The sequence below is a fragment of the Pleurodeles waltl genome, chromosome 2_2 (genome assembly GCF_031143425.1).
Source record: "Pleurodeles waltl isolate 20211129_DDA chromosome 2_2, aPleWal1.hap1.20221129, whole genome shotgun sequence".
In the NCBI taxonomy this organism is placed as follows: domain Eukaryota; kingdom Metazoa; phylum Chordata; class Amphibia; order Caudata; family Salamandridae; genus Pleurodeles; species Pleurodeles waltl.
The window spans coordinates 884187015-885199012 of record NC_090439.1 but is presented as its reverse complement, the minus strand read 5'-3'; the positions used below and the strand labels follow the sequence as shown (position 1 = coordinate 885199012).

Here is a 1011998-nt window from a genome sequence, read left to right as displayed (position 1 = left end):
GCATTAGGCATTGCCTAGAGAGGCAAACAGATCTAGCCAAGGAACCCCGAACCGCTGGCACACTGAGAAACAGGAGCTGAGCCAAGTGATACATCACAGAGGATGGTAAGTTCCTGCTGAGGCTGTCTGCCCAGAAATTCATCCCTCCCAGATCTACACCGCCCTCTGATCCAGAACATCCGGACAACAACATTCTGATCTTTTAGGTGCTCCTGAAAAATCTCCAAAGCCTTCAATACTGCCATGAGTTCCCACCAATTTGAGGACTGTCGACTCCCCCATGGAGACCAAGGAGCCCCCCTCTCCAGGTGATTCAAAACAGCCCCCCCCAGCCACTCTTGCTGGCATCCGTCATCAGGAGCTGGGTGAGGGAGCTGAAACAGGACCCCTTTCAAAATCCTGATCTGAGCGAGGACTCATGACACCGTAGTCCCTGAAGCTGAGATCCCAGTGCCTTAGGCTGTGATTCATAATGGTATTTAAATGAAACCTTGCCCAAGTGACTACAGCAGTGGAAGCTGCCAAAAGTCCTCTCACTCTCAACCAGCATTTCGCTGAACTGTGTAAAGGAGTCCACAAGTCTGTCACCACCATCTGGAGAGAAAGGACCCTATCGTCCAGAAGAAAAGCGGTCCCCAGTTGAGTATCCAGATGAGCCTCAGTAAATGTCCCAATCTGGGAAGGAGTAAGGTGAGAATTCGTAAGGTTCACCAGAAGACCAAAAGTGCTTAAGGCCTTGAGCACCAACTTCACATCTTCTTATTGGGCCTTCAAAAGAGATGGAGTAGTCAATTACTAATCATGTAACTAAGGATTAAGAACAAAACCTTTCAAATGCAAGATAGCAACAAAAGTGGACAATACCTTTGTGAAGTCCCAGGCAGAAATAGCCAAGCCGAATGGGAGGACTTGAAACTGAAGGTGCACCAGCATGTGAATGTAGGCGTCTTGGGGGATCCATAATGGCCATAAAGTCTCCCTTCATGAGGAGAGGATTGACTGATTGCAGAAACACCATCCAGAAAGGTTCCACCAGCAGATATCTGTTCAGAAACTGGAAGCTGAGGATGGGCAGAAAGGACCCATCTGGCTTTGGAACTAAAAACAGAGTTGAGTAGAGCTCCAAACCCTGCTGACTCTCCAGCACAGGGACAGTTTCTTGTTTTTTCAAGAGCAGATTGATGCCCATCCTAAGACTCTGTAACTGCTCTGGATCCTTTGGAGAAGGAGTAGCTCTGAAGCGTGGAAGTGGAATGTGCTTTCTGAATCATATCTGACAATATGTTCCACTGCTGAGCGGGGTTGCAGACATAGCTGGGTACAAGGAGCTGAGGTATGGGAACCCCATTCATCTAAATATTACCATTGATGAGGTTCTCCTGGCACTCTGTGCTACCGCTGGGGGCACGGCCCCCGGTCCTGACACGGTATCTGTGGATGTTTTTAAATCAACTATTAACCTCTGGTGTCCAATCCTTACCAGGCAGTTCAATACCGTTGTGGCCGGAGAGATTCCATTATCATGGACCTCCTCCATCATTGCACGACTATATAAAAAGGGAGACAAATCAGACCCTAAGAATTACTGGCCAATATTGCTAATGGACTCGTGTATAAAAATATTAAGCAGGGTTCTATTGGCAAGGCTTGACGAGTGGGTACTGGACAATAACGTTCTATCACCTGTCCACTTTGGCTTCAGAAAAGGATTAGGAACCATTGAGCAATATGTAACCTTAGACTTGCTTATTGGTAAATATACGAGGGCTAAATCAGGGGCTTTATACCTCTGTTTTGTGGATCTCAGCTCTGCCGTCGACCTAGTAGAGCATGCCATTTTGTGGCCTACAGTGCTGGAATTGGGTGCCTCAAGGGGAATTATTGGCTTTCTGGCCTGCCTGTATAACAATCCAACATGAAAAGTCTGTTTTGGTCTAAGGGGAGCATGTACTCCTCCTTTTAAGGTTGGGAAAGGTCACCAAGGTTGTGTCCTCACCCCATTGCTATTCTCTCAATGGGGTGGATAACTCCTTGCAGACCATTAATTTAGGCAGATCCACCATGGGGGTGCCCTATATCTGTTTTATTATATGCAGATGATGCTATCCTGATTTCTAGGACTCCAGAAACTAATGAATGGCTTTGAGGAATTCATTACTTTAAAGGGTATGATGATTAATAAATCTAAAACTTTTATGATGGTTTGCGGCCAAAAGGCCCAGAAATGTAGAGGCTTTCTTTTTTTATTCAGAACACGCCAATTAGCACCGTTAATTCCTTTAGTTATCTGGGGGTCCTATTTTCAAGTAAAGGGGCCTGGGAACAGCACACTTCCACAGGCAGAAATAAAATGTGTAGGAGCTTGTGTGGCCTCTTTAGATTTGCTAGCAAACTGGGCAGTCGTCCAATAAGAGTAATGGTGGACATCTATAGGGCCAGAGTCTTACCTATGAATGTCTGTGGGGCTGGGGTATGGGGATACAGTAAGAGCACTCCTCTGCAAACAGAGGGAAACAGTTTTTTAAAATGGTTGCTATGTTTACCTACCTCAGCATCTAACTGGAATACACATCAGGAGGTGGGTCTACAGTATTTGCAGGATGTGCTGCGGATGAGATCCCTGCTACCATGGTACAGCATCTGGGCCAAAGATGAAACTGTTTTTACTAAACAACTTATTTTAGATTGTTTAGGGTTGGAAAATGCCACTTGTATCCCCTGGCTTGCTTACATTGATTCTTCCTTCAATACCATGCTCAACATATCTATGAAATCAGACCAGGTATGAGTTTTGACACTCAAGAAAATTAATGAAAGGTACGTTCCTGCAATATAGGTTGAACAGCAGGAGAGCCAACAAAATGATAACATCTACAGTTAGTGTGTATATATATATATACATATATATATGTATGTATGTATGTATGTATGTATGTCTCTTTCCCTCAAGGAAAGCTGTAAAGGTTATTTATCTAGCGTCTGATCAGCACTGATTTGCCTTGATAATATTTAGACTGGGAATGGTGCACCACCTAGTAGCGTTCCCTAAACTGAGGTCTTGTCCTACTGAAACAGTTTGTTGCCTTTGTGATGGGTCAAGGAAGCAGAGCACCTTGCACGTTATGCTGTCCTGTAAATGTTTTGTACAATTTAGGATCTTTTAATCTTAAACCTTTTTTTATTGCCCAGAATATAAGAACTCATCAGGCTGCACTGGAATTTGTATCTGATTTAAATAATCCTCACCTGTGTTATAGTGGGGCGCTGTATATTTTAAATGCTATTTATGTAAGTAAAAGTTTTTTTTTTTTTTTTTAGATATATACAGAGCCTATATGAATAATTTCATGTGATGCGCTCTGTTTTTATTTGCTTTAATTATTTATGAATGTTGATATTGCAACTGGGCTTGTGTATAATGATTTATTTATGGCTATTCTGTATTTACTGAATAAAGTTTACACACCAAAACCAAAGCTACACAGGTGACTGCCACTGCTTGCTTCCATAGTGAAAGAAAATCTTTGAAACGGTCTCCCACTGCCATATAGTCACTTTGGATGCCAGACAGAAGCAGCGCTGTAGGAGGAGGGTGACCCCCCTAACCACTGACCATCCTCAAAAGGGGTGGAGATAATCAGACTCAAAAACTCCTCTTCAGTACCCCTACTGTTTCTAATCCATCTCCTGTTTAAAAAGGTGCAGAATCTTCTGCTCCTCTGCAGCCTTCTCAACCATGACATTAAGTTCTGGACCAAAATGTTTTGGGCCCAAAAAAGGCAGTTTACAAATCAAGGAGCGTTGGCTTGCCTCGAGCTTCCAAGATTTCAACTATAAGGACCGCCTGCCGGAGATGGAGGTAGAAGCCCAGAGACCCACAAAGACTGTGACAACAGTTCCATGTTGCACAACAGGTTTGTTGGATTCCCCTGAGCCTGGAGGCAATCAAACAATGCATGAAAATACTTTAGGAAGACCTGAGTGGCTTATGCTGCAAAAGTATTTGCTTGAATCCCATAGTTAGAAGCAGCATAAACACGCTTCTAAGCAGATTCCATCTTTTTTTATCTGCCGGTCAGAGAGGACCGCATCCTCAGAAGCCAAAGAGGAGGACATGGATGCCAGAATGGTATTAACCTTAAGGAGCTGAGGGAATTGGTCTTGAAACTCCTTCAACAAATACCACTTGTGGAGAAATCAAGGAATAGCTGCTTTATCAATATTGCTTCACTCCTTATGCAGCATATTCTGAATGAAATCTTGGAAGGGCAAGCAGACAGAAGGAGAAGTATTATATTGCGCAAAAAAAATAATCTTCAGCCAGTGTTGGAGTGGGAAACTCCAACTGGTCCCTGATAGGGGACAAGTCCTCTTTAAACTGTTCAGACTGTATATTTCTGCCCCTATAGTCTTCCTGGTCCTCTGGTCATCCAACCACTAATGTGAGGCAGGGAAGTCGTTTTCCTTCAATGCATTATAACAGCCTCTTTAAATAAGGATTGTAAATCACCCCTTTAAATATGCAAGAAGGTCTCAGAATCCTCCTGCTCAGGGGCCTGGGAAAGCTTCCTCTTTTCCAGCTGTTTGGCCATATTGCCAATAAACAGCCACCAGGAAGCACAAGGGTGTGCTACTGCAACACCCATGCTTCCTGTTTATGAAGGCTGCACTAGGCAACCAGATCTCTTCTTGTGAGAACTGGTTGCCCAATAAACAAACAGACTCTAGCAAAGCCCACCAACAGAGACATGCACCAGGACTCTGGAAGCCGTCATGTTGCCCCCTTCACCATCAATACCCAAGACACGACTGCAGTTTCCTGCACCAGCTCAGCATGTGAGCGGTGAGTGAATGCAAAGCTGGAGACCAAAAACACTGCTGCATGCACAAGCAGCATGGAGTCAGCGCCGACATGAACAACATGGCATGTTGGAAGGGAACACGTGAAAAGTACAGAAAAGCAACTTGTAAAACACACTGATAAACATAAATTAGAACACAAAGAACGATGAGTGTACTAACCTGCGTGGACAGAAAATCAAACAGGAGGAAGTGGGGTGGGGGGGGTGGGTAGTTAAATAAAAAATAATAGTGACAATAGAAGAAGAACTTCAGTGCTACTCTTGTCGTGTGGAGGGTCAAACCTCATTGGTTAGGACAGGGATGAGGAGGACCCCAGGAGGGGGGGTAATGGAATGGCCTGAAGCTGAAATGGATAAAATGTGGCAATGCATAGAAAAGGCAGTGATGAAATGAACCCTTTGGAGTGTTGTTTGGTTATGGAAGGCATTAGGGCACCCTAATACTTAATTTAGCACACCGGTCCACGTGACCTTAGCAATCTGGGATAGGTTAGCAGTGAAACAAAGGCTTTCCTCTTTCCCATCCCATTATGCATCACTACATTGCAACCCGAATTTCTCTCTAGCACTTCACGATAACCCATTTGATGGGTGGAGAAAACACGGATGTAGATATATTACTGATCTGTTTAGACAAGCCATCATTAGAAATTGTCCACAATGTATGTTGGAGTAGAGACTCAATGAATCTGAGTGCCTTCACTACACTCAACTATGCAATTGTATGAGCAATCCACAATGATGGAGCCAGCAAAACAGAGTGGGCCAGCTTTGAAACTCTCTACTCATCACTAACATACACTAAAGAGGTCATCTGTAAACAACATAGGGTTTTATTGGAATCTATGTCCTCTTCCCAAAGGTAATCGAAGTATAAATTAATGCACTTTTCTGCTTGTGCTGGTGTGCTATTTATGTAGCACTTCATAGCTGTGGCAAGATGGAGAAGCGCTCCAATACTCACGAGGCTCTTGGGCATCCTTTTGAGTGCAAGATGGAGTGGTTGTAGTTTGTATTTAAGCCTATAAATGAGATGTTGGGTGCAGTGCATGCGGTTTGTTGAGAGTGAAGAGCATCTATGCATGATGGAGAGGGTTGGAAAAGATGCTATTAATACTGCAGGATTCAGTTTTATATGTCAGCCTATAACCACTAAGACAAGAGTCCATCCAGCAGGATCAAAGGAACCAACTTAAATGGTGCACTTGAGTCACTGCAAGAGAACTGTGTAGACTCCATTTGGGAGCAAAAGATGACCAGCCATTGAAGTCCCTGTTCAAATCACCAAGAGTACTATACGGAGTAGACCAGTGTTTCTTTTCCTGAAGGTTGGTCGCTATAAGACTCTACCATTTATATGTGATTTAGTTTGACATGACTAACCCAAATAATGTACACCAACTCCAACTTCTACCCCAAAATATGTAGGCATGAGTCAACAAAACTGCTGGAGTGGGAGCAGCAGTGATCTAAGCAAGTCAATTCAGAATCTGCCCTCCCAAATATTTTTTAATCAAAGGTGCATGGCACAGTTGAAGGTATATGACGTGATTAACCCATGTTTGAATTAGTTTCTTTATAAATCAAAAAATAATGTTTACCAGACTAAACAACTACCAAGGAGCGCCAGTTGTCCTCCAGTATAGTTTCTAATTCCTCACTTGATGACTTAGGGGTCTAGCATAATGACACCTACCAATGATATAATTATTTTAAAATATGCAGCTACGCAAAGGTCTGATACAAGAATAAACAATGAAGGAGAACTATATTTTTTATAACATTAGCATTGTTAAATATTGATAAGGGATATGGCATCTGCCCAAGTCGGAATAGGAATAAATGACTGTAAACCTTTATTGATAAAAAATGTATAAAAGAACACATGCTTTTCAATAGAGGGGTACTAATTGTGGCAAACGTGCTTTATGTTGAATTTACCCCCTAAGAAATCTCCTGTTGGCAAACATTGGTTTCCACTGGAGCCTTTGCAAGTATAAGTATGCTGGTCTGCAGCTCCTAACCCAACATTGCTGCAATATTGGAAGGATAAACCATTTCTTCATGCTGAGTAAGAAGTTCGTGGGTGTCTGCTGACGGATATTATCATAGGTGGAAAAGAGGTGTTTCTCTGAGTGACTGTAGAATATCAGCAGAGTAAGAAGTGGATAGTCCCAAACCAGACTCTGGTCATGAAGTTTCTTTCATATACACTTCTAACCAAAGTTAAGAAGTCCTATGAGCCCACAGAGGTTTTCGCTTTAAGATGTGGTCTACCTGAGCTCTGTCCGTACTCCTGACCTTTTGCACAAAAATACCCTAGTTCTAGTCTCCGTGCCCTTTACTTTGTTTCATAGCAGAGTGAATTCATTTGAGTATCCAAATTATTTACTTATGTCTCTGTTTTGCTTTCACTAATGACCGAGCTGACAAAAATCTCTGAAATGCTCAGTTCAAAGAAGACATTTATTATTATTTCACCACGAGGTTCCGAAAAGGAGATTAGCCTGTTGAAAGCACACGTTAAAAAACAGTCACAGCAATGAAAGGAAAACACACCAAAAGGATTCTCCACTGCAATATACATAGCCAATATATGTATTTATATTATAATGCAACACAAATAATGGAGTAAAAATGCATCTCCATAGGGCTTGCCAAGCTCTTCATCTTTCTCGTGCCAGCAATATGATGACCCCATTCAACTGCGAGAAAAAGATCTCCACCCTCACGGGACAGATATCAGGCATTCGACGTCAATAATCCTGATTGAGGTCACTCACACTCTCACTGTCGCACTAGGTCTTTTTATATCTTTAAAAAAACAAAAGGAGCTTTCTGGAAAAAAAACGAATTTTGCAATTCAAACATGCTGGCTAGTTTAGGTCAGGGTTGAAAGAAACAGGTTGGAACTGGCCAGTTTCCCAAGGTGTCGCTCCCAAGCCTAAGCCGTTCCCTGCTGTCCTTATCATGCTGACTGACTAACTCCTCCATATTATGTACTAGCTCTTCGGTGAGAAAGAGCACGAAAACAAGCACAGTTTACAATGTGGAAAAGTACAGGCAGCTTTAACATGGCAGTGTCTAATGCTATGATAAAGTCAATAGGCAGCTAAACTGAACACAAAATGTAGTCTGCAACTGGTGAACACTAGACAGCTAATCCAGGTGCAAAGTGGTGCAACACAAAGTCAGTGGTCAAAACACATATTTCACTACAGTCTCCTATGTCCAAGCAAGGTACATGATACAATTCACGGATGTCTCTGGACTGGTCGGAAAGCCAACCTCAATTAGAGAGGCGACACATTAGTCTGATCGCCTTGATGCCTAAGTGAGACTTCTTCATTCTCTTCTCTGGGGATGGGAAATACATGAGAGTATTCTCCAGCTCATCTCCCAAAAGTGGCCATAACTGAGCATTTTGGTTAGTAAATGTGCTGCCTCAGGTCAGGGTTTAGACCTGTATCTGGAAGCGAGATTGAGGCTTGGTCATGGGCTGGTGAAAAGTGCATTCTCCTTTCAGTTATCCAGTCTTCAGTGAGGATTGGTGTGAAAGGTTATACCTAGGTATGGGAATGTTGTTACAACCTATAAGGGGATTGCATTGATGGAGAGTACATTTTTCACTAGTGTTGTGTACATGAAACTTATATTGGTAGAAAGCTCCACGTTATCCATAAAGGTCACTTGGTAATTAATTAACCTTTTCAGGCAATTTGTGGCTGTGACGATTAGGACTACTTCTTCTATACATAGCAATAAAGAGATGCATTTCGTTCTTTATCTAGTAGTGCCCTATCATATATTTGTATATATGTTTTCTGAGGAAGAACATAGAGTAAGTAGACCTTTGGCTTTGCCTTCATTGAGTCGGAGTTTATTTATGAGCATACACTGATATTATATTGGTTTTTGAGAATTTAAACCTTCTATTGAGATATTGTAAAATATTCTTAGATCAATATGAATAGCTTCTAAATCCATAGCTCATAAGGTGGTAAATAAAAGGCAACTTGTCCACATGTAAGTGAATTTGAAAACTCGAATGGGATTTTAGGGCTGTTCGCTACCCGTAGATGTGCCATACTACCCTTCTCCAATGCCTCTTTCATTAGTTCCCTTCCCATATATTAGCTTAAACCCACTTATTAATTCAGCAATTGTCAGGAAGCAGCCTTATCCCAATAAACAACTTGAATCAACCTGGTGAACTAGGATAGAAAGCTAATTTCCTTCATTCTCAGTTCACCAGATTAAATGCTTTATTATTATGAAGAAATGTTACTACTAGAACGGTGGTGGTAATCTCCAAGTCTGACATTCTGAAATTTACCAGAGGAAAAATGTGAGGGTGTGGTGCTTAGATAGGTGCAGTAACAGAAATTACTGCACATTCCACAATTAAGCTGGCCAATCGTAATCAGTGACTGACTGTTTCCTGCAAAAAATCTGAGCCTCTATAAGACTAGCCTTTAGAATGCCATTTTTCTTACGATCTTATTCAAAAATAAAGAGAGATATATGTATATAAGGAACAGTTCAGTCTAAGTCAACTGGAGTAGATTATCCCACTCTTATCTTCCATTACCGAAATATAGAGCCACATGTTTTTGTTATTCTATTGTTGATACATTTTACTATCAATTTACCACTTCATTCATGTCAACTTTACGTCATACTGTTGTAATACAAATGTCTTGCCTGTGTTGAGATCCCACTATTGTCTAGAAATAGTTTGTACATTAAACCATAGAAATCATTGCTTTTCTTAATATATATATATAGATGTGATGAGGAATACAGGGTTAACCTCTTGTTTGGTGTACGTGAATTTCAGATGCCTTTGAAGAGACATGGACTTTTAGGTCCAAATGTATTGCGTTTCAAAGCAAGTCATGGAATGCAGGCAGCCTTGTTAGACATTGTGGATTTCACTAGGCTCATTGCTGACCAAGATCATTATTTCGTCCTGGTACATTTGGGTCTCTCCATTTGTTATTGTTAGTCACTCTATTCCCCTTTCTCTTCCCTCTGAAATTACAGGGATTACTGATCTTGAACTTTTTTAGTTCCATTTGTTTTTATTAGAGAGGAAATCAGGGGCGGCTCCTTCGCAATGGCAAAGGAGTGCCACCCACCCTAAGCCAGCAGCTGAAAAATAAAATGATAGTTCACTATTGCTTTACTTTTTCAGCTCCTGGCTCAGCCAGCAGCATGTGCAGGGAGGGGTAGGTTGGGCCACTGAAGGAGGGAGAGGGGAAGTGGAGTGCACTAAGTGCGCATGTGTGTTTGACTGGACGTTTTAGGCCAGCCAAACACACATGCACACTTAGGTTTCTCCAACCTGGCTGTGTACATAGCCAGGTTGGAGAAACTGCAGAGACTCCCATGCAGTATCTGAGCATTAGACCAAGCCACTCAGTCCAATCCTTGCACTGCTCTCATGGTAAGCATAGCATGAGAACAGCACCAGGATTGCATGTGAGCCTGTGCTCGTGTCCCAGTGACTGCTGGGACACCATTCGAAGAGGAGCGTGAAGCGGCGTCGAGACAGGTATGTTTCCTTTAGATTTGCAGCGGACGCTGCTGGAGGAGATGTATAGTCAACTTTGAGCCTTATCACTAGCCCCAACTGAGAGTGCCACAGTACCTTTTGATGTGTACATCAGTCCCCTCAACTCTAATTAAATTCTGGGACCTGCATTGGCAATCATGTGCTGGTGAGACTCAGCTTCTAATTGGGCAAACCAATCTGCAGGATTGTGTTGTCTAATGGAAATCTGTACCTGGATGAACTTCAGCTGGCTTCAACTGAAGTGTTTCCGAACTTAAATCATGTGTTTTTTGGGAAAAAGCAGGGCTCGAAGATCAGACTTAAATAGACACCATCCCAAACCAGCTGTCATGAGGTCTTATGCTCATATATAGAGAGAAGCATTTGTGTGTATATCTGGAAGAAGATCTTTTCATGAAGGGGCGTGGCAGGATCGGGATCGAAGATGCCCGCTTAACCCCGGAGCTCCGCGTCTGGTCGGACACGAGGGGGCGGCGGGGGCCGAGCGGTGGCAGCTGAGAATTCCCATTGCCCTCCGGAGGCTTCCTGAGACACTGGAGCCTCGAATGTCTCCGTGATAAGACCCAGAGAGTCGGAGGGAGAGACCGCAGCGCGACCGGTGCACCGAGGCCTGCGCCGGGGATGGAGCCGCGTCCTTGAGACCAGCGAGTATCGGCCCAGCGGGAGGACTCCCTGCTTCACCGAGACCACACCAGGGCTCCGGACTGAGAGTTACATGGTGGGGAGGCGGCGGGGAGGCCCGCCGCGTGTCTCTGCGGGTGGGGCCTGCCCTGCCCCAGGAAAACAGACGTGACTCCCGGGGAGCACGGCCCGGCGGGGTGAGGAGGGCGGCTCCCCCCCACCTACTTACAACTGGATGGCCTTTGCGACGTTACGCTACACGACCCCCCTGGACATCGTGCTTTCCCCCCCTTTCTTCTCTCTTCTGCGGCTCGTCCTCTCCTCCCAGCTCTGCCCCCAGGAGCTTGTCGGCCAGCACCGGTCGGAGAGCAGAAGATGGACACGAAGCAGTCCACATAAACGACATGGCAGCACCCCTGGAGCTCCCCTCACACACATAAGTCAATAAATGGAAAATCCTGCAGGAAGGGGGGAAAACAAAACGAACAAGGATAACTAAAAACACTTTTAAAAAAAAGGGGGGGGGGAGAAGAAAGACTCCTACTACCCACACCCTAGGAAGTCCTGACCTCAAGTGAGGAGACACAGAACCTAGCCAGAAGGAGCCACAGCGCCTTGGGAAGATGGGCTGGGACAGAGGAAAATGCCACAACCCAGAGGCTGGAACAAACTTGCTCTCCAAGAATGAGGACCATTGCCCTCTCCCAGCACCAGTAAACAGCCCAGCAGCACTGCACATTCTAGCACAATAACCTGAGACCCCTCCTCCCCCTCATCAGTGAATTGTAACAGGCGAATAGGGGGGAAAGGATGCCCACCCTCACAGAGACCCAAAGGAGTAACGGAGCCGCCCAGTTGGACCAACGCTGATCTTCCCTCACAGCACCTCAACCTACCGTGCAATTATAAGGGCACAAATACCAACCCCACAACCGGAGCCCCCCCTCCTTGTTGTTACTGTCACGGCTCTGACGAGGTGAACAAAGCACCACCCCTATGGTTAATTAAGGGCAAGACAAGATGTGGACCTCGCCGAATAGTCCTGTGTAGCTGCACAAATTAAGTAGAAAAAAGCAACCCAATATTAAGCACAGCCCCAATATGGAGAATATGATTCTGTAACACCAACAGGGGGACTGAACACGGGTCAGATCACGCTTTCTCACCTCCACCAGTCATTCAGAGAGACAGGACAGAGGGGACAAGGGCCTCAGAATCCATAAGGCCTACCCCACAGACTAACATTGAGATGCCCATGCCCAGAGGCAAATCAGGTCAAAAATCCGCAGGTAAACCGGCACGTCAACTGCTATTCTCAGAAGCGCTCCAACACAAACATATCGTGTCCCCAACGGCAGGACCGGCTACGGCCCCAAAGCCAAATCCACCTTCAGCGAGGGCAAACGGAGACCAACCTTCAACTATGGAACGGATACTGCAGGAAATTACTGCTGTCAGCCGCAGGATCGAGGGGATGGAAGCATCCATCTCCTCTCTGACACTGGAAACCAAATCCATACGGGCCGACATCGCAGGCTTTCAATCATGGGTGATGGGGTTGGAACACCGTGTGGGGACTTTGGAAACTCATATGTCCACAGCCCAGGATAGAGACCAAGATCTTGCTTATCTACGAAGCAAAGTGACGGACCTGGAAGACCGAAGCAGGAGGGACAATATTCGCCTTCTCGGAATCCCAGAAAATGAAGAGGGCACAGACGTACAGGCCTTCCTCAGCTCAGCTATACCCAAACTAACATCATTGGCCTTTGAACCACTGCTGGAATTTCAACGAGCACACAGAGTGGGCCCGAAGTGCCAGGAAGGGGCCTTGAGACCCCGACCGATCATGGCCTGCTTGCTACGTCACTCCCAGACCCGCCAGATCCTTCAAGTAGCACAAACTCACGGGCCCTTCGAAATGGACAAATTCGAGGGCCGCATAACGGCTGACTACTCCAAAGATACCACCGAACGCAGGAAGGCCTTCTTATCCTTAAGACCTCGACTCCGTCAACTGGAGATAAAATACGGTCTTTTCGACCCCTCGAGAATGTGGATCACCAAAAATGGGGTTTCCAGAGAGTTCTACAACCCAGAGGACCTAAGACTCTTTCTGGACTCCTTTCAAACTCAGACCAAACAACCAGATGCCCCGAACTGGTCACAGGACACTATGGAAGAAGACGGACACACACCCTCCCCTGGGCCTGAGAAGGGAAACACGGACCGGCACGATCCAGACACTTGTCCCAGAGGCAGAGACTTGGAAAGACTAACTAGGGCTCATGATGACAGAGGACAAGTCCTGCATGCCGTGGTGGCACACACCCAGCTCTCAGAAAGAGACAAATCCCGCTCACCATTGAAACCGACTCTTGCACCCCCGTGAATGAACTATCGCCTTACCCCAGGGGCAACAGAGGGGTCTCATCGAGACAATGAGAAGGGCCATGAAGTAAGATGGCCACCTACTCAGCGGACAGATGAGTATTTGTTCGGACCCTATATCGATATTCAGCATATTCTTTACCAGGAGGCCTTGCAGGGCAATGTTAGAATGTTAGTATGTTATAATGTATCCACCCACGGTCTGACCTAGTAAAATCACCATCAGTAGACAGACTAAGCTCTGCTGCTACCTGTTATTCAAACATAGACTGAGCATTTGTCAGGCACTGAAACGCTGAACGCACAATCAATTTGTTTACGTATACCCCCTCCTGATAAGAAATAAGAAATAGGATGCAGCGTCAGTATAGTAGAAACCCCCATGACCCTAAGCTTGATCCCTACTGTCTATATTAAACTCACAAAATAGGGATCCTCAAAGCCTGTATGTAGATTAGAGACTATCATTAAAATACACATTAAAAGGTTTTTTAGATATTTCTACAGGGCTAACCCAGAGAGACACTACAAGTACAGGATGAGGCACAGGTGCACGATCAGGCCTCAAAAGAAAGCACATTTCTCCAATACCCAAGTCAGATCGTAGAGGTAACCACTACCCACATACAGCACAGGCTTACGGATTATACTCAGTGCAGATTCACAGATACTTTTGCTTGTTAGCCTCAATTTTTTCTTTTCAATATAGTATGAGGTAATACTGTATTAGAACTTATTTATGTCCCATGGTGGAGTTAACGTTGTTTACATTGTTTATGTTGTCTATATCAAGACCTAGAATTGACGTGCCCTCCACTGTTCATTTATCTACTTATGGACCTCGGATAGACTCCGAAACCCAACCCAATATTATGCACAGAAAGCTATGAAAATAAGAAACGAAGGTCAATGTTACTGGTATGGGATGTACTGTAATGTGTATATATATGACAGTTTGAATATCCTATAACCCCTCCCTTGTCCCACTGCTGGTCTGATTTGCTCTCCCCACCTGACCCTCCCCCCCTTTTTTCCCCTACTCCCTCCCCCATCTGCCATACTGCCCGCACAACATAGAACTTTATATAATAACAATATACGGATAAGAAGAAGATCCTCCATTACACTATCAGGTCAAGGTACATGTACTTACATAGAAAATATTTCCCCTCGTCATTAGAATGGCTCTCCTATCTCATCTTTGACCACACCCAGCTGTTTCCCCCCCCTTCGCAATTTATATCGAGAGGCTCTAATTAGATAGCGTCCAGAAACACACATACCCCCTTCACTGATCCCTCTCCCCCTTCTTTCTTCCCCTCCATCTCCCATCACCCCTATCAAAAAACAAAAAAAACAGCGACTCCAGTGTGGCCATCCCTCCACATGATCCATTCGCACTTTATTTATCACATTCCATTCTCCTCCCCCACGTGCCAGATAGAAAGCCTCCCAATAAAAGACAATAGCGCCGCGCCTTGGCCCCCCTGCCCCCACCCTGGCATTTGCCCGACCGACAGCATCAGGAGCCCCTGTAGGAAAAGGACCCGTAGCATATAGATCAATCTCCCTAGGGGAATTCTTCTATCTTTTCCCCAAACCTCCTCTTCTTTAGTTCTTCATTTAGATCTTTGATCTTATTTCTTCCTATCCCTTTCCCCCACCTTTTTCCCCCCCTCCCTCTTTCCTTGCCCCTCCTTTCCTGGGATATCTTTCCCCCTCAGCCCTCTCCCCCTCTATCTCCCCCCCAACATATTTCTACACCCACAGTCCCCTTAACCTTTTCCATCCCTCCCTTTCCCTTCCCCTCCCGAGAGATTTTCCGGCGTCCACCGGCTGTTCCCTTCCTCCCCCCACCCCCCAAAATATCAATACCACGGCCATCCCCACCCCGCCCCAGCACGACCTAAACGTCCCCCAGCACTTTGTGCTGCATTGGTGAGCCTTAGTAGCCATATCTAATATGGTGGGAGCTGCTTCCGGTGCGACCCCCCCACTGCGAGTCATCTCATGGAATGTGCATGGTATGACGAATTACATAAAGAGGAAAAACGTACTGTCCTTTCTTCAATAAAAAAAAATGGACATAGCCCTGATACAGGAGACCCGTTTGGACAACGAGGAAGCCAGTAAGCTCTGCCGAGATTGGGTGGGAAGGGTCTCCTACAGTTGCTGCTCAGCAGAACGAGAGCCCGGAGGCGGCACCCCCGTAAATGCGGAGTAGCGATTTTGATACGCAAAGCCCTCCCGATTACAATTATTAAAACATGGAATGATCCAGAGGGAAGGTATGTATTTGCAAAACTGAAGGTAGGAGACACATCCCTATGTGTAGGCTCAGTCTATGCCCCGACTGGTTCAAAACGATCCTTTTTTCTACGGCTCAACCGCCTCCTGACGGAAATAGGGACCACCCGTTACATTATAGGAGGGGACTGGAACTTAGCCCAGGATGCCATTTTGGATAGAACGGGACCTATTGACACGGCAATAATCATGACAGAGCACTGCTGACAGACCTCATTGCAGATGCAGGCTTGACGGACTACTGGAGACTGTTGCACCCAAAAGACAAAGAATATACATACCTGTCCTCAGTCCACGGCACCCAATCCCCACTGGACTATTTTTTGGTGTCACAAAATATAGTCCCCCAACTTCACGATTCTAGAACACTTGAAAGCAGACTCTCCGATCATTCTCTTGTCCTCCTTCAGATTCAGACGGGTCTCATCTTCCCTGGTCTGAACCATGGCGCTTTGCGGTACATAGGTACCACTCCCCACAAGGAAAAGAACACCTGAGGACCCACATATCCACCTACATGGCTGACAATGCCGGCACTGTGTCCTCTAAACGGGTCCTATGGGCCGCGGGAAAAGCAACCCTAAGAGGTAACATGATGCGCAATGGAGCATTAGCTAATAAAGAGAAGCAATTGCGCCAACGAACCCTCGAAGAGGGCATCCGGAGACTCACCAGACAGTACACCGCACAACCATCCCTAGCATTTCGCCGTTCTCTTGAACAAGCCCGCATGAACCACAATGAGCTATATACCTCGCAGGTGGAGTATGCACAGCAAAGATTGCGCGGCCGTCATTATGAACAGGGTGAGAAAGCGGGCCGACTCCTGGCAGCACAACTTCGACAGCGAGAAGCTGCCTCCAGCATCCCGGCGATTACGTCCCCATTAGGAACAGTGATAACTCGACCACAAGACATAGCAAACAAATTCGCGGCCTTTTACCGTCATCTCTATACCTCTGAAACAGCAACCTCCACAGAGCAAACAGAGGCCTTCCTCGCTGCGGCTAATCTACCTTACCTTTCAGAGGCAAGCCGGGCTCTCTTGGAGGGTGATATAAGCAAGGAAGAAATAGCACAACTTATCAAAACCCTCCCTTACCACAAATCCCCAGGCGAAGATGGTTTCCCGGCTGAATTCTACAGATGGGCGGGAGAGGAGGCGACCACCGTAGTGCATGAAGCTCTCACGGAAACATGTAAGGAGAGCTCTCTTGGCGCCCTCCCCAATAAGGCCACCATTTTTGTCCTGCCTAAACCAGGCAAGGACCCCTTACTATGTGGTAGCTACCATCCTAGCTCTCTCCTAAACGGGGACGTCAAACTCCTGGCCAGTGTGCTGGCAGCCCGTCTACGGAAAGTAATACCATCCCTGATCCACAACACACAAGTGGGATTCGTACCAGGCCGCACCTCCAGAAACCATATGCGCACCCTCTGCCACACTCTCCACGAATCTCTCAACATCCCGGTTGAAGCCCTGGCCCTGTCCCTTGATGCAGAGAAGGCGTTCGACCGTATCGAATGGCCTTATCTCTTTGCTACCATGAAGCACTTCCGCCTCGGAGAACAGTTAATTTCCAAAGTCTGCCTATTATACGACCACCCCACAGCACAAGTTAATTGCGGGGGGTTAGTAGAGGCACGAGGCAGGGCTGTCCCCTATCACCGCTATTGTTCTTGCTAGCAATGGAACCCCTAGCGGCCACCATATGAAACTATCAACAGATACAAGGCATCCCCCTAACAGGAGGAACCTCCAAAATCTACCTCTATGCGGATGATATCTTGCTCACCCCATCTGATTTGGACAGCTCTCTCCCAGTGCCACTTTCCATCATAGGGGATTTCGCATCCCTGTCAGGATACTGAGGGAACTGGGACAAGAGCGAATCACTACCCCTCTCCCGAATGACAACGAGGGCCACAATCCATGGGCTACCATTTAAATGGACACCGTCACACCTCAAGTACTTGGGGACACTTGTCAACTGAGGTTTGGAGCATATGATCAAGGACAACCTAGACCCCCTTACATACAGAATGAAACAGGACTTTGCTAAGTAGTCGCAGCTAGGACTCTCCATGTGGGGAAGGACACAGGCGGTCAGTATGGTCACCCTTCCATGCTTCACGTACATACTAGGTATGCTCCCTCTACATGTACCTCTGAACCTGCTCCGGGGAATAGACGCCTCAATAAGAACCTTTGTATGGGGCTCTATACGCCTGAGGTTGACACCAGCAAAAATACTGGTAAGGAGATCCCACGGAGGTTTGGGCCTCCCCTCTGTGGAGAACTATTCGTTGGCCCTACAGCTGTCGCAATTGGCGTACTTACTCCCCGGAACTACCGACCCCCCACAATGGGTGACCATAGAGAACCTCCTACGAGGAAATCGCGAGGGACTAGGAGGAGTGTATGCAGATCGCCCCAGATGGCCAAATCCAGTCCTCACGGTAACAAATGCGGCATGGCGCAGGGCTCACCGGCTTTTGGGAATAAACCCCTTTTTACACTCACAAACCCCTACAGAAGGGAACAAAACCATTAAAATTGGGGGTAACACCCTAAAATGGCCCCAATGGAGTAATGCCGGCATTTACAATATAGCCCAAATCGTAGATCGTGATCAACTCCGACCCTTCGCCACTTTAAGAACCGAGTTTGACATACATAAGAGTCAGGAATGGCGATACCTACAGCTTAAACATTGTCTACACAAAATACTGGGAACCCCCTCATGGGAAGTCAAAACCTCACCAATTATCGCCTACCTGCAGAAGTGGGGCCGTCATAGAGGCATAATGGCAGGCTTGTACGGAGTACTAGTCAATCATCTGTATTCGCAACCGCTTCTTGACGGCCTGCGCCGCAGGTGGCAAGACCGGCTGGGAATGACATACACCGAGGAAGACTGGTCAGATATCCTGGAATCACTCGACAGAGGTGCACGGGAAGCTCGGCTGAAGTTCTGCCTATTCAAAATCCTCCAGGATTGGTATTGGACCCCTATGAGGCTATTCAGGGCAGGTCTAATGCCACATACAAACTGCTGGAGATGTACGGACCTCCACTGCGACCTAGTGCACATCTTATGTCTCTGCCCCTCGATACAACCCCTGTGGGATACTGTGCGTCGTGCTCTAAAGGATGCCCTCCAGATGCCATACCCGTTTCCATCGTCGCTCATCCTCCTCCACGACATGCGCCCGTATCTCCCCATATCGTGCCCACGACAAAGATTACTGCACACTGCGCTGGCCACAGCCAAGATCTGTATACTTCGAAATTGGAGATCAAGCGTTGCCCCCACACCGGCAGAATGGATGACGGCTATAATAAAAACTGCCGTGCATGAACGAGTAATCTACAATCTGCAAGATCAAGCGGCTCTATTCATGGAAGTCTGGAACCCCTTCCTGTCAGGACCGTAGGGGTCCCCACTGCCTGCACTACCTCCTCCCTCTCCCCCATCCCATCCAGGAACACCGAGGAGCGGTGGACAGCTGATGGAGGCCAACATATCCTAATCCCCTCCCCCCTCTCCCGCTCCCTTCTCCCCCTCTATATATATATATATATATATATATATATATAATACAGCATACAGCTCGACCTGTTCCTCTAACTTTCCTTCTCTCTCTTTCTCTAAGATATTTTTCCCATCCCCCCTTCTTTTTTCAGATATCCGACTCTCACATACTGGGCGATTTTCCCTCGTTTCGGAGACACTTCAAGTTGTAACCAATGACCTCACTACCCCCTATTCTCCCTTTGAATCGCAGAGTCCCTGCTCCCTCCCTTTCCCCCCTTCCCTAATCCCCTCCCTCTTCCATACTTAATTCATTTACAGATACATTAATACTGACCCATAGGGCTAGCCCACAAGAAAATCTGAACCTCGCACGATTTGAAGACACACATGTAGGCTTCACCCGACTACTCCTCCTATTATTACTTTATTCCTCTACTTCGAATTCTATTTTTTCTTTTTTACACCATAGGCAACTAAGTTTACATCTACAGAATAATCACCATGACAGCCTGCATCACAACAGAAATCAACAGAAATCAGTATCACATTCTCTATGCCATTCTGACGTGCAAACCCTTCTTCGTTCACTGAACCCTCCCCCTTCTCTATTTCCCTCCCCCTATCTTCCCCCCTCCCTTCCTCCTGCGCCTTATTACCCCCCCTTATTCTACCATCACGCTTCCCCCACATCCAACTCTATTCCACCCCTTTCTTTTTCTCAATCAAGTGGTTTAGAAATTCATTTTTCATTTCTTGCAGCTGGGACTATTCACATATTCTGTCTCCTAGCAGTCTAGGTTGACCCAAACCGAAAGGTGCAAGACTGGTTCTCTAAGAAGAATTTGCATGGCTTTACTGCAAGACTGGACAACAGTGCCAAGTTCCTAGCATTCCACACAGACATCAACCTCAGCTTCAGGACCCAGTTTGCACCCAAGACAAAAACTCACAATTCCCTGCCCTCTGGATGTATACTTTTCCTATCAGAAAAAGATTTCAGATTAAGCACACAGGCATTAGTATGTCATCTTGATCAAGCTAATCGTCTGCTTACTGGTATATCTGGAGCTCATTTAAAAAGGCTGAAAGGTATCCTACTTAGAGCAAGCCGTCTTATCAAAGCATAGTATGATAGAATCACACCACCAAACAGATAACGCCACTTGTGCCTGCCGCTAACCATATTAAATTCAAGACCTCTTGTACTGTCGGCAAGCCAGTCCTTTCCTACACCCTATAATTCCTGGAACCAAGAATAGGACCACTAGTGATCACACAAGATAGAACAGCAGCATTGCCAGTTTGGAAGTCAGAAAGGAGAGGACTATGCACCAAGCCTTCTTTTACTATAATCTAAAGAAGTAGAAGTTGTTAGAAATGGGGTCTCTAGGTGCCAGTCAGTTTGCACCCTGTCCAAGTAGGGACCCTCACTCTAGTCAGGATAAGGGAGATACCCGCTCGGATAACTCCTGCTCACCCCCTTGGTAGCTTGGCACGAGCAGTCAGACTTATCTCAGACGCAATGTGTAAAACATTTGCACATAACACACAGTAATACAGTGAAAACACTACAAAAGGACACCACCAGTTTTAGAAAAATAGCCACTATTTATCTGTGTAAAACAAGGCCAAAGCGAGAAAACACCAACATTCAATGCTAAAGATATGAATTTTGTAAGATTTATCTTAAAAATCAGTTCTTTGAAGTCGATAGCTCCACCTGGGGCTATCATGGTGTTGTGATCAACAAAACCAACAGTTCAGGCCGGCCGCCCGCGGCATCGTGGTCCAGCTATGGTGTCAGGAAGAACAGTACCTTGGATTTGTAGGGCATCGTGATCATCGCGGTGAGCTCTGGAGAGAGTCGGTTCAGGAGTCATCGGGTCCTTGAAGTCACATGTGTTGCAGATCGATCTCCAGGCTGATGAAGTCAGGAGTGCTGGCGTGGATGACGTCGGGGCTGCGGTGTGAAGCAAGACGATGCGACATGCGGTGCCCACAGGTCACGGTGCGGGCAGCGGCTCGGTGACGGCTTCCAGCGGCGTCGGTGAGACCAGGGCTGTGGTGTGAAGTGGGGCAGTGCAACGTGCGGTGTCCACATGTCACGGTGCAGGCAGCGGTGTCATCATTGCGGAAGCGCTGTCGTCGGTAGGCCCAAGCCAGCAGGACAGGACGGTGCTTCGTGAACCTCGCGAGCGGTGTCCACAGGCCATGGTGCAGGCAGGGATGCCTGGTGACGACACTGGAGTCGATGGTGCTGGCGTCGGTAGAACGGGGCTGCGGTGCGGGATGGGACAGTGCTCTTCACGAGCGGTGTCCACAGGCCAAAGTGCAGGAAGCGGCACCGGTGTCAGCAGGAGCGGTGTTGTTGGGGAGGCCCAGGCTGCGGTGTAAGCAGGCGATGCAGGAGTGCGGGCCCACAGGTCACGGTGCGAGCAGCGGCTCGGTGAAGTCGTCTGATGATGGCATAGGTGGGATCAGGGTTGCGGTGCGAAGCAGGGCAATGCAACTCCGTGCGCCTTCGGCAGGTCACGGTGCAGGCCAGCAGCATCGTTGGGGGCGTTGTGGTGGTTTCTCCTCTTGAACAGCACAAAACACAGTTCTCAGTGCTGCAGGTCAAGGTAACTGGAGTCTTTGATGTTCCTGAGACTTCCAACAGGAGGCAAGCTCTACTCGAAGCCCCTGGAGAACTTTCTCAAGCAGGATACACTACAAAGTTCACCCTTTGCACTCTTTTCAGGCAGAAGCAGCAACTGCAGGCCAGTCCAGCAAAGCAGCACATCAAAGGGACAGTACTCCTCCTCCAGCTCTTCTCCTTGGCAGAGGTTCCTCTTGATTCCAGAAAGATTCTAAAAGTCTGGGGTTTTGGGCTTCCTCTTATACCCTGTTCTGCCTTTGAAATTGGCAAACTTCAAAGCAAAGTCTCAAGTGTTTGCAAGATCCTTCCTTGTCCAGGCCTGGCCCCAGATGCACACCAGGGTGTCAGGGACTGCATTGTGTGAGGGCAGGTACAGTCCTTTCAGGTATGAACAACCACTCCTCCCTCCCCTCTAGCTCAGATGGTTCATCAGGATATGAAGGCTACACCCCCACCCCCTTTTGTGTCACTGTCTAGAGAGGTGCAAAACAGCCCAACTGTCAAACTGACCCAGACAGATAATCCACAAACAGGCAGTCACATAATGGTTTAAGCAAGAAAATGCCTACTTTCTAAAAGTGGCATTTTCAAACAGACAACTTAAAAACCAACTCCACTAAAAGATGTATTTTTAAATTGTGAGTTCAGAGACCCTAAACTCCACATTTTTATCTGCTCTCAAATTTGCGCTTTAAGGATAGCTAAAGACAGCCCCCATGTTAATCTATGAGAGGGATAGGCCTTGCACAGTGAAAACCGAATTTGGCAGTATTTCACTGTTATGACATATAAGACACGCTAGTATACGTCCTACCTTAAACATACACTGTACCCTGCCCACTTGCCAAGTCGAATTGGAAGTTTAAAACTACACACACAGACACTGCAGTGGCAGGTCTGAGACAAGATCACAGGGCTACTAATATAGGTGGCACAACCAGTGCTGCAGGCCCACTAGTAGCATTTGATTTACAGGCCAGGCCAATCAACAGTACAATTTACACAGAGAGCATATGCACTTTAGCACTGTTTTAGCAGTGGTAAAGCGCCCAGAGCCCTAATGCCAACAAACACTGGTCAGAAGAATTAGGAAGAAGGAGACAGAAAGACTGGGGATAACCCTGCAAAGAGGACCAGGTGAAACAGGAGTCCACCACATTCCAGATTTGCCAATCCTATTCCTTTTCAACTTTCAGAAAGAGCTGAAAATTCACATCTTCAAACAATACATAGCCACAGTATAGCCATGCAGCAGCTGAAACCACTAAAGAGGAACCATTTGCCCATCCCCTCCCATACCTTTCAATTCATGAGAGAGTCATGGGACTCTATGCTCCACCTGTACTAACACTTCACACCCTCTGCAGGGCATCCCCCATGCTTCCTTTCCCTCCCAGTTCCGCAAACCCCTATCCTCCATCTAAAGAGTCTGCATGCACTTCATTGAGTTCACCACACCGCAAAATCATGTAAGACACACTGAACTGTAGATAGTGTTTTCTTGAACTGAGGCTTCTCTGATCTGGCACAACTAGATCCTTGTTACATTTCGCTGGGAACTATTGATCCGCTTTGCTGCACTTGTTCCCACAAGGCCCCTGCAATCTGCAAAATAATTGCAGTGCCTCCTGAGAGCAGTTGGCCTAAACTATGGAATGTCTAAGAGCCCCGAGTTAGAGCTGGACCTATTTACCTGCGATTCCGAAAACGTCTTGAAACGCCTTGAAGAAAGAATTTTCCTAAATATATTTCTTCTGCATATTTCTATAAATAAAACAGGACAGGTTGTTGACTTTCACCTCACCTAATTGGACTTGAACTACTTATTTGGACTTGTTTGTTTACTTGTGCCATGTGTTGTCTACTGTTCAATTCAATGTTTTGATGTTACTGTACGATGACTACAAGCACTTTTCAAAAATCCTAAAATGATAAATTGCATCCACCCTACCCTTCCTTTCCCATGCCCAGTTGAAGCATCCTCCTCCCTATTGCACCTCTCTCTTCTGTGCCTCATTCACCATTATAGCTCCCTGCTTCTACTTCAGTGAGCGCAAGTCATGAGTCCACCCTTTCCCTCTCACATCCTCATTGTAAATCACCTTCTGAATACCACTCTTCTGCTTTGTAGCTAATTTGCACTGTTATAAATTACATACATACATACATACATACATACATACCTCAATGGACTAAGTGCTAAGTAGGTAATAAGGCCCAGATACACTAAGAACATTTTTTTACTTAAGACTGACATCTGTAAGTAGATGTAACTTGCTCTTGCCTACATTACACCATATTCACAAACTGATTTAAATCAGTACATTGAGTGATTGACATATGTAAGCCTCCTTAAGTTGGAATTGTGGGTGTCCCCAGGGATGTGTGGGGGAGTGGCTAAAGTAGCCCAATACAAATGTGGTCCACCCCATGTGATATTCAGCAACCTTAGTAAGTGCATTTTGCAAACTTTGGTTATAATTGGAAGAGCCAGATGTAACTTTGTAAAACGTGTCAAAAGAAGGACCAATCACCCCAGTTTTGACATGGGCAATGAAGGAAGAAAGGATGCATTAGGAAAAGCTGTTTATAAGTGAAAGAAGGGAGGATTTCTAAATTAAACAAACGTGTTCATTTCCTACCCCACATGTTATACATTTTCACAAAAAGCACAAACTTATGGGTATGAAAACCGTTCTACATGATGTTTTAGTGCACTCCACACACCAAGGAATGTTCTTTAAGAAAGGCTATGTTATGCCATTTTTAGTTTGGAAGGTTTGGGAATACTCCCCAAAGCGCATAACTTAAGAAATGACAGTCAGAATTTAAGAGAGTTATGAATTAAAACTTGTTTTTGGTATTCAGACCTAAAGTCTTTCTAATCCACACCTATTCTGAAGGTGGTTCACTGATCAGCGGTAGGACAAGTAGGTAGTAGTGGTATACAATCGCACCTCTATATTCTTACAGTATACATGGGTATGGTGAAATTATAAACTTTATGAAAACATATTTTGGATTGGTGCTCTATAGCTATCCAGCACCCTACCAGCAGGGGTGCAAATTCATCCAAGGATCCCCGTGTACCAAAAGCAAACAATGATATCACAAAACTCAAATGGAAGTACAGAAAAACGTTAAAAGTCCCAGAGTCAGGATTCGTATTGGTGTTTCAATAGTATGGTTTATTGAAGATATTTCGTTTTTTCGTAGTAGAACAACAGCCGACATGTATTTTGCCACATAGTGACTTTTTCAAGGCTGTGAAATCGTGTATAAATAACAGTCAGAGTATATAAAAATGCAGAGCCAAACTTCGTAAAATAAAATGTAGATGACCATAGAAATTATATTAGACCCGTGATGGAAAACAAAGATTATGTTAACAGTACACCTGAAAGAATGAAGAACTACTGCTGTGATCATTCACAGTCAGAGATCTTAAGTGATGATTCAAATAGATCCAAGTAGCTCCACACAATACATAAGGTTACACAATAGGCAAGAACAGAAGTAGATAGGAAATTGTGAGGAGGAAACCACTCAGAAAAAGGTCTGATTATTTCACATTCAAATATGTGTTTCTAAACAACTTTTTTGAGAGGTACAGTTTTGTGATAATTATAAGTAATCAAAAATGTAAAGTGACCCAAAAATGAGTAGAATAGGGTTGTAAATAGAGGGCTCCAATGTAGGCAATGGTATGGAAATGTCCCGTATTCAAGATGAACCACGTATGGAAATGCCACTGTTATGTGTTATGCGTTAGGATGTGCCAAAATAGTTACAACTGAAATACAACCAATATATAGGTAAGATAAGAATAGGTTCTTAAGTAAAATGTTTTAATATATTTCTATGCAGGTGCTAGAACTTACACATAGTAAAGAAGGAAGTTGTCACTTAACGTGGGGTATCAATGCTCCCAGTAAGAACCTGTGTCTGAAATAACTGAAGCCAAAAGTAATCCTTCAACTGCATACAAATAAAGTTGTTGTTATATAGTAATAGCGTAGAGTCATGTGGCGAACAAGAAAAAGAAAGAAGAAGGACAAAAACCTACTCCACGTGTCCTCAAGTTGTCAAGACACCTTTGTTATGTGAAGAAGCGCTGAACTGAACAGTGTTACTTCTGGACGAGCCATATCTTTGGAGAAATGTATAAATAAACTTGTTATAAATTTGGAGAGACATTACTGGACGCATTAAGAAGACATGTCATATTAGCGGGACCCACCGAAAGTGTAAGACTGTACAGTGGCACAATTTAAAAATGTATGCATATCCATACATGGATTTTCAGTTACCTTTAATTGTCCAGTGTTCTGTTCAAGTATAATCCATTTTCCTTCTGCCCAATACAGCAGGGAGCATGGGGCTTTGTCAGCCACCTTGGCCATTGGCTCTCACTATGAGTGATGCCACTTTTCTTGTGCACATTCATGTAAAAAGTAGTCTAGTTCTGTACCAGGGCTGCTGGAGCCACCTATTCTTTCATTTCTTCTTTCTTTTTACATTTATTTTTTCGATTGGTCAATTTACACTTATTTGTGTTTTCGTAAAGCTATGTGTGCCACAGTTAGAAAGCTGTATTTGTACTTTTCTTTAACTTTGAAGCTTTTACTGTATATTGCATATATTTGTAAAAAATAAAGTAAAAAAATGTAGGTTTACTAAAACCAGAGATTATGTCAACAGCATGTATGTTGTATTTATTAACTAAACCCATAGAAGTACAGTGTTTAAGTACTGTTTCAATGTCGCCTTAGCTTTCAAAACACAAACAGCATTGATAAATGTTTTTCTTAGCCAGAACCTAGTAAAACCTAGTGTGAAGAATGACACTTTTACATTCACCATCACCATATAAAACTTTAAGAACGTTTACATTTACATTTTGAAAATTTATTAGCCTTAAAAATGTACAAAAAATAAAATAAGGTAACTGTGTTTATAGCCTTATAGAACCCATCTCCCATTTACAAAATAATCATGTTATACAAAATAGGTAACTTTCCAGTAGGCAAGTACATTCTGTATACGTTTGTACATTTGAGGGTCCAAGCCTTAGAAAATGATTTGGCACTAATTCTATTTTTGTTTTACTTTACAATTTCATATAAAGGGCACAATATATACATTTGGTTTGCCTGAGAGTGCGCTGCTAAGAGTATTTCCATTGTTGAACCAGTTTGCTGTATCGTGGCAGTGTTAGGTCAATGTGTACTTGAATAAAGCTTTGTCAGGCAACATAGCAGTGTGCACTTCTCATTACTACCTCAGTGAATTAAACATGAAAGTACATAAAGTAGGGGACCAAGAAAAGACACAGTGGGGCATTTGTAATGTATTCTTGCACAGGACGAACACAAATATGCTCCAATGGATGCATCATAAAAGGTGGTGCTTCACAAAGTCAGTGGGCTTTCTTGGCTGTGATAGAGGAGATGGTCTTCAAACTCTGAAGTTATCCATTGTTTTTCTTAACAATTTTTTTTTGTCTCCTTAGAATGCTGTGGTATCATGTAAAAATAAGAAGATCCCTGCACTATTCAAAACAAAGAATGTAATATGTTTATTGTAAGCAGATTCTTAATATTTTGTACCAACAAATAACATCTTTATTTGCAGGGTTTTTTATGGACTAATTACACTCACTGGTCAAATTTTTCATTGTTGTAAATGACTGTCACAGGTATAAGTGGATGAAAGTGTCACAGGTTTGACCATCACAAATTTTGCAAACACTTCTGAAGTTGTAACTTTTTGGGTACTCTCAAATGTTTGCAATGCTTTCCCCATCTTAATCACACTTTCTACAGTTTCACCTAAAATACATATATATAAGTGATGCAGTTAGTGTGGGGAATAGAACTGCATACATCCTGCCCATTTTTGTGGGGTTACTAAAGAAGGATTCTTGATAAACAAACTGAAAAGATGTGTTTGCACATTTCCTTCTATGCCCTCAAATTGGATTTATTCACAATGTAGTACAGATAACATGAAGTCAGTGGTATTAGGTAAAACAGGCATGGGTCTGCAAACCACAAAACTGATTCTTTCCTCAGATTGTGGGTTTTGTTAGTTGTAAAAGTGTGTAATACTTTGTAAACCGTAAGCATACTCTTACAAGGTTGTGCTTATTTTTTTATTTTTTTTTAATTTGTCACCTCATGGTCTGAGGGCATGTGCATCACAGAGTGAGCACCACACAAGGGCCCAAAAGAGCAGCGGACCAAAATGCCAAGTGAACTTTGGGTTCGACTTAAAATCAGGCAGTTAACCAGCACTATCAACCATGAGTTTCTTAGACTTCTAAAGCACAGCTGCAAACTCAATTCTAGGTCAAATCTTTGAGCACAGTTTCACACTCGCAATCCGGCCCCATCTATGCACATCTGGGAAACCTTGGACTCTTTTATAAATAACCTAGTGTAACAGCCCCTTGATCTTCCCCTGCGCCCAACCCTAGTTGCCCTGGTCAAACAATGGCATACACATGGCCCTAGCAACCTGCTCCTTGGCTCGCTTTCCCCTTTTCTCAGGACCTTTCCCATTTTCCTCTTTCTTCTATTTTATCTTATTCTCTCTTTTTGTCTTAACCCATCTGGGATTTGGGTGTATTCTTGTTTTCTCTCCAAGTACTTCTCTCCAAGAACACTGACCAGAATCTAGTCCACTAATGATATTACAGTATATGTATATATTTCTGTATTGCCAGTTGACCATGCCAGATAGAGTGAACTTATAATCTATTGTATGATATGCATACCAATATCTCATTACCTCAATGCCTTTTGATGTCAATGTGCCCTCGTATTTATGCTCTTGAACACTGGTCAACAATCTGGCTGGAAAAAAATCTCTTTATGTATTGCACTAAAAATCAATAAAAGTGTTGAACCAAAAAAAACATCCTTGAGCACGATTCGAAAAACATTCCTGAAAACAATGCAAAATCTGCCGTACACAAGATGCACTTTTGCACGAACTGTGATTTTGCACTAATTCAAACATAGTTTTGTGAAAAAATTGTTTTTTGCGCAGAAACGTAGGTGCATCTTGCTCAAGAGCAACATTTGTTAGGGCACAACTTCCAGAAAGCTTGTTTATGCCATTTGAATGGAAGAATATTTTACATTTCATGAAGATAGCCATTAATATGTTCCCTTTTCTTTGTTAGTCTTATTGATAGGAAGTGGCTCTTGAACAGTGGAGTCACAGAAAGGTTGAGCGCTAAGATATAAACACTAGAACTTGTGCGATTCCTTCGGACCAACACTGTTCTAAGGTGGTGATTGTGTTTGATTTGTACCTGCATGGTGGAGGCACAGTTTGTGCTTAAAGAACATTTGCTCTTTTTTGTTAATCACAAACTCTTTAAAGGGTCTTTCTTTTGCTTGCATTGCCATTCTTTAGACAATTGTTGGGCAATACGGTTTTTGTTATGCAAATGCTCTAATTTAAAAGTTCTGTTGCCTCACTTTGTACTTTTATTTTTTTGCCCAGTTGAACTTAGGAATGCACACATTATACATACACAAAGTATGCATGTGCATCTTTCTCTTTTCTTCTCTTTTTTTTGCTACCAAGATTTCCTATTGCCAATAAGGTCATTCTTGTCTTGCTATTTTCTTTCGTTTTTGTTGTTTTTTGGAAGTACATGGTTTGTCTTGTTAAAAAATAACAATAAACTCTATTGTGTCCTTGTTACTTTTTCAAAGTGCATAAAAAATAAATTAAATCTTTTGGATAGTAAATTGCTTTGTGACTGGTCAGGTTCTAATCTGAACAAAATTGGAGCAAAAAGGCTTTGCAGCTTTTAGAATATTGAAACATAATTTTGTGGACGTGAAAGGTATTTTAAAATGGGAAGATGGCCATATGGTGCGTCATCATTATTGCAAGAACATTGGACAAAACATTAATCAGACGATGAAGCAAATCTTTGCGACCGTGCAGTAAGAGAGTCAATGCCAGCACTTAACACCTAGGTAAAGCATTTCTTTACTAATTCCAGGGTTCTTTTAGAATGTGGCATCCACACTAGTGTGGCTTCACAGACCCTTGAGAGAAGGGAAGTACTAGATAGGTAAGAAAATAATTGTGCAGTTTACTACCCAGGTTTTTATGTCAAGCAGTGGGTGCAGACAATGTGTAACATTTAAATCATCAACTCTCTTTCTTCAAGTGATCATTAAGATGAAGAAGCCTTGGGTCTGGGAGTCCAAAATTATAAATGATGATTGCAGGTGTTTGACCAAAAGTAGCACAAAGGGACTGGCCTGATTCCAGGACATGATTGAGGCTTCTTTGCCTAGTTCTTGTGGTCAGACAGTAGAGAGAACGTAAGAATCCTAGTGTTATCCTGGAGTTCCTTTAGCCTCAGTGGCACCTCTAATGACTCACGCTGCCAGTAGAATTTCCAGTGCCTGATGAGAGCAGCAGTTGGTATACACTCCCATGTTTGTATAATGGTATAGGGTACAGTGAGGAGTTCAGTGCAGTTCCTAGTTTTAGGGGACTGTGTTAAAAATGATGTCCTTTTTGAGGGGGGCTACTGTAATAGCGGAATAGTCCTCTTATCCTCAGTTGGCCTGAAGTAACTATTGTGAAGATCTTTATAATGCTTTCATCCTCACATTGAATTCTTTTCTATAGCAGATGTTGCAGCATTTGCTGTACATAACACCTGATCAGCCATGTATGATCTACATGGGCTTAATGGGCTTTAGTAAGAAAGGTAAGATCTAATTTGAATTTGTACTTTCAGATTTAGGGGAAAGAAATTATGTAAACGTTATGTGTCTGAATCTTTTTTCTTTTTAATCTTTGTTATACTACAGTGTGCAATAAGTCATATATTGGTAAAATGCAGAGATTACAAACAAGGAATATGAGGGAGCATATGTGCAGGCCTTGAATCATGGAATAAGGATATAGATATTTATTCCCGCAGATGAAACTTGATATAGTGGATAAAGATCAGTATTACAGATAGTCTGTGGTGGTAAGGTTAGGTTGAAGGGAAGAAAATAGAAAATATATGGGTGTTGTAGGTTGCTTTTTCCATCTTGGAAACATACATAAAGTAATTTCTGCAAAAGGAAAGAGTGTGTTTCTAGGATGAAAAATATCAGGCAACAGAGAAAAATATTTCCCCCTCTGGAGAAAACAAAACCTTTTTGTACAATATCACAAAATGTACTCCTGCAGAGTGTCTACTTTGAGGACAGTAAACAGGAGTAAGTTAGTGGAAGAGGAGTACCCAAAGAAGTCCATAAAATGCTGAGATTTTCACAAGTATTCCTTGAGACTTTTTAAAATCCCCAAAGACAGAAATTATCACAAACTGCAGGTAGAAATTAGCAGTGTAGAGCTTTTTGCCTTTTACCTAACCAACAAACTGAATTTTAGTAGCAATTTCAAAGTTTGTATAGTTTAAATATCAATGAACACTTAAAACACAACCTAATTATTTCACGAGTTGCTATCAAACAGAAAATGCATCATACATTTCTGACCTTGCTTGACTGACAGAAAATGCAAAACCATGCTCCAATACTTTTGCGTTTTGGGTCCAGTGTTTTAGATCACGTGGAGACTTGTTTCTTCAATGGAAAAGGGAAAATAAATAAAAATGTGAACCGAACACAAATTTCAAGAGTTTTCTTTGAGAGGAATAGCTTCACATTTGTGAAATTTAAGAAACTGAAGCGAAAAATTCAAAATAAACGTACTTTTAAAATGCAAACTTGGTGTCCCCTCAGCGTGTTGAAAATCTGTCATTCCCAAAGAATTTTATGACAGCTGTGAATAGCACATTTCTAATGGATGTTCTGAGTAGCAACATATTTAGTCTTTGTCGGAACCACACTTAAATCATAACAGCGTTCTTTCTATGTTACCCCAATTTACGACAGCAACACAAACAAACTCAAGCAACCCCATACAACATGGGGAATCTGCACTAAGCAATGATCAGAACATTTTTCCTATAGCTAGGAATTTAACAATTCATAGCTGCATTCTGTAGGGTAAACATCAGAGCTCACTTCAGCATTTGTATGAAATCGCATGATATTATTGGGTAATAAAGCATCCAAAACGTTCCAAAACAGCTTAACAAGAAGTATGATCCTTTAGAGAATTTGATTCTGACAGCATCTTTCTAGATATGTTTTGGTCAAAACACCCCTCCATTAATGTGGGGCTTGGAAGAGCAATATATGTGCAACAAACTCAACTCTCTTATGGATGTTTTATTGTTCTACAACGTTACAGTAATATTACAATTAGTGCTGCTGTCTGCCTCTGATTTTTCATAAAGTTAGGTGACTTTGCTGAGGAAATGCAGTGGGGAGTTTTTATTTAAATTTAATTGAAGCGTTTTTAAAGTTTTGGGGGATGAGGCCGAGCCCGAGGACCCATTCTGGACCTAGACCTTTCATAGTTAAAACCTATGTCTTTGGCTGCTTAATACCAATCAGTTTTTTTTTTTTATCTCGAAGGAGGTGATGTGAAGCAATTTGACTGAAACAGCTGACCCTTGATGCCATAAAGATCATTTTTTAAATCTACAGGACACACAATCCTAATAGGTTAACAAATTTGCCATACCTGCTAACAGACAGAGGGTTCAAAGTGATGAATGCCACTGTCAAATTGAGCAGCATAAGGACAGCAAAATACCCATGATCCTGGGGATGTCAGTTGTATTTCTTTGATACATTATTACCAACCGAGTACCATGTTAAGGCTGGACTTGTGCTCTAGTCAGAAGTTAGAGATTTTTATTCAGTTTCCGGCTCGTACAAGGTTACGCTTCAAATTCTTAAGATCTTGCCCTGGCACGAGAAATTTGAAACCGGAGTGTAATTGCCACATTCACCTGCTTAAGGATTGCAGTGGTTTTTGGCACTGACACGTCTTTGTGTACAGTGATGATAATGATTGGATTCAGGAGTACTGTCTATACTTACGCATCAGGTATGTATGTATTATGCAGGGATCTGGCCATGCCATCATGCTAGATCTATTTTATAGTTTTTGTTTTAAATATTTGTTGAAAAGTATCAAGTGATGGAACAGACATCACAGGACTAGGCCTAAATTGAGATGGCTCTTATTGCTGTGTTGCAATATCAGAGCACATCAAAGAAATGTTATATGAGACAAATATTGAACAGCTTGACAAAGCTCCTGTATGGGTGCCAAATTCCTAACTAACCAAGGTGCTGCTGCAGTGCTCTAAACAATGTAAAACATTTTTTGACCAAGTAACATCTTAGATTTCAGTTGTAGACAATTGTGCCAGCAGCTCAGATTACAAATATTGAAGAATGTATATTTTGAACTCAGTTGGGCAAAGTTTGTAACTAAATTTGCTTCAAAACTTTATGTATTTTTGATAATTTGCTTAAGACAGTTTTATGCTGTATTTCATAAAGAAGATTAAAGGATGGCACTTTTCTGGGGAACCCGGGGTATCTCAGAAACCAATAAAATGTCAAGGGGTCTGAACTTCTCCAAAGTCAAAGATTTTAGGTTAAAGAACAAATGTGGAACATAATCCCCAAACACTCTATTGAAACCAAACATAATTAGTTTGGATTTACTCAAAATGAGTTGGAGGTGATTATGATTTCAGTAGCAGTAAACCACTGTCACAGACGATGTAAGTACTCCTGGCTTCTGTGGTCTTTACAAATAATTGTATATTGTCTGTGCATGTTTGCGTGCTGTGGCAAATACTGAGCATGGTAAGGGAAACATTTGAACCTTGTTGGAGTTTGCAAGGAATGGAGGCATGTGAGCAAATTATACAATTCCCTCTTTAAGGTATACATAATAGGAAGTCTTTCAATTAGGCAATGGTTTTCAAAGTTGCATTTGTAACATTTTTAAAAGCATAGGACGGTCTACTGTGTTACAGGCAATGCTAGGGGTCCAGTGATGCTATCAACACTCTAATGTCAAAAACGCACACAAAACTCTTGACACGCCAACAATTGAAAACCATAAAACATTGTTAAAAACAATCTAAAGCATGTACATAAAGCTCTTATATAAGGATTAAAGCAGTGAAAAACCCTTGGAGGAAGTAAAGCTTAAAAGGAGAACAAACAAGAGAAGAGTTGTGCTGTTATTACTTATATTTTAGCAGCTTTATCTGAGTAATCATGTTACCAGTTACTATTTTCTATTACCTCAGTTATGGCCCTGCATGCCAAGTGTTTCACTAATGTTTATTGGTTAACATTTTCAAATATAGGAAGGGTTACATTTTTAATTCTGAACATATTTTTATTCACCACCTGTAGAACTTTTTGGAAATCTGTATTTTTAAGACAATTGACATAAAGTGTAATCTGTTTGGTTTTATTTCATGGTTATGCCAAGCACTTCATTTGCCTAGTGTGCGTTTTCTTTTTCTGTGGGTCCATATACACTGTTGGACCTGGCCCTTTTTGCGGGCTCATCCCCAAACTTTTTTCCTCCTTCATACTATTTTTCCTGACCTCTGGCTGTTGGCTCTAGGACTCTGAGCGCTTTATCACTGCTTATCAGTGCTAAAGTGCAGTTGCTGTCCCTACTAAAGTTGGTGTAATTGGCTTACACCTAATTGGCACATTTAATTTTCCTGTAAGTCCCTTGTACAGTGGTATCCCTATACCCAAGGGCTGTAAATTAAATGTTACTAGTGGGCCTGCAATGCTGGTTCTCCCCCTCTTTGTGAGTGCTCTGCAAAACTGAGTATAAGTACAGGGGATTTTCCCCATATAAAGTGCACAAGAATTATCTTGAGGATAAGGACACAGAATGCTGTTGGAGGGACTCCCCAGGAATCACCTTGAACTGCTGCTGCTGTGCTGACCTGTGACCTGCTGGGTCACTAGGAGGAGCTGCCACTGACTGCATCCCCCTTGTGCTGGCCTGTTGCTGGGCCCTGCCGCCATGTGCTTCCCTTGTGATCCCAGAGGCTGGGTGCTGTGGCCCCTGCCCTCTGCAACGAGTCATTTACCAGTGTGAGGACAGCAGTGGATTTTGCAGCTCCTTGGGCTGGAGCCCTACCGCATTGAGAGTGACTAGTGTTATTTTCTTCCTTCACTAAAGTGCCTGGATAGCGCCTCATTCTGAAATTACTAAAAGCCTGAGAGCGCTCCTCTGGTTTTTCTTGTGGCGCTTGAAGAGCGCGCTGTCTTCTGTGGTTATAGCGCCTTGCCAGCGCCTGATCGTGGCTGCCAGGGAGAATCACGGGCCTGCTGGATCAAAGGAGAGCAGCGCGAATGAAAGGCGCCCCCAGGGCCCCGGAGCATATGAATAGTGCTCCCAGGGCACTAGCAGGAACCGCTGGCTCAAGAAAGATCACTGCTGCAGTTCGGATCACCAAGTGAGCGCGTCTCTCCCTGTGTGGGGGGAACCGCTGATGGAGGGCTTCCTCTGGTCAAGCACGTGGTCATACCCCTTTAGAGCCTCAGAAGACTCATCAAAACGCTCCAGGAGGAGCGCCCTGCTGAAGCAAGGAGATCAGTGAGTCCTCGATGGGAAAGAAGGGGGCACATAGCAGCCGTGTCGTGTGTACGCGGACGGTTGCCTGGTGGGTACTGAGCGGTGCGCCGGTCAGTGCACTCCCGCCATGCCGGTGGGTAGGAGAGGCTTTGCCCGTCCGAGACACAACGAAGATGAGGTGGCCCCCGAGTGAGGAGTGGGGTCACCTGTCCCTGCACTGTTTTACGTACTGGGGGCACAGGACCCCCTGTGTTCCTTGTATGAATCTGATATTACCGGCCCACCATGTATGACGTAAGCGCAGGTGCCGTTAGGATCATGTCATCGCTATTATGATAAAATGCTCATTATTGGTGGATGTTTCCCCTTGTGTGCCATAGTGTTGCCTAGGCATTTATGGTAGTACGGTCAGCGTGACCTGTGCAGTTATGACCACTGTATTTGCTGATGTTCCTTTTTTACGGCATTTATGATGGTGTGTTTACCATGATAAGTGCACTCTTAGTGGCATGTTTACTATGACCCATGCATTTATGCTGATATGGTTTTCATGACTTGCCATGTGTTTTCTGATGTTCCTTTTATAGGCATGTATGATGATTTTATGACCTGCATTATTTTAGTAATGTTTTCCTGACTACTGCTTATGTTTCAAAATAATCAGTAACCTATGTGTTTTCTGTGACTAGTGCTTGCTTTCGCAGAGTAATAGTACTGTGTAATGTTCTGACAACTGCTTGGGTAGCAGAGTATTACTGACATGTTGTGTTTGGTCTAATGATGTTGTTTACAATACAGTTTATTTTTATATAACTTGGTGTTGTGTTTTGTTTGTGGTGAGGATAGTGTATCACGTGTGTTGTGTGTGTTGTGCAAACGCTTTACACATTGCCTCTGGGATAAGCCTAACTGCTCGTGCCAAGCTACCAATGGGGTGAGCAGGGGTTATCTTGGGTGTGCAACTCCCTTGCCCTGACTATAGTGGGTGGGTTCTGCCTGGCTTAGGTGCATACCCTAGCCAACCAGAAACCCCATTTCTAACATACACGCTGTGTTAAACTTGTACCTAAAATACTACTTCAAGATCATTCACTTCAAGCAAAACATGTCTTCCTGTCAGTGACTTAAATGGTTCACTTACTAATGCCACCCTAACAAAACCTCCAGCATTATGGATGCAAGTGATAAAGCTACACTTGCAAACTGCAGAAAGAACAAGATTTTCAGTGAGTGAATGAGTGCCAGATTGCAAATCGATTAATGAATGAGGCACATCGTATTTAATAACATCCGCTTGTGAGAAAGATCAAGTATCACCAGGAAGTGTTAAATATCGTAGGTCGATAGGTTATACAATCTACCGAAACTCAAGGAAAAGACAGGACATGTTTGAACAGCTTGCTACTTTATATTAAACTAGACAACTCTACAGAGCTGCGTGTGACATTCTGCACTTCAGTGGAACCGGAGAGTGTGCTACTTGCTGAGGTTCCCTGACCGTGGACGGTTTCTGGCAATGAAATGCAGAGTCAAGGCCTGTACCAAGCAGCCCGCAGGACATGACAATAAACCAGCAGTATGTTGTCTGATGAGAAGGACTCCTGAGTGGATAGACTGGGGCAGCCCTCAAGCACTCTCAGAGGCGTCATGGTTTCCTCTACAGTCAGACTGGCTAGAAGTGATTTTGCTGCGAGGGTGCTATGCTAACCAGCATTTCAAATGCTAGACAACTAATGTGTACATAATTTGTTGGGTACCCACGTGTCATCAGAAGAACTATCTAAAATGTTTAGGTATAGCATTAGCCTTTTGATGTTACCAAAATGATAATACACATACTCCTAGGGGCTTTTAGCCAACCCTCTGCATCCATTGGTCTGTTGTTTCATTCACATTTCTCTCGCGACCACTACAGCATACAGCATGGACACTCGGTGAGCCCATTTCAGCCAGTAGCTAATTTTACTGCGAGTGATTGCATTTATATACTGATGAGGGCCTTTCATCTCTCCTAAAAAAGAGTATTGCAATACTGTGCCAAAACAAAACACGACTGACAAAGCCCAAATGTCTGAAAGAATTTGTCAGATCTATTGATGTTGCCAATGCTTGCTTTCTGTTCTGGTTGTGTAGAAAGAGCATCATTCACATTAACCGAAGGACATGCGCTAAAGTGAGGCGGTGCAAATAACCCCAAACTAACGACTAATTTGAAGAATCCTGTTGGCTATTGCTTTGCTAGTAAATAAATAAACATTTTACACAGTAATATTTTGAAAGTCAGCATACTTAGTTTAATTAAATTTACTGCCCTCAATGTTATATAAGGTTTCGGTCATTGGATAAAGTATTTATCTTACATAAAACACTGGCAAAATAAACAGAACATCTGTACCTTAATAGGATATTTTACACTAATGTTTGAATTAATGCATGGGTGTTCCTGAGTTGGATTTTTTTTCCATTACAATTGTGCTTATGATGTATAGTTCTTTATAAGTTCCTGTACAAAGTTACATTTTATTATTTTATATACAACAAATACATTCCACAAAGACAAACAATGAAATCTACTGCATCTCCACAGAATATCATCAGGCTCTTGCATGATGTCACATTCTGTTCTCTTTATTCAGAAAATAACAGTTTGAGACATCACTCAAACACTCAAGCAGACATCAATGTTTTCTCAGTGTAAGTCTATGGGGAATATACACAACATCGTGATAGCAAACTAAAAACAAAAAGTTTGTTAAAAATAATAAAAAATCAATAAAACATTATTTAAACTACAATAAGAAAGACTGGGCATTTAAATGGGATTACGTTAGATAGGCGGTAATGCTAAGGTTGATTTTCCAAGATACCAACCTTGGTAGATGGTGTGCCTCATAGCAAATGGCACTGCTGTGTCCCTGTTACCAATGGAAAACACCTGATAACTATGTCAGGAATGTATTAGTTGGGCTTCCCACTAGCTTGTATACTGCTAATCAAAGATGATCCTCTTTTGTAGGACCCTTTTCGTTTCCTCTACAAAGCAGAGAAGAGGCTCCATTTTGTAGATCTTCCTCTACGACTAAGAAATGTCAGTGGATTGTGGGGGGGTTCGGTGCAGCCAGACTCATTGCAGTCTGCAGCTCCCAACTTTCCAGGTTAGCCATCCCAGGGTCGAACTGTTGCCTAAGAAAAACAATTTCTTAGTTTGTGTGTAGAGTTTCATCTACCTAAAATCGAGTAGAAATTACATGAAAAAGTGTAATGAAGTCACAAGATGTTTTTTGGAATGCGATACGAAACTTTCTCTACCTTTACAGGTATCTTCCTGAAGGACACTAATGGCTATGCCACTAATCATTAAGCTCAGGTGAAATTTAAATTAGGATTGCAATTTTTTTTTAATTTCATGTTTCACTTGTTACGGGAAAGTCAAACAATTATGCTGTTACGCCACGTCATAAAATTATGCCACAGTTTGTGGCCAAATTGTAATGCGGGGGCAGTGTGAACAACCAGAACGTGAGCAGTATTTGTTTTACATGAAATGTCTTCTCATACCAAAAATTGATGCAAGCACGTATTTGGGGCTAAAATATAGCTCTGAATAATGGATTTGCATTTTGTGTAATTACGTGTATTTTAAAGTAATCTTGCCGGAATTTCGCATAATTACGCGCTGGTAAATTATACGAATTTTGTACACCACTGCTAATCGTATCGGAAACCCTCCCAGAAGAGCTTGAAATGTACCGTTTATCTGAGCATACCCCATCATTCACCTTAGAGTCCATCACTGACCGCATCATATACGGAGCGAGATTCATTAGTTGTTTAGTATACCACTGTGGTACCCAGTGAGATGATTTCTGAGAGTAATAGTGATTAATGTATATATGTCAGTATGTCTTATTTGATATTAAGTGCAATGTTATCAATATAAGCGAGCAGGGTTGCTTTAATAAAGGTCATGTGACTTCTTAACTAGCAAATTTGGAGGGTATTGCAGTTGTAAATCAATGCAAGTTTTCCCTTCAGTTCCTTTTTGATTTCAAATACATTTTTTCATAAATTTCATACAAGTAGAGGATGTACACGCTGTTGAAAAATGAGTTGTAAATTGCTGTCGCATCTCAGTTTTTCAAGGGTTGCTGCCCTTTTCAATAGGACACGACACTGAACCATCAGACATTCCATGTTTTCTGCATCAAGTTCACCCTGAAAATCAGCATTCCTTAAATAAGTTATAGTGGTAAAAATAATAACTAATATTCATCTATTAGTTGAGTGCTCCACGAGCTTCCTTGTAATTACAAGACAGCCTGCCAAAAAGAACACTTTCTTAAGTGGCAGCTAGAATTTAAAGCAAGTACCTAAATAAATCGAACCCTCTAAAGAGCAAAGTGGCAGAGGTCAAATATATTATTGCACACTGTACACATTTTATACATTCCTAGAACTGTACTTTGGTTATTTACAAGTGGCATTTTAACTGAGTGTCTTGAGTGTCCTCACTGCCATGTGGTAAATGTGAAAAAAACACATCCGCCATATATAATGTAGTACAGAGAACTGTACGATTGCATTGCCTGTAGTTATTGCTAAGAGATGAATACATTCTGAAGTGTTTACTTAATACGCTGATAAAAAAGTTCCACCTTAAATTGTGAGGTCTAGGGTGGAAATCCTGTCCCAAGGTATTTACACAGCGAAGAATGATGTGCATTAAATATGGCCTTAAACACGAAGGATTCCCAGTGTCCGGTTCTAGACACATGATGTTGATGCAGTCAAGTCAATATATCCGGATTGGCAAATAAGTATTAAACAAAAAAGGAAGTAGTTTCCCCAGGGTAGGCACATCTTTCTAGTTGGCTTCGCGCAGGTCAACACTAGGTGTTTGATTGACGCCGCCAAGAATTTGTGCGCTCCGGAGCATTCTTCCTCTTGTTGCCTCAGACATGAAATGCAGTGACTCTTCGAATGCTGCGAAGGATGTACCTCAGGCTAGATTTCCGTAAGTGTGATCTTAAGGCCATCCAATAGACTCTCGACGCTGAGTATGAAAGTATCTTCATTGGAGTAGTGCTCAATAATGTTGTCATCCATGTTTACCAAGATACTGGTGAAAATGTGAAAATACTGAAATTAGTATGGTGATATCCCAAATTAAATATTCAAACAAAATGCTGAACAATACAACATACCATAACCGTTCATTCATAGCAGGCCATACAGTACGCCAAACAAGCCCAAGCTGCAGATCTCCTTCCTGATCAAGGATCTAGATTTCCATGTGGACTAATGGCCCCTAACCCCAATCTATACCACTCATAGAACCATACAACCAATATTAACTAGATACTGCACACAACAGTCAAATGAAGAAAAGTATATCAAAGAGCTTTTCTGAAATTGTGATGGAAGGTAGAACACAAGAGCAGGAGTCAACAATTTCCGTAGATATCATAATTCCATCTCGATATTTTTCTAGTAGGGGGTGGTGTGGTTCCTGGACTACACACGTCTCTATTACTATTATACTATTGGCTATTATTATAGATATTATTACTATTACACTATTATATCATTTACATTAATGTATGATTGTCATAGACCACATGCAGAATAGATTTATCCAATTATCAAGCCATTCCATCCAGTCATGGCTCGCTTCGCTCATAGGGAGCGGGGCGGGTGCGGCACATGGAGGGGTGGGGTCAAAATTTTATTTAAAAAAATAAAGAAATGAACACTTACCTTTTTGCCGCCGCGCTCCGTTCCTCTCCTCTGCTGGCTGCAGGCAGGCACAGGCTCCAAGCCTGCCTTGCAGCCAATCCTGACGCTGCTCAAAGCAGCATCACAATTGGCTGGGAGCGCCCAGCCAGGGCACTCCCAGGCAGACTGGGACCCTGTGCAGGTTCTCTCCAGCCCGGCAACTGTGTTGTGGGCTGGAGAAAGCCAACACTCATGTGTGTCTGGCCGGCCCGAGACGGCTGGCCAAACATGCATGCACAGTGAGGGGGAGTGCTGTGCACTCCCCCTCACTGCTCCTCATCCCAGATGCCCTGACCCTTTCACTACGAGGGGATAATAAACTATGTTTATTATCCCCTTGTAAAGTTTTGCAGCTTCTGGTGCTGGCCTAACGGAGGAGCCGCCCCTTATTCCGTCAATAGATTACAAAGCACCACAAACCACTCAGCTCATTCTTGTTGTATTCATCTCTCTATTTGAGTAATCTGGGGTGCAATATAATATAACAAAAACAATAAATCTGAGTTACAAGCAGTGCTTAAGGTGTGCTTGCTGTTTCCGGTGCTGAGCACCAGCACTTATTTTTGCGGGCCGGGGCTTACTCTTCTGCCTAAAGCATTCACTGCAAGCTCTTGTAGCAAAATACACATATGTGAAAGACGGGGGGAAAAGAAAAGCGAAAAAACGTCCCAAAGTTAGAAAGCAGAAAGCTGCGAGAGTGAGCTGGAGGGGCAGGGTGTGTCTGTAAATAGATTAAAGAGGCCCGAGATATCTTCAAGGTTACTCTGCCTCGGTATTCCGTGTTCGCACATTTAATTGCAGCAACAGCGTGTTTCAGAGGAGAGCTGTGAGCACCGGCACCTTTTTATTTACAAATGAAGCACTGATTACAAGTATGGTGTTGTAAACATTGCCATGTATGTGGACCCCTTATCATTGTTACCTTGAGAATGTCAAATTCACCTGACAGCCCCATGTCACAGTCGATGCCTGGGTCTTTGGGGGTTTCCCTCCTCTTCGTCACCAGTATGGTTCTCACAGGATAAGGGAGCACCATCGGAATTGGTAACTCGAGCTAGCACTTATCCATATGGCCTTTACGCAGGGGAGCAGACAGGATGACCAGCCTTGTCACTGATATGATGCAGGGCATGTGTGTTTTAGACTTCCGAGCTGTGAGTGGAAGGTAGTGGAAATGCAGAAGGTCATGTGACGGATAGCAACAAGGTCCCCTGCTGGCACGCATGGACACAAACCAGTACAAAAGGGCCTACCACTTTTCACTCCTGCTGCTATATCTGAAAGAGAAGGGTATACCACACATTCAAAGGTTTCTCTCTAGAACTCTTCCCCCTTTTGACGAATGGGCATTCAAATCTTCTTTCGCCTTACGATGGGAACAGGCAGGCTGAACAATGACAATCATTAACAGGAATGGTGGTGAAGTGTACCCAGTCTCCTGGAATGGCTTCCCCATTAATAGAGAGAGACAGGGCTGGTGCAGCCAATGCATATTTGCATCAGACCTTTCTTCACCTGCACACCACTTCTGCCCCACCAACTCAAGGGAATACCTAAGATCTATTGTGGACACTGCCAGACAAAGATAGCTCTAGTTTTGTCACATCACAGCTGCTGGGGTGATTAGGGCAAGGGGGCAGGTGATGCACCTCAGTATTATACAAGCTCTGTACACCACTACATATTTTATTTACTTAGCAACTTGTCCCAAGACACAATATGGAAGAACATAACCCTCTCAGTTCAGGCAAGGAAGAGGGTTTTATTTGTTGTCCAGCCGACCCCGTCTGCATTGGTTTCTTCAGACACCATTTCTTCATATGGCAGCACCACCACATTTCAGGTCACACTGAGCAGACACAGGATGAGCTTGACCAAACCTGGTGTAATGTGGAAGGGAGGACCCCATAGCCTACCAGCTGAGTTGCCTGGGTAGGTGTGAGTGAGGGGTAGGCCATGTTCGTAAAAGGTGAGCTATAATGACTAGGGAGGTAGGGCAGGCACTAGATCCCTTTTGCTTTCCTAGATCAGGTGGAGGAGTTTGGGTGTGGGATGTATGTGGGTTGTGGGCTGTGACCACACTGTTGATCCCACATGGTCACAGGTGTTCCATGAGAACATCATATCGACTGGAACTTCCTTTACCTCTCAGAGATTGGCTAGGCAGAAGTGACAGTCTCTCTGATGTGATACAGGTAACCTTTGAAAGCTCTCTGCTGCTATCTGTAAGGAGCTCTGATGAAGAGGCACTTACAGCTGGGGATCGTCTGTTCAGTTCTGGATGCTCTTAATCTATTGGCACAATGTCTGATGAGGAATGGACACTTCTCAGCCTGGAAAGGAACACCTGCCGTTATACAGCTCTTTAACTCAGAGACCACTGGATGTATGATTTCCAGTTGATCCTGTACTACCAGTGTCTGTTGACACATAACTTTAGGCCAGAATCTACCTATATAAACTGTATGCTGCTTCAATACTTTTCAAAGTTTGTTGGGAGTCTCAGTGCATTATGTAGCCTTTTTCCTGGGGAGGAAAGAGGTTTCTCATCTGACCTTGGATCAGGAGAAGGATTTCAAAACAGCTGGGCTGTTTGACTATTTATTATGCAATTTATATCATGAATCATCACTGCCAAATGGTAATTTACCCTTTTTAGGCTGCAGACTATTTTTGCTTTTTTTCTGAGCAGAGCACTGAGCTATAATTGCTGGATTTGAGACCAAGTTTTAAACTTGAACAAACGTTCAGCCCAATAACTGAACACTGTTACAAGTCCAATAATTCCAAGACCTTGGGTGGATGTAGGTAGAACTGAGGTAGTCAGTTTACCTGGTTTTACCTAGTTTTAAACCACCCAGCTTTGGTATACCACCCATTCTGACTCAAACGGCAACCTCGGCAATGAACAGGGCATTGGATCTCTTGCACAGAGCTGCTTCTTTGCCACTTTAGATTCCAGAATTCCAGAATGCATGTATTGGTATTTATACAGCGCAAACTTACCCATGAAGAAACGGAGTGTTGTAGCTTACATGAGGGTTTAGGAAATGATCATGTACTAAAGCGGGGATTCCACAAATACATCGTACACACATTTAGGTATAGGGAGATTTTGTGATTTGCTCAGAATCACATGATGTAGAGTCTCGCATCCAGACTGGGATTTAATCCTGAGACTCCAGGCTCCAAAGGCAGCAGCTTCAGCCACTAGACTACATCTCCTTCCAGTAGTCCTTGCTGTCCTTTGCATTCTACCCACTCACAGACCTGGGGAGCTGCATACTTCTCTGTGGTGTAACAGAGGTCATCCTTTCATATGACTGTGATGCTTCACCACCTCCTACAGTTCCTGTGTTCAGCAAATTGCTGTGAGTACATGCATACAACCAATGGCAACTGTGACAAGTCTCAACCTTTACAAGCCTGTTGTTTTAGAATACACACTTTGGTTGGGCTTAAGGACTATTTTACAGCAACAGGTAATCGCTTTACTGGGCCCCAAATGTATATGTTTGTCTAACCTAGTTTTTACTTTAGTAGGTATATCCCAGTTTCATCTTGGCACAGTAAAAGTAAAAGAAAAGGGCTAGGGAAGGTCAGTTAACAGAAGAGGTAGGTTTTTTCACCTTGTCTGAAACAGAGAAAGATAAGGGATTTGCTGAAGCTCAATGGGATGGTTGTTCCACAGTATAGGGCCTAAGGGACACAGAAGGACCACCTACCAGTATCAGTATTATGAAGCCAGCGGACCAGCAAGGATAACATACCACTTAACCTAACCCATCTGTTCGAGGATCTAGTGGGGAAGCCTCGAAGAAAACGTTTTGGATAATTATTAAAGGTTTAGTGGGCAATACAGAGAGCCCTAAATTGAATTATGCTCTTGGCCAGGTGATAGTGCAGGTGTGACACAGAAAGATGGTGAAGCTTCCTAAAGCGAGCCATAAAACAAACTGCTTTGTTTTGTATTCTCTGAAGTTTGGCAATTTGTTAGTCTATGAGACTGAGGTATAGGTTGTTGCCACAGCCAAGGCTTGAGACTTGGGCTCATAATTATACTTTTTGATGCAAATCAGTGCTTGGGCAGATCTGCGTCAAAAAGTTTACTGCCGGCTAACGCCATTCCAACGCACCAGCTGGGTGCCTTATTTATGGAATGACTTTAGCCGGCGCTGCGGCCTGGTTAGCGTCAAAATAAATGACTCAAACTGGGCAGCGGAGGTGGAGGGAAGACAGGGGGTTGTGCGTCAAAGAATGGTGCAAGTCAGGTTAGAGTCAAAAATACTGGCTCTAACCTGACTTGCGCCATTTTTTTATGCACAACCCCCATGTAAAAGACTCCTGTCTTATCAAAGACAGGAGTCATGCCCCCCTGCCCAATGGCCATGCCCAGGGGACTGCTTTCTCCTGGGCATGGCCATTGGGCACAGTGGCATGTAGGGGAGCCCAAGTTAGGCCCCCCATGACACTTAAAAAAATATATATATACTTACCTGCACTTACCTGCACTCCCCATGGATGGGTCCCCCCATCCATGGGTGTCCTCCAGAGGTGGGCGAAGGTGGCAGGGGGTGACCCTGGGTGCAGGGAAGGGCACCTGTGGACTGCTTCCATGGTCTCCCACCATGGAAATGAGCCCACAGGTCTCTTAATGCCTGCCCTCACCCAGGCGTAAAAAAAACGGCGCAAATGAGGCTGGGCGCCATTTTTTAAGGCCTGCCTCCTCCTGTGCGTCATTTTGACGCCGGAGGATAAATAAGGCGCACATGGGGTATGAAACTGAGTTGTGAAATTGGTTGTGATCAATATATGACACTGGTTGATAAGGAAAACTCTGGACCAACTCCCCAAAGGCATGGACATGGATATTAAAAAACATGGCAAAAATTGTGGACTTCGGGCACCCCGCAGGTATTATGATACTATTTAGACAGAAAAGCAAGGCAGACCGAGGGCCTGATTCAGATATTGACAGACCAGTGACTTCGTCACAAGTGTGATGGATATCCCATTCTCCAAAATCTAAATCCCATACTATATAATAGGATTTACATTTTGGTGGACGGGATATCCGTCACCATTGTGACGGAGTAACTGGTCCACCAATATCTAAATCAGGCTCTAGGTCTGGTATAAGAGAAAGAATGTAACGGAGTGCAGTGCTGACCCCATGAAGCCAATCACTTTAAGTCAGTTGATGAGAACAGAGAAGCCCACTGTGTTGAAAGCCACATAGAGGGCAAGCCTCATGACGCCTGCTGGGGCACCTGAATCCCAGGTAAAAGGGAGTCAAGAGCTATCACTAAGGCAGTCTCAGTACTGCCAAATTGTGTTTCAACAAGGAGTTCAAGCTTTTGTAGCCTAGTCCATGATCTTAGTATGGGTGGAAGAAGGGTGACGTTTCTGAAAGTTTTCATCTCCTATGGATCATGGCCAGTTTTTTTCAGCAGCAGGTTAACAATTCTTTTCTTGGAGAATTGGGAAGCAGTACCATCGAGAAAACGCTATCAGTGTTAAGGGTGGCACTGGTGTTACTGACTGTTCTGTTAGGGAACTCCTTACACCAAGGTTTACGTGGCTACAGCAATGATCCTAAAGAAAGGGAGATAACAATGCATGAGTGCTGATGCTGGATTTCTTCTTGTTGATAAAAATCAATGGGGCTGTTTCGATCAAGAGCCATGACTTTGTGCAAATGGGCCAAGATGCCTCAATGTCACCATTGCCTTCTGCAGGACTTATCTCGTGAAGAAGGCTGTAACCAGTTTGTACTTCATGTAAGATCTACATTTAGCTTGTCCGCTTTTATGGAGACAGTAAGGTTATAGTTCTACGTATGGTCTCAAGCTGAAATATTCAAGTAAAACAACGAAGTAGAGTGACCACTGATCATGCCTGTTTGCATGCTCAAAACACACCACCTCAAACCAAAGACTACTGTTGTTTTACCTATTAAATCTGAAACATGAACCAATAAATACAAACACCTGTAACCTTAAATTAATGCTTAAGTTAGTGTGATAGCAAAAGGACATAATGGAAGCAAAATGAAAACAAGCATTGGCAAATCCAATAGGTCTTGCCAATGCAAGAGTTATTGACTTTGCTAATCTGTTTTAGCTGTGTTGTACAACAGTGTGTCTGCTGTTCAACATGGCTAAAAGTTAGTGGTATGTAGGAGAATGACCCAGATTGGAGTGGCAAAAGTGGAGTGGTGAAGAGTGGAGTATAGTCTTGTAGAGTATTGTGGAGTGTCATGGAGTAAAGTGGAGGGGCATAGAGTAGAATAAAGTGATGTAGAGTGTTGTAGAGTGAAGTTTCATAGAGGGGCATAGAGCAGGGTATCATGGAGTGGCTCAAATCTTTCCTCAGGAATAGGAGGGGTCTCTAATTGGCAGATTTATACACCCTTGTCTAAATAGGGACTACAATCCTAGTCATGGTAATTCACACACAATCCAAATTATCCTGTGTCCATCCTCTGGTAGCTTGGCACTGAGCAGTCAGGCTTAACTTAGAAGGCAATGTGTAAAGTATTTGTGCAATAAATCACACAGTAACACAGTGAAAACACCACCAAAATACACCACACAGGTTTAAAAAAATATATGTAATTTATCTGGTTAAATTAAAGTGAAAACGATAAAGACTCAATATGGACAAGTTGAGATATCACTTTTGCAATATTAAAAAAGAGTCTTAAATCTTAGAAATGAACAGTTGTCTCTTGTTTGCATAAAGTACCTGGTTTGCGTCAAAAATAACACGCACAGAGACCGCAGAGAAGGAGATGTGTGGAAAAATAGGGTGCATGTTGGATTTTCTGGCACGGCACAGACTATGCGTTATTTATTTCCACACTGCAAGGTGCTTTGCATTGATTTCCGGCACGCAGTCTTGGTTCCTCACTGCGATGCGGGGATCTTTGTGATGCCCAGGGATGATGGGGTAAATCCTGGGTGTAAAGGAAGAAGTCACAGGCATTGCATCGATCCGGTAGGCAATGTGTCAAATTTTCTATTGCACGGTAGGTGCTGCATCGATTCTTCACTTGGGAAGTCGGGCTGCGTTGTTCCGGTTTGGCAGTGCGTCAATCCGGTAGGCTGTGCGTCGAATTTCCGGCTGCAAGATGGGCGCTGTGTCGATCCTTCACTAGGGAAGTCAGGGTGCATCATTCCAGCTCAGCTGTGCGGCGATTTCTCAGTCGCAAAACAGCTGTGCATCATTTCCGGCAGGCTGTGCATCGATTTTCAGCGCACAAGGAGTTTCCTAAAGATATGAAGTCTCTTTGGCTCTGAAACTTCAGAAAACAGGAGGCAAGCTCAATCCAACCCCTTGGAGAGCACTTCCCAACAAAGTCAGAGGGCAGCAGTGAAACAGCAGGGCAGCAGTCCTTATCAGCAAAGCAGTCCAGATGAGTCCTTTGGGCAGCCAGGCAGTTCCTCTTGACGTGTTGCAGATTCAGGTCCAGAAGTGGCTGAGTTTGTGGGGTCAGAGACCCAATTTATACACCCAAAGAAGTGGGGGAGACTTCAAAGAGTGGTTTTGAAGTGCACAAGTTCCCCTTTCAGTAGAGGTCTGTCTTCCACGGTCCCATTAGTGGGTTTGGCAGTCCACTGTGTGAGGGCAGGCTACTAGCCTTTGAAATGTGTCAGGCCCCTCCACCCTTCCAGCCGAGGAAGACTCACTCAGTATGCAGATGAGTTAAGGTGTGACTGAGTCTCCTGTGTTTGTGGTTGTCTGGGTGAAAAGCACAGATCAGGGTATCATGGAGTGGCTCCAATCATTCCTCAGGAATAGGACATTTCAGGTTTTTGCAGGTCTTTTATCGGGAGGTTGTAGTTCCAGCACCTTTCCACCGAATTGTTGTTCCACCTTATTCAATTTATATATGTGTTCATTGTCTGATATCATCCTTGCCTTTGGGATATCTATTATATCCTATACGGATGATACCCAACTGGTATTCGCTCTCTCCCACAGTCAGGATACCAGTTCCCCGAATCGTGGCCCTTGTCTATAGGTGGTTGCCAACTGGATGAATAGTTTGTCCTTGAAATTAAATGGGGACTAAACTGAACTAATTATTCTTGGCATTTCCCCAAATTCATATATGAGTTTGGGATGGCCAAGCTGCCTGGGCAGCCCACCCACCCCCAGGATGGTTATAAAAAAGTTTGGGGATTTGGCTAGACAAATCCTTGACTATGGAGACTCAAGTTACAAAGTTAGCTGCAACTTGTCATGGGATCCTCAGGATGCTTAGGAAAATCTTACATCTGCTTCCCTCTCCGTCTAAAAGAATTGTGTTCCAGACACCTATTCTATCAATCCTGGACTCCGGAAACTCACTATACCTAGGAGCTCCAAAATCAGTAGTAAGAAAATTACAGTTAGTACAGAATGCTGCCGCAAGAATTCCCTACAACACGAGGCACGAGTCAGCCCAGAAAGCTGTATCTTCTCTTCATTGGTTCTCAGTGGCTCAGAGGATTACATTTAAAGACATCTGTAGATCCCAAAAAGCTTTCCTCTACAAAGGTCCTGAGATCACCCAACATTTGATAGTTCCTTATACACCTTAAAGAATTCTGCGATCCACCACTGCCTGCCGGCCTGTGATTCTGGCTATTAAAAAAGCCAGAATTGTGGGTCAGTATTTCAGATTTAATTCTACAAAACTCTTCCTTTCCACAAACGTCTAAAAACTTGGCTTTTCTAATGTCTCCCCTAATCCTCGTTGGCCATTTGCGTTGCACTAATTAGCACCAGGATGCATCCGAGCATCTGTACACTCTATAGGGGCTACATGGATGGATAGATAGGTAGAGTGGAGTAGAGAGGTAGAGTGGAGTGGCGTGGAGTGGAGAGGTGTAGAGTGGAGTGGCATAACCTACACTGAAGTGGCATAGAGTGGAGTTGAGTGGTGAATAGTGACACAGAATAGAGCACAGTGTTGTAGAGTGGGTTGCAGTAGAGTGGGGTAAAGTGTCATAGAGTGGAGTGGAGTATAGTGTTACAGAGTAGAGTAGAGTGAAGGGGGTATTGTTGAGGGGTGTAGAGCTGAGGGACATAGTGTAGAGTAAAGTGTAGAATAGAGTCAGTTACATAGAGTGGAGTGCCATATAGTGGATTAAAGTGTCAGAGTGGAGTAGAGTGGAGTAAAGTGGCATGGAGTGCCGTAGACAGGATGGTCAGAGAGTGGAGTGGCATGGAGTGTCAGAGTGGAGTAGAGTAGAGTGGCCTAGTGTGGCATAGATTGACGTGGAGTGTCATGTCGTAGAGTGGAGTGGCTTACAGTGGAGAGGCCTAGAGTGAAGCAGAGTGTTGTACAGTAGAGTGGAGTGGTGTAGAGTGGAACAGTGTGGAGTATGCATTCTGTGGTAGTGCACTGCCATTGCAGACAACACATTTGCAATTGAAATGACAATTACATTTGTAAATACACTTTTACTGATAAAACTATACAACACACAAACGATAATGTGTAGAAATGGCATTACCTACATACTGATTTGTTTTGATTGTATTAAAATATTTGTTTCCACCATACTTCCAAATTACAAAAAAGTGCTTCATTTGTGCTTTCAAAATTCCGATATATTCTGAAATATTTGCACAGTTCATTTACAGGCATTTAAATGTTATTGTGTGTTAGAAAAAAAAACTTTTCTTTTCCAGTACCTGACAAGATTGTCTCATAAATCCTTTCACTTTGAAGTCAGAGAAATGAAAGTACAGACAAGCTCCCTCAGAAGCAGAGCCTGGCATTTCACTTATGTCTTTGAACACACAGCAAATCTGACTAGATAAGAACAAAATGTAAAACCCTGTTTACCTAAAGCAAAGGCTCATGGAAGACTATAAGGAGTGATGCTGAAGAAAGGTTGCTCCACTGGAGCATCGAAGACATACTGGACAGCCTAAAACAAATTAAGCCAGCAAAGGTGAATTACAAACCACAAAGCCAATGGTAAGCAATGGGCGGAAGTTTCAGAATGCCACAAGATGTTTTTTTCACAACCTTTAACCTAAAAAGACCCATTGTGACTTAATAAAAAGAAAGCATAAAGTAAGAAAGAATTATAAAATGGCAAATGCTGCAGTGATACTGAGAGAAGGTATCTGACTAGGGAGTCTATACTAATGCCCTGATATTAAGCTAAAAATACAATGTGAAATACACAACTTACAAAACGTACCCATGTGAGTCTATGTGTTACACACGTTTCTGCATATATACATGCCTGTTGTCCCTAAATCTAACTGAGTGGAGTCTGAACATTGCAGGGATTCTGTAATGGTGGAGTAACGAAATTAGGGCCAGATGTAGCAAAGGGTTTTACCCATTCTGTGTGTATGGGAAAATGTGTTCGTACATATGGCCCTTAGTGAAATATTAAAAATATTTTTCTGTTTTCCATGTCATTAAATATATTTTGTCACGAAAAGTATTTTCTTCTTATAGTACATATCTTCGATGAGAATGAGGAAAAGTGATGTAAGTTCCCAAATTTCATGCACACATTAGCCTTGATCATTTAGGTGTAAGTTTAGAAGCGCAGATAAACGCTTTACAAATAAATGTTTATGAATACCGAAACATATAATCATATGGATGGGTGCCACATTTGCAATAAATTAGTCGGGCTGTTCCCTAATCACGCCCTTGGGAACAGACACTTCTACTCCTCAGTAGAGCACAGCCTCAGCAGCACACCAGTAGGTGGAACTGCTGCATTATACACGCAGATGTTTCTGGTGTCTGCATCACCACTCCATATGGTATGCGTAAGCTGATATTTTCTCATGCCTAAGTCTCACTTGTATAGGCAAAAGCTTTGCAAATCAGATTCTGACACCCTGTGATAAGCTCCATTTCCCTTTTTTGAAACCATTATTTTAATTTCACTTTATTGCAACGATGAACTGATTGTATCTTCCTGCGGGCCATGCCCCTGTTCAGCACTTTCTTGCTCTCAACCTAAGTTTGTGCTCTACAAATACCAACCCATACACATACATAAGGACATTGTTATTATGAAATATTTATTAATAACTTGTATATATGCTCTTCTTACCCCTTTTTACTTTTCTTGTAAAGCTTTACACTTTTTTCCACTGGAATACCGTATTTATCGGATATCTGAAATCACAGAATAAAACATTGCATTGTTAGTGGTGCAACAGCAAAAGCAAGGAATCTCAACAGCACCAGATGCCTATTTTCGTTTGTTACTAAAATATGTATTGGCTACGAGATTTTGCATTGATATTGTCATGCATGACAGTTGGGAAAGATGGAACACAGCATGAAAGTCCAACCAGAAGTAAATTGCAACTGGTTCAAAACAGACCAGCCAGGTCTATACACATTAACAGAAAAATAAGCGTTAGATGCTTGATAAAAGTACCTGTTTGCCACGTAGGTAGGAGCTAGGCGAGCATACAGCCTTGCACACTCTATGGTATAGGGTCGGTTTATTTGTAACCCACCCAACCAGGATCTTAAACAGATTAGACAATAAGGATGATTCACGTTCTGTTTCGAAACGTAAACGTGCAGGTCACTGCTTCATTGGTTGAATTCTTTATATTTATGTTTTATGTTTAAGCTGTTCAAATAATTCGTAATTTTTCTTGGTCTCTCCACGGTTTTTTGGTAACTTTTAAAAACAGATCTTAGGCTGTGGTTAGAATGACAGAAGAAACAGATAGGAATAAGAATAAACTAAACATGAAATCAACTAATGGCACATATTGAATACACTCTTACTTATACAAAAATGAATTGAATAAGAACTGCTACAGAGTGAATAGAACAGGTGCGTCTTTTGGATTTCAAAGTATCCAGTAGTGGGATGCTAGTGGAAAACAGTGGAAAAATAACTTAACTGCATCTTTGGATTCCTCCGCTCCTCAAGGATGCCCTCGCAAAGCCAGCAGTACACAGTGCCTCTAAGGTGTTGTCAACACTTGTGCTACAATCTGAATTTTAACCCATACATGATCTCCACGTCCTCTACAACATTTTTAATTTGCGTACGACATAGCGGTCCGTTGTGGACCCGGCACTGAGAATCCTTTTGGTGCAGGGTTTTTCCTTTTCAGACCACCACCTTGGGCTACTGGTGAAGAGGGCCCCTGCTGCAGTGTGAGGTTTTTATTTTGTGAATGGTGAACATTTCGCATGCCAAACTGACGTCACGTCTGAAAGTAAAAACTGAAAGTGCTCCAACTATTTGCACTTTGTGCTAATTTTAGGGGCACAGCTCAGCCTTTCAAGCACCAATTACAATGGAAGAGCCGCTGTAGGAAATGGGAGACTCTCGTCTTCCCAGTGGTACTTCTCGCTACTGGATCCCTGACATGGTGATCCTCAAGCAGCTATGCACCCACTCCACAACTAGATAATTTCTCTTGGGGACAGGGGCATATTTCTGCCACATGATCTGGGACTATATCAGTCGTTCTGCCTCCTGGGGCAGATTCACTGATTTATCACCAATCTGCTTTCCCTAGGGATGTAGATAGCCCACTAGTTATACATAATTATACAACAGCACTGTGGGAAAGCATCAGGGTGGTGCCCCCCACACCCCTGAATCCCTGATAGTCTTTCTCTCCCTTGGCTGGGCAGTCTGAGGGCTCCAGCAATTTGCAGAATCAGGATGGCATAAAGCCTCCTAGATCACAAGGGAAAAATAAGAAAAATACAGGAATGGGCCGGCCCGTCCTAGCATCAGTCTTCCTCCATATTCCTGGCCCCAACACAATTTTTCTGCCCCTGAGATTGAGCATTCTGAGGGAGAAAAGTGTTGGCATCCATGTAAGCCTCATCCCCTTGGGCTCTCACTATAGTTTTGAGAAGTATATGAGGTTTGATAGGTTTATTTAGGTGCAGCCATAGCTTGGGCCAGCAGGCAACTACTACCACAAACACATACCGAATCCAAACATCATTTTCTCTCATCACATGGTGAGATTTTTAGCCCTTTCCTGCCCCTTATGATAGGCCCATACACACATGAGGGTACAGTTTTGTTTGGGTTAACTTTCAGAATATACAGTCGTAGGACATTTGTTATTAAAGATGGTATATGTTCATTTTTTCTATATTTTTGACTTCCAATTGTAAGTCAGTGAGCATAAAAACACATTTGTTTTAAAAAATGCCTTCCACATATCCTGGCATTATGGATAACCAAATATCTCACAATCCTAAACTCAGATTCTTGAGTACATTTACAAAAAATGCATAGCTTTCCTTCATACCCACAGTAGATTCCTTATGGATTTATGCATAGTTAGCACACACTGGAAAAGTATTTTAAGCTGCAGCTTGGTTGATGGCCCCAGTATGGTACGTTTAGGATAACTGAAAAAACAATATATTTCTGCAGCCAGAGAAGTCTACCAGAAGTAATGGTGTATTACTTTACTAGATTGAACTTTAATACAAAAAATACTAATTAAAATATTGCCACCAGCTTCTTGTTTTTCCAGCTGACATTTATTCTATTCTATTATTTTAATGATTCTTTATTTTAAAAAACAACCTTAAAGTATTTACATAAATGACCTTATTCAGAATTTTAACTAGTTTCATAAAATGGTATAGGTTTCTGGGTTCACCCAGAGAGTTCAAATCTCGTTTCGCTATTAATTGAAAGTAGGTATGAATAGCAAAAATAGGAAATATTGTCCACCGCTTAGAAAAGTGCAAAAGATTACAGTGAACAAAAAATGTTTTGCCCTATTTCTGAAAATGTACGGCAGTAAACCATCTGTTGATCTAATTTTTAGAAAAACAAGCTAAATATTGCCACATTTTTGCTATTTACTCATGGTTAATTTCTCAGCCACCTCCAGGGTAAATCGAGGATACATCACAGTGACACATTGAAAAAACATGTCACATTTTCTGTATTCCAAGCTTCACTCACACTCAAGCCTCTTCGCCCCATTTTAACTGCCCTTTGTGGCCGAGAACTCAAAGTTCACTATGCCACTGACTTCCTTCTTTCTCCCATCCAATGCAGAAACTACAGTTTCTCAGCTGGAAACCAAACTTAGTTCCTCTTGCACAAAGTGTCCTGGGATACGTATCACATCTCTTACCCTAGAACCTCTTCCACATTCAATGTTATGCCACGTGTTTTTGTATAGTGTTTCCTTGGTCTCTTGGCACATTTAGGTTCTTGGTGGTAGTCTGACATCTCAATGATGAGGAGGTTGGGTTAGGAATCCAACTTTCCACTGCTGGAGTAATTTATTTATTAACTTCTAAAGCACATGCATACTCAGAGGCTTCATGGTATAGTGAGTTTGAAAGAGTGGGCGCAAACTGTGCAACAAATATTTTTGGCACATTCTATTTATGAATGAGTATTGTCACAAATGTCCATTCAGAGAGGGTAAAAAAGACGACCTGCCTAATGAATACTAATTAGGCATGATGCAATTTGAATCCACTTGTGAATAGCAGTGATTCAGGGAATCTAGCCTGTACAGAACAGCAATCCACTATTCTTGCATCTGTTTTTTTAAACTACACAATGTCCATTAATGTTTCCCATTTGGAACCTACTAAGGGGACAGGCAGTGGTCTAATCTGAGGTGGCGTGTAGGGAAAAAGAACAATGGGTTGGACTATTAGACCAAGTGATTGCCAGTAGACAAACTTATTTCAAGCATTTTTCTCATCACCTTTTGTGTGTTTGATGTAATACCCTAAGTAGCCAAGGGTGTGCCCAGATGCGTATCCCTTGCTCACTGTGCCAGTGGAACCAAGCTACAGCGACTGAAGAGGCCCAATCAAACTAAAAAAAAGTCTGTGATTGCTTGTGTTCCGGTTCAGGGCTGACCCAGCTTGGCAGTTTGGGCTGGACTGTTCCTGTTACAGCAGGACTAGGACTGACTTACATGTGACTGGGTCTAATCTGAGGTGGCATGGTGGGCAAAATAACATTAGGTTGAAATTCTAGTCCAAGGAAATGGCAGTGGTTCGACTTATTGCAAGCACTCCTCACATCACCTTATGTGTGTTTATTGGACCATTGTCTGGTGCCCACTGAGACTCCTCAACATAATTCCCAAAGGGAAAGATGTTCCATTTGTGAATACAGCCCCACTTCTTTTGAAGAATTTGTTTCTGATTAATAATTTTCCACCATAATAGAGATTGAAAAGTGCTGAACCATTGTATTGTGACTCTTTGATAGGAGGGGCACCCCTTTCAGGGCCTCTCCTATTCACAAATCAGAATGGGACACAAACTCCTTTTAAGAGACAGAAAGATTTTTCAGTTGGAAAAAGGGCTTTCGTACATTGTGAAAAGGTATTTTGGAGTCGCAAACCCAGGTTTTGAGACTGAAAACACCTGTGTATATAAGCCCCTTAATTATTTATATTGACATAATGGGATGTTAGGGCTGGTAGAAGTTAATTCATTCCATTGTGTGATGTGGATGCATGGTTTGAACCGGCTGATATTTGATTACTTCAGCAGGTCAAATGCGTAAAACAGAAGTGGCTGCATACTAGATATTTTGTTCTGCAAGGAGGGCCGGGTGAAAACTGGGAGCAAACTGTCTTCCTCCCTGCTGATCGTCTATAGTGTGAACATTGACTTGAAGGACAAAAAATATTGATTTAGATTTTGAGACACATCTGACCATTCTTAAATATGTGACCATGTTTCTATGAATTGGGGACCATGGGCCAGACGTATCAAAGATCCGTTTTGCATTTCTTAAATAGCGAATTTTAAGAAATCGCTATTTAAGAAATGCAAAATGGGATGTATGAAATTTACGATTGGGTAATAGGGATTTCTTAAAATTCGCAATCGCTATTACCGAATCACAATTAGAGAATGCAACTCCATTCATTCCTATGGGCCTGTTGGCCCATAGGTGCAAATGGTTTTGCATTTCCCAATTTGCGAATTCCAGTTAGGAATTCGCAAATTAGGTAATGCAAACCTCAGGGTGCTGGGCGTCTAAGGCCCCCTCTGATGCACCCCAAAAAAATATTTATGGACATGGGAAGCACACACATGCCCTAGGGGCATGTGTGCGCTACATGTTATTTTTAAAAATGCATTTATAATGCATTTTTAAAAATTGCACATGCTTACCACCAAATTGCATTTGGTGGTAATTGCATTTCCTAAATGCCCAATTCGCATTTAGGAAATGCTTGATACATGTGCTTTGGAAAATCGCAAATAGGAATTCCCTATTTGCTATTTCCTATTTAGAAAATCACAATTTGCGATTCTCTAAATGGGGTCGCAATTTTAAGGAATCGCTATTTTAGCGATTCCTTAAAATTGCACAGCGAACGCCTTTCATACATCTTGAAAGGCATTTTTGCATTCACAAAACGGCCGAACTTTTGCCATTCGCACCGTTTGCTAATGCAAAATTGCTTGATACATCTGGCCCCATGTCTCTAGGAACACACAAAGCAAGGCTGAGAGGGAAGCAGAGGGCAAGGACTTACACACATTGCTTTGGTGCACGATATCAAACCAGACTTCCCTAACGGAGCACCCTCACTGGCACCACCATAGCGCATTCATAAAGACCACAGCACTAAGAAACTGTACAAATAGCACATGTTGCTCTTGCCATGTGAGGGCAACAAGTATGAAATGCATCTTAGCAGGAATGAGTGTGAAGAATATATTACTCCATGAGCCAGAACGTTTTCTGTTGTACTATCACATTATGTTGAGATTATTATATCCACAAAAAACTTGTGGCCAAAACATTTATTACCAAAATGTCAAGAAGGTAAGTCAATTTAGTATAGCGTCATTATACTTTCCATGTTTTACCATGAAGAAAAATATGTATTCAAGGTATGCAGACGTGGAGCTAAGAATAGTAAATCTATACATATCTCTCTACACTTACCTTCAAAATATTTTGGTTCTCAATATTTAGGCCACACTATTCTGAATGACGATATTTCTGTCCTGGGCACACATTATATTTTATCTACACCTCGTTAATATAGCAGTATTTTGGGGGGATATCCGACAATAAAAAAGCTAATCCTAAAACCTTGAGCCCCTTTACTCCCTCTGGAGATATTTTACCAATAAAAGAAGGAATATTGATGTTTTTCTACAATGCACACAAAATCTGAATGAGAAAGCCACTGATTTGCGTTATCAAAGCTCAAAGTAAAGAGGGTTCCTGCTATGCTGCACTCCCGCTGAGCACAGACACTGCACCTGGCAGCATGAGAGCCCTGACCTGACCTGCCATTACACAAATTAAAGCCTGATTAAGGTGCACTGCTGTGTTAAATTTGTCCCTTGTGACTGCCAACATAATTCCTGCAGAAGAAGCAGTATCAAAGCAGATAAAGCATTGTTGACACAAAGGGAACTCTTCCCTCCCCCACTGGACAGCAATAAAATGCAACATTGTCCGCACAACCAATTAAGTGCGTTTTTTCCAACAAATAACGCACCGATCAGTTTACTTTCTTTATTATTTGTGGCTGAACAGTAAAGACAGTAAAGACAGTAATTTACTGGAGGCATTTATTTGCAGTTTTGCGGAACCCAATTATCAAAAGGGTCGAATTACTTTTCCTGGTATAACACCGACTGACAAGTTATTAAAGTCTGAACAGATACCTACAGGTAGTCAGTCTGTAATACAAAAAATACTTCTAGGCCAAGAAAGACGACTCTCAATATTCACATGTTCAGGGTTGTACAGAAGCTCTGTAGCATGCACTGACTGGTGGTCATATGAGGTAAGAGCAGGCTCTTCAGATGGAGCATACGTTTGTGAGCAAACAGCATAGGGAGGGGGCTCACGTTTCTGTATGCTTTCAGAACATGTGCAGGCGCTACGCCGCCACTATTTCAGGTTGAGCCATTAGGAATGAATACTACCACATTGCGTGATAGAAATCGAGATGCTGCTTCGAACGTGATAAACCAGACTACAAACAAGCCTCATAGACACGAATGGCTCAAGCAACTGTAATGTGTATGAGATTGTGCAAACATGGCTTTTGACAATCATTGAGAAAGCTGGGAGTCAAGCACAGATGGAGAGCGAAACACGTGTCATCTCATTTAGGAGCTCATCACCTGTTTAATTAGTAGCTACCGGAGCCAATATTTTTGTTAGTCAAAAGCTAAAATAATGAAGAATGTATCTTCATTTCCAGAGAACACGTGGAAATAATGAAATAAGAGAAACACTAAATAAATATATCTGACTTTTCTCAAACACGAAATGTTCAAAGGAATGGAACAGCATTCAAACAGACAGCTGTATTGGAAGGCCAGTCCTAAAGGAGTTTAGCCAGCACCCACAAATGAACTTTGTATAACAAAATATTCTTTGTTGTTCCGGTCTAATATGTCAGTTAAGGGTCCTTCTTTCATCGATGTATAAGACTTCTAGGTTTATACTAGGGCCACCCAGGCATCAAGGGTGCTGACAGTGTGCCATAGAAAACACCCACTTGGTAACAGGACACAGGGAGTGCGTGTTCATAAACAAATGTAATTTTTTTATGTGTAGAAAAAAGTTAACTGTGAAATGCCACGTTCCTGAACATCCTGCCTGTATATTTGTTTAGGACTCCGATTATCGGCCGATGTAGAATTAAGGGCAAGTGTAGCCCAGGAAAGTTACAATATTCGTGTTGCATGTCCCCTCGCATAGCCCTGGCAATTTCAGGAATCCGTCTGCCAGTTGGAGATCTCCGAAGTAAGGAAACGTACAACTCTGCAAACTTGGTTTCCCTACTTTTTTGTTAATTAGACCCATAATTAACTTACAGGCAAGAAGAGGACCAGCCTGAAAGTAATATAAACCAGTCCTGCCGTGGTCCACCTGAAAGTGACAGACTCAAGTAGTATAAATGTCAATCAACCAAAAGGGTGTGTAATAGTCAGCCAATGGTAGCCTGCATTGGGTGAATGTTCTCATGGTCTAGTCTCTACTGTCTGACCAAGTTGGATGTGTGCAGCTGAGCACCTAGGTGATCTAGGCTCCAGCTTGCCAGGAACCCGCCTGGCTTTCTTAAATCCTTGAATAAATGTTGACAGTGTATGCACCATGCTAGGCCAAGAAGGAGGACAAGGCAAAGGGGCCACATCAACAGATGAGGTCTAAATCTCCTTACTGCTGTCCAAGTCACAGAAACACTCTCGGCCTCTGGAATGAGGGATGCTCCTTGGGGTGAAGGTAGACTGGAGCAAGCACCTGGAGCAACTCAGGGGTACCCATCTTTGTGCAAAATCAAGTTATGATAAGTATGGCAGAGTAAATCACCCACTGTCCAGCCACAAAACACTATGGCCCAGATTTATTTAAAAGTGGTGCAGCGCAGTGGTGCACCAAAAATAGCAGTCCACACTGTGCCACTTTTGAAACAAAGGGATGTGCCATATTTAGAGGAATATGGCGCACCCCTGCATTTCCCCCTGCTCCCGCGCTGAATTAAACTGCCTGCGCTAACGCCGGCATCCTTGTACCATAGTGCAAGGGTGTCTGCGGAGAGGGGATAGATTGTTTATGTGCAGGAAGGTGTGCCTGCACATAAACAATCACCCATGGCATTTTGTTCTTTCTATGTGTGCTGCAGAATGCAGCACACATGAAAAAAGCAAAAAACAAGCATTCATCATCATGTTGCCATGCTAATGCCAACCCTGGGGTGGCGTTAGTTTTTGTAGCTGTCACAGGTTTATGATTACTCATAAATCTGGGGCAGCGTCAAAAGCAATAGGTGTTTCGGTGGAGCACCACTGCAACACTCATTGCACGCCCTTCTGACGCAGAAATCTGCTTTGGAGGGCCCCATATTTACAAGGAGGCGTAATGCCACAAAAAAGTGGCGTTACACCTCCTTGTAAATATGGAGCAGTGGTTAACGCCACTGGATGCAAAGTGATGCCCCGGTGGCTCTAGGGCAGAGGTCTCCAAACTTTTTGATTCCAGGCCCCCCTCTCAAAAGTTTTTTAGGCGTAAGGACCCCTCCTGACATAAAAGTCTAGAACCTGGTAATCATCATCACTGACAATCATAAGCATCCCCAATTCCCACTGCAAATCATTTTTACGATGAGGAAATAATATGAAGCAGTGTGGGGTGTGGTCAAGGGTCTGGCTAAAAACAAAGCTCATTTATGAGGAATTGGCGTGGGGCAGCACCACAAGTCTTCTTGCTACACTGCCCTACCTCAATATAAAAGGGCAGGAATGCACCATATTTATGAAATACAGTGCATTCCTGTCCTTTTCCCCTGTGCTGGCGCACAAATTGCTGCCTAGCGCCAACATAGGCAGGATTGCTTTTGTGCAGGAAGGGGCACCTTCCGGAACAAATACAATCCTGAGAGGTATTTTCCTCTTTCCATGTATGCAGCAGAATACAACACACATGGAAAGAGGAAAAATGAGGAGAAATGAAAATATTTCTCCTCTTTATGCCTGCGTAAGGTTTTGGCACTGCTCCAGTTTACGTGATTTTGTAAATCTGGGGCAGCGTCAAAATCCAAGGGTGTTGTGTGGGAACGCCCACCACAACGCCCATGGAACGCCTCCTTGACGCAAAGTAAGGCAACACAGCGGCTTGCGCTGCTTTGCCTTTCTCCATATCTATGAGGCCATGCAAAGTTTCGTAGGGTGGCTGTGCGTCGCCTCATAGGTATGACTGAGAGGCTTGTTCGGCCGGAGCATCAATAAAAGTGATGCTCTGGTGTCGCAAGCCTCTCATAAATATGCCCCAAAATATTCTGTACGTTTTATTTTAGGTCTTTCATCGTCAGGCAGCTACATATAAAACAACAGGCAGCTTAAAAGAAAAATACATTTAAAAAGTGGTTACTCATTGGGAAATGCACTGTAGTGCATTGTGAAACCTCTAATAGTTAATGCACTGCAGAGGTCTGTGTGTATCCAGATAGCCACAGAATTAAATCTTGGTTGGTGCAGTGGAGAATAGTGACATATGTATTTTTAGTGCCACGAGGTAACAGCCTGTGACAGAAAGCACTTTGAAAATGTAAGTCATTATTTTATATTTGCATTACACACAGTATAAGATAGGCCACTGCAAAATTCAGAGAAAGGTTTAAGATAAAATGGTGATTTCAAAATGTAGATTTAAGTACTACCAGACCATATATAATAAATTTTTTAATAGCTGTCCCTTCAACACCTCCTCAGGGGTAGTAAGCGCTATGTAAATACAATTGCAATTAAAAGCACACACTTCACAGCCCAGTTGTTAACTCTTTGCACTGCCACTCAAAAAGAACAAATCTTTGTCATCACAAAGCTGTGAGTGATTCCATCAACTAAAGCCAGAACCGGCTCCAAAGCATCCTCTACGTTTGTATATTTTACCATTTGCATTTGCAGATCAACTGGTAGCTCACATTTTCATTTCATTCAGGAAGCAGGCCCCTGGCACAATGGCTTCTTTAGCTGCATGTGCAGCTGCCTTTCACAGCACAGGAGACTCATCAATTAAAGTTCAATTGAAGCATTTTAATGCTCAGCTGGGGAAATGCACAACCCCCTTTCTAGGACTCCACGGCCCCCATGGGGGTCGCGACCCACAGATTAAAGACCTCTGCTCCAGGGGCTCTTAAATCTGCCCCTATATATGTAAGTTTAGTTTCCGATCAATCACTTGTTAAGCGCCCTACTCACCTGTTAGGGTCTCAAGGTGCTAGGGGAGGGGTTGCTACTGCTCGAATAGCCAGGTCTTGAGACATTTCCTGAAGGTCAGGAGGTCCTAGGTCATATGTAGGTTGATGGGGAGGGAGTTCCAGGTTTTGGCAGCGAGGTGGGAGAAGGATCTGCCGCAGGTTGTGGTACGGTGGATGCGGGGGATGGTGGTGATGGCGAGGTTGGCGGAGCGGAGCTGGCGGGTGGGAACGTGGAAGCTGAGACGCTCGTTGAGGTAGGCAGGGACTGCGTCGTGGAGAGCCTTGTGAGCATGGATCAGGAGTTTGAAGATGATCCTCTTGTTGATGGGGAGCCAGTGAAGGTCTCTGAGGTGGGCTGAGATGTGTTCGTGGTGTGGGAGGTTGAGGATGAAGCGTGAGGAGGTGTTCTGAATGCCCTGAAGTTTCCTCTGGAGCTTGGCCATTGTTCCCGCGTAGAGTGCGTTGCCGCAGTCCAGTCTGCTGCTGACAAGGGCGTGGGTGACCGTTCTTCTGGTTTCGATGGGGATCCATCTGAAGGTCTTGCGAAGCATGCGGAGGGTATTGAAACATGAGGATGAGATGGCGTTGACTTGCTGGGTCATGGTGAGCGATGAGTCCAGTATGAAGCCGAGGTTGCGTGTGTGGGTGGTGGGAGTTGGAGCGGCTCCTAGTGTGGCCGGCCACCAGGAGTTGTCCCATGCTGATTGGTTGGAGCCGAGGATGAGGATCTCAGTCTTATCCAAGTTCAGTTTGAGGCAGCTTATCTCCATCCAGTTGGCGATGGCATGAAGTCCGTTGTGGAGATTGGTCTTGGCGGTGGAGGGGGCCTTAGTGAGTGAGAGGATCAGTTGGGTGTCGTCTGCGTAGGAGACAATGTTGAGGCCGTGGGATCAGACGATGTTGGCGAGCGGCGCCATGTAGACGTTAAAAAGGGTTGGGCTGAGAGAGGACCCTTGGGGGACTCCGCAGATGGTCTTGGTGGCTTTTGACTGGAACGGAGGAAGGCGGACTCTCTGAGTTCTGCCGGACAGGAAGGATGTGATCCAGTCAAGGGCCTTGTGGTGGATTCGTCGTGGAGGAGTGTGCGGAGTGTGTGGTGACAGACAGTATCGAAGGCTGCCGAGAGGTCAAGGAGGATGAGGACCACAGTTTCACCTTTGTCAAGCATGATCCTGATGTCGTCGGTTGCGGCAATGAGAGCGGTCTCGGTGCTGTGGTTCTTGTGGAAGCCGGATTGGGAGATGTCGAGCAAGCTGTTGTCCTCCAGGAAGCGGGATAGTTGGGTGTTGACTATCTTCTCGATGACCTTCGCTGAGAAGGGGAGGAGGGAGATGGGCCGGTAATTCTTGAGGTCTTCGGGGTCTGCCTTGGGTTTTTTGAGCAGGGCGTTGACTTTGGGATGTTTCCAGCTCTCTGGGAAGGTGGCGGTCTCTAAGGAGCTGTTGATGATAGTACGGAGTTGGGGGAGATGATTTGGCTGGCTTTGTTGAAGACATGGTGAGTGCAGGGGTCGGCGGGTGATCCAGAGTGGATGGTGCTCATGGTCTTGGTGGTGTCCTCATTGTTGGTGTGGGGAGGTTGGTGTGGTTGGGTGCGTTGGGGTTAGTGTTGGCCGCGGTGGTCGTAGGGATCGGGGAGGCAAAGCTGCTGTGGATGTCTGTGATTTTGTGGTGAAAGAAGGTGGCAAGGGAGTCGCAGAGGTCTTGCAAGCGGGGGTTGAGGGTTGGCGAGTTCTTTGATGATGCTGAAGAGCTCTTTGCTATTGTGCGCGTTGTTGTTGATTCGGTCTTTGTAAAATGATCTTTTGGTAGTCCGGATGAGCTGGTGATGCTTGTGGATGGCTGTCTTGAGGGCTGCGTGGTTGTTCTCTGTTTGTTCATGGCGCCATATCTTCTCAATTTTCCGGCACTCCCGCTTGGAGGCTTGAAGGTTGGCATTGAACCAGGGTGGCTTTGTGCTGGTGCGGGTATTGGGTGGTTTCCTAAGTGGAGCGAGGGTGTTGGCGCAGTCGTCTAGCCATTGTTTGAGATTGAGGGTGGCGGTGTTGGGGTCACAGGTGTTGGGTGGTGGGGCATGGGCAAGGATGGAGATCAGCTGGTCCTTCAAGATCTTGTTCCAGCTACGGCGAGGGATCTGTTGCAGGTGGTGGTGAACGGTGGGTTTCTGGAAGGTGAAGTGAACACAGCGGTGGTCGGTCCAGTGGAGTTCAGTGGTATGGGTGAAGGTGATGTGGCTGCTGGCAGAGAAGATGGGGTCGAGTGTGTGGCCGGCTGAGTGGGTGGGCATTGTGACGAGTTGTTTGAGACCGAGGTTGGCGATTAAGGCTGAGGAGTTGCTTTCGTTGGTGTTCTCTAGGTGAAAATTCAGGTCGCCGAGGAGCATGTGGTCCATAGAGACGAGTGCGTGGGCGCTGATTGTGTCGCCGATGGCATCACAGAACTGTGGTCGGGGCCTGGGAGTCTGTAGAGAAGGGTTCTTCTGAGGGTGGTGTTGGCGTTGACGTGAATCGAGAAGTGCAAGTGTTCGGCGGCGTCGATGTTGTCATGGGTGTTGGTTGAGATCCTGATGGTGCTCCTGTGGACTATGGCGATTCCTCCTCCCGGTTTGTTGGTGCGGTCTCTGCGGGTAATCTTATAGCCTTCCAGGATGGCTATGGCGATGTTGGGTTCCAAGGAGGGGTTAATCCAGGTTTCGGTGAGGAAGGCGATGTCTGGGGAGGTCGAAGTGAGAAGGTCCCAGAGTTCAACGGCATGCCTGTGGACGGAGCGGGTGTTGAGGATGCAGCTGAGGTGGTTGTGGGTGGTGCTTGGTGGCTTGGGTGCAGGTGAAGTTGCACATCCGGCAGGAGAAGGGTCTAAGGGTGTGCCTTGAGGAGGCCTGGATGCAGGGGGTGGGGCAGCCAGGGTTGAGAGCGTGGAGTTCTTCAGCGTTGTAACGGTGTCTGGCGGCGCGGGGAGCGCGTGGGCCAGGGGGTCTGGCACTGGGCGCGGTCCAGGCGCAATGGGCACAGACGGGCCTGCCTCTGGCACACCTCCGGTGCGCCAGCGGCGTGCCGCACAGCAGCCGCCATTAAGAAGGGGAGGTGGGAGGGAGGAGCAGCTGGGAGGCGGGGAGCAGTGGGCAAATGGGGGCGCGAGGGGGCAGGGCTGCAGGGGACGCAGCGGCGGGAAAGCGCAAAAAGCCAAAAACAAGAGAAATAGGTGAAAAAAGGCAATAAACCAAGAAAAGGCACAAAAACAGGGGAGAGAGGCAGAGAGCAAATAAAGGCACAAAAAAGGAAAAACGGTACGAAAAAACAAAAGACAGATTACAGGACAGGTGGAGAGCCTGGAACTCGCAGCAGCAGCGAGGGCGGGGTCGGGGGCATGGAGGCAGACAGGAGGAGCTGCGCGGTGTGAAGAGTGAAACCCGGCGTAAAATCAGGTCAGGGGTCACTCTGTGCACCGCGCAGAGGGCGCCATTATGAAGGGGAGGGAGGAGCAGCTGGGAGGCGGGAAGCGGGGAGCGGTGGGCGATGTAATATAGATGATGCTCTGTCAGCATTACATTGTATATGTGCCTAAACTTAAACACCTAGGGGGTTCATTACAACCTGGGCAGTCTTAAGACCACCAGGGCCGTGGTGGTGGTTGGACCACTGGCAATGTCGCAGTCCGACCGCCACCTTACGTCCGTGGCGGTAGTGCCATGGTCGGACCGCCAACACCACCAGATTACAAGTTTTTGTCAGTCTGGCAGTGCTGGTGGTTGTGGCGGTGCTGGCAGTCCTGATTTGGCAGCGGTCGTTGAAGTAAGCTGGTCCGATGTGGAGGGCTTTGTAGGCATGGATGTGCAGTTTGAACTGGCAATGATTCTGGATGGGTAGCCAGTGTAGTTCAGTGAGGAAGGGAGTGAAATGAGCACTCCTGGGGATGTCTAGGATGAGTCTGAAATTTGTGGTTTGGACGGTCTGGAGTCTTTATGTGAGCTGGTTGGAGATGCTGACATAGAGCGCGTAAAGTCTGCTGGTTATGAGGGCCAGGGTGACTGTATGTTTTGTGTGTTTGGAGAGCCCTGGGAAAAGCTTGGGAAGCATTCTGAGAATCAGCCAGCATGATGTGATGACAGCGTTAACCTGTTTATTCATTGTGGGTTTGTCATCTAGGATGATACAGAGGTTTCTGGCGAGGTCTGTGGGTGTGGGTCCTAGTTTGGTTAGTCACCAGGAGGAGCTCCCATGGGGAGTTCTTGCTTCTGACGATCAGGATCTCTGTTTTTGTCCCTGTTGAGTTTTAAACAATACTCCTTCATAAGTTGGCCACTTTGGTCATGCAGGACGGGAAGTTAGTCCTGGAGGTGTTCTTGTGGGTGAGGACGAATATATGGACAAAACACCTAATTCCCTTACATTATAACTGTTCAGCTCACAATAGCCATCAAAGCGTGCTAAACATGAGGTAAAATTGTATAAACCTGTGGTATTCCTAAATTAATAACTCTGTTACCCATCTTACACTAATTCTAGTTTTAAATTTGCTGGCCACGTTTCAATTTCATTTCCGCAGTACGAAGTCTTTCTGTACATTTTTTTTTACCTTGATAAACAGAACTCAAATAACCAGCGGCTCGACCCATTTTCGAATTAATCAGGATCTGGTGGTCTGGGCCTCTGAGAGAAGCGCGCGCCGCTATAACGGATCCGGGCTTAGAGGCCGCGTGAAGAGAAGCACGCGGCCTAGCTCAATGATTATTGCACACGATGCAATACAGCTGCGTGTGCATTTATCACGTCACCTCTGTCACCTGCAACCACCTTCCCTTGGTGCCCAACAGAAATTAGAGCGCCGCTCTAGCCAGGGAAAGCAATTTCCAAGCAGCACGAGGTCAGAGAGGACCGAGAAAATACGGCACTGTATCCTTTCCTCTGAAGCGCGAGTCCTTCAACGAAATGTAAATCGTTATGGAAGACCGGCACTCCTATCAACTGCCAAGGTGATTCGTTCCGTTTGTCCAATCTGCCCTTTCTCGTTGCACTGGAATTCCGTGTCAACCGGCGATTCTTGTAACGCATTGCCATGTTAGATTATAATACTCAGTAAATGTTTTACGCCTTTTGCCTTAAACGGTCTTCAGGATTCATTTCTCCAGTCAAACCGGTTTATTGCCTTTGTTTACTTCGTTGTTGTCTGTTTTTCTTCCATGCTTCTTACTCCCAAATTACTTAATATACTACCACCACTATTGCTATTCATGTATTCTTTATTGGGTCAATCAAATCGACCATCAAAGATAAAACACGTACAAAAGACAGCAATAACGAAAGCACCTCCTATAAAAATACAAACTGGCTCCGGTAAAACTCATCAAACGTCATAGATACCAAGATAAGATAAGATAAAGCCATTACAAAAATTCCACATTTCGAATTAAGAATTCATCAGACTAAAGATAAGGCAATTAAGCTGATAAAAACACATTTCAAATCTTTTCAAGATAAAATGGTTGCCCAATGTCGAATGGCACCTTGCAAATAACTTGTTACCACAACACAGAGGTAAGGTGAGGAAAGGGGTTGTATAAGGACCACTGCCATGGCACATTGCCTAAAATTGTTTTGTCTTAAAACAAGCATTAGGTAGTGCTTCCTCAGTGCGGTATAATATTTGCAAAACAGTACAAAGTGCACAGTGCTTTCAACAGCAATGGAGTCACCAAGCTACATGGGTAAGTTATGTAAAGAAAAGGACCGGGTTCTGGGAAGGCAACCAGGAAATGTGCAGTGCTGAACCTCATTCTAGTCAATAGAAATCTATGTTTCAAATTTGAGACCCAGGTGAGATATGGTTCAATGCCTGGTGAAGTACATACCATCTACATACCATAGGACCACTGCCTGCTCTGAAATTTTTTTTTTGTGTCCATTCACAAAGGGGAAGGGGTCCCATGGGGACACCTTCCCATTTCCAACTGGGTTACCATCCACTTCAAGTGGATGGTAACTGCGATTCCATTAAGCGGTCGCAAATGGAATTGAATCGCATTGCGAGTCGCAAATAGGAAGGGAACACCCCTTCCTATTTGCGAGTCGGAAATGCATTTTGCGAGTCGGATCCGACTCGCAAAATGCATTTCTGCATAGCAAAGAGGCTTTTGCGCCTGTTTGCGAGGCGCAAACCCTTTGTTACATCTGGCCCTTAGAGGAGACCAATAAGGCTAGGGAGGAATTTAATAGACTCTCTCTATTGGGCCAGTGGCACTGTCTGTTGAAAATTATTTCTCTGACAATCTAGAGAATCTGGTTGAGCAAATTTCTTGGAGACTGGGATAGAAAATGTTGTGGGAAGCGGCAAGTTCCAGCCTAGACTTAATTTGGTAAATAAGGTTGATGGATGACCTTTTGGCCTATAGAAATACCCTAAAGGTAAAGCCTCAATCCTACTGTTGGCAATGGGTAGATGTTTAAGCCAAGAGAGTATGTTAAAAATAACAAATTCCTTTTTAAACCTTATCAAAATATAATCACTGTTAGCAGGTTAAGGCCAGTTTTCCACCCATGGAATTCTCTGTATCATATTTATGACAAGGTGAAGGTGATGGTGTACCACCAACATTCCATTGAGCCAGTCAGCCACCAAATTAACAAATTGATCATGTTTCTCATTTTGGCACAGCCTAAGAGGAGTAACCCTCTTTACAACTATAGTATAGTGCGTGGAATCTGTTGGTAAATGCAAAATTGATAGGTGCTCTCCTAGAGCTGCTGGGCGATTAATGGTAGAAGCCTCAACAAAGTTTAAGTTGCCATCCATTCTAGAAGGCACAATTGGTTTGGAGAGAGACATTGAAGAGCGAGACATGCTTGGGGCTGCAGCTCCTAGAGACACAGGGGCTTATTTACAAGCCCCGTGTGCCGACAGAGCATCACTTTTTTGACGCTCCTGTGGCACACAATGCAGACGCATATCCACAAGGCCACACAAAGCCAGCCTGCGTGGCTTTATATGGCCTTATAGATATGGTTTAAGGCAATGCAGCACAAGTCGCTGCACTGACTCACACAGCGTGGAGGAGGCTTGCTATGGGCATTGCTGTGGGTATTCCCACTCAACACCCATGGTGTTTGACACTGCCTCAGATTCACAACATAGTGGTAACCTGGGAAGCACCAAAAACGTACGCCTCCCCAGAGCAGGCATAACGAGGAGAAATATAAACATTTCTCCTCATTCTTTCCTCTTTCCAAGTATGCGTCATTCTGCAGCACACATAGAATGAGGACAAAGCCTCTCGTGATTGTGTTTGGGCAGGAAGGTGCCACTTCCTGCACAAAACAATCATGCCAACAACACAGATACCCTTGCAACATGGTGCAAGGGTACCAGCGTTGGTGCTCGTCTGCAATTTGTGTGCCAGGGCTCACTTAAAGGACAGGAATACATCGTATCTTTTAGTTTATTCCTGCCCTTTCTAATTGGCGTAGGGCAGCTCAGCAAAATGACTTACTGTGCTGCCCTATGCCAATTCTTTGCAGATAAGGCCCACAGTTATTAGTCAGAGTGGGCTCCCATTCCCCTGGAGGTAAAGTATCTTTTTTGAGAGGGCTTTTGTGTTTAGTGTGTTCTGAGAAAGATGGTTTTAGGCCCTCCATTCGAATATCCAGAGAACCCAGGGGCACATGTAGCAAGCTTTTTGCATGTCGCAAACAGCAAAGTTCGCTGTCTGCGATGTGCAAAAAGCACATCGCAATGCACAAACCCTGTTTTGCGATTCGGTAACTTGGTTACCGAATCGCAAAACGGGTTTGCGACTCGCAAATAGGAAGGGGTGTTCCCTTCCTAATTGCGAGTCGCAGTGCAATGTAGGATTGGTTTGTGACCGCAAACGCGGTCGCAAACCAATCGCATTTTGCACCCATTTCAAATGGGTGATAACCCATTCGCAAAAGGGAAGGGGGCTGCATTACAAAAAAAAAAAAAACTGCTTTATTGAAAAGCAGTCACAGACATGGTGGTCTGCCGTCCGCAGCAGGCTACCATCCCTGTAAGGTACGCAATTCGCAAGGGGGTCGCAAATTGCAACCCACCTCATGATTATTCATGAGGTGGGCATTTGCAACCCCCTTGCGAATCGCAGATGGTGTCATGGACACCATCCAACATTCGGATTTGCGACTCGTAAATTGCAAGTTGCTCTGACTTGCAATTTGCGGGTCGCAAATCTGAAGGTTGCTACATATGGCCCCCAGCCCTTTAAGAATTGAGGGACCTATTTCTGAGGATTGTCACACAGCACAGTGCAGCACATGCAAGTCACCTCGCTGCACTGCACTGCTTGACAGGAAAAAGGCAGAATGTGCTGTATTTAAAAGAATACAATGCATTCTTGCCTTTTCCCCTGCACTGGTGCCTTTTTGGTTGCCTAGCACCAATGCAGACACCCTTGCACCATGGTGCATGAATACCTGTGTTGCATGCAGTATGGTTTATATGCAGGAATGGACACCTTCATGCACAAAAACAATCCTGAGAGGAATATTCCTCTACCTATGTGTGCTGCAGAATGCAGCGCACATAGAAAGACGAAGTAACAAGGAGAAATAAAGATATTCCTCCTTGTTCTGCCTCCCCTGAGAAGGCGTATCTTTTTGGCACATTCCCAGGTCTACCTGTTCTAGCAAATCTGGTAATGCGTCAAAAAGCAAGAGAGTTGTGTGGGAACACAGATGCAATGCCCATGGGATGCCTTTCCAGTGCAAAGTACGGCAATGTAGCGATTTGTGCTGCGTTGCTTTACTCCAGATTTATGGAGCCACTTTTCAACAGATCTAGCCTGGTGCATAGATCATTACTAAGTTTGACCTCCTGCTTAACAGCTCAGTCTGAAGTTACGCTTATTCACAAATTTGAGGTAGAATTTCCTTTGCTACGATAGGGGTGTTGCAGCTCATTTTTCTTTCTTTGCCAGGGGTGGGCTGCGGGGGGGGTCATAAAGAATCGGACATGGCTTTATTGTAAGTTCCTCTTCGGAGCCCAGGGTTACTGGTAAGTCATAAACACAGGGATTAGACCCTTTCTTTTCTCTTGAGGGGCACAGTGAGACAGAGTCTGTTCCCACCCGCATTGACTGATTCTTTAACTGACATCAAATGTTCTTCCACAGAGCCAATTTTCTCATCGATAGCCCCCTTAGCATTCGTAAGATAACTTACTTTAGAGTTGGCAAGGGGATGATCTTTGCTATTGGACACTGATTTCGTCTTTACCATCACAAGGCATTAGTGAGGTGGTCCAGCCCGCCTCTTTTGAGCTCTGAAGGGAGCAGATGGGCCTGCTCTTGGCCTGGGCGTGTTCCACATATGTCCTGCACCGTGGGCTCCCCCTTGCGCTATGACAGCGTTCGAAGTTGTAGCCCCTCCTCCTGGGCTCTTGCAGTGGGCTGTGGGAGATGAAGACCAGCTGTGGCAACAGCTATTACTACTACTACTACTACTATTGTTATAATAATAATACTTACTATTATTGTTATTATTTGTAATAATAATGATAATATTAGTAATAATTAAGTGGTACCTTATTTACTAACTCTGGAGGAATATCAGAATGACAATAAAGCAGCTAATTAACTGAGCCATCTTCTTGGCTCTAACCTAAGGTGTTCATGTATATCAATATGCACAGGCATATTTTACATCGTCCTATACTGACGGCACTCAGGGCCAGATGCAGGAAACTATTTGCGAGTCGCAAACTGCAAAAAATGCCGTTTGCGAGTCGCAAATTCCAGTTTCCAATGCAGAAATGCATTTTGCGAGTCGGGACCGACTTGCAAAATGCATTTCAGAATCGCAAATAGGAAGGGGTGTTCCCTTCCTATTTGCGATTCGGAGTGGTATGCAATACCATGTGCGACCGCATATGCGGTCGCAAATGGTGTCGCAGTTACCATCCACTTGAAGTGGATGGTAACCCACTAGCAAATTGGAAGGGATCCCCATGGGACCCCTTCCCCTTTGTGAATGGACCACAAATTATTTTTTCAGGGTAGGTAGTGGTCCAAGGGACCACTACCTGCCCTGAAAAAATACAGAAACTAAAGGTTTCGTTTTTTTTTTTTAAGTGCAGCTCGTTTTCCTTTTAAGAAAATGGAATACACTTAAAAAAAAAAAAACTGCTTTATTTAAAAGCAGTCACGAACATGGAGGTCTGCTGAATACAGCAGGCCTCCATGTTTGCGAGTGCCCATAGTCGGTATGGGGCCACAATTTGCGACCCACCTCATTAATATTAATGAGGTGGGTCTTTGCGACCCCATACCGACTCGCAGACGGTGTCTGAGACACCGTTCTGCATTGGAAATTGCGACTTGCAATTTGCGAGTCGCTCCGACTCGCAAATTGCAAGTCGCAATTTCCAAGTTTGATACATCTGGCCCTCAGTGAGGCGGTGTCCCTCTTCTGCACCACACTTCGCTTTCCTATAATATTCCTTTTGTCCTACTTTTATAATTGCAAATGCCCATCTCTTCTCTGTATCTGATCACCTGGTGAAGACATTAGTGACACTGTGTTTCAAATGATGAAAGCTGAACTGCGTTTCACATTATTGCATTATGGATGACATCAGTGGAGCGGTGATGGTGTTCAGAAGTCCCAGTTAGTGCTACTTTGGCCATATCCTCAGAAATTGAGTGCACAGAAAGGATCAATTGTTGCTGTTTGTTGATTGTTGCTTGGTCTTAGTAAGCTGGTACCCCAGTTTCTCCTTCTTTAAAGGGTCCTTCTTATGAGAATACGATTCATCCTGCAGCAACATTGTCTGGAGAAGAGTAAGATGATGATGGGCAGACTGGAGGGCAGCTCACTGACTGCAAAAGATCTAGCATATTGGCATCCACCGACATGTATGATAATGATGTATGCCATGCCATATGACACCATTTACAGTATCTCCGAAATACATTGGTGAAAATTAGAAGTATTGTTAAAGATTGGATTTGTAGAAGACCATTGGGGCACAGTCTTGTGGAGTAATAATGAATAAACTAGGGAGTTAGGGATATGATTTGGTAAGTTTGTATTTTAGCGTACTTGCTTGTTTGAATTAATGTCTGCAAATTATCCAGAATGCCGTGGTTTGACTAATTTTTGCCCTTCCAACCCGATCCACCATCTTGCAGTACTTGAACAATTTGCACTGTCTCCCTGTGGAATAGTGCTCAATATTCAATGCATTGTGTGTATGTTGTTGGGCTATCTAGAATTGTGGCCTTCGTTATCTACAATGTCTGTTCAACCAGTTTGTATCTTCCAACAAGTTATTTTTAGCCTCTTCAAATCTCTTCCAGGCATCCAGGATCAGACAATGCAGAGAGGTTGCTCTTTTGCCTACCACACCAACAAATGCCGCTATTACCTTCCTCAGAACATGCCTGATCAATTAAATCATTTGTTTGCAAGCATCTCAAAACATGTTTTTTTCCACCATTCATTATAAAAACATACCCAGCTCTCTGACACAGCAATGCTCCACAATATCTCGGAACTTCGGAAGCTTAGCAAACACAAAAATAAATGGGTTGTTTTGGCTCTGGGGTTCTCAAGATGGGAAAGATGCTGATACAGAAATTACCGGTTACCTTGACTCACGAAATATGCCTAAAAAGATGACTAATACAGTATAGAAGAGGCTCATTTCTAAAGTGCACAACTTTGAAAACCAGTATCCAAGAGTACAGGTCGAGTTCCTTGAATCTTTAAGGGACATGGGGCCAGATGTATCTGTGCCAATGGGAAAATGCGTTCGTACATCTGGCCCATTGTGAGGAGTGGCATGGAGTCCTGAAAACGAGCACCCAGTTGGATAATGTTCCACTAAACTGAGGGGATATTTTCAGGACTGAGCGCAGGATGAGGCAGAAGAACAGATCAGAAGATTCAATCTAACACTTTAGCTCACATTAATATGAGCTCCTGACTTATAATCAATGCCACTGGAATTATAATGCAGGGAAAGCCCAAACTATACGGCAAGGTTGAGTGAATTATGCAGCAAGAAAAGGCAAATTATGCTGCATAATGCAGCACAATTTATGATAGTATTTCTTCATTATTTTGGCATTTTTACACGTTAACACGTCTTGGCATTGGTTTCACTTTATTAGTACCAGTTTAATACTCTAAATATAGTAATAAGCAACAGAATACTGTCCAGTCAACATTTGCAAAGGGCATTCCACTGCACGGCAACACATAACTGTGCTTATAGTAGCTTTTGAAATGTTTGAGCTAGAAGCTATTTTTTTTTAGATCTGCTGATTATGCGGCAGATGATGGATTGTGTGGCAATGCAGGAAATCTACAAATCTGTGAAAAATGCAGCGGGTGCACAATAGCATATTTCCAGTTGCCCTCCATATCGTACACTCAGTAAACAACCTCCTTGGCAGGTAGAGATTATACCCAAAATGCTATGACTTACACTCCTCCCCTCATTTCCACCTGCTGAATGTTGGTAAACAATGGCAACCACATGGAATGTGGAGAGGTAGCTAAAAAATCAGTGAACCACACAAGTAAAAAGAAAGTATGGACACCGGAGGACAGGAAAAGTCATCTAAGCAGTAAAGGTATAATTGTAAAGGGACACTATTCTGTTTGACTATTAATTCAATATTTTTAGTGTTTCAATTTATTGGCAATTACCAAAGGATTATTGACTTTGACTCACATAAATGATCATGCATAGTAAAAGTGAAACTAACCAGACAATGGGCAGGGGAATGGAATGAGTATTTGGTGATAAAAGGAAGGATAAATCTACAGATATACAGCAAACGTTTGTTATGCTAATATTGTTGGGCAACATGTGACAAAGCAACATTGGTGTAGTCTATTACAGCCTTCTCATAAAGTACATTTTAAACAAAGAGTGAATATTCCTTGTTTGCAGATCATTTGGGTAATGTACTTTTAATGCTTTGAAAGGTAAATTAAGCAATCTATTTCTTTCTGCAAGTAATAGGTGTCGTATAACCAAAACAATTTTGCCTTCTTACTTTATGTAACATGTAATACTAGGTCTATAGTGTCAGGTAGAATTTGATAAAGCACACACCACTATAGATCCTTTTAAGATCTGGAGAAAGATAAACTTCAATCTTTTAGATAAGGTACAGAAGAAAGAATAAGTCTTCTGGCAAAAACTTTCCTGCACAGAATTTTTAAGGTGTATTCGGAAACTATTTATTCAAGGTGAGTGTAATGGGAAACAGTTTCATTCATCTTTCAGAAAGCAAGCTGAAAAAAATTCAGAACAACTACTATATTTGAATTTCCATTTAGCAATCATGTAGTCAGACATTTCATATAATCACTATAAACAAAAGTGGGGACTGGGAGATTACTGGTCCAGTGCACAGTCTCCCTTCATATAATCAGACACCAGGTGTCCAATACTCTACAGATGAAAATAGAGTTTCACAAATCCAAATCCGTCTATGGGATAACCTATTACTTTTACACCCCGTTGATTATGCAGAAGTGACTATTCCTATTTCCAATACATTTCCCCACACTTACATACATGTTTTGAATTTGAATGATTCAGGGTTAAGTGGTGCATATACTGTAAAAATATACCCGTGTTTATTTGTCCCCCTTGATGAGGTCTTAAACTTCACAACTAGAATCTTTTACAATTTTCCTCTGTAAACTCGTACTTTGTCGTATTACCAAAAGGCTGGTTGACTCATGGCTAATAACCGACTCTAATACAAGGTACTGACATGCGTGTGTATGTATGTATGCATGCTTGTACGTATGTATATGGTACTACTATGCTGCAAACCTAACCAGACAGCAGCAGAGCACTGCACAATGTTAAATGCCAGCTTAAAGTCCAATGAGTAATAGGAGCGGAAGCTCAGTTGTGGATGGTTAACGCAGTGACTGAGGGGCTGATTAGGAGTTTGGCAGACGGAAGCACCTGTCTGCCAAACTCCCTATGTGGAGGTTGCTACCATGCGGTTGACCTCCCCGCTGGCCCCATTATGACTTTCCCACTGGGCTGACTGGTGGAAACCAAGGTTGGTCAACCCAGTGTGAAAGGGGCAGCAGCATTGTTGCCGGCTCATAATAGATCTGGCGGCAAGGCTGACACATGCAGGGGACACCAGCACCCTCAAAATGCGCATGGTGCACAGCAGACACTTCGTTTAATGAGGGTGCAGGGCAAGGTGACCCCTGCACTGCCCATGCTATGGGCAGTTTAGGGGCACCCTTGTCACCCCCTCCACCAGCCTTTTCATGTTGGTGGTACTGCCATGAAAAGGCTGGCAGAGGACAAGGTTGTAATCAGCAGGGCGGCGGCTGTTTGCAACCTGCACCCCGTCAGCCCATCGGGATCACTGATCTTGGCGGGGATGGCGGTAGGTTGGCGAGTCTGCCCACCAACCTCGTAATGTGGCAGTGGGATCGTCAGCCCTTAGTGTTCTTTAAAGAGATGAGTCTTCAACACTTTTCTAAACTGGGGCAGCACTGGGGTGGTGCTAGTGGATACAGGGATTTTGTCCCACATCCTGGCTGCATAGATAGAAAAGGCCTATTGTTTTGTTTTTGCTTTTTTACACTTCTTATTCTTTAGTCTGATGGTGTCCCGGCTACATTTGGGCCAAGAACCATCAGAGACTGTGAACTTCTCAGCAAGGTAAGCAAAGGTTCTTTTTGTAATGGCTTTGTAAATTAACTGATGCTTCTATTCAAACTAAATGACAGTCTGTTCCTCCAGCTACCTCTCTGATTTTCTATCCCGCTACAGTCCAACCCAGAACCTAAATTTGCCAGCCATAATCTCCTAGTTGCTGCCTCCAATTTCCAGTCCTTTTACCTTCTTGGCCCACTTCCCTTGAGCTCCTCCCCACTCACCAGTAGTTCAAAAACACTTAAATGTCACATTGTACAACTAGAAAAACACAGGTGATTACTACCAAAGCCACTGCATGTATATTTCACTCTTGTTATGCCACTGTAGACAAAGACATGTGTTTGTGTATATTCACCAATGACACTGCTAAAAACTGGCACATTTAGCGCATACTGCAAATGATCTATTTGTGTAATGTTCATAACCATACCCCGTGCTGGCTATGTACTGCTATTGTTTCTCTTCTAAAATATAGAGGTTGGCGTAACTGGTGTAATTCTCTCTAGCACAATAACTAATTATTGTACAATTATTCAGAATTATGTGAGAAGCGTAATCCAACATTTAGCGCTATTTTATTAGTGCAGAATGCATCCTTGTGTTCAAAGTGTGCCTGAGGAATCACTGTGCACTACAAAAATAGCAGAAGACTTTCTACTGATGAAGAATGAACCCAGAAACATATTTCTAGAGTTACACAGCACTGGCTGCACCCACAGGGTTGAAAAGCTAAAGATTACCACTGAGGTAAGGGTTAACTGCATTTACCATGATGCATTAAGGCAAACGGAGTGCTGAGATGCGAGGCAGTGTGCTCACAACCTCCTTCTGTTTGAAAAGTCTCCCTCGAGCTACTGAGCAGACGAGCTTGTGTTCACGCACCTGCGTCAAGTGAGTGTTAAGTAGGGGTGGGCGGAACTCACAGAGTTCTACTCTGCAGAATTCTGCGGAGTTGGCTAGAAACTGAGGAATTTTGTGGAGTTCCACATGTGGTGGAGTGCCGCCTGCTCTCCCACTCTGCCCTGATTGCGCCTGATCTCGGAAGTGCTAGGCAGGGTCAGGCAGCCCCACCCTGCTGAGCGCTTCTGAGATTGGTTGCATTCAGGCAATGGTGGTGTGCAGAAGGCAGCGAAAGCTGCTGTTTCAAGCCTTTTATGCTGACACAGCCCACTGGTCTGGAGCCCCCTGCTCTCCACACCTGCACACTTCCCTTCACCAACCACCCTCCTTCACAAACTTGCTACAGAGGTCTAAGCACACCCCCTGTCTTGCACCAGACTTGCAATTGCTTCCCCTGCACTTACACACAGCCTCAGACCACCCTTTCTTTAGGGCCCACAACTAGCAGCAGGAAATCAGCTCACCAGCAGCAGCCTGGTATTTACACAAAGTGCCTAGCCTAGCTTGCCACTTGGCTCTAAGGCACTCTCTCGGGCCACACACATCTCTAAGTGGTCAGGGCTGCCGTTCTACTACTAAGCAGCTGATGCTCACCCAGTCTCCGATATTTCCTTGCTGGCCTCAGCACGGCACCCCATAACACCACTTTTCTTTTCCAAGGGATCTGGGGAGACAGGTTCTTTTCAATTGGAGCTGTGACTGCACAGTTCCTTTTTTCCAAGCACAGATCCCCCTCATATGCAAATACTGTCCATGCCCAGTGCCGGCCCCATGTGCACATAGAAGAGAAAGTGAAACAAGAGTCTTACCTGGGTACAGGAGGGTCCCTATTGCCAGCAGCCTGGCTCTCTGCCTCCCTCTGTCCCCTGCTCCCAGACTGCTGAGGACAGTGAAAGGAGGAAGGCCTCGATGCAGAGCTAGTGCCGGTGCAGCTCCTCGGCAGTGGCTTGCAGCAGGTCTGACTGTAAAGTTCAGCCCACCTATGGGCCACACAGCGCAAGCAAAGACTGTCTGCGCTTGCGCTGTGTGGCCCATAACTGGGCTGCAGTGCATGCCGGTGAGCTCCGTTCCGCTGCTGGGGCCAGCGGAGTTTTTGCTCAAACTCCACACTCCAAGCAGAGTGCCAAAAACTCTGTTAATTCCACCAGCGGAGCAGAGCTCACCGCCCACCCCTAGTGTTAAGCAACATTTCCAGCACCCCTAAAATGGCTTGTTGCTCTTTACTATGGAAGGAATTAATCCAGAAGCACATATCTAGAATTACACAGCATAGGCTGCACCAGCACATTAAGTAACATTAAGCATTATTACTAAAGTAAGTGTTATCATGCACTATATTTACCAGGATGCATTGGGGCAAATTGAGTGCTGGGATGAGAGGCAATGTGCTCAGAGCCTCCTTCTGTTTGAAAAGGCTTCCTTGAACTACTGAGCTGGCAATGTTGTGTTGATTCACCTGTGCCTAGTGAGTGTCACAGAGACCTGAGAAGACTTTGGGCAGATTTTATAGCACCCCCAAAATGGCTTGCTGCTCTCTGCTAATGAAGGAATGAATCCAGAAACATGTGTATAGAGTTACACAGCACAGGCTGCACTAACAAGGGTGAAAAATTAAGGACTACTCCTGAAGTGTTATCATGCACTGCATTTACCATGATGCATTGGGGCAAATTGAGTTCTGGGATGTCAGGCAGTGTGCTTGCAGACCCCTTCTGATAGACATATAATATGTCTGTGTATATTCACCAATGACATTCTGAAAAATTGGTACATTCAGTGCATCCTGCAAATTATCTATTTGTTTAATGTTCATCACCCCACCCTGTATTGCATTATGCACTGCTATTGTTTCTCTTGTAAAATGTAGGGTTGGGTGTAACAAGGGTAATTCTCTCTAGTGCACTAACTAATTACTGCAGAATTACTTATAATTACGTGAGAAGAGCAATCCAGTGCTATTTTCTTTTTGTGTCCAAAATGTGCCAGAGGATGCATTTTGCGATACAGAAAAAGCACTAAATGCTACAAGTCACGAACAGCAGTAGCCACCAGCTGCTCGCTCTCTCTAAATTTGTTGTTCCTGTGCTCCTGATGTAGGATTTATTGCCCCAAATTACTCTTAATTACTCAAGATGGCGTAATTCTGTTATTTCAGTAATTACACATGACATAAGTAATGCGTAATCACTGAAATTACTCTGATTTTTCTGCCATATTTAAAATTTCACTCAGGCCTTGTAAAATGTTTATTGTGAAATGCTAGGGTTATTAAATGAGCTCCAATAGTCCTTAATTAAAAAGGGGGTTGTTATTTTCAATGGGGTAAACAAAAATCAACAACTAAATATCACATTTCATTAATGTTATTCCTGCAGAATCTATGCCCTGCAGGGAGTCCAATTTCTTTTTTAATTAAAGATGCAGGGATACTGTCGAAATGTTTGTGAATAACCATCCTTTAAGAGTATACGTTACACCATTTGTTAAGTTATGCAAGGCTAGATCAAGTATTGTGGATCACCATAGACTTGCAAATTGTGAGCGTTTGTATAACTACATGAAGGACATGTCAGAGATTATTGTGTGTCAGCCATGCTGATAGAAATCATGAGAATTTGCATCTGTTTATACGAATTGGCTCCATAATACTTATAAACTGCACAATCATTTTAAAATAACAGAGGGAAATGATAATGCTTGCATTTACAATTAATGAGTAGTGATAGATGCAACCTTCTCCAAACATCTTGGAACCACATTTGGAGTTTCACCCTTCAACTTGGAAGAATTTGACGAACAGTCTTCAGAAAAGAATTATAGTGAAATGGAATTACTTCATACCACACATGAAACCATGCGCTTTCAATTTATGAATACTTGGATCACCTTGAGGGGTTCTGATGGGCAGACTGTGAACGATGGATCAACAGTAGGTTAAGGGTACATACCGCTTCCATTAGACCCTTCACTGTTGGTGACTTCAGCATCAGCGCATCAAACACCTCGTCTGTCTCTTTCCTGACATACAAAAGCACTGGAAGAACCAAGAATGAATAGTAAGAGGGCAGAGACAAGCCAATAAATAAGGAAAACAATCACGTTAGTTTAATCATAAAACAAAAGGTCACATAGATAGCATGCCTTTCATTCACTCTCTTCCTCATACCAACTCTAATTACCTTCTACTTGCCAGGTCTCTAAAGCAGAGACCATGAAACTCTATACAGTTACTTTTAGTGAGTGTATTATAAATAAGAATATTTATAGTGCACCCATTACAAATGACTACTTCAGTAGGTTTCCTACAACAATTAGCTTAGATTTCAGATTTTCCGGCAGCTCTGGCTATCCAGGAAAACTCCAACTTTGTGAAATTCTCTCATGCACATTTTCTAATGAGTGAAAATTTGCATGAGTATATGGTGCAGGAATGTGCAGTTTCAGTATAGGAGAAAAGTGAGTTATAAAAGATCAGCAGAATTTTCGCATTTCTCATTTGTCCTGAGGGATATTGTCCATAAAGAGTCAACCTTTGGGTACTGGATCGCAAAGATTTCTCATTCATGTTTAGGGGTAGAGTAGTGTGGCCGTGACATTACATATGAACACTGCTCAATATAGGCTGGCGTTCTTGTGGAAAATCTGGGTACAAGTACTTAGAAACAAGTGAGAATCATTTAATCGGGCTTGTATGCCTCTAATTGATGTCTTTTGCTAACAATAACTAACTAAAACCACATTTGTACACACAACATTGAAATTAAAACTGATAGCAGAGCCCAGGATTTATAATAATAATATTATAATATTCAACTCCATGAACTGTGGTGACCTCATTCGTATGGTCTTTGTCACTGCTCTGGTACAGATCAATTCTTTGGCTACATGGAAGAAGCACTCTCTTAACTTTGAAGTCACTACCTTGGATTGTCCTAGCACAATATAAAGGACATTTTAATCCTGGACCCTGCACACTATGGTGTATACATAAGTGCATATATTGCCAACCCTGCAGAATAAATATCTGGTTCATTTCTTAAAGTATTCATATTAGTCGCAGAAAAGTGGATGCATATTGAAATACATTAGTCCAGATGATGAACTGTCACAGTCATTTATTGAAGTGTAGAAATTTCAACTATTTGGTTTATTTGATTTCTCAAATCGCTTCCTGTGACCCTAAGGTAATTTTGGTGACATTTAGGTTTTCATGAGGCTTCAACAACTTAGTTATATTGTCAATCATTTTCTATTTAAATCTTTTTACTTATCAGCACCAGCATGTCAGCATGTTAGTTAGCTAGGTTATAGTGTGCGTTAGAAATTCAATAGCATAACATAACAAAATATTTAAAATAATTGTACATACTAAGCAAAAGATGTTTTCAAGTCAGTGAAGGACTTTTTTTTTTGCCTCCATTACCTAAAATGTTGGGTTCAACGGGGATCTTCTCCGAGTCCCACTTTTTAAAATCTCTATGTCTGCCCACTTGCAGACACTAAGGCCCCCATTATGACTTCGGCGGCCTTTTCAGAAGACCGCCAAAGCCGTGGGCGCCAGAAGACCGCCAGTGCTGGTGGTCTTCTGATCTTCATATTATGAGCACTGAAGGATTTCCACCACAATTTGGGCGGAAATCCTCCAGAAGCTGTGCTGGCTGTCGGAGGAGCAGGGGTGGTTCCACAACCAGCCCCGCCCCACCAAAAGGACTCCACCAGCCATATTTTGACCTGAAATATGGCCTGGCGGTGTCCTGATGGCAGGGCGCTGCTGGAGGTCAGAAGCGTCTGTTCTCGTTCCCTGCCGGATGACCTCCTCGACAGACAAAGTAAGTCGATCGTCCGACAGAGGAGGGTGGGGGTGTTGTGTGTGCGTGTGTGAGTGGGTGTTGTCTGTGTGTGAATGTAAGTGTGTATGCGTGCGTATGTGTATGAGTGTTTGAATGCCTGTTTTAATGCGTGTGTGTATGGGTATATGCGTGGGTAACGCAGAGAATAAAGGGAGCCATTGTTAACGCAAGTGTGGTTCCGCTTGTGTTAACAACGTAGTCGCTGATCCGGAGTCATTGTTCCGGACGTTTCCCGACTCGTGATACCGCCGGCGGTCTTCAGTGGACCGCCTGGTCGGAGATGCTAATCTCCGACCCGGCTGTCCAACCGCCCTGGCGGTACAGGCGGGATGTGGCGGGTTGGCAGAGGCAACTCACAATGTGGCCATCTTCACCGCCGGCCCGTGGTCGGTGAGACCGCCACTGTGGCCCTGGCGATGAGGGCCTAAATGCTCTCATGTTTCCCCAATTGTGTCATATGTGGGCAACACACAGAGTATTGTTTCCCTCTCTCCCAATAGAAGGGCAGTATCAAAGCAACTGAATTCCTTTCTAACTAAAGTTGCGGATTGGATGGCAGCCAGCTGCCTAACACTTAATGGCAACAAGACTGATGTACTAATAGTTGGTAATAATCCCTCTGTGTGGGATCATTTAAGTTGGCCCAAGCCACTAGGAGACCTCCTGTCTTCCAATTTGGAAGAAAAGGTCTGGGTATCATCATTAACAGCAAACATACCATGGAAGCCCAGGCTAGAAAGCTGTCATCAACCTGCTTTGGTCGTCTGAGAGCCCTCAGGAAGTTGCTGCGGTGGTTGCCAAGTTCCATATGAAGAGTGGTTATTCATGGCTTAGTACTATCACGTTTCGACTAAGAAACCTCCTTATAGTTAGGCTGTCTGAAATCCATGATTAGAAAACTCCAAGTGATCCAAAATGCTGCTGCTTGGATTTTTTTGGGAATCCTTAAGGATCAGACATCTTTGCTTGTATTAGTCTTGCGACATTGGTTGCTGATACAAAAAATGATTCAGTTTAAAGTTTTGTGCCTGGCCCATTGTGCTCTATATAGGAAGGGGGCACAAATTCTACATCATTTGATTCACCCCCACTGTCCCACAAGAGATCTAAGATCCGGGAACCTAAATTCGCTTGTCGTGCCAATGGTGAAGGAGGGCAGGTTTGCATCAAAAAGTATACCGCCGGCTAACGCCATTCCTGGATGCCAGCCGGGCGTCATATTTAAGCTATGACGCTAGCCGGTGGTAAGGCCCAGTTAGCGTCAAAATTATTGACGTTAACCGGATGGGGGAGGCGTAGGGGAAACTGGAGGTTGTGCGTGAAAGAATGGAGCTAGTCAGGTTAGAGTAAAAAAATGACTTTAACCTGATTAACGTCATTATTTACACGCACAACCCCCATGGACGTGACTGCTGTCTAAGTAAAGACAGAAGTCATGCCCCCCAGCCCAATGGCCATGCCCAGGGGACTTAAGTCCCCTGGGCATGGCCATTGGGCACAATGCCAAGCAGGGGGGCCCAAGTTAAGCCCTATGGCACTTTTCAAAAAAAAATTAAATACTTACCTGGACTTACCTGGGATGGGCCCCCCCATCCTTAGGTGTCCTCCAGGTGTGGGTGCGGGTGGGTGGGGGTGTCCCTGGGGACAGGGAAGGGCACCTGTGGGCTGTTTCCATGGTCTCTGACCATGGAAATAGGCCCACAGTTCCCCTAACGCCTGCCCTGACCCAGGCGTAACATAATGGTGCTAAGCAAGCTTAGCACCATTATTTAAGGCCCTCCTCCTCCCGTGCATGATTTTTGCACTGGAGGATAAATAAGACGCTAGGACTTCTGAGTAATTTTTTGCCCGGGAATGCCTACCTTGCATTTCATTGACGCAAGGTAGTTTTCTGCAGGCAAAAAATGACTTTAACTCCAATATAAATATGAAGTTAAGTTTGAGACAGATTTGCGTAAAACAAAATGATGCAAATCCGGCTCAAACAGAGTATAAATATGCCCCCAAGTTCCCAAATTATGGCTTCCTCTAGTGCTCAGCCAGAATGGCAATTTAGTCAGTTTCAGGAAACAGCTTAAAACGTACTTGTTTGTGTAATCACGATGTCCTAGAAGTTTGGCACACCATTCAGCGCTGGGAAGCCTGTCGGGTAGCCATGCGCTTAAGAAATGATTTGAATTGAAATTAATTACTACGTTTTGTCTGAAGATGACAAGTATACTTGAAGAATTTCCTTTATATGACACATCTATATACATCGCTTACCTTCAAATTAATGCATAATAAAAGAAACATTTACCTAAACATAACACCTGATCTTGACTTTATTTCTAGACTTTAAAAAATAATGGTTGGGTGATGTATAGGATTGTTCTAACAAATGCACATGATAACTGTTTGTTTGTCGATTTACATACGTAAAAAAAGTGGCACAGGAGTGACAATAACCACAAAAACAAAAAGGGTTTAGAGGTGACCAAATTCTGTGTGAGTGGATGTTTTTTTCTGTAACTGAGGGCACACTTCATAGCAAAATGGTATATTTTGATCTTGCTAATCATTTCCGTGCAGACTGAATCGCATTGACACTGTCAATAATCTCTGAAATGTTTACTTTTACTGAGAAATCAGATCTCAAGATATTCATTAACACCACAGGTACGTGGCATTAGGATGGGATAGCCATTCTAGGAATGTACTGATCTATTTTTCAGGAGAGTAACAAACAGTAAATACACTGCATTGTGTGGTTACAGTGTTTCTGAGAAAGGAGTTATTGTATTGCAGTGCCATGTTTTATACAAGCGTTTATGGTGACAGCCTTGACAACATAAGTGAATGAGATGCAGGAAACTTTCCCCGTGTTTGTTTTCTGTGCGCTGTATTGCGGCTCGAACTCCTGAAAAAAATGAGGGGGGGGGGGTTTGCTGTCCTGCAGCCTGGGCTCTCAGATTACTCTATTGTTTTGAATATTTAGCTGGCTTATTTTCTACAGGGCTCTGGGTCACTGGCGGAGGTGTAGTTTCCTGTACAGGTTCAAGCAATGGCGGACGCACAGCCATGTTGACAGATATGCTGACTAGTCTGCTGCAGTGTGACTTGGGCATTTGAGAGCTGTCCCGAGGGCGCAGCAGTCAGGTTTCTTTAAAGGCTTGGCAGAAAAGGATAACCTCAGATGTCTCCAAAATGTTTTAGTGATAGCTTCTAGCAATTGCTTCGGGTGGAAGAATCTGAAAGGAAGGATTTAAAACATGACCATTTGCCTTTTAGCCCTGTCCCGCCTTTCTTCAAAAAATGTTTACATTTGGTTTCTACTATATGCTTTGTGATGTGGACTCAGTAGCTAAAAGGTGACCCAGTGCAAAAAGGCCTGGGGAGGGGACGCTTTGAGCCCACATATAAAACGGACACTCGGTGTATCAGCTCTCAGCTCTATGTGTAGGCCTGCACGAGTGCTGTTGCAAGTTTAGAACTATCTTAGAATCCCATGGGTACTTTTAGTGATTTTTTATTTGCAGTTTTATAAAGCACGAACTTGGACGAAGGACATTAGAGTGCTTTACTACGCACCAGATTACATTGTACATGTTCTTGGTATGGAGTGATTAAAGTTATGTATTCAGAATCATAGGATTCTGAGACAAGGCCAGGACTCAAACCCGGTTCCCCAGTTGCAAGGTCGGCAGCCTTGGCTGTTAAACCACATCTCCTCTCTAAAAATCGCCCAAATTTGTGTAGGACTACTCAAATAGTAGGGTAGGACCTACGACAAGTACATGTCTGACTTTTAAGAGCAGGTTGGTGAATTGTCCCTTCCGAACAGTTTGGTGACAGCAATATATACATTTCTCGTGCTGTGACATCCCTTTACTGTACCTCTTTTATGATTTTCTTCTTTCATGTGTTTGGGCACAGGAGGGCCGTAGTCTTCTTCCACTGACCGAAACATCCTCTTCACCAGGACACTGCTCCTGTCGACACATAATGAATCCATTTAAAAAACGCAAAACAATGGAAACGTAAAGCTATAATTAAACCGTGTGTGTACAGTTCAAAAGTGTAGTCAAAAGCCTGCCTCACAGAGATATTTCTCCAAAGACCTTCTTCACAGCTATTAAAGTTTTATAAAACTTTGAAAGTAGGGAATCAATTTCTCTCCTGGGAACCAGATGGTGAAAGCTCAAGTCCCCTTTTTTTCTTTTTAATAAGGCGTGTGTCAGAGAACAGGGAAGTGCCGTGTAAATAAAGGACAGAAATAGTCCTCCGTGTACTTCTTTTATGTGTGCCATAGGAAATTGGGTGGGCCGCTTTGCTTACAAACCGCTGACGTTTCCTAGGAAACTCTTTTTTTCTGGACTGATGACCCTTCAGAGAATGTTTGCTGGGTTACCAGACTTCCTGTCTCTGTGAGATATGAAATATATGCAGCCAAGTAGGGAAATTGAGCCAGGCCAAGAGGTCTGTGGCACACTCACTTTATTTTGTGCTGCTTCATAGCTTGGAAATGTTCTCTTACCCCCCATGTACTAAACTGCAAAGATGGATGTAAAGCGTGTGAATTTAGTGATGAAATCGAATGAGAAGATTGGGCTGCAAATCTTGTATACATTTCTAAGACCCAGTGACCAAAGATTGTCTCATTGCCTGATTGATGGCATCAAAGCACAGTGTCCGAAGGTGGACACACAAGTACATAAGTGATAGCCGAGATATATATACTTACATATACATATCTATAATATAATAATATAAATAATTTATTTTTTGGGCAAATTATAGAGCTGGAACTTGGCCCTAAGGTACTGGAGTGCTTCACATGAGCACCAGTTACACTATACAAGGTCACTATGATTTTTTTTTGTTAGGCAGGGGGAGATTAAGTGATTTGCCCAGAATGACAGAATAGCAAGCCGGCGCAGACACTCGAACCTGGTTTTCCAGTTAATAAAGTTGTACTATGCATGTAAGGTTCCCTGTAATTACGTGTTCCCCAGAAGGATATGTATTCCAAAAATATCCCTCGAAGGTGGAAGCAAGGGTAGGAATTATGCCCAAATATCCCAAAACAGGTATATTTGTATTCTAACTACAGACATTGAATGGTTCAGAAAATGTTACTTTCAGGTGTCTGTATCATGTGAAGCACCCAATGTATATAAACAAGCTTGATGGAATGCATGCAATGCGACTGGATGCTGGATAGAGGTGGTAGGACATTAAAAGTCAGGCAGCGTTCACATATGGAACACAATCTCGAACAAAAGGGAATGGGTGCATTTATTCTTTGTACTTTTATATAGTTATATAGGGCCAGATGTATCAAAGGATTTTGCATTCGCAAACGGTGAGAATCAGTAAATTCCACCGTTTGCGAATACAAAATCGCCTTTCCCGATGTATCAAAGCCAGTGCAATTTTAGGGAATCAACATTTTTAGCGATTCCCTAAAATTGAGACTTTGAATAGGGAATCGCAAATTGCGATTCCCTAAATAGGAAATCGCAAATAGGGAATTCCTATTTGCGATTTCCAAAGCACATGTTTCATACATTTCCTAAATGCGAACTGGGCATTTAGGAAATGCAATTACCACAAATTCAAATTTGGTGGTAACCATGTACACTTTAAAAAATGCATTGAAAATGCATTTTTAAAAGGGGCATGTAGAGCACATGTGCCCTTAGGGCATATGTGTGCTTTACAGGTGCACAGTTTCTTTGGCGGGGATGCATCAAAGGGAGCCTTAGGCCCCCAGCACCCTTGGATTTGCATTACCTAATTTGCAAATTCATTTGTGAATTCCTAACAGAAATTCGCAAATTGGGAAATGCAAAACCATTCGCACCTATGGGCCTTCAGGCCCATTGGGATGAATGGAGTCCCATTCCCTAATACCGATTGCTAATTTTAAGAAATCGCTATTAGGAATTCGCTATTTTCTTACAGCCCATTGTGCATTTCTCAAATAGCGTTTTCTTAAAATTTGCTATTTAAGAAATACAAACCGGGACTTTGATACATCTGGCCCTTAGTGCCTTATACTGTGTGGGCAGCCTGAGAAAAGCAGGTACTTGTGTTTGAATGAGGGAAGGGGTGGTGTTAGGTTGCTGCAGAGTCAGCTTAGAGTGTGGAAGGAGATGAGGTAAAGCGGGCAGGGTGAATGAAGTGTGGCTAGCTGGAGTCCATATATAGGTGCAGTGGGTTTTTTAGAAGGCCAGTGTGAACCAGTCAATATGTTAAGTTGAAAGAGAATGGGTGATCTGGTTGGGTGGTAAGGATGACTGGGTGCCATTAAAGCCTTTCTGAACAAGTGGAGTTTTGGTTGCTTGCTGAATGAGAACAGGCTTGGAGTGGGCTTAACATGGGTTGTTATTGAATTCTAGAGATGGCTGAAGCCACTCAGGAGGAATTCAGCAGCCTCTCCACCCACGCATTCTCTGCTGTCCTCTCTTCTGGGATTGTGGCAGCATGCGTTTTGTAGGTGTACTGTCATGCCTGCTGCAGGACTTTCACATCTACTAAATGCATGCGTAATCTCAGGGCTGCAGTCACGGCAGTGGTAGTGGTTCCATAAGAAAGCAAAGACTGAAAAGACAGACTGAAAATATCTTAAGTAAAAATGTAGACTGCCAGTCACAAACCTGCGTAAAAATCTACATAGGTACATTTTGAACTGTTTCAAATTTCTAAATGCAGCCAAACACACCCACAATAGGGCAGGTGTACTGCTGTAACAACAGTCCTAGCCCATGTACGAGCACAACCTTGATGTTGATACTTGTTGAATTATTGGTAGGGAGCCATCTGAGATTGCTATTTCTTCTCTCTTTAATGACTATGGAGTCCCTGTTTTCACATGTACATGCTATGGTGGTGATTAGGGCGTTAGCTTGCTTTCTCAATAAATACCACTAACAATTCACAACACTGCTGCAAACACATCCCTGATGGCTACTCTGTCCTTCCTTTCCCGCTCTTCTCAGCTAAGCTTGTGACGTCCTTGGATGTCAGTGCGTGTCTGTGTGGATGGACGAGTGGACAGAGAAACTGGGTTTAGAGGAGAAAATGCTGCTCCTAATGGGACATTCTACTCAGTAACCCGTAAGCTGTCTTGTTTGATAGCCCTACATGAACTGTGTACCTGACTCCTGGTTACCAAGGGAGTACCATTAAATGTAAGAGTACTCCTAGGACAAATCCACTTTAATGACAAGTAAAATAATAGGACGAAACCAGACCCATTATGAAGTTTGTCTCTGACCGTAAACATCTGACAGGCGTCTATTTCAGCCTTATAAAGTCACAGTTAAAATCTCACTCCCTCACTTCCAGTCAACGGCACTCTGCTTCCCAAAGTAAGATGATCTTGGTTTTACCCGATTTGAAATGATCCCTCATTTTGTCCATTGTTTCGGCTATTGTTTTGTTCCTGTACATTTTGTCACGTGTAGCCTGCAAGCACATTAATATGTCACCCAGTCTCCTTCTCAGCCCCCTCGTTTGTGGCCTGCACATACTTAGAAAGAGGAAAGATACATGTCTTACCCTTCTCTCTCGTCATCCGTGTTGTAGTAGGCCTGTGCAGCAAGACACAAGAGTCAGAAATACTTAGTTGAGAATGAATTCAGACAAGTAGTTCAACCCCATTAAATCTTGACTTCTTTTAAAAGTCTTGCATAATGCTCCCCATCCCCCCTGTCTTATCAGAAACCTGTGTTTCGGTGGACAATTCCTGCGCATCACCAGGGCTGCCTTAAATGTACGCGCGCCACTAATAAAGACACACTGCACGATTGTTAAAAATGAGTCTTCTTGAGCCGCTGATCATTATACAGCTCTAACAATACAAACAACCCTGTTACTATCGATCAGATATAAAGATAACACAATTATGTATTGATTCAAGCTGCCACTGTCGGAATAATCTGTCTTGCCTTTCTCTTGGAAGACAGCTGCTCTGTAAAGGAAAAGGTTGTTAGATTTAAAAATAGAGGGGGCTGTAGAAATCGGTTTCCTCCTCCATTTTGCATTGGTTTCGAACATTGGTTTCCAACTTTTAAAGGACTGATAAAAATTAAATCTTTGCATATTGTAAATTTCCAGAAATACTTCTCCTTCCCTTTACGCACTTCAGGGGATACTCCTGCAGAGTCCACAATTCACAGGAGTATGTATTGTTTAGGACATGGGTACTCACAAACTTTTTCTCGGGGGCCAAAATTGCAGTATGGTTTGCGGCGGAGGGCCGCACTGAAGTGACAGCGGGGGTGGGGGGGGGGGGGGGGTTATAGGGGGCACAACCACCCCGCCCCCTTTTTCAAAACATTGCTAAACAATGCTGCATTTTGAATCCAGGTATAACTACACACACAGCGCACACACACAGCGCCATCTGCTCTCACCCCTACCCCAGTATCACACATAGCGCCATCTGCTCTCACCCCTACCCCAGTAACACACAAAGCGCCATCTACTCTCACCCCTACCCCAGTAACACACACAGCGCCATCTGCACACAGCGCCATCTGCTCTCACCCCTACCCCAGTAACACACACACACAGCGCACACACACAGCGCCATCTGCTCTCACCCCTACCCCAGTAACACACACAGCGCCATCTGCTCTCACCCCTACCCCAGTATCACACACAGCGCCATCTGCTCTCTGCCCTACCCCAGTAACACACACAGCGCCATCTGCTCTCACCCCTACCCCAGTAACACACACACACAGCGCACACAAACAGCGCCATCTGCTCTCACCCCTACCCCAGTAACACACACAGTGCCATCTGCTCTCACCCCTACCCCAGTATTACACACAGTGCCATCTGCTCTCACCCCTACCCCAGTATCACACACAGCGCCATTTGCTCTCACCCCTACCCCAGTAACACACACAGCGCAATCTGCTCTCACCCCTACCCCAGTAACACACACACAGCGCACACACACAGCGCCATCTGCTCTCACCCCTACCCCAGTAACACACACACACAGCGCACACACACAGCGCAATCTGCTCTCACCCCTACCCCAGTAACACACACACTACATTAAAAACAAATAAATAAATAACCAAAGAGCCTTACCTGCCTCAATAAAGCACTGTAAAGATGCCACAAATGTAGAACAGCAGGCAGGCAGGCGGGCGGCAGACGTGGAGCCGGTGACAGGAAGCAGACGAAAAAGCCCCGTAAAAGTTAGCTGCAAGCGCTGACTTTTAAGGGCCTTTGGCTTCCAGGATCGTCATGGAAACGCCATAAATAATGGCCGCCGTACGTAAACATAGAGGAGGGCCGCGGGAGCATGCGCAAAGAAGCCACTATTGCGCATACTCCCGCGGCCCTCTTCTATGTTTATATACTGTGGCCATTATTATATGGCGTTTCTTGTACGTGTCCGCGGGCTGCCAAGGTAGGTCCGTGGGGCCGCTGGCGGCCCACGGGCCGTACTTTGAGTAACGTCGGTTTAGGACATGGATTAATTTTCTTCTTAACTTGGAAACACTGGAAAAGCCCTGGGGTGTGTTTTTTGCTGTGGGTAAAATGTGAGACTCCGGGGCCCCTAAAACAACTTCACACAAGGTCTACTTAAAGCTTTAAGAACTGTGCTCTAAGACATCACATATATGTTTGCTAAAGTTTACTGATCCAGGTTCCAATAGATCAACTTCACCCAACTTCACCCAAATGGACATAGACACCATACCTAGATCTGTATTTTTCATAGGAGTACAATACATAGGCCCACAGTACGAGTTTGGTGGTCAGCGGACTGCTGCGCTGGAGTTGGCGGTCGCACCGCCACAGGCCCGGCGGTGAAGACCACCATATCACAAGTACTGGGAAGGCACCTGCAGAACACAGTCAAGTTATCGTTCGGCCTGCCACAGCAGAGGGGCCGGCATGGCTGGCATCATTCATCTCCAGGCCGGCGGTCAGGCAGTATCCCACGACCACATTGCGACGTTGCACAACTCCAGGATTTCCGGGGCAGATCGACCGCCACCAAAAGCCTGGCGGAAATGAAAAATATAAAAGGGTACACACACCTTCAGGAACACAGGCATGTCCGTAGGCACCATTGCATGCAAATTGCAACTCCTTCCAATGTTCTACCTGGCCATGCCACTCCTGGACCAGCGACAGCAACCAAGATACCAACCATAAGTACATCAGCCTAGCACACACTGGAGGGAACGACGTTAGTACACACACACACAAAACACACACACGACACGGGAAACCACTCCCACACACACATGCAAACACACATACCAACACACACACACACACACACACACACACATACACACACACACGCATACAGGTGAATACCCACAACCACCTCACATACATGTGGAAGGAAAGCTAGGACTAGGTAGGTACCATCGACACCATTGGTGTTGTGGCACAGATATATTATAAATATTAAAATCAGGAATACAACTATGTACACACAGGCCCAAGCGCCAGTCCAAAAGTCCCACAGTGCCCTAAGCACACTGGGCACAAGATGATGCCCCAATTTGACTCCTGGCTGCTAAGTGTAGGCCTCCACAGGGCAGGGGCATCAATGGGGTATGCAGGCACCTCAGGGGTGGGGCAGGGGGAGCCTTGGGCTTAGATGGGGGGGGGGCTTTGGTCTGGGCTTGGAGGGGGGATTCTTGGGATTGCCCTTGGAAGGGGTGCCTACCTGGGGGAGATTTGGGCTCTGCCTTGAAACTGGGGTGGTGTGGGCCTGGCCTTGGAAGTGGAGGGAGTGGGCTTGGCCTTGGAAGTGGAGGGAGCAGGCATGGACTTGGGTTTGGCAGGAGGAGCAGTGGATGTGACAGGGCGGAAGTGGCAGGTGGTGGAGGGACAGTGGTGGACTGGAAGGTGGAAGGCAGGGGCCTTGGAAGGGTAACAGGGTGCTGGGGGGGGGCAGGAACTGGGGCAGTGGTGGGGAACATGGAAAACTCTCAGAGGAAATGTTTATTGGGGACACAAGGGTGGTCAAGGTAAGGACGTTTGGGAGCGGAGGGAGTGGTTACGGTTGTGAGGAGTGTACAGTGAGGTGTCTTGGGTGCAGCTGCGTGGGTGGATGAAATGTATGTGCTGGGGGACTGTTGGCTGGGTGAGTGTGGATGTTTATAAGTATTGGGAGGAGGTGTGGAGGAGATGCAGGGAGATGGCAGGGGGGAGGGTGAGTGTATGTTGGGGTAGTGTCTGCAGGTATGGTGGATGTGCTGCATGTGGGCGTGTTGACAGTCATGGTATTTGCGCCAGTGGTGTATGGGTGCATGAATGGGGGTCAGATAATATGGTGATGGTGGCAGTGAGGGTACATGTGGCAGGATCAGTGACTGATGAGGTGCTGACTGCAGGTGTGAGTAGTGTACTGACTGTGAGGGGGGAGGTCTTGGGAGAGTCTGTGCAGGGTGTGTACGTTGCCATGTCTGCATGTGTCTGTTGTTTGTGCATGGCGGTGGTGGTGTTTGTGGTGCTTATGTCTGTCCTTGCGTACCGTGTCTGTTGATCTGTATGCATGTGGGTCAGTAGGTGTGCCTTGAATGGGTGAGGGGAGAGGGATGTGGGTATGGGAACAGGTAGCTGGAGGGGAGCGGAAGAAGAAGGGACACTGGCTGCTGTCAAGGAGAAGGCCAGAGCCTGAGACGATCTCTGTAGGCCAGACAAGACACTGTGAATGCCTTCCAGGAATGCACTGGTCTGCTGCATCTGGGATGCTAGTCCCTGGATGGCATTTACAATAGTGTCTGCCCCACAGAGATGGACCTCAGGAGGTCAATATCCTCCTCATTGAGGGCAGCAGGGCTGACTGGGGCAAAGGCAGAGGTGCCTGCGGCAAAGGAGATGCCCACCCTCTTGGGTGAGCGGGCACGGGCAACTGGGTGGTGGACAAGGATGGTGCTGGGGTGGTCCCAGATGGGTCCGCCACCGACGGGGAGCCCACCATCGAAAGGGGGATCAGAAGATGTAGTGGTTGATCCAGTCTCCCCCATGGCACTCCCCTCGCCCTCCGTCCCACTGGTCCCCTTGGCTCCAGTGGTGTCAGCCTCCTGGGTTCAGTGGGCTGCAGCGTCCCCACTCACCGGTTCCCCTTCTCCTTTGCCAGATGCTGATGCACACAAAGATAGAGGAGGACAGGGAGGGTGGAAGAGAGAGAGATACAGGATGCAATCGGTCAAAGCCAGCACAACAGTAACACAGGGTAGAACATCAGCATTTGATACCATGCCATTATACGCTATGCCCACCCCTGAACATCCTACAACTTGGGAACACCATGGGGGAAACCACAACAATGCATATGTCACCCGCTGATCGTCTGACTGATGCAAACATGTACATGAGGAGTGGCATACCAGCCACACCTGTCCAGTACCTGTCCACTACCCATGGCTGTTGAGACAGGCACGTAATGGGCTGCATACGCAACAGAATCCTACATGGCTAGGTGGCAGGACTACTGGGCTATTGTCCATTAGCACTGTGACCACTTGGTGCACCTTACCCTACTACACATGCAGTGCCTGCCAACTGATTGAGGTCCTGGGATCCACCCCTGGCACAGTGGTTGGCAAGGACTAATCACAATGGCCTGACACCCCAGGTCCAATCACCCTGTTGCCATGAGCTGGCAAGCACATCTAGCTGGTAGGTGGCCAAACAGTTACAACACTGGAGGAAGCTGCCCAGCTACCACTGACTGCATGGCATTACCCACACCTGTGATGCCAATACTGCCCAGATGGACACTACTTATAGTGGACATCACTGTACCAAGCACCCACACACAGCTACCCAATGGTGCCCACCCAGAGTCTCTATGGCAAAACATGTAGCAAGTGAGAGTGGGTACTTACCCCCATGGGGCTGCTGTGCTGCCCTAAAGCGCCCATCCACCTCAGGGTAGTCCACCACCAATATGCAGGCCATTAGGGGGGGTCAGGGTCCGACAGGCACCCCTCTATCATTGGGAGGACATCCCCAGCTGGGCCTCCACGGTCTTCCGGGCCCAGCGTCTCAAGTCCTCCCACCGCTTACTCAGTGGGTGCTCCGCCGGGCATGGACCCCCATGGTCTGCACTTGCTTGGCGATGGCACACCAAATCCCTTTCTTCTGATGAGCGGTGACCTGCATGGGAGACACAGACAGAAGCACATAGTCATGGAGAGTGGTATCCCTGGGACAGCAGTGGACTGCACACATCACACTTCCACACACACACGTTATCTCCCAATGTAGGCTTAGGCCCCTCACACATGTCCATGCTCCAGACACACTGCCAACCACCAAAGCCCACATCCCCATGCGCACAACTCACATAGAGGACAATGACAATGGGTTCACCTGCTGCTCTGGTGCCCCATACAACTGTCCATACAAGGGCAGGACGCCGACCACGAGCTGCTCCAACTCTTCCTGGGTGAAGGCTGGAGCTCTATCTCCTGCAGACGTGGCATCTTGGCTACTGGAGTCAGAACACAGCAGCGCATGCAGTGGAGGTCTTCAGTGAAAGAGGCTCAGGAGTCAAGTGAGCATGAGCACATGAGATAGTGGTCATGGCTACCGCAGATATCACCGTCACCGCCGGCAGCGATCACCATTAGCTCCTGCCTCCCAAGGGCAACAGTGTTAACGAGTGGTGAGTTGCATGGCGTCCTTGACCGCCCACTGCCATGATGTGTTATGCCGGTGGGATGAGTTCACTTCCACCTGTCCATTGCATGCAGGACAGGCAGCTGCCATTTTACATGTCCAATGTGTGTTGTGGGTGAAATGTTAGTGCATCATGGGTGACTTTTGGTGACCTGTGTCCACATCAACACCGTCTACACAGTCTATGGTGCATGACATAATACCCACACTCTCTCGTTCCCAGGTAAGATGTAAGGTTGAGGATGAGAAATGCACCGGTGTACAGGCCCCTAGTCGACCTTGCCACCATGGAGGAGCGTCCCGTCATCCAGACCTATCGCCTGAACCGTGAGTCCATCATGGAACTGGTGGCCAAGTTGGAGCTGAAACTGTTAGCTGCCATTCTCTGTCCCAATGCCATCCCTCCCACAGTGCAGGTGTTGTCAGTCCCCCACTACCTTGCCTTACAGTCCTTCCAGATCACAGTGGGGCTGACAACAGGGATGTCACAGCCCATGTTTAGCAATATCCTGATGGATGTACTGTGAACCCTGCTCAAACATCTGGGCAGCTACATCCGGTTCCCCCAACATGCAGAATTGCCCACTGTCAATGCTGCGCTCTATGGAGCGGCACACGTCCCTCATGTCATTGGGGCCATTGATGGCACCCACATTGCCCTTGTGCCAGCCAGGAGGAGTGAACAGGTCTATAGGAACCACAAAAAGTTTAATTTGGTTAACATGCAGGTGGTGTGCCTTGCAGACCAATACATCTCCCAGGTGACGGCCAGGTTCCCAGGCTCTGTGCATAATTTCTACATCCTGCAGAACAGCAGTGTCCCACACATGATGGCACCACTTACGAGGGGCCGGGCTTGGCTCATTGGTATGTACCCCTGCATATATGTGTCCCTCAGTTCTCTGCACTGTGTCCCTGCCCTGTCGCCCTCCCGTTCTTGACATGCTTCTTACCTCTGTGCACACAGGTGACTCTGACTATCCCAACCTGCCCTGGCTCCTGACACCCGTGATGCACCAACCTCAGATGCAGACGACCATTACAATGAGGCCCACGGTCGTACCAGATGGGTCATTGAGAGGTGCTTTGGCCTGCTGAAGGTCAGATTCCGGTGTCCGCATATCTCCGGGGGTGCCCTGCTCTACATCCCACAGAAGGTGTGCCAGATCATTGTGGCCTGCTGCATGCTGCACAATCTGGCCCTGAGGCATCACATCTCATTGCTGGATGCAGAGGAGAGGGTAGCTGTACTAGTGGCCGATGAAGGGGACATGGGGAGTGATGAAGGAGAGGATGATAAGGATGTAGCTGACTCCAGGGCAGAGCTGGTTCGACAGTACTTCGACTGAGATGCAAGTATGTGTCAACTGTCTGGTATGTGTCCCCTACGACTGTCTGCCTGTCCCTGCTACTACCTGTTGTCTGTGACCACTGACAGTATTGGTTTCAACTATGCCATTGGGTGGGTTGAGGGGGGTGTCACATGCGCCCATGACTTAGGTAATCACACTGTACAGGTCAGGCCTATAGTCAGGCAGCTGTTGTGCTGGTACACTAGTGCCATCAACATGTATGTACAATGTTCCCTGTGATGCCAGTTCAAGTGCTATGTGTGTGCCACACAGGGTTGTTGCATCTATGCAGAATCTATCCTGGGAGTCAACATTGGGTGGCCGTGCTACATTGTTGTTGGTGGCAGTGGTTATGGGGTCAGGTCTGGCACTGGGTGCTGTGTGGGTGGTACCATTGGGTTGGTATGTGTTGGTTTTGTTTGTTGGGACTGGCCATATGGTTGTGGACTTTGACTGCCATATCTGCCTTGGATACCTGTTCCTACAGTGCATTTGTGTTGAGATGGCATCTGTGACTCCTACACTGATTGTTGTCCCTGTCTTGCTTTACTTTCAGGACATTGTAGTGGTGTACTCTGGTCCCTGCCTCACCTGTTGCCTCTCTTGACACATATCTCCAGGCACTGGCTGCTCCACGATTGACATCCCTGCATTTTGCTTACCCCTCTGTCACCCTCTCATGCATGTGCTTGGCAATGGGTTGCCAGTTGCACATGTATTGGCAGTTCCATTCTTACTGATGACAAATAAAGAAGTAGGCAGTAACTGTGTTCAATGGTGTTTATTTGGGAGGGTCAAGTGCAAGGGGTGATGAGTGGGTTTATGGTGGCTGAGATCATCAGAGTGGTGAGGCCAGCTGTGGTAAGTCCAGGTCCAGTCTGCTGGCCATGGGAAAATGGAGACATGAGAGTGGACAGTGGACAGGGTGTCTCAGTCACACACAAGGGTGAATGTTCAGGAGAGGGTCACTTCCTGGCGGTGGTCGTGGTCTTGGCATCATGTCTGGCTGGATGTCTAGTTGGATGTCCTTGCTTGTGTGGGGGGTTCCTCAGCTACAGGGGTAGGTGTGCTAGAGTCCTACAGGTCCGGTGGCGGGGCATCCATACCACTGGGTGCTGCTAATGTAAATGGCTCTGATGGGATGTGGCCAGTGGATGGGGCCTGCTGATGGGTGGTGGACTCATGCAAGATGGTGGTCAGGTCCTTGAACACCACTGCTATGGAGGCCATGGAGGCATTGTGGGCCTGTCACTGTTGCATGGCCTCCTGATGGTATTCCCCCTACAGCCCATGGGTCTCCTGCAAGGTAGTGAAGATCTGGGCCATTGTATCCTGGGTCTGCTAGCATACACCGAGGACTTGGTTAAGGGCCTCCTGGGCAGTCAGTTGGTGTAGCTGCGCCGAGCCCTGGACCATGGTTCCCCTCCCACTACCCCTAGCCCATTGTGCCTGTGCCCCTGGCACAGTATGCCCACTCCCAGTAGCAGCAGGGCCCTCACTGTCTGGGGTGTGTGCCCTTGACTCTGGCCCCAGTACTAAGGGGCACACCTCTGATTGTGAGGACTCTGGTGCACAGGTTTGGGGTTCAGTGGATGGTTGTGGTGTAGTTGCCACATGGGTGGGCGTGTCCGGTGTGTCCAGGGTGAGTCTGCTGTTGGTGGACTGTCCAGTGGCCCCAGATTGCCAAGGCAAGTCATCCAGACATCCAGTGAGACCTTTATCCTCAGGAGGGATGTCTGAGCCTGGCATCCTCTGCAGGGTGGCAGTGGCAGTGGTACCGGTGGATGGAGACGGTAGAGATTAGTTGTGTAACTGTAGTTGTTATGTCCCTGTTGTGATGCATGCAGTGGCCCGACTTGCTTCCCAGTGATGGCAATGACAGCTGCTGCACTGCAGACATTGATTTGGTGAAGGGGTTTGTGACATGGCTTCCATGTGGCATGGAGGGTTGTGGATGGTGGTTGGCATTGCTGTCATTACCATGTGTTGGGACGAGGTCGTGGCAGCAAGTTTGTGTGGGCTGTTCCATTGTGCAGTGGGTCCGTGGAGTGTTGCAATGTGAGTTGTGCAGGATTGTGGGAACTGTGGTTCTCCACATTGTGGTTGTCATCCTTGCATTAGGACTGAGTGAGTAGGGAATGTGGGAGTGGGGTGGTGTGGCATGCAGAGGAGGGGGGTTGGGTGTTTGGGAAGGGTGCAGTGGGGTGGGTTGTAGTAGGTTGTAGGGTGGAGGATGGTGGGGAGGGTGTTGTTGACTTATCAGAGTCGAGCCCTCCGCTGATGCCAGTCAGGCCCTCGGGTTGCATGATGTCCAGGACCTTCTCCTCCCAGGATGTCAACTCAAGGGGAGGAGGTGTGGTGCCACCGCCAGTCTTGTTGATGGCTATCTGATGCCTGTACGCCATGGAGCGTCCTTCCCCCTGGGGTCGTTCCACCTCTTCCTGATGTCCTCCCTTGTGCGTGGGTAGGTACTGACTGCATTGACCCTATTGTCAATCCTTTGTCATAAATCCATTTTCCTGCATATTGAAGTTTGCTGTACCTGGACTCCCCTGAGCTGTGGCTCTCCTCTGATGATCTCGCCCTCCATGACCCGCAACTCATTGTCGGTGAACCGTGGGTGCTTCTGGCATGACATCTTGTGGAGTGGGTATGTGGAGTGCATGTCGGGTGCAGTGCCGGGTGTGTGGTGATGTGGGGGTGTTTGGCTGTGGGTGCTGGTGGGCTGTGGTGTTGATTTGTTCAAAGTGCGCAGTGTGATTGTCTTTGTTGTGTTTGCTGTGTGCTTCGTGTGGGTGTGTCTGCTCGTAGATGTTGCTAGGGATTGTGAGCGGGTGTGTTGTGGTGTTATATGGTGGAGTGTGCAGGTGTGCATGGTGTGTGTATGAGATTCAGGTGTGAGATATTCAAACTAGCCAATGTGGTGTTGGCTACTTTCGGCGGTGCCTTTTTGTACTGCTGCGGTGGGAACCGCCAACAGTTTACCACCATGCATGTACCGCTGTGCTGGAGGTTGCCTCTAAATATGATGGTTGGAATGGTGTTGGCGTGGCGGGGACAGTGGTTGATCATTCACTCTTTCGCCATGGGTTGGCCTAGCGGTGTTGGTTTTGTGTCTGTCTTTTGGGTGGTTTGTGTTTTGTGACTCGTAATCCGAGGGCGCTATACGCCACCACTGGCGGTATGGTGGCACCATTTTGCCTGGCGGTCTTGCCCGAAAACCACCAAACTCGTAATGAGGGCAATGGGATTTAAGACTTAAGTAAATATAAGTTCAGCATGCGTTGCTAAGTGTATATGTGTATTGAAATACCTATGCAATTCCTATGTACCTTACACCATTGTAGAGTTTGGCTAGATTTGTGAACATGAGCTGGAGTCAGGAAAATGCATGTGAAAGAGCAAATATGAAGAAATTATGAAAACAGCCCTTCCTATGTATTCAGATGCACCACAAGAGGAGAGTTGACAAGTTCTGATACATTTAAAAGGTATTTGATAGGGAATTTCAACTTCCCATTGGAGAATCTGGTAGTTGAAGAGGATATGTCAATTGAAGCTGTTACTACAGTGTGAGAAACATCCTGGACCAGCTGTTCTGTATGCATAGTGGATTTACCAGGAAAAGGTTTCTGTAGGAACCAAATACATTACACCATCCAATATAGTTAAAGAAAAATAAGGAAAAATGAAGGTGACATGGGGAATTCCTGTATAGCAAAGTGCTGGCTGCATGTGAGGAAACTGCTAATGGAAGGTACTATTTTGAATTAACGTGCCAGCAAGAGGAACAGTGCTGCTGTGACAATATGGCTGTAAAGATAAATCCAACAACTTCAAGGTATTTATCCCAGTACATTTAATCCATTTCAGAGAGGCATCAAAAGCTCAGCACAGCAACACCCAGGCCCTCTGCAACTGCCTCCAAAAGGATCTAAACCTCAAGGAACAATTCCAGAACCCTGAACGCTGAGTTAAGTCCATGTGCAGCCAATGGAAACATAACAAGAACAATATAGCATAACTAAGCACATAAACAACACATCTTCCCTCTTTTACAAAAATGTAAAAAAAGAAAATACACTCTAGTACTCCCTTTTACAAAATTAATAGATTCAAATACACTCCAGTACTACTGATATTCTAATAATAAACTACATAAATATCCAATAAATACAACTGATCCTAAACAACATAAGTACCTGACCGTGTGGTGTGAGAGTCACAGTTACAAACAACTATACTATGAACCCCCCCTTTCCTAAAACACGTAGGGGCATATTTACAAGCCCTGAGCACCACCAGAGCATCCACAGCAACACCAATTGCATTTTGATGCTTCCCCAGGTTGACAAGATATCATAAATCTGTGGCAGTGCCAAAATGTAACGTCACCCCAGGGGTGGTGTTAGCATGGCGCAACAAGTAGAAATGCTTTTATTTCTCCTCGTTTGTTGCTCTTTCTATGTGTGCTGCATTTTGCAGCACACATAGAAAGAGCAAATCACCATTTAAGATTGTTTTTGTGCAGGAAGGTCTACCTTCCTGCACAAAAACAATCTCCCCCACAAAGCAGCCATCCTTGCACCATGGAGCAAGGGAGGCTGCATTGGTGCTCGGAAGCTAGTTTAGCACCAGTGTCAGGGGAAAACACAGGGATGAACCGGATTTTGGGAAATACAGCGTGTCCCTGCATTTCAGAACTGATGCAGTGCGGTGCTGCCAATTTTGGCTTAGCGCCGCGCTGGGCCAGTTCTTTGTAAATATGCCTAATAGTCCTTTAATCATCCTGGTTTCTTCATCAATCTTTTGTTCAAAAGATGCTTTTCTTCCAAGTTCTGGGATTCTTCAACTTCCACATCACTCCCTATATCATTCATAGCATCTTGTTCCTATAAGATCTGTTCCTTCAGTTCTTGAGGACTTTCTACATCCTCAACACCTCCTTCCAAACTTCCCATTAAACCATTCTCCCTTCCTACTCTCTGCAGTTCTGGAACACTGGACTCCACCAAATCATCCCAAGCAGGATGTTTTTAACTCATGCTTTCATACGCTTTTTTGTGCACACTGCTTTCCCCCCCTTGAAATTGCTATTATGCTGAAGTTCATACTTTTCCATCATCCAGTTGTACTGCATTGCGGAATACCTTGATTATCCTTATAGGCTGCAAATACTGACGATCCCCCTTCTGTACCTTCCAAGGCTTCTTAACCTTGCTATTCATACCAATTTCCACTTTAAGGACCCAAGACCCTCTTCTGCGATTATACTGTTCTTTATACTTAAAGTGAGCATTCACAATTCTTTTCCTTAATTCATCAACTGGCATAATGTCACTGATAGATGTCACCAACCGATCAGGATTCTTCCTGGTTCTCGCATTCCTTCCACGCACAAGCTCAAATGAAATCACACCAAGCACAGAGGTCCTATACTTTCAAACTTTTTTCTGGACACCTAGCTCCCAATCCTCATTGTTGTTCCATGCTAATTGAATGTTACCCTTGAGTTCCCTGTTAATGCTCTCAATCATTCATTTCCACTAGGAATATACAAAGATGCAGTGTGGTGTTTAATTCCTACTCTATCAAAGTAATCTTTAGCTTTACAAGAAGTAAACTGTACCCCTCTGTCACTTATTATTTGAGCAAGTAACCCTTCACCCTTCATCCTTATGGATAACATTTAACAGAGATTCTGTGTTGGCTTTGTTTACCACATTTACCAAATGCCATCTTGAATACACTCAGTAAGTATAGTGAACTATTTAGCTTGAGTACCTACAGGACCCCTGATATCAATTGCTATCACTTGCCAAGGCCCTTTAGGAACCCACGACTCAAACATGTTAGATTTCAGTGTAGTCAATGTCTTTATGGCATAAGCACACGAAACACAATTCCTCACTAACCTCTCCATACAAATGTCCATTCCTGGCCACCAACACAATTTCTTATCATTCTGTTTAATTTTAACAATGCCATAATGACCTCATGACACAACTTGATGACCCTCATTGTCACTGTTTCAGGTAGAATAATTTTATCTCCTCTTTTTAACCATTCACAATCTAATGTTAATTAATTGCTGACTTCTCACATATGTCTCACAGAAGTGACAAGATCACACTTGATAGATCAACTATTCACCAAATACATTTCAACCGCTTGTAAAACAGAATCTTTCATACACTCCCCCTTCCATTCATTTTCATTGACAGCAGATAATCCTTGATCATGCAGTAAAGCAATCTGGAAATCCTTCAAGTCATTACTTGTGTTTTTATTAATCTCCAGTGGGAATTTGGACAATACATCAGCAATGACATTCTTTTTTCCTGAGACATATTCAACTACATAGAGAACGTCTGCCAATCTCATAGACATCCTCACTTTTCTTTTTGAAGCTTTAGTCATGCCTTCAGTAGTTAATAACTTGATCAAAGGCTTATGATCTGTGCACACCACACAATGATTACCCCAAATAAATGACCTAAAATGTCCCAATGCCCACACACACAAACTAAGGTCTCTTTTCTCAATAACTGAGAATCAAAGCAAATGGTATGGTGACTTCGTTACCATCCCTCATCTTCTTTGTTAAAACACCTACAATACCCTTGTTTCTGGCATCCGTTGTCACGATGCTCAGCAAATCAGTGTCAAAGCACTTTAATGCAGGTGAAATAGCAATGGCACTTTTGTATATCAGAAAAATAATTCTACCACTCCCTACTTGTTAGAAGTGGCCCTCTCTATAGAGTCACCCGCAAACTATTTCCTTCCTCCTCCTACCTTTTGCTGGATTTTTGCTTGTTGGCCCTAGAACTCTGTGCACCTTACCACTGCTAACCAGTGATAAAGTGCTTATGCTCTTGTCCCAAAGCATGGTAGTTGGCATATACTCAACTGGCATATTTGATGTACCTGTAATTCCCTTGTAGAGTGGTATACCATATACCCAAGGCCTGTAAATTAGATGCTACCAGTGGGCCTGCAGCACTTATTGTGCCACCCACTTGAGTATCCCTTCAATACATGTCCCAAGCCTCCCATTGCAGCCTGAAAGCAGTGTCACACTGCCATGTCGACTTGGCATTTAAATCCCCGTGCCAAGCCTTAAACTCCCCTTCTATTACAAATAAGTCACCCCTAAGGCAGGCCCTAGGTGGGCCACAGGGCAGGGTGCTGTGTAAATAAAAGGTTGGACATGTACTTTTAAGTTGTACATGTCCTGGCAGTGAAAAACTCCCAAATTTGTTTTTCACTACTGTGAGGCTTACCACTCCAATAAGATAACATTGGGGATTCCTTATTACATTTAATACACTGTGATTCCTACATGAAAGGAAGGCCATATATCATGCTTGGTACGAACAGAATAGTAATGACAAATCCTCTTTAATGGTAAAGTCAGGTTTATCATTACAATTCTGAAAATGCCACCTTTAGAAAGCTGGCATTTACCTACTGTTAGCCCTTTGTGCCTGCAGCCTGTCTCAGGTCACATGACTGAGTGTAACTGGGTGTAGGACTTTGTGAATTTACACAATAGTGGGATTAGATGAGCCTCCATAGGCATTAACTGGCTTGGGGGCAGACCTAAGCACAGCCCCACTTACACCTGAATAGGCAGTGCCCTGTCTCCTCACAATAGACCTAACAACCCTGTATTGTCACTGCAGCCAGCTTGGAGCCAGGGTAAGGGGGGCAGGAAACTCCCAGAACTTCAAAGAACCTTTCCAGAAACATCCCCCACCTTCTAGGAGCAGGGCATCAGGGTATAAAAGTAGGGCTCTCAGACCCACACTTCAGTTCACTACTGGACCTGTGGAAGGACTCTCACAGGACTTCCTGCTGCTGTTGCCTGCTGTGCACTCTGCCAGACTGCTGCTGTACCTGGAAGGGCTGCTTTGCTGCCTTGAGCCTGCCTTGAACCCTAAGAGGACTGCCCTACAGTTGAGCCCTGCTTCTACATCTGCACCCAGGACTACCAGAAGTGACTCAAATGGCTAGTTTGCTGGCCTCCTCTTCAGAGCTACAGGGACATAGCAGTCTCCCACTATCTTAAACATGCACCTGGACCCAGCCTGATTAAGTCCTGAACCTCCAATAGGTCTCCATGCACTCCTGGAGAGCTGGTTGTGGTGCTAAAGGTGACCAGATATCCGCTGTTGGTTCTTGGATCTTTTAGTCGCTATTCTGAACCTTAAACTTTAAACATTCATAACTCCACTTCTACCAATTGGATTTTTTGTTGTTTTGTTGTCAAATACTTTATTAAAATGTACCCTATTTTTCTAAATTGGTGTGGTATTTTTCTTGTGTTGTGTTTTCACTTTATTACTGTTTATGTGCTGCTTAAATACTTCACACATTGCCCCTACATTAAGCCTGACTGATTTTTGTGCCAAGTTACCCAGGGTTAAGCACAGGTTAATTTAGTGTTTCACCCTACAAGACATTGTGGCCATTGCTTGACCAGGGCTCACACCCCCATCAACCAACAACCTAACTTCTCACACTACCTCAGACAAATCTGCATTTGTTCTTTAACAATTGTCTAACATAAAGTGTTTTGTGTGCAAAATTCTACACATACCTGACATAATATTCAGATAACCCTAGGAAGGATTTCACCTCATCCTTATGGTGCATGTGCATCAACTATGGCCCCCACCAAAGATGGTTTAGGATTAATTCCAATCTCACATAACTCTGGTACATTACAGACTGTACACCAAAATTGTTTTCTTAATATTCTACAGATAAGCCTTTACTCTCTAGGATACACAATACATTCTGCAAGACTTTATCATGATCTTCCTTATACTTTCAGTAAATTAAAATGCCACTTTGAAAACACTTCACGTTTTTGACTTAGCCAACTATTTGGTACATCAACCTTCTGACGACTGCTGTCGCTGAAGCCAAACCAAATGGCATCCTTTTATACTGGTGGAACCCAAAAGGTATAATAAAAGCTGTTTACTGATTTCATGTAAAGAAAGCTGGTAGTAAGCTACTGATAAATCCAGAATCAATAGCAATTTAGACCTATCTACTAAGGCCAACATTTCTGATGTTTTGGGAAGAGGAAACTCATCAATTACAATGTTGTTGCTTTATTAACGTAAATCTACACGTAGCCTAATCTTACCATTGCTACGCTGTGCTACAACCACAGGTGAAACCCATTCAGAAAATTCCACAGCCTCTATGGTATCTGCCTTAACCAATTTTTCCAATTAATTTTCAATGTTCTTCCTTAAGAGAATGGGAATATTTCTAGGCTTGTGAACTTTTGGAATGGCTCCATCCTCCAATATAATTTTGTGTTGAAAATCCTGCACGGAACCAATCTTCCCATTAAACATGTTAGGAAATTTCTTAAGCATAAAATTGCCCGCACATTTACCTTCATCCACAATCATAACAGGATCTGGACTATTGGAGGTCAAAATCATGTGTTAATTCCCTTGATCATGCCATCCAAAAACCAAACAACCCTTTTTGCAATTTATAATTTTCCTATGGTTTCATAATTTTTTAACATGAACATTAATGCCTTCTACCTCAGCATTTCCATTCTTTCCCAAGAAAATCCTTTGGGACTAATATCAGGTTTAATCAGTTCTTCTGCACAAATTATGCCGTGACTCTTCATTGACAAGAGGAACACAAATCGGCATAAATACTCAATTCAATCCCACCACTTTTCATAGCACACAAGGGTTTTTCTTCTTCATATCATGCTCATTTATTTCACACAAATGACTCCTTGCTTTCCTTGGTATGTAATTGAGAAAATATGACTTCCATTCAGCCCATTTCATGCTCGGTTGACCCCAGCTAAACAAAAAGGTTGTGGAGGTGCCAAAGAGTAATTCTGTGATGACACTGTGAAAAGAAAAAAATAAATAACAATAATAATAAACAATTAGATTGACAACTGTGGTCTAGTTCAGTGTCTTATCTTCAACCACCCAAGGAGGAACAGTTCACCATCCAAACTTCCCCAATGTTTACCTCAAAAGCTCACTGCGGGATATATCCATCCACAAGATTCCGACATGAGTTCCCATCAGCAAGGTGGGAATATTACTGAAAGTCCACACTTCGAGGCAAATACCTTTAAATTTTAGTAATTTTGAATTTTGCAGACAGAAGGCGCACGAAGAAAATCCTAGTTAATTTCTGATTTATGTATAACGGTCTGCTATACAATGGTCTAATTTCTCTCCAATTAAAGATGGGGTCATGTATGTGTAGATGTGAACATGTCACATAGTTATGTCCCAACATGGTGAAGAGGACACAGCAGAAAGAGTCACACGCACAAGCGGAGCGCAATGCTCGCTATGACGCTCACCTGTAGAATCCTCTCACTGCTCTTGGCCTAGAACACTGACAGATGCACAAAAATGCATAGCTCAATGTCAAGACGTGGCGCTCGTCCACATAATTATGTTACTCCCTGGAATACTGACAACAGTGATGGTAAATCGACCTGTTCAAACATTGCCAGTATCAGAAACTGGATCCAAATCAATGATTCGCACCCAAAACACAGGCCCTTAAAGTACCTTTGATGTTGCAGATAATCTTGTTTGAAGAAAAAAAGGTGAAATTCACACCAATAGTAGCCTGAGAATATTCCAGTAATAAAGATGGACAAAAATGTTCAAGTTGCTGCCTCATATGATTGTCACCACTTTTGTAAAGATAAATCTGACAACTTCATGTGATTTATCCAAGTTTATTCCATTTCAGAAAGGCGCCAACAGCGCAACACGGCAACATCCACTCATCCTCCAGGCTCTTCTGCAGCTGCCTCCAAAAGGTTCTTTAGCTTGGGAAACAATTCCAGAACCCTGAATGCTTGGTAAGGCCCATGTGCAGCCAATTGAAATATAACTAGAAAAATATAACATAACTTAGCACATATAGACTAGCTCATACAGTCTCACAGATACTAACAAGCTGTTATTTTTCCATCTGTTTCAGTGTGTCACCCTCACTCACCCTAGGACATCCTAGCAAGTCCCCATGCCTCTTTACTCACAGAAACATCCAGGACATGGGTTCAGATCCACCATCAGCTTCAAAGTCAGATTTAGATCACTGAAAAAGGTACATAGTTACATTTACAGATTAAAAAGCCTAACTGTTAGTAAAAATGTGTTTCAGAAAACATGCAATGAGCTAAGAGTTTTATTTATAGAAACAAAGATGTTAGGAGATCAACTTGATAAGATGGCTATGAAAGCATTTTAAGAGAGAAATATGCTTTCCCACATAAAGTGTAGGTGTTCTTTTTTCTCCACAGAATACCTGTAAACAGTAAAAGAGGTGAGACTAGGTCAACCTTGATGATATTCCAATAAGCCCTCTTCATCCCAGCTGCCTTTAGGTGATAAGGATTAACATACCTGACTATTTGACTGTAATTGAAGTAGAAGGCAATGTGAAAGGAAATTTAATAGACTTGCCTCACAATGTGGACGACACATGTCTCAGATCGGTGGATGTTGCATATTGTAAGGCATGTTTTGCTATCAAATTAACTCCTAGATTTCCAAATCCAGAGTGCTTCTCTTTCCCTTTCCCAAAGAACAGTGGAAAGCAGAAGCATTATAGAAAGTCTTAAGATAATTACTACAGAAAAAACATTATAAGAGAAAGAGATAGAGAAGGTCTCATGGGAATACTGTTGAGCACTAGATCTAAAAACAATCATTCAAATGGTTGACAATACATTTAATAGATGGTTGGCTAGAAATGTTCTCTATGCAATAACTAGAGAAGTTCATGGTTAGCTTGTCATCTGGGAAGATTACCATGGTTCCTGTGCAAAGATTGCACACAATTTCATTAAGCATTTCCATGAATGCTTAGATGGATGTAACAAGCTTGAGAGTGCATCATAAGTATTCAATATAAGTGATCATAAAAGTGAGCTTCACTGTCCTTGCTTTCTCACAACAAAATGATTTTCCCTTTTTCACATACCTGGTCAACATGCTAATCTACATTTTATTGTAATCTATGGCACCTTCTGATCTTGCTCATGTGGTAACTCTCATTCTGAAATATGGCTCCCTGATACATTGGGGAAAGTTGATTCTTCTCCAGTTCTAGCTCTCCTAATTATTGTAGTATGGTTCCAGGCAGAGTATGGTATAATATGGCTACCTGGAAAAGAATGTTGTAAGTACTCTGAAACTGAAGGTCCGGATAAATGTCCAAGAGGTGGGACAGCAGCAAATGCAATTTTTCCTTGGGCGATGTTTCTTCTGGGATTATGAGTATACTTCCTTACGTCTACAGGAGGAGTATTCCAACTAGGTGCCATTGTCATTGGATGGGTCTGAGTCCTCTAGTTACAGCAAGTTTCATCCATAGAGCTTGAAAGAGCTGGAATCAGAAAGATCATCTACTAAACTTCTTCTATGAAAATCTAAAACTCATCAGTGGTAGTAAGAACAGGCAATCCAACAACCATTTGCTACTTATACTTACAGGGAGTTCTGTTCTCATTCTGTGGTGACACCAGCTGTGTGGATATTCCAGATATTCCAGTGGGCAGAACAAGAACCATATTCTTTGACAGAAACTCATTTCAAGTGAAGGGACATTATGTTGATGGACAATATTAACCAATTTTTCTATCATCTCAGGAAATTTATGTCCACTAGTTTCAAGTTGATTTTTTCTGAAAATGGGTTTGGAGATTGCATCTTTTAGACAATGGAAAACAATTGTGCCCCAGTTTTCATTTCAAAGTGCACAGCAATAGATGTCTTGGTATGTCAATGGCCCAGGAAACTTCTTTTTGTTTCCTATTTTACCTATTTTGGTAAATTCTCATGTGATAAAGAAGGAAAAGGCGAGGGTAATCATTGTTCTTTCATGGCTTTGCTAATCTTAGTTTTATGTTCTGCTTCAGATGAGCGGGAAGCACCAGGAGGTGCTTCTTGTGATTGACTTTCTTTTCAATCCCCAAACTTGAGCCACAAGGTTCTATCTCATCTTCATTTCATGAGTTTTAAATTGAGACACTAGATTTTAAGAATAAAGGACTATCTACAGGTTTAAGTAGCAGTGGCCCGAGCATCTAAAAGACTAGCCAATCTGAAACCTTGTGCACATCATTAGTCAGCTTTGGTTTGTAGAAATGATGGTGACCCAGAAATTAAAGCATTTTGGAAACCTTAGAATGGTGTAGGTGATTTGGAAACTTATATTTCTGTATGCTGAAACGGTTCTTTACAGTGAAATCAACTGTAAAGAATATAGCTCCATATTGAATTATGCTATTTGAAAGTGTTACAGAAACTTCACATTGAACCAATAGAGATTGATCTTCATGTTAGCTACATTTGTGGTTCCTGGAGTTGAGATACATTTCTTTTGGCAACTGTAAGTCATTTTGCCTGCATTTTTACCAAAATCTACTTCTGAGAGAGAAGTGACTCATCCTACTTGGTATGTAAAAAGGGCTATTTTAATTCATTTGGAAGGAGTGTCTTTTTCATTTTTTTTATTTAACAGGAGGATGTGTACCCATAATCAACCAAACTGTATTTGTACACAGGAATGTACAGAATAGCAAATACCATCACTATATACATCTGTCATTGAAGGATGTATAGAGGAAACAATTCAAAATAATCTTAAAAACTGGTTGTAATCAGTGCCCGCCCATTTTCTAACAAAGAATATTCTTCCTTTCCCCCGAATGGCAGATTGTAACGCTGATTCAATTGTGCATGTGTGATACATCAAGGCCCAGATTTACAGTGTTTTAGTGCTGCCGTAGCGCCACAATTTATGGTGCAACGGTGGGTAAAAATGAGTGCCCTATTTACAAAGTGGCTCTAGATCTTTCTAGCTCCACTTTCCCGGACCTTGTGCCATTTTTTAGTAGTGCCACCAAACCCTGTTCCATTTAATGAAAATCATATGCAGGGAAGGCGTTACCTACTAAAAAATGGTGCTAGCCACCGAAGGCCATATTTACAAGCCTGTCAAAAAAATCGCATTCGGATTGGAAAAACTGTGCAATTACCCATTAGCATCGAAAATATAGGCGGTCATTACAACATTGGCGGTAAAAGCCGCTTACCGTCGTGCAGAAGACCGCCAACACACCGCCACAGCTGCGGAATTCCGCCACAGCTATTATGACCCACATCTCGGAACTCGCCAAAATTCAGACACTCACACAAGTCCGCCACACCAAAGGTCAGTGATAAACTGGCGAAAACAAAACCTCCACCGTCACGCCAACAGAAATACGCCCACACTATCATGACACACGAATCCACGCGGCGGTCTTTCAACCGCGGTATTCCATTGGCGGTACACACCGCAGCGCTCAAAATACACACACTCTTACAAAACACAGCCACATTGGACAATTCAAAATACACACATCTGATACACATACACACACCACTCCCACACACCCAATACAATATAAAACACACACCCACATCACCCACAAACCCCTATGACAAAAATTGAGAACGAAGCACAGAGAGAGACACCACCAGAAAGTACAACAGCATCCACAGGCACACAACACCATCACCGACACAACTTCCATGCACCTCACACAACACACCACTACATATCACCACACTTATCACCACACACACCACCCCACACATCACCTACACCACCTCATGGCAAGGCGAAGACACCCCAGGTTCTCGGAGGAGGAGCTCAGGGTCATGGTGGAGGAAATCGTCCGGGTAGAGCCACGGCTATTTGGAGCACAGGTGCAACACACCACAATTGCAAGGAAGATGGAGCTATGGGCAAGAATAGTGGACAGGGTCAACGCAGTGGGACAACACCCAAGAAATCGGGAGGACATCAGGAAAAGGTGAAACGACCTACGGGGGAAGGTGCGTTCCGTGGTCTCAAGACACCACCTAGCGGTTCAGCGGACTGGCGGCGGACCCCCACCTCTTCACCCACAACTAACAACATGGGAGGAGCAAGTCTTGGTGATTCTGCATCCTGAGGGCCTCGCAGGAGTAGGTGGAGGAATGGACTCTGGTAAGTCAAATCTTAACTATTACATCCCCCACTCTACCTGCATGCTATCATATACCCCCACCCTCGCCCCCACCCCTATCACTCCAACTCCTCACAAATGTACCAATATCACAAACGACATATCCCAACACCAAGCCCTGCATGCAACAACAAAGCATGGACACCCATCACCAAAGCATGCACACTGTACATAGCCATACACCCCCCTAAACCATCATCACACAAGCTCCCACACAGGAATGCCAGCACTGGGGTACACGGTCACCCACCCATTGCACACCATGCCACACACAGATGCAATAATCATGCCTTTCCACCCCTGCAGGACCCCTACCCAACGTCACCAGACAGGAGGGTCCAGACATGTCCACTCCACCCACAGAAGAGGCCCACAGTGATGACAGCACCTCTGTCCAACTGGATCTAGATGACCAGCCCGGACCATCGGGGGCCTCGGGACAGTCAGTTCCCCTCACACAGGCACAGGCCACCACAGACCTTCCCCCCTCTGGAAACACCAGCACAGCACCCACCCAGCGGGCCCTTCCCTCCGTCCCCAGGACAGGTCAAGCAGCTGTGTGTCCACCACTACGGGGAACCCAGGATAACCTACCACCCCAACAACAACAGGGACCTAGGGGCAGTGGCAGTGGGCACACGGTCCAGGGGACGGAGGCCCAGGAACACAGGGGAACTGGGAGGGCTGCCGTGTGACAGGGGGCGGACAGGCCAAGGGAACCCACTCTCCACAAGGCCCTCTCCTCCATCATGGGAGCATACCACCACTCCCAGGAGACGATGGCAACGGTACTGGCCAAGTTTCAGGAAACCCAGCGCATGCAGGAGGAACAGTATATGGGCTTCAGGGAGGAACTCAGAACCATCAGCTCCACCCTGGGCACCATCATAGGGGTGCTGAAGGAACTACTCAACACCAGGAGGGACACTGTGGCACTCCAGGGGGCCCCTGACACTAGCATGGACGATGAACTGCCCACCACCTCCGCCGGCGCTAGTGGACAGGATGCCCCGTCACAGGACCACCACACCAGCACCCCACCCCCTGCAGAGGGAGAACCACCCCGCAAACGGTCCCTGAGATCCAGGAACAAGACAGAGCATGAAGCCAAGACCCCTGCCAAGAAATGAGACCACCCTGATTGTCATCCCACTGTCCCACTTTGTCACCCTGTCCATAATTAAACTGTCCAGCTCCACTTCCTATGCCCATATGGGCAATGCACCTGTGAGACTAATAGACTGGACTCTGCCATGGACACTCCTCCACCATCACCTCTCACCATTTAACTTCCCCCTCCAATATTTTGCATTTAAATAAACACACCTAAACCACAAAATGATCTGCAGGCTGTCTGTGATTTCGAAATAGTGTATTTGCAATTACAGTGACCAAATGTTCTTGAAATAGTAATGTCAACATACCTATGTCACACAGCTCTAGTCCATGAGGAATCTAAGCAGATGACACACGTTGGGACCCACATCTGTGAAACCGTAAGGGAAAGTGACAACTCAGTGACCATACACTGGGTGAAAACGACAGAGAGTAGAGAGGTAGTATTGTAAAAGTACATGTAGTAGGCAGGAATGTATTCTCACCTGTGTTTCACTGGAAATATTGCTGGATCACTGAGTCCCTGTTCTGCAGGTCTTCTTCCTCTGCTTCATCCTCATCACTGTCCACAGGCTCCACAGCTGCCACAACACTGCCATCTGGACCATCCTCCTGCAGAAAAGGCACCTGTCGTCGCAAAGCCAAGTTGTGAAGCACACAGCAGGCCACGATGATCTGCCACAAATTCTTTGGTGAGTAGAATAGGGATCCACCTGTCATGTGGAGGCACCTGAACCTGGCCTTCAAGAGGCCGAAGGTCCGCTCGATCACCCTCCTAGTTCGCCCATGGGCCTCATTGTAGTGTTCCTCTGCCCTGGGATTCCTCACTGGGGTCAGTAGCCATGACAGGTTGGGGTACCCAGAGTCACCTGCAAATGGCGAAGGACAACTGTTAGACACACACTAACCTGGAGGGATAACCCCAGACAACCATTCCCACTGTCTTGCTTACAGGGGCTCACCTAATAGCCACACACGGTGCCTCTGGAGTTGACCCATCACATAAGGGATGCTGCTATTCCGCAGGATGTAGGCGTCATGCACAGAGCCAGGGAACATGGCATTCACGTGGGAGATGTACTGGTCTGCCAAACATACCATCTGTACATTCATGGAATGATAACTCTTCCGGTTTCTGTACATCTGTTCACTCCTGTGGGGGGGACCAAAGCCACATGGGTCCCATCAATGGCACCTATGATGTTGGGGATATGTCCAAGGGCATAGAAGTCACCTTTCACTGTAGGCAAATCCTCCACCTGAGGGAAAACAATGTAGCTCCGCATGTGTTTCAGCAGGGCAGACAACACACTGGACAATACGTTGGAAAACATAGGCTGGGACATCCCTGATGCCATGGCCACAGTTGTTTGAAATGACCCACTTGCAAGGAAATGGAGCACTGATAGCACCTGCACTTGAGGGGGGATTCCTGTGGGATGGCGGATTGCTGACATCAGGTCTGGCTCCAACTGGATTGTGGCACGGTCAAACCTGTAGGTGATTATCAAATGTCTTTCCTCCTTGTCGACAGGTCCACCAACGGTCGGTACACCGGAGGATGCCGCCATCTCCTCACATGTCCCAGCGGACGGTGCCTATGAAGGACCACAGCGACCACAGAGTCAAACAACTCAGAGGTAATTGCCCACAGTTTACACAGAACACCAATCATACACAAAAGGTGGCCTATATGTGTGTTGAGACTAGGCCTAGGTATGTGTGACACAGTTGGAAATTAGGCCATGTGGGCCCCTGAAATGGCCACTGCCTGACCTCTAAAGTGGGACAATGGGATGTGAGGTAACTGCGCTGGCATTGTACACCGTCGCGGTAGGCGTTCGGAGACCGCGGCGCAATGCTGCATTGGTTAACATTGGACCCTATGGGTCCCAGGAGCCAATGATGATGTACACCGGCGGTGATGGTACGCACCGCCACGGACGTGACCGCCACGGACGTGACCGCCATTTTCTATCTGTTGAATCACTCGATACCTGATCTTCGACAGGAGAGGACCTACACTGCAAGTGCTGCTGTGACCTCAGTCTCGAAGAGACAATGGCCCGTGCGTCTGGGGAAAGGGCCCCTGCCTTCACATCGGAGGAGTTGGAGAAGCTCGTTGATGGGGTCCTCCCCCAGTACACGCTACTCTACGGTCCTCCAGACAAACAGGTAAGTACACAGGGAGCATGTTGTATGGGCTATGCCTGTGTGGAGAGGGCTGGATGTAAGAAGGAAGGGGGCAGAGTTCTGCGTGCATGAAAGACGGTGGGTGCATGTGCCACATGGCAAGGGTAGGGATGGGGGCCACTCACTTTGACAGTGCAGTTGGTAATGACTTCTCTTCTTCCCCTGTACATTTCATGTAGGTCAGCACCCACCAGAAGAAAGATATTTGGCGTGCCATCGCCAAGGACGTCCAGACCCTGGGGGTCTACCACAGACGGAGCACCCACTGCCGGAAAAGATGGGAGGACATTCGCCGCTGGAGCAAGAAGACGGCGGAGGCTCAGCTGGGGATGGCCTCCCAACGTGGGAGGGGTGCCCGTCGAACCATGACCCTCCCTGATGTTCAGGATCCTGGCGGTCGCCTACCCGGAGTTGGATGGGCGCTTGAGGGCAACATACACAAGGGGGTGAGTACACTCTCATTCAGCTGACTTTGCGTGCAGTGGAGTTGTCTGGGTGGGGGAGGAGGGCTGTGGCTGTGGGTTTCCCTAGGCCAGGGCGAGTTCCGTAGGCTAGGCCCCTCCGTAAGGCATGGCCCTTTGGCCTCCCACCCCACCTCTGTAGAGTGCCAAGTACAGCTATTCATGCCCCTGTGTCATCTATGTGTGCAGATGTCGTCCATAGCCTTGTAGGCCATTTCCCAGGAATTGCACTGTAGAGCCCACGAGTGCGGCGTAGTGCAGGGGGCTTCTGTGTCTGACTTGTCCGCCAACAGTAGCGGTAATCCATGCACTCAACATGTCTTAATTCTGTCCCCCCCCTTTTTGTGGTCTCCCTGTTCTTGTGTGCATTAGCATCATCAGGCGGAGGAGCAGTGGCACCGGAGCACAAGGGAGCTGCATCCCACATGGCCATGGAGGGCCACACTACAGACTCTGAATTCACCAGTGGGACGGAGGGCGAGGCGGGGACAGGAGCTGAGACCAGCAACACGGACTCGTCCTCTGATGGGAGCTCCCTTGTGGTGGCGGCAATATTTGTGCCCCCCGCATCTACAGGTACAGCCGCCACACCCCCTACCAGCACCGCCCTTCCAGCAGCCCCTCAGCCTTCGCCCGTGCCCGCTCACCCAGGAGGGTGGGCATCACCTTCGCCCCAGGCACCTCAGGCCCTGCCCAAGTCACCCCTGCTGCCCTCAGTGAGGAGGCCATTGACCTCCTCAGGTCCCTCACTGTTGGGCAGTCTACCATTTTGAATGCCAGCCAGGGTGTAGAAAGGCAGTTGCAACAAACTAATGCATTACTGGAGGGCATTCATTCTGGTCGGGCGGCCCCTCACCAAGCCTTTCAAACTCTAGCCTCAGCACTGATGGCAGCCATTGTCCCGGTGTCTAGCCTCCCCCCTCCAACTTCCTCCACCCAGACCCAATCCCCTGTACCTCTGCCTATCCCAAGCACACCATCAGACCAGGCTGCACACACCTCACCACACAAGGGAAGCTCAGGCAAACATAAGCACCACACATCCCACAGGCACTCACGCAAGCATCAGACACATGCAGGCACACCAACATCCACTGCCTCCACTGTGTCCCCCTCCTCGTCGTCTCCCTCCTCCCTCCCAGTCTCGTCTACACACACACCTGCATGCACTACCTCTACAGCCACTACGTCCCTCACCAGCACACCCACCAGCACACCCCGCTCACGTGCAGTCACCACCCCCACTACCATTCACACGTCCCCTGTGTCCTCTCCCAGTGTGTCTGTGACGCCCCCTCCCAAGATACACAAACGCAGGCACACACCCACCCAACAGCCATCCACCTCACGACAGCCTCCAGCGCATGCACCTGCACCCAAAGTCACCAAACGTACACCTCCTACCACCACCTCTTCCTCCACTCCCAAACCCACTCCAGCTACCCGTCCCAGTGTGTCCCAAAAACTTTTCCTGTCCAGCCTTGACCTTTTTCCCACACCTCCCCCACCCCGTCCATCTCATAGGTCCCGAACTAGCACCTCAGCCACAACATCTCCGGGACCAGTGGTGCCTGTAGTCACAGGTATATGGAGTGCACCGGCCACCAGGACAGCCAGTGTGGCACGGAGCCACAGCACAGCCAGTCCCCCCCCTGTGAAGCATCAGAAGTTGGCCAGTGCCCGGAGGGAGAGGGGGAAGACTCCAGCCACCAAAGCCGCTCCCAGGGGTCCCGGTGGGAGTGTGGACTCAGCTGTGACACCTCCCAAGGTGGGGAAGGGCCACAAGAAACCCGGCAAGTCTGGGAAGAGCAGCACGGCGGAGAAGACCGCCATCATCCCTGCTGCCCAGGAGGCCACCGCCAGCCCCAGCCCAGCTGCCCAGGAGGCCACCGCCAGCCCCAGCCCAGCTGCCGAGGAGGGCCCCGCCAGCCCCAGCCCAGCTGGCCAGGAGGCCACCGCCAGCCCCAGCCCAGCTGCCCAGGAGGGCACCGCCAGCACAAGCCCCGCTGGGCCATGAAGGACCACCAGCACAAGCCCGGCTGGGCCATGAAGGACCGCCAGCACAAGCCCCGCTGGGCTATGAAAGACCGCCAGCACAAGCCCCGCTGGGCCATGAAGGACCGCCAACTCAAGCACCGCTGAACAGGGCACCGCCAAATCAAGCACCGCTGGACAGGGCACCGCCAACTCAAGCACTTCTGAACAGGGCACCGCCAAATCAAGCACCGCTGAACAGGGCACCGCCAACTCAAGCACCGCTGAACAGGGCACCGCCAAATCAAGCACCGCTAGCCCATAAGCGGCAGGGGCACTGACGCAACTGGGACCGTCACGGGGTGAGTGATGCACTCTGGGCACGAGTCCCCCTCCCGAACCAGTGGAGAGATCCATCCACTACCTCTGTCCTTCACAGGATGAAGCACTCTGGGCACCAGTCCCCCTCCAGAACCAGTGGAGACATCCATCCACTACCTCTGTCCTTCACAGGATGAAGCACTCTGGGCACCAGTCCCCCTCCAGAACCAGTGGAGACTGTTATCAACTTAAGAGACTGTGGCTTTGCACTCCCCAGGATTGAACAGTGGACAAACCACCCACTGTCATCCATTTGAGAGTCTGTGGCTTTGCACTCTCCAGGATTGAACAGTGGGCAACCCACCCACTGTAGAGACTTGAGAGACTGTGGCTTTGCACTCCCCAGGATTGAACAGTGGGCAAACCACCCACTGTAGAGACTTGAGAGACTGTGGCTTTGCACTCCCCAGGATTGAACAGTGGGCAAACCACCCACTTGGGAGACTTGAGAGACTGTGGCTTTGCACTCCCCAGGATTGAACAGTGGGCAAACCACCCACTGTAGAGACTTGAGAGACTGTGGCTTTGCACTCCCAGGATTGAACAGTGGGCAAACCACCCACTGTAGAGACTTGAGAGACTGTGGCTTTGCACTCCCCAGGATTGAACAGTGGGTAAACCACCCACTGTAGAGACTTGAGAGACTGTGGCTTTGCACTCCCCAGGATTGAACAGTGGGCAAACCACCCACTGTAGAGACTTGAGAGACTGTGGCTTTGCACTCCCCAGGATTGAACAGTGGGCAACCCACCCACTGTAGAGACTTGAGAGACTGTGGCTTTGCACTCCCCAGGATTGAACAGTGGGCATTGAGCCCCCTCGTGGATATGGCGTTGTGCACTCATCCGGCTGAGGTGCCCCCCCTTCCCTTCCCCCTGAGGTGCCTGTTGTATTTCTATCTGATGCCCCTGTAGTGTTCTCTCTGTTTTGATCTGGTATCGAGTGTGGGCCTCGCCCATGCATTTTGGGCCCAGTGGTCCACGGACTATAAATGGTGCAATACCTGGACTTGTATTATTGGTGTATATATTTGTTTATAGTGTATATATATTTATAGTACTGTATTTTAATAGATTACAATGGTTACAATCATTTCCTTTGGTCTTTGCATTCTTCCGGGGGGTTTGGGGGTGTAACTATAATATATAGATATGTATTAGTGTGTGTGTTGTAGTGGGTGAGGGTGGAGGTGGGGGTGGGGGTGTTGCGTTTGTGTGTCCCTGTATTTTGCCTCCCCCTCCCCTGTGTCGTAGGTGCAGTACTCACCGTGGTCTTCGCCGCCGGCGTTCGTGCTCCTGGTAGAGGAGCAGGAAGACTATCGCAGGTAGAATTTGGAGTTCCGGTTCCATGGTGTCCTCGTTCCTCGTGGAGTGTGTAGAGGTGAGCGTTTTCCCTTCGAAATTCCTGTTTCCGCCGTGTTTTTATCCGTGGTGAATCCGCCCCGGAAAAGGTGGAGGATTGGCCTGTCATAATAGTGTGGGCGGTACAGTGTCTTCCGCCTGTCTGTTGGCGGTGACCGCCGCGCTGTTTGTTTGTACCGCCGTGGCGGTCGGAGTGTTAAAGTGGCTGTCTTTGTTGGCGGTTTCCGCCACAGTCGTAATTGCAATTTTTTTACCGCCGGCCTGTTGGCGGTCTTACCGCCGCTTTAACACCGTCCGCCAGGGTTGTAATGAGGGCCATAATGTCTGCTCAGACCAGGTGTTAAAATGGTGCAAAGGCACAGGTATAAAAGGAAAACACACTTTAAGCACTCTGGCAACCACCAGAGAAACATGGACCTGTTACTGCTTCAGCTAAGCATGAGGAGAAGAACACACAGATGAGGCCAAGCACTGCCAGCCTCATGGCAGGGGTCTCCACCACCACTACACCAACCACAAAGGCAGCGCAGGAGGTCATAGCAAATTTATCCACAACCGATATCCATTCTTGGCCAAAGAGAGGAAACTGTCATCAGCTACTACCAGCTGAAGCCACAGCCCAATGTGCAGCTGCGTCATGACATAGCACCAGCAATCACACCAAGGATGCATAGGTCAACCCACATACCAGCCATGTCCAAGCTCCTGGCTGTACTGCACATGCTGGCCTTTGGCACTTTCCAGTCAACTGTGGCAGAAATGAATGGATTATCTCAGCCCTCCCTCTCAGCCCTACTGCCAAGTGTGTTGAATGCCATCATCTACCTCACTCCTCGCCATATCCTGTTTCCCAACACCCAGCAACTGCAGCAGGATACCAAACAGGGATTTTATGCAGTTTCCGCATTCCCACATGTGCTGGGTGCCAGGGACTGCACGCATGTGCTACTTCCTGCCAAAAACCGAATACCTGCACAGGAACAGGAAGCACACTTTTTCAATCAATGTGCAGGCCTTTGTGGCCTACAATGGACTAATCACCAATGTGGTGGCAAAGTATCCTGGGAGTGTGCATGATGCCTACATCTTCCGGCATTCCACCATCAACCGACATTTCCAGGATGGACAATATGGCAATGGCCGACTAGTAGTTAAGCAAACAGCTATCCCCTAAAATCTCCAACACACAACATGCATCGTGCAAACTATACACACACAACACTCCCCACACATGAATAGGGACACATGGATGAAAAATCAGCAACACACATGCAAAATGCATCACAGCAAACTTACAAAACACATCTCCAACATATAAGGCCCACTTTACAAGCCTGATGTGCCACTTAAGTGACATTTGCAATGATGTTCCTGTATAACTGTGCCTGCTCTGCATTCACAAGGTGGTGTTCAGCAACTTATTTGGCTCTTTAAGCAGCTGTGTCAACATAGCCATATCACGTGCATCCCTGAGTGCGAAAGGTCCTTACATTATGTAATTATGTGGGTCAGCCACCACATAATATATTGCATATTGGCATTCGCACACTTGTACAGCAATATGTACACCTGAGGCAGCACCACAAATTAAGCCCACAATAGAGGTGCAAATAGTAGTGTGCAAAAAGGAGAAACACTCCACACTTCAATTGTTATGTATCTCCCAATGTGTACAGCAGTCTACAGCACACATAGAATCAGCAACTTTACTACATTGATATGTCATGTGCAGAAAAAGAAACAGTCATACACATTAGCAATCACCACTGCAATGTAGGCATCAGAGTATCAAGGTGCCAGGGTGCCCATCCTGCAACTTGGCAGTAGAACAAGTGTCAGCACAGTGGCTGAGGACAGCAGTGCTCCATATCTAGTAGTCATGGAACAATGCTTGCTGATATGTCCCTGTGGTGTAGGGTGGGACTGCAAGACAATTCCTGTACATCATTTGCCACAAGGGCCACCCAAAAATCCACATACATGGCACAGAACACACACAAAGGGATCAAACTCACACAACATGGATCTTTGGTAGGTCACTTGTTACAATTAAATTCATCTACATACATCTATATCACACACATCCATCATGGGTGAACTGTAATGCCATCCAGATGACACAATACCCATGACCATGAGGCTGCACACTCAACTGGAAGGAGTGCCACTGCACACCAATATAATCATTTATGAAAACAGGAACTGACACAAAGTGTGAAGTAGGTCTGAACCCCTAAATCATGCTCCAAAACTGTGCCAAGCCAGTCAAAATGATACACAAGAGCAAGTCTAGCACTGCCTCTCCTCTCGCATTGCTGCAGATCAGGGATATGGCATCCAACCGCGGGTGATGACCCCATTTGACAACCCACAAGCAGACTCTGAGAAGGCACACAAAAAGACCAGGAATGTGGTGGAGTGGACATTTGGCATACTAAATGGCTGCTTCAGATGCCTGATTTATCTGGAGGCAAACCGTTGTACTCATCATTGTTGTGTGAGCCATATTGCACCGTTGTACTCATCATTGTTGTGTGTGCCATATTGCACAATTTATGTGTGAGGACCAATGTACCCTTGGAAGAACAGGTGGAGGGCCCCAGGGAGGTGGATGAGGACAATAATGCCCCATCACATGAAAGAGGACTACTTATTACTGCTGCTGGGTCATGCAGAAGGGCACTATTACTGCAAAACAATTCTTGAATACTGACAACATATAGCCACTTTGCACCATTGCTGTAAATAAATCACTTTTCCTCACGACTGTCTTGGAGTCATATTGCAACAGCAAAGCATCCACAAATCTTAAACCGTGAGTAGTCCACAAAAGTTGGTAGACAAGGACTCACACACTCTAGAAGTCCCAAGAAACACACAAACTGCACTGAGGAAGGAATGTGCAAGTGAAATATATGCACTGCCATTTGAACATAGTTATCACATAGCAACACTCATATCACACAAGTCTGTCAGTATAAAACATGACATCAGAAAAAATTAAGATCCAAGTGATACATGCCATCCATAGGTTAGGCAAAGGTAAGACAGCAGTAGGCAGTGTCAGCATGAGTGGGTCACTGTGAGCTATGTGAAAAATCAATCCCTGACTGGCACTATCACAGGTTACAACTACCAACACACCCCACAGTGGCAACCACACGTGTGACAAATAGCGACTGAAATACGAGGACACAGCACCTCAATGTCGAGCCTTTTCATACTCAAGTCAGTTGTCATCTTCTATGTATGTAAAAGTATGAGATTTCATGTTCCAATTCCAAGTAAAAATGCATGTGTAACACATGACACAGACATATTACCACAGGCATGTTGCATCTGTCAGAACTGGTCATATATGCAGTCCACACACATTCTGCATCTGACAAAGGATGTTGGCTGCAGCTGTGTGGGAGCACACATGTGAAACCCACACATTTTGAAGGATATATGAAACACTCCTCCACTCAACTGTCCCAGCCACTTTGATAGGCCATTCACAGACTGCACAAGTGTTGTGGCTGAAGTACGTAAATGTGTGGGGGTCAGCCACCAAGCATGTGTACAATGGAAATGCCACAGCAAATAGTAATAGTCCTGGATGTGAATCAAATTGTATGAGCAAGTTTTGTGCCAAGCAAATATTGTAATGTGTATGAAGGACTGGATAGTGTGGATGAGGAGCCAATATAAAATCTGCAAACAGTGACAGCCAAGTGACAGCAGACACCTATACTACACAAGGTAACTGCAATGCCTGGGAAGCATAACAAAATGTCATATTGAGTCTACAAATCACCACTATAGCCATGATGCCCCCCACACAAGCTTACACAATTTGTATGCGAGTTTACATCACACTGTCACTGTTAGGAAATTCCCCAGTGTGATAGCCCAGCGCTACAAGTATGAGTGAGGCATGTTGGCACAGACACTCTTTGTACCCCAGGTTGCAACACATATCCCTATCCCAATGTCTACTAATGAAGTATAAGAGCACATATGGAAGACATAAAAAAACACCATATCATAGTGTCCTGTAAGTCCCTAGTAGATAATAGGGCATGGCTAACACCAATTGACCGCTGCGTCCCAGGAGATAATGGGTGTGGCTGACACCCATTGACCTGTAAGTCCCTAATAGATAATAGGGCATGGCTAACACCAATTGACCACTGAGTCCCAGGAGATAATGGGTATGGCTGACAACACCTATTGACCTGTAAGTCCCTAGTAGATAATAGGGCATGGCTGACAGCAATTAAACACTGAGTCCCAGGAGATAATGGGTTTGGCTGAGACCCATTGACCTGTAAGTCCCAAGTAAATAATATGGCAAGGAAGTGTAGGCAATGGTTTCATGTCATTGCGTATCATTGTGCACTGATGTGTACTATGCACTCATTGCCTGACAACAGCCTTGCTATACAGAGTGTGTGTCAAAACTAAGTCAGTTAAATGACACATGAAGAGCAAGGCCACCGTCAAAGTGTATTTGTAAGGAACCTTTACACAAATTACTACCTAATTACTACTTTGTTGCCCCCTGCATTGTGTGTATCACTAATTTGAACATGCTCAAATGTAAAGATGCAGCAACAGACCTGGTGTATGACCAAACCACCTCTGCACACCTAGGTATAGGAGAGCTGTCCCAATATTGGACAACATGTATTATACCATTATGAGCAAAGATACTGCACAGAAGGACTGCATTAACCCATCATTCAGTGAATGGATTGTAACATTTTACACCCAGAACACACAACTGTAGTTTTCAGAAGTTGAAGATACATGGAGAACAATTGTCATTCACATGCATGTCATGTCATTAAACAAACGACCACTGACATTTTCCATCCATCACATCCTAAAACATGTCTGCAGCACTAAACAAACCTACCCACCCATCTACAACTATGCAGGATGGCATGCACTCAGCACTTTAGGATGTTGGACATAATATGTGATATGTGCACAAGTCTACATGTTGATATAACAATCACGTACCATGTCAAGTACATACCATCCATGGGTGTGACATGGGCAGTGCAATTTGATGACAACACAATGTCGGCACATGAATCGAATATCTGTAGTTCACACATACAATACTATCACAAAATGTGGCCTTAACATGCACATATCCTTGTAAGGCGTGCATCATCACCCCTGTAAACAGTTGACACAGACATTGTTCATGTGTACAGAGCAGTATGTGCCATACGAACATACATATGCAGGCAATCAATCCAAAAGGTATGGAAAATGTGAACCTGTGTACTACTTGACATCATACATCTGCAAACACACATTACACACATTTCTACCCAATAAATGACGCATTGGTCGTATCCGTCTTTTTTACATACGTTGTGTGAGAAAAATATGATGGATACCATGCAAACGCATATGTACTACATTTTGTTTTGATATTGTTACTTCATGGGAAAATGACGCATTTGAGGGTTGTGTAAAAAAAAAACACATTCTCAAAAACATGCCGCATGTGCATAGAAAGAGATGTAGTAGATCTGGCATGATGCTTAATAGGACTTGCTAACTTGGTTTTGCTTTCATTTTCTAATCACAGTCTTTTTGTCTGTCTTGGAGGGAGGTTGTGATTGTTTTGTAGAGAGATCTGAAGTGCATTTGGAGTGGTGTGTTGTGCTGTGTTCTTTCCCTGTATTGTTCCTTGTGTCCATTTGGTGTATAGTAATTTTTTTGTCTACTGTGTGGTCATTGTATTGTGGGGTGTTTGTGTTAGGGGTAGTTTAGTAGTTGGGTCTACTGGGGTTAGAGTAGTTTTTGCATAGTTTGGGTGAATATAAAGTCCTGTGGGAGGGTAGAATGTCAGGGAAGGGTATGTCCCATCATTTTGGGGGAGATGAGGTGGGGAGATTCATATGGTTGGTCCTGCAATACCTCCCCCACATGGTGGCCCAAGGTGGAAGGGTGATCCAGGGCTAGTGCACCCAGGCCAGAAAACTGCATTGGGGCAAGGTTCTGGCCCATATGAACCAGATCTTTCAGGTGGAGAGGACAGTCTGGAAGCAGAAACATCGATGAGCAGACCTGATAGCACGTGAGGGTGACCTACTGAACTTCCTTGGAGTTGAGGTCGGCGGAACAGTGGGTGAGTTTGAGGACTTTGTGGGTTATTTCAGTTGTGCGAATGCTACTGCATGTCAGTTCGACATATGCCCAAATTTTTTCAAGTGAAGCATCAGGACCGCTTAGTGGGTGTGGTCGATTTTACACATATGCAACCATGAAAAAGCCAGAGAAGCAACGTGCTGTTGGAAAATAGTTCATCACTCACCATATCCCCAGTATAGTATGTTAGATCTCTTTGATACTGAGATGATGTGCAGAAATGTTGGCACAACTGTGTCATGGATGTATAGAACATGTTCACTGGAAGCTATATCCTTGACCATTAAGGGATTGACAGATGTTGTATGTTGCATAGTCATGTACATGTCATGATGGAAGTGATACAGGAGTTAATAAACATACCTGAGTGTGTCCCTTGAGACACGTATGTGCTGGGTGACATGACGATTGTCCATGTTTACTAAATGATGCACTGATGAGACCTTTGCAAAACTGTGTACAATGTGGCTGAGAAATGCATGTATCATCCCTACACAAGTTAACATCTCAAACTGGCCCATGCAATTTATGTCACAATGACATCTCATTTAGCTTTTTGTGGGTTATCTTTATCCAAGGTCCCTTGTGTACTTTAAGTAAATCTTTGTGATGTGCAATATGGAACCATGCTGTTAAGTGATCAACATCCACAATGCAAAGTCTCATGCTTACTCTTGCAGGTGGTCCTCTTCACTATACCATCGATGAAGTCTCCACGTTTGCTGATTCTGATTCTTTCAGTAAGTCTCAAAATAGTTAACATCTCCTGTGGTGAGAGTACGGTGTGAAATGTGGCATGGTCATCTGTGATGGTCTTGAACAATTGCATGTATGCCATTATAGTCCTCAGATGCAAACAATGAATGTGGACTGGTTTGTTGCACATGTGTTTGAGATGTGAATCCCTAGTACACAATGCACTGGTGTCAACATGTACCAGTAGACTTGTAAATATTTGTCATGGTACAAGAGTCCCAAAAACAGTGCTGACTGTTGGTAAATATGCATGTTTTTGAGGATCAGACATATATTTTGACAATGTTCATAAGCTGTTTGCTAAATATGTGACTGCACTGTGTGCCCCATGTGACACACGTCGACTCTGTACACGATTAGTTATTTTTATTCTTTGATTACTACCCAGATGATTGTGTATACAGGGCAGGGTCCAACAAATCATTACTACACACATCTCACCTAGCATGACTGTGTCATACCCCATACTTACGTTAGTCACTGCATTGGCAACACGTGTGATTGAGGGTTGTCAATATAACCTTGTCAGACCAGATTCCATCTTGTCCATCTTGTCATACATTCTCTGTCAGTGATGGACATATAAGTGTCCATGATGTGAATCAAACAGCTTCACACCATGTACAGTATTAGCCAGTGCTGACCCAAATTCTCAGTGCAGAATAGGTCTTTGACATGTGTACACCCACATATGAGATGGTGGCGCTGAGTGCTGTAGTGCTACATGCAATTAAGATTTTTTGATCAGTATACTAAGTATGCTAAACATAGTGCTAGATATGAAGGTACTCTTGGATTCTCCCCTCAGTTATAGCACAAGGAACCAGGTACAGAGCAGTGTTGATATTTGGAATGTGTCACCCTTCTCTGTGTGACATGTGTGACTGGTGTTCCCATCAATCTCCCATAATATATGTGTCACAGCCCTTTTCCATGTAGCAAGTGGTCAGACACTATCCCTGCCATAGCAGGCACTAACTGTTGTAAGCCAACCTGTAGGTAGCGCTCTTTGCTCAGATGGAATTTGTAGAACCAAAAAGAGCATGTGTCTATGTTGCATGAATGAGAGTCAAAGAAGAGCTACCCCACATGATGAGTATGACATACCATGATAACATGAATGCTGTGTATGATAATAGTTGTCAATGGTGTCATGGTCCTTAGGAGATGATAAAGGACGATGATTTTCTATTGATCCACAGTTGTAAGCTGAGAAACCCTATACAAGTTCCATTTCTAGGAAGGTTGAAGATGGGTGAAATTGTCAATATCTTGCCAATTAGAGCCTATTATTTCAATGTGGCCATGAATGTCAGATCTTTGCAGTTGCTGTTTTCACTGCATGTCTGCTTGTCTTTTGCCTGACAGGCAGTAGCCTAACATGTCCTATTTTTCATGCAGCTGCCACCATGACCCCAGCAGCAAAAATAAATCTTTTATGGAGGACTGAATGTTATCGCCATATCAGGCTGGTCCGCAGCGGGTACAGGAAAAGGAGGCCCTCTATGACAGCGAAAAGTGTTCAGGGAGGTGGAAGGCATTCTCATTAGAGGGACAAGGAAGCAACAATGTCAGTTCTGCCACCCAAGCAGCAGGCAGGTCATCAACAACAGATGTAGGAGGACCATCAGGAGCAGGACCATTCTCAGCACCTACTCCATTTACTGTACTGCCACCACCTGCAGGATCACAGCCAGGGCAGCACCATGTGGAGCCACCATACATACAGGACCTGCATACAGAACTGGCAGATCAAAAGTACAGGATTGCTCGGTTGGAACATAAAGTGGAACAAATCTTGACTATAGTGAAGGACATTCATGCCAACCAGAGGAGAAAATGATCTGGAAGATCAGTGATTGTGACAGTTTTCCCTTTCCCTTGTTCAAACTGTTATTTTTTTATTATTTGGGGTTTCATTAGATAGTTAGTATAGGTAAGTTAGTTTAGTGTAGGTATTTTAGGCCATAGATGTACATTATTAGGGGGGTTGGGGTGGTGTGCATTAGGGTGATAGTGGGGGTGGGGGGTGATGTTTTAGGTCGATGGTCCATGTATAAAATAAAAAATAAAAAAACAATTTCCCAATATATATATATATATATATATGTATATATATATGTATATATACAGTATATATATCACAAAAGAACAGTCCTGTGTTTCTTCCAGCGCTTGCCTATCGAGGTTGGTGCTCAGTAATTGGGCACAGGACCCATTTCATATATGCTCCATAAGAAATTCAAACTCTGGCACTCCATGCAAATTACTGGCCTTTGTTTATTCCAAAAATTCCATTGAACAAAACATAGGGCGACGCGTTTCAACCATCACGGTCTTCTTCCTTGGCCCTTCTTACAAACATACAACAAAAGGTGTGGCCCCTCCTACTTTCTATTTATCCGCTAGTCCATAGACATAGAAAAAATCTTTTTTTTTTTTTTCCTTTATATTCAACTACAGCATAATTCATGATTATAATATTCTATTTTTAGATATCCATCACACCCATTTGAGTAATACCAATATGTAATAGACAGTATTACAAATAATTGGATGAGCCACTCTGTAAACCAATAGAATCATCAGGTTGAAATTAAATTAGAAAATAAAATTAGAAAATAAAAATTAACCTAATCTGAGACTGTTACAATTTTTACATGCCTTTATACCATCTAACTAACCAATATGAATAAAAAGTTCTTCATCCTTGTTCAATCCCTAAGGATGACGGCTGTTCAGCTGAATAATGTATTCTGACTCCAATCTCCTTAATTGTTTTTCTCTGTCCCCTCCCCTCGGAGTACTCAGAACCCTGTCAATACCAAAGAATTTCATCTTCTCTACTTTGCCATCGTGTTTCAGATTGCAGTGTCGTGCTACTGGATAAGCAGCATCCTTATTCAATATTGCTCTCCAGTGCTCAAGGATACGTTTTTTCAGAGGAAAAATTGTGCTTCCAACATATTGTAATCCACATGGACATTCAATTACATAAATAGCGTAGTCTGAGTTGCAATTTATATATTTCTTTATATTTACTTGCCTGCCCGTAGGTAGCTCATATTGCTTGCGATTTGGACTATATCTGCACGCTTTGCACTTGGCACATTTGTAAAAACCTTGATGTTTATCTAAAAAGGTTCCTTTTATCTTCCTTATGTAACTATGTACGAGAATATCTCTCAGAGAGCTGCTTCTTTTGTAAGTTATCATTGGAGTAGGACTAACCAACTGACCAATTATTCTGTCAGCCTTAATGAGGTGCCAATATTTCATAAGGATCTTTTTAACTTCTGAAGAATATGCATTAAATATTGTCACAAATCTCGGGGTATTGCTGCCTTTTTCTCTCTTTCTAGGAACCAATAATTCAGCCCTTTGAACTTCTTCTGTCTTACGGCATGCGTTCTTCATTACTTTATGTGGGTATCCCCTGGATCTAAATCTATGTATCATTGTCAATTGTTCTCTTTTAAAGCTTTGTGGGGTACTACAATTTCTCTTGGCTCTCAACAATTCCCCATTTAACATTGGGTGGGTGGTGACTTGAGGCGTGTAGGATACTGTTCCCAGATGTGCTTTTTCTGAACAGTTTAGTGTGAAGCGTGCCTTTTTCTACACTAACCTCTACATCTAAGAATTCCATAACCTGTTTATGTGTTTTGTACGAAAAATGCAAATTCAAATCCTTGTTTGGTAACGAATTCAGAAAATCACATAATGTTGATTCAGGACCATCCCATATCATAAATATATCATCAATATATTGTGTCCAAAAAATAATATGTTGGAACCATTTCACATTCTCATCTGACTTCACCAATTGTGTCTCCCACCACCCCATAAACAGACAGGCATAACTGGGAGCAAAGCAGCTTCCCATCGCAGTCCCGGTTATTTGTCTATACCATTGATCCTCATATATAAAGAAATTGTTTTCCAGACAAAACCTTAACATGTTCAGAAGCAATTCAGAATGTTCTAAAAATTCAATCGGTTTATCCCTAAAAAAGTGTTGACATGCCTGAATTCCCTTCTCATGTGGGATACAGGTATATAGCGATACTACATCTATAATATAATTAGTTTGCCAAGGAATATCCTGTATTTCTGTCAGAAAGTCTGTGGTATCTCTGCAATATACATTTAAATTAAATACATATGGACTCAAAAAGTAATCTAAATAAATGGAAGCGTTCTCCAATAAGCTGCCTTTCGCTGACACAATAGGTCGACCTGGAGGGTTCACAATATCCTTGTGAATCTTAGGTAACAAATAGAAGCAAGGTGCTACTGGTTTCCGTACCAGTAAAAACTTGTACTCATCATCTGAAAGCAGACCTCTGCTGACACCTTCAAAGAGTAAATCATGGAACCTACTTATAGAATGTCGGTAAGCTGACATTGTTGATACCTCATAACAGCCTGGATTGAGCAGTTGTCTCTTAACTTCCTGTTGATATTTAGTAGCATCCCATAGCACTACATTACCCCCCTTATCCGCTGGTTTTATGACAAATGAGGTTGCTTTCTGAAGGGATGCTAATGCAGTTCGTTGACTTGCTGTTAGATTTTGTGCAAAAACATCCTTTGTCCTCTTCCACAATTTAAACAACTCAAAAGTCACTGCTTCATGAAAAGCGTCAATGTTGTCATGTGGTAAAACTGGATTACATCTCGATTTAGCTTTAAAACTGCTACCACTGGCACAGTCTGTTTGTAGGTCTAGATCATCCAATAATTCAATATCTGTTGCCCATGTCCTTTCTCCTATTTCCAATTCTCGTAGGGCAGCTAAACCTTCTATATCACTGATCGTTAATACCGGAGCAACCTCTGGAATGTCAGCTTTTGTTGTGTGTGTTGCGGTTCCATCCTTCTGTTGTGCAAAGATTTTCATTAACTTCAATTTTCTTATTAGATGAAAAATATCAATTCGTGTTTTTGTGTAATTTAAGTTGGCTGTCGGGCAGAATGATAACCCTAATTCCAATACCGATTGTTCATCCTGTGATAAAGTATGGGATGAAATGTTGACTACTGTCAACTCTCTATCCTTCATTATTTCTTCCTCCTGTTCTGTCGTGCACTTTTGCCAGCCAACTTCTTGCTTTCTTGTTGACCTACCCCCTCTCCTGGTCTTTTTATTTCTCCGCTTTCGCCCTATGTTTTGTTCAATGGAATTTTGGGAATAACAAAGGCCAGTAATTTGCATGGAGTGCCAGAGTTTGAATTTCTTATGGAGCATATATATATATATATACATATATATTTATATATACGTGGAAAATGTCACTTACCCAGTGTACATCTGTTTGTGGCATGTTCCGCTGCAGATTCACATGCTGTGCACTGTTCCTGCCACCTAGTGTTGGGCTCGGAGTGTTTCAAGTCTTTTTTCTTCGAAGAAGTCTTTTCGAGTCACGGGACCGAGTGACTACTCCCTTTCGGCTCTATTGCGCATGGGCATCGACTCCATCTTAGATTGTTTTTCCGCATAGGGTGAGGTAGGAGTGGTAGAATGAGTATACTAAAGATGTCCATGCAATAGAATAGATATGTATGTACATAGTTTGTGCTAAAGGAATGTTTATTTACATATATACAATTTTTAATTGCAACTTAAACGGCTACAGGCTCCCGGGGAGGTGGGAGGGCGCATGTGAATCTGCAGCGGAACATGCCACGAACAGATGTACACTGGGTAAGTGCCTTTTTCCGTTTGATGGCATGTGTAGCTGCAGATACACATGCTGTGCATAGACTACAAAGCAGTAATCCTCCCCAAAGCAGTGGTCAGCCTGTAGGAGTTGAAGTTGTTTGAAATAATGTTCTTAGTACAGCCTGTCCTACTGTGGCTTGTTGTGTCGCTAACACATCTACACAGTCATGTTTGGTAAACGTATGAGGTGTAGACCAAGTGGCTGCCTTACAAATCTCTGTCATTGGTATGTTACCAAGAAAGGCCATTGTTGCTCCTTTCTTTCTAGTGGAGTGTGCCTTTGGTGTAATGGGTAACTCTCTTTTAGCTCTGAGGTAACAGGTCTGTATGCATTTGACTATCCATCTGGCTATGCCCTGTTTGGATATAGGGTTACCAGCAGTGGGTTTTTGGAAAGCAACGAACAATTGCTTAGTTTTACGAAATTATTTTGTTCTGTCTATGTAATACATTAGCGCTCTCTTTATGTGTAATGTATGCAGTGCTCTTTCTGCTACTGAGTCTGGCTGTGGGAAGAAGACTGGGAGTTCTACAGTTTGGTTTAGATGAAACGGTGAAATGGCTTTTGGCAGAAATTTTGGATTTTGTGCAGAGAACCACTTTATGTTTGTTTACTTGTATAAATGGTTCTTCAGTAGTGAACGCCTGTATTTCGCTAACTCTTCGTAGTGAAGTGATGGCTATTAGAAATGCTACCTTCCAAGTCAAGAATTGGATTTGGCAAGAATGCATGGGTTCAAAAGGTAGGCCCATGAGTCGTGTAAGTACAATATTGAGATTCTACAAGGGTACTGGTGGGGTTCTTGGAGGTATGATCCTTTTTAGTACCTCCATAAAGGCTTTAATAACTGGGATTCTAAAAAGTGAATTTGTATGTTTAATCTGCAGGTAAGCAGAGATTGCAGTGAGATTAATTTTGATGGAAGAAAAAGCGAGATTTGCTTTTTGTAGGTGTAGTAAGTAACTCACAATGTTTTGTATGGAGGCATCTAACTGTGTGATTTGGTTTGCTTGGCAGTAGAAAACAAACCTTTTCCATTTATTAGCATAACAATTCCTTGTTGTCGGTTTTCTTGCCTGTTTAATGACTTCCATACACTCATTTGAAAGGTTTAGATAGCCAAATTCTAAGACTTCAGGAGCCAGATTGCTAGGTTGAGCGATGCTGGATTGGGGTGTTTGATCTGTTGTTTGTGTTGTGTTAACAGATCTCGTCTGTTTGGGAGTTTGATGTGAGGTACTACTGAGAAGTCCAACAGTGTGGTGTACCACGGCTGGCGAGCCTACATTGGTGATATGAGTATTAGTTTGAGTTTGTTTTGACTCAGTTTGTTGACTAGGAAAGGAATGAGTGGGAGAGGGGGAAAAGTGTAAGCAAATATCCCTGACCAATTGATCCATAGAGCATTGCCCTTGGACTGAGGGTGTGGGTACCTGGATGCAAAGTTTTGGCATTTTGCATTTTGTTTTGTTGCAAACAGATCTATGTCTGGTGTTCCCCAGCGGTAGAAGTAATCTTGTAGAATCTGGGGATGTATTTCCCACTCGTGAGTTTGCTGGTGATCTCGACTGAGATTGTCGGCTAACTGATTGTGAATGCCTGGTATATATTGCGTTATCAGGCGAATGTTGTTGTGAATTGCCCAATGCCAAATTTTTTGTGCTAGGAGGCATAGTTGTGATGAGTGTGTCCCCCCCTGTTTGTTTAGATAGTACATTGTTGTCATATTGTCTGTCTTGACAAGAATGTGTTTTTGGACTAGAAGGGGTTGAAAAGCTTTTAGTGCTAGGGAGACCGCTAGTAGTTCTAAGTGATTTATGTGTAGTTGTTTTTGTTGATTGTCCCATTGTCCTTGTATATTGTGATTGTTGAGGTGTGCTCCCCACCCAATCATCGAAGCATCTGTTGTGATAATGGCGTGAGGCACCGGGACTTGAAATGGCCGCCCTATGTTTAAATTTACAGGGTTCCACCATTGAAGCGAAAAGTGTGTTTGGCGGTCTATCAACACTAGATCCTGAAGTTGACCCTGTGCCTGCGTCCATTGTTTTGCTATGCACTGCTGCAAGGGCTGCATGTGTAGCTGTGCGTTTGGGACAATAGCGATGCATGAGGCCATCATGCCTAGTAGTTTCATGACAAATCTGACTGTGTACTGGTGATTTGGTTGTATGTTTGACATCATAGTTTGAAAAGATTGAACTCTCTGTGGGCTTGGAGTGGCAATTGCTCTTTGTGTGTTGAGTGTTGCTCCCAAGTATTGTTGTAGTTGGGATGGTTGCAAGTGAGATTTTTGGTAATTTATAGAAAAGCCTAGTTTGTGTAGGGTATCTATTACATACTGCGTGTGATTTTGACAGCGGTGTTGAGTGTTGGCTTTTATTAGCCAAATCGTCGAGATATGGGAATACGTGCATGTGATGTCTCCTTATATGAGCTGCTACTACAGCGAGGCATTTTGTAAATACTCTGGGCGCTGTTGTTATCCCGAAGGGCAGTACCTTGAATTGGTAATGTTTGGCCTGTATGACAAATCTGAGGTATTTCCTGTGAGATGGATGGATGGGTATATGGAAATACACATCTTTTAGACCCAGTGTTGCCATGTATTCTCCATGTTTTAGTAAGTGAACTACATCTTGTAGTGTGACCATGTGGAAATGTTCTGATTTGATGAAGAGGTTTAATGTCCTCAGATCTAAAATTGGTCTTAGTGTTTTGTCTTTTTTGGGAATAAGGAAATATAGGGAGTAAACCCCTGTTCCTTTTTGGTGGTGTGGTACTAGTTCTATGGCTTGTTTTGTTAATAGTGCTTGTACCTCTATTTGTAACAGGTCTAGATGTTGTGCCGACAGTTTGTGCGCTCTTGGGGGAATATCTGGAGGGAAATGTGTGAACTCTATGCAATAACCATGTTGGATAATTGATAGAACCCATGTGTCCGTGGTTATGTCTGACCAATGTTTGTGGTAGTGTGTTAATCTTCCCCCTACTGGTGATGTGTGTTGGGGAAGTGTGACATTGGAGTCACTGTTTGTTACTGGGGGTCTGCTTGGTAGGCTGAAACGTTCTCCTTGATCTTGGGAATTGTCCCCTGAATGATCCACAAAACCCCCCTCTCTGGTATTGGGACTGGTAGGTGGGTTTTGCCTGAGAGGTGGATGCCTCTGAAGGTTGCTGTCTAAAACCTCCCCTAAATTGTGGTTTTCTAAATGTCCCTCTATACTGGGAAGAGTAGAGCGCGCACATGGCTTTGGCCGTGTCACTGTCCTTCTTCATTTTGTCTATGGCTGTGTCCACTTCCGGCCCAAACAGTTGCTGCTGATTAAACGGCATGTTAAACACTGCCTGCTGTATCTCAGGTTAGAATCCTGAGCTTCGTAACCAAGCATGTCTCATGATTGTGACAGCCGTGTTTACAGTTCTTGCGGCGGTGTCAGCGGAGTCCAGTGCCGAACGAATCTGGTTGTTAGAGATAGCTTGCCCTTCCTCTACCACTTGTTGAGCCCGTTTCTGAAACTCTTTTGGTAGATGCTGAATGATGTCACTCATTTCATCCCAGTGGGCTCAGTCGTAACGAGCAAGGAGGGCCTGTGAATTTTGCAATACGCCACTGGTTGGCCGCTTGCGACGCCACTTTTTTCCCTGTGACGTCAAACTTGCAACTTTCTTTATCAGGGGGTGGTGCATCTCCTGATGATTGCGAGTTTGCACGTTTCCTTGCGGCACCAACCACTACAGAGTCCGGTGGAAGCTGCTGCGTAACGAACACTGGGTCCGACAGGGGTGGTTTGTACTTTTTTTCCACCCTCGGAGTGATGGCTCTTCCCTTAACCGGCTCTTGAAACACTTGCTGTACATGCTTAAGCATGCCTGGTAGCATAGGCAGGCTTTGGTATGACGCATGCGTGGAAGCCAAGGTATTGAAAAGGAAGTCATCCTCCAATGGCTCCGAATGCATACTGACATTATGAAATGTCGCAGCCCTGGCCAGGACTTGGGTATAAGAGGTGCTATCCTCTGGTGGCGATGGTTTTGAGGGGTAGCACTGAGGGCTATTGTCTGATACAGGGAGATCGTAGAGGTCCCAGGGATCTACATCATCCTGTGTTTGCACAGTATGTGTGGGTGACTGTGCAGTTGGCATGCCAATTGGTGACCTTGTCGTTTGTGGTGAATGTGGTGGAGATATTTTTGGAGAGAAATGGCGAGTTGATGATTTCTCTCTAGCCACTTTAGCTCTTGGCTGATCAGTTTCAGTCTCTGTCTGTGGTTGAAAAGCCAACTTTCTCTTAAATTTGAGAGGAGGGGCAGTTTGAATCCTTCCAGTATCCTTATGGATCTGTATTCTTCCTTGATTTTGATCAAACTCTTCAATATCCAACTCCCCTTCAAACCTGTGCCTCTCCTTCAGTTGCTTGGAGAGCCCATGTTCCTCTGTATAAGAGGTCTTTTTCGGCTCCGAAGCCAGTTTTCTCGGCAACGAAATGCCCATGGTGACAGTTGGCCTCGGCTCCGAAAGGCTCTTTTGAGGCTTAGTGGCTTCGACCAGGCGATGTCTACTTTTTTCGATGCTGGTTTCTCGACTTGAGTCGGAAGACTTTGCCACGATCTTGGCCTTCTTCGACGTCCCCGAGGCCTTTTGCTTTTTCGGCTGACTTTGCGGTTGGGTCGGGGCAGGCGTACTCACTTTTTGGCCCGCTGTCGGCGGTCGGTCTCCGTCAGAGTCGTCCGACTCCGATCCCTGGATGGGGATAGCCATCTCCTCCTCTTCGACGTCGAGGTGTTGCGACGATTTTGACACCATCTGCAAGCGTCTCGCCCTCCGATCTCTTAAGGTCTTTTTCGACCGAAAGGCCTTGCAGGGCTCGCAAGTATCCTCTCTGTGTTCCGGTGACAGACACCGATTACAGACCCAATCCTGGTCTGTGTATGGATACTTCATGTGGCACGTCGGACAGAAATGGAAGGGGGTCCGGTCCATGAGGCTTCGACGACAGGTGTGGTCGGGCCGGCCAGGCCTCGGCTGGGCGCGGAAGCCCCGAAGAGCCACCGAAGCGGTTGTCTCATCGTTGCCGATGTATCGATAGAAGATCTTTCCCGAACGCAACAATACCGACGGTTTTGCGATGATTTTATTACTTTCCCGATTCAAATCACGGAGCGAAGAGGAACACGTCCGAACCTGATAGCGGAAAGAAAAGAATCTAAGAGGGAGTCGATGCCCATGCGCAATGGAGCCGAAAGGGAGGAGTCACACGGTCCCGTGACTCGATAAGACTTCTTCGAAGAAAAACAACTTGCAACACTCCGAGCCCCACACTAGATGGCAGGAACAGTGCACAGCATGTGTATCTGCAGCTACACATGCCATCGAACATATATATATGTATATATATATTCAACACGTAACGTCACCTCGGTGCGAACAATAAAACGCCTTGTAGACAACAAAACGCGGCTCAAATCACACAACGTATTTCTTTTGATAAAGGCAGCATGACGGCAACAGCAAAATTAACACGGGTTCGGGTGAGCAAGGAGCGAGGGCTCCCAAACGCGTTGGGTTAATTTTGCTGTAGGTATTTGCACTATCAATGGAATAATTGTCAATGGATTCCCCCTACATCAAAGTTTTGGGACAGGGTCACTCATGCCTGGCCCTCACAATCTTACACATGCATTATGTCATTGTAATATAGATGGTGTGATGTAACTAACAGACTTGCATCGCCCACCCACATGTATTGTTTTTGAGGTCAGGTTACACGATACATGCATGTTACAGGGCACATGTCATGCTTGGATGGCTCATTTATTATTTGGTCCTCCTCATAGTTCTCAGTGACCATAATCATGTTGCAGTTAGTATATGTGGCATTGTTCCAGACACATTGACACACATATCCCTTTGGTAGGTACTCCGTGGCATATGTGCAATGCAGTGACACCACCATGACATCAATTATTGACAATGAAGTGGTGAGGATTTATTACTCATATGTATAAATGGGCACTGTGGCACTGTGGGTGCCATAAGGCAAATTTACAGGTGTAGCTCCTCTGCAGCAGGGTGATGCATTAGAGGGGTATTCAATGGGTGTTGATTAGGCCATACCCAAGCAAAACTCATGAGGTTTAACACAACATCATCCATACCATGATATGCGTACCTGAGGCACTGACTAATTTACTGACACCAGCCCAGGAGTGTGGTTTGCATGGCACATTTGTGAGTAATACGATTATTGCTTCACAGATTGGCTTCCACTATGTGCGCCCAATTTTCCTACACACACATGAAGAGTACAAAGATACATTTGGGGCTGTTATCAATCTGAAAGAAACTATTTCCTGCACGCCTGCCACACATTGCAGCATTGTGCTAGGATGCGTGCATTGGTGCTGGGATGCAGATCATACACATTAGCTACTGTAGGCACACACTTTAAATTTGTTCTTCTTCATATGTCACCGCCCTGTAATTTGTGAAAGACACACCTCGGTTTATTTGCTTCGCTTGTAGTAATGCACTGCTCCATTTCTATGCACATAGGCCCTGCATTGTTTAATCATCACATGATGTTCAAATACTTTTAACTTCAGACACAGATTGACACAGATCATGTGTATTGTGCATTTATTTACAGTTCAGTGCACAGGAGATAGACCCCATGGCAGAACCTAATTCATTGGATGACCAATGAGATACAAGAGTTAGGGGAACATGTAACCAGACGTGTGTGGAAGAAGAGTGCTTTAGTCAGGAGGTGGTCACCTTGCTGTTAGGTAGGATGGGGCACATTGACAGTCCATAGGTCTGATTGGTCAACAGTGGGTAAGAGAAGTGGGGACACAGATTGTCGTAGCAACACTGGCATGATCGTAAACACAGAGCTAGAGATAAATTGTCCATGGGCCACAGGCTGTAGCTACCGGGATGTTTTACAGGTGAGATTTGTTTCTTTCACATCTTCATCCTTTGCTGTGTGCAGTGCCTCCTGTGCCACTAAATGTGCTGAAGTTGGAGCAAAAGGAGGAACACACACATCAGGGGCAGAAGAAGTGACTCATAGGTCCCTGAAGCTGTCATCTGTGCAAAGATGTGAGGCATCATTGCAGCAAGGAGAAACTGCTTGTTTATCAACACAACAGCAAAGTCACTGTGGTAGGCAGCCAAGTACTCCTTAATGGATACTAGCTCCTGCTGCATGGACTGCATGCCAATGAGCATTCCCCCAGCCTGTTGGCAACCTTGCTGGTGCCACTTTGGCAGGACATTTGTTTGTGCCTCTGCCTAAGGACACCAGCGATTTCGGCCAGGAACTGCTTCAGTCCATGCAGCGGGAGTGGGTGCCTCTGATGGCAGCTGAGTTGTCCCTATGGGGACTGAGGCACCTCTGTACTTCAGCTAAGCTACCCACCATGGTCTCCATCCCCACCCGCACATTTTATACTAGCTCCCACTGGACTCCTACCTCTTGATTTTGGAAAACTATGTCTTGGTCCTGGGAGACCTGAGCTGTGTGTGAGCTGGCAAGTGGTGTGTGTGCTCTATTGGGTGAGTCATCTGGAGACCTAGCAATGCTGTGTGTCCTCCCTGCAACCGGAGATGGTGACCAGATGGAACCCGGGATCTGCTGGATGGTTTCTGGATTGATGGTTGCTAGCTGGTCATCAAGATTGTCTTGGAAGTCCAGGACAGGCAGCGGGTCAGGAGGGATTTCTTCAGTGTCTGCAATGAGATAGAGTGATGTCACTGTTGTCCTGTACTTGCTAATCCATTTAATCCTAAATATTATTTTTTCCTAATTTTAATGGCACAGAGCCACACACCAAGTCCCCCATTCATGGGCCCCTGGCTACACACAGTGCCACCAGGACATGAATTTGGATAACTCTCTGTTGCTACATTATGCAAATCCACATGTCCAAGTCATGTCACCTCACAGTCACGCAGCTTTTCATTTGCTGCTGCATGTGGCCCATTTCTTGGTCTACATTGAATGGCATATGAACGCCATGGGAGATGTTTATGATGTACCCATGCAGATCACATGGAATCAGGGAGAATCTGATGCATTGCCAAATCTGCATTTTAGGGACTGTGTCAGGTCTGTATGGCACCCCACATGTTTTGTAGAAGTGATGCAAGGGGGGTAACAGTCAACGTGCATCCTCCATGTGATCTATTGTTTTGTGCGCATTATCCTGCACTATCCACAGTAAGATGCATCCACCTTTTGTGTATGTGTCCATACAAGGAAGTGTCCCTTCGTGCCAAAGGGGATCATCTCCTCAACACAGGCCCCCGTGTGGTACAATGCAGATTTGTCTGCTTAGGCACATGGCAGAAAAATGTGCAGGAGCCCAAGTAGTGGGGACAGTGGATCCCCATCTGTTGTGTGGAAGTTACATTAGTGCCCTTTCTCAGTGGTACAGGCAGGCATTTCCCAGCCCTTGGTGCCCCCTAATGCACAAAATGGCTGGTCCGTGTTGATCGTTCTGAGTCAGAAATGGCTAGATGGTATAGTTGACACAGTGAACGTAGTGGAGTGAAGATAGTGAAATGGTCTGTGCATATGGGGGGGGGAGGGGTCAGTGGACATTACATGCATTAGATGTTTAGTCATTAGTGTGCCCCCATGCAACCCATTAGCATGCACACAGTGCCTCCAAAGTGCCTCCCCCTTATGTAATGTGTGGGTCACAACATTGCCCCCCCCCACTGCCCCTTACCCTGTGTTTGGTGTAGCTTCTCAGTTGCTGCAGTGTCCTGTCCCTGGACTTCTTCCACCACCTCATCCGAGATGACCACTGCCACCATCTCTTCCAGCTCATCCAGCTGCTCCTGTGTGGGGCTTCCATCTCTGGTCTGCAGTGCTGCCTTTCTGTTGCTGGCCAGTTTCTCTTTCGTTCTGTGCTCGCAAAGGTGCCAGCGCTTCTTACAATCCACCAATGTTCTTCTGACCTCTGCCACACTGATGACTTTATCTACTATGATCTGCCATAGGGCCTCCTCCCTACCTATGGGCAATTTAGAGGTGACAAAGTGCTGGTGTTGGTGCCCTTTCACCTCTGTGATCAGTATTTTATTTTCCGCCTGACTGAACCTGCACTTCCTCTTCCTTTTCCCCTTTTCCTGTGACTCTGCATAGGCATCCTGGATGGTACCTGGCTTGTTAGGATCTCTCTGGGGTCTCTCCTGTCCAGATTTCTCCATTGTTCGATTTGTAGGCTTCTGTTTGGCATTTTTGTGGGCTTTTTCTGTACCCTTTCTGATGAAAAGTGAAACTATTACGATTATAGTCACGTGACATGCTGCAAAACAGGTTAGCTCCACTTTTCTGGCAATAGCGCCATTTACTTTTACGACACGTTGCTTACATTAGCACCATTTTTTGTGGCGCTAAACTTTCCTTACTGCAAGGTTGTGCCATATTGTAAATATGGCGCTTACATGGTGCAAGGAAATGTCATAGTGCAGCATTATTCTTTTACGAAAAACTGAAGTAGTGCAGTTTTGTGTCATTTCTTGTAAATATGGGCCTAAGTTCCACCATTTGTCAATGCTCAGGGGGACAAGAATTAATCCATTCTAGAGCAATACATAATCTAGCCTCTACCAAAGCAATGAAAACAAAATTCATGTATAATTGTGTTGATTCGTAATGCCTCGTTGTAGTAAGTCTAAAACAGCACATGCTGCTTTAGTCCAAATTTCAGTCAGACACCTGTATTATACAAACATATGTTGCGTGTTAGTTTCTTCTGCGTTACATGTAAAGCATTTAAAATCTTCGCAACAGTTAAATGTATACAGTTTCTGTGCGGTGTAATACATCATATCAGAATCCTAAATTGCTGTAAGACTGCCTGACCTAAATGTATCAAACCCCATCTTTAGTGCTTTTGTGATGTTAAAAGTACTGATTTCCTGACCAAGCTTAGACGACCATTTTGAGAGGGATTTTCTAAGTCTTCATCAGTGTAATCCATGAAGGTACTGTAAAAGTCTCAAATTCCAGTTATTCATTTCAGTCCAAGCAGATATTAGAACATTGGAATGTTGGCAGCTCCATTGAAAACAATGGAGTGCTCCAGGTTTTTACTGGCCGGTAAAAGCCCGCAGTGCCAACATTCCAATCTTCTTTGTTCACAGCAGCAGCTGTGAACAAAGCCTCACTGAGCCTGAGGGGATTTTAATCCCCTCCGGTTCGTGAAGCCTTTATTTTATTTAGGAGAACATTCTGCCCTCTAATGGCAGAATGTTCTAATAGCCTTAGAACCCGCCGTAGCGGGCTCTACCGGCTATTAAAGGCCCTCTCCCTTGTTAAAGGCCCTCTCCTTCGGCTCAGGCCTTTAACATGGGAGCGGGCCTTTAATAGCCGATAGAGCCCGCTACGGTGGGTTCTAAGGCTATATTAGGACACTTGAATGTTGGAGCTCCATTGATGACAACGGAGTGTTCTGAGCTTCTAATGGCTTGTAAAAGCCCGGGGATCCAACATTCCAATGTTGGTCACACCGCAATAGCTGTGAACAAAGGCCTCACAGAAGACAAGGAGATTTCAGTTCCCTCTGGCTCCATGAGGCCTTTGTTTTATTTATTAGAACATTCTGCCTTTTAGTGGCCGAATGTTCCTATAGCCTTCTGGCCCTTTGTAGCTGGGCGATAATGGCCATTAAAGTCCAGCTCCCTTGTTAAATGCCAGAGCACCCTTTAATGGTCAGTACAGCCAGCTGTGATGGGCTATAAGGCTATATTAGTCAGTCATATTTTCAAGAAAGTGATAACTTATCTATACACACTTATTTCATTAATATTTTGGTAAACAGAGTTTGTTTTGTAAATGAAAAAAGAGCTTAGAGTCCCGTTACAGAATAATTTCTCTAAGAAGGGGGGATCCCCCTTAAAATACACTTCTAGAGACACCACTGCACGGCAAAAAGCAAAAAGAACGTGAACGTCCTTTGGCTGCCTACTTGACAAATCCCTTCGGAAATAGGCTCTAATCTGATTTCTGCAAGGTGAAGGTGAATGCGTTCAGGATGTTTCCTGGTATGTCAATTATAGTTTGGTCTTCACATTGCAAGCTGAGACCTCAATGGAAATTGTTCCAGTGAATCCACTTTCATTCTTCTATTAAAAGTCCCTAAATACAAGCCTTTGCACAAATGAAGCAATTTCTTCACATATTTGCGTGTTTAAGTATTTGGGCGGTTGGCGGTTAGGTTGGGATTGTCGCTCCCCACTAAATTGTTACCTCAAATAAATCTATTTCCCTCCGGTTTACCACTTAGGCATTTCTTATACCCGCCACCTGGTGGCACTATTCCCATATACTTTTAAGAGAAGATTTTTGAGCGTCCTTTTCACATTTAGGTAATCCAGGGTATTTCACTAAGAGCATGTACATAATATACATTTACACACAAAAAAGTGATTGAAGTGGTGTTATTTTATTTAATCGCTTCTAACTTAAGTTGCCGGCCGGAAAGTGAGAAGGGGCTTTGGTAATTCGAATGAAGATACATCTACAGACATTGTTTTAATTGAGCTGGATAGAGAACACTAGTTGGGAATCTGTTGATATTATAGGACAGCAGTTTTGTACCAATATTCTAAAGAGAGATGCGGAGCTCAGACACCCCTACCTCGTTTCTTGACGAGTCCTGTCTCTCGTGTACTTTGGCGCATGTCCTATTTGATATGCATGATGCAATGCGTTTAGGAGATTAGACGCCAGGCAGGGGCCTGATTTATCTCACAAGTTAGATTGTTTCTCATTCGATAAGTGAGGAAATTGTTTTTTGATTTATCGCGCTGGCTCGAAATGGATGTACATTTCAGCATCGTGAGTGAGCAAAGCTTTCCACAGTTGGGAAGTTTAGCAGCAGCCGGAGTTAGGTACCCCGGCTGTACACGCGCCACAGGTAAAGAGGGTTGTGTCATGAGGTGAAGCTCACTTATGGGAGCCGTGCTCACAAGAAGCAGTGTTTCTGGCTAGCAGGGTGTTCACGGGGGCGGGTCAACTTTATTAGACCACTTCTCGGAGGCCCCCAGGGTGCGCTCCACGAGGCAGCCAGCCAGCCCTTCTTTGATCTCGGCCCAAAACCGTGCTCGCTCCCTGGATAGATGATGCTTAAAGAGATTACAAGTTTCACTTGTTCACTCAACTGGTAATTATGTGGGTTCGCAGTGGGTACGCCGTAGGGGTCATTCTGGAAGCGCTGGGAGAGCTCGGGGCAGCCGGGCAGGAAGGCTTCCTGAACAGAGACCACAGTCGCCTCTGTCTCGCTCCCCCTTCGCCAGTGTGCTTCTGTGTTCTTTGGTATATGATTTTGTTTTCAATAACATTGTTTTATTTAAAATGGTTTACTTAAATGTAGTGTGAAAAATATTGTTTTTGATAAATTTATTGTATATTAATAAATATATTATTTTAAGTATTAGTATTATTAGTATAAATGTTATTTTTTTAGTATAATTTTGCTTAGACAGGAGTGAGAATAGTACGTCTAACCTCTCCAGAATCCAAAATTTTCCCTACTGTTGCTTAGACTTGAAAAGGAATAGTGTATCTAACCCCTCCTGCAGTCCAATACTTTCCAACAAATGCGAGAATGGAGTGAGAATAGTTAGTTAATCTAACCCCTCTGGAGTACAACTCTATCAACTGTTTCATAGGATGGAGTATGATTAGTAAAGTAACCATGTACGTTAAAGACTACATGTAATGATTAAACTGCATTTAGTTATTTTTTTGGATGTAATGTAATATTGTATGTCTTTATTTTTTTAAACAATTTGTATATTTCAGTGTTTATATTATGTTTAGAAATAATGTATCATGTTATGTATTTTTTTAGAATCGTTGCTTTTAATATTTTTTAAAATCATATATGTATATACATATAACAGTTTAATTTTTATTTTATATGTTTATTCTAAGGTGTTCACTAAAACAATTTTTTACGTTTAATTAATTGAACTTAGTTATATATTTTTGTTTGTTGCATATATTTTTTAAATGTTAAATTTACTTTACAGTTACTATGTTAAATGTATTTGAAAAATTGTTTACTTTTGTTTTACTTTTCAATAAATGTATATAATAGCTAAAGGCAGTCTCCAGTAGGTAGTTATAGTTGCGTCTGCTTTTCAATTGAAAGAGCGTTTTTTGGTTTGCTACTTTGACCCTTACCAAAACTTTCCAAAAAAACAGTTCATCCACCTCATCTCTTTCCTGGAAAGTTTCGGGGTGATCAGTTGGGGGTGGGGCAGAGAAAAAAGGGGGGTCTCAAAACCCAAAATCCTCATGCATTTTCCATAGACTTCTTTAGACAAGGCTATATTAAAACCTGCTGAATGGAATTACACCAAATTCGTCAGGAAGCTAGATGTTGGTCCACAGATTGTGATTTTTGTAAATCCGTTCAGTAGTTTTTAAGAAATTAAGGGTAAAAAATATCTGTATATCTTGGTGGTTGGGTCTGTGGGAGTCTTGAGAGACTCTCAAAGTAACAGCACTTTAAAAATAGAACCATTTAATTGGCCGAGGGAACTTTATTTCCCTTGGGCCATATCGTTCCAGTGGGAATCAGGCTCTCTCTCGAGTGAGCGCTCTGACTGGCTGTGTGCATCATGAGAACTTGGTCCCTTGTCTTGAAGTCCTCCACCCCCCTGGGGCTGTTAAGAAAAGAAATGGCAACAAATGCCTCGATCCTGCAAGACTCTTGTGGGATCAAAAAAACAAAATGGTGGCCAGGCCGTATTTATTATGTGTAGGCCCCGGGAAGCCCACCCCAGGGCCTGTATTCATGAAAGGAATAGGGGCTTTGTGGCCGTTATTAGTCCCAGGGATGGGGCCCTGGGGCAAATAACAGCTCATTGAGGGGGGCTATGAGGCCCAGCCTCCCCATTATTTTTACAAATGACCTTGGGGGATGGGATCTCCAGGGAACTAAAAAGGCAGGGAGAGGGGGGCTGTGTGCCCTTCCCCTCCTTTAAAGAAAAACAGATGGCCCTGGGGGATGGGGTTCCCAGGGCCTTACAAGATTCAGAGAGGGGGGCTGTGTGCCTCCCTCCCCTTTTAACATATGTACGATCCTTGGAGATGGATTCCCCAGGACCTAAAGAAGCTCGGGGAGGGGGAAGTTGCGTGGCCCCCTCCCCTTTTAACTTATATGTATGTTCCTGAGGGATGGGGTCAGCAGGGATTAAAGAGGCTTGGTGAGGGGGGCAGCATGGCCCCCATCGCTTTAATAAAAACAAAAGACCTTGGGGGATGGATGTCCACAAGGCCAGGCCCTATGGCCAACCCCGCCACTGCGTATGCCTAAAGGCCATGCTCAGCATGGTGTTGGCTATATGGAGGGGTTGGCAGCCAAGCCCAGCAGCTAACCCTCCCCCCGCTCCCTCCCACCCCCCACACGGCTGAAGGCCATGTGCATCAGGGGGTTGCATTTACATATGGTAATTAAGTATTACTTTACAGTAAAACAAAATACTAGAAATTCACAATACAGCAAAGGTTAAAGTAATGCTATAGTTAGGTATGATAAAATGATCTTTTTTTAAGAAAGAAAACTTCGAAATTCACTGAACAGAGGTCATAGTAACATTATAGTTAGGTGAATTTGTCAACATTAACATTTTGAAGTAATAAAAACGGAGAAATAGTTATATTTAGCAGCTCTAACTATAACTTGCACCCCACAATGGTGTCTTCTTATGACCTCACATATTACAACACCCACAACATGTTCTATGACATCACTGATGACATCTCAAATTACATCACTGATGGCATCCATACAGTTATCCATAGGGAAGCTCACTGCTTGTCCAAGGAAACTTCCAAAGTTACCATCAGAACAGAGCCACTCATTCCACACTACCACTTCACATGACCATCTCCTTTGCAAGAAAAAACACATCCGTTTAGCCTCAGTATTCATATAAGCATCAAGTATGTGTAATTCTATCCTGGCAAATGCAAGAACTATCAGTGATAATTTGGAATTGAGGAAGGATGTAAAGAATAGGGGTGTGAAAAGTTGGATGACCGCACAGCATGCAACTCCATGTAATTTGTTTAACTACAAGAGCTACACATATATAACTATTTGAAGTTTACATACATTTGTTTGGGCCCATTAAGGGCATCTTGCCCCATTTCAAACTTCAGGGCCTCCAGAGAGAAACGGTGAACACTGCTGTTCCCTGTCCAAAGCATGAACAATTGCCAAAGGGCCAGTTTCTCCCTGACTGCCCATTCCTTAATGCCTACATTGTCCAGGAGGCCTTAGGCCCCTACACTGCCTCCCACAGCACTGCAGTGGCTACCAGCTCCTCACCCCAAACTTATCCAGGGCCCTGCCACACCCAGCTGACCCTCCCCCAAAACCAGCATGGCCCAGAAACCCCCGCCCTCCAGATACCATTTCATCCACCTTGCCCCAACACTGCTGTGACTGCCACCCACTGCACTTACCACTGTTTACAGGAAGGCACTATTTACAGGAAGGCATGCTGCAGGAGGCATGCTGCATTTTTGTATTTCTTGCTTCAGGATGTCCAACCCAAGAACATCCTTGAGTACAAAATGGAAAGGATTTTGTGCAGCATATGCAGGGGGAAAACTATACATAACCAACATTTGTTATTCTGCCATCCTGCCTGTCATAAAAAGTTGTACACTCCTTGTTAACGCTTAGCTTTTCACAAAGAAATGATTAAATGATTCAGAATCTCTCCAACATATAAACGAATCCAACTTTCCACACTAGAACAGTTTGAACAATGTTGGATCCTTGACTTTCCCTATTCAAAATTAAGAATATATGTCCTCCAGAAGTACAGCAGGCATGATGACATGCACAGCTATCTTTCACTCTACCTCATTCCATTCCATGCATAAGTCCAGCTACATGATTGCAATGACATGAGAAGTGCAATCCAACACTCACCAGACACTGTGCCACAGCACCTTTTTTGTAGTCCCCACTCACAAACAACACCCTTACAACCAGACTCAACATTAATATGAAGCTCAAGAAGTCCATTGCTCAATTGTCATTGCTGGATGATGCATGAAAGCACACTGACAGATGATAGGTAAACAGCAACATCCAGGTCAGCATGTACATCACCAAAAAGCTCCTCACACTTCAATTCAATATCATGTCAGCCAAAAAGACCACCACTGTGTATTTGGCTACCTGTTCGCTAATGCGCTAAAGAATCCCAGAAAGCCAGTCCGAATCAACTTGATTTTGCATTTCAGGATTATGTGGCCCTTTGGGGTTATAATTCACAAAATGTCATCATCCCTATAATTTTTACAGCACACCCCTCTGATCCTTGCTTTAAAGAAATTGAATGGAGGATGAAGTTTCTATTCTTCCAAAAGGGGATTGGAAGAATATCATGACCATACATTTACATGTCTTTTGTTCAAAACACTACACAAATCATCTCTAACTCTCCATAATACACATGGTGGAGATGCAGGCCTTCGTGTACTCTCAGCTGAGCAATCAGGACAACAACTAACACTCTTAAGTGATCCTCACCATTAATTCCTTTCAAACACTCTCCTTTCTGCTGTGTTACTTTGACAGTTGTTTATCCATCAATTTTGAATGAATGAATTAATGAACGAATTAACTTGATTTCTAATGCGCAACAGCTGCTCCAACAGGTGCATTGTGGCGCTGAGTTGTCGCAAGAAGCAAGATGAAAAAACTCACAGGTGCTATACTGAGCAGGGCTGATCATATCTCTTTAAAAGATGTGTCTTCACGAGGGTATTAAAGGTGGCCTCTGATGTTGTACTCCTAATATGTGCAATACTTTTTCCTACCTCCTGGTTTTTGCCTCAGATTTGATTCTCTCTGACACAAAACATCCTCTATCTGCTCCCTCTATAGAGCCAGACCCTAGATTTGGTTCCTGAGAGGTACTCTTCTACACTTTTAGATTTCTTATACCCTTGCCCATTTTTGAGTTTACCTCTAAACTTCCCCTTATCAAAGAAGTGCAACATTCAAATTTCAATCAACCTATGTACTCTAATTACCTTGAAGAAAGTGAAACCATTAAAAAGCATAGAATTTGTTATTTTTTAATATTTATTATCTAGCACACAAGTCCAGTAAATAATACATTATTCAGCTGCAATGAGCCATACAAGTGCATAAAACAATGAATACATCAATATATAAAATGTGCCACAGTCTAACAGTGAATGAAAAAGTTGCTTGGATAAAAACTGTAATCATTATAACATACAAATAAATAAATACAATACAAAACTCTCAATACCTCATCCATGTTCGCAGGACACTTATTATAAAATTCATCATGGCATAATACAACTCTAGGGTCTCTAGACTCTGTCAATTTATGAGAACCATCTTGTAAGATCTAAGGGCCTCATTATGACGCTGGCAGGCAGACCATCAGCCCGCCAGCCCCGGGGAGAGGAGACTGCAGCGGAGCTGGCAGTCTCCCCACTAGGCCGATTACAAGGTTTCTACTAGGCTAATGGGTGGAAACCTCTGAAATCATAGGTTTCTGCCAGTCAGCCGAGTGGAAACCATGCATACTGGTACCAAGCAACAACCAATCTTGGGCAAATCTTTGCCTCTACAGCATAGGTAATCTTCAAGGCCTTTGATGTAAAACAAAAAGAGGAAAGGAGTTAGGACACAGCCTTTGCAGAACCCCCACTACAGAGTTGATTTTGAAGGAGAGAGCACCCTCCTTGCTGAAGTGGATCCTAGCAACCTATGAAGTAAATCAACAATAGCTCTATCTATCCATTTTTTCCATGATACCCAGGGCCATTTGAATTATGCAATTATAGATTTGCCGCATTTGCCACATAATCCATCATCTGTCATTTAATATGCAGATTTGAACCAAAAAATGTTGTTTCTAGCTGAAACGGTTCAAACGTTACTAAAAGGCAGCAACATGTATTGCCACGCGTGGAAAGTCCCTTTGCTAGCTGGACTGGTCATTTTTTGTTGCTTATTGCTATATTTGGGTATTAAAACAGTACTGAGGTGCAACAAATGCCCAGACATTATTACCAAGTTTTAAAAAGTAATACTATAACAAAATGTGCTGCATTATGCTGTATAATTTGCCTTTCCTTGACACATAATTAACTCAACCCTGGCACATAATTTGGCTCTCTCCTGCCGCATAATTCCAGTGGCCCTGATGATACCCCAGAGTTCAGGTCTTTGGACTATGTCAAACACACATGTTAGGTCCATTGAGGGCAGAAATCTGCTGCTTTTTTGACCTTAACATTTTTTGGTGTGATGACATATAAGTTAAGGCTCTGCTCCACTGTGCCCAGCCCACGGTGAAACCTGAACTGTGCATCAAAAAGCCCCCTGTTTACAGCTACAGGTGTTTCCAGCTTATACAGTATAACCCTGCCCAACATGTTGACAGTGCTGTCTAATAGCGAGATGGGATGGTAGAATTGGGGTTGTTTTATGTCCCCTTCTTTAAATATGGGGACAAATATTGCATCCTGGCAAGTTGGGACTAGTGGGCCTATAATCGCAGCTCTTATGACATTGGTAATTAATGGGCCCTAAAATTGGGGGAGCACACAAGACCGCAAGAACAACAGTTGTAAACTTTGACTGAAGCCCCTCGTCCCTGAGGGCTCTGTTGCTTTCTAGTTAGGTTCATGCGATACAAATCCCTCTACACACACACATACATACTAAACAAAATCCGGATCTCATTGGTTGCCTCCCAGCCACTGGATCCAGGCCAGACATTTCAAACACAATGTCATCATAAGATGTCAGATGGGCGAACTGATCCTTACCTGCCCTGTCCTTTGTAAGTTTCCAAAGTGAACATCAGGAATGAAGAGCACTGGCTGGGAGTCCAGATCAGTCATGGTTTTAAAGAAGGTGATGTCACTTTTCTTCTGCAAAGGGATTGCTGTGGCAGAAAGCTTCCCATTGTTTGCTGTCCAACACAAGAGACTGGCATTAAGAACAGAAGGATCATGGTTCCAGTCATGATAAACCATTAGAAAGCTGCAGGTGAAGTCAAGGCATCCCACGGCTACTTACAGTTACTACACTGTGTCTGAGCCATCTGGGCTTTCCCTCGTTTTCGGTTCTGTTTCCTTTCCTCGTCTCGGATTTTCCTTTCTGCACCCTGACATACAAAAAGAATATCCAAACATATCAGTACAGCTTGTAAACCTTCTCTGGTTGAACATCCAAGTGTTTCCACTTCTATCTGACAAGGTAGAGAGAAACTGAATTGATGCCGAATGCAGATTTCAAGTGGTATACGATTGTAAATATGTCCTAAGGTACAACACCACTATCTGCTTAAGCTGCTCTTTTTGTAAATCATCAGCGGAACACATTTGACTTTTGATGTCTTTTTAATGGTTTATAGTAAAATATCAAGCAGCAAATATACAATAATTCCAAGATTGACTCAAAATGCTCACAACTTTCTGTTCTAGGTAGATGCTGATGTCAACTAGCAACCTAGAATCCATGAACATTATGTAGAGTGACATCCTACTATGATGCACAGTTTACTCCATGACTTTACTTTACTACACAAATGGATGCCCACTGTTAGCATTCACAGAATAACTCCTCCAATTTGGTTCCAGCTTCAGTGGAGATCAGTGGCTTGACATCCCCACACGAAAGAGCACTAGCGGGGATAATGCACTCATCCTGTAGAGTACCTTTGTTTTTTACTAATCATCGGTGTGACCTATTTTACTGAGCTTCATTAGATCAAGTTCTGTCTAGAGAAAGTGGAATAGAAATTTCCCAAACATATTCTTGACCTATTTGAAAGAGGGACATCACCACCTTTAGGACAGGGGATGGTTCATCGGGGCTTCACTTAATTTGGCAGACAGAAATATAATGTAAAAGAGCATTTAAAAACACAGCACCACCAAACCCAGTAATTTTATGTGGACACCATGAGAAGATAAGGTTTACAAACAAAGACAGAGGAAAACAGACTCCGAAAAAACAAGCATTTACAAAGCCAACACATCTCACTTTGTGCCTTTCCCAATGCTTTCTGCTGATGCTAGTCAGCATTCTCAAAAATGGCTATTGCTGATACTAAACTGAATTATAAAAAAAAATCAATACAATGATGTATATGCTTGAATGCTTTATCACGCATGTGCACGTATGTGCCATGGTGCTAAATCAGCCCCAACCTGAAGACATACATGGGTGCATGCATCACCATGCAGCATGAAACAGTGGCAGTCATTTTTTTTCATTTTGATTTACTGCTCCAAAATAGAGGATGCCATCTTGTAGGGTTATATTAAAAAACATAAAAAGTATGTGAAATCACATTATTTAGCAACGAGTGGATTGGTAGCAAACAGGAGATCGCGGCTCCTCCACACAAGAAATAAAAACTATAACATGAACAAAAATAAATATATTTTTTTTAAAAGAAAGAGCTAGAAATCGGTGGTGAAACAACAGAAGAGTTGCTGAGGAGTGGGGTCTGAAAGTAAGTGCTACAGTGTGGTGGAAGCAACAGGAAGCAACGAGGGGTGGAGGCCTTACAGAGGAACTGGTGGGTGGGAGTCGAGAAAAAGCCACAAAGCCATACAAAAGTTGATACAACTGGGAAGGATGGGGAAAGCAACAGACAACATAATTCTTTGACTATGAAACCAGGGAATGATTATTGGCAAATCCAGTAGATCTAGCATTAGCTGTCAGCCATTTTGTTGTGTTAAAACTTGTTTTGTCAACCCTGGTTTTGTCATAATGTTTGCAAACTTTTATGGTTGGGGAAGCTGTCGGACCCTTATCACTTTTAATAAAGAAATCAGTTAAAAGCAAAAAAAATTTTTAGTCTCAAAAAGCACATACTGCCATTGCAGTCCCTGGAAGTGAAGGGTACTTTGTGTATGGATGTGCTCCCCGTGAAAGGAGAGATTACTGCCACAGTGAAGATAGCCAATTACTGAAGTAGACTGACCCACTGCCCCATTCTGTATGCTTTAGTAGGTGGAAGAAAAATGTGAATGACACAATCACAGACCAAAGGATGAACAGGGGTGGCTGATGATCCCTATAAGTATATTATTATACATATATATGTGGTAAAATTAAAAGGTCTGAACTAATGCCAGACCTAAAAAGGAAATGGACATTAGTGGAATCTTCTTTGACTTCAGCAAGGCCTTTAATGCATCTGTAGCCTTTCACATCATTGGTCACGAGTTCTAATCCCAGCATGACAGCTTAGTTAGATCCAACCTGCTGCAGACGTGTGTTTCACTGAGCAATGCATATATTGCAATACCATTCAGATGTTTCAGTGGGTTAATGCAGCTGCAGAAGAGATCTGTGTGTAATCCGCAGGGAGTAGGTTTTAATACCGGCATTAATGATTTAGCCGTTTTACCTTCTAAGGTCAAAACAGTTAATTCCACTGAAATGTGCACTGCTAACAGATATTAAAAGTGCTAAGAAAGGCACAATCCACTTGACAACAAAGATTCAAGTCTGTCTTCTGCAGAGATGTTTGGAGAGGAAGCTCATGTGTTAGATCTAGCTTGTCTTCTCTCCCTCATATCCCTAAGATTCTCTGCTTTCTGTCAATAACTCCAGGCAGGATCTGATGTGGCCTTACAAGTTTCTGGCACTTTCTAAATTTCGTGACACCTTCCTTTCCCGAACTTCTCAAAATCTGAATATTTGAAAAGCTGTAAAAAGCTGTAATACCAAAAAGATGTAGGTGGTATGAAGTGCACCCAAATTGATTCGATAAAGGGTAGGTGCAATAGTAGAACAATCTTTGGTACTAAGGTGACGATGATGTCACTTCCAATTTCAGAGCTCTACCAAAAGCATGGGTCCCATTAACGACATTTTTCACTGTTGCAAGAAACAAGGCAAATCCAATTTTGCCTCATCAATATGATGTAATGTGTTGTTGTAACAGAATGGGATTATCAGGAATGCATTTACAAGGAAAATTAGTACTATACACTGAGTGCTTAAGCATGTTTCCGCACAAACATGTTGGTACAGTCAGAGGAGACTAATTATGAATGACTGTCAAAATGAGGTAGAACCCATTCGGCAAAGGATTAACCGAAACTATTGAGCGTGACTGACAAACATGTTTCGGTCAACACTAAGCTTACAAGGAATAGCTTTCATGTCTGATAAAATGCCAATTATTTCATCCAACAAAAGAAGATACAGACATAAATGTGATCATATGGGAAAGTTCTCCAAAGAGGATCTCTGAAAAGATTGAATATTTGCACTTCCACTGAATATCTTAAAATTGACAGCCACCCAACGTGACTCTTCTAGAGAAAGGGGAAAATGTTTGGGCAAATGTTGCAGTCCATAAAACTCCATAAACAAATAAAATAGAAATGATTGAGTCAACATGCACCGGGAGTCCAGGTCAAACAAGGTCATGGATAAAATAGTATGAACTAGGTTGCTCACGTTATGGACAGTTTCATTGGACTGGGATACACAAAATACAAATAGAAGAAAGGAGGAGGCAGAATATGATTAGTGGCATATCTATTGAAGATGAATGTACTACTGAATATTCAACACAGAAGTATTGTGATATGAGTATATGGTGGACAAAATATCAACAGGTAGGTGAATATAGAGGAAGTACAGATTTTCTATTCCTAACTCCATATATATGCATCTTGAAGATATATATTTGACCAAGGTACATCGATGTGGAGTTAGATATACAGGGAGTGCAGAATTATTAGGCAAATGAGTATTTTGACCACATCATCCTCTTTATGCATGTTGTCTTACTCCAAGCTGTATAGGCTCGAAAGCCTACTACCAATTAAGCATATTAGGTGATGTGCATCTCTGTAATGAGAAGGGGTGTGGTCTAATGACATCAACACCCTATATCAGGTGTGCATAATTATTAGGCAACTTCCTTTCCTTTGGCAAAATGGGTCAAAAGAAGGACTTGACAGGCTCAGAAAAGTCAAAAATAGTGAGATATCTTGCAGAGGGATGCAGCACTCTTAAAATTGCAAAGCTTCTGAAGCGTGATCATCGAACAATCAAGCGTTTCATTCAAAATAGTCAACAGGGTCGCAAGAAGCGTGTGGAAAAACCAAGGCGCAAAATAACTGCCCATGAACTGAGAAAAGTCAAGCGTGCAGCTGCCACGATGCCACTTGCCACCAGTTTGGCCATATTTCAGAGCTGCAACATCACTGGAGTGCCCAAAAGCACAAGGTGTGCAATACTCAGAGACATGGCCAAGGTAAGAAAGGCTGAAAGACGACCACCACTGAACAAGACACACAAGCTGAAACGTCAAGACTGGGCCAAGAAATATCTCAAGACTGATTTTTCTAAGGTTTTATGGACTGATGAAATGAGAGTGAGTCTTGATGGGCCAGATGGATGGGCCCGTGGCTGGATTGGTAAAGGGCAGAGAGCTCCAGTCCCACTCAGACGCCAGCAAGGTGGAGGTGGAGTACTGGTTTGGGCTGGTATCATCAAAGATGAGCTTGTGGGGCCTTTTCGGGTTGAGGATGGAGTCAAGCTCAACTCCCAGTCCTACTGCCAGTTCCTGGAAGACACCTTCTTCAAGCAGTGGTACAGGAAGAAGTCTGCATCCTTCAAGAAAAACATGATTTTCATGCAGGACAATGCTCCATCACACGCGTCCAAGTACTCCACAGCGTGGCTGGCAAGAAAGGGTATAAAAGAAGGAATTCTAATGACATGGCCTCCTTGTTCACCTGATCTGAACCCCATTGAGAACCTGTGGTCCATCATCAAATGTGAGATTTACAAGGAGGGAAAACAGTAAACCTCTCTGAACAGTGTCTGGGAGGCTGTGGTTGCTGCTGCACGCAATGTTGATGGTGAACAGGTCAAAACACTGACAGAATCCATGGATGGCAGGCTTTTGAGTGTCCTTGCAAAGAAAGGTGGCCATATTGGTCACTGATTTGTTTTTGTTTTGTTTTTGAATGTCAGAAATGTATATTTGTGAATGTTGAGATGTTATATTGGTTTCACTGGTAATGATAAATAATTGAAATGGGTATATATTTTTTTTTGTTAAGTTGCCTAATAATTATGCACAGTGATAGTCACTTGCACACACAGATATCCCCCTAACATAGCTAAAACTAAAAACAAACTAAAAACTACTTCCAAAAATATTCAGCTTTGATATTAATGAGTTTTTTGGGTTCATTGAGAACATGGTTGTTGTTCAATAATAAAATTAATCCTCAAAAATACAACTTGCCTAATAATTCTGCACTCCCTGTAGAAAGTCTATACTCAGTTCCTTTTTAATATCTCTGGTTTTATATTTTGTCCTCGATATTTCCATACCATGATCTTCTGTCTTTCGTGTTCAGGGGGCACACCATTGTAGACGGATATTATACCTTTGAGTATATCTCTTAATAAAACTTTTCTTAAACTCTCAGACTTTAATAGTATTCTTAAATTGTGTAGTAGATGTGAGTGAATGGTGGATATGTGACACTGTTTCATCTACAACCCGAACAGCAATCTCCAGATTTAAGAGCGAGCATTTCACAAATGTTAAGGGAATACCCCGCCTTATACTGTTAAACTGTTTCTTCAAATCAGAAAAAAATGTGAAAACATCAGGTTGTGCCCAAGGCAGAGACTAAAGCCATCCCTCCAACCCCAATCCTGTCCTTGCACCCGCCCCCCATCTCCAGTCCTTGTACTCCCCAAAGCCCCCCGGGTACAGTTCCAAAGAGAATATATTTGGGACAACATTATTTTCAGTTCTAAATATGTATTTCATCGACTGCACAGAAAATGATATATGCAATGCAAAGGTTGCATGGGGGTATTTAGCTCAAAGACATGGTGGCAGATCAGGTGCTCTAGATCCACCATCATTTATAGCAGTCATCCAACTTGGTGGATCGAGCCGTGGACCTAAATTAGAATCCACTGACAGAATGCCCCTTATTTTCAAAACTCTTGACCGCGGTTCTCTCACCAGCATGGAGCAAAGGTAAATCTGCAATTTCTGGTAGCTAGCCCATGACCACGATGCTCTGAAATAGCCCCTAAAACAGGTATTTGAAAATGCAACAGAGAGAAATTTAAATCATTTGCATAGTCTGTTCTTGCCAGTCTGTTTCACATGTGCAATCCACTATGGCTACCTGACAAGCATTAGGTGCATACTGACGCCCTCCTTTAGAAATCAAACTCAAAGGTTGCTGTGAGTTCTTTAACGGACAGATTTTACTAGTTTCTAGTTCAGTGGTTCCCAACCTGAGATCCAAGGATCCCTGGGTGTCCACGGAGCTTCCTCAGGGGGTCCGTGACTGCTTAGAAAATTATCTAATATTAACAGATTTATAAAGTGTACAAAAATAAAGTGTCTAAATGTACAATTGAAAAATGTAAAAACGTACTGTCAATGTCAAGGAATTTGAAACTGGAAGCTAAAAACTAAGTTAGTATCCAAAGATTGATAAGTGGGAGCAATGCAGGTGCATTAAATGGAATACAGTATGGATGATGTGTGTTTTCAATTGAATTTAGAAAAGCTCCAACCTTCCTATTAATTTTTTTTTTATGTATTTATTTGCTTTCAACTTAAAATGTGTTATCATTTGTGTATGTATTTGATGGAATGCTTGTTTCTCTATTTTTTGTGTATTGTTTTGCATGTGCAAATCCTCAACAATGTTTAGGCCTGGGTTCCCGACTTTCAGTAATGACTCAATGGGGGATCCCCAGATTCCAATTATGATTCAGTGGGGGTCCCCGGGTTCCAGTAATGATAAAGTGGGGGGTACGCAAAAGTCAAAAGGTTGGGAACCACTGTTCTAGTTCACAACTGTAACCCTAGGCAACGCAATAAACTTCCCGGCCTCGGTGTGTTACTTTGATATACATTTGGTTGTTACCAAAGAAAACCGACTGTCCAAGTTTCCACTTGATGGACAGACAGTAGAAGTGACAAGCTGAACTTCAGAAGATGGAGCCAATGGGCTTTCTCCAGGCTACTTTATGAAGTACAATAAATTCCAAGTCAAACAGAACATCTGTGATTGTTAGACGTTCTGGTTTTAGCTCTGCACAATATATGTTATGTCATGTTATGTTGTATGTCATGCCATGCTACACTGTTATTTTGTGGTATACTGTGGTATGGTGCTGGCTTTTAAATATGCTCGTTCACCCAAAAGAAACACAAACGCAAGCTCTGACCTGACAAACAACAGGATTCTTTTACTGGAGTAGCCATTGTTGTTGAGACTTGTAAAGTGTCAGAGTCCAGTATTCTTTCTCAACTTGGTTTTGAGGTAAAGAGGCCATAAGTCATGGACAGCTCTATGAACTATACAGAGGGATTGAGGGCAAAGAGCTGTAGCACCTCGTCATTTTAGATGAGATACAGTTATATTCTTTCAGCCTGAGTAGCAGTCCAGCTACAGTACTAAGGATCTTCTGCAGCCACAAAATGCATGTTTTGAGAAGGCCTCAATACAAACCATTTCAAAGTTGAGTCTAGAAGAGTGGTAGAAGAGAAGTAGGGACAAAGCAGAGTCGTGCGGGACACCCTTCTTAGATGATGTAGGTACTATTGAAAAGGTGAATAAACAAAACTATATTCATGATTTTCAAGTAATGAGGGCTTCCTTTGCGGGCAAGTCTCTTTACGCCTGTGTCACCGAGGAATTATAGTAAGAGCGGGTGATCATCTGCATCAAATGCAACTGAGGGATCCAAAAATATCAGTGACACTGGCACATATGCCATCCCCCTCCATTGTAATATTATTAACTACAGAGAGGGGTGTAAAGAAATGGCTCCCTGTTGCAGTTACCCCCCACTTTTTGCCTGATACTGATGCTGACTTGACTGAGAAGAGTGCTGGGACCCTGCTAACCAGGCCCCAGCACCAGTGTTCCTTCACCTAAAATGTACCATTGTATCCACAATTGGCACACCCTGGCATTCAGATAAGTCCCTTGTAACTGGTACTTCTAGTACCAAGGGCCCTGATGCCAAGGAAGGTCTCTAAGGGCTGCAGCATGTCTTATGCCACCCTAGAGACCCCTCACTCAGCACAGACACACTGCTTACAAGCCTGTGTGTGCTAGTGAGAACAAAATGAGTAAGTCGACATGGCACTCCCCTCAGGGTGCCATGCCAGCCTCTCACTGCCTATGCAGTATAGGTAAGACCCCCCTCTAGCAGGCCTTACAGCCCTAAGGCAGGGTGCACTATACCATAGGTGAGGGTACCAGTGCATGAGCATGGTACCCCTACAGTGTCTAAACAAAACCTTAGACATTGTAAGTGCAGGGTAGCCATAAGAGTATATGGTCTGGGAGTCTGTCAAACACGAACTCCACAGCACCATAATGGCTACACTGAAAACTGGGAAGTTTGGTATCAAACTTCTCAGCACAATAAATGCACACTGATGCCAGTGTACATTTTATTGTAAAATACACCACAGAGGGCACCTTAGAGGTGCCCCCTGAAACTTAACCGACTGTCTGTGTAGGCTGACTAGTTCCAGCAGCCTGCCACACCAGAGACATGTTGCTGGCCCCATGGGGAGAGTGACTTTGTCACTCTGAGGCCAGTAACAAAGCCTGCACTGGGTGGAGATGCTAACACCTCCCCCAGGCAGGAGCTGTGACACCTGGCGGTGAGCCTCAAAGGCTCACCCCTTTGTCACAGCCCAGCAGGGCACTCCAGCTTAGTGGAGTTGCCCGCCCCCTCCGGCCACGGCCCCCACTTTTGGCGGCAAGGCTGGAGGGAACAAAGAAAGCAACAAGGAGGAGTCACTGGCCAGTCAGGACAGCCCCTAAGGTGTCCTGAGCTGAAGTGACTCTAACTTTTAGAAATCCTCCATCTTGCAGATGGAGGATTCCCCCAATAGGGTTAGGATTGTGACCCCCTCCCCTTGGGAGGAGGCACAAAGAGGGTGTACCCACCCTCAGGGCTAGTAGCCATTGGCTACTAACCCCCCAGACCTAAACACGCCCTTAAATTTAGTATTTAAGGGCTACCCTGAACCCTAGAAAATTAGATTCCTGCAACTACAAGAAGAAGGACTGCCTAGCTGAAAACCCCCGCAGAGGAAGACCAGCAGACGACAACTGCCTTGGCTCCAGAAACTCACCGGCCTGTCTCCTGCCTTCCAAAGATCCTGCTCCAGCGACGCCTTCCAAAGGGACCAGCGACCTCGACATCCTCTGAGGACTGCCCCTGCTTCGAAAAGACAAGAAACTCCCGAGGACAGCGGACCTGCTCCAAGAAAGGCTGCAACTTTGTTTCCAGCAGCTTTGAAAGAACCCTGCAAGCTCCCCGCAAGAAGCGTGAGACTTGCAACACTGCACCCGGCGACCCCGACTCGGCTGGTGGAGATCCAACACCTCAGGAGGGACCCCAGGACTACTCTGATACTGTGAGTACCAAAACCTGTCCCCCCGAGCCCCCACAGCGCCGCCTGCAGAGGGAATCCCGAGGCTTCCCCTGACCGCGACTCTTTGAATCCAAAGTCCCGACGCCTGGGAGAGACCCTGCACCCGCAGCCCCCAGGACCTGAAGGACCGGACTTCCACTGGAGAAGTGACCCCCAGGAGTCCCTCTCCCTTGCCCAAGTGGAGGTTTCCCCGAGGAATCCCCCCCTTGCCTGCCTGCAGCGCTGAAGAGATCCCGAGATCTCTCATAGACTAACATTGCGAACCCGACGCCTGTTTCTACACTGCACCCGGCCGCCCCCGCGCTGCTGAGGGTGAAATTTCTGTGTGGGCTTGTGTCCCCCCCGGTGTCCTACAAAACCCCCCTGGTCTGCCCTCCGAAGACGTGGGTACTTACCTGCAAGCAGACCGGAACCAGGGCACCCCCTTCTCTCCATTCTAGCCTATGTGTTTTGGGCACCACTTTGAACTCTGCACCTGACCGGCCCTGAGCTGCTGGTGTGGTAACTTTGGGGTTGCTCTGAACCCCCAACGGTGGGCTACCTTGGACCAAGAACTGAACCCTGTAAGTGTCTTACTTACCTGGTAAAACTAACAAAAACTTACCTCCCCCAGGAACTGTGAAAATTGCACTAAGTGTCCACTTTTAAAACAGCTATTTGTCAATAACTTGAAAAGTATACATGCAATTTTTATGATTTAAAGTTCCTAAAGTACTTACCTGCAATACCTTTCGAATGAGATATTACATGTAGAATTTGAACCTGTGGTTCTTAAAATAAACTAAGAAAAGATATTTTTCTATACAAAAACCTATTGGCTGGATTTGTCTCTGAGTGTGTGTACCTCATTTATTGTCTATGTGTATGTACAACAAATGCTTAACACTACTCCTTGGATAAGCCTACTGCTCGACCACACTACCACAAAATAGAGCATTAGTATTATCTATTTTTACCACTATTTTACCTCTAAGGGGAACCCTTGGACTCTGTGCATGCTATTCCTTACTTTGAAATAGCACATACAGAGCCAACTTCCTACAAGGGGGCTCCTTTCATACCCTGTAGAGCCTAACCCCACTCAGCCCTGACAGAGTTCCAGAAACTAGCTGTTTGTCTGTAATGCTACAGTTTGCAGTAATGCCATACTCTCTGAAGAGTTTCTTGGAAATGCCTAAATCGAGATGGGGAGAAAATGTCGTTATTCCAGTGGATGCAGGGTGCCTTTCTTGAACAGAGATTTCACTTTTGGAGACTTAACTTTTTGGGAATCTCACAAGTTCCTCCAAATGTTTATAGATTTTAGCTAAGTGAAGTTCATGTGACAATTCAAAGATGCTGCATTTATAGGTGTCACATTAAAAAGTAAATGCTTTGGTGAGTGCTGCGACTACATCACACAAGCAAGTGGTGTTATTGAGAAGTGGAGGAACCTTTGAGCATGCGCTTGTTATCCAACTTAATGGGCACTGCTACACATGGCGTACTGGGGAGAGGGACTAACCATTCACAGGAGGCTGGTTCGGTGGGCTAGGATGGCCCAATGTGAAAACAACATGATGGACTTAGGCCGTGTATCTTATGTCCTGAATATATGTAGAGGGCACCAGGGAAGGCGCAGATGTTTGTTCTCACACATGGACATTTGGATTGTGCATCTTTAGGTTGGTTCGAGAAGGTCAGGGTGAGCCTTATCCTTCAGGAGGAATCCCCTGTTGCTCTTTTGGAGTGCAGCATGCATCCTCTTGTGAAATCCCCACACATACATGAGTTGGTGCATAATATTTGTGTCTGTGGTTACCGGAAGTGGTGTAGACCCTTCAGCAACCAAGGCACATGAGCCTCCCCAATTCCAGTTGGATATTAAAAGACTGCCATAACTGGGGTTCAGTAGGGCCCTCACCCCTGGTGCACCATTGGTAGCCAAGCCCCTGTTTACTTAGGGTAATTTGTATGCAGTCTGGGCTCAGCTGAATATACTCAATATGATTCTGATGTTTGGAACACCGCATATGAGGCACCGCACACTGCCACGTGCACCTCAACATTGGAAACCCACTCTTGTTTGCCGACACTTGTGATCCACCCTAAGGGGATAGGAAACTATGCTCTGCCCTGTAGCCAGGGCGAGCTCTATATATGTTTTTAACATACGATTCCTATTGGTTCTGCAAAACCCAGTGACACAGGTGTCCACTTAGATCCAGTGTGGATAACATGGCGCCGCTGTCGCGAGCCTCAACTCTAAGCGCGGCCTGAGGGCTGCTATTACCTCATTGTCATGAATATATTGTATTCACTCTGGTAATTACAGTGAACCTCTCCAGGGGGGAGCGGCTGCTAATGTGTCTTCCTTTTTAATTAAACCCTCCCTCACTTGGCGTTAATGGCGGGGTCTCCGCTGTGATAAAACGGGAAGAATAATAGCCTTTTTTCTATTCTTTAAACCGTGCAGATGTGAACCAGCAGACCGGCTGGCAAGGCCCAGTGCAAACAAATCACAAAGAGCAGCTCCCCAGCCCCCAGTCTGTCTGTTCAGTACAAGCACGCATCCACGGAACCTGAGCTGCCAGAAAGGAGATTTCGATCAAGAGCCGCAGTTTTGGTCTGGACAGCTATTGTTTTAAAGAATCAGAGAGCACAGACACTGTGCAGTGTATTACAAAGCCACTATCAGGATAAACAAGCATTTGCAATGGAATAGGTCTTGCATTTGCGAGAGTAAGAGCTATTGGCGTTGTAAATGACAATGTCTCTTACTTATGTGAATTGGTTTGGAGTGAAATGGGTGTATGAACAGAGACGCAGCTGCAGCACTGTCTAGAGGACAAAGAATGGGGAATTACCGCTGGGAACAGACACAGCTGCAGCACTGCCTAGAGGACTTAGAATGGAAGAGTTACCGACAGGACCAGCGAAGCAGCTGCAGCACTGTCTAGGGGACAAAGAATGAAAAATTACCACTGGGACAGAGACACAGCTGCAGCGCTGCCTAGAGGACTTAAAATGGGGCAGTTACTGACAGAACAGAAAAGCAGTTGCAGCATTGTTTAGAGGAATTAGAATGAGAATTTTCCTCTGTGTGTGACCAGAGACACAGCTGCAGCACTGCTTAGAGGACTTATAATGGTAGAGTTACTGACGGGACCAGAGAAGCAGCTAGCAGCACTCCCTAGAGGACTAAGAATGAGGAATTACCACTGTGACCAGAGACACAGCTGCAAAACTGCCTAGAGTACTTACAATGGGAGAGTTACTGACAGGACCAGAGAAGCAGCAATGTCTGAAGGACTTAGAATGAGGCATTACCACTGGGACAAAAGAAGCAGCTAGCAGCACTTCCCAGAGGAATAAGAATGATGAATGAATGAGGAATTACCAATGGGACTAGAGAAGCAGCTTGCAGCATTGTCTACATGACTTAGAATGAGGAATTACCAACGGGACCAAAGAAGCAGCTAGCAGCACTTCCTAGAAGAGTAAGAATGAGGAATTACCACTGAGACCAGAGAAGCAACTGCATCACTGTCTAGAAGACTTAGAATGAGAAATTATCACTAGAACCAGAGAAGTAGGCGCAGCATTGTCTACAGGACTAAGAATGAGGAATTAACACTGGGACCCGAGAAGCAGCTAGCAGCACTCTTTAGAGGACTTAGAATGCTGAATTACCACTGGGACCAGAGAAGCAGCTAGCAGCACTGCCTAGAGGACTTAAACTGAGGAATTTCCAACAGGACCTGAAAAGCAGCTTGCAGCATTGTCTAGAGGACTTAGAATGAGTACTTACCCCTGGGACCACAGAAGCAGCTAGCAGCACTGTCTAGCGGACTACGAATGAGGAATTATCACTGGGATCAGAGAAGCAGCTAGCAGCACTGCTTGGAGGACTGGGGCCGGAGAAGCAACTGCAGCATTGTCTAGATTGAGGAATTACCGACAGGACCAGAAAAGCAGCTTGCAGCATTGTCTAGAGGACTTTGAATGAGGAATTATTGACGGGACCAGAGAAGCAGCTAGAAACAGTTCCTAGAGGACTAAGAATGAGGAATTACCACTGGGACCAGTGAAGCAGCTTCAGCAATGCCTAGAGGACTTAGAATTAGGAATTACCACTGGGACCAGAAAAACAGCTAGCAGCACTGCCTAGAGGACTTAGAATGAGGAATTACCGACGGAACCAGAGAAGCAGCTTACAGCATTCTCTAGAAGACTTAGATTGAGTAATTACTGATGGGACCAGAGAAGCAGCTAGCAGCACTGCCTAGAGGACTTAGAATGAGGAATTACCGACGGAACCAGAGAAGCAGCTTACAGCATTCTCTAGAAGACTTAGATTGAGTAATTACTGATGGGACCAGAGAAGCAGCTAGCAGCACTTTCTAGAGGACTAAGAATGAGGAATTACCACTGGGGCCAGAGAAGCAGCTAGCAGCACTGTCTAGCGGACTAAGAATGAGGAATTATCACTGGGATCAGAGAAGCAGCTAGCAGCACTGCCTGGAGGACTGGGGCCAGAGAAGCAGCTGCAGCATTGTCTAGACTGAGGAATTACCGACAGGACCAGAAAAGCAGCTTGCAGCATTGTCAAGAGGACTTTGAATGAGGAATTACTGACGGAACCATAGAATTTACCACAGGGACCACAGAAGCAGCTGCAGCATGGTCTACAGGACTCAGAATGATGAATTACTACTGGGACCAGAGAGGCAGTTTACAGCACTGTCTAGAGGACTTAGAATGAGAAATCACCACTAGGACCATAGAAGCAGCTAGCAACACTGCCTAGAGGACTTAGAATGAGAAATTACCGGCGGGACCAGAGAAGCAGCTTGCGGCATTGTCTAGAGGACTAAGAATGAGGAATTACCACTGGGACCAGAGAAGCAGCAGCAGAACTGTCTAGAGGACTTAGAACGAGGAACGAGGAATTACCACTGGGACCAGAGAAGCAGCTGCAGCATTGTCTACAGGAGTAAGAATAAGGAATTACCACTGGGACCCGAGAAGCAGCTAGCTGCACTGTTTAGAGGACTTAGAATGAGGAATTACCACTGAGACAAGAGAAGCAGATAGCAGCACTGCCTACAGGACTTAGAATGAGGAATTACAGACGGGACCAGAGAAGCAGCTTGCAGCATTGTCTTGAGGACTTAGAATGAGGAATTACCAACGGGCCCAGTGAAGCAGCTGCAGCATTATCTTCAGGACTAAGAATGAGGAATTTCCACTGGGACCAGAGGAGCAGCCTCAGCACTGTCTAAGGGGACTTAGAAAGAGGAATTACCACTGGGACCAGAGAAGCAGCTAGCAACACTGCCTATAGGATTAAGAATGAGGATTTACCACTGGAAACAGAGAAGCAGCTGCAGCACTAGTTAGAGGAATTTGGAATGAGGAAGACTGAAAGTGGATGAGTGTGTGTCTGCCAGAGGGTGCAAAACATGCACACAGAGCCAATTATTTCTAAAGTAGAAGTAGAGGGAAAAGTGGCTTGGAAAATTTCAATTATGTATACCTGAGCAGAGACACAAGAACAAATGAAATCTTAAACCTTTCGTGCCTTTCTAGACACAGGGGGTTATTACAATTTTGGAGGAGGTGTTAATCCGTCCCAAAAGTGACGGTAAAGTGACGGATATACCACCAGCCGTATTACGACTCCATTATATCCTATGGAACTCGTAATACGGCTGGTGGTATATCCGTCACTTTACTGTCACTTTTGGGATGGATTAACACCTCCTCCAAAGTTGTAATAACCCCCACAGTGTTTTGACTGGTGTGGCGTGAACACATTGCGATGGACAACCAAAAAAACACTAAGGCTGCAATACCCAGATAGGAGGAGGGAGGACGGGACATCACACGCTGTAACAGGAGGAAGCGTGGCCAACAAAAATGCTCTCTTAGTGAAATCGTCTGGGAGGGAACCAAGCACACAAAGGAGGAACATTTAGAAACAACGCACCAATAAAAAGAAAGCATTTAAGACGAGCACACCAAAGAACGAATGGCAGTATTGGGCTTGGTTAAAGCCCATAGACTGATTATGGCATGTCTTGCAGACAGCGCATGCTCACTGCCTATGCTTGACTTAAAAAGCAGGTATTGCCGTTGCAGCTGCCATGTCACTGAGAACATGCCACTTCATGAAACATATGAAATGACAAGCATGAAACTGGACCCCGGGGGCTATAAGCAAAATTCAAGGGCAGATGTCAGTAGTTCCACAGACATTTACCTTAGGACGATTTAGCCAGGTGGGGTAGCACAGTATTAAATATGAATTAATGAATGAATGAATCAATGAAGGAATGAATGAGAACGCTTGTATTACTCAAACTACCTGCAATAGGCGTCCTGGAGTAGTGAAGCACTGACACCTACTGTGAGATGACACAACCAATTGGGAAGTACAACGCCCAGACCTAGCCATTTCAGAAAAGCAAGACAATCTGCTTAGCAAGACAAAAACAATTGCAAGACACAATAACTAAGGCTACGTACATAGTTATTTTCTAGAATATACCCTGATAAATATTCCACAAAATTAAACTATAAATAAATAGGATCCTGTCTTGTGGTATGACACCTAGCAATAAAAAAATATCAAGTGTAACAAGTGATATGTCTCACTTCTGTATCAACACAATACAGCAAATTAGAAGCTGGCTGACAGAAATGACTGAATTTAAATACCTTACAAATTAAGCTGATAGTGAGGAATATTAACAGGTACTCTTGAAAAGACGGCATGAGTAAGTAGTGCATGTATGTAAACTGAGAATGGCAGATCCTGAAAGGATCTCCGACGACCTGTACTCGGCGATAGGCACCAGAGCCTTTCCCTCAGAAGGTTTCCTTTTAGGGTTTGCAGATCCTGTACCACATGCAGAGGTCTCCAAAGCCTAGGACCTCGGAAGCAGAAGTTTTATTAAGTGAAATAAATAGTTTTCCTCATTGTAGTCTACAAAGCACCGTTCATAAGTAGCGAAATCCGGTACACTCGATAATTGTGCAGGAACTGATCCAATGCAATTATGCCTATCATCTGCAAATCATTTGATAATTACACCTTCTGAAGTAAGAGCTGCCTACATTTGGTTACAGATCATGTAGTGACATTAATTCAAAAACCAAGCCCAAGTCCTCCTGACTCTGACTTTCGTTTCGAGCCTCTGGACCAAAACCCTCTGCTGAGTAACACAGGGATTGTATTAAACGCTATTTTCCGACACACATTTCAGCCATAAAATGAGAGATTTAATTTACTTCTTTTGAGGAGGTCGGATTGGGTCCACTGCTAATGTAGTTCTTGGCTGTCTTCTAAATCTTAAGTCCTGCATATTGACACGTGCTAGAGGGAGCTCTTCGCATGTAATTCATTGCTGCTTAACAGAGTAATGGGATTTATTAATAGATGCATAACATTCTCTGCATAGAGCATCACGTCTACTGGCACGGAGTGTAACCTTTTAACTTGTATATTGGATTTTAATGCAATGAAGGGAGGCTCCAATGCTAATAAGAACTAGAGTGGTTACTAGAACCCCTTCTACCCACGAAAGGCCCAAAACACCAACTGATACTCCGACAGATTATTTTAGCAGTGGGAGTGGTCTTCATGCAGCTATACATTCATGAAGAAAATGCCAATTTCCCTTAATAGGTAGCTCCAACCTACCATGTCAAAAGCTTTTTCTGTGTAAAGCGAAACAACACGGTCACAATCCCTAGCCAAGGTGCACAATCATAGGAAAAACCTTTGCATAGTTAATTGGCCAGTAATTGGCCAATATTTTGATGTCTGAGCTTATTAATGCCATATGCCTATACTGTTCACAGTTATTGGAGCTCCCAATTGGTTTGAGATGGCAGTAATTATTACAAATGATTGAATTTTGGCCTGACCTCCTCCTTCTGTGGTATAATTTTTGACAAGTCGGTGGCTCGAACTGAAAGGTTCATCCATCTGAGTGGCCTCTTAAGAAGAAGATGCAGTGTTAGTCTTATTTGGAAGGTAGACCTGAATGTCACTTTGCTTTATGTAGGCAAATAGGTAATAGCAATATCTTGGCAGTTAATTCAACAACAGGCTCAAATATATTCAACTTATCCTTATTTGTCACCCTCCTGTTTCATCAACATCTTCTACTGAGATACTCAATTTTATTTCCCAACAATATTTGACTTGTAACCAATTAACATCCCGAGTTATCTTTATCCCTCAAGAAAAGGACTGAGTGGTCCGCATGGATATTCTTTCTGAGGGGTCTACAAGGCTTTAATCTGATCCAACAAATTAAACCTTTCACTCATGCTGTTGGACATAATGTAGACCCTATTTTCTACATCAGTCTTGGTGTTCTTCGAGACACCCATTGTACTTACGTGGACAGACCACTATTTAACTTTAATTTATATTCACATTAGGCTCTCTGTTCACACAAGTATGCATATTGTACAATCTCTAAAGTGACTTTTTCTTATACTTTCAAACAAATCTTCAAAGCTGAAACATAATATCTTCTTAGGTAACAATGCAACTTGTTGGCCAGCCCAAGTGTCCATGCTGGAGGAATTGCTTGACCTCATTGCATTGGGGCTGGGTCTCTGAACCACCCCTTTTGTAAATGATGCACCCCTAAATTTGTAAACAGAAAAGGCAAAGACCAGGGTCTTCAAATGAGTTTAGAACCATATGTAAAGCAGCAGCAATAAACTGGCAATACATCAATAACTGAATGGCTTGGTTCAGGTCATCACACACCTATATTGACTATATCAATCAGATTGGATCCTTTCAGCTCAAAGCTTTCCAAAGACATTTTTTGCTATAATCGATTAACTAGATAGCCGAGCATATCTATTGTGTAAACTACTGCTGCACTTGAACAGTGCACTAATGAATTCCACCCCTTTCAAGATGACGCCAATATCATAAATAAGGGGTTAGTTTTTGAACATGCTTTCACTTCAGCTCCTTTGTCCATCTTTGTCCCGCCTGAGATTGCTCACCAGGGTTTGTCAACATCTTCTCCTCTTACTAGAAATGATTTCAGTAAGACAGCCATTGTTACACCGTGACTTAAAAACTCAAATGGAATCCTATGGGTTCGACCAGTGATCTGCTGCCATTTCCTGTACAATTCTCGGAAAGACTTCATTCTTTATTCCTGACAGTTGCAAAAAACTAACTGATATCTCCAGCACCATGGACATATGTCAAAACGTGTTTCAAGCTACGATGAGACCTAAGTCTGAGGTCTTAATGGTGCTTGATACAATGAAAGTAGAGAGGGTGAAGGCAATTCAATTACACTCACCTGTCACATTCATTACGTTTGGCCACCAGAAGCTCTTGGATCAATTGTCCAGCATGAGGATTATGAATAGGATGTTCAACTGGGTCTCTACTTCCTACACAATCACTATCAAAGCATGGTCATGTTCCCCTTCTAAGACCTTCTTGAAACAAGTAACCAAGGGAGTTCCATAAGGCTCTGTAATATCACTACTACTTCTTACCTTCAACTTTTAGCTAGCATATTGACTCTCATGGCAGACTTTTTTTTAGGTTGAGCATGCAAGCACTCTGACCTGTTGCGAGTCTTGTGTGCCTTTAACCACGCCCACCACACGCCCATCACTATGACACGTGGGCTTGCCTTTCAAAAATCCTTTGTCATGATTGGTAAATGCTTTACGTTTGTTCCTCCTTGGGGCAGTTTGGTTACCACTTTGGGACACCAACCCTTTTACATGGATATTGCACTTTTGCTGATAGCTTCGACTGTGAGCAAACTTCTTTTTCTTTTTGTGTCTCTCCTTCACGATCATGCTCAGGATGGCCGTGGTGCTTTGAGTTGGCTCGCTTATGTCAACTGTTTTACTTTTCATTTTCAATTTAAGAGGCAAGAAAAGTCCAGCTAGGAATTTACAATGTTAACAGCTCTAACTCGAGCAAACGCAAGACCCCTTGCATTGCAAATGCATGTTCATGTATGCAAATGATATAGAATGATGGTGATGTGTGGCAGACAAACTCGGTAGAGATATTCTGAGCAGCAAAATTGTGGATGCTTTTAAAACTAAGCCCCTCGAAATAGTAAACCATCCTACTGTTGGAGGTAACACCTCTTTGAGACTCCAAAATAAAACCGAAGAGCCTTGATTTATACCTGGAATTAAAAGTCTCCATGGCTGTCCAACTATCCTCTGTGGTCAATGTGTATTACTTTCAGCTTACACAGCTAAAGATGATACTACTGTATTCGACTTTTTCACTAGGAATCATGGCAGTCATTTTCTCTAGGCTTGATTTTGGAAATGTAGTGTATTTGGGCTTGACAAGTGCCTCTATAACTCGACTACGGAGTGCAAAATGCAGCATCTATGCTACTTTTAACCATTATCTTGACTTGTTAAACCCCTGTTGTTACTCTTACATTTTCAGAACTAGAACTGGTAATGCAACATATAGAGGTGCAGTGTACCCCCCTCATCAACTCCGTCATAGTATAGGTAGTTTTGTTGCAAGTCTTCTGAGCACCACAATAGTCTTATCCCTAATGCACAATAGCTAGGTAATTTCTCTAAGTTCTCTGATACCCAAGTACCATTCCTAGGGCAGTTGTGCCACGTACAGAATACAAAGTACCATAGCCGGGACAGTAACCTCAATGGGACATTTCATAAAGCACCTAGCTATGGCTGTTTTCACTACAGTGTTACCCAGGTATAGTAGGGTATTAGGCTAGACCCCCTTAGTTTTTCGCTGCCTCACAACAGTGTACAGCAGTAGTACAACTAGGCCAGCATGTACATGTGCAAATAGAGACTAAAACCAGTTGTGCTGAATATTTCTGATTTAAGTGTAATTTGAGCACACAAATTTGACAAACACCAAACAGGAATTAGCTTTTCTGCCCAAATTTACTACTACCTTCTAAATTGGTGCCATAGTGAGCACAGACATAATATATCCAGTTGTCCCTGTGGACAAAGGACTTCCTTTTCAGGCTTCGGTACAACAGGAATAGTTGAACTACTTATGGCAGACTGAATTTTATGACCTGGAGGCTTCATATTATGCTTATCTTCCCTGCTTTATTTTTGTTCAACAGCCAATGAAAGAATCAATGCATTCAAAGAGCAAACAGAAAACATCTAGAAAAAAAAACTGGCTGACCTTGTCAACAAGAGCTACTTTAAGTGCAGGGCAAGACAGTTAGTGCTAACAGAAATTCATCTCAATGATGCTGCCACCCCTTCATGGCATATTGCGCTTACCAAGTTAGATTGCCTTACAGAAGGATCCTGAGACTAACATCCTACTAATGCAAAGGGCTCACCTTTTCTGACATATCGCTGCTTGGACTGTTTTAGGTACTGCCCCAAGGAAACCAGGAGGAGCAACATTGCTAGTGCCTGACCCACACCAAACAATTATATTCACTGTGTGCTCCACGCACACTGACAGTCACTGAGTTTTATCAGCTCCCTAACGTGCTGCGTCATCACTGTGCATGCTGGGACAGCACCCTGGTTTTCATTCCACAGAGTAGGGGATTTCCATATTGTTGGGGTGATGATGATTTTCTTTACTGATTTCCTGTCTGTGGCTGTTCAACTGTCTAGGGTTTGGGCCTCTCTAAAATGAGAATTTGCATGCATTTGCACCAAATTCCACATATATGAGAATATACTACGCATTTTTCTCAGCAGACCTTGCCAAGTTTGATCTTGTGGAATTTACCAATGGAAAATTGTGGGAGTGCAGCATTTACCTGAATATTGGGATTTCAAAACCCCGCATAACTATGGGTCCTTTTCCAGGGATTGGAATTTACCAGTCCACCTGCAATCGCGGGTAAGTGGGAGAAATGAATGGACCGTCATATGCATACAAATAACTCTGACATATGAACTTTGCCAAGGAGCTATGATATGGGTGGGGTCTCTCCTCAGGAAAGCAGGCTTGCGAATGTGAGTCATAATGCATAAAACACAATATCAGCTGGAGCTTGTTAACTTTGATGAGTTTGACAAGGATAAGAATGATAATCTCAAAGCAGTCGTGAGCAAAAGGTATCAATTTTGACTCCAACAAGTAAGCAAGAATATGTCTTCAAGAATTCTGCATTCAATTTAGGTGAACAAATTTGTCCGGCAGGATCAGCAACCACTGCAACCCCTTACCTTATCACAGAACACCTTTATCTGGCAGTAAGCTCTGTGGATTGGTTTATTGCTGCGATTATTGTAGCTGTAGGTGTCAATCTGTATCATCAAAGGCAGTCCCTTCACCCCTTTCTGAGAGGAAAAATCCGTGCTCAGGCAGTTTACTGTGATGAAAATCTGCAAAAGAAGGGAAATGGCTACTTAAATATACATTAATGATGTAGCTATTCTAAATAATGTAGTAGCTGAAAATATACATGTTTGCAATTGCATGACACCAAAACAGATGACAGTGCTGCTATATTTTAATGGTGTGGTCCTGTTACAATTAAGTAAACAAAAGATATGTGTAATAAAGTGAAAACATAGTAGAAACCCTTTACTCAGATGTTATAGGAGACCTATTGAAGTACAACTGTTCCACTGCTGCCAGCGTCCTGCCCAATGTAAGCACCTGAGGATATCTTGGGCGGGTGGAATGCATGGTTCCCCCAAAGCTGGGAGGTCTGAAATTGCCAGTGGGCAGCCACGTTCTTAATCTAAACTTATCTTCAGGAGACTGGCCCATCAATGATGTTATTCCCTACGCTACTTTCCTTCTCATGTGGGGTCTCTATCAGGAGACGATATTGGTGCCACCATGCTTCCAGTCCTTTCTCTTCCCCAGAAAACCCTTTGAGGATTTCTGAGGAATAATATCTTACTCAATTCAAGATGGTCATCACTGTATTGAAGTCCATAACCTTTTTCCCAATCCAATATGACATCCTAGGTATTTCCTGTTCCATCTGCCTGTAAAAGGAGAGAAATTGATTCATATCTTCTGTCACACTGCTTCGTGCAGACCTGTTGTCTTGTTCCAGCACCTCTGATTGATTGGCAGTTCTCTTCTGTGGTTTTGCCATTTATCATCCTCTCCATCTTCCTTCTGGATTATCCTGCTGTTCTAACCCTCTCCTGGTTCCTCCTTGGAATTCTTCTAGAAGGATCTCTTCTTCTCCAGAGGTGTCTCTGGCCTCAAGTCCTAGTCAGGATAGATTAGCATTCTAGTCCAGGACTTCTGTGTCCTCTCTGTGGTTTTCTGCCTTCAGGTATTTGATAGGCAAAGCTAGAAAACAGACAATGCTCCTGGTACCAGCCTAACTTCAGAAGGGATTCAAATATCTGTCCCCCTTTAATGCACAGAAATTAGGTGAACACGTGACACGACTTCACACTGTCAAAGCAGGTATGTACTAAGGGAGAGAGAGGATCTGGCACAGATAAGAAAGAAAGAAAAATCAGAGCCATGTTAAACTCCCAAGTGTGAAGCAGAGTATAGTGACCTAAGAGCCAAAATGCAAATAGTAGGATCTACTCTTCTAAGAGGTGGCTAATGCATTAAAAATTCTAGCTAAGACCGCCTGCGAGGGAGGCTGAGTTTTTCAGAAGATGTTCAAGGCGTGTAGCCAATGTCTATAGGATGGTGATGGTGCATCCTTCCATTTGCTTATTTCAGGTGGATTGCTAACATGATGTTTGAGAGTTTTGCTGGCTGTAAGATAGAGCATTAAGTGGAAGGAGAGCTAACCAGATTACTTGCTTGATGCTTTGGTGGTGTTACTGAACAAAGGAATGTTGACCACAGTGTTAATTTTAAACATAAGGATGGACACGAGAAAATCATTAGTCCAGGTGGGGCATCACTGCTTGAAATACCTCAAGCTGCTGTCATTAGACAGCAGGCAAAATAATGATCTGTTTCCAGATGTCAAAATACACAGTGTGATAGAAAGAAAAGAGTTAAGGTTACCGAGGTTGGTTTGGTGCAATAAAATATATTTTTCTCTATTAAATAGCCTGCCCCCGGGTTGGGTATGAGATTAATGTGTTCCAAGAGGAAGACGTTTCGCACCCCCACATAAACTGAGATCAGTTTATCACAGAGTTGCTTCTTTGCACATTCATTCCACAGCTGATAACTTCTTTTCTCAGACCCATGTATGATCTCCAGGGGCACACACAGTCTCATTTTTGAAACCATTAGTAACTGCCGACACGATAATCATTGCCTACATATGCCATGCTGAAATATATAACTCTGAATTCACACTCGCCGCCCAATGAGATAGTTGTTAATGCTCCACTACTCTATCAACCCCCTCCTGCCTCTCTGCCCTTCCCCCTCTTATGCAACCATAAAATGTAAATTATTTACATTTATTCCTTGCAACAACGGGCAGTTACCTTAGACTGGACTTTTATTAATATCACAATATGCGAAATATCTATATATATTAATACTCTGTTTAATACTCTGTTACTTATCCTTGGGTGCAGGCACTCATAAATACATCCCAGGGTGGAGCTGATTTCAGAAGCCAAAAACCTTCTCTGTGTAAACGTAAACACATTTAGAATTTGGACGAGTGTGTCTGGACACTGTCAGCAGCCTGGCCAAAAAGGGCAAGATATGGCTGAAATTGGATCATAAATTCAAAGCTGTTCCGAACAGGGGATCCCAAATACGTTTGCCCCAGGGCCCCCAGAATCCTTCAGATGTCCCTGCAGGCGTGCCATTTTGCTGTTGACCATATTCTCCATCCTCGATGTAGGTAATTTATTTTTAGGAAAACTCTCAGCAGGGAGGGTGGCAATGTTGTGACGATTGACACTGATGCCTGCCAGCTGTCAGTACAAGTTTGTCTTAATATCAATGTCAGGCTATGAAGGAAGCGTCATAGGGAGAACGCTTAACCATCCTGGTTTGCAGGAAGATATGTGCTTCAAATATTGTGTTCGCAAACATGAACAGAGTCAACAAATCAAAGTCAGCGCTGTCTTGCATTTCATTATGCAATACAGCGCTTCCACAAAGGCAACATGGAAGAAGGACTACAAATGCACTGACACACACCAGAAGTCTGTGGACAGCAAACTTGTTATTTAGGAAAACACTAATTTAAGTGTATAGTGCATACGATGCCGCTGTCCCACCAGAAGTGCTCTCTTACCCTGAGACCCGGTTATTTGCCCAAGTCCTACTGTCCCACCCCCAGCCTTAGCGGAAAGAACTGAAAAACACACACCTCTGGGCGTCATATGACGACCAAAGGGAGTCACTAGGCATGCCCTTGCAAGTCATTGGTTAGCAGATGTGTCGGACACCATACCCATAATTTCCTATTCAATGTCCATTCAGCCCTTGTAGGGTGAAAGATACACAAAATACCCCCATTGCAGTCAGTGGCAATCGATTTGTTGGGGCAGGGAAATTTGCTATGGGGCATGTAGGCAAAGAAAAAAGGCCAATGAGCTGCTAGGAAGCAAATGACAAGGGGGAGTGATAAGCAAATAGGACCAATGGATGACATGGTGAGGCAAAAATGAGGAGGCAAGAACAAATGATGTATAAAATGACAGTGGGAACGAGAAGGCAAGGATGGATGGGGAAATTAACTGTGGTCTAAGAGGCGGGAATGATGGGGCAGCAGAATAGAAGGCAAGCATCAAAGATGATGGGGTGAGGGTAATGAGAGCGGATGTGAGGGAAACGGGTAAGTAAGGATGACAGGGTGAGGGGAAGCAAGTGAGCAAGGTGAGAGAGACAGGGAAAGAGCATTGATTGTAGCTCTAGCACCATATCCTAACAGAGCAGTGTAACCTTTCACAAAATGCCAAGATACTGATGCACAGCCCATTCAACCAACAGCAATTCTTGAAAATTATGTAAGAGCCAATGGCTAAAGGAGGCTGACCCAAAGCCCACTATATCTGTACTGCATCTTGTAAATATTTTTTAAATTATTAGTAACACGAGGACAATTTGATAGCTAAAGCTGTCTGTTGGAGAGACTTTAAGAAGATTTAAATTCTAAAGGACACAAGTAGTTTCTCCAAGTCAACTATGAATACGTTCATTCTGTCAGGAAGGCCATTGTGCAGTAACACGCTCAAGAAATGGTTAACACAATGTACTTAGGTCTACAAATGAAAGACCCCTGCTGAGAAAATATCAAACACAATCACTAGGAACAATGCAATCAAAGATCTCATGACCACCTAGGTAGAATGTGTTACATTTTCGTTCTGACCAAAGGAGTGAGCATGGGGGCGTTTTGTGCTCCAAGTATAGTTAATATATATTTATGGGACATTTCCAAGACTGATTCATCCACAATGAATTAGTTCCATTGTATGAATCCGCCCTTCATTGGTCTTGGTTCATGGACAATATTTTCTTTGGGAAGGAGAGGAAAATACCCTGAAGGAATTCCTAGAATGGATTAATTTATGTGATCATAATCTCAAATTTACAGCAAATATGAGTTGCTAGAAAGTAGAATTCCTGGACTTTTAGATCCATTATAACACAGGGCTACTAGAGGTGACCTATATGTGAAACCTTTGGCGCGGAATACCCTGCTTCACTTTAATAGTTACCACCCATTTAGGAAATCAAAAGCAGGGATCCCATTTGGACAGTTTCTTAGAATGAGGCGTAACTGTAGCAACCTCGACTTTGACGAGAAGGTTACCATGATGCGTGAGAAATTCTGCAGGAGGGGGTACCCTAAAAGAATTATTAGAGAATCTTACAAAAGAGCACGGTATTATGATAGACATCACCTGCTGTGCAATGAGAAGAGGGAAAGTGAGCCTCAATTTGTCTGTGTCACTAAGCATTCAGTAATGAATGAAAAGTACAGCAGGTGATAACTTCGAACTGTGTATTTTGAACACGGACCCAGAGAGTACAGAGAAACTCCAGAGACCTGTATTTGCAAACCGGCAAAATAACAATCTCAAGAACAAATTAGTAAGATCATGGCTCAATAGGAATGTGGGTTTTGTGCAGAGGACCATAGATGGGAGTAACCCTGTAAGTGGTAATTTTAGGTGTGGACGATGTGCGATACAAACAAGTATTCTCACACACAATGGTTATACCATTCATCAAAAGACTATGACCAACTGTAAATCGCAGATTGTTGTGTATTTGTTAATTTATCCCTGTGATCAGGGATAGGTAGGTGAAACAGGCTGGAGTTTCCATATAGGTTTGAATCAACATAGATTGGCCATAAGAACAAAAAAAGTTTGAGGCGCCATTAGTTAAACATTTATGGGAAAGAGGCCACTTCTCGGATAGCACAAACTGGTTTATTTCGGAAAAAATATCAGCACCAGCAGGGAAAGATATTGCCAATTATAGAAAGCTGCAAGAGGTATATTGGATTTTTACTTTCCAAACTCATAGGAATGGATTGAACAGCGAGATCCCTGGGAGAATGCTAATAGATAGTAGATAGTACGTGGTAATTACCTAGTTTCAGTATTGGCTAAGGAGCAGGACCTTAAAGATTATATGGAATGCATATTTATATACCTAAGTGGTGTTTTTAGTCAAGATAAGTATGGAGGTCAGCTTTTGTAATTATTAGCTTGGGGTATGTGCTGAGTGTAAATAAAGAAACAGACATGCATGAAATGATACAATTCTAAGGGGGAGGTATAATTGTAACATTCCCAATAGATTGTAATAGTTTTAGAAAGCTCTTTGAGCAGAGGGGTCGCCTAGCATGCGTTCATTTTTGAGCTAGCCCAATCATTCATAATTTTTTAAGCCCCTAGGTCTAGGTAATAATATAAGGATTGTGTGGGCTATCGCATCATATGGTTGGTATATTCTCAATATACCTTATAAGCTATTTGAAGTCCTTTGGTTTAGATATATCGGTGTTCCATCTTTCGATGGCCACCACCGCAGTGCAACTTTGTGAAGCTTCATTATGCTTAGACGCCATGACTCGGGCTTCTGCGCATTTAAGGTTCAGGCAGAATGCAATGACTTTTTTTTACAGGCGCCGAGCAAGTTTGTCTCACGGTGGGAGGTACGACTAGAGTGGCCTCAAGTGAAGTGTATTTTAAGGTGAGGTGACGTTGGGTACATATGGAGAGTGTAGCTACAGTATAGCTATTGTTTTGTGTATAGCTTTGGTGAGAGGAAGTAAAATGGGCACGAATATTATCCACAGTAGTTAACGAATCCTTTTTGCTAAAAAAAAGACCTTTTCCATTGGTTCATCTTTAGCTGTATCGTGCTGGGCATTACATCCTTGAAGTATTTTACAACACTAGCAATTTAATGTGGGAGACCTACTACATAAGTTAGAACTCTGTGTTATTTGATTCCGGTATTGTCAAGTTATTAGCCAGGATGGTTGAATATACCTGCGGTTTTCATTCGTTTCGCAGCAGAGAATTCATGGAAACAAATATGCCTTTTAGCTTTCCTGGAGGCATTCTATCCCGTGTATGAGTACAATATCTTCATTGGTCATTCCAGTGTTCGGGAAGATCTTGACATCAGGTAAGGAGTTTATGGATTCTCCGTTGCGCAACTGTAGATGACTGCAACAGGCAGTATCTTTGATATCTGGTAAAGAGTTTATGGACCCCTCAAAGGGTGGGCATAGATTAATGCACTGGGCAGGGACTACGTATATTTTAGTCGTCTCTGGATACTAGTGTAAGGCAGTGCGAGACAGATTTTCAGAGTGGGGTGGTGATTTTTCTTCCGTATTGCACTTGGAAGACGGGGGTGAATTACATTTTTTGTGTAACAAGGGCGTGGATCAGTTGGTTATTATATTTTATGAAGGTTTTGGTTTGACCTAAAGGGATGTTGAATGTGACAACCCTGTAGAAGGTGGTCTAGCCGAAACATGCATAGATATATACTCAAAAAGCTATATTAGACTGAGTTATGTATTGGAGAACTGTATAAATCACAATGGAGAACATCTAATAAGCTAATGGCCATTTTGAATATTTTCTAAGGATATATATCAAAGTTAAGATTGAGTTATATTGTTCAATGAATGACAGCCTTGATTCATTAAGCCACATTAGATAAATAACCAACATGGAGGATTTTGAATAAAAGTTGATATGAAAATGATGTTTCATATCATTGATGTGAATAAGGTTGATATTTATATGCGCTTTTTCACATATGGTGATTATTATAGGATTTTAGCCTCTTTTCTTTTATTTTTGTTGATGTTTGAGTATGGGTAGTATTTGTTCCATGCCCAGTGGCCTGATTGTGTACAGGGAGTACATTTATTCATGTTGAGTTGATGTATTACAACAATATTCATATCTGAGCAGAGAGAAGGCAATGGATGTGTTGGCACACCAGAAGCATCTATGATCGAGACACACACTTGGGCATCAATGACTTGTGATTCATTAACCATGCATGTGCACTGACAGACATTAGTATATCAGAATGTAACTGACAAATTCTTAGAAAAGGGGTTATGATTGCAAGTTTCTTCTCATCAAAGATGTGTGTGCATGTGTTCTACTAACTCACAAGGTTTATGAGATGAAGCCACGTGCCATCACAAAGGCCTATGGTAAACAGCTCTTTAAAAAACAGCCACATTATTATAAAATATAGGGCAAGATGTACAAAAATGAAATTTTGCATTTCTTAAGTAGCAAATTCATAGAAATTGCTGTTTAAGAAATGGAAAATGCTATGTACAGAGATACTGATTTCCTCATAGCGATTCCGACAAAGTAGTAATCGGTATTAGGAAATCGGTATTAAGAAATCTCATTGCATTTTAGTCAATGGGCCGGTTTTGCTTTTCCTAAATGGAGATTTCTTATTTAAAAAATCGCTATTTAGGAAATGCAAAGCCAGGGATGGCAAAGGGCAAAAGGCCCTCCTTGATGCATCCGAAAAATAGGGGTGCACCTGTAGAGCACACAAATGCCTAAGGGGCATGTGTGTGCTCTATTGCAATTTAAAAAAGCACCTAAGGGTGCTTTTTAGGGCGAGCGTGCAAGTGGTCTGACGTGTTGTAATCTATCTGTGGGCTTTTAACCACGCCCACTGCACGCCTATCCCTATCACTCGTTCATGGGATTACCTTTCAAAAATCCTTTGTTATCATTGTAAATGCTTTATGTTTGACCTTCCTTGGGACAGTTTTGTTACCGCCTTGGCTATCGACTCTGTTAAATGGGTAGTTGCACAGCTGCTGATACGTTTGACTGTGAGCAAACTTGTTTTTCCTTTAGTGTCTCTCCTTCGCGCTCATGCTCATGAAAGCCATGACATCTTGAATTGACTTGCTTATGTCAACTGTTTTACTTCTCATTTTCAATTTATGTTGCAAGAAAAGTCCAGTTAGGAATTTACAATGCTAATAGCTCTAACTGAAGCAAACACGAGACCCATTGTATTGCAAAATGCTTGTTTTAAATTGCACCTGGTTATCAATTCACATTTAGGAAATGCTTTGTACATCAGAATCGGAATCGCAAATAGGAAATCCCTATTTGCGATGTCCTAGTCTGGGAATCACAGTGTAGAAATTGCATTTCGCAATTTCTTAAAGGCCTTTGTACATAAGAAAAGGCTGCTTTGCTTTGTTAATGGCCCGAAATACCAACCGTTAAGAAATGCAAAAGGGCTTTGTACACCTGGCCCATAGTTTTTCTCAATAAAAAGATCCACTCGTGAGATGTGTATGACAATAACTGGGGTTATATATTGCTTGCAGACCTTCACAAAGCTGGTGAATTGGCCAGGACTAGAACCAAAATCTGAACGATTTCTTCCTAAGGATGGTTAAAAAGAAAATGAAGAATGCAAAGCAGTGAAGATGGGAACAGACTGCACCCTTCATTTTAGAAAACAGAATACAAACATAGACTATTGTTTGAATGAATTTGCCTCAGGCACTTATTTTCTACAATTGTTGCACAAATATTTTGGAACCATTGCAGTGAGATATTGACAAATCTTGAACCATAATTAGTCAAAGAAATCAACTCTCCAGAATCCAATTTTTTAATCCATATCATTTTATAGTGGAGTGCCACCTGGATTCTATCATAGCAGTTGAATTCAAATGATGTCATGCTGCCCTCTTTATGTTTAGATCAATGAAGTCACCTTAATGTTGGTCAATCCGGAAAGGGTTTATGGAAGGCGTTAATTTAGCGAGAGAAGGGGGAAACTGGAGAAGAGGAAGGTGTGGGTAGGTACCTTTTCCTAATTTCAACAAACCATTGGATAGCGCATATACACAGGCTGAACAGCTGAGGACCAAACTAGGTGAGTTATCTCTACTGTAGCAAGCAAAGAAGTGCATAAACATTTGGCTACAAGCATTAACTTTATTTAGTTCTGTTTCTAGTAGATAAGTGTAGCTGAATGAGGACCCACCAGAATTTCTGGCTGGAGTATACAAATGCTAGTTAGCTATTGGTTTATATGCAGTAACACCGATAAAGCTATGTTAAACATGTAGGCTATAATCTCACATGGCCGCACTATATACAACATACAGGACAGCTACCTAGACATGTGAGTCATAAGTCTAATTCATGCATCCAAGAGTGAAAAACAATGTAAACTGATTTGTGTGGCAAAACCCCACCTAAAGTAAAATATATATACATTTTTTATCATTATTAAATGATATTAAAAGTGATACATGGAATTAGTAAAAAGTAATTTATTTATATTTTAGTAACAATTAATGGCACATTATTCTTACATCATTAAATATTAATAAATATGTTAAAATAAAATATATGCTTAGTTTTAATGATTTTCAACATGAAATTACATTTATTTATATTTTTAACTATAAATTAATTTGATTTAATATAATTTTCTACCAGGTTTTATGTTAAGCCCCCTACCTACACTATTTTCTATTGGAGAGAGTTGCAGTACCAATGTTTGGCCACATGTGGTGTTTCACTTATTACTTTTCCTTCTTGGCAATAGTAACTTTACACTCCACTCCTCTAAATTTGGCTCCACCCCCGTTTCAGGGAGTGGAAACTTGTAAATGTACATTTTAAGTAACTGTACATTTGATTTTGTAAATAACCCACAGTAATAGCTACTCAAAAGATGAAAAAACGTGCTTGTAGTAAATCAACACATGTAGATTTCCTTTTGTGAATAGGCAGCTTTGTGTCCAGTGTTCTTGCAAAAATATATATGAGAAACTAACCTATTCATCCTTGATGGTCCTGATCAGAACTTCAATTTGCCATTCCCCACTTCAGAAAATCCCGAGTTGGATGGAAACAGATTTTCAGCAAAAGTTAACAAATTATGGAAGGTACTCCTAATGTGTATTTGCACCATCAATGACAACACTTCATTCAGCTAAATGCTCAAAGTCTAGCCCTTCCTAAAGCACAAGTCTGATACCGACTTGCGAAAAAGAAACTTCATAGACTAACCTTAACCTCCAGGAAAAAACATTGCACTATCTGACAAACACGTCTATCATCAAGCAGTCATCAGAGGGCATCTTCAACCAAGAAGCATCACAAAACAATCTAGAAAACAAACTAATTACCAGTACCAATATTAATGAGCTTCGAACAAACAACTGTAGAACGGATAAGAATCAAGATGAATCAAACAAGGCAGATGAATGAATATACATAAAAGCAGCATCTTAGCAAAGGTGGGCCCAGCATCTTACTAACTGCTTAATTACTTGACCCAGCAAAGGCAGAGTTACCAAAGTTCTTGGTTTAACTTTCTTTAAAAGATATTTTATAGAAATATTGGCAGATGACCCATGCTCCCTTTTTATAGTATATACAAGGATCAAAAAACTATAAACATGACAAAATAAATATAACCACCATATTATACTATACCACCCTTCCACCTGTGCTGCTTTGCTTCTAGTCAGTCCCACATGAGCATCAGTTCCACATCTTTAAACCAACAGCATTATTTACTGGATTTACTACAATGAATTTCCATTGTGCAAATGCATGCATGTTGACTCTTAGCAAATGCACAATTAAAATTGTTGAACTGTTACAACAGACATTTGCACCATCACCCGTCTGTAAAGTAGCAGTTACACTGACATTGCTACTTTAGATCTCTTCGCAAGATTAAAGTTCTACTTTCAATTTATGTTAGTGGTAACTTTAATTGGAAAATCAAGGTTAAGCTACTTTCAGAAATTTCTGAAGAAAAAGAAGACAGATAAAGTCCCTAATCAGATTTCATGCTTATTTATTTTTGAGCTTTCTTGCAAGGAACATGCAGAGACTGTAGTGCCACCATTCTTCCTCACATCTCCAAAGGAGGTTCTCCTTCAATGGGCAAAAGGGATGAAAATATTTGTGCACAATGCAAAAGTGTGTGGTTAAAGTCTAACTGCTAAAATAAAAACTTCATAATTTATGTAAAATTTGAGAATTGAGGGTCACGAGGTGTTTGAAAACGTATTAGACTTGAAGGATGAAGTAGACGATAATTTGAATGAATTTGACATTTGCAATAAAAATAGATTTACAATATCTTATCAATATTAACACTGTATTAGGAAGGTTTAATTTCTGTACAAGGGAACAGAGATATGGTGAGAGTGTAGACGTGTGCATTACTACAGTAAGGAAGTCACTTTACCAATAAATATCTACAGGACAAGTTCAAACAAGAAGTTTGCTTGAAAGATTATCCAACATTAAATGAAGGAAAACAATTGCCAAGGGAATTTAACATTCAGTAGCATGTGCAAGAGATTATACAAAAATAGCAAGCCTTTTGTCATGAACATTACAATGAAAGATGATGACTGAAGGGGAGAAATCAACAACCTACAGTTTCTAAGTTTATATAAGAACTGTTCTGTCCTTAACGTTGTGTGCAAGCTAAGTAAGAAGGGAGGCTACTGACCAATGTGTTTTATTTTGGCTAAAAGTAATGTTAAAGTTAATGTAGTAGTGTCAGAAATGGCTGATGGCTGATTGTATTTTGATGGTTTTTGAAGGAAGTGCCAAGAACATCATTAAGATGTGATTATAATTGATGGAATTCAAGTTAAGATTTTGGTTGATTCTGAGGTATGGCTGACATTGATATTGAAAAAAGTCTTTGATCAGAGATACCTGAGGAGGTTTCGGTTAAAAGACCTTAATGTATTTCCCAGAGGGTATGGAAAGCATACAATTGAATTGAGGGGATTTTTTTGAAGCTGAACTTGAATTTCCTTTGTAAGGTTTATTTTCCAGTGAAAGGTGGTAGTTATTGTGTTGGCAAGATCAAATGGGCTTTGGGAATTTTATTGGATCCCAATGCTGAGTCCCCTGCCAAACATAGAGAATATTACATCAAGGACACCAAGGAGACTACTGTACAGAATCTGAATGCAGTTGAAGTGAATGAGGGTGGACAATTTGTGTCTGAATTTCATGATGTGTTTGCTGGCAATTTGCAGAGTCTCAAGAGATATCTGCACCACATAAAGTTAAAAGAAGGTTCAGTTCCTGTAGCTGAATGTAATCCTGAAAAGACAGAGATCTTATTTTTGGCCCTGTGTCACAAGATTCATGGAGGACCTTCTGGCCGAAGGACACCCCCACCCTGGCCCACAACAGGGCTCTGTGAAAAATTTAGGAATTACTTTTGATAGCACCCTTCCTTCCAACTACAATTAATGCACTGGTCAGCTCCTGCTTTGGGTTGCTTCAAAATCTGAAAAAGTGTCTTCCCCTACTTTCTGTCAAAGCAGAGAAAATGGAGATTCAACCCTTGATAACATCCAGACTGAATTATGGAAATGCTCTATATTTAGGTTCCCAGAAAATCTGCTTAACAGACTTCAAGTGTTACAGAATTCAGCGGCCCAAATTCTTCTCAACCTCCCTCCGCTAACTCATATGACTACTCACTTGAAGGCATTCAATTGGATTCTATTAAAAAAAGGATCCTCTTCAAAACTTTAGTCCTTATCCACAAAGCACTGCATGCTAACGGAGCCGGGTATCTTAGGGAGCGGATTAAAGGCTATGTCCCCTCCAGACATTTACAGCCCACCTACGGTCAGCTGGCCAGAATTCCTAAAATCCATAGTGCAAGAACCGGTGGAAAGTCCTTCTCTTCTCTAGGGTGGGTTACCTGGAATAAAATTCCTTTGGATCATGCACTACAACTGAGCTATCTATTTTTAAGAAAAAATTAAAAACATGGCTCTTCCAACAAGAGTAATATAATGTCTGGAGTATCTGTGCTCTCTATATCTATAAATCACATATCATCACCATTATAATTATCATCAGAGTGAGTGGCCCGAGAGTCGTGGCCCGCAAGCAGCCTAGTGGTATTAGTTTATGTGTAGAACTCAAGGCATTCAATAAAGTTGTGGTAGTGGATCATTTTCTGTTTTTAGATATAAAAGAGATGCTACCTATGCTTCACTGGGCCGGATTCTCTCTACCACTGATCTCATTACAGCGTACTAGCAAGTTAGGCTACAACAAGAGTCAAGAGAGCTTATGATTTTCATTGTAGCTTTTGCAACCTTCCAGTTTGTTAGAATGTAGTTTGGATTGGTGCCAGCTCCGCCTGTCATCCAAACAATTATGTACAACATTTTTAGGAAAATGGAAGGTATAATGTTTTTTTAGGGTGACATCCTAATATTTGTTGAGTCTTCTCAAATACCATAAGAGTTAGACAGGTTTTAGTGAAATGTTTGACTCTCAAGCTGAGCAAATGTAAGTTTGCAAAGGAAGAGAATAATTATTTGGAGCACCACATCATGAAAGATGGAGTTAGTCCAAAGAAGGATATCATTTCTGCTATATTAAATGCATGAAGTCCATCAAAAAAAGGAACAACTGATGTATTTTTTGGGCATTTTGGAATTCAATGATAAGTTTATTCCCATTCTGGCTTCTAAGACTGTCAATATGAGAGTACTGCTCAAAAAGGAGAAGAAATCTGTTTAGTTGGATAAGTGTGAAAGAGAGATAGTTCGTATGAAGGATCATATGGAAAGTGTGGCTGATCTACAGTGCTTAGACCCTACCCAAGAGTGTTGGACCATAACAGATGCCAACACTTTGGGGTTCAGAGCTCTTTTGTTGGAAAAATGAGATGAAGGTTTTAGACCTACAGCCCATATTTCTAGGTCTTTGTGCAAAGGGGAATCTAATAATTTGCCTCTTGAGACCAGGGGGTTACAAAGACATCAAATAATTTTGTTTTGTGAGGAAATGTTCAGTTTGGACTGACTTTAAGCTTTTGACAGAAGTGCTAACAAGAAAGGACTGGATGATGTGTCTAAGAACTTAAACAAATGGACTGTAAGATTGCAAGACTATAATTATGATGTCCATTATATACCTGGGCTGGATAACATTGTAGCTGACTGTCTGTCCAAGGCAGGTTCAGGAAAGGTGGATGAGTTTGATCTGGGCAACAATAAGCAAGTAAAAGCATGAAGTGTCACTAAAAGAGTTTTGTTCCAAAGTGATGAGGTGCTGCACAAGGCATACAAAGTGGATGGACACACGAGGAGAGGTTGCAGGAGCATTGAGCATTTTGGAAACTGAAACATGTTATCTATAGACAGTGGTGTTGTGTTGAGTGAATGAGGTTGGTTGTTCCAGGTTTTCAAAAAGAAGAAAGTATGGCAATGGGACAAAAGAGTCATCAAGTGATGTGTAAAACCAAGGCAAGAACCAATTAAGCTACAGGTGGCCAAGCATATTTATCCAAGTTGAGAGACTAGTAGGAGTGTGTCATGGTTTCATGAAATGCTATAAAATGTAAAAATTAAGAACTCTGCAAAGAAGTGCTGATCAAGGCACGGGGAGATGCTTTCTTGGATATTGTATGTCTTTTGCAGGAGGAAAAATCATGCACCTATCTCTTAGTGTTAGTTGTCAGTTTTCTTGTTGGTCAGAGATTGACACTGTAGACAGGAGTGAGACTAAAAGAATTGCAGCCTTTTTAAGCAAAATCTTCTTTAGACAAGGATTTTCAAATTGAATTCTTACTGACAATGGTTTTCAGTTTGTTTCAAGAGAGATGGAAGAATATTTGAGATTTAGGGTAATAAGGCTTAGGATGTGTGTTTTGTAAGATCCAGAAGACAACAGCATTGTGGGGAGGTTTGACAGAGCAATAAAAGAATGTATACATTTGGAGAGGAGTGTGTGTAGGATTTGAAAGGATGGTTTGATTAACTTTTTGGAATGTCTACAGATTTACTCCATGTACCACGAATGGAAAGGTACCTTTTGAACTACTCAGGGGAAGCAAAGGCAATATAGATGTTTCCTCAGGTTGGATGGGATGGAAAAAAGACAGCACATTCATTGGAAGATTGCCAGGGGAAATATCAAGGAAGAAAAGTATGTTTTGATCATAAAAAAGAACTTTGATCTCTGTAAACCTATTTTCCATCAAGAATTAAAATTTGGAGATGTAATTGTGGTCACGTCATCTATTACAACAAAAGGTGCCTCTCAAGTTTCTTGTCCTTGCAAAGTTCTTAAGCTGTTTTGCAATGCTGTGAAAGTTGATGAGGGGGGCTATGGAATCCTAACTATGTGATGTCATTCAAGGGGAACTTGGACTGAGTTTCCATTTGTTTCTTGATTTAATTTATTATTTGCTTCGCTGTTCATCGATATGTTCAAATAAATGTTCTTTTAGTTTTCTATGACTTTTCTAAGTTTGGGTGGAATGAGTGTGGTATTTGCACCTATGGTCTCTTCTCCTCCGAGAAAGGTCTGTCAACTAGTGGACTGTTCTCTGTACTGTGTTCTATGCTGATCTGTCTGGAGATTCAATCTAGGTTAGTTGGAATTGAGCGGAAATACTTTACAGGCTGCGGCTAAGTTGCACTTAATAAATACTTCTGTCTTTTAGTCTGGGATCCAAATTTCATCATTTCCACTACTGTAAATAAGTGTCACCTTAGGTTTGTTTACTTAAACTATTAAACATGCATTGGCAATGCTAAAGATCTGATTAGTAACTGAACATGCTTCTTCAGTCACTTGTGATTTTAGACATACAATAACTTATCATGTGTGCAGTGTTACTCACCTGTGTACCCATGCATCCTTTCATTTACCCCCTGACTCTTTCAAGCATTCACTCCTCAGTCATCCATAATAAAATATACATACAAACTCAACAAGCATATGCAACATTACATGAATAAAAGTAGAAAAAAATTAAAAATAATGCCATCTCAACATAGCAAGCATATACCTGCAATACAAATAAGTAAACATTTAAACATAGCATTAGACAGCCATCCTAGAATATTATTGTTCATAGCAAATCATTGCTTTTACGTTCCAGCTTGCCACCATAATTTGAAGCAATGAGTTGGCCATCTTGGATCAGTAAAAAAAAAAAACCCTTTTCACAATAACATTCCAAGATGGCCGCTCACTAAACATCACTGTGGGTGGGCATCGTGGAATGATATGGTGCATAATGCATCATTGTTGCGCTGTTCCATGATGGCAACATTTTGCTTCTAAACATGGTGGACTTATGAGAATGGTAAAACATTGATAATCAAAGGACAATAACATTCTAAGATGTCCTTCAAGTTTAAACGTAGTGGCCTACAAAACAAGGGTAGTCTGCCAAACCAATTTGCTTGGTACTGGTCAAATACCCGAGCCTGCAAGCACACAGCAGCGTTATGGCAAAGGGGTGATGCTATGTTATGCTACCAGCACTTCTAGAGCTCAACAAATAACCAGAGGGGTGTCCTGGCGTTAAAAAAAAGCAAGAGAAAAGGTGGCAAAATAGAACACCAGACTGGCAAAAACTATAACTGTTTTTGCACTGGGATCAACTGAAAATGCCCTAGACCTAAGGTTGAAAAGCCATGTCTTCCGAGCCTTCCTAAAACTGAGTAAGGAAGAGGCAAACCATAAAGAACATGGAAGCTTATTCCAGAGGTTAGGCACTATGAAAGAAAAGGCTTTGCTGCCTGTGCACAACAGTTTAATCCGAAGCACAACCATCACATTGGCACCCAAGGATCAAAGGCAACATGAGGGAATATAATTACAAAACTTCGGAGCCAAGTAATACAGCCCTCTACGGTGGACTGCTTTAAACACGATCCAAAGGTAGTTAAAGAAAGCCCACTTTATCACAGGAAGCCAGTGCAAAGTTTTGAGGATGTTGGAGAGAAGAAAAGCTTGGAAGTTCTAATGCAAGTCTAGCCACAGCATTTTGAGTCCTCTGCAGCTTTTTTTGGAGACCATTCCAACCCAAGAAAAAGCGAGTTACAGTAGTCCAGGCAACTAACTATAATCGCATGGACCACCACTCGATGAACAAACTTTAGTAGATAAGGTAAGATCTTCGTGAGCAACTTTAAGAAGAAAAAGCAAGTGGCGGTAATATACTTTAGCTGGACTACTAATGAAAGTGTTAGCAAGCCTTTTTCTCTGACCTACAATTTAAATTAGTTAATAAGACCACTGTGCTATCTTAACTCGATTACATCAACTCAAAGCTCACAGGTATGCCCAATTTGCATCTAGATCCACTCCAAAGAAACTCTTCATGACTAAATGAATGAATTATGTATTTATTATTGCATAGACACTCAGAGGCATCTTGGCGCAAGGACAACATCAACTGAAAAAAGAAGTAATGAGTTACAAAATAAGCCTTCAACACTCTTTACTACCATCTATGTGGATTTCTTTCTATGGGGATCCTTATGAATACCCCTCACCCCCACCTGATATATTTTCTGTTTCTATTTTATAAAGTGCTAAGACCACATCATGGCCCACAAGCACTAACCTCAGCATGCTACTCAAACATTATGATTCAAAAAACCTTTTCACAAATAACACGATTTAAGATGGTCTTGCTTCAGTTACTACCTTGCATGTTACTGTTCACAAAGGCACAGGATTGTTGAGGTTCACCAAAGGTTGTGATCTGCCACTCGACAGGATACACTTAAGGTCCCACCCAAGCAGGACTTGTAAATAGTGCAGGAGATCTGCCAGGCTCAAGTTTAATTTGCCTCACTGACTGCGTGCACAGTGAATTCATTCACAGCTGAAACCATTTCAGTAGGAATTTGATGAAGCAGAGTTCAGTACAATTCTAAGGAGAACTCAGTTACCCATATTTTGTACAAAATCCAGCAAAATCAATGCATCTGCTGAGTAAGTGGGCATCTTCTCTTTCTTGTTAATTTCCATGGAAAGGTTCTTCTTTGTGTACTGTCTGAATAGGTGAATACCCAGTCTTACCATCCCCTAGCCCCTGATTACAAGCAGGGTAGAATAAAGCGCACCCCCCCCCTCTCTTTACCACAACACACAGCTTGAAAACAGCTCCTCTAGACACCACCAGGGCCATACTTTACTAAAGCTTCCCATGGTTGCTCACGGAAAGCAACAAGCCACGAAGATGGTGTCCATTAACTCACCATATTACTATCTTGCATGTGCACTGCTAAATTGTATTGTGTGATGTAACTACATTGCAAAGTCCAAGTCAAGGAAATGTTCAGTTTTACACGCATTACTCACCAAGACGTGTCCTGGACTCTCCTCTGTGTGTCCATTTCCTGCTCCAATGGAGAGGAGATGTGACCTATCTGCTGACTTTGCAACTAGAGATCCAGGGTCAAATCCTGGCCTAGGTTCAACAGCCTGTGCTTCTGGGCAATTCACTTAATCTTCATGTGACTAAAAGAATTTAACTTCTGATTCAGTTGTAAAGTGCTCGGGACAGTTTGTGTCATAAAAACTGCGAAGATGGTATAAAGGTGGCCTTTTTACTAGTAACCTTTGTTGCACTAAGTTCAACGCCTTCTTGTCACACTCCTTACTGAGGCCGAGTGCACCACATGGAAGCCAGGCATTACCCTTGCAGTTTACACACCCACTATATAAAACCCTTTAAGCCCCTGGCCCCCCTCAGGAATCCTGTTAACAACAAGCTCTACAAGCGCGCTAGAGGAGCACAGTGTGGGCAGGAGGGAATGCAAGGACTGTATGAAAACAGAGAGCCGGGCGGTTATTTTCTGATTGCACATCTTTAGGCCCCAGTGAGTCCAACTCTTCCATGTCACAGTCCTTGCCAGAGCAACAGAATTTCAGGTAGCAATAGATCTCCGACTGGTCTGTGCTGCTGATTGATCAAAAATCAGACGACAGTTGGATTATGTGCCACCCACAATGTGCTCTTTACAGAAAAGTCACTATGCCACTTCAGGCAGACACGATATAATAGACATTTCTGAATGTGCTTCTCACATGCTCATTCTGTACAGCTGAATGAGTGTGTTGGGAGAAGACATAGTGGTGGCATTTCAAATGTAGCTCTGCAAAACACCCTGTCTTGCCACCTACAGCACTGCGGTTGCCCAGGTGGGGTGGATCTGAATTGCTTCTCGGGCCTCCACAATCCACTGGCTTAAAAAGAATGCGTCAGTTTACGTCTCAAGTCTGTTTGACCAGACTGACTGGATCAATGAAAATCTTCTGTGTACTGGAGATTTATTCCAAGGAATATCTAACCAGGGTTGGTTGTCTTGCACTGGAATGGAAGACCCTGAAATGAAGGAAAGTGAACAAATATCCTGTTACGTAGGAAATTCAGAAAAAAACCTTGGAAGGAAAATGCAGACCTTGTATAAAGTCACCTTATTTCAATTTTGCTAAGTGCTCGCCCCCAAACATATATCCCAAAGTCCCGAATCGTGGAATCAAAGGCATTATCATGAGGTTAATCCCTTTTGAAGACATATATTTAAGCACAGATTCAGGTAAAAGTCAGAGGGGGAGACTGGTCACTATGAAGATGCAACAATGCATCCCAAGAGGAGTAGGATGGCTCGACGGCTGACAAACCTCAAACCGACCAAAAGGCTTTCAAGATTAAATCAATGACTGCAGAGATGTCAAAAAGGACTCGTGTAAATTAGCTTGCTGTGACCCATGGTTCTTACAATCCATTGAAACTGATTCTGCTGTTACCACTGATATTGTAGGGTGTTTATCCATTTTGAGATGATAAGGGTTTAGATACCATGCCACTGTTGCTGCAATATCTGTACTTCGTAACACTGTAAATAACAGATGTTTGTAGTGCCCAAAGGTATTACCTCAGCGCTGTGGTGGCCCTGCCCACCTATGAATATTTGTCCGGCAGGTCACTAATATATGATAAGAATGCACACTTAATTCATTGAGCCATCATTACATATTGTAGGGAATATTGCAGCTTTCATACAGCTCTAGCATAGAGGTTAACTGACCTGGAAATTGATTAAGATTTCCCCCAACAATCCCTACGGTCACCCTTCTGGCATGGAGGGATTTTTGTTGGGAAAATGTTTTTTTCTACCGGTGTGGCGATGCATCTGCAGCACATGCCACTGCATGCACCAGCACTGATGCCACTGTGCCTGTTGGCTTGGAATAACGCATGCTTACACTTCACTTAAATCGAGATCTGGCACACCACTCACCCATTCTATTCCAGGAGATCAATGAAGAATGAGTGAGCCAAGTCATAACCTAGAAGTTTAAGTATATCAGCTAGGTCAAGAGGTAGGTGTCTTTGGAAACCTCTCCCCCATTCTAACTCCTTAGTTTTCATCAACTTCTGATTGGGTGCAAACAATTGAATTACAATGTCGTTTTCCCCACCCATGCAGCTTGCTTTTTATTCTTCATTGTGGCCGATTTTAAATGAAAGCTAAATTTACATGCCAAAATGGCTCTCGGGGCTAATGCTAGCTTCTGACATAAGAAGTTATCTGAAGGTCATAAGTTCAAATCCAGAGAAGACCAACTCAGCCACAATCCTTTAAAGCTCTTACTCGTTGGGAGTGAAATACACATTTGGAGGTGATTTTGAGCTATCATTCACAGGAGACTAAATGTCACACGCGGGCAGTTGGTATGGAATTTTAACTAAAAATGTGACACTGTGCAGAACTCTACTTTATGAGAAACAACTTTTGAGAACTAGGAGGCTTCTCATCTCACATACATGCCAACATTTTAGAAGAGGAAAATAGGAAATGTAAAGAATAAAGAATCAGGAGAATATATTTCCTCAATCGATTACTATGAAAGCCGAGGCAGTTTTAGGCGGGAGACAGCCACAATAAAGCTATGTTTTGCTTCAGAAATCGGGAGTCCCTCGCCGGAATTGGGTCTGTTGGCATGTATGATCTCACCACATTGGGAAAAATCCTACAGACCCCTTCAATTGAAGGGGAAGACACTTTTGGCACAAGAAGGAAGAGTCTCAACAACTGAGTACTGTTCTACTATGTTTGTACGGCTATTTTATAGTGTTACTTAATTTTTTTATTATTATTATACCAATGACATCACTTCTGGTGTTGTCACTGACGTCAAAGGTTGTATGACATCCCTTCTTGTGATGTCATCCAGTATGCTAATTACTTCTCAGTCTTAGGGATTCTAAAAACTTGAGAGCTTTGGCTTGCCTTCGCATTCTTGCTACAAGAGGCCCCCTTTCCAGAGCTTCTTGCTGTGTGTGGTGGTCAGACCACACCTGACGGCTTTGATGTCAAGTGAATGAGTCACCATCACTTCAAAAGAAAGCAGTTTGCGATGGCAATCTGGAAGCCCGCCTGCATTCAAATGGCTCAGGAAGCACGAGCTGGGCTGCAGACTGCTGTTGTGTGCACATGCCTGGGTGTGGCGCGAGTTAATGACGCTTCAACGGAGAAATGTAAACATTTACCGGAGGTTTTACTATTGAGGGGAAACAAAGGTCCTGGTCCTGTGTGCTTTTATAAGCTAATGGAAAGCAGGCCAGTTCATAAACCTGCACTTACTGCACATAAAGGGGGAGACGTTGGGAGACGTTTAACCATTTAGCAGCACCAAACTCTGCACCTTGCTGAAGGCTGCACGGTGAGGCGGCAGTAGACAAAAGTCTTAACCCTGCATACTTCATGGAATAAGGTGCTCAGGAAACCAGTAAACCTGTGCTTTGAAAGATACGACACAGAAGGCTGCTTTTTACATGATGGCGGAGGGATTCTGCATGCCAATAGTGTCACTTTGAAGGCGATATAAATTTAAATAACTTGAATAGATTTTAGTTCTGCGGTGCATATTACATTACCATTTTCACCCTAGTGTTTAATACTATTGTAAGCAGCCCTCTTGCAAATACCATCTCTTTAAGAGTCCATTGGTATGTTCTATGATTTGACTCTTAATATGAACACAGCTCCCTTCCTGTACTCTCTTGGGGGCAGATTTAAGAAAAGTGGAGCTGCCCCCTACCGCCACCATGTGTGCACCGTATTTAAACTGGCGCAGGGTAGAGAGCAATAGCATCAAAGGTTTTAATGCTATTGATGTACTGTTCAGGGTTAGAGCCAAAATGTTGGTTCTAACCCTAAACAGTATATAAGGGCCCATTATCAATAATCGTGTGTCCCCTCTTAATGTCTGCTCTGAGCAGCCTTTACAAATGTCACAAAAGATGCAGCAAAGAAATCTTTTAAATTTACGTGCTGCATTTTTTCAGCTCTGCCAAACAGGGGAATGCCCCCCTTGCATATATTATGCCTGGTGCATCCATAATGTGTCCCAAGGGGTGACAAAGTGGCGCAATGCATGCATTGTGTCACTTTGTAAATCTGGCGCAGCGAATTTGGCCTGATTGGCCCACATTAACGTAAAAAACAAAATAACACTAATGTGGCGCAAGGAGGCACTAGTCCCTCTTAAATCTGGACCTTATTGTTTCTTCCATGCAGTGGGATTTGAGTGTCCCTTATTGACTGTTGCGTTCATGCCATGGATAATGTTATATTTGCCTGTGTTTCTTGTCTCTTTATATACATTCTCTGCATTTGCATGCTGGTGCATGTTGGTGCTCTTGGACTTGTACGTGCTCCACAAAAGGGCTTAATAAATAAAGAAAAAAATATACTCACGTTGGTGAACTTTGATGTACTCAAAATATAGATCACCTATATAGTTGTGTATAGACAAGAAACAGTGATTCAGTCGGTCTTGAAATAGGTAATACTCTAGGCTTTAGACTGAACTAAACAACTAAAAACTTTTTAAACAAGCTGGATTTCTTCAGTGAAAATAGGTTGATAGCATTTGATTGTATGCTTGGGAAGCATGGGAGATTTGCCTGCCATGAATGGAACTGAAAGAAAGAACTTTCCACAATTTGTCAGTGCTTGCACACCTTCCTTAACACACCTAGAGGATTTATTACTCTTATGTTCTGGGGTTGATCCTCTTAAGTAGTTATAATTGAGGCCTCACTCGTCCTCTTGACACACAGGCACCCTGCATACAACAGAACACTTAAATCAGGCTTTGAGCACTGGACCACGACTCGTGCGTAGCAGATCTCTTTTATTTATCTCACCAGCTGCACAAGGTGGGTTGCCCTTGCTACCTGCTGACATGAGGCATCATATTTCAGATATATATGTTGGTTCATTAAGCATGAATATGACAAATAAAAACTCTGCACGAGTGGACCCTTTTCCTGTCTGGTGAGCTTTGGTGGCTTGAACCGTTGGCATATGCCATACCCTTGTTAAGAGTCCACTGGGCCTTTGTTAGTAATAGTACCTTGATTCCTGCTTCTTCGGTTTACTTCTGGGATATCATTAATTTAAGATATTAACCTCTCTGTGAATGATCAAACACATGTATTGAAATTTATAAACATACTTGTGTGAGTGATCTGCTTCTTGATTGTTAGACTAAAGCTCTTTCGATCAGTCCATGTGCAACGGAGCAGTTGACCACCCACAGGGGATGGTGCAGGGCCGCCCGGGGCATTGGCCTTTGGGTGCCGAAGAGGGTTGAGCATATGCCCAACATTCAATATGATTAAAACCCCCAAAAATTCTCTAAAAATTCAAATGTTAAAGGGACATTATAGTTGGATATGGTAATAAGATCTTAGATCTTCACTGACGAAAGCAAAGGTTAAAGTGATGTTGTAGTTAGGTGTTGCAATGATATAAGAACTAATGTTAAAAAAACGAAAAGTACTGAAATTTACCTCTTATATTTTAGTGATCTAACAATATGTGGTCCCCTGACATCATTTTGGATGCAGGGTTTTGTGAATCTGAACAAAATTACAGGTTATTGAATAGATTTACAGCAAACCAACAAAAGCACAATTTCTGAGTAAGTTCTATTTTCATGACATGTCTGGTGTAAATCCGTTCAGTGGTTCGGCCTATAGGCACAACCAAGATCCCATGGGTGCTAAATTGTAAGAACACTGTATTTTACTCCTACTTTAACTTTTAAACCCTGCACAAAGCTCCACAAAACTTGGCATGACTATGTCAAGCGACTGCAGAGCTCACTGCAAATCTGTCCATGGGGTCAACAATGATAGGCAAATTAAAAAAAGTGCCTTTCATACTAAATGTGCAACTGAGCCTTAGTCCATTGTGTAATATATGCTGATACATATTATACATTCAAAATAAATGTACAGCAATTAAAGATTAAGAGTTATCAGAATTATCGAACACCTTTATATTACAATGTAACAAGACAAAGCAGCCCATAAATGTAGTGGTCAGAAATATATTCATAAGCTATTTCATAATTTTAATAAGACCTCTAACAATATATGGAATCTGCATTAATTTGCATGGATATTTTCACCTGTGGTAGCACATCACCCCCAAAGACGACTTATGCCAAACACTAACAGGGACATTTAGACCCTGGAAGATAGTGCTAAAATTAGAGAAATCACTCTCTTAAACTGTTTGAACACTAGTGTCTACTCAAAGCTGCACAAAACGTACGTTACTAAACGTAAATTACTATGGTAACGTACTACCCGAGCACACATAGACTTGCTTCTAACATTTGAAACAGCAGTTTCTTTGTTTCAATTTAAAATATTTATCTGTTACCTACTGCATCTACAGGGGATGTTCTCGCATATTATAGTCAATAAAATATTATTTGTATATATTTTGAATAGCAGAAAAATGAGGTATAAGTACATGTGGATCGGGCGTAGCTTAATCAGTAGGATTGGGGGAGTGTGAGCTTAAGATTTTCCAACAATCAGGCTGACACATGATGTTAAAATACATTATATGACAAGCAGGGTGCGTGATAGGGACATAAAGAGCAGGGGAAAAGGAGAGGAATGCGATTTGGTAGGAGTACTAAGACAGAAAACACAATAGCCCAGATTTAAGGGGGCCTGATGCCTCCTTGCACTACATTAGTGTAATTTTCCTGATGCTAATGTGGCCCACTGAGGCCGAAACCATCACACCAGATTTACAAAGTGGCGCAATGCATGCATTGTGCCACTTTGTAACCCCTTGCGCCACAATATGCTCACGCCAAGCGTAATGTATGCAAGGGGACATCCCCCATTTGGGGGGGGGGGATGGTTAGATTTCTTTGCACCATTTTTTTTTAGTGTGGCTTTTTTAACGCTTGCTCAGAGCAGGTGTTAAAAGGAGGCACACTATTATTTATAATGGGCCTCAATGTGCTTTGCAGGATTAGCATCAACATTTTGGATGCTAATCCTGCAAAGCATCAATCTAGCGTCAAACATTTTGACGCTAGTTCCCTAACTACCACCATGGTGCGCCGTATCTTAAATAGCCCACACACATGGTGGCGTTAGAGGTGCGCTAAGGGGCACAAGAAATGTGGTGCTGCATTGGATGCAGCACTACTTTTCTTAAATGTGCCCTAATATTTTGTAAAATAGCCAACATTTTCGAGGATTTTCAAAACAATGAGGGAGATGAGTGTGTGTGCCTTTTGTCTCTGTGCATGTAAAACTTTCTGATGATATCGACAGACATATCATCATACTTGGCTGAAAGCACCCGTACCCAGCTATTTATCAGAAAATACATTTATTATGGGTTGTAACACCCCAAACAGCACCCTTCCCCCGAAACTATGCCCCTGATATGGATTTTCAGTATCTTTCGTATAGTAAAAATGCTAGTTTCTTCCCATCCCTGCCATTGAATGAGTTAAATATCTACGTTTGCACATGTACTAGAACACTATAAAAGTGTTGTGGTGCTGTTTCACGGTCAAAGGACGTGCAATCAAGCACACAGGAACAGGTTGTGGGCCATTAGGCAACAGCAGCTATAAAATGTCAGGGCTACTGCAGATTCAAATACGTAGGTGCAGGGAGGAACAGTCAGGCTTTTCTTCATCACAGACACCACAAAATGTGTAGTGTGGTAGCCCCACCCAATGATTGGAGTAGGTGGTCGTAAATGACATCGAAGGGCCACATGCTTGAAAACCTCTCGGAAAATATTTTGGTAGCCAATAACAGGCGAAATTGTCAAACTGTTGAAAGCATGTTTAGATCAAATGTCCGGGAGAAGCCTATTAAAGAGCAATTTCATACATGTTCATGAGCGGACATGAAAATATGCCCCTGATTTAAGAAAAGTGCATTCCTTAGCATCCCCCTAACACCACCACCTTGTGTGTACCAAATCTAAGATACAGGGCACCATGGCGGTAGTGAGGGGAACTAGCATCAAATTTTTTGATGCTAGTTTGGAGCTTTGCAAGATTAGTGTAACAAATTTTTTATCTACTCCTGCAAAGCCTTTCAGGTCAAATGAAAACAAAGGCATGCCCCCTTTTAACGCCTGCTCTGAGCAGGCGTTAAAAGTGCTGACATAAATGATGCAAATAAATCTTTTATTTTTCTTTGCAGCATTTTTTCAGCCCCCATAATGGGGGAATGCCCCCTTTGCATACATTATGCCTGCACAGGCATAACATAGCACAAAGGGTTACAACGTGACGCAATGCATGCATTGTGCCACTTTGTAAATTTGTAGTGGCAATTCCGGCCTCATTGGGCCACATTAGCGTAAAAAAAAATGACGCTAATGTGGCGCAAGGAGGTGCTAGGGGCCCTTAAATCAGCTGACTCTTATGTCACACACATGGTCTAAAGTCTGGTAGCAAGTTGAAAAGGCTATGGCCTTTGAGCCTCACCAGCGAGGATCATAACGCCATTTCTACGACCATTTGGTAACTCAGTTAGTTGCTCAGCGATGGCTGACTCGGTAACTCCTTTTAGCCTTGCCTCATATAAAGCAAGCATGAGAAGAGCTATTGAAAGGCATGGTCCACTTTTAGGCTGACTGGAATGATGTAAAGATGTACTGGAAACTAGCAACATTTAGTGAAATGTGTAAAGTAAGCCACAATGTATAACAATAACAGCACACAATATAATAATAAAATGAAAGAACAAACCACATCACATGATAACATAACACAATAAAAACTTAACAGAAGCTAACAAAACAGGCACAACAGAAGAAACAACACATTGACAACACAACCACAAAGCAACAGAATTACACACCACTATAACACCAAAATGAACTACAAGATAACACAAAACAATACATTACAAACTACAAAAATGTAGTAACAAACTAAACAACCCACCACAACAACATAACAAAATAAAACCATAAAACAATAGAACTACAACACAAAAGAACCAAGAACAACCACTACTAAATCTCAACTGTAACAGAATAAAATTACAAAACAGAGCAGAGCACAATAACACAAAACAGCACTGTAGCAAAATTCAAGAACTTGCCATTTTCATATTGTTATGCTGTTGTATTGTTAATGTAGTCTTTTGTTGTTACACTCTAGTGTTGCACTGATATGGTGCAGTGTAGTTCTGTCACTGGGCTGGTATGTTGTCATATTTTATTGTTCGTTTTGCCCTGTTGATATTTTGTTTCTGCATAATTTTGTTGTGCAGTGGTTTTGCTTTTATTGCTGTTTTGTTGATTTAATGCGGTGGTCTTATTATGGTCCTATGGTGATGGTGTGTTTTTGCCATGACCATATGTAGTGTTCTTTTGTCTTTTTTGTGTTGTTGTTTTTTTTGGTTGTGATTTTGTTTTTGAGCTGATTTTTCCACTAGCGTGTGGCTTTCATTTTTTCTGTTTGATCTGTTGCATCTTGATGTGTTTGTAATGATGCGGTGTGTTTTATTTTGTTATGTTGTGTTATTGTTATATTGTGCTGGTTTTGGGTGTTGTTGTGTTGTAAAGTGTGTTTTGTTGCTGCAATTAAGGTGCAGTCCATCAGCTTATAAATACACATAAACTCATATCACACAGTAATGCCTCCACAAACCCGCTTTAATCATACAGTGTGGTACGTTGTTTTCACTAAATGCTGCACTCTTTTCCTCTAAGGACATGTGGTAGTGCCGACCAAAAGCGTCTCTTGATCTGGCATTTTAGCCTTTAAGTGCTTCTTCGTTCAGTCCTTCGTTCAGTCAGTCAGTCGCTGTCTCAGTCCCTGCACACATTTGAAGCTTTTCCATTACCATCTAATTAACACTGCAACCTGCTACCAGCATCTGCATCTCCCTCATATCTGACTGGTGGGAAACCAGAGTCATTACAGCAGCAAACATAAATGCAGGGAGAGATGTAAAGAACACAAGAAAGGTATATTCATTCGTAAACTATGATCCGTGAGCAGGGCCGGCTTTACCACTGGTGGCGCCCTGTGCGACAGTTATTGTGGGCCCCCCCACCCCATGTCCTCCTCCTCGGTTTCACTCACAACCACCCAGCAAATGTGCCTCTCATCTCTCCATCGATCCCATTTCACATGCATTCATGTGTTTTAAAGCACTTATAAAGGCTGGCTTTACTAATGCACTCAGCTAGCCACACAAAATATAAGGGCATATTTAGGAGCCCCTGGCGCCATTCTAACGCCACATTAGTGTCATTTTTATATGCTAATGTGCACTAGAATGCCAAAAACGCTGTGCCATCTTCACAAAGTGGCGTAATGCATCTCTCTGTGCTACATTATGCCTGTGCCAGGCATAATGTATGCAAAGGTGGCATTCCCCCATTAGGGGGAAGCAAAAAAATGGTGCAAAGAAATATGACAGATTTCTTTGCATCATTTTTTTGGGGCACTTATAACGCCTGCCCAGAGCAGGCGTTAAAAAAAGGAGACTTCTGTTGGTTACAATGGGCCTCTGGGTGCTTTGCAGGATTAGCATCAACATTTTTTATGCTAATCCTGTAAAGCGCCGGACTAGCGTCAAAAATTCTGACACTAGTCATATTTTAAATACAGCGCTCACATGGTGGCTTTAGGGGAGCACTAAGAGGTGCAAGAAAAGTGGTGCAGCACTGTGTGCAGTGCCACTTTTCGCAAATATGCCCCCTAGGGCGACATTTAAGAGCCCTGTTTTGCCATTTTAACACCATATTAGCATCATTTTTTGATGCTAATGTGCGTTAGAAGGCCAAAATCGCTGCTCCATATTTACAAAGTGGTGCAATGCATGCATTGTGCCACTTTGTAACCCTTTGCGCTACATTATTCCTGCGCCAGGCATAATGTATGCAGGGGGCTAACCCCCACTAGGGGGGCCGCCAAAAAAATTGCGCAAACAAATCTGACAGATTTCTTTGCGTCATTTATTTCTGGCCCTTTTAACGCCTGTTCAGAGCAGGCATTAAAAGAAGGCTTCAATTGGTTACAATGGGCCTCTGGGTGCTTTACAGGTTTAGCATAAACATTTTTGATGCTAATCCTACAAAGCACCGGACTAGCATAAAAAATTCTGACGCTATTCCCCTAACTACCGTCATGGTGTGATGTATTTTAAATATAACGCCCACATGGTGGCGTTGGGGGGGTGCTAAGGGGCGCAAGAAAAGTGGCACAGCACTGTGTGCAGCAGCACTTTTTTCAAAAATGCCCCATAGGACAGTGCTTGATTTGAAAATAAAAAGGTGCCGGGCCCAAAGCCCTCCTGTTAAGCACCAGGCTGCTCCAATTAAATGTGTGAACACGGAATACAGAGGCAGCGTAATACTGAATCCATCTCAGGCCTCTTCAATCCATTTACAGGCACTCCTTGATCCTTCAGCTCACTCTTGCGGATTTCTGCTTGTTCCCATTGTCACGCTTTTTCGTTTTTCTCTTCCTCCGTCTTTTCCATATGTGTCTTTTTCTCGCAGTAAATCAAATAAGCGCCAGCCCTCAAAAATAAGTCCTGGTGCTCTGCACCGGAAACAACAAGCACAAATTAAGCACTGCCATAGGGGCATATTTAAGAGCCCCCAGTGCCATTCTAACACCACATTAGTCTCATTTTTTTTTTTTACACTAATGTGACGTTAGAAGGCTAAAACCGCCACGCATAATGTATGCAAAGGGATCACCCACCTGTTGGAGGGGGCCCCAAAAAATGATGCAAAGAAAATTGATGCAAAGTGCCGGACTAGCGTAAAAACTACTGCCATGGTGCAACGTATTTCAAATATGATGCACACAGGGGGACACTAAGGGGTGCAAGAAAAGTGGCAATGCACTGTGTGCAGCGTCACTTTTCTTAAATATGCCCCATAGTTCTGTTTTTGCAGCAGGCATATTAACCCTCTATGTTACACTTTGTTGATTCAAAGCTGCCACTAGGCAAAACTTATATCTCTCTCTCATGCAGGAACATTAGTCACGAGAGGTATCTTGACATTTTAATTGTTTTTGGAAACCTAAATGCACAAGGAACTTTTCAGCAGATGCTTTCAAATTGCAAGTTTCGGAAGTTATTGCGAAACACAGCGCCCCCCCTGAGGTCAGCGCCGGGTGCGATCGCACCTCTTGCAAAGCCCAAAAGCCGGCCAGGAATAGGGTAAATTAATTACTTACAGTATTAAGGTAGATTTGTAACTTTATAAGTTTGACATTAATGCTATGAATATCTACTGCAAATTCTAAGGGTGAGGAACTGTTGTGTATTTAATGAGTTTAGATTAGGTAAAAATGGAGTTTAGAAACTGAATATGTGGGACTGTGTTATGCAAAGTGCACTGGGTGCAAAGGGCCTGTGCATCCGTTTTTACACTCTTGGGCACTGTGTTATTATAGAAGGGGCAAAAGATGGGTTTGCAGACCCTTTTGTAATATGAATTATACCAGCACACATTTCGCACTGGTGCCATCCAAAGAGAGGCAACGCCCACTTGTAAGTGAGAGGATATTTTGCATTTGTGTCTGTACCATATTACAAATGTGGGTGCAGATGTAGAGAGGGTGTAAGGAGGTGTGCTGACTGTGTGCCACATAGAAGAGACAATCAAACCCCCTGCCCCAGCCAAAGGGTTCTCTTTTGGAGGAAGGCACAATGGGCCCAGAGACCCTTCAGACACCCCCCACACAGTCAGGTGCAATGACTCATTTAACCTGCCTTCAGGAAGATGTTTTCCCCCTTTAAATGAGAGGCCGAGTCTGTGAAAAGTGGACGGGCTACTTCAAACAGGCGATCCATCTTTCGCTACTGTGCTGTTCCCAGTGCAGGCATGAGTTAGCCCATGCCCTAGGAATAGCACATTGATGCTCCAGCCTTTAACCAGAACACCTGGTTAAAGGTGCGCCATAGTGCAGACATTCAGTGTGCCCTAAATGAAACACATGCCCTGATGGACATTGATGGAATATAGAAATGCTGGAAAAACATAGAATGAATATTAGAAGTATTTTCATTAAACGAAGAACTGTTGTAAATTGAGAACTACAAATGTATCATAAACTTAAGAAGCTCAGATTTGCATTAATTTCGGAACGTGCACATTTCGGAAAAAGTGTCAAGAACTATTGTTGGATGATGGAATGTGGCACTAAGACACATTCATTAATTGTAGAGAAGCCCCACAGAGGCACGGATTACAGAGCTGTGATAAAGTACTGTAGAGCGAAAGAGATCGAATCGGCTACTGTAAAAGAGACACCGGAAGTGGACAATGAAAGAGATAAAAGCGGTGAGAGTGATTTTGAGGGATTCTAGAGTTTTTATTAATTTTCTGGCCTAAAGTTAATTTAGAAAGACACATTTTTTACGTTATTTGTCTAGCTATCAGATTACTATATAATAAAATATAAATAGTATATTGTATTCACTACTATTGTACAAAGAAACAAGCATCTTCAATGCAACGGGTCTCGAGTTAGAGCTATTAGCGTTGTAAAGAAAATAAACGCAGCACAATCGCGCTAGGTAAAAAGCAGCATGCTCGCGCTGCGTGTAAAATAAACAGATAAAGTAGTCCGGACACATGCTGAAAACATTGGGCCTCGTATAGTTTTAGTGGTTTACCGGTGCTTCAGAGGGTGTGTTGTTCACCTTATATGCCAAATAAGCTAGGGTAGCCAGGGGACTCCAAAAACACAACATATGTGTAATGGAAGCCAGTTCATAGATGCTTCTCTCGTCTCTATGGTGTCATTTCAAAGAGATCAGAATAGCTACGATGTGGATTTGTTTTCACTCCCATGGCCAGCTTAACAGCAGCATGATCGTGCTGATGAGACTGATGTACCAATCTGTGGAATGACAGTCTCTGGAATTCCAGATTCTCACCTAGCCGGCTAGGCCTCCTTGCCCCGTGTAGGCAGGAATCTCGGTTTCTGGTTTGACAAGAAACTCGAGCTGGACTACCAAGTCAGCTTTGTGGTTACTGCTTGCCTTCTCTTGCTATGTCTTGTGAGGACAATTCTTCCAGTCAATCCTGAAAAGGTTAGCTATCTTCTGGTCAGCTTAATTGCTTGTTTCCAGAATTGACTATGTCAACGCCTGATATTTAGCTCCCCCATCCAAAACTTTGTCTAAGTTACAGTTTATTCAGAATTTTAAGCAGTACAAGCATTCCAGCTGTTCAGGCTTAATCATTCAGTACTTTCCTTCACACACTCTTTGCTCTGCCTCTCACGTTACGGCCTCAGTCCTGTAGTTTAGGCAAGTTTCCCTACTGGGTAGATCTTTTTTTGGTGATGGCACACATTGAGGAATCAATTACTGTTACCTCTCCACAGCATTACAAGGCATTGATAACTGTTCTCAATTCATCTACAATCTTGTGACTCTACATCACAGAGCACTGCATACCTCATCCTTGCAGGTGGGTAGAATTTCCTCCATAGTCCAGGGATTCAACTACACTGTTCTTCATGAGATCTGCAGCTATTTGCATCATATTTAAAGTGAAATAGAGACAGAAAATGTTCTAATTTAATTTTAGAAAAGCAGACTATGTTAGGATGTCGGTCTGCCTAATTACAAAAATTAAATGCAATAAACTGTGAGAGTTAATTATAACATGAGTATGTTACTGCAATGTATGCACAGGGCCAATGTAAGGATTTATGCTGGCCTAGGTAAAATATTAATTTACTGTTGCTCTCCTCACTTTGGAGCACAGTGCCTGTTTTTAGGAGCAGTATGGCAAACTCCGCTGGAGGAGATCTATGCAGCAGGCAAGCATTGGTTGGGATACAACTAACCATATATGCACAGACAGTAAGTAGGTGTTGTATTCCACATGTCTAAATAGGATCACAAATACACTAATAATGCTTTGGACCTTTTATAGCACCACAGAGCTTGGGTTAAAAAGCCCACTGCTGTCACTTGGTCAAACAGTGTTCCAGAATGTGATCAAGGTCCTATGTTTACACACTTGCAACCTGCGCCCGCCCATTATAAACCACTCCCAAGTATTCTGTTTATTCAATGATCAACAGAAAGACAAATCACATTTGCTGTCTATCAAATGAACACTCCGTATGATGTTTGAAAAACATTAGACTGTTTAAGGGAAATCGAGTTGCGCAGGCAACGAATGAGGTTTAGGAAATTGTTTAACTAATCTTGCTAGATGGTGAAGGTAGCTGTGAGGTTGTTGCTATATAAAATAGCAATAACTAGGCATTTTGGGAACTACCAGAGGCTTGTGTTTCTCAAATGTGCTGGCCAGCTGGCATCTAGTGAGGGCCTACTGTGTAAATAATATGTAAACAATTGTCTTTCTGTGCTGTGCGTGCCCAATAGTGCTACTTTCATATATGTTTTGAAGTACATACAATTAAGGATTTAGCTTAGTGGAACACATATGCAGCTTTCCTCAAAAGCCAAAGGGCCTGATTTAGAGTTCTGTTTTAAGGGAAGATCCTTTAAATGCGGAAGGTAATGCTGAATATTGCCCGCTGAGTGAAAAACCCTCCTGCACAACTCTATGCTTAGGTTGGAGGAATCTCCTCCAGTGTGAGCTTCAGGACTGAGTTTAGCCTAACCATAGAGATATTCTTGATCATACAGAAGTTACCTTACAAAATCCAAGATTTTCAGTGGCTTCAGATGAACAATATTTTTGAAACTTAACATGCAGTTCAGAAACTTGCCAAGGTGTTCAGTCTTCTCTATAAACAGGAACTGTTTTTTCAAAGCTGTTTCTGGGTACAATGTCGCCATTGTTCTAAAGACATTGGGGTGGGCACAGAATGGACCATTACCAGAGGCAGTAAACACATAAACACATTCACCAGTACTAACCTTAGCTTCTTCATTGACATCCCAAGTAAATGACACCGCATTGTATGCAATTTCTTCAATATTTCCAATTGTATTGAAACTTTCTTTGTAGTCCGCTGTCAGGTAGAAGAAAACAATGGAAAAGACAATGATAAATATTGTTCAGATCGTCTATTAGCATTATTTCACTACCAATGCACTAATATGTTAAAATACAAATATACTGTGTAGAGCGTTGCTTACTGTGCATACCTGGTTATCACATAAACGTGTTAACAATTTTCCCTTTTAAAGTCTCTTATCTGTATTGAAATTGTTGCATGACCTGTATTTGTCACATCCAATTATGTTATAAAATAAAAATCGCAATCAAGACGATGTGAGAGGGTAGAACAGATACTTGGTGTAAATCAGACATCCATGATAGTGTGATGATTCAAATCCTCTATTTTCTGTGCGATACGATTCTGCCCCAGCAACATGTGCTCAGCAAAGGCATCTGCAATACCCTTAGTGTTAGTACAACAGTGAGTACCTCAACATTGGGAAGCAAAGTATGTTGGAAGGCAACATTCACTTTATGGAGATGATGAGCCACTAAACTCCCAAATAGATCTGACTGAAGTCAATTGTTTCTGATTCATTCTTCACTACCATTGTAGAATGATTAAAAAGAAGACAGGTATTGTGGATGACGACCCCAAAGAGGGAATACCAGACAGGAAGAGTATTTATCACGATCACACAGGGAAACGGCATCGGTTTGTCCTGTCTAATGACATCTGAGGCACTGGCGGCTGGTGGGATTTAAAAATGGCGGGGCAATAAATGAATGATTGCCACCGAGCGAAACGAGTGAGACGGATGTTCAGGAAAGGGGTTCGGGGTTAGAGTGCCATTAGTGAACTAAGAGGCAAGACAGGAGCCACGTGAATCCTATAAGTGTCCCTGTGTCTGATAGAGCAATATTATTGTCTAGAAAATAAAACACAACAGGTTTATGTACAGCTAGCAGTCTGAACTAACATATTTGAAGCTGCTTTCAGATGCAATAGTGAAGAAAAATGAAGGTCGGTAAAATAAACTATTTTCCTAAGATCACACAGTTTGGTTAAGTGGGGAAGCCACGATTAATCCAGATTTATGGTTCCACTTTCTACGAATCAGCCACTAATTTGAAATCTGTTTGTCTCTCATTGGTACCGTAATTGTTAATGTTTTCTCCTCTGTCCATTATGAGGGTAGTGCGAGGGTGCGGGTGACAGGCAGAAGCAGCTACATGAAAGTTTGGTTGGTTATTTATGGGCTTCCTCAGAGCCAGGCTTCAGAGGAGAGAAACACCACAAGAGAGGCAAAGAGATAATGCTTTGCAAGTAACAGGCTTAAGCTGTTTAAAAAAAAAAAAAAACTTCCTTTCCCAAGTCGTTATTGGATTGGGTGGTGTCAGACATGCTCAATGACCCCAGCCACTGACAACTAGGGAAAGGACAAGGTGTTTGTAACAGTGATCAAAGCAAGGAGCCCCCGGAAGTGCAGGGCTTATACTGTACCCGCCCAGGGCAGTTTGAAAGCATTACACTGCCTCATGTCATTACTGGACGTTCTACGAGGACCCCCAAACATTGTATGAGAGGGCTGACACCGTGTCAGCCCGTATTACCTGGCAATCACTTCTATGCATGCAGCAAACCATTCTATTTGACACATGCGCAGTAGCACGTGTGTCACAGGAAACCCGCCCGACTGTCTGCCTGACACCCGTTTCTGAGCATCATCATCCATAAGGCAGGCACTAGCAGTCCGACTGGAAGCTCAGTAAAGGCACTGGCTCAAGGCATCCACATTTCATTTAGAATGCTAAGTATCATCACTGGCGTTACCTAGCATTCTAAAAGAAATGTCTGTATGAAATTAACATCTACACCCATACAAATAGGATGAGTGGCACTCCAGCGCCCTTGAAAAGAAACTGCAATAACAATGAGAGACAAACAGATTTCAGTTTAGCGGCTGATTTGTAGAAAGTGGAACCATAAATCTGGATTAATCGTGGCTTCCCCACTTAACCAAATTGTGTGATCTTAGGCAAATAGTTTATTTGATTTTTCTTCACTATTGTATATGAAAGCAGCTTCAAACATGCGAGTTTAGATTGCTAGCTGTACATAAACCTATTGTGTTGTATTTACTAGACTATAATGTTGCTCTATCAGAATCAGGGACACATACAGGGCTCACATGGCTCCTGTCTTGCCTCTTAGTTCACTAATGGCACTCTCACCTCTGGCCCCTTTCCTAAATGTCCGGCCCACTTGTTTCACTTGGTTGCAATCATTCATTTATTGCCCAGCCATTTTCAAATTACACCAGCCGCCAGTACTAAAAGCCACAAGGTTCTATATATCCCAAATATGAAATGTAATTGGTGATTAATCAACTGCTCCTCATCCAAAAATGGTACCCGTTTGATACTGAGTATGAGTAACAATGGAGCAAATATACAGTGGGCAGTAGCTTTAATTTTGGGAATTTTTTTGGGTTAATCAAATGGATAATCCTTAAATTGTGTTACTTGATGGCTGTACTAATGTTACCTATTATAGATATGTTATACTTTGAGACTTATTTACTTATCAGTGTGCTCTCTGTAATTTGTGTTCTGAATTAGTGGAAATGTATGGAGATCGAATGTATTGTGCTATCCAATGACGTCTGGAGGTCTAAACTGAGCGGCATATGGTGTATAGAGGCAGGGGGATTTTTCACTGCATGGGAATATGGTTCTCCAGTAGAAGAAATATAGTGGGCCACTACTGTCACCTCATTTGAGTTGTATCCAATGGCCCATTGTATCTAAGTCTGGACACATAATAATGGTCTTCCAACAAGTCTCATTAGTATATGTCTCTACCTTAAAGCAGGAAAGGTCAACCCACAGTCAATAACCAAACTTCAAAGCGCAGGCAATCCACAAATGGATGTAATCATCTTGTAAGAATACAGTCAAACTATTAAGGGTCTATACTGCTGTGCCAGATGATGGATACTTCAAGGGTCATTGGATTTTACCTGCAGAAAAACCCATCTATGAATCTAAATTAAAAAAAGTAAAATGGAGCTAAACTATTTAATAGTCTAGAGCACCTGGAAAGAGATAGAGTTGACGTGCTGACGTGATACAAAGGATTGTGGCCATAACTATAATTAACGAAGCAGGGGTAGTGGCACCAGGGCCCAGAGGTGTGAGGGCTCTAATTGTAGCTGTCCTTTGATACCCAATAGGAGATCATGTGGGACAGTTAAACCTGCTTGCCTTAGGACCATTGGCACCCTAGCTTCGACGTTGCCATCGTCCATTGTTTTGACCGAATTTGCATGAAATACAAACACTTCCTTTACACATAATTTCCAGCTCCAGCAAATCTCTTGGGGTGCTGTGCACCATCACTTGATCACATTAATAAACCCCCTGGCAAGCCAAGGCTACAAGGTCATATACACCAGGTTATGGCCAGTCACCACCCTCATCATATACCCCAATTTCATACTATCACTTTCAGAGGAATTAGCTTGATCTTGATTATAAGACACATTTTCACAAATACTGGCTAGTAACTGATATGAAATTCTGCAAAACCTTCCATTTATATTGGACGGCTGATATCACTTTCAAACCTAGTGCTTTTTTAAGCAAGTCTTCTGATGATTATGTATCAGAAGTTCATGTAAGCATGAAGCCGATAGGTTGAAATAATATTTGTGTAAGACAGGCGGGATGTATGTCGGTATGTGGTTGGCTAAATATTGTCCACAGAACTACTGTATCCCAACTATCACTTACAAAAATATTGTCCCGTTGGATGTAGAATTTATATTATCTACTGCTAATTTGATGACTTTTTTGTAAACTATATTTAGGACACAATATTGTGCCAGACAATATTTTGATTATTATATAAAGGTAGCAAAGCACCTTGGGACATAGGTCCCATTCTGTGTTGTTCAGTCTACCACAGTGGTGAAACATTTACATCCAGAGTCCGCATTAAGAGGCAATTATCCACAAGTGAAGGGATTGAATCTGTGGAAATGTAATATCATATCTGAATCCAATGCCAAAATATATTGGAAAACTGCACACTAGAGATGGGAAAACCTTGATGGAAATATAAGGTGACAAACCTCTGCTGGCTTTGTCAGTCAGATATTATGTAAATCCTTCTTTTCACCTAAACTATGACTTCATAAACAACTGGTCCAGCCAAGCCTAGGTTTATGTTGGTGTATGAGAAGGTAGTACATTTCAATATATCATTATCCATGTACGTGGTGTCGTTTTTGGACCACTGAATTGGCTGGTAGAAACTATGGGATTTAAGGAATTTCAGAACAGGAGAAGGACTGACAGTGCTGCAGGGCAGGTGGCAGATCAAATTACTTACCCTGTGCTTCTTGCACCCATGCTCTGGGCGGGGTGAAGCTCAAGAGGACACAAGATCAAAGGGATGAATGAGCGGCCTGTCTGCTAAAGAGGTGCAATAGGTTGGTAGTTTTTGTATTTTGGATTGCTATAAATGTATCAAATCAAATCAAATCATTAACATTTATAAAGCGCGCTACTCACCCGTGCGGGTCTCAAGGCGCTAGAGGTATGTCTTTTGCAATCGAATGCTTCATTCTATCAAGAGCCAGTGGCGGGCTCTGAGGGTTGCATAGTGAGATCATGTGACTAACAGAGAACATAAAGAATTCTGGGAGTAGAATAGTGGGCCCATGTTGGACCATGCTGAAGCAATCCCACCCTGCAAGCAGCCTGTCAAACAGACCCCATATTGCAACTCCTTACTAGTTGGGCTATGCATGTTGAAGGTGATTGCTCCAGCAGCCAACAGTAAATAATTGCACAATATTACATGCATTTTTGCAACCTGCAGGCTGCCAAGATTTTTTCTAATGCAAGAGTGGCAAAAGCGGGAAAGATGCTACTAGATGTAACTCTCAAACACCCTAAATGATGATTTAAGTTGTTTTGGGATCAAGTAGGCAATTATTTAGATGTGTGCCCACTAGATTATTATGTGAAAATATACTAGATCCCACAATCCAATGCAATATTAGATCACACCACCCCACCCTTGATGGTCCCTAACCTTTCCAATGAGCCCATGGATGCCATTTAGTGGTCGCTAGGAGTCGCAGCTGCGACCCCTGGCTTGCCCCTGTGACCCTGGCACTGCCTTTGCAACTCTTGGCCACAGAGGTGACAAAATAGAGGCAGGAACGAATAGGCAGGTGGTCTTTATGGGTGTCTGTTGGGGCTCCACTCTCCTTGTTTTTGTTAATGTTGTATTACAGTATTAGTGAATAATGTTACATTATTTACTCAAATTAGCTGGAATATGACGCCCCCTGGCTGCTAAGTAAAAGATGCTTTTCAATGTATGTTGTGTGCGCAATTCTGTGTGGTTATGTGTGAAAGAGCGAGTGTGCGAATGTGTGTGTAGAGGTAAGTGTGAAAGCAAAGGTCAAAAGGCGCGTGATGTCACTTCTGCTGCCCCTGGCATTTTGATGAATTAAAGTTCATCGATTAACCTGCAAATAATACACTCAAAATAAGACGACGTTAACATGTTCTTAAACCTATATACCTGCCGACATTCCAGTGCGGGGCAGAAATGATACCACAAAAGAGCAATGAAGTTGCCACTTAGGGAGGAGGAGCTTGAAAATAAACCTCCTGTAAAGGTCTGGGGTGTGACATATCAAGCCATTGTTAACCACTGGCAAGTACAGCCCCATACTACTAGTTAATCGCAACAATTAATGCCTGCTGAAATTCAGGGTACCCGACGAATTAGAGTCTGGGCGTTGAACTGCTGCCCTCGGTTGGTTTCCCAGGGCGCGCAACGGCAGGACGCGGCGATCACATTTCACGCAGTGAGGTTAAAATCTATCTAGACTAACCCACCATCAGCTATTCCGCTGCTCCTTGATGCCGGTAGAGGAAATGGCAGCTCGTTAATAATCACTCAACCAAACTGAATCTTACAAGAACAGCCAAGCGTGACCGCTGGGAAAGTTCTAAAATGACAGAAAATACCTTGGCAGAAAGCCCTACAAAATCTCTGTCATACCGAAAACCCAAAATCCGTGCTTCCCTGGGCAATATACAACTAATAATATACCTGCCTCCAACGGGAAGGGGGTAAGTGTGTCCAAAACATATTACTGGTGGTCTGAGTAAGGCCCTGCACAAAAGGACGTTCTTCTTTAAAGGTATGGCTCAGCTCATCATAGAAAGGCCATTGGCATATAATAAACAGTTCACTCCCTCATAACAGTACCAGCAGCACGTACTGGCAGTGTCGTGCCTACGTAAGCTGTGGGAAATGAACGTTTTCACTTCGAAGGGATGCACCCTTCATATAACTTCACATGTTACCCAATAGGGAATCTATAAAGTTAAGGATCACCCCACACATCAACATCTCCTTTGAGGTTTAATGTTGTCAATTTCACTACATGAGCAAAACTCGAATAAAATGACATCAAATGTGTATGATGAAACTCAGAAAATTGAAGGACAACCACATACATGAAATTCTGGGTTTAAAATCCAAAGGTCATACCGTGTTAATTCACTCCAATGTATTTGTAATGTATTGTATTCATGTAGTTTGATGTGTGTAATTACACTAATATTTTCTATCTATAATTCTAGAAGAGGGGTCTCCAGCGAGTAGCTCCGGAGCTCGTGGAAACCCACCAGCTCCCTCCCAGTAGGTTTCAGAGGTAGAGGCAAGCCCAGTACCTCATTTACAGGGGTTGAGCATGTTTAAGAAGGCAGCACTGCTCATCTATTTGTATTGCACCATCCATCCTAAACTTGAATGTTCGCAACACAAGAGCACTGTGCCATCACCACACCACACTTCAATAGTACTTTTTTAAGATTAATATTCTCATGTATTAATAGATTCCTACCTGTATATACATAAGCATAATAGTTATTAGCCTCCATTTATATCTGTCCAGAGGTTTTTCCTAGCATAACAATTGCCCAAAATAACAACCGGCCAAACCAATGGCAGTGTTTCATGACACTCAAACACACACTGTGTCTGCCTGTAGGGTCTGCCACCTGACCATCTCGCTCCACTCTCAATCGAGTTGAGCCACAAGACGACTGGCCATGTTGTCGGCTCTGCATTAGCAGTAGTCCCTACTTTATCAGTCAACCCATATGTGTGAACAGTGGGCTATGAAAGGAGAGTGCCAGCCGTAGCCTGAATAGTGACCAATGCTGACCCACTGATGTGAGTAAAAATGTGTTAGATGCATGATCAGCCCAAAAACCCAGGGGAACAGGGTATGGATCCAGAGCTGAGAGAATTAAGAGCCTTGTGGGCATTCATGTATGTGTGTATGCATGTGTGCACATTTGTGTTGTTTGTGTGGGTGTGAAACATTGTGTCCCTCCATATTCCATCACTATATGGAAGCTATGCTAGGTGTCAAGGATCACTAAATGTTTATGCTAGCCACCCATCATAAAGGGTCAATCTCTCACACAATTCTGTTTGTTCATGGTATAATAGTGCCATTGGCATAATAATGGTGATTCTTGACTATTTTGGGTATTTTAGCATACCAATGGTCATTCTTGACTATTTTGGGCAATCTTCATCTGGTTGTGCCATACTGGCAGCTATCACTCACACATTAGGAGAGTGGCTGGCCTACGTTCAGCATCCCTGACATGATGGTGTTTTCCCCTCGCATGATAATGACAATGACTGATATATAGTGGGCATTCGGGCCTTTATAGTATCCAGTCTTGGTAATATTGGCATATGACGAGCATCCTTAGTGCTACAGTGAGCACCCATGCCAATGACTGTAGTACCCTGGCATCTAAAGCAGAATCATTCTATGCGAAGCATTGTATATGTAAGTACTCAATAAAAATGATAAGCTGATGTTTGGGTACTGTGTATTTCTTGAAAATAAAAAGATACTTGAAGGCAAAAATTATGTTTTTACAGAAAATATTTTACTTTAGGACAATTCAGTTTGTTTCTCCAAATTGGAAAGCGGTATTTGAGAAACATGTGGGTATTTTCAAAAATTGATATGCTGAAGGAAACATAATTTTGCAACAGATCTAAAGTCGATAGATAATTTAAACTGAGTTGGGGAACTCTACAGCCGAGGTAATGCCCTTCGTGCCACAGGACATGTGATGCTTTGCTGTTATTTCATTAGTCAGGTAGAGGCATTTAATATTGATAAGCTTTTTCCTGGCTTTCCTGCTGCTAATCTCTCCTGGAATGCTTGGGTGGTCACAACTGATAATCCTGTTTAGGGTGTTCATAGTGTAATGTTAGCATGTGTGGTCACTATTTTACAGTGACAAATGTGCTAGTAGCGCGGGAGATCTTTCTTTGAGTCGAAATAGCCCTCTTTTCAGAAAAGATTGAAGAACCTGTCTGACAGAATACTGCCTTAGGAATTAACTCAACAGGTGATATAAAATCAGTTTGCTATGTCTTGTGACTCCACTCATGTCAAAATAGTGGCAGTCTCTGACTGACAACCATCTACACTTCAATTAACAGTTACCACTCAAGTACTACAGCATGAGTACTAAGCCATCTTCTACTATACATGTGTAAAGCATTTTTTCTTACCATGGCTCTTTAACACACAGTTTTCAAGACTAAAAAAAGTAATACATTTGCTGATGACATTTTGGGAATTTACAGAAACCAGCAGTACTCCGAAGAATCATTGACAGTTCTGAGGAGTGGTCTGGAAATTCTTTAGTAAATTAAATTTTTCTCATGTCTGAAGGCCTTCTCACAAGTATACATGCAGCATATGCACATTTACAAGTATGTTAATAATCTGCAGAAGTGCTCTTACTCTTCAATTTTGTGTCACAAAAGTATTCCCTGTGATGAATCCCTTTCCCTGGTACCTCCACCAATTTTGAGGGTATTCCTCCTCCCATTTCCTCCCTGGGTACGGATTTACTCTTGCCACATGATATTTCAGTTAAAAAAAAAATATTGATGAGATTTAAACAGAGATACGGGTGTATATGTTAGTTACCAGAGTGCAATCAAGTAGCAAGTGAGTGCTAAGGCGTTGCATGCTGATAACATCAGACTGTGGTATGTTCCAGCCTTGGAAATGTCCTGCATCACAATTGTCCAGCATTTGATGTAGACTGCTGACAGTTATCCATATTCACATCATGTACCAGTAGCAGTGTGTGACCTCATATCTCTTCCCACCAAGAATGGCGCAGACCTAACAACAAAACTCAGAACAAACAAATGGGAATCCTGCCCAGTTGTACCTGTTGTAGCGGTGATTAACAACTCGGAAGATGTTCCTATCAGCAGTGGGAAGAAGGCGAATGGGGTCATAAGGCAAGTGGGAGAGGGGGTTAGGCACATATTCTCCAGGGATGCTGTGGCTAATCAGTTCTCATGACCATGTCCCCGGCAGCCAGATGTCAAGATGGCCCTCAGCTCGGACGGTCTATAACGATTGATGCAGGGGGTATCCCTGACTTGTGCCTTCTAGGCCTTCTTGCCAGTCACCACCACTATCCACAGGTCTGTAATGGGCCTTTGACGTACCCCAATGTATTCCTCAGCGAGCAGCGCCCCACCCTCAGCTGCGGCCCACTAACTGTGTGGGGTGGGGCTGCAGAGATTTCCAATTTCGGGCAATGTCTCTGCAGACTATCCCCAAAGCCACGTGCAAATATATTTTACCAACTTGTTTCTCGTATTTCTGGGCGTATAGCCCAAGATCATGGGTATTTCAGTTGAACTTCAATGTGCAAAATGTGAGAATGAGATTCAATTATTTGTCTCCAATGGTACACTACAGAGGTTTTTAAAACAGTAATAAACACTCTAATTGTTTTATTCTGGATCTAAATAATGATGTTCACAAAAAACACAGGTTGATTCATAAATGAAATAACTACTTTTTAAGAAGCAGAATAATAACTTAGCAATCTATTTCTTGCAGATAGATCACAGTTATTTCAAGTGTGTAACCCAAGTGTTTAACCTACAGTGAATGCAATCTCCAACATAGCTACCAAGGGGCACCTTGTAATGCCTGACACCCCTTTACCCCTTGTCAGCCCCCTTCTTAAGCCAACTACACAGGTGGGTCATGGGAAATCATATTTATAAAGGAGAAATCGAAACTACAAGTGCCAGAATTGTTAATGTGCCAAACACTGGAAATGGCCACTTGGGAGATTTGCAACTTTCCACTGTCATAAATGTTGAAAACATGGCATTCAGCTCTTTGGGCCTCACAAGTGGTCACACATACTAAATCAAAAACCCATACAATACATTGCAACACAACACAATATAATACAGTGCATTACAGATAAATGAAAAGTGGATATACATTCAGCACAACTGAGGCTGAAGGGAATTTCTCTTACACCAAAGAAAGTCTGCCCTATGCTCTGATTTCTGCCTCCAGAACTCAACTTATGTTTGGTAAACAACTTGATAACTTTGTTTGAATGTATCAAATAGGTTTCTGCAATCTGCATCAATTTTACCACTTAAAATGGATAAATCTCATAATTTGGTATTATACATATATGCGTGCAGGTATATAGTTTATTTATAGAACACATGGTTACCTAAAACGCTTCTTGTTGCTGATCGAGGAGGTCTGAAATCCACTGAAATATTGAAGTCAGTCATGAACTTTGCCAAATTCATAATATGTAGACAATTTCGAATGTATTGCACCAGATAAAAAGGAAAAGTATCTAGGTGCTAACTACAAAACGCATCATGGATGTTTTTACCGCACTTCCGTTACTGTTTTTTGAGGAATTTAATTTACGGATATAGCTCACCCTCTCCAAGGCTTAGAGCTGCCATGAGAACCCGTATCCAGATGAAAAGCCTCTCAATGTTGTCAACTGGGGTCAAAACAATACATCTGCTTGTTTTCAGTCTTAAAGTAAACTATGCCTTTCGGATGTATTAACATGGAGCAACAAACGATGGACTGCAATCCGACTTTTCATTATTATCAATGTTCACAGCTTAAAAATATATTTGTATTGCACCATCCATCTTAAACTTGCATGTTTGCAACGCAAGAGCACTGTGCCATCACCACACCCCACATTATTAGCACTTTTTAAGACTTATATTCTGATGCATTAATAGGCCTCTACCGGTATATACATAAACATAATAGCTATTTGCTTCCCCTTTTAGCTGTCCAGAGGTTTTCCTAGCATAAAAATTGCAATAACAAATTGACCTTTTTGTTGAAAGGTTGAATGCAAGGTCTAGATCACAAAGATCTCTTTCCAACTTTGTGCAGTGTAGGTTCACAAATAGCAGCATTTACAAGGGCAAACCCCTAAATGGTGGGATCAAGCCCCTGTAAATGAATTTAGCCACCAGTCGCGGCTCACTTCGCTAACAAGGAAGGGTGCAGAAGTGGGTCTAAAAATTAATTAAAAAATAATAAAATATAATAACAACTTACCTCGCTCTTCGCTGCACCGCTCCTCTCCCCCGTCTCGCTGCAGGCAGGCACAGGCTCCCAGCCTGCCCTGCGGCCAATCCTGACACTGCTCAGAGTAGAGTCAGGATTGGCTGGGGGAGCGCCCAGCCAGGGCAGACTAGTTGCTGGTCTGGAGAGAGCGTACAGCTCATGTGTGTTTGGCTGGTCCGAGATGGCCAGCCAAACATACATGCGCTCTGAGGGGAGTGCACAGTGCACTCCCCTCGGTGCTCATCGCCCCATGGCCCTCTGAGGGGAGTGTACAGTGCACTCCCCTCGGTGCTCATCGCCCCATGGCCCGCCCCTTTCACCACAAAGGGCTAACATAGTTTATTAGCCCTTCGTGGTGAAAGGTTTGCAGCTTCTGCTGCTAGCAGGGGTGGGACACTCCTCCGCCCTAATGGAGGAGCCGCCCCTGTTACCCACATTCCGAATTCTTAATTATGAGATTATCTACTCACAGGAGAGATTGGGGCATTCCATGATCGAACATCTGCAAAAAGGAAGGCAAACATTCACAGTCCCATAATTTATGGGTAGTCACTAAACAGCACAGTACCCTGTCCTGAGAGCTCCTGAATGAGTTCAGAGGGGGCCCCTCCATGTACTCTGCAGGGGGCCCCTTCAAGTTTCGTTATGCCACTGCTGAAAATACCATATTAAAATTAATACTGAAGCAGGCACCGAGCTGCAAGCTCTAGGTCAATTGAATCAAATCAACTTTACCACTGAGACATTATTGTTACCCAAACCAGAACATCTCTAAATAGACCCTTAAAAAAAATAAAAAAAATCAATCAGTACAGTTTATTTCGGTGATTACCCCATACAATAAAAACAGCAATATATTTATTTCATATGTAAGTATACTTTATTTGCATCGATTAATTAAAATTCTTGCAAGAGGAGAGAAACAGTACTCCTAGTTTCTAAACCAAGCCAAAGGGAGAGGCCAAGCAATTGTGCCATTGAATGAGAAAAGTACCCAGGTAAGTTAAAAAGTGTTTTAAAATGCAAATGTGCATGTTAAAAACAGAGTGAACATGGCATACAACTTTGTCAGGTGATCTCACAGATTCATGAAAGTCACAAAGCTGTTTTAAAGTGCAGGTATACAAGGTTTAAGCAGCATCAAAGTGGGTACATGACTTTGTCACATGAGCTCCTTAAGTGATAGAATCACAGAGTCAGCTCAGGCGTGTTGAAAAGATGTGTTAAAATGCGGATGTTCAAATTAAAAACAACATGAACATAGCCCGTAAATTTCAGGCAGTCCTATGAAATCATGAAGTCATGCGGCTGTTTCAACATGCAGATATGCAAAACTCAAAAGAGCATATACATGGCACGCAATGTTATCATAAATTACCATGGTTGCAGGAAAGTCCAGGGGTTTGATGTAAGTGTCCATTCTCCTGCTAGCAGCCTGGTGCTTGAATAGGGGTTTTCCTCTTGTTGTCACTCTGCCTCCCTGTGCTCATTTCCTTATTTTTTAATTTTGTGTTGAAATATATTTAGAAATTTTGCCAAGAGGCAGTTCAGTATCGAGTCATCAGGCTCTAGACAGTATATGACAGCCTGCCTGCATGTGCAGATTCTTTTGCTTTTTAATAAGTGTTTGAGAAGGTGCCTCCTGTCCATTACTAATTCTGGGCAAATACAGATATGGTGCAGAAGATATTCTGTATTTGAGCCACGTAAACGACAACCTCTGTCACCAGTATGCGGCCATGCTGGTTTTTCCGCTAGAGTGGGAGGACAGCCCAAACTACACTGCAGCAGCTTTAGTTTCAAGTGAAGGGGTATGTCCAAGCCAGGGACCATGCTCGCTTTAACTGCAAAAACCTGTTAGTAACCATCCAGGCGTGTGCTCTTTTTTCAAGCTTCCCTTTATCCTTTATGGAAGAGAGTTTGGCCATCGGAAAGTTAAGTGATTTTAAAAAAAGCATTATATGTAATTGGTAGAGCCCGTAGATTTCCAAGTTGCAGGTTTACTAAAGATTGAGTCAAATATTCTTTGAAACTGCTGCAGTTGCCACTGCCTGTGCTGTCGATTGCTGACCACAGAATACTGTTTAGTGTGTTAGGTTCAGCGTGCAGAAAACAACACTTGCCTACTGCTCCCTGCCTCCCAATTGATTGCATTGCAAGACCAAGCTCCACCCATATTTGGCTGGGGGGGAGGGGTTTGTCTAATTATTCTAAGTTATGGCCACAAAGTGCCTCACTGGGGTAGGGTAAGGTTGGCAGAACCTTTGTAGCCATTACCCTTAAAAGACGGTCAAATGTTGGACCTTTCAGCCTCTTGTGCAAGGTGTTAAAAGCAACAATGAAGGCGCTGCTCTTGTTTGTGATGGCCCGAAGCTGTTGTTTGATCCTTCCCTTGTCATCTAGCAGTACACATATGTACTTATATTCTCTTACTGTTTCCAAAGCGTATGCTCCGATGTGCTATGATGCATTCTTAAATGCCTTGCTGACCATCGTCACCTTTGTTTTATTTCAGTTGATGGCTTGGTAATTTTGCAAAGTGTGCCTTTGTAGTGGGTTTATCAATCTCTGCAGGCCTACTTTTGTTTGACTGCACAAAACACATTGTCCCCATATAGTAGGTGGTTCAATGGTAGTGTGCCAAGGCAGGGGGCATGGCTATTGGTTGTGTCGAGTGCAGGAGAAAGGTTGACCATGAAGAGATTAGAGAGACTTGGACCCAGCACACACCACTGTTTTAAGCTTTGATGTGTGTAGATCTTTCTTGACAAAAGGGCATCATCTCCAATTTTAACCTGCACCGAGGTGCGACTGTAGAGTGACTAAATGATACTGAGCAGGTATGAAGGGATATTCCAGGCCCTAAGCTTCCTCCAAAGCGTCACTCAGTTTACGGAATCAAAAGCCGTCTTGAAGTTGACACAGCAGAGTAGGGCATGCAATGCTGTTTTCCCATTTTGTCAAGTGAGATGGACAAGGCCAGGATATTTGTGATTATATCAGAAACTCTCCTCAAACCAGTGTGGGTTACTGGGATTATTCGGTATTATTCAACCCAAACAATAAAATTGTGTAAAACGAGAAATGCGAAATATTTTGCTACATTATCTAGTAGAGTAACAAGGTGATAATTCTTTGGTAGGGTTTTGTCTCCTCCTTTATGAATTGGGGGATAACTGCGCCTCTCCATGAGTCGGGTACATCTCCTGTGCAGATTGTAAAAGTGTAAAGAGGGGCTCGCTTTCCTGCCTAGCACTGTGGGTCTAGTTTATAAAGGGCCTGAGGTATTCCATTGGGCCCAGCGGCACCATCTCTCCTACCTTTAGCAATGACCTTTGCAATTTCTTGTTCAGACAACTGCACTTCTTCTAGTTTCAAGGAGGTGTGAAAAGTTGTATCTGAGGAGGGTTGATCTTGTGGCCAGTGGGCTCCATGCTGGGGCTCAGGGCAATGTTCACCCATACTGTCAAAATGATCTTTGGCAGAAGTGACTGCATGGAGAGTTGTCTAGATAATATAGCCTCCTTACAAGGAGGGACTAGGTTCTCTAGCAGCAGCAGAATAGGATGTGCCTCATGGGGTGTTGTAGTTGATGAGTAGTTTGCTGTTGAAAAGTGTTTTGGGACGAAGGTCACACAGCACTCTTTCCTAATTGGGATGTTACTTAAGGCCTGCTGTTGTCAGTTTAAATTATTCACAGTTGACCAAATGTTTCTGGTGTTGTATTGCTTGCTCTCATGGTACAATTTTGTCTAGAAATTGTCCATTTCTTTTTTATTGTAGGCCCACATGGACTTTGTGTATTCTAATGTTTTGCCCTCCCCCCCAGAAGATGTTTCTTGTCTTGGCATGAACCCTTTGAAAAAACTTCAATGCCTGGTTTAGTTTATTCTTGGCCAGGCGACAGGCTAATGATCTTGTTTAAAGGTTTAAAGCTTTTGTCAATTTCTTAGGGGTAATATGGAGTTTGTCCTAGAAGGACTGTCTGTATTGCATTTGCTGATCCCGAGTAGTTTAGTAATGAATTTATACCATGTTGTTATCTGATTTAAATTTTGCCTTTCGCTCCCTTCTATAATGGACTTGGCACTGCCAGTGATCTTCGTAATGGACATTTCAATGTCTTGTATTTTATAGGAAATTGATTACCAATCGTGGCGGCCTGCTCTCAACAACCTCTCTTCCCAAATCTAAGACAAATATTTGTGGAAGGGTAGTCACTCTTGCAACGTACCGCAATTTGAAAAAAGGAAATGGTAGGGAAGAGAGAAAGCAATACAAAAGTGTAATTGATAATGGACTCAGACCGTGGGCCTAAGCAAGCGGGATTTGCTGGACAATCGTCAGGTGATCTACTGTTAAGTTCTCATCCCGAGATGTTCGATGTCTAGCACAAAGTTTTCTCCACGCTTGTCCTTTCGCTTCCCTAAGTTCATTACCTGAGGGTGTATCTTTCAATAGGTGTTCTGTTGACCATGAAAGTCACCATTGACTCCAGCACTGATAAGATTCATTTTGAAAATCCCCTGTGATGATAAATTTGGGTGCCACAGCATGGTTCATTAGGTTTAAAATCACTATTTCTAGGAAACATTATTTTTGAACTTGGGGTAGGTTGAAAGTAGACTTTTATTATAATTAGGACCCACTTACGTGCTAGGTTGGTGATTGATGTGATCAGGATTCCTGGGTTAAATTTGGCTAGCATCTAAATTTGGTCTGCCAGGGTTAGCGCAATCTAAGTGGACACTCATTCAGCAGGGTGAACAAGTGTTTTTCAGGTTGTAATAGGCTGAGTAGCCTGGGATGCTAGGTGGTAAAACTGCCCATGTCTCCTGGAGAACAATAATGTCAAATTGGTTCCAGAAACGAAGAATTTCGTCTCTTTCTATTTTACTTTCCAAGTCCACTATGTTCCAGGAGCAGAGTTTGAGGCTTGTGTGGCATGTCCCTTTCCCAGAATTGCCGTGTCATTTTCTGCTCCTTGCATTTAAGGCTCCAGAGTGTCACCCCCAGTCTAAATTACTAATGTGGTTTGTTTTATGTGTTTATAGACTTGCTGAGGCTTTGTCACATGCTGTTGAGTTGCTAGGTGTTTCTCTCAGCACTGAGAAGGTAGATAAACTGACTTCATTTTTCTTGGATGGAGGGGATGATGCTAACAGAGTGGGGTAATGGGTAGAGACGTAGGGCATGATTTTTATGCCCCATTCCTGGAAGGCTACTTTTTTAGGGTCGAGCCTGCGTTGTATGCGCTCGAGCATACGTATCGCAGCGAGACGCTTTAGTGTTTAGAAAAGGGCTCGGAGGCCTGTCGACGTCACGTCAGTGTTTTTCATTGGTTCGTGGGCTTGCCTAATAAAATCTGCTTGCTTTCATTAGTCGGTGGCTAGCCCTCTTTGAGCGCATCAACCAAGTACAAAAAACATGCGAGGCTTGCTGTTTTCTGTCCTGCTCGTGGACTACTTTTTCTCTAATTTACTAGCGTGATTTCGCTTGGCAGAAGTCGAGCGCTTTACATAGTTAATTGCACTTTTTTGGGTTACGTACATAAATGCACTTTTGCCGATAGGTGAAAAGTCGGGTTAGGAGTTTACAACGCTATCAGCTCAAACATGAGCAAACGCGAGACCCGTTGCACTGCAAATGCTTGTCATTATCATGTTAACACCTCTCCAAGAGGAGGGAGTACACCCATCCTCAGTTACTTCCATAAAAATAGGAGATAAAACAGATAGAACAGAAGCCCATCATATGGCTGAGTCCACAGGGCTATATTTCACCAGCAATACATTTCAAACTTTACATTCCACAATACACATCTTGGTTGCAAATTTCCAGTGTTGTGACTGAATGAGGGTTATTGGATAAGGAGCATCATTTATGACAATCCATGATTTTTGTCTAAAGAATTGTGTTCTCTCACATGAATGTGGCCAGTTTAATCTTCTTGATAGTCAACCAGGGCCGCCTGTCCAGTAGGGCATTGGGGTTCCACAACTCCCAAAAATCTAATTTGCAGCCCACAATAAATAAACGTTTCCAGCCTATCATAATGATCAAATATGCTGTTTTTGAAAACATGGTCATTTCCTAGTTTGACTCTCAGTCTGAGCAGGCAGTTCAGGCAGCACAATCATGAGTACATATGTATGGCATGATTCCATACCACAGGGTCTACCTCTAAGCAGCCTGTGGTGCAAAAACAAAGTGAAGATGGAAGTCCATAAATTATATTACACTGATCTAGGCCCAGATGTACGAAATTGTGTGTTTGCGATTTCCTAATAGCAAATTTAGCAATTTGCTATTAGGTAATTGCAATCTGCGATGTACAACAGTGTGTTTGATACTGTTAGCGACTAGCAATGGTCGAAAATGGACCTGCATCATCAATATTCATGAGGCAGGTCACAATTTGCAACCCATTGTGAATAGCAACAGTCACAGGGATGGTGGCCTGCTGTGGTCAGCAGACCACCATGTCTGTGATTGCTTTTTCAATAAAGCACATTTTTTTTGTAATGCAGTGCTTGAAAAATGTTTGTACACTCATTCGCAAAGGGGAAGGCATCCTTGGGGACCCCTTCCCCTTTGCCAATGACTTACCACCAACTTGAATTTGGTGGTAACTGCAAATGTTTTGCGACTGCACTCCCAATCGCAAGCATTCCTACATATCAGTGTGACCCACTATTAGTGAGGGAAGGCCTTGGCGCGCCCCTTCCTAATACCGAAACGCTACCCCTTTTGCCATTCGGTAACAGATTACCAGATCGCAAAATAGGAGTTTGTGCATTCAAAAATGCTTTTTTCTGGTCTCAAACAGCCCGACTCTGCGTATCTGGTCATTTGAGATTAGAAAAAAGCATTGTACATCTGGCCCATAGTGGGGTCCTTTCTCAGATAGGCCAGTCTAAGGCAAGGCTCCATGCCTTTCTTTATAGACAGATTCGACCTTACGCAGAGGACATGAACGCAAGCGGGTCTGCTGTGACACTGCTGCTCCGGCCCAAGAACCTCTGCAGGCCTGAGGTAATTGTCAGGGGTGTAGCTTGGTCTGAAAGACTGGGGGGGGGTGACCTTCAGATTTTCGGGCAATCAGCCTGGCATATAGGGGGTCATTCTGACCCTGGCGGTCTTGGACCGCCAGGGCCACGAATGACGGAAGCACCGCCAACAGGCTGGCGGTGCTTCAATCCCCATTCCGACCGTGGCGGTAAAGCCGCGGTCGGATTGCCGGGGCCGGCGGTCAACCGCTGTTTTTGCCCCGGCTGGGAGAATCCGCCAGGGCAGCGCTGCAAGCAGCACTGCCCTGGGGATTCTGACCCCCGTACCGCCAGCCTGTTTCTGGCGGTTTTCACCTGGCTGGCGGTAACGGATGTCCTGGGGCCACTGGCATGGGCAGTGCAGGGGCCCCCTAACAGGGCCCCGGCCTGCTTTTCACTGTCTGCATGGCAGACAGTGAAAAGCGCGACGGGTGCAACTGCACCCGTCGCACCGCCACAACACCGCTTGGTTAGCGCCCGCCGGCCCAGCGGGAATGTCAGAATGGGGGCCGCGGAATTTTGGCCGCGTGGCGGTCAAATGGCGGTTTCCGCCTGGCGGGCGGCAGTAGCCGCCCGCCAGAGTTGGAATCACCCCCATAATGTTTAAATATATTATACAACAAGCAAGCTGCATAGCAGGGGTCTAAGGGGCAGCGGAAAAAGAGAGGAATGCGGATTGAGGGAAAACACAATATTTTGTAAAATTATCAATATGTTTGACGACTTTAAAAACTGAGAGGAAGACAGTATGTGTGCTTTTTTGTCTGAATGTATGTAACAGTTCCTGCTGAAATCCGGCAGACATCTCACCATTCCCGACTGATTCCATCTGCACCCAACTATTTAGCAGAAAATTAATTTGTTTAGGGGGTGTAGCGCCCCTGGACCCCATAATCCCCAAGCTACGCCCCTGCTAATCGTGCTGGTTTGCCTTCCGCTGTGCGCTCTACAGTTCGGGTGCTGCAACTGCAGCATGGACACAGAGTTGTCGCAATAGATGTGCAGCCGCCAGTTAGCCAATCCTGCAGCAGGCATAATCGGTATTAGATTGCTTTCGAGTTATGTCCACATTGAAGGGCGCTCTGCCAAACACTTGAATGGTAAAACCCTGTGCATTCAGCTAGGGAACTGCTCAATGGCACGCTTGCATTGCCTGGGAAAATGCATGCTTTTTTCCTAGTTTCTCTTATTCAGTGCATAACACATATACATTTTGACTAGAGGGAGGTGCATATTCGTTTAGTGCTGCATAAGATAATAAAAAATGCAAGCACCAGTATCAAATTCTACGTACATGTAAAGCCTCAGATTCTCTCACAGCAACATATTTCGCTATTTGTTTTTGGACACTTGCTACAAAAAGCAGCTTGCGCCGAAATACCTAGCAGACTGAGAAAGTAGAAATAAATGTGATCCCTAAAAAGCCTCTGTGTGGTTGGCAGATTGTGATGAACTGTAACTGGTTTATTTGGGAAGTCGTCTCATCTCCCCCCGTCGTTATCTCTCTCTCTTTCCTTCTCAATACCACATATACCTTGTCTTTCTTGCCTTTCTCCCCTCTTCCCTTATTTCATTTGTTGCCATCCATTCTGCGCTTCTTCCCTTTCTCATTCCAGTTTATTTGCACATCCCCATGTATCTCCTCTCCAAATGGTGCACTCTCTACCCTCTCTTTACTGTTTGCACTTTTTCTTCCTCGGCACCAACTCTCCACCCTCCATTTCTTGCCACTTTTCTGTCACTATTTGCTCTCCTACCTACCTCGACCTTCTCTGATATCAACATGTCTGCTTCTGCTACCTCTTCTGTATGTCAACCCTTAATTGCTGTTCCCTGTCTTCCACATCTATTTCCTTGCTTTGTCATTCTTTGAAGGTCTCTGTTCTCTTTTATCCTTTTGCCAATGTCTCGGCTCTCCTCACTGTCTCTCTCTTCTTATACGGATGCCTCATTCCTTGCTATTTGTTCCTGTCTTTCCTTCCTCCTTTTTCAGTATCACTATATCACCTCTATTTGCAGTGTATACTTCACATTACTATCTGCACTGTTTGCCATGTCTCATTGCCCATAGACTACACCGCTGGGGAAATTCAACCTTGCTTGCCAAAACAAGAAGTTGTTCAGTGTAACTAAATAGTACGTTGGAAAATGCAGTGTTTCACCCATTCATTAAAACAGGGTTTCCTCATCTCTCCAGGTTAAGGGGGAGGGGAGGGTTAGAGGTCTTGCCTGCTAGATATACTCACTCTCGTCCTATAGTTTGAGGTATACATATGCCCCCACCACTTTCAAAGTTCACCAGCTGCCACCATCTTCACCCTAGTGTTCTAATTTGTGGTCAGCACCGCAGAGCTCCACTGAGGCAAGATAATGTTCAAAATCGAATGTTGTCATCATAGGAGGGCAACCATACAATATGGCTCATAGTTCGGGCCTGCTGGTGGAGCTCATGCATTCTTGTATACATCGGATCATTGTTTGGTTCAGCAGGAAATACTTTCATTATTTTTTTCAAAGTAGCTATCTCTGCTTGGCGTAAGCCATAAGCCATGGCTCGAATACACTCAGTATGGGTGATAATAAATAATGTCCTTAATAGTAAGAATCCACAATTGGTCAATTAAGTGTAAAATCAGCAAAATCCTTTTTCGTCAAGGGACGTATCTCTACTATGCAATAGTGCTTCTGGGTACATCATAATGAGAAGATTGTCTCCTGCATTACTTTCTGCTAGTTCACAGTTCTGTCCCATCAAGTTGGATTATACTTTTGGACCTGAGAGGCACTGCAATATCTATCCTTATGTGCCTTCCATCTCCTAGAGCATTTTCTGGTTGCACAGGACTGGGCAGCCCTTTCCTGTGTTCACACAGTTCAATTGTGTGATCAAAGATAACAGAACACTAGGATGAATCATTAATGTCACTAGGAAAGAAGGATTCTCTCATGAATCATATTGAATTAAATTACAATTTGATTCATCAATAGAAACTTTACAAGAACTTCTCATTAGTTTTATTTAATAAGACACATTTCTTTTCTGAGTATATTTCAGTACTCCCTGATCTGAAGATTTCTATTAAATGACCAGTGGTTCGGAATCATTAGATATTGGGATATTATATCATACCCACTTTAACATCTATCAATGTAAATTAGTGACTTCATTTTCTTTATCGCTTTCAAATTCAGAAATGAAATCAAGTGTTAGCAATTATAATGGATATCAGAATCCCCCTGTATCTGATGTGTAGTAGAAACCATCCTGAATACATTGACCAGTAAAACTAAAACATGTTTACACATCTTCGAAAAATAAGTGAAGCCACAAATGGGAGACATGTTATAAAAAAGTACCTTTGAAAGTTCTAAAACCTAGACTACCTGCAGAGAAGAGCTGTAAATTGTCACTTAGAAGTAGGCAGGACCAAAAAGCTTAGAGAACAGCAAAATTCAGTGTCACATTCTGTTGACTTCCAAACTGAAATAAACACTACTTAAACAAGGTTCCAAAGTATCCTCTTTCTACAAAATGTTGAACTATATACACATCCAAATATTCCCCCACTCCTACAATAAACCACTGACAAGAGCCTTGCTCATTGTATTGCTAGGCTACTGAGGTGCAATCTACACCGGCCTCTCAAAAAATCACTTGCTAGAGCGAGTGCACATCCAGCTAACTAGACTGAAATTGCATTCACAGAAACATAAACATATCTTTAAAAGTCCACCATGGGCTTACTGGGATACTGAGTTTTCCTTGAGAACTAACTTAATCAGCGGGAAACTTATCAAGTTCATTCCAACAAAGAACAAACTCACTGAGTAACTGATCCACTGACTCAGTACAGACACAAAAGAAGGCATTAGAAAGAGCAACCTTGAGTAGAGCTAGACATCAATGACATTTCAAGTTAAAATCTATTTCTAAAGGAAATTTCCCTTGCGCTGGAGACATGGGTGGTGGGAAATAATTGAAGCGGGGAGTAAAAGCACACAAGGAGAAACACAAATCAAAAAACGAGAAGGAGAGAAGAAGAACAGGATTGAGAGGTAATACAGACAGGGCATGCACAGGTAGAGAGACACACATAAATGGGGAGCTAACCGGGGTGATAGGAGAAGTACATGGGCTGGGGAATTAAATAAGTTCGAAGGGGCTATGGAGGTTTCCATTCATAATCAAATAATAGTCAATGAGTCATCAATTACATATTTGATGAACGAAAACTAAATTACAGAGAAATATGCAACTAAACACCGCAAAAAGATGAGAATGCGAACGAGGAAACTGGTTGGATAAGTAAACAACTTTTTAAGTCAGTAGTCTTTAATACTGCCTAGATACCTTGCAGGAGAAGTATATGATTACATTCATAGTGCTCTGTATCACATCAAAGGATTTCTAGAGAAGGGTTAAGGACTTTCCCTTAACTATGCATGTCTAGTTGGCCAACAAAACAACAATAAGCCATCAAAGTTCACAAGAAAAGAAAAGATCAGATCACTTGTAAAACTGGCTCACAGGCTCACTCTACAAAGCCTAAGCAAAGCCATCTATTTTTTAGAAGATGGGAAAAATCTAATTGTTCCAACATGCCTTTCGGTAAGCACTTTTAGAAATGAAGCTGAATCAATTGTATATGGTGACAAAAACACATTTTGCCAGGACTCCAAATGTCTTTGAGGTATAAACTGCTTTCCCCTGCTGATGTAACTTTGCAACCAGCAACCATTACTCAAGATCTATGCTACTAGTAACTTCCCAACGCACCATCTGCACTATTGCCCACCTTTCCCGTATACATACACTAAATCATTGTATTTGAGCAAAGAGCATAATAATTACAAAATGGTGACTTGAAGACACTAAAGAAGGTTCTTTATGGAAATTAATAATTCAAGTGTGGTGAGCATGGGATCAATGTTTAGAATCTACCCACCTTTTACCAACTGGTTATTTTTGTAAACGCTAGAGGAGTCTTCAATGCTGAAACTATTGTTTTTAGACTTTCTTTCTTGTTATTTGATCCCAAGAAGCAGTAAATGCAAAGGACAGACAATGCAGATATTATTTCACAGAAGACTCATAAACTCCCCAATTAAAGAAAATGGCCTTTACCAACACTTTCAGCTGTGATTGGATGAACTGTGCAACATTAGACTAGTGTACCAAACCTCTGACGTGGCTACTCTGATAGAAGTGAGAGACACTGGCTTAACAGAAATATGTGAAACCAGTCATTCGTCTCATCTATGACTCACCTGGTGCCACCACCAATGTACCCCTTAACACTGGTGGCAAACTGGTATTATTGTTGGCTCTCCACATACATGAACCAGCTGGAAACGAAAAGGTAAAATGTTAATAAGCCAGTGAAAAACTAGAATTTCCAGATTCAGTTAAGATAAATAAAGTTTCATATAATCTTCAGTTTTAGAATGGATGAGGGAGCTGGGTAATTCCATGGGTTGAGTGATGACAATTTCTTTCCAATAGTGTTTTTCACAGTAGCCCATCCAGTCCAGAGCAGTATAAGCTTATACATGCAGTGCTGGGGACCAGAAAATGTGAGGAGTTATAATCCAGCTCCTGGTGGTTCAGGGGTAAGGTATGTCAGAAATAGAAATGGTACATTTTTAAAGGAATTTAACATAGAGATGAGTTAACACAGGTAGGAGATGCAAAGGTCTAAAGCATTTAAAATGATTGGGCTGCTTAAATTAATCTGTATGGTCAATTATGGAAATAGAGGTTCTCAGAGATATTCAAAACTAAAATCTTGATAACCCTCAGAGATGTTTCACTTCATATTAGCTCACCTGTCAACAGAAGGCAAGAGTGTCTTTACTTTTTGACTTTTCAAACCCAGATGTTTCAGATTGGAAAGTCAGTCCCAATTTCAGTGTATTTATGACTCTGTTATACTCCTGTATTCTAGGGTTTTGCTAATATTATTTGCTCCTCTGTTTTGAAGTAGTTCCCACCTCTCTCATATGAGATGGGCCAGTCTGAATCCTGATGATTTGTTTCATCAGGATGCCTAGACAATCCTGTTTCTTACAGGTAGTTTGGATGTTCAAGGGTCCAGAGATTAAATTGATGTGTAATGCTTATGGCATTTATTTCAGCTTATTACCGACCTGCACGCCATCCACACTAGACCTATTATCCTTTAGTAGGTTATCATCAGCAACATCCAACAGGCTGGATTCCATGAGAGTGTATTTCTTAATAAGTGAGGTGTAGTAGTCTACTATCCTCCCTTTAAATCCCTTACAACAATGGGCACTATAAGCCACAAACTTTCACTAAATCCAGATAATAATTAAAGACAATGTTGTTCTGCCCTCTTAGTGAGTGGCTTCTCTCCAATCCAATCTAGACTGAAAGCATGACAGAGATATATGCACTATTTGAAATTGTGAAACAATCTTTTATTTGTGGTCAACTGAAATTTTGACAAGCCTATCATATAGAATATCAAGCTGAATTAGGGCTAAGAAAAGGATTAGTGGTTTGATATTCTATTTGTAGCCCCCTGGACTTTCAGAGGGCCAATTTACCAAATTGAGGCTTGACAAAGTTCACATTCCTTGAATAGCAGCACTTTATTGATTGGTTTATGAAACTCTGCAAGTGAATATTCCATCTGCTGGTGGTTTAAACTAACAGGGGTATATTTAACTACTTATCCTCTTGGATAATCAAATATTTCATTGCAATCAGCCTTCCTCCCTAAAAAAAAAAGTACCCAAAAGGACTATGTTGAACTGATGTATTTTAAACTTTCTTATTTCTCCACAAGGGTGACAAAACATTCATTATTGATGGGAAGGTAAAGACAGCACAATTGAATACAGAAGCTTGGTCATGATCATTCAAACATGATCACTGTAAGCTCTTCTCACTAATGTCCTTTGACATGCAGACTTCATCTTTGTAAAAGCACAAATTAATGCAATCTTATTCTACTAGGTTTAAAATATTTAAATGTCACGTATTGCACCTGGCCCTTTTGCAGGATCATCGCCCAATCTTTTTGCCTCCTTCCTCCTAAATTTTCTGACCAGTTTTTGTTGGCTTTAGGACTCTGGGCACTTTACCACTGCTAAACAGTGCTAAAGCGCATATACTCTCTGTGTAAATTGTACTGTTGTTTGGTTTATCCATGATTGGCATATTTGATTTACTGGTACGTCCCTAGTAAAGTGCACTAGAGGAGCTCAGGGCCTGTAAATCAAATGCTACTAGTGGGCCTGCAGCCATGGTTGTGCCACCCACATTAGTAGCCCTGTAAACATGGCCCAGACCTGCCACTTCAATGTCTGTGTGTGCAGTTTTAAACTGTCAATTCGACTTGGCAAGTGTACCCACTTACCAGGCCTAAACCTTCCCTTTTACTACATGTAAGGCACCCCTAAGGTAGACCCTAGTTAGCCCCATGGGCAGTGTGCAGTGTATGTTTAAGGTAGGACATATACTAGTGTGTTTTATATGTCCTAACAGTGAAATACTGCGAAATTCGGGTTTCACTGTGCAAGGCCTATCTCTCTCATAGGTTACCATGGGGGCTGCCTTTAAATATCCTTAAAGCACAAATTCCCTTTAAGAGCAGATACAAATGTGGAGTTTAGGGTCTCTGAACTCACAATTTAAAAATACACCTTTTAGTGAAGTTGTTTTTTAAAGTGTCTGTTTGAAAATGCCACTTTTAGAAAGTAGGCATTTTCTTGCTTAAACTACTCTGTGACTTTGCCTGTTTGTGGATTGTCTGTCTGGGTCAGTTTGACAGCTGGGCTGTTTTGCACCTTTCTCTAGACAGTGACACAAAGGGGGCGGTGTGTAGCCTGCATATCCTGCTGAGCCATTTGAGCTAGAGGGGAGGGAGGAGTGGTCATTCACACCTGAAAAGACTGTGCCTGACCACACACAATGCAGTATCCAACACCCTGGTGTGTGTTTGGGGCCTGGCCTGGACAAGGAAGGATCTCACAAACACTTGAGACTTTGCTTTGAAGTTTGCCATCTTCAAAGGCAGAAAGGGGTATAAGAAGAAGACACAAAACCCCAGACTTTCAGAATCTTTCCGGAATCAAGAGGAACCTCTGCCAATGAGAAGAGCTGAAGAGCTGAAGAGCTGGAGGATGAGTACTGTCACTTTGCTGTGTTGCTTTGCTGGACTGGCTTACAGTTGCAGCAAAGAGAGCAAAGGGTGAACTTTGCTGTGTATCCTGCTTGAGAATATTCTCTAAGGGCATAGAGTAGAGCTTGCCTCCTGTTGGAAGTCTGAGGGATATCAAAGAGTTCAGTTTCATCTCCCTACAGCACTGGGAACTGTGTGTTTTGTAATGCAACAGAAATAAAACCACAGCAATGCCACCAACAATGCCTCTGGCCTGCACTTTGACCTGGAGACGCCTCATGGAGTCCCATTGCTCCGCTTCGCACCGCGACCCCAGTCTCACCGACGCCGTCATCGGACGACTTCAGCGAGCCAATGCTCGCACCGCGACCTGTGGGCCCCGCACTCCGGCATCACCTGCTCACACTGCAGCCTGGGCATCCCCGACGCCGCCGCTCCTGTTGACAACGATGACACTGCCTGCACCATGGCCTTCGGACACCGCTCGTGAGGAGCACGAAGCACCATCCCGTCCGGCACAGCGGCTCCAGTCCACTGACGCCATCACCATTGACTCCAGTGTCGTCACTAGGCATCCCTGCCTGCACTGTGGCCTGTGGACACCGCTTGTGAGGGTCACAAAGCACCGTCCCGCACTGCTGGCTTGGGCCTACCGACGACAACGCTTCAGCAACATTGACGCCGCTGCCTGCACCGTGACCTGTGGACACTGCACGTCACACCGCCCCGCTTCACTCCGCAGCCCTGGTCTCTCCAACGCCGCTGGATGCCATCACCGAGCCGCTGCCTGCACCGTGACCTGTGGGCACTGCACACTGCATCGTCCTGCTTTGCACTGCACCCCGACGCCATCCACGCCAATGCTCCTGATTTCATCAGCACGGAGGTCGATCCGCAATGAGTGCGACTTCAAGGGCCCGATGACTCCCACTGCGACTCTGGAACCGACACCACGGCGCCAGTGACACCGCTTTCCGAGCTCACCGCGAGGATCACGACGCCTTGCAAATCCAAGGTACTGTTTGTGGGTCTTCCCGACACCGAAGCTGGCCTGCAACGCCGCAGGCGGCCTGAAGTGTTGGTTTTGTTGATCACAATGCTGTGATAGTCCCAGGTGGAGCTATCGACTTCAAGGAACTCGATTTTTAAGCTAAATCTTACAAAATACATATCTTTAGCACTGTATGTTTTTCGTTTTGGTCTTGTTTTACACAGATACATATGGGCTATTTTTCTCAAACTGATGTGGTGTCCTTTTGTAGTGTTTGCACAGTATTACTGTTTATTATGTGCAAATGCTTTACACATTGCTTCTGAGACAAGCCTGACTGCTCGTGCTCCGTTATTGGAGCGGGTATGTCTCTTATCCTGACTAGACTGAGGGTTCCTACTTGGACAGGGTTCAAACCGACTGCCAACTAGAGACCCCATTTCTAACAGCAATGTTGTTTAAAAGGCATAGTTTGTCACCATGAAAGCGTTCTGCAGAAACAAACAGTCCAAAAGGTGCTCTCTAGCAGTGCCAAAAACTTATATCAAAGTTTCAGGGTAGTCATGTAGATGTTAAAAGTACATAGGTAAAGGTCTTTTAAACAATCCATTAATAAACCTAAGTGCTCGACAACAATAATCAGTTTATTGTGTCACAGCTCCATACCAGCAATAAACTAACAGTCTGCACTCACAATCAATGTCATAACTCCATACCAGCATGCCATTTTTCAAGGGAGCTGCTTCCCTAATCGTCAGAGTTTCACTGGAGCATTCTATACTCATTTCCCGGTTGCTTGACATCAGCAACTTTGGATGATGATGTAACATTTAGGGTGCCTGTAATTTACAATTCACACACAAAGTCGAAAAGATCCCAACTTCTGTTGATGTACATGTTAACTTCATTTGGTTCAGCACTTCTATTATCCTTCAGTAGAATCAGGGAAATTCTACAACACCCAAGCATCATTCATTCCCTCGACATTCCCCGATCTAATTCCTTATGAACTGGATCCTATCTCTACTAAGACAGGAAAAATAACATAGGAACAATGCTTTATTTAGTCTCACCCAACCCCTTCCAGTGGCCACCAGAAGGGGGCTCAACTCTCAGTATCCTCCTAAATAACTTTTTCCGCCTCTCAAGTAAAACTGGTAAGAGCGTATAGGAAGATAGAGGTTGTGAAGTCATTGCTGGACCTTGGCTTAATGAACATTTAATAAAGCTCTAAGGGTTTTCCCTACTGGACACGGGAAGTCAGAGCACAAAAAGAAGCATGGACACTGGGGAAGAGTCACAGTGGTGTACTTTGAAAGAAGAAAATAAGGCCACCGTATAAGCCAAACTTGTAGAAAGAAGTGACTTATTAATTTGTCTATGGATTTTGAACCTGCTGAATTTGGTCGATAAGGTTACTGGAGAAAACAACTGTTTTCCATGAGTTTTGGAGATCTAACTCTGTGTGCAACCATGAGGAAATCTTTAGGCTTTCGTGGATGCATGATAAGATTCGGTATTACCATGCATGCATGTTTAACCTGAATGACAATTGGTGGGAAATAATAATCTATCTAATATAGGGAGAAGAGAAGCTAAGTGTGGGAGTTTAGAGTTTATGGAGTATTGAGGAGGCTGATGATTCTGAGCAATTTTGATGAAGGGAATGGTGTTCGTGAACTGGGGAAACATAAACCAAACAGGAATTATGTGGAGACCTCATCTAGTTCTAAGTCTTTTTCCCCAATAAAAAGAGACAGGCATGATTCCAGTGAAGAAGAAAGGCCAAGATAACTGTGAATTAATTTTGTCTTATCTTCCTAAGAATAAGTCAAAGTGATGCCACAGTCCTAAAGAAGGAAATAGAGACTGCGCCTCTGACCCTACAAGCAATAGTGGGGAAGAAGGTGAGTTTTCCTCTGAAGGCCGTTTGCTGCCAAAAGAATTCTTGTACAAGCCGTAGTTCTTTCTCGCCTGGACTATGGGAACTCTCTACATCTTAGTTCCCCAGATTATGTAATAAAGAGGCTGCAGGTTACGCAGAACGCTGCAGCTAGACTTCTCATGAATACCCCAAGGCATCTTTCCGCTAAACCAGCATTTGCAGCTCTTCACTGGCTCCCGATTAAGCAGCGCATTCAGTTTAAATCTTTGTGTCTTGTTCATAGAGCCATACACAATAAGGGCCCCCTTTCCCTAAGAAAACGGATCTTTCTTTATCCCCCCCTAGATCTCTTAGATCTCGATCTTCTCGACAGGTTTACATCCCTTCTGTCAAGAGATCATGGGGCGGCAATTCGTTCTCCATCAGGGCTGCTCGGCTCTGGAATACCCTGCCCTTTGAATGCCGTCATGAATCCTCTGAACTTCTCTTCAGGAGGAAGTTGAAAACCATCCTTTTCTGCAGTTAAATCTGCTTTCTTTGGCTCTTCCGGCATTCATTGTGTACTATAGCGCTGGGAGGCCCCCGGGTAGCCATGCGCTTTACAAATTAAAAAAAAAAAAAAGGTCAGAAGAAAAAGTACTTTTGGAAATAATTCATTCCAGAAGTTCTTTCTCATAATGAATATGGAGCTTATGTTCCCAAAGACCCTTGTACGACTAACCCCACAGTATGAACTGCCTTTTCATGAGCATAGTTTTGTTGTGGTTCACAGAGAATGGAAAGACCAAATGGAAAATATCCATCTATAGGTTCTTGGCCCATTAGGGAAAACGGGTGAAATAGTGCCTAATGTGGTTTATGTAAAGTCAATAGCTGGATGGTTATTGGGTAGAACATTGATGGTGGATATTTTAAAAGATCAAACAGAAAAGAAAATTAATTCCTCCCTAAGAAAGGCATATGGGGGCATAAAACCGGCAATGACAGCTGGCATTTATGTTGCTTTTGCAGTACCACCATTGTTCTCAAGTTTTGGAGAATTATTTTAATCCTGTAGAAATCTTTTCTAGAGATGATGGAAAAGCATATGGAGTTGATTTCAGATATTTCATTCAATGTTGTAAGTGTTTCAGTGCTGGCAAGTGGGGCTACAATACCTTCTAAAATAAATCTGCTGCTAAAGGAGAGGAATATGGGCTCTATCTAGGTGCCCATAGTTTTCAAGCTGCGTTTTAGGAATAGACATTTTGGAAAAACGATTGAGGAGAAGTTGCATAGGAAAATAAATATTCATCTTCCTTCAGGCAGCAACAATTTTCTTTGTTTGGGAAAACATTATTTTAATAGCCCTCAATGACACAGAAGCCTGTTTCAAGAACTAAAATATCAAAAGGCAGAAATTATCCAGATAAGAGAACCCAACAGTAAAGACGAGGAGCATATGGGAAAAAAGATCCTGACAGTACAGTGTAAAAAATGAGATTTACCAGTAAGACACTGAATTCAACATTTTGTGAGAAAATGGGTGGAACCTACTTTGGATACATGGGTCCTGCAGATCACAGTGGGAGTATTTAATAGAATTTAGGCAGTCGCAGCTTGCAAAGGTCAAAAGGGGAGGGGTGGCGTGTGGTGGGGGGAGGGGGAACGGCAAACAATAAATAAAGACATTTTTAAAAAACGTACCTAATGCGCCGTCGTCACCTCCGCCACACTGCTCCTCGACCCTCATCACAGCAAGCACAGGCTCCCAGTCTGCCCTGCTGCCAATCCTAACACTGCTTTCATGCTGCCGGCATGGCAGGAGCACCCTGGCTTTGTGCTCCGAGGTAGAGTGGGAGACTCTGCCTGCTGTGTCCAACCTGGCAACACAGTGACGGGTTGGAGAGAGCCCAGTGCGTATGTTTGTTTGGCCGTTCTGAGACGGCCAGCCAGACATACATGCACACTGAGGTCAGTGCTGTGCAGTCCCCCTCTGTTCCTGCCATCATCCGTGTCCCACCCCCTGAAAAATAAAAATGATAAACATAGTTTATTATCATTTTTATTTTTTCGATTTGCAGCTGCTGCTGCTTGATGGGGTGGGCGGTGACGCTCCATCATAGAGGAGGTGCCGATGCTGAATTAAAGTACCGGTTCTCACCCACCCACCTTGTTAGACATCAGTGTCAAAACCAACAAAATGCCCAAATGCCTAAAAGAAGAGAACAGCATTGCTGGAGGCTATCCAGATGATGGTTCAGAATGAGGTGATAAACCCAGTACCAGAGAAGTAAAAAGATCAGGGATTCCATCCAATTGTCCCTCTTGTTAAAAAAAACATCAGGAGACTTAAGAGTAGTTATAGAACTGGAGATTCCAAATTAGCAGAATGTCTTGCAGAAATTCAAGATATTGTAAAGAGTAATTCAGCTGATAAAGACTGGAGATTGCATACCAATAGATGTTTAAGACTTTTACTGCCATATCGCAATAGTGAAAGAACATCAATGCTTCTTCTGATTCTATATCAAAAACAATCATTATCAATCTCAAGTTCTGCCATTTGAATTGAAAACAGAGGGTTTATGAAAATGGTGACGACACCACTTACATCTACAAGGTCTAGCAGTTTACCCATATTTGGATGACTGCGTGCTACATGGTGCATGATTGAGCAAGCAAAGAAGGGATTCGAAATAATAAAACAATGTTTAAAGAATGTTAGGTTTCTTCTAAATCTTAAGAAATCCCAGATGACTCCCTCTCAAAACCAACATTTCTTGGGGCCAGGTTCAGATCGATATTCACAAAGTGTTACTTCTTTAGGAACAATCAATGAGGCTGAGGACTTTATTGCAGGATCTTTGTGGGACAAAAGAAGCACCAGCCAGATTTTTTGTTGAAAATTCAAAGACAATGGTGGCATGATTTTCACCCATCTGTACCCAGTGTCAGAACTTTGATAGTCTACTTCCAGTGACAGAAGAGTTTTAGGAATCCTTGGAATGGCAGATGCACCCTACTCCTCTAGAGAAAGGGATTTATTTTCACACTGTGACCCCAAAAATCATCACAGCTGATGCCAGTGCAATTAAATGGGAAGCATGGTGAGACACACAAGCCCAGTGATCTGTGAAATACAGTCAGAAATCCTTCAACTGGAGATAATGGTAAGCAATTATCTATGTTCAATCATTCTTCTCCAACAGATTAAAGTTGATGATGTTCAAGTCAGGTCGGACAGTAGGATAGCTGCCACATATGTATGTGTGTAAACCACCAGAGAAGGATGAAGCCTCATTCATTGAGATCCTAGGCAGCACAAGTTGGAATGTGGCCAGAGAATCATTCATTGAGAGTATCTTATGTGAGAGGGAGTGAGAATGTTTAGGAAACTCTCTGAGCAAAATATTTCCATCTTCACGGTCTCTGTGTCTGAATCAAGAGATTTTTCAGGAAATATGTCAGAATTCTAGGCTTCCTACCTTCACCTCTTTGCAGGTCAAATCAGGTATCAACTGCCCAACATTTGTTAAAGGATATTAGTACTGGGAGCATAAGGGGTGGATGCAGTGACAATTGAATGCCTCAGAAGTTGATGTATATCTTCCCCCCATTTCATTGATCCTGAAGCTTTTGTCCCATGTAAAGCAGTCCAACAAAACTATAATTTTAATGTTATCCTTTTGGTCCAGGAGCTTTTGGTTTTACCTGCTTCAGAAGTTGTCAATTTGCCAGCAGTGGTGAATGTGTATGAGTCCATACCCTCTACATCAGCCAGACAAGGCTTTAAAGATGTTGCCTCCCAGTTTGGAAGTTGAGAGGAGAGGGTTAGAGAGAAAAGATATTTCTTCCCATATTGAAGAAGCAAAATACAATTCAATGATGCATCAACACTATCAAAGAACATTGAGGGGGTCATTGTAAATAAAATTCTTCGTTTCCACTAAATTAGCAGCTTTAAACAATTCTTGAATGTTTGTGGCATGGGTTTCACAAAAAATGTATTTGTATCAACTCTAAGTGAGTAGTGGTCGGCAATCAAAGCTTTAGACACCTCTGTAAAATTCTGAAAGAGGGTGATGAGATGGTAAACAGATCATTAAACAGTTTTCCACTTTCACATCCTTTTGCCTCCCCTATGGCTCACGCTCGGTATTTAAATCCTATTTCTTACGGCTGTATACACCCATACTTTTGTGTTATGAGAATTGGTTGATTTTAAATTTCTTAAAATTAAAGTTACTTTCTTGTTCCATATACATCAGCTAGAAGGAGTAGGGAGCTGGAGACACTGACATGTAGACCACCTTTTTTTATCCTTGGTTGATGATAGGATTGTTTTAAGAACAGATCATACACTGATTCCTAAAATTGCTTTAGTGGGAAATACAAGATAGGAAATGAACTTTTCTGTTTTCTTTCCAGATCCTTCAACAATGTAGGAGAAACTGTGGTATTTGTTGGATGTTAAGAGAGATGTTTTGATCTATTTACGAATAACTAAAGATTTCTGTTCAGCAGATGATTTACTGATAATGTTTGATCAAACGAAGGACAAAATCTTCAAATGCCACCTTGAGTAGGTCGATAAACCCTATAATTGGTTTGGCTTACTCTTTGTCAGGATCTTCTCTCCACAAGGGGGTTAGCTGCATCACTGGCTAAGGTCAAGGCGTGTCTATCACAGAGATTTGTACAGCCGCAACATGGTCCTCTATGAACAATTTATTTTTACATTTTTGTTGGATATTACAAACTGGACAAATTGGACATAGATAAAACACTTTTGATGTCTGAGTGTTGAGTTCTGCCCTATCATAGTCATTATTTTACTATTTTTCTCTTCCTCCATCTTTCTCCCTTTTCTGTCTGTCTCTCTATTGTTCTGCACCAAAGTCTGACGACAAAAATATAAATCCCAGTCCCAAAAATGGCTGCTGGTACCCAACACCTGCAACCATCTGCAAACACAAGGTAATACTCCTCCGTTTACAAGACATGAGGATGTTGTGTTCAATAGATGCTTGTGCTTTAAGTGTAAATCAGTTCATTTTGTTGCTTTCTTTTAAGGTGGAAGCTAATGAAATCTGGCAATGTAATTGTACTTTGGTCACCCCTCTCAGACAGGCATCTGGTACAACTACGCTCACTCACCAGTGCGACAGCACTGTGTTTGCTCAGGCAGACTTAGTTGACTTCAGAATCTCGCAATGAAGCCACACCTACATTTATGGCACTTTAGCTCGCTAGGGATCCTGTGAAACCCACTCTCTCCATCCTTTCAGCGCTCGAGTTGTCCTTTCTTTGCCTTTATGGAGAACAGAGTGGGATAACATGCTTCTTATAGGACAGCATGGCAGGTATCCGGGTACTCACGCACAAGCCTTCACTCAAGCGTAACGTGCAAAGACCCTTGCGTCTGTCTCTGTAATAGACTCCGACAGCTCAGTTCTGATCGTGAAGTGCTGACTCACCCTGTCAAGAGCACTTGCAGTTCTTACATTTTATAGCAATCGTCACGTGGTGAGGATTCTATTTACTGTGTTTGTTCAAGTGGACTTATAGGGCACTAACAGGAAGAGGAGTGCCGTACTCATGCTCGTTCTCACCGGGAGTTAAGTGAAAGGTTTCTCAGACTAAGGTTACCTTTGCAAAAAATGGCTAGGAGCCAGACGCCGCACTGCCTCGGAGCGGTCTAAACCACCCCGAAAAGCCAGCCCTGGATCCCAAAAATCAAAGCAGCCATGTCAGCTTTCCAGGAGAAGCCTTGTGTCACGCCCTACACACGCACTGCAGAAGATTCTACAGGAAATGAACTATATGACCACAGACATCCTTTTCTACTTTATATCAGAAAATCCACCTCTTCCTAAAGATCTTTAAAACCTTTAATAGTTTCACTTCTCGCATAGCGATCAGACTTTCCACCTATTCAAAAACGTCTTTTTGTATTTGTTTTGTTTAAACGTTTTATAAAGCTTTACTTATTGCATTTGGGTTACTTAAAAGCATGGATTAGGATGGCGTCAAAGTCCAAACGAAGGGACACCATTCAGTTACATACATGGTCTGTTGAAAGCAGGTCTAAAAATCTTTACGGAGTTTCCTGAAGTGCCTAACATGCTGTTGACCTTTCACGTTTGGGGTTAGGGTTTTCTACAATCTGGGTTTTTTTATTCCCAGGGATTTGCCTTCCTCGGTGTTTCAGTCTCTTCAAAGAGCGTTGGTTAGTCAGATTAGCAGTCACTGAGTGAAAGGTTTTACTTGTGGCATGGTGGGCTTCCAGGTTCTACACTATCCTGCTCATTTTTCCAGTTGGTTTCATTAACAATGCTACATGAACAGTGCATATAACTTTGACCTTTAAACTTGTGTACACTGGATGGCAGTGGAGAGCTTTAAGTGCATGTGTAACATCATCATGTTTATGGATGCCTACCCACAACTGGGCTTCCTGACTCTTAACATCTGTAACCTGTCAATGAGATCTGTGCCCAGAGTAGACGATTTTGCAGTAGTTAAAATTTCCCATCATAAGGCCTCTCATCAGCTTCTCCCGATAGTCTGTTAGGAGTAGTAGGAGCAGGATTTGTCAGTTTACAGAGAGTAGCCGATTGATGCCCTTCACTGTCGTCTTGATTAGGGGAGATAAAAGTGCAGAATCAAAAAGTATGTCCAGATTGCTTATTTTCAAGAATTTGATGGAACACTGCCACACCTGTGGGTCATTTGAAGGGTGTTGGGGTGAGTATTTCCAATTCTCAGACTCACTGTTTTGGTATAATCTATCTTTCCTCCAGTGGATCTCATGGTGGAAAGGTTGATGTTGGTTGAGTTACCTAGTTTATTGTCCATCCAGAAGTGGATATGGATTCACCTTCTGTTGCTTAAACTGTTCCGGGATACACATGTAGATGACGAGTAGTAGACAAGAGAGGGATGATCCCTGAAGAACGACACATAACGCTGGGTATCCATACAACTTAAATGACCCGCTGCAAATCATTTGATTGTGGTTGGTGACAATTGACTTGAACAATAGCACAGCAGGTCTGGATTTGTCCACTCAATATTTCAGCCTTTCAAATATAGGCATATACTACACTTATCATGTCTAGGACATATAACTATGATCTGTCTATCCCTCTATCCATCAGCCCATCCAACTGTCCTTTTGTCTGTCCCTACATCCATCTGTAGCTGCCTCAATACCTGCAAATGTGTAACTCTCTGCTTACCTGTCTGTTCATCCGATCCTCTGTTAGTCTCTTTGCTTCTCAACATATTTATGGACTGACTTGAACAGCGCCTCTCTACTTGTGGTATGGAGGATAGGAATAATTGTCACCTACTATTTAACTTACCCATCCCCGTTAACCTGTTAGAAAGCTGTATCATATTGCAGTTCAAAAATGTGCAGTAGATGAGAAACTCCTAGATTAATGTCATTCTGTTTGTTGGGAAAGCTGTTGACTATGATGCACTTTGCATACTTGAGAAAGGTGACTCTTATCTTCAAATCTTGCTTGACTTTTTTGCTTTGTTTAATTATTAACCACTATATTCTCCTGGAGATTCTCAGAAAGAGGAAAGAGATTAAGGGAGTGACCCATAACAGCATCGCCTCTTACATTGAAAACAGTGGCCAATGCATACAAATGGCAAACTCTCTTTCAAACTCCTCTAATTTCCAACCAGAAGTTCTGCAGGGTTCCATCCTGTCTCCCTCGCTTTTCAACCTGTAAATGCATCTTCTTGGCATCCGTCAGAATTAATCCAATATTTCATACCTTACTATTTCTCTGGTGATGATACTCAGCTTTGCATGACAATTACCTCCTCAAGTGACATTTTAATCTTTGGTCAGATGCTCAGTGTGTAAAGTCAGTGGGTATCATACTAAATAGGATCTTGAATTTCCAAGCTCAAATTAATGCAATAGCTACACGGATACAGTACCGTGCCATATGAGACTGGTTGATGTAACAAACCTTTCAGACGTAACGCAGAATCCATTCAAATTTCAAACCATGATGTAATGAAGATAAGACTATGGCCACCCCCCTCTTGAGAAGAAATATCCAAATGCCAACTTTCTGTGCTGAAGGCAACTATACCTGCTATGGCCAAGCTGACCAGTGGATTGAGAAATATTATCTTAGCACCCCTATTCTGATCCTATTCGGAAGTAAAGCCTTTGCTTGGGACTCCATCGGGAGACCCATTGACCTTGGCACCTCACCCATCCCCACTACCCATGAGAGAATTCTTGGAATCATCATGCATGACAGCTCAAATTAATGCAGTAACCTCCACTTGCTTCCACATCCTTAGAATGCTGTGAAAGATTGTCAAATGGCTACCAGAGAACACCAACAAAACAGTTACATAGGCCCTGATCATCAGAAGACTCAACTATGGCAACACACTGAAAGCAGGTATCACTAAGAAGCTCCTAAACAGACATCAGACCATTCAAAATGCTGCAGCAAGACTCACCCTCAACCAACCTCATCGCAATCACATCACCCCACATCTGAGAGAACTGCATTGGCTTTTTTCACAAGCACACACAGGTCAAGTGACTTACATACACATACAAGGCGCTACACAGCACTGGCCCTGCCTACCATAACAGCTGCATACACTGCCACACACCTTCAAGGCACCTCTGCTCAGCTGGACTCTCATTGGCACACATTCCCCACATCTGCAAATCCACAACCGGAGGCCACACATTCTTCCATATATCCTCCAAAGCATGGAACGGCCTCCCTCACCACACCCGAGCCTTGACATTGCTTCTTGAGTTCTGCAAGAAGCTGAAGACCTGGCTCTTGGAATAACTTGACCTAGGGGACATCTGCCTAACCCACCTTCAATGCGCCTGGATACCCTCACAGGTGATTAGCTCACTATACGAACACACATAACATAACATACCATCTTTCAACATTTCTTGACAGAAGCAAGAATACATCTGAAACTTACAAAGTGTCCCATGCTAGAACATTACTTTATGTTGCCTTCTATGCATTCATCTCTGGTGTGCAAGCTTTCCCAACTTTCTAAAGCAACCTCCAGCTGTTAAGAAGGAAAAATCCTTAAACAACCTTACTCTTGAACTCTGTACTTAGTGCGTTCAGAAGAATTAAATACTATTAGATCCTTAAGAAAGAACTAAAGAGCTGGATACTCCAGTGGCATTTCCAGTGGTATAATCTGGCACAAATCTAAAACAGCCTCTGGTCTTGTGACAGAGTCCTCAGGATTTGGTACCCAAACCTGAGAGTGCTTCAAAGCAAAACTATAGGCAATACAGAGCTATATAAATCTCTATGCCTCAGGTGTCTATCTTCAAGGCCTTTTCTCTGTCTGACTACCTAGCTCTCGCTATCTATCCATTTGGTTATCTAAACACACACACTGCTTGCTCCCTCCACTGAGGCACTCCTACTTAGCTTGGCTGCTTCCTCCACCCTCCCTGAAGCATTCCTTCTTGCACGCTTCCCAGAAGCACTTCCTGTTGCCCCATTTCCCCTTTTGCCACAAAGCACCCAAGCTTGGCTCGCCCTCTCCCATACTGGAGTCCATCTCTTCAACCACTCTCCTTAATATCTTATGTTTGCAGCTCTCTTCATGAGAACACTGGTCAGGGAAGGCATCTCAGCACCCCAAGGAAAGATTGAAAAATTGTTGATGCTCTATGTGTGCTTTTGTGTGTGCATGCACTTGTCTATGTACACACAAGTTTGAGGTTGAGTGTGCATTCAGACATTTGTGTCAGAGTGTGAAGGTCCATGTGCGTGTATAAGTGAGGAGTGTTGCGCACAGTGTCCACCCCAGTGAAATGCTGGCTTTTGGACAACAGTAGTAGTACTTGGCAATTCTAAAGCACTGGTGGGTGGTGGTGACATGGTAATGGTGGATATTCTTGTCATATTATCAGCATGCACTGCCTAATGATAATTACTTATTAATATGTGTGACATCAGCATCACTTACACTTTTCACTCTCTATGAAGTGCAACAAGTTATATGTCGCCATCCTTGTTCTGCACCCCACTTTATTTTTACCTGTGTTAAAAACTGAAAAGATGTACTACAGTGGCCCTTAAATTATATGGGAGTGGGAGGAAGTTGTGGGTTCAAGAAGAGTGGGGTTATGAAGACCAGAGTCATTGGTTCCAAGATAGATTTGGTTGTACGAAACCTGCATTAGACATCAGTGTATATCCGGCAAACCTCAGGAAATAATGCTGCTAAGGTATATCACGCGGTTAGTGAACTAGTTACAAAGATATGTGTGCGATCACTGGTCACACATCTGAACCAAAAGTATCTTAAAAGATTAAAGTGCTTCCCAGGTAATTGGATAAAAAGGTGTATTAAACGTAAACTGAATGTGTTAATAAGGCAGTGATCTGGAAACTTTAAAGCTGTGAACTTATCATTGTATAATCTTAGTAAACAGTATACCAATTCTATTTAAGAGTATTACGAAGAGTAGACAGTAACAATCCCTTCTCCATAGCTCTATCATTTTTACTTGCTCCATTTTTCAGAGAGATGTCTCTCTTTCCTTCTTTGCCCCATTATTTGCACAGGTCAAATAAGCAGACTGCAATTTCTTGTATAGTTGACCTTTTTCTGAAATCCTTCTCCACTTTTTAACAGTTCCATTTCATTCATGACCTTCAGCGAAGTTTTCATGACAACCCAGGGGTGTTTTTCAATCCATGCTTATCCAGCCTCATTCTTTAACAGACTCTTCTTTGAGGTTATTCACATTTTTTGGGCCAAGTGCACAAGCCCTCTGCCCTGTTGTAATCTATCTGTGGGCTTTTAACCATGCCCACCTCACGCCCATCACTATCATTCGTTCATGGGCTTGCCTTTCAAAAGTCCTTTGTTATCATTGGGAAATACTTTACGTTTGTCCCTTCTTGGGGCAGTTTTGTTACCATCTTGGCCATTGAACATGTTACATGGATAATCCGACGTTTGCCGATACGTGTGACTGCGAGCAAACTTCTTTTACATTTTGTGTCTCTCCTTCGCGCTCACATTCATGGCGGCCTTGGCGCTTTGAATTGGCTCGCTTACGTATACTGTTTTACTTTTAATTTTAAATTTATGCGGCAAGAAAAGTCCATTCAGGGATCTACAACGCCAGTACAAATGCTTGTTTAAAGTTGAAATGTATTTAAACCCTGTGTAGTATTTCGAAAGAGTGAGGTAAAAAATGCCACGTGTCTCCCTCTGGAGCGAGAGGTCGCTTGTGGACCAAATGCCTGCTCTGAGCTTTGAATAAGAGGTAGAACTGAAGCGCACAACATGTGCGCTGTGATGTCTGCTGCGTGTTTTTTAAATGCACTACAGATATATAGTCATATAACATTCGGACTCTAAACACATATCGCGGTGGTAACTAAATGTCTATTAACAATGTACAATGTAAAGCATTAACTCCAGTTTCAGCGTTTTTGGTCACAGCGAGATGTAAAAATTGTTGAGGAAAGTTATGTTTTTGGAAGGGATTTTATTGTATACATTTTTGCTGCTTGCAGGTTGCACATTCTCTTAGGAGGGATTACACCTTTGTCTCCTTCTGGCAGGTTGGGCATTAGAACTTTTAGACTGGAATTGGAAATAGTCGTTCTATTTATATAAATTTCAGATTGTCAGTGTTTCTTACCGCAGTCACGTTTGTATTTATTTTTTTAGTGTGTTACCTACTATGCTACGCAAAGGAAGGTATGGGTTCATGCCGTTCTGATTTAGGAACTCTTTCATTTAAACCAAGTGAGAGTCAGACTATCCAGACATGAAAGCCATGATCTCATTAATATTATGTTGTGGTATATCTACAGGTGTACATTTGAGGGCTCCTTGAAGGTTACATACTTGTTATATTCGTTAATATTGTTAATTAGTTCTTATTTTTAATTCGTTATTGAGTAGAAATAGTTACCGTGTAGAAATAGTTGGGTGGCCCCTGCACAACATATCCTACATAATATGGGTATGTAAGACTGTATACTCTCCAATGTAAACAACCATGTGCTTGTCCTAGGATGCTTCAGGGGTGGAATCAGATCGGCGCAAGGTACCCTGGGCATTGTAGTCTTACAGCCCGCTGCAATAGATACACAGCTAGTAGTAAAAGCAATCCCAGAATGAAACAGGAGGTCGTTGTCAGAACTGACATTTGTATATGTCCTAGATTAGTGAACTAGTTCTGTGTGGCAGGAAATGTAGTCCTGAAATTATAACAAGGGGACGGGGTAAAACTACAAATCAGGACTGGACAGAATACAATCAGGACTGCATGAACTCCCCTTATACCTGCAACAACTCTAAATGAGAATGCAAGGAAAGGGCCCTAATTTTCAGAACTACTTTCTGCACATATGTAGCGAACACGTTTTGAAAGCTCGCCCAATATTAAAGTATCAGCGTTTCTGACACCATACCTCACTTCCGTCTACGACAGCAGCGCCAAGAAGATACTTCCAGGGAGAAAGGTGAAAGTGGCTAATGCTTTTAGGCTAACCAATTGGTTGAGAGTGTATAATGTCGTCATTACGGAATGTCGGGTTGTAACATTAAAAGTGCTTAAAGACTATACATCTAATTTAAAAGAGAAGGTGTGATTTCAAAAGTAGATTCCCATGGCTTAAAGCACGGCCTTAACACATGTGGAACTGTTATAGACTAAGGTAAAAAAGGACTTCATCTGGGAGCTCAGAGCATCATGATGACTGTGAAGCTGTCTCACTGTTTGTTTTCACTAGAAGCATGTGCATCCTGTACTAGATGTGCATTGCTGATTCACAAAGGCGCTGTACACTTCATATAATTTTTAGGTCAAAGCCGTTTGCTAACAACATCTTGTGGACATTCTGAAAGCTTCACTGGGAATGTATTTGGCTCATTGCTTACCAAAGACTTTGGGCCTCATTACAACATTGGCGGGCGGCTACTGCCGCCCAAGCTGTAACCGCTGTGCGGCCGCCAATGCGGCCGCACTCCTGCGGTGCCCATTTGGACATCCCCGCTGGGCCGGCCGAAACCAAGTTTCCGCCCGCCGGCCCAGCGGGGATGTGGGCCGCAACATGGGAGCCGGCTCCAAATGGAGCCGGTGGTGTTGCGGTCCGTCGCGCTTTTCACTGTCTGCACAGCAGACAGTAAAAAGCAGCATGGGGCCCTGTCAGGGGGCCCCTGCACTGCCCATGCCAGTGGCATGGGCAGTGCAGGGGCCCCCAGGGGCCCCACGACTCTGCGTACCGCCAGCCTTTTCCTGGCGGTTCAGACCGCCAGAAAAAGGCTGGCGGTCGGGGAGTCGTAATCCCCTGGGCAGCGCTGCAAGCAGCCCTGCCCTGGCAGATTACATCCGCCGGGGTCATTGTGGCGGTAAACCGCCGGCCCCGGCGGTGCGACCGCGGCGCTACCGCCGCGGTCATAATATGCCGGGAGGCACCGCCAGCCTGTTGGCGGTGCTCCCGTCGTTTTGGCCCTGCGGTTGTAATACCGCCAGGGTCATAATGACCACCTTTGTGTTTTGTAACTCACATTTGTTTGCTTTCCATTTCCTGGCTTTATTTGTTTTAGGCTTTCCATCTTGAGCTCATCCCTCCCATGAAGTATAGCCTATTTACGTTATTCTTCTACATGCGCTCACTTTCTGTAAACAGGCTTTCAAATCTTGTTTCGATCGTGTCACATTTGATGTGTATTCAAAGACAGAGGTCAAATGTCAGGCTCTGTCTTCTGAGGGAGCATGGTGTTGAAGCACAATTCTGAAGTGGGGTGGAAACAAATATTTTAATACGATCAAAACAAATCAATACAGTAGGTGATGACATTACCACACATTATCGTTTGTGCGGTGTATACTCTTATCAGTAAAACTCGATGTCTCTGCAAATGTAATGGCCATTTGAATTGATAATGTGTTGTTTGTAAACTCCACACTATGCCACTCCACTCTGCAACACTCCTTTTTACAACACTCTATTCATTTCTATGCCACTCTACGCTACTCACCATTCCATGACACTCCATTCCACTTTACAAAACACAACTGTACTTCACTCTATGACACTCCACTCCCCAACACTCCACCCTACTCCACTTTATACCACTTCATGCTCTCTATGACACATCACTCCACTCTACAACACTCAAATCTATGACAAGCCACTTTACTTCACTCTACGCCAAACCACTCCACTCTACTTTATGACATGCCATTCCACTCTACGGCCCTCCCCTCTATGCCACTGTAAGACATCCCCTCCAATTTATGCCACTCCACTCTACTCCCCTCCACTCTAAGACACAACAATCTACGCCACTCCACTCTACGAAATGACATTCTAAGACACTCTACAACACTCCACTCTATGACACTCCGCTCTGTGACACTTTTCTCCACTCTACACTACACCACTCCACTACACCACTACACCACTCTATGCCCGTCCACTTTACAACAATCTACTGCACTCTATGCCACTCCACTTCTACAACACTCTACCCCACTCTATGCTACTCTACAGCACTTTACTCCACTATACTTATGACACACTAATCCACTATGCTCCAATATGCCACTGTAAACCACTCTATGCCACTACACTCTATGACACTCTATGCCACTCCACTCCACTCTGCTCTCTGACACTTCACTCTACAACTATGCCACTCCAATGTACAACACTCTACTCCACTTTTTGCCACTCCTCTCTATGACAGGCTACTCCACTCTACTCTAGAACACTGTACTGTATGCAACTCCCTCTATGCCATGCCACACCACTTTACTCCACCCTATGCCACTTCGTTCTACTCCACTGTACTTTACAACACTCTCTTCCACTCTAAGGCACTCCACTCTACAACACTCTATGCTACTCCACAACACCCTACTCCCCTCCACTCTCTGCCTCTCCACTTTACTCCACTCTACAACGCTCTATTCCCCCACGACATTCCAGGATACCATATGCCACTCCATTCCACTCTATGACACTCCACTCTACAAGACTTTACGAGACTCTACTCCATGCTATGACACTTCACTCTATACCCCTCTACTCTACACTCATTCACTCTGGTCTACTCTACTCCCTCCATGACACTTCATGACACTCTACGCCACCCCACAGCAATCCACCCCACGTTTACCCACTCCACAACATTCTAAACCACTCCACAACAGTGTATGCCACTGAAAGACACCTCACTCCACTTCCCTGTGCTCTATGCTACTATAGAGTACTCTGCATCATTCCACGACATTCTATAAGGCCCCATTCTATAACAATCTTCTCCACTTTATGCCACTCCACTTTATAATCATTTAATACATTCTTCACCACAAACATTCTATGCCACCCCACTCTACACCCTTCCTCTCTACTCCACTGTAGTCCCGCCACGACACTCCACAACACTCTTTACCATTCCACTCTAAAGCACTTCACTCCACTCTGCGATTCTCTAGGCCAATCCACTTACTCCAAAACACTCCACTCTACTCCACTTCACTCTACTCTACTTCACTCTACACTACTTCACTCTATGCCACTCCATAACACTCCACGCCACTCCATGACACTGCACAACACTCCATCCTACGACACTCAACTCCACGCCACTCTCACCTACGCCACTAACCTTTAACCATGCTGAGCAGGAGCTTTGCTGGTTTACAACATGGCTAAAACACACTGGCAAAACCAATAGCTCTTGCATAGTTGAGACCTATTGGCTTTGCTTGCTGTTGCTTCTATGTCTGTATGACTGTCTACGTCTTCCAAAAGGAATTGTTAAACTGTTATAATGGAGAAAGGTATAAAAATAACACATTTCTTTGTATTCACAGAATAGAGAACTGCATAAGGTAAGGAATGACTGGGGGTCACCGGGCACATTTCCAGTCCAGGGATTTCCTTCTACAAATCATTCTTTTCAGGTGTGTCAGTGTACATAGTTAGTGTGTTAGTGTACATAGTTGTCACAAGACTATGGCCCTCATTCCGACTTCGGCGGGCGGCGGGCGCCGCCCGCCGGTCGGAAACCGCCGAAAGACCGCACCGCGGTCATAAGACCGCGGGGGTCATTTTGACTTTCCCGCTGGGCCGGCGGGCGATCGCCAGAAGATCGCCCGCCGGCCCAGCGGGAAAGCCCCTGCAACGAGGAAGCTGGCTCCGAATGGAGCCGGCGGAGTTGAAGGGGTGCGACCTGTGCAGTGGCACCCGTCGCGATTTTCACTGTCTGCAAAGCAGACAGTGAAAATCTGTATGGGGCCCTGTTAGGGGGCCCCTGCACTGCCCATGCCAGTGGCATGGGCAGTGCAGGGGCTCCCAGGGGCCCCACGACACCCGTTCCCGCCATCCTGGTTCTGGCGGTGAAAACCGCCAGAAACAGGCTGGCGGGAAGGGGGTCGGAATCCCCATGGCGGCGCTGCTGGATTCCCTGGGCCAGGGGAAAACCGGCGGTTGGTTCCCCTTTTCTGACCGCGGCGGTAAGAATAGCCCTGGAAGCACCGCCAGCCTGTTGGCGGTGCTTCCGCTGCCCTCCGCCCTGGCGTTCAGAGACCGCCAGGGTTGGAATGAGGGCCTATATCTGCTCGAAAGCACTAATGTGTCAAATGAAATCACAGACATGGAACTAAGGTGTCCCAGCTACAGGGAGTCCTCTGGTAACCTATGGTAACCAAAATATAGTTTGCTTTTTAGGGTCGAGCCTGCGTCGCATGCGTTTGCGCATGCTTTTCGCTTGCAAGACGCTTTAGTAGATAGAAAAGGGCTCGGAGCCCTGTCCATGTTACGTCAGTGTCTTTCATTGGTTCGTGGGCTTGCTTTTCAAAATCTGCTTGCTTTCATTACTGGAAGGCACGCATACGTCATGCCTTTTCTGGTGGTTAGCCCTCCTCGAACACAGCGCCAAGTACTGAAAACATGTGAGGCTCGCTGTTTCCCGTCAGGTTTGTGGACTACTTTTTATCTTTTTTTTTCGCAGCGCGATCTCGCTTGGCAGAAGTCTAGTGCTTTGCATGACATCGACCCTGTTACATAGTTAATTGCACTTTTGCCGGTTATGTATATAATTGCACTTTTGCCGATAGGTGTCCCTACGAGTGAACTGTAGCAGCGCGATTGCGATCCTTTTTTGCATTTTTTTTTCCTCTACCTGCATTCCGTCTTCAACTGCCTGTACAAATGAACTGTAGCAGCGCGATCGCGCTGTTCTTTTCCATTTAATGTGGCAAGAAAAGTCTGGTTGGAAGTTTACAACTGCTAATAGCTGTAACTCGGAAAAATGCGAGACCCTATTGCATTGCAAATGCTTGTTTCATACTGTTATTTTATTTCTCATTTGTATTGATCATTTTTAAACTAAGATGTTATTCCTTAATTTTCAATATTTCCTTTTTTGTTTTTAAGATTTTTTTTTTTCTTTCTTGCGCAGCTTCTCTTGGCCTACGTTACTGACCTCTATCGCAGGACTCTATATATAGTGAACAAAATCACATTGGGGCTTTTCCAGCTGATTGGGAAGTCTTGCTTTATTAGTATATGCCCTCCTGTCATTGTTGGGTACATTGAGGTTATCTTAATTAGCTGGCTTATCTTGTTAAACAAATACATGCTCTTCCACTGTAAAACAATTTGTCTCGATAAAAATCCTTGGTGAAACCAGGTTCTACCGGTTCTGGCCGTCTGTGTTGACATTCCTCAAAATGAGCCTGCGATATTCTCAAGGGATCTCTCGGATACTACATAACTCTAAAAGTCGGGTAGTCTATGTTCCATTGGATGGATCAGTATATTAATTAAGTAGGACATCATGTGTATCAATGCCTCTCTTACTGATGCAAAGTATTTGTCATTTGATGTCTGTAAAACTCAGAGGTCTAAAACTAGTCGGACTAGTTTACAGAAGGCAGACAATTAAGGTTACCAGATGACTCATATCACCAAGGGCCATACGCTCCTGGGCTTCTATTTTACAAATCATTATTTTCAGGTGTGTTAGTTCAATTAGATTCATTTTAGTGATCTAAGTCTACAACCCCCAGAATACCATCAGTGATTAAAGGAAGGCTCAGGACTAGATCATTGTGTCAAATGTGACATAAAGTCAGATGGCTACCTTGACGGCATGACGCGTGATGACAAGCAGGTGACTACCAGATAGCGTTCACCGAGTTCTCAAGTTGTCCCATACTGACAGTTCGCATGTGTAGTTCATCCAGTACATTATTTTTCTATGTATCATGGGTCTTGCGAAACGCAAACATACAAGCAGCAGAATGCAAGAGAGTTCTCTCCCCCCTCAGCATCTACTCAATACCGGAACATTTGTATTTGGAAAAAGTAATTAAAAACTGGTACTATGCACCACTGACCTCATAAACTCTGGGCCTGAGTTAGGTCTTGTAGGAGGGGAATACTTGGTCACAAACCTGATGGATTTCTTGCCCGCTTTATTACGATACCATGATAACCTATGGAAATCGTAATAAGGCGGACAGGATATCCGTCACGTTTGTGATGGAGTATTCCCTCTGCCAAGTTCTAAATTAGGCGCTCAGTCCCCGCTCATGACTGTAGAACAGCAGACAGAGCAAGATTAAAACTTTCCTTACACTTCTAAACAAAGGAAATCGAGTCCAACATTAACACCATAGCTCTCAAAAAGCAGGAAAAATTATATTGACCAAAAAAGTATAATACTCTCATATAGATTGGAGGACAGTGGATTGCACATATAATAAACCCTTCAGATCACACAAAAACACATACATACAGGTAAGTCAATTGACAACATCTATTGAAACACAGCCATATGATTCACTAATCGAAGATTTAAGTTCAGAGGCAAATAGCAAGCACCATTCCTTCCTGGAAACTTCTCTATCAGGGCCACCAACATTACAGGCTCAATGACCCCTCACACAAAGGTGCACATACATATACAGGTTAGGCAGTAGTATACCTATGGGGCACCAGCAACTCATGCCATACCACCCAGGCACATAGGTGCAGTGCAGGATGCAAGAACTCCCCTTCAAATCACCCTCCATTGGGATACCTCTAACATACATAATTACATACAATTCAACACACGGAGCCCTATTCACAAAAGTATTTTCTGCCATACAAAATACATTTAGGGCTGAAAATACCTCTATTTACACATGGCAGGAAATCAAAAAGGTGTAAATGAATTTACTACTTTGGATTTCTCCTCCACAAGTAGCATATCCCATTAATTGGAGGGAACGGGGAATTTTAAGGTAAGGTGTATATGCATGTGGGCATTCTCAAGCTTCAGCCCACCTTTTTTCCAACGTGGAAATGGCTCCAAGATGGAATAACTTTCACTCCAGGATGGGAAGGATCACCACTATATTTGGTGGTGGTATACGGAAAGGACTCTCTCTACTGGGAAAAACTATTTTCCTTTGTAGATAAAAGAAACAATTGTGCATCTACAAAGGGAGCACTATTTCCCCTATAAGATTACTCTGCTACGTAGAATTCTGCATAGGGAAAAAGTACTCACTGGATATCTCCTATGACAGTCCTAAAAGTATGTGTTAGAAGTTTGGGCTCTAGTTGGCAGTCAGTTTACACCCTGTCGAAGTAAGCCCCCTCACTCTAGTCAGGGGAAGGGAGTCACTCATCTAAGATAACCCCTGTTCACCACCTTGGTAGCTTGGCTCAAGCAGTCAGGCTTATCTCAGACGCAATGTGTAAACTATTTGTACCCACACACATAGTAACACAGTGCAAACACTACAAATGGACACCACACCAGTTTAGAAAACTAGCCAATATTTACCTGAATAAAACAAGACCAGACCAAAATGACAAAAATCCAACATACACAAGAAAAGATATACATTTTTAAAGTTAAAAGAGTCTTAATCCATAGGGATCAATGGATGCATTGTTTTAGCACAAAATACCTGGTATGCATCGAAAATGAAGCTGCAGGAGAGGTGATGCATCAGAAAAGCAAGTGATGCGTCAGTTCCTTACTCGCAAGTGAGGCCGTGTGTCGATTCTTTCCCTGCAGGGTAGATGCTGCACCGATTCTTTTCCCTACAGGAGAACGATGTGTCAATTTCCAGGCATGCAACATCAGGTCCTTGCTGCGACGTTGAAGATTTGATGCCCAGGGTCGATGCGTGGAAAATTCCAATGCACTGTGTGAAGTGTCTGCTTTGAGAACAGGCACTGCGTCGAATGACACGCACACAGTGGTGCATGAATTTTTGCACACAGGTTACCAGCTTCCACTTCTAAGGGCCCAGGGACTGGATTTGGCACCACTTAGCAAGTCAGGACACTCAGCAGAAGAACCGAGGCACTGGCACATGAAGTCTCTCATGTCCCTGAGACTTCACAACAGGAGGCAAGCTCAGTTCAAGCCCTTGGAGAACCTTGGAAAGCAGGATGTGGAAAGCAAAGTCCAGTCCTTTCACTCCCAGGGCAGATGTAGCAGCAGCAGGCCAGCACAGCAAAGGAACAGGCAGAGTGGCAGGCCCTCCTCAATCATCCAGCTCTTCTCCCTGGCAGAATGTCGTCAGTCAAGAAGTCTTATACAGTTGTGGGGTCAGCAGTCCAATACTTATACTCATTACTGCCTTTGAAGCAGGAAAACTTCAAAGGAAAGTCTTTGTTGTGCACAAGACCCTGCCCCAGACACACAGGCCCCAGACACAATGTAGGGGGTTGGAGCCTCTATTGTGTGAGGACAGGCACAGCCCTATTCAGGTGCAGGTGTCAGCTCCTCCCACCACTCTAGCCCAGGAAGACCCATCAGGATATGCAGGACACACCTCAGCTCCCTTTGTGTGACTGTCTAGAGCAGAGGTCTCCAAACTTTTTAATACCCCTCCCCCCCCAGCTGAAAAAATAAAATCATTGGGCCCCCTCCTCAGAATTTTGCACAATTATTGTATAAATATGGTAATATTTAAATATGTCTAGACCTATTTAAACATTGCAGTTAAGTACTGTTATCTTTTTAAAGATGCAATAACATGCTTCTGCTTATAACAAAGGCCTGTTATGTGTGTAATGCTTCTTTTGGCCAGAGTCTGGCACCCCCGTGACACTTGAGGCCCCCCTAGGGGGTCCTGCCCCCCAGTTTGAAGACCTCTGGTCTCGAGTGAATTCATAAACACTCCAACTGCCAGTCTGACCCAAACGTGTATTCCACAGCCAGGCAGAGGCACAGAATGGTAACGCAAGAAAATGTCCACTTTCTAAAAGTGGCATTTTCAAACTTACGAATTAGAAACCAATTTCACCAAAAGATGTAATTTTACATCGTGAATACAGAGACCCCAAACTCAACATCTCTATCGTAGACCAATGGGAAATTACACTTAAAAGACATTTCAAGGCAATGCCCATCTTACCCTAAGGGAGAGCAGGGCCTTGCAATAGTGAAAAACAAATTTAGCTTTATTTCACTATCAGGACATGTAAAACTCACTCATACATTTCCTACCTTTAAAATACATAGCACCCTGCCCATTGGGCTGCATTGTGCCTACCTTAGGGGTGACTTATATGTAGAAAAAGGGAAGGTTTGGACCTGGCAAGTGGGTGTACTTGCCAGGTCGAACTGGCAGGTTACAACTGCACACACAGACACTGCAGTGGCAGGTCTGAGACATGTTTACGGGGCTACTCGTGGGTGGCTTAATCAGTGCTGCAGGCCCACTAGTAGCATTTGATTTACAGGCCTAGGGCACACACATTGCACTTTACTAGGGGCTTACTAGTAAATCAAATGTGCCAGTCATGGAAAAACCAATCACCAATCCAATTTAGACAGAAAGCACTTACACTTTAGCACTGGTCAGCAGTGGTAAAGTGCCTAGAGTCCTAAAGCCAGCAAAAATGAAGTTCAGCACAGGATCATAGCAGGAGGTCAGAAGCCAAGAAGACAGGGGAAACCATGCCAATAGCTGACAGGTCTAATATGTGACCCTCCCTAGCTGCAAGTAGGGAGAACTACCCAACCTCATGTGAGTTCGCATCACTAAGGTGGAAGAACCTGGACAGACCATCAGCATTGGCATGTTTTGTGCCAGGGATGTGTTCCACCATAAAGCCCATTCCCTGTAGGGAGCTGGACCACCTCAACAGTTTAGGATTCTTACCCCAGTCTGCATCAGCCATCTGAGGGGCCTGTGGATCCCCATCAGTGCTGTTCAGACATCGGATGACAGCGGACTGTGGTCATTCTGGCTCCTGTGTCTCTTAGAGCCTCCATCGACCACCAATTGATGGTCACATACTGTCTGTACTTCTTTGTATTATCAGGCATGAGAGTTCTCTGGACCACCTCACCACTTCACCCTCAATCAGGGAGACTAGGGTTAACTCAGCTGACTCCCCATCACTAACTGGGGCCAACTCCTCCCGAAGCGCTTCACTGACCACCCCAAGTGACTGCCCGGTGGCCAGAGACTGTGCCCGCATAGGACACTTGAGACTCCCTGTAATGTGCCCTTCCTGACTACAGGCAAAGGGTCCTTTCCCTGCAGGCAAATGGTCCCTTCCCTGCAGGTTTTCCTAAAGGGAACTCATTTTCTCAACAGCGGGCTGGAAATCCTTACCCTGGAAACTAGTTTGGGGCCCTTTAGAGAAGATCTTATTTTTATCCTGTCCCCCCCCCTCCTTCTTCTGCTGGGGACCCTGCCCACCGTTGGTGGAGTCCAACATATACAACTTATTTTGAACACTGGTGCTGAGCCAGTGGTGCACCTCCCTGGCAAGCTTCCTGAGGTCAGTAAGCTTGCTGTCAATCAAGTGCTGGCGCAGCTCTGGAAAACAACGAAAAGACAAGTGCCACCATGCAATCAAATTGTACAGCCCCTGATAGTCTGTTACCTTGCTGCCCTTTATCCAACCATCCAGTGTTCTGCGGAAAGAATCCATATACTTCACCCAAGTTTGGAACTTTCCCTAGACTTGACCATGTAACTCTGGGGCGAGACCATTCCTCCAAGTCAGGGCATCCTTCATGGCAGGGTACCTCATCTGATCCTCTATTTCTAAGGCCAACAAGGTGTCCCTCCCCTCTACTGAAAAATACTTCAACATGCCTGCCCCTAAATCTCTTACAGGGATCCTGTGCATCCTTAGTGCCACCTCATAACCCTTGTACCACTTCTCTATGGCACCGCCCACAACAAAATCCTTCACCACATCCTTTGGTATATGTACCCTCCCCTAAGGCTGCACTGGAGAACTGCTGCCACCATTTGTGCTGGGCTTGCTTTTTACATTCAGTTGCTTCAAGCTCAGCTCGTGAGCTAACATCATTTTCCTTTCCTCCATGGCAATTGCCATTGTCCTTGCTTCTGTCTACAGCCTGAGATTTTCAAGCTCCAAATGATGCATCCACTCTGCTTGTCTGTCTCTCAGTTTGTCTGGGGTCAGACCCTTGGAAGAAACACTGCTGCCTACCCTGGAGGATGCCCTCCCCCAGGCAGGTCCTGGTTATCCATCATGTCACCACGTATGCTTTGCTCCTCTTCATCCACAACAACATTCTTCTCCTCTGTGGGCCCATCAGCCTCCTTTGCTGCCAACCAGACCCTTGGTGCCTTTTGTAGCTCCTCCTTTTTAGTGAGGATTTTAATAGGACATTTTAACTCTTTGCAGAACTTTTTGAGCTAAGACACCATATAGGTCTCCAACCTCTCCTGCTCAAACACTACTTCTGCAGCTCCAACTGATGGCTCACCAGCCTGAGACATGATTGTGGATAACTCACATGTTGCAAAGTTTCAGGAAGGCAAAGAGAAAAAAATCCAAGCAGAGAAAAACACCATGTGGTTACATAATGGTCTGCACTATGCAGTAGTGTACACCAATCACTGTATGTCAAGTACAAATACAAGTCCTATCCTCACTGCTGATCACCACTGTTAGAAATGGGGCCTCTAGCTGGCAGTCAGTTTACACCCTGTCCAAGTAGCGACGCTCACTCTAGTCAGGGAAAGGGAGACACACACCTAAGAAAACCCCTGCTTACCCCCTTGGTAGCTTGGCATAAGCAGGCAGGCTTATCTCAATGGCAATGTGTTCATTATTCGTACCCACACACAGTAACACAGTGAAAACACTACAAAGGAACTCTACACCAGTTTAGAAAATATCCAATATGTATCTGAATAAAACAAGACCAAAATGACAAATATCCAACATGCACAAGAAAATATATCAATTTTTAAAGTTAAAAGAGTCTTAATACATAGAAATCAATGGATGCCTTGTTTTAGCACAAAGTACCCGGTATGCATCAAAAATAAAGCTGCAGGAGAGGTTATGCATCAGAAAAGAAAGTGATTCATTGATTCCTTACTCACAAGTGAGGTTGTGTATTGATTCTTTCTTTGCCAGGTAGGCGATGCATCGATTCTTTCTCCTGCAGGAGAATGATGCATCGATTTCCAGACACGCAGCACTGGGTCCTTACTGTGATGTTGAAGATTTGATGCCCAGGGTCAATGCGTGGAAAAGTCTGATTCTATGTGTGAAGGGTCCGGGTTAAGAACAGGCGCTGCATAAACTTTGAAGCAAAGGGACAGGTGCTGCATTGATTTTTCTGAAGCACACATAGTGGTGCATGGTTTTCCCCCACAGGTTACCAGCTTCCACTACTAAGGGCCCTGGAACTAGATTTGGCACCACTTAGCAAGTCAGGACTCTCATAAGAAGATCCCAGGCATTTGCAAATAAAGTCTTTCATGTCCCTGATACTTCACACCAGGAGGCAAACTCAGTTCAAGCACTTGGAGAACCTTGAAAAGAAGGATGTAGAAAGCAAAGTCCGTCCTTTCACTTCCAGGGCAGAATTAGCAGCAGTAGACCACCACAGCATAGCAACAGGCAGAGTGGCAGTTCCTCTTCAAGCATCCTCAGTCCAGAAGTGTTCTAAAGTTGTGGGGCCAGCAATCTAATACTTATACTCATTTCTGCCTTTGAAGTAGGCAGACTTCAAAGAAAAGTCTTTGTAGTGCACAAGACCCTGCTTCCTCCTGTCCTGGACCCAGAAACACTCTAGGGGGTTGGAGGCTGTATTGTGTGAGGACAAGCACAACTTTATTCAGGTGCAGGTGTCAGCTCCTCCCACCACACTAGCCCAGGAAGACCCATTGGGATATTCAGAACACACCTCAGCTCCTTTCGTGTGAGTGTCTAGAGTTAATTCACAAACAGCCCAACTGTCAGTCTGACCCAGATGTGTATTGAACAGCCAGGCAGAGGCACAGAATGGTTAAGCAAGAAAGTACCCACTTTCTAAAAGTGGCATTTTCAAACTTACTATTTGAAAACCAACTTCACCAAAATATGTTTTTTTTAATTGTGAGTTCAGAGACCCCAAACTCCACATCTCAATCTTCTCCCAATGGGAAATTACACTTACAAGATATTCCAAGGTAATCCCCATGATACCCTATGGAAGAGATAAACCTTGCAATAGTGAAAAACGAAGTTAGCAATATTTCACTATCAGGACATGTAAATGTACATGTCCTACCTTTTAAATACACTACAGCCTGTCCACTGGGCTGCCTCGGGCTGTCATGCCATTAATTGTGTTTGACCAATGACTTTGTGTTTCACCACTGCGCATATTAGTTGTTCAATATTCACCAGTAGCACATTACATGTTGTATTCAGTTTAGCTCCCTATTGGCTTTAACATGGTATTAGACATTACATTCTGTATTCAGTTTAGCTGCCGATTGGCTTTAACGTGGCATTAGACATTACATTCTGTATTCAGTTTAGCTGCCTATGGGCTTTATCATGGAGTTCGACATTGCAGTTGAGACATTGCAGATGAGCTGTGTTTTTCCACATGGTAGACCAAGCTGTTTTTTTGTATTGTGTTCACACCAAACCCTAGCGTGGTAAGAGAGCGTATATTTTGTGTTTTCCTCTCTATCCAGCCCTGGGAACAAGCGAGGTTTGGAGACTTGGCCACTCTCCAGCTCTTGTTCTGTTCCCACTCTGAGCCAACATGTTTTGACTAAGGGGCCTGTTTGCAGGCTTTTTACGGTGTCCCTGGCCAGCAGCAAGGGGGAATTTTCCAGGACTTCAGTCAGGAGTGGACGTCAGCTGACTGACCTCCCGTTTGGGTGGAAAATCTCTTTCTCACAGTTGAACATGAGTCATCAACTTGCAGGCATGAGAAGGATGACGAGCAGTGATACGCCCTACAGTGATGAATTTCAACTTTTATTCTTTGCTTTGAAGTTACATGTATTTGCTGTGTACATTGCAATTGAGAAGTACTTTGATATATTTTGCTTTCATTGCTGTGACTACTTTTAAACGTGTGCGTCCAACCTACCAATCTCGTCTTTCAGGAACCTCGTGGTGAAGTAATAACAATAAAGGTCTTCTTTAAACTAAGAAGTGCATTCCAGAGAAGTTTTGTCAGCTCGGTCATAAGACAAGGAAAGCACAACACAGGCTTACCTTAGGGGTGGCTTACATGTGCTAAAAGAGAAGGTTTGGGCTTGGCAAGTGGGTGCACTTTCCAGGTCGAACTGGTAGTTTACAAAAGCACACACAGACACTGCAGTAGCAGCTCTGAGACTTGTTTATAGGGCTACTCATGTGAAGGCACAATCAGTGCTAGAGGCTCACTAGTAGGTTTTGATTTACAGGCCCTGGGCACAAACAGTGCACTTCACTAGGGGCTTACTAGTAAATCAAATGTGCCAATCATGGAAAAAACAATCCAGTTCAGACAGAGAGCACTTGCACTTTAGCAATGGTCAGTAATGGTAAAGTGCCCAGAGTCCTAAACCTAGCAAAAACGAAGTTCAGCACAGCACAGTGGTAATAGATTAAAGACTACCAGCATTGGTATTCAACACGCCGAAATTCAATTGCATCAATTGCCAGCTTCTGAGCAGGGTTTGTGGCACCATCACTCTTTTGTTCACAAATTAAGCACTGATACCCTCCCCTCGCCACACACACACTTTTGAGATTACCAGGTACTGTGCTGTACACACAAGGCTGTTTCCTTGGTTAGATCCAATGCTTAATTTCACTTGGGGGTTTCCGGTGCTCAGCACCAGCACTTAATTGTTAACACCCGCATTTGCCAGAAAGTGGCCCTGTCTGGCTAATTTAGAGATGACCACAACAACAGTAAATTATTAATTCAACATAATTAAAAATGGCTATTATCTGCCACCCAAGCCATTCTTGTAGCTTTGGGAGCCTGGAATAGTCAGAACTGTTACACTTGCACAAATGTGCTATTGTATTTGTATTGCTACTATCATTGACAGTATGACAGGGGCAACGTGTGGTGCAAGCTTAGTGGCCTCCTCTAGAGAGCCCTGACACATTTTTTTAACGAAATTAAACACTGGTTAGATCATAGAATCAGTGGCGTAACAAAGGCCCCCACAGCCCCTGTGGTTTTGGGGGAGGGGCTGAGCTCCAAGGGTTCCCCATCAGGGCACCACCCTGGCCTAAGAGCCTATGATTGAGTCCAGAGGGGGGGGGGGGCTTAACGTTCTTTGCAGGGGTGGACCCCTCCAGTATCGTAATGCCGCTGCATATGATGCACACAGATCACTCACAGTTCATTGGAAGATTGAAAGACCCATATTTTCCTCTTCCTGACTATACAAAATACACAAACTGTTATAATTCACTAACAATAGGCAGACGGACGTGCAGAGATCGCGCCATTTTTTCAGACCCAATACTGAATGATGACAGCTGCACCTCCTACCGACAGAAGAGTCAAACTGTAGTAGTTAGCAAATGCTGCACCACCCAAACACATGATAGTAAAGGTCTGCACACACATACACGCACACACAACCACAGCCGTTTTCACTTATTGAAAGTTACATGCATCTCTTTCACATGGATATTTCAGCTTAGAACCTTAGTCAGCACATAATAAAATGTGCTACTTGCATTTTTTTCAAAGGTAAGAGTAACGGAAGATACTACACACCCTAGTTCAGACCACCAAGGGCTTATGTTTATCCTAGTTGTGTTCTGAGACATGCGGTGCTGAGTGCTGGCTATCAACGGCACCGTCTACAACGGGGACAGTGATCCTTGGGGACCACACAATGTGGTGTTTATCCAAATATTTGTATATATGTTTATGACTGCAGAACTACTGCCCCCTACAGGGAGTGTGAAAACATACTTGTGATTATACGTTGTGGCTAGGAAGCTTGGCGCGTTTACCTGTATACACACACACACGTGTTCCGCCCTCACCCAAAGCATCGGGCCCTGGTGGGGACGCATCTCAAGTGACCTCAGCCTACATGGGACCCTGACTCTCCCCTGAGACAGCAGCAAAGCACGATTCTCCTTATAGCACTCGTAAAACCTGCAAAACCTCTCGCTGAAGAGATTATGACAAACGAGAAAGGTATGATCCGCACAGCAACACGCAGACGGGCAGGAACAGCACTGTCTGAACTAGTTAAACAATGTGTCTGGAATTCCAATAAGGGCTGAAATCGCCGACATCCATCATGCATATTTTAAGCCGCAGCCTGGAGAGCAAATTCCTTTTCTCGGTAATGACAAGCTATGAAAATGTAAAACAATGGATCCACTTCTGCTTGTCCATTAATTGAGAACATTTTCGGAGAATTCCTAGAAGAATGAATAAAATGCCTGCCTGGCGGCTAACAGCTAGACACATGCTATGTGTGTTTTCACTGAATATTTCTACTCGACAGTCCTGTTGCACGAAGCTGGGAGTGCACGATTGTGAAAGACTTACCCACACATGTGGTTAGGTTACGCCGCATGGGCATGTCTGCAGAAGAATGCAATGCACCAGCATCAAAGCATGTGCAGGCTTGAAGTTGTGAAGAAATATTAGCTTCTCTCAATTATACATGACACTCCCTTGCCATGGGTGTGGGACACTTAACACAAAGCCCATATTCATAGCATTTTCCTGTGCTTCTATAAACTGAAGTTTTGAGAATGAGGTAACGATTCAATCTACAAGCCACAGAATGCAGTAGATTTCATAAACATGTGTTGGCAATGCCAATAGGTTGGGCTTATGTATCAAAATGCCTTTTGTGCCATTTGGTTTAGAAACTCAAGAAGTCATCACATATGCACTCTGTCACTAATGTTTGCACATACGCATCCATTCATCCACCACTTACTCATTCTTGCATTCACCCTCTGATACAAACACAATAAAATATATTAAAACTCAACAACATATGCAAGATAAATTAAAGCATTCAAGTAGAAATAAGAAAACATGTTGTTGTCTAAACATTGAGAATATGCTTGTAATAACAAAACTAAACATAGCAGCAGCTGTCCGTGGTGCAGTGGTATTGTGCGTAGTCAGTTTAACATGACTGCCATGTTTAGAATCAACGTGTTGGCCATCTTAGAATGGTAAAACATACATTATAGACACAGCGTTTCATAATGGTTGTCGGATTTGGAGGAAGTGGTGACACAAGATGCAGCGCACTGCAGATATGGTGAGCAGTAAGCAAGTAGCACGCTAGCACTGCCTGCGCAGCAACCAAGTACTGAAAACATACGAGGCTCCACATTTTCCGTCCAATTTCTGGACTACTTTTTCTCTTTTTTCGCAGCGCAATCTTGCTGGGCAGAAGTCGAGCGCTTTGCATGACATCGACCCTGTTGCATAGTTAATTACACTTTTGCCGGTTACTTAGATAATTGCACTTTTGACGGTTACATGGATAATTGCACTTTTGCCGATAGGTTTCACTATGAGTGAACTTTTATTTCCCTTTGTGTGTCTGCTTTGTACTGATGGCGGCCGTCAGCTCGCTTATGTAAAACTTTTAATTTTCAGTTTATATGGCAAGAAAAGTCCAGTTAGTTATGTGAAACTGTTTCATTTTCATTTTCAATTTATGCGGTAAGAAAAGTCTGGTTAGGAGTTTACAATGCTAATTGCTCCAGCTCAAGCAAACTCGAGACCGGTTGCATTGCAAATGCTTGTTAAGTTGATGTGAACACCTGATCAGAAAGTGCCATCATTCACAAGGCAAGAGAGTCAACGACTGTTATGTACTGAAGAGCCCTCTGCCATCTACAGAATCAGAATGTAAATAACACTCAGACAAATCACTAGCAGAAGAGGGCTGATCCAAAGGCCCTATATGTGTTTATGGATATATTCATAGAGATGGATGTATATACATGGCAGACAAAATTATTATAGTGCAAATTCACTCCTGGAGTTTATCAAAGGGGGAAATTAAAACCAAAATTCTTCTCTACAAAGGTAATCTGTGAGCTTTAATCTAACAAAATAGCTGACTGCAGCATATAATACTATGCAACAACAATCCACCCTTAGAGACCTATTGGCTTTAACATATGCATTACATAATAAATAAATGAAGCCTACTGCCTTTGTCATAACATTTCATAATAAACATATTAGACCTTAGACATCTGAAATACCTGAACCAATCAGTCCTACAGGAAATATCATTGGTTTGTCATCATAACCAACGCAGACCTGTTGTACTAAGTTTGAGCGTTCCCACAAGACCAAAACCAGGCATATGGTCATAAATTACAAAAGTATACACTATTACAGTTCGGCCAGCAAAATATTATCTCTCCTTGCAAGGATTCCTGCAGGGGAAATCTTCTATACCAGCGGTTCTTAACCTTTTAACTACTGAGGACCCCCACTAAATCATTAATGGGAGATGGGGACCCCAAGAAATTTGTATAATTTGAAACTTAAGACAGTAGTACACAACAAAAATCACAAACATACTCAAAATATGTTATTATTTCACAGCTGAAAGAATACACCAGCTGGGTTAATTGAAAACACCATTGCTCCTGCTCCTTAATACCTGCTGCTCCTTGCACCTGATAGCCTGCATTGCATTAATTCCAGAGGCTCACTGTGGAGTGCACATCCTACATTGTGCTGCCACTTATATTATCATATAAATCTAAAAGCAGTCCAGTGCTTACACTTAACCCATTTATTGATAAACCGTCTTACCTGTAATGTGAATATGATTAGTGGATAGTTCAGTATGAAACATGAAAGTAGGAGAAAGAAATACACGCTCCTATTTGTTCACTGGGCGCCATTACTGGCATGAAAGATGGAGACACTTTACACATAGTCTGCATGATTGCGAGTGGGATGCATCAGATCTTGGTCTAGAGTAGACTAAATACTTTCACAAAGTCAAACTGAAGGGGGAACAGTGAGGACCTAACTGTGGTTGACTGCCTGCTCATTGGCCGGAAATATTTCTCGAGTTCTTGGTCTATCTTTTGTCTAGTGATGCAAAAGGCACAATAATCAGTAGGGGCTACTACCGTCCTGCGGAAAAATGGTGAGTGTCACAGTTGCAGAAAGGCTTTCTAATGTTTGGAGAAATTACGATTAAGAGAGAAAAAATAAAAGTGTGGTTACACTCTAGTGTGCCACAGTCCACATATTCCAAATAGTTAAGTGTTTGCATTCTGCAGCACAACAAGTTCTTTGGTGCTATATATTTTAGCAACTAAAATATATAGCATCACAAAACTGATTTAATTAAAAGTATGCTGATTTATTGGCTGAACGTTTTCATCATTTTTAGGTTGCAGCCTACCAGACAGCACAGCTGTCTGGTTTGCTAAAGACATCTTGGGGATTTTCAGAAAGTTTACTTAGGAATGCATTCCGCTCATGGATTGCTATTGGTTTTGTGGTTTGTCACTCACACTTTCTGGTTTTTCATTTGCTGGCTTTATTTGCTTTAGGCTCTCCACGTTCGGTTCATCTCACCAGTTGCCTAGACTATGTTTTCTGTATTCTTCCATAAACTCGCTTTCTGGTAATAGGCCTTCAAATCATGTTCGTATCTTGTCACATTTGCTGAGCATTCAAAGACCGAGGTCAAATGTCATGCGCTGTTTTCCAAGGACGCCTATTTACTTTTCTTTTCTTGACTTCCAAGTGAGAGGATTTATGTGACAATCTTGCTGGATACTGGGGGGTAGGAAAGAGCTCTTTTCTAGCACACAACAACGTTTAAATGAACTGTGTAAGTATTTCAGAATATATCAGAATTATGAACGCACAAATGAAGTACATATTTTGCAATTTTTGAAGCATGTTGGAAACAAATACTTTAATAAGATCAAAACGAGTAATTAAACTAGGTGATGCAATTTCCACACATTAGTCTGTACTCTGTATAGTTTTATTAGTAAAACTGTATGTCTTTGCAAATGTAAGTGTCATTTCGATCGTAAATGTGTTGTCCGTATTGGTAGTGAACTTGAACACAAGCTTTATTCGGTCATATTAACCATCAAAGCAAAATAAAATCACAACAAGTAAAATACTAGTGTACGTAATGAATACACAGATAAAAAATTTAAGAAGAAGAACCAACAGTAAAAAAAATTAAAAGGACATAATACATGTATTCCTTGACATGCTGCCACTAGGGACTGTCTAACCGCCTTAGTAAAAGAGAGAAACTGTCTCTCATCAACATCCTGGATACAGCTTACAATATCTCATATTGCTTTTTACCATCAGCCGGGGAAAGGTCATGACAGTCATAAAACTTGTATGTATAGTAAATAGATAAATGAGTTAAGAACAATAATCGATTGGGGGCAAATCATTTTGTTTTTTTAAAAAACAAGTACATGTGTGCCATGCGGCCGCGAGGAACTTGCTGACCGCACATATTAAAAGAGGAGAGCTGTCTCTCATCAGCATCCTTAGAGCAACTTTTCAGTCTCTCAGGCCCATGTTCCTGCAAACTGGACAAATCCACTTCCGCCGTGCAATCCCATAAGCTGGGCAAATAAACATAAAATGTACCATAGTTGCCGGAGTACGATGGCAGCTGGGGCATAGATCTGTTGTCAGAGCAGGTCGCCAGGTACTAGTAAAGGACTTCAGTGGTAAACACCCGTACCTAAAACGGGCGTACACACTTTTGCATAATAGGTCAGGAATTAGATCCAAGAAGGGTTCAAAGTGAGGATACCACTTGAAGTCAAGAAATTGTGATGTCAATCGACCATGTGACGTGCATAACAAATAGTTTTTCCTAAAATAGGACCAATAGACTGATTTCAGATGTTGCTTCTGGGCCCTCCCTAGGTTATGTGGGTGTCTCCAAAAATCCCCAAGTCCCAGAATATGGAACCACCTTGTGACATGCTTCAGCCAGAGAATAGAAAGTGCATTTGGTCTACCTAAGATATCTTGTAAAGATTCCTTATATACAGCTAACTCAGGGGTAGTCCAGATGCAAACCCAAAAGAGTAAAGGTCTTAAGGCTATTACATCAGAAATGCGGGAGAACCCGAGATCCAGAAAAACTGGGATCAAAGAAGTATTATGAGGGCATGCAAGGAGAGTTCTTGCAAAGTTGTTTTCCCCTACAGATAATTTGCTAGCATTGGAGAAACCCCAAACCTCGGCACCATAAGACGCCGCACCCTGGGCCTTTGCTGAAAAAAATCTTGATAGCTGGAGAAACAGCTTTCATGGTAGTAGATTTGTAAAAATGCAGGATAGCCCCAGATCTGTGCTGAAGAAGTGCGGTACTCTTATCAATCTGGGCCTCCCATTGCATAGTGTTAGTGATGCTTACCCCCAAGTAATCAATGGAACATACCTTACTTAAGGGAACCTCATTAAGTGAGATAGTGCAACTTCTGGTGGGGCCCCTACTAAAGACCATAAATTTGGTTTTGCTGGAATTGAGCTCCAATCCATAGTCTGCACAAAAAGCACTAAACCTATCACCAGAACCTGGAGACCCATAGGGGTTTTGGAGATCAAAAGTGAATCATCAGCAAATAATAGGATCCAAATTTTTTGATCATTCAAAGAAGGGGCATCATTTTGGCAGGCAGACACAACTAGCACCACTTCATTAATGAACAAAGAAAAGAGAGTAGGAGCAAGGACACAACCCTGGCGCACCCCCTCCTAATATCTATTTGATCGGTAGGTTCACCCCGATTGCCCCATCTCACTCGTGCATAGGTGTTCTCGTGCATCCTTTGTATTAGATGTACTAAGTTCTCCGGGGTACCAATTTTATACAAAACTTCCCATAACTTCCCTCTAGGGACCAGGTCAAAAGCAGATCTCGAATCCACAAAGGCAACATACAAGTTTTGTTTTGCTAGAATGACATATTTCCAGAATAAAAGGGAGAGCCTGAAGACCTGGTCATTGTAATAATCCTGGAACGAAAACCAGCCTGAAGTGGGGATAATACCTGGTTGTCCTGAACCCATTCCATAAGCCTGTCTAGGACTTGCTTAGCAAACTTTTTTTGCAGATTGTCGATGAGACTGATTGGTCTGTAGTTAACGGGTAAACCCACATCACCCTTTTTATACATGGGAATTATTTCCGCCCGTGCCACGTTTCCGGGATAGGACCACCTACTGCTATAGCATTTGATAATGTATTTATATACCACGTTCAAATGACGGGTTCAGATTTAAACAAGTCCCCCGGTATCTTGTCGGGACCTGGTGCCTTAGCCGGTCTTAAGGAGTTGATGACGGCTGTGGTTTCAGCCATTGAAAAAACAATGTCCTCTGCTCAACCATCAACAGATATTCTACAGTCATCTACCCCATAGCGCAATTCATCCTGGGATGAAGTCGTAAGGCCCTGCTGTACAGGTAAGGCATAAAGCTCGGAGAAGTGGGCTACCCATCTTTTGGGCTGGATATGCATACCAATAGTATTGTTGCCCCCTCTATGTCTACTAGCCAACAACCTCCAAAAAGACCGGTTATCTTGGTTCTTAGTTGCATCCAGCATCCTCTGCCAAGAAACATGCTCCCAATCTTTCTTGGCTAGTTCCACGGCCTTATTGTACCTGAGTCTAGCATTTCTGATCACCCCCCGAGAATGCGTTTCAAGGGCAGATTTTAGATTAAGCTTCGTATAAATACAGTCCTTATTAAACCATTCCCTTGATTGGGTATTATCGGGGGAGTTCCTGGAAGTGATTTTCTTTTAGAAAATGCCCTGTAGGGTACTTGCCATTTCTGCATGAATACTCAAGATTGGAATGTTACCGGTCTCTTGCTTATCAAAACTGGAGAAAAGTTTTAAAAAGGATGAGTAGATTTCCTTGACCAAGTATGGATTTGACATTACTTTTGGCCAGCTAACACGAGTTTGTCTATGATTCAAAAGGGGACTCGGAACATCAGTGGTCTCAGAGTTCTGAATGCTCCTAAACACATGACTAGTTAAAATAAGGCATAGAGGGTTGTGATCACTGTCATGACGGGGTTCTACCTTCATATCTAGGGTGCTGGTCCAAAGCCTAATATCCATCAGGAAGTAGTCAATGGTGCTGGAAGATAGCCCTCGCTTGAAGGTGGAGGCAAGATTTGAATCAGATCTGGTGCGGCTATTGCATGCTCTTAGTCCAAATCTAAGGCAGAGGGAACTCATCTGTGAAGCAGCACATGAACCAATACAATTAGCAATCTCTTTCAGTTGAGGAATACCCCAAAGTTCATCCTCCTCAATTGTCAGATTGCTATTACGGTTATTAGGTTAAAAAGTGCAGTTCATGTCTCCTGCAACCACCAAAAAAACTGATGGATGCAGGTGCTCCATATATTCAGCTAACTGGGCAAGTACTTTGGACTCTACACCTCAAGAAACAGACTTTGCATACACATTGATCATGATCAATTTGAAACCAGGTTGGAATGTAAGGTGGACACCCAATAGGTCATACGAATTAATACATATTGCTGAATGATCACATTTTAGTTTATTGTTCAACAAAATCATAAGAGCCCCTCCTGATCTGCCAAAACCCCCAGATGCAGGTTGGGCCGCAGAGAAATATGTTGTGAACCCATCTAAATAGATCAACTCTTCAGCCCAGGTTTCCTGAAGTAAGCATATATCCTGCTTATTGATGAAACTAACCCACTCCGGGTCTCCCAACTTTTTCCCAATCCCTGCCGTATTCCATGACATAATGGTGAGTTCTGGACACAGGGTCTCAATCCTGGCTCTAGAATGTGAGACATTCTCTAAATTACCGATCCACTCTTCCCGAATGACCCCAGTGACTGCAATGGGAATCCCTGCAAGAACAGCAGTATTTAGTCAATCCAGGTCAGATAAAGAAGGGAAGGAATTCCCTGTCGTGGTTGGAAGACAGCTCCTATATGGATCTTGGGCCCCTCCAATATAGCCATCATATGAAGTAGAACAACTACTAACATTACCACACGGTGGATACGTGTGGAGACTAATACCAGTTCCACTACCATCCCTCAAAGAGCTAGTTCGTATATCAAAGGCAGTAAGATTGTCCACCAAGAGGTTATCCGCGAGGAGAACTGAGATGAAATTAAACTCCGATCCTGGCTGACCATGTCTGCACACCTCCAGGATGTCGGACCGGATGACAGAGCATCCGTAACCAATAGATGACCTTATTGGTGAGGGAATCCTGTGTCTCTTTGCAACCAGACGACAACCTGGGAATGTAACCACCTTTCCTCCTCCAACCATGTCCTCCCCCCTTCATATCATACACCTGAGTTAATCTTGGGGGGCCAGGGAGGGGGGGGGTCTAGATGGTCTGACGGGCACCTGCACACCTGTAACTCCCCGTGAACCCTTAATGATGTCAAAGTGACGGGGTATAATCTGCTTCCCTAGTCCATATATACTTCCATTTGTATGTGGAACTAAATTGGGCATTCGCCCAGTTGGAACTGGCTCAGATGGGCAGCTCGCTTTGCTGTTTTACCACCGTGCTTCCAGGCCTTACATTGGGCACTGGGTGTGCGGGAGGGCTGCCCACTTCAACACAGGTATCTAACACAACTGGCGTAATAAACACCCCATCAGGAACAGGATTAGGTCACCCTCATTAGACAGTTTGCAGTTGCACACTGCCCTCTGTTCAAGAAGTCCAGTAAATTTGTTCAAGATTAATAGTACCAAGGACTTTAAATCATTCAGCTTCTGGGAGAAGGTAGCCAGATCGAGACTCCATTTGGTTGCGCTTTCCTGTCCTGGGACAAAGGTGAATGAAGGATGGAATTCCCCCTTCCTGGCTCATCAGGGGATATGTGCAAGTTGCGTTCTGGGGATTCACTAAGTGCGGAGAGGGCTGAGAATCTGTTAGAACAAGGAATATCAACAGGGACTAGGACCTCTGGGCTTGGAGGGGTTAAATCCCCAACTTGAAGACATTGAATGAACTCCATACACAGGGTAAATCTCTTCATAGGAAAAGGTGTTAATATCTGGACTGCAGGAGGAGGGTGAAAATCCACCTCTACAGCCAATGGAGGCATCTGTGGTCTTTTCTTAAAGAGGTCGGGAATCTTCTTATGGGAGATGGTGTCAAGGCTTGAGGGGGGAGGGATGGAGGGGCTCCTCAGCATGGCCTCCACCTCCTCAAACAACGTGTTGATAGCTTTGAATCGATTGCTGATGGTTTTGGAATGGCCATCTATTTTCCCACTTAGCAGTTTCTTATGCTTCTTTATACCAGAATGGGGCACAGGAATATCACCTGCCTTCCGTTTCCCCAGGGCTTAGACAAAATAAAAGGAGGTATTGAAAAGAAAGAGGGAGGAGTAAAACAAATGCCACAGAAAGTGCTGCTGATCACCTTACCTAGGACGCTAGCACTCTGGAACTTGAAAGGTGGCCCAGCGCAGGCTCGAGCAGGCGATGACAGCCGAAGACGGGCTCGTCTTGGCCCGGTCTTCACCCAGGCATGCGCCTGGGCGCGTCCCGCATGCGTCCCGCGCAGTGAGGTTCAAGGCCCTTGAAGTAGGGTCAGAGATGCAGAGAATGCTGGGGGGTGTGGTCCCTTCTTTCCCCCAGCAACAGTATCAGGTGTCCGTAGAGTGCTACCACACCATGGATACTCCACTCTCTGCCACTCCAGTCTACTCTGCACCACTCCACACCACTGCACTCTACTTTGCACCACTCCAAGTTACACCACGCCATGGCACTGCACTCTGCACCACTCCACTCTACACCACTGTACAACTCCACTCTACACCACTGTACTCTACACCACTTCATACCACACCTCTTTACTCTACTCTGTACCATTCTACTCTATGCAAATGCACTCTTCGCCACTCTACTCTACACCACTAAAGTCTTCGTCATTGCACTCTAGGCCACACCATTCTACTCTGCACAACTCCACTCTACGCCACTATACTCTACACCACTCTGCAACACCTCACCCTGCGCCTCAGCACTCTATACCAATACATTATACGCCAATGCTTTTTACTCTGTAAAACTCAAACTCTATGCCCCTGCACTCTACACCAATACACTGAATGCCACTCTAATCTACTTTGCACCACCTCACTCTATGCCATTGCACTCTACACCACTTTACTCTACACCATTACACTTTATGCTACTCTTTGCAACCACACTCCACCCTGTACCACTCCACTCTATGGCACTTCATTCTACTCTGAAATAATCTACTCTACGCCACTGCACTCTATGCCACTCTACTCAACTCTGTGCAACTTCACTCTATGCCACTGCACTCTAAGACACTCTACTCTTAACCACTGCAGTCAACGCCAATGCACCCTACACAACTGCACCCTATGTTACTGCACTTTATGCCACAGCACTCTACTCTGCAAAATTGCATGCTCCGCCACTGAACTCTACACCACTCTACTCTGCACGACTCCACTCTATGCCACTGCACTCTATGGCACTATACTCAACTCTGCACCACTCTATGCTACTCTACTCTGTACAATTCTACCCCACTGTACTCTATGCCACCCAACTGTGCTCTGCGCCACTGCCCTCTGCATCACTCCACTCTATGCTACTCCTCTCTGCATCACTCTACTGCACTCTACTCTACATCACTGTACTCTAAGCCACTCTACTCCTTGCTGCTGCAATCTATGCCACAGCACTCTGTTCTGCAGCACTCCATTCTGCGCCCCTCCGCTCTGCGCCCCTCCACTCTACTATGCACCACTCTTATCTATTCTACTCTATTCTAAGACACTGCATTGTATGTCATTGAATAATTCAATACCACTGCACTCAATGCCACTATACTCTGCAACACTCTACACCAATGTACTCTACACAAGCCCACTCTCATCTATGCCACTGTACGCAACTCCACACTGTCACTCCAATACACAACACTCTCTGCCGCTCCACTGTACAACACTCTTCTTCAGTCTTTGCCACTCCACTCTACAACACTCCACGCCACTCTCCTCTATGCCACTAACTTTTAGTGATCCTAAGCAGCAGCCACACTGGTAAACAACATGGCTAAAACACATTGGCAAATCCATTAGTTCTTGCATATGTGAGACCTATTAGCTTTGCTGATGCTTGTTATATTGTATTGCTGGCCTTCCCCACCCCTCCAGGTTTACACAGATATCACAATATTTACTTGTTCGTGATGAGATGCTGCCAGAGAAGGAAGAGGGTCACTGCAACACACAGGTGAATCAGAAAAGTGCTTTCCTGCCAGAAAAGGCTCTAAGCTGCTCATGCATGTACTCTTTAGTCTCAAACCAACATTAAAGAAGCACAGCTCCTCTGCATGTAGGCAAGGCATGGTGGTACTGTCATTCAGAGATCTTGTTCTGATGTGAGTCCGCAGGGCTGTTTTTGTGGCCAGCTGATCAAAATACCTTCAGTTTTTTGGGAGACAGACCTGCAGACCCCTTGAGAATGCTTTTCGGACCCCCGGTGATCCGCGCACCACGGGTTAAGGACCAATATTTTATACAATACAACACTTCTAGTGACCTGTCATCATAACAAACTCAGGCCTACAGTACTGTGCATACGTTATCCCACAAGACAAAAATCAGGCACACAGTCACACAAATACAAACATATACAAAGGAACAGTTGGGAAAGTGAAAAAAAACACCTCTCCTTAGAGGGCCTAACAAGGATTCTCACACAACAAAACATCTATCCCCAGGTTTGTCAGAGGGTGTACCTAACACCAAAGCCCATGCTACTACTGTACAAAGTGAGACTAGATGTATCGAAATACCTGCTACTGCACAAAGTGATAACAATCAATCCATACAAACCTATTGCTTTTTACACATGCTTTTCACAACATATGTCAGACCTACTGGCTATCATCATAGCATTTTATAATAAACAATCAAACCCATGGATTCTAGCATAGCCTTTCCATGTGAGGCAACAATGCAGATAGCCTTTATGTAAGGAAATGCCTCCTTGGCATGGTTGCCCCCTGACTTTTTGCCTTTGCTGATGCTATGTTTACAATTGAAAGTGTGCTGAGGCCTGCTAACCAGGCCCCAGCACCAGTGTTCTTTCCCTAACCTGTACTTTTGTATCCACAATTGGCAGACCCTGGCATCCAGATAAGTCCCTTGTAACTGGTACTTCTAGTACCAAGGGCCCTGATGCCAAGGAAGGTCTCTAAGGGCTGCAGCATGTCTTATGCCACCCTGGAGACCTCTCACTCAGCACAGACACACTGCTTGCCAGCTTGTGTGTGCTAGTGAGAACAAAACGAGTAAGTCGACATGGCACTCCCCTCAGGGTGCCATGCCAGCCTCTCACTGCCTATGCAAGTATAGGTCAGTCACCCCTCTAGCAGGCCTTACAGCCCTAAGGCAGGGTGCACTATACCATAGGTGAGGGTACCAGTGCATGAGCATGGTACCCCTACAGTGTCTAAACAAAACCTTAGACATTGTAAGTGCAGGGTAGCCATAAGAGTATATGGTCTGGGAGTCTGTCAAACACGAACTCCACAGCACCATAATGGCTACACTGAAAACTGGGAAGTTTGGTATCAAACTTCTCAGCACAATAAATGCACACTGATGCCAGTGTACATTTTGTTGCAAAATACACCCCAGAGGGCACCTTAGAGGTGCCCCCTGAAACTTAACCGACTGTCTGTGTAGGCTGACTAGTTCCAGCAGCCTGCCACACTAGAGACATGTTGCTGGCCCCATGGGGAGAGTGCCTTTGTCACTCTGAGGCCAGTAACAAAGCCTGCACTGGGTGGAGATGCTAACACCTCCCCCAGGCAGGAGCTGTAACACCTGGCGGTGAGCCTCAAAGGCTCACCCCTTTGTCACAGCCCAGCAGGGCACTCCAGCTTAGTGGAGTTGCCCGCCCCCTCCGGCCACGGCTCCCACTTTTGGCGGCAAGGCTGGAGGGAACAAAGAAAGCAACAAGGAGGAGTCACTGGCCAGTCAGGACAGCCCCTAAGGTGTCCTGAGCTGAGGTGACTCTAACTTTTAGAAATCCTCCATCTTGCAGATGGAGGATCCCCCCAATAGGGTTAGGATTGTGACCCCCTCCCCTTGGGAAGAGGCACAAAGAGGGTGTACCCACCCTCAGGGCTAGTAGCCATTGGCTACTAACCCCCCAGACCTAAACACGCCCTTAAATTTAGTATTTAAGGGCTACCCTGAACCCTAGAAAATTAGATTCCTGCAACAACAAGAAGAAGGACTGCCTAGCTGAAACCCCTGCAGAGGAAGACCAGAAGACAACAACTGCTTTGGCTCCAGAAACTCACCGGCCTGTCTCCTGCCTTCCAAAGAACTCTGCTCCAGCGACGCCTTCCAAAGGGACCAGCGACCTCTGAATCCTCTGAGGACTGCCCTGCTTCGACGACGACAAGAAACTCCCGAGGACAGCGGACCTGCTCCAAAAAGACTGCAGCTTTATCCAAAGGAGCAGCTTTAAAGAACCCTGCAATCTCCCCGCAAGAAGCGTGAGACTTGCAACACTGCACCCGGCGACCCCGACTCGGCTGGTGGAGAACCAACACCTCAGGGAGGACCCCCGGACTACTCTACGACTGTGAGTACCAAAACCTGTCCCCCCTGAGCCCCCACAGCGCCGCCTGTAGAGGGAATCCCGAGGCTTCCCCTGACCGCGACTCTCTGAAACCTAAGTCCCGACGCCTGGAAAAGACCCTGCACCCGCAGCCCCCAGGACCTGAAGGACCGGACTTTCACTGCAGAAGTGACCCCCAGGAGTCCCTCTCCCTTGCCCAAGTGGAGGTTTCCCCGAGGAAGCCCCCCCTTGCCTGCCTGCAGCGCTGAAGAGATCCCTTGATCTCTCATTGACTTCCATTGCGAACCCGACGCTTGTTCTAACACTGCACCCGGCCGCCCCCGCGCCGCTGAGGGTGAAATTTCTGTGTGGGCTTGTGTCCCCCCCGGTGCCCTACAAAACCCCCCTGGTCTGCCCTCCGAAGACGCGGGTACTTACCTGCAAGCAGACCGGAACCGGGGCACCCCCTTCTCTCCATTGAAGCCTATGCGTTTTGGGCACCACTTTGAACTCTGCACCTGACCGGCCCTGAGCTGCTGGTGTGGTAACTTTGGGGTTGCTCTGAACCCCCAACGGTGGGCTACCTTGGACCAAGAACTGAACCCTGTAAGTGTCTTACTTACCTGGTAAAACTAACAAAAACTTACCTCCCCCAGGAACTGTAAAAATTGCACTGTGTCCACTTTTGAAATAGCTATTTGTGAATAACTTGAAAAGTATACATGCAATTGAAATGATTCAAAGTTCCTAATGTACTTACCTGCAATACCTTTCAAACAAGATATTACATGTTAAATTTGAACCTGTGGTTCTTAAAATAAACTAAGAAAAGATATTTTTCTATAACAAAACCTATTGGCTGGATTTGTCTCTGAGTGTGTGTACCTCATTTATTGTCTATGTGTATGTACAACAAATGCTTAACACTACTCCTTGGATAAGCCTACTGCTCGACCACACTACCACAAAATAGAGCATTAGTATTATCTATTTTTACCACTATTTTACCTCTAAGGGGAACCCTTGGACTCTGTGCATGCTATTCCTTACTTTGAAATAGCGCATACAGAGCCAACTTCCTACATTGGTGGATCAGCGGTGGGGTACAAGACTTTGCATTTGCTGGACTACTCAGCCAATACCTGATCACACGACAAATTCCAAAATTGTCATTAGAAATTGATTTTTGCAATTTGAAAAGTTTTCTAAATTCTTAAAAGACCTGCTAGGGCCTTGTGTTAGATCCTGTTTAGCATTTCTTTTAGAGTTTAAAAGTTTGTAAAAGTTTGAATTAGATTCTAGAACCAGTTTTAGATTCTTAAAAAGTATTCCAACTTTTAGAAGCAAAATGTCTAGCACAGATGTGGCTGTGGTGGAACTCGACACCACACCTTACCTCCATCTACAGATGAGAGAGCTAAGGTCACTCTGTAAACTAAAGAAAATAGCAATGGGCCCCAAACCTACCAAAGTACAGCTCCAGGAGCTTTTGGCAGAGTTTGAAAAGGCCAACCCCTCTGAGGGTGGCAACTCAGAGGAAGAGGATAGTGAATTGGAGGAAGATTCCCCCCTACCAGTCCTATCTAGGGAGGACAGGGCCTCTCAAGCCCTGACTCCAAAAATACTAGTCAGAGATACTGGCTCCCTCACAGGAGGGACCAGCAACTCTGAAATCACCGAGGATAACCCCAGTGAAGAGGACATCCAGTTAGCCAGGATGGCCAAAAGATTGGCTTTGGAAAGACAGATCCTAGCCATAGAGAGGGAAAGACAAGAGATGGGCCTAGGACCCATCAATGGTGGCAGCAACATAAATAGGGTCAGAGATTCTCCTGACATGTTGAAAATCCCTAAAGGGATTGTAACTAAATATGAAGATGGTGATGACATCACCAAATGGTTCACAGCTTTTGAGAGGGCTTGTGTAACCAGAAAAGTGAACAGATCTCACTGGGGTGCTCTCCTTTGGGAAATGTTCACAGGAAAGTGTAGGGATAGACTCCTCACACTCTCTGGAAACGATGCAGAATCTTATGACCTCATGAAGGGTACCCTGATTGAGGGCTTTGGATTCTCCACTGAGGAGTATAGGATTAGATTCAGGGGGGCTCAAAAATCCTCGAGCCAGACCTGGGTTGACTTTGTAGACTACTCAGTAAAAACACTAGATGGTTGGATTCAAGGCAGTGGTGTAAGTAATTATGATGGGCTGTACAATTTATTTGTGAAAGAACACCTGTTAAGTAATTGTTTCAATGATAAACTGCATCAGCATCTGGTAGACCTAGGACCAATTTCTCCCCAAGAATTGGGAAAGAAGGCGGACCATTGGGTCAAGACTAGGGTGTCCAAAACTTCCACAGGGGGTGACCAAAAGAAAGGGGTCACAAAACCTCCCCAGGGGAAAGGTGGTGAGACAGCCAAAAATAAAAATAGTAAAGAGTCTTCTACAGGCCCCCAAAAACCTGCACAGGAGGGTGGGCCCAGAGCCTCTTCACAAAACAATCCTGGGTACAAGGGTAAAAACTTTGATCCCAAAAAGGCCTGGTGTCGAAACTGTAGTCAGTCTGGACACCAAACTGGAGACAAAGCCTGTCCCAAGAAAAGTTCCACTCCAAACTCCAATCCAGGTAACACTGGAATGGCTAGTCTCCAAGTGGGATCAACAGTGTGCCCAGAGCAAATCAGTCTCCAAGTGGGATCAACAGTGTGCCCAGAGCAAATCAGGGTCCACACTGAAGCTACTCTAGTCTCTGAGGGTGGGGTGGATTTAGCCACACTAGCTGCCTGGCCGCCTAACATGCAAAAATACAGGCAGCAGCTCTTTATTAATGGGACAAGTGTAGAGGGCCTGAGGGATACAGGTGCCAGTGTCACCATGGTGACAGAGAAACTGGTTTCCCCTGGCCAATACCTGACTGGAAAAACTTATACAGTCACCAATGCTGACAATCAAACTAAAGCACATCCCATGGCAATGGTAACTTTAGAATGGGGAGGGGTCAATGGCCTGAAACAGGTGGTGGTCTCCTCAAACATCCCAGTAGACTGTCTGCTTGGAAATGACCTGGAGTCCTCAGCATGGGCTGAGGTAGAACTAAAAACCCATGCAGCCATGCTGGGTATCCCTGAACTGGTGTGTGTAAAAACAAGAGCACAATGCAAGGCACAGGGTGAAAAAGTAGAGCTGGAGTCTGGAAAAATGGCCCAGCCTACCAAGAGAAAAGGAAAGTCAGTTGGGAAACCAACTGCAACACAGTCAGAAAAAGGGAACCTCTCTTCTCAGGAAGAAGTTCTGCCCTCTGAGGGAACTGAGCCTTTGGAGCTTGAACCTTATCAGGTTGAGCTCTTAGGCCCAGGGGGACCCTCAAGGGAGGAGCTGTGTAAGGGACAAGAAACCTGTCCCTCTCTTGAAGGCCTTAGGCAGCAAGCTGCTGAAGAGTCCAAGGGCAAGAAAAATGGAACACATAGGGTCTATTGGGAAGATGGACTCCTGTACACTGAGGCCAGAGACCCCAAACTTGGTGCCACTAGGAGAGTGGTAGTGCCTCTGTCGTTCAGAGAGTTTATTCTGACCTTAGCCCATGATATTCGCCTTGCTGGGCATTTGGGACAAACCAAGACGTGGGAGAGGTTAGTCAACCACTTCTACTGGCCCAATATGTCCCAGAAGGTTAAGGAGTTTTGCCTCTCCTGCCCCACCTGTCAATCCAGTGGTAAGACAGGTGGGCACCCAAAGGCCCCCCTCATTCCACTTCCAGTGGTGGGGGTCCCCTTTGAAAGAGTGGGTGTGGACATAGTTGGTCCACTGGAACCTCCCACAGCCTCAGGAAATATGTACATCCTAGTAGTAGTGGATCATGCTACTAGGTATCCTGAAGCTATTCCCCTTAGGTCGACTACTGCCCCTGCAGTAGCCAAGGCCCTCATTGGTATCTTTACCAGAGTGGGTTTCCCTAAGGAGGTGGTGTCTGACAGAGGTACCAACTTCATGTCAGCATACCTAAAACACATGTGGAATGAGTGTGGAGTGACTTACAAATTCACTACACCATACCATCCACAAACTAATGGCTTGGTTGAGAGATTCAACAAGACATTAAAAGGCATGATCATGGGGCTCCCGGAAAAACTCAAAAGGAGATGGGATGTCCTCTTGCCATGTCTGCTTTTTGCTTACAGAGAGGTGCCACAGAAGGGAGTAGGATTCTCACCCTTTGAACTTCTGTTTGGTCACCCTGTAAGGGGACCACTTGCTCTTGTTAAAGAAGGCTGGGAGAGACCTCTTCATGAGCCTAAACAAGACATAGTGGACTATGTACTTGGCCTTCGCTCTAGAATGGCAGAGTACATGGAAAAGGCAACCAAAAACCTTGAGGCCAGCCAACAGCTCCAAAAGTTTTGGTATGACCAAAAGGCTGCAATGGTTGAGTTCCAACCAGGGCAGAAAGTCTGGGTTCTGGAGCCTGTGGCTCCCAGGGCACTCCAGGACAAATGGAGTGGCCCTTACCCAGTGCTAGAAAGGAAGAGTCAGGTCACCTACCTGGTGGACCTGGGCACAAGCAGGAGCCCCAAGAGGGTGATCCATGTGAACCGCCTTAAGCTCTTCCATGACAGGGCTGATGTGAATCTGTTGATGGTAACAGATGAGGATCAGGAGGCAGAGAGTGAACCTCTCCCTGATCTTCTGTCATCAGACCCAAAAGATGGCTCTGTAGATGGAGTGATCTACTCAGACACCCTCTCTGGCCAACAGCAAGCTGATTGTAGGAGAGTCCTACAACAGTTTCCTGAACTCTTCTCCCTAACCCCTGGTCAGACACACCTGTGTACCCATGATGTGGACACAGGAGACAGCATGCCTGTCAAAAACAAAATCTTTAGACAGTCTGACCATGTTAAGGAAAGCATTAAGGTGGAAGTCCACAAGATGCTGGAATTGGGAGTAATTGAGCGCTCTGACAGCCCCTGGGCTAGCCCAGTGGTCTTAGTCCCCAAACCTCACACCAAAGATGGAAAGAAAGAGATGAGGTTTTGTGTGGACTACAGAGGGCTCAATTCTGTCACCAAGACAGATGCTCATCCAATTCCTAGAGCTGATGAGCTCATAGATAAATTAGGTGCTGCCAAATTCTTAAGTACCTTTGACTTGACAGCAGGGTACTGGCAAATAAAAATGGCACCTGGAGCAAAAGAGAAAACAGCATTCTCCACACCTGATGGGCATTATCAGTTTACTGTTATGCCCTTTGGTTTAAAGAATGCCCCTGCCACCTTCCAAAGGTTGGTGAATCAAGTCCTTACTGGCTTGGAGTCCTTTAGCACAGCTTATCTTGATGATATTGCTGTCTTTAGCTCCACCTGGCAGGATCACCTGGTCCACCTGAAGAAGGTTTTGAAGGCTCTGCAATCTGCAGGCCTCTCTATCAAGGCATCCAAATGCCAGATAGGGCAGGGAACTGTGGTTTACTTGGGCCACCTTGTAGGTGGAGGCCAAGTTCAGCCACTCCAACCCAAGATCCAGACTATTCTGGACTGGGTAGCTCCAAAAACCCAGACTCAAGTCAGGGCTTTCCTTGGCTTGACTGGGTATTACAGGAGGTTTGTGAAGGGATATGGATCCATTGTGACAGCCCTCACTGAACTCACCTCCAAGAAAATGCCCAAGAAAGTGAACTGGACTGTGGAATGCCAACAGGCCTTTGACACCCTGAAACAAGCAATGTGCTCAGCACCAGTTCTAAAAGCTCCAGATTATTCTAAGCAGTTCATTGTGCAGACAGATGCCTCTGAACATGGGATAGGGGCAGTTTTGTCCCAAACAAATGATGATGGCCTTGACCAGCCTGTTGCTTTCATTAGCAGGAGGTTACTCCCCAGGGAGCAGCGTTGGAGTGCCATTGAGAGGGAGGCCTTTGATGTGGTTTGGTCCCTGAAGAAGCTGAGACCATACCTCTTTGGGACTCACTTCCTAGTTCAAACTGACCACAGACCTCTCAAATGGCTGATGCAAATGAAAGGTGAAAATCCTAAACTGTTGAGGTGGTCCATCTCCCTACAGGGAATGGACTTTATAGTGGAACACAGACCTGGGACTGCCCATGCCAATGCAGATGGCCTTTCCAGGTTCTTCCACTTAGAAAATGAAGACTCTCTTGGGAAAGGTTAGTCTCATCCTCTTTCGTTTGGGGGGGGGTTGTGTAAGGAAATGCCTCCTTGGCATGGTTGCCCCCTGACTTTTTGCCTTTGCTGATGCTATGTTTACAATTGAAAGTGTGCTGAGGCCTGCTAACCAGGCCCCAGCACCAGTGTTCTTTCCCTAACCTGTACTTTTGTATCCACAATTGGCAGACCCTGGCATCCAGATAAGTCCCTTGTAATTGGTACTTCTAGTACCAAGGGCCCTGATGCCAAGGAAGGTCTCTAAGGGCTGCAGCATGTCTTATGCCACCCTGGAGACCTCTCACTCAGCACAGACACACTGCTTGCCAGCTTGTGTGTGCTAGTGAGAACAAAACGAGTAAGTCGACATGGCACTCCCCTCAGGGTGCCATGCCAGCCTCTCACTGCCTATGCAAGTATAGGTCAGTCACCCCTCTAGCAGGCCTTACAGCCCTAAGGCAGGGTGCACTATACCATAGGTGAGGGTACCAGTGCATGAGCATGGTACCCCTACAGTGTCTAAACAAAACCTTAGACATTGTAAGTGCAGGGTAGCCATAAGAGTATATGGTCTGGGAGTCTGTCAAACACGAACTCCACAGCACCATAATGGCTACACTGAAAACTGGGAAGTTTGGTATCAAACTTCTCAGCACAATAAATGCACACTGATGCCAGTGTACATTTTATTGCAAAATACACCCCAGAGGGCACCTTAGAGGTGCCCCCTGAAACTTAACCGACTGTCTGTGTAGGCTGACTAGTTCCAGCAGCCTGCCACACTAGAGACATGTTGCTGGCCCCATGGGGAGAGTGCCTTTGTCACTCTGAGGCCAGTAACAAAGCCTGCACTGGGTGGAGATGCTAACACCTCCCCCAGGCAGGAGCTGTAACACCTGGCGGTGAGCCTCAAAGGCTCACCCCTTTGTCACAGCCCAGCAGGGCACTCCAGCTTAGTGGAGTTGCCCGCCCCCTCCGGCCACGGCCCCCACTTTTGGCGGCAAGGCTGGAGGGAAAAAAGAAAGCAACAAGGAGGAGTCACTGGCCAGTCAGGACAGCCCCTAAGGTGTCCTGAGCTGAGGTGACTCTAACTTTTAGAAATCCTCCATCTTGCAGATGGAGGATCCCCCCAATAGGGTTAGGATTGTGACCCCCTCCCCTTGGGAGGAGGCACAAAGAGGGTGTACCCACCCTCAGGGCTAGTAGCCATTGGCTACTAACCCCCCAGACCTAAACACGCCCTTAAATTTAGCATTTAAGGGCTACCCTGAACCCTAGAAAATTAGATTCCTGCAACAACAAGAAGAAGGACTGCCTAGCTGAAACCCCTGCAGAGGAAGACCAGAAGACAACAACTGCTTTGGCTCCAGAAACTCACCGGCCTGTCTCCTGCCTTCCAAAGAACTCTGCTCCAGCGACGCCTTCCAAAGGGACCAGCGACCTCTGAATCCTCTGAGGACTGCCCTGCTTCGACGACGACAAGAAACTCCCGAGGACAGCGGACCTGCTCCAAAAAGACTGCAACTTTATCCAAAGGAGCAGCTTTAAAGAACCCTGCAATCTCCCCGCAAGAAGCGTGAGACTTGCAACACTGCACCCGGCGACCCCGACTCGGCTGGTGGAGAACCAACACCTCAGGGAGGACCCCCGGACTACTCTACGACTGTGAGTACCAAAACCTGTCCCCCCTGAGCCCCCACAGCGCCGCCTGTAGAGGGAATCCCGAGGCTTCCCCTGACCGCGACTCTCTGAAACCTAAGTCCCGACGCCTGGAAAAGACCCTGCACCCGCAGCCCCCAGGACCTGAAGGACCGGACTTTCACTGCAGAAGTGACCCCCAGGAGTCCCTCTCCCTTGCCCAAGTGGAGGTTTCCCCGAGGAAGCCCCCCCTTGCCTGCCTGCAGCGCTGAAGAGATCCCTTGATCTCTCATTGACTTCCATTGCGAACCCGACGCTTGTTCTAACACTGCACCCGGCCGCCCCCGCACCGCTGAGGGTGAAATTTCTGTGTGGGCTTGTGTCCCCCCCGGTGCCCTACAAAACCCCCCTGGTCTGCCCTCCGAAGACGCGGGTACTTACCTGCAAGCAGACCGGAACCGGGGCACCCCCTTCTCTCCATTGAAGCCTATGCGTTTTGGGCACCACTTTGAACTCTGCACCTGACCGGCCCTGAGCTGCTGGTGTGGTAACTTTGGGGTTGCTCTGAACCCCCAACGGTGGGCTACCTTGGACCAAGAACTGAACCCTGTAAGTGTCTTACTTACCTGGTAAAACTAACAAAAACTTACCTCCCCCAGGAACTGTAAAAATTGCACAGTGTCCACTTTTGAAATAGCTATTTGTGAATAACTTGAAAAGTATACATGCAATTGAAATGATTCAAAGTTCCTAATGTACTTACCTGCAATACCTTTCAAACAAGATATTACATGTTAAATTTGAACCTGTGGTTCTTAAAATAAACTAAGAAAAGATATTTTTCTATAACAAAACCTATTGGCTGGATTTGTCTCTGAGTGTGTGTACCTCATTTATTGTCTATGTGTATGTACAACAAATGCTTAACACTACTCCTTGGATAAGCCTACTGCTCGACCACACTACCACAAAATAGAGCATTAGTATTATCTATTTTTACCACTATTTTACCTCTAAGGGGAACCCTTGGACCCTGTGCATGCTATTCCTTACTTTGAAATAGCACATACAGAGCCAACTTCCTACACTTTACCTTTGTCCTAATACCATAACTAGTGACGGACTATTGAACTGCACATAAATTGCCAACCAACATGCACACTGTTAAAAAATTACAAATAGATAGAAAAAAACATTTTGAAAAGCATAATATAGGGCCTAACAAAAACCATCACAGTGAAAACCTCGAGGGTTTGTCAGAGTGGGTGGCCAACACCAAAACCAATGTCTATTGCAGTAATCTGTGAGATTATATGACATCACATGTCACCAAATACCTTTCTATGTTCTGTAACACAATGTGATAATGACCCATTATTAAAAGGCTATTGGCATTAACAAATTATTTTCACAATAACTAAGCTGTACCTACAGACTTTTTTTCATAATACGCATATCAGACCTATGACATCACAAATAACTTTTCCCACTGCACCAATCAAGCCTATAGTTTCTCACCATAATCAACTCAGGCCTACTGTTGTGAATGTTAACTTTTCTACATGGCAACCATCAGACACACAGACGTAAAATTACAAAAGTATATAAAATTACAGCAACAATTCAGCAACACAAAATACTATCTCTCTTAAAAGGGTTTACCAAGGATTTCCACATGTTCTGAGAGAGTGAGGCATAAGCTCCAACCACCTGATGGTTCCGCTTAAATACAGGACTTGAAGGGCTGATTTTGTGTGCTTCCACTGAAAAGATTACTTGTATTGTATTTTTGGGCTTGTGGCAAATCTTACACTCAGTACCGCAGGACTGAGCTGGATATGGTCGAAGGTCATGATCATGGCTAAAAGCCTCATCTGCTTATTACCAAACGTTAAAATAAAGACAGTAGGCTATATGTTTTTATTGTGAAAAGCATAGATTAACATCAATCCATCAATCCTTTTGAGGTCAGATACTCTGTATGAAAGCCTATACAGAACAATTTCCTTATAAGGAATGTCACAGATTACTGCAGTAGGCAAGGGCTTTGGTGTTACCCCAGAGAGTCCCAAAGGTGAGACATATTGGTTTTGTCAATGCCTGTTCTGTGTCTACCTGCCTGGAAGCGTGTAAAATATGCATAAGCAATAAGTGATGTGTTTCCCTGCAACAGCTCTCAATCATCAAATAATACATCCTCAACTCATTGACTAAGGCATGGCCAACCCAACCTAGGGCTCATCAGACCACAACACTAAATGAAATACTCAACGGACGACTCAGATTCCTGATTATGGGGAAACCTCAGAAACACATCGGAGGCAGCCCTGGAGGCCATCAGTGCTGCGAGGCAGAAAGTGCACTACACAAATGCCGCTGATAACATGTCTAGCCAATTGAACCAGAGTGATCCTCAGATTTGACTAGTCTAATGCTCTCTTTAACAGACTCGCTACAAGTTCTTTACACAGTATTTATTAAATCTACAGTACTATGTCGATATTAACTGTCTTAAAAGAACCTGACTGGCCTCTGCTTAGATTAGAACAGATTGCTAGTATTGTGCCCTGCACATGTAATTATCAGAGGCAAAATCCATAAACACATATGTATTACAACATAAGCACTTAAACTCAGAACATTGTTGAGATCCAGATCCACGAATAACTAGGCTCTGTGTAGACTCAATAAAGCAGCTTCTGAGAGATACAGGCCGTCCTCTCTAGAACTGCCAGAGGCTGAGAGCAGAAAAACAGGAAGGTAATTTAAAGATTAAAACATTTTTAATACTCAAATGTGTTGCAGACTTGCTCTGAATAATTAGGGTGAAAAACCTCCCTCAGTATAGTTTGGTCATTCATTTCTGCCGCATACTTAAAAATTATTGGTGTGTGAAATTTGGCTTTGTGAAATTACACATAATTACACAAAATCCATCATCCAGAACTATAATTTAGAGCAAATTGTATTCTCGTGTCAATTTTTGACATGAGGAAGCATTTGTGCAACTTTTCTCTGAACAGCAGCAGTATTACTCAAAGTGGCTTAATGGCATAATTTCAGAAACTTCATGTAACAAGTAAAATGCAAAATTCCTGAAATAGCACAAATGACTGGCATCACTTAACTTTTGACTGGGCCTAATAGAAATCCTGAGTATTTATTTACTTGTTTACTTATTTTTATGTATGAAGTTTTGTATACAGCATAAAAGAACCAAAGGTGAAGAGGGACAGATTTATAATCTAGTGGACGGCTTGTTTCTCTGCCAAGGCAATAGAGTAAATTACTCCATTGCCAAGGTGGAGGTATTATTTGCCAGATTTAGAAATGACCGCAAAGAAGGCGGTCATTAACATTGCCAGGAGCTACCATCATGGCAGTTCCTCTCAATGCTTTTTGAGTTTGGTGCAGGGCTCCATCAACATGATGGAGCCCTGCTCCAAATTGTTTTCTTTTTTCTTTTCCAAAAGAAAATCTCAAAGCAGGATTTTGTTTTTGAAAATAAAAATAAAATGTTCCCCTCACAATTGGAATCCTTTCCCATGGCAAGGGGAGTATTTAGCAATTTTCACTCACCCTTGGTGCCAGAGTTTTCCTGGCAGTGACGGCAGTGAAAACTGATCTCTAATTCCACTCATCACCATAAAATGGGTGGAACTGGGGGTCTGCCTCCGATGGCCCTTACTCTGCAGGGCTGTCAGAGGGGTTTAATCATGGCAGAGCTGGAGCAGTCTCCGCTGCAATTAAACCAAAGGTCTGCCCACGTCCAAATTTGGCAGGCGGACCTATATGTTGACGTATGCAGAGTCTGTCATTGCTGCGATGGAGTATGCTTGCCACCAGCTTATAAATCAGGCCCGAGTGTTCTACATAAAAACTTTGTAATGAAAGACGCAAAATACAAGTACAAAAGTAATATGATAAAACATCAAGAAGTCAAATGTTGACAATGAGGTTCACATAATATGTAGAGTGACCATAAAGCCAAGAGGTCTGGCTCTAATGTGCCAATGCATGTAAACACAGGCATTCGAAAATGCTGTTTAATACTTACCATCCTTTGTGAGCACAAATGCTGCTTAACACATTAAATCCTGCCCTAGTGGCTCTACCATAGCTTTTAAAAAGAAGCAACAAAGTATTGCTTTCAGTATAGAATACAAGGAGGAGATAATTCAATGTGACAGTGTGATGACTGAGTGTATTCTTCAAATGTAAAAAAACAACTCCCTCGTGCATTCTAATGGAAGAACTTCTATAAAAGTGGGAAAATACATCAAACAGCCAACATTGTGAGGTGACACACTAATACTCCTGTGGGGGGAACTAAAACCTCTCTATGTTATGCTAAAGAATTCGTAACAATAGGTCCGATAACCCGCCGGTCTGTCAAACCAGACCTAAAATAGACAACTGAAATCTACTGTAAAGTAATCGAAGACATCAAGGGCAGTACTTTAAACGGGCCGGTACTGTCCGGTACTGAGTACTGGCACTTTTTTATTTTGAGAGGGAGAGTACCAGCACTTCTCAGAAACAAGCAGGTACTCTGGCACAAAGTACCGGCACTTTAATTTTTCCATTTCGAGCACTGATCAAGGGAGTAGTCAGGTAGGGCTGGTGCGGGTGGCAGAAGCAGTGGCATTCCAGATTTTAGGACACAGGCAGAAAAAAGATATATGAAAAAGACCATGCTTTTGGAAAGTAGACCGTACATGGAAGAAAGCTACCCGTTATTTTCTAAAGGTCAAACACGTATGTGTTTTTTTGTGAACCACGCTGTCAGCTCACTCCATCACATAAATTATGTTTTTCCTCAACCCTGTCACTGCCGATAACTTCCGCCTTTTGGTCCCGGGTTCCGGGTCCCAGGCTAACCGAGAGCCCAAGTCGCCTTCCAAGCTTGTCTCCTGTCACGTCCTGCTGACCGCGCCTTCCCTCGCAGGGGCAATACCGCCGCGGGGTCCATTACAGGAAGAAGTCTTCAAACGCACAGCCCCAATTAACTCCAAGCACCTTCAAAAGTTTATCAAGCCCTTCAATCTTCTGAATTACCCGAAGCCCTTTGGCTGCCGGTCCGTACCTGTTAAAGTGTTACTGAGCTAATATCAGGCCCACTTTTAGGCAATTCAGCTCTTTCAGTGTGTAGCAGGAGAGGGTGTGCATAACCAAAAGAAGAAAACGAAAGAAAAGTTACAGAAAAAACACTACAGCATTTACGCGTCATGTAGCAACCAGGATAAATATATAAAATGGCGGCCATCGGTGCTAGAGGCCCTATAAGTAGCACAGAGCGAAAGCCTTTTTTTATATAGAAAGCTTGTCAAACACTGCAAGAGTGTGTACACAAAACGCTCCTGTTAAATCCAGCAGAATGACAGGAAGACAGGGCCAGCCCAAGCGAGCAAAGAAAACAACGTTCAGACAGTTTAAAACCGAGCACACACCTTCCAGGCGTGCCTCTCGGGGTGCTCAGCTCACGTGGCCGCAAGCTTTCAAGATTCAAGGCAGCTCTTTCGAATCTTGTTGACTGTCGAACTAAATCTGAGCTAATTGAAACTACATTCCCCAGCTATAGCATTCTTTCTGATGCACTGGCCCAAAACATAATGGGAAAAGATGCTGCTTATATACGGGTTTTCAAGTGACCAGCTGAACTGAGTGCAACTAGAAAATAATTTAACTCATATACAACACTGCAAGTTTTTCAGAGCCATTCTTGACCTATAGTTTTAATATGCAGGCAAAATAAGGTCTTAATACACAATATCTAGTTGTATCAAGCTAAAGAAGGCCCGTGACCTCAAAGAAGCCCTCTTGTGTGCACTCATGTAGGTGCAAGGCTACAGATAACACACTAAATGACCACACATTTACCTGTAGAGGCATCCTGGCACCATATAACAAGTGTTTATTGGTACCCAACTCATCCTCAGAAGGGTGAAAGGCTGAGTGGAGCTGCGCGGTTCTAACCTGTGGCCTTGCACTGAAACACTGGTTGCTATAGAAGATGCATGAACAATCAGTCCCAGGATAGCAATTTGGCTTAGTTTATCCTGTATAATAACACAATCACACACTAGCACAATACAGACTTTTGTTCCGACAATCACTGTCTGCCTGGTCGCAGCTACCAATAAAGCAACAGCAGGACTCAGGGGTGTAAAAGTACACACAATTAAAAACTATTAATTAAAAACAGTAGTACAACACAATAAACCAACTTATTTTAGCAATTCATACAAAGAATGATAAATGATCATGAAACATTTTAAAAGACGTTAAAAATATTATAGAGATGGTCTAAATATTTAGCGTCTTAATTTAAACAGTACATGTACAGCTACTTAACAATATGTGCACGTTGGTTTAGAAATCCTGGTCTAATATGTTTCCATTCTTAATAACAAGCAACCAAATAATATGTAAATTGTAAATTGAATCGAGGATAGGTCAAGCACATCCATGCAGAGGTGAACACATTTCTCTTAGCCACAGAATTAATTCCAATTGGTGGACCCCCTTTTTTTAGATTAAGGTAAAAATGTCCAATAACTGGGTTCTAGTGAGGTCGTCTTTACGTGAAGTTGCATCCCATGTTGTTTTGTAGTTGTCACATGTTGTTCCACTCACTTAGTTTACATACAGTGTGTAACAGTGTGTATAGCCTCAGGCCAGGATTTAGGAAGCCAATGCATTGCCAATGCATTGCCATTGTGTTAAGTAAGGCAGTGGAGTAACATAGGGCAGCCCAAGTCACTGCCTTGTGTCACTCTGCCCTGGGAAGGCATTATATGGGTAAAAGCGTGGGTGTTCCCATGCATCCACTCATGGCTTTTGGCACATTCACAGATTTACTAACACTAGTAAACCTGGAAATGCATTAAAATGCTACGCCTTCCCAGGGGAGGTGCAATGAGGAGAAATATTTTTTTTCCCCTAACTTTTTCCGTCTTTCTACATATACTAAATTCTACAGTACACATAGAAAGAGGGGAAAAGCTTCAGAGGACTGTTTTTATGAAGGAAGATACCCCTTCCTGCACAAAAACAATCTTGCCTGTGATGAAGGTGCATTTCTGCTCTCTCCCGGTTATGAAACGCCCCGCAGAAAGTTGTCTTGCTGCGGTGCGTGACTCGTTACTAAATTTAACGCTACGTCTCTTCAGTTTGTACAATTAAGCATCTCATTTCTTCCCTAAATACACATTTAATTACATATTTCCTGCAAAATCCCTATGTAATTCAATCTATAATAAATACCTTAGGGTATCAGTGGTAAGCTTGTAGATGTTATACCAACATAATTTTATAATTTAAAGTTAAATACAATCATAATCAGTTATCAACTGAAAGGCATTATTCCATTGTCTCATGGTTAACACTGTCTTCCAGTATATTCTCTCAAGTACACTGATTGCATTAATCATATTAAAAATACGGATTTTTCTCTGAAAGCCCATGACTAGCCTGGTCAGCAAAATTACATTTATATTTTAGGCACGCTAAGTATAGATCACTTGAGGCATGAGAAAAAGAACTAGTAGGCACTAAGTTCCAGGAAGATCAGCAAACTACAAGGAGGGAAGAAGAGGGACCTGTACATAGCCATAAGTCATTGTGAACCAGAATTTGCTCAGTGGCAATATCGTAGATGTACGCGCACCCTTGCTGCCTGGTGTAATTTAATCAGCAGTATTATTAAAGGATCAAGATTCGCCATTTTGTGGGCCTATCCAGCTTGTCAAAAGCATTGCTTAAATCAACAAAAGCTGTGTAACTCTGCCATTTAAATGAAATATGTATACCTAGAATTCAGTGAAAAACGGAGCTATAGTTGGATGTCGACGATTCTTTTCAAAACTGGATTGTTAGAGCGGCAAGAATCTTTTTGTGTAGACCGAACTTGTAATAGATCCCCCTTATATCAGCCATGACTTCTCAACCGTAACTAACAGTACCAAGAAACCATTAATTATTTGACCGACAATGGTCAAGGTACAATAGTGAAGAACATGTTGAAAAGATTAAATTAAAGCCTTATTAGGAACACAGAATGTTAGGCAATGAAGACATCTGGTATGAGTCCGATTATCACGGAAAAATAAGATTTAAGGAAATTATTACACTCTACATAGGGCCCGGTTAAGAGTGGGGCACAGCTGAATTCCAGTGTGACATTCCACTATACCCAATCACGAATGGCCTGGTGTTCCTGCGCCTGTTTTTTCCCCCAAGTGCAAGAACACCAGACCCGACTTAACTGGCCTAGAAGACCAGACCCGACTTTACCGGCCAAGAACACCAGGCCCGACTCTACCGACCAAGAACACCGGTCCCAACTTTACCGGCCTAGAAGACCAGACCCGACTTTACCGGCCAAGAACACCAGGCCCGACTCTACCGACCAAGAACACCGGACCCAACTTTACCAGCCAGAAATTCTGGCTGCTAAATACTCTTGAAGCCTTGCTGCTCCAGCAGCTAAGCCTTGTCCCTGGGTCCCATTCAACCTTTTTCTCTGGCAAGAGGGGAGTATGTGATGCTCCCCACTCGCAAGATTCTTCTCCTCTTTCCCTTCCATACCTTCCTGACCCCTTCCCTTCTCCTGCCTCAAATCATGGCCCCCACACATATTGACTACTTGCTCAAAACAAATGGTAAATATTCACCGTAAACTCCTTTCGGCAAGGAATACCATGCAGAATTCCACATGGTTATTCTGTGTGCTGCTATTCCGTATTCCAAGGGGTTCAACTCATAATTACATGGTATTGGGTGGGGGGGGGTGATGTTACTGCACGGGTGAAGATTGAACCCCGCCAGTACTAGGCAACTTTCAAACTGGGCCTTAATTTGTGCTTCAAAGAGATATTTATTTGCTTGTAAAATGAATTCATCTGTCATATTGGCTCTTCTACCTTTTTGAAACTTGTCTTCTTTAATTGATTCCTACTATGTCTGTGAAACAAGTGTTTAAAGGCCACCCTTTCGATACGCGCTTTACAACTTCCAGAGCTATGTTATGTACAAAAACAACACTCAAACAACACATAAAATGTTAGAGTAGAACTAAAGTCATAAAGTGACTCAAAATCCAAATTTTGTACCTATACACATGGTCCTTTTAAACCAACCACTCCGTAAAGTACGGACCCTACCATGCTCTTGTGAGGTATTCAGCTCCATTCATCATGAATCAAGATCTCAAACCAAAGCTTTCAACGACTCTCAGGTCTCTGAGTAGCAGTCCTTCTGCCTTCAAATAGCATGACCTTGTACCATTACAACAACATTACACATGCACATTCATCTTTCTGTTGCTGATGAGGAGTCCAAATCCTCTCAGCTTCCCAGCCATCCTTGCAATCTGTGTTGCATCAACGTGACTTTGAGCTGCGACTTACCTATGTCGAGGACTCTCTGTTTCGCTGTGTGCTGCCGTGAGTGCCAATATTTCCAGTATTTGAGTTGTTCATCGCGGTTTTTATCTTCACTGAAGACAACCATTATTACACTCTGCAGAAAAAGCATTAGAGAGGCCATTACCGAGGAGGCCAGAGAGCTGTGCAGTTCACCCCCAGCTGCCCTGGGAGCTTCCAGGCAGACATGAACGTGAGTCCTGCACATGGATATCACTATCCTCCAATAAGCAACAATAAATTGAGAATACAAGCACGTGAATGAACAGCCCTGAGTATGATTTATACAGAGATCTATACTAGAGTATTAAACAAGTATAAACATATTAGCTTGAAGGACTGTTTCCACTTACCTACTGCTCTTATCCTTTAAATCCTGAATATCAGTGTAAAACCTGCTGAATAAAAATCTCCCTTAAAGTTCCCAGCCAAACTAAATCAAACGAAAACAGTAAAGAGCCATTTGACCCTCCTTCCCTCAGTCTTCCCTGAGCATGTGAATCATCGTTTGATGTGCTCATAGATGAACAAATTGGCAAGATTATTTCCCAGCACACAATGCCTGGTGCAAAGATACTTTTCAATTTGGACACTTCCTTTCCCCTAGTAACATGGCCACTTTTAAGGCCATTTGTTGCAATGTAGCACTACAATAAGGCCAGACCAGTACACTGCACAAAGATGTTCACTGGCCTCTCTAGTGCACTTGATGCAGCATTTTTAATGTAACCTTTAAATAAATTGGTATTAAGTGTCCTGCTTGTGTCCTTCATTATGCCCTTAGTGGTCCTTCATGCTGTAGCTGTCGAATGTGCAGTGCTTAGTGTAGCCTTATAGCGAGCTGCCAAGGGCATTACCGGTTGTTAAAAGCTGTGAACCTGAGTTCAACGAAGGCCTTTAACAAGGGTGAGGGCCATGAACAACCAGCATAGCCAGACAGAAAAAGGCTATAAGGCTATTAGAGCATTCCAGCCGCTAAGGGTAGAATGTTCTAATTTAAAAAAGAAAAGCAGAAAGACAAACATTGATATTTTAAAACAGAAGGCTTGTCTCAGCCATTGTAAGCCCAGAGCCACTCGCTTATTTCTAACAGAGCTCTCAACATTCCAGTGTTCTAATAATGCCTTATAACCCGCTGCCAAAGGTTATATTGGTTGTTACATGCCCTTAACCTGACTTATAGACCTGAGCCTCGGGCAAGAGCCTATAACCAGGGTTAGGGCCTTTAACAACCCGTATAGCCAGAGCCAAAAGGGCTATAAAACTATTAGAACATTCCATCCACTAAGGGGAGAATGTTCTAAATTAAAAAGGGAGAAACATAAACACAAAAATTGGAATGTTGGCACTCCAGGCTTATACTAGCCATTGTAAGCTCAGAGCCACTACATTGTCATCAATGGAGCTCTGAAAATTCCAATGTTATAATACAGCCTAATACCTCACTGCCAAGGGCTATCCCGGCTGTTGGGGGCCCTTAACCCGAGTTATAGGCCTGAGCCCCAGATAAGGGCCTATAATGAGGGAGAGGGCTTTTAAACTCAGTATAATGAGAGCCAGAAGGGCTACAGGGCTATTAGAGCATTCCACCCACTAAGGGTAGAATGTTCTAAATTTAAAAGAGAGAAACATGAAGACAAACATTGGAATGTTGAAACAGAAGGCTTATACCAGCAATTGTAAACCCAGAGCCACTCTATTGTCTTCAATGGAGCTCTCGGCATTCCAATGTTCTAACTTGTAAAATGATGAGTGTTGGTGGTCGAAGCTCTCCTCAGAATACTGCAGACGCTGCTTTTAAATGTTGGCACGCCGAATAACAAGGCTGCATAACCTTGAATCGACATCATGGCTCTTCCATCCACTACAAGACACTCCCTGCCCCCTTATCTCACTTGTGCATGTTCCTGCTTTCTCCCTTTGTGACGATTGACCATATTTCTCTTCTTCTGTCTTTCCTCTTTATGTGTTTTCCTTCTCTAGTTCTCAGTAAATGTCCAATGAGGAAAAGTAAGGCCCTAAACATGCCCCTACTGGCAACCAACAGCTCAAATTAAGCACTGAGAGCATGGCAGCTAGTTTTTTGAATCAATCAATCAGGAATTTGTTAAGCGCACTATTCACCTGTGAGGGTCTCAAGGCGCTGAGGAGGGGGGTGGAGGAAAGAAGTGGAGTACTGCTACTGCTCGAACAGCCAGATCTTGAGAAGTTTCCTGAAGGTAAGGAGGTCTTTGGCCTGGCGCAGGTGGGTGAGAAGAGTGTTCCACGTTTTTGGCGGTGAGGTGGGAGAATGATCTACCGCCGGTTGTAGTTCTGCAGGCGCGTGGGACGGTTGCAAGGGCGAGGTCGGCGAAGCGGAGATACCGGGTTGGGGTGTAGAAGGAGAGCCATCTGTTGAGGTATTCTGGACCGGTGTTTTGCAGTGCTTTGTGAGCGTGGGTGAGGAGTTTGAAGGTGTTTCTCTAGTTGACTGGGAGCCAGTGCAGGTTTCTCAGGTGGTCTGTGATGTGGCAGTGGCAGGGGAATGTCCAGTATGAGGCGTGCGGAGGCATTCTGGATGCGTTGCAGCCTCTTCTGAAGTTTGGCCGTGGTTCCTGCGTAGAGGGCATTGCCATAGTCCAGTTTGCTGCTTACGAGGGCTTGGGTGACTTTTCTTCTGGTTTCGGTGGGTATCCATTTGTGGATCTTTCGGAGCATGTGGAGGGTGTTGAAGCAGGAGGAGGAGATAGCGTTGACTTGCTGGGTCATGGATAATGAGGAGCCCAAGATGAATCCTAGGTTGAGTGCGTGGTCGGTGGGAGTCGGAGCGACTCCAAGAGTGGCAGGCCACCAGGAGTCATCCCATGTGGAGGGGGTGGAGCCAAAAATGAGGACTTCCGTCTTGTCAGAATTGAGTTTGAGGTGGCTGCTCTTCATCCATTCGGCGATGGCCTTCATTCCTTCGAGGAGGTAGGTCTTGGAAGAGTCTTTGGTGAGGGAGAGGGTCAGCTGGGTGTCGTCGGCGTATGAGATGTTGAGGTTGTGGGATCGGACGATGTTAGCAAGCCGGTCCATGTAGACGTTAAAGAGGGTCGGGCTAAGTGACGAACCCTGGGGGATGATTTCGGTGGCCTCCGATTGGAATGGGGAGGCGAACTCTCTGGGTTCTGTCGGTGAGAAAGGAGGTGACCCAGTCCAGGGCTCTATCGCGGATTCCGGCATTGCTGAGGCGTGAGCATAGGGTGTGGTGGTAGACAGTGTCAAACGCGGCCGAAAGGTCCAGGAGGACGAAGGCCGCGGTTTCGTCATTGTCCAGTATGGTTCTGATGTTGTCAGTGGCGGCAATGAGGGCGGTTTCGGTACTGTGGTTGCTGCGGAATCCGGATTGGAAAGGGTCCAGGGTGCAGTTCTCCTCGAGGAAGCGGGTTAGTTGTCTGTTGACAGCCTCTCGATGACCTTTGCTGGGAAGGGGAGCAGGGAGATAGGCTGGAAGTTCTTGAGGTCCTTTGGGTCCGCCTTGGGTTTTTTGAGGAGGGCGTTGATCTCTGCATGTTTCCAGCTCTCTGGGAAGGTGGCGGACTCAAAGGAGCTGTTGATGATCTTCGGTAGTTAGGGTGTGATGACGGAGCTTGATTTGTTGAGGATGTGGTAAGGGCAGGGGTCAGGTGGAGAGCCGGAGCATCCTTCTTGCCCCTCAGGCTGCATCCATTCAAGGTAGTTGTTTGGTTGGCCATTGGAAGAGGCAGAGCTGGAGATACCGCCACCTGAATGACAGTACCACTGCCTCGCCTGCCTTGTAATCAGAAGGGGGACACAGGAGGCTGGACCTGGGCAGAGAGCAGCTCCTTTGGCAAACTTTTGACAGACCCCACCTGTTATTTACCAGTGCGGATGTGTTGATGATTTAACCATTTCTTTGCCTTCCTGAAGTTCCAAGAGACCGTTTAGGGTGTGAGCTAGAGACATGTAACACTATTTTCTTGATACTCATATTCGTGCCTTCTCCAAAATTTGACCCCTCGCTCACGCTCTGCCTTTACTCGCAACATGTCCGTTCTTTAGGCGCAGGGCGCCCGCTGAAGGCGCATTATCTGAGCTTTCATTAGGACTTCATAGTAGATGCACGTTTTGCAAAATAGAGGTGAGACCATTTAACGTGCCCGACAATAGCTCGAGTTCTATTTCAAACAACAAACCATTCTTGAGGCGGAAATGCTGTGAGTTCATTGAGAGCTGTTAACCTGATACCCGAGTTCAAATCTCATAATAATGGAAGCATTGTCTTGGCTTTCTGCAGAGCTGAAAAATAATCTTGTACATAGTTAGATAAAAAATACCATCTAGTCGCCGGAACAGTTTAGAAATCTTTACCAAGTTGCCAGAATTCGCTTCAAGATTTTCCGTGCATTAGGCTGAAAAAACAGGTGTTATTTTGCCATAAGAATTACTCGGCCTATAGCGTGTCAGTGGTCCAAATTATGCAATACCAGAGAGCTTCTAAAAAATGTAAGTAACACAGAAAGTGCAGATGTAGTGAAGTGCCGAGAAACTTTTTAGTTACGAGGACAAATGCATGAGCAGAAGTCTGGTGAGAGGTGAATATGTTTATTCATGTAACTGAAACACGGTCGCATCTCTCTTGTTACCACTGACATCTCACAACAATCATATTTTTGCATTTTAAATTGCATTGTCCCCTGGAGTGACTTTCATCAAACCTGCGGGAACAGTGTTGAATAGGTAGGCCTTGGACATGCTAAATTTGGTACGGATTATTCAAATGGATCACAACTTCTAAGGGGGTCCCAAAACTTGTCACTTCGACATTAATACAGGCTTTTTCCGTAGGCAAGTTTCTCGTTTCTCTGTTTGTGACTCCAGTACCACTGAATGAAATTCTCAACATTTTTAAGGCTTTGTGGCTTTGGTAATTCTAGGGCTTCTCTTGGTTTAGTGAATTTTCGTTGAGTCGTTTCGGAGATATAAGCAAAACTGTGACTACCTAGTAGGCATGCCCCAGTTATGTGCATATTTGTAAATATTTCTCGCCCTGCTGGAACCAAGGAGGGGCAAAAAATACAACCCAGCCGTATGAGGGTGGCGCCTAAATTTTTCACCCCTCTGGCCATGGTGCATTAAAACCTACCTGCCTTACTTAAGAGTGGGTGTTTTTATTCTTCCCATCCCAGAAATGCAATAGGGCTGGTGAAGGTCCATATGCCCTTTCACTACCCGCTCTTTGCCCAAGGGAATAGGAGGACAAGGTTTGATTTTCATCATGGTAGCTAGCCGTCCCAGAGCTATCCGGCCCTCCATGCCTTGCCGAAGGGCAGAGAAGGAAATGTACCAGATCATCGTAACCAAAATATTGTTGGACTTATCACATCCTCAGTATCGTTTACAAAAATATTTCCCCGTTGGACAGTATTTTTAAACAATATTTAAAGCACAATATTTCTGTTAGACACTATTATTGCTAACAATATTCTGACATACTACCCAGGGAAAGAGTCCACACTAGAACCCTGGCACTTAAAAGTGCAGGAATATTGGGTGGTACTCTATACCTTGTGCAAAAGTGGTGTTCTGACTTTGAACGTCATACTCTTCCCTTGACCAAGGGCGAGGTTGGTTGTATTTTGGCTCCGTCTTCCAACTCACCTTGTCCAAGGGCGTTGGTGGCTAAACTCAAGGCACCGTTAGTGCTGCTTTGTGCATCTTTGTGAACAGGGCAGCATCACAGCTGCGAGCTCTCTCAGCCCTACTGCATGTAAAAAAAAAAGACTATGAAGGCGGGCTGGTACACCTGCTGTCTTGTAGCCTAATACACATCTAAATATGTTACTAAATTAAGTTTGCTTTACAAATGGATCCATGAGTAACCATTTGCAACAAGTCAACTGGTATTTAAAAAAGGAAGTTAAATTGAGGAACATTTTTTAGATGGTAAAGATGTGCTCATACCCGGACTTTGCTGATTGGATGCCGGAAACACTTGTTCGCTCCCGTCTCGCTCAGAGTAATGGCATAGAACTGTCCTTTGTTTAAATACGTCATAGGTCCCTCCCCTTGTTTGTGTCGCAGGGACTTGGTAGCTTCCAGCGTGTACTGGAACGTGCTGTTGACAAAACAAAAAGAACTAAACAGTACTCCAACTTTACAGTTTCAATCCTGAACCATCACAAGTAATTTCTTAATAATATTCTCAAAGATAAATATATTACAGGCCACGGAGTGGTTCACCGACTTAAAATCTTTCCACTGAAATATTGGCTCATTCATTCAATGCAGTACTTGGTATGCAATAGGACTGCGGATGAACATCTACAATGTGTCTGAAGTTACGCGTGCACTCCTGAGCATTTTTGTGATTTCATTGCAATGTGGAAATCTGTGCAAGTTGCAGGGAGAAGTCTATGATTCTCTACGAACAATGCCAAACAATAGACTTTTAATTGTAATCATAGATCGTAATTAAAATTAAATTACAATAAACAGGTTGTGTGTAAGAACACTGCTATTTATGTTCTCTGGGTAAGACATAACCTTGGAGTAATAAAATCCTCAGAAAAGTGCCATACTGAAATATACATTTTAGAAAGGTCCACTCTAATTCTAAAAATGAGTCTTCTTTTAAAAACTTGTAATCTGCCCAAGTAACTATCCCCCATGTTTATGTGTTTTGTTTCCATTTGTTTATTAAGTCATGGAAGAAGATACCTTTCAGTGACACACTTTCCATCTTGTGCTTTGTTAGATGCTGTCAGTCCATTGGCCACGTCATGATATTGTGCGCAAGTGAGCATGCATGCAGAAATCTGCTGCTTCTCACTGAATTAGAGTGTTAGCGCTTGCACTGCCAACGGAATGGTTTCTTGGAAAAACCTATGCCATTTGTGCACAACATCATGATAGCACATTTTATCCCAGCCACAGTGCTTCATTGCCGTGATACAGTGGGTATGAGCCTGGAACTTCCCAATGTGTATCAGCCAGCATACAAATATTGAGAGTAGATTTCAATTATTTTTATTGTGAAAGGGGCAAACCTGTTTTACTATGGAAAGTAACTCTAAAGTAATATAAAATAGCACCATGCAATAGTTTGCGCTATTTTGCATCAACATTGGATGGCACATGGGCATTCCTATGAAACATCGCATGGTTTTTTATACGAAGCCATATCTATGAAGCAAGTCAGACAGAACTTTGCACCAAAAATGTATGCCTGCCCAGGGCAGGCCTAACGTTGTAAAAATCTTTTCTTTTCTCAAAATATTTCCAGCTGTACATGTGTACTTTACTGTACAGCACACATACAAACCTGGAAATGTTTTATACTGTGACTAAGCATAGTATTCTGTACTATTGTGCAAGAGTGTGTGCATGGAGCAAGGCAGCCCAAAGTGCACCATCACTGGGGGAGAGAGATACAGTGCAGACACATTTCTATATTTTAATATTAGGGCTCGTTTCTCTTCTTTCACGCACCGCAAAGTAGCAAATTTGGTTGCTGTCTTCCATTGCACGAAAAATTAGTAAATTTGCAGCAAAGAATTCATGTTCTCCTGGGAAGCTGTAAAAGCTGCAAGTATTTCCCAATGCATAATTATGCAAGCCTTTATATATGTGATTGGACATGTTGAGCAGTTGCGAATGCAGAGAGAGGCGTCTTTATATGGTAACCTTTCTTTGCTCGAACTTCAGATTTGCACTTGTAAGCCATGCCATGTGTGGCCTAGAATGAGCTTGGGTGTGCAGATGGATTTGATGGCCGTATGAATCCCATCTGATAGCATCTTTTTACAACATTGTATTGGAAGTCTCTCGGTCATGTACACAACTTTATAACACTTTTACTTGTATGTATCCCCTCAAGATAGCTCTCACAGCTTACCTCCCAGTGTCGTCATAGATGAAATCTTCTGCTCCAACAGACGCGCTGCCGTATTTCTGAAGTTTTAGAAATAAAGACAACGATCAATCAGGAAACAATATGCGACATTAATGTATACACCCGAAAAAGTTAGCAAATTCAGAATTAGGAAATTCAGAAATCACTAATAACACAGTTATTATTCAATATAAACAATATGTTTTTATTTGAAAGCTTTATATATCATCCACTGTCATTCCTTTCGAAGCCTGCAATGTTAATTGAATTCAATCAGATCTGAAGTGTAGGGGTGGGGGCAACTTCAGTGGGGTGAGCTTTAAGTAAACTGTAGGTCCAAGGATACAAATCAGAATAGACTGACTCAGATGTTTATCCTTCTGGACTGGATAATAATGGCACTGATTAAGACACACAAAAGGTATTTCAGTTTTAAGTGTGTGCCATTGTCAAGATGGACTCTCAATATACAAAAAAGGACTACATTCCTCCCAAAAGTGCAACAGTGGACGAAATACGAAAAAATATTACTAAACCCCAGAATGTAAAGACTCTCTGCACCACTCCACTTTACACCAATCCATGCCTTTGCACTCTAATCCACTCTGCATTACTCCACTCTACACCACTTCACTCTATGCCTCTCTACTACAATGCATTCTATGCCACTCTACTCTAAACCTATGGACGTTATGCCACTGCACTCTATGGCACTGCACTCTACTCTGCACCACTGTACTCTATGCGAATGCACTCTACATCACTCTACAAAACTGCACTCTTCAACACTCTACTCTGCAACACTGCACTCTATGCCACTCTACTCTGCATCACCTCATTCTACGCCACTGCAATCTGCATCAATCCACACTATACCACTGCACTCTATGCCACCCCACCCAGCATCACTGTACACCACAGCACTTTGCCACTCTATTCTATGCCACTCTACTCTACACCACTGACCTATATGCCACTGCATTCTAAATCACTCTACGTTGCACCACTACACTCTGCACCACTGCACTCTACTATCTACCACTCTAATCTATGCTACCACATTTTACAACACTGAATTATTTGCCTCTGCACTCTATATCACTATACTCTGCAACACTCTACGCCAATGAATACTACGCCAGTCCACTGTACTCTATGCCACTCCACTCTACTCTACTTCACTCTACGCCACTGCACTCTAGTCTGCACCGCTGTACTCTATGGCACTGCATTCTATACCACTCTACTGTACACCTCTCCTCCCTATGTCACTGCACTCTACACAACTGTGCTTCTACACCACTCAGTACCACTGCACTCCATGACACTCTACTCTGCATCACTGTGCTCTACACCACTCTACTCTGCACTACTGCATGCTATGAAAATGCACTCTAAGCCACTGCACAATACGCTAGTCTACTCTGTCAGTCCACTCTAGGCCACTGCAGTCTGCAGCACTCCATTGCACTCTATAGCAATATATTCTACTCTGCACCATTCTGTACAACTCCACTCTGCACCATTCTGTACAACTCCACTCTGCACCACTCTATGCCACTGCACTCTGTACCACTCTACTCTACACCACTCCACTCTGCATCAATGCACTCTATTCTACTGCCCTCCATTCCACTGAACTCTACGGCACTGCATTCTATGCCACTATACTCTGCAACACCCTATGCCAATCCACTCTACACCAGTCCACTCTACTCTACACCACTCTATGCGACTCCACTCTGTACCACTCCAGTAAATGATACTCTATGTCACTACATTCTACAACATTCTACTCCACTGTTTGCCATTCCACTCTTCGACACACCACTCCATGCTTCTCTACATATCTAACTTTTAGCCATGCTAAACAAAAGCCACACTGGTGTACAACATGGCTAAATACATTGGCAAAGCCAATAGGTCTTGCATAGGCAATGCCTATTGGCTTTGCCAATGCTTGTTTGATATGCTGCTGTACATTCTATTATGACAGATTATCTTTGTGCCAGTGAACATCTGGCAACACAATTCAAGCATCTGGAAAAAGAACTGTGATTTCCAAGACCACAGCAGTTATGAGAGGCTGGACAGACAGCAGCATAACATGTGTATCTGGCCTTCCAATGTGAGTAAGGGCAATATTGCCAAACACGCATAGACATTGAGCTCATCAATAGCCCCACGAGTGCAAAGTAACCTGATAGTTGTGAAGGCTGCAGTAATAGTGTGGTGTTAAATTCTTGCCAATTGCTTTTCACCTTCACCCGGCTGCTAAATTGTCTGACATGGGCTTCCACGTGGTACCATGCCCACTCTCTGCTCACTTTGGCTAACTGACCTATTGTTTTGCTTGTTTGTGTGCCTGAAGCCTACTTTGGTGGACTGACTAATGTCTTTGTCTGTTCGTGTTCTGCTCTTCCCTGGTTACCAATTAAAGCCCCTGCATGAGACCGCCCATTGTGAGCCTCTGGCATTGTCTTGTCCAATATTTCAGGATCGAGAAGAATTGGTTGCATTTTTGAAGCTAAGGCAGAATGACCGCTATTTACATAAACCCAAACATGTGCAGACATACAAGCCCACCCTGCTGTCATCCATTGCGTAGAGGCTGGCCCCCTCCCCGCACGACCTGAGGACTGGCGCTTGCAGTCGGAAGTGCTGGGGGACTTGACAGGGAAATGATTTTACCAGCACTGAGATTGTACAACCGGTGATATCTCTATTCAGTAATAAAATGTTCATTTATGTTCATTTTTAACAAGGTATTACTATGGTAAAGGGGTGAATCTGTGTGATTTTTTCTAGAGAGCAGCAGATTAAAACGCACGCGTTCAGGGGGTTTAACAAGCAGTCACCGCATTTTTCCAAAAGCACAGCAGTAAAAGAAGTGATAACCAACCCTTTAACAAAGGAGGTAATGTCACGTGATCTTGGCCCTTATGATGCAAAATCTGAAGTATTTTAAACAATGTGGTATTGGACGCTTCAGCCTCTTAAACAGGCATTGGCAATGCCAATAGTTCTGGTTCTAATGTGCTGCCCCGGTGCTTTCAGGGGCACACCTTTCACCTGCTCTCACTTGGGCAGATAGTTTTACTTCAGGTGTCCTAGGAATAGGATTTAGAACCAAGGAATATCTTCTGCCTGCTCTTGGCACTAACAAGAGTGCATGAAAAGAGGGATGAGGCGTGTGAGGCAGAGGGCCGAAATACTCAAGACAGGTGCCAGCAAGTACTTTGTACGGTATGCAGTGCCTTAAGCAGGATCTATTTATTCAGTAGTAGTAACTTGTGGAGAAAGTACAACTTTAATGAGATACATTAAGTAACAGACGTGGTAGCTTCATTTTGCTCAATCTGAAGATGACACATAAGATATTTGGGAAGCCAAGTATGAATGCATTCCTATCATCCATGAGATGAGATAGCTGCATGGCTGACTAACCTTCACCCTTGTATCTGTAGGCAAGGAAGAATTTTCTTTAAGCTACTCAAAAGGAAGCAACGTTTATCAGAGACATGCAGGCAGAAGATAAGATTGTTACTAATACAAACTTTTTTGTCATAGTAGCAGGGGCTGGGCCAAAATCTAGTTACTACTAAATCGAGGGCCAGGTCTAAGGATGATTCCCTAGAACCAACACCTCAATTTTATTTGCATTTGTAGGAGGCTGGACTGGCTTGTAGTGAGTACCAAGGGGTACTTGCACCTTGCACCAGGCCCAGTTATCCCTTATTAGTGTATAGGGTGTCTAGCAGCTTAGGCTGATAGATAATGGTAGCTTAGCAAAGCAGCTCAGGCTGAACTAGGAGACGTGTGAAGCTACTACAGTACCACTTAGTGTCATATGCACAATATCATAAGAAAACACAATACACAGTTATACTAAAAATAAAGGTACTTTATTTTTATGACAATATGCCAAAGTATCTTAGAGTGTACCCTCAGTGAGAGGATAGGAAATATACACAAGATATATATACACAATAGCAAAAATATGCAGTATAGTCTTAGAAAACAGTGCAAACAATGTATAATTACAATAGGATGCAATGGGGAAACATAGGGATAGGGGCAACACAAACCATATACTCCAAAAGTGGAATGTGAACCACGAATGGACCCCAAACCTATGTGACCTTGTAGAGGGTCGCTGGGACTATTAGAAAATAGTGAGAGTTAGAAAAACAACCCTCCCCAAGACCCTGAAAAGTGAGTGCAAAGTGCACCAAAGTTCCCCTAAGGACAAAATAGTCGTGTTAGAGGGAGAATGCAAGGAAAACACAAATCAGCAATGCAACAACGATGGATCCCTGTCTGAAGGTACCTGTGGAACAAGGGGACCAAGTCCAAAAGTCACAAGCAGCTCGGAGATGGGCAGATGCCCAAGAAATGCCAGCGGTTGGTGCAAAGAAGCTCTTACTAGGCTGAAGAACTGTGAATACTGCAGGAACGACAAGGGCTAGAGACTTCCCCTTTGGAGGATGGATCCCCCACGCCTTGGAGAGTCGTGCAGAAGTGTTTTCCCGCCGGATGGACGCCAACAAGCCTTGCTACACGCAAATCGTGCGTTTGGCGTTTTTGGACGCTGCTGGGGCCCAGGAGGGACCAGGAGGTCGCAAATTGGACCTGCAGAGAGAGGGGACGTCGAGCAAGACAAGGAGCCCTCACTGAAGCAGGTAGCACCCGGAGAAGTGCCAGAAACAGGCACTACGAGGATGCGTGAAACGGTGCTCGCCGAAGTTGCACAAAGGAGTCCCACGTCGCCGGAGACCAACTTAGAAAGTCGTGCAATGCAGGTTAGAGTGCCGTGGACCCAGGCTTGGCTGTGCACGAAGGATTTCCGCCGGAAGTGCACAGGGGCCGGAGTAGCTTGCAAAGTCGCGGTTCCCAGCAATGCAGCCCAGCGAGGTGAGGCAAGGACTTACCTCCACCAAACTTGGGCTGAAGAGTCACTGGACTGTGGGGGTCACTTGGACGGTGTCGCTGGATTCGAGGGACCTCGCTCGTCGTGCTGAGAGGAGACCCAAGGGACCGGAGATGCAGCTTTTTGGTGCCTGCGGTTGCAGGGGGAAGATTCCGTCGACCCACGGGAGATTTCTTCGGAGCTTCTGGTGCAGAGAGGAGGCAGGCTACCCCCACAGCATGCACAAGCAGGAAAACAGTCGAGAAGGCGGCAGGATCAGCGTTACAGAGTTGCAGTAGTCGTCTTTGCTACTATGTTGCAGGTTTGCAGGCTTCCAGCGCGGTCAGCGGTCGATTCCTTATCAGAAGGTGAAGAGGGAAATGCAGAGGAACTCGGCTGAGCTCATGCATTCGTTATCTAAAGTTTCCCCAGAGACAGAGACCCTAAATAGCCAGAAAAGAGGGTTTGGCTACCTAGGAGAGAGGAAAGGCTACTAACACCTGAAGGAGCCTATCAGCAGGAGTCTCTGACGTCACCTGGTGGCACTGGCCACTCAGAGCAGTCCAGTGTGCCAGCAGCACCTCTGTTTCCAAGATGGCAGAGGTCTGGAGCACACTGGAGGAGCTCTGGACACCTCCCAGGGGAGGTGCAGGTCAGGGGAGTGGTCACTCCCCTTTCCTTTGTCCAGTTTCGCGCCAGAGCAGGGGCTAAGGGGTCCCTGAACCGGTGTAGACTGGCTTATGCAGAATTGGGCACATCTGTGCCCAACAAAGCATTTCCAGAGGCTGGGGGAGGCTACTCCTCCCCTGCCTTCACACCATTTTCCGAAGGGAGAGGGTGTCACACCCTCTCTCAGAGGAAGTTCTTTGTTCTGCCATCCTGGGCCAGGCCTGGCTGGACCCCAGGAGGGCAGCTGCCTGTCTGAGGGGTTGGCAGCAGCAGCAGCTGCAGTGAAACCCCAGGAAGGGCAGTCTGGCAGTACCAGGGTCTGTGCTACAGACCACTGGGATCATGGAATTGTACCAACAATGCCAGGATGGCATAGAGGGGGCAATTCCATGATCATAGACATGTTACATGGCCATATTCGGAGTTACCATGGTGAAGCTACATATAGGTAGTGACCTATATGTAGTGCACGCGTGTAATGGTGTCCCCGCACTCACAAAGTTCAGTGAATTGGCTCTGAACAATGTGGGGGCACCTTGGCTAGTGCCAGGGTGCCCTCACACTAAGTAACTTTGCACCTAACCTTTACCAGGTAAAGGTTAGACATATAGGTGACTTATAAGTTACTTAAGTGCAGTGTAAAATGGCTGTGAAATAACGTGGACGTTATTTCACTCAGGCTGCAGTGGCAGGCCTGTGTAAGAATTGTCAGAGCTCCCTATGGGTGGCAAAAGAAATGCTGCAGCCCATAGGGATCTCCTGGAACCCCAATACCCTGGGTACCTCAGTACCATATACTAGGGAATTATAAGGGTGTTCCAGTAAGCCAATGTAAATTGGTAAAAATGGTCACTAGCCTGTTAGTGACAATTTGAAAGTAATGAGAGAGCATAACCACTGAGGTTCTGGTTAGCAGAGCCTCAGTGAGACAGTTAGGCACCACACAGGGAACATATACATGCACACCTATGAGCACTGGGGCCCTGTGTGACAGGGTCCCAGTGACACATACATATAGGCCACAAACCTATGAGCACTGGGGTCCTGACTAGCAGGATCCCAGTGACACATAACAACCATACTGAAAACATGGTGTTTTCACTATGAGCACTGAGGCCTGGCTATCAGGATCCCAGTGAGACAGTGAAAACAGTGACAAACACCCTGACATACACTCACAAACAGGCCAAAAGTGGGGGTAACAAGGCTAGAAAGAGGCTACCTTCTCACACAACCCCCCCCCAAACGAAGGACAATAAGGCTAACCTTGGCCAGTTGAGACTTTATTGTCTAAGTGGTGATAAGTAGAGAGTAGCTCTGCAATAGACTGGTTACTCCCTTTATCATCCACTATATGGTTACTTCCCTGTGGGGATGTAAACCACCCTGTTTGAAGTTTTTTAGCTAAGCAACAATGTGAAGATGTATTTTCAGAGTTTCTATCAGTAAGTTTTAGTTTAGAGCAGTGGGAATTGTCCACTGAACCTATTTGTAGTGATGGAAATGCCAGACAGGGATGCTGTCTCAGAAAAGCCATAGCTGGGCAAAAACTTTGTCCATCTGGCTGGAAGAGAGAACAGGGATGCTGTTTCTCTTGAGTTGGAGCAGGGCAGGGATGCTGTCCTATGAGCTCCACACTAGGGCAGGGATGCTGTCCTAAGTGTTGTGAGGTAGTGCAGGGTTTCTGCACTAAAGTTTCTCTGGGAGGGTTGGAGGGATGCTCCATGTTAACTAAAATGGTGCTGTTTTTCTCACCAATGTTAGTTATCCCACAGAGAGGTACTTCCACCTCAGGGAGTCTAGCTTTGCCAGCTGATGATTCCCTTGGAACAGGTGCCACCCCAGGAGAGGTTTCTCCCACCACAGGAATAGTATCCTGAATGGTAGGGTGGTTAGGGGATACTGTGATACCCTTTTTACCTGTTGATGGAGAGGGATCCTGAGTTTTCAGGCCTTCTCTCCTTTGCTTTTTCATTTCACTTGAAATGAGAGGGAACAATTCCTCAGGGATGCCCAGCATGGCTGCATGGGCATAAAACTCTACATCAGCCCAACCTGAGGCCTCTAGGTCATTACCTAAGAGACAGTCTACAGGTAAGCTAGGTGATACCACCACCTGCTTAGGGCCAGTAACTCCACCCCAACTAAACTGAATTATAGCTAAGGGAAGAAACTTAGTGGAGTTATGGACATCAATAATCTTATATTGTTGTCCAATGATGTGTTGTTCAGGAGGCACTAGGTTTTCAGTCACCAAAGTGAAACTGGCACCTGTGTCCCTGTAGGCCAAGGCCTCAACACCATTTATTGAAACTGTCTGCCTGTACTTATCCATTGTAAGGGGACAAGCAGCCAGTGTGGCAAGGCCAATGCCACTAGGTGTGACAGAAACTGTCTTGGGACTGATTACATCAGTTTCCACTATGGACCCATAAGTGAACCCAACTACACCCTTTGCTTGACTGTTGCCAGCAGTCCCACCACTAGTACCACTACTGCTAGGGGCACTAGAGCTTGATGTATTAGTGGTGGTAGGCTCAGGGGGTTTACCTGGACAGGACTTATCCCCTGGCCTATGGCCTCTGTTTTTACACACAAAGCACCAAGGCTTTTTAATGTGTGCAGGTTGGGAAGAAGAGGAAGAATTTGTTTTATCCCCACCCTCTGAAGAGTGTTTAAGATTTGAAGTGGGATCTTTGGTTTTACCCTTATCCCCATGCTTATCTTGAGATTTTTCACCATCTTTCTTCTTATTGCCATCTTTGTCACCCCCTGTATGAACTTTTCTGTTCACCCTTGTTCTGACCCATTTGTCTGCCTTCTTTCCCAATTCTTGGGGAGAGGTCAGATCAGAGTCTACCAGGTACTGGTGCAACAAATCAGACACACAATTATTAAGTATATGCTCTCTCAGGATTGTGTTATACAGGCTTTCATAATCAGTAACTTTACTGCCATGTAACCACCCCTCCAAGGCCTTCACTGAATGGTCAATGAAATCAACCCAGTCTTGTGAAGACTCCTTTTTGGTATCTCTGAACTTTATCCTGTACTGTTCAGTGGTTAAGCCATAACCATCCAGGAGTGCATTCTTAAGAACTTGGAAATTGTTAGCATCATTTTCTTTTACAGCAAGGAGCCTATCCCTACCTTTTCCAGTAAATGATAGCCATAGGATAGCAGCCCACTGCTTTTGAGGGACATCCTGTACAGCACAGGCCCTCTCAAGTGCAGCAAACCACTTGTTAATGTCATCCCCCTCCTTGTAAGGGGGAACTATCTTATGCAGATTCCTGGAATCATGCTCTTTTGCAGGATGACTATGGGGAATACTGCTGCTGCCACCATGGGTTTCTAAACCCAACTTCTGTCTTTCCCTCTCTACTTCTAAAGACTGTCTATCCAAATCCAGCTGTTGCTTCTTGAGCTTCAGTCTGGTTTGCTCCACTCTCAATCTATTGAGCTCCCTTTCTAACAATCTGTCATCAGGGTGGGTGGGAGGGACATTTCTAGATACAGAGGTATGATGGGAATGAACAGAAGGAGACCTGTCCCTTACCAAGGGCACCCTAACAGCTTGGCTACCAGCATAATGTGAGAGCACATCATCAGTATGATGTGATTCAACCTCTGTACCAACTATGCTAGACTGTCTAGTAATGGGCAGGCTGAGAAGTTTCTTTCCTGAACCTTTTCCTGGGGGAGTCCCTGGATCAGATTGAGAACCATTAGCTACTTTTTCTACAGATTGGGCACTTATGGCCTTATCCTGTACTCTAAGCATATTAATTAACAGTTCTAAGGAAGGATTCTTCCCTACACTCAAACCTCTCTCTATGCAGAGACTCCTTGCTCCTTTCCAGCTAAGGTGATCATATGCAAGTTTGGACAGTTCAACTTTTTGGCCTGTGCCAGACATTTTTTAGAGAGAGTTAAAGTGATAGACAAAGAGAAAAAAGTTTTCAGAACTTTTTGGAAAGACAGAAAAAACTTTTTAAACTTTTAAGAACTTTTTGAAAGTTTAGAAGTACTTTTCAGCACTTAGAAAAGAGTGAAAAGAGGAAATGCAAAACTTTTTGGCTATGTGTATATACACTGACCTTGTTTTGTATATTTTTCTCTTATGAAAAGTACAATGACAAGAGTGGTAAGTAGTCTCAAAGCACTTATCCCACCACTGCACAACCAATGTAGGAGGCTGGACTGGCTTGTAGTGAGTACCAAGGGGTACTTGCACCTTGCACCAGGCCCAGTTATCCCTTATTAGTGTATAGGGTGTCTAGCAGCTTAGGCTGATAGATAATGGTAGCTTAGCAAAGCAGCTCAGGCTGAACTAGGAGACGTGTGAAGCTACTACAGTACCACTTAGTGTCATATGCACAATATCATAAGAAAACACAATACACAGTTATACTAAAAATAAAGGTACTTTATTTTTATGACAATATGCCAAAGTATCTTAGAGTGTACCCTCAGTGAGAGGATAGGAAATATACACAAGATATATATACACAATAGCAAAAATATGCAGTATAGTCTTAGAAAACAGTGCAAACAATGTATAATTACAATAGGATGCAATGGGGAAACATAGGGATAGGGGCAACACAAACCATATACTCCAAAAGTGGAATGTGAACCACGAATGGACCCCAAACCTATGTGACCTTGTAGAGGGTCGCTGGGACTATTAGAAAATAGTGAGAGTTAGAAAAACAACCCTCCCCAAGACCCTGAAAAGTGAGTGCAAAGTGCACCAAAGTTCCCCTAAGGACAAAATAGTCGTGTTAGAGGGAGAATGCAAGGAAAACACAAATCAGCAATGCAACAACGATGGATCCCTGTCTGAAGGTACCTGTGGAACAAGGGGACCAAGTCCAAAAGTCACAAGCAGCTCGGAGATGGGCAGATGCCCAAGAAATGCCAGCGGTTGGTGCAAAGAAGCTCTTACTAGGCTGAAGAACTGTGAATACTGCAGGAACGACAAGGGCTAGAGACTTCCCCTTTGGAGGATGGATCCCCCACGCCTTGGAGAGTCGTGCAGAAGTGTTTTCCCGCCGGATGGACGCCAACAAGCCTTGCTACACGCAAATCGTGCGTTTGGCGTTTTTGGACGCTGCTGGGGCCCAGGAGGGACCAGGAGGTCGCAAATTGGACCTGCAGAGAGAGGGGACGTCGAGCAAGACAAGGAGCCCTCACTGAAGCAGGTAGCACCCGGAGAAGTGCCAGAAACAGGCACTACGAGGATGCGTGAAACGGTGCTCGCCGAAGTTGCACAAAGGAGTCCCACGTCGCCGGAGACCAACTTAGAAAGTCGTGCAATGCAGGTTAGAGTGCCGTGGACCCAGGCTTGGCTGTGCACGAAGGATTTCCGCCGGAAGTGCACAGGGGCCGGAGTAGCTTGCAAAGTCGCGGTTCCCAGCAATGCAGCCCAGCGAGGTGAGGCAAGGACTTACCTCCACCAAACTTGGGCTGAAGAGTCACTGGACTGTGGGGGTCACTTGGACGGTGTCACTGGATTCGAGGGACCTCGCTCGTCGTGCTGAGAGGAGACCCAAGGGACCGGAGATGCAGCTTTTTGGTGCCTGCGGTTGCAGGGGGAAGATTCCGTCGACCCACGGGAGATTTCTTCGGAGCTTCTGGTGCAGAGAGGAGGCAGGCTACCCCCACAGCATGCACAAGCAGGAAAACAGTCGAGAAGGCGGCAGGATCAGCGTTACAGAGTTGCAGTAGTCGTCTTTGCTACTATGTTGCAGGTTTGCAGGCTTCCAGCGCGGTCAGCGGTCGATTCCTTATCAGAAGGTGAAGAGGGAAATGCAGAGGAACTCGGCTGAGCTCATGCATTCGTTATCTAAAGTTTCCCCAGAGACAGAGACCCTAAATAGCCAGAAAAGAGGGTTTGGCTACCTAGGAGAGAGGAAAGGCTACTAACACCTGAAGGAGCCTATCAGCAGGAGTCTCTGACGTCACCTGGTGGCACTGGCCACTCAGAGCAGTCCAGTGTGCCAGCAGCACCTCTGTTTCCAAGATGGCAGAGGTCTGGAGCACACTGGAGGAGCTCTGGACACCTCCCAGGGGAGGTGCAGGTCAGGGGAGTGGTCACTCCCCTTTCCTTTGTCCAGTTTCGCGCCAGAGCAGGGGCTAAGGGGTCCCTGAACCGGTGTAGACTGGCTTATGCAGAATTGGGCACATCTGTGCCCAACAAAGCATTTCCAGAGGCTGGGGGAGGCTACTCCTCCCCTGCCTTCACACCATTTTCCGAAGGGAGAGGGTGTCACACCCTCTCTCAGAGGAAGTTCTTTGTTCTGCCATCCTGGGCCAGGCCTGGCTGGACCCCAGGAGGGCAGCTGCCTGTCTGAGGGGTTGGCAGCAGCAGCAGCTGCAGTGAAACCCCAGGAAGGGCAGTCTGGCAGTACCAGGGTCTGTGCTACAGACCACTGGGATCATGGAATTGTACCAACAATGCCAGGATGGCATAGAGGGGGCAATTCCATGATCATAGACATGTTACATGGCCATATTCGGAGTTACCATGGTGAAGCTACATATAGGTAGTGACCTATATGTAGTGCACGCGTGTAATGGTGTCCCCGCACTCACAAAGTTCAGTGAATTGGCTCTGAACAATGTGGGGGCACCTTGGCTAGTGCCAGGGTGCCCTCACACTAAGTAACTTTGCACCTAACCTTTACCAGGTAAAGGTTAGACATATAGGTGACTTATAAGTTACTTAAGTGCAGTGTAAAATGGCTGTGAAATAACGTGGACGTTATTTCACTCAGGCTGCAGTGGCAGGCCTGTGTAAGAATTGTCAGAGCTCCCTATGGGTGGCAAAAGAAATGCTGCAGCCCATAGGGATCTCCTGGAACCCCAATACCCTGGGTACCTCAGTACCATATACTAGGGAATTATAAGGGTGTTCCAGTAAGCCAATGTAAATTGGTAAAAATGGTCACTAGCCTGTTAGTGACAATTTGAAAGTAATGAGAGAGCATAACCACTGAGGTTCTGGTTAGCAGAGCCTCAGTGAGACAGTTAGGCACCACACAGGGAACATATACATGCACACCTATGAGCACTGGGGCCCTGTGTGACAGGGTCCCAGTGACACATACATATAGGCCACAAACCTATGAGCACTGGGGTCCTGACTAGCAGGATCCCAGTGACACATAACAACCATACTGAAAACATGGTGTTTTCACTATGAGCACTGAGGCCTGGCTATCAGGATCCCAGTGAGACAGTGAAAACAGTGACAAACACCCTGACATACACTCACAAACAGGCCAAAAGTGGGGGTAACAAGGCTAGAAAGAGGCTACCTTCTCACAGCATTCAACTTCAAAGGTTATTGGTAATAAACCATGTGACTGAAGCAAGAAATTCTTGAAATTTAAGGGGACATTCAGAGTTATTGCCAATGTTCTGTAACAGGAATTAAGTAACCACACCGTAGATAAAATAGTGAAGCAAAATAAACATATTAAAGCAAATATAAGGGTCAAATAAACATAAAATAACTCCACAAAGTACACAATAATTCTTAATAAATCAATGTCCAATGTTTTTACCTTTCAAAAGAAAATGTACTTTAATACATCTACAACTGAATACTAAACATAAAATTACAAATGTACACAATGAAAATGAGACCTCTATAGCATTGTCTGAACTAGAGGTCTGTGTCAGAATGTCCCTTGGTGTAAAACATTGTATAGCGCCTTCCTGTGGTCTTTATCAAGGAATTCACAACAGTACGTTCTTCCTATTGTAGCTGACACAGAGTTCTCAACATACAACCATTTTCACTTGCACTTGTGAGAGAATTCACAATACAAACCTATTTCTCTTGCATTTGTCAAATAGTTCACACTGTAAAACCTGACTCTCCGACTCGCAATTGAAGGCTGACTCCGGCGGGTGTTGTGTGCTAGAAGCTCAGAACTAAGACACACACAATTAATCAATTTGCAACCAATGTTTATTTTTATAGAGGAAAAGTACTTTAATGAACACATAACTGAATAATATGCCCAAAATTATATGTATTTCCACAATTTCAGGTGAAATTCCAATTTGGAACCCCTCCTTCAGAGGCCTCACAGAGTAACCAGGATGAAAATGATGTACCCTGTAGAAATATAGTCTGCTCCAGTTGCCTATGAGGAACCGTGTGACAATATGCACAAAACAGGCTGTAATTCTAGAAGCCAGAGACACTGCAATATGAGCCTATGAGAAAATATGGTGCATTTCAAAATCAAAAGAGTTAAGGCTATAGGTTTTGTTAAGAAATCCATAATGTAAAATAAGAAGTCTGCCTTTGCCACTACATTTAACATTTAATAAATCAAGTCTTTTGGCTTCACCGTGAAAATAAACATCAGCAGGTCATCTCTGCCTTGACAGACCCACATTTTGGGAAATCCAAAGTATACATTGGTATGAACATTACCTCTCTTTTGTGACACAAATCATTTATTGTGGCCAGATCTAAAGATAGATCTATGCATTAAACCTATTCCTTTTGCATTTGTCAGAGAGTTGATAATTCAAAGCCAATTCCTATTGTATTTGTCAAAAAGATTAAAATGTAAATCCTAGTCCTATGGTTTTTCTCATGGAAGTCACAATGTAAAGGCCCTTCAAACTGCATTTGTCAGAGTTCACTACATAAATCCCTTCCTGGTGCATTTGTCAGAGTTAACAATGTAAAACCCCATATTGTTGCATTTTTCAGGTTTTCACATTGTAAAACCCCTTCCTATTGTATTTGTCAGAGAGGTCATAAGGGGGTTGATAAACAGTTCAGTGTAAAACCCTTTCATGTGTATTTGTCAATAAATTTCTTATGTGAAGCACCTTGCTACTGTATTGATAATGGGGTTACACCAATCAAGTCCCCTTCCTTCTGTATTTGACCTGGGGTTTGTGCACCTATCAGTTATAAACTATGGACCTACTTCTGAGGGGCTATCACAACTATTTTCAACCAAATGCGTAAGAGAAGAGTAACTTGTGGGAAGAGTCTCAGCTCCTATCTTAATTTTGTTTCTAGTAGCTATTTTTCTGGAGATCAAATAACCCATGTCATGCCAGGCCTAAAAGTCAATACAATTCCAAACAAAAAAAAGTTTGTTACATAGTGGTTAACCAGCATCCTTAACTACTTATGGGTAATCTGTGTGAATCCATGTGAGAAGATCCTCGTCTACAGGATGTAACAAACTGTTAAAGTAATCCATCCATAAAGACCTAGTGGATTAAAATATGCTTTTCACAATAAATAATTCAGACCTACTGCCTTTGTCATAACCTTTTATAATAAACAGGTTAGACCTTTGGGGTCTCAAACAACTTTTCCCAATGAAAAAATAAGGTTTACAGTCTTGATTGTTGTCTCGAAAAAGATGATTGTGTTTTACAAGCAAGGTTGTTTCCTTGCAGTGTGACCCTACACAATTTGGTTAAGGACGTGTGCTTGTAGAAATTCTCCATTGGTTTTCCTGTAAAGGCTCTGGGTCCGGAGAGTGAAGGCTAAAGAAAGGACTCTGAAAAACACAGAATGTACTGTATATGTCAAATTGAAAAGGGGTAAGTACTGCCCGTGCCAAGTCCTCCACATAGCGTCCAAAGAGAATATGTGACAGAACAACTAGGTCCTAAACAACTATAGCCTAAACCACTACTGCTAAACAACTAAAAAGTCTCTACAACTAAGTACTGAACAACTACTGTCTGAACAACTACTGTGTCTGAATAACAATTGCCTGAACAACTAATATATATATATATATATTCTAAACAACTAATAAACCATAAAAACCAAAAGGAAAACCTTACCTTTAAAATTAGTTGTTCAGGCAATTGTTATTCAGACACAGTAGTTGTTCAGACAGTAGTTGTTCAGTACTTAGTTGTAGAGACTTTTTAGTTGTTTAGCAGAAGTGGTTCAGGCAAGTAGTGGTTTAGACCTAGTTGTTCAGGATGTTTCCCGTCCAAAGAGCCATGCAAACTAAAGTGCAAAGTCTGCTATTGAGGAAGCACTGATGGCTTTGGACACTCTCACTCTCGCCCTCAGACTCAGAAGAAAGAAGCCTTGGTCAAGCTCTACTGAGGCACCTGAGCAGATCTGGAACAACTGCTTCCCTTTCTAACCCCTTACATGCCATCAAAGATGTACGGAAAGGACGATCCAGGCTGCTTACGGGGCTGAATAAGGCTTGCTTTCGCCTGGGTTAGAGTTTAAATGGAAGAGTTTCTGAAGTTTTCTAATCAGCACTTTGCAATTACATCGGCTTCAGACTTCCCCACCTTGGCTAAGCCAGCAGCTGGGTGGACCCCATGGGTGAAGAGCTGATATGTTCCGCAGCAGAGGCCTCCAACCACCCCTGTGGTTTAAGGAGCTCCTTCTCCATTAGTGAGGGCGGCGGCGAGGTCCAGCAGTAGGAAAGATACTGTCTGCTCTTTGTCAGTGTTTTCGGTAACCAACGCCAGTTCACACTCCTCTATATGCAAAAAAGAGAACGCAAATGTGTGGATGTCCTTTTAGCAATTTTAAAAACAGCTTAATAAAATAGCGCTTTCCTAAGCTTAAATGCAGTCCTGAAAAAACACGAGCCGTGTGTGAAGGATAACGGTGAGCCACGTTTCTTCCCATCCTGCCGCACTGCACCGCGTTTGGGAACAGCTCCCCTGGTTCGATGAGCTGCACTTTCAGTGCTGACGCTCCGTACACCTTCAGTGTCAGGCTTGCGATTTCAGCAGACTCAGGCGTGGATTTAGTCTACAGCAAACCAGTGTTTCTGTACACACCACATGCGCAAAAAGTAATGTTATCAAGGAAAAAAATGGATATTGTTTTTTATAGACAAGCTCCAAAGCAAGGACACTAACAGTTTCACCAGAAGCATCTCGGTTCTTTACGCCATGGCCGTGGTATGTCTTATATAAACGTATAAACGTATACACGTGAATTCGCTGTAAAGCTGCGGAGGGTTCTTATTTCGTTTTGTAGTTACCGTAAAGTGCTTAAACCGCCTAGAAGGCAATTCCAAGGGCAGAGGAAAGGGGTTTTACGTGAAAGAATGTTAAAAAGGACAGACATCTGGTGACACTCCCGCACACACTTGCAACAAGAGCTCCTAACTTGTGCACAATGTTCTAAAGACCCAAAGATAGGCTGTGGCCTAAACCTGAAAGCTGACATTGGAATTTAGAAACCAAGTTCGAGCCTCGGCTCAAAATTAGGTGATGCTGGGCAAAGTACTTTATCCCCGCGTGCGTAGAAAATGTGAAGGTGTCCTTGTGTAATATAACTGGTGCTCATGCAAAGAGCTTTAACACCTGGTAGTCGCGTTCGAGTTGTATAAAACTTGGAGGAGAGAAAAAGCCACCCGCTTTGGCAGCGTTCCTTGGCTTCTATCTTTTCTCGCCTCCTTCTCCGCCTTCAGATCCACAATCCCGCCCTAACACCTTTGCACTCCCGCCTTGGCTGTGGATAAAAGAGCCCTCAATACACACACGGCTCCCTTTAAACTCACTGCTGTCCTCGGTAATTGCTTGACCTTTGACTCCTGACATCCACTTCCTCGTAGTAGCTGAGGCCTGATTCGAAGCTGGCGCACGGACACGTTGGCCTGTTTATGCCGTCAGTTATACGTACCCACCGACAAATATTATTTCTCTCAGCTGGATATTTTTCGACCGAAGAAGAGAGCGACCTTTGTCTCGGAAAAACCGGCCAGTTCATGTCCCTGGTCTGCTATATCATACTGGAGCACATACATTTCTAAAAATACCTAAACCTCGGATTTATTTTTCAATACAGTAGTACATGTCAATCAAATTAATGGGCACAGCAAGTCTTATCAAACTGGAGGGAAACTGTGACAGCTAGCCTGTGCTGCAAAATTTCATCCATTCTTGGAAGTGAATGGCCCTTTGAACAGGGGCTTTGGAAGTGAGGTCAAAGTTCAGCCTAGAGAAGAACTAGTAGAGAGTGAAGTCATGCTGCTTTTGGGAATTAGTGGTGCCACCATGGGACTAGACAGAAGCCCACTAATTTGAGTAGATGCAACCACTAGTAGGACTGGTAGGACAGCAGTGACATTTCACCAACTGCAGTGGCCGCAGCGGTGGGATTTCTGTGGTCAGTGATGAGATTTTCGAGGGCGGCAGCATGGAAATAGTAATCTTTCCCACTGCAGGTCATGCCACCTTCACCCTCTCAGGGTCATTTCCTGATCTAGGGAACACAGCCGGCCACCCATGGTGCCACCTGCATGCAAAGTAGGCGCTACTCGTGATTTTTAGGTTGAGCACAGCAGCGTGCATGCGCTGCTTTTTTCAACCGATTGGTATGTATCTGGGCTTTTAACCATGCCCACCGCATGCATGCACATCACTATCACTCGTTCATGGGCTTCTCTCCCCAAAATCCTTTGTCTTCTTCGGTAACTGCTTTACGTTTGTCCCTCCTTAGGGCGGTTTAGTTACCGCCTTGGCCATCGACCCTGTTACATGGATAATTGCACTTTTGCCCATACCTTTGACTGCGAACGAACTTCTTTTTCCTTTTGTTTCTCGCTTCGTGTGCACGGCGGCGCTTTCAATCAGCTCACTTATGTCAACTGTTTTGCTATTTATTTTCAGATTGTGTGGCAAGAAAAGTCCAGTTAGGAATTTTCCTCCACCTCGAGGAAATGCGAGACCCATTGCAATGCAAATGCTTGTTTTTAAAGAGGTGTAGCTACAAGGCTGTCAAAAAGAAAGAAACTGGAGTAGAAAAGGGTCACTAAACAAGTGCACTAAAAAATCTTTACGGTGGCCCTGCTACTGACGGGTGACCCTTCAGAGACACTCATCCCATGGCTACAGCAGGAGATAGTGGCAGGTAGATCACCAGGACAGCAAATGAAATCTGATTGCTCACGGCACCTGGAGGGCATTGTGTGTAGTCAAAGGTACCATAGCGAGTGACAATTCCAGGACAGAGGTTCCTTTTGGCAGCACTCATCCATTTAACATTGTGAGGCAAGGGGAATGGTACATGACCTGTAGTATTGATCTACCAGGAAGAAGTGTTTTTTTAAGTTTACAAGACGGGGTAGAGAGGGGTAAGGGTGACATGCAATAAAGTACCTGGTCACAGGAAGCAACTGCTAAACCTCAGTGTTGATGGATTGCCATTTCCCCAAGGATTGGATTGTGACTGTGTCCCTGATTCTGGACAGATTGGCAGGTTTGTGGTGATTGTCCCCATCATGTATCAAGTACCCCTTTTCCATTTCCTGAGCAAGGCAAAGGTAAAGAGGAAAATTGCAAAATGTCCCATCAGTGGCCTCATTGCCAGAGTAAGGGAGAGAAAAGTGAGAACGAAAGAGCAAGCAAAAGATAGCAGAATAGTGCCAAATTTAGAAGGGAGGGGTAATAAAGAAGCTGCCAGAGTCAGAGACAGAGATAAGGAATACAGGGCTGGTGAAGAAAGAGAGATAAAGTGGGATCAAAAAAGACACCTTTAGTATCCAGCAACCCTGGCATTCAGCTGCACCAGCTATAGGATTCTAAACAAACCTTGGCCTGCAGCACTTAAGTTTTTACAAATTAAGCGCTGTGAGTCGTTACCCCAAATTATTCCCCAACCTTTTGAGTGAAAACACCTACATACAGTGGCAGTAATGTCTGATAATTTTATCAGTGTTGCTATATTTAGAGAAACTTTGAGATGAAGGTCTGTGTTTCTGCGCTGTGATCCAGATGTACAAGGCATTTTGTGATCGCAAGTTCGGTGATTCAAAAAATTGCAGGGTTGTAACCACAAAATACATAGTATATACAACAACTTAGTGAAAAAAGATCACAATGTCAAAATGTCACTAAAATGTGCTCTACAGCTCGTTCTTCCTTCTTTCAGTTTATCTACTTTCTGGTGATGTTATTCCCTGCCTACGTTTCCTATCACCTAGTTATTGTCATTACTATGCTATGATAAAGATGTAAGGGCTGAAATTGTTGCTTTGAAATTCCACAAGCCTGAGTCACAGAATCAGAAGTAGTGGAGTTTTCCAACAGCAGAGTGCACTTCGTTGCATACATTCCAATATTTGGAAGAGGTAAGTGGGAGATGTTAAAAAAAAAATTATCAGGAAAATATATTTCCCCCATTGACTTCTATTGAAGCAGAGGCAATTGCAGGGAGAAGACAGACAAAAGTAAGCCATTTTTTGGGCTTGAAAAAATCAGGGGTCTTCTGCCTAAATCGGATCTATTGGCATGTATGTCTCTGAGAAACATCCCCACGCAGGTATGATGGATTAGTTGCCTGAGTAAATGTAGAGTTAGGGGCGGAGAGGGAGTGGGCCCCTACAAAATGCACTCAACACATACAAAGTGTAATTCTGTGTGTCTTCACAACCGTTTAGGAGGAGCGAGACGAGCACGAACTGTTTTAAATGCAAAAAGTAAAAGGAAACCACTTGGGACTGCAATGCTGCAGTGACAAGCAGTTTGCAAAAAATTTTCATTCTGGAAAAGTGCAGGTCACATACCACAAGAAAACTGGGGTCCAGCCACACTACACGACAGACCAGTCTAGAGCTTCTCCGAAATCCAGAGCCTCCAGGCCAAGCACTCTTGTGCTTGATGGAGACTAAGGCCTGTAAAAATGTTGCAGGTCAACAATGTAGCTGTTCGGACAAGTTGAAACAGTTACACGTTTCAACTGTGCTCAGTGCCTAGCAACCTACAGGAGCTAGAAAATGTTCTTTCCTCTTGTTCTGTTGTTTCTTTTGCAACCTCTGAGGCCAGGAGTTGCAAAAGCAGTGTCGGGGTCGCAAGGAGCATTCCAGGGGTTGCTGCTGAGACCTCTACTGATCCTTAAATGGCTTTCAGCATGGTGATGCAGTGGCTCGCAAGTTTTTTCCAGCACTGAAACCTCCGTTCCAAGATGGCCTCCACATTAATCATAATGTATTTTTTTAAATTATGGTGCCACTTTTGACTCTCTTGTTTTCCTTTGGAAATTATTGTCCTATGGTGTCCAAGCCAGTGACATTCTGCTTCTCTTGAAGGCCTCTCTCACTGCATTATTTCCCTCTTCTGGGCAGGGTGTGCTCGCTAGTGAAGCCAGTCGCACACGCACAGCCAGCAGCAGCATGAGCTCGATCCAGCCACCACTGCCCCTCACACTGCTGGTTATCTCCGCCAAATGTACTACAGCTGCCACAAAATGCTCATTTTCTATTCTAGGGCATAGCAGTTACTATCCAGGCAAAGAAATGTAAAGTCAACAAAGGACACTATCTGCAATAAAATAAGCTCTAGATTTCAATTACATTTTAATTATTAACACAACTAAAAATGGAGTCAAACGTTTCACTTTTTCAGTGTGCCAACAGGTACAGGTGTTTCCATACCTTGGATTATAATCACAAATCATAGTTATCAGGTGCATAAGTTCAACAGGTTCAAATGAAGAAGCAAACCCAGGGTAGTCAAGGTGCCCCCCGTTTGATTGACACTTCTAGCCATTCCTGGCTTGGTAGCCAACAGCACTTTGATGGATGGAGATTTCTGCCTTGGTAAAGACACACACACCCCATTAGATGGCTTCTCACACCTCGTCATGCTAACAAATGGTTTCCCCGTCTGCTGACAGGCAGAGCACTCTGATGCGTCCCAAAGGTGTCTCTTTTTGGAGACAGGTTACTATTTATGGGTGTGATTACTTTTTATAAAATGTAAGACATCTATCTGTACCACCTTCTGATATAGATATTATGTCACCTTATCTACTACAGGAAGTTACATTTGTACTGAAAGAAACGCCAGTGTTTATAACCCTCTCCTCCTCACACTCCCTCTCAGGAGGCTACAGTTGCCATATTGTTTTGCTATTCCTGAGCAGGAGAGGACATGATCGCCTGAGGTCCGCTTAACTCTGGGTGTGTACAACACAATATAATTGGGGCCTCTTATTGTGTTTGGCACTTAAAGTAGGACAGCCAAGGATAACATTTCATTGTTTTTTTTACCAGAATATCCTTATATTTTCGGTTACCTAAACCATAGCAAATGCTGTTCCAGAAATTTAGAATTCAGGTCACACCCTTGCCTTCAGTTTATGCAATGTTAGATCCCATATTTTGAAGCAGTTGGCTAATAAATTTGTTTGAGAGGACATTAGATCCTTGAGACCAGACTTCTATTCTTGTCTTTCACTCGTCAATAAATGAGCATGGGATTCGGTACAAGTCACTTTCTCTCCCACTGCATCATACTATAAATCTGGGTAATGTACACATGTTCAAAGTACCTGTGGAGTGAACAGTGCTAGCGTTGGTATCAACTGCACTGTGAATTGTAGGTAAGTCATGCACTACAAGATTGCACATAGCATGACTGATATGATCAGATGTAGTTTTCATTGCATTTCTGATGCTGGATTTGTCGCACCAATAAGATGTGAGAGGCAAATTATCGCAATTTCCCACACAGCAAAATTAATTTTGACAAGAGAATATTTATATAAACCTCCTTATTCCTGCTGCTGCTTCTCAGAAATGAACTGGTGAACCTGTGCCAAGTCTTCACTGGAGAGGGCCCTAGTGATGCTCATAAAAGGTTGAAACAACTACCATTGGTCTTTGGTCCACACATCGTCCACACCACTAGATCCATTCTTTGCTGGTTACTATTCTGACAATCACTGGGCTCCACAGCTTGTAATTTGGTAAAGGGCAGTCCTCAGTTTCAGGATTCTCTGTCCCAACATAAGGATCCCTTCGGTAGGTCAATTCAAGCATACATAAAAACACCCAGGCAGGATCACATAAAGTGAGCATAGGAAGTGCTAAGCTAAGATCTGGTCTAAGACACGCTTTTAGGCTGTAGACATGTGGTGGCAGTAAGTTACTATTTTTAACAAAGGTAAATAGTTCTATTTTTCTGGAACTTTAATGGCACGTCCCGTTTTAACTCGGAATTGGCAACAATAGCTAATGTTTGTAAATAAAGCACTTAGTACAACATAATAAAACAACAAAAACACAAAAAACATGCCAGCTCACAACAAAATAACTGCAACATAATGCAGCACAACACAGCAAAGGCAATAAAACCTTGCTCCAAGAAATTAACATTACAAAATAACACAATAACGTAGCACAATAATGCAACACAAAAGCAACAAAAAAGCACCATAAACCAACACAACACACCAGAATAACAACCTACAAAACCCCAATATGACTATATAAAGATACAATCGAATAGTGCCATACAAGAATGCAACACAAAACAAACAAAATAGCAGAACACATAAGACCGAACACAATAGAACAAATATTAACATAGTCACTGTAGAAGATAAAATAAAAACACAACAATGCCGCAAGCACAATTTACTACTCGAAAACAATACAACAATTTAATAAAAGTCCAACTCCAAGAGGCACCACCAACCACCACAACACTACAATACAGTAACACACCAACACAACAAGAAATTGCACTATAAACATACCAAAGAGTAACAAGAAACATAAAACCATGCAACCACAAAAGTACAGCACAACACAAACAGGCAAGGGCAAAGCCAGTAGGTCTTGCCTATTGAAAGTATTGGCTTTGTCAATGTTGTTCGCTATGCTGTAGAGCAGAGCGTTTTCTGTGCAAAATGGCAGCAGGTTAAAAATGAAAGTGCTATGATGCTGCCTATGATGCTGCCAGCCCTGGCTGCATCATAGCATGTTGTTGCTGGTAGGCAGGAAGAAGCACAGCATTTTTTTTTTTTCAGAATGCGAGGCAACATGGAGGGCTGTTAGGGGCTCAGCAAGGACAACGGAGGGTTGGGGGGGACAGTGATATGAGGCAGTCAGCAGTGTCTGCGGCTTTTTTGTTATGGTGTGTGGGGGCATAATGGACAATGGAGGGAGGAGCAACACAGATGGTGGAGGGAGGGAATGCGGGTGGGACAGCAACATGAACGACAGAAGGAGGGATAGTGAGTGGGGATGAGAAAAGCAGACAAAAGTAGGGGGAGGCTTGGCAGAGAAAAGCAACACCGACAACTAAGGAGGGAGGTTAATTGGGGACAATCAACAGGGACAATGGAGTGGGGGACTGTGGGTGTAGGCAAGCAACACAGACCATGGAAGGAGGGAGGGATGGTCAGGGCAAGCAACACAGACAACAGAAGGAAGGAGGGTGGGTGGGGACAAGCAACACAGGCAACAAACGGAGGTCGGACAGGAGCAACATGCTTTAAGGGACAAGTGAACAAGGGAGACAGCTGAAAAACATAATCTTGTTCATTTTTTCAACACAAAGGTGAGATTTATAAATGACACAAAACATTTTCTTCATATACATTTTACCAGATTTTTCCTGGTGAATTTTGTAAAGGGAAAAAGTAGCTGTCTCGGGTGCAAGGTCATATCATCACTCCTGATAGAGCAATTCTCACATAATCATCATACCGAAAATGATCTCAGATGGCAAGTCTGGTATAACCACCCAGTAAAGGCAACCCTTCATTGTTACTAAATAAAGAGGAACTGAAATGGATCTTCCGAGTAGACATCTTAAACTATGGCATCAGCAGAATGGAAGCTTGGACTTCTTTTAATAATATCATTACGTGTTTTCTGTATACGTTGCTGCTGTTAACTGAGCCAGCATGCATATTAATAACCTATGTGTTTTTTTTAAATCTCTGGTTACTGAATAAATCTATGGGTTTTACATTTGCAAACGTGTTTATTCTCCTATAATTACAAACATGTCTTTATTCTCCTTTAGTCCTTACATAGTTATGTCTGTAATACCACCGACATTGCAGACACATTACTAACCCTATTTTCTGCCCTTTCATGGCCTCTGTCACACAAGTCTTTTCTTTATGTATGCACTCTTTCAGGCAGTCAATGTACATCAATTTCTGTATTTGTCGCTGCTATTAACTGAAACAATATGCATTAATAATAACATGTTTTTTTCTGTAAATCTCTAGTTATTGAAGATATCCATAGGAGTTACAATTCAAACATGTGTTCATTCTCCTATAAAAACAAACGTGATCATTTTCCTTCAGGAATTACTTGTCCTTTTTTCACCCATTTTCACCTCTTTCATGTCCTCTGCATTGCTAGTCCTTTCTTTCTGCACTCCAACAGGCAACTAATGAGCAGATTGGTTAACAGAGCAAGCCTATTTCAACGGTTTCCACTCCCTGTACCCTAGATATCTGTTAGAGGATGCAGGCACCAGTATCCTTGAAAGCGTGTGTTCTGCTTTTTGAGAGTGACAGACCGCTGATGGAATTATTGTAATCCTCAGTAGTTCCACGTCAAAGCTGGAACCCTCGCTTATCTCCCTAATCCCTTACTTTTAATGCCTCACAGGGATCGACGATTCCCCAGTCAGGTGTGACACAGTCTGGATACCTCCAGCTCCTCATTAAGGTAATCTTATGCTCACTCTGTAATTTCCAACCATTCCCTCACAGACTTTGAAGATTCCTTGATTCCAGTGGACCTATTTAGGTAACTATTCCTTTGTAATGCACTGTGCATCTAGCTTTATCTTGCCTGTTTACAAAAAGGATATACATATGCTTCCTGGCATGTCAACCCTGCTAGTACAGTTGGTTTAACTTACATGCATCATAAATCTGTTCAGGTTAATTTGGGCATATAGGCACTCATTATAACATTAGCGGTATTGACCGCCTACCGCTGCGGCGACGGCCGCCAAAGCACCGTTGCCGCGGCTACCTGCCATTTACCATATTATGACTGTCGCCGGAATTCCATCAGAAGGATGTCGGAATTCCGGCTACGGTCATGGCGGTGGACGGCGGCAGAAGCGCCACGCCAGTAAAACGCCGCTGACCGTATCATGACCCATGATACAGCCTGGTGGTGTTCCGCTGCTGCTGGCAGCAGCGCTGTGTCCCGTCTCCTGCCGGAGGACCCCGGGTTCTCCGATAGGGGAGTGGGGTAGGTGGTGTTGTGTGTGTGTGGGGGTGTGTGACTGTTTATGTATGCATGCATGCGGGTGTGAGTTGTTTAGAATGCGTGTGTGCAGGAATGGGTGTGAGTGTGTGTGTATGTTGTGTCGTGTGAATGCGTGTGTGCTTGTATATTTGTCAGTGTATGTTGAAGTGTGTGTGTATGAATGTATGCATGCGTGGGAGAATGTGGGTATGCGTGTGTGAATGCATGTGTGCGTCTGTGCGTGTAGGTGTGAGTATGCCGGGGGGCGGGAGTGGGAGGGGTAAGGTGGGGGAGAATTCTGGGGAGGGGAGGGGGGGCGGGGCAGACCTCTATCAGTGCCAGGGAAGGAATTCCCTAGCACTGATAGTGCCTACCGCCATGTTTTTCGTGGCAGTAAGTTTGCCACGAAAACCATTGCGGTAGGTGGGGTCAAAATCCCGAGTGTGGGATTGTGACAGCCGCCTGGCTGGAGACCGAAGTCTCCAGCTCAGCGGCTGTTACCGCCCTGACGGACGGAGTGGTAAATTGGCGGTTTGGCTTTAGCCAAACCGCCAATGTCATATTTTGGGGAAAGGTACCACCAGCCTGTTGGCAGTACCTTTCTCCAAAATAACGCCATCCGCCAGGGTTGTAATGAGGGCCATAGTCTGTAATTGTGCCCCACTTGAAGTGACTATCTCACCTCTCGGATACACCTACTATACCTCTCGGTATGCCATTCTTACATGTGTCAAAGGTTTTAAATAATGGAGGACTGTTAGTACATATTGTATTCTGTCCAATTTATCATTTACAATTTTATTTCATTTAACTATTATAATTTTCTCTTCACGTTTGTCCATTTCATCTTTGTGTATATTTCTGGATGTACGACTGTTTTTGCTGTCGCAAATGGACATTTGGCGTGTTTGCAACTGCTAAAATGGCCTCTTGCTTGTACAAACCTTATTTTGCGAGTCAGTAACCTATTACTGACATGCAAAAAAGGGTTTTCAAGTCGCTATTAGAAAAGGCCATCCAAGGGCGTCCCTTCCTAAAGCGAGTCACAGGAGGATGTACAATTGTTTTGCAACCAGAATGAAGTTGCAAAGTAATCACTGTTTACCACCTACTTCAAGTAGGTGGTAATCAAGTCGCAAACTGTAACATTTGTGAATAGTAGCGAAAATGTATTTTAAGAGCAGGCAGTGGTCCCACGGACCACTGCCTACACTTAAAAAATTAAACAGAAATGTTAAAGTTTTCTTTTTTAAACATATCCCATTTTTCTTTGAGGGAAATGGGCTGAATTTAAAAAAGTAGCTTTTTTTAAAAGCAAACACAGACATGGTAGTCTGCTTTCTTCAGCAGGCCACCATCCCTGTGTTATTGCCCATTCCCAATGGGTCGCAAATTGTGACCCGCCTCATGAATAGTGATGAGGCAGGTACATTTTCTGTGACACATTAGTACATTTCCTTTTGCGATTCACAAATTGTGAGTCACAAAAAAATTGCAGTTTGCGAGTTTCAAAAGGAAAGGGTCGTACATCTGGTCCCTGGTGTTTTATAGTGCCACAGTTACTCAGCCCGACATTGTACCTGTCCTGATGATGATAATCTACTATTCGGACAGGGACCATGGCCAATCTACACAGACCCAACTTGGATTAATTTATTGTATATCTCCTGGGCTGTATCTCTGCACATGCAATTGTAACACAAACAGTGTACGTTCTTGCCACAGATATTACTCCTTTGCCTCCTTTGTCACTTTGATCACAGCACACTACAGTACATGGTTTTGGAATTTTATTTATGGATGGATCATTATATATCAAAAACATTGTTTTGATTTGTATATATTGTTTAGCATTTTATGTTACCTTTTCTACTTAGGGACCACAGTTGTTTCATATAAGAAGGGAAAAACTGTCAGTGCACTTTAAACACAACTTTTAAAATTCCAATAAGTGCCAGATAAAAAAATAGCCCTTATTGGAATTACAGTGTGACTTGAGATCAAGGCCTTATTTTTCATGCTAGAACGAAGCCATATTTGTTGCAAATCTAAAAACAGTTTAAGAACAAAAGACAATGTAAAACATGAAATATTATTATCCTTAATATAGAATCTGTCAGAGAACAGAAATGTAGAAAGGGGAAATTGTATAAGTTCAGCTAGTCCTGAGCTTTAAATGATAGGATCCTGGCTCTTTATTGATACCCGATGTGTTTCTGAGCAACATATTGATTCAGCTACGTCATGATTAATCTGGCATGTACCAGATGCAGTGTAAACTAAACTATAGATATGCAGCCTGAGGTTGTGTGTAGTCAGATCTGTTGACTCGAGGGACTGTTCTGCTGTCTAAGGCCTGAGGGTTTGTCATCACTTTACTGCCTGAGGCATGGGCTTCTAATATCTTGTCAAGGGAGGGTGCATCTGTTTCCAGAGCCTCAGAGTGATCGGTTCTAGAAAGGCTGAGAGATAGCCCTGCTGTCTGAGTCCTGAACCTGTACATTTTGGATTGATTCAGAAGTAGCTCTGCTGCCTCTATGTAACCTGGGAGATCACCCCACTGCCTAAAGCCAAAAGCTAGGTTGTTTGCGCAACCTGAGCTATACTGCTCTGCTGTTTAAAAATGAATATTTGTGGGATGTGGTATAAATGTAGGCTATCTCTGATATGTAATACCTAAGAGTCTGTGCGTCCTGAAGTACAGATCCACTGTAAAAAAACCAAAGTAGGTTGACATGTGTAACTTGAGCAATAGCGCTGCTGTCTGAGGCCTCAGACTGTCAGGTCAGCACAATCCTAGAGCCCAATCTACTGCCAAGTACTTGTTATGTCTTGTCTCTTGTTCCCAAGCCACCTCACTAATTACATAATCACCTGATTAATGTATTCACTCATGTCCCAGCCTATAGTCCACAGGAAGCCGACAGTTTTATCTTCCTTTTTAAGACTTTACACATCATTATTCTCAAAGCGTTTTCTCCCGAATATTAACTGCCTGGGGCCACCTGCTTCTGTGAGGCCTTTAATAATTGGGCCTGGTCGTAGTTCGTGCTGAGAATAATATTGATGGCATCACTTTTCCAGCTGTGAGAAAATGAGATCGGTTCTTGACTTGAGGGATCTTTCGTTTTGCATTTGTTTATGCTGTAAGCAACAATAAAATGAAATGTATAAAAATCACTTTCCCACAAGACTTTCACAAATTGTTCCTTAGCTCTGATGTAAAGAAATAATTGTCATAGTTTTCCATTGGTTTCATCGCATTTCCAACCGTGTTCCTACCATGATTGGAAGACCAGGCTCCCACCAGACCTTCTAGGCCTGTTCCTCACCTCACGGGGTTGCTTGTGCACTCGCTTGAAGGGTACCTGGCCTGGCGGTTCAGGTTGGAATGTTCCTCTTAGATTAGGACCAAGACTGTTTTGCATATGGCTAGTCTCTTTCTACATTGGCATATCAGGCAAAAAATGATAAACTGCAATGCAGCCCAAACGTTCTTCAATGGATAAGATTAATTCAAGCATTCCTAACCTTAACTGTTTGTTGCACTGGATGTCCTAAGTGTCACGGGTCCTCCCAGAAGTGGGCAATGAGCTGGGGTCCATCGAGCTGGGGTCCAAGCTGCCTCTTACTGATGAGGCACAAGTTAGCCGAATCACGTCCTTATTAGCTTGTGTCCTGCCAGATAGGATCTGACCTAGAAATTTGGGGTGGGCCTTTCCAATTAAGGCAGGCCCACAAGCGATTTGTATATGTCTGTCTGTCTAGAGTGGCACAGAGGATGAAAAGCTATGGGCTTGCATGGGGCCCAGGGGCATCGTGAACCCCGCTTTAGCAGCCACAGTGGGGGTTGGGTTCTTTATGGGCCTCTTCTGTATGCAACTTGAGAGTCGAAAGGTTATAATTACGGCTATAAAGGACTACAGCATCAATAGAATGGAAGGTACAGTAAATGGGTGGAGGAACGAGTAAGTGAGCAAATGGATAGCTGGATAGAAAAGTGAAAGAATAGCAGAGCAAAGGGAAGGATGGATAGGTGGCTGCACAGGTGACAGAATGGCAGAGCATAGGGTTTAATTGGTGGATGAATATGTGAAAGGATGGCATAGTAAAAGGATGGATGGATGGGTGACTGGATGGCTGAGTAGATGGGTGCGTGAATAGATGGCACAGTGGATTAATGGATGGATATATGATGGATGAGTGGCCGAATGGGTGGATGAATACCAGAGTAGATAGATGAAAGGAAGGATGGCCGAGTGGATGGATGGATGGCTTAGGGGATGGATGGATGGGTGGACTGATGGATGAATGGAAGGCAGAATAGATGAATCGATGGCAGAAGGGATGGATGAATTGAATAGGGAAAGATTGAATGATGGATAAAACAATCAATAGATCGAACAATGTAAAAGTAAAATAGTGGATATCAAGGGTGGATGGAAGGGTGAAAGGATGAATGGATAGATGCTTCAATGTAAGAGACAAGGGAGCTCTTCTAGGGATGATTGGGCGCACTTGCTTGGTATATCAGAGATTTGGCTCTAAGTGGGGTTATTTTAGCTTTCTGACTACTACCCTGATGGAGCCTTTAGTGAATTCCAGTTGGAGAGATTCCATCACTATGCTGTTTTTTGGGATATCCAGCAGCACTGGGTGTTGAAATTGTGAGTATACTGGCTTTGTTTAAGTACTTATTCATCAGTTATTTTGTGGTCACAAAAATTGGGTAAAGTCTTGTACCAGCTCATAAGAGTGATCACAGACTAGTTTTTCAATGGTACTTCTTCCTTTCAACCACTTAAAGTTTGGGATTGGAGGGCACATTCACTGTTGTAGGCAAAAGTTTAATGGGAGCCCCATCAATGAATTATGAGGGCAAAAATGGCACCCTTTCCCCTTTCTCCTCTGTTGGTCCTCTGCCTTTCTGCTCTATAGCTACAGCCTATTGGTCAGATTCCTGAAGGGAAAACATACTGTATTCCACACTGCTGGCAGGGAATATTTTATTAAAGAGGACTCTTTCAAGCCAGTCCTCTGTACTGTGACATAAAAATTTGGTACATCCCTCCCAGGTTAGAGAGATGTGTATATAGACTTGGGCTGGGTGGAACTCGCGGAGTTTCACTTTGTGGAATTTTTCGGGGTTACATAAAAACTCTCCAAGATTCAGTGGAGTTCTGCCATTGGATGGAAATATTCATGTCCCACTGCCTGTGCAGCAATTTAGCACCATTAGCGCCAGCAGTGCTGTAAAATCAGCGCGAATGGCACCATGTGGTGCGCAAGAGCACACAGCCTTTCAAGTTGATTTTGTTAATGCAAAAGTTGAAAATCTACTGAGCAGCAAATCTACTTGAAAAGGAGGACTCTCACTGTGACCGGTCACGAATGCCCGCGAACCCCTGTGTTAGAAAATGGTAATGAGGGAATGCCAACATTCACTCATGCTAGCATTTCTAGAGCCTTGTGGGAAAAAATTCTACCATGCAGCAATTGGTGGAATTTCGCCATAACTCTGCGTTACAAGAGTAAAGAGGAGTCGCCAAATTCCATCGCATTCTGCCAATTCTGCAGACGAAATGTTTCATTCCACCCCCCATAATATAGGCTGGTTTTTCACATCCCGTATGCACAGAAACAGGACCTCCTTACATTCAGTCAAGAACAAACAGACCACTTAATGTTTCCATGGTGCATAACATAGGAAGTGAAAGGAAGAATGAATAAATACATGTGTAAATAAATGAGAAAGGCAGACTACATGTTCAAGTCACCACAGAATGTAAGTGTAGGAAAGTGCCCTCTTTCTTGGCATGGTTACCCCAATTTTCTGCCTGTTGCCAGTATGTTTGACTGTGTTTGACCTTGTCTACTAGGTTCCTGCTAACCCAGTTGTTTTGCTCTCTCCTCTAAATTGTACCTTTTTCTTCCCACAATTGGCATACTGGTCCCCCCATGTAAGTCTCTAGTATATGGTACCTAGGTACCCACGGCATTGGGGTTGCAGAGGATCCCTATGGGCTGCAGCAGTTATTTTGCCACCCATAGGGAGCCCATGCAAAGGGTTCTGCAGGCCTGCCATTGCAGACTGCGTGAATCGGGTGCACAAACCCAGTTTCACTACAGGTCACTGCACCAGGTCACTGAAAGTCATCCCTATGGTAGGCCCTCTCAGCCCAGAGGGCAGGGCGCAAGTACCTGTGCGTGAGGGCAACCCTGCACTAGCAGAGGTGCCCCCACAAACTCCAGCCCCCTTTTACTGGACTTTGTGAGTGCGGGGATGCCATTTTATATGTGCACTGGCCATGGGTCACTACCTATGTCCAACTACATAATGGTAACTCCGCACCTGGGCATGTTTGGTATCAAACATGTCAGAATCATACCCAAATACTGTTGTCAGTATTGGTTTATGATGTCATGCACTCTGGGGGCTCCTTAGTGGACCCCCAGCATTGCTATCACCTGTCTTACAGGGTTTTCCAGGCAACCCAGCTGCTGCCACCCCTCAGACAGGTTTCTGCCCTCCTGCTGCTTGATCTGATCTAGCCCAGGAAGGCAGAACAAAGGATTTCCTCTGGAAGATGGAGGTAACACCCTCTCCCTTTGGAAATAGGTGTGACTGGCTTGGGAGGGGTGGCCTCCCCAAGTCACTGGTTTGCTTTGAAGGGCACATTTAGTGCCCTCCATGCATAAACCAGTCCACGTCTGTTCAGGAATCCCCAGTCCCTTCTCTGGTGCAAAACTCGACAATGGAAAGGGGAGTGACCACTCCCCTGTCCATCACAACCCTAGAGATGGTGCCCAGAGCTCCTCCAGAGGGTCCCTGGGTTCTGCCATCTTGATTCTAAGGGTGGCAGGGTACTCTAGGAGCATCTGAGTGGACAGACCAGGCAGGTGACGTCAGAGCCCCCTCCTGATAGGTTCTTACGCGGTTATGTGACTAATCCCCCTTTCAGGGCTATTTAGGGTCTCTCTCTTGGGTGGGTCCTCAGATTCGGCTTGCAAGATTCCAGCAGGACTTCTCTGCAACCTTTTGATCGACTTGTGGCCTCCAGAACTGCGACTGGAACCTCCAGGACCCGACAAGCTGCTTCCAAGAAGAAAGGACTATTCAGCAACATTGTTTCCAGGGATCCTGCTAGCTTTGCAACAATTTCTTCACTGTGCATCCTCAGAAGACTGCAACTCTTCAGCCTGCACAAGAAGAAAAAGGAATCTCCCTTGGAGTGACAGAGTCACTTCCCTGCAACCGCAGGCACCTACAACAAGCAACGAATGACTGCGTGGGTCCCCTCTCCTGCTGAGCTGCGTAGATCCTGCATCACAGGTGGTGGTCTGGAAGAGTCCTCTTGCATCTCCTCCAAGAGATCTTCAGGCAACTTTTAGCTCCAACCCCCAGCACTCCATCCTGCAAAGCACAGCCTCCTGCGTGGTTCTCCTGCAGCGTGGGATCCACTTCTGTAGTGCTGCTTGGGCTCCTTCTGCGACTCCTGTGTCCCCTTCCTCTGGGGCTCCTGTGGGGGCTGCCTCTGCTCCTGTGGACTCTCTGTGACGCCAAGGGTCCCCTGTGACTACCACTCCTGGGTTGAGTGCTCCTTGGCCTTGCTGGTCCCCGACAGCACTCTTTGCCACTAACTGCAAATTTGCCTTTGCCAAGGCCTGTTGCTGGAAATCCTGCACTGATACCCATCTGCAATCTTCTTTCCGGTGCGGGACATGTTCTGCATCCATCTGGAGCTCTTCTCCAGCTCCTGGGCTGCAGTGCTGATGAGTTCTTCAGTCCTGTCGACCAACTCCTGCATTTACGGCTGGGTGGGTAGTATCTTCTACTCCTCCTGGACTGCACTGTGCTCTTGGACTTGGTCCCCTCTCTCCACAGATCTTCTTTCTTTAGGAATCCACCACTGGTTTTCTTGCAGTCTTCTCTGGGTGTCTTCTTTTTCTTCTTTTCCTCCTTATGGGTGGTTTAGGGCAAATCCAGTGTTTTACTCCTGCATTCCTGGTCGCTGGGGGCAGAGGGGGGTACTGTGCTACTTGCCTTTGTGGTTCTCTAGTACTCCCAGCTCCCTTCTACACATTTTAGTTAACTAGGTGGGGGTAACATGTTCGCATTCCATTTTTTTAGTATATGGTTTTACGCTCCCCTTGGGTCACTTGGTTATTACTGTTTGCACTGTTTTCTAATCTTTTCTATGCCTATTTCTGATTACTAGTGTATATATTTGGTGTATTACTTACCTCCTAATGGTGGGTCACCTGTCTAGTATTTTTGGTGATTTGTTTAAAAAATAAAGTACCTTTATTTTTGTACAACTGGGTGTTTTCTTTCATATGTGTAAGTGCTGTGCGACTACAATAGTATTGCGTGAGATGTGCATGTCTCCTAGATAAGCCTTGGCTGCTCATCCACAGCTACCTCTAGAGAGCCTGGCTTCTAGACACTGCCTACACTTCAGTAAGAGGGGATACCCGGATCTGGTATGAGGTGTAAGTACCATTGGTACCCACCACACATCAGGCCAGCTTCCTACAGTAAGTGGGTTTTCTTACTAGTGCTGCTCATCCACTGGATTCGGCTGCACTAGTCTAGACAAAAACTTATTTAACAACTCTATTTTCAGAAATTTCCTGAAGAAGAAGTACGAAATCACGACAGGGTGTAGTGGCTTGCAGGAGAGCAAAAATTAAGCTCTTCCCACAGAAACCCTAATCGGGTGGAGACGGTCTGTTCTTGTCATGTGGGAAAAGCAATTTCTTTATTTTGAAGAAGAAGCCTCACACACTGGTAGTGTCATGCTTCATCATCAGCAACCTCTCTGAAACCCGGGTAGGACAATTCCACCTGGGTGAACTAGACATCCCCTGATGTAGTGGGTGGGAGGGAAATCTTAGATAAATTATAATGGATAGTGATGGGGGATCCAGACAGAGATACAAATATCTTATGGTACCCACTTTATCTCCTTTATTATTCTGGGACCATAGGTCTGATCAAAAACCTAGAGGGATAGTATATGAGACAAATGACTCACGCCATCCCTTTAGGACAACATGTTTCTGCCCTTTTTAAGGCCTGAAGAGGTCCTGGGCATTCATGAGGGCCAGAGGATCCCCTCAACCAGGTCTAATCACTAAATAGTAGAACGCACAAACAGGTGAACTCTTCCCTTAATAAGCAGGTGCACTACCTATGAGAAAATATAAACACAGTAGCATGAGAAAGGGAGTGCCTTACGAGAAGAAAGGGCAACTTGCCAAATATGTACTCATTTAGCCACTCCTTTTGAGCTAGACAGAAATGTGAGAAACTCACATGTGCACACATGACACTGCAAACCAACAGCACTGCAAACAACACTGTGGTGTACTTTTATGCACTTTATTTAAATGTACACATAAAAAAGTGTTTAGAAAGAAACCAGAAAACAACTAGATATTAACCTTACCCTAATTGTAGCAGGCAACTAGCCTCATGTTCTGGGCGTGGGGCGGAGTCCTCTATAGTCACAATCTATTTGAATGGGGTAACCCAGCATAAATATATATAAACATACAATTGGTAGACAGCATAGTGGCCCCAAACCAGGGCCAACCCCCCCACAGCCTGGTATTGTCACCTTATGCCCTATAGCTTCAAATATTGCATATTTAAAGCCAGAGGAGTAACATACTGCTAGGCTTGTTCTCTCACAACTAACACTATCAGTGCCGGTAAGTTATCTGCTGATAAAGATAACAGAACAGTGCCAGCAAACACACAGTTGCTATAGGAGAGGTCACCTGGTTGTGCTTCCAGATAGGCGTCCACAGTGTGTCTGTCTGGGGTCCTAAGTTTCAAGCAGCCCGCCACTGTGTTATTTCTGCTCGCACTGTTGTTGGCACAGGTGTCGAAACTGCCTGATGAAAGGGCTGAGGGGGGAGGGCGATTTCGTATCAGTGCAGCAGTTTTAAAACCACTTCAGAGTTCCTTGTATATCCAACAGTTTTCAGGAAACAATAAAAGTGGCAAGATAATTAATGGACCTGCTAGACAGAGATCAGGTTTGACTAGTGGCAGTTTTGACTCATCAAGGGTAGCACAGAGGGTTAGTGTGCCTGCTGCAAAGTGTGTGTACTATGCAGATTACAGAAGAGTATGTCGTGCATAACTCAGTGGGATACTGCTTTTGTCACAGAGATCCTTTCGTTATTGTGCAATTCATAAGTTGTAATCATAATCTGGCACAATTAACTATAAAAGTTCATTAAAGAACTGCAAGAAAACTGCATGGCACAGGTTAGAAAGTTATGTTTTTTTCCAGTCTTTAATTATACACATTTTGCTAAAAAGGGTTTTTTTGGGTAGGAAATTCAACCCTAACCACTGTGTTATGTTCTGAATCCTGAGTTAATGCTCCCCCAGACCAAACATTCTTAAAAAATGCGGACGAGAATAAATGACATGGGAATCCTATACCTTGCCTTTTATAACATTTTCTATATACTGATTTACACCTGTATGATTCGTTGTCTTTGTATGTGTGTGTGTAATGTAAAGTGCTCCAACAGCCAACAGCCTACACTAGTAAGAGAGGCACTATAAAAAAAATGAAATACATGAGAGGGGCTATGAAGAGATGAGAGGCACTGTTAGAGGGTGTGTGATGGTGAGGGAATCATTGAAGTGCCCAAATAAAGATTGCCGTATCCTGTTTTTTTGTAAGGTCATCATTTACTATACTTTAAAAACAAATACAATTGAATATATAATGAAAAATGTGTTGTAGAATACACCAATTTTTTTTATTTTTTTTTTCAAATTTACTGGGAGGGGGAGAACAGCAAAACCCTATTGTAGTGATCAGGCTGTCTCATTTTGTATGGGGGCTGACCTGACAAAACTTGTCAGGGCTGCTTTGGGTTCCCAGTCCGGCCCTTCCTCCCATCCACATCCAGGACAAATGGGGAAAGTCGCTGTCTCTTTCTTCTCTCCAATCTCACATTCCAAGAACTTCAGGAACTTTAGCACTCAAAGCAGACAAACAAGCATTGGTAAAGTAAATAGGTTACACCTTTGTTTTTTCTTTCTACCTAACTGGATTCTAAACTATTATAAGAATGTTATAATAATGTTTGATTTAAATTTGATACAGCATTAATGGTAAATGGTTTGCGAAATAATTATAGATATTCCAGCAATAGGCAGGGTGCAATGAGGAGCTGTACTCCATAATTCAGTAACAAGTTGTGTCAGCTGTGACAGTTTGGCCCAGGCAGTTTGGAGGGTGCCCTTGTTGCTCGGTGCAGTAACAAAAAATGAAGACAGAGTCTGCGAGGACAAAACAGAGAATTTGGTAACTCTTTCGACAAACTAAGCCATCAGAAATCATGTTTCCAGACCTTCAATCCACCAAATGTTATGTTAGGGGCTTGCAGTCAAAAACATATTATAAAAGGTAAATGCGGTCGTCTGGTACTCTGTTGTGGCTGGAATATGGCAAAAGAATGTGCCCAAACCAAGTAACATGAGGCGTATAAAAAATACATCTAATTCATCCAGGTTTCACAACTGAAAGATTACGAGTGAACCTTTGCATGAGTCTATGTGTGGCTCTTTTTTGTGACTTTTGATCCGTTTGAGCTAGAATCAGATTTTATGGGCACGGCTTGGAGACTAACTCTGCCATTAGCCTGCCTCATGTTAGTAAAAACATCATGCATCCATACAAGAAGTTTGGTTCAGCCTTTTTTGTCCATTAGTCTGTTCAGGTGTCATTCACATTTTGCTATGCCCTTCATTGCATACAGCATGGTGCAAAGGGTCAGCCACTGCATCTGTTGGCTGCCTTGCGCTATGACTGATGACATTTTGCCTGATCACGTGTGCATACCCCCTGAAGTAGGGCATTTTAGTATCACGGCTGGAATGCCCTGGCTGCTGGGCCTCTCCTATATATTTTTCTCAACTCCTTTATACATACTAGATAGGTTTGCAAAAAAAAGGTCCATTTGCCAAGGCCAGACCTATGGGCTTTGTTAATGTTTGATTTTTGTTTGAAACTCTAAATTGTATGGCATGTTTAATTGTGTGGCAAATAGAGAAAATCCATAGGTATTTCGAATCCACATCATGCAACGTATAGCAGGATACATATAATTCAGTGAACAGTGTTCAGCACAAGATATATATGCACTGGACAGTACTTAATGCACAGGCTGCTCCTACTGTTATGCAAAGTACATTATATGCAGCTTTGAGTCCATAGTGTTTTTTAAAGTGCATATCAGATGATATTCACTCGTAGCATAGCCTATATGACACATATTATGCATTACTGAACACATAACGCATAATACAAACTATAAACTACCCTGCGCAAGATATGCATAGTATATTGGAAAGTGTTCAGCATATCATGACCAGCACTGCTCATTATGTTATACACATTGTGCATAAACACTGCACAGCAAAAACTGTACAACACTCTCAACATACAATCATATTATACACAGCTCAGACTGAGAATGAGGAATATCCAACACACGCTGCACAGCCAGGTGAACAGAAGACTACACACGAAGCTCGTGACACACAGACGCACTTCGGGATCCAAGGTCCTCACTATGAAACACACTTCGCAGCTTGGGATTCGTACCAAGCATTTCTCACAGCAGTGGCGTGAGTGCGTGCTACACAACACAAGCTTCAAAAGACCCGCGTACACAACTGCTGCTCGGAGCAGGGAACACACCGAACGGTACAATGCACAAGGGGCATTGTACACCCAGCAGACCCCAGGATATGTAGTGGACTCTGAGGAGTCCGCGGTGCAATGACAGCAAAGCATAGCTGGCGACACACGGTGTTTCGAACACTGTCATGTACACACTGCCCAAGAAACACCCACATAACATGCATAGATGCTCAACATACGCCTGTCCAGAAGTACCGTGCACCATGTACAGAGGCCTGGAAGAGCTGATTACCGAGGACGCCCGGGTTCACTCTGAGGGGATGAGGGTTGGGCTGGGGAGAGAGGGTAACTCAACAGACAAGAGGGGTTCAGGCGATATAGCTCAGCAGGTTCAACAGCCCTGGAGGAAACGAATGTGCTGTTTACAGGTTTCAGTTCTGGCGGAGCTGGTCACCCTTCTTTGGCATAGCGAGTGACATCGAATTGGGTAATACAAACACCTCTTATTTAAGTTCCCATCCATAACTCGGTTTATTGAATGTGCTGTGCATTGCTAAATATTATTACTAACTATTGTATTATTAAGGTACTGAAGGCATGACTTGTCCTGCCCCATGAGGAAGGTAGATCCTAGCGAGGTTCTGTAGGAGTGTATGGTCTGTCGCGCGTCCTCTGTGAAGTGAATTCACTGTTTTTAGCGCTGTTAGGCATGAATTCAAGAGCACTGTTGTGACCCTAGCTGATGGTGAAATGCATGCCTGGGCTCCGCTGCGCATCATGATTGGTCGACGGTATGCAGCAACGAAGAAAGAAGAAGGCAGTGAAGAAAGAAGACAGGAAGAAAGAAGACGGCAGTGAAGAAAGAAGAGAGAATATGGCATGCGGTAAAGAAGAAAAGAGGACGGTATGCGGTGAAGAAAAAAGAAGACGGCAGTGAAGAAAGAAGACAGCGGCGTAGAAACAAGACGGCATCGAAGAAAGAAGACTGTATGCAGAAAGAAAAAGAAGTACCGTCAGCGTCCTAGCAGGAGGAAGGACACTGGCCAGTGTCTTATGGGAAGTGACCAGAAAGAGTACTTGGTACAGAGGCACCTCGACGGCAAGACTGGCAAAGAAGACAAAGAAGACAACAGGAAGTGACGAGCAGATGATGTGCTGGCCAATCAGAAGCACATAAATCACAGCAATGTTTGAGTAAGTGAATGGTAAGTTCAAGTAAGTAAGGGGCTGGGTCTAATTTAAGTCCCCTTTACTTTTTTTTAATCAACAATAGTTTTCGCAAGCAGCGCGCAAGTGCGTGTGCAGGCGAAACCTAAAAAAGGAAAACAGCACTCTTTACTACCTCCACCAGTTTCCAGTACATGATGGGACACCTGTAGCAGACCTCTTCATCTCATCGAAAGGTGGGCTGGTACGTGCAAGAGTGGGTTGCTTCCTGCAAAATAGCTGTCGCCTAGTTTACGAGTGTGGGTGAAACATTGTATAACTGTATAAAATTGTGTAAAATAAACTTGTTAGTTGTAGTGCAAATTACATATACCTAGTAGCTTAATATTTGTTGCCACCATTTAAAACATATGTATGTAGTTTGGAATTTCATTCAAACAGGTGGAATCTGATAGAGGCTTCTAGGAATCCAATCTATAACTTTGGTCCTGAAGGGCCATTTCAGAAGCACGACAAATGAGAGAAATTATATTTTTTCTTGCACACGTTGAAAAGTAGCACACTGTACTGAGGAAGATAGTGGTGCACACTGGTGTACAGACACAGATATCTAATATATCAGACAAACACTTTACACAAAAACAAAGTCCTTGTGCACACGGCACTATGGATGAGCTAAAGAAGACCTCACTCTTTTTCCAGTATGATGTACGACTGAACTAAAGGTTCACTTCTTTAACAGAAACCATATGAGTGCCTAGGAAGGTATAAAAGCCTCACACCTCAGTGTAGTAAACACATCAGGGCACAGAAAACCAACATGGTTGAGAAATTACAGTAGAGTAGACTGGATTCTTGACGCCCTTCATTATACTCTTTAAAGATACCATAAGTAAACAGAAGTAATAAAACAATAATGAAAAATATGAAGTAAATTAGGATATAAATTTTTACCAGCGTCTTACAAATCAGCGTGTAGAAGGCATTGCATGATCTCAAGCTCTGAATATGAACATCTGCTGGTGTGACACAAAATGAGTTCCTAATTGTGGGTGAACAAAGCTCTATTATACACAGCTCACTTACCCATAAACATGAGAGACGCATTGGTGAAGCAACAGGGCTACATGTCTTAGAACCACTTTGAAGAGGTCACAGAAAGGTGTTTTAACTTAAGCCCTGATAGATGAACTCAGTCTGTAATCCTCAATTTATGGCTGATGAGCCTTGGCTAGCAGGACAGTGAATTGCACAACAAAGATACTGCCGCCAAAATCCTGGTCTTTTTTGTGAATTTATCTCCATTTTGTACCACTTTTAGCTTTAGTACAAAATGGTGCGTGATGGTCCATTCGCATTACAAAACTAAGAAAGTGAGAGCGGCATTCTGTGATATTAAATATTGTCCTATTGAGGACACACATTTCAAATTAGAGATATTGGTTTAGACCAACTGATATATCTTTTCACCACTGAGTAGTCACAGTTTAAAGCAAGTTTTAGCAAATCCTAGATAAAAAGACAAGGACACAAACAGCAAAATCTCGGTAGATGCCAGTGGTTTGGAAATGGAATCATCGCACTGTACCACAACAGTATGACATAGTTCAGAGGTTTCCTCAGTAAGACTGAAGCAGCTTGCACGTCACTTAATTACACTCACCCTGAAAGAGTTAGGTACTACAAGTCGTATAGAGCCAACTGAATTGTAGTGTCTTTATGACTAGTCTACTGAAGTTTCAATGCTACCATATCAGGCTAATCCCACCATAAGTTATACTGCAAGGTCAACGTAGCAAGTTCTATGATGGATCATAACAATATACACGTGATGGCAGTAAATGAGACTTACTTCTGACATCCCGTCTTTGTAGGACTCACTGTAGGTGCTGTCTGGAGTGCTGCGCTGGTCATCCTTCAGGTAATCAGAATGTGGTACGATACTTGGCACCTCATACGACGACTGTTCGAAGATAACGCTGCGGTGTTCCTCACTTTGCCCCCTGGTGTAATGTCCTGCAGGGGCTATGAAAACGGGTGTGAACTCTTCTGCTTTCACAACCGCAATTCCTGGCACAGATATGGCAGAGGGGCTCACGGACACACTAGTGCTAAACTGTTCTCTCTTGGAAGACTCCAGATGTTCTGGGTTTAAAGAAAGATTGACTGGCACAGTCTTTAAAACCTGGACACGATTTTCTCCTCCACTCACATTACTTGGAGTGTCGTGATTTCCTACACAACTTCTGCAAAACACACAAAGAAGCACATTAGTAATTTCAACCAAAAATATATTTTCACCCAAGAAAAGCAGCACTCGATAGACAACAGAAAGGGCATTTTCCTAGAATACAACAGCATCTGCCACTACTCTTTCCTACACTGTGTGCACATGTGTAACCCAAACGTCAGGTCAATATCATTAATTCAGACATTGTTCTGTGGTAAGAGATTTAACTTAAATGTAATATCCTATTGAAAGACATGAGGCCTTGAGGCGAACTGTCCTAGCCATTCAATAGCTTCATGGATGCATAGGTTGTAATATTAATATGTATATATATATATATATATATATATATATATATATATATATATATATATATTCCTTTGCACAGCGTCCTCCTTCCAGGTCACCGGCACAGCACAAAATGACCCACAGTCGGGATTGCAGGGTGATTCAAAAAATTATTAAATGAATGCCAGACATTTAAAAAAAAAAGTGCAAACAACAGTTAAAGAATTAAACGGCCTAAGCCTTTCAGCTACATGTCTCCAACTGGGCCTCTCATACAATCAGAGTGGACATCCTTTATTACTTAGTCCTTCCTCAACTTCTTTGGCCGTCAGGCAGGCCACCTCATTCTTCCACCACCCCATAAACAAGTTTGCATAGGTGGGGGCAAAGGAGGTGCCCACCGCTGTGCCTTCCTTTTGTAGATAGTATTTCTTAATAAAGACAAAGACATTGTGAGTGAGACAGTATCTTAATATCTCTATTAGCATTTGGGTATGTTTCAATAATTCTATAGGTCTATCCCATAGGAAGTATTCACATGCTTGAATGCTATTATCATGATCCATAAATGTATATAGTGATGTTACGTTCAATGTGACCATAATATAGTCCTGTTTCCATGAGATGCCTTCCAATTTTTTTCAGAAAATCTATTGAATCCTTTAATTATGAGGGCATGTAGGTAACATATTCCTGTAGGGACAAGTCCAAGTACCATGAACTATTCTCTAACAAAGATCCTATTGAGCTCACAATCGGTCTTCCAGGTGGGGCTTTAATCCCTTGTGAACCTTGGGAAGGAAGTAAATTGTTGCGATCTTCACATGTTCCACCTTCAGATACCAGTATTCATCCCATTCCAGAAGATTACTGTCAAACCATAACTTCAATTTCAAATGGCATTCTTTTTCCATCTCCTTCATGGGATTCTCTGAGAGGCAACTATAATGCGTGGTGTTACCTAGCTGTCTCCTTGCTTCCAACAAAGTTATAACAATGTTGCCCCCTTTATCAGAAGGTTTGATGACCAATGATGGATTATTCTATAAATCAAAAATATCCTTCCAATCTTTGGATGATAAGTTGCTCTTCCCTGGTTCATTTCGCCATTTACTTCTCACTGTGGTCAAATCTTCTATCACCAGCTCCTGGAACAAGTCAATTCAATTCCCCAGCAGTAGCTGGGGACAAAATTTACTTTTAGGTCTCAATCTGCTTTATATCCAATGGTCTGTTTCAAATCCCATTTAGTTGAGGGTATCTCTCTGGAAGACATGTTCATGTGGTTCTTGATTCTCTACTTTCCCACTTACTTCTAGGCATGCAGTTAGTTCCCTGGCACCATCCATTTGATTACTAGGTTGATACACAGGAGTCCCAGTGCCCTGAGTTGCCAAATCATGGATAGCAAGGATTTCAGAAATGTCCTGTATTTTAAATGAGGAACACTTAGGGTTGGGGGGGTGACAGTCGTATCATTCCTGAGTCACATTTGATGGTACTTATGGAGTTTCATCTTTCAGACATATTTATACAATTCAAATCTAGTGTCCGTAAAGTCAGGTCTTGATGTTGGACAAAAAGTCAGACCAAAATTAGGTAATCTCTTCTGGATTTCACTCAGGACAATTGATGAGATGTTTATAACAAGGGGTCTCAATTTAGGTATATCCTCTGTATGAGTTATCCCTTATTGTGCCCTCTTTAGCTTCCTCACCCCCTTTCTTTTACCCCTACTCGTCCAGCACCTTCTTTTGCAAACTATTGCTCAATCCTGCTTTTTCCATCTTGACGCATAGTTCTGTGCAGGAGGCGGAGCTCCTTGTGAAAATCTGTCCTCTCCGAGGGTGCCTAATCAGTGCTGGAAGCCGGGGCAGAGCTGCCATCACTCTTACTTGGAGCCCTACTCTTCGATGCATCCATTTTTTCTTTGGACCTCAGACTGTCCTATTTCATCACAAAAGTATAAGCACGGTCATAGTGGCAGTCCAATCCATCCCTGGTGAACGTCCTTGCTTTCCGGTCCATTGTCTTCTCATCATATTACTGCAAAGATTTCTCCATCTTTGCCAGTTGATCCTTAACACTTGTATCATCTTTATGCTTCACCAGCTCTTTCATAAGCATTTCTACTTTGGCTGCTTGCAACTCCATTTTGCCTTTCGAATGTTTGGTTAGTGTCTTCATTAACTTGACCAAACTCTCTACTGTGTTCTTGCACCATTCATTCACCAATCCATATTCTCATGTGTAGCAACATTATCTGCAGCCCCGTTGGCACTCTCTCACACTCTAAGTATTTCATGAATGATGTCATCTCCCACCATTGTTTGGCCTCCATTCTTCTCACTCTCTCCAATTCTTTGATCAGTTGGTTTGGTGTTTTGTGGCCAGCATTAGACAAGTTCTCCATCCCCACTGACTCAGTTCCCAATATATATATATATATATACATATATATATATATATATATATATATATATATATATATATGAATGTGTAGGGATATTTATTTGTTAAAATATTTATATTGTATTCCTCTGCATGATTCTAAACAAATTCAGTTTTTTAGGGGTTCTGTCCACACGAACATTCTTCTCACTCTCTCCAATTCTTTGATCAGTTGGTTTGGTGTTTTGTGGCCAGCATAAGACAAGTTCTCCATCCCCACTGACTCAGTTCACAATATATATATATATATATATATATATACATATATATATACATATATATATATATATACATATATATATATATATATATATATATATATATATACATATATATACATATATATATATATATATATATATATATATATATATATATATATATATATTGTGAACTATATTTATATATATAAATGTGTAGGGGTATTTATTTGTTAAAATATTTATATTGTATTCCTCTGCATGATTCTAAACAAATTCAGTTTTTTAGGGGTTCTGACCACACAAACAGTGTTATTGGGAGGACACAAGAGGCACTCCGTTGATGTCTTTGTTCGATGTGGTTGTTTTCAAAGAAGGTAAATTTACATATTTTTTATGTGATTGATTAAATGCATATGAGTTGATGGTGTGCTGGGCTTATTACCAAAGAGGGGGGCAGTGAATATATAGGTATACAGCTTTAACCCTCAAGTGTTTTAATTATAGGTTTAGGCTGCTCGTCTGGTTGTTTGATCTGTCTGAACTTATATAAAATATCCTGAGTATTGTCCATGAGTTTCTGGTAGGGGCATCCCTGGCTCTATACTTAGGCTGTTTTTGGTGAGGGTCTGAAGGGATACTGTACTAGTTTTGTCTGTTATTTCCTGTGCAAACAAAAATGTTAACATGGACTCTATTTGTCAGGTTTCATACAAAACTTCACAGAATATGTTACTTTAATGTCTGGTTTATGGTAAATGTTTGGGCTATTTAAATGTAATGTCTGTCACATATAATATGTTTTGTAACATGTTGTGTTTGTTTTTAGGGCATTGGCCCTCCCAACTTATGGAACAGAAACTTTTTATGAATTTTAAATTAGAACATTCAAAATAATTACTTTTTGAGTCCTGAAGAATGTGTTTTCAAGCATTCTAACCCACCAAAACTTATTGATGACCATAAAGGCTCATTTCTTGTTACATTTGGTCTTCGAAATATGAAACAAGTACACATTTAATACCATGCGATTTGTAATTGAAAGAGCCAGCTTTGTTCTTCTCTGTTAGTGTTTGGTATTGTTTGTCTTTATAAATGTATGACTTACATGTGAATATACTTTAATAAGTTACATGGTTTTGTCTGACTGTGATCATGTAGTATATAACACTTTTTCTGCACAGTTTGTATGTGGTCTGTTAAGGTATTTTTGTTCCTAGGAGAATTCTCAGTTCACTGTGTCACACTGACCCTGTCCCCTTGTTTCTTAGGGGGTCTCTCGTTTTTGTGTTTTAACAGGCTAGATCCATGCCAGATTTTCAGGATAACCAGTGTTTATAGAAATAAGTTCCAAGAGCTCATTGTGCGTCAAAATATCTTACAGAGATATCTTTAAAGTATGGTGATGTCAGGCCCTCCCAGTCCCCTGTTGGACATCCCTAAATTGAAATAATTGCTCCCAGGTACCTGAAAGCAAATTTTCTTTTCTAACCTCCTAATACATAGGGATATATGAAGCAAGGTCTATGGTCACCCCACATTTCTGCCCTGTAACATGGGGATTGTGCAATTGTTCTTTTGAAGCTTTTTTGATCTGCACCCATCTTCAAGAATAATTTGAGAAGGCATCAATCATAAAATGGCTTATTTTGCTAGTGACATCTGATGCCCCTACAAGCACTGCGAATAGAAAGTGGAAGGTTTTTTTGTGTCTTGGCTGTAGAAGGCTTTTTAAATGTAGTATTTAGGGTTCAAAATGCAAGCTAGACCTACCGGCTTGTGCTATATATTCCTGGCCTGGGACCCTCCCTTGCCCCAACACCCTGCCACCTCACCTTTCCTGAGGTCATTGTCTAGTTGTATGCAGACTGGAATGAAGCCTGGATTAGGGTGAGGAATGATGCTTTATGATGTTACAACCAGCTAGGATGCAAAAGTTGAAGAAATAAGCTGAAGTTGACGAGTCTAGGAATTTATATACACAGGCTGCAGTCATTTTAGGAGAAATTCAGTTCAATTCACACATTCAGCTGAGAGGAAGGAAAGGATGCTGCCATAGTAAATGTGAGCTATCCAGGAAGAGAAAGTCTAAGAATATCACCCAGACTGACAGGCCACTCATCAGCCATCCAAGTGCAATGCAGGCAAATAATGACATCTGAGGTCAGGTTATGTAGTGCAGAATTGGGGCAATGCATCCTTTAGGCAGCATTTTCACAAACCAACCAGCATAAAAAGGCAATTTTTGTAACTGTTCCTTGTTGCCATTTATGTTTGTGAACTAGTCAGTCACTGCAAATGTCACTGAAAAATTGCATTGTTCCAGTTTTACGCAATGTGATTTGGCCTTTGGGTACAGATTTTCCTAACACAGACCTTGGTTCTGGGTCATACTCAAGTGTGAAAAATCCATGCTGGTGCCATCTCTTTGAACCCAAATTCACTAAGTGTTTGGGTGCAGTGTGCATGTCGAACATCAGAGGCCATCTTCTGGGGAAACACAGGACCATACCCAGACTTTGAGTTAAAGTGCACATGGTAGTGTTATCCATTATTACATAGAACTTGTGAGTAAACTTGAAGGGGCTCAAACCTAACAAAAACAGATTACCCATTTGAGGATCATGGCCAACAGAATCTAATTTCCCAGGCGCCAGTCCAAGATGTATGGCTCACCGCACCTAAACTGATTCTCATTGTGATATTAGCGCTGTACTCAATGTTCTTCAGGGATCAGAGTACTGCCTCTGAGAGACTGAATCGAATCATTCTTCACTGCGACGTTTAAACAACAGCAAACCCTGTCCATATATAGCCTGTAGTCTAAGACCACTAAGGTACCTTTATTTTAAGTGTGTGAATTGTGGATGACGTTGCAAGTGTTTTGCTGTTGATAGGATACAGATTAGATTAATGCTGCACATTGTGAACCAAGTAGGTAATCTCGATGATCAAAACTTCAGATTAAATATGCTGTGTTTTTTATGCTCTTTGCCAAATGTAGGTTCATGTTCTATGAACCAATCTTTGACCACAAACCTTTCGATGGCCCCTCATTAGCTACCAAAATTATATGTACTAGAACTTCATTTTACGAAAACACAGTTTTTTTAAACTGTATTGTACGCATTGCCAGATTTCTGATTATTTTCAACACATTGGTTATTTTTTTTTAAGTTATCATTTATCCTTTGTTCTTTTCAAGTATATGTAATCCTGCCTTTCAGTTTCCTACTGGATGGACCTGTGCCTGGGGTTGAATGCCCATAGAAATCTAAGTGACATATTTATTTGTTTATTTATTTATTTCTTTTAAGGGGGTAAAAAAAGTGCTTACATATCGCTTGAAGGCCATTTCAGAGCACCATGAGGGCAGTGAAAAACATAAATGAATAACAAGGAATTTCAATTCAGGAGGGAAGGGGAAGCAAGAGGGAATGACCCTGACGGATAAACATTAGGGGTGGGCAGCAAGCTCCACTCTGCTGGCGGTTCTAATGGAGTTTTTGGCACTTCATGCTCCCCTTGGAGTGCGGAGTTTGCCCCAAAATTCCGTTAGCCTCGCCAGCGGAGTGGAGTTCACCACGTGCACACTGTAGCCCAGTAATGGGCCACACAGCGCAGACAGTCTAGGCTTGAGCTGCATAGCCCATAACTGGCTGCAGTGCGCATTCTCGGCCTGGCCGACATTGGTGGGGCAGCATGGAGATGCTACTGGCAACATCTCCGATCCGCCAGCCCTTCCTCTGCCAGCAGCCCGGGCCAGGCTCGGAACCAGGGGCAGAGGGAGACAGAGAGCCAGGCAGTATTAACGGGGACCCTAGAGTCGACCTAGACCCAGGCAAGACCCTTGTTTCCCTTTCTCTTCTTTGTGCACACGGCTGGTGCAGGCAGGTGCATAAGAGGCCTGAAACGGCCCTGGCCTGAATTCACTGCCTACTGGCCTGAATTCAGGCTAGGGACAAAGGCAGCAAAAGCTGCTGTTTTAGTCCTCTTGAGCTCTGGCCTGCCCAGGCCTCTTGTGTACCGGCCTACCCCATGTGCAATGTACACCAGTTAAGCCAGTGCACAAGAGGCCTGAAACTGCAACTTTCACTGCCTATGGCAGTGAAAGTGGAATTCCGCAGAGTGGAACACCGTGAACTCCTCCTAGGCCTAGTAAACATTGGCTTAAGAAAAGAAGGATTGATTCAGCCCAATTTCTTTAGGCTGGCTGAACAGTGGGAATCAAGGCATAAGAGAAATATGTAATTTTAACAGGTGACTGTGGAACTGGGTATAGATTGAAAACATCATTAAACAAGGCGGTTTTAAGGTCTTTCCTTTATTACTGACAATCCCCTTGATTTTTCAATGCCGATGGAAGGTCATTCCAAACACCTGGATCCAGGAATTTTAGTCTTTTGCCTTCAAAGCGTAGCCTTCTGGCCATGTGTTGAATAAGCTAGGATGTGTAGCTGATGTTAGAGGTCATGCGTTCAGCATTATTGGTATCATTGGTGTATCACTTTTACCATGCTATGTTAGCTATTAGAATGTTCTAAGGAATTAAAATGTCTACAAAGATCGATACTCATTTCAACTCTTAGGTAGACATGACCATGTTAGTAATGCCATGAAAGCATTCTATTGGTGTCTAATGGAATCCAGGACCAAATGTAAAACACCAGAATGATGCATAAAGCAAAGCCAAGGCTCTGGTTACCTTCAGAAACTGGCACACCACTATCCAGAAAAGAAAATTTAGGTCAGCCGTTTGCCATCCAATCTAATAATGTTCAATCACAAGATTAAAGCATGGTAGACAACAGTGTCATACTGGCCTATAGGGCAATCAGGTACTGCTCGATGGGCTGTTCTGGCAAGTCAGTGTGTGGGGCGGTATTTTGGCTGTTCGTGGGCCAGTTTTACAGCTTGCTGGGCTGGTTTATACTGATGATTTCCTGGATATTAAAACAAATAGTGCCTGCAGCAATCTCAAATACATCCAGTCTTCCATAACGTGAAAAACAGCGTGCATTATCAAGTTCAAAACTACCCCAATTTGCAAATGTGGGCCACTTTTTTAAGCTTTCTAATTTACTTATGGGGCCACTTTTATTTTGGTGCCTGGGCCAAATTTTAGTTCCAGTACAACCCTGGTGCATCATTGTTAGCAGTCTAAGGCCCAAGCATTTGGAACAGCATTAATCATCAGCTCCAAACTGAAGCTAACTAGTTCAGTTGAGAAAACTTGTAAAAAAGCAAGGGCCCACATTTATACTTTTTAGCGCTGCATTTGCAGAATTTTTTTTACACAAAAGCAGCGCAAACTTGCAAAATACAATTGCATTTTGTAAGTTTGCACCGTTTTTGCATCAAAAAGCGGCGCAAATGCAGTGCTAAAAAAGTATAAATATTGGCCTCGGTACTTAAGGCCAGATTTACAAGGCCCTAGCGCCTCCGTGCGCCACACTAGCCACATTCATTTTATGCTACTGTGGCTAAAGGAGGCAATTTTTGCTGCACCATATGTACAATGCATTGCGCCACTTTGCGACCCCTTGTGCCACATTATGCCCGCGTTAGGCATAATGTATGCAAGGAGGGGATTCCGACGCTAGGAGGCCTGCAAAAATGCTGCAGTGAAATCTACAAGATTTCACTGCTCCATTTTTGGTGTAATTTTTAATGCCTGCTCAGAGCAGGTGTTAAAATGACGTACCGATGTTAAGCTATGGGTCCCATTGCACTTTTCTCCGTTAGCATCAAAACATTTGACGCTAGTGGAGCAAAGCGCCACGAAAGCGTCAAAAATTCTGATGCTATTGGCCTAAAGACTGCCATTGTGTACAGTATTATAAATACGGTGCACACATGGTGTCATTAGCTAGGGCATGGGAGATGCAAGCAAACTGCTGCATCAGTATTGATGCGCCAGATTCTTGTGAATCTGGCACTAAGATTGATAATCCACTATGTATTAACTACTTCAACAGGAACGACTGAAGACTGCCCGAACTAAACCCAGCCTATGATGAAAGCTTTATTCGAACCACCTTTACTCATCTCTGATTTATTATGTTGCTTTTTTTCCTCCAAGTGCTCTGAAGTCACGAAGCCAACATGCAGCACAATATAAAACTCCTCATGAGTAGATATGAATATGAGGCATATTTCTAAACACTATTCATGAACTTTAGATTACAGTTAAAAGGGCACCAGGTGTTATCAGATGCTGTGGCCCTTATCATATCCTGAAAAACGTCTTCCAGCAGTGGAGAAGATGCATTTTCTGCAAGATCTAAAAAGGCCTCCCGCTACGGTGAATGTATGGATGGCATGTACAGAGAAATTAAACAAGGATGGCTGGATTTGATATGTCATATGCTTATTTTCAGTCCAATTTTAAAAGATGGTCTGTAGGACATTATAGGAAGGGACTGGCATGCCTTCTGTCATAGCGCTAGGGCCATTGTTCTAGTTAACATACCCTGAGCGCTACCGTCCTGAGTTTTAGTCCCAAAGCCAATCAGAAGTGAATTTTCTGATCCACTAAGAATTGTGATGGTTTAAAGGCAGGACGGTCTCTGACGTAACCCATATTAAAATAAGATAGTATTAAAAAGGAAGTGTATGTAAAGCTGAAGAACTCTTATGATGCACATATCAAGCCTGTGCAAGAGTTTTTGCTGAGTGGCGGTGGGTCTAACATTGTCTCTACTTGTCCTTATGATCTGTGCTTCTACATTCATAAACAAAACGGACAAACGTTACTCTCTATTCACTATTTAGCAAAGAGGGAAATTACTACACTTTTCCAAAAGCCAGGCTGTCACAAAAAAACTGTAATTTGCCAGTGTCACCTGTTGCCAGGATAAAAAGTACTGGCTTTGCCAAGGTGTAATGTGTTGAATACAAGCAGATTTATAGACTACAAGAGACCTTGTGTCAGATTCCCTTCATGAAACGAATATTAAGTGCATGTCATCAACAAATATATCCATACGTGACAACTATGTATGGACTTTACAGAAGGGAAGTGATGGCTCACCATGCTGATCCGCCCTTCCCCTCGGTCCCCACAGCCCTGGAAGAAATAGCATGCCACACTGAGGCCTAACCATCCTCCACCTCCCCTGCCGCTGGTGGATCCGCACAGAACCGCAGGCGACTGTGGGTTTCCGCTGTTCTAAGCAGCTGCACAACGTCATTGCCACTGCCAAGCACAGTACGTATTACTCTTTCTCTTGCTCTCATGAAAAGTGAACGTTTCACCCATTGGATGCTTGGTAAGAGAAGGCCAGAATGAGGTGGGATAAGGGCCAGATGATTATTTTTTGTCAAATATGTGCAAAGGGTAAGCAACAGGGAAAGCCAGAGGGAGGTGGGGCGGGGGGGACTGCCAGACAACAGGCGTCTTTAAAATACACATGAAGGAGGATGGAGGTTGAAGGAGATTGGGGTAGTAGGATACAAAGTATATTTAAAGTTTTTTCAGTGGAAGGAGCGAGGAAGCTATGAAGGATGTGGGTGGAGGTGCTAAGATGTTAGGGGTGAATTTCTATAATTAAAGTGGGGGTGGGGGAATAGGACCTGGGAATACATTCAAGTCCATATTTTTTGAGGGAGTGCCATATTTTGTATGGGTTTCGCATGAACTATACCCCCTTTCATAACTGGGCCATGGCATTAGCTTGGAGAGGGCCAAGTGAGAAGGCGGATCTATCCCAATTAAGAATTATAGAAGGGCTGGCCTCAACAAAGAACAGTATTATACCTCTGGGTTGCATGTGACCACATGGCCAACTCAAACTTTTTTTTAGTTTGTTAATGTCTGTTTTAATAGAAAACATTCTTTGAAAAATCAGCATAAAATCCCATTGATGCCTACTTAAGTGCGGTATATGCCGCCGCTATTTTTAATTAAAATATTATTAATATTTGACTGCAAATTCACTTGGAACATAATAATAACATAATAATGAGATTGATCTTCTAACTGTTTTGTATAGACCATATTAAAGAAACACAAACTTGTGTTGCCAGTCCTTTGATAAAATATTCCTGCGTTTCTTAAACCATAGGGATCCTGTTTTGCACCCAATGAGAGAGAAACAACGCGGAATAGCTCTTGCATCACCTACGCCTGTTTGACAAAGGGAGACCAGTGATTAGGTGCTTAGGTATTTAGGAACTCAGTTCTTAAAAACACAATTTGCTACAGTCATTGCCCTGGTGTGAGGAGGCAATATAGCAGGAACACTGACTGAACTCCTTCACATCTAAAAACAGACAGGGAGGTGAGCAGAACATAAAGGAGGCGATGACAGCGCACAGCTACATCCCTGTGCTAATAATAGTATTGACCTTAAAGTTACTTTTTACCAATGGTTATCATACCTGCCAATCGCCTTTGTCTGGAGCTCATAGGTTAGAAGTGGGTTATTAACTAGTATTAGCACATGGATTGGAATGTTAGGAAATGGACAACAATAAGAATGCTCTCTTCGCTAGCTAGAACTATCATTACAGCTCTACTCAGGGAGCATCCCATGGCTGCCAGCTACCAGTCTGTCCCTCCGGTGTGCTCTGGCTGAATGGTGCCCAAAGCCCTTTCTTCCAAAGCCTCACTCACCTCCATTTTACATCCAAACAGGGCGCACGGCGGGAGCTGGAGCTGGAACTCACCACCAGGTCTTGAAAGATGACTCCTTAGCCTCGCAAATCTCAGTTTCTCTGCTTTTCTGGCTTTTTTTCTTTTTTTACTAAAGCTCAGATCTAGTTGGGCTCCACCTCCCCTTTCTCTCACTGGGGGTGAATGTGAACCTGAGCGCCACAGGCCAGTAGGAAAATCAAAATAAGTATAGCAGTTAGATTTGTTCCTTACTTTTATGTGGTTGTTTGAGCATTCTCCTCATTGAGACAAGGGGAAGAGAAGACCAACACTGGAACATGAGTTTCAATAAAAACAGAACCAAATGATTGGAAGTGTCTTCGAATCCCCCTAGACAAAGAAGCAGAGGATCACCACAGGACCGAGGAGCTACTTTTTGAGGAGCTCCTTGTGAGTTATGGCTCCTGAGCCCTAGAGCTCCTTTTATTGAAGAGGGAGGTGTTAATACCCTTATTGCCCACACATCCATTCAATAACTTATATTAAATACTCTCCCACAGTGTGCCCCTTATTTTAAGGTTGAAGCCCAAAATTGTTTGGAGGGTAATTAACAGCCATTATTGCCTGCGAGTGAGGGCAATAATGCTTAATTATTGGTCCGTTCTGGAGTTAAAAATGCTATATTGCACAACGTGGCAGTCTAAATATTTTTTTTTTAATTAATCCTCTCCCAACATAGTCACCATGCACATGAGTAGAAAGGTATAAAAAGTGAAAGAGATATCTCTCTTCTCATTACACAGGTGGAGAATCTGTTACCACTACCCTTCTATTCCCCGACCCAGACATTTGTAGTCAGTACAAATTCAGTCAAGCTATCTTACTTGATGATTTGCACTGAAAAATCAGTTTCTCCCTTTGACAGCCAAAGCATTTCAGCTGAGATTTAGCCAGTAAGATGTCAAAACTGGTGACACGTGTTCATACTTAACAAGTTCTCACAATATAACACTATTTTGTCAAAGCTACCTTACCTCTTGTCTTGATCCTCTTGAACATCATTCACTTTGTTGCCATAGAGCAGCTTTTTTTCTCGAGGCACCTAAGAAAACCATCAGGAGATAAAAAGGAATATGTTGGAAAAAGAGAGGACTTAGGTCTTGGCCAGGCATGATAACACATTGTTCTGCAGACCACTGCACTCTTATTAAAAAATACAATACAGGTCAACTGCTTTTTTGGTAAATGGGTTGGATTTATGGTAAGCTCAGACACACTTTTTAATGCCACAATGCAACTGGCATATCTGGCCATCATTGTTTTTAATATTTGTGCTAATATTGTCACTTTCGATGTGTGGTATATGCTATTGATAAAGCACTGGTGGGAACTGGCCTTGAATTTCGTCATAGACCCCAAAGATCACACTTTCACACTACTGACACAGTAAAGATGACGTAGAAGAGGGCTAAACATATGTGTGCTCACTGTGTATGGAGAACACACTGAGACACGACCAAACATCTGGTGAGAAGTAGACACTTTAGCTGTGTGTTTGGGACATAAGACTAAAACACTGTCAATGGAAAAATAACTGGGGCATGTGGTCAAGATGTGAGTCTGGAAAGAGGTAGGAAATATGCAAGGTATATCCATAGAGAACATGGAGGATCCATGTTTGTGGTGGGAGCAATTATAGAAAGCTCTCGTGTGTATGCATATTATGAGGCCAGGAAGCACATTCCACCTGTTGTAAGCTACTATACAACAAACTAGGAAAGCCTGATGGGACTTGTAAATTATTTCAAAATCTTTCATACCCCTAATGCACTAGATACGTTTTAATAGTTATGAAGGTTTACAAAAACTGGGTCCAACTCAGCTCTGAACTCGAGAAAGGCTTGGGGTTTATGCTTTGCTGGAGTTTCCTACAAGTTATTTCTGAAAGGGATATTATTCTTATTGTTAACCAGCAAGCCTGACTAAGTCTGTAAGGGTTATCAGTAAGTGTGGCAGGAGAGGCAGAACTATGTAGCAGAAAAAAATGATTGTATTGCACAAGAAAGGGCACATCAGAGACATAAATGGCTTTGTTGTGCAAAGCAGGGCAAACTGAATCCTCTTGGTTACACGACTTTCCCTGAAATCTATGTTCACTTAATTTTCTAGAGAGGCCTCAAGGGAGAACATATAGTGCCATAGGTGATCACTTGTGGTAGGATCTTGGAAGATAGAGAAGGCGGCTTCATGTAAAAATAAACACCCACTGAAGACTGAAACCAGAATGACCTTTGCAACAGAAATATGAAATGAAAGATTAACTACTCAGAGAAGTTCAACTACGCCTTTCAGCTTTGATATTTCTATTTCCCTGTCGTAGATGGCTAAACTCCGAGTGGGAGATAACACGGAGTACCAGAACCAGAACTCAGAGTCTTTCAGGGCTTTATTCACAGTGGTGAAGTCAAAAGAGTCTATGGAGGACCACTATTGCTCCAGGAAAGTACCAGCGGGAAAAGGAACACCAAGACTCAGGAGGACACTGCTGTCAGAAAGTCAGGCTGGAGGTAATGCTTACTGTTAATTCTGGCCTATGTGCAAGGAAGCAACAATTTCACCTGAGCTGAGTGCCTTTCAGGGAAGCTAATGACTGCATTCAGGCTGCGTGTGTGCAGAGGATGTACTGTACACGCCAGAGCACTTACAGTAATCAACGATTTCCAGCAGGCCACAACCACTTGCGGTGCTAGAGAGACGGCGGACATCTTGGATCTTTCAAGTGAAACTTTTTTTGTGGTTCATGGCGTCATTGCTGGGTGATCTCACTACAATGTTCCTGAGGCCTACACTTCATGACAAATATATATTAGATTTATAGTATCAAGACCCATAGCTTTCCACAGGATTATCCTATGAACATTTTGGGTTACAATTAAGTATCCTGAATATGTAAAAAACAATGTTTTAACTATTCCTTGCACATTTGTGTTAAGTCCTAAAGACTGTGTTAAAGTTATCTGCACTCTTAAGACTGGGGTTGTGTGCTCTTCTAAAAAAGTCTAAGTGAAGGAACAGGTCAGATCCTTCAGAGGACAACTGCATTTATGTGTATCTTCACGAAAGTTGTGTACAAAGTCCTAGGTTTCCAGCCTCGGTATAAACTGTGAAGAGTAGGGAACAACATGATATTAATTGTATTCCTTGTTTTGCTGTTCTTCAGAAGCCAAAGAGAAACTATACTCATATGCCACAAAAGAGTGTATAGTGACAAAGCTTGAGATAATTGTCCTAAGCAAAGGTAAAGGTGTCAGTGTATATGTACTTTTTGTGCTATTTATCTTTCCATATGTTCAGGTTTCAGGAATTCCTTGGTAGGTATCAAAGCACAGAGTGTGAGTTATCGTCAAATAGGCTTCACAAGTGACACCTCTATTCATTTTACCTCAGTCTGTGCAGGTACCACCCATGACAGACAGGGGTCGCTACACTGCGCATGGATCAAACGTTCCCCACGCACTCTTCACCAATTGTGTGATGCTCGGGAGGGGGGCTGGTTACGTTTATACACACAGAAGAAACAAACGCGTACCAGCTCATTCAACAGACTGATACGTGGTGATGTCAGTCGTGTCTACCTTGTAGTAGTCGTAGAGCAGGCCCAGGGCCGCCGCGCTGTCTTCGTCGCCGTTGATGCTCATCATGGCCTTGGTCGCAGCTGTGAGGGGGTTTTCCAAGTATGACTTCCAGGCCTCATCTTCGCTGGTGTACACTCTCCTGTTGTTGAACGGGGTGTCATTCGGTACCAGGACCACAAGCCTTTTACCGCTGCAACAACAGAGAGCAGGGTTGATTTTTCCATTCTTTGCATGCACTTCATAAAATAAACGTCTCCGTTTATTTTCTAAAATTGTGCCAATGTTCTGCATATTCATAACGTAAGCAGCTTCTTAGAAGTGAACACGTTATCTGTGAAAGTTCACTAGTGCTGAGGCATGCTCTTCGAACGTAAGATATACTTTCTGTTCATATTTAGACTATCTTTTTCATTGTAGACATGGTTTGCTCTAATATTCTTGAATTATATCCTATAAACGTTTAACATCTATGCATAGAAAGAGTCAGGGCATTAACTGACTACTAAAAACTATAACAAATAACTGCTTTCGTTAGTAAAATTATTTAAATAATGATCCAAAATGAATTAAATTAATCATAATTGTCTGCAATATTAATGTAAAAAGTAGCAGTTCATTTTTGCTGTACTAATGGCACAATATGAAATAGAATTAAAGTATTAATACAGCAAAACAAGAAATCTGTCTATAGCTCAACGAGCTCCCCACAACACACGTAGGCGCTCAGATATAAGAGGCGTAAAAGCCCTACTAGTCTATTGTCAGCCTTAAATGAGTTGTAGAATTATTATCAAATGCATCACTGTGGCTATTCTGAAGTGGATTTGCATTAGCTTGCGCCGCATATTGAAGTTCATACATCTGTCCTTTTGAAAACCTCAGATCGTTTGACAGTTTGTACTTTTTGGTACATTTTTATGGGCGAGCGCAAAGCGCTCCGTCCATTCTGTAATCTCTCTTTGGGCTTCAAACCACGCCCATGCCACGTCAGTCACTTACACTGGTTCATGGGCTTGCCTTTTAAAATCCGCTTGCTTTCATTTGTGAAAGGCATGCATACGTCATGCCTTTTCCGGTGTTTAGCCAGTGCTTAATTTGTAAATAAAAACGTGCCGTGCCCAAAGCCCTCCTCTTAAACACGCGGCTGCTGCATTTAAAAGTGCGAGCACAGAATACTAAGGCAGCGTAATCCTGAAGCCATCTCGGGCCTCTTTAATCCATTCACAGCCACTCCCTGCCCCTTCAGCTCACTCTGGCAGCTTTCTACTTTCTCCCTTTGTGATGCTTTTTCGTTTTTCTCTTCCTCCGTCTTTCCCATCTGTGTCTTTTGCTCGCAGTAAATGCTTGAACCAGAAGTATAAGCGCCGGCCCTCAAAAATAAGTGCTGGTGCTTAGCACCGGAAACAATTAACACAAATTAATCACTGTGTTTAGCCCACCTACACAGCACCGGTAAACTACTAGAAACATACGAGGCTCGATGTTTTCAGCCTGGGGTCCGGACTACTTCATCTGTTTATTTTCCGAGCAGCGCGATCGCGCTGCATTTTACATAGTGCGATCGCGCTGCGTGTTTTTTTTAGCTTTACAGTGCTAATAGCTCTAACTCGAACAAATGCGAGACCTGTTGCTTTGAAAATGCTTGTTCTCTATTCTCATATGTTTGGATTTCGGGGACACACCTCCACTGTGCAGCAGCCTCACTGGCATTTTGAATGAGGAGACATACATGGAATGTACTGCACATTTTTGGCGTGGCTTCTAGGAACAATAGCCAGTTCTGCTCAGCACTGTGTCATTTTAAATTCACAATGGTAACAGCACTCCAATGTTACAAAGTGTGTCTTTGACCAGACAGCACACAAACAATACATATATCTCCCTGATGCTTGTTTCCATATGAATTACTGGCCCTTCTTTGATTACCCTACATTTTTGGTGCACACGCACACATCATCCCAATTCCTCCCTCCAGGTTGGTGCTATGTAGCTGCCTATATGTTTTATTCTGTATTACAATTATACTTTGCACGCCCGTCTCACACATATCCACACCACACTGCCAGGCAGTGCATCCCATAACAAGTTAACAGCACCTTGGTGGCCATCCAGCACATTACAAATACACTTGCACTTAAACTGAAAATAGCACCCTTCTAACCGCCCATCCTACACACGGACGTCATTTAGGGGTCGCCATGGTTCGCAGCTGCGACCCCCAGCTTGCCCCTCGCGACTCATAGCACTGCCTCTCCGACCCCTGGCTCAGAGGTGGCAAAATCAGTGTTAGGAACCCGGGGGCAGCTCGTCCTTATGGAGGTTACGTGGAGCTCCATTTCCTTGTTTTCAGTCTTTTTAATTGCACTAATAGTGAATAATATATTATTCACTATTAGTGTAATAAAAGTGGAGTACAGTTAGCTGGCATATGACCTTCCTTGGTAGCTGAGGTAAGTAAAAAACACTTTTAAATGTATGTAGGTTGCGTGCTTACGGGTGAGAGTGTGTTTATGTAAAAGAGAGTGTGTGTATGACTGAATGTGTGTTTATGTAAGCATGTGTGGGTAAACGAAAGTAAAGATGAAATGGCGTGTGATGTCACGTCCGCTACCACTGGCATTTTGGTGAACTGACGTCCTTGATCCTACATAGTGTAACTTGGGCTCCAGGTGTGTGTAAGTACTTTACCACCCCAATTAGGAGTACTAAGAACTGTACAAATTCTACAATGCAATACAACATGAAGCCAGTCAACTATGTTGGAAATCTTCTCTCTCCCTATACATTTCTGATTTTTATATATTTATTCTTGATTTTCCCTTTTAACCTCAAGTTCACAAAATATCCCTTTCACTTGCAGAGTTCCCCTGTCTCCTGATCCCTTCAGTCTTCACATGGAGCCACTTTGTGCTCTACTCACAGATAAATCATTGAGATTCACCAGTATAGAGATGATATACAACTCTACTTGAAAGTCTCCTCGGTTTCAGGCACTAAGGGGGTCATTCTGACCCTGGCGGTCTTGGACCGCCAGGGCAAGAATGACGGAAGCACCGCCAACAGGCTGGCGGTGCTTCATTCCCTATTCTGACCGCGGCGGTAAAGCCGCGGTCGCACAGCCGGGGCCAGCGGTTTCCCGCCGATTTTCCCCCGGAGGTGATAATCCACCAGGGCAGCGCTGCAAGCAGCGCTGCCCTGGGGATTATGACCCCCTTACCGCCAGCCTGTTTCTGGCGTTTTACACCGCCAGGAAGAGGCTGGCGGTAAGGGGTCTCCTGGGGCCCCTGGGGGCCCCTGCACTGCCCATGCCAATGGCATGGGCAGTGCAGGGGCCCCCTAACAGGGCCCCGGCCTGCTTTTCACTGTCTGCATGGCAGACAGTGAAAAGCGCGACGGGTGCAACTGCACCCGTCGCACGGCCGCAACACCGCCGGCTCCATTAGGAGCCGGCTCCTGTGTTGCGGCCTCATTCCCGCTGGGCCGGCGGGCGCAAACATGATTAGCGCCCGCCGGCCCAGCGGGAATGTTGGAATGGGGGCCGCGTTATTGCGGCCGCATGGCGGTTCCCGCCTGGCGGGCGGCGGTAGCTGCCCACCAAGGTTGGAATCACACCCTAAGTGTCTCAATCACTGCTTGCATATCATTGCACATCATAGCACATTCAGTAAATAAAAATTCACAAAATCATACATTGTGAAGAAAATTCTGCTAAGGCTAAGAGTTCACCTCAACAGACTATATGGGGAGAGACTGTACCACTCATCAGAGAGAGCTGCCTCTGGAACTCATACTTCCACCCAGAGGTGCATGGCTGCAGACTGGCGAGCACTGATATGGAACTGGGCACTCGGACAGAAAGCAGCCTGCAGAGAATGCTGGTGTCTTGATCATTCATGTTCAGCTCAGAGCAATCAAACTCTTATGATTACTGTGCCTTGATGTTTATTTATACACTAAGCATGTCTCCACCAGAATGCCACCTCTTCACTGTCAGTGCAAACACTAAGTAGCACTTGGTCTGTAGTACACAATCACATGTACTACTAAACTGGGACAGCCAGTTAGTCAAGTGCTCTGTTTATGATGTGTCCTTGATCAATAAAGGACATTTTAAAAAAAAGGTAATCTTGCGTTAATAGTGGTTGATAAGTTAGTGCAATGAACTGGCCCAACATGGTCAGCAGCTCTAAACACATAATATGACTGAACATGCATTGATGGGCAACTGTGGATGCAAACTTCAGTGAGAGTCAGTGCTGGCCGTGCAAGCACTGGGATTTCTTGGTGCCCAAGTGGAGCTCCTTGGGCGTCTACTTTCATATTGTCACTGCCTTTAGTCCAATATGCCATGCAATTAAAGAGGTATGATAGATAGTTGTAAATACTGAAGCCCACTGAGCCATTTGCTGCTAATGCAATACTGACCACTGACCACACTGATGCTCTTCAGCCGGAGGTATGATTTTGTTGCAGCTTCTTGACCATCGTGAAAGGGACAGGTCTCAAGTGTCTTTGAACTGCAATTTAAGCACTAGACAGCTGCTTCTTAATGGGTACACCTTCTGCACATGCCTTTGACTATCTTCACATGACTGGAGACAGAGGAGGTGCACAAACATTTTATTGAACCCCTCTGTTGCCTTCCATATGGTTTGCCACCAATCTACTGGTTGAACATCTCACAGCCATCTATAAGCAATGTCCTGCTCCACAATGGTTGACATCTTTTTTACAGGAATAGAGCCAAGCTGTTACCATCACATCTTACTATTCTAATGTAGGGAGCTGGCTTCTGGTTGCAGTACCCACCCCCCGCTTTAAGCTTGTTTTTTAGAGGCAACTTCGACTGAAGTGCACTGATTTCCTCCTAACCAGGTCCCCAGTGCCAGTGTTGCTTCCCTAAAACAAAGACACCTGGTCACTTGATCCCCAAATGACCAGGCCCTTCAGCCCCCTATAAGTCCCTAGTAAATGGTAGCCCTGGTACCTAGGACATGAGTATTGAGGAGGGCTCCTCAAAGGTGCCATACCCCCACCCCTGCATGCAATATATGTAAGTCACCCTCTAGCAGGCCTTACAGCACTAAGGCAGGGTGCATTATATCACATCAGGGCATGTATGCATGAGCAGATATGCCCCCGCTATGCTTCTGCCGATTCTAGACATAGTAAGTACACAGGAAAGCCACTTTACATGCATGTGCTGGGCATGGGTCACTATGAGTTCCCCAGCTACATGATGGCTTCACTGAACCCTGGGATGTTTAGTATCAAACATCTCAGAATAATAAACCGTCACTAATTCCAGTGATGAATATATTAAGAAAAGCACCCAGAGGGCACCTTAGAGGTGCCTCCTGGAAACCTACCAGCTACCAGTGTGTGAACTGACTGGTCCTGATCAGTACAGCTACCGCAGACATGTTTCTGGACCCCCACAGTGAGAGTCAATACTCCCAAGGCCCAGAGACAAAGGTTTACACTGGGCAAAGGTGATGCCTCCTCTCCCAGGCAGGATGGACCTTCCAGGGCGGGGAGCTTCAAAGGCCTTGACGCCATTGTAATGCGATGAGGTCTCCCCAGATGGTGCAGATGACCAATCCCCCTGTCCTGACCCCACTTTTGGCAGCAGCACAGGCAGGACAATTAGTTAAATTAGGAGAACTGCTCACATCATGCCAGTCCCACCTCTAAGGTGGACGAGCTGAGGTAGACATTACTTTTTAAATTCCTCCATCTTGTTTTGAAGGAATTTGGCCACTAGGGTTAGGGTTATGCCCACTACCCAGTGGAAGTGGTCATAAGAAGGGTGCAGTCACCCTGAAGGTGGTCAGCACATTGGCTACAACCTGGCACTCCATGTAATGCCCCTAATTTGGATGGCTCCCCTGAACCCTAGAACTCAGATTTCTGATGACCTGAAAAGAACTGGAAGCTACAGAGTCACATCAGCAGGGAGTACTGTAGACACCAACTGACTTGGCCCCAGCCCTACCGGCCTGTCCACAGCCCTTGACAATACTGCTCCAATATTTGACTGATCCTGCATCCCAGCGAGCTCCAAAGCTTTGGGAGGATTTCCTGCCTTTGGCAAAGATCATGGTCTCCCGAAAACAGCAGAACTGTTCAAGGAGAAACTAACTTTAAAAGAGAAGAACTCTGCCCTGAGGAACCGCAAAACTGCCTCTGGACCAACCTTTGCATCTGACATCCACAACAGGAGTCCAAGTGGCCTACCAGTCCTGCAAAGGTTCCCCAGTGATTCTGAGTCTGAGTCCACCATGGGCTGATCCCTGCAGAACTCTGCCTCAATGACTGCAGCCTCAAATCGAAGACTCCCCCTGACCACAGCTATTCCCAATGCCAAAGGATGCCACTGCACCAGGAGCCCCTGGGTCTTGGGGAGCTGGACCATCGTGTCGCTAAGTCCCCTAGCATCAGAACTTACCTCGGAAGCTGTGGGTTTTCTTCGTTCAGACTCCTGCCTGAGCCTGTAGCCTTTTTCCAAAACTGATCTCCCCCATGGACTCTTACTGTGTTGCCACTCAGCACGCAGCCGCCCGTGTGCAGCTGAGGGTTTAAGTTAGGTGCTGCCTTGTGGCCCCCATGCTTACCTCACCCCCAGGAGATCGACCCCTAATGTCACTTTACTCACCTGTGAGCAGTGCATCTTCGGTTACTCCCAGTCTCCATTGGGTAACATTGGGCGCCCAGCACTGCGTTGGCACTCTGCACCTGACCGCCCTCATGCCGCTCAGGGTGTAAGTTTGATACTGCCTTGTAGCCAACCTTGTGCGTACCTCAACCCAAGAAGATAGACCCCTGACACTGCTTTAGTCACCCTTCAGGATCACATCTTCATTCACCCCCCCAGTCTCTATTGGTTAACAATGGGCACCCGACTAGGAATTCGACCTCTGCACCCAGCCGCCCCTGTGCCGCTGTGGGTGCCCTACTGATAATGATTTGAACCTTGCCTGTTGTTGACCTAAAATCCCGAAGACTGGATTTGTAAGTTGTGTACTTACCTGCAAAACTTCATTCTTGTTTTCCTCCTATCGGTTAACATTGCTGAACTGAAAAATTGCACTGTATTGATTTTTAAAACTGCAATGTATTTATCTTTTTAAAACTGCTTACCTTACAACAAAGTTCTTTGGTTCAAAGCATATATAAAAGCAAATATATATATTTTTTTAATTGGTCTCGGATTTTTTCACTGAGTGTGTGTCGGTGAGTTCAACAAATGACTAACATGACTCCTTGAAAAGCCTAACTGCTCACCCACACTACCAAAAAATGGAGCATTATTCCTAACTACTTTTGCCTCTGCAATACCAATTGGGGATCCACTGGAGACTCTGCATATTGTACTTCATTTTAGTGCACTATAAAGAGAGCCAGCTTTCTACATCTAGCTTTCTACATCTAACGTTAAATGGCTTGAAGGTGGCAGGCCCAGGGTTTCTAAAATTTAAGTCAGGAATACGTGTTTGGCTTTCTTTTCTGTATTCCTATATACAGACTAATCAGATGCTGTCCTGCCAGGTCACTGAGCCACGTTTAAGAGCTGCATGAGCGCAGTTGAATGCTTAGATGCATTACAGTTCCGTTCCAATGAAACAGAGGTTGTTTGGGTCGAAAAACATTATAATTCTGAGTCTAATTCCGTGTGGCCCAGCTCCTTAGGCACTACTCCTGCCCCGTCACATCCATCAAAATTCTTGGTTTTATCAGACGTAGACATATCTAGAACTTGAAGGAGGGGAGGGGGCCAGCAACAAGAAGAATGTAACAGAAGAAGCCTGACAGCCAGCTCATTAGCAAAGAGAGTGAATGATAGACTTAACATGCGCGGGCAACACTTTGAGTATAAACCCTAAGCTAGAATAGCGAGAGGCAGTAATTCCAAGAAGAAAGAAGAAAAACATGAACCAGATTCTGGGAATCAAGGACAGCATTACAAGTGAGACGCCCCACTAATTGCCTTTTTGAGAAGTCGACTCACAGCTTCTACTGGAAAGCAACATGCAGAAAAAATCCTTAGCACGCCTGAGGGAATAGCATTGCACAGCAAAACCACTTGAGCTACAAATGTCTATTCCCCTTAGAAATAGTTGTGTTGTGGTTACCATTGCAACTGGGTATCTGATCAATAGCATGGCCGACATAACAGAAACCATGACGAACTCCATGTCACTTTCTGAACAAAATGGAATAGGTGTTTCATGGTTGTATCAGAAGTCGGCACACTGACTTTAGAGGCCGAGATACATGATCTTCCTTTCTGGCCGATGAGACACATGCAATAAGGTTCTGGGCAAGTCAGAGGATATGTAAATTATAGAGAGCATTATAATAGCCTGCTGGGCAAACATGGTAGAACTGGGATAGATGGGTGGCCGTCATTCCATGCCATGTCAGCCAGAAGTACCTTTGCTACAAGGCATCAACAATGCACAGGAATGCCTTTGGGATGTTGGTGACCTCCTAGTACCAACTGTCCACATGTACGGGATGTCACCTTTCAAGAGCATTCACTTGTTTTGGCTGGTAGCCAAAGCATGAGACACACTGTGATGAATATTGACATTTTTCCAATTTGATCACTGGTAATCTATAACTGTCTGATGCATTCATTACATGTATGCTGGATTTGTGGCTATAGAGGAGGACAGACAACTGAAGGCATGTTTTTTTATCATACAGTTTTTTGTAAGGTTCACAAACCTAAGAGTAACAGGGTCAGTCAGGACTACAGAACAAGTAGCACATTGCATTATTAACGTAATTTGCAATCATTTAATGATTTCTAATGAAAATGTTATGGACAATCTCAATGACGTTGCAATCAATATAAATATATGACTCCCTGTATAAGTAGGCGTGGCTCATTCTTGTCAGTGTACTTCTTACAGGGTCTTTCAATGTATAGTGGGGTACGGGGATACTAATTCTGGCACGTATACTTCCAGCAACAAAACCCCATTGGTGCATCTTGCTGTTACTTCTCCCAGTTAGAAGGTTAGTTATGAGTTCAGTTCCAGAATTGATTGTTGGACTCTGGATTTTTTCTTTAAAAACGAATTCTTTATTCTCAATTATATGATCCAATCAACCAATAAACATCTTGATCAAACGCCAAATGGCCAACATGTGTTTCAAAGTAATCCTCTTTGTTAAGGATGTAAAAATTGAAGTATCAGGCAGAAGGATAAAACATAGTGCCATCACACTGTCTGTCAGCTGCTGTATACAGCTGAGAATTAATTGTCTTGGTACCCAGGCAATGGAACGGAAAGGTAAATCAGAACTGTTTATTTATATGACACTTTAGCCTTGTACCTGATAGTCCCGTGAATTGGAATAGTTTTTACACAGGGGGAGGGGTGAAATCCTTGTTATGCATGTGTATAATATGTGTAAAATTTTGCTATTTGTGTATAGTGTTTACATATATTATTTATTATTTCAGACTTTTCATTGCCAATTACTCAGCTTTGCTTTAGCCCCTGCAAGTTTCTCACTGTATTCCCTTCTCCCCACTATGCAGAAGGAGTGCAACAGGGGGCAAACAGGGGATAAGGGGATAGCCCCACTTAAAAAAAGGAAATAGAAAAACATATAACTTTATAAAACAGTTGTACGTGAAGCCCAACTCAAGCAGAAACCACAATTTAGGTCAGGCTGAAGTTTTAAGCAAACCCTAAATTAACCTATTAATCTTTGCTTAACCCCCTGGAATCTTGGCGCAAAAGCAGTCAGGCTTAGCTTGGAGGCAATATGTAAAGTAGTTATGCAGCAATTCAAACAGTAATAAATACAAAATACAACATATGAAAAATCCTACACCAATTTAGAAAAATTGAGTAAACTTTAATAAATTGAGATCAAAACAACAAATATCCAAACAGTAGAGACAGAGATATGCAATTTTAAAGGTTTAAGTTGCAATAGTACCTAGAAGCACAAAGTGCCAACTGTGGTTATCTGGTCAGGCCAGATTGGGACACCGTCACAAGTTCAGTAGAACCAGAGATATGCAATTTTAGAGGTTTAAGTGGCAATAGCGCCTAGAAGCACAAAGTGCCAACTGTGGTTATCTGGCCACGCCAGATTGGGACACAGACACAAGTTCAGGCTGACTGTGATGGAACTAGATACAGGGACAAAGGTAGGCCAGCTGAACAAAGTACCTTTAAACTGGTTTGTGGAGTGCTGCAAGATCCTGCGTCGAAGATGCATCATGCAGGGCGCCATTCTGAAGAAGCTGTGAGGCTGCGATGTGAAGTCCTGCAATGTTGAAGAGGCCGTCAATGAGAGGCTTACTATGCGGAGTCCTGCATCAAGGCAGTGTCACACATCAGCAGTTCTGATGAAGCTGCAGGGCTGTGATGCACAGTCCTGCATCAAAGATGCCTAGCACAGCAATGGTTTTGAGGAATCTGTGAATTAAGATGCGAGGCCCTGCATTGGGGATGTGTTGTGTAGCAGTGGCTCTGATGTGGCTGTGAGGAGTTGAGTCATGCTATGTTGATTTTGCTCACTGGATCACCACTGGGTTGGCAGAGCACCGTCAGGCCCACTCCAAGGGTGGGAAGCGACTACTTGGGGGGTAGGACTCACAGCAGATAGAGTCCAGGTGCTTAGTTCAAGGTGGTTGGAGCCTTTTCTGTTCCCGAGGCTCTGATCAGGAGGCCAGCCAACTAGCCCTTGGAGTCACTCTGGTAGTCCTAGGTTCAAGATGCCGGTCCAGTCCTTTCACTCAAGCAGCAAGGCAGCAGGGTAGCAGAGCAATAGAGTAGCAGTCCTTCTTGAAGAGAAGCACAGCAGTCGTTCTGAGTCTTCCACAGGTCCAGAGGTGTACTGAAGAATTGGGTCTGAGGGTCCAATATTTATACCTTGTGCCCACTTTGAAGCAGAATACATTTCAGAGGCTTCCACTCCCAGACGTGCTTGGAATTTCATGCCTCCATGCCCTGGCCCCAGTGTGTCAGGGGTCACAAAAGACTAGTGTAAAGTCCTCTGTGAGTGTACTGAGGCAGAGGCTTTGTGATATGCAAATGTGGTAGGTGACAGCTCCTCTCTTTCATCAAGTGAGAGATGGCCCATCCTTCCAACACCTATCCCTGTCTCACTGTCTGGGAGCAATACACAAAAACCAACTGCCAGCTACACCTAGTCATGTGACCCAGGATACAGGCTACAGGCACCAAAGGGTTTGGATGAGAAAATGCCAACTTTCTAAAAGTGGCATTTTCAGAATTGTGTTTTTATAACCAATTTCAACATTAAAGAGAGGTTTAGACACCAAACTTGATATTCCCATCTGCTCCCTATTAAAAGTTACAACTTATTAAATATAACAAGGAAACCCAATGCTAGCCTATGGGAGAGGTAGGCCTCACAGTAGTGAAAAATGAATATAGATTTTTTTTACCACCAGAACAACATGTGTATTAAAAATGAAGATTAGACCTGACAAGAGGTTTATCTTGCCATGTCGAAATGGCAGTTTAGAACTGCGCACAAAGGCTGCAATGGCAGCCTGAGACATGTTTTAAAAGGTTACTTAAATTGGTGGTACAGTAAGTAGCTTTTAATTTACAGGCTCTGGGTATATGTAGTGTCACTTTACTATGGACTTACAAGTAAATTGACTGTGCCAATTAGGCACGTCAAGCCAATTTCAACATGTTGAAAGGAGTGCAGTGGTAAAGTGTGCAGAGTCCTAAAGCGAGGCAAAACAAAGTCAGCAAAACAGGAGGATGGAAGACAAAAGTTGGCGACAAACTACACCAAGGATGTCATATCCAAGAACAGGTCACAAGGGAGAGAGGCTACAAAAGCCAAATGATGTGTCAGTTCCTGAAATTGGCCCGCCTCCTTGCCCCCTGGGAAAAGTTTCCAACTGTCTTTCACTAAAGAGTTCTAGGAAAGGAAAGCACTACCAAAAAGAAGAAAATCAGGTGTGTGAGAGAGGTGAAGGGAGAAGTTTACAAAAAATAATAAAATGAAAAGATATTGCACCATGGCAAACTCACCGGTGATCTAAGTGTAAGTCCTCGAACAGGCAATAATGCACCAATAACCCACATTATTTACCATTCCAGTGTCAAATTTCACATGTGTATTGTTTGATCCTGTGGTTCACTTTAAGTTGTATCTGCTATAGATAGTGGGAGGAAACATCCATGGTTTGTACCTCACTTTCAATCTAGTTTTGGGCCCAATTGAGTTTGCACCAACCACCTGATAAGAAATCCTATCTTAGTTTGGTCCTTTGTGTTTTTAGCAGTATGTGCCTTAGATCGTTGCAGTACTATGATGATGATAGGTCATATACCTGGATGACTGGGACCAGGTCCTGACATTTTGGACTTTGTTTTTATCAAAGAGTGGAGCTTGCTCATGGTGATGTTTATGACTGGATATATTTGAGCAGAGGAGTTATTGAGATAAGTTGTTGAAGACAATTCATAGATTATTTTTCTATGTGAAATTCTAATGAGCTACGTAACCATTCTTTCATATACATAAGCATCTGCAGCGTGAGTAACCAAACTGTTATGGTAAACTCTGTCCTGCCTGTTCAGGGAAGGGCTGTGCTAAATAAATCGTTCCAATAAAAGGACAGAAAAGCCTACTCCCTCACTGTAAAATCATATGTTAAGTGGACAGTTCTATATTTGCAAGGGCTTGATGCATGTGAACAGGACTAAAACAGACCACAGTGAGGCATTAATTTGAAGCAGATGATAAAATACAAAAAACAATATAAAACAATATAGAGTTTACTATATGCAACTAACAAGAAAAAACGCCCAGAAAAAGTCAGAAATGTTTCGTCAGTACAGGCTCTCCTATGTTTATAGTACATTTTGGACCTTTAGGAATGCTCAAAGAATTGTTGGTGTGTTCATGAGAATTTGTAAAATTTGCATACAACTCATTTATGTAACTATTGCCTATACAGAAATGTAACAGGTGTATACTTACACATGCAGGAAAAAGGATGAACAATCAGCTTGCTAATAAACCTAAGGGCTATGGATAGTGTCCATATCCCTGACTGCTGGCTCCTAGACCATCCCATGTAGACCTCACTCTAGTTTGTTTGACTCATAAGTGGACTCTATTTGAAAATACATTGAAAGGGTTGGCAAAGAGTTAGGTAGCTATCACTATCAACCAGAGCCCCCTCCCAATTTGGAATTTAGGGAAATTTGACGATGAGATTTGGGCTGTTTGAAAGAAAGTCTCTCATATTTGCTGAGATCACTGTGTTATCAGAAAGTGTGGGTTAGATTGAGGAAAAAGTACGATAGGGATACGTAAGGCTTACAAAATTGCATAGGTCTTTCCCTGTTTAGTGCCAACCCTGCGCCCACCAAATTGTTAGCAATTTTGAATTTTGATGATTTTCCTGATCCTTCAACCAATAAGAACTGTTCTCCCAATGGCAAGAATCCCTGTTAAACTGAACTATTCAAGTTCCCAACATGCACACAGTAATAGTGGGACAAGTGGAGTGCTCTATTTTCTTTTGTTTTCTACCTCTCTTTGTTGAAGCGCCAAGAGGCAATGAAGCCTGAATAGTCTGATGCCAATGGAGTCCAGCGATTACAGGGTAACAAGACACTGCAGTGGATACTCCAAGTAGCAATGAGCCTGTTTGCCATTAGCCCTGTATCGTTGCTTATTTGCAGGAATCAAAGTCAAGAAAAACTCAGTAAATTTCATTTAGTATTTCAGAAGACAGACCCATCAAAAGAATGGAATGGAATGGAATGAAATGAAATGTCTTGATCAATGTGTAGAAGATCCAACCTTTGCAGCATCTGCCAACACGTCAGCAGTGCTGGAGCTTTTCAAATACAAACAGAGCTCTCCATCAAAATCTCATTCAAGTCCTATAAATCTATATCTGGGCAGGCTCGAAGTGAGTGCCCTTGTCCAACCTCCTTGAATAGGTATCATCTTTTGTTTTCAGACACTGAGCATTTGAACTATTGCTTCCAGACCACTAGTACAACTAGCCACTCCAGAAGACAGATCAGGCACACATAGGTCTATGTATATATATTCAGAAAGTGCTACATCAGAAATGAAATATAATGCACATTATGTGGGGCCCTCTTACTCTGAGTCACTACTATTATTATGAGACATCCAAGTTGAGCAACACGCCACAACTGCACACACAGATAGGGGAAGGAGGTTTGGAGATGGGTTGTTAGTCATTGTTATTTGGAATGTCCGTTTAGTTATTTTATTTTTATTACTGCTTGAAGCTGCTTCCTCTCAGCAACACATACATTGTCTGTACTGTTGTAACATGAACAGGATGGAAGAGCTGGGAAACAAATATTGGTGCCAATAACTCACAAAAGATCATCACTTGACTTCTACCAGATGAGCACCTGGATTTTGTTGTGGAAAGGAGGGTATGGGGCAGGAGATGGACCCTAGTGTACAGGTATCCAGGGGCCTTTGATCCACAGTCATATATATGTTGTACAACTTCCTTCCTATGAGGTGAGGAGATCGCACTAAAACATTGTGTGAATTGTACTACGTTTCTATAAAATGCAATAAAGATGCTAAAAAAAAACTATACATTTATGTGGAGCACTATCCTGCCTGCAGAAAAAAGAAAACATTAGTAAATTCTACTAAAGAAAAATTGCATAGTAATCTTGGTGACCTTGTGTAGGAAGTTGGCTCTGTATAAACTATCTCAAAGTGAGAGATAGTGTGCACAGGGTCCAGGGGTTCCACTTAAAGGTTGATAGTGCCAATATTAGATAATACTAATGCTCTATTTGTGGTAGTGTGGTTGAGCAGTAGGCTTAGCAGAGGGTAGTGTTAAGCATTTGTTGTATACACACAGGCAATAAATGAGAACACACACTCAAAGACTTCACTCCAGGCCAATAGGTTTTTATATAGAAAAATATTATTTTCTTAATTTATTTTAGAACCAAAAGATTCAGAATTCAAGTAAGTACATAAATTGTAAGGTACTTGGCATAGGTAAATATGGAACTTTTAATTAAAACAGTAATGTACACAGTTTTGTCAAAAATGTCAATAAGCTATTTTAAAAGTGGACACTGCAAAAATCAACAGTTACTGGGGGAGGTAAGTATAAGTTAGTTGATAAGGTAAGTAAAACACTTACAAGTTCAGTCTCCGAGGCATAGGCAGCCCACTGTTGGGGGTTCAAGTCAACCCCAAACACCCAGCACCAGCAACACAGGGCCGGTCAGATGCAGAGGACAAAGGAGGGCCCAGATAACATAGGTGCCTATGGAGAACAGGGGTGCTCCGGTTCCAGTCTGCTAGCAGGTGAGTACCTACGTCCTCGGGGAGCAGACCAGGGGTTTTTTGTAGAGCACTGGGGTGGTCACAAACAGGCACACAAAATACACCCTCAGCGGCACAGGGGTGGCTAGGTGCAGTGTGCAAACTAGGTGTCGGGTTTTAGATAGAAATCAATGGAGGGACCCAGGGGTCACTCTGGTGATGCAGGCAGGGCCCAGGGGGGGCTTCTCGGGCCAGCCACAGACTGGGCAACAATGAGGGATGTCTGCTGGTCACTCCTGCACCAGTAGTTGGTTTCTGTCGGGCCTGGGGGCTGCGGGTGGAGTGCTTCTTCCAGGCGTTGGGTTCTTTGTCACCGGGCATTCGCGGTCAGGGGGAGCCTCTGGATTCTCTCGCAGGCGTCGCCGTGGGGGTGCAGGGAGATCATCTCAGGGTGTCCACGTCTTGGGAGTTGCCTGGGGGTCCTCCCTGCAGTGTTGGTTACTCTGGACACGAGCAGGGGGCGTCGGTTGCATTGTGTTGGGGACTCACGCTTCTGGAGTGAGGCTGGAGTCCCTTTAAAGATGGTTTATTCTTTGTAGATTAGACACAGCCACTGTCCACTGGAGTTTCTTGGTCCTTTGAGTTGCAGGGCAGTCTTCTGAGTCGGCAGAGGTCACTGGTCCCGCTGGATGCATCGCTGTTGCAGGTTCTTTGAGTCTGGAGACAGACCGGTAGGGCTGGGGCCAAGTCAGTTGTTGTCTCCGTCGCTTCTACGGGGCTTTCAGGTCAGCAGTCCTTCTTCTTGTTTCAGGTTGTCAGGAATCTGATTTCCTGGGTTCAGGGTCGCCCCTAAATACTAAATTTAGTGGTCTGGTTAGGGCTGGAGGGCAGTAGCCAATTTCTACTGTCCCTGGGGGAGGCTACACCCTCCTTGTGCCTCCTCCCTTTGGGGAGGAGGGGGGCACATCCCTAATCCTATTGGGCTAAATCCTTCAAAGCAAGATGGAGGATTTTCTAAGGAGGGGGTCACTTCAGCTCTGGTCACCTTAGGGGTGGACCTGGCTGAGGGGGTGACTCCTCCTTGTTTTTCTCATTATCTCCCCGGACTTGCTGCCAAAAGTGGGGGCTGTGTCCAGGGGACAGGCATCTCCACTACCTGGAGTGCTCTGGGGCATTGTAACATGGAGCCTGAACCTTTGAGGCTCACTGCTAGGTGTTACAGTTCCTGCAGGGGGTAGGTGTAAAGCACCTCCACCCAGGGCAGGCTTTTTTTCTGGCCTCAAAGAGCACAAAGGCTCTCACCCCAGGAGGTCTGAAACTCATCCCTCAGTGGCAGGCTGGCACAGACCAGTCAGTCCTGCACTGAAGGATTGGGTAATTTACAGGGGACATCTTTAAGATGCCCTCTGTGTGCATTTTGTAATAAATCCAGCACGGGCATCAGTGTGGGTTTATTATTCTGAGAAGTTTGATACCAAATTTCCCAGTATTCAGTGAAGCCATTATGGAGCTGTGTAGTTCGTTTTGAGAAACGCCCAGACCAAATACTTAATATCGCCACAATGTATTTACAATGTCTAAGAATGGACTTAGACACTGTAGGGGCATATTGCTCATGCAGCTATGCCCTCATCTGTGGTATAGTGGAACCTGCATGGCATCCTAAGGGGGATGCCATATCAACTTTGCCTTTTTCTCCCCACCAACACACACAATCTACAATGGCAGGGTGTGTGTGTTAGGTGAGGGGTCTCTTAGAGTGGAACAACACATGCTGCACCCCTTAGGGACCTTCCCTGGTCACAGGGCCCTTGGTACCACTGGTACCTTTTACAAGGGACTTATCTGTGTGCCAGCGGTGTGCCAATGGTGTAAACAATGGTACATTTTTAGTGAAAGAACACTGGTGCTGGGGCCTGGTTAGCAGGGTCCCAGCGCAGTTCTCAGTCAAGTCAGCATCAATATCAGGCAAAAAGTGTGGGGGGGTAACTGCAACAAGGAGCCATTTTCATACACCTTGCATTAGGCAAAACCATGAAGTCAAGCGTTCCTCCAGCTGGTGCTTTTTGTACTTCTTCACTGTGGCATCTTAACAAACATGCTCAGTGTCATGAATTCTTTGTTGAATGAAGATACGGACACAATGACTTTTTAAAGTAACTTAATCCTCAAGAAAAATGGCATAATTCAGCTTAATTTTGGCATGCAAAAAATTCCCACAGAAAGACAGTTGTACCTTTCTACCACTTTTGTTTAATTATTTTTGCATTTAAATCACTGACTTCCAAAAATCATGTTATGATTGATCCGACTGACAATTAAATGGTTACTCTTTTTATGGCATATTTTTTTTACTTTGGTGAAGCTTGGTTTCCACCCTGAATTCTATATTGAACTAACTCATGGTTACCTTTCTTAAGTAAGTTTTTAATTTAGTGGCTGCTCCATGCTCATCACAGATGAAACAAGCATTTACAATGCAATAGGTCTTGTGTTTGCTTAAGTAAGAGCTGTTGGCATTGTAAATTCATAACTGTACTTTTCTTGCCACATAAATTGGTCAACCCTGCCTCATAATTTTGTCTTTTCCTGCCATATAATTCCAGTGGCCCTGCATATAACTAAAGCACTTCCATTTGCCTTCTTCCTCTATCTGCAGCAACAGATGAAAATGTTGCCGTTCAGCATCCTAATTTAAATCTGCCATGCTAATTCCAATAAAATATCACTTTCACCACCTCACCATCAGAGTTACTGACTGGCTTACACAATTCCTAAAAAAAAGGACACAAGACAGCCACAGAAGAGAAATAAACTAGAAGGGTCACCCAAACATATCAAGAGTGTTCAAACAGTCACAGTGTAATAAGGATCTTAAGTTGGCCTGAATTATGGTCATAACTGTAATTAGGAGAGATTATTAAAACATATACAATTATCATATAAAACTTTGACATAAATAAATGTTTGGCATTTGACTTTAATGCTCAATACATCCCCTAGAAGGCACCATAACAAAAATATCATTTGTAAGAAACATGGTCAAGTAACCATACTGTTAGCCCCTAGAGGACAGAACCCCTTGAAAAAAAACAGGAGAAAGTAATGTAGTGTAACCATATACTTAGCCGATAAAGGGTGCTTTTAGGGCTAGAAGGCCTACTGCAATGATTACAAACAAGGCCTTTAAAACAAAAATTCTCCCAGCTGTAAAACAAATGTTCTAGCAATGAGAAAGCTTACAAAACACTGAATGGAGGAATGGGTTAATATTTTGGGGTCCCCACTTACCTAGTGTGGGGACCCAGAGATGATGCAGACAGAAATAACGTTTTGAAGGTGGCCCCATTAAGTTTTTGTTCCACGAATATTATAGTATGTTAACTGACATGCTCAGAACAGCTCCTAGAGAACACCACAATAAATATAGCATTTGAAAGAAACATGATCATGTAACCATACAGTAATCCCTTAGAGAGCATAACTACATGAAAGAAGAATGGGAAAAAACAATGCAGTGTAACCATATATGTAGTCCATAGGGAGTGCGTTTTCAAGGCTAGCAGGCCTATTACAATGATATTACAAGCAAGGCCCATAAAACATAACTGCTCCCAGCTGTAAAACAAAAGCCATAAGACAGCTTTAAAAGATAATGAATGGTGGTACATGTTATTATTTTGGAGTCCCCACTAACATAGTGTGGACACCCAGAGATGATACAGACAGAAAGAGCACGTTCCAGTGACTGTTTTGGGAGTTGTCACATTGTCCTAGGACCACCACAGCCTGAGTTAAGAGCAAAAATGTTTTGTAAAAGGAATGCCCTTCAAAGCATTATGGGGCAAGTTTCAATGCCACAAATATTTCAGTATTTTGATAAGACTGTAAGGTTTAAACCAGTATCCTAGAGAACACAACAATAAAATAGCATTCGAAAGAAACATGGGCATATAACTGTATAGTTATCCCCTAAAGGGCATAACCACACAAAAAGAAAATAGCAATAAATAATGCACTGTAACCCTATATTTAGCCATTAGAGGGCATAGTGCATTACCTATTTTCAGGGGTAGCAGTCCTATAGCAATGATATTACAACAAAGCCCTGAAAACACAAGCTATTCCCAGCTGTAAAGCAAAAGTTCCAACTATGAGAGCACTTGAAAAGACACTGAATGGTGGGAGGGGTTATTAGTTTAGGGTCCACACTAACCTAGTGTGGGGGCCCAGATCTGGACAGAAAGAATATACTGTGCTGAACGTTTTGGTGGTGGTCCCATTGTCCTAGGACCACCACAGGCTGAGTTATGAGCAAAAATGTTTTGTAAAAGTAAAGTCCTGTAAAGCATTATGGGGTGAGTTTCCTGAGTGCAGTGAATATTGTAGTATTGGCTCTCTCGCTGTGCCGGGAGAACCCGCTTTCGCTTAGAGGATTCCTGTTTTACGTAAAGCAGTTACCAATTTCAAGTATTTTAAAGGGAGAGCCACAAGAAATGACTGATTAGGTAACTGTGAACAATGTGACCAACACTCCAATGCCGCCAATTGAGTTCATGTTGTTGTGCCTTTTCACGCTGTGAGCACCATGGGCGCCATGCAGCATGAAAGGGAGAGACTAAAGAAAAAAAGACTTTGCCTTTGCTGAAGTATATTGGCAATCATGCAATAATCCATGTAACATGGGCAGTCTGCAAAGCGTGGGAATACCAGCCTCAATGCGGAACAAATGTAAAGCATTTACCAATGACATCAAGTGATTTTTGAAAGGCAAGCCCAGGAATAAATGAAAGTGATGGGTGTGAGATGGGTGTGGATAAAAGCACTTATAATTTTAAACAGGCCAAAGCGCTTGCACTCGACCTTAAAAGGAGATATTTAAATAAATATTTAATTTGCCTCTGTGGGGGCCCTTCTTGCAGGTTGTTATAGGAGACTGGCATTAACACTTATTAAAGCCTTTGAGCACTCTTAACACTAGGACTGCCAAGAGAAATTCGTATATCCACCAGGTGGCTTAACATTAAGATAACCGTTACATATATGTGTGCTCTGTATGTATGTGTGCTTAGTAGTACAATGTATGCTGAGGGAGTGCTCCACGCCTAGGAGGCTTCTGCTTCTGGACAGTTGGAAGGATAAGATGAAGCCCTCTAGCATTTTGTACGGTGAGTTACATAAACTTGAAAGAATCAACTTGTATCTTTATATAGTTACTGAAGCAGTGTTGCTTATATCAGTCAACATACAGGCATTCATTTTGCCAGCAAGAAAGATTAAAAGGAGATGGAAATAGGCATGAGGAATTAAATGTACATGAAGTCAAAACAGAAAAAAGCAAGAAAGAGACACACACCGCTGCAATGCAATTGGAATGTCCGGAAGAACACAGAGTAGTAGCAGCAGTGAAAGATAAAAGCAAAGCTGTTGCAGAGAAGGAATATAAAGATGATGTGGCATTATAATGGATGATTTTAGGATTAAGGGGTGTGTAGAGGAAATGGAAGGTAAGGATAAATTTAGGGTCTAGGGTTGGGTAGTGGTAAAGGGAGGTGAGGGTAATTTTAGGGTTGCACAGTGGTAGAAGGAGGTAAGAGTAATTTTAGGGTGTGGGGTGGATTGTTGCAAAGAGGGGTTACCTTCAGAGCTTAGGGATAGGCAGAGGTAAACAGAGGTAAGGGTAATTTTAGGGTTTAGGGGTTGGTAGAGGTAAAGGGAGGTAAGGGTATTTTAAGTATTTAGGGGTGGGCACTGGCAAAGAGTGGTTAGAAGTAAATTAATAAAAGGAGGTGTTTCTGTGGCCCCCAAAAATTATTTAGGAGCCTGCTTGGGTTAATTCCCCCAGAATAATAAATTGTTATTTATTTTTAAAAAACTATGTACATTTACCTTACATATACTTCCTATGCATGATAAAGGCATGTGTGGTAAAGGCATGAATTGTGAAAGCATCTGTGTGGAAAGGCTGCATGGAAAAGGCATGCATGTGTTTTAAAGTCATACATTTCTGCCCTGCCTTCAAAGAGATGATATCCTAACCTGGTCTGTGACTTAGAGCAATAAGTAGGGCATAGTGCTTCAAGGTGAGAGAGATCTTCAATTTAGAAAGTGGTATAGACGAAGGAGATACATAGTCCCTATGTAAGCAATTGGGTTTTTAGTTGACTGGGGTGTGAGCCCTAGTCAAGCAGCTACCAAAATCTTTGTAAGGGTAAGGCACAAGCAAACGCCAAATTAACATATGTTCAACCTCCTAATAGCTTGGCATAGATCAGTCAGGCTTAACTTAGAGGTAGTGTGCAAAGTATTTGTGCAACACTTCAAACAGTAACACAGTGAAAGCACACCACAAAAGGAGCCCACAACTGTTAGAAAAATAGACCTTAATTTAAGAAATAAAAACAAGACAAAAATGAGAAACCTCCAATTAGTAGAAGTGGAATACTACATTTTAAAGTTTTAGGTAAAAATAGAGCTAAAAGACGCAAAGAGTCAACTCTAGATATCTGGTCGCGTTGGACTGGGACAAAATTACAAATTCAGACAGACTGTGATGGAGTGCGGCCGGCTACGGTGACCCAGTTAGGCCAGCTGAACAAAAGTACCTTCTGTAGTGGTCATGCGGAGCATTGTGTGGATTCACGTCGAAGATGTGTCATGCAGCTGAGGCAATGCATCAGCTCAGAGATGCAGCAAGGCTGCAGTGTGAGGTCCTGTTGCATCAACATCAAGGATCTCACTGACGGGGTGTGCAATGTGAAGTCCGGTGTTTGGGATGCGATGCGCAGTTGGGTCGATGTGTCAATTTAGAAAAGCTGCGAGGCTGCGATGCAGAGTCTGGTGTCATCATCAAGACTACCAACGGAAAGACCTATGAGGATCTGCGCTGGGGAAGTGCTGTGTAGTGGTGGTTCTGAAGGTGGTGCCGGTTTCTGCGGCAATGCGAGTCTTTGGATGGGTCCAATCCACGCAGCGGCTGCAATGTGTTGGTTCTGCTCAGGTTGGGCAGAGGAGATGCGTCGGTTACACTGGATCCACTGAGTCCAGATGCAGATGTAAGGTTGTTGGAAGCCTGTTTGTTCCTGAGGCTTCAGATCAGAAAGCCATTCATCTTGTCCTTGGAGTCACTCTGGGTTCTGGTTTCAAGAGATGCTGGTCCAGTTTTCTGTTCCAGGCAATAAAGCAGCAGGCAGTAGGGCAGCACAGCAAAGCAGGAGTCCAGCAGAATGCAGTCCAGCATAGTGGCAGTCCTTCAGCAGCACAGCAGTCCTTCTTCCTGGCAGACTATCCACAGGTCCTGAAGTGCACTCAAATGGGGGTGTCCGATGTCCATCTTTTACACCCTGGTGCCCTGGTTTTGGAATATGGGAGAAGCTTTTAGACAGTAACTTTGAAGTGCAACAAATTCCCTGCCTCCCCTGCCCTGATTCCAAGCTGGCTGAAGTGACAATGCAGGGTTGTTAGGTCTTTCTGTGGAGACAGGAAACAGCCTATTCAGTTGTAAGTCAGGCTGGCTCCTGCTCCTCCCTCCCATCCTGCCTGTGATGGTCCATCTAGTCACACCTAAGCTCCCATTCTCAGTGTCCTTCTAGGAGAAATACACAAACCCCAGCTGCCTACTACACTCAGTCATGTGACCAGAGACAAGGTGCAGGCACCAGATGGCTAAGGCAGGAAAATGCCAACATTCTAAAAGTGGCATTTTCAGAATTGCAATTTAAAATCTGAGTTTGCCATAAGTTTGGATTTTGAATTGTAATTCCAGAGACACCATACTTGCACCAGTATTCTCTACCCATTTAGAAATGACACTTTTAAAATGTAATAAGGCCACTTCAGTGTTATCCAATGGGAGAGATAGGCCTTGCAGCAGTGAAAACAAATGTAAGAGTTTTTCACTACCAGGACATGTAGACTTAAAACTGCATGACCCACCTTTTAAATACACTGCCTCTGCCCTTTGGGCTGCCCAGGGCCTTCGCTAGAGGTGACATGTTTGCATAAAAAGGGAAGGTTTGGGCCGGGCAAAAGGTTTATCTTGCCGGTTCGACATGGCAGTTTAAAGTGCACAAACAAGCTTTGCAATGACAGGCCTGAGACATGTTTAAAGGACTACTTAAGTGGGTGGCACAATCAGTGCTGCAAGCCCCCTAGTAGTATTTAATTTATATGCCCTGGCCAAATGTAGTACACTTTACGAGGGAATTATAAGTAAATTAAATATGCCAACTGGATATAAACCAATGTTATCATGTTTTAAGCCGAGGGCACAAGCACTTTAGCACTGGTTAGCAGTGGCAAAGTGCACAGAATCCCAAGGCCAACAAAAATAAATTCATCAAAAAATACCCAGACGAAGGCAAAATATTTGGGGCTGACCCTGCAGAAAGTGTCACGTCCAACACCCTACCCTCCCTTGCCTCAAATACACAGCTGCAAGTAATAAGTTCGTAGGACTGGGCATATACTGGTTCAGTGGAGATTTGAAGTGTCTGTGCATGTGCTCACCTGTTGGGGAAACAGTCTACATCACATGCCTCGGATCAATTGGAGAAAGTTACCAAGTGAATGCCACCACTCCCTGTCTGGATCTTGTGCTTATGAACTATAGTTGATATAGCCTGGTTTCCCTTATGATGCTATAAAATAGCAAATGGATTGGTAGATGTGGTGGTGCAAGTCTCATTAGGTTTGTATTTCTTAAGAAGTTCTGTGAAGAGTACAGGGCATCTACAGTGCAGAATGGTTTTTAGCAACCTTCATTACACATTCCCAGCATGTGCTTGTGCATATTAATGGAGACGTTTTTTGGTGTTTGAAAAATGGAAAGCTATTTTCAGTGTTGTGTATGATGGTGTATTTGGGTTCATGACTCTTTAGTGCAAATAAATGTCAAAGTTATGTTTTTAAAGTTTCACCTTATGGTGCACAGATTTTACTGAGTTAACTAATGGAAGATGTTCCCTGTGCTACTGGAAAATTGCATTTCACATACGACCTAATTCCTGTATTTGCTGTACAGAGAGGTCCAGTGCATTGTTTTCTTATTAGTTCCAGTCACCAGTTTATCTAATATGAGAGTTTGCACAGAGTGTTGGGTAACTCTTTTTTGTAAACGCTGCCATAAATTTATGAATTGTTATTTCTGTGAGTCTGTATGTGTCACCATGTTTGGGAAATGAGGTGCAGTGTTGTGTGTATGATTTAGCAACAGTTCTCTGATTAAAGGCGTAGAAGAAATGTTTCGTCCCACTGATGAATAGGTGGCATTGTGTGAGTAGTAGATGTTCTGTTCGGATCCTACCTTATTTTCAGATTTTAATGACTGCGAGAGTTGGTAATAAAGTTGCATGTGACAAGCAGGTAGGCAAGAGATCCTTGTTAGTGCTGACTTCAGAGTGAATGGCTCTTGTGTAAATGTAGGGTAGGACCTCTGTAACAGTTTTTGCCAGCTGTGATGTTGTGTGAGACAAGAATGTATGAAAGGTACCACTGTTAGTGTTGATTTTAGGGCTTGTTGGCATTGGCCAGTTTTAGGGCAGGCAAACCTGTGATAGGCGATAAGAGGTGGTACTGCAAGGTGAGTACGCCTTAGCAGATATCAGGTTTGTGTTTTTATGAAAGACTGTGGGTGGAGGTTGAAGGGTTGGGCAACTTGCAATCTTACACTTTAATTTCTGTTGTTTTGTGAAATTGTGTGTGAATTGGTGTCTAGTGCTTTAGGCCGGTCTAGAGGTTGAGTCACGATTTTAAGTGAACTTATCTGTGCATTTCATCTGTGAATGGAAGGTTGTGCCATCAAGATGGGCAGTGTATTGAATCCTACCTCTGTAAAAGGAGTTGTGTTGTATTTTTGTACGCTGTGTGAGTAGGAGCTTTTTCCTCAACAGAAAAATGTATGCTGCCAGAGAATTCCAAATGTGGAGATGAAAATGTTTTGAGCAAAGGTCTGTAATTCCTGGTGTGGTGTGGAAACTACAACTCTTAAGAGTCAAATTTTTTCATTGTATAGATAGTAAAGCAGCGCTATTAAGCCTCACAATCTCTGCATATTCATTTCTGCAGGGTTATGTTATGTTATGTTATTGAGACTTATATAGCGCCAGCTACCCGAGGCTTCGTAGCGCTGATCAGTTTGAAAAGTTTAGAACATACTGGAGGAATCTCAAACTTCCCTGGAGAGGGGGAACTTAGAAGAATTTAGAATAGCCCGGTTTTAATGACCTTCCTAAATTCTGTCTCCTGATTCATCATGCGAATATTCGTGGGTAGGGAGTTCCAAAGTCTGGCTCCCTGGTACTTCAGGGATCTTCCTCCCCATGATGTTCTCTTTACTTTGGATACCACTACCAGGGCTTTAGAGGCCGATCTCAAAACTCTTGTGGGTGTATATAGTGAAATTAATGATTTTAGATAATGAGGATCCTTTTTATATAGAGCTCTGTGGAAGAAGCAAAGAGCCTTAAACTTTATCCTTTTTGCCACTGGAAGCCAGTGCAGTTCAATGAGAGCTTTTTTAGCTGATGTGCTCCTAGGCAGATTAAAGAGCTGCAGCATTTTGTACCACCTGTAGTTTGTTAACCACATAACCTGGAGATCCCAAAAGAGGCTGTTTCCATAATCTAATCTGGATAAAATCAGGGCTTGTACGGCCAATCTTTTGTCCAATGGCGGAAGCAGACCAATAATCTTCCTTAGTAGCTTAAGAATCCCAAAACAGGTGGCTGACGTTCTCTTGGCTTGATGTTCCATGGTGAGTTTGGGATCCAACCAAACTCCCAAGGCTTTAATCTGAGCTTTGGGGGCGGGGGGTAAGTAATCTAAATGTATTACTGGTCCTATATTTTTAGCAGGCTTGGCCAGTTTTCCTAAAAACATAATTTCTGTCTTTTCTTTGTTGAGTTGCAGCCTGCTTTCTGTCATCCAGGCAGCAATCGCTTGGAGACAGGCAGGCAAGGCCGAGTTGTCCGCCTCTTTATTGGGGGAGAAGGAAACCACCAGCTGTGTGTCGTCCGCATATGACACCAGGGATACCCCAAAGGGTTCTATGACTTCTGCTAGGGGGGACATGTAAATGTTGAACAGAGTGGGACTCAAAGATGAGCCCTGCGGAACTCTGCATAAAAGTTTCAACTGGGCTGAGAAAAAAGAACGATCCAGGACTTGAAAGGTTCTATTTTGTAAGAACGAGCTTAACCATTTAAGCGCCCTTCCTTTAATCCCACTATTTCCCATTCTTTGAATGAGGAGGTCATGATTGACCGTATCAAATGCCGCGCTCAAATCTAGCATTATTATTACAGTTGCCTGACCTTGGTCCATACGTTTTCTCGCTTCTTCCGTAACCGCAATCATGGCAGATTCAGTGCTGTGGCCCGGTCTAAAGCCTATTTGAGTTATATGCAAAATCTTATGTTCTTCCAGAAAGCGCGATAGTTGTATATTTACGTGCTTATCAATAAGTTTTGCCATCATGGGACGGAGCGAGATAGGCCTGTTGTTTTTAAAGACCGCTCCATTTAGATTAGGCTTCTTTAGAAGGGGCTTGACCACTGCATGTTTCCAGGAGTCCGGCACCATCCCACTTTGTAGCGAGCTGTTTAACAGCTCGGTTATTACCGGATTTAGCGCTACTCTTCCCTGCATAATAATATGGGGAGGTGCAGGATCAAGTGGAGAGCCTGATTTTAATTTACTGAGGAGCCCCAAACCCTCCTTCCTCAGAGATGGGAAGAAAACTCTGTAAAACATTGTCACCTTCCTTCTCCATCGCATGCCCTGCGACTCCCCCTACTTCCCCTGAGAAGTTTTCATAGATGTCCTCAATCTTCTTTAAGAAGAAGGAGGCAAAATTGTTACTATGTTCTTCTGAAGCTTCCATTGCTTCCGGGCATGCAGGAATATACAATAGCTCCTTGAGCACACCAAAAGTTTATTTAGGAGATCCTGCCGCCTTTTCAATGTTATCTCCATAAAAGGTCGCTTGGGCTAATCTGATCTCCTTCTGGTACAACCTAATTGAACCTCTGTACTCTTCTCTGTCCTCCTCCTTTAGTGATTTCCTTCATTTCCTTTCAATTTTTCTACAGTTCCTCTTTAATGTCATTAAGTGGTTATTGAACCAAGGAGCCTTTCCTCCCTTCTTTTGCCCAGAGAGGGGTGTATAGGGCAGCACTCTGTCCAGACTATCAGAGATCCACTCATTAAAAGAGGTAGGGTCTATCTGCCGGTCCCTCATAAAATATTTTTTATTTCTATTCAGTGAATTGACCCATTCTGTTGTCTTTAGTTTATTCCACTTCCTAATCTTACTGTTGGAGTGGTGGTGGTGTCCAAACCTATTAGTTATATTAGCCTTTAAGGTGATTAAAAAATGATCGGACCATGCTACAGGGGTAGGGGGTAGTGCGACCAACGATGAAAGATTACTAAACACCAGGTGTAAAGTATGCCCTTTCTCCTGTGTGGGGCCTCTGATCAATTGGTGTAATCCCAGAGCTTCCAGATCATTCACTAACCGCTTAGTTGCCAGCAGTTCTAAATTATCATCTTGGATATTCAAATCTCCTAATAAAGTAAAATTCGGCCTATTGCAAATGAGACTTGCCATCCGCTCTGGTAATAGGTTCAGGAATTCATCATAAGTCCCCGGGGGGCGGTAGAGTAGTACTCCTGTAAATGTAAACGTAGGATTGAAGGTAATGGAAAAGATCATTCCCTCACACCCTGCGAGGTCAGGGGGACTATAGTTAAAAAGAAAATCTTGTTTAAAAATAATTGCTATTCCCCCTCCTTTCCCTTTATCTCTGTCGGATCTTGCTATCACATACCCTTTGGGTACTGCAAGAGCTAAATCCGGCCCTGAACCCTCATGGAGCCACGTTTCTGTCAAAAAGAGGGCATCTGGTGCCCCCTCGCTCAGCAAGAGATTTATGTCTAGTTTGTGTGCTGGCAGAGAGCGGCAATTTATTAGCTGAATCCTCACATTATATTTGGAGGGTTCTGTCTGATCTGAGTCAGGACCCATAGGCTTTTCCAGAGTCCAATCACATTTAGGGCAGGACCATGACTCCCTCGCATCGCTGGCTCCTACTCTTTTCCTAAGGTCCTTGAGCGCACCTGACGAATAGGTAAAGGTATCTGGATTTACCATACTTAATTGATGCAGGGGGAGTGGCCCCTAGCCCCGTCCTGGCGCGGACGAAGGCAGACGGGCTTGCCTTTGGCGCGCCTTTGGCACGCTGACAGCGCGCCCGCTGCGCGGACGCCGGGACCGGTTTTATTAAAGCTGGGAACCGGTCAACTAGACCGCCAACCCCCCAAGATGGCAGACCTCCGTGGGCCTTTACAGTGTGGTGAACATGGCTGCCCCTTAAAACACGAACTTCATTACAAATTCAATACAATTTTAAAAAGATATTTAAAAACTTTGCAATAAAATGTGCTAATCGGCTGACCTTAAAAAAACAATGGTCAGGCCAGGAAAATGCAGTCTGACCAAAAGTGCAGTGCTCCTTCTCCCCATCACTTCCTTATTCTACAGCTAGTGCATGGTCATACCAGGTGCAAAAACACTGTTTTCCATTTTGCTCACTCTGTACACTACATTAAATAATGACATTATCATAGAGCACGGTGCCTATTTTCTATTCCAATTTTCAAGGAGCCACCTCTCTTTAGCCAGGAACCAAAGAGCATATTGCACCCAAACTTGAACATCTTAAATCCCACACGACCATCAACGATGCTACCCACAATGTGAAAATCATAATAGATACTGCTGGAAAAATTGTCCCTCTAGAGCTCTAAACTTCCCATACTAGATTTAGACCACCGTGGTTCTCTGAATTGCTAGCCAAAAGAAGAAGCAGGCCTAGGAAAACAGAAAGTGAAGGGAGAAATTCAAAACAACCCCAATTACTTTTCACACTCAGGAAACTAAGGAAAGATTACAAATATATCATATGATCAGCTAACCTACCTATTTTCAGAAGCAAATAAAGTCCTTTCGCAGTGCCACTCGATGCATATTCCAACACTTATATTTGGTTCTGCAATCTGTTACTCCTACAAAGGAAAATTGTGAGAAATTCCTCACATACTTAGCAGAAAAGATCAAATTGATAAGAAACATCTGCGTGACTGCCCTCATTGTAATCCTCTCCCTCCTGAACATTCTCATCCGTGGAACTCTTTCTCACTCATCACTACACAGAAACCGGCGGCACCTGTAAAAGACCCAATTCCCATGGCATCTGACAATATAATCAAAGCCTATTTCAACATTTTACATGCTTCAGGGTGCTACATGTTTAAAGCCTGAGTTGACCTAGGTATCTTCCTGACTCTATTCAAGATCAGTGAGAACAGCCCATAAACAAAAAAAACCTAAAATCAACCCCACCAAAGCAACAAATTGCCATGTGATATCCAATTGTCCATGGCCCAGGAAATCCTTAAAAACAGTGATCAATCGACTAAGAGCAATTACTAATGAACAACTCCTGGCCTGCTATCACTCAGAATGTAGGCCTGGATTGAAAATGGAAGCTGTGACTTTAAAACATTCATATTCTGGACAAAGGAAACTTGTGTCTGTTATGCCTGCTAGAATTATCTGTAGACTTTGATGCAGTCAATCACTGAAACTCTTGGGTCCTATCCTAGTTCAAATCCTTTCTTGAAAACAGACCTATTAGTGAAGACCTTACCTCCACCACCTCCAAAATGCTATTGTCATCCCTCAGGGTTCAATTCTAGCCCTGACCTTATTAACCTACACATGAAGGCTGAAAACCTAATCCTAACTAACTCATGCATAACCCCACACTAATATACAACACTCAACTATATTTAAAAAACCTCAATGATTGATTACATCTCTACCCTCAGATAATGTCGTTACTAACTTCAAATCTGGATGTGACAGATATACATTCAACAAAACCTCAAAAAATTAGAATTCCTCCTTCTCTTTTTGCCCCTTGAAACTAGAGGGATTCTTATCAACTCTCACAATCAGCTCAATCCCTGGATTTTCACACTGGGCTCCAACCTCATATTAATTTTTCATAGTAGCAATGTGGCTAAACCTGTCAATTTCCACCAACATACGATGAAAAAAACACCTCATCGCCCTGCTCATCTGAAAACAGCAGTTCATGCCCAGACATTCAAGGATCCACTTCAGAAATACCATTGTAGCAGGAGCTCCACAAGCACCCATTGCTCTACCCATAACCATACTAAATGAATCTGTACCTCTGACTCTCCAGGTAGATATGACCATTTTACCTCAATACTATGAAATTTCCACTGGATACCATCACAGCTAGAATCATGTTCAAAAGCTGCTGTTTCGTGGAGAGTTTGATTCATGAGTAGCTCACCTTTCCTTGTGAGCTACTCAGGTTTCCGGTTATTCAAGGAGCCACAGAAGTCAAAAAATTCTTCTTTGTGAAATCTAAGAATTTCAAAATAGTATACATATAAGCCATTGATATATCTGAACCCAAGAAAACTGACCCTGAGTTTTACCTTCGATGAGCCTTTCAAGACTGTCCTTCTTAGGCTAAATCTGATATTGTTACCAGTACTCTCAATGTAAGTCTCAAATACGAATCATCCTTTGTTTTCCAGAACGTTTGTTTAATCTCTCTCCACATCTCAATGTGCTTCCAAATTTTCTTAATTTGTTACAAATGTGAAGCACCCTCGCACTGACTTGTCCAGGAACACTCCATAAAAGATCAAATAAATAAACAAACAAATAGCTCCTAGGCACATATTTCATTTGCATCCGAGGTCGAGTACGTTTTTTTAACCAAACTGTGAATCATTAAGCAGACAAATAATTCCCTATTCATATATTACCATCCAATATATGATTTCATTTAGGTAGTTCCCTGTGCCCCTTGACTTCCGTAAAATCTCTAACTGCATGATATTTACTTTGCTGCCAGGAAGACGAAAGTAACATGGAATATTTACAGCAATTATCTGTTGTTGTCTCTTAAAAAGGACTTCCACGTGTACATCAATTAGATGTAAGGTAACAGGTCAGGGTACCATGCATGGACGTCAATTCACCAAAATGCCAGGGGTAGAAGAGTGACATCAAGTGCCCTTTGACCTCCACTTCCACTCACAGACACATACTTTTATACATGCACACAAATTCAGAATTACACACACACACTCACACCTACAAGCATGCGTACACCATACATTTAAAAATATTTTACTTTCCTTAGCTGCTATGGAAGAGCTCTAATTGCCCCTGTTTTATTACACTAGTAGTATTATTCGCTACTAGTGTAATTCAATTTGACAGAAAACAAAGCGAGCGAGTCACAACTGACCTCCATAAGGAGGGGCTGTCACTTTGTTCCTGGCACTGAATTTGCCACCTCTGGAGCCAGGGGTCGCAAAGCAGTGCCAGGGGTCAAAAAGGGAAAGGCAGGGGTCGCAGCTAAATGACGTCCACGGTACCATGTGCCCTCTGGGGTCATGAAGGCAGTGTCAGAAAGTAAAAGTAAACTCTTAGCAGCTTGATTTTGAAGGCCACGGGGACTTTGGTTTCTAATGCTTTTTGTTTTCTCAGGTTCATATTTCAAGTGGCGCTCAAATTGCACTTGGCCCTGGGTTTGTGGCCTTGGATATTCCTGACGAATATTTACTCCAGGAGAACTCTTATCAATTTACTTGCTTTGCACCCTGGAACTGAATTTTATTTAGTCTAACGTGACGTTTTAGTTAATATTTTATTGCATATTTCATAGGGAAGAATTTTGTATTACAAAATGATGCATGTTTAATTTCTCACGCTCCCTGGGAAAACTACGGAAAACATAAATGTTAATTATGTGCAGCCAGAGGTTGCATCGGCTGTCCTTGGCTTGCTCTTAGGTACCATTGGCTCTCCTCTTGGCACCTCAGCTGTTAGGAGTCATGGAGAGTGTTGCATGAAAGGAAATGGAACAGGACGCTAAGATCCTTGTATACTATCTGCTGTGTCCAGTCACTGCCTGTCCCTAGAGTCCTGAGCAGAAAAAGAAGGCAGTTGCTGCATGATGCAACAGTGAGTCAAAGGATGCACGATATCACTTCCGGTGACCCTGTCATTCGGTGAATCAATGTCCGTGGAAATATACAGGTCTAAACCTACCTGAGGAAATACCTTGACAGTGCAGACACATAATTTCCCTGGGTACTTTTAGAACCTGGTTTGAGTGCAGCACGCCCAAATAGCCCATAACATCAGTTAGGAGCATAGATTGGTGTGTGAGTGTGGAGTGGGGGAGAGGGGGGCGTTGAGGTGTTACACACCCCTAATAAATGTATTTTGTGATAGATAGTTGTGTACAGGTGCTTTCAGTCAGGTATGGTGAGGAGTCTCTCGAATTTCACCAGTACGTTTTACACACAGACAAAAATGCGCACACACACTCTCTCCCTCTCTGTGTTTGAAAAAACTAAACATGTTGGTTATTTCACGCAATAATCTGTTTTATCTCACTTAGCACCCCTAACAATCACATTCCTTTCTTTTTTACCCACCCTTTAATCCCTTCTGTCCTATAATTTATTTTGGAACGATATGCCTGCGGTATTGTTGGGAAATCTGGCTCCTGGCTGGTGCAATTAAACATTGGCAGACCGAATACTGAGGCCGGTCTTGTTCAATCTACTTCCAGACACTCCCTGTCCCTTTTCCTCACTCTTGTAGGCAGAGGCGTAGCTTGGTCATTAAATCTGGGTGTGTCAGAGCTTCATATTCCAACAATCATACTGCCATACAATGTTAAAATATGGGACAAGGAGGGCGCATGAAAGAGGCTTAAGGGCAGTGAAAAGGGAATGGAGTGTGGGTTGATAGGAGTACTGAGGCAAAACATAATATTTTGTAAAATAACTAACAATTCTTAGGACTTTCAAAACATAGAGCGGGAGAGAGGATGTGTGAGTTTTTGTCTGTGTGTATATAAAAATTCCTGCTGAAACCCGACAAACATCTCACCATACCCGACTGAAAGCCCTTGCACCTATTTATCCAAAAATACATGTTTTGGGGTGGGGTGGTACCCCCACCAAGCCATGCCTTTGCTTGCAGGTCCCCGTTTTCTGTTTGTGATGGTTTTGCTGCCTTCATGTTCCTCAGTATTAACAATCTGTGTGTTTGTACCTCTCATGCACGCAGGAAATATAATTTAAGGCAAAATAAGTGCTGATTCCCAAAAATAAGTGCAGGTACCCCCAGGGGCAACCACCAGCTCAAATTAAGCACTGTTTCTAGTTAATACTCTGGCTACAATATTTGTGTAGGACAATCTTTAAAACTTGATATTTCATACTCATGGTTGTGTGCATCTGCCTGTCTGATCTGCGAAGATAGACAACAACAGCAAGTGGTGGTAGTCAACTCTTTCAAAAGGCCCCACTTAGATGGACTCAGGATTCACACATCTGCTGTCTGAATTAGCCCGACTGGCAAAACAAGCGTAAATAGACACACAAATTATTACTGTCCACTCCTGCTAATGTAGACTATCAAAGAGGCCACGTCCTCAGTCATTGACTACACATCACAACATACATTTACGTGCCTTCTGGCTTATTGAAACAGTATGTTTGACAACACTTGCCACAGTAATGTCTATCGAAGTGGCTGGCCATGAAAACTCCACCACCACACCCCTTAGATGGACACTCACGGCACAGATGATAGATCTTTCCATTCTCGTTAACCTTGTAATATTTAAGCATAGCAAGTTTAACCTTCTTTCTCTTATGCTTATTCTTTTTGGGAGTGGTGTAAGACTTCTTTCTTTTCTTTGCCCCACCACAAACTCTTAGTACAAGATGAAGAGTAGACTACTTTGAATGTTGTAATCAGACAAAGTGTGTTTGTCTTCCAGCTGTTTGCCAGAAAAAAATCTGTTGCTGCTAATCAGGAGGAATTCCTTTTTTATCCTGAAATTTACCCTTCACATTTTCGATTGTATAACAAGGTTACCTCTAGGGTGATGGCTTTAACCATTGGGGTCTTCACAAAGATCTGCCTGGTCGTGGCTCCACCTCCTCCCAATGGCGAACAGCGAGTAAAGCTGCCACACAAGGTGAAACAACAACTCCAAATCACTACTACAACAGGGCATGGTCTGGTCCAGAACTAAACAAAATGTTTTGACCAAAAACTCAACTTTGAACACTGGTTCTGCAACTGAAAATGCACAAGAGTTTCTTAAACATCTGTGACAGCTAGGCTAATGGCAAAAGTGTTTTTTTTTAAATATCAATGATCAATGTTGGGAATTTTACTATTTGTCTTGTTTTAGTGCCCTGAGTTGGAACAATTTAAAGGAGGTGACTTCTCGCTTGCTGCCTTTTGAAAATATAAAGTTTCTACTTCCAGAATATTTGTAAAATAATATTGTTTGGGATCTTTGATGATATATAGTGGAATTGTTTTTCAGTGAGTTCTATACGTGGAGTGAAATACTTATATGTATGGATCTATATGTGTTCAACTTCTCTATATGTATTTACTAAGGAAACCACCATTTGTCACTTTTGAGTTATTTGCATAGTATTTCATATTGTGTGTTTCTGAACCACTTACAGTATTGGTCAATTATTTCACTTGCTTTGCTACAAGCCTAGCAGAGCAAGCCAAATATGTGTCAGGAACAATTAAACTACAAATTACAATATTTCTGCTATTATCAATCGTGAGCATTTATTTTTGAAACAGGGTGATTTGTTGTTAGCAAATTTGCTTTTTTAGGTTCTGCATTATTATTTAAGGTGTTAGTTAAGGTTAGTATGTTCATCTTATTGCTGCCAAAATGTCTGACAGGCAATGATGTCAACTAATACGAAGAATGTGCCCAATATGACGGAGGCACCTCATAGGCACTGGAAGTAGGGATGCCGGGGGTGCTATAGCAGCCCAGAAAAAGTAATGCTGGACTTCAGAAAGTGAATGAGCAATAAAGATGCCTTTAAATTGCATGTGTGTATCCTGTCACACTTGCTGCTCTTTCAAAGACAAAGGTGAAATTTCAGGTTATATCATCTGGCAAATTGCTGTTTATCCAGAAACAGGAGTGCATTTTTATTTCTCTGACTGCAAAGTGGCAGGATTTTGTAAAAGTAATCTAGGTGGCAATCAGTATCAGTATCGTTTTTTTATTGATCAGTTAATTGAAACCATTACAAATAAAAGAGAAACACTGTGCGAGTTCAAAAATTAATGACCAAAAAAAAATGACCAGTAAAAAAAGTCTACGTATTGTCTCCATTTGGGACACGGGATGCTTACACACGATTTGAGCCCTCGTATGCCCTGCTATCTGTTCCAGCTACCTGAGTTAGCAGCCTCTGGAGAACTGTCACATATTTTGCACTTCTTGCCAAAGCCCAAGGCGCAGAATGTGAAAAACAAAGGTTGGATACCTCCATACAAGACCGTGCTCCCTGAGCCAGTGCTGCTGGAATTATTAGCGGTCTTCTTTCAGCTGCTAATTTGGGACACCAGCACAGAAGGTGTAACCAGTTTTCTTGATGGTAAGAGCAGAGTCTACAGGCGCTTTTTTGCCTGTGTGCGGACCAAGAAGGATTAAAGTCCTGAATTGGGAGGACTAATGTTTGCATATACAGGATTTGATGTCGAGTACCTGCATTTATTGCTTCTAGGAGGTATGGTTGAGGGGCTCCAACCAAATAGGAATCGTTTAACGCAGGCACTGTTATTGGGGTTTTAGTTAGCGATATGTCAGACTCTCGTGAGAGTTCCCTTGCTCTTTTATTAATCGATGTTTTCCCAACACTGTAGGTCACTGTGTCTGACAGCTGAATGGAATCGCCCGTTTCAAAAGTCTTCTGAGCTTTACTTAGTTGCATGTGCCACAGGTTGCCAGGAGTCTCGAAAATCATTCTCAGGTGATGTTTTAACATGAACGAGTTGGCTTTCATGAGACTTATGTAATATTTCAAGATTGCAGCTTGACAATCCAGTCTGAGCCTAGTGCGATGTGTATACTTTGGTTGCTGTAAATTTTTTAAATATGCTCTGAAGTGTGCCTGTTCTATGGTGGATTCTAAGGACCCCGGAAATGCCAGGTAGTCATATTGCAGAGCCGGGAGTAATGTTGCCTTGGTTACTCTCAGTATTGGGGCAGCCGAGGCGCTTCTGAGTTGATTATTGAATTTGGAGAGCCCGTATGTGATGACAGCAGCTTTGCGTCTAATTGCGTTTTTCTGTGCCCCTGCTGTGTTGTTTTCTGTAAACCACACCCCCAAGTAGTTATATTTTCTGGCTGTGTGGATGGTCTGGCTTCCCAATTGCCAGGTTGTGAGTTTTTTGTTCTTGTACCTGCCAAATATAAGGACTTTAGTCTTTTCTTGGTTAACCTGTAGCTGATTAGCCGTGTTGAAAGTGTTCAGGGCGTTTAGAGCTCGCTGAAGTCCGGTTTTCGTACAGTCCACTATCACAATACCATCCGCATTCTGGATGATTTGGAGTCTTATAGGGCCCATTTTGGGTAGAACCAAACTACTAGCTTTCAGATATTTCTCCAAATCGGCAGTATACAAGTTAAACAGTGGTGGGGACAAGACACATCCCTGCTTTAGGCCTCTATTACTTTCTATTTTCCGTGATAATGACCCTGGCCCTGTGAGGACCCGGTCCCAAGTACTGGAGTACAATTAAATGATGGCTTTTAAGAGATATATGGGAATGCCCCATGATGACAAATTCTTCCACAGGGTTTCACGGTCAACCCTGTCGAAGGCTGCACTATAGTCAACAAAGCAGCAAAATAGCGGCTGATGTTGGCTGCCTGGTGCTGTAAGTATGGAAGTGCCACGATGTTGTCCACTGTTGAGGCCCCCGATCTGAAGCCAGATTGAAAGAATGGCTGAATTTGGCACTCTTCTACCCAGGCTTCCAATTGGTCCAACAGCAGTTGTGCGTACATTTTTGCCTCTACGTCCAGGAGATCAATTAATCGATAGTTTGCAGCTAGTGAGCGGTCCCCCTTTTTGTAAATTGGGCACAGTATAGAACCTCTCCAGGACTCTGAGACTGTGGTCAGATGGTACGCATTGTTAAAGATGTGTGACAGCTTCTTTGCCCAGTCCAATGGGGCACGTTTGAACAGAGAAGCTGGTAGACCGTTCTAGTGGAAAAGGTAGACAGAACCGTAGGAGAGGAATTATCGCTTTGAAGAACCAAGAGGCACTAAACGCTGTCCCGGCTATTGCTGGCAATGTCCGATACTAGGTCGGTGGTTGTATACAAAGCTGTAACATGCGTGACCCATGCTGACTCTGGTACACCATTGTCTCTTGCCTTATGGCCATTTCTTAACTTCTTTACATAGTCCCAGAAGCGGGCATGGTTTGGGTCTTTTAGGAGCTAGAATTAGGTGCCCCATTCCTGCCTATCTTTTTCCCCCTTGAGCCCCCAAATCAGTTTCTTGAGAGAGCTTCTCCTATTTGATACCTGCGCTGCTGTGTCCGGTGTGCGCTTTTGCTTGTGCCTACGTAGGGCTCTGAGGAGTGCCCGCCTTGTTTTGAGCACATCTTTGTCCATTTGTGTTGATTTGGTTCTTCGGGCCGAGTGGGTTACTTGTGCCCCCCGAGAGTTACCCAACAATAGCGTGTGTAGATCACCCACCGACTTCATCCACCATTCCAGGTTCACGGTTGATTCCCGGGGCGAGGTAGCCATAGCATTACTTTGGAAGAATCTTCTGGTCTCCATTTGATTCTTCTCACCAGGTATACTTGCTCTGTGCCCGCTGAGGCCCCTACCACTGCATGCTGCTCGGCTGCTTGGACTTGTAATTCAACTGTGCATTTCAAGGGATTGTGGTCGCTCTCCGCCCTCTCGGTAATTTTGAAGTGGCTAAGTCTCTGCTTAAGCTTTTACGAGGTACATATAATCGAGGGTTGAGCCTCACTTAAATGAAGAAGGATGAAGGCACCCATTCCGATTATCCCTTTGCTCCTGTCGGGCTGACGATAGGCTAAAAGTTGTGAAGACATTTTGGAGTAGATGATGGCCTCTGTCCAAGGGGAGGTCCTCTGTTATTGTGTCGAGCCCGTGTACATTGAAATCACCCATCATAACAATTTCGTGGCAAGGGTGACTGAAGATGACTGTCTCCAAATCTTTCAGGAGTTCGAGGATTGTTACTACCTTGGATTTCTTTGGGGCATTTATGTAGCAGTTGATTAGTATGAGATCCACCTTTTGTTGGACAATGTTCACACCACTAATTGTGATTACCTGGGCCATTTTACTATTAATCGTAAGCTCAGTGGTTACCAGGTGGACCGCATGTTTAATAAAGATGGATAATCCACTAGAAGGTCGACCAAAAATACTGGGACGCGTGGCTGACTGGAAGATTTCATAATAGCCTGGCAGTAGAGAAGGAGCACATTCCGAGGTTTCTTGCATACAGATAATGTAATTAGAGTTTAGGTAGGACATGGCCTCGCCAGATCTACTTATACTTCTGAGGCCTGCAACATTCCATGATGGCAATCCTACTGGGGTTCAGGAAATGGAAAGAAAAGGTTGTAGCATGTCAGTTTTTTCTGACACACAATAACATTTAAATATTGGGAAATGAACTATACACATATTTCATGTTATGTCAGCAATTAGGAAATGCGTTACCTTAACAGTGCTTTAAAATGCATCCCCAGCTACATACCACACACATGATTACCACCCTCACGCTGAATGGGTGTGGCACATCTGCTATAGTTTTTGTGTGACACTTGGATCTTTCACAAACCCTATGACTTCAGTGATATAGCATTAATGGCAGCACTCGCACTCTAGAAATTGTTTCAGAACCACTGAAGCACTTTATTTAGGAGTGGCCTGGGACTTCTCCAGGTATAGGGAATTTTTAAGTAGCAGTTTTGAACATTGTATGGAATTCAATGGAATTCATGGAAAGTGCAGACACCAGAGCCCAAATAGGCATATTCACTCAATCAAAAATAGAATATTTATAGGTCCTTACTGTGTCTGACCCTCACTGCATTTGAAGCATTTGAGCATTTGAAATCTGTTTCTGACATTTGATCTGATTAGCAAAAATCCTTGGAAAAAAGATAGAAGTCTTCTCCTGTGAGTTATCACTCAGACATTTTGAAATTATCCAAGAATGTCCAGGATTATTTATGGAAAATTACAACAGTAGCGGTTATTGAGGAGTACTTGAATGTGTAACATCAGTGCATGCAGAATAATAAACAAATGCTCCGTTCTGTATGCAGGAGATAAACACAAATGCCCATTTGTGAGAAAAGATTTTGTATCAAGAAGAAACCCCTTTCTTTACACCAATATTAGTGGTATTCCCACATTACCACTATAGTGAAAAGGCACTTACTCCTGCTATTGACTGTAGGATGTTATTTTGGATTTCCAACATAGAAACCTACCTGCAACTTTCTGATGCATACTCATAAATGCCTGAGTTTGTGTGTATTCACCAACTTTTACGGATTGACCCACCCAGAAATTTCCACAAACCTCCTTCTAACATTATAGTGTGATTTCAGAAAATGCATTGTGATGGTGGAGTTTGAGTACGGGCAAGACCTATTTATGTGGATAAAAGTCAAATTTCTGATTCTGCGAATTAGCAATATTAGGCAGACCAAAGTGCTAAAAAAACGTTTACAAATCTGCCTCACTGCAAAATAAGCATTCAGCCCTGGCAGTCTGCAAATGCAAACTTTCCAAATGGCAGCATTAAAGTATTTTTTCAATGATCCCTAATTAATTAGATGTTCTATTTAGGTCTTGCTTACCAGATGGAGCAAGGTGTCTGGTTGGGAAATACATATTGTGGGCTTAACAAGAAATTATAGTCTGCTTGCGACCAGCCATTTGCTTACCTTGGTTGGCTTTACTGCAACTCTCAGTTACTTGTTTGTTATTCAATGGTTTGCCTTCCTTTTTTGTGTTTGGTTGTCTATCCCCTTGAGGATAACATCCTTTGATTGGCTAACTTATAACCTTCCAATGATCACTTTGAGGGTACTACTTTTTTCTTTTTGGTTAAGCATTCCATGACAGTGCACATGTTTTCCAGCTCTCTCCCTAGTGTGCTTCTCATACCCTGTCAGATATCTGCACCTGCATTCCAAGTTGTTCTCTCCCTTGTGTGCTATTCACTCTCTCTTTTTTGTGTGCTTCCCCCCAATAAACTCCAGATGCTTTGTGTTGCTTTTTCCTTTGTGTGCTTCTTCCCCATTTCCCTGTGTTGCCCTCTCTCTCTTGTGTACTGCTTCCTTTGTCATCCTATAGATTTTTTTTTTTTAATGTGCAATTTTGGGTGACATAATACGAATCTGTGATTTTAATGATGTACATGATTATAACTGTTGAATTACTGGTTGTGCATTTGAAATAAGTTGTTTATTTTGTTCAGAAGTATGTTCAATAATGTATTCTAGTTATGCTACATTTTTTAGCGAGATACCATTTAATTAAATTGGATATAGGTTCTGATGTTCTGCTCATCTTACTCGTGCTCATTCCCCCTCCCAATAAGTGTCCCACTGCCAGTCCTGCCCCCCTCCATTTTACACAAAGCACAGAGTACTATGACGTAAATGAGCAAATGCATGAGAAACCATGTATTGTTAATTACACTTTGCATTGTGTACCTGATGTATCAAGGATTTGTGCAGGAAGGTGCGAGGCCGGCATGTAGAAGAACAAATCCTATGAGCTATTGTTTGATAAACGTTTCACATTTCGATTATGTTGTATACTTCTAGATTGCAGTTGTTGAGGAAGCAAGTGGAAGATTTCTCTTAAGAAATGGGTTAGTGGTGAGATGATTTAATGAATACAGTGTTATTGTTGATCTGTCTATACGATCTAACCATGATCATACCTTGCTAAATTTACAGTTTTGCTGATTGTTTTGCACAAAATATGTATAAAATCCCCTTTTTGAAAAGATTGGCTACTGCTTCTCATTTTCCTCCTGAGATCCTCTACGATTATTTTGAGGCTTTCTTTCCCTCACTTAGGATGCTGTCAGTACTCTTAATGAGTTGAAGAGATTAACTGCTTAAATAGGGATTGTATTATTATTTTATGGTTCTGTGTTCTCTGCCCGAGGCTTCATTGCAAGCAATGATTTATTTTGTATAATTTATTTAAAAATGTCCATTAAATGTTTGAAACTTATTTCTAATCTAGACTCAGCTCTTGAGTGGTCCCAGTTTCTATTATAATCCTACTCTGCTAAATGGTTAAATTATTGACGGAGAAGGTACTCTCTTGCCATTAGATCAATGAGAGATCAGAGGAGCCAAACTGCTCAAGGTAATAATTGGGGTGTGCAAAATATTGGGGTTCAGAAAATTATTGGCATTCAGATTCCACAACCCCACCCATCTTCTCTTTATTTTACTACCCTCATCCACTCTTCTGTTGCCCTCCAATCAGGCGGTCATTTTTTCTGTTTTTTTTTTTATTTAATTCCTTTGTATGAACAGGCAGCAAAGAGCTACTGGCCCCTCAACCTTAGAAAAAAGCACTTGCTCCCTAGTGTCATCTATTTTTTAAAGTACAAATCCATTTTAGATTGATAAATATAGCATATGTACCAGCCATTTTGATGGGGAGTACATGGGTAGTGCTGCATGCATGCACATATGTCATCATGTATGCACATGCCTATGAAGTGACCCTGCTAGCAGCCACATTACCCCCTTTTTTAAAATTTAATTTGATTAGGCTTCCCTGCGTCACAAATGGAACTGTTCAAGCCAATAGGTCCAAACGGCAAGGCCTAGTGACTTTGTCAAACTTTGTTGTGGTTCCATTGTGGCAGAGGGCTCCTAAAAGGGCCAAAACACCAAGTTAAACATCTTTCTTCCTGCCCCATGTCTTTCAACATATGGTAAGTGCCTTACACTTACAAGGCATAAACAGCGTGAACTGAGTTGTTGATTGCTTAATAACTTTCAAAGATGCTTGTCTTAGTCTCAGCCTATGGTGCTTAAAGTGACACTCTACAGATATCATTATTCTGAGTTTTACAGTGAGACTTCGTATAACCAAAGGGTCTACATATGCCTTGATTATGAAGGACAATCAATCGAAAAACTGTAGTGCGTGGATACCCATTTCAAATATCTTTCCAACAGCATTGTGTAAAAGCAGATACATGAAGCCCAGAAGTTGTTTTAAATCCTAAGAGCCCATTTAATTATCTTTTTTGTTTACAAAACACTGTCCTTTGTTGCGCAGCAGCTGGTTCAATAGAACCTATTTAGCAATTTCACTACGATATTTGGAAAAGTGGCTACCTCAAAAACCACAAGTTATGGGATGGTACCAGTCTTGTGTAAATGTTGATAGCTTGCCAGGTCATGTGTTCATGTTTTATTCAGCAGCTTTTTCCTTGCAAGTGAACAGACAAAGCAGTGTACAGCCTTGAGTGTGATAGTGCTTTCTGGAACCTGCAACAACCTTGGCCACCTTGTTTGATTTTGATAATCACCATATACCATTACCATATATAAATAAATCCGACTGAAACAACCTGATGTTCACTGCCATGCTTTGACTGGTAAACATGCGTATAGCTTTTCGACTTCCCAAATTATGCAACATCCAGGATTCACAGAAATGTGCTGTTGTCAGCTTTATACAGCCCTACAACTTGAAGCACCAAAGGAAGTATTTACTTGATTTTTAGGTCTGGCTTCACAGTGGAGTTATCCGGGCCCCTATGTGAGCTACCAAACAAGAGCTTTCAGGAGTAATAAAGAGAGGGGCTTTGACTCCCTCTCATGTTGGTTGATAGGAGTATATTTTAAATGGGGAAGAAATTAGTGGTTCACAAAAAAATCCTCATCCTCCAAGAGGTGCAATGATGTTTTTTTGAAGTTACAGAGAGACAGATCTCTTTATTAAGTTCAGCTTACAAAAGAGCTTGGCGTTTTGGTCAAACACAAGCCACTAGAATGTTATGTGTCTTTTAGATAATTATGATGTTTGTTCTTCTCTGGCAGGAGTACAGACAAAAGAAAGGAACTCAGGAGGACCGCCCCATTACCCTTTCCATCAACTTCAGAGATACCTCATCATTGCACTTCTTGAGAGAATGGTGTTTGTTTTCTCATAATTCCTCTGTTTTGAGATTTATGGGCTGGAGAGACTTATTTTAAGCTCATTGCTCCCAACAGTTAAGTTAGATAGCAATTTTAATGTATTATTTATCTTTCAAAAATTACATTACTAATATTCAATTTACTTCAAATATAATATTTGTTAAATTAAATGCTAAATTAAATGGATGTACTTATTTAATACACTGTAATTTTAAATTAATCCTTGCTGAATCCTAAAAAAACTCTTACGGCCCCTTAATGCTACCATTCCCCAAACCCTAATATCCTTTGTTACCCCTTAACCCTACTCATCCTTGAACTTTAACAGACCCTTACTACCCTTCAAAGCTACCCTAATATCCATTAACAGTACCCTTCAGTGACTCCTAAAAACCTTTACCAGAGCTTAATGCTACCCTTCCATGGACCCTAAAATCCCCTTACCATCCGTTTATGCCACAATCCCATAAACCCTGAAATCCCATTGCTACCCCTAAATGCTATTCATTCCTGAACTGGAAAAAACCCTTTTTACCTCTTACAGCTACCCTTCCCTGAAGCCTAAAAAACCCTCACTACCCTTTAACGCTACCCTTCCCTGATCCAGGAAACCTTACTATTCCTTAATGCTGCCTACCCCTGAACCCTAAGACCCCTTACTGCCCCTTAATGCTACCCTTCCTTAATTCCCTAAATCAAACAAACCTCGTAACGCTCACCTTCCCTGAATACTACAAACACCTTACTTTCCCTTAATGCTACCTATCCCTGAACCCAGAAAACCCTAACGAACCCTTAACGGAACACTATCTACAAACCTAAAAAGCTCTTACTTCCCTCTAACGCTACCTATCCCTGAACCCTATGAACCCTTACTGCTCTCTAACTAAACCCTCCTATAAACTCTTAAAACTCTTTGCTACCACTTAAAGCTACTATCCTCTGTGCCCTAAAAGGTCCTTGCTGCACCTTACTGGTGCCCTTTCCTTAACCCTCAAACTGCCTACCTCCTAGAGCTTGCCTATGGGCTCTGCCTGCTGAAAGCAGGGGGGAGACTAAGGGTGAAGAGTTGGGGATAAAACTATCCTTGAACCCTAAAAACACTTAAGCCTCATTGCTACCATTTAACTCTACCCTTCCTTGAACCCTAAATCTCCCTAATAGTCCTTAACACTATTCTTCTATGAACCCTAAAAGTCTCTTGGCACTCCTTATTGTTACCGTTTCCTGAACCCTAAAAACACCTGCCGACCTCTTAACACTCACCCAGGGACTCTGCCTGCTGAAAGGGTAAGAGTGAAATACTGGGAAGAATTGTAAATAAAACTATTAATTATCCACAACGGTTCTTCATTTTTAAGGCAACCCTCAGAGTCCCATTTGATATCTGTTTTTTTTTTACTTGGGATTGGGAACTCCTGGGAGGAGTTACTGGATGATATCAGGGACCTCCCCATTGTGGCGTTTAGCAACATGAAAAAGCTAACTTCTCTCTAAAGAGTTAAAAAACGTTTTAGTAAGGGTGGGCAGATCTTGCTGAGTTTCACTCTATGGAATTCCACCGATTTACAGAAAAACTGTGTGAGAATTGTGCAAGAGCATGCAGCTATTTGAATTGATTCTGCTGCCACTCGACTTGAAACTCTACTCAAGCAGCAGCAAATCTACTCAAACGGCAGCCACAACCGTTCACCAATGCCTGCGACCTCCCCCATTAGAAAATCACGCTAAGGGATGCCAAATCTTGCCCGTGCACACCAGCTCACATATTCTGGACCTCACAGGAGAACAATCCTGGCACACAGTGATTTGCGAAATTTCACCAGAACTCAGCGTTATAGAGTAACACAGAATGGCTAAGATTCTGCCAAATCCGTGGGTGGAACAGAATATTTTGCCTCCCCCATCTGCATTTTAGTGCATTGGTGGAGGCACTTTCAAGAATGCATTATGCTATCTATGTAGCGTGGAGTCGTGCTGCATTGCCATTTTAGAGAAATTAACATGCTCTACTGATAAGAGTCATTTAAAGAGTGTCGAATGTTTTTCTGTTATACACCAGTTTGGAAAAAAATCGTTGCCACAACCAGCTAACATGGCATTACCACATGCTGTTGTAATAATAGACACGGAATGCAGTATTTTTCTCTCAATAGTGTTAAATACACCGTTATCCACTTTCCATATATTTCACCAGATTTTTTTTATACCTTTCCAGATATTTAAAATGATGCTCATGGTAGTATTTCCATGAATGACGAAATACACCAAATATTGGTGCATTGCTTTTCGAAATCTTTCATGTTAATAGACTAAGGTGGTCATTCCAACCCTGGCGGTCCATGACCGCCGGGTTGGAGGACCGCGGGAGCACCGCCGACAGGCCGGCGGTGCTCCAATGGGCATTCCGACCGCGGCGGTAAAGCCGCGGTCGGACCGGCAACACTGGCGGGCTCCCGCCAGTGTACCGCCACCCATTGGAATCCTCGAAGGCGGCGCAGCTAGCTGCGCCGCCGAGGGGATTCCGACCCCCCCTACCGCCATCCAGTTCCCGGCGGTCCGCCCGCCGGGAACCGGATGGCGGTAGGGGGGGTCGCGGGGCCTGGCATGGGCACTGCAGGGGCCCCCGTAAGAGGGCCCCTAAATGTATTTCACTGTCTGCTGCGCAGACAGTTAAATACGCGACGGGTGCAACTGCACCCGTCGCACAGCTTCCACTCCGCCGGCTCGATTCCGAGCCGGCTTCATCGTGGAAGCCTCTTTCCCGCTGGGCTGGCGGGCGGCCTGAAGGCGGCCGCCCGCCAGCCCAGCGGGAAAGTCAGAATTACCGCCGCGGTCTTTCGACCGCGGAACGGTAACCTGACGGCGGGATTTTGGCGGGCGGCCTCCGCCGCCCGCCAAGGTCCGAATGAGGGCCTAAGGGCCTGATTACAACTTTGGAGGACGGTGTTAAACCGTCCCAAAAGTGGCGGATATACCACCTACCGTATTACGAGTCCATTATATCCTATGGAACTCGTAATACGGTAGGTGATATATCCGTCACTTTTGGGACGGTTTAACACCGTCCTCCAAAGTTGTAATCAGGCCCTAAGTAAGGTAAACAACCATTTTTTGGTCTAGCTTGAAAGCCCAGCTGTCTGGGTGGCATATTTTTTGCAATTCTTTAAAATATGCATAGAGTGGGCTTTGTCTTGGCTCCACCCAAAGGAGTATTACTTTCTTACCTCATGCTATCTGTTGGCAATGTATCATCTAACTTCCAAGAGGTGCTTCCATTGGGATACACAAGTGATTATTCTAAATCTGAAAAACTAATCCAACAGATTATTCTAAATCTGAAAAACTAATCCAACAAAGCTGTTTGTCACATTCCGTTATTTTTCTCCTATATAACTTCTATACAGAATGCACACCTTATTGCTACTTTTTCCCCAAAATTGGCAAAGCTCTAATGTGATAAACGACTTTTGTGCATCCAATGAACACAAACAGCATTTGTGAATGCCTGTGTTTACTTGTTGAAACATTAAAGCCAGACCTAGTGGCTTTGTCAATGCTTGTTTTTAATTTAGAAATCCAAACTGATAAAGAGTAACCACTCAGATCCAGGAGACAGGGTTGTCTAGACAAAATGTATAAATGCTCCCCTAAGTAATCATTAACCCATACCATCATTAGTACTCCACAACCATCAGTCTGACAACCTTCACATGCATAATCCCATACTCCAAAATATGGCAAAATAGAATACCACAAAAGCTTAGAACCATGTGCATGGTTTCAACTTCGTAATGTGATCTATTTGATCATTGATCATTGAATATAGTCACAGCCTTAAACCAGTCCTCTTCCTTTGCAGAGCATTTCTGCACCAATTAATTGCAAGCCTGTTTAGCTAATTAGCTAATAGTAATGCAATTGCCATGGAACGCTTAGTCATATGTGAAATCAGCTTGACACAGCCTAGCAGGTCCATGACAGGCTGCAATTCAACCCATCTTGCAATCATACTTGCGGTAATGAAGGTAATTTCAGTCCAGTAATTAAAAATTAACCTGGAGTGTTCTGCTTGGCACCATGGAAAATAAGTGGACCTAGATGGATCTATTCTGTGTAGTTCAGAACTATAATCTTGCTCTGGAAACAGCAGCAAACTGATTTTGGATCTGTCAGTGCTGCCCTGATTATAATTCTCATTACAGTTTGCTACAGCTAGGTCCTTTTGCCCTTTGAGCAGAAATCAAGGAGTATGGCCCTCATCACGACTCTGGCGGTCCGAAGCCCTCCAGGGCCACTGTGGCGGTGTCACCACAGAGGGTCCAGCGGTGAATACCACCAAACTAGAAGTTTGGTGGTTTGGCCGAAGCCAAACTGCTGAGCCTCCACCCATCCTGCCAAATTACCGCGTTCCGCTGGGCTGGAGGTGAGCACCTCCACAGTGGATGGTGTGATACAACAAGTGGTATCATGAGGCAGGAGACTGCCAGCATTTTCCTGGCGGTCGCTCCGCCAGAAAAAGCTGGCGGTCTTGCACCATGATGACAGGAATAAGCATTCCTGTCACCAGGATACACTCGCACACACGTTCACATACCTGCCCACATGCACTCACACACTTCTATACCCAACCAAACACACCCCCACTCGCCCATGCAAACGTGACATACACACCCATTCACACTGACAAACACCGCAATCACGCACGCATTCACTCCTCCTCCCCACTTCCCATGCGCATAAATACATTCACACACACACCCCTGCACTGCACTCATGCACTCATTCACTCCCCCTCCCCATGCACATAAATACATTCACACACACACACACCCTGCACCACACTCACGCACGTATTTACTCCACCCTCCCCAAATGCCCCTTTTCCTTCACCAGCTAAATGGCCACATCACAATCTCTGAAACTGAGGAGTCTTCCAATAATCAGTTGAGGGGACACTCCTGTATGTGGCCTGGGGTCAAGGGAACGGTGGGCTCTCTCATCAAGGAACATGTCAGAGAAGCTGGCCCAGCCAAACAGTTTGGATAGCCTGTTTTCAACGAGAGTTCAGACGGCTCATGTCTGAGGATTCAGTGACACTCACTCCGGCCTGTCACAATTCAAAATGGGTCAGAGCAGTCAGAGCTCACACCTTCAGCTACAGCGGGGTGTGTTTTTTTAGCACTGTCAACTTCCCATCCACAGATAATACCGTCAGGGGCCCTATTTTGTATAGGGTGCACTTTCCCTGTTGCACCACGGCGCACCTGAAAACAGGTGCGCCGTGACCAAACAGGGAAAGTGCGCCCTGTTAGTTTGAATGTGCTGCCCTCAGTGCAGCTGCAAACTCGTGCTGCCCTGGGGAAGCACATTTAAGTGAAATACGGAACAGCTTCCTCAAAGCACCTCTACGTTTCACTGTGAGGGTGGCACCCGCCTGCACTTGAAAGAGAGGAGAGAAATCCCCTTACAGACAGGTGCAGCAAGTGACTGCACCCACCTGCAAGGGGATGTCTGGGGGTGTCCTTGGGACCCCTTTTCCCCCTACAGAGCGCTGCTATCAGGGGGCACACTGACAGTGCGCCTCCTGACAACTTCTTTATCTCTGTCCATAATATGGCGTGGTACCAGAGCTCCATGCTATCATGGGGGCGCTGACAGTGTGCCAACTGACAGCTTCTTTACCTCTGTCCATAATAAAAGCATGGACACAGAGGTGAAGGGATTCCCTCAATTGTATACAGTAGGCCCAGGCCCCCATGTAAATGAGGGAGCGTCCTCTTGAGATAACGCTGGTGTAACATGTGCGCCAGGGGGCCTCACAAGCATCTGCAGCCCCTTCTGTAATACCAAAGTGCCCCAGTGGTGCGCAAAGCAGACACAAAAATGCCCCTTGCACCCTTGGGGCACTTCATGTAAGTCTCTTTAACCTGGCAGTTATCTTGTTAGTCATGTATTCCCACTCACTGATCGCTGAGGTGTGGGGGGATCTGACCGCATGGTTTTCAAAATGGGCTCAAAAACCATACTCTGTGGTAGTGCTGCCACTCTTCTGCAACCTGGTGCCATGCCTCCTTGGAGACACCTTCAGTGCTATGGTAGTTGATGAGCAGGCTTTAGTATCGGACACCCAAGGCCCATTGCAAGATGCCAGTGGGCCCAGAGGGCAGCCTCTGGCTCACCAATTGCCCTTGGCGTGGCCAGGTCTCCGAGGCCTACCCACACATTTAGGCTGTAGTGCAGCACCACCGCCTACGGCAAGTCCTAATCATAAGTACTGTGCCCAGGACTAGCAGTCGCTCAACCTTCTCAACTCCACTGTTTGGGTCACCCGGGTCCCGTGCCGTACACGACGTACATGGAGCTGCATGTTATGCGGTCTTGGCTGTCCTTGTCGCCATGCCCCCATTGTACAGATTTTTAACTACATTCAGAAAGGCTATTTTGTTCAAGTGCTATGTCTTCTGGCTCTAAGCATAAAACTAAACACCCTCTTTCTCTACTTTGCATTTGACTGTACAAGACAATCTCTAGGAGCTAGCACTATTGGCGGAGGAAATGGCCGCTGAAAAGGCTGTTAAGAGCTCTTGGTTACAACTTAATACTTCCCAATACCGTAGAAATGCAGATACATTTCCCTTCTTTTCAGCCTTTTGAGCTTGGCACTAATTCAACATAGATGGCCTGGTTTAAGGTTAACCCTCCCAATTTTCAGTGAACATATTTTCAAGACCATATGGTACGAAGTGGATTCTCCTCTTTGCCTTAAACATGGAGGAGTTTGAAAAAATGAAACTTCCCCTCAGTAGTGCTGACACTTTCTACTTTATTATTACATGACCAGAGATGACACGGTCAAACACTAAAATAATTCCTGAAAATGGCAATTACCACCATAGAAACAACTACGATCCACATTTAGCACTAGATAAATATCAACAACCTAGAACAGCGTTTAGAGAACTAATGAAGATTGTGCTAGAAATATTACTGAGAAAAAACATACAGTTTAATGAAGGTTATGTTACACATACACGCGAGAGTTTCAACATTTCACCACCCTTGCTGTATTAAATTAATTATAATCGATAAAAAAATTCAGACCCTATAACACGGCTATTTCCTTCTTCAGAGCACAAAGAGGTACACATTTATCTTCACGCTCACTGGCGGTAAAAAGTTACAAGGCTGATCATTTAAAATGCAAATGTTACCCAGACATACGCATATATACCCACGGCCCCAAACATTTTTTTTTTAGGAGCGATGTTCCAGTTAGTTACAATAATGAAGTGACTGTAGGGTGACATGCCAGCGATATACTAAGGTCCTTCAATAAATAGATGTTATTGCAGCATTAATCACATATGCATTGGATATTTATAGTTCAGTATTTAATAATGTTTCCTATATAGTACATCTTAGGAAATCCACCCCTTTTAGAGTACGCAATAAAACAGTAAAAGTCTTTAAAAAGATAGTAAACATAATTACCTGGAGTGTCACCCTCACATGAAAGGGTGTTTAGGCAAGACGAGATAGTCTCATTATACAAATATATTTTTTATTTCCAACCCTCTGTACATGGAGGTGGCTTTCTTTGAAGTGGTGCAACAATACTCAAATAACAGTTTCCACGCACTGCAGTCAATAGAATTCTCCATACTGCCTGTAGACAAAAGCAATTCTCAAGTTGCAGTTTCAGCTGCATTTGGGGGACATTGCTCATGAAATCACTGAGATGCTCTTGTATAAAGTATTTTGAAGATAACTTTAAACAAGCATTTGCAATGCACTAGGGTCTCGCATTTCCCCGAGTTACAGCTATTAGCAGTTGTAAACTCCCAACTGGATTTTTCTTTGCAAATTGAAAGGAAAAAACAGCGCAATCCCGCTGCTATTAGCAGTTGTAAACTCCCAAACGGATATTTCTTTCCACATTGAAAGAAAAAAGCGCGATCGCGCTGCTACAGTTCACTCGTAATGAAACCTATCGGCAAAAGTGCAATTATCTACGTAATCGGCAAAAGTGCTAACTATGTAACAGGGTCGATGTTATGCAAAGCGCTCGGCTTCTGCCAAGCGAGATCGTGCTGCAAACAAAAGATAAAAAGTAGTCCACAAACATGACGGGAAACAGCGAGTCTCGCATGTTTTCAGTACTTGGTCGCTGCGCTCGAGAGCTAACCACCGGAAAAGGCATGAAGAATGTGTGCCTTCCACTAATGAAAGCAAGCAGATTTTAACAGGCAAGCCCACAAACCAATGAAAGACAACTGACGTGACATCAACGGGGCTCCGAGCCCTTTTCTAACTCCTAAAGTGTCTCGCAAGTGAAACGCATGCGCAAGCGCATGTGACGCAGGCTTGACCTAAAAACCTAAACGTGTCTTATATGTCCATGCACAGCAGCCCAGGTTCCATTCGGCACTGTAACTGGTTCACATAGGACTCTTGATAACCAAGAAATAGAGGTGTGATGTTTCACATCTCCTGAGAGGTTACAATATCCTCCGTAAACAGCTCCAAGGTGTAGGAAAGTACCATCTTGCCTGGCATGTTACCCCCATATTTCACTGTATATATGTTGTTTTAGTGTATGTGTCACTGGGACCCTGCCAGCCAGGGCCCCAGTGCTCATAAGTGTGCCCTGTATGTGTTCCCTGTGTGATGACTAACTGTCTCACTGAGGCTCTGCTAACCAGAACCTCAGTGGTTATGCTCTCTCTTTGCTTTCCAAATTGTCACTAACAGGCTAATGACCAATTTCACCAATTCACATTGGCATACTGGAACACCCTTATAATTCCCTAGTATATGGTACTGAGGTACCCAGGGTATTGGGGTTCCAGGAGATCCCTATGGGCTGCAGCATTTCTTTTGCCACCCATAGGGAGCTCTGACAATTCTTACACAGGCCTGCCACTGCAGCCTGAGTGAAATAACGTCCACGTTATTTCACAGCCATTTACCACTGCACTTAAGTAACTTAGTAGTCACCTATATGTCTAACCTTTACCTGGTAATGGTTGGGTGCTAAGTTACTTAGTGTGTGGGCAACCTGGCACTAGCCATGGTGCCCCCACATCGTTCAGGGCAAATTCCCTGGACTTTGTGAGCGCGGGGACACCATTACACGCGTGCACTATACATAGGTCACTACCTATGTATAGCGTCACAGTGGTAACTCCGAACATGGTCATGTAACATGTCTAAGATCATGGAATTGTCACCCCAATGCCATTCTGGCATTGGGGAGCCAATTCCATGATCCCCCGAGTCTCTAGCACAGACCCGGGTACCGCCAAACTACCTTTCCCGGGGTTTCACTGCAGCTGCTGCTGCTGCCAACCCCTCAGACAGGTTTCTGCCCTCCTGGGGTCCAGCCAGGCTTGGCCCAGGAAGGCAGAACAAAGGACTTCCTCAGAGAGAGGGTGTTACACCCTCTCCCTTTGGAAAAAGGTGTCAGGGCTGGGGAGGAGTAGCCTCCCCCAGCCTCTGGAAATGCTTTGATGGGCACAGATGGTGCCCATCTCTGCATAAGCCAGTCTACACCGGTTCAGGGATCCCCCAGCCCTGCTCTGGCGCGAAACTGGACAAAGGAAAGGGGAGTGACCACTCCCCTGACCTGCAACTCCCAGTGGAGGTGCCCAGAGCTCCTCCAGTGTGCTCCAGACCACTGTCATCTTGGAAACAGAGGTGCTGCTGGCACACTGGACTGCTCTGAGTGGCCAGTGCCAGCAGGTGACGTCAGAGACTCCTCCTGATAGGCTCTTACCTGTGTTGCTAGCCTATCCTCCTTCCTAGGTAGCCAAACCTCCTTTTCTGGCTATTTAGGGTCTCTGCTTTGGGGAATTCTGGAGATAACGAATGCAAGAGCTCATCAGAGTTCCTCTGCATCTCTCTCTTCACCTTCTGCCAAAGGATCGACCGCTGACTGCTCAGGACGCCTGCAAAACCGCAACAAAGTAGCAAAGACGACTACTGCAACCTTGTATCGCTGATCCTGCCGCCTTCTCGACTGTTTTCCTGGTGGTGCATGCTGTGGGGGTAGTCTGCCTCCTCTCTGCACTAGAAGCTCCGAAGAAATCTCCCATGGGTCGATGGAATCTTCCCCCTGCAACCGCAGGCAACAAAAGACTGCATCACCGGTCCTCTGGGTCCCCTCTCAGCATGACGAGCGTGGTCCCTGGAACTCAGCAACTCTGTCCAAGTGACTCCCACAGTCCAGTGACTCTTCAGTCCAAGTTTGGTGGAGGTAAGTCCTTGCCTCCCCACGCTAGACTGCATTGCTGGGTACCGCATGATTTGCAGCTGCTCCGGCTCCTGTGCACTCTTCCAGGATTTCCTTTGTGCACAGCCAAGCCTGGGTCCCCGACACTCTAACCTGCAGTGCACAACCTCCTGAGTTGTCCTCTGGCGTCGTGGGATCTCCTTTTGTGACTTCGGGTGAGCTCCGGTTCACTCCTCTTCGTTGGTCCTGTTCCGGCACTTCTGCGGGTGCTGCCTGCTTCTGTGAGGGCTCCCTGTCTTGCTGGGCGCCTCCTCTGTCTCCTCACGCAAGTGGCGACATCCTGGTCCCTCCTGGGCCACAGCAGCATCCAAAAACCCTAACCGCGACACTTGCAGCTAGCAAGGCTTGTTTGCGGTCTTTCTGCGTGGGAACAAGCTTCTTCACAACGTGGGACATCCATCCTCCAAAGGGGAAGTTTCTAGCCCTCTTCGTTCTTGCCGAATCCACTGCTTCTACCATCCGGTGGCAGCTTCTTTGCACCCTCAGCTGGCATTTCCTGGGCATCTGCCCAATCTCGACTTTGTCGCGACTCTTGGACTTGGTCCCCTTGTTCCACAGGTACTCTCGTCCGGAAATCCACTTTGGTTGCATTGCTGGTGTTGGTCTTCCTTGCAGAATTCCCCTATCATGACTTCTGTGCTCTCTGGGGAATATAGGTGCACTTTACACCTACTTTTCAGGGTCTTGGGGTGGGCTATTTTTCTAACCCTCACTGTTTTCTTACATTCCCAGCGACCCTCTACAAGCTCACATAGGTTTGGGGTCCATACGTTATTCGCATTCCACTTTTGGAGTACAGGGAGTGCAGAATTATTAGGCAAGTTGTATTTTTGAGGATTCATTTTATTATTGAACAACAACCATGTTCTCAATGAACCCAAAAAACTCATTAATATCAAAGCTGAATATTTTTGGAAGTAGTTTTTAGTTTGTTTTTAGTTTTAGATATGTTAGGGGGATATCTGTGTGTGCAGGTGACTATTACTGTGCATAATTATTAGGCAACTTAACAAAAAAAAATATATACCCATTTCAATTATTTATTATTACCAGTGAAACCAATATAACATCTCAACATTCACAAATATACATTTCTGACATTCAAAAACAAAACAAAAACAAATCAGTGACCAATATAGCCACCTTTCTTTGCAAGGACACTCAAAAGCCTGCCATCCATGGATTCTGTCAGTGTTTTGATCTGTTCACCATCAACATTGCGTGCAGCAGCAACCACAGCCTCCCAGACACTGTTCAGAGAGGTGTACTGTTTCCCTCCTTGTAAATCTCACATTTGATGATGAACCACAGGTTCTCAATGGGGTTCAGATCAGGTGAACAAGGAGGCCATGTCATTAGATTTCCTTCTTTTATACCCTTTCTTGCCAGACACGCTGTGGAGTACTTGGACGCGTGTGATGGAGCATTGTCCTGCATGAAAATCATGTTTTTCTTGAAGGATGCAGACTTCTTCCTGTACCACTGCTTGAAGAAGGTGTCTTCCAGGAACTAGCAGTAGGACTGGGAGTTGAGCTTGACTCCATCCTCAACCCGAAAAGGCCCCACAAGCTCATCTTTGATGATACCAGCCCAAACCAGTACTCCACCTCCACCTTGCTGGCGTCTGAGTCGGACTGGAGCTCTCTGCCCTTTACCAATCCAGCCACGGGCCCATCCATCTGGCCCATCAAGACACACTCTCATTTCATCAGTCCATAAAACCTTAGAAAAATCAGTCTTGAGATATTTCTTGGCCCAGTCTTGACGTTTCAGCTTGTGTGTCTTGTTCAGTGGTGGTCGTCTTTCAGCCTTTCTTACCTTGGCCATGTCTCTGAGTATTGCACACCTTGTGCTTTTGGTCACTCCAGTGATGTTGCAGCTCTGAAATATGGCCAAACTGGTGGCAAGTGGCATCGTGGCAGCTGCACGCTTGACTTTTCTCAGTTCATGGGCAGTTATTTTGCGCCTTGGTTTTTCCACACGCTTCTTGCGACCCTGTTGACTATTTTGGATGAAACGCTTGATTGTTCGATGATCACGCTTCAGAGGCTTTGCAATTTTAAATGTGCTGCATCCCTCTGCAAGATATCTCACTATTTTTGACTTTTCTGAGCCTGTCAAGTCCTTCTTTTGACCCATTTTGCCAAAGGAAAGGAAGTTGCCTAATAATTATGCACACCTGATATAGGGTGTTGATGTCATTAGACCACACCCCTTCTCATTACAGAGATGCACATCACCTAACATGCTTAATTGGTAGTAGGCTTTCGAGCCTATACAGCTTGGAGTAAGACAACATGCATAAAGAGGATGATGTGGTCAAAATACTCATTTGCCTAATAATTCTGCACTCCCTGTATATGGTTTGTGTTGCCTCTGTACCTATGTGCTCCTATTGCAATCTATTGTGACTATACATTGCTTGCATTACTTCCTTTTGCTATTACTGCATATTTTTGGTATTGTGTACATATATCTTGTGTATATTTGCTATCCTCATACTGAGGGTACTCACTGAGATACTTTTGGCATATTGTCATAAAAATAAACTACCTTTATTTTTAGTATATCTGTGTATTGTGTTTTCTTATGATATTGTGTATATGACACCAGTGGTATAGTAGGAGCTTTGCATGTCTCCTAGTTCAGCCTAAGCTGCTCTGCTATAGCTACCTTCTACCAGCCTAAGCTGCTAGAAACACCTCTTCTACACTAATAAGGGATAACTGGACCTGGTACAGAGTGTAAGTACCCCTTGGTACCCACTACAAGCCAGGCCAGCCTCCTACATTGGTTGTGCAGCAGTGGGATAAGTACTTGCAACTACTTACCACTTTGTCATTTTGTACTTTTCATAAGAGAAAAATATACAAAACAAGTTCAGTGTATGTACACCTAACCAAACATTTTTGCTTTTCTTCTCTTACTCTATTTGCTAAGTGCTGAAAAGTACCTCTAAACTTTCAAAAAGTTTCAAAAAAGTTGAAAAAGTTTTTTTTCTGTTTCCTTAAAAAGTCCTGAAACTTTTTCTTTCTTTTATCTGTCCCTAAACCTTTTCTATCATGTGTGGTACAGGTCCTACTCTTGATCTGGTCAGCTCTGCTTATGACCACCTTAGCTGGAAAGGTGTGAGGAGTCTCTGCATTGATAGAGGTTTAGGGGTAGGGAAGAATCCCTCTAGAGAATTGTTAATTAACATGCTCATTGAAAATGATAAGGCCTTAGCTGGCACATCAGTTGAGAAGTTAGGAGATGGTTCACACTCTGATTCTGGGGCACCCACAGTAAGAATGTTAGATGGTATCCTTCCCAACCTGCCCCTTAGCAGACCACCTAGCATAACTGGTACTAATGTGAGCTCTCATCACAGTAGGGATGTTATTCCTGCAGGCCAGGTCGTTAGAGTGCCAACTGTTAGGGACATTTCACCCTCTGTTCATTCACATCATTCTTCTGTGTCAAAGCATGCCCAACCCACCCACCCTGATGACAGAATGTTAGAAAGGGAGCTCAATAGATTGAGAGTGGAAGAGTCCAGGCTGAAGCTTAAACAGCAACAGCTGGCTCTAGACAGGGAATCTTTAGACTTAGAAAAAGAAAGACAGAGGTTTGGGTTTGGGCCCCATGGTGGCAGCAGCAGTATTATAGATAGTAATCCTGTGAAAGAGCATGATTCTAGGAATCTGCATAAGATAGTTCCCCCTTACAAGGAGGGGGATGACATTAACAAGTGGTTTGCTGCACTTGAGAGGGCCTGTGTTGTACAGGGGGTCCCTCAAAGGCAGTGGGCTGCTATCCTATGGCTATCTTTCAGTGGAAAGGGTAGGGATAGGCTCCTTACTGTGAAGGAAAGTGATGCCAATAATTTTACAGTTTTGAAGAATGCACTCTTGGATGCATTTGGCTTAACCACTGAACAATACAGGATTAAGTTCAGAGAAACCAGAAAAGAGTCCTCACAAGACTGGGTAGGCTTTGTTGACTATTCAGTGAAGCCTTGGAGGGGTGGTTACATGGCAGTAAAGTTTCTGAATATGAAAGCCTGTATAATCTGATCCTGAGAGAGCATATTCTGAATAACTGTGTGTCTGATTTGTTACACCAATATCCAGTGGACTCAGATCTGACCTCTCCCCAAGAATTGGGAAAGAAGGAAGACAAATGGGTCAGAACAAGAGTGAACAGAAAAGTTCATACAGGGGGTGACAAGGATGGAAAGAAGAAGGATGGTAAGTCTTCAGACAAGGGTGGGGACAAATCTAAAAATGAGTCTTCATCAGGCCCACAAAAACACTCTGGTGGGGGTGGTGGGTCCAAATCCTCTTCTAATCAAGTAAAGAAACCATGGTGCTATTTATGTAAAGTAAAAGGCCATTGGACAACTGATGCCAGTTGTCCAAAGAAAAGCACCAAGTCTCCCACTACCACAACCCCTACTGCTACACCTAGTGCCCCTAGTAATAGCAGTGGTGGTGGGAGCAAACCTACTAATAGCCAATACAAAGAGTAGCTGGGCTCACTTTTGGTAATTTAGTTGGGGTTGGTCTTGTTAGGTAGACCACAGAGGCTGTGTTAGTCTCTGAAGGAGCCATTGATTTGGCCACTTTGGTTGCTTGTCCCCTTAATATGGATAAGTACAAGCAACTTCCCCTAATAAATGGTGTTGAGGTTCAGGCCTACAGGGACACAGGTGCCAGTGTTACCATGGTAATAGAGAAACTGGTACACCCTGAACAACACCTACTTGGTCACCAGTACCAAGTGACTGATGCTCATAACAACACTCCTAGCCACCCCATGGCTGTTGTGAATTTCAACTGGGGGGGGGTTACTGGTCCAAAGAAAGTTGTGGTTGCCTCCGATTTACCTGTAGACAGTCTACTAGGGAACGATTTAGAGACATCAGCTTGGGCAGAAGTGGAGTTGGAGGCTCATGCAGCAATGCTGGGCATTCCTGGGCATATTTTTGCTTGAACCAGGGCTCAGGCCAAAAAGCAAAAAGGACAGGGTGACTTGGATCCTGGAACAATGGACCAAGTGCTCCCTAAAGCTAGGGTTAGTAAAGGTAAATCCCTACCTACTATCCCTCCCTCTACAGATGATTAAACTTCTGAGGAAGAAGAATTTCCCCACTGTGCAGAACCTTCACCAGAGGAGCTGGAAGCAGACACTGCTGAGCTTTTGGGTGGAGGGGGGCCTGCCAGGGAGGAGCTGAGTGTGGCACAGCAAACCTGTCCCACATTAGAGGGTCTAAGACAGCAAGCTGTCAAACAGCAAAATGGGGATGTCAGTGACTCACATAGAGTTTACTGGGAGGACAACCTCTTGTATACAGAGGCAAGGGATCCTAAACCTGAAGCAGCCAGGAGATTGGTCATTCCCCTGCAATACAGAGAGTTCCTCCTAACTCTAGCCCACGACCTTCCCTTGGCTGGACATCTAGGGCAAATTAAAACATGGGAAAGGCTTGTCCCCCTGTTTCATTGGCCTAGGATGTCAGAGGACACAAAAGATTTTTGTAAGTCCTGTGTCACCTGTCAAGCCAGTGGCAAGACTGGTGGCACCCCAAAGGCTCCCCTTATTCCACTGCCTGTGGTTGGGGTTCCCTTTGAAAGGGTAGGAGTTGACATAGTTGGCCCCCTTGACCCTCCTACTGCTTCAGGCAATAGGTTTATCTTGGTGGTAGTGGACCATGCCACAAGATATCCTGAAGCAATTCCTCTAAGGACCACTACAGCACCTGCAGTGGCAAAAGCCCTCCTGGGAATCTTTTCCAGGGTGAGTTTCCCAAAAGAGGTGGTATCAGACAGGGGTAGCAACTTTATGTATGCATACTTGAAGGCCATGTGGAAGGAATGTGGTGTAACATACAAATTCACCACACCTTATCATCCACAAACAAATGGACTGGTTGAGAGGTTTAACAAAACTCTCAAAGGAATGATAATGGGACTCCCTGAAAAACTCAGGAGGAGATGGGATGTCCTCTTACCTTGCCTCCTTTTTGCTTACTGGGAGGTACCCCAGAAAGGAGTGGGCTTCAGCCCCTTTGAACTCCTATTTGGGCACCCTGTAAGAGGTCCTCTAACACTTGTAAAGGAGGGTTGGGAACAACCTTTAAAAGCTCCTAAGCAAGACATAGTGGACTATGTACTTGGCCTAAGATCCAGAATGGCTGAGTATATGAAAAAGGCCAGCAAAAACCTTAAGGCCAGCCAAGAGCTCCAAAAGCAATGGCATGACCAGAAGGCTGTTTTGATTCAATACCAACCAGGACAGAAAGTGTGGGTCTTGGAGCCTGTGGCCCCAAGAGCACTCCAAGACAAATGGAGTGGACCCCACATTATTGTTGAAAAGAAGGGAGAAGTCACCTACTTGGTTGACTTAGGCACTGCCAGGAGTCCCCTTAGGGTGCTCCATGTCAATCGCCTAAAACCCTACTATGACAGGGCTGATCTCACCCTGCTCATGGCAACAGATGAAGGACAGGAAGAAGAGAGTGACCTTCTCCCTGATCTCTTCTCTTCCACCGAACAAGATGCTCTAGTGGAAGGTGTAGTTTTAGCAGATTGTCTTACTGCTGAGCAGAAAGACCACTGCATAAATCTCCTGGGTCAGTTTTCTGAACTCCTTTCTACTGTGCCAGGCACCACTTCTTGGTGTGAGCACACTATAGATACTGGAGACAGCATGCCTGTCAAAAGTAAGATCTATAGGCAGCCTGACCATGTCAGGGACTGCATAAAACAAGAGGTTCAGAAAATGCTTGAACTAGGAGTGGTTGAGCACTCTGAAAGTCCATGGGCCTCTCCTGTGGTACTTGTACCAAAGCCTCATTCCAAAGATGGGAAAAGGGAAATGAGGTTTTGTGTAGATTACAGAGGTCTCAACCAGGTAACTAAAACTGATGCTCACCCTATACCCAGGGCAGATGAGCTAATAGATACACTGGCATCTACCAAGTATCTAAGCACCTTTGATTTGACTGCAAGGTATTGGCAGATCAAGTTATCAGAGGATGCTAAAGCAAAAACTGCATTTTCAACTATTGGAGGGCACTACCAATTCACCGCAATGCCCTTTGTTTTGAAAAATGCACCTGCCACTTTTCAGCGGTTGTTGAATACAGTCCTGCAAGGGTTGGAGGCTTTTAGTGCAGCATATCTAGATGATATAGCTGTCTTTAGCTCCACCTGGGATGATCACCTGGTCCACCTATGGAAAGTTTTGGAGGCCCTGCAAAAGGCAGGCCTCACTATCAAGGCTTCAAAGTGCCAGATAGGGCAGGGGAAAGTGGTTTATCTGGGACACCTTGTAGGTGGAGAACAGATTGCACCACTTCAGGGGAAAATCCAAACTATCACAGATTGGGTTCCCCCTACAACTCAGACCCAGGTGAGAGCCTTTTTAGGCCTCACTGGGTACTACAGGAGGTTCATAAAGAACTATGGCTCCATAGCAGCCCCTCTTAATGACCTCACTTCAAAGAAAATGCCTAAAAAGGTATTGTGGACAGCTAGCTGTCAGAAAGCTTTTAAGGAGCTGAAACAGGCCACGTGAACTGCACCTGTCCTAAAAAGCCCATGCTACTCCAAGAAATTCATTGTTCAAACTGATGCATCTGAATTATGGGTAGGGGCAGTCTTATCACAACTCAATTCTGAGGGCCAGGATTAACCTGTTGCTTTTATCAGCAGGAGGTTGACCCCTAGAGAAAAGCGTTGGTCTGCCATAGAGAGGGAGGCCTTTGCTGTGGTCTGGGCACTGAAGAAGTTGAGGCTATACCTGTTTGGCACTCACTTCATTGTTCAGACAGACCACAAACTTCTACTTTGGCTAAAACAAATGAAAGGTGAAAACCCTAAATTGTTGAGGTGGTCCATATCTCTACAGGGAATGGACTATACAGTGGAACTTAGACCTGGGAGTACCCACTCCAATGTAGATGGACTCTCCAGATATTTCCACTTAGACAATGAAGACTCATCAGGTCATGGCTAGTTTTATTGTCCTTCGTTTGGGGCGGGGTTGTGTAGGAAAGTACACTCTTGCCTGGCATGTTAACCCCATATTTCACTGTATATATGTTGTTTTAGTGTATGTGTCACTGGGACCCTGCCAGCCAGGGCCCCAGTGTTCATAAGTGTGCCCTGTATGTGTTCCCTGTGTGATGACTAACTGTCTCACTGAGGCTCTGCTAACCAGAACCTCAGTGGTTATGCTCTCTCTTTGCTTTCCAAATTGTCACTAACAGGCTAGTGACCAATTTTACCAATTCACATTGGCATACTGGAACACCCTTATAATTCCCTAGTATATGATACTGAGGTACCCAGGGTATTGGGGTTGCAGGAGATCCCTATGGGCTGCAGCATTTCTTTTGCCACCCATAGGGAGCTCTGACAATTCTTACACAGGCCTGCCACTGCAGCCTGAGTAAAATAACGTTCACGTTATTTCACAGCCATTTACCACTGCACTTAAGTAACTTATAAGTCACCTATATGTCTAACCTTTACCTGCTAAAGGTTGGGTGCTAAGTTACTTAGTGTGTGGGCACCCTGGCACTAGCCAAGGTGCCCCCACATCATTCAGGGCAAATTCCCCGGACTTTGTGGGCGCGGGGACACCATTACACGCGTGCACTATACATAGGTCACTACCTATGTATAGCGTCACAGTGGTAACTCCGAACATGGTCATGTAACATGTCTAAGATCATGGAATTGTCACCCCAATGCCATTCTGGCATTGGGGAGACAATTCCATGATCCCCCGAGTCTCTAGCACAGACCCGGGTACTGCCAAACTACCTTTCCCGGGGTTTCACTGCAGCTGCTGCCAACCCCTCAGACAGGTTTCTACCCTCCTGGGGTCCAGCCAGGCTTGGCCCAGGAAGGCAGAACAAAGGACTTCCTCAGAGAGAGGGTGTTACACCCTCTCCCTTTGGAAAAAGGTGTCAGGGCTGGGGAGGAGTAGCCTCCCCCAGCCTCTGGAAATGCTTTGATGGGCACAGATGGTGCCCATCTCTGCATAAGCCAGTCTACACCGGTTCAGGGATCCCCCAGCCCTACTCTGGCGCGAAACTGGACAAAGGAAAGGGGAGTGACCACTCCCCTGACCTGCACCTCCCAGGGGAGGTGCCCAGAGCCCCTCCAGTGTGCTCCAGACCTCTTCCATCTTGGAAACAGAGGTGCTGCTGGCACACTGGACTGCTCTGAGTGGCCAGTGCCAGCAGGTGACGTCAGAGACTCCTCCTGATTGGCTCTTACCTGTGTTGCTAGCCTATCCTCCTTCATAGGTAGCCAAACCTCCTTTTCTGGTTATTTAGGGTCGCTGCTTTGGGGAATTCTGGAGATAACGAATGCAAGAGCTCCTCAGAGTTCCTCTGCATCTCTCTCTTCACCTTCTGCCAAAGGATCGACCGCTGACTGCTCAGGACGCCTGCAAAACCGCAACAAAGTAGCAAAGACGAATACTGCAACCTTGTATCGCTGATCCTGCCGCCTTCTCAACTGTTTTCCTGGTGGTGCATGCTGTGGGGTAGTCTGCCTCCTCTCTGAACTAGAAGCTCCGAAGAAATCTCCCGTGGGTCGACGGAATCTTCCCGCTGCAACCGCAGGCAACAAAAGACTGCATCACCGGTCCTCTGGGTCCCCTCTCAGCACGACGAGTGTGGTCCCTGGAACTCAGCAACTCTGTCCAAGTGACTCCCACAGTCCAGTGACTCTTCAGTCCAAGTTTGGTGGAGGTAAGTCCTTGCCTCCGCACGCTAGACTGCATTGCTGGGTACCGCGTGATTTGCAGCTGCTCCGGCTCCTGTGCACTCTAACCTGCAGTGCACAACCTCCTGAGTTGTCCTCCGGCGTCGTGGGATCTCCTTTTGTGACTTCGGGTGAGCTCCTGTTCACTCCTCTTAGTAGTGGCTGGTCCGGCACTTCTGCGGGCGCTGCCTGCTTCTGTGAGGGCTCCCTGTCTTGCTGGGCGCCCCCTCTGTCTCCTCACGGAAGTGGCGACATCCTGGTCCCTCCTGGACCACAGCAGCATCCAAAAACCCTAACCGCGACCCTTGCAGCTAGCAAGGCTTGTTTGCAGTCTTTCTGCGTGGGAACACCTCTGCAAGCTTCTTCACGACGTGGGACATCCATCCTCCAAAGGGGAAGTTTCTAGCCCTCTTCGTTCTTGCCGAATCCACAGCTTCTACCATCCAGTGGCAGCTTCTTTGCACCCTCAGCTGGCATTTCCTGGGCATCTGTCCAATCTCGACTTTGTCGCGACTCTTGGACTTGGTCCCCTTGTTCCACAGGTACTCTCGTCTGGAAATCCACTTTGGTTGCATTGCTGGTGTTGGTCTTCCTTGCAGAATTCCCCTATCACGACTTCTGTGCTCTCTGGGGAATATAGGTGCACTTTACACCTACTTTTCAGGGTCTTGGGGTGGGCTATTTTTCTAACCCTCACTGTTTTCTTACAGTCCCAGTGACCCTCTACAAGCTCACATAGGTTTGGGGTCCATACGTTATTCTCATTCCACTTTTGGAGTATATGGTTTGTGTTGCCCCTGTACCTATGTGCTCCTATTGCAATCTATTGTGACATGCATTGCTTGCATTACTTCCTTTTGCTATTACTGCTTATTTTTGGTATTGTGTACATATATCTTGTGTATATTTGCTATCCTCATACTGAGGGTACTCACTGAGATACTTTTGGCATATTGTCATAAAAATAGAGTACCTTTATTTTTAGTATATCTGTGTATTGTGTTTTCTTATGATATTGTGCATATGACACCAGTGGTATAGTAGGAGCTTTGCATGTCTCCTAGTTCAGCCTAAGCTGCTCTGCTATAGCTACCTTCTACCAGCCTAAGCTGCTAGAAACACCTCTTCTACACTAATAAGGGATAACTGGACCTGGTACAGAGTGTAAGTACCCCTTGGTACCCACTACAAGCCAGGCCAGCCTCCTACACAAGGGAAGAATTCTGCAGCTTCTGAAGTGGGAGAATGCATTTTTTTGGATGACCAACAGTGAGTTGAGTGATACTCTCTTTAAAATTCACAGTCTATTAAGAGATCAGCCTGGGTCCCATGGGGAACAAACCAACCAGACCCACCCTACATTCACAAATAAACATGAATCCACTACTTTGATAAGTTAGTGCTGAGCTTATACCAGGATTGTGATGCAACCTGGACCACAGGACATTGCTTCCCATGAAACCACAATTTTATTGTCTGTATGGATTGTCTAGCTATATAAATCCATATATAGTCACAAAAAAACAAACACTACAGGGAAGTTATAGTAAGGTTCAGATTTTACAAACATAAAACCACAGAAATTCAGCAGAAATAGGTTTAGTTATGTCAAGGAACTAGAACACACGTTGCAGTGATATTTTCAAAGATGTCATAGACAATGTCTAGACTGATGTAATATGTGGGGTAATTAGCAGTGCATGGCGAGGATGTGAGTTACATTTATCTTAGGGCACAAGTTACAGTCTCTTGAGATAACTATAACTATAACTGATGAATTTCTATGGTTTTATGTGTGTAAAATTGGAACCTAACTATATGTTCCTGTAACCTTCAGTTTTTAATGAATTTCTAAGTTTTTTAATCCTAATTCCCAACTATAATGTCCCTGTAACCTTTGTTTTTTCAGTGAATGTTCCTAGTTTTTAATGTTATTTCCTAACTATAATGTCCCTGTAACATGGGTGTGTGGGTCAGTGAATGGGTGTGTAAGTGGCTGCATGGGTGTGTATGTGTGTGTCTGAGTGTGTGGTGGGTGTGTGAGTGGTGGGTCTGTGGGTCTGTGAGTGGGTGTTTGAGTGACAGTGTGGGTCTGTGAGTGGGTGTGTGAGTGGATGTTTTGGTGTGTGAGTGCGTGAGTGGTTGTATGGGGTGTAAGTGGGTGTGAGTGAGTGTGTGAGTAGGTTTGGGTCTGTAAGTGGGAATATGTTTGTTTTAGATTGGGGTCTGGATTCATGGATCCACTGAATCCACCCAAATCTGTGAGGAGGATCCGAGTTGATCCGCAGACACTCATGCACCCAAAAAAGCATTTTGGACAATGTCTTGCCCATGAAGGGTCCCTCACAGACCCCTCCATCAGTCCCATGGGGTCAGGGTACTTCTACCCTGACCCCTTCTATCACTTTTAAGTTTAATTTTCCTCACTGGTAACTGAATCCGATTAACAAAATGGCAGCCAAAACTTTCCTCTCAGGTTGCGGCTAGCCAATCACGGCATTGCTCTTGGAGTGTGGATCCATGAATCCGCCTGGATCAGTGGCAGATACGTGTCTCTATATATACCTAAATCTTTTTACTTTAATAATTTCAAAACTACTGAACAGGTTTACACCAAATTACAAAAAGCACTCTTTCTGGACCAAGATCCAGCTTTCTGACAAATTTGGTGTAATTTCGTTCAGTGGTCAGGACTGTTGTTGTGTCTAAAATCCCTGTGGGAAATTCCCTGGGAAAAAAGAGTTTTGGGACCTTCCCTTTTTCTCCGGCTCTGCTTGACAGATCACCCTGAAACTTTACAGACAGCAGCTAGAGTTACTGCCAAACTAGTTTTGAAAATTTCATGAAGATTCGCCAAACGGGTCTAAAGTTATTAGCGAAACAAAAAATGCTTTTCCTATGGAAACTAGATCCTAACTATAACTGCTTATTGGAGACCGCCAGTAGGTAAGATATATATAAATATATATATCTTACCCAGTGATGGTTGCCATTGGGTAGTTTTAGTTAGATATGCTTTTCCATAGGTAGAGCGTTTTATGGTTTGCTATTAACTTCGACACAGTTTGCTAAATCTTCCAAGAATTTTTTTATCTACCTCAGCTGCTTCTCCAAAAGTATTGTGAAGCGGGGTGGGGGACAGGGGGTGCCAAACACAAAAACCCTATGCATTTTCCATACACTTTTTGGGAAAACAATACTGCAAAAACTGCTGATTGGAATTACACCAAACATGGCGGAAAGATAGATATTGGTCCAGAAAGCATGGTTTTTGTGATTTGGTGTAAATCCATTTAGTAGTTTTTGAGAACTTAAGGCAAAAAAACTTTGTATATTTAATGTCCTGGAGGATCCTCAGAGCTGATAGATCTTAAGATAAGAACTGAGTGGCAGCCACCACACCAACAAAGATGTGGTGGCATCCATGTTAGGACTCAGGACTCAGTCCCTCTGGTCTGAAAATAAGGCAAAAAATATATAGGAAAGCAGGGTGTTTACCATGCCCCTAGACCTAGTCAGGATGACCGAGAGGAACTCACCTAGTGGGAAAAATGTTTTTTTTTAAAAAACCTTTACTGCATATTCACAGTCGATCTGCAAATCTACTGTCAGTTTTTAAAATAGAAAACTTGATGGCTTGCACTGTAAAAAATGAAACATAAAACAATCAGGAGTGGGCCAGAGCCCAGGGGGCTGGTGAAATCAGTTTATACAGGGAGGGTTCATGGGCCCCCCTTCCTTGATGAGGCCCCAGGGAGGGTGGGGGACCCCATGCCCAGAGCCATTTCAAAATGTATTGGAGGGAGGGCATGCAGGCCCTCTCCTCAATCCTCTGTGAGGCCCAAGGGAACCCAGGCACATATTTTTACAGGGAAGGGAAATGTTGCCCCCTCCATCCACGAGCCGAGATCAGTCCGGTGAACCCAAACCCATGTGGCCTGATACTTTGCAGTGTTCCGGGGACACCATCCACCGGGACACTGTTGTCTCCTGCCCAGTAGAGTAAAGGCTTATCCTGCTTACACTCTCCTGGGCAAGGAACAGAAGTTGAAATAATTCCTCCTTGACGGGAGAAAAAGAATGGTGCCGGCTCCTGCAGCCCGCATTATGGTTGCAGGGGCTGCTGGGTCCCTGGGGTCCCCTGCAGCTCCCAACAAAGTCAGGATTCTGGGTGCCCAGCCGGGCTACGTGACACTTATCAAAATACTGAAAAATGTCCGGCTCCTTGAGGGATGCTGGCAGAGGCTGCGAGCGCCCTGGAACTCCCCTGTGGCACCTAACATAAAAAATGTTTTTTGGTGCCCTGGGTGGGCATTGGGCCACCCCACTTGTTTACAAAAAAAACACATCACCACCCTCTGCGTGGCCCATGGGGTCACTTGCAGGGAGCTGGTCCGGCTACAAGAGCCCTGGAGCTCCAACCACAGCCCCAAACAAAAATTACACACACATTTTTTTTTTTTTAAAGTGAAAAAAAAATGAGTGACAGGTTTTGCTCATTTATTATTAACTTCTCTGACATAAGTTATTTACATTCTTTTATCCTGGTGGTGGCTCTAGAAGGGGCACGGCACCACCAAGCATTTTCTGAATGTTGTGGGGAGCTGCGGGAAGTTCAGCAGCCCACTAGTAACTTTAAAAAACAGTAAGTCTCCTTGGCCATTAAATACATGACCCAAGGAGAGCTTACCATATTTTCTTGCAACACTCTGAGTTGGAGCTCCCTGCTCCTCAGCTGCAGCGCAGGACCCCTTTGTGGTTGTTTTTATGACTGAGTTTTGTGGGTTGAAAAATGTTAAAAGAAAGTCTTAATAACATATTGATGTTTTTTTATAAAGAAATCCTTATTAAACATTGCTTAAACCAATCACTTTAATTAAACATAGCCTTGTGTGAAGTGATGAAATAAACATTTGAAGATAGTTATTGATCATTTTTTACTATTATGATAGGTCTGCTTTACATAACTCGATATGCTGACCTCCTGATAAAGCCAATAGCCCCACTTTTTTATAGTTTGGTTTTGTGACCCTTTGACAAAGTCAGTAAGTCTGACTTACTTGCCCTACTTAATATAACACCCATTATAATGTAACATCACATTGTCAGCTGTGCCATGTACTCCAACAGGAATACAATTTTTAGTGATCACAGGTTAGTGCAAACATTGCAATGATATACAAATGAACATTGTAATAAACAAACAATTGCAAATATAGTAATTGTTAACGGTAGTAACTGTAAATGGTATTTATATAGCGCTTACTACTCGTGACGAGACATTGAAGTGATTTGTAACAAGTAGCACACTAATCCTGAGCCCATGATTAGAGGTTAATGGAAGATTAGTAACTGTTTTTGCTTTGTGCATTAGTTGTGTTAGGTTTGTACTCTTGATTTAATGTGATGCCCATGTGTGTACTCGGTTATCAACCAGATAAAATGAGTTTAGCAATGTAACCCAAAGCTCAATTTGAAACATGTAGGTAAACATACTATTGAGTAAACACTCTATGTCCAACAAGTGTGCCAGAAACATGGAGACATTTAACCCCATACTGATCCCTGTGGAACAACATGAAATAGTTCAAGTGGGTTATAATACCGCAATAACCTATAGAAAGTGACTAAAGCAACATTTGGTACCCAATGGGCAGAAACTTTCTACACATGGTGCATGGTGTGTGGCAAATATACTGATCTTGAAGGGATGCAGATTTGATTTAAAGGACTTTGCAGGCCTACTCTCAGATTACATTTTGCATGTTTTCATGGGTTAGTGATGGACAATTCCACATACGTTTCTTGTCCTTAAACTACTGTTTCTACTTCTTTAGATGTAGTACTTGTATACCTTACTCATGATACGTAGAATAAGGGGAAAAACAAACGTTCACTGCACTTTGAAAAGGTGAATTTAACCACTTCAGTAGCCCTAACAGCAGTCACTTTTCACACTCTTTATGAAGAATGTTTCTAAGTGTTTCCACTTGGGTTCAGCTCAGTTTTCTTTCTCAGAATGTAATAGAGAAAATTAAAGGTGCAATATTTTGCAGCTGCCTGACACCCAACTCAAACCCATACTACCTTTGTACAACATCCACTTTCCCACTTTCAACCATTTGCTTTTTGATTATGATTATGAGGTTTGAGACACCTATTTTTGGAACCAGGGGCTAGTGTCTTCAATTTCAGTCTGCAATCTTTTTTCTCACTGACTGCAATCTTGACGGAAACCACAAGAAGTTAAAGCTCGACAGCTCACTACACATTACAAGATATTCAGTAGTTTTACACCACCTTGCAGGCTTCATTTTGCATGTTTTCACAGGATACTAATACAGTATGTTACATACTTTTTCCTCGGTTAGAGTACAGTGTCTACATCTTCAGATGCAGTACTAGTATTCTACAATCATGTTGAGTGGACGAGTAAAGTGGAAACTAACTGTGTACTACACTTTCAAAAGACATATTTCAAACCTTCAGTAGTCCTAGCACCAACCCAATCTTTAGGCCCTTTGTGAAGTGTGTTTTCAAGTGTTCAAGTAGGTTAACTCAAATTGTGTGTTCAGGATGTAAGAGAGAAAACTAACGATAACTCAATGCAATATTTTAGAGCTGCCTGAGACTTAACTACAAAGCATGCTGACTGTGTAGAATATCCATTTTCACTACTTAAATCCTATGCTACTGTGCTCTGTTTGAATTATGTTTTTAGTCAGAAGTGGTAAGAATCAGGGGCAAGCTACTTCAATTTCATTATGGATTCCCCTTTCTCACCTACTGCACTCTTCAAACAAACCATAAGAAGTTAAAGCTCTATAGCTGTCTGAACAGTAATTTTCAATAGTTTTGGGCCTAATTTTACATGTTCTTGTGGGTACTAACAGACTATTCCACATACTTTTCCCAGTACTAAATTGCTGTTTCTACTTCTTCATGTATAAAACTTGAGTAAACTCAATGTACATGAGCCTCCCAAAAGATGCTATTGGATGATGCAGAATAGAGCAGCAAATGGAGTTTTCAGCCACAACCACAGGGACAATATCTAACCATTATAGGAGGGATTGTCTTGGGTCCCAGAACAGAGGAGGATCAATTTCAAGGTGCCCTGACAGGTGGATGTTGCAGTGCATGACATGTTTTGTACATCCTACAAGGTGCTTTCAAACATTACTCCCTTGCCTATCGTCTGCACTTGTAACCTGAGTTCAAGCTCAGGCCTACATTTCCTAAAGAATAAGGCCCTCATTACGACCCTGGCGGTATAGAACCGCCAGGGCCGCGGCACGCGGGAGCACCGCCGACAGGCCGGCGGTGCCCCGCGGGGCATTCTGACCGCGGCGGCTTAGCCGCGGTCAGTAAAGGGAAACCGGCGGTCTCCCGCCGGTTTCCCGCTGCCCCCAGGAATCCTCCAAGCCGGCGCAGCTTGCTGCGCCGGCTTGGGGATTCCGACTCACCCTCCCGCCATCCAGTTCCTGGCGGTTCTCCCGCCGGGAACCGGATGGCGGGAGGGGGAGTCGCGGGGCCCCCGTAAGAGGGCCCCTACAAGTATTTCACTGTCTGCTTGGCAGACAGTGAAATACGCGACGGGTGCAAATGCACCCGTCGCACCTTCCCACTCCGCCGGCTCGATTACGAGCCGGCATCCTCGTGGGAAGGTCGTTTTCCCCTGTGCTGGCGGGCGGCCTTTTGGCGGCCGCCCGCCAGCCCAGGGGAAAACTTGAAATACCCGCCGCGGTCTTTTGACCGCGGCGCGGTATTTTGGAGGGCGGAATTCTGGCGGGCGGCAATCAGAATCAGGGCCTAAGTCTGGGGTTGACTTTTTGCTATTCAGAGAAGCCTCTGAAATATCCTTCTGACCAAGATTCAGGAAGATCCTTAGCATATAGCTTTTAAAACCAAACTTAAGGCTCAACTTTCCAACTGGTATTATGGACTTGACTGATGTGGAAATACCTCTATCCTAAAGATAACACCCATGCATTGAGGCTGTTTCTGGATGCATTGTGTGTTGTTAGTAAATCTGACTTTTTCTGACATTGCCTTTGCATCATTATCGACTGTATATTTTGAACATTTTCTGTTTTTCAGCTATCAGAAGCAAGAAAGTGGGTGTGCAGTTTCAAAACACCGCTAAACTAACACGTCTCTATTTAAAATAAAAAAACACACAAACAAAGTGCACTAAAACATGACTACCATGTCTTGCACTTGTGAGAACAGAGTATTTGCCTTGAAACCTCAGCTGTGGCTTTTGCTCAGAGGAAGGCTGCATTTCGCGGTGTCTTAGTGAAATTATCTGAATCACAGAGAGGTAACAACTGAGGTAAAGGGAGAAACTAGCAAAATATATCAAATCCCTATTAGACGTAGGCCCGGATTTAGAGTTTGGTGAAGGAATTACTCCATCACAAACCTGACAGATTTCCCGTTTGCAGTCTTACAAGTTCCATAGGCTGTAATGGAATTGTAATATGGTTGACAGAATATCCATCACATTTGTGATGGATTAATCCCTCTGCCAAAATCTGCCAAACTCTAATTCAGGCCCTTATTGTTTCAAGCACACAATATTCTGACCATGCAGATCAATAACCCTTCAAGTCTATTCTCCCTTCCAGAAGAAGAAAGGGAGAGAATTGGGAGAGAAATCCTGAAATTCACAAAGAATCAATCAGATCTTAAATTTAGAGGATCTTACAGGCTTAACTTTCAGGACGTTGTGAGGTCCATATTTCCAGATGGACCAATGTGCACACCATACATGAAAATGTCCCTTCAAAGTTAGTTCACAACAAGCATGCCAACTTCATGCCATCAACAAAAGAAGAAGCAGCAAAGTCTGTACAGATCAAGGAGCACATGGCTGAGAAATCGGTGGGGGGGGGAGAGGGTGAGAGTTGAGGTGGCTTGTGGGGCTCCAAGACAGAATAAACAAACAGCATCAACAATAACAAAATGGTCAAGAAAAGGAAGAACAATATGTTGGGGGATCTGAAGAATTACTGATAGTTTCTACATTATCTGCTATGACTTACAAATGCTAGTTTTATGTGATCTTTGCAAGTGTATTTATGTAGGTATAACTTACTTCTTACCACTATAAAATGTTTGTGTCAATGGGTAATAGGGCTAGGGTTCTGCTTGGCTCTAGGGTTACAGCTTGGGTTCTGATTAGCCCTAGTGATCAGGTGACGTTGGGCCATTTAACTTTAGGGCTCAGGCAGTCTCAGCCCAGGTGCTGAGGCTAAGGGCAGAGAGGAAAAGGGAAGTTGCTTGATGCTGCCCTTTTTACCATTCACCTTCCACCACCTTTAGCCATCCACATCCTCACACATACAAACACAATCTCAGCAAACTCACACTGTTCATTTACAACAAACAAACTCTAACCACATTTCAGTGTCTCAACAACTGTTACAAAACCCCATAAATCACATTTAGACACCCTTTTACTCCTACTGCCACACAATGACACCTTCACTCTCACACAAACCACCACTCTGGCACTATCAAATCCACACCTCCCAAACACAACAACACCCACATTAAACATATACTAAATCCCTTCAAAAACACACTCCCTATTCATACAAAACACCAGTCCTACCCTCTACTTACTCCTAGCAGACCCCTTACCATCACCACCAACCCTATACTTAACAATCTCTCATATCATCCACCAACACACTCCTTTTTTTACCGAAAACACACAATCAACCAATCCTTACACTTCACTCCACCACGTGTATTACCTCTTCCTGCTACCAAATCTATTACAGACTCTCATAACCCCTGTCCAGCTCCTCTACTCCACATGCATTCTCCTCCAAAGCACATGACCACCCCTTTACCATGCAACTTTCACTCACCAACAGTACATTACATCCAAATCCTTCACAGAGATTCACTCACTACATCAATATCTCATCTCACTACTCCACAAAAGGAAACCAAAACACACAAGCACATCAAAATCTCATACACACAATTTCATACTACATTCCTTTACAAAATGTAAACAAACAGCCACATCCACCCTCATCACTATACAGATAATACAGATCCTAAAGCAACTTAACTGCCATGTTTTCTGTCTTCACCAACACCAACCACAAACACATTAACACATCACTCATTCACCTATCTTTCATCCATTGCACAATTTAGAGACTAAAAACAAGAGCTGCATGCTCCACCAACACCACTAACCTATACACCTTCCACCCTAAACAGACGCAAATTAAACAAACAATATGCCACTCTTCACAACTTTGCATTTCCTTGTTTATTACACAAGACTATTCTACAAAAGCAACACAGCCCACCAACTCACTCAGTCTCAACCACCATCTCCACCACCTGCACACTCAGACCCAACATAATGCCTTGTAAGCATGCTGAACGAGAATTACAATATAGATAAACACTATTGCTATCCCAACACGGTTAATACCAACACTAATAATACACCTGTAACAAGTTCGAAGTATAATTCTCACTCTTCTAGAAAACAGTCAAACAACCACCAAAACACAATCTCTAGACTGCCTACTAATAAATGCTCGACCACTCTCTAAAACCAAGCACCACATCTACAACCTACTCACTAAAACACTACCTGACTTTCTCTTTATAACTGAATCATGGTTGGGAAATGGCCTGGTTCTACTGTTGCATTATGTCATTCCTCCAGACTATCAAACTGCCACACTAAATTGTGGGTCAAAAAAGGAGGGAGCCGTTTTATTGAAGGAAACAATAAATTTTACCAAAGCAGATGACATTTCTATAGAGGTTTGAGAGGCCCTCATCAGCAGACACAGCCATATACCAGCTTCCTCCTGCAACCTCCTCCTTCTTTACAGGCCACCACCTAGCGATGCAATATTCGAAGACACATTTTTAGTCACAGACCTTAAGACACTACATTCCAACCTATGCATTCTTGGTCACCTAAACATATGGTTTGACAAACCTGATATGACCCCTCCAGGTACTATCATCACTGGCCTAAATACACTAAACCTACACTAGGTTGTCCACGAACCCACACAAATCGCTAGACATATCCTGGATGTCATTTTTGTAAACACAGAACTAGTTGCCTTTCAAAGGATTTCTGGAGTCTCATGGTCAGACTATCATCTGGTAGCTTTCCAACACAAAATACCACAAATTACCACACCTAAGGCCACTTTACATGCAACCACATATCGACTGTGGAAGAAACTCAGTTTTTAATTATTAAAAAACAAAAAGCATCCAATACATATCGAGACACAATAGATTCAGTTAAAAAATTCTATTAGTGGCCTCAGGAAACCTTTGATATCCTAATACCAATAAGAAAAACAAAACAGGACAAAAGAAAAAAAGCACCTCGGATGAATTGTGAACTAAAAAATATAAAACTATAAATAGCAAAGCATCAACACACCTAACTCAAAACAACAATCAAGGCAGACAGCACCTATACAAACATAACAGAATATACAAGTCAACAATCAAGAAAGGTAAAAAAGGTAACATTCAAACAGAATTCAAAATGCTAAATGTGCAAATAAAGAATTTTATAAAATTCTCACTGAACTTTGTAAACTTAAACGCACAGAAGCAACTCCTCCCACTTCTCAAGAATTTACCTTCAAATTGGCACGTTATTAAATAACCAAAGCAGACTTGCAGGACTCCTATTTAAATCGAAGGAAAGCCATCAGCATCAACACTTTTCCAATGATCCCCTCCAAGGGTAGGGCAGCCCATTCTCTACATTCCGTCAAACAACTATCAGAAAGTGATTTTATGAATCTTGTCAAAGTAAGCAGGCCATCCGAATGCCCTTCTGACCCTTGTCCACTGCAAATCTTCAAGAACTTTCTTTTAACTACCTCTGCTGCCACACCATTCAGAACAATCATCAATATTTCTTTAACTACAGGAATCTTTACAGAAGACTTAAAAAGGCATACATACACCCATTGCTAAAGAAAACAAACCTGGACCCACACAACCCAAACAACTACAGACCAGTTACAAAAGGACCTATGCTGGGCAAACTGATAGACAGAGTACTATTCACCCAGATGTCACAATTCATTGCATATACCGCCTTACTTTCCTACTACTAAACAGTATTCTGTCCAGGAACAGGCACAGAATCTGCCCACATCACCATCTCTGATGACCTTAAAAACACAGTAGACTCGAATGAGGTCGCTGCACTCTTTCTCTTGGACCTTTCAGGTGCCTTTGATACAGTTCATCAATGCACTCTAATCTAGGGACTATACAAAGCTGACATAGAGAAGACTGCTCTCAAATGGATTACATCCTACCTTCAAAACATAACAAATGTCATCCACTCCCCCTTTTTCATCCAAACGGTACTTCACAAAAGCACGGGTTCCTCAAGGCTCTACCATCTCACCCCTGGTTTTCAACATCTATATAAAGTCATTATCGGCAATGATCAATGAATTTCAGCTCACATGCTATAAGTATGCAGATAACACACAAATACTTCTTAAACTGGAAAGCTCCAAAGACATTAGAAACTCAAAAGTCTTCCGTTGCATCAGAGCCATTGATGAGTGGATGACATGAAGCCATCTCAAATTTAATGCATAAAAAATTGAAATGCTCAGTTGTGGTGAATGGAAAAATTATGACCCACTTTGTGCCTGGCCTGATGATCTGGAACCACCTTCTAAAGTATCCAAGGAAGTAATAAACCTTAGAATTAACATGGAATCCAAGCTATCAATGAATGCCCAAGTTTATAAGCTACCCAGATCACGCTTCAAAACTATGAAAACTTTGTGATGCATCTTCCCCCACCAAGGATTTCCACACAAGGTCCAAGCTACAATCTCTCTTGTATGTCTAAACTCGTTTACATGAATGGCCTCTACCACAGATCATCTTTATCAACTATGAAAAGACTACAACAAATTCAAAACTCTGCTGTCAGTCTACTCCTACATGTAAAGCCACAAGCCTACATTTCCCCTGCTTTGAGGTCCCTACATTAATTACTGGTTGCCATAAGATCCACCTTAAAGCTGCTTTGTATTGCCCACAAAGCAATACATGGAACAGGACCCCTTTTCATCAGGAATGAAAACATCAAATACATACAACAAAGGAACCTCTGGGGGCATTCTGTGAGCCCTGGGGAAGATGGCCGCATGAGCGAGAAGCTCCTGCATCCGACCCTGGGAATTGAGCGTTCTGGTGCCCCCTGGACATCCCCGGGGGAGGGGATATGGAGGAACCAATGGATGGCCCATTGGGAGATTTGTGTCTGTGAGGTGTTGTTTGGACAGGGCCACAAGAACCCAGCATCCAAGCAAGGGCCCCTTCCTGCACGATAGGAGAACACAAGATCATCAGTTAGAGGGGGGGAAACACCCCCAGTGGTCCCGGAGGCGGAGAGGATTGGTGGGGCCCAGAGGAAGGCTTCACAGGCTGCTGTGTAGTCCATCCCTGTGGGAAGAGTGAGTAACAAGGACAGAAATTTTACAGGACACCATGAGAGGAGATGAGCTGCCATCAAGATGGATTGTGCCCCTGGCCCTGCGGGCCCAGAGGTAGGTGGAGGGCATTAATTCCTGTAGGGTGGTGTGGGTTGTTGTCCAGTTGGGGCCCACCCAGTGACACAGGTTGGCTGGTGGCCAGCCTACGGGTGGCCCAGTGGGGGGGGTCCTGATCAGAGTAGCCCTCGTGTATAGCGGCCCTGCCACAATACCGCCTGAATACTGGTTAAAGTGCTGCTGCCTCTGCTGGACACTGGAAGGCCTGGGGTGGAGCCCGGGGCACCAATGGGAGGATGATCCTCCCTAAGGGCAAAAGATAGGTCCATCTGCAGGCTCCCTGAGACTGGCTAATGAAGTCTGTGGGCGGGGCTCCCCAGAAGACACACACGGACTGGGGAATCACATGGCCTCCATACTGGCGCCCATTAGAGATACAAAAATGACCCTATAGATCAAAATAGCTGAGGTGGCCCTTGACCTAGGGCTCTTATGGACAGACCATATGAAACTGGCAGAGAGAGTGGGCGATACAATGTGCATCCCGTCTGGCCTTGGGCCCGGTGTCTCGCTGGGAGACTAGTTGATCCGGTGCCTACAACAGTTTGTTACCCATCTGAGAGACAGGGTGGAAGACACTGAATGGAGCTCCTGACAAAAAAATGTTAGATTGGTGGGGGTCCCAGAAGCATCAGAGGGCCCCAGCATGGAACTGTTTTTGGGGGACTGGCTCCTCATGGAGCTGCTAGCGGGCAAGGCGTTGAAGATGTTCAAGATAGAGAGGGTGCAAAGAGTACTGGGCTGACCCCCGGCACCTGGAGACCCTCCCAGGCCAATTGTGACAAGGCTATGTAATTTTCAATACTGAGCCTGGTAGATAGGGGGTGCTACAGTTAACATATATCAAGACTACACCACCGCAGTCCAGAGCCAATGAGAAACATTTCAACATGTGAAGCAGCACCTCTGATCATTGAACCTCTAATATGCCATGTTCTTCCTGGTGAAGATGTGTGTGTGACCAGCTAGAGAGACACACTTTTTTCACACCGTCAGGGATGCTTGAGAATGGTTGGACTCTAAGGGTTAGCCTCTCCTGGACCCAGGCGAACAGCCTCACTAGAAGGAATGGTGGCAACAGAAATTCGTCAGAGGAGGCATGGAGACCTGAGGATGGCTCTGATGAGATCATAGGTGGAGACTGAAAGGGCCACAGTAGTGTCAGACATTTAGCAGCATTGCTCCTGGGGGCCAGGTTATAAGTGGGAGGCTCTGGCAAAAGACTCGGATGAGAATGTCAGTGGCTCTGGGGTGCCGGAACTGAGCTCAGAGGAGAGCAGCAGGCCATTAGACACCACGGAGAGTGCCTAAACAATAATATGAGGTTCAGTGACGACTGTGATGGCCAGGAGGGTAATGATGAGCTGCCCATGTGGGGACAGTTGATGGCTAGCTGGCAGGAGAGACTCCGCAGCAAGGTGCATGGGGCCAGGCCGGGCTCCTTTTACATTCACTAGGAGAAACATGCAAGTTAACATGTAATATGTTGTTGTTTGAGTTACAGTGACAGACCACTGGGGCATTGGTGGGGCAGGTAGTTTCAAATCCGCTGTGCAAGGAAGTTGGGTGGGGGTAGGAGAGGGTTCAGGGTACTGTTCGAGGCACACAGCAGCACCACCAAGGTAGACAGATAACGGCTCACATCAAACACCAAGGACAATGACCACACACACATGGCAACCATAGGCCTCACCCTTAAGGTTTTATCCAGGAACATCAATGGCCTGGGCAGTAAGTTGAATGGGGGGCAATTTGGAAATATATGGTGAGACATAATCCATAAATAATTCTCCTTAGGAGAAGCATCTTGCGGGAATACCTTTAGGGTGCTGCACCATGACAAATATCACTTGCTAGTACATGCCAGCTTCTCGTCCAACCCCAGAAGGGTGGGCATATTGACTTGCTTCTCTTGCAGGTGACCTGTACCTAGATGGATAGGCTGGCCTCACAGGCTGCAGTGAGCGATCAGTGGAATGGGACAAACCTGATGTTCACCACCTGGTACTACCCTCCTGGTTTGCAGACAGATGGGCTGGAGACAATGGGAGTGTGTTTGGTGGAGGTGCCAGAGCCTATACTTTTGATAGGGGGAGACCTTTACCTGACTCACCATGGTGACTTGGATACAATGGCTAAGTCTAGGAAGAAGCCCAGATGGGATATGCATTTGGCATCCTTTCAGGAAACCATTGGTTTGGTGGATCTGTGGTGGGAGGACACCTGGGGATCCGACAGTACACATACAGCTCTAAGCAGTTGTGCTCTATGTCCCGGTTGGGCTACTTCATGGTGCCACAACACCAGATGGATTGCTTTGGGCACGCCACTATCCTAGCACAGGGCATATCCAATAACTCACCACTAACATCACTCCTACAAACAGACATTCAGAGATCAAGTGGAGAGTGGAAGTTAGTCCCCTGGGACCTGACCGCTTGGGATATTAGAAAGCTGGTGGTGAAGGCCACAACTCAGTACTTTACGAACAATATAGGGACAGTGGACTCGGAGGGCACTGTGTGCGAAGCCTACAAAATGGTCCTGTGTGGCCGCCTCATAGCCCATGTCCCTGGAAAACATAAGGAAGGAGAGAAAGAGATTTAAGAGCTCAAAATGCAGTTGACTCAGTGGGAGACTGATTATGTCTCCCACTGCCATCCCAGGTCCTGTAGGCAGGATTGAGGGGAGAGAAATGCCCCAAGAGGCGAGGGTGATGTATAGGGTGAAACAAGGAAGACTGTACAAAGTCGGTAATATGTCAGGCAAGCTGCTAGCGTGGCTTTCAAAAAAGGAGGAGGACCAGAGGTGGATTGCAGCAGTCAAGGGGGAGTTTTGGACAAGGGTCCCCAAGGAACGTTGACCCTAAGGGCCATAGAACAAGCCTTTGCATCACATCTGGAACACCTCTACCAGGTTAGCAAAAGGATACAACCACGCAATCTTGAGAGACTTACAAGCGAAATACCGGCGTCCGGATTGCAGGGGAATTCCAGCGAATCCCTTGATGCAGAGTTGTCCAAGCGTGAATTGACCTAGGCAATAGGCCTAATGAAAAGTAGGAAATCCCCAGGACCAAATGGGGTTTCCCCTGATATATTAAAAAGGGGAGGGCAGCTTACCCCGGACCTCCATAGGATGACTATAGTCTTGATCATGAAGAGGGAAAGCCCATAGAAGAATGCACTTCCTATCGGCCCATCTCCCTTCTTAATCTGGAAACAGAAATGTTGGCGAAGGTCGACGCAAATCACCTCATGGAGGTGGTTGACACACTGGTGGCCCTAGACCAGTCAGGCTTTGTGCCCTATAGGGTGACCAGACACAATCTTTGCAGGCTGGCCTGGTGCTTTGCAGCCACCTTGCCAAGCCAGAGCTCCTTCCAACTTTGAATGCCAAAAAGGTGTCGGACTACCTTGAGTGGCAGTATCTCTTGTCTAAACACTCGGTTGTTAGAGTCAAAGTGAATGGGGCCCTCTCCAGGGAGTTCCCCCTGGGTAGGGGCACCAGACAAGAGTGCCCGCTTACTCCTCTACTGTTCACACTGGCGATCGAATCCCTGACATGGTTGCAAACAAATGCTATGCTGCTTCACTTAATATGGGACGCAGATTGAGGAGATGTTATATCCCTTCATGCAAGTGACATTCTACTGTACTTAGCATATCCAGATCACTCAGTACCCAGGGTGCTGGAGATTCCGGAGGTGTTTGGCTCCTTCTCAGGACTGCAAAGTAACTGGCAATAATCCATTGGGCTTCCACTCTCTGAGGGTATAGGGGCAAGGCCTGGCATTGTCCTCTGGCATGGCAATCCAAGGGGCTTAAATATTTAGGAAGATTTGTTACAAAAGATTGGGACTTGTTCCTGGCAGAAAACCTTGAATAAATCCTGGAATCGTATGAAAATGAGGTGGAATGGTCAGAAAAGTTGACACTTTCCACAATGGGCAAAGCGTCCCTCTATAAAATTATCTATCTCCCTAAATTCTGTCCTACAAAACACTCTATTTGCGGTCTCTGAGGAGTCCTTTTGGGACTTGGCAGACATCATGCAGAGCTTGCTCTGGGGAAGCAGGACACCGAGGATAGCCTGGATGCCTTCACGAGGAAACCAGTGGATATGGCAAAGCCCTCCTTGACTTACGTTTGTACTATTGAGCAATCCAACTGCAGACAGTCAAAGACTGGGCCTTTTCCTCACAGTTAAATACCTCTGTGATGGCCACCAGGCATACAATGGACCCGGAGGGCTACGTTTGATGGTTGTATGATGAAAAGGGGATGACTCGGTTGCTGAAGCCCACAGCGGTGGTGGTCAAGATCTGGCACAAAGCTACCACAGCCCCCAGATTGGGGGTGTAGACGAATGTTAGAAACCTCAGTATGGGCCTCCAACTTGTTGAGGGGATTGTGGGCTGTTGAGGGCCATGTTAAATGTGACCTAATAGGAATATCTAAGGTGGGGGGGTGTCTAGCGGGGTCATGAGATAATACAGTTCATGAAGTTGCAAAGCAATATGAACTGTCCTGGGGGTCAATATTCACGCTATCAACACTTGCAACTTCTCCTTTGGCCACATACAGAATCTTTTAGTAGGGCCCCAGATGAATCAGCCATAGAGTATAAAGTCAGGTCTCCCCTTACTAATCACACAGTGTCTAGGTTATATTTGAGTCTCCTTCACAATAGCATTCCCCAACGGGATCGTCCCTGAGAGAAATGGGAGAGAGACTTGGATAGACTGGAGAATCCCTAGGGGATGGCTGGGGGGTGACCTGCCAGTACCCCACACAGAGGTGGCCATGTGGGTTGGATTCCAATGAATCCAACTAAAACTCCTTCATAGGGCCTACTTCACCAGAACTAGATTGATTTGGTTGGGGAATGCTGACATAGATCTGTGTTTAAAGGGGTGCAGGCAGAAAGGGACACAAATACACACCATATGTGGATGCCCCAAACTTCTGAGGTATTGGGGGTCAACAGGGAGGTGGTCCCCCCAACTGATAGCTTTGGGTATCTGGGGGAGCAGTCTATGGACTGATATTCCCTACTCTTCTGCAACACTGCATTAATGGTTGGGTTGTGACAGCACGGACACATCCCAACACAGACGGCCTGGGAAACCAAAGTAGATTGGTGTATGCAATATGGAAAAATGGTGCAATAGGAAAAAAGGCACATGGATGCTTCAAGAAATAAGATAAATTATGGGGACCCTGGCAGCATGTGGAAGAAGACATTTCTTGAGGGAGGGGCTTGGTGGGAGACCTGGCTTGGTCCAGGAACTGAGGGCACGAATGAGTAGCAAGAATCTCTTGGTGGGGGTCCATATAGTGTCTGCTTCTTTGTATACGTTTTACAGTGATTTGGATGGTGCCTGGGTCAACAGATTTGGTTGTATTGTAGTCATCATGCTTCAAAATGTATTGCCACAGACTCCTGGCTGCTTTCCAACTGTTGTATGAAAATCTATAAAGAGATTGAAAAACACATGGGAACCTTGGCTCCAGATTGGCACCTCACCTCAAAACCCCAGCATACCAGAAAAAAAATGGACGGGACATCTTTCTCTGTTCAAGCAGCCAAACTATGTAATTCATTACCCCCAAACATAAGATCCACAGATAACTATCTTATCTACTCAAGAGTTGGCTCTTTCCTACATGACCACTACACTCAAAACACAAATGTACAGCTGATATGCCTCTGTATTAAAAAATGTATAAAATGATTATATTTATGCATTCAGATATGTGCATTTCTTTGTACAAATGCATATATTACTTATGGTATGTATGTCATTACATAGTTTACATTAACTTATTTTATTATATGCTTATGGGTCTTTGTTTATTTTATTTTATCTATCACAATGTGTGATATGTTATATAAGTTGTTTAGTTATATGCCTATGGGTCTCTGTTTTTATGTTTTTGTGTCCACCACAATGTGTAAATATGATCATAGCAATTGTATCTATAAGTACTTCACTATAGAAGTAGTGCAGAAAATATACAATTAAAATAAATATAAATGAATAAACAAATAAAAACATATTTTCAAATAGTAATAATTATAAGGAGAAGAAGAAAAACAAAAACAACATTAATAGTACACAAATAAATGAGCTTTATGTACAGCAACACTTAAAAGTCTGGGTTTCTAACTATTTCTCCATAAATGCACTATGGGACTTAAAATAATACAACTTTATATCTCTTTTCCTTGTACGTGTATACCTTTCTATCTAGTTATGTATCCATGTATTTATTACTTTACTCCTACTGTAGGGATCAAAAACCTTCAGCTCTCACCAATACAATACTCTATGCACTATTCTATGTCTTCCCTCCTCTATCTCTCCTTTGACTTATCCCAAACCTCAGGTTACTACTATGATCTCACAAATAACATTTTCTATTCTCTTCTATTCTCTATCCCTCCTTTATCCTATTCAGTCCAACTAACAGACGAACATGTCCACTGCTTAAATTAACAATTTATATTTCCAGATACTAATCTACCACTAATCTGTGGTCGGTTCCAGAGTGGCGTGCTACTCACCGAAAATCACTTCAATGCCTTGTCAGGGATAGTAAGCCTTATATAAATACAATACAGTTTCAATTAAATGGCTTGGGTACAGATTTGTACCCTCAGAGGGAAAAGAAATTGGAAATTTGAATTTTTAGCAGCTCCAGCGATCACATTAAGTGTTTCTTAGTAAATGTGAAGCACTGCAAAGTGGAAAGAATAAATAGACAAGGTGCAAAGACTCTAAGAAACTGTCTCTAGGGATCATTTTATTGTGCATAGGAATTTTGGCTTACCTTGAGGTTTGACATTCAGCGGGTGGAATGGAATGCTAGCAAGCAAGGTACAATTGTATTTTTCCACACATAACTATTTTACTCCAACAAGGTATTTACAAATCAGATGCTACAAATCATTATGAATTGTAGTTTGAAGACAATCTGCATGATATATTTGTAGCACAAATTGCAACAGCAAGGAAGGCGCTGGCAGTAGTTTTTAATCATCTCATTAAGTGAATGGACAAACACAATATACTGAGCAGTTCAAGTGAAAGAAAGAACATGTCATTGAATGAAACTTAGACCTTTCAATATCAAGATGCTTGTGCACAGTTTTGTTTTCATGTATGAAGTCTATGATTTACTTTCACATGTCAATTAAAAGCCTTACAGGTATATCTAGTTTACAAAAAAGCGCATAAAAGAAAATCTAAGGACTGTTTCAACTGAGTAAACAAGTTATAGGTGGTGGTGATTGCCACACACCTAGGTACAGGATTTATTAGTAAATGTGAGAGTGACAATGGGGATTAATTACTGCAAAATGGGTGGGTTAAGGGAAATTGATAGGGGAGGTTAGGTATTGATGTGCTAATGGAAACCAAACACACATATAATAAGACAATTGCTATTCACAAAATACACAATACACATTTACATCTACTACAGAAATACTACTGACAAAACTGGTACAAAATTAATTCCTTTCCAGTCTTGGAGTACGTCAAGCACAACTCATGACCTACCAATAGTAATGCAGCACTCTCCCTTAGAGTTCAGTGGAGGCAAGGAATCCACTAACACAACCATATACAATCAATTAAATTAAAATAAATACTATTTTAAATAAACAGTTTAGTAATTTGTTTTTACTATAGTTTATTATAGAAGTCTAAGTGTTAATTTTGTTAATATACATAATAACATTTTATTGCAATATACTAAAATTACATATTTTTAATTAAAACACAAATAAATTATTGCATGACTTGCATCCAACATTATAACACATTCAACATAACTGGTACTATGGGGGGATATTTAAATGCAAATTTAAAAATTAAAGTAATTTCAGAATTATTAAAATGTTACATTTTAGTGCATGTGTTTTGTCTCTTGTTACTGTGGTAGTCTTATGTGAATAGGTATTAGGGAAATGTTTTTAATTATTTTTAGTAGAAAACAATATGTTTTATTAATTTAATCATTCAAAATTAATTTCCTGAAAGTTTCCCATTATTTTGTGTAAGGGGCTCTCTTCCCTGGGGACGGACATCTCCCCAAAGAGACAGAAAGTTTCTAATTGTAACTTTAAATTATTACATTCAGTCATAGGAGTCTCCACCACTCATTTGTGGTGGGGGTAATCACAAGTCTACATCTGGTGTGCATCTACATATGAAAATGGTAAATTCCTTCCATGGGGAGATTTATACTCAAATGTAGCCCTAGATCTACATATGAGGAGCTCACACGTAAACTTATCTTTGTGAATAGGGCACTAGCAAGTATAAGTTGAACTAAAAGTCAATGTGTATGTACAGAAGCATTAGTAATGGGCAAACGTTATGATAGAGTTGCTCAAACAATATGGGGGCTGGGGAAAGAGTCCTCATAATGTACCAATCCTCACACAAAAAAGATATGCCTGGTTCCGTTGGGAAATCAGTTAGGAAATGGAGCAATATATGACATTGATAATGTAGATCTACCTTCATCAGGGTAAGTCCCATTGTTGAAGTAAGCTAACAGTTTTGTTATTTTACTTGCAATGGTGGGACGCAAAATAAAGAAACAAAATGGCTGTTAAAATAAATAAGTACATGTAAAGAAAGGTATTGTGCATGACAGAGTTTATGACATTTTGTGTAAATATATTATTTGTTCTCTTTGACAGACCAAATGTTGTTAGCTCAGTTGAGAACAGTGTCTCCTTTACTCTCTTGCAATTATGGAATTATATATTATTTCATTAATATATTTCTGTTGAAGAAAGCTGAATTATGAGTGGGATTTTTGTGATTTTCGGTTTTTATCAAATAGCATTCATTAATTCCAGCAGGAACTTTCACTCCTGATTTAAATGTATTTATTACACCTGGTAATTGCAGTTCTTTAAGAACATCTGATAATAGTTCAAAATATTTTATATGAGAAATATATTGTTAATGATAGTTTTCAAGGGCACTGAATAACCTCCTCCTCTCTAACTGTAATTCACAAGAAAGTATGACACAAGAAGTCATTAGGATTCTTGTTTACCAAGGTAGCTAACATTTACAAGGATTTACAAGTCATGCATGTCAACATGCCTATCTGTTAATAAGAGTCACAAGGTTCTCAGCCTGTTCAAACTACACAGATTATTTCTATTTAAGTAAGCTCATTTTAGGGACTATAAGGGGGTTAGTTAGCATTGCACGGTAGTGAAGTTTTAAACATGGTTTGCAGGGATTTCATGGTAAGGAGGAGCTCCAGTAGAAGGGAGGTCAGTGAAAACACGTTTTCTTGAGACTGGGAGTAAGGCTTTCTTGTACAAGCAAGACGTATAACCAAGCAATATTGACACATGCCAGCAGCAAGCACTATATATTCCTGTACTTTCAATGTTGTTCTCCTCTGTCTAAGCAAATTTGACTCCCTTCCTCCTTAAAGAAATTGAGGCTTGTCAGAAAAATGCCTAGCAATGTTGACTGTTGCTGAGGAAGGCCAAAGAAAAAGAAGGACTACTGCTGGTTCTTTTTCTTTGATATCAGCACCAATTCAAGTGCCTCCACAGTTTAACTTAGGTTTAACTCCTTATTTTGATACAGAGTGGTCAGGTTACTCTACGTTTGCCACTACCGTCTTACATTTCTCTTCAGCCACTGTCAGATCAATGCCCTTCAAAGTCATCAAGCTTAAGATGACACAGTATCATGCGACTCAATACCCGCACCATCATCTAAGGTGTTTTGTTGACAATAGGTCATGTTTCGTATCCCTTGGAATAACAACCTCAACATATTCTAGTGGAAAATGACACTGATATAAAACCAAATAGCATTCTCAAGAACTGCAATGGCTCTTAATATGTTATAAGTAATGCCAAATGTAAGAAATTGAATACATACACACGGGGAATTAACGGATAGATTCCCCGTTGACAGGGGGGTTAGACAGGGCTGTGTATTGGCACCGACCCTGTTCTGCCTCTTCGTCAACGGGGTAATCGCCCACCTCAATGGAACTGAATACACTGATGCCCCAAAATTGAATGGCAGCAGGGTGCCTGCAATCATGTTTGCAGATGACACCCTGCTGCTGTCCAAAACCCCCATGGGGATACAGAGGATCCTTGATTCCCTTGTGGCTTTTTGCACAGATAGGGGGTTGGAAATCAATGCTAATAAAACCAAGTTCATGGTTATGAACCCAACCCCAAGTTCACGCCCGAACCCCTTACTGGGAGCTTCACGTTTAGAGAGAGTCTCCACCTTTGAATATCTAGGTGTAACGTTGAATGAAACCACGTCCTGGGGAACTCACCAGACTAGAGTTAATCTTAAATTAGTGCAGACCACTGGCGGCATTGCTCGGTTGATGAGAAGCTCCACATATCGACCGCTGGGGCCGCTTATCCAGATATACAAGGCACAGGCTAGAGGAGCTCTGATGTACGGGGCGGAACTGTGGGGTCACACAGTTTCCTGCAGTTTGTCTATAACTGAGAACAACTTCATTAGACAGATAGTAGCACTCCCGTCCAGTACTCCGCTCCTCCCCCTGAGGATGGATCTGGGTCTGAGACCAATAGCAGATGAATTAGGTCTCAGACCCATAGTCTTCTGGCGAAGGCTATGGAGCACCGAAGAACTTTCTTCTTATAGGGCGGAACTGAGGGAGTTTTTAACCCACCCTAAAGCTTTACAGATCCCGTGGATAAAATATATAAAAAAGTCCTGTATGGGATTGGGCCTCCCTGACCTGTGGTCGGATCCAGCTAACGCCTCACTAAGGATCCCACGAAGAGCTTTGGTCAGTGCTTACCACGAGCAGAAATTAGCTATGGCCCTAGACTGCAAGAATGAGGGGTCATTAACATCTGTATTCGCGCAAAGCAAGGACTCATACCGCCTGGAGAGGGTTCTGGATGCTATGTCTCCTGTGCTGGCCAGGAAGCTATTTCTCCAATGGAGATATGGCACATTGCCTCTGCGATCTTACACCTGCTCCTGGTCAACACTGCCATCTACCAAGCTATGTCCGACATGTGTGGGAGCAGAGGAAAGCGATCTGCATGTGGTCTTGTTTTGTCCAACTTACAAGGCCGCCAGGAAATATTGGCTCCTACCACTTATTAGAAACCTTGGTTTTAGGGAGTACCTCCCGGTGTACAGAATTTTAAAAACTGATGTTTCAGGTCCAATTGTGTTTGCACTAGCCAAATTCCTTACCAATGTCTGGCATATTCGTACCCGTATTTTAAAGTTGCAGGCTCCTATCTAACTTTAAGTTTTTATTTTAATTGTATGGTCTTTTATCTGATGTGTTTCCTGTTTACTTTTCCTTGATGGTTTTATATGTTCATACGTGTGTTTTTTGTGTACATCTTTTATGGCCAAATTGGCCGAAATAAAGATCAAAAAAATAAATAAAAATAAAATACATACCACTTGATTTTATGATATGTGTTTGATAAGCCTAGTGCACTCAAACATGTTACTCCCAAAATTTCCAGTATCACATGAAGGGTTTCAAAAGGACACCTGTCCACCTGGATGTTCTTAATATGATCTCACAAGACTTCACAAGTAGATATTGACATTTGGTTTACGTGGCAAACCCTCCTCGACTTATCCACTGCCTACACATTATTGACCACACAATACTGCTAAACAGAGTAAATAAATGGAGAATAGTGGCCACTGCTGTTTTCTGGACCCATTTTTCCTCTTTAAATGCAATTTAAAAAATCAAAACTGGAGCAGCAGTAAAATAAATCAGGATTGAAATCTTATAGCATCTTATGGTGTCGCACAGGGATCGCCACTAGACACCTACTGGCACAGCTTTTCCAACAGTCTTAAGGAAACTCCCAAATGTATGCAGATGGTGCTCAAACCAATTTCCAGCTTAACAGGAACCAAATAGCACTACTAATATCATCTTGTGCTTCAGTCACACATTTCACTGGAAGAAGGGGAGCTTCGTCTGCATTCGTGAACCAAGACAGATCTTTGTAATGGAAGAGAGCAAGCTTGGCTCTATACCCTTTGGTGCCTTCTTCCACCACCGCACAAACTAGGAACATGAGGAACCTTCCTCTTTAATTCACATCTGCTATTTGTTCCAGAAGTCTACGCCGCTACGTAACACTTTTTATAATTAACAAAATGCACTAGCTTTGAAGTTTTTCTTGTTGTTTAATTTGTAAAACAAAAAAAAGGGTTGTCTTTCGACATACAAGTAAAAACTGAAATGTGAAAATGTGAATCGTTTTAAGGATTTACACAATTGGTAAATGAACCAGTTTTCAATTGTATGAGTCATGAAATGTATGGTTAGTAAAATGAGAACAAGCACATGAGTGCTCCACCAAAATAGCATAAAAAGGGAGAAAAACTTAAGCTGGGGACAATTTAACCAAGAAACAATCATTGTAATTTGGCCATTAAGGTTTGTTTGTGATCTTTCACTCACAAGAGGCAGATATGACATTAAAGCAATGCCCTCTTGTGAGAAGAATTGGACTCATACATAACATGCTTAATTTAATTTCCATAGCACAGACCTGCAAAGTGAAACAAAATATACTCTTCAGCATTATCTTCATGAATGTGAGATGTTATAGTACACATACAAAGACTGGGAGGCCCCGTTTTAATTTTTGAGCATGCACGCGCAAGTGGTGAACAGTGTTTTCTACATTTACGATTTACTCTGGTTTGCCTCAGCCCTACTCCTCCATTTCCTTGGCAGTCATCCGTGACAGGTGGACAGTAGCTTTATTAACCATGGAAGGTGCACATGACCTGTTTTCACTTACTTCTGTTTCCCATTATTTTCTGACAAGCTGATGTATGTACCCTGATATCTGAGCGAGTGCTCAGCAGGGAACCTTAACTTTTGTTTGCTTTCTGTGTGGGTGTAATTTTATGTTAGTGGTATGGTCCTTGCTTAAATGAGGAATACTTTTTAAGGCAAAAATATGAACAGGCCCTGAGCTTGCAGCCAAAACAGAGCCAGTTGTCCTATCTGGCCCATAAATTCAAACAGTCTTAATAAGGTTTGTTGGGTGCATACAAATACAAATAATCCAAAGTACAAGGACTTAGTTTTCTCCTTTAATTTTTTTGTAAATTTTGCAACTGTATGTAGCTACCATTAAATCATGCAATCATTTCTCATATATCTTGTACCCTGATTTGAAAAGATACACTCAATGAGCATAATGTAATTGTTCCACCTTAAATAAATTATCACCATTCAAGAGGAATCTTTACGGTACATTCCTGCCAAATTGACATGGCTACACACAAAAAGTAACTTAAGGCAATCATTTTTGCTTTAGTACATCAATAACAGTTCTAGCCAACACATGTTTCGCGGCAAGTCCCACTGCTTCTTCAGGGCTAAAAGCTAACAATAGTTGAATGTTTTTACCAAAGAGCTTTCACAGTACACTTCTGTTTTGTATTCTATATTAGATACAACGATTTGTATGGATACTTGTGCCTTGCACTAGCTATCTTGAAAGTGTATCTTTGGACATCTAGATTGAGGTAAATCAATGAGCTTCTGGATCAATTTATTTGCTTGATGGAATCAAAAAGGACTTTTTATCACACTGGACTGACGTGGATATTCTGCACGAGATGGGCGTTGTTGAATGAACAGGCCTTGTCCACATGCGCTTTGGTTTCAATGACTTTCACCCCGGAGGCGTTGTTTCTCTAGCCCTTTTTAATTCCATCCAGCAAAGAAATTGACCCAGGCGCTCTTTGACTTACCTTACATTACAATCCTTTAACGACAGGTTTATGGCTTGGGATACATTTAGCATCTTTTGAAATACAAATTTTCAAAGACAAAAAGAAAAAGAATACATTTGTATTGTTAGTAGCAACATACAGAATGCCAAGCAAACAGGAAACATGTTTTACAAGGAAAGCAAGAATAATTTAAACTGCAAATACCATGTTTTTTTAGTGCAGAAAATTAAGTCTGCTACTATTACTCTATGCAAAGTGTAGTTTCTATGTAGGTTTGCCAGATCCCTACGTATACAGAAACATGTGTCAAATCCTTGGTATTCATTTAAACAACAGGTACATTTAGGATCTCTAATTTTTAGTTTGAGCCCACCAGACATTGTAAAAGACCTATTGTCACCTTACATTAGCTTACAATGGGCATAACGCCCCCCTCCCCCATTGCTTATCATTAGTTGGCATTACTGTCAATCTCATTTTCTCGCTTCTTATTGGATGGCTTGTTCGTCCCCTGCGGCATAACCTGTTTACTTGTGTTTTCCACTGCTGCCTTTTACTTTACTATGTATTAATTTTTCCTTAAGAACTTCAAAAAAGAGTGAATGTGTGTGCCAGCTGGCTTCCTCTCTCCCTGCCACTTGTTGCTCTCTTTTGTCCTTGTGCTTTTGTCCCCTATGTTGCTCTCTTTCATTTCCTTTTTGCGAAGACTTCATGAGTGAACGTATTTTCCAGCTGCATACTTTGCGTGCTTCTCTCTCTGATCATGTTCTGTGTTATCTCTTTCGTGTGTGTGCTTCTATCTTCCCACTCCCAGTGTTGCTCTGTCTCTCCTCTGAGGTGTCCCCTCCCATTTGTGCTTCCTTTTTGCCCTCTGTGTACTGTTTTTCTGGCCTTGTCTGTTTCCCCTATCCCTGCCCCCTGAACATCCACAGATCTTTAAAAATTATAGTTTTCATACTAAAAATAATTATTTTTTTGTTTACCAATCCAAGTGGCACCCGCCATCTTGGATCAGTAAACAATAAATGTAAGGGAAAGGAGTCTGTGTCATTTCGCACATGCATTCTGATGCATGTGCACGTCAGAGGAAGGATAGGACCAGTATCACACTTTTTAAAAACATTTTGACAGTGCTGCATACCATAACGATGCCGAACAGCTCATGTAAAAGCAATTGGCAAACCGATATGTCCCACTGATGCGATCTTTTGACATAGCCAATGTTTGTTTGCTTCAATTGAACTACTCTGACAAACACACTTGAAAGCAATGATTTATCGAACTAATGCTTAGTTGTGCATGCATGCCCTGCATCGTACATGGAATAATCTGGGAACTATAAATGGGACGTGTTCGTTCAAGAGAGATGCAGATACTACATGGCAGTTTTGCAAAGTTGCCTGGGACAGAATTCGGAAAAAAAGGTTATGTATTGTTCCATACGCCTGTTCACTGCAAGTACAGCAAGGACTGGACTGGCATGAAAAACGGAAGAGGCAATCACCAAGTAAAAGGAATTTTACACGGAGGTGAGAGAATGGATGTTAAGTCTCCACTGCTTTCGTCATCTCAAAAATGATTTCCTTTGCAGAAGGACTACTTCTTGAGTGAGCAAGGGGACTAAGAGGGTCATTCTGACCCTGGCGGCCACCACCGACCACGGGAGCACCGCCGACAGGCTGGCGGTGCTCCAATGAGCATTCTGACCGCGGCGGTTCAGCCGCGGTCAGAAGCGGAAAGTCAGCGGTCTCCCGCTGACTTTCCGCTGCTCATTGGAATCCTCCATGGCTGCGGAGCGCGCTCCGCAGCCATGAGGATTCTGACCCCCCCTACCGCCATCCAGTTCATGGCGGGAAAGCCGCCATGAACAGGATGGCGGTAGGGGGGGGTCGCGGGGCCCCTGGGGGCCCCTGCCGTGCCCATGCCAATGGCATGGGCACGGCAGGGGCCCCCGTAAGAGGGCCCCAAAATGTATTTCACTGTCTGCCTTGCAGACAGTGAAATACGCGACGGGTGCAGTAGCACCCGTCGCACCTTCCCACTCCGCCGGCTCGATTACGAGCCGGCATCCTCGTGGGAAGGTCGTTTTCCCCCTGGGCTGGCGGGCGGTTTAACTGGAACCGCCCGCCAGCCCAGGGGAAAACTCGTAATACCCGCTGCGGTCTTTTGACCGCGGCGCGGTAATTTGGAGGGCGGGATCCACAGCACCAACGAAGCTACTACTTCTCGCGCCTCGCTTCTTCCTCCCTCTCTGTCTTTTAGTCCGACATCTGTCCATGTTCACCTGCCAGAGGGTTTTCCAAGTTTGCTGACTCACTGTTTTGTGCTACGTGGGATACATTGTGTGTGTGAGGGGGCGTACTTGAAAACCTGTTCATATTTGTGTTGTCGTAGCAGTATGTCTGTTATTCTGTATGAATGACGTATTTAGTTCTGGTGGTATGTGTGTCCGTCATGTTTTGGATTGTGTTGGTAAGTGTGTTGATTTGTCTGCATATGACGCAATATATACGTCAACGTCGGTGTTTCTAGTGAAACAAAAGCCAAACGTATTGGGCTTGTCAATGGTTATGTTTTTGAACTAAAAAAAACAAGCAGTGAGAATGACAATAGTTTAGGACTTTTTATATTGAAAATGTCATTTGAAAGGTCAATCAGACCGAAAAGACAGATATCACTGATCAAATCAGAGAAAGCTTTCCCTACACACTGAGAAAACACAAACACACAAACACACACACACGATATAGTTCAGGCTGCAATGATGCAATTTTTAGAACCGGTACGGCCTTTTCAGTAGTAGTGCAAAATTCCCTTCCTTGTACCACACAGGTAAAGCACAGGGAGGCGCAAAGTAACCAACAAAAATGACTGACATCCGCTGCCCAAGGCATTCTTGCAGACTTAGGGGCCTGGAATAGTCTGCACTGTCACACATGTAGGTGCGTGAGGGCAGTAGTTCTGTTAGTGCTGTCGTTGGCAACACTGGCAGTGGCAATGGGTGGTGCAAGCTGCAGTAGCCACCTGATGTGGGCCCGGCACTTACTTGTTTACAAATTAAGTACTGTGCACAGGGCACGTCAGACTGCCTCACCGCCTCAGGCCCACTTCACCACTGAACATCTGGCAGCTTCCCCGCCCAATCCAACCACGAGCTCCCTGCCCCCCACTCTTTCCCATAACTCACAGAATATTTCCCCACTACTTGTTTGGTTGTGAGCACCCGCATGTCACATCTCCCGCCCTGCTCATTGTACTTATGGAAAAGGATGCCCCTTATCATATATCGTCAAAAATTATTGATAAATTTCAGTCTAAAGTATAGGACCCTCCAAGGAATTTGCACACATGTTGGCCCTATGCTACAAAAAGGGTCTGCAATGGAATAAGTTCCTTATTCTTACCCTGGGAAAAGACTGTGGTTATTTATGATTTTAACTCCTTCCAAACTGAGTTAAAACCTGAGGGCCTGACTTAGAGTTTGGCAGACAAGGCACTCCATCACCAAAGAAACAGATATCCTTGCCGCCGTATTACAAGTGTCATTGAATATAATGCACTTGTACTATGGCACAAGGGGTGTCTATCACATTCTATGGGGGGAGAATAACGTCCGACGAACTTTAAACCAGGCTCGGGATCTACATAGTGCAGGATGAAGCCGCTTCGATTCCTACCTGTTGCCCTTTACCTTAAAAAGTTATCCAGAAAAACAGGAACATATGACGCAAGCAGCTACCTCCTGCCAAGTTTTCAGTTTATTGAAATGCACACTCAAATAGCTCTGACCCACAGCCTCTGAATCACCGTTCTGTCAAAGCATCTGATGTCGTGCTTTCAATAAAAATCTGCTTTATTATGTCAGTACAGAATAAATAAATTATGCGCATTTTGGTGCTACATCCTTTCAAATTAACATACAAATTAACTTTATTCCTCCCATACAGGGGCGTAGCACAGGCCCCTGCAGCCCCTGTGGTGAAGGGGGGGCAACAATCATTGAGGCGGCCACCATTTAGCCCAAGCCCAACAAATTTAGGCAGGGCCACTAGAAATATGTGATTGCGCAGCTGCAGTGATTTTGTATAAATATAGATTTGCCACACTATCCATCATCTGTGGTATAATCTGTAGATTTTACCAAAAAATGTTTGTTTCTAGCCCAAACGGGTCAAAAGTTACTAAAAATGCAGCAACACGTGATGCCACACAGTGGAAGGCCCTTTCCAAAGGTGTGCTGCTCACCTTTCTGTTGCTTATTGCTATATTTGAGTGTTAAGCTGGTCTTGATCAGGTACAACCAATGCCCATTTAGTGTTACCAAACTCAAAAATGACGAAATAATGAAGTGATATTACAAAATGTGGCACAGTATGCTGCATAATTTGCCTTTTCTTGATGCATAATTTACTCAACCCTGCTGCATAATTGTGCCCTGTCCTGCCGCATAATTCCGGTGGCCCTGAATATAGGTAAGATATGCGAGACTTAGGGGCCCCTCATCATATTTTGCAGGGAGCTCCATCATTTTGCGTTACACCACTGCTCCAATATTCATAACTGAAAGAAAGAAAACCCTTACTTCACCACAGCTACTGATACCAACATGCCTACTGTAGCGTCCCTATCAACGTCTTGCAGGTGTTCATCAGTCCTGTGAGAGCTCAGTCCTCACCTCTTAAAATGCATTGATGTCCTGCGACCAGACCAGCCGTAGAGCAGCCAGTGGCAAATGGATTTATGACTTAGGGTAAGGGCTTGTGACCCTCCTTGGGAAAGAAGAGAGTCTGCCACCAGCTGTTTATTGTGATATATTAAAATAAGCATTGGCAAAGCTAATAGATCTCCCATGTGCAAATTCTATTTGCTTTGCCAATGTTATTTAGTCAAGCACCATGCTGAAAGTAAAAAATAAAAAACCCTCTATGATGCGGCTAATGCTGACCACATCATTGCACTTTTTTTTACATTCAAACATGACGCAAAGAAGTACAACATGACTGAATAAAAGACTAACAACACTAAATAGTAGAACTAGTTGGCTATGTCAATGTTTTTTCTGCCATGTTGAAAGTAAAAAAAAAAGCACTGTGGATTGACCTCGCCATGGAGCTTTTTTTTCTTTCAGACATTCTGTACAGCAGCTGCAGTGCAGAACAACTGGTTAAAAAACATTGACGAAGCTGATCACATAGGGGCGACTTATTGTCTTTGCCAATTATAGTTTTCCCCAGAAGGGAGGGGCTGGGATGGGGCAAGCAAGAACATGGCTGGGGTGGAGAAGCAGGGAGGGGGCAAGCAAGAACACGGTGGTGCAACTCAGGAGGGAAGGAAAAACATGGATGGAGAGGAACAGGAACAAACAGCGAAACAAGCAATGACGAGGCAACAATGAAACAGTAATAAAGGGGCAAGAAACAATATGGCAAGAAGTAACAAACAACGGGGCAATAACAATGAGGCAACTGAAATGGGGAAAGCAAAAACAATGGGGCAAGCAATGACAGGACAACAACAGAGGGCAAGCAACAATAACAGAGCAACAACAACGATGAGTGGGGGAGAGGGCCTACAAATATATGTACCCTTACAGAGTGCTACAACTAAAATAAGAAAAAAGCTCTTCCAAAAACACATGAGCAGTGGAATCACACTGGGTGCTGAAAGAAAATAATACCTAAACATGCTCCAGAAAAGGACTAAACATAAATAAAAAGCAAAGATGATAAAGTCAACCGACTGTAAACAGTGGGTGGGCTCTAAAGCGCCTGTAAACCAACAAAATGTCTTGCAAGCAACAGCTCATGTGCTGTTTGAGGCAAGACCTAGAATCCCAAGTTTCAGATGTCTCCTTTATCCTAAAGCTGAACAGTGACCACTTGATATGAGCGAGGTAGGTGTTCACCTTGTGCCATGTCTCCCTGGCTGTGTTGGCCAGTATAACCATTGCATGTTATGTAAACAATTTTATAAGATGCCTTTGGACACAGCTGGTGCATAGAACCCAATTCAGAAAGCCATTGGCACGTGTGACATCAACTGCACATGGGGTAATGGCTCAATTTAACGAGCTCACCCAGGTAACTCATTTTACTGATTTGCAACATTACCCCAGAATGGTATATTCATCTATGTGAGTAAATCTGACCATTGCAACTGGGCATTCCAAGTTGGAATTTCATTCTGAAGTGTGGGTAAAATCACAAATTCACAAACCTGAGACACTGTGGGTGTTCCGTCATAGAGCAAAAAGATTATATTGCACAAATGCAAAGTAATTTCTCCATGGACAGTTGTTTTCCTTTTTAAACTGCAAACGATAAAATGCATTCACATAGAGACAAATGCTTCCATGGATTACACCTGGGAACCTGCAACTGTTGCAGGGTTCCTGGCATAATCTGGGATATCTATATGAATTGTAAAAAATAATAATGCTAGTCCATTGGGGGACTATAAACCACCGGGTGTAGAGTCACTTGTTTTTTCATAATTGGAGCAATCAACTGTATCTACAAACGTCACCGCACCCCATAGACATGCCACCCTTCTACAGGCCTGAAGGGCAGTGTGACTATGGTGCTCTCAATTCTGTAATGAGTAAACTGCACATCATTTACAATTTGATTGATGTTTTGTAGCATATAACTTAAAGTGAGTCTTCAGTCACTGGTGGATTTAGGCACTCGTTCACTCATCCTAGCACTCATGCATCTATTAATCCATCCACGGCTCATTCTTGCATTCACCCACTTACCCATTCACAAAAAACACGTACATAAACTCATCAATCATATTTAAGTTAAAATAAAAGTAGAAAAAGTAAAACACGTTGGATTCTAAATTTGACAGCTTGCACTTGAAAAAAACGAAATAAATTATACATAGAGGAGGGGGCCATCTTGGAATGGTATTGTGCGTTATGCATAGTAGTTTAAAGTTTCAACATGGCTGCCACTTTTAAAAGCAATGTGTTGGCCATCTATGAACTGCAAACCACAACACAGTGCACAATACTATTCCAAAGATTACTGTTCAGTGAACATTGCAGTAGGAGGTAATCTAAGAATGGTAATGTGTATGCTGTATCATTGTACCAACTCAAGGTGACAGCATGACGGTTCTAAACAATTTGTAACTTTTCATAATAAACAGATAAGACTTAGACCTGTCACCAGGATATGTCAAGGGGTGTAACCCAAAAAAAACGGATTATTTTGATAATCTGTGAGTTCCATGTAACAAATTACCTGCCTGTAGGCTTTAACACTATCTGATAATCATTCACCTTTACAGGCCTATTGGCTTTAACATATGCTTGCCATAGTCAACAAGTCAGGCCTACTGCTTTTATCATAACTTTTCATAATAAAAAAAAAAAGATCTACGGAACGGAATGTGACAGCTTTTCCTAATGCAGGAATTTAGCCCATATCTTTTATTATTGGTTTGTCATTACAACCAGTTCACACATACTGTATTGAGCATAAGCATTCCCACAAAGCAACTGTTAGGTATACAGTTATAGACTAATACATTTGTGCTAACTTACAGTTGGAAAACCTATCTACAACCCCCCTTAAAATGTCTTACCAAGGATTATTAAAATTCTTTTATTTCCAGGGTTTGTCAGAGAAATTGCCCAACAATAATTGTAATCTGTGAGATTATTTGCAGCACAGTTCGTGTCTACAGAATTTAACATCAGGTATGTTGGAAATAACTCTGTGCACACTTTTTGTCTTCCTCTTCCACTTCTTCTGACCTCGTTTTTGCTGCCGTTAGGACTCTGTGCACTTTCCCACTGCTGATCTGTGCTGAGGTGCATGTGCTCTCTCCTTAAAACATGGCAACATTGGCTGACACCGAATTGGCATATTTAATGTACCTACTAATGTGCGCTACATGTGTCCAGGGTGTGTACATTAACTGCTACTTGAGGGCCTACAGCACTAATTATGCCACCCACTTAATGTAGCCCTTTAACCATGTGTCAGGCCTGACACTGCAGAGCCTGTGTGCACAGTTTTACACTGCCACTTCAACCTGGCAAATTAAACCTTTTGCAGGCCTCTTTAATACATGTATGTCATCACTAGTGTAGGCCCTGGACAATCAAGTGGGCAGGGTGCAATGTATGTAAAAAGCAGGGCGTACTTTTATGTTTTACATGTTCTGTTAGTGAAAAGCTCCCAAAGCTGTTTTTCACTACAGAAAGGCAGATCTCTCCCATAGGATGACTTTTGAATTACCTTATTACATCGCATAAGTGTAACTCACAATCTGGAAGAATTACGTTTTTCGAGCTTGGTGTCTCTGGAGTCCCAATTTAAAATCACAATTTATAGTAGAGTCAGATTTTAAATTAAAATTCTGAAACTTGCACTTTTAGAAAGTTGGCATTTTATTTTTTACTTTAGCCATTTAGTGCCTGGTGCCTGTCTCTGATCCTTGTCTGGGGTGAGTGGCAGATTGGCTTTGTGTATTCCCCTAGAAAGCCACACACAATTGGAGCTTAGGTGTGACTTGATGGGCCATACATATCCTGATGGGCATCCTGGGCAGGATGGGAGGGAGGAGCTGGGCACAGCCTCACACTTACATCTGAATAGGCTGTGTCCTGTCCCCACAAAAAGAACTGCATAACCCCATGTAGTGATTCTGGAGCCAGTGCAGGAAGGGCAGGACCTCTGTGCACTTCAAGGGCCTGTCTTTGGAATCTCCCCAACTTCAAAGGCCAAACTGGTTATAAGTACTGGAACTCCAAATTACCAACTCAGTACACTTCTGGACCTGTGGATACTCTGGAGGAGGAAGGACTGCTGTGCTGCTGAAAGGATTGTCACTCTGCTGGACTGCTACTCTGAAGGAGCTGCTGTCTTCCTGTGCCAATTTGTTGCATGCTGGCTTCCTGCCTGGAGAAGAAGAACTGGACCTGCACTTTCACCTTGGTCCCAGGACCCCCTGGCCATCACCAGTGATGCTCCCCCTGCTCCAAGTGCACTTCTTCCCCATGAAAGGGACTCTTGGCCCAATTGTTAAGAAGGTAAAACTTCAACAGGATTAATCTGGGAGTGTATCTGTCCCATGCTTCATTGCAGTCAGCTTGAACTTTTGATTTTGACCCGGCCTAGCGTGACCAGATAGCCGCGGTTTGCGCTTTATGCTTTTATATGCTGTATTGCAGTTTATTCTTTAAAAAGTCATAACTCAAGTTCCACTTATTGGATTTTTGTTGTTTTGGACTTTTTTTTATTTATGTAATCAAGTTCTATTTTCCTGCCCAGGTGTGGTATGTTTTGTGTGATGTTTTCACTGTTTTACTCTTTGAAGTGTTTCACAAATACTTTACACATTGCATCTTAAGCTAAGCCTGACTGCTATGTGCCAAGCTACCAGTGGGTAAGTACCAGTTAATTTGGGGTGTGTTTGTGACTTACCCTGATTAGGATTGCAGTTCCTGCTTGATTAGGATGCATATCTTTGTCATCCAGAAACCCAGTTTCTAACAAAGTAATAACAACTCACCCTTAAAGGCATATAGCATCAGCACATGCTTTTCATTATAAATGAGTTAGGCTTATACCTCTGTCATAGCTTTTCATTGTAGATTTTTTCCAAATTAAGCAGTCAAACCTACAGCATTTATCATTGGATTGTCCCAGTAACTAACTTGGGTCTGTTGAGCGTGGGCTTTCCCACAATGCAGGCATCAGGCATGCTGTCTTAAAAGTACATATATTTACCAAATTACAGTTGGCAAAACAATGTACAACCCTTCTTAAAGGGCCTAACAAGGGTTATCAAAGTCCTAGTCATTTAACATCAGTGATTGTCAGCAAACCTTTGCCTACTTTGGTAATCTATGAGATTCAATGTAACCTAAACACTTGTGTGCAGCCTTTAACACAGTGTAATAACAATGCACCCTTAAAAGTCAATGTAACATATGCTTTTTACAATAAAGGTATTAGTTGTAACTTTTCTAAAAAAAAAAAAAAAAAGGTCAGGTCTATGGCTTCTGGTTTAAGCTTTCCCAACTAAGCAATTAGGCCTAAAGGTTTTACCATTGCCTTATCACCAAAGCAAACTCAGGCCTACTGTACTGACTGTAAGCTTTTCTACATGACAACCATAAATCATAGCCATAAACTTACACATGCGCACACACACACAAACACAAACACACACAAACACACACACACAGAGGATAAAGTAGTGTTATAGTTAGGTGACATTTACAGTAACAAAGTATTGCTTTAAACTTTAAAAATCATATTCACCAGTTATAGTTACAGTTATTCCAAGTAAGTATGATTTGTGACTTAAGGTAACTTTAATTTGCGCCACTTCCATGCACCATTTTCTCATCAATAGCTTTGATTGCAAATGTTGCAGCGATATTATCAAAGATGTCAAAAGTGATGTAATATGTGGGGTAATTAACAGTGCATTACGAGGGCCTATTGGTGTAATAGTATGGTTTTCAAAATGTATGGATAAATACAATAAAAACATCAGGCCAACTGTTGTTGTTGTAACTTTTCATATGAAACAGAATGAATTTATGGCATCTAACCTACATCCTTGATAACTGGCTTTTAACTTTAACTGCTGGATCAAGCATAAACTTTCCTTCAGGGCAAAAAGTGCACTAGAACCACTTTTCAATAGAACCACACAAATTTTGCCTAATCAAATGCTGTGCTTGGGGAAATCTACATGTGGGTGGAGCTAACACCAATATCCCAGCAGTGCTTCTTAGGCATTTTTTTGTTTCTCACATAAGTCCAGGCAACAGTTGTGCTGTCAAATTAGGCTTAAAAACAGCATCCCCAGGAAAAATTAATTATTTCTTCTCGGCTAGGAAAACCACTGTTAGAATAAACTGTTGATAGAAATTACTCGCTCTTTATATTGCAGTTTTATTTATCCATAGAAGTTTTTGTGCAGCTGTCGATACCTAAGCAATTCATGGGCACATTTAATTGACTGTTGAGGGGTGAAACGTTGAGTTGGCCATTTTGGTATTTGTATGGTTGACACAGGGCTCAGCAGTGGGTGCTCAACCCACCGACTTTCATTAAAACATGTTCAGGTTTTTAATGCCCAATATCTGATAGGTAAGAGGAGCAGAAGCATGGTAAATATATGAACACATTCCTATCTAGGTTGCACCATTTAGGAATATTCAGAACTGTACACTGTTATAGAATGGCAAATAGAAGGCCTGCGCTGGTTAAAGTCAAGAAGATTATGGAGTTGCAATACTAAAAAGCATTACAGATGGTATTTAGTTCACATCGTCTAGGTAATTTTGAAGACTTTTATCCAGTTGCATATTGCAGCAGGATACCGTCGCAGTGATAGTGCACTCTACAAATCTGCAGATTGTAAAATAATTAATTCTGGGTTTGCTGTACTACTCTAGTTCCCAAACCAGGGATGCGTGATTGTCCCACTGACTGGTTTGCGAATGGGAATGCAATCTGTAATGTGACCAATGTATAACAGAATGCGTCACAAATTGCTCATTTGTAGAGTGTCAACATGACACACCCAATGAAAATTAAAAAGGAAGGTCACTATTTGCAACCCCGTGTAATTGGCTGTGAATGCAGGCACAGAGGAAGCAAGGGACAGCAGACATCTGCATTTCCTTTCCAAAACAGGAACCGTTTTTAGGTCTGAGTTTTCACAGCACAGCTATCAAACAGACAGATTGATAATGATACACATAATGTGGACTTGAATTTGCCCTTTCAGCCATTGGTTTTCTTCAACTAACCTCTTACCGCAAGTGGTTTGGGACTTTGTCAATCACTTTATAGAATATTCATCTCTTACCTGAATTGTATTGGTTGTTTGGAGTATCCTTCCCCCCCTACCTCAATACTCGCCTCGAACTGCATGAGTGACTACTTTACAACTATATCCCTTACAGTCGGCTTTGGCTGACTCTCCACTGGGAGCTGTGCTCGAATATCCTAATGTTGCATGCGTTAGTACATTCAAAGCAGACTTATTGGCTTTACCAATGTATGTTTTTAAAGCAACCCATGTTCATCAAAGTGACAGGTGCTGAATTAAAAAAAGAAAGTTCCCCATATGAGAATACGTTTATGAGCAGAATGCAGAGTTCCCCTGAACCACAGAATGCTCCCCCAGAAGCTGCGATACATCTTCCTCAAAGGGGAATCTTTCAGGTGTGACATCTTTACCTTTGAGAATCAGTTACCGTCCAAACTCCGGGGAGGTAAATGATCAATGGTGTGTAAGTGCAATTGCACTCATAAACCACTGATTCATCCCAACCAAACAGTAAAGAGGAAGGGAACATTGCTTGTATTCAACATAGCTTAGGCCCTGCCACGCATGGAGTGGAAGGCTCAGCAGCCAGCTGTAATATTTCTGCAACTTTCCTATTTCATTTATTGCTCATATTTTTGCACCGACCTTTTCAAAGCAATTGGTTGTGCATTTGATTTAAGAGATATGATGGTGGGTCAGTGGAGTATACATTTATAAGCCATGCAGGTTTACTTGGGTCCACTACCTGAATATCAAGTTTTCAATATATTGTGCTACCGAAATAATGTTGCAAAAGCACTGGCAATCAAAATATTGCGACGGTACGGTTTATAAAGATAAGCATAGATTTACTGTACTTAACTCTACATATATTTACCCTGACAATTTATATTTCTCCACGGCATGCTGATATGGAGAACAATATTTAAGTGCTCCATGTTCGATATGCTACATTTTCTGGGCTAACTTGAAACTAAAGTCTGGTGGTACAGTGCATAGATTTTCAAAGTCACAAAGACATGTTTTCTAAGCAGATTATATTTAGATACCAAGTAATCTTCAGATGGCAGATGGAAGTAGTTTGTGCATCTGTCAGTTAGAGAATGAAGTGTTACTTTGAAAGTTTATGCATTACACTATCTGGCGTATTATCCGAAAATGTGTATAAAATCCTGCAGTGCTGGGAGCCTTTATTTTTTATTAATGTCTTATAATCACACATCCCACTCACTACATTCCACTGTTTCAAAGAAAGTGACAAGAGGGCATGAATATTGAGTTCCCAACTACGCCCACAGATGGATCATAAGTATTAACAACAGCCCCCTGTTATGAATTATGGTCTGCAGCGCTAACTGTAGGGTTGTGGGCAGGAAACAGAGTTGTGACAATGGTCATCAAGAGAGGGGATGAAGCACAATGCATTGGATTCATACATTTGTGCCTATTCACAAACATGTACTCCCTGAAAAAACATATAAAGGTGCTTCCATGAGTGCCAGGAATAAGTGTGTTTTCAGGCTGAGAAAGGAAAGAGAACACCACCACATTTCATGGGTTTCTCCATGGGAAGGGTAAAAATATATGGCACTGGGGGATATGCATGACAATATGATTTGCATACATTTCTGTGCATACCCCTGGTGCTATCATGGATAGAAATCTATAATCCATAGATTTCGGACTGTTACAAAGAATTTGTGAAACTGATCTATAATGCATTCTTCTCCAAGTGCTAAGCTAGTTCCCCAAATTTGTAAGTAAGTTTACTATCCGCAGACTCCAAAGTCGGGTTGGAGAACTCTGCACATAAAAAGATAGACTAGTCCTATCTTTTAATGTGGAGAGTTCTCCGCCTCGATACCGGAGTGCCTACAGTTGTAAACTTACTCTGAAATTGCAATTTGTGATTATAGAATAAGAGTAAACTTACACAGACCTTCAGATTTACCTTTGTGAATCAGGTCCAGAGTGTGTGCTCCACTAGATGGGAGTTATTGTTAAGAAGGCTCCTGTTTTGAGAAATATTGGAGATTCTAACATTTTTCCAGTTGGTCTCTGCTCATTAGTTGATTTGTAATGGATCAACCCTGCTCTCAGGTATCCATAGCTCTCGCCATGAAGGACTCTATACATCACAGTGAAGACCTTGCATTGACAACTCTGACCAACAGGTAACAACTGAAGATCCTTTAAGACTGGAGTCATATTTTGGCCACAACCTTTTCAAAGGAATTGGTTGCGCATTTGATTTAATAATTACTTATCTCAGACAATACATTAGAATAATCTGTCTACAATGAAATAAAATTTACCACAGCAGATCGAAAATCATGTTTTGGCAGTAATCTTCTTAACCTATGCAGGCACAAGAATATAGCAGTGAGTTGGGGTAATGGAAATGACCTGTGCCTTCATTGACATAAAAAAGGTGAAGCACAGCAAAACACCTGCACTGCATGTTCATCAGGCGCGGCCCGTCCTTTAAGGTGGAGGGGCCACACACCCCCACCTTTTGCCCCTCATGAAGAGTGTCTGTCAGGCTGAACAAAGATCAGCCTGACAGAAACTCTTAATTTTCAGCTCAGACAGCCAGGAGTGAGACATGCGCGATTTGCGCAGACTCCTGGCTTCCTGAGCTGAACTTTCCTGGGCTGAGGAGGTCACAGCTCCTATGGGTGTGACCTCCTCGGCTCAGCAAAGGTGCCTCGAGGCCCTCCCCTGGGTGACGAGGAAAGCGTCACCCTTTGACTTCGACCAAGGCGCTTCAGGTTGAAGCCCTGAAACACCCAGTGCGAGTGTCAATCAGTGACACTTTGTCACAGAGTGGGGTGGGGTCAGCAGTCTCACTGACCCCATCCCACTCTGTGACGAGGCTGGGACTGTTGCTTTCCCAAGGCAGCAGTCCCAACCGTCCTGGGACCTCGAGGCTGAAGGTAAGTGTGTGTGTGTGTGAAATTTTAAAATGTATGTTTGGTGCATGCGTGCTTGTTTGAATGTTAAGACTGTTGTTAATGGATGTGCGTGCGTGTGTGAAAGAATGAGTTTGTGTGATCTTTTAAAATGAATGTTTAGTGCGTGCGTGCATGTTTGAATGTTATGAGTGTTACTGGATGTGCGTGCGTGCCTGCCTGTGTGAAAGAATGAGTGTGTGTGATGTTTTAAAATGAATGTTTGGTGCGTGCGTGCATGTTTGAATGGTATAAGCGTTGTTAATGGATGTGCGTGCGTGTGTGTGTGAAAGAATGAGTGTGTGTGAACTTTTAAAATGAATGTTTGGTGCGTGCGTGCATGTTTAAATGTTTGAGTGTTGTTAATGGATGTGCGTGCGTGCGTGTCTGTGTGTGAAAGAATGAGTGTGTGTGTGTGTGCTTCCCTCCCGCCCCCTCCCTCCTAAAGCTGCAAGCCGCCACTGATGTTCATGTGTCCAGTGTGTGTATGTGTGTGTGTGTGTATGTGTATGTGTTTGTGTGCATGTGCGTGTGTGTGTATGTGTGTGTATTGCTGCATCAGAGAGCATAATTCTATGCCTATCAATAGGCACATTGAGGACATCCCTTACATATTGTACATCCCTTGACATTATGGTGGCAGCCCACAGCATAATTGTGGCCCTGCCACATTGCAGGAATCTTTAGCGGACTGAACCCTTGTTATGACTACCGCTGGCATAAGGGTAATCTGCCATCTTGTGCTCCTTTGGTATTGTAGTGGCTGCCCATGACATATTCTGGGGATCCTTGGCATTATGTTTGCCTCACCAGACATTCTGATGGAGAACCCAGGGCTAGGTCTACTTTTCTCTAATATAAAACTGGCCATCACTAATATAATGGTGGCTCTTTGCCGAGTTGTGTACATCCTTGACATTATGATGATCAACACTGACATAACAATGGCTATCTCAGGCATAGCAGTGATTATTCTTGACATAACTGTGGCCCGTTCAGACATGAAATGTGCACTGACATGTTGTGGTCACCCTTGCATGATGGTAGCCATCCAAGGCAAACTGAAGATGATACCGATTGTAAGTTTGTCATTCTTGTCATATTGGTGGCCAAACTAGATACAGTGGTAACTATTGTTGGCCCTGACAAAAAGGCGACCCATCCTGACATAGTGGGCATCTTTGGCTGCTTCTTCTGTGCATCTGTGGCATAAAGTCAGCATCACTCACATCATAACCATACTCCTGGCTCATGGTGGGCATTCCTGGCATGTGGCCTGGCACATTTAACCTATTACTAATGAAAGTTGGGATTTTGCAGACATTTGGAGATTCTTTTACAGACAATGATGTGCTTTTATGTATGGGGGCTGGTTTACGTACCTAAAAGTAAAATGTGTTGTTTAGGAGCAAAACGTGAAATTTTTCAGAAAATATCAAACTGGGATTCGAGGACAAATGTGTTTATTTGGCCAAAAAATAAAATCCTATATAAAGTTTGTATTTTAAGAATATTTCAAGCTGATGACTGAGGAAAATATGAAATATGTTTTACTTGCTAAATGTTAAGTTGGCATTATTACTCGTACTGAGTTAGAGAACGGTATTGGTTGTTTAAGTGGGTCGTAACTGCTATAAGGCTGTTTTGTGACACGTCAGAGAACATTTACTCATAAATCTATAATCTTTTACATTTGATGGTATTATCTGTCATCAGTCCTGCAGTCTGAAACCTGGGCATGTCAGATCGGTGTAACCCAGTGGTCCTCCACCTATGGTCCGGGGACCCCTGCGGGTCCGTGAACCCTCCTCAGGGGGTCCGCGACTGCTTGGAATATTAATTAATATTAACAGATTAAGTCCTCAGTTTTTGGGGTCCCCGAATTCAAATAATGATTCAGTGGGGGCCCCAAGGTTGCAGTAATGATAAAGTCGGGGTCCACCGAAGTCAAAAAGTTGGGAACCACTAGTGTAACCTACTAGATTTGCATTGACTGAACTCGTATGATCTCTGTAACCTGTTCTAGGGCCTGAGTCTGTGAGATAACACCAATATTAACATGTTTTTATATAGCATTATACAACACTTCTCCAGTTTGTGAACACTAGAAATATTGTCTTACTACTACCCAATTTAGTGCAATTTAATGTCACTTTGTTTGCCTACTTTAGAAGGAAGGATGATTTGTCCTTTGACTTGCAGAGTATAGGAAATTTCAGAGACAAGCATATAAATCATTGAGATAATTTACTAACACTGTCTAACCGTGAGTGATATATCTGCTGCCTGTGGCTTGAGATTTCGAGAGCACTGTAACCATTCATTTTTCCAATCGACTCTCTGCAAGTTGATATTTATTCTTAATTTATGACGAAGTCTTGTTGACTTGGAGTTTAGTAGGGGATTGAAGGCCAGATCTCACACCTCTGCCTATGTTTATATGTATTGGTTATCTTTGTCTCCATTATTTTCCCCTATTCTCTTAAACAACTCGCATAGCATTTTGAATACTACCAAATTGAATGTATAAATATAATTAACAAAGTTATCTTACCAAAAATCATATTTTCATATTTTGTGATTTTTTTCAGTCTAATAAAAAAATGCTTAAAAATGGCGAGTACCCTCACTTTGCTTTCTCTGTTTCATACTAATGCTTATCCATCACATGCCGGCAAGGGGATTATTCATAAATCAAAGTATACTTAGTCCAGATATTCACCCATCTATGATATATGATGCATTTAATCAAATTATAAGAATAAAACACAATCAAGTGTTTAACCATATTAAAGCACACACACACAAATCAATTGAATTGAATAAAAACAATTAATCATGGGTAACAAAATGAATGAAAAAAATAATGAAAAACGGGCTTACAAAAATAAAGCCATTGCGTTCACCTTATGTGTATTACAGAATAACATACATTAGTAGGGGGACAGAGACACATATATGTCCAGTGTGCAGTTTGTCCATATTGTTACAATAAAAACGTATGACACAAATGTATGTCAACTTCACTTTTAAAAAAGAATCAGAAGAACATATCCATGAGCTGTACAATTCGTTCTAATGGTAAGTAAATTACAGAATAGTAGTGGAACTAGGTACACAAACACTGTTCCATTACTCTTCTGTATTTCTTTCTCATCTACTGCAGTTCCACAGTTATAGTACACTTGTGGGTTTCTCTTTTTATCGTTTATGAAGTTTTATTTCATAGCCGTTACAAGCCTTAACTGCATGACACACATTGAACATCAGAGATAGTAAATTCATCATATACATTACTGTTAATTAATTGTGTATATATATATATAGCGAGAGTCTGGAACATTGATAAAATAAGGGCAATGGAAAGATGTTGCACGCTCAAAGAGCAAGTGAGACAGTAACAGTGAATACAGGAGAAATACAAAATGAGAAAAAGGAAATACCAAGGACATCATGTGTTATCATTAAAAAAATTGAATATGCATGAATAGCAGAAGTTAATATATGATGGGAAATGGCCACTCTTCAGAAATACATAGAACATAAGAGAATACAAGGGGGTCTAAGAATTCTAATAATGCCTACTCTCAATGACCTGGATGATGATAAAATAAACATTTGGCAGAATGACACAAATGAATCTTCATTTAAACTGATGTGAACCCTAATTGTTCATGCTGAAATAAAATTAGAGAAAATAACAGCAAAAACTAAATACTTGGAGCAAGAACCAGGAAAACATCCTATTAATGAGGAGATCAAAACACATTAGAACTAATGGAGAAAACAAATCAACAAACAGGAAGCAGAAGTGGAAAAAAGAAAAGCAAGGACATTTAATGGAGACCGTCTTGATTAAATGAGTGGTAGGATATACAACTTTGCAAAACATTATGAGGCATTAAGAAATAAAGTTACAATGGATCAAACAGCTGCAAGTACAGAAACACCAGAGGTTATAGATATCTCTGATGGGAGCTCAGTTGATGAAAATTCTGCCACTGTAAATCTGGATTTTACAGGGGAGATGCGTCTGTTTCAGATACGTACGTGACAAAGGGGCAGAGGAGGAGAAAACACCCCCTGGATTGGCAGGGGCAGAGGAAAAAAAACACAGAGGAGCAGGGGAAGATGGAAGGCAAAAACAAGGAAGTGGAAAGAAAAAGAAAAATTAAAAAAGAATTTGGCCAAAGAGAACTTAGTCATCAAACTCTCTTCAAGAATTTTGAGTGAAAATCAAATTAAGGTTCTTAATGAAGGACTTTCCTTTTGTTCTGACAGATTTAGATTTACCTAATATCTGAATTGACCTCTACAGGTTTGCACAAACATGTCCTCCCTCCCAAGCTAAGGAAATTACAGCCTGTGATGTTAAATCTGGAGTCACTAGAAATGACTTACCTGATTTAAGAAGATTAGTAGACTTGGAAAAAGAAACAGGAACTTTAGAATGCGGCATATCATCACCTGAGGCAACGGATATGGAATTTTGAAATGAAATAGGGATTAACACGCAGAAAGGAGAGAATAGTGGACTGGAATCCCAATCTAAATTCTGCCCTCAACATTTTACAAGGAATAAAATTGAACCTTTTCAAGAAATTATGATCCAGGATATCAATCACCTCGACCTGAAAAATAATGTAAAGAAAAAGGAAAATCTGACTCCTGATGAACGAACAGCAATTAAAGAATTGAGAAAGCGAATCGAGAAATAATAATTGAAGCATTTGATAAAGGTGGAAATATTGTCATCCACGATCACGTAAAATACTTGGCAGAAGCAGAAAGGCAGCTAAGAAATAAACAACACTATGGAAAATTGGGAAACAATCAAATGAAAGCAGTTACAGTAGAGTACCACCAGAAACTGCTCGAATGGTTAAATCTTGAATTCTTAGACATCGAGGAATACAGCTATCTAAAGGTAGTACATACACCCCATCACTCCAACCATCTACTTATTTCCAAAATTACATAAGAGTTTACAGAACCCTCTAGATTGTCCAATTGTTAGTTTGATTGGATCTCTGATAGAAAACCCCTCTAGATTAATTGACATATTTTTGATTCAATATGTAACAACACTTCTTTCCTATCTGAGTGATTCAATGGACTTAGTGAACAAAATCAAGGACATGCCTTGGAAAGAGAACCATTTAATGGCAACGATTGATGTAACTTCTCTTTCCACCGCTATCCGCCATGTGGATGGTATTGCAGCTTGCCAATATTTCCTGAGAGCAAGATCAGTAAGTTACTTGGAACATTCCAGGACTCTCATAGATATGCAACATTTCTGCCTAACGCATAATGTCTTCATATTTAATGGAAGCCACTATTTACAGAAACAAGGGACATCAGTAAGGACATCTTTTACCCCAATGTATGCTAACCTCATGATGGGATTTTGTGAAGTCAAGGTTGTCGGGACAGATAAAAAAACAGACCACACTAGAAAACGTAAAATTGTGGACAAGGTTCAAATATGATCTTTTTTTAATCTGGGAAGGAAATGTCAATGATCTGGAAAAGTTAATTGCATCTCTGAACCATAATGCTCATAATCTCAGTTTCACTTACACCATCAGACCCAGTCACATCACCCTTTTAGATATTAAGGTGTTTGTCAAAGACGTGAGGATATGTACCAAAATTCATCATAATGCAACAGTGTGTGATAGTATCCTCCACGCAAATAGCTGCCTCTCGAAAGCCTTTAAGTAGAGTGTCCCCTTTGGTGAGATGCTACGGGCAAAAAGAAACTGCTCAGAAGATCTAAACACACAAATATAGGAAATGCAGGAACAGTTTCTAGTGAGGGGCTATTCTATGGAAGTGCTGAAACATGTGGCAAAAAACCCTACAGGAAAATAAAATTCATATGATCATGGACTACAACTGCAGACGCAATGAACTGTGACAAATGTTCAAGCAGAACTGGAAAATTCTAAAGTTGGGTGACACCCTAAAAGCTGTTCTGACAGAACGACCAAGTATAACGTATAGAAAGGTAGTGTCACTAGGTGATCTCTTAACACAGAGCCATCTTCAACCAATGAAAGCAACCAATAACAACTGGCTCAATCAGCCTGGCTTTTGGAAATGCAGTATGTAAGGAATGTGAGCATGGCATAAACAGACCAAATTAAAAGTTATACAATGGCAAACAGAATAAAACTAAAAAACATGTTTCCTGTGAGACAAAGTTTGTGATCTATGTTCTGAAATGCCACTGCTGCCAACAATATCTGGGAAGCTCAGGCTCTTGCAACATATACAAGCAATCAAGAATAAGGATTATTCATAGACAGTACCAAAGCAGTTTTGGGATGCAGATGGTGGTGATGCCAAAACCTCAGATCTTTTGGGATTAAACATATCAAACTGGGAGTGACAGGATGGAATTGTTAATGGACATTGAGAAGGTTTGAATAAAAAATGATCATCTAATCAGGGACAGAGACTCAACTAGGATCGAACTTGGATGCTGAACTGTATGTACATTCATGATCAGATTTTATTAGTTCGCTCCTCTGTTTATAATTGATATACATGTGAGAAACTGTAGTTGTTTCTCTTGGAGGAGTATAAATGTGAACTATCAATATGCATTTAGCATTTTCCACCATGAACAAAATAAGGGAGCACTTGTAGTGAAGTGAGAGTCCATGTTGATATGTGATAACATCATGTCTTTCCATTGAGTATATAGGAAGCCTTGACAACTTGACTATTTCAGTATGCATATGAACTCTCTAATAGCTCGCCTGTACTCTAAAGACAAGCTTGAGATCACTTTATTTAATACATGCATGTGGTCACTTTAGGCTTAGGCAGCTGATAGGGGTTTCCTTTTTCCTACTCCTTTTCCCTTTCTTCTCCTGGATAAGAAAGATGAACTGAATCATTATTTTGGATCTCTGGATCAAAGTATTAAGAGACATTTTTTAAATTTGGAGTAGCACTGAGTCCCTTTAGTAATCTGATTGTCACTTTTCCAATAAAGTACTTCACTGAAACAGAACAGCATAATATTTTTCTAGCACTTTGAGAAGCACTGAGTCACTTTAGTCATGCATTATGCTATCAATTCCTGTTTAACCATGATGTTCCATCTCTGTGATGATCCATGATCAATTTTTTTAATTAGAGTGGCAAGGCATTCCATCGAAACTTGAAGTAGCATTATGTCACTTTAGTTACTTTACTGGCATTTTTAGCTTAGTACTTTACTGAAACAGAACAGTAAGATATTTCTTCAGCACTTTGAAAAGCACTAAGGGCCACATGTACGAACCATTTTGCACATTGCAAACAGTGAATCTGTCTGTTTGCGATGTGCAAAATGCACTTCCCGATGTACAAACCCAGTTTTGCAATTCAGTAAACTTTTTACCGAATTGCAAAACGGGATTGCAACTCACAATTAGGAAGGGGTGTTCACTTCCTAATTGCGACTCGCAGTCCCATGTATGATTATTGTGTGACCGTGAATGCAGTAGCAAAACAATTGCAGTTAAGACCAGTGTCACACTGGTGCTAACACATTCACAAACGGGAAGGGGTCCCAGTGGAACCCCTTCCCCTTTGTGAATGTCACTGAAAAAAAAAATCAGAGCAGGCAGTGGTCCTACGGACTGCTCTGAAAAAATGAAAACAAAAACGTTTTTATTTTTTGTTTTTGTAATGCATCTCATTTTCCTTTAAGGGAAACGGGCTGCATTACAAAAAAAATGCTTTATTTAAAAGCAGTCACAGACATGGTGGTCTGCTGTCTCCAGCAGGCCACCATCCCTGTGAGGGCCGCCATTTCCAAGGGGGTCGCAAATTGCGACCTACCTCATGAATAATCCAAACTTTGATACATGAAGCCCTAAGTCACTTTACTTATGCAACATGTTATGACTTTTGAAAAATGCTGCTTCTTCATTAAATTATGATAACTGAAACTGTCAGTGTTTGTGACTTTTGTGCAAAGGATTACTATTATGAGAACAAATACCATCATCAGTTTGTACAGTGCCTTATGATTCATGATACATTCTGTCTGCCACTATGGATACATTGTGTCAAAGTCATAATATAAAATGGGCATATTCCAATCATGTATTGGAAGAAATGGCCACAATTCTCTGTTGTTTTTAATTTAGTACGTTACATCGTTTGAAAGCAAAAAGATTACATAGCTGATGAAATGTTAAAAAATACTGTTGTGTGATAGAGGAAAGGGCGACTAATGTTTGACTTGATTGAGACTTATTCAAACATTCTAATTATAGTTTTTAATAAAAAGTAAAGCTGCATTAAGTGGGTTATTGGGACTTTAAATGATGATCTGGACAATGAGACTCTAAGCTGAAACAAGTCGGCCATCTGTTTTTTACTTCTGCACATCGGTGTACATATCAAATAAAGAAGAATACTTTCACATAATGTAGTTGCCCTGCCGTCTTCTTTCCCATTGTGGAGCAAGAAATGAAAGGCTGGCTTGGGTATATATATATTTATACATATACATTGAGTGTATATATATGTTCACACTACTGAGTTGAGTGGCAGTAGCCACTCTGTAGTTATAGAGTTATAGTTAGGGTGACCACAGATAGGGATTTGTTTGATTTTTGTCCCTTAATAACTTTGCTCCAATTTCACGAATGTCAGCGTAACTTTGCTGAACTGCTGCCCCCGTTTCATTGTCAGGGTAATGAAAGTTTTGCAGCGTTTGGTCAGGAGAGTGCAAAGAAAAGTGGGGTGGTGTCCCAAAAAATGGGCTTGAATTCTAATGCATTTTACATAGACTTTTGTATTTTACGTTGCGCAAAAATGGCCAGTCAGATTTTGCTAAAATGTGGCAGCATTAGCTATTAGGATGCACAGATTATTCTGTGCTTACTGCAGGTAAGTAGAATAAGTATTTCCCAGGTTATAAGGTTTTTCAATTTAGCGATATGTTGTAGCACAATGCTACTAAAAGTAGCAAGGAAGCCCCTCTAAAAAATAGGCTGCATGTGCAACGGTCCAGATTTACTACATGAACAACTGAACAACCCATTTATGCTCACATTCTGATGGACACCTACAAACAAATACATAACACATAGAATACATCTTAATCTACATTTGTTTTCTTTGCATGCTCTCTGGCTCAGAAAACAAAACTGGTCCAACAAGCCAAAGAAAAAACATCTTTATTATGCACCCCTGTGCAGTAAAATGAAAAAATCGACCTAGTAGTGACCCGCACAAACTACTATCTGAGGGACATGATAATTGGACACTTGGAAAAAAAAATAGTTTAAATTTTCAGAACAATCACAATAATTGTCTTTCATTCACGTTGGCCTTCTTATGTAGCATAATCATACTTAAAGTAGCAAGGCAGCCCAAAATATAAGCTAGACTGCATATTTAAAGATTCAGATTTACTACATAAATAACTGAAAGACCCATTTATGGTCACATCCTAATGGACAACTAGAAACAAATGCATAACAAATAATATGTATCTTAATCTACAGATGTTTTCTTTGCATTCTCTCTGGCTCACAAAAAACCTGTGCACAGCAAGCCAAACAAAAACCATCTTCCTTATGTACTCCTGTGCAACAAAATGGAAGAGTGCCCTAGCAGCGATCTACACAAACTGCTGTATGGCGGACATGATAATTTGCCATTAGAAAAAAAAATAAACTTACTTTTTATAACAACAATGATTGGCTTTCATTCACTTTGGGCTTCAATTGTTGCACACTCCTACTAAACATAGGAAGGAAACCCAAAAAATAAACTAGACTGCATGTGTAAAGTTTCAGAATTACTACATGAACAATTAAGACACATTTATGGTCACATGACTATGTAGACCAAGAAACAAACACAAGAGAAAAAAGAAAAAAAATCACACAAAAACTGATTGCCACTGTATAAGTATAGTCAGTATTCCCAAAGATAGGAATTCCTCGGCTATTAGTTCCCTAATAATGTTCCACTCATCCACACAACTTTCCAAACCTATAGCTGTTTCTACATTTTGAGATGAGTTAAATGTTTGTGGTGAATCCTTAAGGGAAAGCAAAGATAAAAGGTGGTCTCAAAGTGGGTGTTTCCACCAATGTATTTTTTTAGAGACTATTGTATTTGATGTAGCGTGAAAACGACTGAATGTGACTGAATGTTTTCAAATGAAATTTGGCAGGGTTATTCAATATAGTGCAGAGATTATGTTTTTGGGGTACTACAGTTATTCAGGGTAAGTATTTTTAAGTTGTAAGGCATTTAAACGTACTACTTAACTATATCTAAGGCCATAACAGTAAACACAGCCAAAGTGTAGTAGAAAAATATGGAGGCCTTTTCATTATGTATAAACATCCATTACCCAATTATATACTAGGTTGTCATCTCGGTATACCACAGTAAATTGCAAAGTTATCACGCTATACCATGGCCCAAAATATAACTGCATCTGTATTACAAGATTGTGATACCCTTGCGTCACTTATGGTGTGACATGGGCAATGCAATACTTAAGTTAGATTAGCAAAGGAACGAAAGGCCACCTTGCGTGGCCCTGCGTTAATTGGTAAATCTAGAGAAACGCAAAACAGCGCAATTCACTGTTTTGTACTACTCTGCACACCATAATCTATATTACTGCAAAATTTCACATACATCCTAATGCCACACCACTGTAGTCCCTCCACTATACGCTATTCCAGTCTACTCCACTTTACTGTACACCTCTTCACTATACAAGAATCCACTTTACAACACTCCACTCTACGCTATTACACTGTACGCAACGCCAGTGTACACCACTCTAGTCGATGTCACTCCACTGTACGCCACTCCACTTGACGCTACTCCACAATACACTATTTCACTCTATGCCATTCTACTGAACGCCACACCACTCTACTCTATTCCATTGTATGCCACTCCACTCTACAACACTCCACTGTGTGCTATTCCACTGTATGTCACTCGACTGCACTCTACTCTACTCTCTGCTACTCCAGTGTATTGCACTCCTCTCTACACCACTTCCCTCTATGCTATTCGATTGGACTCCACTCCAATGTACGCCACTCCACTGCATGCTATTGCACAGTAACCCTGCCACTGTACACCAATTCACTCTCCACTACTACATTACACACCGCCCCAATGTACACTGCTCCACTATACACTATGACACTCCACTGTACAACACTCCACTATACAATACTCCACTCTATGCTATTACACTGTACACAAATCACCTCTCCACTCCAGTGTATGGCACTCCTCTCTACGCCACTTTACTCTATGCTATTTGATAAGACTCCACTCCACTCCAATGTTCAGCACTCCACTGTATGCTATTGCACTCCACCCCATGCCACTGTACACCATTCCAGTCTACACCACTACATTATATGCCATACCACTGTAAACTACTCCACTATACATTATTACACTCTACTCTGCACTATCTCCACTGTATGCCACTCTGCTATACGCTACTCCAGTTTATGCTATTCCACTTAATGCCATTCCACTCTATGTTAATCCCACTGTATGCCACTCCACTGTACCCTACTCCACTCTGTGCCACTCCAGTGTATGGCACTCTATTCAACACAACTTCATTCTACACTATTGATTGGACCCCACTCCAATAGACTCCACTCCACTCTATACCATTACACTCTACCCAATGCCACTGTGCGCCACTCCAGTCTACACCACTCCATTATACGCCACTCCACTGTACATTGATCTACTATGCACTATTACACTCTATGCCACGAAACTGTATAACGCTCCGCTGTATGGCATTCCACTCTACAATCTTACACTGTATACAACTCCACTCTGCGCCAGTCCACTCTATGTTATTACACTGTATGCAACTCCACTCTTCCCCCTTTTTCAGTGTATGCCACTCCACTCTATGCCACTTCACTATACACTACTACAGTACATGCTATTCCACTCTACCCAATTCCACTGTATGGCAGTCCACTGTATTCGAATCCACTGTATGCCACTCTACTGTATGCCACTCTACTGTATGCCACTCTACTGTATGCCACTCTATTCTACACTATTCCATTGGACACCACTCCACTGTACGCCACTCCGCTTGAAATAAGATCACTACGTTTTGTTATAATACTGGGAATGATTATGTGATTTCTACATTCACTAATCGCAATACCACATATACTGTGTACATATTGGGTTGTGAATGTGGCAGATTATATGTGGATAGTAGTATTCACCCTCTTAACATAAGAATTCAAGAACATGTAAGGCAATTGAACCTTGTGATGAAAAGTATTTGGTTGCTATCCGCATACAAGGAGTTCATCCCAAAAATATGGATATTTGATTCTATGCCCTGGCACATACTCAAAAGAATGAAAGAAGGGAAAATAGGGAAGTCTCCCTGTCCCAAGCTGAATTGAGATGGATCTGTAGATTCAGGACAGTGCAGATGGGGCTTAAATGTAATAGTGAATTTCATCATTTGTTTTATGAATCCTGTAAGTCCCTGTCAAATATGGGATCCTGTAATGGATAACATTGTATTTTGAGAAATGGGCAACAATGTGACACTGGCTATAGCACTGTGTCGAGGATAGACCATGTGATAGAGAAACTCACATATTGAAGAATCAAAAAAGGGATGTGAGGAATCATTGTTAGAGAGGAATTTGGCTTGTCAATGGAAGGGACGTGTTTAAGATGTGGATGGATAGGCTGCAGGGCAAGGCAGTAGTGTAAATAAGAATATGTTACAGACCACAAGAGAAGTGTTTGTTGCCCATTTCAATATGACCGCAAGGTGGATAGCAGCAGCAGAGGCAAATGTAGGGGACATTGTATTTAAATATCTGAGATATTATGGTATCATGGGCTCTCAATGGAATAAGAGAACTCAGGGGTCCAAGAAAGAACTGAACTCTTAATGGAGTATTTAGAGCTCTGTTTATTGATTTGTTGGGGATGTTGGTCGTATGTATATTGTGATGCAGCGGGTGCGGCTGATTAGCAAGAGGTTTGCAAACAGTTGCAATTAATTCTGAGACTTTGTGGTATTATTAAGCCATAATGTAATAAGAGGGCGTAAGGTTCTAAGGAGGAACTGACATCTTACTGGAGATTTTGTGTTCCAGTTATTGATTTGTGTGCAGCAATATTGTTTTGTGGGGGCATGTGGACCATTTTTAATATGGCCGCTACGATGAACAGGATGTTCACCGTACTTATATCATGATGCAGCAGGAGGTTTAAAAGCAGTCACTATGGCCTGACATGTCTTTTGTAAATTCTGAGAACTGCAGTTCTATTGAGGTTGGATGTCTTATACCCATGAGGTCAGAGGGGTGATTGGAGTGTGGTTTTGAGATGGATAGTTTCTTGCACATGCAGGCGTGATGAATGTGGCAATTTTAAATTTTGTGCCAGTTCTGTGTTTAATATGTTCAGAAGATGCATGTGTGATCCTTACACCATGTGATGCTTGGTGGTTTGGGGATAAAGTGCTTAGTACGAAGACCATTTGCTGATTATGACAATCGGTTGAGAAATGTAATTGCCTGGGGTAACTTTGAATTTTGTATTTGTACCGGGTTTAGTATATCATGGAGATGAATGTGGGATTGCTATACTGAGTTTCCTCAATTGTATGCTACTCCATTTCAATGTATGCCACCCCATTCTATGCTAATTCACTGTGCCCTACTTCACTCTACGCCACTCCACTATACACTACTCACTCTATAATTTTCCACTCTATGCCGCTCCACTCTTCTCCACTCCTCTGTACACTATTCCATTGTACGCTATTCCAATGTATGCTACTTCACTTTACGGTAGTCCACTGTATGCCACTACTGTGTACACCATACTCTGTTTCGCTCCATTGTATGACACTCTCTTCCACTCTCTATAACATAAATATTCCACTCCATGGAGTGTGCTACGCTAAGGCAGACCAATACACTCTATTGTATTTTACTTCACATTATGTTACACCACTCCACTTGACTCTACTCCACTGTATGAGACTTTACCTCACGCAATGCTACTGCACAATCCATTCTAAGCAGTTCCACTGTTTCACACACTACTGTACTCTATGCAACTCATCTCTACAACACTTTACTACACCGTATGCTACTCTCCGACACATTACTCCTGTCTATACCTTTTCCCTCCTGCACAACACTGTACTATACTGTATGTCACTATACAGCACTCTAGTCCATTCTACTCTACAATAATCTAGACAACACTGTACGTGACTCTTTGTATGCCACTGCACCCTACTTTACTCCACTCTCCTCTGACACAGTACTCCACTCTACTCCACTACTCCACAGTATGCCACTCGACTCTACACCACAACTTAATGCCATTGTACTGTATAACACTGTATGCCAATCCACTGTACCACACTCTACAACACTGTAAAATACATCGCTCCACTCTACAAAAATCAACTAGACTATGTTACTGTACTCTACTGTAGCCTACATCACTTTCCAATACTGTACGACACCCCAATCTACACACGGTACTCCACGTTATGTCACTTTACTCAACTGTATGCTATGTGTTTCCGCTCTACTTCACTCCACAGTACTATGGTCTACAACACATAACTCAACTCTTTGACACCCCACTCCAATGTACTCAATTCCACTATACTCCAATCTACTACACTTTATCCCACTCAATGCCACTGTACGATACTTCACTCTATGCCCCTCCACTGTCTGAGACTCTACTCCACTGTATGCAACTTCACTCTACAACACTGTACTAAGCTATATGCCACTCTATGACACTCTACTCCACTCTATGCCCATCCACTCTACCCACTGTACCACGCTGTATGACACACAATGGCATGCCACTCAACTTCTCTCTATAATATGTCACCCCACTATATGATACGGCACTCCACTCTACGACACTCTCCTCCACTGTATTCTATGACACTCCACTTGACTATACTCCACTCTATGACACTCTACTTCTCCCTGCTCCATTCGAAAACACTCTACTTCACTCTATGGCAGCCTCCAACACCCTACTCTACCGTTCCACATGCCATTCTACTGTACCACTCGCTGCTCCAGTCTAGGATACTTGACCCCACTATAATGAGACACCATGCCACTACACTATATAACACTTTACTACACTGTACGATATGCAACTACACTCTACTCTACCACACTCGATTCCAATCTACCATACTCCAGTCTATGACAACAGGCTTTACAACACTCTCCTCCACTTTACTGTAAAACACTCCACATAACAACTCTCACCCCTTGTGACACTGGAGTCAACTTTTATTAAACAATTATATACAAAAATTAAAATTCAATGAAAATAAACAAAGGATACAGCTTAGTGTAGTCGGGAAAATGTGTTTCCCCATACAAAGCAAGTTTAAACTACACAAACTTTGAAAATTCCAAAGTTATAGTTAAAACATTAATTTACAATTTATCCACCACCTTCAAATTATTATAAGTAGTGGACCTCATTACACACTTTTCAGCTCGCTAACCAGAAAAACTATAACTTGCCACTCTGCCATGCACTCAGCTGTGACAAATAATGTCATTTGAGAAGTTAGGTGTTGTTATGAATGCTATGACTTCACATGTTATGTAATGCAGTATTGTTGGACCTGGCCCTTTTTGCAGGGTTATCCCCAAAATGTTTGCCTTCTTCTTCCTATTTTTCCTACTTGTTTTGGTGGCTGTAAGACTCTGGGCACTGCTAAAGTGTATTGGTGATTGGTTTATCCATGCTTGGCATATTTGATTTCACATGTTGTCTCATATGATTTACTAGTACGTCCCTAGTATAGTGCACCAAGTGTGCCTAGGGCCTGTAAATCAAATGCTACTAGTAGGCCTGCAGCACTGATTGTTCCACCCACATGGGTAGCCCTGCAAACATGTCTCAGGCCTACCATTGCAGTGCCTGTGTGTGTAGTTCTACACTGCCATGTCAACCTGGCAAGTGCACCCACTTGCCAGGCCCAAACCTTCCCTTTTACTACATCTAAACAATCTCTTAAGTAGCCCCGAGGCAGCCTCATGGAAGGGGTGCAGTGTATTTAGCGTAGGACATGTACTGGTGTGTTTTACATGTCCTGATAGTGAAATACTGCTAAATTTGGTCTTCACTATTACAAGACCTATCTCTCTCATAGGGTAAGCCTACCTTTCTCATAGGTTAACATGGGTATTGACTTGAAATATCTTTTAAGTGTAATTTCCCGTTGGGAGCAGATAGAGATGTGGGGTTTGGGGTCTGTGAACACACAATTGAAAAATACTTTTGGTGAAGTAGTTTTTTCGACTGTAAATTTGAAAATGCCACTTTTAGAGAGTAGACATTTTCTTGCTTAACCATTCTGTGTCTCTGCCTGTCTGTAGAATGCACGTCTGGGTCAGGATGACAGTTGGACTGTTTGTGAATTCACTCTAGACATTCACGCAAAGGTAGCTGAGGTGTGCCCTGCATATCCTGATGGGTCTTCCTGAGCTAAAGTGGTGGGATAGGGCTGTGCCTGTCCTTTCACAAAGCAGCATCCAATCCCCTGGAGTGTGTCTGCACCCAGGGCAGGAAAGGCAGGGGCTTGTGCACTGTACAGACTTTTCTTTGAAGTTTGCCTACCTCAAAGGCAGAAATGGGTATAAGTACTGGACCTCTGACCCCACAAAGTTAGAACACTTTTGGACTGAGGACATTCTGCCAGGAAGAATAGCTATACTGTATGAGGGACTGCCACTCTGCCTGTTGCTTTGCTGTGCTGGCCTACTGCTTGCTGCGTCTGTCATTTGAATGAAAGGACTGGACTTTGCTTTTTACATCTTGCTTCCAAAGGTTCTCCAAGAGCTTGGACTGAGCTTGCCTCCAGTTAGAACTCCCAGGGACATCAAAGGCTTCATCTGCCAGCACCTGGGCTCTCTTGTTGAGAGTTCTGACTCTCCAAGTTGTGCCAAATCCAGTTCCTAGGCCTTGGGAGTGGTGGAGTTCTGGTGTAACCAAGAAGAAACCAAGTATATCGACTCCAGAGCAACTTCAGAACTAGCACTACCTTCCGACTCTGTGCCACTGCCTGCATCAGAGCTGTGGTCCCCGCTGAGTGCAAAGACCGCATAAGGAATCAACAACTCACCATCCATGGTGCATCACCTCCCCTGCAACCGTAAGGAAACAATACCTCCCTTCTCCGGTAGCAGAAAGGTACCGACGCCGCAACGGCTGCAGCAACACCTCACCTCCCCAACTCCGTGCAATGTCTTTGTACTGTGCCTAGGTCCGTGCGACTCCATGACTGGCTCGTACTGCTTTGTGAGAGGTGTCAGACTGTTGGGAACAACTCCATCATGACGTTGTAATAGGCCCAGTTGGAGCTATTGTGTTTCTAAGCACTTTACTGAGATTTAATCTTTTGAAAAGTGTATCTTTGCTTGTCTATGTTGGATTTTTGTTGTTTCGATTTTGTTTTACTCGGATAAATATTGGCTATTTTTATAAACTGGTGTAGAGTACGTTTGTGGTGTTTTCACTGTGTTACTGTGTGTGTGTGTGTGTGTGTAAACACTTTGCACATTGCCTCTGAGATAAGCCTGACTGCTTGAGCCAAGCTACCAAGAGGGTGAGTAGGGGTTATCTTAGCTGTGTGACTCCTTTACCCTGACTAGAATGAGGGTCCCTAATTGGACAGGGTTCAAACCACTGCCAACTAAAGACCCCATTTCTAAGAAGTATGCAAGAGTATAAACAATGCATGGAAAAGGCATGAGTTTCAGTCCGCATTCCTTTCCTGTTGAATTCTCTTCCTTGGCTCCTTAACCTCTTGTACCTGTGATTGCATGAAATGTGACGCTCTTTCTATTTGCTGCATCATTGGTTCTATTCTGCGTATAGACAATGCTCCTCTAAACTTTTCTCCTCTTTCTTCACCACCTCCACCCCCTACACACACACACCTTGCGACACCCTCCACAGTATTATGGTTAACCTTTTCTCTAGTGGGGTAGCAGCCCCTTGTTTTTTAACATTTTATATAAAGCTATGCTCTATGTCTCATATGCTGTTGGGAATATAAAAGTGCTCTAATTGGCGGAACTGTTCTAAATAAAAACATAGGAAAATAGATAGATAAATAGTTATCTAAAACGTACAAATGCAGACCTTCCACTTGGCAGAAAATGTTCATGAGTTAATCCTGTGAAAGGAAGTATTAACATTTTTTTATTTTTACCTTCCTTGTGGACAACCTCCAAATCAAGCACACCCCCACCTGGAAAGATACTTACTCCTGCCATTCACGGAAGTAAATCAGTATGACTTTGTAGGGCACAAAACTTCCTGCAAGAGGAATGTGAATGCTCAAAAACCTATCAGTTTGTAGATGTTCCCCTGCTTCAGCAGGAAGGTCCACCCAGAAGCACCTGCTTCCCAGCCCCAAACCTAAACTAACAATCAGCGTAGTTGGTGGTTTGTCGATGTTCATAACTGTGCTTTGAAAACATATTTTCATGCATTTCCAGACTCTGTTAATCAGATTCTTCTAAATTCTTCTGACAAGTTGAGATTTTGGTCAAAGGTGTAGCAGCAAAGTCCCATTCAGACTGTTGACTTCCCCCCACTTACTCCTTTATTTTACAACTAAAGTGAAATGGAGCAACAGCCAACCCGTTGGGTAAATTAAGCAGTACCGTAACAAAGGCCCCCACGGTGAGTTCCAGGGGGCCCCCTCATGACTGTTCACGGGTGGCAAGCCCCTGACTAGGTCCAGGGGGGACGTACCCCCTCCAGGTACTTTGCAGGGGAAACCCCTCCAATTTCGTTACGCCACTGACCTGCAGTTGGTGTGTGGCGCATGGTGACTTATGTCTGTGTATGTAGCTAAAATGTTAACGCACTATGCTGCTGAAAGGCACTACAGTACACTTACTGGATAAAACCTTCGGCCCATTGATGGAACCCTCACCACACGATGACAGTACCCATCAGAATGACGTATAAACTCCAACAGACAACTAGTCGCTTAATGCCAGGTGAACCCTGGAGGAGAGCGTCTCTGTGGGCAGGGGGATAAGAATGTATGGAGTTTCATGGGTGAGCATAGGCTGGCCATGGAAGCCTCAATTATAACTCTTTTCACTGAATCAAATGGAGCATTCCACTTATCTTACGCCATAATCTTGCGATCTCGGACTGGAGACGTTGCCTACATTATGGGCCAAGTTCATGGAGCAGATGGCATTACTGGGGGACACCTTGGAGCCACTCTCACACTAAAACTGATATGCGCAGAATGTGCAAGCAAAACTGTTTGCTAGCAAAATACTATGGCCCTCATTAAAACCATGGCGGTAAAAAACGCCTACCGCTGCGGCGACAGCCGCCAAAAGACCGTCGCCTTGGCTACCAGCCACATTAACACCGACTGCTGGGGTCATAATGACCCCCTATGCTGTCTCCTAACAATATGAGCTGTTTCCCTTCTCGTATCTGGCTTCTCCCCTCCTAATGCCCTAATCCTGCAGCTAGCCCCTTCTACAGCCCTAAAATACTGTTGTGAAGGTACAAAGTTTTATTTATGAGAAGAAAGCATCGAAGCAGGCCAGCTGCAGAGCAGGGTTGCTAGGTCCAGATCACCTTGGGTAATCTCAGTTTTGGATGCAAGATGACCAGTGGGCTGGGCGGTTCGGGCTATGAGTAGAAGGAAACATTAGTTCTACTGCACAAATACCACAATTTGAATGTGTAAAATTCCACAGGGCTATTTATCCATAGCAGAAGGCTGTGTGTGTTTGTAGGGAGGTCTTGCCAATAGGAAGGAATGTGTGTGAATTTCAAGTTAAGCAATGAAGTGGCTGCTTTTCAGTAATACTTGTGCCAAGTTTCACACTGTTCTGCAGCTGGGACTGCGGAGAGAAGTGTCCTATTTGTACAGAAATCTACTTTCTCTGTGAATAATATAAAAAAACAAGTGCAATGGTAAGTAAAGATTATAAGTCAACTGTAGAAAGCAGCAAGCATATTACTTAATGTGTGCTCTTGAGGTAAAGGTGAGAATATATCCAGCCAGGGCCAGCTTTTGGGCAGTGCGAGCGGTGCAACCTCACCGGGTGCTGACCTCAGGGGGGGCACTGTGTTTAGCAATAACTTCCGAAACTTGCCATTTACTAGCACCTGCTGAAAAGTTCCTTGTGCGTTTAGCCTTCAAGAATCAACTAAAAAGTCAAGATACCTCTTGTGATTAATGTTTCTGCTGGAGAGAGAGAGAGATGGGAGTTTTGCCAAGTGGCTGTTTTGCTTCAGCATAAAGTAGCATAGAGGGTTAATATACCTGCTGCAAAAAACAGAACTATGGGGCATATTTAAGAAGCGCCACTTTTCTTGCATGCCTTAGCGCCCCCCTAACACCACCATGTGTGCGTCATATGTAAAATATGGTGCACCATGGCAGTAGTTAGGGGACTAGCATCAGAATTTTTCACGCTAGTCCAGCGCTTTGCAGGATTAGCACCAAAAATGTTTACGCTAATCTTGCAAAGCACCCAGAGGCCCATTGTAACAAATTGAAGCCTCCTTTTAATGCCTGCTCTAAGCAGGCATTAAAAGTGCCGGAAAAAAATTACGCAAAGAAATCTAACAGATTTCTTTGCATCATTTGTTTGTCCCCCCTAACGGGGGATGCCCACTTTGCATACATTACACCTGGCACAGGCATTGCGCCTCTTTGTAAATATGGCACAGTGTTTTTTGCCTTCTAACGCAACATTAGTGTAAAAAAATGACACTAATGTGGCGTTAGAATGGCACTAGGGGCTCTCAAATATGCCCCTATGGCAGTGCTTAATTAGTGCTTGCTGTTTCCGGCACGGAGCAACAGCACTTATTTTTGAGGGCCAGCACTTATTTTTCTGACTGAAGCATTTACTGTGGGAAAAAAACACATATGGGAAAGATGGAGGAAGAGAAAAACGAAAAAGCGTCACAATGGGAAAAAGCAGAAATGCGCAAAAATTAGCTGAAGGGGCAGGGAGTGCCTGTAAATGGATTGAAGAGACCCAAGATGGCTTCAGGATTACGCTGCCTCTGTATTCCGTGTTCACACATTCAACTGCAGCAGCCGCGTGTGTAAGAGGAGGACTTTGGGCACCGGCACCTTTTTATTTACAAATTAAGCACTGCCATATGGGGCATATTTGAAAAAAGTGCCGCTGCACGCAGTGCTGCGCCACTTTTCTTGCACCCTTTAGCACCACCCCCAATGCCACCATGTGTGCTTCATATTTAAAATACAGCGTACCATGGTGGTAATAAGGGGAGTAGCGTCAGAATTTTTTATACTAGTCCGGCGCTTTGCAGGATTAGCATAAAAAATGTTGACGTTAATCCTGCAAAGCACCCCGAGGCCCACTGTAACCAATGGTAAGCCTCCTTTTAATGCCTGCTCTGAGCAGGCGTTAAAAGTGCTGGAAAGAAATGTCGCAAAGAAATCTGTCAGATTTCTTTGCACCATTTTTTTTGCGCCCCCCCCCTAGCGGGAGGGTGCCCCCTTTGCATACCTTATGCCTGACGCAGGCATAATGTAGCGCAGAGTTACAAAGTGGTGCAATCCCTGCATTGCACCACTTTGTAATTAGGGAACAGCGTTTTAGGCCTTCTAACACCACATTAGCTTAAAAAAATTACACTAATGTGGCGTTAAAATGGGACTAGGGGCTCCTAAATATGCCCTATGAGGCATATTTGAAAAAAGTGGAGCTGCACCACTTTTCTTTTGTCCCTTAGTGCTCCCCTAACAGCACCATGTGTGCACTGTATTTAAAATATGGTGCAATATGGCAGTAGTTAGGGGACTAGTGTCAGAATTTTTTACGCTAGTCCGGCGCTTTGCAGGATTAACGTAAAAAATGTTGATTCTAATCCTGCAAAGCACCCAGAGGCCCATTGTAACCAACAGTTGCCTCCATTTAATGCAGGCATTAAAAGTTCCAGATGGAGAGATGAGGGGCACATTTGCCGGGTGGTAGTGAGTGAAACCGAGGATGAGGTCATGGGGTGGGGAGTGCCACAATAAACTGTCGCACAGGGCGCCACCAGTCCTAAAGCCGACCCTATTTGCAGCTATAGCTGTTTTGAGTTCAATTCTGTGTCTGCTGTTTTGAAGACCTATTCGAATCCATGTGTAGCTTGTGTCCTGTACAATTTTTAGGGTTGAGCATCCGTTACATGCACTCGCGGATGCGTATCGCAGCGGGATGCTTTAGTTATTAGAAAAGGGCTTGGAGCCCTGTCAACAACACGTCAGTGTTTTTCATTGGTTCGTGGGCTTGCCTATTAAAATCCGCTTGCTTTCATTAGTCGAAGGCATGCACACGTCATGCCTTTTCCGGTGGCTAGCCCTCCTCGAGCGCATTGACCAAGTACAGAAAACATGCGACGCTCGCTGTTTTCTGTCCGGCTCGTGGACTACTATTTCTCTATTTTACTAGCGCGATTTCGCTTGGCAGAAGTCGAGCGCTTTACACAGTTAATTGCACTTTTTTGGGTTACGTACATAAATACACTTTTGCCGATAGGTGAAAAGTCGGGTTAGGAGTTTACAACGCTATCAGCTCTAACATGAGCAAACGTGAGACCCGTTGCATTGCAAATGCTTGTTTATTTAGTGGTTTTATGACATTACTAGGGGTTTCCTAATGGAAGACTTGAAAAGACCTCGATGAACAGTATGGGATGACTATCGTAGCCTGCTCATAGGGTAGTCTTACATGATTTATTGCTACGTTTCCAATTGGAAAATAGTATGATCAACTCAGAACCTAAGAGACAGGGGCGATATCAGCCATCAAGGACTTACTTGGTGAAATGTATTTGAAAGCGTCGTGTAGGAAACAGCAGGCAGATATCTTAAAGAATGTTTGCGTTCTCACAGCCAGCGCAGAGCCTGATTATGTATGAAAGACCACTTGTCTTTAGTATCGGGAATAAAGTACATATTTTTGACAAAGTAATGTTCAACAATAATGTATTAATTAAAAGTGGGTATCCAAATACGAAAGCATCAAAATACATTAAAAATAATAATAAAAATAAGAGCAAATGGCATACAAAGCGCAAGTATCCTGTGACGGGGAGTCCTTTAAAGTGCAAGGACAGCACTCAAGAACAAAGGTAAACCAGGTTCCAAGACCTCAGGGCAGTCTGGCGCACCCGGCCCGTGACGTGGGGAGGGTCCAACCCCTGAGGAGCATTTGAGGATGTTCCACTCTCCAGGGGAAGGGGGCACACGTGTAGCAGTGTGAGCTGAACTGCCCTGAGGGTGGAAGGGTTTAATAGCTGTTACTAAAGGTAATCACAAATGTCTACAGGATGGCCCGCCTCCCCATAGAGGAGGGCATGCCAACGCAGCCATCTTGAATTAGATACAGAACAAACGTTGAGTAATGGACAGAAGATGTTTGCTTGAGTTAAAGAAAGCATTTCATGGCTATGGATGCTATTTCCTTTTGTACAGTTTTTAGGTCGAGCATAGCAGCTTAGGTTGAGCATAGCTGCGTGCAAGCGCTGCTTTTCCCACGTGTTGGTATGTATCTGGGCTTTTAACCACGCCCACCCCACACCCATCACTGTCACTCGTTCATGGGTTTGCCTTTCAAAAATCCTTTGTTATCATTGGCAAACTGCTTTATGTTTGTCCCTCCTTTGGGCGGTTTTATTACCGCCTTGGCCATCAACTCTGTTACATGGATAATTGCACTTTTGCCCATACGTTTGACTGCAAACAAGCTTCTTTCTCCTTTTGTGTCTCTCCTTTGCGCGCAGGCTCATGGCAGCTGTGTCTCTTTGAATCAGCTCGCTTATGTCAACAGTTTTACTTTTTATTTTCAGTTTATGTGGCAAGAAAAGTCCAGTTAGGAATTTACAACGCCAATAGCTCTAACTCGATCAAACGCGAAACCCATTGCATTGCAAATGCTTGTTATTTTTATGCTCCAGCACTGATCTGAGGTCAAGCATATACAGCACATACAGCCTTCCTGGAATCCAGACATGTTGAAAAAATTTACAGAGAGATGCTCTTTGAGCACCATTTTACTCGGTGACATTACCAAGGTGCACAGAGGAACGTTGCTAAATTGTCTTGAGAACAGCCAGCACCTGTGATTAAAGAGTAAGATTTGGTCAAAAAGTTGTCACTTTTTTTCAGGCCACAGAAAGAGAATGGGTTCCTGAGCCGTGGCACTAAAATGTGAAATGCACAGGCCAGACCTATGCGTCTTACTGCCTACCTCAGTAAGCACCATCAGTAATACAGAACTATTCACCTGCTAGACAACTAGCTGTTTACATTCGGAATTGTCACATTACAGAGAGATTACCATCCAAAGGTCGTGAATGTATCACTCATCGCGTTTTGTTCATATTGTAAAGCCACTTTAAATGAAATTATGCAGCAATTCAGAGGAATGTTGGGCATTTCACAAAGAAAAAAAGATGCAATTAATGTAACACATACCTTTGCAGACAATATTGATTTTCTGGTTTGTCTGTTTCAGACAGTGAACGTTATTATTGAGTGTAGAGTGGAAAAATAGTTGATGCGGTTAAATAATATTATTGTTGATAAAATGTTGTTACTAAAAAGTACTTTAGGATTTTCTGATTCATGTGAAAACAGAAATAGCAACACCTTTGTTATAAAATCTGAAAAAGCTGGAGGCGCGCAGTAAATAGCCTAAGACTGCCTGCCTCGCGGCCTGTGACTGCCGGTGCTGAGCCCAGCGGAGGCACGGCACTGTGGTGGAAATTAAACATTAATCAAAGTAATTACATGACTTAACCCAGTGCAGAATGTAAGAAGGATAATGGCTGCACAAGACATCCTCGCTTACACAAAACAAGCCTGCCAAGTGTTGATATGTAAGCCGGTTATTCTAATGCGCAGGTAGGCATGACTGCTTATTACAAGCTGCTCTTCCGTGTTACCGTAGCCTATGACTGGAGGCTCAGCCCTAATAAACAAGCACTGACAACGCTGATAGCTTAGCCTTTATGGATTAAACGCACCGGCACACAACATGTGCGCATTGGCACATAGATCACACATACGTGGCGGCATGCAGACACCCCTACACACAGGCAAATACACCTAGTACTGAAACCTCGGCAAATACACCAACGTTAAAGCAAGGATCCCTATACACAGATATGACAGATACTTGTGTATAAGGGTGAACACGCAGAGGGCTATGTGCAGCGACCAGCAGACGTATACAAACAGAAGAAAGGGCGTGTCCCCATCCAGCCACACAGACCAATCGGCATAAAAGTACAGAAGAACCCGGACCAAGAGACATACAGAACCCCATCTGCACACATTAGCGGAGATACAGGCACGCATGTACATAGATCAACAGGGATTCAGACAGTCATGCACACACACACTGAATGACACGAGAACCCCTATGCACGCGTAAAATAAACTTACAGGTACCCATGTCTGCAGATCAGCCGCCCCCTCCATATACACAGATTAGAGACCTTGGTACGGAAAATAAATGTACAGACACTTGCAGCTAAAGAGAACAGACTTACAAGCGCACTTTCATGAAGGGGCAGATGGCGGGGGGATGGAGGGGGTTGGGGATGAGGCGTTCGGGACAGACACTAAACTTGTTAATAAACGCATAACCGGTGCTGAGGAGCAGGAGACATCATTCAGGCTCTTCTGCAGGGAAAACCGCACTTGGCCAAATGACACGGGAGTACCACATACAAACATATACAGCATTTACTGCAAGCAAAATACACACATAGGAAAGACGGAGGAAGAGAAAAACGAAAAAGCTTCACTATGGGAGACAGCAGAATGCTGCAAGAGTGGGCTGAAGGGGCAGGGAGTGCCTTTAAATGGATTGAGGAGGCCCGAGATGGCTTCGGGATTACACTGCCTCGGTTTTCCATGTTCGCACATTTAATTGCAGTAGCCGCGTATTTAAGAGGGGAGCTCTGAGCATGGCAAGGTTTAATTTACAAACTAAGCACTTAGACACCCATGAGCACCGACAGACACACAGACCTTAATGTGCGAGCACTTACAAACTTCCGCTTATGCACATAAGCCAAAAGACCCGGAGGTACCCATTTCACATACAAACATATGTGTATCCAAGTGCACAGCCCAAGAAACATGCACGTACTCATGTACAGAGGTCCACAAACACATACGTTTGCGTATGTAAACAGAAGTGCAAGCACATGCACACATACATACAGTCGTGGACCAAACACACATGGATACCTATATAAGCGCAGAGAGAAGGTGAGATGAATGGATGCTATTTGCTGCTGGGGTGACATGGGGATTCATATCTACTTAATCCTTGTTTCCTCTGTGAAAGAAATCAGATTTCAGGGCGAAGTCAGAGGAACATGTAAGTATGATTTCAATTCTTGGCCTCCCCCTAGAACAAGCATTGGTAAAACCAGGAGATCTCACCTTTTGATATATTGGCTATGCCAATACCTTTTGGCAATGCAGTACAGTATCGGCAAGATGCTTTGCCGCACAGCCACAAGTAATAAACAATTAATTAAACAAATACATTAAGTAATTAAATGCAAAGTTGCAATGAGGGGCTCACAGCAGCCATGTCATTTTGTAGGCACATGCATGCCTCATTACTCGTGAGCATTTAAAAAATGACTGTGGTGCCTTTTTTCATTTATTGATCTGAGCTGGAACAGAAAATAAAAAAATGAAAAAGAAGTCGTGTGAAAGTGATTTTTTGCTGGTAGTGGGAGGCTGGAAGCTATTTCAATTTTTTTTTTTAAATGGCTGTTGGGGACAATGGAGGAGCGGGCGGGGTGAAGCAAAAGGGGGTTGGCAGCTGTGGGAAAACAGTACATTAGGGAGGGCACCACAGGCGGTGGGGAAAAGAACATGAGTTATAAAGCAACACAAAATGTGGGAGAGAGTAAGTTTGCGGTATGAGAGAAGCACATGAAAGAGAGAGCTGGAAAACACATTAATTCTCATGGAATACTTAAGCAAAAGGAAAAAGAAGTTTCCTAAAATTAAGCAGTGCAAGGACAGAAGTAAGCCAATTGGAGACATGGTAAAGGCTGCAGGAGAGGGGGAAACACAAAATGGACAGGCTGGCATAAGGAAAGCCATTAAATAGTAAGCACACAAATGAGAGTGACAATGAACCCAACCAATGGTAACCAATGGGCTAGCTATAAGCCACTTTAAGTTCTAGGTAAGCCCACAATAGGTATTTTTCAATCAGACATCCTGTATAGTCTGGTATGTCAACCTAAAAATCACTGAGTGATGGAATACATCAGTTCCCAGTACATCAAATCCTTTCCCTATTTAGAGTGATCAATTGTAGCTAACTACATTTAACTCCAATTTCTTCTTTATGTTCTTCTGTGTAATTGTGCACATCTCACAAGGACATTCAGTACCTGTGTTTTTCGAGTAACAAACTATTACACGTTCAGGATTATCAATGCTAGATTGTTTATGGTGCCCCAAACCCCACGTTAATTGTACTATGCTCTTGAAAGACCACTGAAGTACACTTCCTGAATAAAACCTCTTGTCCATTATTGAAACCCTCGCCAAGTAATGGCAGTGCTCAATACAATCACATAGGGGCCTAGTCACAAAGACATTTCAGAGTATGTAAAGTAGTATTCATGTGGTACTCTTTTACATACTCTTAAATGCATTGTCACTTGACCCAAAACATCTAAAATTGGAATACGATGTAAATATTCATTTATTTATAAATGTTACTCCTCGCACTCATAAATGCTTTTATGAATCTGTCCCACTGTGACGCCAATAGTTAGTTGGTTCAAGCTAGCAGGTGCATCTCTGTGGGTCAGTCAGTTGTTAATATATGCACTCTTGCCGCTGAAATCAAATGGAACAATCAACACACAGGGGAAAGGCACCCACTTGACTAAGGTGCCTATTGGGATTGGCCCATCCTTAACCTTGGCGACAATGACAGAAAAGCCCATTCTTTTACAGCCAATTTAATGAGCGGGTGATATTATTGGGTGACCACCTTGAAGCCACACTTACAATATAGCTAACGTGCACATAATATGCATACAGTGCTGTTCATTTCAACAACACATGCTGTCTCCTAACAATAAAAGTAAACAATGTTGGTGGAACAAAAGGAAAGGGGGAATGGATGGTGGCTTCAGTACTGGACTGCTGGGTGGATACACAATCGGTGCTGAAAAAACGTGGCCTTAATTTTAAGCCACTCACAGAGAACATCTTACATGACATGGTGAAATGAACGATGGGTTAATGTCATCAATTCCATGTCTTAGTCCCAGCAGTTTGCTAAGTGCAACTAAAACAAATGAAGGCTTTCACTGCTAGAAAGCACTACTGATTTGTTAAATATGGATTGGAGTCTGCATGTATCAAGGTTATCATGTTTAATTGTAGACACTAGAGGGCATATTTACAAGCACCACCTTGCGACACCCTAGTGTGTCATTTTTTTATGTTATGGCGGCGCTACAATGGCCTTTACCCGCACCAGATTCACAAAGTGGTGCAATGCCTGCATTGCGCCACTTTGTGAGCCCGTGCACCACATTACGGCTGCATCAGGCAAATGTATGCAAGGGGGGCGATCTGACGCAGTGAGGCCCGAAAAAATGGTGCAGTGAAATGTACTACATTTCACTGCGCCATTTTTTCCATCATTTTTAACGCCTGCCTTGCACCCATAGTAACCAATAGGCCTCCCTGTGCTTTGGTGCACTAGCAACAAAATTTTTGATGCTAGTGCACCAAAGCGCCACAATAGCATAAACAATTGTAAAGCCATTGTGCCCACGACCCCCATGGTGTGCCGCATTATAAATACGGCGCAACCATGGTGTCGTTAGGTGGCGGTAGAGGGACCCAAGAAAAGTAGCACATCGGGACCGATTCTCCACTTCCTTTTAAATCTGCCCCTAAATACGTTAGTATTCATGATGTTAACATTTTGATTTTCACTTTTCCGAATGAATGTGAATTATGTGTATTTTTATTGCCATTTTCTAACATCTAGATGGAACAAGCACTGGTAAAGCAAATAGATCTTTTCTGGCCAAAATAGTGAAATGGTTAACAAGCACATGCTACAAAAATAATAGGAAAGAAAATGCTACTACTTAAACATGGCAGCCATATACCTGCAATAAAAATGTTCTATTCAAAAAAATACCCAAAGCATTTCATTTTAATAGGACAGTCCATGTCCTTCCTAGCAAACAGCTGCACTTAGAACAGATATAGAAACTCGTTTTCGTTTTTTAGTGGCATCACAGGACTATTGGATTTGTATGGATGTAAATACAAGGTCCTGTTGGCTTTGAACTACAGTAACCTGAAGACAGTTTAAACACCCAAGGATAGAAAGATAAAGACTAGAAAGAAAAGGAGTTGGCAAAGTAGAGTAATGGCCCATCCGCCCTGTCACTGGAGTACACTTCTCTTTCGGTGAATGTGCACAAGCATGTATAGCGGCAGTCCTCAATCGGTAGTTATGGTTAGGATCGTGTTTCCATACAAAATGCCTTGGCAAAACAAGAGCACTGTTTTGGGCATTTCGTGAAAACGTGCCAAAGTTATTAGCAACACAAAAAAGGCATTTGTTGTCATTCACATTTTAGTTTCTCCTAGTGCAGCACACAGCATGGGGCAGTGGGCCACCCCACTTAAGCCATTAACTAACTTCACTGAAACTGAGGACATTCTGCTGTTTCACAAGACACACATCCACACACAGAGTAGGCCCCTTCAGTTTACCTTCAGTGCCATGGATTATTACATCGGTTATGAGTTATTTTTTAAATTAAAAAAAAATCCTTCTAGCCAAGGTTTTTTTATATAATGAAGAGGTCCAGACAGCTCAAAAACTTTTTTTTTTTTACAAAAATCATGACAAAACAAGCACAGACTAAGCCGAAAGGTTAGCAGCCTGCATCAGACCTATTGGCTTTGGCATTGCTTGCATTTTGAATGTTTTTGCTTAAGTGAGGCTGGTGAATCAACTGATGCACTCTTGCTGTACAAACTATTTATGGCTTTCATTATTTTTTTTAATCAACCAGTATTTTCATTTCCATGCGGTTAAGAAGGGTGCCATGTTATGAACCATTGCGTTGGAGAACTAAACCCATTAAGCAATATATTGAAAATGAATACTTATTTTAGCCAGTCAATGCATGGATACAGACACACACGCTATTACAGTAAAAGCTTGAATCCAATAATGTTTAACAACACTTCCAATTAAGAGACGAGATGTGGTAAACATGGTACACCCTGCATGGCGTCTGCATACTGACCTACTGTTCCACTCCAATACCTGCTATTGCTCATAAAATGCCTGAGTTCCTTCTTACATCGATATGAGACTTAGCAGGTTTGAAGTGTAACATACTCTTTGAGACAGACATATTGAAAAGGACAATTGTTCAGTAAGTGGCAGTGTACTTGGGATGGGTAACCTAACAAATGGAGCCACGCTGACGCACTGTCATCTGGTACCTTTCTGCCTTCATGAGTGGTTGTGCGGTGATTGCCTTAAATAGAATAAATACTGTTGCACGAAATGTTAAACAAAACAAAAACATACGTGCACTTGTAAAGAAAGGGTGTTTGTAATGCCTTCGGAATTTGTTTTCCCACAAGCAGGTGCAAATAGCAGCAGTACTGTATTTGGAGTATGAATTGTTTTTTATAACAAAATACCCCGTGCGCTGCTGGCAGATTCTGACAGGAATGCAACTGCGGCTAAACCCAAAGCAGTGCAATCCAGTCCCAAAGATGTCCGCCCTTCGGCGACAACGGGCAGTAGTGTGTCAGTGGTGCCCTGTCTAGCAGCACACATCTGCCCAGAGAGTGAAATGGACCCCCAACCTGCTGTACTGGGAAGGACAGCCTTGTAACACTGCGAAATACAGAGCTCTCTCACCGCACCCGGAACCGGAACAGGATCTCCCGCAGCGTCCTCCAAGTGTACCTCTGCAAATATTCCTCGATTAATATGGGCCTAGAAAGGGGAGGGCCGCGACCTCATCTACTGTACGTTCATTTCGCACTTCAAAGTCAAGGTGTGCTTGTGTGTCACAGAATAGCATATCGCCTGGCTGAAATACCGCGCGCTAAATATAACTTACAAAAATATTGTCCTGTTGGCCTCTAATGTTTTATTATAAGCTAACATGGGGCGATATTATTCTAAATGATATTTACATCACTGTAATTATGCCAGATGATATTCTGACAACGAACTTCTGGTAACACATCACTAAGGACTTATTGGTTTAATTACTTAAGAGTTTGTCATTACATCTTCATCCATTGTGTGAGGAGAATCCTCATGTCAATCACCTCTACTAAGCACTCTGAAAGAACGAACTAAATAGAAAATAACCCCGCCCCTTTAACCGTAAAAGGGAAATTAGGTCTCCATTTTTCCTGGTTCGATCTTTGTGTGCCTCCTTCAGTACACTCTGCGCAGAGCTGAGCTTGGGCCTGTGTATTTCCTTTTTTTGGTGGCCGGTGCTCTGAGGCCTGACTTCCTAATATTATATTTCACCTTTTTTTGTTTTGGATTCGTGCAGACAGGATCCCTTCTCTCTTGGGTTCTTACATTTTTATTGACTGATGTTTGCTAGTTTGTTTAGATAGACGATTAGGCAACATTTTTAGGGTCGAGCCTGCGTCGCATGCGCTCGCGCATGCGTATCGCAGCGAGATGCTTTAGGTATTAGAAAAGGGCTCAGTGCGCTATCGACGTCACGTCAGTGTTTTTCATTGGTTCGTGGGCTTGCCTATTAAAATCTGCTTGCTTTCATTAGTCGAAGGCATGCATACGTCATGCCTTTTCCGGTGGCTAGCCCTCCTCGAGCGCATCGACCAAGTACAGAAAACATGCGAGGCTCGCTGTTTTCTGTCCGGCTCGTGGACTACTTTTTCTCTATTTTCCTAGCGCGATTTCACTTGGCAGAAGTCGAGCGCTTTACACAGTTAATTGCACTTTTTCGGGCTACGTACATAAATGCACTTTTGCTGATAGGTGAAAAGTCGGGTTAGGAGTTTACAACGCTATCAGCTCTAACATGAGACCTGATTCATTGCAAATGCTTATTTGTTATGCCACTTGTTTTTAAAAGCTTGCTGTTCTCCTATCAAGGGAAAGCATGTCGGGATCGCACTCCCCGTTTATCTAGAAGTGTGGCTGGCCTTGGTTTCATTTCTAGATTGTTTAAACTTGTTGAATTGCTGAGATCCAAAGTGAGAAATGCGTTCTCGGCCTGGGGCCTTATTCTAGTATTAGGGACCTCACAGGGTTTTTCTTTTGAACCCTGTTTGAGGTGTCTCTGATATCTTTGTCTTTGAAGGTAGTCTTTTTGGTTGCTATTATATCTGCCAGATGAGTGGGAGCGTTTTCAGCTTTATCTTGTAACCCACCACCCCTTAGGTATTCAGCTTTATCTTGTAATCTCCCTTACTTTAGGTTATTTGAGGATCCTGTAGTTTTGAAGCTAGTTCTTAGGTTTTTTCTTAAGGGGAATTCAGTTTTTCACAGAACTCAGGAAATTGTTCTCCTTGTGTTTATGTTGATTCCCACTGGATGTGGTTAGCACAGTTAAGATGTATTTGTCTAGATATGCGAATTTCAGGAACAGTGACTTCCTTTTCATAAATTTTGGTCAAGCAGACAAGGAGCCAGAGTGCTTTTTCTACCTTGCCACAATGGATAAGGGAGGTTATTTGTTCAAATTCAGTCAACTTGAAGTATAGCTCCTACTTGTTTGGAATGGGGTGGTGGCTCCATCATGGATATTTGTGCTGCATCTACCTGGGCCTCTCGGTTATCATTTAATTGCTATTAAAGGTTGAATCTGGCCCAGAGTTCTGAACTGGACTTTGGTAGATCAGTTCTAAATTCCAAAAAGGTGTAGAGCAGTTATGATGTTTCTACGTGACAGAATCCAGAATCATGCCTGTTCTTTTTGTTTCTCATTGTTAAAGAAACTTGTTTGGCATCAATTCTGTCATGAGTATTTCATCTATGCATGCTTGAGTATTCTTGCATATGATGAGGAATTGCTGAGGAGATAATGCTTGGATTACTTACTGATAATCTTAATTACTCTGATTTCTTACTCCTCGTCCCATTACTTACATTCTCTCTCCTCCTCCCTTATGAATTTTTGACAGTGTCTGTGGAGGCTTGGGATGATCAGGAAGAAATGAGACCCCATTTCCCTTTTATAGCCAAAAGGGGTGGGTTATTTTCTATTTGTTTTCTTCCTTCAGAATGCTTGGTAGGGGTGACTGACTTGAGGATTCTCCTCACAAAATACAAAGGTTTCTTCTGTGTTTCTTCCAACTAAGCCTGTTTCGCTAATTTGCCCATATGAAACTACTCAGCACAGTCTGGATCTTTGCAATGATAGCTTTTGTGAAAGGCAGGGGTATATTGTCATACAAATATGTCAACTTTAGGAGGATCACCATTTTAATCAAGTTGGTATGCTCATGTATTATCAACGGACAAGTCCTCTATTAAGTTGATCTTTTATTTCTCTCATCACCCTTTTAAGGTTAACATCCGAGGAATCCTCAAGTTTATCTGTAACTGTAATTCACAGGTATCTAATCGTGGGTTGCTTTTTGCCTCTATAGTTTTGCAGATTCCAACTCATAACCTCTATTTTGGACTGATTTATTGCATGCCCTAAAAAGGTGCGGATTCTTCTGTGTTCTTCTCCATCTGGGCATTAGTTAATTCAGGGGTTATGGTATATAGTACTATGTTGTCTGCATATTAACCTATTTTTTTCAAGTTCTTAAACTGAAATGGTATTATCCCTTTATCTTCCCCTGAAGACTTGTGTCAGTGGTTCAATACATAGACCAAAAGGGACTGGTGAAAGTGGACATCCCTACCCTGACCCTTTGGAAATATTATATTTGGCAGTTAAATTCCCATTAACCAAGATCATGGCTGATGGTGCACTATATAACCTTTTAATCCCTTCTACAAGGGTTAGGGAGGGGTTTGTCTAAATGACTCCAAGATCTCCCACAGGTAAGCCCAACATACCCTAATGAAGGCTTTTGTTGCATCGATTGTAACTATTGTTAAGGAGTCCCCTCTTGCAACAGCAAGATCAATTGGGGATACTAAAAAATGTGTGAGATCATGCATCAGCTTGCCTGGAAGGAATCCTTTTTGTTTTAGATGGATCACTTTCCCTACTACCGTTGCTAGTCTTCTTGCTATTATCCCAGAATAAATGTTATAATCATAAGTATTGATATCGGGCAGTAGGATTCGGCACTTTTCGGATCCTTATTATGTTTTATTATTATTATTTTTGTAAATTTTTATTTAGCATTTTAAAGCATAACAAAGAACAAATAAAAGTCTGTACAGTACAATCAGAGAAACACTGCAACATGTAGATAGCAGACCATCAATACAAATCATATGTGTTATTACTGTTGATAATCAACGGGCAGTCGGGCAATGGCCGGTAAGTGACAATTAGAATGGAACAGCTATAATGACATGGAGAGGGTAGATACAACATGAACTTGTGTTGTTAGAAAACTGTGATGTTGGCAGAGAAGTGGCAAGCGTAGTCAAATAATCCCGCAGCGGTAGCCAAATATCTTTAGGCCTGGACGCCAAAGGCTGTAGTGAGGCATAAAGTTCCCTACTGGTGTATGTATGTATGTATGTATGGCTAGCTAGCCAGAAGTGCTGTTTGGTGCATTTTTTGGAGCCCCATCGAAGCGTTATCTCCTGTTTAGCCAGCAGGAGCAAAATTGCAGCAAGGTGTCCCGTGGACTTCAGCAGATCACCAGTGTAGGCGAGGAGGGCCGTAAGTGGGTCAGGAAGCAGAGGCCAACTAACAATAAACGACAACCGATCATACATCTCACACCAAAAGCGGCTAACGCTGGGACATGTCCAACTCATGTGTGAAAAGTCAGCAATCAGTTCACAGCATTTGGGGAATGCGGGGGAACGGCTCAGGTCAATGCGGGCCTTGTCCCTTGGGGTGATATAGTCCCTCCTTAGGATTTTAAAGTGGACTAACTTGTGCCGCTGGTTGAGGGAAATGAATCAGCTCTGTGTATAGCATGCCTCCCAAACTTTTTAGGATAGTGTGCAACCCAGATCCCTTTCCCAGGTTTCCTTGAGCCGAGCATCCAAAACGGGAAGAGCCTTAATACAAACTGAGTAAAGTTTGGATATCAATCACACCCGAGTCAGCCGTAGAGACTAAGGTAAGTGGTTCGAACTCAGCAGGAGCCAGCAGATATGTGGGGTAAAGTGCACGCAAAGTGCATTGTAGTTGACATAGTACGAAGTGCTACATAGGTGTGGCGTTGGTGAAGTGAGTGTCTGTAGTACGTAAAAATATGTGGTCATCTGGGAAAAAGTCCCCAAGAGTGTGAAACTGAAAAGTGCGTAATGTACGCTGGACCAGCGCCTCCTGCATAATGGGAATCATCAGGGCTGGTATGGGCAGATAGGCAAAAAAAGGAATTAGTGAGCAGGATCGGAATATTCATAAATAGAGACAAGAACTGTGCGAGAGCCACTATTTTAATGAGCGATATCCGGCCCACCATGCAGAGCAGTAGCTTCACCCATCTGTCCACCTGAGCGGTGAACTTCTCCACGGCCGGTCTATAATTTAGCAGTAGCACCTGTTCCTTGTCTCTATGTATATGAATATCTAAACATTTCGCAGATTCGGAGCACCAAAGGGAACCCCATCACAGGTGGACAGGTACTATCGTTAGCAGAAAAAGCTCCGACTTGCTCCAATTGTCCGAGGTAGGAGCCTAACAGCTGTGGTACATTGCGCAGCATCACTGGTAAACAGCCAATAATTGATATACGACCAGGTGCCATGGGGCACTGAGCAGAAAGGGTAAACCAAGATATCTGTGCCAAACAGTCTTCTAGGATAGAGTAGAGTAAAAGTGTTGCACAGGTCCCTCAAAGCCCGAAGGCAGCGAGGCTTAGATGTCGAAGGATGGGAGTGAATGTCCAATTCTTGGTCCACTGCCAGAATAAAATCAACCCCCACCAGAATGCGTTCCACATCAAAGCGATCAATGTGTGAGTGAATGTCCTGAAAAAATTCAGGAGCATCATTACTGGGTGCGTAAATGCTTACAAGCAGAATCTTACGGCTATCCAAGAGCCCTGCAACCAAGACATATCTGCCATTGCCACCCTCCCTAGTCGGTAATGGCCTGAACTGTACTATTTTATGAACCAGAATATACACCCCGAGAGTAGGTGCTGTAGTTAGCAAAGTAGTGGCGTGCACCCCACCGCAGAGGCAAAGGAGGGTGTAGTGCCAGCGGGTAGGCATGTCTCTTTCAGGAAAGCTATCTGAACTGCGTGTCTACGGAGGTGCTGCAGCACCAACCTGCCTTTACGGGGATTGTTAAGGCCACGTATGTTCCAGGAAATGAGTGTAAGATCTAAAGAGTTTTTCACTGTGGTAGGAAATGTGTGGTCATATGTAGGAAATGTAAGTATGTGTATGAGCTGCATTGCATAACATAACAACATAACATCAAACAGCCCATAGGGGTAGTACAACCCTCCCACCTCCCACTCCCACCCAAAAAATGCCAAGCGAAACCCGTAACACCCTAAGCAAAGACCATTACAACAAAAGAACAGATATCATGGTATAAACCATGGGAGCATAACAACGCATCCACGGAGTACTCCCAGGCAGCGGTGAAAATGTCTGTGTGGTATAGGAGAGGGTAACCAATCTAAAAACCTGTATCAAAGCCAATAGAGTGGTTAAACAGTGATTATCATATATAATCGAGGGGGAATACATTGGTTAGGCAAATACAGTGGGATCCATAAATTGATCGGCCCCATCTAATCCAGGGTGGACAGCTCCATGCTTGGAGTGGGCTCAATGTCCAGACTGTTGTCCCCACATGGGGAACCATGGGGCGACCCGCCCAGTAAAGGATGTTCTTTGCAGAACATCATGGGTGCATTAGGGTTGTCAAAGTATTGTGGTTTACCATTCACCTCCACTCCCAACCGGGAGGGATATATCATGCCTTAATGAACACCAAGAGAATGAAGCATAGCTTTGACTTCAGAGAATTTCCACTTGGCTTCTTGTACTGTGGGCATGAAGTCAGGAAAGAGGGACACTGCCGCACCCTGATATTGCAACAGTCCCTTCTCCCTGACAAGATGAAGGACAGTGTTTCGGTCTTTATAATTCAACAGGCGGGCAATGATCAAGCAGGCGGGTGCCTTGGTGGGGGGGGGGGGGGGTGGCTGGCCCAAGGTGCGCTGCGCTCTTTCCACCACAAAGGTCAAGGTGAAGCCTTGGTGCACCAACAATTCCACCAGTAAATTCTCCATGAAGAAGTCCAGCTGGCCAGTGATGGTGAATTCTGCGTTTGGGGCTATGAGTAGGTTGTTGCAGCGCACTCTTGCCTCCAAATCTTTGTTTTTTATAGCCACAGTTTTCAACCTCCCCTCGACCTTCTTGAGGCGTTTTCTTAATGGCGCTGTATCATCCTCAATGGCAGAGATGCGACCCTCCGTTCCCTTCAGGCACGTTTCTTGTTTATCCAACCTAATGCCCATGCTGTTAAGCCTGGAGGTCTGTAGATCAAATCTGCCATCAATGAAACAGAATCTAGCCCGCTACTCTGTCAGTATGTCCTCCATTCCGACAGACCAGTCGCACACCGGACCACCCCAGGCGTCATCCAAGTTCCTCACCGAAGCAACAGCCATGTCACCATGCTGCCTCCTCTCAAATGGAAGTTTCCTCTGCTTGGGGTCACCGCGGCCCATGGCGACCCCATGCCACCCTCCAAACCCAGTGGTTCAAAAGTGCACCAGGAATCAGCTCGCCGGGCACCGGAAGGCTGGACTGGGCGGCAGCCAACTGGGCAGCCAACCCCACCTGGGCTGCCGGGCGCGTGTCAATTGTCACCCACACGAGGGGAATCGACACGACAGTGTGGCGCACACAGACTGCCCAGCACAGACTGGATATGCACGTGGATTCGCAGACAAGGTCAGTATAAATGGGCACTCCACCTGGCATTGTTGTCAGGCGACGGATCAGTATCTCATGCCAAAGCACAATTTAATTAGGGCACAACCCCACCGGCAGCCCAGCAGTACATCAGGGGGTACCAGTGGCTGCTCCCCACACCACCACCAGCCCGGTGAGGGCAGCCCGGCCCAGACCCCGCCACAGCAGAACCCGCCACCAGCCGTCGCTAGCCGGTGCCAATTAGGCAGAAAGGAGGGCCGCACTAGGCCTCACCACCTGGTGAGCACTGCAGCGTAGGTCCGGGATAGTCAGCAATGCTCTCCCTGTGTCTCTCTGGTCTTGGGGGGTGGGGGCCTCCCAGGTGGTCATCCATCGCTGGGAGGCCCCGTGCCTCAGGCTCACCCGAGGCCCCTGTCATCTTGGGCCTCCAAGGCACATAGGCAGGCAGGCACGGGCTGCAACTACAGCACCGCCCACGCACCGCAATACCGTGGCTCCCTACCCTTCCAAAACTGGAAGATGTTTGTCTCTTAATCATTCCTTTGAAGAAAGCAGATCGGACTTGCTTGTCTTTGTATACAACAAAGTTAATACCTTCAGAATACCTGCCTCAGTTTCTACAGGGTCATCCGACGTGTTAGACGCTTCATCAGTGATTAGCTTGCCTAGATGATTCTTTGCCCTATCGACTCTTGCTTTCCACACTAACAAATGAACACTCTTCTCCCCATACTCATAACATGCTAAGAGTTCTCTGGCCTTCATGGCACTCATTTTATTGAGAATCCCTCATAGGTATGCTTTAATCTCAAAATACCACCAGCTCTGCTGTCTAAGCTCGTGTAGTACTGTGGGTCGGTTAAAAGTATTCTGTTCTTCTCTCCGTTAACAACATGAAGCAAATCTATCCTGGAATAACTATGATACTTTTTGCTATAGAAAGTGTAACCCCTACTTAAGCCTGCTATTGCTTGCCATGCGTCAAAAAAACCTTATACCTTCATTAGTCATTTTAATGCTTTGGTGACCTTAACATTATTCGACCCCCTCCTTGTAGAGGAACTATCTAGGCCTCTTTCCAAAAGTGCGTAAAAATTGCCACCTATAACCACTGGGGCTGGGAATCCTGATACCTTCAGATGAAGGGTATCAAAGGCTTCTGTATCATCATAATTTTGGCCGTAAAAACCTGCGAATGTAAATTCAGTCCAGCCACCTCCAAGCTTCCCAATCACCCACCTACCCTCTACATCTGCTGTATATTCAAAGAGACCTATCCCAGTATTTTTCTTAACTAGGCGTACCATACCCTTAAAGATATTTAATTGATTTGTGCATGCCATATGATGTACCCAGCTGTGCTTCCCAAACAAACTCTTGCTTTCCATTAAAGTCAAATTAATCTCTTGCAGGATCAAAACCTGTGTTGCATTGTCCTGAAGATAGTGAAATATCAACCTCTGCTTATACTTAGAACACAATCCATTACCATTCAAAGTTAATATCCTAATCTGTCTCATCTGATCTTTCTTTAACCTAATAAAGATATAGCATTAAGGGGAAACCAGCATGGGGAAAATATATAATGCTGGGCATTGTTTAGGGCAATAAACAGTCTGTCTATTGTTAACATGCTAGCAAAGAGGGCTTTTAAAAAAAAAAATCCCAATCTTCACCCCCGTGCACACCTCCCATTACTCCCCACCAACATGGTGAAAAAAAGACATGGGGGGCAGGGTAGGAATACCCTGATCCCCCAGGCTTGGTGGTGGGGTCCCAGAACTGAAAACAATTTTTTATTAAAACAAACACAAAGGATCAATTAATCTGTAGCCAAATTTAGGGGAAAACCAGGCTGACGCACAACTGAAAAGAAACACCCACCTGGGATCAGACCGAGCCTAGGGGTGTGGTGGATCACATAGTATGGAGAGGGGGTCCATGGAACGCCCTCCCTGAGCCTCTTGGAGGCCCCAAGGACTCTATACCCTGGGGAGCCGTTAGTATTATAGAGGAGGATTTCATGCAGCCCTCCTCCCCAAGCCTTAAAAGGCCCCAGGGAGCCCAACACCCAATCCGTATAGGAAATAAAGGGAAGGGTGCTTGCAAATCCCTTCCCTGAGCCTTAGCAGGCCAGACTGAACTTTATAGGGAGAGGGCCCCTCCCTAAGCCTTCTAAGTCCCATGGACCCCACCCCTTGAGCCAACTCAATTATTGTGTACCGGGAGCCCACCCCCAGGACGCAGTAGTTTTGCTGCCCGCATTAGCACAGGCAGGGAAACATATGTCTGCTCCCACTTGGAAGGAGCATTTTTAGAGCTCCCACTGGGTGGGAGCAGACGTGCCTTCGCTACCATGGTGGGCACTGGGACAACAAGGTGAATAATAAATAAGCGACAGGAGCCACTCATTTATTATTCAGCATGGAGTGCCCCATAATGCTCTACAAGGGCTTTTTTGTTTAGTCATTTGCTTAAGTTTGGTGGTGCACACAGAACAGGGAGGAGCACCACCAAGTATTTTTTTTTTATGTTGTCGGGGGCTGTGAAGGAGCCCCCCAGCAACATTAAAATAAAAAGTAAGTCTAATGGGTCTTTAAAATCATGACCCAGGACAGCATACAATATCTTTTAAATCACTTCTAGCTAGAGCTATATGCTTCTCAGCCGGAGTGCAAGCCTCTCTTCTGGTTGTTTTTATGATAACATTGTGTGGGTCAAAAACTGTTAATAGAAAGTCTCAAATACATGTTCCTTTTTTTAATAAAAAAAAATTATGTCTGATTTTCTTTTTGCATTTTTCAGTCCACAAGTTCCAATAATAAAAACTATGTTCAAAGAAAGACTTGCAGATATGTATATTGTATATTATACCTTTATTAAACATTTTCATAATAATCACTATTATCAAACATTGCATTGTGTGAATTACCGGAATGTACACTAGATTAAAAACATTGGTGAGTTTTGGAGAAAGATTGTAATAAGGTCCCATTTTAGGGTCGAGCCTCGTCGCATGCGCTTGCGCATGCGTTTCGCTAAGCGAGACGCTTTAGTAATTAAAAAGGGCTCAGAGCCCTGTCCACATAACGTCAGTGTCTGTCATTGACTTGTGGGCCTGCCTGTTAGAATGTGCTTGATTTCATTGGTGGAAGGCATGCACATGTCATGCCTTTTCCGGTGGATAGCCCTCCTCGAGCGCATCAACCAAGTACAGAAAACATGCGAGGCTCGCTGTTTTCTGTCCGGCTCGTGGACTACTTTTTCTCTATTTTCCTAGCGCGATCTCGCTTGGCAGAAGTTGAGCGCTTTACATAATATCGGCCCTGTTACACAGTTAATTGCACTTTTTCGGGTTACGTATATAAATGTACTTTTGCTGATAGGTTTCATTACCAGTGAAAAGTCGGGTTAGGAGTTTACAACGCTACCAGCTCTAACACGAGCAAACGCGAGACCCATTGCATTGTAAATGCTTGTTATATTTTGGTGTTGTGACTCTTTGGCAAAGTCAGTAAGACTAGCTGAGTGCAGCCAGGACCTGTGAGACCAACAGCACATGCCAGAAGGCTGTGTGTGGTGTGGGGTTGGCTTTACATATGGTAATAAAATATAAAACAGTAGACATTCACTGAAAAACCAGAGCTAACTATAACTTGCACCCCTGCCAATGACCTCACAGATTAGATTGCACATGACATGTTCTATGACATAATTTATAGCATCACTGAAGACATCTCAGATGACATAACTGATGATATTACTGATGGCCGGAGCCAAAACCAATAAAAAAAGGGAGGGGCTGCGCAGCCCCCTCCCAGGGCCTTATTAGGCCCTGGGAATCCAATTCCCCAGGGCCAAACCAATAAAAAGGGGAGGGGGGCATGAGGCCCTTCTCCCCAAGCCTTCATAGGCCCTGGGGACCCCATCCCCAGGGCCTTTTTTTAGGTTGAGCGCACAAGCGCTTTGACCTGTTGTAAGAATTGTGGGGTTTTTCCCACGCCCACCACATGCCCATCACTTTCACTCGTTCGTGGACTTGCCTTTCAAAAATCCTTTGTTATTATTGGTAAATACTTTACGTTTGTCCTTCCTTGGGGCAGTTTTGTTACCCACTTGCAGACTGCCCCTGTTACATGGATTATTGCATGATTGCCAATATGTTTGTCTGCGAGCGAATTTCGTTTTCCCTAGTGCCAAAAATGGCTCAGACAGGGGTGCTGCGGGCCTCCTTCCTCTTAAATATACCCGGCCCCAGAAGATGATGTGCCGGGGCCCTAAATGGGCTGGGAAAGGGGGCCCTAGTTACACATCTCCCCATAGATTGATTATTAAATGGTTGCTGCCAATTTATTTTTTTGACTGATCACCCCAAAACTTTCCTTGCACAACTAGACCAAACTTGATACTTTTTGTGAAAACTTTCATGAAGATTCATCAAAGAGGGCACCAGTTATGGTTACTTTAGGGCGGCACAAGTTATGGTCACTAGAAAGAACTAGCAATAACAGCTGAATTTCTATGGTTTTGTGTTTGTAAAATCTGAACCTAACTATAAGGTCCATGTAGCGTGAATATATATATATATATATATGTATATATATATATATATATACATATACACACACACATATATATGTGTGTCACAAAGTCTCTCACGCAGTAGCACAGAGAGAACACATTGTGAAAGTGGTCAGACTTATGCATTTGCCAAGTGATTTAATGGAATTCAAAGACAGAAAGGGGATTTCTATAGAGAAAAACAAGATGTTTCAGCGAGCAATATGAGTTCAGACACAAACTCTGAGGTGGAACAAGAGTAACAATCCAGGAAGGAAACAGTATAAAGGATAATTAGCACAACAATAGATGAGTTTTATTTTTAAAACGTACATCAAAATCAAGAAAAGCAGAAAACGAATAAGGGGGAGGACAAGGAAAAAGAAAACTACGTTGGGCAAAGTGTGAGGATAACAAGGAACAGCACAAAGTAATACCTGATGCAATGACAGTGGTAAATCTGACAGAAGAAACCCTGTCTGCGGCAGAGACTCAAATAGTATCTCTTGCTCTGTCATGCTGTCAGGAATTGAACTTTAATTATGCGCAAACTAGGACTGACTTTTACAAATTCATTAGGAGAGTGAAATTGATAGAGATCTAAGACAAAAGAAGTGAGAAGTAAGAAGCGAGTGTTGGAAAAGAAAGCGAACCTGCTAGTTTTAGATGTGGATCTGATGAAATATCTTATAGAGGTAGAGAAAGCACAAGAAGGGGATGAGGGAGCTGTAAGTGATACATTTTTTAGAGATGCTGGCTCTAAATGTGGAGGAGAAAGTAGGCAAAACCATCAAACCTATGTCCGGATGCATACCTCAAACTACACATGAAAATATTGATATTGTTTCTGAAGAAGTGATAAAACAACTAACAGGTATGCAATACTGTAGCATTAAGAAGAGACATAGGAATAGAAGAGTTGAAGAGTATATATGTACCATAACTAAATTGAGAGAGGATGGGAACATAGTAATAAGAAACTGTGATAAGGGTAGTAATGTATTGTGGCCTAAAAACTGTATATGGCAGAATTCTGTAACAAGTTGAGAGATGAAGAATGTTGCAAAATAAATTATATGTACTATTATTCAAGAGCAAGACAGGAATTTGATAGTGAGCTGGATGAGTGGAAGGATAATGGTATCAATGGGTGAAATGAGCACAAATTTCTGAGAAATAAAGATCACAAATTACCCACTTTCTATCTTATTCCCGAAGTGCATGAAGTTGCCAAAATTCCACTGGGGCATCCTATAATAGCAGCCAAATGTAGTCTGTTTGAAATAGATTTGAAGAAAATGGATTTCCTTTATGTAAATGAGAACCAGGAAGAGTAGACCTTTTTATAACCACGTTTTGTGAAGCGGTCCAACGTTGCTGAGGCTTTTAACAGGCGAGACAACATTTGTTGTGATCTGTGCATGTGCCTGCTGTGTGTACAAGTGCAAGAGAGAATTTAGGAGCTTGACTGGGTAAGGGTTCATAGTACATGAATTATGCTAACACTTGATCACTAGAACACTGAAATGGCTGATGTATTAATATTTTAATATGCGTTTGAAGAATTGGCATGATCAGATTAAAAAAATGAAATTGAGATAGCATCTACGGTCTTTTAGTCCAGTGATGCTTTGGAGCGCATATTAGGACTTGTTCTGCCCATAACTGGTCAATCATTGCCTGCTTGATAACATTCAAACATATCTGGTCTAGGAAATCTGGCAAGTCCTAGTTCAATACAGACGTGCCCCATAAAAACTACAGTGCCCAACGCCACCAACCCCCTCCACACACGCACACACGCACACACACACACACACACCGGTGTCCCAGAAGCACGGCCTGGTCTTGCTGCTGATTGACAGGCAACAGCCTGTTTAATACAGTGCATAGTTATAATCTGTCATATTTTAGGCCATGTCAAGCCATGTCATGGTATTTTACATTACATTATGTAATCCGTGGTGGGAATTACAGTTGACCATTTACAAAAGGTTCCCTGTTCTTCACAAGATATATTTACTGGTTAACTAGAAATACCAGTTGAAACCAAAAGACACCATCACACACTACTAATTGATTCCACTATGCGAAAGGCATTTTCTCTTTAGTACTTCAGCGATGATGCAAACATGTGTAAGGCAGCACAATGACCCTGCGGTTATTCTATTACAGCACCTATCAGCACTCACACACATACATACATACATACATACACACACACCTTCCAAGCAGTCATCACAACTAAGGACTAGGAGAAGCGTATGAGTCATTAAGTCAGCGCAGCCTCCTGCACTCGCCCCTCAAACATGGCAAACATTCACCCACATCATACTGAAGTTGACACTTTCATGTAACAAAGGAACACACCCATTCATACTGTTGATAGCACATCTTCACAAAACGGATTTTTGTATACAATGAAGGACCTGATGTTATGGAACAACTGGACTACCATTCTAGAATTTTTAGAGATTTTGAAATTGGCATCTTGTTTATTCTTAGGCTTACTGCTTGAATGTATTATCAATTGTTTTAAAGTGCATTTTATGTACTATTTAATTAATCAAACATAATAAGTTACTTAGAACGATGTCTTACGAATTGTCGCTTCTGCGCTATTCAAATGCCAATAGCATCAAATGCCCTCCGATGGTAGACATATCACCTAACGATGATCAAACATGCAATGGCTTATTGGTAACATATTGTGCACATTGGAAAACAAACATAACCAACCCTAAGGGTTAGAAGTTCTTACTAGAGGCAGGTATAACTGCTCATCTGGAATTCCAACACAGACCTGCTGCTGGTTTTTGTTAAGCTGTTGGATTTCATAAATATCCATAGTGGCAACCGAAGCCTCGGTTTGGTGTTGGTGTTAGAGGCTAAATGGAAGCCCATGGGACAAGTGATATCTGCTCAAGAATGAGCGTTGAGTGCTCAACACCGTCGCACTTTAAAGTATCAACAGCATTGCCACATTAAACCACGAAAAAGCCTCCACATATGTTGTGTGCGTAGCAGGGCATATAGAAACTCCCCTGAGGGAAGGAGGCCTCCACTTGCCCCAGACAGAACGAGTTCCTGCACAATGACACCAGAGCCAGGAGGCGGCCGCCCCCGGCAGGGCCCTGCCCACCGCAGGCAGGCCTGGGATTCCTGAGGTCAGGCTGAGGCTTGACCCGGAGCAGGAAATGCAGTAATATAAGAACAAACCGCAGGTCTCCGGTGCAGAATGGAGGGCCAGGGCAGGGCAAGTCACCACAGGACTACCCGCACCATTACTGAGCGAGTCATACTCTCTCGTGCACAGAACCCTGTAAGACCTCAGGGAGTTTGAAGGCCTCACACTCCTTTCCGAGGTTATTTCCCAATACAGTTTACAAACAAGAGGCGCTCTGTGGAGGTGCAGAAAGCAGTGTTTGGATCGACTCTTTAAATGGATGTTTTCTTACCTCTCCAATTTCCAACATCCAAGTTCCCTCTTTAACCCAAATTCAAACCTCACGCAGGGGCTTAGCGTGGTAAGTAAGATGGGGGATTGGGGTGGGGGGGGTCGAGCTTCAGATTTCCAATCACCTGGCACATAATGGTTGTAGGAAGTTGGCTCTGTATGTGCTATTTCAAAGTAAGGAATAGCATGCACAGAGTCCAAGGGTTCCCCTTAGAGGTAAAATAGTGGTAAAAAGAGATAATACTAATGCTCTATTTTGTGGTAGTGTGGTCGAGCAGTAGGCTTATCCAAGGAGTAGTGTTAAGCATTTGTTGTACATACACATAGACAATAAATGAGGTACACACACTCAGAGACAAATCCAGCCAATAGGTTTTGTATAGAAAAATATCTTTTCTTAGTTTATTTTAAGAACCACAGGTTCAAATTTGACATGTAATATCTTGTTTGAAAGGTATTGCAGGTAAGTACATTAGGAACTTTGAATCATTTCAATTTCATGTATACTTTTCAAGTTATTCACAAATAGCTACTTTAAAAGTGGACACAGTGCAATTTTCACAGTTCCTGGGGGAGGTAAGTTTTTGTTAGTTTTACCAGGTAAGTAAGACACTTACAGGGTTCAGTTCTTGGTCCAAGGTAGCCCACCGTTGGGGGTTCAGAGCAACCCCAAAGTTACCACACCCGCAGCTCAGGGCCGGTCAGGTGCAGAGTTCAAAGTGGTGCCCAAAACGCATAGGCTATAATGGAGAGAAGGGGGTGCCCCGGTTCCGGTCTGCTTGCAGGTAAGTACCCGCGTCTTCGGAGGGCAGACCAGGGGGGTTTTGTAGGGCACCGGGGGGGACACAAGCCCACACAGAAATTTCACCCTCAGCAGCGCGGGGGCGGCCGGGTGCAGTGTTAGAACAAGCGTCGGGTTCGCAAGGTAAGTCAATGAGAGATCAAGGGATCTCTTCAGCGCTGCAGGCAGGCAAGGGGGGGCTTCCTCGGGGAAACCTCCACTTGGGCAAGGGAGAGGGACTCCCGGGGGTCACTTCTGCAGTGAAAGTCCGGTCCTTCAGGTCCTGGGGGCTGCGGGTGCAGGGTCTTTTCCAGGCGTCGGGACTTAGGTTTCAGAGAGTCGCGGTCAGGGGAAGCCTCGGGATTCCCTCTGCAGGCGGCGCTGTGGGGGCTCAGGGGGGACAGGTTTTGGTACTCACAGTCGTAGAGTAGTCCGGGGGTCCTCCCTGAGGTGTTGTGTCTCCACCAGCCGAGTCGGGGTCGCCGGGTGCAGTGTTGCAAGTCTCACGCTTCTTGCGGGGAGATTGCAGGGTTCTTTAAAGCTGCTCCTTTGGGTAAAGTTGCAGTCTTTTTGGAGCAGGTCCGCTGTCCTCGGGAGTTTCTTGTCGTCGTCGAAGCAGGGCAGTCCTCAGAGGATTCAGAGGTCGCTGGTCCCTTTGGAAGGCGTCGCTGGAGCAGAGTTCTTTGGAAGGCAGGAGGCAGGCCGGTGAGTTTCTGGAGCCAAGGCAGTTGTTGTCTTCTGGTCTTCCTCTGCAGGGGTTTTCAGCTAGGCAGTCCTTCTTCTTGTTGTTGCAGGAATCTAATTTTCTAGGGTTCAGGGTAGCCCTTAAATACTAAATTTAAGGGCGTGTTTAGGTCTGGGGGGTTAGTAGCCAATGGCTACTAGCCCTGAGGGTGGGTACACCCTCTTTGTGCCTCCTCCCAAGGGGAGGGGGTCACAATCCTAACCCTATTGGGGGAATCCTCCATCTGCAAGATGGAGGATTTCTAAAAGTTAGAGTCACCTCAGCTCAGGACACCTTAGGGGCTGTCCTGACTGGCCAGTGACTCCTCCTTGTTGCTTTCTTTGTTCCCTCCAGCCTTGCCGCCAAAAGTGGGGGCCGTGGCCGGAGGGGGCGGGCAACTCCACTAAGCTGGAGTGCCCTGCTGGGCTGTGACAAAGGGGTGAGCCTTTGAGGCTCACCGCCAGGTGTCACAGCTCCTGCCTGGGGGAGGTGTTAGCATCTCCACCCAGTGCAGGCTTTGTTACTGGCCTCAGAGTGACAAAGGCACTCTCCCCATGGGGCCAGCAACATGTCTCTAGTGTGGCAGGCTGCTGGAACTAGTCAGCCTATACAGATAGTCGGTTAAGTTTCAGGGGGCACCTCTAAGGTGCCCTCTGGGGTGTATTTTGCAATAAAATGTACACTGGCATCAGTGTGCATTTATTGTGCTGAGAAGTTTGATACCAAACTTCCCAGTTTTCAGTGTAGCCATTATGGTGCTGTGGAGTTCGTGTTTGACAAACTCCCAGACCATATACTCTTATGGCTACCCTGCACTTACAATGTCTAAGGTTTTGTTTAGACACTGTAGGGGTACCATGCTCATGCACTGGTACCCTCACCTATGGTATAGTGCACCCTGCCTTAGGGCTGTAAGGCCTGCTAGAGGGGTGTCTTACCTATACTGCATAGGCAGTGAGAGGCTGGCATGGCACCCTGAGGGGAGTGCCATGTCGACTTACTCGTTTTGTCCTCACTAGCACACACAAGCTGGCAAGCAGTGTGTCTGTGCTGAGTGAGAGGTCTCCAGGGTGGCATAAGACATGCTGCAGCCCTTAGAGACCTTCCTTGGCATCAGGGCCCTTGGTACTAGAAGTACCAGTTACAAGGGACTTATCTGGATGCCAGGGTCTGCCAATTGTGGATACAACAGTACAGGTTAGGGAAAGAACACTGGTGCTGGGGCCTGGTTAGCAGGCCTCAGCACACTTTCAATTGTAAACATAGCATCAGCAAAGGCAAAAAGTCAGGGGGCAACCATGCCAAGGAGGCATTTCCTTACACAACCCCCCCCCAAACGAAAGAGGATGAGACTAACCTTTCCCAAGAGAGTCTTCATTTTCTAAGTGGAAGAACCTGGAAAGGCCATCTGCATTGGCATGGGCAGTCCCAGGTCTGTGTTCCACTATAAAGTCCATTCCCTGTAGGGAGATGGACCACCTCAACAGTTTAGGATTTTCACCTTTCATTTGCATCAGCCATTTGAGAGATCTGTGGTCAGTTTGAACTAGGAAGTGAGTCCCAAAGAGGTATGGTCTCAGCTTCTTCAGGGACCAAACCACAGCAAAGGCCTCCCTCTCAATGGCACTCCAACGCTGCTCCCTGGGGAGTAACCTCCTGCTAATGAAAGCAACAGGCTGGTCAAGGCCATCATCATTTGTTTGGGACAAAACTGCCCCTATCCCATGTTCAGAGGCATCTGTCTGCACAATGAACTGCTTAGAATAATCTGGAGCTTTTAGAACTGGTGCTGAGCACATTGCTTGTTTCAGGGTGTCAAAGGCCTGTTGGCATTCCACAGTCCAGTTCACTTTCTTGGGCATTTTCTTGGAGGTGAGTTCAGTGAGGGCTGTCACAATGGATCCATATCCCTTCACAAACCTCCTGTAATACCCAGTCAAGCCAAGGAATGCCCTGACTTGAGTCTGGGTTTTTGGAGCTACCCAGTCCAGAATAGTCTGGATCTTGGGTTGGAGTGGCTGAACTTGGCCTCCACCTACAAGGTGGCCCAAGTAAACCACAGTTCCCTGCCCTATCTGGCATTTGGATGCCTTGATAGAGAGGCCTGCAGATTGCAGAGCCTTCAAGACCTTCTTCAGGTGGACCAGGTGATCCTGCCAGGTGGAGCTAAAGACAGCAATATCATCAAGATAAGCTGTGCTAAAGGACTCCAAGCCAGCAAGGACTTGATTCACCAACCTTTGGAAGGTGGCAGGGGCATTCTTTAAACCAAAGGGCATAACAGTAAACTGATAATGCCCATCAGGTGTGGAGAATGCTGTTTTCTCTTTTGCTCCAGGTGCCATTTTTAATTTGCCAGTACCCTGCTGTCAAGTCAAAGGTACTTAAGAATTTGGCAGCACCTAATTTGTCTATGTGCTCATCAGCTCTAGGGATTGGATGAGCATCTGTCTTGGTGACAGAGTTGAGCCCTCTGTAGTCCACACAAAACCTCATCTCTTTCTTTCCATCTTTGGTGTGAGGTTTGGGGACTAAGACCACTGGGCTAGCCCAGGGGCTGTCAGAGCGCTCAATTACTCCCAATTCCAGCATCTTGTGGACTTCCACCTTGATGCTTTCCTTAACATGGTCAGACTGTCTAAAGATTTTGTTTTTGACAGGCATGCTGTCTCCTGTGTCCACATCATGGGTACACAGGTGTGTCTGACCAGGGGTTAAGGAGAAGAGTTCAGGAAACTGTTGTAGGACTCTCCTACAATCAGCTTGCTGTTGGCCAGAGAGGGTGTCTGAGTAGATCACCCCATCTACTGAGCCATCTTTTGGGTCTGATGATAGAAGATCAGGGAGAGGTTCACTCTCTGCCTCCTGATCCTCATCTGTTACCATCAACAGATTTACATCAGCCCTGTCATGGAAGAGCTTAAGGCGGTTCACATGGATCACCCTCTTGGGGCTCCTGCTTGTGCCCAGGTCCACCAGGTAGGTGACCTGACTCTTCCTTTCTAGCACTGGGTAAGGGCCACTCCATTTGTCCTGGAGTGCCCTGGGAGCCACAGGCTCTAGAACCCAGACTTTCTGCCCTGGCTGGAACTCAACCAGTGCAGCCTTTTGGTCATACCAAAACTTCTGGAGCTGTTGGCTGGCCTCAAGGTTTTTGGTTGCCTTTTCCATGTACTCTGCCATTCTAGAGCGAAGGCCAAGTACATAGTCCACTATGTCTTGTTTAGGCTCATGAAGAGGTCTCTCCCAGCCTTCTTTAACAAGAGCAAGTGGTCCCCTTACAGGGTGACCAAACAGAAGTTCAAAGGGTGAGAATCCTACTCCCTTCTGTGGCACCTCTCTGTAAGCAAAAAGCAGACATGGCAAGAGGACATCCCATCTCCTTTTGAGTTTTTCTGGGAGCCCCATGATCATGCCTTTTAATGTCTTGTTGAATCTCTCAACTAAGCCATTAGTTTGTGGATGGTATGGTGTAGTGAATTTGTAAGTCACTCCACACTCATTCCACATGTGTTTTAGGTATGCTGACATGAAGTTGGTACCTCTGTCAGACACCACCTCCTTAGGGAAACCCACTCTGGTAAAGATACCAATGAGGGCCTTGGCTACTGCAGGGGCAGTAGTCGACCTAAGGGGAATAGCTTCAGGATACCTAGTAGCATGATCCACTACTACTAGGATATACATATTTCCTGAGGCTGTGGGAGGTTCTAGTGGACCAACTATGTCCACACCCACTCTTTCAAAGGGGACCCCCACCACTGGAAGTGGAATGAGGGGGGCCTTTGGGTGCCCACCTGTCTTACCACTGGATTGACAGGTGGGGCAGGAGAGGCAAAACTCCTTAACCTTCTGGGACATATTGGGCCAGTAGAAGTGGTTGACTAACCTCTCCCACGTCTTGGTTTGTCCCAAATGCCCAGCAAGGGGAATATCATGGGCTAAGGTCAGAATAAACTCTCTGAACGACTGAGGCACTACCACTCTCCTAGTGGCACCAGGTTTGGGGTCTCTGGCCTCAGTGTACAGGAGTCCATCTTCCCAATAGACCCTATGTGTTCCATTTTTCTTGCCCTTGGACTCTTCAGCAGCTTGCTGCCTAAGGCCTTCAAGAGAGGGACAGGTTTCTTGTCCCTTACACAGCTCCTCCCTTGAGGGTCCCCCTGGGCCTAAGAGCTCAACCTGATAAGGTTCAAGCTCCAAAGGCTCAGTTCCCTCAGAGGGCAGAACTTCTTCCTGAGAAGAGAGGTTCTCTTTTTCTGACTGTGTTGCAGTTGGTTTCCCAACTGACTTTCCTTTTCTCTTGGTAGGCTGGGCCATTTTTCCAGACTCCAGCTCTACTTTTTCACCCTGTGCCTTGCATTGTGCTCTTGTTTTTACACACACCAGTTCAGGGATACCCAGCATGGCTGCATGGGTTTTTAGTTCTACCTCAGCCCATGCTGAGGACTCCAGGTCATTTCCAAGCAGACAGTCTACTGGGATGTTTGAGGAGACCACCACCTGTTTCAGGCCATTGACCCCTCCCCATTCTAAAGTTACCATTGCCATGGGATGTGCTTTAGTCTGATTGTCAGCGTTGGTGACTGTATAAGTTTTTCCAGTCAGGTATTGGCCAGGGGAAACCAGTTTCTCTGTCACCATGGTGACACTGGCACCTGTATCCCTCAGGCCCTCTACACTTGTCCCATTAATAAAGAGCTGCTGCCTGTATTTTTGCATGTTAGGAGGCCAGGCAGCTAGTGTGGCTAAATCCACCCCACCCTCAGAGACTAGAGTAGCTTCAGTGTGGACCCTGATTTGCTCTGGGCACACTGTTGATCCCACTTGGAGACTAGCCATTCCAGTGTTACCTGGATTGGAGTTTGGAGTGGAACTTTTCTTGGGACAGGCCTTGTCTCCAGTTTGGTGTCCAGACTGACTACAGTTTCGACACCAGGCCTTTTTGGGATCAAAGTTTTTACCCTTGTACCCAGGATTGTTTTGTGAAGAGGCTCTGGGCCCACCCTCCTGTGCAGGTTTTTGGGGGCCTGTAGAAGACTCTTTACTATTTTTATTTTTGGCTGTCTCACCACCTTTCCCCTGGGGAGGTTTTGTGACCCCTTTCTTTTGGTCACCCCCTGTGGAAGTTTTGGACACCCTTGTCTTGACCCAATGGTCCGCCTTCTTTCCCAATTCTTGGGGAGAAATTGGTCCTAGGTCTACCAGATGCTGATGCAGTTTATCATTGAAACAATTACTTAACAGGTGTTCTTTCACAAATAAATTGTACAGCCCATCATAATTACTTACACCACTGCCTTGAATCCAACCATCTAGTGTTTTTACTGAGTAGTCTACAAAGTCAACCCAGGTCTGGCTCGAGGATTTTTGAGCCCCCCTGAATCTAATCCTATACTCCTCAGTGGAGAATCCAAAGCCCTCAATCAGGGTACCCTTCATGAGGTCATAAGATTCTGCATCTTTTCCAGAGAGTGTGAGGAGTCTATCCCTACACTTTCCTGTGAACATTTCCCAAAGGAGAGCACCCCAGTGAGATCTGTTCACTTTTCTGGTTACACAAGCCCTCTCAAAAGCTGTGAACCATTTGGTGATGTCATCACCATCTTCATATTTAGTTACAATCCCTTTAGGGATTTTCAACATGTCAGGAGAATCTCTGACCCTATTTATGTTGCTGCCACCATTGATGGGTCCTAGGCCCATCTCTTGTCTTTCCCTCTCTATGGCTAGGATCTGTCTTTCCAAAGCCAATCTTTTGGCCATCCTGGCTAACTGGATGTCCTCTTCACTGGAGTTATCCTCAGTGATTTCAGAGTTGTTGGTCCCTCCTGTGAGGGAACCAGCATCTCTGACTATTATTTGTGGAGTAAGGGCTTGAGAAGCCCTGCTCTCCCTAAGTAGGACTGGAGGGGGGGAATTTCCCTCCAAATCACTATCTTCATCCTCTGAGTTGCCATCCTCAGAGGGGTTGGCCTTTTCAAACTCTGCCAAAAGCTCCTGGAGCTGTACTTTGGTAGGTTTGGGGCCCATTGCTATTTTCTTTAGTTTACAGAGTGACCTTAGCTCTCTCATCTGTAGATGGAGGCAAGGTGTGGTGTCGAGTTCCACCACAGTCACATCTGTGCTAGACATTTTGCTTCTAAAAGTTGGAATACTTTTTAAGAATCTAAAACTGGTTCTAGAATCTAATTCAAACTTTTACAAACTTTTAAACTCTAAAAGAAATGCTAAACAGGATCTAACACAAGGCCCTAGCAGGTCTTTTAAGAATTTAGAAAACTTTTCAAATTGCAAAAATCAATTTCTAATGACAATTTTGGAATTTGTCGTGTGATCAGGTATTGGCTGAGTAGTCCAGCAAATGCAAAGTCTTGTACCCCACCGCTGATCCACCAATGTAGGAAGTTGGCTCTGTATGTGCTATTTCAAAGTAAGGAATAGCATGCACAGAGTCCAAGGGTTCCCCTTAGAGGTAAAATAGTGGTAAAAAGAGATAATACTAATGCTCTATTTTGTGGTAGTGTGGTCGAGCAGTAGGCTTATCCAAGGAGTAGTGTTAAGCATTTGTTGTACATACACATAGACAATAAATGAGGTACACACACTCAGAGACAAATCCAGCCAATAGGTTTTGTATAGAAAAATATCTTTTCTTAGTTTATTTTAGGAACCACAGGTTCAAATTTAACATGTAATATCTTGTTTGAAAGGTATTGCAGGTAAGTACATTAGGAACTTTGAATCATTTCAATTGCATGTATACTTTTCAAGTTATTCACAAATAGCTATTTTAAAAGTGGACACAGTGCAATTTTCACAGTTCCTGGGGGAGGTAAGTTTTTGTTAGTTTTACCAGGTAAGTAAGACACTTACAGGGTTCAGTTCTTGGTCCAAGGTAGCCCACCGTTGGGGGTTCAGAGCAACCCCAAAGTTACCACACCCGCAGCTCAGGGCCGGTCAGGTGCAGAGTTCAAAGTGGTGCCCAAAACGCATAGGCTATAATGGAGAGAAGGGGGTGCCCCGGTTCCGGTCTGCTTGCAGGTAAGTACCCGCGTCTTCGGAGGGCAGACCAGGGGGGTTTGGTAGGGCACCGGGGGGGACACAAGCCCACACAGAAATTTCACCCTCAGCGGCGCGGGGGCGGCCGGGTGCAGTGTTAGAACAAGCGTCGGGTTCGCAAGGTAAGTCAATGAGAGATCAAGGGATCTCTTCAGCGCTGCAGGCAGGCAAGGGGGGGGCTTCCTCGGGGAAACCTCCACTTGGGCAAGGGAGAGAGACTCCCGGGGGTCACTTCTGCAGTGAAAGTCCGGTCCTTCAGGTCCTGGGGGCTGCGGGTGCAGGGTCTTTTCCAGGCGTCGGGACTTAGGTTTCAGAGAGTCGCGGTCAGGGGAAGCCTCGGGATTCCCTCTGCAGGCGGCGCTGTGGGGGCTCAGGGGGGACAGGTTTTGGTACTCACAGTCGTAGAGTAGTCCGGGGGTCCTCCCTGAGGTGTTGGGTCTCCACCAGCCGAGTCGGGGTCGCCGGGTGCAGTGTTGCAAGTCTCACGCTTCTTGCGGGGAGATTGCAGGGTTCTTTAAAGCTGCTCCTTTGGGTAAAGTTGCAGTCTTTTTGGAGCAGGTCCGCTGTCCTCAGGAGTTTCTTGTCGTCGTCGAAGCAGGGCAGTCCTCAGAGGATTCAGAGGTCGCTGGTCCCTTTGGAAGGCGTCGCTGGAGCAGAGTTCTTTGGAAGGCAGGAGGCAGGCCGGTGAGTTTCTGGAGCCAAGGCAGTTGTTGTCTTCTGGTCTTCCTCTGCAGGGGTTTTCAGCTAGGCAGTCCTTCTTCTTGTTGTTGCAGGAATCTAATTTTCTAGGGTTCAGGGTAGCCCTTAAATACTAAATTTAAGGGCGTGTTTAGGTCTGGGGGGTTAGTAGCCAATGGCTACTAGCCCTGAGGGTGGGTACACCCTCTTTGTGCCTCCTCCCAAGGGGAGGGGGTAACAATCCTAACCCTATTGGGGGAATCCTCCATCTGCAAGATGGAGGATTTCTAAAAGTTAGAGTCACCTCAGCTCAGGACACCTTAGGGGCTGTCCTGACTGGCCAGTGACTCCTCCTTGTTGCTTTCTTTGTTCCCTCCAGCCTTGCCGCCAAAAGTGGGGGCCGTGGCCGGAGGGGGTGGGCAACTCCACTAAGCTATAGTGCCCTGCTGGGCTGTGACAAAGGGGTGAGCCTTTGAGGCTCACCGCCAGGTGTCACAGCTCCTGCCTGGGGGAGGTGTTAGCATCTCCACCCAGTGCAGGCTTTGTTACTGGCCTCAGAGTGACAAAGGCACTCTCCCCATGGGGCCAGCAACATGTCTCTAGTGTGGCAGGCTGCTGGAACTAGTCAGCCTATACAGATAGTCGGTTAAGTTTCAGGGGGCACCTCTAAGGTGCCCTCTGGGGTGTATTGTGCAATAAAATGTACACTGGCATCAGTGTGCATTTATTGTGCTGAGAAGTTTGATACCAAACTTCCCAGTTTTCAGTGTAGCCATTATGGTGCTGTGGAGTTCGTGTTTGACAAACTCCCAGACCATATACTCTTATGGCTACCCTGCACTTACAATGTCTAAGGTTTTGTTTAGACACTGTAGGGGTACCATGCTCATGCACTGGTACCCTCACCTATGGTATAGTGCACCCTTCCTTAGGGCTGTAAGGCCTGCTAGAGGGGTGTCTTACCTATACTGCATAGGCAGTGAGAGGCTGGCATGGCACCCTGAGGGGAGTGCCATGTCGACTTACTAGTTTTGTCCTCACTAGCACACACAAGCTGGCAAGCAGTGTGTCTGTGCTGAGTGAGAGGTCTCCAGGGTGGCATAAGACATGCTGCAGCCCTTAGAGACCTTCCTTGGCATCAGGGCCCTTGGTACTAGAAGTACCAGTTACAAGGGACTTATCTGGATGCCAGGGTCTGCCAATTGTGGATACAACAGTACAGGTTAGGGAAAGAACACTGGTGCTGGGGCCTGGTTAGCAGGCCTCAGCACACTTTCAATTGTAAACATAGCATCAGCAAAGGCAAAAAGTCAGGGGGCAACCATGCCAAGGAGGCATTTCCTTACAATGGTAAAATGTATTATACGGCACGCAGAAGCAGTGGAAAGGGAGAGAAATGTGGATTGGTAGGGATATCAAGTGCGAGAAAATGCATTATTTGGTGAAATAACCAACATTTTGATGACTTTCCAAACAGAGAGTGGGAAAGCGTGTGTGTATGCGTTTTTGTCTGTGTGTGTAAAATCTTCTGGTAAAATCTGACAAAAACCTCTCCATGAGGCACCTGTACCCAATGATTTATCCCACAATACATTTAAGAGAAGGGTCTAACACCCTAAACACCCCCCCTGAAGCTACTCACCTGACCTTACTTCACACAAGTACAGTGCAAGCTCTCACACCTTCTTTGCGAGGTCCAATTACCGTTTGAACCCAGTGGCCAAAGTGGACGGGGTCAGAGGGGCATGACGTGCCCCTACTTTTCTGATTTATGAAAAACCATTCCCCTACTTTGTGTAAAAAGACAACCGTTCCGGAACAGTTAATTCCGATATTTTTAATGTGCCTCAGCTGGAGTTTCATGCAGTGAGTCTCCTGTGCTGTGAAACCAAAGCATAGCAGACAGCTAAACAAGGCTCTCTGCCAGGGTTCCTGCTTCTCTCAAAGAAATGCAATGTGCGCTGCAAGTTAATCTGCAAATGTTTAAGCTAATCTGCAAATGTAAAGGATGCTTGGGAGCTGGTAGGGCTTTAATTGATCAAATCACTCAAAGCTTTGCATGACAAAGATTTATTTTTGAGTGGTAGTGCAAAGAGTTAACAACTGAGCTGTGAAGTGTGCTTTTAATTGAAATTTTATTTATATAGCACTTACTACCCCGAAGATGTGTTGAAGGGATAGTTATGTAAAAAAAATGCATTATGTACCGTCTGGCTATTACGAAAATCTATATTTTGGAAGCACCATTTTATCTTAAACCTTTTTGTGAATTTTGTAGCAGTCTATATTAAACTGTGTGTAATGCAAGTTTAAAATAATGACTTACATATTGTACAGGCTCTGACCTCGTTGCACTAAAAATACACATCACTATGCTCCACTGCACCAACCAAGTTTTAATTCTGTGGCTCTCCGGTTACACACAGACCTCTGCAGTGCATTAACTAATAGAGGTTTCATAATGTACTATAGTGTATTTCCCATAATAATAACTTTTTTATTTATTTTTCATTTAGACTGTATGTTGTTTTATATGTAGCTACCTGACAGTGAAAGACCAAAAAAAGTACAGAACTTCTCGTATTTTTAACCCACACCTTGGGCCCCGCCCCTACTCTCACTGACCCCTCCCCATTGCATGTAGCATCAGTTCACATACTTTTTTTTAATGTACTTCGACCACTGTTTAAACCAACCATTAATTATGTTTTTGTAACAAACCACGTTTTATCTAGGCACTGGATTTTGTAGCTTCACATCTATGTTTGTTTTGAATATTGTAACATCTTGTGAGTGAAAAAAAGAGCCCATCTGTACGAAGTTCCATTTCATTGATGTGCAACACTGCACACATGTTAAAAGGCACATCTCTCAGATGACACATTTATTTATATTTGTACACATAGTATTAATAAAATTGCGCGTTTGAAAAAATAGCACTTTATACACCAAAAGTGTATGATGTTCACGAAGAGCTCTCAGGATACCTAGCGGTTTAACTCAGCTGTTTACAATGGAGAGTGATTGAGCAATTCACAGTAAATCATCTGGAATTTAGAGCAATTTATTTACCTGGGCTGGTATTTCCTTGTTGCCACCCAGACCACTTTCGTCGCTTGGTTCTGTCAGCCTACCCTACTCAGATGTTTGATAGTCCTTAAAATGAAATCCAGGCCATCTAATAAAGCTAATATGGAACTAAGGCGTGCTTCCGGGAAAGGGGGGCGAGGGGGGGGGGGAGTGAGAGAGAGAGAGAGAGAGAGAGAGAGAGAGAGAGAGAGAGAGAGAGAGAGAGAGAGAGAGAGAGAGAAGAGAGAGAAAGTGCGTGTGTGTGGGATGGGTGGGGGAGGTGGGGAGGGAGAGCATGGGAGCTGTCAGGCAGCCAGAGAAACTAGAGGAACAGATTGGGTTACCTACCCGAACCCTGGCCGGATAAAAAAGATTATAGCTCTTTATTTAAAGTATTTAAAGACCAGATGCCAGCAGCCTGCCAGGCCTGGGGGGAGCTCCTTGTTTCGGCCGGGCTTGCTTGGGGTGAAGCATGGCAGTGATCTGGCCCTGCGGGGAGCTGCAGTCATGCCAGGTGTCAGGTGTGTGAGCAGGATCCCGGCTGCACTGTGACGGGCTCTGCCTTCTCCTGGACGCGCACTGCAGGCCACTGTCCACGGCGAGTGTGCGGCTGTGCACGGCCCGGTGCCCGAGCGGCCTGCGAACAGTGTCTGAGGGCTCCAGGGGCCTCTCCTCCAACTCAGTCTGAACTTGAAGGATACTGTTTGCTAACAGCAGGAGCCCACAGAACTGTGAGGCAGGAGTAAATATTCCAAATTGACGGTGGCGTAACGCAAAGTGATGCCCGCCCCTCAGGCAGCGTGTGAAGAGGGACCCCTTACTATCACATATCTCACAGATGTTAATTGGCCCTAGATTAAATAGAGGCCCCCTGAAGGGTTGAGGGGAGCTGAAAGGTTTGTGTGCCCTCTGCAAGGCAGGGGCTTGAGTTACGCCCCTCCATCCGAGTCAATGGCCATATTGATGGCCCTATGGGCACTACACAGACAGGTGTAACCTAACCGGAAGTGACGTGCATGCGTGGGTTCTGTTGTTCTGCCACCTAGTGGCCGTGGAACTAGTGTACAAGTGTAATAATACGCGTGCAGTCTCTTATTTACTATATTCCTCTAAAGGTCAAATTCCGTGTGATTTACTACTGTGGAGGGGGTGGGATATGACTCGTTAGAGGCAGAGCCCTAGGAAGGTCACAGAGCCCCTCCCACCAGGTCATGCATGTATTCATGCCTTTAATGTTCATGTTTACAAGGTGTCAATAAAGTTATGAACCAGGTGAGAAGTCAGGGAATCTTCCATGCAGCGCACTCATCACTCCCCGTGAAACCAAGTGTTTTCTTCTTAATTTGAAGATGAAAAGTTAGACTATCATATGCTACTAACTTGCAGTTTGACCTCTAAACTCTAAAATATGCGGGAGTGGAGGGTTCTTAGTACATTTTCTTCCAATAACATGTTTTATTTGCCATTTTCGCTTTCACTTGTTTGTCAGGAGTAAGTATACTCACTCACAAAACGCCTGTTAAAGGAAATAATGTTTTTCAACGAAAATCAGGAAGTATCCAACATGATGTTTAAAAACATCCCTTAAACGCTGTAGGTGAAGAGACACCACGGTTATGCGCAAACACCTAAAACACAGGCATTTGCAGGAAATATAATTGCTTGCTGGGTGCACTCTTGCACAGCGGCATCTATAAGTAAAATGTATATCTGAATAGGAGGACTACCAGCCGGGCCTGCAGTACGACCACCTCATCTTCACAGGCCGCGGTTATTTATCCACGTGTGGTACCAGTCTGCCTCCTAAGGGCGTCCTTTAAAGGAAGGATGCATATTCTGGAAAATTGTTATAAAAACACCAGCGCTGTCATGTTTTTCTACAAGGTCGCCTCGGATTATTGCCGGGCTAAGAATGGCCCCATGTTGAGGTATTCCAGAGAGGCATCACAGTACAGTCTTACACTGGACCATTCAGTACCATCCTCAAACAGTACTAGTGTTGCAACGCATGTCTACACGTCCTTTTCCGTGCAAATACTCACGCTCTTGTATTATAAAACCACTGCCAGTAAACCCTGCCTAGCATCTGCGCCTCTCAGATTCGAACCCGCACACACCAACTCTGTGCTGTCAGTACACTGAGCCCGCCCTCTCCGTGACCCTCCCATGCTCACCACAACACACAGAAGGACTTCTGTGTGTTGCTGCCGCAGCTAGGTAGCTTGGGTGAAGCATGAAGTTTTTTTAATCTCAAGTACTATTGAGGTATTTGTCGGATATATATATATATATACACACAATTCCCTGAACGAATACCTTACTAGCACTATATATATATATATACATATATATATATATATATATATATATATATATATATATATATATATATATATGCACACAATTCCCTGAACGAATACCTTACTAGCACTATATATATGCACATCAGTCTAGCACCTGCATGCTTCAGTATTGGCAACACTGTGTCTATCTATCTATCTATCTATCTATCTATACACACATACACACACTCACAGATGTGCAGGGTGTTTTATGTTACATGCTATGCATTACCATTGTTGAGTGTGAGTATGGGCCATAACTTACGAAAGGTAAAGCCTCGAGTGAGCCACAATGCCCCATCCCTCCCTCAGCATTGGTAATAAACAGAACATTACACTCTGTGCATCTGCATATATAGATTATGCCTATGGTGTTTTTCATGTGTACTTGTTTGAGCAAAAGGTAATTAACCAAAACAGATATGCAAGGAGTTAAATGACAGCAGTGTGGCAGAATCACATTAAAGATACTTCACCTATCAGGGGGATTCTTTCCCTAGGAGGCAGTAAAAAGTGTTTTTCTCATGCCAGTATTGCTGTACTGTTTTAACTCAAATCTGACCTTTCTGCAACACTAAAAAATGTGTGTTTAATAGCTTAGGTGCCCTAAATAATGTGTTACTGGGCCATATTTTCACCGCCGTCACATGTATGCAAACGTGTGTGTATACAATTATACATACACAAACACACACACATACAAATGCTGTTGGGTGCTTTTATCGCACAAAATGAAGCATAATAAAGACGCTATGTAAAATATGGATTTTAACATCAGAACAACAGCCTCTAACCAACTCTGCAGTGTTACTGTTGATAGGGCTACTAAGATTATGTGCCACTGAGAAAAAACACATATACTGCAAGGTTCTCTGAACCGTGCAGCAAAAAGGCAAATTATGCAGCATATTCTCTGGTGTCCTTATTTTCATCCATATAACCTACAATCAACATTATAATAAATCTGCAGACTAGACATATTAAGGGGCTAAATTGCTAAATCCATATTTATGCAGTAAACGCTGCCACCACAGAAATGCATAAATCCACTGCACTCACCATTGTCAATTGTTTTAGCAAAATATAATTTCTGAAAGGTGAATAAAACCTAAACATTCTAATTCGGACCAGTGCACATTGTTAACTGCACTTTAAAGAAAACAACCATTTCAAACTAAGTTCACAAAAATAACCATGGTATATCAAAAAATACATAGTACAATAATGTCCTATATAGCCAGATCGCGGTTATGGCGACATTTTGCAAACTAGTCAGCCTTTGGTCTCATGGCGTATGATGTTATTAATGTCACTATGTCACTGTAACAACTCTGCTGCAATATTGGACCATAGTAAAGGTTTACCCATTATGTATTATATATATATATATATATATATATATATATATATATATATATATATATATATATATATATATATATATATACAGAGAGAGAGAGAGAGAGAGAGAGATATTCACAAGCAATGGGTCTGGAAAGTGACATGCTCTCATTGTTGGTGTCAGCGCCTGGGTTCATATATATATATATATATATGTAGCTGCTAATAGTTTATGTAGTGCTGAATATATATATATATATATATATATATATATATATATATATATATATATAGAGAGAGAGAGAGAGAGAGAGAGAGAGAGATTGATTCTCCCAAATTCGTAACATGCAAGGCACATCGACTGGCAGTATGTAGGCGAACCCTGCTGCCAAGCAATACAGTAGTTAGCAACTACAACAGACAAAGTCTCCATATTATCTATTTGCCGGTTAAAATCATTTGTAAATGAAAGTACTATGTGGTCAGCTACTGTAGTGTACCCTTGGAGCCATGAACTGGATTAAAAGACAGTATGTTGTACTATGCCACATTTATAGATTCACCGTCCGACATTTAAATGCCCTTTGCCGGTGTATATATTGGTGCTAAAAACACGACAAATAAACACTGCTGCGTTATTGGTAGAAACCTTCCTGAAATTTGCGGAAGCACAACATTTTCGCAGACAAATAATAGTACCACTATCTCACCTTGTCATGAAGTGCGTAACAATACCTCATGGCATCCCAGCATACATATAAATATTGAAAAGGAAAATGTCAATTTTAAATAGCACTTATTGATGAGTCTGCAGCCCCGAGCTCATACCGCAACCAATTTTCAGACGTCAGGGAGTCTGCCCGTAATCACGGTAGCAAATGTCAACAATATGTTTAGAAGAGGCAATAAGTGTGAGAAAAATAACAGCAGCAAGTCTTCAACAGAGTCTAAAAGTACCAACGAATTCTGTACAGAATTAAAATTGGAGCGCAAAAATATGTCAACTACAAAAAACTCCCAATTGTTAAATAAAAACACAGAGCACTGTACATGTGAAGTGTTCGTGATCACAGTAATTTAAATGTTTTATTTTGAAAAATATGAAACCTTAGCTGTATGAATGTAGCATGTTTATATCTGAAGACACTTGTAAATTTGACGAGTTGAGCTGAATTTGTTTCATGACTAAAAAGGCCAAATGACAGAAGCAAGACTGCAAACCTTTCAATAACTATCCACTGCAGAATACACTTTCGAAATTCTTTAAAGAGTTAAAAAAAAATGCACCCCACAATTAACAGTTGGTAGGTTTAATCGCACTGGGGGCGGTATTTTTACTACATAAATAGAATTCACAAATGCGAATAAACACGGACATAAAAAAATCAAAAGCAGCTTTTCAAAAAAAGAAGCAGGGGGTCGCCGTCCCATGTGGGAGACCCAAGTTGTGGAAAATGGCCGTTTACGTTCCAAAGAAAAGCTCTTTGTTGCCCTGACACAAAAGGCTCGGGACATTTCTCCTAGGAGGCCTTCGCTCAAGAAAATCCAGCGCAGCTCTGGCCGAGGAAAGCCACACGACAGCCCTTGAAAGCCCGCTGGGAGGAGGAGAAGAATAAAAAGCACAGCGTGGGGCAGGTATCCCCAGCGAAGAGGACAGTCCGGTCTGGTGAGAGCTGCGCGGGGTCCAGGACTCCCAGGCACCGTGTCCAGAGGGCTGCTGTGAGCAGCTGCCGCCAGCGCAGCCCCGACCACTGGGTGCTTACTTACTTGTCCGTCTCCTGTGACATGTCTGATCCAGTAACCTCTCCCCCTTGAATTTCTCCCTCTGCTGCGCCGGAGAAACTGGACTTTCAGGTCTGTGCAGGTGGAGGTGTGTATGTGTGAGATGGCAGAACTCGAGCTACAGGTATGTCTTCTTTCCCCCTCCCTCGTCCTCCCTCCCTCGCGTCTCCTTTATTTTGTTGTTCTCCCAGCCCAATCAGAGCCGGGGAGAGAGAGGGAGAGGGAACAGGTAAGGGGCCCCACCTTCCAGGCGAGCTGCCGCTGAGCGGCGTGTGCAGGCCGGTGCTGCCCAGACAGCGGGGTCTCTCAGTCCTGGTCCCTTCCCTCAAGCTCCCTTTTTTCACACTTTCATTTCACACTACTCGTGTTAACAAGTGCAGTGGGTATTCAGGTGACTCCCCGCAGGTACTTCGTGCACAGAAGCCACATTCTTCCACTCACTGTGCACAGGCGACGGGGAGCTCGCAATGATTGGCCAGACGCCAGCCCCGAGGTGCTCTGATTGGACGAGAGGCCAGGTACAGAACCCCGCGCGCTCAGGAGCTCCTCCGCTTCCTCGCTGCCCGGGGCCCCGTGGGTTGGGTAGGAGCGGGAGACGCAGGCGGCCAGTTAGGGGATTAGTCTCACTTTACTCCGCGCTGCCTGTGCAGACCCGGGGAGCGAAGGCTGCTCCCAACCTCGCCCTGCTCCTGCAGGGCATGTTGGGCTTGGGTTAACGCACACCTTTTCACCGCGACGGCGGCAGTGTTACCTGAGAGGAGAGGCTTTGTTGGGTCTCCTCAAAGCGCACAAAGAGTTCTTGGCCAGGCTTGCCAGAAGTGCGTGAGAACAACAAACATAATAATGCAAAATCACGTCACCAGCTACGGTATTGGAAGTGGCTCATGTACAACGTGCACAGCAGGGCCAACGTACAGCCCGAGCTGGGGACAGGTTACATAATCAAAGCCGGTCTGTTTGCTCGAATTACATTTTGTATATCACACCCTGTTAGCTTAATAGTCAGAACTTGCTTTCTAGACTTCGAATACTAAAAATCTTGCCTTACCTAAACGTGATCGACAGGACGCACACATTTCTGCAGCAAATGCACTTCCCCCCCCCCCCCCCCCTCCCAGCTATTATAGTAACTTTAAAACCTTTCTACTAACCTTAAAATAGGGCCTGATGGCTTTTACTGGTAGCGGTGCTGTGCACGCCTCAACTTCCAGCTAAGTAAAGGTGTGGATAAGACTGTCCCCAGGAGTGGGGTCATCGCGAAGGCAGCGGGCATCAACAAAGTTTACGAGTGATAATAACTGCGGGAGTTAAGAGGCTATAAGTAAGACACTGGAATTACAGTGGCTATCAAAAGCGCAGTGAAATAAGAGAAATTATTAAGTAGCAATAAACGTTGTAAAAAACACCGTAGACCTTAAAGGGCAATATTTTTTTCTGTCCACAGTATAATACAATATACTTTTCACATAGTCACTAGACAAAAACAATCATAACTATTGACGGTTATAAAAAAGTAAAGCTTTTTGTAATTTTCTTATAGTAGCAGTAAACTATTTGATTTGCACCATCATATGTTCACATATTCAGCGTAAACCCAAGTTAAATATATGTGATAAAACTTCCGGGCACTTTAATAATTGCTCCAGTAACCCCTTAAAGCCTTACACCTTAAAACTCCAGCTCTGATTCACACTAGGTATTTTTGAGTGATGCATATCGAAAAGAAAACCTCAAAAAATGTCCAGGCTCTAGTTAGAACATACATGTACGTGTGTGTACATACACACATACACACACCTGTACAAAGAATACAGAGTCCGTTGTTTTCGCAAGTATTAACTTCACATAAATTGCCCAATAACAAGAGAAAACACACACTTCGTTGCCGGACGTCTTTGTACTGTCTACCAGAGTTAAAGCTTCAACCTTTGACTATGCTATAAAGCTGACAAAAGTGATTAATTAGCTCCGAGGAAGGAGTTTTATTTAAAAACTCTGGAATGCATTGATAATGACTGTTCATTAACCACCACTATTGTAAGTTATTCATTTCAATTTGCGAAATCTCAAAGCAAATTTTGAATTAATTGCGAAGATTTTAAAGTGAATTAGTAAACAAAATTTTCTTCTGTTTTGAGTGCTTTAAACTTGAGCTTCATTCTTTCCTTTCAATCTGTTTGTTAAATTAATAAATAAGTCAATAAGAAAGCCGAAAGATACTTTCCAGGGAACTACTCAATCAACCAATCAATATTTGTAAAGTGCAGTGTTGTCACCCCTGGGGGTATCTGGGGTGCAAGGTCTCTGTCGAAGAGCCAGGTCTTGAGTCCCTTCCTGAAGTCTGTGAGAGAGACTGCAATTTGGAGGGGGAGGGGCAGGTCGTTCCAGGCTTTGGCGAAGATGTATGCGAAAGAGCGACCATCGTTGAGACTGCGACAGATCTGGGGTGTAAGTGCGAGGGAGAGTGGTGAGGAGTAAAGGTGTCTGGAGGGCTGGTGAAATCTCAGTCCGTGGTTGATGTAGACTGGTCTTTGATCATGTAAGGCTTTGTAGGCATGCATGAGGAGCTTGAACTGGCATCTCTTCTGGATGGGAAGCTAGTGGAGGTTTTTGAGGTGGCTGTGATGTGGGTGCGTCTCGGGTGGTAAGGACGAGTCTGTCTGCAGAGGTTTGTATTGTCTGGAGTCTTTTAAGGAGCTGGAAGGAGATGTTGGGATATAGGGTGTTGCTGTAGTTGAGGCTGCTGGTGACGAGGGACTGGGTGACTGTTCCTTGTGTTGATTGGGAGCCATCTGAAGATTCTGCAGAGAATGCAAAGGGTGTGGAAGCAGAAGGAGGCGACTGCATTGATCTGCTGCTTCCTGGTCAGTTCTCTGTCGATGATGATGCTGAGGATGCATGTGTGGTCTGTCAGTGTGGGACTGGGTCTGAGTTCAGCTGGCCAGCAGCTATGGTCCTATTGGATGTGTCTCTTCTGAAGATCACCACTTCCGTTTTGTCAGTATTGAGTTTGATTTCATCCAGTCTGTAACGTTGGTCATGGTGTTGCAGAAGTTTACTCTGGTAGTGGAGAGGTCTTCAGTGAGCGAGAGGATGAGTTGACTGTCATCTGCGTAGGAGACAATCTTGAGTCCATGGGATCTGACGGTGTTAGCCAGTGGGGTCATGTAGGCGTTAAAAAATGTGGGGCTGAGGGGGTGATCCTTGGGGTATGCCACATTTGATTTTCTTGGGTTGAAAGGATGAAATCTGCCTTCTTATGTTTATATTGGCCAGAGTGCAAAGAAAATGAGCTGCTCATACAAAGCTTGTCCACATTGATTTTGTAAAATATAAATTTATTCCACCAGTGTTTATGTATGGTTCTTGGATTGTTGGTTGGGCAGTTGGAGATGGGACACTGGTGGAGTTGGATCTGTGGATGGAGCCTTTATATGGAGTAAACCTATATCAACCAAGACCTTATTTTATTTCTCTTTATTGAATTACCATATTTTGGTGGCAAGGAAAGTACTGGATTTTACTCATGTTTGGCTCTAATACAGTGAAATTTTGTCAATCCACCAGGTTTTATTGGAGTCTTATATTGTTGGTGTTAGAAAAGGGGTCTCTAGTTGGCAGTGGTTTGCACCCTGTCCAAGTAGGGACCCTCACTCTAGTCAGGGTAAGGGAGTCACAGAGCTAAGATAACCCCTGCTCATCCTCATGGTAGCTTGGCACGAGCAGTTAGGCCTATCTCAGAAGCAATGTGTAGCGTATCTCTACTCACTCACCCAGTAACACAGTGAAAACACAGCAAAAGGACTCCACACCAGTTTAGAAAAATAGCCAATATTTATCTGAATTAAACAAGATCAAAACGACAAAAATCCAGCATACACAAGTAAAGATATCTCTTTTTAAAAGTGGAAATGAGTCCTAGTCTATAGGAATCAATGATTGTACCTTCTTAGCACAAAGTACCTGGGATGCATCAAAAACAAAGATGATGCGGACCACGGGGGGAGGGGGAGGGTTCTGAAATGGAAAACAATGCATTGGTTCCTTACTGTGCAGGTGAGGTGCTGCATTGATTCTTTCCTCGCAGGAAAGGTGATGCGTTGGTGCCTTACTGGCAGGGGAGGTGATGCATCAATTCTTTCCTCACAGGAAAGGCAATGCATTGATTTCCAGGCACGCAGCCTTGGTTCCTTACTGTGGTGCAGGATCGATGAGAAATTGGCACCCTGGGGATGATGCGTGGAAAATCCAGATGTACTGTGTTGATGGAGCTGTGGTGAAACAGGCACTGCATTGATTCTGCAGCCACGAGACAGGCAATGCGTCGATTCTTCAGCCGCAGAACAAGTGCTGCATCAATGTTTCTGCTGCAACGCATCAGTTAGTGGATTTTCTTCTTCAGGTCACTAGCTTACACTTCCAAGTGCCAAGGGACCGGTGTAGGCACCACTTGGCAAATCAGGACTCTCAGCAGAAGAGCCCAGACATCAGCAGATTAAGTCTTTGATGTCCCTGAGACGTCTAACAAGAGGCAAGCTCAGTCCAAGCCCTTGGAGAACCTTTGGAAACAGGATGTAGAGAGCAAAGTCCAGTACTTTCACTCCCAGGGTAGAAGCAGCGAGCAGCAGGCCAGCACAACAAAGCAACAGGCAGACTGGCAGTCCCTCCTATGTCATCTAGCTCTTCTTCCTGGTAGAATGTTCGCATCCCAGAAGTGTTCTAAGGTTGTGGTCTCTGAGGTCCAATACTTATACCAATTTCTGTCTTTGAAGTAGGCAAACTTCAAAGAAAAATCTTTGTAGTGCACAAGACCCTGCCTTTCCTGCTCTGGCCCCAGACACACTCCAGGGGGTTGGAGACTGCCTTGTGTAAGGACAGGCATCAGCCTTTTCAGGTGTATGAGAGCTCTTCCCACCACTCTAGCCCAAGAAGACCCTCCACGATATGCAGGACACACCTCAGCTCCCTTTGCCTGACTGTCTAGAGTGAATTTCTAAAACAGCCCAACTGTCATCCTGACCCAGATGTGTATTTCACATCCAGGCAGAGGCACATAGTGGTCGACACCTCTATCTGCTCCCAGTGGGAAATTACATGTGAAAGATATTTCAAGGCAACCCCCCTGTTACCCTATGGGAGAGATAGGCCTTGCAACAATGAAAACTGAATTTAGGAATATTTCACTATCAGGACATGTAAAACACACCAGTACATGTCCTCTCTTTTAAATACACTGCACTGTGCCATGGCCGAAATGGCAGTTTAAAACTGCACACAAAGACACTGCAGTGGCAGGCCTGAGACATGTTACAGGGCTACTCATGTGGGTGGCACAATCAGTGCTGCAGGACCACTAGTAGCTCTTGATTTACAGGTCCTGGGCACACATAGTGCACTTTAATTGGGACTTACTAGTAAATGAAATATGCCAATAATGGATTAACCAATCACCAATATATTTTAGACAGAGAGCGTATGCACTTTAGCACAGGTTAGCAGTGGTAAAGTGTCCAGAGTTCTAAAGCCAACAAAAACAGGTCAGAAATTAATAGGAGGAGGAAGGCAAAAAGTCTGGGGATAACCCAACAAAAAGGGCCAGGTCCAATAGTTGGTAACTGTGTTTTCATCAATCTGTGACTAAGGATAACAACTGGGGTGATCCTTGAGAAAGGACAGGTAACCCGATCTTCAACAGATGAGGATTTTGTACCTGGTCGATTTTGGAGCTTCTTCCCAAATTGCTTGCCATTGGTCAGAGTGTGGTCAAGTAGAACATGTACATTAACAAGAGGAAAGCAGCGAAAGCTGTGTGTGTGAAGGTGGGTAACATATTTAAGGTTAAAGCTCTTGCCATTCATGAGTTGTATTCGAAGTATAGAAAGACAATGAAAGTTATCAAAGTTTTTAATAATGCTGCGAGGACAGAAGATGGGCATATTTGGAATTTAAATAGAGTGGTAAAAGTCACACGTGATCGTGGCATTGAACATGGCAAAGAAGAAATGGTGGAGACACGACAGAAGCAAGGAAGAGCATAGGAGTGCAATCAAGGCATTGGATGTAGCAGAAAAGAAATGGAAAATATGGCCAAGAAGCAAAAAAGAGCAGGGGAGCAAAATCAGAAGTGTCCAAGAAGATTTAATGATTTTGTTGTATATAAATGATTTGTTTAACAATCAAAGAACTCATGAGCACTCTGCAAGTGTTTATGGGGATGTAGATATTTTATGTATAACTTTTGTGTAAGTATCAATATGTTATATGAGGTAACTCAGTGTGTTTGTTGGTACAGAAAGAGAGATGTAGAACTGAGGAATGGGTTTCGTCCAGCTCTGAGCCCTAATTCTAGATTCTGGGGTCAGATTAATTGTTCTTCTCTATTCTGAAGGTTAAGGAGATAATGCATCAAATTATTCAAATTAATTACAGTGTAACTCGATAGTCACACATTCAAATCCAGAGACCGACTTATAGTTCAAAGGACTTTATTTAGACTCAAAGTCAAACTTACATATGTGTCTCAAAATCATAGTATAAATGTACAGAATAACAAAGGTGATTCAAAACATCGTACAATATGAAATTTAACTAACATTTAAAAGACCACTAATTCAATAGCGATAATGCAGAAAATGAGGAAAAACGATGAATGCATAGAATTTTAATCCAAGTTCTCCTGCCTAACCATTTGATCTAAAATCTTAACTATCCCAATATTCTATAGGTTCGAGAAAGTAGTCAGCACAACAGAACTTCTGGAGAAGTTTCCATTAAGAGAGGTGTGGCAGCATGAAGCCACATAGAAGTTAGAGTTCAAGAGAGGTATCTTAGTAAGGTCCACTCTCAGTGAAGGGAGAGGAAATCTGAAACTTACCACTAACTAAACCATACTTAAATCTTGTTTCTTCCAAGGATGATCTCATAAGCAAAGACCTTTCACAGTTGAAAAACATAGTCACAAATTATAGTTTGCTAACTGACACTTCAGTTTTCTGGGTTTTCGGCGTCAACCTTGGTACACCCCCAGACTCTGGAATTTTCCAAGAGTTAGAGCTGCCAGCTCAGGATACTACTCACATCCTTGATAGGCATTCACCATTTTTATATTCTTATAATTCCAAACAATGAAAACGTATTAACTCAGTCTCGGATCCTGACACCTGCAGCTTTAGGAAAACATTCAAAAGCAGACTGCACATTGAATGTTAAAACACAGAAAATATATGGGCCTTCACTCTTGCCAAACTAATTAAACACAAATTCACTTTCAGATTAACTAAATTCTATACATCTCTTGTATCAAATATATAATTATAAAGAATAATATTTCTAAAACATTATAACATAACATTCTTTCAAACAGTGATAAAATATGGCATACATCAAACATTGCATTCGTCTATGCACTTGGCTCATATGTTTTACCATGCACCAGATTTGAGGGAAACATTTCTTCCGTTAAGCAGAAAACAACCACACTTTCATTTCATGTTTTAAGAGGAGTAATGGTACAGCCAAGTTACACTCTCTCAACCCTCCCTCTGATGACTTTTAGAGTCATCATGAATCCCATTCAGTCATGAATGAGACTCTCTAAAACCTGATTGTTTTGAACAGTTTCCACCTTGACTTCTCCAAATGTTTCATATCATCATAATATTTACATTGACTATCTTCCAGTTCAACTTTCACTCTCTTTCTCTTCTGACCTCTCTAGATCTTCCTTCTCTTGAAAGACCTTGTACCCAATTAACAAAACTATTCCCACCATTGAAATAATCAACAATTGTCTCAACACAAAACCTACAGTTCCTCTTCCCAAATTCCCAAAGCACCTGCCTATATCAGAAAATCCATCTCCAATTTCTCCCCATGCACCAGTCTCTTCCAGCTCCTTCAAATCCTTTGTCAACCCTGAAATGTTACAGCTGTACTTCTCCAAATCCTTACTTTTATCCAGAATAAAGGTACAGCAGTGTTGAACCTTCAGCATCCGAGAGACTTCACCCTCTTTTGAGAGCAACAAATCTAGCGCAAGCTGATTTTGGAAAACCATTGATCTTATCACAACCGTCTCAGTGTTTACCAACAGCAACAAATTTGCTGTGCTAGTATCCAGTTTGTCCACTATTGTTGACAGCTCTCTAATTTTCCGATCATTCAAAATCACTTCGACTGATGGAATCAATGCACCAAGTACATCTCCCACTATTTCTGCAGCACTAGCTCCATGCCTAGTTCTGGGTTTCACTTTTCACACAGGATCTTCAAGATATTCCACATGATAGACCTTTGGAAACACTATTGCTAGATAACACGTACCTTTCCACCCTTTGGCAACTTGAACTATGCATACTGTCCACAAATAAAATACACTCCATGAATCACAGGATTCTTTCCATCCAAAAAGAATTCACTCTTTCCTCTGACATAAAAAACATGCTCACTTTTACTCTTCCCAATGAACAACGGATCTATATAGCTCTGATCAATATGCATACACAATTTCCCCTTATACTGCCAGTCTAAATTTAAAACTGAAAAATTCCCTTGCACTTGGGGTTCTATTTCTTCCTTCTTCCAGCTGTGTTGCGTTACAAGATCTTTATCTGTTTTGGATTTAGTTTCTAATTCCCTCCTTCGATCTTCCACTAGATTAAAAAAAAAAAAAATCTATTTCTGTCATTGAACAAGTCAAATTGTGTCTATGTGCAGTATCTAAAGGTTTTAATGACACAAAATACTTTCCTGCGATCTCTGCACCTTTAAAATACTGATTCTTATTCAGGTGTTTAAACAGAGGAACTTCTGGCAACACTAAGTCGTAATTCGAAAAATAATATTGAAAAATTCCCTCATTGTAAAATATACTTAGCAGCAAACTACAAGAAATGTCATCTGTCAATGTGGTGTGATGATATGTGATGCCTTCTGACACCAAAGCAGGTAACTGTGTACAGATATAGCAGCCTCTTGCAATCATTGTATTTACATACTCTTACAATAGCTTAAAATTCACATTATCTGAATAATCTCCTCTAGACTCAACTGAGTGGAATGCTTTATCATCTAACATATAAACATTATTATTCTTAGGAATAAGAGTTTGTGGGGTAACACTAGGAGACAGCTCCCTTCTTCAAAATGTGTAGATGAAAACACACCTCTTAGCAGCAATATTAATACCAAAAGGGAAATAAGCAATAAGCCACCTATTATGTATCTACTCTTATTTTCTTGTTTTGCTCCATTGCATCTTTTAGAATCCGATCTATTATCAAAGTAAATAGTGCTGCAGCAAAATATCTTTGATGATTTTGCTATTGCGAGCAGCAACAGAGTTCAAACTTTACTGAGCAACAACATGTAAATCTTCGTGAGACTTCTCTAGTCCTACTTCGTGTTCTTCTAAATAACAACCCTCTTCCTTTTTTTTTACTGGGGACTAGGAAATCTTGCAAATTCTCTATCCCAATCAACAAAAATGTCTCTAATATCTACACAAACCAAGTTCATTGAGGGCAGCAAAAATTCAAAATACATCTCAACCACAGCGTTCAATTCATGGATGTTCAGTCAAACAAGTATTTTCATTCCAACATTCTGGGAGCTCTTTTTCTGTGACTGTGTCATTTGCACAGTAAGTCCACTCTGGCGAAGAATACCTACAGCTAGGCACTCTTGTTCTTTTTGATCTTCTTAGTGCCACGCCTTCGTCATCACTTTCACTCAGTTCTGAACTTTCAGCTTCTTCAGCAATCGTTGGAGGCACTCGTTCTTTAAGCAAACTCACTTTCCCTCTTTCCTTCCTTCTGGGCCAACTGTCTCCAGCTTCCACTTACTTTTGTCCAGCACTAGTTCTTTTTTCAGGAAGGAACTAATCCGACTCATTCACCACAAGACACGGTTCATTGGTCTCTGTTTTGGTCTCAGACGTGACTTGTTAAAGAGCCCCTTCAGCCTGATTAAGTGCTGTTTCTGGTTCATTTCGGTCCCGACAGCCTGTTCTTGTCATTTCTCTTGCACCACTGGTTGTTGTGGAACAGATGCTGTCGTGTCAAGGGGACACTCAATTCTGCAAGTACGCGAAGCATGTATCCAGTTGGGGAGACCTCCACACTTTACAGCAGTCGTTGTCACCAGGATCACCCGGTAAGGTCCACATGAGCAAGGTTCTGAACACATCTTTCTGACATGTTTCTTCACCAAGACCCAAATGCCTGGATTAAGGTCATGGCATTGTTCTTGATGTGGATGGGTTGTGGCTGCTCCAAACTGATGAGACACAGAACACACCACATTAGCCAGTCTTTTGCAATAGTCTAAGACTATGTCATCAGGAATATTCACAAGTACATTCACAGAAATCGCTGGTAATCTCATCACCCTCCCTGTTATGATCTCATGGGGGAACAGTCCAGTCTTTTGATCAGGTACATTCCACAAACTCATTAACACAAGAGGCAGAGCATCAGGCCATTTCAATGGCATTGAAGCACACACTTTTGCCAGTCTGAATTTCAGCATAAAGTTCACCTGCTCCACAAGACCCAAAGCCTCAGATCTATAACTGCAATGTAATTGCGGCTCCATTTTCAAGGCTGCACACAACAATTTCTGGACCTTATTGTAGGAATGAGTTCCTCGTTTTGATTCCAAAGAGGGTGGAATACCAAACCTAGGAATGAGTTCCCTCAGTAACAGTTTAGCTACAGTGAGTCTATTATTTCACCTAGTTGGCTAAGCCTCGATCCAATGGGAATAGACACACACTATAACCAAACATATCTCAATCTGTTGCACACAGGCATCTCAATGAAATCCATTTGTATCCTATTAAAAAGTCTTTCTGACCTTCCTATGTGACTCAGTGTAACTTCAATTATTTTCCCAACATTGTTCCGTTGATACACAACACATCTATGACACAACACTTCAGCCATGAACCTGAATTTAGGATTGAACCAAGTCTGTCTAAACAATCTCACCATAACATCCCTTCCAAGATGACCTGGACCATGGAAATGCCTAGCCATTGGAGATAACAGATTATTTGGCAACATTAGTCGTTCATCCATTGAAACCCAAATGTCATCATCTCTCTTAGCACAACCTGCTCTGACCCAAATGTATTGTTCCTCCTCAGACACTTTCTCTTGAAGACTCTTCACTTCATCCCATGTATCAACTGTTGTCAACAAGTGGTTAAAGTTAGCCTCATCTATTCCTTCATTTGTGAATTCACCATTGAATGTACAAACATTGTGAGCACAGTAGTTTTCAACCTCATCAGAGTACCTATTGCCCAAAGTTAAATGAACATAATCATTTCTAGAATGATGTGCAGGGCACTTCACCACCGCAATCTGCTCGGGCAATTGCAGTGCGTTGAGGAGGTATCTCACTTGTTTACTGTTCAGGATTGGAGATCCAGAAGACGTCATAAAGCATTGCTCAGACCGACGGGAACATTGGAATAGGACAGGGGGATCCTCCCTGTGAGTTTTGCTGTCCTGCAGAGGGACCACCAAACTCGTAATGACGCTGATAGTATTTTTCATAGATGTTTTGGGAAATAAAAAATAATAACAACTAGTTGCAGAGGCCTAAAAGAGTCAAAGGATGATTTGTAGATTACAAATAAAGGTGGCAATTTTGACCAATAATTGAATGTGCAGCCTAAGATACACCCTAACTAATTCTAACATTTCGGACTTTCACTTATTCCCCATTGTATTAATTCTACAGTTCTAATCACATTGGGCCTCATTACACGTTTGACAATCTTTTGGCAAGACTGCTGCAGTGACTGCCACCAAAAGACCGCCATGTTGGTGGTAATCTGACTATTGTATTACGACTCACACAGCGAAGTCTGCCAAAATGCAGACAAAATTCTGAAACTGCCAGGACCCAGGAGGGCGGGATAGATGCGATCCCACCACCAGCACCGCCAGACCACAAAAAAACCTCAGATCCTATTGCGACCAACAAATCACGATAGCGGTTCCTCCATGGCGGAAGACCAATGTCGGTGCGAGTCTCGGCAGTTGGCAGTCACATCAGTAATACACCACACCACATTGGGTAGCACACACATCCACACACCTGACACACTTACACACTGCACTATAAAGCACACCCCTTCACACCATACAATCCTTTGTAACCAGAACGCAATACACTGCTAGATAGAGGCCTCACAGACTAGGCACCCCTACATACTTCATGTAGCACTCATCCCACACCTGCACAACACACCCAACACATACAGTAATACCCCACACATTCAACACCACCAGTGAACAACTCACATCACAACACCCACACCTCATGACCACTGATTTATCTAATTATTTTATTCTTCCTCACCGTCTCGTCCACCACTACCATGTCCCCTCAAAAACATCCTCATTTCACAGATGATGAATTGAGGGTCATGGTGGAAATCATCAGAGTAGAGCCACAACTATTTGGAGCACAAGTCCAGCAAACATCTATAGCCAGGAAAATGGAGCTGTGGCAAAGAATAGTCGAAAGGGTGAATTCTGTAGGCAGCTACCCACGCCCAAGGGAGGACATCAGGAAGAGGTGGAATGACCGCAGGGGGAAGGCATGTTCCATGTTCGACAGGCACCAGCTGGGGGTCCTTAAGAATGGCGGTGGGCCCCCACCTCGTCCCCCACCCCAGGTCATCCCTGAGTTGCCTGTCTGCTCCCTTGATGCCCCTACCTGTGAAGGTTACATGGCAGTGAGGAGTCAAGTTGGGGCACCAAATAGTGCCTTTGACCCACCACATTGCTTTTATATTGGACTAGCCAATGGCCTTGAACTTTTCCATTTGTTATGGCTAATATATCTTCTGACCAACCAGTTGTTGCTTTTCAAGTTCCATCTTTGTCCTGCTTTTCCTTTCGTAGGTTTGAGTTGTTCCTGCCTGTCATTGGTTGTTTGTGAGTATTTGTGTGTGTGTGTGTGTGTGTGTGGTGATTGTTCTCCCTGTATTGTTTGGGCAGTATGTGAGTATGTGCGCAGTGCTTTTGTTCCCCAGGGATAGGCTGTGTGTTGTGTGATGGGCATGTGCACGTTCCAGACATTTTGCTGTGATGGTATTTGTGTGGTGTTTGTGTTGACATGTGTTTGTTGTTGTGGTGTGTGGCTTTGTGTTCTCTGATCATGTGAGTATGCGTGTATTGTGCATGGTATGATAGGTATGATGTGCTGTCTGTGTGTGATGTGTGTGTCGATTGCTCAGTTGCATGATTGTGTAATTGTGTTTTTCATTCCCCGTTGGTTGTACATTGTGTTGTATTTGTGATGAGGCCCTGGCCAGTGTCAGTTGTGAGTGTTTGACAATGTGCTTATGGTGGTGCGGTTGGGGTATTGTTGTGACGTGTTTGTATTTTATATAGGATTGTGTGTGACTGGGCCTGTGCGGTATTGCCATGCGTAAGTGTGTATCCTTGATGTGTGGTGTGTGTGTGCTGGCTGCAGTGTGTGTGCTGTGTACGCGTGGGTGTCTGTTGTTGAATGTGAGTGTGCATCAGTGTACTGTTACATGTGTGTGTTGCCCTCGCAGCCCCTTCTGATGGTATGTTATGTAGCAGTACAAAATGTCACAATATAGAACTGTAACAGGTGAGTGTGTGTACTTACGGCTGCTGTCGTCATCGTCGGTGAAGATTCCATTGTATTTCTGTGAGCAGGAGCAGCGTGATGACGTCTAGTTGTAGTTCCATGGCGGCTCCAGACAAGTATGACTTCCTGGAGGTGAGTGTCTCCTTATATGCAGTTTGTTTCCGCCTGGCTTTCGGTGGTGGTCTGACCGCAGAGGAAATGTTGGCAGTGTGCAACCTCGTAATAAGTCCGATGGAAACTTGTTCTCCGCCGACCTGCTGGTACCTTCAGTAGTCCACGGCGGTATTCCTGCACTGGCGGTGCCGTCGGTGCTTTGGCAGGATTCTGTATAAAACTGCCAAAGTCATAATTTGGCAGTCCTCTCCACCAGCCAGTTGGCAGTGTGACCGCCACCGCCAACATGGCAATCCTCAGATCGCCAAAGTCATAATGTGGCCCATAGTCCCCAATAGCTGTAATACTTTTATGAAAATGGCTGTAGCAAAATCATAAGTACATTTTAAAAATTGTAGTAGACCAAAAATCTGGTTAAAAAGCTTTATTGAGTAATTGTAGAGTTACTCATCATTAATACATTCAATGGTGAAAATCCATGCATGCTCATTATACCATAAGCCACATTTAATTTTAAAATAGAAAAGGCCCGTACACTTGCATTGATGATTCTCTTTTGATGTTTAAGTATAATATAAATGCACCTGCATTTTTAAAATCTGTTACATCCAAGTGGCAAAATGTTGATTAAATAAATAAAATAATAAAAATAACACCAATAATATATGTTATGTCTGGATTGCATAAATATTAACACAACATGACACAATTTATATACTGAATATACATTTACTAAAACAATATTAACAACACTCAAATAAATGAAATGCCGGTCAAATAAGGTAACATATAATTAAATACACACATGAACATGGTGTTCACTGAAAATATTTTTTCAAATACAAAATAGGGATCTTAATTTTCCCAGTTCAGGCTGAGGGGAGGATTTCTCTGAAAACGTGATTTAACCTTGAGAGGCTAGACATGAAGCCCAGTATGTATATGTCTATGACTAGGTCTCTTGTTTTGATAAATTGAACATTCATAAATTTCAAAACAGATTCGACCCAGCCTTACTGAATGAGCTGAAACGCAATCACTTCACAAAACCGATCACAATTGATAGCACACTCTGAAAATACTTTTGCATAACAAGCTAACCAAATCAGTGAACTTCTACTTCTACCACTTGGGAAAAAGCTCTCCCCCAAACCATGTGAAGCAAATATATTGAATGTTTTCAAACTGGACCCTCGCGGCTCAATTGAAAGAGTTGCGACACTCTTCTGCTGGACTCTTCTTAGGAGGCAGACATTTTAATCTTATTTTTTACTAGTCCTGAAACACCTACATTCGTGTCCACTAAATGTTAGGATCAGATTTAAAGTATGCTCTTATGCTTGCAAAGCTGTACACCAGAAGTCTGCCCACCTTATCTGGTGTCCAACCTTACTATCTCAGTGTAACTAAAATAAGAAGTGGAACAGGCTTCCAGAGCACATGATTCTGTGCAGCTAAATCCTGCAGACACTTCAGATCCAAGATTTTGCATAAGACTGTCTATCACCATAGCAACAAGGTATAGGATGGAATCACCACATTTAAAAGTAAAACAAACAAAAGAAGGAAACAAATTGACTAAATATGGGTATGATAGAGGACTTGCCAATCTAAAACAGGTGGAGCAAAATTAGGAATGCTAATGGTGATAATTCAACGCAGGCGCAGAAAAAAATGCCATACAAAATGAATAGATAGTGTTCCTGAAGAACAGCAAAGAGACGAAAAATAGGATGTTCTGCAAAACACATCAACAAATTAACCAATCAACCATGGAAAACCTTTAATATCTTCCACAAATGCGAAATCTTGAAAATGCAGGGACCGCTTTATATTACAAAATAATGATCACTTGAGAGTTTGTAGCAAAGAATGCAGTGAGCTCTTATCTTGCCAATCAAAATATTCTTCCATGACGTCAAACTCATGGAATAATAAAAAAGTTATAACATCATCAAACATGATTAAAGTTATTAAGTTATTAGTCTACTTGCAGAACACTAGTCAGCCATTTGTCTTAAGAAAATGATGCAGATACTTAGGCTAAGCATCACAAACCTCATCGGGAAATTACTAGGCAAGGGGACATCGCCACACCAACTGAAGTATATATTTGTTTCACCACCCTTGAAGAAACCAATGGCTGAATCAGATATATTTCCCAAGGACTGGCCAGTTTCAACCCTCTATACCCCAGCAAAATCTTCACAAATTATGTTATAAACACCATCAAGGATACGTAGAACTTTGTAATCCACTAAATTATCAGGATTCAGATTTATGAAATAAATTGAAATGGAAGAAACAAGAGGGTTTCCTTATACCATTTTGATGAAAAACAGCATTCACATTTGATGCATCTTTACCTATTGGCTACTGACATTAGAACATAACACATTTGTTGATATCTAAGAGAATGGAAGGAGGCCTCATCCATGGGTCTAGAATGGACACAATCCCTCCTTAGCAGTGAAGTCGAGAGAATTAGAATAGGAATCATATAGCCCACTGAATAAAAAGTTGGTCTATTAAAGTGGCCAATCCTATCACCATTTTTCCTCAACATATACATAGTGCCATTAACTCAGATGATTGAACAACAACAGTTGCACATTCAAGTGAATCCAGATAACACTGACATACGTCTTAGACTGGGTAGTAAATCAGGGCTCAAATAAACATAACAGAGTGTCTGAATCATAGCTCCCTCCATAAATAGACATTTCCTGTGCCTAAGCTGCACCGGGGCCTGCTCTTATCTTCATTTAAACCATAAACAATTTTGGTGTAGATTTTAATAGGCACATGCACTACACATGTAATGCACACTACAATAAACATAGTGATTAATGAATCAACTTTAAAAAAATCCTGCTTTGAAAAATCATAACCACTGCAAAAATATTGGAATTGACTAGAGTAGACCATAAAAATAGTGTGATAAAAATTAAACTGTATCTATGTGTGAGAATATTTATAGCCTTCTCAATGCCCTATATAAAATACCATAATATTGACAAGAGAAATATTGACCACGAATCGTAAAAACAATAATAATGACCACAAAGACACAGAAACCAAAAACATTACTTTTGAAACAGCACATTTGGATAATTAAAAATATCCAAAACATAAATATTGACCGCAAAAATATTGCTAGAACATCAGAAAAACATAAATATACACGTAACAGAAAAAAAGATTTCAATAAATTCACAAATACATGCTACCAAACATATACTAATTAAAGGATAATATCTACCTAATGACACATCGCAAAAACTAATTCAAAATATATTGCTGAACCAATCACATTTAAAACCTTAATTTATAATTGAGGGTGATTAATAGGAAACACACCAAACAATTACAGCTACTGCCAAACCTGTCAGAGGAGAGAAGAGCACATTGCTCTGCACCACAGAAGCAACTACTCACTATAATCCAAAGTTTAAATAAGTGCACGTTTATTTATTAAATGGTAAGATATGTGTCTAGTTTAAAAACTCCTAACAAATGCCTAAAGGTAATGTTACATTATATTTATAGTTTTAAATATTCCTTACTATATATATGCACTAAAGAAACATCAGCTGAAAATCTCTCCAATTAGGTATGCTGCAAAAATATATACACAAAACTGTACTCGGAAAAGTAAATATTTTGGAGTGATTAGGTTTAATTGTCTAACCCCAGTACAACAAACATTAGAGAAAGTGTGGTGAGAGGAATATGGCAGAGGGAGGAAATAGACTATTCTAATACCAAACCCCAGAACAGTAAGGAAAGTGCCAGTCCCACAAATATTAGGTAACATGTATAAATGGGGTTGTAGAGAAGCATACATTTCTAACTCTAAATTCCAATACATTGAGGAATACACAATTTGAGGGGATAACATCTACATTTCTAATTTCAGACCAGCATTCATTGACAACATGTGTAAACATACAATTCTTAACTCCAAACCCCATACATTGGAGAAAGTGCATAATTTGGGGTGGTAATATTTAAATGTTCTAAATCTAATCCACAAAACGTTTCTTAAAGTGATTAAAAGTAGGAGGGGGTTATACATTATTCCAACTAATTCCAGTCCAATGTACACTGGGGAAAGAGTATAAATGGATCTGGGGATAAATTAGTTAACTGCAAATATACTATCCCACATACATTGGGAACAATGTATAAATGGGGGCAAACTCCCAAACACTTGGGGAAATGCCTAATTGGTAGGGAAAAGATTTTGTTTTCTAACTCCAATCCAGGTAACGTAGAAGAAAGTGTTTAAATATGGACGAGGGAGAAAGGCAAATACACAATTAAAACACAAAGTATTCTTGTAAAAAAAATGAGGTTGAGGTGTACTATACCTTTATGAAGAAGAAGAAATCCTAAATTTGTAATAAAATAATATCAATAACAATAAAAGCAAAAACACATAAAATAGACTTAATACAACTCCTACAATATATATTAACAACTGAAATTTGATACATTTAAAATGATAAACACCCCACAATGTACCATCTTTTATTATTTGGACAAACACAAACCAACAACCACAGTAATTAAAATGGAACGCCTAGAATACGGTATAAAGAAAATATATTTATGAAAACTAATTTAAAAATAAAAAAGGAAAATGAAGTTGCATTAATAACTTATACAGGAACGTCTACCTTCTCAAATAAACACAACAAAAATGTACCCTAATTTCTTTTATTTCATAGCATAATTACAAACAAAAGGAAAAAAAAGGTAATAAAATAAATTCCTAATATTAACCTAACATCAAAAAACCTGCCCACTTAACACTATACTCCCCATAATACATAAACCCCAACAATAATACAATTTAATATATTAACATTATATTTATTATTGCAAACAATAGTTAAAAAGGTACATTGCAAATATAATTAATTTTAAATAATACACTGGCACTCAACTCCCTCAAATTAGCCACATAAAATATAAAAAGATAACTAAAAATACATACTAAAAAAGAACATCTAAAAACAATTCTTTAAATAAAAATAATAACCATTTATTATAATGCTAACTATATTAAATAGAACAATATTTTAGTAAACAATAATTTTAGTATTGATATATTTCACAACACAAAACAAATGTTTTGTTCAATATTATGCCCCACAATATTTTTGCAGTCACCACTTCAACATGATATTGTAAGACAAGGATTTATAAAACCATACCAATGCAATATACAAGGCTCTATACCTAAAACCTATTAAAAAACTACAAGTGCAGAATCAGATGGCAAGGCAGTCCCTGAATGTAGATTCCTGCAATCATGTAGAGAACCTTCTGACAGAGATACGCAGATATTCAGAAACTAGCCCCTAACATCATAACATCAAGCAACCTGACTATATACCATAAGACATTTAAATAGGAATCACTAAGGTGTACAGACCAACAATTACATTGCTTCAGTCATTAGCACACAATGAAATGCCCTTGTAAAATATACGAATGATGATGCTGCCAAAGCAAGATGGCTGCTCTTTATGAAAGGTTTGCCATGTTTTATTGCATTCTTTGACTTTGAATACCTGTCTCCTTTGCTTTGGGCATTTATTTCTGTACACCTTAAGTTCATTGCTTCTTTTCTTCTACTGTACTGGTGGATAAAGCAGACACGCAACAGACTCTATATGATTTGAAAACAAAAGGGACAAAAACACAGATTCTGCTACTAAGTACAGTTCTAATTCTGACCCTGCAGGATGGTGACAGCTCATGCGGGTTCGTAGGAGAACGGTATGCTTAACAAATGTATTATTGGCAAAGAAGCTAGTGACTGCAAGCTAGACAATTTGATCACAAAAACTGACCATATGCAAGGTTGACTGGACCATTATTCCAGCAGACTGGATTCTGCTGAGCTATGGCTCTTGGGCTTTGCTCTGTTTTAGAAAACAATGTTCAACAGTTTAGCTCTGCATGTCAAGATCAAAGATTTAGGAGCGCAATCACTCCTAAACAATATTCCTGTACTATAATTCCTTATTAAACAGACACTGTTACTATGGAAACCTTCATTGAGTCATGCCTGGTGGAACGCTTGGAATAGTATAGATAAATTGAATTTCCTCCTCTCTTCGTGGAGCACACCACATGTTGCTTGTCCCGAGTGTAATCTCAGATCAGCCTCCTAGACTAATAATTAGCATACATCTCAAATGTAGAACTCTTACATAGTTCTTGACTAGCCAGTAAGAATGGTTACCTTATTCATTGGGACTCCAATATTCCCATCTGTCTGGATTTAACACTGCTGATTCAAGATGCCAGACATGCACATTTAGAGTTGGAAAAGCTGGTCAGGGATCATGCACTGTGCACAATTCTACAAGAAGTCCAACTTTTCCACTGAGGCAGGTGCTGCCAAAGAATTTATAGACAAGGATTAACCAATTATGATGTTTGTTTCTCTAGTGCTGCTCTCCATGTAAATTTGGCTGCAATCTCTGCTCAGGATGTGGATACCTACTTGACTTCTAAAGGGGAGTGTTGGGAAAGATTTTTCTTATTTGGAGTTGTATGGATTGAGGAATAGCACATTGCTATATGTGTTTATTCACAAAATTAGTTTGTGCACGGGCAAAATACTCAATGAGCATAAATTGCATTGAATGCATTCATCTGCCCATGTAGCACTATCTGTACTTTGAGCAGTGGGACTAGAGTTATATCAAGGGCAGACCTCAGCATATCTCTTAATTATAGAGAAATGTGTAGAGATTTGTGTCTGACATACCTTTTCTTCCCCTCTGGCATTTCTGAATTAGTTCAAAGCTGCAACAGCAGAATGCACAATAGCATAGAAAAGTCCCCTCCTTGTATTATGGGTCCTTGCGCTTGATTGTTATGTTTACATGTAAGATGTAATCAGTAACGTACAAAACTAAATTTCAGGTAAAAATGTAATTAAAAGTATTGAGAGGGCATGGCCATTGACTGGACAAGCATGGCATCCCACTGATGAGTTCCCTGTAACCAGCCTCCTGGTGCAGTCCCAGAGCACGACAGTGGTAGCACGGTGTGGACATATTGGCCTTACCCGCAGAGCATCTCTGAGCCCCCCCCACCCTTTGCATTGATTCCAGTGCTAGAAGGTACCATAGTGGTTGTGTGTGGCGGCAGCCATTTTGGGTCTTTCCCTGGGACTGTGGTATGAAAGTGAGACTGGCATGAGTGTAGTGCCCTAGGCTGGTGGGAGCATACCTGCTGTGCGCATACCTGGTGCAGTCTCTACCCTGCCTGATAAAATTGGTTCCAGAATGACAGTACACTGTAACTGACACTGGAGAATGCATATGTCTTTTTGGATGGGTGTTTTGCTGGCACCTCTCTAGAGACGGTATTGGGTCACCTGGCACCAAGACTTTTGTGTGCTGACACTCCCCGTGGAACTTCCTCACCCCTATGTTGCCTTATGCCATGGCTGGATCTAAATTTATACCTTTTCTCTGCCTGCGGTTCCCCCTTTGGAGGCCTGGATGTTCTGTCCCTGAATCCCTCTGGATGAGGCGAAGGGGCGCAGCTGCATATAGGGACAGTGATCCTCATCTCTCTCACCTGTGTACCGCGCAACACAAAAAACTATGGGGAATAGTCTCTCGCACAAGCATGCTTATGCAAAAGAGGCCTAGATGAGAGAGAGCACGTATACCTTGTAGAGCGACAGTTCTGCCTCACGCATGAGCCCATAATGTCTTCCAAAAAGGGAGACAGAGTTTTTGCAATCACAAAGGGAGATCACCAGGCCTGCTTAGCCGACCTACACAACAGGATCTCAAACATGGTGACCACGCAAATGCATGCCCTAAAAGCTGACCAAGCCTTGGGCCATTCTGAGGTCACAAAATAAATCCAGTTACTGGGTGAACAAGTGGCAAACAACAAAGATGCCTTTGTGGCACTGAGTCAGGGGGTTGAGAAATTGCAGGAAATGAGTTGCAGACAACATTTGCTTGTTGTGGGAGAAATGGGGGTGGTTTTGGAGATAGGTCGAGGGGTTACAACATCCACATACAAAATGTCAGGGAAAAAGAGGAGGGCAATGATATGGTTAAACTTTGCAGATCCCTTTTTCACTTTGTCTTTCAAGAAAGTCAAATGTGAAAGATCCCTACCATTTGAACACTCAGAACAGGTGCACCCAGACCTGCTCCTGGCTCCAGACCAAGAGACATTATCGCTAACATTGGCTCCTTTCAGTTGAAGGATAGAATAATGAGGGAGCAAGGAAAGTAGACTTGTCTATTTTCCAGGAACAACACATCCATCCATACCATAACCTCTCACAGTTCACCCCGAATAAAAGATGTGCTCAGGCCCCTATGGCAGCAGAGATGCATAGGTAGTGGATCCGCTACTGTTAGGCCTTCCCATTTGCTCTGTAGTTTCACACTGATGCTAACTCCCACACAGTGCCCACCCCAGAAGAGGAGCAGGTGATATTAGGGCCTTCTTTGGAGCTTCCGGAGTCACCAGTGAACGAAGGCAAGAGTGGTAATGGAGGCCTACGCAACAGTGGAGAAACCAAATACATTGTGTTGAGTGAGATGCAAGTGACCTGGGGGCTGCTGCATGGGTGGCTACCACTGTGAGCCTACTGTCGGGGCTCATAAACGTACAGCTTCACAGACTAGATAGTTAAATCCTGTGATGTAAGATTGTTTGTTATGATGCATGTGGGGGTTTTGCCTATGCTATGTGTTTTGTTATTGTTGTTGGTACTGTCATTTGAAATGGATTGGTTTGCTTGTGGGGTGGCCCGCTTGGGCAGGTTGATTGTCTCTCCACCAGTGATTTGACACACTAAGCTTCTCTTGTGACCATTGGCAAGGGGTTCAGGGAGAGGGACTCAGGGTGGGTGCAATGCAGGTTGCAGAAGGGCTAATCTCTGCATTGGGGATGCATCTGATCCTTTCCCTACCTTGGAGGTTAGTTGGAATGGGAAATGCAGGGGAATGGGATTGAGGTGGTTGGACAAGGAATGATGCCATCTGGGTGGTTGTGCTCACATAGTTACTAGGCATGTCTATCTCTGGTTGGCAAGCGACTAGTTTGACACCTTGGGTACACATGGTACACATTAGTGGTGCATTCAGACTTCCTGTTTCCTCAGGGCAATGGTAAAATTAATATCCGGAATGTAAATCCCCAACCAAGCCCATAAAATATACTGGGAAGTGCGAGAATCCTGCCCAGACAAAGGGCCTGATTTACGTCTTGGCAGAGGGAATACTCTGTCACATACATGACAAATATACTGCCCACAGTAGTACGATCCCCCTAGGAGATAACGAGATAGTAATATGGCAGATGGAATATCTGTCAAGTTTGTGACGGAGTATTTTCTTAATAATATACAGAATATTTCTTTCTCAGTTTTTTTGCATCCATGCTGACTAGGAAAGGCATGGTCATGATCGCAATGCAAAAGGACTTCTCATATGAAGTAGTGCAAGTAATCATGGATAAGGTTGAGGGTAGGTACATATTCTTGGAGAGTCGACCTCAGTGGCATCTGTATAATGTTCTCAATGTCTATGCCCCCAACCCAGGCCAAGACTAGTATTTCACCCACCTTTTGATCACACTTGGGGACTGGGGCTCTACTCATCTTCTATGGGTCGGTGACTTTAAAGTGGTACCAGGTGTGATGCTGGATATGCACTCCCATGATATATTTCTACAGGGTTCCATGTCAGCAGCGTTGCTCCAGGGAATTCAAGTTTTTGTCCGGTAGATATGTGGAGGTGTATTCCTCCTGTTGAGCAGGAATTTACCTTCTTCTCTCACACACACAGATCCAATTCCACTTTGACCTTCTGTGGTGTACACAAAGTATATAGGAGGCTAAGAAGTCTGTCACACATAGTGTTAAATCAGTGCCAGACCATGCAATGGTTACTGGGAGGAGCCCAACATTTAGCACCCCCCAGATGCCCTACATGGAGATTCAAGAAATCCTTGTTAGAGGACAGATTAGCCTGACAGGAACTGAATAACACAATCACATATTAGTTGGTTGAAAATGACATGACTGACTCAGCCCCAACACAGCTTGGGGCAAATGCAAGACATTCTTTAGACAGCATTGTATAGTTGAGAAAACAAGGCATAGCAGATCGGTAAGACCTACAGGACACCTGTTGAATATGACCAATTTTGCAAGGTTACCCCAAACATTTTGCCTTCTTCCTCCTATTTGTCTGACCTTATTTTTGTTGTCTTTCGGACTCTGGGCACTTTACCACTGCTAACCAGTGCTAAAGAGAATATGCTCTCTCCCTAAAACATGGTAATCTTAGATCATTCCCAATTGACACATTTAATTTACTTATATGTCCCTAGTAAAGTGCACTACACGTGGCTGAAGGGCCTGCAGCACTCATATTGCCACCCACATAATTAGCCCCATAACCATGTCTCAGGCCTGCCATTGCAAGACCTGTGCGTGCAGGCTTCGACTTGGCATTTACAACTACTTGCCAAGCCTTAAACTCCCCTTTTATTACACAAAGGTCACCACTAAGGTAGGCCCTAGGTAGCCCTATGGGCAGGGTGCTGTGTAGATAGGACATACACCTTTATGTTTTGCATGTCCTGGTGGTGACAAACAGCCTATTTTGTTTTTCACTGCCGTGCGGTCTGCTTCTTTCATAGGTTAGCATTGGGAATTCTCTTATAAACTTTTAAGTGGTAATTTCTGATCAGAAAAGAGTAGCTTTGTCATGTTTGGCTTGTTTAGAATGGTAATGATAACTCCTACTTACTGGTGTAGTTGGATTTTACATTACTATTTTAGAAATGCCACTTTTGTAAAGTGGGCATTTCTCTGTGCTTATACCTTTTTGTGCTTTGCAGCCTGACTCTAATACATGTCTGGCTTGTGTGACAGTTACACGTTGTGCATAGTCTCTAGACAGCCACAACATAGAAACGGCTGGGTGTGACTGGGGATACATATGCACTAATCTGCATACTGATAGTCTTCCTGGGCTGGGAGATGGAGAGGTGGTTTGCACTTACATGTCAATAGTTTTTGGCCTGCCCTCATACAAAGGGCTGATTTACTTCCTACTAATCATCTGGAGCCAGGGTTGGGCTGAAAGGAATTGTTGTGCACTTCTAAAGATGCCTTTGAAGTCACCCCTTCATCAAATACATTTTTGAGTATAAGTACTGGGGCTCTAACCTCATGTTTTTAGAGATTGCATGGGACTTGTAACCAGATTCTGCTGGTTCTACATTCTGCACATTGCCACAGGACTGCTGTGCTGCCAGGAGAAACCACCATTCTTGCTACTTCCTTTGCTGTGTTGGCCTGCTGCCAACTGACTGCTAGGCCGCAGGAAGGTCTGCATACTTTGCAAACTGCCTTGATTAACTTGCCTTCTGCCTATTTCCTGCTTTTGTGCCCTACAAGTGTTCTCCAAGGGCATGTTGGTTTGCCCCCTGGTCTCACAATCTCAGGGCCATAAAAGATGGCATTGCAGCATCTGTGCTGTGGAAGTCTGGTTCTAGTGAGTCGAGCAGCAGTGTGCTGATTGAGGAGCCATGATCGGAGGCTCCCTGCTTGACATACCACAACCAGGGCAGCGTGAGTGCTCTTAAACTACACCCCTCCTCGCTCCGTTCTGAGGACCAGTGCGTGGATTAACACATCAGGCTTCCCCAGAGAGGTGCAAACTAAAATCGGCCTGTCTTGCCTGTCTTGCCTGCCTGCAGAGCTGGCGTAAGATAGCAGCCAGACAAGACTGTGACTGCAGGTGGTGGGCTCCGTCCCTGAGGCCCTCTGGTATCCCTTGTGTGGCCACCTTGCTGCAGGAGGGATACCGTCGGCCACCTTGGATCAAGAGAGAGCTTGTCTCCAGGGAAGCAAGGACCGCTCAAATCACAACAGGTACTGTGGATAGCTGGTGTCTCTGCTGCTTCACCGTGTGATCTCAGGCAGCTGCCTTTTCCAATCCAGTACTTAGACTGCCTGGGTGGGACCTCCAAGGAAGCCCCCGCTCAGCCACAATTCAAAAAGCCATATTTTATGTGTGCTACCGAAGTACCATATCACAAGTGGTACGTGCGCAGCTGCTCCTGTGGCCTATGTTCTGTACCTGAAAAAGATTGTTGCTTTGGGGGCGCTGGAGTTTGGTGAAATTCTGAGCTTCTAAGAGCATTACAGGGAGACACCTTGACTGAGGTTCACAATTGTTGCAGAATATTGCTGCAAGGAACTTTCCCTAACCTTAGAAGACAGTGATTCAGAAATTACCATAACGTGTAGTAGGCGAGCAAGTGCTCCAGTGCCCTACTATGTTTCCTAATGCCCTCATTTCATCTAGGACATGGTGATTATCGTAACCCTGCTAATAGGAGTGCAGGGGTCCCTAGCCCTATGTATCCTTACTGTTACCGATGTGCTTTTTCTCCTGCATTCCATGTCCTGGGTATTTCCTGATATAAGTTTTTTTGCCTTGCATTGTCTAGGATAACAAGTATTATCTGAGTAATTACAATTAACAAGCTACCAGAGGGTGAACACAGGTTATCTTTGGTGAATAACTTACTTGCTCTGATTAGAGTGGAGGATTCCGCCTGGCTTAGGTGCATACCCTAGTCAACCAGATACCTCATTACCACTCTGCAAAGGAAGTTGCAGACGCCCAGATAGAGGGTAGAAATGAACTACTACAACACCTATTCAGCCCAAGGGTACAGACTCTGGGTTGGAGAAATAAGTTCAGGGCATATCCCCTTACCTGGGGGAAGGGTGGCTGTCACAAGTATCCCTACAGTTTTGTTTTCGGGGGGTGCCACTCCTAGAAGGAGGGTGTGGAACCCTAGATGGAAGGGAAAGGGGAGGAAGGGCTCACCTCTGACCCCCAACAGACCCTGGATTGGAATATCAGTTGCAGGGTAGCACTCCTGAATTGGTGGGGGAGATGAGCAGGTTAGCTGCCACAAGCACCTTGACAGTTCTGGATTCTGGGGCTACCAGTCCAAAAATAGGGTACGGAACCTCAGAATGAGGAGCAGGGGGAGAAAGGACTCATCCCTGACTCCTGTCCAGCCCATGGGTACAGACCCTGAGTTGGAGACCATTTGCAGTATACCACCTCTGAACTGGTGGAAGGTGGAGTGGAGAAAGGATGCAATGCACCTGGGGCTACCACTACCCACTCTGAGATGCCTCAGAGGTCAGGTAACCTCAGGAGCCCATAGGGAACTCCTTGCCAGCCCCAAGGCTGGAAGAAAACATTACCCAGTGGCCCCATTTAGGGGCTCTGCATAGTAGTGGGTGGCCTGGGGCTGTCAGTGTCCTCTGTTGGTTACAACCCTTACTGACAGAGTTTTCCTTGGGTTGGGGACAGAAGTCAGACCCAGGTGGTGGAATGGGCCACACCACTTTGTCGGACATGGTGGTACTGTCTCCCTACTGGGATGCATCTGTGAGCAGATTAAAGTTAGGGCACTTCACAGAACGGGTCCACAGAAAAGGAGAAGGATTCCACATGGGTTAGCTTAGTGGGCCCTCAGACCATGGAGGGAGAGATCGAACTGGGTTCAGAGAGGCTTAGAACTGGCACGTGCCCCTGCAGTAGCGGGCCTGGGTCCATGTTCTATCACCCTAAGCAGTGAAGCCCATCATGTTATTGATTAGTCGAATTTGTTTGATTTCCTATTTATTACATCACATTACATCCATCATCTGTGCAGCATGCAGATCATGGTCAGTGTTTTCTGGTGATATGCCTTCAACTGGACCATACAGTCACTCCCACCAAACATTCCATTTAAAGTGATAATGTGCATTAGTCTTTTTTCTAATTTCTTAAGACAACTAGAATGCTTTTACTTAACCGCAAACACGGTCCAAACCACCTTCCATTTTCATGAGAAGGTGGTAACACATCAATCCAAACAAAATCACATAATAAAAATCAAGAGATTCTTTTACATATTCCACTCCTAAAAGTTGTTAAATTGGGAAGACAAAATTACTTCACACAATTACACAAATTATCCCTTCCTTTTCACTTCACTGCATCCCCGACAGATACTTAATATTGAAATTAAGCATTATGCAAAAAAATTGAATGTTATATCTATTACAGAATGGTTAAAGACTAAGGCAAACAGATACAAAAAAACAAGTTAAAATTGAGAGAATATGCAAATACAATGTTCCTTTAACATTTGATAAATTCTAGAGAGTTCAGGTACATATCATAAATATAATCGAAAGGGTGAGTAGTGAAGACAATATTCTGTTACTAATCCAATAGAAATTACTCATTAATAGGTCTCATAATTACTGTTTAATTCGGTTCCTTTCCCTTAATTAGTTTTCCAAATCATTGTTTGTATTCCATAATCAACAAATATCTTATACATATTCAGGAAATGGAATAAAGTCCCATTTTTCATTCTTGTCATCATTAATTCACTTTGGAAAACAAATACCATTTCTTTGAACATAATGTTTATCTTGGTAATCATTTGCAACACTATCTACAATTTTGTATTCCTGCTCAGATCATCTAAACTCAAATGGGAGCTGACTACAGTTTCCCGTAGTCAAAGTTGCTAATGTTTAAATGTCTTTGTCATTTTAGGGTGTTACTGTACATCAAATGTATCCTTTACTCTACCAATTACTCCATATATAAGGATTAAAGTTGTGATGCAAACATTCCTTTAGTGGTAAAATGCAAATGTCAAAATATTCCTACCATCATAAAGTGTAAGATGCATCCATAATAACAAAGATAACTAAAAGCACATATCTAAGTTCATTCTTCAAGTTTCAGGAGTAAAGTACTAGTGCCCAAAAGCATTTTCCATTATACAGTGCTAAGACATTCATAATCACAAAGTGCAAAAAGATAACTCCTAAGTACATCTCTCATTTCTCATTCATTATTTATGTATCTGAAAGTGTCCAAAAGCACATATATTATTCCATTCTCCAAGTTTGAGTATAAGGTTTATGCCTAAGTGCCTGTGTCATCATAAAGTGCAAAGTGCATTCATAATAGCAAAGTGCAAAAGGGCAATAAATTATTCCTGAATACATACGTCCTTTCATTCACTATCTCATTAACAATCTGTTTACCTAAGGGTAACATGTTTTGCCAATAAATGGAACCATATATCTATTATTAAAATTAAAGATAATACGTTATGCCATACAAATTTCCATCATAGTCTCATGATCAGTCGTATTCAACGCAAAGTATTAAAACAACTTCTTTGCAATGAACTACAGGGATACTTAAAAAATTATCAAATCATTTCATTTCAAGAATAAAAGCAAAAAACATCAATGGCATAAGGAAACCAGCCATTCTATTCTATTGAGAGCATCTGCCTACAGATGAAAATGTAGTTCTGCATCCATGTTGCGGCCTAGAGGTGCCTCTGCTCCCATAAGCACAATCAGTCTTGGTTCCTCTCTGTGATGCTTTAACTTGCAATTGACTCCTCTCTCATCTTTCCTAGTGTGTCAAATCCCATGGCATTTAGGCCCTCATTACAACCCTGGCGGTCGGTGATAAAGCAGTGGTAATACCGCCAACAGGCCGGCAGTAACAAAAATGGAATTATGACCACGGCGGAAACCACCAACACATACTGCCACTTTAACATTCCGACCGCTACGGCGGTAGAAACAAACACTGCAGCGGTAACCACTAAAAGCCAGACGGAAGACAATGTACCACCCACTGTATTATGACACAACAATCTGCCACCTTTTCTGGGGCGGTACCAACACCATCAAAAGCACGGCAGAAACAGTACACAGAAGGGAAACGACTCACCTCTCGATACTCAAGGAAGAACCACAACGCCATGGAGCCCGAACTGCACATATTTCCAATGCTGGTCTACCTCCTCCTACACCAGGAACACGAACGGCAGCGAAAACGACCACGGTGAGTACCACACCTAGCACACAAGGGAGGGGGGAGGAAAAAGAGAGTGAGACACACATGCAACACCCCCAACCCCACCCCCAACACCATACACACAAACAGATGCTACAACATCACATATACACCCCGTAACCCTCAGGAATAACGCAAGGACAAAAGGAATTGATTAAAGTGAGTGTAATATTACAAATTTAGATAAATGCATCCTGAAAGCACTAAACAGTATGTACAATATAAACAAATGGAGGGACAATGCCCACTCCAAAAAGTTCATGGCCCACAGGGCCATAACACATAGGCCAATGCCACACTTGACTCCTGCCTCAATACAGAGAGAACACTGCAGGAGCATCAGGTCAAAAACACACAGGCACCTCAGGGGGACGGGGAATGGGGGGGCACCTCAGCCGGAAAATGGTACAACGCCACTGCTCCTGGAGGGGGCTACATGCCCTCTGCGATGTCCTGGGGAGTGCAAGGCCACAGTCTCTCTAGTGGGTGGTTTACCCACTGCTTAGTCCTGGGGAGTGCAAGGCCAAAGTCTCTCAAGTGGGTGGTTTGCCCACTGCTTGGTCCTGGGGAGTGCAAAGCCACAGTCTCTCTAGTAGATGGCTTCTCCACTGGTTCTGGAGGGGGCTTTGTGCCCAGTGTGCTTCATCCTGGCAAGGAGAGGGTGAGTGGATGCTAACTTCCACTGGTTCTGGAGGGGGCCTTGTGCCCTGTGATGCTGATCCTGGATGTCGCAAGGTCACAGTCTCGCACCTGTGTGTCACACCTACAGGTGTTGCAGGGGCCAGGACGCATTACAGCCCATGTAGTCACAACTATACACTGCTCGCTGGCGGTGATAGCTGCTTAGCGGATGGCAGTTGCGGGATTGGCGGCTGTGTTGTCAGTGGTGGGGGGAGGCTTCAGCCCTTTCCTTGTAGCCTCGGACGGCTGCCCACTGGGGCTGCTGCTGCTGACAGTAGTGCTGCTAATGGTGCAGGTGGCGGTTCTGGCGGCAGTGCAGATGGCGGTGTTGTCAGTGGTGGGGGGAGGCTCCAGCCCTTCCCCTGCAGCCTTGGACGGCTGCCCACTGGGGCTGCTGCTGCTGGCAGTGGTGCTGCTGACAGTGCAGGTGGCGGTGCTGGAGGCGGTGCAGGTGGCGGTGTTGTCAGTGGTTGGGGGAGGCTCCAGCCCTTCTCCTGCAGCCTCGGATGGCTGCCCACTGGGGCTGCTGCTGCTGGCAGTGGTGCTGTTGGCAGTGCAGGTGGCGGTGCTGGCGGCGGTGCAGGTGGCGGTGCAGGTGGCGGTGCAGGTGGCGGTGCTGTCAGTGGTGGGGGGAGGCTCCAGCCCTTCCCCTGCAGCATTAGATGGCTGAAGTGCCATGGCTGGTGTTGTTTGCCCAGATGCTGCTCCAGCTCCAGGCACCAGATCCATCCTGCCTGCGACGTCTGTTCCTGTTACATTGGCCTTGGCAGCTGTTGTCCCCTTCCTGCCCTTGGCAGATGGTGGTGCCTCCTTGCTTCTGCCAGCTGGTGTTCCCTTCCTGTCCTTGCTGGCTGGTGGTACCTCCTTCCCCTTGCTGGCTGGTGGTGCCTCCTTCCCCTTGCTGGCTGGTGGTGCCTCCTTCCCCTTGCTGGCTGGTGGTGCCTCCTTCCCCTTGCTGGGTGGTGTCCCCTTCCTGCCCGTGCTAGCTGGCGGCCCCTTCTTGCTCTTGGCAGGTGGTGCAGGCACACTGGCTGTACTGACGGGTGCCTCCTTGGAGCCTCTCACACCTGCAGTAGCGGCAGAAACTACAGTGGCCGTGGACTGGGTGTCTGAGGTGCTGGGCTGGATTCTGCCCACCCTGGCCCGAAGTGAAGGACGGGGGGGGGGGGTGGGGGGGGGTGGCAGGGAATAGGTCAAGGGTTGAGAGGAAAAGCCTTTTAGGGACACTGGGGCTGGAAGAGGGTAAAGGTTTGGGAGTGGAGGAAGAGGGAGTGGTTGCAGGAGGTGTCTGTCTGCTGTGTTTGTGTGCAGGTGCATGAGCTGGATGCTGTTGGGAGGTGGACGGCTGTTGGGTGTCTGAGTGCTTGGGTTTGTGTACTTTGGGAGGAGGGGGCACAGACCCGGTGGGAGAGGACACAGGCGACGTGTGCATGGATGTGGGGGTGGTGACTGCCAGTGAGGGGCATGTTGTGATAGGTGTGCTGGTGATGGAGGTAGTGGATGAGGATGTAGTGCATGCAGGTGTGAGTGGAGACGTAACTGCGAGGGAGGTGGACGAGGAGGAGGAGGGGGACACAGTGGAGGCAGTGGATGTTGGTGTGTCTACATCTGGATGGTGCTTGTGTGAGTGCCTGTGGGATGAAGTGTGGTGCTTGTGTTTGCCGGAGCCACTTCTGTGTGTTGATTTGGGTGCATGCAGGTCTGAAGGTGTGCTTGGGATAGGCTGGGGTTGACGGGAATGGGACTGGGTAGAGGAAGTTGGAGGGGGGAGGCTACAGACAGGGACAATTGCTGCCATCACTGAGTTGGCCAGAGCCTGGAATGCTCTCTGTTGGGCAGCCACGCCAGAGTGAATGCCCTCCAGGTATGCATTTGTTTGTTGCAAATGCCCTGCTAGACCCTGGATGGCATTCAGTATGGTTGACTGCCTAAAAGAGAGGGATCTGAGGAGGTCAGTATGCTCCTCACTGAGGGCAGCAGGTCTGACTGGGGCAGGGCCTGCGGTGCCTGGGGCGAAGGAGATGCCCACCCTCTTGGGTGAGCGGGCACGGGAAACACGCTGCAGGGCTGCTGGGAGGGTGGTGTTGGTATAGGGGTGGCCGCTGTACCTGTAGTTGGGGTGGGCACAGAGGTGTCCGCCACCACCAGGGAGCTTCCATCGGAGGAGGTGTCGCTTTCAGAACTGTCCCCTCCTGTCTCCGTCGTGGTGCTCCCCTCGCCCTCCGACCCACTGGTGCCCTCACCCTCAGTGGATTCGGCCTCCAGGCCCATGTGGAAGGCAGCTCCCTCCGTCACCGGTGCCTCTGCTCCTCCACCAGATGATGCTAATGCACACAAGGACAGAGTGATAAGACAAAAAGGGGGGAGAGACAGAGGATGCACTTGGTCAATGCCAGCAACAACACTACCGTTGGCGTACACAACTCACAGGGAACAGCCCTATGCACCAGGCCATGCACTACCAGTTACAATGCTAGTCACCAGGCCCTGGGGTACAATGCCCAACGCTATTAGCTGCACACCTGAAACCCACAGGACCCTGCCCAGTAGTAGATGCCCACTAGCATTATTGGGGTTGGAGTATATCTGAGCTTTCCCATCATGGAACCTACCCTGCCATGTTAGCCCTGGCCTAGGGGCACCCACAGACCCACATCCCTCACTCAGGTACCACCTTAACACGTGCAAATTCATTATTCTGAATCTGTACTCACCCCTTTGTGGCTTCTGTGATGCCTTCAAGCGCCCATCCAACTCCAGATAGGCCACCGCCAGGATGCGGAACATCAGGGGTGTCAGGGTACGATGGGCACCCCTTCCTCGTTGGGAGGCCAGCCCCAGCTGGGCCTCCGCTGTCTTCCTTGCCCAGCGGTGCAGGTCCTCCCACTGTTTTCATCAGTGGGTGCTCCGCCTGTCAAAGACCCCCAGGGTCCGCACCTCCTTGGGGATGGCACGCCAAATACCCTTTTTCTGATGGGCGCTGACCTGCAGAATGAGATACATAGAAAAAGGTATTAGTCATACCATCTGGCCTGTTACACTCATGGCCCACCATATCCCTCCAATCCCCTTACGCACAGACATTGCCCACCAAACATGTAGCACCCTGCCCAGGACCCCTCAGCCCCACCCTCTACATGAGGCTTACACACACAGCACTCCATACATTCCTGCCCCACGCATTGTGCTCACAGTGTACTCACCTGTTTGTCCGGAGGACCATAAAGTAAAGGGTACTGGGGTAGGACCCCATCCACTAGTCTCTCCAACCCTCTGGAAGTGAAGGCAAGGGCCCTTTCCCCATACACTCGAGCCATGGTCACTTCTAGACACAGGTCACAGCAGCACTTTCAGTGTAGGTCCTCTCCTGTTGAAGGTCAGGTAGCAAGTGAGTGAAGAGATAGAAAATGGCGGTCACGTCCGCGGCGGTGCGTACCGTCACCGCCGGCGTACATCACCATTGGCTCCTCGAACCCTCAGGCCCCAATGATAACCAATGATGTGTTGCACGGTGGTCATCGACCGCCTCCTGCAACGGCACACAAAGTCAGCGGAATTACCTCATTTCCACTTGTCCCTCCTCACAGGTCAGGCGGCTGCCATTTCAGGGGGGCACAGGCCATGGCGCCTAACTGCGTCACAGAAGACATAGGCACATCAATGGACCTACACGTTCACATTAAGTTTCTGTAGTAAATGCAAGGCATGCTATTCTGAGTATACGTTTGAATATGACCATCTGCTCACTGTTTTTCACCCTAGAGTTCAAGCGCTGAGGATGAATAGGAGATGGAGACATACCCCCGTGTACAGACCCCGGGTGGACCTGGCAAAAATGGAGGACAGGCACATTATCCTAACCTACAAACTTGATAGGGCCACAATCCAAGAGCTGTGTGCCCAATTGGAGTCAGACCTGATTTCAGCTATCCACTACCCCACAGGTATCCCCCGTCTAGTGCAGGTCCTGTCAGTGCTCCATTTCTTGGCAAGTGGTTCCTTCCAAGCGACAGTGGCCATAGCATCAGGGATGTCACAGCCTATGTTCTCAAACGTGCTGACCAGAGTTGTCAGCCCTGATGAAACACATGCGCAGCTACATCGTATTCCCCCAGGTGGAGGTTTTGGACACAGTGAAAGCTGACTTCTATGCACTGGGACATATCCCCAACATCATTGGTGCTATTGATGGTACACATATTGCCTTTGTCCCAACCTGGAGAAATGAACAGGTGTTCAGAAATCAAAAAAGCTTTCACTCTCTGAATGTACAGATAGTGTGCCTGGCGGACCAGTATATCTCCCATGTCAATGCAAAGTATCCTGGCTCTGTGTATGATGCCTTTATCTTGATGAATAGCAGCATTCCATATGTGATGTCTCAACTCCAGAGGCACAAGGTGTGGCTAATAGGTGAGCTCATGGTCCCCACGCAGTGTATGTTGGTATATGGGTGTGGGGTTGGCCCTAAGGGTGAGTGTCTGGCTAACAGGTATCCCTTGATATTTACAGGTGACTCTAGTTACCCAACCTATCATGGCTACTGACCCCAGTGAGGAATGCCAGGACAAGGGCAGAGGAACGTTACAAAGAGGCACATGGGTGAACAAGGTGTATCATTAAGCCCACCTTTGGTCTCCTGAAGGCCAGATTCCGGTGCCTCCATCTGACAGGTGGATCCCTGTGCTACTCACCCAAGAAGGTGTTCCAGATCATCGTTGCATGTTGCACAACCTGGCTTTGAGACGCCAGGTGCCTTTTCTGCAGGAGGATAAGGCTGGAGATGGTCGTGTGGCAGCGGTGGAGCCTGTGGACAGTGACGAAGAGGAGGCAGAGGAAGAGGATGTGGACAACAGAACTACTATAATTCAACAGTACGTGCAGTGACACACAGGTAAGGCACTGTAATTTCACCTTCCATTGCAGTTTTGTGCTGGACATTTTATATGGCAGACTGATTTTGCAAGATCTATGGCACTTACTGTACCCTTTGGCATCTCCATTTTCAGATATCTGTGCCCCACTCTGGCTCCTGGTGTGTTTACTGTTGCCCACTGCAGGTCATACCTATGTATATGTAAATGTACATTTGAATTGCAATGGTTACAGCTTGTTCAACTAATACATTTTTCAATCAATTGACAGACTCCATACTTGTATTAGTTCTAAGGGTGTTTATTTCTGTGTAATAAGTGTAGGAGGTATTTCAATGGGCTGGGTTGATGATGGAGGAATGTCCAGGATATAGTCCAGTCTATTGGTATCACAGATGCATTGTCCAAGGGGGCATAGGGAGTGGGGCAATGGCAGTTCAAGGTGGACAGGGTGACATAGTGGGACACAAGGGTGACATTCAGGAGAGTCTTATTTCCTGTCGGTGTCTTGGCAATGTTCCCTGGCTTCTGCCTGGATCGCAGGGACCTTTTGTGTGGCGGTTCTCCTTCTACAGGGGGAGGGGTGCTGGTGGCCTGTTGTTACTGTGGCGGGTTCTCCTGCCCACTAGCATCGGCGGTGGTGGAGGGCTGTTCATTGGTGTGGCTAGTGTCAGGGGCCCGTTGGTGTGCCACTGCCTCCCTCATGGTGTTGGCCATGTCTGCCAGCACCCATGCAATGGTGACCCGGGTCGTGTGGATGTGTGGATGTCCCTCAGGTGCTCCCTGATCCTCAGGTATTGTCCCTCCGGCAGCTGCTGGGTCTCCTGCAACTTGGCAAGTATCTGGCCCATTGTCTCCTGAGAATGGTGGTATGCTCCCAGGATGTTGGTGAGTGCCTCATGGAGAGTCGGTTCCCTGGGCCTGTCCTCCCCTTGTCGCACAGCAGTCCTCCCAGCTTCCCTGTTATCCTGTGACTCTGTCCCCTGAACTGTGTGCCCACTGCCACTGACCCCAGGTCCCTGATCATCCTGTGTTTGTGGGGTTGTCTGGGGTACCTGTAGTGGTGGACACACTGCTGATTGACGTGTCCTGGGGACAGAGGGATGGGCCCGCTGGGTGGGTACTATGGTGGTGTTTCCTTAGGGGGAGGCTCTGTGGTGGTTTGGGACTGTACCTGGGTAACCGACTGTCCCAAGATCGCTGATGGGCCAGGTTGGTCATCCTGATCCAGGCGTGCAGAGCTGCTGTCATCACTGTGGGCCTCTTCTGTGGGGGGACTGGATGTTGCTGGCACCTCCCCTCCGGTGACATTGTGTGGGGGTCCTGTGCGGATGTTAATGTAGTGTTATTGTTTCTGCGTGTGACATCTTGTGCATGGGTATGCTTCCCTCTATGGTTGTTTTTTACCAAGGCAGCTTTGGCTTGTGTGAGTTGTGATTTGGTTGGCTAAGTGATTGTCACTAGTGTGCATGCTGTGGTGATGGGGGTCCATGCATTGGTGTTGTATGCAGGGATTGCTATTGGGATGGGTGGGTTGTGATCGTGGGGTATATGTGAGGTGGTGGAGTGATGGGGTGAGGGTAGGGGTAGGAGTTTGTGATGGCATGCTGGTGAGGGGGTGAAAGTAGTAAAGATTTGACTTACCAGAGTCCAGTCCTCCTGCTACTCCTGCCAGGCCCTCAGGATGCATGATTGCCAAGACTTGTTCCTCCCATGTTGTTAGTTGTGGGGGAGGAGGTGGGGGGCCACCGTCAGTTCTCTGTACAGCTATCTGGTGTCTTGCAACCACGGAACGCACCTTCCCCCGTAGGTCGTTCCACCTCTTCCTGATGTCATCCCTTGTTCTGGGGTGCTGTCCCACGGCGTTGACCCTGCCCACGACTCTCTGCCATAGCTCCATCTTCCTAGCAATGGACGTCTGCTGCACCTGTGATACGAATAGCTGTAGCTCTACCTGGATGATTTCCTCCATCATGACCCTTAGCTCCTCCTCAGAGAACCTGGGGTGTCTTTGTGGTGCCATGGGTGTAGTGTGTGTGTGGTGTGTAGAGGGTGTGTGGGGGTGATGTGTTGGGGTGTGTGCTGTGAGGTGCGTGGATGGTGTATGAGTGATGGTGTTCTGTGGCTCTGATTCAGTGGGTGCTTCTGCCATGTCTCTCTCTCAGTTGTAAATTGTTTGTAGTGGTAAAGGGTTGTGGGTAGTGTGTGTGTGTGTTTTATAGTGTTGTGGGTTTGTGGGTGTGTGGGTGTGGTGTGTGTGTCAGGTGTGTGTAGTTTGAATTGTCCAATGTGGTGTTGTTTTGTTAGGCTGTGTGTATTTTGAGCGCAGTGGTATGTATCGGCAATGGTTTACCGCGGTTGAATGTCGGCACGGTGATTCGTGGGTCATAATGCTGTGGGTGTATTTCTGTTGGCATAACGGTGTGGGTTTTGGTACCTCCAGTTCATCACCGACCTTTGGGCTGGCGGACTTGTGTGTGTGTGTGTGTGTGTCTGTATATGGTCAGATTTCTATGTATGGGTCATAATAAGCGTAGCGGTATACCGCTGTGGTCGCGGTATGTTGGCGGCAGTCAGCATGTCAGTAAGCAGCACTTACCACCAATGTCATAATGAGGGCCTTAGTTCTTTCACATTACTGCCATACTTATCCCAAAAGTGCTTTGCTATGGGATATGAAAAGTCTGTGTTTTTTATTGCGGGTACATGTTGTAAAATCCACACTTTTACTGTATTGGCCATACTGCCCACACAGTTCTTGTTACATACACATCTGTTTCATATGTGATTAATTCCTTATTCTTCTCTTGTTGATTATTAAGTTATGTATACTCAGATTTATTCATCCCATGTTTGCATGCCCTGCATTGTAAACATTTCCAATTGCCTATTTTCTCTTTGTTCAGCCAGTTCACTTTTTTCTTTACTGGTGACATATGACTTCATGTCAGAAGAGTCCCTGAGAAGGCTACTTTCCTAAAAGTGATATGTGGATTTCTTATCTATTATAAGGATTTTCAATTTTTTCCTAATGATATTTTTTTAATTTGATATGTGATGTATTAATTACCATATCTTTCTCATTCCTCTTTTTCTTTTTTTCTTATTACCAAACGTTCTTCACACATTTTGATATGTGCTCTCTGGAGAGCATTCCTAAGAACTTTAGCAGGGTAATCCCTTTGTTTAAAGCATCTCAACATTTCCACAGCTGGTTTTTAAAAATTATCTCTTTCTGTACTGTTAAGCTTGACCTGCAACAACTCTCTATGCGGCACACTCCATTTCAGTGCTTTTGGGTGTCCGCTGTTTGCATGCAGTATACTATTACAAGACATGGCTTTTCGAGGAATTTATCATATAATCTTTAATATTTGTTAAAAACCTCAATATCAAGAAAATCAATATTTTCTTTACCGATGTTACAAGTAAACGTTAGATTGCACTCATTTTCATTAAGGGAGGTGATAACTCCAGACTGACAAGTCATCAAAAGAAAGAGTCTTCGGTCCTAATTACAAGTTTGGCAGTCTTCTTACCGCCAAACTTGTGGTTGGATCCGACCACCAGATTACGATCCTGCCAGTTGGACTGCGAGGAGACCGCCGTCATTACCAGGATCATTGATCCAGACGGGGAGGTAGTGGTCAAAGTCATGGTCAGCCATGGCGGTACCCATAGCAGTACCGCCATGGCTGATCACGAATTCGCTTTCTGCCATGCTGGCCAAAAGGCAGCGCTGGGGCCTCTGGGGGGGCCATTGTACTGCCCTCAACCAAGTAATGGGCAGTGCAGGGGCCCCCTTGCCGGAACCCCCAGAATGCGCACTATCTGCTATGCAGACAGTGCACACTGCAGGGGTGATGGTGTGGGACAGCATTGGCCTCGGCTCCCTTAAGGGAACTGAGGCCAATGGCGCTGTACTGTTTCCACCGGGCTGACCCGCAGAAACATTGTAATACAACGTTCCCACCAGTCAGTCTGGTGGAAACATCATAATACGATGGGGATGATGCCGCCGGCTTGACGGTGGCCTCATTCCCATGACTTTGGCGGTCCGATGGTCGGACCGCCAAAGTCATAATCAGGCCCTACATCTTTGTATGTTCCCATACATACATATGTATATAAATATTCCTAACATGCAATCTGTGATGCAGATCTGAAATTTGCACTACTACTATGTATATAAATATATACATAGTATATATATATTTATATACATAGTAGTAGTGCGAAGTTCACATTCACATATATATATATCTATATTTATATACATAGCAGTAGCGCAAAATTCACATCCGCGTATATAAATATAAAGGTATATATTTATATACATAGCGGTAGCACGAAATTCACATTTGTGTCACAGATTGCATGTTACAAATATTTTAGACACCTAGGGGCTGATTACAAATTTGTCAGGTCTGACAACCAATAGCCTGGCGGAGCGGGCTGCTGTATTACGAGTTTGTCGGTCATACAAACAGAAGACCTAAAGTGGTCCGCCGCGGTCACCCAGAAGCACAAACAGGCCAGGGGAGCCCATGTATCCGCTGGACACATTACAAGGTTGCACACCTCCAATGTGATCGTGGAGGTCCAACTACCACGCAGAAGCTGGCAGGAAGGGGCACAATAAAGGGAGACACACACCTGCAGACAGGTACACACGTCCAGAGCCGCCATGGAGCCCTTCGAAAATGTCATGCTGCTGCTTTTGCTTGCCGAAAGACAACGAAATCAATGCCGCCATGGATGACAGCAACAGTTAGCGCACACACCTACCTGTAACATTAACCATTTAAAAACAGCACGCTGCACCGGCAAACACATCATTGAGGGGGGTACGCCACAGGCAGCAGCAACACACACTCACTGTCATACATCAACACGGACACATACACGCACAATAGGCACACTTCAGCCAGCACACATACACTGCATGGGAACACTACACAATTACACATGGCCTCTCAGCTCACGCCCACTGACACTGAAGGCCACACAACATTCTCACAGGCAGCAACAACAACAAAACTATTGCACAAATACAAATTACATACACACACTCACAGCCAACTATGGCCAGGGACTGTCCACACATACAACACACATATCCATCGATGTGGCATGGAACACATACAACACCACTATGAAAGAACCCTGTAATGGACTTATTCATCACACACATCACACCACAATGGAAGAACAATGGCATTCACAATACACACAGAGACAAATGGACAAAATAGACAAAGCTCACCATGGCAACAAAACCTGCACAGTTGGGATAGGAGCATCAGGACCATACAGGGAAGGAGGGTGCGCTGGACCCAATTTGTCTCACAGACAAATTGCAATTGTCATGCACAGCTACACAATGGGGAAGAGCAAGTCAACAAAGCACACACAACTCCCATTCCATGGGATATACCCCTACAAGAACCAGCAGCAAGGGACACACCCCTAAATGGACACATGCACACCCAAATGCAAAGCAACCCAAGACAACTGGACACACTTCATGTCTGCAGTAACAAAACTCAAGATGATACACATCACATGTATACAATAGCCATTTCAGCGGGACAAGTCCAACACCATACATGTCCACGTGGCACAACACAAAAAGAAATACTTACAATGACACATAACATAATCCCATGACACCAACATTGCTTCTACACACACATACGCATCACACAACAGAAGTCCTTCTCTTGGGGGAAAACAGCATTGCACACAAACTCACATAATACCAACAACACCACATGGAGCATCAAGCAGGCACAAACACACACAACTACAGGCACACAACAACAACAGAAAGCCAGGAAAGGAATTGCAGGACAAATGTGTACCCAACAAACCAACAACTGGTTGGGTTTATTAAGAGACAAGCCCATAAATTCAAGTACATAGGCCAGTCCATTCTGGGTGCCCAAATGGCACAATGTTGGGCCCCTACTTGGCTCCTGACTACCATGTAACCTCCATAGGAATGGGCATTAAGGGGGAAGGCCGACACCTGAGGGATTACCTGGGGGGAGTGGGAGGGTTTGGGGGGGGATTGAGTTTGGGCTTGTGAGGGGGGACCCTTCTTGGGAGGGGTGGGCATCTTCTGGGGTTGCCTTGGAGCTAGAAGGGATAGTTTTGGAGAGGGTTGTGGTCCTTTTTGGTGTAGAATGGGGGTGAACAGGGGTAAGGGTAAGGTCACACAGGAAATGTTTTGTTGACACACAGGGACAGTCATCAGAAGGGCGTTGGGATTTAGAGGTTGAGGGGCTGGTTGTCTGATGTGTAGTAGTGGATGTCTTGGGTGTGTGTTTGTGGGAGGTGTGCTTGTGTGTTGTGGGTGTCTGTTGGGTGGGTGAGTGAGAGCGTTCATGTGTCTTGGGCTGAGGGGGGTGAAGGTGCTGGGCGATGCTGATGTCCATTGGGGTGGTGACTGCAGGTATGCTGGATGTGGTGCATGTAGGTGTGACAGTAGTTGTGGTGTCTGCGGATGAGGTAACTGGGGTGGATGTCTAAGAGTATCTATGGGTAGGATGGGTGTGGTGGCTGTGTCAGTAAATGTTGATGTGGTAACTGTAGGTATGCCAGATGTTGTGGTTGTGATGCTGGGGGAGGGGTGGTCTCAGGGCAAGTTGTGACTGCTGCTGTGTCTGTGGGTGGATGTTGTTTGTGTGTGTGCCAGTGTGTCTTGTGGTGCTTGTGTTTGTGTTTGCTACCTTTGTCTGTTGAGGTGGATGCATGAGAGTCTATCTGTGTGCTTTGCTAGGTCAGGGAAGAGGGGATTCAGACTGGGAAGAGGAAGGTTTGGGGGGGACATAAGGCAAGGGGTGACTGGCTGCCGTCAGTGTGGAGGCCAGAGCCTGAAAAGACCTCTGTTGGCTAGCCATTGCACATCAATGCCCTCCAGGAATTAGTTGGTCTGCTGGACATGGGTTGCCAGTCCCTGCAATGAATTCATGATGGTAGACTGACCCACAGAGATCGACCTCAGGAGGTCAATAGCCTCCTCACTGAGGGCAGCAGGGGTAACAGGAGGTGGGCAGAGGTGCCTGCAGGAAAGGAGACGCTGACTCTCTTGGGTGAGCGGACATCGCCAACTGGGTGGTGAGCAACAGGGTGGGTGTGATAGAAGAGGGTGGTGGACAATGATGGTGCGGGGGTCCCTGATGAGTCCACCACCACTAGAGAGTGACCACTGGAGGATGTTGATGCAGATCCGGTCTCCCTGTGGCACTCCCCTCACTCTCGAGGCCACTGGGACCCTCTGTGTCAGTGGTGTCTTAACCAGAGGTCCCATGACCAGATGCTTCTCCACTCGGCTCGGCCCCGTCTCCTTCGCCCTGCCTGTGCTGATGCTGCCAAAAGAAAGAGGAATAGGGTCACAAAATGGACATGAAAACACTTAAGTCATAACTCTGAGAGACAAACCATATAATCATGTCAAGTAGCCCCTGCAAAAAGTGACAGCTAAGTGGCACAATCATGTGCCAATACAAAACCATGCATGCCATATGGAAATACTAAATGAATACATGGGAATTTCAGGCTCTCAGGTGACTACAATAGCATGGATGAAGTCTAGCAACCACACTAGCCATACCACAACTAGGTGACCACTCCACCTTCAAACCTGTGCTACATGCAGCAGACCCCACTGAATCAGTGGCCAACAAATGGATCCCATTGTACGGTACCCTACCAATTACACAGACACAAGCCTATACACACATCTAATTTGCTCTGATGCAATGTACAGACAATAACTGATGTTGCTAAGGAAATGCAGAGAACACTGGTAGAAATGTGCTATGCTGGGAGCAGCTGACATGGATATGTCTATGTCCGTATGGACACATCAGAAACGATGTACGCCTCCACAAGTGACACCTGCCCAAGATGTGTGAATGAAGTAGTAGCAAGTTCGCTCTGATGTGCCCCACATGTGGCGTTGCATGGAACAACAATGAAGTCAGTTCCTGTCTCATGGAATATGTCTCCAGATTCCACACAACAATGAATCTGTGAGGCCCAGGATGGGCACCACCAATGTCTGACACCCATCACAATGACATCACCTGAGTGTGTTAGAAGTAGACAACTGAACCGTGCAGGAAGGAGAGACACAGACCTTGCAAATACTAACAGAAGGACCTCAATTTGTTGTCCAATGAGAAGCTACATGACTACCTACATCTCAGACATGGCAAGCATGGCATCTTTTTGCAGATGAATCCCTGGCCCCAAACACATGTGATGCAAACATCCCTGCACGTTAATCCATGATGCATCCCAACAGTCAGGGCACAATGCCCATTTTTTACACAGGTGCAGTGCACCTCCAAACTTGATTCCACATCCAGGGTACATATGGACATGAAGTGGATCCACACTCTGGCCCTACCAGTCATGTCCCTCATAGCAACTGCAGTTCTACATTACTAATGACATACTATGGGGCATGAATTTATCTGTCAGACAACATATGATGGTGACATACTCCTGTCTTTGGCACAACAAGAAATGGACAACCATTGTAGATGTACCATTACAACAACAGTACTTCATGCACATGTATGTGAGAGATTCCATACATAATCCCATCCACATGGCTAGCACATGCCTAAAACAAGTGCATACATATGTATACCAAGGGGAATGGAACACATGCTGGCATGCAGGCACCAGGAATGATGGTTACAGTGATGCCACATCTCTCTTGGCAATGCACATTCCCCACTTACCAAGCGAAAGTAGTTTACTATAGCTGCAAACAATTAGCCATGTAAGTCATGTCACATGTATGATGGACTCCAATGTATCACAGACTGCAGGTAGGCACCAGCACCCATCATACACACAAGAGAACTAGCTCCTGAGTGGCCAACCATCACATATTCCCAGACACATAGCAGAGTATAGTGACCCACATCCTACTTTCCTTTGGACTTCAACATTTGGGAGGAGTGATCTGTTGGTGAAAAGTAACACCCACCAGAGGAGTTAATACAGACTATCTGTACAGGAAACACAGACTCTGCTCCCTGCTGAGCAAATGGACTGAGGATTCCCCACAGTCTTGTCCTAGGTCCCAGTTCCAAAAGGCAGAAACACATGGCCGTCTACACAATTTAGCTCCCAAATGATCTGTGACACATCCCTCATTATCAGCGGGAACAGCCAGTCCCTCGCTCAATCACCTAGCAAAGGGTGAAGCAGGAATCTGCCTTGTATTCACCCCTTGTGGCTGCTGTTCTGCCCTCAACCCCCAACCAACTCCAGGTTGGCCACTGCCGAAATGCTTCATTGTGAAGGTAGTGACAGGTTGGGCACACAAAGAGTCAAGCCTGACCATATGTGGACATGTGCAAAGATAGATGCACTCACATGCCACTTTAGGGGCTAGGAGTATGTGTCTCTCATCCTCATCACAATACACACTTCCACACGTGTCCCTAAACCTAGAGTACCTTCTAAAAAACATGGGCATGCATTGTCCATATCCTGCTCTATGCCAAATCAAGAGAGTCAGAAATCATGGCTCATCAGTGAACAACACACTGTGTGCACTAACGCAATGATCAAAATGCAAGGACCCTGCACAGGACACATTTGAGCTGGATGAAAGAGACAACAGGGCTGTGGGGTCAAGGGAGGCATCACGGCTATGTAACACATTGTCAAAGATCATAAGAGCACATCAGTCATAGATCACCAGCCGGTCCCTACTACCATTTTCATTCTAATCAGTGGACAGAGGCTCAAGAAGCTGCATATTGGCACTGAGCCATGAATTGGCATCATAACATGCTGTGCATGGATACTGGGTGTGGGCACTGTGACACACTTGCATGGCAAAAGGGAATCCATACCAGCTGTGAAAAACAGCACACAGGCCCCGGCCCCTGAAGGCTGAGCAAACAGACCTAAATTAAACACCATGTCCAAGACTTACATGCATAACAGTACATCATGTAGCCTACAGCCATTTGCCTTGGGGTATCTATGTGCAGAGCTGAGGGGCATAGTGAGACATTACATGGCTTCCAAATAACAGCGCAACAAGGCCAGATATGGCCTGAGAACACTGTGCCAACATAGGCAGAGCTCATCTTACACATAGCCGACACACAGAATATGCATTCACCCCTCATGCTGTCATGCAATCACATGTGACCACTCATTGATAACATCTTCTGGCAAGAGTTGCCTGGGGATGCCTGTTATGACACCTCTCCTAGTCATGTGCATCCAACACAAGTTGGGTAAGGGAACACTCAATACACACTCACCACATTGTCTCAGGACACACTACATGTCACTTGACACAAAAACATGCCCATTGACTCACCCATTGATGCACACTGACAGCTCCTACAGAGCTTTGATTCCACAATCTGACAAACTGGGCTAAACTCTAGGCAATCAAAAGGTAAGATATGTCACACCTCCTGGATACTTGGCTGCACTTCCCCCCTTGCAGAGGAGATCAGTAACTACAGGGGTACGGGTGTCTGAGGTGTGTGCTTTCCCTGGCAGGGCCTCCCTTCCAGTGCCTGGAACCAATGAAGGGCATGGTGTAGATGCACCAAAGGAAGGGGTCCCTGCTCAGGATAGTGTTGATGTCCATTAGCACTTCTGCTAGGGAGGCCATGTTGGTATTGAGTCCAGTTAGTACCTGACCCATCACGCCTTGAGAATGTTGGTAGGCACCCAAGACCTGGCTGATGGTATCCTGGCCAGGGGCATCACGAGCAGCCTCTTGCCACTGTGCCACACCATCCCTCCCATGCACCCTACCCCCACGTGCCTTTGCCCATGGTGTAGCCTGCCCCATTCCACTGCTTCAAGGTCCTTCATTGTCAGAGTTGGCTGGCTGTGACTCAGGAACCAGGACTGGGGGGCACAACATGTTGGTGACTGTCCTGGGGACACAGGTTTGGGGGCGTCTGCCCAGCTGCGATGTAGAGGTCAAATGGCTGGGAGGAGAGGAGTCGATGTGGTCAGGCTGAACCTGACCAGTGTCATCTGACCATGATGCTCAGATTTGCCAGGACCATCCTCAACGTCCAGTGGTCAAGGAGTAGTTTCCTCACAGAGGACTTCATCTATAGGGGTAGTAGCAGCCTCCTCAGGTTTGCCGGTAGTTGCAATGGCAGCTCGACCTGTTGATGTGAGGGAGACAATGTTAGTGGTTGTATTGTGACCTCTACCTCCAATAGTTGAGAGTGAAATTGGGCTAGGGCCATGTTCACATTGGATCTGCTGATTTCCCTTATGTAATAGTTACACATCTCATTTGTAATAACCTGACATGGGAGTCACATACCAATTCCATTTCAGTGACCTAGCCTCAGACTGTCTAGAATTATTATCTGTAGGAGGGATGTTAATGGACTCATATTTTGCCTGTAGTGCAGGCAGGAGAGTGGCCGGGGAGGATGTTGTTTGAGTCATCTTGCAACCTAGTTGTCTGTCATGCAGGCATGGCAGAACCTTGAGAAAAACTGATAGTTGTTATCCAGTGGGGATGTAACTAGTGCCAATGCCATACAGATGACACATCTTGGGGGCCGTACATCTGTCTTAGATGTTCTTTACAGACATTTTGAGCTGTCCTTCCTATCTACACTATTTTCATGCTGGTATAGATTCTCAAGATGGAGCTGGGTGTGTGGTCATATCAAAGGGTGCACCATGACTAGTATTCTTGTCCCTCCCAGGTGTGTCAAGTTCATTAGTGGGTTCACAGACAGTGGAACAATGTCATATGCACACTGGCCTGGTGTTTGGGGTGCATGGCCTGGACCTCATGGGATTCATAGTGACGGTACTGACATCACAGCTCACAGTTGACATTGTCTGTCCTCTGAGGTGAGTAGACTTCCATAGCAAGTATACCTGCAAGGTTATTTGAACATATGCAGAATGTTCTAGGTCATTGGATTGGGAAGACAGAGCCTCCTGGCCTTAGCGGTCATGTGACTCCCTGTACTACATGCAGTCGATCAAGGTGACTCATCCAGATGTGTGCACCTCGTGTGTCTATTCCTAAGCAAAGGTAATTTGGCAGGTGTACAGTGGACTGTTGCTTGGATGAGAGTAAGGGATCCTCCTATGAATTCTAGCCATTTCTCTCCCTGTATCACACACACTGTAGAGTTGTCCTCTTGACAGGTGACCACAGTTCAATAGTGGAGTAGAGGGAGAAGGGTGTTTTGTATCAGGGTGGACTGTGATGGTTGAGGGGGTGACACAAGTAATGCCCCCTGGCCTTGGCATTCCTGTCAGTGCCTGACCTGCTCCTACACACTGTACAGTTGTCCCCCTTTCAGGTGAGTACCATTCACGCGGGAATTGTACGATATAATTTTGAATGTGGTACAATGTTCTGGTTTTAGTAATGGTAGAATAGTGCCTGCTGGGAACTGTGGTGCTGTCAATCCATGTGCTTCCCACAGTATACAGAGGTGTGGTTACCCCAGGTGAGTCTAGTTCCCATGTGAGATGGCAGACAGTGGTCTTTGGACAGGTGGTGACTGGGCTGGTGAGTGGGTTGAAAGTGAAAGTGGACAAAGGTGATCAGTGAGCATGCATGACAATATATATGTGTGGCACTTTTGTTGTTGTGACTTACCCGACTTGACTCCCCCAGGTCAAGCCCTGAGGATGCAGGATGGCCAAGACCTTCTGCTCTCATGATGTGAGCTGTAAGGGAGGAGGTGGGGGACCACCGCCAGCCTTCAGGACAGAAAGCTGGTGCTTGGATGCCATGGAACAGACCTTGCCCCTGAGGTAATTCCACCTCTTCCTGATGTTGTCTCTTGTGTACGGGGAGCTACCTGCTGAATTCACTCTATTGATCCTTTTTCACATTATTATTTTCCTAGTGATAGTAGTTTGCTGGACTTGGGCTCCAAATAATTGATACTCTATTCTAATTATTTCATTCACTATGACTCTTAACTTATCATCTGTGAAACAGGGATTTTTCTAGGGTGACATGGTGGTGACTGAAAAAAAAGAGGTGGGCACTGGGTGATAAACAGGTGATGTGAAGTGATTAGGGTTTGGAGGTGCAACTGGATGTGATGGGTGTGTGTTGAGGATGTGGGATATGTGGTTGTGATTGTTGGAGGGGTGCCTAATTTATGCTCCAGAATATCTCTTTTCTATGCTGTCTTGTTGGGTCTTGCTGTGGGAAATGCAGAGGATTGTGGTATGTCAAGGAGTTTGTTTTATAGTGTGATTTGCATGGGTGTCTGATGTGGGAATGCATTTCAGCTGTGTTATTTTCAAATGCATCCAATATGGTGTAGTGTGTTACTTTGGTGACCGCAAACCGCTGCAGTTCAGACTGCCATTGGAGGACTGCCATGGCAGGACATCCATTGCGAATTTTGACTTACAATAGGTTTGGTGGTTGGTTGATGGGGTGGCGGTGCTGATGGTCAGATGCTGATTTCCCAACCCCGGTGTTGGTTTTTTGCCTGGGTTTTGGCTGTGCTGGCTGTGTAACTTGTAATATGGTGGTCTGTGTGACCGCCAATATGGCGGTCTTTTGGTGGACACCACTATGGCAGTCTGGAGGTCTGGCGGTCTGGTGGTCCGACCACCAAACTCCTAATAAGGCCCCAAGTCTCTTTATTATTGTTTTGCCATACTGTGCACATGTGCAAATGTAACCCCTTGAATTCTAGTTTTGGATAAATATATTTTTCCAAAACAAATATATTTGAAAGTGCTGTGGCATAGTTTATATATGCAGATGTGCAGAATATATCGCATAATTTAATACAATTGTTATGTGCAAGGAAGGGCAGCATGACTCACTTGAGGCTTAAATTCACGTGTGTCACCCACCAATGGGATATATACATCTGAAGTGACATAATTGATAAAAACACTGTTCACAGTGTTGTTATCAATTATGTCACTTCAGAGGTAATTTGGGATGCTATCACTGCAGTCACTCAAGATATGAGTGGTGTACTATGTGAGGGTACATGCAGTGTATGGCGAGAGTACAAGTTAGTTACTTTAGGGCATTACTTCAAGTTACTTTAGAAAACTGTAACTAGTGAATTTCAGTGGTTTTGATAGTTTAAAATGTGATGGTTTAAATGACATTTTCACTAGGCCTGGGCATAGAACTCCGCTCTGCCAGCTCAGTTTGTGGAATTCACGTACTTTGCACTTTGCGCTATGCAGAGTAGCGAGAAGCTCCCTATTTCCACAATCTGATGTAGGGCTGAGTTCTTTTGCACACGTGAGGTTGTGTTTTGGTGCACTCTTGCGAGCCCCAAAATACTCTAGGGCTGCTAGCGAGTGTATGTGAGACTTTGTGTTCACTTGTGCTGTTTCCAGCCATGTGTACAAAACTTTGCGTTTTACCGCTCTGCTTCTGGCCACAAAGGCAGCCAAAACTGTCCCGCTTGGGAGCATAAATGCACCTGGAGTAGATTTTCTACTCGAGATACATCTAAATGTAGTCAAAAAGCTGTTTTGGGGTGGATTTTCTTCTCCAATGGACCCTTCAAGTTGTTTTTTAGATTGAGAAACATGTTTCCTTTTTTTAAAAAAAGGAAGGAACTGCCACAGAGACTCCAACTTCCTCTTCCAGTCCAGCAGGCTCCTCCCAGTGCTTTGTCCATCTCCTGGTCACCTTTCAATTGGATTTGAGGTGGAAGGAACCCTCTCTTTGTCTCCTGGACATACCTTTGGATTTAAGGACTTTGGTGGTCATTACAACCCTGGCGGTCAGTGTTAAAGCGATGGTAAAACCGCCAACAGGCCGGTGAAAATAAAATGGAATTACGACTGTGGCGGAAACCGCCAACATAGACAGACACTTTAACACTCCGACCGCCAAGGCGGTACAAACAAACACCGCGGCGGTAACCACCAACAGACAGGCGGAAGACAATGTACCGCCCACAGAATTACAACAGGCCAATCCGCCACCTTTTCCGGGGCGGATTCACAGCAAACAAAAACACGGCGGAAACAGGACTTGGAAGGGGAAACGCTCACCTCTACACATCCCACGAGGAACCAGGACGCCATGGAACCGGAACTTCAGATTCTTCCAGCCTTTATCTTCCTGCTCTTCTACCAGGAGCACGAACGCCGGCGGCGAAGACCACGGTGAGTACTGCACCTATGACACAGGGGAGGGAAAAAACTGTGACACACACACACACGCAACACGCAACACTCCCACCCCCACCCCCACCCCCACCCTCACCCACGACAACACACACACTAATACATCATGATACATTACAGTTACACCCCCCAACCCCCCTGGAAGAATGCAAGGACAAATGGAAATGAGTCAAATGATTGTAATATATCCAAAGGCAGTAATCAAAAATATATACATATATAAAGATATTCACACTATAAACAAATATATACACCAAGAATACAAGTCCAAGGTATTCCACTATCATAGTCCGTGGACCACTGGGCTCAAAACGCATGGGCGAGGCCCACACTCAATACCCGAACAAGACGGAGAGAACACTGCTGCGGCATCAGATAGAAATAAAACAGGCACCTCAGAGGGAAGGGGGGGCACCTCAGCCGGATGAGTGCACGACGCCAGATCCAAGAGGGGGCTCCATGCCCACTGTTCAATCCGGGGGAGTGCAAAGCCACAGTCTCTCAAGTCTCTACAGTGGGTGGTTTGCCCACTGTTCAATCCTGGGGAGTGCAAAGCCACAGTCTCTCAAGTCTCTACAGTGGGTGGTTTGCCCACTGTTCCATCCTGGGGAGTGCAAAGCCACAGTCTCTCAAGTGGATAACATTCTCCACTGGTTTCTGGAGGGGGCTTTGTTCCCAGAGTGCTTCATCCTGCCAAGGACTGAGGTAGTGGATGTTATACTCCACTGGTTCTGGAAGGGGCTTTGTGCCCAGAGTTCTTCATCCTGCCAAGGACTGAGGTAGTGGATGTCTTTCTCCACTGGTTCTGGAGGGGGCTTTGTGCCCAGAGTGCTTCATCCTGCCAAGGACTGAGGTAGTGGATGTCTTTCTCCACTGGTTCTGGAGGGGGCCTTGTGCCCAGAGTGCTTCATCCAGCTTGTGGCGGCTGCAGTGGCGTCAGAATCTTTGGTGCTTACTGGCCTGAGGTGCTGGTGGCGGCGGTGTCTTGCGCAGCGGTGCTGGTGGCAGCGGTGTCCTCGGCAGCGGTGCTGGTGGCCGCGGTGTCCGTCCTGGGCAGCGATGCTGGTGGCGGCGGTGTCCTGGGTATCGATGCTGGTGGCGGTCTTGTGCGCTGTGCAGATTTTCCAAGACTTGCCAGTTTTACTGTGCCCCTTCCCCACCTTGGATGTTGGCGCAGCTTTCTCCACACTCCCAACTGTACCATTGGGAGCGGCTTTGGTGGCTGATTTCTTTCCTCTCTCCCGCTGGGCACTGGCCAACTTTTTGTGCTTTACAGGTGGGGGACTGTCCGTGCTCTGGCTCCTTGCCACACTGGCTGCCCTGCTGCCTGGCGCACTCCAGAAGCCGGTTACTACTGGCACCACTGGTCCCGCAGATGTTGGGTGCTGGGTTGGGACCTGGAGAGGTGGGCCCCAGGAAACTGAAGGGGTGGGGGAGGTGAGGGTAAGAGGTCAAGGTTGGACAGGAAAAGCTTTTTGGGAACACTGGGACGGGTAGATGGAGGGGGTTTGGGAGTGGAGGAAGAGGTAGTGGTTGTAGGAGGTGTACGTTTGCTGACTTTGGGTGAAGGTGCATGGGCTGGAGGCTGTCGTGAGGTGGATAGCTGTTGGGTGGGTGTGTGGCTGCATTTGTGTAGTTTGGGAGGAGGGTTCACAGACACTGGGAGAGGACACAAGGGATGTGTGAATGGTGGTGGGGGTGGTGAGTGCACGTGAGCGGGTGTGGTGGTGGGTGTGCTGTAATGGACGTAGTGGCTGAGGATGTAGTGCATGCAGGTGTGAGTGGAGACGAGACAGGGAGGGAGGAGGGAGACATGGAGGAGGGGGACACATTGGAGGCAGTGGATGTTGGTGTGTCTGCATGTGTATGATGCTTGCGTGAGTGCCTGTGGGATGTGTGGTGCTTATGTTTGCCAGAGCTTCCCCTGTGTGTTGAGGTGTGTGCATGCTGGTCTGATGGTGTGCTTGGGATAGGCTGAGGTACAAGGGTTTGGGTTTGGGTCTGGGTGGAGGAAGTTGGAGGGGGGAGGCTAGAGACAGGGACAATGGCTGCCATCAGTGCTGAGGCCAGAGTCTGAAAAGCTCGCTGATGGCTGCCTGACCAGAATGAATGCCCTCGAGGTATGCATTGGTTTGTTGCAACTGCCTCTCTACACCCTGGATGGCATTCAAAATGGTAGACTGCCCAACAGTGAGGGACCTGAGGAGGTCAATGGCCTCCTCACTGAAGGCAGCAGGGGTGACAGGGGCAGGGGCTAAGGTGCCTGGGGCGAAGGAGATGCCCACCCTCCTGGGTGAGCGGGCACGGGACACACTCTGAGGGTATGCTGGGAGGGTGGTGCTGGTAGGGGGGTGGCAGCTGTACCTGTATATGCGGTGGGCACAGAGGTGCCCGCCACTGCAAGGGAGCTCCCATCAGAGGAGGAGTCCATATCGATGGTCTCAGCTCCTGTCCCCGCCGTGGCGCTCCCCTCGCCCTCCGTCCCACTGGTGAATTCAGACTCCGTTGTGTCGCCCTCCAGGGCCATGTGGGATGCAGCTCCCTCCTGCTCCGATGCCACTGCTCCTCCGCCTGATGATGCTAATGCACACAAGAACAGGGAGACCACAAAAAGGGGGGGGGGAGACAGAAGAAAGACATGTTGAGTGCATGCAATACCGCTACCGTTGGCGGACACTACAGACACAGAAGCCCCCTGCACTACGCCGCGCAGTTGGAGTTCCCTAATCAATCCCAGGGACATGGGTTACAAGACTATGCCCGATTGCTGCACACATGGATGTCACAGGAGCCTGTCTAGGTGTAGTTGGCACTGTACACAGGTGGGGTGGGGTGCCACAGGGCCTGCCTTAAGAAGGGACCTTGCCTACTAAACTAGCCGTGGCGTAGGGGAAACCACAGCCCACCTCCCCCACCCAGAAACCTCCAATGCACGCTGAATTAGCAGAATGAGAGTGTACTCACCCCATTGTGGCTGCTGTGATGCCCTCAAGCGCCCATCCAACTCCGGGTACGCCAGGATCCTGAACATCAGGGGGGTCATGGTGCGATGGGCACCCCTCCCACGTTGGGAGACCATCCCCAGCTGGGCCTTCACCGTCTTCTTGCTCCAGCGGCGAATGTCCTCCCATTTTTTCTGGCAGTGGGTGGTAAGTCTGTAGTAGACCCCCAGGGTCCGGTCTTCCTTGTCGATGACACGCCAAATGTTCCTTCTGGTGGCGCTGACCTACAGGAATAGTACACTGAAAAAGGAGAAGATATTATCATCCGCACCGTCACAGTCATTGGCCCGCATCCCTACCCTTGCCATGACGCACATGCACTCACCGTCGTTTCATGCACGCCTCATTCTCACCCCCCTATCTTTCATCCACACCACTCCACACAGGCATTACCCATACAGCATGCTCACAGTGTACTTACCTGTGTGTCTGGAGGATCGTAGAGTAGCGTGTACTGGGGGAGGACCTCATCCACTAGTTTGTCCAACTTCTCCGTGCTGAAGGCAGGGGCCCTTTCCCCAGATACATGAGCCATTGTCTCTTCCAGACTGAGGTCACAGCAGCACTTGCAATGTTGATCCTCTCCTGTCGAACATCAGGTATCAAGTGATTGAACAGAGAGAAAATGGCAGTTACGTCCGTGGCGGTGCGTACCGTCACCACCGGCGTACATCGTCATTGGCTCCTGGGACCCATAGGGTCCAATGTTAACCAATGCAGGATTGCGCCGCAGTCTTCGACCGCCTACCCCAACGGTGTACAACGCCAGCGCGGTTACCTCATATCCCCTTGGCCCACTTTACAGGTCAGGCAGCCGCCATTTCAGGGGGCCACATGGCATTATTTTGGACTGCATCACACATATCTAGGCCTTGCTTAAACACTAATACAGGCATATGTGGATTTGCTAATATTTTCCAATTAAGCTTTCACTCAGGTGGAGGATTTGCCTACAGTGAAAGGTGATTTCTATGCCCTGGGAAATATCCCCAAATCATAGATGCCATTGATGGGACACATGTGGCATTGGTACCCCCGTAGGAGTGAACAGGTGTAAAGAAACCGGAAGAGTTACCATTTGATGAATGTGCAGATGGTGTGTTTGGCAGACCAGTACATCTCCCATGTGAATGCCATATTTCCTGGCTCAGTGCATGACGCTTACATTTTGAGGAGTAGCAGCATCCCTTATCTGATGTGGCAACTCCAGAGGCACCGTGTGCGGCTATTAGGTGAGGACATGGACCCAATACAGTGTGACTAGGTGTCTGGGTCTGGGGATGTCCCTATGAGTTAGTATGTCTAACAGTTATCCCTCGACATTTGCAGGTGACTCTGGTTACCCCAACCTGTCATGGCTACTGACCCCAGTGAGGAATCCCAGGACAAGGGCAGAGGAACGCTACAATGAGGCCCATGGGCGAACTAGGAGGATTATAGAGCGGACCTTCGGCCTCCTGAAGTCCAGGTTCCGGTGCCTCCATATGACAGGTGGTTCCCTATTCTACTCACCAAAGAAGGTGTGCCAGATCATCGTGGCCTGCTGTATGCTTCACAACTTGGCTTTGCGACAACAGGTGCCTCTTCTGCAGGAGGATGGTCCAGATGGAGGTGTTGTGGCAGCTGTGGAGCCTATGGACAGTGAAGACGAGGAAGCAGAAGAAGAGGACATAGACAACAGGAACACGGTGATCCTGCAATACTTCCAGTGAGACACAGGTAAGAAGACAACACTTGCTGCTACATCTGATTTAATTCTACTACCTCTCATCTGTCTGTCATTTTCACCCATCGTCACTGAGTTGTCACTTTCCTTTACGATTTCACAGATGTGGGTCCCACTGTGTGACATCTGCTTTGTTTCCGCATGGACTAGAGCTGTGTGACATAGGTATGTTGACATTCCATTTGATATAGCATTTTGCCACTGTTATTGCTAATACACATTTTCAAAAGCACAGACAGACTCCTGATTGTTTTGTGATTTAAGGGTGTTTATTTAAGTGCTCAATAGTGGAGGGGGTTTTAAAACGGTCAGGGGTGATGGTGCAGGAATGTCCATGGCAGTGTCCAGTCTATTAGTCTCACAGGTGCATTGTCCAAAGGGGCATAGGAAGTGGAGCTGGGGCAGTTTAAGTATGGACAGAGTGACAAAGTGGGACAGAAGGATGACAATCAGGGTGGTCTCATTTCTTGGCGGTGGTCTTGGCATTGTTCTCTGTCTTTGTCCCGGATCTCAGGGACCGCTTGCGGGGTGGTTCTCCATCTGCAGGGGGTGGGGTGCTGGTGCGATGCCTCCTGTCCACTAGCGCCGGCTGAGGTGGTGGGCAGTTCATCATCCAGGCTAGTGTCAGGGGCCCCTTGTTGTGCCACAGTGTCCCTCCTGGTGTTCACAAGTTCCTTCAGCACCCCTTCAATGGTGCCCAGGGTGGAATTGATGGATTTGAGTTCCTCCCTGAAGCCCAAATACTGTTCCTCCTGCAGCCACTGTGGGCCTTTTCTGTGGGTGGAGTGGACATATCTGGACCCTCCTGTCCGGTGAAGTTGGGTAGGGGTCCTGTAGGGGTATAAAGACATGATTATTGCATCTGTGTGTGCCATGGTGTGGAATGGGTGGGTGACCCTGTACCCCAGTGCTTGCATTCCTGTGTAGGACCTTGTGTGATAATGGTTTAGGGGGGTGTATGGGTATGTGCAGTGGCCATGCTTTGGTGATGGGTGTCCATGCTTTGGTGTTACATGCAGGGCTTGGGTTTGGGATGTGTGGTTAGTGATATTGGGACATACGTGAGGAGTTGGAGTGATGGGGGTGAGGGCGAGAGTGGGGGTATGTGATAGCATGCAGGTGGGTGGGGGATGAAGTAGTTAAAGGTTTGACTTACCAGAGTCCATTCCTCCTGCTACACCTGCGAGGCCCTCAGGATGCAGTATAGCCAAGACCTGCTCCTCCCATGTTGTTAGTTGTGGGGGAGGAGGTGGGGGGTCCGCCGCCAGTCCTCTGAACCGCAAGGTGGTGTCTTGAGACCACGGAACGCACCTTCCCCCATAGGTCGTTCCACCTCTTCCTGATGTCATCCCTAGTTCTTGGGTGCTGTCCCACTGCGTTGACCCTGTCTACGATTCTTTGCCATAGCTCCATCTTCCTAGCTATGGTGGTGTGCTGCATCTGTGATCCGAATAGCTGTGGCTCTACCCAGATAATTTCCTCCACCATGACCCTGAGCTCCTCCTCAGAGAACAAGGGTGTCTTTGCGGTGCCATGGGGTGGTGTGGGTGATGTGTGGGGTGGTGTGTGTTGTGATGTGTGGGTTGATATTTAGAGGTGTGTTGTGTGAGGTGCTTGGATGTTGTGTGAGTGATGGTGTTGACTGCCTGTGGATGCTAGTTTGTAGATGGTGGTGTCTCTCTCTGGCCTTCAGTCGCAATTGTTGACGAAAGGGTTTGTGGGTGATGTGGGTGTGTGTTTTATATTGTATTGGGTGTGCGGGAGTGGTGTGTGTATGTGTATCAGGTGTGTGTATTTGGAATTGCCGAATGTGGTAGTGTTTTGTAAATGTGTGTGTATTTTGAGCGCAGCGGTGTGTACCGCCAATGGAATACCGCGGTTGAAAGACCGCGTGGATTCGTGGGTCGTGATAGTGTGTGCGTATTCCTGTTGGCGTGACAGTGGAGGTTTTGTTATCGCCAGTTTATCACTGACCTTTGATGTGACGGACTTGTGTGGGTGTCTGGATTTTGGTGGATTCCGAGCTGTGGGTCATAATGACCGTGGCGGAATTCCGCTGCTGCGGCGGTGTGTTGGCGGTCTTCTGCACGGTGGTAAGCGGCTTTTACAGCCAATGTTGTAATGACCCCCTTTGTTTTTGTGAAATCACACAAGTAAGTTCCAAAACTAAAAAACAAGGTGTTGTTTGTTTGCTTAGCCGTGCACCAGTATTTCTTTGTACTCTAATTTGATTTTTAAAATTTATAGTAGGTGGTGTGGAGGTTAAGTATGGGCCTAGTTATTTATTTTGCATTTCGTTGATTTTTCATCTCTTGTAAAGGAAAGTTTTTGTACAGCTCAGAACTTCTACTTTTCTACATGTTTGTAACATTTGCAATATTTTTTACTATGTGGCCTAGATTTCCAAAGGGCTAACTAACTGGTAGGCCCAGTACTAACAGTCATTAGTTCATGAAATAAATATTTCAGTGGTAGAGTCCAATCAGCCAGCAATGGGAAACTGCTGCAGTGGTGGTATGTTTCCCAGTCACTGACATCTAAATACGGAAGGCGGTAGTACATCAGCTCGACAGAGTACATGGGACCGCAGTGGGGGCAGGACAGTTAAGCTCTGATACAGGAAGTGCCAACACGTTGGAACTCAAACAATTATATGTTGGGAAGTCTGTTTGAGCAGTACAGACAGATCAAGGATTAAGGGGCTGATTATAAGTTTGGCAGATGGAAACATCCATCTGCCAATCTCCCGACAGGGAGGTCGCCCCACTATGACTTTCCCACTGTGCTGACCGGAGGAAACCAAAGTTTTGCTGGTCAGCCCAGTGGGAAACATGCAGCAGCATTGCTGTTGGCTCATAATAGAGCTGGGGCAATGCTGCTGCACGCAGGGGGCACAAGCACCCTTGAAATACACACTGTCTGCCCCCTGTCTGGGCAGGGGCGCCTCTGCACTACCCCTGCATGCCATAGGCATGGGCATTGCAGGGCTCCCCCCATGGCCCCCTGGACGTGTTCTCCACCAGCCTTTTCATGGCAGTGGAATCAGGACCTTTGTCTTTCTAAGAGGGGATGCAATTGAGAAAGCTATGACCATGGATATGGACGAATGGGGCCTAGTCAAATGTCTGAGAAAGATACTGCTCCCTTTAGATGTTTTCATGCAGGACGTTAGCAAGGAGGACAGTACGACTTGGCCAAACTATCTTGTTGTTGCAGCTGGTATAGCAGCAGCTAAAGAAGGTGTCTGGAAGGTTCACACTCGGAGTGTGAATAAAAACCCAGAAGAACATGCCTTAGTTCACAGATTAATCCTTTGCTTTGCTTGCAATGCAAGGCTGCAAAATTACATTATGTCGTCCAAAGAGTCCTTTTGTGCCACACTACTTGATCCACGCTACAAACAAATTCCTCCCCCTTTCATTCTTTTTTCTGAAGGGTACCCTTCAAAATGCAAGACGTGGATTGTTAAGCAAGCCAGAGAACTGGAAGAAGAACAGATTAAACATTTTACTCCACAGTTCTGGGATACCGCCTTCAACTTCCAGAGAGGGCAGTTTTGTCTCACAGCAGCCAAAACGGCCAACAAGAACACTGGCAACAACAGCAGCTGAAGAATTTGACCCAACCTCTCCATTGGCTGATCGTAAGTCCAGTAAAGAGGCTAAGGCAAAAGAGGTCAAGCAAGTGGCAGCACCAATGACACTTCAGAGGATGTTCCAGGAATATCTGGTAGACCCAAAAGAGCTGTACGTGGATCAAAACTCATTGGTGTATTGGTATGGGAAGATGCACCAATGGCCAGAGCTCAGCAGGCTGGCAAAAAAGTATCTGGCTTTTCCTGCAGCCAGTGTGTCTGCCAAGCGTGTGTTCGGTGCAGCTGGTGCAGATCTAACAGTGAGAAGGACCTCACCTCAAAACATGGAGAGATTACCCATGATCAAAATGAACCAGCATTTTATACCATCTGATTGCACCATTCACAAAACACACTGGAGGAGGAAGAGGATGATTGGCCAGAAAATGCATCAAGTGTGTTTGCTGACCAACACCTAAGTGAACCTCCTGAGTTTGAGGATGAACTCTACTTCCTAGACTGAGTATGCCAATGCCTCCATAGAAAGTTTCATTATTTCTCATTGAGCTTCTTTCTTTCTTTGCAAAAATAAATTGCTACTGAAACATTATGTTTGAGTCAGATTTATGCTGCTGTACAATTTTTTTGTCACATATGTGGATGGAATGGAGTTTGACCTGTGTGCAATGAACAAGCCCCACATTCCCCACATTCCCTTCAGGACATTCAAGACGATACCTGCCGTCCTCACATGCCATTGCCTATCCTTTTTTTTCACATCACCTAGCATTGATTAAAAGACTGCCAGTGCCAATGCCAAATTCCAATGTGTTGCTATCATCAAAGAGGAGAAAATATTTTGTTCAACCACCATGCTTGGATTGGAAGAGGTAACTACTAACTATTGCACCAATCAGTGGTGATATATTGAGTGATTTTGAGTGATCTTTAATGATGTATGTGGTGGCTGACAGTGGGGGAGGCAGTTCAACAAACTTGCAAACTTACCTCCAATGTTTTGCAAAGTTTTGGGGCTTATGGGAGATCATTTTGTCCTGGAAGTGATTGGCCTTTCAAACTTAGTGAAATTTACCTGCATTGTCTACTTTTTTCTGATTCCTCAGACCAGACCAATCACTTTAGTTACCAAACACAAATATACACAAAATACTCCAGTTCTGTGTCTCTATTTGCTCTTCAACAGCAGTGCACTACACAGGTGTACCTCACTCAGTTTGGGACTGGGACAGAGTTACTCAGAATCAGGAGGAGGATGGAAGGACTCAGGGTGGGACTACCTCAACAGCTGGAAGGAGAAAGTTGTCGACTTCTAACAGAAACCATGATGATGGCAAAGAATCTGAGGCCTAGTACTTATTCAGCTCTGTTGACTGGAGAGAGGTGCGTTGATTTGTGAAATGCTGCTGAGTATGTGTTTGCTGCATTGCTGACTCAAACATGAAACTCCTCTTGTGTTCTTGCTCTGCCTCTGAGTCTTCTTGATACACCCCTGACTCACGAAACTTACCTTGCTTCCTTTTGTCCTTCTGATTTACTCTATAATACAGTTGTTTTCAATATGCAGGCCTTCTCCTAGTCCCCTCCTGCAAACTTGATGGAAGCTCAACACTTCAACTTACCTACCGGACACGTTCAGCCAGGTACCCCAGAGTGATGGGCATTACAAAAGGAATGGAGATGCACTGCCCAATCTCATAACAGAGTATAATTTGCCTTTTAACAATCCTAATTTTTAGAACTGGGTAGGTTAACTATAATCCTCCAGAATTTGTATTTTTCAAATCTAGAAGACATAACATTTAGCGGTATACTATCAAAGGTTTCTCTGGGGCAGAAGGATTGTTTGCAATACATTTAACTAAACTGTGTCATACTTATCCTTTCATCATGTCCTTCCACAACAGATTGATGATGGTGTGCTGCTCAGTGCCCGATAAATATTGTCATGGCTTCTTTTGTGTAGTGTTTGTCTTTGTCACACCTTTCCCCAAATCCCCTTTCCCATCCATTCATCAAGTCCCTAACGCTCTTCCCCCGTGCTGTATGATTTACTGAGGTGTGACTTAATTGTACACCATAAATGGATCACACACTTGCTGGGGCGGATGTGGTGAAAGCGACACCAAATCACTGCACGAACTTCTACTACCTGAGCAATACTCCACACCAGCTCCATCAACATCATCGTTCTGGCCTTGTGATGTGTGTTGCATAGACGCTTAACCTTGTCCAACCACTCCTGACTCCATGATTTCATTTCCTAAGTTTAGTTTTTAAATACTAGCTCCCCACCATTGCTCAAAAGAATTTGATATTGCTAGTTTTTATTAGCATATCAGGTCTACTTTTTTTTGTGGCTCAAATACTGTCATTGTGGTCATCTGGTCTCAGTCTTCCTAAAGTTAGGATATAATATGACCCATTAACTCTCTGTTTTCTTTCAATCTAGTTGACAGTGATGGCTACCCGTTTGATTAATCCTGCAGTTGGAGTACGCATAGGTGGGAGTGGCACCGTCAGTCTTCCCTGTCAGAGCTTTAGCCTACTACTGCTACTATCACACCCTTTAGATGCCACTTTGGGAAAAACTCTGCACTAAGAACACTCCCTCACTTTATCTATTCTGGTAAGAGAGGTACTATGTACTGAAGTGAACTTTTTTAGTTAGTAATTACCTTCTATTGAAGAAGGTTTCTGTGCATCTAGGTTTTTGTAGGCATATTAGGCAATGGAAATCATCCCCTAGTGGCAAATATAGTTGCAGAGGGCAGTAGAACAAGGGTATAAGTAAATGACATACACTTTCTTTAGCAGATTTAACAAACAGGCTACACTAAAAGACAGCAGTGCTAACTAAAACACCACAATAAACATTTGAGCTATAAATCAAGTCAAATAAAGTATCCCCTTTTATTTTTAACAAATAGAAAACTCACCCTTTCCACCCACAACAGGCCCACCCCTCTCCCCAAACAAATAGCCCTGTCTCTCCCCAAACAAATAGCCCTGTCTCGAAAAGGTCCAATGAAAGTCCATAGTGTAACCCAGTTACAACTTCCACCCCACCCTCTCTATCCACAACAAGTCCCTCCCACCAAAACATTTTTTTTTAAAAGGGCCCAGAAGAGGGCATTGTTTGTTTGAGTCCGGAGCTGGTCAAGGCTCTGCTCAATACTGGTGAGCTGGCTCTCCATACCATCCATCCGCTGGAGGATACAGTGAAGCAATGCCCTGTCAGAGCAGGATGGGGCAGCAGCAGGTGCAGTTAGAGACCATGATAGCTGGTGACGGCACAGCAATGTAGAGACCAGAAGGCTGGCAGCTCGGGCCAGGGTGCTGCTGAACTGGGTCCTGGGTCAGAGGCAGCTATTTCCCCCCTCCTTCTCCTCCAGGACCACCAGCCACCAGTATTCAGCCTGTATACTCTCCAGCCTCTCCCACCGCAGCCAGCCAGCTATCTCCTGCCTGGTGTGTAGTGCTGGTTGACCAGAAAAAGTAGTTATATGAAGAAAAAACTAAAAATAAAAAAGACAAATTGTAAACAGTGCTCTGAGCAAACACTTCTTCAAAAGTAGGTAGTTGGTGGCATAGTAGGAGTACATTGTGGGTCCCCTAGGGACATTAGAATTTGATGTGATTATGATTAGGAGAGTCACAGGGCCAATTTTATTTGTATACCCACACATGCCTCACATAAAAAGCACTGACTGTCTGGTAGAAAAGAATTAAGGCAGAATAACACCAGATTAAAAAAAACAGTGATTTAATTTTTTTTTTCTTTTAAAGATTTTTACTAAAACACTTTTAATGGAAAAATACAAATGTATTACCTTTCATTTATGAGTAAGCCACTATGCACTATGAAGTGCCAGTTGTTGTGCCAAATTAATGAAGGCATGCTAGAAAGTGCTTTGAGTACTTTGCTATTGTCTGTAACTGGGGCGGCTGTAGCTGACAATTATCTATCTTTAATTCCAGTGGCCTTTCTCTTCATCAAATGCCTTTAGTTTGTACCCTGACTCTAAAGAGGCAGATGAATAATAAATAAGTAACATATGTCACTCATGTCACGTATAAAATGTAGATAAATTATCCTGTCTGACGTATGTAGACAGTGGGGAAAATGATGAACTGCACTACATGGAAAGGAATGGCCTATACAGTTTGTATTTTGCACGTTCGTCACAGAGTATCCCTTACGCCAAACTTGAAATCAAATTGGGCACTTACTAGTCCCACTTTACTCACTGGCCTCGCCCACCACCAGAAATGTATTCCAACAAATGTAATCGTTGGTCAGTAAGGAAAGGAAACTTGACTTTCTGTACTGCAGGATAAGGCAGAGGGATTAGGCGGGTAGGTAGAGCTTTTGCTACAAAATGGAGGAGTGTCACTGATCATCAATCCATTATGTGCCTAAGCCTAGGATTATTCAGTAACTGTACGGACGAAAGTCTAAAGGGAAAAATCTGAACAGGTGTAAAATAAATCTGTAATGGGAAACCATTAAATATATTTTGGAAACACTTCACATGGCCATAAAAATGTGGCACATGCCAAGAATGGATTTTTCTATTTGTTTGGTAGGCTGGGATGGAAAAACTTAGTAAAGAATAAAGGAGTGAAGTACTAAGAGGTGACTGATTGGGAGAAGGGAAACACACCTTGTGTGTTTGGTTTGCAGTGCATTGAAAACTTTGTAAATGTTGCATTCACTGAAGCAGACACACATTGCACAGGCAACACTGCAGTCACAAATTGAACCATATTGCACTTCTTCGGTCATAGGTGGCGAAATGCCATAAACAGGGAGGGGGTTGATGAATGATGATGGGTGGGAAACATATCTCCCTTGCTCAACAAATACAGTGAGTCAATGGATTAGAAGAATATAAATTAAAATACCCCCCACTTTGACCCATAGCTTTGATAAACATAAACCAAAGTAAGAGAAGAAGGTGAGCAGCATGCCCCCTCTAGAAAAGCTCCCCTGTTTATTCATACAAGCAATTATTTAGTCATCCTTTCATTCTTCCCTGTACATGCACACATAGCCACCATGATTTAAGCTTTACTTTCTCTCATCCAGTCTTTCACCAAAATTCACAATCCATTATCCATCCATTCACCATCCACTATCAACCCTTTCTTTCAATCATAATTTCACCCATCCATCTATTCACCCAATACTCACATATGCATCCTTTCACCCACCCATGCATCCTTTTTCTTTCACTCATTTCACCCATGCTTTCTTTTAACCTTCATTTGTTTCCAGATTCTATCAAGCCATCATTTTTAGTGTGCTTTTGCTGAGTTGCAGATAGGAGAGCCCATAACCCAACCACCGCTGTAGCTGGTAACACGGGGGAGTTCACAATCACAATGATACTCTTGTAGCAAGTGAGTATGATAGTAATTGTCAATAAGCAAGCAATGTGACTTATCACCGCCCATCCCTGTCGCCGCTTCTCCCTCTGCTCTACCTCCTCCTGCAGCGGCATTTGAGCCAGTGCCACTGGTGATCGGTGTGGCTAGAGAAAAACATTGTACAGATTTCAGATGCCAGGTACATCTCCTCTTAATTTTTTAAACAAAAAAAATGCAATTGCAATACATCACTACAGTTTGGGTAGCACTGCAGTATCTTCTATCAAAACATCACTCTGAACATTTTGTTGGTTCACAATATTAGAAAAGCCAGGTAGTCAAGCCAACCAAAAACTCTTCGTAATGGAGGAGCAGCGTGATAGCCTTTGATGATGATGACTTGGAATCATTGAACTGCAACGATGGGGTGGGATAAAACAGTCAAAGAAAGACAGGAAAAAAAGATAATGCTGCGATAACAGGAATTAAACAAAAAGTAGATAGGGGAGTTGGAAAAAAGGACACAGTCTAAAAAATAAACAAGGCAAAATTAAAAGAAGTATAATAGAAGGCAGAGGGAAAAGTTAAGTAAATAAAAATAATAATAAATAATAGGACTTACTGGGATGAGCAGAGCCCTCAGCATTGGCACTGGTGGTCAGCGCCACCTCCCCAGTTCTTGCCGGACCCACCTCTGTGCTGCCCCTCTTCTTTCCCTTTGGTGCTGATGGAAGAAATAAAGAAGATTAAAAAAAAATTAGTGTTCCAGCTAATCTCCATAAAAGTACTATAACAAGCAAATGCAGTGACATTGTACTTATGTAAATCAGAGCGCCTATGGTACTAGTATGATCAACTATCATTGAGTTGGCTATACTCCTAAAATCCCTGTTCCAAATTTCCTTATCAAAAACTAAATTTGGAACTAATGCATTGCAATGAATGATCTTTGATTCTATTCTCATTTCTAAACCTTCTTGATGGACCAACTCAGTCTCCCTTATTTGTAATGCATAGATGCATACTAGTAGTACTACACATAACTTGGAAATTGCTTGGGATTATACGAGCTACATAGATAAAAGTCCAAAGAACGCTAACTCACTGATGTCACTAATTCACTATGGTGACAGGAGGATAGAGAAGTCTGCATTGCAACAGCTTCTGAAATAATCAACCAAAGCGAGCGCTAAAGAGTACGATCAGGTAGTGCCGAGCACCTCTCTAACTCTGACTGGATCACATAATAATATTCTTGACATAAACTAAATGTAACATACCTCTGAGGGTGAGCAGCATGCTATTTGGTAAAAACGTTAGCTTTGTAGAACACAAACACAATAATATAGTTAATACTCACCAAGCCCCGGAATCTCTACGACTAGCAGGTCGAGCAGGTCCTGCTCGTGGTTGATGATATCCACTCAGCGGAGCGTCAGCTTCTGGGTGGTGCACTGTTCCTGGATGGTGCGCCGCACACACTGGCGCACCCTCCTCCAATGCAGCTAATGCTCGCACAGGGGGGGAACCCGCTGCCAGTATGAAGGGGAGGTTGCGCTGCACAAAATAAATGAGTGCTGCCACCTCCACCTTGAAAAACATGGGCTGGGACTGCACCCCTTGGCAGTGCCAGCACCAACAAGGGAGGTAGCTGCTGCTGCTGGCTGCTAGGGAGGGCCTGGTGCTGCTGTGCCCTGCTCACCACCCTGCTCTGCCATGGGTCTTGCCTGGGTGGGGTAAGGAAAAGGAAAAGAAACTGGGGAAGGAAGAAAGGAAGATAGGAAGGAAGGTTGGAAAGAAGGAAGGAAGGAAGGAAGTAATTTGAGGGTAAAATATTAAACAAAAATACAAAAAGTCATGAAAACACAATAAAAAACAAAAAAAAGTAAAATACACAGACACAAAAACAGACACTACTACGATAAATAAGAATGAAGTGTAGATTAATTATTGGGTTGAGGAGTGAAAAGATAAGAGAAGGATTCAAACTAGACCCAGCAGTATGAACAAACAAGATGGGCATGCCTATGTGGTGCAGTTCGTGCGCGATTTTGAACAAGAGAACATACTTCACATTGCATTTGATGTAAAACATAATGCAAATGGGCGCGACGGGGAACTCCACCAACCCGCGGAACTCCACGTAGCGCGGCAGAGGTTTTGAGCCACTTCACGGAGTTCTGTGTAGCACAACTCCGTGCACTCTGCTCAAGCCTAATTTTCACCTAATTATAACTTCCCTTTAAACTTAGATTTTTTTCAGTGAATTTCAAATGTCTTTTTTTATAGTAAAGTAAGGCATTATTACATTTTCTAACTATAGCATCAACTTTGTTTTTGTCAATGAATTTCTAAGGTTTTGTAATGTATTTAATGCAGACCTACTGGAGTTGTCAAAGAGTCAGCACACCAAAATATAAAAAGGTAGGCCTATTGGTGTTAGTAAGAGGTCAGCACATCAACCTATATAAAGTAGACCTATTTGCTTAGTCAATGAGTCTTCACAAAAAATGTTCAAAAAACATTTTCCAAAATAATCCTTATAAATACCCTCACACCAATGGATACTAATTATTTTCACAAACAAAGAAAATAAAACAATTTCCAAACAACTATGAAGGGTGTTTGACTCTTTCTTTAACACTTATTAGAACATTGGAATGTTGGCAACTCCATTGAAAACAATGGAGTGCTCCGGGCTTGTACTGTCCGGTAAAAAGCCCGGAGCGCCAACATTCCAATCTTCTTTGTTTTATTTAACATTCTGCCCTCTAATGGCAGAATGTTCTAATAGCCTTAGAACCCGCCGTAGCGTATTAAAGACCCTCTCCCTTGTTAAAGGCCCTCGGCTTCGGCTCAGGCCTTTAACGCGGGAGAGGGCTTTTAATAGCCGGTAGAGCCTGCTACGGCGGGTTCTAAGGCTATATTAGAACATTGGAATGTTGGGTGCTCCATTGCAGACAATGGAGTGCTCCAGGCTTTTATTGACTGGTAAAAGCGCAGAACGTTAACATTCCAATGTTCTCTAGGTTCACAGTAACAGCTGTGAACAAAGCTTCACAGAGCCTGAGGGGATTTTAATCCCCTTGAGCGTCGTGAGGAATTTGTTTTATTTGATAGAACATTCTGCCCTTGAGTGGCAGAATGTTCTAATAGCCTTAGAACCCGCCGTAGCGGGCTCTACCGGCCATTAAAGGCCCTCTCCCTTGTTAAAGGACCTCACCTTCGCCTCAGGCCTTAAACGCGGGAGCGGGCCTTTAATGGCCGATAGATCCCGCTACAGCGGGTTCTAAGGCTATATTAGGCCATAAAATACAAATTAGGGCCAAAATACAACCATAGAACCACCCATAAGGGCTCCCTCCACTCCAGGTGAAGAGTATACAGCTCCAGTTTGTAAGCTTTCCTAGGGTCATGCATTCAATCACCATGGAAACTTGCCTTTTTTTAAAACTTTCCTGGGGGCTCCTGTGCTTCTGGCCCACAAAAGCACTTTTTAAAATTGTAGGTTGTGCCCCTGCCCATTCTTGGAACATCACAACAACCACAATTTTTATAAACAAGCCATGCAGTGCATTATGGGGTGCTCCCGGGAGGATACAATGAATATTTTATGAGCGGTCTTGCCACTTCAATGATGAAGTGACTGAGCTACTTTTATTTTTTTAAATATTTATTTTGGTGCCCCAGTCTTACATGGGGCGCACACAGTCTATATCAGTGGTCTTCAAACTTTTTAATGCCGCGCCCCCCCAGTTGAAAAATAAAAATCTTTGGGCCCCCCCTCAGAATTTTTCACAATTATTTTAGAAAGATGGCAATGTTTAAATATGTCTAAACCTATTTAAACATTGCAGTTAGGTATTGTTATCTTTTTAAAACTGCAATAACATGCTTCTGCTTAAAACAAAGGCATGTTATCTTTATAATATTTCTTCTGGACAGAGTTTGGCCCCCCCCCTGGGATCACTTGAGGCCCCCCTAGGGGGGCCCGCCCCCCAGTTTGAAGACCTCTGGTCTATATATATTTTTTTTTTTAAAGGGTAGTGTGGGGAATCTAGTCCTCTACTGCTTGTGTTTTTTTTTGTTTTATTTTAACTTTCCACCTGGACACCCACAATATATGTAAACTTGGGGCCCACAAGGGGAGCCACTTGGCCCCCCGCAGTCTTGCTGATTTCCCTACCAGCAGCCATTGTGGGTGCCGGCTGGAGATGGCTTTGTTACTGCGCTCCCATCCAGTGGGAGCAGCTATTATTTCTGCCCCTGCTGGGTGGGAGCAACGCTCTGTTCCCTGCCTAGGAGAGTGCAGCCATGAAGTTACGTTTATATTTTCTATCTGCGCTCTCTCAGGCAGGGAACAAGTCTGTGTCTCAGGGAATGGTGCTCCCATGACACTGGCTGTCTTTAGGACCAGGGGGGTGGGAGGTACCGGGGCCCTCCTATGGCTCTGGAAGTGGGACCATCCGGATACCTACCCAAAGTTACTACATCGACCCCAGGAGATGGGGTTGCCAGTGTGTTTCAATGGCTCAGAGAGAGGGCTGCACGTCACCTCCCCAAAATCAATACATTGACTCAGGTCCCTAGGACCTTCTACGGCTCTGGGAGTGGGGCCGCACACCTCCTCTCCATAAAAATATCAGCCCGAGATAAGGGTTCCACAGGGTCTACCAGTGGCTTTGAGGTGGGTGATCACATGCCCTTCTTTCCCAAAAATTACGTTTATGCCAACACTAAGATCCCCGGCCGACCCCAGGGAGGGCAAAATTAAATGAGTCTACATTGTGTCTAATTCCGTTCAGCCATTTTGACTGTTGCCGTGTCTAACTTTCCTATGGAAAATTGCTTGAGGAAAACATGTTTTGGGACCCCACCTTTTTCTCAGCCCTGCCGCTTATTGGATTGCCCCAAAACTTTTCCATAAAGGAGCTGAAGTGGATGAAGCTTTTTTTGGAAACTTTCCTGAAGATTTGTCAAACTGGACATTTACTGGCAACTAAAAAAATATATTTTCTATGGCAATGTGGTCCCAGCTATAAATACCCAGTGGTGAATGCTACATATATATAGTATTACTGTTCACTAGTGGTACAGTCTAGTTATGTGTTTGTAGTTTTGGTAAAGTTGACACCTAACATTTACGTTCGTCTTTGTTAAACTCCCAGACCTACATTAAAATTGAGTGTGGGTGTGTTCAAATATTTTTACTGGTGTCTCCCTGCTGCAAGATTAAAAATAGAGGGTAGAGCAAAGGATCCTGTTTCTCTTTTCTCTCAAAATCTTTTGATGCTCAATTATTGGCCCTATACAGTAGGAATTTCTTCAAGACTACACCCATCCCATATCAAATATTGTGGAGAATGTCCCTGTTCATAGAAATTGCTATGTAAGTGCTTTTCATATATCTCTTTTTTCTTCATAAGCAATGGAAACCCCTCTATCCAGCAGCGGAAACACCTCTTTTTAGTAAAACAGGTATGCCTTGGGCAGAAGCAGTGTCATTTTCCCTCCTTCAGAGGACAGGTATAGCTAGGCCAACCACAACAAAATTAGCATTCCCAACCACTCTAAAAGATGAACAAAAAGCTATCCCTTTGTAGGGAAAAAATATATTTACTTTATAAGTGACCCTCATCATTTCTAGTAAACCCTTATGTAAGAGAGGGTCCGTAGAACCATTAGAACCTAATCACCCTTCAATTTGTTGGATTTTAATCATACCACTGAGGGCCATCAATAAAGGGATACCTTGGACTCACGATAGGTATTTTTTATCTTTAGTCCCCGCTATCATAGCAGGCTCTTTTAACTGCTCCCTGAATAATGGTTGAGCCCACCTCGGCTTTTAGGGGCCGAGGCGGACCTAATGATGAAGCATGTCACTCCTAGAGTGACTGAGGGTCACATGTAAAGAAAAATATATATTTTTTTCCCTGTAAATGCCTAGTGTGGAATTCTAGCAAGGAGTCGCTTTTTTGTTCATCTTTTAGAGTTGCTGGGAATATTAATTTTGTTGAGGTAGTTTTTTGGGGAGAGTGTATTCCCCAGAACCACATCAAGTGGAAATTCTCTTCCTTGTCCCCCCAAGTGACAAGACCTGTTTAGGTCTTGATTCAATGTAGTTAGCAACTGATAGCTAGGCCAAGGGCAGGACTATATTTGCCCCATCTCAGGACCCTCACAATTCAGGCATCAGCAGTGCAAGCTTTGCTTTCTCCTCGAACAGGTGCAGTATGGCAGTAGAAAAGCAAGCTTCCCACTCTCAACTGACGACAGAACGTGCAATCTCCCATTACCTCATACGTCATTGTTGCTTGTAGCAGCCCAGCCACAGTAAGTGCACATTAAACAGTCACACACGTGGCAACGTCTTCGAAAAGGCTTGAGTGAGTGCGCAGCTCTTGCTGTGAAGTCCCTGCCTCTGTGTTGCTCCTCTTCAAAACGTTGGTGGCCGCCAGTGGTGCAACCTATGTCCCAAACGACGGTTGGCAATTACGGTCTCATTGAGTCTGTTCGAAAGTGTGACTTGGGGACATGGTTGCACATGAGGGCTTTGCTTCTGTGTTAACTTGTAACGCTGAGAAGCTTTTTATTTGCAGATATTTTAAGGAGGCAATTTTATTTAAAGCCCCCGATGACTATCTATTTTTCATTCACATCAACATACACAGAAACAAGAAACAAACAATTTTGAGCGTGGTCATCGATTTTTGCATCATTACGAATGAGTGTTTGAGAAGTATGTGATTTGCGTTCTCTACCAGGCAAATTCGTACCAACTAAAAAGAACAAAAAATACAACTGAAAACAGCAAACAGTGCTTTGTTTAAAATGCCCATTACCATTATCCTCCTAATTCACGGTGTAAGCTCTTGAAACCGGTGCTGTTGATGGTGTTTGCACACTAAAGAGTTAGTACAAATGGGACCTTTCATTCTGTGCATACAGAGACCACGTTTGGACAAAGGGTCCTGTGACGGTATATTTGCATGTTCGTTTGGGAGACCTCCACTTAATTCAAGTAAAACCGTTGACCTGAATGCTTTTTGTCTAAAATGTTTTTAAGAGATCTGATGCGAATGTTTAAACAATCTACGTGAAATAACTGATTTGTAAGCGTACTTTTTCCACGCAGGGGTTTTCGACTTGTTTTTGTATCCGGTGTCATTTTCTTTTAATTGATTGATTTTCTTACTGCAAATCGATAAATAAAAACATTGGCTTTGATTACAAGTCATGTTTTTAAATCTTACACGGTGCAGAGATGGCAGTTAGCTCAAGGACTGGAAATCATTCAGAACAGAGTTTAGTTGGTATCTTCAGATGACTTTAACTTTCCCATGAAAATTAAAATTTTATTTTTTTCATGTTTGGTGGTGAATTAAATACATTATTTCATAATTTGTTTAATTAATTGCCTGTTTCAGAATTTTTGTGTATTGTTTGGCCGGGGTCCCCGTTTTCCAATAATGACTCGGCTGAGGCCTCCTGATTCTAATAATGATTCAGTGGGGACCCTCAGTGACAACAGGTTAAGTACCACTGATTTAGAGAGAATAAAATGTTAAAGAATGCGAATTATGCGAATTATGAGTTAATTGGTTCAGAAAACATGATATACATAAACCTGGCTTGTCAGACTCTGAACGACTCTGAACTGAGAAGTCAACCTCACCAGGTACTAATATATAGCTGGTGCGGTAAATGCCATCTGTATTCTGGTAAACTTGCACTTAGATGCATGGCGCCCCTGTCCAAATACTGGTAGAGCTGGCTTTATCACATTGTAAGTGTGTGCTACGGGGGCCAACGTCTGTGTTCCGCAGAGGTCAGGGACCCCAACACAGAAACTTGCCTTCTGTGATTATAGCTCCTCTTGAAGGGATTGTTAAAGGGACTTCAGATGCTCTTCGCCATAAAAAAAAGGTCATCTCTGCGGTTGCGGGGCACTTTATGTGCACCGGTTCCTATGTGGTGCATCCTTAGTGCATTCCTCTATGGTCTGTTTCCCTGTGCACCTCCAAGTGTGATAAGCACAAGCGGACATGGGCCAACCCCGTTAAGGGAATAGCTGCCTTGCTTTGCACAGTGTGCATTAGAGAAGGGACTACGTAAACAATACTATAATAAAAATTGGCCCAAGAGGAAAAGCACAGGCGTAAACATCTTTGGCACCCTTTGGGTACTTTCTATAACTTTGATCTAGGTAACGGGTTACGGATATTGTACCAGGGATTGTGCAGATCTCAACAATATGTGTACAGCATGCAGTGTGTTGTAATTACATTTTGCTCTGGCTTGTTGATCCAAACGTTGGTGTGGCAGTGAATGTAAAATCCATGTAATAAGGAAATGTTGATGGATCATATACTGCGACCTGCTGAAGAGAAAAAATCCTATGATGATCTGTAATTCTTTACTCAAAGGGGTTCACATCAAAATGATAGGATGCAACAGAGGTGAAGGGTACTCAAAACTTCCTGGAGCCACACGCACCTTTGTGCTTCATAGTCTCAAAAGCTCATTTAAATATAATAATCTTGTGACAGCACCACTTGTTGAAGCAGAGCTACACTTGTGGAACTTTCTTCCCCGTGCAAAACAAGGCGAATTCCAAGTGCTTGGTGTGTGCCGGACGTGCATGGGCTTGAGAAGGAATGATATATTCAGTTTACAGTTCGACGTTCCCGTCCACACCTTCTTATTGCTCCCACGCATCTGCAATAGCCTGGGGAGTGCTAGCCGACTGAGCCTGCGAATTCAGAATAAACTTGACTCCAGTGGTGTGCTTGGAAACATGAACCACCTTGTCGTTAAAGGGATTCTTTAAGCAGGAAGTCTTCGAAGTCCTTCAAGTACACACTGAGCATATTCAAAAGGCCAATCCTTACCTTGTGGCACTGACATGGGCAGATGAACACAACATTCCGTGAAAAGTATAGCTGTCCTTTCAAAGCGGTAGCCTGTGTGCACAACGAGCACTGGGATGAGGCCTCTTGAACCTCGTTGTATGGGGCTCGCAGGTGTGTTCAGCCACTCCTGGATACCTGGGTACATAACTTACTTGCTTGTGGAACTATTTGAGATCTGCATTTGCACACTTCCAGGTACAGAATCATATGGCCTGGTCAAGGCACAGAATTGGACTCTTTCTAATCACATTCTGATTCATTTGGGATTTTCACTTTGGCATGTTGTTGAGAAAGATCCTGAGTGCTTTGACGTGATAGTAGACGATTGAAGGAGGGTAACACGAGTGGCCAACAGACAGGGAATCAGTAGGCTTTGTTATTTTTTTCGGAGTTTTGGAATCTTAGTATGTTTTGTGGTGCAGTGTTACATGTTCAGGAGAGGTGGTAATATTTCAAAATAACATCAATGTTAAACTTGGTCTAATCATCACATATTTAACTCGGACCTTTACTGTCCTCAGTTATACCTTGCGAATGCAGAGTACATCACAGTTCTTCCTTATCCCCAGGACCCTTTAATACAATGTAGCCTCATTATTCACAAAGTTGGAGCATCATCCAGAAAGCTACAGTTCTAACACTGGTGAAGTTTCAATGTGTCACTTTTTCAGAAATGACTCTAAAAATGTGATCTTCTCTTGGAAGATCTAAGACACACATTAAATAAGTCATCAAAGACAATTTTCTTCAACTCATGTCAGAAATTACATGATCTATCATTACTGGTGACATCGCTTATTCCATCATCTTGAGTTCATCAACATTATTATTGAAGGTGCTTAATGCTCCTGCACCCCAGAGACTACTGAGCTCAACATTTTGCTACAACCAGCAGGCTCTAGGTGCAAAGACTGGCTGGAAGCCCTAAACTTAGACTTTGTGTTCAGTGTTTCTTCTTCCAGGCAAACAGGGCATGACCTCAGAGGTGTCCAGTATGCTCTGGATGCAGGGCATGGGAGAGTGCATTCAGTTTTCCCCAGCAAAGTGCAGGTGCTACGCCTGTGTTCAGGGCCCCCTCTCCTAGAACCCACTAAACAAATCTTTTGGCTATGTCAGTAGATTCAACACGTGGGAACAGGCCTTTTTCAAATTTGCATTAGCAGCCCAGATCCTATATTGGCTTCAGTGATGGCTTTGATGATGTCAGTGGTGCTGTGATATATGAATGCATTAATTGTGACATATATAATGTTACCATTGACAATATTTATGAGGTCATAACAATTGTACTGGAGGGGGATATGTGTGGCTCACCACAACCGGTGAACTTTTGTGGATAGCACATCCCCAGTGATATGAACACTGATATCTCTTATGTCTCAAATAATGGTCTGGTTATGGTACCCTTGTTCAATACCTTTCTGGTCACTTATTTTATCACTGGACGCAAGGTTCTGTCCTCAGCACCCATGACTGCAGAGCCAAATGATTATGGCCCTTAGATATGCTCAGTGATGTCTGGAAGCGGGGCCTGGTCGTTGTTAAGGCCTTGTACTGAGCAATCCTTTTGCTTTATCCACTAGGCACAGTCTTTGGCAGTGCCCTGCTGCCTACTAGAATTGCCCACGCCCTGTGCTCAGTATCTCTGCTTGCTAGACACAGCCTCTGTTCAAAACCATCGAGCTGTGGATGTACGGTCTGGCCTGTGGTATTTTGTACATCTACCTCTGAGCACACTGGACACTGCCCTTGGTTATGTCCAGCAGGAACAGGTACACCAGGACAGCACCACCAGAAGGCCTTTCACTTAGCACATCTTCCTCTGAGCCTGGTGGCTATAGCTTTTTGGCCATAGACCCTGAGCTCTGGCAGCAGGGAGTTCTAACAGCTTTCAAAACTTTCATCTTTACTTTATCTTTTTTTCTTGTAGCAAATTAATCTTCCACACCTCTGAGTTGTGTCTTTGTCTCTCCCTGGGTTGAGTGTCAAGTGTGCTTCACTCACAAGGCCAAGCAATTTGTTTAAGAAACAACCCATGGGTCCATTCTCTAAACACACCTTTTTTTGACAGTGTACCTGAGATGAAAATATTTTTCCACCCTTGGTTATGCAGATTTATAACATCCATTTTTGCCAGAGGTCCTAAATTTGGGCTATATTCTGAATTGCTGTTGGTGCAGCCTTAGATAGGATAGCAATGCCCGATTTCAGAGGAAAACTGAAATGAGCTACACCAGCATGAGTAACCGAGCATGTTGAAACTTTACTTTTGTGGTTTTGCAGAATGAGAAAAACAATTTTCCTCTAATTTTGAAAAAATATGACAAACAGAAACACCAGAAAATGGTAATAAGAATTAATAGAAAAATGCCACACAAAAGATGCAAGGAGAAAAATGGTCAGAGCTAATGTAAATGGGAGAGTGGAGGGGGTTGAAAAGTATAGGTAGGATAGAAGTATATTGGTTTTGACATTTAGTTAAGAAATTAGTGCATAGTTTGTGGTACTGGTATTTTGCCTGTAGCTCCTAAAAATTGCTTTCTTTCAAAGATTAATTTACATGGGTTAACCAACAACACCTCTCACTCTGTGTAAATAATACAGCCAAACATGCACTAAAGCAGATCTAATTTAATGGCTTACTTTGCGGTCTAACTCAATAGAGCGCAGAGCTGGAGCCAATACCCAATTCAAGTCATGAAGTAGCCAGTAGTGCACCCGAACTAGACTCACAAGGTATCTCAAGAAAGATTATTCTGCTCTTTGGATGTCCTCAGTGTTGATTTAACACCCATAATTTTGCTCCAGAGGTCGTTGTGGCTCCTGTCATTTCATAAACCTGCAGGATCCCTCTCAGCGATCTGTCACCGGTTCTACCCTGATGCCAATCAATCAGGATTTATAAAATGCAGCTAATCACCCAATATGGTATTCTGGTGCTTGCAAGTTCCAGGGGCTTATTCGAATGGGCAGGTCTTGAGGGCCATTAAGAATTCCAGAAGTAAGGTGATGGTCCAGAGGAGTGTGAGGAGGCTGTTCCAGGTTTTTGCTGTGTTGTGAGAGAAGGAGTGTCCTCCACTTCTGCTTCGGTAGATGCTGGAGTATGGGCAAGTTAAAGGGAAGCAGAGCATAGTCTTCTCAATGGTTGGTGGAAGTTCAGGCAGTGGGTAATGTACGCGGGTCCTTGGTTGTGTTTATTTCAGTGGGCACTCTGCTTTTTCTTTGTGATGACCCCACATTAGCCTTGGATCAGCCGACACTCCCAGGTAGCCGAAATAAGCTACTTGTTCTAATTAACTATCATTGACAGAAAGTGTTATTCTGAAGGGACTGAGGTTCAAGATCATGAAATTTGTTTTCAAACCATTGATGGTAAATTGCTTATATTTACAACAGTTTTCAACGTCATTCAAAAGATGTTTCATGGATTGTTCAGTCAGTGAAAGTAATACAACGTTATCCTTGTATTATTGTGTGAGAATTATTTCCCCATAGGGCTTAAAGATGTTTTGCTAGTCATAATTAATAAAAAAAAAACTAAATATAAACATGGCAAAGGCACGCCCCTTTGGAGCTCTAGTGGCCACTGGAAATACCTAAGTACATTCATGGAGTGTCTGCTACCAGACACTAGCTGCTGTTTGATTGTGCAACCCTTGTATCACTAAACACAAGAAATTGGATAACCTCTGCAGGCTCAAGGGGCACCAACGTTGCTCATGATTTACCAAATGTAAAGCTGACTTCAGCTCAGTAAAAGTCATAAATAATGGTGCACTTTCTTAGGGGTATATTAAGTGCTTATTAAATAGTCTTACCACCTCGTCTAATGGCCCCTCACTTCTCGATATCTGCTTGGATATTAGATAAGCGAGAATTGGGATCACCCCTGCCTTGGGTGTGATTAGCCGGATTTTCTTATAGATTTTTCCTGCTTCAGTCTGCAAAGAAATATGCCTCTAAATGGTCATGTCAGTAAGCCTAAAGATTTGTCTTATTGAATTTATGGTAGCCAACTGCTAGGATCGGTATGCAAGACCACTGGTGGTGACTGGTTTAAATGATTTAGTTAAAACCGAAGCCCACTGTTTAACTCAGTGCAGGAGTACTATCTTGGCTTGACTCCTGGGGACTGGGGCTTTATTAGATTTACGATTGACTATTGTTTTCTCAACCTGCAGGAGTAAAGAGACCAAGGTGGTCCAGACTGGCAGTGTGCCATAGAACCTTTCACTTTATAAACAGATGCCTGCCTCCCTAGCAGAAATCCCTGTGTTGTGAAAGGGTTTGGCTGTTATATTCAAAGAACTGCAGGTTTTCAAAACGGATAGCATGTTTTGAGCAATCACTTGGCACATTTTTTGTTTAGCGAAAACAAACTCCCAAAATAGAAGCTTTTTTCTCCAAACAAAAAACAAACGGCCGTACTTTTTCTCCATGAATGTGAGGGGCAGTCTATATTTTCCCAGCCCATGTCAGCTATTCATCCTATAGCAACATCAGGCAGAGATAAGCTGTGATGGGCTCCCGCCCTAAAATAGGACGCGGCAACAGATAGTTTCTAATGACATTTGGAAACACATGCTGTTCCATGTTCCCAAACATTTATGTGATGATTCATTAGAGTATTTGCATGCTATATTGAACAATAGAAGTAATAGAGAACCCTCTTGAATGAAAAAAATATTTTCAAGAAAGGAAGCCATCCCTCAACCATTTTAGAAGGCATGCTTCATAAACGGGATTCCTTCTTCACCATCATCATCTTGGTGCTAATCGGGTTCATCCAGAGATCCTTAGAGTCTTATATGTCTGGAAGTTAGGTGGAGACAACTGTTAAACTTAGTGTTAAGTTAATTTATAAATAATAGTATTGCAATCCTATCCAATACATAGTTAAACAAGCATTTGCAATGCAATAGGTCTCGCGTTTGCTCAAGTCAGAGCTATTAGAGTTGTAAATTCCTAACTGGACTTTTCTTGGGACATAAATTGAAAATGAAAAGTAAAACAGTTTACATAAGTGAGCCGATTCTAAGCACCATGGCTGCCATAAGCATGAGCGCGAAGGAGAGACACAAAAGGAAAAAGAAGTTTGCTTGCAGTTAAATGTATTGGTAAAAGTGCAATTATTCATGTAATAGGGCCGGAGTCCAAGACGGTAACAAAACTGCCAGAGTAGGGACAAATGTATTTTTGAAAGGCAATCCCAGGAATGAGTGACAGTGATGGGCAAGCAGTGGGCATGGTTAAAAACCCACTGATAGATTAAATCAGGTCAAAGCACTTGCGTGCTCGACCTAAAAATGGAAGGACTGGAAGGTAGCTATTATGACACCTTTCTCAAATGCCTGTCCAGGTCTATATATTTCAGCCTTGATCTGGTGCTTTCTTCAGGGCCATGAGACCCTGCCTAGATTGGAAACTATCCCATATAACCTTCTTCTATTGTTACTATGGAAAAAGTCCACGTTTTGTTGGGAAATTAGCATATTCTAACCCCATAATACCATACTGTTGTGGAGAATGATGGGCAGAGCATAGCACCTGCCCCTTGCAATACAGTGTAAGTGCTTTGTATTCTGTACTAACGGCACCCCTGCTCAATGTGCACCAGTCTGTGACTGGAATTCCTGCCAGCCCTTTTGCAGTTATATCGCCATATAAGAGGTTTAATCCATAGATGTGAGCAGAGACTCCAAGGGTGTAAACATAACACTTCCTCTAACTATAAGTAGACCAAGAAAACTGAATTATGGGTGTGCATCAAACTATAGAGGCATCAGAATACTGAATTATGGATCTGCATCAAACTATAGAGGCCCCAAGTATTCGACTTCTGCTCCTTGGGTCCTTTGTAGTATGGGCTGGACTATCTGCTTTGCTTGCAAGACCAGGACAGATTAACACAACAAGCTAAAATGGTAAAATGCCCCCCACCCAAAAGACTCACATGCATGATTCTAAGCAGTTGGGTCTCTGTGAGATAAATTCCTAGAATATTTTTGGGTTTTTGCATTCTTGTTGAGCAGTCATTATTTTCTTCCAGTTTAAAAGGAGAGCATATTGTAATTGAACAGGTAACAATGAAAAGGTAAAATATATAACAGTGTGGAAAAGTGAGAGGAAGTAAGAAAGGGAGAGGGAGGGAAGAGAAGAAGGGAAGGGAAGCAAAAAATAGTAATATTAATCGTAGTGCAACATGGAAAATATACATGGTTTATAGTAAAGACAGCCTGGTGTGTACAGAAATAACTGCAAACACTTAGGGGGTCATTATGAACACGGCGGTAAACACCGCAGTGTTCATGCTGGTGGTCTTTCCATAGACCGCCAGCCCCCGTGACACCCCGCCGGCCGTTTTTCGAACATTCTGCTGGGCTGGCGGATACATTGTTACAGAATGCAGTGCCGGGACATTGCTGACGGCTCCACATGGAGCCGTCGTCAATTCCTCAGTGTGGCAGGTGCAGCAGCACCCGTCGCACAGATCACTGCCCATAAATTGAGCAGTGACCTGCGCGATGGGGCACTGCACAGGGGCTCTGCACTGCCCATGCCAAGTGCATGGGCAGGGCAGGGGCCCCCAGAGGGGCCCCGGAGCACCCCTTCTGCCAGCCTTTCCCTGGCGGGGGGAACCCACCAGGGAAAGGCTGGGGGAAACAGGGTACATCCATATTGCAGCGCTGCCCTGACGGGTAATGTAAGCCGCCATCGTCAGGCTGCCTGTCGGCCACAGGCGGCCCTCCCTGTGTTTATTTTATGGCGGTTAAGACCGCCATGCCGGTCGCGGTCTTTTCCGCTGCCGCTGGACATGGCGATCTAAACCTCCGGGTTCGCAATGAGCCCAATTATAAATTTTTTTAATCACGGAGAAAGTCAAGGTGGTTCTTCTGTAGACGGTTGACATTCAAAGGAAGTTTTCACATGTTTATCAAACAAATTAGTGATTGGGAGCCCTAAAGCAGTGCATTTCAGAACAAGTGATAAAGGATGAATGTAAGCAGTGTCAAAGCTGTGATTGTAACATACAGCATATTACCATGTTCTAAAAGACAACTGAGTAAAATCCTTCTGATGTTCTTGTTATTTGTTGAAAGGCAACTGCCAATAAAAGGTCTATAAGTTGTATATTTATTGCAGTGTGTTCCTAAACATCAGTTAAGCTTCTGAAGAAAACTTTAATAGAAGAGTAAGGGATATGTGAGTTAAAGATAAGATTTATTTGACTCCAGACTTGTAACAAAAATTATGGACAAAGGGCATGTGAATAATAAATGATTTAGATTTGCTTGCTGTTCTTGACAAGACCAACAGGAATCGGAAAGTTCTAGGGGATAGTAAGAGTTCATTAAACATTGTAGTGAATCCTAGTTCGTTTTAATGGGATAACAGGAGTTAGCTTAGCCTCTGGCTTGTAGACTCGTGCCCCCGTCACCTAGTGACTTTTACCTTCTTAGCTTGCTCTGTCTTAGCCCATTTAATTATTTATTTCTTCTAAGATGGCTGCCTTGTTTATAGTTAGGTCACTTGTTATGAGTTCCATTATCAGTGTCACCGCGCCAAGGCGTCAAGATCAAGCACCAAAGACAAACAAACAGTAGGTGTTCACACTTAGGGATTTTCCCTCTCTATACTTTCGAGGGATTGTTGATATTAATTGCCGTCCCAAACATGCCTGTTATCTATTGTTTAGAAATACACCTACGTCAGGGGACCTTGTAAATCTGTATAAATACATCACACTTTAGACAGATAATCAGAGGGATTCCGACCAGAGGGCATCGCCACCATCGCTGATACCGATGCTGCAGTCGTCTTGACGCTGACCCAGTCTTCGTGTCCCTGCGGAGTCTGAGATAGAGACCTCATTCCAAGGTAACGAGGGTTGGGGGGCTCCTCTCATGGACACAGCATTGGCAGATTAGGTTTAACAAACCCAGCTCTCCTTTAGGTAGGAGGTTAGGCCTTCTTTATTAGGGTATTAGGGCATATTACATCTAAAATATATTTTCTATGTATTGCAAAATGGTGGGGTCTTCCTAACAATGACTCTTGTCTTCACAATACTGTTACTTGCTATATTCATTATCCTAATCATTGCAGTCCATGCAACTTATCGCAAATAGTAGTTATGTTAAATAAAAAGCTATTATAACTTTACTGCATCTGTGTCATTGCCTGTGTTTGTATGAGACATAATATATCTGTGAGAAAAGGGTAATCTCGTTTAACCACAACACTCCCTGAGATGTCTTATTTTTGAGTCCATGCATAAACGGCTGCCATAAATCACCTTTTACTATTGTGTTTCTGGTAAGTTGCTGCTAGTGAGCCGGTGAGGTTGGGATAACAGTTGCGACTTGTTGTAGGAAAGACGCAGTCGCCTACAAACAAAAGTACTGTCATCCTTAAACCAGCAGTCTTGCCCAGAGCAAGAGTCCAAACTACGACAACATATAAAAATGATTTATGTGATGTTCAAAGCATGGGAGGATTTTCGGAATTTTGTCCATATTGTCCTTCATGTGGAGACAGACTGTGTTACTCTGAAATCTCTTTCCCACCGCTGCATCCACTTCTCCTTCAAGAAACCCACAACATACCACCACCCACAAAGGATCCCCACCTCAGTTGGAACAAGGTCACCGAAGACCAACGTATTGCGGCCCTCTCCCAGGACCCACCCATCTACACCACTGACACTGATGCAGTTGCCCGCAACTTCAGGCAATGGGTCGACACCTGTGCTAATACTCTTCCCCCAATCAAGAATCCCTCCAACAGACGCACCAACAGAAAGGCCTTCTGATTTACCGCTGACCTCCATTAATCTAGATTTGAAAGAAAGTGGCACCAAGATCAGACTTTGTACAGCCACACAGCCTTCAAGAACGCCATCCGCAGACACCACCAACTCATCTGAGCCGCCAAGAGAACTACCTTCAAAAACCAAATCAACAACAACGCACACAGCCACAAGGATCTCTTCAACGTCGTGAAGGAACTCTCCAATCCCAGCTCCAATGCCAATGACATCCCGCCATCCCAAGACCTCTGCGACTCCCTCACCTCGTACTTCCACCGCAAGATTGCAGACATCCACAACTGCTTCAGCACCCAGACCCCCCCCGGCAACCACCAACACCACAGATTCACCTCCTATCAACCTCCTGCTCTCTTGGACCCCCGTCAACGACAGCAACACCATCGAAATCATGAATACCATCCACTCCGGCTCTCCATCTGACCCCTGCTCTCACCACATCCTCAACAAAGCAAGCTCTGTCATCACACCCCAACTACGGAAGATCATCAACAGCTCCTTCGAGTCCCCCACCTTCCTGGAGAGCTGGAAACATGCTGAGATCAACGCCCTCCTTAAAAAACCCAAGGCGGACCCAAAGGACCTCAAGAACTTCAGGCCTATCTCCCTGCTCCCCTTCATGGCAAAAGTCATTGAGAATGCTGTCAACAGACAACTAACCCGCTTCCTCAAGGAGAACTGCACCCTGGACCCTCCCTAGTCCGGATTCCGCAGCAACCACAGTACCAAAACTGTCCTCATCTCCAGCACAGACGACATCAGAACCATACTGGACAACGGCAAAACCACAGCCCTCATCCTCCTGGACCTCTCGGCCGCATTCAACACCATATGCCACCACACCCTACGCTCACGCCTCAGCAATGCAGGAATCTGTGACAGAGCCCTGGACTGGGTCACTTCGTATCTCACCGGCAGAACCCAGATAGTCCGCCTCCCCCCTTTCAGCTTGGAGGACACCGAAATCATCTGTAGTGTACCCCAGGGTTCGTCCCTCAGCCTGACCCTCTTCAATGTCCACATGGCCCCGTTCGCTAATATCGCCCGATCCCACAACCTCAGCATCATCGTATAGGCAGACAACACCCAGCTGATCCTCTCCCTCACCAAGGACTCCGCCAAGACCTACCTCCACGAAGGAATGAAGGCCATTGCCGAATGGATGAAGAGCAGCTGCCTCAAACTCAATTCTGAGAAGACGGAAGGCTTCATCTTCGGCTCCACCCCCCTCCACATGGGATGACTCCTGGTGGCCTGCAACTCTCGAAGCTGCTCCGACTCCCACTGACCACGCACGCAACCTAGGATTTATCTTGGACTCCTCATCATCCATGACCCTGCAAGTCAACGCCATCTCCTCCTCCTGCTTTAACATCCTCTGCATGCTCCGAATGATCTACAAACAGATACCCACCAAAACCAAAAGAAAAGTCACCCAAGCCCTCGTAAGCAGCAAACTGGACTACGGCAAAGCCCTCTATGCAGGAACCACGCCCAAGCTCCAGAAGAGGCTGCAACGCATCCAGAAAGCCTCTGCACGCCTCATCCTGGATATCCCACCCCACTGCCACATCACAGACCACCCGAGAAACCTGAACTGGCTCCCAGTCAACAAGAGAATCACATTCAGACTTCTCACCCACACTCACAAATCACTGCACAACACCAAACCAGAATACCTCAACAGACATCTCCGCCGACCTTGCCATTGCAACCATCCCACATGTCTGCAGAACTACAACCGGCAGTAGATCAATCTCGCACCTTGCTGCCAAAATGTGGAACACTCTTCCCACCCACCTACGCCTTTCCTTCAGGAAAGTTCTCAAGACCTGGATGTTCGAGCAGTAGCAGCACCTCCCCCGCTTCCCCCCTCCTCAGTGCCTTGAGACCCTCACGGGTGAGTAGTGCGCTTTGCAAATTCTTGATTGATTGATTGACCTAGGCAGGGAGTAGGGATCAAAGTAGTGGAAGAAAGAGGGTGAAATCGAGCAGAAGCAGTGGAAAGAGCATCCTGTTCTGTTTGAAATTTACTTTGGAAGGAAGGTGGGTACCTCAGAGAATGTCAGAAGAGAGCTATTAGCTATGAGTTGGTTGATCCAAATTAGCCATTTTTTCTCCATGTTTTCCAATATATAGGTTTATTGTTAAACTGTTTTATTCTGTTGTCCATTGTTTTAGAATCCATGACAATTTCAATTTTGATGTAAGTTGGACATGAAAGGTTCCAGTGCCAAATTATGAAGAAAAAGATAGAAGGGGCAACCCTGTCGGACTCCCCTACCTAAAGTGAAATATGGAGAGGTAAGGCCATTTGCAAAAATTGGTCCTCGTAGAGAGGTACATTAAACTGATATAAGAGAAACAATTTGGGGTCCAAAACCAAACAATTTAAGAATGTGGAAAGTAAAAGACCAATTGATATGATCAAAAGCTAGTTTGGCAACTAAAGTAACTGCAGCTAAAGTTTCAGGTAAGTGAGTAGAGCTGGATAAAATATCAAACAATAAGCATGTATTATTAGATATACATCGTCCCTTCACAAAGCCAGATTGTCCTTTACCAAAGATTTCAGGAAAAAGAGTTTAAAAACAAAAAATTAATCAATATTAACAAGGGAAATACAGTGTTGCACAGCTTTGCCTTCCTTGGAAATAATGAGGGCCACTAAAATTATGTGATTGTGTGGCTAAGGCGATATTCAAATAGTTAGAGATTTGACACATTTGTCACATAATCCATCATCTGCTGCATACTCTTCAGATTTTGACCAAAAAAACGTATTCCTAACTCAGACAGTTCAAAAGTTACAAAAAATTTAGAGACATGTTGTCGTGTGGTGGAAGGCTCTTTACAAAGCTGGGCTGGTCACTTTTCTGTTGCTTATTGTTATATGTGGGTGTTGAGTTGGTTCTTATGAGGTGTAACCGATTCCCAGACAGTGCCATCAAATTTAAAAATTACAAAATCATGAAGTAATACTATTACAAAACATGTTGCATTATGTGCATAATTTGCCTTCTCTTTCTGCATAATTCACTCAGCCCTGCTGCATAACTTGGCCCTATTCTGGCGTATAATTCCAGTGTCCCTGGGAAAAAGGCAAAAGAGTGCTTCTAGGATGGATCCAGAGGACCCCCATTCACAAAAAAGAGTCTATGAGAAGGGATCATTTGGGGAGGAGAAAATTGGAAAAATGTGTGAAACATTTAGCTGTAAAGCCATCTGGGCCTGTGCCTTGTCTGTTTAGAGTGAATATAAAGCAGTGTGAAGCTATTCTAATGTAATGACCATTTCAAAATCCGTGAAATCTAACTGCGGTAGGGAAGATTTCTGTATTGATGAAAAATATTTAAGAATGTTTACATCGGATGGAAAGTCTTCTGGGATGTAAAGTGTTTTATGAAAATTAAAAAAATCATTTAGAATGTCCGAATATTTACTATGAGGAACTATATAAATTTCCATGATAGATTCCATTTTAGATTTTTTTTTTATTTGAAGTATAATATGTGTGTTCTACACGTTTAATAGTACCAAAAATGTCCTTTCGGCAAAAAACAATTTATTTTCCCTTGAAACATAGTTGATAATAACATTCTAGGCAGAAGCTTTAAAGACATCCCAAATGGTGGAAAAAGCAAGGTCATCTGTTTGATTAAGCTGAAAGTACTCATGAAAAAATGAGGATAAAAATGTGATTAATGAGGTGTACAATAATAAATCTCCATCTTTTGGGGTAAATGGATTTAGGTAAAAGATCCAATTTATGAAAACAGGAGCATGGTCGGATATCAAAATTGATCCTACATCTGCAGAATGCAAGGATTGAATTAAATCATGAGAAATTAAGATGTGGTCAATTCTTGACTGTGTATGATGCACTGGGGAGCAATATGTATACTCTGTTAAAGTTGGATTACATAATCTCCAGGCATCAGTTAATGCTCTTTGTGCAAGGGCATGAACAAATAGCTTTTTGCAATTTGTTTGGTAAAAATGAAGAGGTAGAGTTCCTATCAATAAATGGGTCAACAATTTGGTTACAAACTCCCACAAAAATAAACTTATCATCTGAACATTGTAAATGTTTTTGAGTAATATCGGACCAAAATTGATAATCAGTGACAGTAGTACCATAAATATTCAAAAAAGAAACTGGGATTTTATCAGCTATTAATCTTGTGAAAAACCATCTATCTTCATTATCTGTTTCATGTGATATCAACCACGCGTTGAGGGATTTGTGAGATAACTTACACCTCCATTCTTTTTACCCTTACCATCCATGAGATGAGAATCCTGTAGTAATTCAATATAATGAGATAAAACCTGTTATCTTTCAATTGGTGAAACCAAACTCTTGACATTCCAAGACACAATTTTAAGAGGTGTAAATGAAAAAGGATGGCTGATAGACCAGACATAGTAATCAGAAGAGAAAATAGACGTCTAGTGTAGGATATCACGTAGAAAAAAGAAAGAAGAAAAAAATAGAGACTCTGTATGATGAGCAAAGAAAAGTAGCAAAAAGAAAGAGAAAGCAAAATGGCAAGAGTAAAAAGGGGATGATAGGGAAATTCTTGATTACAGGAAAATAAAGAAAGCAAAAAGGTAAACACAAGAAGGGTAGGTAACATACGTAGAGAATTTCCAAGAAGGTGGGGGAGTTGAGGTCACATGAAAGGAGTGACAGTTCCAGGCTCTTGGGGGGAGGGAGGACCTAAGGGACATTGTAGAAAGAATGAGGAACAAGCACATGCACGGATACAGATGGGGAAAGACTACCTGTAAAGAAAAATAAGTTATTAATAAAAAAAAAACATGCGATCATGAAAAGATCTGACTTAAGAACAGGAGTAAATTAAGACAACATTCTTTAATCCTGCACAAGTGAAAGCACTTTGAATAAAACATCCTGAAAGGGAACATGTATATTACTAAATAAGTATGAAATCTTTGAGGATCTGGAATCTACATGGCTTCCACCTTACATTCCTCAATAAAGGTTTTCAAACGTGTTGGGTTTTCGTAAGTTGTCGTTTTATTCTTGTAAGTGACTTGAAAAAGTCAAGGATAAAAAACTGCATAGAGTGCACCAAGTACATGAACTGCTGGGTTTCACGATGAAAAATTCTTTATGTTTGCCTATGGTGTGTTTAGATTAATCCTGCAAGAATTGGGTGGTGTTGCCTCACCAAGAGATTTGTTTCATCAACTTAACTGCAGACAAAACTCTAAGTAAATCTGTATTTAGAAAGTATAGAGTAACTCCTGTGTATGTCTTGGAGATGGAAGCAATGGCATGTTGATGACCCAGTCAATGAGCTCCCTGTATGTTAAGCAATAGCGTCTTTGGAAAATTCAACAACTTTGGGAAGAAAGGTTTGAAGAAGGCAATTGTATCTGAACCCTCACTACCATCTGGTAGTCCATATATAAGTAGGTTATTTCAGCTATTTTTGAAATCCTCAACTTGTTGTTTAAGTTTAAGGACTTGAGTTTGTAGATCTTCCACCTTAGAGTGGTACCAGTGAAATTGGAGATTTGTTGTTCAGCTGTTAAAAGCCTCTCTTCTATTCTGGATCATTTATCGTCAAGTCCTTGCGATATAACATTTGTCTCCTCCCTATAAGAGTGCAAAGCCCATATCTCTTCAGCAAGAGATGTAAAGAATTAAGAGGAGGAGTTTTAGTAGATGGGTCTTTTCAGAGATTTTTAGTTGAAATGTTGACATTTGTAGTAGGCAAAGGAGCAGTTGTAGACATGCTTGAGAAAGGAGCTGTTCCGCAAAACATTGGATTATTCCAGTCATTCACCTCCAAGTTTTGTAGAATTGTAGGAGTATAAGAGAGGTGTTTATGCAAGACACCCAAGCCTTTAGATTATACTTCACATTTTGTCAGCCAGTCCATAAATTATGTAATTGAGTGTGAGAAGTAGAAATCTGTGGTTGAGCTTCAAATGAGGATACAGAGAATGGACATGTAGTAATTCTTTCACTCTGAGGAAGAGAAAAACTAGTGATGTATGTGATCAAAACTGCTGTATAAAACATATATTAACAAATGCTTCTGGGTAGTATGAGTCACAGAACAAAGTATGTAATCCTCTGTAATGACTGCCCTCAACAAAATATGAATTGGCAAAGTCGTATGAAGCCATTGGAGTAATAGTATGGTGATACTCACTGCAACCGAAGTTGCTTACAAAGATATAAGCAAATTATCTTTAGGTAAAATTAACAATAGAGGAACTATGAAGAAAAGTCAAATGCTAGTTGCCAAATAGAATGAAATAACATTCTCTTTTTGAAAAATACATGATTGTTGAAAAATGCAGGCATCTATAGACACACCTGATTGAAATGAGAACCCACATGAGTAATGCTATGAAGAGAATAGTTCTTGATGCAAATTTTTAAATAATCGAGTAATCGTGTAGTCCATAAATTATATGGTAGAAGATTTTTTTAAAGTATAAGAAGAAACTTGACAAGTTACAGACTGAACACAGTCTTTATTCATTGGTTCGGAGATATTCGAAGAAAATTGGCGATTGTAGACCAAAACACAGCCGACACGTGTTTTGCCCTCTATGGTGAGTCCACCTAGGTCTTTCTCAAGGCTGTAATTAATCAAGAATAAGCAAATTAATTGTTGAGGTGGATCTTATAAGTATCGGTGAGTTAGGGACACGTGATAAGGCGAAGATGTGATGCCAAATGCACATAAATGGAAAGTTAATAGGAAAGCACATGAAGCACATACCTAAAATAACAACGGGAAATAGAGAGAATAATCACCCATGAGTAATGACAAAGGGCCTCATTACGAGTTTGCTTGTTAGGTCGGAAGACTGCCAGTTCGGTCTTCTGACTGCTGGCCCTATTATGACTTTCCTGCTTGGCCAGTGGGAAACTACCCGCAACATTGACTCCGGCTCGTAATAGAGATGGCGGCAATGTTGTGGTGCGTCGGATGCGACAGCACCCATTGTGCTTTTCACTGCCTGTATTTCAGGAAGTGAAAAGCACTACAGGGCTGCCCATGGGGGTCACTGCACTGGCATGGGCAGTGCAGGGGCTCCCATGGGGCACTCTGGCACCCTGTCCTTGCCAGCCTTTGCGTGGAGGTGGAACCGCCATGCAAAAGCTGGCGGACATGGGAGTCGTAATCCACAGAGCAGCGCTGCCCTGGTGGATTAATACCGCCGGCACCACCAGGCTGTCGGCTGGCAAAAAAGTGGCAGTGCCAGCAGTGCAGGTGGTCGGACGGTGGCGCTATTGCCACGGTCATAATGTGGTTGTCGGACCGCCACATTGGCAGCGGTCTGACTGCCACCGTGAGTCTGGTGGTCCTAGGACCTCCAGACTCGTAATGAGGACCCAAAACATTGAAAAAGCCTGTTGCAGTGAAAAAAACAAAACAAAAAGGTTTGTTTTCTCTATACCAGGAGTTCCCAAACGTTTTAGACCCACTTTGTAGAAAAAACTTTCATGATCCACCTACCTTTAATGAACAGAAGGGGGCAATTTTTGAATGTAACTAAAGCATTGTATGGTAGTGCTTGTCATTTAAAGGCAGCATATTTTTCTATGGCCACTTACTTTGCACAGACCTCCCTTTTCACTGATAAAACTATATAGCACACACGATAATTTGTGGAAATCGGGTTCCAGTGAATACTTATCATTTGTGCATCACCAGGTAAGTGTCTTGAATTGTTTTGAACCTATTAAAATCTATTTTTAGTACATTGCATAATTACAAAAAAGTGCTTTATTTTTGCTTTCCTAACTGCTGGATGCATGCAGTTCGTATACAGGTATTTAAATTGTGTTGTGAATTTAAAAAATAACATTCTGCATTGTCACATAACTCACTTTAAAATCTTCTTTCACTTTACAGTCAGAGAAAGAAAAGTAAACACCACTCCCCGTGTTAAAAAAATAAAGCATACTAACCTTTGAACTCTTTCTTTGAATCACTGCCAAATGTGGCAAGGTAAACGCAGAATTTAAAGACCTCTTTATTTAGTTCTCTCACTTTTGTGACTCACCAAAAATCACCTTGTGAACAACTAGTGGGTCACAACCTACAGTTTGGGAAACTCTGCTCTATACAATGTATGTATGAGATCATTCATTTAATGTGTCATGATTGAGTATACATTGGAGATATTAAATATTTTTTTTATGTAGTGCTCTGTAAGCATTCCATAGGAGGTGTAATGATACACTATGCAGCCAATGCTATGGGGTAAGAGGGAAGAACTCCTCTGGGCGGAGCCAAAGCCTACTTTATGTATATTTAAAAAAATAGGAAAGAATAGGATAGACTGACAGCTGAGCTGCCATGCAAGAATTAAAATTCAGTAAAGCCACTGCAACATCTTTCAGTAACTTTCTTCCTGACCAGCAATGAACGATGGCCGCCTTTTGGGCGTTTAGCTAACAACTGAAAGCTCACTGCTTCATTCCACACTAATCCACACCTAATCTAAATCTTGCAACACATCCCAAAATGTCATAATCTCATAACTCCAGATTTTCCTGATCTTTTTTTAGTTCCAGGAATCGTATTCCTTGCATCCCTCAAACCGCTGGCACTACCAACATGAACATGAACTATTTCACCAGCCCACTCCTGTTACAATTGTTATTATTTGTCTCCGTATTGTTGCTTCTCTGAAAGCTCACTAATTCCCTGGAGTGAATGAGCTCCAGTAAAAAACACAAGCAATTAAATAGCTCTAGCCCTATGAATAGATCTCAAATGGAAAAACAGACATCTAGACAAGCGGATGAGCTGAGTACACAATACAGTGGCAATGCTTGGGAAGGCCACAGCAGTAGTTGTGTTCCTTTGTTGTGTACATCACAGAGCGATTAGGCCATCTCGGATACACATGCTGTAATCTATGAACCGTACTTTAATTCATAGATGTTATGAAACCAGAAAAACAGGGCCAAGCTGAGAACTTCAGATGTTGTGATCTGTTCCACGGACTCATCATTTTATGGCATATTTCCCAGGTGTTTTAGCACGTCAACCCCCAGCCAGGAGACATATTTTCCATGGTTGATCTGCTGAGTACAGGCTTTCTTGTGACGTTCTGTAAAGAGAATTTGGAATTCAGCAAATCAGCATTGGAGATGCGTGGGAAAAGAGCAATTAAGAGATGTTTTTATTTTGAACTTGTGAACACATCTTAACAGTACCTTTGATAAATGATAAGAATGTCAGTGCTTTGCTTTAAGTGATTTTCTGCTCCAGGTAGTCTGAAATGGTATATGGCAGTTTCAAGCAGAATTTGAGGCCAGATGTTTCAATAGGGTTTTGCTCCTGCAAATCCTTCAGCACACAAAATGTCAGACTTTTGCGAGTGTAAATATCACAGGGGCAATATATAAAAATAAATTGCCAGACGCAGATGGTGTTGTGACTCACAATATGCTCACTGCAAGTGTTTCTGAGGGCCAGATGTAGCAAGGCGTTTGCATGACGCAAACTGCGAAAATCGCAGTTTGCGCCATGCAAACGGCCGAACGCGATGCACATTCACAAATTGCGAGTCGATACCGACTCGCAATTTGTGAATTCGACCCGCAAATAGGAAATGGTGTTCCCTTCCTATTTGCGACTCGCATCGCAATTCAGACTTGCTTTGTGACCGAGAATGCGGTCGCAAAGCAGCTCGCAGTTACCACCAGTGTCACACTGGTGGTAACTCATTCGCAAAAGGGAAGGGGTCCCCATGGGACCCCTTCCTCTTTGTGAATGTCGACAAAAATATTTTTTCAGAGCAGGCAGTGGTCCTTTGGACCACTGCCTACTCTGAAAAAACGAAACTAAATGGTTTCGGAAGTTTTTTCATTTTGCAACTCGTTTTCCTTTAAGGAAAACGGGCTGCAAAATGAAAAAAAAAAACTGCTTTATTTATAAAGCAGTCACAGACATGGAGGTCTGCTGACTTCAGCAGGCCACCATCCTTGTGAGTGCAGAGACTCGCTATGGGGTTGCAAAATGCGGCCCACCTCATGAATATTGATGAGGTGGGTCTTTGCGACCCCATGACGAGTCGCAATCTCGGAGTTTCCTACATGTAGCCCTGAATCACTAGGAAATGGTAGTGGATAAGGAGCATCTCTCTTACCTGCAACTGACAAAGATATATCTCATTAGATTAGTTTTTGACCTTTTCTGAGGTCGCAAGCCATTGATGGAACACTGACCCCGAAAACAAGTGGTGTCCCTTGCCAGCATTTGGGGCCAGATGCAGAAAGCTTTGTGTTTGCAATTTCCTAATAGCGAGTGTTTGCGATTCGCTATTAGGAACTCACAAACAGCTATGTACAACAGCGTGTTTTACACTGTTTGCGATCCCCAGTGGGTTGCAATTGACCTACCTCATTAATATTCATGAGGTAGGTTGCAATTTATGACCCATTGGTAATTGCTAAAAACACATGGATGGTGGCCTGCTGGGGACAGCAGAACACCATGTATGTGTTTCCTTTTAAATAAAGCAACTTTTTTTTAAATGCAGCTTATTTTCCTTAACAGAAAACGGGATGCGTTTCAAAAACAAAAATGATACGTTTTCTTTTCATTTTTAAAAAGTAGGCAGTGGTCCGTTGGACCACTACCTACTCTTAAAAAATGTTTGTGCCCACATCCACAAAGAGGAAGGGGCCCTTTGGGGACTCCTTTCTATTGGTGGTAAATTGAGAATGTTTTGTGACTGAATTTCGGTGGCAAAACATTCTTACATTCCCTCTGCGAGTCACTATTAGGAAGGAACGCCCTTAACACTCCCCTTCCTGATACTGAATCGCAAACCCATTTTGCAATTCGGCAATAGGCTACCGGAATGCAAAATGGAGTTTGTACATGCAAAAAGGCCCGATTCTGCAAATATGGCAGTTTGCAAGCACAAAAAAAGCTACGTACCTCTGACCCTGGTCTTTGTTTTGTGTAAATGCTGCACATGCTCATTCTAGTCAAAATAATTCATTATAAAATGTGTGAACTAGTCTGCAAGCTCTCTCTTTGATGATATTACATACAGTACATTTAGGAAAAAAATTACATTTGGCAAACTGTGTGGCATGTTGAGTTAATGTAAAAACTAAAATAAAAATGCAAACTATAAAAACAATTATTACTGAAATGTAGACTGGAAAAAAAAAAAGGGGTCAAACATATCTACTTCCTTTGAGATAAGCCTGTACAATGTAATACGAATCTCCTGTGCATACCATGCTAGTCCTAGCAGTGAGAACATAACCCATTGAGCCATATCAGGAAGGCTGAAAACTGTAAGCTGGACAACGCTGTAGCAAGTACCTCTGTTGTTACTTTTTGCCTAATTCACCTCTCAGGACCAAGGGGATGATGAAAGCAACAGGTGATTCAATCAAATGAGGAGGGAGGAGACGTGCCCTTTTTAGATAAAAATGAGTACAAAATTGCAGTCAAGCCTTATTTTGAGAAAAAATGGGGTTTTACTGTCCTGTTTAAGAATAACACTCATTTAGAAGGTCTGATTGACGTTTGAAAGTCATAAAATGCATTTGGGCCAAGAAATGCCTTCGCGAGATACAATTGTCATTGGACACTTTGGCCCTCATTACTACCCTGGTGGTGAGTGATAAACTGGCGGTAATACAGCTTACAGACTGGCGGTAAGTACTGCCAAATTATGACCATTGCGGTGATAACTCCCATAGACAGCCAGTGTACCACACCAACCGCCAGGATGGAAACAACACTTACCACGGCGGTAGCCGTCAACAGCCAGGCAGAAGACAAAGGCCCACATTACGACCCTGGCGGTTGGCGGAGAAGTGGCGGTCTTATCGCCAACAGGCTGGTGGTAAAAAAAATGGTAACCGCCATGGTCATCCGCCACTTCTCCGTTCCGAACGCCAGGGTGGAGATGACCGCTGGGCTGGAGACTTGGGTCTGCCGCCCGGCGGCTGTCACAAGACCGCCAGCGGTATCACGACCCGGCTGACCGCCATGGATTTCATGGGATTGGGAACCGCCATGAAATCCATGGCGATAAGCACTATCAGTGCCAGGGAAATCCTTCCCTGGCACTGATAAGGGTCTCCCCCACCCGAGCCCTCTCCCCACATCCCCACCCCCAAAGGTGGCAGGACCCCCCTCCCCACCCCTACCCCTAACATCGCAACCCAGACACACACCGTACACGCATGCAGACACCATCAACACACATACCCGCACACATATCAACAAACATGCCAACAGCCACACACACAGACATACACGCACACATCCATTCAGACATACATAGAGACAGACACGCACACATTTCCAAACACAACATACCCCTGCATGCATACACGCACTCACACACACCCTCTACATACTCACATGCACACCTCCATGCACGCACACAACACACAACACCCCTTCGCCCCCCTCCCCTAACGGACAATCAACTTACCTGGTCCGTTGATCCTCCGGGAGGGGACGGGAACTATGGGGGCTGCTCCGCCTCCAGCCCCCCGTCAACAGAACACCGCCACGCCGAATCACAGAACGTGTTTCGGTGGGCGGTGTTCTGTTGACGGGGCGGTGGAGGAGGAGCAACCACCATTTCCACACCGACCGCCAGTATGACTGCTGGCGGCTCTCTGTTTGGAAAAGGACAGAGGGCTGCCAGCAGTCATAATTCAACGAGCGGAAAACCGCCTGCACTGGCGGTCTTCAGCACGGCGGTCGCTAAGCGGTCTGGCAAAAAGACCGCAGAGGTTGTAATGACCACCAAAGTACTGCCCACCTTATTATGACACATGAATCCGCCACCTTTTCTGGGGCAGTACCAATGCCATCAAAAGCCTGGCAGAAACAGAGGTCAGAAGTGAAAGGACTCACAGGGGAGACACAGGGAAGAACAACGCTGCCATGGAACCCAAACTGCAAGTCTTCCCAATGATCTTCTACGCTATGCCCCACCTCGAACACCAGCGCCGATGAAGACAGTGAGTACAGCCTCCTAGCACACAAGGGAGGGAGGGAGGGAGGGAGGAAAACGAGAGTGACACACACACGCACAACACACACCATACACACAACCAGCTGCAGATGTAAACCAATGGCACACAACACATGGCAGAATAGCACAAGGACCAGAGTACGGATGTACAGAAAACGTGTTAGCATAGCAAAAACCACCACATGAACCAAATATATACAAATGTTCACAAAGAGCCAATGCCCAGTCCAAAATCATAAGGGCACACAAGGCCACAGTCCAAGGCCCAACTTGTATCCTGACATCATCGGAGAGAACACTGCAGGGGCATCAGTTTGCAAGTGGGCAGGCACCTCAGGGGTATTGGGGGGGGCACCTCAGCCAAGTCTCTGAGCTGGGGAACATGCCCACAGGTTCTGGAAGGGGCTCCATGCCCATTTGTCTTTGCTGGGGAGTGCAAGGCCACAGTCTCTCAGATGGGGAACATGCCCACGGGTTCTGGAGGGGGCTCCAAGCCCATTTGTCTTCGCTGGGGAGTGCAAGGCCACAGTCTCTCAGGTGTGGAACATGCCCACTGGTTCTTGAGGGGGCTTCATGCCCATATGTCTTTGCTGAGGAGTGTAAGGCCACAGTCTCTCAGATGGGGAACATGCCCACTGGTTCTGGAGGGGGCCCCTTGTGCAGCAGTCCCTGGAGGGTGGTCTACATGTCCTCCGCTGGTGGTGGTGATAGCTGCACTGCCTCAGCTGGTGGTGAGTGCTGCTCTGTGGCAACAGGTGATGGTGCCTCCTGGCCTGCCTCTGCTGGTGGTGATAGCTGCACTGCCTCAGCTGGTGGTAAGGGCTGCTCTGTGGCAACAGGTGATGGTGCCTTCTGGCCTGCCTCTGCTGGCGGTGATAGCTGCACTGCCTCAGCTGGTGGTGAGGGCTGCTCTACGGCAACAGGTGATGGTGCCTCCTGGCCTGCCTCTGCTGGCGGTGAGGGCTCTGTGTCCACAGGTGGTGGTGTTGGTGGTGGTTTCACCCTCCCAGACTCTGATGGATTTTAGGGCCTCATTCCCTCCATGTCAGAAGGTGCAGGCACCGTCCCATTCCTGGCTGTAGGTGTTGTGGGCTCCTTCCACTTCCTGGCTGTAGGTGTTGTGAGCTCCATCCCCTTCCTGGCTGTAGGTGTTGTGGGCTCCGTCCGCTTTCTGGGTGTTGTGGTTGTTTCCCTCACAGTCCTGCCTCCACGACTAGGAGGTGCCTCCACTGTCCCCTTGACTGTTTGGCTGAGGTGCTGGGCTGGCTGGTTGGCACCCAGGTTCTATGGGCAGGACAGGGGTAGGGAAAGGGAAGAGGTCAAGTTGGGCAAAGAAAAGCTTCTTAGGGACGGTGGGGAGGGAGGAGGAATGGGAGTGGAGATTGAGGGAGTGGTTGTTGGAGGTGTATGTCTGCTGGACTTGGGTGCAGGTGTGAAGTGGATGACTGTTGGGTGTCTGAGTGCTTGCGTTTGTGTCCTTTTGGGGGACAGACACAGTGGGAGAGGACACATGGTACAAGTGGATGGATGTTGTGGAGGTGTCTGCTAGTGAGGTATGTGTGCTGCTTGGTGTGGTGATGCTGGTGATGGATGTTGAGGCAGTGCATGCAGGTGTGAGTGTGGACGTGACTGGGAGAAAAGTGGAGGAGGAGGAGGAGGGGGAGGGGGAGACAGCGGAGGTTGCGGATGTGGTTGTGTCTGCAACTGTATGGTGTTTTAGTGAGTGCTTGTGGGATGAAGTGTGGTGCTTGTGTCTGCCTGTGTCACTCTTGGGTGTTGCCTTGTGTGCATGCTCGTCTGTATTTGTGCCTGGAATGGGTTGGGGTTGAGGAGAATGGAACTGGGAAATGGTAGTTGGGGGTGCGGTATAAACAGGGACAATGGCTGCCATCGGAGAGGAGGCCAGAGCCTGAATCAATCTCTGTTGGTCCACCAATCCACCGTAAATGCCCTCCAGGAATGCATTGCATTGCTGCATCTGTGATGCCAGCTCATGGATGGCATACACTATGGTTGATTGCCCTACAGAGATGGATCTCAGGAGGTCAATAGCCTCCTCACTCAGGGCAGCAGGGCTCACTGGAGCAGGGCCTTAGGTGCCTGGGGCAAAGGAGATGCCCCCCCTCCTGGGTGAGCGGGCACAGGCAGCTCGCTGAGGGGCTACTGGGAGGGCGGTGCTGGTACGGGGGTGGCCGTTGTACCTGCAGCTGGGGTGGCCACCAGGGAGCTTCCTTTGGAGGAGGTATCTGAGTCTGTGTTGTCTCCTCCAGTCTCTGCCGTGGTGCTCCCTTCGCCCTCCATCCCACTGGTTACCTCAGTGTCGGTGAACTCTGCCTCCTGGGCCCTGTGGGATGCAGCTCCCTCTGCTGCCGGTGCCCCTGCTCCTCTGCCAGATGATACTAATGCACACAAGGACAGGATTTCAAAACATGAAAGGGGGGGGAGACAAAGGATACACTGGGTCAAGGACTGCACCAACACAACTATTGGCATGCACATCACCGTCACACACAGGGAACTGGCTTAAACACTATGCATTGCTCTACCGGTGATATGGCTAGTCACTAAGGGGGTCATTCTGACCTCAGCGGTAAAAGGCGCTTACCGCCGGTCAGAAGGCCGCCACAACACCGCCGCGGTCGCGGTAAACCACCACGGTCTTTCTGACCCTCAAGAGGCAAACCGCCAAAAACCCGACATCCACAAAAGTCCGCCACACCAACGGCCAGCGTTAAACTGGCGAAGACCAAACCTCCACCGTCACGCCAACAGAAATACGCCCATGCCATTACGACCCACGAATCCACGTGGCGGTCTTTCAAACGCGGTATTCCATTGGCGGTACACACCGCCGCGCTCAAAATACACATACAGCTCCAAAACACAGCCACATTGGACAATTTGAAATACACACACCTGAGACACATACAAACAACACTCCCACACACCCAATTAACTATAAAACACACACCCACATCACCCACAAACCCCTACGACCACAAATCAGAGACGAAGCCCAGAGAGAGACAGCACAGTATAGAGAACACCATCACACAGAGGCACACTACACCATCACCCACACAACAACCACGCACAAAACACCACACACCACTACACTCACCACACTCATCACCGCAAACACCACCCCACACCTCATCCACACCACCCCATGGCACCCCCAAGACACCCCAGGTTCTCAGACACAGAACTCAGGGTCATGGTGGAGGAAATAGTTCGGGTAGAGCCCCAGCTCTTCGGGACACAGGTGCAGCACACCACCATTGCCAGGAAGATGGAGCTATGGCAAAGAATATTGGACAGGGTCAACGCTGTGGGACAGCATCCACGAAATCGGGACGACATCAGGAAGCGGTGGAACGACCTACGGGGGAAGGTGCGTTCCATGGTATCCAGGCACAACATCACGGTGCAGCGGACTGGCGGCGGACCCCCACCTCCTCCCCCAGAATTTACATCATGGGAGGAGCAGGTCTTGAACATCCTGCATCCTGAGGGCCTCGCAGGAGTAGGCGGAGGAATGGACTATGGTAAGTCTCATCTTCACTACTTCATCCCCCCCACCCCACCAGCATGCCAACTCATACCCCCACCCTCCCCCCCACCACCATCACACATCCTCATTGCTAATGTCTCACCATCACAACCCACCCATCCCAACACCAAACCCTGCATGCCACCACAAACCATCGACAGCCATCACCTAAGCATGCCCACTGCACATACCCATCTCCCCCACAAACCGCCGTCACAACAGCCCCCACAAAGGAATGCCAGCACTGGGGTACACGGGCACCCACCCATTGCACGCTATGGCACACACAGAAGCAATAACCATACTCTTATACCCCTGCAGGACCCGAACGCCACCACACCGCTCAGGAGGGACCAGAAATGTCCATCCCACCCCAGAAGAGGCCCCCAGTGATGACAGCAGCTCTGTCTCCCTGGACCCAGATGACCAGCCCGGCCCATCGGGGACCTCGGGACAGTCGGTTCCCCTCAGACAGCCACAGGCTACAGCAGACCTACCCCCCTCTGGGAACACCAGCACAGCACCCACCCAGCGGGCCCATGCCTCTGTCTCCAGGACACGTCAATCAGCGGTGTGTCCACCACTACAGGGCACCCAGGTTAACCCACCACCCCAACAACAACAACAGGGACCTGGGGGCAGTGGTAGTGGGCACACGGTCCAGGGGACAGAGGCCCAGGGAAACAGGGGAACTGGGAGGGCTGCTGTGCGACAGGGGGGGGACAGGCCCAGGGAACCCACTCTCCACGAGGCCCTCACCTCCATCATGGGAGCATACCACCACTCCCAGGAGACGATGGCGACGGTCCTGGCCAGGTTCCAGGAGATCCAGGTACTGCAGGAGGAACAGTTTATGGGGTTCAGGGAAGAACTGAGAAACATTAGTTCCGCAATGGGCACCATCGTTGTGGCTCTCAACCAGATTGTCACCACATTGCGGGACCATGTGGCACCACAAAGGGCCCCTGTCACTAGCATGGACCAGGAACAGGCTACCACCTCCGCCGGTGCTAGTGGACAGGAGGCCCCGACACAGGAACAACCGGCCACCAGAACCCCACCTCCTGCAGAAGAAGAACCACCCCGCAAGCGGGACCTGAGATCTAGGAAGAAGACAGAGGAGGATGCCAAGACCCCCGCCAGGAAAGGATACCCCCTGATGTCATCCCACTGTCCCACATTGTCACCCTGTCCAACCTTAAACTGCCCCTGCTCCACCTTCCACAGGCATATGGACAATGCACCTGTGAGACTGAGAATCTGGACTCTGCCATGGACATTCCTCCACCATCACCCATCACCGATTTTCAACCATGTCCCAAAATTGAGCACTTTAATAAACACACTTATTGCACACAAATAATCTGGAGTCTGCCTGTATTTTTGAAAATATGTATTAGACATAAACGTGCCAAAATGACCAGTTACATTGTGATGACAACATACCACTGTCACACAGCTGTAGTCCATGGGCAAACAAAGCAGAGGTCACGCAGTGTGGCCCACATCTCTGAAATTGGAAGGGAAAGTCACAACTCTGTTAGCATACACTGGGTGAAAAGGACAGACAGTAGAGAGGCAGGAGACTGTAAGTAAATGTAAAATGCCGGTGTTGATTCTTACCTGTGTGTTATTGAAAATACTGCTGTATCACTGTGTCCCTGTTGTCTGTGTCGTCCTCTTCGTCTTCCTCCTCTTCACTCTCCGCAGGCTCCACAGCTGCTACAACACCACCATCTGGACCATCCTCCTGCAGAAAAGGCACCTGGCGTCGCAAAGCCAGGTTGTGAAGCATACAGCAGGCCACGATGATCTGGCACACCTTCTTTGGTGAGTGCATTAGGGATCCACCTGTCATATGCAGGCACCTAAACCTGGCCTTCAGGAGGCCGAAGGTCCGCTCGATCACCCTCCTAGTACGCCCATGTGCCTCATTGTACCGTTCCTCTGCCCTTGTCCTGGGATTCCTCACTGGGGTCAGTAACCACGACAGGTTGGGGTAACCTGAGTCACCAATTAGCCACACACGATGTCTCTGTAGTTGTTCCATCACATAAGGGATGCTGCTATTTCGCATGATGTACGCGTCATGCACTAACCCAGGGAACTTGGCATTTACATGGGAGATGTACTGGTCAGCCAAACAGACCACCTGGACATTCATGGAATGATAACTTTTTCTGTTCCTGTACACCTGTTCACTTTCTCTGGGGGGTACCAAAGCCACATGTGTCCCATCAATGGCACCAATGATGTTGGGAATATGTCCAAGGTCATAGAAATCACCCTTCACTGTAGGCAAATCCCCCACCTCAGGGAAAACGATGTATCTCCGCATGTGTTTGAGCAGGGCAGACAACACTCTGGACAACACCTTTGAAAACATAGGCTGAGACATCCCTGATGAAATGGCCACTGTTGTTTGAAATGACTCACTTGCCAAAAAATGGAGTACTGACAGCACCTGCACTAGAGGGGGGATCCCTGTGGGTTGGCGGATGGGTGACATCAGGTCTGGCTCCAGCTGGGCACACAGTTCCTGTATAGTGGCTCGGTCAAGCCTGTATGTCAGAATGACATGTCGTTCCTCCATTGTCGACAGGTCCACCAGCAGTTTGTACACAGGAACATTCCTCCATCTCCTCGCAAGTCCCAGCGGACGGTGCCTAGGAAGGACAACAGCGAGCACAGAGTCAATCAACCCACAGGTACGTTCCCACAGCTTGCACAATACACGATTCTCTATGCATTGAATGGCTTGTATGAGTGTCAATGCAAGGCCTAGGCATGTGTGACGCAGTAGAAATTAAGCCATGTGGGCCCTTGAAATGGCGGCTGCCTGACCTGTGAAGTGCGACAATGGGATGTGAGGTCAATGCGCTGGCGTGGCACACCGTGGCAGTAGGCGGTCGAAGACCACGGCGCAAAGCCGCATTGGTTAACATTGAACCCTGTGCGTTTCAGGAGCCAATGACGAAGTGCGCCGGCGGTCGCGGTACGCACCGCCGCGGTACGCACCGCCGCGGACGTGACCGCCATTTTCTATCTGCTTAATCACTCGAGACCTGATCATCCACAGGAGAGGACCTATGCTGCAAGTGCTGCTGTGACCTCGGTCTGGAAGATACAATGGCTGCTGCGACTGGGGAAAGGGCCCCTGCCTTCACTTCTGAAGAACTGGAGAAACTCGTGGATGGGGTCCTCCCCCAGTATGCGCTACTCTACGGTCCTCCCGACCAACAGGTAAGTAAACTCGGAGCATGCTTTGGGGGCAATGCCTGTGTTGAGTCGGGTGGATGAAAGATGGTGGGGAGGGGAGCGATTGAGGCATGCATCAAACGACGGATGAGAGCATGTGCCACATGGCAAGGGTGGGGATGGGGGGCCACTCACATCGAGCATGCAGAAAATTATGACAATGTTATTTCTCCCCCTGTACATGTGACATAGGTCAGCGCCCATCAGAAAATCGACATTTGGCGTGCCATCGCCAAGGACGTCCGGACCCTGGGGGTCCACAACAGACGGGGCACCCACTGCCGCAAGAGGTGGGAGGACATCCACCGCGGAGGCTCTGCTGGGGATGGCCTCCCAACGTAGGAGGGGTGCCACTCGTCAATTGACCCCCCTGATGTCTCGGATCCTGGCGGTGGCCTACCCAGATTTGGATGGGCGCGTGAGGACATCACAGCAGACACAAGGGAGTGAGTACCAGCACATTCTGCTATCTTAGTGCGCAGTGGAGGTGTCTGGGTGGGGGAGGAGGGCTGTGGGTATCCCTAGGCCAGGGCGATTTCTGTAGGCTAGGCCCCTCCGTAAGGCATGGCCCTGTGCCCCGCCCCCCACCTCTGTAGGGTGCCAAGTACAGCTATCCATGGCCCTGTGTCACCTATGTGTGCAGTTGTCGTCCATAGGCTTGTAGGCCAAGTCCCAATGATTGAGTAGTGTACCCGAAGTGCGCGGCGTAGTGCAGGGGGCTTCTGTGTCTGTCCTCTCCGCCAACTGTGTTGCCAATGCATGCACTCAACATGTCTTTATTTCCCCCCCCCACTTTTTTGCTGCTCTTCCTGTTCATGTGTGCATTAGCATCATCAGGCGGAGGAGAAGTGGCATCGGAGCACGAGGGAGCTGCATCTCACATGGCCCTAGAGGGCCATGCAACCGACTCGGAGTTCACCAGTGAGACGGAGGGCGAGGGGAGCTCCACAACGGGGACACATGGAGACATCAGCGACACAGACACGTCCTCGGAAGGAAGCTCCCTTGTGGTGGCGGCAACATCCGTGCCCACTGCAACAACAGGTACAGCCGCCACTCAGTGCATCAGCTCCGCCCTCCAAGCAGCCCCTCAGCGTTCGCCCTGTGCCCGCTCGCACACGAAGGCGGGCATCTCCTTCGCCCCAGGCACCTCAGGCCCTGCCCCAGTTACCCCTGCTGCCCTCAGTGAGGAGGTCATTGACCTCCTCAGGACGCTCATTGTTGGGCAGTCTACCCTTTTGAATGCCATCCAGGGGGTAGAAAGGGAGGTGCACCGGAGCAATGCATACCTGGAGGGCATACATTCGGGTCAGGCTGCCCATCAGCGATCGTTCAACGCTCTGGCCTCAGCACTGACGGCAGCCATTGTCCCTGTCTCCTGCCTCCCTCCTCCAACTTCCTCCACCCAGTCCCACTCCCCTGTTCCTCTGCCTATCCCAGACACACCTACAGACCAGCCTGCACACACCTCAACACCCAAGGGCAGCTCATCCAGACATAAGCACCACACATCACACAAGCATTCACACAAGCAACAGCCACATGCAGACATACCAACAGCCACTGCCTCCTCTGTGTCCCCCTCCTCCTCGTCTCCCTCCTCCCTCCCTGTGACGTCTCCACTCGCACTTGCATGCACAACATCATCAGCCACTACGTCCATCACCAGCACACCCACCAGAACACTCCGCACACGTGCAGTCACCACCCCCACTGCCATTTATACGTCCCCTGTGTCCTCTCCCAGTGTGTCTGTCACCCCCTCTTCCAAACCACACAAACGCAGGCAGCCACCCACCCAACAGCCATCCACCTCACGACAGCCTCCGTCACAAGCACCTGCACCCAAAGACAGCACATTTGACTCTCCTACAACCACATCCTCTTCCTCCACTCCCATACCCACTGCACCTACCCTTACCACTGCTCCTAAAAAGTTTTTCCTGTCCAAAATTAACCTCTTTCCATCACCTGACCCACCCCCTCCATCCCGTAAGAGTCCAATCAGCACCTCAGCCACCACAACCCCTGGACCTACAAGGACCATAGTACAAGGATATTGGAGTCCACCACCTTCAAGGGCAGCTACATCGGCCAGCAGTAAAGGGACAGCCAGCCCACCCCCTGGGAAAAAAAACAAGAAAGGCAAGGCCCGGCGCGAGAGGCCAGAGACGGCAGCCTCCAAAGGCACTACCCTGGCACCGTCAGGAAGTGGGGTGCCACCTGGCACATCTACAAAGGGAGGCAAGGGCCACAGAGAATCACGGAAGGATGGCAAGGGCAGCACGGCCGACAAGTCCGGCAGCAGGCGAGCTGCCCAGGAGGGCCCCACCAGCCCCATTCCGGGTGTGAAGGAGGACACCCACGGGCCCGGGACTCCAGCACAGGAGGGCCCCGCAAGCGAGAAGTCGGATGGCGAGTGATCTCCATATATTGGCCGGATATGGTGCCCTGGAGACACATGTCAAGAACCGCTGAACAGGGCCCTTCAAGACAAGCACCGCTGAACAGGGCCCTTCAAGACAAGCACCGCTGAACAGGGCCCTTCAAGACAAGCACCGCTGAACAGGGCACCGCCGTCTCAAGAACCGCTGAACAGGGCCCTTCAAGACAAGCACCGCTGAACAGGGCCCTTCAAGACAAGCACCGCTGAACAGGGCACCGCCGTCTCAAGAACCGCTGAACAGGGCCCTTCAAGACAAGCACCGCTCCGCTGGGCCATTCATCTCTGCACCGCTCCGCTGGGCACTGCCGTCTCAAGCACCGCTCCACTGGGCCCTTCATCTCAAGCACCGCTCCGCTGGGCCCTTCATCTCAAGCACCGCTCCGCTGGGCCCTTCATCTCAAGCACCGCTCCGCTGGGCACCGCCGTCTCAAGCACCGCTCCGCTGGGCCCTTCATCTCTGAACCGCTCCGCTGGGCCCTTCATCTCAAGCACCGCTCCGCTGGGCACCGCCGTCTCAAGCACCGCTCCGCTGGGCACCGCCGTCTCAAGCACCGCTCCGCTGGGCCCTTCATCTCAAGCACCGCTCTGTTGGGCCCTTCATCTCAAGCACCGCTCTGCTGGGCCCTTCATCTCAAGCACCGCTCCACTGGGCCCTTCATCTCAAGCACCGCTCCACTGGGCCCTTCATCTCAAGCACCGCTACCCAATTTGGACAGGACAATTTACATATGTGTATATAGTTATAGATGTTGGAAATAATTTTTTACTTAGCCTTACAATATATTTGAATTTCATGATCATTTTATTTTGTCTTGGCATTCTTCTGGGGGGTTTGGGGGGTGTCACTCTGAGTTGTTGCTCTGCATTGATGTGTAGGTAGTTGTGGGTGAGGGTGGGTGTGTCGCGTCTGTGTGTGCCCGTAATCTTTTCTCCTCCCCCCTCCCCTGTGTCGTAGGTGCAGTACTCACCGTTGTCTTCTGCGCCGGCGTTCGTGCTCCTGGTAGAGGAGCAGGTAGACAATAGCTGGTAGGATGTGTAGTTCTGGTTCCATGCTGTCCAGATTCCTTGTGGAGTGTGTAGAGGTGAGCGTTTTCCAGTTCGTAGTCTGTTTCCGCCGTGTTTTTATCGGCGGGGCTCCCGCCCCGGAAAAGGTGGCGGATTGGTGAGTTGAGATAGGGTGGGCGGTACATTGTCTCCCGTCTGTGTTGGCGGTTTCCGCCAGGGTCAGAATTCCATTTTTTTGACCGCCTGCCTGTTGGCGGGTTGGCCGCCGCTTTAACACCGACCGCCAGGGTTGGAATGACCCCCTAAGGCAAGATGAGGACCACACACCGCCAACTGCAGCACTCCTGGAACCCACAATGCCCTGGCTGAAATGGACTGCTAACAAGCTATTTACCTGTATTCACCATGCACCTATTACCCTTCAGTTGACCCACGCTGCAATGTCTGGCCGGCCTTAGGGGCACCCACTAACACACAACCACCATCCAGATACCACCCCACCAGCCAAAATATGTATTGATACCCACAGTACTCACCCCCTTGTGGCTGCTATGATTCTCTCAAGCGTCCATCCAGCTCTGGGTAGGCCACTGCCAGTATGTGGGCCATCAGGGCAGTCAGGGTCCGAAAGGCACCCATTCCTCATTCGGAGGCCATCCCCAGCTGGGCCTCCGTGGTTTTCCATTCCCAGCATCTCATGTCCTCCCACTGTTTTCGACAGTGGGTGCCCCACCTGCCATAGACCCCCAGGGTCCACACGTCCTTGGCGATGGCACAGCATATTCCCTTCTTTTGATGGCACTGACCTGCAGAGGTAATACAGACAGGAGAACACCTTCAGACAAACAGTCCAGCCTGTCGCACAAATGGTCACCATACCGTTTCCATCACCATTGGCACGCACATAGCCCAGCCCACAACATGTACAACACCACTAGACATTCCCACACCCCTCCACCCCCACCCCCTTACACGATGCTTGCACATACATCTCCATGCACCATTCCCACCTGCATCGTGGCCAAAGTGTACTCACCTGTTGGTCTAGAGACCCATACAGCTGTCCGTACTGGGGTAGGACCCCATTGACCAGTCGCTCCAACTCCTCTGAAGTGAAGGCTGGAGCCCTTTCCCCGGTCACACGGGCCATGGTAGATTCAAGACACAAGTGACAGCAGCACATGCAGTGTAGGTGTTCTCCTGTTGAAGGCCAGGAAAGAAATGAGGAATCAAATAGAAAATGGTGGTCTCGTCCACAGCGGTGTACACCGTCACCGCTGGCGTAGATCCCCATTGGCCACTGTACTCCATAGAGCCCCATATTATCAAAGGAGGAATTGCATGGCGGTGCAAGACAGCCATCTGCCACGATGCCCAACGTCGGCAGAATTACCTCATTTCCACCTGTCCCTCCATACAGGAAAGGCGGTCGCCATTTCAGGGGGGGACATGCCTATCGACAATTACTGCATCACAGATTAGATTGGCACATACTTCGCCATTTACACTGTCCCAATACATAAGTGCACCATGTGGACTGCAGTTGTGGTTTTGTTGTTCCAATTGTGACACCCTACTTACTCTTGTGTCCCTTGGATACCTACAACTGCGGATGAATAGGAGGTGGAGGCATACCCCCGTGTACAGACCTCTGGTGGGCTTGGCTTCACTGGAGTACAGGCACATAATACTCACCTATAGACTGGACAGGGCCACAATCACAGAGCTGTGTGCCTAGTTGGATCCTGACCTGGTATCAGCTATCCGTCATCCCACTGGGATCCCCCCTCTTGTGCAAGTTCTATCAGTGCTCTATTTCCTGGCAACTGGTTCTTTCCAGATGACAGTGGGCTTGGCAGCAGGAATGTCACAGCCAATGTTTTCTATTGTGCTGGCAAGAGTTTTGTCTGCTCTGGTAAAACACATGTGCAGCTACATAGCTTTCCCCCAGGTGGAAGATTTGGCCACTGTGAAGGCCGAATTCTATGCAATGGGATATATCCCCAATATTATTGGTGCAATTGATGGGACACATATTGCGTTTGTCCCCGCCCCCGGCAGAATGAACAGGTGTTCAGGAATCGTAAGAGTTTCCACTCAATGAATGTGCAGATTGTGTGCCTAGCGGACCAGTACATCTCCCACGTCAATGCTAAGTATCCTGGGTCAGTGCATGATGCCTTTGTTCTGAGGAATAGCAGCATCCCAAATATGATGGGCCAACTACAGAGGCACAGGGTGTGGCTAATAGGTGAGCCTTGGTCCCCACCCACTGTATGTTAGTGTATGCCTTTGGTGTCAACCCCATAGGATTGTGTGTGGCTAAATGTTGTCTCTCAATACTTGCAGGTGACTCTTGTTACCCAAACCTATCATGGCTGCTGACCCCTGTGAGGAATGCCAGGACAAGGACTGAAGAACGTTATAATGAGACACATGGGTGAACCAGACGGATAATCGAGAGGACCTTCGGCCTCCTGAAGGCCAGGTTCAGTTGTCTCCGTCTGACAGGTTGATCCCTGTGCTACTCACCGGAGAAGGTCTGACAGGTAGTAGTGGCATGCTGCATGTTGCACAACCTGGCCCTCAGACGCCATGTACCTTTTCTGCAGGAGGAGTAGACTGGAGATCACCCTGTGGCAACAGTAGACTCTGCTGAAAGTGAGGATGAAGAGGCTGAGGATGAGGATGAGGACAACAGAACATCAGTTATCCAAAAGTAGTTCCAATGACACACAGGTGAGACAGTGCAGATTAACATTTCTATGACTATTGGTGTATTCTGTGTGACTGTGGCATTCACCTCCTTTTACCTCTACTTACTGTTACCTATGGTTTGTCATTTTGCATATGTTGGTGATATGACAACTATGTACTGATGTGCTGACTACAGCCAGCTAAAGGCCATTATGTCCATGCTCTCACAATGTACAGTACATTTGCAATGGATGTAACTGTTTCCAAGAATACACATTTTTAACACATGACATACAACTAGTCAAGTTGTGTCCAACGGTGTTTATTGTAGTGCTAAGAAATTGAAGGGAAAGTGCAATTGAATGGTGTGATGATGGAGGAAAGTCCAGGGTATTGTTCCAGTCTGTTTGTAGCACAGGTTCAGTGTCCAAGGGGCCATAGGAAGAGGAGCAACGGCATTTCATAGTGGACAAGGTGACAGGGTGGGACACAAGGGGGACAATCAGGAGAGTCTCATTTCCTGGCGGTGGTCTTGGCAAGTGTATCTGGCTTCTGCCTGGGTCGCAGGGAACGTTTGCGGGGTGGTTCACCTTCTGCAGGGGAGGGATGCTGGTGGCCTGTGGGTCCTGTGGCAGGGCCTCCTGCCCACAAGCGTCAGCTCAAGTGGAGCGCTGGTCGATGGACTGGCTAGTGGTAAGGGCCCGCTGGTGTGCTGATGCCTCCCTCATGATGTTGGCCATGTCTGCCAGCACCCCTGCTATGGAGATCAGGGTGGTGTTGATGGCCTGCAAGTCCTCCCTGATGCCCTGATACTGTCCCTCCTGCAGCCGCCTGTTCTCCTGCACGTTATTTAGGATCTGGCCCATTATGTCCTGGGAATGTTGGTAGGCTCCCAGGATCTCAGAGATTGCCATCTGGAAAGTCGGATCCCTGCTCCTGTCCTCCACCTGGCACACAGCAGTCCTCCCATTATCCCTATTGGCCTGTGCCTCCGTCCCCTGAACGGTGTGCCCACTGCCACTGACCCCAGGTACCTGATTGTCTTGGGGGTGAGGTGTGGCTTGGGGTCCCTGTACAGGTGGGCACACTGCTGATTGACGTGTCCTGAGGACAGAGATGTGGGTATGCTGGGTGAGTGCTATGGTGTTGGATCCTGATGGGGAGGCTCTGTGGTGGTCTGTGAGTGGGCTTGGGTGACCAGCTGTCCAGTGGTCTTTGATGGGCCAGGTAGGTCATCCAGATCCAGAAGTCCAGTGTTATTGTCATCACTGGGGGTATCTTCTTTTGGGGGACTGGATAGTGGTGGCACCTCCTCTCCACTGACATTGGCTGGAGTACATGTGGGGATGTAAGTGATGTATTATTCTTCATGTGTATGACATATTGTACATCCCTGGCTTCCCCTTTATGGTTGCTGTTGCCCTGCCACCTTTTGTTTGTGTATGGTGATGTATTGTGGGATTGTTAGTTTCCCTATGCTGTGCATGCTTTGCTGATGGGTGTCCATGCAGTGCAAGGAGGGGCGTCTATGAATTGTTATAGCATGCAGGGGTGGCATTGGGGTTAGTCATATGTGTAGGGGCATGCGTGGGATGGAGGGAAGTGATGGAATTGAGGGTGTGAGATGGCATGCAGGTATGGGGGGGTGATAGGTAGTAAATATTGACTTACCAGTGTCCAGTCCTCCGGCTACTCCAGCGATGCAGTAATGCCAGTATTTGCACCTCCCATGCTGTGAGCTGTGGGGGAGGAGGTGGGGGTCCACGGCCAGTCCTCTGTATGGAGAGATGGTGTCTTGCTGCAATGGAACGTACCATCCCCCGTAGGTCATTCCATTCTTCCTGATGTCATCCCTTGTTCTTGGGTGCTGTTCCACGGCGTTCAACCTGTCCACGATTCTCCACCATATCTCAATTTTCCTGGCAATGGAAATCTGCTGTACCTGTGCTCCAAACAGCTGTGGCTCTACCCTGACAATTTTCTCCACCATGACACTTAACTCCTCCTCAGTGAAACAGGGATGACTTTGTGGTGCCATGGGTGTTGTATGTTGTGTGTTGGTGAGAGTGTGTTGAGTAATGTGGTGGGGTATGTGATGTGGGGTGCGTGAGGAATGTATGAGTGTCAGTGGTGTGTGTGTAGTTGTCTCTGTGATGTCGGTGGCTAACTCTTGCAGTCTTTTGGTGTTGGCAAAGGGTTGTGGGTAATGTGGGTGTGTGTTTTATAGTAGAATGGGTGTGTGGGTGTGGTGTGTGTATGAATTTTAGGTGTGTGTTTTTAGTATTGGTCAATGTAGTGTTCTTTTGTTTGTGGGTGTCCATTCTGAGCACGGTGGTATGTACCGCCAATGGCTTAGCACCATTGAATGTTCGCCGTGGTGATTCATGTGTCATAATGTGGTGGGTGTTGTTTTGTTGGCGTAGCGGTATGGGCGTTGGTACAGACACTTTAGCACTGACCTTTGGGCTGGCAGTTTTGTGTGTGTGGCAGTAGTCTGTCGGATTGGTGTGTGTGTGTCATAATATGGATAATGGATATCCGCCACCACGGTGGTATGTTGTCGGCCGTCAGCGTGGCAGTAAGCGGCATTTACCGCCAATGTCACAATGAGGGCCTTACTGATCAAACAGTAGGGAAGTCTTACCAATATTTTTTACTTGTTAATTTGAAAAAAAATACTTTTATATGTAATTTTATTCCTTGTGCTTGATGTAGTTCAATTAAAAGTTCAAGTAGCACCAGTGGAAGAGAGGACTTGTTGGACGTCTGTTCTTTCTGCAGGGTTACCCCAGATGTTTTTGCCCTTTTGCTGAACTCTATTTTTGTTCCAGTGTTTGTGCTCCTCCTTTCATTATGTAAAAATGGTAAATAACTGATTGGTTTATTTAATTTCTCTATAGGTCCCCAATATATTGTACCAAGTGTACACACGGCCTTTACATTAAATGCTACCAGTGGACTGCAGCACACACTGTGCCTTCCACTACAGAGACACTGTAAAATCTGTCTCCAGGACTGCTACTGTTGTCTGGCTTTGTAGTTTTAAAATTGCAAGTATGAGGTGCCCAAAATAACCCCTTTTGACAGGACTAAATCTTCCTTTTAAATGTTAATAGTTACTCTTAAGTAGGCCTTATTTCACATAAGGCAGTATTTTAAAGTAGGACACATAAATGTTTGATGTTAAACATGTCGTTAGAGTGCAAAGGCCCTATTGTCTATTTTATGTAGTAGTAGGGCTGACTGTTACATTAGAAAGCATTGAAATGCAGTATTAGGTTTAATAAATGTTGTCTCCAGGCAGGAAACAGCTACACATTTCATTTTTGGACTTTTTGAAATATTTTTTACAAGCCTAATTCATCAGTGAAGTCAGATTTGTTAATAATTATTTTGAAAATGAGAAAGTTACCTTTGCCCTCCCTAAGTTTTGGTAAGCTAAATCTGCATTTTGCTCCCCCACTACTGCCAGCCAGTAATTAACATTTTAATAGTAATGAATGAGATATGAACTTGCTACCAGGAGCAAACAATAGGCTGACTTGAATGAGCCGAGACAACACATCTGAACCTGCTAAAATATGCAGGGTGGCGCTATGAGAATGAGGATTCTTTTTGTCATTTAAGTGTCAAATCCTGCTTGAACGTCACATCCTGTTTGACAGGTTTGCTCGTTATTTTCATATGACACTTGTGCCACACTTTAAAGAGGCCTCCCCTGTCACTGTCAAATCCCAACTAACACTTGGCCAGGACCCTTCTTTTGACCCTGCAGCTAGACAAACGTCAATCACAGTGGGCCTCTTTTTGACATTACAGTGTCAAAGCATGTTTGACAGGCCTATTGAGTTTACATATAACTTTTAGGGTGCACTTCAAAGAAGGGAAAGATGCCAAAGCAATTTGGTTGCATCCACCATCTAGGTGCTGAAAAATCAACTTCTGTTTAACCGGGCTTCTGTCTCTGAATTTGTTGTGGGTACACAACCTGCCTCAAATTTGATTTAGGGGTTTGGTGTGTAAGGACAGTAAGACAACCATGGTACACTCCCCCACAGCCATGAGAGTCCAAGATACGTGTGGCCAAAGACTTCATACATCTTGAAAACGCCCACAGTGCATGGGATTAGCCCTGGAAACCTTTACCCCATTGGTTACAGTGCCTCCACGGTTCATTCTCACCCACTAGCTCATGCCAGTCATAAATGTAGAATATCCAGGCCCCAATTCAGCACAGTCCTGGATCTGTGGGGGAATAGAAGAGGATTGAACCTGTTGTCTGAGACTTGAGAAGAGCCTAACGGTTTGAGACTATTCTCCTTCTAGTATCTAGTACAAAGGCATGGACTCCAAGGGTCATAAGGCTGACCTCCTGCTCAAGCTACAGGGATACAATATGCTCCAAGAAGAGGGTTTTCATGCAACTGCCCAGCTGATCAGTGGCAATTGGACCTGGACTGACATTTTACTGATAACTCTTGAGTCTCCCCTGAAGTGCTTTGGGGCTATAGAAGTGTATCCCTGTGGTGGAATTGGACTTAAAGGACTAAAGTTAGAGGTAAAATTTGACTCGCGCTCCATGTATGTCAGCGTCAAATTGTGCCTAGGTCCTATTCTACCACAACCATTGACTACCATTGGCACTTTGTGCTTCTTGGTGCTAATCCTACTTCAAATGTAAAAGATTATGGCCCTCATTATGACCCTGGCGGACGATGGTATTATGGAGAAAAGTACTGCCAACATGCTGGTGGTACTTTTCCCCACAATATGACAATGGCGGTTTGGCTCAAACCAAGCCGCTAATGTACCAGTCCGTCTGCCACGGCGGTAACAGCCGCCGGGCTGGAGACTTCTGTCTCCAACCAGGTGGCCGTAAGTAGCCCACCCACGGGATTATGACCCAGCCTACCGCCATGGTTTCTGTGGCCTCTGTACTGCCACGAAAACCATGGTGGTAGGCACTATCAGTGACAGGGAACTCCTTCCCTGTCACTGATAGGGGTCTTCCCAACCCACCTCCCCAGATTTCCCCAACCCCTTTCTCCCTCTTCAGACCCTCCCCCAACATACACGCACCTTCACGCACAATCACACACACTCATACACACACTCATACTCACATGCACCCACTCATGCATACATCCATTCACACACACATCGAAACACACTGACATACATACAAGCACACACGCATTCACACAACACACATTACACGCACTCACACGTCCACACATACCACACGTAATGCACACCCGCATTCATGCACACACAAACATACAAACACACCCCCCACACACACACACAACACCCCCTCCCCTGTCGGAGCACCCAACTTACCTTATTTCAGGGGGTCCTCTGGCAGGAGACGGGACGGGGCGCTGCTGCCAGCAGAGCACCGCCAGGCTGTATCATGTGGCATGATATGGTTGGCGGCAGTCTACTGGCGTGCCGCTGCTGCTGACATCAGCGCCACCTTGCTGCCATCCGCCGCCATGACCACGGCTGGAATTCCGCCATCCTTCTAGCGGAATTCCCGCTACGGTCATAACATGGCGGATGGCTGGTAGCCGCGGCAACGGTCTTTTGGCGGCCGTCACCATGGCGGTAGGCCGTTTTTACCACCACTGCCATAATGAGTGATCCCTTATTTGATTTCTGTCATTTTTATGTCATTTTGTTTATTACATTTTACTCTGTTTTTCTAATTCATTTAGGGATTTTTGTTGTTTTGCCTTTCAACTTTATTAATTTATTGGTACTGCATACATTCTTTACAAATTGCCTTTAAGGTAAGCCTATCCGCTATGTGCCATAGCTACCAGAGGTTGAGCTTAGGTTGATTTTGTGAGCCCAGTTTTTTCCCTCGTCCTAATACAGCCTAGTGATCAAGGATTCCTTGAAAACCTAGGTAAGGAGACCAAGACTTTTCTAGGAAATCTTAATTTTTGTTTAAAAGTGTTTTCTACGGCTACCCATGCCTATTTACTGTAGACTATCTGTGTTTCAGGCAATTTGGCCTTTTTAAGGTGCTGTTGTTTAGCCTTGACTGTTTGAAATTACCCTCCTAGTTTGTGGCAAAAGACTGCATAAAGCGCCTCCCCCTTCTTCTTTAAGTTAAAAGGCTACATACACCTCAGTGGCTAACCAGAGTGTGTTTAGAAGTCTGCTTAATCTGTTTCTGTGATTTACATTGTGTTTAGAAACTGTCTGCATCACCCTTTGCATTGAAAAAGACACATTTCTGAGTGTGCCACAAGCAGTATTTCAATGTTTTTTACAATCTCTCCCTTACCTGGGAAGTAGACTCTGCTAGCTTGGATTAACCCTATCTGTATCCAAGGAGATTCTGAATAGAGCAGCAGCTCCCTCCTCCCTTCCCACAGGGGCTGGGGATTCAGTTAACTTGGCCCTAGTATAAGTTTCTATTTGTTGTTGCATATGGTGTTTTGATAGGTTGTTGGAGTTGGTCTTTCTATTGGTTTAGGGATTAGGGTTGGGCTTGTGATTGGTACTAGGGTTGAGATTCCTATTAGTCCCTGTTTTTTGGCGTTGGGTTTGTGATTGGTTCTAAGGTTGAGATTCCTATTGGTTCCTGTTTTTTAGGATTGGGTTTGTGATTGGTACCAGGGTTGAGATTTCTAATGGTTCCTGGTTTTTAGGGTTGGGTTTTCTGATTGGTACTAGGGTTGAGATTCCTATTGGGTCCTGGTTTTAGGGTTAGGGTTGTGATTGGTTGTCAGGATTAGGGGCATGATTGGTGAATAGGGCTGGGTCTCCAATTGGTTGTGGGGTTTAAGGTTACAAATATGATTGGTTAGAGTTAGGACTAGGTTTCGATTGGCCAGTAGGGCTATTTAAGCCTAGGGCTCAGGACGTCTCAGCCCGGGCAGCTCAGCTAAGGGCGGAGAGGACAAGGGCATTTGCCTGTTTGGGCCTGTTCAGGACTGGTTGGGCCTAGGGCCAGAAATGCTGCCCATATCTCCATTGACCAGAAATGAGCTTACTCCCTACACATCCATCAACATGCAAACAGATTATCAGCAAAGACATCCAACGATTGCATCACAAACTGACCTCATACAGATTGCAATGTCTCATCAACCAACACAAAACCCCATATACCACACCTATACACATATCCACCACTACAACAGTAATACACCTTCATTCTCACAGCAAACACTACTCTTTCCATTCTCACTAACACATCCTGCCATCGCCCACACACTACAAAACCACATTATACATTACCTTCAGCCATCCAGATACACACTCCCTGTTCATACAAACCAACAGCACTATCCTCTATTTGCTCCTGCCAGACCTCCTTTTATCATGACAATACCTAAACCCAGCCTTCCAACACACCATCTACAAACTGCCTTCCAACACACCTTCTACAAACTGCCTTCCCCTCTCTTCACCAATTATACACAACCATACAATCCTCACACTCCACTCCACCACACATATTACCTCTTCCAGTCATCACAACTAACACAAACACTCCTGACACACATCCATCCCCTTTTACACACCTCATAGACTCATCTCCAAAACACATCAACACCCCCTGTAATACCACTCACCGGCACTGACTCACATACAAATCCTTCACAGAAAACCACTACATCAATACCCCCTCTCAATATTCTACAAAAACAATAGAAACCACAAATCAGCACATCAAAATAACACAACTTTTCATGATACTTTCCGTCACACCCACTACCACTCTCATGACTACACAAAGAATACAAATCCTGACCAATCTTTAGCCCTACATTCTGACTCTTCACAAACATCTACCACAAGCACCTCAACACAGCAACATTCATTCACCCACCTCTCATCCATTGCACAGTTTAGCGCCTTACATTATGGTCCACATGCTCCACCACCACCCTAACCCATACTCCTTCCACACTAAACAGACGCAAACAAAATAAACATGTTACTCTTAACAACTTTGCATCCCCTTGTCTATTACATAATAAGGCTACCCTACAAAATAAAGTACACTCTTCATGTCTCTCTTAGCCACCAAGTTCACCACCAACACATATAGGCCCAACAAAATGCCTCCTAAACCTGCTGGAAGAGGAACACTATGTTGAAAAAGAGGACTCTTGTGACCCTCACACAGTTATCAGAACTAACAACACACCTGCTACAAACTAAAAATATACTGCTCACCCTTCTCCTAAAAAAAACAACACCACCACTAACACACTTTTCTAAACTGCCTGCTCATAAATGCTCAATCACTCTAAAAAAACAAGTGCCACATCTATGACCTGCTCACAGACACACAACCTGACTTACTATTCATAACAGAATCATGGTTGGGAGATGACATGCCCCAGTGTTGCATGAAGCCGTTCCTCCGTGCTCTCAAACCATCACACAAAACCGTATAGGCAAGAGAGGAGGTAGACTAGCTATTATATTCAAACAAGAAATAAATCTCAGTAAAACAGACAACATTTCCATACAAGGTTGTGCAGTCCTCCTCACCAGATGCCACCCTACTCCAACTTCCTCCTGTAACTTTCTCCTCCTTTACAGACCTCCAGCTAACAACTCATCATTTCCAGACACTTTTCTGGATGCAGTCTCAAACCTTATTACATTATACTCAAACCTATGCATTCTTGGGTACCTAAATATTTGGTTTGACAATCCCAATATGCCCCATCCCAAAGCTATCACCACAAGCCTAGTCATATTGAACCTACATCAGATTGTACACAATCCCACACACATTGCTGGACACATCCTAGATGTCATTTTTGCTAATCCTGAACTAGTTACCATTCAAAGAATCACAGCAATCACACGGTCAGATGACCATTTGATAACTTTCCGACATAAAACACTACAAATCAACACACCCCACAACTACTTACATACATGCACCTATCGACCATGGACCAAACTCAGTTTTGAAGACCTAAAAGTACAACTAACAACCAACACAGATCTAGATACAATTAATTCTGTTCCAAAACTTTATGAGTGGCTACAGGGAGCTTTTGATATCCTAATACCACTCAGAAAAACTAAACAGGACAAAAGAAAACCAACGCCTTGGAGAAACACAAAACTTAAAAAGATAAAGCAACAAATCAGAAGGTTGCAGCAGACCTGGCTCAAAATAAACAACATTTAAGACAAACTGCAGCTACACAAACTTAACAGAATATACAAATCATCAATCAAAAAAGCTAAAAAAAAAGGTGCTACTCAGATAGAATTCAAAATGCTAAATCTGCAACCAAAGAATTTTATAAAATTCTCAATGAATTTCGAAAAACTAAATGCATGGAAGGAAGTCATCCGACTACTCAAGATTTCACAAACAAACTGGCAACTCATTACACAACCAAGGCAGACACATTGGACTCCTATTTAAAACAGAAGAAAACCATGAGCACCAACCCCTTTCCTAAAATCCCCTCTAAGAATAAACCAACTCAGCCTCTACAGTCCTTCAAACAAATATCACAAGGTGAATATATGGATTTTGTCAAAGCAAGCAGTCCTTCCAGTTGCCTTTCTAACCCTTGTCCACCACACATCTTCAAGAACATTCTTTTATCTACTTCTCCTGCCACACCTGTAAGAAGAATCATCAACAACTCTTTAACTACAGGACCTTTTCCTGAAGACCTGAAAAAGGCATACATATGTCCGTTACTAAAGAAAACAAACCTAGACCCATAGGGCCCCAACAACTACAGACCAATGATAAATGGCCCTTTCCTGGGCAAACTGATAGAAAGAGCAACATTCTCCCAGATGTCACAATTCATTGAAGACAATTCCATACTCTCAGACTACCACACTGGATTCCGCCTAGGAAGAGGCACTAAACAGCACTCATAGCAATGTGGGATGAACTTAAAAACACAGTGGACCGCAATGGAGTTGCTGCACTACTTCTCTTGGACCTCTTGGCTGCCTTTGATACGGTTGACCATGACACCCTAATTCAAAGACTCCACGAAGCCAGCATTGAAGGGACTGCTCTCGACTGGATTACATCCTACCTTCAAAACAGAATTAACATGATCTATTCTCCCCCCTTCTCACCCAAACCGTACCTCACAAAAGCAGGGGTTCCCCAAGGATCAATCATCTCACCTTTGCTTTTCAACATCTACATGATATCATTACCAAAATTGATCAATGATTTTCAACTTACATGCTACAACTATGCAGATGACATGCAAATACTACCTAAATTGGAATGCCCCAAAGACATTGAAAACTCACAAATCTTCAGTTGCCTCAGAGCCATTGATCAGTGGATGACTTGGAGCCATCTCAAACTAAATGCTTCCAAAACGGAAATATTCACATGTGGTGACTGGAAAAATGATGACCCATTGTGCGCCTGAGCCTGGCCTGACGATCTCGGACCACTTCCTCAATTATCCAAGGAAGTTAAAAACCTTGGAATTACCATGGACTCCAAGTTAACAGTGAATGCCAAACTGGTCAAATTAGCACGAACAAGCTACATCACTTTGAAGACTCTGCGACGCATCTTCCCCCACCTCGGATTTCCACACAAGGTGCAGGCTACTATCTCTCTTTTACTATCCAAACTGGATTATGCCAATGGCCTCTACCATGGATCATCTCTATCTATTGTGAAAAAACTACAACATATTCAATACTCTGCTGCAGGCTACTATTACATGTAAAGCCACAAGCCCACATTTCCCCTGCTTTGAGAGCATTACACTGGTTACCCGTTGCCAGAAGATCCACCTTCAAGCTGCTTTGTATCACCCACAAAGCTATACATGGAACAGTATCAGAAACAAAATAACCAAATACATTCAACAAAGAAACCTCCGCTCAAGATTGGCACACCGTCTTAGAATACCACCATAAAAGAAAAAGACTATAGGTGGTACATCCTTCTCCGTTCAAGCAGCCAAACTATGGAATTCATTGCCCCCAAATATAAGATCCACAGATAACTATCTTGTTTTCAGAAGACTTCTTAAGAGTTGGCTCTTTCCTTCATACCTACCATATTCAAACATATTCAAACAGCAATGGACTGCATATGCCTGTGCTGATAAATATTTGTAATCTGATTATGTGTAAATGCTAGATATGTATTGTTCTTTAGAAAATACGTATTGCTACTATGTCATAACAATAAATTACACACATACTCTTTAAACCTGTTTAACAAATGTATATTTACTCATGGTTAAATATATATATATACATACATATATATATATATATATATATATATACATATATATATATATATATATATATGTGTGTGTGTGTGTATGTGTTTGTGTATGTGTGTGTATGCATGTGTGTATGTATATGTTGGTGTATATACATATATGTATATGTTATTCTATACTTAACATGTTCATGGGTCATTGCATAGCTCCTAGATAAGTTGTTATATTAGATACTCATGAATCCCTGCTCTTGTTTTTATATCACAGTGATCAAATGTTTATCGTAAGCATTTCCCTATTCAAAAATTGAGGAAAGATAAATAAATGTTGGAAAAGTACACTTATTAATTAACTTCAAATATTACAAATCTTGAAAGTCTGTGTTTATACAATACGACTTTTCTTCTCATATTATTATTCCCATTATTATGTTCCTTGAACATATAGGCCCTCATTATGACACTGGTGGTAAATCCCGCTTACGCCACGCTGACGGGCGCCAACATACCGCTGCGGTGGCGGATATCCGTCCACCATATTATGACACACGCACACCAGTTCGACAGAATACAGCCACATACACAAATCTGCCAGACCAAAGGTCAGTGATAAAGTGGTGGTCCCAAAACCCATACCGTTACGCCAACAAAACAACGCCCATCACATTATGACCCACGAATCACCACGGCGGACATTCAACGGCGGTAAACCATTGGCGGCACCTACCACTGTGCTCAGAATGGACACCCACATGCACAACAACACTACATTGGCCAATATCAAAAACACACACCTGACACCCATACACATACCACACCCACACAACTATGAAACACACACCCACATTACCCACAACCCCTGACAAACAACAATTGCCACCAGGAGACTGAGAAGAAGAGCACAGAGACAACTAGACACATACACCACTTACACCCATACACCCCTCACACATTTCTCATCACACACCCCACCACATTACCCAACTCAACAGCACCAACACACATTACACAACAACCATGGCACCACAAAGGTACCCCCGTTTCACTGAGGAGGAGTTAAGGGTCAACGCTGTGGGACAGCACCCAAGAACAAGGGACAACCTCAGGAAGAGGTGGAACAACCTACGGTGTAAGGTACTTTCCATAGCAGCAAGACACCAGCTCACCATACAGAGGACTGGAAGTGGACCCCACCCCCTCCCCCACAGCTCACAGCATGGGAAGAGCAGGTACTGGCAATACTAAATCCTGAGGGACTCGCTGGAGTTGCCGGAGGACTTGACACGGGTAAGTCAATATTTACTGCCTATCACCCCCCAATACCTGCATGCCATCTCATACCCACACCCTCACTCCCATCACTCCACTACATCCCACACACTGCACCAACACATCTCACTAACTCCAATGCCAAGCCCTGCATGCCATTCCCAATGCATGGACACCCCTCCCAGCCCTGCATGGACATCCATCACTAAAGCATGCACAGCATAGGGAAACTTACAATCCCACAATACATCACCATACACAAGCAAAAGCTGGCAGGGCAACACCAACCACAGAGGGAAAGCCAGGGATGTACAAATGTCATACAGTTGAAGCATAATGCATCATTTACATCTCCACAGGTACCCAAGCCAATGTCAGTGAAGAGGAGGTGCCACCACTATCCAGTCCCCCAACAGAAGATACCCCAGTGATGACAGTAACTCTGGAGTTCTGCATCTGGATGACCTACCTGGCCCATCAGGGACCACTGGACAGCCGAACACCCAAGGCCACTCACTGACCACCACAGAGCCTCCCCCATCAGGATCCAACACCACAGCACCCACCCAGCATACCCACACTTCTGTCCCCAGGACACATCAATCACCAGTGTGCCCACCTGTGTAGGGACTCCAGGCAAGTGGGCAGGAAGCCCCGCCACAGGACCCACAGGCCACCAGCATCCCTCACCCTGCAGAAGGTGAACCACCCCGCAAACGTCCCCTGCAACCCAGACAGAAGCCAGAGACACCTGCCAAGACCACCACCAGGAAATGAGACTCTCCTAATTGTCCCCCTTGTGTCCCAATCAGTCACCTTGTCCACCTTGAACTGCCATTGCTCCCCTTCCTATGGCCCCTTGGACACTGCACCTGTGCTACAAACAGACTGGGACAATACCCTGGACTTTCCTCCATCATCACCTCATTCCATTGCACTTTCCCCTCCTTTTCTTAGCACTACAATAAACACCCTTGGATAAAACTCGACTACTAGTATTTCATGTATTGCAAATTTGTATTGATTGAAACAGCTACATCCATTGCAAATTAACTGTACATAGTGAGAGCATAAAATGAATGACCTGTTGCTGGCTGTAGTAATCACATCAGGCCATTGTTGTCATATCACCAACATCTGTAAAATGATAATCCATAGGTGACAGTAAGTAGAAGTAACAAGTGGGTAATGCTAGCATGCCACTGCCACACAGAATACAACAATAGTCATAGAAATGCGAAGTTGCACTGTCTCACCTGTGTGTCATTGGAAGTACTGACGGATCACTGATGTTCTGTTCTCCACATCCTCATCCTCTGCCTCCTCATCCTCACTGTCCTCAGGGTCCACTACTGCCACAGGGGCATCTCCAGTCTCCTCCTCCTGCAGAAAAGGTACATGCCATCTGAGAGCCAGGTTGTGCAACATGCAGCATGCCACTACTATCTGGCAGACCTTCTCGGGTGAGTAGCACATGGATCCACCTGTCAGATAGAGGCACCTGAACCTGGCCTTCAGGAGGCCGAAGGTCCTCTCAATGATCCTTCTGGTTCGACCATGTGCCTCATCATAACGTTCTTCAGCCCTTGTTCTGGCATTCCTCACAGGGGTCAGCATCTGCGATAGGTTTGGGTAGCCTGAGTCACCTGCAGGTATTGAGAGACAACATTTAGCCACACACTATCCCATGAGGTTAACATCAGAGGCATACACTAACATACACTGGGTGAGCGCCAAGGCTCACCTTTAAGCCACACCCTGTGCCTCTGTAGTTGGGCCATCACATTTGGGATGCTGCTATTCCTCAGAACAAAGGCATCATGCACTGACCCAGGATATTTAGCATTGACGTGGGAGATGTAGTGGTCCACCAGGCACACCATCTGCACATTCATGGAGTGGAAACTCTTACAATTCCTGTAAACCTGTTCATTCTGCCAGGCGTGGGGGGACAAATGCAATATGTATTTCATCAATCGCACCAATAATATTGGGAATATGTCCCATTACATAGAATCCGGCCTTCACTGTGGCCAAATCTTCCACCTGGGGGAAAGCAATGTAGCTGCCCATGTGTTTTACCAGGGCAGACAACACGCTTGTGGCACGATTGAGAATATTGGCTGCAACATTCCTGCTGCCAAGCCCACGGAAAGAACCAGTTGCCAGGAATTGGAGCACTGATAGAACCTGCACAAGAGGGGGGAATCTCAGTTGTATGACAGCTAGCTGTGATCAGGTCAGGCTCCAACTGGGCACACAGCTCTGTGACTGTGGCCCTGTCCAGTCTATAGGTGAGTATAATGTGTAATACCTCCACTTTATCACTCACCGCCAGGGTCGTAATGAGGGCCATAGTCCCATACTATGTATTTACATATTTATTTATTTATTTATTACTCTAGTCCTACTGTTCTAGAGAAACAATTTAATAAAATTAAATAAAATAAAACCTATAAATAAAATTCAAATTATAAATAAGTAAATTAAAGTAAAAACAAAATGAATAAATACACTAACAAAATAACATTAATGATTAAAAAATGCATACATATATATAAATATAATTGCAAATAAAAAAATATATATAAATGTACTCTCTTGTAAGCTTTACTTTGTTTACCCATCACCATATGTCATGCCTCTATCAATATATCCTCAATCCCCACTCTGACTAATCCCAAGCCCATTCTACTACTCATCTCCAAAATAACCCTGCATACGCTCTTTCCTCCTGTTCCACATCTAGCTCCCCCAAACCTTTGTTTACTACCATGATCTCCCAAACAAACCTACTAAATTCTCCCTCATTTATCTCACCTTTCACTCATCCAAAACCCCTCCTACTACTATGATCTCCCTAACCCTTTCCACAGACTCTTCCCTCCTCCATCTCTCCTTTACTCATACAAAGCCTCATCCTATTACTATAAACTCCCAATTAACACTTCTGGATTATTCCCTCCTCTATCCCTCAATTACTCTAGTCAATCCGACTAACTGTGCCGGAAAGGGGGACCGTGCCCTTCAAATTCAATTGCAATCCAAAGAAATTTGCACTGCACTCTGTGAGCTCTTAAATTCCCTCATTAATAGTCATGCTGCAACTGCACCAACGCATTTCAACCTAACCGGTCTTTTTCACAGAGTTCAGTGCAAATTTCTTTGGATTACAAAGAGATATATGTTTGTGTGTGTGTGTATGTGAGAGAGAGAGAGAGTGTGTGTGTGTGTGTTTTAAATCAGTCACAGCAGCTTTCCAGGGGTACTTCTGGAAATGTCATCTGACAGATGTTAGTTCCCCAATGAGGAGATGTAGGAAACACACAACTCCTCATTTGGGAAAGGCAGCCACAAGTTACTTGTAACAATTTCCAGTGTGAGAATGACTTTGAGAGGAGTTTATGAATGTCCATAAACTTACAAGTTTGAACGCATTTTTAAACTCTCGAGGCAAACCACATCTTCATCACCTCACCTCCTGTGACAGGGGTTTACTACAACATAATTGTATGCAATTGTGACAACAATTACACAGTAATACCAACATTTACTCCTGTCAAGTATCCTTTATCCTTTTGACATAATGGAACATTGTCTGCAGGAAACATAGATTAACAGCCATAAATGGCTTTGTGACTTGAGCCCATCATGTTTTGCTTCATTTGTTTCATATGTGCCTCTCTGTATAATAATGTTATATTTAATTAGGATTTTTTAGACACATGACATCTCGTACTTATTGGATCCACCCCCAATAAATATTGCTGTGTGACGCTGTAGGGACTCCCCTTATCTTCCATCTCATTTAAATATCTGGCAGCCCCAAGGCTTGAGCACACCTGTGTTTGCAGACACGTTAAAGGGAAATCCTTACTTAGAAACAGTAGACTCCTGGAGTTCCAGGCTTTGCACAATTTGCGCTCTAAGTAGAAATAATTTGCAATGTGAACAAGATGCGAATGTGAATCTTTTGTGTTTTTGTATGAACTTTCTAAGTGCACCAAAGTTGGCAATAATGCACATATCCAGTCACCCGAGAAGAAGGCAGCGAATTGACTCCCTCATACTTTTACGCCCTACTTGGCCATCAAGACTTTTAGAAGGACTATCCACACACACACTATCTATAAACAGTTACAAGTAGTCTTAACAATATGCCACTTTTATTCTAAATTGGATCCCTTGCAAGCCCTGGTATTGTAGCTGCCAGTGTATCTTATTCTGATCGATAGTATGCTGTGACTGGGACAAAGCCACTCACCCCACCTTTCACTTAATCCTCCTAAAGACAAACATCTGTGGCAGGTTCTTCCACTGATTGCAGCTGCTCTGAACTATAGACTGCTTGTTCACTGCTGGGACTGTTATTAGCCGTGGCCTGGCCGCTGCCTGTGGAATTCACACACTGCCTTTTTTCCTCCCTGATCATACTCCGTAGTGGAACTGGATGATAATGTGCATGAATTGACTTCCTAAGCACCCACCACAAGCACCCAAACTCCAAGCAATTTGGAAAATGATTGTCAGTGGGATGTCCAGGCACCTTTCACTTTCAGAGAAGCAAACGTGTTTTATAAGACTCTGTTATGTTGTTCAGGATATGAGGGGAGTTTATGTTCTTAATCCACTTTTGCAAATGCATGTTTAATATTGAGCCCATTATGTCATATAATGAACAGCATATATCACATATCGAAACACAAATATCAACCAGAGAGTTATATATTATCTTAGAATGAAATATATGCATCACAAAAAGAAATTTTGTTATCACATATGGAATCTGCGATATCATATATACGTAATGAGAATTATTATGTTATAATGAAAATTCTGTCACATAGATTTCTATACCGACTTTTTTTGCTCAATAGCAATAACAATTTATATAATTTGAACAAGACATGCTAGATAAATAGAGCTGTTTATTAATTAAGCACCGACATTGCCACATTTTACCCAATGTATGTGCCCTATCTCAAATTCAAATTTTTAATAGTAAATAAAAAACAAGTTTTAGTGATTGATCTTGATGTATCATTTACAAAAACCGAGAAACGCACTTCCCTGTGCTAAATTAGTGATTCAAAAAATCGTCAACACACAACTAACCAGCCACCTCGAAGACAACGACATCCTGGACCCCTCCCAGTCCGGCTTCAGACGAAACCACAGCACCGAGACCGCCCTTCTCGCCGCCACAGACGATATCAGATGCCAAATGGACAATGGTGAAACATCAGCCCTCATCCTCCTGGACCTATCTGCTGCCTTCGACACAGTCTGCCACCGCACCCTGAAATCACGCCTCCAAGAAATCGGAATTCAAGGAAAAGCCCTCGACTGGATCATCTCATTCCTCTCTGGCAGAACCCAAAGAGTCCGCCTCCCCCCCTTCCGCTCCGAAGCCACCAACATCATCTGCGGCGTCCCCCAAGGCCCATCCCTCAGCCTGACGCTGTTCAACATCTACATGGCCCCCCTCGCACAAGTGGCCCGACAACACAACCTAAACATTCTCACCTACGCCGACGACACCCAGCTCATCCTTTCACTCACCAAAGAACCTCGCACCGCCAAAACCAACCTCCACGAGGGAATGAAATCCATCGCCGAATGGATGAGAAGCAGCCGTCTGAAACTAAACTCGGACAAGACGGAGGTCCTCATCCTCGACCCACCCCCTCCGCCTGGGACAACTCCTGGTGGCCTACCGCACTAGGAACCCCACCAACACCGACTGACCAAGCTCGCAACCTGGGCTTCATCCTCGACTCCTCCCTCACCTTGTCTAAACAGATCAACGCAGTCTCCTCCTCCTGCTACAACACACTCCGCATGCTCTGTAGAATCTACAAGTGGATCCCGACAGAAACCAGAAGAACTGTGACACAGGCCCTCGTAAGCAGCAGACTGGACTACGGCAACACACTCTACACAGGCATCCCAGCAAAAGACCTACTACGCCTCCAACGCATTCAAAACGTCTCCGCCCGGCTGATCCTCGACGTACCCCGCCACAGCCACATCTCCCACCACCTGAGAAACCTTCACTGGCTCCCTGTAGACAGGAGGATCACTTTCAAGCTTCTTACCCACGCCCACAAAGCGCTCCACGACACCGGACCAGCCTACCTGAACAACAGACTCAGCTTCTACACCCCATCCGTCAGCTCCGCTCCACTAACCTCGCCCTCGCCGTCGTTCCCCGCATCCGAAGAAAGACCTCCGGCGGCAGATCCTTCCCATACCTCACCGCAAAAACTTGGAACACCCTCCCCACCAACCTACGACAGATCCAAGACCTACTCACCTTGAGAAGACTCCTCAAGACCTGGCTCTTCGATCAGTAACAGTACCCCCCTTCTCTCCCCCCCAGCACCTTGAAACTCTCACGGGTACATAGAGCGCTTTATAAATCCAGTGATTGATTGATTGATTGAGTCACCAGTGAATGACTGGACCAGGACATCTTGATCCAGCTCCCAGTAGCTTATTGCAATCGGGTGCAGCGTTACACAGGCAGCACTAGGAACAATTTTGTCTGTAAGGATACACAACTAGCTGGAGCCCTAGGCAGAAAGCAGCTGGATGACCAGTGCTTAATTTAAGCCGGTGGTTGCTGCTGGGGCCACTGGCCCTCGTTTTGGGGGACCTCCACTTATTTTAACTCATCAGAAATATCCCGAGAACAAAAGAAAAAAGAACACAAACAGAAAAAAGGAAAAAGATAAAAGACGGAAATGCCGTCAACAACTGAGAAATATGGATGGACCCTGCAAAGTGACATAAAGGTCATGGAGTGTTCGGTAGTGTGTTAAAGGTCGCTGAGGTGGATTCAGGACTAAGCAGCCTTGTGCGCATTGACATTTAATAGTGCCGACCGCGGGCTTCTGAGCAGCGCGTTATGCACCAGCACTCATTATTTTACAAATTAAGCACTGGCTGCACGCATCACAAAACTTTCTGTCGTGGAATGTGTGTGCCATGCTGTCCACTGTTCTAAGTAGGGTCGATCTTTCCTTCAGTATACAAATTATGGCTGCGCTGGTAATAAGGAGGTAAAACCACAATTGTTTGAAGACAGAGCGTTCTGGACTGCTAGCTCTGATGCATTGTGTCACATTTTAAGTTATTGTTTGAGATACGCTTGCTTTAGAATCTTTTCCCAGGCCAGTTGACCTTGTTTTTTATGTCTTGTGGTTTACTTGTTGGCCTTTCTGTCATTCTTCTACAGTGTTGACACTCGGCCTTTAATTTGATCCATGTACTGTACAGTTAAATGCAACTTATGGGCACTTTAGAAGAGCCCCTCAAAGACCGGATCTCTGGCCCAGAAGTTGGTCCTCCTGCCAAGCAGGTCAGACGAGATCTTGGGGGTAATGGGCAATGGCCACTGTCCTCTTAGGTCTAAAGTAGAGGGACAAAGTATATGGCAGGGGATTGGCTGACAGTGGTGAAGCAATGCTGGCTGACCTGCAGGCCCACTGGTTTTGTGTCACTCTGAGTGGAGTATGGCCATGAAGGAAAGGACAGAACCACCTCACAATGTCATTGGCGCCGTTGCTGGTTGGCTGCCAGTTGCTGAGGCTGTGGGGAGCCTGGGAATTGAGAGTAGGAGGTGGTGCTGGATTATAAGCATGCTCTCGGAAACAGGTAGGATGTGGTCTTTATCTCAGTCACACTGTGTGGGGCTTGATGGGGAGGAATGCCTAGGAAAAAGCTGCTTAGCAGTGGGGCTTTCATAAACCATAATGTAGCCAATATTCCTGGTTGACACCCTGCCTCTTCCTTTGCAGTGATACGTGTTCTGGGTACACTATCACATCCAAGAGCTCAATTACAGTAAGATGCGGTTGCTTGCAACATTAAGACTTATTTGGGTAGATTTATTACATCCTTAAATATCAAGTTTGCAATAACAAAGGCATGTTAAATGTCTTATTTATTATAGCCAATACTTGTTGAATATGCACATTGTATTCCACCTGCTCCAAGTGTAACTGCCAAAATATGTGCTCTTCCACAATGTGATCTGTAATGAACATGTGCCACAATCAGAAGGATAATTGCTCATTTCCTTAACAAGCAATCAACTGCCAAAGGGCACATGTGCACATTTAATTATTTAAGGATGCTTGTGACTCTGAGGCCTAACTTGGCTTCATACCTATTGCTCTGCTCACCTGTTTCCAGTCAAGCCAAGTTCCTTGTCCTCCAGCCTGCCTCCAGTTGAGTTCCAGTGCAAGTCAAGTTGTTTGTTCTCCAGCCTGCCTCCAGTCGGGTTCCGGTGTTCCTCGTTCTCCGACCAGCTTCCAGTCGTGTTCCAGCATTTCTCATCCTTTGGACAGCCTCCACTCAAGTTACAGCAATCCTCGCCCTCGTTCGGCTTCCTGCGGAGTCCTAGCTCGCCACTTCTGTCTTCTGCCGATGATCCTGTATTTCCTGTAAAAGAGAGACAATAAGAAAGGTGAAAAAACCCAGTTTGGGTTCTTCCGAAATTTTCAAGCAAGTAACTTCATTTCAAGGTAAAGAAAGATTATTCGCTTAAATGAACCAAAACAGAGCTCTGTCTTTTAAATAATTTATGACAATAAGAACTAGTGTGATTTATCACTTGGGTGGAAATCCAAGATACTGCTAAACAGACATTGAAGACAGATGTACTTCCTATAACAAGCGTTTCCCTGAGGGTTGTACGACGGAACACCGATTTCCTAAACAACTAGTGCCTTAACAACGAGGTCGGAGCACCAACCTCGTTGCTACCACTAATGATTTTACCACGAATGCCTTAACAATGATTTTCGTTCTAAAGGCATTCCTGATAAAAGCATTACCCCCCCAACCCCACCCCAAAACCTAAAACCCCCTGACCCCCCACCCCCTCCCCAAAACCAAAAACGCCCCACCCACCCAACCCCACCCCAAAACCTAAAACGCCCCACCCCCCCAACCCCACCCCAAAACCTAAAACCCCCTAACCCCTCCCCAAAACCAAAAACGCCCCACCCTCCCAACCCCGCCCCAAATCCTAAAACCCCCTGACCCCCCACCCCCTCCCCAAAACCAAAAACGCCCCACCCCCCCAACATCACCCCAAAACCTAAAACCCCCTGACCCCCCACCCCCTCCCCAAAACCAAAAACACCCAACCCCCCCCAACCCCGCCCCAAAACCTAAAACCCCCTGACCCCCCACCCCCCAAAACCAAAAACGTCCCACCCCCCCAATCCCACCCCAAAACCTAAAACCCCCTGACCCCCACCCCCTCCCCAAAACCAAAAACGCCCCACCACCCCAACCCCACCCCAAAACCTAAAACCCCCTGACCCCCAGCCCCAAAACCTAAAACCCCCCACTTACCTTAGTCGACCCATTGTCACCTGCGTCCTCCTCCTTCGCCAACTCCCTTCTTTGTACCTTAACCACACATGTTCGTAGTTCAGAACATACGTAGTTAAGGCACAAAATAACGGAGTCGTGGTTAATAAAAGCGTTGTTGCGGTTTCGTTAACCACAACTTTGTTAAAAAGACTTTGTTACAAAGGATGTTTCCCTTCCCTGAGAATTAGGAGATTGGAACTAGAGCAATTTTATCAAAACTATTATTGGCAAGAGATTACACCAGAACACAAAGAAGCCCTTTAGTCAGGTTGAATGTTTTTGAGTTTGGACATTGCTTGAGGGACTCTGAAAGTATTGTAAAAAGAGGAAGAGATTTGTTCAGTCTAATAGAAACATATGCACAATGTGTCAACAATGTATAATTTTGCAATAGTTTATACAAGTTGAATGCATTAATGAAGTAATTCTTTTTCAGCCCAGAAGCCTAAAAACCAAAAACCCAGTATTCTGAGAAATCAGAAGTCCTGACGCCCAGCACGACATGCAGTCCAGGGTCCAGCAGTCAGATTCTGAAGTCCACGTAGCAGAAGCTGGAATTTTCTCCTTTTCCCTTCTCAAAACCCCCTTCCCCTTGAGGACTTGCGACAGGGCAATGTACTCTTCCTCACAGTCACGTTAGTCCTCACCAGGATTGGGGAATTGTCGTTGCCCCATCGGAACACCTGGAATTCAGGTGATTGCTCACACAGAACAATATGTGAAGCAGGGAAGAGGCATGACACAGCAGCTACCCAACACCCTGATTGCAGTCCTTTCTCCAGAGACAGATAAACTGACTAAAAGATGGAGTAGAGCTTCTCAGACTTCCTGTCTTCCAGTGGGTGCTCCAGCAGCCTTGCCTGCTTAGGCGTATCTTTGTTTCTCTCTTTTTGAGGCTCTCAGGAAGTTGCAGACCCTCCTGCCCTGCTTCTCTGCAATTACACCACAGCAATCTCCTTGAATGGTGATCTGTCTCCCCACTCTTTACCTCTCTGCATGTGGAATGTGGTGTTTTCTTGTCAGTGCACCTTCTCCCTCAATTTGAGACTTCAGAAGAATCTCAAGGGGAATGAAACATTATCTCTCTCTTTGCCTCTTTTGGCTGGAAGACCAGAGCATTTAGAATACAAAATATAAAATTGAAAATATGCAATCACTCACCTTTGAGAGTCTAGTGTGTACCCCATTAGGGGAGGTGAGGCTCAAGGATGACGTCAACGCTTTGTACACTGAAGCAATGGCCCCCACCTGAATCTATAGGCATCAGATTTAATTGCCCGAACCCTTATTGGGAGGGATATCACAAAACAAGTCCATGCCCGCTAAGAAGCACAAACAAGGGAAAGTTACAAGGTACTTTGCCACATCACTGCCACACTCAGACGCCTTAACTGCACTGATAGAAGAGACTGTGGACTGAAAAGAACCAGCTCCCATCATTGCCTTCACTAAGCCTGACTTGTTAACAAGCCTCCAAACTTTTAATCTGATGTGTGGGAAGAGCTTAAAAAAACCTTGGAAAAGCTTGCTGCCCTACGATTGGATTTAGATGGAAGCATAATGACTTTGCATCAGGATATAGATGCAGCCAGAGTCCTGGAAATAGAATGGCAGATGGACATTTTAAAAGGAAAAAACACAGTCCTGTCACCCCAGAATGCTGATATCAGATGAAAACTAGAAGACCTAGAAAACTGTACAAGGTGTGACAATATCCACATACATGGCCCTAGAGAAGGGGCAGAAGGCTCACATGTTGGGTCCTTTATAAGAGGACTGTCAACTGATTTGGGTGAAATCATGCTGGACAGGATACACAGGGTAGGACTCAGACCTTCATCTGACACAACATGCTCCAGATACATAGTGGCAACATTTCATAACTACCAAACTAAAGAGAAGGTCCTGAAAGTGGCACAATAATGAGACAAATTTGGATTCAAGGACCATGAATGTACCCTCTTTCAAGATATTTCCCCAGCTGTGCTGGCTAGGAGACCTCACTAATTATCTGAGGTGCAATAAGATACACTACAGATGGCTCTTTCCTTTCGGTGTCACCTTTGAACCCAACAATAAATCCCATCAATCAGTCGACAGCCAATGTGCTCAGTTTGCAACTCACAGAGGAAGAACATACTTTGGGGGCCCTTCAAAGGTGCAGCAAAGGAGAAGAAAACCAGCAAACTTAGAGTGGCATACCAGACGCCCACAACATCAGAGAGGACATTGACTGTTAAGTAACACTGAAGATGGAGACTGAAGGTGACCTTGGAAATATTGTACCCTGATAAAGATCAACCAGACACAGACTAAGGAGTTTCTAATTGTTTGACTAAAAGCCACAGAAATTACACTTTTCACATGTTTGTATTTTGATGACACTTCCATTGTTCAGAGGACTATGTGGCTGCCAGCTTCCACAAACCTTCCTGCTATTGCAGTGAGCAGTATGGCCATGCAACTTGTATGAGGGGGTCCCCTTTCTATTAAGGGAGGTCCTCAAAGCACCAATGAACTTCTCAATTTTGTCTTTTTGTCACAGTTTCTACTTGCAGTCATCTGTTGGTAGGGTTTGGAAGGGTGAAGTGGGGAATTGAGATGATAGAAGAAAGAAATATTATAGCAGAGGATGCCCTATTGTAAACACTGATAGGGAGATATGGACATGCCCATGAAATATACACCATGATGCACCCAGTAGGATGGTAGAAGTATTTAAACTAAACGTAAGAGGGCTAAACTCCCCAAACAAATGTATGAAAATTTGGCAACACATTAGAGAAGGAGGTATGACATAAGAGGCCTTCAAGAAACCCATTTGAAAAAATCTGAAGAAAATGAATTCAAACATAAATAATATCCTCAGGTGCTATATGCCTCAGCACCTCGCAATACAATGGGGTAGCAATTCATCTTTTTAGACACCTCTTTCACTACAGCTGACACCAAGAGAAAGAAGGAAGGAGATGCCTTTTAAGGAGAGGGCTGTTGGCCAGAAGGAAATAAACAATAGCCACATTCTACACATTGAAAACAGGCCAGCATCGCTTCCTATGTTGATTGATAGATGAATTCGTGAAATTTGCTGAACGGGATATCCTTCAGTTAGGTGATTTAATGTGTTGTGGAACCCAGCGCTCCATAGAAGATGGCTAAATATTCACACTGGGAGCTTCTCCAAAAAGTTGAAGGCTAAGCTGCAGGAGCTGGGACTGTGTCATGGCTTGATGGAACAACATGACACATGAAGCGATTTCACTTTCTACTCACACATACATAGGTCATACTCCAGGACTGACTATGTTATGGTGAATACTGCACTCTTTTTGCTAATATTCTCCTTCATCATAGGGGCAATCACACTCTATTCATGCCCATGTCTATTGGGCGATAGTATGAAATGAGCGCCGACGGTTGTTCACCCTCCATACTTGGAAACCTGGTATTACAGGGGAGGAGAGTTGCAAACCCAAATGGAGTAATACTTTAAAGCAAACAATACCCAGGAGGTATCGCTAGCAAACCTATGTTGTGTTTTCAAGGCCGTTTTAAGGTGGGCATGCATCAATAAGGTTTCTTACCTTACAAAACGGAGGCATCAAGGTACGGAAAACCTAGAAAATGATGCTTTCCCACCACTGATTGAGAGATATCAATTATTTGAACGACCAGAAATGCACTTTAAACACCAATAAAGCAGAACTGTCACTATTACATCTCAAATATGTGTACTATGCACAGGGCAAAAAGATAGGTACCCATCGAGCGCAGCAGATCTGCATTAAACAAGAATAGGGTTTTGTGAAGGTGCTTTATCCAGAGCATGGGAATACATTGAAAAAAGGAAATAGTAGAGGCCTTCCAGGATTACTATGACTTATTGCACTAGGCAGAATACCTTTCGTAGCTACTGCAAGATAATTATTTGTCTACTTATTCCCAGGCTAAAGTCTCTGCAACCAGGCCTTAGAATTAGAACCCCCAATCTCAAAAGATGAAATCAAGGCAGCAATGGAGACCAACAAAATGCAAGGCCCTGCTGGTTTCTCATAGAGTTTCTAGACAGCCTTTGCAACCAGATTAACACATCTATTAACCCATCAATATAACTCCTTGTTGTCAACTGGGAATGTCACCCACTTGAAGGCTGAGGCCACTATTTCTTTAATTCATCAGAAGGGGAAAGACCAAGGACAATGCTCTTCCTATAGGCCAATAGCCCTCTTGAAGGTTGATGCTAAAATTTAAACAAACTTCCTGGCCCAACAACAATAGGCAATCCTTCCGACATTAATACACCCCAACCAGTCAGGCTTTATGAAGAAATGGCAGACACATGATAATTTTAGACAGTCATCTATCCTATTGAAAAAGCACTGAAGAAAAAGGTCCCAGTAGTCATCCTGCTCCTTGATGCTGATAAAGTATTTGATCAAGTTGATTGGAACTTCCTAAAGAAAGCTATTGAGGTATTGGGGTTGGGACCAAAGTTTATAACAATTGCCATGGTGAGGTACAATGCACTTAGATCTTGGTTGATTCTGAATAGGTGTATATCTAAACCTTTTCAATTGGAGACTGGTATGAGCCAAACTGCCCACTTTCCCTGCTTCTATTTGTCCTTAGTATTGAGCCCTTAGCCACTCTCATACAGAATTACAGGATGTCCAGGGCATATACTTTAGCTGAGAGGAACATGTTTTTTGGGGAGGACATGCTCTTAACACTCACTGACTCGATTATATCCCTTTCTAAAATGTAGACTCAGTTAGATCACTTTGAGGCACTTTCCGCCTTTAGAATTAATGTTTTAAAGGAACAGTGGTCCTTAGTATGATATTTAGGCAACAACTTACAAGTAAAAAAGGCATTCCAAAATCAATGTTTTAATAAAGAAAATTAAAGAAACAATTTTTATGTGCATAAGTGACAGTAGGGTGCAAAAAACATGATCTGGGCTCAGGTGAAGGTGATAGAAATACACAATGAGCTTGTCACAAATTACATATTCTATTAAAATCAATGCCATCAAATCAGAACTTCAGATCTTGACCCTTCCACTGCACATTGTTGCTGGAATTTTAAAACAGACTAATTTGCGCTGGGATTCTAGAGGAATCATGTATGTGGGGGTAAAACTAACATCAGAGGTCTCAGAACTATATACAACTCCAATCTACTGCCACTTCTGGAGGATATATGGTGGGACCTACGACCATGAGCAGAACTGCTGGTATCTTAAATGGGTAGGATAAACATCAATAATTTCAATGTTTTACCTTGTCTAGTATATCTGTTTTAGGCCCTGTCTTTACTGATACCCTAAGATTTCTTAGCTGACCCTGAATTTGATTTTAAATTACATATGGGGAGGAAAGAGACCAAAAGTGGCTTATAGTGCTCTTTGTTGACTGCGAGAAAAGGGACGCCTTGCTCTCACAAAAAAAGCATATCTTTTATCGGGTAGCAGTATTATAGGTCATAGCGGGCTGGAGCTCACACGCATCTGAAAATGTCTGGTTACACATGGATAGAGCCATTGCAGGCCACTTACTGTGGGACTAAGCGCATCAATACGTGGCTGGAGGTCTGCTGTTGTGATCTGACCGCCACATTAAGACGCTGGTAGTCAGACTGTCAGCATATCACCATCTCCGCTGGGATCAGTGATCCCGACGGACTGACGGTTGCAGAGATCGCATTCAGCCAGGGCGGTGCTGCATGCAGCACCGCCCTGCTGATTACTACCTCTTTCTCCGTCAGCCTTTTCATGGCGGTTTCACCACCATGTAAACTCTGGCAGAGAACAGGTGTAGGGGGCCCCCCTGCCAGCACCATCGCAATGTTCAGTGTCTGCCGCGCAGACAGTGAACACTGCGAGGGTGCTGGTGCCCCTTGCAACGACAGCATTGCCGCCGGCTCGATTCCGAGCTGGAGACAATGCTGCTGTTAGTTTCCGGATAGGCTGCACCTTGGTTTTTGCCCATCAGCCTAGCGGGAAACTCATAATAAGTTCATCGGGTGGTCGCCAGTACATCGGCAGCCACCCTATCAGAAGTTTGGCGGACGGGTGTTCTTGGTGTGGAAAACTCAAGCAGATAGACGACCTAACATATGTGTTGGCACACCCATATGAACCACATTGACAGTAGGGAGTGAAGCAAATAAATACTTGGGCTTAACTACATATACCTCTCCTTACTCTCCTATTCACAAAAATTCAGCATTTACTCCAGCGCTTCCCCCAGTTGCTTTTGAAACCTGGTGAAACAGCGACTGCTGGCACACCCATATGAACCACGTTGACAGTAGGGAATGAAGCAAATAAATGCTTGGGCTTAACTACATATACCTCTCCTTACTCTCCTATTCACTATAATTCAGCATTTACTCCAGCGCTCCGCCCAGGTGCTTTTGAAACCTGGTGAGACAGCGACTGCTGTATGCTGAGTGACATGTTTTGTAAGGGAACCATTAAATCATTCAATGAATGCAAGCAAGATTTTAAGGTCAATGAAAAAGAGAGATTCCAATACACAGAGCTTCTTCACTGGGGTTTGCTACCCCCAAAAAGAGGTATCAGAGACCTACCCCTCTTGGAGATCTTTGAACCTAACAGCTCCATGAGCGAAGGGTAAGGTCTTGGTATTGTACCAACTAATTGTTATTGCCAACAAACCACTCCTTATATATCTATATCTATCTATATCTATATATATATATAAATATATATACTCTAAAAAAAGGTTGCAGGGGTGTTATAGTTAAGTTGACGGTATACCCATACAAACCCATAGAAATTTAGCAGTTATAGTTTTACTTATAGTTATACTTAAGTTAAGAAACTATAACTCGTGGCCTAAAGTTATGTAACAGCATGAGCTATAGTTTCTTCAGATAAGTATATATATATATATATATATATATATATATATATATATACATTTATTTATAGAGCATGTAATATAGATAGATAGATAGATAGATAGATAGATAGATAGATAGATAGATAGATAGATAGATATGTACTGTCGATATTTTGATCCACCATATTATTGTTTTGCAGTCAACATTCTTGTACTTTGCATTACAAGTATGTAAAGTCAAAATTTTTGGTTCTCAAAAAATATTTTCTGCAATATACTACAATATTTTTAGGTGCATTTTCTGTCATTCACTTGTTTTTCATTAATGGAATTTTCTGCAGGTGTCCTATTCTGATGTGATTATTGATTAAACATCTGTGTTGAAGGGGTATCTGTGACAGTATGCCAACAGATTTCCCTTCTTCCCCACGACTGGTACAGTGCTCACCAAGGACTTCTATATGTTATACATCTGTCAAAAGATTGGTCCATGTGTAAACCATTTTGACTACAGAGATATCAGCGCTTGAGATCAACTAAAAGCAACAGCTTTGTGCTACAAGATTCTGAAGCCGAAGGATGGGATGGCTGTTTGGTATATTCAAGATACCAACAGGAAACACGGTACCTCGCAGGTCCTTTCCTGGCACCACTTCAAGGAAGATAATATATTCATGTCCTAGGCTGTTTTTGTTCTTCTGGATTCTGTTATCCCTTTAAGATTTTGTGCACCCTGTATGCACATGAACCCTGTCACCCATGCAAAAGTCTGCAGTCTCTGTGGTTCACTTTGTAGTCATGCTGTCAAGCCTCCACCCTGCGCAGGTCTTGAAGCTTTCCCCTTAGTATTTGGATGTGTTGGGGAAAACCTTATTGCAGGAGCCTCACCCATCTTCCTCTGGGACTTGGGAGCAAGGAAGGGGCTCACTCTGCTCTCCACCAAACCCCATTCTTCATTGACTTCTTCATCTTAGAGACTCTGAAAAGTCCGAACGAGGCCGGCTAATAGCAGTGGGGACAAAGAGTGAAGTAATAACTGTGAGGCCCACTCCTTTGAACTTTCCTTAGTATCCATATACACTTGTGCAGCAGCTGTCCTGCTGTGTGTGATCTTTGAGGAAGGAAGCATTGTACTGCTAGTACAATCTAGCAGCCCTGGTAATGACAGGCTTTCCATTTTGACCCTGCATTGCTTTCCCTGGGTCCTGCTCTGCTACCCAGAACCCTCTGCTGCTCCCCTTGGATTTTCTGTGCCCTCCATGGACACTGACCTGCTGCTTTTGGACCTTACACTTTAGACCTAGTGACGCTCTTCCCCCCGGGACCCTTCACTCTCCTTCACCCCTTGGACCCTGTCAAGTTCATGTCTTGGATTCAGCTCTGCTACCCCTATGACCTTGTACTTAACCTTGGCCCTGTGCTGCTGCTCCTTGAACCCTTGACTTCTACTTTTTGATATTGTGATGCTTCTCCACTTATATCCTCTGTTAAGTCTTCCTTGACTCTTGCATGGCCCCCCACATGGACTCTGCTTTGTCCCCCCTAGAGCATGCACTCTGTCCCCTCTAGGGCGCTGTGCAGATTCCATCACCTTGTACCATGCACTGTTTCTCTTCTTCGAGCCTTGAACTTCTTCACTTCCCCTCACTGTTTAGTCCCAAGACACTGCTCTTCATGTCAGACCCTGTGCTTCACCCCACAACTCATCTTTCTTTCCTTCTTGGACCCTGTTCTTCTTCAATCCTTGACTCCCTGAGGTGCTTCCTCTTCTTCTGCTTGAACCCTATGCTGCATCCCCTGTTGGACTTTGAAGTGCGACCCCAGTGGACTCTTCTGTATTCCCTCTGTTGCCCTCTGCTCATTTGACCCGGAGCTTCTCGACTTCTTTGGATTCTGTTGTGTTGCACCCAGGGCCCAGTGTTGCTGATCCACCATACCCAGCTCTGCTCTCCTTGGACATTGCCATTCATCCGGCACCTTGTGCTGCAGCTCTGCATGTTTCACACCCCCTCACACTAGGACCCTGCACTTCCACTCGCCTTTGAAATTTGTGCTGCTCCCCCTCTTAGGACATCTGCTGTTTGTCCCTCTAACCCTGGGCTACCTTTTTCCCCCTTTATACTCTGAGCACCTTTACTTTTAGGTCCTGCATGGCTTCGCTCTCATGAAATGCTTCCCACTCTGTAGACTGAGCACGATTCCCCCATTCATCCCTGCCCTGCTTTCCCTCCTTGGGCTATGCACTGAATTCCCTCCCTTGGACAATGTGCGCCTCCCCCATTGAACCCTGTGCTGTTTCTTTACCTATGCTTCTGTGATGTTCACCCCCATGACCCTTTGCTGCCTGACCATGTTGGGTCTTGCTTTGCTTCCCAGCATGGCTCCGTGACTGCACTCCCCCGTGGACCTTCCTTTGCTCCAAGTATTGCTCCGTGCCCTTTGACCCTTTGCTGCTCCTTAGTCTTAGTGCCATGTGCTGCTCCTAACAAACTCTGTGCTCCCCTCCTGGATCTTGTGCTGCTCCCTCACTGGACCGTGTCCTGCTTCCACCTAGACTGTTCCCCAGTGGACCCTTCACTGCTCCCCACCCCGTTAACCCTGCACTGCTCGCCACCGTGTTGACCCTGCACTGCTCCCCGGTGCTGACAATGTGCCTTGCACCCTTGACTGAGTGCTGCTCCCCTAGCCCCATACCTACCCCTTGACCCTCCTTCCTGTAGGCCACGTGCTGCTGCTTCCTGGACTCCCATCTCTTTGGACCATAAAGTGCAGTGTGATCCCTCACTACTCCACTCCCTATAGTCATAAGACATTGCTCTCACTCAGTGCTTAATTTGTAAATAAAGAGGTGCCGGTGCTCTAAGCCCTTCTCTTAAACACGAGACTGCTGTAATTAAATCGTCCAGCACTGAATACTGAGGCAGCGTAATCCTGAAGCCATTTCGGGCCTATTCAATCCTTTTACGGCCACCCCTGCCCCTTCAGCTCATCCTGCAACTTTCTACTTTCTCCCTTTATGACGCTTTTCAGTTTTTCCTTCTTCTGTCTTTCTCATATGTGCCTTTTGCTTGCAGCAAATGCTTGAGGCATAAGAATAACCGGCCCTCACAAATAAGTGCTGGTGCTCAGCACCGGAATCAACATGCACAAATTAAGAACTGCTCTCACTGAAGCTGAGCGCTTCTCAGACTCCCAAAGAGATTTTTAATATGCAAAACCCAAAACGATTGGTATTGTTAATTATTGTTCTAAACGTTCAGGGTAAGAGCACAGTTCTCTGTTTTTTTCTGTGCGATAACGACAGAGGTGAAATGCGTTAGTTTGAATACGTTTTTTGAAAGGTTTATAGTCCTTCGTTTGAATTTCAACTTTTAAACATCATTCTCAGTTTTTGATAATCCCGACCGATTTGCCTTTTGCCCATATTTATTCAAATATTCTGATGTCTTCACTAGGTAAAAAAAAAAAATCCCGTATTTTTGTCCTATAATACCTAACAGTTTATTTTTCATTCTAAATTGTTACAAGTAGACATTTTGCTTATTGCTTTGTGTTCTATTATAGAAATAACTATCCATACCCAGTTTGAAGTGAATCCCAGCAAAAAGGTATTTTTAAGTTGCAAGCCGAAGAACATGTTTTTCTGTGTAGCTACTGTACTGGAATTAAAACAGCACGGTTAAATAAGGTATTCTCTGTTTATGTGGGATTTATCAGAATGTACTTTCAATTTGTTTTTTCAAATTTTATGTGTCATTTCTTCAATACATTCATATTTAATTCTTCAAACTATCCATAATGTTGTGCCTATTTTTTCAAAACATGTTGTTAGTTATCCTTTTTAGGTATGGCTCTTGCCAAGACTTTATGATTTTACTACATTTATATACATACTAATCTTAGGGGCGCATTTAATATTAATTCATGCAGAGCAGTCAACTAACTTGCTGTGCAGTGTTGCATGAAGGGGAGAGAGCAGACATGCTCCATATTTACAAAGCTATGCTACATATCTGCTCTCTCCCTGCACTGGTACACTGTTTGCTGCCTAGCACCAACACAAGCACTATTGCAGCACAGTGCAAAGGTGCCCGCATATTGTGCCAGGATGCCTGCATTACGGGCAGGATTGTCTTTGTACAAGCAGCGATACCTTCCTGCCCAAAAGAATCCTTAGAGGCATATAACTCTTTCCATGGGCGCTGCGAAATGCAGCACATATAGAAAGAGGAACTGAGAAGGAGAAATAAAGGTGTTTGTCCTCATTACTCCTCTGTCGAGTATTCACACCATTTTGGTGCAAACCTAGAATTACAGGTCTTTGTAAATCTGGGTTTGTGTCAAAACACATGGGTGGATGCATGGGACTTTCCACATATTAGTGCTGGAACAGTTTTAGAGTGGGGTGCTTGCCCGAAAAAGTTGCCTCACTAAAGATATCGTCGATATACGACATTCTGTTTTTGAAAATACAACAAATGATGCCAGAAGAAAAATGTTTGAAGGGTCCTTTTATTGTTCATTCTCCACCTAAACTGTTTCAGGTTTTGTGGGGGTGCTACAGCACCTCCTGCACCCCTACTTCCCTAGCCACTGTGCCAATACTCCACCTGTGGAACGCCTACTGGATGCAAAGTAATGCAAGGGATCACTGCATTGCCTTGCGTTACTTTGTATTTCCCAAACCATGCAAAGTGACTTTGTGTGACTTAGTATATGCCAAATATGACTTAGCTTCTTGGCTGTACCACAAAACTGACAGAACACCAGCACAAATTAATAGTAAAGCTGGGCCTTAACTTATAGAGGCTTCATCCACTGGTCTGTTATTGTGTAATTCACATTTGTATTCCACCATTACAGAATGGACATACACACATAAAGCAGTTCTAGAGCAATGTGTGCTTTTTGAACCAACATTTTTTTTTTTTTTACATTTTTGTTAAGCAAAGCTATTTTTAGGATTGGAGAGGGCCTGGCAGCGTCCCCAACAATAAAGTCTTGTAAAAACCATACCAAAAGAAAACAAGCATTGACAAAGGCAATCAGCTGGCAGCTTGCTAGCATGCACTGCAGATAGATCATGAAGCTGTTGTATCACCAAAGACCTTGCCAACACATACACCTGTTCACTGAATATTGATAGAGCTACAATGGATGTGTCAAGGAAAGAGATGCTAGAGGCCTGGGACAAAGGGATGGAAAGATAATAAACATATATTTGGTGCACATTGTGTGAACAAGAAAATGGTACACCAGCAGTTCAATTAAACATCCTGTGCAGATAATACTTCAAATCCATGTCATGCTTTATCACCAGTGCTTCAAACTTGGCAGGTTGTTCCACGAGACAACAATGCTGATTAATTCAAGACAGGATAAGTAAGGAATAGTTGAAGTTAAACATGAAATATCAGGATTAGATGCAGATTTCAGGTTCCAATGAGTGAGGAAAAACCCTCTATATGGCCACAACAGTCAAAAGAAACCTTGCAAATTCTATTTTTGGATGTGCTTGTAGTGAGTCTCAGAGAGGCACAGTTTAGCTGTCACATTGATCTTCAACTCCTTCGAACAGGTGCACAGAAGGGTATGCAGAGGGGTTCTTCTTTGCGACACCTCTCCTTTTAACATTCTACTTTAATGAGGGCAAGAGGGGCATCCGAATTGTAACTTAGGCCCATATTTATACTTTTTTGCACCGCATTTGCATCATTTTATGAAGCAAAAGCGGCGCAAACTTACAAAATATAATTGTATGTTCAGCAATTGGGTCAACTGAGGGCCTACTGTCCTGACACTTAGAATGAAAAATAAGTTAAAGAGTGAGGCACTTGCAGTAACAGAAGCATAAAATAATGTTTTCTGCTTAATGAGCGCTAACAATCCAAGCCTTCTCTGTCTGTACACCCAGGTTCTTTAGCAACATCCCAATATCCACCAGGACCACCCTAAATCTGCTCTGGTTCGGGAAAGAGCTGAAGACATATCATTTTAAAGAACGCTACATCATGATGAAGTAAAAGTCTAATTCTGCTCCAAAAACCCAGAAACCTATTCAGTCATTTATTGAAAGTATGTTTGCCTTTGACGCTGTCCTGTGTTTCACAGCCTTTTGGTGAGGTTTGCACTATACACATACCACACAGATACATACATACATACATACATACGTACATACATACATGATTTTTAGGATGTTAATCTCTGCAATTTCAGCGGATGGAATACCAGATACATCATCAAAGGGCAGTGAACAAATATTGACAAGCTGTATATACGTGTCAGTATTATGAAATATTAAGAGATTATATTGTGTTTATAGATACTGATATGACTACAACTTACTACCTCCTCATTCATCTACCTCATCCTAGTCTTGACATACCTAAGGATGTGACACAAACCTCTGCACTATTTTACTGGAAGAAGACATTTCCTTTTTTGTGCAAAAGTGCACATTCTTCTGTTTCTATATTCATAGGATATAATCCTATTCCTTCTCCTGTAACATTCACTTTAGACCCCCCCCCAAGATTCACCTTCTTTATGCCTCCCCTAGAGAAGGTTACTTGAATTCCATAATTATATTTATAAAAACGTAGGTTTACTTGTTCTCCGCTTCAAGCTGCTTTAGCAGGGCATAGCAGATTCCAGGATCACGCCATCTGAATCAGATAGAATAGCTGGAGTGGGGCAGAGAGTAATGTTGCTGCTCCTGGACTGACCAGCATCATGTGGCCTGACTGCACTGCCCTATGCAGGTGCAGTATCTGCAATGGGGCAGAGCAGAAAATAACATTGTGGCTCTTGGTTTGGGTGACTTGTTTTATCATTCTGGCATTCAGGTTCCTGCAATTAAGTTGACATGAGATGAAGGGGGAGAAAGGGTCTGCATCAAGCAGTGCATTGGCACATTCAGAGCTGTAGCCAAAGTAGCCATGGGCAGTGCAGGGGCCCCCTAACAGGGCCCCAGAAAGATTTTCACTGTCTGCATTGCAGACAGTGAAAATCGAGACGGGTGCAACTGCACCTGTCGCACCCCTGCAACTCCATTCGAGATGAATTATTAGATTTGCTGTACTTTGAGGTAGTGCCAATAGGCCAGTTGAAAATCTATTTTCTGCGACTTGCAGTTGCCCCGGTGGAGAGCTACCACATACACCAGCACCATCAACCCCAATTGAAATATATTTGCTTCTATATAGTTGTATCAATTCCTTAATGGGTTTGCCACCAAGCTGCTTTGCAAATCTAAATAACGCGTCCAAGGCTGCTCCTATTTTGAGTGCTCTTTGTGCAATCAATCTCTCCCAAGACCCACGTGTATCAAACAAAATGGCCAAGTAGCTAAAAAAAGGCACTTTTGTCAACTGGGTCCCCCCTATATAAAAATTCTTTGTTTAGGTAGTTTTGGGGCCAGAGGTCATTACAAATGATTTTTGAACATTTACCTTAAGCTTACATATGGACATAAAGTCATAGAATCCATCCAGCAACTGTTGAAGGCCATTTGCTGTTAGTGCCAGTAGGACTGCATCATCTGCATAGAGAAGGACTGGAACAGCTCGAGAGAATAGGCGTGGAATATCCAAACTATGGGATTCTAAAAAAGTACCTAGAGAAGTAATATACAATAGGAATAAAAAAGGCGCAAGGATACACCCTTGTCTCACACCTCTGGTCACCCTAATAGGACTTGGACAATCCCCTAACAATGTATAACACACCTTTGTGGTTGTATCTGTGTGTAATCTTTGCACTAAGTCTACCAGAGCGTGATCAATGTCAGCTTGATCCATTAGATCCCAGAGAATTGACCGATCCACTAGGTCAAAAGCACGAGAGGTCCATAAAACCATATGAAGTACGCCTCTCTTGGCTTTGGCATACTTCTCCCATATAAGGGTTAAATGTAGGGCCTGCTCTACTGTCCCTGCACTGGGTCTAAAGCCATACTTCATAGGTGAAAAAGTCTGAGTCCTCTGCCCAAGTTTCCAATTTATCTAGAATTACCCAACCAAGAATCTTTACTGTGGAATCTAGCAAAGGGGATCAGACGATAACATGTTGGGAGACTTCTGTATCCTTTTTTAAAAAAATTAAAAATTGGAATTGGAACAATAATTGCCTCTTTCAATGAGTTTCTAAGATTGCCTTGAACAGGGCTCTGAGGACATTAGTCAATAGGGGGGCCCATAAATTAACATTGTGTTTATACAAGTCGATTGGAATCCCATCTGGGCCTGAAGCCTTGTTATTTGCTGCACTTTGAATTGCATTAATTACAGAGGGTAAATTAATAAGACCAGCTAACCATTCTTCTCCTGCTAAATTGCATGGCAGGGGTAAGGCTTCCAGCTGAATTAAAGAAGCCTAATCAGATTTAAAAATATTGGAAAATGATTACTCCAATTCTGATTGCTGATATGACACTCGATTCCTTGGGTCAGATCATTAGTAAAAAACGGACCTTTAACAATCTACCAAAAAAGTTTGCCATCTTTTAATTTGGCCACTTTATCCAGATCTTCCCATGCTTTGGTCCTCAGCTCCTGCTTCCTTTTTAGTAGTGCCTGCTTTTAAGCCCTTCTGGAACTGGTTATAATCTCTTGATTAAGTGTAATATAGATGGTCGCCTTTTCAAGTGCTTTGAGCGCATTAGTGCTCTCATGATTGAACCAAGTTTTCAATGGACGCTCATTTAGCTTTTTTTTTTTAAAGTCAATTGACTAGCTTCCATGCCACTGATATTGTTAAAACTCATGAGGATATCTTCCGGGGGCCTTTCAGGGGCCAAACAACAATAAAAATCAGTCTCCAAATTAATAATTAAATTAGTAAGGAAATTGTCCAGATTAACATAATTCCATTTTAAACGAACCCCGTTGTTTTTTGTACAGCTGATGGGGGAACAGGTAGGTTTCGTTCGTAATGCACAATTACCAAGTTTCATATCAATATGAATTGGATTGTGATCTCTACATGGTAGACAGTGCACCTTAAAATATCTCAAATTATACACCAGATCAATAGATATCAACAAAAATCAATTGTACTACCTCTACCATGCCGTGTAAATGTGGGAAGCCTATCATCATTTGTGTTCACCACATCTGAAGTGTCAATCAAGCTCTAAGACAGAATAAGTTTGTTTTTTGCTTCGCCATATGCAGTATGTAAAAAATGGCCACTAAAATTCTCCTGTAGTTTAGAAAACCCACAGATGCGCTACCCACTAAAACGGCATTTCACAATGTTAAAATTACCTGCCCAAATTATTGAAATAGTCCCACACTTTTGGCTGCCAAAAAAGTTTGCAAGCTTCCTCTCTATGTCCTCTATGACATCTGCAGTTTTAGAAGAAAATTCATTATAATAAAAATTAATTAAAATTAGGTTTAATACTGCATTTTTTTGTAAATACAAAATTTGAAAATTAGGTGTGGATGCTACCTCAATAATAGTTAAATTGTCTAAGGCACAGGATAAAAAGGTAGCTACGCCCCCCTTTCCTCTTCCAGCTGTACGCATTTAGTGATACAGAATTAAGAGCCAATGTTTCCTGACAGCATATGATGTCATAATTGGCACTATAGTCCAGCCAATCTTCATTAAGACGTTTGTCTCTTATCCCTGCTACATTTCAAGACAAAAACTGCAGGCCATTTGAGGGTCTTAGACTGTTTGAACCATCAACTATTACTAAAGGGGACCTAAAGGAAACAGGACTCACATCAGATATATTGGCGTCCCTCTCTGAAGACTTAGTCGCAGCCCTAAAATCTCTGGGTGTTTTTAAAGAATGGTGTCAATCAATATCTGAAAGTTCTAATAGGACCTCGTATTGATTGGGATAATTCCATTGATTTACAGAGTTAGTCCGATCAAGTGTCCCATTAATCTTATGTAATCTATTTGGGACAACCCTCCTAAGTGCAATCAATCTAGGAGGGTTAAAAAAAAACAATGGTCTTGCCACTATCCTACTTTGCGGTCTATCTGCATAACTTAACCAAGATAGCAAGAGATGCGCCCATTTAGCGCTATTTAGACTAAGTACAATACAATCCCCTTCAATGGCCTTATCTGTGGGTCACACCCAACTTATTCTCCGGGCCATATAATATCGTCAATTATTGAATGGTGACATTTAGCATTTTTTTCACACCAATCTGCTGCTTTGTTTATCAGACTTTGAGTGTCCTCCAATGAATCAACAGACCGAAGTGGAACCCCAGCTAACACTACTGTATATGGAGTACACTCGGGGGCAGATGCAAACGATCAAGAGTCTCTTTAGCCTGGGGGGCTACCTGTCGCATGGGGTTTATCTCAGACAATCTGGTCGATATTTTGCACTGTGAGGAACGGCCATGGCCAATATCTTCATTATGCCTATTGATGGGGATTATATTGCTACATTTCAAGACAAAAACTGCAGGCCATTTGAGGGTCTTAGACTGTTTGAACCATCAACTATTACTAAAGGGGACCTAAAGGAAACAGGACTCACATCAGATATATTGGCGTCCCTCTCTGAAGACTTAGTCGCAGCCCTAAAATCTCTGGGTGTTTTTAAAGAATGGTGTCAATCAATATCTGAAAGTTCTAATAGGACCTCGTATTGATTGGGATAATTCCATTGATTTACAGAGTTAGTCCGATCAAGTGTCCCATTAATCTTATGTAATCTATTTGGGACAACCCTCCTAAGTGCAATCAATCTAGGAGGGTTAAAAAAAAACAATGGTCTTGCCACTATCCTACTTTGCGGTCTATCTGCATAACTTAACCAAGATAGCAAGAGATGCGCCCATTTAGCGCTATTTAGACTAAGTACAATACAATCCCCTTCAATGGCCTTATCTGTGGGTCACACCCAACTTATTCTCCGGGCCATATAATATCGTCAATTATTGAATGGTGACATTTAGCATTTTTTTCACACCAATCTGCTGCTTTGTTTATCAGACTTTGAGTGTCCTCCAATGAATCAACAGACCGAAGTGGAACCCCAGCTAACACTACTGTATATGGAGTACACTCGGGGGCAGATGCAAACGATCAAGAGTCTCCTTAGCCTGGGGGGCTACCTGTCGCATGGGGTTTATCTCAGACAATCTGGTCGATATTTTGCACTGTGAGGAACGGCCATGGCCAATATCTTCATTATGCCTATTGATGGGGATTATATTGCTACACGGGGCAGCTTTAAAGATAGGCAGCTTTAAAGACAGGCATCCACCTGGGCCTTCTGGTTCATATCATTATCATATCATTAACACCTGTGCTAGCTTGGCCTGTTGACACAATAGGATCAGTCCACAGATCTCCTTTTGGATCAGTCTGTGATCGTTCCAATTAGTTCAGTTGTTTCTCCATCTGCTCTAAGCACTCCAGTATCGGTTGTAAAGATTCAGGTGGTCATTATAACCCTGGCGGACGGTGATAAAGCGGCGGTAAGACCGCCAACCGGCCGGCAGAATTTTTTTTGCAATTACGACCGTGGCGGAAACCGCCAACAAGAACAACCACTTTAACACTCCGACCGCCACAGCGGTACAAACAAACAGCGCGGCAGTCACCGCCAACAGACAGGCGGAGGGCAAAGTACTGCCCACACTATTATGACAGGCCAATCCGCCACCTTTTCCGGGGCGGATTCACCACCGATCAAAACACGGCGGAAACAGGAATTCCGAAGGAAAACGGTCACCTCTACACACCCCACGAGGAACGAGGACACCATGGACCCGGAACTCCAAATTCTACCTGCAATAGTCTTCCTGCTCCTCTACCAGAAGCACGAACGCCGGCCGGGAAGACCACGGTGAGTACTGCACCTACGACACAGGGGAGGGGGGAGGCAAAAAACAGGGACACACACACGCAACACGCAACACCCCCACCCACTACAACACACACACTAATGCATGTTAATACATCACAGTTACACCCCCTAAACCCCTCGGAAGAATGCAAAGACAATGGAAAATGAGTGTAACCATTGTAATATATTAAAATCAAGTAGTCAGACATATATATATATAGACCATTGACAAAATATATACCAAGCATAGTAGTCCAGGTAGTGCTCCAATTAGGTCCGTGGAACACTGGGACCACAAGGTATGGGCAAGGCCCACACATGATCCCCGACCATGACAGAGAGAACACTGCAGGGGCATCAGAGAGCAAGAAAACAGGCACCTCAGGGAGAGAGAAAGGGGGGGCACCTCAGCCGGTTGAGTGCACAATGCCAAATTCACGAGGGGGCCGCATGCCCACTGTTCCATCCTGGGGAGTGCAAAACCACAGTCTCTCAAGTGTCTACAGTGGGTGGGTTGCCCACTGTTCAATCCTGGGGAGTGCAAAGCCATAGTCTCTCAAGTCTCTACAGTGGGTGGCTTTCCCACTGTTCCATCCTGGGGAGTGCAAAGCCACAGTCTCTCAAGTCTCTACAATGGGTGGGTTGCCCACTGTTCAATCCTGGGGAGTGCAAAGCCACAGTCTCTCAAGTCTCACAAGTGGGTGAGTTGCCCACTGTTCCATCCTGGGGAGTGCAAAGCCACAGTCTCTCAAGTCTCTACAGTGGGTGGGTTGCCCACTGTTCCATCCTGGGGAGTGCAAAGCCATAGTCTCTCAGGTCTATACAGTGGGTGGGTTGCCCACTGTTCAGTCCTGGGAAGTGCAAAGCCACAGTCTCTCAAGTGGATGACAGTCTCCACTGGTTCTGGAGGGGGTATGGTGCCCAGAGTGCTTCATCCTGCTAAGGACAGAGGTAGTGGATGACAGTCTCCACTGGTTCTGGAGGGGGCCTTGTGCCCAGAGTGCTTCATCCTGCTAAGGACGGAGGTGGTGGATGGATCTCTCCACTGGTTCTGGAGGGGGCATGGTGCCCAGAGTGCTTCATCCTGCTAAGGACAGAGGTAGTGGATGACAGTCTCCACTGGTTCTGGAGGGGGCCTTGTGCCCAGAGTGCTTCATCCTGCTAAGGACGGAGGTGGTGGATGGATCTCTCCACTGGTTCTGGAGGGGGCATGGTGCCCAGAGTGCTTCATGCTGCTAAGGACAGAGGTAGTGGATGACAGTCTCCACTGGTTCTGGAGGGGGCCTTGTGCCCAGAGTGCTTCATCCTGCTAAGGATGGAGGTAGTGGATGGATCTCTCCACTGGTTCTGGAGGGGGCATGGTGCCCAGAGTGCTTCATCCTGCTAAGGACAGAGGTAGTGGATGACAGTCTCCACTGGCTCTGGAGGGGGCCTTGTGCCCAGAGTGCTTCATCCTGCTAAGGACGGAGGTAGTGGATGGATCTGTCCACTGGTTCTGGAGGAGGCATGGTGCCCAGAGTGCTTCATCCTGCTAAAGACAGAGGTAGTGGATGACAGTCTCCACTGGTTCTGGAGGGGGCCTTGTGCCCAGAGTGCTTCATCCTGCTAAGGACAGAGGTAGTGGATGGATCTCTCCACTGGTTCTGGAGGGGGCATGGTGCCCAGAGTGCTTCATCCTGCTAAGGACTGAGGTAGTGGATGACAGTCTCCACTGGTTCTGGAGGGGACCTTGTGCTCAGAGTGCTTCATCCTGCTAAGGACAGAGGTAGTGGATGGATCTCTCCACTGGTTCTGGAGGGGGTATGGTGCCCAGAGTGCTTCATCCTGCTAAGGACTGAGGTAGTGGATGACAGTCTCCACTGGTTCTGGAGGGGACCTTGTGCTCAGAGTGCTTCATCCTGCTAAGGACAGAGGTAGTGGATGGATCTCTCCACTGGTTCTGGAGGGGGCATGGTGCCCAGAGTGCTTCATCCTGCTAAGGACTGAGGTAGTGGATGACAGTCTCCACTGGTTCTGGAGGGGACCTTGTGCTCAGAGTGCTTCATCCTGCTAAGGACAGAGGTAGTGGATGGATCTCTCCACTGGTTCTGGAGGGGGCCTGGTGCCCAGAGTGCTTCATCCTGCTAAGGACAGAGGTAGTGGATGGATCTCTCCACTGGTTCTGGAGGGGGCATGGTGCCCAGAGTGCTTCATCCTGCTAAGGACAGAGGTAGTGGATGACAGTCTCCACTGGTTCTGGAGGGGGCATGGTGCCCAGAGTGCTTCATCCTGCTAAGGACAGAGGTAGTGGATGGATCTCTCCACTGGTTCTGGAGTGGGCATGATGCCCAGAGTGCTTCATCCTGCTAAGGACTGAGGTAGTGGATGAATCTCTCCACTGGTTCTGGAGGGGGCATGGTGCCCAGAGTGCTTCATGCTGCTAAGGACAGAGGTAGTGGATGACAGTCTCCACTGGTTCTGGAGGGGGCCTTGTGCCCAGAGTGCTTCATCCTGCTAAGGACGGAGGTAGTGGATGGATCTCTCCACTGGTTCTGGAGGGGGCATGGTGCCCAGAGTGCTTCATCCTGCTAAGGACAGAGGTAGTGGATGACAGTCTCCACTGGCTCTGGAGGGGGCCTTGTGCCCAGAGTGCTTCATCCTGCTAAGGACGGAGGTAGTGGATGGATCTGTCCACTGGTTCTGGAGGAGGCATGGTGCCCAGAGTGCTTCATCCTGCTAAGGACAGAGGTAGTGGATGACAGTCTCCACTGGTTCTGGAGGGGGCCTTGTGCCCAGAGTGCTTCATCCTGCTAAAGACAGAGGTAGTGGATGGATCTCTCCACTGGTTCTGGAGGGGGCATGGTGCCCAGAGTGCTTCATCCTGCTAAGGACTGAGGTAGTGGATGACAGTCTCCACTGGTTCTGGAGGGGACCTTGTGCTCAGAGTGCTTCATCCTGCTAAGGACAGAGGTAGTGGATGGATCTCTCCACTGGTTCTGGAGGGGGCATGGTGCCCAGAGTGCTTCATTCTGCTAAGGACTGAGGTAGTGGATGACAGTCTCCACTGGTTCTGGAGGGGACCTTGTGCTCAGAGTGCTTCATCCTGCTAAGGACAGAGGTAGTGGATGGATCTCTCCACTGGTTCTGGAGGGGGCATGGTGCCCAGAGTGCTTCATCCTGCTAAGGACTGAGGTAGTGGATGACAGTCTCCACTGGTTCTGGAGGGGACCTTGTGCTCAGAGTGCTTCATCCTGCTAAGGACAGAGGTAGTGGATGGATCTCTCCACTGGTTCTGGAGGGGGCCTGGTGCCCAGAGTGCTTCATCCTGCTAAGGACAGAGGTAGTGGATGGATCTCTCCACTGGTTCTGGAGGGGGCATGGTGCCCAGAGTGCTTCATCCTGCTAAGGACAGAGGTAGTGGATGACAGTCTCCACTGGTTCTGGAGGGGGCATGGTGCCCAGAGTGCTTCATCCTGCTAAGGACAGAGGTAGTGGATGGATCTCTCCACTGGTTCTGGAGTGGGCATGATGCCCAGAGTGCTTCATCCTGCTAAGGACTGAGGTAGTGGATGACAGTCTCCACTGGTTCTGGAGGGGACCTTGTGCTCAGAGTGCTTCATCCTGCTAAGGACAGAGGTAGTGGATGGATCTCTCCACTGGTTCTGGAGGGGGCATGGTGCCCAGAGTGCTTCATCCTGCTAAGGACTGAGGTAGTGGATGACAGTCTCCACTGGTTCTGGAGGGGACCTTGTGCTCAGAGTGCTTCATCCTGCTAAGGACAGAGGTAGTGGATGGATCTCTCCACTGGTTCTGGAGGGGGCATGGTGCCCAGAGTGCTTCATCCTGCTAAGGACAGAGGTAGTGGATGACAGTTTCCACTGATTCTGGAGGGGGCCTTGTGCCCAGAGTGCTTCATCCTGCTAAGGACAGAGGTAGTGGATGGATCTCTCCACTGGTTCTGGAGGGGGCATGGTGCCCAGAGTGCTTCATCCTGCTAAGGACAGAGGTAGTGGATGACAGTCTCCACTGGTTCTGGAGGGGGCATGGTGCCCAGAGTGCTTCATCCTGCTAAGGACAGAGGTAGTGGATGGATCTCTCCACTGGTTCTGGAGGGGGCATGGTGCCCAGAGTGCTTCATCCTGCTAAGGACAGATGTAGTGGATGACAGTCTCCACTGGTTCTGGAGGGGGCCTTGTGCCCAGAGTGCTTCATCCTGCTTAGGACAGAGGTAGTGGATGGATCTCTCCACTGGTTCTGGAAGGGGCATGGTGCCCAGAGTGCTTCATCCTACTAAGGACAGAGGTAGTGGATGACAGTCTCCACTGGTTCTGGAGGGGGCCTTGTGCCCAGAGTGCTTCATCCTGCTAAGGACAGAGGTAGTGGATGGATCTCTCCACTGGTTCTGGAGGGGGCATTGTGCCCAGAGTGCTTCATCCTGCTAAGGACAGAGGTAGTGGATAACAGTCTCCACTGGTTCTGGAGGGGGCATGGTGCCCAGAGTGCTTCATTCACCCCGTGACGGACTCAGTAGCATCAGCGCCCTTGCCGCTCATGGGCCAGCGGTGCTTGAGACGGCGGTGCCCTGTTCAGCGGTGTTTGAGACTGCAGTGCCCTGTTCAGCGGCGCTTGAGACGGCGGTGCCCTGTTCAGCGCTGCTTGATGCGGCGGTTCCATTGCAGGGACTCAGCTGCTGGTGGTCCTTCATGGCCCAGCGGGGCTTTTGCTGGCAGTGGCCTCCTGGGCAGCTGGGCTTGTGCTGGCAGTGGCCTCCTGGGCAGCTGGGCTTGTGCTGACGGTGGCCTCCTGGGCAGCTTGGCTTGTGCTGGCGGTTGCCTCCTGGGCAGCGGGGATGATGGCGGTCTTCTCCGCGGTGCTGCTCTTCCCAGACTTGCCGGGTTTCTTGTGGCCCTTCCCCACCTTGGATTGTGTCACAGCTGACTCCACACTCCCACCGGGACCCCTGGGAGCGGCTTTGGTGGCTGGAGTCTTCCCCCTCTCCCGCCGGGCACTGGCCAACTTCTGATGCTTCAAAGGTGGGGGACTGTCTGTGCTGTGGCTCTGTGCCACACTGGCTGCCCTGGTGGCCGGTGCACTCCAGATTCCAGTGACTACAGGCACCACTGGTCCCGGAGATGTTGTGGCTGAGGTGCTAGTTCGGGACCTAGGAGACGGACGGGGTGGGGGAGGTGTGGGAAAGAGGTCAAGGTTGGACAGGAAAAGTTTTTGGGACACACTGGGACAGGTAGCTGGAGGGGGTTTGGGAGTGGAGGAAGAGGTGGTGGTTGTAGGAGGTGTTTGTTAGCTGACTTTGGGTGAAGGTGCATGCGCTGGAGGCTGTCGTGAGGTGGATGGCTGTTGGGTGGGTGTGTGCCTGCGTTTGTGTATCTTGGGAGGGGGCGTCACAGACACACTGGGAGAGCACACAGGGGACGTGTGAATGGTAGTGGGGTGGTGACTGCACGTGAGCGGGGTGTGGTGGTGGGTGTGCTGGAGAGGGATGTAGTGGCTGTAGAGGTAGTGCATGCAGGTGTGAGTGTAGACGAGACAGGGAGGGAGGAGGGAGACGAGGAGGAGGGGGACACAGTGGAGGCAGTGGATGTTGGTCTGTCTGCATGTGTGTGATGCTTGCGTGAGTGCCTGTGGGATGTGTGGTGCTTATGTTTGCCTGAGCTTCCCTTGGGTGTTGACGTGTGTGCATGCTGGTCTGAAGGTGAGCTTGGGATAGGCTGAGGTAGAGGGGATTGGGTCTGGGTGGACGAAGTTGGAGGGGGGAGGCTAGACACAGGGACAATGGCTGCCATCAGTGCTGAGGCCAGAGTCTGAAAAGCTCGCTGAAGGGCCGCCTGACCAGGATGAATGCCCTCCAGGAATGCATTGGTTTGTTGCAACTGCCTTTCTACACCCTGGATGGCATTCAAAATGGTAGACTGCCCAACAGTGAGGGACCTGAGGAGGTCAATGGCCTCCTCACTGAGGGCAGCAGGGGTGACTGGGGCAGGGGCTGAGGTGCCTGGGGCGAAGGTGATGCCCACCCTCCCGGGTGAGAGGGCACGGGACGAAGGCTGAGGGGCTGCTGGGAGGGCGGTGCTGGAAGGGGCTGTACCTGTAGATGGGGGTGGCACAGATGTTGCCGCCACCACAAGGGAGCTCCCATCAGAGGACGACTCCATGTCACTGGTCTCAGCTCCTGTCCCCGCCGTGGAGCTCCCCTCGCCCTCCGCCCCACTGGTGAACTCCGAGTCTGTAGTGTGGCCCTCCAGGGCCATGTGGGATGCAGCCCCCTGGTGCTCCGGTACCACGCCTGATGATGCTAATACACACAAGAACAGGGAGACCACAAAAAGGGGGGGAATGACAGAAGAAAAACATGTTGAGTGCATGCATTACCACTACCGTTGGCGGACACGACAGACACAGAAGCCCCCTGCACTACGCCTCGCTCTTGGGCTCCACTGTTCAATTCCTGGGAAATGGCCTACAAGGCAATGGATGACATCTGCACACATAGATGACACAGGGGCATGACTAGGTGTACTTGGCACTCTACAGAGGTGGGGTGGGGTGCCACATGGCCTGCCTTATGGTGGGACCTTGCCTACGGAACTCGCCCTGGCCTAGTGAAACCCACAACCCACCTCCCCCACCCAGAACCCTCCACAGCGCGCATAGTCAGCAGAATGAGTGTGTACTCACCCCCTTGTGGCTGCTGTGATGCACTCAAGTGCCCATCCACCTCCGGGTACGCCACCGCCAGGATCCTGAACATCAGGGGGGTCATGGTGCAACGGGCACCCCTCCCACATTGGGAGGCCATCCCCAGCTGAGCCTCCGCCGTCTTCTTGCTCCAGTGGCGAATGTCCTCCCATCTTCTCCGGCAGTGGGTGCTCCGTCTGTGGTAGACCCCCAGGGTCCGGACGTCCTTGGCGATGGCACGCCAAATATCTTTTTTCTAGTGGGCGCTGACCTACATGAATTGTACATGGGGAAAAGAAAAGTTATTACCAACTGCACCATCACAGTCATTGGCCCCCATCCATACCCTTGCTATGTGGCACATGCACTCACCGTCGTTTCATGCACACCTCAATCTCCCCCCCCCATCTTTCATCCACCCCACTCCACACAGGCATAGCCCATACATCATGCTCCCAGTGTACTTACCTGTTTGTCTGGAGGACCGTAGAGTAGCGTGTACTGGGGGAAGACCCATCCACGAGTTTCTCCAACTCCTCCGATGTGAAGGCAGGGGCCCTTTTCCCAGACACTCGAGCCATTGTCTCTTCCAGACCGAGGTCACAGCAGCACTTGCAGTGTAGGTCCTCTCCTGTCGAAGATCAGGTATCGAGTGATTGAACAGATAGAAAATGGCGGTCATGTCCGCGGCGGTGTGTACCATCACCGCCGGTGTACATCGTCATTGGCTCCTGGGACCCATAGGGTCCAATGTTAACCAATGCAGCATTGCGCTGCGGTCTTCGACCGCCTACCGCGACGGTGTACAACGCCAGCGCAGTTACCTCACATCCCATTGTCCCACTTTAGAGGTCAGGCAGCCGCCATTTCAGGGGCCCACATGGCTTCATTTTCAACTGCGTCACACATGCCTAGGCCTAGACTCAACACACATACAGGCCACTTTTTGAGTATGAATGGTGTTCTGTGTAAGCTGTGGGTACGTACCTGTGAGTTGTTTGACTCTGTGCTCGCTGTTTTCCTTCATAGGCACCGTCCACTGGGACATGTGAGGAGATGGCGGCATCCTCCTGTGTACCGACCGTTGGTGGACCTGTCAACAATGGAGGAAAGACATATGATTATCACATACAGGCTTGACCGTGCCACAATCCAGGAACTGTGTCAGACCTGATGTCAGCTATCCGCCATCCCACAGGAATCCCCCCTCAAGTGCAGGTGCTGTCAGCGCTCCATTTCCTTGCAAGTGGGTCATTTCAAACAACAGTGGCCATAGCATCAAGGATGTCCCAGCCTATGTTTTCCAACGTGTTGTCCAGAGTGTTGTCTGCCCTTCTGAAACACATGCGGAGCTACATAATTTTCCCTCAGGTGGAGGATTTACCTACAGTGAAAGGTGATTTCTATGCCCTGGGACATATCCCCAACATCATAGGTGCCATTGATGGGCCACATGTGGCTTTGGTCCCCCCCCCCACAGGAGTGAACAGATGTACAGAAACCGGAAGAGTTATCATTCGATTAATGTACAGATGGCATGTTTGGCAGACCAGTACATCTCCCATGTGAATGCTATGTTCCCTGGCTCAGTGCATGACGCCTACATCCTGCGGAATAGCAGCATCCCTTATGTGATGGGTCAACTCCAGAGGCACCATGTGTGGCTATTAGGTGAGCACCTGGAAGCTAGTCAGTGGGAATGGTTGTGTGGGTCTGGGGATATCCCTACAGGTTAGTGTGTGTCTAACAGTTGTCCCTCGCCATTTGCAGGTGACTCTGGTTACCCCAACCTGTCATGGCTACTGACCACAGGGACTCAGTGATCCAGCAATATTTCCAGTGAGACACAGGTAAGAGTACAGACCTGCCTACTACATGTACTTAACCTCTCTACTGTCTGTCGTTTTCACCCAGTGTATGGTCACTGAGTTGTCACTTTCCCTTACGATTTCACAGATGTGGGTCCCACTGTGTGACATCTGCTTTGATTCCTCATGGACTAAAGCTGTGTGACATAGGTATGTTAACATTACCAATGAAAAAAGCTTTTTGCCACAGTTATTGCTCATACAGTATTCCGAAATCACAGGCAGACTCCAGATTGTTTTGTGCTTTAAGGGTGTCTATTTAAGTAAAATGGTGAGGGGTGATGGTGGAGGAAATGTCCATGGCAGAGTCCAGTCTATTAGTCTCACAGGTGCATTGCCCATATGGGCATAGGAAGTGGAGCTGGGGCAGTTTAAGTATGGACAGGGTGACCAAGGGGGACAGTAGGATGACAATCAGAGTGGTCTTATTTCTTGGCGGGGATCTTGGCATCGTTCTCTGTCTTGTTCCTGGATTTCTGGGACCGTTTGCAAGGTGGTTCTCCCTCTGCAGGGGGTGTGGTGTTGGTGTGGTGGTCCTGTGGTGGGGCGTCCTGTCCACTAGCACCGGCAGAGGTGGTGGGCAGTTCATCGTCCAGGCTAGTGTCAGGGGCCCCTTGTAGTGCCACAGTGTCCCTCCTGGTGTTCACGAGTTCCTTCAGCACCCCTACGATGGTGCCCAGGGTGGAGTTGATGGTTCTGAGTTCCTCCCTGAAGCCCATATACATTTCCTCCTGCAGGCGCTGGGTCTTCTGAAACTTGGCCAGTACCGTTGCCATCGTCTCCTGGGAGTGGTGGTAGGCTCCCATGATGGAGGAGAGGGCCTCGTGGAGAGTGGGTTCCCTTGGCCTGTGTGCCCCCTTTCGCACAGCAGCCCTTCCAGTTCCCCTGTGTTCCTGGGCCTACGTCCCCTGGACCGTGTGCCCACTACCACTGCCCCCAGGTCCCTGTTGTTGTTGGGGTGGTGGGTCAGCCTTTAGTGGTGGACACACAGCTGATTGACGTGTCCTGGGGACGGAGGTATGGGCCCGCTGGGTAGCTGCTGTGCTGGTGTTTCCAGAGGGGGGAAGCTCTGTAGTAGCCTGTGACTGTGTCAGGGGAACCAACTGTCCAGAGGTCCCCGATGGGCCGGGCTGGTCATCTAGATCCCGTTGGACAGAGCTGCTGTCATCACTGTGGGCCTCTTTTGTTGGTGGTGTGGACATGTGTGGACCCTCCTGTCCGGTGACATTGGGTAGGGGTCCTGCAGGGGTATAAAAGGATGGTTATTACATCTGTGTGTGTCATGGTGTGCAATGGGTGGGTGACCGTGTACCCCAGTGCTTGCATTCCTGTGTGGGACCTCGTGTGATGATGGTTTAGGGGGGTGTTTGGGTATGTGCAGTGGGCATGCTTTAGTGATGGGTGTCCATGCTTTGTTGTTGCATGCAGTGCTTGGTGTTAGGATGGGTGGTTTGTGATGTTGGGACATTTGTGAGGAGTTGGAGTGCTGGGGGTGAGGGTGAGGGTGGGGGTATGTGCTGGCATGCAGGTACGGTGGGTGATGTAATAGTTAAGATTTGTCTTACCAGAGTCCATTCCTCCACCTACTCCTGCGAGGCCCTCAGGATGCAGAATCGCCAAGACCTGCTCCTCCCATGTTGTTAGTTGTGGGGGAGGAGGTGGGAGTCTGCTGCCAGTCCGCTGAACCACCAGGTGGTGTCTTGAGACCACAGAACGCGCCTTCCCCCGTAGGTCGTTCCACCTCTTCTTGATGTCCTCCCGATTTCTTGGGTGCTGTCCCACTGAGTTGACCCTGTCCACTATTCTTCACCATAGCTCCATCTTCCTTGCAATTGAGGTGTGCTGCACCTGTGATCCGAATAGCTGTGGCTCTACCCGGATGATTTCCACCACCATGATCCTGAGCTCCTCCTACAAGAACCTGGGGTGTCTTTGCCGTGCCATGGGGTGGTGTAGGTGGTGTGTGGGGTGGTGTGTGGGGTGATAAGTGTGCTGATATGTAGTGGGGTGTTGTGTGAGGTGCGTGGAAGTTATGTGGGTGATGGTGTTGTGTGCCTGTGGATGCTAGTGTTCTTGCTGGTGCTGTCTCTCTCTGGCTTCCGTTTGTGAATTGTTGTCATAAGGGTTTGTGGGTGATGTGGGTGTGTGTTTTATATTGTATTGGGTGTGTGGGAGTGGTGTGTTTATGTGTATCAGGTGTGTGTATTTGGAATTGTCCAATGTGGCTGTGTTTTGTAAATGTGTGTGTATTTTGAGCGCGGCGGTGTGTACCGCCAATGGAATACCGCGGTTGAAAGACCGCCGCGTGGATTCGTGTGTCGTGATAGTGTGGACGTATTTCTGTTGGCGTGACGGTGGAGGTTTTGTTTTTGCCAGTTTATCACTGACCTTTGGTGTGGCAGACTTGTGTGGGTGTCTAGATTTTGGCGGAATCCGAACTGTGGGTCATAATAGCTGTGGCGAAATTCCGCGGCCGCGGCGCTGTGTTGGTGGTCTTCTGCACGGCGGTAAGCGGCTTTTACCGCCAATGTTGTAATGAGGGCCTCAATGAACAACTTCTTTATACTCAAGAAAAACCCCTCCTGTGAGAACAATGAACTTTCAATGGGCTCATTAGTCGGCTGGTCAGGTCTTGACATGCCCTTTGCTATTTTTCCTTTTAGCTGTAACGAGTTTTTCATTCACTTGGGGTATTGGTTCTCCCACTAAAATGTGAAGATCAGTATTCTTCAGCAAAGTTTTAGGATTGACATTTGTGACAGGTGAAACAGGTGGCAAAACAACCTGCAGAGATTGTTGAAATTCCCCCTCCTGATTATAGGTCTGGGCTGAATTTGGTTATTTAATCTATTTGAAGGTAATGAAGCTAGTGACAGTCTTCTCTCTGTCATTTCAATCTCCTTACTACGAGCACCCACTGCTCTTTGCAGAAACCCAACCAATGTAGAGTTTGCTGTGGCAGCAGCCAAAGGTGTCTTACGTCTGCCCATATTGCCTAAAATCGCATACAGGAGAGATAACCTGCACAACTTTTTCCCCAGACAGCGTTGAATGAGAGATTAACATAAAACAAAGTTGGACTCTATAACTTATACCTTAGTCCTTACTAGAGCGTAAGAGCAGCGAACCGGGATATGGACCAAAGGGCGTGGCCTAGCCCAGCCTTGACCGGCAGCGGACGGGTGCAGACGGGTCCGCTCTTGGCCCAGTCTTTGCCCGGGCATGCGCGTGTTCCACGTTGCAGAAGAAACATGCTGTCTTTAGGAACCTCCTGGCACTGATCACAAAATGGGGGAAGGGCCCTGGCCTCCCTCAAGTCCATTCCCTTGTATCCCGCACCGCAGGAGAAAATGTGCTGTCTTTATGCGCCTCTTGGAGCTGTTCACAAAATGGGAGAAGGGGCCCTGGCCTCCCTCAGGTCTGTTCTGCTGTGTCCCACATCACGGGAGAAACGTGCTGTCTTTATGCACCTCCTGGCACTGATCACAAAATGGGGGGAGGGGAGGGGATTGGCCTCCCTCAGGTCCGTTCCATTGTGTCCCGCGTTGCGGGAGAAAACGCCTTGTCTTTATCCACCTCCTGGTGCTGATCACAAAATGGGAGGAGGGGCCCTGGCGTCCCTCAGGTCCGTTCCGTTGTGTCCTGCGTCGCGGGAGAAAACGCACTGTCTTTATGCGCCTCCTGGCGTTGATCACAAAATGGGGTGAGGGGCCCTGCTCTCCCTCAGGCCCATTCCATTGTGTGTGTTAATATATGCTCTTTTGGGAGTGAGGTACGGAGTCCATGGTGGGAGGCCAAGTTATTGTTTGTGCAGCAGACCATAACTGGTACATTACAGGACTAAGAACTGCATTGTCACTTTAAGTGCATTGTTTTTAGTGAATGTCATAGGGTTTTTCCCCATGTAAACATGGTTTCTCCAGTGTTTGCACTACATGAACCATCATTTTTTAAACTTGTTTTTAATGAATATCTATGTTTTAAAAAAAGGATATCTGTGCTTGTAACACGCATGTGCACATGGCCAGGTCTTATGCCTATCCACCTGTGCATCTAGTCTCCTCCCACATACAACCAGCCAAAGGGTTAGGCGCAGGGCTTACACCCCCCATGCATCACACCCTATCACACATAAAGTCTGTGTCTGGTGTGGTCTCAGCTGTGGACAGGCCCTGCGTCCAGCTGGTCAAGTGTTGTAGCAGTTGCAGGCAAAGCTGCCTGCAGTCCAGACCACACACCCACCTGCCCATGTGTCACATTGTGCATACTACCAGGCCCTGAACCTACCCATGGACCTGCAATCTTATTCCTTTTTTACACTTTTTCTAAATTTATGAATTCCATGCAATTTGCAGACTCAGACCATTGACTCACATTTCTGATTGCAAAAAGGCAGCCCCAGTGCTTGTGAATTCTATATATTTCTCACATTTGATATATCCTAAGAGCATTTTTTGCTTATTTCTGTCCATTTTTTCCATACCTCATATCTACCCGGTTCAGGTGCTTAAAAGCAGTCATTGTGTCTTCCACTCTCTTCATAGACTTTCTTTTGTTCCTGTACCGTTGGCAACGTGGTGTTGTCAGCATTGCAGGAAGCGTGATTTATAACATATGTAGTGTGATTTGCTTACTGTACCCATTACATTTTAGTGGTTTTGCATGTTTGAACCAGAAGAATAACACATTTATTAGCTGCTTTTTCGGTGAATTCATAGTTTTTTTTTTCTAATTCACTTTATTTTCCAACCCAGCTGTGCCAAGGGGTGTTAAACACAGAGTCTGACCTATGGCCATGCTTGGCAGCCAAGCTGATTCAAGCTGCCAATGCCCTCTGCATATGGCCTATGATTGTGCAGCAGCTTTGGGAGCAAAAATAATTTGCGAAGTAACCCAACTGTTCAGCTATGTTGACTGCGGTTTGGTATTAGTCGTCATTAAAATGAACTGTACTGCATGTATATTTATTGACTACCTTAGAGTTACAAAATGCACGTATGAGCGACTCCAAAGGAATCATTGTCATTGTTCATATTATACTCAAATTCCTAGGAATACCAAGTGGCCCCAATCTTACTTTGTTGCAGTGCTTTATTTGTAAATAACGTGCCCAAAGCTCTCCTCTGAAACACGCGGCTGCTGCAATTAAATGTTCGAGCAAAGCAATCCTAAAGCCATCTCGGACCTCTTTAATCCATTTACAGGCACTCCTTGCCCCTTCAGCTCACTCTTGCAGCTTTCTTCCTTTGTGACGCTTTTTCATTTTTATCTTCCTCTAGCTTTCCCATATGTGTCTTTTGTTCACAGTAAATGCTGATACAAAAGAATAAGTTCCGCCCCCAAAAAATAAGTGCCAGTGCCCCCCCAATGGCATCCACTGGCTCAAATTAAGCATTGCTTTGTTGTTATGTGAGATAGACACTCGTCATAGATGTAACGAGGAAGGAGATGAGTGGTTTATTGGAGAAAAGAAAAAAGCTGTCTGGAAGCTGTTAGGGCTAATGCTTCTGCCCTACTGACCAAGCTTCAGAGAGTGTGACGGTGTGGATCAGCATAGATCAGTGGCATTAAAAGGATTCCACTTTCAAAAGGCTTACACATACCCATTTAATAATTTCCAAGAGGTAGAAGAAGTAGTTTTCTGATTATATTCAGCTTTAAATAGTTAACTATATTCCTCAAAGAATGTTTCTCAAGAGATAGTGTGTTCATTGAGTGTGTTTACACAAAAACATATTGACTATAAAGCATATGGTTTTTCATAGCTCCCTTGCACGATCAACTGAACCGGTATAACATTGTGCAGCGTTGATCTGATGTGCCCATACACACCTGGTCCCCCATGTGTACCTGGGGCACTTTGCTCTTTGCAAATAACCCCCACTGCTGATTGATAGCAGGGTTTCAGACGAGACATTTTCACAAAACCATTATTTGTGTATTCATATTATAAACGATAATAATACCTGCTGTATAGCAGAAATGTGGAAACGTGACTTCATGGATACGGCAGCTGGTGGTGTAGATAATCAGTCTTCCGGAGGTGCGATGCAACTACCAAACAAAGGGACAGATTTTTCAAGACTTGAGCCAATACAAAGTCACAGCGCGCAGTCTTGATAAAGTATTTACTTTTCAGGGCAAAACTTTTTTTTGTGCTGGAAAGTTGTCTTTAAAGTAGTGCAAATGGCACATTATGCAGGTTTCTAGATTTTAAGTGAAGGAGGTATTTGATTGGTAGATCTGGCTTTGTGGCAAAATTACCACCTCTTTGAAACAGGTACTAAGTTTGAGAAATGTTAATGATTTTAAACATTTCAAATCATTAGATGCTTGCTGCAATGTAGAAATGATAGTAAAACGGTCTACGTTTAGGAATTTTTTGTACTGTAAAAAACCCCTTGCAGGATTGGACTGATGCTACACAACACTCACACAACTTTTCACCGTGGTGCAAAGTTATGTACATGGCGCTAGGCAGCCTGTTTGTGCACCAAGGTATGGGATGGGAGGAACAACAGGCCATATTTAGTAAATATGCAACTTTGGTTGCTGCATTGCGCTATTTTCTTTATAGCAAATCTACCCCAATACGTTGGCAAAACCAAAATTATGTTCCTGTTTTGCTTAAGTGCAAAGCAATAGTTAAAAAGTTGTGACTAGTTATTGCTCACTTTTCCATGTACATAAGCCATATGTATCCAATGCTCTTAGTCATCAAACATTGAACACACCTTTAGCATAGGATATTAAAAGTGATATTAAAAGTGAGTTACATAATGATTACATAATGATTCTGTAATAACCCAGTCAAATCCCCCAGTGACTTAACAAATATTGAACTGATGGCTAACAACCTTTCTCTTTATACAAATATGCGTTTTGGACTCACCTGCCCATTTTGTAAACATTCTTCTTGACCTTATGCATTTAACTTAAGGACCTTATTCAACAAAAGAATCGTGATATTTGGATTGTTTTACACATTTCTGCTCGTGATCTTTCACTTACTGTACCCACATTGATAAAGCTTTCCACTGATGAAGATTATCACGGTTTTCTCGTTTGAAACACCACAAATTGTGAATTGTAATTAATATATTGTACAGCTTGAAAACTTACAAAATATTCATAATTTCTGCTCTCTCTCTTGTGCAAATGAAAAGTATAAACTGCAGAAAGATTATAAAGTATGACTACTAATTTTACTGTGTGATGCAATAGAATTATGTGTATTTATTCTGGATAAAAGTATATGGGGAAGACATTCCTTTCTTCATACATTGTGCAGTCGGTTCCTAGAACAGCAAACTCCATATCCTGCAAAGATCATGGCCAAGTCTAAGATAGGTATAGCAAGAGTTTATTACCAATAAATAAATCAATTGACGTGATGTGCAGACAGTTTTCTTCCTTGGTGCGTGGACCATTAAATGGTTTTCCCCTGCCTAGGACCACCATGTGCATGACAGTCCAAGGCAAGGAAATATAGCAGGTCTGGGCCTCTTGCACTTTGACCCAAGGTTTATGATGGTTAGACTTTTGAGTGGCGTGGGGGAACAGTGAGTTCAGCGGGTGGTGCATCTGTTGTTTTTGGCAGATGTCACGCAACCCCCAAACTCTAAATGACCCCTTAATTATGTGTAAAATATCAACAGTGAAATTGGGTAAAACATAGAAGTTGCAAAGAGCTGGAATTGCTGCCCATAGCTATTACAAACGTATGCCTTACATCAAACACCCTATGTGTATGGTACCCTAAAAAGGTTTACTATTCTCACATTCTATTTAATATGCACATCTGGCCCTTCCTAGTCTGTACAGAGTGTCACCTTAGACTCTAAGGGGTCGTTGGGTTAAAGGCTTCTTGTATGGGCATCATCTGTAATCAATATTGTTTTATTGCAAAAATTACAGTAAATTCAGTGATAAGAGGATGTGCTCTAGTTTGTGTGGCGGTCTGGTCCTATGTTAATGAGGTAACCCCTCTGGCCAGGGGCATGTTTCATATTACTTAAATTGTGATGGGCAAAAATGCCAAAGACAGATGAGATGATTCTGTGTCACCCAAGCAGTTGTGAAGAAATAGGATGCCCCTCTTGCTCCCTCTAGGTGGTCCACATAGGGACCCCAGAACCTTTTAGGGTCCCTGATAAGGGGAGTGCACAGTTGTAGATATCTTGCTAATAGAAGGCCAGGGTGCCCCTTAACAGGCAGGTTTACCAGCACCCCATGTGCATGTCTATCCTCTATCTCCAGTGCATAAACAACTCAATGAGTTATCACATGAACAGGAGTCAGTGCTTTTTTGCAAAGGGTACAACACTTTGGTCTGCACCTAGCACAACCAAACAGGTGATATAGACTGTCATTCTTTGTGCCCTCTAAATGACCCCTTAATTATGTGTAAAATATCAACAGTGAAATTGGGTAAAACATAGAAGTTGCAAAGAGCTGGAATTGCTGCCCATAGCTATTACAAACGTATGCCTTACATCAAACACCCTATGTGTATGGTACCCTAAAAAGGTTTACTATTCTCACATTCTATTTAATATGCACATCTGGCCCTTCCTAGTCTGTACAGAGTGTCACCTTAGACTCTAAGGGGTCGTTGGGTTAAAGGCTTCTTGTATGGGCATCATCTGTAATCAATATTGTTTTATTGCAAAAATTACAGTAAATTCAGTGATAAGAGGATGTGCTCTAGTTTGTGTGGCGGTCTGGTCCTATGTTAATGAGGTAACCCCTCTGGCCAGGGGCATGTTTCATATTACTTAAATTGTGATGGGCAAAAATGCCAAAGACAGATGAGATGATTCTGTGTCACCCAAGCAGTTGTGAAGAAATAGGATGCCCCTCTTGCTCCCTCTAGGTGGTCCACATAGGGACCCCAGAACCTTTTAGGGTCCCTGATAAGGGGAGTGCACAGTTGTAGATATATTGCTAATAGAAGGCCAGGGTGCCCCTTAACAGGCAGGTTTACCAGCACCCCATGTGCATGTCTATCCTCTATCTCCAGTGCATAAACAACTCAATGAGTTATCACATGAACAGGAGTCAGTGCTTTTTTGCAAAGGGTACAACACTTTGGTCTGCACCTAGCACAACCAAACAGGTGATATAGACTGTCATTCTTTGTGCCCTCTAAATGACCCCTTAATTATGTGTAAAATATCAACAGTGAAATTGGGTAAAACATAGAAGTTGCAAAGAGCTGGAATTGCTGCCCATAGCTATTACAAACGTATGCCTTACATCAAACACCCTATGTGTATGGTACCCTAAAAAGGTTTACTATTCTCACATTCTATTTAATATGCACATCTGGCCCTTCCTAGTCTGTACAGAGTGTCAACTTAGACTCTACGTGGTCGTTGGGTTAAAGGCTTCTTGTATGGGCATCATCTGTAATCAATATTGTTTTATTGCAAAAATTACAGTAAATTCAATGATAAGAGGATGTGCTCTAGTTTGTGTGGCGGTCTGATCCTATGTTAATGAGGTAACCCCTCTGGCCAGGGGCATGTTTCATATTACTTAAATTGTGATGGGCAAAAATGCCAAAGACAGATGAGATGATTCTGTGTCACCCAAGCAGTTGTGAAGAAATAGGATGCCCCTCTTGCTCCCTCTAGGTGGTCCACGTAGGGACCCCAGAACCTTTTAGGGTCCCTGAGAAGGGGAGTGCACAGTTGTAGATATCTTGCTAATAGAAGGCCAGGGTGCCCCTTAACAGGCAGGTTTACCAGCACCCCATGTGCATGTCTATCCTCTATCTCCAGTGCATAAACAACTCAATGAGTTATCACATGAACAGGAGTCAGTGCTTTTTTGCAAAGGGTACAACACTTTGGTCTTCACCTAGCACAACCAAACAGGTGATATAGACTGTCATTCTTTGTGCCCTCTTTTTTAACTAATAGGCACTCCATCCACACACTTATGAAGAATCTGTCCCTCGGCCCTCACACAAGTGCGACCATCTTGATGTTGCTCTCTCTGGCACCACCCAGACTGCCATATATTGAAATCTTTGAAGCAGGACAGAAGATGTTTGGCTGTGATTGAGGTGCGTGTATTGCTATATTGTATAATGCTCAGGGTTGAATTAATTACGATTTTTGTGTGTTTCTTGCATGGAAAGCAGGAATTATGCTAGTATCAATATCACATTTTTAACCCTATTACAACATTAAATGGGCAGCAAGAAGTTAGTGGCTTGTGATCTTTGTAATTTAGGTTCCTTTATCAGTCAATTGCCATCGTAGACTCGAGATTATTAAAGAGGCGTAGAGGCTCACGTGAGATGTTATCCGTGATCTCAATAACGGCATCTGGAGCACAAGTTATAGTTCGCTCAGTAAACTATAGCCGGTGAATTTCAGTGCTTGATTGTTTTAAAACAATAGTTTTTAAATATTATTATTAGGCCCAACTATAAAATCACTTTAGCCTTTGTCCTTTTTCAGTGAGTTTCTAGGGTATTTTAATGCAAGCTAAAATCATAGTACCTTACCTAACTATACATCACCTTAACCTTTATTTTCTTTTGTGAATTTCCTAACTTTCCTAAACATGAATGAGATATATTTACCAGACCTAACTATAACATCACTTCAGCCTTTGTTTTTTTTCGGTGATTTTTAAAAAAAAATCATATTTACCCAACTTCCTTATTTATCAGACCTTTTGACTGTGCACTCTAGGGGGTAGGACACAGGGACTGGATTCAGGGTCTGGCTTACCAGCTTGCAGGCAGCCAAACCTCCACCACGTGCACTCTTCTGTCGTGCAGGGTATGGAGTTGAATGCAGGGCCATGCTGGTGGTCAGTCCCTGTGCTCAACAGCACGTGGGTGGCCAACCCCCTCATGGACTCCCACCCCACATTTACTGTTTTTTTCCTTCTCTTTTTTGTTGTATTTTCAAGGGCTTGTGATACTCCTGAGGGACCACAAGGGAATCCTCACTGGGTCCCATGAGAGTCTCACTGTACCTCACAGGAGGCCTCACTGGGTCCCACAGGAGACTCCTGCTACCACACAGGAGGCCTCGCTGAGTTCTGCAGGAGTACAGTAGGGCCCACAGCTCAAATTATTTTCTTAATTAATCAAGGGCTAGTGGGTCGGGTAGCTTTTTCATTCCCCCTTATACTTTAATAATTGTTTTCAGTTTCATTACACAGGGACTACGTCCCTATGTGTTGTGAGAGAGTCCATAATACTTCTCTTGATTGGCCAGCCAATCAGATTGTTTAATTCCACTGGACCGTGCCAGTCCCATGGGACCAAAACGAGAAAAAAGCCCAATCAACCAATCATATCACTAATTTTTTTAATGTGTGGTTTTGTGGGACCCCTATGAAAACTCTGACCTAACTATACCTACAAAGTGGCAACTGCCACTGTGTAATATATGAAAAAATGGCAGGCCCAATTGAGCTCAAAAGGTTCATACACCTATATTGATTGACTTCTTCTCTGGAAAATGGAAGATCCACCAGTGCCCAACCTGAAAAAATATAGGGCTCCCAATTGATGCAAATCCCCAACACAATCTCTTTTTAATGCCCATTGCAGTGGCTCTATTTCACAACACTGTTCCGCACAAACCGTTCATGCCAGAACTTGATGTATTCATGAAAATACTAAAAAACACACAATTCTAATTCCTTTCCCGTTTCTATTATTTCTGTTGTGAAGGGTGTGCCTCCCTAAATGCAATTATTACGAAACTCTGCACCTCTGCATCACACCAATTAAAGTCTGGGGGGGGGGGCGGATTATAAACAAAAGAAAAAAATATTATCTGTGAGCCACAGATTTGGACAAAATGATGGCCCTAGAGCAACCAAAAAATAAATTAGCTCTATAAGCAGAGGAAAGGCACACAGAAATAGCATTTTAAATACAGGCTTTCAATGGGAATCACATGACATGTGAAACAAAAAGACTGCAGAGGTGTCAGAGTCTGAGATCATGAGAAAGGCATCAGCTCAAGCACATGGATAGACTTCAATCTTCACAGAACACGCGCAGTAGAACTAGAGCAAAACCATTGGAACAGCAAAGAGGCATTTCAAGGAAGTCGATATGATTGTGGACAAAGGAGCTCCATGGAGTAGGGTGGGCAGCACAGATGGTTTTGACATTCTTCCCAGTGTTGTGGGCTTGGCACGTGGCACAGAAATTACAATAATGTTTGGTAATTCAAGGCAGTAACGGGGTAATCCGTTATGTACCTCCAGCACTGATCAAGCCTTCTCTGCTTACCATACCAAAATCAACATCTGCTAGTAATTTTCTCTGGGGCAGGATTGACCTGAAGATATTTATCACAAACATCATAATTCCGATATATGAGGTACCCGCACATAACGGAATTTATTGGCCCACCCGAAATAAGAGCCTACATCAGCTATACTGCCAGGGTGGTGGACAATGTGTGTGGCAATTACTGACCGATTTCAGTTAATGCTCTCTGGTCCTTGTAATGTTTATACAATGAAGTTCTATATGCGTCGTAGGACTAGTCAGGGGTGAAATCATGTCTTTTCTTGTTTAAAGCGATCTTAGATATTTATGATAGATTGCAATACCTTGTCTTTCAATGATTTTATATAAAGCTATACTAATTAAATGAATGTGATGTTGTAAATGAAGCAGTGACTTTTTTGTATTAACCACTGCATTGGCGCGCAATGGGATTTTTGTTATATTTTACTAGACTTAACATACCACAGTATGTAGTCCTGGACACTCACTGGGGGTGATGGCCTCCCTAAAGAGGTTGGGGCCACTGTCACTGTGAACCAGGAGTCCAAATGCAGCTAGGCTGATGGATCAATGATGCCTGATAGTAGAGCCAGCTGCGGCAAAAGTGCCTTTTTTTTCAACCTCTATATTATTAGTTTTCAGTCCATTTCTTGTAACCTTTTAAATGTTTATTGGGGTACACTATTAGTTTTGCTAGTATATGTTGAGCCTCATTCTTGATTGTCTGAGGAATGGGTGTCTTCTCCCAGCAGCCACAGCTCCACTCTGCACTAAATACTACACGTGAAAGGTGACAAGTGTTGAGGGTCCAAGTTAGTGTGAACATGCACAAAGGGTAAAAAAAACAAACTTTGCAATCTTGCAGTTTTTGTTTGAGGATGACAGTTTATATAGACTGATTAGCAAGGCACTAAGCTTCCCCTAACATCAGGGAAGAGGAAAGAGCTAAGTCAGAATATCCAGAAGTAGGCCCTGGAAGAAGTTCAGACTGCAAGAAACAAAACCCATAGGTAAAATAGTAGCAAGGTTGGTGAAGAATGTGATGTAAAATAAGGGAATGCATAGCGACGCATACATCGTTTGTAAACGCCTTCTTGTGTTTGACTAAACCAGGAAATGACATCACAGGAAACAACTCTGGAAATCTCAGATAGAATTCTCTGGACAAAGCACCATCTTGAAAAAGGCAGTTTTCTAAGGCTTGTTCAAGCCTCTTTCCTGAATCTCATGGTGCCATTTTTTGTGCATGTGAAGAAAGCAAGCATGAAATCCTTTGCTCAGTGCTGAAATCCATTTTACTGCACCGCTCTTCTTTCCTGATGCCAGCAGCTCAAGGAACACTCTTTAAGCATGAAAAACCAGAGCATATTAGGTGTCAAGGATGTCTAACCACTCGCTGAGCACACCGTCTAGCAACATGCTGCCTGAGGGTGCGCGGACAGTACCTTCTTCCCCTGGATGCCTGCAAACTCTAATGAGCACTTGGCACAGATGCCACATTCACTGCAACTGACAGGTCCACCATGCAAGGCATGGCATCCATAAACAAAGAAACAAACAATCCCTGTACTCCCTGTACATAAGTCCCACTGTTATTTTTCTTTTCGGAAAATAAATTGCCCTTGGTGTTTCTTTTAGTAAAGCAAAATATTTTGCCAAGCAGGCCAAACAAACATGGCTGCCTGTTCAGCACTGGGCTGTGATGAAAGTGCCAAAATAGAGGATGCACTTTCTTTACAGACAGCCATGGCAGGCAGGTGGAAATCTATAAATGTGGTGAGCGTTCCTCCATCAATTTTCTAAAAAACTGAGGAAAAGCGTGGGTATTGTTAATGTGATTACGCAACCATAACCAAAAGATGCAATCAATAAGTGTTCCTCATCTTTAGGCAATATGATTCTAGGAAGGGCAAGCGAGCAGGGACTGTTAGTTCACACCAATACCCGTTTGCATCAAAAGCCCCCAGGACAAGAGTTGTTGTTTGGAATACCTAGAAAAGTGAAAAAGGCTAAGAAAGTGTGTCCCTTAAATTGATCAAAGCTGCTTTCTATATTTAAACAGATTCCCATGTTAGCTGAAATCTCATCAAACGACCTAGACTGGGTGGGTTTTTAGACTGGGGATGAGGGGAGAGAACTAACAAAAGCACATTTATCTCTCACTTGTTTGCAAATATAGTATTGTGTGCCATAGAGAAAACATCATAATTAGGATTGAGTATCACTCCCCCTCCTAAGGTAGAAAGTAAGGAGAGCATTATAAATCACACCTTCGCCTATCATGAGGACTTGACTGAGAAACAAAGAGAATACATCTCATCCCACTCTGGTAATAAAGCTATCCCTCATAATTGTCACTACGGTACCAGTCCCATGAGAAATGGTGACCTGTTATTCTTAATTAAACATATTACTATAGGCCAACTTCCATAAATGAAGATCGTAATAGGTACTCTTCTCTCATGGGTCTACAGGAGGGAGAGGAATGGGCTGGCTGAGCTGTCGATCAATAGAATACTGTATTTTCTCGTACCATAAAAATATTAAGTTTGATCAGTCATGGATATAATAGAACAAAAAGAGGATTACTTAGATTTATTATTGAAGGATGTATATATATTGCTTTTCGTCAGGAAATTTGATTACAAGAGAACACAAGCATAAATGGCTTAGTTGCCATCACTAGCCTAGGGACCAAACGTGGATAGGACACCTTTCAGTGGGTCTGTTGACTCTATTACCCACCAAAATATTAAGAGAAATGTGGAAAGAGTTTTGGATATGAGCAGATTACAAACAGCAATAGTGGAACTGGGTGTAAATAATAATGAAATCAAATTGTTTGCATTAATAAATATTTACATGCATAAAGTAGAACTGGCTGGGTGGCTTTGATTGCGTATTCAATGGTGTTTTTAACAGATATCCAAAGGCCAATTTGGTTATAGCAGGTGATTTTTATGCAAAATAGTTTCTGGAAACGTCTGATGATCTGTTGCAAGATCTATTGGAAGTTTGTATGGTACCTGTGGTATCCTTCCTAGTGGGTGTTGAATTTAATGCTTCTATAGTGTTGGGAAATTGGTTAATAAAAAGTGGCCTGATCTGCTTGAACGGCCATTTTTATAACGATAGTCTCACTGTACAAACCTCTCAATCAGGTCCCCAAGGTTGTTCTATAGATTACATCTATGTATTTGTTTGGCCATTTGGTTATTTTAAGGTATTTTGGTAGATTTTAAGGTATTGCACACAAAAGTAGTGATCATCGTGCAATACAAGAATGTTTGTGTTTTATGAAAACATTGGTATCTGAGAAAGAATTCCCCTTGGTTATGAACTTTCCTAGAAGGTTCACTACCCATATCAACCCTTTTGCATCTCAATCATCTGGCCACCTATCAGTATGAATATTGGTTATGAACTGACCCAGGATAAACTAGCCTGATATATGAATCGTGTAAGAAATGTACTTGATTGTTTTCTAATTAATATAATTCACAATTTGTTTACAAATTGAAAAGGAAGAGTCGGCCTCAGCCCAGCCATGGTTCGTTAAAATAATCCAAGTTAAAATCGGATCTGCATAGCATGCAGCAGAACTACAAGCATGGGGCCCCTCATATTACAAAAGAAGAAGTCTGTTGTTTAAGGAATAAGTATCAATCTTATATAAAGCAAACGAAAACTGCTTTTTTCAAAATCTCGGGTAAGAAATGTTTGAGATAATCTTTTCAGGTGAAGAAGTTCTGGAAAATAGTTACCAGTGTAGATAATGATCACCCTTGCTTATTGACATGTATGATTGTGGAAGGTACATGGATAGCCTATTTTAAGAATTTATATGGCTCTCCGGTCTTAAGGATTCTTCCACCAAATTTCCCAGCTGGTGCTGTCCCATATGACTACTTCTCTCAGGAAGCAATCTCATCCACAATGTTATCCCTGAAATTGAGCAGAGCTGCAAGCCTAGACAATGTCCTTGTTATTATCAAATGTAAGAGCAAATGGTGGACAGATTTATTGTTGCATCTGTTTCATTGAATTGCTCAACCTGGTCTATTCCCTGGTACTTGGAAGGGGTCTGTAGTTAAACCAATAGTGAACAAAGATGATTGTAGCCTGTCCTCATATTACAGATTGATCAGTCTTTTGGATAGTTCCAAAACATTTTTTTCTAAATCGTATTATCTTACTTGGATAAATGGGTGAAGTTAAACATGTTTCAGTGGATTGAATAGGGAAGATTCTGGGAGGGGCATTCCACCACCTATCACTGCTTTTCCCTCTGTGAATAAATCATTAGAGGTGAACCAGAGGCTGTGCTGATGTTTTATTGATTTCCACATAGCCTTTGATGCAGTGGAAAGAGGGCAGGTCTGGGAGAAGGGAAAAGGCTTGAATGTCCCTGGGGATCTTCCATTTCTCATACAGTCATTGCATATGGCAAGCTGGGCCCATGTAGTTTTGGACATTTCTGGTGGTTATCTAGCACAATTAGTACAATGAATGGCCTACCCCAAGCCTGTGTATTAGTACCCCGTCTTTTCAGCCTTTTTGTGTCAGGTTTGCCAGGGGTTTTAAAGCTACCAAGTTCTTCTTACCAAAGATGGGGTCTGAGCATATCCCTTGTCTTCTCTATGCTGCCAATGTAATTTTAATGGGCTATACAGGGATAAGCCTGTAGCGGAAACTTACTGGTTTAACACTCTACAATAGGGAACATTTTTCAAAAATAAATCTTGAAAAGACAAAGTTAACGATCTTTGGGAAAAAGGTAATCAAAACTAAATTGTTCTTGGATGAAAAGCAATTTGAGGTGGTCAATTAATTTAAATATCTAGGGCTGTTGTTTTCAAATAACCTGAAATGGGCTAGTTTTTAATGATGTTATGTAAAGATGATGGTTTATTTGATTGCCATATGTCTCAGTGATGCTGCTATTTATTTTTTTATTGACATATCTCTTAAAAAACTTATTATTAGAGGTGGGCAGAACTTGCAGAGTCTCACTCTATGGAATTCCGCAGAGCTACATGAAAACTCAGCAAGATTCAGCTCGTTCTAGAGCAAACAGCACCATGTAGTGCATCTTAGGGCGCTGCTTCTCAAGTTGGTGTGGCTAGCGCTCATGTAGATTTTCTACACAAGTGGCAGCCTTATCGCCGTGAACGGTCGCAAACTCCGTCATTGAGAAAACCACGCTTTCCTACCTCCCGAAAATCGGACTAGTTCTTGCTTGCCAACTTACTGTTGGTGAACCATGTGCTAGAAAAACCTCTGCCTGCGGCAGTTACCAGAGATTGACTGGAACTCCTTGTTACAAGCTTAACTCAGAATGGAATTGATTCCGCCAACTCCACCAGTGGAGTTTAATTTATTGCCCTCTCATACTTATTATTACTATCCCCTATTGATTTGGCATGGTGTAGGCTGCCTACATGTCACACATTCAAAATACTGATAGATTCAAAATAATTGTGAACTTGTGCCAGGTGACACTATATTCTGATAACTTAAACGCCTACCACTAAAAATCAATTTGGTAAAGTTAGTAGTAATTTGCGCACCAGCGTTTACTGAATGGATTTATATTTTGTGAACTGACCTATGTACTTATAGGTCAGTTCACAAAATGCAGTATTGTAATGGATCGCAATTCAACCTACCTCATTAATATTAATGAGGTAAGTCGCAAACTGTGATTTACCACAAGTGACTTCAATAACAGGGATGGTGGCCTTCTGAGAATGCATTTAAAAATAAAAATGAAAAGTTCAAAAAACTTTTTTAGGGAGTAGGCAGTGATCTCATGAAATGTTTTTGTGAACATTCACAATGGGGAAGTGGCCCCTAAGAAACACCCTTCCATTTGCAAATGAGTTACCACCTCCTTTGAGGTGGTGTTGAAATATGAATTCTCTGTGGCTCGATTTTGGTCCCAAAACACTAATACAGATGATGAGGAATCAGTATTTTGAACCTTGAACACAGCCCTCACAATACTGGTTTGTAATGGTTTCCAAAAATCCATTCAACAATTGGTAAAACCTTTTCCAAATCATTAAATGGGTCTAGTACATTTCAAAAATGGTTTTAGCATTCACAGGATCTATGGTTTACTGAATCAGAGGGTTTGTGTATACTAAAATCCATTGTACAAGAGGCCTATACTCAGGTTGAGTTATTGAGCCATAAGTACAATCTCTTAGGCCTTATTATGACATTGGTGGTCGGACCGCCGAAAAGACCACAGAATAGATGGCATCTCGCACGCCGCATTGTAATGTTACCGCTGGCTCAGCAGTGGTGTGCTTGATGGCGGTGACCCGGCGGGGGACGCAGTCATCAGTGCAAGGTATATTTTTCCATTTGTGTCGATGCAGGTGGGTACATATTGACTAAAAGGTACTCATATGCATGACACATGTGTAAAACTATGCTGTGCATGTACCATTCTATTGCTAGTGACTGGGCCACATTTGCCTAGTTCAGTCAATGGTAGAAAAATGTGAAATGTACTTACCTGTATTTTGTTTTCAGGGGTGCAGATGCTGCTATGAAGGGGCCCACTTGGAGACTGAAGGCAACAGAAGGAAATAGGAAGTACCACCCCATATCCTTTGATTCTGCCATCTCATAGCAGGCAGTCTCTCCTGCCATGATTGGAACAGCACATCCTAATGTTTCTGCAGCTGCCATCAAGGCAGTCAGCAGATGTCTGAGGGTGCCGGCGGGACTCCTGCGGTCTCTAGTTCAGCACACCGCCAACATCGTAATGCGGCGGTCAGACCACCAACATGGCAGCGGTCGGGGCGCTGCCATACTGGCTCCAGGACCACCAAACTCATAATCAGGCCCTTAGTACTGTATTAAACCCTATCCTGGAATAAGGCAACACTGTCCCTCAGTTAGTCCAATTAAAAGACTTCCAGGTTTTGTAGATAGAGACCTTTAGGCTGATTTATATGTTGGCAGAGAAGGAACATCATTGCAATTGTGACAAAGTTCCCTCCCCTACAACATAGTGATTCACCTGCCCGATTTAGATGCTGGAGGACCTTAAGCTCACCATAGCCAACCTTCTCCAACAGCCTGACGGAGTAAGGGCCATTGTAAAATTGGCTATATGTCAATCCACCCAATTAGGATGGGTGGTCATTTAGCCATTTTTTACTGTCCTTCACTGCCAGACAAACCATGGTGGTGAGAGTTTAAAAAAAAAAAAAATGCCTCCCTTACCATGAGAGAGAATTTTCATGGCAAGAGTGGCATTATCATTTTTATTGTCAAAAGGAAATCCCGCTTTTGAACTTTCTTTTCGGAAATAAAAAAAAAAACAGATTGGTGCAAGGCCATGTCATGTTGATTTGGATTACAGCACCAAACCGTTATAAGCACTGACGTGAACCGCCATGCTGGCAATTCCTGGTAATGTTTTTGAAATGACCACTATCTTGACAGTCATTTCTAAATCTGCCAGACGGTACCTCCACCAGGGCAATTGAGTAATTTACTCCGTCACCCTGTTGGAACAATAGACCATCCACCAGTATATAAATCTGGCCATTTTCTTCAAGGTTTGAATCAAAGACTTGATTACAATATCAACCTGTAATAAAATCCATATTGAACAACAATAGGCAATTTTAATTTCCTATACACTTTGAGACTGATTATAATGCATCATCTCTAGTTATCATTATCCTGTATAAAAGGCAACATTTTTAGGTATTTAGGAAAAAGAACAACCTTTCTTCCTTTGCTTCCCGGAGACAGTAAATAGTAAACATTGCCTTGCCTGGCCACCATGGCTTTACTTTCTGCAATGTAGTTAATAACTAGGTTGGCCAAGCATTTGCCATTTTGAGCCACCATATTAAGCACTGTTTATAAACTAAAATAACAATAACCTACAGCCCAGACTTTTAAGAATACACTTTCAAAATAGATTAATTGTTTCAACTTTTTGAGAGTTCTCAAAAATATGGAATGTACATGTTATTATCTTTCTTAAAACTGCAAATGTTTTTATGCTATCAAGTACATCTGTAAAGTGGAAAAGATAAAAACGGAATAGGAGAAAGAATAGCAACACAGACCCAAAGATAGAAAGCACTATTAAGTGTAAAAAATGAGTGGTGATGCCTAGACAACAACTAAAGGTATCCAGTTGTTATCTTTCAACAAATAAGAGGATTATACAAGGATCTGGCCATGATTATGAACGTGGCTGATAGCTAAGGCAGAAAGTGTTGAGCTGGAACTACAAATACTGCCACCACCCCTTCCTAGGTACGTAGGGCCCAATTTAAACTTTGGTGGAGGAGGTTACTCCATCACAAATGTGATTGATATCCCGTCCACCGTATTACGATCCCTTAATAGCCTGTAGAGATTGGAATACAGTGGATGGGATACCCGTCACATTTGTGACAGTGTGACCTGTCCGCCAAACTCTAAATCAGGTTCTTAGTTTGAGGGCAAGTAAAGTGGGAAATAATTTGAAGAAACATCTTGTCTGCTGTAATTCTGAAAGCTTTCATCAGGAGTAAAACACTGCCCAAACATCTCTGAGAATTACTGTGAGTTGTGAAATATTATTGGGTTTCTTCCACTGCACCTGCCCATAATAATGGAGATATTACTTTATTGGTGTGCAGTGGAAGAACTATCTAGTAACCTGATTACCAGACATTTGTTAATGGCCATATAATAATTGAGTCTATGGTGCCTAAATATCTACCAGGAACAATTGTAATCAACACCAATTTCAAAACAAGGTGTGATTGCGATAAGACTAGCAAGCAGATCAAGAAGAAAGAATAGGGCTCAGAAAGAAGTAATACGCTTCAAATGTTTTGAATGTATGTTCTACACCATGTTAACTATTTAATAGATTCCACATCAGAGAAGATTGATCCATTTAATCAACAGTGCACCGTGAACCACATATATCAATATAGCTTACTTCAGCTGTGACATGCTTCATGTGTAATATAGGAAATTTGCTAGTAGCTTAATTGCATGTTTATCCTTAACTTCCTAGTGTTATACTTCACTATTGTCTCTGGTGAAATCTTATAGGTGAGAGTTTACCTTCAGCTGCTTATCATGTTGTGGGTGGGCAGATCCATTTGGATCTTGCACAATATCTGGAAGGTTAGCATCAGTTCCAATGGAGGCCTATGTAAGGTCAGAAGTGCATATGTAAGATGAGATTTTTATGCCCAGGAATATTCAGGGTGTTTGGTTCTGGACAGTTGTTTTAACAGTGTTTTAGCTTTGAATATATTACACTAGTTCAGACAAAATGGCACTCAGACATAGAGCAGATGCACAGTCTCTTGGCCAATTCATCAATGGATAATTTTGGAGAGCATGTGGATTTTGAAATGGATACACCAGCTCCCTACCTTCACTTGTGGGATGAATGATAATAAAGAGGCAAGCAAAAAACCTTGGTTACTGACTATCCTTTTTTAGACTTGCCATATTCCCAGTGAAATAGGGCAAAGAAAGTTATGTTACTGGTCTTAGCATGTTGAAGATCTTTGAGTAGGCAATATTTTGTTACTGCCATTTAAATGAAATACAGACCACTGCACAGATAGGTGGTGAGAACATTGTATGTAAAATAGTCATATTAATATCCGCTGATCACCACTTAGTGATGACCCCACCAGAATCAACATTTTAAGGCTAGAGATGCCTCTGAGATTCCAATCTTGGTGCACTTTACCAGAAGCACTGCAAAACAAAATGCTCACAAAACAAAAATCTCACGTTTTCATTTAAGAAATCCTACAGTTATGCCGCACAGCAAGATGGCCTCTCCTTGCAGGGCTTTGCAGGCTGGCCAAAATCTGACATAATCCGCCTATATCAGGGTCCCCAGTGACGAGGCAATCAAATAAATAATGCGAAGGTGATGAGCATTAACAAATAGCGGCAAACACTGCCCGGAGTGTGGCCCTGGGGACGGAGCGACCTTCCGGATGCGGGCCTGGCCCGATACAGCGTAGGAGGGGAGGAGCCTGAGTAATCTATTGAGCCCCGCGCGCCTCGTCCCGCATCGGAGGTTGGCGGGACAGGAGGCACGGTGTGGCCCATGTGGTGTTGCCGGGTCAGGCGCCAGCAAAGGAAGCAAAGAAGGCACGGGCGAGCACCCGGTAAGTGGTGAACCAGGTGTGGAAATCAGGGTGCTGCTGAGTGGCGCCCCCACATAGGCAGTAAGGGGGGGAGACACAGCAGGCTGCTGGAAGAGCCCTGCCAGCCGGCGGTTGTGCTGTGGCGGGAGAGGAATCCAGGCTTCCCTCGCTAAGACCTTTGGGCCTGCTCGTGCTCCCCGCTGCGATAGGGTGGCGGGATCCCCACAAGCGACTACCGGATAGGAGGCGACAAAGCGCTTCAGCTCGACATTTTCATTGAATTTTTGCCCCCGATCTGTGAACCTTTCAAAAGGCCTGAGTGCCCTGTGACACTTCAAATTGGGGAAAACAGAGATTAAGCAGGCCAAACTATCATTTGAGGGGAAAAAGCGCATTCACCACAACGAAGGTGAAAGATCTCAGGGGGCAGGATCCAACCCCACTCCAGATGAAGACCCTAGCGAGCTCGATCTCAAAGTCATGCTACTGGAAGTGAAAAACAGTCTTAAAACAATAAATGGCAAACTGGACCTCCTTGCAGTCAGTATTGACCAAGTCAAACAATGTGTGGACTCGCATGAGAGCAGGCTTAACAACCTGGAAACTCGGACCTCAGATATAGATGACCAGCAAACTGACTCTAAGGAACACCTCTTAAAAATGGATAAAGTAGATTTTGTAATAGAACGAGCCCAAAGATCGCTTGGCCCCCGTCCTCCCCAGGGGCGCCCGCCAGACCTTATTATAGCCAAACTCCTTAGTTACAGAGATGGAGATGCTGCGCTTTGCCTGGCCCACGAAAAAAGCCCACTGCAGTACCATGGCAATGCTATCTCCTTATATCCAGACTTTACAATAGCCGTGCAAGCCGCGGTGTATGAATTTATTCCTGCAAAGAAGCTCCTGCAGAAATCGGAAATCCCACATGCAATGCTGTATCCCGCTAAGCTCCGTATCACAACCGATGGGTAAGCACATGCCGTCACTGATGCCAAGCTAGCCTTGAAATTTGCCAAAAGTGTCACCAAAAAATTAGGCCCGCCAGGGGAGGCATCTGAGGCCACAAGAATTACTGACCTGAGCGAAAATGATTAAGCAACATTATTGTTCTAATAGCTTGCCACCTTCAACTTTGATATGATACTTTTACGTCGCACCGACTGGGACTCTGGAACCTAACAGCCGGCCACCCAGCTACCTGTCTGGTAGAAACCAGGAGTCATCTCACCCCCAGGGAGGCTTCCCTCTGTGCTGCTTTAAAGTACAAGCTGGTTATGTCAGGACGGGAGATGGGGTTCTTTTCACAACCAAGTTCAGGGGTTGGAGTGGAAGGGGGAGGGGAGGGAAATTTATTGTTTTGTTGCCACGTGTTGCAAATGTTCAAGAACACACAAATGAGGTACGGGCTGACAGTCATTTCACCCCGGACATGTGACATTGCACCATATAATCCACACACATGACCCTAGAAAAGAAGGCAGAAATTTTCTGTTATGCCATAGCGCCATGACAACCCTAAAGTGCCTAACCTGGAATATCCGGGGCCTCAGCGATGGTGCATTCTTTTCTGGCCAGACATAAGGTGGACAAATGTTTTTTGCAGGAAACACATCTAGCTGACCCCGGCTCACCGCGCCTCAGGGCCAGGGGCTAGGACGCTGCCTACTTATCTGTTTATTCAACATACACGAGGGGGGTATCAATCCTGTTGCATAGGGGTCTAGCCTGGCACACAGCACAAACAATATCCAACCCTGAAGGCAGATACATACTTCTCGCCAGTTCTCTAGAGAGACAATCTGTATTACTCACTGCCGTGTACAGTCCCAACACTGATGACCCACGTTTCCTCTCAGCATTCTGGTCCAGGATGCAAAGTCTAGGTCCGCAGGTCATTATTTGGGGGGGCTTTAATGTCGTACTTGATGATGACATGGCTAGATCGGGGGGACCTAGGGAACCACACCCACATTCGTCCAACATGTTGCGTACTAAGGTGACAGATAATTAGCTGCTGGATGTCTGGAGACTATCACATCCTCGTGATCTTGAAGGTACCTGTATATCGGCCCACCATGGGTCATGGTCCCGCATAGACTTTTGCGTAGTTTCGCCGGTACCGTGGACCTGACTGTCAAGGGTCACTGATCTTCCCCATACTGTCTCAGATCAAGCTCCGGTTTTACTGGAGCTCCAGATTCCCCACAGCACACAACTGCCTTTCACCTGGTGCCTCCCTCCCGGGGCCCTGCATGACGATGTGTTTCGCAATGAGATCCGTGGGGAGATTGACAGTTTCTTTGCACATAATGTGAATTCAGTCGAATCTCCCTCAGTACTATGGGAGCCCTGGTGATAAGAGGGGCATGCATAGCCAAGCAAGCAGGGGTTTTAAAGGCCATCCACTCTACGTTGGCGGGCAACGAGGGGGGACGCCAAAACCTCGAGGCTCACTTCTTTCACGTGGGTGATACTGATCAGCTGGCGGTCATTAACTCTAAATTACAGGAATTCAAAGACTAGGCTATTCACAAGCCTCTGTATTTACATAAAGAAACACAGACGCGGAGATAAGGAGAGGGCAACAGACCGGGTAGGACCCTGTTGAAGCTAGTAAAGCCCAACCCCCACTCCTCCCATACAGCCGAAATCAGGGATGCCACAAACAATTTGGTCACAACCACACGTGAGATAGTGCAAGTATTCTCCAATTTCTATGAGGCACTATATCAAGCCACACCGGTGACAGAGGAACCAGACCTTCTCGCGTATTTCGACTCGATACAACTGGTGTGGTTAAGTCAGGCTCATCGTGCCTATTTAGATTCCCCCATCACCACAGAGGAAATAATAACTGTGACTGCTGGGCTCCCGGGTGATAAGGCCCATGGTGCGGATGGTCTCACTGCCCTATTCTATAAAGAATATGCCCAAATACTTGCTCCTCACCTCCTGGCTATGTACCAGGATTCTCTGTTGCGGGGACACCTCCCGGGCTCCCTGCGAGAAGCTATGATAATCACCCTTCTCAAGCCGGACAAGCCAGCAGAGAGTTGCGAATTTAATCAGCCCCTTTCCCTAATCAACGTAGATGATAAAATCTTTGCCAAAATTCTGGCCAATCGCTCATTGCCCCTCTTGCCCACCATTATCTACCCCGTTCAGGCTGGTTTTATTCCGGGCAGGTCAATGTCACATAACTTACGTACTATTTTCGCCATCATGCACCACTTGGCTCCACATGTCCAGGCCACAGCGGCCCTATTAGATGCCCTAAGGCATTCGACACATTGGAATGGGCGTACCTATGGGCGTACCTATTCCCCGTACTGGCAACAGTCGGACTAAGTCCTACATTTATAAAACATGTTCGCCTTCTATACACCCTACGGCCAGGGTGCATATAAATGGCACCGTCTCTGAACCCTTTCTGATCACCCAGGGAACCAGGCAAGGCTGCACACTGTTGCCGCTGCTGTTCACGGTGGCGATGGAGCAGTTGGCAGCATGCCTCTGACAACATCACACGAACAGGGGAATTGGCCTCACTTCCGGAGCCCTGCTCGTCTCCCTTTATGCTGATGACATAGTGCTCTATACCCATGACCCACATACCAACCTATCCCCTATGATACAGGAGGTGATTAATTTCAGCGGGCACTCGGAGGTGCAGATAACCTGGGGAAAATCTACACTTCTCCCCCTAACGGAGGAGACCCTGCCTTCCACTTTGAGTTTATGCTTCAGTGGGCGATGGAACCGGTCCGTTACCTGGGCATCTGGCTCAGTCGCGGGGTGGAGTCTGTGTGGCAGGCGAATTATGGCAGAGCAATGATTTGGCTAGAGGACAGAATTCCACTGGTTCTTATGGGCCGCATCTCTTTGGTTAAGATGGTAGTCCTTCCTAAATTTCTCTATTTGTTTCTCAACATACCCCTCCCTTTGACTGTCAGCTTTCTCAAATGCTTAAAACTGAATTTGTGCTCTCTGGTTTGAGCCGGCAAACAGCCCAGATCTACTCACTCAACCGCCATCTAGGAGAGGTCATGGGGCACCAGATATGTCCCTGTATGCCTATTGCACACAAGCACAACTTCTCTCTTGGTTACAAATTCAACTTTAAAAAAACAAAGATTGCCTTCCTCAGCGTCCAGTTCCTGGGACATGAGCTGTCAAGTGAAGGAAAGAGCCTAGTGCCACAATTCTTAGAAAAATGCGCACAGTTACAACCACCAAATACGATTAAAAAACTCCAATCTCTATTGGGTTTCCTAAATTTTGGCAGAACATACATTCCAGATTATGCTACACGCATAAAACCTTTATATGATCTAATATGTCCTGATTTTTCAAGTAAATTCTGGACAATTGAACATACACGCATTCTTCAAGAATTGCAAACAGACATGCTTGCAGCACAACACCCACACACGAGGGACAACAAAACACATTTGGTCATCAGAGTAATAGCTGGGGCCATCCGTTTCAGCTATGTGACATTCAATGAAGGTGAGACAGTCCCGATTGGATACAAATCACACTTATATTCAGCGGCAGAATAACGCTTTGCTCCCACTGAGAAAATTCTCACTGCTGTGCAGATGGCTGTCATTAAAGAAAGACCTCTCGTCCACGGAAAATGCATTATTGTCGTTTCTCCGATCCCAGCCCTAGAGGCTGTTACAAAAGCCAGCTTTCCAAACGCAAAAGCATTACATCCACGTTGGATACAATGGGCTATGTCTCTGACAGCCACTGATGTAGATTACATTTTTGACCCAAAGTTACAAACTCAAGAATTTTTACAATCCGAAATAGAATACCCAGTTCCAGCAAATACATTGCCTATTGAATAATATCATAGAGTCATGTACACCGATGGCTCAGCACAACCTGCAATTGGAACTAAACACCAATATTCTGCTGCTTGGGCAGTCGTAAGTGGCTACATGGAGGGCAATAAATGTTGTCCTCTACATACTGTTACGCAAACCCTAGGGGATTGCACAGCACAATTGGCAGAACTAAAAGCCCAGCTGATGTCACTGGAACACACGGATCCTGCACAGCTTACGCTGATTGTTTGTGATTCGCATTATTGTGTCCAGTCCTTTGATGAATACCTGCATTTTTGGCGCCAGAATGGGTTCAGAGATTCCAAAGGCAACACCATTAAACATAGACTTCTGTGGGGGAAAGTAGCAGATCTGAAAGAGACGCTACCAAATGTCCACATTGTACACACACTTGGAAACCAGCACATTGGGATACACGTGGCTGGAAATACATTGGCTGATGAAGCCGCAAAGTCAGCAGTGGCAGTGGCCACTGTAGCTGCAGTGACTCGTTTGAGTTCCAAACCGGACGCAGACATTTGGGCTGCCGTGAGAGCTACGGCTGATTGTAAGCCCTATCCTAAAGGATTTCCAAATAAATATTCATACCGAATGGGAGATCGCCTGAACGCTGAAGTTAGAATACCAGATGTAGGTGTAAGGGACATTCTCAACAAAGACATAAGACCAGGGTTGATTAAAGCAGCGCATGAGGGGGTGACATCTGCCCATGCTGGTGTGACGGCTACAATTTCGATCCTGCAGGCCCGTTATTGGTGGCCAGGTCTTTACAAAGGGACCAAGCAGTATGTCCTTTGTTGTTACATTTGTCAACAAATTAAAGTTTCCACTGCCAAGCGCCCGCCGCAGACACCCCTCTTAATTTCTAACAAACTATTACAATGCGTGTACCTGGACCATTGTGGTCCCCTAACACCTGTTAGTGTATACAAAAATATTTTAGTAGCTGTTGATTCATGCTCCAGATTGTTATGGGTGTGGCCACAACGCTCGGCTGATGCTCGGACTGTTATTAAAGATTTGCGAGTCTTTATCGGTACATATGCGGTTGTGGCCTTCCATTCGGACCGGGGCCCTGCTTTTGCCTCCAGGGCATTCAGGGACACCATGGCTTCATTGGGGGTCCAACTCCAGTACTCGTCTCCATTTCATCCTGAGGGAAATAGTGTGGTGGAGTGATTAAACCGTGATTTAAAGCAATCCTTAACAGCCAAAGACTTAGGTACGGGTCGTAGTTGGGTGGAAGATGATCTTTCCTTAGTTCCACTAATGTCAAATAACTTAGAAATATTTGACCAAGTTGACTCAACTCCAACACAGACCGATGGTGCTATCTATAGTGCACGACTACAGGAAACACCAACCCCACCACTGACAACGGCTCCGCCATTTGCACGAACTGCCTCTGGATATTTTGCCTACTTCAACGATGACTTCTCAGGCTCATTCACCTCTTCAACAGCTGACTTGTCAAGTGCACGGAAGCTAAAAAAGTGGTTTAAAGAAACATATTTTATCTTTCCATAGAACTATCTATGGCTCTTTTTGACTGTTTTAGCCTTTTTACTTTGCATTGGTTTTGTCATCACCTTTTTCTTATTAATACATGGTCACTTTCTTCCTGAAAGATCAACAGTTGAACTGGTGGAGGAGGTTTTAAAGCCACATTTTTCATCACATAAAGTCCGAAGAGACTTATCCTTTGTGAACATTTCCGCAGTACCAATTCCTGATGGGATTGTTTGGGACAGAGTAATGTTTGATATATATGGTCCCACAGAAGTTATTTAAATACCGTATGTGTTCAAGCTATCAATGAATAATATAGTAATACCAGGCATTGTTTCTGATGATTTGGATGTGAAAACAGTTGATTCTATGATGACTGAATTGCAATATTATACTGTCTTTGAAAACGAAGATGTTTACCAATTTAAAGAAAATTATGATGATATGTTTTGCTATAATTATTATGGGCACCATTTCATACATAGAGCGAGCAGCCCCAGAACGTTTTTTAATTATACGCAAAGGGAACATTGCCCGACTCCACCACAGGGGAGTTCCAAAACATACTCTGAAAAGTTTGCATATTTTACTGGGCACAATGTGAAAAATGCTGAGTCACATTATTTTAAAGTACTACCTACTAAGGATATACATATATTAATGACCAATACGAAATTTATATATTCGGAATCCTTTGTTTCCCGGTTATCGATAGAAGGCTATGAATATTGGCTGAAAATGATTGATCTGAACAGTGTGTGGGGAACAAGAAATTGGCAAATTAAGGAAAAGGAAGCTTTGTTTAGAGCATGCCTTATTCCCGTACAAATGATCTTTTTAAATTAAACAACACAACAGACTAGTTGTTTGGGCTTAGCTAAAATTAAGGAATTAAACATGCCCAGTATACCTGCCCCCGCAAAGTTTTATAAATGGCAAAAATATACAAATGCAACTGAAAATCAGCTCGATGAATGGGTCCAGAATGGTACGTTTAATGCATCACTGACATGTCCTGGCGGGTGGTTATTGTGGCCGATAGATAGCAACGGGTGTCATCAATGTTTTATTAACTCCTCTGGGGGCTTTAGGACGAGTAGACCAGACCCTCGCTATATGTCATCCGAACATGCTGGTATAGTTACAACATATAGGGGGTCATTCTGACCTCGGCGGTAAAAGGCTCTTACCGCCGGTCAGAAGTCCGCCATTCTACCGCCGCGGCAAACCGCCACAGGCATTCTGACCCACAACTGCCAAACCGCCAAAAACCCGACATCCACGGAAGGCCGCCTCATCAGCGGTCAGCGATAAACTGGAGATGGCCAAACCTCCACCGTCACGCCAACACAAACACGCCCATGCCATTACGACCCACGAATACACACACCTTTACAAAACACAGCCACATTGGACAATTCCAAATACACACACCTGATACACATACATACACCACTCCCACACATCCAATCAACTATAAAACACACACCCACATCACCCACAAACCCCCACTACTAGAATTTCGGAGAGAAGGCGAGAGAGAGAGAGAGAGAGAGCACAGCTATCGACAAACCCAACACACACAGGAACACAACATCATCACCCACACTACATCCACGCACAAAACACCACACACCACCACACACACCACACTCATCACCACAAACACCACCCCACACCACCCCATGGCACCCCAAAGACACCCCAGGTTCTCGGACCAAGAACTCAGGGTCATGGGGGAGGAAATAATAAGGGTAGAGCCCCAGCTATTCGGCACACAGGTGCAGCACACCACAATAGCTAGGAAGGCGGAGCTATGGCAAAGGATCGTCGACAGGGTCAACGCTGTGGGACAGCATCCCAGAAACCGGGAAGACATCCGAAAGCGCTGGAACGACCTACGGGGGAAGGTGCGGTCGATGGTGTCAAGACACAACATCGCTGTGCAGAAGACTGGCGGCGGACCCCCACCCACTCCACCCGAATTCACAGCATGGGAGCAAGAGGTCTTGAACATCCTGCATCCTGAGGACCTCGCTGGAGTAGGCGGAGGAATGGACTCTGGTAAGTCTAATCTCAACTACTTCTCCCCCCCCTCCCACCAGCATGCCAACCCACACACCCGCCCTCACCCCCAACCCCCCAGCACACATCCTCCCAGCCAATGTCTCACCAGCACAACCCACCCAACACAACCCCAATCCCTGAATGCCACCACAAACCATGGACACCCCTCACCTAAGCATGACCACTGCACATACCCATCCCCCCTCACAAACCACCCTCACAACTCCTCCCACAAGGGAATGCCAGCACTGGGGGACAAGGGCACCCACAAATCGCACCCCATGGCACACACAGAAGCAATAACCATACTCTTTTACCCCTGCAGGGCCCGAACACCAACACACCCGCCAGGAGGGTCCAGATTTGTCCATCCCGCCCCCAGAACAGGCCCCCAGTGATGACAGCAGCTCTGTCGACCTAGAACCTGATGACCAGCCCGGACCATCGGGGTCCTCTGGACAGTCGGTTCCCCACATACAGACACTGGCCACAGCAGACCCAACCCCCTCTGGGAATACCAGCACAGCTCCCACCCAGCGGGCCCATGCCTCTGTCTCGCGGACGCGTCAATCAGCGGTGTGTCCGCCACTACAGGGCACCCAGGCTGACCCACCATCCCAAAAACAACAGGGACCTGGGGGCAGTGGTAGTGGGCACACCGTCCAGGGGACAGAGGCCCGGGGAAACAGGGCAACTGGGAGGGCTGCTGTGCGAGAGGGGGTTGACCGGCCCAGGGAACCCACTCTCCAAGAGGCCCTCACCACCATCATGGGAGCATACCACCACTCCCAGGAGACGATGGCGACGGTAATGGCCAGGTTCCAGGAGATCCAGGCACAGCAGGAGGAACGGTACATGGGGTTCAGAGACGAACTCAGGACCATCGGTACCGCAATGGGGACCATCGTCCTGGCCCTCAACCAGATAGTCACCACATTGCGGGACCATGTGGCACCCCAAAGGGCCCCTGTCATCAGCCCGGACGACGAACAGCCTACCACCTCCGCCGGCGCTAGTGGACAGGAGGCCCCCACACCACGACAGGCCACCAGAACCCCACCTCCTGCTGAAGATCAACCACCCCGCAAGCGGAACCTGAGATCACACAAGAAGACAGAGTAGGATGCCAAGACCCCCGCCAGCATAAGATACCCTCTGATGTCATCCCACTGTCCCACATTGTCACCCTGTCCAACCTTGAACTGCCCCTGCTCCATCCTTCCACAGGCATATGGACAATGCACCTGTGCTACTGAGAACTGGACTATGCCATGGACATTACTCCACCCCCACCCATCACCGTTTTACTATCATGGACCTATACGCAGCACTTTAAATAATTCACCAATTGCACTTCAAATGTCAGGAGTCTGCTTGTATTCTTTACAAATGTATTACACATAACGGTGCAATAATGTTCATTTAACATTGTGATGACAACATACCAGTGTCAATAAGCATTAGTCCATGGGCAAACAAAGCAGAGGTCACGCTGTGGGTCATACAGCTCTGAAAAGGGAAGGGAAAGTAAAAAATCAGTGAAAAGGAACTGGGGGGAAACACAGAAAGTAGAGATAGAGGAGGCCAGAAGTAAATGTAAAATGGCGTGGGTGATTCTTACCTGTGTGCTACTGAAAATACTGTTGTATAACTGTGTCCCTGTTGTCCGTGTCGTCCCTGTCGTCTCCTCCTATTCACTCTCCACAGGCTCCACAGCTGCTACAACACCACCATCTGGACCATCCTCCTGCAGGAAAGGCACCTGGCGTCGCAAAGCCAGGTTGTGAAGCATACAGCAGGCCACGATGATCTGGCACACCTTCTTTGGTGAGTACATTAGGGATCCACCAGTCATATGCAGGCACCTAAACCTGGCCTTCAGGACCCCGAAGGTCCGTTCTATAATCCTCCTAGTTCGGCCATGTGCCTCATTGTAGCGTTCCTCTGCCCTGGTCCGGGGATTCCTCACTGGGGTCAATAGCCAAGGCAGGTTGGGGTAACCAGAGTCACCTATTAGCCACACACGGTGTCTCTGTAGCTGTTCCATCACATAAGGGATGCTGCTATTTCGCATGACATACGCGTCATGCACTGACCCCGGGAACTTTGCATTTAGATGGGAGATGTACTGGTCAGCCAAACAGACCACCTGGACATTCATCGAATGGTAATTTTTTCTATTTCTGTACACCTGCTCATCGTCTTTTGGGGGTACTAAAGCCACATGGGTCCCATCAATGGCACCAATGATGTTGGGGATATGTCCAAGGGCATAGAAATCACCCTTCACAGTGGCCAAATCACCCTCCTCAGGGAAAACAATGTATCTCCGCATGTATTTCATCAGGGCAGACAACACTCTGGACAAAACCTTAGAAAACATAGGCTGAGACATCCCTGATGACATGGCCACTGTTGTCTGAAAAGACCCACTTGCCAAAAAATGGAGTACTGACAGAACCTGCACCAGAGGGGGAATCCCTGTGGGTTGGCGGATGGGGGACATCAGGTCTGGCTCCAGCTGGGCACATAGTTCATGTATAGTGGCTCGGTCAAGTCGGTATCGAAGTATAATATGTCGTTCTTCCATTGTCGACAGGTCCACCAGCGGTCGGTACACGGGAGGATTCATCCTTCTCCTCGCAAGTCCCAGCGGACGGTGCCTAGGAAGGACAACATGGAGCACAGAGTCAAGCAACCCACAGGTTCGTTCACACAGCTTGCACAGTACACGATTCGCTATGCATTGAAAGGCTTGTATGAGTGGCAATGCAAGGCCTAGGCCTGTGTGACGCAGTAGAAAATAAGATATGGGGGCCCTTGAAATGGCGGCTGCCTGACCTGTGAAGTGTGACAGCGGGATGTGAGGTCACTGCGCTGGCGTGGCACACTGTGGTGGTAGGCGGTCGAAGACCGCGGCGCAAAGCTGCATTGGTTAACATTGAACCCTATGGGTCTCAGGAGCCAATGACGATGTGCGCCGGCGGTCGCGGTACGCACTGCCGCGGGCGTGACCGCCATTTTCCATCTGATTAATCACTCGAGACCTGATCATCCACAGGAGAGGACTTATACTGCAAGTGCTGCTGTGACCTCGGTCTGGAAGATACAATGGCTGCTGCGACTGGGGAAAGCGCCCCTGCCTTCACTTTTGAAGAGTTGGAGAAACTTGTGGATGGGGTCCTGCCCCAGTATGCGCTACTCTACGGTCCTCCAGACCAACAGGTAAGTCCACTGGGTGCACGTTGAATGGGCTATGCCTGGGTTGTGTATGGTGGATGTAAGATGGTGGGGTGGGGAGCAAATGAGGAGTGCAAGGCACGACAGATGAGAGCATGTGCCACATGGCAGGGTTGGGGAAGGGGGGGCAATCAAATCTAACATGCAGAAAATGTTGAAATTTTCTTTCCCACCCTGTACATGTCAAATAGGTCAGCGCCCATCAGAAAATCGACATTTGGCGTGCCATCGCCAAGGAAGTCCGGGACCTGGGGGTCCACAACAGACGGGGCACCCACTGCCGAAAGAGGTGGGAGGACATCCGCCGCAGGACCAGGAAGACCGCCGAGTCACTGCTGGGGATGGCCTCCCAACGTAGGAGGGGTGCCAGTCGTACCTTGACCCCCCTGATGTCCAGGATCCTGGCGGTGGCCTACCCCGATTTGGATGGGCGCGTGAGGACATCACAGCAGACACAAGGAGGTGAATACCAGCACATTCTGCTATCTTTGCACACAGTGGAGGCGTCTGGGTGGGGGAGGAGGGCTGTGGGTGACATTAGGCCAGGGCGCTTTCTGTAGTGTAGTCCCCTCCTTTAGGCATGGAAGCATTACAGCAATCCATGGTCCAGCATCACCCATGTGCGCATTTGTTGTCCATAGACCTGTTGGCCTAGTCACAAGTACTGAGTAGTGTACCCCAATTGCGCGGCGTAGTGCATGAGGCTCCTGTGTCTGTCCTCTCCGCCAACGGTGTTGGCAATGCATGCACTCAACCTGTTTTTATTTCTCCCCCCACCCTTTTTCTTTATCTTCTTGTGCATGTGTGCATTAGCATCATCAGGCGGAGGAGAATTGGCATCGGAGCACGAGGGAGCTGCAAGTCACAAGGCCCCGGTGGGCCATGGTACAGACACTGAGGTCACCAGTGATACGGAGGGCGAGGGAAGCACCACAACGGGGACCCGTGGTGACACCAGCGACACCGACACGTCCTCAGAAGGGAGCTCCCTAGCGGTGGCGGCAACATCCGAGCCCCCCGCCTCTACAGGTACAGCCGCCACCCAGCGCACCAGCTCCGCCCTCCCAGCAGCCCCTCAGCCTACGCTCCGTGCCCGCTCGCCCAAGAAGGCGGGCATCTCCTTCGCCCCAGGCACCTCAGGCCCTGCCCCTGTTACCCCTGCTGCCCTCAGTGAGGAGGTCATTGACCTCCTACAGACCATCATTGTTGGGCAGTCTACCCTTTTGAATGCCATCCATGGGGTAGAGAGGGAGGTGCATCGGAGCAATGCATACCTGGAGGGCATTCATTTGGGTCAGGCTGCCCATCAACGATCGTTCACTGCTCTGGCCTCAGCACTGACGGCAGCCATTGTCCCTGTTTCCAGCCTCCCTCTTCTGACTGCCTCCACCCTGTCTCTGTCTCCTGTTCCTCAGCCTATCCCATCCACACCATCAGACCAGCCTGCACACACCTCAACACCCAAGGGCAGCTCATCCAGACATAAGCACCACAGATCACACAAGCATTCACCCAAGCAACACCCAGATGCAGACATGCCAACAGTCACAACCACCCCTGTGTCCCCCTCCTCCTCGTCTCCCTCCTCCCTCCCTGTGACGTCTCCACTCACACCTGCATGCACACCACCATCAGCCAGTACTTCCATCACCAGCACACCTTCCAGTACAGTCCGCACATGTGCAGTCACCACCCCCACTGCCATTTACACGTCCCCTGTGTCCTCTCCCACTGTGTCTGTCACCCCCTCTTCCAAGACACACAAATGCAGGCAGCCACCCACCCAACAGCCATACACCTCACGCCAGCCTCCGTCACAAGCACCTGCACCCAAAGACAGCACACCTGACTCTCCTACAACCACATCCTCTTCCTCCACTCCCATACCCACTACACCTACCCTTTACATTGGTCCTAAAAAACTTTACCTCTCAAAACTTAACCTCTTTGCCCCACCTGACCCACCCCCTCCATCTGCTAAGAGTCCCAAGAACACCTCAGCCACCACCAGCCCTGCTTCAAGTGTCAGCATTGTGCACGGGTTTTGGAGTCCACCCTTTCCCAGCACAGATACATCGGCCAGCAGCAAGGGGACAGCCAGCCCCCCCCCTGGAAAGAGAACCCGTAAACAGAAGGGCAGCCGCGAGAAGGCTGACACGGCTGCCCCCAAGGAGCAAAGTCCTGGGCCGTCACCTGCCATAACATCCAGGGGAGGCAAGGGCCAGAGAGCCTCATTGAAGGAGGGCAAGGGCAGCAGGGCGGAGAAGACAGCCAGCAGGGGCGCGGACCAGGAGGGCCCCACAAGCCCCATCCCGGGTGTGAGGGAGGACACCCACGGGCCCAGGACTCCGTCAGCGAAGGGTCCAGCAACTGCACGGTCGGAGGGCGACTAAGCAGGGAGTCCTGGCCAGGTCTGGCTCCCTTGATTGACTGGACAAGGACCGCTGAAGAGGGCCCCGCCGGGCAGCAAGGCACCGCTGAAGAGGGCCCCGCCGTGAAGAAAGGCACCGCTGAAGAGGGCCCCACCGTGCAGCAAGGCACTGCTGAAGAGGGCCCCGCCGGGCAGAAAGGCACCGCTCCGCTGGGCCCCGCCGTCTCAAGCACCGCTCCGCTGGGCCCCGCCGTCTCAAGCACCGCTCCGCTGGGCCCTTCCTGTCAAGCACCGCTCCGCTGGGCCTCGCCATCTCAAGCACCGCTCTGCTGGGCCCCGCCGTCTCAAGCACCGCTCTGCTGGGCCCCGCCGTCTCAAGCACCGCTCCGCTGGGCCCTTCCTGTCAAGCACCGCTCCGCTGGGCCTCGCCGTCTCAAGCACCGCTCCGCTGGGCCCCACCGTCTCAAGCACCGCTCCGATGGGCCCTTCCTGTCAAGCACCGCTCCGCTGGGCCTCGCCGTCTCAAGCACCGCTCCGCTGGGCCCTTCCTGTCAAGCACCGCTCCGCTGGGCCTCGCAGTCTCAAGCACCGCTCCGCTGGGCCCTTCCTGTCAAGCACCGCTCCGCTGGGCCCCGCCGTCTCAAGCACCGCTCCGCTGGGCCCTTCCTGTCAAGCACCGCTCCGCTGGGCCTCGCCGTCTCAAGCACCGCTCCGCTGGGCCCTTCCTGTCAAGCACCGCTCCGCTGGGCCTCGCCGTCTCAAGCACCGCTCCGCTTGGCCCTTCCTGTCAAGCACCGCTCCGCTGGGCCTCGCCGTCTCAAGCACCGCTCTGCTGGGCCCCGCTGTCTCAAGCACCGCTCCGCTGGGCCCTTCCTGTCAAGCACCGCTCCGCTGGGCCTCGCCGTCTCAAGCACCGCTCCGCTGGGCCCTTCCTGTCAAGCACCGCTCCGCTGGGCCTCGCAGTCTCAAGCACCGCTCCGCTGGGCCCTTCCTGTCAAGCACCGCTCCGCTGGGCCTTGCCGTCTCAAGCACCGCTCCGCTGGGCCCTTCATGTCAAGCACCGCTCCGCTGGGCCTCGCCGTCTCAAGCACCGCTCCGCTGGGCCCTTCCTGTCAAGCACCGCTCCCCTGGGCCTCGCCGTCTCAAGCACCGCTCCGCTGGGCCCTTCCTGTCAAGCACCGCTCCGCTGGGTCTCGCCGTCTCAAGCACCGCTCCGCTGGGCCCTTCCTGTCAAGCACCGCTGGCCCATTGACAGTGCCGGTTCTGTGTCGAGCTAGTGTTCACGCTGCACTCGGGGCACCCTGCCTCCTCCATTACCTGTGGAGTCTGTAATCCACCTGATGGCCTGTGTCTCTGCACTCCCCAGGATGGCAGAGTGGGCAGACCACCCACTGTAGAGACTTGTGAGACTGTGGCTTTGCACTCCCCAGGATGGCAGAGTGGGCAGACCACCCACTGTAGAGACTTGTGAGACTGTGGCTTTGCACTCCCCAGGATGGCAGAGTGGGCAGACCACCCACTGTAGAGACTTGTGAGACTGTGGCTTTGCACTCCCCAGGATGGCACAGTGGGCAGACCACCTACTGTAGAGACTTGTGAGACTGTGGCTTTGCACTCCCCAGGATGGCACAGTGGGCATGGTGGACCCTTCGTGGATCTGGCGTCGTGGACTCATGTGGCTGAGGTGCCCCCCATTCCCTTCCCCCTGAGGTGCCTGTAGTTTTGTCATCTGATGCCCCAGCAGTGTTCTCTCCAACGGACTCAGGTCTCCTGTGTGGGCTTTGCCCATGTGTTGATACACTTTGGCCCACGGACAGTGGAAATTTAAGTGACTGTGCAGGACTTATTGCCTATGTTTATCGGTTTAGCAAGGTTCTTACTTGATTTTTTAAAAATCATATTGCTATTTTACCATGACTTCAATGACCCTCTTTTATACATAAATTTTGATTCTCACTTTAATTATGTGTTTGGATTATTCTGGGGGGTTTGGGTGGTGTCACTGTGACTTGGTGCTCTGCATTGGTGTGTAGATAGTTGGAGGGGGGGGTCACATATGTGTGTGCACGTAAGCTTTCGTCCTCCCCCCTCCCCTGTGTCGTAGGTGCAGTACTCACCGTTGTCATCTGCGCCGGCGTTCGTACTCGTGGTAGATGAGCAGGTAGACAAGAGCTGGTAGGATGTTTAATTCGGGTTCCATGCTGTTCTCCGTCCTCGTGGAGTGTGTATAGGTGAGCGTTTTCCCGTTCGTAGTCTGTTTCCGCCGTGTTTTTATCGGCGGGGCTCCCGCCCCGGAAAAGGTGGCGGATTGGTGAGTTGTGATAGTGTGGGCGGTACATTGTCTGCCGCCTGTCTGTTGGCGGTGACCGCTGCGCTGTTTGTTTGTGCCGCCGTGGCGGTTGGAGTGTTAAAGCGGCGGCCTGTGTTGGCGGTTCCCGCCAGGGTCAGAATTCCATTTTTTGGACCGCCAGCCTGTTGGCGGGTTGGCCGCCGCTTTAACACTGACCGCCAGGGTTGGAATGACCCCCATAGTGTAGGAAAATTGTGCCAACAATGGTTAAAATCATCCTCACTAAATTCGGTTAGAGATCACCTCAGTCTCCTGTAAGGCCCCAGAACACCACGTAGGAAGCATTTCTTATATGCAGTATATAATGAAATTTGGAAACTTTCTCTTCTGCTATAGACATTATACAATCAGATATGTCTTCTTTACACCATGGACAGAGTCAGATCAGATCCATTATGCAGTTAGGTTGGACGCTTCAAACATTGAAGGCGGGTCGCGTTCCCTGGCAGCATGTCAGTTCAAGGGAGATATTTTCTTTCTTTAATCTAACGCGACACCAACAACTAATGACTTATGTCATGCTTAACATCGAGAAATTAGAAAATTTGCCTTTTACTGTGGCCGAAATACCATCTGCTGAGTGGTTAATACATGGGGTTATTAATATGCCTATTTCAACACTTTAATTCACCTCCTGTTTAAAACACAATCCGGTAGGCAGATATGAAAAGCTGGGAGATAGTTACATCCATGAGGTGTGGGAGCTTCCTTTCTCGGACAAATGCTTCAGTGACATGAAAGAAGTCTTCTTAGCGGTAGTGAATGCAAGACTTCAGTCAGCCACTCAATGGTTTGTAAACAGCTGTCCTTGCATGTAATGCAAACTTGGCTTGTTATCTGAAGGGAGTTCCAGTCCCCTTGATAAGACCTACGTTCAGGTGCTTTCAGATGGCAGCTACGTCCTGCTTAATGGTGAAGACTGTTGTGGCATGCAGGACGCAATAGTTTAAGTTGTTTTGGTCTCTAAGGTCGTTACATGCTGCGGGAACATACTCTTTCCCCCCACTAAAATTAAGGAGTTAGCTGATATTTGGCCTCACATTGCTACTTCAAACATGAATTTTAAGCAGACTTAAGGCTTTACTGTTTCAAAAGCATGTGGCGCTTACATCTGCACGCAAGACCTACGTACTTCAAGTGGCAAGGTCATCGGTAGAAATACAGTCCCTGTTGAATACAAACTTTCCGAGACACTTTGGTGAACTCGTGGGACGAATATTTAAGGCGTCCAGCACAACTGGAATCACACATTTTTTCAAAGCTGTTGGTTCTGGTTTCGTTCACACGTCCTCCTCCATCTTCGATTTAATACCTTCAGCTATCCACTCAATTTTCTCTAGTATTTTCAGGGGATTTCCGATAACTTTGGCTTTATTAACTGGCATCCTGCTGTTGCTGTTGTTTATGCGCAATGGCTGTCCCGCCACAACGAGGAGAAATGACGGCGCCCCCATCAGCGCAGCTGTGTCGTGAACGTATGATGCAGTATTTTATTTTGGAGCAATACTCCTGGAGCAATTGGAGTGTGGCTGGTCTTTGTCATTCAGACCGGTTTTGCATTGTGTGCAGCCCGTGTTTTGGTGCCTCTTGTGCTCTTTCAAACATGCATTGGAAATCTGTCTTTCACAGCAGCGCTTCCCTGCAGTAGACGCTGATCTGTTGATGTTCGCACTGAGGGTTCATTACCGGACATGCGCATTGAGGTTGCGTTTTCTGCGTGAAGCTACTTATGCGTTACCCTTCCTGGAGGAAGTTGTTCACAACTCATCAATAGGCACACCACGGGTTGCCGCCTTGATTGACACTGGGGCTACGGAACACACCTGCTCCTTGATCCTTCTTGGCGAGGACTTTCCGATTTTAACATCGGCCGAAGTAGAAGATCTCCTATTCTCCATGACTCATTCCTAGATTGGAACTTTTCTAAATTGACATGCCCTTCAAATTTGGTTACATGCCACATGCTCATGTTTTAAATTGTCACATAGGATGCTTTTGTGTCCCTTTGACTTGTCCGAATTGACTTTGCTTTTATATATATATTAGGTTGAGCTTTTTAGCAATAAAATGTTAGCTTTGGGTTTGAACCACTTTCAACCGACAAGGGGAGGGTGTTGTGTAGCCATTTTAGTTATAGCTCCATGCACGTTATTTTAACATACTAGGCTGCTGTGCACTTTAACCTAGATATATTTTATTCAGCTACGCATTATTATTATTACAATAACCATTTTTACGGTCTTGTTTTATTTTCATTTATCTAACTGTTTTTGCCTAGGCCAGCACTCTGTTCTCAAACAAGACATTCTTGATCACTCTGTGCTTCATTCAAGGCTGCAGTTCGGTACATTGCCGGTGAACGTGGTAGAGGTTTACTCTCCAACACTAGTAGAAAATACACATCCTTATGTGGGGACATTTTCTCAGAACATCTGCTGTGTTATTATATAAACACTTCCTTGTCCCTTACACATTAGAGGGAGATTCTAGCCAGGGAACCATAACTGTATGCTGATTGCTGAATGCTTCGCTACAGATGCTAATGCAGACCACAGGCCTTTGCTCAGGTATGGAGGTTGATGTCTTCCCAGGGGAACCTGAAAGGCAGAACTAGGGCTTAACATGCTGTGCTCAAATTATAACTTAGATAGGAAATAGTCAATCGATCACAGTGACAATATGATAGCGTTGTTTTTATGCTTCACCCTTCTCATCACAATTTTAATACTGTCATGTTGTGTCATCCCAGTTATTGCAGCTCACGCTTTGCTATCTATTTTTTTAAACTCATTATTGAAATATATACTGCCTCTGTTTGTCGTTTATAAAGGAGACTGGATTGTAAATGAGAGAACCGGATGCGACCTGAGTGACCACGACTTCCCTGAGAAGCTTAGTATGTCATGCGCTCGGCTGCCCAATCATCACTGTCTTTGGGTAGAGATGAGGCACTGCTAGTTAGCTGGATCAAAACCTGGATTAGAGCAACAGGTGTCACCCGCAGTGGGTTAGACTCAGTCTCCCACATCGTGGACGAATCCAGTAGTCTCATTAGAATAATGAGAGCCTACGCGACATCTTGTAGGGATATACACCCCACTTTTCCTTCAGCACCACCTACACGGCCACCACTAGAGACTATCCTCACGGTCCTGAACCCCAAACAGCTGATCACTCACCTATACGCCTCCTCCCAGGCTGCTGCCCCGCCCTTGACGCTCAGGGCGCTAGCGTGTTGGGATGCAGACCTCTCCTCTCCACTAACAGACGAACAATGGGACTACTGCTGTGGCCAACTCACTCACCTCTCCCCTAACTATAGATTACGTCTCATCCATTTTAAATACCTGCACCGACTCTATAAGAGCTCTCTACAACTCATCAAGATAGGATTGCGTGCTGAGGCAACATACCCTAGATGTGGCAATGACCAGACCTCCTTCCTGCACCTAGCGTGGGCGTGCCCACAGGTATTGTCATTCGCAGGATATCCATCACATTTGTAACGGAGTAATCTCCTCCACCAAGGTCGTAATCAGGTCCTTAGTATGTTCTTGAAAAGACGAGATTCAATTTCAGGATATGTGTCCACCTGAAATTGCTCATAATGCAGCTGATTTGTGGAGCTGGTCTTACCTTATCTCATGGCAGCAGCAATTTATGTGCCTAGCAAGATTCAATTTCTGCACCAATGATGTGCCTGTTGGATTAAGTGATAATTAATTTCCTTTCTTCCTTACAAACTGAGCACTGTGTCTGTGATAAAGGTGTGGACTTTGTATGGAGTTACATGGCCTTTCCTAAGCTCTCAAGATCCCTTAATGCAAGCAATTTACATCCTTCAAAAAGAAAAATGTCTTTCTTCCATAGCCAGTGGGCCCACCCTAGATGACTCAAGGTTTACTCTCTCTTGATTGTGACACTGTATACAAGGAGGGTGAGTCACGAACTGTGATTCACCCTCTTCTCCCTCTCCCGATTTTTACACTAAAAATAATATAAACATTAAAAAATCTAAAAACCAAAAATTATTGTCTATAAAAATGTGCAAAAAATACTATAAATTCTATTTAACCAATATTGGGAAAGTGTTAGATGTACTATTACCAGTTTAAATAACAGTGGGGACAGTGTTGGGTTTCAGAGGGGTTAAATGTACTATTCCGACTCAAATCTAAGCTGCAGTAGGGAAGGTGTTGGATTTTGAAGAGATTAGATGTAATATTCCAATTCCAGTCTAAGCCACAGTAGGGAAAGTGTTTAACTTCATTAGGATTACATATATGAATACAGGTCCTATTAATTTAGTAAAATAATGTGAACACTTAATAAAAAAACTTTATACAATTACAATATACAGAAATAAATACATTAAAAAAAGAAAAAATAATATATAAATTGAAAAAGAAAGTGAAAAATATAATTATATTTAATAATATAAACTTCCCTAACAACCAAAAAGTAACAGAGATAGGAAATCATTAGTTATTTATTTAATTTAATTTAATAAGATGTAAGTAGCAAATATCATTGCACAAACACAATTCCACATATTTACCTTTAATAAAAAAAAATTAAAAATACAACAAATAATACATATTTTACAAAATTAATTGCCAATTATCATATTACACACAAATATCAATTAATATAAACAATGTATTAATTTTCTTCCCAACCTAGTCACCTTCAACACATAACACAGCATTAAAAAATACATGCATAGTAAACATTTAAAAATTGAAATACATAATAAAAGAAAACACAATACAACAATTACACAACATTTCATAAATTAAGTAATTTATATAATTCATAATGAAAGAACATGCAATTTAAAAGTTAGCATAAAGTGAAAATACATTTAATTTTATTTCACCTCTTATCCTATTCCCCTACAAACCCACCAGCCCACAACGAAAATATAACTTAAAAATAAATCAGCATTAAACTACTTACGTAACTATCAATTAATTAAGTGATTAATTAAAAACGAATTATCAATAATTTGTAATTAACAATAGCTGAAGTAACTTCCTACACAATACCCTGACAAACCCAACATCTGCTACTAAATTGTAACTATTAGGATTATAAAATTAAAATAGCAATTAAAGTTTAAAATTTAAATGCAAAATATATTTATATAATAACACTTTAGAAAATATACAAAATAAAAATAAATTAAATTAAAAATAAAACAAATTACCATTAAATACAAATATTTCTTATTTAAATAAAAGCTCAGCCTATCTCACCCTATGCTCCCACGTCCCGACCAGCCCATCAACCCACTGTGACACTATAAATTAAGAAATACGTTTTTAAAAACACTAAGGGCCTGACTTTGGTCTTGCTGGAGGGGAACACTCTGTCACAAGCGTGACAGATATCCCATCCGCCGTATTACGATCCCATTATCTCCTATGGGGACCGTAATACGACACACAGGATATCTGTCACATTTGTGAAAGAGTGTTCCCGCTGCCAAGGTTTAAATCAGGCCGGCTTTAGTACTGGTGGCGCCCAGTGCGAAAATACTTTTTAGCACCCACCTTGACCTCCTCCTCAGGTTTCCTCACTACCACCAGTCAAAGGTGCCCCTCATCTCTCTATAGCCCTACACTCACATACATTTCATTTGTTTTAAAGCACTGATGTTTAAATACTTTATTGTTTTCCGTTAATTAAAACCATAAGAATCTTATCAAGTGCAAAGGTGACACCACTTACAATCAGGTTAAAACTTATCATAAATTATTAAGGTAGGTTGTTTAAAATAATTTCTACTACAAACTAAAATTCCCAGACGGTGCTAAAATATTAACATTGTTACTTAATTGTCACCAAAAGCAATTAAATTCCTAGGGCAAAGGACCTCTATGTGCGACAACAGTCTCTATCTCCTCTGTGTAAGCGAATGGCCCCCGGTAGCCTCAAGGCAGCAAGCCGTGGGAGGTATTATTTCCTGCCGGCAGAGGCTTTATTCAGGAGTTGATCGCACAAGGTCAGAAATGTAATCAGTTTACAACTGTTCTGGGGTCTAAAGAGTGCTTTCGTTATTGCCATTCTGCAGTGCCTAAGCCCAGGATCACTAAAAGCATTGTTTAAAAGTGCAGCCCAGACATTCTTTAAGACACGACATATACAGACAAGATAAACAATATCTTCTTTGAAGGCACCGCAACGCCAGCATAGATTTGAACCAGTATGTTTCCATGCTGGAAGGTCGCTAGAGAAGGCAATACACCTAGACAACTGGCTAGCACCTTCTTTTTTAAATGTGCTGAGAAAGCCACATTGAGACATGGTGCCGGTTTCAGACTATTATAAGATTGCAGTATTATCCCTCATGTGAGCAACCAGTTAGAGGTTGCTTATCAATTAAAAGTGAACGCATATTTGCAGCTTTATTTAAAGCTTGGCAAAAAGTCGAATGGTATAAAGTCAGGTTCCATAAATCTGAAGTATTTGTTGTGACCAATGATGACAGCAATTATTCCCTGTATGTTGATTTGGGATCCTCTTCTAATGCCTGTCAAAGGGCATTGATTGACCTGTGTTCACAATTTGACCTCACCTTGTGCCATGCTTTGATGGTGAAGTATCTTCTAGCTAGAGACTGATCTGTGAGGCCAAATTCTAATCAAAATTGGACAGCTGAAGCTTTCTGTGGGAGTCCAAACGCCTACTTGTGAGCCTTAATTTGTAATGTGTCCAAGATCTGGGCATCCTTTGCTCGCATTACCATGCTCACATATGCAGTCACTGGAACTCAGACTGATGACGACGACGCTCTATGCACTTTCACCTATGCAACCTAGGGGGCGGAGCAGCAGCCGTGGCAGCAGGCAGCAGCGGAGCTCCGTAATGGAGCGCGGAGCACAGAGCAGCACCGGGCAGTATCGGGATGTTTGGGGGGGTTGTTCACTGTCCCCCCGTGCCTGTACCTGTACCTACGGCTACCGCCGGCCAGGTCACTTCCTCGCCTACAGAAATTGTCAAACAATCCGGGCAGCCAGATTGGACCAGGCCTGGTAACGGAGAGAGAGGCCATAGAGAGGCCCGGCAGATGAAGGAACTTCAGCAGCACTGCAACGGCAGCTGACATTCCAGGGCAGCCCCAAAGAGACCCCCGTGGTTCCCGAGGACAGACGGAACGGAACGAGAACCCCCGACTTGGCTTGGAGCGGTGAGTCTCTTTGGGCACCTTTAAGCTTGTTGGTTTGCAATTCCACCTGCAATTCCACTTCTCACTTCTCACTGCCTTTTCCAAAGACTTTCGCATCTGCTCTGCGCCTGCTTTGCCTCTACCTGTTGCCTTTACTTGTTTACCAACAAAAGACTACAACAGCTATAAATAATTTTGGTCCCTTGAAGCACCAAAAAGTGACCAAGTGACTAAATCTCGAGCACAAGACAGGCTGGCAAGTCGAATTCGAAGCGAAAAGCATGTTTACTAGAATATAACAGACTTGTCCAGACCGACGGCAAGTAACAACAGGGGATAAGGCGACAAAGCGTGCTCGTGCCCCCTCCTGGGGAGGGTGTGGAGGCACTCAACTCATTCCACCACAAGGCTAATGTAACTCGCTCAGTTTGAACAGCTTGAGCAGCTTGAACAAGAGGCTGCCCCCCCCTCCAGTCCGGGGACCCTCCAGGTGATCGTGGCCGCACAACTAGGTATGAAGCACCAAGAAGACAAAGATGGCAAATTAAGTAATTCCATTGGCCAGCTGCCAGTAGTGGGGAGAACCAAAGTTTGTTGGTCCACAGGATGGCCCTCAAGCGAAACGTTACTGGCTCTAAGAACATTTTCATCCATAACTATTTTACAAGAGCAAGAAGTGGAGCAGGAGAGTGAAAGGAAGAGGGGGCCGAACAGGTAGAACCTACAATATCTACAGATGCCCCCTTTTACAGGCACCAACTATTCTCCCAGTCCCATCATCGGAGATTAACTCAGCATCAGGGGCAATACAAACCAAGTACAAACAATAGTAAGAACAAGAATAAGGACCAAAGCCAAAGCAGGAGCAAGAACAAGAGCAGGACTCCAGCAGTAGCAGTAGCTTTGGCATGGATTCCTCAATAATTGGAGAGTTGGTCGAGCTGGCAGACACTACCTTGGAAGAGGGCTGGGATAGTCTCAACGGGAGGATCAACGTCAAAACCAAGGACAAAAACACCGCCTGTGAAGGAGACAGAAGATGCACTTGACGAGTCCACAGCATGAGCACGAGCACGCGCATGAGCTGGAGATACTAGGACTGACTTCTACAGGAGGGAGAGAAGAACTAGAAACAGGACAAGGGAAGATGGACCCCCCAAGTGAAAATAATTGGTTAAAGGTAGTGGAGGTCGAGGTTCACCAGCTGAACCAATCGCAGAGTGAGGTGGTCCAGGTAAAAAAATTCATGGACAATGGACTAGTCTGCTCCACTCCACTACATGGCCTCTTGAATGCCTCAAGGGAATGGCCAGTCATAGCAGGGCAAGAGGGACAAGATGATCGGCAAGAAAATTGGCCAATATGAAAAAGTAACACAAGAGCATCCTGTTCTGGGAAAGGGCCTAAAAGCCCCCAGGAGGGTTACTCATCCCAAAGCCCCCCCCCCCCAACAAGGAAAGAGGAGAGGCGGCAAGACCAGACCAGATTATAGACACCATCAATGACTCCCTACTAGCTGCAGTGAAAGCTTTAACTTGGACCTACCCCGGGAACGCGGAGCAGGGGTAGGTGCAGACTACCTTGTGGATCTGAAGAGCGGGTTAATTACACCAGTTCGGACCACTGATGCGTGCTGCCATCCCGATGGGGCCCATCCTTTAATACAAGGAGGGTTCCTGTGAAATGGCTTGATTACTAATTAGATTATAATATGTGGATTAGGTACGTTTTGGTCCTGACGAATCGCACTGATCTTAAATGACTTAATATGCGAGAAACATGTTGACCTTTCTAGTAGCAGTATAGGGATTTCTGTACTGACATTCTTAACATTCTCTGAATTTAGGGACTGTAGACTTAACTTTAATTTTTGTCCTTTGAGGGTGGATTTCCCCACATTACGGTTTTTAATCATGGCAGGGTTCTGATTTTGATTAAATAAGAGTTTTGCAGACCTCTTGCCATTTTTAATCTCACATACTTATATCTTTCTATACCAATCCCATATTCCAGCACTCAACGACTGTCATCTCTATATCTAAAAGATCTCTGGCAAAGAGCCACCGTGAGTGGCCCGTCAGGCATTGCAGTGCCGGCCTGATGAGGAGCAAAAGCCCGATGACGAATCATGTCACCAATTGGTGAGTGAGGGCTCTTGCTCTAAAGAAAGCAGACTCACGGGATATATTATTTTCTATTCAGTGCTTTTATAAATAATTCACTGTCTGGAACTGTGTACCCTTTGTTTTTGTTAAATCTTCAGCAGGTACCTGGTCAGCCTGAGACATATCCAATCTTCCTCCAGAAACTGCAAACAAAGGTGAAACGCAAAACCTGCATTCAGACATTTTTAAGCACGGAAAACAAGCAGCCTGGGGTAGGGAAGGAAATGTCACCTCAGGGCTCAAACATGGAAGATCGCTCAAACACAGGGGTGGAAAAATATACGGTGGCCTCAGATCAATTGTTCCTCAGTGACCAGAGACATGAAATAGTAAGGGTCTACCCAAATGAAATAGGAGAGCAAGCAGTTCCATTGATCAAAGAGGCAGAGGACCCCAAAGCCCAGAGATATGGGACATGGCCGAAGGAGGTGAGGAAGACGAGGTTGCTACAGAAAGAGCTCTCAATAGGAAGCTGCCTCCCCCAATTCACCAGCCGGCCCTAGAGGAGAGGGGGAGTTTCTCATGGTCCAAGGGAGTAGTGAACCAAGCACATGAAATTAAGGATGCTCCCAAATGGAACGAAACTTACAATAGAAAGGTCACGGAGAGCCCTGATAAGCGACATCAACTCCAGGAAACGCTCACCCAAGGATCTAGTACCCAACTTAATAGAATTGAACAGGAAGGGAGACAAGAGGACCATCTCCGCACCACCCACGGACTCAGTCCGAAAAAAAGGAGTCACCTATGAGGCCATCGAAGAAAACTTTGCATACACGGAAACCACAAAGTCTGCACAGGAGCGTGCATGGAGCAGAGAATACAGACAGCAAACACCTGCTCACATCACCCAACTACCATCACATGTCATGATATTTAGGCCAGAAAAGGCGGGGGAGAATCAGGGTACCACTAAGTCAAACAGCATAAACAGGAATGAAATCAATGAACAACCGACACTAATATTTTCTCCCCTATATACATCATAGGGGCCCTGGGTCATACTTAACAGAACAAATATTGTGAGATTATTGCAGCATACACCATCGTTATCGACCCTCAGTTCAAGGGATTTGCTACCAGTAAATTTCACCAAATATCCATGGATCTGTCCAGGAGTGTCAACATTAACATTGTGGTCCAACCAGGGTCTGGCAAATAGAATCTTTGAACTTGAGGGCCTCCTGGAAGAATGGGGCATAGAAATCAGTATACCAAGAAACAAGCATTACCCGCAAGTATTGACAAGAGAACCCCAAGCCACAAGCCTGCCGAAAAAATCCTTCAGTACTCTGAGGGGCACCCCGGCGGTAATACCTCCGACAATAGACAACAAAATTAAAGTACAGTTAACAAAAAAAGGTGTCTTGCTCCAACCAAAGATAGCTACTACGACCCATCGCACTGGGGCAGACCGACCTGGGACCGGCACATCACAGCTTTGAACCCTGGAACAAATATTCAACTTTAATAACTTTGGGTCCCTAAGCAGTAAGTCAGAGAAAGCAATTAAGGTCATGTGTTGGAATGTGGCAGGGATGGCCTCGCTAACTACGAACCCTGAATATTGACGATTTAAAAAAAAAGGAAGATATTCTATGCTTTCAGGAAACCTAGATGAAAGAATCACAAACCATACCTGGTTTTGCAACTATGTATATTCCCGCATAAAAGAAAAATCTGTTCGTGAGACATATGGATGGTCTTGCTACATACGTTAAAATAGATTGGGCGGTGAAACTAGTCTCCTGGGAGAAATCAACCAGCGATGTACATGTAATAACCATATATGGTCTTACAATGACCAACAAAGCTACACAATAGCGATTATAAACCTATATGTCAACCCTAAACGAGAAACTAAACAGAAAAAACTCAAGTCAATTTTGGCTTTACTAAAGGAATATATATACGAGTATCTGGAGCATGAACTTCTAATTGTTTGGGACTTCAACACCCAACATCATGGGCAGGTTTCGAGTCCCCCCCGGAGACATCTCTAGATCTGCGCTAGAAACTTTCTTTATAGAACATCAACTGAGATCAACACATGTAAAGACTACAAGCCCTGAATCAACTATTCCCACTTTCAAAAACAATTCTGCATTAGACTACATTTTCCTAAGCCAGGCATTATGGCACAGATGCCTAAATCATGAGGTGACTCGAAGAATGGAGAGTGATCATAATCCAGTTACAATAGAAATAGTCCTTGAAGGAGCGAGACTGCTGTCCTATATGACCAGCAGCCAACAACTTGAAACTAATCTATGCCAATTGACAAAGAGAATTAGTTGGAGCGAAGAGGACATGGCAAAATACAATCTTTGGAAGCAGGATCATGGTCCCCCAATATTAGACGGAGAATCTAGCGACGCCTGCTCACAGTGGACACACATGATAAAGAACTTACATACTTCTTTAAGCCACCAAGCACAACAAGGGCTTTCAAATATTAAAAGCCAAAGGATACGGCCGCCAATCACAATAAGAGAATTCACACAAAACAAACGAAAGTGCAGGCAGCTAGAAAGAAGATATAGAAGCAATACATCCCTGGCAGTAGAAACCCTTAGGAGACAGGCAAGAAAAAATCTCAAGGGCAAGGCATGGAAATTGAAGCAGAAGGAGATCGAAGAACACTGGACCCACTTACAAGCCTTGCTACCCCTGAATAAAAGCAGAGAGTTTTGGGCCTGCATTAAGTCATGAGAATATGGAACAGCAAGAAAGGCCAACGCAATCTCCGCCAGTGCATCGGAAACACATGTGGGCTCCCTTAATGTGGACTCTGGATATATGGAAGCACAGGGCACCAGGGAGATGCAATTGGAGTACGATAGCCTAGAAAACACCACATTACAGGTCAAAGTTAAATCGAACAAAATGATTCTTAGTAACATCAGGCGGGACGGTGCCCCAGGCCCAAACAGTTTAACCCGGGAGCATATTTAAGGACGACCAAGATTTCTGGACCATCCCCTTGACTAGGCTTTTTAATAACTGTCTTTGCCATACAGGGATTTCTACAGCCTGGAAAGGCTCAATACTGCACACAGTTTACAAAAAAGGAGACCCCACCCTCCTGGGAAACTATAGGCTGATAGCTCTTTTGGATGTGGATGGTAAGGCCTATGCAAGGGTTCTGCTTAGAAAATTGGAACATTGGATCACTGAAAATAATATCATTCCATCGTACCAACCAGGCTCATCCACTCTGAACCAGACATCCTGGTTCTCACATATTTGGGCCAGAAAACCTTGAAACCAGCCGCCCAACTTCTCTTTGCGTGCTTTATTGACTACCGCGCTGCCTTTGACGGCGTAAATCGGCACATACTCTGGAAAAAATTGGCAACCTGGGGGATACCAGGGAACTTACTAGAAGCCATCAGGGCACTCTATTCTGACACATGGGTGAGAGTTAAGGTCTCACCTACGTATGTGACCAAAAGGATAAATACCAATAAAGGCCTAAAACAAGGATGTGTCATTGCTCCAACTTTGCTTAACCTGTACACGGCCGATCTCGGAAAAGCTTTACTTAGAGGAAACACATTCCCCCCGAAATTGGGTAAGACAGTGCTCCATATAATCCAATATGCCGACAACATAGTCCTACTTGCCCAGACTCAATTAGGCTTGAAAAGGAGCATGGCCATTCTGCATGAATACAACAAAACAAACGCCTTGAAGGTTAACGGAGCAAAAACTAAGGTATTGGTCTTTGGATGTCAGACGCGCTAATATCCAAGAATATGGAAGCTCGGTGTATTGTGTATAGACGTAGAAGACAAGTACCAGTACCTGGGTGTATGGCTATCTAATACCGGCAAAATAGCCCACCAGGTAATGGCTCTGGGCAGTAAGGCAGAGAGATTCACCTATGCTCTAGCTAAGCTACATCACCGGCTTCAGGCGTCTGCAACCAAACCAATAAGGAGGATCATAAAAGCAAAACTATTACCCATGATCACATATGGCCACTTGGCATATCCCGGAAGGTTAATAAACTCCCTAGAAAAATGGCAAATTAGAGCTTACAAAAGGATATTTCAAGCCCCCAAACTCACCAGACACGCGAGGATCCGCCTAAAATTTAACACAACTAGTATGGATATAAACTGTAAAAAGGACATAATTAAGCTATTCTATGATGTTTCTAGGGCCAAGGCCAATAGCTTGAGGAGCTCGCTGAAAGAAAATTTTAAGGATGCCTCTAGTTGCTGGGCCAACTACTTGAAGCAAGCCGTGGCTCTTTTTGACCTAGACCTCACGCCTTTATTGGATCCCAGAATCTCGAAGGCCCATCTAAAAAAGATACTGAATGAACTTGGCACATAAATCTCCAGAGAAAAGGACACTGCCACAATCAGGGAAATCAGGGGGGCAGAGGGCTTGGCCGAGTCGTACAGCTCGGCCAACCTCCAGCCGTATATGAAAGCAGCCCTGGGTACTCGAACTTTTCAGGGCATTTTACATATTCGGCTATTAACCTTACCTGTTTGGGATTTTAGATGCAGTTGGAAGTCGAAGGGGGGTCTCACTCCGGAATGCCCTCTTTGTACCTATCACATTGAATCTATCAGAAATTTAATATGCTGTTGCCTGGGTTTGGCCCCAGAGAGACGTCGACTATTAAAACCCCTTTTTCTGAAGCATGGCCTACGGACTTGCAAAGAAGCGGTCAAATACATATTCACTGCTGAGGCCCCTGTGGAGCTGGCTCGCTTAGGGAATTTTTTTTCCCTTATGAGGAAAAACCTACTATCAGCACAGGCCTACAATGGCTTGGAAAGTAAAAGGTGGCAGCAGCTCCAAAGGTTACGTTACTAACAAGGTGGCTGATGCACCCCCTGAAATGTTGATCTCGATTAGGCTTAATGGAGGTTAAGTGTCTGTTGTATTGATTACGGCTACGATCCAGATGTCCCTACATTCTCACCCTTAATGTTTTAAGCATTTTTAGGTACCTTCTTTTAACTCTTTGTGTGCTTAAATACACTTCCCTTAGGCAAAAGGGTGGCGCTCATGCAACTAACAGTTTGCACCTATATTTCGCAGGTACTCTGCACTCTACATACTTGAGCAGTATTTAGTCACTCAACCGCTTTTAATAAGCATCCTGCTGTGAATTGATAATCTTTGTATACTAGGAATTTTAGGCATGCTCTCTGCTTTATTATTGATTTTGCTTAAGAGAGTTTTAGGTAACTGTGCTACGATAGATGACGTGATGACACTCCTAAAAACGCAATTGTATCTGTTTGTCTTGTAGTAATCTATGATAATTTATTATGTAACATGTTTTTTGCAAAGGTTTTAATTAATCATGCAAATAAAGTTTCACAGTCACTGGAAGAAATTTGGTTGCAATAACAGCTATTAATGGCTCAAATGAGGGGTCGACCAGCCTCTTGGACAGGACATGTAACGCAAATATCAATGCATTTCTTTTCATCATTACATACTGTTTGTGCTTGTTAAAGGCCATCTTCTTATTAATAAGCAGCCCAAGATACTTAGACCTTTTGACTTCCTCCAGACTAGTGCCTCTGATCTTGTTCGTGGTGGACTGTCCTAATCGGGTCTGGATAGATATAGTTTTAGATTTAGTCGTATTAATTTCTAACTTGTTTAGCTTGGGATGTTCCACAAGTTCTGAGCATAGCTGCTGCATGCCCCATCTTGTATGACTAAGAAGAACTATATCATCAGCTTAAGCCACACGTGTCAAAGTTAGAGGACCCAACTGCGGTAGAAGCAAGTGTATCAAATCAAGCTTAGGGCTAAGGTCGCCCATAAACAAGTTGAACAGATGAGGGGCTAGCACACACTCCTGCTTTAGGCAAACTCCAGTAGGGATTGTTCTTGATAGTTTGGAGCCATTGGCCAGTCTTACATATATCCTGGTGTGCAAGTAAACTAGTTTGATAGTATGTAATATTTGTGACAGAAGACCGCAGCCTCTTAGTTTTTGACACAGTAAATGTTCATCCACTCAGTTGAAGGCTGCTTTGAAGTCAATGGCGCATAAGAACAACTTGTTCTCGGACCTCTTACATCTTTCACAATCATTGCTAGTGCTAGGATATTTATGGTGGTCGCAAATCCATGCCAGAAGACTGTCTGGTTAACAGGAACTATGTTGTTGATGGTGGACCACTCACCTAGACCTTCCAAAATTAGCGAGGCGTAATACTTTGCCTCTGCATCTATAAAGGATATTAGTCTATAATTGGCTGGGTTAGCTCGATCTCCCCCTTTGAAGATTGGGTTCATTACTGATGTTCACCAGCTGTTGGGGAGCGAGCTATTTAGTGCCTTCTCGTTAGATACTGCAGACAAGCGAAAAGTCCAAAAAGCTGGGTCAGGTTGTATATGGTCTGGGAGATGCCATTTGGTCCAGGTGCACCATCCTCATGATCATTCGTTATCACTCTAGCCACCTTCTCCATCGTATAGGTTTTAAGCACCTGCACAGCCTGATCCCCAATGGTGTTGGTGCATATGGAAGTTCTCTATTTTTTAATAGAGGCGATGTTGTCAGACCAGCACCCCCAGTCAGTGTTATTATCAGCTGACCATGAATTATTAGCGAAGGTATTAGTCAGATGAGCAACCCAGACTTCTTCTGTTCTACTTGAGCCATTTATTGCTGTTAGATCCTTGCAGATGCCATATACTGTTATCCAGAATGCTCTAGAGTTTGTTCGTTTGGCATAAAAAATAAGTTTTGTCCATCCAGCCATGGATTATGACACCATTTGGCAACCCGAGTACTGCTGCAGAGCGTGCCTACAACGACGCACATATGAGGACATGCAGCATTGTCGAGAGGACCTTTGGCATCCTCAAGTCAAGGTTCTGGTGCCTCAACATCACTGGTGGTACCCTCCTATATTCACCAGAGATGGTCTGTAGGATCATCCTAACATGTGCAATATTGCACAACATTTGCATCAAAAGGAACATTCCCCTCCTGGAACCAGAGCCACACATGCCTGAAGAAGAGGAAGAGGAGGATGCTGGCCTGCAACATGAGGGGGAACTACAGAACACGGCCGCTGGTATACGCAGGCGGCAACAGATCGTCAACAATTTCTTTTGAATATAATCACCTTCACCACTTTAGTTAACTAATTTAAACAAACACCTATAATAATCACCATATCATGGTCTGGCTATTCATTTTTGCACACCTTCATCTCTACTTATCAGAATAAGAGTGTTGCCTCATGGAGCATTGCTGAGATACTGATTAGGACACTGAACATCCCAGAGCTAATGTGATGCCTAACATACAATGGTCACATACACACACACACTGTTAATGACATATATCATGTACATTTCTCCTTTGAAGGCCAATAGCAGAGGACCACAACTATTTCACACATACATGTTGAAATCAAGGTCCAACGCAGCATATGGCACACAACTAAGACACCATCACTCAATAAGGGGAAAACAAGCCTCATACATGAGGCAGACAATGTGCTTTTGCATCAGTAACAGGAATGTCTGACCAGACCCTTGACACCAGTAAGTCCAACTGCATCAAATATTTGCAAGGACTATCTGTGACCAGAGTTCCATAGAAGCAGAACATAGACAGCGCAAGTGCCACACATATGAGCAGCATTGCACACATGACATTCCATGTACATGTCAGCCCATTTCCTAACTCCTGACACACCCATGCACCTGGTCACAACCCACCTGTCGGAAGAGGTCCCTGGAATACTAAGATGTGTACCCTGATATTCCCTCCTCTACACACACAGACCAACATTAGCAATCCAGTGTGCTACACCTTTTCCTATGGTAGGCCATTGTCATAGAACATCTGACTGCATGGACGTCAGGTTAATTTATTCACTGTCTTCTAGTTTCAAAGCCCTGTTAGCACCTGTAGATTGCTTCCCGTGTGAAAATGTCTGTTGGCCCGTAGAATGCAAGTCTCACCTACAGGAATGGTGAGAAACAGATGCAGCCCACACCTGTGATCACCTCCATGCACACCACCCATTTCAAAAAGCACTGTCCCTGCTGATGCCTGGAACAGCATAGGAGTTGCCATTTAGTCAATTACACCGTTAAGCATTGATACTAATTAAGCTGTGTAACACAGCCCTTGGGTTCATTTGTCACCTTCAAAAACACAGGACATACACAGTTTGACATGTCAACTCTCTAGTTTGTCCTCCAAACAGTCTGAGTCAGACCACTGATTATGGAAATTGTCAAATTGCTGGATCCTGATTCACCCTGTATTCTGTCAGCCTGACTGGCATCTGTCTGTGCGTCACACTAAAGTATCCCTGTTTCTACATATGTACCACACTTGCGTTAGCAAACCTCTCATTCATCAGGGGGTATTGGGCATGGGCTTCTTCAATGCATACACAAATACATTGTATAGCATCATCTGCCTTTTAACTGTACCATTTGAGTTAAATCCTCTGGGAAAAGCAAAATTCATGGCCCATCCCTTGTCTGGATCGCATTTATGCATGAATGACAAAGTGTGACAGTGTCCCAGGGCCGTAGGCAGGGATTGGGTACGGGGCTTTCAGCACAACCAGCAACCTCTGATAATGTCCATGAAAAATACACACATCAGGACCATGACAGTTCACACACAGAATCACAGTGCTCACAACATAGTGATGGGCCGTGTGTGGTGAATAGCTGCAAGAATAATCAGCACAGAGGCTATGATGTTCCCAGATGCAGTGGGAATTGCAGAGGCTAACCTGTGTACAAATGTGGTAATGACACCTGTCGGAACATGACACCTGAGACATTATCTCACTCAGCACACCAAGGTTGCCCTGTTGACTGTCTCATTACACGTCTTTAGTGACAGGTGGGACCACCCCCATGTAGGTTCACATGTCCACATCCACTTTACTCACATTGATCAACCAAGGATACTCAGTAGATACAGGAATAGCTGCCACTGACTCATGATGAGTCATGGACCGAACTGTGACAAATTACACCCCAAACAATATACAGGATCATCATTGGACCACACACATGAACAAGACACCTATGTGCAATTGATCACTGGAAATATGTGGACATGTGCTGTCTTGTATGCTGGTCCACCACAGCCACTTGATAGTTGGGGCGCACTTCTATGGCCTCAACTGTGGTGTCATCATACATTTGAGATTCACCCTTGTCTGTATGTGCAAACAACATGGTACCCACTTCCTCAATGCATGTGTATGACTCACTGTGGGATTCACCAACTAGTGCCTAGGAAGCTGTTACCAATACTCTAGGACATAGGATGTAGAAAATGTGGACCATTGACATGAACAAGAGTCTACCATCTATCTGGTGCATGCTATGTCACATGTGGTGTCTACGTGACCCTAAATCTTGGAAGTCCACTTTACGGATGTTGCTACATGTATGACTAACACATGCCCTCTCTCATTTCCACAATGACTTGCATCTAAGGATTGGACACATGGACATCACATTCATACAAGCATATGTACAAATATGCTTCATGTGATACACACACACAACTCAAATACATTAGTTGCCAAAGCACACACTTTGAGCCAAAGGCATTTAGGTATTGTACATATGTGCGTCACATTGCTATCCTCTCCTGATGCCAAACATGTACAATTTGTGCAACACATATATGTAGGCCACACTTATGACCAACTATTGCGTCAGCCAACCGTAAAAATACTGTGAAGGGAGTAGCGGATCATGGTCCGCTGCAGTATGATGTCACACATGTGAACATACACCATCAACACCATAGTGTCTTCAATCAGCCTATCTCTGATTTGTCCCAAATGTAACATAACAAAAAAACAAGAAAAATTGCCCAAAACCAGTTAATGCACTGAAATTTTGACGTTCCTAGCGTTATGCGTCATTTTTTGTGTACCAAAACTATATTTGCGTCATTTTGTTTGACGCACAGGAGTGAAAATTAGCCCGCATCCAGATATTTGTACAGGCCATGTACTATTATGTGGATGCAGGCTAAATTTCACTCCTGTGCGTCAAAAAAAATGACGCAAATACAGTTTTGGTACACAAAAAATGACGCATAACGCGAAAAAGGCAGGACTTTTCATACAGGAATTGATGTAATAGGATATCCTGTTTACAGATCATGTACAGTGGGTGTACTTTCACTTTCACTTTGCAGTCTATGATCCTTCTAGACTGTGTGGCTGTGTAGAGAGTGGTGTCCTGAGATTTTGTGCTTTTTTGTCCTTTTGTGCTATCTGTAAAGTCCATTTGTAAAATAAATATTGTTGCTCTATACTGTACTATTGTGTTTTGTCTACATTTGTCCATTTATCTTGTGTTTTTGTTGTTTGTGGGAGTCTGTTGTAGGTAGTGTTAGTTTGGGGATAGTTGGGCTCTTTTAGTGGTTAAGTTTACTTTTCATCTGTATTTGTACCCCTACTTTCCCCCTTTTCCCCTTTCTATTTCTTTTACCCCTATTCCCTTTCACTTTTCAAGTATGTCTGGTAGGCCATGTCTTAGCAGGATGGGTGAAGAGGAATTGGGGGGGTTCACCTGGCTTGTGTGCCATTTCTTGCCACTCATGATCCAGGCAGGGGGCAGGGTGATACAGGGGTATCCAACAGAGGCGCACAGAATCCGGTGGGGAAAGGTGCTGCATCACCTGCAGCGTGTGTATGCCAGCCAGAGGAGTGACCACCAGCTGAAGCACCGGTGGGCTGACCTCATCACCAGGGAGCAGGATCTCTTGGACCAACTGGAAATCATGATCGGTGGCACTGTTGGTGAGTACTAATCATGTAAATGTGCACCATTAAATGCTTTGTAGTGACATAAGAGGATTTGTACAATGTCTGCCAGCTAACTTGCTGACTGTGTGTAATGCTGGGGAAACATAAAGGGATAATTGATGCACTATGGCAAGGATCACAATTGCTAGCTGTCAGGTAGCACGTGCTCAGCATACTTACAGGATACTTTTCCATGAAGTAAATTGGTGCGGCCTTTTTGTCAGAAAACCAAACAAAATAGGAGCCAATCATGTTTATATAGGGTACTATTGACAGAGAAGTAAAGATGTACCAACATATTGGCTAACTTTGTTGAGGCAATAGCTAGACTGACTTTAAAATCACTTCATGATGCTAAAAATGAGTGCTGCCTTCACGTCAATTGATAATAGCAAAGTGGCTCAGACATATGTCTCATGTGAGTCTGGTGAGTGTGGAAGGAAAGCGTTCACGGAAGTACTATGAATGTTTGGGATTATTATGTTCCTTCATCTTTTTGAATACATGTCAGATCTGGATTTGAAAACATTGTGAAAAGGTGTAAGGTGCCCTCAGCTAACATCTTAGGATGTTTGTTGGAGTTAGTTGTGCCACATTCCAAATATGGATGGCAGTCCAAGTATATGCACAAGGCATCACATCTCCATGGTTGGTGCAAATCACCATAGCTGGGCCACATCAATTGAATCAAATGTAACAACAGGGGGGCTTACAAAAGTCCCTGCCCCGCCCTCTGTACATTGTACCTATGTGTCATTAATGTGTCATGGCCACAAGGCATGTTTGACTGGTAATGCAGTCCTCAAGTAACCAGGCTTTGGATGTCTCTCTTGGATGCACATGATGAGACGATTACACTCCATATTTTTTTCTGGTCACCAATTACGGGGCATGTTTGCAACCACATGATACTTAGGGCCAATGTATGTGTGCAGATATGTGTGTAACTGTCACAGGAGACCCATGCTATGTACAAGTTGGCCGTGATATATCAGATGCAGTACCATCATGTCTGAATGGCTGCCATTTCCTTATTCAGCCTACACATTGTATATGTTTATAAAATTGTTGCACTGTGCACAGATTTTGAGCACATTTCTTCCTTCCATACCTTACAGGTGGACCGGCACCCTACACTGTGGGAGAGGTGGCGACATTTGAGGACCCCGACCACTCCAGTAAGTGTTGATATGTCTGTTATGTGTTGTGTTTGCTGGTTCTGGACTCGTGTGAGTTGAACGCATAGCAAGGTGTGATGCGTTGGGCAAGCTCTTGTTCCATGAGATGGAATTCAGTTTCTCACATGTTTTGAGTTGGCCAATGCGTATCCAATGGTATTATGTAGGGATTGTAGGCCATTCCTGTAGGCCCCACTGTGAGTACAGGGGTTAGTCATGTGGATGACACTTGTATCAACAAGAGTCGCACTGGAAGTCAGCTCCGATTTAGTCAGCCTGTCAGACCCACATTCTCCAAGATTGGTACAGCAAATTGCTTTCCAATAGACATCTGCTTCCCTATTTACCAACGTAATTATGAAACAGTAGGTAGAACCTCCTAGCACCATGTACGTCCACATGTAGTGCTACAAGTATGTGGAACTTGAGTGCAATGGCCTAGGTGTGCATGTAATTCATGATCATGGGTGTTCTTGCAACTATGTGTCTGATGTAAGTCAGGCCTTACTGGAATTATATGTTGTGTACCAAGTTCTGCATTTCCTGACATGTGTGGCCCTATGATTGCTCTAGGGTTTGCTGACTCCTAATTGTTGATAGACCTTACCTGTGGTGTGTGTGTAGAGCCAAACATGTGTGGAATTTTCTATACACTCCTCGGTGTACATGTTGTTGGAAATTGATAGTTGTTTATCCACCCCCCCACCCTCAAACACGGGCATGGGTTTGTGAATGGGGTACCTAGTACTGATGCTACCAGTATGTTACACATACATGTGAATAAGTGGCGGTTTGGTTGCAACCTAGTATACACACTGAGGTTTGGCACTTGGTACTATACCGGCAAGTCCAATTACATCTTGCAGACCATGTGGCTTGGGTTTTGCTTTCCGTACACTGACATTTGTAGCCCAGGTATTGGCGGAGGATGTGCAGCATGATTCTTAGCTGATAACTGGCAGAACTCAGATTGCAAGTCAAAGCCAGTTGTTACCCATCTTGTAGGTTATGGATGTGCTATGTGTGATGTGACCTTTGTAGGCTGGCCTGCCATGTACATCCTCAGGGACATTCAATGATCTGTATTGTGATATGAGCTGTTACAAATACAGTAGATGTATTGTCTGATTAACTTCTTGTGCCATTTCACACAATGCAGTTACTAATGTAGAATATCTGCATTTGTCTTCACAGCTGCAAACATGACTCCAGACCAGGTCCGTGAATTCCAGCGCCGGGCCATGAGATACCAGCACATCCTGCTGGTGGAGTCGGGGTTCAGGAGGATGGCCCGGCGATATCGCCATGAACGGGCCTCCGGGGCATGAAGAGCCTTCCCACAGGGTGGCCCTACTTTGCCCACCACAGCCACCACCAGCACAACCACCAATCCAAGCCAGGTGGCCCCACCCACAGCTGGGACTGTTGGTCCTACATCTGCTGGACTTCCAGGCCCCAGCATTGCTACCGGTGCAGGACAGCCCACTAGGCCTGGCACCACACACACACAGACCTCCTCCACCGGTACCCAGACTGCCACAGCTCCATCTTTTGACCCTGCAGCCTTCCACAACATGGAACGTAAGATGGACCGTGTGCTGCGCACGTTGAGCCACCTGAGCTGGGATGTGCGCCACATTAACTGGCGTGTTAAGTCTATTAAGAGGACCCTCCGGAGGGCCAACCTCTAGACATTTTTTGATGGACATGATTCCCTCCCCTCCCTCCTCGTTCCTTGTTCTTATAGTTAGTGGGCTTAGTGTTAGGTTAGTATAGGCTGTTAGTTTAGTTAGTGTTAGTGGGTGGGGGGTCCAGATTCTTTATATTTTTACTTATTAAGTGTGTGGGTGGGTGGGGGGCTGTGTTGGGGTTCTTGTGTGTTTAAATAAATAAAAAATAAAAAAATATATATATATATTTGTTTAGGATAGTATAGTATGTGTTTAGGTTAGTATGTGTTGTCCTCCATGTGTCCCGTCTCATAAGGGGGGTGGGGGTTAGATGTTTAGAATGTTTCGTTGCATGTGATAAGTAAGTGTAGCTTAGGTTAGTTAGGGACAATTGTGGGTAATGAGTAGTCAGGGTAGATTAGGGTAGGTAAGATTTTTCCCTCAGTTTCCTCTTCTGTGATTAGCATTTAATAAATATTTGGTTAACCCTTAATAGTATGTGTTGAATGGTACTTGATCGTGGGTTTGGATTCAGTGTACATAGATTTTGTGCTATTATATTTGTGTCCTATGCTACAAACAAATCCCAACTGAGCTGTACGATTGGCAGCTAGCCCAGAGCTACCTTGCAAAGTGTCGACCCTTCGTTACAACCACCAATCACAGTTAATATGGATGACAATGTGTTTCTGTTGATAAGTGTGTTTTGAAAGTCACAAACAGTGCTTCCAGACTTGGTATTGGGGAAACAGTTTTAGGTCTGACTGCAGTGTGATGATCATGGACATCCTTATAGGATGAGTTCTCATTGGCAATCTTGTATTCTTGACTTCATGACTCTCATACATCATTTGTGACCCAGTTCAGCATGATTACCTATTTGTATGCAACCTCAGACACCTTCATGTATGCAGTTTTTGTAGTGTTTGCTTAGATTAGTGTGCCATGTTATTTGTGTTATTTTTGCATGTTGACAACATTTTGCGGCCACTATTTGATGACTTAGTTATCCCCTGAGGAAGCATTATTCTGTCCAACACAGCATGATGGTGTATGGTTTCTCACTTCATCAGATTTGTCCCTCAGGATGGGCAGAGTATGATGCAATCATGGGCACTGTGCAGATTTCTCTGACTACATATTATCAGGACAGTTGTATTGACAAGCTACGTAATTTGACAGTAGGCACATTTCAGTTATCTACTGCACAGTTGATATGTCACATTACCCAGAGACAGATTTGTTGTGTAAGTGCTATTTATTGAAAAGTGCTGTAGTGCTATCTGTACATTGTCCATGACTGTGAGTCCATTATAGTGACATCTTACATTGTGACCCAACACAAAGGTTTTCCAAAATGCTTTTGACATGCTGGGGTTGCTGTTTCAGACAGTGCAGAGGGACAGAATTTGCCAATGAGTAGGAGAGAGACAATCACTGGGCTGGGTGACAAGATATACAGTGGTTTGCAGAACAGTGCTTGAGTACAGTTGTTGCAAGACTGGCAAGTTACAAAGCGCAGGTCCTTGGTATATGTTGGCCATGTGCCACGGACTAGTGCTTCTGGGTCATTTTCCTTGTGAATGTGATCTGTTCTATGTCTTCTTCTGATGTGTGTGTTGCCTCCTCTGTCCTTGTTGTTGTTGGTTGTGAAGGGGCAACACACACCTCAGTGTTAGAAGACGTGGAGTCAGACATCCCGGTCGCTGCTCCCTGTGAAGGTCTTAAGGGCAGTACTGCAGCAAGGAGTATCTGCTGGTTCTTGAGAATAGCAGCCACATCACGATAGTAGGCAGCCAGGTCGGCCCTGAGGGGTTCAATGTTGAATTTGTGCACGCGTTGACAGGATTGCTGTTGTAGGTGTTGGGTCAACTGTATTACAGCTGTGCTGATTTCCTTCTGGGTTTTCTGCAGTTCCTGCAAGTTAGATGTTAGGGCTTGCATAGCTGCTGCCTGATCTGCAGATGACATCATGCATGAACGCATCCCCTCAAGGCTGGCTGCCATATTTTGCATCCCCACCCGCACCTCCTTGGCCAGCTCCCACTGTACTCCAACTACAGTTCTCTCAAAGCTGGTGCCAGTGTCGTCTGAGTCCTCAGCTGTATTGGAGCTGGCAGGTCTTACAATTGGGGTGGTGGGTGGATCCTCTGCGATGGCTGCTTGTTCTGTGCTCCTCCTTGTGACTGGAGGTGGGGTCTGGAGGGTTTCAAGGACCTTTTGGATAGTCTCCTGGGGAATGTTTATCGGCTTGTCATCCATGTCATCAGGGAAATCTGGGACAGGCATATCCGCAGGAGATCCATCTTCCTCTGCAATGAAACAGGGTACAATTAGTGTGTCTGTGTTGTGGCAATTTTGATGTGACGTGCCTGCCTTTGATGAATTCACTTTGTGATCTTGTTTTGTGTTAATTGATCCAGTCCTTCAGATGGGCATTCTTCCAGGCCTATGGCCCACCTGCATGTCACATGTATGTTATTCAGTTATTAGACTTGTCAGCATCATCGCCTCTAGGTGTTGGTTTAGGGCAAATAGAGAATTGCCATCTTCTTTTCCTACTCAAGCCTCCGTCTACATCCATTCTCATGGTGGGACCTTTCACTGGCTGTGGGTGTTCTGATGGCCCTGGCAGCACACGTAACAATCTGGACCTGCCCCAATCTCTGATCTTTCACATCCATTTAAATGTATTTGACATGTGGCATATCCTATGCATGGCAATGTTATGATCTGATATGGATGTTGACATTGGTAATGTGTACTGCTGATGTTGGGGAATGTGTGTTACATTGGATTGCCCTGATAATCGTATAAGTGTCCTATTTCCTCCTCTGACTGTGCAGGTGCATTTTAGTGACCAGTTACATGTGTCCCCCCCTCAATGCTGTTGTCTGAGCAGTATGATATTTGGGATGTTGTATTGTTACCCAGGCACAGGATGGACCCTGACATATGCAGCATGGGTGTGTCCTCAGTGCTGTGTAGCTCCTATTGTTGTTTACATTGGCTGATGTTTGCGATAACTATGGGCATTGACATTTGAGAGTACTGGGGCCTTTGTCTTGTTTCTGGGGATTGCTGAAGTTGTCATCCTCACCCCCTAATTTAGGTGTGTATGATCCATGGGGAGGTTACTGCCATTGGCTACTTGAGCTGCACACAGAGCGGAGATGGTAGTGGCAGCTGTTGTTGCAGTTACATTCCAGTTTTCGGTATGGCTAGAGGTTGTTGAGAAGGCCCTGGTTAATGTAGGGGTATGGTGGCTGACGTGTGCCGGGATGTCAGTTTGACGCTGTGGCCTTCCCTCCTGGCGTGGCTTTCCCTTTGCTCCATCGTTGGCATGACAGCATGCCCCCATGGGACTGTTGTTGGTGTTGTGTAATGGTGTGCCCCATGTATAAGATGACTTCCATGCATTTTGTGGTCGGTATCCCCCCCCTGTTGTAGATGACATTAGTGCATTATAATTCCCAATGCAACTTACCCTGCATGTGCGTTGTCTCCTGATAGTCTGCGCTGTCCTGTCCTTGAATCCCTGTGACGATCTCCTCAGGGATGACGGCTGCGACCATCTCCTCCATGTGGTCCAGGGCTTCCTTCTGTGCTGGACTCCCCCCTCCAGTCTGCAGTGCTGCCTTCCTGTTCCTGGCCATCTTTTCCTTGGTCCTGCGCTTGCAGTCATGCCAGCGTTTCTTGCACTCGATGACTGTTCTGCGTACTTCAGCCACACTGTTAATCTTGTCGACAATTTGTTGCCATATAGCCTCTCTCCTACTGATTGGCAACTTTGAGGTGACAAACAGTTGGTGCTGGTGTTCCGTCACCTCTTTAACCAGAATTTCCTGCTCCTCTGCACTAAAGCAACACTTTCTTTTCTTCTTAAAAGTGTCCTGGTTCTTGTGTGGGTCATCCTGGCTGGTTCCTGGTCTGCTGTCATCTTCCTGGGGTCTGTAGTGGCATCTGGGATCCATTTTGGCTCTCCTCTGCTGAAATGGCAGTGTTCGCAGGTTTTTTGATGCTATTGCGTAAAAAAACAGCGCATATCTGGTTTGCGGGGTCTTAAATCGACCCACAGTCATTTCCACCACGTTAACGTCATTTTGCTTTACGACTTGACGCTGCGGTGTGCGTCAAAAATAATGACTCCCACCTGTGGTTTGCGCCGCGTGGTGCGTCAAAGTATAAATATGACACCCACACGGCGCACCAAAATGGCGTTAGCCGGCGGTAATATTTTTGACGCAAAACTGCGCCGGCGCAGTTTTGCGTCAAAAAGTATAAATATGGCCATCAATCTCTGTGACGAAAGCAGTAATTCACTCAACCATCCACATAAAATACAGATCTGTGATCTGCACTGTGTGTGTGCATTGCAGCAGACATAGTAACCCTCTGTGCTACTTTGTGGTGAGTTAAAACTGCCACTCGACAAAACGCCGATCTCTTTCTCAAGCAGGAATATTATTCACAAGAGTCATCTTGACATGCTGCCTGAAAGCTGGATGCACAAAGAACTCTGCAGAAGGAAGTCAGCGCCCAGTGAGGCCGTAACGGTCACACTGCCCTAAAGTCGGCCCTGAAATCAGGTCCTAAATCATTTAAAAATTGTACACTCTGTTTTATTAAATTAATTACAAATATACCAACAATGCTATTACTTAAAAGTAATATATTAACTAAAACACACTAAAAGAATGATACTGAAAATAGTGTTAAAAACCATGTTATGTTTTAAAACAATATTATGTACCAAGAAAAAATATTCTTCACAGCATTATTTTTTTCCGATATTTATGTTTTCCGATATTTTAAACTCAACATTTTGTCGAAACAGCCCTAGGACATTTGAGATCCTCTGAGACACTATCTGTCCAAAAATGTAGATGGTGCAGAGCCAATAACTATAAGCGATGATGGGCTTTAATGAAAAAACAGGCTCGTGAAATGAGGGTTGTTCCCGCATGATGCAAGGGCCAAGTTTGTGAGGGATGCATTTTGTGTTTTTATATTACCATACACATATTTCATCGAGTTGCTCTGTAGTGATGAATCACATGTACTTTCCTATTGCTTGACCCTAGGAACTATTTTTAATGGTGTACTGTTAAGCTACGAGCAACCTGATGCAAGGTTTCTTTATTTTTTAACTTAACTCTTAAGTTTATGCATGTGCTTGTCCACTTTTATTTTAAGTTATGTTTTGTATTTTTCTGAACAAAATAAATCAATCAAATTTTAATGATTATACACCTCTTCCACTCATAAATAATTGTAACCCAAAACATTTCAGTTCAACCGCCTTCTTTTCCTTCCTGACGGTATCTATTCTGCCTTATCACCAATTATGTTTAGGTCTGTCCTACAGACAGCAGTCTCCCAGGCCTCATGTTGTACAAAAACATCATAATAAACATACATACAAATACAAACATACACATGATCTCTTCTCGTGTTTTTCATATTTTACCATCACCCACCACTGCGTAAAATATGGGCCAGTGGATCATCCCAATTCATCTATTGACTCACTTTTTCTCTGTGAATGATGGAATGTTTCTCTATTACAAGGATGCAGCTGCCTGAAAAGGCGCTTCAGCGCTAGTGATGGCATGCATGAGCTGTTTGCCCACTTCTTTACTTTTATAATCAGCATTTTTGCCAGTTCACAAATAAAACAAAGAAAATCTATATGTTCACCATAGCCAGACAGATTGCTGTTACCAATGCTTGTTTTAATTACTTCTATACTCTTCTACTTGATCAATCATACACCCTTGGGTAAGATATAAACGTGTTTAAACACTTTTGAGCTAATGTCATGTCACAAAACATCCTGGTTGTGTCCTTGCTCCTGTGGTCGTGATTCTTAATGGTGGTCTACTCGCTGAGGATGCAGCTATGACCTTGAGCGTGCTGTTCTTATTCATGACACCTTCTTGTTCCTCTGTTGGTGTTCCAAGTTGTTTCTTGCTGCATGGCAGGATGCGAAGCAGGGTTGGGAGTGCTGCGCCTATCACTTGTCGTGAGGCCGTGTTCAGGTTTTGAGCTGCTTAGTCAAATTTTCCAAAGCTAGTAAGTAGGTGATGAAGGGCCCATCACAATAGCCGTGGTATGGTTTGGTCAAAGAAAACTGTTAGCACCAAAACGTTATATTTCAAGGATAGTGCTCACTTCTGCACAAAGAAGGCCAATGATGGTAATAAAAGGAACCAACAATTATGGAGTCAAACATGATTTTAAATGTTTTTAACTTTAACAGTACAGCATTAAAAACGAATGTGATGCCGGTGAACGTGGTAGAGGTTTAGTCTCCAACACTAGTAGAAAATACACATCCTTATGTGGGGACATTTTCTCAGAACATCTGCTGTGTTATTATATAAACACTTCCTTGTCCCTTACACATTAGAGGGAGATTCCAGCCAGGGAACCATAACTGTATGCTGATTGCTGAATGCTTCGCTACAGATGCTAATGCAGACCACAGGCCTTTGCTCAGGTATGGAGGTTGATGTCTTCCCAGGGGAACCTGAAAGGCAGAACTAGGGCTTAACATGCTGTGCTCAAATTATAACTTAGATAGAAAATAGTCAATCGATCACAGTGACAATATGATAGCGTTGTTTTTATGCTTCACCCTTCTCATCACAATTTTAATACTGTCATGTTGTGTCATCCCAGTTATTGCAGCTCACGCTTTGCTATCTATTTTTTTAAACTCATTATTGAAATATATACTGCCTCTGTTTGTCGTTTATAAAGGAGACTGGATTGTAAATGAGAGAACCGGATGCGACCTGAGTGACCACGACTTCCCTGAGAAGCTTAGTATGTCATGCGCTCGGCTGCCCAATCATCACTGTCTTTGGGTAGAGATGAGGCACTGCTAGTTAGCTGGATCAAAACCTGGATTAGAGCAACAGGTGTCACCCGCAGTGGGTTAGACTCAGTCTCCCACACCGTGGACGAATCCAGTAGTCTCATTAGAATAATGAGAGCCTACGCGACATCTTGTAGGGATATACACCCCACTTTTCCTTCAGCACCACCTACACGGCCACCACTAGAGACTATCCTCACGGTCCTGAACCCCAAACAGCTGATCACTCACCTATACGCCTCCTCCCAGGCTGCTGCCCCGCCCTTGACGCTCAGGGTGCTAGCGTGTTGGGATGCAGACCTCTCCTCTCCACTAACAGACGAACAATGGGACTACTGCTGTGGCCAACTCACTCACCTCTCCCCTAACTATAGATTACGTCTCATCCATTTTAAATACCTGCACCGACTCTATAAGAGCTCTCTACAACTCATCAAGATAGGATTGCGTGCTGAGGCAACATACCCTAGATGTGGCAATGACCAGACCTCCTTCCTGCACCTAGCGTGGGCGTGCCCACAGGTATTGTCATTCGCAGGATATCCATCACATTTGTAACGGAGTAATCTCCTCCACCAAGGTCGTAATCAGGTCCTTAGTATGTTCTTGAAAAGACGAGATTCAATTTCAGGATATGTGTCCACCTGAAATTGCTCATAATGCAGCTGATTTGTGGAGCTGGTCTTACCTTATCTCATGGCAGCAGCAATTTATGTGCCTAGCAAGATTCAATTTCTGCACCAATGATGTGCCTGTTGGATTAAGTGATAATTCATTTCCTTTCTTCCTTACAAACTGAGCACTGTGTCTGTGATAAAGGTGTGGACTTTGTATGGAGTTACATGGCCTTTCCTAAGCTCTCAAGATCCCTTAATGCAAGCAATTTACATCCTTCAAAAAGAAAAATGTCTTTCTTCCATAGCCAGTGGGCCCACCCTAGATGACTCAAGGTTGACTCTCTCTTGATTGTGACACTGTATACAAGGAAGGTAAGTCACGAACTGTGATTCACCCTCTTCTCCCTCTCCCGATTTTTACACTAAAAATAATATAAACATTAAAAAATCTAAAAACCAAAAATTATTGACTATAAAAATGTGCAAAAAATACTATAAATTCTATTTAACCAATATTGGGAAAGTGTTAGATGTACTATTACCAGTTTAAATAACAGTGGGGACAGTGTTGGGTTTCAGAGGGGTTAAATTTACTATTCCGACTCAAATCTAAGCTGCAGTAGGGAAGGTGTTGGATTTTTAAGAGATTAGATGTAATATTCCAATTCCAGTCTAAGCCACAGTAGGGAAAGTGTTTAACTTCATTAGGATTACATATATGAATACAGGTCCTATTAATTTAGTAAAATAATGTGAACACTTAATAAAAAAACTTTATACAATTACAATATACAGAAATAAATACATTAAAAAAAGAAAAAATAATATATAAATTGAAAAAGAAAGTGAAAAATATAATTATATTTAATAATATAAACTTCCCTAACAACCAAAAAGTAACAGAGATAGGAAATCATTAGTTATTTATTTAATTTCATTTAATAAGATGTAAGTAGCAAATATCATTGCACAAACACAATTCCACATATTTACCTTTAATAAAAAAAATTTAAAAAAACAACAAATAATAAATATTTTACAAAATTAATTGCCAATTATCATATTACACACAAATATCAATTAATATAAACAATGTATTAATTTTCTTCCCAACCTAGTCACCTTCAACACATAACACAGCATTAAAAAATACATGCATAGTAAACATTTAAAAATTGAAATACATAATAAAAGAAAACACAATACAACAATTACACAACATTTCATAAATTAAGTAATTTATATAATTCATAATGAAAGAGCATGCAATTTAAAAGTTAGCATAAAGTGAAAATATATTTAATTTTATTTCACTTCTTATCCTATTCCCCTACAAACCCACCAGCCCACAACGAAAATATAACTTAAAAATAAATCTGCATTAAACTACTTACGTAACTATCAATTAATTAAGTGATTAATTAAAAAACGAATTATCAATAATTTGTAATTAACAATAGCTGAAGTAACTTCCTACACAATACCCTGACAAACCCAACATCTGCTACTAAATTGTAACTATTAGGATTATAAAATTAAAATAGCAATTAAAGTTTAAAATTTAAATGCAAAATATATTTATATAATAACACTTTAGAAAATATACAAAATAAAAATAAATTAAATTAAAAATAAAACAAATTACCATTAAATACAAATATTTCTTATTTAAATAAAAGCTCAGCCTATCTCACCCTATGCTCCCACGTCCCGACCAGCCCATCAACCCACTGTGACACTATAAATTAAGAAATACGTTTTTAAAAACACTAAGGGCCTGACTTTGGTCTTGCTGGAGGGGAACACTCTGTCACAAGCGTGACAGATATCCCATCCGCCGTATTACGATCCCATTATCTCCTATGGGGACCGCAATACGACACACAGGATATCTGTCACATTTGTGAAAGAGTGTTCCCGCTGCCAAGGTTTAAATCAGGCCGGCTTTAGTACTGGTGGCGCCCAGTGCGAAAATACTTTTTAGCACCCACCTTGACCTCCTCCTCAGGTTTCCTCACTACCACCAGTCAAAGGTGCCCCTCATCTCTCTATAGCCCTACACTCACATACATTTCATTTGTTTTAAAGCACTGATGTTTAAATACTTTATTGTTTTCCGTTAATTAAAACCATAAGAATCTTATCAAGTGCAAAGGTGACACCACTTACAATCAGGTTAAAACTTATCATAAATTATTAAGGTAGGTTGTTTAAAATAATTTCTACTACAAACTAAAATTCCCAGACGGTGCTAAAATATTAACATTGTTACTTAATTGTCACCAAAAGCAATTAAATTCCTAGGGCAAAGGACCTCTATGTGCGACAACAGTCTCTATCTCCTCTGTGTAAGCGAATGGCCCCCGGTAGCCTCAAGGCAGCAAGCCGTGGGAGGTATTATTTCCTGCCGGCAGAGGCTTTATTCAGGAGTTGATCGCACAAGGTCAGAAATGTAATCAGTTTACAACTGTTCTGGGGTCTAAAGAGTGCTTTCGTTATTGCCATTCTGCAGTGCCTAAGCCCAGGATCACTAAAAGCATTGTTTAAAAGTGCAGCCCAGACATTCTTTAAGACACGACATATACAGACAAGATAAACAATATCTTCTTTGAAGGCACCGCAACGCCAGCATAGATTTGAACCAGTATGTTTCCATGCTGGAAGGTCGCTAGAGAAGGCAATACACCTAGACAACTGGCTAGCACCTTCTTTTTTAAATGTGCTGAGAAAGCCACATTGAGACATGGTGCCGGTTTCAGACTATTATAAGATTGCAGTATTATCCCTCATGTGAGCAACCAGTTAGAGGTTGCTTATCAATTAAAAGTGAACGCATATTTGCAGCTTTATTTAAAGCTTGGCAAAAAGTCGAATGGTATAAAGTCAGGTTCCATAAATCTGAAGTATTTGTTGTGACCAATGATGACAGCAATTATTCCCTGTATGTTGATTTGGGATCCTCTTCTAATGCCTGTCAAAGGGCATTGATTGACCTGTGTTCACAATTTGACCTCACCTTGTGCCATGCTTTGATGGTGAAGTATCTTCTAGCTAGAGACTGATCTGTGAGGCCAAATTCTAATCAAAATTGGACAGCTGAAGCTTTCTGTGGGAGTCCAAACGCCTACTTGTGAGCCTTAATTTGTAATTTGTCCAAGAGCTGGGCATCCTTTGCTCGCATTACCATGCTCACATATGCAGTCACTGGAACTCAGACTGATGACGACGACGCTCTATGCACTTTCACCTATGCAACCTAGGGGGCGGAGCAGCAGCCGTGGCAGCAGGCAGCAGCGGAGCTCCGTAATGGAGCGCGGAGCACAGAGCAGCACCGGGCAGTATCGGGATGTTTGGGGGGGTTGTTCACTGTCCCCCCGTGCCTGTACCTGTACCTACGGCTACCGCCGGCCAGGTCACTTCCTCGCCTACAGAAATTGTCAAACAATCCGGGCAGCCAGATTGGACCAGGCCTGGTAACGGAGAGAGAGGCCATAGAGAGGCCCGGCAGATGAAGGAACTTCAGTAGCACTGCAACGGCAGCTGACATTCCAGGGCAGCCCCAAAGAGACCCCCGTGGTTCCCGAGGACAGACGGAACGGAACGAGAACCCCCGACTTGGCTTGGAGCGGTGAGTCTCTTTGGGCACCTTTAAGCTTGTTGGTTTGCAATTCCACCTGCAATTCCACTTCTCACTTCTCACTGCCTTTTCCAAAGACTTTCGCATCTGCTCTGCGCCTGCTTTGCCTCTACCTGTTGCCTTTACTTGTTTACCAACAAAAGACTACAACAGCTATAAATAATTTTGGTCCCTTGAAGCACCAAAAAGTGACCAAGTGACTAAATCTCGAGCACAAGACAAGCTGGCAAGTCGAATTCGAAGCGAAAAGCATGTTTACTAGAATATAACAGACTTGTCCAGACCGACGGCAAGTAACAACAGGGGATAAGGCGACAAAGCGTGCTCGTGCCCCCTCCTGGGGAGGGTGTGGAGGCACTCAACTCATTCCACCACAAGGCTAATGTAACTCGCTCAGTTTGAACAGCTTGAGCAGCTTGAACAAGAGGCTGCCCCCCCCCTCCAGTCCGGGGACCCTCCAGGTGATCGTGGCCGCACAACTAGGTATGAAGCACCAAGAAGACAAAGATGGCAAATTAAGTAATTCCATTGGCCAGCTGCCAGTAGTGGGGAGAACCAAAGTTTGTTGGTCCACAGGATGGCCCTCAAGCGAAACGTTACTGGCTCTAAGAACATTTTCATCCATAACTATTTTACAAGAGCAAGAAGTGGAGCAGGAGAGTGAAAGAAAGAGGGGGCCGAACAGGTAGAACCTACAATATCTACAGATGCCCCCTTTTACAGGCACCAACTATTCTCCCAGTCCCATCATTGGAGATTAACTCAGCATCAGGGGCAATACAAACCAAGTACAAACAATAGTAAGAACAAGAATAAGGACCAAAGCCAAAGCAGGAGCAAGAACAAGAGCAGGACTCCAGCAGTAGCAGTAGCTTTGGCATGGATTCCTCAATAATTGGAGAGTTGGTCGAGCTGGCAGACACTACCTTGGAAGAGGGCTGGGATAGTCTCAACGGGAGGATCAACGTCAAAACCAAGGACAAAAACACCGCCTGTGAAGGAGACAGAAGATGCACTTGACGAGTCCACAGCATGAGCACGAGCACGCGCATGAGCTGGAGATACTAGGACTGACTTCTACAGGAGGGAGAGAAGAACTAGAAACAGGACAAGGGAAGATGGACCCCCCCAAGTGAAAATAATTGGTTAAAGGTAGTGGAGGTCGAGGTTCACCAGCTGAACCAATCGCAGAGTGAGGTGGTCCAGGTAAAAAAATTCATGGACAATGGACTAGTCTGCTCCACTCCACTACATGGCCTCTTGAATGCCTCAAGGGAATGGCCAGTCATAGCAGGGCAAGAGGGACAAGATGATCGGCAAGAAAATTGGCCAATATGAAAAAGTAACACAAGAGCATCCTGTTCTGGGAAAGGGCCTAAAAGCCCCCAGGAGGGTTACTCATCCCAAAGCCCCCCCCCCCAACAAGGAAAGAGGAGAGGCGGCAAGACCAGACCAGATTATAGACACCATCAATGACTCCCTACTAGCTGCAGTGAAAGCTTTAACTTGGACCTACCCCGGGAACGCGGAGCAGGGGTAGGTGCAGACTACCTTGTGGATCTGAAGAGCGGGTTAATTACACCAGTTCGGACCACTGATGCGTGCTGCCATCCCGATGGGGCCCATCCTTTAATACAAGGAGGGTTCCTGTGAAATGGCTTGATTACTAATTAGATTATAATATGTGGATTAGGTATGTTTTGGTCCTGACGAATCGCACTGATCTTAAATGACTTAATATGCGAGAAACATGTTGACCTTTCTAGTAGCAGTATAGGGATTTCTGTACTGACATTCTTAACATTCTCTGAATTTAGGGACTGTAGACTTAACTTTAATTTTTGTCCTTTGAGGGTGGATTTCCCCACATTACGGTTTTTAATCATGGCAGGGGTCTGATTTTGATTAAATATGAGTTTTGCAGACCTCTTGCCATTTTTAATCTCACATACTTATATCTTTCTATACCAATCCCATATTCCAGCACTCAACGACTGTCATCTCTATATCTAAAAGATCTCTGGCAAAGAGCCACCGTGAGTGGCCCGTCAGGCATTGCAGTGCCGGCCTGATGAGGAGCAAAAGCCCGATGACGAATCATGTCACCAATTGGTGAGTGAGGGCTCTTGCTCTAAAGAAAGCAGACTCACAGGATATATTATTTTCTATTCAGTGCTTTTATAAATAATTCACTGTCTGGAACTGTGTACCCTTTGTTTTCTTTAAATCTTCAGCAGGTACCTGCTCAGCCTGAGACATATCCAATCTTCCTCCAGAAACTGCAAACAAAGGTGAAACGCGAAACCTGCATTCAGACATTTTTAAGCACGGAAAACAAGCAGGCTGGGATAGGGAAGGAAATGTCACCTCAGGGCTCAAACATGGAAGATCGCTCAAACACAGGGGTGGAAAAATATACGGTGGCCTCAGATCAATTGTTCCTCAGTGACCAGAGACATGAAATAGTAAGGGTCTACCCAAATGAAATAGGAGAACAAGCAGTTCCATTGATCAAAGAGGCAGAGGACCCCAAAGCCCAGAGATATGGGACATGGCCGAAGGAGGTGAGGAAGACGAGGTTGCTACAGAAAGAGCTCTCAGTAGGAAGCTGCCTCCCCCAATTCACCAGCCGGCCCTAGAGGAGAGGGGGAGTTTCTCATGGTCCAAGGGAGTAGTGAACCAAGCACATGAAATTAAGGATGCTCCCAAATGGAACGAAACTTACAATAGAAAGGTCACGGAGAGACCTGATAAGCGACATCAACTCCAGGAAACGCTCACCCAAGGATCTAGTACCCAACTTAATAGAATTGAACAGGAACGGAGACAAGAGGACCATCTCCGCACCACCCACGGACTCAGTCCGAAAAAAAGGAGTCACCTATGAGGCCATCGAAGAAAACTTTGCATACACGGAAACCACAAAGTCTGCACAGGAGCGTGCATGGAGCAGAGAATACAGACAGCTAACACCTGCTCACATCACCCAACTACCATCACATGTCATGATATTTAGGCCAGAAAAGGCGGGGGAGAATCAGGGTACCACTAAGTCAAACAGCATAAACAGGAATGAAATCAATGAACAACCGACACTAATATTTTCTCCCCTATATACATCATAGGGGCCCTGGGTCATACTTAACAGAACAAATATTGTGAGATTATTGCAGCATACACCATCGTTATCGACCCTCAGTTCAAGGGATTTGCTACCAGTAAATTTCACCAAATATCCATGGATCTGTCCAGGAGTGTCAACATTAACATCGTGGTCCAACCAGGGTCTGGCAAATAGAATCTTTGAACTTGAGGGCCTCCTGGAAGAATGGGGCATAGAAATCAGTATACCAAGAAACAAGCATTACCCGCAAGTATTGACAAGAGAACCCCAAGCCACAAGCCTGCCGAAAAAATCCTTCAGTACTCTGAGGGGCAACCCGGCGGTAATACCTCCGACAATAGACAACAAAATTAAAGTACAGTTAACAAAAAAAGGTGTCTTGCTCCAACCAAATATAGCTACTACGACCCATCGCACTGGGGCAGACCGACCTGGGACCGGCACATCACAGCTTTGAACCCTGGAACAAATATTCAACTTTAATAACTTTGGGTCCCTAAGCAGTAAGTCAGAGAAAGCAATTAAGGTCATGTGTTGGAATGTGGCAGGGATGGCCTCGCTAACTACGAACCCTGAATATTGACGATTTAAAAAAAAAGGAAGATATTCTATGCTTTCAGGAAACCTAGATGAAAGAATCACAAACCATACCTGGTTTTGCAACTATGTATATTCCCGCAAAAAAGAAAAATCTGTTCGTGAGACATATGGATGGTCTTGCTACATACGTTAAAATAGATTGGGCGGTGAAACTAGTCTCCTGGGAGAAATCAACCAGCGATGTACATGTAATAACCAGATATGGTCTTACAATGACCAACAAAGCTACACAATAGCGATTATAAACCTATATGTCAACCCTAAACGAGAAACTAAACAGAAAAAACTCAAGTCAATTTTGGCTTTACTAAAGGAATATATATACGAGTATCTGGAGCATGAACTTCTAATTGCAGGGGACTTCAACACCAGACATCATGGGCAGGTTTCGAGTCCCCCCCGGAGACATCTCTAGATCTGCGCTAGAAACTTTCTTTATAGAACATCAACTGAGATCAACACATGTAAAGACTACAAGCCCTGAATCAACTATTCCCACTTTCAAAAACAATTCTGCATTAGACTACATTTTCCTAAGCCAGGCATTATGGCACAGATGCCTAAATCATGAGGTGACTCGAAGAATGGAGAGTGATCATAATCCAGTTACAATAGAAATAGTCCTTGAAGGAGCGAGACTGCTGTCCTATATGACCAGCAGCCAACAACTTGAAACTAATCTATGCCAATTGACAAAGGGAATTAGTTGGAGCGAAGAGGACATGGCAAAATACAATCTTTGGAAGCAGGATCATGGTCCCCCAATATTAGACGGAGAATCTAGCGACGCCTGCTCACAGTGGACACACATGATAAAGAACTTACATACTTCTTTAAGCCACCAAGCACACCAAGGGCTTTCAAATATTAAAAGCCAAAGGATACGGCCGCCAATCACAATAAGAGAATTCACACAAAACAAACGAAAGTGCAGGCAGCTAGAAAGAAGATATAGAAGCAATAAATCCCTGGCAGTAGAAACCCTTAGGAGACAGGCAAGAAAAAATCTCAAGGGCAAGGCATGGAAATTGAAGCAGAAGGAGATCGAAGAACACTGGACCCACTTACAAGCCTTGCTACCCCTGAATAAAAGCAGAGAGTTTTGGGCCTGCATTAAGTCATGAGAATATGGAACAGCAAGAAAGGCCAACGCAATCTCCGCCAGTGCATCGGAAACACATGTGGGCTCCCTTAATGTGGACTCTGGATATATGGAAGCACAGGGCACCAGGGAGATGCAATTGGAGTACGATAGCCTAGAAAACACCACATTACAGGTCAAAGTTAAATCGAACAAAATGATTCTTAGTAACATCAGGCGGGACGGTGCCCCAGGACCAAACAGTTTAACCCGGGAGCATATTTAAGGACGACCAAGATTTCTGGACCATCCCCTTGACTAGGCTTTTTAATAACTGTCTTTGCCATACAGGGATTTCTACAGCCTGGAAAGGCTCAATACTGCACACAGTTTACAAAAAAGGAGACCCCACCCTCCTGGGAAACTATAGGCTGATAGCTCTTTTGGATGTGGATGGTAAGGCCTATGCAAGGGTTCTGCTTAGAAAATTGGAACATTGGATCACTGAAAATAATATCATTCCATCGTACCAACCAGGCTCATCCACTCTGAACCAGACATCCTGGTTCTCACATATTTGGGCCAGAAAACCTTGAAACCAGCCGCCCAACCTCTCTTTGCGTGCTTTATTGACTACCGCGCTGCCTTTGACGGCGTAAATCGGCACATACTCTGGAAAAAATTGGCAACCTGGGGGATACCAGGGAACTTACTAGAAGCCATCAGGGCACTCTATTCTGACACATGGGTGAGAGTTAAGGTCTCACCTACGTATGTGACCAAAAGGATAAATACCAATAAAGGCCTAAAACAAGGATGTGTCATTGCTCCAACTTTGCTTAACCTGTACACGGCCGATCTCGGAAAAGCTTTACTTAGAGGAAACACATTCCCCCCGAAATTGGGTAAGACAGTGCTCCATATAATCCAATATGCCGACAACATAGTCCTACTTGCCCAGACTCAATTAGGCTTGAAAAGGAGCATGGCCATTCTGCATGAATACAACAAAACAAACGCCTTGAAGGTTAACGGAGCAAAAACTAAGGTATTGGTCTTTGGATGTCAGACGCGCTAATATCCAAGAATATGGAAGCTTGGTGTATTGTGTATAGACGTAGAAGACAAGTACCAGTACCTGGGTGTATGGCTATCTAATACCGGCAAAATAGCCCACCAGGTAATGGCTCTGGGCAGTAAGGCAGAGAGATTCACCTATGCTCTAGCTAAGCTACATCACCGGCTTCAGGCGTCTGCAACCAAACCAATAAGGAGGATCATAAAAGCAAAACTATTACCCATGATCACATATGGCCACTTGGCATATCCCGGAAGGTTAATAAACTCCCTAGAAAAATGGCAAATTAGAGCTTACAAAAGGATATTTCAAGCCCCCAAACTCACCAGACACGCGAGGATCCGCCTAAAATTTAACACAACTAGTATGGATATAAACTGTAAAAAGGACATAATTAAGCTATTCTATGATGTTTCTAGGGCCAAGGCCAATAGCTTGAGGAGCTCGCTGAAAGAAAATTTTAAGGATGCCTCTAGTTGCTGGGCCAACTACTTGAAGCAAGCCGTGGCTCTTTTTGACCTAGACCTCACGCCTTTATTGGATCCCAGAATCTCGAAGGCCCATCTAAAAAAGATACTGAATGAACTTGGCACATAAATCTCCAGAGAAAAGGACACTGCCACAATCAGGGAAATCAGGGGGGGCAGAGGGCTTGGCCGAGTCGTACAGCTCGGCCAACCTCCAGCCGTATATGAAAGCAGCCCTGGGTACTCAAACTTTTCAGGGCATTTTACATATTCGGCTATTAACCTTACCTGTTTGGGATTTTAGATGCAGTTGGAAGTCGAAGGGGGGTCTCACTCCGGAATGCCCTCTTTGTACCTATCACATTGAATCTATCAGAAATTTAATATGCTGTTGCCTGGGTTTGGCCCCAGAGAGACGTCGACTATTAAAACCCCTTTTTCTGAAGCATGGCCTACGGACTTGCAAAGAAGCGGTCAAATACATATTCACTGCTGAGGCCCCTATGGAGCTGGCTCGCTTAGGGAATTTGTTTTCCCTTATGAGGAAAAACCTACTATCAGCACAGGCCTACAATGGCTTGGAAAGTAAAAGGTGGCAGCAGCTCCAAAGGTTACGTTACTAACAAGGTGGCTGATGCACCCCCTGAAATGTTGATCTCGATTAGGCTTAATGGAGGTTAAGTGTCTGTTGTATTGATTACGGCTACGATCCAGATGTCCCTACATTCTCACCCTTAATGTTTTAAGCATTTTTAGGTACCTTCTTTTAACTCTTTGTGTGCTTAAATACACTTCCCTTAGGCAAAAGGGTGGCGCTCATGCAACTAACAGTTTGCACCTATATTTCGCAGGTACTCTGCACTCTACATACTTGAGCAGTATTTAGTCACTCAACCGCTTTTAATAAGCATCCTGCTGTGAATTGATAATCTTTGTATACTAGGAATTTTAGGCATGCTCTCTGCTTTATTATTGATTTTGCTTAAGAGAGTTTTAGGTAACTGTGCTACGATAGATGACGTGATGACACTCCTAAAAACGCAATTGTAACTGTTTGTCTTGTAGTAATTTATGATAATTTATTATGTAACATGTTTTTTGCAAAGGTTTTAATTAATCATGCAAATAAAGTTTCACAGTCACTGGAAGAAATTTGGTTGCAATAACAGCTATTAATGGCTCAAATGAGGGGTCGACCAGCCTCTTGGACAGGACATGTAACGCAAATATCAATGCATTTCTTTTCATCATTACATACTGTTTGTGCTTGTTGAAGGCCATCTTCTTATTAATAAGCAGCCCAAGATACTTAGACCTTTTGACTTCCTCCAGACTAGTGCCTCTGATCTTGTTCGTGGTGGACTGTCCTAATCGGGTCTGGATAGATATAGTTTTAGATTTAGTCGTATTAATTTCTAACTTGTTTAGCTTGGGATGTTCCACAAGTTCTGAGCATAGCTGCTGCATGCCCCATCTTGTATGACTAAGAAGAACTATATCATCAGCTTAAGCCACACGTGTCAAAGTTAGAGGACCCAACTGCGGTAGAAGCAAGTGTATCAAATCAAGCTTAGGGCTAAGGTCGCCCATAAACAAGTTGAACAGATGAGGGGCTAGCACACACTCCTGCTTTAGGCAAACTGCAGTAGGGATTGTTCTTGATAGTTTGGAGCCATTGGCCAGTCTTACTTATATCCTGGTGTGCAAGTAAACTAGTTTGATAGTATGTAATATTTGTGACAGAAGACCGCAGCCTCTTAGTTTTTGACACAGTAAATGTTCATCCACTCAGTTGAAGGCTGCTTTGAAGTCAATGGCGCATAAGAACAACTTGTTCTCGGACCTCTTACATCTTTCACAATCATTGCTAGTGCTAGGATATTTATGGTGGTCGCAAATCCATGCCAGAAGACTGTCTGGTTAACAGGAACTATGTTGTTGATGGTGGACCACTCACCTAGACCTTCCAAAATTAGCGAGGCGTAATACTTTGCCTCTGCATCTATAAAGGATATTAGTCTATAATTGGCTGGGTTAGCTCGATCTCCCCCTTTGAAGATTGGGTTCATTACTGATGTTCACCAGCTGTTGGGGAGCGAGCTATTTAGTGCCTTCTCGTTAGATACTGCAGACAAGCGAAAAGTCCAAAAAGCTGGGTCAGGTTGTATATGGTCTGGGGGATGCCATTTGGTCCAGGTGCACCATCCTCATGATCATTCGTTATCACTCTAGCCACCTTCTCCATCGTATAGGTTTTAAGCACCTGCACAGCCTGATCCCCGATGGTGTTGGTGCATATGGAAGTTCTCTATTTTTTAATAGAGGCGATGTTGTCAGACCAGCACCCCCAGTCAGTGTTATTATCAGCTGACCATGAATTATTAGCGAAGGTATTAGTCAGATGAGCAACCCAGACTTCTTCTGTTCTACTTGAGCCATTTATTGCTGTTAGATCCTTGCAGATGCCATATACTGTTATCCAGAATGCTCTAGAGTTTGTTCGTTTGGCATAAAAAATAAGTTTTGTCCATCCAGCCATGGATTATGACACCATTTGGCAACCCGAGTACTGCTGCAGAGCGTGCCTACAACGACGCACATATGAGGACATGCAGCATTGTCGAGAGGACCTTTGGCATCCTCAAGTCAAGGTTCTGGTGCCTCAACATCACTGGTGGTACCCTCCTATATTCACCAGAGATGGTCTGTAGGATCATCCTAACATGTGCAATATTGCACAACATTTGCATCAAAAGGAACATTCCCCTCCTGGAACCAGAGCCACACATGCCTGAAGAAGAGGAAGAGGAGGATGCTGGCCTGCAACATGAGGGGGAACTACAGAACACGGCCGCTGGTATACGCAGGCGGCAACAGATCGTCAACAATTTCTTTTGAATATAATCACCTTCACCACTTTAGTTAACTAATTTAAACAAACACCTATAATAATCACCATATCATGGTCTGGCTATTCATTTTTGCACACCTTCATCTCTACTTATCAGAATAAGAGTGTTGCCTCATGGAGCATTGCTGAGATACTGATTAGGACACTGAACATCCCAGAGCTAATGTGATGCCTAACATACAATGGTCACATACACACACACACTGTTAATGACATATATCATGTACATTTCTCCTTTGAAGGCCAATAGCAGAGGACCACAACTATTTCACACATACATGTTGAAATCAAGGTCCAACGCAGCATATGGCACACAACTAAGACACCATCACTCAATAAGGGGAAAACAAGCCTCATACATGAGGCAGACAATGTGCTTTTGCATCAGTAACAGGAATGTCTGACCAGACCCTTGACAGCAGTAAGTCCAACTGCATCAAATATTTGCAAGGACTATCTGTGACCAGAGTTCCATAGAAGCAGAACATAGACAGCGCAAGTGCCACACATATGAGCAGCATTGCACACATGACATTCCATGTACATGTCAGCCCATTTCCTAACTCCTGACACACCCATGCACCTGGTCACAACCCACCTGTCGGAAGAGGTCCCTGGAATACTAAGATGTGTACCCTGATATTCCCTCCTCTACACACACAGACCAACATTAGCAAACCAGTGTGCTACACCTTTTCCTATGGTAGGCCATTGTCATAGAACATCTGACTGCATGGACGTCAGGTTAATTTATTCACTGTCTTCTAGTTTCAAAGCCCTGTTAGCACCTGTAGATTGCTTCCCGTGTGAAAATGTCTGTTGGCCCGTAGAATGCAAGTCTCACCTACAGGAATGGTGAGAAACAGATGCAGCCCACACCTGTGATCACCTCCATGCACACCACCCATTTCAAAAAGCACTGTCCCTGCTGATGCCTGGAACAGCATAGGAGTTGCCATTTAGTCAATTACACCGTTAAGCATTGATACTAATTAAGCTGTGTAACACAGCCCTTGGGTTCATTTGTCACCTTCAAAAACACAGGACATACACAGTTTGACATGTCAACTCTCTAGTTTGTCCTCCAAACAGTCTGAGTCAGACCACTGATTATGGAAATTGTCAAATTGCTGGATCCTGATTCACCCTGTATTCTGTCAGCCTGACTGGCATCTGTCTGTGCGTCACACTAAAGTATCCCTGTTTCTACATATGTACCACACTTGCGTTAGCAAACCTCTTATTCATCAGGGGGTATTGGGCATGGGCTTCTTCAATGCATACACAAATACATTGTATAGCATCATCTGCCTTTTAACTGTACCATTTGAGTTAAATCCTCTGGGAAAAGCAAAATTCATGGCCCATCCCTTGTCTGGATCGCATTTATGCATGAATGACAAAGTGTGACAGTGTCCCAGGGCCGTAGGCAGGGGTTGGGTACGGGGCTTTCAGCACAACCAGCAACCTCTGATAATGTCCATGAAAAATACACACGTCAGGACCATGACAGTTCACACACAGAATCACAGTGCTCACAACATAGTGATGGGCCGTGTGTGGTGAATAGCTGCAAGAATAATCAGCACAGAGGCTATGATGTTCCCAGATGCAGTGGGAATTGCAGAGGCTAACCTGTGTACAAATGTGGTAATGACACCTGTCGGAACATGACACCTGAGACATTATCTCACTCAGCACACCAAGGTTGCCCTGTTGACTGTCTCATTACACGTCTTTAGTGACAGGTGGGACCACCCCCATGTAGGTTCACATGTCCACATCCACTTTACTCACATTGATCAACCAAGGATACTCAGTAGATACAGGAATAGCTGCCACTGACTCATGATGAGTCATGGACCGAACTGTGACAAATTACACCCCAAACAATATACAGGATCATCATTGGACCACACACATGAACAAGACACCTATGTGCAATTGATCACTGGAAATATGTGGACATGTGCTGTCTTGTATGCTGGTCCACCACAGCCACTTGATAGTTGGGGCGCACTTCTATGGCCTCAACTGTGGTGTCATCATACATTTGAGATTCACCCTTGTCTGTATGTGCAAACAACATGGTACCCACTTCCTCAATGCATGTGTATGACTCACTGTGGGATTCACCAACTAGTGCCTAGGAAGCTGTTACCAATACTCTAGGACATAGGATGTAGAAAATGTGGACCATTGACATGAACAAGAGTCTGCCATCTATCTGGTGCATGCTATGTCACATGTGGTGTCTACGTGACCCTAAATCTTGGAAGTCCACTTTACGGATGTTGCTACATGTATGACTAACACATGCCCTCTCTCATTTCCACAATGACTTGCATCTAAGGATTGGACACATGGACATCACATTCATACAAGCATATGTACAAATATGCTTCATGTGATACACACACACAACTCAAATACATTAGTTGCCAAAGCACACACTTTGAGCCAAAGGCATTTAGGTATTGTACATATGTGCGTCACATTGCTATCCTCTCCTGATGCCAAACATGTACAATTTGTGCAACACATATATGTAGGCCACACTTATGACCAACTATTGCGTCAGCCAACCGTAAAAATACTGTGAAGGGAGTAGCGGATCATGGTCCGCTGCAGTATGATGTCACACATGTGAACATACACCATCAACACCATAGTGTCTTCAATCAGCCTATCTCTGATTTGTCCCAAATGTAACATAACAAAAAAACAAGAAAAATTGCCCAAAACCAGTTAATGCACTGAAATTTTGACGTTCCTAGCGTTATGCGTCATTTTTTGTGTACCAAAACTATATTTGCGTCATTTTGTTTGACGCACAGGAGTGAAAATTAGCCCGCATCCAGATATTTGTACAGGCCATGTACTATTATGTGGATGCAGGCTAAATTTCACTCCTGTGCGTCAAAAAAAATGACGCAAATACAGTTTTGGTACACAAAAAATGACGCATAATGCGAAAAAGGCGGGACTTTTCATACAGGAATTGATGTAATAGGATATCCTGTTTACAGATCATGTACAGTGGGTGTACTTTCACTTTCACTTTGCAGTCTATGATCCTTCTAGACTGTGTGGCTGTGTAGAGAGTGGTGTCCTGAGATTTTGTGCTTTTTTGTCCTTTTGTGCTATCTGTAAAGTCCATTTGTAAAATAAATATTGTTGCTCTATACTGTACTATTGTGTTTTGTCTACATTTGTCCATTTATCTTGTGTTTTTGTTGTTTGTGGGAGTCTGTTGTAGGTAGTGTTAGTTTGGGGATAGTTGGGCTCTTTTAGTGGTTAAGTTTACTTTTCATCTGTATTTGTACCCCTACTTTCCCCCTTTTCCCCTTTCTATTTCTTTTACCCCTATTCCCTTTCACTTTTCAAGTATGTCTGGTAGGCCATGTCTTAGCAGGATGGGTGAAGAGGAATTGGGGGGGTTCACCTGGCTTGTGTGCCATTTCTTGCCACTCATGATCCAGGCAGGGGGCAGGGTGATACAGGGGTATCCAACAGAGGCGCACAGAATCCGGTGGGGAAAGGTGCTGCATCACCTGCAGCGTGTGTATGCCAGCCAGAGGAGTGACCACCAGCTGAAGCACCGGTGGGCTGACCTCATCACCAGGGAGCAGGATCTCTTGGACCAACTGGAAATCATGATTGGTGGCACTGTTGGTGAGTACTAATCATGTAAATGTGCACCATTAAATGCTTTGTAGTGACATAAGAGGATTTGTACAATGTCTGCCAGCTAACTTGCTGACTGTGTGTAATGCTGGGGAAACATAAAGGGATAATTGATGCACTATGGCAAGGATCACAATTGCTAGCTGTCAGGTAGCACGTGCTCAGCATACTTACAGGATACTTTTCCATGAAGTAAATTGGTGCGGCCTTTTTGTCAGAAAACCAAACAAAATAGGAGCCAATCATGTTTATATAGGGTACTATTGACAGAGAAGTAAAGATGTACCAACATATTGGCTAACTTTGTTGAGGCAATAGCTAGACTGACTTTAAAATCACTTCATGATGCTGAAAATGAGTGCTGCCTTCACGTCAATTGATAATAGCAAAGTGGCTCAGACATATGTCTCATGTGAGTCTGGTGAGTGTGGAAGGAAAGCGTTCACGGAAGTACTATGAATGTTTGGGATTATTATGTTCCTTCATCTTTTTGAATACATGTCAGATCTGGATTTGAAAACATTGTGAAAAGGTGTAAGGTGCCCTCAGCTAACATCTTAGGATGTTTGTTGGAGTTAGTTGTGCCACATTCCAAATATGGATGGCAGTCCAAGTATATGCACAAGGCATCACATCTCCATGGTTGGTGCAAATCACCATAGCTGGGCCACATCAATTGAATCAAATGTAACAACAGGGGGGCTTACAAAAGTCCCTGCCCCGCCCTCTGTACATTGTACCTATGTGTCATTAATGTGTCATGGCCACAAGGCATGTTTGACTGGTAATGCAGTCCTCAAGTAACCAGGCTTTGGATGTCTCTCTTGGATGCACATGATGAGACGATTACACTCCATATTTTTTTCTGGTCACCAATTACGGGGCATGTTTGCAACCACATGATACTTAGGGCCAATGTATGTGTGCAGATATGTGTGTAACTGTCACAGGAGACCCATGCTATGTACAAGTTGGCCGTGATATATCAGATGCAGTACCATCATGTCTGAATGGCTGCCATTTCCTTATTCAGCCTACACATTGTATATGTTTATAAAATTGTTGCACTGTGCACAGATTTTGAGCACATTTCTTCCTTCCATACCTTACAGGTGGACCGGCACCCTACACTGTGGGAGAGGTGGCGACATTTGAGGACCCCGACCACTCCAGTAAGTGTTGATATGTCTGTTATGTGTTGTGTTTGCTGGTTCTGGACTCGTGTGAGTTGAACGCATAGCAAGGTGTGATGCGTTGGGCAAGCTCTTGTTCCATGAGATGGAATTCAGTTTCTCACATGTTTTGAGTTGGCCAATGCGTATCCAATGGTATTATGTAGGGATTGTAGGCCATTCCTGTAGGCCCCACTGTGAGTACAGGGGTTAGTCATGTGGATGACACTTGTATCAACAAGAGTCGCACTGGAAGTCAGCTCCGATTTAGTCAGCCTGTCAGACCCACATTCTCCAAGATTGGTACAGCAAATTGCTTTCCAATAGACATCTGCTTCCCTATTTACCAACGTAATTATGAAACAGTAGGTAGAACCTCCTAGCACCATGTACGTCCACATGTAGTGCTACAAGTATGTGGAACTTGAGTGCAATGGCCTAGGTGTGCATGTAATTCATGATCATGGGTGTTCTTGCAACTATGTGTCTGATGTAAGTAATGCCTTACTGGAATTATATGTTGTGTACCAAGTTCTGCATTTCCTGACATGTATGATTGCTCTAGGGTTTGCTGACTCCTAATTGTTGATAGACCTTACCTGTGGTGTGTGTGTAGAGCCAAACATGTGTGGAATTTTCTATACACTCCTCGGTGTACATGTTGTTGGAAATTGATAGTTGTTTATCCACCCCCCCACCCTCAAACACGGGCATGGGTTTGTGAATGGGGTACCTAGTACTGATGCTACCAGTATGTTACACATACATGTGAATAAGTGGCGGTTTGGTTGCAACCTAGTATACACACTGAGGTTTGGCACTTGGTACTATACTGGCAAGTCCAATTACAAATGGCAGACCATGTGGCTTTAGTTTTGCTTTCCGTACACTGACATTTGTAGCCCAGGTATTGGCGGAGGATGTGCAGCATGATTCTTAGCTGATAACTGGCAGAACTCAGATTGCAAGTCAAAGCCAGTTGTTACCCATCTTGTAGGTTATGGATGTGCTATGTGTGATGTGACCTTTGTAGGCTGGCCTGCCATGTACATCCTCAGGGACATTCAATGATCTGTATTGTGATATGAGCTGTTACAAATACAGTAGATGTATTGTCTGATTAACTTCTTGTGCCATTTCACACAATGCAGTTACTAATGTAGAATATCTGCATTTGTCTTCACAGCTGCAAACATGACTCCAGACCAGGTCCGTGAATTCCAGCGCCGGGCCATGAGATACCAGCACATCCTGCTGGTGGAGTCGGGGTTCAGGAGGATGGCCCGGCGATATCGCCATGAACGGGCCTCCGGGGCATGAAGAGCCTTCCCACAGGGTGGCCCTACTTTGCCCACCACAGCCACCACCAGCACAACCACCAATCCAAGCCAGGTGGCCCCACCGACAGCTGGGACTGTTGGTCCTACATCTGCTGGACTTCCAGGCCCCAGCATTGCTACCGGTGCAGGACAGCCCACTAGGCCTGGCACCACACACACACAGACCTCCTCCACCGGTACCCAGACTGCCACAGCTCCATCTTTTGACCCTGCAGCCTTCCACAACATGGAACGTAAGATGGACCGTGTGCTGCGCACGTTGAGCCACCTGAGCTGGGATGTGCGCCACATTAACTGGCGTGTTAAGTCTATTAAGAGGACCCTCCGGAGGGCCAACCTCTAGACATTTTTTGATGGACATGATTCCCTCCCCTCCCTCCTCGTTCCTTGTTCTTATAGTTAGTGGGCTTAGGGGGCTTAGTGTTAGGTTAGTATAGGCTGTTAGTTTAGTTAGTGTTAGTGGGTGGGGGGTCCAGATTCTTTATATTTTTACTTATTAAGTGTGTGTTGGGGGGCTGTGTTGGGGTTCTTGTGTGTTTAAATAAAAAAAAAATAAAAAAAAATATATATATTTGTTTAGGATAGTATAGTATGTGTTTAGGTTAGTATGTGTTGTCCTCCATGTGTCCCGTCTCATAAGGGGGGTGGGGGTTAGATGTTTAGAATGTTTCGTTGCATGTGATAAGTAAGTGTAGCTTAGGTTAGTTAGGGACAATTGTGGGTAATGAGTAGTCAGGGTAGATTAGGGTAGGTAAGATTTTTCCCTCAGTTTCCTCTTCTGTGATTAGCATTTAATAAATATTTGGTTAACCCTTAATAGTATGTGTTGAATGGTACTTGATCGTGGGTTTGGATTCAGTGTACATAGATTTTGTGCTATTATATTTGTGTCCTATGCTACAAACAAATCCCAACTGAGCTGTACGATTGGCAGCTAGCCCAGAGCTACCTTGCAAAGTGTCGACCCTTCGTTACAACCACCAATCACAGTTAATATGGATGACAATGTGTTTCTGTTGATAAGTGTGTTTTGAAAGTCACAAACAGTGCTTCCAGACTTGGTATTGGGGAAACAGTTTTAGGTCTGACTGCAGTGTGATGATCATGGACATCCTTATAGGATGAGTTCTCATTGGCAATCTTGTATTCTTGACTTCATGACTCTCATACATCATTTGTGACCCAGTTCAGCATGATTACCTATTTGTATGCAACCTCAGACACCTTCATGTATGCAGTTTTTGTAGTGTTTGCTTAGATTAGTGTGCCATGTTATTTGTGTTATTTTTGCATGTTGACAACATTTTGCGGCCACTATTTGATGACTTAGTTATCCCCTGAGGAAGCATTATTCTGTCCAACACAGCATGATGGTGTATGGTTTCTCACTTCATCAGATTTGTCCCTCAGGATGGGCAGAGTATGATGCAATCATGGGCACTGTGCAGATTTCTCTGACTACATATTATCAGGACAGTTGTATTGACAAGCTACGTAATTTGACAGTAGGCACATTTCAGTTATCTACTGCACAGTTGATATGTCACATTACCCAGAGACAGATTTGTTGTGTAAGTGCTATTTATTGAAAAGTGCTGTAGTGCTATCTGTACATTGTCCATGACTGTGAGTCCATTATAGTGACATCTTACATTGTGACCCAACACAAAGGTTTTCCAAAATGCTTTTGACATGCTGGGGTTGCTGTTTCAGACAGTGCAGAGGGACAGAATTTGCCAATGAGTAGGAGAGAGACAATCACTGGGCTGGGTGACAAGATATACAGTGGTTTGCAGAACAGTGCTTGAGTACAGTTGTTGCAAGACTGGCAAGTTACAAAGCGCAGGTCCTTGGTATATGTTGGCCATGTGCCACGGACTAGTGCTTCTGGGTCATTTTCCTTGTGAATGTGATCTGTTCTATGTCTTCTTCTGATGTGTGTGTTGCCTCCTCTGTCCTTGTTGTTGTTGGTTGTGAAGGGGCAACACACACCTCAGTGTTAGAAGACGTGGAGTCAGACATCCCGGTCGCTGCTCCCTGTGAAGGTCTTAAGGGCAGTACTGCAGCAAGGAGTATCTGCTGGTTCTTGAGAATAGCAGCCACATCACGATAGTAGGCAGCCAGGTCGGCCCTGAGGGGTTCAATGTTGAATTTGTGCACGCGTTGACAGGATTGCTGTTGTAGGTGTTGGGTCAACTGTATTACAGCTGTGCTGATTTCCTTCTGGGTTTTCTGCAGTTCCTGCAAGTTAGATGTTAGGGCTTGCATAGCTGCTGCCTGATCTGCAGATGACATCATGCATGAACGCATCCCCTCAAGGCTGGCTGCCATATTTTGCATCCCCACCCGCACCTCCTTGGCCAGCTCCCACTGTACTCCAACTACAGTTCTCTCAAAGCTGGTGCCAGTGTCGTCTGAGTCCTCAGCTGTATTGGAGCTGGCAGGTCTTACAATTGGGGTGGTGGGTGGATCCTCTGCGATGGCTGCTTGTTCTGTGCCCCTCCTTGTGACTGGAGGTGGGGTCTGGAGGGTTTCAAGGACCTTTTGGATAGTCTCCTGGGGAATGTTTATCGGCTTGTCATCCATGTCATCAGGGAAATCTGGGACAGGCATATCCGCAGGAGATCCATCTTCCTCTGCAATGAAACAGGGTACAATTAGTGTGTCTGTGTTGTGGCAATTTTGATGTGACGTGCCTGCCTTTGATGAATTCACTTTGTGATCTTGTTTTGTGTTAATTGATCCAGTCCTTCAGATGGGCATTCTTCCAGGCCTATGGCCCACCTGCATGTCACATGTATGTTATTCAGTTATTAGACTTGTCAGCATCATCGCCTCTAGGTGTTGGTTTAGGGCAAATAGAGAATTGCCATCTTCTTTTCCTACTCAAGCCTCCGTCTACATCCATTCTCATGGTGGGACCTTTCACTGGCTGTGGGTGTTCTGATGGCCCTGGCAGCACACGTAACAATCTGGACCTGCCCCAATCTCTGATCTTTCACATCCATTTAAATGTATTTGACATGTGGCATATCCTATGCATGGCAATGTTATGATCTGATATGGATGTTGACATTGGTAATGTGTACTGCTGATGTTGGGGAATGTGTGTTACATTGGATTGCCCTGATAATCGTATAAGTGTCCTATTTCCTCCTCTGACTGTGCAGGTGCATTTTAGTGACCAGTTACATGTGTCCCCCCCTCAATGCTGTTGTCTGAGCAGTATGATATTTGGGATGTTGTATTGTTACCCAGGCACAGGATGGACCCTGACATATGCAGCATGGGTGTGTCCTCAGTGCTGTGTAGCTCCTATTGTTGTTTACATTGGCTGATGTTTGCGATAACTATGGGCATTGACATTTGAGAGTACTGGGGCCTTTGTCTTGTTTCTGGGGATTGCTGAAGTTGTCATCCTCACCCCCTAATTTAGGTGTGTATGATCCTTGGGGAGGTTACTGCCATTGGCTACTTGAGCTGAACACAGAGCGGAGATGGTAGTGGCAGCTGTTGTTGCAGTTACATTCCAGTTTTCGGTATGGCTAGAGGTTGTTGAGAAGGCCCTGGTTAATGTAGGGGTATGGTGGCTGACGTGTGCCGGGATGTCAGTTTGACGCTGTGGCCTTCCCTCCTGGCGTGGCTTTCCCTTTGCTCCATCGTTGGCATGACAGCATGCCCCCATGGGACTGTTGTTGGTGTTGTGTAATGGTGTGCCCCATGTATAAGATGACTTCCATGCATTTTGTGGTCGGTATCCCCCCCCTGTTGTAGATGACATTAGTGCATTATAATTCCCAATGCAACTTACCCTGCATGTGCGTTGTCTCCTGATAGTCTGCGCTGTCCTGTCCTTGAATCCCTCTGACGATCTCCTCAGGGATGACGGCTGCGACCATCTCCTCCATGTGGTCCAGGGCTTCCTTCTGTGCTGGACTCCCCCCTCCAGTCTGCAGTGCTGCCTTCCTGTTCCTGGCCATCTTTTCCTTGGTCCTGCGCTTGCAGTCATGCCAGCGTTTCTTGCACTCGATGACTGTTCTGCGTACTTCAGCCACACTGTTAATCTTGTCGACAATTTGTTGCCATATAGCCTCTCTCCTACTGATTGGCAACTTTGAGGTGACAAACAGTTGGTGCTGGTGTTCCGTCACCTCTTTAACCAGAATTTCCTGCTCCTCTGCACTAAAGCAACACTTTCTTTTCTTCTTAAAAGTGTCCTGGTTCTTGTGTGGGTCATCCTGGCTGGTTCCTGGTCTGCTGTCATCTTCCTGGGGTCTGTAGTGGCATCTGGGATCCATTTTGGCTCTCCTCTGCTGAAATGGCAGTGTTCGCAGGTTTTTTGATGCTATTGCGTAAAAAAACAGCGCATATCTGGTTTGCAGGGTCTTAAATCGACCCACAGTCATTTCCACCACGTTAACGTCATTTTGCTTTACGACTTGACGCTGCGGTGTGCGTCAAAAATAATGACTCCCACCTGTGGTTTGCGCCGCGTGGTGCGTCAAAGTATAAATATGACACCCACACGGCGCACCAAAATGGCGTTAGCCGGCGGTAATATTTTTGACGCAAAACTGCACCGGCGCAGTTTTGCGTCAAAAAGTATAAATATGGCCATCAATCTCTGTGACGAAAGCAGTAATTCACTCAACCATCCACATAAAATACAGATCTGTGATCTGCACTGTGTGTGTGCATTGCAGCAGACATAGTAACCCTCTGTGCTACTTTGTGGTGAGTTAAAACTGCCACTCGACAAAACGCCGATCTCTTTCTCAAGCAGGAATATTATTCACAAGAATCATCTTGACATGCTGCCTGAAAGCTGGATGCACAAAGAACTCTGCAGAAGGAAGTCAGCGCCCAGTGAGGCCGTAACGGTCACACTGCCCTAAAGTCGGCCCTGAAATCAGGCCCTAAATCATTTAAAAATTGTACACTCTGTTTTATTAAATTAATTACAAATATACCAACAATGCTATTACTTAAAAGTAATATATTAACTAAAACACACTAAAAGAATGATACTGAAAATAGTGTTAAAAACCATGTTATGTTTTAAAACAATATTATGTACCAAGAAAAAATATTCTTCACAGCATTATTTTTTTCCGATATTTATGTTTTCCGATATTTTAAACTCAACATTTTGTCGAAACAGCCCTAGGACATTTGAGATCCTCTGAGACACTATCTGTCCAAAAATGTAGATGGTGCAGAGCCAATAACTATAAGCGATGATGGGCTTTAATGAAAAAACAGGCTCGTGAAATGAGGGTTGTTCCCGCATGATGCAAGGGCCAAGTTTGTGAGGGATGCATTTTGTGTTTTTATATTACCATACACATATTTCATCGAGTTGCTCTGTAGTGATGAATCACATGTACTTTCCTATTGCTTGACCCTAGGAACTATTTTTAATGGTGTACTGTTAAGCTACGAGCAACCTGATGCAAGGTTTCTTTATTTTTTAACTTAACTCTTAAGTTTATGCATGTGCTTGTCCACTTTTATTTTAAGTTATGTTTTGTATTTTTCTGAACAAAATAAATCAATCAAATTTTAATGATTATACACCTCTTCCACTCATAAATAATTGTAACCCAAAACATTTCAGTTCAACCGCCTTCTTTTCCTTCCTGACGGTATCTATTCTGCCTTATCACCAATTATGTTTAGGTCTGGCCTACAGACAGCAGTCTCCCAGGCCTCATGTTGTACAAAAACATCATAATAAACATACATACAAATACAAACATACACATGATCTCTTCTCGTGTTTTTCATATTTTACCATCACCCACCACTGCGTAAAATATGGGCCAGTGGATCATCCCAATTCATCTATTGACTCACTTTTTCTCTGTGAATGATGGAATGTTTCCCTATTACAAGGATGCAGCTGCCTGAAAAGGCGCTTCAGCGCTAGTGATGGCATGCATGAGCTGTTTGCCCACTTCTTTACTTTTATAATCAGCATTTTTGCCAGTTCACAAATAAAACAAAGAAAATCTATATGTTCACCATAGCCAGACAGATTGCTGTTACCAATGCTTGTTTTAATTACTTCTATACTCTTCTACTTGATCAGTCATACACCCTTGGGTAAGATATAAACGTGTTTAAACACTTTTGAGCTAATGTCATGTCACAAAACATCCTGGTTGTGTCCTTGCTCCTGTGGTCGTGATTCTTAATGGTGGTCTACTCGCTGAGGATGCAGCTATGACCTTGAGCGTGCTGTTCTTATTCATGACACCTTCTTGTTCCTCTGTTGGTGTTCCAAGTTGTTTCTTGCTGCATGGCAGGATGCGAAGCAGGGTTGGGAGTGCTGCGCCTATCACTTGTCGTGAGGCCGTGTTCAGGTTTTGAGCTGCTTAGTCAAATTTTCCAAAGCTAGTAAGTAGGTGATGAAGGGCCCATCACAATAGCCGTGGTATGGTTTGGTCAAAGAAAACTGTTAGCACCAAAACGTTATATTTCAAGGATAGTGCTCACTTCTGCACAAAGAAGGCCAATGATGGTAATAAAAGGAACCAACAATTATGGAGTCAAACATGATTTTAAATGTTTTTAACTTTAACAGTACAGCATTAAAAACTAATGTGATGCACAAAATATATTGCTTTTTGAAAGTATGACCACTGAAGAATGTTTGGCATTAACATGTATAAAGGCTTCACATCAAGGAAACTGTGAATAGTCTCCACTATTCTCAGTTGATGCCAGGATCAAGGCTAATGTCCTGTGCGCCATGCATAAGACAATCTAAAAGAAGCAACCAGAAAACGTGCTACTAGACCATGCAGTATGCTTGAATCAAGAACTCCAATCTGGCCAACTTTGGCCTGTCTACCAAAGTTCAAAATCATAAAACATGGTGGCAGATGCTTGGGAGTACAGGGCTCACACCTCTGGAAGACCCATCCTGCAGCCATGAAATGAAGCCACTCTATCTAACCTTAATGACACTACTAACAAATAAGCTGCTCAGGCAGTCATGCAATTAGAAACTAATAATACACAGCCTGATATTTGGATTCCAGCACCATGCAACTGAATTGATGTGAATTTACCTACAACTTAATAAATCACTTTTATTTTTCAGTAGTAACAATATCTACCCTTAATTTCAAGAGAAATGTCAACAGACCTAACACCATTTATCAGTTTGCAACTGTATCTCCATCCTGCTTACTAAACACATACTAATTAGAAAATGAGGCAAACCCGGTAACCCCTGGACCTGGGTAAGTAAATATGAAACAGAAAAAATTGTCCCTAAGGGGGATGTGCAATAACTCAAATAAGTGTGTGGAAACCTTTTTGTATCTCCTTTCCGCCTTTCCGGAGATGCAAGTTGGCGTCCTCTGTCTCTCTGAAACAAATCTTTGAAAAATAAAAAGGAGATTTTCGGGATCGGAGGAATTAATTACCGATCCTAGATTGTAGACGTAGTTCTTGACGGAAAGGAGATACGGACATGGCAATTGACTCAATGGTGGAACATTTGAGGTCAACTGTGAAAACCTATGAATCAGAAATACTCTCACTGAAAAGTAGTTTTGACTAGGGGGTGCTTCCTATAAAAGACTATCAGTCCTGATGATAACCCATTATCGATTGGTTCCTATATGTTGGGATAAAACATCAACATTATTGATGTGGATTAATGTTGGGGGGCGTGGCCAAGCCGCCCAGCATGGCGGACGCGAGCTGCTTGAGCACCGCGCCACGCCCGGCTTATCCGACACCATCGGAGGGGACCAGGGAAGCATACCGCTCCCTGGGCAACCGGACTGGAACCTGGACGACTTCGAGGCTCATCGAAGCTGTGAACGGGCCCCCGGCGGTGATCCGTGGCAGAACCGTGCAGCGGCCGCGCGAGTCGGGCCTGTGGGCTGAGCCACGGGGTGGCGCGGCCGCGTGAAGAGGAGCGGCTTGAGCGGCTGGGGCCGTGTGCCTGGACCGAGATGCCACTGCGACGCGCTCGCTTGGCGGCGGCTGCACCCCGGGGAGGTGAGGTGATGCCTCCTCTAGAGTCGAGGAGAACGAGACGGATGTGCGGTCCACGTGGGCCTCTTTGGGGACCGGTGGTGGGCCCGGGCAGAGCCCGCGGGGCCCCCTTGGAGACCGGCGAGGCCCTGGCGGCATTTACCTTGATCCTGACTGCGATGATGGGGGGGAGGCCTCCTCAATGGACTGAGTCCTGTGCTAGGGCACGGTGAGGGAGTCGCAGGGAGGGGGTGCTCCGGGCCCTTCCGGACCTGCGCGGAGTAACGGATCTGTGCCCACCCCGGCGTTGAACTTAGCTAACCCGCTAGATACCTGCGAACTATCAAAAGGACTCTTGAGACCAGAGTGAGTGGCGGAGGATTGTAGTTGAGGAGACACTTGGCCGGGCTGCTCGTGCTGTCGAGTGGGGGCGGCCTGGTGCCTTCCGACAAGCGGGCCCGGCCTTCCCCGTCATCTTGGGTGTCCGAGCGAGCGAAGGATACGCGGAAGCTTGCATTACCAGCTAATTGTTAATAACGCGGAGAACGCTGCGTAGAGGGCATCGCTTGGTGCGACTCTCGACTGGACTGGCCGCAGGTGGGGATCTGCAGTGCGGAGTTGGAGGCACCCACTGGTGGTACTGACTGGTGTCAAGCTGCGCATCTTTGGCGGTGAGTCGCCCGTTTGCCCCCCTTTGCCCCAACTAAGACTGAACAAAAACACGGAGCACACACAGTGGCTGGTAGAGCGGTGAGTGACGACTTGGGGCTAGACAGAGGCTCCTTGTGACCTGAAGCATGGCCGGGACGGGGCGTCTGCGCTCCGGTGCCGGGAAATCACAAGACTCGACAATGCAGGACAGTCATAAACTAGATGCAGTACTTGCCGCGGTAGAACGCATTGGAGACTCGCTGGAGCGTGCCCGCACATCGTTGGAAGCCAAGATAGACAAGGTGGCGAGTAACCTTGTCCTGCTACATGCGGATCATCGCAAGTTGGCGGAAAAAAACAGCGAGATCGAGGCTAAAGTGGATGACCTAACACCCACGGCCTCCCGGCTGAAAACAGAAATGGAGGATGTGCAGACCAGGGTGGTGGAGTTGGAGCGCCGGGAGGAAGGCGCAGAAGGCCGCTCTAGGAGAAACAACATTCGAGTGGTGAACTTACCGGAGGGCGCCGAGGGCCGGGATCCGGTGGCCTACTCGGAGAGCTGGCTGCGGGGGCTGGTGCCAGAGGGTGAGCTCACCCCCTTCTTCTCTGTGGAACGTGCCCATCGAATTCCAACATGGTTGAGGCCGCTGGGGAGTGCCCCGCGCCCATTTATCGTTCGCCTCCTCCACTATGCAGACAGAGACATTATACTATGAACGGTGAGGGCCGCCCCACCTCCCCGAGTGGATTGCGTGCAAATCTTACTATTCCCAGACTAAAACCTAGCGGTGCAGAGGGACCGAGCCTCCTATCTGCCTCTGAAGCGTAAGCTACGATCCCTCGGCCTAAATTACTCTTTGCTATTTCCCGCCAGGTTGCGTGTTGTGGCGGAGAACAAATCACACTTCTTTGCCACACCAGAGGTGGCATGGGAGTGGCTTGAGTCATCGGGACTGGCTTCAGGTGGCACAGCCGAATGGACTGGGCCGGAACCTCGAGGCAGACGCAGGCGGGCCAGACGGGACCGAAGGAGAAGTGAAGCTCGCACTGACCCTGCGGCGTGCGCGCCAGACCTTCAACAACTAATTCAAGAAAGAAGGGAAGCGATCCACACTGCTGCGGCGATAAGTGCGTCCCCCCTGGTGTCGGGGTCAGACACAGAACTCTCGCAGCCAACTAGCGACCGGCCTGTCACACCGGACCGCCTGTCGGAATTAGGCCTTACTGGAGGCCCTCCTGTGACGCCGGCCACCGCGGATGAGCTCTTTTAAAAGATCCTTGAGTTGTGTCGACAAACTGTACGTTGTTGGAACCGGTGAACTTAACTATGGTATGTCTTCATACACAGCAATTACCTGGAATGTGAGAGGCATTCACACCCCCAAGCGGCGATACGCTATCTATTCCTATCTTAGAAGACACTCAGTCCATTTGGCGTTTTTACAAGAGACGCACCTGGTGGGGCTGGAGATCCCCCGGTTGCGCCAACGCTGGAGAGGGTACTTGTATGCGACAGGTCATTCAGCATACGCCAGGGGTGCATTGATTTGGATTAGGGCTGGCACCCCCTTTGCGGCGGAGGAGCAGATTGTGGACCCAAAGGGTAGATTTGTGTTGGTTCGTGGGAGGCTGGCGGGTTATACTGTTGTATTAGGCTCTATATATGCCCCAAACACAGACCAGACTTCCTTTCTACATGGCCTGTCTCAGCACCTGGCAGGTTGGAGTGGCTTTCCATGGCTGCTGGGAGGGGACTTTAACAGTGTACTTGATGTGGATTTGGACTGCTCCTTCCCCCGTTGCCCACGTCACCGGTGGTGGCTGCCTCGCGTGGTCTGGTGAGATGGACTCAACAGTGGCAATTGGTAGATATATGGCGGCAGCGAACGTGGCGGACAGGGTCTACTCCTTCTACTCTGCCCCACACTCCCTCCATGTGCGCCTAGACAGAATGCTTTGCACCGCGAGCTTCTCCCCGTTGATAGTGAACTCGGACTACTTGGGGCGCACACACTCAGATCACAACCCGTTGCTTCTGCTCCTGCATTGGGGGTCCTCCCGTCCGGCTGGTCCCACCTGGAGGCTGAGGCCGGAATTGCTAGAAGACACTACTTTCACTGAGCGCTGTAATTCCAGAATTTTTTTAGCACAATGAAGGCACGGCTTCATCAGGTCTGGTAGAATGGGATACATTCAAAGTTTTCATCCGAGGGCACTGTCTGGGAACTCAGTGTAACTTGCGTCATTCCATTGAACGCAATCTGACCCGGGTGGAGCGGGTTCTGTTACGACCGGAAGGGGAGGTAACTAGCAGTCAGACTGAAGATTCGATGTTACCAGCGATATGCACTGAACACCTGTCGCTGCTAGAGCGTCTGCGATGTCTGAATTATACTGCGCACTCTGCGAGAACCCATGCTACAGCTGACAAGGCGGGTAAGCTCTTAGCCTGACTGATCCACCGAGATTGAGAGAGGAGACCGATAGTGGAAATCCGCTTACAGGCGGGGGAACTGATACACACACCCGGGGAGATACAGGCCGAATTCATGAGGCATTACAGGGCGCTTTACGCCTCTGGCGCCTCCCGGGGATGATTCCGGTGCCGGGTTTCTCGCTGGGGTGGAGCTGCCGTGCATAGAGGACGCTCAGATTGGGGCACTTGAGGCACCTCTCGACCTTGAAGAGGTCAGTTCTAGTATCCGTGAGCTTGCATCTGGCAAAACGCCGGGCCCGGATGGTTTGCCAGTTGACTTCTACAAGGCCTTCGCACTACAATTGGCACCCAGGCTGCTTCGTGTATACGAGGCAGCTGAGCAGGGGGGTTATCTATCGGCTACTCAGAGGAAAGCATTGTTGGTCTCCCTTCCCAAGCCTGGGAGGGATCCAGTGGAAATGGGTTTGTACAGACCCCTGGCAATGCTGAACACCGATTATAAAATGTTAGCTAAGGTACTGGCGACACGCCTTGCGCCGAGTGTGCCGGGCCTGATCCATCCCGACCAAAACGGGGTTATACCAGCTAGAGACACCTCCCACAAAATCAGAAGGTTGTTCCGGGTCATGCAGTATGCGAGGCGTGATTGGCCGCAAGCAGGCTGCCTTGTCCTGGATCTGGAGAAGGCCTTTGACTCTCTAGAGTGGCCGTACTTGTTTAGGGTATTGCAGCAGTTTGGTATGGGACCATCCTTTATTCGTCTAGTTAAACTGCTGTACACCAGGCCGCAGGTCCGGGTGAGGCTGGGATCTGAGATATCAGAGCCGATCCGGGTGTGCAGGGGCACGAGACAGGGCTGCCCTCTTTCGCCGTTGTTGTTTTCACTCACTATGGAACCTTTGGCAGCGGCCTTGCGCAGAGAGGGGAGTGACAGGGAATCCCTCTAGGAGACGACCTGCACATAGTGTTGTTGTATGCTGACGACCTCCTTCTGTACTTCAGAGATGTCACGCAGATCCCGCCGGAGGCTGGGTCGCTCCTACAGCGCTTTGCGTTGATATCCGGCCTTAAGGTCAATTGGTCTAAGTCGTGCCTCTTTCCCTTTGACCCGGGGCTTTCGGATCCGGGACTTAGTCTGGCCGGGAGCTCTGTTCCATGGCAGCCATGCACGTTCAGATATCTGGGCATTCGCGTCTACCATCGCGAGGAAGATATATTCGAGGGCAACCTTGCAAGACCGGTGTCCTCGGTCAGGTCTCAAATGTCGTTTTGGAGGACATTGCTGCTGTCGGTGGCGGGCAGGATAGCACTCCTAAAGATAGTGGTCCTATCACGACTTTTGTATTTTTTCTCTAACCTCCCGCACTATATTCCCCTTGGTTTCTTCAGGGCCCTGGAGACGGGGCTGAGAGACTTCATCTGGAATGGCGGCAGATGCAGAGTTGCCCTAAAGAAGTTATACCTGTCACCCGACGGGGTGGGCTGGCAGTCCATAATTTGGAACACTACTATCTGGGGGCCCAGCTTCAGTGGATATCCAGGTGGTTGGCGGACGCCCAGCTCGCAGACACAGCGTCGGAGCAGTGTCCATGGTCGCTCCAGCAGATACAGCACTTATTTCACCCGCTTACACGTGTACTAACCCCACGGCATTTGTTTCTCAAGGTAGCCTATAAATCTTTCTGTAGATCCCTCCGCCTTACAGGGTCGGTGATCCCCTTTGCGCCAGCCCTAGTGCTGTCAGGTACGCCACGGTGCCCCAGAGTTACGTCGGACTCCGAATTACGCGTGTTGCATGAAATGGAGTTGTGTACATTCGGTGATCTCTATGAGGAGGGCCAGGTGCTCCCGTTTGCCAGGCTACAGGAGCTGGGGTTACCGCCTGGTCAGTTTCTATTATACTTCTCCCTGTTACGGGCCCTGAAGTTCGGGTGGGGGTATGTCTCGTTGGCCCCTCCCACCCATTTGCTGATTCAATACCTGCAGGTGATGGGTCGGGTCATCGCCTGATTAGCTGGCTTGCAGATGCGCTGAGAACTCACACTGCCCTGGAGAGTGAAGCGCTACACATGGCGTGGGAAGTGGACACGGGCGGTCCAATTGCGGAAGCACAGTGGAGGCTTGCTCTCTCGGGCCACCTTAATGTGCCCCGTAACTCTCGATTTCGTTTAATTCAGTACTATATAGTACACAGAGCCTACCTTATGCCATCCCGCGTGAACAGATACTTTGCCCGCTGGGATGCGGCTTATCCCCGGTGGCGCAAGGTTAGCGCAGACTTGTTACACATGGTGTGGTCCTGTTCTAGCTTGTGCTCCTACTGGAGGGTGGTAATTGACAATTTATCTGACTGCACAGCACAACGGATTCCCTTCACGTGGGAGGCATGTATACTGGGGCTATTCCCCAGAAGCAAGCAACACAGAGCAGAAGTGTGCTTCACAGACTTGGGGCTTATTGTGGGAAAGCGATTAGTGACTCATAGGTGGAAGTCACCAGATCCCCCGCCGGTGCGGGCCTGGAGGCGCTCTCTCGAGGTGTGGGTGGGGGCAGAGGGTACTGCACTGAAACGGGAGGAGGTGTTGGGGCTGCACCAGTTTCCGCTGTTTACCTGCTGGGAGGAGCTGATGTTGCGGCTGCGGGCGTGGGTGGGGACCCAGTGGAGGGAGGCCTGGACTAGTATGAATGAGTATCTATTGAAAAAGAGATGCATTGCGTAGGGGGACTGAGTGTGGGAATTGGTGAGATCTGCTATAGCGCTAGGAGGTGGGAAGACAGTATTTACTGAACTTTATACTTGGCTCAGCCCCTCTACCGGCATGCCGATCTGTTGCAATATGATCCACAATCTGATCGGAAAGTGATTACATGTGGAAAAAATTGTATAGATGTCCGCAACCTGCAGTTGTTACTGTTGTTTTTGTTTTAAGGTTAATTTATATAAAGTTCATAGTATCTGCCCCCTTAGCAAAGACACCCAAGTTGTAAACTTGTGATGGAAACAATGGTGCGCCTATTAACTATTAACTTCTTAGGCTGCACCTGTGAAACAGGTTGATAACGGAAGAGTACACCAAATGAGAAAACACTGCTGGACATAAATCGCAGGTAACGCAGCAGATAAGCTAAACATCTGAGCAATTGCAGGTTTATGCTGAATAATATATTACACCATAGCATTATTGTCTTACGAACAATACTCAATGCTGTTGTCACTGCACACTGCACTATGTTAAAATGATATTGCTACACATACATGATGTAATGTAATGATAAAATGGTAATAAACAGATTTATGAGAAAAAAAATTGATGTGGATTAATGTTGAGGTTAATGGTGACTTCTAGACACCTGTACGGAACGGGTCCTTCTGAAGATCATTTGTCGTTTTAACCACAATGTTGTATGCATTTTATATATCACTTTGGCACTTTATATATCACGTCAATCACTTTCACTGCGTCGTTACTTTAGGAGCACCTATGTCTGTTTTTAGGATTGAATTTTAGATTTTTTGATTGGCAATCATGAGAAACTGTTTATTGAATAAAATATATTAAATAATTGAAAACCTTATTAGATACAAAAAGGTTTCTATACACTTACTTGAGTTTTTGCTGTGGAAATCAAGGCGTACTTTTCCCCCCTGGGGGTCAATTTATTCTGTTTCATACTAAACAACCACAGCAGCAGCTGGTCACCACACAAGCTCACATTCTTTAATTTTATTTTGTTGTATGCGAACATTCCAGAGTGGCTGAGAGATGACATGTTGGTGCGAATATATCAGTATAATAATTAAAAATACATTTCATCCAGCAATATTATAGGATGATTATGTGCTATCCAATGCCATTTCTGCCCTACTGTTATTCTCAGGCTATAGCAGGCACAAAATCACAAATACTTCAAGTATGGGGAAGGCGACTGACTAATGGAAATGGAAATGGTTGCACTAACATATTTCAAAATCAGCCGGTATCCAGACATATGGTGTTCGGAGATGACTGCAAAGGTTAATGTACCTGTTTGGGGAGTGCAATTCCAACATACTGATACAACAGGGTTGCTGGCACTAGGACCCAGCTGTTACTAAGAAGCTGCCTGGTATAGACCGTGTATGTGTGTGCCATAGTGTCAATGATTAAATAAATAAACATCCAGCCATCCTTTCCCAAAATGGTATTAATAGGGACTAATGGCTGGATGTAGGAAACATTTTGCATGGTGCAAACTGCGAAAATCGCAGTTTGCGCCATGCAAAATGCTCATTGCGATGCTCATTCACAATTTGCGAGTCGGTACCGACTCGCAAATTGTGAATGCGACTCGCAAATAGGAAGAGGTGTCCCCTTCCTATTTGCAACTCGCATCGCAATGCTAAATTGCTTTGTGAACTGAATGCGGTCGCAAAGCAATTCGCAGTTACCACCAGTGTCACACTGGTGGTAACCCATTCTTAAAAGGGAAGGGGTCCCTATGGGACCCCTTCCCCTTTGTGAATGTTGCCCAAAATGTTTTTTCACTGCAGGCAGTGGTCCAATGGACCACTGCCTACTCTGAAAAAACGAAACCAAATGGTTTTGTTATTTTTTTTATTTTGCAACTTGTTTTCCTTTAAGGTATACGGGCTGCAAAATAAAAACAAAAAACTGCTTTATTTAAAAAGCAGTCACAGACATGGAGGTCTGCTGTCTTCAGCAGGCCACCATCCCGGTGAGTGCAGGGACTCACTATGGGGTCGCAAAATGTGACCCACCTCATTAATATTAATGAGGTGGGTCTTTGCGACCCCATAGAGAATCGCAGACAGTGTCTGAGACACCGTTCTGCATCCGATTTTGCGAATCGGAAATTGCGAGTCGCACCGACTCGCAATTTCCGATTCGCAAAATCGGAACTTCCTACATCTGGCCCATACTGATCCTGACGAAAGCCACTAGATTGGTGTATGTGGCAGAAACTAGTCCATTACACTTAACGGCCAAAGAGTGATAGTAACTTCAACTAGCCAGTTTTCAACCTTGTGAGACAGACCCGGGAATAGATACTGATTTGGGCACGGTCTAGGCAATTTTAAAGATTGCCTTATATAGATCTCACACCCTTTTTCTTTAAAAACTGCACCCTTGTAAGGAAAGAGGATGCAGCATGTCCTGACCCTCAAACTCAGAGAGTCAGGAGAACTCGATGATGAAGCATGTTACTGGAAAACATTCAGTGAGTGATAGTTTCTTTCAGAAAAAGGTATTTCACCTATATCCAGTGGCCCCACCCTACATGACTCGAGGTTGATGCTCTTTTGATATGGTCAACCTTGTTCCAGTCCATATGGCCAATCTACTTTGAGATTCAATGTATTGAGCACACCACATGTCTCCTGTCCAGAAGCCAGTCATAGGATCTTATGGGAAGGTCAATTATGCAAGTGTGCCTCTTAAAATATCAACAGGGAGTTTTAAATTACATTATTTGATAAATGGCATTTGCATCTACAGACAAAATAATATCCCTTCAATTTGCTAATCCAACACAGCAAGAGTCAATTGTTCATGTCAGATTGTTACATTTCAAATCTAAAAACTATTTAAACTCAAACAATCAATTAAATGACATCAAGCATAAAACTGTATCCAGCTCCTTTCAGGAGTCTAAGCTGATGAGCCTTTGTCCTCCTCCTAATATTAGCAGTCTGATTTTAGTCAATTAGTTACTGGCTATTCAGTAACAATTTCCATAGTTATACCCTGTCTCTTTCCTGTGATTTGCAGAGCAATAAATAATTGCTGCATCCACTCCCATGTACTCAACCCTTCAAAGAATCCACCCCCTTTTTGGAGGAAAGGTTATGCCAGTCTCCAGCATATCCAGACATCTTTGCCTGCAGCCTACAAAAGTGCAATGAAATTCGTTGGTGTCTATACATTTACAGAGCATTCTGTAACTCTCTTCAGTGGTGACCAATACCATTTGACTAATGGTAAGGTCACAACAGACTTAGGGCCTGATTGAGATATTGGCAGAAGTGCTACTCCATAAGCATATCCCATCCGCCAAAATCTAAATCTCATAGAATATAATGAGATTTAGATTTCGGCTGACAGGATATCTGTCACCGTTGTGACAGAGTAACCAGTCCGCAAGTATCTAAATCAGGCCCTTACTTTTCAAAACCTCAGGCAAGTAGAATTTTCCTGACAAATGTTTGTAAAGTGCTCCTCATATCCTCAGCATTGATATTCCTCATGGGTGCAAACTGCCAATTGCAAAAGACTATCAAAATGGCCAATAAATCAGTTTATTTACACCGGCACATCCTGAGTCATACATGTGAATGATAAGCACATTAAGGACATTGACCACAAGTTTAATCCATTCTTAGCGGCAAAAGGGTAAAACTGCCCACCATAAGGGACACCCAAGTCTCTGCAAATACTCTCCACCCTTCTTCAACTTGTTGCTGTATCAGAATCTAGCAGAAAAGGGTATTAAGGTCAAAGCAGCCCACAGCTGAAATTTGATGAGTTGGTGGACATGATAGCAAAATGAAAGACAAAGGCCCTCATTACAACATTGGCGGTAAAAGCCGCTTACCGCCGTGCAGAAGACCGCCAACACACCGCCGCAGCCGCGGAATTCCGCCACAGCTATTATGACCCACATTTCAGAATCCGCCAACATTCAGACACCCACACAAGTACGCCACACCAAAGGTCAGTGGTAAACTGGCGAAAACAGAACCTCCACCGTCACCCCAACAGAAAAACGCCCACACTATCACGACACACGAATCCACGCGGCGGTCTTTCAACCGCGGTATTCCATTGGTGGTACACACCGCCGCGCTCAAAATACACACACTCTTACAAAACACAGCCACATTGGACAATTCAAAATACACACACCTGATACACATACACACACCACTACCACACACCCAAAACAATATAAAACACACACCCACATCACCCACAAACCCCTATGACAAAAAATTCCGAAAGAAGGCCAGAGAGAGACAGCACCAGCAAGAACAACAGCATCCACAGGCACTCAACACCATCACCCACAGAACTTCCACGCACCTCACACAACACCACACTACATATCAGCACACTTATCACCACACACTCCACCCCACACATCACCTACACCACCCCATGGCACGGCAAAGACACCCCAGGTTCTCGGAGGAGGAGCTCAGGGTCATGGTGGAGGAAATTGTCCGGGTAGAGCCACAGCTATTCGGATCACAGGTGCAGCACACCTCAATAGCAACGAAGATGGAGCTATGGCGAAGAATAGTGGACAGGGTCAACGCAGTGGCACAGCACCCAAGAAATCGGAAGGACATCAGGAAGAGGTGGAATGACCTACGGGGGAAGGTGCGTCCCGTGGTCTCAAGACACCATCTGGCGGTTCAGCGGACTGGCGGCGGACCCCCACCTCCTCCCCCACAACTAACAACATGGGAGGAGCAGGTCTTGGCGATTCTGCATCCTGAGGGCTTCGCAGGAGTAGGTGGAGGAATGGACTCTGGTAAGACAAATCTTACATCCCCCACCGTACCTGCATGCCAGCACATACCCCCACCCTCACCCCCAGCACCCCAACTCCTCACATATGTCCCAACATCACAAACCACCCATCCCAACACCAAGCCCTGCATGCAACAACAAAGCATGGACACCCATCACTAAAGCATGCCCACTGCACATACCCATGCAACCCCCTAAACCATCATCACACAAGGTCCCACACAGGAATGCAAGCACTGGGGTACACAGTCACCCACCCATTGCACACCATGACCCACACAGATGTAATAACCATCCTTTTATACCCCTGCAGGACCCCTACCCAAAGTCACTGGACAGGAGGGTCCACACATGTCCACACCACCAACAGAAGAGGCCCACAGTGATGACAGCAGCTGTGTCCAAATGGATCTAGAAGACCAGCCCGGCCCATCGGGGACCTCGGGACAGTCGGTTCCCCTCACCCAGTCACAGGCCACCACAGACCTTCCCCCCTCTGGAAACACCAGCACAGCACCCACCCAGCGGGCCCATACCTCCGTCCCCAGGACACGTCAATCCGCTGTGTGTCCACCACTACAGGGAACCCAGGAAAACCCACCACCCCAACAACAACAGGGACCTGGGGGCAGTGGCAGTAGGCACACGGTCCAGGGGACGGTGGCCCAGGAACACAGGGGAACTGGGAGGGCTGCTGTGCGACAGGGGGCGGAAAGGCCAAGGGAACCCACTCTCCACGAGGCCCTCTCCTCCATCATGGGAGCCTACCACCACTCCCAGGATACAATGGCAACGGTACTGGCCAAGTTTCAGGAGACCCAGCGCCTGCAGGAGGAACAGTATATGGGCTTCAGGGAGGAACTCAGAACCATCAGCACCGCCCTGGGCACCATCGTAGGGGTGCTGAAGGAAGTACTCAGCACCAGTAGGGACACTGTGGCACAACAAGGGGCCCCTGACACTAGCATGGACGATGAACTGCCCACAACCTCCGCCGGCACTAGTGGACAGGACGCCCCACCACAGGACCACCACACCAGCACCCCACCCCCTGCAGAATGAGAATCCCCCCAGAAACGGTCCCTGACATCCAGGACAAAGACAGAGAACGATGCCAAGACCCAGCGCCTGCAGGAGGAACAGTATATGGGCTTCAGGGAGGAACTCAGAACCATCAGCACCGCCCTGGGCACCATCGTAGGGGTGCTGAAGGAAGTACTCAGCACCAGGAGGGACACTGTGGCACAACAAGGGGCCCCTGACACTAGCATGGACGATGAACTGCCCACAACCTCCGCCGGCACTAGTGGACAGGACGCCCCACCACAGGACCACCACACCAGCACCCCACCCCCTGCAGAATGAGAATCCCCCCAGAAACGGTCCCTGACATCCAGGACAAAGACAGAGAACGATGCCAAGACCCCCGCCAAGAAATGAGACTACCCTGAATGTCATCCTACTGTCCCACTTTGTCACCCTGTCCATACTTAAACTGCCCCAGCTCCACTTCCTATGCCCATATGGGCAATGCACCTGTGAGACTAATAGACTGGACTCTGCCATGGACATTCCTCCGCCATCACCCCTCACCATTTCACTACCCCCTCCAATATTGAGCACTTAAATAAACACACTTAAAGCACAAACAATCTGGAGTCTGTCTGTGACTTCGAAATAGTGTATTAGCAATTCCAGTGACAAAATGCTCTTTCAATTGTAATGTCAACAAACCTATGTCACACAGCTCTAGTCCATGAGGAATCTAAGCAGATATCACACAGTGGGACCCACATCTGTGAAATCGTAAGGGAAAGTGACAACTCAGTGACCATACACTAGGTGAAAACGACAGACAGTAGAGAGGTAGTAGTGTTAAAGTACATGTAGTAGGCAGGTCTGTACTCTTACCTGTGTCTCACTGGAAATATTGCTGGATCACTGAGTCCCTGTTGTTCATGTCTTCTTCCTCTGCTTCCTCGTCTTCACTGTCCACAGGCTCCACAGCTGCCACAACACTGCCATCTGGACCATCCTCCTGCAGAAAAGGCACCTGTCGTCGCAAAGCCAAGTTGTGAAGCATACAGCAGGCCACGATGATCTGGCACACCTTCTTTGGTGAGTAGAATAGGGATCCACCTGTCATATGGAGGCACCCGAACCTGGCCTTCAGGAGGCCGAAGGTCCGCTCGATCACCCTCCTAGTTCGCCCATGGGCCTCATTGTAGAATTCCTCTGCCCTTGTCCTGGGATTCCTCACTGGGGTCAGTAGCCATGGCAGGTTGGGGTAACCAGAGTCACCTGAAAATGGCGAGGGACAACTGTTAGACACATACTAACTCCACAGACCCAGACAACCATTCCCACTGTCTTGCTTCCAGGTGCTCACCTAATAGCCACATGCACGCTTCGGTGCCTCTTGAGTTGACCCATCACATAAGGGATGCTGCTATTCCGCAGGATGTAGGCGTCATTCACTGAGCCAGGGAACATGGCATTCACATGGGAGATGTACTGGTCTGCCAAACATACCATCTGTACATTCATCGAATGATAACTCTTCCGATTTCTTTACACCTGTTCACTCCTGTGGGGGGTACCAAAGCCACATGGGTCCCATCAATGGCACCTATGATGTTGGGGATGTGTCCCAGGGCATAGAAATCACCTTTCACCGTAGGCAAATCCTCCACCTGAGGAAAAACGATGTAGCTCCGCATGTGTTTCAGAAGGGAAGACAATACTCTGGACAATACGTTGGAAAACATAGGCTGGGACATCCTTGATGCTATGGCCACTGTTGTTTTAAAAGACCCACTTGCAAGGAAATGGAGCATTGACAGCACCTGCATTTGAGGGGGGATTCCTGTGTGATGGCGGATTGCTGACATCAGGTCTGGCTCCAACTGGGTACACAGTTCCTGGATTGTGGCACGGTCAAGCCTGTATGTGATAATCACATGTCGCTCCGCCATTGTCGACAGGTCCACCAACGGTCGGTATACCGGAAGATGCCACCATCTCTTCACATGTCCCAGCGGACGGTGCCTATGAAGGACAACAGCGAGCACAGAGTCAAACAACTCAGAGGTACGTCCCCACAGTTTACACAGAACACCATTCATACACAAAAGATGTCCTGTATGTGCGTAGAGTCTAGGCCTAGGTATGTGTGACGCAGTTGAAAATGAAGCCATGTGGGCTCCTGAAATGGCGGCTGCCTGACCTGTAAAGTGGGACAATGGGATGTGATGTAACTGCGCTGGCGTTGTACACCGTCGCGGTAGGCGGTCGAAGACAGCGGCACAATGCTGCATTGGTTAACATTGGACCATATGGGTCCCAGGAACCAATGACGATGTACGCCGGCGGTGACGGTACGCACCGCCGCGGACGTGAAAACCATTTTCTATCTGTTCAATCACTCAATACCTGATCTTCGACAGGAGAGGACCTACACTGCAAGTGCTGCTGTGACCTCGGTCTGGAAGAGACAATGGCTCGAGTGTCTGGGGAAAGGGCCCCTGCCTTCCCATCGGAGGAGTTGGAGAAGCTTGTGGATGGGGTCCTCCCCCAGTACACGCTACTCTACGGTCCTCCAGACAAACAGGTAAGTACACAGGGCGCATGTTGTATGGGCTATGCCTGTGTGGAGAGGGCTGGATGTAAGAAGGAAGGGGGGAGAGTGCTGCGTGCATGAAAGACGGTGAATGCATGTGCTACATGGCAAGGGTAGGGATGGGGGCCAATCACTTTGACGGTGCAGTTGGTAATAACTTTTCTTTTTCCCCTGTACATTTCATGTAGGTCAGCGCCCACCAGAAAAAAGATGTTTGGCGTGCCATCGCCAAGGACGTCCGGACCCTGGGGGTCTACCACAGACGGAGCAGCCACTGCCGTAAAAGATGGGAGGACATTCGCCGCTGGAGCAAGAAGACAGCGGAAGCTCAGCTGGGGATGGCCTCCCAACGTGGGAGGGGTGCCCGTCGCACCATGACCCCCCTGATGTTCAGGATCCTGGCGGTGGCCTACCCGGAGTTGGATGGGCGCTTGAGGGCATCACAGCAGCCACAAGGGGGTGAGTACACTCTCATTCTGCTGACTTTGCGCGCAGTGGAGGTGTCTGGGTGGGGGAGGTGGGCTGTGGGTTTCCCTAGGCCAGGGCGAGTTCCGTAGGCAAGGCCCCTCCGTAAGGCAGGCCATGTGGCACCCCACCCCAACTCTGTAGAATGCCAAGTACACCTAGTCATGCCCCTGGGTCATCTATGTGTGCAGATGTCGGCCATAGCCTTGAAGGCCATTTCCCAGGAATTGAACAGTGGACCCCAAGAGCGCAGCGTAGTGCAGGGGGCTTCTGTGTATGTCGTGTCTGCCAACGGTAGCGGTAATGCATGTACTCAACATGTCTTTCTTCTGTCGTCATCCCCTTTTTGTGGTCTCCCTGTTCTTGTGTGCATTAGCATCATCAGGCGGAGGAGCAGTGGCACCGGAGCACGAGAGAGCTGCATCCCACATGGCCCTGGAGCGCGAGACTACGGACTCAGAGTTCACCAGTGGGACGGAGGGCGAGGGGAGCTCCACGGCGGGGACAGGAGCTGACACCAGCGACACTGACTCGTCCTCTGATGGGAGCTCCCTTGTGGTAGTGGCAACATCTGTGCCCCCGCATCTACAGGTACAGCCGCCACCACCCCTACCAGCACCGCCCTCCCAGCAGCCCCTCAGCCTTTGCCCTGTGCCTGTTCACCCAGGAGGGTGGGCATCACCTTTGACCCAGGCACCTCAGGCCCTGCCCCAGTCACCCCTGCTGCCCTCAGTGAGGAAGCCATTGACCTCCTCAGAACCCTCACTGTTGGGCAGTCTACCATTTTGAATGTCATCCAGGGTGTAGAGAGGCAGTTGCAACAAACAAATGCATTCCTGGAGGGCATTCATTCTGGTCAGGCGGCCCTTCAGCGAGCTTTTCAGACTCTGGCTTCAGCACTGATGGCAGCCATTGTCCCCGTCTCTAGCCTCCCCCCTCCAACTTCCTCCACCCAGACCCAATCCCCTGTACCTCAGCCTATCCCAAGCCCACCTACAGACCAGCATGCACACACGTCAACACACAAGGGAAGCTCTGGCAAACATAAGCACCACACATCCCACAGGCACTCACGCAAGCATCACACACATGCAGACACTCCAACATCCACTGCCTCCACTGTGTCCCCCTCCTCCTCGTCTCCCTCATCCCTCCCAGTCTCGTCTACACTCACACCTGCATGCACTACCTCTGCAGCCACTACGTCCCTCTCCAGCACACCCACCACCACACCCCGCTCACGTGCAGTCACCACCCCCACTACCATTCACACGTCCCCTGTGTCCTCTCCCAGTGTGTCTGTGACGCCCCCTCCCAAGATACACAAACGCAGGCACACACCCACCCAACAGCCATCCATCTCACGACAGCCTCCAGCGCATGCACCTTCAACCAAAGCCACCAAACGTACACCTCCTACAACCCCTACCTCTTCCTCCACTCCCAAACCCCCTCCAGCTACCCGTCCCAGTGTGTCCCAAAAACTTTTCCTGTCCACGCTTGACCTCTTTCCCACACCTCCCCCACCCCGTCCATCTCCTAGGTCCCGAACTAGCACCTCAGCCACAACATCTCCGGGACCAGTGGTGCCTGTAGTCACCGGAATCTGGAGTGCACCGGCCACATGGGCAGCCAGTGTGGCACCGAGCCACATCACAGACAGTCCCCCACCTGTAAAACATCAGAAGTTGGCCAGTGCCCGGCGGGAGAGGGGGAAGACTCCAGCCATAAAAGCCGCTCCCAGGGGTCCCGGTGGGACTGTGGAGTCAACTGTGACACCTTCCAAGGTGGGGAAGGGCCACAAGAAACCCAGCAAGCCTGGGAAGAGCAGAACGGCGGAGAAGACCGCCATCATCCCCGATGCCCCGGAGCCCACCTCCAGCACAAGCCCAGCTGCCCAGGACAGGACCGCCAGCACTAGCCCACCTGCCTAGGAGGGGCCCGCCAGCACCAGCCCACCTGCCTAGGAGGCAACCGCCAGCACCAGCCCACCTGCCCAGGAGGCCACCGCCAGCACCAGCCCACCTGCCCAGGATGCCACCGCCAGAACCAGCCCACCTGCCCAGGAGGCCACCGCCAGCACTAGCCCGCTGGGCCATGAAGGACTGCCAACAAAAGCCCCGCTGGGCCATGAAGGACCGCAGCAAAAGCCCCGCTGGGCCATGAAGGACCGCCAGCACAAGGCCCGCTGGGCCATGAAGGACCACCAGCAAAAGCCCCGCTGGGCCATGAAGGACCGCCAGCAAAAGCCCCGCTGGGCCATGAAGGACCGCAAGCAGCTGAGACCCGGCAATGGAGACCGCCATCTCAAGCACTGCTGAACAGGGCACCACCAACTCAAGCACCGGTGAACAGGGCTCTGCCGTCTCAAGCACCGCTGAACAGGGTACACCAACTCAAGCACCGCTGAACAGGGCACCGCCAACTCAAGCACTGCTGAACAAGGCACCGCCATCTCAAGCACCACTGAACAGGGCACCGCCGTCTCAAGCACCGCTGAACAGGGCACCGCCAACTCAAGCACCGCTGAACAGGGCACTGCCAACTCAAGCACCGCTGAACAGGGCACCGCCGTCTCCAGCACCGCTGAACAGGGCACCGCCGTCTCAAGCACCGCTGAACAGGGCACCGCCGTCTCAAGCACCCATGAACAGGGCACCGCCAACTCAAGCACCGCTGAACAGGGCACCGCCGTCTCAAGAACCGCTGAACAGGGCACCGCCGTCTCAAGCACCGCTGAACAGGGCACCGCCAACTCAAGCACTGCTGAACAGGGCACTGCCATCTCAAGCACCGCTGAACAGGGCACCGCCGTCTCAAGCACCGCTGAACAGGGCACCGCCGTCTCCAGCACCGCTGAACAGGGCACCGCCGTCTCCAGCACCGCTGAACAGGGCACCGCCGTCTCCAGCACCGCTGAACAGGGCACCGCCAACTTAAGTCCTGCTGAACAGGGCACTGCCAACTCAAGCACCGCTGAACAGAGCACCGCCGTCTCAAGCACCGCTGAACAGGACACCGCTGTCTCAAGCACCGCTGAACAGGGCACTGCCAACTCAAGCACCGCTGAACAGGGCACCGCCATCTCAAGCACCGCTGGCCCATGAGCGTCAAGGGCACTGACGCAACTGAGTCCGTCACGGGGTGAATGATGCACTCTGGGCACCATGCCCCCTCCAGAACCAGTGGAGACTGTCATCCACTACCTCTGTCCTTAGCAGGATGAAGCACTCTGGGCACCATGCCCCCTACAGAACCAGTGGAGTATCACATCCACTACCTCAGTCTTTGGCAGGATGAAGCACTCTGGGCACCATGCCCCCTCCAGAACCAGTGGAGAAAAGCATCCACTACCCCAATCCTTGGCAGGATGAAGCACTCTGGGCACCATGCCCCCTCCAGAACCAGCGGAGACTGTCATCCACTACCTCTGTCCTTAGCAGGATGAAGCACTCTGGGCACCATGCCCCCTCCAGAACCAGTGGAGACTGTTATCCACTTGTGAGACTGTGGCTTTGCACTCCCCAGGATATGGCAGTGGGCAACCCACCCACTGTAGAGACTTGAGAGACTGTGGCTTTGCACTCCCCAGGATTGAACAGTGGGCAATCCACCCACTGTAGAGACTTGAGAGACTGCGGCTTTGCACTCCCCAGGATGGAACAGTGGGCATGTGGCCCCCTCGTGGATTTAGCATCGTGCACTCAAGCGGCTGAGGTGCCCCCCCTTTCCCTCCCCCTAAGGTGCCTATTTAGTTGCTCTCTGATGCCCCTGCAGTGTTCTCTCTGTCATGGTCGGGGATCTTCTGTGGGCCTCGCCCATACCGTGTGGTCCCAGTGTTCCACGGACTTTCTTAGAGCACTACCTGGACTACTATGTTTGGTATATATTATGTACATGGTGTATATATATATTTCTGCCTACTTGCTTTTAATATATTACAATGGTTACACTCATTTTCTATTGTCTTTGCATTCTTCCGCGGGGTTTGGGGGGTGTAACTGTGATGTATTGATATGCATTAGTGTGTGTGTTGTAGTGGGTGAGGGTGGGGGTGTTGCGTGTGTGTGTCCCTGTTTTTTCCCTCCCCCTCCCCTGTGTTGTAGGTGCAGTACTCACTGTGGTCTTCGCCGGCATTCGTGCTCCTGGTAGAGGAGCAGGAAGACTATTGCGGGTAGAATTTGGAGTTCCGGGTCCATGGTGTCCTCGTTCCTCGTGGGGTGTGTAGAGGTGAGCGTTTTCCCTTTGGGATTCCTGTTTCCGCCGTGTTTTTATCCGCGGTGAATCTGCCCCAGAAAAGGTGGCGGATTGGCCTGTCATAATAGTGTGGGCGGGACATTGTCTCCCGTCTGTCTGTTGGCGGTGACTGCCGCGCTGTTTGTTTGTACCGCCGTGGCGGTCGGAGTGTTAAAGTGGCTGTCTTTGTTGGCGGTTTCCGGTCGTAATTGCACATTTTTTACCGCCGGCCTGTTGGCGGTCTTACCGCCACTTTAACACCGACCGCCAGGGTTGTAATGACCACCAAAGTCTGGCTCCCATGGGGTGTGCCAGAGAGCTGGCACACAAGATGGCTACACTGTTCTGAGGCTCCAGCAACCGGGGGGCCAAATTAATCATAATCCTATCGAATGCCATCCACCCCTAAAAACTAGCACAGCAGCATGGAAGAGTGTATACATATAACTGCTATCTGTGGGGGTCTTAGAAGTGCCTTTAATTCAGGTGCATCAACAGTGATGGGCTGGGACAGATCAGCTGGGGCTACAGGCTTGTGAGACGCGGGGCATAAGGAGAGACAGTCTCAGGCTGCCTGACTTGCCAAGGCCATTCCACATCAGAGTATGAGCCCTGACAGGAGTAAGAGGACTGTGGGGCTATATGTGGTGAAAGTCCAGGTGGTGTGGCCTGCAAAGCAGTGGAGGGAGCTGGTGCGGTGGGTGGATGTTTTTGGCACACCACTGGAGACTGAGGGGGTCATTCTGACCCTGGCGGGGTCGGCGGTAGCACCGCCAACAGGCTGGCAGTGCACCGCCGGGCATTCTGACCGCGGCGGTACAGCCGCGGCCAGAAGCGGAAAGCCGGCGGTGTACCGCCGACTTTCCGCTGCCCATGGGAATCCGCCATGGCAGCGCAGCTTGCTGCGCCGCCATGGGGATTCTGGCACCCCATACCGCCATCCAGTTCCTGGCGGTTCACCCGCCAGGAACAGGATGGCGGTATGGGGTGTCGTGGGGCCCCCGTAAGCTTTGCAGACACTGAAATTCGCGACGGGTGCAACTGCACCCGTCGCACCTTCCCACTCCGCCGGCTCCATTCTGAGCCGGCTTCCTCGTGGGAAGGGTGTTTCCCGCTGGGCTGGCGGGTGGCCTTTTGGCGGTCGCCCGCCAGCCCAGTGGGAAACCCAGAATGACCGCTGCGGTCTTTTGACCGCGGTACGGTCTTCTGGCGGTTCCCACTTGGCGGGCGGCTTCCGCCGCCCGCCAAGCTTAGAATCAGGGCCTGAGTGTCCTGGTGAGGGGACTGGACCTCAGGCATGTTCACCAAAACAATCCTGGGCGGAACAGCTGGAGCCACTGCCATCCTGGGAGAGGAGGCCTGAGCAGTTCTGTGCCCAGACAGGGCTCTAGTGGAGCTGGCCTCGGGCTGCCCTGCTTGTGGCGGGGGTGAGCAGGCATCTGGACTGTACCCAGAGGAGGTGACAGCAGTGCAGTCAAAGCCGAGGAGGAAAGGGCTGTAGTTTTCTGACTGCAGGACCTGGTGCAGGCATAAAGGAGCCTCTGATGCAGTACTGGTGAAATGGCTCATACATCCCTGGGGAGTTGACACCGGAGAAAGAACAGATATGGGCCCTGGATCTGCTCCTTCCCTCCCAACAGTTGTGGTGCCAGGGGAGAAGACGGCATAAGTGGAGCCGCCATGGGGCCACTGAGTACTGCATTGTCCCTCACATACTGTCATAGCAGAATCCCTGTATACAGTGTTGTGATTTCGGGTCCCATGGTTTGTTTAACCTCTGTGCCCTGCTTGATGCCCCCTGGGATAGAGCTTGGAACAAGGAGAGATCATGGGTAAAGCAGACAATCCTGTCTCCCTTTGGAGCTTGCAGGGACACCCAGAAGCTGCCACATGATAGCATGCAGGATGATCTCACAGGGGTGATGTCAGGCCCTGATGCAGAGGGAGCTGAGGTGAAGGCTGTGCTAAAGGCAATGCAGGTGATTCTGACGTCCATAGACTTTAAAATGGACTCCCTACATGCCGAATGGACTCCGTAACCACCAAAGGGGATAAACATAGGGGCGCCTCAAGGAAGCAGAGCATAGAATATCTCCAGCGGAGGATGAGATGAAGATAAAAGGTGAGGTGCTGCACAATATGGAAAGAGTACTCCATGTAAAAGCAGCCAATAATAAAGATTTAGAAACTTGATCTTGAAGCAACAATAGCTGCATCCTGGGACTTCCGAAGTCGGTAAACACATTTTGCATGCAGAAGTAAATCGACAAAATGCTTCAGGAGCTGTTTGATCAGGAGGCCTTCTCGCGCCTTTTGGTAGTAGAAAGGGTGTACAGGTCCCTAGTGGCCAGACCCCTGTCCAGGGCACCTACTGGCCCCATAATAGCACGCCTGTTGAACTTCCGGGACCTTGAAAGTGGAGCTTCGCATGGTGAGGTAGACGAAACAACTCACATTTGATGGCAGCCAGATTTCACTGTATCCTAACTTTATGGCAGCCATGCAGGAGGCCAGGAGGAAATTCCTGTTGTCAGGCAGCAACTCCTCAAAGCCAACATCCAATACGCCATGCTCTATCCAGCCCGCCTAAGAAACGCACACAATGGCAAACAACATTTCTTTCAGACCCCGAAGCAAGCATATAATTTCATTAAAGAGCTTCCCGGGCGAGATAACTCGAGCCCAGACAAACTCAGACCATCACAATACCACACGGATCTGAGATAGTGCAGATGTAGGGCCAGATGCATAGCACTGGCATGTTAACATGGACCCTCGTTAATCTGCCCTTGGATACACTGCCCCTCATGGGCACACAAATTAAAGATTCCACCAGCACCCGTACATTTCTCTTGCAGGTGTACCTGCTGGCCAACCTAGTGCACCTTTTGGGAATTACTTGGTTATTTCTTGTTGGTAACCTTTCATGGCTGTTAACTTCGAACACTGTTTTTTGCTGTATTAGGAATTTAAATGGGTAATTTCCTGATGGATTTGGACCATTCAGGCTGAGTGGGAAGAGGAGGTGGGTCTTTTTTTTCTTCTCTGGCTATGGGCACAGGATCGGCCACACAAGACAACAACGGGCCACTCCACGCAGCATTCCATCATCTCAGACACACACATATGGTGCAGATGATACCTTCATGTTCTTCCCCTGATGTGCCAATCACAGACATTGAACGAGGGGCAACTATCTTGTGCCTAACATGGAATGTGAGAGGGCCGGGCAACCTGCAAAAGAAAGGCAGGTACTTGTCTATTCAGACAGACAGCATCTCTGTGGCATTGTTGCAAGAGACGCACTTTGATCAATACTTTGACACCGCTTTTGTGATGCAATGGTCGGTATACGTGCATAACTCATGTTTCTCATACGTCCTGCGGGATGGTCGTTCTCATCAAGAAGGGCAGTCTCTTCACTCTGATGGGTTCATGCGGTGATGACCAGAGATGATTTGTTATATTGTGGGGGAGCTGAATTGCCTTTGTTAACTGCTATGGCGCAAATATAGATGAGCCTGGGTTTTTTGCCACATTGTGGAATAGACTGCTGGCCACTGGCACCAGCTCCGTACTTTGGTGTGGCAATTTCAATTGCACTCTCCGTGACTACATGGATAGATCCCATAAACTCCCTGGGGGGAGCGCAGGCCTCCAGGCACTGTCCCTGGCTCCTTACTTTGGGGTGGAGATTTCAGTAGCACTCTCCATGAATACATGGATTGATCCCATAAAAACCCAGGGTGGAGCGCAGGCCTCCAGGTGCATTTGGGCTATTGTGACTGATCATGCGCTGGTGGGTGTGTGGAAATGGTGAAATCCCCAATGACGGGAGGTCCCACACTATTCTGCCATTCACGACTCATGCTCAAGACGGGACTACTCGCTTCCACAAGGGATGTTGACATGTGTTGTGGTGGTTCGCCACTTGGCATGCACGCTGTTGAACCACTTCCTTGTACTGCTGACCCTGCGGGTCCCGGGGGTGATGGCTGGTACAGTGAAGTGACGGTTAATTACAGAGGCCCTCCTGAATAAAGTGCTTGCCTGCAAGCTTCACAAGGTTATCACTAAGCATTTTGCATTGCACCTGGGGTCAGTGGAGGAGATGGGAACTCAATGGGAGGCCTTCAAGGGTACTATATGGGGAGTCTATATCTGCATGCTGGGTGGCATTCATCGAGACATGAATGCTCACTTACTCGGGCTGGAGACAGAACGTAAGGTTCTGGAAGGAAAACTGCAAGTGGGAAATAATGATAATAAGATATACATTACTTAGTACCACAGAGAGCTCACATCCATGTGTTTAGACCTTCTTCAGTACTTGAAGGCCCTTGCTTTCTCATCTGAGAATAATTCCTCTCAACCAGATGGCATCTATTCTCTTCTTCACCAGAGCCACCAGCACCGACCAAATTAAATCTGGAAACGACCCTACCTTTAAAAAGTCCCTGAGGCCCATAGACACACTTCAGAAAATAAGTATTATGGCTGCGATTTAATCTATGCCAAATGTGTTGCTGATCTGTACCATTGTGACCGGAGTCTGGACCTTTCTACTCCAGATTCACACTGTCCTCTTGTTATTTTCAAGGGCATACACTCTTGATGCAGCAACTTGTATCCACACAGGGTAGTTAATCAGCAACAACATCCTAAATCAAACACATGTGGGTATTTGGCTCCTCCCAGATGTAGTATATTAGGGCCACATTGAAAGTATGGGAGGTTGGGCTCCTGGCAGAGGACTGCTTGTCCTACTTAGAAATAGCTTCCACTCTGGAGCAAAATTGGCAAAAACTGAAATGGCGTCTGTAACCCATGCACAACAGCCCATCCCCATCACAATTTGTTCTCCAGAGCAGAGGCCTCTTTCTGCACTTTTCTTCACTTCAGTGCATGCCAAGGCACAGCAAAAGAAATATGATAAGAATACAACTCCCTTAAGATAACCTACCCCGGTAGACCACATAACAGACAATCCCATGCAACATGCACTGACCACAGACCACTGAAATCAGCTCTGCAACCGCAGAACAGTCTCCCAGTCAATGACGGCCTGAAGCTCTCCGGCTTCAAGGCTGAGTTATCAGACCGAGCTGGGGATATCAGCACTGCGGTCCTTCTAGTCTCATGTTCCGGTTTTCTGTTCTTTTGTGGAATGTGTACTTTTCCTACTACCACCTGGCATTTTTTTACTTTATTGTAAACCAACAAGAGCTTTTGCAAGTCGTAACTTGGATGTGTTCTCATTGTTCAGGTCTACAATGGCCCTGATTGAGTAGCTAACCACAACACATGTTTAAACACACCGCTTTCATTGGCAGGATGGACGGCATGGGGCCCAGCACATTTACACCATCACGCCTTGGGCGGAGACTTGTTCTCACACACGGATTCCTTGTTAGCTTCGCAACAACATAAGCCTAGTAAAAATGATAGTTGATGAAGAATTTCCCTTGCATAATGTATATAGTTGTTGCTTTGAGAGTAATACCTTTAACAAGAAAGTCTACACTTGTATACTTGAACTGTAGACTGGAAAGAAACTTTGTCTCAGGTCAGCTGCACATCATCGCACAAGGCTCTCTACTTAATCCCTTACATACAGAGATAATAAAAGCAGAAAAGTAATGTCATCTCATTTTGTTATTCCATTTCCTGCTCGGCTGTGAAATCATCCTCTTTACCTAGATCGGCTGACATTTACTCCTTCTTATAGAACATAGGGCATAAGGTACAAATAAACAGATCGCAAATTGGTCACAAATTGTGCACTGACCTTTTCTGACCTGTTTCTGATATTAAAATGCCTATAATATGATTGGCTTTGTTCCAAATCCCCAGTCATAGGATGTCTCAGAACAGCATGCCTACTATATATTACTTAGGCTGGTCACTATTTGTGACCCCCTATGATTGGCCACAAACATAAGGGACGGTGGTCTGCGGTTATAAGTACTGTATGATGGCCTGGAAGGCACTCAGACCACCATCCCTGTGTTTGCATTACATTCACAAACAGGAAACTTTTTCGTTAAAGCAGCCCTTGTTCCTTAAAGGATAGTGTGCTGTGTTCCTGTAAACTTCTGTCTGCTGCCTCTGAGGTCAACGGACATGATTCATAAAAGGGAATGTGTCCCAAAGGGACACCAGGGACGCTCTCCTCATTGTGAATCAGTTACTACACAAACTCGGGGGCCAGTAACTAATCAATGGGTTGCGACTGCAACTACAGTGAATAACCTTTGATACATTCCTATCCGAATCTGAAATAGGAGAGGGCACTTCTTTCAAGCCCTCTCTTTTTTGTGATTCAGAAAGGATTGCAAAATTGTAAAAGGGCTTTGTACGTTCTAAAAAACCCTTTATGCGTTCACAAAACCTGTGATTTTGCAACTCACAGAGTTGACAACTGCAAACGGGCTTTCTATATCAGGTCCACATGCTGCAGGCAGAAACCTAATAGGGTGGACTATCCACAATTCAAGGTCACATTCAGGGATGCGTATTGGTAGAAGGCAAAAAATAGTACACACACATTTTGGCGCCCCCTCATCTCCTTACCGGGGAAAACTCACACCACTCCAGAATTAACTGCTCTTAAATGGAGGAGTACATGCCATTTGACAGTTTTTCTATGAGGTGGATGGTAGAAGAAAAGCACTGAGGGTAAAGGAAACCAGAATTGCAATGAGACTTGTTCTGTTTTATTTTTCTGTGTTACTCGAAATGATTATTCTATTCTGGAACTGATTCCGAAATTGCAGGATCTTGTTACACAACACTATTTGAGCATGTCTCTACATTACCTAACTTTTGGTCCCATATCAACTTTGAGACAACCACTAACCTAGATCTATCTATTCCTTCACTAATTGGCACCACTTTTAATTTTGAGCATGCCACACATCTCATGATGGGGCTCGAAACACCCTTGAAGGCTCCATATGATTTAGAAGAATGTGTGTGAACCCAAAATTGGTCTATGGGGAGTGAATTAGGGTTGGTCTTCACAAAAGCATCATAATCATGCATTCAGATTTCTTTACGACCAACTGTATGTTTTTACTGTATCAGCATATTATAATGTCTTAACATGTCTCCCTTAGATTTGATACTAATTAGTGCAGTAAACACACACTACTACTCTTACCTTTGGGCATTTGAGATTTAGATCTTCCCTTGTAAAATAACCCATCAGGAAGCTATGATCATCAATTTGAAAACTGCTGAAAATACATCTCACGTTCCTCCAGAAGAACTAACATATTGATGCAACAAGCTGAAAGAAAGTCATTAGTAATCATAGAACGTGGAGTCCACATGTGTCAATCAGATGTTTCACTGAGGTGTGAACATTAGTGATTTTTTGCATTACAGTAACCACCTCTCATCCCCTTGCATGCTTCCAACACCTGGCAGGATTAGCATAGGACCTGCCCCATGATACAGCAAGTCCTCACCACTAAAAAGTGTAAGCCTCTAGAATGTATTTGTCTCAAAACCTATGAAGAAGAAGCCAAAACCAAGCTGAAGATAAGTGGTAAAATGTATGCTGAAGCCTGTTGTAAAGCCAGGGAGGGCTACTATTAAAAAAATATTGCTAATTCTCAAAATTCATCTAATGAGCTCTTTGGGATTGTTAAATCTTTGCTAATTCCCGTGCAAGTCTCTACCTCTGGTGTTCGTTCTATGCTAGCTGTGAATACATTGCACATTTTTTCTATGATAAGATAGCTAACACATATTCTTCTTTGGCTGTTTCTGAAAAACTAGCGCAGTGATTAGACATACACAATTTCCAGAGAATTGATATGATCCACTCCTGTTAATTTAATCTATTGTAGATCAAATTGTTAGAACTATTAACACTCTAATCCCCTAGAGATCCCATACAATTCCATAAAAATCTTGCTCCCCGAGATCCTCTATCTCCGGAGCCGATGAGGAAGATTAATACTATGTTGTATCCCCACCTATTGTTGCTCTTGAAATTTTCTTTAACAAAATTTCCTTCATCATGGAAACATGCCATTTGTTGTCCCTCTACTTTAAAACACGACTCTATATCCTAAAGATAGCAGCCCCATTTGCTCCTTCCTATCAGTGCCAAGATCGTAGAAAAGCATGTTAACATTCAGCTTTCTTGTTCCTTGGAGACTTCTGGTCTGTTGCATCCCTCTCAGTCAGGATTCTGTCCTGGCTTCAGAATGGAATCTGCTCTTCTGGGTGCAGTAGAACACTTCGAGAAACACAGTGAGCTTGGAGACACTGCTGCCCTTATTCTTCTAGACCTCATTTCTTCCTTTGACATAGTATTTTATCCGGTTTTGTTTCAGAAACTGGCGGACATTGGCATCCAGGTCACTGCCCTCTCCTGGCTTTTATATTTGTTGCAGGATCAGACTTTTCAGTTGTTTTCTAAACCATATGAGCCATCTACAATCTCTCTCCTGTGAAGCCTTACACAGGGCTCCTCACTGAGATCTACACTTTTTAATATTTATGTTAGGCCCCTGGCTGATTTTGGTGAAGGTTTTGGCCCGTCACTTGTCATGTATGCCGATGATACTCACATAATTGTTACACTGAGTGCAGAGAATGAGAATAGGGTGACCAATTGTCACCTCTGTCTTGCAGAGGTTTCAAGGTGGATAAGATTCAACTTTCTCAAACTGAACGGGGACAAAACACCAGTGTTGCTGGGGGTAATCAACCCCCTCTCTAAGGTGGCCCACTGATCTTAGGTCTTTACCTACTCCTTGAAAAGCTGTCAAGAGCCTGGCTTCTGGTTGGATCATCGGTTTCTTATGGATGTCCAAATTTCTAAAATTGCTGTCCACTGTTTTTGGATACTTAAATATCTTAAGAAAATTCTTTAGCTTTTACTCATATCTGCTCAAAAATGGGTGGTTCAGGTTCTGATTTTATCCATGTTGGATTATGGAAACGTGCTTTCTTTAGGTGCTCCAAAAATACTGAACCTACTTCAGACTGTACAAAATTATGCAGCACGGTTGTTGTACCACAAGCGCATGAATTTATCTGGCCCTAATCAGCTCCCCTCTTTTCATTGGCTGATGACAGAGAAGCACATCCATCTAAAGCTTTATGCTTCATACGTGGGGCTTTGTACGCTGATGGTCCTTCTTATCTTAGAGCTGTGGTACAATGGTATTCTCCTAAGTGACCTTAACGTGCACAAAATAAGTTCCTAACATCACACCTCGCTACAAACGTGTATGACGGGGAAGAAGATCTTGTGTCGGGCTTGCCCCTACTATTTAGTACTCTCTTCCGTTAAAAATCCAAAAATGCACCGCTTTTCTGGTTGTCCATAAGCTGCTACAAAACTTGTACTTTTAGGTACCTCTTGGGTATCTTTGTCTCTTCCTTCTTATCAGTTCTGATAAACTCTTTTTTGAGGAGCCATATGCTTTAGAAATTCTGTGATTGATTGATCTATGATATGCACTTAAGATACATTGGATTCAAGCCAGTCTGCAATGGGTAAGGATCATTGGTAGCAATTGTAAACTACATATCCCGCCAGCGACTCCCCCCCCAACTGTTCTGGCTGCAGGAACTAAATGGGTGCTTCTGTTATAGTCATCCTCAACACCATGCAATGTTATGCTTCTGTTTCTGATTGAACTGAATCCTGTTACACCTCAAGGCAGGTAAAGGACTTGGTGTGTAAGTAGTCCGCTGAGTAGTGTCAACTTCTCTATACATGCACATCAAAATTAATCATCGTATGTATATCAGTAAAACAAAATCCCAAAAGGCAGAGCTCCACTTCCATGAGAGTCGCCTTGTATAGCCAACACTGAAAACCACTCTCTGTTACTTGTTCATATTTGACTCCCCATTGCCATTACTCACATGAGGTTTGATGATGTTGCGAGTTTTTTCCAATGGGTCTAGATCCTTGAATTTCATTGTATGTTCTCCAGAGACATTTGTGTTTACATACTGGGGTAAGATTGTGCCAGGTTGAAAATTTAACTTTATCGCTAGTAGAATCAACCTGATGAATGTAAGAGTACAGCATTTAGTACACTTATGACAAGACACCTTAACTAAACCATCATAATTACTGTTATATGTACATGGGTGTGAGTGAAATGAGTACATGGTGATTGTCTTTGGGAGTATAGGAAGAAAGAGGTCAGAGTAACACAATAAGAGGATGGATAGTCAAGCCATACTCGTAGAAAATGCACATCTAAGGAAGGATGTGCGTCAGGGGCAGAGAGATTATGACACTTCGTCTACTGATAATGGTGTAATACCCATTTTTGGTGACCCAAGAGAGAGCAGAACTTCCAAGCCTAACCTAGGTATCAGATGTGCTTATGTGGGTGTGACGGGGGACACAAGCAGCGACTGCTGGGGACGGCCTTGGAGTGCCCCGGGGGTACTCCTGAAAATTGACTCCCACAATTCCTGCCATGGCACAATGATGTCAGGAGAGACGCTGGCATCCCGGAGAGAAAAGAGGAACAAGGAACAAAATGAGAGGAGAGGGAGAGGGAGAGCGGAGCCGAAAGCGATGACTACGGGCAAGGAAGCGAGCGAAACGCCATCCCCAAGATCATCCATATGAAAGGAACTGAAGGGGATTCGAGGGAGGAAATACCGGTTCCCGATTGCTGCGACAAGGAAGATGAACTCGACAGAGAAAGAGAAGGAGATGAGCGAAGACACCAGCGGGCTCCCACAGTACGGAATCACGTAAGCGGTTCAATAGGACCTTCAAGTGGGAGGGCGGGGAAGGAGCAGGGAATGTTTAAGGGGGGAAAGGGACATAGAGGCATGCACGGCATAGTGAATAAAAAAAAATAAAGGAAACAGCCAGGAACTGAATGTCCTCAGGTCGGCTAATCCCAGATACTTTTGTTGTTGGGATTGTTGGTTTTGGTGTGTGCGATATTTCTCTTTTGTTATGTCACTTTACACAACGGTACAAACCCATGTAAAGGAAAGCACTTCTGGGGAACATTATAACTAAAAGAAAACCCTAACTAATCCTAGGGAATGGATTAAACAAAGTGGTGAGGTGGAACCCGTACTACAAGTGAAGAGAAGAAGAGATATTAAACAAACAAAACTAGTCACTTACCTGACATGGGGTTTTATAATTTTCTTTTTCTCCTTCCTCTCTCTCTGCCTTTGTGGTAGGTTTTCTCTGGAGTCACAACAATTTACCTAAGAAGAACAGAAAAATAAAAAGAGCCATGAACAAAGGAGAAAGGTCTATGAGAAGAGCAATATAGACTTATACAAGAAGAGCTTTCTTGACAATATACTTATGGAATACTTGACCACTGATCAAAAGAAATAATCAGACTCATGCATCACTAGAACCAGAGTAATATACATATTACTTACCTGTTGCAGTGGGCCAGTGAGCAAATTACTCATCGTCATTTGCTGCAAGCAAGATCATGGCAGACGGTGGTGGCAGATGTAGTAGCAAAGGAAAGGAGGTAGAAGGTAAATCTGGGTGGTCAGTGACAAACAAACTGCACTGGTATTTGGAAGGTGGGTCTTTTGTTCCTCAGATCAGATCATGTCGGAGCTGCACTGTGAAGTGATAAAGAAAGCACAAAACTACATGAGCAGAACACTAACTCTCAACATCAGAAACATTGGCAAAATCAGCCTATAATCACACTGTACAGCTGGTCATAAGGAACGGCAACACATAGTAATTCCCTCTTCAAAGACAGATAGTTTTTGAATATTGATGAGTACAGGAAGTAGTACTACAACTAATGAAGGAAGTGCTATTTAGGTGCTCTAAAATGCCTCTCAAAGTATAACTCTCAGTGCGCAGCAGCTTTCTGAATGTGTGTAGAGACGGCTGGGCTCCGACCTTTGAGTAGAAGCTGAGGTTGCCGCCCTGGAGCAGGACCTTCATGTGACCTTCCTTAATTCCATGGATTTTTCAATTCATTTTAAAGATCAGAGGTAATAGGCCTTTGACTGCCATGCATAAATGTAATGTGTTAGTTGCTCAGGGCTAAAAATGTGTGTTATACAAATTCCTCCAGCTACCCGGTGGGAGAAAATAGGTTTAAATAGGTTTTTAAACGTCTCCAGGGTCTGACATTATGTCCTTCATCATTCATTATCTATTGATTGTTTTGCACCATTCTCTCTCTCCCCTATGCGTAACCATTCGGAGGAAACCAGAATTGTTTATGGACTGAGTGAACAATGAATGGATTATAAACAGCGGTGTTGTTGAAAGCATTTAAACATCTGAAGCCATTTCAGGTACAGTGGGATTAATTAACAAAGGTAATTTACACTCTTGGGTAATTTTACTACTTTTAAATATTGACAAATTGCCTTTTGTAATACACTGCACATGGCCAACCGCTGGTATTACAATACCCTTCCATGGAAAGTAATGGCTGCAGGGACTTACTACAAAAGTGTAACCTACTACAAAAGTGTAAGTGAAGAGCGGTAAGTATTAAACTTACTCAAAAATGTAAGCTACTACAAAAATGCAGTTTGTAGTGGATTGTTTAGTACCTAGTTAGCAGCGGTGGCTGGTAATTGTACGAGAGAGGGGCCGGGGGAGGAGGAGGTTACACATGCACACATGCACCTCACTCACACCTATTCATTCACACACACACTCACACACCAATTTACAACACTCACTAACAATTACACATACATTCATACATGTGCGCACCAAACATAAAAAAAATAAAACTTTCCTCAGCAGCTCCAATAGGAAGCCTCGGAGGTCCCAGGAGGGTTGGGACTGCTGCCTTCCCTCATTGGCTGACCTTAGCTCAGCCAATGAGGGAACGCAGCAGTTGCAATCTCATCATAGAGTGGGATGGGGTCAGTGAGACTGCTACACCCCACCCCCCACTCCTTGATCGGCCCTGGGTACTTCAGGGCTTAGAATTGAAACACCCAGGTTCAAAGCAATCGGTGATGTTCCCCAATGTCATGAAGGGGAGGGCCTCAAGTCACCTTTGCCAGGCTGAAGAGTTCATGCCCACAGTGCTGTTACTTCTTCAGCCCAGCAGAGTTTAGCTCATGCAGCCAGGAATCTGCACATTTAGCGCATGTCCAGCTCCTGGCTGCCTGTCTTGAACCAGAAGACTATCTGTCAAGCTGACTTTTGTTCAGCCTGACAAACACTCTTCATGCCAGGAAAAGTTAGGGGGCGTGGCCCCTCAGCCCATATAGGCAGGTCGCTGCTTTTCTGTAGTACTACAAAACATACTACAAAGTACAGTTTGTGAATCAGGCCCTCTGTGTGCAGAGAATGGGTCCACCTTACAGGTAAAAACTATAGTACAAACTGGAGGCTAAAATTGAAAAGAGGACATTGTGCTAGGGGAATTAGTGGCTCCCATGATTTCTGTGAACCACATAGTTATAAACCAGATAGCTGTGGCCAGCCCATGAAGCATCAGTGTGACCACACTAAAGGCTCCCATTGTACACAGAGGGTGCTACCATTGAGGGCCTCCACGGACTGTAGAGTGCCCCTAGAGGCACTTGTGGTACAGACTCTATGCCCAAGTGCTCAAGACTACCTAGACCCCACTATGCACTGTAGTTATGGCTCCACATGGTCCACTGTGCGTGCTCATATATCATATTAGAGCTTGTGTAAATACACTGTTTCTTTACACTCTCTGGTTGTCTCTGCGTATATTGGAGCAGTCAACAAACGCCCAGGAAGGGTGACTGCTCTGTCCTTGCAATGCCAACATCATTGCCTATGTACGGGCATTTGTCCGCATTGTTTGCTGTTGTCTTTTTAAAACCCAATAAAGAAATGTCAACAAATAAAAATTCTGGTAGCAATGAGATTAAACATTTGCCCAAACACCTTAAACACGTGTAAAAATGACAAACTAAACAAATAATGCTGTCAAAATCTATGCCACATTGCACCACATAATTCACCTTTTCTTGCTGCATAGTTTAGTCAACACTACTTCCCTCCCCTGCACACAATTCCAGAGGCCTTGGCTATAAGCTTGATTCGTATATTGAGAAATTTTCTGTCAGATGCCATGGTCTGCTTTGTCTTTTCTGAAAATGTATGACAAAGGCATAATCGCTAACTGATTTATTGTCAAAAGCATATATAAAAGTCAATACACCCTTATTGATGGTTTAGCATTAAACTCTGTTTAAACCTGTAAATAAGTAATTTGTTTTATGGACTCTCACAGATTAACATAGTAGGCAGGGGGTTTGGTGATGGTTACCCACTATTGACAGACTTTGGAGAAGGCAAATTGGCCATGTGAGAATCCTTGTTACCCCCGATAGTAGGGTTTGTACATTAATTTACTAACTGTAATTAAGTACATATTTGTAAATTTATTACTGCATTCCTGATGATTGCCTTTTACAAAAACTTATGCACATTACATTAGGCCTTTAAGTGTGGATTATTACACTGCATTAACGTCTGCAGAGAGGCATTGTGTTACATAGGATCTGACATATTACTGATGTAGGCAAAGGCTTCACTGTTGAGCCAAGACTAAGGGGTGGCACATCACAGTATGCTTTCTGGGGTTGTTATGTTCTATAAGAGCTGCAATGGAGAATAAAGCACACAACCACCCCGACAAACCATGGATAAAAGATATGTGTTAGACATGGGGCTTCTGGTTGGCTAGGGTACGCACCTCAGCCAAGCAGAAATCATCAACTCTATTCAAGGCAAAAAAAATACACAACTAAATTGACCTGTGCTCACCCCTGGTAGCTTGGTGCAGATCAAGCAGGCTTATCTCAGCAGGCAGCATGTAATGTATTTGTGCAATTCTTCTCACAGTGACCCAATGCAAGCACCACAACAAGAAGAACTCTACACCATACTATTAAGAAAAACCATAACAATTCACTTACAACTGCTTAAGAAGGCACCCTTCGGTAATGTTATCTGTGGTCTATGAGAGGGGTAGGCCTCACAGTGATGAAAAACCACTTGAGGCGTTTTTCATTACCAGGATATGGAAACTGGAAGTATGTGTTCTGCCTTTTTACTTAAATGGTACTCTGTCCTATGGGCTCCTTGGTACCTAGTTGAGGGGTGACTTATCTATAAGAAAAGGGGAGTGTAGGAATTGGCAGGAGGTTTTAAATGCAAAGTCAGGGTGGCAGTGGAACTTTGTATATAGGCTCTGCAGTGGCAGGCCAGAGACATGTTTATACGTCTACTGAGTGGGTGGCACAACCCTACCCAGCCTCAGTAAATTTGGGTGTAACTCAGTGTGTCAGATCTTAGTCCCAGGATCTGCACGAGGCGGTGTTAGCGGCTTGAAGACTTTGGGCATCCAACTTGCCCCACTTCCTGAGCTGTTGTGTTCCTGTGCTGGGAACAGGAAGCCAGTCAGCTGGCCCTCAGAGGAGAGCGCCTCCTGGAGGAGGACATGTGAAATGTGTCATGTAGTTATTTAATAGATATTCAAAAAGATATGACACATGACTGACATATGCGGCATAACTCAGAATCATAGGAGAGGTCTTACCAATGACGGAGTCCTGAGGGTCTTTCTACTATGAGAACATCAGAGTAAATTGTGATGCCAAATAAGTTGATCAGGAGTGATTCCACAAATATTTCTGGTTGCCCATAGCTATGGATTCTGTAAGGCCCATTGTCTTGAAGTTGTTCTGCCTAGTCCTCGCTTCCAGGTCCTTACTCTTCACATGATAAATTCCAGGTCTTTCTATATTTGTAGCACTTTCTCATCATGGCCCAGGGTGTAATCTTCCAGGTCAGAGACCTGCTGCTTTGCCATATCTATCCTTGTTCTGTATGATGGTCCATTCTTATGGACAGAGTGTTGATTTTACAGTCTGTGGCCTCTGCCGAGTGCTGAGCTAGCACAGTTTTGTTTGATCTCGTGGCAAGCTTGGAATCAAATATTTCCTCTGTCTAGTGTTCTCCCTGGCCCTGCCCATCTTCAATAACTAGCATGGACAAAGAAACCTGAGACCTGCGGCTCTCTTCTTGAATCCTCCAGACTATCTTCCAGTTTAGTGCATGATTTACTGCTCCAGATGATACTGCCCAGACTTTCCTGTACGGTCTTTTTTGTGTCCAGAAGATGTTAATTCTCAGGCTTATAATACTTGCTATATCCTCTGATGAATTCAACCACTTTTTTACTTTGCAGAGAGGAACACTCCAAGCAGTTCTTTCAGTTTTAGTATCAGTCTACTCCAATATTCTCAACTGCCACATAACCTTACAGCCCAATTGCCTACTTCTTTGAAAGTTTTCATTAAAACATACAAATCAATATATTTAATTAACCTGAATAAGTGAAACTAAGCCTAACCAAAGCTGCCTTTTCAAAATCGAGCCTTCATTTTAAACTTTGCGTGACCTATGTTGCTTGATTTGCTCAACTGCTATCATCAACACATTCTTTAAAACTTGACTCAACATAAATGTTTCTGTTCTAACCTTTGCATGGCCTGTGCATGATACAAACTTCTTCCTGGCCTGTCACAACAAGGAAGGCTGTATTTATATTATTATTTTCTGTCTTATTATCCTGCTTTGGAATGCACAGAAGATTAGCTAAATTAATCTATAAAATTGCATCTTTATGAATGGGCAGTGTGGATGATGTGTGAGAAGGATGCTACCCCTCCCCAGCCTTTAACACCTATTTCCAAAGGGAGAGGGTGTAACACCCTCTCTCAGAGGAAATTCTTTGTTCTGCCTTCCTGGGACTGGGCTGCCCAGACCCCAGGAGGGCAGAATCCTGTCTGTGGGGTGGCAGCAGCGGTAGCTGCAGAGAAAACCCCAGAGAGCTGGTTTGGCAGTACTCGGGGTCCATAGTGGAGCCCCGGGGATGCATGGAATTGGCTCCCCAATACCAGATTTGGCATAGGGGAACAATTCCATGATCTTAGACATGTTACATGGCCATGTTCGGAGTTACCGTTAAGAAGCTACATATACTGTAGGTATTGACCTATATGTAGTGCACGCGTGTAATGGTGTCCCCGCACTCACAAAGTCTGGGGAAATGGCCCTGAACTATGTGGGGGCACCTTTGCTAGTGCAAGGGTGCCCTTACACTTAGGCCCATATTAATATTTTTTTAGCGCCGCATTTGCGCCGCTTTTTAACGCAAATGCAGCGCAAACTTACAGAATACAAAAAAAGTATAAATATGGGCCTTAGTAACTTTGCACCTAACCTTCAGCAAGTGAAGGTTAGACATATAGGTGACTTATAACTTACTTAAGTGCAGTGAAAATGGCTGTGAAATAACGTGTGCGTTATTTCACTCAGGCTGCAGTGGCAGTCCTGTGTAAAGGTTTGTCTGAGCTCCCTATGGGTGACAAAAGAAATGATGCAGCCCATAGGGATCTCTTGGAACCCCAATACCCTGGGGAACCTAGGTACCATATGCTAGGGAATTATAAGGGTGTTCCAGTATGCCAATAAAAAATTGTAAAAGTGGTCACTAGCCTAAAGTGACAAATTTAAATGCAGAGAGAGCATAAGCACTGAGGTTCTGATTAGCAGAGCCGCAGTGACACTGTTAGTCACTACACAGGTACACACATTCAGGCCACAAACTATGAATACTGGGGTCCTGGCTAGCAGGATCCCACTGAGACGAGCAAAAACAAACAGACATACATGTAAAAATGGGGGTAACATGCCAGGCAAGATGGTACTTTCCTACATCCTTGCACCACAATATGCCTGTGGTGATGTATGCAAGAGGGACAAACTCACACAGGGAGGGCAGAACAAATGGGGCAGTCAATTCATAAAGAGTTCACTGTGAGATCGTTTAATGTCATTTGTAAGGCCTGCCAAAGGCAGACTTTCAAGTGACACACCCATTGTAATCAATGGACCTCCCTGTGCTTTGCTGCACTAGTGCTATAATTTATGTTGCTAATGCAGTAAAGCACCAAAATAGTGGCATGACTTGTGAGTCTACTGTGGAAATGTCCACCATGGTGCACTGTAATGTAAATATGGTGCTACCGTGGTGTTGATAGGTAGGCTAAGGGGGTGCAAGAAAAGTGGTGCATTGGGGTCAGTGCACCATATTCATATAAGTTGTGCTCTATGTGTGATGCACAATGCAACACACATTGAACAACTACATTCATGGGACATACAAAGATCTCAAACACCCACTTGTCACTCCTACACCACCCTTGAGTTTTTGGACTAAACTGAAGCAAACTCTAATGTGACAAATTTGAAGGCATCAGAAGCTGGGTGGGTTACACATGTGTTGCATGGGAATCCCCACAACAATACATATGGAATACCAACTACATGCAGTGTCAGGTGTGAGAAGGGCACACAAATACCAGGCCATCATGAGACATGCAAGGTGCCTTTCCTTGGCATGGCAAATCTGAGCTAGTTTGCTGCACCACTGGAGTGTAAGGTAAACAGTATGCACTGGTGGAGCACTATGATGTCAGTGTCTGAGAATTGTGGCATGTATGTACCCATATAGGAGGAAAGATGCAATGTAATAGCCCAGTTTGCTGTGCTGCATCATTTTAAATGTGAAGGGATATGTAGTTGTCACTGATATAAAATGCATCCCTTAATTACCTTGGTGATGGGCAAATAAATGATGGCCAACACCAACACAGCCACACAATCAGCATGGTGTAGGGGTGCCCCTATTGCAGGTCCAAATTCACATGTTCAGGAAGGGACACATCCTGCGACATCAACTAACAGGAATTCTGTCTGCCACTTACAGTGACTGATGATGATTGCAACACACTTTGAAAGATGCAAGAATTAGGCCAACAACAATGTTAGTCCTCCACTACTACAATGCCACCATCTACTACAGATAATCCAAGATTGACTTTTCACTATTCCATTGCAGAGGATGATGCCTTACCTCCTGAAGAGCTGCCTGTCCTGGACTTCTCTGATGAATTGGATGACTAGCTGCAGACCATGAATGCCGACACTCTCCAGGACATCCTGGGTGACATTCAGACACCATCTCCAGTGGCAGGGAGGACACACAGCATTGTAGGGTCTCCACATGACAACAACCAACACACACCACCGGCCAATTCAGCCACAGCCCTGGACTCTCAGGACCCAGACATTAGCTTACAAAAAACAGCAGTAGGAGCCCACAAGGAACTGGCACAGCAGGTGCAGGTGGGAAGGGAGACCATGGCGGGCAGCCTAGAGGGAGTGTAGAGATGCCTCAGTCCAAATAAAATATTACAAAACTACATTGGTCCATCAGGAGAAAAATTCTCATCAATGGTATTCCAGTGATAGTCCATACACAATAACAATTATATTCCAAACATTCCAAACATGCAGCATAACATAGTAAAGAACATTAAGAATACATCAATTACTCCATATAGACAAATATACACTTTTAATAATTCCCTATACATTTATAGAAAATCCTACCATATCAAAACAGAAAAAAGGACAGAAAAAGTGCAAAAGTAAAGTGCTTATGATTAGACACACAGATATCGACAACTAATCTCCTGCATATCCACTAACACATTGAATTTAAAAGCCTGTTTGTTGACCATTTCCACAAAAAACTCACATCTGATCACCCCTCACACCAGAACAAGCACCACACAACCTCTCACAAGCACAGACAAAAAGACTATAAAGGGAAAGTGAAAGTAACTTCACTTTTCCATGGTAGCAGCAAGGAAGTCCAGTTGCATCACTTCCTGGGAGTATGCAGCACATTTTGATAACATGCAACATGTTTTTGATGCATGATGGCTATGCGTGTCATTTTCAAGGATGACTGACAGGGCATAACGTTTTACTTTAGACAAACTGGTGCAATGCATCAATTTCTAAAAATGTGATGGTTTAAAATGACCATATGCGTAATTTTTTTTGATACATGGCGGCCATACCTGTCTTTGGAAAGGATGGCTGACAGGGCATAGTGTTTTCCTTTAAACGTGCCGGTGCGATGCGTCAATTTCTGAATACGCGATGGTTTACAATGACTATGCATCATTTATTTTATGCATAACGGGCATGCGTGTATTTTTGAGGGACGGCTGACAGGGCGCTCAGTATTAGATTTCACGCACAGGTGCAATGCGTCATTTTTAATAAATGCTAAGGCTAAATATGAATGCATGCATTGTATTTTTTAATGCAAATGCTGAAATGTGTTTTTATATATATTGGTCTGTGGGATGCATAGGAGGAGTGATATAGCACGCAAATGTGCGTGTGTCTCATACAATTTCTACATTCATTTCTGCACATGTGTACAATGTGTGTATTGTGAGAGTACATATGTGATGGAACTTCAATTGTTGGTCTGACACCTCACAATTTATGAATTTCCACTGTTTGTTTTATAACACAGCTTCTAATAGCTGGCCCATGTGTGAAACATGCTCATGCACATGATACCCTTGACAACTGTATACCTAGAGATGCTGGTATATGATCCACCAGCCCAGATCTATGTGGGTGCATGTGTGTGACAATCTATGGTGTGTTCCAAGGGTTAGACATCATGATGTAATGCAACATGTGTAATTTACAAATACCCATGCATGCAATTTGTTGGATATGGTGGAGGGACATGTGTCATGGTTAGAATGTATGTAAAATGCTGGTGAGTGGAAAGTGTTTTTCATGTGTGATCCATAATGCATACTACAGTGGTGTGTTTAGGAATGTAACTTCTACAAATTTAGAAATCCACCATGGATAATTGTGCACCATCGTTGCAAAGCTGTGTGCTCATATCAGTGTTTAGCATGTTCTCCTATGCAGATACATGTGTACTCTAAATACATGTTTAGAGTTATTTTTTTTAACAGACACCATGCCATATGTTGCATGTTTTCATATATCAATGCACAAAGTTGCAGGCCACACCAAGCCTGGGCCACCTAGGTGGAACAGGTGGGAATTATTTTAGTAACAATTTTGTTAGCACATAGACTTTGACTGCACAATTACTCGCCCTGTGAATGGGCCTCTTTGCCCCTGATCGGTCCCCCCTAGTTAGAGTTCTTCTGAAAATGGCAAACCCCAAACCAACTGACCCTTCAGAGCTACAGGTGTTGTGGAAATGCTGGAATAGATGCCTATAAAAGACGCATACCTCACTCCCCGGACATGCCACTGACTCTACTCTTATCGTTACCCCAAGAGGAGGAGTGCGGAGACATGTTGGACTGGGTTGCAGCAGGAGTTACAAAATTAGGGGATATGTACAGAGAGGGGAAGCTGCTCCCCTTTGCTGAGTTCCAGCAAGAATTTGCACTCCCACTGGGTCACTTCCTAGCACACCGAGTGGTTACCCTGCCAATTAGAAAACATTGGCGCAATGGACGGCTCTAACTGCAACCACACACTGCTTGCCGTTACATAGTATTGTTGTTGGGCACATTTAAAGCGGTAACATGCCTTTATACAGTTATTTGAACTGATGTTACAGGCACAACAATGCTTACTGCACTGGTTCCCACACAATCCTAAGAACAAGACCACAAACAGATTCCAGGACCTTCGCTATATATTAGCCAAGAGAGAGATAATGAAGCATTGGAAGGACCCAAGGGGACCCAGAAGTCATATTTGGAAAAGGGAACTAACTGAAATGGGCAGGGTGTAAGGGTGCGGTTCAGTTGCGGTTTTGGGACGCCAGGTAGGGCAGGGGATCACTGGATCTGGCTAGGGCCTGGGAACTACTGTGGGTTGCCTAAAGGAGTGAGATACACTAACATCGGGACCCCCATCTAGGGCCTCTCCAGGCATTAACTAAAAAGCCCCACTCTCCTGTGATTAAGCCCGCAAACCATGTTATTGGTGCGCAGCAGGTGACAGTCTCCCTCACCCACTACTTACTAGCATGCACAGGTGTCAATATCAGAGAAATACACCATCCTTTTGACCCGCATTGTTATTCATTCAGCGGGAGGGGTGGCACAAGTGATTTTAGGATTGTCGATTACAGTAAGTAGACCTGTGAATGATCATGTTACTACTACGGTATGAAATATTGTGACTGTAGATTGTATTGTTACAAAAAAATAAAATCTGTTTAAAATAACAATTACTCACCCTGTTGTTTTGCAAGACTTCCCTTTTAGCACACAATTTGCATGGCAGGGCTGCTCTCAGATGGTGATGGCAGGCTACTCATCAGTGCTACTGTGGCATTTTATACACCCACACAGCCCTATAGTTGCTGTGCACCCAAGACGAAGGTGGCCCCCTCAGCACACTTCACTGTGCACAGGGCGCAGGTACCTGACTATGTACATAGTGGATGTAGCCCACTCTGGGGACATGGGGGGTAGCATACTAATGTTTAAATTCTTAAATTCAGCACTGCAGTGCACAGTCAACTGCAGCAATCCAACTACATAGTTGAAGCCCCCTGCCCAACTATATATATGGGGGCTATTAGGTTTTTGATGTCTGCCTTGCCCCATTATGCACTAGGGACTTACCGGTTGTTGGTTTTGAACTTGTCTCATCATTTACTAGGGTTTGACATGACTATGGCCCACAATAAGACATTGGCAGTATAAACCGCCTACCGCCGTGGTGACGGCCGCCAAAAGACCGTCACTGCAGCTACCATCCGTTCACCAGATTATGACCACAACCGGATTTCCACCAGAAGAAGGGGTGAAATCCAGCTGTGACCATACTGGCAGATGGTGGTAAGGTGGTGCAGCTACCACCAGCACCACCACGCCAGTAGACCGTCGCCAGCTGTATCATGATACGGCCTGGCGATGTTCTGCTGGCGGGCGCTTCTAGTGGTAGCAGTGCCCCTTCCCATTCCCTGATGAAGACCACTGGGATGCAGGTAAGTTGGGCCTCTGACAGGGGAGGGGGTGGAGTGTGTTGTGTGTGTGTGGGGTTGTGTGCATGAATGTGTGAGTATGTGCGTAAATGCGTCTGTGTGTAGTGTTGTTTGCTTTGGTGTGTGCATGTGTGTGAATGCGTATAAGAATGGAAATGTGAATGCGTGTCTGCAAGCCAGAGTGAATGTGTGTACGGATGTGTGCGAGCATGAATGGATGTATGTGTGAATGAATGCTTGTATGCCAGTGTGAGTGAGTGGGTGTATGCGTGGTGCGTGTCTGCGAGTGTGTGCGTGTATGGCGAGTGGGGAATAAGAAGGGGGGAGTGTCGATGAAGGGTGGGTGGGGGGCATCTGGGGAGTGTTTGGGGGGGGGGGTGGGTCAGCCTCCTACCAGTGACAGGGAATGGATTCCCTGTCACTTGTAGGGCCTACCAACAAGGTTTTCGTGGCGTTGCTAACGTCACGAAAACCATGGTGGTAGGCAGGCTCAAAGTGCTGCTAAGCTGGAGATTGTTATCTCCCACCAGGCGGCTGATACCGCCATGGCGGTAGGAATGGTAAATTGGCGGGTTGGCTGCAGCCAACCTGCCAATGTCATAATGTGGCAGTATGTACCGCCAGCCTGTTGGCTGTACTACCGCCACATTACTGCCTACCTCCGGGGTCATAATGACCCCCTGTGTATTAATATTAGAGTTTTGTTCCTCTGATGCATTGTTAGGTCATGGGTAGATAATGGAACAAGGTCATATCTGCAGACCCAGGGTACAAATAGTGTCAGTTGCCACTTGCTTCAGCCACACTTTTTTGTGCTGTTCAAGCACTGTTGTTGTTGATGGCAATGTGACTGAGATATGTACTGTCCTACACAATGTATGTGAATATGTGTCTGGTGTTACATGGGTACAATGTTGTTTTGTACAGTGAGTATTTGACAATGTGTGATCATTCACACATATTGAAGCCCGATGGTATGATGTAGACTTCTAGCTCAACATTGCTGGCACAGTTTCTGCAGATTTCCCTTGAACTCATCTTCCTTATCCTCACTGTCCCTTCATTCATGCACGTCATTGTAAGTCATACTTGTGAACTTTACCAACGGGCATTGCTTCTTCTACAGGCTAAGCAATATTTGCCATATCATTTCCATTGTTTGCAAGATGAGATGACTGACCCCCACCACATCTCTCAACACCAACCACAGCATTTGTGTAGTGTCTGAGTCACCTCCACATATTGGATGTCAAAGTTAGGTAGAGGTGTGTCTCAGCTGTCTTTCCACATATCTTTGTCATGAGCACTCTCACACAGCTGCATACCCCAACATTTGTTGCATGAATTATAAGTGTATTTAGATTGTGTGAATACTCCTCACAGCTCTGAGTAGAACATGCAAGTTTGAACATGTCTGTGACCTTATTCATGCATACTGTTTATCAAGAGTTTGTGACTTGTTTTGACATTGCTTGACATGCGTGCAAGATACAAACTGGATGGAGTCTGACAGACCAAGACATTCAGGTGTTTTGTCCTCTGTATTTGACTCTTTATTAACCATACATGTGAGTACCACTGAGGCGTATGGTGTAAGTTGTCACCTGTGATTGTGACATTTAGACATTGTTTGTTACATAGCAGACACAGACCTACTGTTGTTGGTACTGACTACTCTTGTCCTACCTAGGCCAAACATATAAACAGCAGTCTTTACATGTTTTTCCTGTGTGGCTGCTGTTAAATGTCAACCAAACACACTTGTGTGATATGTGTGTTGCAATGTAAAATATTTGTACAACAGACTATGGCCTTCATTACAACCCTGGCGGCCAGTGTTAAAGTGGCGGTAATACCGGCAACAGGCTGGAGGTAACAAAAATGGAATCACGACCACGGCGGAAACCGCCAACACAAACAGCCACTTTAACACTCCGACCGCCACAGCGTTAGCAACAGACACCGCAGCTGTAACCGCCAACAGCCAGGCAGAAGACAATGTACTGCCCACCCCATTACAACACGCCCATCTGCCAGCTTTTCCAGGGCGGTACCAACGCCATCAAAAGCACGGCGGAAACAGTACTTTGAAGGGAAACCACTCACCGCTCGACACTCAAGGAAGAACCAGGATGCCATGGAGCCTGAACTACAGGTGTTACCCATGCTGGTGTATCTTCCCATCTACCAGGAGTACCAACTGTGGCGGCGACAACCACAGTGAGCACTGCACCTAGTACACGGGGGGAAGAGAGTGACACACACACAGGCACCTGGGGGGGCTTGGTGCCCAGTGTGCTTCATCCTGCCTAGGATAGGGTAAGTGTATGCCTTTCTCCACTAGTTCTGGAGGGGGCTTGGTGCCCAGTGATGCTGCACATGGGGGGGTGCCAGGTCACAGTCCATCACCTGGGTGTCAGAGCCACGAGATTTGCAGTGGCCAGGATGCATGATAGTCCATGGAGGGAGGGCTACAGTCCATCTGCCGCCGGCTATGGCTGCACAGAGTTGGTAGTGCCGGTGCTGCCAGTTGTGGGGGGATGCTCCAGCCCTTCTACTGCAGCCTCGGACGGCTGCCCACTGGGGCTGCTGCTGCTGGCAGTGGTGCTACTGTCAGCAGTGCAGGTGCCGGTGCTTGCGGCAGTGCTTGCGGCGCTGCTTGCGGCGGTGCTTGCGTGATACAGGTGGTGGTGCTGGCAGCGATGCAGGTGCTGGTGCTGGCAGTTGTGCTGGTAGCTACCAGGCCTTCAGCTGCAGGCTCGGATGGCTAATGTGGCTTGGCTGGTGTTTTGTGCCCCTTCCTGCCCTTGGCAGATGGTGGTGTCACCTTGGATCTGGCAGCTGGAGTCTTTGAGGTGGCCTTGCTTGGTGTTTGTGGCTCCTTCCCCTTGCTGGATGCTGTCCCCTTCTTCACCTTGCCAGGTGGCGGAAGGTTCTTGCCCTTGGCAGGGGTTGGTGGCACACTGGCTGGGCTGACGGGTGCCCCCTTTGAGCCTCTGACAGCTGCAGATACCACAGCAGACGTGGATTTGGTGGCTGAGGTGCTGTGCTGGGTTTTGGCCACCCTGGCCCGAGGTGAAGGATGGGGGGGTAGGGAAGAGGTCAATGTTTTCAATTAACTAACATGACAACAGATAACCTTGCTATATGGCCTCACATTCCCATTAGTGTAGAGTGTAGTAATGGTGCTCAATACATTCTGAACATGCCTGTTGTCAAACATGTATTCTGGAACAAGAGAACTTGTACCAACAACTTATAGCTCAAAATTAGGAATGGAGCACACCTAAACAAGTGAAAGGGATTACAATTTCTAGTTCAATACATGGAATCCATAATACTGTTGATAAATTTGATAAATAGACGTACTGTAATTTAAGAGAAAAATAGACCTACGCTGTAAGACAATGGTGTATAATGTATCCGAGACTGTACTGTTACAATACTTTTAATACCAAGCATATCTATAAAATGTGCATGTGTACAACAAAAGATTTGTGAAAGACCAACAAGAAATATATAATAAAGCCAAGTCAAATATAAACAAAAACACCACACATTTGTCCCAAGACCTATGACTTAGTCACAGCCTCGTATTTTGTGTTTTGGCAATGTCCAAGCCTCATGCTGCAAAAAGTTCATCAGTAGCCGAATAATGTCCAATTCATTGGTTCGTTGCACTGAAAGTTCTTGTCATCCAATATGGAAGATCAACATGTAATTTAATAATCCATTTCAGACCGATGTAGAAAATAAATTTGTAGATCAACAATCCAATTCAGCCATAATCCAATTCAGCCGACACGTGTTTCGTCCCAAGCGGGACTTTATCAAGGCTGATAAAACAAATCATATCATTTCTTAATATCACTTGTTTTTCCATAAATACTTTGACCAATCTACCATCTTGCACCAAAGAGTGAATTTTAAAATCCAATGTGATACCACACACCAACTACGTGTGAACACATCTAAGCACCTAAAAGTGTGATAAGAAAAGGACCTCTACATCAAAACACCAGTCAACATGCCAACAAAATTCTATGTATTCAAAGTAGTATTAGACTTACACAATATATCTAAAACAGTAGCTTTTGTATTAATTGAAATGCCAGAAAGAAGACAATAATTATCAGGTAGAAAGAGGGAAGAGAGAAGTGCATGCTATGTTCATGCAAGTTGATGTTAAGTGTTGCACCAAGTAAATCAGCAACACGATATCCTGTCACCATATGTTCAAGTGAAAGGAAATATCTATTCTGACGATGAGTAAACGGCTCTAATAAAGAGCTGAGTGGTGTAAAATGAAAATTTAGATATTTATATCCTGTACCTTGCTTTTCTGTATTCTTTGTAAATAGAATGTCCTGTTTCAGATTGGGTAAATCAATTTAGATGCAGCAGCACTGTAGAGCTACAAAAAGACAAGGTCAGTAAAAAACCTTTAGGTTTTCCAGGTAGCCAAGTTGATGATTTCTCCTTAAAAGGTGGTAGAAAGCTCTTACATATCAGATCCCTGATTGTGATGCCTTTTTTGTTTTTTCAATTGTAGCAGATGTAACATATGTCACCTTGCTCTACACAAGACACATACCTTTAATTTCAACGGTAGTAAATCATACAAGATCCAAGATTTTATAAATTGCAATACAAGATATGTTGTGTATGTCTTGGTATGTGAATGCATGAAGATATAACATGTACGGGCCTTGAGGAATAATGATACAGCCTCTCCAATAGTACGCCATGTGACTAAGGAACACTCCCTTATGGAGACTCCTGTTTTTAAGTACATGGGTATTAGTCAAACACGAGCACATCCCAGAGGAGGCAATCGGGAGTTAGAACTCAGAAAAATGAAGCTAGATGGATAATCAGGCTGAAGAGCATACAACTAGGTATGAACGTGGATCATGAAATGTACCATTTCCTATGAAGCTACATGGCCAGAGTAATAACATGTACTTATGTATGCCTCTCATGTTTTCTAACTACATATGTCGTGACTCTTACACAGTTTTGCATATGAGCTGTGAAAAACTAATATGTATCTTAATATGGTTAAAACATGGTTTGCATGACACTCTATAATCTCCACTAACCATTGATACTTCTAATTCACTTCACAATATAGACTAACAGTACTGCAAATAGCCATTATCTACATTGAGAGACATAATGTGACAAGTGCGTCAAAATCCTCGTAGTTGTACAATAATCAAATATTGCCTTTTGGAGTCCCCGTAACCTTTAGGTCGATACTAGACACTTGCGTTTCCCTGCAATGGGCCGTGTGTGCTAACGAAACACTCGTTGCACACTCTAAGATGGCGGCCGCGGGTAGTCCTATTTCAGTTTCTAGCTACTACAGAAAGACGCCGTCAGGAGACATTCCGGTTTGCGTTGCGTACACGGAAGGACTTTCGACACAGTCCGAACGGACTACAAACTAGGTAGGAGACGGCATTAAGGGTTCTGTGTGTGAGGACTTATTGCGTGTATGCACTGTATAGCAATTAGCATACACATGTACTTAACAATCTTAAATTGTTTGGATGCCGAGAATTACTTTGGCAGTAGGGTTTTCTGGCTCTTTTCTATTACTTGCTACAAGATTTTGCGTGATGAACATCTGTTAAGTTTTCTGTTTGTACAACTTATTACAGGTTACACAGTGTATAAATCACCCATACCTGTGAATTGCACATTCGGATTTTATTGTATAAACAATTACAGGTTAGTGATACTCTTGGGCTTATTGACTTCGGGACACCTTTGTTGCTATCTTCATTTGACATGGTTTACTGACCTTGTCTTTTTGTAGCTCTACAGTGCTGCTGCATCTAAATTGATTCACCCAATCTGAAACAGGACATTCTATTTACAAAGAATACAGAAAAGCAAGGTACAGGATATAAATATCTAAATTTTCATTTTACACCACTCAGCTCTTTATTAGAGCCGTTTACTCATGGTCAGAATAGATATTTCCTTTCACTTGAACATATGGTGACAGGATATCGTGTTGCTGATTTACTTGGTGCAACAACTAACATCAACTTGCATGAACATAGCATGCACTTCTCTCTTCCCTCTTTCTACCTGATAATTATTGTCTTCTTTCTGGCATTTCAATTAATACAAAAGCTACTGTTTTAGATATATTGTGTAAGTCTAATACTACTTTGAATACATAGAATTTTGTTGGTATGTTGACTGGTGTTTTGATGTAGAGGTCCTTTTCTTATCACACTTTTAGGTGCTTAGATGTGTTCACACGTAGTTGGTGTGTGGTATCACATTGGATTTTAAAATTCACTCTTTGGTGCAAGATGGTAGATTGGTCAAAGTATTTATGGAAAAACAAGTGATATTAAGAAATGATATGATTTGTTTTATCAGCCTTGATAAAGTCCCGCTTGGGACGAAACACGTGTCGGCTGAATTGGATTATGGCTGAATTGGATTGTTGATCTACAAATTTATTTTCTACATCGGTCTGAAATGGATTATTAAATTACATGTTGATCTTCCATATTGGATGACAAGAACTTTCAGTGCAACGAACCAATGAATTGGACATTATTCGGCTACTGATGAACTTTTTGCAGCATGAGGCTTGGACATTGCCAAAACACAAAATACGAGGCTGTGACTAAGTCATAGGTCTTGGGACAAATGTGTGGTGTTTTTGTTTATATTTGACTTGGCTTTATTATATATTTCTTGTTGGTCTTTCACAAATCTTTTGTTGTACACATGCACATTTTATAGATATGCTTGGTATTAAAAGTATTGTAACAGTACAGTCTCGGATACATTATACACCATTGTGTTACAGCGTAGGTCTATTTTTCTCTTAAATTACAGTACGTCTATTTATCAAATTTCTCAACAGTATTATGGATTCCATGTATTGAACTAGAAATTGTAATCCCTTTCACTTGTTTAGGTGTGCTCCATTCCTAATTTTGAGCTATAAGAGGTCAATGTTTGCTAGGAAGAGCTTCTTAGGGACATTGGGGTGGGAAGAAGGTGAAGGTTTGGGAGTGGAGGAGGTTTCAGTCTGCTGTGTTTGGGTGCACGTACATGAGCTGGATGCTGAGGTGAGGTGGATGGCTGTTGGGTTGGTGTGTGCTTGCGTTTGTGTACTTTGGGAGGAGGGGTCACAGACACAGTGGGAGAGGACACAGGGGACATGTGCACGGATGTGGGGCTGGTGACTGCTAGTGAGGGGTGTGTAGTGATGGGCGTGCTGGTGATAAAGGTAGTGAATGAGGATGTAGTGCATGCAGGTGTGAGTGGAGACGCTACTGGGAGGGAGGTGGACAAGGAGGAGGAGGGGGACACAGTGGAGGCAGTGTGTCAGAGTCACCAGATCTCCGGGGTCTGTGCACGTTCCCAACACTTTCACCACAAGACAGCTCCAATACTCTGATTAGATTTTTCACAGAGTCTAAGAGAGTCCAAGTGGGGAAAAGGGGATTAGGAAGGGAACAGCTGGGAAGGAGACCTGTAGGAAGCAAAAGCTTAAAACACACAACATCAAAATTACATCTCATGAAATCAGTTCTATGCTATAACTCCAAGCTTCGTCATTCTGAAAACATGAACAACCCCAGGATAGTCCTAAACTGACTAGGCTTTAGATGACCAAATACCTGAGGAGGAAACAAGAAACGTTCAATAGAATTTTCAGATTCAAGTACTTTCTTTAGCATGAGAATCAGGAAACAATCGGAGTAATTTCTAAACCATCATATGAATCTCCATTTAAGAATACATTTCATGAACACACAGCATTACATCTAGAACTCTTGTCTTGTTGTGCTCTTCTCAAAACATTGAAAAGTGAATTGCTCACATTGCAGGTTTTTATATGTGTATTGAACACCATAAAGGATTGTGCACCATGAAATCACACAACGTAGATTCAAAGAATAATTCACGCGACTTGTTAACTCGAAATGTTACCAAGGTAATGCCTTAGAATGGTAGCGCACAGTAATTTACATTATTTATACACGTTGAAAAAATCGCGTGTCTTGCCAATTCGAGTGCAACCATGGAACTGCCAAAAAATGGTAGCGCATTATGAATAACGTGAATTAAACATGAGGAAGGAATCGCACATCTTGCTGATTCGAACGCCCCCATGAAATTGCCAAGAAATGGTAGCGCACAATGAATATCATGAATTAACCACAAGGAAAAGAATCGCGCGTCTTGACGATTCGAATGCCACCATGAAAATGCCTCGGAAATGGTAGCGTACAATGAATGTCAAGAATTGCACACAAGGAAAGAATCGCGCGTGTTGCCGATTCGAATGTCAGCATGAAACTGCCAAAAAATAGTAGTGCACTATAAATAACATAAATTTAAACTCGAGGAAGGAATAGCGCATCTTGCCGATTCGAATGCCATCATGAAAATGCCCAAGAAATGGTAGCGCAAAATGAATAACATGATATTGCACTCAAGGAAAGAATCGTGCGTCTTGCAGATTCCAATGCCACCATGAAAATGCCTCGGAATTGGTAGTGTACAATGAATATCAAGAATTTCACACAAGAAAAGAATTCTGCATGTTGCTGATTCAAATGTCACCATGAAACTGCCAAAAAAATGGTAGCGTACAGTGAATATCAAGAATTACACACAAGGAAAGAATTGTGCGTGTTGCCGATTCGAATGCCACCATGAAACTGCCAAGGAATGGTAGCGCACAATGAATAACACAAATTAATCCCAATGAAAGAATCGCGCGTCTTGCCGATTCGAATGCGTGCATCCAAATGCCATGAAAAGTCTAAACGTACAATTACACGCGCAAGAGCAAAATGTTGTTATCATCAAGAATTAGGCCCAAGAATTCGAGCGTCTACAATTACGGGGTCAGGGGCCCAGCCCAACCTCCGCTTTACCGCCCTGACTGAGGATCACCACTGTAGTATGAAGCACAGAGGCCTGGAAGGTCAAGGTAGGCCACCGGAACAGGAGCTCAGGAAGTTGCTGCTGCTCTGCACTGGGACCTCTGAATAGTGAGCACATAGAGCTGGGCTGACTCCCTTTTATAGAGTCTTGGCCCAGCCCACAACCACACCCAGGCATGCTGCAGGGAAAGCTTCTAGAAGGCCCTGGAAAGGGACCACACCCTGACTCACTCTGGAAGCCTGCAGTAATACATTGCAAATGAACAGTATTTATAAGCACCTTAAGAATGAATTTTCTGGATTGAATTCTGCAATGCAAAAGGTTCAACAATAACATATCATTACAATGCATAAATTAAATTAACTTGAGAGTGTTGGTTTTTTGCATTCTAGACACCCACAGAGCGTGCACTGTCCTGATGTAGGTGTGTCTGCATGGGGATGGTGCTTGCGTGAGTGCTTGTGAGATGAAGTGTAGTGCTTGTGTTTGCCTGAGCCACTGTGTGTTGATTTGGGTTTATGCTGGTCTGAAGGTGTGCTTGGGATAGGATGCCACGCCAGTGTGAATGCCCTCCCCTGGATGGCATTCAGTATGGCTGACTGCCCAACAGTGAGGGATCTCAGGAGGTCAATAGCCTCCTCACTGAGGGCAGCAGGGCTGACTGTGGAGGGCCTGAGGTGCCTGAGGCAAAGGAGACAAAGATAGTCACCAGCCCATGAGGTACCTAGCATAACACCATCAGTTGCACACCTGAAACAAACAGGGCCATGACCAGTAGGAGATGCCCACTAACACCATTGGGGTTGGAGTGCTTCAGACCCTGCCCAAAACAGGACCTACCCTGCCATGTTCGCCCTGGCCTAGGGGCACCCAAAGTCCACATCCCCACCCCCTGTACTACCTTAACACGGGCAAAGTCATGATTCTGAATTTGTACTCAACCCCTTGTGGCTGCTGTGATGCCCTCAGGTGCCTATCCAGCTACGGATAGGCCACCGCCAGGATGTGGAACATCAGTTGGGTCAGAGTACGATGGGCACCCCTTCCTCGTTGGGAGGCCAGCCCCAGCTGGGCCTCCGCCATTTTCCATGCCCAGCAGCGCAGGTCCTCCCACTGTTTGCGGCAGTGGGTGCTCCGCCTGTCAAAGACCCCCAGGGTCCGCATCTCCTTGGTGAGGGCACACCAAATACCCTTTAAAAGATGGGCGCTGACCTGCAGGAAAAAGACAGCAGAAAAGGGATTAGTCATACCGTCCGGACTGTCATACTCATGGCCACCATATCCCTCCCATCCCTTTCCGCACATACATTGACCACCATACATGCAGCACTCTGCCCAGGACACCTCAGCCCCCCATACATGTGGCCTACACACACAGCACTCCATACATTCATGGCCCACTCATCATGCTCACAGTGTACTCACCTGTTTGTCTGGAGCACCATAGAGTAAATGTACTGGGGTAGGACCCCATTCACCAGTCTCTCAAACTCCTCCGAAGTGAAGGCAGGGGCCCTTTCCCCAGACACATGAGCCATTGTCGCTTCCGGACACAGGTCACAGCAGCACTTGCAGTGTAGGCCCTCACCTGTTGAAGGTCAGATAGCAAGTGAGTGAACAGATAGAAAATGGCAGTGACGTCTGCGGTGGTGCGTACCGTCACCGCCGGCGTACATCGCCATTGGATCCTAGAACCCAGAGGGCCTAACGTTAACCAATGTGAAGTTGCGTGGCGGTCGCAGACCGCCGACTGCAATGGTGCACAACGCCAGTGGAAATACCTTATTTCCCCTTGTCCCTCCTCACAGGTCAGGCAGCGCCATTTCAGGGGGGCACAGGCCATAGCTCCTAACTGCATCACAGCAGGCATTGGCACATCAACTGACTCTCGGATTTCCATACTGGTTCTGTAAATGAAGACATGCATCATTATTACAATAGATGTGTAAATATGACCCTCTGCTCACCGTTTTCCTCCCTAGACTGCAACCGCTGAGGATGAATATGAGATGGAGACATCCTCCAGTGTACAGACCCCTGGTGGACCTGGCGACAATGGAGGACAGGCACATTATCCTAACATACAGACTTGATTGGGCCACAATCCAAGAACTGTGTGCCCAATTGGAGCCAGACCTGACTTCAGCTATCTGCCAGCCCACAGGTATCCCCCCTCTAGTGCAGGTCCTGTCAGTGTTTCATTTCCTGGCAAGTGGTTCCTTCCAAACAGCAGTAGCCATGGAATCAGGGATTTCTCAGCCAATGTTCTCCAACGTGTTGACCAGAGTGTTGTCTGCCCTCCTGAAACACATGCACAGCTACATCGTATTCCCCCAGCTGGAGGATTTGGCCACAGTGAAGGCTGACTTTTATGCCCTGGGACATATCCCCAACATCATTGGTGATTGATGGTACCCATGTAGCATTTGTCGTCCCCCCCGGGAGAAATGAACAAGTGTTTAGGAATGGAAAGAGCTATCAATCTGTGAATGTGCAAATGGTGTGGTTTGGCGGACCAGTACATCTCCCATGTAAATGCTAAGTATCATGGCTCTGTGCATGTTGCCTTTATCTTGAGGAATAGCAGCATCCTATTTGCGATGGCTCAACTTCAGAGGCACCGGGTGTGGCTAATAGGTGAGCCCAAGGTCCCCATCTAGTATATATTGGTGGATGGGTATGGGGTTGTCCCTAAAGGTGAATGTGTGGCTAACAGGTATACCTCGATATTTGCAGGTGACTCTGGTTACCCCAACCTCTCATGGTTACTGACCCCAGTGAGGAATGCCAGGACAAGGGCAGAGGAACGTTACAATGAGGCACGTGGGCGAACAAGGCGGATAATTGAAAGAACCTTCGGCCTCCTGAAGGCCAAGTTCAGGTGCCTCCATCTGACTGGTGGATCCCTGTACTACTCACCCAAGAAGGTGTGCCAGATCATCGTTGCATGTTGCATGTTGCACAACCTGGCCTTGAGACGCCAGTTGCCTTTTCTGCAGGAGGATAAGCCTGGAAATGGTCTTGTGGCAGCGGTGGAGCCTGTGGACAGTGAGGAAGAGGAGGCAGAGGATGAAGATGTGGACAACAGACGTTCTCTCATACAGCAGTACTTCCAGTGACACACAGCTAAGACACTGTAACTTCACTTCACATTGCAGTTTTGTGTTGGACATTGGACATGGCTGCATGATTTCCCTATGTCTATGGCCACTTACTGTACTCTTTGGCATCTCTATTTTCTGATCTCTGTGCCCCACTCTGCCTCCTGGTGTGTTTACTGCTGCCCACTACAGGTCATACCAATGTATTTATAACTGTACATATGAATTGCAATGCATACAGATTGTTGAACTAATACATATTTCAATCAATTGACAGACTCCAGACTTGTATTTATTCCAAGGTGTTTATTTAAGTGCTAATAGGTTGAGGGGGATGTGCAATGGGCTTGGGTGATGGTGAAGGAATGTCCAGTTAGAGTCCAGTCTCTTTGTATCACCAGTGCATTGTCCAATGGGATATAGGAAGGGGAGCAATGGCAGTTCAAGGTGGACAGGGTAACAGAGTCGGACACAAGGGTAACAATGAGGAGAGTCTTGTTTCCTGGCGGGGGTCTTGACAATGTTCTCTGGCTTCTGCCTGGATCGCAGGGACCGTTTGCGGGGTGGTTCTCCTTCTGCAGGGGGTGAGGTGCTGGTGGCCTGTTGTTCCAGTGGCGGGGCCTCCTGTCCTCCTGCCGGCGGAGGTGGAGGGCTGTTCATCGGTGTGGCTAGTGTCAGGGGGCTGGTGGTGTGCCACTGCCTCCCTCATGGTGTTGGCCATGTCAGCCAGCACCCCTGCAATGGTGACCAGGATGGTGTGGATGTCCTTCAGGTACTCCCTGTTCCCCAGGTACTGTCCCTCCTGCAGCCGCTGGGTCTCCTGCAACTTGGCCAGTATCTGGCCCAAGGTCTCCTGGGAATGTTGGTATGCTCCCAGGATCCCTGCAAGTGCCTCGTGGAGAGTGAGTTCCCTGGGCCTGTCCTCCCCCTGTCGCACAGCAGTCCTCCCAGCTTCCCTGTTGTCCTGTGCCTCTGTCCCCTGAAATGTGTACCCACTGTCACTGACCCCGGGTCCCTGATTGTCTTGGGTTTGTGGGGTTGCCTGGGGTACCTATAGTGGTGGACAAACTGCTGACTGACGTGTCCTGGGAACAGTGGTATGGACCTGCTGGGTGGGTGCTGTGCTGGTGTTTCCTGAGGGCGGAGAGTCTGGGGTGGTATGGGACTGTGCCTGGGTACCCGACTGTTCAGAGGTACCTGATGGGCCAGGTTGATCATCATGATCCAGGCGTGCAGATCTGCTGTCATCACTGTGGGCCTCTTCTGTGGGGGGACTGGATGTTGGTGGCACCTCCTCTCCGGTGACATTGATGGGGTCCCTTGGGGATATAAATGCAGTGTTATTGTATCTGCGTGTGTCATCTTGTGCATGGGTGTGTTTCCCTGTATGGTTGTGATAGCCCTGTCAGCTTTGCCTTGCGTGCGTGGTGATTTTGTGGGCTAGGTGATTCTCTCTAATGGGCATGCTTTAGTGATGGGTGTCCATGCAGGTCTGTGATGGGTGTCCATGCAAAGGTGTTGCATGCAGGGCTTGGTATTGGGGGGTGGGGGGTTGTGATAGTTGGGTATTTGTGAGTTGGTGGAGTGATGGGGTTGAGGGTAGGGGTAGGATTTTGTGATGGCATGCAGGTAGGGTGGGGGATATAGTAGTAAAGATTTGACTTACCAGAGTCCAGTCCTCCTGCTACTCCTGCAAAGCACTCAGGGTGCATTATTGCCAAGACTTGCTCCTCCCATGTTGTTAGTTGTGGGGGAGGAGGTGGGGGTCCACTGCCAGTCCTCTGTACGGCTACCTGGTGTCTTGCAACCACGGAACGCACCTTCCCCCGTAAGTCATTCCACCTCTTCCTGATCTCATCCCTTGTTCTGGGGTGCTGTCCCACAGTGTTGACCCTGTCCACGACTCTCCGCCATAGCTCCATCTTCCTTGCAATGGACATCTGCTGCACCTGTGATCCGAATAGCTGTGGCTCTACCCGGGTGATTTCCTCCACCATGACCCTTAGCTCCTCCTCTGAAAACCTGGGGTGTCTTTGGGGTGCAATGGATGTGGTGTGAGTGGTATGTGTGAAGATGTGTGGGGTGGTGTGTTGGGGTGTGTGCTGTGAGGTGCTTGGATGGTGTATGGGTGATGGTGTTCTGTGGCTCAGATTGAGTGGGTGTGTCAGGAATAAGGCCATGCGCGGTCCAGGTCCCGCCCAAAACTCCCCTGCGCGGCTCTGCGGCGCTTCATGCGCACCAGTTGTCATCCCCTTTTGTTCCAAAGGTGGCCATCAGCGTTGTCTGCCCTGTGGCAAAGCTCATAGAGCTGTAGGTTCATGACATTGGTGGACAAGATGCACTTATCAGTGCTATTCCATGAAGGGACTGCAATTCCCATGTTTTTAGAGGCAGCAGCCATCTTGGGATGTGGCAGGCCTATAAAGCCCAGCCACACCCAAGCACGTTGCTCACTATTTTGAAGACTTGGATGCACTCAGACCTTGTTGGGGTTCTCTGAAGAAGAGCAGAGTTGCTGGATGGCAGAGTGACATCCAATCAAAGTATCCTTGTTTCCATGGTGAATTCAAAAACGAGTAGGTCGTACTCGTGGCGGTGTGGCCTTGATGAATCCAATTTTGGAGGAAGTCATTACTTCCAGAAGTAAAGCGCCCCTTAGCACAACAAGCAAAGCATTTTCAGTTTTCAGAATACAGCGGCCTTGGCGCTACGATCAAAGGCGTTTCAGAGCACAGGTGTAAAGCGCTCTTTGCACGACAATTCAAGTGCTTCAGTTCACAGATGTAAACCGCTCTAAGCACGGTAATTCAAGCGCTTCAGTCCACAGGTGTAAAGCACTCTTGGCACAGCAATTCAAGCGCTTCAGTCCACAGGTGTAAATCGCTCTTGGCATGGCAATTCAAGCGCTTAAGTCCACAGATGTAAAGCGCTCTTGGCACAGCAATTCAAGCGCTTCAGTCCACAGGTGTAAAGCGCTCTTGGCACAGCAATTTAAGCGCTTCAGTGCACAGATGTAAATCGCTCTTGGCACAGCAATCAAAGCGCTTCAATCCATAGTAGTAAAAGGCTCTTTGCACAACAATCAAAGTGATTCAGGCCACATGAGTAAAGCGCCCCCTTAGCAGAACAAGCGTAGCTCCTCAGGCAAGGCAAGTAAAAGCGCTTCCTGGTATTATAAGTAAAGCACTTCAAGTTCAATGAGTAAAAACTTTTCGGCCTTTATAGTTGTGAATGTAAAAGTATTTTTGGAGATAAGCAAATCATAGTTATCGTTGTTTTTTGGAAAGCATAATATGTGAAAAGCATATTTAATTATTTGAGATTTTCTAGGTCATGATCAAAGGTTTATGTTTTGAATGCATAGATGTTACAGTTTGAATTGTCCAATGTGGTGGAGTTTTGTAAGTGTGTGTGTATTATGAACGCAGCGGTGTGTACCGCCAATGGTTGAAAGACCGCCATGGTCATTCGTAGGTCCTGATACTGTGGGCGTATTCCTGTTGGCATAACGGTGTGGGTTTTGGTGCCGCCAGTTTATCACTGACCTTTAGTCTGGCAGAGTTGAGTGGGTGTCTGTATAGTGGCGAATTTCTCTGTGTGGGTCATAATACCCGTAGCGGTATACCGCCGCGGTCACGGTATGTTGGCGGCCTTTAGCACGGCGGTAGGCGGCATTTACTGCCAATGGTGTAATGAGGGTCTATGTCTAGATTTCACCCACACATTCATGTAATAGTGCATTGTGTGTAGTTTGTTGTTCCACAGTGTGTTCCTAACTTACTTTCAACTTTTGGGCCTAGTCATGATTTCAAAGATGTGGGTGAGTTGATAAGGTATTTGACGGTGTAAATACCTACTCCTTGACAAATCTGTGTTCAAGTGATTCATTTACAAAATTGTGCCCACTTATGATTTGAGTACAGTCTCTAACTGAAGAAGTTGTGCATAATATTGTCCCTTCTGCGTGCTCCAGCAGCATAGTTTTGTTCTTCCCCATCCTCCTGCCGTGCATCATTGTCCTCATCCTCCTCCCTGGGGACCTCTAACTGTTCCTTCCAGGGGACATTGGTGTGAACACAGATGTTGTGCAAAATTGCACAGACTAGTATTATTTTGCATACAAAGGGTGGAGCATATAATAGACTTCCTCCAGTTTGACCTAGGCACCTGAACCTGGATTTCAGGATGCCACATGTCCTCTCCACCACATTCGTGGTCCTTTTATGTTTATGTTCTTCATTGTCAGCTTTCTCAGCATCTGTATGCTGGTTTGCATATTGGGTCATGACCCATGGCTGGATGCCGTGATCTTGGTCCGCTGCAGTGGATGGGAAGATACAGTGTCAGATGTGCATTTGTGTTCCTTTCTAAATGGGCACCAACTGTTTCTTTGTATTTGAGTAGTGATTCTGACTTACATCTGGTATTGTGTATGCTCCTGTTTGCATGCATGGTTGTATTGGTGTGTGGTGGTGTACTTTCCAGTCATGGTTTGAGTCTCAGGGGCATGGTGATTATGGGATATTTTCCGGTAAGACAGTTCACCCATGCAGAATATGTGTGATGTTGAATATAATTGTCCTTTAGGCCCATTACTTTTGACTTTTGAATGGTGCATGTTGGCTAGGTTTGTACCTATTTTGTGTGGTGTGTGCTGTGAGACGGGTGTTGTGCCCTATGTGTTGCATGTGAATCCTACCCCCTTGGACATGGTACACCTCCCTTGCACACAAAGTTGTTGTAGCAATTTTCTTGCTAGCATGCATATGAGTATGTAGAGATTGTGCACATTGTGGCATAGTTGTTTGAGATGCATTGCCATGTATATGACAAGTTTACGAACTCCTGTGGCACAGGACAGGGCATAAGGTGCTTTTCTGCACTGCTCTGTATCACCAGTACAGGCGAACAATGTGCCATGTCTTCTTGATTTTGTGCGTTACTGATCTCTACCAGTACGCTGACAGTAGTTCAGCTGCCAAAGTCCACTGTAGGCACCCTTGTAGTATAGTAGTAAGATATCAGCTTTGTGAGGTTACACATGATCTATCAATTATGACAAATTTCCTATTTCTATGTGTGTTGCACTATGCACCACACATGGGAAAAGTTTACATAAAGAGAGTATCAGGCATTTGTCTTGATAGGACAATGGAGATGTTACCACTATGGTGGCATTATTTGTTGGTGCAGCCTCAGGTTTCAAAATTAGGGTAAACGTGGGGCAGTGCCAATATGGGAGTTGGTTGACGGTGACATGCCCAATGCAAAACCCATTACTTACCAATTCCACGCTAAGTGATCTGTGTGAAGAGGCTATGTTTTCGATGCAACCTCAGAACACATGTGCTGGTTTGACACCACCGTTTGAATACAGAGTGGGCATTACTCCACCAGACCATTATTAAAAGTGACAGTCCAGGGGTGCAAGCAACTTGTATATGTGGCCATATGTGAGGGTGATGTACATTGAATGCTGTGGAGTGATGCATGTAGCATGTGTGTTGTTTTATGAGCATACGTGCATCCCTGTCCATATGTGTGTAGTGTGGTGTATGTGTTATTTGTCCCACATGTTTAGTGTGTTGTATGCGTTATGTTGTGTATGCTGGCTTACCTACAAGTAGGTCATTACCATATTGTCCATCCTGGAAGCGTTGGCTTATTATTCAGTGTCAGAAAATGTAGGGATCATACACGCTGCCCGGATATTTGGCAAGTATGTTGGTGAATATCCCACGATGGTCCACAATGGCCTGCAGGTTCATTGAGTGTGTGTGTTTCCTGTCCCTAAAAAGGTTTCCATAGCAGCAGGGGGGACAAGTTGGACATGTCTGCAGTCCAATGCACCCAGCACATGCGGGAACCCAGCAATTTTGTAGAATCCTTGTTTTGTCTCCAGCTGCTGCGGCTGGGTACTGGCGAGCAGGATGTGGTGGGGCGTGGGGCATCCAGGACCATGGGGAGGAAGGCAGTAAAGGATAGTTGTGAAATACCACCCACTCGTGCTGCAGTGGTCTGAAATGAGCCAGAGGCCAGCATGTGGAGCACAGCAAGGAGCTTGGTCATGGGTGGTATGGTTGTAGGACTTTCCACTCTTGCCGTGATGTCAGGAGGAATGTGGTGCAGCAGCCGAATGAAGGACTCCCACTTGAGATGGTTAAGTCTCATGACATCTTTTTCCCTGAGGCCAAGGGAGGATGTGCATTGGTGAAATATTCTCTCCCTCCTTCTGCGCTGCATTTGTGGCTGCACTTGTGGTGGTGCTGGTGGCATTTGGCATCATCATTTTGACGCTCTGACTCACCCTGCCAATTTCAACCAAATGCAGTCCTTCTCATTTTGAGTGGGCACTGAACAGTGCACCCCTTTCATTCTTGCCAGGTGCCATTATTTCTAGTGTTTTCTCCTTCACGGGGCTAAATATTTTAAGATAGATTTAATGGCAGGGTGCTCCTAGGCAGCCACCTCGTACCACTGTTGGACATGCCCTCTCAGCCTGTAAACTTCATGGATGTTTGTTTGAAAGTTCATGCTCAATACAGTGGGTCGTAGTTGGTTATTTTGTCAAGTCAATAAAAAAGTTAGATGCTTGATTGCTTGTCTGGGAAAAGTTTATCAGATGCTACAGGTCTGCCCTGTTTATACTGAATGTTATGACAAAGATGGCTTGCCTTATTGTAAAAAGCATTTGCAAAAGCCAATACCCCTTTAAGTGTGCATTCTTATTACAATGACCTACAGACTGTAGATGTATATTTTGTTACATGTAATCTAACCATTTATCATAGAGGTCAAGGATTTCTGTGTTCATTGCTCATACTAACAAACCCTAGGGAGAGAAGATTTGCACTGTTAGAATCCTTGTTAGGCCCCTATAAGAAGGGTTGTATAATGTTTGGCCAAATCTTAAGCTGTATGTATGTACTTTTAAACTCTATGACTGAAGGTCGTCTTCTGGAAAAACATATGCGCAATACACTAGGTTTGAGTTAGTTTTGGTGTGAAGCCAGTTTTCACGGCTATAAGCCTCATTGATGTATCGGAAAAAGGTATGTCAGATGCCACAGGTCTAATCTATTCATTATGAAAAGTGACAACAAAGGCTGCAGGCTTGGCTTATTTATTATTAATCATCTGCTATTAATGAAAGGTAGATTGTTACAATGTTTGATCGATGTTTATTAGGACACAGAGAGGGTAATTTTTGTGCATATGTTTTGGCGATATTTGGACAAAATATTGAATCAAAAATGTTTAGTTTCAGAAATGTAGAGTTTTTAATATTGTGGCACAGAAATATCTGGTGCAAAAATATTGCTGGCAAGAATATTGATTTTTTAAGGTAAGAAATATTGTTTTCTAAGTTTCTTTGGGGGCCATTAGGAGTTTGGCAGATAGAAACACCTGTCCCCCAAACTCACAACGAGGAGACCGCTGCAGTGCTGGCAGTCTACCCACTGGCCCATTACAACTTTCCCACTGGGCTGATTGTTTTCCCAGTTGGAAAGATGCAGCGGCATTGTTCCCGGCTCATAACTGAGCCGACGGAAATGCTGCTGCACGCAGGGTGCACCTGCACCCTAGAAAAGTGCACTGTCTGCACAGCAGACAGTAGGCATTTCACGGGTGCTGGGCAGGGGCATGGGCAGTGCAGGGGTCCCACTGTGGCCCCCTGCACTTGTTCTCTGCCAGCCTTGTCATGGTGGTGTAACCGCCATAAAAAGGCTATTGGAGAACAAGATTGGAATCAGCAGAGCGGTGCTAAGTTCAGCGCTGCCCTGGCTGATTACAATCAGGACCACCGTCAGACCATCAAATTCTTGGATCCTGGCAGGGACGACAGTAGGTTGGCAGGTCTGCCCACCAACCTCGTAATGTGGTGGTCAGACAGCCACAGCCAGGGCGGTCCGACCTCTACCGCAAGTCTGGCGGTCTCGTGACCGCCAGACTAATAATTGTCCCCCACATGTGTAAACAATATTTTTATTGTATATGTTTAAAATTGCTTGTGTACTTGTTGTAATGTTTTTAAATATAGTTTGTAATTTTAAGTTATTTATATTTTTAATTTAATCGAAATTTAATATTTAATTTAATATTGATAATTTATTTGATAATTAGGTTTGTAAATTGTGTAAATATTTTTTTTTTAAGTTATATTTTAGGTGTGGGTTCTTGGGCTTGTAAGGTTATAGGGTGGGAAGTTAATTAAATAATAATAGAATAATTATTAATTATTGCTAGATTATTATTTGATTGTTAATTATATAAATTGTGTAATTATTATAGTTTTTAATTTACATTTTAGGTGTGGGTTGTTGGGTTTTGTAGGGTTATATTGTGGGAAGTTAACTGAACTAATGATTAATTATAAATTGTTTATTTAGTAGTAATTAATTGTTAATTAGTTATGTAAATTGTTTAATTATGATAATTTTATAATTTAGTTATATGTTAAATGTGAGGCTAGCGACTATAGTGTAGGAATTTAATGAAATAATTATTAAATAACATTGTTTTATAATAATTATTTAAAAGTGTATAGCTATTTTAATTGTTTATTTTTTTAATGTATATATTTATTTTATGTTAATAGTTTTATAAAGTTATGAAAATAATACTTGTATTAAAATAGGGCATGTGCTTTCCCTACTGTTGCACAGACTGGAGTGGGAATAGCACATTTTACCTCTCCTGGATCCAACGTTTTCCCTACTGTTGCACTGACTGGAGTGGGAATAGTGACTCCTGAGTCCAACGCTTTCCCTACTGTTGCACCGACTGGACTGGGAATACTAAATTTCACCCCTCCTGAGTCCAACGCTTTCCCCGATGTTGCACAGACTACAGTGGGAATAGTAAATTTTACCCCTTTTGAGTCCAACGCTTTCCCTACTGTTGTATAGGCTGAGGTGGGAATATTACATTTTACCCCTCTTGAGTCCAAAGCTTTCCCTATTTTTGCACTGACTGGATTGGGAATAGTACATGTTACCCCTCCTGAGTCCAATGCTACTGTTGCAGAGACTGAAGTGGGAATAGTAAATTTAAGCTCTCCTGAGTCCAAAGCTTTCACTACTTTTGCACAGATTGGAGTGGGAATAGTATATGTATTATTTCTAGAAATGTATAGTTTTGTTCATATTGTTTAAAATTATATCATTATGTCCCTGTGTATTTTAAATTATAGTTTTTTAAATTAGTACAGTTTGCGATATATATTTTTTGTAAAATGCCTTTTTGTATATCGCTTACTTTTTAATTTGTAATTTAATTTGTATGGTTTTTCATTTTTTGTAGTTAGTTATGTTTTTTTTATTTATTGTATGTATATATATATATATATATATATTCATATGTGTTGATAGAAAAATAATATATAGTTGTTATTTTCTTAAATGAAAGAGTTAGTAAATAATAATATAAATTAAAGTTACTATTTTAATAATGGTTGTACATTATAGATGTGTAAATAAACATATACATGTACATATATATGTATGTGTTTGTTTAAATAAGTTAGATTTATATCTTTTTATATTATTTGAATACATTTAATTTACATTAGATTTCTGTTACATGTTAATATATGTAATGTTTACTATGTTTAATTATATATTGGTTAAAAAAGAATATTTTTGTATCTATTTTTCAATATTAGTGCAAAACGATATTTTTTTCCTATTTTGTCATTTCAGCTATATGTACAGGAAAACGATATTTTTGTGCTCAATATTCTTGACAGAATATTTTTTATCACAACATTTAGGGTTTTGATACTTTGTCAGTGAACCATTTAGGCACTTATTAGGGCCATATTCTCAATGTAAAATTGTACATTTGATTAACGTTTGAATGAAAGGCGATGTTACAGTCCTTCTGCACACCCAGGTGCTTATTGCGACTTTGGCAGTCTTAGCAGAAGACCACCCTCTGTGCGTGCACTAAAAGATCGCCAGAGTCTGTGGTCTCACGACTGCCGTATTACGATTCACCAACTGCAGACCGGCCAAAAGCAGCCAGAAATCCGACACCGAGGCCTGACCGAGGGTGGGAGAGAGCCGGTTCCACCACCAGAACCGCCACGCCAGCAACATCCCACCCTCCAAATTACGCCCCACAAATCAGCACAGTGGTCTTTGCACTGTGGTAATCCATTCACGGTCCAAACCTCTGCGATCAAAAACTCAACTCTACCAGAACACAACACCATATTGTACAGTACGAATGCCCCACACCTGACACACATACACACACACACCTGATCACTGCACTATAAAACACACCCCCACACATACCCACAACACTTTGCATCTTGAATTTATCACAGAGAAAGGGAAGAACGAACAAATAGAAGATACTGCACCTGGACACCATAGGCACTATCACACATAACACGTAGCACACACTACACAACTGCACCCCTGCACACAACAAACACGTTGCCACTGCACACAACCACCACATACCACAAGTACACCGAACCACACAACCTCACCTCACCAAACAACACACCTTGCACCCCTGCACATTACACACCTTACACCCACAACCAGTGGCAGTTTGCGGGGCACAGAAGAGGTAGGGTGGTGCATGGAGGGGGGAAATAAAAACTTTAATTAATTAAGAAAAAAAACACTTACCTCCTCACTGCTGCGCCATTCCACTCTGCTCCTCTGTCTTCTTGCTGTAGGCACAGACTCCCAGCCTGCCTTGCAGCCAATCCTGATGCTGCTCAAAGTAGTGTCAGGATTGGCTGCGAGCACCCAACCAGGGCGCTCCAGGCAGGCTGGGAGCCTGTGTAGGCTCGCTCCAGCCCAGTAACTGTGTTGCTGGGCTGGAGAGAGCCTACTGCGCAGGGGGTTTGGCTGGCCCGAGATGGCTGGCCAAACATATAAGCGCAGTGAGGGGGAGTGCTGTGCACTCCCCCTCACTGCTCGTCACCCCGTGGCCCTGCCCCTTTTAAAGAAAACAATAATAAACATAGTTCATTATCGTTTTCTTTGAAAGGTTTTGCAGCTGCCGCTTCTGGGTGGGCCAGCCCTGCCCACAACACATCCACCATGTCTCGAGAGAAACACCCATGATTCACAGACGAGGAGTTGAGGGTCATGGTAGATGAAATCGTCAGAGTGGAGCCAGAACTGTTTGGAGCACAGGTCCAGCATACATCTATAGCCAGGAAAACAGAGTTATGGCGGGGATTGTCAACAGCATGAACTCAGTGGGAGACCATCCACTCACAAGGAAAGACCTCAGGAAGAGGTGGAACGACCTATGGGGGAAGGACCGGTCCATGGCGGCAAAACACCAGATAGCCATCAACAAGACTGGTGGTGGGCCCCCACCCCCTCCCCCAGAATTATCATTGTGTATCATTGTGGGAGGAGAAGGTCTTGGCCATCCTGCACCCAGAGGGCCTGACTGGAATACCAGGAGGACTGGACTTCCCGTACTCCATGTACTCCTGCACAGCGTGTACCCCCACCACCTTACACCCCCTCACAGCACCCTTACATGCACCAATCAACCCTGAACCCAATACCCTCCCTTGCATGCCACACCTCCCCACTACCATTAATCCCACACTGGCCCACCAAGTGCATGGATATCTCCCACTGTGGCAAGTACTACAACTACCACAAGACAACACTCACTACCCTTGTAAACTGCTAATTTCACTCCACATTACGACACCTGCACGTATAACCATGTCACCCCCTTCACCTGGTCACCTGCTCACTAGTACACGGCAATGACAGCATTGATGACCACAACCTTCTATACTACAAGCACACAACAGCACTCTCCATCAGCCTTTAAACATTGCCAGTGGCCAAGCAACTGTCATTGCCATCACTGAAAAGCATGTCAAGGCTATGATTGCAAACAGCCATGTGAACAAGTACATTTCAACAAAGTAACACACTTCCTCTCCATCTACAGATATCCCTACTAATGCCACCCAGCAGAGGATGCCAGAGACAGACAGTCAGCCCCTGGAAGTAGGCCCAATTGAGGACTACAACTCTGAATTTTTGGAAGGGGGCGCCTCACCTGTCCCATCCTGGATGACTGGTCAGTCCACCACCACCAGCCTCACCCTGCCCACATCTGAGTCCCCCATCTCTGTGGCTACTGCAGCACAGAAAACCCCTCATCCACAAACCTGTGTCCCAAGGACAGATCAAGCTATAGTGTGCCCCATAGTACAGAGACCTGAGTCGACCCATAACATCCAAGACTGTGAAGGTCCTGGTGTCAGTGGGAGTGGGCACACTTTTTCAGGGTCACAGGCACAGGGGGCAAGGGGCAGTGGGAGGGCAACTGTAGGTCAAGGGATAAGGCACCAATGAGACACAACTGGCCAGGAGACCATCTCCAGAGTCCTGGTAGCATACCAGCAATCCCAGTACAGGATGGGTCAAATACTGACAACCTCACAGGACAACCAGAGGCTGCAGAGGGGATACCACCAGGAGGTCATGCGGGGTCATGATGCCCTTCCTGCATTGTAATCTTATGCCAAGAGTGCCAATAGTCATGTCTGAAAGCAGAATGGAACCACGCCTGACCTGATGATAGAACAAGATAGTGTAAATCTTCAATGAAGTCTCCCATGTTGCCCATCCAATACACATAAAGGACGTTATGCAATCCACAAGAATCACGTTGCAGTGGGGAGGTCACCACATATCTACAATGTAGGACTGTAGGTCACACACATGCAGAGTAGAAAACCATTTCTCATAGCTAACATCACCAACAGAAGCCCTATCTTGCAATGTCTAAAACAGGTAGGTACCAGACATTAGCTTTGGGAACAGTGTGGATGGGTAGCTGGACTGTTATGTGATAGGATTAGGCCAGACCATACACATCCAAACTGCAGTTGTGGAACCATGCAACATGGGGGACCCTATGCTGAAGCCATGCCATGCCAACAGCAAGTACCACATGGCTTTGGCAGTATAGCAGTTACACCTCGCCTGATGGTGAGTCAGCATCCCATCAAAATGCATAACATAGATGGATGGATGTAGTGCACTCATATCCCCTGGTGCAAAACACAAAGAGGGACAATGTCACTAGGCAGACAGGATTAGCAGTTCCATTAACTTTAGACCACACATACCTGGCATTCATGGGAAGAACTGCCGAATCAACTCAGTTCTAGAGTTAGCTGCATACTCCTCATCGGCCTCCTTGCCAGTTCCAGAGTCATCAGCCTGAGCCACTGGTCTAGCTGCCACCTTCTCCTCATCCAACAGTGGAATGTGTCTTCTCAGGGAAAGATTGTGTAGCATGCAACATGCTACGATGATTTGGCAGACTTTCTGTGGTCTGTACTGTAGGATACTACAGGACACATGTAGGCATCTGAATATTGCTTTCAGTAGTCCAAATGTCCTCTCCATTACACGCCTCTTTCGGCCGTGAGCCTCATTGTAACTGTCCTTCCCACCAGTTGGACGGTACCTCACTGGTGTCAGGAGCCAGGGCAGGTCGGGGTAGCCGGAGTCACCTGTGTGCACAAAGGTACAAATCATTTGGAAACTATGAGAGGCATAGAGCTGAGTGTGAAGTGAAGTAGCATAGATGTCAGACTTAGACAGTGGTACACTTACCAATGGTCCAGGCCCTCTCTCTCTGTAGTTGTGACATCATTTGTGGGACACTGCTGTTCCTCAAGATGTAAGAATCATGTACAGATCCAGGAAACTTTGCTGTCACATGGGATATGTATTGGTTGGCAAGACACCCCACCTGCACATTGACTGAATAGGGATTCTTCCTGTTCCTGTAGACTTTTCTTATTGGCCTTGGAAGGAACAAAAGCGATGAGGGTCCCATCAGTGGCCCCTATTACATGTGGAGCATGTGCAATGTCATAAAAGGCAGACTTCACAGTGTACAGTGTACAGATCAAAACGTTGTGGGAACCTGATGTAGCTGTTCAGGTGCTTGAGTAAGGCATCCAGTACAACCTGTAACAGAAAACTGAACATCGGTTGTGACATTACTGCAGCCAGTCCCACTGTCACCTGAAAAGATCCTGAGGCGAGGCAATGCAGGAGAGATAACACCTGTACTATTGGTGGGATGGCATGTGGATTATGTATGTTGGGCAGGAGATCTGGCTCACAGTTCCCTGATAATCTGTGTCTTTCTTCCATGGTAGCAAGGTTAACTAGGGGACAGTAGACCGGTGCATTTCTCAATCTTCCCATTGGACGGTATCTAGGTATAGGACAAAACACATTTCAGCACAGTAATGGCTTACGTGTTATCATTGTCAGCAGTACCATTTAATGTGAAAGATTTACATTGAAATGCAAATACAGATGTCAATAATTCTGACAGATGGACAGATGTGGCGGGAATGTCCAGCAGGTTGGTCATGACTCCCTTCCTGCATTGTAATCTTATGCCAAGGGTGCCAACAGTCATGTCTGAAAGCAGAATGGAACCACACACCTGACCTGATGATAGAACAAGATAGTGTAAAGCTTAAATGAAGTCTCCCATGTTGCCTATCCAATACACATAAAGGACATTATGCAATCCACAAGAATCATGTTGCAGTAGGGAGGTCACCACATATCTAAACTGTAGGAATGTAGATCACACACATGCAGAGTAGAAAACCATTTCTCATAGCTAACATCACCAACAGCAACCCTATCTTGCAATGTCTTAAACAGGTAGGTACCAGACATCAGCTTTCGGAACAGTGTGGATGGGTAGCTGGACTGTTATGTGATAGGATTAGGCCAGACCATACACATCCAAACTGCAGTTGTGGAACCATGCAACATGGGGGACCCTATGCTGAAGCCATGCCAACAGCAAGTACCACATGGCTTTGACAGTATAGCAGTTACACCTCGCCTGATTGTAAGTCAGCATCCCATCAAAATGCATAACATAGACGGATGGATGTAGTGCACTCATATCCCCTGGTGCAAAACACAAAGAGGGACAATGTCACTAGGCAGACAGGGTTAGCGGTTCCATTAACTTTAGACCACACATACCTGGCATTCATTGGAAGAACAGCCGAATCAACTCAGGTCTAGAGTCAGCTGCATCCTCCTCATCTGACTCCCCATCCGTTCCAGAGTAATCAGCCTGAGCCACTGGTCCAGCTGCCACCTTCTCCTCATCCAACATTGGAATGTGTCTTCTCAGGGAAAGATTGTGTAGCATGCAACATGCTACGATGATTTGGCAGACTTTCTGTGGTTTGTACTGTAGAGTACTACCGGACACATGTAGGCATCTGAATCTTACTTCCAGTAGCCCAAATGTCCTCTCCATTACACGCCTCTTTCGGCCGTGATCTTCATTGTAACTGTCCTTCCCATCTGTTGGACGGTACCTCACTGGTGTCAGGAGCCAGGGCAGGGTGGGGTAGCCGGCGTCACCTGTGTGAACAAAGTTACAAATCATTTGGAAACTATGAGAGGCATAGAGCTGAGTGTGAAGTGAAGTAGCATAGATGTTACACATAGGCAGTGGTACACTTACCAATGGTCCAGGCCCTCTCTCTCTGTAGTTGTGACATCATTTGTGGGGCAGTGCTGTTCGTCAAGATGTAAGAATCACGTACAGATCCAGGAAACTTTGCTGTCACATGGGGTATGTATTGGTCGGCAAGACACACCACCTGCATATTGATTCTTCCTGTTCCTGTAGACTTTGCTCATTGGCCTTGGAAGGAACCAAAGTGATGAGGGTCCCATCAGTGGCCCCTATTACATGTGGAACATGTGCAATGTCATAAAAGGCAGACTTCACAGTGTACAGTGTACATATCAAAGCGTTGTGGGAACCAGATATAGCTGGTCAAGTGCTTGAGTAATGCATCCAGTACAACCTGTAACACAAAACTGAGCATCGGTTGTGACATTACTGCAGCCAGTCCCACTGTCACCTGGAAAGATCCTGAGGCGAGGCAATGCAGGAGAGATAACACCTGTACTATTGGTGGGATGGCATGTGGATTACAGATGGTGGGCAGGAGATCTGGCTCACAGTTCCCTGACAATCTGTGTCTTTCTTGCATGGTAGCAAGTTTGACTAGGGGACGGTAGACTGGTGTATTTCTCAATCTCCCCATTGGACGGTATCTAGGCATAGGACAAAACACATTTCAGGACATCTGTTACACTGTTGTTACTAAAGTACACCATAGAAGTGGAAAACAGGACAAGTCATGTAAGGTATTTGAAACTTGACACAGGGAAACAGTTATTCACAAACTACACAACCACGACATCCTGGCTGCCAATTCCATTGCTATACTTGTCACAAGGGGTCTGTACAAAGATGGAAGTCAAACATAGTAAACTCGTCCCTAAGTCAGATAAAGTTATCCAATGTCCACACATTGAAAAGATAATACATCGGACATATTGGCAGGTGATACTCACTTCACTAGTGAGTTCGCATGAGTTGACACTGTACATCAAGAAACTAGTAATTAACATCAAGCTATGACGCACTAGGATGACTTAAATATCTTAAAATATGTAAAATGGCAGCCCCCTGTCCTGCATGCAGAGGACAGATGGAAGTGACCTAATTCTGATGGCATTAGTCGTCATGGCGGGAGGCGGTCGGAAACGCAGTGCAACTCCTCATTGGTTAACATAGATATCTATGGGAAACTGGGGCCAGTGATGAACTGCGGCAGTGACGGTCATGACCGCGGTGGTCATGACCGCCATTTTCTATAGCCCAGCTCACTTGACTCCAGACACTCAAGCAAGCAAGACATCCACTGCGTGAGCTGCTGTGTTAAGTACCTGGAAGCCACAATGGCACGTCCTGCAGGAGATAGGGCACCAGCCTTCACTCCGGATGAAGTAGAGAAACTGATGAAAGGGGTCCTACCCCTGTACGGACAATTGTGTGGGGCTCAGGATAAACAGGTCAGTACAATCTGGAATACTTATCAGCTAGGGTGGTGTTTGACAGTGAACGTGTGTGAATAGTGACATGGCATGATTGGCTGCTGGGGTTGTGTTGTATGAATTATAATGGCATATTGTGTACTCTGTATGAGCATGTGCTGTGCATGCTGCGTGTAGGCCACTGCTGTAGGTGTACTGTAACTCTACATGAATATCTCTTTTTGTCTGTGTCTCCCATGCAGGTCAGCACCTATCAAAAAAAGGGGGTTATGGAGAGCCATCGCCAAGCAAGTGTGGACCCCAGGAGGTCCACAGCCGGTCTAGCGCCCACTGCAGTAAGCGGTGGGAGGACTTGAGACGCTGGGCCCGGAAGACTGCAGAGGCCCAGCTTGAGACGTCCTCCCAATGAGGGAGGGGTGCCTGTCAGACCCTGACCCTCCTAATGGCCCGCATGTTGGCAGTGGCCTACCCAGAGATAGATGAACGCTTGAGGGCAGCACAGCAGCCACAAGGGAGTGAGTATAGACTGTTATCAGTTGTATGGGCTTCTATTGTGTCAGTTAGATTACTTAGGAACTAATGAGGTGTGTGTACATTAGATAAGATTATAGTCCTGGCTATTACTCCCACTGTTTGGAAGTGGTATAAGTTAGCTTTTAAACATCATGCAAGCAGTAATCTGTTGGTGCTATACCACCTTGTTCAGTTAAGTTTAGACACACTACTATGTTGAGTGATTTCCAAACCTTAATTCCCTATCCCTGAGTCTGCTTTAGATGTCATCTAGTTAGGGCTGATATGGAGTAATATGTCCTGTGAGTAGGGAACTTCTACTGTGAAATCAATGCATTGTCAATGGACTTCTGTACATCATGAGTCCTTTACCAACCTGTCCTATAATTTGTGTACAATGTACTTATCCAGGACATATGAGAAACAATGTGTCAAAAGGGTCAGACTGGTAAGTATCTGTGGGTAGTTGGTAGTTTTTACCATTGTAGAACAACTGATGACAGACAGCAGTGTGTCCAAACTAATCATTTTGTTGGAATTAGCAGGTAACAGCTTGAATATTAGGTTATGTCTTCATGACCAATATTTGGGGACAATGGATCATAGCCAATCCTTGCCACGCCAGAGGAGGAGTAGATTACTTGTTGGTATGTGTACTAGCTGGGTAGGTATTGACCCTTTCCTCCCTTTCTTTCTCTCCCACCCTCTCTCCATATCTTCTTCTATCCTTATGTGCATCAGCATCATCAGGCAAAGGAGAAAGGGCACCGGCGAGTGGGGAAGCTGCAGCCCACGGGACCCAGGAGGCAGAGTCTACTGACACCGAAGGAACCAGTGGGACGGAGGACGAGGAGAGCACCACGGGAGACCAGTACAGCTACATCATCTCCAGGTTCCTCCTCCGATGGAAGCTCCCTGGCGGTGGTGGGCTGATTTGGGTCCATTCCAGCACCATCCTTGTCCGCCACCCCCTTTACCAGCACCACCCTCCCTGTAGCTTCCTACCCAGTTGCCCATGCCCACTCACTCAAGAGGGTGGGTCTCCTCTGCCACAGGCACCTCTGCCCCTGCCCCAGTCAGCCCTGCTGCCCTCAATGAGGAGGCTATTGACCTCCTGAGGTCCATCTCTGTGGGGGCAGTCAACCATCGTGAATGCCATCCAGGGACAAGCATCCCAGATGCAACAAAAAATTGCCTACCTGGAAGGCATTCATGGTGCCTTGGTTGGCCAGCAGAGATTGTTTCAGGCTCTGGCCTCCTCTTTGATGGCACCCAGTGTCTCTTCACCTTCAGCCCCCCCCCAGCTACCTGTGCCCAATCCAACACCTCTTTCCCCTCACCCATCCAGAGCACACATACAGATCACCATTCACCCACCACAACAGACAAGGTGTGCAAACACAAACACATGCACCACAGTACAATACACACCTGCAGACACAAGAACTGCTACTCCATTCACTGACTCCACACCACCTCCTCCATCACAGTCACATCACCACTCACACCTGATCCTGCCACCAGTCCTGTCATACCCAGACACCACAAGAGCAGACCTGCAGACATCCACCCCACTCACCACGACAACCTTGATGACTACATGCAGCACATCCACCTTACTTGTAGTGACCACCCCAACATACACTCACACATCTTGCATACCATCTCCCTGCATCTCTTCCCCCTCCTCACAAAAAACATAAATGCCCTCACTCACCCACCTAACATACACCCACCACACACAAGCACACATTGCACACACCTGCATCTACGTCGAGCACACCAGCACCTCCTATAACCACTCCCTCTACCTCCACTCCTAAACCTTTTACCCATGACTGCCCCGTGTACCTAAAAAGGTTTTTCATGCCAGTCTTGACCTGGTCCCTGCTCCTGTCCCATCCTGTAATGCCCCTAAGCGCCATGTCTCCCTGTCTTAACCCAGACCTTCCACCTCCCTGTCCTCCCGCGGCCCCCCAGTAGTGCCCATGCCCCCCCAGCAAAGAAACCACCACTTCCAAAACCTAAGGACCCTACTCAGACCTCAAATCCAAATCTCCTCCCCCCACAATCAAAATCTAAGTGTAATCCCCCAAACCTAAACTCAAAGGCCCACCTTCCAAACACGCCTAGCGTCAAAATATTGGAGATAGCACAATTTTTTGGATGCATGCACCTACCTTGTGTCAATGAGATGCAAGGTAGGCATTCCCATCTAAAAAATGACGCTAAAATGATGCACGGGTGGGAGGAGGGGATAAATAATGGTGCAAAGCTTACTTTGCACCATTATTTAACGCCTGGATCAGACCAGGCGCTAGGGGACCTCTGGAACCATTTCCATGGTGAACCACCATGGAATGGGCCCACAGGGGCCCACCCCAAACCCCAAGAACAGCCCCACCCACACCAGAGGGACACCATAGGATAGGGGACCCATCCCAGGGAAGTGGGATAAGTATAGGTACGTATTAAAAAAAAAATTAAGTGCCATTGGGGACCCTGAAATGGGCCCCCCTGCACGACACTGGGTGCAATGGCCATCCCATTGGTCATTGGGGTGGTGGGCATGACTCCTATCTTTTATAAGACAGGAGTCATGTGGTATGGATCGTTTTGGTCAGGAAATGATGCTAGGCTGGTAAGAGGCATTTATTTTGCCTCTAACCAGCCTAGTGTCATTTTTTGAGGCAAAACCCCCTTCAACCGTACCACCACCCTCACCTGGCAAACGTAATTTTTTCTGAAACTAGCCCAACCAGAGCGTCAGCTTGCGGCATTCCATAAATTTGGTACCCGGCTGCCACTTTGGAATGAAGAAAGCCGGCGCTATCGTTTTTGCTGCAAAACTGCGTTTGCTCAGTTTTGCGGCAAAAAGTATAAATATGGGGGATAGTTTTTACGGTTAATTTAATTTTTAAGCACAGCTGCCCACATAACTGTGGATGTCAAGGTTGAGATATTTTCTTGGATTTCCTTCAACATGGTTGTGTTATATCTGTATGTTTGTGTTGTATGTGTATGGGATGTATCTATGTTGCTGCATGCGCTGGGTTGATGACTTGTGCCATGTACTTGTTGTGATGTGTTGTTATGATTGTGTGTGGCATTGTAGTGTGTGCGTCCATGTGTATAATGATGCATCTGTGATGTCCTTTGTATTTTGGTTGGATATGGCGTGTCACCTGAGGCCTTGTTTGGATGTCTGTACTATTTATATGACTGCGTGCTGCTGCTACGTATTGCTGCCAGTATGTGTTGTCAGGTGGAGTTGTTCGATGTGCCTTTCTGCCAATGCGTTTGTTTGTTTGTGATGTTGTTGTCGTTGTGTGATTGTGGTATGTTGTGTATGGATGTGTTTGACAGTGGTGGGGGTGTGCGGTGTGCTGTGTGAATGGCACGTGTCTGTTGGCCGTGGTGTGTGTATTTAGAGTATGCGTTTGTGTAATTAGTATGTGCATGTGTGCCTGTAGATATGTGTGTTGATACGGGTGTTTGCGCTTGTGTGGCCGTCACTGTCCGTGCCGGGTGTGTGTGTTGTTTGTGGGTGTGTAATACTGCCCTTCCCTCCAGTGTGTGCTAGGTGGGGGTACTTATGGTTGTCGTCTTCGTCGTTATCGCTGGTCCTGGTTGTGTATCGCGAGATACAACAGTGGGAAGACTTCCAGTTTGGGTTTCATGGCGGTCGCAGATGCGCCTGTGTACCTGGAGGTGAGTGTCTCCTTTTATACTAGCAGTTTCGGCCAGGCTTTTTGTGGCGGTCGGAGCCCCCGGAAATCCTGGCGGTCTGCTGACTCGTAATTTGGTGGGCAGTGAATTGGTCCCTGCCGGCCTGGAGATGGCTACCGCCGTCAGCAGCAGTCCGACCGCACTAACAGTACTGGCGGTGACTTGGCTGTGTTGCGGTGGGATCACCGCCATGATCATAATATGGCGGTCTGCACTGTCATCCTGGCAGCAGTGCGACTGCCACTCCCGGCATGGCGGTCCAGTGACTGCCAAACTTTCAATGAGGGCCCCAATGTCTGGTGACATATGAATGAGACACAAATAAGGAGATGTTTTGTAGAGCCCTCGGAAGGAATAACACATTTTGGTCTCCTATTTGTTGGCATGCTCAGGTTTGATAAGGCACTGAACATAACTTGTCACTGTAACCAATTGAAAACTAGACGTCTGCAACTCTCTGGTGGTTGAACGTCAAGCAGGCACATCTGGGTGATGAAAAAAGCAGATACAAGTGGATATAATTGGGGGATGCGGATGTCAAAGGTGTCCAAATAATGTGACTTGTTTGGAAATACACTTATAAATTTGCTGCCTGCATCCCTGTGCGTGTTCATGTTATTTTTTGTTTTACTGTTTTTGTGTTATCATTTTGCAAAAGCAACATCCTTCTTTTTGTAAAGAGGAACTCTGTGTGCCAAACACAGAAAGTAATTTCACTTTGACTTAATAACGTGTACATTTAGAATTATAATTTTATATTCAATAACAACGTTTTTGGCTTATGCTTCCATAAATTGCACATGCATCTATTACTAAGCACTTAGGGGCCTATTCACAAAGCCCTGTAGTGTGGAAATTAGCATTGCTGTAGTACTCTTATGTACTGTACCTGCCTTTCTGGCATGGCTCCAAAACATCTAAAACAGAAATACAATGGGAGCATTTCTATTTAGGTAGTACAAATAGAAAAGCCTGTGTCCTCCTTTCATTTTTCTTAATAAGAAGTCTGACGTTTCAGCCAATTCACAAAGGCATGTAAGAATACTCCTGTAGTACTACTTCCTTGCTTATACATGAGCATGCACACGAGATCCCACATTAGAAAATGAAGCAACAGATCTCTGTGCTTTGATTCAAAGGAAATCCTTGCTAAATATGATTTACAAAACACGAGACCTGTTTTGTTATTGCGGAAGCCTCGTCTCACGAGAATCCTTTGGCGCGAGCAGGCTGATCCTGTTTCCCACTTGAAAACAAGTTTGAACAAGGTGACGAGAACAGGAAACGCCTGTCCCACTTCTTCAAACCGATCTAGGACTGTTTGTGGACGAACCTGTTCAGTTACAGGAAGATGGAACTGCAAACATTTCTGCAGCTGATCTTTGTAAAGTTGAACTTGCTCTTCCATCCGCCATTTTTGTTTTGCTCTTCGACGAGGCCATAAAGCCTTTTGCACGGGTGTCTTTTATTTGCTCATTGTGTTTACCCAGGTGGTTTGACTTTTTGACGTGATTATATTACATTCTGCAGATTGCCTCTGGGACGTTTGTTAATGTGATGCTGTGTTTGGCACACCGCAAACATTAAAGAGCTAAAAAACTCACCGATGCCAGTAGAAATATTTTAGTCCTGTCAGTAATATTTAGTCTGTGAGAAGGTCAAAGGTATCCACGTTTAGGGTTTCGTGGGAACACGGGCTTGTGGGGACCCGGCCCGAGAGCTTCAGCTTCATTTACCTGTTTGACAGGTAACAATTAGAAAGTGATAGCTGCCTATAGATGGAATGTTGTCGAAAAGGCCCTGCACAGAGGGTCTGGTTTACCTGTTGAGCAGGTGGGGTCTGTGGAGCACGAATAGGCATGTGCATGCACAGCATTCCAAAGACTAGCTTTTCTCTTTTAAAAAACAGGCCTGGCCCTGGGGCATTCAAGGGCTGGGCTTGGCACCAGCAAAGAGTCGTTGGCAGAAAAGTGAAGACATATAAATAAATAATTCCCTTTCAGAGGAGGAAGAGAGAATTCAAGACTCACTCAGTACCTTTAGCTTGTTTACCCACCCTTCTGTTTGCATAAGGCAGAGCTTTTGTTTTATTTGCAGAGAGGCGTTTTAGACATCATGAAAGCAATAAAGCGTGCAGGCTTTTCAAAATGTCTGCAAAAAAGAGACTGTACAATGACATTGGTGGCACAAGTATATGCGCTGTTGCTAGGGTGTAGAAATGGGGGGACAAACTGTCAGTTTGCTGTTTTTTCACATCACATACTTTTACAACCCTCTCAAGGCGCTGCTGCTTTGCAATCATTCTCTTTTCACACCTCGCTATAACTCTTTTCTGTACTAATAAGATTAAGGGCCTCATTTCGAGTTTGACTGACGGGAAAGCGTGTCCACCAAACTCCCGACAGGGTGGCCGTCGCCATTGTGGCGACCTCCCCGCCGGAGTTATTACGAGTTTCCCGCTAGGTTGGTGGGCGGAAACCTCAGTTTTCGCCCGCCGGCCTAGTGGGAAACAGGCTACAGCATTGTCCCCGGCTCGTAATCAAGCTGGTGGCAATGCTGTAGCCAGCACGGTGCAACAGCACCCTCACAATGATCACTGTCTGCAAAACAGACAGTGAACATTGCAAGGGTGCTGGTCAGGGGGGCCCTCGCACTGTGCATGTCCCCCCGGCCCCCCGCACCTGTTCTACACCAGCCTTTTCATGGCAGTTTAACTGCCATGAAAAGGCTGACGGAGAACAAGGTCATGTTAACGCTGAGTTTACTCATGAATATTCATGTATTTTGAGTGTTGGATTTGTGTAGAAAATGTATTAACTTAGAGAAAAATAATGCACACTTTTGAAGGTGCGTCTACCAGAGTGGCCGTCATTGTTCACAAAGCGTGCTTATTAATGGCTTATTAATATGAAATGTTGAGCTTATGTTTGATTAATGTAGTAATATTGCATATTAAGGGTTATGAATTATGTATCAGCCTTATTAATTGTAGGCCTTAAATTAGCGAGATCTTGGCCTAGTTGTACGGCCTCATGTCAAGCTGCATTGCTTAGGCGTTTTATAAAATGGATACTTAGATAGTTAAATTGTGATTTTCCACTGTACTGTCCATGTGCTTGTAGCTGAAGTTAGTTCTCAAGAGCAACTGCTTGCTAGAAGATGCTGTATTTGCAAGTGAAACAATGTTTAGTGTAATGTGTGTAAGACTGACCTTCCCAGGAGAAGACAATGGATGCACTGACTGGAGTTTAAGCTACAAAAATATTAATACCTGACGAGCTGAATGACGAGAGCGGGAGAAGAGGAGCCAATCTTCGACATGTGCACCATGTAGTAGTAAAATTGTAGATTTGGAGTTTTAGTTTCATTGGACAAAGTATGAACATGCGATTCCCTGACCAATTAGGATGTGGGAAGTTGTTTTAGGGAATACTTAGCCAAAATGCACCAAGAGAAGAGAGGTCGTTCACCCTATTCTTCTAGAGAGTTTAGTCTGTTATTTTCTTGACCGTCTTGAGAAGAGACATGCTCAACTTCACTGCTTAGAGAGACTTTGCTTTTCCTGAACTTTGATGCTGAACTGATGTCCTGTTGACGAAGACTGTTACACCTTGCTGAGCCATATTGAGGACAGGTATAAAATGATGTTACTGATTGTTGTGTCTATTTGCTTTTGTTTCTAGGTACCAACCGCTATTTTGATAGAGCCATAGTTAGATGTTTTTCCAAATTTGTGTGACTAAATAGTTTTGCATGAAGTCCTAACATGCTATTCTAATTTGATGTTAGTTAGGTTTCTCACTGACGAAGGTCTCTACATGTAATAACAGTTGATGTATTTTCTTTGCTGAATCTAAATGTATGTAATATCGTTTGCGCAATTATTCTTGGTAATAATTTGTACTGTAACCTTAGAATGTGTAGGAGCTCAAGCATAGATTAGATTGCGACTCTTTCACCCTTTTGGTCAGCCAGTATTGTTTCTGTATGTTTATCATTTTATTTTGAGACTAAGTTACATGACATTAACATTGTTAATATAGGGAAATAAACCTTCTATCTTTTACATAAAGTTGTAGTCATTCATGGTTGAGAGGTCATGGTGTGTGGAAATTACTGGCTCATAGATTATTGATGTGATTGATCTGTATTGGTAAGGGATATATGATGGGAGAAACTCAAAGCGCATTAAAAAGGTCCATCGGCCTATTCGCGCCTCCCATGTAAGTTTACTTAATAAGGTCTGATGCGCTAACAGAGATGGTAGCAGAGATTGATGGTTTGTCTCCTTAAGAGCCCATCATAGATGCTCAGTAATGGTCTCTCTCCTTAAGAGCCCATCATAGATGCCCCGTAAAAGTTTATCTCCTTAAGAGCCTATCATACAGTCCAGGGAAAGGTGGAAGAGTGTTTGGTCCCAGAGATAATAAGGAAGAAAAAACAGGTGTCCCCAGAAATGATAGTAGGATAAGGGTTAATATCCTACAAAGAGAAAAATAATTCACAGATTTGACAAAATTGGTAAAATGTGGGATTTTTTTCAGATTCAACTATACAAAGTGGAAAGAGAATGTGCCCCTGAGTGCTAGAAATGACTTTCCCAGAATCTTGGAGCTTGCCAATGATTGCTTGAGGGTGTTCTCGGTGTTTTAGTGACGGTGTGGATGATGTAGATTTTGCGCTTGCACAGCTTTGCAAATCGCAGGTGAATTGTGATGTTTGTGAGGGTTTAGGGAGTTTGCATACTCCAAATGAATTTGTAGAAGGAGTGTGCATACTACGAAGTGTGAGAGTAGGGAAGTCATCGACCTTCACATGTGTGTGGCGCTTTGTGCTAAAAAATTGTCCACAGGGATGTTGGCATACGGACACTGCGTGGGCTAAGACTCCAGAGTATATTGAAGTGTATGAGACACTTGTTTTTTGTTGTAATTTGTCTTGTTTAATAGGTCAAACGGGCGTGGTCGACAAGTCAGAGTGTTAGTCAAAGTGAGTGAAATAATTTTTCGACTGAGATCTGGCAAATCCTGTGTGCACCAGGACAGACCCACTGATCAGTTGAGAGTGTAATTTGTGGGTCAAATTTTGCTTGCGAATCACGGAAACTGAGAAATAAGGAGCATCTGTTAAAGCGAAACACCGTCAGTGTGTTACCCTACCTGTAGTAAACTGAAAAATTGGGTATTGATTTTGTTTAGTGCTTGCAATAATATTTCCTTAGTTTCATGTGAATCTGAGTTTAGGAGGACAAGCTGCAAGACTTTGTCAGTGCCCAGTATGTGTGAGTGTGACGTCATTGGAGCCGTGCTGGGATAGGTTGGTTAGTGAGAAGGGTTGCGCACAGACAACAGCCGTCCGTGTAGCGCAATTGGTCGAGAAGGTGGGTGAAGAGAATTCTAGGATTAAAAGTCACTCCCTGATTTGATTTAGATTAACATAAAGGTTGCAAAAATGACATTTTTCAAAGCTTTGAGTGCTTTAAGGGGAGATACGTACATTACACCAAGTATAGGGGGTATTCCACTGCCAAAAGGTACATAAGTTTACATTGTAATCGAAGAGCAGGGTGTTGCACCTTGTCTTTGGTTGAAGCAATGGTGCAAAGTGACAGAGAAGGATCAGAGTTTAGCGTTTCCTGACCACAGAACATTTAATTTGAAGAGTTTAGAGAATCTGAGGAGGGTGCTGTATGATCTGAAATCCCGTCCAAGACCAGCACAGTTTGAGGCATTAGCAATCCGAGAGTTAATAGCCAGACAGCAACACCAACAGAAATGTGAGAGGAGAATGAAAAAGGCAGAAAAGACATTAGCAGAGGCTAGATGGGACAATGCTCAGAAATTGTGGAGAGCTGAGACTTTACAGAGGATTTTAATGTTTCCAGCAATTACACAGGATAGCGAGGGAGAAGGAAGGAAAGCTACCAGAAAAACAAATAGGAGCCCTTCCGACAATAGGGAGCAGAGACCAAAGGAGTCTAGAGGATCACTGACATTTGAGGAAGAGTCAGACGATGATGAGTTTATTTTACAGTTACTGAGAAATCGTCCCCCACCATATGCAGCACAAGAGAGTGGCCCGAGAACCAGTGTAAATCCTTCAGCTCCGACCCAGGTTAAAATGACACTGAGTCTAGTGTAGGTTAATCCGAGTATGGCACAGAGCCCAATGCAGAGCAATCTCAACACACCTATTACTCCGGTAGCACAGAATCAGGTGCCACAGTCAAATGTACCGAGAATTTATCCTGATATACATATAGTGGAAGCAGCCACAAAACTAATAGTGCCTACAGGACAGGTTTTTCCAAAATTGATGGTGGTTTAGACAGAGCCAACACCACTTTTACTGCCTCAAGTGCAGTCACAAGTAATACCAAGGTACACTCCGATAACAGGACACAGACAGATATGTCTGTATTGATGAGCCAAAATATGGGAACTATGCCCCCACAGACTTTGAGTATCAGACCAAGCCCAGATGCTGTGTCTGTACCTATTACCATTGGTCCATTTGTACCTTTATTCGCACAAAAGAAAACCAGTGCAGATGAGCAGGGAGTCCTAAGTCAGAGCTCAATGAGGGGAGGACTTTATGAGAATATACGAGTAGTCTCTCCTGTGGGACAGACCTTTGACGGATCGAGATCATTGCTAGACCTTAGTCCATTCCGAGTTCCTCAGGATACTGTGATAGGGTCGAATGTTAGTCAGAGCCTGAAATTAATGACACAGCAGTCTTTGAATACAGCTGTGCAACAAGTGCCAAATGCCCATGCTAACAATATTTTGCTGCAAGGTTTAACTGCCCAACAATTGACTGAATGGTTAGGCAAGCTGAATACCCTGCAGAGTGCTCCTAGGAGAGTGGAATGCTTGAACTATACAAGACTAGGAATGGACGTGGGTGAGCGAATTGAAGGGAATATGGGTATGAACAGGTTAGAGTCCTACACAGAAGCAGAACTGAGATATTTGTGCCCGAAAGTTATGAGGGAAGTGAGCAATGTGCAGCAAAGGTTGGCAGACTTGGAAGAGAAGTGCGGCATAGAAATAGAGAAAACAAAGCATTTGAAAAGGAGTTACAGGTTAGATTTTGACACAAAAGATTTCGAACCCATGAGATCTGCAGGGATGAAGGCACACCTTAGGGAGTTTCTCCAAAGTGTCTAGACATGGGGAGTCTTAGACAAATGGGAAGGCAGAAGGGCAAAGAAAATAGATAAAAGAAAAACGGATTCTGCAGGGCTGACTGCAAATATGCAGCAGGGCAAGGACCCAGTGAAGATTTTACCAATGAGAGAGATTCCAGGGGAGAATTTTGTTCATCTCCCAAGTTGAAAGAGAAGCCAGTGGAATGGTAGCAGGAGGCAGAATGCAAAATGCCTGTGGGAAGAGTTGAACACTCTATTAGAGATAGTAGTTCCAGCTGATTTATGGATGGAGTGTAAGAGGAGTATAGATTGGCTGACAAAAGAACCAGAGAGAGATCAGGTTACAGGTGCCCCATCTCCTGAAGTATTGAAATATTACTATAAAGCGATCGAATTTTTGAAGACGAGAATTTCACCCAAAAACATTGACTGACATAGATTAGACAGAACAGCTCAGGAAGCAAAAGAGTCTATACATGCGTATTAAGAGAGATTGTTGCAGGCGTTTGAGCATTGCAGTGGTACAGAAACAATTGAGCCAAAAGACATGATTCATTTTGTGTTCAGATTTGTGGAAGGATTGAGACCTGAAATTAGCCATATGATTAAGAGTCATTTGATTTGCTGGCAAGCAAAGCCAGTTGATCAGGTGTTGCAGTATGAAAAGTATCGTAGTGATGAGATTCAATAGAAGCAGATAAAATTGAAAGAAAAGGCGCTGGTGATGCCAATTAAAGAGGCACAAAAACGGATGCTGGGAAATTTTCCATAGCAGCAGCAGTGAAATGTGTTGTTTCAAAATCAGATGAGTGGTAGAGGTCACAGAGTAATTGGTAATGGAAACTGTAGTCCTGATTTGAATACTGTAGTGGTTCAGAATGATTTGCAGGGAATGAAGAGATTGTTGCCTTGTCACGCTTGCGGAGTGGTCGGACATTTGAAGTGGGAGTGTCCGATGATGGTGCAGAAAGGTGTCGTTCAGCAAACAAGTGACATCAATTTGTTTCAAAACATGAGAGGACTGAGAATGAGAGGTCATAAACCAAATTTTCATAATAATGTGAATCAGATGCAAAATGTTCTACCCATGAGGCAGGTGCAAATGCCACGTGTACAAGTGACACAATTGCAGCCAGTGCAACAGCAGGTCCCAATGGTACCTAGACAGCAAATTCAAATACCTGAAGCCCCAGTGGAACAGCAGCAGGTGATACTTCCTCAACAGGTCACAGGTCTAACCAGAGTAATAACACAGTACACCAATTCTCATTAGACAGTGAGAATGGAATAAACGATGATTGGGTGAGCGAGAGTTCAGGTGAAGAGAAATGTGTGCTTGCAGCTTCTTTAGAAGTAGATAAAAAAGGCCCATATGTGAAGGGAAAGATAATAGGTCATAAGGTTTTATTCTTGGATGACACAGGAGCTACACGCTCTACAGTGAGAACTACAGAAGTTTCGAACTTTCTCCTTTCAGAAAAGCAGTCCAGATTGTAGGAGTAGCAAATCAGTATTTGACCAACCTAATTACAGAACCAGTTCAGGTTAAAATTGGCAACGTTAAAGGATTGCACAAATTCGTAATCTTTGATTCAAGTCTAGTATCCCTACTGGCAAGAGACTTGCTGTGTAAAACCAGGTGCTCGATTACTTGTTCAAAAGATGGAATTGAGATATAGACAAATAATGATGATGAGGATGACCCAGCTCCAGAGATCGAGTGTGAGATGATAAGTGAGGAGTACCCCCTGATTAGTTTCTTTCCAGTGTTCACAGTGAAGGAGCTTCCTCCTGTTTTTCAGGAAACGGATAAAAATAAAGTGTGGGATTTGACAGGGAAAGAATTAGGTTTATTAAAGGGAATTGAACCAGTTAAAGTTCCTGTAAAGCCGAATGCAATTTTTCCTCACATTCCCCAGTACCTCATGCCACAGGATATCCTTATGAAGGTTGCTCAAATAATTGCAGAATTCGTAAAACAAGAGGTCTGAAAAGAAGTGTTGAGCAGCCCATGTAATTCACCGATAATGGGATTGAAAAAGCCCTGTGAGAAAGTTTGAATTGTTCAGGTTTTGAGAAAAATAAATGACATTGTGATCAAATGTTGCACAGTGGTGCCAAATCCAGCTGTGATTCTGTTTCAGATTCCATGTGATGCTGACTGGTTCGCCATCATAGACTTGTCACAAGCCTTCTTTTCTGTGCCTCTTCATGAGGACAGCCAATTTCTCTTTTGTTTCAAATTTTTAGACCGAGTTTACTGTTGTTGTCGAATTCCTCAAGGGTTTTCAGAGTCATATTCCATATTCAATCAGATCTTGAAAAATAATTTGGAGTCATTGTAACTGCCGTTCCAATCGATCCTGACACAGTACATTGATGACGTGTTGATTACGTCCAAAACAAGGGACAAGTGCAAGTATGTCACAACTGCCTTACTGAACCATTTGTGAAAAAATGGTCATAAAGTGTCTCCATTGAAATTGCAGTACTGTCAGAAAGAAGTGAAGTACTTGGGTCACCAGACTGAGAAAGGAATAAGAAAAATATCCAGAGAAGGAGTCACCGCCATATTGCAGATGAGTCCCCCGACCACACAGAGAGATGTCAAGATGTTTTTAGGGATGGTAGGCTACTGTCACCAATGGATTCCCAATTTTCCAGTCATTTCCAAACGATTGCAGAAGCTGACCCACAAGGAGGTTACTTATCCCCTAGTGTTAGACCAGGCTTGCATGAAAGTGTTTCCTGAATTGAGAGAGAGTTTATATAAGTGGGAATTCTTACCTGACGAAGATGAAACATGTCCAAGTTTCACATTGCAAGTAATAGATACATTGGAAGAATTGAGAACACTGCAGAATGATGTTGACAGGGAGGAAAAACGTTCATGGAGCAAAATTAAATGTATACAGCGACAGGATGAATTGTGGGTTTTAGAAAAGGGACAATTAGTCTTGCCAAACTGTCTGTTGGCTCAAATGGGTTGGTATTATCATTTTCAGTGGTTAGGAGGGATGCCATGATTCGCCCTTTTAAACATAATTGGTTTAATCCAAGGTTTAGACAAGTTGCTGAAGCAGTTTGCCATAGTTGGTCAGCAAATGAACGTGGGAAAAGGGGCAGTGGTTAATTTGAGCCACAGTGGAAGAGCAAGAGGTCCATTCAGCAGAATGCAAATGGATTTTATTGAGATGCCTGCGTGTGGAGATTTGAGATATATGTTGGTGATTGTGTGCATCTTTAGTCATTGGATTGAAGCGTACCCTACAGGTAGAAATGACAGCCTCACAGTACCGAAACTACTGCTTAGGGAGCCGTTACCACGTTTTGGGTTTCTGATCACTTTAGAATCAGATGGGAGAAGTCACTTCAACAATAAAGTAATTAAATTACTATGTGTAGCATTAAACATTAAGTAGAAGTTGCATTGTAGTTATCCCCCTGAAGCATCAGGACTAGTGGAACAGATAAATGGTACCTTGAAATCAATAATGGCAAGAATGTGTGCATCCACAAATCTGAAATGGCCTGATGCACTGCTGTAAGTTCTGATGACAATAAGAAACACACCCAACAGTAAGACAGGATTGTCACTGCACGAAAAACACATGGGCAGAGCAAAGAGGTTGACAGCAGTCCCTGCAAATGCTCTTGTGAACATAACGGATGATATGGTGTTGAACTACTGCAAAGGTTTGGCTAATGTGGTTTGCTCTTTTTCTCAACAGGTGGAAGCCACCACACTGCCACTGATCCAAGATCGAGGACACATCCTGAGGGCGGGTGACTGGGTGATAGTCTGAAAGCATGTGAGGAAGACGTATTTGGAGCCTTGGTGGAAAGGCCCATTCCAGGTAGTTCTGACCACTACCATATTAAGGTTTATGTATTATGTATTAGCCTTATTAATTGTAAGCCTTAACTTAGCGAGGTCTTGGCCTAGTTGCAGGGCCTCATGTCAAGCTGCATTGCTTAGGCGTTTTATAAAATGGATGCTTAGAGAATTAAATTGTGATTTTCCACTGTACTGTCCATGTGCTTGTAGCTGAAGTTAGTTCCCATGAGAAACTGCTTGCTAGAAGATGCTGTACTTGCTAGTGAAACAATGTTTAGTGTAATGTGTGTAAGACTGACCTTCCCAGGAGAAGACAATGGATGCACTAACTGGAGTTTAAGCTACAACAATATTGATACTGACGAGCTGAGTGACGAGAGCGGGAGAAGATGAGCCACACATCAGGATGTGAACCATGTAGTAGTAAATTTGTAGATTTGGAGTTTTAGTTCCATTGGACAAAGTGTGAACATGCAATCCCCTGACCAATTAGGATGTGAGAAGTAGTTTTAAGGAACCTAACTTAGCAAGACTGCACCAAGAGGAGAGAGGCCATTCACCCTATTCTTCTAGACAGCTTAGTCTGTTATTTTCTTGACCGTCTTGAGAAGAGACATGCTTAACTTTACTGCTTAGAGAGACTTTGCTTTTCCTGAACTTTGATGCTGAATCCTAATGTATTGCTAACTGAACTGATGTCCTGTTGACGAAGACTGTCACAGTTTGCTAAACCATACTGAGGACAGGTATAAAATTACATTACTGATTGTTATGTCTATTTCCTTTTGTTTCTAATTACCAACTGCTATTTTGATAGAGCCATAGTGAGATGTTATTCCAAATTTGTGTGACTAAATTGTTTTGCATGAAGTCCAAACATGCTATTCTAATTTGGTGTTAGGGTTCTCACTGATGAAGTTTGCTACATGTAATAACCGTTGATGTCTTTTCTTTGCTGAATCTAAATGTATGTAATCTCGTTTGCAGTTATTCTTGGTATTAATTTGTACTGTAACCTTTGAATGTGTAGTAGCTCAAGCGTTGATTAGATTGCGATTCTTTCGCCGCTTTGGTCAGCCAGTATTGTTTCTGTATGTTTTTCATTTGATTTTGAGACTAAGTTACGTGACATTAGCATTCTTAATATAGGGAAATAAACCTTCTAACTTTTACATGGTCAAGAGGTCATGGTGTGTGGAAATTACTGACTCTCATTGATTATTGATGTTATGGATTGTTGATGTTATTGATCTGTATTGGTATGGGATATATGATGGGAAAAACTCAATGCGTAGTGAAGAGGTCATTCGGCCTATTCGCGTCTCCATTTTAAGTTTACTTAATAAGGTCGGACAAGCTAACAGTCGTAATCCGCAGGGCAGCACAGCATGCAGCGCTACCCTGTCTGATTACGATCTCTGCCACCGCTAGGCCGCCGGGATCATGGATCCTGGCAGAGCTTGCGGTTCCATGGCAGGCTGCAACAGCGGTGGTCCTGACCGCCACCGCAAGTGTGGCAGTTTGCAGTCCGCCACACTCGTAATGAGGCCCTGCGTGGCTAGCCTATGTTAAGAAACCACTTTACAATGTAGGTTTAGATAAATTCTGGGAAGAGCCTTCCTCCATTAAAGTTACTGCAGCCAATATTGTTAAAACTAGATACTGGGGGAGAGCTATTGCCCGAATAAATAAGCTAGTTGCACAGGTAGCAGTACAAGGCTCTTTTTACTACATAAGAGTGTGCCCAAGACTAAGAAATTTCTTAATCTTATTCATCCAGTGCGTGCTTTTGCTTTTCTTGCACTTTAGGTACAGTACTTTGCTGGCAGCTGTGTTTTAGAAAAATGGGATCCCTAACAGGCAAAGTCAACCTTGTTCCATGCATGGATGCTATCTGACGATTCCGAGGAGCATCTACTTCCTTTTTTTTTGCCTGTATTATATTAGACCTAAGCGAGGTGGATTGTTTGTATTATCTGCTAGGGAAGTCACATTGCACTTACACTGTCATAATTTGTAAAAGTGATTCCACCAATGTGGTAGTGGCCACAGTATCTACATTTCTAATTTCTGTGTGGTCAGTTAGACTTAAAGTGGCTGGCCGATCAACTACGATTAATTTAACTTCCTGGTCTCATTGTTGCTGACCCTTTTTTTCCAGGGCTATCTATGTTTTGAACTTTTTTTGGCATAACTATGTTTGGCAATTAAAACAATAGGCCTTAAAAATAATGCATGGCGTTTAGGTTAGATCCCGGTAAGCACCAGCACCTTAACCCCATATGCTTGGGGTGCAGTCTTTTTTTGTCAAGGATTTCCTGATTGAACCTTGCCCTTGGATTGTATTTTTAACCAAATTGATTTGATTCAGGGAATGTTAGATGTGTTTACAGAGATCATTTTTATCGTTAACCAAACTTGTACATATCTTTCAATTGTTTTAGAATGATTGTTCAATTGTTTAATGAATGTATGATTTGCAATGATTTTAAGTAATCATACAAATAATGGATAAAATCTAAATCTGTGATTAGTTCTGACTAAGGGACTTTTTATGTGCATTTGGTAATGGTATGAAATGGTTTGCACAAATCGCATTGCGATGAACATGTGCAGTGATTTGCCAGTTAAATGATTTTAACCAATGTTTTATTGTTTTTTTAATTTTGTAGGACTTTTAAATAAGTTTTAACATGTTTTCTATTGAAATTTGGTTATTTATTTTTTTATATTAATTTATCAAGTTTTTTACAATGAAGCATGATATTAGATCTGTCACTAAACTTGATCTTGAACTTGAACACTTTTCTGTAGCCAGTTTTTTTTTTTTTTGCCTTTTCCACCTTTCTATTTTTACAATCTCTCCTTCATTTTATGGCTGCACCTCCCTCTCTCCCTCCGCGACATGGGTGTATCTTAGGGCCAGATGTAGCAAAGGTTTTTACCCATTCTGTGTCTATGGGAAAAAGTGTTCGTACAAAAGGCCCTTAGTGATTTTGATTCAGGGGTGTGAAAGAGAGATTTCCCAACCATCATTACCATTGCAGGCTAATGCACTTATGTGTCTAAGGGCCTCATTACGAGCTTGACGGTCAAACTGCCAAAAGGCTGTCAGAGAAGACCGCCAAATCATAACTTTGGCGGTGATGTCAACGGAATACAGCCAAAGCATGGCCGGCACCACTAGTGCTGTCAGACCACTGTGGATGAATGAAGGCACCAGCAGGCCGGCGAGACTGAGTTTCTATTATGATGTAGCACACCGCCAATATTTCTGCCGCGGTCGGACCACCACCGAAACCCAAGCGGAAACAAACTGGATAAAAGGAGACACTCACCTCCATACTCGTCCTCAGCAACCATGGAACCAGAACTAGACATCATTCCGCTGCTCCTGCTCACCGAAAGACAACAGAATCTTCGCATATGCGGACAACAGGAACAATAAGTACATACACTCATCTGTTACAGTTGTATTGTGACATTTTGTACAGTTACATAAAATACCATTGGGAAGGGGCTGCGAGGGCAACACTCACAAGTAACAGTACACTGACATGCACACTCACATAGAACAACAAAAACACCCACACATACACAACACACACACTGCTGCCAGCACACACACACTCCACACTTCAAGAACACACACTTACGCATGGCAACACAGCACAGGCCCAGTCTCACACAATCCAATCCAACATAACAACATGTCACAACAACACCACAAAAGCACCATCTTAAACACATTGTCAGGCACTCACAACCGACACTGGCCAGGGACTCATCACACATACAACACAATGTACAACCAACAGGGAACGAGCACACACAATTACACAAACATACAGCGTAGCAATTAACACACACATCACACACACAACACATCATAACTATCATACAATGTATAATACATGCACACTCACACAGTCAGAGCACAAAAAGCCGCACACCACAACAACAAGCACACGTCAACACAAACACTACACAATACCATGAGAACAACATGTCTGCAACATACACATGCACATCACACACCCTGTCCCTGGGGGGGCGAAAGCACTATACACACCCTCACATACTGCCCAAACAATACAGGACGCACAATCACCTCACACACACAAATACTGGCACACAACCAATGTCAGCCAGGAACAACTCAAACCTAGAAAAGGAAAAGCAGAACAAAGATGTAACCTGAAAACCAGCAACTGGTTGATATTTTTATATAATTAAAAGCAATAAATAGTAAATTCAAGGCCATTAGCCAGACCAATATAAAATCAATGGTTTAGCACCAAAGGCACTATATGGTCCCCCAACTTGACTCCTGACTGCCATGTAACCTCCACAGGTAGAGGCATCAAGGGGGCAGGCAGGCACCTCAGGGATTATCTGGGGGGATAACAAGGGGGGGGGGTTGGCTTAGGCTTGGGAGGGGGTTTTGGGCTTTGGCTTGGAAGGGGGTTGGTTTAGACTTGGGAGAGGGTTGGCTTTTCTTGGGAGTAGTCAACTTCTTGGCAGGGGGAGGAGCATGGATACTTGCAGGTGGGGTAGGGGAGCCCTTGGAGGTGGAAGGGATGTCCTTTGGGAGGGAAGCCGATTGTTTAGGGGTGTCACAAGGGGAAGGAGTAGGGAAAAGGTCAAACTCCGAGAGGAAGGCTTTTTTACACACACAGGGACGGTCATAACAAAAGGGTTTGGATGTGGAGAGAGAGTGAGTGGTTGTATGAGGTGTTAGTGTCGATGTCTTGGGTGCGTGTTTGTGGGAGGTATGCTTGTGGATGGTGGGTGTCTGTTGGGTGTGTACGTGAGGGCGTTTATGTGTCTTAGGCTGAGGGGGGTGGAAGTGCAGGGGGATGCCATGGTGGGTGGGTGGCTGAATGTTGGGGTGGTGACTGCAGGTATAGTGGATGTGCTGCATGCAGGCGTGTCAGTGGTTGTGGTGTCTGTGGGAGTGGTGACTGGGGTGGATGTCTAGGGGTCTGCTGGGGTGCTGTCTGCGGGTAGGATTGGTTTGGTTGCTGGATCTGTGAATGTTGGTATGGTGTTTGCAGGTGTGTCAGGTGTGGTATCTGTGATGCTGGGTGTGGTGGGGGTGTTAGGGCAGGTTGTGACTGTTGCTGTGTGTGCAGGTCTAAGTTGCTTGTATGTATGCTGGTGGTATGTCCTGTGGTGCTTTGGTTTGTCTGTGCTACCCTTAGACGTTGAGGTGGATGCATGCCTCTCTGTTTGTGTGCTTTGGCTGGGTCGGGGAAGGGGGGATTGGGATTGGGAAGAGGAAGGTGGAGGGGGACGGCAGACAAAGGGAGACTGGCTGCCATCAGTGTGGAGGCCAGAGCCTGAAATCATCTTTGTAGGCCAGACAGTGCACCATGAATGCCCTCCCAGAATGCATTACTCTGTTGTAGCTGAGTTGCCAGTCCCTGGATGGCATTCACGATGGTCAACTGACTCCCAGAGATAGAGCTCAGGAGGTCACTAGCCTCCTCACCGAGAGAAGCAGGGCTAACAAGGGCTGGGGCAGAGGTCCTGGGGTGGTCCCAGATAGGTCTGCCACCCCCAGCCAGTGTCCACTGGATGAGGATTCCGATGATGAAGAACTGGATCCAGTCTCCCACGTGACACTCCCTCCGCCCTCTGGGCCACTGGGTCCTTCTGTATCAGTGTTCTCATGACTGGAGGGCCCATAGCCAGCAGTTTCCCCTCTCAGCTGTGCCACGTCTCCTTCGCCTACCAATGCTGATCCTGGAAAACAGAAAGTGAAGTAGGGGCATCACATTCTTAACATACCACCTACATCACATTAATAACATCCCATCTAGTTGTACAACACCCCCAGGTAGTACCAGTGTAGTGCCAACATCATGTCACAACAAGATACAATGGACACCCCTCAATAAAAACCATGTCACACACCAGCTAAGCTACCTATCTCACACCTACGATACCATGATATCAGCAGAGCTATCATACCAACCAGTCCATGACCAGGTAACTTGTCCATTTGATACTGGGTCCCTATCCACAGCAACATAGTCAACCAACAATCAGGATATGGAAAATAGGGGTAACATGGATTTCCACATATCATACACACAAACTCAACACATACTAACAAGTTGACCTGATGCCATGTACCAGGCAAGGAAACTTATTGTATAGTAAACACAAGACAGTATGATGCATACAAGCCATACCCACTTCATGTCACTGAGTTCACAACCTTCACAATAGAAATTGTCAGATATACAACTACTCTAGTTGCCATAACCAAATTAGGATATTGAAAGAGTCAGAACACGTCGCCTACACATGTACCAATAGTAATGTAGGAAAGTATGTCACATACTTTGTAGACCAAGTCATCTGATTTATTGTCCTCCTGAAAAAAAAGTATAACACTCATGTAAGTGCCTAATAAGCTCAGAGCATTTACCCACACACAACCACTGGTAGCATATCTACTCTTTCAAGTCAATGGACACCTGTCATGTGCATGAAGGTGATAAACAGTTAAATGTATTATGCTATTATTCCATCAATCAGCCAATTACAGGGTGGCAAGATCACTATCCACACATCAGACATGAGTAGCCTTACATCTGCTTGGGGCAAAATCTGAGAAACAAACCACATCTGAGGCTACGATGACAGGTACACACACCATTATGCAAGCCAAATGCCTGAATACACATAACATTCTACTCACGTGTGTATGTGAACTACCACATCTGCACCACATTGGTGTCAGTGAAAATAATAAGTTTCCATACAACAAGGACTCAAAATATATCTAAAAGAGCAACAGAAAGTATCTTTATAACTCTGGCAATATGCATTAATGACAGAACCTTTCTATGTGCACATGATGTTGGCAAGAACCAGTTCAGATTGTAACTGTGGATAAGATGTCTTGGCCTATTTATCATGCCTACAACACTATGGGTAAGGAAATAGCTGTGTAGCCAGTTCCCACCTACAGAACATGAACATGGTACTAACATTCATAGCTCTGATACCAATGTATGTGAATCAATAGGAGTCTAGCAATACCTCCATGGTCACCAACATGTAGGATGTCTACTCAGATGACACATTACAGAGGACAATTTACATCACTCACTTACCAGTGGGGTTCACCTTGTAACAGGTCAGAATAATGTTTGCATGTGTGGCTTGTAAAATGCCAGATGGACATCACAGACTCACATGATGCTGTCAGTCATCAGAAATCTCTTGAAAATTAGGAATGACTTCCAAATGTCACACCCTATGTTGCACATATCCATGATTTAAGGGACATTGGAATGGACCGAGAGCAAGGATCTGGACAACTTAACATCATGATATAGGGAGTATATACCTGCAGGTGGAAAGCCAGAACCAGCAGGGATTGAAAAGATGTATAGTGGTACACAGCTGATAGTCATATGTCCATTATCAAATGCTTATGTACAGAGGGAACAACATAGGAGAGTAAATTCACCCCCATACAAATCATTATGTGCCCACCTATTACCAATGTAGGGGCCGGTACATCTATGTGTTCCTTAGAGATTTTTGACCCTTTGCACTTACCATTTTGTTACAGCTTAGACTCTTTCACGTCATGCCCTGACCTGTTAAAGGGATGAAATTGTGTTAGGACTGTACTTACCCCCTTGTGGTTTCTGTGCTGTCCTCAAATGCCCATCCAACTCAGGGTAGGCCACCACCAACAGGCGGGCCACTAGGGGGGTCAAGGTCCGACGGGCACCCCTTCCTCCTTGGGAGGACATCCCCAGCTGGGCCTTTGCAGTCTTCCGGGCCCAGCCTCTCAGGTCTTCCCAACGCTTCCTACAGTGGGTACTCCGCCGGCTGTAGACCCCCCGGGTCCGCACCTTCTTGGTGATGGCACACCAAATCTCCTTTTTTGATGTGTGTTGACCTGTATGGATAACACAGATAGGAAGATAATGTCATGTCCACATATACTATCCCAAAAGAAGCAGGCTGTAAATACAAGTCAGTACAACTAGCCAGGCTCAGTCTGTCTTCTACATCCCCTTCAAAGAGAGATGACCATCTGCAGTAAGTCTATGTGTGATGTTGAGACAGGCATACAACATGCATATCCAGCACCAGGTGTCACCTTGAAACATGTGACCAGACCATAAGCTTATCTCTAAACATGGTATATCTTTCCAAATAATTTGCACACCACCTTCAATGATCATGTATTATTGTCTGCATTTGGGTCAGGGTACATACTTCACACACCTTCTACTATGTCTCGGTACTCAAAACATATCTGTACACATATGCACATGCCCATCTACCGACATATATTGCCACAATCCTTCTTTCCGACACATTTCTTGGACATCATCATACACTTCACCCTTCAAACACTGGAATTACCTGTTACTCTGGTGCACCACAGAGCTGTTCATACAGGGGTAGGACCTCCTCAAAAAGCTTCTCAAGCTCCTCCGGGGAGAAGGCAGGGGCCCTATCACCTGTCATGGCATGATTGCTCCCAGAGGCAGTACATAGTAGCTCAGGTTGTGGAGGTCTTGCTGGCAGCAGTGTCAGGAGTCAAGTGAGTGACGAAGTATGAGGTGGCAGTCACGTCCGCCACATAAAAGGCTGTCACAGCCAGCAGACATCACCATTAGCCAAGACCGCCAAAGGCAGCAATGCGTTCCAATGGGAAAGTCCACCGCAGTTGCATCTGCCTACTGCCATGACAACATCCGCCAGCAGAGTTAGGTCACTTCCTAATGTCCAGTACAGTAGGTCAGGCAGCTATTTCAGCAGGCGAGAAGGAGTGGATGCATGTCTCCACTGGTTCTGGAGGGGGACTGGTGCCCAGAGTGCTTCATCCTGTGCAGGACAGACCGAGTGGATGCATGTCTCCACTGGTTCTGGAGGGGGACTGGTGCCCACAGTGCTTCATCCTGTGCAGGACAGACGGAGTGGATGCATGTCTCCACTGGTTCTGGAGGGGGACTGGTGCCCAGAGTGCTTCATCCTGTGCAGGACAGATGGAGTGGATGCATGTCTCCACTGGTTCTGGAGGGGGACTGGTGCCCAGAGTGCTTCACTCACACCGTGACATTCCCTGTTGCGTCACTGCCCCTGCCGCTCATGGGCTAGCGGTACTTGAGTTGGCGGTGCTTGCCCTGTTCAGCGGTGCTTGCCCTGTTTAGCGGTGCTTGCATTGGCGGTCCTTGCCCTGTTCAGCGGTGCTTGCCTTGGCGGTCCTTGCCCTGTTCAGTGGTCCTTGCCCTGTTGAGTGGTGCTTGCATTGGCGGTCCTTGCCCTGTTGAGCGGTGCTTGCCTTGGCGGTCCTTGCCCTGTTCAGCGGTCCTTGCCCTGTTCAGCGGTGCTTGCCTTGGCGGTCCTTGCCCTGTTCAGCGGTGCTTGCCTTGGCGGTCCTTGCCCTGTTCAGTGGTGCTTACCCTGTTCAGCGGTGCTTGCCTTGGCGGTCCTTGCCCTGTTCAGCGGTCCTTGCCCTGTTCAGCAGTGCTTGCCCTGTTCAGCGGTGCTTTCATTGGCGGTCCTTCATTGCCCAGCTGGCCTGGGGCTGGCGGTCCTTCATTGCCCAGCTGGGTTGTGGCTGGCGGGACCCTCCTGGGCAGCTGGGCAGTGGCTGGCGGGACCCTCCTGGCCAACGACGATGGGGCTGGCAGGGCCCTCCTGGCCAGCGGGGATGATGGCGGTCTTCTCCGCTGTGCTGCTCCTCCCAGACTTTGCGGGTTTCTTCTGCCCCTTCCCCACCTTGGAAGGAGTCACAACAGAGTCCACACTCCCCCCGGGACCCCTGTGATCGGCTTGAGTGGCTGGAGTCTTCCCCCTCTCCCGCCGGGCACTGGCCAACTTCTGGTGCTTCACAGGGGGGGGACTGGCTGTGCTCTGGCTCCGTGATAGACTGGCTGTCCTGGTGGCCGTGCACTCCACATACCTGTGACAACAGGCACCACTGGTCTCAGTGATTTTGTGGCTAAGGTGCTAGTACGGGACCTATGAGTTAGACGGGGGTGGTGGGAAATAGGTTAAGGGTAGACAGGAAAAGTTGTTTGGAGACACTGGGATGGGTAGCTGGAGGGGGTTTGGGAGTGGAGGAAGAGGAGGCGGATGTAGGAGGTGTAACTTTTGTGGCTTTGGGTGCAGGTGCATGTGCTGGAGGCTGTCATGAGGTGGGTGTATGTTGGGTGGGTGTGTGCCTGCTTTTGTGTATCTTGGGAGGGGGCGTCACAGACACAATGGGAGAGGACACGGGGACGTGTGTATGGTAGTGGGGGTGGTGAGTGCACGTGAGCGGGGTGTCCTGCTGGGTGTGCTGGTGAGGGACGTAGTGGCTGTAGAGGTAGTGCATGCAGGTGTGACTGTAGACGAGACTGGGAGGGAGGAGGGAGACGACGAGGAGGGGGACACAGTGGAGGCAGTGGATGTTGTTGTGTCTGTATGTGTGTGATGCTTGCGTGAGTGCCTGTGGGATGTGTGGTGCTTATGTTTGCCTGAGCTTCCGTTGTGTGGTGAGGTGTGTGCAGGCTGGTCTGATGGTGTGCTTGGGATAGGCAGAGGTACAGGGGATTGGGTCTGAGTGGAGGAAGTTGGAGGGGGGAGGCTTGACACAGGGACAATGGCTGCCATCAGTGCTGAGGCCAGAGTCTGAACGGTTCGATGAAGGGCAGCCTGACCAGAATGAATGCCCTCCAGGAATGCATTTGTGTGTTGCAACTCCCTTTCTACACCCTGGATGGCATTCAAAATGGTAGACTGCCCAACAGTGAGTGACCTGAGGAGGTCAATTGCCTCCTCACTGAGGGCAGCAGAGGTGACAGGGGCAGGGGCTGAGGTGCCTTGGGCGAAGGTGATGCCCACCCTTCTGGGTGAGCGGGCACGGGCCGAAGGCTGAGGGGCTGCTGGGAGGGCAGTGCTGGTAGGGGGGGTGGCGGCTGTACCTGTTGAAGTGGGGGGCACAGATGTTGCCGCCACCACAAGGGAGCTCCCATCGGAGGACGAGTCCGTGTCGCTGGTTGCAGATCCTGTGACCGCCGTGGTGCTCCCCTCGCCCTCCGTCCCACTGGTGTATTCTGAGTCCGTAGTGTGGGCCTCCATGCCCATGTGGGATGCAGCTCCCTCGTGCTCCGGTGCCACTGCACCTCCGCCTGATGATGCTAATGCACACAAGAACAGGGAGACCGCAAAAAACAGGGGGGGAAACAGAAGAAAGACATGTTGAATGCATGCATTACCGACAGACACAGCAGCCCCCTGCACTACGTTGCGCTGTTGGGCTCTACACTGCAATTCCTGGGAAATGGCCTACAAGGCTATGCACAACATCTGCACAAATAGATGACACAGGGGCATGAATACCTGTACTTGGCACTCTACAGAGGTGGGGTGGGGGGCCACAGGGCCATGCCTTATGAAGGGGCCTAGCCTACGGAACTCGCCCTGGCCTAGGGAAACCCGCAGCCCTCCTCCCCCACCCAGACACCTCCACTGCGCGCAATGTCAGCAGAATGAGAGTGTACTCACCCCCTTGTGTCTGCTGTGATGCCCTCAAGCACCCATCCAAATCAGGGTAGGCCACTGCCAGGATCAGGGGGGTCATGGTTCGACGGGCACCCCTTCCACGTTGGGAGGCCATCCCCAGCTGATCCTCCGCCGTCTTCTTGCTCCAGCGGCGAATGTCCTCCCATCTCTTCCGGCAGTGGGTGCTCCGTCTGTGGTAGACCCCCAGGGTCCGGATGTCCTTGGCGATGGCACGCCAAATATCCTTCTTCTGGTGGGCGCCCACCTACATGAAATGTACAGGGGAAGAAGAGAAGTCATTACCAACTGCACCGTCAAAGTGAGTGGCCCCCATCCCTACCCTTGCCACGTGGCACATGCACCCACCATCTTTCATGCACGCAGAACTCTGCCCCCTTCCTTCTTACAACCAGCCCTCTCCACACACGCATAGCCCATACAGCATGCTCCCTGTGTACTTACCTGTTGGTCTGGAGGACCGTAGAGTAGCGTGTACTGGGGGAGGACCACGTCGACGAGCTTCTCCGACTCCTCCGCAGTGAAGGCAGGGGCCCTTTCTCCAGACGCACAAGCCATTGTCTCTTCCAGACCGAGGTCACAGCAGCACTTGCAGTGTAGGTCCTCTCCTGTCGACGATCAGGTATCGAGTGATTCAACAGCTAGAAAATGGCGGTCACGTCCGTGGCGGTCACATCCGCGGCAGTGCGTACCATCACCGCCGGCGTACATCGTCATTGGCTCCTGGGACTCATAGGGTCCAATGTTAACCAATGCAGCATTGCGCTGCGGTCTTCGCCCGCCTACCGCGACGGTGTACAACGCCAGCGCTGTTACCTCACATCCCATTGTCCCGCTTTAGAGGTCAGGCAGCTGCCCACATGGCCTAATTACCAACTGCGTCACACATACCTAGGCCTACTCTCAACACCCATACAGGCCAGAATTTGTGTATGAATCGTATTCTGTCTAGACTGTGGGTACATACCTCTGAGTTGTTTGACTCTGTGCTCGCGGTAGTCCTTTATAGGCACCGTCCGCTGGGACATGTGAGGAGATGGCGGAATCCTCCGGTGTACCGACCGCTGGTGGACCTGTCGACAATGGAGGAAAGAAATTTGATCATCACCTACAGGTTTGACCGTGCCACAATCCAGGAACTGTGTACCCAGTTGGAGCCAGACCTGATGTCAGCAATCTGCCATCCCACAGGAATCCCCCCTCAAGTGCAGGTGCTGTCAGTGCTCCATTTACTTGCAAGTGGGTCTTTTCAAACAGCTGTGGCCATGGCATCAGAGATGTCTCAGCTTATGTTTTCCAACGTGTTGTCCAGAGTGTTGTCTGCCCTGATGAAACACATGCGGAGCTACATCGTTTTCCCTCAGGTGGAGGACTTGCCTACAGTGAAAGGTGATTTCTATGCCCTTGGACATATCCCCACCATCATAGGTGCTATTGATGGGACCCATGTGGCTTTGGTCCCCCCCCCACAGGAGTGAACAGGTGTACAGGAACCGGAAGAGTTATCATTCCATGAATGTACAGATGGTGTGTTTGGCAGACCAGTACATCTCCCATGTGAATGCCATGTTCCCTGGCTCAGTGCATGACGCCTACATCATGCGGAATAGCAGCATCCCTTATGTGATGGGTCAACTACAGAGGCACCGGGTGTGGCTATTAGGTGACTCTGGTTACCCCAACCTGTCATGTCTACTGACCCCAGTGAGGAATCCCAGGACCAGGGCAGAGGAATGCTACAATGAGGCACATGGGCGAACTAGGAGGGTGATCGAATGCACCTTCGGCCTCCTGAAGGCCAGATTTAGGTGCCTCCATATGACAGGTGGATCCCTATTCTACTCACCAAAGAAGGTGTGCCAGATCATCGTGACCTGCTGTATGCTTCATAACTTGGCTTTGCGACGACAGGTGCCTTTTCTGCAGGAGGATGGTCCAGATGGCGGTGTTGTGGCAGCTGTGGAGCCTGTGGACAGTGATGAGGAGGAAGAAGAGGAAGAAGACATTGACAACAGGGACTCAGTCATCCAGCAATATTTCCAGTGAGACACAGGTGAGATACATTCCTGCCTACTACAAGTACTTTTACACTTCTACCTCTCTCCTGTCTGTCGATTTCACCCAGTGTATGGTCACTGAGTTGTCACTTTCCCTTACGGTTTCACAGGTGTGGGTCCCAACGTGTGTCATCTGCTTAGATTCCTCATGGACTAGAGCTGTGTGACAACAGTATGTTGACATTACTATTTCCTGGAAATTTTGTCACTGTAATTGCAAATACACTATTTCGAAATCACAGACAGACTCCAGATCTTTTGGTGTTTTAGGTGTGTTTATTTACATAAAAATGATTGGAGGGGGAAGTTAAATGGTGAGGGGTGATGGCGGAGGAGTGTCCATGGCAGAGTCCAGTCTATTTGTCTCATAGGTGCATTGCCCATATGGTCATAGGAAGTGGAGCTGGGAAAGTTCAAATATGGACAGGGTGACAAAGTGGGACAGTGGGTTGACAATCAGGGTGGTCTCATTTCTTGGTGGGGGTCTTGGCATTGTGCTCTGTCTTGTTCCTGGATCTTCCTTGACCGCTTGCGGGGTGGTTCTCAATCTGCAGGGGGTGGGGTGCTGGTGTGGTGGTCCTGTGGCGGTGCCTCCTGTCCACTAGTGCCGGCGGAGGTGGTGGGCAGTTCATCGTCCATGCTAGTGTCAGGGGCCACTTGTAGTGCCACAGTGTCCCTCCTGGTGTTGAGTATTTCCTTCAGCACCCCTACGATGGTGCCCAGGGCGGAGCTGATGGTTCTGAGTTCCTCCCTGAACCCCAAATACTGTTCCTCCTGCATGCGCTGGGTCTCCTGGAACTTGGCCAGGACCGTCGCCATCGTCTCCTGGGAGTGATGGTATGCTCCCATGATGGAGGAGAGGGCCTCGTGGAGAGTGGGTTCCCTGGGCCTGTCCGCCCCCTGTTGCACAGCAGCCCTCCCAGTTCCCCTGTGTTCCTGTGCCTCCGTCCCCTGGACCGTGTGCCCACTACTACTGCCCCCAGGTCCCTGTTGTTGTTGGGGTGGTGGGTTATCCTGGGTTCCCTGTAGTGGTAGACACACAGCTGATTGATGTGTCCTGCGGATGGAGGTATGGGCCCGCTGAGTGGGTGCTGTGCTGGTGTTACCAGAGGGTGGAAGGTCTGTGGTGGCCTGTGCCTGTGTGAGGGAACCGACTGTCCCGAGGCCCACTATGGTCCGAGCTGGTCATCTAGATCCAGGTGGATAGAGCTGCTGTCATCACTGTGGGCCTCTTCTGTGGGTGGAGTGGAGATGTGTTTACCCTCCTGTCTGGTGACATTGGGTAGTGGTCCTGCAGGGGTGGAAAAGCATGATTATTGCATCTGTGTGTGTCATGGTGTGCAATGGGTGGGTGAGCGTGTACCTCAGTGCTGGCATTCCTATGTGGGGGCTTGTGTGATGATGGTTTAGGGGGTTGTATGGGTATGTGCAGTGGGCATGCTTTAGTGATCGGTATCCATGCTTTGTTTTTGCATGTAGGGCTTGGTGTTGGGATGGGTGGTTTGTGATATTGGTACATTTGTTAGGAGTTGGAGTGCTGGGGGTGAGGGTGGGGGTATGTGCTAGCATGCAGGTAGGGTGGGGGATGTAATAGTTAAGATTTGTCTTACCAGAGTCCATTACTCCACCGACTCCTGCGAGGCCCTCAGGATGCAGAATCTCCAAGACCTGCTCCTCCCATGTTGTTAGTTGTGGGGGAGGAGGTGGGGGTCCGCCGCCAGTCTGCTGAACCGCCTGGTGGTGTCTTGAGACCTTGGAACGCACCTTCCCCCGTAGGTCGTTCCACCTCTTCCTGATGTCGTCCCGATTTCTTGGGTGTTGTCCCACTGCGTTCACCCTGTCGACTATTCTTCGCCATAGCTCCATCTTCCTTGCAATGGAGGTGTGCTGCACCTGTGCTCCAAATAGCTGTGGCTCCACCCGGATGATTTCCTCCACCATGACCCTGAGCTCCTCCTCCGAGAACCTGGGGTGTCTTTGCCGTGCCATGGGGTGGTGTGGGTGATGTGTGGGGTGGAGTGTGTGGTGATAAGTGTGGTGATATGTAGTGGTGTGTGGTGTTTTGTGCGTGGAAGTTGTGTGGGTGATGGTATTGAGTGCCTGTGGATGCTAGTTTGTGGATGGTGGTGTCTCTCTCTGGCCTTCTCTCTGTAATAGTGGTCATAAGGGTTTGTGGGTGATGTGGGTGTGTGTTTTATATTGTATTGGGTGTGTGGGAGTGGTGTGTGTATGTGTATCAGGTGTGTGTATTTCGAATTGTCCAATGTGGCGGTGTTTTGTATGTGTGTGTGTATTTTGAGTGCAGTGGTGTGTACCGCCAATGGAATACCACGGTTGAAAGACCGCAGCGTGGATTCATGGGTCGTGACAGTGTGGGCGTATTTCTGTTGGCGTGCCGGTGGAGGTTTTGTTTTCGCCAGTTTATCACTGACCTTTGGTGTGGCGGAGTTGTGTGGGTGTCTGAATTTTGTCAGATTCCGAGATGTGGGTCATAATAGCTGTGGCGGAATTCCGCGGCCGCTACGGTGTGTTGGCAGTCTTCTGCACGGCGGTAAGCGGCTTTTACCGCCACCACCTATATGTGAAATAGGTGTAAACATACTTATGTTGTATGGAATGAGTGATAAACATATATTCTGGTTTTCTCCCACATAGTTACCCTGGCATGAGAAGAGTGAGATAACCTCCAGTGTACCATCCACTTGCAGACCTGCAGACCATGGAGGAGTGAAATGTGATTCAGATCTACCACCTGGATAGGCATACAATCATGGATCTCTGTCGTCAGTCGGAGCCAGATCTGATGTCTGCCATTCATAATCCCTATAGCATACCACCCATTGTACAAGTTATGTCAGTGCTGCACTTCCTGGCCACAGGCTCCTTTCAAAATACAGTGGCCCTAACTGCATGGATGGCTCAGCCTATGTTCAGTCTGGTCTTGAAGGCTGTACTGTCTGGATTGTTGAAACACCTGGGAATCTACATCAGATTTCCACAACGTGATGATTTGGCCCATGGAAAGGTTGGTATTTATGCTTTGGGACACATTCCACATGTGGTTGGAGCCATAGATGGCACCCATGCAGCCTTGGTTCTCCCAAATGCCAATAAACAGGTGTACAGGAACAGGAAAAACTTCCACTCCATTAATGTCTGAGTGATCTGTTCTGCTGACCTCTATATTTCACAAGTTTGTGCAAGATACCCGGGGTCAGTCCATGATTCCTTCATCATGTGGAACAGCAATATCCCACTGCTGATGACATGGCAATACACAGAGAGGGCCTGGTTGGTTAGTAAGTCACATTTGTCATGTGTGTCAGTATCTTTTATCTGCTACCAGACATGTGGATGTCCAAGATTTATATTTGGATTTTTGTATCTCTTCCTTACAGGCAACTGGCTACCCAAACTGTCCTTGTGTTGTTGACACCAGTGAGGTACCCAACCATGCCAGGGGAAGTCCGCTTCAATGAGGCCTACGGAAGGGCAAGGCATGTTGTGGAACGGACTTTTAAGCTCCTGAAAGCAATATTCCGTAGCATCAATAAGACTGGAGGAGCCCTCCTCTACTCACCTAACAAAGTATGTCAAATTACTGTTGCCTGCTGCATGCTCCACAACCTCTCCCTGAGACATTAAATCCCATTTATACCAGATGAGGGGGGGCCAGCAGTTCCTTTGGGTGAGAATGCTGATTTTCCAAATGAGGATGAGTATGATGAGGATGAAGCAGGAGACATCAGGGCTGATCTCATTAATCAGTACTTCACATGCCTTTAGGTATGTGATGTTTTTCAATTAAAGTGGCTCAGTGGAGTATTGGTGAGGTAAGGAATGCTTAGACTTAGTATGACCATCAGAGAGTTCTTTAAAGTCCATAACTCAGATGTGCATGCAGATTATTACATGGAGTAGTGTGCAGCTTTTTGATGAATATAGTCTACGTTTATCACAATGCACAGTCAGAATTACATATGAATTGGCTGCGCAATGTTATTATATCAATGCCGCCTATGCCTAATGTTTGACAATTACAATTTGCAGATTAATTGACAAGCTCATCCTCATTTGGCAATACCAGACAGTGTCACAGGCAGATGGGATTTGTAGACTGACAATAAAGGTGAACATAGATTGAACCAGGTACTCTCAGCATGATATTTGTGATATGTGAGATCTATGCCCAGACTGCCCGGACAGTGGGATGGTAGTATCCTATTCCACACTAAAGACCTGTTTGCTCTGGGGAGTGGGGCCAATGCTACTGTGTGTGTTCATTTGTCTCTCACACATGTCATCCTGTGCTATTCATAACGTTAACCATCAGAATGGTTTGTGTTGGAAATAACTGACTTCCATGTAGCTGTCAGTGTGTTTCCAAATTGTAGGCCACTGTGCATGTGTATCAAGAATGGGGGCATTTGTACTGACTTCTGTCTGTTTCATGGGGTTTGGACATTTGGGAGCTATTGTATGGGTATGTGATAAGGCTTTAGCTGATTATAATTTGAACCAATATGCTTGGCTCTTGGGATAGTGAAACACTCCCATGTCCCTAACTTCAGAAGTATGTGGGGTGTTAGTGATTGACACCTATGCTGAAAGACTGAAGTGTGCACCAGTACTTCACTGTGTGACCATTGGCATTCTCCCAACCTATATGTGGGAAAGTTCAATAACAGTATTTTGAGTTCTGGCTATCATTTTAGGCAATGCGAAATCTAGGCTGAGTATACAGTACATTTGTGATGGATCATAACAAAGGTATTACATTTGATAGAAACATTTATGTGCAGGAGGTGTCATAGATGACAGTAAAATGTGGTTGATAAATTACTCTCACACCTGATCTGTGGTTAAGTGATAGTTATTGAGGAGTGCACAACATATGAGTGAATTGTAGAAACAATAACACAAAGTAAACAGGGAAAGGTTCAGTCATGGTGGATGAAATCATCAGGGGAACTGCTACAACATTTGGAGACACAAGTCCAGTGTCCTTGTACCATTGGAAAAGGGAGATAGGTTTCAGAACAGTCAACAGGGTGAGTCAATGCTACTCAAGGGGAACCAATCAGTAGAGGTTTACTTCCTGGCAGTGGTTTTGGTCTTGTCATCTACTCCTTCTGGATGTTTGGGGCGACGTCCATGTTTATGGGAGATGATGGGTTCTTCAGCTACAGAGGCTGGGTTGTCTCATGCATATCTTGCCCCTAGCAGGACCTCCATTCCACTACCAGCCACAGATGTAGAAGGGGCAGATGTTTCATTGCTAGTGGATGGGGCCAGCTGTTGGGTACAAAATCTACTCAGGGTGGTATTCATGACTCTCAGCACCTCTGCAATGGAAGCCAAGTGGGCATTGTGGGCCTGCCTTTGCTGCATGTCTTCTTGGTGGTTTTCCCTCTGCAACTGCTTTTCTTCCCCATCATGGTAAGTACTTGGCCCATCAAGCTTTGGGATTGTTGGTAAGCTCCTAAGACTTGGGAGTTGGTCTCCTGGCCATATGTGTCCGTATGAGCCTCCATCTGCTGGCCCACACCATTCCTCCCATGCACCCTACCCCCACATGCATGTTTCCCTGACGCAGTTTGTCCACTCCCAGTGGTCCTTCATTGTCTGGGTTATCGATAAGAGACTCAGGTACCTATACTGGGGGGCACAAGATGGTAGACACTGTCTTTGGAACACAGGTTTGAGGGAGGTTGCCTGTGATGTTGATGCAACAGGGCTGGGAGGAGTCGATGTGGGCATGTTGAGGTTCACAGTTGTTCACTGACCAGGTGTCCCAGGTGGGCCAGCTTCGTCCTCAACATTCACACATCCAGGGGTGTTTTTCTCACTGAGGCCTTCATCCAGAGGGTTAGTGACAGTTTCTGGTATCCTTTCCATGGTGATACTGGCTAGGTTACCTGTAGGAGAAGTAGAACACACAGTTGCTGAAAGTAATGCTACAAGTGATATTAAAGTTTGGTTGCTAAACATGCTATGTGACATTGACACAAAGCCTTTACATGATATCCTAATCTGACAATGACACCTGCTTCAAATTCTGAATTAGAGCAGTGAGGGGCACAGAGATGTCCAATTGCATACACCTTGATACAAGTTGTTGGTATATATTGGTGGTTAGATGACTGTTCTTTGACTTATATCTTGTCTGATTAGAGACATGATAATGTAAAGTTATATCATAGTTAGGTATATAGAATCATTGAATCAACTAACAGCTGCACAATGTACTATGGTAACAGAGCTGGCCAACAGTATAGGTGGAACCATTATACCTGTGCCTCTGTATGGGTGTACTCCAAGTACATCCAGCTTCCTAAATAGGTAACCCCCCCAGGTGAGTAGATTACATTGTTTGGATGGAGATTTAAAGGCTAGTTTAGTAGGAAACACAGCTGTAGCTGTGTGGCATGTATTAGTACTGGCAGATGGCCATAGAATTATTGTCATTGACTGTACAACTGTTGAGCAGTCAGGTGGGTTGCATTGATTGTTAGTTTCATATGCAAGGCTATTTAACTTGTAGTACACTGTTCTGGTTTTCTTACAGGTGGAACAGTGCATGCTGGAAGTTGCAGTGCTGTCATTCCATGTACTACCCATGCCAGACACAGACAGTGTGCCCCCAGGTGAGATTAGTTGACATGTGGGATGCCAGGAAGGGGCATTTGTACATATTGACGGAGGGGTGGTGAGCGGGTTGCCTGTTAAGATGGCATAAGGTGATCAGTGAACATGCAAGACAAAACTTTCTGGTCAGATTATTGTTGTAGTTACTTACCCGATTCCACTCCCCCAGGTATTCCTCTCAGGCCCCCAGAATGCAGGATGTCCAAGACCTTCTCCTCCCATGAAGTGAAAGTATGTGGAGGAGGTGGGGCCCAACACCAGTCTTGAGTACCGCCAGCTGGTGCCTGGCAGCCATTGAACGCACCTTCTCCTTGAGGTCGTTCCATCTCTTCCTGATGTCCTCCCTTGTGCATGGGTAGCTCCCTACAGAATTCACCCTGTCAACTATTATTTGCCACAGTCCATTTTTCTGGCAATTAATGTTTGCTGGACCTGTGCTCCAAATAGGTGGGGCTCTATTCTTATGATTTTGTCCACCATGACCCTCAATTCATCATCTGTGAAACAGGGATGTTTTTGTGGGTTCATTGTAGAGTTGGATGAGATGGTGAGGAAGTAAAAAGGAATGAAAAATGGATTGGTGATGAGGTGTGGGTGCTGGGATGTGAGTGGGTTGCGGTTGGTGTCTAATGTGTGGGGTACTAATTTTTGTGTTGGGTGTGTTGTGAGGGTGTAGGATGAGTGCTATGTGAAATGTTTAGGGGTGCCTATTCTATGCTTTGTAATAGTTTTTTGGTGCGACCTCTATCTGGCTATGTGTGGCACTGTAGATGCAAAGGATTGTGGGGTTTTTAAACTATCCAATGTGGTGTAGTGTATTACTGATGTGACTGCCGATCACCGCGGTTCTCACTGCCATTGTTTTCCACCAGGTAAGAACAGCACTTGTGATTTGTGGATTGTAATATCATCGGAGGTTTTTCCCGGGCTGATGGTGCTAGAGGTGGGACCTCCATTTCCCGCCTTCCAGTATCCTGGTGGTTTTGGAAATGTGGCTTGATTATGGTGGGCTTCGCTGTGTGAGTCTTACATATGGCGGTCGGATTACCGCCAACATGGCGATCTTTTGGCGGCCGCCACCACGGCAATCTTGCCAAAACACTGCCAAACTCGTAATGAGGCCCTAAGCGTTTGTATGTGTGTGACCTCAAAGTTGTAGCTATTTTATATAAGACATTTCAAATAGCTCGAAGCTAGCTCAGAAGAGCTGTGGGGCACAAAAGAAGGGATACTTTTATATCAGCAGGAGCACTGAAACACTAGGAGCAGTACATAGGCTAAAAAAAGTGTTGCCAGTTGCCAATGTTAATTACTGTACTTTCCTTTTTCCCATAACATCAAATATATTTTGGAATTGTCTGTGAGCCCCTATGTGCCTCAAGAAAAATATATTACATATTTGGAGAGCAAAATGGATGATAATAGTGCTAAATTTAAAAGGCTTCTCTGCACCACATAAGAGCTGTCGAATCCTTTTGTATACTCCTCAACTGTTCTCTGTCGGACAGCAGAGAAGGGATAGATGAATACAAGCTCTGAAAAATTTCATGGAGGCATGTGTCTGTGCTCTCAGGATGCTAATCCCAGTGGGATACCTGACCACAGACACCATGGACCTGACTATCCACACCAGTAAATGCAAAAAGAACAAGTGATGGACGGAATGCTGAACAATGTCAAACATTCACCCCAGTACATAGATCTGGGCCTAAATCCATCGTTTTTTGCCACCCATGCCGTTCAAGTTTGCACCCAGCTATATGCAAATCAGTCTTGACCCTGTTCCCCATGGCAGTAGTCCAGCCCGAACTGCCAAGCCAGGTACTCCCTGGACTGGAAACAAGCATCCTAAGACCGGTTTCAGGGTACCACCCTTCATCAGCCAGGCTAGCTTGATTCTAGTGGCATGGGGAGCACAGGACCCACGTCTGGGCATACCCTTCCCACTTGGGGCAACAAATGCAAAAAGAACAAGTGATGGACGAAATGCTGAACAATATCAAACATTCACCCTAGTACATAGATCTGGGCGTAAATCCATCATTTTTTTGCCACCCATGCCATTCCAGTTTGCACCCAGCTATATGCAAATCAGTCTTGACCCTGTCCCCCATGGGTACAGTCCAGCCCGAACTGCCAAGCCAAAAGGGGTGGCAAAAGAACGATGGATTTAGGCCCAGATCTAAGTACTGGGGGTGAATATTTGACATTGTTCAGCATTCCGTCCATCACTTGTTCTTTTTGCATTTGTTGCCCCAAGTGGGAAGGGTATGCCCAGACGTGGGTCCCGTGCTCCCCATGCCACTGGAATCAAGCTAGCCTGGCTGATGAAGGGTGGTACCCTGAAACCGGTCCTAGGATGCTTGTTTCCAGTCCAGGGAGTACCTGGCTTGGCAGTTCGGGCTGGACTGTTCCCATGAGGAACAGGGTCAAGACTGATTTGCATATGACTGGGTCCAAACTGGGGTGGCATGGTGAGCAAAGGAACGATGGATTAAACCCAGATCTGTGACTGGGGGTGAGTGTTTGCATTGTTCAACACTCCGTCCATCATCCTTTTGTGTTGCTAAAGTTGCCCTAAGTGGGAAGGGTATGCCCAGACGTGGGACCCTTTCTCACTGTGCCACTGGATTCAAGCTAGCCTGGCTGATGAAGGGTGAAAACCTGTAACTGGTCCCAGGATGCTTGTTTCCAGTCCAGGTAGGACCTGGCTTGGCAGTTCGGACTGGACTGTTCCCATGAGGAACAGGGTCAAGACTGATTTGCATATGGCTGGGTCCAAACTGGGGTGGCATGGTGAGCAAAAGAACAATGGATTAAACCCAGATCTGTGACTGGGGGTGAGTGTTTGCATTGTTCAGCACTCCGTCCATCATCCTTGAGCTGGACTCTTCCCATGAGGAACAGGGTCAAGACTTATTTGCATATGGCTGGGTCCAAATTGGGGTGGCATGGTGAGCAAAAGAACAATGGATTAAACCCAGATCTGTGACTGGGGGTGAGTGTTTGCATTGTTCAGCACTCCGTCTATCATTCTTTTGTGTTTCTAAAGTTTCCCTAAGTGGGAAGGGTATGCCCAGACGTGGGTCCCTTGCTCACTGTGCCACTGGATTCAAGCTAGCCTGGCTGATGAAGGGTGAAACCCTGAAACCCGTCCCAGGATGCTTGTTTCTGGTCCAGGGAGGACCTGGCTTGGCAGTTCAGGCTGGACTGTTCCCATGAGGAACAGGGTCAAGACTGATTTGCTTCTGGCTGGGTCCAAACTGGGGTGGCATGGTGAGCAAAAGAACAATGGATTAAACCCAGATCTGTGATTGGGGGTGAGTGTTTGCATTGTTCAGCACTCCGTCCATCATCCTTTTGTGTTGCTAAAGTTGCCCCAAGTGGGAAGGGTATGCCCAGACGTGGGTCCCTTGCTCACTGTGCCACTGGATTCAAGCTAGCCTGGCTGATGAAGGGTGAAACCCTGAAACCGGTCCTAGGATGCTTGTTTCCGGTCCAGGGAGGACCTGGCTTGGCAGTTTGGGCTGGACTGTTCCCATGAGGAACAGGGTCAAGACTGATTTGCATATGGCTGGGTCCAAACTGGGGTGGCATGGTGAGCAAAAGAACGATGGATTAAACCCAGGTCTGTGACTGGGGGTGAGTGTTTGCATTGTTCAGCACTCCGTCCATCATCCTTTTGTGTTGCTAAAGTTGCCCTAAGTGGGAAGGGTATGCCCAGGCGCGGGTCCCTTGCCCAGTGTGCCACTGGATTCAAGCTAGCCTGGCTTATGAAGGGTGAAACCCTGAAACTGGTTCCAGGATGCTTGTTTCCAGTCCAGGGAGGACCTGGCTGGGTAATTCGGACTGGACTGTTTTCATGAAGAACAGGGTCAAGACTGATTTGCATATGGCTGGGTCCAAACTAGGGTGGCATGGTGAGCAAAAAAACAATGGATTAAACTGAGATCTGTGACTGGGGGTGAGTGTTTGCATTGTTCAGCACTCCGTCCATCATCCTTTTGTGTTGCTAATGTTGCCCTAAGTGGGAAGGGTATGCCCCGATGTGGGTCCCTTGCTCACTGTGCCACTGGATTCAAGCTAGCCTGGCTGATGAAGGGTGAAACCCTGAAACCGGTCCCAGCATGCTTGTTTCTGGTCCAGGGAGGACCTGGCTTGGCAGTTCAGGCTGGACTGTTCTCATGAGGAACAGGGTCAAGACTAATTTGCTTATGGCTGGGTCCAAACTGGGGTGGCATGGTGAGCAAAAGAACAATGGATTAAACCCAGATCTGTGACTGGGGGTGAGTGTTTGCATTGTTCAGCACTCCGTCCATCATCCTTTTGTGTTGCTAAAGTTGCCCTAAGTGGGAAGGGTATGCCCAGACGTGGGTCCCTTGCTCACTGTGCCACTGGATTCAAGCTGGCCGGGCTGATGAAGGGTGAAACCCTGAAACCGGTCCCAGGATGCTTGTTTCCGGTCCAGGGAGGAACAGGCTTGGCAGTTCGGGCTGGACTGTTCCCATGAGGAAAAGGGTCAAGACTGATTTGCATATGGCTGGGTCCAAACTGGGGTGGCATGGTGAGCAAAAGAACGATGGATTAAACCCAGATCTGTGACTGGGGCTGAGTGTTTGCATTGTTCAGCACTCCGTCCATCATCCTTTTGTGTTTCTACCCACACAAGTATCCATTTATTACAGAGCTGTCACAGCCCAAACATCCCACTTGGAGCTATGCTCCTGCTCACCAACTCGTCTGTGCTTGTGTGCTGATATGTTTATCTACAGTGGTTGAAGTGCATTGAAAAACTATTGGAACTGTGATGCTGAGTGCAATGGGGGTAGGGTCAGTGAGCTTGGAAGTGAAGTTAAAGGCATGGCCAAAAATACAACATATTCTTTATTTTTTAAATATATTTAAAACTTCAGGTAACTAAATACAAAATCCAACCTAAATGAACAATAAATGCAAGTTACGCGCACATGTTTCAGGTCTTCAGGTGCTAGTCCTTGCTTGCCTATTTTACCTTGTTCTTGTCCATCTGACAATGGGACCCTCTATCATGGTCCTCCTATTAATGGCCCTATTGGGTCTGGTCTTCCTCATTTCTCTGGCACTGGCCCTCCTAGTTTCAATGTTGTGGGTTACCCTGGTTCATGCAGTTCTTATCACCCTGGTTCAGAATCTCCATGGGCCTGACAATCCTGGACCTTCTGATCCTAGTCCCATTGGACCTAGACTTCTTCATCCTTTATAACTCGCTGGACATTCTAATCTAGGGTCACCAGGTGCTGGTAGCGTTGTTCATTTTTGGTAGTGAGCTTCCTAATCCTGCTCCCTTTGTTCCTGCCCTTTGGTCCCCCTTGATCTGATGCCTATGGTCTTGGCATGCCTGTCTCTGGTCCTTCTCTCCATTGATCTCCTGGTACTGGTCCTCTTTGATCTGTTTACTTGGGTCTGCTACTCCTGGCCCTCGTTGTCCTTGTCCCTCGTGCCCTGGTCAGTGCACACAGGCCCTCATAACCCTCCTTGTCTTTATTGTTCAGGGCCTTCTGTTCTTTCTATCTTTGGTCCTTCTATTCCTTTGGGCGCCTGTTCACTGGGTCTAGATCCCTATGTTCCACAGACCCCTGGTCTCCTGATCCTTCTCACCCTGGTCTTGGTACCTTTAGTGCTGTTTTTCATTTTCCTATTCCTCATCGTCTCTTTGTTCTTAGTCCCCTCTGGCATTGGCTACCCTCATAGATTGGGTCTCTCTGGGCCTAGTTCTTCTTGTACTGGTCCTCGTGACTCTGGTCATCCCAGAACTGTTAGTGTTACGCCTGTTGGCCCTTTTCGCCTACCTTTCTCTTCCTACCTCTACTGCTTCCTTCCCAGCCCGACTCCATAATTACTTTAGTCAGGTACAGCCTCTAAGCCTGTCACACAGATTTGTTCTTACTTCCAGGTTTCTTCTGCTGAGACAACAGTATCAATGTAGAAATAAGGGCCCAGGAGAGACAGGGCCTTGCCCACTTAAAGTACTGCTTAACATGTTAAAAACTAAAACTACCATTTCCAAGATGCATTGTGCAGCTGAAATGTCAGTGTGGCTGAAGGGGCCACTCATGTCATGGGACCAATAAGCATCTATGTCCTAAACTGACTCTGCTTTGTCAATAGTATGAAAAAGAGTGTTTATTCACAGGCACCAAGGTGAACTCCTCCTGTGAACTACCCAGATGCATTACTTACCTGTCTCCTGCCTTCACGTCCCCATTCCACGAAGTCTCATTACAGTCTCTCACTCAATTTACCTCCTGTAAGTGTACAAAGCAATGTAACCACAAAAACCAATGACCTAGTGTGCGCGTACCTCCCTCTGGGGCCCAGGTACCACCTGGGGCCCAGATACCACCTATCTGTATGCATTCATGTTTGCTGCTCCTAGCCTAAAGCTAGCACAAGTCTTTTAATAAGAACCCCTAAAAGAGTGTAGCTGTCAAAAAACATCAAAAAACAGCTTCATGAATATTTAAAAAATTCATTCTCATAATTTAATAAAACATTTATGTAACATGCTTTAACACCATACTCAGTATTCTTTGCTGACAGCCAAATTCTCGCTGACTGAACTGCAAAATATCTATGTGCCATATCCTAAAGCTTCTGTTTGATTTCTATGTGTCTTATTTGAAAATTAAAATTGAAAATAATGTTTTTATTCAAAATTAATTTTATGTTTTACAGCTTAGCTTAATTCATGCACTTACCGTTTTACAAACTATTGTACATTTGTATATGCACTTACTTTCAAATGCTTTCTCACATGTTCCATCTCCATTGGAAGACAGCCAGCACATTACCATTGCCTAGAGTCCCTTTTGTTCTTTATGGCCAAATAAAAAAAGACCTCCTTCGTGCTATTTATCCAGCTGCTGGTCAAATTGTACCATCTCTATTACTTAGTCTATGGACTGGCCGAACAGCAGCGATTATGTACTATTTTGCCAGCTGCTGAGTAAATAGCAGCGATTTTGTACTATTTGCCCTTTTGCCGGGTAAATAGACACTTCCATTCTATATAGGATTACCTCTACTATGTTAGTTTGCACATTATGAAGATGGAGAATTATTAGTCTGAGATTAGACCTTTGTTATTTTGAGGATCATATTCAGCATGCTGCATGTTAGCTGGATCCAGCTGACAACTGGGAAAAATGCCTTCTTGTTGGGATAGTAGAGGCCGGTCAGCTACCTGAGCTCCTGCTGGAGGGTGAACATGTGACACAGAAGGCCCTATACATAGTTTGACACAGCCGCAATTATTTAACACACGTTTGTGTGCACTGCCCTAAAGCGCGTTCCATTCCACCGTGAACTCCTGTACTGGATTCTGAAACCAGTCCACCACATGATGAACAATATATCCTTTCAGCAATGGCGCGAGGGGGATTGCAATCAGTTGGGCGACTCATACCCAAATGAATGATTCCTTGCATTTGAGGAAGCTCAGGACAATATTTCCCTTGGTCCAGGTCAATTCCTGTAATACACAGGTCTAGCAGGTATGTCATGAGAGACCTGGCCAGTCTTTCCGGCTGCACCTAAATCAACACACATGCTGGGGGTCCTCCTAACCTGCGGTGCGGGCAACTACTTGATTTCCTTATTATACAAACCCATGTACTCGGATATTGTGGGTCCCCAGCCGTGAGCTTGAGGAGCTTGGGACCTGGAGTTCCGTACTCCTCTTTCGGAAGTTGCCTGGGTCCGAATGAATGCTCTTACTCATACTGTCTCTTGCAATGCCTGCTTCAAATCAGTGCATTACAATTTCCTCCACAGGACATATTTCACACCAAGACTTTTACATCAGGTATCCTCTTCTCATTCCGATGCTTGTCCCAAGGGTGGCGGCGGGCGGTGGATTTCCTGCATCTGGCTTGGCAATAATAGGGAGGTATGGGATTACTGGATGCAGGTGACTACTGAAGTACAGAGAGAGGTGGGCTTGACCTTGGCACAGACGCCAAAGGGCTGCCTCCTTGCCAACATCCCACGCATAAGGTTGCCATAACATGGTTGGGTCACAGAGGCCCAGACTACACCCGTTGGAGGGCGGATGTTTTGAAGTGGTCTGTAGCAGAAAAGTTCCACTTGGAACTAAATCGGCATAATGACAGTGCTTCTGAGAATCTAGCTGAAATAAATATAGCTGAATAAAGCAGAAAGAAATATGTGCCGCCTTTGCAGATCTAGACTCAGCCCTGTCTTCTATGGATAGCGAGGATGAAGACCCAGGAGTAGTCACAGGGGAGGTTGTGGGGGTGTAAACACTGGGACATGGGCAAACCCTCACATTGAGACAGAGGGTATTGTACGCTGCCACTAATGCAGGTGCTGAGTGGTTGTCTGGGGTGGAGGACTTGGGCTTGAATTTATTGAATTGTTGTTTATCTTGCTTATATGTACCATCAATGCCCACCTGTAAGCCTATCCATTTGATGCTGCACGATATAGCTGTATGTTTTTGGTAAAATATAAAAAAAACGTTTAACTCCTTCGCTGCAATGCCTTTTCCCCTCAGGTGCTGAGCCTTCTTTTGGCTATTTGGGGCAGTTCTTGCTTAGGCCTTCATAACTTTCTGTCCACATAAGCTACCCACGCCAAATTTGCGTCCTTTTTTTCCAACATCCTAGGGACTTTAGAGGTACCCAGAGTTTGTGGGTTCCCCTGGAGGAGAGCATCAACAAAAGGTTTGCGGTGCTAAAATGACCATCTTCCAAGATTTCAGGAACAGGCAGACTTGAATCGGAAAACCACATTTTTCAGCACAATTTTGGCATTTTACTGGGACATACCCCATTTTTACTATTTTTTGTGCTTTCAGTCTCCTTCCAGTTAGTGACAGAAATAGGCATGAAACCAAAGCTCGATCCTGGACAGCTAAGTATTTCTCAAAAGAAGACAAAATTCTGAATTCAGCAAGGGGTCATTTATGTAGATCCTTTAAAGTTTCCCTACAGAAAGTAACAGCTAAAATAAAAAATATTGAAATTGAGTTGAAAAAAAGAGCCATTTCTGCCCAGGTTTTCTTCTATAACTTTTTCCAGCAATGGCAGATGTTTGAAAGCAATATACCGTTACGTCTGCTGGACTCTTCTGGAAATCAAGGAAGGTAGAGTTCAGACTTCTCTTCGTCACAAGAAAACCTTAAGCAACACCTTTTTCCATGCATATAGTCATCACCCAGCTAAGTTGAAGTGGAGTGTTCTCTGGAGAACTACTTAGGGCCTAATGAAAATGCAGCAGCACTGAGGCTTACGAGATGGAAGAAACCACTAGGTTGCTTAGATTGCAAGCAAGGGGTTTTCATCTGAAGGGACTAGTGGCAGCTAAAGAGAGAGTGAATACTGTTTCCAGAAAGGATCTTTTTGCTAAGAAATCTAGGGCCATTAGTGATCAAGGGAAGGTAAGACTGATTACTACTTACAATGCAGAGTCAGATAAATTCAGGAGAACGATCTCTAAGCATTGGCATTTGGTCAAATCAGATTCTGTGATCGGACATAAAGTCTCACTGTATCCTTTGATTACCTACCACAAATCGAGGTCAGTGAGAGACATGCTGGTACACAGTGACATCAAAGTAGATTCTAGACATGATGGTTGGCTATCAGAGCAGAGTGTTTTTTAAAAATATGGAAAGTGTAAAGCATGCAAGAGTAGTAAGAACATCAAAACCTATTTGTTGCCCAATGGGCAATGGCAGAAGATCAATACATTTATCACGTGTAGTAGTTATTTTTGTGTTTATGTTCTAGTGTGCTCATGTGGTCTTTGTTATGTAGGAAGCACCATCTTTCCTATTAAAAAACGGATTCTAGAGCATTTAAGGACAATTAGGAGTGATGATCACAGTTATCCAGTTGCTAGACATTGGAAATGAGTACTCTCTCAAAATCCTGATATACTCTCTTTTCTATTTAATTTAATTTAGTTTTTATATATTTTTTATATAGTTTTCTTTGTATGTTTTTTGCGTACTTTGTTCCACTATGTCATATATTTGGGAGTGCACTGCTAATTCATAATCAGGTATTGGGTGGCTTTTTGACAGATCTTTTTTGGTAAATAATTGATTCATAAAGGGGGATTGAATGGACACTTGGCTTTGATTTTGAAAATCAAAATCATATAATTGGAACTCATGTAGAATTTAACATGTATTTTGTAATGTTCATGTTTCTTGAGGCAGTTTTTTGAACAGGAAGTAAATGTGATCTGAGATTCATATGGCATGTAATTAGTGAATTGTAATTCACGATTTTCTGTACTGGATTCTTTCTTCCATGATATAATGTTAAGTTCATAGTCTTTCCCCTATTTCTCTTTGTGTTGAATTGAATTTGTTTTTATAGTTGGTGGTGCGCACTGTTTTTGTACTGGCTGTGAAGAAGATCTCTGTGAGATCTAAACATTTTGCCATTAAATTCATTTCTACTAACAATAACCCTTGGAGTGCAAGTTTTTTGATGTTTGGAATCTGAAATCCATGGCACCTTTCTGTACATATATATATAAATATCACTTAAAAACCAAAGGTTACAGGGACGTTATATTTAAGTTCTGAATTTACCACAGAAATTCTGCAGTTATAGTTATGGTTAACTCAAGTAGCTATAACTCACACCCTTGCCATGCACAGTTTTCTGATCATTATTTTTTTTGCAAATGTTGGGTGACATTATCAATGATCTTCTAAAAGATGCCATGACTGATGTAGCATGTGGGCTAATTAGCAGTGCATGGTGAGGGCATGAGTTATAGTTACCCTATGATGCGGGTTATAGTTACTTGAGTTAACCATAACTGTTGAATTTCTTCGGTTTTGTGTTAATAAATTCAGAACCTAACTATAACGCCCCTGTGACCTTTGTTTCATAAGTGACTTTCTGTTTTTTTAAGTTCTGTTTTCTAACTATAACATCCCTGTAACCTTTTAAAAAACAATTAAAGTAATTTGAATTACTTTACATTAATACAACCACTGCAATGCACGGCCTTTGGCCGTGCACAGTGAGTGTTGGCAGCAGGGGCCTGGTATGCAGCCAGGCACTGAGCCCAACCCCCTATAAACACCCAACCTCACCCCCACATGATCTTTAGCCATGTGCGGTGGGGATTGTCCACAGGGCCTGTGGCCTACCCCCTAGACTCACTCAAACCCACACCACTCATGAAGTACTTCCTTGTTTGGTGGAGATGTGATCATATTCCTGTACATCAAGAACACGTCTCAAAAATCTGTGGGAAACATGCTCGGGGGTCTGTTTAGTAAGCTCTCCATCATCCTGGGAAAATAGTAGGAAGATGTTGCATACCACTAATGTATATGGGGTAGGGCCAAAAGGGAAGGGCTTTAAGGCCATTTTTTATATGTAGTTTTTAAAAGAGAGAACACAATCTCTGGTCTCAGCAGCAGATGACAAGAAAAAACCCACTCGTGACAGTCACTCCATGAGATATTGCACTCTAACAATGCAAGGTTGCAAACACCTCCATCAAGGTTTACAGATAGCTTTTCAAGGTAGAAATGCAGAGAAAAAAACGCTTGCTTTGCCTTGACCGTGCAACAAGAAATTAAGATGATTAATACTTTTCAGAAGTGGATCTTGAACTTGGGCACCTGTTTTGTTTATAGCTGTAAGTTCTCACCGTTTGATTTCTATGAAACAAGCATCATGCCAGAATGAATCCTGCCCTGTGTATTTATCCAAGAACAGGACACCGTTTTCTGCAGAATGTCAACCCAACTGGAGTACTTTCTACTGGCTAATTAGTAAGTGCTACCTTGTTGGGCAACTGTATAGTGCATTTCCTACACAACAGCTGCTAAAGGACGCGGATGAATCCAGTAGTGTTGTGTGTCTTTAACTTTGTCAATGTAATTTTTCATCAAGCGTTTTTATCAGACATCTTTTCGAGATGGAACTGCACAGAAAACACACTTGGGTGTTTCCACTTTTTTTAATGCCCCGGCAGTCCTAGCGAGATCCCCACCTCCTACTGGAGTCAGCATTGCTCCTGCACGAAGGGATCTACAGAAAATGCAGCGTGCGGGAGCAATACTTTCATCTCTTTCCCTGCCTGCATGTCTGCGTGGATGTAATCACAGCCCAATTGTACTATATTGCAGCACAAACCATAGACATTGTGATAACTACAGGAAAAATGATTCACATGGAATTCACCAAAATATTACTGAATACGTGTGAATACCTTTAAATACATACATTTATGTTTTACATGCTTAAAAATAATTCAAATTAAATGAAAAAAACAAAGGTAAAAGCATATTTATATTTAGGAATACATTCTTAATTAATTATATAATTAGAAACCAAATTTAAATACACAAATATAACAAATTGCACAGTAATAGTTATAAGTGCACATTTGATCTTTTATCACGTCCAAACAAATGTATAATTTTAAAACCTCATCATATAGTGCTATCAAATAATTTTACGCATCACATGAACTATAACTCACCAAGCTACCTGCAGATAATTGGTGTACATGGTGTCATTAAATCATTTTTTTAACCCCTTGGGTGCCAGGACATAACGGTTATGTCCTTGGCAGCACCGCTCAGGTGCCAAGGACCTAACAGTTACGTCCTGCACCCAGCCTACGAGGGGAGAGCTAGCGCTCCCCCTGTGGCCCTCCCACCCCCCCCTCCCTTGGGCAGGGATGGAAGGGGAATCGCTTCCCCTTCCACCTCCGACCCCCTGCTCTCCCTCAGTGACGTCGGATGACGTCAGCGCACAATCTCATCAGAGGTCGCCCCCCTCGCGCTGGATAGGAAGAGAATTGCTTGCATTTCTCTTCCGATTGGGGGGTGGGGGCAGGCTGAGAGACATGAAAGGAAAGGCTTTTCCTTTCCTTTCATGTCTTTCTGAGCATTTCTACAGCCTGGTCGTAAAGTGATCGGGCTGCAGAAATGCCCACTAGACTCCAGGGAGTTACTTTTTTTTAAATAAACAATGAAGGGCAGAGACCCTTTGGACAGAGGTTGCTCCCCTGGGGGCATTTTTTTATTGGGACTTTTCTGACCCCCCCCCCCCCAGGTCGGCCTATTTTAATTAGGCCAATCTGCCCCCAAGGAGTCAGAAGCCACTAGGCACCAAGGATCATTTTGTTTTCACTTTTTTACACGTGGGAACGATCCCTTGGGCAAGGGTTGCTCCCCTGGGGGGCAATTTCACGCACAGGGAGCTACCCCTTAGGCAAGGATCGCTGCCCTGGGGGGCAAATTTATTTTAGGCCATTTCTGCCCCCTTTGGGCAGATCAGCCTATTTCTATCAGGCAGATCTGCCCCAAGGGGGGCAGAGATTGGTGTGTGTGTGTTTTGTTTGGGGGCAGCCCCTTGGGCAAGGGTCACTCCCCTTGGGGGCACACTACTGTTGGCCATTTCTGCCCCCTTTGGGTGGAGACAGGCCTATTTTTATAAGGGCTATCAGCCTCCTAGCCCACAAGAGACCAGGGAAGAATTTTTTTCAAAAAAAGAAACCTAGACACATCTGAAAACTAAACATCTGGGTGAGTCCAGAGTATTGTGCTTCACATTCACCCGCACCATTTTCTTACCCACAATGCCCTGCAAACCTCCAACTTTGCTTGAAATCACAAATTTTTCCCACATTTTTGTATTGAAACCTTCCGGAATCTGCAGGAATCCACAAAATTCCTATAGCCCAGCATTGTCGCATCTATATACATACATTTTTTGCCCCACTTGTCAGTCTAAAAACGTTTTTTTTCAAACTGCCCTTTTGGACCCGCTCCGGTCCCCCCTCAATTTTGACATGTTTTTCACTCTTCCCTGTCACAGGCACTTGGCCCACCTACACAAGTGAGGTATCTTTTTTATTGGGAGACTGAGGGGTTCATTCGATGGTAGGAAATTTGTGCTGATGTGGTGATCCCACACAGAAATGTGGGGAAAATATGATTTCTTTAAGCTAAATTTGAGGTTTGCTGAGGATTCTGCGTAAGAAAACACTAGCGGATCCACACAAGTCACACCTCCATGGACTCCCTCGGGTGTCTAGTTTTCAGAAATGTCTGGGTTTGATAGTTTTCCCCAGATTGCTGCTGAGCCCAGGACCAAAAATGCAGGTACCCACCCGCAAAAACAGGTAGTTTTGTATTTGATAATTTTCATGTTTCCATGTAGTGTTTTGGGGCATTTCCTGTTGCAGGCACTAGGCCTACCCACACAAGTGAGGTACCATTTTTATCGAGAGACTTATGGGAACGTTGGGTGGAAGGAAATTTGTGACTCCTCTCAGATTCCAGAACTTTCTATCACCAAAATGTGAGGAAAAAGTGTTTTTGCCACATTTAGAGGTTTGCAAAGCATTCTAGGTAACAGAACTTGGTGAGAGCCCCACAAGTCACCCCATCCTGGATTCCCCTAGGTGTCTAGTTTTCAGAAATGTCCATGTTTGCTAGTTTTTCCTAGGTGCCGGATGAGCTAGAGACCAAAGTCCACAGCTAGGCACTTTCCAAAAAACACATCAGATTTCAATGTAAAAATGTGATGTGTCCATGCGGACATTAGGCCTACCCACACAAGTGAGGTGCCATTTTTATCAGAAGACTTGGGGCAACATAGAATAGAAGAACAAGTGTTATTGCTCCTTATCTTTCTCTACATTTTTTCCTTCCAAATGTAAGACAGTGTATAAAAAAGACGTCTATGTGAGAAATGCCCTTTAATTCACATGCTAGTATGGGGACCCCCAAATTCAGAGATGTGCAAATTACCACTGCTTCTCAATACCTTATCTTGTGGCCATTTCGGAAATTCAAAGGTTTCCTTGATACCTATTTTTCACTCCTACAGGGAGCACCTAATTAGGCTGTTGGTTGTTTGAGCTCAAACTTATAAAAGGACTTTGCTCCTCATTTTGTGTTGCATCCCTTACACCCTTTATACAACATGGTTAATGCCATAGACATTCCAGAGAATGTTAGACATGCATTAACATTACATCTAATAGGGCATGGCTTATCAGATGAGGGTGGGGATGTTACATACATAGTAGAAGCTAGTGAAGCTTACCAAACATAAACGTTCTACTCTTGGGTCACCTTTCATGAGGAAGACCATTCCACACATACAGAATTGCAAACTTACCTCAACAGTACCAAGCATACCAGTATCTTGAGATTCAGATTAGTTATCAAGAACATCAGAACTGGTTTAATGGCACCCTACCACGTTTTTACAACCTGTGAGATTAGGTCTCTTAGATAATGATGGACCAACATGGCCTATGTTTGCCACATACACACCTCACCCAGGTATACGAAATATGCAGTCAGCAGATCTGCGAAACTTATACATTGAGTTAGTAACAATCTTCAGACAACTTGTTAAGTCCGTAATATGAACTCTGAACACTACAGCAGTGCGTCCAACACCACCACCACCTGCTGGATACCAATTGGCTACTGGGATTAATCCACAGAATGAGAGAAAATCCAGTTCTGGAAAGCCCAGAAAACAAATCAACTGAAAGCTGTGTTTCCCAATACAGTACCATAGGAGAAACATAGAATTCTCACAATGTGCTTGCCCTTTGGGATGGTTCCCCGGTGGATGACAGTCTTCGCTGCAATTTATACTACCACACATGGTACCCCAACACTTGCCAATTTATCGGAAGTGTTAAAAACAAATTCAGACTGAGCACGGGGCTGCACCAGCCCTAGATTTGGGGATGAAATGAATGCGTCACTTTGACGCGGTCTCCTGAATCATACTCAGTAACATTAAAGGTGAAGCGGTAGCACTGGCTATACGCCAGCGTCTCAGAGAGATTCCACACTTGTACCAGGAGAAACAGCTACTGAAAATTATTTCCGATACCTGTACCAATATAGGATGGGATAGTTTGGGAGCCAAGCTGAAGAGGCTTGAACTATAGAGGACCACCCTTAAGGAAGGTACTACACAGGCACAGGAGGGTTCTAAGAAGCGCTGGGATAAACAAAAGCAGTTTAAAGATAGATTAAATCAGACAGCAGATTATCCACATCCGGAGAACTCCGAAAGGAGATATAGGGTCTCATTACAACCCTGTTGGTTGGTGTTAAAGCGGCGGTAAGACCGCCAACAGGCCGGCGGTAAAGAAAATGGAATCACGACCATGGCGGACACTTCCAACATAGACAGCCACTTTAAACCTCCGACCGCCACTGCGGTAGAAACAAACACAGCGGCGGTCACCGCCAACAGACAGGCAGAAGACAATGTACCGCCCACACTATTATGAGAGGCCAATCCGCCACCTTTTCTGGTGCGGATTCAACACGAACAAAAAACACGGCTGTAACAGGACTTGGAAGGGAAAATACTCACCACTCCACACCCCACGAGGAACCAGGACGCCATGGAGCCAGAACTCCAAATACTCCCTGCAATAGTATTCCTGCTCCTCTACCAGGATCACGAAAGACGGCGGCGACGACCACGGTGAGTACTGCACCTACAACACGGGGGGAGAGAAAAGAGAGTGACACACACGCAACACCCTCACCCTCACCCACACGATACACACAAATACATGCTGCAACATTACATTTACACCCCCCAAACCCCCCAGAAGAACGCAATGACAAAAGAAAATGATTGTAACGATTGTAATCAATAAAAATCCATTAGTCAAAACTTTAAATACAGTACAAACAAATATGTACACCAACTATTCAAGTCCGGGTAGTGCAGCATTCATAGTCCGCGGACCACTGGGCCCAAAATGCATGGGCGAGGCCCACACTCGATACCAGACTCGAAACGGAGAGAACACTGCTGGGGCATCAGATCGAAATGAAACAGGCACCTCAGGGGGAAGGGAAGGGGGGCACCTCAGCCGGATGAGTGCACGACGCCAGGTCCACGAGGGGGCTCCATGCCCATTGATGTATCCTGGGGAGTGCAAAGCCACAGTCTCTCAAGTCTTTTCAGTGGGTGGGTTGCCCACTTCTTTATCCTGGGGAATGCAAAGCCACAGTCTCTCAAGTCTTTTCAGTGGGTGGTTTGCCCACTGCTTTATCCTGGGGAGTGCAAAGCCACAGTCTCTCAAGTGGATAACAGTCTCCATTGGTTCTGGAGGGGGCATTGTGCCCAGACTGCTTCATCCTGCCAAGGACTGAGGTAGTGGATGTGATGCTCCACTGGTTCTGGAGGGGGCTTTGTGCCCAGAGTGCTTCATCCTGCCAAGGACTGAGGTAGTGGATGCCTTTTTCCACTGGTTCTGGAGGGGGCTTTGTGCCCAGAGTGCTTCATCCTGCCAAGGACTAAGGTAGTGGATGTGATACTCCACTGGTTCTGGAGGGGGCTATGTGCCCAGAGTGCTTCATCCGGCCAAGGACTAAGGTAGTGGATGCCTTTCTCCACTGGTTCTGGAGGGGGCTTTGTGCCCAGAGTGCTTCATCCTGCCAAGGACTGAGCTAGTGGATGTGATACTCCACTTGTTCTGGAGGGGGCATTGTGCCCAGAGTGCTTCATCCTGCCAAGGACTGAGGTAGTGGATGGGATACTCCACTTGTTCTGGAGGGGGCATTGTGCCCAGAATGCTTCATCCTGCCCAGGACTGAGGTAGTGGATGCCTTTCTCCACTGGTTCTGGAGGGGGCTTTGTGCCCAGAGTGTTTCATCCTGCCAAGGACTGAGGTAGTGGATGCCTTTTTCCACTGGTTCTGGAGGGGGCTTTGTGTCCAGAGTGCTTCATCCTGCCAAGGACTGAGGTAGTGGATGCCTTTCTCCACTGGTTCTGGAGGGGGCTTTGTGCCCAGAGCGCTTCATCCTGCCAAGGACTGAGGTAGTGGATATATCTCGCCACTGGTTCTGGAGGGGGTTTTGTGCCCAGAGTGCTTCATCCTGCCAAGGACTGAGGTAGTGGATGTGATACTCCACTGGTTCTGGAGGGGGCTTTGTGCCCAGAGTGCTTCATCCTGCCAAGCACTGAGGTAGTGGATGTGACACTCCACTGACGGTGGTGCAACATGCAAGCTGACCAGGCTCCTGGAACTGACCACTAGCCTTGTATGACTGACCACTGGGGATGGCAGCCATGTCTGCGGTGGTGCCACTGGCTCAGGATGTTGCGGGGCAGCTGGCAGTGCTGGTGGCGGTGTCAGTAGCGGTGGGGCTGGTGGCAGCCTCACTGACTGCGTTGCTGGTAGCGCCTTCACTGACTGCAGTGCTGGCATCGGTGTCAGTAGCGGCGGTGCTGGTGGCAGGCTCACTGACTGCGGTGCTGGCGGCGGTGTCAGTAGCGGCGGTGCTGGTGGCGGGCTCACTGACTGCGTTGCTAGTGGGGGGCTCACTGACTGCGGTGCTGGAGGCGGGGTCAGTAGCGGCGGTGCTGGTGGCGGGCTCACTGAATGCGGTGCTGCCGGCGGTGTCAGTAGCGGCGGTGCTGGGGGCGGGCTCACTGACTGCGGTGCTAGTGAAGGGCACAGTGTCTGCGGTGCTGGTGAAGGGCTCAGTGTCTGGGGTGCTGGTGGCGGTGTCTGAGGCGACGGTGCAGGTGGTGGTGCCGGTGGTGGTCTTGTCCGCCGTGCAGGTTGGCGTCGACGTGGACCTGCCTTTGATTTTCAGGCCCTTCCCCACCTTGGCTGATGGCACAGCTGTCTTGCCACTTTCAACTTTTGTCTTGCCTGAGCCCTTGGTGGCAGGTGTTTTCACCTTCTCCCGCTGGGATGTGGGCAACTTTTTCAGTTTTGGAGGTGGTGGAATGTCCTTGCCCTCGCTCCTTGGGACACTGGTAGCCCTGTTGCTTGGTGCACTCCCGCTATTGCTTGCACCACTGTGCCCGGTGATGTGGTGGCTGAGGTGCTGGGTTGGGACCTGGAAAGGCGGGCCCTAGGGGACGGACAGGGGGGAGGTGTAGGGAAGAGGTCAACATTTGACAGGAAAAGCTTTTTAGACACACTGGGACGGGTAGATGGAGGGGGTTTGGGAGTGGAGGAAGAGGTAGTGATTGTAGGAGATGTTTGTTTGGTGACTTTGGGTGAAGGTGAATGGGCTGGAGGCTGTTGTGAGGTGAATGGCTGTTGGGTGGGTGTGTGACTGCGTTTGTGTACTTTGGGAGGAGGGCTCACAGACACACTGCGAGAGGACACAGGGGATGTGTGAATGGTAATGGGGTTGGTGAGTGCACGTGAGCGGTGTGTGGTGATGGGCATGCTGGTGATGGAGGTAGTGGCTGAGGATGTAGTGCATGCAGGTGTGAGTGGAGACGTGACAGGGAAAGAGGAGGGAGACATGGAGGAGGGGGACACAGTGGAGGCAGTGGATGTTGGTATGTGTGCATCAGTAGGATGCTTGTGTGAGTGCCTGTGGGATGTGTGGTGCTTATGTTTGCCTGAGCCACCCTTGTGTGTTGATGTGTGTGCATGTTGGTCTGATGGTGTGCTTGGGATATGCTGAGGTGCAGGGGATTGGGTCTGGGTGGAGGAAGTTGGAGGGGGAGGCTGGACACAGGGACAATGGCTGCCATCAGTGCAGAGGCCAGAGCCTGAAATGCTCGCTGTTGGGCTGCCTGGCCAGAATGAATGCCCTCCAGGTATGCATTTGTTTGTTGCAACTGCCTCTCTACACCCTGGATGGCATTCAGAATGGTAGACTGCCCAACAGTGAGGGATCTCAGGAGGTTAATGGCCTCCTCACTGAGGGCAGCAGGGCTGACTGGGGCAGGGCCTGAGGTGCCTGGGGCGAAGGAGATGCCCACCCTCCTGGGTGAGCAGCCATGGGACACACGCTGAGGGGCTTCTGGGAGGGCGGTGCTGGTAGGGGGGTGGCGGCCGTACCTGTAGATGCACAGAGGGGCCTTCCACCACAAGGGAGCTCCCATCAGAGGAGGAGTCGCTGTCGCTGGTCTCTGCTACTGTCCCCGCCGTGGAGCTCCTCTCGCCCTCCGTCCCACTGTTGACTTCAGACTCCGTGGTCTCGCCATCCAGGGCCATGTGGGATGCAGCTCCCTCCTGCTCCAGTGGCACTGCTCCTCCACCTGATGATGCTAATGACCACAAAAAGGGGGGGGGGAAGAAAGACATGTTCAGTGCATGCAACACCGCTACTGTTGGTGGACACTACAGACACAGCAGCCCTCTGCACTAAGCCATGCAGTTAGAGTTCCCTAATTAATCACAGGGACATGGGGTACAAGGCCTATGCCCGATTGCTGCACACATGGAAGTCACAGGAGCCTGTCTAGGTGTAGATGGCTCTTACCACTGGTGGGGTTGGGGTACCACATAGCCTGCCTCACAAAGGGTCCTTGCCTACAAAGCTCGCCCTGGCCTAGGATAACCCACTGCCCACCTCCCCAACCAGACACCTCCTAATGCGCGCAGGGTCAGATGGATGTGACAGTACTCACCCCCATGTGGCTGCTGTGATGCCCTCAAGCGCCCATCCAACTCCGGATACGCCACCGCCAGGATCCGGAATATCAGGGGGGTCATGGTGCGATGGGCACCCCTCCCACGTTGTGAGGCCATCCCCAGCTGGGCCTCTGCCGTCTTCTTGCTCTAGCGGTGAATGTCCTCCCATCTTTTACGGCAGTGGGTGCTCCATCTGTGGTGGACCCCCAGGGTCCGGACGTCCTTGGCGATGGCACGCCAAATATCCTTCTTCTGGTGGGCGCTGACCTAGAGGAATAGTACAGGGGAAAAGGAAAAACTTTAACCGTCCGGACCATCACAGTCATTGTCCCACGTTCCCACCCTTGCCCTGACGTACATACACTCACCGTCCGCTCATGCAGGCCTCAGTCCCGTCCCCCCGTATTTTTCCATCCACACCACTCCAAACAGGCATTGCCCATACAGCATGCTCACAGTGTACTCACCTGTTTGTCTGGAGGACCGTAGAATAGTGTGTACTGGGAGAGGACCCCATCCACTAACTTCTCCAACTCCTCCGAAGTGAAGGCAGGGGCCCTTTCCCCAGACACATGAGCCATAGTCGCTTCCACACACAGGTCATAGCAGCACTTGCAGTGTAGGACCTCTCCTGTCGAAGGTCAGGTATCAAGTGAGTGAACAGACAGAAAATGGCGGTCAAGTCGGCGGCGGTGCGTACCGTCACCGCCAGCATACATCGTCATTGGCTCCTGGGACCCATAGGGCCCAATGTTAACTAATGCAGGATTGCGCCGCTGTGTTTGACCGCCTACCGCAACGGTGTACAACGCCAGCGCAGTTACCTCATATCCCCTTGTCCCACATTACAGGTCAGGTAGCCGCCATTTCAAGGCGCCACATGGCATTATTTTTAAATACGTCACACATATCTAGGCCTTTCATACACACAGAGACAGGCACATAGCGGATTGACAAATGTGTGCAATACATTTTTTTACTACTTCAGTGATGGCTGAGTCTGTGCTCGCTGTTCTCGTCCATAGGGCACGTCCGCTGGGGCAGTTGAGGAGATGACGGCATCCTCCGGTGTACAGACCTCTGGTGGACCTGTCGACAATGGAAGAGAGACATGTAATAGTCACCTACAGACTTGATCGTGCCACAATCCAGGAACTGTGTGCCCAGTTGGAGCCAGACCTGATTTCAGCTATCCGCCATCCCACAGGAATCCCCCCTCTAGTACAGGTCCTGTCAGTACTCCATTTCCTGGCAAGTGGGTCTTTTCAAACAACAGTGGCCATTGCATCAGGGATGTCCCAGCCTATGTTCTCAAACTTATTGTCCAGAGTGTTGTCTGCCCTGCTGAAACACATGCGCAGCTACATCGTTTTCCCTCAGGTGGAGGATTTGCCCACAGTGAAAGGTGGCTTCTATGCCCTGGGACATATCCCCAACATCATAGGTGCCATTGATGGGACACATGTGGCCTTAGTACCCCCCTACAGAAGTGAACAGGTGTAGAGAAACCGGAAGAGCTACCATTCAATGAATGTGCAGATGGTGTGTTTGGCCGACCAGTACATCCCCCATGTGAACGCCATGTTTCCTGGCTCAGTGCATGACGCTTACATTTTGAGGAATAGCAGCATCCCTTATGTGATGGGGCAACTCCAGAGGCACTGTGTGTGGCTAATAGGTGAGGACAAGGACCCAATACCCTGTGAATAGTTGTCTGGGTCTGGGCTTGTCCCTATGAGTTAGTGTGTGTCTGACAGTCGTCCCTCGACATTTGCAGGTGACTCTGGGTACCCCAACCTGTCATGGCTACTGACCCCAGTGAGAAATCCCAAGACAAGGGCAGAGGATTGCTACAATGAGGCACATGGGCAGACTAGGAGGATTATAGTAAGAACCTTCGGCCTCCTGAAGGCCAGGTTCCGGTGCCTCCATATGACAGGTGGTTCTCTGTACTACTCACCAAAGAAGGTGTGCCAGATCATTGTGGCCTGCTGTATGCTGCACAACTTGGCTTTGCGACAACAGGTGCCTTTTCTGCAGGAGGATGGTCCAGAAGGAGGTCTTGTGGCAGCTGTGGAGCCTGTGGACAGTGAAGAAGAGAAGGCAGAAGAAGAGGGTATTGACAACAGAAACAACGTGGTCCAGCAGTACTTCCAGTGAGACACAGGTAAGAAGACATCACTGCCTCCTACATCTCATACAATTGTTAGACCTATCATATGTCTGTCACTTTCACCCGGTGTATGGACCCTGACCTGCCACTTTGCCTTTCCATTTCACAGATGTGGGTCCCACTGTGTGACCTCTGCTATGTTACCTCATGGACTAGAGCTGTGTGACATAGGTATGTTGACAATATAATGGACATTGCTATTTTCCTCAGTTATTGCAAATACACATTTGTGAAAGCACAGACTGACTCCAGATTGTTTTGTGATTCAAGGGTGTTTATTTAAGTGCAAATTAGTGGAGGGGGTTGTAAAATGGTCAGGGGTGATGGTGGAGGAATGTCCATGGCAGAATCCAGTTATTTGTCTCACAGGTGCATTGTCCAAAGGGGCATAGGAAGTGGAGCTAGGACAGTATAAGAATGGACAGGGTGACGAAGTGGGACAGAAGGATGACATCCAGGGTGGTCTCATTTCTTGGCGGGGGTCTTGGCATTGTTCTCTGTCTTGTGCCTGGATCTCAGGGACCGTTTGCAGGGTGGTTCTCCATCTGCAGGAGGTGGGGTGCTGCTGTCGTTGGCCTGTGGCGGTGCCTCCTGTCCACTAGCGCCAGCGGAGGTGGTGGACAATTCATCATTGAGGCTAGTGTCAGGGGCCCCTTGTTGTGCCACAGTGTCCCTCCTGGTGTTCACAAGGTCCTTCAGCACCCCTACAATGGTGACCAGGGTGGTGTTGATGGACTTGAGTTCCTCCCTGATCCCCAAATACTGTTTGTCCTGCAGCCGCTGGGTCTCCTGAAAGTTGGCCAGCACCGTTGCCATCATCTCCTGGAAATGATGGTATGCTTCAAAGATGTTGGAGAGGGCCCCGTGGAGAGTGGGTTCCCTGGGCCTGCCCTCCCCCTGTCGCATAGCAGTCCTCCCAGTTCCCCTGTTTTCCTGTGCCTCTGTCCCCTGAACCGTGTGCCCACTGCCACTGCCCCCAGGTCCCCGATGTTCTTGGGTTTGTGGGTTTGCCTGGGTTTCCTGTAGTGGTGGACACACTGCTGCTTGACGTGTCCTGGGGACAGAGGTATGGGCCCGCTGGGTGGGTGATGTGCTGGTGTTTCCTGAGGGGGGAGGCTCTGTGGTGGCATGTGCTAGTGTGTGGGGAAACGACTTTCCCGAGGTCCCAGATGGGCCGGGCTGGTCATCTAGATCCAGTTGGACAGAGCTGCTGCCATCACTGTGGGCCTCTTCTGTGGGGGGGTGGACATGTCTGGACCCTCCTGTCTGGTGACGTTAGGTATGGGTCCTGCAGGGGTGTAAAGGCATGATTATTGCATCTGTGTGTGCCATCGTGTGCAATGGGTGGGTGACCCTGTACCCCAGTGCTTACATTCTTGTCTAGGACCTTGTATGATATTTGGTTTGGGGATCTGTGTGGGTATCTATAGTGGACATGCTTTGGTGATGGGTGTCCATGCTTTGGTGTTGCATGCAGGGCTTGGTGTTGGGATGGGTGGTTTGTGATAGTGGGACATATGTGAGGTGTTGGAGTGATGGGGGTGAGGTTGAGGGTGGGGGTATGTGATAGCATGCAGGTAGGGTGGGGATGTAATAGTTAAGATTTGACTTACCAGAGTCCATTCCTCCAGCTACTCCTGCGAGGCCCTCAGGATGCAGTATAGCCAAGACCTGCTCCTCCCATGTTGTTAGTTGTGGGGAAGGAGGTGGGGGTCCGCCGCCAGTCCTCTGAACTGCAATCTGGTGTCTTGAGACCACAGAACGCACCTTCCCCCGTAGGTCATTCCACCTCTTCCTGATGCAATCCCTAGTTCTTGGATGCTGTCCCACTGTGTTGACCCTGTCCACGATTCTGCGCCATAGCTCCATCTTCCTAGCAATGGTGGTGTGCTGCATCTGTGATCCAAATAGCTGTGGCTCTACCTAGATGATTTCCTCCACCATGACCCTGAGCTCCTCCTCAGAGAACCTGGGGTGTCTTTGCCGTGCCGTGGGGTGGTGTGGGTGATGTGTGAGGTGGTGTGTGTTGTGATGTGTGAGGGGATGTGTATGTGTGTGTTGTGTGAGGTGCGTGGATGTTGTGTGAGTGATGGTGTTGTGTGCCTGTGGATGCTAGTTTGTTGATGGTGGTGTCTCCCTCTGTGCTTCGTTCTCAATTTTTGTCATAGGGGTTTGTGGGTGGTGTGGGTGGGTGTTTTATATTGTATTGGGTGTGTGGGAGTGGTGTGTGTATATGTATCAGGTGTGTGTATTTTCATTTGTCCAATGTGGTTGTGTTTTTTAAATGTGTGTGTATTTTGAGCACAGCGGTGTGTACCGCCAATGGAATACCGCAGTTGAAAGACCGCCACGTGGATTCGTGGGTTGTGATAGTGTGGGCGTATTCCTGTTGGCGTGACGGTGGCATGACCTTTGGTGTGGCGGACTTGTGTGGGTGTCTAGATTTTGGAAGATTCCGAGGTCGCAATAGCTGTAGCAGAATTCCACCGCCGCAGCGGTGTGTTGGCGGTCTTCTGCACGGCGGTAAGCGGGATTTACCACCAATGTTGTAATGAGGGCCAATGGCTAAAAGGGATGCGAGTTTCACCATGCTTCACATAGAGAAGTTAGAAAAGTTGCCTTTCACAGTTGCAGAAAGTCCTTAAACAGTATGGCTCCTACATGGCATCATTAATCTGCCCATTTCCATTTTTAATTTTTGAAATGCCTGAAATATCTTGCTGTGGGCAGGTACAAGCGACTAGGCAATAGCTATATTAAAGAAGAGTGGGAGTTGTCCTTTGAATACAAATGTCTGAACGGCGAAACAGAGGTCTTTCTCAGCAGAAGCGAATGCAAGACTACCATTAGTCATTCAATGATCTGCAAGCAGGTGTCCCTTCACGGCCTTTGTAATGCAGGGGTCGTGAACATGGCCTGTTTTCTAAAGAGTACTCCTGTTACTTTGATTTGACCAGCATTTAATGTGCTTTCGAATTTAAGTTACGATAATGCAGACAAGCAGCATAGCATGTTTTAAACCAGATGATCCAATGTTGAATTTCAGTATGTTGAAAATTTTAAAAGAGGCAGAGAAGAACATTTTTGTAAATCAGAGGACACACTCCTTGGTGTTGCAGGATGGTGGACAATAGAGATATCTTAACCAAGTATTCACTGTTTGAGATCGCCATAAAAGTTGATTTCACTGTTGAAATTGTCTATTTTATATGTATTCCTTTTTTACGAGAATGTATCAATAATTATGTATTTTATGTTTGGGGAAATTGATGTTTTTATTATGATAATATATATAATGTATTTTTGTGATGGTTTTTATCAACTGTACAATAAATGTATTCATTCATTCAAGACACAGGATATTAATAGTTCTATTAGGCACCAGAGGAGAAATGTATGAAAGGCTTAGACACCTGAGGCATTGCTTTGGAATAGCACCAACATGAGTTTCAGACTTTCACAGACCACTGCTAAGGAAACATTTCTTTGATAAAAAATTGAGACACATAAATCTGTGATTTGGAGGATTTCCCCTCTGTTGCAACCACAGATTCTTGGCCACCTGTGCACAAACACAATACTTTGTGGTATCCCTCAGAAAATGCTGAATGAGGCCCGCAGCTGCAGGCTGGGAGAGTCACTCTCCTGGGCCTATGTCCCCTGGTCCTAACTGCTGCTCCATCTATCTTCAACTCCATAATGACTATCAACAGCCAGAGAGTTTGTTGTTGCTTTTTACTTCAGGTTTTCATTCTCTTTTCTTTTGCCTTTTTTATCGCTGCTGTTCTTCCCTTGGTTTCTTCCTGACCTTCCCAATCCATTATGTTTTCTGTCTTGTGGTGTTTGATGCAATTTCCTTTTCATGTTCTTTTACTCTTTAAAGGCCTCAGCCTGGATGGAGGGTAGGTCACAACAAAAGCGTGCTCCTTTGCTTATTTCCTCGGACCCTGCACTTGCTGATCCTGACTTCCCACGGCTAAAGAATTTCTCCATCAGATTTTGAGTTGCGGTTTTCTTCAGTCCTCTGAAGTCTTTGTCCTGCAAGCCAGGTTTTTTAAGCATTATGCTTTTTTTCTCCTTAGAAGTGAACAACCTCTCGAAGTCACTTGCCTACCACAAATTCCAATGTGTTGTGCTATCATAGCTTCTGGAAACAGTCGCTGTACTTCAGACAGCAAAAGGTCTGGGCCAGATTATGGGAAAGCCTCCAGACCTGAACATCCTCACTCTGCACTGTAATAAGATAACAAGTGGATACAAGTATATAGTGTAATGTAAAGTGGCAAATCATGTGTTACCTAACTTACGTGTGTACTTACCTGTTATACTTTGGAGTAGGCTTGTCTGGACTTGGGGACCTGTTCAACATTCTCTTCTTTTATTTCGCATGGGCACGTTTCCTTTGAAGGATCAAGTTCCGAGCTGGAAGCAAATCTGGTTTGATCCCAACTGTCGCCTGTGCAGCCTCCTAGAAGAAAATGTGCTTCATTTTTTGTGCGGCTGCCCGATGGTCTATCGCCTGAGACAGTGGCTGATATGCCCTGCAGTGAGGGTGTTTCGGAATAATATGTGTCGTCCTGCAGTCCTAGCACTTTTAAATGGTCATAACATTCAGCTCGCTTGCCGGGCAACAAAATTCCTAGCCCAAGTGAGAAAGCTGTGCTTAATATCCTCATTAGCCCATGGATGATACTGTTTAAAGTGCAGGTTTGGCGCACATAATTCGAAAACAAAAGGAAAAATAAAAGAAACAATCGTTCAGTGAGCCGAAGTAGTCTCCCCAATGTCTGACCCTTAGAGCCAGTTTTTCACATTAATTGGTGGCTACACAAACTTTTATGTTCTCATTGAACATTGTAGTGAAAATGGGGTAATGGAGGTCAATATAGGTGACAATGACAACTACATAGTGACTTTTAAAGTTTATCTGCTATTTTACCCACATTTTAGAGATTAAAATCACTGTGTATTATTTTGTATAGTCCCTTTGGCCCTCATTATGAGCTTGGTGGTCTTCTGACCACTAGACTCGCAGTGGCTGTCCCCCATACACGCAGGCACCCACAGACACCCTGACACTCACTCACTCACACTCACAATACCCTTACACTCACGCACACACACATGCAACATCCCCCCTCACCAAATCCATACACATACTCACACACACACACACACAACACCCACCTCCCCTTTCGGACGGTCACCTTACCTGGTCATCAAGGTGGTTGTTCGGGAGGGAACGGGTCCTTGCGCTTGCACCGCTGACAGTGCCCTGCCAACACAAAACAGCCATGCTGTTTTTCGAATTGAAATATGGCGGGCAGTGTTTTGTTGGCCTGGCGGTGTCGGCAGTGCAACTGGCACTACACCGCTGACCGCCAGTACGACTGCTTCCGGTTTTCCTGCTGGAAAATGGCAGAAAGCCACCAGCAGTCATAATATAGTAGTCTGAGGACCACCGTGCTGGAGGTCTTTTGGCGGCCACCAGCACGACAGTCAGCAGTCTTATCCGCTGAAGTCGTAATGAGCACCTTTATGTTCAAGCATGAGCTATATGCTTATAAAGTCTTTAGCATGTACGGTGTATAACAGGTTTATCTGCTACCCAGTAAGTGGGCCTTAATGCAAATAACAAGATCCACAGCATAGGCCTGGTGGAGCAGGATATAACAGTTATCCACCATCTATTATGCGTTTTAGTATGCTTCTGGCCAGCAGATTACTTTGCACTTTAGTGTACAGGAACTACACCCAGTGCTAGTAACCGCAAATCATTTTTCATGCACTTTAAAGCTGTTGCAGATTGCACTGATTGAATGGATTTTATTTATTGATTTTATTATATATCTACATCTAGCGTGTCCACTGTATCAATGTCTTTAGATGTTTTTCTTTTTTTTTATCTTGATGTCAATATTCGCGATGATTTTTATTAATTAGCAATAAAGTATTACTTACTTATTAGGGGACCCATGTGTACATGGCTATGTGGCAATCCTGGCCTGTCCGTTACAGGGAGTACACAGAATCACACTGTATTGCTGCAGTGAATGTTAATGTCTCAGGTGCCATGGCCCAGGTTGGTCAAGGGGTCCTTCAACATGACTGTTATATGTGTAGGCCTACTAATGATTGAGGGGATGTGATTTTACTATTTATTACTATGTGTAAAGTGACTTCAGCTGGTCAGATTCCTATGAGAAAGCCACTGCATCATTTCCTATGCCTGGGTTAAAGAGGCATAGGAATTTTGACGCATTCCAGGCTTAGCGCATTGCATCTCAGAGATGTCACACATATTGTAAAAATTTTAAATATCACAGCTTTAGTCCGAAGTGGGTTTTTATTAGGGAACGCCTACCTTACATTATAAACTGTGTGGCTCAGCTGGTTCCAGCACAAGTATCTTTTGACTCAGGTCTACAAAAAAAGATGCATTGGGTCCAAAGTGTTGTCTTCTAGCTATGGAGCAAAGAAAGCGCCGCCACAGCTTAAACAATAAATGATGCAATGGCGGCTCAAACTCCTTCTAAATATGCTCCTAAGTACTTCATTTTAAGGGCACTGTTAAATTGAGATTCCTGTACAGACACCTGCATACACCTGGATTGTTCAGTTAGTGTTGTTATTGTTGATCGCATCCAGTAATTGCTTCTGTGATAAAGTTTGCACCTCATTAAATTTCAGCAGATCAAACCTGCTGGAATTTAACAGGTGGAACCAACCCGGTATTTACTAGGATATGCTAATTTTGATGTGGCTAGCACTAAAATGTATACATTATTCCAAATTACAGAGAAAAAAACCCTGAAAAGAACTTATTTATTGAGCCCTATAAATTCTAAACTGTAGGAAAGTACCATCTTGCCTGGCATGTTACCCCCATTTTTCACTGTATATATGTTGTTTTAGTTGTATTTGTCACTGGGACCCTGCCAGCCAGGGCCCCAGTGCTCATAAGTGTGCCTGAATGTGTTACCTGTGTTATGACTAACTGTCTCACTGAGGCTCTGCTAATCAGAACCTCAGTGGTTATGCTCTCTCATTCCTTTCAAATTGTCACTAACAGGCTAGTGACCAATTTTACCAATTTACATTGACTTACTGGAACACCCTTATAATTCCCTAGTATATGGTACTGAGGTACCCAGGGTATTGGGGTTCCAGGAGATCCCTATGGGCTGCAGCATTTCTTTTGCCACCCATAGGGAGCTCTGACAATTCTTACACAGGCCTGCCACTGCAGCCTGAGTGAAATAACGTCCACGTTATTTCACAGCCATTTTACACTGCACTTAAGTAACTTATAAGTCACCTATATGTCTAACCTTTACCTGGTAAAGGTTGGGTGCTAAGTTACTTAGTGTGTGGGCACCCTGGCACTAGACAAGGTGCCCCCACATCGTTCAGGGCCAATTCCCCGGACTTTGTGAGTGCGGGGACACCATTACACGCGTGCAATACATATAGGTCACTACCTATGTGTAGCTTCACAATGGTAACTCCGAATATGGCCATGTAACATGTCTAAGATCATGGAATTGCTCCCTCTATGCCATCCTGGCATTGTTGGGGCAATCCCATGATCCCACGGGTCTCTAGCACAGACCCTGGCACTGCCAAACTGCCTTTCAAGGGGTTTCACTGCAGCTGCTGCTGCTGCCAACCCCTCAGACAGGCTTCTGCCCTCCTGGGGTCCAGCCAGGCCTGGCCCAGGATGGCAGAACAAAGGACTTCCTCTGAGAGAGGGTGTTACACCCTCTCCCTTTGGAAAATGGTGTGAAGGCAGGGGAGGAGTAGCCTCCCCCAGCCTCTGGAAATGCTTTCATGGGCACACATGGTGCCCATTTCTGCATAAGCCAGTCTACACCGGTTCAGGGACCCCTCAGCCCTGCTCTGGCGCGAAACTGGACAAAGGGAAGGGGAGTGACCACTCCCCTGACCTGCACCTCCCCTGGGAGGTGCCCAGAGCTCCTCCAGTGTGCTCCAGACCTCTGCCATCTTGGAAACAGAGGTGCTTCTGGCACACTGGACTGCTCTGAGTGGCCAGGGCCAGCAGGTGACGTCAGAGACTCCTTCTGATAGGCTCCTTCAGGTGTTGCTAGCCTATCTTCTCTCCTAAGTAGCCAAACCCTCTTTTCTGGCTATTTAGGGTCTCTGCTTTGGGGATTTCCTTAGATAACGAATGCAAGAGCTCATCCGAGTTCCTCTGCATCTCTCTCTTCACCTTCTGCCAAGGAATCGACTGCTGACCACGCTGGAAGCCTGCAAAACTGCAACAAAGTAGCGAAGACGACTACTGCAACTCTGTAACGCTGATCCTGCCGCCTTCTCGACTGCTTTCCTGGTGGTGCATGCTGTGGGGGTAGTCTGCCTCCTCTCTGCACTAGAAGCTCCGAAGAAATCTCCCGTGGGTCGACGGAATCGTCCCCCTGCTACCGCAGGCACCAAAGAACTGCCCACAGGTACCCTGGGTCTCCTCTCAGCACAATGAGCGAGGTCCCTTGAATCCAGCAACTCCGTCCAAGTGACCCCCACAGTCCAGTGACTCTTCAGTCCAAGTTTGGTGGAGGTAAGTCCATGCCTCCCTACGCCAGACTGCATTGCTGGGAACCGCGACTTTTGCAGCTACTCCGGCCTCTGGGCACTTCCGGCGGAAATCTTTTGTGCACAGCCAAGCCTGGGTCCACAGCACTCTAACCTGCATTGCACGACTTTCTAAGTTGTCCTCCGGCGACGTGGGACTCCTATGTGCGACTTCGGGTGATCACCATTTCACTCCTCTTTGTAGTGCCTGTTCCGGCACTTCTGCGGGTGCTGCCTGCTTCTGAGAGGGCTCCTTGTCTTGCTCGACGCCCCCTCTGTCCCCAGACGCAATTGGCGACATCATGGTCCCTCCTTGGCCACAGCAGCATCCAAAAACGCTAACCACATGACTTGCAGCTAGCAAGGCTTGTTTGCGGTCTTTCTTCAGAAAAACACTTCTGCACGACTCTCCACGACATGAGTGATCCGTCCTCCAAAGGGAAAGTTCCTAGCCCTTGTCGTTCCTGCAGAAACCTCAGCTTCTACTGTCCAGTAGCAGCTTCTTTGCACCCACAGCTGGCATTCCCTGGGCATCTGACCATCTCCGACTTGCTTGTGACATTTGGACTTGGTCCCCTTGTTCCACAGGTACCCTCGACTGGAAATACATCATTGTTGCATTGCTGGTTTGTGTCTTTCCTGCAGAATTCCCCTATCACGACTTCTATGTCCTTTGGGGAACTTTAGTGCACTTTGCACTCACTTTTCAGGGTCTTGGGGTGGGCTATTTTTCTAACCCTCACTGTTTTCTTACAGTCCCAGCGACCCTCTACAAGGTCACATAGGTTTGGGGTCCATTCGTGGTTCACATTCCACTTTTGGAGTATATGGTTTGTGTTGCCCCTATCCCTATGTGTCCCCATTGCATCCTATTGTAACTATACATTGTTTGCAGTGTTTTCTAATACTATACTGCATATTTTTGGTATTGTGTACATATATCTTGTGTATATTTGTTATCCTCATACTGAGGGTACTTACTGAGATACTTTTGGCATATTGTCATAAAAATAAAGTGCCTTTATTTTTAGTATATCTGTGTATTGTGTTTTCTTATGATATTGTGCATATGACACTAGTGGTACTGTATGAGCTTCACACGTCGCCTAAGCTGCTAGACACCCTATAGACTAATAAGGGATAACTGGGCCTGGTGCAAGGTGCAAGTACCCCTAGGTACTCACTACAAGCCAGTCCAGCCTCCTACATTGGTTGTGCAGTGGTGGGATAAGTGCTTGCAACTACTTACCACTTTTGTCATTGGACTTTTCATAAGAGAAAAATATACAAAACAAGTTCAGTGTATGTACACCTAACCAAAAAGTTTTGCATTTCTTTTCTCACTTCTTTTGTAAAGTGCTGAAAAGTACTTCTAAAACTTTCCAAAAGTTCTTTAAAAGTTTTAAAAGTTTTTTTTCTGTCTTTCTAAAAGTTCTGACAAACTTTGTGTTCCTTTTTCTATCACTTTAAACTCTTTCTAAAATGTCATGCACAGGCCAAACTGTTGATCTGTCCAAACTTGCTTATGATCACCTTAGCTGGAAAGGAGCAAGGAGTCTCTGCATAGAAAGAGGTATAAGTGTAGGTAAGAATACCCCCAGAGAACTGTTGGTTAACATGCTTATAGAACAGGATAAGGCCAGAGGTGCCCTATCTGTTGAAAAAGTAGCTAATGGTTCCCAATCTGATCCAGGGACTCCCCTAGAAAAAGATTCAGGAAAGAAACTTCCTAGCCTGCCCATTACAAGACAGCCTAGCATAGTTGGTACTGATGTAGAGTCACACCATACTGATAGTGTTGTCTCACATCATAGCAAGAGTGTTGCTTCACATCATAGTAGAAGTGATGTTTCTGTTAACCAAGCTGTTAGGATGCCCTCTGTAAGGGATGGTTCTCCTTCTGTACATTCTCACCATACTTCTGTTTCCAGGAATGTCCCACCCACCCACCCTGATGACAGATTGTTAGAAAGGGAGCTCAATAGATTGAGAGTGGAACAAACCAGACTGAAGCTCAAGAAGCAACAGCTGGATTTGGATAGACAGTCCTTAGAAGTAGAGAGGGAAAGACAGAAATTGGGTTTAGAAACCCATGGTGGCAGCAGCAGTATTCCCCATAGTCATCCTGCAAAAGAGCATGATTCTAGGAATCTGCACAAGATAGTTCCCCCTTATAAGGAGGGGGATCACATTAACAAGTGGTTTGCTGCACTTGAGAGGGCCTGTGTTGTACAGGATGTCCCTCAAAGGCAGTGGGCTGCTATCCTATGGCTATCATTTAGTGGAAAGGGTAGGGATAGGCTCCTTACTGTGAAAGAAAGTGATGCCAATAATTTTACAGTTCTTAAGAATGCACTCCTGGATGGTTATGGCTTAACCACTGAACAGTACAGGATGAAGTTCAGAGAGACCAAAAAGGAGTCTTCACAAGACTGGGTTGATTTTGTTGACCATTCAGTGAAGGCCTTGGAGGGGTGGTTACATGGCAGTAAAGTTACTGATTATGAAAGCCTGTATAACTTGATCCTGAGAGAGCATATTCTTAATAATTGTGTGTCTGATTTGTTGCACCAGTACTTGGTGGACTCTGATCTGACCTCTCCCCAAGAATTGGGAAAGAAGGCAGACAAATGGGTCAGAACAAGGGTGAACAGAAAAGTTCATACAGGGGGTGACAAAGATGGCAATAAGAAGAAGGATGGTAAGTCTTCTGACAAGGGTGGGGTCAAATCTAAAAATGAGTCTTCATCAGGCCCACAAAAACACTCTGGTGGGGGTGGTGGGCCCAAATCCTCTTCTAATCAAAACAAAGAAAAGAAACCATGGTGCTATTTATGTAAAATAAAAGGCCATTGGACAACAGATCCCAGTTGTCCAAAGAAAAGCACCAAGCCTCCTACCACTACAACCCCTGCTGCTACACCTAGTGCCCCTAGTAATAGCAGTGGTGGTGGGAGCAAACCTACTAATAGCCAATCCAAGGGAGTAGCTGGGCTCCCTTTTGGTAACTTAGTTGGGGTTGGTCTTGTTAGGGAGACCACAGAGGCTGTGTTAGTCTCTGAGGGGGCTATTGATTTAGCCACCTTAGTTGCTTGTCCCCTTAACATGGATAAGTACAAGCAGCTACCCCTAATAAATGGTGTTGAGGTTCAGGCCTACAGGGACACTGGTGCCAGTGTTACTATGGTAATAGAGAAACTGGTCCACCCTGAACAACACCTACTTGGTCACCAGTACCAAGTAACCGATGCTCACAACAACACACTTAGCCACCCCATGGCTGTTGTAAATCTCAACTGGGGGGGGGTTACTGGTCCAAATAAAGTTGTGGTTGCCTCAGATGTACCTGTAGACTGTCTACTAGGGAATGATTTAGAGACATCAGCTTGGTCAGATGTGGAGTTGGAGGCCCATGCAGCAATGCTGGGCATCCCAGGGCATATATTTGATTTAACTAGGGCTCAGGCCAAAAAGCAAAAAGGAAAGGGTGACTTGGATCCTGGAACAATGGAACAAGTGCTCCCTAAAGCTAGGGCTAGTAGAAGTAAAGCACTACCTACTATCCCTCCCTCTACAGTGGATTCTACTTCTGAGGAAGAAGAATTTCCACCCTGTGCAGAACCTACACCAGAGGAGCTGGAAGCAGACACTGCTGAGCTTTTGGGTGAAGGGGGGCCTGCCAGGGAGGAGCTGAGTGTGGCACAGCAGACCTGTCCCACACTAGAGGGTCTAAGACAGCAAGCTGTCAAACAAGTAAATGGGGATGTCAGTGACTCTCACAGAGTTTACTGGGAGGACAACCTCTTGTACACTGAAGGAAGGGATCCTAAACCTGGAACTGCCAGGAGGTTAGTGATTCCTCAGGAGTACAGAAAGTTCCTCCTAACTCTTGCTCACGACATTCCCTTAGCTGGACATTTGGGGCAAATGAAAACTTGGGGCAGGCTTGTTCCCCTGTTTCATTGGCCTAGAATGTCAGAGGACACAAAGGAATTTTGTAAGTCCTGTGAAACCTGTCAAGCCAGTGGCAAGACAGGTGGCACTCCAAAGGCACCCCTCATTCCACTGCCTGTGGTTGGGGTTCCCTTTGAAAGGGTACGGGTTGACATAGTTGGCCCCCTTGACCCTCCTACTGCTTCAGGCAATAGGTTTATCTTGGTGGTAGTGGACCATGCCACAAGATATTCTGAAGCAATTCCTCTAAGGACCACTACAGCACCTGCAGTGGAAAAAGCCCTCCTGGGAATATTTTCCAGGGTGGGCTTCCCAAAAGAGGTGGTATCAGACAGGGGAAGCAATTTCATGTCTGCTTACTTAAAGGCCATGTGGAAGGAGTGTGGTGTGACATACAAGTTCACTACACCCTATCATCCACAAACAAATGGACTGGTGGAGAGATTTAACAAAACTCTCAAAGGCATGATTATGGGACTCCCTGAAAAACTCCGCAGGAGATGGGATATCCTTTTACCATGCCTCCTTTTTGCTTACAGGGAGGTACCCCAGAAAGGAGTGGGCTTCAGCCCCTTTGAACTCCTCTTTGGACACCCAGTAAGAGGTCCTCTAACACTTGTTAAGGAGGGTTGGGAACAGCCTTTAAAAGCTCCAAGCAAGACATAGTGGACTATGTACTTGGCCTCAGATCAAGGATGGCTGAGTACATGAAAAAGGCCAGTAAAAACCTTCAGGCCAGCCAAGAGCTCCAAAAGCAATGGCATGACCAGAAGGCTGTTTTGGTTCAGTACCAACCAGGGCAGAAAGTGTGGGTCTTGGAGCCTGGGGCCCCAAGAGCACTCCAAGACAAATGGAGTGGACCCCACATAATTGTTGAAAAGAAGGGTGAAGTCACCTACTTAGTTGACTTAGGCACTGCCAGGAGTCCCCTTAGGGTGCTCCATGTCAATCGCCTGAAACCCTACTATGACAGGGCTGATCTCACCCTGCTCATGGCAACTGATGAGGGACAGGAAGAAGAGAGTGACCCTCTCCCTGATCTCTTCTCTTCCACAGAGCAAGATTCTCTAGTGGAAGGTGTAGTTTTGGCTGATTGTCTCACTGCTGAGCAGAGAGACCATTGCATAAATCTCCTGGGTCAGTTTTCTGAACTCTTCTCTACTGTGCCAGGTACCACTTCTTGGTGTGAGCACTCTATAGATACTGGAGACAGCTTGCCTGTCAAAAGTAAGATCTATAGGCAGCCTGACCATGTCAGAGACTGCATAAAGCAAGAGGTGCAGAAAATGTTAGAACTGGGAGTGGTTGAGCACTCTGAAAGTCCATGGGCTTCTCCTGTGGTACTTGTACCAAAACCTCATTCCAAGGATGGAAATCAGGAAATGCGGTTTTGTGTTGACTACAGAGGTCTCAACCAGGTAACCAAAACTGATGCTCACCCTATACCCAGGGCAGATGAGCTCATAGATACACTGGCATCTGCCAAGTATCTAAGCACTTTTGACTTGACTGCAGGGTATTGGCAGATCAGATTATCAGAAGATGCAAAAGCAAAAAATGCATTTTCAACCATTGGAGGACATTACCAATTCACAGTAATGCCTTTTGGTTTGAAAAATGCACCTGCCACTTTTCAGAGGTTGGTGAATACAGTCCTGCAAGGGCTGGAAGCTTTTAGTGCAGAATATCTAGACGATATAGCTGTCTTTAGCTCCAGTTGGGATGATCACCTGGTCCACCTATGGAAAGTTTTGGAGGCCCTGCAAAAGGCAGGCCTCACTATCAAGGCTTCAAAGTGCCAGGTAGGGCAGGGGAAGGTGGTTTATCTGGGACACCTGGTTGGTGGAGACCAGATTGCACCACTTCAGGGGAAAATCCAAGCTATTATAGATTGGGTTCCCCCTACTACTCAGACCCAGGTGAGAGCCTTTTTAGCCCTCACTGGGTATTACAGGAGGTTCATTAAGAACTATGGCTCCATTGCAGCCCCTCTTAATGACCTCACATCCAGGAAAATGCCTAAAAAGGTATTATGGACAGCTAGCTGTCAGAAAGCTTTTGAGGAGCTGAAGCAGGCCATGTGCTCTGCACCTGTCCTGAAAAGCCCTTGTTACTCTAAAAAAGTCTATGTCCAAACTGATGCATCTGAATTAGGAGTAGGGGCAGTCCTATCACAACTTAATTCTGAGGGCCAGGATCAACCTGTTGCTTTTATTAGTAGGAGGTTGACCCCTAGAGAAAAGCGTTGGTCTGCCATTGAGAGGGAGGCCTTTGCTGTGGTCTGGGCACTGAAGAAGTTGAGGCCATACCTGTTTGGCACTCACTTCATTGTTCAGACAGACCACAAACCTCTACTTTGGCTAAAACAAATGAAAGGTGAAAATCCTAAATTATTGAGGTGGTCCATATCCCTACAGGGAATGGACTATACAGTGGAACATAGACCTGGGAGTAGCCACTCCAATGCAGATGGACTCTCCAGATATTTCCACTTAGACAATGAAGACTCATCAGGTCATGGCTAGTCTTATTGTCCTTCGTTTGGGGGGGGGGGGGGGGGGTTGTGTAGGAAAGTACCATCTTGCCTGGCATGTTACCCCCATTTTTCACTGTATATATGTTTTAGTTGTATGTGTCACTGGGACCCTGCCAGCCAGGGCCCCAGTGCTCATAAGTGTGCCTGAATGTGTTACCTGTGTTATGACTAACTGTCTCACTGAGGCTCTGCTAATCAGAACCTCAGTGGTTATGCTCTCTCATTCCTTTCAAATTGTCACTAACAGGCTAGTGACCAATTTTACCAATTTACATTGGCTTACTGGAACACCCTTATAATTCCCTAGTATATGGTACTGAGGTACCCAGGGTATTGGGGTTCCAGGAGATCCCTATGGGCTGCCGCATTTCTTTTGCCGCCCATAGGGAGCTCTGACAATTCTTACACAGGCCTGCCACTGCAGCCTGAGTGAAATAACGTCCACGTTATTTCACAGCCTTTTTACACTGCACTTAAGTAACTTATAAGTCACCTATATGTCTAACCTTTACCTGGTAAAGGTTGGGTGCTAAGTTACTTAGTGTGTGGGCACCCTGGCACTAGCCAAGGTGCCCCCACATTGTTCAGGGCCAATTCCCCGGACTTTGTAAGTGCGGGGACACCATTACACGCGTGCACTACATATAGGTCACTACCTATGTGTAGCTTCACAATGGTAACTCAGAATATGGCCATGTAACATGTCTAAGATCATGGAATTGCCCCCTCTATGCCATCCTGGCATTGTTGGGGCAATCCCATGATCCCACGGGTCTCTAGCACAGACCCTGGCACTGCCAAACTGCCTTTCCCGGGGTTTCACTGCAGCTGCTGCTGCTGCCAACCCCTCAGACAGGCTTCTGCCCTCCTGGGGTCCAGCCAGGCCTGGCCCAGGATGGCAGAACAAAGGACTTCCTCTGAGAGAGGGTGTTACACCCTCTCCCTTTGGAAAATGGTGTGAAGGCAGGGGAGGAGTAGCCTCCCCCAGCCTCTGGAAATGCTTTCATGGGCACACATGGTGCCCATTTCTGCATAAGCCAGTCTACACCGGTTCAGGGACCCCTCAGCCCTGCTCTGGCGCGAAACTGGACAAAGGGAAGGGGAGTGACCACTCCCCTGACCTGCACCTCCCCTGGGAGGTGCCCAGAGCTCCTCCAGTGTGCTCCAGACCTCTGCCATCTTGGAAACAGAGGTGCTGCTGGCACACTGGACTGCTCTGAGTGGCCAGGGCCAGCAGGTGACGTCAGAGACTCCTTCTGATAGGCTCCTTCAGGTGTTGCTAGCCTATCGTCTCTCCTAAGTAGCCAAACCCTCTTTTCTGGCTATTTAGGGTCTCTGCTTTGGGGATTTCCTTAGATAACGAATGCAAGAGCTCATCCGAGTTCCTCTGCATCTCTCTCTTCACCTTCTGCCAAGGAATCGACTGCTGACCGCGCTGGAAGCCTGCAAAACTGCAACAAAGTAGCGAAGACGACTACTGCAACTCTGTAACGCTGATCCTGCCGCCTTCTCGACTGCTTTCCTGGTGGTGCATGCTGTGGGGTTAGTCTGCCTCCTCTCTGCACTAGAAGCTCTGAAGAAATCTCCCGTGGGTCGACGGAATCGTCCCCCTGCTACCGCAGGCACCAAAGAACTGCATCACCGGTACCCTGGGTCTCCTCTCAGCACAACGAGCGAGGTCCCTTGAATCCAGCAACTCTGTCCAAGTGACTCCCACAGTCCAGTGACTCTTCAGTCCAAGTTTGGTGGAGGTAAGTCCTTGCCTCCCCACGCCAGACTGCATTGCTGGGAACCGTGACTTTTGCAGCTACTCCGGCCTCTGTGCACTTCCGGCAGAAATCCTTTGTGCACAGCCAAGCCTGGGTCCACGGCACTCTAACCTGCATTGCACGACTTTCTAAGTTGTCCTCCGGCGATGTGGGACTCCTTTGTGCGACTTCAGGTGATCACCGTTTCCCTCCTCTTTGTAGTGCCTGTTCCGGCACTTCTGCGGGTGCTGCCTGCTTCTGAGAGGGCTCCTTGTCTTGCTCGACGCCCCCTCTGTCCCCAGACGCAATTGGCGACATCCTGGTCCCTCCTGGGCCACAGCAGCATCCAAAAACGCTAACTGCACGACTTGCAGCTAGCAAGGCTTGTTTGCGGTCTTTCTTCAGAAAAACACTTCTGCACAACTCTCCACGCGTGAGTGATCCGTCCTCCAAAGGGGAAGTTCCTAGCCCTTGTCGTTCTTGCAGAAACCTCAGCTTCTACTGTCCAGTAGCAGCTTCTTTGCACCCACAGCTGGCATTCCCTGGGCATCTGACCATCTCCGACTTGCTTGTGACATTTGGACTTGGTCCCCTTGTTCCACAGGTACCCTCAACTGGAAATACATCATTGTTGCATTGCTGGTTTGTGTCTTTCCTGCAGAATTCCCCTATCACGACTTCTATGTCCTTTGGGGAACTTTAGTGCACTTTGCACTCACTTTTCAGGGTCTTGGGGTGGGCTATTTTTCTAACCCTCACTGTTTTCTTACAGTCCCAGCGACCCTCTACAAGGTCACATAGGTTTGGGGTCCATTCGTGGTTCACATTCCACTTTTGGAGTATATGGTTTGTGTTGCCCCTATCCCTATGTGTCCCCATTGCATCCTATTGTAACTATACATTGTTTGCAGTGTTTTCTAATACTATACTGCATATTTTTGGTATTGTGTACATATATCTTGTGTATATTTGTTATCCTCATACTGAGGGTACTTACTGAGATACTTTTGGCATATTGTCATAAAAATAAAGTACCTTTATTTTTAGTATATCTGTGTATTGTGTTTTCTTATGATATTGTGCATATGACACTAGTGGTACTGTATGAGCTTCACACGTCGCCTAAGCTGCTAGACACCCTATAGACTAATAAGGGATAACTGGGCCTGGTGCAAGGTGCAAGTACCCCTAGGTACTCACTACAAGCCAGTCCAGCCTCCTACATTGGTTGTGCAGTGGTGGGATAAGTGCTTGCAACTACTTACCACTTTTGTCATTGGACTTTTCATAAGAGAAAAATATACAAAACAAGTTCAGTGTATGTACACCTAACCAAAAAGTTTTGCATTTCTTTTCTCACTTCTTTTGTAAAGTGCTGAAAAGTACTTCTAAAACTTTCCAAAAGTTCTTTAAAAGTTTTAAAAGTTTTTTTTCTGTCTTTCTAAAAGTTCTGACAAACTTTGTGTTCCTTTTTCTATCACTTTAAACTCTTTCTAAAATGTCATGCACAGGCCAAACTGTTGATCTGTCCAAACTTGCTTATGATCACCTTAGCTGGAAAGGAGCAAGGAGTCTCTGCATAGAAAGAGGTATAAGTGTAGGTAAGAATACCCCCAGAGAACTGTTGGTTAACATGCTTATAGAACAGGATAAGGCCAGAGGTGCCCTATCTGTTGAAAAAGTAGCTAATGGTTCCCAATCTGATCCAGGGACTCCCCTAGAAAAAGATTCAGGAAAGAAACTTCCTAGCCTGCCCATTACAAGACAGCCTAGCATAGTTGGTACTGATGTAGAGTCACACCATACTGATAGTGTTGTCTCACATCATAGCAAGAGTGTTGCTTCACATCATAGTAGAAGTGATGTTTCTGTTAACCAAGCTGTTAGGATGCCCTCTGTAAGGGATGGTTCTCCTTCTGTACATTCTCACCATACTTCTGTTTCCAGGAATGTCCCACCCACCCACCCTGATGACAGATTGTTAGAAAGGGAGCTCAATAGATTGAGAGTGGAACAAACCAGACTGAAGCTCAAGAAGCAACAGCTGGATTTGGATAGACAGTCCTTAGAAGTAGAGAGGGAAAGACAGAAATTGGGTTTAGAAACCCATGGTGGCAGCAGCAGTATTCCCCATAGTCATCCTGCAAAAGAGCATGATTCTAGGAATCTGCACAAGATAGTTCCCCCTTATAAGGAGGGGGATCACATTAACAAGTGGTTTGCTGCACTTGAGAGGGCCTGTGTTGTACAGGATGTCCCTCAAAGGCAGTGGGCTGCTATCCTATGGCTATCATTTAGTGGAAAGGGTAGGGATAGGCTCCTTACTGTGAAAGAAAGTGATGCCAATAATTTTACAGTTCTTAAGAATGCACTCCTGGATGGTTATGGCTTAACCACTGAACAGTACAGGATGAAGTTCAGAGAGACCAAAAAGGAGTCTTCACAAGACTGGGTTGATTTTGTTGACCATTCAGTGAAGGCCTTGGAGGGGTGGTTACATGGCAGTAAAGTTACTGATTATGAAAGCCTGTATAACTTGATCCTGAGAGAGCATATTCTTAATAATTGTGTGTCTGATTTGTTGCACCAGTACTTGGTGGACTCTGATCTGACCTCTCCCCAAGAATTGGGAAAGAAGGCAGACAAATGGGTCAGAACAAGGGTGAACAGAAAAGTTCATACAGGGGGTGACAAAGATGGCAATAAGAAGAAGGATGGTAAGTCTTCTGACAAGGGTGGGGTCAAATCTAAAAATGAGTCTTCATCAGGCCCACAAAAACACTCTGGTGGGGGTGGTGGGCCCAAATCCTCTTTTAATCAAAACAAAGAAAAGAAACCATGGTGCTATTTATGTAAAATAAAAGGCCATTGGACAACAGATCCCAGTTGTCCAAAGAAAAGCACCAAGCCTCCTACCACTACAACCCCTGCTGCTACACCTAGTGCCCCTAGTAATAGCAGTGGTGGTGGGAGCAAACCTACTAATAGCCAATCCAAGGGAGTAGCTGGGCTCCCTTTTGGTAACTTAGTTGGGGTTGGTCTTGTTAGGGAGACCACAGAGGCTGTGTTAGTCTCTGAGGGGGCTATTGATTTAGCCACCTTAGTTGCTTGTCCCCTTAACATGGATAAGTACAAGCAGCTACCCCTAATAAATGGTGTTGAGGTTCAGGCCTACATGGACACTGGTGCCAGTGTTACTATGGTAATAGAGAAACTGGTCCACCCTGAACAACACCTACTTGGTCACCAGTACCAAGTAACCGATGCTCACAACAACACACTTAGCCACCCCATGGCTGTTGTAAATCTCAACTGGGGGGGGGGTTACTGGTCCAAATAAAGTTGTGGTTGCCTCAGATGTACATGTACACTGTCTACTAGGGAATGATTTAGAGACATCAGCTTGGTCAGATGTGGAGTTGGAGGCCCATCTAGCAATGCTGGGCATCCCAGGGCATATATTTGATTTAACTAGGGCTCAGGCCAAAAAGCAAAAAGGAAAGGGTGACTTGGATCCTGGAACAATGGAACAAGTGCTCCCTAAAGCTAGGGCTAGTAGAAGTAAAGCACTACCTACTATCCCTCCCTCTACAGTGGATTCTACTTCTGAGGAAGAAGAATTTCCACCCTGTGCAGAACCTACACCAGAGGAGCTGGAAGCAGACACTGCTGAGCTTTTGGGTGAAGGGGGGCCTGCCAGGGAGGAGCTGAGTGTGGCACAGCAGACCTGTCCCACACTAGAGGGTCTAAGACAGCAAGCTGTCAAACAAGTAAATGGGGATGTCAGTGACTCTCACAGAGTTTACTGGGAGGACAACCTCTTGTACACTGAAGGAAGGGATCCTAAACCTGGAACTGCCAGGAGGTTAGTGATTCCTCAGGAGTACAGAAAGTTCCTCCTAACTCTTGCTCACGACATTCCCTTAGCTGGACATTTGGGGCAAATGAAAACTTGGGGCAGGCTTGTTCCCCTGTTTCATTGGCCTAGAATGTCAGAGGACACAAAGGAATTTTGTAAGTCCTGTGAAACCTGTCAAGCCAGTGGCAAGACAGGTGGCACTCCAAAGGCACCCCTCAATCCACTGCCTGTGGTTGGGGTTCCCTTTGAAAGGGTACGGGTTGACATAGTTGGCCCCCTTGACCCTCCTACTGCTTCAGGCAATAGGTTTATCTTGGTGGTAGTGGACCATGCCACAAGATATTCTGAAGCAATTCCTCTAAGGACCACTACAGCACCTGTAGTGGAAAAAGCCCTCCTGGGAATATTTTCCAGGGTGGGCTTCCCAAAAGAGGTGGTATCAGACAGGGGAAGCAATTTCATGTCTGCTTACTTAAAGGCCATGTGGAAGGAGTGTGGTGTGACATACAAGTTCACTACACCCTATCATCCACAAACAAATGGACTGGTGGAGAGATTTAACAAAACTCTCAAAGGCATGATTATGGGACTCCCTGAAAAACTCCGCAGGAGATGGGATATCCTTTTACCATGCCTCCTTTTTGCTTACAGGGAGGTACCCCAGAAAGGAGTGGGCTTCAGCCCCTTTGAACTCCTCTTTGGACACCCAGTAAGAGGTCCTCTAACACTTGTTAAGGAGGGTTGGGAACAGCCTTTAAAAGCTCCAAGCAAGACATAGTGGACTATGTACTTGGCCTCAGATCAAGGATGGCTGAGTACATGAAAAAGGCCAGTAAAAACCTTCAGGCCAGCCAAGAGCTCCAAAAGCAATGGCATGACCAGAAGGCTGTTTTGGTTCAGTACCAACCAGGGCAGAAAGTGTGGGTCTTGGAGCCTGGGGCCCCAAGAGCACTCCAAGACAAATGGAGTGGACCCCACATAATTGTTGAAAAGAAGGGTGAAGTCACCTACTTAGTTGACTTAGGCACTGCCAGGAGTCCCCTTAGGGTGCTCCATGTCAATCGCCTGAAACCCTACTATGACAGGGCTGATCTCACCCTGCTCATGGCAACTGATGAGGGACAGGAAGAAGAGAGTGACCCTCTCCCTGATCTCTTCTCTTCCACAGAGCAAGATGCTCTAGTGGAAGGTGTAGTTTTGGCTGATTGTCTCACTGCTGAGCAGAGAGACCATTGCATAAATCTCCTGGGTCAGTTTTCTGAACTCTTCTCTACTGTGCCAGGTACCACTTCTTGGTGTGAGCACTCTATAGATACTGGAGACAGCTTGCCTGTCAAAAGTAAGATCTATAGGCAGCCTGACCATGTCAGAGACTGCATAAAGCAAGAGGTGCAGAAAATGTTAGAACTGGGAGTGGTTGAGCACTCTGAAAGTCCATGGGCTTCTCCTGTGGTACTTGTACCAAAACCTCATTCCAAGGATGGAAATCAGGAAATGCGGTTTTGTGTTGACTACAGAGGTCTCAACCAGGTAACCAAAACTGATGCTCACCCTATACCCAGGGCAGATGAGCTCATAGATACACTGGCATCTGCCAAGTATCTAAGCACTTTTGACTTGACTGCAGGGTATTGGCAGATCAGATTATCAGAAGATGCAAAAGCAAAAAATGCATTTTCAACCATTGGAGGACATTACCAATTCACAGTAATGCCTTTTGGTTTGAAAAATGCACCTGCCACTTTTCAGAGGTTGGTGAATACAGTCCTGCAAGGGCTGGAAGCTTTTAGTGCAGAATATCTAGACGATATAGCTGTCTTTAGCTCCAGTTGGGATGATCACCTGGTCCACCTATGGAAAGTTTTGGAGGCCCTGCAAAAGGCAGGCCTCACTATCAAGGCTTCAAAGTGCCAGATAGGGCAGGGGAAGGTGGTTTATCTGGGACACCTGGTTGGTGGAGACCAGATTGCACCACTTCAGGGGAAAATCCAAGCTATTATAGATTGGGTTCCCCCTACTACTCAGACCCAGGTGAGAGCCTTTTTAGCCCTCACTGGGTATTACAGGAGGTTCATTAAGAACTATGGCTCCATTGCAGCCCCTCTTAATGACCTCACATCCAGGAAAATGCCTAAAAAGGTATTATGGACAGCTAGCTGTCAGAAAGCTTTTGAGGAGCTGAAGCAGGCCATGTGCTCTGCACCTGTCCTGAAAAGCCCTTGTTACTCTAAAAAAGTCTATGTCCAAACTGATGCATCTGAATTAGGAGTAGGGGCAGTCCTATCACAACTTAATTCTGAGGGCCAGGATCAACCTGTTGCTTTTATTAGTAGGAGGTTGACCCCTAGAGAAAAGCGTTGGTCTGCCATTGAGAGGGAGGCCTTTGCTGTGGTCTGGGCACTGAAGAAGTTGAGGCCATACCTGTTTGGCACTCACTTCATTGTTCAGACAGACCACAAACCTCTACTTTGGCTAAAACAAATGAAAGGTGAAAATCCTAAATTATTGAGGTGGTCCATATCCCTACAGGGAATGGACTATACAGTGGAACATAGACCTGGGAGTAGCCACTCCAATGCAGATGGACTCTCCAGATATTTCCACTTAGACAATGAAGACTCATCAGGTCATGGCTAGTCTTATTGTCCTTCGTTTGGGGGGGGGGGGGGTTGTGTAGGAAAGTACCATCTTGCCTGGCATGTTACCCCCATTTTTCACTGTATATATGTTTTAGTTGTATGTGTCACTGGGACCCTGCCAGCCAGGGCCCCAGTGCTCATAAGTGTGCCTGAATGTGTTACCTGTGTTATGACTAACTGTCTCACTGAGGCTCTGCTAATCAGAACCTCAGTGGTTATGCTCTCTCATTCCTTTCAAATTGTCACTAACAGGCTAGTGACCAATTTTACCAATTTACATTGGCTTACTGGAACACCCTTATAATTCCCTAGTATATGGTACTGAGGTACCCAGGGTATTGGGGTTCCAGGAGATCCCTATGGGCTGCCGCATTTCTTTTGCCGCCCATAGGGAGCTCTGACAATTCTTACACAGGCCTGCCACTGCAGCCTGAGTGAAATAACGTCCACGTTATTTCACAGCCTTTTTACACTGCACTTAAGTAACTTATACGTCACCTATATGTCTAACCTTTACCTGGTAAAGGTTGGGTGCTAAGTTACTTAGTGTGTGGGCACCCTGGCACTAGCCAAGGTGCCCCCACATTGTTCAGGGCCAATTCCCCGGACTTTGTAAGTGCGGGGACACCATTACACGCGTGCACTACATATAGGTCACTACCTATGTGTAGCTTCACAATGGTAACTCAGAATATGGCCATGTAACATGTCTAAGATCATGGAATTGCCCCCTCTATGCCATCCTGGCATTGTTGGGGCAATCCCATGATCCCACGGGTCTCTAGCACAGACCCTGGCACTGCCAAACTGCCTTTCCCGGGGTTTCACTGCAGCTGCTGCTGCTGCCAACCCCTCAGACAGGCTTCTGCCCTCCTGGGGTCCAGCCAGGCCTGGCCCAGGATGGCAGAACAAAGGACTTCCTCTGAGAGAGGGTGTTACACCCTCTCCCTTTGGAAAATGGTGTGAAGGCAGGGGAGGAGTAGCCTCCCCCAGCCTCTGGAAATGCTTTCATGGGCACACATGGTGCCCATTTCTGCATAAGCCAGTCTACACCGGTTCAGGGACCCCTCAGCCCTGCTCTGGCGCGAAACTGGACAAAGGGAAGGGGAGTGACCACTCCCCTGACCTGCACCTCCCCTGGGAGGTGCCCAGAGCTCCTCCAGTGTGCTCCAGACCTCTGCCATCTTGGAAACAGAGGTGCTGCTGGCACACTGGACTGCTCTGAGTGGCCAGGGCCAGCAGGTGACGTCAGAGACTCCTTCTGATAGGCTCCTTCAGGTGTTGCTAGCCTATCGTCTCTCCTAAGTAGCCAAACCCTCTTTTCTGGCTATTTAGGGTCTCTGCTTTGGGGATTTCCTTAGATAACGAATGCAAGAGCTCATCCGAGTTCCTCTGCATCTCTCTCTTCACCTTCTGCCAAGGAATCGACTGCTGACCGCGCTGGAAGCCTGCAAAACTGCAACAAAGTAGCGAAGACGACTACTGCAACTCTGTAACGCTGATCCTGCCGCCTTCTCGACTGCTTTCCTGGTGGTGCATGCTGTGGGGTTAGTCTGCTTCCTCTCTGCACTAGAAGCTCTGAAGAAATCTCCCGTGGGTCGACGGAATCGTCCCCCTGCTACCGCAGGCACCAAAGAACTGCATCACCGGTACCCTGGGTCTCCTCTCAGCACAACGAGCGAGGTCCCTTGAATCCAGCAACTCTGTCCAAGTGACTCCCACAGTCCAGTGACTCTTCAGTCCAAGTTTGGTGGAGGTAAGTCCTTGCCTCCCCACGCCAGACTGCATTGCTGGGAACCGTGACTTTTGCAGCTACTCCGGCCTCTGTGCACTTCTGGCAGAAATCCTTTGTGCACAGCCAAGCCTGGGTCCACGGCACTCTAACCTGCATTGCACGACTTTCTAAGTTGTCCTCCGGCGATGTGGGACTCCTTTGTGCGACTTCAGGTGATCACCGTTTCCCTCCTCTTTGTAGTGCCTGTTCTGGCACTTCTGCGGGTGCTGCCTGCTTCTGAGAGGGCTCCTTGTCTTGCTCGACGCCCCCTCTGTCCCCAGACGCAATTGGCGACATCCTGGTCCCTCCTGGGCCACAGCAGCATCCAAAAACACTAACTGCACGACTTGCAGCTAGCAAGGCTTGTTTGCGGTCTTTCTTCAGAAAAACACTTCTGCACAACTCTCCACGCGTGAGTGATCCGTCCTCCAAAGGGGAAGTTCCTAGCCCTTGTCGTTCTTGCAGAAACCTCAGCTTCTACTGTCCAGTAGCAGCTTCTTTGCACCCACAGCTGGCATTCCCTGGGCATCTGCCCATCTCCGACTTGCTTGTGACTTTTGGACTTGGTCCCCTTGTTCCACAGGTACCCTCGACTGGAAATCCATCGTTGTTGCATTGCTGGTTTGTGTCTTTCCTGCAGAATTCCCCTATCACGACTTCTATGTCCTTTGGGAAACTTTAGTGCACTTTGCACTCACTTTTCAGGGTCTTGGGGTGGGCTATTTTTCTAACCCTCACTGTTTTCTTACAGTCCCAGCGACCCTCTACAAGGTCACATAGGTTTGGGGTCCATTCGTGGTTCGCATTCCACTTTTGGAGTATATGGTTTGTGTTGCCCCTATCCCTATGTGTCCCCATTGCATCCTATTGTAACTATACATTGTTTGCACTGTTTTCTAATACTATACTGCATATTTTTGGTATTGTGTACATATATCTTGTGTATATTTGCTATCCTCATACTGAGGGTACTCACTGAGATACTTTTGGCATATTGTCATAAAAATAAAGTACCTTTATTTTTAGTATATCTGTGTATTGTGTTTTCTTATGATATTGTGCATATGACACTAGTGGTACTGTATGAGCTTCACACGTCTCCTAGTTCAGCCTAAGCTGCTCTGCTAAGCTACCATTATCTATCAGCCTAAGCTGCTAGACACCCTATACACTAATAAGGGATAACTGGGCCTGGTGCAAGGTGCAAGTACCCCTAGGTACTCACTACAAGCCAGTCCAGCCTCCTACATAAACCCAAGAGTATCAGACTGTTATCTGGTGCAATAAATTCCATATATCCTGCTAGGACACTAGCATTCAGGCCCAAAGTTGGTCGTCTGATCCAATCTGAAAATGCTCCAACTGTTCCAGCTCTTCATGGGCAGAGTGTCAAGGATTCATGACATAGATGGCAAAGGCTTTTGGTTGTTCATGACTACATCTCAAATTATCCAGAGGTGTACCTAGGGGTATGGGGACTGACATGATTTCATGGCAGGAAATATTGGAGCATCTTGAGTCACCTCCAGTCACTGAGCATTCAATGCACAAAATCAACCCAAGATGGCTCCAAGTCAATATTGAGGCTGAGCACTCCATGCATACTTTGTCTTCAGTGATCCACGTAGCCTGTGTGGACTATACATATGTGGAGAAGTATTTCTTTCTTTAAGCAAATATACAACAAGGTCTCCAAAGACACCGCAGCCTGAACTGTCAAGTTGACTAAGTGGCCCCCATGGTGCATGCAGCAACTCAGCAAACTTCTTGGTTCTATAAGAAGGAGCTTCAAAAGCGGGTGCAGTGCCAGCAGAAACATGTTACTGCACTCAAAACTAAATAGCTTGGGCAGACCTTTAGTTTGGCAGACAGGATACTCTGCCACATTAGTGATAGAGTTCCCTGGCCACCAACTCTAAACCAGGCCCTTTGTACCATCAACAAAATGTTTTGATGGGGCATGTTATGTCCAGAGTGCAGGTCTCCATGGTTTTGCTAGACCACGAAATGTCCCCTTATTGTGGCCTTCTAGTATGGTTGACATGGTCATGGTAAAAGAATAATAAAGACCGTGCACAGCCTTTGCTACAGGCAGCCCATAACAATTAAGAAAAGTGTGTGTGTGTGACTTCCAACAATCATCTCATCCTACATGTGCTAAGCCAGAACAAACAAAGAGATGTAAGGAATGCCTAAATTAATTTGAGCCTTTGGTAATCACTCAAGTCGCAGTTCAGGCCATTGTTTTTGCTAACCATGACTCTCTGGACATAGATCAGCTGTATGTAGATTGATCATGGTTCTGATCCAATACAAAACATCCAGCCTGAACTGCTAGGCCATGTCCCCTCTAACCAGGAACGTAAGTAAGCCCAGACCTATTTCAGCCTACTTAGGTCTCAGAAGTGAGGTATACCCCAATGCCTGTGATACAGTCAACACAGAATGCATGTCTAACTATACCCATCACACGTAGGGCATCTACTGTAAGAAACAGGATGCCATATCACAAGGGAGTGGTGCTCCAGTCAAACAATATGGAAAGTAGGTTTTAATCCAGCTTGTGAATCGTGTTACAGCAAAGGAACTAGTAAGCTGTCCCCTCACCTCATTCACCAGAGACAATCAGTTTCAGGGAATAAGATAGGAGAGGTGTACATGCAGACCTTCAATGTTTAAGATGGTCACTGGCAGATCACACAAAGGAGAAAACCATCCTGTGCAGTCCACTCATTGGACTCCACCATTGACCAATCCAGGCACACACATGAAACTGTACATACACACTTACACAGGTTATTGTGGATGTCCCAGACATCATGAAACACAGGATCTCCAGTTACATGAGACTGCATATACTCTAACTATGGTGGCCAATAGGGAATTTCTATACAGGGGTATGAGTGAAAAGACCTGTACCTCTAACTCGCACTGCCATCACCGTCAGCCCACGCATAGACTTAGTAAAAGAGATATTAATCACTCTCATAAAAAGGGGCACAATTTCACTGAGCACTTGTCTCAGCCTGCACAGCTTAACACAGCCATGTGGAGGACATCTACACAAATACACATATCATTGGCACCAGACTCAGTTGTACAAAAGTACCCATGCCAGGAAAACAGAAATTGTAGACCACAATGCAGATGGTGATATTTGGTGGTTGTTCTCTGAACTATAACTTATGCCCTAAGGTAAGTATAATTCATGCTGCTGCCATGAACAGTTTTTTGTCAAAATTTGTAATCAAAGATGTCATGAGTGCCGTAATTTGTGGGGTAAATATGGCGATGGTGTGAGTTATAGTTACCTTAGGGCATGTGTTATAGTTACTTGAGATAACTCTAACAGGTGAATGTCTATGGTTTTGTATGTTTAAAATGTGAGCCTAACCATAGCGTCCCTGTAACCTTTGTTTTTTTAAGGAAATTCCTGTGTTTTTTTTCAATTCTATTTCCTAATTATAACACCCCTGTAACATTTGATTTTTCAGTGAATTGCTATGTTTTTAAACCCTATAGTAATTTTCATTACTTTATGTTAATCCAACCACCGCCGCGCACAGCCTTCAGCCATGTGCAGCAGCTGATGGCTGCAGAGCCTGGCCTGTGGCCAGGCACCATAGCCAATCCCCCTAACCACCCAATCCTGGGAGTGAGAGAGAGAAAGTGAAAGATCGAGAGAGAGAGAGCAATTTGGCTTTGATGAATGATCTACTTAGCATGAGATATTTCCGGACAAATTTGAAAGAAAAATGTTTTTGGCAATTAAAAAGAATGAGATTGTCTTTCAGTATGTAACTTAAATATTTATAGTTAAAAATAAACTAAAGCAGGAAATGACCACAAACTCACCTAGACTAGAAACCTTAACCTTTAGTGTGCATGTCTGAGATCAAAACCACTAGGCAAGAGGTGACTCCTTACTGTGGAGTGTCCAGACTTAGTTATGACATTCGACCCAGAATTCGAGGGGAAAAAGACCTCAATGCTCCATCACTAGGAATGTTTACAAGTGAAAACACTAGAAAATAAACAGACACACTGTCAAGCGATATTAGGATTTGACCCTTCAGCCTAGTGAGTGAAAGCACAAGAGCTTGACCATTAGGCCTAAAGTGACTCTGTTCTGCTCTGCATCCACACATAACTATCACATACGTCCTACCAAACATTTTGCCATTTTGATACTTTGAAGTCATTGTATGGAGAGACCATTGCAATAACAATCTCTCTTTATGGGATGAAAGAGAGAGAGAGAGAGAGAGTGACAGGACCGCTGAGAGAGCCTGAAGGCCCCGGCAGTCCTAGCCAGTTCCCCACGTCCTGTGGGAGTTGGCATTGCTCCCACAAGCAGGGAGATTCTTTAAAGGAGCAATGTTTTTGTCTGTTTCCCTACACCCATATGTATATGCAGGGAAACAGATGAAAACTTCACTTTGTGCAAGTGATAGCTGTTTGACAGCTCTCACTTACAGAAAGTGAAGTGTTTGTCCTATCTTTGTGGGAGCTGTCAAAGTTCCAGCTAAGTCAGAGCAAACAGCTATGTCCTTGGGGGGTGGTAGTCCCCAGAGCCATCTGTGGCTTCTTGAGGGGGTCCTTGTGCCCCCCTCAACATAATGTAGCCCTGGGGAGGTGGTAGTCCCTGGAGAAAGGTGTATGCAACTGACCCCCTTCACTCTTTTAGTTTAGCCCCGGGGAGGTGGTGGGCCCTGGGGCCGCGGGGGGGCCATGCCCCCACACTCTATTTGATGTAAGCCCTTGGGATGTGGTGGTCCCTGTGGCCTGGGGGGACTGGACAGCCCCCCCCCCACAATGTATTTGAGTTGAGCCCCGGGTAGGTTGTGGTTCCTGGGGCTGCAGGGCGGGGTGGGCATCCCTCAAATTCAAAATTTAAATGTCCCCGGGACCTGGCCCACCCTTGGGCTTCACTGATTTGTTTTGTTTTTACAGTTTTAACGGACCCCTGCCCAAAACTTTGAAAAAATACCTTTCATACCCTGGGGAGGGGGGGGGGGGATCTCTTGGGTGCCCCATCACCAGAGCTAAGGGGTCAGGGTGACCCTGGCCCCTTTTCTTACTTTTTTACTTTTTTGTAGGACTCAGCTGAAGCCGAGCTCCAAGGTGGCTGCCAACAATTCCTTGTTGTGTTGGCAGCCAATCAGATACAGCACAGGGACAGTTGGATATACAGCGGATTCGCATCCCTATATATCTATATTTTGTAAACTCAAATTTCTCCAAAGTACTGAAAGGATTTACACCAAATCACAAAAAGTGTGCTTTCTGGAACAAAACCAAGCTTTCTGCATCATTTGGTGTAATTTCGTTCAGCGGTTTGGGCTGCAGTCATGTTCAAAAATTAAAAAAATTCCATTGACATAAAATGGGGAAAATTTATTTTGGGACCCCCCCCCACCCCCCCCCCCCCCCCCCTTTTCTCAGCCTGCAGCCTAGCCCTGCGGTCAACCATGTGCACAGGTGGTTGGATTAATGTATAGTGATTAAAATTACTTTCTGTTGAAAAAAAACAAAGAAATTTACTGAAAAAAACAAAGGTTACATGGACATTATTGTTAGGAAATCAAAATAAAAAAACAAAGAAATTCACTTAAAGAAAAGGTTGCAGGGATATTATAGTTAGGTTGTGAATTTACTTGTACAACACCACAGAAATTCACCCTTGACATGCACTGCTAATTACACCAGATATTACAGTACTCATGACAACTTTTATTACGTCAATAAAAATATCAATGAAACATTAGCAGTCATATTATTGAAGAAAAAACTGTGAATATAAACCATGCAGACCTCCCTATTGTTACTTATATATGTGTGTGTATATATATATATATATATATATATATATATATAGAGAGAGAGAGACAGTCTGACTTTTTGAAGAATATAGTTATTTCATAGCAGCAAGAGATTTTTAACATTAGTGAGATCTGCATGGTATATTTTCTGAAACGGCTAATAATAATACTGAAGTAGTAAAGAGAAGAAGTATTCCCTCGTGACATAAGCTTACAACCGGTGGTTGTTATGTTGGTATTTCATATCTATTTAATAGACTTTTATCGTCTAAATATACTTTTATTGACTAGTAAAGAATAATGTTTAATGAAACTGAAAAACATAATTTTAGAGATCAAGCTATTTCAAAATGTCATCAAGTAATAACAATGCACATAGTTTTTAGAAAGTCGGATTGGCACTTTATCAAGCTTTAATAATATGTTTGTTGGGCGTGGGCCCTCATTTTTAGTTAACATTGTTTGCAAATAGTCTTATCTGCAAGCGAAGATTACCAGAGATGGATACATTAAAATGAGACATAAGAGAGAGTCCCACATCATACAATATTTCGGCAACTAAGTCCCTTGATTTACGTTTGCAAATTTGGCCCACATTTAATCTGCTTTAGTTCTTAGAGTAAGAAAAATCAAAGTGTATGTTTAACATATGACTGGGAGATTCTTATTTCAAACTTCGATAATAGACAAAGAAAATGGCTGGCTAAAGGTAACACTTTCATGCTGCAGGCAAGGATGGATACAGTCATATACAATGTCATGGTAAGTTATCTACCCAGCAATATAATGGCGTTTCCCTGTGTATTAGATTCTCACCGGTTTTATGAATACAGCTATTCACTGAGCCCAAGGAATGAGAGCAAACAGATTAAGTGAAATGGCTACAGTTCCATCGTGTTTTGCTGCCATAATTGAGTTACATTAATGAACACCAATAAGTGTTAACCTTAAAGCACTTTGTTGAGTTACAAAACATATAAAAAATATGAGATAGTGCAAATTCTAGAATTTAAGTAATTCAGACCAAGTACTGATACCAAGGGCAGCACATGCTATTAATCTATGATAGCATAATGAACACTTGGCTTTACCCAAATAATGCATAGCTTTAAGCAAGACTTTCCCCCCAATCCTTCAAATTGTAGGGAAAATCAAGCACAATCAAAGACCACAAGGACACTGGGGACTTGGTCTGCATGAGAAACATGGCCTCTTAAACCTCTTTCATTTTTTTGGTAAACATGGACAAGATCTCAAGCCTTAGCTCAAAGGAGGTGGAACAGGGCTAATCCTAGGCTCATTGTAACAGTTACCACAACCACAATAAAGATGTGAAAGTCCAGCTAGAGTTGCGATTTTTATAAGGCCTAAAAGTTTTTTTAACATTTACAAATACATTGATGTAGTTACAGCCAAATACTAAAAAGACACAATCAAACTACTCAATAAAACAATAATACAGTACAGTGCAGTATTAAACTAGGACCTCTGGCTATGAAGATCTCCACTGTTGATGGTAATCCTAAGGGTAAAGTATCTCCCATGCGTACACGTTCCGATATTCACGATCTTTGTTAAAAAAATCTTATGCACATTTGCTAACATCTCCACAAATAAAGAAATAAACACAAAAGGTCCCACCAACCAGACATTATTCAGAGGGAAGCCAGTAGGTAGCGCCACTGCACATGTGCGTATGAAGTCAAAAGGGGTACTCCTTAAGATTACAGTGTGAGATCAATGGAGATCCTCTCCTTCTGTGAGCACATAAAGTGTGTTCTTGAGGAATACCAAATGTACAGTTTCAAGGGTCGCAAAGTATCATGGGTACCTCCAACTGTTGCCAAAAAGCAAAAATATAGGGTATCTTTAAGGGGCAATGAGGAAATTGGGGGATGTTATTTCTACAAAGGTGGTTGGGAACTCAAGTCTTTAGAATGAGGTTCATTTCTTTAAAGGCATATGTGCAACAACAAGCACATCTCAAAGTTATTAAACCCAAGAGACCACAAGAAGGAATACATTTAACACCAATCTCTAAGTACACTTGAAAGAAAGAGGTTTGTATATGTATTTTTATTTAAAGGAACTATGGGCCTCATTTAGAGTTCAGCGGGCAGGTTACTCCATCACAAACATGATTTATTAAAAACAAGTGCATTATATCCAATGGCACTTGTAATATGGTGGTTGAGATATCTGTCACGTTTGTGACATAGTGACCCATCCCCAAACTCTAAATCAGGCCATATGATAATAACATACTTGTTCCTGCTAGAGTACTTATCAATAATATACTGAAAGAGAAGTGCAACTTAAAGATTTGTTTGACCAGGATTCCCATTTACTGTCTAACCTGGTGAGTCTATCGCTCACAGCCACGCACCATAGACACCCCTCTCCTGACTGTTTGGATGTGTTGATGAAATTGGCTGCTGATGCATACAAAAAAAAAACTATGTTCCCTAAGAGGCCATGGTCTACTAATAGAGGGGAAATACAGAGGACCAATCCTAAATGCAATGCAACATTTCTCCTACATCAAAATTCAGATAGTTTTCTCCCACTAGGGATTGTTGATTTGCAGCAGTCCATTTCCTTAGAGCAGAGTTTCAGAAATTGTGCTTTTGATCAGTTTACAAATGTTGAAAATACATTTACGAGTGGACTAGGATGCCTGGAAAATCTCAGGCACAATGGAGCTACACCTCAGTTTCAAACCTAAAGCTCAGAACTTCCGGCAACACATTTTGGGAGCTTCCACTCTTCAAAAACAAATATGAGATAACAAGTAACCTTCCTGACCCTGCACTCTTGGGGACATCAATGGGACCAAACAATGCTCTTTGTCATGGGGCAAGGCTGGGAATGGTGCCCACATTTAGGGCCTGATTACAAGTCGGCTGGTCTCAAGACTGGCAGGCTCGCAGTGGTGGTCGGACTGCCGTGGCTGTGGCAGCCCAACTACCATGTTACGGGGACCACCATCACCGCAAGGATCTCTGATCCCGATGGTTTGTCGACGGTTTTGGTTGTGATCAGCCACCCTGCTGATTACAAGCTTGTTCTCTGCCAACCTAGGCTGGTGGAGAAAAAGTGCAGAGGTACCCCTCCCCAGCACCATTGGAATGCGCACTCTCTGCTGAGGGTGCTAGGGAGGCATCAGCATTGCACTCGGCCCCAAGTGGAGCCAAGTGTAATGCCACCGCATGGTTTCCATGGTACTGACTGGCGAAAACCTTGGCTGCGTTCTCCTCTTTGGGAGTTAGGGGGATGGATATTTCCGTCTGCCAAACTCATAATGACCCCCTTAGTCTGTGAAGTCTGAAATCTCTTATAAACTTCAAAAATGTTTAAAAAATCAACTTCTTTGTGGGGCATCTGCTACTCACACAGTATTAAATGTTCCCATTTATAAATAATGACATTACTTTTTAAATTCGCTTAGTGTTTGCGAATAGCGAGTAAGAGAAAAAAAACAAGAAATAGTTACGGCTTATAAATGCCCCTTCACTGATAAGAACATTTGCATGTGAGTGATATTGTGAATGGGAGAGCAGATGAACGTAAGAATGAGTCAATGGGTAGATAATGGATGTGTGAGTGCGAGCATAAAGGACTAAGGGCATTCTTTCAATCATCCACCCTCCCATCCACAATACCACACACACACACATTAAACATTTTTGGGCATATCTTTTCTGTAAGTCGGAGTTGTCTTACTTCTGAAATGAAATTGAAGGAAACAACGTTTTCCACATAAATATGCATTTATTCGAGATTTGGGCATAACACTTGTTATGCAACGAAAACACATACTGAGAAATTGGTGCGTTATACTTTTATAAGAAATACCTCTAGCAAACAACTTGCAATGAGTGGGATCAGTGATACATATTGGCACAAGCAGACTCGCAGCAGAAATACTGCTTTCTTTTAATTTATTTTTAACCAGGGTGATGTGTGAGTGTCTATTACAGATATTTCGAGGACAAATGTTGTGTTTATGTTTCATACAACATTCATATAAAAAGCTTCTTTTAGATCAAAACATGGCCTCACGTATTAGAAATGGGAAGGTGTCATTGCGATTATTTGCAGCAATATTATTGAGCTGCTGTTGTGTTATAACATTAAAAACACACCTCACTGTCCCTAAATATTGAATGTAAACACATTTAGAACAGTTAGAGTGTTGATGAGTGTGTCTGTGCACTGTCATTGACCTGGCCAAAGAGGGCATGAAAGAGCTAAAATTGGATCATAAATTCAAAGATGTTGCTCTAAGCTGTTGTGAAGAGCCCCCCGCCTAAAATACGCTTGGCCCCGGGCCCCTAAAATCCTCAGGATGCCTTTGTCTCTAGGCCAGATTTAATTAAGGAAACACTTCTAAGTGCCAAATTACGAAACAACTATAAAAGTGCCATAGTTTGCCACTCTTGGTGCTGTTTTTAGGTGTCGCTTGAGACAACACATGTGCTGTGTCTTGTGAGACAATTTGTTTACATCCAGGGGGCTTAGAGACCACCCATTGGTTACCATTGGTAGACTTCATTGTCACTCCCATTTACTTACTTTTTGTATATTGGTGCGTGAAGCAATCACTTTCGCTTCTTGTGTATGTCCCTCTCTGGAGCACGGCCCAAGTACTCACGTCCTTGCACTGCCCCTTTATCTAGCACTTCCTTTGTTTTTTTGTCTAAGCACTCAACTAGAGGGAACGTCTTTTCCAGCAGACTCCCTTCTGTATCCGTCCACCGCGTTGTTTCAGCCATCCCCATTTTGCTTCACACTCCGTGTTACTCACTAACAAACGGGCCTAGTCTGCCCATTCACTGCACTTTATTTCATTGATAAGCCAATTTTTTTGGGGAGTTGACATTAAAACATTGTCATAACTCTGTGAATGAGGCTTATTTTATCCTCTTCAGACGGAAGAAATGCTGAGCCAAGTTTGCCCGGATTTTAGTCCTTCATATGAAGGTTTCGGAGAAATTTCTCCATAAGGTGCCCTAATCTACCCAGCTATCCCAATAGATGTAACGAAAAGAGGCAGGATTGCTTTGATGGCTGGAATTTTCTGAGGAGAAAGGTTTCATTTTACTCCTCAAAGTTGAGTCTGAGGCCTGGCTGCTGCCAAATACAATAGGACAGACAGCTCAGCCAAGAGACTTAGAGATTGATTTAAATATTGGCAGAAGGGTTACTCCATGACAACGGTGACAGATATCCCGTCCGGTGAAATCTAAATCCCAATGGATATAATGGGATTTAGATATTGACAGATGGGATACTCATCACTGTTGTGATGGAGTAACACCTCCGCCAATATCTAAATCAGGCCCTTAATGGTTTTTGTAGCCTTACTATCCACACACACCAAAAATAAATAGGAATATGTGCCACGTCCCAGCCGGTGTTTATCTCAATTACATGTTTGGATTTGATTTGATTTTTTACATAGCACTCACTAGATGTACAATCCATGTGATAAGGCACTCTACAATAAGGTAGTGATTGTTGCTGTCAAGTAGTGAATGTTACAAAGATGGCTTAGAAAAAGGCATAACGTAGAATTACAAAGCAGAGAAGGCACAACCATAAATGTTAACAACTAATATTAGGGTGTGAAGCTTGGTAAAATGGGCCCGCTGTATTCTGGAGGCATGCGCATGGTTCTCAGGCAGGTCGCTCCCCTCACCGTCACGCAGCCTCCAGTGTGACCGCTCTCGCTCCTGTGCCCTGTGCTCCTGTGCCCTGACTGCCTTTTCCCGCCTCCAGTGACCTAGCGCCAGCGTCCTCTTCGTTTTGTGCCCGAGTGCCTGTGTCCGCTCTTTCTTCTGTACCCCAAGTGCCTGTGCCCCTGGTATTGTTCCACTGTACTTTTTACCTTTTTGCCCTTACTGTGTTCTTTTCTCTTCCAGCATCACCGCGTCACCCCATCGCCGCCCGTTTTGTTTCCCGCCGCTACACTCCGGTAGTTCCGCCCCCTTGCTCCCCATTGGCCGCCCCGCTCCCACCTCCCAGCTGCTCCTCCCTCCCTCTTCCCCTCATATGGAGGCCGTGCAGCGATAGAGAGAGCGACCTCTGACCCTGGTTCTCAGGCAGGTCGCTCCCCTCACCGCCACGCAGCCTCCAGTGTGACCGCTCTCGCTCCTGTGCCCTGTGCTCCTGTGCCCTGACTGCCTTTTCCCGCCTCCAGTGACCTAGCGCCAGTGTCCTCTTCGTTTTGTGCCCGAGTGCCTGTGTCCGCTCTTTCTTCTGTACCCCGAGTGCCTGTGCCCCTGGTATTGTTCCACTGTACTTTTTACCTTTTTGCCCTTACTGGGTTCTTTTCTCTTCCAGCCTCGCCGCGTCACCCCATCGCCGCCCGTTTTGTTTCCCGCCGCTACACTCCGGTAGCTCCGCCCCCTTGCTCCCCATTGGCCACCCCGCTCCCACCTCCCAGCTGCTCCGCCCTCCCTCTTCCCCTCATATGGAGGCCGCGCAGCGATAGAGAGAGCGACCTCTGACCCTGATTCTCAGGCAGGTCGCTCCCCTCACCGCCACGCAGCCTCCAGTGTGACCACTCTCGCTCCTGTGCACTGTGCTCCTGTGCCCTGACTGCCTTTTCCCGCCTCCAGTGACCTAGCGCCAGCGTTCTCTTCGTTTTGTGCCCGAGTGCCTGTGTCCGCTCTTTCTTCTGTACCCCGAGTGCCTGTGCCCCTGGTATTGTTCCACTGTACTTTTTACCTTTTTGCCCTTACTGTGTTCTTTTCTCTTCCAGCCTCGCCGCGTCACCCCATCGCCGCCCGTTTTGTTTCCCACCGCTACACTCCGGTAGCTCCGCCCCCTTGCTCCCCATTGGCCGCCCCGCTCCCACCTCCCAGCTGCTCCTCCCTCCCTCTTCCCCTCATATGGAGGCCGCGCCGCTGGCGCGCCGCTGGCGCGCCAAAGGCAAGCCCGTCTGCGCCCGTCCGCGCCTGGACCGCGCCCAGCGCCAGACCCCCTGGCCCCCGCCGCTGCGAGCCTACCCGCCGGACCTACGAAGCCGCCACCCTCATCGCACTCAACACTGGCCGGATCCCCGGGTGCTACCGAGCCGCCCCAAGACGCACCCACGGACCCTTCACCTGCCAATCCTGCAAGTTCTCCTGCATCCAGACCCGCACCGCGCCCGCCAAACCAAGCACCAGCAGCAACCACCTGAAGTGCATCCTGCTCAACACCCGCTCCATCCACAGACACGCCGTGGAACTCTGGAACCTGCTCGACACCACATCTCCAGACGTCGCCTTCCTCACAGAAAGCTGGATGAACGCCTCCTCAGCGCCCGACATCGCCATCGCCATCCCGGACGGATACAAGATCACCCGGAGGGACCGCGTCAACCAGACAGGAGGAGGCATCGCCACTGTCCACAAGAACACCATCCGCATCACGACCAACTCCGACGACACCCTCACAGCTGCCGAACATCTCCACTTCCAGATACACACCGACCCCAAGACCACACTCAGAGGCACCCTCATCTATAGACCCCCAGGACCCCGCACACAATTCAGCGAAGACATCGCAGACTTCATCAGCCCACACGCCCTCGCCTCCGCTGACTACATCCTCCTAGGGGACCTCAACTTCCACCTGGAGAACAACAACGACAACAACACCACCACCCTGCTGGACAACCTCGCCAACCTCGGACTAAAGCAACTGGTAAACACCCCCACCCACTACGCCGGACACACGCTTGACCCAGTCTTCTCCTCCAGCAAGTACATCTCCTTCAGCCACTCCACCGGACTCCACTGGACAGACCACAGCTGCGTCCACTTCAGCTTCAGAAAAACCACGACTCACCACCACCCACAATAGGCTCCCCGCAGGAGCTGGAACAAGATCACCACCGACCAGCTCTCCACATCACTGAGCCAGAACCCTCCCGCCAGCTCAGCGGACCCCAACCAAGCAGCCAACAACCTTACACAGTGGATCACCAACTGCGCTGACAACCTCGCACCTCTGAAAACCCATCCCATCAGGCCCAACAGCAAGAAAGCCTCCTGGTTCAACAACGACCTCAAGAACTCCAAAAAGAACTGCTGCACCCTCGAGAAAGCCTGGCGAAAAAACCCGACTACAGACAACATGACCGCCCTCAAGTACGCGTCCCGTAAACACCACCAGCTGATCCACACCACCAAGAAGACAGCATTCAAAGAACGACTAGACAACAACGCACACAACAGCAAGGAACTCTTCAGCATCGTCAAAGAGCTCTCCAACCCCAGCGCCGGAAACAACGACATCACCCCCTCACAAGACCTCTGCGACTCACTCGCCTCGTTCTTTTACCGCAAGATCGCCGACATACACAACAGCTTCGGCGCACAGACCACGCACCCAACCACCAAACCGATGCCCCCCAACACCACCCTCCGCGCCTGGACCCCGGTCAGCACCGAAGACACCATCCATACGATGAACACCATCCATTCCGGATCACCAACCGACCCATGCCCCCACCACGTCTTCAACAAGGCCGACTCCGTCATCGCACCCCATCTCCGGGACATCATCAATTGCTCCTTCAACACCGCCACCTACCCGGAGAGCTGGAAGCATGCCGAACTCAGCGCCCTCCTGAAGAAACCATCAGCAGACCCCACCGACCTCAAGAGCTACCGCCCCATCTCGCTCCTCCCGTTTCCTGCCAAAGTCATCGAGAAGACCGTCAACAGACAGCTGGCCGCCTTCCTCGATACTAATGGATCCCTCGACCACTCACAGTCCGGCTTCCGAGCCAACCACAGCACAGAGACCGCCCTCATCGCAGCCACTGACGACATCCGAGCCCTGCTCAACAACGGGGAAACAGCGGCCCTCATCCTCCTGGACTTCTCCGCAGCGTTCGACACTGTCTGCCACTGCACCCCAGTGCAGCGCCTCAGCAACATCGGAATTCAAGAGAAGGCACTAGAGTGGATCATCTCGTTCCTCGCCGGAAGAACCCAGAGAGTCCGCCTCCCCCCGTTCAGATCCGAGGCCACCGATGTCATCTGCCGCGTACCACAAGGATCATCACTCAGCCCCACCCTCTTCAACGTCTACATGAGCCCCCTCGCAGCCATCGCACGCCATCACAACCTCAACATCATCTCCTACGCCGACGACACCCAGCTGATCCTCTCCCTCACCAACGACCCAGCCACCGCCAGAACCAACCTGCACGAAGGGATGAAAGACGTAGCCGAGTGGATGATGAACAGCCGCCTGAAACTGAACTCAGACAAGACGGAAGTCCTCATCCTTGGATCATCACCCTCTGCCTGGGACGACTCCTGGTGGCCCCCTGCCCTGGGCAGCGCACCCAAACCAACGGACCACGCACGCAACCTGGGCTTCATCCTGGACTCCTCCCTCTCGATGACCAGACAAGTCAACGCCGTCTCATCATCATGCTTCAACATCCTACGCATGCTCCGAAAGATCTTCCGATGGATCCCCACCGAAACCAGGAAGACGGTCACCCAGGCACTCGTCACCAGCCGACTGGACTACGGTAACACCCTCTACACCGGAACCACGGTCAAACTACAGAAAAGACTCCAACGCATCCAGAACGCCTCCGCACGCCTCATCCTTGACATCCCCCGACACAGCCACATCTCCGGACACCTGAGAGACTTGCACTGGCTCCCCGTCAGCAAGAAAATCACGTTCCGCCTCCTCACCCACGCACACAAGGCCCTCCACGACCTGGGCCCCAGGTACCTCAACAACCGCCTGACCTTCTACACTCCCACCCGCCAGCTACGATCGACCAGCCACGCCCTCGCCGCCGTGCCACGCATTAGAAAAGCCACCATGGGAGGAAGATCCTTCTCCTACCTGGCAGCCAAGACTTGGAACTCCCTCCCCATCCACCTCCGTCTGACCCAAGACCACCTCTCCTTCAGGAAGCAACTCAAGACCTGGCTGTTTGAGCAGTAGCGGTCCCCCCTCCCCCAGCGCCTTGAGACCCTCCGGGTGAGTAGCGCGCTATACAAATTTCTTGATTGATTGATTGATTGCGCGGAACTATTATGATGCTCTTTTATTTTGCTTTATTATTTGGTTTTGGACTGTACTGCACTCTCCCTTCTTCCCCATCACTTTTTGCTCAGATTTGACACAGCAGTCTTTTATGAGATTTGATTAGAGATGAAGGGTTAATGCACCTTCTGCAGAGATCTGCATGTACAAAGACATGGACTCAGCTTCAGATCAATTAAGACACCCCTCAGCATCTCAGGCTTTTGACGTTTAAGACATGTGAGGCTTTTTGAGAGTTTACATTAAAACATTGTTATAACTGTGAATGAGGCTTATTTTATCCTCTTCAGACGGAAGAAATGCTGAGCCAGGTTTGCCCGGATTTTAGTCCTTCATATGAAGGTTTTGGAGAAATTTCTGCATAAGGTGCCCTAATCTACCCAGCTATCCCAATAGATGTAACGAAAAGAGGCAGGATTGCTTTGATGGCTGGAATTTTCTGAGGAGAAAGGTTTCATTTTACTCCTCAAAGTTGAGTCTGAGGCCTGGCTGCTGCCAAATACAATAGGACAGACAGCTCAGCCAAGAGACTTAGGGGGTCATTCTGACCCCGGCGGTCTCAGACCGCCGGGGCCAGGGTCGGCGGGAGCACCGCCGACAGACCGGCGGTGCCCCGCAGGGCATTCTGACCGCGGCGCTTTGGCCGCGGTCAGTGCAGGAAAACCGACGGTCTCCCGCCGGTTTTCCGCTGCCCGTCAGAATCCTCCAAGGCGGCGCAGCATGCTGCGCCGCCTTGGGGATTCTGACACCCCCTACCGCCATCCTGTTCCTGGCGGTTCGCCCGCCAGGAACAGGATGGCGGTAGGGGGTGTCGCGGGGCCCCTGGGGGCCCCTGCAGTGCCCATGCCAATGGCATGGGCACTGCAGGGGCCCCCGTAAGAGGGCCCCGCTTGTATTTCACTGTCTGCATAGCAGACAGTGAAATACGCGACGGGTGCAGTAGCACCCGTCGCACCTTCCCACTCCGCCGGCTCGATTACGAGCCGGCTTCATGGTGGGAAGGTCGTTTTCCCCTGGGCTGGCGGGCGGCCTTTTGAAGGCCGCCCGCCAGCCCAGGGGAAAACTCAAAATACCCGCCGCGGTCTTCCGACCGCGGTACGGTATTTTGGCGGCTCCCGCCGGGCGCGCGGTGACCGCGCCCGGCGGGAGTCAGAATGACCCCCTTAGAGATTGATTTAAATATTGGCAGAAGGGTTACTCCATGACAACGGTGACAGATATCCCGTCCGGTGAAATCTAAATCCCAATGGATATAATGGGATTTGGATATTGACAGATGGGATACTCATCACTGTTGTGATGGAGTAACACCTCCGCCAATATCTAAATCAGGCCCTTAATGGTTTTTGTAGCCTTACTATCCACACACACCAAAAATAAATAGGAATATGTGCCACGTCCCAGCCGGTGTTTATCTCAATTCCATGTTTGGATTTGATTTGATTTTTTACATAGCACACACTAGATGTACAATCCGTGTGATAAGGCGCTCTACAATAAGGTAGTGATTGTTGTTGTCAAGTAGTGAATGTTACAAAGATGGCTTTGAAAAAGGCATAACATAGAATTACAAAGCAGAGAAGGCACAACCATAAATATTAACAACTAATATTAGGGTGTGAAGCTTGGTAAAATGGGCCCGCTGTATTCTGGAGGCATTCGCAGGACTATTATGATGCTCTTTTATTTTGCTTTATTATTTGGTTTTGGACTGTACTGCACTCTCCCTTCTTCCCCATCACTTTTTGCTCAGATTTGACACAGCAGTCTTTTATGAGATTTGATTAGAGATGAAGGGTTAATGCACCTTCTGCAGAGATCTGCATGTACAAAGACATGGACTCAGCTCAGGTCAATTAAGACACCCCTCAGCATCTCAGGCTTTTGACGTTTAAGACATGTGAGGCTCTGCTATGTAACCTGTCTGTCTCTAATGGTGCAGTGGATAATTGTCTGTCACCCTTGATATCACAATATTGATCTATATGTGACCATAAAGAAAACATTATGTGTAAATTAAAGCTAGTCTAATGTAAAGTGGTGCACTCAAAGTAAATAATGAAATGCATTCACTGTAGTGTTAGGAGAAAATATAATATGTATTAAAACTTTATTAACTGAAATGTAATAATTGATTATAATTTTACAACCATCAACATTTTACTGAAGAGTGTTTACCCTTAAAACAATACCAGTTTATGCAATGTTTGCATTAACGTTGTTGATTAATGTTGAGAAATGTAATTCTCCATTATATTCACTTACGTGTGTTAACAGTTCTACTTCCTTTTTACTAGGATTTTGTAATGCAAATCAAAATGTGCACAGTACAACATGAATTAAATGTACCACTGTTATACTGTTTTAGCTTGACTAGGCCTGAATTTCTTTAATGTGAGAAACTGTTTTCCATTTCTGCTAACATGTCATTTCATTCTAGGTGTTTTCACATAAAATATTAGTTTGGAAATAGATGTGTTATTTTTTTACTCATAGAGAATCTGAGAAAACAACTTTGGAGAAAGTACATGGAGAGACAGAGAATGTGAAGACTACCACTATTCATACATGTTGCAAAAGACGTACAGGAGACCAAGGACAGCAACCTTCCCAGAGTTGCAGTGAGCCCTAATCCCAGTGTTGCATGTTACCTCGTGAAAATTGAAGAAGAATGAACCATCTGATGGCATGATTCAAAGTGTGTTACCTGATCAAGATGTGCAGTTTTAAATAGGACTTTCACTAATCAATAGTAGAACGGATACCTTTTGACTTTAAGAGGTACAGACTTCTGATTGTCCCCTTCATTTTCCCCATGCTTTGCTGAGTGTGGCTTAGGCTTATACTTTCTCTCTAAGAAGACTCTTGACCGAGATTCTGAAATGTTGACACCTTTCCTTTTTGTTCCCCTTTCAAAATTACCTTTTTAATTTTCCAAATTTCCTTTTTGTCCTAGTTTACTCCTCACTTTAGCCCTTATGCTTTAGGTAGATTCTCATTTTTGGTAGCTTAGGTTTTAAAGAACTTATGCAATCTGTCTTTAGTTTACTTTAGCTAGATTCTTTGACTTTCACTTGTGTGTAAGAGAAATGCCCAGATCTTATTCTTAGAACACCAAATTCTTTTGTTGATGTTCTGTATTGTGGTTATAGAGTCTTTGGTTTGCCTTATTCTAATTCGACTTAATTTTTTCAGGCGTTTCAGATATCTCATTGTGATATTATCTCTTTACAGTGTACTCTTGAGAATTGTTTACATTAACCTGAGTGTTAATTTATAATAAGTCCCTTTAACGTTATTTCCGACTTGGGTCCTCATTGTGAGAACAAATGGGTTACACTGTAAATTAAATGTTGATTGAGTTTTATCTGATCCACTAGTGAACCTTTTTGCATGGACTTCAAGATTGTTGACTTCAAATTATAGCATACAAATTGCTCCATCAAAGCTGGAAGCAGAGGATGGCTTAGTCGTCAGGGAGATAGAGATAGGGAATTATGGTGTCCCATCATGACATAGTCCCAGTTCACCCCACATTTCTGAGGCCATGGTTTGTCAGAGGATTAATGGAGTTCCAGGATCGTTCCAATGCAGTGGATGTGTGAGTATTAAGAAGGTTGCGCTTTGCATAGCTTATGCTTAGATTACAGTGATTTGAGGTGATTGTGAAATGTTTTGCAAAGATGTTGAGGTTGTTGTATGAATGTGGTGCTTATTGCTAAGAAGTTATCGGGTAAGTTGTGGTCTAGGTTACCGGGATATGAGAAAAGTATGAAAGACACTTGTTGTTGTTCTTGTTAGCTGTGTAAGCTGTGCTGTTCATGAGATGTCATCAACAGTATCATCTGTAAGGGACTTTCTTTTGTTTGATTGTGAGAGGTGGTATAGTGAATCTAGAATGCACAGGGATGAACTGTATCAATCCGAATTAGATCTACTAGTTGAGGTTTCATCTGAAGAAGTGAATGTGAGAAGAGATCAGAAAGTGTAGCTCTGAACTGATTTTTGAAGTGATTAATTACCACCAAACCGTTAGAGGAGCAGACAAAGTTGTTGTTGAAAAATTGCTTGCATTGTTTTGCATTGAGGTTTGAGTGAGAGTGACCATGAGAGAAATTGTAAAGGAGGATGAGCTGCTGTAACAAGTGAGATTGATGTCACATTGTCCTATGTACTAGTTAACTACATCACACAGAGTTGTACTGGTATTTGGTTGTGAATGCTAAAAAAGGGGATTGTGGGCTCAGAATTACTTCCTGATTGTGAATGAAAAGTCAATTGTGAACTACTGTAATTTTGATTGAAAAATGAAATTCTTTAAAGCATTGTGACCTCTAATGAAAAGAGAGGCATTTATACTGGTTAGAGAGGGAGTGGAGACACCACCCAAAGGTACACCAGGTCATTATGTAATGTTGAATGTAGGTCTTCATGCATGTCTTTGGCTTGAGCAATGGCACAAGATTACTGAAAAAAAGGGTGCACTGGCATTTTCATGCTGTGAAATACATAATTTGGGAATTATTGAGAACTTGAGAAAAAGTTTATATGAGATGAAACCACCTCCTAGACCTGCACCATTTGAAGCACTTAATTCTTGGGAACACATAGCCCATCAGAGACAGAAAGGGGAAGTCAGAAGAGCGATGCGGACTTGTGTAAATGCTAGGTGGAATAATCAACAGAAAGCTTGAAGAATTGACATAATTGAAGGAATTATATTGTATCCCACCTTAACTATTGAGGAAGAGGGAAAGATTAAATGACTTTGAAAAGGACTAATCCATGGCACATGTGTGGCCAGTTGGACCATTGGAAGTGGGAATGTTGTTTTTATCCAGATAATTTGACAAATGAGCGCCAGATCCAGAATGGTGGATTTGTGCAGACACAGGGAAACAATCAGGTTCAGTCACAGCAAATGCAAAGACCACAAATGCAAACTTCTAATGTGACCCAGAGACAATCAATGCAGGTTCCACAAGCACTGTTGCCCAAAAAAAGGACAAATGTTTCCAGGTCTATTTTGATTCAGATCTTTTGGGAATCAGTACCCCATGATCCAAATGGATGAGGAGTACAGTTCAGATCAATTCCAATGATGGTGCCTGAGAGAGGAGGAGGAAGAGTGTGTACTTGACACATCCTTAGAGGTAAACCAGAGCGGCCCATACATTGATGGTAACATGAATGGCAACCCCATGTTATATTTGGTTGACACTGGTGCTACCCGCTCTACTGTGAGAACAGTAGAGGTTCCCAACCTACGCTCTCTCAGATCCAAGTTGTTGGAGTTGCAAATAAACAGTTGGTAAGCCCCGTAACAGAAGCTGTACCTGTTAAAATAGGTTCCTTTGAGTCAATCACCAATTTATGGTGTGTGATTTGAATCCTATGAGTCTGCTTGGATGTGACCTCTTGTGTAAGCTCAACTGTTCTATCTATTGCACACCAAAAAGCAAAGAGACAGAGACTCATGATGAAGATGTGGCATTTAAAATTATGAATCTAACCCCAGATTTAGCATTTTACCCAGTGTTGAGATGTGATGATTTACCTGCAGATTTGAGAGATACTGTGTTACCTGAAGTCTTGGATTTTTCAGGAAAAGAGGTAGGACTCATTAAAGGTTTTGAGCCTGTCAAGATAACTGTAAAGTCAAATACTGAGTACCTGAGAATCCTGGCATTCAACATGACACTCAAAACCATTGCAGGGATTACTCCAGTGATTGATTCAGTGATTAAACAGGGAATCCTCAAAGAAGTAATGGGGCACCTATGTAACTCTCCCATTATGGGACTGCGTAAACCCAATGGAAAGTATTGCATTGTCCAAGGCCTTAGAAAGATCAATGAGATTGTATTTACTTGTTGTCCTGTGGTACTAAATCCAGCAGTGATTTTGTTTCAGATTACATGTGAAGTCAAGTGGTTCACTGAGATTGACCTTTGCCAAGCATTTTTCTCCATACAGTTATGTGAGGATAGCCAGTTCCTCTTTTGATTTTGGTTTGGCATTTGTGTTTTTGCATGGTGAAGAATCCCACAAGGGTATACTGAGGGCCCGTCCATTTTCAACCAGATTCTGAAGAAGAATCTGGAGTCTCTAAAGGTGCCCTGTCAATCAGTTCTGTCAATGCATTGATGACCTATTATTGGCATCAAATACCCAAGAAGCTTGCAGAAAAGACACAATTGCCGAGTTGAATCACTTAGCTGAGCATGTACGGAAAGTTTCCCCAACCAATTTGCAGTACTGTAAGAAAGAAGTCTTATACCTTGGACATCATATTGAAAAAGGTGCAAAGAGGGTGTCACAAGAGAGAATCTCAGCATTTTGAAAATGAATCCCCAAAAACCCAGAAAGAAGTCAGGATGTTCTTGGAAATGGTTGGCTACTGTTGTCAGTGGATTCAAACCTTTTCCCTTCTGGCCAAGTCTTTATAGAGGCTGACACACAAGGATGTGTCTGATCTGGTACCATTGAATGACAACTCCATGCATGCCTTCTCAGAGTTGAGAGAAAATCTTTGTTGTGCCCCTGCTCTGGGAATGCCTGATTACCAAAAATGCTTTACTTTATACTGCAGGGAGAGTGAGGGATGTGCTCTCTCAGTGCTGACTTAGTTACACGGAAACACGCATAGGCCTGTATCCTATTTTTCAGGCACACTTGACCAAGTGGCTTCAGCATTGCCTGCTGTCTTAAAGCCATTGCAGCATTTGGTGTCAGCATAAAATAGTGCAAAAGCATTGACATGGGTCATCCTTTGAATGTTTTTGTTCCCCACTCTGTACAGATTTTTTTAACAAGCACCAAGACCCAATATCTTATGAATATCTGACTGACTAGGTATGATCAGCTGATCATAGCTGCTCCCAGTGTCAACCTAAGACTCTGTGCAATGTTAAATCCTGCTAATTTACTTCCTTTTCCTGTAAGTGAGTCTAATGCCGATAACGACATTGAGCATGATGTAACTGAAATATGCACCAAGTCAAGACCTGACATACAAGATGCACCACTTTATAAGTCTGATCATGTAATGTGTGTTGATGGCTCCTGCTTGAGAGGCCATGAAGGAAATCTGGGAGCTGCTTCTGCTGTCTCAGGTGTGGTCGAAAACTCCTGGCTTCAAGGAGTCTTTTCCGAACAGAGGCTGAATTTATTACCCTTACAAGAGCATGCTGTGTTTCAGACCAGCTGAAGGTGACCATTTCACCGATAGTATGGCTTTGGTGTTGTTCATGATTTTGGACAGTTCTGGTCCCAGAGAGGGTTTATGACCTCCACTTCCTCTCTAATCAGGAATGGTGAAAGGGTCTATAACATACTTAAAGCATTATAGTTTCCTGCCCAAATTGCGGTTGTGAAGTGCTCAGCACACCGCAAAGGAAATTACTATGGGCCTGATTTAGATCTTGGCAATGGTACCACCAAGCCGCGTCGACAGCGAGCCCGAGAAGACCGTCAAAGGGGCTGTCTTCCATCTCCCCTATTTAGATGTTACAGGTGGTGTACAGGAAGCTGATGGCAGGAGATGGTGGAGGGACTCAATGGACTACATACAATGGCAGCGGCTATGGAAGGGAGGTAAGTGACACACACACACACTGTCCCTTAACCATAGGTGCCCTATCTACACAACGCATACACACACTACACTACACAACACAACAAATACACACAATTACACATTGCCAGTCTGACACAACACAACGCCTACATGCTGAAAACACATACTGACACACATCCATGACAGAACATACACACATCATTGGCACTGCATCCACACACCACACAAACACAACAAACATCACAACTACACACTCAGCTACACAAGCAGACTCACACACACCTGCACCTCACCCAGCCAATCACATTGCATACACACATACATGTACTTACTCCTAAACACAACTCGCAGCATAAAATGACTGGTACAGGTCCCCTGGCAATGTGCACACATGGACACAATTGATAGATGTGAATGTACTGTCATTGTGGTGCCAGCATTCATTTGCCAATGAATACTGGCACCTTAATGATAGTTATGCATGTTTGTGATGTATGTTGTGTACCCGTGTGCACCTACCTGTGGCTGACCCACTTGTGTCCCCGACATATGACTGTCTCAGTGAAAGAAAAATGACAGTGATATGTATATGTCTCCAGTGGTCCCCACCTCCCATGCAGTTCCCACCAAACATACCCTGGCAATGAGGCATCCCTACCTTGCAGTCATTTGATTGGGGTGGGTCATGTTTTTTCCATGGGTCAGTGGCAGCAGTGTGGGCAGGTGTTGTCCAGTTGTGTCCAGTTGAAAGTTGGGAAAAGGTGAGTTTTCACCCCCTTTCTCCCCAATCCGCCAACTAAGGAATGGAGGTCCGACCACCACTTTTTCCTTGGCTGTAAGGCACATCTAAATGTGCACAGTGGGTAGGCTGACTGTGGATCTACCGGCATCCCCTTTTCCATTTCATGTCATCGCCGCAGCCGATGTTTCTTGGTGGAGACGACAGTTCAAATGCAGACTTTCCTCTATGGGACCACCAACATCTAAATAAGGCGTGTGAACCATCGTGGCGGAGGGCGGGTTCAAAGTTGAAAAGTCAACTGCGGTACCGTTACTGCCAACATCCAAATCAGGCCATTTGTTACTATGGGTAATGACTATGCAGATGAAGTGGCCAGATACTGTGTCTTTAATGGCGATTATATAAACCAGGTAACACTTGAGACAAATTACAATCTCTTGTTAGTTGCTTCAGATATACGAGAAGAAGTCAAGAGGTTACAGGAAGAAGTGTCAGAAGCAGAAAAGCAGGGTTGGATCAGAGTAGGTTGGGTCAAAAGACATTGTTGTGGGGTTCTTTAGTGCTTTAATTGGGAACATTTATTTTAGTTCTAGGATTGTGTCCTGTGTCCTTTTACCTAGTTCATTTCATGTACTCCTTTTTATTATTTTAGCAAAAGCTTCATTTTAGCAGTGATGCTTTATTATTTTTATCAATAGTCCTGACATGCAGAATTTGTTGTGAGTACGAGGCTGTACATGATTGTTTACTGAATATTATCATCCAACTAGTACAATGTCTACCCTACACAGAAAATACATTTTATCATGTCAGGGCAGTTCTCAGAACAACATGTTTTATTATAAAATAACAAGGTGCCACAAGCCAGGTTAGGGGGGAACATTCCAGCCAGCCAGCCAGCCATCTTATGCTCTATCCTGTCATCACAGCTGCTCTACACTTGGCCCCTTCCCTCCAACCACCTGGGAGGACTGCCAATAAACCAGCAGGCAACCACCCTGCTTATTGTCCAGATATGGGGATGGAACTTCCCTGCAGAGACTAGTACGGGCACATTGGGCATAACATTGCTATTGTTCTCATGTAGATTTTTGCTAGGGCAGGTGGGTATTTTAGATTCACTAGTTTGACAGGATTTTGGGACTTTTTATCTGTTTCTCCTTTCTGGCCACAATGATAATAGTGTTGTGTTTTATCTTCCTAATAATCGCAATCCATGCCTCTTTACATTAAATACAGTTGCTTCAATAAATCTATTGAATGCAATTCTGGCTTCTGCTTGTCATTGCATGTATGAGACTTATGTAACTGTGAGAAAGGGGTAGGATCAGTTGCACCATGACTTTCCTGAGAAGTCACCGAGTGTCATCAGTGGTGTAACAGAGGTCCCTGCAGCCCCCGCAGTACGGGGGGCTGAGCTCTAGGAGGCCCCCTCAGCACAGTACACTGTTCAAGGGTGGCAGGCCCGTGACTGAGTCCAGGGGGGACGGGGCCCCCTTCAAATACTTTGCAGGGGGACCCCTCAAGTTTCATTACACCACTGAGTGTCATGTATCAGGCTACCACAAATCAAATTTACTCCTAGATTTGAAGCTAGCCAATATGCTGCTAGCCAAATGGGTTAGGCCAACAGTCACCAGACAGTGTGGGATAAGACCCAGTCCCCCACACATGGTGGAGCTGCCGCCCGAAACCAGCAGTATTGTCCCCATGACGAGAGTCTTACAACATGATGCCACCAACATTGGTTAGGGACTAACTGTACAGATCTCCCAAGTATCTCTGTCTCTTCATGTGCTAGAGGCACCCTAATCACCTTATACAGAGACATGCGTAGTATTAGAGGATATACTTCTCAGCTAAATATGTAGCACCTATTATAGGCTGAAGGTCATTCACGCTTGAACCTCAAAAAGCATTTCCCAAATTGGTGTTTCCATCTCTGAATTGACCATTTCTTAAATATTAGTACCAAACAACACTTATCCATCCGGTAACAATTATTTTCATTAATCATACATCTCTAATAATCAAACACTTGTTACTCAAAGGCAATATAATGTACAGCATAGACATAAATAACATTCCCCAAAAAATATTTATTATTACTTCTATACGAATTATGTTTTTCAATATTTACACAAAAATCATCAGAGAACCTCCCCTCATATATACAAACATAGAAGGACAAAAAAATGTGCCAAAAGAAAAAAGTGCTCATGATTTTGAATCATAAAAACCAAGAATAAATCACCCACATATCCATTATCATCCACAGTTATAAAATATAGCCTGTTGGTTAACCATTCTTGTCAATGAATCAACCCTTATTTACATCTCGGTACATCTCCCCATTTTAGTCCATCACATAATTTCCAATAAAGGAAAAAGCAAAAACAATCCAGGCCCACAAAATTATTCCGTCAATGTTTCGACCCACTGGCAACTCTAGGGCCAATTCCAGGCTCCCACATGGGTCTTCCTCAGGACTGAGAGGTAGGAAGCATCTAAATAATTGCCACAAAGTCAAACAATAAATCAATTAATACTTTATAACCCAATATCCAATCAATCCATTACGTTCCATGCTGCCATATATACCTATCAATACTCACCTCCAACTTGCTCAACCTCCAAACATACACATCTTCTGCACTCAATATTCCACCATATCATCCACAGTACTCAGATCTATGAGAGATAAAAAATAACCTTAACCCATCATTTCATCCTTCACCTCCAACATGGTCAAAAATAACCGCTACTAACCAAAGTCTTACCCAAATATTATTTGTAATCCTTATTATTATTAATTTCCCTGGATACTCTTTCCACCCAATCCAATGGAAATCTGTTTCTGCCCAAACGCTGAATGGGGCCCTTTAAACACAAATATATACAAAGGCGTTTTTTATAAATTATCCTTATGTTAACAAACACATCATCTTTCCAAAAACTCTACCTAAAGAAACCAAGAGGCCATATCTAATTAAGATCAAACAGCCGTAAACCCAACTAAATATCAAATCAAACTCCCATACTGTCAAGTTATAATCGGCTTACTCGCAAAATACCTGTAAAATCAGGTCACTGATTGAAAGGAAAGCGGCACACATCTCACGTCTGCTGTTTTCTGAAAAAAAGGAAACCAAAACCAGACCGGCATTTAAATACCGTTCCGCTGCGTCTTTACGTATGACGCACAGAACTATGTGAGGAATGAGAACGTCACAGCGTTCCTTCCTCGTTCCCACTGCAAAGTTAATCTACTAAACCCGATTGTGGTAGTATTCGGGTGTGACAGACTCGTCAATCACAAACTAATTTGCTACAAAGTAGCAGAGAAAATACAACTTTTACGATAAAGGTTACATATTAATTCCTTTTAAAACCAAGGAGACGCAAGAAACAACAGAAACATTGTATGTCAGACTCTAATTAAATCAGAAATGTACAATGATCTTACTTTCCTGAAATTCAGGGCATGGCCTGATAACTTATTATGACCAACCTCATCCTTTGTCTTATCGTGACCACAAATGGCGCACAGAACTATGCGAGGGATAAGAACGTCACAGCGTTCCTTCCTCATTCCCACTGCACAGTTTGTCCCCTAAACCCGATTGTACTAATATTCGAGCGTGACGGGCTCATCAATAACCAACCAATTTGCTACAAGGTAGCAGAGAGGATGCAACTTTTACCAAAAAGGTTACAAATTGCTTTCTTTCAAGACTGAGGAGACGCAAAGAACAAGGGAAACATCGTATGTCAGACTCTAATTAAATTGGAAATGTACAGCGATCTTGCTTTCCTAAAATTTGGAGCATGGCCAGATAATTTATTAAAACCAACCTCATCCTTTGTACTATCGTGACCACAGAGTCACACCTCATTTTGATAAGAACTAACATCTCCATTATCGTATGTCAAATAAGAAGGAGAGCACATAAAACAATACATATTGGATCTATAAAAACCTCCAGTTGTACATCGATATAACTTGCCATGCAATGGATATGGTATAATCATTTATTGCATCATATCTCACGTTTTACAATTCTTAAGTCCTAGGGTCACTACTCATATCAATAAACCCTCAACGGCACATGAATTAAACTGTGCTTAAAGGGATTCGAAGAGAATACAACAAATCTTCTCGAACCCCCCAAAATTTCACGACTCAACCTGATCCCTCCAATGGGTTGGCCTATATCTCAGTACTCATCATTGTCCCAATCTATTCACCCTCATAAAGAGTGCACTCTAATATATACCAAATATCTTAGCTTTTTGATAAACTCGCTGTTTGCCTAGCTATTTCTTCACATTTGGTCAAACCCTGGGAAACCGAATCCAAAAGGTGAATCCATTTACATTCATGCAGGTTCAAAATACTCACAATATCACCTCCACGTGGATTTACAGTCACTTTGTCAATCACCCCCTACTTCAGAGAGTCTTCCGAGTGGTTCATTGTCACAAAGTGGTCAACCAAAGGTGCACCCTGTACCTTACATCTTATGCGGCAGCAATATTGTAAGATGCGCACTTTCACTTTTTGTCTCGTCTGTCCCGCATTGTCATGACCACACAAACTTGCCAAGTCAAATCAAAGAAGTGCAGAAAAGCAAAGAGATATCCTCAGTGGAGACAGCAAAGCCCAAACTGGAAGAAGGTTTGCAGAGTAATCTTGCGCTTATTTCAGAGGAAGAATCAAGAAGAGAAGATCCAAGATGGCCGTTGTGAGTCCTGAAGGTTAGTTACAGTTCTAGTCTTGCAATCGGTTGGTTGCTAGGTTACGAGCTCTCCAGCTGGAAGCCTTGCACTTCAACTGAGGTCTGACAGGAATCAGCTGTGTGGAGAGAGAGCGCGCTGTGAGGTAAAATTACATTTGAAGATTATATTACAGAAAACAGATAAATATTGTCAAGGTTTATTCGAAGAGTTTGATAGTAGGCCGTTTCCGTGGAAGTCGGCAAGGCTACAGAGTTAATGTATGAATTAACCTTATGTTTACAAGGTTCTTGTTTAAGATATTAAAGTCAAAGAAAAAACGAACTTTAAAAGAGCAAGCATCTACAAATGTCAAGGTTATAAACAAAGGCCAAGTTTAAAGGAGAAACGAACTGTTAACAAATAAGCATTTACAAATTCAATGGTAATAAACCAAAATAGAGTTTAAAAGAGAAACGAACTTAAATAAACAAGCATTTACAACTACAAGTTATCGACAGATGTCGAAGTAAGGAAGGAGAAACTAACTGTAATAAACAAGCATTTACAAATACAAGTTATCAACAAATGTCGAAGTAAGAAAGGAGAAACGAACTTTAATAAACAAGCATTTACAAATACAAGTATTGACAGAAGTCACGATAAGACAGGAGAAATTAAATAACATCAGCTGATTTGAAGAACGCATTATCACCAACTATATATATATATATAGCAACATAAAACCAATCTCTAACAAAGGTTGAGAAGTTCTTCCAGAATCAGTAATAAGCATTTTTTTATCATTTATAGAGAGAAGCAAGGCTACAGAGAACTCAGGGTGAGTGAAGAAATAATAGAATTAAAGAGAATTAAGTGTTGAGAGTAGAAAGTGAAAAACTGATGTTGTATGTCCCTAGTAATTGCGACTGTGACTCTTGCAGGTGCTGTATCCAATCTTAGATGTGAAGAGGCAGACTGAGTACTGGCGTTCATCATCTCTGTGGCAGTCTCTCTACCATCCCATTCCCCTTTCCCCCTCCGGTGTACTCAGCACGAAGGATTAATATTCGTTGTGAGTAGCTCGGGTTGGGACTGAGGAGTTATCTTCTGCTTCTGAGGAAATCGAATTGAAGTATCCTGACACGCATATATCAAATCACATGGGCATGTAATCACATAAATTACATTAATGCGATTGCAGTTAGTATGTTCTTTAAGTGTCACAGACAGCTGCTTATACTGGAACGTTTTCATTTCCATATAGAGCGTACAAGCTTTACATTGTCCACATTTATAACGACCCAACACTTTCAGTAAATTCCATATTGATAATAAAGATGGTTTGGGGGGTATATCCAAAAAAGAACTCACCACCCAATCTTTTATATTCTTGCCCCCTTTGAAGGCATACATCGGAGTATCTGGTGTATCAAGCTCATCTGAAATCAGGGACCAATATTTATTAATGATCTTTTTGATTTAAGTTAGGCATTGGTCTACTGCACCTCTGATGCTAGCCACTGGATGGCATTGACAATGGTTGTCTGCCCTACAGAGATGTCAATCGCCTCCTCTGTGAGGGCAGCAGGGCTGACTGGGGCAAAGGAGGAGGTGCCTGGGGTGAAGGAGATGCCCACCTTTCTGGGTGAGCGGGCACAGGCAACTTGGTGGGTAGCAGAAGGGAGGGCGGTGATGGAATGGGGGGTGGTGGAAGATGTCACTATAGTGGTGTGGCCACTAGGGTCCTGCAACCGCCGGGGCGCCCCCATCGGAGGAGGTATCGGAGTCACTACCTCCAGTGGTAGTTGCCTCCCCCGTGGTACTCCCCTCGCCCTCCCACCCACTGGTCCCCTTGGCGTTGGATGACTCTGCCTCCGAAGATCCGTGGGCTGCTGCTTCCCCACTAGCCAGTGCCTCAGCTCCCTTGCCAGATGTTGCTGATGTACAAAACTAACACAAGAGAACAGGGATGGGGACACAAAACAGGAGAGACATTTGTAAATAGCTGAATGGAGGTACATAGTGGCCAGACATACACCCACCCAGAAGACACCCCCAACAGGCAGCACCATTCACTATGCCCATGGCCATGTCCCTGGCTACTACACCTATCCCCTGAACTACATAAGGACCCGACATGTGGAAGACCTGACCAAGACACCCCTACACGCTACGGGGACCATCATGTAGATGGACAACAGTCAGAGTCCCTGCCTCTAAGCAGCATGAACCCTAATGCACACACAGACATCCATCCAGGCTTAAGATTGTGACATGAGGAATTTCACAGCCAATGTTTAGCATGGTACTGACAAGATTTCTAAATGCATTTGTACAACACCTGCAGTCCTATGTGAGGTTTCCCCAAAGTACTGACCTCCCTGCCATCAACTCGGACTTCTATGCCTTTGCCAGCATACCCCATGTGATAGGTGCCATTGATGGTACCCACATACCGATCATACCCCCAAGAGTCAGTGAACAGATGTACAGAAAGAACTTTCATTCCATGAACATCCAATTGGTATGTACTGCAGACTAGTACATCTCACATGTGAATGCCATGTTCCCAGGTTCAGTCAATGATTCCTTTGTGCTGAGGAACAGTAGTGTGCCACAGAAGATGGACCGACTACAAGAGGACAGAGGGTGGATCATAGGTAAGTGTTTCTGTCACTAACTGACAAATAGCAGACAGCCAGGCTGTCTGACTAAGAGGCTTGACAATGACTACTCTGTCTTGCACCTTTTCCTAGGTGATTCTGGCTATCCAAACTTGCGTTGGCTCCTGACACCAGTGAGGAATCCTGGGACGGATGCAGAGAGGAATTACAATGAAGCCCATGGACGTACTAGGAGGGTGATAGAGCGAACAATAGGTCTCCTGAAGGCTAGATTTTGTTGTCTACATATCTCTGGGGGTTCCCTGGCCTATGGGCCTGAAAAGGTGTGTAGAATAGTGGTGGCCTGCTGCATGCTGCACAGCGTGGCAGTGAGAAATTCTATCCTCTCCTTGGAGATGAAGGGTGCTGTATGTCCTGACCAGCTACCTCAGAGAGGTGAGGAGAGTGATGGTGATGATGAGGAAGGGGAAGATGTCAATTCCAGGACCCAACTGATACAACTCTACTTCCAGTAACTATGTGGGACTAAGGGCTGACATTGGGGTTTGTGACACATACTGTCAGTGTGGTTTGTCATCTGGGGGGGTTTGATTCTTATATGAGATAGTGGGTCCAGGTCTGCATGGTACAGAATACAATTTAGTGCATTTAGTTTGGGGCCACATTAGGCACACAGGAGTCCTTTCATGCAATGCATTGAAAATAAAGTGGTTATCAGCCCGTTGCATCCATACTTCACTTTGTTCACATTTTATGACAGGGGACAGTGTTACAGGTGTGATATGTGTTTTATTAGTGGTGGCTGCCTTATTGGTAGTATTGATGGGTCCATCAATTCTTACAGTAGTTCATATTGCTTCTTAGCACTGTGTGGTGGTTGATTGAGTGGGATGGTTGCTGTGCAGATTGTTGCTGAGTTACTTCTTGAAGGGGGCCTTGTTTTTTGCTGGGGTTCCAGTGCCATATCTTGGCCTGAGGGTACGTTTGGGCGCCTGCTGTTGACCTTGAAAGGAAGACATGGTTGGCCCTTGGGTTTCCTCTGAGGGTAGTTCCTGGGATGTTTCTGATGATGGTGTAATTGTCCGGTCTGTGTCCGGTGCTGTAGTGGGGGCCTCCTGTCCTGTGTGGGTCTCATACTGGGTTTGTACCAGCTGCGGCAGTGCTCCTGCTATGCTGGCCATTGTGGTATTGTGATGTTTCCACTGCTTCATGGCCTGTTGGTGGTGTTCCTGCTGCATCCTCTGACTGTGCTCCAGGGTGGATACTATCTGTGCCAACCTGTCATGGGTATGCTGGTAGACCCCCAATACCTCAGATATCACGTCCTGGGCTGCTGCATCCATCCTGTAGCCTCCCCCCTAGCCAACTGAGGCCCTAGCACTTTCCCTAGCCCCCTGTGCCTGTGTCCCCTGCACAGGTCTGGCAGTACCACTTGTACTGGGGCCCTCACCTTCTTGCATGTTGGAAGTGGGAGACTGTGGCCTCTGTACCTGCGTTGCACCAGTCTGTGGCCTGGATACACTGATGTGGGGATGTTTGCCCTGGGCTGCTGTTCTTGACCCCCTGACCTGCTTTAGGCCAGGAGTCCACTTTGGCTCCACCAGCCTGTCTCCGTGCCCCTGACCTGCCGTTTGCCGCTGGAAGAAAGTTCGAGGCCCTCCACCACCCGCAGGCACCCGCCTGCGTCTCATCCCTGGTGCCTAGTGGTAGGCGTATCTAGTGTGCTTTACACTTTGTATTTCGTTTCATTTTTCATTTTATGTAAATCGTTTTTAGTTTCATGCACTGTTTCTGACTGTACTTGTGCCCTTTTTACATTCCACTTCGTTTTCACCCTCTAAGTTACCGCCCGTTTCTTTCTGGCTCTTGCCGGTTCTCCCGACCCAGCTGCTGTGTCCCCGGCGGCCCCACCCTCCCCGTGCCCCCATTGGTCTTTCCCCTCCCGCCTCCAAGCTGCTCCTCCCTCCCACCTCCCCTTCTTAATGGCGGCCGCTGCGCAGAGCCCTGTGTGACCCCCTGACCTGCTTTAGACGAGGAGTCCACTTTGGCTCCACCAGCCTGCCTCGGTGCCCTTGACCTCGCCGTTTGCCGCTGGAAGAAAGTTCAAGGCCCTCCACTACTCGCAGGCACCCGCCTGCGCCTCATCCCTGGTGACTAGTGATAGGCATATTCAGTGTGCTTTACACTTTGTATTTCCATTAATTTTTTGATTTATGTAAATCGTTTTTCATTTCAAGCACTGTTTTTGACTGTACCTGTGCCCTTTTTACATTCCGCTTTGTTTTCACCCTCTGCGTTACCGCCTGTTTCTTTCTGGCTCTTGCCGGTTCTCTTGACCCAGCCACTGCATCCCCTGCAGCCCCTGCACGCCTCTCCGACCCCCGAAGCAGCACTACCCCTCCACAGAACTCCATACCCTCAACCCAGGCCAGCACCCCCCCTGCTCCCAGGCCAACCCCAAACACACACATGGACTCATGCCATTTTTCCTGCACTCACACTAACACCAGCAACATCAACACACACAGCAATAACACCAAACCCCGCAACCACCTTAACTGCATCCTCCTAAACACCCTCTCCGTCCACAAGCACGCCATCGAGCTTTGGGACCTGCTCACAACACACTCTCCTGACATCGCCTTCCTCACGGAAACATGGATGAACCCCTCATCAGAACCTGACATAGCCATAGCCATCCCAGAAGGTTACAAAATCATCCGTAGAGACCGCATAAACAAACCAGGAGGAGGTATCGCCATAATACACAAAAACACCATCAAAATCTCCACCAACGATACCGTAGACAACGCAGAACACCTACACTTTGTAATATACATCAACACCAACACCACCCTTAGAGGAACCCTCATTTACAGACCACCAGGATGCCGCCCCCGATTCTGCAACGTCATCGCAGATACCATCAGCTCCCACACCCTCATCTCCACAGACTACATACTCCTTGGTGACCTCAACTTTCACCATGAAAGCACCCACGACTGCAACTCCACAGCCCTGCTGGACAACTTCACAAACCTCAGCCTCAAGCAACTGGTCACCTCACCCACTCACTCAGTGGGACACATGTTTGTTGCCATCTTCACCTCCAGCAGCCACATCACCTTCACTCACACCACTGAGCTCCACTGGACTGACCACCACTGCATCCACTTCTCCTTCATGAAACCCCCCACCCACCACCAACAACACACTACACCCTACCGCAAGTGGAACAAGATCTCCAAAGCACACCTGATCGCCAACCTCACACAAGCTCCACCTCCCATCACCAACGACCCAACACCGCCGCCCACAACCTCACACAATGGCTAACGGTCACAGTGTCCTTTCCTTGGGATCTGCACGTCGCTGAACAAAAGGCCCACCTTCCGGCGTTACCAACTCAGAAAGCTATTATAGCACAGAGTTCTGGTGAAGCCAGTCGGGGGGATGGGAATTAGGGTAGGGAACAGCTAGGAGAGAGATCTGAAATGAAAAAGCTGAAACCAAATATGCATTTACTCATTCATCGAAATGCAACTTATCAATAGACTCTTGACTAAATGCGTCTCCGAGATATCAGATGGAGACGCCTTCTGAAATGAGGGCTAAACCCCTTCTTTGAAACATGGAACAAGAATAAACTACGATCTCAGAAACAAGAGATGGCGAGAGCTTAGGACTGTGATTACACTCAGAATATCAATCCTGTAACATCTCTGAATTCACAACAGAAAACTTTGATCATGACCTAGAAAATTTCAAAGAATTAAATATGCTTTTCACATCTTAAGCTCTTCAAAGAACAATGAAAAATGCTTTCACATTTACAACTATAAAGACCGATACGTTTTTACTCATTGAACTTAAAGCGCTTTATTTATAATACCAGGAAGCACTTTTACTCAAGTGGCCTAAAATCACTTTGATTGTTGTGCCAAGAACTTTTTACTCCTGTGAAATTAAGCGCTTTGATTGTCATGCCAATAGCGCTTAACATCTATGAACTGAAGCACTTGAATTGTCGTGCCAAGATCGCTTTACATCTGTGAACTGAAACGCTTGAATTGCTTTGCCAAGAGCACTTTACATCTGTGAAATGAAGCGCCTGAATTGCCGTGCCAAGAGCGCTTTACATCTGTGAACTGAAGCGCCTGACTTGCTGTGCCAAGAGCGCTTTACATCTGTGAACTGAAACGCTTGACTTGCTTTGCCAAGAGCGCTTTACATCTGTGAACTGAAGCGCCTGAATTGCCGTGCCAAGAGCGCTTTACATCCGTGAACTGAAGCGCCTGAATTGCCGTGCCAATAGCGCTTTACATCTGTGAACTGAAGCGCCTGAATTGCCGTGCCAAGAGCGCTTTACATCTGGGAACTGAAGCGCCTGAATTGCCGTGCCAAGAGAGCTTTACTTTAGAAACTGAAAACGCTTCGCTCGTTATGCTAAGGGGCGCTTTTACCTTTTGGAAGTAACGACTTCCTCCAAACTTGGATTCATCAAGGTCTTACCGCTACGACTACGACCTACTCGTTTTTGAATGCACCATGGAAACAAGGATACTTTGGTTGGATGACACTCTGCCATTCAGGAACTCTGCTCTTCTCCAGAGAAACCCCCACGAGGTCTGGCTGCATCGAAGTCTACAAAATAGTGAGCAACGTGCTTGGGTGTGGCTGGGCTTTATAGGCCTGCCACACCCCAAGATGGCTGCTGCCTCTAAAAACATGGGAATTGTAGTCCCTTCATAGAATAGCACTAATAAGTGCATCTTGTCCACCAATGTCCTGAACCTGCAGCTCTATGAGCTTTGCCACAGGGCAGACAACGCTGATGGTCATCTTTAGAACAAGAGGGGATGACAAGTGGTGCGCATAAAGCGTCGCAGAGTCACGCAGCGGAGTTTCTGGCGAGACCTGGACTGCGCAAGGCCTTATTACTGACACTAACAACCTGCGCAGACTCTCTCGCCCCATTGAAAACAAACAACAACACCTGCACCGTCAAGACCGCCCCCTGGTTCACTACAGAACTCCAGGTTTCCAAATGCGAATGCCGTAAAATTGAGAAAGCCTGGTGCCAAGAACCCTCAATGAGCAACTTCTCCGCCCTCAAAACAGCCATGCGCAAACACCACCAACTCATCCAGACCGCTAAACGTTCCTTCTACAAAGAACGCATAGGCAACAACACACACAACAGCAAGGAACTCTTTGCCATCGTCAAAGAACTCACCAAACCCAAATCCAGCACCATCGACCCTCCACACTCCCAAAACCTCTGCAACTCCTTCTCTAACTACTTTCACTTCAAAATCGCAGATATACACAACAGCTTCACAGCATCAGCACCCACCATCACCACCACCGACACAACCAACAACACAACACCCTTCCACACCAACCAATGACACACCTGGAACCCCATCGACGACGAAGAAATCGGCAAAACCATGAACTCCATCCACTCAGGCTCCCCTACAGACCCTTGCCCCCACCACATTTTCAACAAGGCCAGCCATATCATCGCTCCCCAGCTCCGCGCTGTCATCAACAGTTCCTTCGACACCGCAACCTTCCCAGACGTTTGGAAGCACGCCGAAGTCAACGCTCTCTTCAAAAAACCCAAAGCAGTCCTGGAAGACCTCACAAACTACTGTCCCATCTCTCTCCTCCACTTCCCCACAAAGGTCGTTGAGAAGATAGTCAACGCCCAACTGTCTCACTTCTTAGAAGAAAACAACATACTTGACGCCTCCAAGTCCTGATTCTGCAAGAACCACAGCACTGAGAGCGCCCTCATCGCCTGCACAGACAACATCAGGACCACAGTGGACAAGGGTGAGACCGTCGCCCTCATCCTCCTAGACCTCTCCGCAGCATTTGACACTGTATGCCACCAAACCCTCTGCGCACGCCTTTTTGATGCCGCAATTCGACACATGGCCCTGGACTGGCTCACCTCCTTCCTCGCCGAAAGAACCCAAAGAGTTCGCCTCCCTCCTTTCCGGTCTCCAGCCACCAAGATCATCTGTGGGGTCCCCCAAGGATCCTCCCTCAGCCCCACCCTCTTCAACATCTACATGGCCCCTCTCGCCAACATCCTCCGCCCCCACGGAATCATCATCATCACATATGCAGACGACACCCAGCTCATCATCTCCCTCACCAGTAACCCAGCCACCGCCAAGATAAACCTGCACGCCGGACTACTCAACATTGCCAAATGAATGACAGCAAGCCACCTCAAACTTAACCTGAAACAAAACAGAAATCATCATATTCGGCCCCAACAAGACGGCATGGAATGACTCCTGGTGGCCCACCACCCTCGGACCACCCCCAACACCCACCGCACATGCACCAACCTTGGCATCGTTCTAGACTCATCTCTCTCCATGACCCAGCAAATCAATGCCATGTCATCCTCCTACTTCAACACCCTTCCCATTCTACGCAAGACTTTCAAATGTATTCCTTTAGAAACGAGAAGAACGGTCACCCACGCCCTCATCAGCAGCAGACTGGACTACAGCAATACCCTCTACGCAGGGACCACAGCCAAGCTTCAAAGAAAACTCCAGCGAATTCAAAACGCAGCAGCACGGCTCAACCTCCCTCGCCACGAACACATATGCACCCACCTCAGATCCCTACACTGGCTGCCCATCAACAAAAGGATCATCTTTAAAGTCTTCGTCCACGCTCACAAAGCTCTGTATGACACTGGACCGGCCTACCTCAACGTGAGGGTGGCATGGGTGGTGGTGCCTGTTGGGGGCCATAGACATGTCTGTTATAAAATGCATGAACAGTTGGGGTGCACAGGACTGGGCTATTTTGTGCTGGTGCAACTTTTAGTGGCCATCCACGGTGCCTATGTGAGGTTTACACTGCATTTTGCTTAGGGTGTGGGGTTGCATGGGGGGTTAGTTCCATTGTGAATCCTTGCAGGGGTAGGTGGCTGTGCACAGGGGGAGGGATGTGGGCCTGTTAGTGGGTTTGTGGTCATCCAGGGGGGTGGATTCAGTGTCTGTTGCCTGGGTGGGGTATTGGTCCTGGTGGGTGTGGGTGGGGTGGGGTGGTACATGCATTACAGGTATGGTGTATATGGGGTAAATGTAGACGACTTACCCGAATCCATTCCTCCAGTGAGTCCTCCCCTTCAGTGTATTCGGGTGGTGTTGGTGGCAGTCCTCCCCCAGTCTTCTGGACTGCAATGTGGTGCCTGGATGCCATGGCCCTGACCTTCTCCCGCAGGTCATTCCATCTCTTCCGGATGTCATCCCTGGTGCGTGGATGGTGTCCCACTGCATTGGCCCTGTTGACAATGGTCTGCCATAGCTCCATCTTCCTTGCGAGGGGTGTTTGCTGCACCCAAGCCCTGAATATTTGTGGCTCCACCTTCAGGATCTCGTCCACCATGGTCCTTAGCTTCCTTTCTGTGAAGCGTGGATGCTTGTGGGGTGACATGGTGAGTGTGGTGAATGGTGTCAGGGCTGGAAACATGGTGAGGGTGCTCTTCTGTGGGTCGGTGTGCGTCTCATGTATTGTGGAGTTCAGTGTTTGCTTCTGGTGCTCTCCGTCTTCTTTGGCCTAGTTTTGTTGTAAAGGATTGTGGGGTGTGTCTATGAGTGTTTTATGAGGTTATGGATCTTTGTCAGGTGTGTGGGTTTCAAGCTTATCCAATGTGTGCACTTCTTGCTGTTAAGTCCACTTGCCGCCCATGGTTTTTGTCACCGCCAATGGTTGTCCAGCCTCCACTGTCCACCAAGGTGATTTATGCATCGTTATTTGGAGGGCGGGATGTGGGTGTGCTCGGCGGTGGTGGGGTGGGGAGGTCCTGCATTTCCGCCAACAAGGTCATGGCGGTGACTGGTGGTCTGGTGATATTTGGCGGGGTTGGGATTTTGGTTCATTATATGGCTGGTTTCTATTCACCGCCAACGGCGGGCTTCTGTTCACCACTGCCATGCGGGTCGGCGTGCTCATAATAACCGCCTTAGTTATGACATTCTCCTGACTGAAAAAGATTGGCCAACTGAATTTGTCCGTAATCTCCAAAGAGGGGAAGAGGACATTATGCCTTCTTTCTCAGTCCTCATATCAGTTACACTAAAAGAAGCATATGACATAGATAGGGCATTGGTGCAGGCCCCAGTGATATGCCACAACCATGTAGGGTGAGATAGAGATTCCCTCTACCATGTAATACCAATTAGGTCTACACCACAGGTCCAAACACAATACCGCAATAAACATGAGGCCATAAAACTAGTGAGAGACATGCTCTCACAACTAGAGTACCAGGGAGTAATTGAACCCTGCATATTACCAATGAATAAGCCTTTGTTTCATGTAGCTAAGCCAGACCATTCTTCTGGAATAGTTTTAGATTGCAGACACCTCACACACTCATACACGCACATTTGCAATACAAAATACACACCATAGAACTTATTAACAATTTAGGGGGTCATTCTGACCCTGGCGGTAATTACCGCCAGGGCGGAGGTTGGCGGTAGCACCGCCAACAGGCTGGCGGTGCTCCGCCGGGCATTCTGACTGCGGCGGTACAGCCGCGGCCAGAAGCGGAAAGCTGCCGGTGTACCGCCGACTTTCCGCTGCCCATGGGAATCCGCCATGGCGGCGCAGCTTGCTGCGCCGCCATGGGGATTCTGACACCCCATACCGCCAACCTGTTCCTGGCGGGTCGCCCGCCAGGAACAGGATGGCGGTATGGGGTGTCGAGGGGCCCCTGCAGTGCCCATGCCAATGGCATGGGCACTGCAGGGGCCCCCGTAAGAGGGCCCCACAAAGATTTTCACTGTCTGCTTTGCAGACACTGAAATTCGCGACGGGTGCAACTGCACCCGTCGCACCCCTTCAACTCCGCCGGCTCAATTCTGAGCCGGCTTCCTTGTTGACGGGGCTTTCCCGCTGGGCCGGCCGGCGGTCTTCTGGCGGTCGCCCGCCGGCCCCGCGGGAAAGCCAGAATGACCGCTGCAGTCTTTTGACCGCGGAGCGGTCTTTCGGCGGGAACCGCTTGGCGGGCGGCGACCACCGACCGCCGCGGTCAGAATCACCCCCTATGTGTGCAAAAAATACAAAACAGCCTTGGATATTTCCAATGGCTTTTTCTGCCAAAATCTAGCACCTGAAAGTCAGGATTTGAGTTCCCTCAGTGCACTTGGCTCTAAAAGTGAATTTTGCTGACTGACTCAAGGGTATAAGAACAATCCAGGATTGTTCTCTGCCCGTGTAATATCAACATTACATAATATTGACCCTGAGGTGTTGTCTTATGTAGATGAGATCTACCTCACAGATGACGACCGCAGAACACAGCTAAAACCATTGGACCACATTGTTGTGGGATTTGCCAAATTGGGCTACAAATTAAGTTTTAGGAAAACTAAAATTGCCTTTCTGACTCTCCTATTTTTGGGATATGAGTTAGCAGATGAGGGAAAGAGTTTGGCACCCCACTTTCTAGAAAACTATGCAAAATTACAACCTCCCAACACCATCAAAAGCAACAGTCATTGCTGTGTTTATTAGACTTTGGGAGAATTTATATTCCAGATTATGCACAATGCATAAACCCATTTTATCACTTAATACGTCCAGATTTTCCAAGCAAATATTGGACTCTTGCAGACACACGCATTCTTACAGCATTGCAACAAGACATGTTTGAAGCAAAACACTTACACATGTGATAACAAAACATGTTCATCAGAGTAATTGCTGGCGCTATCAGGTTCTGCTATTTAACATTCAATGAAGGTAAAAACGTTCCTAAAGCATAGAAATCACACTTTTATTACAAACGCTGAACAACGTTTTGCTCCCACTGAAAAAATTCTGACTACTGTTCAAATGGCTATTATAAAAGAGAGACCTCTAGCCCAGGGCAAATTCATTACTGTTGTTACTGCAATACCAGCCCTTGCTTTAACCCCATAAGTGCGGGCGTCGGCCACTGGCCGACGCCCGCACTACCTCCCTGGTGTGGGTCACGACCAGTGGCCGACACCAGGGAGGGGGATTTTTTTTGGGGGGGGCTTTGGAGACACAGAACAACTTCCGCATCTCCCTCCTACCCCCCTCCTGCTGACGTCACATTTTTTCCCCACCGGAGCAGAAGCGGATCAGGTAAGCGTCCTCTTCTACTCCGGTGGGGAAAAAAAGGGCAAAATGGCCTCCCCAGATGCCAGGGAGGCATTGATGGAAAGGGGAGACTCTCCCCTTTCCATCGATGCCTCCCTGGCACCGTTTCCTGGCCATGGATCGCAGCACAGCTGCGATCCATGGACAGGAAATGCCCCTAGACACCAGGGATCTTCTTTGGGGGGGTCAGCCCCCTTGTAAAAGGGCCGCCCCACCCCGTGGGGGCATTATTTTATAAACTTAACTGTTTTGGGGGGCGATCGCGCCCCCCAGATAAAAAAAAATAAAAAATTACAAAAAAAACACAAAATGGCGGGGTCGGCCCTCCGAACACGGGACGACCCCTGGGGGACAAAAAAAGAATCTAGTTTTCCCTGGGGGAGCCCGATCGTCCCCCCCCAGGGAAAACTAGATTCTATTTTTAAAAAAATAGAAATTGTTGGTGGTCAGCCCTTAGGGTGACCCTCTATGGGACCATTTTCTTTTCTATACATGAGTGCTTTGCCAAGGGAAAGCACACATGTATGAAAACAAAAAAAGTTATGTAGAGTTAGTGTCTTGCTTTCTCTCTCTCTCTCTCTCTATATATATATATATATATATATATATATATTTTTTGTGTGTTGTTTTCCGGGAGCCACAATTGGCCCCCCAGGGAAACCACACATATACATAAAAGTCATATATATGCATATATGAAGACCGTGCTCAAGACTCCTTGGTGAGTCGAAACGTGTTGGTGGTTGTTGACTGCAATAAAATACACGTTTATTTGTATCTCGTGGAGTGCGGTGACATTTTTCGGCATTACATAATTTCGAGATTGTTGTTCTCTGTCACTGGGCACCGGCAGTGGAGTGCGCCGCCCAGCAACCCTTCGACCACTTTGTTTCCAAATATATATATATATATGCCCGTGATCAAGGTCTCTCAGACCAAAACGCGTAGGGCAGGTGATTGTTGAGCTGTGAACGAAGTTAACGGAGCCTGAATAAATTAATTTTGTGAAATAAGAGATCCCGGAGTGCGGTCGTTCGTGAAGTATTTCATGAATGTTGTTGATAAATTACGGAGTATCCTGCCGTCACCAGCACCACCGCTGAATTAAGTGCGCTAGTACATGCCAAAACAGGGACAATCTTTGATATATATATATATATATATATATATTTATATGCATCACAAGTTGGTTAAAATATTGTTGCACGGCGCACTCCACTGCCGGTGCTCGGTGACAGAGGAGAGCAACCTCGAAAATATTTTGTGAACAAGAATCTCACCGCCCTCCATGAGGTTCAAATTGACATGTTTTATTGCAAGTATAAAAAAATGAAAGAAAAGAGGGACTCATTTATCGTGATCAAGACTCCTAGAGAGTCGAAACGCGTAGGTGGCTGATGCTTGCAATAAAACATGTCAATTTGAACCTCGTGGAGTGCGGTGAGATTCTTGTTCACAAAATATATATATATATATGCATGCATGTATGTCTTTTCTGTAGTGGCAGTTGCCATAAAGTAGCGCAGATGGTTTATTGTCCTGCTGCAAAGGATATACATTTATATGGATTTAGTTGAGTGGATTAGTAAAGGCAAGCGTTACCTGTGCTTTAAAACAAATGCTATGCCAGGGGGACTATGGAGATATGAGCAGCACTTTTGCTGGGTGGTACTGAGGGAATTAGAAGAGGAGGTAATGGGAGGCAGAGCACCAAAAATGACTGTCGCACTAGGTGCCACCAGCACTGAAGGCTGTGATGATGGGTATGTGGTAAGGTGAAGTAATACATTATTTTTTGTTTTTTTTCAGTGTTTTCAGAGAATCTGCAGAATTGGAGAAGAAGCGAAGGTAAGGTGACAACATTTCCTATTTTACACATCAAACATATCCATGAGCAATTTTGTGACTATCTGCCTTCTACGTAAGCTAGTAATTTAGAGGGACAGTTTAGCCAGTAGCAGTGATGGTGTCTCGTTGGATGACTGCTGATCAAGCCCTAACTCGGGTTATGTGGGACAGTTCTGATGTAGGCTCAGAGACTGAGACAGCAGATACTGAGACAGCATCTGAGGGAGAGGACAATGGGGCAGAATCTGGGAGTGATTTTTCAGTCGGCGGAGTCCCATCCGATGACACCTCTTCCAGTGAGTCTGAAGGAGACAATGACGACAGCCGTGCTGTCCCTTCGCAAGCACATTCTGTGCAGCGGGACTACATTGGGTTAGCCGAACCCAGAGAGTACGTGCTTGTGGCCGCAAGCACAGAGAGAGTGCTCTCTTGGCAGCCCCCCTGTTTAGTTCAGCCCCAAATTCCACCTTTTACTGGTGACGCTGGATGTAAAGTCGATACAGCTAACTTTTTGCCAGTCGACTACATCCATCTATTTTTTTATGTTGACTTCCTTCAGAAAATTGTGCAGCAAACAAATTTGCATGCAGACCAATTTTCTGAGGTAGCGTGGAGGCCCTCTAGGGCCCCGTTCTAGGGCACGCCAGTGGACTCCCACTTCGCTGGCGGAGTTGAAGATATTTTTGGGCCTTACGCTCAAAATAGGGTTAGTGCAGAAACCCACCTTGCAGTCCTACTGGACGACTCACACGGTTTGGGTAACTCCCATCTTTGCACCATACATGAGCAGAGATCGTTTTTTGCTACCGCAGCGCATGCTGCATTTCAATGACAATTCTGCTGCATTGCCCCGGGACCATCCAGACCAAGACAGGTTGGTCAAAATTCAGTCATTTTGTGGAACATTTGTCTGCCAGGTTTTCAGAGATCTACACTCCTGGAAAGAATATAGCAGGCGATGAGTCCTTGATCCTGTACAAAGGAGGGCTGCTTTTCAGACAGTACATTGCGAGCAAAAGAGCTCGCTATGGCATAAAGCTGTACCTGCTGTGTGAGAGCTCTTCTGGCTATGTGTACAGCTCGAGAGTGTCTACAGTGAAGAATTCTACCCTAAAACCTGTAGGTTGCCCTCCCGCGTTAGGGGTCACAGGTAGGATTGAATGGGAACTTGTCCAGCCAATTCTTTACAAAGGTTATAACCTTTATGTGGACAATTTCTATACAGGAGTAGAGCTGTTTGGTGAGCTCTACAAAGCTGGCACTGTGGCCTGCGGTACAGTTTGTTGTAACCGCAAAGGATTCCCGCAGGAGCTTGTTTGCAAGAAGCTCCAGAAATCAGAGAGTACTGCAGTCAAGTTCTTGGATAGGCGTGATGTATATGTGCTCACTACAATTCATGATGAGAGCACTTCTCCCATCACGGTTTGGGGTCAGATGGCCGAAGTCCACAAGCCCATCTGTATACTTGATTACAATAAGTACATGGGCGGAGTGGACAAGAACGACCAGGTTCTTCAACCATACAATGCGTGTCGTAAAACTCGCACTTGGTACAAGAAACTGTTTACCCACCTGATTCAGATGGCAACATATAATGCAGACAACCACAGGAAGACTCATGAATTTCCTTGACTTCCAGTTGTCTGTAATTGAAAGCCTCACTGCTATTACAGAAGCAGCAGCAGCCTCCACCTCATATGTTCTGGAGGATGTGGCAAGGCTACAGGAGCAACACGTTGCTGATCGCATTCGTAAAACACCCAAAAAGGATCGTCCATGTCGTCGCTGTAAAGTGTGCTCGAAGCATGGAAAGCGGCAGGAGAGTCAGTATTACTGTCCCCAGTGTCCATCACAACCAGGCCTCTGTATCCCTACTTGCTTTACGTTTTATCATACTAAAGCAAAGTTCTGGGAAATCGACTGAGGTTGAGCTGCCGTTGGGTAATCCTTTCAGTGGCAGTGCATGGATACCGAACGTCCATGGGCCACTGCTTCGTTAGGCAAGGAGCCACAGAATTTTACTTCATCTACTTCATCATGGACTTTCTTTTGGACTGCTTGAGAGCTAAATCCACCGTCAGAACGTGGTCGGTGTTCTGTTCAATTAACATACCTTATATTCCCCCTACTGCATTTACTAGTGGACAGAACATATGCCACATTGTCACAGAGTACCCTTTCTTCACCAGCATGTCTACCTTACTTTCAACTGTAGATATGCTCTCTCAGTTCGAGGAATCACTTTGTACGGCATACTTGGAAACCCCCAACTCGCATCCACAAACTAGTATAGGTTCACTTGGCAATTATACAGGATTAGCCAGGACTCTGATGAGAACAGAGACATGAATGGGCAAGGTAAGCTTATGGTAGGTGTGCCTTCTCAGGGTTATTGCACAGGTAGAAGGCAGATAGTAAAGGTAGTACAGATGTACATCATCTACACCTATGGATTCAAACCCATTGGTGCCATCCCAGCACTGAAGGAGAATGACTTGTATAGGTCAGTGTTTGACCTGCTTTTCACGTTCATCCTCCATCAGAACATAGTAGATGTTCAGTTTGCTGTATAAGTGCATTACAGTCACATCACTACACATAATGTTGGCTGGGACATATGCTACATTCTCATGGACTCCCCTGTGTGCCAAACACTACCCTTTTTCATAGCCTATGACCTTCTCTTTAGGGAACATCATGAGAAATCCCCAGCATGTCTCCCTTAGTTTCAAAGGTAGATATGCTCACTCAGTTCGAGGAATCGCTTTGTACAGCATACTCGGACACCCCCAACTTGCATCCACAAACTGGAAGGAGTTGGATTTAGCACAGAGAGTGCGTTAAAGGTGCATAAAAAATATGTCTTCCTGAGTCTCAGGTGGCTGTCACAGGAGTCATTAGTAAAGGTTTGTTACGCATGCATTTGGTAATGTTAAGGAAGAAGGAGGCAGTTACTTGACATGTGGTAAAATGTAGTCAAACTCATTCCGTTCTGTGGCGTGTGAATGTGATGGGCCCTTGTCTGGCAGAGGTAAGTTAATGTGAGTGCAGTGATTGGTTGGATTGGGCCCGTGGCCAGCGATATGAAAGGGTTGTTTGTTGTGCGTGAATGGCGTGTGAATGGACCATAAAGAGGTTGGTGCCTGGACGCGGCTTTATGGCCCACCTTCAGAAGGCTTGGTTTCAATATTCAAATACTTTGATAAGTATTCATGCTTTGAAACTATAATTTCGGGAGGTGCTAAAACCAACCAGTGTGAGTGGTGGGTTAACTTTAACAAACTAGTACCAGGGGAGTCCAAGGGAGCAGGACTTGCGTGGCTCTCACCAGTTTTCCTTCATCCAGAATCCCCTTGAAATCACAAAATGTGCTTAAAAAACACATTTGCCTTGCATTCCAATGAGCAGAAGTCCAGGGATCTGAAGGGAGCCACAAGTTCCACTAAGTCTCCAGCGACAAACTGCCTCACTTTAGTGAGTGGGCAAGTGACCACAACAGGGAAGTCCCCAAAACGGATTGTGGAGACATTAAAATTACCTACCACAAAACAGCCTTGTTTTTTAAGGCAGTCACCTAAGTATTTTGTCCTGGGCTCGGCAGCCATATAGGGAGACCTACCAAACGCAGACATTTCTGAAAACTAGACACCGAAGGCAGCCCACGTAAATGTGGCGTGTTTGGATTTAACAAAGTTTTCTTACCCAGAATAACCTGCAAAAGTGAAACGTTGATTAAAACCACTATTTTTCCTTTCTTTTTTATCACAGAAACTACTGGAATGTGCAGGAATCCTCAAAATTCCTACCACCCAGTGTTTCTCCACTTGTCCTGATAAAAACACAACCCCGCTTGTGTGCCTGCGCCTAGTGCCTGCTTCAGGAATGGATCACTCCAGGGTTAACAGTAGCCCTCATGCAAGGACTACCATTGACCCTTGTGTGATCCATTCCTGTTGCGGGCACTAGGCCTACCCACACAAGTGAGGTACCATTTTTATCGGGACACTTGGGGGAACATTGGGTGGAAGGAAATTTGTGGCTCCCCTCAGATTCCAGAACTTTCTGACACCGAAATGTGAGGAAAAAGTGTTTTTTTAGCCAAATTTTTAGGTTTGCAAAGGATTCTGGGTTACAGAACCTGGTGAGAGCCCCACAAGTCACCCCATCTTGGATTCCCCTAGGTCTCCAGTTTTTAAAAATGCACAGGTTTCGTCGGTTTCCCTAGGTGCCGGCTAAGCTACAGGCCAAAATTCACAGGTAGGCACTTTGGAAAAAACACCTCTGTTTTCTGTGTAAAAATGTGATGTGTCCACGTTGTGTTTTGGGGCTTTTCCTGTGGCGGACTCGGGGCCTACCTACACAAGTGAGGTATCATTTTTATCGGGAGACGTGAGGGAACGCTGGGTGGAAGGAAATTTGTGGCTCCTCTCAGATTCCAAAACTTTCTGACACCGAAATGTGAGGAAAAAGTGTTTTTTTAGCCACATTTTGAGGTTTGCAAAGTACTCTGGGTAACAGAACCTGGTGAGAGCCCCACAAGTCACCCCATCTTGGATTCCCCTAGGTATCCAGTTTTCAAAAATGAACAGGTATGGTAGGTTTCCTTAGGTGCCGGCTGATCTAGAGGCCAAAATTCACGGGTAGGCACTTTGCAAAAAACACCTCTGTTTTTTATGTAAAAATGTGATGTGTCCACGTTGTGTTTTGGGGCTTTTCCTGTCGCGGGCACAGGGCCTACCTACCCAAGTGAGGTATCATTTTTATCGGGAGACTTGAGGTAAAGCTGGGTGGAAGGAAATTTGTGGGTCCTCTCAGATTTCAGAACTTTCTGTCACCGAAATGTGAGGAAAAAGTGTTTTTTTAGCCAAATTTTGAGGTTTGCAAATGATTCTGGGTAACAGAACCCGGTGAGAGCCCCACAAGTCACCCCATCTTGGATTCCCCTAGGTCTCTAGTTTTAAAAAATGCACAGGTTTGGTAGGTTTCCCTAGGTGCCGGCTGAGCTAGAGGACAAAATCCACAGGTAGGCATTTTGCAAAAAACACCTCTGTTTTCTTTGAGAAAATGTGATATGTCCACTTTGTGTTTTGGGGCATTTCCTGTTGCGGGCACTAGGCCTACCTACACAAGTGAGGTACCATTTTTATCGGGAGGCTTGGGGGAACATAGAATAGCAAAACAATTGTTATTGCCCCTTGTCTTTCTCTACATTTTTTCCTTACAAACATAAGAGAGTGTGCAAAAAAGACGTCTATTTGAGAAATGCTCTGTAATTCACATGCTAGTATGGACACCCCGGAATTCAGAGATGTGCAAATAACCACTGCTCTTCAACACCTTATCTTGTGCCCATTTTGGAAATACAAAGGTTTTCTTGATACCTATTTTTCACTCTTCATATTTCAGCAAGTGAATTGCTGTATACCCAGTATAGAATGAAAACCCACTGCAGGGTGCAGCTCATTTATTGGCTCTGGGTACCTAGGGTTCTTGATGAACCTACAAGCCCTACATATGCCGCAACCAGAAGAGTTCAGCAGACATAACGGTATATTGCTTTAAAAAATCTGACATCGCAGGAAAAAGTTACAGAGTAAAACATAAAGAAAAATGGCTGTTGTTTTCAGCTCAATTTCAATAGTTTTTCATTTCAGCTGTTATTTTCTGTAGGAAAACCTTGTAGGATCTACACAAATGAACCTTTGCTGAATTCAGAATTTTGTTTATTTTGAAAAAATAGTTAGCTTTCCGGGATCCAGCACTGGTTTCACACCCATTTCTGTCACTAACTGGAAGGAGGCTAAAAGCACAAAAAATAGTAAAAATGGGGTATGTCCCAGAAAAAATGCCAAAATTGTGTTGAGAAATTTGGTTTTCTGATTCAAGTCTCCCTTTCCTGAAAGCTGGGGAGCTGGTGATTTTAGCACCGCAAACCCTTTGTTGATGCCATTTTCAGGGGAAAAACCACAAGCCTTCTTCGGCAGCCCTTTTTGCCAATTTGTTTGAAAAAAAAAAGATTTTGCTTTATTTTGGCTAATTTCTTGGTCTCCTCCAGGGGAAACCACAAACTCTGGGTACCTTTAGAATCCCTAGGATGTTGGAAAAAAAGGACGCAAATTTGGCATGGATAGATTACGTGGACACAAAGTTATGAAGGCCTAAGCGCGAACTACCCCAAATAGCCAAAAAAGGGCTCAGCACTGGGGGGGAAATGGCCCAGCAGCTAAGAGGTTAAGGCTGTTACAAAAGCTAGTGTCCCAAACTCAAAAGCATTACATCCATGTTGGATCCAATGGACAACATCTCTGACAACCACTGATGTTGATTTTGTTTTTGATCAAAAAACTACAAACACAAGAATTCCTTCAATATGAATTTAAATACCCAATGCCTACAAACATTTTGCCTGTTGAACAATACCAGATCATCATTTACACTGATGCTTCAGCCCAACCAGCTGTAGTTACTAAACACCAATACAACCTGATGGTGAATACAATTACATCTTAGTTGCTGTTGGTTCATGTTTCAGATTCCTATGGGTATGGCCACAATGATTGGCTGACGTTCAAACTGTTTTAAAGATTTGCAAGTCTTCATTGGGATATATGCTGTTTCAGCATTCCACTGAGACCAGGGCCCTGCCTTTGCCTCCAGGGCTTTCAGGGACACCATGACGACGTTGGGTGTTCAACTTCATTTCTCGTCTCCATGTCATCCTGAGGGAAACACAATTGGAGAATGGAAAAACCAAGACCTAAAGCAATCCTTAACAGCAAGAGTATTAGGTACAGGTCATAGTTGGCTGCACCACCTGAATAGAGTCCAGAGAGCATTAAATAAAGGTCTTTGGGGGGACAGTCACAATATGAAGTCCTCTTCGAGGACACCTATGTATGTCCCAGGTCTTGATGGTTATGGTACGGTGGCGGCAGAAACAACTTTTTACATAAATAAACGTCACTGTCTTCTGGAATTAAAACAGTTCCATGATGAAAATTCATCTGCACACCTCTTTGGGAATGAGGTATTTGCCAACAACATCCACCTGCTGGATTTCTAAAGTTGGGGATCTAGTGCATGAAACAATTGCTGCAAAGAAGGGCTTTGGCTCAGCCTACAGACCACCGGTTCCAGTCCAGGGACTACACAGTACCAGAATTGTCATTTTACCACCACTGCACAGTTCTAAAGAAAACCACTTCATTTCAATTGACAATGTCAAGTTACACAATGTGGCCATTCCTGCACAGTAGACCAAGAGGACTCCTGAATAGTTCCTGTACCTTTCTCACTGCTCATCAGGATGTGCCTTTACAGCAACTAAAAAATGTTGAAGAAATTTCCCCAAGCTTAAGATGGTGGAAAATAATCTTTCAGTGGTTCCTGTCACCACATCATTGACAAGTCATGTCCAAAATTCTGTTTTATTTTATTCAAATTCAACTCAAACAGATGTAATAATTTACTACGACACACCAAGGGATACATCTGCCAGTTCACTTTCACCTGCACCAGCTCCACCATTTGCAGGAACTGATTCTAGTTATTTTGCCGACATCAACAAATAATTTTCTAATTCTTCAGCGTCTTCTGCATTACCTGTATCCAGAGCATGTAAGCTTTTCAACTGACTTAAAAACCACGGTTTGATTTGTCCATGGTATTATCTGTGGATATTTTTTACTTTGCTTGCCTTTCTTCTTTGGATTGGCTTTGTCATCATTGTCTTTCTGCTGATAAATGGTTACTACCTTCCTGAATGCTCTGCTGTTTAACTGGTAGATGAGGTTTTAAAACCTTACCTATTCTCATATAAGGTCCAAAGAGACCTGTCCTTAGTGAACATATCAGCTGTCACAGTACCTGATGGGGCTGATTGGGCTAAAGTACTGTTCAATATCTTCTGTCTTACATTAATGCTTCAAATTCCATATTTATTCAAAGCTTTTGTGAATGATATTATAGCACCAGGGGTTGTTTCTGATGATTGGGATGGAAAAACAGTTGATTCTGTACTTTCTGAGTTTGAATATTGCACTGTATTTGAAAGTGAAGTTGTTCATCAAACAACTTTGAAATATGGGTAAATATTTTGCTACTATCATTACAGACATTGGGGTCATTACAAGCTGTAACCGCCGTGCGGCCGCCAATGTGGCCGCACTCCCGCGGTCCCCATTACAACATCCCCGGTGGACCGGCGGGCGCAAACCTAGTTTACGCCCGCCGGCCCAGCGGGGATGCGGCCGCAACATAGGAGCCGGCGGTGTTGCGGCTGTGCGACGGGTGCAGTTGCACCCGTCGCACTTTTCACTGTCTGCTATGCAGACAGTGAAAAGCTGCACGGGCCCTGTTAGGGGTCCCCTGCACTGCCCATGCCAGTGGCATGGGCAGTGCAGGGGCCCCCAGTGGCCCCAGGTCTCCCCTAACCGCCAGCCTCTTCCTGGCGGTGCAAACCGCCAGAAACAGGCTGGCGGTAGGGAAGTCATAATCCCCAGGGCAGCGCTGCCCTGATGGATTATCACCGCCGGGGCTAAAACGGCGGGAAACCGCCGGCCCCGGCGGTGCGACCGCGGTGCTACCGCCGTGGTCAAAATACGCCGGGAGGCACCGCCAGCCTGTTGGCGGTGCTCCTGTCGTTTTGGCCCGGCGGTTGTAATACCACCAGGGTCATAATGACCACCATTATGTTCTGCACAAACCCAGTCCCCCAAGAACTGTTTCTAATTACACACAATGGGAACATTGTCTGACCCCGACAGTGGCGAGTTCAAAAACATTTGTAGAAAAGTTTTCATAGTTTACTGGGCATGATGTTGAAAATGCTGATTCTTATTATTTTATATTGCCACCTTTAAAATTGTGGAAGATTTTGTTAACTGATACCAAATTGATGTATTCATGTTCCTTTGTTTCTCACCTGGCTATAGAAGGTTATGAGTATTGGTTAAAGTCTATTGACTTGAAAAGTGTTGGGGGAACTAGGGCTTGGCAAATGCAGGACTGGGAAGCTTTATTTAGAGCATGCCTTATTCCATTACAAAGTATACTTCTCAATGAAAGTGTACAGCAAACAAGTCCTCTAGGCATTGCGGAAATTAAAGACTTGAATGCGCCCAGTATTCCCTCACCAGCAAAAAGGAAAGATTTTAAACAGTAGAGAAGAACAGCTCAATGGGACCCTCCAGAACGGCACCTTTGATTCAACACTTCCAGGTCCCAACGGATGCTTATTGTGGCCAGTGCACATAAATGGTTGTTATGCACATTTTGTAAACTCTACGCAGTATTTTAGAGCAAGCTGACCAAACCCTTGTTGCATCACCAAACAACATTCTGGTATTGTCACGACATATAACGTAGGCAAACTACGTCAACAATGGTTAAAAACTTCCACATTAACAGCCGTTAAAGAACACCTCAGCCTCCTGTCAGAAGATTTATATCTACAAGATTTCTTGTTAGGTCCTAGAAAACTACACACGAAACATTTCTTATATGCAATACATAATGAAATTTGGAAGCTTTTCCAAAGGGAAGCCACTGCCCAGTTAAGGCAAATAGATCAGGACAATTTGCAGAAAGCTCGATCCGTTGTTGATATTGGTATGAACACAGTGTCCAACCGCATTTACACCCTAAGCAACATTCTTTCATCTGCAATTGACATTATGCAAAATGACATGTCATTTTTACATCATGGGCAGATTCAACTTAGGTCCAATATGCAGTTGGATTGGACATTGCAAGTTCTTTAAAATGGCCGCATGCCCTGGGAATACGCCAACTCCAGGGAGATGTTTGCCACATTTAATCTAACATGAAAACAGCAGATAATTGCTAAGAAAGCAACTTACATCATGCTTAGTATCGAAAGGTTAGAAAAGTTGCCTTTTTACTGTGGCAGAAATTCAATTTGCAGTATGGCTAATACATGGAGTAATTAATCTGCCCCATACAACATCTCACTTCACCTTGTGCTTAAAACACATTCTACTGGGCAGATTTGAGCAACCAGGCGATATTTACACTCATGAGGTGTGGGAGCTATCCTTTATGCCAGATGTTTCAATGGTATGAAAGAGGTCTTTCTTACCAGAATGAATGCAAGACTTCTGTGATTTATAAACAGCTGTCCTTGCGCAGAGCATGTAATGCTTCAGTAGCAAAATTAGCTTGTTATCTGAAGGTTGTTCCTGTCCCCTTGATTCGCTAAGTGTTCCAGGTGCTCCTGAAGGGACGTTAGGTGATGCTGAATGATAAAAGCTTTTGTGGTATGCAGACCAGCATAGCCTACATGGTTTCTTTCTCCCAAATTGTGACTTGTTTCGGTAATGTGCCTTTTCCCTCAAGCAAGAGATAAAAGTAACATATATATGGCCTCAAATTGCTACTTCTAATGTCAATTTTGACAAGCTGAGCAAACTGAAGAATTTTTTGTTTAAAAAACAGGTGGCACTTACACCTACCCAAGAGATCTCTGATTGTCAAGTAGAAAGGTCATCCACAGAGATACAGTCCGTTTTAAATACCAACTTTCCAAAGCATTTCGGTGAATTGATTTGTTTCATGTTTAATGCATCTAACACCACAGGGACTGTACACCTTTTTAAGGCTGCTGGTTGTGGTTTTGTCAGCACCTTTCAAACTGTATTTGGAGTAATACATTCACCCATACAGTCACTGTTTTCGAGTGTCTTTGTGGGATCCCCAATTACTTTGGCATTAATTGGCAGTGTTCTGCTATTGCTATTTTTCATTTGCAATGGCTGTCCCATCACAACAGAGGAATGATGATGCTTCCACCACCCAACTGTGTTGTGAATGTATGGCACAATACTTTGAAGCACCTCTCCTGGAAGAACTGGAGTCGAACTGGCTACTGTCATTCAGACCAGTCTTGAATTGTGTGCAGCCCGTCTTTCGATGCTTGTGGTGCCCATTCGAACCAGCACCAGAAGTGTGTCTTGCTCTTTAGCACATACATTTTTTGGATGCAAGCCTGCTGGTGTTCTCTATGAGTGTTCATTGCCAGGCATGCCAATTGAGATTGCATGTGCTGCGGGATGCTTCCTGTGAGCTGCCCTTCGTGGATCTTGTGGCTCCTGGTGCTATAATACCTGGCACTGCGTGGGATGCTGCCTCCTCTGCCAGACCTATGGCTAAGGCACCAGAACATGAGTTGAGGAAGGGTGTTGTCGGGTTATTTAAGCGCTTTGCATGGGCACATTTATTTTAGTTGTAGGCCTGTGGTATGTGCCCTTTTACCTAGTTCATTTCATTTAATAATTTTTATTATTTTAGCAAAAGCTTCATTTTAGCGGTGATGTTTATGATTTTATCATGTGTCCTTCCAAGCAGAATTTGTTATGAGTCATTTTGCACGACATTTCATCTTGTGCTCAGGCCAAGGCTGTACGAGGATGTACATGATTGTTTACCGAGTATTGTAGGTGTAACGAGTACACTGTCTACCTTACAGATAAATGACGCTTTACTACATCAGGCCTGTTCTCAGAACAACAACACCTTTTATTATAAAACAACAAGCTACCACAAACCAGGTCAGAGGGGAACATTCCAGCAAGCCAGCCATCTTATACTGTATCCTGTCACCACAGCTCTACTACACTTGCCCTGTCACTCCAACCTTCTGGGAGTACTGCCCGCAGATTAACATGCAACTCCCTTCTTACTGTCCAGGTATGGGGATAGGCCTTCCCTGCAGAGATTAGTACGGCCAGATTGGGACTAACAATGTTGTTGCTCTTATGTAGATTTTTAGTAGTGCAGATAGGGATTTTAGGTTCACTAGTGTGACAGGATGTTGGGACTTTTTATCTGTTTCTTATTTCTGGTCACAATGAAAATAATGTTGTGTTTTATCTTCCTAATAACCGCAATTCATGCCTCTTTACGTAGAACACAGTTGCGTCAATAAATGTATTGAACCAAATCCTACTTCTATTTGTCATTGTAAGTATGAGACTTATGTAACTGAGAGAAAGGGGTAAGATCTGTTTCACCACAACGTTCATGAGAAGTCACAGAGGGTCATACATCAGGCTGCAACAAATCACCTTTACTTCTAGATTTGAATGAGGTGCTGCTAGCTAGCCAAAAGTGTTAGGCCCACAATACCAGGCGGTGTGCAATAAGATTCAGTCCAGCCACACGCGGTGGTGCTGTCGCCAGAAACCAACAGTTTCATCCCTATGATGAGAATCCTATGGCAAAACGAGGGTGCTGTTTGGGTTTTAAGTGATGGAAGAGTTGTGATGCTCAATAGTTTGTGACCACCTATGGTGAAAAAGGTAAAATGGCTCCCCTGCACTTAAAAGTTCCAGTGTAATGGAGCTGGAATTTGTAGGGGCACCTCTCCTCATGCAGGGTACCTGCACTCTGCCCTCAGGGCAAGGTGTGCCTTCCATAGAGGTGACTTATAGTAACCTGGTGCAGTGACCTGTGGTGAAAGGGTGCATGCGCCTTTTCACACAGGCTACAATGGCAGACCAGCAGACACATTTTGCATGGGCTCCCATGAGTTGCACAATACATGCTGCAGCCCATGGGGTACCCCTGGTGCCCTAATGCCCTGGGTACCTAAGTACCAATTACTAGAGACTTATATGGTGGCCCCAGTATGCCAATTGTGGGGTGTGCACAGTCCTATGCAACCAAATTTAGAGGGAGAGAGTATACTCAATGGGGTCCTGGTTAGCACGATCTCAATGAAAACAGTCAAAGCATACTGATAGCAGGCAAAAAGTGGAGGTAGCCATGCCAAAAAGAGGGTACTTTCCTACAGACAGAAGAGATCTATTGGCCAAGGCAACAAATCATTCAAAAGTACTGCGGTGGGCTAAAGAAGAAAGTGAACATGGATTAGTGGGAGACATGGCCACATTAGCTATTGGCTACATAAAGAGACATTATGCATATTCATTAGAAAATCCGCAACTGACACAAATTTCGCAGGTACTAATAAATGTGACCATATACTCAAGGTTAGAGGTAATTAGGAACTTTACCTGGATGGAGCAGATCCTGTTTTTCCATGAGTTTATTACATTTGTGGGTCGTACGATGAAGAGGGACAAATTGATACTATAGTTGCCATCCATGACAGTTGTACCTGGTTGATGAATGACACATACACAGGACCTGGGTTAATGTGTTATTTATTGGGGAGTGAAAACAATATGTGTGAATGGAAGCAAAAAGTACACAAAGTGAACGGTGAAGGGTTCATTTATGGTGGCTGAAATCATCAGGGTAGCTGCAACACCATTAGGAAAGTGTCCTTGGGCCACAGGAAAATGGAGTTAGGTTTCAGAACAGTTAATAGGGTGTATCAGTGGCACACAAGGGGAACCAGTCAAGAGAAGGTTACTTCCTGGCAGTGGTTTGGTCTTGGCACCTGGTTCTCCTAGATGTTTGGGTGGACGTCCATGTTTGCACGGGAGTTCCTCTGCCACAGAGGGTGGGGTGTCTGAGACATGTCCTTCCCCTGGCAGGGCCTCCATTCCACTACCAGCCGCAGATGTTGAAGGGCCTGAAGAGTCATTACTGGTGGAAGATGCCTGATGTTGTGTGGCAGACCTACTCAAGGTTGTATTAATGTACCTCAGCACACCAGCAATGAAAGTCAGGATGGCATTTTGTGCCTGCCACTGTTGCATGACTTCCTGATGGCTGTCCTACTGCAGCTGTTGGATTTCCCCCATCATGGTGACTTGAAAGATGGTTACCTGGTCAGTATTGTCCCTTGGAGGCCCCATCCTCTGGCCCACACCATCCCAACCACGCACCCTACCCACACTAGCCTGTGCCTGTGGCACAGTGTGTCCACTCCCAGTGGTGGCAGGACCATCATTGTTAGGCATGACAGGGTGAGACTCCAGTACCTGTACTGGGGGCACACAATGAATCAAACATTTCTTGGGACACAGGTTTGGGGGCAAATGGTTACCTGTGGTTTTGAGGCAACAGGGCTGGGAGGAGTCACTGTGGGTAGGGTGGGGCTGGCAGTTGTTGACTTTCAAGGTATCCCTGAAGGATCAGCCTCGTCCTCAGTATCCACCATCCAGGGGTGTTGCCCTCACTGGGCCTTCATCCAGAGGAGTAGTGGCAGTCTCTGGTATGCTATCCATGGTGGCAATGGCAAGGTAACCTGTGGGAAAAGTGGAACACAGAGTTGCAGTATGCGATTCAACAACTGATGTTTCCTTTAGAGTATTAGTGATGTTGTGTGAGATGCACACAATGCCTTAACAAGATCCCCAGAAATGACAATGACAGCTGCTGAAAAATCTTACTTAGTACAACATGAGACTCAGTCATTTCAATACCATACTCCATGCATAAAGATGTTAAATTATGTTGGTAGTCATTAGACTGCTGATACCATCTGTTGTCTGACTAGTGAAATGGGTGTTCACCTTTGGTGCATAGGGAAGTGTCTGGCATGATACATGGCACAATAAATCCTGGACAATGCACAATAGTGTCAGAGTATGGACACCGTTTGGGAGTACGCAGTAGACATTGACCTCTCTCTGGTTGTGCTGCATGTGCACATGGCATCTAAATTCCCAGCCCAGGTGAGTATATTTCAAACTTAGGTATATTTGTTCTAAGGGCAGATTGATGGGGCGCTCAGCCGTAGCTGTGTTTTGCTTGTAATGATAGTGGGAGTGGGCCTTTGCATTGCTATCATTGCCATAATCTGTTTCACAGTTGGACATTCATGATGGTCTACATTGCCATTGAGGGGCATTAGGACATTTGAACTGAGGGGTGGTGGGTGGTTTGTTAATTGAGGTGGGGTAAGGTGGTGGGGGAGCTTGCAGGACAATACAGTTGGGTGACATGATTGTTGTGAGGGCTTACCATACTCCACTCCCCCACGTATTCCTGTCAGGCCCTCAGGATGCAGTATGTCCAAGACTCTTTCCTCCCAAAATGTGAAAGTAGGGGGAGGAGGTGGAGGCCCACCGCCAGTCTTCAGTACCGCCAGCTGGTGCCTTGACGCTATGGAAAGAACCTTCATCCGGAGGTTGTACCACCTCTTCCTGATGTCCTCCCTTGTGCGTAGATAGCTGCCTACAGCATTGACCCTGTTAACTATTCTTTGCCACAGCTCAATTTTCCTGGCAATTGATGTTTTCTGAACTTGTGCTCTGAACAGGTGTTGCTCTACCCTGACACTTTCATCCACCATGACCCTCAACTCATCATCAGTGAAACGTGGGTCTTTTGTGGGGACATGGTAGTAGTGGTAAAAACAGTGATGTAGTGTTTAAGGATAAAGCCTGCAAAAAATGTGTGTGATGTGGTGTAGGTGCTGTGATGAGAGTGAATGACGGTTGTTGTGTATTGTGTGTGATTGTAAATAGTGTGTTGTGTACGTTGTGCAGGTGTGGGGTACATGTGTGGTCAAATGTGTATGGGTGCAAAAAGAATTTACTGATTTATTGAGAAATCTGTGATTGTTTTTCCTCTTCTGTGGCTCTGAGTGATGTTCTGTTTGCAATGGATTGTGGGTTGTGCAGGGGTGTTATATAGTGTAGTACATAGGTGTGTAGAGTGTGTGGATGTGTCAGGTGTGGAGTATTCAAATTATCCAATGTGGTGTTGTGTTCAGTGTGATGTGAGTTGAGACCACTGCGGTTTGCACTGCCAATGGTTTTCTGCCATGGAAGAACCGTTCTTGTGATTTGTGGATCGTAATCTGATGAGAGGATTTTTGTTGGGCTGGCACTGCTAATGGTGGAACTGCCTCTTGTCTGTCCTCCAGTGTCCTGGAGGTTTCGGAAAGTTGGCTGTTTTTTGGTAGACTTCACTGTGTAACTCTTCATATGACAGTCGCATTACCGCCAACATGGCAGCCTTTTGGTGGCCGCCACCACGGCGGTCTTCCAAAAAGACCACCAAACTTATAATGAACCCATTGGTGCCTGGACTGCTGATAAAAGAGCTCAGAAACACAGGGCAGTAATTGCCTCTTCGTGTTCCTCAGCTGACTCTTTAATTTAAAGTAAAGTTAGAGTAAATTTCATAGTTGTTCATTATTTATTGTTGGTGTACCTGTGCATGAAAGAAACACCAGGATTGCTGGAAGCCTAGTTGCATATTCCTTTACACTGGTAATCTAAAACGAGCCCAGTGTTATCTGCCCCACAACCCACAATGTTTATCAAACAGGAGTTCAGTCAGTTCTAAAGTCATCAATACTTTCAGCAGGGGCATTGGATTAAACTCTCTTGTTAACTATCATTCTATTCTAGGCATCCTTAGTTTAAGCCCTAGAAAGCATCAGGTAGGTTATTGCAATGGTATTGCAAAAAAGAAAACAGCAAGAGCCCAAAAGTACATTGCTAGTAATTAATTAACTGTATACCTGTTATATTACCAGTGCTGAACTATTCCTGTTTTATTATTACCATGTAAACATGCACACCTTTATGCTAAGAACCAATATAGTAATGATTTGGGTGTAAACAGTCTGATGGGAAATGTGGTGTTGTGCCTCTTGATTCTCTGAGGGCACATTCTGCCAGGTAAAAGCTGTCAGAATTTGTCACTGGAAACTACCTGAGGAATTACCTGCGGTAATTTCCCCTTGCTTAGCAGGAAAGTCCTAAAACAGCAGCATTTTTGGATCTCTGAATTACCAACCCTGTAGCATCAGAAATTCTGTAAACAAAATTACAGCATCAGGAGCCCCACAACTCCCAGGATGAGGCCCATAGATGTATTTAAACTTCCTTAATTTCTACAATGCTAATCTTATTAGGATTCAGAGTTAAATAATGGTGTATCAGTTGTACAAATGTCACATTTCTCCACAAGAAATCGCTTGAAAGCATTTCTAATTTTTTCAGAACAATGGTATTGAAGAGGTTGCAGGTGCTATTTTCCAGGACAAAAACATACACCTTAAGGGTCTGTGTTTCCCTCCTGCTTACCTTGACAAAGAGGAGGGACTTACTTTGTTCCCATCATTTATTACAGGCTTTATTCATGACAACCCTGTGGGCCTGATTCACAAAGGTAACTTTCACTTTTGAGTAAGTTTACACTTTTGAATAAGTTTACTTATCAGTATTCTCAATTTGCACTTTTTTAGCATCTTCCAAATGTGTTGTAACTTGCACTTTTGTAGTAAATCCAGTACTACACATGTCCATCCACTTGAACTGCAACATCCGCCCACAGGAAATAATGGTAGGTAGGGATTTACTTCAAAAGTGTAAGATACAACAAAAGCGCTGTTTGTGAATACTGAATTGTAGTAAGTTTACTAAATTGTAAATTACTACAAAGGTGCAGTTTGTGAATAGTGAAATGTTTTTGTAGTACTACTGTAGTACTACAAAATGTATTACAAAGGCAGTTTGTGAATCAGGCCCTCTGTGGTATTTTTTGCTCTTACAGATGAGTGAAACTAACAAGCCACGCTTCAGAGGCAACAAGGAGCTCTACCGGGACTATACGTAAACATAGCAGTAACATGTGCACCATATGCATACCTAACATCCAAATAACTATGCACAGATATATGCCTTAAATTATTTACAGTTGCATTTATATTTCAGAATGCAAAATGTGCACTACTGAATTAGTACAGCAAATAAATAACAGGAAGCACTTGTTGAAAGTAAAAATCTTCAACAATTACATTTTTTATTTCAAAAGAACTTTATGTTAAGTACAGGAACAATTAATTACACAATTCAGAAAAGCAATTCATTGTGTGTGAATATTTCATGATAATAAATCACTGACACCAACATATGAGCTTTTGTATATATGTAATTGTCATTCTGCCACCATGTGTTTTGTGATCTATACATATCTCTTCTTTGGGGGAGTGTACTATAGCCTGATATCCCACTGCCAAGGGTTATGCCAGTTTTTACAGGTCCTGAACCTGAGTATATAGGCCCGAGCCGCAGGCAGGGGCCTATAACGATGGAGAGGGCCCCGCTACTGCTCTTGCTATAGGATTGTTACCTGATTAACAGCACAGTTATGCAACATGATGTAACGACAGAATCTCAAGCATTTCACATAACTAGTTTAACAGAAAAATGCTGAAAATTACGCAAGATTACTCAAGCAAACTTGAAATTTCATCCAGGCCTCAGTTAAAATTTAAAGAATAAATTATTTATCACTTATTTTAAAATGTACATTGGAGTATAAGTACCTAGTAAAATAGTCTTAAATATTAATTTCTCAATTTGGAGATGACTTTCTAAAGCATGTACTATACAAGTATAATATCAATCATTCTACCTATTGAATTTATTAGTATTCAAATATAAATAAAATATCAATTCCATGTTTTAAAAAAAACATGACACATCTGTAATGTTTCATTATTTTACAGTATTATCTTACCTCAAAGGTTTGCTAACAGTCTGTTTTACCTCATTTATGCACATACATGTTTGTTAATATAAATACATTATTTGCTTGAAATTTGAAATCATGACTTAAAGATTATATTTTTGTAATGAGTTAATATGCATCCTCAAAATCCTTTAATCATGCTGAACATGAGGATATGTGTGTTATTTTAAACTGTTTAGGCACTGTTGAGAAATATGCTTATGGAATGTACGTGATACCCTAATTTCTATAGACCCGAGGTAAAAATTCTTCTAATTGAGCATCAACCTCTGGCAGAGGTTAAATTAAGAAAATTCTATGTGATGTTTATTTCACTGCTTTATCCTCCGCAACACTAAGTTGAGCCTCTATGCGTTGCCTGAGAGGAGCAGCTGAAGATAGCTAGAGAGAAAGAAAAAAGGTGGAAAAAGCCATGGGCACCCAGATAAGTGGGGACTGTTTGTATATAATTAAACTAAATGATTTTAAGTTATCACAGCTGGAAGGAAAGTCCTCTGTGCTTCTCATGAAAAGACTTGACTTTAAAGTCAGATTTTTCTGTCTACAAACCTGGAGAATCATTAGCGGAGCTGTCAGAACTGGCCAAATAAAACTGCTTTGAACATTGTATTTGCAAGTTACCAAGTCACAGGAAAGTACATATTTTTACAATTACCTTTGTGAATGCTCAGCAAAGAAAAGTGATAAAGGTGCTTTACACCTAAATGCTACAGTCATGTTTAAATGTCTGTGCAGTGTAAAAAGAAATGATCTGTGTTTGTATTCATGAATATCCATGAAGTTTTTGAATGACATTATAAGGGTCATTACGTCCCCGGTGGTCAGTGCTATAGTGGAGGTATTTCCTCCAACAGGCTGGCGGTACCTACCTCCACTATTATGACATTGACGGTTTGGCCAAAGCCAAACCACCAAGTTAACACACTAACCGCTACGATAGGTAACAACTGCCGGGTTGGAGACTTCAGTCTCCAGCCCTGCGGCCGTCACAAGGCTACCCATGGCATTTTGACCTCCCCACCGCCATGGTTTCCGTGGTTTCTGTACCGCCACGGAAACCATGGCAGTAGGCACAATCAGTGCCAGGGAATTCCTTCCCTGGCACTGATAGGGATCCCTGCACCCCCCCCTCCCCAGAGTTCTCCCGTGCCATCCCCCTCCCCCACTCAACCCCCCCACATATACACACAGACATAAACACCCATACACACATGCAAACACACATTCACCCACGCATGCATACATACATACAAACCCACTGTAAAACTCACAAACATACATCCAGGCACACACTCATGCACACACGCATGCACGCATTCACACAGTCACACACACCCCCACACAGCCACACAACATCTCCCACCCCCCTCTCCTGTCCGAGAACCTGACTTGCCTGCTTGCAGGGGGTCCTCCGGCAGGAGACGGGACGTGGTGCTGCTGCCAGCAGCAGCGTCCGCCAGCAAAACACCGCCAGGCTGTATCATGGAACATGATACAGTAGGCGGTGTTTTGCTGCCGTGGTGCTGCTGCTGGCAGCAGCGTCGCCTTAACGCTGTCGACCACTATAATGGCATGGACGGTGGGTAGCCACGGCGACGGTATGTTGGCGGCCGTCGCCGTGGCGGTAGGCGACATTTGCCGCCAATTTCATAATGAGGGCCTATATTCCATGTGAACTCAGAAGGTAATAGATAGTATTTGAAAGTGAGCACATACCAGGAGGTATTAAGGGTGCTGTTTAATAACTAAATGGAACACCTAAATAAAAGTTACATTACTTTGGGACAAATCAAGCATCAATTTACAATACAAAAATAACACAAAGGCCAGAGACAAGCATATACCAAGAGAATACACATTGTTTCTTCATTGATAAAACTACTGTGTGGAACAGAACTTTATAGTAACTGATATGAACTGAACCATTAATTTACTTATACATCTTAGAGATAGAATTGTATACCTGTCATTTATGGCAAATCTTATTGCAAGGAATTCACACATTATTTTCATTAAGGAAGGTTGCTAAACCTAAGTGTTTAAATATATGTTTAGCAAATGCTTTATTTTATGTAAACTATTCATCTTGCTTGAACTTGTATTGGTTGTATTGAATGTTATTTCTTTAGAAAGTATAATATAAAATTGTTAACAATTGAATATCTAAGCACACATGCATTAATTTAGTTATTGTTGTGGTTTGAGGCACACACGAGATTTTTAAATTCAATTTATCGGATTTCAAAAACATACCAACTATCACGGTAACAGTTGCTTCTAAGACAGCAGCAGCAAAAATAGAATATATGTTTTGTATGGGTGAAATAATACTCAAGTCAAACATCAATTATTATTGGCTATTTTCAAACCTCCTCTTTTCACGTGGTCAGGAATGATATTCCGATTTCTGAAATAATGGGCCCCAGTCTATAAAAGATCATGCCACTCCTCCCTGCCACCACTTCCCTTACAAATTGAGGCTCTATGCTGCCATCTCAGAGAGTCCCTGGGAATGAAGAGAGTTTACTGGAAAAGGAAGTGCTAAGGAAAGACGGAAAATGTGTATGTGTGAGTGTGTTTGTGAGAGGATGAAATGGCCCAGGGACTCTGGGGTAAAAGGAGCATCTCGGAGCTCATGAAATGTTACCACTGTGCTTGTGGTGTCCTATGTTAAACTAGTCCAAATCTGTGGTCATAGGAGCCGTCACCAGTCAAATTGGCAAGAAGAGGGAGAGGTGCCTCTATGTAAAACAGTAACTTGCCTTACTGTCATTTCCTCCAGGGCAATCTTTTGTCCTTCCACTATTCAAGCAGACATATTGTTCCCAAAGTTAGCTCCTTCTCCATCGCACACGATCACCAATAGCCTCAAATTCCTGTTTCTAACTAAATTTTCTAGTATGTCCATTTTGATTCTTATATGACTACATTCACAGTGCCAAATGCATGTTAAAGTAGAAAGGCATAGATGAAGTTGTGAAGTGAGATGCTGCATTAAAATAATAGATGCCATCAAGATACCATTAGGAACTAAATGCCCATACTAGCCTGAAAGTTAGGAGATCATTTTTTGAACCTAAATATTGTACCTAGGGGAATGTCATAAGAATGGGCAGAAGATGGCAGCAGCATCTAGGAATTCATGCAGGAATTCATTGTCATTGATTAATGAATGAATGCATGAATGAATGATCAAAGTAAATAATGAAATAATTGCAAAGCACACATTCAATGTGAGTGTGGTGAAGTAACTATGAGGCTCTCTAAGGTAGTTCAAATAGTAGTTTATTCTTGCGCTTTCTCTAACTACTCATCCAGCTCCTTTTCTCCTTCTCCCACAGTCCCAGTTTGAACACAAACATTCTTAGAACCCACAGCTCCCATAAATCATAATGGTGCCCATGTATGGAATCCCACACAGGATACATACACCTTCCCCTCATGACAACACAACTATACACATCTGCATGTCTGAATTCTAATATCTATACATTATGATAATGACTATACCTTAAAACAATACAAAAGATCTATACATTATTATCACAGTTGTACGTATCACATTTAAACACCACTGAGTAAAAGTCCCTTATAGAAATAATGAGGTAAGTTAGTTCATTGCAAAGTCTTTAAAGTGAGCTAGCCTGACCACAGACCTTGAACTTCTCCTCAATCAATCACCAACACCTCTGCTCATCAGGTTTGTGGAGTACTCCTGTTGACCTCTGTCTTCCTTCATGTGGTATTGCATAGCTCTATTCAGGTTTCACACTCTATTATCCTCAGTTTTGACTGCATTCCTAAACAGTTTAATCACTTTCATGGGTTTACTGAATTTAGATTCCTTTGACCAACCCCTCACCCAGTAAGTCTGATCTTAACCCAATCACCCACTTTCACACAAGTCACTGCCACACTCTTACGCTTATTAAACTTTTCCTTCATCCTTCCCATTTTTTCTCCACTCTCTCTTTCTACTCAGCATCATCCATTTTCCTCTCTACCCCAATATTTTTCTTTATCTTCATCTGGCCCAGACACATCAAACAATTATGTCTCCAACCTTTAAATAATTCAAAAGGTATCAACCTTGTGGTGGAATGTGGAGTGAGTCTATACATCTTTATTTTGTCACTCACTTCCTCGTTTCATTATTTCCTACTCATCCTTGATCATTGAATAATTTCCTTAAAAACCTTATTAAACATCTCAACATTGCCATTGCATCTAGGATGATACAAAGCAGATTCCTTGTGGATTATACCCCTGTCACTAAGACATTTCTCTGTCTCCTTTGAAGTCCACTGGAACCCATTATCTGTAGGAACAAAATCATATCATTCACATTCAAATAATGTTTTAAGGAATTGTATCACCACACATGACTCAACTGACTTCACAATAGGCACTTCTGGCTATCTTGAGGACAAGTCAATGCAACTTATTAAATATTTTTCAACACTTGAGAGACAAATACGACCCACAATGTCTAGGATATCTCCTCCCAAGCACCAGCAGGCAGTTTCCGGCCAATCATAGGTTGCGTTCTACACTTCAACATTTTGTCACTTATTATACAATCAGTGCACTCCCTTATTTTCTTCTCCGTCATCATATCAACACCTGCCCACCAAAAATCAGGACAAATCCTCATCTTGGTTTTAGAAATACCAAAGTGGCTCTCAAAAGCCAATAAAAATATTCAAAATCTGAAAACTAGCTGAGGAATCAACTTATACCCTCTTAAGAGAAGACCTCCTCTCACAGTTAATTCCTCCCTCATCTCCCAGTAGCTTTTCATTAACTGAGAATGCTCTTGCACCCTAGACCATCCTGAAGACACCAACCTCATTACTTGCTGCAATTCCATAGCCTTATGCAATTCCTTCATCTACTGACCTTCTAGTATGATTCCACCTCTCACTTCACACACCATACATTTCTCCTAATTTAACTCACCACCATATTTATCAGCTTCATACAGGTCAGTCTCCGCACATAAGTGAGGCACACAATCAGCTCAAATATTCTTAACCCCTGGAACATGAATCACTTTGTAATCAAACTCTTGCAATGCAATAACCCACCTGCTGGAAATGGCTTCAATTCCCTTTGACATAAAGACCTCCTTCAAAGGTTTAGGGTCAGTCTTCATCACAAAACTATAACCCCACAAAAATGTCTTAATCTTTCCCACTGCTCAGAAAACTCCCAACACCTCCTTCTCCATGACCGAATACTTCATTTCAGCATCTCTTAAACTTCTAGAAATGAAAAGAATAGTTCTTTCTTCTCCATGAATCACTTGAATGAGAACTGCTCCTAAACCCTTCAAACTTGTGTCTGTCATCAACGTCTCCTGACCTGGCTCAAAACTCAATAGACTAGGGGCCTCCAACTCTGCCTTCAACACCTTGAAATCCCTTTAACATTCACTCTTCCATTAAAACTCCACACCCTTTTTTAACAACATCCACATGGTCTTATTTGTCTCAGCAAAATTTGCTATGAATTTGCTATAGTACTCAGCCATATCCAGGAATGTTACCAACTCCTTCTCATTGGTCGGAAACAGCATGTCACTAATTACAGTTACTAAATCCTTTTTTGATTGAATGCCATCAGCAGAAATTTGATAACCTAAATACTCAATGCTGTCTACCTTGAATTTGCACTTTTCCAACTTCAATGTAAGTCCACTCAAATTGAGCCTCTTAAGAACCATGCACAGTCGTTCATCATGCTCCTTGAGTGAGCCCCAAACACCAACACATCATCTTGGTATATCTTACCTCCTGTAATCTCCTTTAACACATCCTCCATCATCCTTTGAAATACCGACAAAGCCGATATCAGTCTGAAAGGCATCCTAACGTATTTGAACATACCAAATGGACTGATGAATGAGGTAAGTTTCTGTGGCAAAGGGTGCAATCTGATCTTATGGTACGTGGACGTCAAATCCAGCTAACAAAAATACTTAGCATTTCCTAAAGAACTCAGAATCTCAGTAATGTTAGGTAGCGGATGGCTATCTATAACAACACATCACTTTATTTTCCTTAAATCTACACAAAGGGCCTCATTACGACCTTGGCAGATGGGCTACTCTGTCACAAAAGTGACGGATATTCCATCCGCCATTTTACAAGTTCCATTGTATCCTATGGAACTTGTAAAATGGCAGGCAGGATAGCTGTCACTTTTGTGATGGAGTAGCCCATCTGTCAAGGTCGTAATCAGGCCCATAGTCTCACACCTATACTAGCTTTCTTCACCATGACAACAAGTGACAACCACTTTGATCCTTCAACTTTCTCAATTATACCAACAGCCTCCAATGTTTCCTTTAGGCCATCTTATCCCCTAAAGGAACACCCCTCATTCAACATGTCTTTGGTATAGAGTTTGGTTTGATTTTTATAAAATGTGTGCACTGCTTCAAACATCCCAACTCTTGAATACATTAGGAAATAAGTCCTTATATTTGACATTGTATACCTCTGTCTCCACTTTATTCAGTTTTACTTTCACACCAAGTTCATTGAAATCCCTCATTTTTCCACACTCCTTCAATCTGACTGCTGGGGATTCATTAGGATCAAGGTACATGCCCAAGTGCATTTGATAGATCCAGTTAATAAGAGAGTTTCCTCTCAATGATACATAAACCTTTCCTCATGTGAACCTTCTTCTAAACTCAATCTCACCCATAAAATATCCTAGGAGTTTGATAAGTACACCTCGATAACCCTTGGGTTTTTTATCAGGTTTCAAAAGGTTTACCTTCCCCTTCATATCTCTGTCAAAAAAAGGTTGGAGTATGAGAGTGATTTTGGCTCCTGAATCAAATAACATCTTCACCTTCACACCCCCTCTACCCGCACTTCATCCACAGGACCATCCTCACATTTCTCTCCAACCTGCAAAATGATAATATCACAGTGATTCTCCTGCTCACACTCAACCTCCCTTACTCTCACCTGTCTCAATTCAACTTACAATTGGATGCAAAGTGACCTTATTTACCATACTTTCTACAAATAGCTTTCCAACCTGAACACTCCTTACTATTGGTCAAATGAGTAGTGCTATTACTATCATGGCCTCAACTAGATTTCTGCAGGAGTGAGTGAAACAGCAAGGTGTAGTCCCAACTCCCCTAACAGACAAGGGCAGCCAAACTACCCCAACAACGCTTCTCCAGTCAAACACTGAAGAGGGGAATGGATGAGAAACACACATGGTTCCTGTCTTCAGAGGATTTCCAGAGATAGGTCTGCCAAACTTGGTTGTTTCCAATTCAGAGCCTGTAGAATAAATGATAAATAAAATAGGAATTCTACTTAAACAGTAAGCCAGGTTCCCTCTATATCCCTTTAACTCTGAATACGCCTACTCTACCTGGAGTTCCCCTTCCTCCAGTCTTTCACTAGTCTTGGATAGAATAACTTTTCTGGAGCCAGACTGGAGACCTCTGGAATTGACTACACTCACTATAGATAAAGGATATATGTAAATCACATATCCTCCATTAACATTAGCTTGTCGTTTGTAAACACTTAGAAAACACACTCACATACATTGTGAGTCATCTCAGAATGGGTTGAAAAATCTCTTATAAAGAACAGCTGGTATATGGCTCAATATGTATAAACATATATGTGAAACACATAAAAGGAAAAGAAACCCTTTCAACAAAAGAATATGTTGCATTACATCATGCGTGATTAATTGCTATAACATGCCTTTGACACGTTGCTTATTTGAAGTATGCGTATAATCATAATAATTGTTCAAGAGAATGCCTAAAAGGATGTCCATTTATCTTGCAGACACAGCTTTCAACTTGAAGCAAAAGATTCCATGAACAATAAAGGTTTCCCAGAATTCTAGAAAAACAACTGAGATAAGTCTGTAGTACTTGCGAGCTCAGCTCTTTACCCAATATGAATACTGATACTCCGCTTTTGTCTTTGCAGATTCAACCTGTTGCGAGGAAGCCGACAAAATTCCCCCAGCACCGATGCTGCCAAAGTAATCATCCCGCCATGACGCAGAGAAGACTTCTTCACAGAGAATGCTGACACAAGCCAGACGCTGAAAATACAAGTGAGTTTCAGAACACAGTAAGTTACGAGCCAGCAGTGAAGCTTGAATGACAAGCAACTGCCTCCTGGGTCATGAGCAGCTTTATAACTGATGCAGCTCCTACCCGTAAGATGGCGGTCTCTAGTGGTTCTGCAAGAGCTCACCAGTGCCCTCGGTACCACACACCCAACAATCACAGTGAAAGCAACAAAGTTGTTTCTTAATCTCCTTTGGCTTATCCATTTTAAGAAATTCTTTAGGACCTTCTTTTCTTTGTATTTTGGTCTTCACACTACTAATTCTGCCTCTATCACCTTTCTTCTGTAACTTTGAATCTTTCTTTAGGGTATCAACACACCCAATAGAATGATCAAGGGTTTTAGTGATCATCAACACTTGACTCAGGGGAGGATTATCTCTTTGCGTAAGTATTCCCTTGCTTTATCAATGACAGAAACCAAGCATAAACTGGTCTATTAGGCGTTCTTCAATTGAGGCCCCAAAATTACAAGTTCAAGCCATCTGTTTTCTGCATATGTCTCCCAGAGTGATAATGTTCTAGCACTGTACTAATCTTTGGAAGATAGTGTAAATCAAGCTTTTTAATACATATTTCTAATTCGTTCAGATCAGACGCATCACTGTCAGACAAATTTGGAAGGTGCTCATACACTTCTTGACCATTTCCATTTTGACCGGTGGAGAATCGACCGTTATACTATACTTTAGATAGCGCAGTTTTCAGCTTGACTCTAACGATATAACTGACTGTAACACTGTACTTCTGATGGTTAGTTACATGCAGTGATAACTACTAAAACCATCAGAAACTGTAACTGAGATAAATCGTTTATATTAACGACAATCCCAATTTAATATGGCCTCTGAGAAGAATTGCCAAGCCAACAGGAGCCAAAGAGCTGCAAAACCACAGTGAGCATGGACATGAGCTATCCAATCCAAAAAATTGCACACAAATGAAAACAGCCTTGATTTGCCTAAACTCCTTCTCATCCTGAGTCTAGGCTAATGGAATGTTCACATGTTAATCTGAAGCTGAGCCAAATCCAGTATGGGGAAGGCTACCACATGAACTTCATAGCAAAACAGAGAGTTCATGAAGTTGCTAAGCAACCAGGCTGTGCGTGTATTGACACGTCTTTGACTCCTTGCGGAGAGAGAAGAACAAACAATGGATGGACTGCATGTGGCACGTGGGAGCGCAAGAAGAAACGCTGGGTCAATTAAATCAGATAAGCCACAATTAAATTTAATTATAAAAAAACAGAGACCCATTCTATATAGGGTAACTATTAGTCTCTGTAGTAAGTATTGGGACTGGCAAACCGGTATGGGTCAAGCGTCAGAAAAGGCAACGCTGCTAAGGTCAACTCCAACACAGCGCACAGAAGACTTTCACGGAGCCTGACGGGGTGGCCTACTGTTAAATCCAAGAGTTAAAAATGAAACGCTTGATCAAATGAAAAGAAAACCAACCTGAAACAATTTGTATCTTCATGGGTATTGAGGTGAATCCAAGAAAGCGTGATGGGTTACTTCCGCTCGTCACTAGTGTGGTGAAGTAACTGTGAGGTTCAAATTGTAGTTTATTCTTGCACTCTAACACCCAATCTAGCTTTCTCCTGGAACAGTTCCCGTTTGAACATAAACATCCTCAGAACCCACAGTTTCTATAAATCATTATGCTGCCCAGCTGTGTGAGGTTCACTGCACATGCATCAAATCTCATACAGGATACACAGTGAGCTGTATGGGAGCTTGGACCAATCAAAGCAAGAAGCCAAAAATAAACAAAATAATGGGATAGGTTTGTTTTAAATGCTTTGCTGCGAGCAAATGGTTAGAAATGTGAAGAAAGTAGAGGAAGAATATTCCCCAGTTTGGTTGCAAGTGTTGGCAATGGTCAACCCTCATGTTGGGGTTGTCAGAATTTGGGAAGAGAACAGAGTAGGGTGATATACACTCAGATTCTCATTTTGAAAAGAAGGACACATTTGATAAAGGCACATAATGATTTAAATTAAGTTAAAAACATGATTTTTCCAACCACGCACATATACAACCATGTATAAAAATAATGCAGGCATGTCATTATTGCACATGAATATCAAACATGTATTGAAAAAAAATACAACATAGATAATATATGCATAATACCCGCACAGCGCATAGGAATATCCAGACAGTTGTTAGTTATGCTTGCGAGCATACAGAACGTAGACATTTCCTAGTTTAAATGATGAACCCAATACCTTTGTTAATACATCTTTTACATTTGTGATAGGGTTGGCTATATTCCTGTTGGAAATTGGGTTTCTGGTTGACAGAGGTATGCACCCTGGCCAAGAAGGAACCGCAATACTAGTAAGGGTAAGTCTGATACACACTAGAAGTTAACCTGTGCTCACCCTCTGGTAGCTTGGCACAGAGCTGTCAGGCTTAACTTATGAGGCCATGTGTAAAGTATTAGTGCATCACTTCTAACAGTAAATCAGTGAAAACACCACACAAAGATAATCCACACCAGGTTAGAAAAATGGAACTTAATTTATTGAACAAAACAAGACCAAAATAACAAAATTCCAACTAGTAGAATTCAACAGAGTCTACGGGCTGTAGCAATAGTGTTGGAAGTCTTTTGTGGCACTGAGACCTAAGAAACAGGAAGCAAGCCAGCAAGCCCTTGTAGTCACTATGGGTTCACCTGATGCAGGTCCAGTCCTTCTCACC

At 44.7% G+C, this 1011998-nt stretch overlaps 1 protein-coding gene across 1 annotated transcript; it reads right to left on the bottom strand.

Annotated features, from left to right (window-relative positions):
- Window positions 1–37723: 37723 nt before the first annotated feature.
- Window positions 37724–531914, bottom strand: GRHL2 (grainyhead like transcription factor 2). Its single transcript, XM_069220568.1, has 16 exons — window positions 531733–531914; window positions 362061–362250; window positions 359460–359527; window positions 346513–346906; window positions 305239–305294; window positions 303306–303459; window positions 297348–297459; window positions 208582–208676; window positions 174336–174494; window positions 152717–152804; window positions 152464–152609; window positions 90911–90942; window positions 87242–87336; window positions 81464–81549; window positions 52314–52378; window positions 37724–40573 (listed from the first exon to the last, which is right to left on the bottom strand). Exons 1-16 carry the CDS (start codon window positions 531750–531752, stop codon window positions 40459–40461), a joined length of 1875 nt encoding a protein of 624 aa, XP_069076669.1. The 5' UTR covers window positions 531753–531914; the 3' UTR covers window positions 37724–40458.
- Window positions 531915–1011998: the final 480084 nt, after the last annotated feature.

What these genes read in the sequence shown, in the direction of transcription:
- GRHL2 (XM_069220568.1), bottom strand. Translation starts at nt 531,752, where the DNA reads ATGTCACAGGAGACGGACAA. An exon ending in ATCTATGACGACACTGGGAG is followed by an intron (nt 303,460 to 305,238) that starts GTAAGCTGTGAG and finishes TTTTGTCAACAG; the next exon opens with CACGTTCCAGTACACGCTGG. An exon ending in TCAGACACAGTGTAGTAACT is followed by an intron (nt 152,610 to 152,716) that starts GTAAGTAGCCGT and finishes TGTGTTGGACAG; the next exon opens with CAAACAATGGGAAGCTTTCT.